The sequence below is a fragment of the Schistocerca gregaria genome, chromosome 1, assembly GCF_023897955.1.
Source record: "Schistocerca gregaria isolate iqSchGreg1 chromosome 1, iqSchGreg1.2, whole genome shotgun sequence".
Taxonomy (NCBI): Eukaryota; Metazoa; Arthropoda; class Insecta; order Orthoptera; family Acrididae; genus Schistocerca; species Schistocerca gregaria.
The window spans coordinates 409,693,100-410,792,239 of record NC_064920.1 but is presented as its reverse complement, the minus strand read 5'-3'; the positions used below and the strand labels follow the sequence as shown (position 1 = coordinate 410,792,239).

Here is a 1,099,140-nt window from a genome sequence, read left to right as displayed (position 1 = left end):
ACTGTGCAGTTCAAAGGTTGGAGCTCAACTTCTAATGCTTGTATTTTATTTTTTATTGATTGCATGTTTTGATGGAGGATTGTTAAGTCTGTGAAATGTCCCATGTTACTCTTTCCGATGGTTTGTTTTTCTTTGTGACATCTGGTATGTGTGATTTTTGGAGTGTTATAATCTGTCTTGTGAGTGATTGTTTCAGTATTTTTTGAACTGCTAGAGATACTCTTTAGGCAGGGGAACCTGTTGTCTGGATTTATCCTAAAAAAGACCTACTTTTCCTACCTATGACAACAGGTATTTGACCATGTGTGGCCCGAGATCCACCCCCTATACTTTCATGAATCAGCTGTACCAATCTTCCCTTCCCAGTCCTGTTTAGGTGTAGGCCATGCCTAGTGAAACCCCATCTGTTGATAGTCCCGACGGGCACCAGAGAAACATGAGCAAAGTTGGCCGTCCTCAGAGCCATCCCCAGCCCCACATTGATTCGCCTCACAGCTCCATCAAGGCGTGGCTGATCATGACGCCGGAACAGCTCAACAAAGTGTACATTGGTGCCATGAGTCAGGGAAGCTATCTTGTCCAGGTCACCACCTATTTCATATGCCCCATCCCTGTCCAAACTGTTTCCCGCCCCACCCACTATCACTACATGGTCCTCTTTTGTAAAATCCTTACATAAAGACCCTAGGTCCTCTATCACATGACTTAGCCCTGCATTTGGTTTGAAGATACTGGTGGCCTGGTACGCTGCCCCTAAACTTTCCTGTAACTGAGGGCCTACACCTCGCCCATGGCTACTACCTAGCAGCAGCACTTTCTTCTTCCTAACACTTTGTACATTCCTAGGCTTCTTGGCCTCGGTTGAAGTGTGCTGCACATTTCCTGCTCCTCGTTCTACCTGAGGCTCTTCTCCACTTAACTCTGGCAGTGGCAGATACCTGTTTTTGGTGTTGATGATAAAACTATCAGATCGCGTTCTCTTTCTTCCTATCCTCCTACCAGCTGCCAGTTCCCAACCACCCTCCTCCCCCCTATTTCCCTTGATCCTTATCAGTTCCTTCCTTGCTTCCTCCAACTGTGCCTGAAGGGCACAGATTTTCCTTTCCTGCTCCCCAATCAAAATGTTCCTACTGCATACTCTGCAGTTCCAGGAGAGAGCCTCTTCTGTTCTCCCAACATTCTCCCCACTGCATCCCCCCCAGTGAAAATATTTCCTACAAGATTGGCAACAAATCCCTCTACTCACTACCCTATAACAGCTCCCACATTTCTCACTCATGGTCAGTTTCGAAAGAATAGTTAAGTTTAAAGAATGTTTTAAATTTGTCAAGGTCGCGAGATTGTATGTCTGCAAGCAAAAAAAAAAAAAACGACACAAAAGATCTTATGTGCGGTGTTTGTTGCTTTTCTACTGATTTAGAGATGCAAAAACAGAAGAATGAATTTGTAATTACTTTGCTTTAGAGAATTTAAGTTATCAGGCGTGTTTGGTCAGGTTTTTAAACGTTTATAACTCGGAAAATTTAGACCTAGATCGCGTCTATCTAACTAGTAACTGTTTTGTTATAGGTGATTTCTGCTGCAGTAAAAGAAGTTCTCATTTGGCAAAAGAAGACAATCAGATCCTCTGTGGAGTCAAAATAATGTCTTGTAGGCAATATACCAAAATACGTTATTACACTCTTTGTACTAAGTTGCCTAACTCATATAAAGAAACACTTAAACTATGACAATCTTTTCATCAGTATGACACATGCCTAAATCAGCAGATTAGCATCACAGTTGTTAGACTTAAGAAAACTCAAGAAAGTTACAGGTACCTGAGGTGGTAAAATTATTTAACATGTTGTCACAGAGTAAGGTGTGATCGAATATGTTTAAAAGCGCCACAGTGTAATGGCTTATAGAAAAGGCATTTTATACAATAGGCTAATAGAAGTGATCCACAAAATTACCGTCCAATATTCTTCACAAGACTTTGTTGTAGAATCGTAGAATGCATTCTAAGCAAAAACGTTATGATATATCTTGAACACAACAACCTCCTCAAAGCCGACCAGCTTGGTTGCCGAAATCATCAATCATGTGAAACCCAACATGTCCGTTTCTCACATCATATAGTGAAAGCTATGGATCAAGGCAATAAGATAGATGCAGTATTTCTTGGCTTCTGAAAAGCATCTGACTCAATACCACATCTACGCTTATTGACAAAAGTTAGATCATTTGGGGTATCAAGTCAAATTTGTGACTAGATGGAAGCTTCTTGGTAGAGAGTACAAAGCAAGTTATCTTTAATGGAGAGTCATCGCCAGATGTAGAAGTACTTCAGGTGTATCCTGGAGAAGTATGTTAGTACCCTTACTGTTCATGTTTTATATTAATGACCCTGCAGACAATATTAATAGTAACATAAGCCTCTTTGTAGATAATGTAATTTCCTACAATGAACTACTGGCTGAAAGAAACTACATTAATATCCATCAGACGTTAATAAGGTTTCATTGTGGTGCAAAGACTGGCAATTTGTTTTAAATGTTCAGAAATCTAAAATTGTGCATTTCACATAACTAAAAAATTGGGTATCCTACAACTATAATATCAATGAGTCACACTTGGAATTAGGGCACTCATACAAATACTTGTAACACTTTGTAGGTATGTGAAACAGAATTATCACATAGGCTCAGTTGTGTACAACGCAGGTGGTACATTTCTGTTCATTGGTAGGATACTGAGAAAGTGCACTTATTCTACAAAGGAGATTGTTTACAAATCTCTTGTCCGACCGCCTCTAGAATATTGTTCAAGTGTGTGGGACCCATACCAAAAGGGACTAACAGAGGTTACTCATTGAATACGGAGCAGAACAGTATGAATGGTCACAAGTTTGTATAATCTGTGAGAGAGTGTCACAGAGAAATTGAAGGAACTGAATTGGAAGACTCTTGAAGATAGACCTAAACTATCCCGAGGAAGTCTATTAACGAAGTTTTAATAACCGGCTTTAAATGATGATTCTAGGAATATACTATAATCCCCTATGTATCACTCAAATAGGGACTCGCGAGAAAAAGAGTAGAATATGACTACGCGTTCAGAGGCATTCAAACAGTCATTCTTCCCGCGCTCCATATATGAATGGAACAGGAAAAAACCCCAATAACTAATGTTATGGGACGTGCCCTCTGCCATGCTCCTCACGGTCATTTGTAGACGTTAGAAACTGATGTAGATAATGTGATGGACAATTTTGCATCTTCACAGACAATAACTATCTTAAATACGCATGATGGACAATTCTGTATCGCTATAAGACAATAAAGATCTAACATATACCCTATTCCATGTATGTTATGTATGTAGTTGTTCATGGAAGTGTATATGGACACGAAAGATGGTATCGATTGTATTTTTAATGCTTAAAGATGAATAACAAATAAATAAATAACTCCAGCACATCTCATTTCTGCACAAATCTCCTGTTCAAATGCAACGATCTGTCTGCGCTGATGCTGTGTGCGCAGACTTTTGCGCAGATAGATCGTTTCATGTGGAGGTGCTTTTAGTGTTCTGTTGGTACTTTTTTGTTTAAGAACTTTGGATTAGCATTATCTGTGTGAGGTGTGTTTGTTTACATGTGATTCTATAGTGAATTGACAGTAGGTATGACAGTTAGCATTTTTTCTTAAAAAAAATTGGTGAACTATTATTGTCCAGTGTGTTTGAAGAATACATCAACGTCCATAATGAGTGACACACTGACAAAGAAAATAGGAGCACCGGATTTCGCTCCTGAGAAGTGTAAGTGTTTTATGTATAAACGCTTATATACTGGTGGTTGCTATCAAAGAGCATCGCGAAATAACCGTTTAGCCACTTTCTTCTTTGTTAGATAGCTGACAAGGGAAATATGTCACCTGAGCTGGAATGATGATACACAACATTCAGTTGTGTGTGGTGCACACACACCTCTTTGCGAGATATTTATTGGCCATTTCTAAATATTTTTATACAGCACTTAGTGGCAACTGTTACTTGTCGCTCTTCGTACATTTTACAAACTTCTGTACATTTTTTTCCGCTGCGAATTGCAGATTTTACATTCCATTCTTATTACCAAGTTGATACAATAATAATGTCATAATTTGATAGATGGCTGAAACAGTGAACTGTGCATTTGTTTCTTGATGTAGGGCAGGAACTGTATATTTGCAGATTTATTGATGGCTGTTAGAAACTAGTCAAGTTAAGCGCGGTTTCTTTATTGTTCACTGTACCACCTGTCAGTGGTGGTGAGTAACATGTTTAATTGCTAATTATAATGAAACTTGTCACATTGCAGTTGTTAAGGAGTTGACACAACAGTGCGTTGGTGGAATAGAACTGCAGCAACAACGGCAGAAGATCCAGCAATTAGCAGATGAAACGAACATACTCCTGAAGAAGAATGTGTACCACAATTACATGCAGTTTATTGAAACGGCAAAAGAAATTTCTCGTATCCATTCTAAATGCTTCCTTGGAATTATTTTCAGATGATGTTTAATACTGTTGTTTGTATCTTCCTATTGATTAAGAGTGACTGTGTGTGTGTGTGTGTGTGTGTGTGTGTGTGTGTAAAAATAGGATTACGTAATATATTTATATTTTAGATTTACTTAGTGAAAAGAATGAATTATTTTATTTCTGTGGGTCATGCTGTTTAGGAAACTCGGGGTGTGATACTTTATATTTGACCATAGTCAAGCAGGAGAAAGGCACTCAGTTGCTTTTAAACTGGCAAGTTGTTTTCATACACAGTGGTATCTTTTGATGCAATATTGGAATATTCTTCTGACTATTTTCAGAAAGGTCATCATCATTGCCCAGTTCTGCCATAAAATTATGTAGCCGTTCAAGTGGAAATCAAATGACGCAATCAAATGGTATTATTTCTCTTAGCAGTCACTGAGATGCCGAAAGAACTGTAGTGACTGGCCTACTCTTGAAGATAGACAGAAACTATCCTAAGAAAGTGTACTTAAAAAGTTTTAAGACCCAGCTTTAAATGATGAGTCTAGGAATATACTACAGTCCCTGCATATCACACCCGTAGGGATGATGAGGACAAGATTAGGTTAATTATGTTCTGTACAGAGGCATTTGAACAATCATTCTCCATATGTAAATGGAACAGGGAATAGCCTTAATAACTGGTACAGTGGAACAAACCCTCCCCGCTGTGCCCCTCACAGTGATTTATAGAGTATAGACTATAGTATAGAGTGCAGAGATCTGGTCTGGTATTGTATGGCCATTTTGGCCATCTACTTGATAGCACTTCATTGATTAGTTTGTTGATGGATATTACGAGATGATTAGACTCAAGAAAATTCATGGCTCGGTATTGTACCCAGGACCTAGCGATCTAGAGGCAGCTAGGACCTTGCAATCTAGGCTACAGGCAGCTACGCTATCCATTAGATCATGAGCTGTGGACTGCTCTTCAAACAAGGTGTTAAGATAAGCTTTTTGCAGATTGCTGCAACTATCACAATCTTGAGCTAACTGCCACAAAACTGTTGTAACTTTCCATGTATCTTGTCCCCTTGTGACCTTTTGTAGGAACTGGAAAACGTTCTGAGGAAGCAAACCAAAAATTGTGTTTTTTTATAGGCAGAACATGTAGAAAGTGCAACAACCCTACTGAAGAGATTACATGCAGTATACTTGCTGACCACTTCTGGTGTGTCGCTGCATGGTATGGGATTCTTCAGGGTAGGACTGATGGAGGATTCTGGAAAAAAGTTCAGAGAAGGGCAGTTTGTTTTGTATTTTTGCAAAATGGACATCGAAACATTGATTGGGTTGGCTATAAATCAAAATGTTGTCTTGCATTGTGGCGAGATATTTACAAGAAATTTGTATCATACTATCTTTCTCCTCTGAATGTGAAACTGTTTTCTTGGCTCCCACCTAAAGAGGGAGAAGTGACCATCATGATAAAGTCAAGAAATACGTGATCACACAGAAAGATTTAAGTGCTCATTTTTACCATGTGGTGATCTGTAGAATGATTGAGAGTGAGTCTGAAAGTTGTTCTATGTGTCCTCCGTCAAATACTTGAGTGTGAATTGGAGAGTTATGATGTATTAAGTAGATAGACATTTCCATAGGTCCCTGTACTATCCTGAGTTTTCCTTTGACAGATTCTTTCAGTTGTCCGCTCTCAAACTAAGGGATATTTTACTTGGCTCAAACCATGTATTACGGATTCTTTCTCTTCCATATACAGATGGAGTGCGGGAGTAGTGGGTGCTTGAACACCTCTGTGCTAGCTGTTATTTCCCTAATTTTATTAACATGATGCCTGTGGGATAGATACATAGTTTATTGAATAATGTTTGTAGTTTCAACACTGAACTGTTTTTGAAGTTTTGTAGGCATGTTCTTGTGAGATATATAGCACCTTGTCAGTTCTTAGCATTTCTGTTACGCACTATCACCATTTAGCCAAACCTATTGCTATCCACACTGCCCATGTTATTTTTGCTCTGTGTATCGACTTGATGGGGATCTCATATGATGGAGCAGTATTTAAGTGTGGGCTATACAAGTGTTTCATAGATGAACTGCAATTTCCAAGCATCCTAACAATGAATAATACTCTGCTAGTTGCTTTATCTTTATCTGAGCCAGTGTTGTCATTCCACTTGTATATCATCACACTGCGAATCCCAAATATTTATGTGAAATGACTGACTCAAGTTGCAACTTATTACTTCATATGTTTTTGTTTTCTGAATTGCACAAACTTACATTTTTCTGCATTAAGAGTTAGTTACCAAGCTTTGAAACAGGCTTGGATTTTGTTGAGGTCAAACTGATTGTTATTGGAAATTTCACTACATAAAATTTCCTTGTAGCAACTACATCATTGCGTTCCTGGGGCACAGTATATATTCATTCAAGACGTGCTGTCTGTAGAGTAATTTTCGAGCTTGTTAAAATTCTGGTTAGATTTCCAGTATTCTTTAGAAGGTGTTACATGATATTGACTCACAAGCTTTTTGAAAACCTGGAAACATTAAATTAACTTGATTTCCTGGTCCTGTAGCACTGAGGACATAATGTGTGAAGACCACAAATTGAGATTTGTATCATTGATGTTTTTGAAGTCTGTCCTGGTTTCCACAAGAGGATTCTTGTTCCTAAAAGGTCGCAATGCTTGAAATTGAAATATATTACAGTATTTTGCTACAGCTGTGTGTGAGTGATGTACAACAATTCTGTGGTTCAGTTCTTATTCCTTTTCTGTGACTGGTGTTGTGATGTGTATTATTTTTCAATCATAAGGAACAAATATGTGCCCAAGGGATCTGTGGTAAATTGTGACTAAAAGCAGACTGGTGTCAGTCACAAATTCTGTACAGAAGTTGAGTAGGCCCAACTATCTTACTAAGTTCTGACTGCATAAACCTTTTTTAACACCACTAGTCCTGATTAATAACTCATTCATCACAGCAGCGGCACAGATACTGAATGTTGGTAACATTCCTAGATTTTCCTTTGTAAAAGAACATTTTGTGACAAAATTGAAATGTTGAATTCTGTCTTTAGGAAGAAGCTCTGTGCAAAAATCAATATTTCGACTTCGTTTTCTACTTTTGGTTTTGGCCGTTTCTTGTCCACAAGTTCCTGGAAACCAATTCTTTGTGAACCAAAATTTCTTGGGTCTTTTAGTAATAATAGTAATTGTCAAAAGCATGTTTATTTGTGTTGCTGTACTCTGATCATCATATACAGGGTATATATAAAATCTGGGAACACTTTCAATTATTTATTGCACAAGAACTAAACATGGTACAGATGTCATACATATTGTATTTTGAAGAGAAGCTCTGAGTCCTTTTTTTACAAACATTTGATATGCGAACCATGAGTGACCCAGCAGACATCAATATGGTAATCAAATTCTTGCCAAACCCATTCCAGCATGGCATTGTTGACAGGTAGCAATTGTTTCCCATATTCTCTCTTGGAACTGCTACATCATGTGATAGAGGTCATACATACACCAGATCTTTAATGTGTCTCTACAGGAAGAAATCACATGGAGTGAGATCTGGTAAGTGGAGAGACCATTTCATGAAGCAGCTGTCCCCTTCTGTAGCATGGCTGATCCATCAGTGCTGCATCTCCATGTTCTGTTTGCCATGAACTTCACGATGAAAGTGGGGTCGAACCCCATTGTGCTGAAAGGTGAACAGATAGTCTGATTGTATTTGAGGCATCAGCCATTGCTGCATGTTCACGTAGGAATAACCAGTGACAGTGCTCTCAGCGACGAAGAATGGTCCATACAGTTTTCGACGTGACAAGGCACAAAAAACATTTACCATTGGGGAATCATGCTCAAATTCAATGCATTTTGTGGATGCTTTGTACCCCAGATTCGACAATTAAGCCATTTCACTTTCACATTAGTGTGAAAAGTGGGTCGCTAAAAATTATACGATCAACAATGCCATCCCCATCCCCATTCAATTGTTGCAACTGTGAACAAAACTCTAAATGCTTTTCTTTGTAGTCATCATTGAGTTTCTGTACTAGCTCCAACTTAAGCTGTTTCATAGACAGCTTCTGTCGCAGGACTTTCCACACTGTCGTTTGAGCCATTTCGAGTCGACGGGATGCACGATGCATCAGTTTCTTTGGACTCCTTATCAATGTCTCTCATACGAGCTCCACATTCACTTCACGCACACTGGGATGTCCGCTTCTCTTTGCCGTGCACAAGCAAACCGTCGTAACAAATTTGTTGTGCCAATGGCAAATGGCCTTCCTTGTTGATGGCTTCTTACTGTACTTGATTCTAAACATCTGTTGAACAGCTGTAGCACACTTGCTTTTGTCGAACTCCAACACGCAGAAAGCTCGCTCTGTACCTGAACTCACCATGTTTGCGACTAGCGCTGTCGGCAGATTACCAAACTACGCTGTGGCGGTATACATGAAAAAAACTTTCATAGTTTCTCTTCAAAATGACATATGTATGATATCTGTACAATGTTTGGTTCTTGTGCAATAAATAATTGAAAGTGTTCCTGTACTGTTTGTACACTCTGTACAAAAGAAGTCTTTCCAAAAATGTCGCCAGTAAGTACTAATGATTGCAAAATGTGCTTAAAACTTTACTAGATTGTAAAGTTTTTCAGTTACAGTAAGCATAGCTTCACCCCATGAACAGATCAATAAGTATAATAATGGGTGGCAGGGACAAAGAAACCAGTGAAATTTTTTTAAGTGCTTTATCTGAAAACTACCTTGAGCAGTTAAACAGAGAACCGACTCGTGGTGATAACATATTAGACCTTCTGGTGATAAACAGACACGAACTATTTGAAACAGTTAACGCAGAACAGGGAATCAGCGATCGTAAAGCTGTTACTGCACCGATGATTTCAGCCGTAAATAGAAATATTAAAAAAGGTGGGAAGAATTTTCTGTTTAGCAAAAGTGACAAAAAGCAGATTTCAGAGTACCTGATGACTCAATACAAAAGTTTTGTCTCGGGTACAGATAGTGTTGATTATCAGTGGACAAAGTTCAAAACCATCATACAATATGCGTTAGATGGGTATGTGCCAAGCAAGATCGTAAGAGATGCAAAAGAGCCTCCGTGGTACAACAACCGAGTTAGGAAACTGCAGCGGAAGCAAAGGGAACTCCACAACAAACATAAACATAGCCAAAGCCTTGCAGGCAAGTGAAATGTAATCTAAGGAGTGCTATGCGAGAGCTGTTCAACGAATTCGAAAGTAATGTTCTATGTACTGACTTGGCAAAAAATCCTAAGAAATTTTGGTCTTATGTCAAAGCGGTAGGTGGATCAATACAAAATGTCCAGACACTCTGTGACCAAAATGGTACTGAAACAAAGGATGACAGACTAAAGGCCAAAATACTAAATGTCTTTTTCCAAAGCTGTTTCACAGAGGAAGACTGCACTGTAGTTCCTTCTCTAGATTGTCGCACAGATGACAAAATGGTAGGTATCGAAATAGACGACAGAGGGATAGAGAAACAATTAAAATCGCTCAAAAGAGGAAAGGTCACTGGACCTGTTGGGATACCAGTTTGATTTTACACAGAATACGCGAAGGAACTTGCCTCCTTCTTGCAGTGGTGTACCGTAGGTCTCTAGAAGAGCGTAGCATTCCAAAGGATTGGAAAAGTGCACAGGTCATCCCCGTTTTCAAGAAGGAACGTCGAACAGATGTGCAGAACTATAGACCTATATCTCTAACGTCGATCAGTTGTAGAATTTTGGAACATGAATTATGTTCGAGTATAATGACTTTTCTGGAGACTAGAAATCTACTCTGTAGGAATGAGCATGGGTTTCAAAAAAGACGATTGTGTGAAACCCAGCACGCGCTATTCGTCCACGTGACTCAGAGGGCCATAGACACGGGTTCCCAGGTAGATTTCTTGACTTCCGCAAGACATTCGATACAGTTCCCCACAGTCGTTTAATGAACAAAGTAAGAGTATATGGACTATCAGACCAATTGTGTGATTGGATTGAAGAGTTCCTGGATAACAGAACGTAGCATGACATTCTCAATGGAGAGAAGTCTTCTGAAGTAAGAGTGATTTCAGGTGTGCCGCAGGGGAGTGTCGTAGGACCATTGCTATTCACAATATACATAAATGACCTTGTAGATGACATCAGAAGTTCACTGAGGCTTTTTGTGGATGATGCTGTGGTATATCGAGAGGTTGTGACAATGGAAAATTGTACTGAAATGCAGGAGGATCTGCAGTGAATTGACACATGGTGCAGGGAATGTCAATTGAATCTCAATGTAGACAAGTGCAATGTGCTGTGAATACATAGAAAGAAAGATCCCTTATAATTTAATTACAATATAGCAGGTCAGCAGTTGGAAGCAGTTAATTCCATAAATTATCTGGGAGTAGGCATTAGGAGTGATTTAAAATGGAATGATCATATAAAGTTGATCGTTGGTAAAGCAGGTGCCAGACTGAGATTCATTGGAAGAATCCTAAGGAAATACATTCCAAAAACAAAGGAAGTAGGTTACAGTACACTTGTTCGCTCACTGCTTGAATACTGCTCAATAGTGTGGGATCTGTACCAGATAGGGTTGATAGAAGAGATCCAACGGAGAGCAGCGCGCTTCATTACTGGATCATTTTGTAATTGCGAAAGCGTTATGGAAATGTTAGATAAACTCTAGTGGAAGACTCTGCACGAGAGACGCTCATTAGCTCAGCACTGGCTTTTGTTGAAGTTTCGAGAATATACCTTCACCGAGGAGTCGAGCAGTATGTTGCTCCCTCCTACACATATCTCAGGTAGAGACCATGAGGATAAAATCAGAGAGATTAGAGCCCACACAGAGGCATACCGACAATTCTTCTTTCCATGAACAATACGAGATTGGAATAGAAGGGAGAACTGATAGAGGTACTCAAAGTACCCTCCGCCACACACCGTCTAGTGGCTTGCAGACTATGGATGTAGATGTAGTGCGATTTGTCTATGCATGCCTGTGTAAGTCTACAGCTCATCCCAATGCTTGTTTTTCCAATGGGGCTGGAGTGTAGTAAAGCTCCATCCTCCACCCAAGAAGGAGGTTTTGGTTTGGAACTGTAGGGCTTCGTTTCTGAGGTATGTGTGCTGAAAGAGGGCATTGCACCCATCTGCTTCTTAAGTGAAGTCTGTGAAGCAGCTGGGAATCAAATGCCATAGATGCTGAGTCTGCCCAGAATGTTCCTTTTAGAATATTGTAGAATACTCTAGAGCATTCTGTATTGTTCCAGCAGGTTCAAGAATGTTCTAGAGTTTTCCAAGATGTTCGAGAACATTAGTGAATGTTCCATTAACCTGTTGTGATGCGGATACATTCCAGCACAGAACGGTGTTTACAGGCAATGTCAGTATAAATGTGTAAGAATACTATTGGAAATCAATTGGGATGGGTCAAGGTAAAGTGAAAATGATAGAAAGTGGAATAAATTTCAGTGAAAATGATTTCTGTAAAGTAGGGTTCTAAGTAATATTAATGTTTAACAGGATGCAAGTGCTTCAACAAGACATTAGTGTAAGAGAAGTGCAAAGCAGAAAAAGAAGGGATTAATGTTTGGCAGATGTAGTATTCTATTATGAGCCTACTAAAAAGTACAACAAACACATTGACATTGGCAAGATGGATCAGATGTGTCAATTCTTTAGTACCAAGAAATTCATTAGTTTTCTTGAGACTGTAGTGCACAGATTCACACAAATTATTGACACTTTGTGGCTTGTTATATTAGCTGACCTATGTAATAATTGATTAAGCACACAGGACAGAAAATTGGTCACCTTTAGAGACAACATGCTAATACTGTGGAACACTGACTCTTGCCTTGATGATAATGGTCATAATTTGGCAAGGGAGAGAGTCCACAAGTTAATAAGATCCAGTAAAGGTATCAAATTGAGGTTAGGTTGATTGACGTGTTTCATTTGCAATTCCATTTACTTCCAGATTTTTTTATAGGATTATAATTGGGTGATTTAGCAGGTCCTTCAAGGTGGAGTAAGGTGCCTGAGCATTCATTAAAGCAGGAATGTTTGCATACATCCCAATGTACATGGTTGTTGTAAGCAGTGCCCTTTTGAAAGTTTCCTGACTACAGATGTATGAGTTGGCCGATTCCTAGTGTAACCCATTGATATTGTAATCATAGGGCACTACATTTTTTCATTTTGTGAATTGCACAATTTTATATTTCTGAACATTTAAAGCAAGTTACCAATCTCTGCATCACACTGAAATCTCATCAAGATCTGACAGAATATGTAGGCAGCTTGGCAGCTTCTCTCAGATAGATAAGTGCATCACCTGTAAATAGTCTGAGGTTACTATTAATCAATTCTGCACTGTCTACATCGTTTCAAAGTGACCAATATTCTCTTTTAAGGGAGTGAATAATATTTTATCTAGTAGGCTTGTATCATGAAGTGGAACAAGAACATTGTCAGTGTGTGCTTTTGTTTCTCCCCATCCAGTAAGGTAGCATGATTGTCAAGTGCCTTCTTTGGCAAAATTATAAACAGTCATATTATTGTGTCTTATCACAATTAACTACTTGCAACTAACATAAATAGATACAACATGCAATAATATTTTAGTAAAGCAGTACATATATCCACTTATTTGCAGAAAAATGACATAAAGGTTGTTCATAAGCTGTCTTTATAACTTAAGGGATTAATATCTTTCAAACTATACTAGATATCAACAAACGATTTTCAACATGTCATAAGATACCGCATAAAGTTTTGTTTCCTCATTCATACAATTCAGTGTGTGACCTGCATATTTATGCTTTCCTGCATTTGGCAGAGCTGCTTTTCCAGTTTCTCGCCATGGGATGGGAGTTGTATTCAAATGCTTTAGGTTACTGTTTTAACATATTAATCTTTTATTTTGAAATTCCGTTCTTTTAAAAGTTATGAGATATCACATAAAATAATTTAACACTAAATTGTGTGCTGTCTCACTTGTTCAGAGAGCTCTTATGTTGATGGGCACACAAAATTGCATTCACAGCTATTTGTTGCACCTGGCTGATAGGTAATACATCATATGTTAGTGTATTACTGGTACCATAATTGGTAGAGTGGAGCATGAGCCACTGATGGTACATGTTACACAGAGGGAAAATCTAGTTTGAGCCACCAGTGGTACATGTGTGGGTGAACATGTCAAATGTCAAGAATCTGAAAGTAAGCAACAACAATGTGTTTGACTCAGGAATTTTAAATAATAGACAACTTCTGTTCCTTTCAGATGTGTTCTGAATGCACACTCTAACACCCAGTAACACTAGTAATAATTATAAGTTTCTGTACTCTTATTTTGTTGCAGTAAACTCTTTCTGTTATGTCCTTAACCTTTTTCTTCAGATCTTGAAAGTGAAATGTATCAACTGTCACATATGCTGACAGAACAACGCTCTCTTTTGTCTTCATTAGCTTCTATGTCACTGTTAGGTGATAAAATTTCTAGTGCACCTCAGGAAGCTGAATCAGAAACAGATGCCAAATCTCCTCAGGAGGATGGTGAAGAGGAGAGGCGTCGCCGTCTTGCTGCAATTCTAGAAAAAGTTGAAGGATGTATGGTGAGAACTGCTATTATAATTGCTTCACATACATAAAATGCCCTGTATTTTTGTAATGATGCATTCTAAGCTGGGACAGAGTAGTATTTAACACTTGAGTGGGTGTGCCTACATATATCCAGTGTGCGAATCACAAATGACGTCGTCTTGTACTGTTCCATTGTTGTTTTCTAATTGTGTGCCCATACCTAGTCCTTCATTATTGCTCCAACTAACACAGTTATAAGTTGTGTTGTCATTCACCCAACTGAGCAGCAATAATGTATGATAAACATCAAGGTAGGTGAGAAACACCAAGGTTGATGAGAAAAAACTTACAATCTGTATAAGAAAATGCCCCAAAATTCTGAGCTAGCAACACAATCTCACAATGAGGAAGTTGTCTACAAGATAATTAGTAATTGAAAAAGCATTTGAATGGGATCTAATGCAACTGTGCTGTTCAATGCTTTGAGTGGGGCATTACTATGGGGTAAAATGTGGCAATAGTGTGTTCCAGTGAAAGTGTATTTCATTATTGTTTAAGTAAACAGTGATTTCTCTCTTATTATGTAAGATTATTTTATCATTGTTTCATTAAGGTAAGACGAAATTGTGATTTTTTTTTTTTTTTTTTTTTTTTTTTTTTTTTTTTTTTTTATACATGCTTACTTTGGTAACATATAGACATGTATTCTTTACATGTATTCAAAGTACACCACGTAACTGCTTGTGTTAAGAAAATTTGGATGCTCACTCAAGCTTTCATATTTAAAAGTGAAGTAAGAAATGTGGAGCTGCATGAACTCTTTGCAGTAAGTGTTTTCTTGTTAAGAGATGGTATGGTGTCACTAGAACTTATGGAAATACCTAAAATTACATAAATAAAAGGACTTTTAATGGAACGGAGTGAATTGGTCATAAGGGCTAGGCTATATTGTGCTTTTATGAGAAGGTACAATGTATGCAAGGGAATTATAAAAAGTGTGTAAAAAATTGAGACGCTCCTAATGGAAAGCAGAGAATCGATATATTAGTGCTGTGCATTTGTATGAATTGTAAATTAGGTATTGGTGTATGAAAAGAGGAGGGTGGGGGTTGACTAGAAGGGTGGAGGGAAGTAACGCCGTTTTCTATACTTGCAATTCCACAAGTGTGTAATATTTCATCAAATCGTCTAGTTTTCATGTGTTTGTTCACAGTTTGTATTGTTGTAATCACTGTGGTGCTTACTCAGTTGTCACTCTTTGCATGTAACATCAGTTGCCTGTTACCGAAGGCCATATATTATTGATTTCACACCATAATTCACAATTCAATGTTAGATGAAAATTGTTTGTAAGAAATAGTCTCACTAAACTGAATGTGCACTCAGATGGTGAAAGCAAAATACTATATACACTTTTCCTGCTTGCCAGATGGCAGCAGACAGAAGTACAAATCGTATCTTATGTAAGTGTTAGCTTTCTGAACTATAAGTTTCTGAATCTGACAAGAGAGCTACAAGTTAGAGGAAACTGGGCTGTTCAGGGATCTAAACCAAAGGCCAAGGGAGATGCATTTGTACGGAATACAACAGAACTCAATAAAAATGCCAGTAAAAAAAAAAAAAAATTCTCATAGATCTGTTTATAAGTTAAAGGAAAACAGAACTAAAAATACAAAAATGTAGGTAATTTGAAAGAAAAGGGGGTTGGGGGATTACTGGAGACGAAAAAACGAGACTAAGTAAGTTACAGTAGTGAAGCAACTAATGAAAGAAAAGATAAGAGAAACATCGCAATATAAAACAGAGATGAGAACGGTAGTGTAGGTAAATGATAGAGATGAGGATGAGGTGAAGATTTAACCCATGATTGCTCACATCTATTGTTTTCATGTGATAACTCCCATGCTAGATTTTTTGTAAGAAATTTTTTTTTTAATATGAATATAATAGAGGGAAACATTCCACGTGGGAAAAATATATATAAAAACAAAGATGATGTGACTTATCAAACGAAAGCGCTGGCAGGTTGATAGACACACAAAATTCAAGCTTTCGCAACCAATGGTTGCTTCATCAGGAAAGAGGGAAGGAGAGGGAAAGACGAAAGGATGTGGGTTTTAAGGGAGAGGGTAAGGAATCATTCGAATCCTGGGAGTGGAAAGACTTACCTTAGGGGGAAAAATGACAGTTACACACACACACACACACACACACACACACACACACATCCATCCGCACATACACAGACACAAACAGACATTTGTAAAGGCAAAGAGTTTGGGCAGAGATGTCAGTCGAGGCGGAAGTACAGAGGCAAAGATGTTGTTGAAAGACAGGTGAGGTATGAGCGGCGGCAACTTGAAATTAGCGAAGGTTGAGGCCTAGCGGATAACGAGAAGAGAGGATATACTGAAGGGCAAGTTTCCATCTCCAGAGTTCTGACAGGTTGGTGTTAGTGAGAAGTATCCAGATAACCCGGACGATGTAACACTGTTCCAAGATGTGCTGGCCGTGCACCCAAGGCATGTTTAGCCACAGGGTGATCCTCATTACCAACAAACACTGTCTGCCTGTGTCCATTCATGTGAGTGGACAGTTTGTTGCTGGTCATTCCCACATAGAAAGCTTCATAGTGTAGGCAGATCAGTTGGTAAATCACGTGGGTGCTTTCACACGTGGCTCTGCCTTTGATCGTGTACACCTTCCGGGTTACAGGACTGGAGTAGGTGGTGGTGGGAGGGTGCATGGGACAGGTTTTACACTGGGGGCGGTTACAAGGGTAGAAGCCAGAGTGTAGGGATGGTGGTTTGGGGATTTCATAGGGATGAACTAAGAGGTTACGAAGGTTAGGTGGATGGCAGGAAGACACTCTTGGTGGAGTGGGGAGGATTTCATGAAGGATGGATCTCATTTCAGGGCAGGATTTGAGGAAGTCGTATTCCTGCTGGAGAGCCACATTAGAAGTCTGATCCAGTCCCGGAAAGTATCCTGTCACAAGTGGGTCACTTTTGGGGTTCTTCTGTGGGAGGTTCTGGGTTTGAGGGGATGAGGAAGTGGCTCTGGTAATTTGCTTCTGTACCAGGTCAGGAGGGTAGTTGTGGGATGCGAAAGCTGTTTTCAGGTTTTTGGTGTAATGGTTCAGGGATTTAGGACTGGAGCAGATTAGTTTGCCACAGAGACCTAGGCTGTAGGGAAGGGACCGTTAGATGTGGAATGGGTGGCAACTGTCATGATGGAGATACTGTTGCTTGTTGGTGGGTTTGATGTGGACAGACATGTGAAGCTGGCCATTGGACAGATGGAGGTCAACGTCAAGGAAAGTGGCATGGGATTTGGAGTAGGACCAGGTGAATCTGAAGGAACCAAAGGAGTTGAGGTTGGAGAGGAAATCTGTACCAAACTTTGGGTTGGCAGGCCTGGGTAACCAAGAAGGCTTCCTCTAAGCGACCCATGAATGGGTTGGCGTATGAGGGGGCCATCCTGGTACCCATGGCTGTTCCCCATAATTGTTGGTATGTCTGGTCTTCAAAAGTGAAGAAGTTGTGGGTCAGAATGAAGCTGGCTAAGTTAATGACGAAAGAGGTTTTAGGTAGGGTGGCAGGTGATTGACGTGAAAGGAAGTGCTCCACTGCAGCAAGGCCCTGGATGTGCTGAATATTTGTGTATAAGGAAGTGCCATCAATGGTTACAAGGATGGTTTCCAGGGGTAACAGATTGGGTAAGGATTCCAGGCGTTCGAGAAAGTGGTTGGTGTCTTTGATGAAGGATGGGAGACTGCATGTAATGGGTTGAAGGTGTTGATCTACGTAGGCAGAGATATGTTCTGTGGGGGCTTGGTAACCAGCTACAGTGGGGCGGCCGGGATGATTGGGTTTATGAATTTTAGGAAGAAGTTAGAATGTAGGGGTCGATGTGTCGGTGGGATCAGGAGGTTGATGGAGTCAGGTGAAAGGTTTTGTAGGGGGTCTAAGGTTCTGAGCATTCTTTGAAGCTCCGCCTGGACATCAGGAATGGGATTACCTTGGCAGACTTTGTATGTAGTGTTGTCTGAAAGCTGACACAGTCCCTCAGCCTCATACTCCCGACGATCAAGTACCATGGTCATGGAACCCTTGTCCGCCGGAAGAATGACGATGGATCGGTCAGCCTTCAGATCACGGATAGCCTGGGCTTCAGCAGTGGTGATGTTGGGAGTAGGATTAAGGTTTTTTTTAAGAAGGATTGAGAGGGAAGGCTGGAAGTGAAAAATTCCTGGAAGGTTTGGAGAGGGTGATTTTGAGGAAGAGGGGGTGGGTCCCGCTGTGACGGAGGATGGAACTGTTCCAGGCAGGGTTCAATTTGGATAGTGTCTTGGGGAGCTGGATCATTAGGAGTAGGATTAGGATCATTCTTCTTCGTGGCAAAGTGATATTTCAAGCAGAGAGTACGAGTGTAGGACAGTAAATCTTTGACGAGGGCTGTTTGGTTGAATCTGGGAGTAGGGCTGAAGGTGAGTCCTTTGGATAGGACAGAGGTTTCAGATTGGGAGAAAGGTTTGGAGGAAAGTTTAACTACTGAATTAGGGTGTTGTGGTTCCAGATTGTGTTGGATGGAAGTTTGAGGTTTTGGGGGGAGTGGAGTTTTCAGCAGCAAGTTCTATACAATGATATATTTATCAAGCAAATGACCCATTTTTTCTTATTAACACATTATAAATACTTATAAACATAAAATGAGACATCCATCTTGCTGGAACTGAAAATATTTCCATTTGCAATTATTATCTGCAGTTGATCATGACAGTAACATCTCTCCTGACAGCACTTGAAAAAATCACAGTAAGTGAATCAACTAAGGTTAACATCACTATTGTTTTACTGACCTGGGTCAGGGCCATCTTCTTGAGCCATACTTACTTCGCAGGTAAGAACAATCAGTGCTACGTGTTCCGATGCTTGTGACTGGTAGGAATATGGCAGTGATGCGTGTGTACCTGTTTTTTCTTCTTGGGCAGTAGTGCCCTATAGATATTTCTTGTGTTTCAGTTGCTCCTCCTGCTGTAGCTAAGTTGTGGGTACCTAAAACACCTTTTATTTTCTTCAAGTAGCGTGACATTCTAGCAATTGACATATGTTTGGTTGGTTAGTTTGGGGGAGGGGACCAAACACTCAGGTCATTGGTCCCGACATACGTTTGATCATTTGTGCTATTGTAAGCACCATACTCGCTTTTGTAAGAAATCTCCTCTTTGGCATTAAGTCATTTGTATTCATCTTGTATATTATTTGATTAAGTATTGGTCCTGTGTACAGCAAGCTGAAAAGTAGCGTTAGCGGCCAGCAGTTACTTATTCTAGGAACAGAATATTCTGATTTCAGGCAGTTGACAATATCTACACTTCTTCCTGTGAGATAGCAGAATGTCATTACTTCAGGTTTATTTGCCTTGTCTTTGTCAGCATCTATGCCATCATCACTGTGCATGATATATGACATTAGTACATTCTTTTTCTGTTTTCTTGTTTGTAATATATAAGCAAAAGAGGCAATTGTTATCTAATTTCTCTCCAAATACAAAAAAACTGCTATTTGCTGGCCCGTCTTTTATTGATGGCTGTTCTGGTGGAATTTCCCTCATATTCCTTTGCAGAGTACCTAATACTGTAAAGTGATGATTAATGCACAATTTGTTAGAGATTGACACAGGTCATGCATTCGTTGTCATTGGGTCAAATTTGTTGTATCACCACATTACTTTTACCATTGTGTACTTGATATCGACTATCATGCAGATACTTCCACATTTGGATGTAAAACTAGCACCACAAAGTGCATATTTTGCCCTCTTATTTGGAACATACTGGCTAAATTTGCAACACTTCCAAATGTCATCTATTGTTCTCAATGCTGCTGCACTATAACTTGTCATGCACCATTCACAAACTCATTGGAATATTTCTCTAATTGGTACCAGATTACCTGTTTCTTTCCTCTGTGCCCTTGTAGGATTATTGTCAAATTGTTCACCTTAGAGAAGAGTATGAAACACGCATTTACACAATTACAAAAAAATCTGGTGCATCCCATACCTTATTGGTATTGCATGTGAAGTACAAAACACCAAGGAAAAGAGATAATTCTTCAAAACACAAGGTCAAGGAAAAAATGCTGCACTAGGAGATCTGTGTGCAAACCTCATCCAGATTCAAGACAATAGTTTATCTAAGAAAATCTTATAGGATGCATTTTGAAATCACATGTATGAAAATTAGGGGCTGGCAACACTCTCACATCATGCAGCACATCAGAATGTACAGAGGAACTTGTATCACCCCACACTACCACACCAGATTTCATAGCTCCCTTAGTAAACTGCTGGACATCAAACCCGCATTTACTATGGAACCATGATTCAAATCATTGTCAGGTTCCTTTATTATTTTTTAGATTTCCATTTTCTGTTTCGCATTGCTTATAAGCAAGATATTATTTTGTTACGTGTCAGTAGCCTATCACATGACAGTGGGATCCATTAAACTGAATCCATGCACCTGCTAACCGTGCAGTGCACAACCATAACTGGTTCTGTCAAGGTCACGCAGGGTGGCTTCCCGATGGAATACACAAACGATGAATACTCAATATGCTTTTGCTGCTGGGTGAATCTGTTAACCAAGCTGCTGATGCTGCTTGTGCGTATGCTGCACAGTACCCTTGAAGGTGTCATCCTGATAACTATGTTTTTGGTTGTGTGGAGCAGTGCCTTTAGGAAACAGGTAATCTTCATCCACAAGTAATGGACAGAGATCATCCAAGGACTAGACATACTCCACAAACAGAGGACACTATTCTTGAAACCATTTTGACTGGAACTGAGGTAGAATCTTCCTACATGTTGGTCGGAGGTCTGAATACAGCATAGTAATTCACCGAAATTTGTAGCCAGATAAAGTAATATTGGAAATTAGATGTCTGAAAGGTGTTTAATGTTATAAAGTGTATGGGTGGACATTACCCCAAGGAGAGATGCATACCTGTTTTGATCCATTATCCCCTTCCAGAATGATAATATCATCCTGCGGATGCCACAGAAACATTCCCCAGACCACTGTTGCATGGCGTTTGCTTTCAGACATTTGACGCTGTACATCTGTCCAATGGAGCATAAAATGTGGTTAATCTGGAAAGGCCACCTGTTGCCACTCAGTGGACGTCCAGTTGTGGCACTCCCATGCAAATTCCAGGCTTCATTGCTGATGAACAACAGTCAGCATCATGGGTGCATGAACTAGATGCCTGCAATGGTGATCCATATGCAGCAACATTCTCTAAACAGTCGTTGAGGGGATGCTCTTGGTAGCCCCATGGTTCATCTGGGTGGTCAGTTGCTCAACAGTTGCGTGTATATTTGCCTGCACACATCCCCACAGTGTCGTTCACCCTTGTCATTTATGGCCCACGGTGCACCACAGATTTGGATAGCGCCAGTTTGCCACGCTTAGTATACTTAAACGATGGCGAAATGCAAACAGTTTACAAACTTAGCCATTTCAGAAATGCTTCCACCCTAGGCCAGAAAGCCAATAATTATGCCCCTTTGGGCTCCATTTTCACATTATGACAATGACTGCACTGTTTTCTGTGTTCCTCTGACATGCTTTATATACCTTTCACTGCTAGTGTTGCTGCCTACCATCCGTGAGTGGTTATTGCGAGTTGATGTTGAATGTAGGTGGTGGTCACATTAATGTGACTGGATCGTGTATTATAAGTAATAAATTACTTTGTATAATAGTAGGGCAGGCAGCTAACCAGTCGTGAAGTATGTCTTTGAACGCTCATACAGGAAGACCTTGTACAGCTGCTGAGAGCTCATTAAATAATTAGTGCCCCATGAGGTCGTAGCTGGTAACTGGTTTTATCAATCTTAACCCTCTGCTTACAAGAAAATCTGTATAGTATTGCCTAACGGTTGAGTCTCTCAGGCTCGTGTTGTTTAAACTGACATTAATTGACACTATTTTGACTACTTACAATGTGAACGACTTTTGAGAAAGAAATACTTTTAAAATAAGTTTATTTATTTAAAGTTGTAATCTTAAAAAAGCCATTTTTACACTTTTACTGGTGGCTTTTATTCTTATTGCAAATTTATGCAATGTCTATAAACAATAATAGAATGTTCTGAGCATACAAATTTGGTGAAATTATAACATGTAATTTGACTTCTCTATCTTTCTTCTCTACATGATATACACACCTCCTTTTTGTAGCTGGTGCTTTCATTGCCCTTCCTGGACCTTTGATACTAATGAATTCATTGGGTCCTATACTACTAATGAATTCAATGACTTCTTTACTCCTCCTAGTTGCTTTCTCGAATTGATGATGAAAGTCTGACATCTCATTTTTTATAGATTGCCAGCATCATTCAATATACACACACTCATTACATTTACATCGATCATGTTGAAGAAAACCACCAATGGCCAGCGTCTTGTTTCTCTCTTTACACTTCAGCATCACATCTTTTGGTCCATGGTGTCAATGCCACTGTTTTTAGCATTGTATGTCATTATAACTTCAGACTTCAAAGGCACATGAACAAAACACACAAACACACACACAGAATTACGAGCTTTCGCAACTGGCAGTTGCTTCGTCAGGAAAGAGGGAGGGAGAGGGAAAAATGAAAGGATGTGGGTTTTAAGGGAGAGGGTAAGGAGTCATTCCAATCCCGGGAGCGGAAAGACTTCCCTTAGGGGAAAAAAAGGACAGGTGTGCACTCGCACACACACACACATATCCATCCGCACATACACAGACACAAGCAGACATATTTAAAGGCAAAGAGTTAAGGGCAGAGATGTCAGTCGAGGCGGAAGTACAGAGGCAAAGAAGTTGTTGAAAGACAGTTGAGGTATGAGCGGCGGCAACTTGAAATTAGCGGAGGTTGAGGCCTGGCGGATATCGAGAAGAGAGGATATACTGAAGGGCGAGTTCCCATCTCCGGAGTTCGGATAGGTTGGTGTTGGTGGGAAGTATCCAGATAACTCGGACGGTGTAACACTGTGCCAAGATGTGCTGGCCGTGCATCAAGGCATGTTTAGCCACAGGGTGATCCTCATTACCAACAAACACTGTCTGCCTGTGTCCATTCATGCGAATGGACAGTTTGTTGCTGGTCATTCCCACATAGAAAGCATCACAGTGCAGGCAGGTCAGTTGGTAAATCACGTGGGTGCTTTCACATGTAGCTCTCCCTTTGATCGTGTACACCTTCCGGGTTACAGGACTGGAGTAGGTGGTGGTGGGAGGGTGCATAGGACAGGTTTTACACCGGGGGCGGTTGCAAGGGTAGGAGCCAGAGGGTAGGGGAGGTGGTTTGGGGATTTCATAGGGATGAACCAAGAGGTTACGAAGGTTAGGTGGACGGCGGAAAGACACTCTTGGTGGAGTGGGGAGGATTTCATGAAGGATGGATCTCATTTCGGGGCAGGATTTTAGGAAGTCGTATCCCTGCTGGAGAGCCACATTCAAGGTCTGATCCAGTCCCGGGAAGTATTCTGTTACAAGTGGGGCACTTTTGGGGTTCTTCTGTGAGAGGTTCTGGGTTTGAGGGGATGAGGAAGTGGCTCTGGTTATCTGCTTCTGTACCAGGTTGGGAGGGTAGTTGCGGGATGCGAAAGCTGTTTTCAGGTTGTTGGTGTAATGGTCGAGGGATTCAGGACTGGAGCAGATTCGTTTGCCACGAAGGCCTAGGCTGTAGGGAAGGGACCGTTTGATATGGAATGGGTGGCAGCTGTCATAATGGAGGTACTGTTGCTTGTTGGTGGGTTTGATGTGGACGGATGTGTGCAGCTGGCCATTGGACAGATGGAGGTCAACATCTAGGAAAGTGGCATGGGCATTGGAGTAGGACCAGGTGAATCTGATGGAACCAAAGGAGTTGAGGTTGGAGAGGAAATTCTGGAGTTGTTCTTCACTGTGAGTCCAGATCATGAAGATGTCATCAATAAATCTGTACCAAACTCTGGGTTGGCAGGCTTGGGTAACCAAGAAGGCTTCCTCTAAGCGACCCATAAATAGGTTGGCATACGAGGGGGCCATCCTGGTACCCATGGCTGTTCCCTTTAATTGTTGGTATGTCTGGCCTTCAAAAGTGAAGAAGTTGTGGGTCAGGATGAAGCTGGCTAAGGTGACGAGGAAAGAGGTTTTAGGTAGGGTGGCAGGTGATCGGCGTGAAAGGAAGTGCTCCATTGCAGCGAGGCCCTGGACATGCGGGATATTTGTGTATAGGGAAGTGGCATCAATGGTTACCAGGATGGTTTCTGGGGGTAACAGACTGGGTACGGATTCCAGGCGTTCGAGAAAGTGGTTGGTGTCTTTGATGAAGGATGGGAGACTGCATGTAATGGGTTGAAGGTGTTGATCTACGTAGGCAGAGATACGTTCTGTGGGGGCTTGGTAACCAGCTACAATCTGGAACCACAACACCCCAATTCAGTAGTTAACCTTTCCTCCAAACCCCTCTCCCAATCCGAAACCTCTGTCCTATCCAAAGGCCTCACCTTCAGCCCCACTCCCAGGTTCAACCAAACTGCCCTTGTCAAGGATTTACTGTCCTACACTCGTAGTCTCTGCTGGAAATATCACTTTGCCACGAAGAAAAACAATCCTGATCCCACTCCTAATGATCCAACTCCCCAAGACACTATCCAAATTGAACCCTGCCTGCAACAGTTCCGTCCTCCATCACAGCGGGACCCACCTCCTCTTCCTCAAAATCACCCTCTCCAAACCTTCCAGGAATTTCTCACTTCCAACCTTGCCTCTCAATCTTTCTTGAAAAACCTTAATCCTACTCCCAACATCACCACAGCCGAATCCCAGGCTATCCGTGATCTGAAAGCTGACCGATCCATCATCATTCTTCCGGCTGACAAGGGTTCCACGACTGTGGTACTTGATCGTCGGGAGTATGTGGCTGAGGGACTGCGTCAGCTTTCAGACAACTCTACATACAAAGTTTGCTGAAGTAATCCCATTCCTGATGTCCAGGCGGAGCTTCAAGGAATCCTCAGAACCTTAGGCCCCCTACAAAACCTTTCACCTGACTCCATCAAACTCCTCACCCCACCGTCACCTCGCACTCCTACCTTCTACCTACTTCCTAAAATTCACAAACCCAAACATCCTGGCCGCCCCATTGTAGCTGGTTACCAAGCCCCCACAGAACGTATCTCTGCCTACGTAGATCAACACCTTCAACCCATTACATGCAGTCTCCCATCCTTCATCAAAGACACCAACCACTTTCTCGAACGCCTGGAATCCGTACCCAGTCTGTTACCCCCAGAAACCATCCTGGTAACCATTGATGCCACTTCCCTATACACAAATATCCCGCATGTCCAGGGCCTCGCTGCAATGGAGCCCTTCCTTTCACGCCGATCACCTGCCACCCTACCTAAAACCTCTTTCCTCGTCACCTTAGCCAGCTTCATCCTGACCCACAACTTCTTCACTTTTGAAGGCCAGACATACCAACAATTAAAGGGAACAGCCATGGGTACCAGGATGGCCCCCTCGTATGCCAACCTATTTATGGGTCGCTTAGAGGAAGCCTTCTTGGTTACCCAAGCCTGCCAACCCAGAGTTTGGTACAGATTTATTGATGACATCTTCATGATCTGGACTCACAGTGAAGAACAACTCCAGAATTTCCTCTCCAACCTCAACTCCTTTGGTTCCATCAGATTCACCTGGTCCTACTCCAATGCCCATGCCACTTTCCTAGATGTTGACCTCCATCTGTCCAATGGCCAGCTGCACACATCCGTCCACATCAAACCCACCAACAAGCAACAGTACCTCCATTATGACAGCTGCCACCCATTCCATATCAAACGGTCCCTTCCCTACAGCCTAGGCCTTCGTGGCAAACGAATCTGCTCCAGTCCTGAATCCCTCGACCATTACACCAACAACCTGAAAACAGCTTTCGCATCCCGCAACTACCCTCCCAACCTGGTACAGAAGCAGATAACCAGAGCCACTTCCTCATCCCCTCAAACCCAGAACCTCTCACAGAAGAACCCCAAAAGTGCCCCACTTGTAACAGAACACTTCCCGGGACTGGATCAGACCTTGAATGTGGCTCTCCAGCAGGGATACGACTTCCTAAAATCCTGCCCCGAAATGAGATCCATCCTTCATGAAATCCTCCCCACTCCACCAAGAGTGTCTTTCCGCCGTCCACCTAACCTTCGTAACCTCTTGGTTCATCCCTATGAAATCCCCAAACCACCTCCCCTACCCTCTGGCTCCTACCCTTGCAACCGCCCCCGGTGTAAAACCTGTCCTATGCACCCTCCCACCACCACCTACTCCAGTCCTGTAACCCGGAAGGTGTACACGATCAAAGGGAGAGCTACATGTGAAAGCACCCACGTGATTTACCAACTGACCTGCCTGCACTGTGATGCTTTCTATGTGGGAATGACCAGCAACAAACTGTCCATTCGCATGAATGGACACAGGCAGACAGTGTTTGTTGGTAATGAGGATCACCCTGTGGCTAAACATGCCTTGGTGCACGGCCAGCACATCTTGGCACAGTGTTACACCGTCCGAGTTATCTGGATACTTCCCACCAACACCAACCTATCCGAACTCCGGAGATGGGAACTCGCCCTTCAGTATATCCTCTCTTCTCGATATCCGCCAGGCCTCAACCTCCGCTAATTTCAAGTTGCCGCCGCTCATACCTCAACTGTCTTTCAACAACTTCTTTGCCTCTGTACTTCCGCCTCGACTGACATCTCTGCCCTTAACTCTTTGCCTTTAAATATGTCTGCTTGTGTCTGTGTATGTGCGGATGGATATGTGTGTGTGTGTGCGAGTGCACACCTGTCCTTTTTTTCCCCTAAGGGAAGTCTTTCCGCTCCCGGGATTGGAATGACTCCTTACCCTCTCCCTTAAAACCCACATCCTTTCATTTTTCCCTCTCCCTCCCTCTTTCCTGACGAAGCAACTGCCAGTTGCGAAAGCTCGTAATTCTGTGTGTGTGTTTGTGTGTTTTGTTCATGTGCCTGTCTGCCGGCGCTTTCCCGCTTGGTAAGTCTTGGAATCTTTGTTTTTAATATATTTTTCCCATGTGGAAGTTTCTTTCTGTTTTATTTATAACTTCAGACTTCTGTACTTGTGATGATGGCACTGTTGGGTGGTCATCGAGAGAGCTAATGACAATGAAAACTTTGTTTTTCTTAGGAACATAAGATGTTACCATCACATCTGGTTGAAAACCAAAGAATGTAGAGTATTCTTCATTCCTTGAGGTGTAGTGAAATTGGCAGGCACTTCATCTTTGTTTTATATGTAATAATCACAGATTATATTATGTCAAAGTTCAATCACCTAGGATTTTACGACATTCTCTCCAAGTCGCACGGCTCTTGTTTCTGCCGTCTTCCCCAAAAACACTTTCATGTTCCAGCAGTAGCTTGTTGCACTGTCACAAATAGCCCAGAACTTTATTCTGGATGTACTAGGTTTTGATGGGATATATTGTCGAAATAGACAATGACCTCAAAATGTGACCAACTGTTCATCCACAGTCATGCACCATCCTGGAATGTAGGCATTCCTAGCAGTAATTTCCCACATCTCAAAAACTTTTCTGATTGGTTCCAATTTGTCCAATGTTCACATTGGGATGCTGCATTGTCTAAGTGCAGCACCCTTAGAATAGCATGGAAATGGTTCCGAGACATAATTTCACTGAACAGTGGTTGGCCATTCTCAGCACTCCAAAGCTGACTGGTGTCGCCATTTCTTGATTTATAAACTCCAGTCTGGATCAGAACACCAAGAAACTTTTTCATTTCCTGCGTATCTATATTCACCCCATCCTCGTAAATGATTCAACTTTCCTTGTTGGTCCACATACACACTTCGTTAATGAGGGATACAGGGAAAAACAACTTAAAACAAGACTCTTCATTATCACAATTCTTAGTAGAATAACTTGGATGTCTCTGGTCTTCTTTCAGAACATTCTTTTTGCTCTGCAAACCAGCAATTCCAGTTTGAGGAGCTATAGCCCATATTTCAATCCCATTATGAGAAAACAATAAGTCATACTCATCAGAATTTGCACTAAATTGCTGTTCTCCATTTCATAAAGGGATTCTTCATGATCATCATCTTCATGTAGTTCTGAGATTTCAGTGACATCTATTTCATTATCATCACTGGAAGATTCTCATTCACTAGGTGGGTTTTTAGAATGAGAATACTGCTCTAACAATTCACTTATCTCCTCATCTGATAGCCCTCTTCTCGATAGTTTTTCAATTTGTATAACAGACATATGTTATGAAATAATGTACCAAAATAAACATGTGCCTATCGCTAGGAGGAATGTTGAACACTGAAAGAATACTGGTGTGAGTCAACAATGGCAAATGATGTAATAGACACTGTGCAGACAGATATCTGGTTGTTGAAAAAGTGCTTCGAACCGCCTGGACCTGCGAGGCCCTTAAGGGAGGAAATGTGCACCAACAGCTTAACACAAAGTGATAGGTAAATTTTTATAATTTTTTTCCCAAAATTATGACTAACTTGACAAATTAGGAAAAGTCATATTTCATTAAAATAAAATGTGTAGTTACTTATAGAGAAGATATTAAACATCATGGATGGGCATTAGAGGCTCAACAGTACATAAAGGGTTACGTATCATGTATAAATGTGCTTATTACATCTTGTGTTTTAACGATGTACATTTTCTCTGCATATTATTTCTGGTAGCTGCTTCTTTATATGAATTAAAACAAATATTTGTACATTTTTACCACAGTTGTGATTTTTTGTCCAGAATACATAGCTTTACAGTGTGCTTTATATGACAAACTCATAATTATTGTAATAATTTATTCTACAATATTAAATGTGTCATGCAGGCAGCTACAGTTTCCCCACATAATAATTCCATATGGTGTTAAGCTGTGAAAAAATGCAAAATAGGCTGTTCTAACATATAGTTCAGGTTGCTTGACTGACCATATTTTAAAGTCAAGTTTTAAGACTACTGAGATTGTTACTAGTTTGAAGAATAATTGTGTCTTCTGCATGTATTACTGTCCTGGATGTAATTAATGAGGGCAAGTCGTTAATTGTAATCAAGAACAGGAAGGGTCCAGCACAGATCCCTATGGAGCACCTGCCTTAACTTGTACTATACCACCGGATATTTCTTTGCCAACACAGCTAACTTGCCTACAGCTCTGTAAATAAGAATTTTAATACTTAAGGCTCTCTCTCTCTCTCTCTCTCTCTCTCTCTCTCTCTCTCTCTCTCTCTCTCTCTAGCTAATGTCATAAACAGAGGGCACATAGGACAAGTTTTGTAGGTGAATAATAGCACCCATCTTCCTAACCAAAGCAGAGCTGCTTCTGGCTACTGAAGTTATTTGCCTCCTGACCAGGAATACATGGATATATGCTATACTGTAGAAGTTCCAGAGTGTGTGCTACTTGTGGTATGCAAACTTAAGTATGTGACTTTTAGCTAGATTGCAACGTATTCTGTGAGTGGAGATGCTGTGATTTGGTTGGGAATTTGCCTTCTATTTTGGCCAAAACACATGCCAGACATTCTGTAAATTTTTGTTTAGCATATCTGCATCTACCCAAGGAGCACAATGTAATTTACTTCATATGAATATACTCATTTATCTAATAATAATGCTGTTGTGCGAAACAGCACCACCCTGCAATAAGAAAATTGATTGAGGAAGAACACAGCATCCACCCAGACTGTTTAAATGGTCATAAGTCTCGTGGGAAGCTATTTGGGGAAGTATGAGGAGACTTCTGACAGCACTGCATTTCATGATGATAGTGCAGAAAATCCCATCTTGGGGGGGGGGGGGGGGGTAATACTGTGTGACAGTAGTCCATGCTTTCTTTGAGATGCCTCGTGGATCAGACAGTCTAGTGCAGTAACCATTAGAAGTGAAATTAGATGAGAAACTCACTGTTTATCATTATCCAAACTCTGGTACCGAGTGTCATAGGTTTCAAATCTGCGCCAGACAGCATGGACCTCGATTATCACTAGAGATTTCTGCAGCCGTTGCGCCATAAGCTGTGGCTGCGTTCGCTCCTGACCTGTGTATAATGTGAGAGCGCCACGGTGGAGCAAGTGGTCCCAGCAGCCAATAGCAACGTACCCTATCATCTATTTAAGCGCCTGCCTCTCGCTCAGCGAGGCAGTCTGATATTCGCATGAGTCTATCGACATCTCGCCTACAGACAGCGTGTTTACTTTGCTTGTTTCCATGTATGAGTGGACATTGTTGATTGTGAGGTTTTTGCTTGTGACCCCATTGCCTTTTGCGTGTTGTTGTTCATAGGGTCTTGCTCAGTCACCAGTCGTTGTTCGTGTCTGTCCTTTCCTTTCGTCTGTTTTGTTTGCTCATGGGCTTTTCCCATTCGGTCCTGTTGCACTTTCATTCTTGGCAACCCTGGCAGCTACAACACAAACGAATGTGATTGCTAAATATATCAATGTTGAAAGGGATGTAGTGTTTTAGTTGTAAACAGTGTCAAATGTCGAAGTGCAAGTATTACTGTTGTTGGTGAATTTGGAATGTGCTGATAAATCCTGTTTCCTTATCTCACTGATGCCCAGCATCGAGGAAAGTAAGAAAAGATTAAGAAAAGAACAGCATGCAGTGTGTGCATGAAAATGTTTTCAGACCATCTACGACACATTCAGACCTTCTACAATACTCAGCACTTAAACCTCGTCATAGATCTTTTGCTGTGTTTTGGAAATGGACAGAGGACTAAGGATTCACAAGTTCCATATAATCCCTCTGTACGCGAGCTCCAAAGATGCTGCCATAAAAGCCAATTATACTGCTCAAAAGACACACATTCTAGATCCTGCATATACAGTTGTAAATAAACATGCATGACTGAGATGCTTAGGTTGGCAGAGTGAGCTGTTGCTGTGTCACACAGCATGACCCAAAAGTAGAAAGTAACCTGATAATAAATAGAGGAAAAAATATCGAAAAATCGATCCCATTGGTGAAATAAGTTCCTTCACCAAGAGAACAGAGAGTTGCGTAATTACCCATAACAGTAGTTTGCATTTAAATTACACAACACTGAATACAGTGGGAAATTAGTATCTTTTGATGATGTACACTGTCAGAACTGTAATGAGGGGCACATATACACCCTTTTTTTATATTATAATACTTTTTCTTTCTTTTTCTGATTGTACATGCACTCTGTTAATTCATAGGTCATGTTCAGTTCCAGAAACTGTGAAGGGACAATCATCTTCATGACTGTAAATATTGAATTTCACATAATTTGAGGCACAGATATTTTTCAAGGAATCTTTTCATTTTTGGCATAATCACTAAAATTTTCTGGATGTTAACAATGTTGTTAATTTTGTAAGTACAGTAGTTTGTTTGGAATGGTCGACATTTCAATGCTACCTGAATTTTCATTAGATGATCAAACAGAGGAATCTATTTGTTAGTCATGCTTATTATATTTAAAAGAGAGTTAAACACTTGATAGTGTCAGTTTGGTGGACATTTGACTCCACAGTTGGCTGCAAAAAGAGCTCGGTGCATCAGTCAGAAAAATTTACCCTGCTTCCAGGATAGTGATCAGCGGAATCATAAACAGGATGTTGGTGAGTGACAGTTATATCAGTCGAATCAATTGAAGAATTAATGAGTGTTGTGACAGACTAGGTGCAATATCTATAAACTCAAATAAGTTTTTGGGCAAGGAATGCCTAGCAAGGATGGACTGCATCTAAACAGATTAGGATCGATGACCTTCAGCAAAATGTTTATGGATGTTTGTAAAACCATTAAAACTAAGGGAAACTATTATTTACTGGAGGGGATGTAAAAGAAAAATGCCTGTTAGCTGAAAATAAATCTGCTAAAGAGTTTCTATGAAAATGTATGCTTAGTACCATTAAAACAAGCAAAAGTTCTTATTTTATGCACTGGAATATAAATGGCTTAAGTTTTAAATCTTCCAGCAGCCTAAGCTACAAACTCGATGAGTTACAAATTCTTCTCCCAGAATGTAAAGTCACAAAAATTATTTGTTTAAATGAAGACTGGCTTAGTTCTAATGCAGTAAATATTTTAAATAAAATTGAAAATTTCAATGTTGCAACCAGCTATAGTAGGGAGAAAAAATCTCACGGAGGTTGCTACATACTCCTGGACTCTTCTGTAAGCCAAGAAGTGAAAACGGATTTTAATTGTTTAAATGAAGATTGCATATTCGAAAGTTGTTGCGTGGAACTTAAAGACCTTAAGGTGTTGATCATTTCAATTTATAGAATTCTGGAAAGGGCTATAATCGCACCGTTACTCTCTAAATTCAAGAGCATGCTAGATAAACTAAAGAAAGAAAAGAAGGAAAATTGTAATATCAGCAGATTTTAATATAAACACTGCAAATGACAATAAAGAATCAACAACATTTATTGATTCGATTAAAAAGTCTGATTTTAAACTAAATTTTTTGGAGTTCACCAGAGAAAATATTCACTCAGCAACATACATAGACAACATTGTAACAAATTACTGCTTTGATAATGTACATAAATTCTGTCTAGACTTGGGACTTCCTGATCACTCAGCCCTGTTTGTCTCACTGCCAAAAACTGATAAACATAATATAAGAAAAACATATATCAAAAGAAGTTTCAGTAAAACAAATATTGAAATATTCTATGAGAAACTAAATAAAGTTAAGTGGTGTTTTGGTGATGGTGATTCAACAAATGATAACTTTAGTACATTCTTAAACAGTTTTCTTGAAGTATTTAATGAAGCTTTCCCACCAAGATCATATTGCAACAAAACATCAAGTAAAACAAGATGGATCATACCAGGAATAAAAATATCGAATGAGAGGAAAAGGAAACTACACAATCAACTGAAGTACAACAAAGATCCTTTTTTTATAAAATATGTTAGATACTATAAAACTATTTTTTAAAAAGTTGTAAAAGCTTCAAAACAAATGGCAAATAACAAATTCATTCTAGTGCAGAAAAATAAAACAAGGGCAGTATGGTACATAGATAAGTCTGAATTAGGTGTCCGAAATCATAAACAAGACATTTTAGAAATCAAACTTAAGGCAAAATTGGTTGTAAATCCAGCTCAAACATCTGAGTGCTTCAATGAGTACTTCATAAATGTAACAAAATCTGATTTAGACATAGCAAATTATGAGCAGAAAGTAAATAGTTTTGGGTTAAAAGGCAATACCAGTGAATGTCTCAAAAAATTCAACACAGTTTCAGCAAAATTTGTTGAAAATGTCATACTCTCCATAAAAGACTAAAATTCTGCTGGCTGGGATGGGATACCCACCAGAATAATTTTAACCCCCCTCCCTCCGACCCCCTCTCATAATAAACAGATACTTTGAAGAAGATTACTTCCCTGATCTCTTGAAATATATGGAAATAAAACCATTGTTTTAAAAAGATTCAAGAGATGATATGGAAAATTATTGCCACATCTCTATACTCCATGTTATATCAAAAATATTTGAAAAAATTGCTGCTTTACAGAATGATATTTCACATAACCAATTTGGCTTCCAACTAGGCAAAAACACAATAGATGCAATAAATGAGTTTATCGAAACAATTACTTCATCACTAGATAGGAAAGCTAAGATCACAGGAATGTTCTGTGATCCTACAAAAGCATTTGACTCTGTAAACCATGCCCTGATGCTTTTCGAACTCAACAGGTGTGGAATAAGGGATGTTGCTTTGAAATGGTTTGAATCATATCTCTTGGAGAGGAAACAAAGGGTAGTAATCACATCAAATGGGGCAGATCACTTCTCCGACTCGATAACTGTGCCACAAGGCACAATCCTTGGACCCATTTTATTCCTGTTCCATGTAAATGACTCGCCTCTCAATATAAATACACATTGAAGTCTGTTTGCAGATGATTCTGCTGCCCTAGTTGAAAATGAAAATTCTGACAATATACCACAGATAGTCATGAATACATTAAGCAACCTGGAAACATGGGTTAGTCAAGATGGCTTGAGGCTAAACATTTCAAAAATCCACATGATGAGTTTTAAAACCAAACAGTCACAACCTGAATAAATCCGTGTCACTCACAACAATCAAAAATGGTAGAACTTAACTCAGTCAGGTTCCTGCGAATAAACTTAGACAGAACTTGGTGTTAGAATTCTCATATAGAATATCTAGCAAATAAATTAAACAGCCTTGCATTTACAATGGAAATTTTAGCCTGTGCCACTGATATGGCCACCAGGAAAATAGCATATTATAGCTACTTTGAATCAGTTATTCGATGCGGAATAATTTTTGGGGAAACTCGGGAAATGTTACACGAATTTTAAAGTTGCAAAAAAGAATCATTCGCAACATGTGCTCTGCACAGTTGAGAGCATCATGTCGACCATTATTTGAAGACCTAAAAATATTAACTGTCCCCTCTTTATACATCTTTGAGGTGGTTCTTTTCCTACGCTGCAGAGCTGAGCTATTAAAAAAAAAAAATCATTTTGAACATTCATATGACACAAGACATAAAGAGAACTTTTATGCTCACCTCCCATTGCTTAAAACTGTGTGCTCAGACTCCTCAGTATATAGCCATGAAAATTCACAGCACAGTAAAAGGGTGTGACATAATGAATATGAAGATAAATATTTTAAAAAGCAAGTTACATGATTTTCTAATTGAACGGTGTTACTACTGTGTGGAAGATTTCATGAAGGAGGAAGCGATACTTTGAGTTGGATCCCTAAATTGGAATAAAAATTTATGATAGTTACAGTAGATGTAAATACTGTATGTTTGACAAATTGCAAGTAAGTAAACGCTCCTCAAAGTATTACTGTAAGTGTGACAATTTTAAGTAAGCAGATTGTAACCTTGACATGTCTCCTGTACATCAGACATATGTTATGAAATTGTGTACGTTATGAGATGAATAAAACACATTTCACTTCCTTCTCTTCATTACTCTTTTGTTGTGATGTCATTGAGCATCTCACTTTTAAAAATATATATTCGTTGTTTTAATTGCTGTCTTTGTAACTATAATGGTAACTCAAATTAATAAAATAAGAAATTTGTCTTGTGAAAGATCTACATTTAAATAAAACCTGTATAATGAAATTTTTAGGGACTGCTAGAAACACCAGGGAGAACTGTTCTACATGAGGGTGATGTACTAGAGCTGGATCCAGTTGAGAACACTGCTTTACAAAGGGTGCATGCATACCTGCTTAGTGATGGTCTTATGCTAGCCACTTGGATACCTAACAGGTTTGTTGAATTTTACAGTACATTTCAACTGCTTTCCATTATTATTATTATTATTATTATTATTATTATTATTATTATTATTATTATTATTATTATTAACTTTAGAGCACAAGAAAATTTCTCCCATAATTTTTATCATGTGTGGTCTTCTTATTAATGGGACTTGCGAGAAACACTAACAGGCTGTTGTATAAAGTGTTTATGTTCTCATTGAAGTGCTATATGGTAGTGTGAAATACAATTACAATGGATAAATAATTGTCATCAATTGTAAATAACACTTAAAAGATTCATGAAATCTGTGTATATGTTTGTTATACACATCATATGTTGATTTTACAATTGATATTCATCAAGGTAGGTTCTTATTTCACTGAAATTTTGTTAAGTTTTCTTGATGTGATCCATTACACCATCAATAATTGTCTTCAAGATTAATGAGAGTTGTGATCTAAGACAATAGTTCTGTTTTGTCTGTAGGTGTAGGAAGTTGCACAGACACTTCATCACTTATTACACGGTTAAAATGAGCATATTTATTTACAATATTCACAACGCTGATAGATTTACACATAATCTATCATTAAAATGAAGAATGTCGTGTTGGGAAGTGTGCTCAGCAATAGGGTGGTCCAGTTGTTTCGTGGCCTCAGTTTGTCAGTGGCCATTCATGTGTACAGAAAAGCTTGCTGGTTGTCATGTCCACATAGAATGTAGCACAGTGATTGCAGCTTAGCTTATAGATCACATGACGGGTTTCACAGGTAGCCATGGTTTTAATGGAATAGGCAGTGTTTGTGACCAGACTGGAGCAGATGGTAGTGGCAGTGTATATGGGACAGTTCTTGCATCTAATATCTTACAGGGATATGAGCCATGAGGTAAGGGGTTGGGAGCAGAATGATTACTGCAGCTGTCACCTGTTCCACACCAAGAAGTCCCTTCCATACAGCCTAGCCACCTGTGAGGTCCATTATTAGGTGTAATTCGTCTTAATTCATGCTTTATTTTTTCTCTTGAATGAGATGAAATGCATATTCCTATCACAAAAAAGTATGTTAGGTTATGAATTTCACAAGTCAGATGCAGCAAATATGTGCGAAACAGTGCAAAAGATGAACAGTGTAAACTTATCAAATAATCCAAGAAAAGCGTTTTTACATTTTTGCACCAGCATACATTCTTTTCTCCATCATTTTCATACATATCACTTCATTCAAGAGGCATATTCACGTACACGTTTGTAAACACTTCAGAGATGTTTCTGTATATGGTGTGGTCAAGGATGAATTTATTCGTGGTGCATATACCTTGATTTCCATTTCCTTGAAGATTTTATTGCACAGTTGCACACTACGCTGCTTTTTGTTTATGGCTGTCTATGGATGAATTGTTCTTGCAGAAAACACACAGGAAAGGATAAACACTTTGGATTATGTACACTTGCTATTGAAAGTTACATTAAATTTATGAAATGTTATTAATAATGTGACAAAGAACTGTGGTGTCCTTTTCTGACTGACAAGCAATTGTTGGAAATTTAAGAAACATATTGTCAAATTTCCTAACAGGACAAGAGGTGTTCTGTGGGTACTCTGATTACCTGTACTTAATATAGACAGGCAACATATCCTTTTCTTTGATTAAGTACTCGGTTAGTACAGCAAAATAATTCATAAAGCTGTCAAATACAGTGAGCTGGCAAAAGTCATGGGATAGTGATATGCACAAATACAGATGTTGGTAGTATCATGCGTACAAGGTATAAAAGGGCAGTGTTGGCAGAGTTGTCACTTGTACACAGGTGGTTCATATAAAAAAGTGTCCAACATGATTATGGGTGCATGCCAGGACTTAATAGACTTTGAATGTGGGATGGTAATTGGAATTAGACACAGGGGACATTCCAAAGTAGAATGTCCCCTTTGGAAATCATTAGGAAATTCAATACTCTGAGATCCACATTGCCAAAGTGTCTGAGAATACAAAGTTTTAAGCATTACCTCTCAGCACGGACAACGTAGTGGCCTCTGGCCTTCACTTAATGACCAAGAGCATTGGTGTGTGCATAGAGTTGTCAGTGCTAACAGACAAGCACCAATGCATGAAGTAAGATCAGAAATCAATGTGGGACACACAATGAATGTATTCATTAGGACAGTGAAGCAAAATTTATCATTAATCCGCTATGCCAGTAGACTACCAATGTGAGTGCCTTTGCTAACAAAAATGGTTCAAATGGCTCTGAGCACTATGGGACTTAACTTATGGCGTCATCAGTCCCCTAGAACTTAGAAATACTTAAACCTAACTAACCTAAAGACATCACACACATCCATGCCCGAGGCAGGATTCGAACCTGCGACTGTAGTGATCTTTGCTAAAAGGCGGACATCACATGCAGTGCCTCTCGTGGGTTCGTGACCATAGATACTGGAAAACGATGAACTGGTCAGATGACACCCAGTTTCAGTTGGTAAGAGCTGATGGTAGGGTTTGAGTGTGGTGCAGACCCCACGAAGTCATGGACCCAAGTTGTCAACAAGGCACTGTGCAAATTGGTGAAAGCCGCATTATGGTGTGGGCTGTGTTTAGATGAATGGATCATTGATCACTGACTCGAAATGGTCATGCTCGGCTACTTGGAGACCTTTTGCAGCCATTCAGTGCTGGTATTTTTATGGATGACAATGCACCATGTTATGGGGCCACAGTTGTTTGCAATTGATTTCAATAACATTCTGGACAATTCGAGTGAATGATTTGTCCACTGAAATTGCCCAACGCGAATCCCATTGAACATTTATGAGACATAATTGAGAGATCAGTTCTTGCACAAAATCTTGCACCAGCAACACTTCTGCGGTTATGGATGGCTATAGAGGCAGCATGGCTCATTGTTTCTGCAATGGATTTCCAACAACTTGGTGAGTCCATGTTATGTTGAACTGCTGCACTACATAGGTCAAAAGGAGGTCCAGCATGATATTAGGAGTTATCCCATGAATTTTGTCCCATCAGTGTAAGGCTGTACAATAAAACTGAAGTTAAAATGTTTTTAAATTTGGTTCACAACAAATGCTAGTGAGAATGATGTCACATATGATCACTGTATTCTAACGCTTTAGACGACCCGAAGTGATGTGAAGTTGGATTGCAAAATTCACACCTCTCTCACATCTGTTGACTTACTTCACCTGGACAGCTGATCTTCTTCTCTGGATTGTCAGCTCCATTGATCTACAAAACCTTAGGTAACCTAGACAAAGTATCTGGTATTATATTCTCAGAACCTTTTACATACTGCATCCTAATGTCATAGTCCTGTAGTAACAACATCCATCACATTAATATACTATGTAACAATCAACTACTCATTGGAAAAGATACAGCTTGATTATCTGTATAGATATGGATTTCTGACCCCCATACTAGTGTTTGAAATTTCTGGATACTCCATACAATTGCTAACAGTTCCTTTTCAGTAGCTGTGTGATATAATTCTCGTTTATTCAGACTACGGCTAGCAAAGGCTATGGTTTGATGTTCTCCATGATCTAGATCCCACTGTCCTTGGAAGAGTTCTGCATAATAAGGTATATTTCAACTTCCGCCAATAACATATTCACCATTTCTCACATTCATATTTTAATGTTTACAAATCATCCGATTCGTCTCGCTCTAGACTTGATAAAATACATCTGCAATAAAATTGGTTTAACATCTACATAATTTATGAACCCATCTTCCCTCTGAGAGTTCAATATGTGAAGTACCTAAAAGTTAATATTCAGTTGTCCATTTTTCTTTAACGGTAATCACAGTTACTAAAACAGCAAAGAATACTACATAATTACTCCTTGTTCTTTCATCACGGCTTCTGTGGTGCAAGCGGCAAACACTTTTCGGCGTTGTTTGACTGCCGCACTTAGTCTTCTCATAAAAACTTCCAACTTGCACACAGAAAGAGGTGGCACAGCAGATACTTTTCCACTCTTCCACTTATATTTAAAATACCGTGTGTTTGAGATGGTAGAAGGACGAGTGGTTCTAGAATTTACATGGAAATTCTGGAAGTATTGCAATATTTCATGCACTGTATGATGTTACAGGATGATTTTGACTACAAAACTAGACATACTGCATCATTGATGGCGTTCTTCCTTTCCTTATGTTGTAGAGTGAAAAATACTTGTAGTATTCTAGCTGTTATTGACATGCAGTTATGAAGGAACATTAAATTACTGAAGTGTAATGAAAGAAGCATGTAACTATAAGAATGGGTTAGCAAAATCACATTGGAAACAATTGAAGTGAAAGGTATTTTAAAATCTCTGAAGTTTTGTAATAGTAATTAATTCACAGACACCTTCAAAAAGTAGGAAACTAATTTTTAGTCCTACATTTATGTTCCTCTCGGTGGTTATAAAACTTATAGTGACAGAAAGAGACATTGCAGGTAGCACTCCGAAAGTGTTCAACAAATGAGGCAAGCTGCTCAAATAGCCCCAGTCAGTCTACTTATCACATTAGGTAATAATGAAGAGTGCTCAGCTTAATATGTAGCAAGCATGTCAGCGTCAAACAGTTAACACTTTGCATTACTTCATAATTTTAAGTCCTGTTGTATAGCACTTTGATAAAATATACATGCTTCACTTTTTCGACATTCCAGAGACTCCTCTCTGTGTGGGATCCATATATTATATTAGTGTAAAGTACAAATATGAAGATCTGGATGAAGACTCTGGCATTTTGAGGATATGGTTCAGGCTGTTAAGCCTGCTCAAGTAGCTCAGTTGATAATACTATCGCTGCAAGAGACATGTTTCAATCCCGCCATATCACTCTGAACCTGTCTGGAAGTATAACAACAGTTATACTCAGCTGAATATTCAAGAGTGATTGTGGTCAGATTTTAACCTCTTTTAAAGATTTTTTTTGTTGTTTGAATGCACCAACATTTGTACACATTGTTCCTGTTGTATGATTACACAGAATGTAACACAACTTTTTAAAACTTTTTGTAAAGCGCGCTATACTGTTTGATTCTGCTGGATATGAGATCTAGCAGTGACATTTTCTATTTTTTGTTTCTTAAGTTTTACAGTTCTCGTTGGCCAGATTGTTACATGTCCTGACTACCCATTTCACTTCACTTGAATCTTGTACTGACAATATTTAGTACAAAGCTCCCCTAAGTGTAAAATCTGTTTAGTGCTTTAATTAAATTTTGTGCTTTTTTGTTCATCATCATCTTAAGAAAGGAATTCAAGTACTCTTCACAATTTATCACAGACTCACTGACCTGTTATTGCCATGTTTCTGACCTTTTTCTTATACATATTGTCATACACATAAATTTACAAATATTTACAGGAATCTATTTAAAAAAAGTTATAGATGGTATCACTTGAATGCTAAATCAGCCATTGATTTGACATTAAAAAATTGGAAGAATTCTTGAAGATTACTGAAATAATACTTAGAGCTAGAGAGATGCAAGAAATTTATGGTACTCACTTCCCCATTGGCATTCATGACATATTTCATTAGTTTGCTTCATATCCTACTAGTTAGAAATTTTTAGTTCTGCAGTAACAAATTTCTATACAAACTACTAAACTTTTATCATGCAGTCACTTTTCAGGCCTTTTCACATATAAAGATTTTGGGTTGATTTTTCAGTCGGTTCTAGGTTTTTGTTTCTGATGCAGATAAACAAGAAGTTTAATATTGTAGCAAAGCTTCTGAACTTGGATCTCTTTTTCCCCCAGACGAGGTCCTGTACGCTACAAATTTCAAGCCATTTATGAACTTGGCAGTCTTGCTGTAGTAAATGTTCGTGACATGGGTAATGTGAAAATGGCTTGGAAGCTTTTGGCATTTCCAGATACTCGAGTCTTCCAGTGTTCAAGCAATCAGAGTAAGGTAAGAAATATTTCTTATCATTACTTGGAGGTGAGGTCCATAATTGCTGTGGATATTTTGTGTAATAATATTAGTATTGATACATGCATTTGGGTATTAGACAGAATCCACATTTTTTTTTTTTTTAATTTTTAACATCAGTGGAATGAATGAATATAACCATTCAATAAACAATGCAGGTCAGTTTGGTTGGTGTGGTCATCACAGAGACAACAGAATCAAACTAATTAATGGAAAATCTCATATAAAGATATGAAACAAATACTAACAAAGAGATAGAGGGACTGGCCAGTGCTTACCTCAGCCAATAGATACACAAAAAACAACCGAAAATTTACGTTCCTAGCTTTCGGAATAAAAGTTCCTTCGTCAGGGAGGAGAGAGGGGAAAGAAAGAGAAGAAGGGAAAGTGGATTTAGTTACTCACAACCCAGGTTATGAAGCAACAGGGAAAGGGAAACAGGGAGGGTATCAAGGATGGAGGCATGGCTGTCAGCTGTCAGCCCTCTGACAGGGAGGGTAGCAAGGATGGAGGCATGGCTGTCAGCCCTCTGACAGCCATGCCTCCATCCTTGCTACCCTCCCTGTTTTCCTTTCCCTGTTGCTTCATAACCTGGGTTGCGAGTAACTAAATCCACTTTCCCTTCTTCTCTTTCTTTCCCCTCTCTCCTCCCTGATGAAGGAACATTTATTCCGAAAGCTAGGAACGTAAATTTTTGGTTGTTTTTTGTGTATTTATTGGCTGTACTGAGCTTAGGTAAGTACTGGCCAGCCCCTCTATCTCTTTGTTAGACAACAGAATCACAAAGACAATAAAAGAAAAGTAGCAGATAATGAGATATGTCAATGAGGAAAAGGAATTCTAAGTCTGTAGGACCAAAAGCATGGGATTTACCCACTAGTTGGACTGAACAACTGAGGAGTAGGACAATAGAGGAAAGTGTGATAGAAGCTTAGAGTTGAAGCAGCAAAAGAGATTAACGATGGGTACATATCACATGACTGGTGGAACATAAGCATGCCTTGGAATGAAAGTGCGGGTTTAGTAGTATTTCTGTTTGTGACCAAATCTAAATAATTTAGGCGGGGTGGAAGAAGTACTCAGTTTCCATCACGTTGATTTTAATGCAACTTCAGAACTAACACCAGTATTGTGCATTTCCTTTTAATGATTTTTCATTGTCATTGAAAGTTTCATATAAGTCACTGTGAAAAGTGTCTGCATGTGAGTTTTTTGGTAACATGAGTAGTTTTGCTGGTGGCTATCACCTAAGGTTGTTTAATCACCTTGTTAGAAGTGGTTAAAAGTTGGTGGACCTTGGTGGGTGCACCTGACTAATTTATATGGAAATCTTATGGCTGTTAGAGACAAATGGGACCAGGTAGCATTTTGCAACTGCAAGGTTTCAATTGATATGTTACAAATTTAATGGGTAACAAAATGTCATGCTGAGAAAATTGAACAGGACCAAAACATATATATTTAGTAGACCAGTGTTGTTGAACAAAAAAAAGGTTTAGTGGGAGGATTACATTGTGTGTGTTACAGATTATCAAGGAAAGCGTGTATTTATCATTATTTTGTTACAGGAACTTTATTTATTGATCTAATGATTGTATACATTGGAGTTGTCTGACCAAATTGCAGGCCTGGTTTAATTATTTTAGAATGGATTTGGCTTTACTCGTCTTTTACAGTTAATTCATCCTGACACCTCCAGAGATCTGAATTAAGTTCAAAATATGGCTGTTTTAATAACTCAACATTGCAGCTATGGTTGCTTTAATCATTCTACATTGGTACTTGCATTGAAAAAGTCTAAACATTCAGTTTAGTTACACATCACTTAGGTGCACTGAGAGAGTTTCCACCCACACTGGGGGATCTCATTCAAACTGGTTTTGAGAGCAGTTTACATTTTGTAATTTGTTCTAGAAAATGTACAATTTGGTGTAACTGTTATCATTGCCCTCAGTGTAAATGAATCCTTGTTGGTGAACCTACTTGTGTCTGTACATAGAAACATATTGCCTTACATTATGATAGTTTCGATCACCAAGCCTTCTATAAAATGCAGTATTTTAACTTTTTTTCAGCCTGTAGCAGGAGACCAATGACCTCAACTCCCCCCTCCCCCCTTTCCATCTTGGCAAGGTATATACTTTGAAGTGATTGATGGTGTTCTTCCAGGTATGCATTCCCATTGTCATATCCATTTTTGCTCAATATTTTGATGACCAACTCAGTCTTCTTCTTCAGGCGCTGCGAGGGTTATCCTTATGTTTATTCATCAGACTGTTAACTGTTGTTTGTCCCACTCTGCTATTTATAATTGAGTTTGACCACCAGCACTCACTATGCGTTTTGATACTCTTTTGTTTTTTACAGTGCATATGATATTCGCTAAAATGCGCATTCTGTTAACATTTCCCAGGTCTGGTGGATGTGATGGCAAATCGGGGTCTCAGGTTATTAAAATTATCTGGCATCACATCCACCAGAGATAGAAAAGGCCAAGACAATGTGTGTTTCAGGGAATCTTAGCAAGGGCTCTGAAAAACGAGAGAGGGTCAAAGGGTATAGTGGGCACTCTTTTGTTTTTTACAGTGCATATGATATTCCCTGAAATACACATTCTGTTAACATTTCCCAGGTCTGGTGGATATGATGGCAAATTGGGTTCTCAGTTTATTAAAATTATCTGCCATAACATCCACCAGAGATAGGAAAGGCCAAGAGAATGTGTTTTTCAGGGAATCTTAGCAAGGGCTCTGAAAACCGAGAGAGGGTCAAAGGGTGTAGTGAGTGTTAGTACTCGAACTCAGCAGTAAATAGCAGCATGGGACCAACAATAGTTCACCATCTGGTTGGAGTCCAGGCAGCAAGTACACATGACAGCACAACTCACAGCAGTTGAAGAAGATAACTAGCTCAATCAACAAAATATTGTGCAAAAAATGGAAACAACAACTCGGCTGTATATGAGGTTTCACATCATGCTCTCAGCTCCAAGCATCTACCAGAAATTTATTTCAAGTTGTGCTTGAAGTATCTGTCATCTGTTGCTCATTTTATCACTGAGTGCACAGCATTTTTTAGGAGGTGCACAAGCACATCACAGTTGGGTTTGAAATTCTTGACAATTGTCCATATGTTGTATATGAGGGAAATTTTCTTTGCTGGACTCTTTGGGGTAGTAGTGGTGAGTTGAATGATTGCCACTGCCATATTGATAGTGTAATAAAACTTCTGCCTGTATGTTTCTGTGTGTCACAAATCTACACAATTGAAGGTCTTAAATATTGTTAGTGTTTATGCTGCAAAAACTGGTTATGTGTAGACAAAATTTAATTTGAAGGGTACAAAACTGTCATAATGCTGCTTTTACTACCTGTAAATTGGTAAACCCTCGCGTGTCAAGTTTAAATGTGGTGCGCACACTCTAAAACTCAAATTTACATGGGAGGTCTGTCGTCACAAGGGCAGACATGCATTTAAAAAATCATAAACGTTCAGAATTGGGTATATAGCATTGAAAGTTATCATGCATATTTTAGAAACTCTACACTTATATTTATGTAGGTTCACAATGATGTGTTGGTGTGGTTGGTTTCAAAACATTTTGGTAAATGTAGGACACTGTGTCTTTTTACATTGCCAGCCAGTTTGGAATAATCATCTTGTACTGTGGCACACTTAACGACATTTTGTTGGATTCTTATTCTTTTCATTTACTGGGATATACATTGGAAAATGAACCCAATCAATTGTTTGTATGCATTAAGGATATAGAATAATGTGTGTTGCCATAATGTTACACATTCTTGGAGCTGTACTAATTATAATAATTGTTATGCAGCATTTACTTGAAAGTCTGAGAACATTTTCAACTGTCACTTTATGGTCCACAATATGGGCATTGAACACACATGTGTCCAGAACTACAAAAAAGATTTTGTTGCAGTTTGTGTTATTTCCACCTTTTGTAGCCTCTCTAGTAAACATTAGAATGGAAATTACTACCACCATCTGAATTATTACTAAATATGTAACTGTAGTGTAAAAAATGAGTTATGAGATTTGTAATTACTTCTTCTTCAGTAAAAACAATACTGCCTAGAAGTCATTTTGTATCTGGAGAATGGAAATTTGAGACTACTTATCAAACATAGAAATGATATTTTGGACACATGAAGCTGCTGTAAAAATTATTTTTAATTGTATAACCGGTTTCAGTCAGACACTATTTTCCAGTATAATTTTTTGTTGATAGCAGGAGTTACACATATACAGTGTGTCCTCCTAGGAGTCATCAGGCACTTGGTTGATTCTGCATATATTTGCAATTTCACTTTTGTGATCTGTAGCTGGAGTCAACCTAAACAAATACTACTCATCACATCTTTCAGGCAACACCCAGTGTTGATTGAAACTTTTGGCTTGTTTCCAGCTAAAAAAAAAAAAAAAAAAAAAAAAAAAAAAAAAAAAAAAAAAAAAAATTTTAAACAGCAAAATTTTATGTGCCCATCTGGTAGAGGTGCCCCAAGTTAGTCTAGAAAATGAAAACAAAATTTCACATATCTGCCGAAACATCAGAGAAAATGTGCCTGATGACTCTTAGGAGGGACACCCAATATAAGATAAAATGAATGTCAAAATATAATTTCGCACACCTTGTTAAAATCTTCATCAGATCGTTGGTGCTGTAAAAGCTACATGCAAAATTTTTGGTCCCATTTGGGGGTTCCGTGGTTGAAAGTATAGTACTATCATTCATCCAATGTGAATGTGTTGCTATGTAATATGTAGTGTCATTATTATACAGATTTTTCAAAAAGAATTAAAATTAAAGGGTGATATTTACTGCACATGGCTAGTATTTGAAAATGCTAAATATTTCAGAAATATTGGAACTGGAAGCCATTTTTCCTGTTACAGAGCAAAATATTATGGCCTTATGTATCATAACCAATATCTGTTCATATGTGTGAATTTGTAACTTTGTTAGTGAACACATTGAAAATAACCTTTTCCGACTTGTCATCATTAAGGAAGAATTAATTGATACCCGCTTTCAGGAAGAATGGCTGGAAAAATTTGACCAAGCTAAAAAGGCCCGCCTTGCTCAGGAGCAGCAGAAAAGGGAATCTGCAAATACAGGTAGTGCCTCATCTCCAGTGAAACCAGTACGATCGGAATCTATTGACTCATCAACTAACCGTAAGTGCTGCATTGCTTTGTTTGTTTCAGATGAGGTCTCAAAATGCTAGAAACAATTTTTTGTGTGACTAGAAATGGAAAATAAATTTCTCTTCTGGATTGTCTTTTTCATTTTATGTACTCACTATTGATGTACTGCTCAGTGTGGCATTATTGAGAGGATCTAACCTGGGTGTTCCCAGATATGAGCAGGTGGCGCCTAGTGTATTGGAAGATGTTGCTAAGTATATATATTCCACTTTGTGTGAAAGAAAATTGCTTGGCTGTTTGATGATGAGGACATAACATGGACTTAAATTCATTAACATTCAAACCTGACTACAGTATAGCAGAAGCAGGTGGAAACTGTGCAACACATTGTAGTGATGACAGTAAATTAACAACCCACACAGTAGTGGTGCTTCAGTAAGTTCTGGGTAGGCTAATGTGGCTCTGTATAAGTTTGATGGAGATTACATTATATCAGATTCTTGATCTTGCAACTGAACAGTGAGCAATGAAGAAGACACATGAGTTCCCCTTGAAGGCAGTGATCATCATCACATACGTACTCTTGGAGTGTGTATTTCTCCAAATTTTTCATAACAAAACCTACTGGTGTTGCACAAAGCAGTGATCTGCAAAAACTGAATTAGACCATAATCATCATTTGTCTGGAGGGTAGTTAGATGCCAGAAAGTCCAGTCATATTAAAAAATTAAAGGTAAGCATGGTTGTTAGTCCTCTGCTGCTATTATTCATAATTCATTTTTGTAAACTGCTGAAAGAGTTAACAACAAACACTACTATAATCTGTCATACAAAATATATAAAAATCACATGTTGAGCTCAAGTGAGTGGTTTATGACAATGTGAAAGTCCGAGGCAGCAATGAAGCTCTTCTAGATTAATTAAATGCACCAGCTCTCTATTTCCAAAAAATTGTATGATTTTGTGTGGAGAGAGTTTGATCACTGGAATAGCTGTTACAGTGATTTTGATATGTTTGTGTTGGCCCCCAACACCAAACTATAACCAAAGCAGCTTCGATATACATACATTGTAGGAAGTGTATGCAATCAAAAAATACTTACTTTCTTGTTTTCTCTAATTCTTTAATCTTTTACGTATTTCTGTTACATGTATAATTTGTTAGTTTTAGTCGCAGCATTTTATAACGTATAGCTCAAACAAATTACTATGACCTTTAATTATACTGTAATAATGCATTCTTATTTCCCAGCATTTGAGGATTCAGAAGACAGTATTCCTGAGCTAGAACTACCAGACTGGCTTTTAGAAGTACCTGAAGACCTTGATGTATGCATTGCCCAGCGCCATTTTGAAGATGCTTACAATTTGCTTGAACGAGCTCGAGATTTTCTGGACAAAAATTCTGGTAGAGGCAGTGATGCAGTAATTATTGATATCCGGTAAACACATACTTGTTCTTGGTTGAATTTGTATATATATGTAGTATACGTGTTACATAAATAATAAGGCTGCATTAAAACAAATTGTTTTTATTGTGATGTCTTGCATGTAGAAGGTAAATGTGGAATAAACTCTGAACACCGAACTCTAATTTACAGTGTGTTTTTGGTTGCTTTAAATATCTATATACACAACACAGTTTCCTTCATACAATTGTTCTTTGTGTAAGTGTAGGCTTCTGTGGCTATTGTCACAATCAATAAAAATTTTCTTGGTCTGTGATGGCATTGTCAGTGTGCTCACAGACTCCAAATAATTTTAATGAACTGTTCTTTGTGTTTGTCACTTTGAGCTTGAATTACTTCATTTAGAAGTAATATAATACATTGCCTGATCATTGAATTATGTTCAAGGGTCTTACACAAAATAGATTTTCCATTAGTGATCCAGCACAGCAGAGTTATGAAAGGATGTTGCTCCTGTTCTTGTGATAGAAACACACACACTACTTGTTAAAGTGTCTCAAAACATTGAAAGTGCAGTCTTTATTATTAAAATCATTCCTAAAATGACACAGCTAATGACTCAGTATATAATCATATTGGAAGGAAATGTAGCTACTTATGAAAATCCATAATACTGCAGTTTGTAGCAAATCTACAAGAAGATGGGAATATTAACACTCAGTTGTCCTACGTGAATTAGTTTCAGTATTTTATGTTTTAAACTTGTCCCTATGCCTTGTGACTTCAGAGGCTGTTGTTACTGTATTGCAAATACTAATACCTTGAGTGGAATTCACAAGGGTGTTTTGATAAACATTAGTAACAAAATCAAAATATAAAATAAACAAAATACTAAAAACATTATTGATTTATAGTGCAATTCTTATCACATGGCCTTAATAGCAGTGCACACTTCTGTTTGTAGCTGAAAAGTATTCTGTTGTAAGAAGCAGTTGAATTCTCATATCTTTTTACATCTTGCCTAATACCTATCTTTGTAGTAAGATGAGAAGAGCACGTGAATTTGTGTGCTGAGATTGGTGAGGGAACCTTGTTATAGCAATTCCCCATCACACACCTCAGCTGCAAAGTGAGAGAGCTTTATCTTTTTAATGGGATCCATATCTTCAGTGTTTGCATGTTTGTTGTATTTAAAAACTGTGTTAGTGTTTATAACTTTGGAGATACATTGAAAGTTTCAGAACTGAAGGAAACTCTCTCTCTCTCTCTCTCTCTCTCTCTCTCTCTCTCTCTCTCTCTCTCTCTCTCTCTATGATTCTCCAGCTTAACTTCAGACATTATTATTATTATTATTATTATTATTAATCATATGGCAGTTACACATTATATCAGATACACAAATAAAATATGTACATATTTTACAAAGTTAAAGACATATTATTTATATAATTCATCACATTTGCTGTAGTGTCCAAGGAGTCTGAAGGGTTTCCAGGGTATGAATTTTGGGGACACTCTTCAACAATATTTCTGACAATCTGTCTCGGGAAACCACAGACAAAATTCATAGTGGTGGTCTTTCTCCACCTGTGCAGTAGGTCATCATGTCTCCCATGATTAGTCCAGATCCTGTTGAATGTACTCGGTGCCATCTGGGGCAGATTAAGCTCCCATGGTTTGTTGTTGACTTGAAGACAGCTATGGAGCTATGGTGAAGTATTATAACATTATTTTGGCCAAGCTTAGTGGAGATTCACCTTCGATCCACCAGTTAAGTGGATGAGGTGTGCGATGGGGAAGTGCTATAACAAGGTTCCCCCACTACTCTCAGCACATGAATTCACATGCTCTTCTCATCATACTAGAAAGATGTATAAGTGGGAGTGCCAGAGCAGTCTGTTGTTTCGGGTAGCAAGTATGTCCTCAAGAATTGGCAGCTGCTGGTTGTTGAGGATTTTTTTTTTTATATTCCCTGGAAAGGATATTCCTTCTCCTCAGGTTAAGTGATGGAATTCAGCTCAGGGTAGGCAGGAAGAATACTGGAGTGGACTTGATTGGGCACAATCCACATTGTTTCATTTAGCAGGGCTGCAGTATTCTGCTACTGAGTCAACAAGGTCCAGGGCAGATGATCATAAGCACAAAGCTGCAGAACTCCATGTTGTACTACATATTTCTTGACTTCGGCTTAGCTACAGTCTGTTAAATGCTGTTCAAATGGCAGCATTCTGTCAAGTATAACTCCAAGGTACTGTGGATATTTGTTATTGGCCAGGCGAGTACCCTGGAATAATATGTCGTTTTCTGTTGGCTGGGATATTATTCAGTTGAAAGCTACATTCAGTTTTGTCATGGTTCGCTTGAAGTGCCCATTTATCAAAATATTGTTCCATTACACTTAGTTCTTTTGTTAATATATTTGTTATTACTCAGTCATCAGCATAACCAAAATTCCCAGACCGAGTGGCTTGCTTATTGGCAATATACTAGTTAAATAGTGGCAGAGCTGGGATTGAGCCATGAGGTAGGTCATTGTTGAGAATCTTCTGCTCTCTAGTGATATTGCATATGATTACCTGAAATGGCCTGTCAGTCAATATGTTGTTAAGAAGTTGTGCTGTTGTGCAGGGTGTTGCATGGAACAGCTGATAGAGAGCACCCTGCCTCCACTCAGTATCATTAGCTGCAGGCAGATCAATGAATAAAGCAGAGATCTTAGATGTTTTTGGAATCCAGCATCTACGTAAGTTGTCACTGAAAGTACATGATCCACACACCTCTTGTTTGGTCAGAATCCAGTCTGTTCAGCAGGAATTTTTCCAAGTATCTCATACATATTCTCTTATATAGGAGTCTCTCAAGTAATTTGTAAATCAGAAGGGAAATAGGCCAATAACTTTGAGGTCTGATGTTAGGTTTACCTGGTTTTGAGATACCAGTGATATTTGTTTGTTTCATAAGTCATGGACTGGACCCTGTTTGCACAGTGTTGGAGAAAAATTAGGCTAACCATGTTTCAACATATTTGCAACACTGCAGAATGAATTCTGGATGTATACCACTGAAACATGGGGCTTCAGCTTATTTAATGTCCTTTGAAGTTGTTGAAATGTCATTGAGAGTGAATGGGAGAGAATATGGGCTGTGATGTGAAATTCCACCATCATCGTTCTTCATTTTCACTTCACTTGTATAGTGTGAGGTTGGGAAATAGATGATTTTGATCATGGATGGATAACAGGTGGCCTGTGGGCCATGTTCACCCCGTAATTGGATTCAATCTAGCCCATGGAAGAAATTCTGAGTGAATACAAAATGAATGTAATCTCAAAGAAACACATTTTTAGGCATAATTTGTTAACATGGAATGCCAGGGAAGGGGTGATATTCATTTCAGTGTGTTACCCCTTCAACATTAACTTCATGGAAGTCATATTTTGACTTCAAGCACTAGGAGTTTTCCTGTCCCATTCTGACAAGGTAGCCTGCAATCTGAAGTAAGTGAATCAGGTCCACAGGCCACCAGAGGTTGCCCATGCCTGTTGTAAATGTTGGGGTACTGTGTGGAGCCAGCTGTGTTCAGTTTTATGAGGTGGTTGTTGTTGTGTTGTGTTATTTGATTTGTTCCTTCCAGATTTCTGCTTGATTGAAGTCACGTTTTTCTATGGTGTCCAGCCATTTCTGGCAGCATGTGGCATCAAGACTATGCAACATTTTGTCTGCTATTTCTTGTTTTCCAGTTGAGAGGACGTCCCCACACAGTTTCTCACCAACCATCCAGAAATGTGCTCCTGCTGTGCATAGTAATGCACCGAAAAATCTTCCATAGTTATTGTGCAAGGGATGAATCCATCCTAAGATCTTATGAAGGTTGTTAAAGAAGTCGGACCAGTTTGCTTTCTGATAGTTCCAGAGTGGGCGGGATTTGGACTCTGTCAGCGAGATCTGCAGGCCCGCTTCCATCACTACTAAATGATGCTGATTGTTTAGAAAGTCAGGCAGAACTCTTTCTGTGATTGCTAGTGGCTGGAGATTATCATTTGAAGATACAAAACATAGATCAAAATTGCACTTTGCCTCCAAGAAGCTGATCTAAATGTGAATTGGTTCTCGGCATCAAAAAATAGGTGGGGAATGTGTTCTTCCCATGAAATTAAAGCTTCTCCATTGGAGGCATACTTCCATTGCTCATGATGGCTGTTGAAATCATATGTGAAAATAGAAGTGTGTGTGTGAAGGCCATAGAACTGCGGAAGTTTGTAGATATTTACAATATGTAAATCTCCAGTTTTTGTAGCTACTTTGTGGATATTGTTAGAGGTTCCTTTTGAGATTAAGAAAGCTTTTCTCTCTCTCTCTCTCTCTCTCTCTCTCTCTGTCATTAGTTAATCTTCATTATTTGCAAGTGTTTCTTGGATAGCGATAGCAATCACATCAACATTATTTTGCAAGTGGAGGGTTGATAAACCTTTGCATTTAGATGTGCTTACACTCTCTATTTTAATCTGTAAAATTATAGTATTTGGTCTGAAATATCTAGGTCCTTGGTCTTTAAAAGAACTGTTGTAGATGTTACGTACCCAAGTGATGTGTTGTGCTAAATCATAGGGATTGTCTAGCAGCCAATTTTGTTGGTTGTGTAGCATCATTCAGAGGTCACTTGTTGTGTATTTTGAGGTTATATCTTCTTATGGAAAGTAACAGCAACCTCCAGCTTTGGAAAGAAAAGTAGCTTTTAATGATTTTGATATGCTTGACTGAGTTTGAGGTCTCGTCTCTCATTAACATGTGTTTTACTAGTCAGGGACCACAGTTATACTATGAATGCAGAACTCCATACAGTGTAAATAAAATAGAAAGAAACTTCCATATGGGAAAAATATATTAAAAACAAAGATTCCAAGACTTACCAAGCGGGAAAGTGCCGGCAGACAGGCACAATGAACAAAACACACAAACACACACACAGAATTACTAGCTTTCGCAACCGATGGTTGCTTCTTCAGGAAGGAGAGGGAAAGACGAAAGGATGTGGGTTTTAAGGGAGAGGGTAAGGAGTCATTCCAATCCCGGGAGCGGAAAGACTTCCCTTAGGGGAAAAAAAGGACAGGTGTACACTTGCGCGCGCGCGCACACACACACACGCGCACACACACGCGCACACACACGCGCACACACACACACACACACACACACACACACACACACACACACACACACATATCCATCCGCACATACACAAACACAAGCAGACATATTTAAAGGCAAGGAGTAAGGGCAGAGATGTCAGTCGAGGCGGAAGTACAGAGGCAAAGAAGTTGTTGAAAGACAGGTGAGGTATGAGCGGCGGCAACTTGAAATTAGCGGAGGTTGAGGCCTGGCGGATATCGAGCAGAGAGGATATGCTGAAGGGCGAGTTCCCATCTCCGGAGTTCGGATAGGTTGGTGTTGGTGGGAAGTATCCAGATAACTCGGACGTTGTAACACTGTGCCAAGATGTGCTGGCCGTGCACCAAGGCATGTTTAGCCACAGGGTGATCCTCATTACCAACAAACACTGTCTGCCTGTGTCCATTCATGCGAATGGACAGTTCATTGCTGGTCATTCCCACATAGAAAGCATCACAGTGCAGGCAGGTCAGTTGGTAAATCACGTGGGTGCTTTCACACGTGGCTCTCCCTTTGATCGTGTACACCTTCCGGGTTACAGGACTGGAGTAGGTGGTGGTGGGAGGGTGCATAGGACAAGTTTTACACCGGGGGCGGTTGCAAGGGTAGGAGCCAGAGGGTAGGGAAGGTGGTTTGGGGATTTCATAGGGATGAACCAAGAGGTTACGAAGGTTAGGTGGACGCGGAAAGACACTCTTGGTGGAGTGGGGAGGATTTCATGAAGGATGGATCTCATTTCGGGGCAGGATTTTAGGAAGTCGTATCCCTGCTGGAGAGCCACATTCAAGGTCTGATCCAGTCCCGGGAAGTATTCTGTCACAAGTGGGGCACTTTTGGGGTTCTTCTGTGTGAGGTTCTGGGTTTGAGGGGATGTGGAAGTGGCTCTGGTTATCTGCTTCTGTACCAGGTCGGGAGGGTAGTTGTGGGATGCGAAAGCTGTTTTCAGGTTGTTGGTGTAATGGTCCAGGGATTCAGGACTAGAGCAGATTCGTTTGCCACGAAGGCCTAGGCTGTAGGGAAGGGACCGTTTGATATGGAATGGGTGGCAGCTTTCATAATGGAGGTACTGTTGCTTGTTGGTGGGTTTGATGTGGACGGATGTGTGAAGCTGGCCATTGGACAGATGGAGGTCAACGTCTAGGAAAGTCTACATCTACATCTACATCTACATCTACATCTACATGACTACTCTGCAATTCACATTTAAGTGCTTGGCAGAGGGTTCATCGAACCACAATCATATGGCATGGGATTTGGAGCAGGACCAGGTGAATCTGATGGAACCAAAGGAGTTGAGGTTGGAGAGGAAATTCTGGAGTTGTTCTTCACTGTGAGTCCAGATCATGAAAATGTCATCAATAAATCTGTACCAAACTTTGGGTTGGCAGGCTTGGGTAACCAAGAAGGCTTCCTCTAAGCGACCCATAAATAGGTTGGCATACGAGGGGGCCATCCTGGTACCCATGGCTGTTCCCTTTAGTTGTTGGTATGTCTGGCCTTCAAAAGTGAAGAAGTTGTGGGTCAGGATGAAGCTGGCTAAGGTGACGAGGAAAGAGGTTTTAGGTAGGGTGGCAGGTGTTCGGCGTGAAAGGAAGTGCTCCATTGCAGCGAGGCCCTGGATGTGCGGGATATTTGTGTATAGGGAAGTGGCATCAATGGTTACAAGGATGGTTTCCGGGGGTAATAGACTGGGTACGGATTCCAGGTGTTCGAGAAAGTGATTGGTGTCTTTGATGAAGGATGGGAGACTGCATGTTATGGGTTGAAGGTGTTGATCCACGTAGGAAGAGATACGTTCTGTGGGGGCTTGGTAACCAGCTACAATGGGGCGGCCAGGATGTTTGGGTTTGTGAATTTTAGGAAGTAGGTAGAAGGTAGGAGTGCGAGGTGTCGGTGGGGTCAGGAGTTTGATGGAGTCAGGTGAAAGGTTTTGTAGAGGGCCTAAGGTTCTGAGGATTCTTTGAAGCTCCGCCTGGACAACAGGAATCGGATTACCTTGGCAAACTTTGTATGTAGAGTTGTCTGAAAGCTGACGCAGTCCCTCAGCCACATACTCCCGACGATCAAGTACCACGGTCGTGGAACCTTTGTCAGCTGGAAGAATGATGATGGATCGGTCAGCTTTCAGATCACGGATAGCCTGGGCTTCGGCTGTGGTGATGTTGGGAGTAGGATTGAGGTTTTTCAAGAAAGATTGAGAGGCAAGGCTGGAAGTGAGAAATTCCTGGAAGGTTTGGAGAGGGTGATTTTGAGGAAGAGGAGGTGGGTCCCGCTGTGATGGAGGACGGAACTGTTGCAGGCAGGGTTCAATTTGGATAGTGTCTTGGGGAGTTGGATCATTAGGAGTGGGATCAGGATTATTTTTCTTCGTGGCAAAGTGATATTTCCAGCAGAGACTACGAGTGTAGGACAGTAAATCTTTGACAAGGGCAGTTTGATTGAACCTGGGAGTGGGGCTGAAGGTGAGGCCTTTGGATAGGACAGAGGTTTCGGATTGGGAGAGAGGTTTGGAGGAAAGGTTAACTACTGAATTGGGTCGTTGTGGTTCCAGATTGTGTTGACTAGAATTTTGAGGTGTTGGGGGGAGTGGAGCTGGAAGTGGGAGATTGAGTAGATGGGAGAGACTGGGTCTGTGTGCAATGAGAGGAGGTTGAGGTTTGTTGGAAAGGTTGTGGAGGGTGAGTGAGTTGCCTTTCCGGAGGTGGGAAACCAGGAGATTGGATAGTTTTTTGAGGTGGAGGGTGGTATGCTGTTCTAATTTGCGGTTGGCCTGTAGGAGGATGCTATGTACAGCCGGTGTGGATGTGGGAGAGGAAAGATTGAGGACTTTGATTTGGGATAGGAGTTGACGGGTGTGTTCATTGGCCGAGTCGATGTATAGGATTAGGCGAGTGAGGGCTATGGATTGTGCTGTTTGGAACTGGTATAAGGACTGATGGAAAGAAGGATTGCAGCCAGAGATGGGAACTTTAAGTGTGAGGCCTTTGGGAGTAATGCCAAATGTCAGACAAGCCTGAGTAAATAAAATATGGGAGCGTAATCTGGCTAGGGTGAAGGCATGTTTGCGGAGGGAATGTAAATAAAATTTAATGGGGTCGTTGTAGGGATGTTGTGAGGTTGACATGGTATTAGAAGGTGGAAAGGGTAATATGAGGTTAAAGTGAAAGTAAATAGAAATTTATATAGGGAGAGATAAAGGTGTGGAAAAAGTCGAAAAAGTGTTGGTATGGGAACTCGCCCTTCAGTATATCCTCTCTTCTCGATATCCGCCAGGCCTCAACCTCTGCTAATTTCAAGTTGCCGCCGCTCATACCTCACCTGTCTTTCAACAACGTCTTTGCCTCTGTACTTCTTCCTCGATTGACATCTCTGCCCTTACTCTTTGCCTTTAAATATGTCTGCTTGTGTTTGTGTATGTGCGGATGGATATGTGTGTGTGTGTGTGTGTGTGTGTGTGTGTGTGTGTGTGTGTGTGTGTGTGTGTGTCCGCGCACGCGAGTGTACACCTGTCCTTTTTTTCCCCCTAAGGGAAGTCTTTCCGCTCCCGGGATTGGAATGACTCCTTACCCTCTCCCTTAAAACCCACATCCTTTCGTCTTTCCCTCTCCTTCCTGAAGAAGCAACCATCGGTTGCGAAAGCTAGTAATTCTGTGTGTGTGTTTGTGTGTTTTGTTCATTGTGCCTGTCTGCCGGCGCTTTCCCGCTTGGTAAGTCTTGGAATCTTTGTTTTTAATATAGAACTCCATACAGTATATTACATACCCATTAATATGAGAAGCCTACACTCTTAACATTTTCATGGTGGCTGTTTTCTGTCACATTTCCATTAATTCTGGTGGATATTTGTTCCGAAGAAATCTCAAGTGGCTGTATGGAGCATGCCTGACTAGGGTTGCTTGTATGACCACATTTAAATACATTTATCAGTGATGAACAGCTCTATTTATTGGTGCAAAGATTCATTAAAATTCCCCTCAATCAGTTTGTGTCTGGGCCACACTTAAATTTTTCTTTATTGCTGCTCAATACTTGCATTAATCAGTTTTTAAGAAACATGTGACACCAATCAGTTAATGTAATTACCAACAAAAGGCTGTGTATTGTGTGTGTTTGGAAAATGGAACTAAACCATTGCAAGACTTTTCTTGCTGACAGTCATACTGCTTAATATTATTTACGTAGCCTGCTACTTATCTTGAGGGGACAAAATTCCAGGCCCTCCCAAGAGACACACGAAAAATTATCCAGAACTTTTAGTTCCTTCCACAGGAAAGAGGGATAGGTTAAGGAAGGTTGGACAAGAGGAATAGGCCACTGAGTGCCTAGGTTGAGGGGTCTACCTGTAATGAGGATGGGGAGACAAAAGTCTGTGTTTAATGAGAATACATACAGTTCATTTTAACTTAGAAACATAAAGCTCATTACAACTGATCCATTTTTACATTAATTGAGTTGGTATGAGAGCATGAAAAGCATAAGTGTCATTTAGGCATAATTATATAGTGTTCAGTCTTTAACATTTTCTATAAGCTGTAATAAATCAAACTTTAATAGTTGTTCTGACATGTCACACAGTGATGAGCTAGAACATTATGATAACCGCACCTGCAAGACTGACTGCCACCTGGCAGTATTTTAGATGGATGAAATTGTAAGGAAAAGTTGGGAAATCCATTAATGACTTTGACAAAAGGGTGAGATTTTTATGGCCCAGAACCTGGGAATGAGCATCTCAGAAATGATGGAGCTGGTTAGCTATTTGTGGGTTACTGTCATGAGCACCTATGGAAAGTGGTTGAAAGATGGAAAAATCACAAGTAAGCAATAAGATGTTGGACGTCCACACCTTGTAGAATGTGGCGGTCATAGATTTGCCCAACCTGTAAACCAAGATTGGCGTCATTTTATGACATATCCGACAACAGAGTACAGAATTGGTGCCAGCAAATGTGTTTTGGAAGACACTGTTTTGTGCACATTGTTGAACTTATGGTTCTGCAGCAGATGGCACCTACATGTTCCCAAGTTGACCCAATGATATCGTAAGTTATGTTTGCAGTGGGCATGAGACCGTCAAGATTGGGCTGTGGACCAATGCAGACGTGTCACCTGATGGACTGAATCACATTTATTGTTACACCAGATTAATTGTTGCTTTCAGATACATTCTCAGCTAGGTGAATGGATGCTGGAAATGTGCACTGTGCCATAGATGAAGGCCAGTGGGGCCAATATTATTCTATGGGGGGGGGGGGGGGGGGGGGGGACTTTCACCAGGGCTCCATGGAGCCTGGGGTAGTAATAAAAGATACTACGACGGCTGTGAACTACATGAACATTGTTGCAGATCCCTTACAACTCTTCACACTTCGTGTCTACCCTGATGGTGATGGCATCTTCCCGAAGGATAACTCTGTTTGTCACAAGACCGGTATCATGCCAGAGTAGTTTGGGGAGCATGATAGTGAACTCATATTGGCATTGTGGCCACCAGATTTGTGTGATCTGAACCCTATGGAACACATTGTGATGCTATCAGGTGTCATATCTCTACTCACAAACCCCCGACCTGTCATTTACAAGAATTGCATGATCTGTGTTAAACATCTGGTACCACATTACTCTGGAAACCTACCAAGGACTTGTTGAATCCATTCCATACAGAATCTCCTCTATGTTGCGTTCCAAAGATGGGCCAATGCATTGTTAAGTGAGTGGTCATATTGTTTTGGGTCATCTGTATACTTAATCCTTACATTGGTATTTGTTGAACGCTTCTTAACTGCAGACTAAAATTTATGCTTTTACCAGTTATGATGTGCAGCTTTCTGAAAATATCAGACTAGTCCATTTTCCCTTATGGGCCATACAGGCACAAAAATTGTTTGTATACAGTTTGAGCTACTCTTTCTAACACTTTCTCTTCTGTGTAATGTGTACATACTTGACTTTAATCTCTTTTACTGCAAATAAACCCCTTTCCCGATTCAATGTACACTTGTCTTGCCTGGCCTGAGCAAACAGTATGTCTGACTTATTGGGTGCTAGCCTCTTGGGGCCACTGGGATAATACATGTCATTAATTATGGTCTTCCTATGTCCTTTGATTACAAATCTGAATAATAATTGTGGGATCTTGAGTAACATGATTAGTGGTATTGTGAAATGATAAATTATGTTTATAATAGATAATGAGCCTGGCACTGTCTAATTCTGATGTGTGCTGGTAGACATTTCTCCTCCTTATATGAGACTTAATATGATCTCACAAACAACAAAAATATTAAACTGTATTTCCCGAATGAGGAATCGGATGCATAAATTTTTCATAACTATAGAATGTAGAAGGAATTACTTTTTCATATTTTGTGCAGTTTGCATAGTCATTCATCTAATATACTTATGTCAATGTGAGGATCTTCAAGCTGTTGCTATTTTAATAGTCAATAGTGTATATGCCTGTATTAGCAGAAGTAATTATGTAGCAAGTTGTGGGAATATCAGAAATATCCCCCTCTGCTACCTATAACAAGTGGTGGAAAACATGCCAAGCTATTTTTAAACTTAATCAAACAATAGAAACTACAGGTTTGAAAAGAATAGATTGCTATTCACCATATAGTGGAGATGTTGCGTCAAGACAGGCACAACAAAAAAACTGCTGAACATGTGAGCTTTTAGCCAAAAGGCTTTTTTCTAACATAGAAACACACACATTCACGCAAGCACAATTCACACACACATGGCCACATTCTCTGTCTGGTCCGTGGCCAGAGACAGTTTTGTATGTGTGAGTAGTGCATGCAGGAATATGTGTGTGTGTTTTTTACTGTAGAAGAAGACGTCATGGTCAAAAGCTCACTTGTTTAGCAGTCTTTCTCTTGTGCCTGTCTGCAACTCGACATCTCCATTATTTTGTGAGTAGCAGTCTTCCTTTTTTTATCTATACAGCTAATTTATTTTGTCATAAATTGATTGTTTTCATTGTTATATTAGCCTATCTTTTTCATATTGTTGTCATTATTTTTAAACTTAAGAGACTGGCATATTAGCTATGTCATATTTTTCTTTCTTTCTGTCTCTTTTGTTCCTCAAACATGAGCTTATCAATGCATTTTTATTGTTAACAGTATCATAAAACCTATAGTATGTCCTTAACTAAGTACATAAATAAAGGCTTGTCAGTGTTAATGTTTATTGTCCATTTATATTATAGGCGAAAGGTAGAAACTCGTGTGAAAGCACTGACTGATGTGTTAACAAAGGAACTGACTGTTTCACCTGACAAATCATTGCAAGGGGGACTGAGAGCTGCAAGGAGAGCAGTTAGATTGCTAAACAAGTTATCATGTTCTACTCAGGTAAGTGGTTATTACTACAGTAAAATTTTTTACACTGCTTCTCTTATTTGAAAGATTCAGTTTCAAAACCAATTCTAGTCAAACTGTGCTTAAATATCTGTTGCAATACAAGAGAAGGAAAATTGCATATAATGGAGATGCTAAGTCGCAATAGGCACAACAAAAAGATTCACACAATTATAGCTTTCGGCCATCGAGGACTTCGTCAGCAGTAAAACACACACACACATTCACACACACACGCAAACGCAACTTGCACACACGTCTACAGTCTGAGAGAACTGAAACCACACTGAATCTTTTTGTTGTGCCTATCGTGACTCAGCATCTCCACTATATGGTGAGTAGCAGCTTTCCTTCCCTGGTATTGTTACATTCCATCCTGGATTTTTCATTGTTTAATATCTGTTGGTTTTCTTCCATTATTCCTTATTAATATTGTAATGTTTTCTGTAGCAGTCTCTATCTAGTTGATGTTTTCATGTTTCTCAAAATAGAACTTTCAGTTTGATGGGCTTTAATATAAGTGAAAAACACACACACACACACACACACACACACACACACACACACACACACACACACACACACACACACACAGAGAGAGAGAGAGAGAGAGAGAGAGAGAGAGAGAGAGGCAAAAGATGTTTGGAGACTAAAAGTCTTTATGTGTGTTATGCTTTGTGTGTTTTGACAGCTGGGTGCTAACAGTCAGCACTTTTTTGCATTCCTGTTTGCTGTTAAATTTCTCCTGCATACAGGAAATCCCCTTATTATTTGTGTTTGAATGATGCATTTGATTTCTGACATGCAATACTGGAACTTGTAAAACGAACACTTGTAAATGATGTAATGTAATAATATCATGTATTAGAGTGGGACTAGAACAGAGGGCAAGACTGGCAGTTATTCAAAGCACTGTCCTGTAAACTGAGCATGGCTGATTTATTGGAGCACTGCCAGTAGTATTTGGCTTACTGAAACATTGCTATCTTGTTTAGAAAATTGTACTGGATTCATACATATTGTAGATGTGCCAGGGTGGTGTTAATAGGCACAATTCAGATAATTAATTTAATTTCATGGAGCTCATATTGTGGAGCAGTGGGAAACTGGATGGTCCTGAAGAATTGCCAGACATGTTGGAGATGATCTGCCAAATATTTGTCAGTGTTCGTGCTAGTGATCTATTGCTCTTTTTCTGACTGGCACATACATATTGATTTCTGGACTTATCATGTCAGATGAAAAGCCGTTAGTGACTGCACAGTTACCACTGTGCTGGCCACATGTAATGATATGCAAGGCACATCTGGAAAAATGAATGATGCACAATTTGTTCATGGTAATGAGTCTAATTCTGCCTTGGTGCCGCTGATTTTGAGTGCAGCATCAAATATTAAGGTGAGAGCTATTGGATTGTGGCAGGCAGCAAATTATAGATCCAAGAACCCATAGTTTGCAGTGACCATGTTAGGTATTTGTTGAGGAAGCACTGAAGAATGCAGGATGCATCCAGTATGTTATAAAGCCCATTCTGTGACCACTTCTATGATGTTAGGAAGAACTTCTCTCCTAACAGGATTCTGTTAATTCACACACTTAGCGTTTTATCCAAGTGTTCACCAAGATGTTCATCAACTTCCCTGACTGGCATGACTACCATGTTTAACCACTGATCATGTCTGAGGCAGTGTGGCGTAGCATCTGACACAACCTGTATTACTGGCAACATCTGTTGACCAACTGCTGTTACAAGTAGAATTAGTGTGGAATAGCCCTTCCCAAGGTAACATCGAACACCTCTACCATCACTTTTATGCTTTTATGCACTGTTGGAGAACTTTATTGTAGTTAAAACAGGCACTGTAATCATTGTGTAAGAATCATTCTGTAAGTATGTTGATATCTTATCACCATTTATGGAAACAATTTGAATAATAAGAGGAGATAAAAATCCTTTAGTCATGTCAGATGATTGGTGCAGATTGTTCATTTTCCACTACTATATTTAAGATGTGTGTATGTATTCATGTGCGTGTGTGTGTTTAAAAACCTATGTGAGAATACTTTCTGTAGTATACTTGTGATTGGCTTGATGGTTCAGTGATAAAAGTACCAGGTTGTGGATCTGAAGGACTTGAGTTTGATCCTCAGTGAGTCCTAGGGTTTTTATCTGTAACATATCACTTTTTTTACCCTTAGGAATGTTTATTAATCTGAAGTCAAGTTACACCCTGATCTGGAGTCCATGTTAAATTGTAGATGCCAGTGTATGAGTAACTGGCTTGGTAGGTCAGTTAAAAGGATGGATGGAGGCAACTGCATGCCATCCCGAATAGGAGCATACCTGGTAAAGCACTGTGCTGTTCAAACTAAACTTCAGGTTGATGGCAGCTTTGCTTTACTACGGTTTTAATGACAGTTTAGTGAACTTATAGCCCTGTAAAGAAATTGGGAACAAAAAGAAAACATACAGGACTGATAAGAATATTTAAAGTAATTTACCTGCATTTTGATATGTAATTGCGCATATAAAAAAATTATTTTCTTGCTGTTTATTGCAGAATGGTGTGTAAAATTTAGTGAGTTACCTGTGCCATAATTCAATTTGCAGTTTTGTTTAACTGTTCAAAGTCCTAATAGATTCTCACTTTTCTTTCAAATAGCTACATATTCCAACAACTACCAACTAAGATAATTACTTCCAATTCTTAGTCATAAATGTTTATTTTTCTTACAGGCATGTGATTTGTTCCTGAAGCTGTGTTCGAGTATATTGAAAGCTCAACTAAAACATGTTAAGCGAGAAGGAGCCACTGTACTTTATGTACGTCAGCTTGGAGGCATATTCTTCACAAACTTGGCTGATATGGCCCGTGAGTTTCTGCGTGCTTTTCCAAACTCACCGAGTTGTGCTTCAGGTACACCAATGCTATAACATATTCATTTTTTTACCAATCTGCTGTGGCTAGAAGAAATTTCTTGAGTTCTGTGTGGTGAATGCACATGTTGACAGAACGTGCAAACTTCTGTAAAACTCAACAAATTGGTTAACATTCAACAAAATAATTTTATTGGTACAAACTGAGATATTAGAACTAGTCTTTTAAGTACAAGCAATCCAGAGTATTAATATGTAAAATATGTTAAAGGCAACCACTCACTTGTAGCAAACCAATGCATGGTGCACAGAAAATCATAGCAGTAATTGGCGTCCACCCTAGCTTTGAGGTCTTGCTCTTTTTCTATCAAAGTAAACGTTGTCACTCACACAGTCACCCAAACATGCACTCCCTCGACCACAAGACTGATTATTGACGCTCGATTCTCAAAAGCAGTTGTGTGAGCTGCTGGAGGTGTGGGAGGAGTAGGGCAGGACACAATTAGGGGGCTAGCAGGAAATAGGTGTTCGAACAGATGACTCTGCCACAACACAATAAGACAAAAGGAGTACAAAGAGTAGAGCAAAAAGAGAGATAGGAGGAGGGAGAGGAGTTGAAGGGGAAGGGTGGTGGGAGAAGAGGAAGGTGGAGGTGAAGAGGTACAATGGGATAGAAGGGTGAAGTGCTCAAGAACTAATCCTGTCACGGCACTAAGCCAGAATGAAGTGTTTTAGTGAGTCCAGTTATGGGTTGTAATTGAACCAACTACACCAACAGCTCACTACAAAATGACCAGAATGGCATAAATATCTTTTTAGAGAACTCATTTGTATTGTGTTATTCTTGTACTTAATATTTGCAGTGTTTGGTGACACATCTCTCATTATTCAGAACAAAATGCCTGAAGTGAAGTTCAGAACAGCACATAAGAGAATGACATTTCGCCACAGCTTCTAGCAATGACCTTTACCCCCCCCCCCCTCCCCTCCCCAATAGAGGTGCTTTCTCTATGTCTTCCAAAACACAGCCAAGCAGTAGGGCAGATGAAGACTCTCGACAGCATTGCCCCTTGCTGATTGCCTGTGCTCATGCTTCTCACACCATCTCAGGGACTCGAACCCATATTTCCCATTCGGCTGTCCGAGCATGACTCATGGGTAGACTCAAACTTCCATGTGTCATACCTGTATTCATATATCCTGTGAATGTTATTCGCATGTATGGAGAACATTTTATTTGTAAATCACCGGCTAAGTATTGGCCAATAAATATGAAATTGCAGAGCCTGTATTGTGAAGAAGTATGGTGCAATGTTCATTTGGATATGCATGTGTTTCTAAAGGAAGAGGTACTACAGCTGCAATGAAAGACATGAAGTGTATTTGTATCTGCAAATAAGAACCTCATCCAGCTGTATAATGGAATAATGACATTGGAAATTTGTACCAGACTGGAACTCGAACCTGCATTTCCCACTTTATACAAGCATTCACCTTACCTTCAGGACTGCCCCAAACTCCCATATGTAACCTTTGTCCACATCTTGTAAGGCTTGCATACACGCTATGAGATTCCTGCGAAAGAGGTACATTTGATATGATCATCGTTTTAACCTATCAAGGCATGTAATGCTTATTACGTAATATCACAGTGTCTGTGTTGACAATTCATAGAAACAATGCTCCTTCAGACATTCATGTGTGCATTATCTGGCAGGAATCAGATAATTAGTTTGCGAGCACCACAAGATATGGGTAAGTGTGACAGTTGGAAGTTTTGGTTGCTCCTGAAGACATGCTCAGATAGCCGAAGTGGTTAAGGCAACTGCTCACTTAAAGTGGGAATTCAGGATTCACGTCCCATTCCGGCACTAATTTTCATTGTTGTCATTCCATTATACAGCTGGAGGAGGTTCAAATTCGCAACTGCAATCGTTGCAATGCCTGTCCGTTCATATGAACATACATATGTACGTACATACATACATACATACATAATACATATATACATACATTCGTGCATCTCTGAAGGAACAATTCATCATATTTCATCACAACACAGGCACTGCAATTTCATATTTGTTATTTTCATGGGTTACATCAAGGACTGCCTGTACAGTGTGCAATCAGTGACATCGCTGTCCTTTGTGCACAGGTCAATGAAGCAGTCAGCATTGTTGATGCAGCAGTGCTGGCCTGTACACAGGCAGAACTCGAATATCGCCTTTAAGTTCTTTGAGTGACAAGTGGGGGAAATATTGAAATTCTGGCACAACAGAAAACAACTTTTAAACCTACTAAATGTTTTATAAATACCATGATGGTATATCTCTAACAGTTTTCAAGTTATGGTATTTTGAAATATTAACAGGGATTTACAAGTACCCGTATATATTAGAAAGCAAACACGGATGAAAAGTGAGATTCAACCAGAAAATTAACTGAATAAAATATTCAAATCACAACACAGCTCTCACTGCAATGTCATTGTGAGTAGAAACCACTGACTGTCAGTGATTTTTACTTCTGATAGTGACGACAGAGAGAGAGCTGTTGAAAGCTCGAGTGTTTTAGCCAAAGTGATACTGCTTGAACTGAGAATTTTATACATGCATGCTCACACAACAGACTCAGGGAACACAAGATGAATTATTAGACAGTTTTTTACTTTTGTAGCCCTGACTTCCTCAGTTGTGTGTAATATTAGACAGTTGTTTATGGTAAGGTGATGAGGAATGAACTAACACAAGAAGATGACAATAAAAACCTATGTTCCTGGCTTTATTTGTGACTAAAATATTTAATCATATTGGGCAGGCTTAACACCCCACTCTTCCCTTAGAAAAGGGTTTGTATGTATTAATTGGGGTGGTGTTCCTTTTTTACCTTTCAGATTGTGTGTTAAATTAAATATATAACAATTGGCATTGTCTCTCCAAACATAATTTATAATAAAGCTCTTCTGATAGTACCTATAACATGCATCTAAATTATTCTTGAATATTCCTCTATTCTACTGACATTTTTGTATTTATTTGCAGCATTTGTGGTCTGGGCAAGTTCTGAGCTCACTTTATTCACATCTCATCTTATAAAGCAGGTTTTCATGCCACAATCTGCTATAACAAGCCTTGCAGAAAGTGTAACCTGCATCAGAGGCCAGTGTGACCAGGTAAGTTGCTGTAGAATTTTTTAGACCAGTGTAGCAATAAACTTGAATTACATAAGTAATTAGATGATAATAATAATATTAGTTAAAAATTAATTTTCGATTTTGTAGAGTCTTTTACTGCAAGAAAAAGCATGGGAGAGGATGTTGTTATGGTGGCCGGTATCCTCTTTCTACAACACAAATGCACACATGGATTAATACAGTTCTTTATTAGCATGAATTGGTTACTTTACTTAACTTGAATAGAGTCCATGTGTTGTGGTACAAGCTCATCAGTAATAGTCCTTTTGCAAACTGATATGAAGTACAATTCTGGTTGAGGTAAACTAGTCCCACTATAGTCACTAATCTGGTTGCTATGTACTGTCGTAACCTGTGATGGACTAAACCCACTCTGTGAGTAAACTGACAGAAGCCAAACTGGATGATTGAGTGAGGCTGACAGATTGAGTGAGTGCCTTCCGGCCAGCAGTGGCGGCCTGAATACAAGCTATTGAGAGGGCATTGGCAGCATTTTGCTTGTGGGTGTGTCTCTGCAATTGCAGTTACACGAGTGTTAAGGGTCGACAGAACTCATCTAGCAGTTTCCATCCCCACTCTGGAGTCTGAAGATGACTCCTTCATAGAGTTGAAACTGGTCACTCACTCCAATAAACAATATTTTAACAAGATTGCAATCAAGACTTTTAAATTTTAATTTTAACAAATTTTAAGATCGCTGACTACGTTTTCAAAAATTTCAAAAATCTAATGGGACAAATGACATGTGCAAACTTGGTTCTGCTGGGCCCTGCAATCAAGTACATAAAAGAGCCAATGCGTTCCTGGATCACACCTCATTCCCAGTGCCCACAGTTGCCAACAACTGTGAAAAAAAGAACATCGTGCGGTGCAAAGTGATACTTGTTGATTATTGGTGGCGCTCGATGCTGCTATGGGTGTAGCAAAGGTAGCAGCATCCATTGGTGGTGGCCTTGCAGAAGTTCCACTGATGATTGTCCATCATGTAGGTAGGGAGCAATAGGAGGTGAGAAAAAGTTGCAGCGCCTGTTCCCAAGTGTGGGTGGAGTGAAGCTTTGGCATCTATTGTTTAAAAGTGCATATGAAACATTCTGCTTCTCCGTTGGACTGGGAGTAAAACAGAGCAATTGTTAGATGACGAATGCCATTTCATTCACAGAACTATTCAAAATTATGTGAAGTGAACTGTGGTCCGTTGTCCAACACGAGTACTTCTGGCAAACCTTCTTTGCAAATATGGAGGACAATGCTTGAATGTTGCTATAGGATGTGGTAGAAGCCATATGCACAGCAAATGGGAGCTTGCTAAAAGTGTCTACCACTATCTACTTCTACATCTACATTTATACTCCGCAAGCCACCCAATGGTGTGTGGCGGAGTGCACTTTACATGCCACTGTTATTACCTCCCTTTCCTGTTGCAGTCATGTATGGTTCGCAGGAAGAACGACTGCTGGAAAGCCTCTGTGCTTGCTCAAATCTCTCTAATGTTACATTTGTGATCTCCTGAAGAGGTATAAGTAGGGGAAAGCAATAGATTCTATACCTCATCCAGAAACGCACCCTCTCGAAACCTGGACAGTGAGCTACACCATGATACAGAGCACCTCTCTTGGAGAGTCTGCCACTTGAGTTTGCTAAACATCTCTACAACGCTATCATGCTTACCAAATAACCCTGTGACAAAACACACTGCTCTTCTTTGGATCTTCTCTATCTCCTTTGTCTACCTGACCTGGTATAGATCCCACACTGATGAGCAGTACTCAAGTATAGGTTGAATGAGTGTTTTGTAAGCCACCTCCTTTGCTGATGGACTACATTTTCTAAGGACTCTCCCAGTGAATTTCAAACTGGCACCCACCTTACCAACAATTAATTTTATATGATCATTCCACTTCAAATTGTTCCACACGCATACTCCCAGTTATTTTACAGAAGTAACTGCTACCAGTGTTTGTTCCGCTATCATATAATCATACGATAAAGGATCCTTCTTTCTACGTATTCGAAATACATTACATTTGTCTATGTTAAGGGTCAGTTGCCACTCCCTGCACCAAGTGCCTATCCACTGCAGATCTTCCAGCATTTCACTGCAATTTTCTAATGCTGCACCTTCTCCATATACTACAACATCATCCACGAAAAGCTCCATGGAACTTCCGACACTATCTACTAGGTCATTTATTTATTTATTTATATATTTTTTGGTCATCAGTCTACTGACTGGTTTGATGCAGCCCGCCACGAATTACTTTCCTGTGCTAATCTCTTCATCTCAGAGTAGCACTTGCAACCTACGTCCTCAATTATTTGCTTGACATATTCCAATCTCTGTCTTCCTTTACAGTTTTTGCCCTCTACAGCTCCCTCTAGTACCATGGAAGTCATTCCCTCATGTCTTATCAGTTGTCCTACCATCTTGTCCCTTCTCCTTATCAGTGTTTTTCACATATTCCTTTCCTCTCCGATTCTGCATAGAACCTCCTCATTCCTTACCTTATCAGCCCACCTAATTTTCAACATTCGTCTATAGCACCACATCTCAAATGCTTGGATTGTCTTCTGTTCCGGTATTCCCACAGTCCATGTTTCACTACCATACGATGCTGTACTCCAGACTTACATCCTCAGAAATTTCTTCTTCAAATTAAGGCCGGTATTTGATATTAGTAGACTTCTTTTGGCCAGAAATGCCTTTTTTGCCATAGCGAGTCTGCTTTTGATGTCCTCCTTGCTCCGTCCGTCATTGGTTATTTTACTGCCTAGGTAGCAGAATTCCTCAACTTCATTGACTTCGTTACCATCAATCCTGATGTTGAGTTTCTCGCTGTTCTCATTTCTACTACTTCTCATTACCTTTGTCTTTCTCTGATTTACTCTCAAACCATACTGTGTACTTATTAGACTGTTCATTCCGTTCAGCAGATCATTTAATTCTTCTTCACTTTCACTCAGGATAGCAATGTCATCATCAAATCGTATCATTGATATTCTTTCACCTTGTATTTTAATTCCACTCCTGAACCTTTCTTTTATTTCCATCATTGCTTCCTCGATGTACAGATTGAAGAGTAGGGGCGAAAGGCTACAGCCTTGTCTTACTCCCTTCTTAATACGAGCACTTCGTTCTTGATCGTCCACTCTTATTATTCCCTCTTGGTTATTGTACATATTGTATATGACCCGTCTCTCCCTATAGCTTATCCCTGCTTTTTTCAGAATCTTGAACAGCTTGCATCATTTTATATTGTTGAACACTTTTTCCAGGTCGACAAATCCTATGAACTTGTCTTGATTTTTCTTTAGCCTTGCTTCCATTATTAGCCGTAACGTCAGAATTGCCTCTCTCATTCCTTTACTTTTCCTAAAGCCAAACTCATCGTCACCTAGCGCATTCTCAATTTTCTTTTCCATTCTTCTGTATATTATTCTTGTAAGCAGCTTCGATGCATGAGCTGTTAAGCTGATTGTGCGATAATTCTCGCACTTGTCAGCTCTTGCCGTCTTCGGAATTGGATGGATGATGCTTTTCCGAAAGTCAGATGGTATGTCGCCAGACTCATATATTCTGCACACCAACGTGAATAGTCGTTTTGTTGCCACTTCCCCTAATGATTTTAGAAATTCTGATGGAATGTTATCTATCCCTTCTGCCTTATTTGACCGTAAGTCCTCCAAAGCTCTTTTAAATTCCGATTCTAATACTGGATCCCCTATCTATTCTAAATCGACTCCTGTTTCTTCTTCTATCACATCAGACAAATCTTCACCCTCATAGAGGCTTTCAATGTATTCTTTCCACCTATCTGCTCTCTCCTCTGCATTTAACAGTGGAATTCCCGTTGCACTCTTAATGTTACCACCATTGCTTTTAATGTCACCAAAGGCTGTTTTGACTTTCCTGTATGCTGAGTCTGTCCTTCCGACAATCATATCTTTTTCGATGTCTTCACATTTTTCCTGCAGCCATTTCGTCTTAGCTTCCCTGCAGTTCCTATTTATTTCATTCCTCAGCGACTTGTATTTCTGTATTCCTGATTTTCCCGGAACATGTTTGTACTTCCTCCTTTCATCAATCAACTGAAGTATTTCTTCTGTTACCCATGGTTTCTTCGCAGCTACCTTCTCTGTACCTATGTTTTCCTTCCCAACTTCTGTGATGGCCCTTTTTAGAGACGTCCATTCCTCTTCAACTGTGTTGCCTACTGCGCTATTCCTTATTGCTGTATCTATAGCGTTAGAGAACTTCAAACGTATCTCGTCATTCCTTAGAACTTCCGTATCTCACTTCTTAGCGTATCGATTCTTCCTGACTAATGTCTTGAACTTCAGCCTACTCTTCATCACTACTAAATTGTGATCTGAGGTTATACATATTTTGAAAAGCAATGGTCCCATAACACTCCCCTGTGGCACGCAAGATGTTACTTTACCGTCTGTAGACGTCTCTCCATTGAGAACAACGTGCTGTGTTCTGATTGCTAAAAACTCTTCAATCCAGCCACACACTGGTCTGATATTCCATAAGCTCTTACTTTGTTTATCAGGTGACAGTGCGGAACTGTATCGAATGCCTTCCGGAAGTCAAGGAAAATGGCATCTACCTGGAAGCCTGCATCTAATATGTTCTGGGTCTCATGAATAAATAAAGCGAGTTGGGTCTTGCATGATCACTGTTTCCGGAGTCCATGTTGGTTCCTACAGAGTAGATTCTGGGTTTTCAGAAATGACATGATACGCTAGCAAAAAACATGTTCTAAAATTCTACAACAGATTAGTGTCAGAGATATAGGCCTATAGTTTTTTTGCATCTGCTCGACGACCCTTCTTAAAGTCTGGGACTACCTGTGCTCTTTTCCAATCATTTGGAACCTTCCGTTCCTCTAGAGACTTGCGGTACACGGCTGTTAGTAGGGGGCAAGTTCTTTCACGTACTCTGTGTAGAATCGAATTGGTATCCCGTCAGGTCCAGTGGACTTTCCTCTGCTGAGTGATTTCAGTTGCTTTTCTATTCCTTGGACACTTATTTCGATGTCACCCATTTTTTCGTTCGCGCGAGGATTTAGAGAAGGAACTGCAGTGCGGACTTCCTCTGTGAAACAGCTTTGGAAAAAGGTGTTTAGTATTTCAGCTTTATACGTGTCATCCTCTGTTACAATGCCATCATCATCCCAGTGTGCCTGGATATGCTGTTTCGATCCACTTACTGATTTAACGTAAGACGACAACTTCCTAGTATTTTCTGGCAAGTCGGTACATAGAATTTTACTTTCGAATTCACTGAACGCTTCATGCACAGCCCTACTTATGTTAACTTTGACATAGTTTAGCTTCTGTTTGTCTGAGAGGTTTTGGCTGTGTTTAAACTTGCAGTGAAGCTCTCTTTGCTTTTGCAGTAGTTTCCTAACTTTGTGGTTCATGGTGTGGGTTTCTGTAGTCATGTCCTAGTTCATGAACCACGGGCAACGTATGAGTGGCCAAGTAAGTGGTCCCGACAGTCGGGGTACCAGTTACTTTGGAATAAGGCTGGACATCTCGGACATATTCTGAGTCGTCATCACCTTTGTGCTCATACAGCAAAGACTACCAAATCCACCGGTTAGTCCCTCAACCGTTAGAGGTAAAACCCAGTGGGACTCAGAGCAAGTAAGGCTACTTTAAATATGATGCTGGCAACAAACAGAGCAAAATACCTCGGACCTTTGGAGGTGACGGAGTCCCACCTCTAACTGACAAACCAGGGACTCCTAAGATACGACTTGGCAAACAAATGGTAATGAGATGGGGAGCTATTAATATCAATGGGGGCTACTCTGGGAAGAAGGTAGAGGTGGCAGAGGCTGTAAGTGAGATGGGGCTGGATGTTTTAGCTGTTAGTGACATTCGGGTAAGGGGTGAGAAAGGAGAGGAAGTGGGAGAATATAAGGTCTATCTGTCAGGAGTCAAAGCAGGAATAGCACAATGGGGTATAGGGCTTTACATCAGGAAAGAAATGGGACCCAGAATAGTTGCAATAAGGTATGTAAACGAACGACTGATGTGGATAGATTTGACAGTGTCTAGCAAGAAAATTAGGTTTGTGTCAGTATATTCGCATTGTGAAGGGACAGATCAAGATAAGATGGATAGTTTTTATGAGGCACTCAGCGATGTAGTTGTTAGAGTAAAGGACAAAGACAGTGTTCTGCTCATGGGTGATTTTAATGCCAGGATTGGAAATCGAACAGAAGGGTATGAAAAGGTTATGGGTAAATTTGGAGAGGATATGGAGGCCAACAGGAACGGGAAACAACTCTTGGATTTCTCTGCCAGTATGGACTTAGTAATCACAACTCCATTTTTAAACATAAGAACATTCACCAGTATACTTGGGAAGGCCGGGGAACCAGATCTGTCATTGACTGTATAATAACAGATCAGGAATTCAGGAAGGCTGTGAGGGACACGCTTGTATTCAAGGGATTCTTTGATGACACTGATCATTATTAAATCTGCAGTGAAATTGGGATTGTGCAGGAAGTCAGGTCCATATGTAGGGGGATAAGAGTGGAGAAACTTCAGGATAAGGAAATCAGGCACAAGTACATAACAGCGATCTCAGAAAGGTACCAGTTAGTTGAATGTAGTCAATTATAGTCATTGGAAAAGGAATGGACAAGGTACAGGGACACAGTACTAGAAGTGGCTAAGGAATGTCGTGGAACAGTTGTGTGTAAAGGTAGGATAAAGCAAACAGCTTGGTGGAATGACACAGTCAAGGCAGCCTGTAAAAGGAAAAAGAAGGTGTATCAAAAATGGCTACGTACTAGAACTCAGGTAGACAGAGAAAGTTATGTTGAAGAAAGAAACAAAGCCAAACAGATAATTGCAGCATCCAAGAATAAATCTTGGGAAGACTTTGGAAACAGGTTGGAGACTTTGGGTCAAGCTGCAGGAAAACCATTCTGGAGTGTAATTGGCAGTCTTCGAAATTGAGGTAAGAAGGAAATGACAAGTATTTTGGACAGGTCAGGAAAACTGCTGGTGAATCCTGTTGATGCCTTGGGCAGATGGAGGGAATATTTTGAAGAGTTGCTCAATTTAGGTGAAAATATGATCAGTAATGTTTCAGATTTCGATATACAATGGGATAGGAATGATGATGGAAATAGGATCACATTTGAGGAAGTGGAGAAAATGGTCAGTAGATTGCAGTGCATTAAAACGACTGGGGTGGATGAAATTAAGTCAGAACTCATCAAATACAATGGAATGTCAGGTCTTAAATGGCTACACAGGATAATTGAAATGGCCTGGGAGCTGGGACAGGTTCCATCAGACTGGACAAAAGCAGTAATCACACCAATCTTTAAACGTGGAAACAGAAAAGATTGTAACAACTACAGAGGTATCTCTCTAATCAGCATTGTGGGTAAAATCTTCTCAGGTATTGTTGAAAGGAAAGTGCGAGTATTGGTTGAGGACAAATTGAATGAAAATTAGTGTGGGTTTAGGCCTTTTAGAGGTTGTCAGGACCAGATCTTTACCGTACGGCAAATAATGGAGAAGTGTTATGAGTGTAACAGGGAATTGTATCTATGCTTTATAGATCTAGAAAAGACATATGACCGGGTTCCTAGGAGGAAGTTATTGTCTGTTCTACGAGATTATGGAATAGGAGGCAAACTGTTGCAAGCAATTAAAGGTCTTAACAGAGATAGGCAGGCAGCAGTTAGAGTTAGCGGTAAATTGAGTTCATGGTTCAGAGTAGTTTCAGGGGTAAGACAAGGTTGCAACCTGTCTCCACTATTGTTCATATTATTTATATATCATATGTTGAAAACAATAGACTGGCTGGGTGAGATTAAGATATGTGAACACAAAATAAGCAGTCTTGCATATGCGGATGACTTAGTTGTGACGGCAGATTCGATTGAAAGTTTGCAAAGTAATATTTCAGAGCTAGATCAGAAATGTAAAGACTATGGTATGAAGATTATCATCTCCAAAACGAAAGTAATGTCAGTGGGAAAGAAATATAAATGGATTGAGTGCCAAATAGGAAGAACAAAGTTAGAACAGGTGGATGGTTTCAAGTACTTAGGATGCATATTCTCACAGAATGCAACATAGTGAAAGAACTGGAAGTGAGGTGTAGCAAAACTAATGCAGTGAGCGCTCAGCTACGATCTACTCTCTTCTGCAAGAAGGAAGTCAGTACCAAGACTAAGTTATCTGTGCACCGTTCTATCTTTCGACCAACTTTGTTGGATGGGAGCGAAAGCTGGGTGGATTCAGGTTACCCTATCAATAAGGTTGAGGTTACAGATATGAAAGTAGCTAGAATGCAGGTACTAGTAGATGGGAACAATGGCAGGAGGGTGTCCACAATGAGGAAATCAAAGAAAAACTGGGAACGAACTCTATAGATGTAGCAGTCAGGGTGAACAGGCTTAGATGGTGGGGTCATGTTACACGCATGGGAGAAGCAAGGTTACCCAAGAGACTCATGGGTTCAGCAGTAGAGGGTAGAAGGAGTCGGGGCAGACCAAATAGAAGGTACCTGGATTCGGTTAAGAATGATTTTGAAGTAATAGGTTTAACATCAGAAGAGGCACCAATCTTAGCAATGAATAGGGGATCGTGGAGGAATTTTATAAGGGGGCTATGCTCCAGACTGAGCGCTGAAAGGCATAATCAGTCTTAAATGATGATGATGATGATGATGATGATGATCCTAACTTTGTTGTTGAACCATGGTGGGTTTTTTCCATCCCTCACAGTTTTACTTGGCACGTACCTGTCTAAAACGCATTTTACAATTGGCTGAACTTTTTCCATAAACACTGAACATTGTCAGTTTCGGAACAGAAATTTTCATTTTGATCTGTTAGGTGCTTTGAAATCTGCCTCCTATTACTCTTGCTAAACAGATATACCTTTCTCCCTTTTTTATATTCCTATTTACTTCCATATCCAGGGATGCTGCAATGGCCTTATGATCACTGATTCCTTGTTCTGCACTTACAGAGTCAAAAAGTTCGGGTCTGTTTGTTATCAGTAGGTCCAAGATGTTATCTCCACAAGTCGGTTCTCTCTATAAGCCAACAAGCATTCCAAAATGGTTCTGCAAAGTTTATGGTCACTTGTTACCATGGGAATAGTCTTAAGCCAAGTTGAGAATGCCTGTGACGGAGCGGATTGGTTTTCTGCATGTGCGCGACACTGTGATGTCATCTGTTTAGTGTGGGCATCCATGCCCTGCCAATTACAGTGCTGGTGCACTAACTTTTTAGTGCAAACAATTCTCCAATATCGTTGATGAAGCAGTTGTAACACATCCTTCTGCAACACTGTGGGAATAAGCACACGTGATTGTCCGCTGTCATTTTGAACTAAAATCACACACTGTTGAACTGAAAGGTTATGTTGACATGCAAAATGTTGGTGCACAACTGAGTTGTGTATACTATTCAGTGAACAAGGCCAAGACATGTGAATTTAACGCAACAACTTAATCTTGAGAGTACGGGCTGCTTCCATGGCCTGTGCTATTTTTTGTAGTGCAACAGAAAAGATTCCAGCAATTCAGAGTCCTGTGCATTGATTTGGCAACAAGATGCGGCAGATGCAGCAGAATCAGAGTCGTGGCCAATCGGAAGGCGAGACAGGGCTTTTGCATTGCCATTCTTCACTGTAGGTCTGTACACAATTTCATACAGACATTGCAAAAGCAACAAAGCCCAACATTGCAGTTTTTGAGCAATGCATGTAGGAACTGGCTTTGACAGATGAAAGGACTGTAAAGGCTTGTGATCTGTACTAAATAGAACTTTCGAGCAAATAGATAGTAATAGAATTTTGTCACACCACATACAATAGCAGGAGCTGCTTTTTCAATCTGCAAATAATCGATCTAAAGTTTTTGTTTACAACTTTGAGGCAAAAGCAGTGGGTATGTTATGGGCATCAATTCTGTGTGAAAGCACAGCCCCAATACAGTAGAAAGAAGCATTGACTTGCAAAACTACTGGCTTGGCTTGGTCAAAATGCACTAAAAATCTGTCACTGAGCCCAGCATTTTTGAGTTTTTCAAATGCATCTTGACACTCTTTGGTCCACACAAAAGGCACATTTTTCAGATGCAAGTGATGTGATGGAGCCCCCATCTGAGCGGCATTCTGTATGAATCAAATGTAGTTTGTCATCTCACTTAGTACTGACTGCAGTTCAGACACATTGCGAGGAACAGGCAGATCATGGATCACAAGCAAATGAGACTGGAGGGGTTGCACACTGTGACTGTTCATCACGTGACTTAAGTACTGTAGTTCAGTTTGAAAAAAAAAAAGTCACACTTTTCGAGAAGACACTTGAGTCCTGCTTCTGACACCACTCGAAGAAGAGTACTCAAATTGGTGATGTGTTCCTTTGGTGTTTGACATGAGATGACAGTATCATCAAGGTCTTTTGAAAAAAAAATGGCACTTTTGCCATCTGCTGTTCGAAAAAAATGGCAGATGCAGAAGCTCTGCCGAAGAGCAAATGTAAATACTTGAGAAGTCCTAAGTATTTACTCACAACAAACACTTACTGTGATTCTTCATCCAATGTAATTTGCAAGTAGGCTTCATGCAAATCTGTCTTAGAAAAGTAATGTCCTGCACCAAGCCTGCCCATGAGTTCCTCAGTGCGAGGTAACAGTTAAGTGTCAACTACTGTCTGTGGGTTGACTGTAGACTTAAAGTCAACACAAATGCAAATGCAGCTAGGAGGCTTTGGCAAGAAAATGAGAGGACTTGCCCAGTGACTAGCTTGAGTGGGAGCACTTACACCATTACCTTGCAACTCCTTCAATTCACTGGCTACTTTGTTTCTTAAAGCAACTGGAACGGGGCAGGCCCGGAAAAACTTAGGCTGTGCCTTGTCTTTCAGTGTAACAGGTGTTACAGACTTATTAGCTTTTTCCCATTCCTTCTGAAAATAGTTCAGGAAATTATTTAAGCAAGCTAGCTACATTGTCTTTTGGTTCAAAAGCAGACACTGAAAATACATTTTCTTGGATGCTAAGTCCAAACAAATCAAAGGCACCTGAACCAAATATGTTCTCACTGTATCTTGATGTCAACATAGTAAAATTCACTGTCCTAGTGTGAGATTTGTAAGTGGCAGGCAAACTACACTGTCCAAGCACTGGAGTTTCCTGTTTGTTGTAAGCAGTGAGGTGCCATGCACACGTGGGTTCTTATTCCATCCTTGTCGCCACTGTAGATTCTTGTACCACAAGGAAGCAAGGGCGAGATTGTTGTTATGGGTGGCTGGTATCCTCTTTCTATAACACATGTGGATTAATACGGTTCTTTATTTACTTAACTTGAATAGAGTCCATGTTTTGTGGTAAAAGTTCATCAGTAGTAGTCATCCTGCTGACTAATATATCGATAAAACTAGCCCCACTATAGTCACTAATCTGGTTGCTCTGTACTGTCGTAGCCTGATACGAACTAAACCCGCTCTCTCTCTCTCTCTCTCTCTCTCTCTCTCTCTCTCTCTCTCTCTCTCTCTCTCTCTCTCTCTCTCTCACACACACACACACACACACACACACACACACACACACACACACACACATCCAGTTTGCATCTGTCGGTTTATGCACAGATCGAGTTTAGTTCGTCACAGGCTATGGCAGTACGTAGCAACCAGATTAGTGACTATAGCAGGACTAGTTTTATTGAGTTTACAAGTGTCTGCAAGAGGACTATTACTGATGATCTTGTACCACAAAACATGCACTCTATTCAAGTTAAGTAACAGCTTTCTGTTCATGTAAATAAAGAACCTATTAATCTACGTGTACTTTTGTGTTTTAGAAAGAGAATACCCGCCATGATAACAACATCCTCTTCCTTGCTTCCTTGTGGAACAAGACTATCCAGATTTGAACCATGGACATGTCAAAAGTGTACAGAATACTAATTCAGTGGAAAAAGAAAGGAGGGAGAAGCGAGACAAGGCTCATTGATCACTAAAACTACTCACAGTGCTAACTCTTGTGTTCTTCTTTATTTTCACAAAAAATGCTGTTAGCGGTATCATTACTGCGTCTCCATTGAAGGCTTTCACCAGAAAATGCCAGAGAAGTTAATGGGCTTTCAGTATTGGTATGTACATCTCGGGACCTGGGCCTTCGTGAAACTGTTTTCAATGTACCTCTTCCTACTTCTTGAACTGATGGATCCCAGGTCACTACAAAGAACATTATCTGAATCCTCTGTATGCTCCAGTATCTTCACATGGAGATGTTACCATTTTCTTGGTTTTTGTAACACATATTTTATTTTTTGTTTAATTTGTATAAAATAATGAGTGACAAAGTAAAAAAGTACCTGCTTTCTCATTTGCATTTGCCTTGTATTTAAGAATATGCATGTTGCACTGAGATGAGAGTTGTGGATTAGACACTTTGATATATAAAGACTAAGGGGTAGATGGATACTTTACGAACGAAATAGGCATTGACCAGTGGACAAGCATGTAGAAGTGGTAAATTGGTCAACCTTTGTACAAAATGTTTTTTCAGAGCTAAGACACACACACACAGAGCATGCATACGTTTAAAGTTATCTCCTGATTCTGCACTATTACCTGACTGGCTGCAGCTTCAGGCGATAATGGTTACGTGAGCTTGAAGTTTGTGTGTATGTTTTCAGTATTGAAGGTGGACTTGGTGTAAAAGGTAAACAATTTATTAACCCTTTGATTTGCCTATCCAATGTCCATTACCTCCTTTATTTGATGACTAGTGAGCTATCCTTATAACTTGTAGTCCGTATTGGATTCTCCAGACCCCCCCCCCCCCCCCCCCCACCACACACACATCACATAAGAAAAAAAAGTTGAAATACCCAGAAGGGAAGGAGAAAACAAACTGAAACTTCATTAGTTGAGAAGGAGCACATCTTATTTACACTGCCTGACAAAAACAGTGAAGCACCCATAAGGGGACAAAGAAATGGAGTGAAACTAAACTGGTTGAGAGACTATGTGACATTATTTCTGTGAGTACAAAGTTGAGTCAAATTTATAAAGACCTTGGTAGTATGACCCCACTTATCAGTAGGACATTGCTGCCCTTCTGACCTGGATGAATGCACTTATTTGGTTGGAAAGGGTGTCACAAAGCTGTTGTATCCTCCCCGGAGGCAAGCTGGCACACATTGTTGTAATTAGTCCTTGATATCCTTTATATTGGCACTGGGCCAGTGTTGATGCCTGAGCTGGTCCTGTTCATGATCTGTTGGGCACACATCTGGGTCTCTTGCTGGCCATGAGAGTGCCTCAGCATCACGCAGACAGCTCATAGAGACACCTGCTATGTGTGAATGAGGATTGTCCCATTGAAAAATGGCACCACAATCATATTGCATGAGAGGTAGCACTCTAGGATGCAGGATGTCCTTGATGTGCTCTTGTGCCATACCAGCGGAAACCTGTGTGGTCATCGCTGATGGCCCCCAACACAATAACATCAAGAGTAACACCACTGTACCTCACCAAATCGTTGCACGAATGGGGCCTCTTCCCATATTGTCTTTCTGCTAGCTGATGTTGATCTTCAGGGATAGTGCAGAACCGTGATCCATTGCTGAACACCAAGTAATGCCATTCATCAGCAGTCTCTCTCTTCCTGGTCATGGCAGCACTCCAAATGCAGCAATTTGTGTTGTAATTTTAATGGCAGTATATGCATGGGCAGGAGTTTCCTAGCTGCCTGCTGCTAGTCTCTGACCAGTTATGTGTGACAGCACAGAGAATGTTTGAGGAAGTCCGTTACTAGTTCTTACATGAGAGACACATGTGCACATTATTGTGATCCTTCCTTATGGAGTAGAGAAACGATCGAATGAAACCTTGGACATTCCCTTGCAGTCCACAACTGTTACATCCAAATGCCCCATAAATCTGGATATTGCACAATTTGACCAATTGTCCAAAGCCTGTCACATCCTGGTTATGCTGTCTTGCTCCAGTATGCAGCATCTCTGTGTCCATCACAGTGATCGCTCAACCTCACACCTCTTTTATAACCTACCATGCATGGTAACAACACTAAACATGAAGAACACTAATGCACTCTCATGATCGATCTTACCTTTTGAGTGAATTTCAGCACTATAATAATTTATGTACCCACTAAGGGTGAGTAAATGTACTAAGTTAAACTGACAAATAAAACAATGAAAACTCCAGGTTGAAATATCAGCATTATAAAGAAATTATAGACTTCTGTTCACCATAAAGATTACATGTTGTTTCTCAGACAGACAGAACAACAGGACTGTTACATGTTTAGCTTTTGGCCAAAGCCTTCTTCAGGAAAGAAAACACACACACACATTTTCATTCACATAAGCAAACACCCCTCATGTGCACATGACTGCCACCCCTTTCAGCTCTGACTGGAGAGCCATTCTGATCTGAATTGCTGGAGGTTGCAGTTGTGTGTATGAGAGGTGTGCTTGCTTGTGTGAATGAATATGTGTGTGTGTGTGTGTGTGTCTGTGTGTGTGTGTGTGTGTGTGTGTGTTTGTTTACTTTTCTAAAGAAAGGTTTGTCCGGAAGCTAAATGTGTAAAAGTTTTCCATTGTGCCTGTCCGCAACTCAACAAATCATCTCTTGTTAAATTGACATTCCAACCATGTCTTCTCGGTCCTTAACTTATGTCTGGCAGTGTATATATATATATATATATATATATATATATATATATGTAACAAATAATTCTTTGCCTGGCATGAAATACAGTGCTGTATTCCACCTCTCCACACTGGTTTCCCTTTTTTTTTTTTTGAAAATAAAAATGCACTTATATTACAACGTACTATATGTTTGCTCATTACACTCTGTCCAGTTTTTTCTTCTCCTCTTCAATGAGTAAATTCAATCCATTTAGTGTCATTTTGAATGTGTTGGAAAATACCAGTCTATAGCTGGTGTAACTCCTTGGACACCAAAGATTTTCCAGCTATAAATTTCTGTATGTATGGGAACAGGAGGAGGTAAAAGGGTGCCAAATCTGATTGAATATAGAAGATGTTCAACAATCCAGCTTTAAAATAATTCTCTTTTCCTATTGCCAAATCATGTTTGTGTATAAGGTCTATTGGTCTTATCAAATGAGATACTTTTTCTTTTGTATTCCGGACCTCTTCTAGTGTCGTTTTTTATCCACTCACTCCAAATACTTAGTGGTACTCACCAGTTAGTGTTTTAACATTTGCAAGATAATCAGTAAGAGGAATGCCTTTAATATTCCAGAAACTATTGGCTGTGAGCTTTCCAACAGACTTCGCCTTTTTTGGAGTAGGATAATTGACTTCCATCAACTGCTTTGATTGCTGTTCTGTTTCTGGTGGGAAGTGGGCAAACATTGTCTCATCTGTATTAACGTATCTTCACACAAAGGTAGTGAGATTTATTTTAAATTTATTAATTTCTAACAGAGAAATTTGTTATTGTATTTAATTTGGTGAGTGGTTGACCACGTAGCTCCAGTTTTTCACAAAGCTGTCACATATTTATGTCTTGTTGTAAAATGTATGATACTATTTAAGTGTTTTCTTCTTTTGTTGTAACTTCAATGTGTTGCCCACTTCACTTAGTGTGCTTTCTCTTCTCCATAGCCGGGTAAATTAGGTCTTGATTTATGGTATTTTGTCTTGTGACCTATTTCTCATAACTTTAATGGCTAAATGTCCAGTACCTTATTGTGCACTTGCTTTATGTTTTCATATGTGGTTGCAGTTTTGGACTGTTTTTGTATGGATCATCTTCAAGATAAGTATGGCCATGTTTGAGTTCAGCTGACCATTTCTTAAATGTTGGAAATGTAAGTGAGGTGTCTTCAGATGAATTTTCGTTAGTGACAAACTGTCCAAAATTATTAATTTTGTGATAACATGACATTTTAGTTTATACATTTTGTGGGGTGGCAGAGATAATAATAATTTAGTAAGTTTATGGTTGGTTGTTATTCAGTTCACCATCTTTCTCACACGAGTTTATGGATAGCCAGGAAATGAAGGGAAACATACTGACCTTTGTTTCCAGTCTACATGGTCACATTCTGGTCCAGCCCACTGAAAGAAAAGTTTCTATTCTCCTTCTACTTAGCGGGATGAGGACTATGATTTTAAATGAAAATATAAACTTCTATTTGATACTTATATTGAGTGAAGTTTCTCATGTACAACACTTGGAATTCACAATATTCAACTGAAAATAAATCTTTCTATTCTAACAAAACAATTAGCAGTTCAGAGGTGACCTCTATGGTATGTTCCTACCAGATTATCTTTCGCCCTGACTAATAATAAAAGTTTGAAATGAATGTTCAAAATTAATGCTCGCCATAAAAGTGGAAATAATGGTCATCACTTGCCAAGCGGATTTGTAATTCTCACGGACAGCACACTAACAGTTACCTTGGTGAATTCTAAGCAATCGAGGATGGTGTACAGTCCTCGCGAGTTCACTATCCATTTTTACCACAAATATGTGATCCGTCACAGTCTGGCTCTGACGTCATTCAGGGAAGAGCACAATCGGATGTTTAACAGACATGGATATTACAGTGGCTGAGTGCGAAATGAACCTTACTACTGCCTCTCAGGCTTTATTTATTTAGGTGCCGGAGTGAACTACCGAGGAAACATATGTTGTTTATGGCTTTCTGCGTACTGCAGCAGTGTCTGAATGACTGCTTTCTTGGACACATCATCTTTAATAACATAGTTATAAATTAATTTAGAAACTTCTTAATTTTTAAATGTATTCAAATAAGTTATTTGAAAGCCCAGAAAAAGTTTCAGCTTGCTTGCATGGTAATTTTGCCTTCTAGAATTTTTACACTGGAACTAATGGTAGATTGTTACCTCTGGACCATACTTTTACTAGAACTTTTATTGGCTGTTATTAATACTACAACTCTAAAATTTAGTATAGCTCTATTAATTGGTAGGTTTTATCACCTGCTTTAAACAAAATTTTCTGTCATTAAAATTATGGGTACTTAATTTACTACAATTGGGTATATTTTAGTTACAAAATTAGTTTTTACTTAATTACTGAAAACTATAAGAGGTAGTTTAATGAGGTCTCTCAGTTGTGATTTTTAGGGTGAGCCAAATTTTTACATTTCTTCCAAAATTTAGTGCCTTTGATTTTTCCTAAAATGTTGATTCTGGTGTTAATTTTTTGTTCTATGGGTTTGAAATTTGCACCACTTATTTATAAGGTCTATATGCACATTCTAACCAAATTCTGCCTTTCTAGCTTTATTTTTCTCTTAAAATGGCCATTTTACGCAAACTATTAAGTCTAGGTACATAAAACTTTATGTATAGAACATTATTATTCTAAACTATATTTTAACAAATTTTTCAATGTAAATTTTGATTTTTAATTCATACTTAATTGTGATGCAATACTTGCACGCTACACACAACGCGTTAAGGTGATGTGGCGCTACTATCAGTGACCTGGGATAAGTCCCAGCGCACTTGCTTGCCTCTGTTTCTGCCACATGATACAGCGCTTGCTTTGCTTCAGTTTGACTGCAAAATGCACACTGTTAATTAAGAAAGGGAATAAAGAAATCTTCTGCAGATTTTATTTCATTCATATAAATACCAACTGTGTGGCAAGCTGAGAGCCCTTTACTTTATCATTTTATGTTCTTACCCTAGTGTTGTGCAGATTTTTGAGATACCTCAAATTATGAATTATGTATGTGCGGAGAATAAGTAAATGTAGTCGTATTAACCATGGGTAGTGTGGTCATCATTATGTCTCATGAATGTAATTATTAGTGGCTCTTAAAAATTGTGTGAAACAGTTGTCAGATCTTACCGACCAGTGAGAAATTTGGATTCAATACGGGTGGAACATGAAGAAAGTTATAAAACTAAGTAATAATAATGACTATATAAGAGTAGATAACTTTTCATGTAACAGAAGAGGACTTGATCAACAGACAGGCTCATAGACAGGGCAATAAAATTCTTACTTTTTGAGCATAGTTCTTCAGAGCTCTTTATCTATCCCTGGTCTCTCTCTCTCTCTCTCTCTCTCTCTCTCTCTCTCTCTCTCTCTCTCTCTCTCTCTCTCTTTCCTCTTCTCCACCTATCTCTCTCATCCTTTCATACTTGTGTGGAATTATTCCTCATTGGAGAGTTTCCTACACTTGGTGGTAGCCAGTATGAATTTCTGCCAGGATTCTTATTGAAAACGTGCATTTTTAGTGGAATTAAAATTCCTCAAGAGTGATGTTGCCCTAATAAGAAACTGTGTCCAGATATTGAAGAAGAAATTTCTGGTATTTGTTTGATGAGTGTGGTTTTATGAAGAATTTCAAAATATTTCTCCTAATATCTAGCATTTATTTGACATCCTCCACATAAAAACCCCCAGAGAGCAGTGGGGCCATGAACAATTTTACATACTGTTTATGTTATATTGACTCTTCATAGTTTTCTTCATGTGGTTCACTTTTCTTAGAGTGCTTTTCCCTCATCATAGCTGTGTGAACTAGGCCTGGATTTACGTTATCAATTGGATGGCCAGCTGCGTCAGCCTCTAGTGCGACTGTTGCGTGAGACACGAGAAAAATTAGTAGATGCTGTGAAGATGCGTGCTGTTGAAGACCGTTGGCGTCCAACTAACCTGCAGAACAAAGCAGGTCTGCAGCGTTTCTTGCAGGAAATGTCTGAAATCGGGATTGAGAACCTCGAGTCACAAGTAACAGGTAACTGTATTTTCTGGCATTTCCTTGGAAGCTATATTTACTTTTTAATAGGGCATACTATATATTAATAAATCAGGTTGTTGTGCTACAAGGGTTGTAAATAAAGTAGTGAAAATGTAGTGCATAAACCAATAGGAGACTCGGCATGCACAAATAGGATATGGAAGCAGTCAGCATGTGTTGTTATTTCATGTGTAGTATGTATTTGAGGGGCATCCAGTTGAGAGAGTAGTTTAAGTGTGGTGTTGAAATGAAGAGTGTTGATTTCTCTACTGTAAAAGTATGTTTTCAAAAGGTGGTCAATATTTGTGAATTAAAATCAAGATTGCCCTTGGCAAAAATGCATCAGAATGTTGTCAACTATTATGTGAAGCCTGTGGTGAGAATGTGTTACGATCGCTCTATCATGTCACATAATAACTTACATTGTCTTGTCACTACAACAGTGTCACACTTTTATTGCAGTTGTGGCATTGTGAGGTTTTGGGACACTCTCCACTCTCACCAGAGATGAATCATTATGTCTTTTGACTTGTTTCCAAAGATGAGCTCTTCCGAGGCCGCCAATTACCTGATGCGGCATTTTTACTCTGCATAGTAGGGCACTCAATATTTACAGCCCTTGTATTTTACTATGTGTTCCTTTTATATCATTGGTTCATTGCCTGTCTGTACATTATTGCTAAGCTACTGCATGTGAATTATACATTCTGTTAGATCTACTTTGTTAACCTAAATTATTATTTGTCTAATTTTGGCAACAGCCTTGCCAAACAGTGCAGCACAGAACAATGAAAATTTAGGGCAAATATTTATAATGTTTGATTATAACACACAGAGCTTTTATTATTTCTTTAAATCAGTTAAATGCTGCTATTGTGACATGTGCATTATCAGTTTAATCCGAATTATATGACACAACTAGAGTATACACCATGGGTAATAACATTGACCAACTGATGTCACAAAGACATTAAACAGTAGTTTAGAAACCAACATTTTATTCTGACTGTAACCTGTGGAATGATACATCATTAAAAATTGTAATATTTTAAATGATTTCTTAGACTTGGGGTCTTCATTCCGAGGTTCAGACACAGCCACTACTTAAATTTTGAATAAAAATCATCAGCAAAGATGGCCAAAGACTTCCAGCATAAGATGTCACCCTCATTTAGCCAACAGTCTTGTCAAAGAGATTAGAGAAGCAGACAAAGGTTCAAAGCACTCTGTTGCGCTTGGGATGGGAACTGTCCATAAAAGGTGAAAGAATTGGTAGTGATCAACGGCATGAGGATGCAGAAGACAGTGGAATCCATTACATTAAAGACACATGGTGTGTATTTGAGGGCCTTGGCCTGTAATTGAAAAAGTGGTATGATAATTTCTTCATTGGCAAAAGATTCTGGATTAGTCTCCCATTTGGATCTCCAGGTTGGGACTGACAAGGGGAAGGTGAGAAAGAGATGGAATAACCAACAAAGGGATAACAGTCTACAAGTCAGAACATGGAACACCAGATAGCTAGAAAATCTGAAATGGGAAATGCAAATGCTCAATCTAGATGTAGTGGGGATCAGTGGAGTAAAATGGAAAAAAGAAAGAAGAAAATGATTTGTGGTCAGATAAATATAGGGTAATATCAACAGCAGCAAAAAAGTGGTATAAAGGCTGTAGGATTTGTTATGAATCTGACAGTAGGGCAGAAAATGAGTTACTGTGAACAGTTCAGTGATTGGGTTGTTCTCATCAGAGTCGACAACAAACCAGTGCCGACAATGAAAGTTCACATATACATGCTAACGTCATAAACAGAAGATGAAGAGAAGGAGAAAGTGCATGAGGATATTTGACAGGTAAATCTTTATGTAAATTCACATGGAAATCTGATAATCATTACAGATTCGAATGTGGTTATAGGTGAAGGAATAGAAGAAAATGGGCTTGGCAGTGAGAATATAGAGCGGAGAAAGACTAATCGAGTCTTGCAATTAATTTCAGATGGTAATAACAAATGTTCTGGTCAAGGATCACAAGAGGAGGAGGAGATATATGTGGATAAAAAACTGGAGACACAGGAAGATTCCGGTGAATAACATCATGGACATACAGAGATTCCGAAATCAGAAATTGGATTGTGAGGCATATCCAGGATGAGATATAGACTCAGATCACAATTTGGTAAGAGTGGACTGAAGTGTAAGACAGTTGTCTGCAAGAATCAGTGAGGAAGGATGTACGATAACGAAGTACTGTAGAATCATGAGACATGATTGAAGTTCACAACAGATGTGGCTACTGCAAAAGGATAACCAGTGTAGGCAGTTCAGTTGAAGAGGAGTGGACATCTCTGTAGAGGACACTCACAGATGTTGGACACTCAAATAAAATTACCAGGATGCTAATTCTGAAGAAAGCTTGGGTAAAAGAATAAAAGAAATACCATACTTCCATTGATTTATGAAAGAAGGAAATGGAAAATGTTCAGGAAAAGGCAGAAATACAGTAATGTAAATCACTTAGGAATGAAATAAATAGGAAGTGAAGGAAACCAAGGTGAATTGGCTTTAGAAAAAACATGAAGAAATGGAAAAAGAAATGACCATCAAAAGGACTGACTCAGCATATAGAAAAGTCAAAATAACCTGTGGCAAAAATAAAAGGAAGGGTGGTAACATAAGTGTGCAACAGGAACTCCACCATTAAATGCAGTAAATGCAGAGGAGAGAGTGTGTAGGTGGAAAGAGCACATTGAAGACCTCTACAAGGGGGAGGATTTATATGGTGATGTGATAGAAGAGGAGATAGAAAAAGAGACAGAAGTCAACAAGGAAAAGATAGGGGATACAGTATTAGAACCAGAATTTACACTGAATAGCCAAAGAAACTGGTACACTTGCCTAACATCATGTAAAACCCCCTCAAGCATGCAGAAGTGCCGCAGCACGAAGAGACATGTCTGAAGTAGTGTTAGAGGGAATTGACACCAATGATGTCCAAAAATCCTAAAGAGCATGAGGGGGCGGAGATCTCTTGTGAACAGTACATTGCAAGGCATCCCAGAGTCATTCAATAATGTTGATGTCTGGGGAGTTTAGTGGCCAGCAGAAGCATTTAAACTCAGAAGAACGTCCCTGGAGTTACTCTGTAGTAATTCTGGAAGTGTGGGGTGTCACGTTGTCCTGCTGGAATTGCCCAAGCCATCTGAATTCATAATGGATAAGAATAGGTGCAGGTGATCAGACAGGATGCTTACGCACCTGTCAGCTGTCAGAGTTGTATCTAGGCATATCAGGGGTCCTATATCACTTCAACTGCGCACACCTCACATTATTATAGAGCCTCCACCAGCCTGAACAGTCCCCTGCTGACATGCAGAGTCTATGTATTCATGAGGGTGTTTCCCTATCTGTACATGTCCATCCACTCAATACAAATTGAAACGAGGCTTGTCTTACCGTGCAACATGTTTCCAGTCAACAACATTCCAATGTCAGTGTTGACGGGCCCAGGCGAGGTGTAAAGCTTTGTGTCATGCAGTCATCAAGGTTACATGAGTGGACCTTCGGCTCCAAAAGCTCATATCAGTGAATGGTTAGCACGCTGACACTTGTTGGTGGCCCAGCATTGAAATCTGCTGCAATTTGCGGAAGGGTTGCACTTCTGTCACGTTGAACGATTCTCATCAGTCGTCATTGGTCCCGTTCTTGTAAGATCTTTTTCTGGTCACTGTGATGTCAGAGATTTGATATTTTACTGGATGCCTGATATTCACAGTACACTCAGGGAATGGTCATAAGGGAAATTCACCTTTCATCGCTACCTCAGAGAAGCTGTGTCCCCTCGCTCAAGCTCCAACTATAACACCACTTTCAAACTCCCTTAAATCTTGCTTGCTTGTCATTGTAGCACCAGTATCCAATTTAATAACAGCACCAGACACTTGTTGTCTTATATAGGTGTTGCTGACTGCAGCGCTGTGTTCTACCTGTTTACATATCTCTGTGTTTGAACATGCGTGTGTATACCAGTTTCTTTGATGCTTCAGTGTAAAATAGCTTTGGAAGATTGAAGGTCAAATAAGGCAGAAGTGATGGATAACATTCCACTAGAATTTCAAAAATTATTGGTGGAGTTGGTAACCAAATGACTAGTCAAGTTGGTGTATAGAATGTAATGAGATTGATGATGTACTATCAGACTTCTGGAAAAATATCATCCACGACTGTTCCAAAGATTGCAAGGGCAGATAAGTGTAAGAATTAGTGCACAATCAGTGCAACAGTTCTTGCATCCAAGCTGCTGACAAGAACAATGAACATAATAATGGATAATGAAATTGAGGAATTGTTATTAGACAGTCAGTTTGGCTTTAGGAAAGGTAAAAGCTGAGAGAGAGTTCTGACGTTGCCTTTGATAGTGGAAGCAAGACTGAAGAATAGTCAAGAAACTGTTATAGGATTTACCAACATAAAAAGAAAAAGATGACAATGAAAAATAGTGCAAGGTGTTCTAAACTTTTGAAAAAAGTTAGAGTAAGCTGTAGGGAAAGGTGGGCAATATATCTTATGAAGAAGAACCAAGAGGGAACAATAAGATTGAAGATAAGGAATAAAGTGCTTGGATTAAAAAGGCTGTAAGGCAGGGATGCAGTCATTTGCTACTGCAGTTCAATCTATACATTGAAGAAGCAGTGACAGAAAAAAAAAAAAAGATTCAAGAGTGGGATAAAAATTCAGGAAAGGATACCAGTGACAAGATTCACTGATGACATTGCTATCCTCAGTGAATGTGAAGAAGTATTGTGATATATGTTGAGTGGAATGAATAATCTAATGAATACACTAATGAGAAGCAGCAGAAAAGAGAATAGTGAGAAACTTAATATCAAAATGCTGGACACAGAGAAGACAAAGTTAAGGAATTCACCTATCTTGGAAGAAAAATAACTTATGGTGGATGAAACTAGGAGGAGAAAAAAAATGGACTAGCACATGCAAAGAAGGTATCCCTGGCCAAGTGAAATCTACATAGACCTTAATTTGAGGAAGAAATTTCTGAGCAATCATGTTTGCAGCACAGCATTATATGGTACTGACTCATGGACAGTGAGAAAATCAGAACAGAAGAGAATCAATCCAAGTATTTGAGATGTGGTGTTACAGAAGAATGTTGAAAATCAAGTGGACTGATAAGATAAGGAATGAGGAGGTTCTCCACAGAATTGGTGAAGCAGGGAACATGTGAAAAACATTGACAAGAAGGGGCAGGATGATAGGACATGTGTCAAGGGACCAGAGAGTAACCTCCATGATATTAGATAGAGTTGTAGAGGATAAAAACTGTAGTGGAAGAGCGAGATTAGTATAAATCCAGCTAATAATTGAGGAATTAAGTGAATAGGTTAGTGCAGAAGAATAATTTGTGGTGGGCTGCATCAGAGCAGTTGGAGGACTGATCGCTCAAAAAATGAATAATAAAAAATTTGCTGTCCACAATTTTTATGAAATTATTAAGTGAAAGTGATCAGTTAGTAGAGATAATGTGTAAGAATGCAAATAATTTAGATTTTACACACATTGTTATATAAATTATCTGCAGATACTGATCAATTACTAATGGCCAAGCAGGCTGAAACCAGCAGATTGTGATAAATTAAAAAATACATCCTATTTAAAGATCCAAATATGTTAAGAAAACAGCTAGTTTCCCATCTGTACACCTTCTTTCAATATGTTTGTTATTATATGTTCCATCATATGTAGTTTTTAACTGATTTTTTTCACTCACTACACTAGTAATTTGTACCTACAGGTTTTTTCGTGACATCCATCAGCCTATTTGAACACTTTATCTATGTTTTACACTACTCTGTTTTTGCCACAGTACAGTTTTATATTTTTGTACTAATTTTGACGCAATGCTAGGATTTGATTTTTATTGTGTTTGACATGAACCTTTTATGTATGGATGTGCATTGAATTTTGAAAATGTTTTGTTTCACTCTGTCTCGCTAGATCTAATAACGGTGTTTCAACTCTGAAGCTGATAACTGTTCTTCTGTTTCTGTAGTTGGTACAGAAAAATAAAAAATTCAGCAATTTTACCAGTTATCTATCTAATAATAATTATTGTTTTGTGTCTCAGTGCTGATGTTTTGTTCCTTTTTGTTCTGTTACCCTATCTCATCTTTGTAAAAATTAGTAACTTACTTGTATTCCCTCTGAAGTAACAGATAGAAAGTAGTGAATTTTTTGATTCTTTCTTGTCTTTCATGACTAGTGTAATTAGAGATTGTTTTTACATTTGGAAAGAAAGTTCCATCATCACAGAGAATAGTATAGTTCTAACATCTGTGCTCTGCAAACCACAGAAAAATGCTTGACAGAGGGTACATCCCATTGTACCAGTTATTATGGTTTCTTCCAATTCCATCCAAATATGGAGAACGGGAAAAATGATTGATTGAATGCTTCTATGAGTGCTGTAATTATTCTTATCTAACCTTCACGATCCTTATGTGAGCAATATATAGCGGGTTGTAGTGTATTACTAGTCATCATTTAAAACAGATTCTTGAAGTTTTGTTAGTAGACTTAATCAGGGCAGTTTAAGCCTGTTGTTGTTGTTGTTGTTGTTGTTGTTGTCTTCAGTCCTGAGACTGGTTTGATGCAGCTCTCCATCTTCTTCATCTCCCAGTACCTACTGCAACCTACATCCTTCTGAATCTGCTTACTGTATTCATCTCTTGGTCTCCCTCTACGATTTTTACCCTCCACGCTGTCCTCCAATGCTAAATTTGTGATCCCTTGATGCCTCAAAACATGTCCTACTAACCGATCCCTTCTTCTAGTCAAGTTGTGCCACAAACTTCTCTTCTCCCCAATCCTATTCAATACCTCCTCATTAGTTACGTGATCTATCCACCTTATCTTCAGCATTCTTCTGTAGCACCACACTTTGAAAGCTTCTATTCTCTTCTTGTCCAAACTAGTTATCGTCCATGTTTCACTTCCATACATGGCTACACTCCAAACAAATACTTTCAGAAACGACTTCCTGATACAGAAATCTATATTCGATGTTAACAAATTTCTCTTCTTCAGAAACGCTTTCCTGGCCATTGCCAGTCTACATTTTATATCCTCTCTACTTTGACCATCATCAGTTATTTTACTTCCTAAATAGCAAAACTCCTTTACTACTTTAAGTGTGTCATTTCCTAATCTAATTCCCTCAGCATCACCCGATTTAATTTGACTACATTCCATTAGCCTCGTTTTGCTTTTGTTGATGTTCATCTTATATCCTCCTTTCAAGACACTATCCATTCCGTTCAACTGCTCTTCCAAGTCCTTTGCCGTCTCTGACAGAATTACAATGTCATCGGCGAACCTCAGAGTTTTTACTTCTTCTCCATGAATTTTAATACCTACTCCGAATTTTTCTTTTGTTTCCTTTACTGCTTGCTCAATATACAGATTGAATAACATCGGGGAGAGACTACAACCCTGTCTCACTCCTTTCCCAACCACTTCTTCCCTTCATGCCCCTCGACTCTTATTACTGCCATCTGGTTTCTGTACAAATTGTAAATAGCCTTTCGCTCCCTGTATTTTACCCCTGCCACTTTCAGAATTTGAAAGAGAGTATTCCAGTCAACATTGTCAAAAGCTTTCTCTAAGTCTACCCAAATGCCGCCCGGAGATCCGAATGGGGGACTACTTTACCTCCAGAATATTTTACTCAAGAGGACGCCATCATCATTTAATCATACAGTAAAGCTGCATGTCCTTGGGAAAAATTACGGCTGTAGTTTCCCCTTGTTTTCAGCCGTTCGCAGTACCAGCACAGCAAGGCCGTTTTGGTTAATGTTGCAAGGCCAGATCAGTCAATTATCCAGACTGTTGCCCCTGCAACTACGGAAAAGGCTGCTGCCCGTCTTCAGGAACCACATGTTTGTCTGGCCTCTCAACAGATACCCGTCCGTTGTGGTTGCACCTACGGTACGGCCATCTGTAACGCTGAGGCACGCAAGCCTCTCCACCAACGGCAAGGTCCATGGTTCATGGGGGGGGGAGGGGGGGGGGGAGTTTAAGCCTATCTTCAAGAATCTGCCAGTTCAGTTTCTTCAGTATCTCTCTGACGCTCTCCCACAGTTCAAACAAACCTATGACCATTTGTGCTGATCGTCTCTGTATATGTTCAATATCCCCCATTACACACACTTCAGCAATATTCTAGAACTGTTGGTTGTATCAGGGATGATGCTGTGGTGGCGACATAGATATTAGGTTGACAGTGGTGAGGACGGGCACATGCCAGCCTGGACACATATTCCAGCAGGCATCTCCCAACAGAGGGTGCTAGGATGGCCAATGGCAGTGCGCAGTACGACTGATAGCCTCTGCATGTGTGTTCATCATCTGACAGGCAGCATAGCTGCTTCTCTTTGCTACTGATTTGCGTTTCTGTGCTATTGGTAACTGAAATTTGGCACTTTCATGCCTGCATAGTTTCTGCTCTGATTGATCATAAATAGGAGGCTTTGGTCACAGCCTGAGCAGTGTGTTCGCCACACCTGAAGATGTCAGGCCAGTTGCGACAATGAAATATTGTGGAATTTTCAAGATGATATCCAAAGTCTTGCCGAAGAACCGTATTTACATTCTAGAACGTTCACACGAGTGATTTGTAAGTGATCTCCTTTGTAGACTGATTAAACTTGTCCAGTATTCTGCCATTAAACCAATGTCTGCCACCTGCTTGACCCATAACTGAGCTTATGTAATCATTCCAGTTCATATACGTGCAAAGTGTTTCTCCCAGTTATTTTATGAGTTGGTTGATTCCAACAGTGACTCTTTGGTATTATAGTATTAGAATATTGTGTTTTTTCAGTTTTGTGAAGTGCACAGTTTTACATTTTTGAACATTTAAAGCAAGTTGCTAATCTTTGCACCACTGAAATCTTATCAAGATCTGACTGAATATGTATGCATCATCTTTTAGACAGTACTTCACTATAGATAGCTGCATCATTTGCAAAAAGCCTGTTTGTACTATTAATGTTGTCTGCAAGGTCTTCAATATACAACGTGAACAGCAGTGGTCAAAACACACTTCCTGGGGCACACCTGAAGTTACTTCTACATCTGATGATGACTCACCATCCAAGATAACATGCCATGTCCTCTCTACCAAGAAGTCCTCCATCCAGTCAGAAATTTCACTTGATACCATATATGATCATACATTTGATGATAAGTGTAGGGCTGGTACCGAGTCAAATGTTTTTAGGAAATCGAGAACTACTGCACCCAAAGCTTTCATTATGTCATGCGAAAAATTTCTCATTTGGGTTTCACATGAGCTACATTTTTGGAATCCATGCGGTTAGCGTGTAGGAGGTCATTCTGTTTGAGGTATCTCATTATGTTTGAGCTCAGAATATGTTCTAAGATTCTTCAACAAATAGAGGTCAAGTATATTGGATGCTAGTTTTGTGGGTGACTTCTAATACTTTTGTTATAGATTAGTGTGACCTGTACTTTTTTCCAACAACTGAGTAACATTTTTTGTTTGAGGAATCTAAGATAGATTATAGTTAGAAGAGGGGATATCTTAGCCACAAATTCAGTATAGAATGTGATAGGGATTCTATTGGGCTGTGGAGCTGTGTTCAATTTTAACTATTTCAGCTGTTTCTCAACACCACTGATGCTAATATTTATTTCACTCATCTTTTTGGTGATAGGAGGATTCAGTTGGGGCAATTCCCTGGGTTATCTTTGGAAAGCCATGTTTCAAAACAGAGTTAGCAATTCAGTTTTTGCTTTGCTACCCTCAGTTTCAGTTCCTGTCTCGCTTTCCAGGGACTGGACTGGATTCTAACTTTGGTGCCACCAAATAGCCTTTACATATGGTCAGAATTTATTTGGTTTTTGTGGAAGATCATTTGACAATATCCTGCTTTGTAGTCATAAAAGGCTTCACTTATTACTTTCTTGACAGCTAAATATGTTTCATTCAGCATCTCTATCTATAGTTCTAAGCTTTGTTTTATGCCTATAATGCAGTAGTCTCTCTTTTCTTTAGAGGTTTCTTTACAGTGACTGTATACCACAGAGGGTCTTTCCCATTATGAACTGTTCTACTGAGTAAATATCTATCCAGTGCATGGTCAACTATTCTTTTGAACTTGAACCATATTTTCTTTACTTGTTTTTGCCCTGTGCTGAAAATTTCAAATTTCTCATTGAGGTATGACACTACTGATTTTTTAATCTAGTTTACTGAATGTATATATATTTCTGCTTGTTTTAGTTTTCCTTTGTACTTTGGTAATCATTGCTGCCACAACTACTTCGTGGTCATTGACACCACTTTTAATGTGTACATACTCAAAGAGGTCAGGTCTGTTTGTTGTTACTGGATCCATTATATTTCCATCATGAGAGAGGTTCCAAACTATCTGTTCTAGGTAGTTTTCAGAGAAGGCATTTAGTAATGTTTTACAGGATGTCTTATCACACACACCACTAACAAAACTGTAATTATTCCAATTGATTGTTGGATGATTAGAGTCTCCGCCGATGATTACATGATTGGGGAATTTACAAGTGAACTGAGATTTTCTCTAAAGTTTTTGTTTACATCAGAAGATGAGTCTCTCTGCTCGGTGACAGGATCTAATTACCATTTTGTGCCTACCCCGTTACTGAGTCTTGCCCAAATAATGTCACATGCAGTCTCAATGTATATCTCGGTGGATTTGAGTTTCTTGTCTACTGTGACAAATACACCACCTCCATTTCCCATTTGCCTATCCTTTTGATATATGCTTAAATTTTCCCCAAAAATCTCACTGCTATCAATTTCAGGTTTCAACCAGCTCTCTGTACCTAGTATTATGTGAGGTTCACTGCTTTTCAGGAATGTTTCAGACTCTGGCAATTTGTGCGAATGCTTGTGAAGTTAACCATTAGGGTTATTTCTTTTGGTCTTATACTGATACTTCTGTGTTTCCTATAGATATTGTTATCTGTATTGGCTGAAGAGTCACATAATCTAAAAAAACCCTTGCATGCGCACTCCACTCAGTCAGCCACCTGAGAAGCAGCCTCTGATGTGTAGTGCACATGTCACCCATTTAGGGGGACCCTACAGTTGTCAACTGTACGGTGCAAGTCCAGGAAGTTGCAGCCTAGCTTGCCACAGAACATTTGAAGTCTCTGTTTCAGTCCTTCCACTCAACTTGGAACCAAAGGCCCACGATCAAATCTTGCGACAATACTGCAAATTGTGAACTTTGTTGAAACACTATGCGCAAGGCCAGTTGTTGAAATGACCCAAGCATTATACCTCAGATGACAGGCATCATTTGTTGCAACATGTGCCACAATCTGCAGTTTGTTGTCCCTTTCTCTCAATGGTTGCAGTAATAGCCTTTTCAACATACTGAATGAGGCTCCCAGGCATACACATTGAGTGCACCTGGTGTCCTTTCCTGTCCCTCACTGCCATTTCCCTTAGAGGTAACATCATTTGCCATACGTATGAACTGCCAACAGTTAATAGACCCCTGGCCTTTTGCGTTGCCTCCTCTTGACTCTGAACAAAATGAGAAAATGCGTTATTAACCATCAGCCGTTTATAATAAACCTATATGTGTACTGGTTTTGGTCATAGAGCATCATCACAGATAAAAACAGGTCAAATGAAGGCATATTTCATGTTCCTTATGGGCTCACATAACATCAAAGTTATTATTGTGAAAGACCACAGTCAATAGTAAAGTGCAGCACTTACAATAGTCACACAGTATCACAGTGATTAATAACCTAATAGAATAGTTCAGTGTGACACATGACTAGGATGCTGTCAAATCTTGCATTGGTCATTGACATGACAGGCAGAGGCAGGATGAACAGGAGACACAATATTAGTACATTTCATTGTGGTCAGATTGTGGGTGCCCAATACATGGGAGAAACTTTCTCTGAGATTTTGCAGGCACAAGGCTTTTCACGTGCTGTCATATCTCGGTTTTACTACCAGTACCTCAATTTAGGTGCAGGTGCTTCCATGTCTGTTGCCATGGCAGCAACGTGATAATGACAGTAATAGTGATGAAGAGCAGGCTGAAGTTCAAGAGATTAGTTGGGAACAGTCAATACACAAAAAACTAAGATACAGAAGTACTAAGAAATGAAGAGACACACTTGGAAGTTCTCTGAGGCTATAGATAGTGCAATAAGCAATAGCTGAGTAGGCTGTACAGTTGAAGAGGAATCGACATCTCTAAAAACGACAGTAACAGAAGTTGTAAAGGAAAACATAGGTACAAAGAAGGTAACTGAAGAAACCATGGCTAACAGAAGAAATACTTCAGTTATTCAATGAAAGAAGATAGTTCAAAAATATTCAGGGAAATTCATGAATACAGAAATACAGACCACTGAGGGATGAAATAAATAGGAAGTTCAGGGAAGCTAAGATGAAATGGCTCCATGAAAACTATGAAGAAATCGAAAAAGGAATGATTGTCAGAAGGACTGACTCAGCATACAGGAAAGTTAAAACAACCTTCATTGACATTAAAAGCAAGGATGTGAAGGGGTCAACTGTCACGTATTGAGAACATTATATCTTGCCTCACACAGGTCGCAGCAGGTACTATCGATAGTCAAGCGCTCAGTGTGCCAGAGAGTATTCGGTTTTGAGACTCCGAGCAAGTAAGTTGTTGGCTGCTAAGCGAGCAGGGCGGATTTTGGGAATATGCCCAACTGCTTTCATAATTGTTTAACTGACCTCCAGCAATACATAAGTGGCATTAATTAAGTGATTTGTTTGAAGTGTTTAAGTGTCCATTTGTGCACCATGATTATGCGACAACCCTGCCAAACACCCACGATTTGGATTGCAGTGAGGATTGTGTATTCAGTGCCACATGAAGAATGTTGGCAGGTGATGACATTAATAGGTGGCCTTTGATGAGTTAACCATTACTACTTTGTCAGATGAAGGGAGTAACTACCTCATTCGTGCTGTTTAGACCAAAGATATAGAATGTTAACAGCAAAGTATGTACTGATTATTGCTACCTGACATCCTAATTACCGTTGTCGAATTTGATACGAAACAACTCCCGTGCAAATATTAACCAATCAGCCTTTATCAGTTGCACACTGTCAAACTATTTTAAAATGATGGACTATAATCCACTAGTCAATAACGTTGGGTTTACTAGGGAGAGTTTCAGGTGGTAACATTAAGAGTGGAACAGGAATGCCCCTGTTAAATGCAGAGGAGAGGGTGGATAAGTGGAAAGAGTACATTGAAGGTCATTTATAAGGGGGAAGATTTGTCTGATGTGATAGAAGATGGAACAGGAGTCGATTTAGAGGAGGTAGGGGATCCAGTGCTAAAATCAGAATTTGAGAGAGCTTTGGAGGACTTAAGATCAAATAAGGCAGAAGGTATAGATAAAATTCCATCACAATTTCTAAAATCATTCAAAGAAGTGGCAACAAAAAGACAATTCACATTGGTGTGTAGAATGTGAGTCCTGTGACATACCACCTGACTTTTGGAAAAATATCATCCACACCATTCTGAAGTCTGCAAGAGCTGACAAGTGTGAGAATTATCACATGTAAGCTTAAAATCTCATGCAACCAAGTTGCTGACGAGAATAATGCACACAAGAATAATGTACAGAAGAATGGAAAAGAAAATTGAAGATGTACTAGACGACAATCAGTTTGGCTTTAGGAAAGTCACAGGCATCAGAGAGGCGATTCTGACCCTGCGGTTGATAATGAAACCAGACTAAAGAAAAATCAAGAAATGTTCATAGTATTTGTAGACCTGGAAAAACATTCGGCAATGTAAAATTGTGTAAGATGTTCAAAATTCTGAGAAAAATAGGAATAAGCTTTAGGGAGAGATGGGTAATACTCAATATGTACAAGAGCCAAGAGGAATAATAAGAATAGACAACCAGGAACAAAGTGCTCAGCTTAAAAAGGATGTAAGATAGGGATGTTCTCCCCCCCCCCCCCCCTCCCCCCACTTCCCTACTGTTCAATCTGTACATTGAGGAAGCTATGATGGGAATAAAAGAAAGGTTCAGGAGTGGGACTAAAATTCAAGATGAAAGAATATAAGTCTACATTCCACATCCACACTCCGCAAGCCACCCAACGGTGTGTGGCGGAGGGAACCCTACGCGCCACTGTCATTACCTCCCTTTCCTGTTCCAGTTGCGTATGGTTCGCGGGAAGAAAGACTGTCTGAAAGCCTCCGTGTGCGCTCAAATCTCTCTAATTTTACATTCGTGATCTCCTCGGGAGGTATAAGAAGGGGGAAGCAATATATTCAATACCTCATCTAGAAACGCACCCTCTCGAAACCTGGCGAGCAAGCTACACTACGATGCAGAGTGCCTCTCTTGCAGAGTCTGCCACTTCAGTTTGCTAAACATCTCCGTAACGCAATCAGGCTTACCAAATAACCCTGTGACAAAACACGCCGCTTTTCTTTGGATCTTCTCTATCTCCTCCGTCAACCCGATCTGGTACAGATCCCACACTGATGAGCAATACTCAAGTATAGGTCAAACGAGTGTTTTGTAAGCCACCTCCTTTGTTGATGGACCACATTTTCTAAGGACTCTCCCAATGAATCTCAACCTGATACCCGCCTTACCAACAATTAATTTTATATGATCATTCCACTTCAAATCGTTCTGCACGCATACTCTCAGATATTTTACAGAAGTGACTGCTACCAGTGTTTGTTCCACTATCATATAATCATACAATAAAGGATGCTTCTTTCTATGTATTCGCAATACGTTACATTTGTCTATTTGTACATCAGTGATGTGATTCGCTAATGACATTGCTATCCTGAATGAAAGTAAAGAAGACTTACACGATATGTTGAATGGAAAGAACAATCTAATGAGTACAGAATATGTGTTTAAGAGTAGATTGAAGAAAGACAAAAGTAATTAGAAGTAACAGAAATGAGAACAGTGAGAAACTTAACATTAGTATTGATGGTCACGAAGTAGACGAAGTTAAGGAATTCCACTACCTAGGCAGCAAAATAACCAATTATGGGCTGAGCAAGGAGGTCATCAAAAGCCCACTAGCCCTGGCAGAAAAGAGAATTCCTGGCCAAAAGAAATCTAGTAGTATCAAACATGGGCCTTACTTTGAGGAAGAAATTACAGAGAATGTACGTCTGGAGCACAGCATTGTATTGTAGTGAAACATGGACTGTGGGAAAACCGGAACAGAAAAGAATCCCCCGATCGGACTATGGCTGTGGATGCCCGGGACACTGCCCACATTGAGGCTGACCCCTCACCCGTGATAGAGTGGGAGGTCGTCTCAAGGTGTGGCAGGGGGCGAAAGACATTACCGAAGGCTGAACGGAAGGCCTCTCCAGTTTGTCTGACGAACCGGTTTCAGGCTCTGTCTCCAGCTGATACTGATCTTTGGCTGGACATGGCTGCTTGCCCTGTTCTAGAGGTTGCCCCTCAGTCTGCAAGATCCGGGCGGTCGCAGAGGGTGGGCTTACTGGTAGTTGGGAGCTCCAATGTTAGGCGCGTAATGGGGCCCCTTGGGGATATGGCAGCAAGAGAGGGGAAGAAAACAAATGTGCATTCCGTGTGCATACCGGGGGGAGTCATTCCAGATTTGGAAAGGGTCCTTCCAGATGCCATGAAGGGTACAGGGTGCACCCATCTGTAGGTGGTCGCTCATGTCGGCCCCAATGATGTGTGTCGCTATGGATCGGAGGGAATCCTCTCTAGCTTCCGGCGGCTATCTGATTTGGTGAAGACTGCCAGTCTCACTAGTGGGATGAAAGCAGAGCTCACCATCTGCAGCATCGTTGACAGGACTGACTGCGGACCTTTGGTACAGAGTCGAGTGGAGGGTCTGAATCAGAGGCTGAGACGGTTCTGCGACCGTGTGGGCTGCAGATTCCTCGACTTGCGCCATAGGGTAGTGGGGTTTCGGGCTCCGCTGGATAGTTCAGGAGTTCACTACACGCAGCACGCAGCTACACGGGTAGCAGGGGTTGTGTGGTGTGGACTGGGCAGTTTTTTAGGTTGGATGGCCTCGGGCAGGTACAGAAAGGGCAACAGCCTCAAAAGGTGTGGGGCATAGTCAGGACATGCGGGGACCAAGCAGCAATCGGTATTGTAATTGTAAACTGTCGAAGCTCCATTGGTAAGGTACCAGAATTTCAAGTGCTGATTGAAAGCACCGAAGCTGAAATCGTTATAGGTACGGAAAGCTGGCTGAAGCCAGAGGGAAAATTCTGCTGAAATTTTTACAAAGGCACAGACTGTGTTTAGAAAGGACAGATTGCATGCAACCGGTGGTGGCATGTTTGTCGCTGTTAGTAGTAGTTTATCCTGTAGTGAAGTAGAAGTGGATAGTTCCTGTTTATTATTATGCATGGAGGTTACACTCGACAACCGAGCTAGGTTAATAATTGGCTCCTTTTACCAACCTCCTGACTCAGCAGGATTAGTAGCAGAACAACTGAGAGAAAATCTGGAATACATTTCACATAAATTTTCTCAGCATGTTTTGGTCTTAGGTGGAGATTTCAATTTACCAGATATTGACTGGGACACTCAGATGTTAAGGACGGGTGGTAGGGACAGAGCGTCGAGTAACATTATACTGAGTGCACTATCCGAAAATTACCTCGAGCAATTAAACAGAGAATCGACTCGTGGAGATAACATCTTGGACCTACTGATAACAAACAGACCCGAACTTTTCGACTCTGAAAGTGCAGAACAGGGAATTGGTGACCATAAGGCCGTTGAAGCATTCCTGAATATGGAAGTAAATAGGAATATAAAAAAAGGGAGGAAGGTTTATCTGTTTAGCAAGAGTAATAGAAGGCAGATTTCAGACTACCTAACAGATCAAAATGAAAATTTCTGTTCTGACACTGACAATGTTGAGTGTTTATGGAGAAAGTTCAAGGCAATTGTAAAATGTGTTTTAGACAGGTACGTGCCGAGTAAAACTATGAGGGACGGGAAAAACCCACCTAGGTTCAACAACAAAGTTAGGAAACTATTGCGAAAGCAAAGAAAGCTTCACTGCAAGTTTAAACACAGCCATAACCTCTCAGACAAACAGAAGCTAAATGAAGTCAAAGTTAGCGTAAGGAGGGCTATGCGTGAAGTGTTCAGTGAATTCAAAAGTAAAACTCTTTGCACCGACTTGACAGAAAATACTAGAAAGTTCTGGACTTACTTTAAATCAGTAAGTGGGTCGAAACAGCATATCCGCACACTCTGGGATGATGATGGCATTGAAACAGAGGATGACACGCATAAAGCTGAAATACGAAACACCTTTTTCCAAAGCTGCTTTATAGAGGAAGACCGCACTGCAGTTCCTTCTCTAAATCCTCGCACAAATGAAAAAATGACTGACATCGAAATAAGTGTCCAAGGAATAGAAAAGCAACTGGAATCACTAAGGGATACCTATTCGATTCTACACAGAGTGTGCAAACGAACAGCCGTGTACCGCAAGTATCTAGAGAAACGGAAGGTTCCAAATGATTGGAAAAGAGCACAGGTAGTCCCAGTTTTCAAGAAGGGTCGTTGAGCAGATGCGCAAAACTATAGACCTATATCTCTAACGTTGATCTGTTGTAGAATTTTAGAACATGTTTTTTTTGCTCGTGTATCATGTTGTTTCTGGAAACCCAGAATCTACTCTGTAGGAATCAACATGCATTCCGGAAACAGCGATTGTATGAGACCCAACTCGCTTTATTTGTTCATGAGATCCAGAAAATATTAGATACAGGCTCCCAGGTAGATGCTATTTTCCTTGACTTCCGGGAGGCGTTCGATACAGTTCCGCATTGTCGCCTGATAAACAAAGTTAGAGCCTATGGAATATCAGACCAGCTGTGTGGCTGGATTGAAGAGTTTTTAGCAATCGGAACACAGCATGTTGTTCTCAATGGAGAGACGTCTACAGACGTTAAAGTAACATCTGGCGCGCCACAGGAGAGTGTTATGGGACCATTGCTTTTCACAATATATATAAATGACCTAGTAGATAGTGTCGGAAGTTCCATGCGGCTTTTCGCGGATGATGCTGTAGTATACAGAGAAGTTGCAGCATTAGAAAATTGTTGCGAAATGCAGGTAGATTTGCAGCAGATAGGCACTTGGTGCAGGGAGTGGCAACTGACCCTTAACATAGACAAATGTAATGTATTGCGAATACATAGAAAGAAGCATCCTTTATTGTATGATTATATGATAGCAGAACAAACAATGGTAGCAGTTACTTCTGTAAAATATCTCGGAGTATGCATGCGGAACGATTTGAAGTGGATTGATCATATAAAATTAATTGTTGGTAAGGCGGGTACCAGGTTGAGATTCATTGGGAGAGTCCTTAGAAAATGTAGTCCATCAACAAAGGAAGTGGCTTACAAAACACTCGTTCGACCTATACTTGAGTATTGCTCATCAGTGTGGGATCCGTACCAGATCGGGTTGACGGAGGAGATAGAGAAGATCCAAAGGAAAGCGGCGTGTTTTGTCACAGGGTTATTTGGTAAGCATGATAGCGTTACGGAGATGTTTAGCAAACTCAAGTGGCAGACTCTTCAAGGTAGGCACTCTGTATCGTGCTGTAGCTTGCTGTCCAGGTTTCGAGAGGGTGCGTTTCTGGATGAGGTATCGAATATATTGCTTCCTCCTACTTATACCTCCCAAGGAGATCCCGAATGTGAAATCAGAGAGATTCGAGCGCACATGGAGGCTTTCCGGCAGTCGTTCTGCCTGCGAACCATATGCGACTGGAACAGAAAAGGGAGGTAATGACAGTGGCTCGTGAAGTGCCCTCCGCCACACACTGTTTTGTGGCTCGCTGAGTATAAATGGAGATGTAGATCTAGATTTGAGATATGGTGCTACAAGTGAATGTTGAAAATCAGATGGACTGATAAGGTAAGGAATTAGGAGGTTCTGCACAGAATCGGAGAGGAAAGGAATATGTAGAAGACACTGAAAAGGAGAAGGGACAGGATGATAGGACATCTGTTAAGATATCAGGAAATGACTACCATGGTACTAGAGGAGGGAGCTTTACAGGATAAGAGCCGTAGAGAAAGACAGAGATTGGATTACAAGACTGATTGGGGGGGGGGGGGGGGGGGGGGGGGGGGGGGAACAGGAACTATGAGATACAGAAACCACCACCCGACATGTGCACCTCTCTTTACACTCTGTGTTGGGGGTTGCATGTTAGCATAAGTGCAGGAACACTGCCATTAGCTGATGAGTCACAATACATGTCAGTACAAGCTCAGCATTGTCAAAAATCACAAAATGTGATTCATTCAATTTGCCAAAAGGATATCTTTCCTTTTAAGCAGGGAGCACCGGTTTTATCTCATAGGGGATGTTTAAAAAAAATGAAATGGTGCCTGAGTTATGTCTCCCATCACCTCCCAGTGGTGATTAATTCAGGAACCTACTGTCCAATCATATGCATTGCTTGCAGCAACCTGCAGGTGACCGGTTCTTTCAACAAGATAATGCACCTCTCAGTTGTGTTAGATTGTCCTAAAGGACACTTCATGGACATGAGGATCACCTTATCTCAGTCATATTGAGTACTTATAGGGTGTCATTGTACTATACGTTCTTGCATTGAACTCAGTTCCAGGCATTGAGTGGTTGTGCATCAGAATGACTCTCCAGTGTAGAGTAAGTCCAGTAGTGGAACTGTCACCTTATTGCCTCTGGTCCGACTGGATTTGTTTTTTTGTGTATTCCCTTAGAAAAGTTTGCTGCTCTGTGCCTATGTTTCCCAAATTGTGTTCCATGGGAAGTGAATAAGTTCTGCATGAAAAACTGTTAACAGCATGGTTTCTTTGGTACTTTGACAATACTAATCGTCTTTTTAAAATTTTATTATGATTCTGTGTTATTAGTTATGCTTTAAAATTGAAATAATCGCTGAAAAAAAACAAGGTTTTCTCATTTTTAAAAATCTTACTATCCTTTCAAAATAAACAAGGTTTGCCGCCAAAGTACCAATATTGTTAAAGTGTTCCATCAGAGGGAAAGTTTGGGAACCCGTGCTCTACACCTCTAGAGCTCTTCCTGCCCTGTGGTGTAGGACACACTTCGTGTGGCTTCTCCATCCAGGTCTGTTTGTCTTAGTTAACTTGGCTAGTAGCTAAACTATTGGTATAATAGCCCTTGCTTTCACCGAAGCACACAAACATCCTCGCATGTATCCTTCGGTAATGCAGTGTCTCACGGGAGCGACTGTAGTATTTAACACATTGTTTGTGGTATTTGCAGTAGTGTATACAAAAATTAATATGTTTTAGTGTGAGGTCTGCATAAATGTGAGGAACTTCTGTACAGAATAAAGAGAACATATGGCAATGAAGCTTTTCAAATTAGAGTTGAAGATCTGAAGTTCATTACCCAAAAATGTTCAGTTCTGCTGGAAGAATACTGAAAAGAAAACCTGCAGAATACTGCATAGCTGTACCTATAATGATTGAAGAAATTGTACCCAGGTGCAAACATTTTTCTGTCTAGTATTCAGTGAGTGAATGTGACAGTTCTTTTTAAATAAGTTCATTTCATTAAACACAAATCCCATAATGGAGTGTATTTAAATGGATGGCAGAATTATATTTCCTGAGTGCTTAAACAATGGCTTGTACAAAGTTTGTGAACTGACAGTGCAAATCATTCTGCATGGCCATTTCTGGTCTATGAATGTTCTGTGTGAATACACCAAGTTATGTTAGTACATAATAGCATACAAAGTAAACAAGCTTTCGTATTTCAGTGTCACAGTCTGTGGAGGTATTTTTATAGTAAATATAGCAATTTTAAGTATGTGCGTAAGATCCTGGTTGCGGTGGTTTTAGTTGCATGACCTGAGTTGAACTGTATTGTTCCTGAAGTATTAGGACCTATTGCCACATTAAATTCTTTCATGGAAGTGTTAGGACATTTTTTCATCTTGTGTGATTTTTTTTCTGATTTCTGTGCCTAATGTTTCAGCTCCTAAATCTGGAAACAATTTCAGAAGACTCGAGTAGCATTTTCAAACTTCAACAGGCCCAGGAAGCCGAACTGTTTGTACATATTCTAATCTATCTCTTATGTTACTTTAATGAAAATTACAATTTAGCAAGCCTCATAACACTCTTCTGTAAATTTATTTGCATAAGTTTTTCTTAGTTACCTTGAAAATAAATACATGATAAATGTTACAATTGTACATAATTTCAGACTGATGTAAGAAAAGATTTTTTACTAAGCTTCTGTTTGTTGCCTATTTACCACTTGTTCCTGTTGTTGGTACAGTTTGTCCAGTGGTATAATTGTACTTGCAAAATAGATTTCAGTGTTCCAATTCTTTGCCATATACTTTATTAAATGAAATTTAACAGACCATTTTGCACCTTTTTCCACATTATTAATAATCTTCTCTGCTAATCACATTCAATCAACACACTTTTGGTTATTTTGTAAATGTTTCAATAACAGTAACAATGACGATGACGATGACAACAACAACAACAACAACAACAACAATAGCTGCAAATGTGATTTTAACATAGAAAGTTTCAAAATTATAAAAAAATGGTGAACTCTTTGGAATGTTCTTGAACCAGCAACATTCGGATACAGTTTTCATATGTATTTCATTTTGATACATGCGTACAGTCGGTTGAAATGTCATAAAAAAAGGTGGTGGTGGTGGTGGTGGTGGTGGTGGAGGAGGAGGAGGACGAAAAAAGGATATTGTATTCTTCATTATAGAATGAAAGTGTACAAGTATATAACTGGCCAGTTTCATTACGGTATCCATGCGACATTCAGTTTGTGACATCATCAGAATGCTGCCTACGATCACAGAGTCAAATTGATGTGTGTTATGTAGCTTGCAATGAGGAAGGGTAGGTGCAGTACCAAGGCCCACATCCTGCCTGATTTCAGTCAGTCTTCTTTTCTGTTAAGGTTGTTTATGTGCTTTAGAATTTCTATGGTCTCTCTGTACATCATAGTAAAGAAATGAGTGGATGTTATTAAAATCATAGTATTGCAGAAAAGAATGTGTTGGTTTCTTGGTCCCAATGAATGATCTGCTGCTGCCAATTTAGGCATGTTTCCCAGATGATAGTTTGTTCTTGTGTTCCTTAAGATGAGTGTTAATGCTTGTTTTTGTAGTTGTCACGTACAATTGACTACGAGCACAAGAGATTTTTTTATATTTGTATTGTGGCAAGTGGCAAGTGTAGATCCTTTGCTGTGTTCAAATATTCACACTTTTGTTGTTGGTTGTGAATAATGCATCTTTTTTATTGCTTTGCTCACGGAATTTGTGACCAGCTTCAGATCTTTTAGGATGTAGACCCTTTTGTGTGTTGGTTAGAGTAGCCATTTCTTCAAAAAGTTGAAGACAAATGATAAAGCTCTTCCTCCAAGTACTGTCGATCACAGATTGTGTCAGCACAGTCCACGAATATTTTGATCCCTCCTCTTTTCTGTTTGGGACAAAGATTGGAATTTATTGAACATACCTAATTGTGTTAATGGGCTTTCTGTAGATTTTGTGCCCTAAAGCTCTGTTCAATTTTCTAAATACCATTACATTAAAAAAAATGAAATTTTGCCCTCTTTCTCTTTTTCTGTACTGAACTATATAACTATATCTAAAAACAAAGATGATGTGACTTACCAAACGAAAGCGCTGGCAGGTTGATAGACACACAAACATACACACTAAATTCAAGCTTTCGCAACCAACAGTTGCTTCATCAAGAAAGAGGGAAGGAGAGGGAAAGACAAAAGGATGTGGATTTTAAGGGAGAGGGTAAGGAGTCATTCCAATCTCGGGAGCAGAAACACTTACCTTAGGGGGATTAGAATGACTCCTTACCCTCTCCCTTAAAACCCACATCCTTTCGTCTTTCCCTCTCCTACCCTCGTTCTTGATGAAGCAACCGTTGGTTGCGAAAGCTTGAATTTTGTGTGTATGTTTGTGTGTCTATCAACCTGCCAGCGCTTTCGTTTGGTAAGTCACATCATCTTTGTTTTTAGATATATTTTTCCCACGTGGAATGTTTCCCTCTATTATATTGAACTATATAACTAACATTATTAAGAAAATTTAGAAATTCAAAGTGTTCTCCTTATCCATTAGGCCATGTAACAAAAGTATCATCAATATATCGAAACCAACAAGATGATTTCTTTTTGACAGTGTGAAGGGCAGATTCTTTAAAAAGCTATAGTGAGTGGTTTCCCCATACCCACACCATTGGTTTGCTCGTAGAATTTTTGTCCCATAAAACAAAAATCACCAAGGACACAAATGCCAGCTGTGAAAGCCTACATTTGTGTTTGTATTGGGAAATTGTTGTTGTTCATGTCACATGGATGGAGACTGCACATTTAATTATGTAAATATGATGCAGTGTAGCATTTGGTGGACTAGTGGAGAGCTGCTGCTGTTCCTTTTGTGATAAAATGTATAATTTGCGCCTTCATGCTTATGTCAGCTAGCTGATCTATGAATGTTTCATGGTTTGCTATTACTGTGAAAAATTTTGATGTAATTTTGTTTACGTAGGTGAGTGCTGGGTTAATTTAACCAGTAGCACTGTAGCGTTCACTAAACTCTACCTGCCACTACTGGATGACTGCCTGCGGCTGTCCACCCCTGAGCTCCAGCACACTGTCGATGAAGTTTTAGGAGACGTGTTTCAAGCACAGCTCAAACATGTGGAAGCTTCAGTGGCCAGTGACAAGCTCCGTGCCGAGGTATGAGTAGATCTTCTCATATATGTCAGTGTACCTTTATCTGCAATCTTGTTTCTGGAGAATTTTGACCTTAGATTGTTGCCTGTGAATGTTGTTGTGTGTGCATGAAGTGTACTCACTTCTGATGAAGGCCTTGGCCAAAAAATAAATGTGTAACAGTCTTTTCATCATCATTTTTACAGTGAGTAGCAATCTATCCTTTTCCTAATATTGTTGATATTCCAATCTTTAGTTTCCTTTGGTTTATAGTTCTTGTGGCTTAGTCCCTGAAAAGGGATCTGCTGTGGTAAGCGGAGTACTACTTCAAGTGAGCTAAATGTTTATTGCTCATGTCTAGGGACTGGAAAATTTAATAAAAGTGATAAAGCAAGGAATAACATAGAATTAACGGCTTTAGCAAAACAAAGTGAAGTCAACGATTTTTATGAGATATTGTGAAATTTGTAATTTTGCCATATAAAAATGTTGTAAGTGTCCTAATACCTGTATTGGTAAATGATGGTAATTATTGAATGTTAAAACTGCAGGCAATGAAAATAACACAGAATTTGGCCAAAGAAATACAGAATTTGGTCAAAACACGGAATTTGGCAGAAAAAATATCAAATTTGACAAGAACATTGAATCTGATCAAAAAACAACGAATTTGTCAAAATAAATAACACTGAATGTGATAAAATAAACAACAATGAATATGCCAAAATAAATGACAGTAAATTTGACAAAAGAACACCAAATTTGGCAAAAATAACGTTGAGTTTGACAAAAAAGGCCACTAAATTTGGGGAAAAAGTAACACCAACTTTGACAAGAAAAATGATAATGAATTGTGCAAAAAATACTGAATTAAAAAAACAAAATTTTGAAAGGAAAAGAAAAAAAAAAGACAGGAAACATAGATAGATGGCGGAGGGGCGGGGGGGGGGGGGGGGGGAGGGGAAGGAAAGGAAACCAAACATGGCAAAAAGTAACACTGAATTTGGCAAAGAATATAACACCAATTTTGGCATAAAGACTCCGATTTTGTGGAAAAGTAACGCAATATTTGACCAATGATCACAAAACATTTGGGGGGGGGGGGGGGGGGGGTTCGAAGCACCAAATCTGGTGGAAAATAACCACAAGTTTAGTAAAAAGAGTCGCCAAACATGGCAGAAAAATTGCACTATTTGGCAAAAACAACACCAAAAAAGATACCAAATCTTGGCAAATAAATATGCCGAATCTGGCAAAAACTAACACCAGATTTGGAAAAAAGCAACCAATTTGTAAAAATAACAAAGAACCTGGCAATAAATAACACCGAAATTGGAAAAAAAGTGGCAAAAAATAAGAATGAATTAGGCCAAAAAATAAAGTAAAATAAAAGATATGGCATGACAGCCAACATTGTCCTGTCATAATAAAATACAAGCTGGACTTATGAACACAAAAGAGGGATACCCTTAACTCTGAACGCAATAAGAAACACTGTTATAAGGAGCCAACAACCTTTATCTGAGTCACTGTATGACGGCATAACAATGACTGAACATGATCATTTAAATTTGTACAAGAGGGACTGGTCACAGCCAGTGCAAGACAATATGAAGGGTATTCATCTGCCAGGGGCTGCTGGCTTCCTGCCGCGGGTGATTGAGGTGCTGTCCACAGTCGGCGGCCTCTGGCAGAAATGCCTGGAACCGCTGAGTGGTGCGCTACTTGAATGAGACACATGCCATGGCCTTAGTGGTGAAGATACAGTAACATGTGGGTTGCTACAAGAGGTTCTGCCATTGTGAAAGAACGACACAGGGCTGCAGTTGTTGCAGTGCTGGATGAATAAAGAAAATGACAATTGTGTGGCTTCAAGACACAACAGATGACTCTTACAGTCTGTCAGCAGCTTCTCATGGTGCAGCATATGTGGAAAAAGTTAGGTGTATGCTGGAGTTACCTTTTATCAGAACTATTATTGCACAATTTGTGCAATGGATGTTTAGCCATGACTGTCAAAGACTTTCACTGTTTGTACATAGGAGGAATGGAGGATTTGACAAGCTCTGTCACAAAAGAAATGAGCTAGTATCCTCTCTGTCACAAAAGGAAATGAGTTAGTATCCTCTATGAACACTGGTCAGGTCCAGACTTAATATCAATGTGACAGCACAAGATAAACACTGTGCCTTATGTTCATCAAGGAATTTTTTATCCCCAAAATTATTTAATTTGTGGCCCATGAGCTTGTAGATGCATTTACCATTGGGTCGCAGTAGGGGGTGATCTACATTTCTACATATAACCCCATACCCTGCAAACCAGTAGTTGACTGATAACAACCTGCATTCATTGATATTATAGTCAAAGGATACTACTTTTCTGCATAATGTGAACTGCACAATCGCTCATTTTTGACCATTTAAAATGATCTTTGCATTGATTGGAAATCTTGTCAAGATCTGTGTAGATGATTGTGCAGCTTTTTTCACATAATACTTCATTAAGATGACAGCATAATTCACAAAATGTCTAAGCTACTACTACTTTTATTATTATATTTTTCAGTCTGAAGTTACTCAAAGGCTATCATTACCAATTTCAATTTATCACTAAATCATCATCAGGTGATCTGTTTACAAAGAAATAGTAAAGCCTACAGAGCAGCAAATGCAGCCTTCCACAGGAATACTCACTGTAATGTCCTCCTGCAGGCTTTGTGTAATAGCTAATACATTGGGTGAGAGAAAGTGGCAGGAAGTGACACAAACCGGCTACAGTTTGTGAAGTTGACAGTTAGACCATGACACACCTCCTACCAGTCTCATAAGAGGAACAAAGTACCCTCACTGAACTTCATATTGGGCATTGGCCATTGGTCATTGACGCACACCTACTTCCTTTTACAAGATTGTCTACCAAAATGAAGTGTTCCTGGGGTAGCATCCAAAGTGCATCCTACTTTAAGCCTTCAGACTACAAAGGGACACGTCTTCAGTTTCAAGAGAAAAGGAGCCTTCAGACTACAAAGGGACACGTCTTCAGTTTCAAGATAAAAGGAGATGACTGTAACACAGCAGTAGGGCTGCTCTTCAACTTCATTGTTTAATGTGTTTCAGGGTGGCTGGTTCGTCCTATTAACTGCGTGATCAACCTGTCACAGATACCTTCAAAACTATTTTATCAGAACTTGAAATGTGTGTATTTCAGCTATTTTATCAGATCTTCAAATGTATATGTTTATACTGATTACAGTATGTTTTGAGATCATCTCATTGAGGTTGGGTGTTCTGATGGTGGTCCGTGCCTTCCCAACATGATAGTGCAACACAATAACTTGACGTATTCATGAGGTGTTACCTGAGACGGGCCGTGTGGCTGACCGGGTACCCTATTTATGTGTGGATGGTACCTGGAGTTCTGTCTGCCATCCGCTCTGGATTGGGTTTTCCTTCGTCGGTCTGCACCTGCAAGGCTCGCTTCCGCACTGCCCTAGATGTTCCCCATGCCGTCTGCTCTCACTGCAGAAGACTGCTGCAGCAGGCAAGGAGAGCACATTGAATATGTGGAGCAGTGTGGAAGCATGCCTTGCAGCCATGGACTGAAGAGGGAAGACCCAATCCAGAGTGGATGGCAGATGGCACACCAGTTACCGCCCAGCCATAAATAGGGGACCTGGTCAGCCATGCAGCCAGCCTCAGAGAACACCTGAGGAAGACACTGAGTCGCAGCATCAAAATATTGTGTTGGGATGATGTGGACGACTGGCAGAACACCAGATCTCAACGAGATGACAACAAATCACTGGGAGAGTTTAAGAGATTATGTGTTTCGAGGTACTGAAATCCACGCAGCTTTCACTCCCATCGAACAAAGTTTGTCGAAAGATTGAACGGTGCACAGATAAATTAGTCTTGGTACTGACTTCCTTCTTGCAGAAGAGAGTAGATCGTAGCTGAGCGCTCACTGCATTAGTTTTGCTACACCTCACTTCCAGTTCTTTCACTATGTTGCCATTCTGTGAGAATATGCATCCTAAGTACTTGAAACCGTCCACCTGTTCTAACTTTGTTCTTCGTATTTGGCACTCAATCCATTTATATTTCTTTCCCACTGACATTACTTTCGTTTTGGAGATGCTAATCTTCATACCATAGTCTTTACATTTCTGATCTAGCTCTGAAATATTACTTTGCAAACTTTCAATCGAATCTGCCGTCACAACTAAGTCATCCGCATATGCAAGACTGCTTATTTTGTGTTCACATATCTTAATCTCACCCAGCCAGTCTATTGTTTTCAACATATGATATATAAATAATATGAACAATAGTGGAGACAGGTTGCAACCTTGTCTTACCCCTGAAACTACTCTGAACCATGAACTCAATTTACCGCTAACTCTAACTGCTGCCTGCCTATCTCTGTTAAGACCTTTAATTGCTTGCAACAGTTTGCCTCCTATTCCATAATCTCGTAGAACAGACAATAACTTCCTCCTAGGAACCCGGTCATATGTCTTTTCTAGATCTATAAAGCATAGATACAATTCCCTGTTACACTCATAACACTTCTCCATTATTTGCCGTACGGTAAAGATCTGGTCCTGACAACCTCTAAAAGGCCTAAACCCACACTAATTTTCATTCAATTTGTCCTCAACCAATACTCGCACTTTCCTTTCAACAATACCTGAGAAGATTTTACCCACAATGCTGATTAGAGAGATACCTCTGTAGTTGTTACAATCTTTTCTGTTTCCACGTTTAAAGATTGGTGTGATTACTGCTTTTGTCCAGTCTGATGGAACCTGTCCCAGCTCCCAGGCCATTTCAATTATCCTGTGTAGCCATTTAAGACCTGACATTCCATTGTATTTGATGAGTTCTGACTTAATTTCATCCACCCCAGTCGCTTTATTGCACTGCAATCTATTGACCATTTTCTCCACTTCCTCAAATGTGATCCTATTTCCATCATCATTCCTATCCCATTGTATATCGAAATCTGAAACATTACTGATCATATTTTCACCTAAATTGAGCAACTCTTCAAAATATTCCCTCCATCTGCCCAAGGCATCAACAGGATTCACCAGCAGTTTTCCTGACCTGTCCAAAATACTTGTCATTTCCTTCTTACCTCAATTTTGAAGACTGCCAATTACACTCCAGAATGGTTTTCCAGCAGCTTGACCCAAAGTCTCCAACCTGTTTCCAAAGTCTTCCCAAGATTTATTCTTGGATGCTGCAATTATCTGTTTGGCTTTGTTTCTTTCTTCAACATAACTTTCTCTGTCTACCTGAGTTCTAGTATGTAGCCATTTTTGATACGCCTTCTTTTTCCTTTTACAGGCTGCCTTGACTGTGTCATTCCACCAAGCTGTTTGCTTCATCCTACCTTTACACACTACTGTTCCAAGACATTCTTTAGCCACTTCTAGTACTGTGTCCCTGTACCTTGTCTATTCCTTTTCCAATGACTGTAATTGACTACATTCAACTAACTGGTACCTTTCTGAGATTGCTGTTATGTACTTGTGCCTGATTTCCTTATCCTGAAGTTTCTCCACTCTTATCCTCCTACATATGGACCTGACCTCCTGCACAATCCCAGTTTCACTGCAGATTTAATAATGATCAGTGTCATCAAAGAATCCCTTGAATACAAGCGTGTCCCTCACAGCCTTCCTGAATTCCTGATCTGTTATTATACAGTCAATGACAGATCTGGTTCCCCGGCCTTCCCAAGTTACTGGTGAATGTTCTTATGTTTAAAAAAGGAGTTGTGATTACTAAGCCCATACTGGCACAGAAATCCAAGAGTTGTTTCCCGTTCCTCTTGGCCTTCATATCCTCTTCAATTTTACCCATAACCTTTTCATACCCTTCTGTTCGATTTCCAATCCTGGCATTAAAATCACCCATGAGCAGAACACTGTCCTTGTCCTTTACTCTAATAACTGCATCAGTGAGTGTGTCATAAAAACTATCCATCTTATCTTGATCTGTCCCTTCACAATGCGAATATACTGACACAATCCTAATTTTCTTCCTAGACACTGTCAAATCTATCCACATCAGTTGTTATTTACATACCTTATTGCAACTATGCTGGGTTCCATTTCTTTCCTAATGTAAAGCCCTATACCCCATTGTGCTATTCCTGCTTTGACTCCTGACAGATAGACCTTATATTCTCCCACTTCCTCTCCTTTCTCACCCCTTACCCGAATGTCACTAACAGCTAAAACGTCCAACCCCATCTTACTTGCAGCCTCTGCCAGCTCTACTTTCTTCCCAGGGTAGCCCCCATTGATATTAATAGCTCCCCATCTCGTTACCATTCGTTTGCCGAGTAGTATCTTAGGAGTCCCTGGTTTGTCAATTAGAGGTGGGACTCCATCACCTCCAAAGGTCCAAGGCATTTTGCTCTGATTGTTGCCAGCATCATATTTAAAGTACCAGGGAAGCAGGTTGCTAGCCTTACCTGCCCTGGGTCCCATTGAGTTTTAGCCCTAATGGTTGAGGGACTAACAGGTGTATTTGGTAGTCTTTGCTGTCTGAGTACAAAGGTGACGATGAATCAGAATATGTCTGAGATGCCCAGCCTTATTCCTAAGTAACGGGTATTCTGACTGTCAGGACCACTTACTTGGCCACTCATACGTTGCTTGTGGTTCATGAACTGGGACATGACAACTGGAACCCACACCATGAACCACATGTATTGGAAAAAAAAAACTCATAAAAACATTTTTTCATACCAAAATTTATTTTTGCAAGAAGGAAGATTTCTTAAACTATTTTTCTACATAGTTGCGACTATTGTTCAGACATATGCCGTAGCTGGAAACCAACTTTCTTGTGTTCTCTTTATAGTGCCATCAGTGAAGACAGCCACTTCTGAATATTGTTTTTTGCTTGTTTTCTACTTGCATAGTTCCATCCCACAGGTTAAATGCAGTGTGGTACTGTGAAATACTGGGAAAACTTCAGCGCAAAATTCAGAACAAAAGGTGTGAAATGGTTAGTCAAGCCATTGTGTTAGTTCATGCCAATGCATGTCCCCATTCTGCTGGTGTCACTGAAAATCTTATTCAGCAAATCAGTTGGGTGAGAAGAGTTACTACTTTCTTTGTATAGTTGTTAAATTTAACACTTGATTTGTTTTTGTTGTATGAACATTAAGTTTACAGCTTCTTTTCAGCTCTTATAATCTTCCAATCTCTGACAATGACCTAGCCTTACCAATTTCTCATCACTTCCTTTTGCGATGAGTTCCCTGGCTTTCACTATTGGGCATTGTTTATTGTTTATTTAAGCTCATCTGATTAGGATCAACAAGCCCTCTGTTATACTGGACCAGGGTTTCACACAAACAGTAGCTTTTTTACTGCGTAGTTACCCAAATTTTAAAAATAATTTTAATATGACAAATAGTATTAAAGGGAGTTGAGTGTCTGTAGGCATGTGAGTAAATAATAGTGATAAAAAGTAATAAAGGTATTACTGAAGTTATCTCTACTACTGTGCTTCTGCCACTATTAACAACAACAACAATAATGATAATGGCGGACATAAAGTGAATGTGAAAGTGTACAAAATAGGTATTTTCTGACGTAGCAAGTTCTGGGGAAGAGAAATTTAAGTGGAGTGTACCAGCTAAGAATACTGAAAAATGAGGAAGATCTGGTTGGAAAAAAGGATGTAAAGGATTAAAGAGTTTGTACAGGGATAATGGTAGTCATTATAATTGCTTCAGTAGATATTTCAAACTGTTTTTTGAAACTGGAGATTTTATTCCAGAGTTGGGTTCCTTCCAGTCAGAAGAACTTCCAGAAAGTGTCTGCTCCATGATGAAGTGGGACAAAAAGGATTTTGCTGTGACGGGAGTGGGTGTTTCTGCTATGTTGTTCATGCAAGAGCATTAAAGTTGAGGAGAGATATGAGAGACAATAATAAGCATAGTCATTTGGACTGTGATGCCATAGTGTATAGTAGATGCTGACCTGGTGCGCATATGGCTTTTTTGATAGTATTGCAAGTAACATGGTTTGGATAGAATGTTTCATGTCTACAGTCATTGACCCCTGTGAAGTAATGAATGAGTCTCTGTTTTACTTGCAGTTCAGTTATGGTTGTAGGTGATGTGAAGTACTGGTTCCGTTCTTCAGCTGGGACTATGGAATCAGCTGGAGCTTTTACTTAGCCTTTATTGAGACCATGCAGGTTTCTCCATCACTACTGGTCAGTTTCTGTTTTCAGTTAATGCATGGGGTTCCAGAGTTTAGCATACCTCACAGCTTGACTGATTCTGTTCAGTTTCTGCTTGTAAGGAATATGATCTTCAGGTGTTGGGAGTAGTTTGTGTGCCTGCTGTGCAATGACTCTAAGATTCATGAACCATTCCAGTTCTTCAATCAGCCAAGGTGCAGATTTTCTTCTCACTTTTCTGGTTTTTAGCAGAGCATATTTGCTATATAATTGAGTAAATTGTTAGTAGATACATGAATTTATTTGCATATTACTCTGGGAATTTCATTGCAGATACATATGTGAGAGTGTGACTACTGGTTGTGCGATAGATACATGCAGGCTGAAGTAGTATCACATTTGAAGAAGAAAGCATCCACTCAAATTTCCCACTGGAAAGACTACTGTACAGAAAATTTATGTTAGTGTCACCAGCTATATTTGAGACTTGAAAGAGTAGTTTCCAAACAGGCAAATCCACCTAGTTATTGAGATTTGTAGAGGACATATGAGGCACTTTCTGTAAAGGGGTTTGATCTCTGTGAACGTATATTCCACTTATTTGTCTCCACTATTTTTGGCTGTGTGAGTACAGCAGCTGATAAATCAGTGTGTGTACACCCTGCTACAACTCCCTTGTCGGTTACACCTGTTGTGTCTTAGAAAGATGCAGCCATCTAGATTTTCCAAACTTGTGGTTATACTTGGTTTTAGCCAGGTCTCTGAGAAAAGTATTAAATGAGTGTCTTATGTCTCGATATAAATTACTAAACTTGTCGAGATGAGCTGACTGATATTCCACATTTGAGTGTGCTGCATGGAATTTGGTGCATTCAGCACTAGGACATGTGAGGATGCTGCTGATGGATACTTCTGGCTCTGGGTCAGTGCTGGCAAGGGAACAAACCATAAGAAATGTGCCAGGGAGAGGGAGTGATGGTTTGAGGAAGTAAAAATGGCAGATAGCTTCAGGGAGAATGGAGATTTTGTGACCAAGGCCAGCAGAGTTTGCAGCAATTGTCAAGTAGCCGAGTGGTGATAAGAAAAGAATCTCACTAAATGGAGCTAGAATGTAACCTGTCCACAGTAGTATTAAAAGCAATATGAGTGGGGAAAAAAACAACAGATTGCACCATTGATGACACTAATGATGAGTATCAATGATAATAAAAGTGCAAGGAAGGCTAAGTTGACACAATAATTGACAAAGGTTAGTTAAGTCAAGGTCCCATCACTCTATTGATTAAAATCTTGTGTTTTATCTCAACTCGTGTTCAGGTCTTGGTGGCATATCGACAAGAACACTGTCAGTCTGCGTAACCAAATTGATTCTTTACTTTGAACATTTTGATGCAGTTAAGCTTCTGTTAGCATTTACTACAGATGATGCTCTCTACTACTTGAACTTGCTATTGCACCCACTTTGCTGCACCACATCATAATAGCCTCAAACTGCCTTCACTCATTTTTTAAATTGGTTGCAGCTGTCAAATTTTGCATTAGTCTCTGCCTACAGCAAGAATCGTGAATCCTACAGCTGTGTGTTCCCCATACAACGTTGTGACACCTGGAAGATGAACTTTAAAGAGCCAACTGGCCCTCCATTGTCACTTCACTGACTGTCAGAAGTTGGCCAGATGGCTAAACTTTCCTTTTCGTGGTGTCCACATCTACATAATTGGCCATGGCTAACTATTTGCTGTGTAACATTTTCTGTAGACTGCGGCCACCACCTCCCGTTCAACTCATGGTCTGCAGAACAGCAGTGACGAAATACAGGTCTCAACTTCTTGGAAGAAGTCAGGCTCACATTTATATAATGATAACAACAGTAACAAAGGCTGTCACTGAATTTACTAATAAAATTGCTACTGACAGAAATGCTACTGCAAGTAATTATGGACCCAGCAATATGCTACAAGAGAGATGTAAATTTTTGAGTGATTGACTGCGACTGCAGTTGTAGGTATTTATACTATCCACGTGCTTGAAGCTGCTTTCAAGGCCGTGATATTAGGCAGCGCTCTATATATCTTATCTTACCCCATGCTCAGAGTTTGATAAGAAAAATGCTTAGAGTCTGCAATGTTTTAGTCTTTGGCGAAAGAAGAATCAGAAGTTCAAAACACTGCTTATGAAAATTATGTTTCCATCAACCATTGGAATCGTTTCTGAACCTGTTTCACATAGTTAATGGCTGCTGTTAGATAGTTATCCAGAAACCCTATTCATTTACAGTCCTTTCTGAAATACAGTAGCAATGTCCCATGCAATTGCTGCATATTTATGGCTGGGACTCTCCATTAAACAGCCCAGGCTTACATGTCGACTTACCTCATGTTTCTAACTGCAGTTTCCCAAACTGACAGCAGATATCTTGCCAACAATGGCAGCTGGAGATGGGCTGCTGGACTGCGTTGATGGGTGGTGGTATGCATTGTTGCAGATCGCTGATGTGTCAGTCGCTGCTTCAGATTGTTGGCCTTGTATTGTGCTACATTAATAAGCAACCTTCCTTCATAAGGACACTCGTGGCATTGCTCTGCTACACTCCTTCCCCCACCTACGAGCATCCCCATAGTCGGTGTTCAGCCTCCTTGTCATGTTAATATTTTTAACTCTCACAAGACTGAGGAAATCATATACAGCTGGTATTTACAGTCTGTGGTTTATACCAACTGTTTTAGTCTTTCTTGATCTTAAATCTAACATTATAAGCGCTCATGATTTACTACAAAAAAGTGCTACTTGAATTCATCTCATTACTTCTCCACCACTTACAAGCTTCTTGTTTGTTTTTCATGTACACTCCCCCCTCCTGCAAAAGCTGCTGAGGTGTCCATCTTTATATTAGTCAGTTAAAAAAAAAGATCTAGTTATATATCATAATCACTACAGTTTGTATAGACACAGTTCATTATTTATTTTTACCCTTAGTAATCAAGAGAAGGTGCATCACCATGAGACCGTTTATTTCTATCGTTTATCTTTGCTCAACTAATAGTCTTACAAAGTTCTAACTGTGAGTGTCTTTTGATCCAAAGTTTGGAATGACTTTCCGTTTTCCATACCATCAGTCTTTTATTTTCTGTTTCTTGTATTTATATATCTCCATGTGAAGAAGAACTTGAGTATTCATTCTCTCCCTTAGGCACTCTACTGGCAAGTATATTTACTTAGCTCTAGTCCAAGCAATAGAACTAGTAAAGGCCATCACTCATTGTACAGAGGATAAGTTTAATGGTGTATAAGTACGTAACCAAGGAACTGAACATCGACCTTGAACTTGTCATTTTCTTTGGAGCACACCTCACAGACACACATGCACCCATAACTACATTTTCTGATCACACTTTGCCATGCCTTGAAGTAGTACACAAGCTGAAAAGCTGAGCTGTTGTTCTTACAACTTGATACTGTGTTCCATTGGGAATAGTGTGCTACAGAACTGCCTAAGCAAATCTTTATTTGCAATGTAGATACTGTGAGAAATGAAAAATATAGTATACTTCAGTTACTTTCACTCCATAATGTCATTTGGGGTCCTTTTTGGGGAGTGACTCATCAAGCCAAGAGAGAGTGTAATACGGCAATGGAAATAATTAATTTTTAGCAATATAATGTAATTGGATATATAAAAAACTGACTCACCAAATAGTGGCAGGAGAACACACACACACATAAAAAGATTTTACTTGTTTTATTTGTGCAAGCTTTCGGAGCCAGTGGCTCATTTTTCCAGCAGAAAGGTTGAAGGGGAAAGAAGAAGGGTGAAGGAAAAGGACTGGAGAGGTTTAGAAGAAGGGGTAGAGTTTGGAAAAGTCACCCAGAACCTCAGGTCAGGGGAGACATACCGGATGGGGTGAGAAGGAAAGTCATCTACTGCAAGAAGGAGCCTCCGGCTCTGAAAGCTTGCACAAATAAAACCTTTTCTATGTGTGTGTGCTCCTACCACTGCTTGGTGAATAGATTTTTTTATCCACCCAATTACATTAAAATGCAATATGAGCTATTTGTAATGTGAACTCAAAATAGTCCTGCAGGTCTTGTTCAGGAAACAGGGGCTACTAACTATGGTTTCTCAATATGTTTATTCCTTTATGAAATTTGTTGTAAATAATATATGCCTTTTTCAAACCAGCGTCTCTGCTAGAAATAGCAATAATTTTCATTAAGATTTAAAGCCACTTTGCCACAGAAAGGTGTCCATTATTTAGGAATGAATGATTTTCAATAATTTGCCAGCAGATGTAAAAAGTTTGGCTACTAAAAAGTTCTGTTTTAAGTGGCCAACTCCTCCTACTCCATTAGCAAATTTACTGATACAACCAATTGATATATCTGTTATTAATAACATCAGATATGACTTACATGGAAAATTTAACTTTTGCACATTTTCAGTACAATAATGTGATTAATGAAAAGATGTGTTGGAAACTGATTTTCTGTTTGATGATGCATGGTTATAATAGCCCAAGAATTATCTTATGCAGCTACGTGTATTATACATTTACATGTTCTGTGACAAGCTTGTTGAGTGTTAGGTTGTTTTGACCTATTTTACATTCATTGGGACTATTTAATTTACAATCTTTGGAAGGAACAGTTAAGTATATAACATTTTTTGTAAATATCTATTCTGTACTCTTCTTTTATGACATGATCTAGATACTTGATGATGTCTTAACAATGCATCTATGTAACAAAAAGTCAATCTTATGTAATCTAATCTCGTTTATGTGCCTTTCAATTTCTCATTGCCTCGTGTGTATAGGCTCATTCCATTATTTGTCTTTACCTTTTGCTATTCAAGTGCAGTTGTGTTACTCTGGAACTGTTTATTTGTATCATTTTTAGTCATATATCACATAAATTTTATACTTATTGAAGGCAATTTGTGGCTTTCACAAACGTGATCCATGTAAGCACTCCTGAGACAGTTATATATAATGTTACATTGCATCCTTACTTTTTAAAGGATGATGACTTGATACGACAACTGTGCTTCATTTGCTAAAACATGCATTGCTAAAATTTAATAATAATCATTGTAAAACTGATATGTTGTACATGTTGCTGAGTGTACATCACAGATATGTCAAAGCTGTGTTTGTTGCATCAGACCGGATCTGCCAAATATTATTGTGTAGGAAATCAAACATAAGGTTTTGTTTGTGATGAAATATCGGGTTGTATGTATATTTAAAGGTACCAAGTCATTATCTGTACTAGAGAATAAACTAAATTTGTACAATAGTTGAAGACAAACAATAACAACTGCCTTCTAGCGTTAAAGTGTTTTTTTTTTTTAATTTTTTTTAATGCTAGAGAGTGTTGTATAAATGTGTTCATGACCCCCATTCCCCCTTTCCTCTTTCCTGTCCTCTTTTTTTTGTTCCTCACCCCCACCACCTTCCATACATACAAACTCTTGCTCTCTCTTTCTGGTCTTGATTAATGAACAGTAACAAAAAGGGTACTGACAGGATTCACTGTGATGTCTCACAAGCTCATGAATTTGAATCATTTGAATTTTTTTTTAGATTCTCTCTAATGTGTGCCTGTTCTCTCATTTTTCAGAGACAGTTCATTCACAAAAATGCTGTGTTCCTCTTCGATACACTGTTGAAATTAGTAGAACAGCGTTACACAGGAAAGATTGGTCATCCTTGTGCGAGGCTAATTTCTCTACGTGACGAGTATTCGTGGCTGAAGGGTGAAGGACACTCTCGTATGTCATCATCAAGCAGTAAGCCAGCCAAAAAATACACATCCCCGGAATTTGTATGAAAGAAGTTATTGTATTTATCAATTTTTGAGAAGTTTATAAACAGATTTTGGTACCCTGAGAAATTGAGCAGTATGTACACTTGACATGTGGGTGGTATGTGTCAGTGCAAGTGGCATGTGTGTTTACATTTATAGAAATAACAGGCTACAGCTCAGTGATAATGTAGAAAGAAAGCAAAACATGAAGAAATCAAAACATCTCAGTGAATGTATGAATTATTATTATTATTTGTAAAAATTTGGCAAACCAGAGATAGCTGTTGCTGCTGAAATGAACTGTTATCATTTACTGTAGTAAATAAAGATTAAGTGCAGTTTTCTTTACAGTGTACATAAATGTGTAATTTTGAAGATTTATATCATAATTTTCATAGCATTTTGGATTGAAAAAAAGTGTCTTTTATTTATGTATTAGAATAAAGCACTAAAATACATTCTGTCAGAAAGTTATGAAATATAAAAGATCATTAAGTGCCTTCTTAGTGTGATCTACTTCAAATGCATTCACCTGCTAATTTGTATTTCATAATTGCTCTTATAAAACAATAGTACAAGATTATACAATTCATTACACAATAAAACAATGTTGGGAAGAACTCAACAGTGTTGCTTTTATCTACTGAAAATAGTAAAAAAGCCTTTAACACTTATTTTAATTCTCGCACTTTTATTTAGTTGCCAAGTCTGTAAAATCATTTATGCAAGGTCTGTCTGAAGATCTACTTCAACAAAGTGCTTTTCTCTGAACATCTATGGCATCTGTTAAATTGTTCTACTGTTTTTTACATAATAGCAAAAATTATCTTTCCTTCTGTTACAGAAGATGTGTTGCAGTCTTTAGTATAAGACTGGTTTGAGGCAGCTCTCCATGCTACTCTATCCTTTGCTTTCATCTCTGAATACATACGGTAACCTTGAACCTTTGTACTGCACACATCTCTTTGTCTCTCTCTGCATAAATTTCAATGTAATTGGGAAACCTCAAATTTTTCTCTTGCTGAATTTTAATTCCATCTTCTATTTTTTCATTGGCTTCCTTTATTGCTTGCTCAGTGTACAGATTGAATATCATAAGGTATAGGCTACAACTCTGTCTCTCTTCCTTTAACTACTGCTTCCCTTTCATGCTCTGTGACTCATGAATGCCATCTGGTTTCTGCTACTAGTAATGTATAACCTTCTGCTTTTTATGTTTTATAAGTACTATCTCCAGAATTTAAGAAAGTGGTTTCCAGTCAATAACGTCCAAAGATGTCTCTAAGTCTACAAAAGCTATAAATACAGATTTGCTTTTCTCTAACTTATCTCCTAAGACAAGTCGTAGGATCAGTATTGCCTTGAGTATTCCAACATTTCTCTGGAACCTACACTGATATTCCCCAAGGTTGGCTACAAGAATTTCCAGTCTTCTTTAAATAATTCATATCAGTATTTGTAACCATGACTTATTAAACTGATATTTCGGTAATAGATATAGTGGGAATTTCTGAAGTTCAGTGGCAGGAGGAATAGGACTTCTGGTCAGGTGAATACAAGGTTATAAATACAAAATCAAATAGGGGTAATGCAGGAGTAAGTTTACTAATGAGTAAGACAATAGGAATGTGGGTAAGCTCCAGCGAGCAGCTAGTAGAGGCGTTAGTGTTGCTGAGATAGACACAAAGCCAACACCCACCACAGATGTAAAAGTTTATATGCTGACTAGCTCCGCAGATGAAGAGAATGAGAACTTTATCATAAGAGAAAAGAAATTATTCAGGTAGTTAAGGCAGATGAAAATTTAATTGTGGTGGGGGACTGGAATTTTATAATAGGAAAAGGAAGAGAAGAAAAATAGTAGGTGAATATGGACCAGAGGAAAGGAATAAAAGAGGAAGTCACCTGGTAGAATGTTGCACAGAGCGTAATTTAATTCTTGCTAACACTTAGTTTAAGAATCATGAGAGAAGACTGTATACATGGAAGAGATGTGGAGACACTGGAAGTTTTCAGATTGATTATATAATGGTGAGGCAGAGATTTAGGAACCAGATTTTAAATTGTAAGACATTTCCAGGGGAAGATGTGGACTCTGACTGCTATTTATTGGTTATGAACTGTAGATTAAAACTAAAGAAATTGCAAAAATGTAGGAGATGGGACCTGGATACGCTGAAAGAACTGGGAGGTGCTGAGAATTTCAGAGGGAGCATAGGGCAATGATTGACTAGAACACGGGAAATAAATACAGAAGAAGACAAATGTATAGCTTTGAGAGATAAAATAATGAAGGTAGCAAAGTATCAAATAGGTAAAAAGGCAAGCCTAATAGAAATCCTTGGATAACGGAAGAAATACTCAATTTAATTGATGTGAGTTGTGAGCAGAAAAACATAAAAATGCAGCAAATGAAGTAGGCAAAAGGTAATGCAAATGTCTAAAAAATGAGATTGACAGGAAATGCTAAATGATTAAACAGAAATGGCTACAGAAAAAATGTAAGGATTTAGAAGCATATATCACTAGTTGAAGGATAGCTATTGTCTACAGGAAAATTAAAGAGGCCTTTGGAGAAAGAAGAAGCAGACATATCAATGTCAAGAGCCCCTAAGTGAATAAGGGAAGGCTGAAAGGTGGAAGGAGTATATAGAGGTGGTATACAAAGGAGATGAATGTGAAGGCAATATTATAACAGTGGAAGAGGATGTAGAGGAAGATGAGATGGGAGATACCATACTGCGAGAAGAATTTGACAGAGCAGTAAACAACCTAATTTGAAACAAGGCTCTGGGAGTAGATGACAATCTGCCAGAACTACTGATAGCCTTGGGAGAGCCAGCCATGACAAGACTCATTCATCTGGCGTGCAAGATGCGTGAGATAGGTGAAAAAATGTCAGACTTAGATGGGAAGCAGTGGTTGAGAAGGGAAGGAGTCAGTGTTGTAACCTATAGCTGATTTATTCAATCTGTACATTGAGCAAGCAGTAAAGGAGACAAAAGAAAAAAATGGAGTAAGAATTAAAGTTCAGGGAGAAAACATAAAAACTTTGAGGTTTGCTGATGACATTGTAATCCTATCAGAGGCAGCAAAGGGCTTGGAATAGCAGTTAAACGGAATGAACAGTGTCTTGGATGGAGGATACCAGGTGAACAGCAACAGAAGCAAAACAAGGGTAATGGAATATATTCAAATTAAATCTGGCGATGTTGACAGAATTAGATTATGATCAGGACATTTAAAGTTGTTGATGAGTTTTGCTATTTGGGCAGCAAAACAACTAATGATGACTTAAGTAGAGAGGATATAAATCGTAGACTGGCAATGGCAAGAAAACTGTTTTAGAAAAGGAATTTGTTAACATCGAATATAGATGTAAGCATTAGAAGTCTTTTCTGAAGGTATTTGTCTGTATTGAAGTGAAACATGGACAATAAACATTTTGTATAAGAAGAGAATAGATGCTTTTGGAATGTGGTGCTACAGAAGAATACTGAAGATTCATGGGTAGATCATGTAAATAATGAGGAGGTTCTGAACAGAACTGGGGAGAAAAAGAATTTCTGGTATAAAGTGAATAGTAGAAGGGATCAGTTGATAGGACTCATTCTGAGACACCAAGGGAACACCAGTTTAGTGTTGGAAGAAAATGTGGGGGGTTAAAATTCTAGAGGGAGAGAAAGAGATGAATACAGTAAGAAGATTCAGAAGGATGTAAGTTGCAGTAGTTATTCAGAGATGAAGAAGCTTGCACAGGATAGAGTAGTATGGAGAGTTGCATCAGACCAGTCTTTGGGGTGAAGATCACAACTCCTACTTTGGTAATATTTTCACCTGATGGTACCTGTTTTCTTTTCAATTGGAATCATCACATTCTTCTTGAACCCTGAGGATGTTTCCTCTGTCTTGTATATCTTGCACAACAGGTAGAATAGTTTTGTCATGGTTGGCTCTCCTAAGAACATCAGCCATTCTGGGAAATGTTGTCTAAACCAGGAGCATTGTTTTGGCTTAAGTCTTCCTGTGCTTTTTCAAATTCTTCACACCTCCCATCTTCATACCTCCCATCTCATCTTCATTAACTTCCTCTTCCCTTCCTATTGCCTTCAGTTTCATTTCCCTTGTATAGTCCCTCTATATATTCCTTCCAACTTTCAGCCTTCCCTTCTTTGCTTAGTACTGGCTTTCCATGTGAGCTTTTGATATTCTTACTACTACTTCTCTTTTCTCCAAAGACCTCTTTAATTTTCCTGTAGGTGGAATCTTTCTTTTGGTTACAGATGCCTCTCTAGACGTAACATTTCTCCTCTAGCCATTCCATCGTAGCTATTTTGGACAAAGTGTCAGCCTCACTTTTTAGAGATTTATATTGCCTTTCAACTGCTTCATTTTCTGATTGTTGTATTTTTTCCTTTCTAATTAATGGAAAATCTCATATAAAGATGTGAAACAATTACTAACTCTGACAACCATGCCTCCATCCTTGCTACCTTCCCTGTTTTCCTTTCCCTGTTGCTTCATAACTTGGGTTGTGAGTAACTAAATCCACTTTCCCTTCTTCCCTTTCTTTCCCCTCTCTCCTCCCTGATGAAGGAACATTTATTCCTAAAGCTAGGAGCTTAAATTTTCGGTTGTTTTTTGTGTTTCTATTGGCTGTACTGAGCTGAGGTAAGTACTGGCCAGCCCCTCTATCTCTTTGTTAGTAATTATTTTTTCCTTTCTTCAGTTAAATTCAATATCTCCTGTGATTTTTCAAGGACTTTTACTAGGCCTTGTCTTTTTGTCCATTTCCTCCTCTCTTGCCTTCACTATTTCATCTCTCATAGCTACCCATTTGCTTTCTGTTTTATTCCTTTCCTCTGTTTCAGTCAACTGTTGCTTAATGCTCCCTTTGAAACTCTCAACAACCTTTGATTTTGTCAAACTATCCAGATCCCATCTACTTAATTTGCTAACTTTTTGCAAGTTCTTCAGTTTTAATCTACAGTTCACAAGTAAATTATTTTCAGAGTCCATATACGCCTTACATACGTCTTACAGTTTAAAATCTTATTTCGAAATGTCCATCCTTCAAGCGTGACAGTTCTTCCTTTTACAGTTAGGGCTACTTTGAGCTCTAAAGAATAAAAACAAGAAGAAATTTCTCACTACTAATTAATATAGTTCTTGGCAGAAGGAGATGAGACAAAAGAAATCTGCTAGTGAAAAAGTGTTGAAGGACCAACTCTGTTTCCTCCTCATCATTAAGGGCTTGAAAGTTATCAGGTTTACACAAATTACTAACAAAGTGAGTAGCATCTTTGGTTCATGAGTTGTGTGCTTTCAGAGCTCTCATAAAGATAAGAGTTTAATTGCATAATAACTATTAATTAAGGCAATATTACATCATAAATAAGTAAATGAATACCTATTGTAAGTTATCAATTGAAGGTTTCACATTTATTCAAGTACTTTTTTGGAAAATAAAACATTTCATAGGCACGGATTGTGTATTAGGGTTTGTTTAAGTTATTGTATGCTGGTACTGTAAGTTACGTGATTATTTCGATAAAGTACAATTTGTGTATGCTTATAAACGATTTATTTCATTCTCTAGTAAGTAGCTGAAGTAAAAACTCAAGAAATAAGTGAAAAGTTCATATAGTGTAGGCTCAGTTCTCTGTTTACTTTTGTTTCATCACATAAACAGTACAGATTTAATCATTTCTATTTCTTCGGAAGCTTTAAATTAGTATCCAAATTTTAGGCCTAAGCTGTCTAAGAAATTTAATGTATTAATTAAGTAGTGTAGGAAGTTATTCTTGTTTAATTTAGACTAAAGCTAAAGTCTGTTTGCCACAAGTGAGAGATGTATGACTTGCTGCAGGACTGTTAGATATGGGGTGTGATGTGAGGGTTGTTACAGCTTTTTTTTGGGTGAGTGACTATATTAGCATAGTAATTGGGGAAATAAACAAGTGGGTTCACTTTTCAAAGACTATACAAAAGAAAACACCATGGTAATATTGGTGGGGTAGGCAACAGCATAGACAGGGATTCTAATTACTCAGTTGAGGGTGATCTGGTAAAGATAGCTCAGCAATGAGACATATTAGTGTTGGAATTGTAATTGTTCTGAGATGCCATGACTGTCGTCATTTAAACTTTTCTGGTAGGAGAGTTAATTTAGAAGTGGAACTGCTGCTTACATCAGGTATGGAGTTTCATATCGGTGTGGTTCCTGTTGATTCTGTCAGTAGGTGGGACTATACTAGGCAAGTCCTTCACCTCAACAGGAAAGAGAAGGGAAAACTGTCTGGGCTAATGGCAAATACCTTAACCTCTTTGTTACCTTGGTCCACATATGGGGACCTTCATACATTGTTTTTTCTGCGTGAATAGGCATATTTTTCCATTTATAGACCAATCATCTGTGATTGTGGGCCTTCTAGTTCGTAATTTTAAAATCAGGGCACAGCACATTTCAAGGAACAATTCATGTGTTAGTGTACAGCTGGTCATATGCAGGAAATGGTTACTTCTCCAAATCAAAAAGGTGTGTGAATAATTTTGTGTCTAAACTGAAAGTCTGTCTTTTTTTCCTATCATTCACTTACTATGCTAGATGTTGAGAAATACTTCAAATTTATTTAACTTTTGTTTGTTACTATGAAATAATCCATTTCCTGAAGGTCCTTGTTAGTGGATTTCTGTTCATAAGACATATTTCCTAACTATAAATTGGTCTTAGATAATGGAATACTGAAATAACCGTTATTTTTACATGCTACAGTAATACATAGAATATTAATTGATAAACAGTTAGGTGTCCTTAATGATAGCAATGTTGAATAATTTGATTGGGAAGATGAATTCTCATTTTTGACTGAAGATTGCCCTGCTGAGCTTGATGAAACTGTGTGTTACACAGTAGGTACGGGGACGTCCTTGTGCAAGTGGATTCCTCTGACAATGAGGTTGTAGAAAACATGAATACAAAGTGAAGGAGTGCTCTGCTGAAATCAGGTTCAGAAGTTAGGTTTTAAAATGCTGGCCAACTTCCAAAATTTGTGGAGGCAAGGAGTGCTTCAAAATGCAGGAAACTTGGCTTCAGAAGTGCATTTTAGTATTACAAAAAATAAATGTTCTGAAGCTTGTCATAAAATGTAACTCAAAGATCTATCTACTGGTGGTAGAAAATTATAGCTTGTACAGAAATTATTGTATGTTTATTATTATCTTGCATTTGTGAAATTGTTTTAAAGCACCAACAAAAATCTGTATTGAAAATCATATAATTAAAACATTTTAACATTAAGAATCCAATTTTCTGTTTGCGTTATCTAAAATAATTTACTGTTTTAAAGGAAATATGTAAACTGCTGAATAAAATGTTCTAATTAAAGAAAGGGGGAAGAAAACACAAATCAAAGACTCATCAGTTTTCATAATCTGAGGTCTACATACGTGGACCTCCATTTACGCCTTTTAGTGATTGACCAAAAAATACGGGGGCACTATCACAAGTGATAAAGTACCTGTGATTATGAGTCACAGAACAGCAGTTTTTGTATGGTAGGGAGGGCAGAAACAAGACGTTCAAAGACAAGCTGAAAATGACATTCACTTTTTTGATAAAACAGGCAACCAGGAAGACTGTATACTATCTAGGAACAGCTCCAATGTTAGCATTGTAATGCGTTACAAAGAATACTGAAAAATATTGAAGCAAGTAACTGAGAAATCTAAGCTGCTTTATTCTGAGAAAATGATAATTATATCAGGGAACAAAATGAAACTTATACAGGATATACTGAAGACAGTGACATATGGGGCCAAAAAGGAACAGGAAGAAATAGCTCTAAAAATACACTACTGGCCATTAAAGTTGCTACACCATAAAGATGATGCGATTCAGACACAAAATTTAACCGACAGGAGGAAGATGCTGTCATATGCAAATGATTAGCTTTTCAGGGCATTCACACAAGGTTTGGCGCCGGTGGTGATGACTACAACATACTAACATGAGGAAAGTTTCCAACTGATTTTTCATACGCAAGGAGCAGTTGATTGGCATTGCCTGGTGAAACGTTGTTGTGATGCCTCATGTGAGGAGGAGAGATGCGCACCATCACGTTTCAGGCTTTGATAAAGGTAGGATTGTAGACTATTGAGGTTGAGGTTTATCGTATCGCAACATTGCTGCTCGTGTTGGTCGAGATCCAATGACTGTTAGCAGAATATGGAATCGGTAGGTTCAGGAGAGTAATACAGAATGCCGTGCTGGATCCCAGCGTCCTCAGATCACTAGCAGTCGCATGACTGTAATGGATCGTGCAGCCATGTCTCGATCCCTGAGTCAACAGATGGGGACGTTGGCAAGACAACAACCAACTGCATGAACAGTTCGACGATATTTGCAGCAGCATGGACTATCAACTCGGAGACCATGGCTGCGGTTACCATTGATGCTGCATCACAGGCAGGAGTGATGTGATGGTGTAATCAACAACGAACCTGGGTGCACGAATGGCAAAATGTCATTTTTTCGGATGAATCCAGTTTCTGTTTGCAGCATCATGAAGGTCGCATCCATGTTTGGTGACATCGTGGTGAACGCACATTGGAAGTGTGTATTCATCATCTCCATACTAGTGTATCACAGGGTGTGATGGTATGGGGTGCCATTGGTTACACCCCTCGGTTACCTTTTGTTTGCATTGATGGCACTTTGAACAATGGACATTACATTTCAGATGTGTTATGACCCGTGGCTCTACCCTTCATTTGATCCCTGCCCTACATTTCAGCAGGATAATGTACGACCGCAGTCACTACTCTTGATGAACTGTGGTATCGGGTTGCAGCTGTAGGAGCAGCTGTAGCTGTACACGCCATCCAAACTCTGTTTGACTCAATGCCCAGGTGTATCAAGGCCATTATTACAGCCAGACGCGGTTGTTCTGGGTACTGATTTCTCAGGATCTATGCACCCAAATTGTGTGAAAATGTAATCACATGTCAGTTATAGTATATTTGTCCAATGAATACCCATTTATCATCTGCATTTCTTCTTGGTGTAGCAATTTTAATGGCCAGTAGTGTAAATGAAACATTGGTAACAAGTGCAAGCAGTGTTGCAAACCTCTTAAATTAGTGCTTTGTTAAGTTGGGATTATCAGGTTTGCTAAATGGTGCAATGGAGTATCTGAGAGCAGTCTTTACAAGTAACTTTAGTGAAATGTAAATGACACTCACATCTCCCAGAGAAGTAGCACACACCATAAAACACTTAAAATCTATGTATTCTGCTGATTATGATAACATATCAACAAAGTTAACCAAAGAGTGCTCATGTGAGTTGAGTTGTTCCTTAAGTTATTTTTGTAATCAATTTTTTATCAATGGAACATTTCCAAACTGGCTAAAGTATGCTGAACTTGAGCCTCCCTACAAGAAGAGGGATAAAGAGATATCATCAAACTATTGACGAAATTCACTTTTGCTGGCTTCTTCAAAAATGTTTTAAAACATTGTGTTCAAACATCTCCTTAAGCATCTGACTGCAAATGATATATCATCCATGTCACAATTTGTGTTCCTTAAGGGTTCTGATATAGAAAAAGCTATTTACACATACATTGAGAATGTACTTAATTCATTAGATAACAGATTAGAGGCTGCTGGCATTCTTTGTGGGCTGTCAAAAGCCTTTGACTGTGTGAATCACAGCATCCTCTTAAGTAAATTAGAATATTATGGTGCCACTGGCAGTGCTGTGAAGTGGTTTGAGTGTTACCTAATTAACAAGAAACAAAGGGTGTCATTGTGAAATACCTGTTCAGTAAGCAGTCAGCCTTCATCTGATTGGGAATTAATTACATATGGTGTTCCACAAGGTTCCAAATTGGGTCTGTTGCTTTTCTTGTGTACATTAATGATGTCTTGTCTCTTACATTGAGTGATGATAAGTTTGTTTTATTTGCATATGATACAAACTTTGCAATAGGTAGCAAGTCAAGTAGAGATTTAGAAATTGCTGCTAATCAAATTTTCACTAACATTAATAAATGGTTTAAAGGTAATTCATTGTCATTACACTTTAAAAAGACCCTCTCTATACATTTCAGAACCTGTAAGAGATTTCCTTCCAACATATGAAGACGTGCAGACTGAAGAGGTTTACAGTGTAAAGTTTCTGGGGCTGCAACTTGATATAAATTCAGTCTGAAGGGCATACCGCAGCAATGCTGAAGTGCCTAAACAAATCTGTATTTGCAGTGAGAATGATGTCAGATGTGAGATATAAACACAAATAAAACCTGCATACTTTGCTTACTTTCATTCTAGTATGTCATACGGAGTCTATGATAAATCGTCAGACTGAACAATTGTTTTTAACTGGCAAAAGTGTGTAATAAGATTTATTTGCAGCACAAATTTGAGAGCACAATGTAGAAACCTGTTCAAGGAACTTTGTATTTGAACCACTGTTTCTCAGTATATTTATTCCGTAATGAAATTTGTTGCAACTAATATATTTCCATTTCCAACCAATAGCTCAATGCATTGCATCATTATTAATAATAAGAACAATCTACATAAAGACCTAAAATCACTTACCTTGGTGCAAAAAGGGGCTCAACATTCAGGAACACTGATTTTCGATAGATTTCCAGCAACCACTAAACACTTTGGTTTAAGTAAAGGACACTTTAAACAGAGCTTGAAAGACTTGTTAATAGGCAGCTCCTTCTGCTCTACAGATGAATATCTTAGCAGGGTCTGTTAGATAAGCTTAAGTAAAAAAGTCAGTTAGATTTCAGTTGTGACAGCACTTAGAGTTCATAATGTTCCAAAATTGAGCAGGCCATCCACATCTACATCTGAAGAGTAGGTGGCAGAGGTGTAAGAAACAATGCAGCAAAGTCCAAAGAAATCAGTTAGACGACTAGGTCAGCAAGCCCACATGTCTGTGGGTTCTGCTCAAAAGATTCACCACTGTCCACATATCCGTAGAAAATGTCAGTTGTGCATGAACTGAGAGACACCGATAGCCTGGTGAGTGTGAACTTGTGGTACTGGTTCCTATCCTTCCTGCAGGACAATGGTGAGGAGATTTTTGACAACGTTTTTCACAGATGAGGCATGGTTTCACCACTCCAGTTATTTGAATAGCCAGAATAGCCATGTGTGGATTGTGGAGAATCTGCATCAATTTAAGGTGTCCCTGCTGCATGATCAGAAGCTTGGAGTTTGGTGCTTTGTGACTCATAAATGCATTATTGGCCTGATCTTCTTTCAGGACATTAAATGCAGAATGGTACTGCACCTGCATTATAGAGCCCTTCCTGCCTGAACTGAATGAGGACAAAATTGAGAATGTCTGGTTCCAACAAGATTGGGTGACTGCTTTTACCGCCCACAAAGTGATGAACTTTTTAAAGGAAATCTTCGGTGACTGCATCATCTCTCGATGACTCTGGCCTCCGCATTCACCTTTCTTTGCTCCACCAGGTTACTTTCAATGGGCTATGTTGAAGGGAAAGGACTAGGAAGGCAATCGGCACACCATACAAGAACTCACTCGTGATGTTCTGCACGTCTTCAAGAACATGCAGAAATATGTGCAACTATGTCTTAAAGTTCAAGGGGATCACTTCCAGCATCTCTTATAACTTCCGTGACTTTAATATGGCAAGTTATGAAGTGCATATTTACTTACTGAACACCCTATATTAACAGTTCCAGATTGCTGTAATGTACTCACTTATTTTGTCAATTCCCTGACAAATGATCAGGGTAGTGAGTATTATATTCAAATGTTTTGTGTGGTACTTTCTGACTTGTTCCACATCCAAGAGAATCATCTCATTTTTGGGTCTATGGAATGAAAACTGAATCTAATCTAATCTAATTTCAATGCAAAAACATACTGAAAGAAATATGTTAGCTTCTTTGCATGATTTTTATTCATAAGGACTACCTATTATGACAAAATACAATGAACTTTGATTTTATGGTTAAGAGGAGCCCTTACTCGTGGCAGTGTCTTTGAGCAGGGTAAACCTAATCTCACTATACAATATTTAGCACTACATCATCTTTTGACTCAAACAAAAAAATACGAAAACGGAGGGGAGGGGGGGATGCTACTACCTGGTACCGTTGGAACAGTGTGAAATATATACATGCAAAAAAGGGAAAAGAGGAGGGGGGGGGGGGGGGGATCGGGACAAAGATAGACTCGTCTTGCGGTGAAGGGGTCTGGTTCAGTCAGGCAAAAGAAACTCGTTTCTGAGCACGCTTGGTGGTCTAGCAGTACCAGAGCAACCTTGAAAGAAACAACAATGTAAGTTACCTGGTTCTTCTGGCATTCACTAAGCTTCAGTGCATTAAACACTTCACTGCACTTGGTAATCCAATGGATGGTACCAGGGGGACAAATTAGGTGCCCTATATCAGATATTGGCAGTCTGAGATGAAAATACTCCAAGGAACTAAGTTTGAAAATGGGCATGATGAATGTGGTAGAGTTTCACTTGTGTGCCAGACTGCATGGAAGCATGGTAAGCATAACACTAGTGCAAAACCTTACTGTTACATGAATTCTGGTGATGCATGGAAGCTAATGACACAAGCCATGTGGCATTGCATGAGACAGGCTGCTGAGAGTGTGGTCAGGAGATGCTAACTCATCGAAACAAGAACAGATACTCCTTAGCTACAGGGGCAGCCAAAGAGCTACCTGCAGCAGAAGTGACCAGCATGAGTGCTGGGGGAATGCGGTAAAACATCAAGCAGCTGGAACTTTGCTGATCACTGGTTTTTGGTTGGTGCAGCGTGTCTGCTGCTTACAATGGAGGCAAATGAAGGAAGTCATCACAGTATGGTACAACATAAAGTGGAAGCACCATTTCTCTCGGATTGTACTGAAGATAAAGGACATCTTATATTCTGTGGTATTTCAGTGAAAACTTCCAGTTGTTTTTGAAAAGGGCTGTATTCGAAAGGTTGAGGTTTGTCTTATTTTCTGAGAATCTATTAAGGCAATTGCCAAATCATTCATTTGAAAAGGACATAGCCAGTTTCCTTCCTCATGCTTGTCCTAGGCAAGCTGGTGAACATAATGACCTCATTGTTAACAGAACGTTAAATCCTAATTTTTCTACCAAATCTTTACAAAATATTATCTCAGTTATAAAAGGTGTCAACCTCATGCTTGTCCTAGGCAAGCTGGTGAACATAATGACCTCATTGTTAACAGAACGTTAAATCCTAATTTTTCTACCAAATCTTTACAAAATATTATCTCAGTTATAAAAGGTGTCAACCATTTTTGTATCAGAATACCAAATTGATTGGAGCCACATAATTAATGGTCAGCTACATAGCAGTAAACAAACCAAAAATGAGATTTCTTATGCTTTGTTTTCTCTTCCTTCCATCTGATACTGGTTACCACAGTTAGTTGGAATGACAGTTGTGGCTGATATCATAACTGTTGTGACTTCTTTCATTGTATGGTTTCTGTCTCTGTGCTGTGTCAAAACATCTTGAGCTAGCAGTGAAATTTCAAGAAAAGTAATGAAGCCATCACAATCTTGTAAAGCGAATTCAATACTGCCTGCATTTCGGGAGAGTGTGTAGTAACCAGTGCAATATTATGTATTCAAATTATAAAATATTGTGGCTTTATGGATCAATAAAATACAGTATGATCCAGTACTATACTGTGTGCACAGTTAACAATGAACCAACAACATTGCTCTCTTTCTTTCTCATCTGTGATTGATGGTCAGTGACAGTGTTGTACAGATCAGGGTATAGATGAAATATTGGTATTTCCCACAATAGATGTAAATTGTGTTTATGATATTTTCCAGAACATTACAAACCACTTTCTGAAGATGGTACAAAGTTATCTGATCTTGTATTCATATTAAAATATAAGTAAATAAAGAATATTTTGTCTTGCATAAAAGGTGGTCCCTCACTAATTTTAATACTCATAAAAACAAAAGCAAAAAGTGCCTCATACATTAGAAGTCACAAAGTAATAGCTGTGAAACTTAGGTGCTTTAAATAACAATGTGCTAATCTCACTGCAGTGTTTTAATGCATCAGTAACTACTTCATCTGTGATGTTAATGCTGGCTGGTAATAAAGATTGTGCTTGTTTGAAGAGAGAACTGATACACAATAATATTTTACAAATTATGTCAGTGTCATCTCATATACCTGTTTCTAAAAGCAGAAATTGTGAAATTGAAAGTAAAATCGGCAGCCTATTTCACATACTGTATTGTTATCTGTCAGTCTGCAGTCACACAATTTAATGTGTGTTGAATGTACAGCATGTGAGCCATTTGTTGTTCCTATTATGAGCAACATTGTGAGATTAACTTAAGATTGTGGATATATGTTAAAAACTTGTTGTCCGTATGGCCTTCCTGGCATTTTCAGGTAAGTACAAAAATAATTTATTTCCATTACACTGTGTTTGTACTACACATAAGGCTTCTACTGTAGTGTCTTCCTCTACCTTTGGTATCATTTGAACATCACCTTCGAGAAACAAACTTGCTGTGTGCCAGATGAGTCTTGCTTTGTTTCAATAATACCAAGGGTTACAATTCATGATGATTCCCTAGACTTCATCCACTTATTGAAATAGCAGAGGCATGGCAACAAAACTCTGTGCTGCTGTTCATTGCTACCTGTTGCAGCAAATCTACTGTAACTCTAAACAAAATAATTTCCCAACATTGGTGCAGTCGTCAATATGAAATCTGTATTTAAGTTTGACATGGTTTCCCAAAGTCACTTAGGAGGAATTCCGGGATGGCTCGATTGAAAAGTCACAGTCAATTTCATACCTTAGCGTTATTCAGTCTGAGGTTCTGTTATGTTTCAGATGACTGTGTTCTTCGTGGGATATAATACCATTCTGAAATGGAGCTGTAAGAAAAATAGTTGTATGTGCCTGAAGACACTTTAAGAAACTACTGACATGTTGGTAAGAACAGTCACAGTACTTTAGAATAGCATCATTAGTATGTAAATGGTACTGAGAGAGCTTGAAGTGAGTTCCAATGAGTAATAGAAAAGAGCCTACATCTTTGCTGTACTCCATATCTACAGATTATGAAAACTAATGACTGCTAGAAGTACTGAATAAACCTCGAGGCTCTGCAGACTATCTTTATTTGACTTAGATATATGCTTTACAGAGAACAAAAAAATTGTTAATGGCATGTCCTCAGTTTCAGGCAGAACTAAACTGAATTGTAAAATTTTCCTTATGCATGTCAATTGGATAATGCCAGTTATGGCAACCATTCAACTATTTAATGCAGAGAAAAAGAGAGAGAGAGAGAGAGGGGGGGGGGGGGGAGGAAGGTAAAGCATAAGGAGAAGAACAGTGTGGACATCTTTCTGCTTCTTTGAGACAGTTGTGATGAACAGGAGAACTTGAGCAACACAGACGTACTTCTGAGTGCTATGAATAGTGAAGAACACTGTGAAGGCATAAAACTGGGAAAGAAAAAGTAGGACATGGCAACAGGACAACTTGCAGTTGAGTAGATAGTGTACTGCTGGCAATTAAAATTGCAGCACTGGGAAGGACAGCAAATAATAAAATTTTACTTATTGTGAGTGTAGAGTACAGTAGGAATAGTACGGGATTATACAGGGTACCCCTCATTATACCAATACACCTTACTTCCGAGGTTCAAGTAATGAGAAACTAACTAAAAAAGAATAGATTATAGTACCATTAAAAACATGTAGTTACCTGTTTATAAGAGATGCTGGAAGTAGTGGCCACAGGCATCCAGGCAATGTTGACTTTGTGTGATGATGTTACCAGCAATACGCTGCAGTTCTGCAGATGTGATATTGTTAATGTCTCAGTAATGTTCCCTTTCAGATTGTTTATTGTGGGAGGATTATCAGCAACATTTTGCTTTTTAGTGTACCTCGTGAATAAAAATCACATGCTGTTAAGTCCAGAGACCTTTGGGGCTAGACGCCTCCACTGACAAGTCCATCTACAGGAGGGGGGGGGGGGGGAGGGGGGGAATTGGTGATGTTGGCCATACTTTGGTTGGATGTGTGAGCAGTTGCTCAACTTTGTTGCCATGCAGGGTTGCCGCACATTCTGAGGCGTCCTGTCACAGTTCGTACGGCTCCTTCTGTTGGAGGTTCGAGTCCTCCCTTGGGCATGGGTGTGTGTGTTGTCCTTAGCATTAGTTAGTTTAAGTTAGGTTAAGTAGTGTGCAAGCTTAGGGACAGTTGACCTCAGCAGTTTGGTCCCATAAGATCTTACAACAAATTTCCAATTTCCATTTGGAATACTGCATACGACTTCTCTGCATCTGTTAATGGCTTGTAGAAAGAGTCAAAGATCTCTAGATATCTGACATTGTTTAAGGTGTAATTGAAAAATATGGGGCCAATAATGAACACACTACACAATGCACACCAAACACCTGTCTTCTCTGAGTGGAAAAGTTCGTCATGCAGGATAAGTCAGTTGTCCTGCAACCAGTATCTGCAATTCTGGAAGTTTACATAGCCTGATAGTTGAAACCAGACCTCATCTGAAATGAAATAAAGCAAAGGGTCCAAGTAACTGTTAACAATTGATGTTAACAGTCAGTTACAGTAATGAACTCCTCCTTCCTGATCCTCAGAGTTCAGCTCTTGCACCACACTTGCAAAACAGGATTTTAGTTTCATATCTTTTAGTACATGATAAAAAGATGTACAAAGCACACCAATCTGTTATGATAACCTCCTTACCAACTTGCAGGGACTTCTCCTATTGTCTATGCAAATTCTGCCTGTAGTTCCAGGGGTGCTTGTTGTTGGTTGTATATGTCTCTACACATTCTGAACAGATCTTACAGCCCACCATTTCTTGTACGGATCTTGAATAGCACTGGTTGTGGGGAGTTTCATACCAGGATACTTTGCTTGAAACGTTTCTTTACACTCCTTGATGGAGCTTGTCTTAATGTAACACTCCACAATACCAATTCACCATTCGAAGGCAAGCTGCCCCATTTCTGTAACACTCAACGATACGAGCTTCTTACTACAACTGACACATGGACACAGCAGCACTCAACTTTCTGATAAAACACAGTGTTGCCAACTTTCAAGACAATGTTGCCACTTCACAAGCAATTCTATTAAAGATGATTAACCTGTGCATGGGATGTTATGGTTTTGTGTTGGACACCCTGTATCTGTTGGCGTACTGGGAACTGAATTTATTAGACAGGGCTATCATCTCTAGCAATAACAGTGGCTCTGACTTAGCTGGGCATTGAGTTGAATTAAGCATGGATAACAGAGACAGGTCTGTCAACTTTGTGCCAGATTTCATAAATAATAGTGGCTGACAAGAGGTGGTACACCAGCCTCTTCGCAAACAGTGATCAGATGTTTTCAGAGGATCTGTGACCTGGAGAACATGCTATCCAGGCTACCAATTAAACACCGTCTGTGATATGGTAAGTAAGGACAGCGTGTGCTTTATGTTATTGAAAGATATCATGCAGACCTGAAAAATAGGCACAGCCATTGGCCTTAACTGCTCAGAAATATAACACCTGATGTCCAAATTATTGGCTTCACAAACCAGAGTTGATCATATCGTGCCCCACTTCATCACACCAGGTGCTGGGCCCATATAGCGATGCTGAATGCAACTGTTATGCTCATTGAAGCCTCCACATGTGGATGTGTCCACCGTCGTGCTATATGCAGAATGGGGACTCATCTGAAAAGGTAACAAGGTGCAAGTCCTGTGTCAATGGAGGTGTTGGGTACACCATTGTTATTATGCCTCTCTCTGTTGCCTTGTTAAGGAATATAGCAGGAATAGTTATTGTGCTGACAGTGTGGTACTCAAGGTACAGTACTTGGCTGTATGATCATGCACGGCCGAGCAAAGAATATGTCTGTCCTCTAGGGTGCTGCTGACCTAGGGCCACTAAGATCATTCACAACATTACACATGGCCATCCTGAACACAATGATTCCATATTTTCATGACAGTCAAGACATTCTGACCAATACCAGTTACAATACTGAGGAAACAATGAACTGCAGTCTCAGTAGTCCATTGTCCTACTCCTGTTGAAATCCTATACATGCTGATATATCAACAAAAATAATCAGTTGTTGAAAATATAATGTAAGTTAACTGGGCAGATTTTTTTACCTGTCCAATCAAAAATTAAAGTTTGCAAGTTTAGGGAGCCAGTGGCTCCTTCTTCTTGCTGAAGGGTTGAAGGGGAAGCAAGAGGGGTGAAGGAAAGGAACTTGTGAGGTTTAGGAAATGGGGCAGAGTTTGGAAAAGTTGTCCCGGACCCCAGGTCAGAAAATAGAAGATGTAGAAAACTAAAAGGGAGTAAAGAAAGAAATACACTTCTGGCTGTTAAAATTGCTACACCAAGAAGAAACGCAGATGATAAATGGGTATTCATTGGACAAATATACTAGAACTGACAAGTGATTACATTTTCACACAATTTGGGTGCATAGATCCTGAGAAATCAGTACCCAGAACAACCACCTCTGGCCGTAATAACGGCCTTGAACGCCTGGGCATTGAGTCAAACAGAGCTCGGATGGCATATACAGGTACAGTTGCCCATGCAGCTTCAACACGATACCACAGTTCATCAAGAGTAGTGACTGGCATATTGTGACGAGCCAGTTGCTCGGCCACCATTGACCAGATGTTTTCAAATGGTGAGACATCTGGAGAATGTGCTGGCCAGGGCAGCAGTTGAACATTTTCTGTTTCCAGAAAGGCCCATACAGGACCTGCAACATCTGGTCATGAATTATCCTGCTGAAATGTAGGGTTTCGCAGGGATCGAATGAAGGGTAGAGCCATGGGTCATAACACATCTGAAATGTAACGTCCACTGTTCAAAGTGCCGTCAATGCGAACAAGAGGTGACCGAGATGTGTAACCAATGGCACCCCATTCCATCACGCCAGGTGATACGCCTGTATGGAGATGAGAAATACACGCTTCTAATGTGCGTACACCGCGATGTGGCCGAACATGGACACGACCATCATGATGCTGTGAACAAAACCTGGATTCATCCGAAAAAATGATGTTTTGCCATTCGTGCACCCATGTTCGTTGTTGAGTACACCATTGCAGGTGCTCCTGCCTGTGATGCAGTGTCAAGGGTAACCACAGCCATGGTCTGAGCTGATAGTCCATGCTGCTGCAAATGTCATCGAACTGTTCGTGCAGTTGGTTGTTGTCTTGCAAACGTCCCCATCTGTTGACTCAGGGATCAAGACGTGGCTGCATGATCATTACAGCCATGCAGATAAGATGCCTGTCATCTCAACTGCTAGTGATGCAAGGCCATTGGGATCCAGCACGGCGTTCTGTATTACACTCCTGAACTCACTGATTCCATATTCTGCTAACAGGCATTGGATCTCAACCAACATGAGCAGCAATGTTGTGATACAATAAACCGCAATCGAGATAGGCTACAATCCGAACTTTATCAAAGTCAGAAACATGATGGTACGCATTTCTCCCCCTTACACGAGGCATCACAACAACATTTCACTGGGCAACACTGGTCAGCTGCTGTTTGTGTATGAGAAATCGGTTGGAAACTTTCCTCATGTCAGCACATTGTAGTCGTTATCACCGGTGCCAACCTTGTGTGAATGCCCTGAAAAGTTAATCATTTGCATATCACAGCATCTTCTTCCTGTTGGTTAAATTTCACGTCTGTAGCACCTCATCTTCATGGTGTAGCAATTTTAATGGCCAGTACAATTTTAATGGCCAGTAGTGTAGTTACCACGAAGAAATGCTGGGGCTGAAGAAATTAAAATAGATTAAGGCCAGGCGGGCAGTGAGAACCAAGGACATGGTGTAGTACCAGTTCCCACCTGTGGAGTTCTGAGAAATTGATGTCTGGGAGAAGAATACAAATGGTACATGTGGTGAAACAGGCACCATGATCATGACTTTCATGTTGAAGAGTGTGCTGTGCAACAGGATATTATGTGTTGCCAATATACACCCTGTGCGTAGGCCCATTTATTCTAATTGATAACTTGGTGGTAGTTGTGCTGATGTGAAGTGCTGAACAGTGTTTAAATAACAACTGGTAAATGACATGTTTTGTTTCACAGGTGGCTCTCACTTTGACAGTATATGTTTTGCCAGTTACAGGGGCTGGTATAGGTTGTGGCAGGAGGTTGCATAGGGCTAGTCTTACAGTGGGGACCATCACAGGGATAGGAGCCATAGGGTCAGAAGGAGCATAGGTCCTTACTAGGGTATTGCGGAGATTGGGGAGGGGGGTGGGGGGGTAGGCCCTGAAAAGCTGTTCTAAGTGTGGTGGGCAAAATATCGGACAGAATGAACCTCATTTCAGGGCATGATTTTAGGAAGTCATAGTCTTGTCAAAGTATATGATTAATACATCTAAGACCAGGATAATACTGTGTGACAAATGTTGTCATTCCAAGTTGTTTGTCAGGGGATCAGCATTACCAGGACTGGATGTGATGGCCCAGAAAATCTGCTTTTTAACTAGGCTGCTGGAGTAATAATGTCTAGTGAAGGCTGAGGTGAGAATTGTGGTGTAGAAAGAGTCTGCACCTCATGCTGATGGACATTTCCCCTTCTTAGATGAAGCATAACACAATCTTCTCACAAACAATCAACATGCAGTGTGATTTCTGAAAGAGAAAATCAGTAAGGCAGGGTGCTCTTAAATTCCCCATACCAACTCCTGGGACTTGTAAAGGAGACTGAGTAGATAATATCTTGAATTAGAACCCATGTCCAGAAATGTACTGTCTCCATAGTACAACCATTTGAAAACATGTTGGAAACAGTACCACTTTTACAAGTAGATTATTAGGTGTGACCAAATACATCACTTGTTTACAGTTCCACTCATTAATAACAAAAGAAACGAAAGGGAAATATGACCCGTTTTCACAGACACTGGTGTTTACAGTTAAACTTAAACAATTGTTGCCCTTTTTAAAGGAGGGTTAGCATTCTGATCCACTACAAGTAAAATCTGATGTGGCGACCACCAAGTTTGGTGCACCAGATCTTCTTCCATCTCTACATGAGGCTCACAAACCAAACTCTTCACAGACATGTGATTGAGGCTTGATCCAGGTCAGAAAGGTAGGGTAGGAGGCATCAAATGACATCAGCCAATCCGAGGTAAGCACCCCTCCAGTATGACTACTCTGTTGTGTACCTACCTAGCAAACATGTTGTCAGATGGCTGTAGCATGGAAACTGTATGTTTCCAGACATGGTTCCAATTCAGAATATTGTCTACTGTGGCCCCTGTGCAAGTCCTTGAAGTTTGTAAGGGGAATTTTAGAACACCATGTAAGCAGAATGTAGATTGCATTACTCCTATTTGCTTTGTACGGATGCACTGAAGTACTAATTATTTGCATATCCATCCATCTAACATGCTTCATGCCAATTTAATGTTTGTTGCATGCCATGTTGATGGTGTTGTTATTTTAATGACTGGCAGTGTAATTCAGGAACAGATAGGTATCAGAACCAGAAATACTTTGGGTCCATAATGATAATTATGAACAATCATGGAGTTTCAGAACTGTTTTTGTGTAGTTGACAAGTAACCAAGGAAGAAAAATTCCCAGAACTAGAGCAAGAATGGAAGTTCTCACATTATGCAACTCAAGAAACAGTTTGCTGGTGGAGAGAAAATAAAAATCATGATGAATATTTAAAATAATAACTGGAAACAACACTCATTGCATAGTTATGTAACAATAGTGGTAGAGATTACTTTAAAGGGGACACAATAAACAGAAAGGATTCACATGGAAAATCCTAAGAGAATGAGAAATGTAGAGAAGACAGTCATGGGCTAGCAATGAGTTGTGATAAACGATAATGTGAGAAATGCACCACATGTGTATGGTGTCATCAACCAATGGCATTGACTTGACACTGGTGTCAAAATATTCAGTATCTCAAATGTAGAAGGATATTATTATTATCATCTTTATCACATGTGTAAGCTCCTTTTTTAGTGGACAATGTGTGTATTCTTTTGCTACAATGTAGACTAACTCAGATGCTATTTGGGATTTGTGTGGTATCAGTCCCTATGTTCCTCTTTCTTAACTATGTAAAAGGAGTGCTGATTTTATTGTATTATTAAGACCTGTGTAAGGATGACTTACAAACAATTTTTGTTTCTTTGTTCATACAAATGCAGCAAACCATCCTCTTTCCTGGAGGTAGGCAACCAAATGTTTGAGGCAGACAATACTGTCCTTGTACATTGAGACATAATCACTTATTCTGCTTGACTGAAGTTGCATGATCTTGCAATTTTGCTTCAGATTTACATTGTTGTGGCTGAGTAAAGCATAATTTAAACTAAAATTTAATTTAATTTGTGATCTCATACTAAGAACATGAAAGGATTCTGTAGATCTGAATTGAATACATCCTTTTTTTTGCCAACTCGAATGTCTTTTTCTTGGATCTTCACTTTGTTGTGTTTACAAATTCTCTGTACAACTACCACAATTATGTGTGCAAAAAATATCTTGAAAAAAGAACAAATGTGGACACACACACACACACACAGAGAGAGAGAGAGAGAGAGAGAGAGAGAGAGAGAGAGAGAGAAGAAATATGTAAGGTAAATTTTCACCAATTTGTTTTCACATAAAGTGCTTAGAATGAATGATTATACAGAAAAGCCAAATGCCCACTAGAGCACAAAATCTACAGGTACTATGTTGTCAGTTACATCAACTGTATCATCTTCTCTCAAACACATCTTGTGTGATTGATCAACTAAAGAAGCTCTTGACACAAAGCAAAGAGAACCCAAAGCATGAGATTCAATTCTGCCTCTGGATGTTTGAATTACTGAAGAAAATGAATGTATAATTTGTAAATATGTCTCCAACAGAGGTATTCTCCAGTTGCATCTGTTTATCTTCCACAGATAGAACCACAATCTAACTCTTGTAAAATCTTTTCACAAACTGTTTACTCTAATGACTTCAAATTAACTTTTTTCCAACACTTTCTTCTCAATCTTGTAGAGGTTTAATTACTGTAGATGTTGTGGGACTTTACCTTTTGGCCATCCCTTGCAATTATTTCCAACAGCGATCTACTCTGTAGAGCACGCACATTCCTAACCAAAGTGAAATCCTTGAAAGGCCTGGGATACTTGATGGATAGATTTCTTTACGTGTGCTTGCAGTTGCACTGCAGGTGGCCATTTAATTGTTATTTGGAATTTTATAACTCATGTTTGTACACTATCTGAACACTTAACTCTTCAGTGCGAGACAAAGGAATAAATAATTTCGTTACTTTAGTGAAGGATGACAATCGAGAACTTTAATTATCATATGTAACTGTGATAAGAGACTGTTCACATTAATAAACCATCATTCAGGGGGACGGCAGTTCAAATCCACTTCCAGCTACCCAGACTTAGTTTCTCCATGATTTCCCTAAATCACTCCAGACAAATGCCAGGATGGTTCCTGAGCTGTGTGTGGCTCGCGTTCATGCCATTTGTTCTTTGCCATTTTGTCACATCAATTGGCGCCTTGTTTCTTACTTAATGGCGTAACAAAGTTGCTGGCTTGCCTCCTTGAGTGGCAGCAGTGGTGGTGTGTGTGGTGGTCAGTCGGTTGGGACGGAACAGCAAGGAAGTCTCTGCGGCACGAGGCCAGACTGCAACCGCTGGTGGTGTGCACACACGTTGTCGGATCATGAAGCGCTAGCTGCGAGAGTGACAAAGTTTGTGGCCCACCAAATCTGGATGCTGAAGTTGAGTGATCAGTTAATCTGTTATGAAACCTCAACTATTGTGACAGCTCTTCATGCATTTGTGGGTTGTTGCTCCCTGGGCTGGTTGGGGTAGCAGCAACGTTTGATGTGTTGGAGCTGGCGAAATCTTGTTATTGTGATTAATTATTATATTGAGTGTAACTTGCCAGTGAAGTGCACCAGTGGTATTTTCTGCCCTGCGGCCATTAATGCCCCAGTTAGCGTAGTTTTCCAACAGTATGCTTTTCCTCGTAGTGTTGATGGCCGACCTGGTACAGAAGCAAATAACCAGAGCCACTTCCTCATCCCCCCAAACCCAGAACCTCTCACAGAAGAACCCTAAAAGTGCCCCACTTGTGACAGGATACTTCCTGGGACTGGATCAGACTCTGAATGTGGCTCTCCAGCACGGATACGACTTCCTAAAATCCTGCCCCGAAATGAGATCCATTCTTCATGAAATCCTCCCCACTCCACCAAGAGTGTCTTTCCGCCGTCCACCTAACCTTCGTAATTTCTTGGTTCATCCCTATGAAATCCCCAAACCACCTTCCCCACCCTCTGGCTCCTACCCTTGTAACCGCCCCCGGTGTAAAACCTGTCCTATGCACCCACACACCACCACCTACTCCAGTCCTGTAACCCAGAAGGTGTACACGATCAAAGGCAGAGCCACGTGTGAAAGCACCCACGTGATTTACCAACTGACCTGCCTACACTGTGACGCTTTCTATGTGGGAATGACCGGCAACAAACTGTCCATTCACATGAATGGACACAGGCAGACAGTGTTTGTTGGTAATGAGGATCACCCTGTGGCTAAACATGCCTTGGTGCACAGCCAGCACATCTTGGCACAGTGTAACACCGTCTGGGTTATCTGGATACTTCTCACCAACACCAACCTATCCGAACTCTGGAGAGGGGAACTTGCCCTTCAGTATATCCTCTCTTCTCAATATCCACCAGGCCTCAACCTCCGCTAATTTCAAGTTGCTGCCGCTGATACCTCACCTGTCTTTCAACAACTTATTTGCCTCTGTACTTCCGCCTCAACTGACATCTCTGCCCGAACTCTTTGCCTTTACAAATGTCTGCTTGTGTCTGTGTATGTGCGGATTGATATGTGTGTGTGTGTGTGTGTGTGTGCGAGTGTACACCTGTCCTTTTTTCCCCCTAAGGTAAGTCTTTCCGCTCCCGAGACTGGAATGACTCCTCCCTCTTCCTTGAAACCCACATCCTTTCGTCTTTCCCTCTCCTTCCCTCTTTCCTGAAGAAGCAACCATCGGTTGCGAAAGCTAGAAATTCTGTGTGTGTGTTTGTGTGTTTTATTTATTGTGCCTGTCTACTGGCGCTTTCCCGCAGGATTTTAGGCAGTCCATGGAGTGGCATCATCCTTATTCACCACAAAAGAAGAAATTCAAGATAAGATAACCCACTCTGCCGGAAAAGTCATGATGACAGTCTTCTGGGACTGTGATAGTGTCATTCTCGTGGATACGATGCCAAGAGGGTCAACCATCACTGCATAGGCATATGTGAAGACTCCGAATAAACTAAAGAACCATTTCCGATGTGTTCAGTTGGTCAAGAATCCAGCAAAAATTTTGCTCGAACACGATAATGCATGCCCACACACAAGTCTGAAAACCTGGGAACGCATCGCCAAACTGGGTTGGACATCACTGAATCATCTACGCCACAGTCCAGACGTGGCACATGTGGACTGCTTAAAGATTCTCTATGGGGAAGATGACAAGTGTGTCAGTCATGCTCTGAAAACATGGCTATTCCTACAGGACAAAGGCTTTTACCAGCAAGGGATACATGCTCTTCCACAATGTTGGTGCGCAGCCATAGAATGTGATGGAGACTACGCAGAAGAATAGAACATGGACATGACATGTTGATGTATATTTCCACCAAATGCTGACTCTTAACAATAAAGATGTTCTAAGAAAAATCATCAGCCACTGGCTTGGTTTTCTCAAAGTGTGTGCCAAAACATTATAGCTGCTATATTCTCTTAACACTGCAAAATAATGGTTGCCTTCATAATGTTGATGCTGCACAACATTATTGCCCTAGTGGAGCCTTATGAGCTAGTTGTGAAGGATATGCGTGGAAACCCAAAGGCTATGGGATTAAATCCCAGTTGGATAAGAGAATATTTCAGCCTGCCTTTAACCCATATTTCATCTCTCAATACCATGAACATTTGTCGGGAAAAACACGTGGTTAGGATTCTGCATTAAACTGTAGGTCAACTTTCTCTGGTAGAACTACAGGGGTAGGTTGGGGTCTCACAAATTGCCAAAAAAATGTCCGCTCAAAGGACTTGCACCATACCAAAGATGCATATGGAATTATTATTATTATTATTATTATTATTATTATTATCGTTACTACTATTATTGCCTCATACCCCAACTCTACTACATACGCATGTAATCTCTGTTCCAAATATTGATCTCATCTGTGGAAACAATCAGAACTTACTTTATGAGTGACTGTTACTTGACTTACCTTTGATTCTCTTCTTAAATTGGTGGCAAACTTCCTTCTGAAGCCATTACCATTGCTTCCTTTCTTTGCCCAAAGATAGTATCAGCTGTGATATCACTGAGATAATTGTTTCTTGATCTAGTTGCAATAAGGGAGATTGGTGATTTTATGACACAGAAATTATTACATCCTAAACCTGAAATCTTGTACACTGTCAGGTACTGTAGACAACTTCTTACTGTCAGGCTCACTTGCCTAAAAGTTTCCAATCAACAAAAGTGGTTCAAATTCCTTTATGTAAAAATCTCTCTCATTTATCTTCAACAAGAGGAAGTTGACAAATTTTTAAATGAAATATATGACATTGAAAGCGAGAAAACACACAACAGGAATTCTTCTTGGCATCCATTATTTTTACAAAAATTGCTGTAGTATTGAATTAGAGGAAAATGCAATGATTCATTTTAATCACATTTCAGGCAGAGTGCAAAGAGTTATAACCACTTCATGAAATGGCGAAAACAAATGGATAAAGAAGTCAGGTAGTCAGAAAAGGCATTCACCAAGGCTTCACAAATGGTTACTTAGGGTTTATCATAGCTTTCCACACAACAGAGTCTCTGGAAAGAAAAGAGATGTCACAATATGAATGTTCTTTTGGCATTAAATATTTCACTAAAAGCCATGCAAATAACAAGTGTTGCAAAATCATTTAGTCCTACACTGGTAAGATTATATTCATAGTACTTCACATCTTGGAAAATAGTTGACTGCATAAGTTGTTACAAAATGTTTAGTCAATAGGTAGGTTACACTGTTCCCACTTATACAAGATGGGTTTCAGTGGACTGGCAGAAAATTCAATTTACTTTGATGTGTCACAATTTGCTGACACTGTTTTGGTACAGCTAGAACAACCAACGTATGAATATAAATGTATGTTGCTATGGCTGCACGTCAATACCTTTCATTTACATTCATGGAAATTGATGGGGTATTACAATTTATTCCTTCACCTGACAAACGTTTCTGGAAACAGAACATCAAAAAAGTATTTTTATGATATTGTTGTGCTTTGTCAAGCAACAATGCAGAATTTAGTTAATGTCTCTGGAAATACATATATGCAGACTGATGCTATAAATGAAAATTTGTACCAAGGCCAGGATTCAAACCAGGGTCTCCTGCTCACTAGACAGATGTGCTAACCATAACGCCATCATGGCATAGTGGCTTTGCACATCTGCATGGACTCACAAACAGCATTGCAGAGGCTCTCCAGCTGTGTTGAAATTGCCCCCCCCCCCCTCCCCCCCCTCTCTCTCTCTCTCTCTCTCTCTCTCTCTCTCTCTCTCTCTCTCTCTCTCTCTCTCAAAATGGATAGGTAAACATCAGAAGACATTAAGACACATGAAGTTTCTTTAATTGTTGTTGACAAAAATTTTAGTTTATAATCACTCATAACTTTTTACTTTTACAATTCTCTGAAAAGCTTTTCTGAAACCATGTTACAAAGCACAGCATACTCTACAATACAAATTGCTCAGTAATAATGTGCTTAATTAGTTTGTTTATACCAAAATTCTAACAACTCTACTATCTAGAAGCACCATTTTACTTACTGATACCTAATAGAAAATGAACCAAATGTTAGTTTCTGTAATTAGCAATAATATGTCTCTTACTAAATTCTTTTAAATTATCTCAATTTGCTTATAAAACAGTGTGTCACACTGTAATGAATTATTGTATGGTGTGAGGTACACCCTCTGATTATGTGTTGTTGAGACTGGTCTTTGAAAAGAATTCTGGATATACTGAGCAGCAGTTGTCGGTTGTATCAGATGTAATGTACATATGTGCAGAGATTTTTTACTGTGATCTATTTTTCTATACTTTCTTGTACAGGGTTGTTCATAAGTACCTCTGATGTTTCAGAAGCAGTCTGCACAAAAACTACCAGACATACAGAAAACAGATTTATATCAGTAGATACAGCATCTCTCCAAGTTTTTAACTCACATTACGGGTGCTCAATATGGACACATTGTGACATGACATCCATCAACATGGGTAGAAGAGCAATGCATGAAATTGTTTGAAGTTTGACAATGGAACAGCCAGAGATTATAGTCATGTGTCTGTGAGTTGGATTTGCATAAGAGTGTGTGTGTAAGTTGTCTATTTCCTTTGAAGGCCTTTTTGGCCAAAAGCTCACATTTTCTGGGAGTCTTTTTGTTGTGCCCATCTGTGACTCAGCATCTCCGCTGTATGGTGAGTAGCAACTGTGCTTTTCGTAATACAAGGGTCATTCAGTAAGTCAGGCCCCACATTTTTTAAAACACCATTAACATACATAGACAAACACCCTTGTTGGTGCTTCACATTTGATGTTTGTTTTGTGCGCGGATGAAGTTTCGAACTGTTCTGGCAGATGGCAGAGCCATAGCACAGCATCAAAATGGCATCTACATATGACTCATGTTACAAGCAGTGTGCTGTTATTGAATTCCTGTGTGCAGAAAAAGAAACTGTGGTGAACATCCATAAATGTTTGTGCACATTGTATGGCAATGCTGCAGTTGATAGGAGTATAGTTGGACAATTGGTAAAGAAAGTTATAGCTTCAGGAAATGCAGAAACAGAGCTCCATGATCAGCCACACCCAAGATGTCCTATCACAGCCATGGCTCCAAACAATGCTAAATTGTGCAGATGCCATTATTCATGCCGACCTGCGCATCACAACTCGGGTGTATCACAACTTGACAGTTGGCGGTCAACATTCAAAGCGCGTCTGCAATGATTGAGATTCTAGGATATTCAAAGGGGTGTTCACAATGAGTTCCACAAATGCTCACAGTGGACCACAAGATTCAAAGAAAGGCCATTTCATCTAAACTGTTGGAGCATTTTGAGACTGACAGAGAGGACTTACTGTCACAGATCTTTATGGGGGACAAAAGCTGGGTGCATCACTCTGCACCAGAAACAAAAAGGCAGTCCATGGAGTGGCATCATCCTTATTCACCACAAAAGAAGAAATTCAAGATAAGATAACCCACTCTGCCGGAAAAGTCATGATGACAGTCTTCTGGGACTGTGATAGTGTCATTCTCGTGGATACGATGCCAAGAGGGTCAACCATCACTGCATAGGCATATGTGAAGACTCCGAATAAACTAAAGAACCATTTCCGATGTGTTCAGTTGGTCAAGAATCCAGCAAAAATTTTGCTCGAACACGATAATGCATGCCCACACACAAGTCTGAAAACCTGGGAACGCATCGCCAAACTGGGTTGGACATCACTGAATCATCTACGCCACAGTCCAGACGTGGCACATGTGGACTGCTTAAAGATTCTCTATGGGGAAGATGACAAGTGTGTCAGTCATGCTCTGAAAACATGGCTATTCCTACAGGACAAAGGCTTTTACCAGCAAGGGATACATGCTCTTCCACAATGTTGGTGTGCAGCCATAGAATGTGATGGAGACTACGCAGAAGAATAGAACATGGACATGACATGTTGATGTATATTTCCACCAAATGCTGACTCTTAACAATAAAGATGTTCTAAGAAAAAATGTGGGGCATTACTTATTGAAAGACCCTCTTATATTAATTGAAGTTGCAATAACAGCATTCCACCTTGGAAATCTATTCATCAGGTTGTCTGACTGCAGGCATGAATTAATTTGATTTGACAATATGGAGGAAATGATTTGTCTTCATGTTCTGGCACATCTTTCACCTAGTGCAACTGCACTGTGGCACACATTATGAATTGAAGTGTGAAGAGATTCTCGGTCCACTGATATGTATCATTATTCCATATGTCTTATAGTTTTTAGCAGTTTTCTTACAACCCTGGAGCTACTTAATGAACAACCCTGTACTTCTGTATTTGCTTTGTTATTATTGTGTTGTAACCAAGCTGTGTGTTGTAACAATAGAATATTACACTCTTCAAATCTTCATTATATTAACAGCAGGCAGTAAGAAAAGGTTGAGTATGTGCAAGTGAACAGGGATAAGCTGGATGTGTGTGAGCATGTGTAATCATTCCATTGTTTTTAGTTGAGTTTACATCCATTAATGGTAGTACTTGATCTGTAGACAAAGTAGTATAAGGTGATTAACTTAGTTTTCAAATAATTGAAGTAGATTTTAAAGTATTGTTGGAATATGAGAAAAGACTGAGGTGCAGATATCATAGGACATAGTTTGATGATGGTATAATAGATAAAATAAAACTTCTGAATGAGATTAAACTATGTACACTCTATAGAAATGACTGAAAACAAGAAAAATGGACAAAATAATGAAGCAAGTCTGGACAGTGTTACTATCTTTCATACAGTTGCCAGAGGAATCCGTACACCATGACATTTAAAAACAACTGTTGAAGGCTTTACGCTCATAGTTCATATTATGATATTAATGAAAATGTGCCAAAAATATGCATCCAGTTTTGTAAGTGACATGTAGACCTACATGACAGCAGTACAATGAGTATTACCGTTTCGTCTGATAAGGCAACTTCTAAATTGGTCAAGTATTCAGTGTACTGGTATAACTGTTTTCAACTTTTAAACTGACTGGGTCTTTTGGAAGACAAAACTTGATGTGCAACAAATGAAAATCCTTACATTGGGATAAAAGAGTCTTTCAGAATCATATATTGAGTGTTGCCAGAGGAAGAGTGAGAACATATACAAGTATAGTAATAACATCCAAAAACCAAGAACTAAGTGATGTAATGGTAAATGATGTTTTTCACAAAATTATTAAGTGGTTCTCAGCAAACGAACTCTCTTTAAATTTTGATAAAACACAGTATATACAGTTCCGTACAGTAAACGGCACAACTCCAGTAATAAATATAGACTTTGAACAGAAGTCTGTAGCTAAGGTAGAATTTTCAAAATTTTTGGGTGTGCCCATTGATGAGAGGTTAAACTGGAAGCAACACATTGAAGGTCTGCTGAAACGTCTGAGTTCGGCTACATATGCTATTAGGGTTATTGCAAATTTTGGTGATAAGAATCTCAGTAAATTAGCTTACTATGCCTACTTTCATTCACTGCTTTTGTATGGTATCATATTCTGGGGTAATTCATCGTTGAGTAGAAAAGTATTCATTGCTCAAAAACGTGTAATCAGAATAATTGCTGGAGCCCACCCACGGCCATCTTGCAGACATCTATTTCAGGATCTAGGGATCCTCACAGTAACCTCACAGTATATATATTCACTTATGAAATGTGTTGTTAATAATCCAGCCCATTTCAAAAGTAATAGCAGTGTGCATAGCTATAACACCAGGAGAAAGGATGATCTTCACTATGCAGGGTTAAATCTGACTTTGGCACAGAAGGGGGTAAATTATGCTGCCACAAAAGTCTTTGGTCACCTACCAAACAGCATCAAAAGCCTGACAAGTAGTCAACCAACATTTAAAAATAAATTAAAAGACTTTCTAGATGACAACTCCTTCTACTCACTGGCTGAATTTTTAGATATAAATTAAGGGAGGGAAATAAACTAACTTAAGCATTAGTGTCATGCAATATTTTGTGTAATGTAATATCTTGTACAGACATCTTTCATTAACCTGAGACGTTCCACATCATTACGAAGTGTCGTATTCATGATCTATGGAACAAGTATTAATCTAATCTAATCTAATCTAATCATTCATTTTTTAATTAAGTGTGACTGTAAATTATTTTGAGCTGCATCCTTGGAAGGCACTGTACTAACTATTCACTAACTGTGCAGCTGAAAGTTGCTTTTGCAGTAGGATGGTAAATACCACATTACCATTAGGCTAAACATGTATAATTTGAGGTGGATGGGCCTATGTGGAATTGTGTGTTCAAACAAATCTACAGATTAACACAGACATTTTTACTAAAATATTTGTGAGATACCATGAAAAAGGCTGTTTGCTACCAAGCCACTGACTCCGCAACACTTTAGAAATGTCATTGTAACAGCATATGAATCTATCCCTATAAAAAAGTTAACCACTGCTTGTCATTCTGCTTTGTAGTGTTGCATATGGTACATAGCTGTAGACAGTACTTTATGTCATCATTTGTAATGACACTTGTTTTTCAACCTTTCCAATTTTAAAGATTTACAAAAACCATTAACATTAACCTGGGACATACAGTGTTGTGACTCGCCGATTATTCAAAGTGCAGCCGCGCAATTACGCATGTCGTCTACATGCGGCGCTGTCTGCCAGCCATGCAGCAGCCGCGCCACCTAAGCGGCCAGCCAGCCAGTGGCCGCTAGACTTGGACTCAATGCTCATTCAAATGTTACCTTGAACACATTTATTTCAAAACAATACAACACAATAACTCACTGAGCAAGTTGACGAAGCAATCCATGTGAACAAGATAACATTCGAATGAGCACTGAGTCCAAGTCTAGCGGCTGCTGGCTGGCTGGCCGCTTAGGTGGTGCGGCTGTTGCATGGCTGGCAGACAGCACCGCATGAATGATCGGTGAGTCACAACATACAGTATACATGAAATTAAGAGTTGTCATCTGCAGAAACCATGAGGGATGGAGTTCATAGCCAATACTGAGCACGAGGTTGTTAAAACTAAGCAAAATTCATGTTAATTTCTTTCACATGTTGATTGGTGAGCAGCAAAACAGGGTGAAGAGTGACATGCACACATGAAGCTGGGAGGCAGGTTGTCACAGGATGATTGATTTATGTCCTTAAATTATACATGTACAATTTGTAAATATTTTTTTTGTCACTGCTTATAACTCACTTGAATGAAATGTGCTTCTGAGAAGACAATGGTGCATTGCTGAGTTACTGTAAATGCACTATATACAAAGCACTTCTTTGGAGAGGGGAAAATTCATTTGGTGCTGTATTTGTTATTTGTCTTCAATGCAGAAATACCTCTGTTTCTGGAATTTGGATGGGCAACATGTTCATGTGATGCCTTTGTAGTCTGGCAACGCACAGTAAATGTTTAACTGTCACCTGTTTCAGCTTATCATCAAACATACAGTCGTGAATATTATATAAATATGCATTAATCATACGTTGTTTCTTCTGATCTCATTGTACAATTTGTTTTGTTTTTCACAACTTTATCTGAAATTTTGCATCCGGAATCAATTTTCCAGTACTATAGAAACAAACTGTTTAAGACAAAAAGGCGGTGATTGCTTTTTTTGTTGAGTAAGTAATAGCCATTTCTGAAATCTGGTTACATGCTTATACAGTATTATACGTTTTATGCTCCACAACATTGTCATGAAGTTATTCCAGGATCACATACAAGGATTTTCACTAGGGTTTTAATTCTTGAAGTAACAAAGAACTGCAAAAGAAGATTTTCATATCCTACACATGGTACTAAATTTTCTGCATGTGAGCAATGTGAACTAACTTGTTGTTTAAAACATTATTCTTAGCTTCTTTCAATAAACATTATTAAATATATACACAATTTGGTTACCTTATATCTGTTATTTCCTAAAATATTTTTGGTTTTGGTTTTTGTGATGTGTAAATGAAGTTGGCTTATATGACAACTGGGTGTTTTGTGCAGTGTCATGTGTCAACAGAACATAGCATTTTGGTTCTCATTATAAACTGAACGATCTTCAGAGTGCATTTTGTTTCACTATTGAAAACTCTTATTTTTGTCATATTTTGCTTTTCCACCTATAAATATCCCTGGAGTCGGTACTGACCAAGCTAAATCAACTTCACTGTATCAATTACACAAATAAAAATCATAATCCAAATGACACTTTCTTGGTACTAAGAACAAAAATGTCATTTCCTGTTGACAAGAGGCACTGAATTTGGTAGAGAAGCAGGTTACTCCCAACAAACTGACAAGTGCTGGTGCCTCAGGAATGCAGAATATGGGGTTCCAAAGAGTAAAAAATCTTGCAACAGAAGAAGTTGTCTCATTCTGTTACTGAAAGTTGTCTGTGGCCTATTAGCCAATTTTGTCAGGGTTATTTGTATTTGTCATTGCCCATTGATTGTGGCTGTCTGCTGACTGACTTTCTCCATTCACTGATTTGTGGTAAACTCTACAGTTGGAAATCTCCACAGCATGAGTAAAATTGATATTGGAGTTGGCTGTTAGTGTGATTAGTCATCTGATGTGTAGTGCTCTGAGATACCACTGTCTACCAGCACTTGTATGCCATAGGCATTATAGCATGACTCACCTTCACAAAATAGCAGGAACCATGTCCAAACAACATAATGAAATGGGCCACCACAGCATCGAGTACCCTGAGTCAGACAATAAGTTCTGTTATCTGATGTGCTTTCCTTCCACTGGCCACAGGCAGCGCAGTGCCACACTCTAATAGTAAGAGGCTGAAAGCTCTGTACCACGACTTGCAACTGTTTTGAAAGACTCACAAGGAACAGTTAATTTGTAGCTAAACTCTCAATCAGTCAAAATATTCAGAGACACACCTTTCAAAAGTTGATCACCATATTTAATTTTTAAAAAAATGTATGTGGGTTCCTTTAGGCATTTGTAATTCACACAGTTGGGTACTAATTCAATAATTTTGATCATTGATGGCTATGAATTAAAAAAAAGACAATATCGAAAAATTATTCAAAAAATTACAGAAACGACATCTGAACGACCTTAGGAGATACATTAGCTTTATTTATATACAAATAAGGTCCTGACATAAGAAACAACTAAACTTTCAAAGGACATGATATGAAATTTGATGAAGCACTTAATACCAGTAGAGCAATGCTTCATCATCTCTCTAGGAAATATTGTGTTGCTTGACTCTAATATTAAAAAGTAATGATATATTGTAGTTTGTGAGGCTCTGTTGCATTTGTTTATTTACTGAAGCACTACACAGTTGAAGGTTAACTATAGCACTAGCTTGCCATATTTTACAAAGAGGCATGAATTTGCATGTCCAAGATAAAAGAAATTTGTAACAGTATTACAGAATGAAAATTTCACTCTGTAGCAGAGTGTGCACTGACATTAATCTTCCTGCCAGATTAAAAATGTGTGCCAGACCGAGACTCAAACTTGAGACCTAATTTGGAGTCTTGGTGCAGCTCAAAGTTTTGTAACAATATTAATAATAACAACTGACAGAAAGATGCAATGGCAATGAATCATTCTCATAGCAATACACCGTTTGACATCTAGATGTTTTGACCTCATAAGGTTATGTTTTTAGTAAATATATAAATGTTTTCCTTCACAATATGTATAAAAGATGTTTGATGATCATCATTAGATAGGAGTTGCAAATTATCACCAGACAGAAGAGTTCATTTGATGCACAATCAGATCTTCACTGCAACAATCCAGCTTCGATAAACAAGCAACTTGACCATACCATATAAGGAAGCTTCTCAACTTATCAGGTATTAACTGCAGCATACAACTGAAGAACAAAGTCTTTTTAAAGTGTTCAAAGGTGGTGTGTGGAGCAAACTGCACCATTATATTATGTTCACTGACTTATAATGGCCGTTCAAATTTGAGAGAGTTGTTGCTGGTAATGTCCTCCATACGTTCCTTCACCTGCAGACACTGCAACAATATATGTTTGGAAAACATTAGAATAAGCTATATTACTAATAACAATTGTAAAACAATTTTATTGCTGTTTCAATCTACTGTAGTGTAATAATGTATAGGGTGTCTCCAGAATGTTCTTTCTCTTTGACTAACACTTTTTCTGTTAGTAGATGTGTAATTAACGTGAAATTATGCTGCAACTAAGCCCTGTGCAAAATAGATCTGCAGTGAAAACTGGAAAATGCAAAAGAGCCATTAAATTGCAAATACAGCTTTGAGGAGAACTTAACAAGAAGCCCCCCCCCCCCCCCTCCCCTTGAGATTTGTGTCTTGCAATATTGTGCACTTCATCACCACCATAATATTGTAAGGGCCCATCTGGATACAATATAGTATATTGCCAAAAAAAGTGATTGGACAAAAAGGTCCTGTTAATACTCCACACACTCATCTTACTTATCATCCATAAGGTTCATGCCAAATACTGAAAGGCAACACCTTGCAGTTCTTAATCAAATAATTTATTCTAATTATTATTCCAGTATTCAGTGTTATCAGTTCCACCTGGACAATGATCAGCACAGTGCAATAGAGTGGTTCTCTTTACTTTGAATAAATTGCTGTGTGTGTACATTAATGAACAGAGTTACTCAATGTGTGTGTACATTTTTTGGGACGCCATATATTAATGTTTGAGTTACGCAGAAAAATTCCAGCTGATACTCTACTGAAAGATGCTATACCTAAATTTAAAAAATAAGGCTAAACAGTATAGTCTTATTTGGGATGGTATGAGCATAGCAATACACTGTTGGTTCATTGTTTCTCTTCCTCTAATGCATAATACTTGAGTCATGAATGAGGTCACTGGGATGTATCTGCTTTCAGAAGCTCTTGCTTGCCTTCAAGACTGATGTTTTACCAAGTTGCTGAAAGCTACTTCTCTCATGTGCTGTGGGTGTACCTGGCATGAGTCACAAGTAGGGGCCTTCTCCAGTTCCTTTCATATTCAAGTACAGTGGACGCACTTTTTCTGTAGCTCTGGTTAACATCGTGATCAATTGGTAGAAATTTGAAGATTTTGGGCTGGTATGGATCTTTTGCTCCAACTTTTGTGAACAGATAGTACAATGGTGCAGTATTGGCCTTGATGGGTATTGTGTTTTGTTTTGTTGTACTATGCTCAAAGTGTTTGTGGTAGAATGGATGACAAAGCAGTTCCTGCTCCACTGCGTGCAGAGGCTATCACTTCTAGTCAGAAAAGAAAGCCTTCAATTCATAGCTAGAGCATGTAAGAAAATTTTGCACTGCATGAACTAAGCAAAGTTTACCCTGTTTTAACTGCCCCTGTCCATTAATCATCCCATGTGGGGTGGGAGGAAGAAAGGGCAGAACTTCTTCATTGTTCCTCAACCAGCTGTATAAAGACTCAAGAAAAAATGCATGCATTGTAAAAGCTTTCTTACCCATAACCTCGCTGTTGACGAGACACAAAACGTTAACAAAGGACAGTGACAACAAAGACAATCATGGCAAGACTTGAGACAGGGACAGAAGTGAATGTGTCATATGCATCAACCTAGTACGTCACTAGCATGCTGATCGTAACGTTAATAATATAATGAATGAGTTCAAACATGGACTCTGTTTCATTCCTTGTGTAAATAAGTACATTAAACAAAACAGAAATGCACATTCGTACTTAGTTCACCAATTTCTTGTGCACTTGGTTACAGGCAGGTAGTTTAGTGTTAGAAACACTGGCATCGACTGATACGGCAACTACATACAGCAAAGACCTAGACTACAACACTAACACACAGGTGCAAAGTGGACTGCTGGATGCAGACAACGGACATGCTGGACGACAACTGATACAGGACATCAGAACAAACGGTAATCATCAGCTTTGCACACCGCCAACGAAAGAAACTGCATGTCTATATGCAGAAACAAAATTTTGTACTCAGAAAGTTAGTGGACCATCCTTTTCCACTGAAGTTTTACGTGCCTTTTGTATGAAGATCTACGAATTACTATGTGTATGACGGAGGGCACAATTCCACAATTCCCCCCCCCCCCCCCCCCCCTCCTCTCTTTTCCACTCGCGGATCGCGCGAGGGAAAAACGACTGTCTGAACGCCTCAATACGAGCTCTAATTTCCCTTATCTTTGAATGGTGATCATTGCGCTGTTTGAATGTTGGTGGTAATAAAATATGCTCTACATCCTCGGCGAAGATCGGATTTCGGAATTTAGTGAGAACCTCCTCCCGTTTAGCGCGTTGTCTATCTGCAAGTGTGTCCCACTTCAAACTTTCAATGAGATTTGTAACGCTCTCGTGATGGCTAAATGTACCAGTCACGAATCTTGCCGCTCTTCTTTGAACCTTCTCAATCTCTTGAATCAGACCCAACTGGTAAGGGTCCCATACAGACGAACAATACTCTGAGACTGGACGAACTAACGTATTGTAAGCAATTTCCTCTGTTGAAGCATCGCTTCAGGATTCTACAAATAAACCGCAATCTAGAGATCGCCTTGCCCGAGTTCGCTGTACCCGTTACTTGTGTAATCTGATCATTCCATTTGAGATCATTTCGGATAGTCACACCCAGATACTTGACAGATGTTACCGCTTCCAGAGACAGAGCACTTATTTTGTACTCGTACATTGATCGGGATTTTCGCCTTGTTATGCGCAGTAGGTTAAACTTACTAATATTGAGAGATAATGCCAGTCATTACACCACGCATTTATTTTCTGCAAATCTTCATTGATTTGTTCACAGCTTTCGTGTGATACTACTTTCCTGTAAACTACAGCATCATCGACAAACAGTCTAATGCAGCTGTCAATACCATCAACCAGGTCGTTTATGTAAATTGTAAAAATCAGCGGACCTATTATACTGCCCTGGGGCACACCTGAAGTTAACGCTTCTTTCTGTTGAAGTCACCCCATTCAGGACGACATATTGCTCTCTGCTCCAACCCCATATGTCATTGAATAGTCCGTATGCGCGCACTTTTTGGAGCAAATGGCAGTGCGGAACTGAGTCGAACGCCTTTCGAAAGTCGAGAAATATGGCATCAACCTGGGAGCCGGTATCTAGAACCTGTTGTACATTACGCAGAAAGAGGGCCAGCTGTGTCACGCATGCCCGCTATTTCCTAATACTGTACTGCTGGTTTCTGCAGATGAGCTTCTCAGAGTCTACAAGGGTCATTATGTCTGGACACAAAATATGTTCCGTGATTCTACAACAAACCGATGTCAGTGAAATTGGCCGGTAATTAAGCGCATCCGATTTTCTACCCTTTTTATAGATTGCTATGACCTGCGGCTTCTTACGGTCCCGTGGAACTTTCCGCTGTTCCAATGATCTCTGATGGATGATAGATAAGAATAATGTTATATTTGTAGCATAGTCATCATATAATCTTACGGGGATACCGTCTGGGCCAGATGCCTTCCTGGCATCTATGGATCTTAACTGTTTTACAATCCCAGATACACTAAACACTTATGTCAGCCATCCTTGCGTTTGTTCGATAGTTGAAAGGGGGAATGGTGCTGCAGTCCTCTACCGTAAACAAGTTTTTGAAAGCTAGGTTTAGAATTTCGGCCTTCTGTTTATCATCATCCGTTACATTACCCGTACTGTCAGCCAGAGACGGTATTGAATTATTTGTAGCGTTCATAGATTTTACGTACGACCAAAACTTTTTGGGGTTATTTTTGGAATCTGCAGCTAAAATATTACTTTCAAATTCGTTAAAAGAATCTCTCATTGACCTTTTGACAGCTGCTTTCATTATGCATAATTTCTGTTTGTCAGCGGGACAGTGACTACGTTTAAAACGACTGTGCAAAATTCTCTGCTTTCTCAGCAACTTCCTAATATGTTTGTTGTACCAAGGTGGATGCTTTCCCTCCCCTATATTTTTGCTAGGCACATACTTCTCTAGCACTTAGTGGATAATACCTTTAAATTCCCACCAAAGATGTCTCAATATCTCTGTCTGCCGCGTGAATGTTTGGAGCTGACTATGAAAATATTCACTTTTATTTGCTTTCCCAAACAAGAAAACTCGCTCTGTTTTTTCAACTTCCACTGACATAGAAGCCACAACGACATTACGGTCGCTAATACTTCCTTCTAGATTAACTTCCTCAAAAATATCAGGTCTGTTTGTCGCAAAGATACCGAATATAACCCCATCTCGAGTTGGTTTTCTAACCAATTGCTCAAGGTTGTATGTTGAGAGCGCTCCTAGAATAACTTCACACGAGTCTTTGCTTCTGCTCCCTGTGATAAACGTGTAATTTTCCCCGTCAATGTATGCCAGATTAAAGTCTCCGCCTATAACTAGTGGATAATTTGGATATTTATTTCCTATGTTCTCAAGACTTTCCCTGAAACGTTTTGCGACTTTTGTTCCGGATTCTGGTGGTCTATAAAAACATACTAATACAATGGTCAATCCTTGTCTGATTGACTACTTTATCCAGGCTATTTCACGGTTCGACCCAGTATCGATCTCAACTGCGGTTTAACAGCTTTTAACTGCAATGAACACGCCACCTCCCATAGCATCAGTTCTATTCTTCCTAAACATTGGTCCAATCCGAGTTCAAAATTTCACTGCTGTTTATGTCTGGTTTCAACCAGCGTTCGATACCTAATACAAAATTGGCATTGCTGCTGTTTATTTTGGAGATTAACTCGGGGTTCTTGCTGCAGACACTTCGACAATTTACTAACATTAGATTAAGCATATTTAAATCCTTTGGAATGTCCTGTTTAGGTGAACTAACAATTTTTACAGTTGGCACACCCACATCAGTGTAATGAACTGGTAATTTTTCAGGCCAACGGTTTGTTTCCCGTGGGGAGGAACCTAATCTAAAAAAAAACCCATGTGCACGCCACAAGTAATGTGCTACCCACGTAGCTGCTTCCTGTGTGTAGTGTACACCTGATCTATCAAGGGGCGTCCTATAACCTTCCGCCCCATAGTGTAGCTCGAGGAATCTACAACCATTTTCGTCACAGAGTCGACGTAGCCTCTGGTTTAGATTCTCCACTCGACCCCAAACTAGAGGACCCCGGTTCACCCTGGGGACGATGCTGCAGATCGTCATCTTGGCTTCCACTCCTCGAGAGATGGCGGCCGCCTTCGTCAATTTAGCCAGCCGTCGAAAGGACCCAAGGATTTCCTTGGAACCCCGTCGACAGGCATCGTTGGTGCCAACATGTGCAACAGTCTGTAGCTGTTGCACCCCGCATGCTCGAAAGCCTCCGGAAGAGCCTCTTCCACATCCCATACAAGGCCCCCCCCGGCAAGCACACCGAGTGAACGTTGGAATTCTTCCCCGCCCTAGCCGCTGTATTCCTGAGGGGTTCCGTGACCCGCCTAAAACGCCAATGACAATAATAACCAGCATCCCCTCTGTAATGATCTCTACATCTACGGACTTCAAACACGAAACCTATCATTTCTTCCATTTCTAGGGCTGACTAATGACAATCGATTTACTGAAATCAGATTGCTATAACATGTGGTTTTCCCAAGGAGTATTAAGTTATTTGGATCTTCTGGGTGACTAGGACGCGGTTCCGCTTCTATTCCCGCAACTACTCGACTTTTCGAACCATCTGCTGAGACCTTCAAGTGTTCTATGATCCGCGGAAGCTACTAACTGTGAAAATACAGTGTCATTCACAGATCACAATGTCCATGTTGCGCTTCTCGATGTGGTAAAAATGAAGTTAGGGTCGAATGCACCTCTGGAAACACGTGCGTGGGGAAGGAGTACAGTGTCACAACGACGTTGACTGGTGACTATCGTGTTCAAAGATTTGGAAGTCGGTATGCCAATGACACATTAATGCTTCCACACACCATGACAAATGGACCACCAAAACTATCCTGTCCAACTGTCCTGGACGAACCTACAGGGTGTTTCAAAAATGACCGGTATATTTGAAAAGGCAATAAAAACTAAACGAGCAGCGATAGAAATACACCGTTTGTTGCAAATATGCTTGGGACAACAGTACATTTTCAGGCGGACAAACTTTCGAAATTACAGTAGTTACAATTTTCAACAACAGATGGCGCTGCAAGTGATGTGAAAGATATAAAAGACAACGCAGTCTGTGGGTGCGCCATTCTGTACGTCGTCTTTCTGCTGTAAGCGTGTGCTGTTCACAACGTGCAAGTGTGCTGTGGACAACATGGTTTATTCCTTAGAACAGAGGGTTTTTCTGGTGTTGGAATTCCACCGCCTAGAACACAGTGTTGTTGCAACAAGACGAAGTTTTCAACGGAGGTTTAATGTAACCAAAGGACCGAAAAGCGATACAATAAAGGATCTGTTTGAAAAATTTCAACGGACTGGGAACGTGACGGATGAACGTGCTGGCAAGGTAGGGCGACCGCGTACGGCAACCACAGAGGGCAACAGCGGCCTCGGGTTTCCGTTCGCCGTGTTGCAGCTGCGGTCCAAATGACGCCAACGTCCACGTATCGTCTCATGCGCCAGAGTTTACACCTCTATCCATACAAAATTCAAACGCGGCAACCCCTCAGCGCCGCTACCATTACTGCACGAGAGACATTCGCTAACGATATAGTGCACAGGATTAATGACGGCGATATGCATGTGGGCAGCGTTTGGTTTACTGACGAAGCTTATTTTTACCTGGACAGCTTCGTCAATAAACAGAACTGGCGCATATAGGGAACCGAAAAGCCCCATGTTGCAGTCCCATCGTCCCTGCATCCTCAAGAAGTACTGGTCTGGGCCGCCATTTCTTCCAAAGGAATCATTGGCCCATTTTTCAGATCCGAAACGATTACTGCATCACGCTATCTGGACATTCTTCTTCAATTTGTGGCGGTACAAACTGCCTTAGACGACACTGCGAACACCTCGTGGTTTATGCAAGATGGTGCCCGGCCACATCGCACGGCCGACGTCTTTAATTTCCTGAATGAATATTTCGATGATCGTGTGATTGCTTTGGGCTATCCGAAACATACAGGAGGCGGCGTGGATTGGCCTCCCTATTCGCCAGACATGAACCCCTGTGACTTCTTTCTGTGGGGACACTTTAAAGACCAGGTGTACCGCCAGAATCCAGAAACAATTGAACAGCTGAAGCAGTACATCTCATCTGCATGTGAAGCCATTCCGCCAGACACGTTGTCAATGGTTTCGGGTAATTTCATTCAGAGACTACGCCATATTATTGCTAAGCATGGTGGATATGTGGAAAATATCGTACTATAGAGTTTCCCAGACCGCAGCGCCATCTGTTGTTGACAATTGTAACTACTGTAATTTCGAAAGTTTGCCTGAAAATGTACTGTTTTCCCAAGCATATTGCAACAAACGGTGTATTTCTATCGCTGCTCGTTTAGTTTGTATTGCCGTTTCAAATATACCGGTCATTTTTGAAACACCCTGTACATGTGATGAGAAGTGGGAACACAAAATGCACCCACAAACATTGTTGAACATGTGTTATGGTGCGAGGAGGCAAATACAGCTTGAGCATATTGACCTCACTGGTAAACGTTATTGTGACACTGTACTCCTTTCCCACGTGCGTCTTTTCAGTGATGCATTCGGTCCTGACTTCATTCTAGTGGATGACAATGCACGATCGCATTGTGTGGCACTGGCGTGGAAGCTCTCGGAACGAGGAAATATTCAGCGAATGGACTGACTTGCCCATTCCACAGACTTAAATCCCATCGAGCACATGTGGGATGTGTTGATGAGACGTATTCAAGCTCGTCCATATGCATCAACGACCATTCAGCAGGTGTAAATCACACGGATGGAGGATGAAATGAGCTACAGCAAAAACTCCTTACTAACCTTCTGGCCAACACAGAATCACGTTGCAGAGCACGCATTGCCATCCGTGGTCATCACCCACCCTATTAAGAACCATGTCTCGACATTTTAGTGTCCGGGGAACCATTATGAATTGTGGTCACTTCAGTGTAATTATTGTCTTCGAATAAAAGAGTCATTTCTGTTCGGCTATTTGCGAATTTCTTTCTGTTATGTTCTCTACTATACGGCAACAGTTCTATTTGTGTGTGATCCAAGTTTTATCGAGCTCTGTTACTTGGCAGTGACACGTCATGCGAAAGTCCGCACAGCAGCGTATTTAGTTTCACATACAGCCTGGCAGCTTCTACGGCAGGCGGTGCACGAGAGCCAAAACGTGACAGAACTCGCGAACAGTGGACGACACAGAAGGCATGCGCCTACTAACCGCTGGGCTCGCTAGAGGGGTCTAGAGGACGGCTGCGGCTACTTTGGGTTCTGGGAAGGGGTCGTCCGCCTCGTCGGGCAGGGACACGAGGCTGCCGAAGGGATCCTTCCCGAGCGGGGGCAGGCTGCTGGAAGAGGAGCGCCTCGCCGCCGCGCCGGGTTCGGGCAGCGACGGACTGCGCCTCTCCAGCGACGGCCGCGGCGAGCCCAGGCGCTCCGGCTCTGTCTGCGTCCGCCGGAGGGCGCCGACGGCTCTGCGCACGCGCACACCCCACCAGTCACCACCCGCTGCTCTCAGCGCCGGCGCCTGCTCTGGCTCCAACAGCGATTTCATACAAAACCGTGGATCTCTGCAATTGTTTCACTGAACGTCTGGATCTTGTAGGACGTTGTCGAAGTGTCAAATTGTCAACGGCACCTCACGAAACTGCGTACCTCCTGCTGAAAGCGAATCTAGCGAGATTCCTCAAATAAATTTAACGGTTAGACGAACAGTAACGCGGTATTTGGGAGTAGGCCTGATCTTGGATGAAATCGCTGATTTCACATATGAAGTAGAAAGGCACAAATGTGATGTACAAAATTATAACAAGCACAGACAGGCAATTTCGACGTCTTTGAGAACAATCAGAGCAAACCACTAATTTATATTAGCACCAGTTTCAGGATATGGTCTGAGCGTTTGGACTAACGGATCAGAGCTTATCAAGCCGCCTACGTTTGTAAGGGTTCAACAAGGAGTGCTACTGAGATAAACGTGCGCTTTATACACTGCTCTGCAATAAGGATGAGGTAGGCAAAGTAACATAACACATTAACAGCTTGATGCAAATAAACGAAAATTCGGGAGTACATTGGCAAAGTTCTCCCAGTCGTGCATAGAAAGCTGGATGTCACATGACATGGTATCAGCGAGACTATAGCTCTAAATTGGGTTGGCCCCGCAACACGAGGTGGCTGAAGAAACGGGAAAAGACCGTGTGTCAATCAGCGATCTGTTACGGAGCACTCTGGTGGTGTTCTTCATTGCATCAGGGTCCGGAGGTAACATTTGGATGACTTCACACTGGTAAGAATCATCGGGAAACTTGAAGGACGAATTGTGACAAGTGTAGCTCAGGAGTTTAGTATTGCTCGTACTACGGTTTCACCTGAATGGGGTGCACTCCGAATCACAGGCACTGCTGCCTGAAGAGAGAGAAGGTGGTGGTCAACCACAGTAACTACAGCAGCAAATGACAGTTAACTGTGCAACAGGCGAGAAAGGACCCACGTCAAAGAGCGGGTGCAACTGCAACCTTTCGTATCTTAAACGACACGGCAGCCATAGTGTCCAGGACGGCCAAGGACGATTCGGCGAGGCACGCACCCACACTCAACGGGCTACCATCGCGGCGAAACGAAATTCCCTACAGACTTTCCACCGCGTCGGCACACGTAATCACGGAAATCTGGATTCTAGAACGTTGCAGTGAATCGTGGAATCGATTACTTCAGTGGAAACGCTGCTGACGTGCTGCTCTACGGCCAAGGAATTTGGCAGACAGTGGCTTTTGAGTGGAGTGATTTGAGGGGAAATCTTCAAGTACCTTAATGAATGGACATGAACAGAAGCGAACAGATTTCACTCCCGGACTATATAGTACCAAGTGTAGTACTACACTACTGGCGATTAAAATTACTACACCACGAAGATGACGTGCTACAGACGCGAAATTTAACCGACAGGAAGAAGATGCTGTGATATGCATATAATTAGCTTTCCAGAGCATTCACACAAGATTGGCGACGGTGGCGACACCTACAACGTGCTGACATGAGGGAAGTTTCCAACCGATTTCTCACACACAAACAGCCGTAGACCGGCGTTGCCTGGTGAAACGTTATTGAGATGCCTCGTGTAAGGAGGAGAAAGGCGTACCATCACGTTTCCGACTTTGATAAAAGTCGGATTGCAGCCTATCGCGATTGCGGTTTATCGTATCGCGACATTGTTGCTCGCGTTGGTCGAGATCCAATGACTGTAGCAGAATATGGAATCGGTGGGTTCAAGAGGGTAATACGGAACGGCGTGCCTCGTATCACTAGCAGTCGAGATGACAGGCATCTTACCCGCATGGCTGTAACGGATCATGGAGCCACGTCTCGATCCCTGAGTCAACAGATGGGGACGTTTGCAAGACAACAACCGTCTGCACGAACAGTTCGGCGCCGTTCGAGGCAGCGTGGACTATCAGCTCGGAGACCATGGCTGCGGCTACCCTTGACGCTGCATCACAGACAGGAGCACCTGCGATGGTGTACTCAACGACGAATCTGGCTGCACGAATGGTAAAACGTCATTTTTTCGGATGAATCCAGGTTCTGTTTACAGCATCATGATGGTCGCATACGTGTTTGGCGACATCGCGGTGAACGCACATTGGAAGCGTGTATTCGGAATCTCCATACCGGCGCATCACCCGGCGGGATGGTATGGAGTACCATTGGTTGGTTACACGTCTCGGTCACCTCTTGTTCGCATTGACGGCACTTTGAACAGTGGACGTTACATTACATTACAGATGTATTACGACCCGTGACTCTACCCTTCATTCGATCCCTGCGAAACCCTACATTTCAGCAGGATAATGCACGAGCGCATGTTGCAGGTCCTGTATGGGCCTTTCTGGATACAGAAAATGTTCGACTGGTGCCCTGGCCAGCACATTCTCCAGATCTCTCACCAACTGAAAACGTCTGGTCAATGGTGAACTCTTGAGGAACTTGTAGAAGCTGCATGGGCAGCTGCACCTGTACACGCCATTCAAGCTCTGTTTGACACAATGCCCAGGCGTATCAAGGCCGTTATTACGGCTCGAGGTGGATGTTCTGGGTACTGATTTCTCAGGATCTATGCACCCAAATCGCGTGTAAATGGAATCACATGTCAGTTCTAGTATAATACATTTGTCCAATGAATACCTGTTTATCATCTGCATTTCTTCTTGTTGTAGCAATTTTAATGGCCAGTAGTGTAGTAGTTGGCTAATTCGTTATGATGGTAGAAAGTAGTTTTTTCCATTTAGATGTCATTCAGTAAAACACGAAAAAAATGTGACTGAAGGCATTATTCATACTTCCTGTGTATCATTTTTGTAATATCAGTTCCTTTGTAGTATTAGCATTTCTCTAAGAGTCTTGTATGTATTAGGTGTACATCGTTAATACGGGGGTTGAATAAAAATACGGAAGCACCGCGAGAAATGCACGCTTGAATATAAATCCAAATATAAGCCAAGCCTGCTTGTTGCACTGTTGTATTTGACCACAACGTCTCTTGTGCAATTTCCTCAATATGTTGCAAGTGTCAGTGGCGATCAGAATAGCGATCTGTGTAGTTGTGAGAAAATTATGGTGGAGCTAAGTGAATTCGAATATGCGGAAATTGAGGGTTCTCGTATGGTGGGTGCTTCCGTTACCAAGGTAGCTGAAGTGTTTGATGCTCCAAGAGACTCCATATCGGAGATTTATACCGCATACAGCGAAAGTGGAAAAACATCGTCCACTAAGTCACAACACGGACGAAACTGTGTGTTGAGTGATGGTGACAGACGGCAAATTGCAGAGGATTGTGACAAAAAATAAGAGGACTACAGCTGCAAAAATCACTGCAGGTCTAAGTGTCGCATTCGCGAACGCTGTCAGCGCCAAAACAACAAGAAGGGAGTTCCAGAAGCAGGGAATACCAGGGCGCGCTGGAATACCACAAACACTCGTCAGTGATGCAAATGCCTGTAATAGGAAAACGTGGTGCAGAAGCCGTAAAACCTGGACTATGGACCAATGGAAGAATGTCATTTGGTATAGCGACTCTTGTTTCACACTGTTTTCAACTTCTGGCCGAGTTTACGTCCCAAGAATGAAACATGGCAGGAGGTTCGTTCATGATTTCGGCAGCCATATCGTGGCATTCTGCGGGCCCTATGGTTAATCTACAATGTCGCATTACCTGAAGGATTCTATGACCATGCTGGCTGTATCAGATCCAACTCGTGGCACAGTGTTCAGAGATGACAGGGTGCCTGTTGGCACAGCTCGCATCCTCCAGGACTATTTTTGTGAGCACGAGGATGAACTGTCGCATGTCCCCTGGCCGTCGCCGTCAGCAGATCTCAAGATTATTGAACCTTTCTTGTCTACTTTGGAGAGAATGATGCACCACCGTTATCTACCACTATCGTCACTGGAGGAATGATTATGTAAGGGTCCCCTGAAAACCAAACAGGACCTGTATTTATCCATTTTGTAGTGACTGGAATCTGTTTTGAATGCTAACTATTTTCCTACATTGTATTAGGCACGACAATGTGCTGTGTTTTTAGTGTTATCATATGCTTTACCACCCCCTATATATACGAGGGGCGTTTGAAAAGTCCGTGCAAAGTCCGAGAGATGGCAACACCGGTGCATATCGAGGTTATGTTTCATTAGTAGCATCGTTGGAAAGAACGCACACCAAGTTTCAGCCATATTGGCCCATTTCTTTGTGTTTGGCATTCGTGTGTATCAAGGAAGTCGAGTGACTATCAAAAAATTGACGAAAAAGAATTCCGTGTGGTGATTAAACATTACTTTATGAAAGGCAAAACGTCTTAGGAGACTAAAGAGAAGCTTGATAAACATTACGGTGACTGTACCTTCGATTAGAGCAGTTTTTAAGTGGTTTCAAAATTTTCGGAGCGGCCATATGAGCACAAGTGATGCTGAACGTTCTGGACGCCCTATGGAGGGCACGACTCAAAAAATCATTGATAAAATCCATGATATGGTGATGGATGACAGAAGAGTTAAGGTGCATGAGATTGCTAGTGCTGTGGGCATCTCGAATGAAAGGGTACATAATATTTTGCATAAACGTTTGGACATGAGAAATCTATACGCAAGATGGGTTCCGCGATTTCTCACGCTTGACCAAAAATGGGATCGTGTGAAGTGTTGCAAGAATGGTTTGCAGCTGTTCAGGAAGAATCCCCAATACTTTAAACGTCGTTTCGTCACTGTGGATGGAACATGGATACATTACTATACTCCTGAGACCAAACAACAATCTGAACAATGGGTTACCAAGGGAGAATTTGCACCAAAAGAGGCGAAGAACATTTCTTCGGCTGGAAAGTTTATGGCGACTGTCTTTTGGGATTCGCAAGGGATAATCCTCATCGACTATCTGGAAAACGGTAAAACTATAACAGGTGAATATTATTCATCGTTATTGGACCGTTCGTAAACCGAGCTGCAAGAGAAACGCCGGCGATTGGTCCACAAAAAAGTCATTTTCCATCACGACAATGTACCAACACACACCTCAGCAGTTGTGGTCGGAAAATTAATGGAAATAGAATTCCAACTCGTTTCACATCCCCCCTATTCTCCAGACGTGGCTCCATCGGACTATTTGAAGAAATGTTCGCCAGGACAAAGATTTTACTTAAACGAGGAGGTGATTGCAGCAACTAATAGCTCTTTTGCACACTTGGACAATTCCTATTATTCAGAAGGGATCAACAAATTAGAACAGCGTTGGACAAAGTGTATAAGTCTAAAAGGAGACTACATCGAAAAATAAAAAAGGTTTACCCAAAACACATAAGTCGTTTTTATTTTTACACGGACTTCTCAAACGCTCCTCGTACACTTCTTTATTATCCACAAAGATGAATTGTATGGCCTGCGTTAGCTTCTCAGATGATAGGTGTAATTGTGAAGAATGAATAAATGAATGTCATAGGATGTCTGCATCTAGCATCGGAAACTGGATATTGTGTCAGACAAATGAGATAAATGGTAAAGACTTGCGCAGAGAGTGAAATGAAACAGTAAGGGTAGTGCACCGAAAAAAAAACCTTAGTCAACCCTCCCACCCAGGAGACATTATGCTGGTATCATGTAACACCACCTCAAGTCTTGATAAAGGGCTCAACACAGCGAGGAAGAGTGTCGTACCCAACTGAAGCCACTCATTGATGACAGATACTCATAGAGCTGTGGGGATATTGAGCACTACATTTTACCTGCTGTTACAAATAACCCTAGACATTTTCTGTGCAATTAAAATGGGATTTTCAGTGGGCGAGCCAAGGTGCGAAGGTTACTTGAGTGTTCGTGGCTCATCATACTACACCACACGCTCACTGTCAGCTAATGTCCAGTATCTGTGTTTTTTTGACTCCTGGAAGATTGCAGCTTCACGTGCCTCTGTGTTCACTGTCCTTTTGCGAGGACGCGACTCCAATACGGATATTCCCTTAGAAACTGGTTGAGATAGACATACATTAACCGACTGTGGCAATTCGTGTCAGGTATGAAACCGTTGTTGCTGGCAAGGCGTGGCTGTAGTCCCTGTTGGTTAGGTGCTTTTTACGATCACTGCGACTGATACACTATTATTTGTAGACACGTTAGACTGTTCACGTTCGTGCATCAATAAATCGGGCAACTTCATTGATGCTGTAGTCAGGGGAACGTCCAGAGACGATCGCTTTTTTCTGTCATTCTGTCACGTTTCCACGTCGATCCATCGTACTGTGCTGATCCCATACAACCGACTGGTACATAAATACCGCGTCCTTGCCATGGCATGTTAGCAGTGTAGATTAACTTGACCACCCGGTACAGCGCTCCAAAGCAACTGGTGTGTTGTTTTAAGGGGTAGAGTAATACCGATCTGGGGTAATACGCTGACAGAGAAAAAATCCCAGCGCTGAGAGGGAGTTGTGCGAGATAAACGAAAGTTGATAGGCGTGTTTCTATATCTGAAACGCTGTATACGAAGACCACACTTGGGCGCAGGCTATGCGCGCTATAGACCAGCATAAAGAATTACCGGAAAGCACAGGCGAGTGCCTTCTATGACGATGGTGTTGGAAATTTGGTATAACGCTCCGATAAATGTCTAAGTCGGAGCGGCTGTGGTTTCCATTTCTCGACCGATCGTTTCTTACTTCCCGAACAACTCTCGTATATTGCAATTTTATCGAGTTTAATTATTGTGATGTTTGTCACTGGAATAAACTGACCTTAGACATTAAGACTGCAAAGTGCTTCCGACATAACTGGAAAGGACATCAAGTCCAGTCCTTCAGTGCAGAGAACAAATCTTACCAGGAGTGATGCCCCGTATGAGGTACGTAGTACGTTCAGTAACATCTTTGAAACAGAAATAAGACTGTAGCTTGTTTGACATACGTACGAGGAGCTTTGTAGTAATTGTTGTATTTGTGAAATATTACCTGAAAAATTGTCCTAAGAGCAACATTTTAACGTTTTCATTCTTGTGTCCTTAAAAATACGACAAATATATCAATTATTGGCAATAGTTGCCGAAATATGATAGATTACTAAAAAAGATGTAAGTATGACTTTATATGCACAATAAATATAGTTTTTTCTGCCCTGCGATACGTGGATTTGTGCATAAATTGTTGTAAAATTCCCCTAACGTTCAGGAAAAAATATGACTTGTCATCAAAATCTGGGCCCTCTTTATATGAAGGTGGAGTGTTGCCATGCATTTCTACCAGCTCAGCATGGACTGTTTCTGCATTGTTTCCTTTCAAACGCAAACAACGTACTCTAATAGACAAGCTGTGTAACACATAAGTCGGTTTGCTGACGTAAGACTTTTTGCACGGAATAGACAAAATGCTATCGAAGCCAACAAAGGTGGCTTACGAAGTAATAAACATCGCCCACATGGTCACACTATTAAGTTTGAATACACTATCAGTCTAATCCAACATATCGAAAGTAAAGTGATCCAACAACATGAAGTTGCGAAGTTTTGTTCACGATTTTTGGAGAACGTTCGTCAGTACTGACAGGGAACTAAACTATGTGATGTTAAAGTTGGTGCAGGAAAACGCTTTAATTTGCAACAATACGGTAATACCGTCAAAGACAGCAGGTTTGAGAAGAGAAGTGCTTAAAATGACAGCAGACAAACGCTGTTATTTGAGCACACAGGTCTATGTTCAACCATGCAATCAACTTTTAAGCAGTTGGGTGAGACGATGACATCTTGCAACATCCCACTGGAAAAGCTGGAGAATCCACGCTTGAGTCACTTCTTGGAGAAGTACACAACGCATCCAATACCTAATGAATCTACATGGAGAAAGAACTGTTTATACGAGTGCTACGAAGAGGTGCTGACTAAAAGGTCTGGGTGTCCACTGACGAAACCACCGATTTGCATAGGCGTTAAGTTGCAAACGTTGTTGTTGGTGTTCTAAAAGTTGGCAGACCCTGAGAAATGTTCCTCCTAACGTGCCAAGCTCTCGAAAGAGTAAACAATTGGCAACTGCCCTTTTTTGACAGCACTATGAATCTACGGTGGCTGGATGGTGTAAACAGAGACCACGTTTTGCTGCTAATATCAGATGGTGCTTCATACAAGGCTAAAGCATCCAAGGGGCTTCAAATTCACTTCACTTGCCTAGCACGTGCGTTCCACAGTATTGCAGAAGAGGAGCGATCAGATTACTCTGATGTGGACAAATTAAGTTCCTTTGGGAAGAAAATCTATGGGGAAGCTCTGCTAAAGCTACAGAAATTAAGGCAATATTTTTATGAGCTTGAGCGCGATGAATCAAGTACTCTCAAAACAATGAAACCGGTCTTTACAGGTACCTTATCTGGCAATTTGATATACGTCAGCGCCAAATTTTCAGTGGTACCAAAAGCCACCATAAGACTGGAAGCTGCTGGTACTCAGTTGGATGACATACTTGATATTGTGCAACATGTGCAGAGTGAGTTAGATCGAGCTTGTGGTCATGTGACTGTCAAAGTGAACAACAAATTACATAGTGTCCTCTAGCCGAATCCTAGATATTGTACAAAGTACAAAATTAGTGACAGTCTTTCTTGCAATGCCACAACATTTGAAGACAATGGACCAAAGCCGGCCTTTGGTGACGTTGCCACCTTCAAATACGCTCCTGTGACGTCCAGTGATGTACAGAGGAGTTTTTCCATGTACAGAACTGTTCTCAGTCACAACCATAAATCTTCGAAAATAGAAAACCTTAAAGTGCATCTTGGGACCCAATGCAACTCTGCGGAAACTGAAGAATGACGGAACGCGTTAACTAGTTTTGAATAAGTTAAACAAGTGGTGTGCCTTAGTAAAAACATGATTTATTGTTTGGATAGGTGGTATTGTTTTCACTGTACTACGGTTTCTTTCAGTTACATGCTGACTCTTCAAAAATAAGTGCTAGTTCGTTTTAAACATTGCAAAAAAGTAAGTACTACACTCACAGTTTGTTCAGAAGCGAATTCTGTATTACATGGTACATAAAGAATCAACAAGAATGTTTTTAAATGAAGTCATGTTTTATTTTTTAAAGTGAAATTTATATAAGTTTTAGATCATAAATATTCGCATATTTCGCTGTTTTTAGGTAATTAGAATCAGGGTCCTACTTATAACACAGTCGTTAGGAGGCGCAGACGTTTCTAGAGTGGTCAAATAAATGTGAATGACGAAGGATGAAGTGAAGCCTATCTCTTTGTGAAAAACCGGGAATCTCAACGGAAGTGGAGGCCCTCGTGCATGCGTGTCATAATAGAGGCGATAGTGGAAACGTGAAAATCAACAACGAAACTATTTCCAACATCTTGCACTACATTTTGAGCATGAGAAAGCTCGCCTTCGGTTGAGTTTTGCAACAGCTCACACTCATTCAAAAAGAGCGCGGACTGGTCGGAGGAATGGAAATGTTGCAGCTATGTCAGGCCAATCCAGATGACATCTTTAGCCATGTAATCAACGTTGATGAGTGCTGGGGGCATCACAACGATCCCGAGACAGAAGCAAAGAAATCAGTAGAAACGTGGAATCACCAACGCCAAAAAGGGTGAAGACCATATCAGGCAAAGTGATGCTGATTGTTTTAAGGACTACGGTGTGCAAGTGCTTGCGGATTATGTTCTTCAGGGGAAAACAATTCAGGAGCATACTACAAAAATATCCCGACGCCGTTAGAGGCACTGCCAAGACGACGCTCTTTAGGAAACTGCCCTAGGTGGTGTTTTTGCTCCGGACAACATCCCAGATTATTCTGCTCAGCATAGTCACACATATTGCTCCTTTGGCTATCGAATTTCGTTTCCCATCCCACCTTCCTGGTCCCTTATTCTCCTGACGTGACACCATATTACTTCTTCCTCTTTCGTCGGATTAAGAAACCATTGGGCTGCGGGCGTCTCCTGAATGAATGTGACGTAGTTTTTGAGGTGGAATGCATACTTCTACAACCAAGATCTCCGCCAGGACATCCATGGTTGGGAAAAACGTGCCCCATGAAGGGTAAACACTTACAAGGGGAAGGCCTCAGACACGGCCAACCGATTCGGCTCAAATTTGGCAGGTCGCTTGTGTACAACCTAAAACGAAGGAATATAATTTATTTTGGGTCAACAATCCCGCAATTTTGAGAAAATCACCCCTAAAGGTTATGATGAGCAATCGACTCAAAATTGGCGGGATCGATAGATAATTGTAAACAGAGCATTTTTCATCATCAGGTATGGGGTCCGAAAACGCATACTTTTCCAGAAATCGAGGTAAGAAACTTTTACAACTGCCGCTTCTGCACCCACATGGTATACGCTTTTCGTCGACAGTATCGATAGCGCAACGGCTAAGGTAACTGCCGGCACGGTAGCTCAGCGTGTTCGGCCAGAGGGTTACATGCCCTCTGCAATAAAAAAACTAAGTTAATCGATCAACAGCGAACTTAAACGGATGTCTTACGACGTCTGCCCCGAGCAGCGAACAAAATGAGATTTTAAAAAAAAGAAAAAAAAGGTAACTGGCTGGGAATCGCAGAACCCGGGTTCGAACCTAGAAGAAACTTAGCGGATATTCTTCTTTTCGTTTGTATTTTTCCATATCTCAATTGATAGGGATAGGAGGGTTAATAAGGTAAGTAAACCAATAAGGAATGATAATAATAAGGTAGGCAATCTAATTTCCCAAACGCCGTGAGTTAGTGAAGTATTAAACTTTTAATCCTTGTCACATGAAAACAACTCCGAGTAAGAGTATTGCGAATTCCTCACGAGGTGTCACAGATAGCCAACCGCGCGACGCTTGTTTACAGCGAGGCACCGGACAGAAAGCACGCGAGGAGAATTATGTTGTCCCCGTTGCCACTTCGTCATATCATAGTTGTGAAGCTGGAAGAGTGAAAGTGACCAGCACGAGAAGTCAAACGGAAGGAGTTGTTTTCCGTCATTAGGCTGCCGCGAACCTCGCGGATGCATATAGTGATTTTTTTCATCGTTGATGCACCGAAGTAACATATGACGAGTATGTAGTTTGTAGTAATTAGCTCGTCTGTTTATGCCGTATTAACTAGTTATTGTTTGTTGTGTCATATCTTTCAGGTGCATAATCTGAATAATGGAGGATGTACACCCTGCGACTAGAGCTGTAATATATACTTGGAAGCCTGTCACAGTATTACCGACACTGTGTTCTGGTTTGTAAAAGTGTTGCAAGACAGATGCATTATCAATGCACTACTGGAAGCAGGCAGTTCTGTTTCTCGGCGTTCCAGATTGGTATGAGCGGTTATCGTCGAGCGATTTTTCGAACTGACGAACGAAATGACTTTTGTTGATACTGAAGTACTATACCATGAAGGTTTCTAGGAAATTCGAACCCGGGTTTACCGATTCCCAGCGAGTTACCTTAGCCGTTGCGCTGTCGGCGCTGTCGCCAAAAAGCGTTTACCAAGTGGGTACAGAAGCGGCAGTTGTAAAAGTTTCTTTCCTCGATTTCTGGAAAAGATTGCAATTGCGGGTCCCATACCTGATGATGAAAAATGCTCTATTTACAATTATCTATGGATCCCTCCAGTTTTGAGTCGATTGCTCGTCATAACCTTTCGGGGTGATTTTCTCAAAATTGCGGGGGTGTTGACCCAAAATATCTAGGAGTCCGTCTTTTTAGGTTGTACCCAAGCGACCTGCCAAACCTGAGCCGAATCGGTTGGTTGTGTCTGAGGCCTTCCCCTTGTCAGAGGAGAAATAAAATCATTACTAATTATCGCAGTCACACCTTAATTTTTTCTACGTGATAATTAAACTTGGCGACTGTCCTCCGCATATCGTCGTCTTAGCAAGCAGGACTCCCCACAATAGCTGTACGATTAGTGGCGGACTGCCACTTGAGCCTTACAAGACCGCTTAGTGCCTCACCTGAGAGCGCTGTTGCGTGACGTGGTGAGCACCGGCCGCTCCTCCGGCGTCCCGGGGCTCGCCACGGCGCTGCCAGCGCCGCCGCCGCCGCCGCCGCCTCCAGACTCCTCCCACGAGTTGTGCCGCCGGTGGCTGCGCTCTCGGAACGAGTCCGCGATGTTCGTCATACTGCTGCAGGAATGAGCTCCGTCAGTTAACATTGATCCTAACGTCACACAGTTCACTTGGACTCGTTTCTGTATTATTTTTTATTGTTGGGTTTACAGCCACTATACATAACGTGAAAGACGATAAGGTGGCGTTTTTCGTAGTCTGCGTGTGGTCCTCTCATTGTGCTTAAGGAAACACTAAATGCGGAAGGATATGAACACATTTACAGTATTTTGTACTGTGTACCGTAGAGGAACGGTTCGCAGACAATGATTGTTTCGGCCTAACAATGCCCCTGTGATAGAGCAGCATCTGTGAGGTAATGGTTCGTCGACAATAAAATTTCAGTAATGGGCTGTCCTGCCGGACTCTCTCCCGCCCCCCTCCCCCCCCCCCTCCCCGACCCCCAAAACCATCGGAACACCTTTGGGATGAGTTAGAATATCAGCTTCGCTCCAGAACCCAACCAGTGTTCAAAATACTGCTACCTTCTCCGGTATCGGCTGCTCAGGAAGAACGGCTGCCATTCCTCCACAGACATTCACACATTGCTGAAAGTGTCTTTAATAGACTTCAACTCGTCATAAAGACGAAGTGTGGAAATTGTGGACACATCTGTATTATAGATCTTATAGTTAAATGTATCCCTGAGACATTCAAGTCTCTTCATTGAAACTTCCTGGTAGATTAAAACTGTGTGACGGACCGAGACATCCCCTAGGCTGTGGCTAAGCCATGTCTCCGAAATATCCTTTCTTTCAGGAGTGCTAGTTCTGCAAGGTTCGCAGGAGAGCTTCTGTAAAGTTTGGAAGGTAAGAGGCGAGATACTGGCAGAAGTAAAGCTGTGAGGACCGGGCGTGAGTCGTGCTTCGGTGGCTCAGATGGTAGAGCACTTGCCCGTGAAAGGCAAAGGTCCCGAGTTCGAGTCTCGGTCGGGCACACAGTTTTAATCTGCCAGGAAGTTTCATATCAGCGCACACTCCGCTGTAGAGTGAAAATCTCATTCCAAGTCTCTTCATTATCTACGATAATGCACTGCCAGCACAGTTATCTACGATAATGACTGAGGCAGAAGAAATGAATTAAAATTTGTGCTGTGACAGGTACTCGAACCCGGGTCATCTTGTTTGCCAGGCAGAAATGCTAACCATTTCACCACCACAGGACAACCGTTAACATTGCTGCACGAACTACCTAAGTTGAGTGCCCTCCCCAACACAAACTTCAATTCATATCTTCTGCTTATTTTCCCTTCATTGTTACTACTGCCATGGCTCTCCGTATTAATATCTACTAAAGTGCGCGTCATTTACGACGGCGGCCGAGTTTAGGTTAGTTCTGCGCATCTGACGTCCAAAACGCAGTCAGCCAATGATCAGGGAACAACGTTGCCAGAGCTCGACTGCAATGCAGAGCACGGACGAGTGTCTTCAGTTTTAGAAACGTTCAGTCATAAATAAAGTAATTGAACAAAAGCAATTTCTTGATAACAGACTTTCTTTTATAGAAAGTTTGGAAAAAACATTCCTTATACCAATTGCTTCATATTCTATTAATTAATTAAACCAAAGAAGCAATAAGCATCCTAATTCAGGCGATAGCAAGGAAAGGTGTTTGTATCATTCTCAGGAAGTTTTTTGCAATAATGTACAGCGGTAATTGTTTACTTCCTGTTGTACTGCGACGAAAAGTGAGTAATTCATAGTCATACCAACAGTGTTTGTCCGTATTTTGCGTGACATGTTAAAGTCCTCCAGGAGCTCTCTCAAATGACAAGATGCGTTAGCGTAATCGTTAAGGTGAACTAAGTCCTCTCAGCAAAAATCTTTTAAACTCCAAAAACGTTACAGCAAAGGCGATTTTAACTGAAAGACAGAAACATGAAAGGAAAAATAACATAGAAACTAAATATGCTAAAATACACTCCTGGAAATGGAAAAAAGAACACATTGACACCGGTGTGTCAGACCCACCATACTTGCTCCGGACACTGCGAGAGGGCTGTACAAGCAATGATCACACGCACGGCACAGCGGACACACCAGGAACCGCGGTGTTGGCCGTCGAATGGCGCTAGCTGCGCAGCATTTGTGCACCGCCGCCGTCAGTGTCAGCCAGTTTGCCGTGGCATACGGAGCTCCATCGCAGTCTTTAACACTGGTAGCATGCCGCGACAGCGTGGACGTGAATCGTATTTGCAGTTGACGGACTTTGAGCGAGGGCGTATAGTGGGCATGCGGGAGGCCGGGTGGACGTACCGCCAAATTGCTCAACACGTGGGGCGTGAGGTCTCCACAGTACATCGATGTTGTCGCCAGTGGTCGGCGGAAGGTGCACGTGCCCGTCGACCTGGGACCGGACCGCAGCGACGCACGGATGCACGCCAAGACCGTAGGATCCTACGCAGTGCCGTAGGGGACCGCACCGCCACATCCCAGCAAATTAGGGACACTGTTGCTCCTGGGGTATCGGCGAGGACCGATCGCAACCGTCTCCATGAAGCTGGGCTACGGTCCCGCACACCGTTAGGCCGTCTTCCGCTCACGCCCCATCATCGTGTAGCCCGCCTCCAGTGGTGTCGCGACAGGTGTGAACGGAGGGACGAATGGAGACGCTTCTGGCTTGGCGCCAATGATGGTCGTATGCGTGTTTGGCGCCGTGCAGGTGAGCGCCACAATCAGGAGTGCATACGACCGAGGTACACAGGGCCAACACCCGGCATCATGGTGTGGGGAGCGATCTCCTACACTGGCCGTACACCTCTGGTGATCGTCGAGGGGACACTGAATAGTGCACGGTACATCCAAACCGTCATGAACCCATCGTTCTACCATTCCTAGACCGGCAAGGGAACTTGCTGTTCCAACAGGACAATGCACGTCCGCATGTATCCCGTGCCACCCAACGTGCTCTAGAAGGTGTAAGTCAACTACCCTGGCCAGCAAGATCTCCGGATCTGTCCCCCATTGAGCATGTTTGGGACTGGATGAAGCGTCGTCTCATGCGGTCTGCATGTCCAGCACGAACGCTGGTCCAACTGAGGCGCCAGGTGGAAATGGCATGGCAAGCCATTCCACAGGACTACATCCAGCACCTCTACGATCGTCTCCATGGGAGAATAGCAGCCTGCATTGCTGCGAAAGGTGGATATACACTGTACTAGTGCCGACATTGTGCATGCTCTGTTGCCTGTGGTTCTGTCAGTGTGATCATGTGATGTATCTGACCCCAGGAATGTGTCAATAAAGTTTCCTCTTCCTGGGACAATGAATTCACGGTGTTCTTATTTCAATTTCCAGGAGTGTAGCATGGAATGTGGTCTGGAAAAACATCAGTAGTGATGTTCTTTCGTCTGACATGAGAACAGTATTGTACAAGGTAGTCAATAGCATCATCAGCACTAATGAGCTTCTCTTTGCCATCGCTTTAAGTGACACTAACCTCTGCAGCAAATGCAACCTAGTTGATCGTGTGCCTCATCGTTACACATGTGGAGATCGTATTATCAGCTGGAGGTGGACCAGGGAGAAAATTGCTCAAATAACAAGAACTTCAGCAAACAATGTACCGACTAACATTTTCTTCAGACCAGAGAAAAGTTACTACCCTCAGGCAAAAAATAACGCAGTGATTTGATTAATGGGCAAATATACAAGTTACGTTTTTAACAATATTGGGAGCGATGAACATATTGAATACAAGATGTATATGGAAAATGAATTCGAGAAAATACTTAAATATCAGAATCACAATAAGAAAAATGGTAACATGCTCGAATTGTCTTCAACAGAATGGGTATAGTTAGGAACTGGATTCCTGGTAGAGAGGGATGGGTTGAGTCACGTTCCCGACCCTAACGTCACCTGCAAGTCACACATGACAAATAAATCAGTAGCACAGCAGATACAAGAATATGGCGACAAACATCTGGTGTCTGATGTAAAGGAATATCTTGAAGTCCCTATGGATGCGTGTAGAAGGCTGGAACTGACAAAAATAACCAGGCAGTGAAAGATTTTGCGATGTCGCTGTTCGGGAGTGCTCTTCTGTTCACGTAATTTACCCTGGAAGGAACACATATCAAGGATTTACTGGATGATTAATTTGGGTATGGGAAATGATGATGACGAACCTCAGGCTGCAGAAGAAGAAAATGTACATGCTGAAATGCCACCAGTTGAAGGTGACAGTGAAGATGCTAAATTGAGCTACTGCTAAAGATTCATTCTTGAATACTGAAATTTATGACTGCAATTATCTGTCACCTTATTTATGTCATTTCATTGTAGCCATTTTTGTTACTGTTTTTGTGGGGAAAAAGTGTTTAGTTCCTAAGTGAGAGGATCTGAGTTCAAACCTCGTTCGGTGCTTTATATTTTCTGTATTCAATAACAATATCGAAGTGTCTTACTTCATTAATTTTATTCATTTGAATGTAATTGTTTGAAATTTCTAGTGCTTTGTCTCTTCATTATAATCATATGTTTTCAGTTTTTCTAATTTTGTCCTTCAAAATTTCTTTTTACAGCAATTAAAAACAATGAAAAGGCAAACATACAATATTCATGTTATCTGCTTTGTTTGTATATCTTCTCTTACGCAGTCGCTGTTTTACTATTCATATTGAGATATATTCTTTTGCGACAGCATTAAAAGTATTATTTAGAGCAGAATTTCGGCTCGTACGTTGCGAACTACTTAATTGTCGGACGCAATTCTTTGCTTCATATTCAATGTTTTCGTCGACTGAGCTATGATTTTGGCAAATATTTGCTGTCCGCTGTGACAAACACAAATTGTTTGCGCACTGTGCATCACTGACATTATATTTTAGTTTTCTCTATGTTTTATTACGTCCACAGTTCAGTTGTGTGTACTTCGCCACTTTTGTTTTAATCAGAACTTTTTAGAAAAAAATCTAAATGACTCTGGTATAAATAAAACTTTTACTACAGTCGCGAAAGACGGAATATTTCTCAATATTACATACGACACTTATCTGGTACTTAAATTAAATGAGATATTGTTATACAGTAAATTTTATATAAAATTTAGGTACCTTGTCCAAATTACATTCTCAACATTGTGGCAACTAAAATCGACCATACGGAAAGTATACGGTATGGACTTTTACCTCTGCAAACTCTTCAAAATTTCGTACAATGGTTTACTACATTTAATGCTGCACAGTAACTGCGTTGAACATCGAAACAAAATTAAGTCATTTATGGGGGGAAGGTATCAGTCAAGAAGATGTGTAAAAATAAAATTTTTGGGCCAAATAGTTTTTGAGAAATCGAATGATAAGTGTCAAAGCAGTCGGAACACTGTTGTGTCCGCTCAGGTGAGCAGTGCAATGACGACAAAATCGCGCGCAGCGCGGAATGCGGGGAGCACGTCTCTGTAGCAGCGAAAGGGTTAACGCGGTCGTGGTGGCTTCATAAACTGCGCGCTCCCCCTAATCGTAAGTTTGCGAACTGTACTATACTATGGCGCTGCTTCTCTTGGCGCGTGCGTCCTTTGCAACTTGGCAACGCAACAATCTCCCGCGTCTGGGCGGGCATGCGCGAGCAGCCAAGATGAAAGAAATGAACTATAGTAGGTGTTCGTATTCTTTTTATCAGATAGAGTATAGGAGATTTTCTGCCGCACCAGAGTACAAAGAAAGGCGTGTATGGAATTTTACATTTGTAAGTTTTGTGCCCATACCTTCTACTACTTTTTTCTTGGTAGAGGCCCCATAATAAGTTGTTTGCAGTATGCTGTGTAGATCGTGACGTGCTGTAAGCCTGTAGTACACAATCATGTCCAAAATTAAAGCAACAAACCGCTATTTCCCCTACCTCTGTCTAATTCACGGTATAATCAAACTGTCAACCAGATGTTCGTACGATCGTATTCTGCACGGGAGATGTCATTCTGGTCAACGGGCAACCACGCCGATGATGACGTCAGGTCACCCATGAAACGAGGTAGTGTTTGCAGGGTAGCCCCACATCCACAATCGCTGTGAACACAGTCACAGACAGTGGAGTATGGCACAGAGAAGACGCCTACCAGACTTTCTGCGGCGTAGGGCCATAGAAAGAAAGAAAGCAGGGCAGTCGAAAACTGATTTGGCTCGATGGCTTCATGTGGATTGTTCTGTTGTTTGTCGGATGTGACGGCGGTTTTTAGAGGCCGAAACAGTATACCAAAGACCAGGGCAGGACCGACCACCTGTGACTTCGGAAGAGAGGGCCGTTATTTGGCTGAAAGTGCTCGACATTACCGTCTTAGTATTGCACAGCAACTGACACGTGAGCTCCCTGCATGCACTGGACGTGTTATACCGAGGCAAACGGTGTGCAGAAGGCTTCGGCAGAGTGGCCTTTATTGTCAGAGACTTACTGTATATCTACCCTCTGATGCATCTTCACAGAAGGAAACGTACAGAGTCATCAACATATCACTTGGACGGTCGAACAGTGGCCAATGTTATTTTTAGACATGAGTCCTGATTTAGTCTGGAGAGTGCTTCTCGAGGGATTCGTGTCTGGAGGGAACTTGGAACACGATTTCGGCACACAAACATTGTGGAAACAGACCAGGATCGAGGAGGATCCCTATTGGCGTGTCTTCCACTCGAACCCCTGTTCATGGAATTGTACGGGTGAATTGGCAAGGCTGAACTGCCATCAGGTATCGTGACGAGATCTTGGGACATCATCTGCGGTTGTTGCGAGGCCCAGACGAGGTTGTTGTGGGCCCAGACGTCCAAATGAGGGACGATGATTTCGATCTCACAGAGCACGGGTGGTTGCTGTTTTCTTGGAAACTGAAGACATCGAACGCTCGCTCTCCCGGTTTGAATCCCATAAAGCATGTCTTGAATGCACTAAGGAGACGGCTTGCACCACGTCAGCATCCACCAACCACTGTTCAAGACTGCGAGCTGCTCCGCAGAAAGAATGGGCGTTACTGCCTCATCTTTCACAGCATGCCCGTTACACATTCCATTCTGAGCACGTTAACCAGTTGTCGGAAGGTGTGTGCAAGTCCGTTAAGTTGGAAAAAACGAAGAATATTTTTGTCTATCGTTATGCATGTTGCAGTCATTTGTGCTCTGTATTCCTTACATTGCTTATACATTACTTTAACCTGTTTACACTGTTTTGTGGCAAAATAAACGCAACCCTGCAAAATTTCCTTTTATTGCTTTAATTTTCTATACCAGTGTATTTATGAATTCTTCCGTCACTTCTTAGTGGAGAGATTTCATATTTAAGGCTGACAACAAACTAAGTGCATTTTTCAACTTTAATTATAATTTTTGTGTGTTATTGCTTGATATTGCCAAGGGGGTAATTGCAAGTGAAGTAAAATAAAATCTTTATTTCAAACGAAAAACAGCTTCACGCAAGAAAATTACTTCTTTTAAAACACTTGTTTCCATAAATTAGCGGGAAATCGTAACAAACAACAACTTAGGAAAAAAATAAAGCCATTGATACGAAAGTAGAGCTGCACTGCACAGCCACATGGAAACCAGCGGCGTTGCAATCTGCCCTCATAACTGATAACCGCATGTATGGGAGTGGGTGACACTTGATGCTGAGAGAGTGAGAGATGAATTCTGTGACAGCCAGCTTGATGGAATGGTCTTTGACCAACCGAGGTGGAGAGCCATTGGCAGAGTGGTTAGTGATACAACTGGCAGGGAACGATACTACAACAGATGTGTATGTATTTTACCTGCGTTATACGAGTAATTGATTTTATAAATTTAAGTTTTCCATTTCTATGCGACTACTCGTAGCTATGCATTTCAATGCTTCATTTTTAAATTCGAAAGCCATCTGTCATATCCACAGAGATCTCATTTGTTTGATACATCAATTGTAAACCACGGGCTTATTAATTTGAACGATCCAGCAGTCTTTCATGAACTACCCCTGAAAGTTTTCAGTAGAGTTCATATGCACCGTACATAGCCTGCAACTTCAACCTAATTGTTATTATTTGGGAATGCAGTCTAAGCTTTATCTAATTTGTAAAACAGTCAACACATTCCACATCACACTGAGATATGGCATTAGAACAGGAAAATCGCTAATCAAATAACATACCTGGTGCCAATTCTTCTTCGCTCAAGTTCTTTCTGTATGGAATCTGGTAATCTGTGTGGTGGTTTGGCCGATCTTCGGTTGTTCTGAAACAAATATTCGAGAAAACTGTTAGTTGCATCGACAACCACTCAAACAGAGAAAGCTGAACCAGTTTTGAATCTTTATCAAGATGGAATGATGTAAGTGATAATGATGATGATTGTTGGCTGTTAAAGGACTAAACTTCATGGTCACCAGTTCCTTCCTCTAGACCATCAATGGCGAGGCTATTATCAAAGCTCTCACAAGACCTGAGTCCTTTTAGCGATGTATCTATGTGGGTAACATGAAGCACGAGGAGGAAAAAGCAAAATAATATTCTAAATTAGACTCTGTTTTGCTGGAAAAGTAGTAACCGAGTAAGGCAGTGGAGATTCCACTCTCGTCTTCTGTCGCTGCCCTCTCCACCCTGGCCTTGCCTGCAGGAAGAGCCACTTCCACCTAGTGCAACTGTTAACAGTTTAAATGTTGTGGTAGTCTTCATGAACCATCGAGTTCACCCTATGGCTGTCTCACCATCTGCTAATATAAAGGCTAGATAAGTATTCATCTTCTTCGCATTTCTCAGGTTGGGCCGTTATATGCAGCAAAGTCAGATGGGCACCACAAGCATAGCGCGATGGGCTTTCATGTCCCACAAGAAAAGAAATGGAGACTGTTGTACGACCAATGAGAGGCCAGCGTGGTGTAATAGTCAGTGTGATTTTAGTACTCACCTAACAATGCCACACTTAAGGGTAGCCACTGTGTTGCAAATGTGTTGTCTGTGAAATGTAACAGTCAGTTTGATTGTGTGCCTACTTAACGATGCCACATATGGGGTGATCACTATGTGGCCAATGTGTGGTCAGCGTGTTGTAGCAGTCAGTGTGATAGTGATGCTTACGTGCCTGTGCCACATGTAGGTTGCTCATTGTGTGGCCAATGTGCAACAGTCAATGTGATTTTGATGAGCAGCTGACTGTGCTACATTCAGAGTGACTGTAGCGTGGTCTGTGTGGTGTAACAGTGCGTGTAACTGTGGTGGCCACCAACTGTTCCACATAAATGGTGACCATTGGGTAACCTGCACAACGATGCAGTTTTTCAGTGAAGCACTCAGTGTAATTATGGTGCTCACCATCTGTGCCATGTATAGGGTAACGGGTGTGAGACCAAACTGTGGCCTGTGCGATATAACCATCATAGTGATTGTAGTGCCATCAACTGTGCCACATGTAGGATGACTGTTGTATGACCAATGTGTGGATTGTGCGTTGTAACAGTCAGTGTGAAAATGGATCCAACCTAACCGTGATACAGATAGGGTGGCCACTATATGACGAATATATGGCTTTCCCGGTGCAGCAGGGTGATTGTGGTGTCAACCAATGATGCCATATGTAGAGTGACTGTTGTGTGGCCAAAGCGCGGCTGGTGTAGTGTACCTATCAGTGTGATTGTGGTGCTTGATTGTGCTGCTCGCCTATCTGTGCCACATATGAGGTGATACTATACATATCTACTTCAATAAAGCGCATCATTTAATATATGATATATGCACTGCTGGCGTTACATATAGAAAGTGGTAATAGTCAAGTGACTAGACCAGGGGTTCCCAACAAAATTTTCTCGGCGACCCCCTCATCGAGCATGATTGGTACCTTGTCATATCACAGTATCAAGTACCTAAAAAAGCCAAATTAAGAGTTATTATACGTTTTCTATTTTTGGTACTTAGAAAAAAACACTGACATACTCGTTATTGGAAAAACATTGAGCTTAAAACTTTTTCAATTTAGCCATCATTGTTTTTGTTAAATTTTTTATTATTGTTCAAAATCTTTGTCTTCACATCTGGATGTTTAGTATAACAAACTCCGTAAAAAAAATAATGGCCGATTGTCGTCTGAAATGCGAGTTCCTGTGTAAAATGACTGTCAGTTGTCAGCTGCAAAAAGGCAGCTCGCGCATTCTAACGGCATACAGCAGAACTATTTGCCTCTATCTAATTCTAGTTTTGCGCTAGAGTGTGGTAGTGTCAGTGGGCTCTAGGAAGACGCTAGACGCAGAAGTTAGCGTTCTCTAGAGCTCTGCTCATGCAGGAAGCGGTCAAAACAAAAAAAATTGTTATCGTACGACACATATTTAATATATTTTTTTATTCTGATAGCATCTTGCGGACCCCTCTAGCATAGCTCGCGGATCCCTGGGGGTCCGCGGGCCACCTGTCGGGAACCATTGTACTAGACAATGCTGGATGGTAAATAAACTGGGTTTTAATGAGGAAAATACACTGCCCAAGAGCAATTTGTACCACTTGCATGCCTGCGAACTGTGTGGCCTCAGATTCAAGAGAAGTGGGGAATGAGAGGAGAAGCCTTGTGAACCTATAAAAAAAGAACTGTACTGTGAAATAGAAATGAGACAATAATCAAAATAAAGGTGTCTGTTAGAAAGTGCGTGAAATCAAATCTGATGCTGCGTACCATTCAATGTCGTGTTGCTCCACAAAACAATGGCTCTAATCTCTATGGGACTTAACATCTGAGGTCATCAGTCCCCTAGACTTAGAACTACTTAAACCTGACTAACCTAAGGACATCACACACATCCATGCCCAAGGCAGGATGCTAACCTGCGACCGCAGCAGCACCGCGGTTCCGAACTGAAGCGCCTAGAACCGCTCGACCACAGCGGCCGGCTGTTGCTCCACACCAAGCATTGTAACCTGCTGTGATATCCTTGGAATATCGTTCACAGGGTGGTCGATGCGTTGCTACACCAGCCTGTTGCTGCTCAGGTTATCAGGTAAAGGAGTTGTGTTCCTGCAATGACGCGCTCCATGTTCAGCTAGTCCCAAGCGTAATCTGTTGGGTTGTGACAGCACGTACTGCAGGTCACTCCATTCATTTGTTTCTTCCTCTTTCTTAGAGATAGGTGTTCATAATGTGGACGTGATGAGCTCGCGTATTATCATCTTGAAATATGAACCCATCAGTGAAATGTTGACGTTAGGACTGGACCATACATACTTACTCCCATTACTTATGAGCCCTTAAATTATCCACGAGCAGTGAGAGCTGCCCAGTATCCTTAGATGGTACCAATCCGGAACGTGGCCTATACCCACTTCCCTGATGAACTTGTAGATCTGCATGCCTGACCATGTATGAGTATCATATCACCTTCACACCCTTCTATAAGGATTATCAGGTGTCAGTGAAACACAGCAATTTTCGGTGAAGTGAACCTGCTGCCAGTGATCCAGGCTCTTCTCCTGGTGTTCCATTGCCCAATTTCTTCGCCCAAGGCTATCAAAGCGGGTTTTGCTGTAATTCATAATGGACTCCTAAAAGCAAATTGAGCCTCTAGCGACGGCTGTGCACTGCCTGCATAGACACACCCGTTCTCGTTGCCTTAGAAAAGGCAATGCACAGCTCTATTCCGTTCTGCAGATAATTTTAAATCAGGGGCAACCACAGGTGAAATACTTACACATATACACTACTGGCCATTAAAATTGCTACACCAAGATGAAATGCAGATGATAAATGGGTATTCATTATACTAGAACAGACATGTGATTACATTTTCACGCAATTTGGGTGCATAGATCCTGAGAAATCAGTACCTAGGACAATCACCTGTGACCGTAATGACGGCCTTGATACGCCTGGGCATTGAGTTAAACAGAGCTTGGATGGCGTGTACAGGTACAGCTGCCCATGCAGCTTCAACATAATACTACAGTCATCAGGAGTAGTGACTGGCGTATTGTGATGAGCCAGTTGCTCGGGCACCATTGACCAGACGTTTTCAATTGGTGAGAAATCTGGAGAATGTGCTGGCCAGGGCACCAGTCGAACATTTTCTGTATCCAGAAAGGCCCGCACAGAACCTGCAACATGCGGTCGTGCATTATCCTGCTGAAATGTAGGGTTTCGCAGGGATCGAATGAAGGGTAGAGTCACGGGTCGTAATACATCTGTATTGTAACGTTCACTGTTCAAAGTGCCGTCAATGCGAACAAGAGGTGACCGAGACGTGTAACCAACCAATGGTACCCCATGCCATCCTGCTGGGTGATGCTCCGGTATGGCGATGACGAATACACGCTTCCAATGTGCGTTCACCGCGATGTCGCCAAACATGGATTCGACCATCATGATGTTGTAAACTGAACCTGGATTCATCTAAAAAATGACGTTTTGCCATTCGTGCACCCAGATTCGTCGCTGAGTACACCATCGCAGGCGCTCCCGTCTGTGATTCAGCGTCAAGGGTAAACGCAGCCATGGTCTCTGAGCTGATAATCGATGCTGCTGCAAACGTCGTCGAACTGTTCGTGCAGATGGTTGTTGTCTTGAAAACGTCTCCATCTGTTGACTCAGGGATCGAGACGTGGATGCACGATCCGTTACAGCCATGCGGATAAGATGCCTGTCATCTCCACTGCTAGTGATACCAGGCCGTTGGGATCCAGCACGGCGTTCCGTATTACCCTCCTGAACCCATCGATTCCATATTCTGCTACAGTCATTGGATCTAGACCAACGCGAGCAGCAATGTCGCGATACGATAAACCGCAATCGCCATAGGCTGCAATCCGACCTTTATCAAAGTCGGAAAATTAATGGTACGTAGTTATTCTCCTTACACGAGGCATTACAACAACGTTTCACCAGGCAACGCCGGTCTACTGCTGTTTGTGTATGAGAAATCGGTTGGACACTTTCCTCATGTCAGCACGTTATAGGTGTCGCCACCGGCGCCAACCTTGTGTGAGTGCGCTGGAAAGCTAATCATATGCATATCACAGCATCTTCTTCCCGTCGGTTAAATTTCGCGTCTAAAGCACGTCATCATCGTGGTGTAGCAATTTTAATGGCCAGTAGTGTATATAGCTTACGGAACTTTCAAGCAGTAAAATACTGAAGTTAAAATGGATAAAAGTGATGAACATATAGCCGAATGAAAGCTCGTTAATCCATTATAGCTGTATTTATTGATGTCCTCGTAGATATTTGGTATGCAAACGATACTGGTTTTAAGCAATTTTGGTTTTAAGGTATTGCTGCCGGTACGACACACACCAAAGGTGCTGAGGATATCGTGTATCGGCGTCGCCCATTACACCTTGTCAGTCGTAAACTACAATAGCCATATGTAGCAGCAACAGATGCACCACAAAGATGCAACTAGAACTGTTGCGAAGCCAATAGTGCAGTAAATACAGGTATAATGGATCAACTACATTTCACTCAGCTAAATGTTCATCAGTTTTATTCATATTAACATCTGTATTTTACTGCTTGAAAGTTCTGTAAGCAATGTATCTGTTGTATTCTCTTCGAGATACGCACGAGCCATAATTTGTAGCTAGTGGTCATCAGACGCGGCTGTTGGCTGTGGGCAACTGCAGTGAGGAAGATCTGCAATGTATTGTAACGACTGAATGCTGAAATGACTTCGCTGTGGTGTAGACCAATTTGGAGGACATCCTTCCGTTCTGAGAACCATCCGTGCCGCAAATTAACAATGAATGTATGACTCAAGCTTGAAATGACTCTTTGAAGCATTCTGACAGACTGAATAGTCTACGCACGCTGCAATGTCTCGTTTAAGGCTGGAGACACTTTGCGCTCCACTGTACCACACTGAGAGTGCTAATCTACTTTAACTCTTTTACAAAGACAGAGATTTCCTTCAGTTGGGGAAAAATTAGAATAAAAAAAAGCACTGTGCAAGTCATGAGCGTGTTGGAAAACGGTTTTGAGCGATATGTCATTTAACAGTGAGAGTTCTCCAAGCGGCCTTGTGTAAGAGCGCAGTACCTTGGCAGCCTCCGGCGTCGGGCTGGACCAAACTGCTGAGCCGGTGGCCTGACCGCCCGCTGACGCCTCTGGGCCGTTGCCGTTGATGGAGGCGGCCAGCATCTCTGCGGAATAGGCGGGCCGCGCGGGGATGATGGGCGAGCGGCAGCACACCCTGCACGCACGCACACACGCACGCTACGCTGTTTACAAGGGGCAACTGAAGCAACGCTGTGGTGGACTACTTCCACAACATCTACATCTACATCTACATCCATACTCCGCAAGCCACCTGACGGTGTCTGGCGGAGGGTACTTTCAGTACCTCTATCGCTCCTCCCTTCTATTCCAGTCTCGTATTGTTCGTGGAAAGAAAGATTGTCGGTATGCCTATGAGTGGGCTCTAATCTCTCTGGTTTTATCCTCACGGTCTCTTCGCGAGATATACGTAGGAGGGAGCAATATACTGCTTGACTCCTCGGCGAAGGTGTGTTCTCGAAACTTCAACAAAAGCCCGTACCGAGCTACTGAGCGTCTCTCCTGCAGAGTCTTCCATTGGAGTTTATCTATCATCTCCGTAACGCTTTCGCGATTACTAAATGATCCTGTAACGAAGCGCGCTGCTCTCCGTTGGATCTTCTCTGTCCCTTCTATCAACCCTATCTGGAGCGGATCCCACACTGGTGAGCAGTATTCAAGCAGTGGGCGAACAAGCGTACTGTAACCTACATCCTTTGGTTTCGGACTGCATTTCCTTAGGATTATCCAACGAATCTCAGTCTGGCATCTGATTTACCGACTATTAATTTTATATGGTCATTCCATTTTAAATCATTCCTAATGCCTACGCCCAGATAATTTATGGAATTAACTGCTTCTAGTTGCTGGCCTGTTATATTGTAGCTAAATGATGAAGGATCTTTCGTTCTATGTATTCACAGCACTTGTCTACATTGATATTCAATTGCCATTCCCTCTACCATCCGTCAGTGCATTGCAGATCCTCCTGCATTTCAATACCATGCTGTTATCGTAAGGGGCACACTTCTGGCCCACCGGAGGAAAGGATGGAATATTATCTATGTCGGCAACCAGATTTACGGTTAATTAGCTCAGTGTGAGAACTTTGTTGTTGTTGTGGTCTTCAGTCCTGAGACTGGTTTGATGCAGCTCTCCATGCTACTCTATCCTGTGCAATCTTCTTCATCTCCCAGTACCTACTGCAACCTACATCCTTCTGAATCTGCTTAGTGAGAACTATAAGAGTAGTAAACGAGGTTAAGGAGTAATTGTGACATTCGGACACCGTGATTTTGACGATCACAGAAAGTCTACGAAAGGGTAGTCAGGCGGGAATTTGAGCCCTGCTCTTCCAGAATACGAATTGTGTCTTAACAACGCTCGACCCTGTTAACTCGAAAAAATACATCGGAGGCTGGTAACACTGTGAGAGGAATAATGGGGATCTGGCTATACGTCACGAAATGCTTAGGTAAGGGGTGATCACACACTCCGTCCTCCTCCCCTACTGACATAAAATACATTTTACACAGAGGTGCCACAGTCATGGGATATGTACATGTACATAAGGCAGTAGTATCTGGTACACAAGGAATAAAAGGGCAGTGCACTGACAGAGCTGTTTGTACTCAGGTGATTCATGTGACACGGTGGTCGTGATGAACACGTAATGGTAGTTGGAGCTAGCTTCATTGGACATACCAATTCGGAAATCGTTAGGGAATTCAATATCCCGAGATCCACAGTGTCAAGAGAGTGCCGAGAATACCACATTTCAGGCAATACCTATCCTAATAGTCGACGCAGTGGCCTATGGCCTTCACCTGCAGACCACCTGCAGAGAACATTACAGCCAGGAAAAGGCGTTCATTCAAGGGCTGATTGTATCTGCTACTGGGAACAAATACGACGTAGTTCGTGAGTCCACAGGAAAAAAACTAACAAGCCATGCGAAGCTGATGTTGTCCTCGATGGCGAGTGGTCATCAGAGACAAGGTGGTTCAAAGGGCTCTGAGCACTATGGGACTTAACTTCTGAGGTCATCAGTCTCCTAGAACTTAAGGACATCACACACATCCATGCCCGAGGCAGGATTCGAACCTGCGACCGTAGCGGTCGCGCGGCTCCAGACTGTAGCGCCTAGAACCGCTCGGCCACTTCGGCCTGCTCAGAGACAAGGGTATCGCCAGGAATCCCTAGGGAAGTGTAATAGGACCGCTGTTATTTTCTATATACATAAGTGATCTGGCTGACGGGCTGATGGTGCTTTGGTGTACAGGAAGGTGTCGAAGTTGTGTCACTGTAGGAGGATATAAAATGACTTAAACAAAATTTCTAGTTGGTGTGGTGAATGAAAGCTAGCTTTGAATGTAGAAAAATGTAAATCAGTGACTGCGAATAGGGAAAACAATGTTCGAATACAGCATTAATAGAGTCCTGCTTGACTCAGTAATGTCTATTAAATATCTAGGCGGGATGATACGAAGCGATATGAAATGAAATGAGCATGTTAGAATTGTAGTAGGAAAGGCGAATGGTCGACTTCAGTTTACTGGGAGAATTTTAGGAAAGTGTGGTTCATCTGTGAAGGAGACCACATACAGGACGCTAGTGCGACCCACTGTTGAGTGCAGTTCGAGTGTCTGGGATGCGCACCAGTCGGGTTGAAGGAAGACATCGAAGCAATTCAAAGGCAGCCTGCTACATTTGTTACCGCAGGTTCGAACAACACGCAAGTGTTACAGAGATGCTTTTGAAACCCAAATGGGAATTATTGGAGGGGGCGTTCAATTCGTGGAACGCTTTTGAGAAAATTTAGAGACCCGACATTTGAGGCTGACTGCAGAGCGATTCTACTGCCGCCAACGTTCATGTCGCGTAACGACCAAGAAGATAAGGTTAGAGAGATTAGGGCTCGTACGAAGGCATATAGATGGTCATTTTCCCCTCCTGTTTTAAAATGACCAGTGAAGGTGTAGGATATCGTGCACCACGCACCATACGGTGGCTTGTGTAGTATGTGTGCAGAAGTTATCTAAGGTAGATACAAAGTGACAAACTCTCTACAAATAAAAAAGTAAAAAAATTAAAAAAAGAAACAAAACAGAAAATCTGACCCCTCAAATGTGGGCGCAAACGTATTAAAGAGACAGTATTACCTATAGCTGCACCCTCCCATAGCCATAGTCTGCAGACTTGTGCACAAAATCGAGGTAAAAAGGAAGGATGATTAGGGTTTAAAATAGACTTAGAACCCTAAGTGAAATACTGATAATAGTACGATCTCACTTCGACTTGATATTGTGTAAATTACGACGTTGCTGTAGTTGTGAGATTTTATTGCTATTGTGCTTGTTATATCAGCTGCATGACACACATATGTCTCAAATTTTCGGGAGAACTGTAAAAGTGGGGGTGACGGGAAGTTACATTTGGTGTAGGAAGCGAGAGGAGATATTAACAAATGGTGAGTGGTGAGTACCCATCACCCCCCCCCCCCCCCCCCCACACACACACACACACACACTCGCCTGAGAACTGAACATTGGATCTGTAACTGGAGCAAAGAGTGCTAGTGATCTCCATGCATCTGGAACTGATAAAACATCTGCTAAGTGTAATGAGAAAACAATTAAATCTCTTGAAGCTCCTCCACCTGGTAGTGAGGTACAAACTTTTCTTCCTCTACTGGCATAATTATCTAAGACAGAAAATGTAAGAAGTGTTAATGATGGAGTTAAAAGAAAATTAGTTATTTATTTGAGGGAATTCTACAAGTGATGCTCAATTATTAATGGAACAAGTCAGTTACCAAATTCACCAATTTTAAAAGGTCTTTTTATAAAGAAAATTATTACAAATATTTGAACTGTAATAATTACATCATATATTTAAACATCTGAAATTAAACATCCAAATTGTCACAGTTAAGCTCAAATAAGTATAATTATTGAGTTCCTACTATTCCTGCCATGCTCTGAATAAGAATAATAAATTATCAGTGTTCTTATAATTCGTTGAGAATAATCAGTTTTGCTGTAAGATGGCTGAAATATTGGGTGGTAGAATGTAAATATATTTTTGACAGACTTTCTCTCTTACAAAAATTAGACTGCACTGCAATTTTAGAGATGCAATTTTTTACTAAGGCCTATAAGATTAGTCTTTTAATTATAATTTTAAAGCTTGTTAGTTTGTTTAATTTGAGTCCTTGAAATAACGAAATTAAAGTTCATGATGCGATTAATTGAGTGTTGAAATTATAACTGTTATTGATAAAATGAAATTAGATTTTTATGATTTAATTCTTCTTGATGACGAATTTTCTAAATAAGGTACAATAGTATGCAATAGTATAACGTAATAGTTGTAAAAATATTATACTTTTTATTATAATTGTTATTTTATTTCTGTTAGTGGGTGTATAATAATTTACTTTGGCAAAAATACTAGGAGTGGTGGTAATCTAACTGTTGGAAGAAATGATAAAAATGTTGTAAATTCAGTATTTTTTCACATTTATGTCTGAGTAAATCTAATTAAAAATTATTTGTTTAAGTATTGGAACAATAATTAGTCTTACAATGAATAAATAAAAAATTCAGTTCTCAAAATTTTCTCTCACAAATAATGATCTAATTATTCATCTTTAATTATAAATGATGAATATGCTAAAAGTTCTTGTAATGACTTTTGATTTAAACCTCCTGAGGCTCTCAAGATAATTCTTAAAGTAATAGTGAAAAATGAATGTTATTACTTCAATACAATATGGTAATTTTTTGGCTTTTTTTGCTGTTAGATAATTGATTTGGATTGATACTGCTATAACTTCTGGGAATCAGAAATGAAATGGAGCACCTGCTTTTTTAATAGTAATAAATATTATTATTGATGGAATTAAGTCTATTGCACCTTGTTGGGTATTACAGATGAATTGAAAGTATTGAAAATATTAATATCGTTGTTGTTATTGCTTGAACAATAAAATATTTAACTGATGATTCATTTATTAGTACGTTTTTGTTTTTTGATATTAGGGGGCTAAATCAGAGTAAGTTGATCTTAGTGCTTTACAGAACATTGTAAAATTGAGCTGTTGATCATAGTGTAGGCTACTGTTGGCTAACGTTTTTCAATACGACACGTCTCAGTATGAAAACAAAAAAGGGCCGACAGCCCAAAAAGAGTAACTGAAAAACCGTGTACGGTGTAGCGAATATGCTCTCTGAACAGAATCGAATAATATATAATACATAAGTCTTTTTTTTACAGTACCATTTTCAGTAAGTAAAGAATTTTGCACAGTGAATCCGTTGTTGTCTAAATCTCACCAAAGATAAATACAAAACATGTTTCATAGAAACTGATATGAGTATAAGATGTTCAAAAAGATGGACATTTCCTTGTAATTAATTGTCATTATTTCATAATATATGTAACTTCCTGGCAGATTAAAACTGTGTGCTGGACCGAGATTCGAACTCGAGTTCGAGTTTCAGACTGGCGAACAGTTTTAGTCTGCCAGGAAGTTTCATATCAGCGCACACTCCACTGCAGAGTGAAAACCTCATTCATAATATATGATCGGAACGTTTGAGCTGGAGTTACTATCGCGCAAATGAGTGGCAAGATTTCTCTCTATGAGTAAAGGAATTTCGAGAGAGACTGAAATAAAAGGCTACCTATGAATTGCTACAGAATCATCACTGATGGATAAAGTGCCACGGGGATTATTTGTGGCTGTTGAGTACTACTGCAATTTTACACACACATGCATCCTGTACAGAGAAATACGCAGGAATCTTCCAGAGCAGTTGCGTGTTGGCTCACTGTCTTTATACGGGAATGAACACCATTTGCTAGCGACTCTTGGCGTCTTTTACGCAACTAAAGGCGGAAGCATTACCTCATGCATCCGAAATTCCCGACATGAGTAATCGAGACCTCGATCTTTTTTCCAGGTGGAAGGAAACAATAAGGAAACCATTAATGCATGCCTCCCGAGAAGTGATCTTTACGGCGCATTACCCGAACTACTGACACATGACACGAACGTGGTTGCAAAATGGGAGGGGGGATCGTTGGAATATGGCCTCATAAACTAAATACACTGAAGATGGGTAAATTCAAGATGCCTGCGATGTCATATACCGGTACAACCTCATGATATGGGCTATTTTCCCACGCAGAATGGAACTGATTTTACAACGGGCTTGGTGCAAGAATGAAAGATTACAAGCGCCTGGCTTGCTTCCTTCCGTTAACACTTTCTGCTCCCTGTGATGATCGGAGGTATGTGGGACACATGATTCTCATCACTTTATCTAACTCTCATTGCCGTAGCTGATTCTGGGTCTGTATTAGATAAAAAAAATTGCAGGGGTTGTCTGTCGCTTACGTCGCTTCGGCCGTGGGCATTCGTGGGAACCTTGCAGTTATTTTCCCCAGAGGTCGGGGAACGGCCGATGCACGAAACGTGGGGAACAAAGGGTCAGCCCTCTCATAGTATTAAGTCGCTGGTTTACCTGGGTGGTAGAGTCACTCGAGCGAGGTTTGCGGGAATCTCGTATCACTCAAAGAAGTACGGGATTTTCGGTGTTGTGACATACGGTAGTGTCCGGTGCCCAGCTAGCGGGTCTTGTGTCTATGTAGGGTCGCAACGTCGCTCTTAAAATACTGATGTTGAGACAGTGATGTTCACACGGAAAAATCTCTCTTAAAAACGATACATCGATTTTTTTTGAGATTTCTATGTATTTTAGACATATTAGAAGAAGCACACCGAAATGATTTCATTGTCAAGTAGCATAATAACAGAATGTAAGTTTTGATGTCAGAGATATTTTAAAACACAAAGGAACCGGAAATAGTCGCCTTTTTCTTCATAAACCTACCTACTTCTTCCTGCCTTTACTGACGTTAATTTACGTTAGGTGCAATGAGACTGACCGATGCGATCATTAATTATCTTCATACGAATCATATTACGAAGCTAAATAAAATGGATCTTGCAAAGAAAATCCTTTTTTATCATTAAAACAAATTATTTTTTTGATTGTAGCAACTTTGAAACAGAATTTAGGAAAAGAAAATTAGATAATCTAGTCCCTAGAAGTGTGTTTCTTTCTTGGGTAATAGTTGATCCAGCCTCCGAGAGCGAGCGCTCGCTTGGCACAAATTTTGGGAAAAGTAACTTCATGTCCAGGTACACTGTTTTTCCACTGATCCATCGTCCGATGTTTATGCTCCTTACACCAAGCGAGGCGTCGTTTGGCATTTACCGGCGTGATGTGTTGATGTGTGGCTTACGACCAGCCGCTCGACCATGAAATCAAAGTTTTCTCACCTCCCGCCTAACTGTCATAGTACTTGCAGTGGGACCTGTTGTAGTCTGGAATTGCTGTGAGGATCTGTATAGATGTCTGCCTATCACACATTACGACGCTCTTCAACTGTCGGCGGTCGCTGTCAGTCAATAGATGAGGACGGCCTGTACGCTTTTGTGCTGTACGTGTCCCTTCACGTTTCCACTTCACTACCACATCGGAAACAGTGAACCTAGGGATGTTTAGGAGTGTGGAAATCCCGCATACAGACGTATGACACAAGTGACACCCAATCACCTGAGCACGTTCGAAGTCCGTGAGTTCCGTAGAGTACCCCATTCTGCTCTCTCACGTTGTCTAATCACTACTGAGGTAGCTGATATGGAGTACCTGACAGTAGGTGACAGCACAACGCACCTAATGTGAGAAACGTATGTTTTTGGGGGTGTCCGGATACTTTTGATAACATAGTGTATGTCTTTGTTTCCAACTTGTGTGACTGTCCTTTTTAGAGCTGTACTGCCTACTGTGCTATTCCTTATTGTACTATCTATAGCCTCAGAGAACTTCAGTCGTATCTCTTCATTCCTTAGTACTTTAGTATCCCATTCTTTTTTTTGCGTATTGATTCTTCCTCACTAACCTCCTAAAGTTCAGCCTACTTTTCATCATACTACATTGTGGTCTGAGCCTATATCTGCTACAATCCAGTATCTGATTTCGTATTCTGTGTCTGACCATGCTGTAATCTAACTGAAATCTTCCCTTATCACCCGGCTCACCCATGGTGCCTCTGCAGACGTCCGTAGTTACGTCCTTCCCCAAGTATATCTCCGTCTCTTGTGATTCTTGAACAGAGTATTCGCTATTATTAGCTGAAATTTATTACAGAGCTGGATTAGTCTTTCTGCTCTCTCATTCCTAGCACGAAGACCGTATTCTCCCGTGCCTCTTTCTTCTACTCCTTCACCAGAGATTGGTGAGCACTGTGCAGCACCGACTCGTTAGATGGAAATTTATCTCTTTTATAAGCGTACACAGACGCCACAGTGTCGTTAGATTGCAATTATGAAGATAGATTCTATTCAGTTCAGTTTCGATAATCAACCACTGCATAGCTAAATTCAGATTCGTGAGGTTTATTCTCATCATTGAGGGAACGTGCGGCTTGAATCCTTTATCCTTCCCTGCACATCATAGTTGCTCTGATGTGCTGTTTATTAAATTTAATGAGTATCTGTTGGTTGTCTTGTGTACGAAGTCGAAGTTTTGCAATGAGTCATTCATTTATTATGATTTGAATTTCATTTAAAGTATATAGTATTCCCTTATTATCAACTGTTTTTTAATTGATTTTATAGCAATTCTCCACCTTAGGGTCTCATTTTAGGGACAAGGAGGAGGAGGAGAATATTGTTTAAGTCCCGTCGACAAAGAGGTCCTTAGAGACGGAGCACTAGCTCGGATTAGAGAACGATAGGGAAGGAAATCAGCCTCACCTTTTCAAAGGAATCGTCCCGGCATTTACCTGAAGTGATTTAGGAAAATCAAGGAAATTCTAAATCTGGATGGCCGCATGCAGGTTTGAACCGTCGTCCTCCCGTATGCGAGTCGTGAGCTAACTACTGCGCCATCTCGCTCGATCATTTTAGGGCCGAATTTCAGATAACGCATTTCGATTGTGTTAACATCGGGTCTTAAGGGATGCGTCGGAGTCTAGATAGTCTCTGACTCCGGTAACGATTTCTAAGTTCACACACGCGGAGTATTGCAAGAACACTACAAAATTTCAGCATTTAAATCTACACTTATATTCTGAAGGCCATGTTACAGCGTATGGTAGAGGATACTTCCAGCACTACTATCACTTCCCGTTCCATTGCGGACGAGAATCACTCTCGGTAAGCCTGAGGGTGAACTCTAATTTATCTGATTTTCAGTCATGATCGCAAATCCCGTCTCAAGTGAAAAGTACTAAAGATCACTCGTTGTTCAAGGAGCGGGTACTGAACTTAGAAGACCATCCGCAGCATAGTAAAAATAAAAGAGCAGATTTCGAGTAAGTCTGCAGCAGTAGGAGGATGTAGTGCACACGATAAAGTACGGATATTCAAGGGAGGTCAAGGCGCACTTGTTACAAAATCAGTGTTTGTGCGTTTCATGGATGCCCGATACAATTTACAGGATGTATATGATAGTGACCTACTACGTTACGCACATCAAATTTCGCCGACGTAGTTTATACCGATTTCAAGGGAAGCAATAGATGGTTGCATAACTTCAAACTGTGATACGAAATTGGAAGACGTAAAATAACGGAATTTCAAACAAAGCGTCAACCTGACGATGCACAGAAAACTGCGGAAACAGTCCGAAAATTTATGGATAAGATAGACAATCTTATACTATCGTTCGGTAAGGTATCTGTTTTCAACTCAGAACAATCGGGATTTGAAGAGGAAATGCATAAGGCTTAACGCATTCGCATGTAAGTATTCAGACTGTTGATCTGGATGGAAATTTGGCTGGAAGGTTATTCCCTGTGCTTCGAGAAGTTGGAGGTGCTCTGCCCCCTACGATTCTTTCTCGTGTGTGTGATCTTGCAACGGCAGTAGAGAATATTTATGCCACTGCAAGCTGGAGTCGTAAATTGGGTTTAAGAGAACTACAACTATGGTAAGAGCACTGCCTTTGCCCAATATCTTGTCAAAATAACTTACTTATGCTTCATTCCTGGTCTGTGTATAAAAATCATACTGGCTTAGAGCAAGCCATCCCTGCTGAAAAGTGTATGATATTGTAGTTCATATCACCTGGAACCGGTGGACAAATTCGGACTCCGGATGTTTTTTTTCCCGTGCCTACAAAACATATTATCGCACTACCTGCAGCTACGCCTTAAAGGATAGCGTTTCACGATAACCTGCACGACGTACTGTTTCGTATTCGGTTGAATGTCATCACATTCATCTATATCTACATCTACAACTACGTGATTACTCTGCTATTCACAATAAAGTGCCTGGCACAGGGCTCAATGAACCACCTTGAAGCTGTCTCTCTATCTTTCCACTCTCGGACGGCGCGCGGGAATAACGAACACTTAAATTTTTCTCAGCGAGTCCTGATTTCTCTTTATCGTGATGATCACTTCTCTCTATGTAGGTGGGTGCCAACAGAATGTTTTCGCAATCGGAGGGGAAAACTGGTGACTGAAATTAGTTTTAATGATTTCCACTCCATTTCACGTATCATTTCTGTTGCACTATCTCCCCTATTTCGCTATAAAAGAAAACGAAATGTCCTTATTTGACCTTTTTCGATGTCATTGGTCAGTCCAACCTGATACGGATCCCACACCGCACAGCAATACTCCAGGACAGGGTGAACAAGCGTGGTATAAGCAGTCTTTTTTTGTAGATATGTTGCACGTTCTTAGTATTCTGCCAATGAATCGCGATCTTTGGTTTGCTCTACCCACAAGATTATCTATGTGAACGTTCCAATTTACGTCATTTGTAATTGTAATCCCTAATCATTTAGTTGAATTTACAGCCTTCGGATTTATGTGACTTATCGCGTCATCGAAATTTAGCGCATTTCTTTTAGTACTCATGCGAATGATTTCATACTTTTCTTTATTCAGGGTCAGTTGCCACATTTCACACCATACAGATATCTTATCTAAATCATTTTACAATTCGTTTTGGTCATCTGATGACTTTATAAGACGGTAAATGACAGAATCATCTGCAAATAGTCTAAGAGGGCTACTTGGATTGTCTCTTATGTCGTTAATATAGATCAGGAACAATAGAGAGCCTATAACAGTTCTCTGGAGAACGCCAGATATTACTTCTGTTTTACTCGATGACTTTCCGTCTATTACTACGAACTGTGACCTTTTTGACAGGAAGTCACGAATCCAGTGGCACAACTGAGGTGATATTCCATAGGCACGCAGTTTGGTTAGAAGACGCTTGTGAGGAATGGTGTCGAAAGCCTTCTGGAAATCTAAAAATGTGGTATCAATTTGACGTCCCCTGTCGATAGTACTCATTGCTTCACGAGTATAAAGAGCTAGTTGTTTCACAAGAACGATATGTCTTGAATCCATGCTGACTATGCGTCAATAAATCGTTTTCTTCGCGGTACTTCATAATGTTCGAATACAGTATATGTTCTAAAACCCTACTGCAAATCGACGTTAGTGATATGGGCCTGTAATTCAGCGGATTACTCCTATTTCCATTTTTGGGTATTGGTGTGACTTGAGCAGTTTTCCAGGATTTAGGTACGGACCTTTCTATGAGTGAGCGGTTGTATATAATTGCTAAATATGGAGCTATTGTACCTGATTGGTATACAATCTGGACCAGAGGCCTTGCCTTTATCTAGTGATATAAGCTGCTTCTTTACACCGAAGGTATATACTTCTATGTTTCTCATCTTGGCAGTTATTCTTGATTGGAAATAAACTCAAGGTTTCTTTGAAATGTTCAGGAATTATATCTTCTGAGTCGGGGGGTCGGTAAAACGATCCAATTAATAGTTTAATCCGATTGTCAAGTGTATCCTTTACACATACTATTTCGCAGGAACTATCAACTTCAATTTCATTGGAAGGTAAACTACTTCTGACGGCAATAAATACTCCACCACCAACCGCAATTAATTTATTCTTTCTGAACACTGTTAGGTCATTTAAAAAAAATTCGCCTGAACTTATTTCCGGATTTAGTCAGCTTTCCGTACCTATAACTACTCGAATTTGAGCTTCAGTGCTTTCTGTTAGGGCTTGGAGCTCTGGTTCTTTCCCAACACAGCAACAACAATTTACAGCTACAATACCGATTTTTGTTACAACTACCTTACTGTGTTTTACCTGTCCCTTTTAGATGGACGCCCTTTCTGTGGTTTTCTGAGACCCTCTGACCTAAAAAGCCACCCAGTCCCTTCCACACAGCCCCGCTACCCGTGTAGCCGCTTCCTGTGTTTAGTGGACTCATACACTACCCAATGGCGCAAGTGAAGGAATCTGCAGCCTAACGGTCACAGAACCACCTGAGCGTCTGATTCAGAACCTCCACTCAGCTCTGTACCAAAGGACCACAGTCAGTTCTATCGATGATGACTCAGATGATCAAAATCTCCTCTGATCCAAAGTGACACATGTCATTGGTACCGACATGAGCCACCACCTGCAGTTGGCTGCACTCTGTTCTCTCCATGGCATCCGGAAGTACCCTTTCCACATCCGGAATGACTCCTCCTGGTATGCACATGGACTGCACACTGGCTTCCTTACCCTTCCCCTCCTTGGCAGCCATGTTCCTCAGGTGCCCCATTACGTGCCTAACGTTGGAGCTCCCAACTACCAGCAAACCCACCCTCTGTGAATGCCCAGACCTTGCGAGCCAAGAGGTTTCCTCTGGGACAGGGTGGACGACTGCATCTGGCTTAGAGACTTCATCAGCCACAGAAAACGCTCGAAACCTGTTTGTCAAACAAACAAGGGAGGACCTATGATCAGCCCCTCGGAAAGTCTTTCGTTACCTGCCAGACTTTGGAATGATCTCCCACTCGACAATGGGTGAGGCGTCAACATCAGTGCAGACAGTACCCGGGATGGCCCAGCAGTGGACATCCCTCGCATCCCCGCGTCCGATCTCCCACAGTGATGCACCTTGGCAGCAGCCTCAAGCTGTTTGACAGAAGCCAATACCACCTGGAGCTGTGAGCGAAGAGTCACCAACTCAACTCTCATCTGTACACAGCAATCACAGTCCCTATCCATTACTGAAGTCGCTCCTGTTAGAATCTCATAAAAACATATAACAAACGAATGGTGTACTCGCATTATTAGCAGCAGGAACTCGAGGTGTTCTCTCACAGACGCTCTAACCAACACATTCCATCAATTCTCATAATCCCATTACACCAGTATAATTCTACATGCATTCTTTAAGTGTGTGTACATAGCTGAATGTCTGGTATGGGTTGTAACTCCCAAGGAGTTCGGCCGGCCAGAGTGGCTGTGCGGTTCTAGGCGCTACAGTCTGGAACTGGGCGACCGCTACGGTCGAGGTTCGAATCCTGCCTCAGGCATGGATGTGTGTGATGTCCTTAGGTTAGTTAGGTTTAACTAGTTCTAAGTTACAGGCGACTGATGACCTCAGAAGTTAAGTCACATAGTGCTCAGAGCTATTTGAACCATTTCTTTTCCCCAAGGAGTTCGTTTTCGATCTTGATGGTGAGAACCCTTGCGATCACAGTGGGGTGCCATTTTGCATTTGCTGTTCATGGTGCAAGTTAATGGTTTGTTTTGAACAATTCTTGGATGTCGACAACGTCCATATTGTGAGGTGTAATACTTACATCCCATAGAAGGTTGATCTCTGCAGCTCCTAGACACCCTGCTGACACAGATGGTGAGGCACTAGCAGCTAATATTTTTACTGTCGTAACTGTTAACACAACACTTTCAAATGAGAATTACTGAAGACCGAAGTAGCGACCAAGCATTCAAGGAATTCCTTGTCAGCCTATAAAAGATTTTCGTAAAATTAGTTTCATGTGGTAGTTTCACTTCATATTGCCCCAGACTGTTACACTTAGATAATTCACGTGTTTTACTGCTGTGCATAACACCAGTAGTATAATAGAATAGTAATGGAGATAATTCACGTGTTTTACTGCTTTGCATAACACCAGTAGTATAATAGAATAGTAATGGATCTTTCCGGGTATTTATGTGCAATACGTTACATTTATTTACGTTCAAGGTCAACTGCCAGTCCTTACACTAATCACCGATGCTCTGAAACTTTTCCTGCATATAGCTGTAGTCTTCTGGCGTTGTAACCTTCTTATAGACAACAGTTTCGCCCGACAAGAGCCTCGTAGTGCCCCAAATGTTATCTACTAGATCATTAATATGGACTGCTGTGCAAAATGTAAGGGTGAAAGTAACTTTCGCATGTTGTGCCACTGACAACTAACATAACTCGATGAAACTTGGACCATACACAGAAAGAACTGCCACAGTATAGTACCGAAGGGTAATGAAGCAGTGACACCAACAGAAATGACATTTTTATTCGAAGACAATAATTATAGTAAAGTCACCGCTATTCTTGATGGTTTCCTATATTATATTACAAAAGGCGGAACATGGTGTGTGATCATCAAGAATGGCGATAGAAGTTCTCCAACGTGCTCCGATACTAGTTTAAGGGAAGTTGGAACGCCCTATCCCGGCAATGCTAAATTTAGTGACTTGGCTTCTCTGTATTTCAGGAACCACTGTAGCCATTGATATGGAGCTTCTACAGGACATTAAACTGTATGTTCCGAGCCTACTGAACTACAATAATTGCATTTCAGCCACTGCTTTCGGAAATACAATTTTTAATTACGTGGTTAAAAATTTGTGTACTTTTTTGTACGTTATCCTCAATAATTTTAACTGTATATAACATTATGTTCTTTTAGTTCAGTAGACTCAGAATATGTATCTTAATACTCCCTGAAAATTTGAATACTCTACTCGAAGTGGTTTCTGAGACTTAGGGTAAAATGCAAAAGAAAATGTAAATTTTCAGGAACATCTTCTAAAGTTTGAAAAGCCTGTAACTCAATTAATATATGCTTAATTTTTTATTTTTAGACACTCAGAAGCACCATGCACCACACTGTATATCATCCTCTTGATCTTCTTCCAAGTTTTTTTCTTTTTTATTCTTTCTTTCAGTTGCCAACTGTGCTGCATACTCTGCATTTTCAATGCGAACCTTATCCATTAGTTCAAGTTCTCTGATGCAGTTTGCACCAGGATTAAGTCGCCTATGCTGTAGCACTTTCACCCTACCAATGTTGCCGTCATTAAAATCAATAACAGCATGGTAGACTCCCCTCCCCCCTTTAGTGTCTTCATTCCAACAAAAACTTTTTTTGTAAGCGAGTCCATATAAGGTTATCGAACGACTCACTGGGATTTTGAGTCTGAGCATGCACACGCTTATTCAGTAATTCAGGATTTGCCAGGTCTCTGTAAATAGATCTTATAATATCCGTGACTGCTGCTGGGATGGAATGTTTATGGCTGTATGAACCGTTTGAGTTCTGGGCATTGCGGTAATTACACCATGAATAAGGTCCAAGAGGGCAAAGGTGGTGTATTGGTTTTTCATCACCTGACAGTCTGTGGAAGAAGGTAGCCCATACTGCCTGCTTCATTTTCAACAAATCCTCAGTATTATTTCTAATGGCCATCCCGTAATACTGCTGTAGTTCATCAATCATTTGGTCTGTCAGGCTGCTTCTTATGGTTTTACCACCAGAAAGTTTCTTCTCTCTCAAACTTCGTTTCAACTTCCTCAGCACGCTGTCCATCCTCCCGTAACGAACACGTAATTTAACCTTTATAACACAGCAATCCACAGCCTTCTCTATAAAATATTACCGATTTTGTTAGAGCCTGAAGTAAAGCACAAAAAATTTTAACGTTTTCAACCGGTGTAGATTATATTTAATAAAATAAAATAAAGTACTTCACATATGAGTTTATAAGTGATACATATATTACTTTATTCGGAAAATTGCAAATTTTATAATGATATAAAAATCTGAAAATTTGGAAAAAAAATTTCCATTGTAACTCCTCTTAAGTTTGGTGCGGAATTCTTGTGGTAGGGCGTTATATTCTTCCACCAGTTCAATTGACAACTGCTGATGGTGGTTGGTGCGTGTGGAAGTACTGCACACGTCTCCTCAAGGCATTTAGCATGTAAGCGATGGATTTTAAGTCAGGGCAACGGGCGCGCCAGGCCACTTGCCGAATATACTGCCATTGCAAGAACTCTTCCACTTTCGCTGCGCGATGCGGTTGCGCATTGTCATCCATAAAAATGAAGCCAGTGCCGAATAAACCTCTGAAAGATGCACATAAGGAAGAAGTACAGTGCCACAATAGCGCTGACCGGTGAGTGTAGAGTGTTCAAAACTCTGAAGGTCAGTGTACCCATGGAACACTGTGCTTCCCCATACACACGCAGCATCAAATCGATCATGGCTACGAAGTCTTTCGCGACGTATTTCTTGAATAAAAATCTCTCGGTATACATGCCTTCAGAATAAAACTCCAAGCTTTCGACCACTACCTCCATGGTCGCCGTCAGGGCTAAAACTGACTGTGTTTAAACTATTTTTTCCTTTATTAATTTTCAATTCCCCCGAAGGGGGTGGGCTGGCAGCAGCTTAGTACGCTGCTCTACAGCCTACAGACTTTTTTAAAAAACGGAACAAGAAAAACAGGCGACAAAACGGTGTAAAATGGCGGAAAAATGCGGAAAGTTAAAACAGAAAGCAAAGGGGTTGGCAATGTTAATAAAATACACAGGAATCAGACAAGCAACAAAGTAGACACACAATTAAAAAAACATGGCGACAGTCTGGTTTCTGTTCGCAAGAGATAAAAAATCACACCCAGCGACAGTATGATGGCCGTTCCCAACACTTCCAAAAAGACACACAAAACGGAACACTCACTGTAAAACACTGCACGAAAAAGGCGGCACAAAGATGGCACTCCCGAGCCAAGGGCAGATGGGGGGGGGGGGGACCTGGAGGAGGGGGAAAAACAAGGAGGGAGGAGAGGATAAAAAACGAAAAGTGGGGGGGGGGGGCAAGGAGGGAGAGGACTCATAAGGGGGGAGTGGGACAGGGCAGACGCGCGAGGGAATGAGAAAAGGCAGAGGAGGGAAATGCAAAAAGACTCGGGGGAGAGAAGAGGGCAGAGATAGGGGAGGTGGGGAAAAAAGAGGATGGAAGGGGGGGAGAGGGATCCCGGGAAAAGGACAGAGGAAAGGATGGGGAGTGAGGATCAGAGTTGATAGGAGGGATAAATGGAGGGGGAGAGGGCATCATCTGGGAGGGGGAGTTGATGGAAGCCACCTTGGGAAAGGAGATGAAGGGTGTACAGATGGAGGGTAGAGGGGACACAACAGTGAAGACGTGGCAGGGGGCAGGGATGGGAGAGGAGAGGAGCAACCAGGGGGTGAGGGGGATCAAGACGGCGGGAGGCGTAGAGGATGCGGATATGTTCAAGGAATAGGACCAGATGGGGGAAAGGAATGAGGTCATAGAGGATCCACGTGGAAGACGGGTGGCGTATACGGAAGGTGAGGTGGAGTTCAAGGATCTGGAGGGACTTATAGAAGCGTGGGGGGGGGGGTGTCTTAAACTAGCAAGGCTCCCACTTTTATATGCAAAGGACGGCTTCTGATTGGCTGGAATACGTCATAGCAACACCGATATGGCGCGTAGTGAAGTGGTGCCCTCTACTTCCATAGATGTAGTTTCTATCCCGTGTTGCTTGCAGCACCATCCCTTGAATCAGGAGGTAAAGTGTTGGAAGTTTTCCTCTAAGATAATAACTTTAATAGAGACAACGGCTATGCACTTAGCAACACCTGGAAGAGTGCACTGGATAAAGAAAAATCGCAGAGGAAAACTTACTGCACTTTAACTCTGATTCAAGGGATGGCACTGCAAGCAACGCGGGATAGAAACTACATCTATGGAAGTAGAGGGCACCACTTCACTACGCGCCATATCGCTGTTGCTATGACGTATTCCAGCCAATCAGAAGCCGTCCTTTGCATATAAAAGTGGGAACCTCGCTAGTTCACGACAGTCAGTTTTAGCCCTGACGACGACCATGGAGGTAGTGGTCGAAAGCTTGGAGCTTTATCCTGAATTGACGCGGCATGTACACCGAGAGATTTTTATTCAAATCGATCACGTTCTATAACATTCCTGGGTACTTTAAATATTCTCGTACGCCGAGACGTGTAAACATGTAATGCACCCAGGGACATTGTCGAAAGTGATCGATTTGGTGGTACAGGTGCTACGGTTGAGGAGATATGATGTTTCATGGGCGTAATGACCTCCAGATGCCTGAACACGGCGCACTCAGCGGTCAACATTACCGTGACACTGTAAAACTTCTCCATGAGCGTCTATCCAGGCGTGCATTCGGCCCTGTCTCCATTTTTATGGATGACGGTGCGCGACGGCATCGACCGGCGCTGGCGGTGGAGCTCTTGGAACGACAGTGTATTCGGAGAAAGGGCTGACCTACCTTTTCGCCCGACTTGAAAGCCGTAACATACGTATGAGAGAAGTATTGCACCACGCCCACACGCACCGTTGACCATGCAGCAGTTCTCAAACGCGCTGTTGGAAGTACAGAATTCTCTATGAGGAGAATTCCGCATCAAGCTAAACCATTGTGGGAGAACGTTGCAGAGCATGCATTGCAATCCATGGTGATCATGTATCGCCGTTTGTAATGTCTAGGGAACTTACAAGAATAGCGCTGACTTTAGTATAATTATTGCCTTTGACTAACGGTGTCATTTCTGTTCATCTCACTGCGTACATGATCAATTTGGTAATCCAGGTGCCACGATGTCAGGGGCATAATTTCAAAAAGCATAATTTCATATAGCGTCTTAATACTGTCCCTAAATAATTACTTGATGAGACATACATCACTAATATTGTGTAAGGCGGCAGAATAAATGAAGGTCAGTTTCGCACCTTAAATAAGTGTTTTATGCGTCGTTACATGATGGTGAATGTGACACCTAACTTACTTTGGTAGTAATGAGCAGATTTGCCTATAAGAATGTAATGCAAAATGGATGACACTCAATCGACGGTATTAACACACCACTCCTATATAATGCATGTCAATGAGCAGAAGGTGAAACAAGCAGTGAGAGGAAACGTTATGTGAGGAAGCCAGCGCGGGCAGATGCAAAGGCCGCAGCCCGGGAGGCACTACGGAAAGCTCTTAAGGGGGGCGTCCTGCAGCAGGAGTCAGCGACCGGACAGGTGACGCGTACTGCAGAGCGAGTAACGGGCCATCAGAAGTAGGACGGAAAGAAGCTTTAGAAAACTGCGTTTCGGAATTCCAAATGGATACAAACAAAACCAGTGATGCAGTTGATCACGTGAACAGCGAATGGTACACATGTCAGCGGACACGAAACGTCCGACTGGCGGAAACGAACTAGGAAAGAGTAAAATGACGAGATTTCGACGCAATTCGATGGTAGGGCCCTTGCGATTGGTAGAGAAAGTTTCCACAAAACAAGAGGAATGCTCCTATTGGTCAAAAAAAGCCTTGACGTGGAGAACGAAAGAACCCATGTGGGGAGAGAGTTCAGCTACGAGAAAGACGAGAGCGAAATTTTCATGGACTCTTCTCTGAACAGGCGTCAAGTGCAGAACAGAGCGCATTACGCTCTGTGCAATACAGAGGAGAAATTTGAGTGAACACTGCGTTCACTCCGGCTGCTGACATTCAGCTAGATATTAGCTGTATCATCGTTAAGCTCTCACTGCGGAGAAACGAACCAGCCAGTTAGTTAATTGTCCTTGTGAGGACTGAGAGGGCATTTTAATATGCATGCTGCTCCAGCCATGCGCGTTCATATCGCCATATTCCTAGTTTAGGGATGAGTGCATGTTTTCTCGCATCACGAGAAACATGTAGAATTTCTGCTGAAAAAAAAAAAAATCAGCAAAGGCTTAATTACATTTTATAGGAATTTCAGTGGGCGAAAGCAGCCATGCAGATGACAGCTCATCACAGCTAACGTAATTACTGCTCACCGAGGCGTAAACTTGTTGGTTCACTAGCTCGACTCCACTGTAAACTCGAGCGACCTTGGATAATCTTTTGATCAACTTACAAAACTAACCATCCTCCATAGACTTGATTGTCATCCTAAATAGAACCAAACTTTGAATCGGAATCGGACGATTTATCGTAGTATTGGCCAACATCATGGCGTAGTCGTAAGAGTAATTTTGTAATGAAACTTCTAGTTAAAATTTACCATTGTTGTGTTTAGGATTATTTGGCTTTCTGAGGACAAGATGCGTTCATTTGACAACTGTCATAACATTGTCACATTGTAAACTATGTAAATGCGTGTATTTCTGTGATAAGTTTGCAGCATTAAACCAAAGTTATTTACAACTTACACAGTTGCTGTTGATCACACACGAAACTTACAATTGTAATTCGTTACTGTTGTTGTCTTCACTCCAAAGAATGATTCGATTCAGCTCTCCATGGTGGTCTATCCCGTGCAAGCCCCTCCGAGTAACTATTGCAACCTGAATTATTCTGAATCTGCTTACTGTATTCATATCTTTGTTTCTTCTACCATTTTTAGCCTGCGCCCCCCCCCCCCCCCCCCATGCTTCCTTCCAGTACTAAACTAGTGATCCCTTGATGGTTCAGAATGTGCCCTAACAACCGATCCCGTCTTCTAGCTATGTTGTGGCACAAATTTCTCTTCTCCCCAATTCTATTCAGTACCTCCTCGTTAGTTGAATGATTTGCTCATCTAATCTTCAGCATTCTTCTGTAGCACCACATTCGAAAAACCTCTATTCTCTTCCTGCATAAAATGTTTATCATCCACGTTTCATTTCAATCCATGGCTGCACTCCAGACAAATACCTTCAGAAAAGACTTCTAACTCTTAAATCAGTATTCCATGTTAACAAATTTCTTTTGTAAAACGTTTTTACTTGCCATTGCTAGTCTACATTTTATATTCTTTCTACTTAGCCACCATCAGTTATTTTGTTACCCAAATAACAAAACTCATCTACTATTTTACGTGTCCTGTTTCCTAATCTAATTCCCTCAACATCGCCTGATTTAATTTGACTATATTTCATTATCCTTGTTTTGCTTTTGTTGCTGTTCATCTTGTATCCGCCTTCCAAGACATTGTTTATTCTGTTTAACTGTCTTCCAAGCTCTTTGCTGTCTCTGATAGAATTACAATGTTTTCGGCAAACCTCAAAGTATTTTTGTATTCTCCCTGAACTTTAATTCTTACTTCAAATTCTTCTTTTGTCTCCTTTACTGCTTGCTCTACATACAGATTGACTAAATCGGCTATATGCTAAACCCTGGCGCAACTGCTACCTGCCTTTGAAGTCCCTCTATTCTTACAACTGCCATCTGGGTTCTGTACAAGTCTCCTACCTGTGTTTTATCCCTGTTACATTCAGAATTTCAAAGAGAGTGTTTCAGTCAACATTGTCAAAAACTTTCTTTAAGCCTACAAATGGTATAAAAATAGGTTTGCCTTTCCATACACTATCTTCTAAGTTACGTCAGAGGGTCTGTTGCCATGTCTGTTCCTACATTTCTTCGGAATCCAAACTGATCTTCTCCAAAGTCAGCTTCTACCAGTTTTTCCAGTCTTCCGATAGTAATTTGTGTTAGTATTTTGCAACAATGACTTATTAAACTGATAGTTGGGTAATTTTCGAACTTGTCATCAGCTGCTTGCCTTGGAATTGGAATTATTATATTCTTCTTCAAGTCTTAGAGTATTTCGCCTGTCTCATACATCTTGCTCACCAGAGTTTTGTCATGGCTCTCTCTCCCAAGATTATCAGTAGTTTTGATGGAATGTTGTTTACTCCCAGGGCCTTGTTTCGACGTAGCTCTTTCAGTGCTCTATCAAATTCTTCGCGCAGTATCATATCTCCCATTTCATCTTCAGCTACGTCCTCTTCCATGTCCGCAATATTGCCCTCAAGTACATCTCCCTTGTATGGACCCTCTATATACTCCTTCCACCTTTCTGCTTTCCCTTCTTTGCTTAGGACTGGTTTTCCATCTGAGCTCTTGATATCCAAAGGTCTCTTTAATTTTCCTGTAGGCAGCATTTATCTTGCTCCTAGTGATGCATGCTTCTATACCCTTACAGTTGTCCTCTAGCCATTTCTGCTTAGCATTCTGCAATTATTGTAGATCTAACCTTTTAGACTTTGGTACTACCTTTCGCCTGATTCCTTACTGAACATTTATGTTTCTGCTTTCATGAATTAAATTCAATATCTCTTGCTATACCTTGCATTTCTACAAGCCCTCGTCTTTTTACCTACTTCATCCTCTGCTGCCTCCACTGTTTCATCTCTCAAAGCTACCCATTGTTCTTCTACTTTATTCCTTTCCCCTGTTCTTGTCCATCGTTCCCTAATGCTCCCTCTGAAAGTCTATAGAACCTCTGATTCTGTCAAATGGCTCAAATGGCGCTGAGCATTTGGGACTTAACATCTTAGGTCATCAGTCCCCTAGAACTTAGAACTACGTAAACCTAACTAACCTAAGGACATCACACACATCCATGCCCGAGGCAGGATTCGAACCTGCGATCGTAGCGGTCGCGCGGTTCCAGATTGTGGCGCCTAGAACCGCTCGGCCACCCCGGCCGGCCACTTGGAACAGATAACAAGGATGTCTGATGACTGGGTCATGTAGTACACTTTAGAGAGCAGAGATTCCCTAATGGTGCCTGAATTTTAGAAGGGAGGCGTCCAAGAGCCCAGAAGGACGAGGGGACTCACGAGTTGACGTCCTCGAGCTTCTTGAGGAGTCGCTCGTTCTCGCGGCAGACGACCTCCTGGTCGCGCAGCAGCAGCTCGCGCGTGCTGAACAGCTCGAGGTTCTCCCTGCGCAGCGCCGCGTTCTCGGACACATAGTGCCTCGCCAGCTCCACCAGCTCCTCGCGCTCCATGCCCGCCAGCGCCGACGCGTCCGGCGCCGGAGACCGCGGGTCCGCCGAACCTGCGACACACGCAACACGCAACACACAACTCTCACTCAACCGCCGCGGCCGGGAACTCCAGCTGCCGGTGTGGATCTACGTACTTGTGCAGCTTGGCAACAACTTTAGAGATGTGCTAGCGAGCAAAAAACGCAGACATGGAGCTGTTTCCAGTGCTAGCCAACTGCAACTAGCCAATGTTAGCAAAGCGTGGACACTATAACGTGTAGGGACGGGCTGAACCAGGGATGTACAGACTTGCTATTACCATAGACTGCAAGCCACTCACTGCGACTACATAACAGCTGCAAAGCGGGAATAATTGTCTACTGTATAACAAGCTGCAGCCCAGTATGTTTAATATCTGCTGTGCAAAGTGACTGGCCCTGTGCCTTGCTGATACTCATAGTGAATGCAAGCCGCATGGGAAACTGGAATAGCTATAAATTGAAGGACGTATTTGAGTCACTGGGTGGCAACGGGAATTCACCATCTGTTGTTACATTTTGTGATTAATATCTCTTGTATTTTGGGAGAATTCGTTTTCTATTATTTCAGCTTAGGTTTCACTGCTTCAAGTAGGGCAGCATTTGTGGACGACTCAAACTGTTCGTAACAGTTTACATCACAGTTTGGGAAATTTTGTGTTGTGTTTGATTTTTTTTTGACCAGCTCGTGATCTAGTGACTTTTGTTAGTACTATATCCGCAACCTGTCTCAACATTTGTATGACACTGTGGATATTAATTATAAAAGTAACTTTGAACATGGACTAAAACATCTTCTAGGGTACATGTCATATGTAAAGCGACAGCTAACCAATAAATAAGAGTTTGAAATCATATTTCTGTCAAATTCTTGAGATTTCCCTCGTGCCACGATCTAGTGGCGTCTGATGGTACTATATCTAGGATGGGTGTTGCCATTGTACTTTATTCTCACAGGAGGAATTCAGTTTACCTCGATATATTTCGCTTGTTAGGCATTTAATTTTACATTAATTTTCTTCATTGTTTCATCTGGATATAGAAATTTGTATTAAATCGGCCATTAATTTTGAAGTAAATCAATCAAGTACTTTTCGAGATTTTTGGTACTAACGTTTCTCCTTTATACATTTTATATGTTTATATATATTTATCAACAGACAAAATCAGTTGACAACTTTTATGCCTCCGTAATCCACTAATGTTGAAATGTCCCTGTTGTTATTTATCACCGTGTTGTTACACTGCGATAATTCAAAAACAAAACTATCAGACGTTGGCAGGTATATCTGCCAACTGGTATATCTGACCAATTGAACTTAGACTGTGATGCGTTTGTGTCAATAACCAGATTGAGAAAATGTTTCGTTGGATGATATTCTTAAAATTTGCAATTATTGTTTCTCAGTTGTTACAAGAAAAACAGAAGTTGTGGACACACTTGTGCTCGTAGATATTTCTATCCCAACAAAATAGTGTACAGTACCTTGATTTACATTTGTTCTTCTTTTGGCTGTAAGTATTGTAGTAATGAAGCAAGTGTGTATTAATAGTGCGATGTTGAGAACTGGAAAAAACTGCCCTATACTTCAGTACGAGGTCTTGTTTTAGAACACAGATTATAACCGCATTGTTATGCTCTCAGTTGTCTCAAATACATTTTCAATCTCTCGATAGAGAGATAATTCAACATATCGTTGACAGCTGAAATGGGGAAATAGCCACTGCTGCTTCAGACCCCCATCTTATTATTATTTATGAATGGGCTTAAGTGAGATTGATTATTGCAAGTGTGAAAACGTCTCCCATTCAAATGGTTTCACTGTCGGAAATATTAGCTGTTGTATATTGTGAATAATGCTGCTAGTAATCATTAATAGCAGAAAAGTTTGGTAATCCTCGTGGGAAAAGTACAGGCATTGTCTTTTTGGCCTCGCGACATCAGCCTCTGTTCGACATCAACATTGATCCAGAGCTTATATGCCAAAGTCTTATTGAAGTGTCCTGTGAGGACATTTGTTCGTGGGAGCAGGCAGTTGTCATTCTGTGAGTGGTGTTGCAACGTGATATTCTGATACTAGTCCTGACTCGAAAACCTTTGGACAATCGTAAATCATCAGACGGGGTGTTCTGTGTTTCCAAATGATGTTACTTACAATGATCCTTGGAATTTCCAGAGCCTTGGCAATGAGCACAGCTTTGGTGACAGGCGTAGCAGGAGAGTTAGTCAGTGTAGATTATTATCCATTTACTGCTGTTTGTCGACTTCGAGAACCTACCAAAGAGGCCGATTTCAGTCCGGTGGAAAGGTGCTGTTGTAGGCGGAATTGGTATCAGGAACCTTACAGGCATGTGCTTCCGACGTTGGCCTTCCTTACTGTGGCTCACATAGTCTCTAATGGCACAGTGGAGACGTGGCCAATGATAATATACCTGATCTCGTCTAGAGTCTTCATGAATTCCGGGTGACCAATTATTGGAGCATCAAGGAATTACCTCAGGATAGCCTCACTGGATCATAGGTCCTCTAAGACAATGCTCCGTTTATTAAATTGAATTCTCCTATGGCCAGTTCCTCCTAATTCAACAATTATATTGTTTTCAGCAGTGGTTGATCTTCCCTCTGTTCCGCAGCAATGCCATTTAATGCAACCATGACTGAGATTTCATCTATGCTGCCGTGTTCTGCCAAATGATTCCTTAAAAGACTCTCTTGTATAGCACTGTGAACTTGTATGCCTGAAGCCTCAGTGCCCATCATGATAGTTGGCCCAATGGATCCTTCAGGCTAGTCAATCAGTCAATCAGCATAGGAGTGACGATGTGTCTCAACGGTAAATCGTTTGCCAAATAAATACAGCTGGAACCTGTTGATGTCCAATACAACCGCAAGGCACTCTCCCTCAGTTGTAGAGTACTTCATCTCAGACCTTACAATGGAAGCACAAGTTGTCATCTTTCCAGCATCTTCCTAAATTCGTGCGACACCGCTATTTTCATAAAACGTTGGATCTGCAGACGAAAGGACAACGAAAGACAATTTTTGCATCTTTTTCCAAGAAAATTTGGCGTCTCCCTGTAGTAGATCTTGCAAGGGACGTGTCTTGGTACAGAAGTTCTTTATGAATCGTAGGTTGTAAGAGCACATTCTGAGATTCTCACATCGCGAAGAGGCCGAGAAGTCGGAAAATCTCTGACTGCTCTTATTTTCTCTGGATCGCGACGGATTCGATAGCGATTAATTAGGTGACCCAAGATATTTGTTTCTTGGGCGACGAAGAGGCAACTTTTTGGATTCAGGTACAGACCTGCCATCCGAAAACGCTCCAGCACGGCTGTTAGGCAGCTTGGATGATCTTCAAATATCTACGAAAAAAGGACAATGTCATCCGGATAGTATAGACACTTCGGCCGTTTAAGGTGTCGAAACAAGATGTCTGTCACATACTCGAAGGTGGCTAGTGTGTTACACAGTCCAGAGGTCATAGCCTTGAACTTATAGAGTCCACCTGGCGTTATCAAGCAGCCTTTCCGCCATCAGCTTCATCAGTCTCAATTTACCAGTAGCCTGTCTTCATGTCTGTGGTTGGGAAATTCTTTAATCCTCTGAATAGTCTAGACTATCATCAATGCACGACAGTCAATGGAATTTTTTTTTGCGTAAGATTTCTCAGTCGTCGGTAGTCGACGCAGAAACACCATGCCGTCCTCCCGAATTATGTGTCGTCTAGCTGGCGACGCACTATACAATAGCTGCCTAATTTCAGGATGATTCCCAGCGTTGATATAATGTTTTACCGTGGGCTGCTTGGTTTATCTTTTCTCCACAGCGAAATTGAAAGCGCCTGAATATTGGTGTAGGACACTCGCCAACGAGTGTTCGACAACTGCAACGTCTCAAGACTTCAATCATCCCAATAGTCCTATTCACGCCAGTCAACTGCAGGCAACTCGCCGACGTTGTTTCCAGTCAAGCCAGGCCTGTGTGGTAGCTTCCTCCACTACGTTTTCTGAAGAAGTAGCGGCGCACGGTTTCTCTTCGACAGCACTGATCTGCCCTTCCTGGACTGGTTCGGCTCTTGCTACGGCGTACTGTTAGCGATGAGTTGTGATTGCTCCTGGCAGCTGGTGACCCAGTGTTATCCTTGACCACCTACAATGCTTAAGATCATCGCTGGTATGTAGATTTGCTTTGCGAGCATGAGTAGTTTGTTTTTGCAATCGACAAAAGCTTCTCAGTTTAACTGAGCTTCTAGACTGACGACCGTGAACTCATCTCGTTGTTGATAATGGTATAACAACGTTTTCTACGGCAAACAACCGAAAAGAGCAATCTTTGTTACGCTTGGTTGTAAGAATAGGTTCGCCAATCTGCGGCTCTGATCTTCCGCAAACTATGACTGCCTGTGTTGCCTGCAACAAGGCCCATCCGAGAATAACATTAACAGTAATTCTCGCAATACGTGCTCCTGTTGACTGGACGTATTTTCCATCAAGACCATCAGCACAATCGCTGTCGTATTAGGGAATATAGTCTTCTTAACTGGTGACGATAAGCATTCGGCTTTACAGAAAAATAATGCATTAAGTCAATTACCGCGTGGACGACGTGGATAAGATTTCCTGGCATGTTGGTAACTGTCGTCCATGGAGGATTTCCATCTGTGGCGGCCCCTCCTCCATAGGCAATCGCCCTGCTTAGTTTTGCAGAAACTGGTGGCTACGCCAGTGGCTGGTACCTCTGAACAGCGACGAGGAACGGCTATGGCGTGTTGGGGAGTTATGTCGTCCAAGATAGGCGATGGGTTTCGCCGCACAGTTCGTCTGTTGACTGGCGTGAATAGGACTATTGGGATGATTGAAGTCTTGCGGCGTTGTAGTTGTCAAACACTCGTCTTCTTTCTCTGCAAGAGCGTACAATGTGTCCAGGGTGTCCACGGTGGAAACATATCGGCGTGTTTTCCTCCGTCCTCCAAATGTGTGTTCTACTAGGCGGAGGAGTTTGTTGTACTTACATTGGTCGAGTGAACTGCAAAAAGGTGGGAATTTAAGGAGATGGGACCTGGATAAACTGAAAGAACCAGAGGTTGTACAGAGTTTCAGGGAGAGCATAAGGGAACAATTGACAGAAATGGGGGAAAGAAATACAGTAGAAGAAGAATGGGTAGCTTTGAGGGATGAGGTAGTGAAGGCAGCAGAGGATCAAGTAGGTAAAAAGACGAAGGATGTAGAGGCTTATCTCACTAGGGATAAGATAGATACTGCCTACAGGAAAATTAAAGAGACCTTTGGAGAAAAGAGAACCACTTGTATGAATATCAAGAGCTCAGATGGAAACCCAGTTCTAAGCAAACAAGGGAAAGCAGGAAGGTGGAAGGAGTATATAGAGGGTCTATACAAGGGCGATGTACTTGAGGACAATATTATGGAAATGGAAGAGGATGTAGATGAAGATGAAATGGGAGATACGATACTGCGTGAAGAGTTTGACAGAGCACTGAAAGACCTGAGTCGAAACAAGGCCCCCGGAGTAGACAACATTCCATTGAAACTACTGACGGCCTTGGGAGAGGCAGTCCTGACAAAACTGTACCATCTGGTGAGCAAGATGTATGAAACACGCGAAATACCCTCACTCTTCAAGAAGAATATAATAATTCCAATCCCAAAGAAAGCAGGTGTTGACAGATGTGAAAACTACCGAACAATCAGTCTAATAAGCCACAGCTGCAAAATACTAACTCGAATTCTTTACAGACGAATGGAAAAACTAGTAGAAGCCGACCTTGAGGAAGATCAGTTTGGATTCCGTAGAAATACTGGAACACGTGAGGCAATACTGACCTTACGACTTATCTTAGAAGAAAGATTAAGGAAAGGCAAACCTACGTTTCTAGCATTTGTAGACTTAGAGAAAGCTTTTGACAATGTTGACTGGAATACTCTCTTTCAAATTCTGAAGGTGGCAGGGGTAAAATACAGGGAGCGAAAGGGTATTTACAATTTGTACAGAAACCAGATGGCAATTATAAGAGTCGAGGGACATGAAAGGGAAGCAGTGGTTGGGAAAGGAGTGAGACAGGGTTGTAGTCTCTCCCCGATGTTATTCAATCTGTATATTGAGCAAGCAGTAAAGGAAACAAAAGAAAAATTCGGAGTAGGTACTAAAATCCAGGGAGAAGAAATAATAACTTAGAGGTTCGCCGATGACACTGTAATTCTGTCAGAGACAGCAAAGGACTTGGAAGAGCAGTTGAACGGTATGGACAGTGCCTTAAAAGGAGGATATAAGATGAACATCAACAAAAGCAAAACGAGGATAATGGAATGTAGTCGAATTAAGTCGGGTGATGCTGAGGGAATTAGATTAGGAAATGAGACACTTAAAGTAGTAAAGGAGTTTTGCTATTTGGGGAGCAAAATAACTGATGATGGTCGAAGTAGAGAGGATATAAAATGTAGACTGGCAATGGCAAGGAAAGCGTTTCTGAAGAAGAATTTGTTAACATCGAGTATAGATTTAAGTGTCAGGAAGCCATTTCTGAAAGTATTTGTATGGAGTGTAGCCATGTATGGAAGTGAAACATGGACGATAAATAGTTTGGACAAGAAGAGAATAGAAGCTTTCGAAATGTGGTGCTACAGAAGAATGCTGCAGATTAGATGGGTAGATCACATATCTAATGAGGAAGTATTGAATAGGATTGGGGAGAAGAGAAGTTTGTAGCACAACTTGACCAGAAGGAGGGATCGGTTGGTACGACATGTTCTGAGGCATCAAGGGATCACCAATTTAGTATTGGAGGGCAGCGTGGAGGGTAAAAATCGTAGAGGTAGACCAAGAGATGACTACACTAAGCAGATTCAGAAGGATGTAGGTTGCAATAGGTACTGGGAGATGAAGAAGCTTGCACAGGATAGATTAGCATGGAGAGCTGCATCAAACCAGTCTCAGGACTGAAGACAACAACAACAACAACATTGGTCGGATGCTGGGTTGTCATTTGATGACTGCGGCGTATAATTGAGAGTTGGCCGACCCCATGTTTCGTGGCGCGTTCAACTAGTGGCGGAGATTGGTGCTATATATCGATACACCTCGTCTCCAATTCTTTTCATTAATTTCTGACGTATGCGGTCGACATCCATGACTGCTAAATCTTCTGAAATCGATCCGACATTTCTGGCTGCCATACACTGCTATATCTCTTCCCTTACTATGTTTTGTATAGGAGGAGCGAGCCGATGGTGGCCTTCCATAACTACCATAGGGACCACATTCCGCCATTGGTAATACCTCTCCGTCCTTTACCAGAATAGCTTGGTACATGTCCTCTGCGACTCCATTCATCAAGTGTGAGACTTCGGCGGCTTCTGTCATACTCGGATTTACGATGCGGCCTAAGACGAAAACGTTGTGTATCCACGACTGCATCATTTCCCCACGACCTGGGCCCTTTTTTTCGATTGTTCTTCTGTTAGCGGACTAGCCGCTGTTTGTCGCCAAACGTTGTTATCCGTTTGGATCGGAATTTCTCTCAGCTATTGAGCTTCCCCTCATTGTTCTGGAAACACTGCTGGGCTGTGCCGTCGAAGAAAAAGCACTCATTTGCCAAACGCATCATGTCGTCCAAGCTGCTATATTTGGTGCCGCGGTCGCATCCTTTCAACCACTTCATCGAGTCCTCACCAGAGTCTCTGGAAAACACTGATGGATGCCTGACGCGCAGCTGTCGTATAATGTTCTTTTGGAATCCACCGACCTCCTGAATATACGATTTACTTACTTGTATTCTGATTCCTGTCCGTATAGGGGACGTCTTTTACGTTATCTAATCGGAGCGACGGTGAAGTAAATGTTTTGAAGTACCCAGCACTTGCACCAAATAGTGCCACATCGTAAACAATAGAGTAGAGCACTTGCCCGCGAAAGGCAAAGGTCTTGAGTTCGAGTCTCGGTCCGGCACATAGTTTTAATCTCCCACGAAGTTTCATATCAACGCACACTCCACTGAAGAGTGAAAATCTCATTATGGAAGCAAAAGAGTGTTCGTCAGTGAAGTACAAAACTTAGCACTGAGGGCACGTTTATTACGGACACCAACGTATAGGCAGAACAGAACTGCCTCTCACACGGAGAGAAAAAAAATGGCTCTGAGCACTATGGGACTTAACATCTATGGTCATCAGTCCCCTAGAACTTAGAACTACTTAAACCTAACTAGCCTAAGGACATCACACAACACCCAGTCATCACGTGACAGAGAAAATCCCTGACCCCGCCGGGAATAGAACCCGGGAACCGGGCGCGGGAAGCGTGAACGCTACCGCACGACCACGAGCTGCGGACTCACACGGAGAGAGATGATATTTATACATACATGTAATGGTTCAGAACATGGAAGCATTACAAACATAAGAAAATCAGAGAACATTTTAGAAAAGATAAATTCTCAATAACAAATATTTGTTTTTGATCAGCGACGTCGACCTCTACTCCGCATTGCATGCAGTACAATATCTATGCACTAGCCCACTTCAGATCGATCGTTGTCCGTGTTTCCCAATTTGGACAGTCCTCTGGTGTTGCGATTACATTTACTGTTCTAATGTTTATTTATTGCTTTGCGGTAAAACGCTATTCGCACTTTTCATTTGTTACAACTCAATGGAAAAACTTAAAAATGTTCTGAAGCTGTCAGTTACTTCCGTTTTTTTGGCCATCATTTCTGTGAGTGTTTGAATAATGTGTGATAGCTTTCCTTCGTCACGCGGTGTCAGAAGTTCCCAAATGAACGACACTATTGTGACAGACAGCGTGGCTTTCAACCCACAAAAGTTGCCTCACGACAGGGGTTTTAAGAAAATATCATGAGGTACATGTTCTACACTTGTAACAATTACCTTACTATTGCAGTCACCTGCGTCTCTGCAGATGTTTCAAAATTTTCGAATGTACTTATTATTATTGTTATTATTGTGTAACTGCAACAATAAAATACGCAATGAAATTGCTGTACTTATGAGTAAACTTTCTCGTCCTCGTACTTTGTTCTTTTGACTGGTGGTGTTTTAGGAGCTGCTGCCGATCTCACAGGAAGTGCAATTCGTTTACCAATGCGAAAAAAGTTAATGCTAGTAAGTACTCTAACCATCGTTCAGTCAATATTCACCGAGCGACTAAGGAAAACTAAATAAAAATATGTTACTCTACGAGTGAATTCTGGGAAATGTTAAAAGATATGATCTCAGCTTTACAGCGCAGTGTTTACCTTTGTAGACTAAAATACTTATCATTCTTTACTCCATCTGTAAACCAAATTTAAACAGTCTTGTTAATAAAGCAATTATCAAAAGGGTTTGTCTGGTTCAACAAGTTCTAATAAAAGGAAGGGTCCCTGATGATATAGACTCGTTTCTGCAACGAACTCATTACTGAAATCATAGGCTATGAAAGAAAGCAATGAGTTAGACTCGCTGACGCTCGTCTGTTTGCTCTTGATATCTGAGTAAGTCGTTAGTCAGAGTGCAGCAATTTGTTCTAAGAACTGTGTATCGATCTTTCCTGGCCGCGCGAGGGAGAAGTCGTGTTGAGATTGCCCTGTGCGATAACACCCTCTTCTTAAAGACTGGAGACAGATAACAACGAAATGCTGCCAACAAAGATTGGTAAATGAACGGGAGGTCATACTTCCGTGCAAACAGACAATGTATCTTGAATATTTCTTTATATCACCCAGCCTATGCGTACAGTGTTTTCTAGTAGTCAAATAAAAGCTATGAGCTGAATCTCAGCCAAAACAAAGCAAAGGGTGGCAGTCAGTCAAGGACTACTTTAGGGATATGATTTAAAAATTTTTTTCAAAGGCCCAGTCAAATCTTTACAAGTTTTCTCACATACCAACTTACGCTGTGGCAACGTGACCCAAGTTGCCTGTCTTTCAGAACTGAGGCAGTCTTGTCCAGTTAAAGCTGCTGACAAGAGACTGCTGAAACTGCTAGGGAGTTCAAGCCAATGGCTTTAGCCAATAGCGTGCGTCGGATACAGGTTACGTGTGTGGACGCTAGAACGTTCCGCAGTGCAGAGTACAGTTGCCTCTCTCTCTTGTGATCCAGTTCTCGAGCAGAAAATACGTCTTCCTCAGGAGGCAGAGCCTCTGGTTCTGCGTTTCAAAACCAGCCACCAACGTAAGTTAGCATGAACCGCCTCCCATTCCGTTGCCCATTTCAATTAGTCGTTCGACATCCAAGACTGTCCTAAACCTGGTAACTTCTAACCCCAGGAGCGGCCCTTGTATACCGTGCACTGAAATACATCCCATTTATTTTACCTAATTTCTTGTTGTGCCATTTAACAGCAGCCCTTTAGACCGACTGCATATTGTCTCTGTAAGCCGGATGCAATGACCTTTTCCCCCTTCCCTGCCCTTGTACACAATAGAATAAATACAATATCAATGCACAGTTTGAGGCAAGTATTTTGTATTTCTTATGAGAACATGTTTCAAACGCAGAAAATGGATGTAGCATTTTGGTGTGTCAGGAGAAACGCCAATACCGAGTGATTACACTGAACATACTGCATCATGTCATTCCCAGTCCATTGAATGGTTCTTTTTGGTCACTGTAGACTGAAGTCCCAGTTTCTGGTATCTGGAGGAAGGGGGCTGACTTCATCCGTCCTGGAGAGGCCGGATTGGACTTCCTGTAATCCAAATAACTTACGGGTTTGCTGCCGGGTGACGTCGTCGACCACCGCCGATATTTCGACAGGAGCACACCCTGCCATTCTCAAGGCACAAATGGAAAAGGAAGCAATGTGCAAGGAAACCCGTAAGTTATTTGAACTTTCAATTCGCCGTGAAAAGTTAAGGTCTCACTTCCCGTAATCCGTCTAAAACGGTTTGTGCTGGAGCCAAATTTTCTGGCATAGGGGTTGATAATTTTTCATGACGACAGATGTTTTCCAGCACTTATTGGAAATAAATTTTTAAAAGCGCAGACTAGAAGTCGTTCTTTGAGGAACAGTAAAAATATTAGTAGAAGCAGTAAGTGGCCAGTGGAAGATCCTTTTTGTAACGCTGATCGCCTGAAGAATCTAAATGTTAAAACAAATTTTATGGAACTTCTTGGAGCTCGTCTTTGCGTCTATAAGAGGTGATTTGTGCGCTCTGTGGTCTGATGGTGCTGTTTCAAAAGTGTCGCGTACATTGAATGAGTGACCGTTTGCGTTAGGTAAAGTTTCTTGAAGGAAGTCATCTTTCTGTGTAGGTTGTTGTTTTATTTTGAAATGAACACTTTATTTCAGCTAATATGGCCCCCATGGGCACTATGAAGTTGCCTGGCGGTACAAAATACCAAAAGTTAACAGCAGCTCGAAAGAGAAACATGAAATAAAAATGGAAAAATACGAAAATATACATAAAAGTTGCTCAGTTATTTGCTTAAAATACTATTTGATCAAAAGTATCCGGACGCCCTATGTGATACGGAATTGATAACTAGATGCCACGGGAGGCGGATCCGCCAGTATAGAAAGAGGTGGGGGGGAGGGGTTATGTGTTGTCAGTAGGAAAGCAGTAGCAGCAGAGTGGATCAATCAGGAGATTTCAGTGACTTTGCGCGCGTATTAGTCTTTGATGTCATCTGTGTGACAGATGCATCAGGTTCAAATGGCTCTGAGCACTATGGGACTTAACATCTGAGGTCATCAGTCCCCTAGAACTTAGAACTACTTAAACAGAACTAAGCTAAGGACATCAGATACATCCATGCCCGAGGCAGGATTCGAACCTGCGACCGTAGAAGTCGTGCGGTTTCCGGACTGAAGCGCCTAGAACCGCTCGGCCACCGCGGCCGGCACAAATGCATCAGGGATGGTTACAATGTTCAGAGCGGTGACATCCAGGATCTCTGTATCCATTACAACACCACGTAAAATTTAGCTGCACTCACTTAAATATGCCCGTTGTTTGCTGAAGATTGGGACAGGCAGCTAGGACCCTACCAATCAGTTCCTCTTCGGTTTCTGCTGGTGTTTCGTACACCAAAGCTGTTAAGAAACACTCTAGGAAAAGAATCCATAGGAGTAAGATGTGGCGATGGCACTGGGAAGGGACAGTACTTCCTCTTCCACTCCAACAGAGGTGGTACGTATCCCCCAGGTGCTCACGAACATAAAGTGAGATGGGATGGTGGACAGTCGTATTGAAACTACACCTTCTAGCATATAAGAGATGCAGCTTCCAGCAACTGTGGCAGTACATCTCGAATGAATTCAGGTAACGTGTACCATTCAAACAGGGTGGCAGCAAGTAGTGTTCTATTAGTAGATCTTAATAACGATTCTTTGTTTGATGATATGCTTTTAATGTTAACTGTTCAACGTAGACAGTCTATCACGTAAGATCGTGCTAGTGTTAACCAGTAGCAAAATGTTTTCGACAATGAACTACGTTCAGTCACCCACAGTGTCGATAATTGCTTGTCATCCCCGAGGCATGCACGAGTTTTCCTGCTCTAATATGGCGAGTACACCATTTGTTTATTACATATTTTTACGAACTTCAAACAGGAGCGACTGCTTTTCAGTTACCTTTGTAGTTACTAGTATATTTTTGTAATTTCTTGCGTGTTTGAGTGCTTACTAGGGGCAACCTTTCATTTCATTTTAAAAACAGTGTAGCGTACAGTACCGCCGTTGCCATCGACCGTTGTATCGACCCTCGTATCGTTCAGGCTTTCGTTTGTTTTTGCTTAGAACAGCTCAGTGTCGGTTAATCCGTCAGTGAGAGAGCACCACGAGTTTCTGCTGCTAATAAGGCGAGTACACGGTTTGTTTATTACATATCTTTACGAGTTTCAAACAGGAGGGAGCTCAGAAATGGATAGGCACTGTGATTGCTGTGTACAGATGCGAGCTGAGTTGGTGACCCTTCTCTCACAACTGCAGGTATTGTTGGCATCCGTCACACAGCTTGAGGCTGCTGCCAAGGAGCGTCACTGTGGAGGGTCGGACGCGGGATTGCGAGGGACGTCGAGCACGACCCACGTGTCCCCCGATCGATCCACTGCTGTGGCCGCCCAGGGTACTGCCTGCACTGAGGTTGACCCGTCACCAGTGGTCGAGTGGGAGATCATTCCAACGTCTGGCAGGCAGCGAAAGACTTTCCGTGGGGCCGATCTTAGGGCCTCCCCGGCGGCGGTTGTAAAAAATCACACGAAATCAGAGGAAGAAATCACTCTTGAGCTTCAAAGTCCAGCTAACACAATGGCTGGGCACAGGGAGTTAGAAAGAGTGGAGTGGAACTGTCGAGCAGAGGAGGTGGTGTTACGGTACGGGGATGTTTTTCATGGTTGGAGTGTGGTCCCCCTATTGCACTTAACAAAACGTTGAATGCTGAAGGACGTAAACGCATTTTACAATACTGTGAACTGTGTATAGTAGAGGAACCATTCGGAGACGATGATTGTTTTTATCAATGTGATAATGTACCCTGTCATAAAGCAGCATATGTGTGGTCGTGCTTTGCGGACAATAACATTCCTCTAATGGATTAACCTGCCCAAAGTACCAACCTGAACCCAACAGAATAGCTCTGGGTCGAGTTAGAGAGTCGACTTCGCACCAGACCTCAGCGTCCAGTATCAGTATCTTCTCTAGTTTCAACTATTGGGGAATAATGGATAGCCAGTCCTTCACAGACGTTCGTACATGTCATTAATAGCTGTCCGCATACGTTTGGTCAGGTGATGTACGTGGCTCTTTCACTTCATTGCACAGAGTGAAATACTCATTTCCGACCAAGGCTGCTTGCACTTTCATTAAAACTAGTACATACATATCTTCTTTACTTCATGTACCTCCAGGGCCTTATCCTAAAATAGTGGAGGATGTTCTACCTTTTGTATAATGTTGGCTCTAAGGATCGATGCAACAGCCGCGCGTGCTAGCAGCGAGATATCGCGTCAGAAATCCTTTCAGTGCGCACACAGCTGCATCGCAGCGATAATCATGTAGCTGTACTATACTGGAAGCCAACCATTGTGCACCTAGGAAGAAGAAACCAGGCAATGTCTCCTTATTTCGTTTATGAATATATTTAGATACGCAACAGAAGGTTTCCCAAACTTCGTGGTTAGTTCGAGGCTGCTGAAAGTTGCGCTCGTGACACTATTTATAGATCTACGAGAAGATTAAAATAAATACCCGCTGTTTGATGAATTAACAGTAAAAACAGCTGTAATGTCAACACTCTATCGTTTCCAGATCTCTGGGTAATGACTGAACTCTTATTGATGTGCATTATCAATAGAGACTCGGCCACACAACATTGTACAAAATATTAAGGAACGTTTGTAAGGCTGAGTGCGAAGTCTTGCACAAAGAGTGCATATCGAAATTTACACGAGGAAGGTAGCTGTTTGAAAAGCATTCATGTTATCTGGGCAATGAAGCCCCCTCAACCCAAGAAGGAAGTTGACTCAACAGTGGAAGAAATATGATCACTTATTGCTTTACAGAGAATGTACCATCTAAATCGCTCGGTAACAACAATGAACAGATTTGTTCCGCAACGTAAAAGACTATTCAGTTTACATTGAGGTGAAAGAAGTCATAGGATACCACCTTGTATCGTGTCGGACCTCCTTCTGCCCGTCGTGGCATGGACTCAACAAATTGTTGGAAGTTTTGTGCTGAAATATTAGGCCAAGCTGCCTATATAGCCGCCATAGTTGCGAAAGTGTCTTCGGTGCAGGATTTTGCGCACCAACTGACATTTCGATTATGTCCCACAAAAGTTCGTGAGATTTATTTCGGGCGATCTGGGTGGCCAAATCATTCGCTCAAATCGTCCAGAATGTTCTTCGAACCAATAGCGACCAGTTGTGGCCTGGTGACATTGCTCACTGCCATCCCTAAAAAATCCATCGTTGTTTCGAAACATTAAGTCCATGAATGGCTGCAACTGATCTCCAAGTAGCCGAACATAACCATTTCGAGTCAATTGTTGTTCATTTGGACCAGAGGACCCAGTCCATTCCATGTGGACAAAGCGCACACCATTAAGGAGCCACCACTAGCTTGCACAGTGACTTGTTGAGTACTCGCGACCACGGCTTCTTGAGTTCTACACCAAACGCGAACCCTCCCATCAGCCCTTACCAACTGAAATCGGGACTCATCTGACCAGGCCACGGTTTTCCAGTCTTCTATAGTCCAACCGCTATGGCCATGAGCCCAGGAGAAGCGCTGCAGGCAACGTCATGCCCCTAGGAAAGGCCCTCAGTCGGTTACGTGCTGCCACAATCCATTAACGTCCCAACGGATTCGTTAGTCGTACGTCCCACATTGATTTCGTCAGTTATTTCACGCAGTGCTGCTTGTCTGTTAGCACCAAAAACTCTAAGCAAACGCCGCTGCTCTCGGTCACTAAGTGAAGGCTGTCGGCCTCTGCATCGTATGTGGTGACACGTAATACGTGAAATTTTGTATTCTCGGCACACTTTTGACAGTGTGAATTTCGGGATATTGAATTCCGAAATGGAATGTCTCATGCGTCTACCTCTGATAACAACTCCGCATTCAAAGTCTATTTCGATTTTTAAATGGCCAAATTCCAGCAAGAGCGCAACCTGCAGAACAGAGATGCAGAACAGTTTAACAGTGATGTTTACCTACATCACTTATCTCCTGATTCAGTTTCACAGGAAAACCCTCACAAAACTTTACACACATTTGAAACCATGAGGCTCTCTTCTTAATCCTGTCGTGATACTTCTTGTGAGATGTGTCCCGTATATCAGGAAACTTTTTGACCCGTTCAGTGAATAGTTGCACCTGCAAAGTGGCTGCATCCGTGGCAAGCTGGGTTTGCGAAAGCGTGTGCACCGCTCCATTCACTTATAACTGCTACTGCTTCCTGGCGATCAGCGGTATCGGGCTTGAGCTTATGAGGTTGAATCAGTGAGGCTGACCTAATGAGGTGGTTGCGAGTAGCGGCTGGAGCTGCTGACCTGCGAGCGTGGCGGCGACGCTGGCGGCGGCCGTGGAGCCGGAGGCGGAGGCGGCGGCGGCGGCGGCGTGCAGGTGGAGCGCGTGCTGCAGGTGCTCGTTCTCCTCCTGCAGCGACGCCACCTCCCGCTTCAGGCTCAGGATCAGCGCCTCGCGAGGGTCCTGCAACGTCACGTCTCTCACACTCTCTCTCTATCTCTCTCAGTCATTTATTAAACTGCTGGTCATTAAAATTACAGTTATTGGACCTCATTGCGTTAAAAGCAGTGATTCCCAAAGTGGTCTATATCGACCATTAGGGATCGATTAGATCCTACAAGCGTTCACGTCAGAGGACAAAAATAAAATCAATAAATAAGTCGGAGGTCAATTAATGAAAATCTGGGTCCATGAGAGTGGACCTCAATTAAGCAGATCGAGCAGAACTCTCAGTTCCTCTCATAGAGCTGAAGCTTGCTTCCGTATACACCACTGTTTGTCTCGTCTGCTAGGAGAGATAGTGGAGTAACTCTTCTGCTCGCAACATTAAAGTAAAATATTTGCAACTTGGATTGGTTTTTCGTTTTGTTGATTATTAATTATTTTTCTAGCTAAGTAGAGTACTACCTCTTTCCCTTCTTCGCGGAGTGGAAATTGTGTCTGGCACGTTAAGAGATGTATTAATTTGCTATATAGCACACACCGCACAAAATCGCTTCGCAATGGCTATATACGCAAGGTTATGTATTACATCTCTGAGGTTAGCAGTGATCGGACACGAAATATGAGCGGGCTGAAGTCTGTCGGCTTCTATGGACTTTTACCGATGCAGAACTTGGGTGCTCTCGTTCATCTTTTTGTGAACAGAGTATAGTTAGGTACCATAAAATCTAAAGTCAGTGAATGTCATGTTGATTAGCAGTGCCGGATAAAAGTAAGTAAATTATTTCTTTAACCACGTTTGTGGTAGCTTTTCTATCTTTACCTCGTGGAATACGGTTTCAGCGCGGCTATCAATCTTCTTTTATATAAGTAACAGACTGGAAATCCCTGGCTGAGGAGATTGGTGGTTAAACCTATTACACCGAAGTCAAAAGTTAAAAATTTGCTTATAAAATATCAGGCTTATCCCTGTCATTAAAAGCATTTATGTATTAATTTTACTAGATTTGCGTTTTATGTCGTTTACAGTAATAAATGTGCATGTAGCTGTCAAAAACACATCTGAAGTTCATGAATTTGTAAAAATTCAACGTATGAACGATAAGGAGTCTACACAAAACAGAAACCATTGCCACTTGGTCTATGACAAAAAGGTTTGGAGACCTCTGGTTTGAAGCATGCTGTTACCGCTGAGGAATCAGCTTGCTGATGTTGGTTGATAAATGATTGAAGCGAGAGATGGTGGAGAGGCAATTGCAGACGGATACTGGTCCAAACGTCATTTTGAGTAATTAACTATCACGGTTAAAGTGATTTTTCGATGTTACATTCAATTTCACAGTTATTAAGATAAAATACCGTATGGCATGGTTTTTGTATCATCATTTGGCTGCGACGAAGAAAAGAAACTTTGTTTCTGGTCGTTAGTGGATTGAAGAGCTATCAGAAGTAAGTCGTCTTGGTCTATGATTTGCTACAATAAAATGGCGAAACATGGGATGTCGATATAAACTGAGCATCAAGTAAACCAATTCTTAGCAAATATCGCAATGGAATAATTCAATTGTGCTTTACATAATGCTGTCGAGTTTGATGATCGCAGCGAGTGACACGTCATTTTGACTTCACTTTACAGTTGTCACTAACTTTTCCCATTGGTCCACTTCTGCAGGGCGGGCCAGAAGTCACGATCGGGAAATATTCAACTAACACATTCGCACATAAATAAAAGTTTTGCATCATGTCGATTCTGACAGTTCCGGAACCTGTACAGAAAATTGGAATAAAGATCAACATAAACATCATTTCCCCCCTTTTTGTTGGTCAAGAAAGCCGCACATTGATTTTGTACCACCATACAGCGAGACCTACAGAGGCGGTGGTTCAGATAGCTGTACACACTGTTACCTCTAATACCCAGTAGCATGTCCTCTTGCATTGATGCATGCCTATATTCGTCGTGGCATACTATCCACAAGTTCACCAAGGCACTGTTGGTCCAGATTGTCCCACAAATCAAAGGCGATTCGGCTTAGATCCCACAGAGTGGTTGGTGGATCACGTCGTCCATAAACAGTCCTTTTCAATCTATCCCCTGAATGTTCGATTGGGTTACTCTCTGGAGAACATGCTGGCCACCCTAGTCGAGCGATATTGTTATCCTGAAGGAAGTCATTCACAAGATGTGCACGATGGGGGAGCGAATTGTCGTCCATGAAGGCGAATGCCTCACCAAATACTGCCGATTTGGTTGCACTATCGATCAGAGGGTGGTATTCACGTATCGTACAGCCGTTACGGCGCCTTCCATGACCACCAGCGGCGTGCGTCGGCCCCACATAATGCCACCCCAAAACAGAAGAGAACCTCCACCTTGCTGCAGTCGCTGGACAGTGTGCCTAAGGAGTTCGGCCTGACCGGGTTGCCCCCAAACACGCCTCCGACGCTTGTCTGGTTGATGGCATATGAGGCAGTCGTCGGTGAAGTGAACGTGACGCGAAACCTGAGCGGTCCATTCGGCATGTTGCTGGGACTATCTGTAGCGCGCTGCATGTTGTCGTGGCTGCATAGATAGACCTCGCCGTGGACGTCGGGAGTGAACTTGCGCATCATGCAGCCTATTGCGCACCGATTGAGTCTGAACACGAGGTCCTGTGGCTGCACGAAAAGCATTATTCAACATTTTGCCGTTGCTGTCAGGGTTCCTCCGAGCCATAATCTGTAGGTAGCGGTCATCCACTGCGGTAATAGCCCTTGGGTGGCCTGAGGGAGGCATGTCATGGCCAGTTCCTGTCTCTCTGTATCACCTGGGTGTTCGAAAAACACCGCTTTGGTTCACTCCGAGGTGCCTGGGCACTTCCCTTGTTGATATCCCTTCCTGGCTCAAAGTAACAATGCGGACGAGATCGAACCGCGGTATTGACCGTCTAGGCATGGTTGATCTACAGACAACACGAGCCGTGTACCTCCTTCCTGGTGGAATGACTGGAACTGACCAGCTGTCAGACTCCTTTCGTCTAATAGGCGCTGCTCATGTATGGTTGTTTACATCTTTGGGCGGATTTATTGACATCTCTGAACAGTCAAAGGGACTGTGTCTGTGGTACAGTATCCACAGTCAACGTCGATCTTCAGGAGTTCTGGGAACCGGGCTGATGAAAAACTTTTTTTCTTGTAAGTATCTTCGGGTGGTTCTGGCGAATACTACGGCCTGTGATCGTGTTCTGCTTTGGTGCCAAGGTGACACTGTTTTAAATATTTATGCTATGAGGACTATTCGGAATTTAAGATGCGATGGGTCACGTAACAGAAACCACTGTGAAAATCAAAAATATTTTATTTTCAACAGTTAGCTCCACCTTCCAGCTACTTCTCTACGTAGTCGATGACTGGACTTGGACATTTGTAGTAGCGTCGTACCAACTTTCCAATACCCTCATGGTAGAAGGCAGCCGCCTGTGCTTTCCGCTAGTTCTCTGCACTGGTCTGCAGCTCGTTGTCTGTGCCCAAAAAGCTGTTTTCATAGCCAGCGGTTCATGTGAGAAGAAATGAACATCAGAGGGAGCCAATTAAGGGCACTGGCGGACATACGAGAGCCATTGGCCAAAACATCTGTGCAAAACGTCATCGGATTTTCACCCTGTTTTCTATTTCGCGGCCGAGGGGCCCTTCCTTTCCGAACAGTCGTCATACAGTGGCGGATACGAGTAGATTTACAATTGAAGACCATCTTTTTCTTAGCGTATGGCTGCACGTAAAGGAACGAACGGGTGAGACATATGATGAAATTAGGGAAAACTTTTTTAATCGCTCGTGGGAGAAACCCAAAAGGAGGCTAGTCTTCGAAAACTGGACAGAAAGACCTTTTCAACTGGATTTGCGACAGATACACCGTACGGCGGAAGGCTCAAGAAATATGACAACGATAATGAAGTCACTGAACGCATAAATGCATCATTGCTTCGCTCATCCGCAAAACTGAAAAGGAAGCGATCGGTTCAGATGAACATTTCCAGGACCTCCGTAAATCTTTGTATGAAGAAAAGAAGGCTACCGTTCATTTCGACCCGGCAGCATCAATGAATTAAGTGATCATGTTATGAAGACGCTGCGTGATTCGTACGAACAATTACTTGCATCTTTTCCAACTATAGCAGCTTAACGTAAGGTTATGATGACAAACGAATGTGCTGTGTATTACAGCTCTCGCATCTATCTTTTTCTGTTAAATACAATTTCTGCTAGAGCTATGGAGTCGTTTCATGTTCCTGTTTGGCTTTCATGCAGCTTCTTGTTTCGATACAAAAACATTAAGATCGTGACTTACGGCCCACCCTGTACTTGTACCTTACGTAATCGTAATTAAAAACTCCCACTTCAAAGTGCCACAGTAATCTAGCTGTGTGGCTGTTATGGTCTGTTGTTGCTGTCTCCAGTCCGAAGACTGCTTCGATGTAGCTCTCTACGCTAATCTTTTCTTTGGTGCATAACTACAGTCACATGCATTCATTTGGTGGTGTTCCTCTATAATTTTATCCCCCACACCTCCTTCCACTTCCGAACTAGCAATTCTTTGATGTCTCAGCATGTGTTCTATCAACCTACTCCTTCTTTTTGTTAAATTGTGTCATAAATTTCTTTTCTCCCTGATTAGATTCAGTGCCTCTCCATAAGTAATCACGTCCATCTATAATGGTCGTTAGCATTCCTCGCTGGTACCACGTTTCAAAAGCTTCTTGTATATACTATACAGTGTTTATTGTCCAAGTTTCGTCTTCTTATAAGGCTACAAGCTTCTTGTATGTAATATACAGTGTTTACTGTCCACGTTTCCTCTCCTTATAAGGCTACACTCTAGACGGATGATTTCAGAAATACTCCTAATACTTAAATTTATCTTAGACGATAAAATATTTATGTTCTTGATGTACATTTTTCTCGACTATTTCCAGTCTACATTTTATATCATCTGTAAGTCGACCATCATCCAATTTTGCCTCTCAAAGAGCAAAACTCGTCCACTACTTTTAGAGTGTCATTTCGTAATATAATTTCCTCAGTAGCACGTGATTTAATTCGGCTATGTTCATTACACTTTCTTAAATTTATATGTTTACCTTATAATCTATTTCAAAGATCATATCCGTATTGTTCAACAACCTTCTAAGTAATTTGGTCTTTCCGCCAGAATTACGACGTCAACGACATATCTAAGTTTTTAATTTCTTCTTCATGAGATCAAAATTTACAATTATCTCCTTAGTTTCCTTTGCTGTTTGCTCAATGTACAGTCTGAATAAAGTAGGGAGTAGGCTGCAACCTCTATCTTACTTCCTTCCCAATTACTGCCTCCTTTCCATGGCCGGCGAACCTTTGAACGACAATCTTGGTTTTTCGAAAAGTTCCATCTGGAACGTGTAAAATAACTTGTAGTGTGACCAGTAAAGCTACTGTAGTGAAGAAAATCTGTCGGAGAGTGGCTACATTCTCCCCCACCCCTCTCTCCCTGTTCAATTTGAAATGAGAATTGACAGATACTGGCTCGCGGGGTATACTGTGGTTTGGATGCTTAGGTTTGAGATGAGGCAGCACAGTGACATCATGAGCGAACAAGAGATAAATATACGGAAGAAATATTTTCGCAGTTGCGAATACGATTAGACTTCAGCTGCACGACTTGTTGGTGACACATGAAAATTTGTGTCTGATTCGAACCCAGATTTTCCGCTTTATGGGAGCGGTCACCTAAAAAATTTCGCTATCGAGAACGTCTGACGGATCGAGTCAGACCCCCATATGTCACCGTGTGTCCATGTCCTACACTCTCACAGCTTCCGCTATTCCCGCACAGGGAGAGACTTATTTATAATTGTCGCGTCCTGTCTGCAGTGTGAGTCTTTCGTTGTACTATGAAGTGTCCTTCAAACGTGGATGCGTACTCTGATAGTGGAAGTTGTTAAGGTAATCACTGGTGCAAAGCGGGAATTCCGGTTTCGAGTCCCATTCCGGCACACATTTTGATATGTCACCAATAAGTTGTCGCAGTTGCCATGCATGCATACCTGAAGAACATTGCATCACTGCATAGTACACCAAAAAACACGGATACTGCTAAATATTAGATGACAATTTCGTGATATCCGGGGCGTACAGTCAGAGGCTACCGATATCCATGTGGCTTTGGAAGGGATATCATATGTGTCATTCCATAATACGGACAGTAAAATGACGGCACGTAGTAGTAATAATTCGCATCGTCTCCTCCCCCTCCCCCCTCCCTCCCTCTCATGTTGTGTTGGCGTTTGCAAGGAGATTAAAAAATCTGCGGCGACACACAAAACAGAGTAAATACAAACATAACAGATAACTCACACATGAAGTGAGGTGCCCGTGATTGTTGTTGCGTCCTTAACCTTGTCATAAGTTCTACATTATTACAGCACTGATCTAGTTATAGCATCAGAATTGTAACAAAAGGCTAAAATAACGGCAAAAATAACAATATCGAATTTCCAGAAATCTTGACGTGTAAAAGCAACGATCTATGTACAGCAGAGGTAACACAATTTCTTTATACCACGAGGTAAGGGAACACACCGTGGTCATTGAAGCATGGTTATATACTGGGTTGTAATTAAATTTTTAACGTTCAGTGGAGATCTTCCATTTTTTCCAGACCAATGTCATTTATAATCATCATAAGGAATTTACACCTAATTGGCACGTCGTTTTACGTAGACGTGCGCTGTACGTTAGGACTCCTTTTTTTGTACTCTCGCGTATGCAATACGTTCTTGTGTACATACACACATTAGTATGTATACATTGTTGATTGCATGTATCAAATGGCACTTCTGGGTCGTATGTTCCAATACAAGGTTGACAAACATTTTTGAAATGGAGCGCATGGTGTACAACAAAACGTACTTTATGAAATTTTTTACTTTCACCTGTAGTGTCGAGGATGTATAGAGACAAAAAGTATTATTTTATCTATGATAATAGGTGACCTGAAAAAGATACAGGCACCAGACAATTTTTTAAATTGCATTTGTGTCAACAAGCGTGTCGGATTTTCACCCAAACCGTGATGGGGTGAAAGCTCAAAACGCGTCCTCAGGCACGTCGAGAACAGAGAGCGGTTGGCAGACCTAGCGACCACGCACCATCACGACGATGGGCTGCGTGCGGATCTTCTTGGCCCTGGCGGCGTAGCGCAGCGTGTTCAGAGTCTCCGTCACGTTGGACCGCGCCGGCGAGATGCACGCGATCTGCAACAGACAGGGACAGTGAAGAGAGTTAATCAACTGTCGGAGAAGTAGTGTCGACTGTGTCGCATTATAGTCAAAAAGAATCTCCAATTGAAGTACCGTGTACTTTCTTGCCCATTCTCGACTAACGACTAGCACCGCGAGTTGCACGAACAGTTTGTACCGTTATTGAGTCTCGGAAGAATCAGTGTCTATCTCAGATTGTTCTGTTTACGTGTATAAAGACCTAGGAATGTACTTGTTCGTCGAAATTTACCAGAAAGTGGTTTCTCTCTGCCTGGTGTGAGCATCCAAGGGTCTACGGTGTATGGTTTGTCTGTGTAGATCTTCTCCTCAACTATTCCAATAGCAACGACGAGTTAAACTGTTAGTCGACGAATTCAGAGGTCCAAATGTCTTCACAGTGTTACAGTCACTGAAGAAAATTGCAAGTGCAGTATGTGCGATGTCATTCCACTTTATTCGAAATATCCAGCGGAGAGCTAATTTTAACGCAATTAATTAATTCACTATTTTTCTTGTCATCAATCTTCTAACTGGTTTGATGCGGTCCGCCACGAATTACCCTCCTGTGCAAACCTCTTCATGTCAGATAGCACTTGTGACCTATGTCCTCAATTATTTGCTGGATGTATTCCAATCTCTGTCTTAATTTACAGTTTTGGACCTCCACAGCTCCATCTAGTACCATGGAAGTCATTCGTTGATGTCTTAACAGATGTCCTATAATCCTGTCTCTTCTCCTTGTCAGTGTTTTCGACATATTCCTTCCCTCTCCAATTCATTGCAGAACCTCCTCTTTCCAAGCCTTATTTTCGTTAGAGACAAATATTGAAAATGCTTAGACTCTCTTCTGTTCTGGTTTTCCCACAGTCCATGTTTCAATACCATACAATGATGTGCTCCAAATGCACATTTTCAGAAGTTTCTTTCTGAAATTAAGGCCTACGTTTGATACGAATGGATTTCTCTTAGCGAGGAATGCACTTTTTGCCAGTGCGAGTCTGCTTTTGATGTCCTCCTTGCTACTTCCGTCATTGGTTATTTTGTTGTCAATGTATCAGAATTCGTTAACTTCATTTACTTCGTGACCATCAATCCTGATGTTTCTCGCTTCTCTCATTTCTCCTACTTCTCATTACTTTAATATTTCTTCGATTTACTCTCAGTCCATTTTCTGTACTCATTAGACTGTTCATTCCATTCGGTAGATTTTGTAGTTCTTCTTAACTTTCACTCAGGACAGCAATGTCATTAGTGAAACGTATTATTGATATCCTGTTAAATTGAATTTTTATTCCACTCCAGAAACTTTCTTTTATTTTCATCATTGCTTCAGCCTACTCTTCATCACCACTACATTGTGATCTGAGACTATATCTGCTCCTGGCTATACAGTCTAAAATCTGACTTCGGGTTCTCTATCTGTCCATGATGTAATCTAACTGAAATATTCAGGTATCACCTGCTCCTTTCCAAGTGCAACCTTCTCCTCTTATGTTTCTTGAACAGAGTATTCGGTATTATTAGCTGTAATTTATCACAGAATTCAATTAGGCTGGTCTCTGTGACCGAGCGGTTCTAGGCGCTTCAGGCCGGAACCGCGCTACTTCTACGGTCACAGGTTCGAATCCTGCCTCGGGCATGGATGTGTGTGATGTCCTTAGGTTAGTTAGGTTTAAATAGTTCTTAGTCTAGGGGGCTGATGACCTCAGATGTTGAGTCCCATAGTACTTAGAGCCATTTGAACCATTTGAACTTAATTAGTCCTTCTCCTCTCTCATATATTGTCCTAAGCCCATATTCTTCTGCAACCTTTTCTTCTACTCCTTCCTCTACAACTGCGTTCCAGGTTACGCCCAAATAATTCAAGTTGCTCCACTTGAACACAATTCTCGTCGGAATGAAATGGTTGTCCACAAACACATTCATACTGAGGTGAATGAAGTCATGGGATACCTCCTAACATCATCTCAGACCACCTTTCGCTCGGTGTAGTGCCGCAAACTCGAGGTGGTGTGGACTCAACAAGCCGTCGGAAGTCACCTGCAGAAAAAATGAGTCATGCTGCCTCTACAGCCGTCCGTAATTACGAAAGTGTTACCGGTGCAAAATGTTGTGGACGAACTCATGTTTCGATTATGTCCGATAAACGTTCCATGAGGTTCATGTCGGATGATCTGGGTGGCCAGATCATTTTCTCGAATTGTCCGGAATTTTCTTCACACCAATCGCAAACAACTGCTGCCCGGTGACGTGCCGCAATGTCACCTCGTAAAAATTCCATCCTTGTTTGGGAATAGGCAGTCTATGAATGGCCGAAAATTGTCTCCAAGTAGCCGAATATAACTATTTCCAGTCAACGATCGTTGGACCACAGGACCCAGTCCATTCCATGTGAACACAGCCAACACCATAACAGAGACACCACCAGCATGCATAGTGGTTTGTGATTACTCACAGCCATGGCATCGTGACATTTGCGCCAAACGCGAACCCTACCATCAGCTCTTATCAACTATGGGGATTCACCTGACCGGGCCACGGTTTGACTGTCGGCTAGGGTGCAATCGATAGGGTTACGAGCCCAGGAGAGCCGCTGCAGGCGATGTCGTGCCATTAACAAAGGCACTCGCATCGGTCATCTTTTGCCATAGTCTATGGACGTCAGATTTCGTCGCATTGTCCTAACCGATGCGTTCGTCGAACGTCCCGCATTTCTGTGATTATTTTAAGCAGTGTTCTTTGACTGTTAGCACCAACAACTCTACGTAAACGCCGCTGCTCTCGGTCGTTAAGTAAAGGCCGTCAGCCACTGTTTAGTCCGTAGTGAGAGGTGATACGTGAAATTTGGTGTTCTCGCCACACTCTTGACACTGTGAATCTCAGAATATTGTATTTTCTAACGATTTTCGAAATGGAGTGTCCCATGCGACTAGCTTCAACTACCATTAGGTGATGCAAAGTCTGTTACTTCCCGTCTTCCGAATCACTACGGGTAGCTATGAAGCACCTGAGCGCAAATGACAGCTCCACCAATACACTGCTCTTTTATACCTTGAGTTTGCGATATTACCGTCATCTGTATATGTATATCACTGTTCCACGACTTTTGCCACCTCAGTGTATAGTTAGTTACTACATTAACACATTCCATTTCCTGTTTTAAACCTACAAAGTAAAGCTCTCATCTACCCGAATGTCGCTTTGATCACCATGGTGCCTGTGATTTCCCTAAATCACTCCAGGCAAATGCCGGGACGGTTCCTCTGAAAGGGCGCGGCCGACTTCCTTCCCCATTCTTCCCTAATCCGATGAGACCTATGACCACGCTGTCTGGTCTCCTTCCCCAAACAACCAACCAACCAACCATGGTGCCTTACTATGCATGATCATATTGGAGGTAGTAAGCCGTTGCCTTTATTCGAGGCTATGAACCAGCCAGTTGTAGGAGCAGCTACAGTCTAACGTGAGCTCCCAGTCATGGTGTAACTCACCAATTTTCGCATCGACAGACACTGACAGAGGTGAAAGAAGTGGTAGCGAGAGACTAAAGTTACATGAGTGACTGGGAACTGTATCAGTGACCTATGGCTTGTAATTTGACATTTACCTCTGAGGCACCGAGACACACTACATACTCTGTCAGACACTGTAGTGTGCAAGGCAGAAGTTACTTCTCGTCAATATTAGCTATTTTATGGTCTATTTATTTTACGTGAGAATATAATTAAAGAAATGAAAGTGCTGAAAGTAGATATCTAATGACAGAAACGAGGAAAAAAGAATGTGGACTAAGGGTGACTGTAGACTATGTACTGTGTTGAAGTAAAGAGGAAAATAGTGAAAGAGCAAACTTTTGGGTAGCAGTTCCTGTGAAAAGAAAAAGGAAGCCAGTAATCACTATATCGATGGAAGTGAATGAAACAATAATCAGCATAACAATAAAAATTCATGGAACCAAACTGGAACTATCTGAGGTGTGTGGCTCTAAAGAAGATGCCTCTGAGGAGAAGACGAGAGACTTCTTCAATTATCTACAAGAAGTGGTTGATGAATGTCCAGATGGACGGGAATTGTTAATAATGTTAAAAGGAAGAATTGGAAAATGATTATAAGTGGTGAGTTTGTAGGTCCTTGGGGGAGAGGATGTAGAGAATGATAACAACAAGAAGAAGATTAACTTCAATGAGGTTCAGAAGTACAATGTTACGAATGTCCAATTTCAGCATTAAAAATTAAGAAATGCACCTGCGATAATCCCTCAACGAACCTAAAATCAATTACGGACAAAGTAATAGCGCGGAGACAGAGGGTGAGCAATGTACAAGATGTAAGGCTAGAAAGAGGAATAGACTGTGGCTCCACTCCTATATAGTTACTTCAAGAATTGCTTTTCTGTTTAATATCAAGATAAAAACGGGGGGAAGGAAAAGGACCTTGCAAGTTCAATCACAGAAGATCCAAAATATCTGAAACATTATTGCAAAAAGTAAATGTAAAAATTTTGTACTGGCGAAGATTAAATCTAAGACTGAATGCAGCGGAGCAGGAGTGGAGTGCCAGTGAAACAGTCGATTAAGGAAGCAGCGGGGGAGGCTTTAGGAAAGAAAAGGGAGAGAAGAGTAAGAACTTAATGGATGACCACAGAGTAGTTTGGGGTAGTTGCGGAAAGGAAGAAACCATATCACATATGATTAAGCTCTGGGAGTGAGGAGGACTGGAATAGATACACGGCATGAAATTAATAAGGAAGTTAACATTTTGTTTCTACGTGGATCCACAGCCTCTAAATACTTAATAAAAGAAAATATGGTCCATAGTAGACCGTATGGAAACGGTCTTTATTTAAATCGTTTGCTAATTTGGCATACTTATCATTTTCAAGAATGTGTGTGATATTGTAACTATAAAATTATTTTTCTTTATACATACAAGGAAGAGGTCATCGTTCATTATCACATTGGGAATGGATCCACATTACCATTACAACATCACTTGTCACATTGGTATTGATTTAGAAATTATAATCCTCAAAGCATCTTACAAAACGAAAAAGGAATGCTTTCATAGTATGTAGTGCTTATAATTGTAACAAAACACAAAGTTCATCAATGGAAAAAGCGAAAATTTGTTTCAGTCCTGGGGATTCTACAGCAACTAGTGGAAATGTAATTTATTTTATAGATTTAATTTTTAAGAAAATAAAAAGGTTTGTTAGTGGATTTACTCTAAATGATAAGTCATTCCACTCCAAAGTTTGAAACATTAAGTCTAAAGACTGGCCTTTTTGGAAGAAGCATAGTCAGCTAGTGATTTTTAATGCTAAGATTAGTTTTAGTAATGGAATAGACTGAAAATTCAAAGTTATTGAGGTCCTTAAAATAGCTGCAGGACAAAATATAATACTACGTTTGAAGAATGAAGACATGCAGACAATAAACTCGGCCAAAAAAGGGGCAGTATGGTCCATCAAGGAGGCAAGGAAAGCAGGAAACAGGTTGAAACTAAAAATAAAGCCAGGAAAGAAAAAGAATTAGAGCAACGACTATACTACTCATCGCGCCAGGCAATTTTAGTTCACAGAAGTCATCACAAGGTAGAGTAAAGCAATTTTCAACCTTTGAAGGTTTCTCAGTTCGTATATTTACAAAATGGCTTTCCTTGTAATTTTTTGTCTAATGTCTGGATCATGGTTTTCAAAGGATACTCTGCATATGAAGATCTACAACATAAGCTAGACTTTCTGCTGAAGACTAAATACTTCGGAAGTTATGAACTTCGTAAGTTATGAATTTTTAATTCATGTAAATATGTCACATAAAGTGGTTAAGGAACTCAATTATAAAGAGTTTCCGAATGGACTGACTAGATGATCCTAGTGTGTGTTCTACCTATGAATATTAGCTGCAAAACCCAATGAGAATAAACGCAAAATGTTTTTTACACACTGAATTATCAAAAAAGCCATAAAAATCAACAACGTTGCAAGGTTAAATTATAACTGTAATTTAAGACATTTGCAAATTAGTTATTTATCCAATAGTCTATCTTCCTCGTTGCCTGTATTTCTTAACGTAATAAATTGCATGGACCTATCTTTCATATATTACAAGGGACAAAAATTAGTATGTACTCTAACTTTACTGTGAAATAGCTGTATGTATTGCCTTGTATGTGTGGTTATCGTACCATGTGACCTAACACATCTGAACGAAGTGTATTCTCCGAGAGAGTGGGCTCTATCTCCATATCCACGTCTTTAACACCCTGACTACAAATGATCGGGATGGGCCGGCTGTGAGGGAGGATTTTCAGTATATTCATTTTCATCAGGTACAACGTCTCGTATTATAAGGAAACTGTATTTGTTTTGGGCTATGCCTCGAAGAAGAACGATACATTTAAATGTACAATTTTAAGAACTGTAATTTGGGTTTGATTACTATACATTACAGATTTTATAATGCAAATCATTTCGCGTCCGAGGTAACTTTACGCAAGACAACTACTTTCATATTGTGTTGTTATAAGGGTAAAGTAATTTCCCGCTGTTAACAAAAAATTTATCTTTCAACGCAATGTATCTAAGACTCCCATCAAATGATCGGACAATTGAAGAGAATCAAAGAATTATTTCAAGAATACATGTACAGTGCAACATTTGCCACAGATCTGTTCTGCAGCTAAAATTTCGGATACTTTAAGATACATGATATAATTAATCACAGATCATGTCCACTGACGCAACTGTTAGAATTTAGACCACAGGCGATAGTAGTCCCCTAAAATCCCCTTGCACTGTATCCGTCGATACTGAAAATTTTTAGTACATAACGTTAAAGGCGATCCATTGAAAACAATTTTAGATCTTACGAGATTCGGCAGAGAAATTGTTTAGATAGCCGGCAAGTGGTTACAGCTGGTTTTTGTATTTGAGCAGAGGCTTACCATGAGCGTGACTCCGCTGCCGGCGAGGCTGTCTGCGAGCAGCTTGGTGAGCTTGCTGTCCCGGTACGGGATGTGGCCCGCCTTCTTCCTGCTGTCGCTCAGCGAGGCGATGCAGTACCCTGGGGACAGGCACGCATTGTCACACACTCTGCGTAGGAGAACACGAGCGCCACTAACAGAAATGCCCACCTCCTCATCCTCTCTGTATGCTATGCTTAGTGCTCCTTTAGTGAATGTCGTAATTACTTACTTACGCATTTTTTTCGCCTGGCAAGTTTTAGTCTTTCATTCGCTCTCTTACATCCAAGCAAACACTTTTTGGGAAACAACATCACAATTTCTAGAGTGCGTGAGCAATATACGCTGGTGTGCGAAAATTAAGACAGAAAGTAGCTTCCGCATGAAATGCCAATGCCAAATAAGGTAGGATGATGAATCTTGGACCATACGTAGAAAGAAGTGCTACAGTATAGCATAGAAGGTAACTGACAGAAATACACAGACGAACGAAAAGGACACTTTTATTGAAAGACAATAGATCTTATAATTAAATGTTTCCCTGAGACATTTAAGTTTCTTTTTATTATCTACGATAATGATCGAAGCAGATGAAACGAATTAAAATTTGTGCTGTGGCCGGGACTCGAACGCGAGTCTTCTTGCTTTCGAGGCAAAAATACTAACCATTACACTACCACAGCACCATGGACAAATCTGAACCGTGAACTATCTAAGCTAAGTGCCCTCCCCAACACAGACTTCAATTCATTTTCCCTTCTTATATTGTCTTACTGCCAGGGCTCTCTGATATATAAGAATTCCTCTCTTGTACCAACCTTTTCATCTCAGAGCAGCATTTGCAACCTACGTCCTCAATTGTCTGCTGGATGTATCTCAATGTCTGTCTTCCTCTAGAATTTTTACCCTCTGTAGCTCCCTCTAGAACGATGGATGTTATGCCTTTATGTCTTAACACATGTCCTATCATTCCTACCCTTTTTCTTGTTAGTGTCACGATGTATTTCTTTCTTCGTCGGTTCTGCGCAAAACCGCCTCATTCCTTACCTTGACAGTCCATCTAAATTTCAACATTCTTCTGTAGCACCACATCCCAGTTGCTTCAACTCTCTTCTCTTCTGGTTTTCCCACTATCCATCTCTCACTACCATACAATGCCATGAACTAACCCTGCATTTTCAGAAATTTATTCCTCAAATTGAGCGCTTGATACTACCAGACTTCTCTTAGTCAGGAATGGCCTTTTTGCCAGTGCTAGTCTACTTTTAATCTTCTCCCTGCTCCTTCTGTCATTGGTTGTTTTGCTGCCTAGGTAACAGAATTCCTTAACTTCATCTATTTCGTAACCATCAGTCCTGATGTTAAGTTTCTCACTGTTCTCATTTCTTCTACTTCGCGCTACTGTTTTCCATATTCTATAGTCATTATCTTGTGCATTCAATTCAACAGATCCTGTAATTCTTCTCAATTTTCTCTGATGACAGCAGTGTCATCATCGAATCTTATCATTGATATCCTTCGACCTCGAATTTTAATCCCACATTATGATCTTTCTTTTATTTTCGTCGTTGCTTCTTTGATGTTTAGATTTAACAATAAGGGCGAAAGACTACACGCCTGCCTTACACTATTTTTAAACCGAGCACTTTGTTCTTGGTCTTCCACTCTTATGATTTCTTCTTGGCTCTTGCACTTGTTGTATATTATCCGTCTCTCCCTATAGCTTGCCCCTATTTCCCTCAGAATTTCGGATATCGTTGACCATTTTACGTCGTCGAGCGTTTTTTCCAGTCGACAAATACTATGAACGCGTCCTGATTTTTCTTCAGTCACGCTACCATTATCAACCCTAACGTCAGCACTGCCTCTCTGAGGTCTTTACCTTTCCTAAAGCCGAACTCATCGTCATCTAACTCATCCTCAATTTCCTTTTTCATTCTTCTGTATATTGTTCTTCCCAGCAATCTAGATTCTTCAACTGTGATAATTCTTGCACTTGCCGGAATTTGTAATCTTGGGAATTGTGTGGATGATATTTCTCCGAAAGTCTGATGGTATTTCGGCAGTATCATAGATTCTACACACCAACTTGAATAATAGTTATGTTGCCATTTTCCCCAATGGTTGTAGAAATTCCAGTGGGATGTCTTTTATCCCTTCCGTCTTATTTGATTTTAAATCATCCAAAGCTGTTTTAGATTCTGATTCCAATGCTGGATACCCTATCTCTTCCCCAGTGGCTACTGTCTCTTTGTCTATCACGTCATGAGACAAGTCTTCCTGCTCATAAAGGCCTTCAGTGAACTCCTTCCACCTATTCGTTCTTGCCTCTGCATTTTACAGAGGAATACACATTGCACTTTTAATGTTACATGTTACCGTTCGTGCTTTTAACTTCACCAAAAGTTGTTTTCACTTTTCTATATGCTGAGTCAGTCCTTCCGACAATCATTTCTTTTTCATTTCTTTCACATTTTTCATGCAGGCATTTCGCCTTAGCTTTCCTGAATTTCCCATTTATTTAATTCATAAGTGACTTATAAGTGTATTTATGTATTCATGAATATCCCTGAACATTTTCGTGCTTTCTTGTTTCATCGATCAGCTGAAGGTATTTCTCCAGTTACCCATGGTTTCTTCGCAGTCACTTTCCTTGTACCTACGTTTTTTTCACCAACTTCTGTGACTGCTCTTTTCAGAGATGTCCATTCCTCATCAACCGTACCGCCTATTGAGCTATTCCTTAACTCTGTATCTATAACCTCAGAGCACATCTGTTCATTCCTTAGCACTTCCGTATCCCACTTCTGTGCGCATCGTTTCACCACTACCAAGTTGTGGTTGTGATCTGGGTCTATATCTGCTTCTGCGTATACCTTACAAACCAATAACTGACTTCGGCATATCTGCCTGATTGTCATGAAATCTAACTGAAATCTTCCTGTATCTCCTGCCCTTTTCTAGTATAGCTACTGCGCCTGTGATTCTTGAACATAGTATTCGCAATTACTTACTGTCGTGTAACTATGTCATAAATTGCGATCCGTCAAGAGGTCCCTTGACATGAGCCATAGGGTGTCCTTGCAGTTGGTAATTGTTTTGGTCTCACCAGCTGTTCATCGATATAAGGGTAAGTCAGGGTAGCTATTGGTTCTTTAAAACCTCGTAGAGTCTTAGAAATGAGAGCCATGAAACCGTCTTGTCTAATGCCGGATGAATAATCGGGGTAAAAGATGAAAGCTTATTTATCATTTACAGTGAGGAACACTCGAAACTACAGTATGCTTGCCAATACAGAGGGTTATTCAAAATGATGGACTCAATTTAATTAATTTTATTACATGAAATATAAACAGCGCATGAAAAACCTCCACGCCGTTGTAAAAAAAAATGGTTCAAATGGCTCTGAGCACTATGGGACTCAACATCTGAGGTCATCAGTCCCCTAGAACTTAGAACTACTTAAACCTAACTTTAAGGACATCACACACATCCATGCCCGAAGCAGAATTCGAACCTGCGACCGTAGCGGTCGCGCGGTTCCAGACTGAAGCGCCGTTGTAAAGAGGAACGATGATAGTTGCGTAAATGACGGTTAGAGCCAGGGGCGACTTCTGAGGTAGTACCGCTGTGCCGTGGCATCACTTGTATGAAAAAGAAAGAAAGAGAAATGTGTACGAATTGCGGGTAGAACATTGTTTCGGAGAATGTATTTTCTGAGTTGAAAAGGCGCCTTTTGCCTCGCGCGCCTAGCTCTTACATTCTGGGCACCGATGTCTTCCGATATCATGCCACGTAACTTTTTTCGTGTGACTTGTAAAAGAGGCAGTTTACATTCCACCCTACCAACGACTCTGGCCGAACTGCGGAACCATATCACTGCTGCAGTGAGCACGATTAACGAGATGATTCTCTCTGTGTGTGAGAAGAGTTCGGTACCCCTTTAAATGTGTGTCGTGCACCAGGAGCAAAATTCATTGAACATTTATAACCTGTATTTATAAATTTTCAAACGTCTCGTTTCCAACTGTATATAGGTAAGTCAAATACAATCTGTATTTATTGAAACAATAATTAAATTTGTTTCATTTTTTAACAGTTCTGTAATTAGACAAATAAGGTATAAAACAATATCAAAAAATACAACTAACGAATACACTTAAGCAAGTATATAAAACACAAGAAGCTAGATAACATCGAGACCACTATCGGGCCAACTTGGGTGCATTTGCATCTTCCTTCACGAGTTGAGTATGTAGAGTCCAGAGGTTCATGGATTTAGTCGCACTCACAAACATTGATGCTACCACTTGGAAAGCGTCTCGATTTTATGGCGTAGTCTCTGGTTTTTCACCACTCTCGACCTGATTCGCTTGATAAATGTCTTCTTCACTTATCACAAGTATTCGTTTCATCTCATCTGCCCTTTTACCCTCCTCCCCCACCCCTTCCCTCACCACTCACCCCTCCTGCTTTCATCACGACCGGTACTCGGGAAGAACGACTCTCGATACAAATACGAATTTTTCTGTACTGTTGAAGGCTATCCTGAAGTAATATCTGCTTAAATGGATCAGTGGTATTAAGTCGGGTATGTCGCACAACAGTAACCGACAAAGTACCCGAAGTATTTTCAGATATGGATTTCTCTGATTTTATTGTCGAATTCATTTCTTGAGATAAATGTGAAAGGAAGCAATATGATGGCTGACCTTTCTTGAAACATGCGTTCTCGACAATGAAATAACGGCCTGCCGTTGTGGCCGAGCGGTTCTAGGCGCTTCAGTCTGGAACCGCACGACCTCTACGGTCGCAGCCTATCTCGGGCATGGATGTGTGTGATGTCATTTGGTTAGTTAGGTTTAAGTAGTTCTACGTTCTAGAGGACTGATGGCCTCAGATGTTAAGTCCAATAGTGTTCAAAGCCATTTGAACCAATGAAATAACGAGCCTCTGATGTGTCTGGTACTGGAGACATACGATCGTTTCCACGATGTCCTCCACGATGACTAAAATTGCTCGCCTAATTTGAACTGCTTAAAGTTTAATAAGATGTGGAACAGGACATGTATGCTTTTATGGTTGTTTTATTTATGAAAATTTGCTGTCAGCAGAAGAGTGAGATAATATTTCTATCACTTTAAATTAAATAAAAATCGGAACTGAGATGAATGTGACTTTCATCTATTACTGTCGGTATCATTTACTCCCCTGACAAATGAAGAATCTAGAATTCTGGAACTTTATTTAAATACTAGGATAAAACAATTTAGACCTAACGAAACACTGTATACTGAGAAAATGGTAACGTTTTTAGGAAAAAAAATATTTTTGCTTCTGTCACAAGACACGTTGATATAAATGTGGATTCTGACCGGACAGTTACAACTTACTTATACTGGACATTGAAAGCGCCATTCTCAGTTCTTAAACGTGTTGTTTGGCTACCGCGAACTTCGATCAATGCAAGGGTCAAACTGGGTCCTTTGCTGCTTAGAACACGAGATATATCTTTCTAGGAAACATGTAACTTGGCAGTAAATTTTCTAAAAAACATTCATATTTTTCACTTAACAGAATGTACGAGCAAGCCCAAATAATTAAGTTATCGTGGGAACACTAGATTCACTCATATGTATAGTTTAATCTATTTCCCAATTTCGTATGACCACGAAGAAGGTAAATGTAGCACTGTATGCGTTATCTGGCAATGTTAACTTATCATCTCTATTAAGTTCCTGTTTTGCGTAATTTTACTCAACGATTCCTGACTGACAGGTGATGACTTTTTGGGAGCGAATTATAAGAACCTCATTTACGTAGAGTTCGTGTCAACATCGAGGTAAAGAGATTTGAACTGTGTTGAAACTGACGTTAGCAACGATAGTAATGGAGGCAGACCATTATTTTGTAGCTTTTTTTTTCACGTATAAAGCAGTAAACGAATAATGAAGTCACGAATGAGTGGCTACTCGATTTGTCATTCCTCCACAGACAAGTCCAGAGACCTTCAGCTTCTTGCATGCGAGCTGTCAGTTGGCCTGCAGACACTAAATATCATCGATATTTTTCCCACTGCGAGTTCGGCTAACTACGCATTCCAATTCGTAACAATGAAGGGAAACATGAAATATTGATAAAAAGAACAGATTTAAGCTCGTAAACGATGGGCGGAATTGACGCCGGGGGAGGAGATATTCTTTGAGGATGTAAATTGTCCTGCCCGCACATAGCTACCGGGCCCAAGCGCGCTGACAGTGAATAAGAAACCAGCGCCAACAGCATTTACGTAATGCTGTTGCATAACGCCATAACAGCCTTATTTTATCGCTTGTTGTTATGTGTGCGTTTTTTGTTGCTAAAGTCCTTCACATTACATTACTATACCGGTTTTATTTGTTCAATTTATTCGTTTAACACAATGTATAATTTGCTACCAAGAATTTAAATTTCCTCACATGCTACCGTTCATTTAAACAATCAACATGCAGCGTTAATGGACTGTTCGTAGAGTGTAGTTCAATACGGAGAATCTAATAGACTCGTACTACCCAAACTTTCCCAGAATTTGAGTATTGCGTCCAAACTACAGCAGTTGGGCGTCTCTTGCTGTCTGTCAAGTGCTGGTATGCCACGTGGCTTCAGTGTGAGTGCATCGGTGTTATGGTTGTTGCTGATTTCCTCGCACAGTGTATGCTTATGAATTTCGAAATGGTGGACTTGAAGGAACGGTCGATTTGCTTTCAGTTTTGTTTTAAGTCCGCAGAACTGCACCTGAAACCCACCCCATGCTAGAGGGGGGAGGGGGGGAGGAGGAGGTATTCCGTGAATAAGCTTTGAGTTAAACAAGAACAAATGAGTGGTTTTAGCTATCAAAATAGGCTGGGAGTCAATAGAGGGTGACATATACTTGCGTCGACTGTCATCGTACACAGCTCCGGAAACGGTTGCGAAAGTGTTTGAAGTGATCGACAAGGCCAGACAAACCATGATGTTTGTGAAATGGTTAGAATTTCATACCACACAGGTCAACGCATTCTAAGACGAATATGAGACGAATTACAGACGAGGTGCAGCGAGGTTCGTCTCTAGTCTTTTACAAGCCGACTAAAGAGATCGTCGCGTTCAGGTGTACACTAAACTGCAGACAACATTAGGAAACTATTCAGATTTCCTGTCCGGGGTCACAACTGCCTATGAATCATGGGTGTATGGTTGCGACCCTAAAACAAATGAGTAAACTTCGCAGTGGAAGACATCATCCTCTCAGATCTGAAAAGGCGGTGTTCTGTCTCCATATGAGACATTAAAGCGGAATGACAGCAGACTTCCAACACTGCTTCCAACAATGGAAAAATCGCTGGAAGTGTTGCATACATGCGTGAGTAGACTGCTTTGGTTCAAATGGCACTGAGCACTATGGGACTTAAAGTCTGAGGACGTCAGTCCTCTAGAACTTAGAACTACTTGTAAGTAGGCTGTTCATGTTTTCTTATTGGTAACGCCACGTAGTACTCTATAGGAAAATCACTGGCTGTGCTGTGTGCAGTCTGTGGCTAGTTTGCATTGTTGTCTGCCTTTGTACTGTAATGTAAGAGGTTTATCAGCACAGTAATTCATAAATTTTTCTAAGGGGACGTTTCATATGTCGACCCTTACCTCACTGGAATCTTCTGATTTTTTCTTGTAGTTTGTGTAATTAGTGTAGCTTTTGTTTATTGCTAGCGCGTAATTGTAGAGAGAATCTCCTTTGTAGTTGCAGTCTTTCATTGTTGTACAGTAAAACAGTTGTGGCATGCATGTAGGTTTGCACCAAGTATTTCGCAGCTGCGCTTGCAATTAACTAGATATTATTTTCAGTGCTATGTTAATGTGTTCTCTTATTTTTGCTCTTCAAATTGTGCTTTTCTGTGTTATCGTGTGAAATATTGTGACAATAATGGCGAGTGACAAACGTAACACTAGGCTCCAAAGTAAACTGAGAAATAATAGTAACGACGAGCGTAGCTTATCAGCACCACTGTGTAGTGAATTAACAGACATTCAAAGTAGTAATTTGGTAATTGTGCATGGGGAAATGGAGCGGGCGGCAAATAATAGTGTAGACAGTGAAACAAGAAGTGAACAGGGAAGCATTTCGATCGATCGGTCGGCAACAGCTCACCTCAGGAATCCGAAATGACAGAACACAATATTGCAAATACTGTAGGCTCAGGTTTTGGGTCTTCACCGTTTTCTCAAATGAGTCAAGACACATTTTCTGCTTGTCAAAATGTGAATGTTGCCGGTGAAAATGCACTGCCGAAAAGCATAGAGAAACAGATTCCAGACACTAATACATTATTATTGCAATTAATGCAACAAATCGAACAAAATCAGAGACAAACACAGCAAAAGCTTCAAAAGTTAGACACAATAGAACAAAATCTTCGGATGGTAGACACCACGCTTGAACAAACACGTGAAGATTTAACTACTGAGTTACATAACATTGAATCGAAATGTCAAAAGTCTGTAATGACGTAAAAACACAAATTTGTGAGCATTTTCAACCTATTTTGTCGTGGCATGAAAATGCATTACAGAGTCACCAAGCAGCCATAAAAGAACTGCAAACTATTGTTCATGAAAATCATGAGACTTTACAAACTAAAATTGACTCAGTTGCATCTACCGATTCGGTTACGCAACTTTCAAAAACTCAGGAAAACTTAAAGGACACAGTAGATACTCTGAAAACTGGTTCAGAAAGACACATGGAGGAAATTAGTTCATTATCAGAGAAAGTAGTTGAGCTTTCGGATCAACTAAATAATTTATCTACGAAGGTAGATGATAATCTGAATGACACAAAACCGGTAGTCTTTAATGACACAGAAGAGTGCGAACAAATTAGGAAATTCAAACAAAAGCAGGATCAAATTAATACGCAACACCAAAGAGAAACCCGGGAAGTACAAGATCAGCTGACACAGGTAATACAAGAATTACGTATTTCAGAGGACACTCGCGCTCCAGTACGGGAAGAGGGACATAGAAATATGGAACACCCACAAAATAATAACACGGGGTACTTCGGAAATTATGAAAGAAATTGGCAAGATACACCGAATTTTGAGATGGAACCGCCAAAACGAAGTAACAATGATCGATATGCGACTCGCCGACATGATGATTTTGACTATAAGCTGTTTATTACTACATGTAAATTCAAAACATTTAAGAATTCCGGGAACGACATTCATCCACAAGCGTGGCTTCATCAATTCTATCACTGTTTTCCTCCCAACTGGTCATTGGAGCACAGATTAGAATTTATGTGTGGCTATTTAGAGGATGAACCAGCTGTAAGAATACGATCGGTCATTCACGATTGCCACAGTGAAGGAGAATTTTATCATACCTTCCTCTCAGCATAATGGTCTCAAGCTACACAAGACAGAGTAAAACATAGCATCATAATGATGAAACATTTCGAACAATCTGAATTTTCCAGTCGCGTGAAATATTTTGAAGACATGTTGCACAAGAATCACTACCTGTCAAACCCATACAGCCCCTCAGAACTCATCCGCATTTGATTAATCAAATTACCTGAACGTTTACGACATATTATTTTGGCAGGACGTTGCAAAGACGACATTGAAGCTTTTCAGGGACTCTTACAAGAATTAGAAATTGACACTGACAATCGCGGAACGCGAAAACAGTAACACAACAATTATAGGTCACATCCGTCACAACTGCGCGATGAAAGAAATAATAACTGGACACGACAAGGCTATTCTCACAACACAAATCGTGACCAAAACAGGCACCACCCGTATGACAACCGTTCTCAGAGTAATAATAATTACAGGGAAAGATCACCTCTCCGCGGTAGTGACTATCACAGAGACAATCAAAGAAATAGACAATATGGGAACCCAAATTATTATTATCAAGGGAGACAGGACAATTTCAGACGCAACGGTCCACCGCGCAGTTACGATTCCGGGAGAAATTCTCCACCACATGACCGACAAAAAAGGAACCATGGAATCTACCGACATGACCACAGACGATATAATCATAACGACGGACCTGAATTTCATCAGAACTGGCGAGATTCAAACAGGGCAGGGCCCTTTCGACTAGGTGGATTTGTGGATGTTAGGTCTCGTAATCCTAATAACGACGCGCGCTAACAAAGAGACAGACAATGGCTTGCACCGCAGGCAGCCACGTGCGCCGGCTGGCTCAGAGAAAAATAACATAGACGCTAACCTTGAGAAAATTTTTAGCATTCCTTACCTACGTATACAACAAGATAATTGCTTTAAAGTTGAAACTCTGCTCACTAGAAAGGGTAAAAGATTGCACCACATTTCACATGTAAAACCGTTTATTGAGAGTTAATCTGCTTTTTAACTTAGTCTTTGCTATAAATTTTTTCACTTTACATTGCTAGTATGCTTTGTCAGACTTAGAATCTGTTAACATGCAACAATGTTTGAAGTTAAGTATCCAGTCAAGAACCAAGAGAAGTTATTTAAACAGAAATTACGAATGCATTGTTATAGTGAATAGACGTCACAGTGTTATTGTGTGTGTACATTCTTGCTTGTTAGTTGCACGATTACGTAACGACTATAAGGCTTACATACTTAGAACATATACTGGTACTGCTAATGAGATTTTAATGCAACATTTTGGTTTACTTGAAAATACATTGTGGATTTAAAGTACTTTCTGTGAGATACCAGATGACACAGTGGTTAGTTCATGTGATAGCTACACGATTATGTCACGATGCTACTAATGTGTGACACAATTTACATTGTTGCTTTTGCGGTGTATCTGTTTTATATCTGCAGAGTTTTTATGTATTATTCTGGAAAGTAAAATACGTTTTAGTAGTAACTTTTGTGGTATAGCTACAATGAGACAACCTTTTCCGTAGCACAACAATACGTTACAGCACAGTACTTTCTTCATCAAGGCAATAAGCGTAATAACTAAGATATCTATACGCAAAGCATTTCACTTTTGTTTATCATGAGGTAAGTACATTGACTTCTGCAGAACTTAGCTTTCGGAGGACGATAACTACGACACTTCCACAGAGATTATCTTACAACAAGATGCACAGTTTAGCGCTACAGTACACGTATTTGAGTGATTAATTTTGTACTTAAAACATTTATTTTTAAAGATTTTTGAATTACAATGATACAAAGGTTTTCTGTGATACATTTCATTCCATTTCTGTAACGCCTGACGGTATAATTACATTAATCCTCAGGGGGTACACACCTACCATGTGTTTGGCAAGCACAAGGAGCCATATTTCTCTAACACAGAATTACACAGCTATCTGATCATTTAACTGAGAGAGACAAACTTTTTTTACAACATCAGTAACAGAAGTTTACGCAATTACACAGTTGGATAACTTCACACTCACGAAATTGTATTTTGTGTGTACTTTGTGAACTGTTCATGTTTTTTTCGGAACCATTGTGATACTATGAGAGCTTTGAATGATGTATTTGGTATGGAATCATGAAATTTAAAATACGTTTGAGGTAGATGACACTATTGAAATGAGCAAAGAGTTTTCTTTAGGTTTTGAAATTATTGCAGAAAGCTACGACGTTTTTGAGATTTGATTGAGGTGTTATGATGTTATTATTACGAAGACGATGTGTATTATGCTTCTGAGGTATGTTCATGATCAATGAGATGATGCTATATGAGGAATCTGATTATACTATGTATTTATTATGATGAAATATTGAAGAAGTGTCGACGAATATGTATGTGTGTATTAAGGTAAGGAGTAATGAGTAGTGGTTAGCGACTCTGATTTGGGAAAAAGGATGTTGGAAACCAAGAGTCGTACTTTAAGAGTTATGAAATGTGTGCAAATGTGTGAATGTATCACAATGACGAATATTTTTTGGACATTGTTTATTTATAGGATTTTGTTTCTACACATTTCTTCTGTAATTTCTCGATCTGTGAAATTTTATTTTTATCAAACTGTCACTGTAGCGGAAACTGATGTCGTAAATATTTCGGTAAGGAAGGTAGGTCACTGTAAGCACCCAGCTGTGCGACAGTCGCCTGGAAAAAAGCCATTAGTGTGTGCCTCTCAGAGGCACAGGTGGAAAAAAAAGAGGCCATTATCCTCGCTATTGACATTTCTTTGTAGAAAGCATCGCAAATACGACACGCCCAAACCTGAAAACATGTGATTACACTGTGGAGCTCTTAATTTAAGATATTTTCTAAAATGCCTAATGAAATGATGAGAAACATTTTACATGTATTGTCTTTCTAGTTGAGGGATTACTCAATTTGTTTAATATCTAGTTTCTAGCTGCACTGCAGCATTAGTTAAAATAAAATTTAATATATGTACTAATATAGATATTTTATGCCTACAGATCCAGTAAATAATATTTTTATGATTTACTTAGAAAAAAACAAAAGAGCACAAAAAGACATTTCCCTTCAAAGGAATGCATACATAATTTTGTCAAAGACTGGGTAACTTGTTTCATAGAGTAATTTATCGTGATGCATCACTCGAGTGTTAAGATCTGACATAGGTATTAAACATTTCATATTATTACTGTAATATTTTTTCTGCTTGAGCTATGTCATGTTTAGATATTAGTTATTGCATTTGCTGCTGCTGTTTGCCAGGCATAGTGTTACTGAATTTCACTTTGTGTTATTCTGTTAAGCCAGTTTTACCACTGATTTATTTTTCTTATTTGCTGCATTTGACAATTTGCATTTTTTCTCATTGATGGTTGTGTTAATTTGTTATGTGCTGCTGCATTGCCTCGTCCCTTAGTATATATATCTGACCTCAGTAGATTTAAGTTAGCTTAAGAGGGGGTAGACTATATAAGAAACTAACTATGGAGAATAGGGAAAGAATGCATTGAGAAGTAACATGAAAAAGATTTAGGCCAAAATGAGGATTGTACACTGAGAAATAATTATTTTCAAAGAAATATGAATAGAATAGAGAAAGCAGGTATAGAGAGGACTTTTTGGGCATAATGATGAATGAAGGGAGATCTCCAAGAAGTAAAGAAAGTTTTGTTTGCAAAATACTGCAGTAAAACGAACCCTGTCCTTTCCTTTTGTTATTCCGCTATATGTTTGTGTACCCTTGTTTATTTGTGTTTTTCCTGTCTTTATGTGTTTAGTTAATAAGATTTATATTGTAGAATTTTTCTAATACTCAGCTTCATTCACTATGATGAGGAATACTGTTACCCTCAAATATAATTTGCATTTATAATACACTCCTGGAAATTAAAATAAGAACACCGTGAATTCATTGTCCCAGGAAGTGGAAACTTTATTGACACATTCCTGGGGTCAGATACATCACATGATCACACTGACAGAACCACAGGCACATAGTACAGGCAACAGAGCATGCACAATGTCGGCACTAGTACAGTGTATATCGACCTTTCGCAGCAATGCAGGCTGCTATTCTCCCTTGGAGACGATCGTACAGATGCTGGATATAGTCCTGTGGAATGGCTTGCCATGCCATTTCCACCTGGCGCCTCAGTTGGACCAACGTTCGTGCTGGACGTGCAGACCGCGTGAGACGACGCTTCATCCAGTCCCAAACATGCTCAATGGGGGACAGATCCGGAGATCTTGCTGGCCAGGGTAGTTGACTTACACCTTCTAGAGCACGTTGGGTGGCACGGGATACATGCGGACGTGCATTGTCCTGTTGGAACAGCAAGTTCCCTTGCCGGTCTAGGAATGGTAGAACGATGGGTTCGAAGACGGTTTGGATGTACCGTGCACTATTCAGTGTCCCCTCGACGATCACCAGATGTGTACGGCCAGTGTAGGAGATCGCTCCCCACACCATGATGCCGGATGTTGGCCCTGTGTGCCTCGGTCGTATGCAGTCCTGATTGTGGCGCTCACCTGCACGGCGCCAAACACGCATACGACCATCATTAGCACCAAGGCAGAAGCGACTCTCATCGCTGAAGACGACACGTCTCCATTCGTCCCTCCATTCACACCTGTCGCGACACCACTGGAGGCGGGCTGCACGATGTTGGGGCGTGGGCGGAAGACGGCCTAACGGTGTGCGGGACCGTAGCCCAGCTTCATGGAGACGGTTGCGAATGGTCCTCGCCGATACCCCAGGAGCAACAGTGGCCCTAATTTGCTGGGAAGTGGCGGTGCGGTCCCCTACGGCACTGCGTAGGATCCTACGGTCTTGGCGTGCATCCGTGAGTCGCTGCGGTGCGGTCCCAGGTCGACGGGCACGTGCACCTTCCGCCGACCACTGGCGACAACATCGATGTACTGTGGAGACCTCACGCCCCACGTGTTGAGAAATTCGGCGGTACGTCCACCCGGCCTTCCGCATGCCCACTATACGCCCTCGCTCAAAGTCCGTCAACTGCACATACGGTTCACGTCCACGCTGTCGCGGCATGCTACCAGTGTTAAAGACTGCGATGGGGCTCCGTATGCCACGGCAAACTGGCTGACACTGACGGCGGCGGTGCACAAATGCTGCGCAGCTAGCGCCATTCGACGGCCAACACCGCGGTTCCTGGTGTGTCCGCTGTGCCGTGCGTGTGATCATTGCTTGTACAGCCCTCTCGCAGTGTCCGGAGCAAGTATGGTGGGTCTGACGCACTGGTGTCAATGTGTTCTTTTTTCCATTTCCAGGAGTGTATGTTATTTACTTTGTAAAGATGTTTAGACATTATTTATTCTGTTTTGTTTTAGTACTCATGTGTGAAGTTGATGTTTCGAAAGTTATTCTGATCTTTTATGTATGTACCTATGTCATAATTCCTGTAAAACTGATGTATATGTTATTTCGATTCTTTTGTAAAGCCCGTATTACTATAAATGTTATCTGTATTGTTATGTTCTTTAATGACGTATTTTGTACCTTTGTTATTGTATTCTTATGTTATAAAATTGTAATTGACACCAGTTCATCAAATTAAGTAACTTGTATGTTACATTTCACTGCACACGTTTCTGTTGGTCATAGTATATGGACAATATGTAAGAAGTAGGGTCTGTTAGTGCTTGCACGTGTGTTGATAATTCAGGAAGAGAGTGGTTAACAACACTGCTGGTTCTAAGGACAATTCCAAAAACTTTGTGCATGCACAAGTGGTGGTTTATGGACTTGCTATATTCTCCGCAAGACTCCTCGATGGTGATTGTGCACCTGCACAGTCGCAATAGATAGCTGCTGGCCGTCTCTACAAGGACTATAGTGGGTCTGCATTTTTGATGGTGCACCAATACCATTATCTCTACAAGGACTACAGTGGGACTGCATCTTTGATGGCCCACCAATACCATTATTTCTACAAGGACTGCACTGGGTCTGCACCTCTGGTGGCCCACCAATACCGTAATCTCTACCAGGACTACAGTGGGTCTACTCTGTGATGACCTAACTACCAATATCCTTCAAAACTTCGACTGACTCTGCGGTGGGTTTGCTCTGTTGTGGCCCATTACCTGTCTGCATGTCGAGAGTCAGCATTGTCTTTCCGTTGGAAGGACAACACTGCTTCTTCAAGACTGCATGGAAATCCACTACTTCGGTGTGCATTTTCTTTTACTGCTCAGACTTTGAGAAAAACACTGCTATTTTACTGTGATGAACGATCAGGACTATCCTTATGGATTGTGAGAAAATTTTGGCTTTTGACCGACATTGTATCAGTAAGTGTATGCATTTGATTTCTTTGTTATTGTAATTGTGAAAATTTTTTAACAAATATGTATTGGCCAGTGCGGGGAGCATGGGGGCTATGTAAGTAGGCTGTTTAGGTTTTCTTATTGGTAACGCCACGTAGTGCTCTGTATGAAAATCACTGGCTGTGCTGTGTGCAGTCTGTGGCTAGTTTGTATTGTTGTCTGCCATTGTAGTGTTGGGCACCTGGATGTGAACAGCGCGTAGCGTTGCGCAGTTGGAGGTAAGCCGCCAGCAGTGGTGGATGTGGGGAGAGAGACGGCGGAATTTTGAGAGCAGACGATCTGGACGTGTCCATCAGAAAGAGTAAATTTGTAATATTGGATATCATGGACTGGTATATATATATATTATGACTTTTGAACACTATTAAGGTAAATACATTGTTTCTTCTCTATCAAAATCTTTCATTTGCTAACTATGCCTACCAGTAGTTAGTGTCTTCAGTAGTTTGAATCTTTTATTTAGCTAGCAGTATTGGCGCTCGCTGTATTGCAGTAGTTTGAGTAACGAAGATTTTTGTGAGGTAAGTGATTTGTGAAACGTATAGGTTAATTTAGTCAGGGCCATTCTCTTGTAGGGATTATTGAAAGTCAAATTGCGTTGCGCTAAAAGATATTGTGTATCAGTTTAAGCACAGTCATGTATAATTTTTCGAAGGGGACGTTTCATACTTAAACCTAACTAACCTAAGGTCATCACACACACCCATGCCAGAGGCAGGATTCTAACCTGCGACCGTAGCGGTGGCGCGGTTCCAGACTGAAGCGCCTAGAACCGCTAGACCACAGCGGTCCGCTAGGCTACTTTGAAGGTGAAGATGGGCATTAATGTAAGGTTTGTTATTTTCACGGGGATATTCTCGGGTATTTTGGGTAGCATCTTGTACAGTTGAGTTAATACTGTACGGCTTGTGCTCAACTTCCTTGAGGTAACTACTGAAATGCTTTTATCAATGCACTGTGGCGGAGGTCGTTGGCCTAACTAGGTGATAACTTGCTGGCGTGGAAGAGAACTGATTGGCAAGTGATATGTACAGCTACTTATTAGTTGTTTGGAGAAGAAGCCAGAGGTGAATTCCGCCCAACAAAATCTGTTCCGTTTAAAGGCAAATTAAAAAGCTTGTTTTAATACTTTTCATTTTCTAGGTAGACGAATGTAGAGGCGCGGTATTTTTACATCCAAATAATGGCAAGTTGATAGGGGGAGGTGGGACTCCCAGATGGGAATATTTGTGAGGGGTTTCCAGATCCTTCATTTTCCTTACAACTAAGGGATCACTCACGAACACTCCGATCGGAACCAGACAACAACTATTTTTAGTTAAATTCTAGATAATACGTCTCAGGCAAAACTAAAGCCTAGCGTATATGAATATGTTTTATTTTTTATTATTAATTTACACAGAGAAATCGATGACTAGTTTGAGACGAACAAAGTACCCAAGTAATGTTTCGTTCAGACTGAGTTACGGGGCGAAAGGACAGTTATTAAGACTCTACATTCATGTTCCGTAGGCAAATGGGTCAATGTATCTTCCGACAACCCTGTTTTACGTATTTTGTGGTTTGTGCGAAGCACTTTACACGAATACTAGACTAGGTTATTCTGTAAAATGACGTCTGCCTTTTTCCTCCCCCTTCGTCGTCAATATGTACTAATACTCTTCTCTAATGGCACTGATATCACGATAAATTATGATCTAGCTTTCTTCACGCTAGGTTAATATGATGCCATTCACTTTTATCTTGGAGTAGAGATCGTTTACTTAACTTCTGTAAATTGATATACCAGCCGCAAGTGACTATCAATAGCTTCAATACATGGTAGTACAGATAATTTTACCGATGGTACCGCCAGTGATGCGGAATTATTAAACACGGTCTTCCGAAATAACATTACCAATGAAGATGCAACAAACATTCCAGCATTTGAATCAATAACATTTGTCAACATGAATAATTTGTAAGCAGATATTCTCAGTTTAGTAAAGAAACTTAAGGCACAATCAAATAAGCTAATATCCTTAGTAAAACAGTGAAAGACACTTGCAAAAGGTGTGGACCGTAGAAGATTGAGAAATTAAGAAATAGCAGGTGAGTAGGTCTTACTTCCATTCTTCCGTTCCCAGGGCTGTCGATGTTGCCACCATCGATACCACCACCTGTTTTTTTTCTTTCTTAAAAAGGAAACAAACAAAAAAACACCTGCTGCGATATTTACGGCTTTGGAGACCAGTCTACACGCTGCAGAGTTGCTTAGTCGTGCCGCGGTTTCCTGGAGCGACAGTCCGTCTCACACATCGCCTGTGACTAAAGCATGCCGCGCTACTGGAGCCCTGGACGCTGACGTCGACGCCGCCGAGCAGCAAAGGGCCACCATCAAGAATTCAGCAGGCCTCAGGCCCCTTCGTGAGCTCCTTGGCTTCTGACGGCATTCATTCCTTCAAGGTCGCCCATTACGCTCCACGGGCCACAATATTTCGCCAAGTGGCCTTAATCGGATCTTAATTGAAGTGGAACACCACAGCCGCATTTTCTAAGTATTTATTATTCAGACTACTAGTTTCAACGCAACATTTGCTACATTTTTAGGTCCAACTTCTTTTTTTTTTTTGGGTGGGTGGTCATCAGTCTTCTAACTGATGCAGCCCTCCACGAATTCCTCTCCTTTGACAACCTCTTCATCTCAGAGTAGCACTTGCAGCCTACGTCTTCAATTATTTGCTGGATGTATTCCAATCTCTAACACCCTCTACAGCTTTTGCCCTCTCAGCTCCCTCTAGTACCATGGAAGTCATTCCCTCATGTCTTGATAGATATCCTATCATCCTGACCCTTCTTACCAGTGTTTTCCACATATTCTTTTACTCTCCGATTCTGCACAGAACTTCCTCATTCCATACCTCATCAGTCCACCTAATTTACAACATTCGTCTATAGCACCACATGTCAAATGCTTCGATTCTCTTCTGTTCCTGTTTTCCCACAGACTATGTTTCACTACCATACAAACCCGTACTCCAGACGTATATTCTCAGAAATTTATTCCTCAAATTAAGGCCTATATTTGATTCTAGTAGACTTCTCTTGGCCAGCAACGCCCTTTTTGCCAGTACTAGTCGGCTATTGGTGTCCTCCTTGCTCTTTCCGTCATTGGTTATTTTACTGCCTAGGTAGCTGAATTCCTTAACTTCATCTACTTTGTGACTATCAATCATGATATTAAGTTTCAGGCTGCTCTCATTTCTGATACTTCTCATTACTCTCGTATTTGTTTGAGTTACTCCCACCCCATATTCCGCAGTCATTAAATTGTTCATTCCATTCAGCAGATCATGTAATTCTTCTTTCACTCAGGATAACAATGTCATCAGCAAATCATATCATTGATATCCTTACACCTTGAATTTTAACTCCACTCCTGAACCTTTCTTTTATTTCCATCATTGCTTCTTCGATGTATGGATTGAACAGTAGGGTCAAAAGACAACATCCCGGTCTTAACAACCTTTTTAATCCGAGCACTTCGTTATTGGTCGTCCACTCTTATTATTCCCGCTTCGCCCTTGTACAGTCTTGCTCAAAAGTATCCGAACGACCTGAATTGCATTTCGCCTGATACTCATGCAACCCGCATAACGCAGCTGTCTAGCAGGTCCTCTAATCACTCCTTGGTACAGTCATTTGACTATTCCAACAGGTCACCACTCTGCTCTTTATCGCAAGAACTCAAGATGTAAAGTAATACCACGATACTACAAATATAAGGGAACAACTTATCACAGATAAGACTGTCCTTAAGGCTTGTAAGCTCACATTTATTGCAATAAATGACATACATGAAATGTTACCACTCTCATTATTACGCCTGATATGTAATGCCCGTAGTAAGTTCGTCGTATTCATGATTTCATCTTCAAAGTAACATACCGTACTTGTTATTTAACACAAAATAACTTTAAAAATTTAACTTACTCACACGCTGCTAGTTGAGAATATGTATGAACTTCAAATGTCACGACGAACTGTCTCGTTTTGCATATGGATTCAAACCCAGGTCATGCAGACTAAGATTTCGTGACTGACGGAAACTAACAGTCATTCCTGACTAGGCATACAGAGAGTGATATACCTCGATTTTAGACAGTACCAGTTAGCGAATATCGACTTGAAAATACATAACGTAAACATTTTTAACGTACGCGAATTCCTGCCCAGCAACTATTGTCCCTGTTAACGAACTACGAGAGATGTTAAGTATTGCTTCTTCACAAGTAACTTACTTGAAATGCCGTGAGGTAAAGCTTTGTGTTGGACAGGGATTCAAACCCAGAACCTAATCGGATTGTTATCGAAGCATAATCAACTGTGACATACCGGACTTTCTCGTCATTAGCTAGATGTTTTAACTCAAAGATGGGACGAAACATTAATTTTTTCCTTCTCAGGACTCCAACCAGCACCTATCGCTGTTATATTATAGAGAATGGGTTTGTTACACCAGCAGCGACATGTGAGCAAGTCTGAACTAGAAATAATATGACGAACATTTCAGTGCTGACTGGGAATCGAACCCCACACAAATAGTTGTTGACTACACACAAAGAGACGTCAGCTACTGAATTTTTCTCTGCCAGCAGCTCGGAATAACATCCTTGAACTTACAGTGATCTCTCAAACAGTTCTGTGTCTCACTGGGAGTGAAAAACGTCAGATATCGTTAGTGTTGACAACGAATGGAAATGCATTAAAGATAAAAATAATTATCCACCAGCAGATAGGTGCTCTCATGCTAGAGCCTGATAATACATAATGAAGACTTTAGTGCCTGGCCAGGATTCGAACACATTCACGCGCAATATGTGGACATGTTGAGAAATCTGCAGTTTTGAACAAACAACAAGTTGTTGTTAAACACACAACAAATTGTCGTCGAGCTGTATTGTCGCGAAGGGATCAAACTCCGCGTTAAGGGTGGTCTGAGTTGGATTCCAAGCTCAGAACCAATTTTATCGACATACAGAAGCCCAAATAAAAGATGGTATAAGTGTCCTGTGACCCTACATAGCTTTTGTTTCGTCACTAGAAATAACTAGTATAAGAAAGGTTACTGGTGATGCAGTAACCACATTTCGCCACTCCTGACTTTATTGTGGTTCAGCGTAACGTCTACTTGGTAGAGAAGGAATATCATGTTTAATGTGAATTTCATACCACAATGCCATTATACTTTCATCACTTGGCGTAGCCAGAAGAGAACAGAATCTGTCTCTCCCTATTAAAAATCATCGGCAGAAGCTAAAATCGAACCCAGACCACCATCATAGCAACCTAACATCTATCCAACTGACCACCAAACGTTCTTCTCTTACACTCATTTTTGTTGCGGCACACTCGATGAGAATTCTGACACACAGGCTCCCTGTGGTGGTTTGTAGCATGTTCAGTACATTCATTGACATGGTTGACAGAATCGCCATGAACTAGCTGCCTCGGCGACCCAGTGCATAATTTCGACTCTGTTTTGTAATCACCGAAATAAAATCACATAACTGCCACCTACACAGAACTGCCAACAGTGTAGGATGCAGAACTTTAAGTTTGAAGTGATCCTCTCCATTTGAGCTACTCCATTGCGTTATCTGTTTGTTGAAAACGTTCAGTGCAAAAGAAAAGCTGTAACTGTCTGCCTCTCGGAAGTCTAGATCCGGCCATATGCATTACCTCACAGCACTGTGGAATGCAGAAGTTCTGGAAGAACTGCTCTTGACTTCTGGAGACGCTCTATCTACATGACAGCTACTAGCATAACTGTAGATAAGACGTCGCGAGTTCTATTTCAGTCGCCGCTACATTCTTTAAAACGCAATTCTGCTGTCTGCTGAAGTTATCGATCTAATGGAACTTCGAACATAATTCCCTTCACTTCTCAAACCCAAAATAGTCGCATGTGGAAAAACGGCTAACTTCTCGACATTTTGTTCTTTTCAGGTTTAATAGATGACCTAGCTGCCGATGCATCTGGAAACTTTTGTATTATGTAAGGGGAGAGCGCGTCGTACCAAAATACGTCAGAAAAGTATTTTCTACATTATTTGTCGTCTCGTAGTGGCATTTTATTCTTCATAAAATTTTGTTTGACAGCTTTAACTCAGAACAAGTTTTCTATATGCATGTAATCAATAAACTGCATGTGCATTGTCAGACTGTTATACACTCCTGGAAATGGAAAAAAGAACGCATTGACACCGGTGTGTCAGACCCACCATACTTGCTCCAGACACTGCGAGAGGGCTGTACAAGCAATGATCACACGCACGGCACAGCGGACGCACCAGGAACCGCGGTGTTGGCCGTCGAATGGCGCTAGCTGCGCAGCATTTGTGCACCGCCGCCGTCAGTGTCAGCCAGTTTGCCGTGGCATACGGAGCTCCATCGCAGTCTTATACACTGGTAGCATGCCGCGACAGCGTGGACGTGAACCGTATGTGCAGTTGACGGACTTTGAGCGAGGGCGTATAGTGGGCATGCGGGAGGCCGGGTGGACGTACCGCCGAATTGCTCAACACGTGGGGCGTGAGGTCTCCACAGTACATCGATGTTGTCGCCAGTGGTCGGCGGAAGGTGCACGTGCCCGTCGACCAGGGACCGGACCGCAGCGGCGCACGGATGCACGCCAAGACCGTAGGATCCTACGCAGTGCCGTAGGGGACCGCACCGCCACTTTCCAGCAAATTAGGGACACTGTTGCTCCTGGGGTATCGGCGAGGACCATTCGCAACCGTCTCCATGAAGCTGGGCTACGGTCTCGTACACCGTTAGGCCATCTTCCGCTCACGCCCCAACATCGTGCAGCCCGCCTCCAGTGGTGTCGCGACAGGCGTGAATGGAGGAACGAATGGAGACGTGTCGTCTTCAGCGATGGGAGTCGCTTCTGCCTTGGTGCCAATGATGGTCGTATGCGTGTTTGGTGCCGTGCAGGTGAGCGCCACAATCAGGACTGCATACGACCGAGGCACACAGGGCTAACACCCGGCATCATGGTGTGGGGAGCGATCTCCTACACTGGCCGTACACCTCTGGTGATCGTCGAGGGGACACTGAATAGTGCACGGTACATCCAAACCGTCTTCGAACCCATCGTTCTACCATTCCTAGACCGGCAAGGGAACTTGCTGTTCCAACAGGACAATGCACGTCCGCATGTATCCCGTGCCACCCAACGTGCTCTAGAAGGTGTAAGTCAACTACCCTTGCCAGCAAGATCTCCGGATCTGTCCCCCATTGAGCATGTTTGGGACTGGATGAAGCGTCGTCTCACGCGGTCTGCACGTCCAGCACGAACGCTGGTCCAACTGAGGCGCCAGGTGGAAATGGCATGGCAAGCCGTTCCACAGGACTATATCCAGCATCTCTACGATCGTCTCCAAGGGAGAATAGCTGCCTGCATTGCTGCGAAAAGTGGATATACACTGCACTAGTGCTGACATTGTGAATGCTCTGTTGCCTGTGTCTATGTGCCTGTGGTTCTGTCAGTGTGATCATGTGATGTATCTGACCTCAGGAATGCGTCAATAAAGTTTCTCCTTCCTGGGACAATGAATTCACGGTGTTCTTATTTCAATTTCCAGGAGTGTAGATAACATCAGATAACTGGAATATATCGTTGATAATTAACATCTATCTCGTGTTTAGTATTGTTTTAACAACACTAAAAGGAGCCTTACGAAAATTGTGCACTTCATTATAAGAAAAGAATTAAAACTAACTACGATAACATTATGACGAATGTCTTTTTTAATAAAACTGAGTATCTGTACACAAGCGTGCTTCTATCGGCACGAATTAGTAAAATACTACTCACTTAGATTTCGATTGGGTCTTTGTTTAATTAGTAAAATACTACTCACTTAGATTTCGATTGGGTCTTTGTTTAATTGGTATGCTGTGTCATACTCAACAGGTATGCAAATGTGGCATTTCATAAATAAAGTTATGTATTACTAGAAATCCAAAATTTGCTTGTCAGCAGCGGAAAGAAGCGTTAACTGTTTTGCATCATCGTAAGTTTTTCACCATTGCACTATGAGCTGAAAGTATTTTCTTCCGATTTCCCTATCGATGTTTGGTCTGACTTCATACAGTTCTTTCACAGAAGGGATAAAAAAGTCACAGTCAGCGAGACTGGTACCGAAAACCATAACAGACGCTCTTTTACAGGTCAGCACGGCTCCACAGACCTAGCGAAGAGGTATGTGTTTTACCTTCCTCTTACAAGGCCAATAGTGACTAGAACTCGTAAACCGCTATTTAAAGGACGATATTAGTTGCGATTTCCACGTGCAACGCCTTTCCTGGGCTGAAAACCGTAAATTTACAATCTTTTGTTACACTTCAAGCTATAATAACTCAGATTATTCAATGGAAATAACAGGAAAAATCAAGTGAACTTTGAGGCTTGATTCCGTGTACACCAGGAAGTGACTCGTCGATCACAGGGTTGCCAAACATACCTTGCCTTGTTGCCAAATCTCAGTTACAGTACCAGCAGGAAGAAGACGAACTGATGTGATCCTACAGCGGGCTGGGAAGTGACCATAGCTGGTGTCTCAAAGACGCGACTGCTACGGCCTGGAATACGTAATGCGTCTGATTCGCATTTCTGTAACTAGGTTTAGGGACTGGAGAGTAGTTGCTAATAATACTCAGAACTGACTGCGAACTAAGCATCATAAATCAGTAACTCAGATAGTTGTTTTTATATTTCTTTCGTTACTGTACTCTAAACGAAGAAACTCATTCATGGACGTTTTCGTGCCTCGCTGATATTCGAACACACCAAACAAATAAAAATGAAAAAAAGAATGTGTGTGTGTGTGTGTGTGTGTGTGTGTGTGTGTGTGTGTGTGTGTGTGTCCGTATGTCTGAGAGAGAGAGAGAGAGAGAGAGAGAGAGAGAGAGAGCGAGAGCGAGGGAGAGAGGGAGAGAGAGATAAAAATAAAAAAGAGTGTGAGAGAGGGTAAAAGTTGTAGTAAAGCAATTGAATACCAGTATGTAAGGAAATTTTTATTTAAAATGACACAGTCCATATCATTACGAAATGTCGTTTTCTTGATCTATGTAACAAGTATTAATCTAATCTAATCTAATCATACTGCTGAGTAGCTATGAAGAGTCATGAATTACCGACATTTTCGTCAATGTCAGTAACCAAATCTAAACTTGAAAATAAAAGACGACAGTTTTCGTAATAAACTGGGACTCCTATCAGGACCCTTGTATCACTGTTAACTAACCATGAAAGATGTCTGATATACCTCCATTCAGCAGTAACAAAGTGTGTATGCATTTAAAGATGAAGTGCATGATGTGAAGTTCTGAGATGGAGATACGAACCCAACACGTAATCGGTTTATTAACTAAGTGAAAGCAAATGTTACGTATCGGTTTTTCTTACCAGCTGCTAGGTGTTTTAATCTAAAATAAGGATACAAATTTTTGTGCCTGTGCACAATCGAACCGCACTCCTATTGTTCTTGTCCACGAATATAGCTTAAGTATCAGTTGCTTACTCACCAACAGTAAGATGTGTGCGTGTTTGATCAGAAACTGTTGGCAACACATGAACAGACATTATAAATGGACGTTAATTTTCACTAGCAGGCCGGTGTGCACGTGATAGGGCTTGAAATGAAATTATGAATATTTTTGTACTGTAATAGGAATCGGACCCACATATTTACCTTTCGAAGAGACCTAGAGAAGATTGCAGTCTTGGAAAAAGGAGCGAAATGATCGAACTATACTGTCCCAAGAGATTCAGATCCTCGAAAGACGAGATACGAATTCGAATCACAGTCCAGCACCAAATATTTCAACGTCTCTAGTTCAATCAAGTACAAGTAAAATAAAAGCCCTGTTCCTTTAAATGGCTATCGGTTCATTAAATAATACAAAATTTTCTAATGTAAGTAAGTTTACAGGCGACAGTATTTCTGTTTACCATGACCTCCACCTATGTCATTTCGTAATGTAATCCAGCTCTGCCCAGTTGGGAGTGAAGGAACATGATGTTTAATGCGGATTCTGGATTATAACATCTTTCTCCTGAGGTTACGAGAGGTAAAGTAAATCTGTTTGTGCCTCTTAAAAGTAAACGTCTGAATCCACGCATTGCACTTTTGATAGTTCGTTCCACCAGACCATTGCGGCAACATCTCTCAGCCCAAGGAATGTGCTGTAACAGATGATGTGCTTAGCTTACAACTCGGTTTACGAGTTCTAGTCAGTATTGGCCTTGTAAGAGGAAGGCATAACACATACTTCTTCGCTAGGTCTGTGGGGCCGTGCTGACCTGTAAAAGAGCGTCTGTTGTGGTTAGCGGTACTAGTCTCGCTGACTGTGACTTTTTTATCCCTTCTGTGAAAGAGCTGTATGAAGTCAGACCAAACATCGATAGGGAAATCGGAAGAAAATACTTTCAGCTCATAGTGCAATGGTGAAAAACTTACGATGATGCAAAACAGTTAACGCTTCTTTCCGCTGCTGACAAGCAAATTTTGGATTTCTAGGAATACATAACTTTATTTATGAAATTCCACATTTGCATACCTGTTGAGTATGAGACAGCATACCAATTAAACAAAGACCCAATCGAAATCTAAGTGAGTAGTATTTTACTAATTTGTGCCGATAGAAGCACGCTTGTGTGCAGATACTCAGTTTTATTACAAAAGACTTTCGTCGTAATGTTATCGTAGGTAGTTTTAATTCCTTTCTTATAATGAAGTGCACAATTTTCGTAAGGCTCCTTTTAGTGTTGTTAAAACAATACTAAACATGAGATAGATGTTAATTATCAACGATATATGCCAATTATCTGATGTTATCTATAACAGGCTGACAATGCACATGCAGTTTATTGATTACATGCATGTAGAAAACTTGTTCTGAGTTAAATCAATAAAACAATTTTGTTAGAAGAATAAAATGCCACTACGAGACGACAGCTAATGTAGAAAATACTTGTCTGACGTATTTTGGTACGACGCGCTCTCCCCTTACATAATACAAAAGTTTCCAGAAGCATACGCAGATAGGTCATCTATTAAACCTGAAAAGAACAAAATGTCGAGAAGTTAGCCCTTTTTCCACATGCGACTATTTTGGGTTGAGAAGTGAAGGGAATCATGTTCAATGTTCCATTAGATCGATAACTTCAGCAGACAGCAGTATGGCGTTTTAAAAAATGTTGCAGTGAATGTACCCAAACTCGCGACGTCTTATCAACAGTGGGCGACGCTTACCGTTACGCTACTAGCTGACACATAGCTACAACACCTCCGGAACTCAACAACAATTCCTCCAGAACTTGCGCATTGCACAGTGCTGTGAGATAACCCACGTGGCTGGATCTAGACTTTTGAGAGACAGACAGTTACAGCTTTTCTTTTGCACTGCACGACGTTTTTAACAAACAGATAGCGCAATAGAGTAGCTCAAGTCGAAAGGAACACTTCCTGTTCAAATTTCTGCATCCTGCACAGTTGGCAGTTCTGTGTAGGTGTCAGTTACGTGATTTTATTTCGGTGATTACAAAATAGAGTCGAATGTATGCACTGGGTAACCGAGGCAGCTAGTTCATGTCGATTCGGTCAACCAAGTAAATGAATGTACTGAACATGCTGCAAACCACTACAGAGAATTTGGTGGTCTCTTGGATTGATGCTAGGTTCATATACTTATGGTCTTGGTTCGATTCCAACATCTAGTGATGATTTTTGATAAGGAGAGACAGATTCTGTTCTCTTCTGGCTCCGCCAAGTGAAGAAGGTATAATGGCATTGTGGTCTGACATTCATGTAGACGTTAGGTTGAACCACAGTGTAGTCAGCAGTCGCGACAGGTAGAAACTCTATCAACAGTAACCTTTCTTATACTAGTTATTTATTTCTAGTGACGAAACAAACGCTATGTAGAGTACCAGGACACCTATTGCATCTTTTATTTGAGCTTCTGTATGTCGATAAAATTCGTTCTCAACTGGGAATGCAACTCAGACCGCCCTTAACGCGCAATTTGATCCCTTCGTGGCAATACAGCTCGACTGCAATTTGTTGTTTGTTCATAACTGCCGATTCCTCAACATCTACACATATTGCGCGTGAAAGGGTTCGAATCCTGGCCCGGCACTAAAGCTTTCATTATGTATTATCAAGCTCTAGCGTGAGAACAGCTGTATGCTGGTGGGTAATAATATTGATTTTTAATATATTGTCATTCGTTGTCAACACTAACGATATCTGACGTTTTTGAGTCACAGTGAGACACAGAACTGTTTGGGAAATCAGTGTAAATTAAAGGATGTTATTCCGAGCTGCTGACGTCTCTTTGTGTGCAGTCAACAACGATATGTGTGTGGCTCGATTCCCAGTCAGCACTGAACTCTTCGTCATATTATTTCTAGTTCAAACATGCTCATATGTCGCTGGTGCTGTAACAAACCCATGTTTAACGTTCGATTTCTCTAGAATATAACAGCTATAGGTGCCAGGTTGGAGCCCTGAGAAAGAAAAAATTAATGTTTTGTCTCGTCATTTCAGTTAAAACATCTAGCTACTGCCGAGAAAATGAGATATGTCACAGTTGATTGTGCTTCGGTGATAATCAGATTAGGTTCTGGTCTCGAATCCCTGTCCAACACAAAGCTGTAGCTCACGTCATTTCAAGTAATTTACTTGTGATGAAGCAATATTCAACATCTCTCGTAGTTCGTTAACAAGGACAATAGATGCTGGGTAGCAATTCGCGTCCGTTAACAATGTTTACGTTATGTAATTTAAAGTTGATATTTGCTAACTGATACTGTCTAAAATTGAGTTATATCACTCTCTGTATGCCTAATCAAGAATGACTGTTAGTTTCCGTCAGTCACGAAGTCTTTGCTAAGTCTGCACGCTCTGGGTTTGATTCCATATGCAGAACGAGACGGTTAGTCGTGTCATTTGAAGTTCATACATATTCTCAACTAGCTGCTCGTGAAAAGGTTAAATTTTTTTAATTTATTTTCTGTTAAATAATAAGTACGGTATATTATTTGGAAGATAAAATTACGAATACGACGAACATACTACGTGAATTACCTATCTGACGTAATAATGAGAGTGGTAACATTTCATGTATGTCATTTATTGTAATAAATGTCAACTTACAAGCCTGAAGAACCGTCTTATCTGTGATAAGATGTTTCCCTGATATTTCTCGTACCTTGGTATTACTTTACATCTTGAGTTATTGCGATACAGGGCAGTGTTTTCTAGTGGTGACTTGTTGGAACCATTTTCAATAGTCAAACGACTGTACCGAGGGGCGATTGTAGGAGCTGCTAGACAGCTGCGCTATGTGGGTTTCAATCGAATCAGGCGAAATGCAATTCAGGTCGTTCGGATACTTTTGAGCACGACTGTACTTTCGGAGTTATTCTTGGTGGCAATAGTTAGTGACTCACCCTGTGTAAGTGGTGTCTGTTCTTTCGGTGCTGACTCACTCTTCCACCAGATGTGGTACTCAAAGCTGTGTGCCCGCTGGATTCCTCGCCGCCTAACAGGAAACCATCAAGAGAAACAAGTTTGGACTAATGAAGGCTGCGCGTGGCGAGAAGCAGTACATGGTTGACGGGGAGGTTATTAATGCAGCAGAATGTTGCCTCTGACGTCATCCAGCCGAATGGTTCCGTGGCACCATACAGGCTCCCTAGCAAGGTGGCGTAAGGCCGTCGCATTGAACGGAGGTTTTGGTGAACAACAGATTTTTGCAGCCAAAAGAGTGGAAAATAATACGGTGTTTCTGATGCCTGAATAGAACCACCCTGCTTTCTGAAAAAAGTGTTGGAATTGCTTAATGAACGCCCCTCGTACTTAGTGCAACTGATGGGAAGCTGGGGTAGGTCGTTAGCCCTTATTTATTTGGGCTCAAATTTCAGTTTTGGACTATGTGTTGCGGATCATAATAAATGCATGATAAGGCACCGGCAGATTGTGTTGCTAATGTAAGACGATATCTATGGCTCCAATATATCCCAGTAAGGAACGGTGGAATAACATGTAGCTGGCCCTCCAACATCACCTGGCTTCAATCCTCTGGATTTTTCTGCCTGGAGTCATCTCAGAAGTGAAGTGTACCACACTCCAGTTGATACGGTTGAAGGAGTGGAGCAGCAAACGTACAGTCGTGTCAAGATTAACACGACGATCTGGGGTTATTTGAAAAAAAAAAAAAAAAAAACCATGACACGGTGCACAGAGGAGTTTATTGCTGCACCTAAACGCAAAGAAGGCACTTGGAATATCTCCTTCAGCAGATTCTAGAGTACAGTGAAGAGTGACACCTAATATGCTGAAGTACTGGGTGGGTCAGGGAACAATACCTTCCTTCAAGACGACGTTGTGAAGGGAGTAGAAGTGCTGCAGGAGTAGGGATTTGGATTATAATGACGCAGTAGCAGTAGAAGTTTCCGTCGGTGCCACTGTCAGCTATAAACATGGCTTGGTCGAAGGAGCAACGCGCTGTTGCCGTGGAAACGGATTAGCCACAAAGCGTCCTATCGTTGCAGTGCAGCGTGCGGTCCATACCCACTATTGGAGTGGTGAGAACCGTAGGGAAATTCACTTGAGACCAGTGTGGCGTGCAGTGAGTAGGGGAGGAATTTTTTTTAAAGAAGAGAATAACCAGTACGGTTTGAGCAGGACGGTGCCACGGGCCACATTACCGTCTGGGGAGAAATCTCTCGGTATGGTGACATTCCATGGTCAGCGCGCTCGACTGATTTAATTCCTACTTCTTTTGGGGCTACCTCAAGTGTGAGATTATAAACATCGACCCAGGACCCGACCAACCTTGAAGCATGCTATACGCCTTGAAATGGGCCAAATTCCATAACACGTGCTTCACAAAGTTCTGCACAACTTCATAAACAGGCTGCAGCAGTGTATTAACAATGAGGGGCATCACTAAATTTCCAATTGTACGCCATGTTTATTTTTTAGTTAACCTTTAAAGTTAGGAAACCTTTCCTGACCCTCCCTGTAGTATTGTATTTTTTCTTACGGTAGTGCATTGACATTTGAGAACGGTTAGTGGGGGACTTAATCAACTTTACATTTCAGATCCATTAGTACAAAGTAGGACAATATTTCATACCTATGTCAGTGACGGCTCGTAACCACGTATTCCAATTTAACTCGCAAATGGCTGGTCGAAGATCCATATTTACGGGAACATTTTTGCTTCTAATGCTCTAGTTGGCACATCTTCGCGCAGTGATAGGTTTGTGGAGGTCGATGGACTGGGAGGACGGAGGCGGCAGTGAGGATGCTTGTTAAATGGGGGAGCGCGGAGCAAATACAAGCAAGTATACGGGGCAGCAACTGAACGGAAACTGAGCATTACAAGTGGGGCTACGGCAGTCGGTGTTCTGAGACTAACGTGGAAATTTCTCAACAATTACAGTGGTTAAGTCTGCGGAGATTTTGAATCACTGTCTTCATAGAGGAACGAGGCTCGTATAGCATGGAGAAGATGGTGTATTTCTTTTCTCGGATCGTCATAGACGCCAGCAGCTTCCTGTTCTGTAATACGGTTGGGCTGAGTCAAGGGACTGTTATGTGGTAGGCTTTCTGGATAACTCCGCACGGAATGGAATCTGCTGCTATGAACTGACATCATTCACTGCTTGTTGGCACTGTGTTTAGCCGCAAGATCATAAGAAGTATAATTGGTTTTTGTCTTGTGGCCCTCTAAGCGATATAGAACTCACATAACAAAACATACGTCATTTGTTGTAGTTTGCCCATCGGCGTAGTGCGAATGATGTGGTGCAAGTATACAGTTCACAATACGGTGACGTGGCGTTTGGGTTTAGTGCACTTTTGGGATCAAATCACATTCAGCTAACTGTGGAGTGCTAACTGTGTCGTCGGCGGTCGTGCGTCTTGTTGGGGAGCAGGATAGCATCTGTTTCAGATAATCCTCAGGAATGGAAACTACCTATTATGTTTGGACAGTAAACAGAAAATCCCAAACAAGTAACAGTGGTTAAATGAGTAGAAAAATGTACCACGCTGGTTACGTAAATCTTTGTTTTGTATCTTGATGGTTCTTTTAAACTATGTTAATATCGTTTTTATTTAGTAATGAATGAATTGTATTATAGCCTTTGTTTCAGTAATGCAATTGTTGGTCACATATTTTAGTAATGCTATTATTAGTGTTGTTTTGTTGTTGTGTTCTTCAGTCCAGAGACTGGTTTGATGCAGCTCTCCATGCTACTCTATCATGTGCAAGCTTCTTCATCTCCCAGTACCTACTGCAACCTACATCCTTCTGAATCTCCATAGTGTATTCATCTCTTGGTCTCCCTCTACGATTTTTACCCTCCACGCTGCCCTCCAATGCTAAATTTGTGATCCCTTGATGCCTCAAAACATGTCCTACCAACCTATCCCTTCTTATAGTCAAGTTGTGCCACAAATTTCTCTTCTCCCCAATTTTGTTCAATACCTCCTCATTAGTTATGTGATCTATCCATCTAATCTTCAGCATTCTTCTGTAGCACCACATTTCTAAAGCTTCTATTCTCTTCTTGTCTAGACTATTTATCGTTTATGTTTGGCTTCCATACATGGCTACACCCTATACAAATACTTTCAGAAACGACTACCTGACACTTAAATCCATACTAGATGTTAACAAATTTCTCATCTTCAGAAACGCTTTCCTTGCCATTGCCAGTCTACATTTTATATCCTCTCTTCTTCGACCATCATCAGATATTTCCCCCCCCCCCCCCCCCAAATAGCATAACTCATCTACTACTTTAATTATCCAAAAAAAGTGTGTCAAATCTTGTGGGACTTTACTGTTAAGGTCATCAGTCCCTAAGCTTACACACTACTTAATCTAAATTATTCTAAGGACAAACTCACACACCCATGCCCGAGGGAGGACTCGAACCTCCGCCAGGATCAACTTAAATTGTCTCATTTCCTAATCTAGTTCCCTCAGCATCGACCGACTTAATTCGACTACATTCCATTATCCTCGTTTTGCTTTTGTTGATGTTCATCTTATATCCTCTTTTTAAAACACTGCCCATTCCGTTCAACTGCTTTTCCAGGTCCTTTGCTGTATCTGACAGAATTACAATGTCATCGACGAACCTCAAAATTTTTATTTCTTCTCCATGGATTTTAATTCCTACTCCGAATTTTTCTTTTGTTTCCTTTACTGCTTGCTCAATATACAGATTGAATAACATCGGAGAGAGGCTACAAGCCTGTCTCACTCCCTTCCCAACCACTGCTTCCCTTTCATGTCCCTCGACTCTTCTAATTTCCATCTGGTTTCTGTACAATTTGTAAATAGCCTTTCTCTCCCTGTTTGTTACCCCTGCCACCTTCAGAATTTTAAAGAGAGTATTCCAGCCAAAACTTTCTCTAAGTCTACAAATGCTAGAAACATAGGTTTGCTTTCCCTTAATCTTTCTTCTAAGATAAGTCGTAGGGTCAGTATTGCCTCAAGTGTTCCAACATTTCTACGGAATCCAAACTGATCTTCCCCAAGGTCGGATTCTACCAGTTTTCCACCCGTCTGTAAAGAATTTGCGTTAGTATTATGCAGCCGTGACTTATTAAACTGATAGTTCGGTAATTTTCACATCTGGCTATTAGTAGTATTAAGCGTAAATTTTCGAATAAGAGTGCAAGGGCTCTGTGTAGAAAATTATAATATAGGTATGTGTGCTTACAGAACGATTGGAAGTACATGAAAGGTTCACACTAAAGTATTTGTTTGAATAATTCTGAGGTCCGCACATTTTTGAGCCATTTCTGTCCCGTCAGCATTACGGAATTGTTTTCGCTGTGAAATGGAGGATAACTTATATGTCTGAAATTAAGTGCTAGGCAACCCGTTTGGTGTTGCTTCCAATTTAATTGGAGCTGAAGCATCGTGTACTTTGTCTTTCTGTAATGGCTTACTGCTCGTAAACTGTTCTTCGTCAGGAACGTAATGGTATTATCTTTTCTATGAAGATTTTATTATGATGAGTATGGTAACATACTAGATAAATAAATAAATGTTACTCTGTACTTATGTTGCGAGTTTAAATGGAGTAGTTCAAGTTCAATGGCACACTACTACGATGTGCATTTTACTTGTTAATTATGATACACTTGCGTATATAACTATTTCAGATGAATGAAATGTGCCTTCATCACCTTTACTAACTCATTCTGGTAAACCTTCAACCTATTCAGTGAATACCATAAACTGCTCCGTTGTTTTCTGGTCTGGTGCAGCAACAGTGGTACGATGTTCCAAATAAAAGTCAGACTCTGTCGGAATGTTTACTGATTAAAAACGCGTTTCGCTCTCTTAGCACATCATCAAATTAACTGTAAAACGTGACAAAATAATTATTACACAAAAGTTTTGATTGGCGAAATTATCAAAACCATTAAATGGCAGAATAAGCTAATGGTGCGAGGATGCAAGCATACCTCACAAAGGCAGCGGAGGCCGCATTAGTCGGAATTGAAAGTCATGGTGGATTATTGAAGCCATGGAAAAATGGTTGAACCGGAAACACAATCGTCAAATTGGAGACAAACGTTCTGAAACGATATAAATCAATAAACGTTGTCTTTTATTTGGAACAGAATAGCCTAGATTTACGACAGGACCCGTGCCTCTCTACCAGCCCGCCGTGCCGCAGCTGCTAAACTGTTCAGCATCCAGTGTTGATCGTTGTAACCCATTTTTGGTTAGATCTACTGACTGACTTCTGCGGAGTTCCATATGAAATTTCCACGCACCAGTGGCTGTACCTTCACTTACGTTTGACCTCCACATGCATCCTCGTATTGGGTGACATGTGCTTCTTCTACAATGCGATTGTTCGTCTCACCTGACTGACGTCGGAGCAAGATCAATCTTTCAAAAAACTGGTTTATAAATCCTGTTCCAACTGTTGTCTCTGTCAGCCGGTCGATGTGGTCGAGTGGTTCTAGGCGCTTCAGTTCGGAACCGCGCTGCTGCTACGGTCGCAGGTTCGAATCCTGCCTCGGGCATGGATGTGTATGATGTCCTTAGGTTAGTTAGGTTTCAGTAGCTCTAAGCCTAGGGGACTGATGACTTCAGATGTTAAGTCCCATAGTGCTTAGAGCCAACGGTAACGTGGCGGAGCGGTCTAAGGCACTGGTTTTAGGCACCAGTCTCTTCGGAGGCCTGGGTTCGAATCCCACCGTTGCCAATTTCAGTAGCTCGGTACGGGCTTTTGTTAAAGTTTCGAGAACATACCTCCACCGAGGAGTCAAGCAGTATATTGCTCCCTCCTACGTATATCTCGCGAAGAGACCATGAGGATAAAATCAGAGAGATTAGAGCCCACACAGAGGCATACCGACAATCCTTCTTTCCACGAACAATACGAGACTGGAATAGAAGGGAGAACCGATACAGGTACTCAAGGTACCCTCCGCCACGCACCGTCAGGTGGCTTGCGGAGTATGGATATAGATGTAGATTTGAACCATTTTTTAATTGTTGTCTCTTAGTTAGTATTCAAACACATACTTTTTAGGATCGGGCGGTAACGCAGGAACAACGTACACTTTTCCATTAAAAGCCGCAAGAAGTCAAATGCTACCGACTAGACCTCAATATCCCTTTTTGGAGATATTTGTAAAATGTTTATGTCTGGCCAAAAAAATAATGTTATGCGGTCCTCCAATAATTTGTTTTTTCGTATGCGTGCTTGGTATTCATAAGTGAAGGTTCTTCCTGTTGCCTCCTGCACTGTTCACGTTGGTCTGCTTCTAATATTCATAGATTCCTGCGCTCTTTGTGTATGAGCTTTGTGTACCAGATAAACGGACACGCGGAGACTGGCTTCATGTACAGAGGTCGACGTCGAAATCGATTTCACCGGCTATTATTATTTTTAGCCCGGTTTTAAAGATTCCCTCTTGCTGCGAGACCCCGGGCTGCGAGTCCAAATATTAGTCAACGTCAATGTTTGCTCGCTTTCGAGAACTCACTATTCTGCCTTTGACGGCGGTCGCGTGTTTTTCCACGGGCCATGCCAGCGTACTCGGTCGTGAACCTTGAGAATGCTCTACAAGCACAACTTGGCGAAATGGCGCTGCTCATATCGCAGCTGATGTACAAACAAAGCAAGGACTACTTCATCACGCAACTGGCGTGTCTTGGTATAGCGGGTGTTAGTAAGGATTTTTACTTTGAAGATTCTAAATGTCCTGTCAGAAACAAGTCCCTCGTGATTGGAAGTGCTTAGATGCTTATCTAAGGAGAGAATTACAGGGTCACGCATTACTTGGTTCGTTTTTCAGAAGCTGTGAAAACATAAAAGTGAACGAAGAGAATAGAAGACAACGGAAGGTCAAGTATACAATTTATCGTGACGCTGAAATATTTGTTCAGAATATATTGACACTCATGTAGACTGCGTGACAAAAACGTGAAGCACCCAGAAGGGAAGTTTGTTTTGTTTATTTGTTTGTTAATTACGTGTTCCGTTGACCAGTCTCACGGTAGCCGTTATGATGTGGAATGTGTCAAATGCATAAGAAATGCGCACATGAGTGAAGGGTTTTTTTAAGCTTAAAATTTTATTACCTACGGAATTCCCTTAAATGGCACATAATACATATATTATAATTACAGATTTATTTGTTTCTATTCAAGAATTCATCTGTGGTATAGAAGGAGTTGCCAAGGAGATATCTCCTCACGAACAGGCCATGAAGGGCCGTTGTACCGACCGGCCGCCGTGTCATCCTCAACTCACAGGCGTCACTGGATGCGGATACGGAGGGGCATGTGGTCAGCACACCGCTCTTCCGGCCGTTTGTCAGTTTCCGAGACCGGAGCTGAAACTTCTCAATCAAGTAGCTCTTCAGTTTGCCTCACAAGCGCTGAGTGCACCCCGCTTGCCAACAGCGTTAGGTAGACCGGCTGGTCCTCCATCCAAGTGTTAGCCCAGCCCGACAGCGCTTAACTCCTGTGATCTGACGGGAACCGGTGTTACCACTGCGCCAAGGCCGTCGGCTCCAAGGAGACATGATTTCGATTTATTTTTGACACTACTACTAATGCTGTCATTTCATGTAGTAATTTATCGAAAAGTTTTACAGCAGTATATTTTACCCCTTTGTTTGTCAAAGATAGGTTAAGTAGATGATTGTGCAAGTCTTTCTTTCTTCTGGTATTATAATCATGAAGGAGGAATCGAAATGAGACTTCACAGATTGAGAGGGTATGTAACGCTATTTCAGGGAATACGAAATCGAATCAAGTTTACAAAGTATGCGCTCGCTTGTCACTTGCGCCCCTCCGGATTGGGTGCATATACAATTCGGCTGGAAAGGATGTCACAAAGCAGTCGCATCCTTTCCTGAGGCAAGCTGACACACAGCCTCTGTAACTGATCCTTGGTATCCCAGATACTAACACTGGGATGGAGTTGATGTCCGACCTGGTGGCATACATGTTCTTTCGACGAGAGGTCTGAGGAACTTGCTGGTTACGGGAGTACACCAACATCACGCTGACAATTCATAGAGACACGTCCCATGTATGGACGAGCATTGTTCTGTTGAAAAATGGCATCACGATACTGTCACATGAGGGTGCAAGCTGTCCGAGACCTACCGTTGTGCCTACAGAGTTCCCTCGGTCGCTACGAGCCATGAGATGAGGCCATAACTGATGACTCGCCGCACCATAACGACAGCCAAGGGTAAAACCACTGTGCCTTTCCAAAACATTGGAAGAACGGGACTTCTCGCCAAGTTGCCGCCATACTCGTCTAGGCAGAAGTGCCGTCCTTCGGTGAATGCAGTGCGACGTCATTCGTCAGCAGTCCATGCTTCCCAGTCACGGCAACACTCCAAACCAACCATTTGTGTTGTGATGTTAACGGCAGCCTACGCGTGGTACAGAAATTGCGTAGTCCAGTTACTGCTGGTCTCCAGTGAATGGTCCTGTATGTCACGAAATGTTGCAGGGCATCCATTATTTGTTGTCGGAAGGCAGGGGCAGATGTGAAGTGATTACGATGTGGCTGGTGTAGAATACGGGGATCTTTAATAGTGACGTTGAGACGTGTTCGATGGGAATCTTGACGATGTGTGCCTGCTCTCACGTTCCCATGCAGCCCAACATTGGGCCACTGTCAAATCCGCATACCTCAAAGATCTAGATATTGTACAATTCGACCAACCCGCCAAATGGATGAAAACAATGAGGCCCTCTCTAACTCTGTCAGTTGCTGACATCGCTGTCTCACATGAGTACGCGGCATGTCCCGTCCTTCACAGAGATCACTCAACATCTGACGCTGTTCACGCGTCTTAAATATCGCACTACGCCTGTTCACAGTGCTTAATACGAGCAACATTACCGTACTCTGGTGGCCGTTCTACCTGTCGCAGAGAACTGCATCTCTTATCATTTACATTCGGCAAATGGTGTGTACGCTGCTTAACTTTCTTTGTCAGGCGGGGTTTACTAAAGATAGTCTGAAAGTATTCTGATTAAATATTTAACGAGAAAATTTGATTTCTAGTGTTGTAATTAAAACAATGGTTTACACTTCAGTGGTACTCTTGAAAGTCTAGCTTAAACATTATCGGTGGTTGTTAGGGCAACGCCGAGAGACAGTTGGGTTTACGTTTTTTGCTGAAAATTACATTCAAAATTTTCTTTTCTGCAAAGTAATTACGAATTGCTCCTTCTTAATTCTAATTATGAGAAATTTTAGTCAAACATTTCTTCGTTTCGACAACTTTTTGTAGACTCGAACAAGCCTAACCTGCATAACTGCGAAAAATTGTCCAAGTTCGAGTAGGACCCACGCTCGGAGCTTTGCGTACAGACTTAGTTATGCATATAGACAGTTCTTCATACCCGTAACCAAAAAAATCGACGATTTTTGGCTGTTATCGACACTGACACTGACAAGATACTGATCTGGGGAAGTACACGACTTTCGAGTATGTTGTAATTTGAAATTTGAAGTCGGATAATAAATGAAAAACAAATATTTTTCTCGGCTGATACAAGAACAAATTAACGATTTTCTTTTGATATTTTTCCTCACTTCTACTGTGAAACCTTGCTTCCTCCAAATTTCGTGATTCTAGGTCAACGGAAATAGGTTTTAATGAGTGAATTTAAACTTATCAAAATATGTGACATAAGTGGCCGTATCTTTTGATTGCGTTGATTTAGAGCCTTACTTTTCTTACAAAACCAAGGGGCTACAGCCCTTAGTATGTGAGAGAAATTTCAACTTGATACGTTTATCCGTTCCTGAGAGACAAGGTGGCTCAACTAAAGGTCAAGCAGTCAGTCGGATAACCAATGAAAAAGAAAACACTTTGTTGCGTGTTGGATAATTATGAACTAACAATGTTTGAATTTTTTCTTTACTTGTACTGTGAAACCTTTCTACTTGCCGAATTCCATGGTTCTAGGTCAACGGGTTTTGATGAGAGACAAGTTTGTTTGTGTGGCCATCCTCCGCAGCAAGCATATAAATATTTGTTTTGTAAATAAAACTACCTTTCCTGCTGCTAGTTACTTTATTTATCCCATATGCGTTTCACCTTCTCCTATTCCAATTCATCATCAGTGGGATCTATAACGATTCAGTCTTGTTAGTTATAGATTATCAAACATTTCACTTCGCGATTTTTTGTAAAAAAAAGTAATTACTTACGATTTGCTGACGTGCGTTTCCTCACATCTGGTCTGGAGGTCGCACTACCATTTTTATCACTGCCTTCCTTTGTGTTCTCACCTTCCACACGCTGTTCACCATGTTTCTCACTCTTTTTTGTGATGGACTATTGTTCTTTTGTCACTCGACAGAACTATTTCGTCGTACAATGCTTTTCACAGCGTAAATATTGCGACTCCATTACGTGTTTCATCTTCTTTGGTATGTTTACCTACTTGTTGCCAACCTAACGAAGTATATGTTTGATACTAACTTCTATTTATGATGTTTATTGCGTATGTGTGTGAGTGAGAGAGAGAGGGAGATAGAACCGACGTTTTTTTGAGGAGGGGGGGGGGGGGGCAGAGGGTGGTGGGTGTACTAGCTGTTAGCGAGTGGCTGAAAACTTTGGTGACAACTGTTTTGACTTTTCGTTTGAATATTCTATGGAGGGGTTCATAGATGAGTGAGTGTAAAGATGTTGGGCTCTATTATTATTACATTGGACAGTATTATTATATTAATACTTCTTGCGAACGTTATTCTATTATTTTATTTATTAGTGTAAATAATGAATTGCTTGGCATGTGTACTTGGTCATTCAATAGGATTTTCCCTTCTGCTTTGGTTTTATTTATGTGGTAATTTTCTTGCATGGTCAGGAGGTATTTTTTATTGTTGATTCTAATTATTTTCATGTCATCTTCTCTATTGGTTGGTTTGTGGTCATTTTCTCTTAGGTGTTCTGCAAATGTGGAGTGGTTTTTCCCATATTTCCAGGCTCTCATGTGTTCCTTGTATCTGGCATCAAATGTTATCCCTGTTTGCCCTATGTGTGTGCCTTCACAAGTAGTACACTGTAGCTGATATATACCTGCTTACTGGTATATGTCTCTGTTTTTTGTCAGCTTTGGGGTGTACTTTTGTATAGAATTGTCTGTTATGTATGCTATGTTTATTCCCTGTCTTTTTAAATGTTGATGATTTTATGGGTTAGTTTGTGTTTGTATGTCATTGTGTACCATCTTGTGTTTTCTTTCATCTTTTTCTGATTATCCTGTGTAGTTGTTATGGGACTGCATGTTTGTGTTTGGTTCTGTTTTGTTGTTGTTTGTGGTTTGGAGCTTTCTCATTTTATTTTACTTTTAATTTTTTTGTTTAGCTTTGTGACTGTGTTATTATTGTAACCATTATTTTGTGCTATCTGCATCACTCACCAAAGAAAGCTACCAAAAAGAACTGGACATAATAATGCAGTCGGCTCTATCCCCCTCTCTCTCTCACTTACACACACACACACACACACACACACACACACACACACACACACACACTCACGGTATAAACATCATAAACAGAAGTTAGTATGGAACATATGCTTCGTTAGTTCGGAAACAGATAGGTAAACATACAAAAGAAGATGAAACACGTAATGGAGTCGCAATATTAAACCTGTGAAAAGCAGTGTACGACGAAATAGTTGCATCGAGTGACAAAAGAACAATAGTCCACCACAAAAAAGAGTGAGAATCATGGTGAACAGTGTGTGGAAGGCGTGAAAACAAAGTTGTGATTATATGGCAGTGATAAAAGTGGTAGTGCTACCTCCAAACCAGATGTGAGGAAATGCAGATCAACAAACCGTAAGTAATTACTTTTTTCACAAAAAATCGCGAAGTGAAATATTTGATAATCTATAACTAACAAGACTGTATCGTTATAGATCCCACTGATGACGCCTTAGAACAGGAGAAGCGAAACGTGTATGGGATAAATAAAGTAGCTAGCACCAGGAAAAGGCAGTTTTATTTAAAAAAACAAATATTTGCTGAGTGAGTTGGCGAGTTAAAAAGTATGAGACATAAACGCCTGTATCTTTTGATTGCAATCTTAGAAGCGTCAATTTTTACACCGCCAAGGGACCGTAGACTTTACTATGTGATTGAAATTTAAACTTGCTATGTCCACCCGTTGCTAAGAAAATGATTTTTAAGAGTCGGACAGACAGGCAGATAGACAGACATACATAGACAACAAAGTGCGTCTGTAAGTATTCCGTTCTGGTTGGCCGATTTATTTGTGAGTGGGGACCCAACAGCGAGGTCATCGGTCCCATGGGATTAGGAAGGATGGAGAAGGTCGTCGGCTGTGCCCTTTGAAAGGTACGATACCGGCATATGCCTGAATCGATTTGGGGAAATCACAGGAAACCTAAACCAGGATGGTTGGAGGCTGTTTTGAACTGTCGTCCCCCCGAATGCGAGTTTCGTTTTTACCAACTAAGATGCGGAAAAAATTAAGAACATAGAATCAGTAGTTGAAAACAATAGAGTTTCTGCCCGATACAATAATTCGCACAACATCTAATCTGCTTCCATACTAAACTGAATCGTCGACGGCGTTAGCTGTTTGTGGTCGGCGCTCTATACAAGAAGCACATTTTACGGAACATATTCAAGAATCGGAAATATTGTACGACGTGAATATTATAAACTCAAGTTATGGTCATTCCAAGTAGATTAGATGTCACCCGTAGCAGGGTAATGTATCTGCATGTAAAAGATACACTCTTGTAAAACCGGACGGTACTCTTGTAGTCCTATGCGGTTAAAATTTGTTCAAAATGGTTCAAATGGCTCTGAGCACTGTGGGACTTAACTTCTGAGGTCATCAGTCCCCTAGAACTTAGAACTACTTAAACCTAACTAACCTAAGGACATCACACACATCCATGCCCGAGGCGGGATTCGAACCTGCGACCGTAGCGGTAGCGCGGTTCCAGACTGCAGCGCCTAGAACCGCTCGGCCACTCAGACCGGCTTAAAATTTGTGCCACGTTTTTGCCTTCATTCAAGTGTTCAAACTTGTGTGAATTCCTGACCGACCAACCCGTTGAGGTCATCGGTCCCTAGACTTACACACTACTTAAACTAACTTGTCTTAAGAACAACACACACACACACACCCATGTCCGAGGGAGGACTCGAGCCTCCGAAGCCAGTGGTCGCGCGATCCGTGAAATAGCGCCTCTTACCGCTCAGCCGCTCCGCGCGGCTCTGCCTACATTCATGTAGAAGATTGTATAGCTTTGTGGAACCGTACGAATTTCTTTAACACTCTATGCTTCTAAGGTCCTATTCAGCCCAAGAGGCCTGCCGAACTGCACGGCTAGCATGGTGACCACTGTCTCTTCGATAAACACTGGCAAGTTCTCCCAGAAGGATGGTCGTTTTGCTACGGGATCGGAACAAAAGGAGGCGCTAACCACGGAGAGACGACCAGCCACCCTCGGCGTCTCAGTGAATACTTTGATTCCATCTCGCTGCCACATTCCCGCGGCTGTCGTCAACACCTGCTTCCATCGGATACCGAAACGATGCTCGAGGTCAGAGAGAACGGCGCTCGGTCCGGCCGCCTGTGACCCACTTCTGCGTGCGCCGTGGCCTCATCGATTGACATCGACGCGGGTTTTCCGTGAAACGTTGTTCGTGTGACGTTGGCTCGTCATCCATCAGCACGATAAAACGAACGTTTGCAGCGAATGATCTTGTTGGTTATGGGAACCTTGGCAATTAAGCACAGCGGGTGCAGAGCCCCATGTTGTGTGTGTTTTAGTTTTATGGACGCACAACAGCAAAATGGGACATAAAAGAATTCATTCTAATCTTGTCAGCTACATCTGCTCGATTACTGTGCAACTGACACTCAAGGGTTCGATAACCACTTTCAGACCATCTCTAAATCGTTCCATCCTCGAACAGTACTTCGGGAAAATGAACCCCTAAATATTTCCGTGACAGCTTTGATTTCTCTTTTTTTATTATCTTAGTTATTTCTCTATATATTGATAGCCCTCAGCAAAATATTTTCGTATTCGGAGGAAAAAGTTTGGGTTAGAAATTTCGTGACAAATATCTGAAAACGCCTTTATTTTAATGATTAACGCTCCAGTTCGTTTGTCACGTTCGTGAAACACATTCCCTTAATTCGCTGTAATAAAAAACGAGCTGCCCTTCTTTGAAATTTTCGAGTCCTCCGTCAATGTTATCTGGTAAAGAATCCATACCAAGCAGCAATTCTCCAGATAAGTGTAAAGTAGGTAGTCTGTTTATTGGATTTGTTGAATCTAAGTACTCTGCCAATAAAACGAAATTCTTGCCGAACAAAAATTTGTATGCGGTGGTTCCAGTTTAAGTTGTTCGTAACTGTAATCGCTAGATATATAGTTGAGTTGAAAATCTTTAAATTTGTGTGACGTAGCGTATAACGGAAATTTGACAGAATTTTGCTGTGGATTACCTCAAATCCATTTTGTTTAGGGATAATTGCTAGTTTTCGCACCATGCAGTTTTCTTGTCAAAATCATTTTGCAATTTCTTTAATCTTCCGATTACTTTACCAGGCGATAAACGATAGTCTCACAGGGCTGCTCAGATTTTTTCCTAAACATTTTATATAAATTAAATACAACAGAGGGCTTGTAAGACTTCCTTGGGGAGCGCCACATGTCACTTGTGTTTCACTCGATGATTTCTTGTCAGTTACTACGAATTGTGAACTTTCTGACACGAAATCACGAAACGAAGTCACACAACTGAAACGATACTCCACAGATATGCAGTCTGATTGTGAGGAACAGTCTGCTTGTCTGCTTGTGAGGAACAGTGTCAAAAGCCTTCTGCGAATCTAGAAGTATGGAGTGAACTTGAGATCCCCTGCTGATAGCAATGAAACAGAAATGTTGTTACTGTAGGAAAATATCCTACGGCCGTTAGTTAAAAAAATGTAAAGGTGTCGACAGATCTGAGAAACAACCTGGACATTCTATTTAAAACAATGAGCTACTGCGCTACTCTTAGGAAATATTTCGTTTTGTGTGACTGATAGTTTTACGAACATATGGTATGAATTGAGAAAGATGAATTGGATAATTCAAACATGTTGAAAATTCTACTGATTAGGGAGAAATCACAAAAAGAGCAACACAGGCTTCAATCTTGGGCCCCTTAACTTAGTATCCTGCCAGTCCAGCGATGTGTGCTGGAAGAGTGGCAGTGATGTCATCTGTATGAGGCACTGTTCTGTCGACTGCCGCGACTCCACGATATACGCCAAACCGTGGCCCACGTGCAAGGAGATCTGCGGCTACTTCGGGGACCACGAGATATCTGGACCCCACAATGAAATGTTGTGATGTCACACTAGTCGCATTGTCCGCCACACTATGTGAACGCTTCGCTCTGTACAGGGCCACTGGAAGTAAGTATGTCAATGAAACGGAACCAACTAAATGTCTAATTTTGTCGAGTGCTACCGAGAGCTTGCATGAATTCAAACGCTCAGTTAACAATCATCAGACCCATCTGAAATAGTTACTCATTCCCTGATAGAGACGGCTGCTGGCAATCATAAGACCTGCAGTGTCGCGTACTGTGACGCATGTGCCGCTGTCTGTCTTTCTCGTGGGAGTCAGGCTGCTGACAGTGACGTCATAGCCTGAGTGCTAAGCAGGAATAGCTGTGGCTCAAGCAATTCACAGTGCGATTTCCAGCGCGAAATTGGAAAACTGCCATGTACTGTGCATTTCACGCAGTTACATTACGCCGTAAAGGATCCCTGTAGGAGAATAAGAACTATAAAAACTCTTCAACAATATTACTTTAAACACAATGTACCTTCAAAACGACTACTTGTTTCATTTTCGAGCTTTTGTGAAATGTGAAATTTCAAAAAAATAGAGGTACAACTAGCCAGAAAAGACACGCCACTATACAGAAGCCAGTATTTTTTTTTTTTTAAATTTAAGGAACTTTCGCTGTAGCTTCGGTTATTTCTTATGTTCGAATAATTGTTTATGAAAATACTTTCCAAAATTTAACTTGTTCTTAAAACTCATATCTTTCACATCATTACCACTAGTAGGCCTATATTTATGAGAAAAGTGATTACAGTTAATTTTTAGAAACAAACTTTTAAAGTAATCAGATATGAGTGTTTAAAACACTCAACGACTGTATGGAATATTAAATATGATGGACGCTTTCAGTCGCCTGTGAACAGGCTAAGTAAATATGAAATAATGTCACTGTTTATCCTCCTTGCAGCGAACTCATCACTGCTGGCAAGAAGTGCTTTGGAGTTAGCGGTCCCATTTACGAATTTTAATAAACAAAGTGATATATGACCACCTAAGTATACATTAACCTTAAATCATTATGAGTGGATTATATCGTCACCTACAAATGGGACTGTCCGATTTGCCATATCGATTTTCAAGAAATTTTGGTCATAATTGAGAAGTATCGATATAATCATATTCTTTGTAATTCTTGTTTTAGACCAAAGATGTTAGAGTAACTCAGAGAGAATCAGTGTGTTGTGTGTGTTCGACAGTTTGGTTATGTACTTGATTTGAAAAGGATGGAAGCTGGCCTGTTGTGTACTGGAGGCAGCATTATTTAAAAAAGATTTTGTAAAACATGTTTTGAAGAATATTGACGATACTGAGCAATTATTAATGGAAGAATTACAAACGCAAGTGTTAAGGTAATCCAGTTTTTATCATATTTGTAACTGTGTAGTTTCTCATTGTTAGAGCATTGCGTACAGCTGAAGTTTACTATAGAAATATTATAATGCAACATATTGCCTTATAATTGAAACAAGTGTCAAGGAAAGTAATTGTGCACAGGGCAATTATTAAGAAATGTTTTTCTAACTTGTCTAGTTGTGAGAACTTTATGAAAGGGTGTATTTTTGTTATGGTTTTATTATACTAGTTGTCTTTGTTCTTATTTATCAGTCTTTAAGTTTAGTTCCTCATTTTTCATTCTTTATCTTTATGATCGCGATTTGTGTGCTGCAGCAGCATTTTTATGAGAAGTGATAAGATACCGACTTGCAATGCGCATAGCAAGTACGCTAAATGAAATTTGATTTTTGACGGTTTCATCATTATCTTAATAGTAACAGATTGCAAAATAGACGAGCGTTCAGTACGCACGGGTAGGCCAACAAATTTTATTATCATCAAAGTTCATATTCACAGTACGGTACAGTGATTGTCAGACTGTTCTTCTGAAAATAACCAAATTAAATCTACATATTAAAATGTTTCGCTTATTTAAACTCAAAATTTCTCATGACCGCAAAAGTGGAGCGTACGTCTCCGCACACTGTGTTCCGGATAAAATGCAAACTGTTCGTTTTTTTATTTTCTATTTTTTTTTTTTTTATTACTGCAGATGTAGAAATAGGGCCGCAGCGCTCACACATTCTTTGTCCATAAAGTAGTTCCCCGAACAGTCGAACAGTAGGAACTTCGTATTTCTCCTAGTTTGGGATTCCCCGAGCAGTAACGAAACCAATGGTGACTCAGGTACCAGACTTCCGTGTGCACACTAGAAAGTTCGTAGAAAATAACAGAAGCTCCAAAGAAATTAGTATAAGCTTGCATATTCAACAGGCAGAATACGGCGCTATGGTCGGCAACGCCTATATACGACAGCAAGTGTCTGGCGCAGTTCTTAGATCGGTTACTGTTGCTAGAGTGGCAAGTTATCAAGATTTAAGTGAGTTTGAACGTGGTGTTATAGTCGGCGTACGAGCGATGGGACACAGCATCTCCGAAGCAGCGATGAAGTGCAGATTTTCCCGCACGACCATTTCACGAGGGTACCGTGAATTTCGGGAATACGGTTTAATACTAAATCTCCGACATCGCTGAGGCAGAAAAAAGATCCGTCAAGAACATGACTACGAAGTCTTTCGCGACGGAGTCCTTGCATAAATAGTTTTCGGTTTACTTGCCGCGTCAAATTTGGATAAAATCCCGAGCTTTCGATGACTACCTCCGCCATCTTCATCAGGGGTAAAACTGACTGTCGTGGAGCGGTGAGGACTTTGGGTAGATCGCTATACGGTCTATCCAAGGTCCACAAGGTTGGGGTCCCGTTGAGTCATATTGTTAGTGTTATTGGGTCTCCTACATATAGGTTGGCAAAATACTTAACCAAAGTATTATCACCTATAGTCGGCCACTGTAGCCATCATACTAATAACTCAAAAATGTTTGTTGACATAAAGCAGATGAGGATAGGTCCGAATGACGTCATGATTAGCCTAGATGTGGTCTCTTTGTTTACAAAGGTACCGGTGGAAGATACGTTAAAACTGTTGGCTGGTCATTTCTCTCCTGAAATACGGAAGTTATTTCGACACACTTTGACGATCACCAATTTTTTGTATGGTGGAAAATATTACGAAATGATTGACGCAACAGCCATGGGTTCGCTACTGTCACTAGCCATAGCTAACTTCTTCATGGAGGATTTCGAAGAATGAGCGTTGAACAGTGCTCCCTAACGTCCGTCCTGCTTCTTCGTGTATGTTGACGATACATTTTTAATATGGCCACATGGCAATGAGGCATTGCAGCAGTTTGTTGATCATTTGAATGGTATACATCAGAACATAAGATTTACAGTGGAGGTGGAGGAGGATGGGATGTTACCCTTCATAGATGTGCTGGTGGAGCGAAAATCAGATGGACGTCTCGGACATTCTGTCTACAGAAAACCGACGCATACAGTTTTATATCTAGACGCACGTAGTTTTCACCACCCAGCTCAGAAGAGAGCTATGCTGGATACCTTGGTGCACAGAGGAAGGACTATTTCGGACAAGGATCATCTCGGCTCCGAGATTAACCATCTGACGACGGTATTCAGAAAAAAATGGATACTCTGATGGTGATATCAGATCTACTCTGGCTAAGAAACCTAGGAAGGACGCTGTTCGAACAGATCAGGAGGACCAACACATCGCGCGGCTACCATTCTGTGGTGAAACGACCAGCAAGATCGGCAGAGTTCTGAGCCGGCAGGGAAACAGATCAGTCTCCCGGCCACCCAGGAAGATTAAGGAAATGTTGCGACCTGTGAAAGATAGTCTCGACCTGAGAGTACCGGGAATTTACTGCATTCCTTGCGAGTGTGGCAAAAATTATGTGGGCCAGTCTATAAGAACTGTTGCCTATCGCTGTGGGGAACATCAGCGTCACCTAAAATACAAGTAACTTGAAAAATCAGCGGTGGCTGAGCACAGTTTGTTAAATAAACATAAGATTTCATCGATGAAACAAGAATACTGGCTCACGCTTCAAAGTATTAGGACTCTGAAACTTCCTGGCAGTTTAAAACTGTGTGCCCGACAGAGACTCGAACTCGGGACCTTTGCCTTTCGCGGGCAAGTGCTCTACCATGTGAGGACCGGGTGTGAGTCGTGCTTCGGTAGCTCAGATGGTAGAGCACTTGCCCGCGAAAGGCAAAGGTCCCGAGTTCGAGTCTCGGTCGGGCACACAGTTTTAATCTGCCAGGAAGTTTCATATCAGCGCACACTCCGCTGCAGAGTGAAAATCTCATTCTGGTATTGGGACTCTGTCATCAGGGAAGGAGTTGAAATTATACTTTGTAAAAATAATTTCAACAGAGACTCCGGATATGCACTCAGCAATGCATGGAAGCGCGCAGTTGATAAAGAAAGAGCACAGAGGGCGACTTCATACATTCCTCGTAGTTTTCCGCCTGTCGCGATGGATGGCGCTGCAAGCAACGCTGGATAAAGAGCGCAAAAAAACCTATGGACATAGAGGCCGCCACCTCCGCACGCGCCGTTTTCACCGTAATGTCATCCAGCCAATGAGAAGCCTTCCATTGCTTATAAAAGCGGAAGCCTACCAGTCCATGACAGTCAGTTTTACCCCTGACGAATGTGAAGGAGGTAGTCATCGAAAGCTAGGGATTTTATCCAAATTTGACGCGGCAAGTAAACCGAGAACTATTTATGCATCCGTCAAGAAGGTTCAACGAGATAGAACTGCAACCCTTACAGAATTGCTGCTGATTTCAATGTTGGGCCATCAACAAGTGCCAGCGTGCGAACCATTCAATGAAACGTCATCGATATGGGCTTTCGGAGCCGGAGGCCCACTCGTGTAACCGTGATGACTGCAAGACACAAAGCTTTGCGCCTCGCCTGGGCCCGTTAACTCCGACATTGACTGTTGATGACTGGAAACATGTTGCCTGGTCGGACGAGTCTCGTTTCAAATTGTATCGACCTGGTGGACTTGTGTTGGTACAGAGACAACCTCATGAATCCATGGACCCTGCATGTCAGCATGCATGTCAGATTCTAACTGGTGGAGGTTGTGTAATTGTGTGGGACGTGTGCAGTTGGAGTGATATTAGACTCCTGATACGTCTAGATACGTGTCTGACAGGTGACGCGTATAAGCATATTGTCTGATCACCTGTACCCATTCATGTCCGCTGTGCATTCCAACGAACTTGAACAATTCCAGCAGGACAATGAGACACCAGACACGTTCAGAATTTCTACAGAGTGGTACCAGGAACACTCTTCTGAGTTTAAACACTTCCGCTGGCCACCAAACTCCCCAGACGTTATTGATCATGTCTGGGACGCCTTGCAACGTGCTGTTCAGAAGGGATCTCCACCCCCTCTTACTCTTACGGATTCATGGACAGTGCTGCAGGGTTCATGGTGTCATTTCCATCCAGTACTACTTCAGACATTAATCGAGTCCACGCCACGTCGTGTTGCGGCACTGCTGCGATCTTGCGGGGGCCCTGCACGATATAGGAAGGCGTGCCAGTTTCTTTGGCTCTTCAGTGTATGACAGTCTGTGTTAGTGTGTAATGTATTCTCTAAATATCTTATGCATTTACGAAAGGTGTGCTATACTGCCAAAAGAAATCAATGAGCTGGATGTGAAGGTAAACTGCTAATAAGTAACTGTAGAAAAGCCCCAAAATAGGCACCCTGCAATTTAGAATTACATGAAATTTAAAAGCTTCTGTGTGTTGTCAGTTTTCCTCCAGCCACTGGACGAGTATTGTGAATGCTTCTTGAGGGACTCTACAGTCGTCTGGACGAAATTATTATTTGTGAAGGGAAGGAAAACTGTACAAAATGGTCATATTGTTATTGGTCAGTTGTTTCCATTCAAAGATGGACTTTACCCTATCGAATCTACATCTACATTTACATTTATACTCCGCAAGCCACCCAACGGTGTGTGGCGGAGGGCACTTTACGTGCCACTGTCATTACCTCTCTTTCCTGTTCCAGCCTCGTATGGTCCGCGGGAAGAACGACTGTCTGAAAGCGTCCGTGCGCGCTCCAATCTCTCTAATTTTACATTCGTGATCTCCTAGGGAGGAGTAAGTAGGAGGAAGCAATATATTCGATACCTCATCCAGAAACGCACCCTCTCGAAACCTGGCGAGCAAGCTACACCGCAATGCAGAGGGCCTCTCTTGCAGAATTTGCCACTTGAGTTTGTTAAACATCTCCGTAACGCTATCACGGTTACCAAATAACCCTGTGACGAAACGCGCCGCTCTCCTTTGGATCTTCTCTATCTCTTCCGTCAACCCGATCTGGTACGGATCCCACACTGATGAGCAATACTCAAGTATAGGTCGAACGAGTGCTTTGTAAGCCACCTCCTTTGTTGATGAACTACATTTTCTAAGGACTCTCCCAATGAATCTCAACCTTGTACCCGCCTTACCAACAATTAATTTTATATGATCATTCCACTTCAAATTGTTCCGCACACACACTCACAGATATTTTACAGAAGTAACTACTACCAGTGTTTGTTCCGCTATCATATAATCATACAATAAAGGATCCTTCTTTCTATGTATTCGCAATACATTACATTTGTCTATGTTAAGGGTCAGTTGCCACTCCCTGCACCAAGCGCCTATCCGCTGCAGATATTCCTGCATTTCGCTACAATTTTCTAATGCTGCAACTTCTCTGTACACTACAGCATCATCCGCGAAAAGCCGCATGGAACTTCCAACACTATCTACTACGTCATTTATATATATATTGTGAAAAGCAATGGTCCCATAACACTCCCCTGTGGCACACCAGAGGTTACTTTAACGTCTGTAGACGTCTCTCCATTGATAACAACATGTAGTGTTCTGTTTGCTAAAAACTTTTCAATCCAGCCACACAGCTGGTCTGATATTCCGTAGGCTCTTACTTTGTTTATCAGGCGACAGTGCGGAACTGTATCGAACGCCTTCCGGAAGTCAAGAAAAATAGCATGTACCTGGGAGCCTGTGGCACTTACCATCACACTAATGGCCCATTATACATGACCAGAGATCGTTCTACCCTACCGAACACTTTGATGTCTCATTGATACTGAGTGTGGGATTCAAAAACCTTCATCTCCATGATCTACATGTTTAATTTGAAACACTAATCGCTATTCTCACTAGGAGACAATAAGATAAGGCACGTATATCACACTGAGAATGAGATTTGCAAAGTCAAGGGACGTCTCAAGCGTGACATTATATTCACAGTCTGTGACAGAGACATACAGTGGAATGGAAACGGGGAATTCTGCATTTAGAGACTCATCCGTTAGCATTATTCTGAGACATTATTCTCCATTGAAATATCAGAAGACAGATTGGTATGAATGAAGGCAAGCTGCCGTAGATGAATGTGAAACTACGGGGGTTGGACAAAAATTTGTAAACACCAAAAACATTATACATTACCATGGTTAATGCGGTGTAGAAAGACAGTTGGCATTCAAAACAGCTACTAGTCGTCTCGGAATGAATAAATACTGGCCCTGTATGGTTTTACAGAAATCTTATACCATCCTTACTGCAAAATTGTTGCATTTCAGGGAACGACGGTAGCTATGGTTAGCGATCTAGTATCTTTATCTCGTAAGTAGAGTCACATTCTAAATAGCGACAGAAATCGGCCGCGTCCTTAACAAAGTGAGCATCCAAGCATTCACATGACGTGATCTAGGAAGACCTGACTTTGGATGGACGGGCGAGGATTCCATCCCCGTTCCTTTTCAATGCCAGACCATTGGCTTAATCACCATGATAACTCGCCCAGTGAAGTATTTACCAAATTTTAGTTAATGTTTTGCTTCCGCGTTGCATCGGTTTCGATTTTGCTTTACTCAAACTAAAATGAAACTTAATTTTACCAAAGATCTGACATCGTATATAAAGGGTAGTCGAAAACAGTCTGCAGGGCTCGTAAGGTTGTTAACAGCAGGATGTGCTAAGAAACAACTGCTAAGAAAAAAATCCGATACTTTGCGCCGTTTCCGAGTTATGCAGCACTGAAGTTGGCCTATCAGGCAGTACGCGCACAGGTTCAAGCGGCCCGCCAAATACAACAAATTAGTGTCAGTTGTTCTCATAGCGCACGAGAGTGCTCAGCTTTTGGCTCGGGTTCAATCCAGACTACCGTCCCATGTCCAATTTTTGTATCATCCTCTTGTTAGGTATTAAGAAACCACAGGAAGAACATATTTTGCGACACCGTCTCTGGCGGGCAGCTTGGATTTAGGCACGAAATGGGCTGACTGACCAAAGGCAATGTTACAGGAACACGGAAACGGCGCAACGAATAGAATTTTTTCTTGACAATTACTTTTCAGCACAAGCTACCCTGCAACACCCTTACAACTTTTTCAAACTGTTACTGGTCATTCCGTAAATAAATGGACGTTTGAGATTAAGAGATTTCGGACACCGTTTGACCGATCACCATAAAGTTGGCACAAGCAGGATACTCTAAAATTCCTCTTAAATCTTCCAGGACTTGTAGAGAACACTGAGAAGACAGTGTTTTGAACTGTCAAGATCCTACCGTTTCCATGCTAGAACCATTTGAAAACATGTTGGTAACGCGATCAAATTTATTAGGTGTAACCCAGTATATAATTTGTTTACAATTCCATTCATTAATACTCAAACAAACAAAGAGGAAACTTAACCAGTTTTCACTACTAAAGCTGTTTACAGTTCAACCGTTTTACTTTTTTGAAAGACAGGATAGCCTTTTGATTCACTACAAGTACGGTGCACACACTGTATGTACGAATGGCATTCGGAGGATGGACGGTTTTTAGCTCTACCTCTTCCAATTCGGGTGTGCGGCGTGTGCTTAGAGCACCAGTTACGCCTGTTGACAGTGAAGGTACCCCTTTGTCTAAGCCATGGCGTAATTGTGGCGAAACGTGTATACGATGTAGACGGACGCTGTGGATAACGAAGAGCAGACCTTCCATTACCGTGAGCTTTTGAGCTTTGCCGTACAGAAGGATCATGTCGGAGTATTCTGCAAACGTGTGCTCAGCCATGTTGCTTTAACACTCACAGACACGTGAATGAGCCTCTTACCAGGTGAGAGAGGTAGGACAGACGTCAAATGACATCAGCCGAACAGACGTAACCCCCCCTCCTCCCACCCCCCCCCCCCACCCCCCACGACTACCCTGTTGCGTACCTACGTAGAAAACATTTTTTCAGACGGCTGTGGCACGGGAATGGTACATTTCCGGACATGTTTTCCAATTAAAAACATTGTCTACTCAGTGCCCTCTACAAGTCCTAAAAATCTGTTAGGAGAATTTTCTAGCACATTGCACATATATTTTTTCAAGGAGAAAATTTCTACGCTATCTACATGTATTTTTTCAAGGAGAAGATTTCTACGCTATCTACTATACTGTAGCTCGTCACTAAACAGCACCGCGGAATATCTATACCGTTAAGTCAACTAAAAACTCGTATCGACACCTCATTCCTCAAATATAGAAATAGTGGTTGTGATTATGGTTAGTAATTGGTGATTGAGTTTGGAATGGCATACCATTTTCATTCTGTTGAGTGGTAGACGTCAATATCAGTGACGATTCTTCTTTTGTTAATAGGCGAATGACATTCCACTTTCCTTTTCTTGACAGACGAAAGAAATCTTCGGACGGACTATCTCCCACCAAAAATTCAGATGTGTGTGAAATCTTATGGGACTTAACTTCCAAGGTCATCAGTCCCTAAGCTTACACACTAATTAACCTAAATTATCCTAAGGACAAACACAGACACACACACACACACACACACCCATGCCCGAGGGAGGACTCGAACCTCCGCCGGGACCAGCCGCACAATCCAGGACACCAAAAATTAAGTATTGGAAATTGCTTGAAATACCACCCAAAAAATCAAACATTGGGAGATGAACCAGACATGCGCGTGAGCTGTCGGCCTGTAGAACTGGTGACGCTTCTAAAGAGCGAGGCAAGCGGTGGGAATCTGTGCGAATCAGAATCCGTGCTTCCAAAGCTGCTGAAAAATAGCAGGTATCGTTCCCACAGAACTTATGTCAACTTCACAACTGAATATCTTACAGAGGGGTTTCTTCCGAAAATCGCCAACAACGTCAGGAATCACGATTGGCTCTAAATATGATGACGTCAGTCGAAACAATAATAAGACTCAATTGAAAATTCCCGTTGCGGTTACGAAATACAAATCCGTTGACACAGTTAGAGAAGACGATCGAGCTGTTAATTACCCAGTAGAATTTCTGAATTAATTGGAGCCTGCTGGAATGTCAGCGCTCATATTGACGTTGAGAGCTGGCTCACCAGTGCTGCTCCTTCGGAATCTCAACACGCCAAAGTAGTGCAACGGAACCAGAACTTTCGTGAAAAACACTGATCCCGAATATGTTTGAAGCAACAATAATTAACAGCAGACGGAAGGAGGAGATGTGCTGATTCTGCGCATTCTAGTGATTCCCCACTGATTTGCCCTTCACGTTCAAACGACTAAAGTTTCCCCTTGCGTCTTGCTTTCGGGATGACAATCAACAAAGCTCAAGGGTCGTCACTGGGCGTTGTAGGAATAAATTTAGAAAATCCACGTTTTTTTCATGGTGAACTACATGTTGCTTACTCCAGAGTAAGAACTCCAAAAGCTCTGTACATATATACACCAAATCAAAATACCAAAAATATTGATTAGCCATTCGCGTGACGTTATTAGCATTACTGAAATTATTTTACGTATGTAGCAAACAGAATAGTCAAACGTATTCCTCATTCACGCCATTTAGTAATAAAATTTGTGTAGTTCTGTACAAATTTATACCGTCAACAATATAAGAATCTCATCAACATGAACGATAAATTTTCCACATTTTTTCTACAGGGAATTATAGATTCTAAATTACATGCAGATCATCCTATTTTGTGCATGCTCTGATAAAGAAATATACATTGGCAGGTCAACGACTGCCAGTTTTCGCTACATCTAAATAAAACCTTAGAGAACTAACAATCTTGATATCAGAAACGGAACAGAACTCTGTTTAAAATACTGTAGAAAATATTTAATGTTCGTCGTTAGATGTAAAGAAAACACTAGATGTGACATTTTAAGAAATCTGATTGTTGAATGTTCTATCAGTGTTGTTACTTCTTAATTAAATTCAATGCAAAATGTTTAGACGGCGTTGACACACATTTCTCACAACCTGCACATAAGTAAAAATACTTTCTCGTAATTTAGTGATGGCGTATTCCTGAGGCGTTTTCTTTGTTAACTAGATGAATACGGGAATTATTCACAATCAGTTTCCGATATCTCGCGAAGGTATGATGAATAACTTACCGAGCACCATGAGACTTTTGTTAATGTTGTTGGCCTCCTCGAGCGTTTTGCCTTCGCTGTGTGTCTTCTTGGTCATCTCGCTGCCGGCCAGGTCCACGAAGTTGATTTTACCCTGCTTCGTTAAAAATACTCCTTCATTGCCGACCTGAAACGCGTACACAGACATTTCAGAAAGAATTTAGGAAGGGACAAAATATAATGATAAAAAACACTTTAATATAAATTAAACCGAGGGACATATACAGATGACGTTAGTATCGCGCCCACAATGTATAAAAGGTAAAAGGACAATGCAGTGGCGAAATTGGCATTTATACTCAGGTGATTCACCTGAAAAGGTTACGGATTTAGTTATGGCCGCACGACAGGAATTAACATACTCCGAACGTGGAATGGTAGTTGGAGCTAGACACATGGAACATCCATTTCGGAAATGGTTAGGAAATTGAGTATTCCGAGATCCTCAGGTCAAAAATAGGCCGAGAATATCAAATTTCAGGCATTACTTCTCACTACGGACAATGCAGTGGCCGACGGTCTTCAGTTAACGATCGATACCGGTGCCGTTTGCGTAATGTTGTAAGTGCTAATAGACAAGCAACAATATGTGAATAACGAATAATCGGAGAAATGAATGTGCATGTACGGCGAACGCATCCGTTAGGGCAGTGCGGCGAAATTTGGCGTTAATGGGCTGTGGCAGCAGACAACCAACGCGAGAGCGTCTGTTAACAGCACGACGTCACCAGCAGCGTCTCTCTGAGTCGTGACCATGTCGGTTGGACCATAGCCGACTGCAAAACCCTCGCCTAGCCAGATGTTTCCCGGTTTCAGTAACAGCTGATGGTAGGCTCGAGTCTGGCGCAGACCCCACGAAGCCATCGACCGAAGTAGCCAACAAGCATTGTGCAAGCTAGGATGGCTGCGTAATGGTGTGGACTGTGGATACATGGAATATACTGGGTCCTCTGGTCCAACTCAACCAATCATTGACTAGAAATGGTTATGTTCGATTACTTGGAGACCATTTGCATTCATGGACTTCATGTTCCCAAACAAAGATGTAAATGGGCCACACCTGCTCGAGACTAGTGGATTCTGGACAATTCCAGCAAATGATTTGCTCACCCAGACAGGAATCATACAGAACATTTGTGGAACGTAATCGAAATGTCAGTTTATGCACAAAATCCTGCACGGCGACAGTTCCGCAATTGAGGACAGCTATAGAGACAACATGGATCAATGGTTCTGCAGGCTACTTCCAACGACTTGTTGAGTCCAGGCCACGTCGAGCTGCCGCCCCACGCCATGGAAAAGGTATGTCCGGCGGGATGCTAGGAGGTATCACAAGGCTTTTGTCACCCCAGTGCAATTAAACTCAAGAAAAGTTACATTAGATTTATTAAACCGATGATGCTCAAAGGCGAGTGACGTAAGATGCGTCTCACTAGGGGGTGAGTGCCCTAGGCACCGATTCGTTAGGGGCATATTTCTGTGACATGCGGAAAAGGTGAGGAGGAGCTGAAGAAAAGAGAGTGCGGAAGGGCGAAATAGGAGGAGGAAGAAGAAGGAGGATGAGGGATTGAAAAGGAACGAAGAGATTGGAAGAGAAGTAGTGGATTGAAAAACATGGGGCTTGGGGGGGGGGGGGGGGAGGTGTTGGAAGAGTTGGATGGGATTGTAGGAGAAGGAGAAAATCGGAGGCTGTTAAACAGTGAGTGAGATGGGGAGATATGACAGGAAACAATGAGATGCGGATTTGATTTTTTACGAGACCCAAATCTCCCTCGTATGGAGAGTTTGTTTCTTGCTTTTGTTTATTTGCTGGAGTCACTCTCGTTGTGCCAAGTGAGAGGGTGTAACGAAAGTGTAAACACTAGGTTTTGCGTTTATTATTTTTATTTGTCACGGATTTGTACTGATTGGTGATGAAAAAATGATCACGTTATTGTTGCATGCAGTGTGACACTAGAATGTGTAACTATTTAAACGTGCACCTTTTACTTCCTTTCAAAGTTCTGTTGATCACAATCAACGAATCAAGAGCGTAGTATCAATGAGTATTAACCACAAAAATGAGGAATCTTCAGTGAGAAAAGGGTGTGTCTGTGTGGGGGGCGGAGGGGGGGGGGGGGGGAAGGACGGCACAGTTTACCCGTTAAGCTACTGTTGACGCCCAGTACTACTCTAAGACATGCAGATATTCGCTATGTACACTGAACTGATTAACGAAAGTGCTAAAATTATTGATACCGCTAACGTTGACCTTACGTCATAAAAAGCAGATTAGGACAGGCAAAATTCTCTAGAAAAGAAGTCTACTAATGAATAATACTGGAAAATGTAACTATCGAACCCAGGAGTATGTGCAAGTGAGTCGTGGACTGTGAGAAAACCAGAAAAGAAAATTGAAATGTCTGAGATGTGGTGCTACGGAAGGTTGTTAAAAATTACAGGGACGGATAAGATACGAATTGAGGAGGTTCTCCACAGATCGGTCAGAACACTAACGTGTAGAAGAAGAGCCAGCATAACAGGAGATGTGTTAAGTCATCAGGGAATAACTTCCATGGCACTTGAGAGACTTGTTGGGGGTGAACACTGTAGTTGTGGGGGAAGACGGGTTTTGGAATACATCCAACAAATAATTGGAGACTTAGGGTTTCAGTGCTACTCCGAGATGAAGGCGATGGCACAGGAAAGGAATTAGTGGCGGGCTGCATCAAAATAGCTGAAAACAGATGACAAAAAGAATTGTTTAGTTAGCTTGTCGCCAAATGCCAGTTTCTACGTGTAATACTGTTTCAACAACAGGTAGCTCCCATACTAATACACTTCAGCGGTCTGTGAGAATACCAGTAACGTCATAATGCTGTTTCTTTTCCACTGCGTACGGTTGACATTGTTGATAAGAAGAGGAAGTCTATAAAATTCGTTTACCTTGCTGTGTTCACGAAGTATGGTAAATAAGAAAATTTTAATCACAATAAGAAACATAAATATGTATTTCATGTTGTAAATAAAATATTAAAAAGCCGAAATGAAAACTTCAAATCAAGAACCCAAATGCTTGATTTTGTCTCATATGCCCAATTTTATTTTATATATGTTGTCTAATCTTTAAGTGCTCCTCGTCCTCTAGTGTGATGCAGAGGCTAGGATACCTAGCTCTCACCCACGACGTCCGAGTTCCATTCCTGGTACTAGAACTATAGTTCTGTGCTGCTCATCGTGTGCTACTTGCCGAGACTTTTAGCAGGACCGCCATAAATGGTACAACGTCGTGTATGAGTGGGAACGTCAGTATTTTCATGTCTTACCAACTTGTTTCATTAGGGTAATTTGTCATGATTTTTGTGTGAAAAACATGGTTAAAATTACGTAATGCCTCAGAATCAATTCACTTCTCAAGACATCCACGGATAGTGTAATGGAATGGGAAATGGACACCACAATGAGAAGCTTTATTGTCGGGTGCTACGATTGCGCTCCTAAAGGTGTGGGAGAAGGGTGAATAGTATGAGACAGGCAAAAATTTTTAATCGATTTTAGATGTATCAAAATTAGAGAATTACTTTATTTCAAAGGCGGCTATCCAATTTCAGTCATCAAGGGTTGTTATTCGAGTCACCAAACTCTACAGTAAATTTAGAACCGAGTAAGATCATAAGTGAAAAGCAGTAGGTGTCGTCTCCTGATATAAAATTCTTTATGTGATCTGGTCTGAGGCCGGCCGGGGTGGCCAAGCGGTTAAAGGCGCTACAGTCTGGAAACGCGCGATCGCTACGGTCGCAGGTTGGAATCCTGCCTAGGGCATGGATGTGTGTGATGTCCTTAGGTTAGTTAGGTTTAAGTAGTTCTAAGTTCTAGGGGACTAATGACCACAGCAGTTGAATCCCATAGTGCTCAGAGCCATTTGAACCATTAGGATCATTGCAAATTTTGGCGATATACATCTCAGTAAATTAGCTTACCGCGCCTATTTTCATTCTTTGCTTTCGTATGGCATCATATTCTGTGGTGACTCATCATTAATTAAAAGTGTGTTCATTGCACAAAAGCTTGTAATCAGAATAATTGCTGGAGATCATCAAAGATCATCCTGCAGACACTTATTTAAAGAGCTAGGGATCTGCACTGTAGCTTCGCAATATATATATTCACTTATGAAATTTGTTATTAACAATCCGAACGAATTCAAAAGTAATAGCAGTGTACATGGCTACAACACTTGGATAAAGGATGATCTTCACTACTCAAGGTTAAATTTAACTTTGGCTTAGAAGGGGGTAAATTATGCTGCCACAAAAGTCTTTGGTCACTTACCTAATTAGCATCGAAATTCTGACAGATAACCATATAGCATTGAAAAGGAAATTAAAAGAATTTCTGAATGGCAACTCCTTCTACTCATTAGATGAATTTTTGGATATAGTAAGTGGGTAATTTCTCCACCCCCACCCTAAAAATATTGTCATGTAATATTTTGTGTAATGTAATATCTTGGATAGGCACATTTTATTAACCTGACACGTTCCACATCATTATGAAGTGTCGTATTCATGATCTATGGAACAATTACTAATCTAATCTACAAACACGTTTAGCCCGATGAGTCAAAACGTAACGACCAGTCGCTGTAATTGCGTGTTGGTACACCTGTGGAACGCAGTACAGCAGCTGTTTTCCGTGGCAAGGATTCGACGAGTCCCTAGTGGCTCCCCGGAGATACGTGGCACCAGATGTCTAGGCACGGGTCACACAATTCCCGTAAATTGCGAGCAGGTGGTTTACAGGAGCGGTGCTGGCGGCCGATATCGCCACCAGTGCGTACCACCTTCAGATCAGGGGAATATGGCGGGCAGATACCAATGCGAGTTCACTACCATGCCCCTCAAACCACTCTAGCACGGTTATGGTTCTGATACGGACACTTATTCTGCTGGAAGATACCATCGTCTTCGGGGAAGACATCAGGCGTGAGGGGACGCAGCTGCTTCGATTACGTTCACGTAGTCCACAACTGTCCTGGTGTCTTGGATTGCTACTACGGGTCCATGGAAGCCCAGGTGAATGCCTCCCATAGCACAATACTGCCCGAGCCATTCGCCTGGATCCGGCGTATTCAGACACTACCATCGAGCAACCTGATTTATCCGATCAGGTGACACGTTTTCTTTGATTCGCGGTGACTATGGTCATAATCCACTGTAGTCATAATTGACAATGTCGTTGAGTCAATTTGAGAAGATGCAAGTGTCGTCTACTACAGAGCGCCATGTTCAGCTATGTGCGATCGATGAACGATGTACTCTTAAACACTTCTGCCTGCACCAGCGTTATACCGTCGCCAGTTGTTGTCGGTGTGGTCTTCAGTCCAAAGACTGGTTCGAAGCAGCCCTCCATGCTACTCTATCCTGTGCAAGCCTCTGCATATCCGAGTAGCTACTGCAACCTACATCCTTCTGAATCTGCTTAGTGTGTTCTTCTCTTGGTCTTTCTTTACGATTTTTACTCTCCACGCTGCCCTCAAATGATAAGTTTGTGATCCCTTGATGCCTCAGGACATGTCCTACCAACCGAACCTTCTTCTAGTCAAGTTGTGCCACAAACTTCTCTTCTTTCCAATCTTATTCAGTACCTCCTCATTAGTTACGTGACCTAACCTTCAACATTCTTCTGTAGCACCACATTTCGAAAGCTTCTATTCTCTTCTTGTCCAAACTATTTATTGTCCATGTTTCACTTCCATACATGGCTACACTCCATACAAATACTTTCAGAAACGACTTCCTGACACTTAAATCTGTACTCGATGTTAACAAATTTCTCTTCTTCACAAACGCTTTCCTTGCCATCACCAATCTACATTTTATATCTTCTCTATTTCGACCCTCCTCAGTTATTTTGCTGCCCAATTAGCAAAACTCATCTACTGCTTTAAGTGTCTCATTTCCTAATCTAATTCCCTCAGCGTCACCCGACTTAATTCGACTACATTCCATTATACTCGTTTTGCTTTTGTTGATGTTCATCTTATACCCTCCTTTCAAGACACGGTCCATTCCATTCAACTGCTCTTCCAAGTCCTCTGCTGTCTCTGACACAATTACAATGTCATCGGAAAACCTCAGAGTTTTTATTTCTTCTCCATGGACTTTAATACCTACTCCGAATTTTTCTTTTGTTTCCTTTACTGCTTGCTCAATATACAGATTGAATAACATCGGGGAGAGGCTACAACCCTGTCTTACTCCCTTCTCAACCATTACCTCCCTTTCGGCCCCTCGACTCTTATAAGTGCCTTCTGTTTTCTGTACAAGTTGTAAATAGTCTTTCGCTCGCTGTATTTTACCCCTGCCACCTTCAGAATTTGAAAGAGACTCTTTCATTCAACATTGTCAGACGCTTTCTATGGCGTCATAACTGTAACGTACCGCTGCTTCAGAGAAGGGGCCAACCTCCGACGTCCACGTACAGTGAACATCCAACATCTCGTCTCCCACTCGTGGTTTTACCGTCCTTCAATCAATTTCAATAGTTGATCACAGCAGTAGCAAGCAAAAAGCTGAACAGCTTCGCCGTTCCCGGACGCCTGCCCATAATAATCTCATCTGTGTCAAAGTAGTTTATGTCACTGGATTTACTCATTCGCTGCCCGTATCGTCGCTAGTATGAGCTCCCATTCGTTTCTGCTCCGGTCGTATATTTTCCTTACCCTCAATGCCACCACGTAGCATGCAGTATTACGGTAGGCAATAGTAATAATGTTTTGCTTCATCAGTGTAGCTGTTCTGTTGTCGGGCTTGCGTTCCTGCGTGCAACTCATGACCTTGTAGTTCCGTGTTTAAGTATTAGATATAGTTACGTAATAGTTGGAGTAAATAATTGACATCAGTGATTATAGGTTGAAAGCCATCTTTTAGACTCTTCTTTCATTTACAGTATAAGTAAGCGAAGTGATAAGTAATTAAGATGGAATGAAGACACTTTATGCTCTGCTCTCATCCACTACGGAAATAATATTTTATGCTGCGCAGTAAAAGAATATCTGTACTGTGCAGTTTGTGTGTATAGTCCTGTTGACCGTTCAGGTAATTGGGGCGGGGTTTAAAGTTTGAGTTTATTTGACCATGGGAATGAACACACAAAGGTACTCTTCTCCAGTTTCTGGGACTCGCTAACGCTGCTTTCTCGCATGAACGTGAAGACTTCTTGCAGCTAACGTCGTTTTATTTATTAAGTTTAGATGCTTCTTTCGTGAGTGTGCCGAGATATCCAGGTGTTTACGGTGAGAGCATTGCTTGCTAGCGTGCTTTGTCGTGATATTCTATTATCTGATTTTTCAGCTCAACAGATATGATGCTTTGTGACCAACTTTAGACCTCTTATTCCGATCGAGGCTTTGTTCATTGTACAAGGAACAATATTGCTCTTTTATAAAGTCATCCGTGGATATAGATCACGATTCACGTTATTTTACTACTAATTTAATAAGACGAGTACGATGAGGATTTGAGAATGTATGGGTTTATTTCGTTCTGTTTTGATAATACCCGTTACTGTATTCTAGCATGATTCATTGGAGGACACGTATAACTTTTGTATTCAATGTCCATGCTTATTGATTAAAAAATAAGAGAAATTCCAAATTTCGGCTTAATCATTTTATCCTAAAGTCATTTATAATAGTTTACAATTGTCATGTGCAATTCCCGTGTGCTTCCTTCCCCGTTTTCTACAGTCGTAGTTGATGGGGGCACAGTTCACTGAGTACACAGAAGTTGAAAATACTGCTTCAGTTGTAAGGTTCCTTTTGCTTAAAACACGACCGGATTCGGGCTCTTGTGTGCCCATCAACAGGTGTTGTACTGAAAATAAACAAGAGACCGAAGCTAATGTGTTATATTGAACTTTATTTTTGGTTTTTATGTGTGCTACAGCGTGTAAAAACTATTATTAGCTTCAGTATCTTGTTTATTTTCAGTACAACACCTGATGACTGGCATATAAGAGTCCGAAACCGGTCGTGTTTTAAATATAATTAACCTTACAACTGAAGCGGTACTTTGAACCTCTGCTATAACGCTCAGTTGCGGATGTTCCTCTGACAGGATTGTTTGTTGTCGAATACGATTGACTTAAACAAAAATGCTATCATAAGAAATTTGCTATTGGCGGAAAAAAGATATTTCTTTCTTTGCATGGATATTACAGCTAACATACGGTAAGTTTCTCTATAAGAGAAAACGCACTTACTCGTTGGCAATTGCGATAGAATGAAACGGCTCTAAGTACTATGGGACTTAACATCTATGGTCATCAGTCCCCTAGAACTTAGAACTACTTAAACCTAATTAACCTAAGGACACCATACACATCCATGCCCGAGGTAGGATTCGAACCTGCGACCGTAGCAGCCGCGTGGTTCCGCCTAGAACCGCATGACCACAGCGGCCGGCTGCGATAGAATGACTGAACGTCATGATTATAATTTTGCACTACATGAACGTGACTGTAACTGTGGTTGTGTTGAAGATGGTTGCTGCGTCTTCATCACTGACGTCCCTCGCTGGATGCGGGAAACATGCTACGGCGTGAAACGCCGGGGTCTCGTCATTAGTGTCTACTGCAGCTGGCACGTGCGCATGCATTAGGCGCGCGTGCCGTGATTCGATATGGAATGGCAGAAGGCTTCACGTTCTGACAGCCACGGCAAGCGTTTAGCGGGACACGCACTGTGTTCCCTACAACTCGGTAAATTGCCTACAGCGACAAATCGCGCATCCTAGTTACCGTGGTTGCCGCCCTTCAGGGCGTCACGGTTGTATGAAGTAAGACTCGCGCATGGGCTTTTTCGGTATTTGTGACTCACACACCATGTAATTAAAGATTATTACATTCCTACGCCGCGTCAAATACAACTACTAAATTTTTTTCGCGTAACTCTACAGCAAAGATCAAGCCCGTTAATATAGGATATACAGTTTGCATAGATGCTTTTCATATTTCCTAATTAGTTCACGACACTGATCGCCACATTGAACCTTATTTTTAATGGATCAGAATGCTAACGCTCCTTTTAAAAGGACAACAATGTTTCAAGTTTGACTGTAAACAACAGTGTTTGTGGTAAATGATTAAGTTTACTTTTGTTTCCTTGGTTACTGATAAGTGAAATTGTAAAACAAGTGATGTACTGGTTCGTGCCTCTTAAATTACTTGTAAAAGTGGTCGCGTTACCATAATGTTGTCAAATGGTTGTAACACGGAAACGGTACGTTTCCCATCATGGGTTCCACTTTAAAATATTGTCTACTCAGTTTCCTCCTCACGTTCTACAAGTTGGTATGGAGAATTTTCGAGCATGCGGTATAATATAGGTACATAAATACCACTGCAACATGTGTTGGTAAACGTATCCAAACATTACGGACAATATTTAGATAGTAATTTTTCAGTTTTTAATTGCTGTTTTTGACTGATTAATTAAATTCTTCTCATGTTTTCACACATAATTTAAATCCAGCCACAGCTACATAATCTGAATGACACCAGTGGAGCGAGCAGATCATTTTCTGTAAGGCAGATGTGCCACTTGTATGTATCCTACAGATGTTCAAGGTACAGTTAATGAAAAGTAAATATGGTTTTCATTATGTGAAAATTGCTATCATTTTAATATTATAGGCAAACTATTCAGCCGGGCGGAGTGGCCGTGCGATTCTAGGCGCTACAGTCTGGAACCGAGCAGCCGCTGCGGTCGCAGGTTCGAATCCTGCCTCGGGAATGGATGTGTGTGATGTCCTTAGGTTAGTTAGGTTTAATTAGTTCTAAGTTCTAGGCGACTGATGACCTCATAAGTTAAGTCGCATAGTGCTCAGAGCCATTTGAACCATTTTTTTGAACCAAACTATTCACCCAAAAATGTTATGTTATATATAATATTAATCAGCTTCTCAGTGCACAGCTTGTAGTATCTCAAGTTTTAAGCTATCACGTCATGATAAGAAGTTGTAGTTCAGACTGATGAACGATCCTGTCAGTTGTTTGCTGTTGCTGCCGCCTTTGCGTGGGTAAGTCACTGTCACAGGTAGGACAGAGCGGACTTAGAATATTTATCATCTGTGGACACTTGTGGTCAGATATTTTGGTGAGAGTTGAGACTTTAACTCTGGCGTAGCTATGAACTGATACAAGCAGTATTTACTTATGTTTAAAGCGATTTGCAAACCACTAAATTGGGGCTCGAGCTACATTTAGATCGAAATAGCGATAGCAATTAAATCTTCAACAGTCCGCTGTTTAATATGTGTAACTGTTTAATAAACAGTGGCAATTTTTTATAATTAAACTCGTTGTTGGGTTACCCCGTATACACGCAAAAATACAAATCCAACCAAACAGAATTAATTTAAATTTATAGTGAGCGACAGACGGCGACCATGGCCCTTATGATACAAAAACGAGCGGAAGAAATAATCCACAAGTTGCATTGACCTACAATTTAATGATGTACTATTTCAAGCTATATGATTATTCCCATCAGAACCGAAACCAAACCTACACCAACAACTTTAGTTCAGGAATGTTTGATGAAGTAACATGAAAATCATGAGGAGATACATTGTTTGAAGTCATTTTGCAGGTAATTCAGTAGGTAAAAGGCGATAAAATCAAAAAATCATGCATTAGGAAGCTATAGTGCAGAATGGGATAGAAGGCAGACTTACAGGTGAATGTAGGCTTCAGAACGAGGATGAGAGAGGAAAACGACTGCTTAGGTTGTATAATAAATTTTTGTGTGTTGCAGCAAATACCTGGTTCAAAAGTCACAACAGGACCAGATAATTTTGGAAAAGGTCAGTAGGCACAGGAGCATAACATCTTATTTAAATCACGCTGAAGTGAAGATTCCGAAATCAGACATTAGACTGCAAAACATATCCAGGAGAAGATTAAGACTCTGATAACAATTTAGTAATGATGAAGAGTAGGTTAAGTTTAAAAGTATGGTCAAGAAGAATCAATGAGTAAAGAAATAGCATACTAAGTTACTGAGGAACTGTGCTATAGAAACTGCTGGAAGCTACAGATACTGCGAAAAAGAACACTACAGTTTGTAGTTAGGTTCATCTCTAAAAGGGGTCAACACAAAAGCTGCACATACAAATATAGGTGTAGGGAAGGCAACTGTGGAGAAAATTTGGGTAATTTCAGTTACTCGACAAATGAAGAAAATAAAAAAAACATTAAAGAGGAGAATGAAATCTAACAATATAAGACACTTGGAAAAGACCTCAAAAAGAAGGGCAAGGAAGCTAAAACGATCTGATTACAGGAAAAATGTGAAGTAATCGAAAGTAGTTGGCAGGAAGGATTCATTATACAGAAAAATCAAAAATTTTAGAAAATTCAAAGGTGACGATGTCAACGTTAAGAGTTCGAAATGAATTTTACAATTAAGCACAAGGAAGAGAGGGCTTAATTGGAAACATTAGGGGAGGGTATTGCACCTGGAGGTTAGTGCTCTCAGATGAGTGTTCTGATCTTGTGACTGACTTTAAAATCGCTTTGAATGAATGTGTACTAGAAACTGCAATTTTCTGCTGTTTTTGGTGTTGTGAGACATGAGGTTGTGGTTTATTACGAGTTCCACTTATTTAAGAACTTATAAAATTCTACACTAAAACTATCTGGACAATACTGTTAATAATTCAGTTACAGAGTTTTTTGTGAGTAATTACATATTTTTAAAACTAGCTACGCAACATGTGAACGGTTAAGCCATGCTCCATCTTATACCCTGAATTGGAAGGTCTTCTACAATGGAACGTGTTATATTCGTGATTGAACTAAGTTTATTTAAAGTGATAACAATTTTGCCAGTCTTGAGATGGAAATTTGTGTTAGTCGCCAATAATTTGTATTTCCAAATGAATTTAACTTGTAACTGGTTTTTGATAATACTTCTTCTTAAATTGATTTCACCTACTGATTACTGGTGTTTAGTAAATCATGTAACACACAAACTACTAAATACATTATTGGCTACATCATTTGGATGCAAAACATTTCAAATTTGATAAAAATATTTGTTCCTATGTACATAGCTATTTGTACTTTGAACCCTGTTTCACATCTGGAAAAACTTTTTTATTTTGTAGTAATTTTAGTAATTTCAGGAAAAGACTGAAGCTCACGTAAAGTGAATGCTGTTATATCAAAATGGAGTAAGAAAATATATTAAACTTGTATTACAGGGCTGGCTAGAGGCGAATGTCTGAAAAGTGTTCCAACGTACAGTACCTTCCCAACATTAAGCATTACTATGATAATGAGGAACAGCCTTCTAATGTAACAGGGGAAGAAACTGTTATCGATTAGAAAACAGGAGATCCAGTATTAGAGCAGGAGTTAGACAGCGCTTTGGATGACTTGCAATAAAATATGGGAGAAGATGTTTACACATTCCCTCGGATTTCGCACAATCATTTACCGAAGCCACATACAAATAATTGATCTAGTTAGTGGGACTGGAAACCTTTGGAAGAACGCTATTCACATAATCCTGAAAATAATAAGGGCATGTGAAAGCGAGATATACAGTACAATCAGCTCAAAAGCTCCTGCACCCATGTAGCCTACCATAAGAATATACAAAAGAATGGAATGAGACATTGAGAATGTGTAAGATGACGACCAGTTTGGCTTTAGGAAAGGTAAAGGCTGGAGATTCAGATCTGACATTCTGCTAGGTAATAGTAGTAGGGCAAAGTTCGTACAACCCTACGTTGCATTGTTGCCAAATTTATTCAAGATGGTGGACCCAAGATGGCAGCGATAGATGTGGCAATGTCGCAATGACACCATGGTGGAATGTTCAAATTTGCTGGGAAAATAGGTCACTTGGGCTACCTCCACTAACCTAAGCCCCCTCCAATACCTCCTCCCCTCCCCTACCCTCTTCCAAAGAAAATGGCAGGAAATTCATATTTTGGCCTGAAAAAGGTCACTTGCACTATTTTCAGTAACCAAAGAAAGCTGCAGGAAAATATTGCCTGGATGATAGGTCAATTGGGCTACCTCCACTGACGTACATCATCCAACCACTATCTCTTCCTTGGGATTGGCGGGAAAATGACTCAGTCTGTGTCCAGCTGCTGTAGAGGAGGGGGTGTACTTTATTTATTTTCAGTCGGAAGTTGGGATAATTTATTTACGGTGAGATTTCACATAGTTTATTTATTACACTGATACAAAACACTCGCCCTGGCATGCTTGTTGTCACAGTTAATGAGACCAGAGGCACTGTAGTACAGACATGCAAACAACTCGTAAATTGTCAACATAATGCATGTATAACGCTCTGTGAACAGACTCACAAATTGTAAACTGTCGGAATTATGCATTACACAGCCAACATTCCTGCAAACTACTCGTAAATCACCGAAATAATGCAGCACACTGATGTACAGACACGAAAACAACTAAACTGTCGCCGGCCGCGGTGGTCTCGCGGTTCCGGCGCGCAGTCCGGAACCGTGCGACTGCTACGGTCGCAGGTTCGAATCCTGCCTCCGGCATAGATGTGCGTGATGTCCTTAGGTTAGTTAGGTTTAAGTAGTTCTAAGTTCTAGGGGACTGCTGACCACAGCAGTTGAGTCCCATAGTGCTCAGAGCCATTTGAACCATTTGAACTAAACTGTCAAAATAATGCATGTAAAACAATCTGCAAACTACTCGTAAATCACCGACATACACAATCACTAGATACAAACTGTCGAAATGCACTGCACAGCTTACAGGCCTGTTCAAAAAATAATGCAACAGACACGTTCACTATTCATCAAAGTGTCTAAAAATAGTTTTTAATGCTATGCAGACACACTCACATCGCTTAAACAGCCGAAAATAATGAAGGGTACAAACGCTCATTGGACGTAAAAAGCTTTTCGAACTATCAGTAAGAAATTCGACCGCGATGTATCAGTGAACTGCTCCTTACAGAGGCACCAACACGTGCATGCCAGGGTGGTTCAAGCACGCTCGTCTCAAATGCGAGATGTGTCTGGCCACGCATGTGTTTAGCTTTGCTGACACACAGCCTTTCTACCAACGGTCCAGCGAAGACCTAATTGCCAAGCGAGAGATGTTTGCCTAGCTGCCCACCATCGCAAGTGCAGCTAAAAGGTTGTCAGTGTCATACTGATATCACAGTAGGAGCTTTTGCAGCTTGTCTGCATGGAAATTCTAGTCCTAACAGGGTCAGTTTATGAAAATAGCCCAACATAACACCAAATGCATTATTCATAGCGATCCTAATGGGACAGCCTGTCCCAAATGTGAGACGCAACTGCCCACGCACATGTTTACCTGCCCAGCATTGCTGATACATCGCGGCAAGATGTTCGCATAGCATAGCCGGAAATTTCGGAGTCCTATAGCTCCTGGTCTGGAGATATCCTAATGCCACAATGGAGGGTGAGGGACAGCATACCACTGTAGATACCTTGCCCCCATATCGTTAGAACCATTCTCTAGATGCTCCTACGTCCTGGCACAAAGGATGTCTCGTGAATAAATGGAGCATTCTGATTGGCTCTTTCTGAATTTACCCACCAAATTACTGATGCTGACGGTGCGTCACACTGTATGCCTTTTTTTTTGCAGATGAGATTTTCAAAAATGGTTTAAATGGCTCTGAGCACTATGGGACTTAACATCTGAGGTCATCAGTCCCCTAGAACTTAGAACTACTTAAACCTAACTAACCTAAGGACATCACACACATCCATGCCCGAGGCAGGATTCGAACCTGCGACCGTAGCGGTCGCGCGGTTCCAGACTGTAGCGCCTAGAACCGCTCGGCCATTTTCAGTGGCAAAACTATTTTGTACAGATCGCCATATTGCCCTGACAATTAAAGCTTGTAAAAGTGGTCTACAGATCGTCAAATATGGGAATACACTTCCTCAATTACACTGCTCTGTCGCTAGGATTGACGATTGAATAGTTCAGTGTGAAATCGATCTCCAATTCGGCTATGTATCACCACATACTATACCGATGTAATAAACAAGCAATTTCTATCCTGTACCATACAAAATCATCACTTCTACATCCCCCATATAGCTCGAGACCGCTAGACACTCGTACACATGCCACAAACACTATTGTACAAAGGTTAAGTTGGTTCCCCTCGGCACAGAGGTGTCACTGTTTCTAGCCCTGACCTACTTGCTTGCTTGCTTTCTACACTCATCACCAGACTCTAGGATTGCAAGAACACATGTATTTTCACATGGTTTGCCAGAATATTATACCATTTACGCGATACTTCTCTATATCAAGCACATAGCAATATCGCTTGCATGGCAGTATCCCTGACACAGTATAAGTCCGAAGATATAGACTGGAAATTCTTTCTCTAGAAACTCGAAACTTTAGCGAGGTGCAGCGTGCTGTAAATCACTGAGCAACTGGAAACTTATCCTGTCTGTGAAGATTTCTAAGTGAAGACTCGAAAAATTGGAGGAAACTGATAATTCCACTCGCCAATACCGATGTCACTGATTCCAAATCATTCCTATAATTAATAAAGTCAACTAAGGCGCTTCTCAGGTCTACAGGACCAGCAAATGCGTCTTATACCCATCTTTCATCTACTCGATGCACACACCACAATCGATGTTCTCTCAACCAAATAAAGGCGGGAAATTTGGAGAAGCAGTCAATTGGACTATTTACATGGGGGGGGATAATGATCCAGGGCAAACACACGTCCATAATGAATCTTCTCAAATTTCCAATGGGAATACACACAATCACGAAAGCTGTCCAACATATACTGAGTATTGGCTCACTACTAATCCATTTAGAGGATGACACGGTTAGGTAGCCTACATTCCTGTACCCTAACCAGTCTCAGGCATGGATGTGTGTGATGTCCTTAGGTTAGTTAGGTTTAAGTAGTTCTAAGTTCTAGGGGACTGATGACCGCAGATGTTAAGTCCCATAGTGCTCAGAGCCATTTGAACCATTTGATTGCTGGCGATATGAAACAATACTGAGTGAAAATCAATGATGGTTGGACTAGTATCATACGTTTTTCCTGTGAGTGGTACCACTGTGTCTTAGAAAGAGAGGCGTAATCGTCTTACGAACCACCAGATGTTAAAAACACAATCGCAATGACCATGTTACTATCAAAATCGATCTTGATTCTGTAGACGCTCACAAGTATCGTTAACAACATCCATTTTAAAAACTATACAAGCCTAATAAATCGAGGTATGCCATTACCTCCGAATGAAGTGGTTTTTTCAGACAAATACCGTGACACTGAATGTAGACGATGATCGCCGGAATTGATAGTATTAGACAAACAGTGTGGCTACACGTCGCCAACGGATTTAACCTCGTAATAAAATCACTGAATTTAGAAAGTGTTTCGGCTAAGGAACGCAGTATGAAACCAGTATTTGCAACTCCTTATGCTGCTGCTAAATATTTCTCCCGTATTTGTAAAGCATTGTGTCTCAGTTCCACGTCAGAGGTACTGCAATATACGCACTTTGTTATGAGTGATGGTTGATTGAGAAGGATCACAAACAGTAGATGGTGTGCTGATTGAGGTCGTAAGAAATGTACACTAGCTTTTCAGATCGCTAGCGCTACACTTTCCGGCAGAAATTCTGTCTGTGATTTGGAATCAAGTCTTTCCATTCAACCACATACCTGCATTGGATCCTATGGAGAACCTTTTAATGATTACAGCCACTAGTGAATAATATTTCTGGCACTCTCATTCTCTCATTTGTCAAAAGAGTCACCTTTTTCGAACCTATCTGCTGCAGTATAATTTTAGATAGCCCCTATGCATCTTGCAACTGCCACACAGACTCTGTGCTGCCACCCTGCAGTTTTGTGCATGTGATCGTTGCAATTTAAGTCAGAACTGAGCACAAGCCAGAGAGAACTATATCTACCATATTCTGCAGCCCATGTGGAAACAGGCTAAGCTGAGTTAGTGCCACCGGACCTCGTTTTGTCCATTCGAAGGAAAATGGGAACATGTTGTCATAGCTCCGACAGCAGTGTACGATGTGTAAGGTCAGCGCCAAAGGAAACTCGCTCCTGCAACACGAGGTCGTATGAAGACAGTACGAACAGTTATGGTGGTGTTTCTTATCGGGAAAATTAAGAAGACTCAACATCATATAGGTACTGCAGTCTGTAGCAGATCCATGTCACTCAGGGTCCATTCACATCTATCACTCCAAAATTCTATCATCGTTATTCCGTACCACCCAACAGAGAAAACTACTATCTGTAAAAACTCTGCTAACTTCATCCAATAGAGAACTTGACAAGATTTTTACCGCGTCTCTCTCTTCCCATACATCGAAAACAAATACCATCTGAGTGCCGTAATCGAGAGCATGTAGCTATCCTATTAAATATACAGCTATTGATCCACTGGAGTAGGTGGCCAGTGATCGAAGACGCTTGCACAAATCAGTGTAAAGTATCAACGCCCATAATGTATCCGGCAGACTATACTGTCAGTCGCAAGACACCTCCCTGTGTCGTTGTTTGAAACATTGTTTTCTTTTCCGCTGCAACACACTGTGCACGCTGCCATACATTTTGCTTTTACCATCGTGACTTTGAAGTCTGTGTCAGGTTCTAAAGTGACATTAACATGTTCTGATCTCACAGAAAACTAGACGTCGCATGGTGTAAATTATGTTGTTGCTGCTGCTACCACAAAACACACACACACACACACACACACACACACACACACACGCACACACTGGATGATTTTAAATAAAAGACAGTCACAACATAAGGTGACTGGCAGAGTTTTGCGGTGTTGTGGAGCATTTCCAAACTGCTGTCAGAAGGCGATTGGCGACATCTACATTTAAACTCGTCTGTCGCAGTGACAGGATAGTTGATGACTCTGAGTTTCGTTGCTATTGATTCCTCATATTGCTGTCATCTACCTAAGCACTTTTTCGGTGCTAGCCATCCCCAGAAGGTGTAGCCCCTCCGCCAATACCCTCCCTCCATCTCAAACAAGCGTTCTCAGTCAATCATTGTATGGTAATCAACAGTGTACCAGTGGATGGATGGGATGGAAAAGACACCGCCGAAGTACTGTAATAATAAGCATCAAAGTTGATAGTGCGAACAATTTTACAGTAATTTCAGCACCGACCAATGATGAGACTGCATGCTTCCCAATTTCAGTATCATTGCTAAGCCGCCCCTCCTCTAGTTTGTGAATACCACTGCGAATGTAGATAGATGACTGTGCAGTACGTCCATATTGTAAGTATAGCGATCAAATATATTATATGCAGCCGGTTTCGTAGGACGATTCTGTCTGGTGTGCGAGGAGTATGTGGTGGCGGGAGGGGGGGGGGGGTCTTTGGCGGGAATGACTCACGTTTCCAACTAACGGCAGGATTCGTCCAAATGGAAAGACCGGTTAGGGTATAGAAACGTAGGAGACTTACCGTGTCATCCACGGCTGAATAGTGAACCAATACTCAGTATGTGTTAGATAGCTTTCGTGATCGCATGCGTTTCCCTTGGAAATTTGTGAAAATTCAATATGGACGTGTGTTTATGCTGGAACATTATTCCCTCCCACGTAAATTGTCCGATTGACTGCTCCTGCAAATTTCCCGCCTTTATTTGGTTGAGAGAACATCGACTATGGTGTGTGCATCTAGCAGGTGAAAGATGGGTATAAGACACATTTGCTGGTCCTGTAGACATGAGAAGCACCTTAGTTGACTTTGTAAATTATATGTATGATTTGGAGTCTGTTATATCAGCGACATCGGTATTGGCGAGTGGAATTATCAGCTTCGTCCAATTTTGTGAGTTTTCAAGTAGAGATCTTCACAGACAGGATAAGTTTCCAGTCGCTCAGTGGTTTACAGCACGCTGCACCTCGCTAAAGTTTCGGGTTTCTAGAGAAATAATTTCCAGTCCTTATCTTCGGACTTACACTGTGCCAGCGATACTACTATGCAAGCGATATTGCTATGTGCTTGACATCAAGAAGTATCGCGTAAATGGTTCAGTTTTCTGGCAAACCATGTGAAAATACATGTGTTCTTGTAATCCTAGAGTCTGGTGACGAGTGTAGAAAGCAAGCAAGCAAGTAGGTCAGGGCTAGAAACAGTGACACCTGTGTGCCGAAGGGAACCAACTCAACCTTTGTACAACAGTCTTTGTGGCATGTGTACGAGTGTCTAGCGGTCTCTAGCAATATGGAGGATGTAGAAGTGATGATTTTGTATGGCACAGGATACAAATTGCTTGTTTATTACATCGATACAGTATGTGGTGATACATAGCCGGGTTGGAGATCGATTTCACACTGAAATATTCAATCGTCAATCCTAGCGACAGAGCAGTGTAATTGAGGAAGTGTATTCCCATATTTGACCATCTGTAGACATCTTTTGCAAGGTTTAACTGTTAGTGCAATATGGCGATCTGTACAAAATAGTTGTACCACTGAAAATCTCGTCTGCAGAAAAAAGGCCGACAGTGTTCCCACACCGGCAGCATCAGTAATTTGGCGAATAATTCAGTAAGAGCCAATGAGAATGCTCCATTTACTCACGAGACATCCTTTGTGCTGGGATGTAGGAGCATCTACGGTATGGTTCTAACAAGTTGGGGCAAGGTATCTACGGGGGCAAGCTGTCCCTCACCCGCCATTGTGTCATTAGGAAATCTCCAGACCAGTAGCTGTAGGACTCCGAAAATTCGAGCCATTTTTCTCTTCTTCAGACACTGATTTGAATTCTTTTGTTCTGATTTTAGTGTCTGCTGAGACAGTGCTCTCTTTTCAAAGAACAATAATGCTTTCTTCATTAACGGTGTTTTTGCAAGGCGTGCACATACAGGATGATGGCTTCTAGTTGTGAGAATGTTTACCATTTATGAGACGTGTGTCGAACGCGGGACGTTACGTTTCCCAGGAAGGGTAGCACGGGATGCATTGTTAAGACCATCAGGAACAATGTATTCCGTGTTATTCTGGACTATTTTTTTGTAAACAGGTCCTGTTAGGGCAAGAATTTCTGTGCAGACAAGCTGAGACATCACGAAAGGTCCTACAATAGCGAAAGCGACAGTTGACTATTTATGTGACACTTTATGATTTCCGAGAGGTAGACTTGGCACTTATTTACATAGACATGTGACATCATTATAACACTGACAGCCTTTTAGCAGCGCCTGCGAGGGTGAACCACTATGCAAAAATCTCGTTCGGCGCTGGATACGCAGCTCTGAAAGCTATACATCAGCCACGGTAAACATGTGCACGACCAGACGCATCTTGCATATGGGATGTGGTGTCTCATTAGGATCGCTAGGAAGAATGCGTCCTTTCATCATCCCACCTTGGAACTCTGTAGGAAACATTTCGCCGATATGTTGATGTCGAATTTCTTAACCGTGTTAGAAAGCTGTTTTACATGTATTGAGAGATTTACGTGTAGTTTGCTAGTCTGTAGGCTATGTATTGTGACCCCAAGCACGTCAGAGGGAGCGATTTGTGTCAATGTAATAAATAAACTATGTGAAATCCATCCCTAAATAAATTGTTCCAAATTCTCATTGAAATTAAGTAAAGTACACTCCTTCCTCTCCAGGACCCCAGCACAGTCTGAGTCCTTTTCCTGTCAGTTCCAAGGAAGAACTGGTGGTCAGATGACTTTAGGTTATTGGAGGTAGCCCAACTGACCTATTTCAACACCAAGATTTGAACTTACCACCATTTTGTTGGGAAGTGTGGTGGGGAGGAGGGAGGGGGTTAGGTTAGGTTAGTGGAGATAGCACAAATGACGTATTTTCCCGCCAAAATTTGCACTTCTCGCCATGACGTGTCTGCGACGTTGCCACATCCATCAGCTGCATCTCGGATCCGCCATCTTGAATAAATTTAGCAGCAATGCAGAGTGGGGCCACACGAACTTTGCTTACTATTGGTAATGACTTAACAAATATCAAGGTAGGAAGACGTTTGAAATCCTTAGAAAATATGTATACACTGTAGCGGAAGACAGATAATATGCAATTTATGAAAGAACAGAAGGGGGTAAGAAAGACCAACGACAAGCGCTCGGATTAAATAGAGAGTAAGGCTGAGATGCAATTTTTCTGCTCTGTTGTTCAACTTATATGTTGCAGAAGCAATGAAAGAATTAAATTTAAATGTGAGACTAAAATTAAGCCTGAAAGAATGTAAATGTTGTGATCGCTGATGACGTTGCTATCCTCTGTGGAAGTGCAGAAGGATTAAAGGAACTTGTTGAATGGGATGAACAGTCTACCGACTACAGAATACGGATCGAGTGTATGCCAAAGAAAGACGAAAGTAATGAGGAGCAGCAGAAATGTGGTTAGCAACAAATTCAACAGCAAAATTAGATACCACGTAGTAGATAAAGTGAAAGAGTTCTGCCACCTGGTGAAAGGAGTTAATCAATGTGCCTCTCATGTAGTTGTGTGGTTTTGCTTTACCACGTTCGACAGAGTATCTTTTATCGTCATTATGCTTCTTGACAGGGAATCTTCTCTCCGCCTGCATTTACCCATATTTCCCATACCAGAGAGAGAGAGACAGAGAGAGATGACACTGGGAACAGAGACTGAGTGAGTTTTATTTCCATTCCCATTACATTTGACATTCAGTATACTATGTACCATTGCCATCTATCCTTAAACGTGAATGCCACTGGGTAGAATGAAGGTGGGCGTAATTACTAAAGCATGCAACTGAGAAAATTCAGGTTGCTTCTGTTGGTATAACTTTGAGGCGGAAGGCTGGGAACGGTAGTCCAGGTCAGTCCAGCCTGGCTGCTGGGGGAGCGTTTACCTACACAGGCTTTCGTGTCGGAGGCTCTCACGACTGGCTCTCCCAGGTAACCTGACAAGTACGCTTTGGTCAGAGTATCGAACGTTAAGGAACTGATGGAAAACTTTGAGAACGCATAAACCTGCAACGCTTCTCCGGTCTTCTCATTGGAGGAGAAGTCTGGCGCCACAAAAAAAAAAAAAAAAAAAAAAAAAAAAAAAATCAGTCCCGCCCCTCCAAGGTTTTCGATCTCACTGATTGGAGGCAAGGCAATTTGGATTTTCATCACAAGTTTCCGGGGCGCTGAACAAGACAGTCGCAGTTGACAATTGCTGCTCCTCAAGAATGATGTGTGGTTAGCGACCTTTGCCTTGAACTACTGTGAATCTTTGCTTTTGAGTAATTGCGCGTCTTTGTTATGTTGCTTACCCAATCCATTTCCTGATGAATAATGATGGGTTTAAATTATTTCAATTTGTCTGTAATGAACCATAGGATAGATTTCATATGTGATCCATGTCAAATTCTGATCGAGAGCTCCTTCCACGTTGTGAGTAAATGTGTTGTTCTGACATGTAGCATGCACATAAACTTCTCCGGAACGTCTGTGTCAGGACGTTTTCTCTTCTCCTGTGTACTCTAATCGAACGCGACCTGTAAGAGAGAATTGCTGGGATGTATTTAGTAAAGTGGAGTGCCTGATCGATCTTACCTCAGTAGCCAGATTCCCGTTTTTCTTAAGATAGGAATCATGGCAAAAAATTCACTTAATATTTATAGAACTTCAGACGAACTGGCACTCAGGGACAGGTAGAGACTAATTCCTCAATAGGAAGCTCGAGATTCAGGAAAGTTCATTTTTTAGAGCAAAAGTTCGACCCACCCCAGAACTAATTACCAATCTCTCAGTTTTCTATAAGAGTAAGCGGCTTTTGCTTGGAGCGAAACAACGCAATACGAACTAAGCAGAGAGTAAATAAAAAGCCGATTAGCACAAGAAAAAAGAAAGTTACTTTCCCAAAGAAATCTACTGCTATCAAACGTAGACCTTCAAACGAGGAAATAATTTCTTAGAATGTACGGCAAAATGTCTTAGCATTTACGTCTGGAGCACAGCAATGAAGTGAATCACGTACTGTGTGGACACTGGAGAAGTATGTATCGAAGCGTATGCGACCTGATGTTAGAGGGCAGCTGAAAATTAAGTGGACTGATACGGTAAGAAATATGGTTTTTCCAAGGGAATGGGCCAGGAGCGGGATGTGTGGAAAACGCTGACTATAAGGAGGTGCACTATGGTAAGACGTGTGTTAACACATCACTGGATAACTTCCATGCTATCAAAGGGACTCGTAGAGGGCAAAATGTGAGGGGAAGGCAGGTATACACATAACACATAATTAAGGGCGTTTGGTGTAATTGTGTTTTGCCGATATACTTTTAAAACAAACTTACTTTAGAGCACATATATGATTTGTATTACACGCTACTAGAAATTATGGGAGCGAATTAGTGGGCAAGTTTTACCTAGCAATTTGTAACCACGTAACGAAGAAAGCGTACTCGAACAACATTTTTGATTTTCGCGTGCTAATATTGAAGAATGTTAAATGGGTACGTAAAGAAATTGCTCAATATGGTGACCATCAAGTTCGTTATAGAAACTTTAACTAGACAGCACGTTTCGACATAGTTGTGCAAAACTACCTGGTGTGCAGCAAGTCATTTGTTCCGCAACCAGGTCTGCCTCGGACAACAGTAGAATTTCGCGAGCAAAACTTCAAATACAGAGGCACTGCCGGCAACACATGGTCTTCCTCGAGCTATCAACTTTTCCCTGAAATAGCGTCTGACAGTAGCTGCCGAATGTACGAATCGTTGACGCAGCTTGCAAATAGAGGACATCAGGTCTTCACATCATGTAGACAGTCATTGTAGAGTGCCACAGAGGAAAACTACCTAAAAAACGTCCGTATCATCGCAAGAGTTTAGAAAGTGTTTTGGATGTTACACTTAGAAGGGTAGTTTCGGATATTTTTCGTGTTAAATTTTACATTCTACGTTTTCTCTACAGCCTCTAGAAGCTTTCAGTATGAACTGCTGGACCACCTGTAAAGCAGGTGGGCAATACGTGGCTGAAGTAGAGTGTGGACTCACCTGCTGCTCTGACGTGATGTGCACCGTCAGGATGGTGTGGCTGCGACTCGAGTACTCGTTCATGTTGTGCCTGCCCACAGACCTGTTCCTCATACCTGAAACAGGGTTCGTTACTATACTTTCCACCCAAGTTCCTTAACTGCGTGTTAACAGTCCTTTGTTCTGTCAGTACAACTAAACATGAAATACAGGGTGATCCAGAAGTCCGTTAACATATAAAAATTCAGTATTTCACGGAGTAATGTAGGTATACAGTTAAAAATTGACACAATGTCTAAAGTGACATGGGAATTTACTAAAACCAAAAAAAGTGTACGAAATGACCAAAATATGACGCTTCATATGGTGCAGAAGCAAGAATTATCATAATAACTGATTTTTAGAACAGACGGTGTACCTTGTGATAAATGCTCAGCATGTTGGCCGTCATTCATCAACCAAACCTGTAGTCTAGGAACAATATATTGTCAGGATATCAATAGATATGGTGAGAAATAGCCGTCGAATGATGGCTTTTAGTATCCCTAATGAGGTCGGACGATCGTGGTAGACTTGCGACCTCATGATAAACAGGTAATCAATAATGACACGGATTGAGGTCTGGGGACGTGGGAGGCCAAGGATGACCTCGGCACGCGATACTCACCAAACGATTCGCACAAGAGATCTTTCACACGTATAGAAGAATGGGGTGGAGAGCCATCCTGTATAGAAGTCGTACCTTCCAGGAGCTGTTTATCTGCTAGGCTAGGTATGATGCTATACTGTAAAACTCGATCTCTCACAACAGCTAGATGCTGCGTCATTGAAGTGTTGCTGTCCAGTGTCATCTGTTGGTCGTTTTTTGCAGTCGTTTTTGGTTTCAATAGAACCCCATCATATTTAAAGCATGTGTATCACGTTTTACCTCTTCACCTACGTTATTCCCTGAATTAGTTCATTTTCAAATATTAACTGACTTTTTGGTAACCCAATATTTCGTGTTTCACTATGTGATTGGCCCTTGGATGTTCCACAGAAACGAAAGTAGCATCGACGTCCCAAGTTAGCGTAAGTGTAACTCTAATGTTCTCAATACATCTATAAGTGAGTACTCTGTCACATAGGGCGAGCAGTAGTACACAATTATTTGCTGACGATGCTGTCAGTAGAAAAATACCATCATTGGACTATCGTAGGGAAATGCGGAAAGATTGGGCAATATTTCCATTCGCTGTAATGAATTTATGGATATGGATAAATTGAAGGCAATGCTTGTAACAAATAGAAAGAACCCCAAACTTTTCGATTTAAAGATTATTAGTGAACAACTTTAGCATCTCATATCGTATAATTACTTAAGTGTAATACTAACAAGGAAGATAAAATGGATTGATAACGTGAAACCAGAACTAGGGAAGGCGAATGGAATGCAGATTTGTTGGTAGGGTTCAGGGAAACTGCAGTGCATTCGTAGAGGGAATCGAATAGAAGGCTCTAGTACGACAAATCCTAGACTACTGTTTCAGTGTTTGGAGTCGTTATCAAGTAGCCATTGCAGCAGACGCTGAACAAATCGATAGACGCGCTGCTAAGATAGTAACAGGTCGGTATAACCCATACTAAAGTGTAACTGAAATTCCCGGTGAACTTAAAGAAGTACTCCTCGAAGAAAGACAACGTAATTTTCGCTACTCCCTCTTCGGTGAAATTAGAGAATCTGTATCCGAAGAAGACCATTAATTTGCCACCTCCGTATACCTGGCGTAGGCCTCCGGAAAATAAGTTGACAGTTATTACGGTGCATACAGAGGCATGTAGTCACTCACCTTTTCCTCGCTCAATAGGTGAGTGGAATAGGACAGAAAATCGTTAATACCTATCACAATTTACACAACCACAAATTTCCAATTTTCCAAATAACGGGGGGTAGAATATCGTCGACGTACCGCTGTGCTATAAGTGCGTTGCTGATGGCAACCAAAGAGGAGCTGCTATGAAATAAAATGGCGACCCAGACCTTCCCTCACAACTGTCGGGCCCTATGGCGTACGACAGTCAGGTTGCTATCCCGCTGTCGTCAAAAGAATTGTTCAGATGTGTGTGAAATCTTATGAGACTTAACTGCCAAGGTCATCAGTCCCTCAGCTTACACAATACTCAACCTAAATGATACTAAGGACAAGCACACACCCCCTTGCCCGAGGGAGGACTCGAACCTCCGCCGGGACCAGCCGCACAGTCCATGACTGCAGCGCCTAAGACCGCTCGGCTAATCCCGCGCGGCTCGCCGCCGTCGGTCTATGAATGTATGTGTGTCTCCAAACACATTTTCGCTGGTCATCACAGCTCAGATTATCACTGAATACAATTCTACTCCAGTCAATGAGATTCCAGGCCGAATGTGGCCGACACCTATGGAGACGGGCTTATTGGCGTACATAGGTCAATGACAGTCGGCGCCAGAGATGCCGTGATATTCGTCCTGCAGTGATCATAGCTCCCTTTCTGTGAATCACCTATTAATGGTCTTTGTGGTTGCTGAAGCACCAGTTAAACGTCGGATCGATAATAATGATGCACCTGGAACACTAAGAGCCTCTCTGATAGTTGCTTGTCCCTCAAATGGTGTCGTTTCTCTAGGTCGATCGCTTCTTTCATGACGCTGTGTTCGGCCATGGTTCACTCGTTCTTGCCATCATCGTCGAATAATGGCATCACTCTGTTCAAATGTGGAGTGTTGTGTCGATTACTCACCAGGCTTCTTTGAGCTCAACTACACCTCCCCTCTCAAATGTCGTCCACAGCTCGAGGTCTAGTGGCCTGCGTTGCTGTCTCTGGATCACGGCGCCCTCGGTTCGATTCCCGGCAGGGTAGGTTATTTTCTCTGCCAGAAAACTGGGCGTTTGTGTTGTCCTCTTCATTTCTTCATCATAGTCATCATTTGTGGCAGTGGCTAAAGTGGACTGTGAAAAAATTGGACTGTGTAACAATTGGCACTTTGTACGGGCGCTGATGACCGCGCAGTTGAGCGCCCCGCAAACCAAACATCATCATCATCTCTCAAACGCTAACATCAACGTTTGTTGTTTACGCGCCTGTATGCGAGGCATAGTTACTCCCCAACTGAACACACGGTATGACATTTCACAGAGACTAAGCCGTGGTATCAACATGTCCCCTGTTTACTATCCTTGTCAGCTGCGCGTTGAAATTTCGCTGCAACGTCAGACATTCATCCATCGGCCGCCAAACTTTCCAGTTTTGCATTTGCCGTCCATACTTTTTTGAATTTCAGTTTTTGACCAATTTGCATAACTCTTTCGTAGTGCGTCGTTTTCTTGTCTTAGAGTACACTATCATCATCTGTGTTTTTATAGTAAATCACCTCAATAAATAAATTTCATTCCGTTGAATTCGATTGTTTTCATCTTGTTAAACATAAAATGTTATAGATACATTTTTAACAACGCTTGGTTTAAGGGAAGCATTATGGCTTGGGTGTAACTTAGCCACCTTATACAGATTTGTAGTAGCTGTTTGTTAAGAGTCCTGTCATGCTCAAATGCACGTGGTAAATTATATGAGGCCTGTCAAAAAAGTATCCGACCTTTGGCCAGAAAAAAATATTTCGAATACCTGACTAGGTTAGGATCCTAATCCCCTTCAAAGTAGGCCCCTTGTGCTTGCATACACTTAGCCCACCGATCCTTCCACTGCCGGGAATACCTCTGTAAGTCTTCTTTTGGAATGGCGTTCAGCTTCGTCGTCGTGTTCCGCGTTATCTCATGTGTACTCTCAAAACGGGATCCTTTTAGGGGCGTCTTCAATTTTGGAAACAACCAGAAGTCGCAAGGAGCCATGTCTGGAGAGTAGGGAGGTTGGTGAACGGCTGTTATTCTGTGTTTGGCCAAGAAATTTTGGATCAAATGGGATGAATGTACGGGGGCGTTGTCGTGATGCTGTTGCCACTTTTTCGCCGTCCAAATGTCTGGTCTTCTGCGCCGAACTGCATCATGGAGTCGCCGGACAACATCTTGATAGCACTCCTTTGTCAGTGTTTGTCCTTCCAGTGCGTATTTGTGGTGTAAAATTCCACGGATATCAAAGAAGACAGTCAGCATCACCTTGATTTTGCTTCGCATCTGCCGCAGTTACTTCGGCCTTGGAGACTCGGGATGCTTCCATTGCAACGACTGTCTTTTTATTTGTGGGTCGTACCCGTACACCCGTGCTCATCTCCAGTTATCACAGTGTTCAGAAACCCTGGATAAGTGTTGGTAGTGTCCAGAAGGTCTGTGCAGTGTCAAAACGGAGGTCTTTTTGTTCTGGCGACAACAACTTGGGCACGAATTTCGCAGACACTCGGTGCATGTTCAAATCATCACGCAAAATTCCATGTGCAGAAGCTTTACTCACTCCAACCTCTTGGGCAATCTCCCTCAAACGACGATCTGCCATCACCAAATTTTGCACCCTCTCAACAACAGCTGCGCTCCGAGCAGTTTGTTGCCTGCCAGAATGCTGGTCACCCTCCGCTGATGTGCGGACATTTCTGAATGAGTTGAACCACTCCTTAATTTGTGTTGCATCCATGGCATCTTCTCCAAACACCTGCTGAATCTTACGAATTGTTTCACTTTGGGAATCACCAAGCTTTTGACAAAATTTGATGCGTATCTTTGGTCAATACTTTCAGTAATCTTGTGTAGCACCTCATTCAGCGACCGACAGGCAGCGACTGACGCGCTGGAATGCGGGGACAAAATTCACGCATGCGTATAAATGTCTCTTTATGTCCAGTGGCGCCGCGCTATCGTCTCTTTTTTGCGCGGGAAAATCAATGGTCGGATACTTTTTAGACAGATCTCGTACATTGTGTTTTTCAATTTGCATTTCGTTGAGAGCTAGTCATTCTTTCCTTGTCTCATCATTTCATTCCCCTACGTGAAAGGGAGGGAGGGGTGGATGGGCCCTTTCACGACAAGGAATGAAATGTTAAAAAAATAGAAAAAAAATTCAAGTGTAGGTAAACTATGACGGCTAAGCTACACGTCAATTGCTACGCTAGGGCATAACTTTTCTCCTCGTCACTGCAGTGCTGCGCTAGGTCTGAACTATAGGAACTGTTAGAGGGGTGCAGCGTTTTCCAACTGACCTTCCTCGAGCACAGCGAGTAGGTCATCGAGGGTTTCGCAGTCGACGCTGAACAGGTTCTCCACGAAGAAACTGCGCGTCTTTTTGGACCAGCGCACCGCCAGCGGCTTCCGCGCAGATCCCGGGTTCAGCAGGTCAATCACCTGGAAAAACAGCCATGTCACTTTGTTAGCTACCAACTAGTTTCTGTCATAAGGTGTAGGCCTACTCCCTAAAACATGTCACGAGCTGGAGGAGGTTTTTACTGTTCGAGTAGTAGACGGCAAATATACAACACAGACGAAAGTAGCACCTGGTGTGTTACAAGGAAATAGGATGTCTAATCATCGCAACATCCATACATATTACAAAAATAGATGCTGGCGCGCGCGCGTGTGTTTGTGTGTGTGTGTGTGTGTGTGTGTGTGTGTGTGTGTGTTTGTGTGTGTACATGTATGTTGCACATATGCTCCTAAACCATTAGACCGATTTCAACCAAACATGGTACACAAATAGCTTACTGTGGGGCAATAATCGTTAAAGAGGCAAGAGCCACCTTCCTATGAAAGAGGTGGGATGAGGGTGAAAAAGAAACGTGACCCGCAATACGTCAATTCTCAAACTTTATTCATGCAGTATTTGAGAATGGGAGCAATTAGCGACTTGCAAAAACTTTACACATAATTTCAAACGCTTAAGAAATTTTTTATCGCTGACTAGCCCTACAAAATGAAAGGAAAAACGTTTATTACTTACCCCTTTCACGCTGTTTATGAAGTGAAAGTACCGCACTAGCCATGACTTTATCATTTATTATGTCTTCACTACTAATTGTATTCGCGACCCGTTTTTCAGATAGTATGCGATTATAGCACCGAATGTAACGTGAAAATTATATCGTAGTACGACACATTGTTCAGGATATAAGACGTCATAAACACTAGACGCGTGAAGAACTTCCGCATCACGCTTGATATTAAAATTTATTACTCCTTTGCTCCTAACTGTATCTAGCAATAAATTTCGCAAACAATATCCAAATATGTCGCTTAATGTACCTACAAAATTATACCATTGTGCAAGACATAGTTCAGGAGATACACCGTCAGAAACATTAAGTGGAAGGCCAAATGCTGCGTGGACGGGCGTCGATGCACAGCCATAAATAATTACCTGGGCAACGCCGGACTTCTCCGTTAGTACATAAATAATTTAAGAGAAGGGCTCAGTTAATCACTCCATTTGTGCAGCTACTAAATGTTGTGTACAGGATAGTTTTGTCGCTGAATGACAGTAACGTAATGCAGCACAAGGTAAAGAGGGTGGCTAGGGTTTAGCGTATAGTCGAGGACGAGGTCATTGTAGACGGATCACGTGCTCTTTTTCAACTATCCCGGCATTGGCCTTAAGCGCTTTAGGGAAATCACGGAATAACCTAAATATTGCGCATCTGCTGCTTCTACTATTAGTACTGCTACTTGTACCAGCGAGTGGTCACAGGGTGAACTAATTCAGGTCTTTCCAACGCGAGTGCAGTGGGATGTCACCTCGCTTGATGCGTTTTGCAAGGGGACGGCTCCTACTCGTCGTCAGCGATTTCGTCCGTATTTATAGGGGCTGAGCAGAAGTGAAAGTGACAGAAGTGGCACCTCCAGATGGCCAAGCCTTTAGAGAAAATAACATTTTCGACTCGCGTTGAGCGAAACTAGAGTCATTTACGTGTATCAGCGCAGCTTGCAGCCACGTTTGGCGCAGCGGAAACAGTACAGAATGATAATCAGAGGAATTTACAGTGAAATGAACACCCTTAGCTGCTTACAGCTACAGCCAACATACGTCAACGGGAAGAGATGAAAATGTGTGCCCCGACCGGGTCTTGAATCCGGGATCTCTTGCGTACATGGCAGACGCTCTATCCATCTGAGCCACCGAGGACACAGAGGATAGCGCGACTGCAGGAATTTATCTCTGGCACGCCTCCCGCGAAACCCACATTCTCAACTTATTGTTCCGCACTACATTCGTAGTGCCACCGCCCATTATACTCATTACTCGCGACGCGTTGCCGATTTCCGTAAGAGTTCGGGCACCGTTTGTGCATTCGCACAGAAGAAGAAGATGGTCAAGTGGCCGGTGAGCCATATATATATATATATATATATATATATATATATATATATATATATATATATATATATATATATGGTATCTGTTCCTTCGGACATGTCCGAAAGAATAGATACCATCGGTGACCATGCAGCTCGTTAGAATGAAATTACAATGAAATGAACAACCTTAGCTGCTTACAGAGGGTCACGGGGTCGAGTGCCTGTGCAGATTTTTTTTTTAATTTTCAATTTTTAAGTTACTTACACTGAAGACAACCGAAAGAATGCACTATACTTTGAACTTATTTTTTCTAAACGGTTGGCACTTCTGCCTACACCCTGCACATGTCATAAATTTGGATGAAATTGGTGGTGCGAGAACGAGCCATCCCCTTGTGTGGGAGAATGTCCACTTGGTGTACAGAATGTCGGCTGTCTCTGAACGTGGATAGCTCCCAAATCAAGCTCTCAAACAAAAGATACTATGTGATAACATCGAACTATAGCGTTAGGGGGAAACATCTAGGGGTTGTGAAATTATTTAAATATCTAATGGTGACAATTTCTTGAATATAAACCAAGAGATATTAGACACCCGCAACAACTTAATGAACACCGACAGCGTCTCCATGAAGACGTGACATGGAAATATAAGGGGAAGTCTATTATTTACATGAGGGTTTTCTTCAAAATTTTGGTTCCTCCTGCCCCTTGGTGAGATTTGGTTATATGTGGGATTCCTCACCTCCCCCGTCTGTAGTTGGGCAAAAATACATAAAAACGAAATTTTTTATTTTGTTTCAAACATTCATTAAAGCGGTTTCATAAAACTATGCTTTATTCAGAAAGTGTAAGAAACAGTGTCTAACACGCGGTTAAAAACACTTTAAACGCGTCAACCATGAGTAGTATTCGGTCGGACAGACGGACGGAGAGGCACCAAGAAAATAGTGTTTGTTAACCGTTTTGACAGATCCCTAAAAATTCACCGTTTATTGGCATATTACATAGGCTACATTCAATGTCATTTAACGTTTACTTCCTTTGCAGCTAAAAGACAATATCGTTTGTACTTTCCTTTGAACTGTATGACTGCGTAGCTTTCCACTCTCTTGATTCATACGATCAATAAGAGAATTCTCGTCAGTGAACTTCAGCTTAGCTCCCTTCCACAAACGATTAACTTGTTACTCGCACGTGTGTTTCGACTTGTCGGCATGCCGATTAACATAAGCATTACAAAAGTTTTGGTACAAAGAGCAATCAGCAAGATTTTTTCCCCCAGTTGGGATCACGGGTAAAACTTGAGTCCGTTGTTATATCCCGGAGACAAAAAAGTAGACAAAGCCGTGGAAACATGTTGAATCATCACCATCACCACCACTACCACAGCCACCACCACCTCCACCACCACCACCACCACAACCATCAAAGGAAGCAAAGCAATACAGTGGTCCACAAATGTCATGACGTCAGTTTTCTGGGATGCGAAAGGAATTCTGTTGATAGATCATCTTCTCGCTGGTGAGACAATTACGCGACAATAATACGCTAACCTTATGCACCAACTACAGCAACAGGTAAATGCAGAAAGGCTAGGTTTGGTAAAGAGGAAGTCAGCTTTCATCAAGAACATGTGCGCCCTTACACAAGGCTTGTTGCCATGACAAAAGTGCTTGAACTAAGAGAGGAACTGTTGCCACACACGCCTTATTCGCCTTCTGTGACACTATGAAGCTTGAATAGCAACCCAAAGCTAAGAATTTTCCTCGGTGTGTGGAGTTTCTCTTCGAAGAAGTGAGAGCCGAAGTGACGGGTATTTTGCATGCCTGGGGGAACGCAGTTTTGGAGATGGGGTCATGATGTTGGAACATCGCTGGAGCAAGTGCATTAATACACAGGGAGATTACACTGAAAAATAAAAAAAAGGTTAACTGATCTAAGTCGTTTTCTTCTATCCCATTACAAGAACTTTTCAAACTAACCTCTATAAGCATGGATCTGTACATGCCGATAGTTAGTTTAAGAAAAAGAAATCCTAGACGTTACCTCATCTGCAAAAGTGTTGGATGGAAAACTAATTTCTAAAGCAAAAATTCAAAATAATTAAAATTCGCTATTTATCTACACTCTAGTATGTTGCCTTTCAGTGCCAAAAAGCATCCTGCGTTAGAATTTCATTAAAGGAGTTGGAAATGAGGTCAAACCGTGTCAGCTGTCTCAGTGCGCACGTTTACCATCGCTGCAACCAGGGACGATATAGCAATGCTGGAGGCAGTTACACAAGAGAAATACGCAATATCGATACAGCTGTCCGTGTTTACGGCAGCGAACCGCAGGAGCAAATGGGCAGAAGTTCTAAGGAATACGGTTTCAGGAACGTAGTGCATACCATTACTACGAAGAAAATCTTGTATTGAGTAAGCAGAAAATATTGCACGGAATATGTCGCACTGGCAAGCCCTGGTGCAAAGCCCGCCGCCACATGATTATATTGCTCTGAAATTCCTCAGATAAGACACAGCATCAACTGCCTCCTCTTCTAACATGCCAAACTGATAATTTACACTGAAGATCATTTACAGAATGGTACCAGGCATGTTGTATTAATTGAGAAAGGGAACAACTATTTAAAAAATAAGTAACTCGTGCATACAGAAATATTGTCTCATGTAGATATAGATTATCGTATTGTGTTACCGATTTCGATATGTGGTATGCAGCGGTTTTTTTATACACATTTGAGACCAAATTTGATATTTTTGCGCTGTTCATTAACACCGTAAATTTAACTCATTAGCGCCTGGATTAATCTTCTCTTGAATTTTTTCTTTTATTATTTAATATGTCTGTGCGAGGTATAAAGTACACAACATAATTGTTTTACAGAAGTCATTTAGCGAGATATTTATTTGACATATGGCAACGTTAGGTGCTTTCACTACCTAAATTTTTATGTATTACTACTTCAAAAAAATAAATGCTTTACTGAAAGTTCTTAATACATATTCCACTTTTGTGTAAATTTATTACAAACTTTTCGTCATACAATTTTTATAAATAATTGAAAGCGGTATATGGCTAAAAGAATCATTACTGTGCAAGAAAGGGAATAAAACAATTTATATACAATCCCACATGAATGTGAATATGAAAATATAAAACTACACTCCTGGAAATTGAAATAAGAACACCGTGAATTCATTGTCCCAGGAAGGGGAAACTTTATTGACACATTCCTGGGGTCAGATACATCACATGATCACACTGACACAATCACAGGCACATAGACACAGGCAACAAAGCATGCACAATGTCGCCACTAGTACAGTGTATATCCACCTTTCGCAGCAATGCAGGCTGCTATTCTCCCATGGAGACGATCGTAGAGATGCTGGATGTAGTCCTGTGGAACGGCTTGCCATGCCATTTCCATTCTAGGAATAGTAGAACGATGGGTTCGATGACGGTTTGGATGTACCGTGCACTATTCAGTGTCCCCTCGACGATCACCAGAGGTGTACGGCCAGTGTTGGAGATCGCTCCCCACACCATGATGCCGGGTGTTGGCCCTGTGTGCCTCGGTCGTATGCAGTCCTGATTGTGGCGCTCACCTGCACGGCGCCAAACACGCATACGACCATCATTGGCACCAAGGCAGAAGCGACTCTCATCGCTGAAGACGACACGTGTCCATTCGTCCCTCCATTCACGCCTGTCGCGACACCACTGGAGGCGGGCTGCAGGATGTTGGGGCGTGAGCGGAAGACGGCCTAACGGTGTGCGGGACCGTAGCCCAGCTTCATGGAGACGGATGCGAATGGTCCTCGCCGATACCCCAGGAGCAACAGTGTCCCTAATTTGCTGGGAAGTGGCGGTGCGGTCCCCTACGGCACTGCGTAGGATCCTACGGTCTTGGCGTGCATCCGTGCGTCGCTGCCGTCCGGTCACAGGTCGACGGGCACGTGCACCTTCCGCCGACCACTGGCGACAACATCGATGTACTGTGGAGACCTCACGCCCCACGTGTTGAGCAATTCGGCGGTACGTCCACCCGGCCTCCCGCATGCCCACTATACGCCCTCGCTCAAAGTCCGTCAACTGCACATACGGTTCACGTTCACGCTGTCGCGGCATGCTACCAGTGTTAAAGACTGCGATGGAGCTCCATATGCCACGGCAAACTGGCTGACACTGACGGCGGCGGTGCACAAATGCTGCGCAGCTAGCGCCATTCGATGGCCAACACCGCGGTTCCTGGTGTGTCCGCTGTGCCGTGCGTGTGATCATTGCTTGTACAGCCCTCTCGCAGTGTCCGGAGCAAGTATGGTGGGTCTGACACACCGGTGTCAATGTGTTCTTTTTTCCATTTCCAGGAGTGTACATATAAAACTAACTAAATGTCAATATCAAGGTTCCCAATCCATTTAAGAGTCGTATCATCAGCTTTCATGAGGTCGCTCCAAACCCCCTGCTAGGAACACAAGGAGCATTCATCTCTAATGTGCTTGTTTGTTTGTTTCGGAGACCCACAGTCACAAACCGGTGACTCTGTAGCACCCTATTTGTCAAGAGAGTCTGCGCATGGTCCATGGCCAGTGCGAGCTCTGTTCAACTTGACCCACACTTTCCTGTGCCATCAGTATCACAATTATACTTTCCGAACCACTCAAAATCGTCAGGATTTTCAGTAAGTTGACAGCTCTGGTCCCACAAGTCTCTCACCCCGGTATTACTGGTATCTAGCTGTTCTGCTTACCGTAATGGTGGGTTTCTTGAACGGAGTCTATGTCATCCTAAAACTTGTATGTATTCCCGTATGGGTTCTCCTGCCTCTTGCCGTATTTCCTAAGCAAGGCCTTGCTTCTGCGGAGTGCGGGTGGGAAGATGTTGCTCAGCAGAGGAAGCCAATAAATGGGTGTTGGTCGGATTGCCCCAGTTCTTAACCACACAGTGTGATTCAACTGGACGTCGATCAAGCTGGTGTGGCGGCTGTTTAGCCATACGGGGACACAATACTCGGCAGCTGAGAAGACCAGCCAAATGGAAGATGTGCGAAAGTTATCTGCTGAAGCTCCCCACAAAATTTTTGAATAATATTGTTACGAGTTTTTATCTTGGCAGCAGTATTTGCAAGATGTTTTCTATATGAAAGGGTGCGGCTAAGGGTCACACCAAGGTACTTCGAGTACTTGTCATGGCAAAGAGTGTTTCCGTTAAGTTTCACTCTGAGCTCCGCGTTAGCTTGTTTGTTTTACTTGTACCGGGTTTAAGTCCCAACTTTCTAAACCAGGCACTCGCAACGGCTAGATCTTCTGTGGGAATTGTCTCCGCTCGTCCAAGATCCTTGGTTCTACAGGCAAGAGCGATATCGTCCGCGTGGCAGAATTTTGTTGACCTGGCAATGGGAAGATTGGAGATATATGGTTGAATAATAGAGGGACTAAGACGGAGCCCTGTGGTAGACCATTACTTAATTTTCTCCCGTTGTTCGCATTTTCTTTCAAGTAAACACGGAAATATCTCTTGTTTATCAGGTGTAGATGAGATTTACTTTTTTTCGACATCGGTTTCTCTTTAGTAATTCGTATATCAGCTCTTCTCACCAGGCCGTGTCATATGCCACGGTTAGGTCTACGAATTTGACAGACGTCTTCAGGTTTTCTTGGAATCCAGTTTCTATGAAAGGTGTTAGTGTCAGTACCCGGTCACAGCATCTTCTCTGTGGCCTTAAACCCGCTTGCTCAGCTGGCATATGTTCCAGAATAAAGTGGCTAATTCTATTGTAGATGAATAAACTACATCTCGAATACTACACGTGCACCCCGGGTAACGCTAAACAAGCTAGAACGAATAGGCAGCCAGACCAAGTATTGGATTTCCTGGCTACAAACAAGCAGTCAAATCAAAATCAAGAAGTTTAAAAAAACTGATCTTTTCAGGACCAACTGATTAGAAGACGTGGACCTTCAATCCGAGGATGCCATTTAAACGACTATCAGAAGATGTCCTAGAGGCAGAAACGTCTTCCGGCTCCTGTGAGTAAAGCTTGGTATCTCTGCAAGTATATTGTTGCTATTTCTCTCTTGAATACCAGCTGAGAAATATTTTTCTTTTGTTATACAAAATCCAACTGTTTTGTCCGGCGACATCTAACATCTATGTAAAGATAAACCAATACCATGTCTTGTTGCTCCTTCCAATACGATAGCATCCTAGATTCTGATATAATCAGTACCTCCCACATAGGTATTACATTTGGCTACCAGGTTTAGTCTGGAAGTCATTAGATTTCGCTTTTTTAGTTGCGAAAAATCTCTCGAATTGGCCAGTGTCTTGAGCACCACATGAAGAAGAGACCACGGTGACAACTGAGTTGTCCAGCCACCGCACATACAGTAATCCATCATTCTTCTCTACCGCTGTCTCAAAATATCCACGATCTTTATTGGAAAATGAGTTTTTGTTTTTCAGTGGATCTTCTTCTGTAATTCTGTTTTCTCTAGTGGTACCGAAGGCAGAGTATCCACAATACTTGAGAAATGAAAACAGAGATGGGCCTGAAAATTGATTATCCGTGTAGAAGCTGTAGAAAAGTTCTCTCTCCACCTCGGAATATCATCTAATGAATCAATAAGGGACTTACCACCTTGCCAGAAAAAACTGCTCATAGACTGCATTTCCTTTAGGACCTTTTCCCCGATACAGTTCATAATTTACGAAACATCCATCTTTGACGTTAAGGCTCCAAATTATACAACCGAATCTAATAGGCTTGTTTCCATCCGTGGCGGCCGAAGTACGTTCATCATATGACAGGTGATCCTTAGGGGTGAAATTATCAACGCAGTGCTTCTTCAACATCAGCATGACTTGACGGATTTTCTGTGTCTTGTCATTTTGATCGATCTTAGCGTTATCTGCAACAAAGAAGAAACCTACATATTTGTAGAAAACTATCTGTTCTCATAGACCGAGACACAGCCAAGTTTTTCATGTTATATTTTGATTCTAAGCAGTTCCTTTTCGAAGGTAACTTACTGCTGCCACTAACATACAAAAGTGCAGCGCGCTAGACTGGGATACAGGTAGGTGAGCCAAACCGGGATTGCATCCGCAAGGCATATGAACAATTCAGGATTTCAGTATCCCTCTGTTATATTTTAATTTTCTGATTCATTACAAAATACCTTGTATGTCGCAATGTCATTCCATAATACACAGACAGATCAAAAACGAAAGATGGAAATAACTGAAGAGCCAAACGAACTGGTACACCTTCCTGATATCGTGTAGGGTCTCCGCGAGCACGCAGAAGCGGCGCAGCAGGACGTGGCATACACTCGACTAATGTCTGAAGTAGTTTTGGAGGGGACTGACAACATGAATACTGCAGAACTGTCCATAAATCCGTAAGAGTACGAGGTGGTGGAGATCTCTTCTGAAGAGCACGTAGCAAGGCACCCCAGATATGCTCAATAATGTTCATATTTGGGGAGTTTGGTGGCCAGCGGAAGTTTTTAAGCTGAGAAGAGTTTTCCTCGAACCACTCTGAAGCAATTCTGGACGTGTGGGGTGTCGCATTGCCCTGCTGGAATTGCCCAAGTTCGTCGGTATGCACAATGGACATGAATGGATGCAGGTGATTATACAGAACGTTTACGTACGTGTCGCCTGTCAGAGTCGTATCTAGAAGTATCAGGGATCCCATATCACTCCTACTGAACCATTACAGAGCCTCCACCAGGTTGAACAAACCCCTGCTGACATGCAAGGTCCATGGGTTCATGAGGTCATCTCTATACCCGCACACGTCCATCCGCTCGATACAATTTGAAACGAGACTGGTCCGACCAGGCAACATGTTTCCAGTCAGCAACAGTCCAACGTCGGTGTTGACGGGCCCAGGCTAGGCGTAAAGCTGTGTGTCGTGGAGTCATCAAGGGTACACGAATGGGCCTTCGGCTCAGAAAGCCCATATCGGCGATGTTTCGTTGAATGGTTCCCACGCTGACACTTGTCGATAGTTTAGCATTGAAAGCCCGCATCTCGTGGTCGTGCGGTAGCGTTCTCGCTTCCCACGTCCGGGTTCCCGGGTTCGATTCCCGGCGGGGTCAGGGATTTTCTCTGACTCGTGATGACTGGGTGTTGTGTGATGTCCTTAGGTTAATAGGTTTAAGTAGTTCTAAGTTCTAGGGGACTGATGACCATCGATGTTAAGTCCTACAGTGCTCAGAGCCATTTGAACCATTCAGCATTGAAATCTGCAGCAATTTGCGGAAGGGTTGCACTTCATTCACGTTGAACGATTCTCTTCAGTCGTCGATCTTGCAGGATCTTTTTCCGGCCGCATCGATGTCGGAGATCTGATGTTTTGCCGGATTCCTGATTTTCACGGCACACTCGTGAAATGGTCATACGGGAAAATCCCCACTTCATCGCTACCTCGGAGATGCGGTGTGCCATCGTACGTGCGCCGATTATAACACCGCGTTCAAAGTCACTAAAATATTGATAAACTGCCATTATAGCAGCAGTAACCAATCTAACAACTGTGCCAGACACTTTTTGCCTTTAAGGGCGTTGCCAGCCGCAACGTCTTATTCTGCCTTTTAAACACATCTCTGTATCTGAATACGCATGACTGTGGCAGTTTCTTTGGAGCTTCAGTGTAGTATAGGGTAAACCTTACGACAGCCTATGGTCTTAGTACGTAAATTGTTCGAGCTTCCTGTAGAATCTCCTATTCTTGCACTGAGTATTTTGTTATAGTAAACGTACTGAAGTTCGTCAAGGCCATAATTTAGAAGTTAACATTTAAAAGACCTGTTGAAGTTAATGAATCTGGCACATCACGGTAAACTTTTCAGCTTATTTAAGTATATTAGTTAATTTTCTGTGATTCTGATTATCGATGTCATTGCTGTCGTACTGCAAAGTTGCTTTGGTGCTTTACTGTTACTTAGAAGTGATAAACGTTTCAATGAAAGAATACTGAGAATGAATTTTAAGTATTTGGAGCAGTTTTCCTATCAAAATTCGACTCTATAAAGACAAGGATGAGGTTACACTAATCATTATTCTCGCACCGCGTACTGCTATTATCCGACGAGTTTTCATTTTGTTTATAATTACTTTAAACAAAAAAATGTGCGTGAAATCTTATGGTACTTAACTGCTAAGGTCATCAGTCCCTAAGCTTACACACAACGTAACCTAAATTATCCTAAAGAGAAACACACACAGCCATGCCCGAGGGAGGACTCGAACCTCCTCCGGGACCAGCCGCACAGTCCATGAATTCAGCGTCTGAGACCGCTCGGATAATCCCGCGCGCCTACTTTAAACAGTTCTAAACTTAACAGTTCTGACTTAACTTAAGTTTTTTGATCCTCAATTTATGAAAATTTACTTCCGTGTAAGTACGTCTACACCTACATGATTACTCTGCATATCACAGTTAAGTGCCTGGCACAGGGCTCATCGGACCATCTTTCAGTTATTTCTCTACCGTTCTACACTTCACCAATAAACGTATAATTGTTACTGAACGTAAGCCTGTTTATAACGAGCTGCTTTCAGAAATAATTTGTTCACAGAATTATTTCATTACGTGAGTAGAAAATTACTAACTACAAATTTTAACTAATAAAAAATTTGACGAATCAATTTAAATTATAGAATATTGTCCACAGAATTATTTCATCACGTGAGAGTAAGATTACTATCTACAAACTTTAATTAATAATTAATTCGACTAATCAATTTAAACTGCTCTTTGTAATTACAGATATGCTTTTATATGGATAGAATGAAGCAGCGAGTGAAAATTTGTACCAAGGCCGGGAACTGAACACGAATCTCATGTGTACAAGGCAGGCGCGTTAGCCACTAAGCCATCTGAACACAGTCGGCCACAAAATTGCACAGGTTACCCTGGCACGTCTCCCCCTTACACATGAACAGAATTACTGAGTATCTCTGTTTTCTGGAACAGCACCTCCGCGTAGAACGTAAATGGGCTATCAGCCTGAAACCCATGTGCAGGTACTTATACAAATGAATTGACGCAATTGGTCTCATACAGACATGATTTTATATGGATAGTGAAAATTTGTACCAAGGCCGGGAATCGAACCCGGGTTTCCTGTGCACAAGGCAGGTGCGTTAGCCATTAAGCCATTTGAGCACACTCTTTCACACACACCTACACGGATTACCCTGGCATGCCTCTCTCGTCGATTCAAATTCTAATTGCCATGCCAGTCAACTTGAAATTCCTCCTTACACACGAACGGAATTGCCGAGGCTGTCCATGTTCTGGAACAGCACCTCCGCGTCGAACGTAAATGGGGGAAACCCACGTACATGTACTTATACGAACGAAAGGACACAATTTCAGGGGTTCTACTGGTGGCTTAGGGGCTAACACACCTCCCTGTTAAGCAGGAGACAAGGTTTTGATCCCTGGCCTTGGTATAAATTTTCACTTACCGCTTCAGTCTATACACACAAAATCATATCTCTATGTGATCGGTGAAGTCTCTGAAACTGTGACATTTCATTTATGTAAGTGCCTGCACCTGGGTTTCAGGCTGGGTCCCCCAATTACGTTAGATGCTGAGGTGCTTTTCCAGAACATGGAGAGCCTCGGCAAATCTGTTCATGTGTAAGGGGGAAGTTGTATCGAGGAGGAAGTTGTGCGAGGGTAATCCGTCCAGTTGTGTGAACGAGTGTGACAAGGTGGCGTAGTGGCTAACGCACCTGTCCCGAGTTCAATTCTCGGCATTGGTACAAATTTTCACTCGGAGATTCAGTCTATACACATGAAATTACATATACGTAATCACGGTCGATTGAAGCGTATACAGGCTGAAGTGGCAGAGTGGAACGGTGGAGAGACAGTTTGAAGGTGGTCCATTGAAACCTCTACCAGGTAATTTATTGTGAATAGCAGAGTAACAACGTAGATGTAGATGTACTTGTCTACTCCAACTTCGCATTCGCCGCCATGCTGGGTGACTTCTGGGAGAAAGGATTTGACACTAAGTAGCTTAGTAACAACCTAAAATGGTACTTTATGAATTTTACAAAAATATTAGAAACCGGTTTCATGATGAAATACTGTTTCTGTCCCCTTATCCTACGATTACTTGTCAATGAAGACATACCTGTTCCTCGTTGTCAGAATCATGCGTCACATTCAGCATATTTTCTGGATATTTCTGCGAAATGTTTAACCGCAAACATCAACAAATGATGTATCATTATACCGCTCTTTTTATCGGTCAACAATAACAGTTAAAATATCTTTTCTTTATTATTTAATGAGAAACTTTAAAGTTATTCCCCATTTTCATACTATTATTGGCTGAAATCGTGCTTGCGTATCAGGAGTTGTTTACGAAATATAGGACAGACACTTTACGTAATACCGTTGTATGTAACGCTCAAAACAGGGCATGCATACTACATCATAAAGGGAACTTACGTATGAGAAAATGTAAATACAGTGTTCTCTTGGGTCTTGCTTCAACAAAATATTTATGAACCTTGCTATCATGGAAGCTTTATAGCGTGAGAAATGAAATTTGTCTTTTTTTGCTAGTTAGAGTTGTTTCACACGCAATGTTGAGTTACACCAAGTTTGTGTCTGCGATCGATTCACATAGTTTGTGAAGCGCAGTGGATCGATACGTGAGACTTTGCATCCAAACAGCTGTTGCGCGTTCTTATTGCCATGCTTCCTTATTAATTACACGTTTTCTGGATCTAATAACTACTTTCCCATAAATTACACTTCATCAGCCGCTCTGTTGAACGTACATGAGTTTCATAAAAGCAGGGGTACTTGTTACCTGCTTTCTTTGTCGATATAACGAGGTGGCGCAGTGTGAACACGAACAACTCTTATTGGGGAGTGCGCCCATTCCTAACACCGTCCAGCCATCCAGACTTTGGTTCCCATAAGTTCCCTAAAGCGCTTAAGGCTTATACTGGGGTGGTTCCATTGAAAAGGATGCATCCTTCCTAGCTTTCCTTCAAATCAGAGATCCGAAGCTAATGGACCCGTCGTCGACGGGATCTCAGATACTGATCTTCATATTCTCCTTTCTCCCTCACCATAATCGGTTTTACAGCGTTAGACACGGTGATTCCCGGCTTAAAAAGTCAGAAGAAAACTTAACCATCATCGTTAGGCAGGGGAAGGGGGCATCGAGTATGGATTAGCACTATACGAGCAGAAGTTTCCAGACGCCTATTAGTTTATATGAATATAGGATGCGTCTATCCCCGCCTTTATGAGGATTTCAACTCCACTGGGGACACTTTCAATGAGATGTCTGAATGTCTCTGGAGGTATGGCAGAACATTCTTCCTCAAAAGCCGAAACTGGAGGAGGTAGTGATGTTGGACGGTAGAGACTGGAGCGAAGTCGACCTTCTGAATCATCTCAGTGATGTTCCATTGGGTTCAGGTCGAGACTCTGGGAAGTCAGACCATTTCAGGAATCTTACCGTCCACTAACCATTGCCGCACAGACGCTGCTTTTTGAAGTGGTGCACTGTCATGCTGATACAAACAGTCATCGTCTCAAGACGCTTCCTCTACTGTACTCAGTGCACAATGCCGTAAAATGTGTTCGTACCCTTCAGCACTTAGCGTTCTCGTAAGTGCAACAAGAAGATCACGTAAAACATCCTCATACCGTAGCACTCCCTCTTCTGTACTTCAGTGTTGGCATTTCACGTGATAGCAAGTTACGTTCTCGAGGCTTTCGCCAGACTCAGACCCTGCCATCGGACTGACACAGGATAAAGCGTTATTCATTTCTCCAAATCACTCGTTTACAGCCATCCACTGTCCAGTACTGTCTTCGTACAAACTCTGACGTCAGCACTGGATATACAAACGAGTGGCTTATGAGGAACTGCTCGACCACTGTGTGCTTTTTAACTTGCTAACACAGTCATTGAGCTAGAAGGACTACTGGTAACACTTTACAACGCACGAGTCACTTCTTCCACTCATTGCATACTATTTTTGCAACAACTCTCCACAATGCTCGAAGGTCTCTTTCTGTCAGTACACACATTCTGCCTTGTTTTGATGTTGTTGTGGCTGTACCTTAGCGTTTCCACTTCACAGCCGGCTGGTGTAGCCGAGCGGTTCTAGGCGCTTCAGTCTGGAACCGCGCGACCGCTACGGTCACAGATTCTAATCCTGTCTCGGGCATGGATGTTAGGTTTAAGTAGTTTTAAGTTCTAGGGGACTGATGACCTCAGATGTTAAGTCCCATAGTGCTTAGAGCCATCATATACTTCACAAACAAAACAGTCGACTTAGGCGGCTTTAGGACTGAAATGCGGAACAGGTGTCTTACCATTTGAAAAAGTCGTAGACTGGCATAAAATAGTATTTTTATCTCAAAAATATTGATCAGAAGTAGTTTTTAACACAAAACTTTATTACACACATCATAAAAAGTTTTGCATCGCCTCGGTTCCAAGAGTTCCGGAACCTGCGCCGAAAATTGGAATAGATATCAACATAAATATTATTTCCGTCCTTCTTATTGCTCATGAAAACCACACATTGCATGTTGTACCATCATACAGAGAGACCTACCAGATTGCTGTACACACCGGTACCTCTAATAGTACCCCGTCCTCTTCCATTGTGCTATCCACAAGTTCATCAAGACACTGTTGGTCCCACTTCTCAAGCGCGATTCGGTGTAGATCCCTCAGAGTGATTGGTGGGTCACGTCTACCATAAAGAGCCCTTTTCAATCTATCCCTGACATGTTCGGTAGGGCTCATGTCTGGAGAACATGCTGGCCACTCTAGTTGAGCGATGTGGTTATCCAGAAGGAAGTCATTCACAAGATGTGCATGATGGGGTTGCGAATTGTTGTCTATGAAGACGAATGCCTCGCCAATATGCTGCCGATATGATTGCACTATTTGTCGGTGGATGGCATTCACGTATCGTCCAGCCGTTTCGGCGCCTTCCACGACCACCGGCGGCGTACGTCGGCCCCACAGAATGCCACCCCAAAACATCAGGAAACCTCCAACTTGTTGCACTTGCTGGATAGTTTGTCTAAGGCGTTCAGCCTGACCGGCTTGCTTCCAAACACGTCTCCAACGATTGTTTGGGTGAAGGCATATGCGACACTCATCGGTGAAAAGAATGTGATGGCAATCCTGAGCGGTGCATTCGGGATGTTGTTGGGCCCAGCTGTACCGTGCTGCATGGTGTCGTGGTTGCAAAGATGGACCTCGCCATGGATGGGAGAGAAGTTGCGCATCATGTAGCCTACTGCGCACAGTGTGAGTCGTAACACGACGTCCTGTGGCTGCACGAAAAGCATTATTCAACCTGTTGGCGTTACTGTCAGGGTTCCTCCGAGCCATAATCCGTCGGTAGGGGTCATCCACTGCGGTAATAGCCCTTGGGTGGCCTGAGGGAGGCATGTCATGGCCAGTTCCTGTCTCCCTGTATCTCCTCCCTGCCCGAAAAACATCCCTTTGTTTCACTCCGCGGCGCCAGGACACTTCCCTTGTTGAGATCCCTTCCCGGCACAAAGTAAAAATGCGGACGAGACCGAACCGCGGTATTGACGGTCTAGCATGGTTGAGCTACAGACAACACGAGCCGTGTACCTCCTTCCTAGTGGATTGCCTGGAACTGATCGGCTCTCGGATCCCCTCCGTCTAACAGGCGCTGCTCATGCATGGTTGTGTACATCTTTGGGCGGGTTTTGTGACATCTCTGAACAGTCAAACGACTGTGTCTGTGATACAATATCCACAGTTAACGTCTATCTTCAGGAGTTCTGGGAACAGGGGTGATGCAAAACTTTTTTTGATGTGTGTACTTTCAACTAATTTACTACTGCCGTATTAACTTTAATAACTCAACTTGTAAACCTACTATTTACTAAGCATATGAGGCAAAAATGACGAGGAAATCATAATTTCTTTCGAAAAGACTTGTTCTTCGACAAAGTCTCTTTTTTGCCCTGGAACTATACAGACACAGCCTGCAGTATATACAGCTTCTGTCCCTCGTTTGTTCTTGTCGTATGTGTGTAAATTACTTATTACACTTCTCCTAGAGCTTGAAGCCTGTCTCAGCTGAATAGTTTACAACTTCCAGCTTTTTCACACCTCTGTGAAGAACCTGTTTTAAGGAACTTGTTGCTCTAACCGTATCTGTTTGAAGGTACTCTTATTTTATTAGGAACGAACTGCTCAGTCGCATTATTCATAGTATTTTGTGATTTGATCGTCGATTCGTTCTCGAATCCTTACGTATTTAGCCCGTTGGTTCTGCTTCACGATTCAGTGCATTGACATTTTCACTTATTATTCAAAATATGAAGACGACGGAAATGGGAACAGCAACCATAAATTATTTTTCCATTTGCTCACATTAATATATATTATTTTCTGCAAACGAACTGGTAAAGAAGAATGCACTTCCTAGATTACCTCGAGAGTGAATAACGAATGCTGTGGGCCGCGATGGGCGGTAAACAAGTTTCGTAATCCGTATTTCCGTTCATCCTGCTCTGGTCTCTCTCTACGTGGCTTCTGTTCACTGGCCCGTCACGTCACCTGAATAATGCAATGTTTTCTGAGAACGCTTTCAGCTAAGGAAACAGGAGGAAACAGCCCTTATACGTTAGGTAATCACTGAGTTTATCATGCAGAGTTAAGACTTGTGGTTTCTTGCTATTTTTCTGATAATTTAACTAAAATCCATGGAGCATGCACAATCAGATAAAAAGGGAGCGGTAAATCGGTAAAAATGAACGGTTCACAAAAGAAACGATCACCAGTGAACTAGTTCTCAAAGCTGAACGAGTCTGCCCATCTCTGGTCCGCATCTCGTAACATCCAGTAATCAGTTACGCATGCGTAGTGTCTCTGGACTCTTTGGATCAGATAGTGTATATCCTGCATACGAAACATGGCCTCGTTCTTCTTAACAACAATGTCGCACTTATAAACTGGATGTAAAAATAACCAGGCATTCTCAGTGCTGCTCAGAAGAGCGCTGTCACTACACACGTGGACGGGACAACGCGGTTTATCCGACGCCTGATGTTCGTCATGTGATTTGATAAGTCTGGTAAAATTCCATGAAAGAATGGAATATTTATGATGCGCCTTCGTGCTTGGTAAGTTTTATTAATCCAAAGATCGTGTAAAGAATTTCAACAATGTACAGCGTAGAGTTCACCAGTTCATTGTCGACATCTGTCTGGGGACACAAGCTCTATGGACTTCCGTCCCCAAAATATCGCTGCAAAAACAACATCTCTGGACTTTGAGTAGTGCGTTATGAATCGCCAAGTGTTCAAATTGCATCTGTCCGCATAATGTGTATAAATAAATGTTGTGCATGTGAATCGGTAACGTTGACAGTCATAACACATCATGAACATCGTGTTCGTTACCCAAATCCTACAGCTGTATGAATTGGTCAGTGTGTCGACTGCGATTGAGAACGGGAAAAACCATTTTCATTTGAAGAATTGGACTGCAGTGCGGCACAAATCAAAATAGAATTGGTTGAAGCTCACATGGACTCAGCCCCATCACTGAAAGTCATTTCCTTTGGATTAATGAATTTAAACGTGGACTAACAAGCACCGAAGACGAATTGAGCTCCGGCCTTCCAACTGAGGTCACCACAAAAGAATCAACAGACAGAATCCATGATATGGTAAAGCAAGGCCGCCTATCAAAAATTCGTGAGTTTGCTGAGACTGCAGGCAACTCAACTGAGCGATTGCGCGGAGAACTGACTATGAAGAAGTTGTGCGCGAGGCGGGTGCCGCAAATTGCTCACAGTCGACCAAAAGCGCATCCGACTCCACATTTCAACCCAATGTCTGGCGATGTTTAATTGCAATCTGCGAGACTTTTGCGTCCGTTTGTGACTTGATGAAACCTACACACGCCAGACTCAAAAGGGCATACACGTCAGAATCAATGCAGCAGTCAAAGCAATGGACAAAGACTGATGAAAGAGCAGCGAAGGATGCAAAAACCATTTTGTCAACTAGTAAGGTGAGACCCCAAAGATTGATTGCCTGGTCGGTTTGAACTTGCATAGACTGGGAAGGACCAAGATGCTTTCTCATCTGTATGATGCACTATCCCATACATCTCTGATAACAAAGCCGGAAAGTGCATGGAATGGGCTTTGAACTGGTTCCTAATTTGCCCTATTCACCAGACCTAGCCCGAAACGACTTTTTCTTTTTCCCTACCTTGAAACTGGTGGGCTGGGAAGAAATTTTCATCAAATGAGCGAGTAACACTTACAGTCAAACAGTGTTTTGCAGGGTTGGAAGAACATATTTTTCTGATGGAGTGAAAAAGCCATAGGGTCGCTGGACCAAGTGTATTCTTCAAATGAGACTATTCCGAGAAGTAAAGTGAGTTGTTTACGAAACAAATATTTCTTCTTCCTTTTTTTTTGAGCCTTATGAAATCACGCTCGCGGATGTGGCATCTTCTGTAACAAGAAAGAGCGCTGGAGTCTATTGTCCAGATCTACAACCAACATTTCTGAGATGGGTTCGTTTTTTAAACAGACAATATACGAGGACACAGCGCCTAACTAGTGAACCCTTTCCTCCAAAAGCAGGAATCAACGGAATGAAATGCCCTGCGGCGTGTAACATTCTTAGGAGGATCTACGCACTTTGCCATGGAGGAAGTGGAATAACACACTATTGAATCTTACCAGCAGCAGCTCTTTATTTCATAGTTATGCAAAGATGTGCACTTTCGAATAATGTTTCTCGCGAGTCAAATCTGGATAAAATCTCGTAATTTCGACGAAATCCTCCAGCGCCTTCGTCAGGAAAAAATTGACTGTTGTGGTGACAATTTATAGCTCATGTACGGCATATGACTGGTCAGCTTACGTCATAAATACATCACGCTGCCAGTACTTGTGTCCATGTCTGTATTGTCGGTGCTAGCGCTATCATAGGAACGTAAACAATTCAGCGCATTTCTATGGGTCTTATCGGCATGCAGAGCTAGCTTCCACGCACTGCAAAGATCTGCTGTGTCGCTTAAATCTGTTACGGCAAATTCTTATTTCTACTGCCTCTTTGATAACTGAATTCCAGTTTCATCTAAATTTATTCTCTTTTTATTTGTAACGCTGAGCGTCGCTACTGATGATACCGATTTTCAATGCGACTTTGGTGTTCTACACAGCAGTCGGTAACATTATGGATAGACTGACCAAAGTAGCTGCTTCCGCAATCACAAGGAATCTTATAAATTCCAAGGATCCTGAGACACAGACTATCCTTAACCTGGCGCACCATCTCTTTTTATCTTCTTGAGTGTTCAGAAATTCGGTGAGATATCTATGGAGACCTAGCAAAACGGATGTATTTCATGTTATCTAGCAGCAGGTGGCGGTTACTGTGGATACTAGAATGGTTTGCTCACAGTAAGGAGGTTAGTGGGGCGATACATAGTAGGAAGTGATAATGTAGCACGTGACGTACCAGCCCATAGCTCCAGCCAACAACCTCATTACGCCTCCACTTGTCCGTGGCGTGCGTTTTTGGGAGTGCATAGCATCTTCGATTTTCGTGTTGCTGAAGAGACGGCGAATCTATTTAACCACTGTAGTGTTCATTATAGGCACACAGCTCAGACTCCAAGCACACTCTAAGAAAAAAAAAAAAGAAAGAAACAAGAAACGACGACCCATGAAGGAATTTTCCGAATAGGATGGAAATCTAGATATGATGCACATGTACAGACAATAAATGATAACAGTTTCAGAAAAATTGGATGATTATTGAAGCGAAAGAACTTCACAAACTAAGTAAGTAGGCAACGCCTCGCGGAGTAGCCTCGCCGCCTGAGGCGCCTTGTCACGGTCCGTGCGGCTCCCCCAGTCGGAATTTCGACTGCACCCTCGCGCATGGGTGAGTGTGTTGTGCTTAGCGTAAGTTAGTTTAAGTTAGATTAAGTAGTGTGTAAGCTTAGGGACCGATGACCGCAGCAGTTTGGCCCCATAAGATCTTACCACAAATTTCCAAAATTGTCAGCAACGCGTTGGTCCACTCGTGGCCCTCAAGCAACCATTTATACGGCATGGTACTGATTGACAGAGTTGTTGGATGTGCTCATGAGGGATAGAGTGGCAAATATTGTCCAACTGGCGCGTTAGATCGTTAAAATCCCGAGTATGGTTGGAAGGCCCTGCCAATAATGCTCCAAACGTTCTCAACTGCGGGAGATCCGGCGCCCTTGCTGATAAAGGTAGGGTTTAGAAAGCACGAAAGCAGTCAGTAGAAACTATCACTGCGTGCAGGAAGGCATTGTCTTACTGAAATGTAAGCCCAGGGTGGCGTGCCATGGCGGGTAACAAAGCCGGACGCAGTATATCATCAACGTACCGCTGTGGAAGATTGGAATACATCCAGCAAATAATTGAGGACGTAAGTTGCAAGTGCTACTCGGAGATGAAGAGTTTGGCACAGGAGAGGAAATCGCGGCAGTTCGCATCTAACCAGTCAGAAGACTGCGTTGTGCTGTAAGGATGCCGCAGATAACAACGATAGGGGTCCTATACCCAGACCATCACTGCTAGTTGAAGGGGCGTATGACAGACGATGGTCAGGTTGGTATTGCACCACTGTCCAGGGCGTCTCCAGACACATCTTCGCTGGTCATTTGGGCTCAATTACAAGTGGGCCTCTTCACTGAAGACTATTCTACTACATTCAATGAGTTTTCAAGCCGAAGATGGGTCTGGAGACACCCCAGACAGCTGTGAGATACCAAACTGACTGTCGCTCGGCATGCGGCGCGAACCAGGAGTGAAGGTTTGGGGTGCTGGGTGCTATTTCTTTTTCTCTCCAACTGAGAATGTTTGGAGAATTATGGGCAGGACTCTTCAGTCAGCTCACGTTTCTGACGATCTAGCGCGCCAATTGACATAATTTGACATAATTTGGGACATATCCCGCAAGGAGACATGCCACAACACTGCCAAGTCCAATAGTTCCAGTTTGTATACGGGCCAGAGGCGGACTAACGTGTCACTGAGTTGTTCAACTTGTAAATCTCTCTCTCTTAAATAAATCATAGACTTTTTCTGAAACTGTAATCATTTCTTTGTCTGTACGTGAACATCACATCTATCGATTGCCGCTTTACTGGGATAATGTGCAGAAATCACACTGCCGACGTCTCTCTTTGCGTAGCCACTTCCTAACTTGCACTTTAGCAGGTTGTCATTACAATGAAACTCGGAACTACAGTCCGTCGCTGCTAGCTGGAAGGTTCTCCACAGGTCGCAAGTCGCGTTTATTTGTATCAGGTGTTGTGTTCCTAGTGATAAAGTAATTGTGGCTGGAAACATCTGAAAATGGCTTTGGAATTCTAAAGCTTAACTACACTTCTGGAAATGGAAAAAAGAACACATTGACACCGGTGTGTCAGACCCACCATACTTGCTCCGGACACTGCGAGAGGGCTGTACAAGCAATGATCACACGCACGGCACAGCGGACACACCAGGAACCGCAGCATTTGTTCACCGCCGCAGTCAGTGTGTCAGTCAGTTTGCCGTGGCGTACGGAGCTCCATCGCAGTCTTTAACACTGGTAGGATGCCGCGACAGCGTGGACGTGAACCGTATGTGCAGTTGACGGACTTTGAGCGAGGGCGTATAGTGGGCATGCGGGAGGCCGGGTGGACGTACCGCCGAATTGCTCAACACGTGGGGCGTGAGGTCTCCACAGTACATCCATGTTGTCGCCAGTGGTCGGCGGAAGGTGCACGTGCCCGTCGACCTGGGACCGGACAGTAGCGACGCACGGATGCACGCCAAGACCGTAGGATCCTACGCAGTGCCGTAGGGGATCGCACCGCCACTTCCCAGCAAATTAGGGACACTGTTGCTCCTGGGGTATCGGCGAGGACCATTCGCAACCGTCTCCATGAAGCTGGGCTACGGTCGCGCACACCATTAGGCCGTCTTCCGCTCACGCCCCAACATCGTGCAGCCCGCCTCCAGTGATGTCGCGACAGGCGTGAATGGAGGGACGAATGGAGACGTGTCGTCTTCAGCGATGAGAGTCGCTTCTGCCTTGGTGCCAATGATGGTCGTATGCGTGTTTGGCGCCGTGCAAGTGAGCGCCACAATCAGGACTGCATACGACCAAGGCACACAGGGCCAACACCCGGCATCATGGTGTGGGGAGCGATCTCCTACACTGGCCGTACACCTCTGGTGATCGTCGAGGGGACACTGAATAGTGCACGGTACATCCAAACCGTCATCGAACCCATCGTTCTACCATTCCTAGACCGGCAAGGGAACTTGCTGTTCCAACAGGACAATGCACGTCCGCATGTATCCCGTGCCACCCAACGTGCTCTAGAAGGTGTAAGTCAACTACCCTGGCCAGCAAGATCTCCGGATCTGTCCCCCATTGAGCATGTTTGGGACTGGATGAAGCGTCGTCTCACGCGGTCTGCACGTCCAGCACGAACGCTGGTCCAACTGAGGCGCCAGGTGGAAATGGCATGGCAAGGCGTTCCACAGGACTACATCCAGCATCTCTACGATCGTCTCCATAGGAGAATAGCAGCCTGCATTGCTGCCAAGGTGGATATACACTGTACTAGTGCCGACATTGTGGAAGCTCTGTTGCCTATGTCTATGTGCCTGTGGTTCTGTCAGTGTGATCATGTAATGTGTCAATAAAGTTTCCCCTTCCTGGGACAATGAATTCACGGTGTTCTTATTTCAGTTTCCAGGAGTGTAGGTACCAGAAGAAACAATCGTACTTGTAAACCAGCACCTTAATCTCGTCGCTCAGATAAATCAGTTCAAAATGCAGATAGTAATAAATGTAAGTGGATCTTTATTCAAAGGTACAGCACGATCGGTTTCCCACTTTCAAAATACATCCTCACCGAGTTTTACAGGCCTTGTTTTTTGGTCTAATTGTGGTGTCGCGCTTTGATACGAACATACATGACACTATGATTGTAGGTACTGATATTGGCACCTCAATATGTATCCACCTCAGTGTATTAGTTTTCTTTCTGCGTCTAATCGTCTACCAGCAAACACGTCACATAATTTACTACCTGATGTTTTCTGCAATGTCGTAACTCGTAACTGCACCACGAACTGGACTACGCCTGTCACTACAGTCTTCGTTTTGTGTCGACGCGCCCACACTTTAGTTTCTGACCTGCTGCCAGGGTAAAATAAACGCTAATGGCTTGCTTGTGCCACGCGTATTCGAGTATTACCCGGCAAGCCGAAGTAGTAACGTGGTCGTAGCACGAACTAACATCGTCGCATGACTAGGTGTAGTCACACTCCGATGAAAGCAGTGCTCGTTATGACGTTTCAGTGCGAGCACGGAAGGTGAGAACGGAGAATATCTTCGCGGACAGGCTCGACTGCTTGCGGTTAACGTGATTAATTTTTTTGATAATGATAAAAAGAAGGGATTCATAACTCAGCAGAGAAGGCGACGGAACGTCTTGCCGAAACGATAGAGCTGAGCTAGAGGATGGTCTGAAATTACAGAAGGAAGGACACAAACGTGAGTAGAGATGAATTAAAGTTTCTACGCCAAAGAAGGAGACGCAAGGTGTTTTCAGTAGGTATTCAGTTAACGATGCGGATAAATGTATTATCAGGCGGAAATTTCTACACTGTTACGGACAGGTGAAAGGAATAGATGCTGGGCCACGCCTGCCACAGAGCGCCGGTTCCCATTTGTCTGCTCGCCGCACAGTTCCAACGCACGCAGGTCCACTCGAACACGGCAAGGCCAAGGATCAGCGAGCAGACCATCCGAGGGCGGCGCCGGCGGCTGCGCTAAAATCTCAATCGTTGCGTGCAGTTAGCATCGCCGTGCGCCAATGTACACTATGTTCTTCTTCCGCAATTCGGCCTAGCAGCCAGTCAGAAAGATGTAATATCCCGCACATTGAGTATTTAAGTTCACGCTGCTGCAGCCAGGAAACAGAGGCGCCGCCTCAGTCGCCGTTCAGTCCGCCGTCCACCGCCACCCTACAGCCGAGGCGTCGACCTTCCGGCGACCGGACTTTGCCAGCTCGGCGTGTCTGGGCTCTGTCGTCGTTTCGGTGATTGTAGCTACAAGACTTCAGTATCCGTCCTCGGCACGAACTTAGGTTCACAACGAGTTTACTCCACAGTGACTTGTCGGAACTGTAACTTTTATTCTACCAGTTATAACGTCCGGCAAGGAACTTGATTATTCGTTTTCCAGTTATTGACGTTTGGTAAGACTGTGTTGTTCACTACAGTGTTCAAGAATAGCCCTTCTTGCCACAGTAAATCTTCTGAAGAAGATTTAATTTCCACCGTGTTAATTGATAAGTTTTGGAAAGCAATTCAAGAAGCATTTTTTGTATGATTTATATTTAGCTGAGGGCTCAGAACAGTGCATGTGTTAATAAACATTTGCCAGATTTAGAATCCGTGTATCAGTTATGTCGGCCATAATATTGGCGACGAGTAAAAACTGTCTTAACATGTGCTATTGCAAAATGTTACCTGGTGATTTTTCACTCTCCACGAATGCAACCCCAGATACCACGGGCCTCACGCACTCGGTTCTTGTCCTACTCCAGCAGACGCAACAAACCGACGGAGGCTGGAGGCGTGGCTGGAGGCCATCACCCAGTCCACACAAATAGTGTCGGCCCAACTAACACAGGTAGACTCATTGGTGTGGAAAATAGGCCAACCGACACTGTCCTTTCCGTCCTTCAGCCGGAAGGCGGAACCATGGGACTGCTACGTCGCCCAACTGGAACAACACTACTGCATCTATGAAGTGACAGGTGATACGCAGAAACATCGCACTTTCCTCCTGTCTCAAGCTGGCCCTTCAGTTTTCAAATTAGCGAAACAAGCCCGTGGTCTAGGGGCAGTCGGCAAGGTAGCTCAGCGTGTTCGGTCAGAGGGCCCAGTGTCCTCTGTAATAAAAAAAAAACTGAGTAAATTAATTAACGATCAAGTTGAACGGATGTCATGTGACGTCCGTCCAGACAGAACGAAACGAACAATACAGAAAAAAAGAAATTAAAAAGAAAGGGGTAGCATCTTTGATTTATAATCAAAATGTCTTCGGTCCTGCGTTCGAATCCCACCCCTGCTTAAATTTTGATTAATAATCAGCACTGGCCACCAAAGACTTCCGACATAAGAATGACTTCTGCCAACGGCCTTGTCAAGGACAGAGGTTCAGGGCACTCTATTGTCTTAGGGGTGGGAAACGCGCCTAAGGCGGAAGAATCAGCGATAATAAATGGCATGAGTGCAGAAGGTAAAGAAAACCACTGCATTAAAGACACGTAATATGTGTCCACAGGACATGTGGCCTGCAATTGAAGAAATGTTATGATGACCTCTCCATTGGCAAAAGATTCCAGAGTATCCCCCATTCGGATCTCCGGGAGGGGACTGCCAAGGCGGAGGTTACCATGAGAAAAAGATTGCATAATAAACGAAAGGATAACGTTCTACGAGTCGGGGCATGGAATGTGGGAAGCTTCAACGTGGTAGGGGAACTAGAAAATCTGAAAAGGGAAATGCAAAGGCTCAATCTAGATATAGGAGGGATCAGTGAAGTGCAACGAAGGCAAGGATTTCTGGTCAGATGAGTATAGGGTAATATCAACAGCAGCAGAAAATGGTATAACGGGAATAGGATTCGTTACGAAGGTAGGGCAGAGAGGGTGTTACTGTGAACAGTTCAGTGGTAGGGTTTTTCTTATCAGAATCGACAGCACACCAACACCGACAACGATAGTTTAGGTACACACGCCGACGTCAAAAGCTGAAGATGAAGAGAGAAAGTATGGGAGGATATTGAAAAGGTAATACAGTACTTTAAGGGAGACGAAAATCCGATAGTCATGGGAGAAAGCTTCAGCTAGTAATAGCGAGTACTCTGTTCAAGTATCGCAAGAAAAGGAGGTATGCTTGGAAAAGGCCGGCTGATACGGGAAGATTTCAGTTAGATTACATCCTGTTCAGACAGAGATTCCGAAATCAGATACTGGATTGTAAGGCATACCCCAGCAGCAAATATAGACTCAGATCACAATATAGTAGTTATGAAGACTAGGCTGAAGTCTGAGACATTAGTCAGGAAGAATCAATACGCAAAGAAGTGGGATACGGAAGTACAAAGGAATGACGAGATATGATTGAAGTTCTCTAAGGTTATAGATACAACAATACGTAATAGCACAGTATGCAGTACAGTTGAAGAGGAATGGCCATCTCTAAAAAGGGCCATCACAGAAGTTGTGGGGGAAAACATAGGTTCAAAGAAGATAGCTGCGAAGAAACCATTGGTAACAGAAGAAATACTTCAACTGATCGATGAAAGAAGGAAGAACAAAAATGCTCCGGGAAACTCGGAAACAGAGAAATACAAGTAGCTGAGGAATGAAATAAATAGGAAGCGCAGAGAAGCTAAGACGAAATGGCTGCAAGAAAAATGTGAAAACATCGAAAAAGAAATGACTGGCAGAAGGACAGACTCAGCATTCAGGAAACTCAAAAAAACCTTCGGTGACATTAGAAGCAAGGGTGACAACATTACGAGCGCAACGGGAATTCCGCTGTTAACTGCAGAGGAGAGAGCGGATAGGTGGAAAGAATATACTGAAAGCCTCTATGAGGGGAAAGATGTGGCTTATGTGGTAGAAGAAGAAACAGAAGTCGATTTAGAAGAGATAGGGGATCCAGTTTTAGAATCGGAATTTAAAAGAACTTTGGAGGACTTACGGTCAAATAAGGCAGAAGGGATAGATAACATTCCATCAGAATTTCTAAAATCCGGGGGAAATGCCAACAAAACGACTATTTACGTTGGTGTGTAGAATGTATGAGTCTGGCGACATACCATCTGACTTTCGGAAAAGCATCATCCACACAATCACGGCAAGAGCTGACAAGTGCGAGGATTACCGCACAATAAGCTTAACAGCTCATGGATCCAAGTCGCTTACAAGAATATACAGAAAAACTGAAAAGAAAAATTGTGCGTGAGCTAGATGACAATCAGTTTGGCTTTAGGAAAGGCAATTCTAACGTTGCGGTTAATAATGGAAGCAAGACTAAAGAAAAATCAAGACACGTTCATAGGATTTGTCGACCTGGGAAAAGCGTTCGACAATGTAAAGTAGTGCAAGATGTTCGAAATTCTGAGAAAAGTAGGGGTAAACTATAGGGAAAGGCGAGTCATATACAATATGTACAACAGTCAAAAGGGAATAATAAAGAGCGGACGACCAAGAGCGAAGTGCTCGTATTAAAAAAGGTGTAAGACAAGGGTGTAGCCTTTTGTCCCTATTGTTCAATTCAACGTGAAAGGATATCAGTGATACGAATCGCTGATGACATTGCTATCGTAAGTGAAAGTGAAGAAGAATTACATGATCTGCTGAACGGAATGAACAGTCTAATGAGTACAGAGTAGGGATTGAGAACAAATCAAAGAACGACGAAGGTAATTAGATGTAGTAGAAATGAGTACAGCGAGGAACTTAACATTGATGGTCACAATGTAGATGTAGTTAAGCAATTCAGCTACCTAGGCACTAAAATAACCAATTACGGATGGAGCAAGGAGGACATCAAAAGCAGACTAGCAATGTCAAAAAGGGTTTTCCTGGCCAAGAGAAGTCTTCTAATATCAAATATTGGCCTTAATTTGAGGAAGAAATTTTTGAGAATGTACGTAGTGAAACATGGACTGCGGGAAAACCGGAACAGAAGACTGTCGAAGCATTTGACATGTAGTGATACAGACGAATGTTGAAAATTAAATAGACTGACACAGAGTAAGAAATGAGGAGGGTCTGCGCAGAATAGTAGAGGAAAGGAATGTGTGGAAAACACTGATCAGGAGAAGGGACAGGATGATAGGACATCTGTTAAGACATGAAGGAATAACTTCCATGGTACTAGATAGAGCTGTAGATGGCAAAAACTGTAGCGGAAAACAAGATCGGACAACATCCAGCGAATAATGGAGGACATAGGTTGCAAGTGCTACTCTGAGATGAAGAAGTTAGCACAGGAGAGGAATTCTTGGTGGGCCGTATCAAACAAAAAAACAAAAAACAAAACAAAAAGACAAAAAACAAGAACCTGAAACAGAACCCCGAGCTCTCCTCCACAGTAACCTCTCAGACTATTTTGATTTGCAGATGCATGGCGCATGAGCGGGACAAGTTTTTTAGTTGTCAAAAGGTAGCATAGGAGTCATACCGTGAGCGGATTCATGTGTGCTAATGGGCAGTGTTGTCAATCCTATGCTTTCTCGCTCGTTAGAGACATGGTTTTAGTGGCTCTCCCGACGAAATACTACGACACAATTTCCTTAAACTCAAGGACCCATCACCTGATGTGCGTCTCCCAGTTATTCGCACATCTGAACATCGCTCTGCTCTTTGACGACTCTGCAGGAGCTCACCTTGGTGTCCGCATATAGGCTGGACAAGTCTGCACTTGAGCCCCAACAGCCATTCCACAAGCAGGATGTGATACTCCCTACAGGTCGCCGACAGTAGCCTCTCCCATCGTGTGAGCATTGTTTCATAGAATACCCCTCCCAGCAATGGCGTTTTCGACATGTGACATGTACGTCTTGCGGCAAAACAGAACATAAAGCGGAGGTGTGACGCGTCTACTCTGAAATAAACGTGGATTAGACTCGAGTGGAACAATTTTCGCAGGCCCAAGGCCAGACAGAGTTATAGGATCCAGTGCATCCTCACCCCTTCGGCCAAGCCCGTGAAATTAGGGGTTCTAACTTACCGGATGACAGTCTCCTTACAAACTAACTGGTTCAGCCATCTCAGTAATCGTCTGAAACAAAGAAGTGGAGGCACCACACTTGTTTTACTTTTGCACGCTGTTGAAGAGTTTCAGCAATGATATAATCTCGGGGACAATTTTTCTCCGTGGACATGTGTTTTATAAGAACAAAACACCCTAGTTGTCACTACCCCAGTCGCTTGTAATTTACTGGGTATGGATCTCTTTCACGCCATGGATTTGGTGATACACAACACACCAACATTGCATTAGTGGATAGAGTCCCACAGATGCAACGTCTCATACAACGGTTCCCTACGATGTCTTCACCGCGCAAGATGGGTGTAAACAACTTTGAGGCATACATTACCATGGCACTTCAACCATTTCCAATTTTTGGAAGCCCATAAAGTTCCATTCACTCCGGGTGACAGATTCCACACCGAACTTTAATGCCTGCGAGAGGACGAGGCTCTGTTTCCAGTGCCCAACAGTAGATGGGAATCCTCCACAGTATTAGTGGAGAATCCCAATGGGGTGATCCGTATCTGTGGGGACTTAAAAGCCTCCGTCAACGCACAAGCTGTTGCCGACTCATATCCAATCCCGAAAGTTTAAGATATTATGACTCGTCTCGCTGGGGGTAGAGTGTTTGCCAAGACTGACTTGAATGATGCCTATCTGCAGCCCCCCCCCCTCTATGATGACTCTAAGAACTTACTAGTGATTAATACGCTGTTTGAACTTTTCTGATATAATCGGTTACCTTTCAGTATATCCAGAGCACCAGCCATGTTCCAAAGAGATTTAGAACAGTGATTTGGACGTGTTCCCGGCATGGCCAACTGACTGGACAATATTTTGGTAATGGGCAAAACTGTGGAGCGCCTTATTCATAATCTAGAAGCATTATTTACTATTTTTATAAAAGTGAATTTACATTTAACTTAAACAAGTGTCAATTCTTTGTAAATGAAATAGAGTATTTGGGACATATAGTCCGTCAGTGATTTGAGTATCTGCCCATCCCAGCGCATGTGAAGGCAGTTCCAATGCTGCCTAGCCGCAAGGACATCTCTCAACCGAAGTCAGTCCTGGATCAAATCAATTACTACCGCCGCTTCATCCCTCCCCCCCACCCCGCTCCCAGGTGGCAGCCATAGCAGAATTGTTACGTCAGCTCTTACGAAAAAATGTATGAATCCCATCCACCATTCAGTGCCTCCTAGAAAGAGGCATGGTAGAAATCTCGTTTACTGATGGGTCCAGACACAGAAGCTATCTTAACCAACTTCGCCCACGGTGGGGAACATCACAATCAGCAGGGAATCTGATACCTCTGTTTGTTCCCGAAACCCTGGCGCCAACATTTGACAGTGACCGGTCGCCAGCCTGGAAGGACTCCATCCAATCGTTGGCAGCTCAACAGCATTCCGAGTGGAAAATCCCGATGACGACAGTTGTTCACGTGGACGCCTCCCCCCCCTCCCCCTCCCCTATGATCGGAGGGCTTGGACGTCAGCCAGGCCGCAATCACCTGCTCCAACTTCGATCGTCCAAGGAAGAGGGGAATGCTGTAGCGCGCCTCCGCCGTGCGTCGGCGGCAGAAATTTGCCAGCCTCACAATTTACACGCCCGTAGCTTCACTCGAACTACGACAGGGCTAAGGAGTCAGCGAATGGACCATCAGTGGGCGACGCTGTCGGTCGGGCCAAAATCCCAATCGGCGCACACAGCTTGCATTGGCGCGCCGATCAAGCCTATGTAGTCTGCTTTCGTGATCCAGCCAAGCAGAAACACGTAGTACTTCGCACATTGAGGATTTAAGGTGCAGCAGAAGGCAGTGACATCGCCAGCCTGGAACCGATGAACTTCACCAAAGCCACCGCCGCTGTCGACGTCCAGTCCGCCACATACCACCACGTCGCCGAGCCCCAGGAACCGTACTCTGCCAGTTGAGCACATTTAGACTGCGTCATTGTTTCAGTGATTGTAGGTAGGAACATTAATTTTATTTTATTATTCGTGCTCGGCACGGATTTAGCGTTCACAACGAGTGCGCTCCACTATGGCTTGTCGGAACTTTAACTTTTGTTCTTCGAGTTACATTGGTCAGCAAGGAATTTGAGTATTTATTTTCTAGTTACTGGTGTTTGATGAGATTGTGTTGTTTACTATAACGTTCAAGAATAACTCTTCTTGCCACAGTAAATCTTCGGAAGAAGATTTAATTTCTATGTGTGTTAATTGATTAGTTTTGGAAGACATTTCAAGGAGCATTTTTAGTGTTATTAATATTTAGCTAAAGGCTCAGAACTGTGAGCAATCAGCATAATGGTGTCAATAAACATTGCCCAGTTTCGATTCCGTGTATCAATTACGTCGGACATAATAACACCAAATTTGAAAAAAACTACGCAGTTTTCGTCGTACATAATTAAACTTCAAGGCTAGCAAGGACACTCTTAGAATAATGGTTCTGCCTATGAGATTTAATTTTAAAAGGTGTCAAACTAAATAGGTAATTATGTGAGCACGAGAGGAAATAGTTGCAAAAAGGGCATGTTATATTAGGCTTTTATGTGAGAATTAAGTGTAAGAATCAAAGTGGTCAGTGCTTTACTTAGACGAAACATAAAATAAATAAATAAATGTTGGCAACGTGACAATGTTCATGGGGGATTGTCGAATGAAAATTCCAGTCAGCAGTTTGAATTGATGTGCATGCAGACAGTGACACAGGTTTCTTAAAGGATTCACTTCATATGCATAACTCAAAAACCAAAACATGTGACTATCATTCAGAAATGGACCATGAAGTGTTCTCGGTTTATCTGGGCAGAATCACATTTTATCTTTCTTTAACGAAACAAGGTACATAAATGCTGAAATAACTACATTAAACTTCCTAGAAAAAGATGCTGCTAATTTTTTTATGTTGAAGTAATAGTTTGCACGTAGCGAGCAAGAAAATATGAAAATCTCGCACGTGGTTTATGAAGGTCAGCTACAACATTGCGGGTTGCATACAACGACAGTGGTAGGGGCAGCTGAATGGTTCAAATGGCTCTGAGCACTATGGGACTTCACATCTGAGGTCATCAGTCACGTAGAACTTAGGACTATTTAAAACTAACTAACCTAAAGACATCACACATATCAATGCCCGAGGCAGGATTCGAACCTGTGACCGTAGCAGTCGCGCGGTTCCGGACTAAAGTGCCTACAACCACTCGGCCACAGCGGCCGGCTCAGGGGCAGCTGAATCACTCCGTTTATGACTCGATTAGATCAGATTAGGTAGATCCACAGTGACGTGAATTTTGAGGATTTGGAAGAAGCCAGAATAATTCCACGTATGATTTCGCCGTTTGCAAGTGTGTTGCATGTAAGTGATTCACAATCAGAGGTTCCAGTTTCTAATGTGTAGCTCAGAGACACACTCGATTAACACTGCAATGCGACGTCTCGAAAGATGAACTTATAAAGCATCCTTTTATAGCAGGCAGTTTTTGCTCGGGACAAGGCTTATTTGGAAGCTGTCAGACACAACAGGACTTGTTCTCAGTTAACAGAACGAGGAACGAATGCACTGAACGCGTTATTAAAAATACATCGCGCTATAAATTCAGGCTTACAGTTCATGCTTCTACGTCCCTGCTTCATAATTCTACGTACCTAATAATAAATTTATTTGGATTAGGTACGCAGTCTACAGCTCGTTGCTCGTGCTGTAAGTCGTTCAAGGTTATCGGGGTCTTAGGATTTCCGTTTGCTGGGTTTTCACAGATTCCCGTTTACTAGCTCTCGTGTGTAATTATTTACTTCGTCGATCCTGCGAGGCCTATGCTTCGAGGCAGACTGTGGTCTGTTGCGGGAATGGAGAGCGACGTCCGATTAGTGCATTCGCAAAGGAGGCACTCGGGGCGGCCTTCACCCACTGCGTGTCCGCAAACAGGTTGGGGGAAGGGAGGGGTGTGGGGTCGCGTGCCGCCGCTGGCTGTGCCGCGCTGTTTATTTGATGAGGCCCGGCGGCTGGCCTATAGCGCAAGCCACCCTGGCGCTCAGGACCACTTTAACCCAGCGACCGCTTCACGCAGCTTGTGGGTCATCGGCAAGAGGCCGACGCTCGGTCGATGCTTTCGGTGCTAGAAGCTCATGCCGAGAGAGATTTTCCGACCGCTACTGCCACATCTACATGAACGAAACGCCGAAGAAACAATGTGGAAATTTGAAAGTGGGAGATGTGCAGTTCAGTCCTTCCGCTGCTGACAGGGGAGCTGTACGAATTTCCCTTACCAGTTTCATTCACGTTGACAGGGTGTGTAGGCTATAGCTAGGACTTCGACGTGTACAAACAGGAAGACGCAGCTGAACAGTTTTCGAGAAAATCGAGTTTGAAAACTGTAGTCGTGTTTATAACTTTTGTGTGGCCGTTACTATTCGAGGAGACCGCAGCGGAGCGAGTAATGCCGGCAAGGTAGCTGAGTGTGTTCGGTTAAGGGACTGGCCAACTTCCTTAATGATTTAAAATAAACACTGACTGAAGTTCTCATCCAGCGAATGTGAGAGATACCATGCGACATCCACTCAGAACCACTGACGCAACCTCGACGGAAAAACATGTCGATGGAAAGAAAATAACACAAGTACGCTCTTAGTTTTATAAGTTCGAAGTCTTCGAGTCGAATCTCGGTGCTGGCACTTTTCTTGTTCACTCGTAATTCTAACAAATGTTTTAGTATGATTCTGTATATAATCAGTATTTAATGATTCATTTATTATTTTTATAATATTTATCCTGAAAAAACAGAAATAATTTTTTCGTAAAAAGACTGGAAATAAAAGATGGATACACGACAATTTTCAATCAAACCACTAAAGGCATTTTACGATGGGTGTTCAATAAATAATGCAACACTTTTTTCTCGGCCAGTTTCGATTGCAAAAATGCGGAACTTGTTTTAGGATATGGTTGAACGTTTCCGCTTCAGACCCACTAGTTTCAGGAAGCTCCAATGCGTGGTGGAGCTTTCAAAATGGCGTCTGTAACATACGTGCACTACAAACAGAGAGCTATAATTGACTTTCTTTCGGTGGGAAACAAGAGCTTCGCAAATATTCATAGACGCTTGCAGAATGTCTAGGGAGACCTGAAAGTGAACAAAAGCACGGCGAGTGATTGAGGGAGGCGCCTTTCATCATCGCAACAAGTCGGGCAAATCTCCAGCGCGCCGGCCGATGGCGCATAACTGGACTCCTGCAATTTTGGAACGTGCGGACACACTCATTCGAAGTGTACCACGAATCACAAAGACCTCGCTGCACAGCTGGACGTCTCTGTTGGTAGTGCTGACACACGCGTCCACCATTCGGGGGACTCAAAGATTTGTGCCCGTTGTGTTCCTCACCACCTAGCAGATAACCACAAAGAACATCTATGCGGAATTGCTTGTGCATTGCAAGGCTGTTTGTGGCAATTTTTTGTTGTTGAACATCGTCATAGGCGATGAAGCATGAGTTCATCACTTCGAACCGGAAACAAAACGGCACTCCATGGATTGGCGCCACACCACCTCTCCTGGAAGGAAACGTTCAATACCGGAACGGCCATGGCGACAGTCTTCTGGGATTCTGAAGGGGCTATTGTTTTTAATATCCTCTCTCGTGGTGTAACGATCAACTCTGAAGTGTGCTCTGCTACCCTCACACAACTGAAGACTGAACTCCAGCGTGTTTGTTGCCACAAAAATGCAAGCGGAATTCTCCTTCTCCATGACTACGCAAGGCCTCACACAAGTCTGCTCACCCCAGAGGAGCTTACAAAACTTCGTAGGCCTGTTCTTCCTCATCCTCCCTAGAGCCCGGATCTCTCAACTTCCGACTTCCGTCTGTTTGGCCCAATGAAGGATGCTCTCCGCGGGAAGCAGTACTTGGACGATGGGGAGTTTATTTCTGCGGTAATATTTTGGGTCCAGCGTCGACCAATAGGGTGGTACCATTCGGGAATGAAGGCCCTTCCAGTAAGGTGGCGTAAGGCTGTCGCATTCAAAGGAGGTTATGCTGAAAAACTGGATTTTGTAACTAGACGAGGGAGGAATAATATGCTGTACTGGAGTCCTGAATAAAGCCAACGTGCTATCAAAAAAATGTCTTATATTGGTTATTGAATGCCCCTCGTATTTGTCGTGCCTACTTTTGTAGCAAGTGTCATCTGTACGGAGGACTTAGCGAATCACGATGTTACTGATGGTAGAAATATGGAAAGCAATCATGGTTGCGACGTACAGCGTATATAACGGTCCTAATCCGTTACAATGAGAAGCTAGTTCTAAAATTTTTGAGCAATGTCCGATTTTTAGAGGCAAAGATTATGAAAATCATAAATGATTCATTAGATACTGATAATCTGCGCAGTGATAATAAAGCTGTTGTTAGGATTCATAGGAATGAAAAAAGTACCAGCAGCGAGATTCGATCCAGTGACCTTGCACCTGTGAAACCACTTACGCGCTCGGCTGCAGACATTTCTATAAGGAGCGAATGTATAAAATGTACAAGCAGAACTAAATTTTCAAACTCTATTTTCTTCGTGTTTACATATGTTGAAGTTCTAGCTGTGGCCTACACAGGTTGTCAGTATGAATCAAATCAGGAGTTTGGCCCTCTCCTCTTGCGAGTTGGTGGCAGGAGTGTGGTCGCTGTGTGCGGCGTGGAGCGCCTCACGCAATTACCAACTGTCCTGGCCATTTCCGTCCTTCCGTTGGCACAATTGTACATACACTGGACGGAAACTCTCTGTCAGTCTCTTCTCTGTCATCCTTCTGGAGGGCCGACACTTGAAACATGAAAAACGATTTTCTAGAACGTGAAAACGTAGATGAGGATCGACAATAACATAAGCATCCTCATCTGAATACGAAGTAGGATTAAATACATCTGGTTCCGGTGGAGGTTCGAGTCCTCCCTCGGGCATGGGTGTGTGTGTCTGTCCTTAGGATAATTTAGGTTAAGTAGTGTGTAAGCTTAGCGACTGATGACCTTATCAGTTAAGTCCCATAAGATTTCACACACACATTAAATACTTCCTCATTATCACTATTGAGATGTAAATGTTTTACATCCGCGTTTGATAATCTGCGTTTGTACTTCTTAAAACAGTTTAGTAACGCACCTATACACTGAAGCGCCATAGAAACTGCTACAGGTATGCGTATTCAAATACGGAGATATATAAACAGGCATGATACTCCGCTGCCACCGGCAATGCATATACAAGCCAAAAGGTGTCTGGCGCAGTTGTTAGATCGATTACTGCTGCTACAGTGGCATGTTATCAAGATTTAAGTGAGTCTGAACGTGGTGTTATAGTCGGCGCACGAGAGAAGAGACACAACACCTCCGAAGTAGCGATGAAGTGAGGATTTTCCCGTACGACCATTTCACGAATGTACCGTGAATATCAGGAATGCGGTAAAACATCAAATCTCTGGCATCGCTGTGGCCGGAAAAAGATCGTGCAAGAACGAGACCAACGGCGACTGAAGAGAATCGTTCAACGTGACAGAAGGGCAACCCTTCCGCAAACTGCTGCAGGTTAGAATGCTGGGCCATCAGCAAGTGTCAGATTGCGAACGATTCAACGAAACATCATCGGTAAGGGCTTTCGGAGCCGAAGTCCCACTCATGTAGCTTTGATGACTGCATGACAAAAAGCTTTAAGCCCCGCCTGGGCTCGTCAACACCGACACTGGACTGTTGATGACTGGAAACATGTTGCCTGATCGTACGAGTCTCGTTTCAAATTGTATCGAGCGGAGGACGTGTACGCGTATGGAGACAACCTCATGAATCCGTGGAACCTGGATGTGAGAAGGGGACTGTTCAAGCTGGTGGAGGATATGTAATTGTGTAGAGCGCGTGCAGTTGGCGTGATGTGGGACTCCTGAGACGTCTAGATACGAATCTCAGAGGTGACACGTACGTAAGCATCCTGTCTGATCACCCGCATCCATTCATGTCCACTGTGCACTCCGACGGACTTGGGCAATACCAGCAGGACAATGCGGCACCCCACACCTCCAGAATTGCTACAGAGGGGCTCCAGAAACATTCTTCTGAGTTTAAACATTTCCGCTGGACACAAGAACATTATTGAGCATATCTGGGATGGCTTGCAACGTACTGTTCAGAACAGATCTCCATCCTCTCGCACTCTTACGGATTTATGGACAGCCCTGCAGGATTCATGGTGTCAATTCCCTCCAGCACTACTTCAGACATTAGTCGAGTCCACGGCACGTCGTGTTGCGGCACTTATGTGTGCTCGTGGGTGCCCTGCACGATATTAGTCAGGTGTACCAGTGTCTTTGGCTCTTCAGTCTATATTGTAAAAATGTAAAGCCCTGCGTTCAGGCCTATCTGCCGTGACTGATCGCCGTGTCATCCTCAACCAACAGCTACACTAGGTGCTATGTGAAGGGAATAGTGCTCAGCACACGGCTCTCCCGGCCGTTGCCGTGTTACTTGACCTTGGAAACGTTAGTACACGGTCACGTAGTTCCTCACCTGATTTCACGAGACTGAGTCAACCCCGTTCCAGCCCTGTTACCAAGGAAAAATCCATTACTGTACCTGGAACATAAGCCACCGTTTGGGGCTCCAGAGTCGTCACTACTTGGGGCACCAAGCGGTGACTGGAACCAGCTGGTTTGACAGTCATATTGGGATTCGGAATGAGTATCTAGGAGATGGAGGAGGTTGATAAATTTTTTTCGTATATGTAAGGACGGTGGCTGTTAAGGGCCTTCAGCAGGATACATTGTTCTTGAATTGTTTCGGAAAAGTTCCTGGAACGTAGGAGAGTTTGTGTGCCCCTTTCTCGTTTTCCACGGTAAGTAAAGTAAACTTGTATGGCATGAATGGCTGGGAGACACCGAAGGCAGGTTCAGACGCCTAATCAGGAAGGTTCTTTCTATCTTTTGCGCCCGCAGGCATCGTGAAGTTTGAGCTGTATATATAAGTGTGACTGGTGAGTATAGATGACTGTCTTGGATGTGTGAATGTAGTGTAGTGTCATGTTGGCGATGGAAATAATGAGAGAAAGGAGGGTGTAAAACCTGGTGCCGGCACATTGCCTACTCCTCCCGAAGGGCGCCACTGCGGCAGCGAGCTTTAACGTCCCCATATGACTGACGGATACATGGCTGTATTTCACAAGACACTGCGGAGAGCTTTGGAATTTAATCCGGGACAGTGACGCAAAGTGTTGTGATCCGGTACCTTACGCCACCATCCCACCTGTCGCCTCTGCAGTAAAGACAAAGTGGATAGTTATCAACAACGCGGACGGTCACTGATCGATGTACTAGCCACTCTGGTGTTCTCACAGGAACGAGTCATACAGTTGCTGCTGTACACGGGTGATTCAAAGAGCATCAGTACGAGTGTACCGCACTCCGCTGGCCACAAAACTCGGCACGGCCGTTTACGCTTTCCATAGTCACTTACAATAACAAACACGTCTGGACGACGCCACCACTCGACGTATGGTTGGTGGCTGAGTGGTCATCGAACAGCATGACTGCCTGAAAGTCTTTATGACAGTCTGCTACGGAATATATCGCACGGTGCGTCGCCGGAATCACCGCGAAAGTCGTTGCTACACGCCATTAAGAAGGTGTCTCCATGTTTATCCTTCGATAGCTTATTCTCTGCACGTAATATGGTATATAATGGCGTTTAGTATTACGGCGATCGATAAATTTGTGAAGATTCGAAAGAATACATTCTATTGTTGAAACTATTTTGATTAGGTTTTTAAATTACAGATGAAAGGTACAAGACTGCATTGTGTGTCACATACTAATATCGACGGCGTATGCTCTAAAAGTAGTAACACCAGTTTCTATCCAAATACAATGAATCTACCCTTGAATGATTGTGCTACGTGACTGAATTTCTGATTTTGTTGTATTTCGAAAATTTTCGTTGTCAGCACTGTCCTGCATTAAATTTAATATTGCGTTGATTTGGGTCGGTGTTGTTTTTATCAGTGGAGGAATTACGTAAATGAAAAATGCAGGGAGTGTAGTTGTAACGAACTTGAAATTACTTTATTGGAAGGACTGTCGCCTTTTCTAACCCCCGCCACCACAAAAAAAAAAAAAGATTTGGGCATAAAGGAATCGATCTGACTATTTCAATTAAATAAGTTAGTGCTACAAGCCCAAATCTCAGAGGATTTGATATATTCAGCTTATAATAAAACATCTAGATAACGTTATACACGTTCCAGTCACTTTAATGTGAGCACCACATATGTTCGTGGTCAGTATGTAATAATCACTCACAGACAGCACTAGCAGTGGAGGGTATATAAAGAAGCGTGTCGGGGGGGGGGGGGGGGGGGGGACAACTGGAAAACAGTGCAGTTGACGGAAACGGAGCGGTTCATCTAATGTCGAAAGAGGCAAGATCATTGGCTGTCTGGTCAAGGGTGGAAGCATAGGCTAAGTTTGAAAACTGCTCGCGTGTCGCCATGGTTATACCGTGTATGGCACAACGGCGCTTTCAAAAACCGGCTCCGAGGCAGTTGTGGAGTACCACGGGCCGTACATGACAGCGGTTAGTGGCGGCTGCGAAAATGTGGGCGGATGAATAGACGCCGTCTCCTCAAGGACCGTTTACAGAAAACTGCTGCGTATGGGCCTCTTCAGCAGGAGTCTGCTGGCTGGTGTTCACTGGCGACGAAGTCTGGAATTTGTACGCCATTACCGAAACTGGACATCGACTGAGTGGTAACAGGTAGCCTTTTTCAGACAAATCACGTTTTATGTTCCATCGGACAGATGCCAATGTTCCATCGGACAGATGGCAGTTGGCGTATACGGCGTGAGACACCAAGCGCAAATACCCTACAAGAATCGTCGGAAGGGTCCGGGCCGGAGGAGGATGTTGAAATGGTTCAAATGGTTCAAATGGCTCTGAGCACTATGGGACAACATCTGAGGTCATCAGTCCCCTAGAACTTAGAACTACTTAAACCTAACTAACCTAAAGGCATCACACACATCCATGCCCGAGGCAGGATTCGAACCTGCGACCGTAGCGGTCGCGTGGTTCCAGACTGATGCCCCTAGAACCGCTCGGCCACAGCGGCCGGTGGAGGAGGGAGCACAATGGACTGCGGAATGTTTTCGTGGCATCCCCTGGATGATCTCGCCATTCTGGAAGGCACAGTGGATCAACACAAGTGTGCATTTACTCTTGGGGACCAATGCCCACTCCTCCAAGCAGTTTACTTTCCCTCTGAGCGGTGGCGTCTATCAGGAAAGTAATGCCACGTGTCATACAGCCTACACTGTACATGTGTGGTTCGAAGAGCTTCAGGACGAGTGTGCCGTACTCCCCTGGCTACAAAAGTCGCCGCGTTTAAACCAAATCAGGAAACTGTGGGGCCACCTCGACTGGGCTGTTCGCTTTATGGTTCCTGAATCGAGAAATCTAGCGCTGCTGGAAACGGTCCAGGAGTCCGCGTGGCCCCAAATCCCTCTCGATACCGACTAGAACCTCACCGACTCTTACTTACACGTCCCTCGGCGATCCGCGCCGCAAAAGTTGGTTATTCAGACTTTTACCAAGTGGTCACATTAATGTGACTGGGCAGCGTATGAGTACTGCTCAATAATGGATGTGCAGCACTGGGATTATAGTGCAATTTAAGCGGTTTAATCTCACACTGTACATTGCGCCTAGATTAAGATGTTTGATGACGCGATCGAAAGATATTCTGTGCGTTTATTTTCTTCAGTATCCTAAAAGAAATGTTGGCTTAGTAGGACGGTAGAAAATTAAAGTGAAACACTCCATCTCGCATAGGGTTGCTACTCACCTCATGTAAATAAACGCATAAGTGAAAGTAAGACCTAGCGGGTAAGCTCATTACGCCTAATGTAGCTCCCTGTGATCAAAAGTAACGAGCGGTGAGTACTTTGTTGCCCCTGTAAACTCGTTAGCCAGCCTGCAGGCTTACGTTACTTTCACCGTGGCGGGCGACCCCTGCCACTCATTTACACATCGCAATTAAGACAGCCACTGCCAGTCAGTATCAGCCACAACGTATCAGAAATAGCATCGTAACGGCCAGAGGCAAACCACCGATGCCTGTGAGTAAGCAGAAATGCCCTCTAAAACACCCCTGTCTTGAGTGCGGTGTTTAATACAACTTCGGAGAATTTTAGACCATTAATTATATTTTCATTTGTGATTTTGTCATATTTTGAGATCTATAACGTTGAAAGCGACAAGAAGAATGTACATAGGACTTTCCGAACGTGCTCGTGAGTGAAAGTAAGCAATTGATAACAAGGCTGTAGCATTTACCTGTGGGTTAAAGAACACGAGGAAAAACTGTTGAGAATACAGTTACCTCAGAGAATCATTGACATTCCCACATGTGCGACAGTTTCACGATTATCTAGCAATTCAGGAAACTGTTTCCTAGGATTGAGACTAAGACGAAAATAATTTTGTGCTTTTTAAATTGTAGTGCGGTAATGAGGTACTTTTTGCCTGCAGAAGACTAGGTAGAAGATCCTTTTTTTTAATCTTGTGCATATAGTTTTCGAATCCAAGTTTTCACCTCCAAAGCCCTTGGGACAACTTTCTATGGGCAAAAACCCAAGAAATTAAGATACTTTTTTTCAGTTTTTCGCCTATTACTCGGAAACAATGCATCCTAAGGAAAAGTTTAATATTATCAAAATGCAAGAGCATTAAATATTGCTTCGATTGATCTATTTGAAATTCAAAAAAGATGGAGCCGTCTGGCCGCAAACACTTGTCAAAGTTCGTTGATTTTTACCAACTTGGCTAAAAAGTCGTCTCCGACGCTTGTGACTCAAAAATGACTACTCCGAATGAAAAATTTTAAGTTATCAGAGCTGTAGAGCATGAAATATCGCGTTACAAAAGAACCTAGTTTTTCAGTTTTAGGCACAATTAAGCGTCCATGCTCTTGAAAGCCAAAATAATTCCATTCTGTTGTTTTTCTTCTTTTTTTATAAGTCAAAGATATTCAATGAAATTTCCAGTGGGAAGACGGCTCTCTAATGAGCACATACGTGTTTTCTATGTGTATTTTTAAATGTTCTTCACTCATGTGTATTTTTATTCATTTTTATCCATGCCTTAATTGATAAGAGTGAGTTGCTAAAATGAAAATCAAGAACATAATAACGGCCAATATGTATTTACGTATAGGTAATATAAAAATTTGTACAAATAAAATACACTCCTGGAAATGGAAAAAAGAACACATTGACACCGGTGTGTCAGACTCACCATACTTGCTCCGGACACTGCGAGAGGGCTGTACAAGCAATGATCACACGCACGGCACAGCGGACACACCAGGAACCGTGGTGTTGGCCGTTAAATGGCGCTAGCTGCGCAGCATTTGTGCACCGCCGCCGTCAGTGTCAGCCAGTTTGCCGTGGCATACGGAGCTCCATCGCAGTCTTTAACACTGGTAGCATGCCGCGACAGCGTGGACGTGAACCGTATGTGCAGTTGACGGACTTTGAGCGAGGGCGTATAGTGGGCATGCGGGAGGCCGGGTGGACGTATCGCCGAATTGCTCAACACGTGGGGCGTGAGGTCTCCACAGTACATCGATGTTGTCGCCAGTGGTCGGCGGAAGGTGCACGAGCCCGTCGACCTGGGACCGGACCGCAGCGACGCACGGATGCACGCCAAGACCGTAGGATCCTACGCAGTGCCGTAGGGGACCGCACCGCCACTTCCCAGCAAATTAGGAACACTGTTGCTCCTGGGGTATCGGCGAGGACCATTCGCAACCGTCTCCATGAAGCTGGGCTACGGTCTCGCACACCGTTAGGCCGTCTTCCGCTCACGCCCCAACATCGTGCAGCCCGCCTCCAGTGGTGTCGCGACAGGCGTGAATGGAGGGACGAATGGAGACGTGTCGTCTTCAGCGATGAGAGTCGCTTCTGCTTTGGTGCCAATGATGGTCGTATGCGTGTTTGGCGCCGTGCAGGTGAGCGCCACAATCAGGACTGCATACGACCGAGGCACACAGGGCCAACACCTGGCATCATGGTGTGGGGTGCGATCTCCTACACTGGCCGTACACCTCTGGTGATCTTCGAGGGGACACTGAATAGTGCACGGTACATCCAAACCGTCATCGAACCCATCGTTCTACGATTCCTAGACCGGCAAGGGAACTTGCTGTTCCAACAGGACAATGCACGTCCGCATGTATCCCGTGCCACCCAACGTGCTCTAGAAGGTGTAAGTCAACTACCCTGGCCAGCAAGATCTCCGGATCTGTCCCCCATTGAGCATGTTTGGGACTGGATGAAGCGTCGTCTCATGCGGTCTGCACGTCCAGCACGAACGCTGGTCCAACTGAGGCGCCAGGTGGAAATGGCATGGCAAGCCGTTCCACAGGACTACATCCAGCATGTCTACGATCGTCTCCATGGGAGAATAGCAGACTGCATTGCTGCGAAAGGTGGATATACACTGTACTAGTGCCGACATTGCGCATGCTCTGTTGCCTGTGTCTATGTGCCTGTGGTTCTGTCAGTGTGATCATGTGATGTATCTGACCCCAGGAATGTGTCAATAAAGTTTCCCCTTCCTGGGACAATGAATTCACGGTGTTCTTATTTCAATTTCGAGGAGTGTAATAAAAGGGGATGACAATATAAAAAAACACTTTTTAAATATCAGCGATTCACATTCTATCGAACTTCAGTTCCACCGAGGTCGTCTGGGAGACTGCGGGAGGTCCCGGTCCGGCATCCGACGCTCAGGATCCATTGCGGCACCTTCACCAACTTCCTCGTCCTGGAACATATCTTCTATCTCTTCATCATCCCCGTCGAGTTCAATTTCTGGGGCGTTATCTCAAGATAAGCCATAACAGTGTTTGAACATTGAGGAGCAGATCAGTCCAGATTTGCCACATCCATATACCGCCGTGCATCCTGTTTTGCATCCGGAGGAGACCACCTTCAGTAACATGTGTGGTGACGCATCTCTCGTCATTGCCACGGGAAACAATCCTGATGAGTTTGAGAGGCACCCACATGACTGGCTCATACTGTGGCATCAAGCAGTCAGGCCTGCAAGATCAGTGGTCTGCCAAGCGAGTGGATTCATTCTTATTTATCAAGTAACATGAGCTCTAGTACTCACAATTTAGTTACAAATTATTCTCCTGTTTGAATATTACGCAACGGAAACGGATAACGCACATCTGACTATTAGTAATTTACGCAACTCTGACTGTTCACTACGCACTGGCAATACCACATTTTCTTTCCTACCCAACGGCTTTGATCAACACGTGGCCATCGCACTGAATATGAATGGCGCACACATTATAAATTCTGGGTATCATAACAACATAATATTCGAAGGAAAAGGCCACCAATCTTTTTCTTTTCACTATCCTTTTTTATTCCGATAAATTCTATAACCTAAACACACCATTACATTTTCTACTACAATTACACATGAGAAATTCCGCACATTGGGCATGGCTTTACATTGGTGATTATCTTATGGTCTCGTAATGATCTAACGCTACAGTGCACTTTCTGGATAGGATGGTGGATCTTTTGCTATATCTCACACTTCGACTCTCACACCCATCATCACGAAAATTTCCTCCAGACCGAGCGGTACATAAAGGTGCATGCATAACCCACTGCCTCTGAACCTATCTTGCTATTCTCCCATGCAGACCATACATATTACATGAAATACACCACACTGGCAACATGGAATACAACACAAGGAATAGTCACAACGTTATAATTACGAGTACATCACTTTCAGCTTTCCCACATCAATTAGTATTCATCCCAGTTTCAACGACACTGTCCCACTTCGTAACTTTTCTTTCCTACTACGAACTCTGGAGGATATATGCACGTCTTCCTGTGCAATGCAAGCCGAGTGGCGTTGCTGGATAGACGGCTGACTCACCTTGCTTCACTCTTAGAGTATTATAGTTTGAATCGAGCGTCACACGGAAACATAACACGCAAAGTAATATTAAGAACATATTGGTCACACACGCGAGTCCTCAACTGATACCATGGACGAGTACTCCTCCATATCCTTTGTCTCATACAGAGATTAATGACTCACACAGTACTCACCACGTGGAAGTACTCGTCTCTAATTGCAAGTCCTGCACACGCCATTTCTTAATATTTCCAACTTATAGTACACACGCCAGTACTTCAGCTTAACTTACGCACTAGGAAGTATTTCAACTTATTGCTACACGTGGTTCCATTGTGACCGTTCGTCACTTCCCAAGATTACTACGATCCCCTTAATATTACCTGCCTGACATTTGATTCTCCCCCCAAAAGTTCCTGAAATAGAGAAATTATTATTCCAAACTACTCTTAAGTATTCTACATGCATACCATTCTATCCACTCTTTTGTCTTTACGCAGCGCACCTAAGACAGGCCTTACCAACACTAGATCCAGCGCCAGAATGCTGAAAACATGGTCGTTCTTCAGGTCAGCTCGCACCTCCGTCGAGGTGGGGGCGCACCATGTTACCGTATTGGTCAGCCACATTTCAGGCGCTCAAAGCTCCGGTAAATTTCATCTCTTTGGTTCCACCAAAGGTGACCAAAGGACCGTCTCAAAGATGATCATATATTACACATTCACTATCTGCGGCTAGAAGACGTCCATACATTCATTCATTTCACAGGTCTCACCAAACTGAATGTAGGGATTTATTTTGTGGGAGTGCACATGTGATCAATTAAATAAACAAATTGTCATTCTTTCCTACACTGGTATCCAGCTTCGGTGTATTAGGTGAAATTGAGTTATTATTACAAAAAATATGTTGTTCTGACAAGAATAACGAAGAACTTTGTACCTATTTTCAATGTCGGACGGTACTATACCCTTTCGAGTTTTTCTTCCAGCCCCACTGGCATGGATCAACTTTCTTCCCCAGTCAAGATTGCACCTGATGGCAGGATCGCAATGAGTGCCACCTTGCTGCATCAGATGTTGGCGGTAGCCTTTCGAGTTTGAAAGATTTTCTCGAGGCAGGCTTTACAAAAGAAAAACTCGTACAAAGCCGCTCAGCTCATTTCCCATACGTTGCTTAACATCAGCTGTTCTCCTGCCTGTGCCAGTACGACTTGAGAAACTGCAGCTTGCCCTTTGAAGTGTGGAAGAAGTGTGGCAGTTGCTCCATGAGGTTTAGTAATTTCCCTTTTCCTTCGCCGAAAAAGAGAAAGTGGTACCATATCCTTTGAAGGCCTGGTTGAAAAATGCAAATGAAAGATTGAAAGTGAAAGAATTACTGGAGTACCACATTCCCGTTGATTTCCTTTTTCCCGGTTTATGAAAGTACAAGTTGTTGTTGCTGTTGTTTCCTCGACCCGTTAGGAGACCAAGCACATCAGTGTCCACGCTCACGACTACCACACTGCCAGACGCAGCAACTTGCGAAATGGGTGTTCCCACAATTACTGAATCCGCATCTTCTTCTGCATGTGGCACTTAAATACTTCCACCCTCAAATTATCGCATGAGCATGAAAATCAGGCAGTTCTTGTTGCTTTGCGAGAAACATCTGTTTCATTGCAGCGTTTTTATCTTCATCTTAAATGACAGCTCATGAAGAACCTGGTTTCTTCAAAAGACGAGATCCTTGGCTCTGAGCACTATGCGACTTAACTTCTGAGGTCATCAGTCGCCTAGAACTTAGAACTAATTAAACCTAACTAACCTAAGGACGTCACACACATCCATGCCTGAGGCAAGATTCGAACCTGCGACCGTAACGGTCGCTCGGCTCCAGACTGTAGCGCCCAGAACCGCACGGCCACTCCGGCCGGCACGAGATCTTTCACAAGACTTTGTTCCCCTTTGCGAAGCATCACTTGAATGATTTAGGATCCGTGGACATTTCTCAAATAGGTTTTATATTTCATACAGATGGTTCCAAACTTATCTTTGATGTGCCAAACAACCTTATGAAGCAGGTGACCACCATCGACCACAAAACTTTTTATTTTGGTACTTCATGGCGTTGAAGAGATGTGAATTCTTCTTCATAGAGATATGATTTTGTACCCTTATTGAGACTGTCTTCTGTTTCAGCTCTTTACTAGATTGCTTGATAACTTACAGTCTGTCAAGTAATTTTAATAGGTTTATAGTAGGAATCCACTTCTTACCTGTCCAGAGAGCCGTAGTGCTGGATGCAAATGTTATAGCTTTGAGGTTGCGCTAAGACATTTTTAAAGTTCTCTCCTTTAATTCTAGTGATACGTTCAATTCCTTTTACCAATGCTTCATGATAGTTTACCGATTCATCACCAATCACGCCACTGCTTATTGACATAAACACATTAAGTTTTGGAAAAGGTGGATGTTTTAACTGCCAATTATTCAGCTTATCACTTTCTGATGCATTTTGATCTCTGCGTGAAGCTCTTAAACCCACATGTTGCTCACTTGTTTCCGATGATGCACCACAGAATTCTTCAAGTTTCTGACAAATATCCTGTAAGGATGCAATCCCTGAAGTCCCCTTTGTGGGCACATGGCCGCATTTCGCTTCAATGTCTTCATTTTAAGTTTGCTCTTTTGTCACACCAGACCAAACGCCATGTCAAAATTTATCACTTCCCCCAATGATGAAATAGCCTTCAGTTGTAAATTTGTTGAATTCTGACTTCCAACGTGAGCGTGTCTTGTAAGTAAATGTGCAGGGCCTTTCCGCTAATTTATATTGTCAAAGACGATCTAAACAGTTTTGAGTTGTTGTACTTCTTCTGACAACACTATACACTTCAACTTCAGCCGTCTTAGAATCTCGATCATACAAGAAGGTATTTGATTTTAATAAATACTGCGAGGAAATTAATGCGAATCAGGAGTAACTTAGCAGATTTCGCTATGCAAAGCGGAATATTGTCCATGAAGTGATGAACTGAATTAAGAGATATTGGACTAGAAAGACTACACGCCGGTAACATACTAAGGTGGGAGGCGCACTTAACCCTTATGAAACGGCTGCTGTTGCTCCCTTTGAACCCAAAGACGCTTAATAATGACTAAAACTCAAAATCTAGATGCTTTTGTAACATGAAATTTCATGCTCTACGTCTTTGATAATATGAAATTTTTCACTTGGCGTAGCCGTTTTCGAGTTACAGGTGTTGGAGCCGACGTTCTAGCCAAGTTCGTAAAAAATGACGAAAATATGATTGGAGTCAAACAGCTGGACCGATTTTGACTTTTAAGTAGTTATTCGACGCAAATTTTAATGCTCTTTCAGTTTGGTGATGTTACATTTTCAGCAAGACGCATAATTTCCGAGCATTAGGCGAAAATCTGAAAAAGTGCCAAAATTTCGTTGTTTTTTTTTTTGCCACAAAACGTCTTCCTGAGGGTTCTGAAGCTCGAAAACTTGGATTCTACATACTATCAACTACATTCACAAGATAAAGAAATAAAATCTTCTACCTAATTTTTTGCAAGCAAAGGGCCTCTCTTGTTACGCCGTTAGTCGGATATAGGAGTAGTGTGAAACGTTCAAGCTTCTTCAAGCATTATTGGCGTGGGCAACGATAAGGTGGTACCGTGTATTGTAGTCGAAGAAAGGAGACTTGCTCTACTATACCCACAGCACGCGAGTTTCCGAGAGGACACTTCAATTTCCGCTTGTGATGTCTGTACGAAGGAAACTTTTGCCTCTCTAATAACGTAAAAAACATTTTGCGACGGTAGACGTGGAAAATGATAGACTATTTATTTTGCACGGTATGACTCTGAACTAATAAGACTGTGCGAGGATAGATGACACCAGATTCTACATTATATGAGCCCGCTGTTACTGTTAAACACTGCTCTGTAGAATCAGTCCTTATCAGCTTGCCTTTATAGAAAGGATGATATAAATTGGACAGTCACTTTACCAAGACACGCTCCAAGGAAATAGGTACCGTCTTAAATGATAGACAATACTTGGACGTTAGACTACGTTCGGTGGTTAGAGCATTTTAACCATTTAAGGAGGTTTGATTACCCTGTAGCTCTCTGGAAGGTGTGTGAAAGACTCGCTTGTCCAGGTCACCGCTTAAACATATAAAGACCTCTAAATGTTGCCAACAAGATTTAGTCCGTGGTTCTCTGGTGTTATTTTTGACGCTGGAACCTCTCTTAGGAAGGCTACAAAAATTTTATAAGTTGTGTCGTAAACTAAGTTGTTTCCTATACTTATACATTCATGTATGTCTGTGTTGAACATGAATCTGAAAAACGTAAGTAGTGGCATTTAAATTTTACTAAAAATAATCAGAAGACCTAAAACAGTATACCAAAGGATCTTTTCCGGAAGAATTTTGTATCGTGCACTGCAGTGAACATTGCTGCAATGTGTGATGTCACAGCATGTGACTTGTAGTTCCAACAACAAAACTAACAGAATAAAAGTTCTACATAAAATTACAAAACAATTTTCGAAAGAGTAACTGTCCAGAATGCTTCTATTAGAAATATCCTGTAAACTAAAGTACGCAAACTGACGATACATAAAATCCCAAACGTTAAATGATGCTCACGTGAATGAAACATTGCGCTGTAACAATAAGACTGCCTGCCTGATTATTGAAATCTGAATTGAAGTTTACATAAATATAATAATTTTGAAATGCAGTGCTTAACTGTGAAATATCTTACTAAATGTGCTTACTGACGCTAAACTGACGACAAGAAATTATGTCGTACCTTATGGCAGCGGAAACTCGGTACTGCTCGAAAGTGAGGAAGATTAAATACAGTGCAGTATCAAACGAGATAAAGAAAACAAAACCCTCTCCAGTGCAATGCAAGGAAAAGCAGCTATGCTAAGGTTGTCATGCTTTACTGTCCGCCCCCGGTACCTGACAGATCAGCGCGACAGAATGTCATTCCTAAGTGCCCGGGTTCGATTCCTGGCTGGTCGGAGATTTTCTCCGCTTAGGGACTGGGTGTTGTGTTGTCATAATCATCATCATTTCATCCCCATCGGCGCGCAAGTCACCGAAGTGGCGTCAAATCGAAGGCCCTCGACACACGATATTTACATTTATCATGCCTTACTTTGAATGACAGTGTTCCACTCAGTTCAGTGTGGCGACACACAATTACAATCCAAACTTTTCGAGAGCAGACGGTGGTAGAAACTCGACGTAAAAAATAATTGAAAAGAGATTAGCTCCGAAAACCGTATTATGAATTTTATCGCTCAACAATTACAACCATGTTCACAAAAATCATTTCTTATTACTCTGCCATATAACACGTCACTGGAATGGTTAAGGAGAGGTGCATCTGCAGCTCTGAGTGCAAGCTAAGTAAACAGATAATTTTGTTCAATCACATCTGGAACCAATACAGAGAAAAATTCTTAAATTCATGACAAATTACACGCGAGCAAGCGATGCATCGATAACACTGCCTGAAAATCTTCACACTTCTCGAATCAATCTGAACCAAATCATATTTCCAAAAAGCAGCATCCGCTGCCTTTATATCTCTGTGTTGTGCTTGTTACTGCCAGGCCGTACAGCAGCGTAACCAACGCCCGACTCCCCCACTTACTTCTCACTGAGTACTGCTGGCATCGACAGTGCTAGTGAAATCCAAAGTTCACACTGCTTGCATTGGGAACCTTTGTGGCGTAACATGTTCCTCCAGTATAAACACTGGGACACCGCTGGAAAATGAAGACAAACCTACCACAACTTCTCATTGTGGTATATCAAGAGACTGCTTGTGAAAGAGAATCTACTTCACGTGATAGAGTAAAAGACTAGTCCACTAACCGAAAGTGTTGTGCTGTGACAAAATTGTGTCATAGGACGGTTACATTCCACTGGGAGTGTGAACGCTAACTGTCGGTATCTTATACGTGCTGCTAGCAGTCGCGGAACGAACAAAAGTAATAAACTGCTTCTGTATGAGAAGCCCGAGGAGACGAATGTATTACAGATATGGGGAAAAGGAGTCTTAGATTGTTAACGGCAGACAAGCTGAAATTTTCCGTTACTGAGATTTTGATGTTAAAATATACATAGAAAGAAGCGTAACTTCCGATTGGAAAAGGGAGATTAAAACTGTAAACAATAAACCTGTATAAAGCAGTTAATTTAAAGCAGTAAATGATACACTGGAGTTCCATTTCAGTCATCACTAAGTACGAAGTTTATATACCAATATGACTCGCGTAAAAGACAACGACAAATGAACTCATCCTATACCGATCTGGACAATATAGTAATATGTCGACTTATTGCAGGACTACGAAAAGGAAGAATTGTGGACAGAAGTAACGATGAAAAAAGAATGTAAAGATAATAAAAAAAGGAAGTTAAATAAAAAACTGATATAAAAATAAAATAGAAGTTAATGATTTCCGATGTATTCTATGCATATTATGTGTATATACTAATACAGTTTTATTGCTTTTCATGTAAACATCTAGTGGATACAAAGAGCAAGTCGCTCGGCAGCCAAGTCCATCACAAACGAATTTTAGTTGCTGTAACCATGACAAAGGAAGGTCCATGCACAGGAATTTTTCTTTGTACAATCTGAATCGCTTGAGCAATTAAGCTTTCAGCAATGAGTAGGAATAATATACTTGGACTCCGTAGTTTGTGCAGAATTGCGTTATAAATTTCTGTACCCAAGTACTAACTACGACAGTGGTACATATTAGAATATTACTGATTAAATAAACAGATTAGTCGGGGATTCATTCGTATTATGGTACTAACTAGAAAACAGTATAAAATGGAGACCGAAAGGCAAGATAATGTACAACCGACAGAAGAGACAGGCGTAGCTGCAGAGCCACCCGGTAATAGTCAACGAGAGGTAGACTCTCTGATTACTATTTCGCAAAAGTTATCGCTTCAAGTAACTCAAGTTGACGGTATCTCAACCAAAAAAAAAAAAAAAAAGGAGATGTCAACGAAACAAACAGAGATATAGCCTTGGGTCGCAAGTATTACAACTCAAGTTTCAGAAGTAGTACTGAAACAACAAGAGGTCTCTAAAGAGATAGCTAAACTTACTTTAAAAAGCGCACGACAGTTTTCAGCAGGAAATACAGCAGATAAATCAGGAAATTTCAGACATTTCATCAAAGCTGTATGATTTCGAATCAAACTTAGGAGAAATGGCAGAAACTGTATTGGATTTGGCAGAGTGAAACGAAAAGCTGATAGAGCAGAAGTTCAATGAACATTAGCACTTTTTTCCACAGGGAACAGGTGCTTGGGCTAGAACAAAAGCCCAGTTGTCTAGTGCGTAAAAAAACACATGTCTGAAGTAGTCGTGAACATGTCGAGAGATAATTACTGCTAATACAAGAGGTTTTATAAAACGAGAACTACAAGAAGTCAAAAACCAAATCGGTTCAGATTTCTTGGAGTGGAGAGCACAGAAATACAATTCGATAGGGGACACTAGCAGGGAAGTAAAAGAAATGCAGGGGGTGGGGGGTATAAAGGGAACTCGTACTGAACTGCTGTATGCTAAGCGGCAACAGATTTCGCCTCTAACTCGGAAACAAGCGAGCAGCGGCCACATCAGCTGATTGCAAGAGTTCGCGCAAACTACACCACTGTTCACAAATATTTATGCTGCACGGAAGAAAAGTTAATAAAACATAAACAGTTCCAACCGTTTTTACCGGATGCAAGAAAAATAAATCCAGTCGCGTCAGTACACAGTTTTCGCTGTGTATTACCGAGATCCTGAAATGAGAGACATACGTAAGGCAGAGCAATTGCGCTCTGTGGACAACTCGCAAAAATTGGTCCAGAGGAATACAATAACGTATTAGTAAATAAGTGTTCAATTTAGAAACATATTCATTTAGGAACGGCACATTACGCCGGTACTGTGAGAAGTATCCAACAAATTGGGGTATTAGGATGATCCACTTCCACAAAGGGACATTTTACGAATGTTGAAAACTACACTATCGTTTGATGCAAAAGAAAAACTGATTAGTGTTTCAGAGGGGAATTTAAAAGACTTTCTCTCATTTCTTGAGTCTATTATTCTAACGCGAGAAGGTGTTCTGAGCAGGTCAGGATCTAACAATCATTATGTAATTCTAGTGGAAACACGAATAGATCATATGGAGAAAAACATAATTTTAGAGTTAATCTTAATAGTCCTAATAAAGGAGACAGAAGATATAATCCAGGCTATAATTCAAATAATAATTATCTGCTGTGGAATAATACGATTAGTGGAACTCCACAGCAACCATCCATGACAAATAATGAGACTGACCGGAGAGCATCTCCCCCACCAAAAATAACTGAAGAACTGGAGGACGCAGCTACGAATAATGAGCAAACATCATTAAACTGAATTCGATCGACTCGAGCCCCGGAGAAGCGGCCCTGGGGAGAAGTAGGGGCTATGCTTCAAACGTAAATTTTTTTGAGTTTCAGTGAGGGAAAAGATATGAGAGATGGTGCTTGGACTCCAGCAAATGTCAGACCGAATATTCAAATGGACCTGTGCCAGAAATAAAAACAGTAGTTGAAGATATACCAATAGCAATTACTTTTGACAGTGGAGCATCGGTAAATGTCTTATCAGAAACTTTATTCGGGAGTATTTTGCAGACAAAATGTTTACCACTATTGCCAGTTCACAGCTGAAAAATTATTGGGGCTGATGGCACACGATCACAGAGTATCCAAGTACAGACGGAATTTGATATAAAGCTAAAAAATACAGCACTCAAAAGCACGTTCTCACCAGGATATGCAGACCGACTGTATTTTCGGAGTAGTATGGATCCCTGAGAAGGACACAAATTTAGACTTCTCAACGGGAAAAGTAACATTCGGGATAGATGGAGTTATAACTGAGTTAAGAAGAGCTAGTAAACATGGAAAATATTGCCGAGATGGGAAGGTATATAAATATACATGGAAGAATACGATGGATCCGCAGGTTTCATGTAAACTGTATAGAAGTAATAACATTGGTTAACCAGATAGAACAAAAATTATCTGTATTAGAGCACCTATCTGTCGAATAGAGATAACAAACGTTGTTCTCTCAGAATAATCCAGTGTTTCCAAGGAAAGACCAAGAACAATAAAAGGATGTATCTGGCATATACATCTACATTTACGCCTACATCTACGTGATAACTCTGAACTTCACAATTAAGTGCCTGACAGAGGGTTCATCGAACCACGTTTAAGCTATTTCTCTACGATTCCACTCTCGAACAGTGCGCGGTAAACACGAACTCTTCGATCTTTCCATGCGAGCTCTGATTTTATTGTGATGATCGTTTCTCCCTATGTAAGTGGGCATCAACTAAATAATTTAACTCTTTGAGCAGAAAATTGGTGATTGAAATTTCATAAGAAAGTCCTGGCACAGCGAAAAAGCCTTTATTTTAATGACTGCCACCCCAATTTCTGTATCATCTCCGTGGCACTCTCTCCTCTATTTCTCGATAATACACAACGAGCTGCTCTTCTCTGCACTTTTTCGATGTCCTCTGTCAATCATATCTGATGCGGATCCCACACCACACGACAATACTCCCGAGGAAGGTGGACAAGCGTAGTGTAAGCAGTCTTTTTAATAGACCGATCACATTTCCTGAGTGTTCTGCCATTAAATGGTAGTCTTTGGTTTGCTTTCCACACAACATTATCTATGTGATCGTCCTAATTTAAGTTATTCGTAATTGTAATCCATATATATTTAACTGAGTTTATAGGCTTCAGAACTGGATGTTCTTCCCTACGAACAATTTTCTCATAGCTTTTATTCTATTCATCAATGACCAGCAGTCAGTGAAAAAATGTTAAAATGGGATATAACTGATACTTCTACAAGTCCCTATTGTAACACTCTTCTTGTGGTACCTACACCTGGAGTCAAAGGAAGATTAGTTTTTAACACGAGGGACTATAAACAAAATAATTTTACCTGTGAGAATAGACCTGGAGAATATACATGAACTAATACAAAAATTCCCCAGGATATTTTACCTAACTTTCATAAATCATCGAACCTCATTCTGGCATGTAAAATTGGATGAGGAATCACGTTTATACATGGCATTCATTTAAGAAGAATGGAGTTATCCCTTTAAAGTATTGTCATTTGGACTAAACATTAGGGCCGGGATATTAATTTCAGCTTTGGACTCTTTCCTAGGGCCTGAATTGAAAAGTAAACTTACCCTCTTTGTAGTTAATTTACTGATGACTGCGGCTTCATAGAATGAGTTCCTGGAAATTTTATCGGCAAACTCTATGGGCTGAGTACATAAAAGATTTTGAAGAAGTAACGAACAATATGCCACATAACTCAGCTCATTCCAGCGGACTTGATATTTCAAAGGAAAGAGAAAAGTGAATCAATAGGTATAATTCCCCAAGTAGAGGATGATGGAATAGTGTGGAAAGAAAAGATTGGACAGGCGTTGATCAATATGAAAAACAAAGCCGTCAGAAGAACAGAGCACAACTTAGTCATAGCTGACACTTGGTTTAAGAATCATGAAAGAAGGTTGTATACATGGAAGAACCCTGGAGGTACTGACAGATTTCAGATAGATTACATAATGGTAAGACTGAGATTTAGGAACCAGGTTTTAAATTGTAAGACATTTCCAGGAGCAGATGTGGGCTCTGACCACTTTCTATTGGATATGACCTGTAGATTAAAACTGAAGAAACTGCAAAGAGGTGGGAATTTAAGGAGATGGGACCTGGATACACTGAAAGAACCAGAGGTTGTACAGAGTTCCAGGGAGAGCATAAGGGAACAATTGTCAGGAATGGGGGAAAGAAATACAGTAGAAGAAGAATGGGTAGCTTTGAGGGATGAAGCAGTGAAGGCAGCAGAGGATAAAGTAGGTAAAAAGACGAGGACTAGTAGAAATCCTTGAGTAACAGAAGAAATATTGAATTTAAGTGATGAAAGGAGAAAATATAAAAATGCAATAAATGAAGCAGGCAAAAAGGAATACAAACGTCTCAAACATGAGGTCGACAGGAGGTGCAAAATGGCTAAGCAGGGATGGCTAGAGGACAAATGTAAGGATGTAGAGGCTTATCTCACTAGGGGTAAGATAGATACTGCCTACAGGAAAATTAAAGAGACCTTTGGAGATAAGAGAACCACTTGTATGAACATCAAGAGCTCAGATGGAAACCGAGTTCTAACCAAAGAAGGGAAAGCAGAAAGGTGGAAGGAGTATATAGAGGGTCTATACAAGGGCGATGTACTTGAGGACAATATTATGGAAATGGAAGAGGATGTAGATGAAGATTAAATGGGAGATACGATACTGCGTGAAGAGTTTGACAGAGCACTGAAAGACCTGAGTCGAAACAAGGCCCCCGAAGTAGACAACATTCCATTGGAGCTACTAACGGCCTTGGGAGAGCCAGTCCTGACAAAACTCTACCAGCTGGTGAGCAAGATGTATGAAACAGGCGAAATACCCTCAGACTTCAAGAAGAATGTAATAATTCCAATCCCAAAGAAAGCAGGTGTTGACAAATGTGAAAATTACCGAACAATCAGTTTAATAAGCCATAGCTGCAAAATACTAACACGAATTCTTTACAGACGAATGGAAAAGCTAGTAGAAGCCGACCTCGGGGAAGATCAGTTTGGATTCCGTAGAAATATTGGAACATGTGAGGCAATACTGACCTTACGACTTATCTTAGAAGAAAGATTAAGGAAAGGCAAACCTACGTTTCTAGCATTTGTAGACTTAGAGAAAGCTTTTGACAATGTTGACTGGAATACTCTCTTTCAAACTCTAAAGGTGGCAGGGGTAAAATACAGGGAGTGAAAGGCTATTTACAATTTGTACAGAAACCAGATGGCAGTTATAAGAGTCGAGGGGCATGAAAGGGAAGCAGTGGTTGGGAAGGGAGTGAGACAGGGCTGTAGCCTCTCCCCGATGTTTTTCAATCTGTATTTTGAGCAAGCAGTAAAGGAAACAAAAGAAAAATTCGGAGTTGGTATTAAAATCCATGGAGAAGAAATAAAAACTTTGATGACATTGTAATTATGTCAGAGACAGCAAGGGACTTGGAAGAGCAGTTGAATACAATGGACAGTGTGTTGAGAGGAGTATATAAGATGAACATCAACAAAAGCAAAACGAGGATAATGGAATGTAGTCAAATTAAGTCGGGTGATGCTGAGGGAATTAGATTAGGAAATGAGACACTTAAAGTAGTAAAGGAGTTTTGCTATTTGGGGAGCAAAATAACTGATGATGGTCGAAGTAGAGAGGATATAAAATGTAGACTGGCAATGGCAAGGAAAGCGTTTCTGAAGAAGAGAAATTTGTTAATATCGAGTATAGATTTAAGTGTCAGGAAGTCGTTTCTGAAAGTATTTGTATGGAGTGTAGCCATGTATGGATGTGAAACATGGACGATAAATAGTTTGGACATGAAGAGAATAGAAGCTTTTGAATTGTGGTGCTACAGAAGAATGTTGAAGATTAGATGGGTAGATCATATAATTAATGAGGAGGTATTGAACAGGAATGGGGAGAAGAGAAGTTTGTGGCACAACTTGACCAGAAGAAGGGATCGGTTGGTAGGACATGTTCTGAGGCATCAAGGGATCACCAATTTAGTATTGGAGGGCAGCGTGGAGGGTAAAAATCGTAGAGGGAGACCATGAGATGAATACACTAAGCAGATTCAGAAGGATGTAGGTTGTAGTAGGTACTGGGAGATGAAGAAGCTTGCACAGGATAGAGTAGCATGGAGAGCTGCATCAAACCAGTCTCGGGACTGAAGACCACAACAACAACAACATGAACAATGGTCTAAAGAACGCTCCATGAGCAATTATAAGTTCACAAATGTATATAGCACATTCCTGCTGCGCACGAAAAGACTGATAGAGAAACTTTTGGGAGGTAGTAAATTGCTTAAGACAGAAAAAGCTCCCACCGGAGGCTATTGTCGTATATCGCAAGACTGCGTGTGAAAAGGAGTTTGCGTCACATGGAGGAGGAAAAAACTAGATCACTAACTGAAAGTGTTCTTTTGTGATAAAGTTGTGCAAAAGGACGGTTACATTCTACTGCAAGTGCTACGACTCACGTAATGACAAAGATAGTAAAGTACTTCTTTCTGGTCTACCAGAGGAAATGGGTGTATTATAGATACGGAAATCTTAGATTGTTCACGGCAGACTTGTAATTTTTAGTTATTGAAGTTTTGATGTTAAAATATATATAGGAAGAAGAGTAGCTTACGACTGTAAAAGGAAGATTTAACTTTTAACATGTAAGTATGAAGTTTATGTACTGGATAAGTGGACCGATGTGTACTGGAAACTCGGAAACCTGAAGCTTGAACGGTCCAATTCATTTTCAATGTAAATTTATAAGAAAAAGAATCATTGTTCTAAACGTAATTCCTTGACCTCCAAATAGCCCTATTACTGTACATGAACAGACGCCGTGGGTTTCACACAAACACTTGTCTTGATTTTTGAGTTCTTCATAATCGGACAAGTGAATGACGACGAATGAGCTCATCCTGCACCGACCTGAACAATGTAGTAAGGCATATATAAACAAAGGCCCATATTACAACACCCGGATCCTTCAACAGCGCTGACCCACTTTCTAACGGACCAGTGTCCTTACTCCATGTACTTGCACCGAATCAGAAGGAAACAAACGTAGACAAGCAAGCATACACTGCCCGCTGTATTGCGACGTGGCTACTGCTGGGCGGCAACAGCTGACAGCCCGGAACACCACATATTAAGGAAATCCTGCTCCATGAGTCGACCTGGCAGATTCTCTTCAAATTTACTGATCCAGTGACCACAAAGGAATGTGAGCCCCCCTCCCTCCCGCCCTGCCCTTTATGTAAAATACAATCTTATAAACAAGGGATGAGAAGTGTATAATTTGTAAGTGTGATGCTTCAGTGATCTTTATAGGTTTCGTGGGAAAGGGAATGGATTGTAGAAAGTGACACCTTGCTGCTGGCTATCGTTGGCAGCTTATTGTAAAGCTGTGTAACTGTGTTGTAGTCACTTGGTGGTAAATCAATGAATGACCAGGAAATTACCGCCCTTCTCTCACTATTAACTGTGTTATTGGTAGACAGCCTAAATGACTCCCGTACGGGAATTGTTAGTACTTGTAGTTCGGACTGCACTGAGTAGAGCCACTTACCAGACACCCACTGTATATCTTCCAAGGTGGGTGTGAGTATGCCTCATGGAATGGGACTTATCACGTTCAGGTCTAGAAAGATAATCTGCAATAATGCATTGTTTGACTTATTTTGAAATATCTGAAGTTAAGTAACTCTTAATCTGCTTCTTTTGTACAGGGAAACAACTGAAGCTTCTAGGTCTCTTCAGATGTTGGGAGAGCTGAGGGTGATGTGATGTATTTGATGCCCTTTATGCTGTGAAAAGTATTCCAGTCGGTTATAGTGCAGTCAAGGAAATCGACATGTCGGACACATAATGACAGCATGTTGCACCTCGGACAGGCTCTTCATTATAGTACAAAGTTGACAGCTACAGCTGTTGAACATTTATCCGTCAAAGTTCACTCAACAACTGCAAATAAATACTCATTTAAGAAACAGAAAGTAACTCCACTATGTAGGTACAAGTTCGGTGAAGTTATTTTGTCTACTCACATAAGAGAACTGGACAGGAAATGCTGGGGAGATGTTGTCTGTCCACAAAATCAAAACCTAGCATCGCTCGTGGTGAGTGAGTTCTCTTTCCTGTAAGAACGCAGCAGCCGCCGTACAGTATGACTAAGAATGAATTACCCCTCTAGCAGTGTACAACAGTGTGCAGAGAGGCACTTAGATTCTGCCCATGTACGTATTTTGCCTCGGTATTATTAGAAACTCATATCTGTAATACGTGTGGTGGTATTGCACCTCATGGAAAATAAACACCTCCGAGAATGTCTGCGCACTGCAGAGGTTCTGTGTAACATTGCAGAACACCCCGTAGCTGCTTCTTTGACTGGGGTAGATAGAGTGGGGAATCACCAATTCGTTCTTCAGCTGACAGCCTTGTGAAGGAGTGAAGTGCATGACTACATTCCGGTGGCTTACCTCCCCTCGCTTTTCAACTCTTCACCCCGGCCCCCTCCACACTGTTACACCCCCAGAAAACAATTTATCTCATAACGCGGCTCACCTGCACTTAGAGGTAGAACAAACATTTAATATTTGTTTTCGATCCACTCCATTTAACAATAAACACTAGTTTTATATGATCAAAACACTATTCTTAATAATCTACAGTTTTTTCATCCCCTGAAACACGTAAACAATTATTCCTAGAGAAAAAAATGAACAGAACCTTTTTTGTAGGAATTTCCTACTGGGAAATATTATGGCTAGAGATAGCGGTTTTCGAGTTATTCAAGAAAAACAAAAATTTGACCTTTGAACGTCCCATCTCTCGCTTTAGTTTTAAATGCGAACATTTTTAGGTTAGGCTTTACCGTGACTGTTACTGACATTAAATGAAACAACAAGTTCACTGTTACCAGTCACCGTTTTATTTATTTCCACGACGCGTTTCGAAGGTTTAAACCTCCATCATCATACTTACTTATGTAAATCCACCCGATGATGGAGGTTTAAACCTTCGAAACGCGTCGTGGAAATAAATAAAACGGTGACTGGTAACAGTGAACTTGTTGTTTCATTTAATGATTTTTAGTTTGTTGTTCATGGTACTGTCGCCTACCACTGTACACAAATTTGCGGCTGCACGATTTTTTTCTACTATTCGACTATTTTTAGCCTTCGCAGACTGGGCTATTACTGGAATATGCGCCCGGGTGAAGTATAGTTCTGCACACACAAGGAATCCGTGAGATGTCTTGTATTTGCAGTATATGTCCCAAAACACACTAGGACCAAGGAAATGAGCCCGCAACGAGGAAACACAGGTAGAAGTACGCAAAGACTGCAAACTAAACTGAAATGGAGGGGCAGTTAAATTACTTCATAACGTCCTCTACAGTCCATTGTCCATGGAGGCTGCAGACCAGGGTGCAACTGTGAGGAGTCACTGATGTAAAAACTGTTAAACAGATAGATAGTTTATTGTGGATGTACGCCATAATCGTAGGACAAATAGTAACGGTGGTCGAAGATGTAGACACGATCGTAGTAATGGCGATGGTGTTTGCACTAGTAAAAGTAATAGTAATTTTGCTATATTTAAACCATATCGACGTTTCTATTTAGCTTGAAATAAATGTAGGAATATCATTATATACAGGACTACGACCTGTTGTTGAATACTATGTAATAGGCAATATTCAGAGAAAATAGATACATATTAATTCAAAACTCAGACAAATTACGTGACCATGCGAAGAGCCCGGGAAAATCTAGAAATACCATGGGATTCAAGGGCAGAGGCGATGACACTACGTCGGTAGCATCTGGGTCCATCCAAGTAATGATCAACTGGTGACGTGAGCAGTGCAGCGTCTATATGTAGCCCTCTGAACTGTCTGTAGGACGAAGACGCGGCTACACTAGCAGTCCCTCTCCACTGGAAATACATACCGATGCTCGCTTGCGAGTTCGCTGAATGATTGTCCGACTCCTGCTGAGATACGACAAAAACTCTCACCATGTTTATGGAATGCTCTCTAATTGTTTTTTCAACTTAAAAAAAATGTACAAAATGTCTTTTGAACATTACCTGAATGTCATTAAGCTGACCATCGGTAAATAAGATAATCTACTGTAAAACTGGTTACATCTATTTATTGATTTATCATTATTAAAAGTCACGGTGTCGTAATTATCACTGCATTTGGGGTTTCTATAAAAAAAATTAATTTTCAGCATCATCTCTGAAAAGTGATTTTGCAGCCTCTTTCTTCTCGAGGAAAATCTTCCTTGCGGAGAGCCCGGGAAGGTAAGAAATGAGCGCTGGATAATTCCCAAGGGCATTCATCTTGTCAGCGACATCTGAAGAAGAAAGGAAAACACTTTGGCCACTTCGATTAAGCTCACTGTTAGAATAAAGTGACCGGAAGCGCTCCAATAACAGTCGATGAATGGAGGTGAACAAATGAGAATAAGTTCTACTCAACCAGGTGTCAGCCCATTCTAGTAAAAAAAAATAAAACAATGATAGTAATAAAAGCACCGAACCAAAGAAAAGAAGCAGTCATCCAGGATTACACGTTATCAGCATTCTTCATTTCATAATTTTTCACGTCATTCATTTAAGAGACGCCGACGATTTCGCTTTCCTATTGGGTTATAGTGTATTACAGATCTGGTTATAGCGTTGTTAGACTATATTGGCCATGGTCTTTCCCTTTCAATCTGTATTTTCGATTACAGCTGTCTAGTTTTTGCCTAACATCGGTGTTTATTTTATAGTCCAATAAAGAATATTCGCTACAAAGCGGAGAAACTTCATTTGTTGTGAATCGATTAGTCGTCATCGATCAGATGTTAGGATGTCACGTCGCTGCCATGCGGTAGCAAACGCAGGGATATTAGTTTGCAAAGTTAGTGATTCTTTCTGTACTTTATGTTTAATGTAAGAAAGTCTGAATCAGGCCAATTTTACCTCTACATTGTCTGACTTGTAGAACTTAAAATTGCTCGTTAGAGATTTAAACTCTCTTACTTGTTCAATCAATTGTCCATCTGCAACAATATGACTGTTATGGTTTCCAATCCTTGAAATTCCATCACTTTTGTTTTACCTGTTGTTATTCTCATCCCGTATTTAACCGCAATTTGACTCATCTTATGTACTGCAGGGTGAACCTTTTCTTGAGATTCTCTAATACTTTCGGTAAAAAAAAATTGAAAAAAGTGGACGAAAAAGTCAAATGTTTTCGAAATGATTCGTCTAAGAGCTTGATTTTGACCATTGTTCTAAACCCCGTCAAACGTTTCTCTAATTCTTTTTTTTCTTATTTTTAGAGAAATCATTTCGCGAAACACTTGAACTTTTTTAAAAATAATCTTTATCGTAGCTGAGTACTGCAATACTTCAGAAAAACTGTTCTTGCGTTGTACCCTGTTTGCTATATTGATTCCCCGATTTATTGCATTTCGGGTAATCGTCGCCATTTGAAAAAGTGATGCCCGTATTCAAGCTCTCTAATAGTCACGAGCAGTTAACACCTACGGTATACTCCCATGACGCCACGAGAGTCTCAAGTAGTAGTTGCATCAAAGCGACTTGCAGTTATTCTCTTACAGACAAGAAACGAAAATTTAAAGCTAATCGACATATCTTGTCTAAACAACCAAACGATGCCATGCCCTTGTGAAACGATACGCACTCCTACAACACAACAGCAGAAGACGATAGACATCTAGTTTGTCTGCCGAATAGCTGCTATCGAAGTTGTGCCGTTGTTTTTATCTTTTAGACGGGGCAACTGCCTCTGTTTCGAACAAGGCAGCTCTCTCTCTCTCTCTCTCTCTCTCTCTTTCTTTCTCTCAACCGCTGCCAATGCCGGCCTGGAATTCGCGACCTTGGCGACTCGAGAACGTGGTACCATCAGGCAGTTTCCCAGAAGGCGGTGCTCCCATTGTCGTGGCACCCCATTGTGCGCAGCTACGTGCCGCAAAACCACCATTAATCACTTCGGCTCCACAGAATAGAGGGTGCTAAGCAACGAGTGTAACAAACCCCACAACTCTAGTAGAACGCATTAAATTCTGCGGTATGTGGGGCACTATACGGCCTGTTCAGCACATATCGAAAGATAACCAGTCACTCACATTGCAAAGTACCTATATTTACCGTGTATGTAATTTTTTATTGTGACACGTGTACCTTATGTTCCGCAGTTAGTGGAACCAAGGCATCGAATCCGGAGGTCAGTGCTTACCGATGGAATACAGGTGGTTGCAACTATGTACAATTACTACTGAATCGTAAAAACTGGTAATAAATTAACATTTCAGGGACACTAGCCCTAACTTTCAATGGCAGAACTTAGTTTGAATGAATTTAGACTGAACAATAAAACAATGGCCAGCTTCAAAAGGAGCAAAAGTTAAATTTAGTAGATGATTTCAAAATTATGATAATATCATATGGGAAAGATAAATCAGCAACTGGACGAATTGCACATATGCAGACTAAAACGGAAAAGACATGTCTACTATATAGGTGCACCAAAAAACTACAAAGAACGAAACTTGTCTAGCTTGAAGGGGGAAACCAGATGGCACTATGGTTGGCCCGCTAGATGCCGCTGCCATAGGTCAAACGGACATCAACTGCGTTTTTTCAAATAGAAACCACCATTCTTTCATTACATATTCGTGTAGTACTTAAAGAAATATGAATGTTTTAGTTGGATCACTTTTTTCGCTTTGTGATATATGGCACTGTAATAGTCACAAACATATGGCTCACAATTTTAGACGAACGGTTGGTAACAGGTAGGTTTTTTCAATTACAATACAGAACGTAGGTACGTTTGAACATTTTATTTCGGTTGTTCCAATGTGATACATTTACCTTTGTGAACTTATCAAATGTGAGAACGCATGCTGTTGCAGCGTGTTTACCTGTAAATATCACAGTAATGCAATAAATGCCCAAAATGATGTCCGTCAACCTCAATGCATTTGGCAATACGTGTAACGACATTCCTCTTAACAGTTAGTAGTTCGCTTTCTGTAATGTTCACACATGCATTGACAATGCGCTGATGCATGTTGTCAGGCGTTGTCGGTGGATCACGATAGCAAATATCCTTCAACTTTCCCCACAGAAAGAAATCCAGGGACGTCAGATCCGGTGAGCGTGCGGGCCTTGGTATAGTGCTTCGACGACCAATACACCTTTCATGAAATATGCTATTCAGTACCGTTTCGACCGCACGCGAGCTATGTGCCGGACATCCATGATGTTGGAAGTACATCGCCATTCTGTCATGCAGTGAAACATCTTGTAGTAAAATCGGTAGAACATTACGTAGGAAATCAGCATACATTGCACCATTTAGATTGCCATCGATATAATGGGGGCCAGTTACCCTTCCTCCCATAATGCCGCACCATACATTAACCCGCCAAGGTCGCTGATGTTCCACATTCCGCAGCAATCGTGGATTTTCCGTTACACAATAGTGCATGTTTCGCCGGTTTACGTTACCGCTGTTAGTGAATGACGCTTCGTCGCTAAATAGAACGCTTGCAAAAAATCTATAATCGTCCCGAAATTTCTCTTGTGCCCAGTGAAAGAACTGTACACGACGTTCAAAGTCGTCGCCATGCAATTCCTGGTGCATAGAAATATGGCACGGGTGCAATCGATGTTGATGTAGCATTCTCAACACGGACGTTTTTGAGATTCCCGATTCTCGCTCAGTTTGTCTGCTACTGATGTGCGGATTAGCGGCGACAGCAGCTAAAACACCTACTTGTGCATCATCATTTGTTGCAGGTCGTGGCTGACGTTTCACATGTAGCTGAGAACTTCCTGTTTCCTTAAATAACGTAACTATCTGGCGAACGGTCCGGACACTTGGACGATGTCGTCCAGGATACCGAGCAGCGTACATAGCACACGTGCGTTGGGCATTTTGATCACAATAGCCATACATCAACACGATATCGACCTTTTCCGCAATTGGTAAACGGTCCATTTTAACAGGGGTAATGTATCACGAAGCAAATACCGTCTGCACTGGCGGAATGTTACGTGATACCACGCACTTATACGTTTGTGACTATTACAGCGCCATCTATCACAAAGCGAAATAAGTGATCCAACTAAAACAACTAAAACATTCATATTTCTTTACTTACTACACGAATATGTAATAAAAATCGGGTTCCTATTTAAAAAAAAAACACAGTTGATATCCGTTTGACCTATGGCAGCGCCATCTAGCGGGCCAACCATAGTGCCATCTGGTTTCCCCCTTCAAGCTAGACGAGTTTCGTTCTTTGTAGTTTTTTCGCTTGAAGCTTATTCCGTGAGTTATTTGGCCTGGTCACTATCAATGGACCACGAACAAACGCCACGTGTAGAATTACTGCGATTAAGGTCCATGGACCCTTCATTGCAGCGCACCCCAGGCTCGAACTCTGACGGCAAGCGGCGAGATGCCGCTAGTACCGAGGCTAATGAGCAGGGGCCCTACATCAGTAGCGTGTGGTGTGAGCTGACAATTTGCTTCTCACGGGAGGCGTGCTAGGTTAGTCCGTATGGTTGTGGCGACCACTGTGTCTGGACGGCGTTGTGGTTAGCGCAACCACCTAGGAAGCAGGAGACCCGGGTTCGAATTCAGCGCCAGCAAAAATTGTCAATTTGCCCCATTGACATAAAACGTTGCCCATTGGCAGCTAACGTCTTTAATTCCTTTTTGTCCATATAAAAAAATGATGTTAATCTGGAATGGATTTAAAAATGATTTAAATGGCCCTGAGCACTATGCGACTTAACTTCTGAGGTCATCAGTCGCCTAGAACTTAGAACTACTTAAACCTAACTAACCTAAGGACATCACATACATCCATGCCCGAGGCAGGATTCGAACCTGCGACCGTAGCGGTCGCTCGGCTCCAGACTGTAGCGCCCAGAACCGCACGGCCATTCCCGCCGGCTCTGGAATGGAATGACGGTAGTTACCTTTATGATTACCAACAATAAGGAATGACTAGCAACACTTTATGGAAACTGTATTGTGGTATGTAACTCACGATAATGCTGTCTGTTTGAAAATTATGCTTAAACGGGACAAAAACTGTTTATCTTTCTTGACTTATTACTTTACAAATGATTCCTTTTCAGGTTAATGACGTAAAATTTTCATTCATGACAACGACTGTTTTCACTGCTAATGTTACGTAGATCTGTGGACGTAATATCATTTGCAAAATACAATATAAATTTCTAAAGCTACTTTGGCTTCAAGAAAGTCAATATGCTATTGTCATCGAATAGTCTTTTAATCACGTTTAATTTAAACTGATTGACTCCAGAAATACTGCAATACTGTTCGAAGTACAGTTGTTACTAATGCTTTTGAAGACTGCAGTTCCGCGTGCAACGGTCAGTGCCAACGTAGTTGCCGCTGCCAACCGACCGCGTGGTGAAGTGATGCCGGGGCTGGACTTCAGTTGAGTAGTTTTAATTTGAGATGGTACCACGGTACTACAGGTTTTAATTTTTAATGTTGACTGTGCCTTACTCTGGCATGTTACAGTAATTTTATGGTTCTGAAGAAGGCTAGATTATTCTAGCCGAAACCTGGGTAAAGACCAGAGAATTTTCGCAACTGGGGCGGATTTTTCAACATATTCGTCTATCACAGTTGTGACGGGGCTGCAATAAGCTAACAATTCTTTTATTGCTTCACATAAGCTTTCGTGTCGTACACATGAATATTGAACATTCCTCCTGGGACACATTGTACAATGTTTGTTAGTCACCAACTAAACAACTTATTAATACAGTAGGCATAATATTGCCCAAATGATGTGCCTGACAAATCGAAATGCCAAAATAATCTTCGGTAGTACACCATATATACAACTTAATGATATGACAAGCATAATATTGCCCAAAGCATATGCCTGACTACTCAAAATGACTATAAAACTTTTAGTAGTGTCCAGCTTAACAACTAAATAATACACCAGGCATAGTATTGCCCAAATCATGACAGACCTTCCAGCATCCACTATCGCTCACGTTGCACAGTCTGCATCCTAACGTTGAGTAGGTGGGCACTACAATTAAGACGCACAAATCGAGGTTGGGAAGTGATTGAGATAATGGACTAGTATCTAGGAGATACTAGTCTCTCATCTGGTCTTCCTCATATAGGCTTCCTCCAGATTTTTGCCCCAAAAACACTACAGGCGAACCATGAGACCACGAGCTATTCATGTTTCTCTCCTTGTCCAGCGCTTGAGATGGAGCTCTGCTGCTAATGACCTCAGTATCGTTCTCCGTCTCCGCAGTCGAGGTCACTAACGCGCGTCTGTACGGTGGGGCTTCACTCTGACGTACCTAGTTCGAATACTAGTCGTGGATGCAATTTTCGCCGCCATTGTGCGGCCGGCAAAGGCAGGACGGGTGCTGATAGTCTTACCATCAATGTCCCGGAATAGGTTCCAAATCTCTTCGAAGGGGCTCATGGAGCGAAGTATGTGACAATGTTGATGGTAATCCGAACGCTGGATGGGGACTTTAAACCTCGGCAGCCACTTTGGTGCTATTAGAGAGAAGCACAGTTCACCCTCTGCCTTCTCTCATCAGGATACAAGAAAAATACGGCATCACACTACGCATGCATACATATGTATTACAGTCACCTGCACTCAAGAGACACATTCAAGACATAACTGTCACACTTCGCATTATGTACGGAGGCAAAAGCGCTTTCGAACTAGGTGGCTGAACCTTTTCGTTAGGGACTCCAGACGACAATGACACTTGATTCTTTCTTACTTTCAACTTTGATGGACCTGTAATATCTTATCTACCTTATACTAACCCCGTGAAAATTCGACGCCTCATAGGAAATAGGTTGAAGTTTGAATCGATTAGCTGCAAACACTTGGAGAGGGGCACCCTTGAAAGCCGTTCACGAAAAGCTGCATTTCATATTTTTTATTGGAGTCTTTGAACCGCTAAAGCAGTAGTGCAAAGGCATTTGTGTACACGGGTTTCGACTGCTAAACATCCTACAGTCTTTGGATGGCAAAGTGAAGGTATTTTCGTAGTACAGTTGACTGACCAATGGCGTGTCTGCTGACAAAGTTTGGTGAACGTCAGACAAAGACTCAATCAGTTACGTGCTTTTGGTCGTAATTTTACTTCATGCTATTTGGCGCTGGTTTGCTTTTCTAATTCGTTGAGGCTACGTGCCGATGCTATGGCTAGACAGTCATTTCCATGGTGTAACCAGCAACAACTATGGTGAGCTCATAATCGAGGGTATGCTAACTCATCTTGGCGTAATATTCTGTTCGCAGAGCTTTCAGAGCTATAGATGTACTTTCGTTGTGTCCAAACTTAATGTCCGTTGTTCGAGGAGAGAGATCATGTTCCACGTTCACAAAACAACCTCGGTATTTCAATTGCCCATGCGTAAGATTAGGGCACGTTATGGTATTCATTACCTTCTCACTAATTTAATAGAGTATTCAAGAGCTGTACGGAGTTCCTTTTTCTTCGAATTCTCTGTTCCGTGGAACTGTACTCCTCACGGTACACCATCAGATAAATTTAATTTTCTTGTGGCCATTGATTATTGAGTTAACGATTTAGAACAAGCAATTCTAAAGCGTCTCCAATTTATTCACATTCCACAGTTATTCAAAAAATTGCCCGATATCTGTATTGTTTCCGTTTGCTCTTATGTGTTTTACAAGAAACAGCATTTTATCTGAGAAAAAAGTTATTACGTATATTTTGCCTTCAGCAGAATTTATGTGTCCCACATAAAACTTGAACGACTCACGACGCAATAAATCATCTCAAGCCAAACTGCTTGTGAAGTGGCAACACTAAACCGCATTTTGTCGAAAAGTTGAGTGCTGCTGCGTTTTCGTGCGTCAGTTATTCTTGAGAAGCTCGTATTGTTGAGTTATTGTAGAAATCGAGCAATTTGCATTAGAACAGCGGTATTGTCTCACATTAGGACAGGCTCCATCAAGGAATGTAAAGAAATGTTTCAAACGAAGTATCCTGGTAGGAAACTCTCCACGACCAGCACTACTCACGATATCTACAAGAAATGGAGGGCTGTAGGATCCTTGCAGAATGTGCAGAGGAATAGGGGGCCGACAGTAGGATCCCTGAAAATATAGACATAATTCACATACACATTACTAGAAGTCGTATATCGTGCCATCGTGTACTAAAAGATATGAAATTAAAAGCCTGTGGTGTGAGTGTGTGCAAGAGTTGAAATTTGAGGATTAGGAAAAATAAATCATTACAGTACCAGACTGTTAACATCGATTGCTAAGGTTATTTAGAACCCTGGCTTTACTTCATGGCAAATGAAGCCTGGTATCATTTATTTCGGTTACGTAAACACCCAAAATTTCAGAAACTGTTCGCAGGATAATCCGCATATTCTGCATGAACAACCTCTCCACTCAGAGTAGATAGGTGATTGGTGTGCGTTGTGCGGCATGCGCATTATTGGCCTCATATTTTTCAGTTACACCTTACGCAGTACCAGATATCTGAAGATCTTACACTCTTTCTACGCATAATTTATTCAGATCACAAATTAGTAGGTTGAAGTTTAAGACACAAGTCAGGAAAAATCAATTGGCAAAGAAGTTGGGTACTGAAGTTCTAAGGAATGAAGAGATACACTCGAAGTTCTCCAAGGCTATGGATACTGCGATAAGGTACAGCTCAGCTAGCAGCTCAGGTGAAGAGAATTGGACGTCTCTATAAAGAACAATCACAGAAGTTGAACAGAAAAGCACTGTGAACAAATTATGGGCAACAGAAGTTATACTTCATTTGATCGATTAAAGAAGGATATACAAAAATTCTCACGGAAATTCAGTAACACATAAATAGAAGTACATACGAATGAAATAAATAGGAAGTGTAGGGAAGCTAAGGGGAAATGGCTGCACGAAAAATATGATGAAATCGAAAAACAAATGATTGTGGATATACTGTCTCAGCATATAGAAATGTCCAAACAATCTTCGGTAAGGGTGGTAACATTAAGAGTGCGGTGGGAATTCCACTATTAAATGCAGAGGAGAGAGTGGATAGGCTGGAAGAGTAGATTCAATGACTCTATGAGGGCGAAGACTTGTCCGATAAACGTGATAGAAGAAGAAGAAGAAGAAACAGGAGTCGATGTAGACGATATAGGGATCCAATATTAGAATTTAGAAGAGCTTTGGAAGACTTACAATCAAATAAGACTGCAGCGACAGGTAACATTCCACCAGAATCTCTAGAATCATTGGGAGAAATTGCAACAAGGCGATTATTCGCATTGGTGTGCAGAATATACGAGTCCTGCGATATACCATTGGACTTTCGGGAAAACATCACTTATAATTTCGAAGATTGCAAGAGCTGGCAAGCGTGACAACTATCACACAATTAGCTTAAAAGCTCAAGCATGAAAGTTGCTGACAAGAGCATCAAGAATATCAAACATAGGTGTTAATTTGAGGAAAAAAAATTCTGAGAATGTATGTCTGGAGCACAGAATTGTATGGAAGTGAAACATGGACTATGGTAAAACCGGAACAGAAGAGAAACGAAGTATCTGAGATGTCGTGCTACAGACGAATGTTTAAAATTTGGTGTACTGATACGGTAAGGAATGAGGAGGTTCTGCGCAGAATCGGAGAGGAAAGGAATATGTGGAAAACACTGACAAAGAGAAGGGACAGGATGACTGGACATACGTTAATACGTCAGGGAATGATTTCCATGGTACTAGAGGGAGATGAAGAGGGCAAAAGTTGTAGAGGAAGACAGGTAGGAATGCATCCAGCATACAATTGAGGATTTAGGTTGCAACTCTGAGATGAAGAGATTGGCACAGAAGAGGAATTCGTGGCGCGCCGCATCAAACTCAAACCAGTCAGATGACCGATGATTGAAAAAAAAAGGAAAGAAAGAAAGAAAAAGAAAAGAAAATAGCACTACTACCTGTGTTACCCGTTGCTGGCGCCTTTCGATCCAGATACCCACCACACATCAGCGTGCTGCCGTTGCCGCGTTTGTAGGCGCTTGCAAACTTCACGGCATCACATTAAGCCCGCAGCAGGCATTCTAGCGGCCGCCCCCGGTAGTTGAGCGGTCAGCGCAACAGAATGTCAATCCTAAGAGCCCTGGTTCGAATCCCGGATGGATCGGTGATTTTCTCCGCGCAGGGACTGCGTGTTGTGTTGTCTTGATCATCATTTCATCCCCACCTGCCGGCCTGTGTGGCCGTGCGGTTCTAGGCGCTTCAGTTTGGAACCGCGTGACCTCTACGGTCGCAGTTTCTAATCCTGCCTCGAGCATGGATGTGTGTGATGTCCTTAGGTTAGTTAAGTTTAAGTAGTTCTAAGATCTAGGGGACTGATGACCTCAGAAGTAAAGTCCCATAGTGCTCAGGGCCATTTGAACCATTTTTTTCATCCCCACCGACGCGCAAGTCACCGAAGTGGCGTCAAATAGAAAGACTTGCAAGCGGCGAACTGTCTACCCGACGGGAGGCCCTAGTCACACGACATTTATTTAGCCATTGTAGTGTCTGGTGGCGCCACATTTGCGGATACAGCGCCGTTATCGCCAGCACTAGCTGGCCTTTGTGAGCCACGTGACACTGGCACGATTTCTTGGTATTACTCCGCACTACGACATGATAGGACGCCGACCTACCGCTCTCTAATCAGTCGACATTGGGAGTCCACAGCTACTGTTCTTTGGGCCAACTCGTCGAAGAAGAGCACATGTCAGTCGGACCTCACGTTTTCGCATGTTTCGTCCAATCCTCCGAGGCACTGCTAATGCATTATCCACGAACTATGCGGACTTAGCCTGCATCAGCGCTACTCAACTAGGTCAGACAGGTTTAGACTTTATTATTGCATTGATGTTGAACTGTTATCCTCAGATAAGAACAACCTTTAGTTTTATTACACCAGAAGCTTTATAGGCATTTCCAGCAAAGCAGACACCACACATATCCATAATTCTATGGCTGCGATGACTGTTTGACAAAAAATCTTCAGCGCAGAGTTACAAGCAACGTTCGAACTCGGAAGACAGTCAGAAATCTGTTAGTAGGTGGTTAACTGCACTGATGAAGTTTGAGCTGAAAAATAAGACTTGTCTGGAGGACTCTATGCGCAATGAAGTGACATACTGAAGTACTGAAGGATCATAAGATGCGTTTTAAGTTCTGTGAGGCTATAGATCGTACGATAATGTATATCACAATAGGCTGTTATCATAAAGAAGAATTATGTTTCTAAAAATGGTAATCATAGAAGCTGGAAAGATAAACACAGGTAGAAGCAAAGTAATGGCGAAGAAACCTTGGGTAATGGAAGAAGAAAGTACCAGAACGTTCAGGGATATTAAGGAATACAGAAAATATGTCACACAGGAATCAAATAAATAAATAAGAAGTGAAGGGAAGCTAAGGGCGGCAACAAAAATGTGCAGAAACCGAAAAGGAAATTATCGTTAGAGAAACTAAATGGGCATATACACAGAAAAGTGAAAACAAATTTCCAGGAAATGAAAAGCAAGGACGTTAACATTAAGTGTGCAACGGAAAGTCTACTGTTAAGCGCAGAGGAGAGAAGGAACAGGTGGAAAGAGTACATTGAAGTTCTCTATGAGGGTGAGAACTTGTCCAGTGATGTGACAGGTAAAAATAAGAGCCAGTTTGGAAGACAGGGGATGCAATATTGCAGTTTAATATAGCTTTGAAGACTTGCGACCGGAAGGGATACATAACATTCATGTGGAATTTCTGGCATTGTTCGGGAAATGGAATGCAACAGATTGTTCAAGTCCTTGTGTAGATTGTTTACAACTGGAGAGCTACCATCAGACATTCGGAAATATATCATCCACAAATCCCAAAGATAGCAAAGGAAGAGAAGTGTCGCACAATGAGTTCGACATCTAAGTTGCTGACGAGAATAATATACAGAAGGATGGAAGAGAAAGTTGAGAATCTGTTAGACGATGATTAGTTTGGCTTTCGGCACCAGAGACGCACTCATCACGTTGCAATTCATAATGGAAGCAAGAATGAAAAAAATCAAGAGTTTTCACAGGATTTGTGCAACTAGAAAAAACGTCAGACAAAGAAAACGGTGCAACAAGTTCTAAGTTCTGAGAAAAATAGGTGTAATCTGTAGGAAAGACGGATAATACACAACACAAATATATACAAGAACCAAGAGGTAACAATAAGAATGTAAGATCAAAAACCAAGTGTTGACATTAAAAGAGGTGTAAGACAGAGATGTAGCTCTTCGCCATATCTGTTCAATCTATACATCGAAGAAGCAATGACGAAAACAAAAGAAAGGTGGGATTAAAATTCACGATGAAAGGATATTGATGATAAAATGAAGAATAATTAATGGACGTGTTGAATGGTATGAGTGCAGAATATGGACTGACGAAAGTAATGAGGAGTAGCAAAAGTGAGTTCAGAGATAAAATTAACATGAAAATTGGGACTAAGCAGCACACGAAGGAATTCTGCTACCTTGGAAGCGAAATAACATTTGACAGACGAAGCAAGGAGATATAAAAAGCATACTGGCAAAAGCAAAGAAGGCATTTCTTACCTTAAGAAAAGAGTTTAATATCAAACACCTTCTTTAATCTGAGGAAGAAAGCACTGAGAAAGTACGTTTGAAGCACAGCGTTGTATGGTAGTGAATCATGGACATGGGAAAAGCAGCACAGAAGAGAATCGAAGCGTTTGAGATGTGGTACTACAGAAGAATGTTGAAAATTAGGTGGATTGATGAGGTAAAAAATGAGGAGGTTCTGCGCAGAATCGGCAAGAAAAGGTATATAATTTAAATACGGACAAGAAGAAGGGACAGAATGATAGGAATCTGAATTAAAGTGAGGTCAGATAGCGTTATTATTATTCATAAGCCAAAATCTTCTGTAAAACTATTTTGGCAACAGCAGATTTGTACCTGTTGTGGGCAGTGTCGTCTTTATGAGACTAAAATGTAGCTCGAAAGTAAAGTCTGCGAGATTCATTTCCTGATTCATACTCACTTACTGCGCCCTCACCTTTCTGTCTTCCATTTTGCACGTTCGACATCGTTGGTGTTCTTGTTATCTGACTGATTCTAATTTCATACCTCTCACCGTGATTTGGGCACAGTGTGATACAATTCTATCGAACTCGACGTTCTTTTCATTAATCCCAAATCGAATGCGGCCTTTAGCTCTATACCAAATCGACTGTTTCAGATAAAAACTCCTTTGAAGTGTAGCTTAAAATTTCACGTAATAAAAGAAGGTTCTGACGTAATATAACGGCCATTTTCGGTCATTACATAAAATTACTTCAAAATATCCAGCTCCTTCCATGTCGATCTTATTACCGGTTTTTGCATAGTGAGCTCTCTTCGTATGGTTGAAGTTTTCGTATTTGGTTTTTCTTTTAGAAATTGTCCCCAGCGTTACTAACATTTGCTTGAAGTCAGAACCACATCTTATTTGCAGGGACATGATAGGCTGAATATAGCTTCCGTCAATTCACCTCTGCAGAGTCACATATGGGAACACTACTCGTCCTATTTTTGACTTTTCTTAGAAAATCCTTTGAAAGCAATTAAAGTCTTTCAATTGAAGTACTAGGTCAAAATATCTCGAATATGATAAATAGTTTTACTTAAGATGTTACATTTTGATCGCTGTTAATACATCGATAACTGTCATGATACTTTGCCTAGGCAAAGTCCAATTTCAGTTTCACTTTCCACTGACGGGTTGATATCCTTTCACATCTATCACAATGACGTTCTATTTGATTTTTATTTCTGTATTTTTCAGCTGACTTATATTTTCGTGTGTTAAGCTATTCCAAACTCATTTCAGCCTGCTTAAATCAGTATATTATCAACACGGATTTCACGCGAACAGAACTGGGAATTTGTGAATGACTCCAAATGACATTTAGATGCACTGAATTATTCACATAACTAGCGATAAGTATAACTTATAATTATATGGAACTTTATTTGGGTCGTAAGACACGTCGTAATTCTGACGTAGAGCTTGTCTGACGCCAGGAAATGGGATCAAGAGAAGCAATCCCAGCTTAAAGTGGATGTTGGCAACACTAACTCCACCGGGTGCAAGATGTCGTTGTTGTTAGTACTGAACAAAAATAATTAAACATTACTTAAAGTTGTTGCTCGTTTTTTATAAAGTCGATCAGTAGACCTGCAACTCTGGACCAGTAATTACGACAAGAGAAGTTTATCCACAGGAATTATAGATTAGATAATCCGTTGTGTTTGTATTAAAACTCTCTATGGATGCACGATGTGATTGCGGAAGACAAAAATGAAACGATTAGAGGCCTCTGAAATGTGTTGTTAAAGAATGTTATGTAATGAGATGGGAAAATTCGCAAGAGCACAGGATTCTCGGGGGCTGTTCTTTGAGCGCATGAAGCCGGCTATGGCACTTGGTGCCTCAGGCGGTAGGGGGCGGGGGGATGGGAGGCCGGCAGATGTGACCGAGCGGTTCTAGGCGCTACAGTCTGGAACCGCACGACCGCTAGGGGTCGCAGATTCGAATCCTGCCTCGGGCATGGATGTGTGTGATGTCCTTAGGTTAGTTAGGTTTAAGTAGTTCTAATCCAGCTATGACGTGGTGTCTTACTTGTTTTCCTCATTGGCGCCTTCACAGAACGGGTATCATTCTACCAATCTCCCCCCCCCCCTCCCTATCCTTGAGGAAATGGAGACATTGAATGAGCCGAGAAACCGTGAGAAGTGAAGTGGTGAGAAATAGGGAGTCCTACATTATTAACGTAGTGATTGATTAAAGTAATAAGACCTGAAAAACAGGGTCCTGCTGCAGGGAAATGTATATTGTATGAATATTGTACAAATATTTTGCAACAAGGGGAGGTGGCCTTATTTGTGGTGGAGGATCTGACGAAATCCTATTGGCTTAATTCGGAATCGAGCAGCTGAGTGCAATGCGGACGCCAGTCGCTAAAGCCGCTGGACAGAACTCGTCTCTTGGCTGTGATTATTGAGCAAGGACGTGCCTTACTACTCCACAGCTAAGGTTTAATTTGCCATTAATTTATCTGTGTACTATTTCTAAGATCTTTTTATCCGTACGTGCAGTAAATGATTGCAGGTATATGAAGTTTAACGTAAATATAGAAGGATAGCGTTATTAGGATTTTTGTCATTGCCCTTTTGTTGTCTGTGTTATTTGGAGAACAGTATGTATCCATATGCTTCAACTAACAAATTTATTTAAATTAAATATCAACAGATGTGTTATTGTACCTCGCAATACGGAAGTGTCACCATGAGTTATCAACGGCTGTGCTGAACTACCTGCAGCTACTAGGAATGTTAATTCGCTGCTCTGATTTAGACATTAAGAGATACAGAATTTTGCCTTCTTGGCAGTAAGAGCTAGTGTCCACCTTTTTACTCAGTGTTTAATTTCAAGCGTAGGTTTCCGCAACCGTTGTCACAGTCAATAAAATTCTTCTGGATACGCGACAGCACTATCAATGCGTAAAACTTCCGATGTTTCGGCCACTATTGCAGGTGGCCTTCTTTAGGGTGTAAAAGCAAAAGCAAAAGAAACATTCTGAAGAAGACTATGTGCAATACTGGTCGAAATGTCGGACGTTTTACACACTGACGATGGGGTCTCAGACACAGAAGAATTGTACTGATAGTATTTAATTAGTTTATGTTATATTTCAAAGTTAGTAGTCGTATTGCAACCGGGGCTTAGTTAAACTTCAGTTTATGAAATTGTGAGAGAGTGTGAGAAAAAGAAGTGGAGGTGATAAGCTAATGAAGGAGCTGGTATTGAGAGAGCCATTATACAACCAAATGTCTTATACAGCTAAGGAGGGTTTTGAGAATGGAGTGATGAAGTAAAGGACGAAGATATGCAAAGAATCGACGAGAAAACATTAGCTGAAAGGTTGACATAGGGAAAGAACCTCACTGACGGACCTAGGAAGGAGAACATACGGCAGTTCATCGATGATATGAAATGCAGGAGCAGTGCTGGGACGGTAGCGGCAGAAAGGGAGAGACGCATCTAAAAATCTTACGATGATGCCTAAAACAGCAAACAACAAATGAAGAGTGGAAAGGAAATGGAAAACGTTCTAAGTGCTATTTCCTTCGTAAAACGCGTTTTCAGCGCTACTGTTTTCTTGATACTCTGTTGCATGGCCGGTCTGAGTGGCCGAGCGGTTCTAGGCACTACAGTTTGAAACTGCGGGACCGCTACGGTCGCAGGTTCGAATCCTGCCTCGGGCATGGATGTGTGTGATGTCCTTAGGTTAGTTAAGTTTCAGTAGTTCTAAGTTCTAGGGGCTGGCTCTGAGCACTATGGGACTTAACATCTATGGTCATCAGTCCCCTAGAACTTAGAACTACTTAAACCTAACTAACCTAAGGACATCACACAACACCAAGCCATCACGAGGCAGAGAAAATCCCTGACCCCGCCGGGAATCGAACCCGGGAAACCCGGGCGTGGGAAGCGAGAACGCTACCGCACGACCACGAGATGCGGGCAGTTCTAGAGGACTGATGACCAAAGAAGTTAAGTCCCATAGTGCTCAGAGCCATTTGAACCATTCTGTTGCATATCTCAATTTGTTGCATGTATCAAATCATGGAGACCATGTTCCAGATACTCACGGTCTTTGTTCCAAGCAGTACATCTTTCTGAAATTTACGCACCATACTTGAAGCTCTCCTATATTTAGCCTGGGATGGTCTGAAGAGGTAATTCAAGTTTTGCATGAGTGGGGAGCTTTTTGAGCTACGTCAGATATTTGCAATTAAAGACAAGTGTAGAAATGTAAGCAGGGCCTTTGTTTCGAAATATTTACATAAGACTGTTGATTCAACTAAAGCTATGAACACGTTCCATTTAACTCCAATGCACACAACTGACTTATTTCATTTTAAAGATGCTGCTGCAACACTGTTGTCATTGCAGGCGTGTAAGATCTCCAGATGCAGTATGATCAAAGTATCTCATACTCGTTCATCTCAAATACCTACTGATACTTCTCGCTCTGAAACAGAAGAACGGAAAAATTTCGATGTATTCAAAACAGAAAAGACCGTGGCAGATGTCTGCCATGCCGAACTTCATCTAAAAGACCAGCAGTGTTCGTCAGTTGCAAAACAAAGATTTTTGACGATTTTGCCACTTCTTTCTCAACAACATAGGGAATTTTACAGTAGATTTAACAACATCTGATAACAAGTATGGAGTTATGTAACAAAGAGAAACCTTGAGAGACTTTTTTATTGAATTTAATTTTGCTATTCATTTAAAAGACGCAAAAGAAATGAGAAATGTTTATTGTTAATTACAGTTCTATCAGGTAAAATATTACTGCTGTATTTCTGTATCGGTTTTATCACAAATAAAACGTAGTGCCTCTCTGTCAATGGTGCTTGAAATAAAATCTTTCTTAGTGGCACTTAGAACCAGTCAGTTTCCTCGTATTATCTTATTTGTCTCATTTTTTAATTTTTTATTTATTAATTTTTTGCAGTGATGAGGTGGGTAGCTTACTTATCTATCACAACATCTTCCCGGCTTTTTTGGATTCAAAGTTGGTATGTACAAAAAACGTGCACTGTTTTCTGATCTTCGGGACATATCTGAGATTTGGCACTGAGAACATTTGTCATTTCCACTTCTCATACGTTTGCATAAGAGACTATTATGCTAGCGAAACAAGGCAAACAGTGGTTAACTACGAAGTTATACAGAGTGAACGGGAATAAATAGAAGCAATTGCAGTCAGTTAAGGTAAAGTTAAAGTCTGAAGCACGACCCAGTGATTACCATATTGGCGTGACTGTAGGTACAGTACTGGCTTTGTCACTGCGGCGCTAGGCGGGGGCTGATAGTGAGCCCAATGCCCCGACGGCATTTTATCCCCGTGAGGGATCTGGGATTGAACCGTGACCTCTACGGATAGCGTCTGTTGCTATACCACTAGATCACCACGGCCGCACTTGCACTCAGCATGTAGCCTAATTAGGAGTTTTACCAGCGCAGTTGTAGTGCTCGCAATTTTGTCGACGGACATTGGTGCTGTTCTGTCGACAGGCACAGATGCTCGGATGTTGCCTACTGCGGAAAGTGAGGTGCCATTTCAGAGACGGCATCCTGTAGGTCTGGGGTGGACTCGAAGCCAGAGAGTTACGACGAGGCCGCCTGACGGTCATCAGATAGTCGGCAACCGTTGCAGGCTGCGGTGGCGTTGTCGTTGCCAAGGTGACCGCCCACAATCGATTACGAGTATTTTTTTAAGGCCGTCACGAAATGTGCGAAAGCTCAAACAAACACTTTCGATAACAATCACTGTCACTATAAAGCTACTGCTCGCGCACGGACGGCGACAGTGTTACAGCGTAGAAGAATCGTGATATCCGAGGACTGAATCGCTAATTTAACGAAACGTAACCATTTTTCGTAAATATATGTATTAAAGAATTTTGTCTACAATTCTTGTTTATAAAATGTAATGTATGTTGATAGGATAAGTAAGACTTATTTATGTGAATTCATTGTTGTAAACACACTGACCATGGCACGGAAGTTTCTATTGTATAATGCGCAAAGACTGTCTTTCGTGCAATAATAACATCATTGCCGCGGTTGCGCGCAGTGGTAGAGGTGAATGCAAAGAAATAGTTACGATAATACGTATGTGTTGTCGCGCAAGTGCCAGTATGTTTTCTGTCAAAATGTTTTTTTAATATGTGGCCAGGCAAATACACTCCTGTAAATTGAAATACGAACACCGTGAATTCATTGTCCCAGGAAGGGGAAACTTTATTGACATATTCCTGGGGTCAGATACATCACATGATCACACTGACAGAACCACAGGCACGTAGACACAGGCAACAGAGCATGCACAATGTCGGCACTAGTACAGTGTATATCCACCTTTCGCAGCAATGCAGGCTGCTATTCTCCCATGGAGACGATCGTAGAGATGCTGGATGTAGTCCTGTGGAACGGCTTGCCATGCCATTTCCACCTGGCGCCTCAGTTGGACCAGCGTTCGTGCTGGACGTGCAGACCGCGTGAGACGACGCTTCATCCAGTCCCAAACATGCTCAATGGGGGACAGATCCGGAGATCTTGCTGGCCAGGGTAGTTGACTTACACCTTCTAGAGCACGTTGGGTGGCACGGGATACATGCGGACGTGCATTGTCCTGTTGGAACAGCAAGTTCCCTTGCCGGTCTAGGAATGGTAGAACGATGTGTTCGATGACGGTTTGGATGTACTGTGCACTATTCAGTGTCCCCTCGACGATCACCAGAGGTGTACGGCCAGTGCAGGAGATCGCTCCCCACACCATGATGCCGGGTGTTGGCCCTGTGTGCCTCGGTCGTCTGCAGTCCTGATTGTGGCGCTCACCTGCACGGCGCCAAACACGCATACGACCATCATTGGCACCAAGGCAGAAGCGACTCTCATCGCTGAAGACGACACGTCTCCATTCGTCCCTCCATTCACGCCTGTCGCGACACCACTGGAGGCGGGCTGCACGATGTTGGGGCGTGAGCGGAAGACGGCCTAACGGTGTGCGGGACCGTAGCCCAGCTTCATGGAGACGGTTGCGAATAGTCCTCGCCGATACCCCAGGAGCAACAGTGTCCCTAATTTGCTGGGAAGTGGCGGTGCGGTCCCCTACGGCACTGCGTACGATCCTACGGTCTTGGCGTGCATCCGTGCGTCGCTGCGGTCCGGTCCCAGGTCGACGGGCACGTGCACCTTCCGCCGACCACTGGCGACAACATCGATGTACTGTGGAGACCTCACGCCCCACGTGTTGAGCAATTAGGCAGTACGTCCACCCGGCCTCCCGCATGCCCACTATATGCCCTCGCTCAAAGTCCGTCAACTGCACATACGGTTCACGTCCACGCTGTCGCGGCATGCTACCAGTGTTAAAGACTGCGATGGAGCTCCGTATGCCACGGCAAACTGGCTGACACTGACGGCGGCGGTGCACAAATGCTGCGCAGCTAGCGCCATTCGACGGCCAACACCGCGGTTCCTGGTGTGTCCGCTGTGCCGTGCGCGTGTGATCATTGCTTGTACAGCCCTCTCGCAGTGTCCGGAGCAAGTATGGTGGGTCTGACACACCGGTGTCAATGCGTTTTTTTTTCCATTTCCAGGAGTGTAGTAAGCGGGCGAGAAAGTATATGGGCTCAGTATATGGTCGCAAGAAGATTTTGGAAGTAATGAAGAGGACTGTGTGACCCAAATCTATCCGAGTTGGTCACTAATCAAGAAGAGCCTGTTGCTAATAATGGATCTCATAATAAGCAGTACTTCGCACCAGAAGCAACGCACGGCAAAGTAACATCCAGTAATAGGCATGCGAGCGTTTTAGTAACGTCTTGCAACATTATAGTGTGTTTAGTCAAAGATAAAACTTGTCGAAACTTCATTGACCTGAGTCGTTAGCCATCAGCAGAGTCTTGCCCTTTGATCAAAAATTCTGAGAAAGTCACAGGTGAAAGAAAAAATTAAAATAAGATAAATCTAATTAAAATTACAGTTCATTTTCAATCGAGGGATTATTGCAATAAAAGGCAGTAGTAACTATAGCTGGTCATATAGTATTGCACCATTACTGCAGACAGTCACTTAAAATTAAAAGTGACTTAAAGAGAAATTTATTTTCTGTGACAAAAATATGCTGGGTTTCTTGTAGTCAATAATTTATAATTTTATGTTGCATTTTGTAGATATGTGTGTACGTGTAAGTGACATCACTACTGAAAAACAGTTGTTGCCATTAATGAAAGTTATTACTGCATTATTCTGCGATGCAATCATTTGCAGAGTAATAAGGAAAGAATGATAAACAGTTTCTGTCACGATTCAGGATTTTTTAAACGTATTACATAATCGTGAGTTAAGGTAACACAGTACAGTTTCCTTGAAGTGTTGCAAGTCACTGCTTATTATTGGTGATCAACAAGATGACTAAAATCATTGCATTCCAAATTAACGTCTTTTCGTGTCACACAAGTGATGTGGAGCGCCTCGTTGCAACAACTTTTGTGCGACACTAAACCGACCACCATGTGCGTACATCTGGTTATGCCGTAAACTAAGAAAGGAGTGGTTTTCCCAGGAAACCACTCCGGTGTTGCAGAGACAAAAAAAAACAGGTTAAGTTTTTTTCCTTGGCGCGGCCTTTAGCGCTTCTTGCCGTAAGACTATCACCTCAGTACAGTGACAACCACGAAAAAAATTTCATGTCTTTAGAGATTTAAAAAAATAAAATAAAATAGACATTACACAGTTGTAATATTGTATAGAGTAGAAGCGCGAACATTGAGAAAGGAGGACGAGAGAAGAATTGAAGCTTGTGAAATGCACAAATGGCACAGAATGGAGATCAGCTGGAGTGATAGGAATGAGAAGGTGCTGAGAAGTGTTGGAGATCGGAAGAAGTAGCTGTCAGTGAAGAACAGGAAGCAAAACAGGAGAGGACGTAATCTGAGACGAGACGGCCTTCTAATACAGGCAATTGGAGGTTTCATTCGCGGGAACACAGGGAAGAGCAGATTTTGATACTACGAGGGCGTGATGAAAAGTATTTCCTCCGAATTTTTTACATGAAAACTCTTGAAGGTTTTTGAATGAAACAAACGTTATTAAACTTCACTCATCATGTCTACATATTTCCAACCTACCATCGAGGAACGGTTCCGGAATGTAGCGTACAACATTCTGGTGTGTGACGTAACTACTGTATGTTAGTCCGTGAGGAACAGCGGGCTGTAAACGAGTTCCGAATTCGAGGTGTTCGTCCACATATGGAACACCCTCTCCTTCAGAGTTACAATCACAGATCACACGCAGGCAATGCGACTTCTGCAACATTCCGACGCCTCGGGTTCTCTCATCGATCATCCTGCACACTGTCCAGATTTGGCCTCATCTGATTTTCATCTTTTTCGAAATGTTAAAGAACACCCTTTAAGGTCTTTGATGAAGTGGTACAACGAGTGGTAAGGCTGTGATTCCGTCAACAAAATCAAGCAGTATACAGTGACAGTATCAACAAACTGGTCTTTCGTTGGGAGAAATGTGTCCATCGCCAGGCTGACTATTTTGAGCAATAAATATGAAGAAACGGAGAATAAAGATGTAGAATGTTAATAACATTTCTTTTATTCGAAAGATTTACGAGTTTTCATATAAAAAATTCGAAAACTTTAGTTTTCGGCACACCTTTGTAGATGCTGTTTGACGTCAGTAGACAGCAACGATGTTGCCAAGCATGGAGGGGAAACTAGGAGAGAGAAGCACCGAGGAACTTGAAATACAAACCTGACAATTATAAAACTCCGACACTCGTAAACTGTTTCGATGGAAAAGCAAGGAATCAACACTACTGAATAAATCGACATTGTTTATTAACACATATGCATCACTTGCTTGGTGTCCACAGTATTGTACAGAAACGTTGTTCCTATGCCCGTGCTCATCTCAAATGTGTATTCCTGACTCTTTTAGTACCTTTACGACTCTTTGGCGACTTTTCCCTTGAAAACTGTGTAAGTGAGACGACGCTCATAGGGAGAGTGATATTACCCTCTTGCTGAATTGTATACTCTGTTGACTGAACATTGTACATTGTAATATGTTGTCGTTTATATCAGACTCAACACTGTAATTCTGATCACATTTATCAGAATATAGTACTTCCGTGGTATGTAAATGTGCTGGGTAGATATGCGCCGATCGTACTCATGTCATGGACAAAAGTTTACCGAATCCGATCATTAGGAATCGGGGACATGAATGTATCTTTGGAGAATTTTTTACGCGTAAGGGATCGAGAAAGTGGAATCATCGGCTTCCCATTAGTGCTACAATCATCCTCACACCAAAAAATACGACTCACACAACCATCATGGAACTTTTCCTCCACATGTAATTAAATGCATTTTTCACAGATATATTCTGTACAATTTTTGCTGTAAATATCAGATCTGACAATTACCACTTACGTAAGCTTTGGCTGCATTATACGTAGATTAAACACCCATAAAAAACTTACTATAAATACTCTGGTACGTTTTCGGTGTAGCTTCTTTGTAGAAGGAAAAGATTCTGATGCTTACAGTGGGCCGTTCTATAGGAGCTGGTTACCCAGCCGCGTAATTCTAGGTGGTGATGGGTCTCAGGATACGAGAAACATAACAGTGCTGTTTTACGGAGTCACAAAAGACAGCTGTTACACAATACGCCGTTCAGCGCCTAACAGACACTGCAAAATGCCGATGTCCCGGAGAAATTATAGTAGTTGTAAGAGCTCTATCGATCCTTCTAATGTACTTACTCGCTTTGTTCCTTCATTTACGACCTTTACAGCAGTGTAGCTCACAGTTTCGCAGTTACAATGGCAGTAAAACACAGGAGTCCCCTTCCACATCTTTCCAGTCTGCTGGTGTAACGTCTTCGCAGTTTGCATAAAGGCGCTTCCTGCCATTCTAACTGAAACATCACGAACAGTTTTCGACGAATTTTGAGATGATCTGATTTGCTGTCTTTTGCCTCCATATTGGTTTACCTCAGCCCAGAGAGATGCAGATATGTTAAAAAAGGAATTTTACAATTTATTATCTTCGTTTTAACAACAAAAGTGTTATCATCGTTGCCTCTCCACGGATACCACATATTTCCCCTGTGTTGAGAGCTACACGCTTCGTTAAGCTTTTGTGTAGTCAGCGTGAGAGCATCACAGAAGAGCCCAACAAAAATTATAATGAGAGAAGCTATAAATCATGTGGTGGGTATCGTGGAGAGCCTGACTCATAATTTCGAGAGCCTACGTTCCAGTCAGAGCAAAGAGTTGGATGAAATTACAGAAAGTTGAGCGTATACGAGCGGCAAGAATGGAACAACTAGGGGTAAAACGATGGGCACACTGTGTACCGTCTTCCACACACCCTACGGCGGCTGCATGAGTACAGATATGGATGTATTGGTGACACACACTGCCTGAAAATAAAAAGTATAGTCCCCAGCAGGCGAGGAGGAAACAAATTTTCACGTATTGAGACGGTATGTTACGCTGTTACAGTCATTAAAAAATCAACTCAGATTTCTAGAGAACATTGTAGTATAACGAATAGTGATATAGGTGGGAAAGTGAAAAATGGCAATAATAATTGCTTGAATAATAGGAAAAATTGGTTGGAAAGAATGATTGAAAGAAAGGCGCAGTTACCCGGGAAACAGTGATTGATTATTTTTAAAACTTTGAAGTGATCTTGAGTGGTGTCCCTCCTTCCAACTTTATGAACTATGACGAGACAAACTTTTGCGACGATCCTGGACAAGTGAAAGTAATAGTGAAGCGAGGTACACGACACCATGAAAGGATAGTGGACAGTTTTAAATCAAGTATCAGTGTGACGATACCAACAGCTGCTGACGGCTCAGTCCTGATACCAATACCAATAGACTTTCAATATCAATATATTCGAGGTCAATATTCGTAATTTGCGTTCACATGAATTCCATTGAGTGTAGTCTTGATTATCACTATGCCGATGCAGGATCGCTCCTCCGCTCCACGAGGAAATTCCTCTTGTCTGCGCCGAACCTCATGATGCAGGATCTCGGAGGCGGGCGAAATGATGAACAGACAGAGATGGACTCCCAAATGTGAGAATAAATTTTGCCTTTCTAAAACTTATTCTAACACTTTTAATGTGCGATTGAGATACACATTTTTTAACAATGCTGGTACGACGGATACGTCCGCACGCATACGTCCGCACGCTAGCACTTATAGAAACAAACGGGTGAAGATACAGGAATCAATAAATTGAAGAGTGTATTGCATCTACATCTACATCTACATAGATACTCCGCAATCCACTATACGGTGCTTGGAGGCGGGTACCTCGTACCACAACTAGCATCTTCTCTCCCTGTTCCACTCCCAAAGAGAATGAGGGAAAAATGACTGCCTATATGCCTCTGTACGAGCCCTAATCTCTCTTACCTTGTCTTTGTGGTCTTTACGTGAAATATGTTGGCAGTAAAATTGTACTGCAGTCAGCCTCAAATGCTGGTTCTCTAAATTTCCTCAGTAGCGAGTCACGAAAAGAACGCCTCCTTTCCTCCAGAAACTCCCACCCGAGTTTCTCAAGGGTTTCCACAACACTTCCGTGATGATCAAACCTACCAGTAACAAACCTAGCAGCCCGCCTCTGAATTGCTTCTATGTCCTCCTCAATCCAACCTGATAGGTATCCCAAACGCTCGAGCAGTACTCAAGAATAGGTCGTATTAGTGTTTTATAAGCGGTCTCCTTTACAGATGAACCACACCTTCCCAAAATTGTACCAATGAACCGAAGACGACTATCCGCCTTCCCCACAACTGCCATTACATGCTTGCCCCACTTCATATCGCTCTGCAATGTTACGCCCCAATATTTAATCCACTTGACTGTGTCAAGCGCTACACTACTAATGGAGTATTCAAACATTACGAAATTCTTTTTCCTATTCATCTGCATTAATTTACATTTATCTATATTTAGAGTTAGCTGCCATTCTTTACACCAATCACAAATCCTGTCCAAATCATCTTGCAGCCTCCTACAGTCACTCAACGACGACATCTTCCCGTACACCACAGCATCATCAGCAAACAGCCGCACATTGCTATCCACCCTATCCAAAAGATCATTTATGTAGATAGAAAATAACAGTGGACCTACGACACTTCTCTGGGGCACTCCTGATGATACCCTCACCTCCGATGAACACTCACCATCGAGGACAAAGTACTGGGTTATATTACTTTCTTATTTTATTTCATAGAGATATATCAAAACATTATCCTGGCCACAAACTAACTAGTTAACTTATATTTGTCGTTGTCTGTAACCCATTCAGTGTACATACAGCTTACATGCAAGAAAAGAAAAGAATGAAAAAAATAATACGATTCAACACAATAAGTCCATATATCCGTTTGAAGTTGCATCCACTCTGCCTTGGATGCAGGCACTGATTTGGTTGGGAAGGGTATCATAAACCCGGTGCCCCTCCTCCAGAGGAAAGCTGGCCCACTACTGTTGTAATCGCTCCTTGATATCCTGGCACTGGCAGGAGTCGATGTCTGAGCTGGTCCCAAACATCTACGGGACCCAGATCTGAGAATCCTATTGACCACAGGATTACTTCAGCATCACGCAGACTGTTCATAGAGACACGTGCCATTTGCGGACGAGCATTGTCCCGTTGAAAAGTGGCACCACGATACTGTCACGTAAAAAGTAACTCATGAGGACGCTGGATGCCCGTAACGTATCGTTGTACCGCCGGAGTCCGAGTACACATATCAGCCGTGACCTGTTGTCCTACCCAACGGCTCCCCACGCCATGACACCGGGAGTGACAGCCTTCTTCCTGTCCAAGACGATGGAAGGATAGGACATCTCCCCAGGTCGCAGCCATATTCGCCAATACTGGTCATCCGGATAGTGCAGAAATGTGAATCTCTTAAAAGTAGAAGTTCTTCTGAGAAACACTCAGCTTCGTTACATCGACTGGGTGTGAGATTGTGCGACTAGGTCAGCTTCCCACGGAAATTCGCCACCATGTTAAAGTATTCCCACCAGAAGCTGTGTTCAAGCTCTTCCTATTCCAGTACTGCCCGCATCTCGTGGTCGTGCGGTAGCGTTCTTGCTTCCCACGCCGGGGTTCCCGGGTTCGATTCCCGGCGGGGTCAGGGATTTTCTCTGCCTCGTGATGGCTGGGTGTTGTGTGATGTCCTTAGGTTAGTTAGGTTTAAGTAGTTCTAAGTTCTAGGGGACTGATGACCATAGATGTTAAGTCCCATAGTGCTCAGAGCCATTTGAACCATTTTTTTTAATTCCAGTACTATAAACACAGTCAAGTGCTGAGAAAATATTATCGAAATGGCGATATCCACCATTCTTTTGTACAGTCCACAGGGTTTCTTTCTCTTTACAACACAGTCCAGCAAACACGTATTCCTAAGAACTCCAGTAGAGTGCAGGAGAAGACAACATGTACGGACACTAGAGAGGAAACTGCTAAGAACTAGTAGTGGCAAGGTAATTATTTTAGTTACGTATAGAATATACATTACTACACTTTAAAATAACGCACAAGCAGAGTTAGTAGCAACTAACATCGTTCGGCTTCAGAGCCTATAGGGATCGGTGACGTACCTTTTCGTTGTATATCTCGAGGAAGGAAGCCTTGAGAACGAAGTGGCAGTCGCGGCGCTCCTGCAGCAGCTTGAAGAGGTGCACGAACGACCGGAACACCAGCCCGTGGTCCTCCGAATACGGGTTGGGCCGCTGGTCGAACTGCGCAACATGCAGAATTCAAAAACTGCACCCAGCGTAAATAAAAATAAGCCAGTATTTGGAACTCCTACCTGTTTTTCAGTTTTAGTGATTGAGTTTTATGTTTTATTTTAGAGATTCCCGTTTGAGTTGAGTGAGCAGGTTAATAGCATCACCACACACACACAAAAAAAAATCACAAACTCTCGCAAAGAAAACTAATTTGCGAGAGCATTTTCTTGACATTTCTGTGCTTCTTTACGAACCCTAAAGCTCATAATCACCTCCCCCCATACTTCGAGCAGAAGTTTCCATTTTGCGTTACCATAATTTCAGTGTAATAACCCACTTAAAATTGGCTTTTGATAAATTTAAAAGCACGATACTCAAAATCGCGTAACCATCATCATAATTGTTAGTTTGAATTACATGCCTAACTTTTAATAAGTGAAGCCTTAGGGAAACCGTAAGTACTGTTAGTATAACGCAAAGAATCAATGTTTGAGACACACACCATATTGCTTTATCATTCCGATAACTAGCTTCGACATGTTGTAGATATTCTGTTCAGAATAAAACTAATACTGCATAGCAAAGTTCACCTAACAAGGAGATGATCTAACATTAAGTTACCTGCTTTAATCGCGTTCACTATTTTACGAAATTTCTTTTCATTCCCTAAACTCTGCTCACATTTACAGAAGTTTCAACGTTTCAACTAAGCAACAAGGTAACCAACAAAAAGCTGAAGGTGTACTTTGGTGGAAGGCTACTCAGACAGAAACGCTAAAGACCTAGAAGTTTCGCTTGATAGAACGCTCAGTTACAAACAACATCTATTAAGAACAGCTGCCAAAATCGATATTCGAAATAACGTTTACCAGAAACTCTGTGGCACATCATGGATATCACCTGTATCGCCAGTCTCAGAGCACCGTTTTACCCTGTTACGGAATTTTTCTCCTCCTTTCGGATGTCTAGTACTCACACGACACTTACTGACACACAGCTCAACCATGCCATGCGTCTTATAAGTGGCATAATCATAACTACATCTTCTTCCTCGTTACCCGTACTGAGACACGTACCAACTCCATCCCCGTGGCGGGAAAGTGCACTTGTAAGGGAGTACAAAAACACTATAGTAAAATCATCAAATTCCTGTTACGGAGACATTCCAGCATTCAGTAAAGGAATGCTTTGCCCTCGTCACCAATCCCTGGAAGCTGTAGTGATGTTAGTTACCAACGGCTTTTATGATAATGATTATCTGGGACACAAATCGCCGATTAATGCTACGACAGAACAATTTAGGGTGCCGTGCAAGATCTGTTCGGTTTCTAACAGTACTGGCAAGTGTGCTGATTCTCTGCACGAGAAGAAGAAAATATCTTCTCCAAATTGTGACTGGGCGTTGAAGAGCAGTCTGTTCAGCGCGTAGTTTAAGGATGTCCTCTGTGAACTTACCCTGGCGATCCAGCTGAGTTGCTGGTGATGACGGAGAGATCAGTACATTACCTTCGTGCCCCGAAAACTAGCTTGTAACTTGAGATAACTTAAAAAGTACTATTTAATGATACAGCGAAACGTTAAAAAATTAATGTCCAAAAACATACTCTCTTTCTAGTTGTCATATCTTCTACAGAAATATACCTCTTCCGAATCCTAAACACAAATGTATCTGAAAACTGGAAATGTTTGTGCCACTTCTAACAAATCAACGGACAATGGTACAGAAATGCGTCATTGTTTCCATACAGCTTAAAAGTGTTAGCAGAGGACCTTTCTTGACTGATTATTCATTTGTTTACAGTTTATGTTGGTGATAAAAATTGACCGTTCCTGTCTGTACTGACAGTTGTCGTTTCCTGACACATTAAAACTTGGTGACATACCGCTACTCGAATTCAGCCGCTTGCTTTTTACGAGTAATGTTCTTACCAGCAATCCCGCGTCAGTGGCAGCTGTCAGGTCAGTTCGTGAGTCGTTCCTGGGAAGTTTAGTCGGCAAGAGCATTGCGTTCGGGTGGCAAACGACCGGATTAGAGTACTAGACCGACACACAGTTTAAATACACTGATGTGAAAAAAGTCATGGGTTAGCAAATCTACTAATGGCGATAGTACGGCGTACACAAGGTACGCGATGCTAGTGCATTAGTAGAGCTCTCATTCGTACTCAGGTGATTCATGTAAAAAGATTTCTGAAGCGGTATGGACGCACAACAGCAATTAACAGACTTCGAACTTGGAACGGTACTTGGAGCTCATTGGATAGTCCATTTCGTAAATCATTAGGGACTGCAATACTCCGAAATCCATAGTGTCAAGATTGTGCCCTGGACACCAAATTTCAGGTCTTATGTCTTACCACGAACAACGCAGTAGGGAACGGCTTTCACTTAAGGACTGGGAGCCGCAGCGCTGCTTAGAGTTGTAAGTGCTAAAAGACGAGCAACACTGAGCGAAATAATTACAGAAATCAATCAGGGACGGTGCAGCGAAATTTGGCGTTAATGGACTATGCTAGCAGATAACCGACGCGTTTGCTTTTGCTAACAGCACGACATCGCCTCTGGCTCCTCTCCTGGTCTCGAGACCATGTCGGTTGTACCCTAGACGACTAGAAAACCGTCCCAATTTCAGTTGGTAGCAGTTGATGGTTGAGTTCGACCCCACGAAGCCATGGACCCAGAAATTTCAATCATCAACTTTCTCCTCCGAATGCGAAAATATTTTGTTGACACCGACTTACATAGGGAGGAACGATCACCAAGATAAAATAAGAGAAATCGGAGCTCGCACGGAAAGATATAGGTGTTCATTCTTTCCGCGCGCTATACTAGAATGGAATAATAGAGAATTGTGAAGGTTGTTCGATGAACCCTCTGCCAGGCACTTAAATGTGATTTGCAGAGTATCTATGTAGATGTGGATGTAGGTTATCAACAGGCACCGTGTAAGCTGTTGGTGGATCCATAATGGCGTGAGCTGTGTTTACATGGATTGGACTGGGTCCTATGATTGGAAATGGTTATGTTGGACTACTTGGAGACCATTTTCAGCCGCTCATGGGCTTCATGTTCCCAAATAGGAGATGGAATTTTTGTGGATGACAATGCGCTATGTCACTGGGCCACAGCTGTTCGCGACTGGTTTGAAGAACATTCTGGACAACTCGAACGAATGATTTGGCCATCCATATCGTCCGACATGAGTCCCATCGAACATAATCGAGCGGTTAGTTCATGCACAAAACCTAACATCACCAACACTTCCGCAGTTATGGACGACTATGGAGGTGGCATGGGGTAGTATTTGTGCAGGGGACTTCCAACGACTTAATGAGTCTATCTCACGTAGAGTTGCGACTCTATACCGGCAAAAGGATATCCGACGCTACATTAGGAGATATCCCATGTCTTTTGTCACCTGAGTGCCTCAGTGTAATCAGGAAGTTTTAACGCAGAACATACCCTTCTGTAGAGTTAAAACTTCTTTAGATGTTATTTGCTAAACAAACTATTATACTTTTCCACTTTTGTTCCTACCACACCAACGTTACGCTACTCTGTGATTTTCCTGGTGGTATCAGTCATCTTTCACAGTCGGTTCTCCACTCGTGGTTCAGAAAAAGAACCCTTCATCTCCTTTTACATCATAATCTGTTTTTATTCTGCGTTACGTTCATATCTCGCCTGTGCCGTCATCAGTCATCTTTCGGCACTGCATCAACTAAGATTATTATTACTGCTGCTACTACTCCTAGATTCACGTACGCAGCAAAATTCTACTTGCTACAGACTATACGCGTACTCTAAGGAGACTTTCGGTGAGATAGCTGATGGAAGACGTTAGAGAAGTAGAAATCGATTGTCTTTGATCAATACCGTCGGCTTTACGGCCGCTGCTAACGTTAGCTAGCGGAAAACACTTAACTCGATGTCTCTAGTGTGTCAAAGCGATTCCAAACTCAGCTGCACTTAATATTTTAAGGGCCGTTAATTCCACGTGTCACTACACTCGGTACTGTCTACTAACTGAAGTTGGCAGCGGCAAAAAGGTAGTCAATACCGATCGAAGTCGTTCGACTTCTTTCCGTTCTGCAACTCCCATGAGCCACCTCGCGAAGTGTCTTCATAGAACGCGAGTAGAGAATACTGTCCAAACGATTCCTGTTACAACTAATATAGTTTGCAACGTGTTCGATACAGGTAATATCTCTGATCCTAATAAGTGAGCAACATACCGCCCTATCTGACTGCAATCATTGTTTCTACTACACAAGCTCAGAAACATCTACAAGACGGTGTTCCGCAATTTGCTCTCGCGATATAAACATATCTTGACTCAAACAGGCCGTACCGTCTCGTTCAGCTACCCAAAAACTTTTCCACTGGGGTGAAAAAACTGATGGGATCCCTCCTAATATCGTGTCGAGCCTGAGTTAGCCCGCTGTAGTGCTACAAAACGACGTGGCATGGACTCAACAAGTCGTTGGAAGTTCTCTGCAGAAATACTGAACCATGCTGCCTCTACAGCCGTCCATAACTGCGAAGGTGTTGGGAGTGTAGTATTTTGTGCACGAAACTCCCCCTCGATTATGTTCCATAAATGTTCTATGGGATTCATGTCGGGCGATCTGGGTGACCAAATCAGTCGCTCGAACTGTCTAGAATGTTCTTCAAGCAAATTGTGAAAAATTTTGGTTTGGTGACCGTTGAATGGCTGAAATGATCTCCAAGTAAACGAACATATCCATTTACAGTCAATGATCAGTGCAGTTGGACCGGAGGACACAGTCCATTCCATGTAAACCCAGCTCACAGCATTGTGGAGCTACCACAAGCTTGCACAGTGCCTTGTTGACGACTTAGATCCATGGCTTCGTGGGGTCTCTGCCACACTAGGATCATACCATCAGCTTTTACAAAATTAAATCGGGAATCATCTGACCAAGGCGCGATATTCCGTCGTCTAGGTCCAAGCGATATGGACACGAGACCAGGGGAGACGCTGCAGGCGACGTCGTACTTTTAGCAAAGGCACTCGCGTCAGCCGTCCGCTACCACAGTCCATTAATGCCACATTTCACCGCACTGTCCTAACGGATACGTTCGTCGTACGTCTCACACTGATTTATTTCACGCAGTGATGCTTGTCTGTTAGCACTGAAGACTTCAAGCAAATGCCTCTCCACTCAGTCGTTAAGTGAAAGCCATCGGTATCTGCTTTGCCCGTGGTGAGCAGTAACGCCCAAAATTTCGTATTCTAGGCACACTCTTAACGCTATGGATCTTGGAATATTGAATTCCCTAATAGTTTCCGAATGGGAACGTCCCGTGCGTCTAGCTCCAACTGTTAATTCCCGTCAGAAACCTTTTCACGAGAATCGCCTGAGTACAAATGACAGCTCCGCCAATGCATTGCCCTTTCATACCTTGCGTACTTGATGCTGCCGCCATATTTATATGTGCATATCGCTGTCCCATGACTTTTGTTGCATCAACGTATTACTCCACATCCGATTGTGCAGATGGTTCCCTTCTCCCTGGTCTCAGTTCCTGGTTCTCTTTGCCATTACTAAAGCGACTTTATATCCCTTGCTTAATATTCGTTTATTCACACTTTGTTTCTTCAGAAACTGCATCAGTCACGTGATTAACAGTATCAAAATCCTCTAACTGTATCATAAATATTTGAAATCTCTCAAGCGACTTTGTACCCGCAGCTTATAGTATCAAAATTTGGGAACCTCATTAAGATATCGGAGGGGAATCCTAACAGAGGGATCTAAGCATCTAGTCTTGAGAAGAGGGTGACGATTTTTTTTTTTTTGCGTCATCAGTATTCTGGCGGTTTTGATGTGGCCCGACACGAATTTCTCTCCTGCGCCAATTTCTTCTCTTAGATTAGCGCTTGTATACAAAAAATCTGTTCTATGTACTCCAGTCTCTGTCTTTCCCTACAGCTTCTACTGTCTACATTCCCTCAAGGGGAGTTAACACATGCACTGTAACTCCGTCCCTTGTTCCTGTCAGTGATATTCTCTTTGACAATTCTGCGGAGAACCGTGTCATGTCCTATCATTCTACGTAATTTCCACATACTTCCATAGCACCACATTTCTCTTCTTTTATACTTTTCCCAAAGTCCATGATTCTCTTCAATATATTTCTGTGCTAGGAAAGAACATCCTCAAAACTTTCACCCTCAAATTAGATACTACGTTAGGTACTACTGGGTCTTCTTTTCCTTTGTATTAGTATGCATTTTATGTATTCCTTTTCTCATCAATAATGTTTTAGTTGTCATCCAACGTTACAAAATTCTACTTCGTAGTCCTAAATTTTGGTTCTGAGTTTATCGCCAACCTCATTTCTACTACTCCCCATTACCTTCCCTTTTCTTTAGTTTACTCTCGATCCATACTGTATGCTAATTAAATTGCTCATTCATTTTAACTAGTCATGCTATTCTTTCTAACTTTTACTGATGATAAAATGTCATTCGTGAATCTTATCCCAGATATCCTACACGGACCTAAAACTAACCAATGATAATAATGAATATCAGTTTGAAATTTGCAAAAAACGTACAATTAAAGATCGCACAAACATGCACACTTTAAATCAACGTTTGATAGAATCATAAATCTACCACTGAAAGAAAAAACCAATAAAAATGAAATTACAACACTACAATACGTAGCACAGAGAAAAATAATTTCGACCCAGATATAGTACTAAAATCTACAAAGAGCATACTAAACCAAAAGCAGGCAATATACATAAAGACGTAACATTGAAAAGATATTACAAAACCAGAGCCAAACCGTTATATACAGGGTGTTACAAAAAGGTACGGCCAAATTTTCAGCAAACATTCCTCACACACAAAGAAAGAAAATATGTTATGTTGACATGTGTCCGGAAACGCTTAATTTCCATGTTAGACCTCATTTTATTACTTCTCTTCAAATCACACTAATCATGAAAACACACAGCAACACAACGAACCAGCGTGACTTCAAACACTTTGTTACAGGAAATGTTCAAAATGTCCTCCGTTAGCGAGGATACATGCATCCACCCTCCGTCGCATGGAATCCCTGATGCACTGATGCAGCCCTGGAGAATGGCGTATTGTATCACAGCCGTCCACAATACGAGCGAAGAGTCTCTACATTTGGTAACGGGGTTGCGTAGACAAGAGCTTTCAAATGCCCCCATAAATGAAAGTCAAGAGGGTTGAGGTCAGGAGAGCGTGGAGGCCATGGAATTGGTCCGCCTCTACCAATCCATCGGTCACCGAATGTGTTGTTGAGAAGCGTACGAACACTTCGACTGAAATGTGCAGGAGCTCCATCGTGCATGAACCACATGTTGTATCGTACTTGTAAAGGCACATGTTCTAGCAGCACAGGTAGAGTATGCCGTATGAAATCATGATAACGTGCTCCATTGAGCGTAGGTGGACGAAACTAAAATGAGCTCTAACATGGAAATTAAGCGTTTCCGGACACATGTCTACATAACATCTTTTCTTTATTTGTTTGTGAGGAATGTTTCTTGAAAGTTTGGCCGTAGCTTTTAGTAACACCCTGTATATACACTATGTGCCCAAAAGTATCCGGACATCCCTAAAAACATACATTCTTCATATTAGGTGCATTGTGCTGCCCCCTACTGCCACGTACTCCATATCAGCGACCTCAGTAGTTATTAAACATCGTTAAAGAGCAGAACGGAGCGCTCCGAGGAACTCACAGACTTCAAACTTGGTTAGGTGATTGGGTGCCAATTGTATCGTACGTCTGTACGCGACATTTCCACGCTCATAAACATCCCTAGGTCCACTGTTTCCAATGTGATAGTAAAGCGAAGACGTGAAGGGACAAGTACAGCACAAAAGCGTACATGCCGACCTCGTCTGCTGACTGACAGATACCGCCGAGAGTTGAACAGGGCCGCAATGTGTAACAGGCAGACAGCTATCCAGAGCATGAAACGGGAATTGCAAACTGCATGAGGATCCACTGCAAGTACTATGACTGTTAGTCGTGAGGTGAGAAAACTAGGATTTCATGGGCGAGCGGCTGTTCATAAGCCACACATCACGCCTGGAAATGCCAAACGACGCCTCGCTTGGTGTAAGGAGCGTAAACACTGGACAACTGAACAGTGGAAAAATGTAGTATGTAGTGACGAAGCACGGTACACAAGGTGGCGAACCGATGGCAGGGTATCGGTATGGCGAATGCCCGGTGAACGTCATCTGCGAGCGTGAGTGGTTCCAACAGTAAAAGTCGGAGGCGGTGGTGTTATGGTGTGGTCGAGTTTTTCATGGAGGGGGCTTTCACCCCTTGTTGTTTCGCGTGGCACTGTCAGAGCACAGGCTTACATTGATGTTTCAAGCACCTTCTTGCTTCCCGTTGTTGAAGAGCAATTCGAGGATGGCAACTGCATCTTTCAACGCGATCGAGCACCTGTTCATGATGCACGGCCTTTGAGGGAATGGTTACACGATAATAACATCCCTGTAATGGACAGACCTGCACAGAGTCTTGACCTGAATCCTATAGATCACCTTTGGTATGTTCTTGAACGCCGACTTCGTGCCAGGTCTCACCGACCGACATCGATACCTCTCCTCAGTGCAGCACACCGTGAAGAATGAGCTGCCATTCCCCAAGAAGCTTTCCAGTACCTGGTTGAACGTATGCCTTGCTGTCGTCAAGGCTAAGGGTGGGCGAACACCATACTGAATTCCAGCGTTACCGATGGAGGGCGCCACGAACTTGTAAGTCATTTTCAGCTATGTTTCCGGATACTTTTGATCACATAGTGTATCTGCCCTTGAAAATGGCCCGGAAGATTTTACCTTCAGTGACAGGTATCAAGAACACCTACAGGCTTGTATAATTCCACCTCTGCAACCACTGCGTCTACTGATGCCAGTACTACTTTAGTTAGTTGCAAATTCCATTTAAATCTAAGGCAAAGTAATTTCTTTCACCTAGATAAATCCTTCTGTTTCATGGATGACTTTCTGTTTAAAAACAGGCGGCCTACAAAAATAAAATAAAAAATGAAAACAAATTTTGTTCAAGTGGATTTGCATGAGTAGGACTAAAAATAAAATACTGCATCATTAATGTTAACACTAATCCCGCATACATATCTTGTAACCTGATTCGTTCAATATCATTTCGTTAAAATAATGGTTCAGATGATCTATGGAACGAGTAACAAACTACTGCGCTTCACAAAAGTAAGCGAAGCTGTACTCACGAGTCCGGGAGGCCCGGTGAGGGTGTGCGTCTTGCCGGAGCCGGTCTGTCCGTAGCAGAAGCAGGTGCAGCTGTAGCCGTCGACGGCCATGTCGATGAGGCGCGTCACGCCCGAGTACTGCAGCACGTCCTCCTGCGTGGCCGCCGGCTCGAACACGGCGTTGTACGAGAACACCTTGGGCCGCACGCTGCCACCCAGAGCCGCCGCGCACTCCAGCGCGTTCAGCTGCCAACACGATCCTTGCTGGGGACGGGACTCTATTTTCTCGACAACAGTCTCTCAGGTAACGCAACAACTGTAAAGTACACTACAGACTCGTGTAAACTACCGAAGAAAAAATTTAATCACACGTGCGTCTTTGTGTCGCACGTGTATGAGCTTAGGCTGCGAATGAAATAATAAGCCTTGTAGAACTTAAAAAAGCTCTAAGACAAATAAAAATACTGGATACTGAAATCCCCACTGGCCAAGGGTAGAATAATAAAACACCAGCTCAATATATCAAACTTGTCATCGAGAAATGGTACCGTAGGCTGAGCTAATTTTATATACAGGTTGCACTTTTCTACAACCACATCTACATCCATATTCCGCAAACCACAGTCAGGTGAATGGGAGAGGGTACGTCCCGTTCTATTAACGTATGGAGCGTGGGGAGAATGATTGTTTGAATACCTCTCTGTGTACTGTAGCCGGCTGGGGTGGCCGAGCGGTTCTAGGCGCTACAGTCTGGAACAGCGCGACCGCTACGGTCGCAGGTTCGAATCCTGCCTCGGGCATGGGTGTGTGTGATGTCCTTATGTTATTTAGGTTTAAGTAGTTCTAAGTCCTAGGGGACTGATGACGTCAGATGTTAAGTCCCATAGTGCTCAGAGCCATTTTTTTGTCCACTGTAATTATTATAACCTTGTCAAAAAATGTTTCAAATGGCTCTGAGCACTATGGGACTCAATTGCTGTGGTCAGTAGTCCCCTAGAACTTAGAACTACTTAAACCTAACTAACCTAAGAACATCACACACATCCATGCCCGAGGCAGGATTCGAACCTGCGACCCTAGCAGCCGCACGATTCCGGACTGCGCGCCTAGAACCGCGAGACCACCGCGACCGGCTCTAACCTTGTCCTCAGGGCCCCTAAGTGAGCGATACTTACACGTTGTAGTATATTCCTGGATTTATCATTTAAAGCCGGTTCTTGGAACTTTGTTGGCAGACTTTCTGGGATATTTTGCGTCTATCTTCAAGAGTCTACCTGTTCAGTTTCTTCAGCATCTCCGTGACACTCTCTTACTGGTCAAACAAGCCTATGACCATTCGTGCTACCCTTCTCTGTATCCCCTTTTGGTACTTTTTGGTACGAGTCCCACACACTTGAGTACGAGTGACTTTCAAAGCAAATTCCTTTGCAGACTGATTGCACTCCCCCAGTATTCTAAAAATAAACCGATGTCTGCCGTCTGCTTCACCGACTGAGCCTATATGATCCTTCCATTTCATATCCCTACAAAGCGTTACACCCAGGTATTTGTATGAGTTGGTGGATCCCATCTGTGATTCTCTAATGTTATAGTCGTAGGTACTACATTTTTTCGTTTTATGAAATACACAGCTTTACATATCCGAACATCTAAAGCAAGTTGTAAATCTTTGCAACACTTTGAAATTCCATCAAGATCTGACTGAATATTTATTCAGGTTCTTTCAGACAGGACTTCATTATAGATAACTGCATCATCATCAAAAATCTGATGTTACTATAATATTGTTCGCAAGGTCATTAATACAAAACATGAACAGCAAGGGTTCTAATATCCTGTGCTAGGGGACACCCGAAGTCACTTCTACATCTGATAATGACTCCCCATCTAAGGAAACATAATGCGTCCTTCCCACCAAAACGTTCTCAATCCATTGACAAATTTCACTTGATATTGCATATGTCCGTACCTTTGATAATAAGCTTAGGTGTGGTACGTGGTATTGAGAGAAATGCTTTTCGGAAATCAAGAAATATTGCCTCTGCCTCACTCCCTTGATCCAAAGCTTTCAGTATGTCATGTGAGCAAAATGTGAGTTGGATTTACATGATCGATATTTTCGGAATCTATGTAATAATTTAAATGATAACCAATCCTCACAGTTAAAGAGTACTCCCAATTAAGAAACAGTCATCAAAGAACAACTAATTTAAACTTAATAAGAGCTTGCACATTTATCACAATAATTCGTAATTCTCTAAAGTAAATCTTGAAGGAAAGCCAATTTAAAACAAATATATCTTAGGCATGCTCCGTGATCTCCCCTCTGTTTTCCACCGCAGAAATACACTGATGAGACAAAACATTATGACCACTGCCGACCGCGAAGTTGAATGCCTCCTTGTGGTGTAGCCGGCACGTGACGCAGAAAGGAAAGAATGTAAATGGAAGAGAGGCGAATTGGCAGTCATTACAGAGCGAAGATACGGGCCGCAATTGCGGAAATCCACTAATATGAGAGGTTTTGACAAAGGCCACATTGTTACGGCCATGCGGCTGCAAACGAGAGTCTCTGGAACGGCAAATGTGGTCGCCAGTTGGCGTAGAATTGTCGCGAGCGCCTGTGGAAAGTGGTTGAAAACTGGTGAAATAACGATTTGACCGTATGATATTGGACGACGGTGTCTCATCACAAAACGTAGAGATCGAAGAATCCCACACTGTGTAATCCAGAAGAGGCATTTATCTGTGGCAGATGTGATGGCAGGGTGCAACACTGAAGAAGGCACAACTATTTCGGAGCACACCTTTCAAACGCCATTGTTGAATCTGAAGTTCCACGTCACACGACCCCTACGTGTTCCTGTGGTGATCGAACGACATCGTCAGTTATGTTTGCAGTGGGCGCAGCGCCACTGAGGTTTCATCATGGATCACTAGTAACTTGCCTCATGTCGAATGAATCGCATTTTTGCTGCAGCAGGTCGATGGCTGGTTTCTTAAACGCCGTCATCCAGGCGAATGGCTGCCCGAGACATGCACCGAACCACAGCTGCAGGCTCGTGAGGGCAGAATTATGCTATAGAGTACACTGAGTTGGGCCTCCACGGGATATGTGGCAGTAATCGAAGGCACTTGAACATTAACGCAACACTTCGTGCTTAAAGTTTCTCCTACTTCTCCAGCAGAATAATTGTCCGTGTTGCAAGATCAGAATCGTGCTATAGTGGTTTGAGGGAAATTGTAGTGATCTCAAATTGATGTCTTGACCAAGAAATGTGCCTGCTATGTGCCCATTGGCACACATATTGCGCTCCAGCCTCGTGCCGTTAACCATCATCCCAGAATTTTCGGAAATTGCTTGACCTGTGCTTAGATATGTGGTGCCACATACTTCTGGAATCATGTCAGGGGCTTCTAGAATCCATGCCAAGTGGAATCTCTGTTGTACTGTGTTTCAAAAGTGGAACACCACGCTTTTAACCAGGTGGTGATAATGTTTTGGCTCATCAGTGTTTAAACAAATTCTGGCCAAAACCACTCACAGTTCAGTAGTATTCAGTTTCCTTATTAATCTCTTACAAAGGCAGAACAGATTAACATTCAGATGGCAATCTGAAAATGAACTAACACAAATACCATGCAAAAATATTTAAGAACTTCTGCGATAAATTTCATTTACGCGATAGATAACAAATCACGGTACAAAACACATTTTCTTAAAACTGCATGGGGGACCTTTTCCCTTTAAAAACGAAAACAAAAAAGTTTGTGAAGTACACCTACCCTTAATATCACACGTAACTGCACGTATAGCTTACCAACCAGGTTAGCTGAGAGCGCTATTGCGCTGCTTCCTGAACTCGCGTAGGCGTGCAAGCCCCGGATCGAATACGCCCGACGCGGACCACAGGCAGTACACCCGATTCTGCGAGATGACAACATATCGCGGGGAAAGTCTTAGAAATTATATTGCAGTATTTCCTGTTATTTAATAGAAACCAAATAAAAGCTCACTGAGAATGAAGTGATTTCAGCAAAAAAACTAGGGTAGAAAAGGATTTAAAAAATTGTTGGCACAGGGTGGAACCTATCCTAAAACAAATTGGTTAATGTTGTATGAAGGTTTCCGCGTTTTCGATGCACTGTGTTATCATTCCCAGATACAGGTTCCTACTCTCTGTTTGCTCCTCCACAAGCATTTTACAATATTTCTAAATGCTTCTTTTGACACATTCTGTATAATTAATAATGTATGTGGGTTTCGAGACTTATCACTGGAATTATTGTCGAACATCTGCTTAGGCTGCGCTCTGGTAAGTCATTGCGTAACAGTACCCTACCTAACGACACTAGACTGTTAGCGGAGTAGGTTGACTTGTCCTGGCTGAGAGGACTACTGCCTTCATTTGATACTCCCGGGCTTGACCTCTCAATCCGGCAATAGTTAAGATTACGCTGTCCAGGGCGTACAACACAAACGTGGAGAGGATCACTATTTAAAGTCTAAATTGGTGAAGTCAATCGTATATGTCAGTACAGACACGGATAGATATCAATATGAGAGGAAGCGACTGGAAATTTGGCAAAAAGAGGAGACAGGTGAAGCAGAGAGTCGTGTTTTACAGCAACTATCCGACTGAGAGACGCCAAAATACACTCAGCTCTTGTAGAAAGGCGGGGAAAAAGTGTAGCTGGAAATTATTATATTTTTTTCCCATGGGTTGTGTCCTATCTCCAAGACAAACTCTTTTTTTAACGGACGTCCACAATATTAATAAAATCAGTATGTTGAGAACTATGCAAGTTATGGAGGCAAAAATAATTCCGTCGAGTTCTCAAAGAAATTATCGTGTATATATGCAAACTGAAACCACAAATGAAAATTTGTACCAGGCTGGGATTCTAACTCGGGTCTGCTGCTCACTAGGCAAATGAACTAATCACTGCGCCACTCGCTCACAGTAGCTTCGCACAACTGCACGGACTACCCTACCATGCCTCCCTTCTCGTCATAGATGTCCGGGACTTGTCTGGAATCATACAGTTTCACTTGATTAAAGCATCTACGCCTGAGTTTCAGGCAGGATCTCATGTATCGTTCCAACCTAAGGTGCTACTCCCAACATAGTTGGAGAACCTCTGCAATGCTGTTCGAGTCTACAGGAAATATCAAGTGGATTCAGATGTGAATGGGAATTTGGATTGAGGAGGGAAGCGTGCAATGGTGCAGAGCCACTATGGCAGGGCTGCGTAGCGGTTAGTGCATATACCTAGTGACCAGGAGAACCGGGTTCGAATCCCGATCTTGATACTAATTTTCGTTCGTCGCTTAAGTCTGCAACCATACATCATAGATGTTTGAGACTTGAAAAGGTCTCTGTAACCAAGTATTTTCATTGGATTGTAACACAGTTTACTCTCACAATAAAGTTTTATTTGATTAGAGCACAGTTTAATTTCTAAGAACTGCAAAATCTTTCTTTCGTTATAGCCAAACAGATTCAGTGTCAAGATTGCACAAGAAAGCATAAATAAGAGAAAAGGAAAAATTATAGCAACCCTTTCAACGTCGTTTCGCTATTTAGTGACTGCTGTGCTCACATTCAACAGGGAAACCTCAACCTTTTAATGCAAATAGACGATTTTTTACAAGAAAAAAGATTCTCACTAAAAGCAAATCATGTAATTTAATGAAGCGCCCTGCAGCTATCCAACTCCGAACTACATAATTTCAAGCTTCTCTTCTTCTTTATCTCCTTAAACTCTTTCCTGTAAGGCACAGAGGAATATAACAGGGGAAATACAGTGAATTCACAGCTTTTCTGATAACCCACTAGTTTATTTCTGTTACGGGGCTCATCAGCTTGTGAGCAGCTTATCTCAAGGGCCACGTCCTCAGAGGCCGTGCAACCATTCCCGTTAGTGAACACAGCAACTACAAATGCGGGCGCCAAAGATAGCACCTAACATGCAGGCGAACGATTTTCTTGAAACAGGTGTGCCACATACGACAACATTCAGCGTAAAACTTACCTTCCCTCTGACTTGGTCTGACCAAGTTAGTAAAGCTGTTATCCCCGAAGGTAACATATCACACAGCCTGGAGGGTGAATGTGGCTCTTCTGGTTTTCTAACACTAGGGAAGAAATCATATATAGACTGTAGCGCCTAGAACCGCTCAACCACTCAGCCGGCCAAAACAGGTCAGAGCATTGTTACGGAAGCAACGGAAACAACATGCCAAATTTAAAACAACACAAAATCTCCGAGATTAGCGGTACTTTACTGACGCTCGAAACTTAGGGCGGACTTCCATGCGAGCTTCCACAGCGAACCTTTGTCTTCAAGTCTGGCAGAAAATCCTTAGAGATTCTAGTCACATGCCAAGTACATCAGCGGCAAGACAATGATACCTTCACTGATGGATACCAATTGTGATATTACCGATGGCAGAACTACTAAAACAGCGTTACTAAACACAGTTTTCCGAAATTCCGTCATTAAAGAGGATGAAGTTAATATTCCACGATTCACATCAAGAACAGCTGCCAATTGGGTAACGAAGAAGTAGGTGTCCTCGGTGTAGCGAAGCAGCTTACATCACTTAATAAAGGCAAGTCTTCCTGTCCAGACAGTATACCAGTTAGATTCTTTTCAGAGTACGCTCATACAATAGGCCTATACTTAGCAATAGTATACCATCTTTCGCTGGACGAAAGTTCTATATCCAACAGACTGGAAATCTGCACAAATCACACATTATTCAGGAAAGGAAATACGAATAAATCGATGAATTACAGACTCATATCACTGACGTCGATTTCCAGTAGGATTTTGGAACATATTGTGTTCGAACATAATGAATTACCTAGAAGGAAGCGATACATTGACACATAGCACGAATCCAGAAAACACAACTAGCTCCTTATTTCTAGATAACGAGAAGACTTTTGACAACATTACTCATAAGGAACCTCTAATCAAACTGTATGCCTATGAAGCATCGTCCCAGTTGTACGACTGGATTGTTGATTTCCTGTCAGAGAGGTCACAGTTCATAGTAATTGATTGCAAGTCAACGAGTAAAATATTTGTAAAATCTGATGTTCCCCTAGGAAGTATTATCGGGCCTCTGCTTTTCGAAACCTAGATAAACGATTTAGGAGACAATCTTAGCAGTCCTCTTAGATTGTTTGCGGATGATGCTGTCATTTACTGTCTAGTAAAGTCATCATAAGATCAAAACCAATTGAGAAATGACTTAGACACTATATCTGTGGCACTCAATTGTGAAGAAGGAAAAGTGGGAGGTCATCCACATGAACACTGAAAAAAATCCGCTAAATTTCGGTTACAAGATAAATCACACGTGTTTAAAGGCTGTCAATTCAACTAAATACCTAGGCATCACAAGCACGAACAACATAAATTAGAACAATCACTTAGAAAATGTAGTGGACTAGGCAAAGACTGCGTTTTATTAGCGGAACATTCATAAGGCGCAACAGGTCTACTACAGATACTGCCTATACGACCCTTGTCGTCCTCTACTAGAGTACTGCTGTGCGGTTTGGGATCCATGCCAGTTAGTTTTGACGGAGGACATCAAAAAGTCCAAAGAAGGGTAGTTTGTTTTGTACCGTAGTGAAATAGGGGAGAGTGTCACTGATATGAAACGCGAGTTGTGGTGGCAACCATTCAAATAAAATCGTTTTTCGTTTTGGCAATATATTTTCAAGAAATTCAATCATTAACTGTTTTTCCTCTAAAGCGAAAATATTTTGTTGTTAGCAACCTACAAGGGGGGAATTATCATCATAAGAAAGCCGGCCGCGGTGGACGAGCGGTTCTAGGTGCTTCAGTCTGGGACCACGCGGCTGCTACGGTCGCAGGTTCGAATCCTGCCTCGGGCGTGGATGTGTGTGATGCCCTTAGGTTAGTTAGGTTAACGTAGTTCTAAGTCTAGGATACTGATGACTTCAGATGTTAAGTCCCATAGTGGTTAGAACCATTTGAACCATCATAATAAAGTAAAAGAAATGAGAGCTCGTTCTGAGAGATTTAAGTGTCCATTTTTCCCACTTGCTGTTAGAGAGTGTAACGGTAAACATTTATTCTGAAAGTGGTTCCAAAAACCCTGAGCCACGCAGTTAAGCGTGATTTGCAGGATAATTATGTAGATGTAGATATTTTTTGACCAGGATATCGAAAGGTTAACGGAAAAAGCTAAAGTTCAAAGACATTTGGAAGAAACAGAATATAGGATCATGTAATTCATTCTGCCCAGAGTATTGCAGCAGCTCGACGTGGCATGGACTTAAAAGTCATTGGAAGGCCCCAGCACTAATATTGAGCTGTGTTGCCTCTATAACCGTCCATAATTGCAAAGGTGTTGCCGGTGCACAACTTTGTGCACGAACTGACCTCCCGATTATGTCCCATAAATGTTCGATGATATTCATTTCGGGCGATCCCGGTGGCCAGCATGCTCTTCAAACCAATCGCTAACAATTGTGGCCTGGTGGCATAGTGCATTGTCATCCGTAAAATATTCATCGTTGTTTGGGAACATGAAGTTTATCATGGCTGCAAATATTCTCCAAGCAGCCCAGTATAACCAGTACCCAGTACACGTAAACACTACCCGCACCATTACGGAATCACCTCCAGCTTGCACAGTGCCTCGTTGACGACTTGGATCCGTGGTTTCGTGGGATCTGCGCCGCACTCGAACGCTACCATCAGCTCTTACCAACTGAAATCGGAACTCCTCTGACACGGCCACAGTTTTTGAGTCGTCTGGGGTCCAACCGACACGGTCACGAGCCCAGGAGAGTCGCTGCAGGCGATGTCGAGCTGTTAGCAAAGGCACTCGCGTCGGCCATATGCTGCCATAGCCCATTAACGACAGTTTTTGCTGCACTGTCCTAACGGATACGTTCATTGTACGTCTCATATTGATTTGTGCGTATGCTTCACGCGGTGTAGCTTGTCTGTTAGCACTGATAAATCTACGCAAACGCCGCTGGTCTCGGTCGTTAAGTGAAGGCCATCGGTCACTGCATTGTATGTGATAGGAGAGAACGCTTGAAATTTTGTATTTTCGCCACATTCTTTGCATTGTGGCTCTCGTAATACTGAATTACGTAACAATTTCCGAAATGGAATGCCCCATGCATCTATCTTCGACTACTATTGCGCGTTCAAACTCTGTTAATTCCCGCCGTGTGGCCATAATCACGTCGGAAAGCCTTTACACCTTGTGTACGCGATAGCACCGCTATCTGTATATATGCATATCGCTAGCCCATGACTTTTGTCACCTCAGTGTATACACGGATATCTAAATATATAATAAAAACAAGAAACGGCCTCCTCCTGCTTTTCTGACTCGAGGTCAAAAAACATTAAATACTAAGCCCACTTTAACCGCCACAAATCCAAATTGTTGATTACATAGACAAACAATGATGAATTAATTAAACTGGTTGCAATCGATTGTAGGAGTTTCATTCCAGGGTTCATTTTTTGATAAAGGCACTGTGTTCCATGTACCAAGTATCAAGTCAAAACATGTGTCCATAGGATTGTATTTATTAAGTGATATCTCTCACAATGAGAATCCACCGTTTCAACAGGCTTTAGCCTCGGTTTTAGCACGGGTGCTAACCTAACTTTGGAAGGCGACCAGCCGACAGAGGTGGCCGAGCGGTTCTAGGCGCTACAGTCTGGAACCGCGCGACCGCTACGGTCGCAGGTTCGAATCCTGCCTCGGGCATGGATGTGTGTGATGTCCTTATGTTGGTTAGGTTTAAGTAGTTCTAAGTTCTAGGTGACTGATGACCTCAGAAGTTAAGTCCAATAGTGCTCAGAGCCATTTGAACCATTTTTTGAAAGCGACCTCAAAAACAAAAACAAAGTATGGGAGGTATAACGTGCTACCTCAGCATCAATTCACTCAGAACTGTTATGTGGCACCTCTCAAAAATCTATATATAATGATGCCTCTCTCACCAATTTAAAAGACTTGATGTCACAAAAACGAAGTGTATGTATGGATTTGATAGTAGCCAGAGGGCTAGCACGATTTTTACTTATCACGTTGGTTTGCAAAACGTAAGGACAAAAGAAACTGTTGCGTGATGTATCACTGCCAAATAACACACCTCGATGAAACATGTGCAATAAATAGAAATAACTACTACAGTATAGTACTGTACAGAAGGTAACTGGAAGTAATACGCAATCGACGAACAGAAACGACACTTTTATGCAAAGACAATAATTACACTGAAGTCACAGCGATTTATGATGGTACCCTGAACATTACAAAAGGTGGGACATGATTCGTAACAGAGTGTGTGATCACAACGGACGGCAATGCATGCCCTGCGACGTGCTCCTATGTTGGCCATAGAGCTGGTAAGAAGTCGTGACAGAGCGTTCCCTTCCTCCACTGGTGGTGTTGAAAGCTGCTGGTTGGTCTTTGGTGCATGCGGGCGTGCTGCAAAATGTCTCTCCAAAGCATTCCATACATGTTCGATGGGATGTAAGTTGGGGGAACTGGCAGGCAAGTCCATTCGCCGAATATCCTCTCGTTCCAAGAGATCCTACACCTGCGCCGTTCGATGTGACAGCGCATTTGAAACATAAAAAGGGATATGAAATGGAGAAAAATGGCCAGGCGTGAGGAGGACGCACGCACTGAGGGTTCAGCACAAACGTAATTATGTACAGTGTAGGGAAAATAAAAATGGCCTGGACGAGTAGATACGGCTGGACGTGAATGTACGCATATAACAACGCCCTGCCACGCATCACCACGTGTACGCCCGCCACGTGATCCATACCGGTTCAGAGCGTAGCGTGGGCTGTGTCCGTGTGACTGGAGCGGTGCAAAGGGGACGATGGTACTCACAGTGGAATAGCGGGTGTTCATTGTGGAAAGTTACGTGACAACAAAGTTGTGGAAACGGTGTGGTAAGTCGTTTGCTGAGAAGTTTAGTGGTAGCCAGCAGAGAGTACCATGCAGCACATAGCCCGGAAATGGCGTCAGACAGGGTCTGTTTTGAATAGGTAAAAAAACATTGCGAAACGTGACCGCGCACCAGAAAATGTGGCTGTAGTTCACCAGAAATTGCTTCAAAGTTCTACCAAATCCACGCGACGCCTTTCGTAAGAACCGGCATATCGCGTCGATCAAGCACGTGCATCAGTACGGAGTGTCTATTATTCACGCATTAAAACCAGCGGTCTTTTGTGTGGTTGGTCACTGAGATAGTAATGAATGGCGTGGACATCGATTTGTTCTTTATGACTGATGAAGCCTGGCTCCATTTGAGTGAAATTCACAGAATCACAGGTTCTGGGCAGCGAAGAGTGGCCATAACTTCCACGAAAAATCATTGCGGGATGGGAACGTAGGGATGTGGTGCGTAGTGTCTGCACGCTGCATTATTGCTCCCATCTACTTCTGTCACAAGCTGACTTCGGCGAGTAACATTGCCAACATTTTGAAACCATTTTTGGCAATATTAATGGAAGAGAGAAAGACCTATAGTTACGTCCAACAGGACGGAGCAACTGCTCACATGGCCAGCCGAACCTTGGAGCACATTTACACAATCTTCACGACTGACAGAGTTTTTATCAAAGGTCAGTCTCGCAGCGGCCCCAGCTGGCCACCCACGTCACCTGATCTGTCAGTGTGCGATTACTTTGTGTGGGGAGCCCTTAAGTCTGAAGTGTATCGCAACAATCCTCATAATCTTCAAGAACTGCAGCAGAACATTTCGAATGAGACTGCAGCAGTTCCAGCAGCGTAGCTTAGATCCGCATTCAGCAGCTTGCTGACCAGGGCTCAAAAGTGCTAAGAGGTGAAATGTAATTGGAAGGAGAAAAAACTTTGGTCGTATTTTTTGTTTTGTTTTATTATCCGCAAATTCGATTTTCGGTCACTTAGTGACCATCCTCAGTGCTGTAAGATACAATTAAAATTGTTAGGCGCTGGTAATAACAAGCTTAGAGCGATCACATAAACTACGACCAAGGCTGTTTCTCCTTCCAATTATATCCATTATCTGGTCGTGGTGCACAGAACACTCCATGGAGTCGCCAATCAATAAGATGAAATGTAGTCACATTCAACATCTGATATAGTCAGTTTAGTACTGTATTTCCTTTTCTCTATCGTGTTTCCTTTAACCCTGGAAGTCAATTCTTCAGGTCACTTTCATTTGCCCCACCCTGTGTATAGACAGTTAATCCATTCCGGAAATCGAAGATCTGGACCATTTTTGCCTGTTACCGACGTTGATACGTCAAGATATCGGTCCCAGAGGTTACAAGACATTCGAAACGGAAACATCAGTAGCTGTTCATGCAGACTGACTGGGTCGCAATGGTAAAGAACCATCCGGAGAGAAAATACTTCATAGCTGATATGACGCATTTCGGAATTTATCCATCACTAGATAAGATATCCAGGAGCGATTACTGCACGCAGATATGGCGAAATAATCATTTGAAAACTAATTGCTCCTGGATATCTGATGATGGATAAATTTCGAAATGCATCGTCTGAGCAATAAAGTCACGCCTTACCTGATGGTCGGCCGGGGTGACCGAACGGTTATAGGCACTACAGTCTGGAACCGCGCGACCGCTACGATCGCAGGTTCGAATCCTGCCTCGGGCATGGATGTATGTGATGTCCTTAACTTAGTTAGGTTTAAATAGTTCTAAGTTCTAGGGGACTGATTACCTCAAAAGTTAAGTCCCATAGTGCTCAGAGCCATTTTGATACTTACCTGATGTCTGACTTTTACCATTGCGACCCAGTCAGCCTGAACGGAGATCTACTGATTTTAATTTCAAGATTGACGTCGTATAACAAATCACAAAAAGAATGTATTTTTCGTATGATATAATTACAAATTAATAATTTTCGGTTTTTTCTTTATTTGTACAGTGAAATCTTGCTTCTTGCTAAATTTCATGATTGTAGGCCAACGAAAAGTAATCTATTGGTTTTGATGAGTGAGTTTGCGAGTGCTAAAATGTTTGAAACAAATGACCGCATCATCTTTTGATTGCATTACTTAGGAGATCCAATGTTTTAAGCAGCCAAGGGACCCTAGACGTCAGTATGTGACATAAACGCCAACCTGGTTTGTCCACCCCTCCTTCGGAAAAGTGTTTTTAACAGGCTGACAGAGAGACAGACGGGTGGACAACAAAGTGATACTATGAGGGTTCCGTTTTTACTGGAACCCTAAAAATGAAGTTCGGGTCGAATAAACCTCTGAAAGGGCGCACGATGGGAAAGGGTGCAATGTCACAATAACCACGACCTGTAAGTGTACCGTGTCCAAAGATCTGGATGTCACTACGCTCCTGCAAAATTATGCCCCCCACACCATAACACTTCGAGCGCAAAATGGATCACGTTCGACAACGTTCCTCTACGGCGAGATGCTGGAACGCCTAAAGCACCTGAGAAGGTTGTCGAGCATGATCGTCTTGGTGGTCCAGGTGATAAGGTGTGGAGAGGCATAATGTTTCATGGGCGTACAGACTTCCAAACCTTTGGACATGGTACACTTCCCGGTCAACATTGTTATGATTCTGCACTCCTTCTTCATGTGCATCTTGTTAGTTTTTATTCGGCCCTGACTCTATGAATGAAGATGCACGACTGCACAGAACTGCGCGGCTAGAGTGCTTTTGTAACGGTCTGCATCCTTCTATTTAAATGCCATTGGGACATGTGGGATATTTAGGGGAGACGTATTGGAGCACGTCCGTATCCATCAAAGGCCATGAAACGATTGTCACTCGCGCTGGTGGAGGAATGGAACGCCCTACTACTGGAGTTCCTGCCAGCACGAGAGCACGTTGCAAAGTATACATTGTAGTAGTGGCCAAACGCCCTAGTAAGGCCACGTTCCGTTTCTAATGTCCAGGGGAGCATCACAGTTTTCGATTTCAATGTAGTTACTGTCTTAAAATAAAACTACCAATTCTGTTCGTCTAATTGCGTGTTCCTTTCCGTTCCCTTCTGTACTACACACATCAAAAAAAAGTTTTGCATCACCTCGGTTCCCAGAACTCCTGAACATAAACGTTGACTGTGGACATTGTACTACAGACAATGTCCCTTTAACTGTTCAGAGATGTCACTAAACGCTCCCAAAGATGTAAACAACCATGCATGAGCAGCGCCTATTAGACGGAGGGGTCCGACAGCCGATCTGTTCCAGTCATTCCACAAGGAAGGAGGTACACGGCTCGTGTTGTCTGTAGTTCAACCATGCCTAGACGGTCAATACCGCGGTTCGATCGCGTCCGCATTGTTACTTTGTGCTAGGAAGGCCTCTCAACAAGGAAAGCGTCCAAGCGTCTCGGAGTGAACCAGAGCGATGTTGTTTGGACGTGGAGGAGGTACGGAGAGACAGGAACTGTCGATGACATGCCTCGTTCAGGCCGCCCAAGGGCTACTACTGCAGTGGATGAACGCTACCTACGGATTATGGCTCGGAGGATCCCTGACAGTAACTAAACCATGTTGAATAATGCTTTTCGTGCAGCCACAGGATGTCGTGTTACGACTCAAACTGTGGCGCAATAGGCTGCATAGTGCGCAACTTCACTCCCGACGTCCATGGCGAGGTCCATGTTTGCAACCACGAACAGCGCAGTGCGGTAGAGATGGGCGCAACAACATGCTGAACGGACCGCTCAGGATTGCCATCACGTTCTCTTCACCAATGAGTGTCGTATATGCCTTCAAACGGACAATCGTCGGAGATGTGTTTGAAGGCAACTAGGTCAGCTTGAACGCCTTAGCCACACCGTCCAGCGAGTGCTGCACGGTGGAGGTTCCCTGCTGTTTTGGGGCGGAATTATGTGGGGCAGACGTACGCCGCTGGTGGTCATGGAAGGCGCCGTAACGGCTGTACGATACGTGAATCGCATCCTCCGACCGACAGTGGCACCAATCGGCAGCGTATTGGCGAGGCAATCGTCTACATGGACGACAATTCAAGCCACCATTGTGCACATCTTGTGAATGACTTCCATCAGGATAACGACATCGCTTGACTAGAGTGGCCAGCATGTTCTACAGACATGAACTCTATCGAACGTGCCTGGGATAGATTGAAAAGGGCTGTTTATGGACGATGTGACCCACCAATCACTCCGAGGGATCTACCCCGAATGGCCTTTGAGGAATAGGAAAATTTTGACCTACAGCGCTTTGATGAACTTGTGCATAGTATGCGATGACGAATACAGGCTTGCATCAATTCAAGAGGACGTGCTACTGCGTATTAGAGATACCGGTGTGTACTGCAATCTGGACCACCACCTCTGCACGCTGCAGGTCTCGCTGTATGGTGGTACAACATGCAATGTGTGGGTTTCATGAGTAATAAAAAGGGTGGAAATGAAGTTTATGTTGACCTCTATTTCAAATTTTTGTACAGGTTTCAGAACTCTCGAAACCGAGGTGATGCAAAACTTTTTTCGATGTTTGTATATTCTAACAGCTCTTCCTATGTGTGGTCCCTATTTCATCGAGCGATGTTACTTGGCAATGATACATCATGCGAAAGATACTCTCATTCTCAAGTTCTGCACACCAGTGTATACACTGTGTATGTACCTAACGGCCAACTCGTAACGAGAGGACAATTACATTATAATTCGTATTACGAGCAGGTCGCCATAAGTGTGAGTAGTGCAACAAAACAAGCAGCCTTTCATTTGGTTGAATAAATGGACCACAACTTTAAGAATATGCACGATACTAACGTCATTAGAAAAGTATTACCGTTTCATTGCAAATAATAGAGCGTCTAATATGCTGCTGGTTTGAACAAATAGATTTTTTTAATTTTTTTGAGTTGTTAGTGTTTTGACTGATTTGATGCGGCCGGCCACGAATTCCTATGCTGTGCCAACCTCTAAACCTCAGAGTAGCAATTTCAACCTATGTCCTCAATTATCTGTTTTATGTATTCACATCCTCTGTCTTCCTCTATAATTTTTGCCCTCTACTGCTTCCTCTAGCACCATGCAAGTTATACTCTGACGTGTGAACAGCTGTCCTACACTCCCGTTCCTCCTTTTTGTCAGTGTTTTCCATAGATTACTTTCCTCGTCGATTCTCCGGGGAACATCATTCCTTACCTTATGAGTCCACGTAATTTTAACACTCTTCTTAGCAACACGTCTCAAATGCTTCTATTACTTTCTTCCCCGGTTTTCCTGCAGTCTTCCTCAAAATTGACTGCCCTTTTCGTCAGTGCTAGTCTGCGTTTTGTGTCCTCCTTGCTCCGTCCGTCACGGGTTATTTTGCTGTCTAGCTAGCAGAAATCCCTAACTTCATCTCCTTCGTGATCACCAATTCTGATGTTAAATTTCCCGTTACTCTCTTTTCTGCTACTATTCGTTACTTTACTCTTTCTTCGATTTACTCTCAATCCATTTTTTGTACTCACTAGACAGTTCATTCCACTCAGCAGATCATGTAAGTCCTCTTCACTATCACTCGGGATGGCAATATCATCAGTGATATACATTCACCTTCAATTTGAATTCCACTCCTGAATCTTACTTTTATTTTAGTTAATCAAGGACGAACAGTAGGGGTGAAAGACAACATCATTCGACATTCCCTCCTAGCCTGGGCAGTTAGATGCATAGAGTTAGCAGAGATTGATTTTTATAAAGAAAATGGTAGAAGTCAGCAGTTTGAAAAGTAATTCCCAGACCACTGCAGATTCCAATACGTGTTTAAATTCTCACTGATCAGCGTGGAAACATTACATCCGCAACGTAATGCAGCAATCCAGTTTCAATTCGACCCATATAATGATTTCATTCAATTAAAAAACATTATAAAACGGATCAGATAAACACAATGTATAGTTCAGAACGTATTGTATTAAGCGAAAAAATTCGCTGAACAGCTGGTGGTCGAAATAATATCACCTCATATCGATGTATATATGTTACTGTGAAAGTAAGACGATTGATAAATCCTAGAATTTATCGGTAAAACCTAAAACTTTACACCGCCATGTGGTAACAGTCTACAGTTCCTTATTCTACGCATAGATTTTGAACTTTTGCCAAAACAAGTTGGTAAATGTTTAGATTTACTCATGTGAACTGGTAAAAATTTATTCGAAGACTCCCACCTCCACCATGCATGTTAAGAAATATTTCTCTATTGGCAATTTTTTTGTTCGTAGTCCACTGAGCGTTGCATAGTTTCTGTCTGTCTCAAGTACCGTGTGTGCATGTATGGTCATCTCTTTGACTCATTTGAGTGGTGTTGTTTCTTGTGGAGCTTTGCGTCACAATGAGTGATGTTAAGTGTAACAGACTTATTGAACTTTTAATTGCATCAATGAATAAGAAGTAGGACAACACTTTTAATGTAACTATTGAGCAGTTCAATATTCTGTTTAGTGAAGTGAAAACTGCAAAGACCGCTGCCGCTAAAGAACCTGTTTACCACAAACTACTGTAATGAAATGAAATTTTTATTTAGTCGTATGACTAGGGCCCCCGTTGGGCAGGCCATTCGCCGGGTGCCGGTCTATCAATTTGACGCCACTTCGGCGACCTGCAGCCGATGAGGATGGTAGGATGATGATGAGGACAGCACAACACCCAGTCCCTGGGCGGGGAAAATTCCCCGACCCAGCCGGGAATCGAATCCGGGCCTAGAGGATTGACAATCCGTCACGCTGACCATTCAGCAACCGTGTGCGGATATGAAATGAAATGAACGTATGGCGTCACTGGCCGGGAGGCCCCATCCGGTGAAGTTAGGCCGCCAAGTGCAAGCTTTATTTCATTCGACGCCGCATTGGGCCACATGCACGCCGGTGATGAGGATGAAATGGTGATGAGGACAACACAACACCCAGCCCACGAGCGGAAAAAATCTCCAACCCTGACGGGAATCGAACGTGGGCCAGCTTGCAGGAGAGGCAAGCACGTTACCACCCAGCTATCCAGGTGGACAATACAAACTATTGAAGCAATATGATGCTCTCAACTTCGGAGGTGAAGAGAAACTTATAACACCTGTGCCTATTGGAAAAGAATAAATTCATCATTACGTTTGTTTTTATAAGCTATTTGATGATTATGGAACTGAGTCCTAAGTACTAGAACGTGACTGTTGAATCAATAGTTGAATCAATAGCTACTTATCTGAGTTTACGTGAACCATGTCAGGAAAAACAGTAAACACTGAAAAGGGGTTTTGCAGTGAAACATATCATATACAGTAAAATGAATTCACAATGCGAAATTGACTTGGTTGACATGCAGGCAAACCAAGACAATAACTCAAGTTCATACTTGTATACCAGAATCATCTGACAAAATTTGTTATACTATGAGAAAAAACTTCGAAAAGGGCTCACGTAGCACTACATCTTTTGGTGTCCCAAAAACCTTCATTCTGATAATGGCAGAAAGTTTTGTAATCAAGGCACCCAAATTTTAACTGGATTTTGGAATGATATAATGATGGGAAGCTGAGGCAAAATCAGTTTCAGGGATCAATCAAAAGACCAAATCAAAAATGGTCTGAAGTGTTAATGTTTGTGCAAGGAATGAAAAATAGGCTTATTATGAAGGGGTAGGATGTTCACCATATGACACTATGTTTGGTGTTCCAATGAAAATGAGCATTGCAAGAAGATTTGGAAACAATGTTAAACATTACTATGACTGACTCACAAGAAAGGGAAGATGGTGGTCAAGGAAATTATTCCAATGAATCAGATTGTGGAACAGAGGGAACATAGGTAGAAAGAGTGTTTGCAGCAGGCGAAGAAGCCTTAGGACACTGGCACGAACTGTTGGTAGTGACGAGACGCTTAACCTCTAACAGTGTTAATAAAATGTAGTGGCTCTAAGAGACTGTCAAAGAAGGTCTTCAGCAAAGAAAATAAGAGCAGCCTTTTTATAAGAAAATTCCAAAACCTTCAGTTGGACAGAATGTGAGAAATAAAGTAAACTGGACAAAAACTGATGCAAAATCAATAATAGTAGAGGTAATAAATATTCAGGATTACAAATGGTATCAACTTTTTACCAAAGATAGCAAACTGAAGTTACTGTAAACTGGGAATCAGTTTAAACTGACAAAAGAAAATTTTATTAACGTTGAAGTAGTAGAAAGAGAAGAAATCAGTGTCTGGAAGTAGCTGCCAAACTATCATTAGTTGGAGGACAAGGGTTCAAAAATTGCAATTCTTTAAAAACGTGTGGAGCTAAGAAAAGCTTGTGCAAATTCTGTTTTAAGTTATGTAATTCTAAATGACACAACAGTCAACCTTGTTGTAACAAAAATTAACAATTACAAGATAACATTTTTGTTTAACATTTTAATAGTTTATTATAATCACATTGGAATGCAGAAATTTTTAAATAACAATTTTACAATCAATACAAACTATTTTAATAGCTGATAGGGTGATTTTTTTGTAAAGAATACTGTTTATTCATTTTACATGGGTAAATTGTAAGATTTATCAATGTCTCCTGGTAAAAGTTCGAAATCTATGCATATAATAAGAAATTTTGGACCATTAGCACAACGCAATGGTAAATGTTGGGTTTTACTGGTAAATTCTAGGTTTTACCAACCACCTTACTTTTACAGTAATATATATATATATATATTTCATGAAAACAAACGTAGTAATGAATTTTTTCTTTTCCATCAGGCACAGGTGCTCTACACACACACATATATATAATTCTGTCGTAAGACGTATAAATTTGATTTCCAACTACTCCTAGAAAGAGCAGATCTCTTGACATGATGGCATGGAGCTCATCGACGTAAGAAAAAGCAAAACACTCTGACAGAACAGTAAGCAGTAATGTTTGTAATGTCATTATGGTACCAGACAGAGGCGTTTAGTGATAGTGATGCACGACGAGCGCTGTCTGAATACTCTTCACCTTATTTCGCTTAGATTACACAGTAATTTCCTCTCTCAAACTATGCCTTCACATCAAAATTTCACTAGCGCTTGCGCCATTGAAAATGAATCGTCAAGTTGTTGTAGTGACAGCGACGCTTCCTCGAAATAATCATGTCTCTGCAACGAGCAATCAATAACGCCGTGCGTTTCCACAAAGCGAAAGTCACAACATAGGTACGGACAACGCGGCGCGGCTTCTGCGCGCTCGGGCGAGAACAAAACCATTAATTTTTGGGGAAAGTGAGGGGAAGTAGACGTAATGAAAATGAAAGAAACAGAACGAGAGATTCTTATAGATGTCTGCATCACCAAGATTACATAATTCTTTTCGAGATGTGCGCAAGGACTCATTAATCAAAAGGACAGAAAAAGATGTCGTTTCAAGATAAATTTCTTTCTCAAGTTGAAGTGCCTCATTTGCGCCTCGCTTTTGTTAGATCTTACAATCGAAATATCTGTCATATACGAAAAGTCTGTAGAGGATCACAGGAATTTCCAGTTAGTAACGTGCGCAATGAAGGAGACGGGATTCTTCTAATATTTTCGTACGCCAGTTACTCTTTTGTACATGTACAAATTTGTTGATTATAGCAGTCAGGACCGCAATTCCGAAATATCTAGTGCCATTGTCAGTTTCAGCTTGGTGTGCCACGCGATAAAAAGTATGACGTCGTGAGTACTGTGCATTAGCAACTGAGAATGGCACTCGTATCTCACACGTCAGAGAAACTTACCACATGATGATAATATCCGTCGCAGAAGCTAATTATTTTCGGAAAGTTAAGCGATATATTTACGGTCTTGACTGTACATTGTAACTGCTAGCAAAATGATCGCAAACTCTTGTACAAACTTTGTATCTTCAGTTGATACTACCAGTTACAAGACACAACAAAAACATTCACGTGAATGTTGCTCAGTACAACGTTTTCCTTCCCAAAAATCCTGCAATCATCCTATGGCAGTACCCTGTACTAAACGTGATGTTTATCCACAGTCTATAACAAACAGTCGCGAAACTCTATACTGCAGAAAACTGTACAATTTTGACAGCTGTGGCGATGCTAAGCTCCGAGCGGTTACATGTAACAACAGAAAAAAGACATCTACTGAGAAACTGCTATTTTTAGCGCTGTTACTTCCATATTCTAAAGTCACTAGATGAGGAGATAACTTTTCCCATACGAATAGGAAAAATAATTAAGCTAATGTCACACCCGTTGCTGATTTTAACATATAATAATAAAATCTGAGTGCAGTGTAATTAACTGCCGGAAAAGAATTTAACACTTTCAAGGACAAGGTCTTTATAATGGCAAGTGAGATTACAGGTAGTACAACTTTGTAGAAGTATATGATAACAAATGAAACACACATCTCACAGCAAAGGGTACCCAAACAGCCACACCAATACAGAGTGTATCCCCTCTCTGGTGGACACACTGGCGTGTGCTCTGGCATGCAAGCGATCCTGTAGGAGGCGAATGACATCCTGCAGCACACTGTTCCAAGCATCTTTAGCCTATTGTTGCCTTTCGCCAATGGTTCTTGCAGGCCCTGGCATAATTATGTTCCATCAACTGGCGGGAGATCTAGCAAACTTGCTGGCCAGGGCAGTTGCTGTACACCACAAAGAGCACGTCGCATCGTGGCAGCCGTATGTGGCCGTGCATTGTTCTGCAGAAAAAGCACATCATATTCCCGTCTAAGAAATGACAGTTGCATGGGGCTAACAGCCTGTGCAACTTAGCGGGTCCTGGTTACTCTACTCTGCAGAAACACAGAATGTGAACATGCGTTGTAACTGATGCCCCTCTACCCCAACCCCCACCACCTCCCTCATAACATGGAAGCCTGGGATGGCTTAGGCCTGTCTGTCATCGGCGAATGCGCTCTGGAATACGTAGTTCACCATGAGCATACCATAAACCTTTATGTCCATCGCGTGCTCTCGTCACTGAAGACAACAGAGCCCCGTTCCACTCTCCTGTCAACACTTTCACGACACCAGGGTAGCGATGCTTCGTGGTTGGCATGGTGTCAGTGGTAGTCTGGTCAGAGGCACATGTGATCTTCATCCTGCTGCAAGCAGATGGTTTCCAGTGGTACCAGATGACACTGCAGGTGCAAAATGTCCCCAGATTTCATCCCAGGACGGCGTTTGGTCGGCTTCCGATGCTCGCCCAATGCGTCGATCTTGACGTGCGTCTGTATTACGCAAATGTTCAGTGCCTGGTCTACAGGCGTAGGAATGTTTCACAGATCACTGCTGAAAGCAACGACACTCCATCGATACACTGCGGTCCACAAAAAGTTTGACAGATAGCTGTATAGCATTTACAAGAAAAATAAAATAATTTACTAATGGCAACTCCTTCTACTCATTAGATGAATTTTTGGATATAGTAAGTGGGTAATTTCCCCAATTCCCCCCCTCCCCCCCCCCAAAAAAAGAAATTAGAAATATTAAGTGTCATGTAATATTTTGTGCAATGTAATATCTTGTATAGACACCTGTTATAAACCTGGCACGTTCCACATCATTACGAAGTGCCGTATTCATGATCTATGGAACAAGTACTAATCTAATCTGATCTAATCATGTGCAGCAATCCGTCGATAAATCAGGACAGTTTCCCGAGGCCCACCGCGTTCATATTGCTGAAGCTGTTCAGCAGATGTACGTACTTGTCGGTGAGGCATGGTTTTACTACAGAATGAGTGTTGCAAACTCATTTCATCTCTAAAGTCAGCACAGTTACAGCCTGCGGAATCAAAACAGAGGGAGCACAGGTAGGCCCCTGAGCGCAATCTGATCGTCGATGACCGTAACAAATGAACCACTTACCATACACAGCCCCACAGCATGGACACATTCTACTCTGATGCCACTGACAGTCCTTTAAGGGTGGCATTTTTTCCAGCAGTGCATATAAGGCGCACAGAAGCCGATTCGTAATCGTATGACTGAGTACCTTTTAATACGGGAAATGGATTGCGACCTGACGTGTTTAGGTTCTAAAGGAACTGGTTATGAGTATCCCACATGCTTGCCGCGTACTTTATGATGCTTCCGCCGACAATAGTTCGCTTTAACAGTTTCCTATACGGTCTTCAGACTCGTTTTAACACATTCAAAACTAAGCTAGCCGCTATTTATTCTTATAAAAGACGTTTTGCTCTTATCCTCGTTGCTACGCCTAGCATGTATCTATTATGTTTGTCTATATTATTTCCATGAATCGAAATGTATGTATCCCTTCTAGCTTCTCTTTCCCGCCTGTACCGTTTAATGCTCCAGCATATCCATCTGTAATGCTATCTTCTTATTTAGGCGCATATCTTAACCTGCAAATAACACATATTCCATTACATTTAGCACAGACTGAATTCCTGCTCACTTGTGGCTACCACTGCCGCATCAATAATGAACCGCACTGTGCTAAAGTTTTCTCCCTGACAAACAACAGTCCTTTAACACCTCGCTCCATTTTCAATAAACTGTCTTCATCTTTCCCGGTTTTAACTTATTATATAGATCTGTCAGTGAAGACTAAGCTGACTTTCTTTGAAGAAAGAGAATGAATTTACATCTCTCTCTCTCTTATCGGTAACACATCACGTAAAAAAGGAAAAGCATTTCGCTTCATACCAAGTTATAAAAACATTGTTCTATCGTCACAACAAGCTCCGAAGTTGCAGACGAACGGTGAGAGTTTCGTGACTCATTGTTTTGGACTCTCTTGTAAGTGTGAAGTGGAACGATCACATGAAACTAGCAGTATCAAAAGTAGTTTTTAGGCTGTGATTCATGTAAAGAATCCCCTGGGAAAGTAAATCATCCACAAAAGAGGTGGGCCTGTTTCTGGAGTACTGCTCGTCAGTGAGGGAACTCTGATGCAGGATTAACAGAGCAGATAAAGAAGATCCAAACAACAGCTGCATATTGCGGTACAGGTTGGTATGGAAAATGTCAGAGAGTTGAAGAGATGCTGAACAAATTTTAATTGTATACGCTACAATCACGCAGAAGTATACTGTTAAATTTGTGAAAGATGACGTTTCAAGGAGATGAGGCTACACATTATCTCCACGCATGTACTGCTTGCTAAAAGACCGTGAAGGGAAAACCATGGAAATCCATTCTCATATGCAAGCTTACCATCAGTCGTTCTTCCGGCGCATCTTTAGCTATTCCAATAGGAGAGGACGTAAAATGATAGTACCCCTAGTCACACACCGAAAAGTGGCCTGTGGAGAACAAATGAAGATATAGATAAAGCCATACGAACTCAGCTTATGAAGGTGTTCTGTTCAGAATACATATATACACTCCTGGAAATGGAAAAAAGAACACATTGACACCGGTGTGTCAGACCCACCATACTTGCTCCGGACACTGCGAGAGGGCTGTACAAGCAATGATCACACGCACGGCACAGCGGACACACCAGGAACCGCGGTGATGGCCGTCGAATGGCGCTAGCTGCGCAGCATTTGTGCACCGCCGCCGTCAGTGTCAGCCAGTTTGCCGTGGCATACGGAGCTCCATCGCAGTCTTTAACACTGGTAGCATGCCGCGACAGCGTGGACGTGAACCGTATGTGCAGTTGACGGACTTTGAGCGAGGGCGTATAGTGGGCATGCGGGAGGCCGGGTGGACGTACCTCCGAATTGCTCAACACGTGGGGCGTGAGGTCTCCACAGTGCATCGATGTTGTCGCCAGTGGTCACCGCAGGTGCACGTGCCCGTCGACCTGGGACCGGACCGCAGCGACACACGGATGCACGCCAAGACCGTAGGATCCTACGCAGTGCCGTAGGGGACCGCACCGCCACTTCCCAGCAAATTAGGGACACTGTTGCTCCTGGGGTATCGGCGAGGACTATTCGCAACCGTCTCCATGAAACTGGGCTACGGTCCCGCACACCGTTAGGCCGTCTTCCGCTCACGCCCCAACATCGTGCAGCCCGCCTCCAGTGGTGTCGCGACAGGCGTGAATGGAGGGACGAATGGAGACGTGTCGTCTTCAGCGATGAGAGTCGCTTCTGCCTTGGTGCCAATGATGGTCGTATGCGCATTTGGCGCCGTGCAGGTGAGCGCCACAATCAGGACTGCATACGACCGAGGCACACGGGGCCAACACCCGGCATCATGGTGTGGGGAGCGATCTCCTACACTGGCCGCACACCTCTGGTGATCGTCGAGGGGACACTGAATAGTGCACGGTACATCCAAACCGTCATCGAACCCATCGTTCTACCATTCCGAGACCGGCAAGGGAACTTGCTGTTCCAACAGGACAATTCACGTCCGCATGTATCCCGTGCCACCCAATGTGCTCTAGAAGGTGTAAGTCAACTACCCTGGCCAGCAAGATCTCCGGATCTGTCCCCCGTTGAGCATGTTTGGGACTGGATGAAGCGTCGTCTCACGCAGTCTGCACGTCCAGCACGAACGCTGGTCCAACTGAGGCGCCAGGTGGAAATGGCATGGCAAGCCGTTCCACAGGACTACATCCAGCATCTCTACGATCGTCTCCATGGGAGAATAGCAGCCTGCATTGCTGCGAAAGGTGGATATACACTGTACTAGTGCCGACATTGTGCATGCTCTGTTGCCTGTGTCTATGTGCCTGTGGTTCTGTCAGTGTGATCATGTGATGTATCTGACCCCAGGAATGTGTCAATAAAGTTTCCCCTTCCTGGGACAATGAATTCACGGTCTTCTTATTTCAATTTCCAGGAGTGTATTTTCTAATAGGTGTTGGCAAGATCAGATCTCCGGGTGCTGCTGGTAAGCGGAGTGCATTCAGCCCTTGTCAGGCCAATTGCAGAGCTACTTGATTGAGGAATAACTGCACCGGTCACGAAAACTGAAAACCGCCGGGACAGCGGTGAGCTGGCTGACCACATGCCTTTCCGTATTCGCCTCTGGTGCTGGGGATGAAACGGCGGCAGGTCGGCACCGATGGACATCAAGGGCCTGTTCGGACGGTGTTCGTTTCCTATGTCGGAAAGTAAGGTATCTTCGACGCCCACTAAAGACCACAATTCATGCTGATAATGTTGCACCAAAAGGAGTCATGACAAGCATTATCACATACGACTCAATTCTAAGGAATCATGTAATACTGCGGAACTGAAAATGACCGCGGATGGCATCGTGTAAGTTGTTTTTGTTGTTGTTGTGGTAGCCAGTCTGAAGATTGGCTTGATGCGGCTATCCACTATTCTGCGAAAGCGTCTTGATCTCTGCATAACTACTGCGACCTGCATCTACTTGTCGTACCGCGACATCAATCATAACGTCGCCATTAGGTATCTAAGCTTCCTAAGTAGTCTTCTACAGCACCACGTTGCAAAAGCTTCTATGCACTTCTTGTCTGAACGATGATGACATTTCATATCTGTACAAGGCTATACGCCAGCCAAACACTAAAAAACACCTCCTAACATTAATTTTTTTATATTTTAAAATGTTTCTCTATTTTAAAAAAGGTTGTTTTGCTGTTGCCGTGCTTCAACCATCGTCAATTATTTTGCTGCGCAAATAGCTACTCGTGTACTGTTTTCAGTGTCTCATTTTCTGATGCGGCTACACTCCACTACCTTTGTTATATACTTTTTTACGTTAATCTTATAACGAGTCTTAAAGACGCTACCCATTCCGTTAAGTATGTCCCTGCTGCGTCTCGGCTACTCACCAGACACTATTGTCCAGCGGGTGGCAGACACAGCAAGCTGCAGGTGTCACATTACTAAGCGCCAGGCAGACACTTAAGAGCGCTCGCCAGGCCACCAGGCGGAAGCAACAGCACCAGAGGTCGCTGGATTCGCGGGCTCACGTGCCTCCAACAGTATCCTAGCGCCTCTTAAGTATTTGGCCGGCGTTCTGGGGTGGCGGTTGAGTTTGTTCCTAGCGAGCTCTTTGCGGCAGGCAACGTCCACAGTTGCGATTCGTCAGTCCGAATCTCGCTAGGGTGCCATTGTACCTGGGGCACCTTCGATGTCTCTAATCCAGATGAACATTGCTGACATGTCACCTTTTCTGCCGCGCGGACTTGTGTGGGCATTGGTAATGGGCCGTCACAGTCGTACTGCATCGAAGACAGTAACTTTAAGTCTCGTTATTCAGGTTTCGGACTTACTGTGATTAAGAGTACATTTTCGCACTTAATGGAGACCAAGATTAGCCAGTGCCCTTTTTCCTGAGGCATCAGTCTCCTGGCGGCTTTGTGCAGCGCGCCACGAATTCCTCTCCTGTGCCAACCTCTTCATCTCTTAGGTGCACCTGCAGCCTACGTACTAGATTATTTGCTGGATGTATTCCCATATCTCTGTCTTTCTCAACAGTTTTTACCCACTGCAGCCCCCTATAGTACCATATTTCTTCTGTTTACTCTCAATCCATCTTCTATACTCAGTAGACAGTTTGTCCCATTCAGCAGATCCTATAATTCGGCCGGCCGCTGTGGTCGAGCGGTTCTAGGCGCTTCAGTCCGGAACCGTGCTGCTGCTACGGTCGCAGGTTCGAATCCTGCCTCGGGCCTGGCTGTGTATGATGTCCTTAGGTTAGTTAGGTTTAAGCAGTTCTAAGTATAGGGGACTGATGACTTCAGGTGTTAAGTCCCATAGTGCTTAGAGCCATTTGAACCTTTTTTTCGTTTTCACTTTCACTGAGGATGGCAATGTCATCAGCAATACTTATCATTGATGTCCTTTCACCTTGAATTTTAATTCCACTCTTGAACCCTTCAACTAGTTCCAACATTGCTTCTTCGATGTTTAGACTGAGCAGTAGGGGCGAAAGACTACTTCCCTGTCATACACCCTCCTTAATCCAAAGCACTTAGTTCTTGGTCTTCCACTCTTATTGTTCTCTCTTGGTCCATCTTGTATATTACTCGTCTTTCCGTATAGATTACTCTTATTTTTCTCAAAATTTCGAACGTCCTGCACCATTTCACATTGTCGAACGCTTTTTCAAGATGGTCAAATCCTATGACCGTGTCTTGACTTTTCTTTAGTGTTGCTTCCATTACCAACATCAACGTCAGAATTGCCTCTCCGATGCCTTTACCATTCCTAAACCAAACTGATCGGCATCTAACACATCATAAATTTTCTTTTCTGTTCTTCCGTGCATTATTCTTATCAACAGCTTGGATGCGTGAGCTGTTAAGCAGACTATACGATAATTATTCCACTTGTCGGCACGCGTAATCTTTTGAAATGTGTGGATGATATTTTTCTAAATGTCAGATGGTTTATCGCCAGAGTCATACATTGTCCACACTAGCGTGAATAGTCGTTTGGTTGCTACCTTGCTGAATGACTTTAGAAATTCTAATGGAATGTTATATATCCTTCCGCCTTATTTGATCTTAAGTTCTCTTAAGCTCTCTAAAATTCTGATTCATATACTGGATGCTCCTGTCTCTTCTATATTGACTCCTGTTTCTTCTTCTATCACGTCAAACACATCTTCCCCCTCATAGAGGCTTTCAATGCTTTCTTTCACCTATCCGCCTTCTCCTCTGCATTTAACAGTGGAATTCGCGTTGCACTCTTAATGTTACCACCCTTGCCGTTAATTTCACCGAAGGCTGTTTTGACTTCCCTGTTTGCTGAGTCGGTCCTTCCGACAATCATTTCTTTTTCGATTTCTTCACTTTTTCATGTAGCTATCTGGTCTTAGCTTCCGGGAACTTCCTATTTATTTCATTTCTCAGCAACTTGTATTTCTGTATTCCTGAATTTTCGTGAACATTTTTATGCTTCCTTCTTTCATCGACCAACTGAAGTATTTCTTCTGTTACCCATGGTTTCTTCGCAATTACCTTCTTTGTACCTATGTTTTGCAGTTTCTCTGATTGCCCATTTCAGAGATGTCAACTCCTCTTCAACTTAAATGAATTGTACTGCCAACTAACGAATACTCATAACGAATCCTGATTTAAGTTTGGTGATTACTGCTGTGGTTGCCGTCTCCCAGATAATCAGTTATTGCATTTTTTATTGAAACTTTAACTGCGAAGCGACTTTTGATTTGTGTGTAAATCAAACTTTCAGAGCCGGACTTAAGTTTGGGTCCAGTCTGTATTAGTGCTCCCATACTGAGAAGTGCACTTTTTATATGTTTACGAAAAATACAATTTGATATGCTTTCTTTACCCGGTATTTAATTTCGATATGTGTGATGCATATTAGTTGCAAGTCCTTTTCTGGCTCTGACAGAATTGTAAAGTCATCGGCAAATCTCAAAATTTTCATTTCTTCTCCCTATATTGAATTCCCTGTAGAAATTTCTCCTTGGACACCTTTACGACTATCTCAATATATAATCTGAAGCTACCTTCAAAATTTCAAAACGTTTGGTGTACTGATAGCCAGTAAAGTGATATGATGTCCTCTCAACTCAGTGAAGGATACGCAAGGCATTCTTACATTGCATTAGAACTATGCGCTAGCAACCTTCACTTCTGGGCACCGGGGTAATGGAGCTAGTACTATGCATATCCATTCATATGTACGTTTAGAGTGCCCATCGATCACTCTAGAAACGTGATGTCCTCGTGTTGCAAACCTTGCTACCTCTCTGTGTGGTCAGGAATTGCATGTTCCATTGCGTGAAACACTGACATTTTGAACAACACGAAACCAGCATATATTCCTTTCAGCTTGACATGAATGGAGACTGCCGTTGTTCCAGAGCCCATAGAGAATACATGCGGCATCCTACACCCCCAACGAGACAATCCCCGAGGTAACCGAGAAACATTTTCAAGGTTTAACTTTTGCCTATAAAGAAGACACTGTTGCACGGTTCCTAGGTCATTCATGGTGAGCAAGGTACTATTTGTTTCCGCATTGTCTTTCCTCAGTGTAGTCTCGCAGTGTCGAATTGACGTCTCTCTTTTTTTTTTTTTTTTTTTAAGGGTCTCGAACTTCCTTTAACTTTTGAACATTTGCGAATTATTAAAGAATCTCAAGAATTTGTCGTGTTATGCTTGAGAAGATGCTGTACATCACGCAGGGCACACATTCGTCAACACTGGGGAGAGACGTGAAAAAACTCATCTTACTTCAAAACACAAGAAACCGTATAAGAAGTTGTGAACCATGTGTTAGTGGCAGGGAGATAGTATACACGGAAAGCGGTCCCGGATCTGGAGACAGGAGGGGCCGTGATCTGTGCACCCTTCCACCGGCACCTCAAGGAAATGTACTAAAAGCGTTTTTATTTATTTATTTATTTTCGTTCAGTGTGTCCATAGTTAAAGTTCAAAATGCAGTAGAAAGAGAACCACTGCTCAGAATGACGTCAAATCTGAACAGTATATTATTAACGTAGGGGGAAACGTCGTGGAAGAAAAAAAAATGATGAAAATTTGACCGATACATGGAGCTGTAATTGTCAGAATATGGACAACAAGAGAAGCGCGGCAGACGGCTGCTCCTCAGTTTGCGTCCCAGATGCCCAACACATCTGTCTCCATGACGGTTCGCGCGCTGCTGGTAAAGATCTTTTACAGTAACAGTGACTGCGCGCTAGTAGCCCTGTAGATGTTCCGAACATTCAAGGGTATGTAAAAAAGCAATGGGCTGATGTCTGCTAAGGATCTGTAGAAACTGGTTACAAAATTCGAAAAGAGAGGTTCTTCTGAAGTGTAATGTGGCATAGGGAGGAACGCAGTTGATCCGACGTCTGTCGAAGAAGTGGCCACAACATTGCAGAAAGGGTCAGAAGCTCATGTGTAACATGAAATATAGTTGGACTGGATTGATTCGGGGGAAAAAGACCAATCAGCGAGGTCATCGGTCTCATTGGATTAGGCAAGGATGGAGAAGGAACTCGGCCGTGCCCTGTCAAAAGAACCACCCTGGCATTAGCCTCGAGCGATTCTTAAAAAAACAAAAAAAATTAAGAAATTGAGATTGCATGAGACAATATGGTAGCAGATCTCCTTTGATACTATTTGCCTAAACAGATAGAATGCGATGTAATTTGAGCATAAAGCCCGTCTGGAAGTGCTTATCGGGAACAAGAAGGAAGTCTCAGAACACACAAAAAACAACTCATTAATGAAAGATACCTGCTAATATTGATACTTTTGAGTGTACCGAGCGAGGTGACGCAGTGGTTGGCGCACTGGACTCGCATTCGGGAGGACGACGGTTCAAACCCCCGTCAGGCCAACCTGATTTGCGTTTTCCGTGATTTCCCTAAATCGCTTCAGAGTAATGCCGGGATGGTTCCTTTGAAAGGGTGCGGCCGACTTCCTTCCCCTTCTTTCCCTAATCTGATGGGACCGATGACCTCCAGGTTTGGTCCTCTCCCCCAAATCGACCAATCAATCTTTGAGTGGATAGCAGATGATACATACGTCTACCATATTGTGAGAACTTCTAGAATCCTTGTGACAAGAAACGATTGCTCACATCGGAGCTGTGTCTCTTTCTTCTTTTTGGTCGGTCTTCTCACTGGTTTGATGCGGCGCGTCACGAATTTCTCACATGTGCAAACATTTTCATCTCTGAGTCGCACTTGCAACCTACGTCCTCAATTATTTCGTAGATGCATCCCTATGTTCGCCTTCCTCTATAGTTTTAACCTCTATAGCTCCCTCCCTCAAGCGTCTCGCGCGGTAGCCGCGCGGTCTGAAGCGCCTTGCCACGATTGCGTGGCTCTCCCCGTCGGAGGTCGACTCCTCCGTGTGGCATGGGTGTGTGTGTTGTCTACAGCGTAAGTTAGTCTAAGTTAGATTAAGTAGTGTGTAAGCCTAGGAACCAGGGACCTCAGCAGATTGGTCCCATAGGAACTTACCACAAATTTCCAAAATTTCCCTCTAACATCATGGAAGTTACTCCGTGAAGCCTTAACAGATGTCCTATCATCCTGTCCCTTCTTCTTGTCAGTGTTTTACATATATTACTTTTCTCGACGATTCTGCTGAGAACCTCTTCATTTCTTATCTTCTAATTTACAACATTCTTCTGTAAAACCACTTCTCAAATGATCTGATTCCCCTCTGTTCCTATTTTCCCACAGTTCATGTCTCACTGCCATTCAATGTTGGCTCCTAATGTACATTCTCAAAATTTCTTCTTCCAAGTGTGTTTGATACTAGTAGACTTCTCTTGGCCAAGAATGCCCTTTTTTCTAGTGCTAGTCTGCTTTTGATGTCCTCCTTGCTCCGTTCGTCATCAGTTATTTTGCGACCTAGGTAGCAGAATTTCTTAACTTCATCTACTTCGTGATCACCAATTCTAATGTTAAGTTTCTCACTGCTCCCATTTTTGTTACTTCTCATTACTTTCGTCTTTCTTCGATTTACTCTCATTCCATATTCTATGCCCATTAGGCTGTTCAATCCATTCAACAGATACTGTAATTATTCTTCACTTTCACTGAGGATAGCAAAGTCATCAGCGAATCTTATCACTGATGTCTTTTCACCTTGAATTACATCTCACGCTTGAACCCTTCTTTTTCCCTCATTGCTTCTTCGATCTTCAGGTTGAACAGTAGTTGCGTAACACTATATCCTTGCCATAAGCCTATTTTAATCTCAACACTTCATTCTTGGTCTTCCACTCTTATTATTCCCTCTTGGCTCTTGTACATGTTGTATGTGACCCGTCTCTCCCTGCACCTTACCCCTATTTTTCTCAGGATTTCGAACGTCTTGTGTCATTTGACATTGTCGAACGCTTTTTCTACGTTGAAAAATCGTATAAACACGATTTTTCTTTAATCTTGCTTCAGTTATCAATGGTACAGTCAGATCTGCCTCAATCGTTTCTTTACTTTTCCTAAAGCCAAACTGATCGTCATCCAACAGGTCTCCAATTTTCTTTTCCATTGTTCTGCATATTATTCTTGTCAGTAACTTGGATGCATGAGCTGTTAAACTGATTGTGCGGTAATTCTCGCACTTGACGGCTCTTGCATTCTTCGGAATTGTGTGGATGATGTTTCTCCGAAAGACTGATGATATGTCGCCAGTCTAATATATTCTTCACATCAGCTTGAATAGCGTTTTTGTCATTTCCTTCAGATACACTAGTTACCAAATTTAAACTTTATCTGCATCTGGTTTATAAATCTGTGGATTTACCTAATTTTGGGGTGCTGATTACACTGGTAAAATCATTTTTTTTCTATGATGTCACATTTCCTAGACACACAGCAGAATAAAAAATGGTAATAGCGAACATTGACACAATTAAGTCAAACAAAAATACACATCAGAACGTTTGAAATCAATACTATTTTGTATGTATATATATGTATATATGGGCATGAAGCCAATAAAAGATCCAAATTAGTTTAGAAGATATTTTATTCATTGATTGTCTTTGGTTTTTAAAAATGCGACGACGGAGCTCTTCTTTCGTTTGTCGTTTCATCACTCTCCCTAACAAGACCCCATCATCGAATGGTTCCAATGGCCTTGGTAATGGTATTCCGTGGTAAGAGTGTCATGGTGAAAGCGTTCACCATGCTCATCGCTTACTACTCTCAAATTTTCCGCTAAGAAATCAAGATGAGAATGTAAATGTGAATTTTAAGCGACATTCTACACCCAAAGTTCTTATGATTGTCCACCAGATCATTCACAATGGTAACATAGTTTTTGTGTTTTCTCTTACTCAAAAATCCCTTCATAATTGCTTCAAAAGAAGACGAAGCAGCTAATTGGATATCTGAGTGTTTGATATCAAAGGTTGGATCTTTCAGCAATTTTCTTATTTGTGGTCCAACAAATATACCCTCTTTCAGCATTGCCTCACTTAATTTGGGAAACTTTTCTTTTAAGTGACTGAATGCCTCACCTTCTTTATCCACTGCTTTTACAGAGTTCTTGATATGGCGCAACTTGATATGAAGGGGAGGCAAAATGATTTTATCGGGCTCAACAGTAGTTGTTCCAGGAACATATGACTTACTTATAGGCCATCCCTGACTATATAGTGGTTCTTGGTGTCACGGCTGTTCCAAAGGCACAGGAAGCAGCACTATTTCGTGAATCCAGCCTGTAAATCTGTAAGGAGTGCAACAACTTTTAAATCACAACAAGCTGCCATTCATGATCATTATATTAGATTCTCTCTAGCAGTAAAGCCATGGTTTCATAAGTCGCGCTTTGTAAATCCCCTAGCTCTCCTCTGAACATCAAAACAGGAGAACAGCAAAAAGCGAAATACTGAATACGAAAAATAAAAAAAAACCGCAAAAATGGTACGTGCTAGAACATTTTGAAAGATATATTAGGATTTTACACACCAAAATACATACTAGTCGATATATTACATCCCAGATGCAAAACTGCTGTTGGCTACTGTTATTTTAGAAATTCCGATGAAATGGTATCTATCTTTTCTGCTTATGTCGTCCAAGGCTCTTTTAAATTCTGACTCTAATACTGAATTTCTTATCTCTTCCCTATAGATTCCTGTTTCTTCTCCTTCTCTTACGTCATCAGACAAGTTCTCCCCCTAATAGAGACCCGCAGTGTATTATTTTCACTTATCCTCCCTCCCCCTGCGTTTAACAATGTAATTCCCTTTATATTCTTAATGTACCCCCTTGCTTTTAATTACACCGAAGGTTCATTTGATTTTTCTATGTGCTTAATCAGTCTTCCCGGCGATCATTTCTTTTTCGATTTCTTCAAACTCTACGTGTAGCCGTTTCGCCTCATATTCCTTGCATTTCTTATTTATTTCATTCCTAAGTGACTCGTATTTCTCTACTCCTGAATTTCCCTGAACATTTTTGTACTTTGTTCTTTCGTCGATCAATTGTCATGTTATGACAAACATGGTTGCTGAACAAGGCTTTGAAATAAGTGGAGTCACTATTTGATAGCTGAGCGATAAACAGCAGTCCTAATTATCTACTGTCATAGAGGAACAGTCACTGTTCGCTCACTATACTACTTTGTAAGCGCGATAGGAGCTGTATTCGTTTTACACATTATTCTCAGTCTCCGGGTGATTAATTTAGGGTCAAGCTGCGGTGTATTGCGCCCGCAACAGCGTAAGTTGTCAACAACGAAGAGTCGCTTAATTTCTCTTTAACCGGAAGGAAATAGTATCAGATAAGGGATGGTACGATACAAGAGCGCAGCCGACGTCGCGTGAGCAGTCAGGGTGTAGTTATCAGATTCGTCGTCGTGCACGGCGGAAGTAGCTGCAGTACTTAAAAAAGTATTCGTACGCATGATTAATATACCCCCGAGCTGGAGCTAGAATATATTTCATCAGCTGAAACATTTAGAAGTTGTTGTCCAATGAAAGCTAAATTGGAAACCTGAATAGCCCACAGTGTCATAGCTGTCAGAATGACTTTTATATAGGCAGAATTCGCAAATGTTCCGAAAAAGCTCTCAAAGAGCCATCAGTGACAGCATAATTCGTAAATGTAACGTACTGAAGATGCGGCATAATGTCTCAAATGTAACAGCCATACTCTTCTGGAATATTGCTGCGTGGTGTGTAATCCGCAACAGATATTATTGACGGAGAACACCGAAAAAGTTCGAATAAGGGTAGCTCTTTTTGTATTATCGCGGAATAGAGAAGAGGTGCAATTTTGTCATATGATGACATGATGGAGACCGTGGCTGTTGTTTGAAGACAAATGTTGATGGTTTCAGGGTAGCAACCAGCGACAAATTTACTTTCAGTTCCTTTATTCAAAGGGTACCGTTACCGGTTTTGAATCATCGTGATTCATCCTCAGACGGTTTACACGCTTTCTTTATGACATGTAGTGTGTTTTTTACAGATTAATTGTCCTAAAATATAATTAATACATAATTATAAACACGCCACACACAGATGGTTGCGTTACAGATTTTCGTTGCATGTGACTTACGTGAAACGTCGGTTTGGAGTGTTTGTTTCCATAACATTCGTCCAACATATGCAAATGCATTCCCACTGCATTCTTATGTTGAACACGTAAATTGTTCTCACTGAACACTTTAGATCTGTCACTGAGAAGATTTCTACCACGCACCACGTGTTTTAATACATACAAAGAGCTTACAAACATATGAGTATCACAGATGCTATGAGATATCGTAACATTTGACGATGATGTCTTACGTTTGGAAAGGATCATATATTCGTTTACGCAACTGTAATGCCTTTTACACTAGTACAGAGACATTGAATTTTTGAGTTGATGCTGTTAAGTTAATTATAATTTTTTTATTTTTTAATGTATATATATAGAACTGTACAGGTAAAATATTATATTATTTAATTACATTTAGCATCATGAGAATTATAGTAACATACAAATTTGCTACTTGATCTACAGATAGGTGTACTAATATTATTTGCTTTGGAGGCTGGTAAGTAATATTTGGAAATTTTTCAGGAAAGGGGTGTTAGCTAACTGTTTATTCGTTAAGGATATTGTCTGGGGTGCTGTTTTTGTTTGTGTGTATTTCTAATTCTTCTAACATATAGAGGAGAGAGTTTCAACGATACATGAGTTGCGGTGGCAGTCATTCAAACAAAGGCATTTTTCATCGGGGCGAGATCTTTTCATGAGATTTCAGTCACCAGCCTTCTCCTTCGAATGCGATAATATTTTGCTGGTGCCCCCCTACATAGAGAGAAATGGTCATTGTAATAAAAGAAGAGAAATAAGAGAACACACGGAAACATTGAAGTGTTCGTTTTTCCCGGGCGCTGCTCGAAAGTGGAAGGGTAGAGAAATAGCTTCAAGGTGTTTCTATGAACCCTTCGCCACGCACTTATTTGTGAATTGTAGAGTAGAATGTAGATGTAGATGTAACTGTAACCTCTAAAATGAACACAGGAATAAGGGTATAAAGAGAAAACATTTTTAAGCCTACGACAGGCCAACTGCTAAATTCGAGGCAGCTGTCTGAGGATAGAACGCTCTTCTCGCATTGGCGAAGCAGTAGTTCGTCGTGGTGCGTGGTAATGGTGTCGTCACCCTTTGTAATGACATTTTCAGTGAGAATCCGCAAACTGACCATAGTGACTTAGTGACAGAGCAGAATGTTTCTTAGTGATCCGTCAGCCAGAAAGAAGCTTGGTCGCAATAGACAGTAGAGGGCCATGTGCAGCAGTTACTTTAACCCTGTCTCATTGTCATTTGTACAACAAAATAAACTAGCACTACCTTACAAGCATTCACCACAGAGTTGCACATAACCAAAATATATATTATAAAATACAATGAAGATGTAGCAGGGAGTCTACCTCAGTATTACAACAATCCACTATACCCATTGAAAGGTGTTATACTAATGGGAAGAGAAAATGAAGTTAATAGATGACGGCTTTGCTAAGTGAGAAAAAAACTGGCTCTGTTGGACAAGATGACAGAAGGAAATCAGTAGCAAGAAATTCAAACAAACCATCCATGCGTTCACCTCCAGAAAGTCATAAATGGGCTAGTCGAATGGACCAACCGACCAGTCGCGTGAAGGTAATCCTTTTGAAACTAATCATCTGTACATTAATGTGAATGATGTGAGCTGTGATCAACTCCAATTAACCAACCGTGCATTCGGTTGAAGGAAGTGGTCCATAACCTATTAAAACTAACCATCCGTGGAATTACTTGAAAAAAGTCACCTGCATTCTTTCAAATATACCAACCATACAAACACCGGAAGGAAATTACCCGCAATCGAATCTAACGTAGTAAATGTTCAAACACATTAAACAGGTTCGCCGCAACACGTTAAATGTACTTTGTTTACGCCTGAAGAAAGTCGGTGAAAGCCTATTCCAATTATCAACTCTCGCATTGGTCTCAAGTACGTTGCCCGCAGTCTCCTCAAACTATTCATGCATCCACCTGAAAGAAGTCGGTAATGAATTGTGCAAACAAACAATCCGTTGACTTGTTTCAAGAAATTAAGCCACAGTCTGTTAACGTGAACTACCTGTGTATTTATGAGAAGAAACTCGGCCACAATCTATTCAGATTAACCATCCTTCCATTTATCTGATGTGAGTCAATTGCATCCTATCATAATGAGGTATCCATCAAATTGGCCTGAAGCTGTCTGGCTGCGAGCTATTGAAACAAATCATATCTACATTTACAGAAAGAAGTTGGCTATGACATACTCCAACGAACCATCGACGCATTCATCGAGAGGTAGTCGGCTGTGACACATCCAAACGAATGATACGTGCATTAGCCTGACGTGCCTGATGGAAATCGTGGGAGGTCTGATTGGCATTCCTCCCAAATAGGATTACAGTGTTTTAATCATTGCACCGCATTGGTTTCTCAAAATTTTTGGCTTCATACTAAATTCTAGGCTTACAAGAATTCCTATACACATTTTTTCTTGTATTGTTTTTCAGTTCCCGGACCCCCTTGCACCCTGCAATCCGACAATTTGGGCAGTCTACAGCAGCTACATTCGCATTTTTAAGTTCACAGGTTATTCACATAAAGAAGATTAAATTAAGGGATTTTCAGTGAAGTGGAGTTACGCAATGCTGAGGAATGACGAGTTTGTCATGTTCAATGTGGATGGGTCTGATATTTCTGCGAGAAATATAACCTGTGTATAGAGGGTCAAGCACTTGATACTGGTCTTGTAGGAAGGTTATAAAGGGAGTTTTTAGGTTGGCGTAATTAAGGAAGGGTTTTCGTGGGCAGGGCGTTGAAATTAAAGGTAACATAGTCTTGATGTACAGAAACATTAGGAAAGAAAGATGAATTTCGTACGAAGAAAATGTCACTACACAGATTCAAGAACGACTGCAGTAACAAACAGAATAGATATGCTAGTGTACTAGACAATGTACAATGCTTATCATGACAGCTCTCTTTACAGATAGGATCTGCCTGCCCCCCCCCCCCCCCCCCTATTGGTCTCTGCCGTAGAAGTAATGGCTGTAAAAGCAGATGGGTACTCACCACGACTTGTCCGTTGCCCGGGAACTGCACCACCGAGTTGTCGCCCGATTTGAGTTCCCGTTTGCTCAGGGGCCGCACTCTGAAAGTAAGGAACACAGTCACAATGCCGATTAATGCAGATCTGTGGAATTGATAAAATCAGTGTAAATATACGAGTATACGAGTATGTGGTACGCGAATGTTTTGGGAATTGAACATTTTCATCTTTTACATGTAGAGCAACGTCGTTCCGAACGACCCTCCTAAGACTGCACTGTCACTAAACTGAAACAATATGCATGGAAAATTTTGAATCTGCGTCTCAATCTAAGTAATCTTATATTCAGCGCTTGATTTGTGACGGTACACACCGGTACGCCGTACTGGTTCATCAGACGAGAAAAAATTAGAACCGCAGACTTTGAGATGTCGTTTGATAGAACTTTAGCTGCAGTTGAAGCTATGTTGGACAAAAGATGTATTCACAGTTTTAAAATGCTCAGGGAACTGTTAAAATAACGTTTTAAGAAGTCGACTTCAGAACCGCCCACGGTAAGGGGTCACAGTATCGGAAACTTTTTTTAACTTTTACAAATCAAGCACTGCTTGTAGTTAATATATTTAACGCGAACTGGCTATAGATGTAAAAACAATTAGAAGTATGCTGCACTAATATCGCGCTATGAGGCCTGCCTGCAGTATGGCACTTGTATTGTATTGTATGATAACCGGGACCTAGAAACGACGGAGAGGCTGTCCCCGTCGGGCCGCAGTGGTTCTAAACCCCACGACGACTACCGCAGTCCACTTCACCCCTCCGCCGCCCCACACCGAACCCAGGGTTATCGTGCGGTTCGGTCCCCGGTGGATCCCCCCAGGGAACGTCTCACACCAGACGAGTGTAACCCCTAAGTTTGCGTGGTAGAGTAATGGTGGTGTACGCGTACGTTGAGAACTTGTCTGCGCAGCAATCGCCGACATAGTGTAGCTGAGGCGGAATAAGAGGAACCAGCCCGCATTCGCCGAGGCAGATGGAAAACCGCCTAAAAACCATCCACAGACTGGCCAGCTCACCGGACCTCGACAGACGAGGCGCTCCTCCCACTCCGGAAAAGTATGGCACTTACGACATATGACATGTGACGGGCTGCACGGCCCCTCCCGCCGGAGGTTCGAGTCCTCCCTCGGGCATGGGTGTGTTTGTTGGTTCAAATGGCTCCGAGCACTACGGGACTTAACTTCTGAGGTCATCATTACCTTAGAACTTAGACCTACTTAAACCTAACAAACCTAAGGACATCACTGACATCCATGCCCAAGGCAGGATTCGAACCTGCGACCGTAGCGGTCGCACGGTTCCAGAGTGTAGAGCCTAGAACCGCTCGGTCACCGCGGCCGGCGGTGTGTGTGTTGTTCTTAGCATCAATTAGTTTCAGTAGTGTGTAAGTCTACGGACCGATGACCTCTGCAGTTTGGTCCCTTAGGAATTCACACACATTGTAGTATTCTAAGAAGCCTTTCCTTTCTTCTCAGCCGGCCAGAGTGGCCGAGCAGTTGTAGGCGCTACAGTCTGGAACCGCGCGACCGCTACGGTCGCAGGTTCGAATCCTACCTCGGGCATGGATGTGTGTGATATTGTTAGGTTAGTTAGGTTTAAGTAGTTCTAAGTTCTAGGGGACTGATGACCTCAGAAGTTAAATCCCATAGTGCTCAGAGCCATTTGAACCATTTTTTTCTTCTTAACAACAGGAAGTTGCGAAAGCCAGCAGGTACCAGGGCCCAGGCCCAAAGCCTTTTCGACGCACGCGATGCTTGCACACAACAGAATTGTACTATAGTCGGCGGACGAACTGTTAATTGGCGAACACTAGTCAATTATCTTGATTGCCACATCACTGAAATAATTTTTGAGGGTCGCCACACTGCCTTTGATGCACAAGACAATGTTAAAAACTAACGTCTCTCATATCAACGTGTATCGCATTGTATCAATTAGAATTCTTTAAAAAAAAATATATAGTGCTGGAAAAGCCAACGCTGTCTCCTCTTAATCTTCATCCCGGCACGCAAAATAGGTTCCGATAGCACATCCAAATACAAATATTTCAGCTTCCATGGAAACAATACAATTTAGTTACACATTAACGAAACTCACAAAGTTCAGTTCTAGCACTCTTAGTGTCACAGCTGTCTAGCACTCATTACAGTAAAGCATTAAGCCCTCCGGGCACAGTGGTCATAGCAACTCCACAACCACGCTCACGCTAGCACGTCCCCCACCAGACTCAAAGTCTCAGTCAATGCCCGATCACAGCCAATGTCTCTAATTATGCCTCAAGTCTTTTTGTCAATCATCGATATGGCTGCTCAATGAGCGGCCATGGATTAGTGGCGATCATTTCTAATTGGTTCATTCTCCTCCATAGCTAATTTTCGATGCTTCTTCGTGTCTAGCAGAGATAACCTGCAACCTAATTCTGCATAGTAATGTTCAGAAAACTTTCCGTTAATCTTGGAAAACTTCTAGACACTGGTCGTACCACGTGGTAGGCCATTGATGCCCTCAGTTGTCTCAAAACTTACACAGATCTTTTACACCTCTATTGTTATTTATTATTAGTTATTGCTTTTATGGCCTCATTGGACCACTTTAGTCAATCATTTCCTGGTCCTCTCCTTCAGGAAGCGCATGTTTCGTTGTTTCTGAACTGCCCAGTATCTTTTCATTCGTTCTGATCTTTCCTGTCTTTCCTCATCTGTAAATAACCTTTTCATTGTGTGGCATTTGTCTAGTCTTGGTTGAAATCTTATTTTCTTGTCTTTCAGCTTCTTGAGATTTTCTGTCTTGTTTTGCAGATCATCCAAGGTTATATCTAGTTCTCCCATATCCTCTTTAATTTCCTTAATTCATCCTACTTGTTGCTTCAGATTCCACAGTTTCTGCATAATTTTTCCTTTTAATCTGGTTTCTGGTGTCCTCATTATGTGGCCAAAGAAAGAAATCCTCTTTTTACGAACAGTATCTGTGATGGGCACCAGTTCACCGTACACTACTTCTTACGGCACTATCCACCATTGTCATTCCTTCTGGCATTTTTTTATTTATGCATATTTTAGCTATTCTTCTCTCTACTTCTAGTATTTTTTCGACTCTGTTTCTCTGAGTGACTTTAAAAAGAGTCTCGCTTGCTTATGTTACTTCTGGCTGAACCACCGCCATGTAGTGTTTTAATTTTGTTAAAATTGATAGACATTTCTTATTGTATGTAGACCATGTTAGTTTTTCAGCTTTTATCATTTTATTGATTCTTTCTTGCCAAGCAGGATTTTCATCAAAGTTGTGTGTTATAATCTCTTCAAGATATTTAAATTGCTTCACTATTTTAATTTTTCTTTTGTCTAGTGTTACGTGATCTATTACTAACGGGTCTGTTACCATCATCTCGGTCTTTTCGAAAGGTATCTGGAGTCCTACTTTTTGCGCTATATTTTGCAGGCTTATTATTTGATTTCTAGCTTCTTGCTCATTATTATCTAATAATGCCAAGCCATCTGCGACTACCAAACAATTTAGGTTTAAATCATCTTTCTTGGTTCCAATTGCTATGTTTTAAGGATTCTCTTTGTACCATTCTCTCATCAAGCATTCAAGAGCATAGTTGAAGAGCAGTGATAACAGACCATCTCCTTGTCTTAACCCTGTTTTTGTCTAGAAGTGCCTCAGATATTTCTACTCTGAATTTTACTTTGGGCTTGGTGTTTGTAAGGATTAATTTGGGATGAAGTCAAAATTTCTGAATATGTCCAGCATAGAAGATCTGTGGATGCAATAATAAGCTTTTTTGAAGTCTACAAAAGTTATGACTAACTGCTTTTGTAGGCCTCCATTATTAATTTTAATGTGATGATCTGTTCTGGGCAGCTTCTCCAGGGTCTAAATCCTCCTTGATATTCTCCTAGCTCCTTCTCAAGTTGATATTTATAGCTGTTGTAGAGAATTCTTGACTATATTTTATATGTGCAATCCAATAGGGAAATACCTCTGTAGTTGTCCGGATCTGATTTTTCTCCTTTATCGTGTAACGAGTGTATGATAACTGTAGTCCAGTGTTCTGGTAGCTCTTCTCCGATCCAGATTTTAACTATGCATTGATGTAATGATATCTTCACGGGTTATGCTGCGTATTTCCGGAGTTCTGAAGCGTATTTCCGGAGTTCTGAAAATCTTTGATCTTCTCCACTTGCTTTGTAGTTCTTGAGATCGCTCAAAGCTTTTTAGACTGGGGTTGGGTTGTTTGGGGGATCATATCTTTGGAGTTGTCGGCTAAATGATTTTTAGTAATCTCGTGAGTTTGTTTTCTTACTATTTGTTTCTATCATAGGAAGTATATTTTTTTGATATTGACGTTCAACCCTCTTTAATGTTTTTGAGTCATCTTGGTTTGTTTTGTGAGTTCCAAGTAAGATTCTTCTGTTTTTTGACTCTCACACCTTAACCACGCGTGGTGTCTATCTTCCACTATTTTATCACATTCGTCATTTCACCACTGGTGTTTTTTCCTGGGTTTTTTGGGGCTACTTGTTCGGCTACTTGTTTCAATGGGGCAATTATTTCATCCAGATCATCTGTTATTTATATATTTCTAGTTTGTTCTTCATTCACTATTGGCCATTAAATTGCTACACCACGAAGATGACGTGCGACAGACGCGAAATTTAACCGACAGGAAGAAGATGCTCTGATATGCAAATGATTAGCTTTTCAGAGCAAATCACACAAGGTTGGCGCCGGTGGCGACACCCACAACGTGCTGACATGAGGAAAGTTTCCAACCGATTTCTCATACACAAACAGCAGTTGACCGGCGTTGCCTGTGTAACGTTGTTGTGATACCTCGTGTAAAGAGGAGAAATGCGTACCATCACGTTTTCGACTTTGGTGAAGGTCGGATTGTAACCTATCGCGATTGCGGTTTATCGTATCGCGACATTGCTGCTCGCGTTATTCAAGATCCAATGACTGTTAGCAGAATATGGAATCTGTGGATTCAGGAGGGTAATACGGAACGCCGTGCTGGATTCCAACGGCCTCGTATCACTAGCACTCGAGATGACAGGCATCTTAATCGGATGGCTGTAACGGATCGTGCAGCCACGTCTCGATCCCTGAGTAACAGATGGGGACTTTGCAAAACAATAACCATCTGCACGAACAATTCGACGACGTTTACAGCAGCATGTACTATCAGCTCGGAGACCATGGCTGTGGTTACCCTTGACGCTGCATCACAGACAGGAGCGCCTGCAATGGTGTACTCAACGACGGACGTGAGTGCACGAATGGCAAAACGTCATTTCTTCGGATGAATCCAGGTTCTGTTTACAGCATCAAGATGGTCGCATCCGTGTTTCGATCCCTGCGAAACCCTTTATTTCAGCAGGATAATTCACGACCGCATGTTGCAGGTCCTGAGCGGGCCTTTCTGGATACAGAAAATGTTCGACTGCTGCCCTGGCCAGCACATTCTCCAGGTATCTCACCAATTGAAAACGTCTGGGCAATGGTGACCGAGCAACTGGCTCGTCACAATACGCCAGTCACCACTCTTGATGAACTGTGGTATCTTGTTGAAGCTGCATGGGCAGCTGTACCTGTGCACGCCATCCACGCTCTGTTTGACTCAATGCCCAGGGATATACAGGCCGTTATTACGGCCAGAGGTTGTTGTTCTGGGTACTGATTTCTCACGATCTATGCACCCAAATTTCATGAAAATGTAATCACAAGTCAGTTCTAGTATAATATATTTGTCCAATGAATACCCATTTATCATCTGCATTTATTCTTGGTGTAGCAATTTTAGTAAACGATTCTCTTTAGTCATCGTTGGTCCCGATCTTACAGGATCTTTTTCCGGACGCAGGGATGTCGGAGATTTGATGTTTTACCGGTTTCCTGATATTCACCGTTCACTCGTGAAATGATCGTAGCCGAAAATCTCCACTTCACCGCTACCTCGGAGATGTGTCCCATCGCTCGTGCGACGACTATAACACCACGTTCAAACTTACCTAAATTTTGATAACCTGCCGTTGTAGCTGCGGTAACCGACGTAATAACTGCGCCAGACACTTGATGTCTTATATAGACGTTGCCGACCGCAGCACCCTATTCTGCCTGTTTACATACCTCAGAATTTGAATACGCGTGCCTATACCAGTTTCTTTGACACCTCAGTGTATATACACTATGTGAGCAAAGTATCCGGACACACCCAAAAACACACGTTTTTCATATTAGGTGCATTGTGCTGCCATGTACTGCCAGGTACTCCATATCAGCGACCTCAGTAATCATGAGTGAGCAGAATGGGGCGCTCCACGGAACTCACGGACTTCCAACGCTGTCAGGTGATCGGCTGTCACTTGTGTCACACGTCTGTACTCGAGATTTCCACACTCCTCAACATTCCTAAGTCTATTGTTTCCTGTGTGATAGTGAAGTGGAAACGTGAAGGTACACGTATAGCACAAAAGCGTACAGGCCGACATCGTCTGTTGAGTGACAGAGACCGCTGATATTTGAAGAGGGTCGTAATGTGTAATAGGCAGACATCTATCTAGACCATCACACAGGAATTCCAAACTTCACCAGGATCCACTGCAAGTACTATGACAGTTAGGCGGGAGGCGAGAAAACTTGGATTTCATAGTCGTGCGGCAGGGCGTCGGTATGGCGAATGCCTGGTGAACGTCATCTGCTAGCATGTGTAGCGCCAACGGTAAGATTCGGAGACGGTGGTGTTATGGTGTAGTCGTGATTTTCATGGAGGAGGCTTGCACCCCTTGGTTTTTTTGCGTGGCGCTATTACAGCACAGACCTACATTGATGTTTTAAGCATCTTCTTGCTCCCCACTGTTGCAGAGCAATTCTTGGATGGCGATTGCACCTTGCAGCACTATGGAGCACCTGATCATAGCGCATCCCTGTAATGGACTGGCCTGCAAAGAGTCCTGACCTGGTTCCTATAGAGCACCTTTGGGATTTTTGTAACGTCGACTTCGTGCCAGACCTCATTTACTGGCATCGATAACTCTCCTTAATGCAGTACAATGTGAGCAATTGTCTGCCATTCCCCAAGAAACTTTTCAGCACCTGATTGAACGTATGCCTTTGACAGTGGAAGCTGTCATCAAGGCTAGGGGTTGCCAACACCATACTGAATTCTAGCATTACCGATGGAGGGCGCCAAGAACTTGTAAGTCATTTTCAGCCAGATGTCCGGATACTTTTGATAACGTAGTGTAAATATATTTTACGTCAATCGATCAAGAAATTTCGAAGGTTCTGGTAACAACGTTCCCCCTTTATAATTATTTGTATATCGTGTACATAAATACTATATAGCCTACATCCATACAAGTGTTTAATAGATCATCGTCCAAAAATTTGAAGTAAACCTGTAGATAACTTTTCCGGTTGTTTGGTAACAACTTTAAACAACGTATTGTCTTTATCTAGTAGACTGGATTAGGACTCGTCTTTAGATACTCGTGCAAAAAAGACTTTTTATCAACATCCGAGCCCTACTGATAACTCTACAACGGAATCGTACAGTACAAATTGCTACCTAGTGTAATGCAGCTTGGATGGGAATAAAACAGCATGTCTGTTCAGCTGATAACGTGTGGCAGCTTGCCTGCCTGGCTGTGAGGCACACGCATGAGCTGGTTAAAAGCGGAATGTGTACACATCTGGTCACCAGGATAACAGGCCAGTTGCACAGGACGGCATAATCAGTTAAAAATAAGTAGTCCTAAGAACAAAAGTAACAATTGGTTGTCGTCATGGGAACTCCGTCAGCTGCCGCTACGACCAGAGACGCCGGTCATATCAATAAGCTGCTGTCTACATCACCATTAGGAGGCGCGGCTATCACGATTCTGCATGCGTCTCCAATGTCACGTGGCCGTATCCTTCTGTCGAGACGGTATTTAGGACCCCGCATGGCCACAGGTGGGTCAGCTGAAGCTGACGCACCATACTGCACACGATCGCCTCTGGTACCCTGAACAAACAGCCAGAACACTACGACGGGCAAAGGTCAGCGACCTTGGCCTCCAAGATCTCCAGCGCAGTGATACGATATTCAGTGGTCTTAGACTTTTTCTGTGACTGTGAATTCTGTACAGCCACCCAAGCAGTGGTCAGTCTGGGCATAGAATTTATATTATTAGGTTTACAGTTAAATGCCGTGTTGCTAGGGCCCCCCGTCGGGTAGACCGTTCGCCTGGTGCAAGTCTTTCGAGTTGTGCCACAGCGGCGACTTTCGTGTCGATGGGGATGAAATGATGATGATAAGGACAACACAGCACCCAGTTCCTAATCGGAGAAACTCTCCGACGCACCCCAGTATCGAACCCGGGCAGTTAGGTATGACATTCCGTCGCGCTGAACACTCAGCTACGAGGGGAGGACAGGTTCGCATTTATATTGTTTCACTACAAATTTACAGTTTCGCACTTGAGAGCTTTATACAGTTATTAAACAGACTCACACTGATCCATGAACTCTTGTTGTGTTTCTGTACTTGAATTAAGTGCAGCCACTGCGGTTTAATGGGAAGCCTCTTTTTTGCGTCATGGCTAATGAAGTGTTCAGTGCTACATGTTACCGAGAAGCTTGCTCGTGCTTAGTTACTCTTCTCAGGTCACTTAAGAAACCAATCCCCACTGTCTTGGAAAAGATACGTTACACTATGGACAATTTCGAAGAATTTCTACAACAATTGTCATCTAATGTTTTCTATCACGGATGTCAGGTGAGGATGTCAACTTTCGACACCAATAATTGGTGACATGCAATCGTGTTTCCGTCCTATATACGCCTCGGCTCTGCTCTGTGTAGGTCAGAAGTATGGTGGAATGTTACACATTACTATTGTAAAGCCGGCCGCGGTGGTCTCGCGGTTCTAGGCGCGCAGTCCGGAACCGTGCGACTGCTACGGTCGCAGGTTCGAATCCTGCCTCGGGCATGGATGTGTGTGATGTCCTTAGGTTAGTTAGGTTTAAGTAGTTCTAAGTTCTAGGGGACTAATGACCACAGCAGTTGAGTCCCATAGTGCTCAGAGCCATTTGAACCAACTATTGTAAATAACTTCTGATTTAATCAAAACATGCGCTCAAGGAAGAAAAACGTACATGTCTTTGAGAAAAATTAAATTAATGTAGGTATTAATACATATTTAATGATAATTATTCACGTAACATGAAATTTATCTTCAGTCAAATCCGAAACGACTTTTCCCGAATGGCGTCCCTGCCCTTCCACGCCGCACACAGACATTGCTTGTTTTTCCTGCGCTCACTGCGCAATTACATGCAAAACCATTTGAATGTTAAGTGTGTGTGTGCGTGTGTGTGTGTGTGTGTGTGTGTGTGTGTGCGTGTGTGTGTGTGTGTGTGCGTGTGTGTGTGTGTGTGTGTGTGTGTGTGTGTGTGTGTGTGTGTGTCAGTCTCGTCGCCCTTGCGAAAATAATTTATTTTCTTGTAAGAAAAATCTCTTGCTGAGTGATGTACTTAAAAAAGATTGCTGCTGAAACAGTTTATGATAGCCTAATCCTTGTATGTTCGATTTTGGACGCTAAATATGACAATTCCGAAATTATGACAGATTTTTCTCCGCACGAAGTAATCGCTATTCTTGTATTTGCAAACAACAGGTCAAGCTCTGATTAATCTAATAATTGCATGAGTTTCGCGTTACTCTACACAATTAAATTCTCAAGAACATAAGTGCTCACACATTTCCGATGACAAACCGTACATCCTCCCTTAAAAAAAATAGTTTTATTTTCCACATCGGAGGGCGGGAACGGACTGATCGAGATGCAATCCATTACAGAGGCCAGTTCTTTTCAGCCAAATACCAGGCGAGATGTGAGTGACGCCAAGGGATCTCAGTTAGGAACATTTGCAAAAAGATTTCAAAGTCCTGTTGTCGACTTACTACCAAGCGAAACCTGCCTAAAGCGTTGGTCGGAACAAAGGGATTGTAAATATTTGAGAGGGGATTTCCGTTTCCTCACTTGTCCTACAACCAAGGCAATCCTCCTCAAAACCTTTGGTCGGAACCTGGAGATAGAAACTATTCCCTAATTAATTCTGAAACAATATGTCCTGGACAAAAAGTCAGTAAGTTTATGCCGTTGAAAGTGTACGTGTTCAAATCCGTACAGAGTAAAGTCAAACACTTTCTTGACGCGTGCAATGCTTTTTGCCTCAATTTTCTTTTACCACTCCTAGGAATATAACGAGCTTTTTGAGAGCCAGCCTAAGAATCAGTCGCGGATCCTTCAGCCGAGTGTCACACTAGGCTGGATGTGACAGGACTTCCGATTCGGGCATTCGCCTGATAACCAAGGGAAACCTTTCGAAAACCTTGCTTGGAACTGGTGGACGAGGAATATGTTAATATATTTTGAAACAGTCATCTCAGACAAAATTAAAATTAGTATGTGTGTGCACGTCTCTCTCTCTCTCTCTCTCTCTCTCTCTCTCTCTGTGTGTGTGTGTGTGTGTGTGTGTGTGTGTGTGTGTGTGTGTGTGTGTGTGTGTGGTGTAAGCGTGATGGTCGTCGCGAACATTGCTTTTTAAGTTCACTTAGAAATACATTCTCTCAATTGATTCATCTGCAAGCAGTGGACGAAAGAATTCTGTTACTACTCGCTATAAATGTAGATTTTGTCGCCATTATTATGCATTCCTTCCGATTTTAAATGTCACGGAACACATTTGAAAGTTTACGATGTACAACAATCAGCAACAAACTGGTTGTAGGTTACTTTATTCAGAAAGTGCTGTTACCGGTTTCGAATTTATACAGTTCATCATGAGATATTTTCCATGCTTTCATCAAGACAAACGATGCGTTGGTATATCCGTGAGTTGCCTTAGGATAATGATTCACAGTTACAGACGTGTAAATTAAGATGATTACACTACAGACTTGTATTGGAATGCAACTGACGTGAACTTCTGAAGTATTTGTTTTCACTGTTTTCTTCCACAGAATCATATTCGTAATGTTGGCTATATTTCCACAATCACAAACATCGGTTTGCATTATTAAACACTTTCATTTGGTCTCAAATTAAATTTCCAATTCGCATGTTTTGACTCACAATGTATGAAAACAATTACAGAGTTGAAACAGAATTTTCACACTCAATAAAATTCTTCTGAGCATGTGACCGCATTGCCAATGTGTAAAATTGCCGACGTTTCGGCCGCAGTTGCGAATGACCAATTATAGCAGTAGCCAAAACGTCGGAAATTTTACATTTGATAATGTGGTCCCATACCCAGAAGAGTTTTATTGACTGAAATACAGTTTTTACAAGGTGCATGAGTGTCAAAGACGTTGCAGTACAGAGATACATTGCAAAGATGTGGCATTTTGGAAAAAGAACCGTATATTACTATTATTTTAAATTGAAAAAATATTTTACATTAAATGTTGGGCATTAAATATAAAGTAATAAATAGTATTTCGTGAATTAAAGTTTTACAAACGTATTTACAAAATGGTAGAAAAATAAATGTGGATAAGAAAGAATGTCCAATCCCTTTGTACTGTTTAAACAGTAATGGTGAAAGTACATTACAATTTATTCATATTTCATGTCATGAAAATTATTGACTATTGTAAAAACATACAATATTATAACATTTGTTACTTTATCTACAAATAGCTGTAGAAATATTATATACTATGAAGTTTGGAGAGCATTTTCAGGACGTTTCTCAACACAATGTATCAACAAATTCAGTTTTCCCATTAAGGATATAGTCAGGAAAGCTGCTTGTTCTTTTATTTGTGTGTGAGTGTGTGAGTGTGTGAGTGTGTGTGTGTGTGTGTATTTCTATTTCCTTTAATAGATTCGTAGCCTCTCCATTCCCTGTTAAGGTAGTACTTTCATACTCTCATGTTGTTCTCAACATTTCTCACTGACTGGTTTTTCCCCAGCAATGGGGACTGTTAATGTAGATTTGCTTAAGTTGCCAAGTCTTAAAGAATCAAGGTATTCTTTGGACCTAATCTCAAAACCTCTGTCTTTCTGACCAATGTAGAATTTTGGGCACAGATCACATTGGAGCAAGTATCCTGATTTACTATAGGGGCACTTGGAAGAATTTAGTTAATGGCTTACTTCTCGTTGTAATTAACTGTTAGCATAGAAGCTGACTGTAATATTCTTCTTTTTAAATAGATTCAGTATTTCGTATGATAGTGGATATACTAATGGGATAACAGCATATTTAGATTCGCTTTCTGTGGTGATATATTTGTGTTGGAGTAAATGTTGTGTGGATTGCCGTTCTGTGGACCTGTGGTTTTTGTTTATATTTTGTTGTGGAGTTTGTCTATTATTATAGGATGATACTGATTTCCTTTCATGGCTCTGTATGACTCATACGTGCCATAGCTCTAAAATATGGTATTTTGTTCTGGCTGTAATGATGCTATGAGTTGTTAGTGATACCATCTGTGGTGGTACATGTTCTGTAGATACTAAATTGATGTTTATGATTATACTACAAACTTTAAGATCCAGAAAATTAATGGTTTTATTTGTTTCATGTTCACCTATGAATTCAACAATGTTTTGCACTTTGCAGAGGTCTGCTGCCAGTTCATCAATTTCATTGTTTGCATCATCAAAAACACAAAATTCTATCATCAGCATATCTTCTGTAATAGATTATTTGTTTGAGACATGCTGATTATCTGAAAAGTATTTTAATTCTATATTACTGATTTAAATGTAAGCTAATTGCCCAGGCAAGTTACTTGCCATTGCCAAGCTATCATGTTGATGATAGAGCTTATTGTTGAAACTAAAGCAGTCTAATTGTGCTCCAGCATATGTGTAAGTACTGCTGTGAGTTCTAAGGTCGCTGAAATACTAATGTTCGTACAACTAATTAGATTTTTTCTTATATTGTTAGTAGTATCTCGTTGTTCATATGTAGTTTGAGTATGCAAGTAATGCAAATTCAGCAGTAGATGTGATGTGGATGTCTTCAAGGAAGTCTATGAGTTCATGTGTGTTATGTATGGTGTAGCTACTTTCAAAAGTAGCCGTAAAGTAAAGGAAGAAGAAATCTGAAAAGGGAAGTAAATTCAAGGGAGAACAAATAAAAACTTTGAGGTTTTCCAGTGACATCGTAATTTTTTCAGAGATGGAGAACGACTTAGAAGGGCCATTGAATGGAATCGACAGTGTCTGTAAAATGAGATAAAAGGTAAACAGAAACAAACTCAAAACGAGGTTATGGAAAGTAGTCGTATTAAATCACGTGATGCATATGGAATTAGATTAGGAAACGAGACACTAAACATATTGGACGAGTTTTGCTATTACGGCACTGGAATAACTGATGATGGACGAAATAGAGAGTATATAAAATGTAGACTAGCAATGGCAAGAAAAGCGTTTCTGAAAACGAGTAATCTGCTAATATCAGATATAGATTTAATTGTTAGAAAGCCTTTTACGAAGGTATTTGTTTAGAGTGTAGACTTGTATGGAACTGAAATGTAAACGATAAGTAGTTCAGAGGAGAATGTAATAGAAGCTTTTGAAATGTGGCGCTTTAGGAAAATGAAGATTAGAAGTGCATCTCACATAACTAATAAGGAAGTAGCGAATAGAACTGGATAGAAAAAAACTACTGGCACAAGTAGCCCAAAAGTAGTGAACTATTAATAGGACAGGTTCTAAGACATTAAGGGATCACCACTTTGATACTGGAGGGAAGTGTGGAGGAGGGGGGGGGGGGGGTGGTTGAAATTATAGAGGGAGACCAAGAGTTGAATATCGTAACAAAATTCAGAAGAATGTATGTTGCAGTAGTTATTCAGAGATGAAGGGGTTTGCACACGATAGAGTAGCAAGGCGAGGTGCATCAATTATGTTCGGACTGAACATAACAACAACAACAGTATTCTGTAATAAGTTTTTCTAGCTTCCAGCTTATGAAATATGAAGCGCTATTTCTTGAGTTAAATATGAAGGAATGGGATAGTTTTGTTCATGAATCTTTGGCTGTGCGTGTAGTTTTGGTGCTGAGCGATTTGTTGTTATACAGTGGCATACTTCACATTTGTTCAATAAATAGTTATACTGATGCAGTAGCTTATAGAGTTTAGTTTGCGATTTAACGGTGGCATCAGACTTTATTTTGGTAATATTGTTGCTACAGAAAACTGTAGGGTTTCCTCTATATGTTCTTTTTCAAATATTACGACTGTAAAATTGCTTTTATTAATCTGTATTTATGAGTGATTTGCTTCAAGACGGTTTCTTAACATTGTTCAAATCCTTTACTTCAGGGCTTCTACTGGTGTTATTTTCAGCTGTTTCATTATCAGTTTATTTGATTTATAACCCAATGCATTTTTCTCACGCATATCATATCAATTTATTTATCTTAAAAGCCAATCCATCTCTCTCACTTAGACACAGGCAATAGAGCATGCACAATGTCGGCACTAGTACAGTGTATATCCACCTTTCGCAGCAATGCAGGCCGCTATTCTGCCATGGAGACGATCGTAGAGATGCTGGATGTAGTCCTGTGGAACGGCTTGCCATGCCATTTCCACCTGGCGCCTCAGTTGGACCAGCGTTCGTGCTGGACGTGCAGACCGCGTGAGACGACGCTTCATCCAGTCCCAAACATGCTCAATGGGGGACAGATCCGGAGATCTTGCTGGCCTGGGTAGTTGACTTACACTTTCTAGAGCACGTTGGGTGGCACGGGATACATGCGGACGTGCATTGTCCTGTTGGAACAGCAAGTTCCCTTGCCGGTCTAGGAAAGGTAGAACGATGGGTTCGATGACGGTTTGGATGTACTGCGCACTATTCAGTGTCCCCTCGACGATCACCAGAGGTGTACGGCCAGTGTAGGAGATCGCTCCCCACACCATGATGCCGGGTGTTGGCCCTGTGTGCCTCGGTCGTATGCAGTCCTGATTGTGGCGCTCACCTGCACGGCGCCAAACACGCATACGACCATCATTGGCACCAAGGCAGGAGCGACTCTCATCGCTGAAGACGACACGTCTCCATTCGTCCCTCCATTCACGCCTGTCGCGACACCACTGGAGGCAGGCTGCACGATGTTGGGGCGTGAGCGGAAGACGACCTAACGGTGTGCGGGACCGTAGCCCAGCTTCATGGAGACGATTGCGAATGGTCCTCGCCGATACCCCAGAAGCAACAGTGTCCCTAATTTGCTGGGAAGTGGCGGTGCGGTCCCCTACGGCAGTGCATAGGACCCTACGGTCTTGGTGTGCATCCGTGCGTCGCTGCAGTCCGGTCCCAGGTCGACGGGCACGTGCACCTTCCGCCGACCACTGGCGACAACATCGATGTACTGTGGAGACCTCACGCCCCACGTGTTGAGCAATTCGGCGGTATGTCCACCCGGCTCCCGCAGCCCACTATACACCCTCGCTCAAAGTCCGTCAACTGCACATACGGTTCACGTCCACGCTGTCGCGGCATGCTACCAGTGTTAAAGACTGCGATGGAGCTCCGTATGCCACGGCAAACTGGCTGACACTGACGGCGGCGGTGCACAAATGCTGCGCAGCTAGCGCCATTCGACGGCCAACACCGCGGTTCCTGGTGTGTCCGCTGTGCCGTGCGTGTGATCATTGCTTGTACAGCTCTCTCGCAGTGTCCGGAGCAAGTTTGGTGGGTCTGACACACCGGTGTCAATGTGTTCTTTTTTCCATTTCCAGGAGTGTATATCCTCAGGATATTAGCCATCCTTCTGATTCATTTCGACAAGTTTCGGATTTTCATCCATCTTCATTGTTATTACGTTTACACGTTTGTGTCGAATGCATTTTGAGCACAGCAGTTGCCTGTTACACTGTGTCATTTTACCCGTTGTTTCACATTTATACTCATCATACACACACTTTCAAATTCAAATGGTCGACCTGTATCTCTTGCAGTAATTTTAGCCTCAGTCAGGGACCTCAGTTGGATAAATCATGGATAAGTTAGTGTCATCACTTTCTCACATTTAGCACCTGATCATAAATAAAACGACTTTCTAGCTACTGTTTTTTTGCGTTAAAGTGTCACAGTGGTTGTGATTTGGTTGTTTTCTCAGTCGTAAACCTAATGATAATGTATCTAGTAAACACAGCTTCACGAAACGGAAATATTAAAATAAAACCACAACATCAAATCGTATCAGAATAATTCGAAGACAAACACATGTAATTAAAAGATACAGTGTTGAAGAATCTTGTAATACAAGGTGGGGTCAACCGAAATGGTCGATGGGGCAAACACTAAGCCGATGTTGTGATCGGATAAAAACACTAGCAAGTACGACATTGACAGAAGCAATATACACATTGAAAGACTGGCCGTAGAAAGAGATTACGAACACTGCTCTGTTGTGCTACGACGTTCGATCTTGAAAAGCGACAACGATGGAGGGAATTTGATCTGTCATGGTTTGAGGACGTCATTCGTAGCACGACTAAAAAAATCATAACGCTAGGCCTTGCAGCGGCCCTGCCATTATGGCTAAATGTTAAGTTGGTGCGGAAGTTCGTAGCATTTTTGTTTTGCGTTTTGGTATTCTAGTAGCTATGGGTTTATTTATCGGTTGTCACTTTTTATTTCTAGTTCACTATTGCTATTTGAGTTTAGATTTTGTCGTTTGGAGATAGTGAGTTGAGCTGTGAACGCTAGAAAATGGAGTGCCAAATGGGTACATCGGAACGTTTCCAACACATTCTTCTATTTGAGGTGAATACAGGGGTGAGAGCAGCGGATGTAGCCATAAACATTTGCGCCCTGTGTGAGCATAATGCCATCGAACAGAACATAGCAAGAAAACAGTTTTTTCGTTTTACGGAGGATCGTCTTGACGTTAGTGGCTCTCCACGTTCAGGAAGAACTTCGGAGTACGATAAGGATCGTTTAAACGGGTTAATCCACAATTAACCACGTCAGCGTACTCTAGAATTGTCAAATGTGATTAATCAATCCACCAACGTGCGACATTTGCACGTAACGAAAAAGGTTCAAACTTCAGGTGTGTGGGTACCGCATGCTCTAAGCCAAAACCACAGAAATCAACAGTTGCATTTCTGTTCGCCCTTCATCAACTGGATCATGAACAGCACCGACCATTCCTATCCTATGCCGTTACTGGTGATGAGAAATGGTGTCTTTACGCTAAAGTAAGGAAAATAAAGCCACTCCCCGTCCAAATACCTACGCGCGTCCACGAATCATCGTGTTATGCATCTGGTGGACCGGCGACGGTGAAGTGTACTACGAATTGCTTCAGGTGTTGATATTTATTGTCAGCAAAATAACTAGCACAGTGAAGCTGAAGCACAGCCAGTTGTTTACACATCAGCGTTCAACCGAGCAGAAGTAGCACAACATTCCTCCTGCGCACCGCCTTCCGAGAGCAGACACTGCAGCTGTGTCTCGTCACCAACATCTTCTTTCGAGCCACGATTCTAGAGCCCGTCCACTCTCATAGAACAGGAACCCATGTCTCATCTTGATAACAAATCACTGCTAGCTCAGGCTCAAACTCCACCATCACTGCCTGCACTGCTGGCCACGAGAACCTGCCACTCGCGTCTTGTACAGCCGACTCCCATCTCAGTTGCTCGTTTGTTGCTCTGCCTCCTGAATGGCTGTCTGCATACTGTCCTTGTGTCCAATGAAGCTCCATTAGCTTGCAGCCCCCATGATGACGGCTGCCACGCCATCCTCCATAAAGACGAGTCCTCTATTACAGGCTGCGAACAGTCAATGCCCCCCTCGTCTTCTCAGGTGCCTCCTCCTTGAACCAACCACTCCGGGGCGCAGACGAGTTGGCTGGAGCATCAGTCCTGGCCCGCCACTGCAAGCGACGTCATTCCCGCTGCCGTTACCCACTGTCCCTGGTACTGTCAGGTGGTTTTGCTACTTCCTTGTCCCACACGAGTCTGCTCTCCTCTGTCCCTGATGACCGCTCGTTGTCTCACCACAGCACTGCGCTCCTCTATTTTACAGTTACGCCCTCGCTCTGCCGTGGCAGGAACGTATCACGAGCGCTGACGACAGCCAACAAATGGGGCAGGACTTGAACTGTACCTTGAAAAGCCAATTAACGGCACAACTGGAATATTCCGGTGGCTTTAGGCTTTTAGCGATTTTACCTCGTCCTCCAGTGATTTTTTAACGGTGTTTTCGCCATTGCTAGCTGAACTGGCTGACTCCTCATTCTTACTACCTCGCCCGTAATCCCCCATAACTCTGTCTCCTACTAAGACATTCCAACTGTAACGAATCGCCTCAATGTCAGCAGAATGCGTACACTTTAATGTATTTGGGAACAATTTTAAAGCCCTCCTCTTCCAATTCATTTATACTGTATAATCCATATATAGCAGCTGATTGAACGTCGTTACGTTGTTGCTTGAATGGTGGTGAACACATTAGAAAATAACTATTAGCAGTTTTATTCTTCATTCTAACTGCAGTATAACCTTACAACGGGTATTTAGCATATAATAGAAGATATTTATACTTTTTTCTTGATTTTTCTGGTACGAAATTCTATTTCATCACGTACCAAACGCCGGTCTCTGCTGCTGAGTTTGTAGTCACTGCGAGACACATCTATCAGACTCCAGATTCAGTCATATGTTGCCAGCAGCTGCCACTAGAGGGAATTGACATCGTCTGAAACTACAATATATTTTCTCGTAGCGTCGTTGTCAATGGTGCTGGTGGTGGGCAGTGTTTAACGTCCCGTCGACAACGAGGTCATTAGAGACGGAGCACAAGCTCGGGTTAGGGAAGGATTGGGAAGGAAATCGGCCGTGCCCTTTTAAAGGAACCATCCCGGCATTTGCCTGAAACGATTTAGGGAAATCACGGAAAACCTAAATCAGGATGACCGGAGACGGGATTGAACCGTCGTCCTCCCGAATGCGAGTGCAGTGTCATTGTCAATGAAAAAATAGTGTAATGTAATACGTCTGGCACACAGGGTGATTCAGCTGCCCCTAATGCTGTCGTTTTATGCAACCTGCAATGTTATATCTGGCCTTAGAAAACCAGGCAGGAGATTTTGGTATTCTTTCGCTCGCTACGCGCAAATTAATAGCCTCACAGAAAAATCAAGCTGGATCTTTTCGTAGGACTTTTTATTAAATTTGGCATTGGGATACGTTTTCACTGGAGGCCACGGTTTTCGAGTTATTCAAGAAAAACGTACAAATGTGATCTTCAAGCGCACCGGCTCCCCGACCATCTCATTAGCAAGGATTTCTATTGCGTTGTTCGTGGCACTCCCTCGTACCACTGTATAAGAATTTCTGGCTACGCGAACTACTCCCGATATTCGACATTTTTTACTCTCCATCGATTGAGCTATTACTCCACCAGCGTAGTCGACTATTTCGTGAGCATTATTAAATTAAATATGCCCGTGAGGGCACTAAAACGAAAACGACTTTAGTAAACGTTACGACAAAACTAATTACTTTGACTATTCTATCCAAACTTAATCCTTCTAAGAACAGAAGTGTCGTATTCAGAAGGGTTGAGAATGCAATTATTTATGCTATTAAAATACACAAAACTGTTAGATAAAATTTACGCAAACGTCGATTTTGCGGTTTGTAAGTGTTCGAATAAGGCTGTGGCGTAATAAGGCCACGCTATCTTCATAGCGTAGAAAGGTAGAATTTGGGAAATAATTCATGCAGTCGCCAATTTTGTAAGTGGTAGGAGGGTTTGCCTGAAGAACGTACTAGAAATACTGACCGATGGGTGCTGATACTAGGGGAGGGGGTGTATTTGAAGGTTAGTTTTGTAAATTTTTCTTCAATAACTCGAAAACTACGGCCTCTAGCGAAAACATATGCCGGTACAAAATTTAACCACTTTAAATTTCATACAGACACGCTTCCGTTCATTTTGCCTTTGCGTCTGATAGTTTTCGCGTAGCAAGCGAGAGAATATGAAGATCTCGCTCATGATCCTTGTCGGCCAGATATTGTTTCCTTATGAAAAATCCGTCATTGCGTCTTACCATGTACTCCATTTTGTGTAAATAAAAAAAAAGACTTTTAATTTTCCTGGACTTCTTATCTTATGCTTCCCAGGACTAATTTTTCGGTTGGCCACATGGTTAAAAACTGATATGGACAGGTAGCGAACTTGCTCATCTCGGAACTAAAGCGTAATTTTAACATTTGTAACTTTATCACTGGGAAAGTTACCTGAGGAATAGGCATTTTGTGCCATCGTTTATAATTGTATGCATATGTAAATGTGGTCATAGAATCTAGTATTTCTTTAAATAATTACAACGTAAGAACATAAAGATCTCATATTTGTTTGAAATCAGAAAATAAATGCACAGAAACAGATAGTTGTGCTAATTCTCATATGTACTTTTAACTAATTTCCTAACAATTATTTTATTACGCTGCTTGGTCTTCATGCACCACTTGGCATAGATGACCGCCCTTTCAACGAAATGCAAAGGCATTTACATTCCGCAGAAAATAACCGTAGGAAATCATTCAGGACAGATGTTGTGATGGGGTAGATTCGCTCTATACGGAGTGATTCTCGTTAATGTTTAAAAAAACCGAAGTGACGCATATAGTGCTGACCTGTGACACAAGTAATTTAGTGTAAGACACAAGGGGCCCCACATGTCGGGATCTACCCCGAAAGTGGTCGACAGATGTTGAACATGTGACGTCGCCAGATGACGCACCTCACAGGACGTGCAACGATTGGGCTTGTCAGTCTTACCTCCTCCGGTTGTGGGCAGTGCTACAGATCACTCCGACGGGCTACTCTGTTTTCAAACGCCTTTTGTAGATGTAGACGTTACAGAATTATTGTCCTCCTTGTAACCAAGCAAAATCTGTTTTTATCTTGTGTTTATTTCCTTTTGTTCTTTCTGTTTTTGTTTACAGACTATTTAGTAAAGAACACGAAAGTCTTGTACTGGTAGCGATGCAGTTCAGAAGGTTATACTCAATTACTTGCGGCGCAATGTGATAGGCTTTTGTTGTACTGTACTTCGCAACCAATCAGTGGGGACCGCGAGATCGGTAAATAAAATAATGAATATTAATGTGTGTGAAATTTTGTGGGACTTAACTGCCAATGTCATCAGTCCCTAAGCTTACACACTACTTAACCTAAATTATCCTAAGGACAAACACACAGCAGTGGTTAGCACACTGGACTCGCATTCGGGAGGACGACGGTTTAATCCAGTCTCCGGCCATTCTGATTTAGGTTTTCCGTGATTTCCCTAAATCGCTTCAGGCAAATGCCGGGATGGTTCCTTTGAAAGGGCACGGCCGATTTCCTTCCCCATCCTTCCCTCACCCGAGCTTGCGCTCCGTCTCTAATGACCTCGTTGTCGACGGGACTTTAAACACTAAGATCCTCCTCCACAAACACACACACACACCCATGCCCGAGGGAGGACTCGAGCCTCCGCCGGGACCAGCCGTATAGTCCATGACTGCAGCGCCTCAGACCGCTCGGCTAACCACGCGCGGCAATGAATATTATCTCAATGTGGATACATAACTGTCTACCGCAGTGCAAAAAAATACTGCTTGCTAGACACAAGATCGAACCCTGAGCCCCATGCGCTAACGTCGAACGCGTAGGCCGGGGGCCACACTGACGTGAATACTTGATTTCGTATGGGATGATCATGTGAAAGAGACCGATAGATTCCACTGTTGCACATGAGGCGACGTACTTCATCTGGCGACGACACGTGTTCAACGTTTGTCATCCACTTCTGGAGTATTTCTCGACATCTGCGACCCTATGTGTCTTATACAAAATTACTTGTCTCAGCGTCATCTACGTTTCTTCGGCGGTTTTTAAACATTTATAAGAATCACTCTGCATACTGAAATCCATAAGTAAAGATACGATTTATTACTAAAATATATCTGAAAACATTTAATGGGCGTAACTCCACTTGGAACCACTACGCAGCGATCCGATACAATACCGGTGACATTCAGCTAAACAGAAAACAAGACGCGTTTTAATCAGTTATCTTATTTAATTGCAATTAATCTTATACTGAATAACTTTAATACTGATTTTTTATGAATATCTCATTGCACTACGAGATTTAGATTAATAATATTACGAAGATTTTTCTCTTTTCGGAATTCTCATTGCACTTCGAGATTCCAATAAACAAAAATTTGACGATTTTGTGAAAGTGATAATGAGCGCAGCTCTTTGATTCCTACCCCTCCATTCCAGCAATATACGTCGTTTCTCGGCCTTTTATAGATAATTGTGTTCAACATGTACGTGGAATAGTGAACAACGCATGTAATTATTTCGAGTGACGATTGCTAGAATAGACCCAGCAGCTATCTTTCAGCTGAGACAATACTTTTAACCGTGTATTTTTCTTCTGAGAGTTCTTGAAACTGAAGCCCTTGGATTTTGGTTCTGAGAGGCGGGACGTAAGTGAAATACATGCATGTGAATGCTGGCTGCATCATATGAATTTTTCTTTCGGATTTAGCTGTCCAGTTCGCATGTATGTGACAGTCATTGCTATTTCTAGCGGCATACGGTGTCGTCCAAGATAATCTAAGTTATCGCACAAACACCCATGATTATTAGACTTTCATTTGCCTTCAGATATTAAAACACTTGACCAATGTCTGCAAATTATTTTTCTATCTCATCTGCTGCTTGTGGCGCCAGTATTCGTGCCTGAACTAATGTCGGTGACGTTAGTTTGCTGTCAGTTCTGTTGAGAATAATCCTATCAATTAACTCTTCACAATAACATAATCTCTACACTGCCTTCCTATTTGTGACGAATAGGGCGAATTCTAGTAAAATCATCCCTATATAAAGCAGTGTCTAATATATGTATATATAAAAGAAAATGTCCTAATTGACTGACTCATCATCGCTCAGCCCAAACCGTTAAGGATGGACGCTTCAAATTTGGAGAGGGTGTGAATCGTATATTTCAGGCACCGTTTACGAAGGCATTGTTCGAAATTCCACTTCTAAAGGGCTGAAACAGGGGATGAAAAGCTTTTTGAAAATGTCTTTATTAAGGCAATTTTGAAGCTAGAACTACAAAAATTGGTATTTGGTTTCTCAGTCAGAAATAAAGAAATGCGTGTTTCATCATTTTTAGAAATTTGACCACTAACTGGGTGGGTTAGAAACAAAAACATACGTGTTTCACTGTTTTTGTAAATTCAGCCCCTAAGGGGTGAAGTAGGGAATAAAAATTTTAAAGAAAATAATTCTTTGTGTCAAAAAAAGTTTTAATCTATGTATATGAAAGTGGTATTCCACTTATCAGTTAGATGTAAAGAAATATGTGTTAGAGAATGAAAGTTCCTATGGAAACAGCACCATAAGAACACAAAAGGCACGATAAACAAAAACTTTGGATACCAGGTACCAGAATCACGTTTTTGCCAGAGGTACATTCGGAAAAGATCACGCTTCTATGGCATTAATTAACGTGAAAAGTCTAGAAGGTTTTGCAATTTGTGAACAACATAAATATATATAAGGAGAACAGTCAACAGCAACAACGCCACTCTGTATGAATTGAAGTGTGTGAGACAGGTACTTGCAGTCGAGTCCCGACGATGAACGTTGAGGCGTCGATGGTCGCAGTCTTACATTAGAGTAGCTTAGCTCCTGTAGCTTTGCTTGCGTAGACTGCTAGTATAATACTGTGGTCATCGACGCCCTAGCGTTCATCGTCGGGACTCGACTGCAAGTACCTGTCTCACACACTTCGGTACATACAGAGTGGCGTTGTTGATGTTGACTGTTCTCCTTCAAGTCAGTCGAAATGTTCTCCTAAAAATTCACTGGACTCACCGCACGACGACGTTGATGTTGTCCTCTGGAGTGGAGGGCGACCTCAGCGACCCGGTGGCGCTCACCTCCAGCAGGTCCGAGCTGGAGCTACTCCTGCAACATCAAACAGCGGACACTCAACGACACAGCACATCAAATTGTTCTCACAAGCGGTCTGCAAATTCTACAATAAACATTCATTTGCATAGAAAGTAAGACTACTTCAACTATTCAGACAGAATGTTGCGCCACCACTATTCTCAATATATATTCACTTATATAGAGTCTTAATTTATGGAAGACTGCGGTTGATTTACTAGGATATTGAGTTTCTCAGTAATGTAGGGTGATGGCATTGGATGATGCACTGGATGATGCATGGCGCTCAAGCCTCAACGCAATAATGGCATGAACTTTCTGTTTCGTCACCTGAAACGTTACAGTATACCCAACATAATGGCATTGCCATATGTAAATACAGGGTGTTTCAAAAATGACCGGTATATTTGAAACGGCAATACAAACTAAACGAAAAGCGATAGAAATACACCGTTTGTTGCAATATGCTCGTTTAGTTTTATTGCCTTTTCAAATATACCGGTCATTTTTGAAACACCCTGTATAACGAAAATGTGTAGAGATTTGTGACAGGTTGGCCATTGATTTGCATTAGGATACCGTTTTGTTGTCGAAGGAAATGACTGCATATTAATCAGATATTGGAAACTAATTGCTTGGTGCACGATTGTAATTACGAAGTGAACGGTGCAGGCTATCATGGCTGCGGCTCTTTCAACAGAACACGCCAAGCAGTAGTCAGACGAACTACGCAGCATAATGATGTGCACAATAATTTAAGTAGCGTCACTGAACGGGACGAACATACAAAGCTGACGAAACAGACAGGAAACAAATTTTTAATGAACACAATGTTTACAGACGGTACAAAGTAGATGAACTGGTAAGAACAGTAGGAAGTCACGAAATGTTCCTCCGATGACATACCGATCGAGCTGATACATGTAATACAACGAGCAATGACATTATATTACCTCCTTTTTCGGGCACAACTCTGTCATATGAACTACATGCCTAATACCTATGAGTTACTACATCCCATCTCCAGCTCAATGCGCTCACGCCCGTGCTTGATGTATTGGGACGGCTCAACTAGAATAATTAATCATCTCACTGCTGTGCTGATACTGTCCTCTCTACTACTCTAATACATTTTTTCTTACATATTTCATACTTTGTCTAGCCCTACAACTTCCTAACTCTACCGCTTCTTCCACTGTCAATTCAGCAACTCCTTAAAGCCTTGGTAAATGTCGCACCAACTAATCTCTATTTCACAAAACGCTTTTCCATGCACTTTTTCGTTGTCCGTATGATCACCGTTTTCGAAAGAGAGGCATACGTTTCAAAGTCCTGCTTTAGCAAACAGTTTATATCTTCATTTATTTATCTACCTTGGAATGTTAGAGCCATAGGGCCTCTGTTACATCTGACCGAGCGTTCTACATACACTGATTAACCGGGACATTATGACCACCTACTTATTAGTCGGCATGACCGCGTTTACCACGGATGGGAGCAATGAGGTCTTGGTAGGTCGCTGGAGGGAGTTGGCACCACATCTGCACACACAAGTCTACTGATTCCCGTAAATTCCGGGCAGGGGCGATGAGCTCTGACGCCACACTCAGTTGCATTCCATATTTCTCACACATTCAAACATTTTTTTGTTTTTGTTTTTGTAGTCTGACAGATCCTATGAACGTCTTCAACATGGAATCTCATTGATTGGAAGAGAATTCTCTTCAGCGATGAGTCCCACTTTGAAATGAGTCCCGATGAGTAGCGAAGATAGGCCTAGACACGTCCCGAACAGTGGTGGAAACCAACCTGAGTGTCGTCCGCCAAAAGGCCCGGCAGCCAGTAGTGATGGTCTGGGATGACATTTCTTTTCATAGCAGGACTCTTTCGGTTCTCACCAACGGCACGCTGATAGCACAGCGATACGTCGACGATATTTTACACCCCGTTTTGTTGCCTTTCATTATATGCCATTCTGGGCTTACATTTCAACAAGATAAATCCCGCCCACACACGGAGAAAGTATCTATTGCTCATATTCGTATTGCGAAACCCTACCTTGGTCAGAAAGGTCACCAGATCTCTCCAAAATTGAGAATGTTTGGAGCATTATGCTCAGAATCTTCCAACCAGGTCGGGACTTGTACGATCTAACGTGCAAATTGGACCGTATTTAGCACAATACCCATCCAACTATTCAACCAATCAGGTCCAAATCAAATAACTGCTTGGGCCAGACGCGGACCATCGCATTATTGACTCGCTAAACTTTCTCTCGAATAATCACTCTTTTTTTTTTTTTTAGACTCTATCTCTGTTAATTACGTACAAAGATTTAGCATACCAGCACCCACGTAGGCGAAGATATGAAGGACATTTTTTGTCTGGGAGTGTATCGTGTATCTCTGTGAATTATGTACTAAAATTGTAGCATACCAGCTCCCACATAGACGAAGACATAAAGGACGTGAATCTCGTCGAGAACGATACAACCCCTGATCGTTTCAGTTTTCATACTAGTACTTGACGGACACGAGTGTATATCGCTAGCTGCCACTACAAAGGGGATGCCACTAAATTTAACAGCTGGACAGTAGTTTTGCAGTGTTAGTTCATCTAGAACAGCCATTCTCACGGTGGCGAACGCACCAACTCGGGGGCACATAAAGTAATATACGGCGGCACCCGCTTCCACTGAAAGATTTTTATATTCCATATTATGTAATAAAAAGACTTCCAATGAACAAGTATTACTAGCGTCAGCTTCTCATTTCCATGAACCAAGTTAGGAAGTTGCCCGATGGTTAATTGCTATGTTATTTCAGAATAACTGACCACTAGACACTGTAACCAGGAATACTGAGAAAAGTCGCGAGTTATATTTCATCACACAGTCCCTGTCACCGATCACGCGCTGTATTACCTGCTTACCAACCACTTAACAACGATTAATGACAATAAGTGAACTATTTCCAGAATGACCTTAACTAAGACGAAACGTTAGTGCTGGCTGCAGATGGAAAGGGATTTGCGAGCTGTTGTTTCAAAGATCCAACCACGACTGGATCTATTTTCTGCATAAATTGAAACTCTCACACCACACAAAAACAATGAAAATCTTATAAAAGTTCCGAATTTTAACCAATCTGCATTTTTAACCTTATTTATTTTCTTTTTAGATTATAAATTTGAATACAGCAGTTTTTAAATTGGCATTTAAAAGTTGGCTATTGTTCTATGCTCATTTATATGTCGTAACCTATCAACTATTAAAACATCCTAAGTGAATTAAAAGCAATATAGATGGAAACAATTAAACTTCAGCTGACTAATTTGTGAACTGATTTGCAAAAAGTATGTAATGAAATATACATTTTGCTTAGTTCCCATAGATGTACATGCAGCTGTGATTATTTATAACTAGTTGTGATTGTTAGCTTTCACGAACTTTGAACAATACAAATGCAAGATAATTTTTTAAAAAATATGTAGCTCTGGTGTGCTCGAAGGACACTAATTACTGCTATTGTTGTAACTAATAGTTGAATAGTTTCAATAATTGAAATAATTAGACAGAAGTAAATTTATATCGGGAGCCGTTTCCGTGCCCAGTATGAGAGGTGCTGAGGAAGGAAAGAATAAGGTGCGACGGGAGGCAAAAGCTTTATGTTTCAGAAAAGGGGGCGTGAAGGAGAAAGTTTGAGAACCCCTGGTCTAGAAGGAGAATTTTATTTTTTGGTGAAGTATTGGTAATATCAAGAGTTATAAACGATGATACAATGGTACATGAAACAAAACCTGCGATTGGACTGAGGATTTCTTGACAGGGAGAAAGCAGAATGTTCTCTGGACGGAGGTTCGTCGACTATAGTGACCTAATGAAGTGTGCTGGGATCCTTGCTGTTCATGTAGATTGTTAATGACTAGAGACCGGATTATATGCTTCATGAAAGCCGTAAAATATACATGCAAATATGCACGAAAAATGCTAAATAATGCATGAAAAATGTTCTAAATATGCAAGATCAAATAATAAAAAAACGTGTTAGTTATTGCATGCATTATATCTTAAAGCCGAACCTGTGCATATCAGTTACGAGGAAGAGCGTCCGCCACGCGAAAAATCGGTACGTTTAGAACGCTAATATTATTTCCTGAATATTTTCTGGTAGATGTTAGGAAGGGTGTCCTCCTGGGATTATTTTTTAAAAATTTGCAAAATGGTGTCGCTAACTGTGTTTCAAGTAATGTTCCTGCTTTGCTATTGTTGTAGGTAACAAGCGGGTGCTATGCGAGCGAGGCGCAGCGGAACAGTCAATATGTACAGGACCAACTTGGAGGTGTATCGCACGCAGAGGGGCACGCTCAAAAACTCCGTCATATTTTATTCAAACAACAGCAAACAATCATTAATTTTTTTGAACAACATTAACTTTTAACTAATACTATTGGACCAAAATAATCATTTACAATTTATTTTGCGTTTTTCTACTATTGTATACATAAACGACCAAGTATTGTTCCGAATGTTCGGTAGTAAGATTGTGTCTTCGATCACCCATACTTTTTTATAAGCAGAAAACGACCGTTCTATATCAACTGATGTAACTGGCAGAATTTGGGTGCTATGTTGGCACTTATTGTTTCCGGTAAAAGTTCACCTACCCTCTGAACAAAACTATCAATTTGGCACAAGGGTCAAAGCCTGGGTTATTGTTTAAAATGTTTTCAAACTTTTCTTTAAGTTTTCTTGGGAATACCTCCGACACTAAAATAATTTTATTCATTAACTGAATAGATTCATTCAACGCCAAACTCCAGTTTCAAGCATTTTAGTACTTGCAGGCATATGGGGAATATGACTGCTAACCATAGCAATTTCTTTTTAATACCGGAATCATTAAAAGCTTCCTTGCACTGGCAAACTGCCAAAGCCTCTGCACTATCGAAGTCGTTTACTACCCCTCTAGGCGCAGTGGTTAGCACACTGGACTCGCATTCGGGAGGATGACGGTTCAATCCCGTCTCCGGCCATCCTGATTTAGGTGTCCCGTGATTTCCCTAAATCGTTTCAGCAAAATGCCGGGATGGTTCCTTTGAAAAGGCACGGCCGATTTCCTTCCCAATCCTTCCCTAACCCGAGCTTGCGCTCCGTCTCTAATGACCTCGTTGTCGACGGGACGTTAAACATTAACCACCACCACCACATACTACCCCTCTAATGGCCTCGCAGAGTTCATTTATAACAACACAGCTTCGACCCACGTACCCTAACAAGTTACCACTGGTTCGGGAGGTAAAGGCATATTTGTAGGTCTTATAGGATGAAATCAGTTTATTTACATTCACAAACGAGGAGCGTTCTTCTTCATCAAGGCGATGTACTCCACGAGCAAAACGCGTCACATGAATCAAATTGGGTTAAAATACTCGGAGGGATTTTCCAGCTTTGACCATGTAGGGACCAGCATCTGAAATAAAAATAAACACCCTTTCACCTGCAGAAGATTCTGGAAATATTTTTCTAATACCCTCATTCACAAACCTGGCGATAGTGGAATGATATACTTTTTCAAGTTCTTTGGAGGCCTCTAAATAGGAAGAAGAAGGCTCTACTTTTAAAGCACCAGAAATTAAATTTGCTGTGTAACGACCACAAGTGTCTGTAGTTCCGTCAACTGAAATCCAGATAATGCTGTCCTTGAGTTAATTGCATATTTCTTCCAGAGCATTTACGTAATTTGTCGGTATGTAATTTTTACGCAGTGATGATTTATCGGGTATATTTTGATTTAAGCAATGTTTCCGCAGCAAGCTTTTGAGGACGGGGTTTGTAAGTTTCTGAGGAGGACTATTCTTTGCAAAGAATGCTTCAGATACATCAACAGATGATTTATCGGGTATATTTTGATTTAAGCAATATTTCCGCAGCACGCTTTTGAGGACAGGGTGTGTAAGTTTCTGAGGAGGACCATTCTTTGCAAAGAATGCTCCACATACATCTACATTAAACAGACTTTTTTGGTTACGTTTGGACAATTCCGTGCTACTGCAATTTGAAGTTGTCAGAAGTTGTTGTCATGGTCCTTTCTTCTGCATTCCTGCGATATGAAGACTTCTCTTGACATGTTGGTCTATTTGAAACATTTTTTTGCACAAAACTTTTTTCTAGAAAACTCGACAGCATAAAACAATCCCGTCATATGTAAGCGTTCCAAATTGGTCAGCTCTTCACAAGACAACGTTTCTTTTTTTTGGGGGGGGGGGGGGGGGCGGTATGGCGCACAACACCTTACACACTACACGTCGTAAACACGTTCAACTACGGACGAGTAAACAGAAAGCTAAACTGAAACAATGGACGTGTGAATATAAGCTTGCTTAGTTTAATTTAGTTGTTGCCGATGCGTACAGTACGGCAACGGAGGGGATTAACCGAGGGGCGCGGGCACAGGAGCATTGACTCTGTCTGCCTGTTCCTGTTCTTCTTCTGTAATGATGCCGCTAGACAGTGGCCTCTCGTTTAGCGATTGCACGTAGTTCAAGGCCGCGATCTGTTTGTGAGACATCACAACTACATCGAGCTAGAGACCGCCCATCTAAATTTTTAAAATATTGTAAACATAGAGCGAAAATATGCATTGGCATTAGTTTTTAGTTAAAATATACAAGAACCGGTGGAAATGATTCATATATGCAAATGCATATGCAACATGCAGATGCATATAATCTGGTCTCTATAAATGACCTTCTAGAGAATATTAACAGTAACCTTTCTCGCAAATGGTCCATTTACCTACAGTAATGTCTGACGGAAGCAGCACAAATATTCAATCAGTCCTTGACAAGATTTGAAAGTGGTGCAAAAATTATCAGTTGGGTTTAAATGTTCAGAAATGTAAAATCTATATTTCACAAAAGGCAAAAAAAGTAGTATCATTGGACTACAATATCAGTGAGTGACAACTGGAATCATTCAAAACATACAAATACGTGGGTGTAAAAATTTGTATGTTTGTCTGAAATGAAATGAATACATAGACTCAGTCATTAGTAAGTCCTACGTCACTTTTGTTGAATGGGCATAGTGCACTCAGGCGTCTCCTGAAGCTGAGTTTATGTTTGGCACTTCTGAGTCTTGACACACTGTGATAATGTCTCCTACAGTTGGAGACGAAATAATAGGCACAGAATAATACCTCAGACTGCGGTCTAATGCGCATATAACAGAAATCACCGCGGATGCAAACACCGGCCGTCAAATCCTACATTATATGATCGGACTACAGCTCGTTGGCACTATACAGGGAAAATGCAGTTTGCAAAGCAGATTGCTTACAAGACACTTGTATTACCCATCGCAGAAAATTGCTCAAATGTGGTGGACCCACACCAAATAGGGAGAACAGGGGATATTGGACGTATACAAAGAAGGGCAGCACCCATGAGACAAGGTCACGGAAGTACAAACCCCGCATTGACAGACGTTTGACGACACTTATCCCACGAAAACCTGCTTATAAAATTTTAAGAACCAACTTTGTATGAGGAATCTAGGAACGTATTAAAACTCACTACATACCGCTCCCGTAGGGATCGCGATTCCAAGACTGGACGGTTTACTATATGCACGGACCTCCTGAAGTAAGCGTTCTTCCCAGGCTCCATGAGCGAATGGAATGAGAAAAACCCCGAAAAGTTGGACAATCGGAAATACCCTCTGCCGTATACTTGACAGTGTTTAACAGAACGTAAATGTGAAGTAGTTGTAGATGATCTTGAATTAATCCACCAGGTACCAGTTTCTCACAGTTATTTCTGTAAGTAAGCGTCTAGTCTTAACAAAAGAGATGGATGGTTGGATGGAACGTACCGTAAATAGTCAGATTACCGACTCGCTTACATTCTGAATAAAATCTTACTATGATTGCAATTAGCAGGTCAATGGTTGTAGACAACAACTCACCATACGTTTAAAAGAGAACTGGTCAGTTTAATTACACACTGATGTACGACATTAATTAATTAATTGCTCTCTCAACGCTCCAACTACCTAAAAATTCGTGCTGTCCGCCACATCGATCACAAACTGCTGACGAGACACACATAATATCACACTGATGACACGTTCCTATTAAAAAAAATAATGTGTGTCGCAAGGCACGTCTCGGGACGAAATCTAGCACAGAACAACTGTAGTATTCAAACAGAGGGGCAAAATAACAGGACAGGCAAGGTCACTCTCATCAGAAAAGGAAGTCGCGTGCCGCAGAGTAGGAAGATCTGGAAGTGAGCGCTTTACTTAGCCCGGCGCCCGTCGCGTGCTCATCGCTGTGGACGTTGACCTGGGAAAGGCAGCATTTGTTGGCCTCCTTCCGGAGACTGCTGTGAGCCGCACTCACTTTCCGCAGCTACTCTGTGTAGTTTCAGGTCGGACAATTTCCTGTCACGAGGAGCTTCCGCTGTTAGTTCTACCCCAAAAGATGTATGAAGTTTCTTCACGAAGTACGCAGTATAGCCATCATTGTGACTGAAACTTTTCAAAGTGTTCACTTCATACACATAATCACTAAACAATTTCAAAAAGTAACCGGCATCGACTGCTTAACGTTCATCTTCAGGTCACAAATAAATGTAGCATCATATTTCAAACATTTTATATGTAAGAGGTTTGAGTTGGCAACGCATAGTTCATGCATCTACAATGTCTTTAATACACAACAACAATTGTATAATCTACAGCTACATAAATACTCCAAAACTCACCATAAAACGCAATGTCAGTGTCCTTATTTCCTATTTCCGACACAATGGACAGACTGTAAAGGCAACGGAACTGTCACACACTCTTCCTCGAATAACCTCCAGATTTAATCTACAGCATCTTTTGTGATATAACATGAAACAGACAAGGCAGGTCGTGTGGAAACCAAAAGCGACACGAAGTTGACAGCTGGAAATGTAATTGAGACATAACTTTACGATTGAAAGTAATGAGAGCTGAAATCACTACCAACGAACAAACCTAGAATCGTCTTCAGCGAAAACATGCAGAATCTGAGCCCCAATCCAATGTCCTGGTCCAGAAACAAGGTAAATTCGGAGAATTAAAGTGTAAGTTGCTTACGTACGCCGTGGAGACGGAAAACTTCTAGCACATGCTGAAAAGGGGGAAGACAAAATGGTGCCAATACATGGAAGGACTGCGCGAGGAAGGGCAACTGTATTGAAGTGCATCGGAAGAGGTGGAGGAAGATGATGTGCGAAGGAACAGCTGATCCAGTAATGTAGTTATAGTTTATCACGACACTGAATGATTTGAGCTCAAGAAAGGCAGCAGGAATTGATGTAAAATCTTCGGTTTCTCTGAAAGCTGTGGGAATTGTAAAAAGTAGAAGTTTATTTCAGGTGGCGCGTGTTTCAAAAATGAAACAAGGCGCGATAGACCCATAGTTCCTCAGTCATATTCACAACTTCGATGCGACCGGTGTGTGTATCGAATGGACAGATTAGATGCCACAGGAGTGGGAGTGTGCATTGCATTTGACTAAAATATTCCGTCTTTGAGGTTGAATTTCATTGTTACAGGGAAGTTTTGTGGTCGAGTGTACAATGTCTAGGTGAAATAAAGTTAATTGTTGGATGTTTTTACCAGCCGTGCGATTCTGCTGTGACAATTTTAGAGTTATTCCAAGAAAGTCTACCGTCAATAGCGCGGAAATACCCAGAGCGTGCAATTTTAGTTGGAGGCGACTTTAATGTACCGACTGTAGACTGGGACGTCTATGGATTCATTGTAGGGAATATAGGCAGACAGTCTTGCGAAGTACTTTTGAACAAGTTTTTCGAAAACTGTTTTGACCAGCTACTTAGACAGCTCAAACTCAGTAAAAATATTTTGGACCTTCTAGCCACAAACAAGACTGACCTTACCGACAGCGCCAGTATAGAGACAGGGATGAGTGATCATGATAACATTATAGCGACTAAGGTTACTGAAGTTAACAAACCAGCAAAGAAAGTTAGGAGAGTCTACTAGAAATAGCAGATAACCAGTTGTTGGCATCCCACATAGACAATGAATGTTCCGGTATGATGGCTGTAGAGAAATGATGGGCAACGTTTAAACGAGTTGTATCTACAAGTATGTGCCGAGTAAGTAGATTAAGGGCGGAAAAGAACGACCGTGGTTTAACAAAGTATGGTGTGCGTACTGTAAGACTTTCAGTACACACAGCATCAGATTGTTTGACTAGTCGCTGTAACGAAGTAGGCGAGTGTCAGCAATATGTCTCGTGGTCTTATCGTTGCATGTTTACCTTCTGCCATTAGGTCAGACGATAGAAATGCCACTTGCACGCTTAGAGTAGCAGACTGACGGTGACCAACTTTAAGCAGAACTTGATTAATTTTCACACACATTTATTAAAATAATAACAAGCATAAAAATTTCTTAACTTGGTTCTGGATGCTATTTACAATTAACAATCTGAAGTCCTTTGGTGTTGGTACGTTAATGTTATTCTCACATATGTCTCTGATACTTGACAAAAGTGTCCATACATTTATCTTCATGGCTATGTACAGGAATATGGTAATCTTATTAGGCGCAGACTGAAACTTGACTATAGACTGGTACAGATTGGTACAGACTAATGCAGACTGTTACAGACTGGTACAGACTAATGCAGACTGACTAATCGGATGTCTGTACACTCGTTATAATACGTCGCGCGTTCATGTATCACTGCGAGGAGAAAAGGTTCTACGTAAGCAGCAATCTCATTGGCTGCGTTACATATTAATACGCGGATCGGCGGAAGCAGAATTTGGTCCGTCTCTATGGCAGCGCCATATCGTAGTGCGGAGGCGGACGAGCGCTGCGCCTGCGCTGTTGTGCTTAGCGGGGCGCGCTCTAGTGGGAAAGTTGTGTACGCGCTAACTACTTGGGACTATGTACACAACACAAAGAAATTCGGAAACTGTTTAGGAAGCAAAGGCTGTTACACTATTGGTTCAAAAGAGAACGCACGAATTACAACAGGCAAAAGTTAGTAGAAATTCGTGCGGCTGTAAAAAGATCTATGCGCTAAGCATACAACTACTACCTCCCTATCTTAGCACATGATCTTGCCGAGAACATTAGAAAATTCTGATCCTATGCAAAATCGTGGATTAAGGTTCTACCCATCACTTGTTGACCAGCCTGGTATAGCAGTAGAAGATAGCTTTTAAGAAATCGTTCACGCATGAGAATCGCTCAAACATACCGACGTTTTGCTAACGCACAGACTCCCGTATTTAGGGCATAGTATGAATATCACCGGCGCAAATACATCGCCAGGTCCAGATGGAATCCGATTTCGGTTTTACAAAGAGTACTCTACCAGCTGGTAGTGAACATGAACGCTTGACATCGGTGGAATACAGTTACGTTTGTGTATGTACTTAATACTTTTACATCTGACATGCCAATGTGTATTGATCTTCATGGCATGGGGCGTACGTATGCAGTGTGAAGCGACCTGTAACACTGATGGATAATATGTTGCAAAATCACAAAAGCATAAGATACAATGATGACAGCATAGCTCTGTTCGTCCAATAAAATGTTTTTAGCGACCTTGGGTTGTGAAGTTTTCTTCAGGTACCATAATACTCGATCTTCAGTGTTATTATCCTACATGTCTAACAGCACGTTAAGTAACTAAGTTTCTCCGAACTAGATTCAACTCTACTGTGCTCGCCTCTGCCGCCATCTGCAGGCTGTTTGGCCTTGGTCCAGTTTATCACAAAATGTGGCCATCTACCGAACGGCATGTTGAGAAAGTCGATAATGGGAATTGGGGAATCCTTTTTCGACTATTTCTGAGTTCCAGAGTTTGCGTCTGCCCAACTTTACTTGGAGAGAATTGTCCGTACTGAAACTGCCGCTCTGAGATTCGCAGAATTATTTGGACATGAGCAGGAATGCAGAAAGTCTTCTCCAAGCATTGGAGGTGTTTCTTTAAGGAGCTGATCTGTTCTTAGCACTTTCAGAAGTCTTTGTCCGTGCTGTGATTGTGACATCACTTGATACCAACTGATCAACAGCAAAACTGATAACTGGAGTTCCAGTTACGGGGTACAGTGCACAACCGGAAATGTTAACATGCAGAAAAGCGTGCTACCATTTTGTGGCTAGGCTCACACGCCAGGAAACATCACTAACACTGGTTGGTACTGTTTCTGCCCAGCAGTGGCCTCTTCAGGCGAGAGTTGTGGTGCAAGAACGGCAAGCGGGCCCTGGCACGGCGTGGTCTTTTGTCCGAGAGGCTCTGCGGACGTCAGTCGCTTTGTGGACGGCTGACACCTCGCCAAATGGAACGCTTCGATCCGCCATCACACTGCGGCACTCTGCGAAACCGATCTTACTGGAAGCTCTGCAGCCATGCGCGCCATACACAGGGTCCGGGAAATACCTCCAGCACCTCGCTGTTCATATCCGAACTCTGAAATTCTGGTCTCTTTAGCTTCCTAAGCTGTACATCGCTCAACAAACATAGTTTAAGCACTGTACATTTTCAAATAACTTAGTTACAAGTGTCACTCGTATTTCTGGAGCCAGTGACCAACTGAAGACACTGTGCTCGAAGAAATATTTTAATCCAGAACGAAATTGCACCCTGCAACAAAGTGTGAGGTGTCTCTGATTGCGTAAACAAGAATTATAAGAAAAAAATGGTTCAATTGGCTCTGAGCACTATGGAACTTAACACCTGAGGTCATCAGTCCCCTAGAACTTAGAACTACTTAAACCTAACTAACCTAAGGACATCACACGCATCCATGACCGAGGCAGGATTCGAACCTGCGACCGTAGCGGTCTCGCGTTTCCGGACTGAAGCGTCTAGAACCGCTCAGCCTCTCCGGCCGGCCAAGGGTTATCAATCGCCTTTCTTTCGTACACTCTTTTTCTCACTTGATCCTGAACACACACTTCAGTGACATTCTTGTGGAAAATATCTATACCAACCGAGGAAGCACTGTTTTTTTTTGTTTGGTTTAATTTATAGGAAAAAGATAATGATAAACGTTGAAACATGTGTTTCTCTGAAATAATTTGTTTAGGAATATTATGGTGAATTTTATTTAGCATAGTATATAAATTTAAGTATTAGGAAGTAATTTCGCTTGTATGGGAATGAAACGAGGACGACTAAATGTCAGACAAGAAGGGAACTAATGCTTTTGACTTGTAGTGCTACGGAAGAATGCTGAACATTATATGAATAGGTACTGAATCGAATTTCACGGGAAAGAAATGTATGGCAGACTTGGACAAAGAGAAGGAATCGGTTGGCAGAACACATGCTGAGGCATCAAGAAATCGCCCATCTGGTAATTCGGAGAAGCGTAAAGGTTAAAAATTGTAGAGGGAGATAAAGGCTTGAGTAGGTTCAAATGAATGTTGGTTGCAATGATTATGCAGAGATAAAGTGAAATGATGTATGGAATTATTGACCGTGGGTTGTTCAACGGCTGACACCACTCTCGCGTCTTGGGTGTTTTTGTGAAATATCAACTATGTGCATCGGACCTCCGAAAAGGATAGAACTGCCCTTGAAGATCTCCTCCGCAGATGAGGATACTTTGGTTCTCAACAAGAAATTTATCCGAGCACGGCATAATAGCCCCGAATACTTTAATAAGTTTGTGCGCTTTTGTGATGATGAAATGATTGGAAGAACGCAAAACCCTGTCCTAAAACGAAAAAAACGTCCGACCCGGCATCCCTGAGGTCAAGAGGCAACGACGCTGACAAATTTTTTCTTGTCTTCCTTCTTTAGATGAGTTCCATCGTCGTTATGTCAATGTTTCCTGGCGGATGTTACGTAACATCTTCCAAACTCTGTCGATGACAACTTACGTCAATAAATTTTATTACAAAAAAATGGCTCTGAGCACTATGGGACTTAACATCTGAGGCCATCAGTCCCCTAGAACTTAGAACTACTTAAACCTAAATAACCTAAGGACATCACCCACATCCATGCCCGAGGCAGGATTCGAACCTGCGACCGTAGCAGTCGCGCAGTTCCGGTCTGAAGCGCCTAGAACCGCTCGGCCTCCACAGCCGGCACTTTTATTACAAATGGCGGGCAGTCCCCTGATCGAAAACGCTGAGCTACGGTGCCGTCTACCCGAGACCACGAGCATGATGAGGTTACAAAGCGTGGAGAACTACATCAAACCGGTCTTCGGGCTAAAGACCACTGCAGCACTCGTTTCCATGTAGATGAAAATAAATAAATAAATAAATAAATATGAATGGTCCCCACAGTCGAGTTCGTTAACGCGGACTGATGCGTTGATGTTCGATTGATGTTCGATTTGCAAAAAGTTCATTCGAATCCTGTTGGTAAAACATAACTTCATCGTCAGTGTTGGGCAGAAAAGGAGAAAAGATATGGTGGAATGAACTTGATCTTTGTGGTAGGATCCTACCTTAAATCCAAATCCTCTCCACAGTGGAAGTGGAAGCACGTAATAGTGATCCGAAGGGTATGTTGAGAATAGTGGCCAACTTGGAGCTATTCGGGGGAAGCAGGCTATGTGCCGACACCGGGTTTCATCTCCAGTTTCTCTTTCACTTTCCTAGAGTTTATCCCATCGTAATGAATCGGCTGTTTTCATGGTTTTGTAAATTTATTTTATTTTCACTCTGTGATTAGATGCCCTTTCTGTCGCTTCATGTAATATATCAACCATCCCCTCTTCTTCTTGTATTTCTTGTGCCTGTCTCCTGTGTCTGCACTGGGTCGACATCGTTACGAAGTGATATGGCATGGTTAATTAAAAGGGGTCGTCGGATCCCTTACCTACCGCCACACCGTTACCCCATCGGAGGAACGCAGGTACCCCAAGTGTTTGAATGTAGTATTGTTTATGTGAAGGATCATGAGAGGTTTCTAAATGTTTGCGAATCGTGTAACTGAGGTAACTTGGGCACCAGCTCCGTATTCATCTAGTGGGATGTGGCAACCCGCCTGAAACCACAAACAGGCAAGCGCCCGGACTCTCGTTGTGAAACTGCCATAGGATTCGATATGGGGCCGACGAACCTCCACGTACCGGAAGTGGACATGCACTGGTATGCGCCTGGGTACATCACACCCTCCGTCGCTGTAACATAAATGTTACTGTTCAGCTTTGTTGTTGAGTAGGTTAAAATTTTAACAGTCTTGATCGCAGTGAGATTTAAAGTTATATTGTGCTGACTGCCAGTTTCGATTGATTAACACAAAAATGCCATCGTTACTAAGTGTAACTCAAGTCTATAGAAATAAATGGAAAATTGTCTTTAATTCATTTTGAAAACTTAAGTCTTTAAAACATGCATTATTTATAAAAGCAAACACATAAAAAATTATATGCATCACCTCGCTTCCGAGAGTTCCGGAACCTGTACAGGAAATTGGAATAGAGATCAACATAAACATTATTCTCGTCCTTTTTATTGCTCATGAAAACCACACATTGCATGTTGTACAAGCATACAGCGAGACCTTCAGATGTGGTGGTCCAGATTGCTGTACACACCGGTACCTGTAACACCCAGTAGCACGTCTTCATTGATGCACGCCTGCATTCATCGTGGCATACTATCCACAAGTTCATCAAGGCACTGTTGGTCCAGATTGTCTCACACCTAAACGGCGATTTGGCTCAGATCCCTCAGAGTGGCTGGTGGGTCACGTCGCCCATCAACAGCCCTTTTCAGTCTAACCCAGGCATGTTCGATAGTGTTCATGACTGTAGAACATGCTGGCCACTCTGTCGAGAGTTGTCGTTCTCCTGAACAAAGTTATTCACAAGATGTGCAAGATGGGACGCGAAATGTCGTCCATGAAGACGAATGCATCGCCAATATGCTGCCGATATGGTTGCACTATCGGTCGGCAGATGGCATTCACGTATCGTACAACCATTTCGGCTACTTCCATGACCACCAGCGGTGTACGTCGGCCCCACATAATGGCATCCCAAAACAGCAGTGAAGCTCCACCTTGACGCACTCGCTGGTCATTGTGTCTAAGGCGTTCAGCCTGACCGGGTTGCCTCCAAACAAGTCTCCGACGATTGTCTGATTAAAGGCATATGCGACACTCTTCGGTGAAGAGAACGTGATGCCAATCCTGAGCGCTCCATTCGGCATGTTGTTGGGCCTATCTGCACCGCGCTGCATGGTGTCGTGGTTGCAAAGATGGACCTCGCCAGGGACGTCGGGAGTGAAGTTTCGCATCGTGCAGCCTATTGCACACAATTTGAGTCGTAACACGACGTCCTCTGGCTGCACGAAAAGCATTATTCAAAATGTTGGCGTTGCTGTCAGTGTCCCTCCGAACAATCAGTAAGTAGCGGTCATCCACTGCGGTAGTATTCCTTGGGCGGCCTGAGCGTGGCATGTCATCGACAGTTCCTGACTCTATGTGTCTCCTCCATGTCTGAACAACATTGCTTTGGTTCACTTCGGGACGCCTGGACACTTCCCTTGTTGAGAAATCTTCCTGGCACAAAGTAACAATGCGGACGCGATCGAACTGCGGTATTGACCGTCTCGGCATGGTTGAACTACAAACGACATGAGCCGTGTACCTCCTTCCTAGTGGAATGACAGGAACTAATAGGCTGTTGGAACCTCTCCGTCTAATAGGGGCCGCTCATGCATGGTTGTTTACATCTTTTAGCGGATTTAGTGACATCTCTGAACAGTCAAAGGGACTGTGTCTGTGATACAATATCCCCCCCCCCCCCCTCGGGCCCTCACCACAGTGATTTGCCCTTCCATGGCGGGCCTAACGGGGAGCTCCCCTCACTTTCTGCCTGTTTGCATCGCCCACCCTCCCGGCAAAGGCTGCTCTTCAAAGTTACTGCACAGCCACGGTCAACATTCGCGTGCGTCATAAACTGCCATTACTCCACGAAATGCTGCATGATGCGGACGTTGACGCTGTATTCCTTCAGGAGGTGCATGTTGCAGCTTTTAGTGCTCCCCGTGGCTGTACAGCACACGTTGCTCACGCTTCCCCAACTGGTAGTGGGATGGCGATCCTCTTACGTGACGGTCTCCTCACTGATGCGCTCCCGGACGCCAGAGGTATGGCTCTCACACTTGTCATGAGGATTATCAAGGTCTATGGGCCATATGGTTCGTGTGACCGCCATAAACGTCCCGCTTTCTTCTCCGAGGGGAGAAAAATGTCCTTGACTGTTGGCACTTCCTTACTGAACGACATTTTGCAGTTGTCCGCAATCCGAAATACAGACAGTTTTTCTTTAATTTTCTTTGTAATGTTTTTCTTGACACACTCCAGTGTTGGGATGTTACTGAAATGAGTAACTGATCCACGCTTTCTGCAGTATCTTGGTACCGATTATTCTCCGATCATTGGCATTTTGTTTTCTAAGAAACTAAGTATCGATGGTCCCACCGAGGGTGGTGAACTGACGCTCCTTCCTCCTCGCGATGTCGGTTTTCCTCTACGCTTGTGGATCCACAAAAAAAAAAAAAAAAAAAAAAAAAAAAAATATTTGGCTCCACTCCTCGTTTCCTATCCTTTTCTTGGTTCCTGGGGGAGGGAACGAGACATGGTGAACAGGTCTCGGATTGCGGCACCTACCCTACTCACTATGCCGCCACCCTTAGCTTTACGCACGAGCTGGGAAAAAGAAATAAATAAAAAAGGTGGGTTCGACATCTGATTTTGTTGAAACTAATTTGCACAAGTATAAAATATAAATAAGAGATCCTGGCTTCGAGTCTCGGTCCGGCACAAAAAAGTTAGCGCTTTTGACTACTAAATCAAACGTTCTCGGTCCCGAATTCCAACCCCGCCACTGCTTAAATTTTGAATAAAAATCGTCACCAATTGCCACCAAAGAATTCCGTCATACGTAGCCACCTTCATGCTGCCAACAGGGTTGACAGAGGTACAGAGCTCTCTCTTTCTCTAAAAGGCGGAAGAATCAGCAATGGTCAACTGCATGGGCATGCTGAAGGCTATGCAAACCACTGCATTAAAGACACATGATGTGTCTCCATAGCACATGTGGCCTGTAACTGAAAAAGTGTTCTGATGACATCCTCAAAAGAGTGTGGACTAGTCCCCCATTAAGGTCTCCGGAAGGGGACTGCAAAATGGGAGGTGACCATGAGAAAAGATCGAATAACCAACGAAAGGATAACGTTCTACGAGTCGGGGCGTGGAATATCAGAAGTTCTATCATGGTAGGGAAGCTACAAGGCCTGAAAAAGAAAATGCTAAGGCTCAATCTAGATATAGCGGAGGATAGTGAAGCGAAATGGAAAAAAGACGAGGATTTCTTGCCAGATGAGTACAGGCTAATATCAACAGCAGCATAAAATGGAACAGGGTGGTGCACGAAACGCCGTTCTCGAGTTCCAGACTGCTCATTGCCGTCCGCCAATTGTGATTCATTCTTTCGAAGCTATTGCGACTACGTTTTGCACTATCAGTACGAAAGCCGTTGCGACTTTGTTTAGACATGTGAAGTAAATACCTTAAGAATGGTGTGCCCTCTTCAAGAAAGAATCGCAACACCGAAGCCGTACGTGTCTAGCGGTTCACGTCAGGATACGCGGAACATTTTTACCAAAAAGTTTCCTGGTGTTTCAGTACCAGCAAAGAGCAGTATACACTATCTGGTGACAAACTGGCGTACTGCAGGGCCAGTTGCAAACGCAAAAAAGAATCGAGCGCCGTCCGTTCGTATACCTGCTGTGGTTGCGGATTTTCGAGCACAAATGATCCAGAGTCCAAAGAAGTCGACACGTGAATTGTCACAAGTGAACGTTTCGAGCAGGTCTTGTCAACGTGTTTCACACCATATAGCGATGAAGCCCAACCAAATGACGTGTGTCCAAGAACCGGGAGTGGAGAATAAGGCAAAACTCTACGTGGCTATGTCAAACAATTGTCAATGGAATGCTGGATCTGCTGCTATAATTCAAGTGTGATAAAGCCTGGTTTCATTTGACAGGACACGTGAACTCCCAGCAGAACACCAGACCCCGGTCAACAAAGAATCCCTTGTATGGAAGTGAAACATGGACGATAAATAGCTTGGACAAAAAGAGAATAGAAGCTTTTGAAATGTGGTGGTACAGAAGAATGCTGAAGATTAGATGGGTAGATCACATAACTAATGAGGAGGTATTGAATAGAATTGGGGAGAAGAGGGGTTTATGGCACAGCTTGACAAGAAGAAGGGACCGGTTGGTAGGACATGTTGTGAGGCATCAAGGGGTCACAAATTTAGCATTGGAGGGCAGCGTGGAGGGTAAAAATCGTAGAGGAAGACCAAGAGATGAATACACTAAGCAGATTCAGAAGAATGTTGGTTGCAGTAAGTACTGGGTGATGAAGAAACTTGCACAGGATAGAGTAGCATGGAGAGCGGATTCAAACCAGTCGCAGGACTGAAGACCACAACAACAACAACAACAACAAAGAGAAACGTGTGTGCAAATAACCCAAATACGTTAGTAGACTTGAAAGACAATATACGTAACGAAATTTTCAGAACTGATGCGGCCGAGTTACACGAAGTGGCATGTTAACATGTTAGGACTGCCGAAAAAGACTACTGAAACACAAGGAGGTCATTTTCAACACGTAATGTAATGTAATGTGAAACATAATATCAATTCAGTAAATCTAGACCCGTGTAATAGTATGTTATCTTTTTGTCATCTAATTATTACATGTTTATCTATTTGTTTCTGTATCTGCTCGTGGTTGGCAACTATTCGTGCGTAACTGGCTAGCAGTCTGTACTCGGGGCCTGTTTTTCGTGCGCCTCTCTGTGTAACGGGACTAGGATCCGTTGTGAACTGGTGGGCAGGGCAGAGAGTGAGTTACTGTGAACAGTTCAGTGATAGAGTGGTTCTCATCAGAATCGACAGCGATTCAAAACCGGTATCAGTGGTTCAGGTATAATGCCGAAGTCGCAAGCAGATGATGAAGAGCTAGAGAAAGAATATGAAGATATTGAAAGGGCAGTGCAGTACGTAATGGGAGATGAAAATCTAATAGTCATGGGATATTGGCATCCGACTGTAGTGGAAGAAGTAGAAGAAAAAGTTATGGAAGAATGTGGGCTTGGTAGGAGCAGTGGAAAGGAAAAAGACTAATGGAGTACTGTAATAGATTTCAGGTACTAATAGCGACTACTGTGGTCAAGAATCACAAGAGGAGGAGGTATACTTCGGAAAGTCCGGGAGGCAGGGGAAGATTTCAGATTATATCATGGCCAGGCACAGATTCCGAAATCAGATATTGGATTGTAAGGCATACTCACGAGTAGATATAGACTCAGATCACAATTTAGAAATGACGAAAAGTAGGCTAAAGTTTAAGAGTTTAGTCAGGAAGAATCAGTACGCAAAGAGGTGGGATACAGGAATACTAATGACTTGCCAGCCACTGTGGCCGAGCGGTTCTAGGCGCTTCAGTCTGGGACCGCGCTACCGCTACGGTCGCAGGTTCGAATTCTGCCTCGGGCATGGATGTGTGTGATGTCCTTAGGTCAGCTAGGTTTAAGTAGTTCTAAGTTCTAGGGGACTGATAACCTCAGATGTTAAGTCCCATAGTGCTCAGAGTCAGCCTAACGACAGGAGAGATATGCTTGAAGTTCTCCGACACTGTAGGTACTGCGATAATTGATACCTCATTAGGCAGTTCAGTTGAAGAGAAATTGACATCTCTAAAAAGAAAAGTTGAAAAGGAAAACAGGTAGAACGAAGGTTACTACGATGAAACGATGGGTAACACAAGAAATATTTCAGCTGATTCACGTAAGAAGAAAGTACAAAAATGTTCAAGGGAAATTCAGGAGTATGGAAGTATATATCACTTAAGAATGAAATAAATAAGCAGTGCAAGGAAGCTAAGCGGAAATAGCTGCACGGAAAATGTTATGGAATCTAACGACCTTATACAAAGGTCAAAAGACCTTCGATGGAGTTAGAAGCAAGGGCGAACACATTAAGTGTGCAGTGCGAATTCCTGTGTTAATTGCGGGGGAGGGAGCGGGTAGGTGGAAAGAGTACATTAACTGCCTCTACGAGGGAAAGACCTGTCTGACGTGATAGAAGAAGAAACATGAGTCGATATAGAAAAGACAGGCGATTCGTATTAGAATCAGAATTTATCAGAGCTGTGGAAGACTTAAGGTCAAATAAAGCAGAAGAGATGGATAATATTCTGTCAGAATTTCTAAAATCATTGGGGGACGTGGCAATAAAACGACTATTCACGTTGGTGTGTAGAATGTGCGAGTCTGGTGATATAACATCTGACTTTTCGGAAAAATATCATACGCATTATCCAAGTTGCCAACAAGAATAATATATAAAAGGATGAAAAAGACAATTGAGGGTGTGTTAGATGACGATCAGTTTGGCTTTAGGAAAGGTAATGACACTATTAGGCAGTTCTGACGTTGCGGTTGATATTGGAAGCAAGACTAAAGAAAAATCAGTAAATTATATAGGATTTGTCGACTTGGAAAAAGCATTCGACAGCGTCAAACGGTGTCTGATGAAAATAGGGGTTCGCTATAGGGAGAAATTGTTAATGTACAACTTGTACAAAAACCGAGAGGAAACAATAAAAGTGAATGATGAAGGGTGTAAGACGGCGACGTAGCTTTTCGTCCCTGCTGTCAAATCTACACATCGAAGAAGCAATCATTGAAACAAATAAAATGTTCAAGAGCGGAATTAAAATTCTAGGTGAAATGGTATCGATGATAATAAGATTCGTTGATGACATTGCTATCCAGAGTGAAAGAGAATAAGAATTACATGATCTGCTGAATTGAATGAATGATCTAATGAGTACAGAATACGGACTGAGAGTAAATCGAAGAAAGTAATGAAAAGTAGCAGATAGAACTACGAGGAGCTTAACATCAGGATTGATGGTCACGAAGCAGATCCTGTTAACAAATTCCGGTACCTAGGCAGCAAAATAACCCTTCATGGACGGAGCAAGGAGGACATAAAAAGTCTGTTAGTGGAATGTAAAATTGAGTATACGTTAGATGACGATCAGTTTGGCTTTTGGACAGACAAGGGGCTAGAGAGGCAGTTCTGTAGCTGCGGTTGATAAATGGTAGCAAGACTGGAGAAAAATCAAGACATTTCTTATTTTCTTCCTTCCTTGTTGTTTATGTCTGTTACGAAAGTAGTCAGAGCGGGGAGGAGGCGCTCATTAGCATAAACATTTCGTTTTAAATTAAAAGTGAAAATGTTTGTGTTTGCATTTGAATATCTACATCCATACTCCTCAAGCCACCTGACGGTGTGTGGCGAAGGGTACTGTGAGTACCTCTATCGGTTCTCCCTTCTATTCCAGTCTCGTATTGTTCGTGGAAAGAAAGATTGTCGGTATGCCTCTGTGTGGGCTCTAGTCTCTCTGATTTTATCCTCATGGTCTCTTCGCGAGATATACGTAGGAGGGAGCGATATACTGCTTGACTCCTCGGTGAAGGTACGTTCTCGAAACTTCAACAAAATCCCGGACCGAGCTACTGAGCGTCTCTCTTGCAGGGTTTATCTATCATCTCCGTAACGCTTTCGCGATTACTAAATGATCCTGTAACGAAGCGCGCTGCTGTCCGGGCGAACAAGTGTACTGTAACCTACTTCCTTTGTTTTCGGATTGCATTTCCTTCGAATGAATCTCAGTCTGGCATGTGCTTTACCGACGATTAATTTTATATGGTCACTCCATTTTAAATTACTCCTAATGCCTACTACCAGATAATTTATAGAATTAACTGCTTCCAGTTGCTGACCTGCTATATTGTAGCTCAGCCATTTCCTGCACCATGCGTCAATTCGTTGCAGATCCTCCTGCATTTCAGTACAATTTTCCATTGTTATAACCTCTCGATATACTACAGGATCATCCGCAAAAAGCCTCAGTGAACTTCCGATGTTATCCACAAGGTCATTTATGTATATTGTGAATAGCAACGGTTCTACGACACTCCCCTGCGGCACACCTGAAATCACTCTTACTTCGGAAGACTTCTCTCCATTGAGAATGACATGCTAAGGTATTACAACCTTTCCTAAAATCTAGAAACAAAGGAGGAACGAATGCCAAGTGAACCGTTGGTCAGCTGGGCAGACCAGACGAGCTGGAGTGTGAGTGTGAGGGTGAGGGAGCCGCTAATTGTGGCCTACCGTGCGGGCCCTGCCTGACTCACGGGTCGTTGACCGCTCGCCTTATCTCCGCACCCGCAGCGCGCAGCGCGCCGGGACCCCTAGTAACGCCCCCGCAAGGGGCCCGCTTGTGCGTTTGACCGCTACTCTCCCAGAGACGTGATATTCATATGGTGCATACGGATTACTACTATCTAGATGCTCCTTGTTTACCCAGTCTTGGAATTGGCGAGCGTGTCAACATTGTCCGGCAACTGGGCGCTGATTAGCGCACAGTTGAGCGCCCCACAAACCAGACATCACCATCATCATCAACTTGTCCGGCAAGGTGTTCTGAGGAACTGGTCACGCTGGCTGTACCGTCGTGCTTACGTCCTAGGAACGCGGAGGGGAGGCGGTAACAGAGTACAGCTTTGTACTCAATAGTGCTGTGACTGTGTGCAACCTGCTCGCTCAGTTTCGGCCACTTTTCGGGGAAATATTCCACGTCTGTTGATCTGTTGGTGCTACCTAGAAGAATACTTTTCGTCTTGTCATTGTATCATATCTTCGCGATTGAAGTTAGGTTCGGTGCTGTAGAGTAAACTGTAGATACAATTTATTAATGTACATAGCATTTTACTGATAAAATTAATAGTGGAAAATTGGCCAAGCGCGTGTATTACTCGCGCACTGATGGTTCCGTGCATAGAGAGAGAGAGAGAGAGAGAGAGAGAGAGAGAGAGAGAGAGAGAGACAGAGAGAGGAGAGGGAGAGTTCATCCAGGGAATGGAAAACCTCATCGATTTTGCCTGTTTTCGCTACAGGTACAGGCAAGATAGCGGTCCCGGGAATTCCAAAACAGTATCAAAATCTCCACAGAGATTTCTCACAATACTCCAGATATACAAAAAGAAACGAACAGGAGACTACACGTCATATATGTACATATAGAAGATTTAATAAAATATTTTTATTTACTTGCTGAAATATGACTACATTTATATTTGCGTGCATTAGTATCTATTATGCTTTTGACGAATGATGAATGCAATGCATATTTTAATGGGAAAATATTTCTTTTGTCTTCCATAATTACAAATTACAATTTTCAGATTTCTTCTGCGTTACTTGTGCTATGAAAACTTGTTTCTTGCCAAATTCCATGATTGTAAGTCAACGGAATATACCCTATAGGGTTTGATGAGTGAGTTTGCGAGTATCAAAATATCTGAATATTTTGACTGCACTGACTTAGAAGCTTGAATTTTTTACACCGCCAAGCGACCATAGACCTTAGTGACAAAAATTTAAGTTTTATATGTCAACCTCTTCACAAGAAAAACGGGTCTTAAGAGACGGACAGACAAACACACAGACGGATAAAACACGAACAAAAATATTTGTTCATGTTATATAATTACAAATTAATAGTTTTCGGATTTTTTCCTTTACCTGTATTGTAAAACATGCATCTTTCCCATTTCATGATTCCGGGCCAACGGGACGTAACCTATAGATGTTGGTGAGTGGGTTTGCGAGTTTCAAAATATGTGCTTCAACGGCTGAATCTTTGGATTGAATTGACTTAGAAACTTAAATCTATTGCACCGTCAAGGAATGATAGACTTTAGATCTGACATAGAGTTTAATTTGATACGCTAGACCGGTCAGAGGAAAACGACTCTTAACAGACAGACAGACATGCGAATAAAAAGAATGATAAAAAATATTTTTTGATGTGATTTAATAACAAATTTGCAATTTTCGGATTTTTCCTTTTACTTGGAGTGTGAAACTATACATCTTTGCAAATTTCATGAGTCTAAGTCCACGGGAGCTTTTGGTGATTGATATATGACATAAATGCCCGTTTCTTTGATTGCATTGACTTAGAGGCTTAAAATTTTGACACTGACAAGGAACCATAGCAATAAGTATGTGGCAAAAGTTTAAATTTGATACACCAATCTGTTCACACGAAAAAGGGCTCTTAACAGAGGTACACACTGACAGAGGAATAAAAATAACAAAACTTTATTTTTTCATGTTATGTAATAACAAATTAACAGCTTTCGGAATATTTTCCTTGCTTGTACTTCGAAACATTGCTTCTTGCCAAATTTCATGATTTTATGTCAACAGGAAGTACCCTATAGGATTTAATGAATGAGTTTTCGAGTATCGAAATATGTGATACAAATAGCCGTACCTGTTGATAAAATTGGCATAGAAGTTTAAAATTTTTACACTGACAAGGAACCGTAGACCTTAACACATGACACAAATGTTGACCTCGATACGTCAATCCGTTGCTGAAAGAAATATCCTAAACAATGTGACACACGAACAGCAAAGCGATCCTGTAAGGGTTCCGTTTTTACAGATTGAGGCATGGAACCTTAAAAATGGATTGTAGTTTCTTCTAGGGTGCATATCTAAGTAAAATCAGGAACTAATAAATAAATAAAAGATCAGAATCACGCTTTATTTAATTTTCCAACTTGGACTCTTCCCGCGGTCTAGTGACGTCTGTTGGTACGACCGCCCTGCATCGTCTGTAGCTTTATGTCGCCGTCGCAAATACAGTCAGCGTTCTCTGAATTATTTTGTTTATTATTCATTTTATTCCTAGTCAGTGTTCTTCCTTGATTCATCTGAATGTTACCTTATTTTCAAACTAGTTAATCACTAGTAAGTTTTTACCTGTTGTTGTAGTACGTGAACAGGAAATGAAATGATAAGTTTCAACGCACGTGATAAGTCATTGTCGTATCGTCTCTAACCAGTAAGCATCTGATTACTTTGCAGATGAGTTAACATTAACTGACAATTCGAAAAAGGTTTGAAAACGATGAAAACTAAATGTAAAATTTATTGCGAATCGCTAAACATTCCCATCGTGAAACTGAATGAATATAAACCCTCTGGTCAAAAGCATCTGGAAACAGTTCAGTAATGCAGAAATGACAACTAGATACCATGAGAGGCGGACCCACCAGTATGAAAAGGAGGTGGGGAGTACTGTGTTGTCAGAAGAGCTGCATCAACAGCAGAGTGGATCAATCACGAAAGCTCAGTGGCTTCGGACATGGACCAGTCATTGGGCGTCACCTGATTAAAAAATCTATCAGGGACATTTCAACCCTTTGAAGCTGCCAAAGTAGACGGTTAGTGACGTGATTGTGAAGTGGAAAGAAGAAGGAAAAGCCACATCCAAAGCAAGACCAGACACACCTCATACACTGACGAATAGGGACCGTCGGCAACTGCAGAGTTGTCGCAGGAAATCAGCAGAGGAAATCACTGATGAGTTCGAAAGTGATACCAGGAGTCCAGTCAGAAATGATTGTGCAAGGGCAATTAAAGAAGAATGGGGCACAGTGGCCGGATAGCTCTTCGTCAGCCACACATTTCTGTAATCAGTACTAAGCGACGCTCGAGGTGCTCTAAAAAGCGACGTAACTGGACAATGGATGACTGCAATGAATGATTTAGATCTGTCACGCATGACCCCGTGATAAACCGACCGAAGCGTTTGAGTTTTCGAAGGCCTGGAGAACGTTACCCGCCATTATATGTTGTACCAACAGTGAAGTACCGAGGTGGTGGTGTTGTGGTATGGGGGCTGGTTTTCGTAATTACGGTGTGGTCTCCTTATTGCGGATAAAAACGCTGAACGCTAAAGTATGTGAACCCATTGCACAGCATCGTGTACTACGTTCAGTTCGACGACGATGACTGTTTGTATCAACAAGATTTTGCAACCTGTCGTAAAGCAGCATATATGAGACAATGACTTGTGGACAATTACAGTCCTGAAATAGATTAGCCTGCCAATCAAGAACAACTGCCACGATGAGAAACATAGAAGTAGATATCCTCGGTGTAACGAAGCAGCTTAAATCACTTAATAAAGGAAAGGCCTCCGGTCCAGATTGTATACCAGTCAGGTTCCTCTGAGAGTATGCTGATAAAATAGCTCCATATTTAGCAATTATATACAACTACTCGTTCACAGAAAGATACGTACCTAACAACTGGAAAATTGGTCAAGTCACACCAATACCCAAAAAGGGAAGTAGGAGTAATCCGCTGAATTACAGGCCTATATCACTAACGTCGATTTGCAGTAGGGTTTTAGAACATATAGTATATTCGAACATTATGAAGTACCTCGAAGAAAACTATTTATTGAAATATAGTCAGCACGGATTCAGAAAATATCGTTCTTGTGAAACACAACTAGCTCTTTCTACTCATGAAGTAATACACTCCTGGAAATTGAAATAAGAACACCGTGAATTCATTGTCCCAGGAAGGGGAAACTTTATTGACTCATTCCTGGGGTCAGATACATCACATGATCACACTGACAGAACCACAGGCACATAGACACAGGCAACAGAGCATGCACAATGTCGGCACTAGTACAGTTTATATCCACCTTTCGCAGCAATGCAGGCTGCTATTCTCCCATGGAGACGATCGTAGAGATGATGGATGTATCCTGTGGAACGGCTTTCCATGCCATTCCCACCTGGCGCCTCAGTTGAACCAGCGTTCGTGCTGGACGTGCAGACCGCGTGAGACGACGCTTCATCCAGTCCCAAACATGCTCAATGGGGGACAGATCCGGAGATCTTGCTGGCCAGGGTAGTTGACTTACACCTTCTAGAGCACGTTGGGTGGCACGGGATACATGCGGACGTGCATTGTCCTGTTGGAACAGCAAGTTCCCTTGCCGGTCTATGAATGGTAGAACGATGGGTTCGATGACGGTTTGGATGTACCGTGCACTATTCAGTGTCCCCTCGACGATCACCAGAGGTGTACGGCCAGTGTAGGAGATCGCTCCCCACACCATGAGGCCGGGTGTATGCCCTGTGTGCCTCGGTCGTATGCAGCCCTGATTGTGGCGCTCACCTGCACGGCGCCAAACACGCATACGACCATCATTGGCACGAAGGCAGAAGCGACTCTCATCGGTGAAGACGACACGTCTCCATTCGTCCCTCCATTCACGCCTGTCGCGACACCACTGAAGGCGGACTGCACGATGTTGGGGCGTGAGCGGAAGACGGCCTAACGGTGTGCGGGACCGTAGCCCAGCTTCATGGAGACGGTTGCGAATGGTCCTCACCGATACCCCAGGAGCAACAGTGTCCCTAATTTGCTGGGAAGTGGCGGTGCGGTCCCCTACGGCACTGCGTAGGATCCTACGGTCTTGGCATACATCTGTGCGTCGCTGCGGTCCGGTCTCAGGTCGACGGGCACGTGCACCTTCCGCCGACCACTGGCGACAACATCGATGTACTGTGGAGACCTCACGCCCCACGTGTTGAGCAATTCGGCGGTACGTCCACCCGGCCTCCCGCATGCCCACTATACGCCCTCGCTCAAAGTCCGTCAACTGCACATACGGTTCACGTCTTTGCTGTCGCGGCATGCTACCAGTGTTAAAGACTGCGATGGAGCTCCGTATGCCACGGCAAACTGGCTGACACTGACGGCGACGGTGCACAAATGCTGCGCAGCTAGCGCCATTCGACGGCCAACACCGCGGTTCCTGGTGTGTCCGCTGTGCCGTGCGTGTGATTATTGCTTGTACAGCCCTCTCGCAGTGTCCGGAGCAAGTATGGTGGGTCTGACACACCGGTGTCAATGTGTTCTTTTTTCCATTTCCAGGAGTGTAACTGCTATCTTGTAAAGTCATCAAATGATCAAAACGAATTGCAAAATGATTTAGATAAGATATCTGTATGCTGCGAAAAGTGGCAATTGACCCTGAATAAAGAAAAGTGCGAAGTTATTCACCTGAGTACTAAAAGAAATCACCTAATTTCGATTACAGGATAAGTTACACAAATCTGAGGGCTATAAATTCAACTAAATACTTGGGGATTACAATAACAAATAACCTAGACTGGAACGATCACATAGATAATATTGTGGGTAGAGCAAACCAAAGACTGCGATTCATTGGCAGAACACTTAGAAAGTGCAACAGGTCTACCAAAGAGACTGCTTACACTACGCTTGTCCGCCCTATTCTGGAGTACTGCTGTGCGGTGTGAGATCCGAATCAGGTGGGACTAACGGATGACGTCGAAAAAGTACAAAGAAGGAGAGCTGGTTTTGTATTATCTCGAAATAGGGGAGATAGTGTCACAGACATGATACATGAATTGGAGTGTCAGTCATTAAAACAAAGGCGTTTTTCGTTGCGACTGGATCTTCTTATGAAATTTCAATCAGCAGTTTTCTCCTCCGATTGCGAAAACATTCTGTTGACACCCACCTACACAGGGAGAAATGATCATCACGATAAAATAGGAGACATCAGGGCTCGCACGGAAAGATTTAAGTGCTCGCTTTTCCCGCGTGCCGTTCGAGAGTGGAACGGTAGAGAGACAGCATGAAGGTGGTTCATTTTACTCTCTGCCAGGCACTTTATTGTTAATAGCAGAGCAAACACTTAGATGTAGAGAATCCCGACCTGGATCTAGTGGAACGGCTTTGGGATGAGTTACAACGGCGACTTCGCTCTGACCCCAGCATCCAGCATCACTGCCTTCTTTGGTTTCGGATTTTGAGAAACAATGGGCTGCTATTCCTCCACAGACATTCAGAAACCTCATTTAAACTGTTCCCAGTATAATTAACGCCACCATAAAGGCGAAGGGGTGACGCCCTCCATATTGATGTACTCTCTTAGTTGTCCAGGTTTTTTTGATTAGGTAGTGTAGTGCCCGTGGTCTAGGGGTAGCGTCTTTGATTCATAATCAAAACGTCTTCGGTCCCGGGTTCGATCCCCGCCACTGCCTGAATTTTGATAAATAATCAGCATTGGCGGTCGAAGACTTCCGGCATACGAAGACAGCCTCATTCTGCCAACGGCCTTGTCAAAGAGGGCGGAGGAGCGGATAGAGGTTCAGGAAACTCTCTTGTCCTAGGGGTGGGAAATTGCCCCTAAAGGCGGAAGAATCAGAAATGATCAACGACATGAGGATGCAGAAGGCAATGGAAACCACTGCTTTAAAGACACGTAACGTGTATCCGCAGGACAAATGGCCTGTAGTTGAAGAAGTGTCATGATCATCTCTCCATTGGCAAAAGATTCCGGAACATTCCCCCATTCGGATCTCCGGGAGGGGACTGCCAATGGGGAGGTTACCATGAGAAAAAGATTGAATCATCAACGAAAGGATAATTTTCTACGAATCGGGGCGTGGAATGTCAGAAGCTTGAACATGGTAGGGAAACTAGAAAATCTGAAAAGGGAAATGCAAAGGCTCAATCTAGATATAGTAGGGGTCAGTGAAGTGAAGTGGAAGGAAGACAAGGATTTCTGGTCAGATGAGTATTGGGTAACATCAACAGCAGCAGAAAATGGTATAACAGGTGTAGCATTCGTTATGAATAGGAAGGTAGGGCAGAGGGTGTGTTACTGTGAACAGTTCAGTGACCGGGTTGTTCTAATCAGAACCTTATCTTCAGCATTCTTCTGTAGCACCACATTTCGAAAGCTTCTATTCTGTTCTTGTCCAAACTATTTACGTCCGTGTTTCAGTTCCATACATGGCTACACTCCATACAAATACTTTCAGACACGACTTCCTAATATTTAAATCTATACTCGATGATAACAAATTCCTCTTCCTCAGAAACGCTTTCCTTGCCATTGCCAGTCTACATTTTATATCCTCTCTACTTCGACCATCATCAGTTATTTTACTTCCTAAATAGCAAAACTCCTTTACTACTTTCAGTGTCTCATTTCCTAATCTAATTCCCTCACCATCACCCGATTTAATTTGACTACATTCCATTATCCTCGTTTTGCTTTTGTTGATGTTCATCTTATATCCTCCTTTCAAGACACTGTCTGACAGAATTACAATGTCATCGGCGAACCTCAAAGTTTTTACTTCTTCTCCATGAATTGTAATACCTACTCCGAATTTTTCTTTTGTTTCCTTTACTGCTTGCTCAATATACAGATTGAATAACATCAGGGAGAGGCTACAACCTTGTCTCACTCCTTTCCCAACCGCTGCTTCCCTTTCATGCCCCTCGACTCTTATAACTGCCATCTGGTTTCTGTACAAATTGTAAATAGCTTTGCGCTCCCTGTATTTTACCCCTGCCACCTTCAGAATTTGAAAGAGAGTATTCCAGTCAACATTGTCAAAAGCTTTCTCCAAGTCTACAAATGCTAGAAACGTAGGTTTGCCTTTTCTTAATCTTTCTTCTAAGATAAGTCGTAAGGTCAGTATTGCCTCACGTGTTCCAACATTTCTACGGAATCCAAACTGATCCTTCCCGAGGTCCGCATCTACCAGTTTTTCCATTCGTATGTAAAGAATTCGCGTTAGTATTTTGTAGCTGTGACTTATTAAACTGATAGTTCGGTAATTTTCACATCTCTCAGCACCTGCTTTCTTTGGGATTGGAATTATTATATTCTTCTTGAAGTCTGAGGGTATTTCGCCTGTCTCATACATCTTGCTCACCAGCTGGTAGAGTTTTGTCATGACTGTCTCTCCCAAGGCCGTCTGTAGTTCTAATGGAATGTTGTCTACTCCCGGGGCCTTGTTTCGACTCAGGTCTTTCAGTGCTCTGTCAAACTCTTCACGCAGTATCTTATCTCCCATTTCGTCCTAATCTACATCCACTTCCATTTCCATAGTATTGTCCTCAAGTACATCGCCCTTGTATAAACCCTCTATATACTCCTTCCACCTTTCTGCATTCCCTTCTTTGCTTAGAACTGGGTTTCAATCTGAGCTCTTGATATTCATACAAGTGGTTCTCTTCTCTCCAAAGGTCTCTTTAATTTTCCTGTAGGCAGTATCTATCTTACCCCTAGTGAGATAAGCTTCTACATCCTTACATTTGTCCTCTAGCCATCCCTGCTTAGCCATTTTGCACTTCCTGTCGATCTCATTTTTGAGACGTTTGTATTCCTTTTTGCCTGCTTCATTTACTGCATTTTTATATTTTCTCCTTTCATCAATTAAATTCAATATTTCTTCTGTTACCCAAGGATTTCTAGCAGCCCTCGTCTTTTTACCTACTTTATCCTGTGCTGCCTTCACTACTTCATCCCTCAGAGCTACCCATTCTTCTTCTACTGTGTTTCTTTCCCCCATTCCTGTCCATTGTTCCTTTATGCTCTCCTTGAAATTCTGTACAATCTCTGGTTCTTTCAGCCTATCCAGATCCCATGTCCTTAAATTCCCACCTTTTTGCAGTTTCTTCAGTTTTAATCTACAGGTCATACCCAATAGATTGTGGTCAGAGTCCACATCTGCCCCTGGAAATGTCCTACAATTTAAAACCTGATTCCTAAATCTCTGTCGTACCATTATATAATCTATCTGATACCTTTTAGTATCTCAAGGATTCTTCCATGTATACAACCTTCTTTTATGATTCTTGAACCAAGTGTTAGCTATGATTAAGTTATGCTCTGTGCAAAATTCTACCAGACGGCTTCCTCTTTCATTTCTTAGCCAAAATCCATATTCACCTACTACGTTTCCTTCTCTCCCTTTTCCTACACTCGAATTCCAGTCACCCATGACTATTAAATTTTCGTCTCCCTTCACTATCTGAATAATTTATTTTATTTGATCATACTTTTTTTTCAATTTCTTCGTCATCTCCAGAGCTAGTTGGCATATAAACCTGTACTACTGTAGTAGGTGTGGGTTTGGTATCTATCTTGGCCACAATAATGCGTTCACTATGCTGTTTGTAGTAGCTTACCCGCGTTCCTATTTTCCTATTCATTATTAAACCTACTCCTGCATTACCCCTATTTGATTTTGTGTTTATAACCCTGTATTCACCTGACCAGAAGTCTTGTTCCTCCTGCCACCGAACTTCACTAATTCCCACTGTATCTAACTTTAACCTATCCATTTCCCTTTTTAAATTTTCTAACCCACCTGCCCGATTAAGGGATCTGACATTCCACGCTCCTATCCGTAGAACGCCAGTTTTCTTTCTCCTGATAACGACGTCCTCCTGAGTAGTCCCTGCCCGGAGATCCGAATGGGGGACTATTTTACCTCCGGAATATTTTACCCAAGAGGACGCCATCATCATTTAATCATACAGTAAAGCTGCATGTCCTCGGGAAAAATTACGGCTGTAGTTTCCCCTTGCTTTCAGAGAGCAGATAGGTGGAAAGAATACATTGAAAGCCTCTATGAGGGTGAAGATTTGTCTGATGTGATAGAAGAAGAAACAGGGGTCGATTTAGAAGAGATAGGGGATCCAGTATTAGAATCGGAATTTAAAAAAGCTTTGGAGGACTTACGGTCAAATAAGGCAGACAGATAGATAATATTCCATCAGAATTTCTAAAATCATTAGGGGAAGTGGCAACAAAACGACTATTCACGTTGGTGTGTAGAATATATGAGTCTGGCGACATACCATCTGACTTTCGGAAAAGCATCATCCATACAATACCGAAGACGGCAAGAGCTGACATGTGCGAGAATTATGGAACAATCAGCTTAACAGCTCATGCATCGAAGCTGCTTACAAGAATAATACACAGAAGAATGGAAAAGAAATGCGCTAGGTGACGATCAATTTGGCTTTAGGAAAACTAAAGGCACGAGAGAGGCAATTCTGACGTTACGGCTAATAATGGAAGCAAGGCTAAAGAAAAATCAAGACACTTTCATAGGATTTGTCGATCTGGAAAAAGCGTTCGACAATATAAAATGGTGCAAGCTGTTCGAGATTCTGAAAAAAGTAGGGGGTAAGCTATAGGGAGAGACGGGTCATATACAATATGTACAACAACCAAGAGGGAATAATAAGAGCGGACGATCAAGAACGAAGTGCTCGTATTAAGAAGGGTGTAAGACAAGGCTGTAGCCTTTCGCCCCTACTCTTCAATCTGTACATCGAGGAAGCAATGATGGAAATAAAAGAAAGGTTCAGGAGTGGAATTAAAATACAAGGTGAAAGGATATCAATGATACGATTCGCTGATGACATTCCTATCCTGAGTGAAAGTGAAGAAGAATTAAATGATCTGCTGAACGGAATGAACAGTATACAGTATACAGTATACAGTATGGTTTAAGAGTAAATCGGAGAAAGACGAAGGTAATGAGAAGTAGTAGAAATGAGAACAGCGAGAAACTTAACATCAGGATTCATGGTCACGAAGTCAATGAAGTTAAGGAATTCTGCTACCTAGGCAGTAAAATAACCAATGACGGACGGAGCAAGGAGGACATCAAAAACAGACTCGCTATGGCAAAAAAGGCATTTCTGGCCAAGAGATGTCTACTAATATCAAATACCGGCCTTAATTTGAGGAAGAAATTTCTGAGGACGTACGTCTGGAGTACAGTATTGTATGGTAGTGAAACATGGACTGTGGGAAAACCGGAACAGAAGAGAATCGAAGCATTTGAGATGTGGTGCTATAGACGAATGTTGAAAATTAGGTGGACTGATAAGGTAAGGAATGAGGAGGTTCTACGCAGAATCGGAGAGGAAAGGAATATGTGGAAAACACTGATAAGGAGAAGGGACAGGATGGTAGAACATCTGCTAAGAAATGAGGGAATGACTTCCATGGTACTAGAGGGAGCTGTAGAGGGCAAAAACTCTAGAGGAAGACAGAGATTGGAATACGTCAAGCAAATAATTGAGGACGTAGGTTGCAAGTGCTACTCTGAGATGAAGAGGTTAGCACAGGGGAGGAATTCGTGGCGGGCCGCATCAAACCAGTCAGTAGACTGATGACCCAAAAAAAAGAAGTGTATTATATGTAATTTGCACTGAGTTACAGGGAAAATCTAGTTTTTCACGAATATCAATCACATGACCTCACATCTAATGAAATATGTGCCCTGCAGTGATATTATTTTGCAGGTGCATTCAGAGTACGAGGTGCGACAATAAAGTAATGAGACTGATATTCTTTGCAAGCTGTGGCAAACCCTGGACGCTTGCATAGGCACAATATCTTTCACTTTGGTCTATACCCTGCTTGTAGTCCAAGGGGCACATCGATGAAAGTGCTCTGTAGTGAGTTGTGCTGCAATAAGTTAACAAGTGTTTGTGTCTCTCGTCACTGAAATGGAAGTACATAATATTGCGCAACGGTATGCCATTTCTTTCTGCGTTAAATTGGGTGAAAACGCGACGACAACTTACGCTTCAGAAGGCTTTTGGAGAGGAGGTTATGTCAAACGCTCAAGTTTTTCATTGGCATAAAATGTTTAGTGGAGGCAGAACGAATGTTGAAGATTAAGACCGCAGTGGACGACAATCAACCTCACAGACGGACGTCAACTTGGCCAGGGTGTGTACGATCTGATCGAAGATTATCCGTGGAAATGACTGCAGAAGAACTTAACATCAATCGAGAAACGGTTCGTCTAATAATAACTGAAGATCTTGGTATGAGAAAGATTTGTGCAGAAATGGTCCCCAAAAATCTCACACCAGAACAGCGAGAAATACGGAAAATTGTGGCAGTCGATTTGTTAGAACAAACAGAAATCAATCCATAATTTTTGAGCGGTGTTATCACTGGTGATGAAAGTTGGTTTTTCAATACAATCTAGAGACAAAACGCCAAAGTTCGATGGTGCTCAAAGGGATCACCCAGACCAAAAAAAGCTCGCATGTCAAAGTCAAAAGTGAAATGCATGCTTGTGTGCTTCTTTGATTCCAAGGAAATTGTTCATAAAGAGTGGGTGCCTCCTGGCTAAACAGTTAACCAATATTACTACAAAGAAATTTTAGAAAGTATTTGTAAAAGAGTTCTTTGTGTCCGTGCCAACATTGCTGATAATTGGATTCTGCATCACGATCATGCGCCATCCAATACTGCTCTGTCAGTACAGCAATTTTTAAATTCAAAACAAATTTCAGTACTACCACAGTCACCTTATTCAGCAGATATCGCTCTGTGCGACTTTTTTTCTATTTCCAAGAGTCAAAACGGCAGTCAAGAGACACCATTTTCAAACAACACAAGATGTCCAAAAAGCTGTGACAAGGGTCTTGGAGGATAATACAGAACATGAATTCCAGAAATGTTACCATCGATGGCGGAAACGCTGAAAAAAGTGCTTGGAATCAGAAGGGAACTACTTTGAAGGAGACAACAGTAAACTTGACTGAAGCGGTAAGCACTATTTTTTCACATCAGTCTCATTATTGTCGCACCTCGTATACACTGAGGTGATAAATCTCATTGGATACCTCCTAACAATTGTGTTGGACCTCCGCTTCCTGGGCGTAGTACAGCAGCTCGACGTGTCATGGATTCAACAAGTCACTGGAAGTCTTCTACAGAAATACTGAACCTTGCTGCCTCTTTAGGCACCCATAACTGCGAAGGTGTTGCCGGTGCAGGACTTTGTGTACGAATTGACCTGTCGGTTATGTCCCATAGATTTTCGACGGGGTCACGTCGGGAGATCTGGGCAGCCAAATCATTCACTCGATATGTCCAAAGAGTTCTTCATACCAATCGTGAACATGGCGCATTGTCATCTATAACAAATTACATTGTTGCCTGGGAACATGAAGCCTATGAATGGCTGCAGATGGTCTCCAAGCCAATGACCGGTTCATTCCATGTAAACACAGCCCATACCATTACTAAGCCAACACCAGCTTGCACAGTGCCTTTTCGACGGCTTGGGTCCATGGCTTCCTGGGGTTTACGCTACACTCGAACCCTATCGTCTACTTTTACCAATTGAAATCGGGACTCGTCTGACCACACCATGCTTTTCCAGTCACCTCGCGTCCAAACGATATGGTCACGAGGAGAGGCGCTGATGACGATGACGTGCTGTTAGCAAAGAATGGTTCAAATGGTTCTCAGCACTATGGGACTCAACATCTTAGGTCATAAGTCCCCTAGAACTTAGAACTACTTAAACCTAACTAACCTAAAGGCATCACACACACCCATGCCCGAGGCAGGATTCGAACCTGCGACCGTAGCAACCCCGCGGTTCCGAACTGCAGCGCCAGAACCGCACGGCTACCGCGGCCGGCGCTGTTAGCAAAGACACTCGCATCGGTCATCTACTGCCATACCCCATACACGCCTAATTTCCCAGCACTGTGCTAACGAATACGTTCGTCGAACGTCCTACATTGATTTCTGCGGTTATTTCATGCAGTATTGCTTCTCTGTTAGCACTGACTACACAAACGCCGCTGCTCTCTTTTGTTAAGTGAAGGCCGTCGGTCACTGCGTTGCCCGAGGGTAGAGATAATGCCTGAAATCTGGTATTCTCGGCATACTCTTGACACTGTGCGTCTCGATATATTGAATCCCTTACGGTTTCCAAAACGGACTGTGCCATGCGACTAGCTCTACCTACTTTTCCGTGTTCATAGTCTGTTAATTCCCATCGTGCGGCCATAACGACGTCGAAAACCTTTTCACATGAATTACCGGAGTACAAATGAAGCTCCGCCAATGAAGTGCCATTTTATACGTTGTGTAAGCGATACTTACGCCATCTGTATTTTTTTCATATCACTGTCCTAAGACTTTTGTCACATCTGTGTATGTAGGTAGTATACGCAAAATGCGTTACACAATTAGCGTCTTGCCTGGTGCTGAAATACTGAAGTTTTACTGCATGAACAGCGAAAATGTAGTAAGCGATAATTTTTTTTTCCTTGGGCTGGTCAGCAGGCAAGAGCCTCGTAGAGGTTTGTTAATTATTTTGGAAATCACTAAGCGGTCTCCTACTCAAAATTCTCAAATGCTGGATGAATATAGTCTGGGTAATATGCGCGCCCTGAGTTAACTCTGCCTCAAGAGTGAGTTTCGAGATTGGATTAATTAACATAAATCGACTAACGAAAATTGTTGAATTAATAAACGTTAAGATGGTGGTCTTAATGCTTCAGGTGCTGTACATACTGTCTCCCTACACCAGCACAGCGCTCAGAACGTTCATGCAAACATGTGAAACTGTGAGAAAAGTCCTTCTTTGGGGTGTTGTTCAACTCGCGCGTCATGTTGCTGGAATGTCGGTTATGTCGTCAAAGTGTTGTCCGTTGAAGGGAATTTCTGCACTGTGTCGTGTTGTGGTAGGTTCGTCTCCTGCGATGATTTTTACCAGAAAAGAAGTGCGCTTTTTGCAGTCAAGTCACGGAAGGCTTCCATGGGTCGTTGTTTTCGGTTGGGAGTCAATATTTGGTTCGATATAGAGATGTTGCTTTATTTTGATTTGTGTCACTACAACGTTGACAGACCACTACTTAACACTGGATGTTCACAACGGACTATTCTAATGCATGCATCTGTTCTTTACAGTCGTTGGTTCATGCTTTCACCGTAGTTACTGTGCTGGCGTCTCTCATACGCCAAGAGTTAATTCAGTCCCGGATTTTCTTTTATTATGTCAGCATTTTAAATTTTTAAATTCGGTCAATAATCATGGCCGTCCTCAGTCAAGTTTAGTTAAATGTACGACCGTGTCCATTGTTTCGCTTTGTCGAGTAGTACGTGCACAGCTTAATATGAAAGTTAAGAGTTACAAATTTGCCGTGAAAACGCTGTTTCGGAAGAACAATGGCGCAACTCCAAAATTCGACAAATCGACTTTGTTGTTTCAGTCATCTCAGAAATAGGTAGCTGTAAAATGACTTTTTTTAGAATAAAATCAATATTTATGTACGTGTTTGGAGAGAGATTGATTTTTGATTGAGATTTTTACTTTAAGTCGTAACTGGTACCTGAATTTTGGTTGCTGCCTCCTTGAATGATCAGCTTCTGCACCAGTTGTTGACGTATTGCAGTTTGGAGGAAGTTATTGTTCTTTAAGGTTTAAAATACGACTCTGTTAGTTTCTTGGCCGTATTGCGAATAGCTTTAAGCCCAAGTTTTCGTAGCTTTTCATACCTAAGGCACCTCTGTCGTAAGTAAGATCAAACAGCAACTGCTTTTCGTGAGAAAAGGAGATTGCTTGACACACAAACTTCCTTCAAACTACACATCAAAATTGATCAGTGGAGTTCAGCACCATACTATTGTACAAGAACATAATCCTATTACTGTAATTAAGAAAGTATGAGATGTCGTTACTTATTGAATGAAAACTATAGAGAATGCATTTCTTTTCCTGTATTTTAGTGAACTTTCTACACTTACAATTCTGTCGATAGACGGCAACGACAATGAAGTTCACCTCCTTTTCCAAAAACAAGATATTTCTATCCTTCACTTCCAGAACATTTGTATAGGCGTGCATAAATGTTTGGAAACTCTTACACATACTTCACTCGGTTTTGTCACTAAAATATCAATTGTCATTAAATGTAACAATACGTTCTGAGCGACGGCCTAGCAACATGTCCTCTTTCCACAAGATACAGGTTAACACTCTTTTTTTTTAGAGGTCATACTCAAAGATTCTCTAATACTATCGTTGCGGGGATTGCGCGCTAGATTCTAGCTGTCCAGCTGCGGTTCACTTGACTTCAAGTACTTTTTGAATTACATTTACATTCTCGGTATTTACATACATTACTGAGCTTCTCAGAATAAAATCAGGCACAAATTAGTTAAAGAAAAAAAAGCAGTGAGGCACACACAACATTACATAGCGCATACCGCGAAACATCGTCACAGTTGCTGTTATACATAGTACCGCTAGAGGGCAGATATATCTTTGTGACGATATCGGCTGTTATTACTTACGTCGGGAAGAGCGTCATCATAATCACCAGTTGCGTTTTTCAGTTTGGGGAGTGTATTAACGTATCAGGCGAAACAACGACGCAAGAGCTGAATGGCGCAGATTGACAAACATTTCAACTGAAATCAGAGGTGCGATGAAAGCGTAAGAGTACATTGTGTCACGGTTTTCCCGATGTTTGTGTAACTTATGTGTCATAATCGTTCTTAGCATCGTTTTTGTCTCAACAATTAAATAACCTTTGTGTCACAACTACTCTTAACGTCATTGTTGGTGTGAGAAAAATGGCTTGAATACATTTCTACTGTACAAGGGCAAGAATGAGCGTCCGAGCAACGATGATTAAGCGCCTTGGGCTTGAAGGGCTAACGGGGGATAAAAAAAGAGCAATAGCCATCAATCCCACACCGAGAAATAACAAAAGAATAAATGAGCCAGGTGGAGCTAAGGGCACCACCATCGAAACATAAGTTCAACGTGACACAAATGACGGAAACGTCAAATGTGTATATGATTGAAAGGGCAAGCGTGACAAAATCAGTTTTGAAAAGAGTGCTAGAAACGTCTCCTTTGCCGTGCAGCAGTTCAGAGTTTTTTCTCTGGTTCAAGCGACTATTGTCAGCCATAAAGCAGTGATGAATCGTCAAATTCAAGTGAAATATCACTCATCGATAAAGAAAAAGCTCCCATTAAAAACCTAAAAAACAATGGGGAGTGTTAGCAACTGGAGCAGAGTAAAAAACAAAATATTGAGAAGTAGTGGGAACAGTTACATATCAAGAACGGGGAAAACTGTCAATGCTCGAAAAATGTGTGCTGTGTGTACTGATGAATGCATCCTCTCTTGTACAAAGAAACTATTAGAAGACTACAGACGTCAGCTGTTCACGAAGTTCTGGGCAGTTGGGACGTTACAAAGGCAACAAGATTTCCTGTATTCATGCGTTGAAATGCTCGCTCTCAAATATCTTCACACTACTGCCAGACAACTTAGAAAGCCGAATAGCGCTTTCTACATGATGAAAGATGAGCAGAAGATTCATGTATGCAAAATGTTTCTGGCGAGTAGCTTAGGAATAACGAAAAGGCAAAACAATACTGTTATCGAAGCAAAAATATCTGGCACTGCGATTTGAAGTAATTTGGATTTAAAACGTGCTTGTGCTACGAAAATGACCCTCTCAGAAAACAATAATTTGATTAACAGCAATATCATTCCTGAATATTACAAGGCTTTCTATGATTCTTTTTCCGTATAAATGTAATTTGTTGCTTTTTATCACATTTGTTTATAAGTTCTTTCTTTCGCTCATTGTATTACTTTACTTCATTTATTTGAGGCAAATAATTAAATTTGTTTCATAAAACAGTGAAACTCTGCAAGAGTGGCCAAAAAAAAATGATTTAGCCACACACCTTTTATGGCCGTAATTATTATTTTAGTTACTAGTGTCAGAAGAAGAATTAGATATTTTTCGAAGTGATTGCGAGCGGTGAACGGGATACTGTTTAGCAGAAATAAGTTATGTATTTTGTAGAGAGTATTTAACGTCGCAATCAGGCTGACTTTCAATCCATATATAGTTGTATTGTTGTTTAATGAAGCTTTTAATTAACGTCGTTTGGTTTTCTGCGTATCCTGTAAACGTTTCATTTTGACAGTCAGTTTCCTTTCGGAACGGCGATAATATATTCCTTAAACGATACTTCGATTACATGTTTCTAAACAAGAAACTACAATCAAACAAGTATCGAGCGAATGTTTTATACTTCACAGAGAAATACAATATAAGATCGCATGAGCTTCTCCTCGTACATAAAAAACAAACGAAATACCTTATATCCATCCTAAAAACTGTTGGAAATCTTATTTAATTTCTGTGGATATCGGAACACGAAATTTTAATGAAACTAGCTGCAAAATATTTGATGGTATCGACGCAAGTGAGAGAACCACAGAAGTTTAAGATGATGACGAAGATGCACGTATTTCGCGAAAGCGATGAACATACTTCTCAAAAGAACATTGCAAGATATGAACTTTTGTCTTTGTTTCCTTGATGTCATGCAATTGTTTTAGGTCCATGCGTGGTAGACATTCGTTCATCGGGAATATCAGGTTTATTTTCCTATAGCAGGGGCGTTATCGCCGTCGTACCCTATGTTGGGGGCCAGAGCCATGTGTGCCCTCTCTATATGAATCATGTGCCTTAGTGCCGTAGGCGGAAACAGGAACTCTCTGCATTTTGCTGATGGGGAACGAAGAGTCATCCGAATCTACTGCATGATGTGTCACGACACTAATTTGATGCAGTCAGCGAGCATCTAAGTGCAATTCATGTGGTTCAGGTAACCACTATACGCGTAGCACTAGAAGCGCAGATGCGACTTAAAGATCACAAACCTCAGCAGAAGACTCATTTGTCATTAAACCTGGGAAGCATTATGAAGAGGGGGTGGACGATCTTTGTTGGGCGTATTTAACATAATCATGTATTCGCGTGGTACTGACAATTGTTTTAGCACGCGAACTGCAATGGACACATGTCATAACCGTGCGTGATACATTGTGACTAAGTACAGTTGCATGCGTTTTCTTAGCAGTCTGACCTGAAACGACCTTTGCTCTCGTTTTCGCCACAGCCATGTAATTTCAGGTGAATTACTTTATCATGAAATCTACGCTACGATAAACTCCGATGTACCTCTACAACACGTTTGGTACGGAAGATTGTATAGTGCGTAGTATATTTATTTAGTCATTGTTAGGACGTTTAATTTACTTTCACAATAATTCCATTCACCACCTTTTAACATTTATTATTTCTGAGTTAAAGAAATACTGATAAATGGTTAACAAACAATAGGAATAGTGACAACTTGTGGCTTCTTCATAAAACTTTTTTTTACTTCAGTCACCTTTATTTACCAATATTTATTGACATGACACTGCCGTCATCAGGTGATTTACAGTGCCTGTGCATCGAATTTTAGTTATAGAGCTCTCTGCAGTGTGATGAAACCTATTTGCTGCATCTCCCAGTGAAGCTGTGAACCGAAATTTGTCCATGTCCAGAAATGCTGATTTATTTTATTGTGCTCCTGAACTGTACTGTATGTTTAAATACTCTCAATCACGTCTTTAATTCGTTTTTGCTGACTATATACCTGGCACACAGAGCACAAGAACAAGTACAACGCTTTCATTTCACGTATTTACCCACAGATATTTACATCCCAAAGATTCGAAACGAACATAAAATACATTTCAGTTGCTAATATAGTCCATGCACTAACAACAGAGGCTTCTTGTGTAAGCTTGTTCATATCATGGCACATCACATGATTATTAAGTATGTATTTGTCTGTTCAGCATGACTTCTTGTTATTAAGTTAACTGAACATCTTTAATACCAATGAAACAAGCACTCCATATTGGGGAAATTTTTGAAGAAATTTACTTTATTACTTTTGAGTCTGTCGTTTAGCAATATATTGCTCCATGGATGAAAATTTCTACTTCTTCTTCATAAGACTCCGTTTCACGTCATTTTATGTAAGATTTACAAAGATCATCTCTGATATCTTGGAATGGGCGGAGAGTGTCCTCAATGTGAGTAGCTATTGGTGACTTACCTTAATTATTTGTGTGGCAAGCAAGGATGTGTTCATTAGATCTGCTTTGAAAGTCTTTCCCAGTTTGGTATTCATAGAGGGGACTATTTTGTAAATGTTTGCGTGTCTGTGTTTATTTCCCTGTATCTTTATGCTGTGTTGAGTGCGTGTCACAATATTTAATCTGTTGTGAAAGTGATGATGTTGTTGTGTAGTCTGAAACGGCTGGTTCCGGCGGAGCTTCGAGTCCTCCCTCGGGCATGGGTGTATGTGTTGGTCCTTAGGATAATTTAGGTTAAGTATCGCGTAAGCTTAGGGACTGATGAACTTAGTAGTTAAGTCCCATAAGATTTCACGCACATTTGAACATTTTTGTAGTCTGAAAATATTTGTGATTTTGTTCTAGAGTTTGCTTATGAATGGTACATAAACAATGGGTCGCTTTTCTATTTTCTTCATAGCAGTTGGTTTATTATTGCTTTCTCTTTTACGTATGAGGTTGTCAGTGTGTCGGCATAGTAATTTTGGTGCAACTATTTGTATAACCATGCTGAGGTCATCATGTTTCGCAAAGAGACCTCCAAAGAAATCTATAATTAAAAAGTCATATGCACATGATGACGGCAGCATGTTGGCAGAGAGCATCGTGGAAATAAAAATTGGATAATAAAAGTGATTGAAGCTGGAAAGTTATTTTATAATATAATACAATCACCAACCCCAACAAATGCATGAAATGTAAGTACACAACGTGTGTACAAGTACAGTTTGAGACACAGGAGGGACGACATATAGAAGTTTGGGTCTAGCCATGAGTCGTGCACGCCGGCACAAATTGCCATTGTGGTCATTCCTTCACACCGTTGATGGTTGTTCATATTCGCAGCTGCGAAAACATTTCATGAACTTGTGAAGTAGCTTTGTTCCTCAGGAATTTTCAGTTAGTTCGTTACGTTCATGTTCTGTGCATCATCTGCAAGATATATTTTAACGATGTGGAACGAAGCATTTAACATTAATAGTGCAAGTTAATTTGTAAATGCGACTACATGCTGCACACTTATAAGATTTTTCCAACTTTTTAATTTTAATTTATTTTTATTCAATATACAGACGTCAGTTACTTATTCCTACCTACTACCTTTTATTCATTACAATAACAGAAATTCCGTTAAGGAACAGAAGGAATTGTCAAGTAGAAACACTTTCAGTTTCTTTTCAAATTTTATTCTGCTGTCTGTCAGACATTTTGTATCACTGACTACGTTATCAAAAATTTCAGTAACGACATTATACGCCAATTTTTGTGCAAAAGACAACCTTAATGTGGAACAATGAATGCCATTTTTCATTCAAGTATTGTAATCATGTATCAACACTTTTATCGACCCCCGTATTTGTTTGCATATTACATTTAAGAGCTTAGAGCAGGAGAGACATTTTTCAGTTATCTTAATTTCTGGTATTTTTGCGTGCTAACTAGACACAGTTTACAGTTTTAATAGCAATATAGTGCACAGTTTTGCTGTTTTTGATATGGATAAGGACTGTGACTGTTGTGTTCAGATGCGAGCTGAGTTGGCAGCCGTTCGTAGACAGCTCCAGGTGATGTTGACTTTGGTCACACAGCTTGACGCGGTAGCCAATGGGCGTCATTGTGGGGGGACCGCAAGTGATGATCCAGGAGACATGCAGCACGTCCCACATACCCTGACCAGCCTGCTACTGTGGCCACCCTGGGTACTGACCGCAATGAAGTTGACCTCTTACCCGTGGCACAGTAGGAGATTGCTCCAAGGAGAAGCAGGTAGAAAAAGGCTTTCCAGGGCACAGATAAAAAGGGTCACTCCAGTTCGTTCGACGAACAGGTTTCGAGCGCTTTCAGAAGCTGATACAGATGAAGTGGAACATCCTGTTCCAGAGGAAGCCTCTCGGTCCGCAAAGTCAGGGCATTCACAGAGGGTGGATTTACCAGTAGTTCCTAGATCTAACATTAAGGTGCGTTGTCCAAGGTGCGACAGCAGCTTGCAACAGTGACACAAACCCCCACGACAGAAAGGGCTGGCTGCTCGCTCATGCGCAACTTGAGTTTGGGCTGCGACGTGCGGCTGGTGCAGACGCTGTCACAGCATTGCACCAGTGATGAGTGCTGCGACAGAAACCATGTGTCTGAGGTGTTCTACCTAGTGTTGTCACATGATGTCTACGCAAAGAAAAATACAGTAAGAGTCTCACAGAAAGTAATACTCTATGAGTTGGTCTCTCAGCATCAGTGTCTTCAGATTTAAATCATCATAAGGAGAAGGGCGCTCTGTTTCAGTACAATCACAGTTGCAAAACTGCCACCTGGTCGTAAATTCCTTTGCTTATTCCAAAAGTTTTTCTGTTTGAGGAACTGGAAATAAATAGGAGAAAGTTTGTAGACAAATGCGAATAGTGCTCCTTCCACAATTCTGCTGATGTATCTGTAGAAATTCAGAAGGAAAATACTGGGGATGGGAAAGAGTCTCCTGTTGCTAAAAATTCAAAACAAAGATAATTAAGCTAGTACACTTTCATTTTTAATAAGTCTACACTCCTTGGAATATAAGTGATATTTTCAAAAAGGTATGGAGAAACATTAGGGACTAATCTCATAGAAGTAGAAGAGAAATAATGCTTGGAACAGGTGGCTTCGCGGAAGCGCTTTGGCCAGAGGCAGACATAGCGTGGACGGTGAACAGACAGCAGCGGGCTTTAAACATGCAGGAGAGCGCCGCTGAGTGGCGGAAGTGTGCCGAACCGTCAGCCGGTGAGTGACCCGTGGCCGGCAGCGCACACAGGCGCTGTCTGCCGAGTCACGCCTCACGTCATATCAACGTCACCCCGCCTGCACCTGCCCTTACCCAAAACTGTGTGACACGCAAGATGGATAGAAGGGTAAGGCATCTCGTCTCAGAGGCTTTCCTGCTGTTCCTCGAGCCAGACACGTGCTGCCCCAATCTTATATAACTCTGACTGACCTTTCCTTCGAATCAATTGTCTTGTAGCGGATTCTGCAGTTCGACGAACGAATTGATCTGCTAGTCTAAACTTTAACACTATATTGTGTGTATGATTTACAGTACGTACAAGGGGGGGGGGGGGGGGGGGGTGGAAACACGCGAGTTTTACTGTTACGTGTACTTGTTGTCTGGACTCCAACCATCGAGTTACGGTAGCATGGAATGACGAGCCTGAATCTATCTCCCAAGCCGAGTTCGACTCGATACTCGTCCAGGTTGGAGCCGCTACTGTTACCAGAGGAGGCATTTCAGTATACTATCTAGATATTTAATCATGTCGTTTTGCTACTATGCTTCTTAGACACAAAAAGTAACATATCGACATTTACTATCTTTCTTGGTGTTCAATATTAAAGAGCAGCAGTGTATTAAGGTAAGTTTACCTGCCACTATTTCCAGGAATTATTTGCAGCAATACATTAATAGACGTGGTTACACACTGGACTCGCATTCGGAAGGACGACAGTTCAATCCCGCATCCGGCCATCCTGATTTAGGTTTTCCGTGATTTCCCTAAATCACTCCAGGCAAATCCCAGGATGGTTCCCCTGAAAGGGCACGGCCGACTTCCTTCCCCATCCTTCCCTAATCCGATGAGACCGATGACCTCGCTGTCTGGTCTCCTTCCTCAAACAACCCCAACATTAATAGACCAGAAGTGTTTGTAAGGGTCCACGCAATTTTCGAAAAATAGACGGACTCGAGCCCTATGGAAATGAGTGCAACTCTAAGCTTGTACATCAAACAAGGAATCAAGTTAGACAGAACAAGACAAATCCGACTTTATGGATGCGTTCTTTTTTAAGTAATCGGAATGCTACCGAAAGTTTAGTTAATGGACTGATACTGGATACATACTAGTTCCAGCAGTTTACCAGAATGTCAGAACACGATTACGAATATGTCGTGGAAACAATTGGTCTAAGAACTGCTAAATCCGATGCATATACAGCGCTGGAAAAAAATCAGTACACCTAGAAAGACGAGGTCGATTTTCACCCGCTGGCGGCATATATCCTCTGAGGACAAACAGATAACATAGTTGCATAGTTACCAGAGCGCCATATGTGTGTACTCATTAATCGAGAATTCTCACACCCAGAAGGCTCAGTTTGGTGCAAACGTGTGAAGCAAACACTCGTGCTTCATACAGTTTAAGATAGGACAAACTGTGGCCTTCCGAGTGACGGAATCGTCCTCTCGGAGAACTGCCACACAAGTTGGATGTGCTGCGTCAGATGTGAAATGTTGCTAGTATCAGTGGTTACGTTAACATCCTCACACCCGTAGACGAGGTTCTGGGCGTCAATGCCGAACAAACGCCCACCCGATATTCGTATTGTAAGGGCAGCAGTGGCAGGTCGTAAAGTTACCACAGCACAGAAAAGAGGGCTTGTAAGTCCAGACGTGTAAACACGAAAAAAGCAACACGTTACCATGGCTAATACGGTGTAAGAAAGCCGCACGCATTCAAAACAGCTTCCAGTCATCTCGGAAAGGATAAATACAGGTCCAGTGGGGTTTTCAAGGGTATCTTATGCCGTTCTTCCTGAAAAATAGTGCCAAGTTCGCGTAACGATGGTAGACGTAGGTATCAATCACGCACCTTTCTCTCCAGAGCAGATAAGGAAGGCTGAATAATACTGACATCAAGGCCGGTATGTCCACTTTTTGCACGTATAACAGCGGCGACGCGTCGAAACATTGGAGCAATGAAGCCCTGCCAGGTCGCTGGAGGGAGTTGGCAATACATCTGCACACACGTCACCCATTTCCCGTAAATTCCACGGAGGAAGGCGATGAGCTCTGTGACCATATCAGTCATATCCCAGATGTGTTCGATCGGTTCAGATCTGGCGAACTGAGGTGCGAGCACATCAACTGCAACTCGCCACTCTGTTTCACGAACCACTCTATCTAACTCCTGGCCTTGAGCCGTGGTGCATTACCTTTTTGGAAAACGCCACCGCCGTCCGCAAACATGGTCGTCCTCAAGGGGTATACGTAGTTTGCAATCAGTGTATCACACTCCTTGGCCACCATGGTGCCTTGCACGAGCTCCACCGGACCTATGGATGCCCACATGAACGTTCCCAGAGTTTAACGGGGCCGCCGCCAGCTTGTCTCTGTTGCGCAGTACAGGTGTCAAGGCGCTGTTCCCTTGGAAGACATCGGGTTCGCATACTACCATCGGCATGATGAAGAAGCTATCGGGATTCATCGGACCATGCAACGCTCTGCCACTGCGCCAACGTCCACTGCCGATGGTCACGTGCCCATTTAGGGCGTAGTTTCCGATGTCTTGGTGTTAACATTGGCACATGCATGGGTCGTCGGCTGCGGAAACCCATCAGTAGGAGTGTTCGGTGCACTGTGTGTTCAGACACTCTTGTACTCTGCTCAGCATTGAGGTCTGATGTCAATTGCGCCACAGTTCGCCGCTTGTCCTAGCTTACCAGTCTGCCCAACCTACGACGGCCGACATCTGTCATGAGGGGTGGCCGCCCAACTACACCAAGTCTGAACGTAGTTTCACGCTGGTTTCGCCACGTGTTGAAGACACTCACCACTGCACTCCTCGAACACCGGAAAAGTCGTACAGTTTCCGAACTGCTCTTGCAGACCCTCCGGCCCTTCGCATTCTGTTCTCTGTCAAACTCATTCTACACACGTACAGCGCGCTCACTGATACTACATACATCAAGTGTTGTCAAACTAGTGGCCATTACTCACCAGTTGACGCTGCTATCACCTGGACGGGTTTACATCGATTGTAGGTCGATGGTCATAGCACTGTATTTAACATGCTGCGTCACCACCCCCATCCACCTTTGTGTGTTAAAAACAGCCAGTGTTTTCGAAATTCCTTAGCCTTCTTGTTGTTCCAGTTTTTGTACTGGTATGAGAGAGTTAACTGTATTTATTTAAAATATTTACTCTATTTTCTGCAGTTTATCGCAACACTACGGTCATACTTGATGCAGAATGGACAAAAATCACACATACAAGAACGTAGGCCGTCCGCGGCCGGTGTCATAGTGATTAAAATTCTTCTGGGTATTATACCGCGTCATTGCTAAAAACTGACAATAATAAACAGGATCGGATCCCACCAGCTATCTGCGATCTGGTGCGCTTATGCCTGTAATCTACGTACTTCACCTCGCGGGGAAAATATTAGGAACAGTTAGGTGGAGTCGCAATGGGTTCCCCGCTCTTCCTGTAGCTGCGGACATCTTCATGGAAGCCTTTGAGCAAACGGCCCTAGCTTCTGCTCCGTTACGTCCCACTTGTTGGCTACGATCTGTGGACGACACATTCGTTATCTGGCCTCACGGTGAAGCGGAACTGGGAAACTTCCTCCAGCCCTTAAACAGCCTGCACAAAAATATAAAGTTCACACATGAGACTGAAAACAATGCTACCTTGCCATGTCTGGATGTGGAAGTATACAGAGCTGCCGAAGGAAAACTGGGACACAAAGTGTACCGGAAACCAATGGACACTAATCGGTACCTGCACGCGGAGAGCCACCCCCACTCAGCTCAAAAGTATTCTGTTCTGCATACGTTAACTGCCCGAGCCTACCGGATAAGCGACGAAAACAACACTAAAGAAGAATTAAAGTAACTACAACAGACGTTTCGTGCCAAAGGCTATGATATTATAAGAAAGGTAGCTAAAAACAAAGGGAGCAGAACACGAGAAGAAGGCAAAGAAGAGAAGCTTCCACTGGTAAACTTACCGTATATAAAAGGCGTCAGTGAACGGCTAGGCAACGTCCTCCGCCGACGAGGTCTCAAACCGATTTTTCGAAGCAGTCACAGGATCCACGAAATGATAGGTTCCACCAAGGATGTAGTCAACAATCTTAAGACTGCAGGTGTTTACGAACTACAGTGTGTGTGTGTGTGTGTGTGTGTGTGTGTGTGTGTGTGTGTGGAGCTGCCTACACAGGAGAAACAGGGAGACCTGTCACCTTACAAGTAGCAGAACAAGAGCGCTATGTACGATTACAATACAATAAATCGGCGATAGCGGAACACCTCCGTGACTGCGGACAACCTATCAGGTTCCAGAAAGCCCGAGTACTGGCGAAAGAATCGTGGATGCGAGAACGCAAAATACGGGAGGCGATCGAAATTATCAAGCAGCCTGACAGCATCAACAGAGAAGATAGAAGATGGCTACAAACTCCCGGCTTCTTGACTACCGGCCATCCCAGTCTAATGGGTCGCGGTCGCGGGACAGAAGCTACACGGGACACGGACGTATCTGCACAAACAGCTGTAGAGCAACCATCAGTCCGCTTCCGCGCACATCAGGAGGAAAACTTGCCGACCTGAAGCCGAACGTTGATTGGCGGACAGCTGCCAATCGTTGTCGACATGGACATCCACGAATAGCCTCTTTCTTTCCATCTTCCCTTACGTCATGACTAGCCAATCATGTTAGAGGGACAATTAAAAGTTTTACAACACTGACGTCACACGTCGATAGTCTACAGTAAATAGCAGCACCTATCCCCATGCAAAACCAGTCGTACCCTGCGGAAGGCCGTTGCAGTTCGGCCGAAACGTCGGTTTTAGTTTATTATTGTTGTTAATTTTTAGTAATGACGCGGCATAATACCCAGAAGAATTTTAATCAAAAATCACATAGTATACATCGAAACGTTATCTGATGGATTTAGAGCGAACTACGAAGCGTGGTTAAATTGCCCCAAAAGTGCTGGGATTGAACAGACAAGGAAGTCATGTACTGTACATACTCACCCCAAAATACTTTTACAAACTGTGGGGAAAGCTTCCTTAAACCAAAACAAGAAAAAACGTGAGTCGTGGTGTGTCATTTCACGCTCGATAACTTCTAGCTGGCGTCTCACCAGGGGGCGCGGGTTGTACGGTTATCGCTGCCCCGCCGTCTTAAAGCGGCCGTTGAGCCGGGGGCAGCAGCAGTGCTTGGAACGACGCACACGGGCTTCGATCAGCACGACGTCTTCTCAGTGTCGTCCTTCACTCTTCTTCGCCAGGCCTGGCAAGAAGGCAGAGGTCTGGTTCGCTTGTGCGCAATTTGTTGTTCAGCTCTGTGCACAGATTTTCCGCCCCGCGAGCTGTTTGAACAGATGTTCGAGTTTATGTTTCATTAAGTCGTCATGCACGCCTTGTTACTTGGCTCTGTGATTTTGTGAATAGTGTATTGCCCTGCCTGCTCTGTGCGACTTAGAAGTAACTTGTCTTAATCTGCTGGCCAGCGTTCTCTCGCAGAAAAAAAATACCCATGATGAATGCTGTTATGCTTATGTAATTTACCCAGTTGTCATGCATAGCTATATCAAGGGCTTACGTCTTATATAGTTTTATCTAATGTGACTTTTTTAATTCTGGTGCAAGATATCTAGTTGTTCTAAATTTTAATGTTTGTTTTCACGATATTTTGGAAGCTGTTGGGCTCTCTGGTATTACTATTATCCAGACCTGTTAAGCATGTTGTGAGCTTTGGCCAATGGTAAGACCCTAGCGAGTTGTTTATTACATTTCTCCCTTTCTGTTGTTCTCGGTTAGCGCAGCCCATTTCCTACGGCGTATCAGTTTATTAGAAACGCTCTATAAGTGCAATCATGGTTAAACCATAACTTTGCTTGTAGTATAATCCATCAGAACGTATCTTTCCTGTTTGTTGACGGCACTTACAAAGTTGATGGGGGAGTGTTCCGTGTCGCAGGCTTCTTGCGGCCTTGTGCACGGCTCTCGAGCATTTCCCAGCGCGGCCTTCTGTTTGTTTGCGGTCGCTAGTCCTGGCTGTCTGTGCTCAAGCTGAGTATCTACTGTTATCTGACTTGCATTGTAAATGAAATTTGGCTGTGACCAAGAGGCCTTTGATTAACTGACTTCTCACAAGAAATTTTCTCACTAATGTGTAATACATATTGTTTTTTCATTTTCCTCTGTAGATTTTCTTGACCGTGAGAGAAATTCATTCTAGTTCGGTCGCCTAGTGTGTAGACTGTTTGCCGTTCTGTCGTCACGGACCGTTGCCCGGGGTACACGTTCTTGGAGGTCGTCTACACTGCGTACCATGAGGATTGTCTCAGGAACTCTGCAATCCACTCCACTTCCCTGGCTTCATGCCCTTTGCAATAAAGCTCCTCCCTCCCTCAGAAGGCGACAAGCAGCTATCCGAGAATGGAAGAAAATTAATGACCCCTCTGTCTCTGAAGATATACCTATCCGAAAAATATTGGACCATCTACCTGGGGGACTGATGACCTTAGCTGTTTAGTCCCCCTTAAACATCCCAACAACCACCACCACCATCTACCAACTACCCGCCTAAAATCCAGAAAACCTATATGGGGTAGATGAAGTCTTCAAATTCCCAAAAAGGTACGACTTAGCAAGGGAATGGAGGCAATACTGGTCGCTAAATAATCACCATCCTCACATTACTGATTTTAATCCTTCGATACCGGTGGAAGGAATGCAAATGCCCAGAAGAACTTGGTGCAGACTTAATCGTGTGAGGACTAACCACGGCAGGTGTAAGGCCATTCGCCACAAACGGAAACTCACTGATGACCCACGATGCGACTGTGGTGCAGAAGAACAAACAATCCCTCACCTGATCTTCGAATATCCTGCGAGCAGGTTTGAAGGAGAATGGAGGGATATAATGAATGCTACTTCACGTGCTGTTCAGTGGGTGACCTGCTTAGATGTGAACTTGGAATAGCTGCAGTGCTTGTCTCCCTAACCTTTTGCATATTGTTGTTTGCAATCAATCATTTAATAACATATTTGTAATTCGTTTATTGTATTATATTAATTAATGGCATGTGTGCAATTTTACTCTGTAGATGCCATACGCTAAATAAATAAATAAATAAACACATACATACCGTATTCGTGTTCTAAGTTTTATTGTAAATTCTTTTGTGCAAAGCTTTGGGTAATCTCTTTTATCTTCGTTAATATTTCTCTTTTGGTGGTTCGCCTAATATTTTGAACTTAAATTTCCTTGAAGTTATTTAACTAGAACTGTTTTAATTATTTCAATTGGCTGGTTTATGTAAAAAAAATGTAAGTTAAAAATTTTACGTTCAAAATCTTTCCAGGCACAACCTAAAAGCTTCTCTTCACTCACAGAAAGAGGACGTCAACTCATTGTATCCTATATTAAGTGTGGTCTGTAATTTTAATTGACTCCTTGGTAGGTTTATCTATGTGATAGCGGAAAGAAAGTGGAAAAAAAAACTGACTAGTTGCGAGTAGGACTCCTGCACTGAGGGTTCCGTACAAACTTAATTATGTAGACAGACAGCTCATCCATTTCGAGATTATTGCCTGTCATCGACATTGATACTGGCAAGATATGTCTCAGAGTTTCCAAGACTCCTGCGGATGTTTGTTTCCAGTTTGACGTTGTGTAACAAATGACAAAAGAAATATTTTCCGTGTTATATAATAAAAAATTATCATTTTTCCGATTTTTTTCCTTTGCTTGTTCTGAAGCTCCTTTCTTCTCGCCAAATTTGATGATTCTATGTCAAGTCGAGGTGTCCTTTACCTTTTTATGAATGAGTTTGCAAGTATCAAATTATGTGGCATAAATGGGCGTATCTTTTGACTGCGCTGACTTAGAATCATAACATTTTTACATCACCAGAACGTGGCATAAATTTCAATTTCGTGCGTCTACCGATTCCTGACAAAAAGGCTGATTAACAGACGAACGGCAGACAAATACTCTGATAACAAATGACAAATTTTCCTTCTGTGTGATATAATCACAAATTACCAGTTGTATGTTTTTTCCCTAGTTTGTAGTGTGAAACATTGCTTCTTGGCAAATTTCGTGATTCTAGATCAACGGGAAGTACCCTTTAGGTTCTGATGTCGGAGTTCACAAGTATCGAAATATGTGCCGTAAATGGCCGCAGGTTCACGTTTCTACATTCACAAGGGACAGTAGAGCTTAATACGTGACATAAATTTCAACTTAATTCGTCTACTCGGTCCTGAGAAAAATGGTTTTGAGCAACCGAATAGTCAGTAGATTGATGGACGGACGGACAAAAAAGCGATGCTATAAGAATTCCTTTTCAGCACTTGCGGTACGAAACTCTAAAAAGAATGTAAAAGCAAAAAAAGTAAAAGGGACTGTGTCAGTGCTTCTTACGTCCGGTTAGAATGATTGGGGCCAGTAATATTACGTGACTAACGCATCCCAGCAGCACCTCGCAGCAGAGATAAAGGGCCTGTCATCTCACCATAATCGAAACAAAATATCTCTCCTATTTAGTACGCTACTTGCGCTCATTCATAAAATCAAAAATCTTCGCTAACTTCTTCTCTGTTCTGTCCACCGCTTGAACATTCCACTCCGCACTGTGAAACTATTCGTTTTCTCTGTGTTGTAATTTGGGCCTGAACAAAGTAAGTGTCGTGTTTAAATATTACAATTAACTTTTACCAGAAATTATTGGAAAGCGTAAAGTATCCTAAAAATGCTGTCTTGTAAAATCTTGTATGTGCAGTGCAGTGAGCAGGACTACAATGCGTGTGATCACAGTATCCAACTCATAAAACTAACAGAGTAAAAGTTCTACATAATATTAAAAACCAAACTTTTAAAGGGCTTCTGTGAAAATGCTCTGTAAATTTACGTACGCAAATTGACTAAATGAAATTCCGAACATTAAATGATGTTGTTGATGTGGTCTTCAGTCCAGAGACTGGTTTGATGCAGCTCTCCATGCTACTCTACCCTGGGCAAGCTTCTTCATCTCCCAGCACCTTCTGCAACCTACATCCTTCCGCATCTGCTTAGTGTATTCATCTCTTGGTCTCCCTCTACGATTTTTACCCGCCACGCTGCCCTCCAATACTAAACTGGTGATCCCTTGAAGCCTCAGAACATGTCCTACCAACCGATCCCTTCTTTTAGTCAAGTTGTGCCACAAATTTCTCTTCTTCCCAATTCTATTCAATGCCTCCTCATTAGTTATGTGATCTACCCATCTAATCTTCAGCATTCTTGTGTAGCACCACATTTCGAAAGCTTCTATTCTCTTCTTGTCCAAACTATTTATCGTCAATGTTTCACTTCCATACGCCATAAAAATACTTTCAGGAACGACTTCCTGACATTTAAATCTATACTCGATGTTAACAAATCTTTCTTCTTCACAAAGCCTTTCCTTGATATTGCCAGTCTATACTTTATGTTCTCCCTACTTTGACCATCATCAGTTATTTTGCTCCCCAAATAGCAAAACCCCTTTACTACTTTAAGTGTCTCATTCCCTAATCTAACTCCCTCAGCGTCACCCGACTTAATTCGACTACATTCCATTATCCTCGTTTTGCTTTTGTTGATGTTCATCTTGACACTGTCCATTCCGTTCTACTGCTCTTCCAACTTCTTTACTGTCTCTGACACAATTACATTGTCCTCGGCGAACCTCAAAGTTTTTATTTCTTCTCCATGGATTTTAATTCCTACTCCGAATTTTTCTTTTGTTTCCTTTACTGCTTCCTCAATATACAGATTGACTAACAACGGGGAGAGGCTACAACCGTGTCTCACTCCCTTCCCAACCACTGCTTCCCTTTATTGCCCCTCGACTCTTATAACTGCCATCAGGTTTCTTTACAAATTGTAAATAGCCTTTCGCTCCCTGTATTTTACCCCTGCCACCTTTAGAATTTGAAAGAGAGTATTCCAGTCAACATTGTTAAAAGCTTTCTCTAAGTCTACAAATGCTGGAAACGTGGGTTTGCCTTTCCTTAACCTATCTTCTAACATAACTCGTAGGGTCAGTATTGCCTCACATGTTAAAATATTACTACGGAATTCAAACTTATCTTCCCTAAGGTCGGCTTCTACCAGTTTTTCCATTCTTCTGTAAAGAATTTGTGTTAGTATTTTGTAGCCGTGGCTTAAACTGATAGTTCGGTAATTTTTGCATCTGTCAACACCTGCTTTCTTTGGGATTGGAATTATTATATTCTTCTTGAAGTCTGAGGGTATTACGCGTGTCTCATACATCTTGCTCATTAGATGGTATAGTTTCGATAGGCCTGGCTCTCCCCAGGTTGTTAGTGGTTCTAATGGAATGTTGTCTACTCCCAGGGCCTTGTTTCGACTTAAGTCTTTCAGTGCTCTGTCAAACTCTTCACGCAGTATCATCTTCATCTACATCCGCTTCTATTTCCATAATATTGTCCTCAAGAACATTGCCCTTGTATAGACTCTCTATATTCTCCTTCCACCTTTCTGCTTTTCCTTCTTTGCTTAGAACTGGGTTTCCATCTGAGCTCTTGATATTCATGCAAATGGTTCTCTTTTCTCCAAAGGTCACTTTAATTTTCCTCTAGGCAGCATCTATCTTATCCCTCGTGAGATGCGCCTCTACATCCTTACATTTGTCCTCTAGCCATCCTTGCTTAGCCATTTTGCACTTCCTGTCGATCTCATTTTTGAGACGTTTGTATTCCTCTTTGCCTGCTTCATTTACTGCAATTTTGTATTTTCTCCTTTCATCAATTAAATTCATTGTCGCTTCTGTTACCCAAGGATTTCTATTAGCCCTCGTATTTTTACCTACTTGATCCTCTGCTGCGTTCACTATTTCGTCTTTCATAGCTACCCATTCTTCTTCTACTGTATTTCTTTTCTCCATTCTTGTCAATCGTTCCTTAATGCTCTCCGTGAAGCTGTCTAAAACCTCTGGTTCTTTCAGTTTATCCAGGTCCCATCTCCTCAATTTACCACCTTTTTGCAGTTTCTTCAGTTTTAATCTACAGTTCATAACCAATAGATTGTGGTCAGAGTCCACATCTGCCTCTGGAAATGTCTCTCAATTTAAAACCTGATTCCTGAATCTCTGTCCTACCATTATATCTGATACCTTCCAGTATCTCCAGGCTTCTGCCATGTATACAACTTTCTTTCATGATTTTTAAACAAAGTATTAGCTATGATTAAGGTATGCTGTGTGCAAAATTCTACCAGGCGGCTTTCTCTTTCATTCCTTACCCCCATTCCATATTCACCTACTACGTTTCCTTCTCTTCCTTTTCCTACTGTCGAGTTCCAGTCACCCATGACTATAAATGTTTCGTCTCCCTTCACTATCTGAATAATTTCTTTAATCTCATCATTCATTTCATCAATCTCTTCGTCATCTGCGGAGCTAGTTGGCATATAAACTTTACTACTGTGGTAGGCGTGGGCTTTGTATCTATCTTGGCCACAGTAATGCGTGCACTATGCTGTTTGTAGTAGCTTACCCACATTCCTCTTTTTTTATTCATTATTAAACCTACTCCTGCATTACCCCTATTTGATTTTGTATTTATCACCCTTTATTCACCTGATCAAAAGTCTTGTTCCTGCTGCCACCGAACTTCACTAATTCCCACTATATCTAACTTTACCTATCCATTTCCCTTTTTAAATTTCCTAACCTGCTTGCCCAAGTAAGGCATCTGACATTCCAAACTCTTTTTCCTGATAACGACGTTCTCCTGAGTAGTCCCCGCCCGTAGATCCGAATGGGGGACTATTTTACCTTCGGAATATTTTACCCAAGAGGACGCCATCATCATTTAATCACACAGTAAAGCTGCATCCCCTTGCTTTCAGCCGTTCGCAGTACCAGCACAGCAAGGCCGTTTTGGTTAGTGTTACAAGGCCAGATCAGTCAATCATTCAGACTTTTGCCCCTGCAACTACTGAAAAGGCTGCTGCCTCTCTTCAGGAACCACACGTTTGTCTGGCCTTCAACAGATATCCCTCCGTTGTGGTTGCACCTACGGCACGGCTATTTGTATCGCTGAGGCATGCATGCCTCCCCACCAACAACAAGGTCCATGTTTCATGGGGGGGAGGCATTAAGTGATACACACGCGAATGTAATACTGCACTGTAAGAGTGAGAATGTCTGCAAGAAATGAGATCTGAAGTGAACGTTACCTAAGCTGAAACTGACGATAATTTGATATGCAATGCTTAACTGTAAATAAGCTTAGTGTGTCCTCACTTAACGTTAAACTGGCCCTGACAAATTTGTGTCGACTTACCTTGTGGCCACGGAAACAAGGTACCAGTACTGCTCGCAAATGATGAACACCAAAACGCAGCTCAGCAGCAAACCGACTAAAGGAATCCTTGCGTAGCGCAATGCAAGAGAAACCAGCTACGTTAAGCACGTCGTGCTTTACTTTGAGTGACTGTGTTCCGCTCAGTGCAGTGCGGCGTCAGACAAATGTGATATAAAATTTTCGTGAGGAGACGGTGTAGGAAATTAAACTTACTGAATGACTAAAAAGAGAGTACTATTCGAAAACTGCACTGTGAAACTCTGATTCCCAAATTAGCCACCTTCACTAATTTCACGTCTTATGAAAATATATTACTCTTCTTTATAATACGTTACTGAAATGGTAAAGGAGTGGTGAATTTGTAATTCCGACTCCAAGCCATGTGGAGATAGAACTTCACTTAATCAAATCTCGACAATCTAACAGACCCGAATCAGTGCTAAATATGTGCCTTTGTCAAACTCATGATAAATTACGTGCGAGCGACCAATGCAGCGACATCATTACCTGAATATCTTCAAGCTTCTGAAATCATACTTTACAAAATCATATCTCCAAAAAGCAACACCTCTGCATTTCCATCTCTTTGTTCTGTTAGCTACTTCCAGAGCGAGCAACAGCCAACTCTGTCACTTACTTCTCATTGAAAGCTACACTTGGCAACGACAATGCTACTGACAACCAAAGATCACGTTGCTTGTAGGATCTACTCAGACCCGCTTTGGGGTAACATATCGACTACTGAAGACTTCCGTTTGAAAACCTGAATCTCCAGTGATAATTTGTGAATTCAAATTATCGTTTATAATAATTGATAGTTATTTGATCCGTTATTTCGTAGTATCATTCTTGATCTAATTTAAGATTAGAATCAATGCTGGTGGATTGTTATCTACATCTACATCCATACACCGCAAGCCCTGAGTACCTCTATCGGTTCTCCCTTCTACTCCAGTCTCGTATTATACGTGGAAAGAAGGATTTTCGGTATGCTTCTGTGTGGGCTCTAATCTCTCTGATTTTATCCTCATGGTCTCTTCGCGAGATATACGTAGGAGGGAGCAATATACTGCTTGACTCTTCGGTGAAGGTATGTTCTCGAAACTTTGACAAAAGCCCGTACCGAGCTACTGAGCGTCTCTCCTGCAGAGTCTTCCACTGGAGTTTATCTATCATCTCCGTAACGCTTTCGCGATTACTAAATGATCCTGTAACGAAGCGCGCTGCTCTCCGCTGGATCTTCTCTCTCTCTTCTATCAACCCTATCTGGTGCGGATCCCACACTGCTGAGCAGTATTCAAGCAGTGGGCGAACAAGCGTACTGTAACCTACTTCCTTTGTTTTCGGATTGCATTTCCTTAGGATTCTTCAAATGAATCTCAGTCTGGCATCTGCTTTACCGACGATCAACTTTATATGATCATTCCATTTTAAATCACTCCTAATGCGTACTCCCAGATAATTTATGGAATTAACTGCTTCCAGTTGCTGACCTACTATTTTGTAGCTAAATGATAAGGGACCTATCTTTCTATGTATTCGCATCACATTACACTTGTCTACATTGAGATTCAATTGCCATTCCGTGCACCATGCGTCAATTCGCTGCAGATCCTCCTGCATTTCAGTACAATTTTCCATTGTTGCAACCTCTCGTTACACCACAGCATCATCTGCAAAAAGCCTCAGTGAACTTCCGATGTCATCCACCAGGTCATTTATGTATATTGTGAATAGCAACGGTCCTATGACACTCCCTTGCGGCATACCTGAAATCACTCTTACTTCGGAAGACTTCTCTCCACTGAGAATGACATGCTGCGTTCTGTTATCTAGGAACTCCTCAATCCAATCACACAATTGATCTGATAGTCCGTATGCTCTTACTTTGTTCATTAAACGACTGTGGGGAACTGTGTCAAATGCCTTGCGGAAGTCAAGAAACACGGCATCTACCTGTGAACCCGTGTCTAAGGCCCTCTGAGTCTCGTGGACGAATAGCGCGAGCTGGGTTTCACACGACCGTCTTTCTCGAAACCCATGCTGATTCCTACAGAGTAGATTTCTAGTCTCCAGAAAAGACATTATACATATCTCAGTCTGTGAAATGTAGTTCGCTTTCAAGTAGCTAACGGAACAAACGAATCATACATATGTTTTTGGGTAGATGTTCTGCTGATGCTGAATCCACGAATTGTAGAAAATGATGAGTTTAGCAGCAAGAAGATAAAGTTTCAATTAATGTTCTACAACAATTTTCCGCATGTTAGCCGAGACAGAATTCACTGATGAATATTTTGATGAACAATAACTGAATTCTGCACCGTTGTACACAATAAGTTGGTAAAGCGTGGAAAGAAATGAGGGGAAATTAGAGTTTAATGTCCCAACGACAACTAGGTCGTTAGAGACGGATTGCGTACTCAAATAGAGCATGATGGGAAAGGAAGACGACCATGCCCTTTTCAAAGGAATCACCTTAGCATTCATTTAAATCGATTATGAATTTCTTGGGAAACCAAAATCAGGATGGATACTGCCATCTTCTAGTACGACAAAAGCTGTGTTCACGGGAGTGCAAGCATACATTCGTGCTTTGATGGACACTCAGGCAGCCTATAAAACCTAGCCTCATTAAATCACTTGTCTGAATCTCCTAAAAAATTTTAGGGTGTTTGGGACAGTGAGTGAGACGTACAGTAATGCAATAGCTCTACGGGTTCTAATCATCCTTTACTTTATCCATTTTGATTAGAGTACACCGCAGCATATTTTCGTAAATTACACCGTAGGAAATACTGCAACCACCCGCAAGCATTTTTGGAAATAATATCATTGTACTATCACTAGTTTCGGGCCTGAGTTCATCGTCACACGGTACCGTTGACTTCCTAGCAAGATTTACATTTGTATCTTCCTAGAAAGCCCTCCTTTATATATTATCCTGGTCTTGTATTTAATTCAGTTCATTGATAAATACGGATTGTAAAAGAAAATCAAACCTCTGTCTTATAATATGTACAGCAGAGCTTTTCAGGAAGACAGAAATGTAAAACTTTCAAAGAAGTCAACGGTACCATTTGGCGATAGGATCAGTACCGAAACTAGTAACGGTACAATAAAATCACTTCAATAACACTTATGCTTAGCTGAAGTATTTTCTATAGTGTAATCATCAATGACGGGCTTTAGCAGCCTAAGGCATCCAAGAAGATGTTTGTCGATCCAGTTGCTTGCCGAATAGATTCCGTTATCAATGGTAGATGGGGTACTACACAGTACTGGCTTCCCGTCTTCTGCGAGTCGCTATCTGTTTAGTTCGGCTGTGCTTAATTACTCATAATGCGTGACATAGCACGTGCCAATAAAATCAAACGCAACGTCGGCCATACAGCGAACGTTATGTCAACGTCACTTAACGTCAGAAGTTACATACGGTGTTCTTGACATGCGTTATGACATTCAACGTTACTAATTAGCATAGCACAATAATGAATCACCTAAATGGCTATGGAACCGAAATAGCAACTGTCAAAAAGCAGATTCACGAACAGTCACATGACGAAAATGTTATAATTTAGACAAGCAAATTTGAGATGACGGCGAGGAGCGCTGACAGTGTCCAATACGCAGTTAACCTCGTCGTTGAGCGACACACACACACACACACACACACAAGTGCAATTAGATTATTTACTCGTCCACGAATCACGTAGATACAGTAACGTTAGTCACCTCGTGTAGAATAGCGCGGAACACAGTTTCAAAGATACAAGTTTCTTGTCGGCAGTCCTTGACCTCGTTTCTCTTCCGAACACGACTGTGGATTGAGTCACAAAATATCTTCATAATCTTCGAATGTAACACAGCGTTGATGAGCATAGCCATATCTCCTCTTTTACAACACACATAGTCCATAGCTTCGACCATAATTTTTAATTAATAATAATAATGTAGCAGTAGATACTGCCACAGGTTCCGTCTCTCTGTGAATACCTCCTCAGATGTTATGCACATTTATACTAAGTGCCTGTGTGATTTTAGCTTTCATGGCAGTGACGATATCTCAGGATCTGACTGATCTATTATTAATGACGTTCTCATGCTGATTAGTATCGCAGCGTGGACTTGGTTCTCTATTTCTCCATGTAATCAGCCTATGTCTGTCAATAATGTAGGAGAGAGAGCGTACATCAGACGCTGGAGTTCTCTTTACATTAAGTGGATTACGATGATGGATCTAATGTCTGTTCAGACGCCGAAGCGACGCGTAACCGTCATGCATGGGTCGTCGTCCTTCGTGCAGTCGGCACAAGAATCGTGTCTTTAACTGACAGTGCACGGTTTTATGTGGATTTCACAAACAGGCCTCTTAAATTTAGTTAGAAATTATGAAAAGGTTTTCAAATACCGCTACCAGTCCCAAATTTTGTTGAATACTACATTACTTATTTAGCGACGTGTTTCGAGGTGTCACCTCATCATCAGGCTATAGCGGCATTAAAAAACATTTAACGTAAGTGTATACACATAGTAAAGTTTCTTTACATGACTGCTGTTATCGTCCTGTGGAGAGAGAGAAGGATAACCTAGTAAGGGGCAATGTCACTTTGTATATGGGTCTGCTGGTCACATGAAAATATGTTATGTCAGTAGCAATGTCTTCTGCATGTCTTGTTGTCGTAGCACTGATTTTAGTTGACGTAATACATTACGAAATGAGCCACTGTAACTGTTTTATAACACAAATGACAGTATATAAAGTTTTTATTTTAAGAATTGCAAAGATATTATTTAGATCTATACTCATATATCCTTAATACCATGCACTTACTATTTTAATAGTACTGAATTGAAATTCGTTAGTGTGAATTTTTGAACGCTGTCATTTCATTTAAGATCTCGGCCTTCGACTTATGGCCATGGATCAATTTTTCCATTTCTTCCAAGAAGTCCATACTTCACCTCTTTTCCAAAGTATCCAGTACATTGAGATCGATGTGTAACACTGTGTCTGTTTCATATATACGTCTTGCTATAGCTGATTTAGCAGCTTTATCCAGTCTGGAACAGTGAATGTGTTCTTTAAAACGAGTTTTAAAATTTATTCCTGATTGGCCAGTGTAGAATTTGTTGCAATTACTGCATCTAATTTTATAGATTCCTGACAGGCTCAGTTTCTCTCTAGGTTGTACGATGTCATGGAACACTTTGTTTCTTAAGTTGTCGTTGCCGTCAAAAGTGGTCCTGACATCTGTGTTTTTACATAGTTTGGATTTTGTCTGAGACTATTCCTAAATATTGGATCGTTATATACTTAGACTTTTGTATTCAGTGGGTGGTAGCCATGTTAGTTTCTTTGCTTTTTGTTTTTAGTCATGCGCTGTGAAAGTCCATCTGTTTCGTGTACATGATAGTCGTCGCTGAGTGCAATGTATTTTTTTTAGTGTTTATTTCTGTCTCATAGTTAGCAACATTAAGTGGAAAGCCCTGTGCTCTGTTTAAGAAGGATCTGGATGTAGCTTGTTTATGTGCGTCTGAGTGTGTGGAAGATTTATTAATGACAGTATCTGTGTGTGTTGGTTTTCTGTGTACATTAATGTTTAGTGCCTGGTTTGTGTTGCTTACGGTCACGTCTTTTATTTTGTTATCTTTCTGGTGTTCTATGGTGAAATGAATGTTACTGTATAAGTTACTAAACCTGTTTGACAGAGCTTCGGTTTCTTCATTAGCACCATTATATACAAAGAATGTGTCGTCTACATACCTGCAGTAGTGCATAGTTTTCTGGGTGTTTATGTCCTTGTTGTTCAGAAGATTATTTTCGAGGTGATTAATGAAAATTTCTGCAGTTATCCCACTGAGAGGACTTCCCATTCCTATGCCTGCATCCTGTTTGTACATTTTTCCGTTGACTGTGGGAGAGAACAAGTTCCAGCAGTTCTTTAGATCAAATAGTTCGGCTATGAACGCAGTTTGGCATTTTTATGATTTTTGTTTGTATCTATGGATTCTTTGATGGATATGCTGCTGTGTAAGTTTTTCATGTGTCAAGGAAAATGAGCTTTTGAGAGGGTGGAATCAGAAGACGCTTGATACCTTGAATTACTTGGAACTATTTTTCACTGAAAAAGAGGTTTGAAATTTGTATTGGATTTGCAAAATTGAATGTAACTTTTTCAAAACTTTGTAGCCTGGATAGTTCACACCATTGGCAACAGGTGATATGTAAAGCTAAAAACAAATAAAAATACTTTCTCTGCCAATTAGACACAAGATAAAAGGTGAGAAAATCTGGTTGAAAACTGAAGTGAAACAACAGCACAAAAAATATAAATCACTTAAATGTGTTTGCGTTCAAAAATTCACACTTACGAATTTCAATTCAGTACTATTAAAATAGTAAGTACATGATATTAAGGATATATGAGTATAGATCTAAGTAATATCTTTGTAATTCTTAAAATAAAAACTTTATATACTACCATTTGTATTATAGTTAGTGGCTCATTTCGTAATATATTACGCCAACTAAAATCAGTGCTATGACAGCAAGACATGCAGAAGACATTGCTACTGACGACGCCATGATCGACATATCGACAGTGAATTCTAAACTAGCCTTGTTTTGACTGTCACAATGTTTACGCACTGGGGATTTGTTTTGTGTTATCGTGTTCTAAGGTCACTCATGAAGTTGGTGAATATATAAGAAAGTATCAGCCGCGACTGCGGTAATAAAATATTTCTAGACCATGCCCACTAGACATAGAATCAGGTACATCTTCTTCAGAAGGCTCAATAACTTGGGCTGAAACCTAGGTAATGGTTGGTTTCATTACCGCAGTCGAGGCTGATAGTTTGTTATACCTTAGATTATTACGACTGCTGACTGGGCTGCTTTGTTGAAAGTACTAAAATGATAAAGAAGCCCAAGGCAGTCATGGAAATAGCGATACCTCAGCATATCATAGGAAGACTGTCATACCACAAGAACAAAGTGAGTGACTGTTTTATAACAAATTTTTATGTGAACAGCAAAACCATATATAAAGTGACATTGCCTCTTATCCTTCTCTCTCTCCACAGGATGATAACAGCAGTCATGTAAAGAAACTTTGATATCTGTATGCACTTGCGTTAAATGTTTTTTTAATACCGCTATAGTATGATGGTTAGGTAACAAGTTGTACATGTCCCTATATAAGTAACGTAGCAGTCAACAAAATTTGTGAATAATAGCGGTATTTAAAACCTTTTCACATTTTAGAAACAGTCATTATCGATTAACGGTCAATATGTCTTCAAATTATCTCTTAGAAATTACTTTTTCTCGAATTTTTTTCGTAAGTAATGTAGAGTTAAGTTGTTTAGCATTTTGTCGACGAAGAGGGCAATGGAGACGGAAGGAAAGTTTGCACTGGACGAGATGAGGGAAATTGACTGGACCCATTTCAAACGAATTATTCATCAAAAACCGATTTAGTAAAACCGCGGATAATGTAACTCTCGGTGAACACGGGGAGATTTGAGCAGCAGTCTACGCGAATTCGAATCCAGTGTGACTGCTGCGCCAAATCAATCGAGAAATTATTTCAGTCGAAAGAAATTGAGGCTGTATGGTGCCATTGTTTGAAAGGTACCCAAATGCAAGTTCTTGGCAATTGTAAAATAAGAAAAGGCAGAGTACGAGCACATTAAATTATAGACAACAATGTCCCCGCGGAATGTCTTTAAGTGCTTTCATTTTCTCCAATAATAATCAGTACCACTATTTGTCTTCCCATTGTGAAGCGCAGGGAAGGTTTTATTCTCCCATTTTCGCAACTTATTAGGTATTAAGGTGATGTGACACGGAAGGAGCTGGTTGTTTCATTGTTCACAACTGAGTCATTCGCTCACAGAGCCTTGTGTGCAATGCAACCAAAGTTACAGAAACCTGCATGCAAGGATTGGTCCAAGCTGGGATAGGTTGAATGAAGTTCTTTGAATATTTTAGTAAAGCAGAAATTGGGCATTTGATTGAGGTAACATTTTTTGATTCTAAGCGGCGACAAGGAAGTGCAGGATTAGCAAATTTTACTATTTACCACATCGTTTTAATGAAAACCATATGAAAATAGCGACGATAACATGTAATATAATTCTCTTGAAGTCTCCTTTCGTAAATGCAAGACAGATTGTACTTACACGTAACTGGTACTTTGAAACTGCAGGCTGTTTGTTAAACATAAAATTTTAACCTATTATAAGCTGGTTCTGAGTAACGGAGATTCCGTTTGCAACATAAAAGTGCTTGAAATAGTCTGTCTCTAATTTCTTCTTCTTTTTGTTGCTCTTCCTCCCGCAGGCTATCTTCACGCGGTCGGCCGTTAATTTTTGGATTTAGGAGTGTTAGTAATAGAGGGAAGCGGGATGCCGTTCCTGCCACCATCCCACACGTTAAAAGCCTTTATTCTTTTCTTGCCTGAATTCCTTATTGTTCATGTTTCAGTTACATTTAAACTAGCCGAAGTACGAGACATACCACGGTTAAAATAATTTGTTTCATCTAAAAGACGATATTTTAATCAATATTAATTAAGTAAACTATTGATATTTTTGAAATATTTCGCCCTGATAGAATCGGGTCTGGAATTTGTAGTTTCCTAACTGAACACAATCATTATTAAGGTCATTCGAAAAGATATGAGCTGGGAGCTGTAAAATGAAAACCGCTAAAGGGATCGTAATGCTAGTGCCTATGGAGGAAAACGTAGTTTCCATAAGAGCGCTGAGGCTCCAAATTTGCAGCTAGAGAGACATGGGCGTACACTCATGTGGCGACAGAGGGAGTTCGTAAACGCGTCAGCAGTCCACTGCACTCAGTACAGCTGAAAACGGTGAAATGGTGGCTTCAAAAGAGGAGGCAAGGGGTGTAGCACGTTTCCTTACGGCGGAAGGAGTGCAGGGAATGGAAACTCGTCTAACAATGGCACAAGTGCACAGCCACTGAACGCCTGTTGCAATTGCGAAGCTCAGTCTGACCTCTAGGACAGAGGTGGCCGCCATAAGTCGCGGTCTTCAGTAATGAGATCATTCACATGCTGGAGAATGGTATCGGTGATGCGGTGTGTTGCACCAGATCGTGCGTCATCGGCCAGTGATATCCGTCGTTCCCTAAATCGCTTGTACCACTTCTTGAGCCTAGCAACGGGCTAGCAGTGCCCTTTGTTCACTTGTGCCGTTCTTTGAGGAACTGCCGTTCCCTCCGCACCTTACGTTGTCGGGAAACGCACTACACCTCTTCGCCCTTCTGTTGAAGCCTCCATTTCTCTGTTTGCAGAGGACGGTCGACAAGTGCACGTTCTCGCTCTGTCATATTTTTCAATAAGAAATGGTGTTACGATTCCTCCAAATGGTTATCATTTTATTGCCTCCCACTCGTTTCTTTTTGAATGACCCTAGTATATAAAAGCAACATCCTCTTAAGTCACTGTATGTCCATCTTTTTAGCGATGGTGGCGGGACTCGGCTGCTCCATATACTGTCAAATTAAACACCTTTCAGCCGTCAATTTTCAACCTTATTTTATTGGGCAACCAGTTTAAGCGTTTTAGACCGCTGACAGACGTGTAGGAATAATCTACCGCCCTTGTGATCAAAACAGAGGTCAGCAATACTGGTATTAGTAGGTACTTGTTATGGTGAACACTTCAGCCAACACCTGGTCGGCAGGCGACGGTTGAAGTGGTCACCGTAACAAGGGCGGTAGATTATTCCTATACGTCAGTCAGAGGTCTAAAACGCTAAAACTGGTTGCCCAATAAAACAAGGTTCAAAACTGACGGCTGAAAGGTGTGGAATTTACAATGTCCTTCTCTTTAAGTTATGTCATCTGCTAATTTTCTGACGCTACTACGAATATTGTCTGCTAGGTCTTTAATATACAATATGAACAGTAAGGGTCACAATACGCTTCTAAGAGGCACTTCTGAAGCTACTTCATCTCTCAATCACTATCTATCCAAAACAACATGCTGCATTCTCCTTACCAAGAAATCGTCAATTCAGAAACAGATTTTGTTTAATGTCATTACTATCGTACTTTTATTAATAAGCTTTGAAATAGTACTGAATTAAATTTTGGTTGAAAGTCAAAAAATATTGCATTCAGCTAATTGCCTAGACCTGTGCCATTCAGATACCGTTTGAGAAAAGGGTGAGTTGAGTTTCGCATAATCGACGTTTTCGGAATTCACACTGGTTCGTATTTTGTTCTAGATATCAAATTACGTTTGACCTATGAATGTGCTCTAAGATACTTCAGCATCGTCAAAAGCTCGAGGTTCTAGTGTAATTTGACGCCAAAACAAGACGGCGAACATTTTATACGCCTTGTAGTCCAGTCAGTGAGCCCATAGTTTCGACCCTCTAATGAACCCGCAACGAGCGAGCTGCCGCAGTGGTTAGCACACAGGACCGGTATTCGGGAGGACGACAGTTCAAAACCGCATCCCGCCATCTAGATTTCGGTTTTCCGTGATTTCTCGAGATCGGTCCGGGCAAATACCGGGATGGTTCCGTTTAAAAGAGCACGGCCAATTTCCTTCCGCAATTCGAGATTGTGCTCCGTCCCTGATGACCTCACTGTCGGTTGGAGGCTAAAGTCTAATCTGTCCTCCTTCTCTAATGACCCCGTAATAGGTGAGACACTGAACCCCAAACTTTTTCCACAGTTTTGCGACACGCCTCGTATGACCTGTCATAGCACATTGAAGTTAGCGAATCCATCTCGGTCAACTTTTGGCTTTTGAACTGTCTGCAGTTACCTTAATCGGTTTACCCACTCAAAGAGCCAGTTTCGAGCATTGCAACGATTGGGCCATCCATTAGCAATGCTACGTCACCAGAGATAAGAAGTTCGCAGAGTACCGGACAGGAACTTATCTGCGGCTCTCCATATCGATCCGGAGGCTCTCCCAGTCGATACTCCACCTGCTGTGTCGCGAAAGCTCCCTCTTACTACCCCCGCTTACTGGGAAGATGCTCGCTCGGTTGGCAAAATATTTATTTACTGCGAAGTGCCCGAACCCCTGGGCCTTCCGCAGTTAGTGACAGTTGGCAATCGATTTGGCAGATGGGCGGTGGCAGATAGCGGGCGGACAAAGCACGCCTTTACCTGAGACCTCTCCTCGTTACTCGACAACTTCTCGTCAACCTTAATTGCGTCGTGTTATGCTTCCTATAATGCAGCGAAGACTTTTACGCTTAACGCTTACTTTACGTTTAGGTGTGAGTTATCAGATTGAGGCACTATTGTCCCAAATTAATGGCCAGACCGGCGATTCACAAGTTAGCTCGTTCGCAATACTACTTAGCATCCAAATGTGCAAATATTGCTACAGTAAGCTTAGCAATTAACACTAAGTGGGTAAGATGGAGAAATGCGGTATTGACTCGTAGGTTTCTCTTTGAATTCTCCACAAATGGTAAGAGAGAGAGTTAGCAAGGAAGGAAACCAAAAGTTGTTTAAGTGGAATAATCTCGGTGCAAAAGTAACTGTGGTTCTCCGCTTTAAATTTTCAAGTATATAGAGCCCCTGGATGATTTCTTACTGCTCCAGATACATCCCGCTCGTAAAGAAATTAAGCGAACTGCGAATAAACAGGTGACATTGTTGCAAAGTTTCAATTTTGTGTGCCACTCTTAAATGTGAATAAATCATTGGAGGTTTTCGATACCTCTTCCTAACAAACTTCGGCTGTATTTTCAGGAAGTGCTGCCCCACAGTTCATGTATTTTAGAAAAATGTCATTTTACCTCCTTGAGCTACTGTAAAATGCTTTATTTAGACAACCAGTTTCAACCGTATGACTGACATAAAGTTCATAAAAGTAATCGCGGCATTATATTAGCCGAAATACAAAACCGTTATCGACAGTTGATCAAATCATGATTAATACCCTGAAAATAAAATTACACCACCACACAGTGCTGTGACTCATAACCATAAAGACGTAAATTATTGACCTTTGTACAGAGCTACCTTTATCATATCGTAATCTAAGTTAAGTCGTCAATTTATAAATAAAAATTATGAACCATTTACGTCTTTATGGTATCTGGTGTTTTGCCAGCAGCTTAAGACGGTTATGTGATATTTTTCAAACATCACCCATCCGGTGGTTCATGGTGTGGATTCCTGTAGTCATGTCCTAGTTCATGAACTACGGGCAATGTATGAGTGGCCAAGTAAGTGGTCCCGAAAGTCGGGATACCAGTTACTTTGGAATAAGGCTGGGCATCTCGGACATATTCTGAGTTGTGGTCACCTTTGTGCTCATACGGCAAAGACTACCAAATCCACCGGTTAGTCCATCAACAGTTAGGGGTAAAACTCAATGGGACTCGGGGCAAGTAAGGCTAGCAACCTTCTTCCCTGGTACTTTCAATATGATGCTGGCAACAATCAGAGCAAAATGCCTCGGACCTTTGGAGGTGACGGAGTCCCACGTCTAACTGACAAACCAGGGACTCCTAAGATACGACTCGGCAAACAAATGGTAATGAGATGGGGAGCTATTAATATCAATGGGGGCTACTCTGGGAAGAAGGTAGAGCTGGTAGAGGCTGCAAGTAAGATGGGGTTGGATGTTTTAGCTGTTAGTGACATTCGGGTAAGGGGTGAGAAAGAAGAGGAAGTGGGAGAATAGAAGGTCTATCTGTCAGGAGTCAAAGCAGGAATAGCACAATGGGGTGTAGGGCTTTACATCAGGAAACCGAGCGTAGTTGCAATAAGGTATGTTAACGAACGACTGATGTGGATAGATTTGACAGTGTCTAGCAAGAAAATTAGGATTGTGTCAGTATATTCGCATTGTGAAGGGACAGATCAAGATAAGATGGATAGTTTTTATGATGCACTCAGTGATGTATTTGTTAGAGTAATGGACAAGGACAGTGTTCTGCTCATGGGTGATTTTAATGCTAGGATTGGAAATCAGACAGAAGTATATGAGAAGGTTATGGGTAAATTTGGAGAGGAAATGGAGGCCAACAGGAAAGGGAAACAATTCTTGGATTTCTGTGCCAGTATGGGCGAAATTGGTATTGTGAGGCCGAAAGTGCAGGAGGTCAGGTCCATATGTAGGAGGATAAAAGTGGAGAAACTTCAGGATAAGGAAATCAGGCACAAGTACATAACAATGATCTCAGAAAGGTTCCAGTTAGTTGAATTTAGTCAATTACAGTCATTGGAAATGGAATGGAGAAGGTACAGGGACACAGTACTAGAAGTAGCTAAAGAATGTCTTGGAACAGTAGTGTGTAAAGGTAGGATGAAGCAAACAGCTTGGTGGAATGACACAGTCAAGGCAGCCTGTAAAAGGAAAAAGAAGGCGTATCAAAAATGGCTACATACTAGAACTCAGGTAGACAGAGAAAGTTATTTCGAAGAAAGAAACAAAGCCAAACAGATAATTGCAGCATCCAAGAAGAAATCTTGGGAAGACTTTGAAAACAAGTTGGAGACTTTGGGTCAAGCTGCTGGAAAACCTTTCTGGAGTGTAATTAGCAGTCTTCGTAAGGGAGGTAAGAAGGAAATGACAAGTATTTTGGACAGGTCAGGAAAACTGCTTGTGAATCCTGTGGATTCCTTGGGCAGATGGAGGGAATATTTTGAAGAGTTGCTCAATGTAGGTGAAAATACGATCAGTAATGTGTCAGATTTCGATGTACAATGGGATAGGAATGAGGATGGAAATAGGATCACATTTGAGGAAGTGGTGAAAATGGTCAATAGATTGCAGTGCAATAAAGCAGCTGGGGTGGATGAAATTAAGTCGGAACTCATCAAATACAGTGGAATGTCAGGTCTTAAATGGCTTCACAGGATAATTGAAATGGCCTGGGAGTCGGGACAGGTTCCATCAGACTGGACAAAAGCAGTAATCACACCAATCTTTAAACATGGAAACAGAAAGGGTTGTAACAACTACAGAGGTGTCTCTTTAATCAGCGTTGTGGGTAAAATCTTCTCAGGTATTGTTGAAAGGAAAATGCGAGTATTAGTTGAGGACCAATTGGGTGAAAATCAGTGTGGTTTTAGGCCTCTTAGAGGTTGTCAGGACCAGATCTTTAGCTTACGGCAAATAATGGAGAAGTGTTATGAATGGAACAGGGAATTGTATCTATGCTTTATAGATCTCGAAAAGGCATATGACCGGGTTCCTAGGAGGAAGTTATTGTCTGTTCAACGAGATTATGGAATAGGAGGCAAACTTTTGCAAGCAATTAAAGGTCTTTACAGGCAGCAGTTAGAGTTGACGGTAAATTGAGTTCATGGTTCAGAGTAGTTTCAGTGGTAAGACAAGGCTGCAACCTGTCTCCACTGTTGTTCATATTATATATGAACCATATGTTGAAAACAATAGACTGGCTGGGTGAGATTAAGATGTGTGAACACAAAACAGGCAGTCTTGCATATGCGGATGACTTAGTTGTGATGGCAGATTCGATTGAAAGTTTGCAAAGTAATATTTCAGAGCTAGATCAGAAATGTAAGGACTATGGAATGAAGATTATCATCGCCAAAACGAAAGTAATGTCAGTGGGAAAGAAATATAAACGGATTGAGTGCCAAATAGGAGGAACAAAGTTAGAACAGGTGGACAGTTTCAAGTACTTAGGATGCATATTCTCACAGGATGGAAACATAGTGAAAGAACTGGAAACGAGGTGTAGCAAAGCTAATGCAGTGAGTGCTCAGCTACGATCTACTCTCTTCTGCAAGAAGGAAGTCAGTACCAAGACTAAGGTATCTGTGCACCGTTCAATCTTTCGACCAACTTTGTTGTATGGGAGCGAAAGCTGGGTGGATTCAGGTTACCTTATCAATAAGGTTGAGGTTACGGGTATGAAAGTAGCTAGGATGATTGCAGGTACTAGTAGATGGGAACAATGGCACGAGGGTGTCCACAATGAGGAAATCAAAGAAAAACTGGGAATGAACTCTATAGATGTAGCAGTCAGGGCGCACAGGCTTAGATGATGGGGTCATGTTACACGCATGGGAGAAGCAAGGTTACCCAAGAGACTCATGGGTTCAGCAGTAGAGGGTAGGAAGAGTCGGGGCAGACCAAGGAGAAGGTACCTGGATTCGGTTAAGAATGATTTTGAAGTAATAGGCTTATCAACAGAAGAGGCACCAATGTTAGCACTGAATAGGGGATCATGGAGGAATTTTATAAAGGGGACTATGCTCCAGACTGAACGCTGAAAGGCATAATCAGTCTTAAATGATGATGTTGATGATGATGATGATGATCACCCATCCAAATTGCTCTATATGTTGACATAGTCGGATGAGTATGAAAATAAATGTAAATGCCGCGAGACTGTTATCGATTTGCTCCATAATGGGGAAAGTTTTATTTACTTATATCCCCAAACGACTAACCCTAGGCAAATATCCACTTCCAGGGGACAAAAGAATTTGATTTTCAATATTTCGTAAAAGTAGTGACTGAAATGAGTTTCAAAATTGAAAATGTTGTCATCGACTCATTAAGAGGTATAATCTTATGTCAAAAGATTGAAACTTAGCAACAACGTCACAGTACAATAAAACAAGTATTGCAGCTAGAAACTGTGTTTATGCCTTGAGGTATAGTAACTCATAGCGGTAAAATTAAGCATACTCTATTCATCTAGTTGTAAGGCTGAGGTTTGTTTTTGCTTATTCTAGAATTGAGAACAACTGTGTGGGGCGAAAGGACTGTTTCGTTTCTCCACAGTTGGAGCTAAACGTTGCTACAGCTAATTCTTTAGCTGGAGTGCAGCCTCTGTGAACACAGTATCCGCACACATTTCTTCTCCTTCTCTGCATCGTACGGAGTGTTAAGTGCTCCGTTCTGCACTTGACGACAGTTCAGAGAAGAGTTCCGTTTGAAATTTCTCTCTTGTCCTACTCATGGCAGAACTACCTCCCTTAACTTGGGTTCCTTTTCCACATCACGGCTTTTTATGACCAATAGGAGCGTTCCTCTTATTTTGTAGAAACACACTCTACCAATTGCAACGTCCCTTCTATAAAATTTCATCGAAACTTCAGTATTTTTGTCCTTCCTACTGCGTTGCCGCTAATCAGACGTTTTGTGCCCATTCTAGACACCTAAAGTACATTGACCATTCCATGTGTCGCACTTGCTGGACGAAAATGCGTCACTTGATTTTGTTTGTATCCAACTGGAATTTCGAAACGCAGTTTCCTGAAGCTTCTTCTCTGCCCTTGAGCAGATGCCTCGCTACCGGCGGTCCTCCGGCCTGAATCACCTGGTCCAGGGTCACTGTCCTCCTTCCTGCCACCCCTTTAAGTGGTTTCCGGCGTAACTCCCACAGCGTGGCTTCGCTCCGCCCTTGTGGAGCTGGCTTTTCAAAACTAAAAGTGACTCGACTCGCATTCCCTGTTCTACCTTCCACTCAAAGACATGGATTGTATAGGAATGGTATGTTAATTACTGTCGATTGACTGTCATCCCTTTTTACATTACATATTGATAAGCAAATGTCCTCATAACTGTCGATTTACGTTAGGTGTCATCTTCACCTTCTCATTGCAGTTTGTAAAAGTCTCATGTAAGGTGCGAATCCGACCATTTATTCTGCCATCTTACATAGTATTTGAAAGTGAGAGCACTTCAAACCTTCTCTAAACTTTACATCGTTTACATGCTGAATGCTATCCATAAAACACAATAATTCATTCAACACTGAGGTGACAAAACTTGTCGGTTATTTTCTAATAATGTGTCACACTTCCTTTTGCATGACATAGTGCAGCAGTTCGATGAGGCAGGGACTCAACAAGTCGTTGGAAGTCCGTTGCTCAAGCTATGCTGCATCTATAGCCACCCATAATTGCGAAATTGTTGCCCGCACAGGATTTTGTGCACGAATTGACCTCGCAGTTCTGTTCCATAAATGTTAGATGGAATTCATATTGGGAAATTTGGATGGCCAAATCATTCACTCGAATTGTGCAGAGCTTTCTTCGGTTAATCGTGAACAATTGTGGCCGGTAACATGGTGCATTATGGTCCATGAAAATCCACCATAGTTCGAAAGCATGAGGTCCATGAATGGCTGAAAATGGTCTCCAAGAAGCCGAACATAACCATTTCCAGGCAATTACCGGTTCACACCATACCACGCCACACTTTTGTGAAGCCACCACCAGCTCGCACAGTGCCTTGTTGACAACTTGGGTTTATGGATTCGTAGGGTCTGCGATGTGCTCGAACCCTACTATCAGCTCTTACCAACTGAAATCGGGAAGTCATCTAACAACGCCACAGTTTTCCAGTCGTTTAGGGTCCAACTGGTATGGTCACAAGGCCAGGAGAGGCGCTGCAGGCGATGTCGGGGCGTTAGCGAAAGCACTTGCATCGATCATCTGCTGCCGTAGCCCATGAACGTCGAATTTCCCCACGTTATCCTAAAGGATATGTTCGTCTTACGTTGCACATTGATTTTGTTATTTCACGCATTGTTGCTTGTCTGTTATCACTGACAACTCTACGCAAACATGGTTGCTGTCACTCATTACGTGAAGGCCGATGGCCACTTTGTTGTCCGTGCTGAGTGGTAATGCCCGAAATTTGGTACTCTCGGCACACTCTTCACACTGTGCTTATGGAAATACTGAATTCACTAACGATTTCCGAAATGGAATATTCCACGTGTCTAACTCTAACTACCATCTTGTGTTTGTGAGGTCATAATCACGCCGGAAACCTTTTCACGTGCATCACTTGAGTACAAATGGCAGCTCTGCCAATGCACTGCCCTTTATACCTTGTGTATGCAATACTCTGCCCTGCGTGTAGGTGCATATCTCTATCCATGGCTTTTGTCGCCTCAGTGTTATCAGACGTTTGAAGCTCTTATATACTAGGGAGTTAGATATTTTTATAGAATCAGTGGTACAGCTTTACTAACCCGCCTTTTAGGTGACATCTCGTAAGAGTAACTGTTTCGTGTAGCTAGTAATCGTACGTAGTGTAGGGTCGTGCTTAAGCACTGATAAGAGAGAGAGAAAGAAAGAGAGAGACAGAGACAGAGAGGGAGAAGATGAAACCCGCTGTCGACACACATCCAGTTCTCCAGGTACAGCATCAGGTGAGCCATCGACATTCACTATGGACAGAGTCACATTTTCATTGTCCGCTGACTACCGTTGGGAGGTTTAGAATTTACAGGAAATGTTTTCACAGTTGTGAATATGAACAACCAACGGCTGTGTATTAGACCCACGGTAGTGAAATTTTGTGCTAGATCACGACTCGAATCGGATTTCCAGTTTTACGTGAGCGCTCGCCTTAATCGCTTCGGCTATCCGTGCACGAATCACGGACAGACCAAAACTTACATTTGTCGTCTCCCATGTGTCGCAAACTGTACTGGTACGTTATGTATTTCCGCGTAGGAAGGATATATTTATTAACAGTCGAGGGCTTTTTATTGGTGAATAAATACGAAATAGCAGTGCCTGTTTTACTAAGGACTAGAATGCAATGTTCCTTCAGGACACATACATGTTTTGATGTTTAGAATTTAATTCAGGAAATGTGCTGACCTGATGCTTGTGAAGCATTTTTTCTTTTCACCAGGTCTCTAACAGCAAGCAAATGGAATGCCACTGAATACATGTTGGTTAACACGCTCTTGTGCAGACGCAGGTAGTAACATGTCAGAGACGAAAATTCTATGCTGCAAACAGTATATTTAATATGTAGCCCTTTCTTTAATCTTCTTACTGGTTTGATGCTGCCTAACACGATTTTATCTCATAGAAAAGGAAGGAAGATTAGTGTTCAATATCCCGTCGACATCGACGTCATTAGAGCTCGGATTAGGTGGAGGATGGGGAAGGAAATCGGCCGCGCTCTGTCAAAGGTTGCATCGCGGCATTTACATTAAGCGACTTAGGGGAATCAAGGAAAACTCAAATGTGAGTGCCCAAATGCGGATTTGAAGCGTCGTCCTCGAGAAGGTGAGTCCCGTGTGCTGTCCACTGTCCCACTCCGATTGGTACTTCCTCTCTTGTGCCAACCTCATCTCAGAGTAGCAGTTACACCTCATATCGCCAGTAATTTTCTTTTTTGGAGTACAAATGAATCTAGCACTTGTATTTAAAGGCATTGTTTTATCGTCTACTGATTTCGGCGGTACAGTACACAACATTCAGATCTCTCTATGATAAATTGGGTGATAAAGTGGATAACCTGTAACAAGCATAATCTCGACAAATGTCACAATCAAATCGATGTCCACAATGATGAATTTCACACTTCCTGCTTATAATATTGACAGCACCAGTGCATCAAGAACAATTCCCTCTAATTTCGAATACTGGAATGTTGTCATATATTTACCGACACTCCCATCACCCCTACACACACACACACACACACACACACACACACACACACATACACACACACACACACACACACACACACTCCACACACACACACACACACACACACACACACACACACACACACACGATTTCGCAACTGAACTTCAGCCAACTATCCCCTGACGACAGTGTAATCCGGCCGCTCAACTCCACAGATATAATCAGTCGGCCTCCCTTTGTTTTCACACTTTAACACACACACACATACACGACTCTACTATACCAACAGACGTTATTTTGATATTGTTGTGTTATAAAATCAGTTTCGACATCCCAATCACGCCACCCTGTAGCCTGTCACATGAATGACACCAAGTAACACTCGTATCTCTATAAGCACACGTGCTCATGAAGTTCGTATACCTACGGAACCTTGTCTTGCAGTGCGCGAGTGGTAGGTACTTGGTGTCATTCATGCAACAGGCTTGAAGATGAAGTGACTGATTGCCTAATCAAACAATATCAAAATAACGGCTGTTGGTACAGTATTTTTTAATCGACCAGCCGTTGTCCCAAGTTCCTGAGCCCAGGTTACATTTACTCCACAGAACGTCCGACATTCCTTCTCCTATCTACCCACTCCTATCCCAGATCTTTCATCTTTCAGTAACTGCACTGCGTTCCTCTTTAATATTTTAATTTCCCTGCGCCAGCATATATCTAAGTGAAAGATTTATTTTTTAGTACCATCTACGAAAGTCCTGGGACCTCTACTGTTCCTGATCTATATAAATGACCTGGGTGACAATCTGAGCAGTTCTCTTAGACTGTTCGCAGATGATACTGTAATTTACCGTCTAGTAAGGTCATCCGAAGACCAGTATCAGTTGCAAAGCGATTTAGAAAAGATTGCTGTATGGTGTGTCAGGTGGCAGTTGACGCTAAATAACGAAAAGTGTGAGATGATCCACATGAATTCCAAAAGAAATCCGTTGGAATTCGATTACTCGATAAATAGTACAATTCTCAAGGCTGTCAATTCAACTAAGTACCTGGGTGTTAAAATTACGAACAACTTCAGTTGGAAGGACCACATAGATAATATTGTCGGGAAGGCGAGCCAAAGGTTGCGTTTCATTGGCAGGACACTTAGAAGATGCAACAAGTCCACTAAAGAGACAGCTTACACTACACTCGTTCGACCTCTGTTAGAATATTGCTGCGCGGTGTGGGATCCTTACCAGGTGGGATTGACGGAGGACATCGAAAGGGTGCAAAAAAGGGCAGCTCGTTTTGTATTATCACGATATAGGGGAGAGAGTGTGGCAGATATGATACACGAGTTGGGATGGAAGTCATTACAGCATAGACGTTTTTCGTCGCGGCGAGACCTTTTTACGAAATTGCAGTCACCAACTTTCTCTTCCGAATGCGAAAATATTTTGTTGAGCCCAACCTACATAGGTAGGAATGATCATCAAAATAAAATAAGAGAAATCAGAGCTCGAACAGAAAGGTTTAGGTGTTCGTTTTTCCCGCTCGGTGTTCGGGAATGGAATAGTAGAGAGATAGTATGATTGTGGTTCGATGAACCCTCTGCCAAGCACTTAAATGTGAATTGCAGAGTAGTCATGTAGATGTGAATCTTAAAACTTTTTTTTTAATTTCAGGTACTTTTTAATCCTATTTTTCTCAATAATGGGATGTTTAGCCCACTGACAACCCCTAGTTTCGCGTCTGCTTTCCTTACAGTTACAGAGGCCTCTATACTCAGTTGTTTGTTGTTTCCGTACAGCTCCTCTTGCACTCTAATACATTCGGGGCGTCTGTTTAACTTTTGGCCAGTACATCCGGTTTTGTTCGGTTTATCGAACTCAATACACTTACACCATTGTTCCGCTTCACTGTCGCGAGAGATTCTCAGATAAAATACTCACGAGGAAATCGGGTAATGGCGTGCGTGTCGACAAACAAGGGCGTTCGAATAAATATTGCAGGTAGCGCCCTTGAGGTGTTACACGGTCGTCTGATCGATACCTGTTCGAAATGTCAAAAAGTACGGGTTGCACTAGGGAGCCTAAAAGAAAAGTGGCAGAAAGCAATTAATTGCCACATTAACGGTAATCGATAGAGCGGTTACCTCATTGTTATCCCACAAGAGGGACGTACTGCCGGCCGACATTATCACTCCGCAGCACGTTTCGAGCCCCACCTCAGCAGCATCAGCTGTGGCGGCCTGCGGATCAGATGTACTTGGTTCGAATCCTAACAGCAATCTGAAGTTAGCCGGCCAGGAGAGCACAGGTGCTGGCGTACAGCTGCTTAACACCAGACCTTGATCGCCATAGTTTCAGTTCTAAGCTTCTTCGCAGTGTCTCATGAAGAGAAGGCACTTGATGATCCAAGCGTAGGTTCGTGACGTTATGATCGGTGGTCTCCGTATATGAAAAGACAAGGCTATTTGCGGTCACTGAATTTGGAGCGAGCTCGAGAACTTTAATTGACGGTAGGATCCGGTAGTGCCAGGTTCAGGAAAGGTCAGTGACGGTAGCAAGTAAACAAAGATGTCTTTAAACTATGGAATAAACTGGCATAAAAATGAGACAGTCACATAAATATATGTGTCATATATCACCGGAATTGGAAAAAAATTTTTCTTATATGCTGTTTTATGAAAAAGGGATAACTAAATTGTAAATAGTGTTCAAATGAATAGATACTAAATGTCGAAACAATGAAACCGATTGAAATTTGCATATGCCGCTTTGCGTTTGCGATAACTTAGTGAGATATCGAGAGACGCGAATGTACCGTCGTCACATCCTCCGTACCCTCAGCAGGCAAGGTGATGGTCGCCATCAACTTGGACGTCTGCCTCACGGCCCGCACACGTCACCACGCGTCTTCCACGAGTTTGGCTAGCATATATATATATATATATATATATATATATATATATATATATATATATATATATATATATATAAAGCCTCATAGGGAAGCGCTTCAACGTAGGCGACGAAATGAAGGATGAATTGGAGGATTGACTCCTGACACCGCCACAGGAATTCTAGGAAAAGGAAATCCTCGTGAAACTGTGGGATTGTTGTGCTCAGGCCTCTGGTGACTACTTTCGAATAAAGTCCCACAGTCTTGTTTCGTACCTTTTCTTTTGAACACCCGTCATAAAAGCAAAACAAAAGAAAAATAAGCCCTTACAGCCAAACAAAAAAGTTCTCCGCTGCAGAGTGAAAATCTCATTCTGCAAGTTCATCAATGTACGACGAAGATGCAAAAATATATGTAAATACATACCTACAAAATAAACCTACTTACAGTCTCAAACATACATACATACAGCCTTGGACGATGAAAAATGAGATGCAATTACGTATTTGCAACGCAGTGTCCATATGGATAATTAAGACTGCCTTTAGATTGTTTCAGCTGAGCCTCGGAACCAGTTTTACTTCTTTTTTGTCCGTACGCAATCGCTCGCTGCACCCAGCAGTATTTTCGTTTACAAACATTTTATGAATTGCATAGCGGCTACTCCCAGGCAGTAAAAGGGTTTTTCCATTAACAGCAAGCGAAGATGCTATCGGAAAGACCAGCTATCGACGGGAGTTCAATAGTGCTACTCCATCACCTCGCCGCCTGAGAGATCAGATACGGTGGTGGTGTGTCAGCTTGGTTTCCAGCGACAGATTTATCTGGAACCGGAATCTTCGTAATGAGAAAGTGTATGACTGCCGTGAGCTCTACAAATACGTAACGTAAATAAGGGTTACGAAGTGAATGATGTTTCGGAAAAGCCTTCCTAGCTTTGTCATCTGTACTCAGTTTAACAGACGAGACCATAATTGTCTCATTCAATTGGAACGATGTCAGCAGCTGGATATAAATTAAAAAGTCGAACGTTAGAACTTGCATATAATCTAAAATATGAAAGTTAACAAAGCAATCGATTTTAATTTTTAAGTATATCCAAGCACAAGAAATGCCATACGGCTACAATGAAAGCTGTGAGTCTCGGTGGAGAATTGAGCAAGAACACGAATTTGCAGTAACTGTGGAACTTTATTTAGAACAAGAGTCTTACCTTCAGCATGCGTTTTTCCTCAGTTCTGAGAGCTATAGAAACAAAACTAGAACTTGTTTAATCAGGATAGGAGACGAAATCTACGGATGGTTTGTTAACGGAACAGTGATGACTATTACCTCTGTGGGAAAAATCAGCAACAGAAAACTTGAAACGTGATTACCATACAGAGATTTGGGCTACATCTCTTTCGATTTTGTCTGAGTCGTCTGTCGTGTGGTGCTGCATCTCGGTAAGAACTGAGTGTCGGTATTAACTCGGATTCTGTAAATGCGCAATATAAGCAGCAGGGCGAAGAAAAATAGTGCGGTCGTATACCTTTTTCTACAGGAGATATCACTCATTAACTTCGATTTCCACGAAACTGAGACCAGAGTTTAGGAATATAATATGTGGGAAACTTTTTCACATGAACGACCTGAGTGCAAATGGCAGCTCCGCCAATGAATTGCCCTTTCATACCTTGTGTACGCGATATTACCGTCGTCTGTATATGAGCATATAACTATTCCATGACTTTTGTCACATCATTGTATTTCAAATGGTACCTCCCCTAGTAGAGCAGGTAGCACTTCGGTAAGAAACTGTGCGTATCTCTTATCGTTAAGGTTTCTTCAATGAAGTAGGGAGCAGTAACGTAGTTTCTAATAATCATGTACGAAATGTTCAGACTCTGCAACCTATCATGTACCAGTACAACCTGTATCAACCCGTGAAAATACCTAGCAGCCTATTAAAACCTACTCCTTACATTCAGCTTTCCCTCATTTGTAAAAGCCGTTTCATCGATTAAGAGGATTCTTTGAAGAAAGGGTCTATTGTCCCGATGTGGTAACAGAACAGAGTGTCAGAATTCCATAATTGTGCGTTCCTGCTCGTTAAATTTCTGGTTAAGTGAGACACGGTACAGATGGAAACTGCCTGTGTGTAAAATGTGCACAAGGCTGGGCTGTCTTATTCACAGAGGTAACTTCTGTCTGGAGCTAATATATGGATTATAAGCAACAGCTCCCAGAACATCTACTTCGTTAGTACCGCTCTTTGCAGGTCTGAGCTTTCCCCGCTGCATAGTTTTTCAGTGTCTTTCAAATAAAAATGTTCTACGCATTCATTCGATTGTTATTCTTGTAGGACTCCGTCTTCAGGTATATCCTTACGCAAACGACTCAACTGTATCAACTGAAGACAGAGTCTGAAACTGAGTCCGTGATCATATTTTTGGCACTTCATTTTACAGGTCTGTCTTTATTACATAATTTTTTTTCACTTCACTATGACCGGTTTCGGCTACTGCCATCTTCACGTAACAAAATATTCTGATGTAGTATCAACGACAACGAAACATGTAGGTACATAATAGGTACATAGTAAGTAAACCGCTCATAGTGAAATGCAAAAAAAAGCAAAAATTTTTTTTTGATAAAGACCGACTCAACTATGCTGTTCAAGTTCTTTTAGATTCTCCAAACAGAACGAGCAGGTATGTGTACAGTCCAGTTACATCAATGTCCCCACCGCCTATGTTCGACGTCAACATTCAATAACCACTCACAGAGGACAGGTGGGCGCATTATGATTTGATGGTATATAAAGCGTGTCCGGGGGACGCGGGGAACAGTGAAGTCGTTGTAATGCGAAGCAATTTATCTCACATCGAAAGGCGCATCATCGTTGGCTTTCTGGCCGAGGATGGAAACATTGCCGAAACGTCTAAGTTCGTCAAAAGTTCGCGTCCCACAGTGGTTAAAATACACCGCGCATGGCAGAAGAGCATTATCCAAACCAGATGCCGATGCAACTGTGGATGCACCGCGGGCCATAGGTTACAGAGGTCAACGACGGTTGCGGGATGTATGCCGTCGAACAGATTTGCTGCTGACGTGCAGCTGACCACCCACAGCCTGTTGGCTGCGACAGTGTCTCCTCAACGACCGTTCAGTGAACCTTGCTGCGTGTGGGTCACCGCAGAAGGCGCCTAGTTTATGCACCCATGTTGATTTCTGTTCAACGACAAAGGCTGGAATTTGCACGCTAATGCCGCAACTGGGCATCCACTGAGTGACCATAGGTGGCCTTTTCAGGTGAATGATGTTTTATGCCCCATCGGACTGATGGCCACTGACTTGTACGTCATGAAAAGGCTGAAAGCAAGTACCCTGCAACCAGGACAGTGCGCCATGGTCTGGACAATGCTTTCGCGGTGTTACCTGGGTGATCTCTTCATTCTGGAAGACACAGTGGATCAACAGAAGTATGCATCTATCTTTGGGGACCATGTCCACCCCCATATGCAGTTTATTTATCCTCTGTTCGACGACATCTACCAGCTGAACAATGTAACGCGTCATAAACTCGCAGTGTACGTGCATGATTCAGACAGCACCAGGATGAGCTTAATGTACTCCCCTGGAAACCAAACTCCTGGGATTTGTACCCAGTCGAGAGTCTGTTGGACCAGCTCGATCGCGCTGTTCGCGCCATATACCCTAAACCGGGAACCCTGGTGTAACTGGCCGTGGGCTGGAGCCGGCATCGCTCCACATCCCACCTTCCAGAATCTCATTGACTTGCGTTCCAAAAGGTGATTACTCAAGCTTTTAACAGTTGCTCACATTAATGTGGCACAACTGTGCAGTTTCGCTTTGTCTGTGGAAGACTAATTTTTTTCAGATTAAGCAGCAGTCGGCTTATGTGAACAACACAGGCAACATGAAACGTTCATTTCCTCTGTTTCCTTTTATACCGGTATCGTGGTGGTTAACACTGTTTTCTCCTTATCGATCGTGACGTATTTTCTTATTTGGTTATGAGATAATGAGCTTTCATATAAGGTAGTAATGGGCTACATGTTTAAAACAGATAAATTCTAAGCATTCAATATTGTAATTTCTCTGAAACTATCAATCGGATTTTGAATAGTGAAATAGCGTTTTAACTAAGATACCACCAACAGAAATTACAATTGTCCCATTTGAAAAAGCGAAGTTGATACCGGTATCTCCCTATTACCACCAACGAAAGGTAAGACATTCCTGGTGGACTGATTTCAATGGTGAAAATTCTCTAACGTTTAGGTGCTCCTTCGCCTGATAGCCCGACTCGTAACTAATGCGAATTAATTCTATGGTTAATTCATGTTTGCCGAAATAAGCGTTCCTGCTCTTTCTTTCCCATTGACCATCTTCTATTGTATTCTACGTGTACTGTTATGTGAGCTATACCATAATTACGAAAGCGTATCTCACAGTGCTTTACCGTATGGTTATTGTAGTGTGCTCCATGTGATAACCGCGTCGTTCAGGCATTCGCCCCCGTACATCCACGCTCTTTTAATGAGAGACCATACTTGAGGCGAATTTCTGAATTAGAGGCTTCTGAGAACTCCCGTAACGGATATGAATGGATTGTTGCATTTCAACGAAAAGTAACTTTCCTACGTGAATGACCAGTTGTCCTTAATTACAAGACCCAACAAAGTGTGTTGTGCATGTCTGACCGGTACGTTACGCAAGCAGTAGCTGCCCGTTATCGGGCCTGAAAGTCTATCGATCAATCTGGCGCAGGGACAACACATTTGACTCGCATTAGGGAGGCCGTCGGTGTTCAGACATCCGTCCGCCAATCCAAATTTAGGATCTCCGTGGTTTTACAAAGTCGCTTATGGTAACTACCACAATGGTTCCTCTGAAAAGTACATTGCTGAATTCCTTCCCTATCCTTCCCCCCGTCGGAGCACCTGCGTAAAGAGCTCGTAGTCGACGGTACATTAAACTCCGCTTTCCTTCAAGAGAATTGGCTCAGTGATTGCTGCATATGGGTCGTAGTCGGCAACAACTGAAATTCAAAACTGAGTTGTGATACCCTGATTTCGAGTTTACGCGTTCTCCGTAATCCATTTGAGCTGCCTGATATATGTCGATGGGGAGTTTCAGTATATTTAAACACCAACTGAAAACTAGATACGTTGGTACTTGGACTTTCTAACTCGAAATTCTGGGTTTTGGCGAGAGCTGTGATGCGTGACGCGTGACGTAGCATCTGATGCTACTGGTCGGCAGGCTGTGGGTCACCACTTCAAACCCAACCAGCCGTTATTATTTTTTATTTAACAGTAATCATCCTGAAAGATTTTTGAAAATTCTTAAGTTTGTAATGTTTTTATATTGTTGAATATTAGACGTTTGTATTAGTAGCTGCTCTCTCCGTCCAGAAGTTCAGTTCTGTTCTGGCTGAATCTTTGTGTTGGTAATAAAAGTGCTTCCAGTGCTAGATGCAGTACTTCATTGACGATTTGGTCTTGATTGTGGTTACGGCGTGACATTGTTTGACAGAGACACTGGGTGCTTCAGAACATCTACGCGCACAGGAGCAGCAATACATGCAGTATATCGTCCGCATGGTTCGAATATTCGAGAGACCAATGGATTCCGAAACAGCAGTAAGTCCGTTGCACATCAGGCTTCCATCACCGTTTTCCGGAAACGCTAGCCAGGACCTGAAAAAATTGATGACTCGCCAAAGACAACAAGTGGGTGACATGATGTGTTCTGCGAATATGTATTTTTAATCGGACGGCACTACCCAGCAGTGGTTCGTGAACAACGAAGAAAAGCTCAGTCAAGGGGTTAAATTCCATGCTGAACTGAACAAACGTTTGGCGACGCTCAGCAGCAAGTCCTCTTAGCTGAAAAATAGAGCCCAACGTAATGGGGAAACGACACAACCCCGGATGCAGATTGTTTTGGCCCTATACCACAATTTGGATCTACTATAGAATCAAACATGGCTGTTGACAAGGAAATTGATGCTCGCATTGGAAGAGCTGCGACAACTTTTCGCAAACTCTCTACACGTGTTTGGAAAAACAACAAACTCTCTTTGATCACCAAAATTCTTGAATATCAAACTTGCGTCCTCAGCATCCTTTTGTATGCATCGGAAACATGGACTACCTATGCCTAACAAGAACGTCGCCTTAATGATTTCCACATGCGGTGCCTGAGATCTATCTTCGGAGTAACGTGGAAGGACCGAGTGACCAACGAAGCAGTACTATCTAAAACTAACTGCAACAGTATTTCAGCTATCTGGAAGCAGAGACGACTCCGCTGGCTGGGACACGTCCACCGTATGGATCCTGACAGATTACCACGTGAGGTGGTGGTTGGAGAGATGTCTATAGCCAAAAGACCTGTAGGACGTCCTGTAGTGAGGTTCAAGGACTCCTGTAAACGAGATATGGAGAGCTTTGGAATCTACACAAACAGATGGGAGGCACGGACTAGCATAAGACCAGAGTGGCGTGATGATATATCATCTGGAATGTCGAAGCATGATGAAGGCTTGTTAGACAGAGTAAGGCAGAAAAAGCTTCGCAATTCTACCACTGCTGCTGCCTCAGCAGCCAGATACACTTGTGGCAAATGCGGCAAGAGATGCCGTGCTGCCATTGGCTTGACAAGTCATGAAAAAATGCTACCCATAAACACACAGACACTGCAACAATCATCTACCAAGATGTCGTGGCCAATATATATGCCACATTGTGAACCCCAATATGACAGAAGCTTACAAAACCTTCATTAATTGATTTAAAGGGATCTAGGATGTCTTCGTGTAAGAGATGTCACAGGAAACGAAGCATTCATCAAGTGGTGCCAACGAATCGAGGAAATACAACACAAAAAAAAAATATTCGGACGGAAGAGGTATGCTCGGCTTACGAATGTGGTCTCTGTGGAAGGTGTGGATGGCCACTACGACTTCGTCTCGCTGGCTCACCAGGTTGTAAGAGAAAGAGGTACAGCATTTTATGGCAGCCAGAGTGGCTGAAAGAGTAAGAAAGAAGTAGCAGCTCTAAATGTCGACTTCATACTTCGGCAGGTAGCAGAGAATGTTGAAGAAAAATGTCTATCTTTAGCAACAATACCAGCCGAACTTGCAAGGAAGAAAGAACTCGGCCATTTTTAATACCACAACCGTTAAACACCTAATCAAGCACCCTACCAACGCTGCTACAACCTCCGCCAAGTACAACATCCCAGACAAGAACAGAGGCTTAGAAGACAGCGGACAACACGCCAGTGAGATTCCACTGTGGACGCCCTGGACGATGTCTTTCTGCGCTTTTGCCTTCCTGATGAAGGATCGCAATCCTAAACTTCGTATATAACGTCCGACAAGCGACGAAGGATGCGATACTGCTCTTTAGTGACTTTCCCTCCGACAGTCCGAGCTTCCTCGCACGCATAAAAATCCATAATAAGCCCTCTTGCATAAGTACCATGCCTCCTCAAATACCCTGTGCTTCTAATTAGTTTATCCATGTGCGACATGCAGCACATACTAGAGACCCCGCGCTGCAGTGGTCCAGCAGCCACACTGCGGAGTCGTGTGAGAGAAAACTAATCATTTTTAGTTCCAGTTAATGACACTATTTAGTAACGTCTGAGTGACGCAGTTTACCTCACAATTTATTTTCGAGGACCGTTTTCGGCCCGATATTGTTCATCTCAGATGTAAAAATTAACGTTGAATATTCAAGGTAGCTGTATGCTATATAAAATAAATATATCGGCCTGTAAAGTAAATGAAAATAATATGATTGAAGTTACCTGGTTACCTAAAAACTCGTCGCAGCAACTACAGCTCGTCGTCAACTGAACTGTTTACAGTACCCGAATGTACACATGATAATGCCATAAGCTGGAGTTCGCAATGCCAATTTCTTGACCGATATATTTATTGCACGCAGTACATAGCTAATTTCAACACGTTGACTGCCAAGGAACCGCAGGCGGCCACAGCAGAATCTCACTTACGCCAGACGTCGTTTTTTCACCAGCGTGGCAGTGAAACATCTATGACTATACCTGCTACAGACAGCATCTTAATATTCAGCATTAATTTTTAGATCTGGAAATGGCTGTCTGACTGAAACAACACATCGAAAATAAAAATAAAAACATGATGATCTAGACTGTGCTACTCAGTCAATATGAATTTACAGACACTGTAATGTGTCCTCGACACCAATGTACCGTCTTTTAGTACTGTCTAGGACCACTGCTTAGATCTCGGCGTCCGGAGTTCCGATCGCGACAGAGTAAGAGATTTTCTTAGGTCACGGACTGGATATTTGCGTTGTCATAATCATTTCATCTCAGCTTCAGCACAAAGACGCTCAAGACGCCGAAATGGTGTCAAATAGAGAATCACTAGGCGGTCGAATTACTTAAACGGGGTTCTCTTGGCCAATATCGTCAGACGATCATCTCATGTTAGCCCAGTTTAGTACAGAGGTGTCCAAACCTCGGCACGCAGCCCGCATCTGGCCCAAAGCAAGGATAAATGCGGCCCAGGAAGTGAGCACATCCATCATACGATCGGTGAAAAAATCTGTTTATGTAGAATAATGACAAATCGAATACTTTAAATTTAAGCCTCCCGCCACACGATGCTGCTCGTTGGTCCAGCCCGGTCTCTCTCTCTCTCTTTCATTTTCTCCTTAGTATACGAGGTGTTTATAATTTAATTATGCGAAAGTAGCCTTTAATTGTGAAAATGGTAAAACCTTAGACAAATGTTTGATACAGCATTGACTGCAATGTATCAACAAGTTTTATTCGCGCCAAACACAGTTATTTCCCAGTGTTTCCATTAGGTGGCCCACGCGAATGAGTTATTCCAACAGTCATCGTGAAGTCTTATAACAGTACAGTGCGTGTACAGTTCTTTATGGTTTCGTGGATCCTGTGCAAACCTCTTCATCTCAGAGTAGCACTTCAACCTACGTCCTCAGTTATTTGCTGGATGTATTCCAGTCTCTGGCTTTCTCTATAGTATTTACGTTCTACAGCGACCTCTAGTACCATGGAAGTTACTTCCTTATGTCTTAACAGATGTCGTATCAACCAGTCCCTTCTTGCTGTCAGTGTTTTTCCATTTAATCCCTTCCTCTCCGATTATGCCCAGAGCCTCCTCATTCCTTACATTATCGGTCCAACCTTCTGCTGTTGCACCACCTCTGTAATGCTTCGATTCTCTTCTGCTCCGCTTTTGCTACAGTCCATGTTTCACTATCACACAAGTCTGTGCTCCAAACGTACATTCTCAGAGATTTTTCTCAAATTAAGGCGTGCTTTTGATGTCGTCAGCCGGCCGCGGTGGTCTCGCGGTTCTAGGCGCGCAGTCCGGAACCGTGCGACTGCTACGGTCGCAGGTTCGAATCCTGCCTCGGGCATGGATGTGTGTGATGTCTTTAGGTTAGTTAGGTTTAAGTAGTTCTAAGTTCTAGGGGACTAATGACCACAGCAGTTGGGTCCCATAGTGCTCAGAGCCATTTGAAACATTTTTTTTTTTTTGAAGTCGTCATTGCTCCGTTATTTGTTATTTTGCAGCCTAGATAGCAGAATTCCTTAACGTCATGACCATCAATCCTGATTTTAAGTTTCAAGCTGTTTTCATTTCTGCTACTCCTCATTACTTTCGTCTTTCTTCGATTTACTCTAAATCCACGTTTTGTACGTATTATACTATTCATTCCATTTAGGAGATCATGTAATTATTCTTCACTTTCACTGAGGATAGCAACGTCATCAGAGAATCGTATCATTGATATCCTTTGACTACGAATTTTAACATTCGTAGTCCGGCTACATCAACGAGACATCCAGCTTAGAATTGAATATGCCTTGTGTTTGTGGAAGGTATTACGGGAACGCCCGTCGTTATCATCGTAAAGACGTCGCATATCTCCGGAGCAATCTGCTGACTGGGGTTGGACATGGTGGAACAATATCCTGGCCAGTAAAATCGCAAGACTGAACCCTTTGTAATTCTGTGTATGAGGTTACATTAAAGAAAGAGTGTTTGTTGCGGAAAAATAGACAAGCTGTGACAACGGATAACACAAGCAGTTGCCACCATAAATCAGGACTTGCTTCATAGGATTTGGCAGGAAACTGATTACAAATAGGACATTTGTCGTGTTACAAAAGATAGCGACACTGAATATTTGTAAATAAAACATGAAGACCTACTGAATTTAGTGCTGCTGAGCCGTGACGGCCTTAATTTTGGCGGGCGTGCAACTCCACTGGCGCCACTAAATACTTGTACAGCCGATGCCGACCCTCTCGGCATGTGCCGGGTCTAGGGTCTTTTGTCGGGGAGTGTGTTGTTGGGTTTGGCGAGTCGTGGCTGGCAAGTTCTGGTGGACTCCTGCTGTCCGGTATGGGCCTCGAAAGACGCAAATGGTTAAATCGGTCGGAGGCAAGCATTTCCGACTGGATTACGATTTTTAGCGGAAAGTTGTGGGAAGAGCAGCGGACCCCGCGTGCAACATGGTCAGCAAGTTCTGGGCTAACTCCGCAAGCTTCAATTTTGCGGCACCTGAAAGATCACCTATACAGACGGGAGCCAATAACGTTTCTACCTGAAATTCTGGAAGTCACGGCTCCTTTACACCCCAGTGGAGTTGTGTCGTTTTTTATTAGTACTTGTGATCGTAAGGCCGACCGTTGTGGCCCAGTGGTTCTAGGCGCTTCAGTCCAGAACCGCGTGACTGCTACGGTCGCAGGTTCGAATTCTGCCTCAGGTATGGATGAGTGTGATGTCCTTATTTTAGTTAGGTTTAAGTAGTTCTAAGTTCTAAGGGACTGATGACCTCAGATGTTAAGTCCCATAGTACTCAGAGCCATTTGTCATCGTAAGGCCACGTCTGTGTTAATGTGGAATTATACCTGTCATGCTAATACACCTTCTAGGGACTGTGTATGGTCATTGGTCAGTGTAAATGCTAATAATTTGTTGTTCCAGGCCATATTTCATGCAAGTGTATGAGCATTCTCTATTGTAAATTGAATGGATGAAATTGAAACAACAGGATTGTGTCCAAAGGAAGGCACCTTTTATAGAAGAGTATGTCCTAGTAATTGGATTTGCAGGCACTGATATTTCACCTTGTTAATTTTCAAGTAATTTGAAGGAGTGTTAAGCGTGCAAATTGTATGTGTATTCGCTTCCAGAATAAGTTAATATTGCCTACATCCTAGACATTCCCTTTTGTAGCCTTACCTGGACAGATTACTGTTCCCTTCTGATGTATGTTGGCATGGTACCTTTGGCGACGCGTTCCTGTTTCCTGGGCCGGAAGCAGAGACGTGTTTTCTTTCTGCCGCGGCGACGCTTCCGCCATCGTACGACGTCTGGGTTGGTCCGCAATCTGGTGCCTCTATCAGCCACCTCGTGTTGGCTCGAGTTAAGTAAATTTAATCGCTTGATACGTGCCACGTCGGGGTGTCGCCACTTAATTCCGGAACTCTTGATCTAATCAGTATTGTGAATTTATTTAAACCGTGTTCTGCAAATCCGAAGCTCCTTGTCACTATATTTGGTTTTTAACTTCTTGTTTAAACCTTGCACCCTTATTGCTATTTCTAGAGTGTGTTAAGTTTGAAAGTGTTAACTGTTGAGTTTTGCCTTTTTTATTCGCAGTCATTAGCTAACTCCATTCTTTGTGAAACTTGTCCGCCTGTTGTATTTTGGCTGTGACAGCAGTCTGCTGTAATTGTCCACTTTTTCTTGCATTTTGGGAGACTGCATATCTATTTAAGGGTCATTCTTAATGTTTCTGTTGGTGTGTACTATTTGGCGGTCACATTTAAACTGCATGTCTTCCCAGCTTATCTTATATGTTGCGGAACTATATTTCAGAGTCATTGTCGATGTTCCTGCTGGTGTACCAGCTAGGAGTCTAAATTGTTTGCCTTCCCATCTTTTATTTTATTTTGGATGATTGTGTATTTTATTGCTTAAGAGATTTTATTAAGGTTATAAATTGTTAGGGGCTTTCCAGCAGCCTCAATCAGCGGTGTGAATTGTTAGCCTTACTGTATTTTCGGTACGAAGGAAGACCTAGAGCCGGCCGGTGTGGCCGTTGGGTTCTAGGCGCTACAGTCTGGAACCGCGTGACCGCTACGGTCGCAGGTTCGAATCCTGCCTCGGGCATGGATGTGTGTGATGTTCTTAGGTTAGTTAGGTTTAAATAGTTCTAAGTTCTAGGGGACTGATGACCACAGATGTTAAGTCCCATAGAGCTCAGAGGCATTTGAACCATTTGAAGACCCAGAACTCGATGGAGCGACTACGTATCCAAAGACCTTCAGAGACTGGGACTGCTGGGAGGATGGCAGAAAGGAGCTGCTGCAAATAGGCTGAAGTGGAGGCAGTATCTCAAAGCAGCAAGGGCCTGATCGCATAAAGTAAGTAAGGAAATACTGTATTTTGGGTGGGCGTTGTCTATCGTTTAATGTTTTACCCATGCTTGGCAATTGTTAGTGCTTTAGTGGCACGCATTTGAAATTTATCTTACTTGTAAACTGAGTTCGTTTGAACGAGCTTAGAGTCACATCTAGCTGGTCTGACTTCTCACTTGCATTTGACCACTTATTTATATTCCTGGCTTTAAGCTCTGTTCTTAATTGTATAAATTGTTAAAGTTTTTTGTTAATGAATTGATCTTTTCAAATTCTTTAAATTATTGTTATTCATTTTTGACAAAACTTTTAATTTGTAATCGTAATAATCGTTTTTAGAAAAAAGCGTATTCCTTGAAATGACAAATGACGAAATATGTGGTTCCACTATCCACGTGTTTTTCCAAAAAATTACCCAACGTTTGTTTTGAGGTATCAGCTGCTTAGACATTCCTGTGAGTTATTTACGCTTTTCACAATCAACGGTTACTTTTGTATAACCAGTCTATAAACACGTTGTATTACGTGCCCCCCCCCCCCCCCCCCAAAAAAAAAACAAAAAAAAGTGCAACTCAGGCAAGCTAAAAGGTTTGACATTCCTGGTTTAGTACACTATGAGCATGACTGTTCAGTATTTTTAAAGCACTGGAAACAAAAGCTCATTGGCATGTTTTATTTGTATGTTCTTTCCAACTACTCTGATCTGCTGTATGTGAACTTGTCTCACATTATCGTTGTCGGAAATTGTTCCGTTTACATTGTTAATAACTCGCCTAAAACTTATGTATTGATGTTAGATAGCACAAAACGACGTAGGCCATCAAGCGAAAAAGTTGGACAACCAGCCTGGCCGTTACTCTTTTGAATTAAAGGGTGATACTTAGCTCGCTTAGTGCTGGCGGTTTCTTGTGAGTCTGACAGTCTTGACACGTTTCTGCGCAGCCACCTGAGTGAGTTAACTATTTAATTACTGGGCAGGGGCACAAAATATTGCGTAACATTGACCTATTTACTGGTCTAGGTAATGATTTTCCAACGCTATTTCAATAGAGCTACTAAAATTTAGTATTAAACCTGGTGGTATATTAAAACAGTGTGCCGGACGGGGACTCAGACCTGAGACCACGACCTCCAAGGGTAAGCCCCAGGTTCGATTCACAGTCCAAACACGATTTTAATGTGCCAGCAAGATTCAAACCAGCTACGTTAGTGAGTGAAAATTCACCTGAAAAATGGAGTCTAGACTGGTGATTATTATGTTGGCGAGGTAATGGTTCAAATATCAACAACACAGGATACATCAATGCCGAAAGTAGTGAAACGTAAGTGGGTAGTCAGTAAGGGCTTTAGCAGCTGAGCAGTGCGAACGTGCTTTGTGTTTCCGCCTACAATGCGAGCCAACTCGCCCTGTTTATTTCCGCCGGACAACACTGGCTTGACGCCGTAGCGCGATAAGAAACAACCTCACTGGACCGGAAGCACTCGATTTTGAGCGCTTTTTAAAGGAGGCGGTAAATATCCCAGTTGCCGACATCGTCGGCATTCTCTTTCCGATGGGAAGTAAGAAGGCTCATTCCAAAGTTATTAACGACGCTGCTAGCAACAAGGTTCTTCGGGAGATGAAGCAAGGACTCTGCAGGCACGCAGACGGAAATGCTGGCTGCGTCGTGGCTGACAGTGCCGGACTTGTACTGTAAACGATACGCGTATTCGAGCTACCCTTCGAACTCCCGTCGGCAGACGTCGCTGCGGCGTTCCGCCGCTACAGTGCTGTAAAAGAACACGTGGCAGGAAGGTAGACCCAATTTAAGAAGTATACTGTCAATGGAGTACGCCAGGTGCGCATTGAACTCCGATGAACATCAAATTCCAAACAGCAGGCCGCCGGGCCGTCGTTATTTATGACGTATGACGGCCAACCTAAAACGTGTTCCGGATCAGGCAATGAAGGTCACCTACATTCCGAGCGCCTTCGGCGTCAAATCACACAACTTCCACCGCACTACGTGACACCAACACTGAGCCGAAAATCCTCCCAGTAATTCACGTGGTGGCATTCACGACGTGTCCATCTGGCCAGACGCAACAGAAAGACGTTGCAGTTCTGGGACAATTGGTTTGATACAGCTCTCGATGCTACGCTATCCTGTGCAAGCCTCTTCATCTCCAAGTAACTACTGCGACCCACATCTTTCTGAATTTGTTTAGTGTATTTATGCCTTGGTCTCCCTCTACGATTTTTACCCTCCACGCCGGCCGCGGTGGTCTAGCGGTTAAGGCGCTCAGTCCGGAACTGCACGACTGCTGCGGTCGCAGGTTCGAATCCTGCCTCGGGCATGGATGTGTGTGATGTCCTTAGGTTAGTTAGGTTTAAGCAGTTCTAAGTTCTAGGGGACTGATGACCACAGCAGTTAAGTCCCATAGTGCTCAGAACCATTTGAACCATTTTTTTTTACCCTCCACGCTTCCCTCCAATACTAAACTGGTGATTCCTTGATGCCTCAGAACGTGTCCTACCAACCGATCCCTTCTTCTAGTCAAGTTGTGCCAAAAACTTCTCTTCTCCCCAATCCTATTCAATACCTCCTCGTTAGTTATCTAACCATCCAATATTCAGCATTCTTCTGTAGCACCACGTTTCGAAAGCTTCTATTCTCTTCTTGTCTAAACTATTTATCATCCATGTTTCACTTCCATACATGGCTACACTCCATACAAATACTTTCAGAAACGACTTCCTGACACTTAAATCTATACTCGATGTTAACAAATTTCTCATCTTCAGAAACACTTTCCTTGCCATTGCCAGTCTACATTTTATATTCTCTCTACATCAACCATCATCAGTTATTTTGCTCCCCAAACTGCAAAACTCATTTACTAGTTTAAGTGTCTCATTTTTTAAATCGAATCCCCTCAGCATCACCCGATTTATTTCGACTACATTTCATTATCCTCGTTTGGTTTTGTTAATGTTCATCTTATGTCCTCCTTTCAAGACACTCTCCATTCCGTTCAGGTGCTCTTCCAGGTCCTTTTCTGTCTCCGACTGATTTGCAATGTCGTCGGCAAACCTCAAAGTTTTTATTTCTTCTCACTGGATTTTAATTCATACTCCAAATTTTTGTTTTGTTTCCTTTAATGCTTACTCAGTATACAGATAGGATAATATCGGAGATAGGCTACAACCCTGTCTAACTCCCTTCACAACCACTGCTTCCCTTTCATGCCATTCGACTCTTACAACTGCTGTCTGGTTTCTGTTCAAATTGTAAATAGCCTTTCGCCCCGGTATTTTACCCCTGCCACCTTAAGAATTCTAAAAAGAGTATTCCAGTCAACATTGTCGAAAGCTTTTTTAAGTCTACATGTCCTAGAAATGTAGTTTGCCTTTCCTTAACCTATATTCTAAGATGAGGCGTAGGATCAGAATAACCTCGCTTGTTCCAACATTTCTACGGAACTGATAAGTAATTTCCAAACCAGTCAACACCTGCTTTCTTTGGGATCGGAATTATTATAGTCCTCTTTAAGTCTGAAGGCATTTCGCCTGTCTCAAGCAGTTTGCTCACCAGATGGAAGAGTTTTGTCATGGCTGTCTCTCCCAAGGCTATCAGTAGTTCTAACAGAATGCTGTCTACTCCCGGGGCCTAATTTCGACTCAGGTCTTTCAGTGCCCTGTCAAATTCTTCACGCAGTATCGTATCTACCACAGCATCCTCATCCACGTCCTCTTCTATTTCCATAATATTGTCCTCAAGTACATCGCCTTTGTGTAGGCTCTCTATATACTCGTTCCAACTTTCCAATTTCCCTTCTTTGCTTAGGACTGGTTTTCCATCTGACCACTTGATATTCATACAAGTGGTTCTCTTTTCTCCAAAGTACACTTTAATTTTCCTGTAGGCAGTATCTACCTTACCCTAGTGATAAACGCTTCTACATCCTTACATTTGTCCTCCAGCCATCCCTGCTTAGCCATTTTGCACTTCCTGTCGACCTCATTTTGAGGCTTTTGTACTTCTTTTCGCCTGCTTCATTTACTGCATTTTTATATTTTCTCCTTTCATCAATTACATTCTGTATCTCTTATGTAACCCAAGCATTTCTACTAGCTTTCGTCTTTTTACCTACTTGATCCTGCTACTTTGCACGTAGTAATACGAAAAGAAGACGTATCGAAAAATGTAAACAAATTGTTCATTATTCCAAAGATACTCCTATAGCTGTTAATGCATTTATGCCGCTGTGAAACAAGAGAACTATATGGGGATATGAAGATACTGAACGGGTAATTCAGTAAGTAAATTGAGATGAAAATCTGATAGTCATGGTGGAATTGGAATGAGGTTGTAGCTAGTAACAGCCAAAACTCTGTTCAAGGATCATAAGAGGATGACGTACACATAGAAATGACGTGGATATACGCCAAGCTTTCAGTTAGATTACGTCATGGGCAGGCAGAGATTCCGAAATCAGATACCGGATTGTAAGGCGTACCCAGGAGTAGATAGACTCAGTAGTAGTAGCGGCAGTGTACTAGTAGTGAAAAGTAGGCCGAAGTTTAAGAGATTAGTTGGGAAGAATCAATACGCAAGGAAATGGGATTCAGAAGTACTAAGGAATGACGAGATACGTTTGAAGTTCTCTAAAGCTATAGGTACGGCAATAAGGAACAGCTCAGCAAGCAGTACAATTCAAGAGCAATGGACATTTCTAAAAAGGGCAATCACAGAAGCCGGAAAGAAAGACATAGGTACAAAGAAGGTAAATGTGAAGAAACCATGGACAACAAAAAAATACTTCAATTGATCGATGAAAGAAGGAAGTACAAAAATTATCAGCGAAACTCAAGGAATACAGAAATACAGGTCACTGAGGAATTAAATAAATAGGAAGTGCAGGAAAGCTAAGATCAAATGGCTGCATGAATAATGTGAAGAAATCGAAAAACTAGTGATTCTCGGAAGGACTGACTCAGCGTATAGGAAAGTCAAAACAAACTTCGGTGAAATTAAAAAGGGTGGTAACATTAAGAGTGCAATGAGAATTCCAGTGTTAAATACAAAAGAAAGAGAGGATAGGTGGAAAAAGAACACTGAAAACCTCAATGAGGGGAAAGATATGTTTGGTTTGACAGAAGAAGAAAGAGGAGTCGACTTAGAAGAGATAGGGGATACAGTATTAGGATCAGAATTAAAGAGAGCTTTGGAGGACTTAAGATAAAATAAGACACAGGGGATACATAGCATTCGATCAGAATTTCTAAAATCATTGGGGGAAGCGGAAACAAAACTACTACTCATGTTGATGTGCAGTATATATGAGTCTGGCAAATACCATCTGACTTACGGAAAAATATCATCGACACAATTTTGTAGATTGCAAGAGTACGACAATTTCGACAACTATCGCACAGTCAGCTTAACAGCTCATGCATCCAAGTTGCTGACATGAATATTCAGAAGAATGGAAAAGAATATTGAGATGTGCTAGATGACGATCAGTTTGGCTTTGGAAAGGTAAAGGCACGAGAGAGGCGATTCTGACGTTGCTGATAATAATGGAAGAAAGACTACAGAAAAATTCAGACACGTTCGTAGGATTTGTAGGCGTGAAAAAAGCGTCCGACATTGTAAAATGGCTCAAGATGTTAGAAATTCTGAGAAAAATAGATGTAAGTTATAGGAGGTGTTGGGTAATAAACAATATCTACAAGAGCCAAGAAGGAATAATAGGAGTGGACGACCAAGAACGGAGAGCTCTGATTAAAAAGGGTGTAAGACAGGGATGTATTCCCCCCCCCCCCCCCTTACTGTTCAATCTGTATATCGAGAAAGCAATGCTGTAAATAAAAGAAAGCTTCAGGAGTGGAATTAAAATTCCAGGTGAAACGATATCAATGATACGATTTGCTGATGACATTGCTATCCTGAGTGAAAGTGAAGAAGAATTACATGATCTGCTGAATGGAATGAACAGTCTAATGAGTACAGAATATAGAATGAGAATAAGTAGATGAACGAGGAAAGTAATGAGAAGTAGCAGAAATAAGGACAGCCAGGAACTTAACTTCAGGACTGATGGCTACTAAGTAGATGAAGTTTGGATGAAGTTTGGAATTCTGGTACCTAAGAAGGAAAATAACTCATGGCGGACGGAGCAAGGAGGAGATCGAAAGTAGAGTAGCCCTGGTGAAAAGGACATTCCTGGCCGAGAGAAGTCTACTAGTATCAAACATAGGCCTTAATTTGAGGAAGAAACATCTGAGAATGTACGTTTGGAGCACAGCATTGTATGGTAGTGAAACATGGACTGTAGGATAACGAGAAAGAAGGGAATTCAAGCTTCTGTTATGTGGTGCTACAGGCGGATGTTGGAAATTAGATGAACTGATAAGGTAAGGAATGAGGAGCTTCTGTGCAGAATCGGAGAGGAAAGGAATAAGTGGAAAATACTGACAATGAGAAGGAATCGGATGATAGTACATGTGTTAAGACATCAGGGAGTGACTTCTATGGTACTAGACAGAGCTGTAGAAGGCAAAAACTGTAGAGGAATACAGAGATTGGCATACACACAGCAAATAGAGGACGTAGGTTGCAAGTGCTACTCTGAGATGAAGAGGTAAGTACAGGAGAGGAATACGAGGCGTCCCACATCAGTCAGCCGACTGATGAATAAAAAAATAAAAAGTTGAAGTGCTACTCTAAAGCGAAGAAGTTGGCACAGGAGAGGAATCTGTGGTGGGCCGCATCAGACCAGGAAAAATGTTTGCGTTTGCTTTCGGGGTTGGCTTATACCCAAGCTTGGACCTTATCGTGACAGGATAATCGACCGGCAGGACTGTCTTTGTTCAGAGCACCAAAAACATGAAAATCGCATGCAGAAAGATCTGGATTGTACTGAGGCTTCCCAACAAAACTTTCGCAGCGTATTCTAAACAACTTGGTAATTTGTGAGCCTAGTTTCTCTGGAAAGCCGTTACATCTCCTCCATACATTCCCGATCTCTCCGCAAGCAATTTCCATATTTTTAGAGCTCTGAATAAAGACAGTGGTTGATTTCGATACGTTTCGGACGAAGAGGTGCACGCCGGGGTACAATCATGGATCCGTAGGCAACTGCAGACATCTTCAACTTTTGTAGTCCTGTCTTCCTCAACTGCGTGTAATATTACGGTATATTGATGATTTTTACTTGTGGACCGTCTAACATCAACTGAATGGAACATAATTTTAGTGCCATACGCGTTTCGCCTTTATTTTCTGCAAGGCATCATCAGTGGCCTGGAATATGTACATAGTTAGCTATTTAATTTAAATTTTTGTCACTATGCCTATAGGTTATAAACAGTTCTGGTGGTTGGTATTTCCTATTAAGTAGTAATGTTTTGAACTGTACTTACAGGTTGTGTGGACAATTTCTTACATATTCCGCTCCTGTTGCATTTTTGGTGTTCTTCTTCTTATGAATGCCAATTTGCGGTTTTTCCACATATTCCACAGCACTATGAACTGAACGCTTGTTTCAATGCAATATTTTGGTTTCTGTTGCCGACTGTCAAATGTTTTTTTCCAAAGATCGAATGTTATTGCCAAACTTTCAGGTTTAATTATTGAAGAATCTGTGATCTGTTCGTGTATGCATTTGTGTGTGAGTTTGTGTATATGTGTGCGTGTCCGTGTGCGTGTGCGTGTGTGTATGTGTGTTTTGGTGTGATACAATTTTTTTGTGCTGTGTGTGTGTGTGTGTGTGTGTGTGTGTTTTATGATGTGTTTTTTTTCCCTCTGCTTATGTGTGTGTGTGTGTGTGTGTGTGTGTGTGTGTGTGTGTGTCCAGATGGTGTGGGGAAGAGGTTTTTTGTTTTATGTTATCATTTCCTTTAGTAAGTGTAGTAAGGATCCTGTGCTGATGTGTGTTTGTTCATGTATCACATGTTTGTTTTCTGCTATGTCTTTCTGGATGTGGAAGTTTTCTTGCGTTTGTATAAGATGTCTGTCATGGCTGCTTATTCTCATTATTTTCATTTCTTGTTCCATGTTTGTAGGATGATGGTTATGGTGTTTCAAATGCTCTGCAAATGTGGAATGCTTTGTTTCGTACTTCCAACATCTGATATGTTCTTTGTATAGTGTTTCAAAATTCCTGCATGTCATGCCTATGTATAGTGCATCACAACTTTGACATTCAAGTTCATATATTCCTGATTGTTGGAATTTGTCCCTCTTGGTATCTGGGTCGCTTAGGTGGGATTGGAGGGTTTGCGCAGGCTTATATGCTATTTTGAAGCCCTGTCTCTTTAGGATGTTTGCAACTCTGTGTGTTAGTTTATGTGTGTAGGTCGTAGTGTACCATCTAGTTCTTTTCTGTGTGGTGTTCTCATTGTGTGTTTTTGTTGAGTGTGTTTGTAAGTTTTCAGCTTTTGAGTTCTCTTGTATTCTGGAAATATTGTGTTTGTTTGGTATTTGTGTTTTTATTTTCTGATTGAGCCTGTGTACCACATGTGTGTCATACCCGTTGTCCCTAGCTATTTGTATGATTGTACTCCTTTCTTGTTCATAGTTTCTCTTGCTGATTGGGATTCTGTTTAATGTTTGTAACATGTATCTTAGTGCTGCCAGTTTCTGGCTGTGGGGGTGGTTGGATGTGTAATGTATTATTGTGTCTGTGGCTGTTGGTTTTCTAAAGCTGTTAAATGTATGTTTGGTATTTTCTTTCTTTATTGAAATGTCAAGAAAATTTATTTGATTTTCTTTTTCTTTTTCAAGTGTGAATTTTATGTTCTGATGAGCTTTGTTTATTTCCAAATGGAGTTCATCTATTTTTGCACTTGGCTCATCTACCAGACAAACAATGTCATCCACATATCTGTACCAATATATGATTTTGAAACTCTCATTAGAGGTTACCTTTTAAAATATCTGATTTTCTAGGTGACTGATGAAAATGTTTGCTAGTGTTCCTGATATTGGGGATCCCATGGGCAGTCCATCACTTTGTAGATAATATTCTTTCTCAAAATGAAAGTAGTTTTGTTCAGTTGTCAGTCTGAGCATATCTATTATTTCTTTTATTGTGTCTGTGGTGAGGTTGCTATGGGATGAGAGATTTTGTTATGATTTCTATTGTTTCTGTGATAGGGATGGAGGTATACATATGTTCTATGTCGAATGAAATCAGTGATGCTGTGTGTGGTACCTGTATGTTTTCTATTAGGTTTCCTGTGTTTATCACTGTTCTGTTGTTTTCTACTTTATAGTGTTTTGTAATTAAATTTTGGAGGTATTTTTGGCTATGTGGTATGTTGGGGCTTTCTTGAAGTTGATAACAGCTCTCATTGCCATTCCATCTTCATGTACTTTCAGTTGGCTGCGGATTGATGGTGCTTGTGGGTTTTTCTGTGTTATTTAGTATTTCTGTTTGTCTGTGAGTGTGTGTTCAATGTTTTTCAGTGCCCGTTTCACGTTTGCCTGGAATCGTGTAGTTGGATCTGACTTAAGTTTTCGTATGGCATTGGTGTTTATGTACTCCTTGGTTTTTGTGATTTATTGCTCTTTATCCATGAGTATTGTTACATTTCCCTTGTCTGTTCTTGTTATTAATATGTTACGGTTTGTTAACTTTTGTTTTAACCTTTTCATAGTGGCTGCTTCTGTTTGGTTGTTCTTATTGTGTGTCTGCTGTGTTTGTTTTATTACGCCTTTTATTTCTTCTCTTGTTAGTCCTATGTTTATTTCACAATTATTTTGTTGTTCTTCACGTGTAAGAAAGTGTTCACTCTCTACTATGAGATTTTCTATGTCTTGATTGTTCACTTTGCTATTGGTGCAGTGTTTCAAACCTTTTTCCAAGAGCATTTTTTCATTTTCGTGTAGTTCTGTCTCTATTAGGTTAACTAAACGAGGATGGAATGTGTGTTGGTGTCCATGTTGTTTCACATTTAAAATGTAGATGCATTTTTGCGTTGTTTTATTGTTAGTTTCATAATTTACTGTTTGTTTGTTTAGTAAAAAAAATATGCCACACCAAAATACACATACACACACACACACACACACACACACACACACACACACACACACACACACAAGCAGAGGAAAAAAAACACATGATAAAACACACACACACAGCACAAAAAAATTATATCACACCAAAACACACGCCCACACGCCCACGCGCATATAGACGCTCACACGCGCATAGATCACAGATACTTCAATAATTACACTCGAAAGTTTGGAAATAACATTCGATCTTTGGAAAAAACATTTGACAGTCGGCAACAGAAACCAAAACATTGCATTGAGACAAGCGTAGTGCTGTGGAATATGGAAGAAAACCGCAAATTGGCATTCATAAGAATAACAACATCAAAAATGCAACAGGAGCGTAATTTGTAAGAAATTGTCTACACAACCTGTAAGTACAGTTCAAAATATTACTACTTAATAGGAAATACCAACCACCAGAACTGTTTATAACGTATAGGCAAAGTGACAAAAATGTAACTTAAATAGCTAACGTATGTACATATTCCAGGCCACTGATGATGCCTTTCAGAAAATAAAGGCGAAACGCGTATGACACTAAAATTTTGTTTTATTCAGTTGCTGTCAGACGGTCCATAAGTAAAAATTATCAAAACACCGTAACTGCAGACATTTCTCTTTGGTGGCACTGACCGTCTGGTTTCAAAGTATAAACGCTTATGGCGGTTACTTTTGAAATAATAAGCACTTTACTTTCCTTTTTTGTCCACCTGTTTAGTTTTCATTTTGTCAGACGGTACTTTTACACATAATTGGAGATAAAATAATACGTTTAACAAACGTGAGGACATTTTGGTTGACAGGGTCACTGCAGTTCATAAGTGTTATGGGACTTCCGCTACCGTAACCTGAGCCGCAAATTTTCACATCTGTAATTAGATGCCAGTTCTTAACAATTACCATTTCTCCGTGGAGAAACTGTTTTGCCGTTAATTAGTCCAGCCTAATCTGCGTGACTGCCGCCTGTTCCGTACTGCCCAGGGTCCGAGGCGACGAAATGCAAATGGGCAGCGGCGAAGGCACACGCGAGGCCTGACCTCGCCGCCGCCGCGGGCTGCGGTCACCGGCAGTGACCTCCGAAGGCCGCTCGTCAGCCACGCTGGTCGATGGCTGCGGCGCCGCAGCTGCACTGCCTGCAGCGAGCGTCCCACGCGTTACCAGAACGATCTGCGACAACGTGTTCAGAGTCGACGATGTGTTACTTAAGAGGGTCTGTTCACCTCCCTTGGCTTACTGAGTTTCGTCACCTCATCAACAGTATCACACACGCATCGCCCACTAGACACCGCGTAGAAGTTTAGAATTTAAATCGCGAAATTAGCGTCACATCTGAGGATATGCAGCTTACACCTTCAGCTCTCCTCCTCTTGCGGCCAAATACCAGCGGCAAATTTTTTTTCCAACACCAGCGTTGGACTAGGTGCGACCGCACAGGCGTCCGTTAGTGATCTCGGCTATTCTTTTTTTTTTTCATTAAATCTCTTACTGAACTGAAATACAGTGATTTACAAGGTTTTAGAAATGTTGGTTCATATCTTTGCCATTACCAGTATATCGTTCAACTTATTTACATGACGCAAGAAATTAATAATAATAATAATATGGTGATAAAAATGGAGATAACAGAAGTGAAAATATTATAGCCACAGTAACATATTATTCAAACACAATAAATTGATTGCGGTTGTTCTTGTGAAAAATTTCTTTTTGGTATGTTATGTTGATTGAACTGCTTGTTGATTTAAATTAGGGAAAATAAACATAAAAATTGCAACAACTGCTACAGAAGTTGAGTTTTTCTTAAAATAAAAATTTCTCGCCTAATATGAGAAAATACTAAAAGCGATATTTATGTTTATGTCATGAGTAGTTCGTTCTAATTTTTAGTTTATGAGTGAGATCTGTCCAATTTTTGATATTTAAACTTTATACATAATGACGATGCAAAATGTAACATTTTTTTCATAATGGGGGTCACAGTCATAATATATTTCTTTAAATTCAGTACCGCCATTAGACCGTTGTTTATTTGCAGTGTTGCATTTACACTTACACGATCATGAATTCGGCTTCAGACTGCCATTATCAATTGTTTTAAGTGTTATACAGTGCCTAAGATGACATACTATCGTATTTAAAATACACTAATAGACACATTGTCTAAGGGCCGATATTTCTGGTTAAGTCTACTGCTTTGTTTCATCACTGAGTATACCATCTTGACTGAATGACAGTTAGCCAAGTCTTAGTGTCTAGTAGTGTATTTTAAATACGAGAGTGTGTCATCTTAGGCACTGTATAACACTTAAAACACTTGATAATTGCACTTTGAAGCCGAAATCATGATCGTGTAAGTGTAAATGTAACACTGCAAATAAACAACGGTCTAACGGCGGTATTGACTTTGGAGAGATGCAAAATATCTTTTCCTTTTCTTACACTTAAAATAATAATCATAATTAATAATAATCGCAATAAATAATGATAATAACAATAAAATTAAAAAAGCACGAAGTTGCACCAAACAGAGGTCTGTTTCTGTTGAATTCTCTTATGTGGTCTCAAAATAGTCTGCTTCTTAGTCTTTTTTTTCCTTAACGCTGTGTGATTTCCCAACCGTCTTGTCTCACAGATGCTTGTTGTGCTGACTCCTTTAGGAGCGTGTGCGCCTGTGCGCCTTGCGGCTAGTCGCAAGTGGCTCTGCTCGCCCCTCATGGAAGTACAGGCGCCCTATGTGAACACAGATGTTAATGGAATCACACGTGTGCTCACATTGTTGAAAAGGCATATGCCTTCACGCGGGTCTCTAAGTGCAAGTTAATTAATGTTAACTTATGCAGCAACGGACTTAAATAGCTAAAGAAGACTTAAATACTAGAAAGTGTGTATACAGGGTGTTACAAAAAGGTACGGCCAAACTTTCAGGAAACATTCCTCACACACAAATAAAGAAAAGATGTTATGTGGACATGTGTCCGGAAACGCTTAATTTCCATGTTAGAGCTCATTTTAGTTTCGTCAGTATGTACTGTGTACTTCCTCGATTCACCGACAGTTGGCCCAATTGAAGGAAGGTAATGTTGACTTCGGTGCTTGTGTTAACATGCGACTCATTGCTCTACAGTACTAGCATCAAGCACATCAGTACGTAGCATCAAAAGGTTAGTGTTCATCATGAACGTGCTTTTGCAGTCAGTGCAATGTTTACAAATGCGGAGTTGGCAGATGCCTATTTTATGTATGGATTAGCACGGGGGAATAGCCGTGGCGCGGTACTTTTGTATCGAGGCAGATTTCCAGAACGAATGTGTCCCGAGAAGAAGACGTTAGAAGCAATTGATCGGCGTCTTAGGGAGCACGGAACATTCCAGCCTATGATTCGTGACTGGGGAAGATCTAGAACGACGAGGACACCTGCAATGGACAGGCAATTCTTCGTGCAGTTGACGATAACCCTAATGTCAGCGTCAGAGAAGTTGCTGCTGTACAAGGTAACGTTGACCACGTCACTTTATGGAGAGTGATACGACAGAACCAGTTGTTTCCGTACCATGTACAGCGTGTGCAGGCACTATCAGCAGCTGATTGGCCTCCACGGGTACACTTCTGCGAATGGTTCATCCAACAATGTGTCAATCCTCATTTCAGTGCAAATGTTCTCTTTACGGATGAGGCTTCATTCCAGCGTGATCAAATTGTAAATTTTCACAATCAACATGTGTGAGCTGACGAGAATCCGCACGCAATTGTGCAATCACGTCATCAACACAGATTTTCCGTGAACGTTTGGGTAGGCATTGTTGGCGATGTCTTGATTGGGCCCCATGTTCTTCCACCTACGCTCAATGGAGCACGTTATCATGATTTCCTACGGGCTACTCTACCTGTGTTGCTAGAACATGTGCCTTTACAAGTACTACACAACATGTGCTTCATGCACGATGGAGCTCCTGCACACTTCACTCGAAGTGTTCGTACGCTTCTCAACAACAGATTCGGTGACCGATGGATTGGTAGAGGCGGACCAATTCCATGGCCTCCACGCTCCTTGACCTCAACCCTCTTGACTTTCAAGTATGGGGGCATATGAAAGCTCTTGTCTACGCAACCACGGTACCAAATGTAGAGACTCTTAGTGCTCGTATTGTGGACGGCTGTGATTACAATACGCCATTCTCCAGGGCTGCATCAGCGCATCAGGGATTCCATGCGACGGAGGGTGGATGCATGTATCCTCGCTAACGGAGGATATTTTGAACATTTCCTGTAACAATGTGTTTGAAGTCACGCTGGTACGTTCTGTTGCTGTATGTTTCTATGCCATGATAAATGTGATTTGAAGAGAAGTGATAAAATGAGCTCTAACATGGAAAGTAAGCGTTTCCGGACACATGTCCACGTAACATATTTTCTTTCTTTGTGCGTGAGGAATGTTTCCTGAAATTTTGGCCGTACCTTCTTGTAACACCCTGTATATGCCCTGTAAATATGGTTAAATGTACTCAATTGGGAGAAGTTTAAGTATTACTACGCAGAGAAACATATGTGCGAATGCAGCATAAATCAGTACTACTTTGAGCATAATTTTCTTTATAGTATTTTTTTTTTTCAATAAAGTTATTGTCTCCGGTAATCTCGCACCCATAGCAAAACGAATTTTTTTCTTCGTTTGCCATTAATAGTACGTTGAAAACTTCCATTAACTTCACTTCTCTCTCCGCCACATCATTTGTCACCTTAAGATTTTTCATAGTCTCTTTATTGCCAAAGTAGGAAGTGTTTGAATTCCAAGAAAATAGAACCATATTTATGAAATCTAAACATATGCTTAACTTCTTCGACATGACCAAATTCGTAATTGAAATGAACTATCAATTTCCATATCTGAAATAGTAAAGAAATCAATCTGCTACTAAATATTTTGATACATCATAAGTAGCTTATGCAAAAGTGCCAATTTTGAATTTATGGAACTACATTAGACCAAAAAGCAAACTTACACCAAAGTTTTGTAACTGAAATAGGTAGAAAGGAAGACATAAAGTGGTCCTCAAACTTTTCCGCTGCACATTTCTAAACATACGTATTTTAGTGTCATTACTAAAGTTGTCATCAAACAGTGATAACATATAATCTCTTCATTTAAATTCCGTAAGTGCTGACAAAATACCTTTAGAATACCCTAAGAAACCCTTTCATTTACTTTATTTAAATTATTTTAAAAAGCACATGTCACTGTAAGCTGCATCGACTGCTGATGAACTCAGGAACTACGATTTTACGTATACTTTTACCGTAATCAAACAAATCTTCCTCAGACCATCCAGTTCACTAACGCTGAAGGGTAGCTGAGAACGAAACAGGAACATCTTCAATGAATAGATTTCTTTGGCCATCCTGTTTGCATGATGAAAAACTCCACGTGATCTTACTTGTATATTCAAATGGTTCAAATGGCTCTGAGCACTATTTGACTTAACATCTGTGGTCATCAGTCCCCTAGAACTTAGAACTACTTAAACGTAACTAACCTAAGGACATCACACACATCTAATCCCGAGGTAGGATTCGAACCTGCGACCCGTCACGCGGTTCCAGACTGAAGCGCCTAGAACCGCACGGTCACACGTGCCGGCACTTGTAGATTCAACTCCACTCTTGTACCCAGAAACATGATGCACAGTTCACTGAGTTTATGGCAGCCATTTTCAGGTGTTCTTCATCTAGTAGTTTTCGGAAGAAGTTAAATGCTTTGTCAATTTCGAAGTCGCTGAAAGCCTGATGTAAATGTTCAGACTCATCTTCATTATTTGGTTTTTCCATGACATTCCACTAATCTCTAAGTTTTTTGAAAGACCTGTTATTTGGCGTAACTCATTTTCGACCGCACTCCATAACGCAAGCTCATACGTCTGACGACGGCAAGGGAATAGCAGCAACTCTCTTCTTGCTAATCCAGCGAACTAACACCTCCCCTGAAATGAACTGTACTGCATGCGATGCAAAGATTTGAAAATCTTGACCAGTCCCCAAACATTTATAGCATTAAAAACTGCCCATGACTGTTATTTCCAATTAGAATACGGTAATGCAGGCACACCAACTAGTTGTTCCTGATTCCCGCAAGTTATGATGATTTTAGTTTTTCAGTTCTTGAAAGCCTGACATTTAACGCTGGTACCAGCTTAAGGTCAACTGAACGGCCAGAAAAGTTGGATTCTTCTCTTTGCACAAATGATTAATATTTTCAGCCAATTTCTTTCTGAATTTCTCTCATTATGCTTGACTCTAACTACGATTAAGAGCTGTTTCATCAACATTACGACCCAAGGCCTCGGCTGCAGCCTCAAGGAGAACACAGAATACCTCCGATTAAGTGATAACAGTATAAAATGGTGGCTAATTTCGATGTCATAAAACACCTTCTTTCACAATTTCTGAATTTACCTTCTTTTCGTCTACGGTTGCATCTCTTCGAGAAATTGAAGTTTAACTCGTGGAGAGTTCTGTGTAAATCGTACCACAATCAGAATCACTCACTTCAGAAGCTTTTTTTTTTCAGAATGGTCAGTAGTTTCCAAAAGCTATGAGCTATTACCACCCTTCATCTTCCTTTATTCCTTCCCGTTTCCTCTTTCACGGCCAACTTCCAGTAAACATATTTATGGCTGGGCTGTCTCTGATGTAACTAATCCTCTTCTGTTTTTGTTTCTATTTTTATCACGTTCAAAGTATTAGTATCGGAGAGATTATTTATATTTGAGGAAAATATGTGCTCCTGCTCTTTGTCAATTTGTCATCTATGGGCGATTTTCTGCAGACTGCGTCAATCTGAATGCGGATCTGTAAGTTTCTTTGTAGGACTCCTAGCCTTCTCCTAAAGCATTACACATTTATACATATTAAATTTGCACTTTCACTGATAGACAACTTCACTTCGCGTATGTTACAAAACAAGAACGAAAAACCCAGTCGATTACATGGTAATTTGTGTCCACTGATATGGTGCTTAACTTCACTGATAAATAAATAAAACCATCATTACTTCTTCAAATACTCGCTTTGACATAAATAAACATTCGCACCGTCATAGACTGAAAACTGACGCTCAGCTGAAGGTGGACAATAGTTGAGCGCACGCATATGCAGTGAGACGTAGCTACATAACGCAACTACTTCCCGGCCACTGCGGCAAGGGTTTTCGTCTTCAACGTAAAAAAGAAGAAATACTAGGTTCGAAAAATAAGGATCACCCTACCGCAGCTGTTATTTCTTAAACACATGGTTGTTCTGATGGTATTAGACAATCATTAGCATGCATTTTCCAGTTGTCCATTAATGTAAACGGACGACATTTTTAGCAACAACTCTAAAACAATATTCGTGACATGGGCAAACGGCATGTGAGACTACTGTCACACAAAAATGTATTTCATTTTATCTCCTCTAAACATTCTAAAATTTTCTATACATATATTTTTACGGATTAGGTATGACTAATTCAACTGAGGAAGAGCTTGCCTGCTTGTAAGCGATGAAACGTAGTGAACGAATCAGTCGGACACTCAATGACATCTGCCTGTATGAAAATGGGGCAGCCTACCCTACACCAACAGCGTGACACAGTGCTATAACGAAGTTCTATTTCGAAATAGATTTTCATTATGGTCCTCAGACGACGATGACCTCGATAATATACTTTCCTCGTCAGAAAACAGACGAATTCAGAATGTTTACAGTGCTGAGTACGTCTGAAGTATCCGCGTTTAAACTTTTGATGGTAACGTTGTGCATTAACGTCACGACTTCGGCTAAGTCATTAGACACACCGATTACCGGAAGGCCGTAGTAACGAGTCAGCCCGGGCTGTGCTGAAAGAATCATCCCGGCATTCGCGTGAGGCTATTCTGGGATATCACGAAAGACCCCAATTAGAATGGCCAGATCGATGTCCAAACCAACTTCTCGGGAAAATAGGTAAGCGGCTTACTTAAAGAGTTGGCGTTCAGGATATTGTTGTACCAAGGAGACCGCTCGGGAGAAGTCTGACTTTCTCGTCACTGAACTCAAAAGGGAAAACTACGAACAATTACAAAAAATAAGCTTGAAATACCAGGTTTTGGAACTTAAGCTAAAGGGACACTATAAAAACCTCGAGCACAACACAATATCTTATTTTTCTTTGATTCCCCAGACATGTTTGGCTGTTACAGCATCATCTGTGGGTTTTTGATATCTTCTATTAAACAGGAAAAATTCTTTTTACTACTGGTACACACATACAATGCAAAAACCACTTTTCCTGTTTTATGGAACATAACATAAAACCCACTGATGACGCTGCAACTTCTGCGAAACATGTCGGCAGAATAAAAAGAAAAATAAGAAATTGAGTTTTGCTCAAGGTGGACACTCTCCAAAGACAAATCTAATTGCAAGCAAACACGAACAGAAGAGTTTCAAGCTCAAGAGAATTAACTCTTAAAGGCAGGACGCAGATATAACCTCTCTCCAAGCGAATGTCACCCAGTGTTTTAATCAGTTATCTCATGAACCGATCACAAACTCTTATTACTTGGTCATCTTTTCGAAAGCTTCGCTTAAATCAGTGATTCTCTACAATGATTGAAGGTGGCCGCATCCATTTTCACCGGACTGTTTAACCAACGATTTCACGTGCTAGTAGATAGATATCTTAAGTTCGTAGGAGTTCTACAGCGAACAATATTACCAGAAGCAACAGATAAAGTGAATGAGTAGTGCCGGAAACAAAGTAAAAAGATGTACAATCCCTCACCTCCCCCCACCGTCCGCGGTTTCGACTGCGGTTTTCGGGATGATTCCAGTGGTTATAAGCAAATTCCCGAATTAGCAATCCTCTCCCGAAAATTCTTATTTTGCACCCGTCTTCCAACCGCTATATGTCCGTAATTTGGCAAAAGAGCGAGCCCTGCAACGGGTCGCCTATCAAACAACTCGGGACACCGAATGGAAAATGAAAAATGGCGCGTATCGTCAGTCAAATACTCCTTTAAGCACTTCAATGTTTCTTCTCCTTCTTGTTCTTTTTCCTCCTCCTTTGAGGTACGGGGTGACAATTGTTGAACTATATGAAATAAAATAGTCATAACTTCCGAATGGTTTACGTTAGAACGTTCAAACTGAGCGGTTGGTCTCGGGACATGATCAGAATTACTATGCGCATGCGCACTCGCCTTATTGTTGTCGACCATTCACACCTCAAAAAGTCACGGTACAGGGTGCCTGAGCGTACAGCGCTTGTCAAGATCTACTCTGCGGCCGTTAACAGCCCAACTGCGGCTCAAAGGAACTTTGCAACCTAGTTCAAGCTGAAGACAACTTGTCCACGTGTGCTAACAATTAAGAATTTGACCAATAAGTTTGAGGGAACGGGTAGAAAACGCCTGAAAACATCGAGAACACACGTGCTGTGTTTCAAACCAGCCCCAGGAAAATGAACAGACAGGTGAGGATAAACCGGGAGACACTGCGACAAATTGTTGTCGAAGGCTTGTATCTCTTCCTACAAAATTCAAACCCATCAGCCATTAATCCCCATGGCCATGAAACAGTATTTCGCCAACACAATTGTCCACATAATTTAGGAACAGGTCTTTGATGTGAATATGGTTTGGTTTAGCGACGAAGCTCACTTTCATCGGGATGGATCCGTCAATAACAAAATTGGGGCATTTGGGGGACTGAGAATCCGCATTTCGCGATCGAGAAGTCTCTTCATCCTCAACAGGTGGCTGTTTGGTGTGCAATGTACAGTCAATGAATAATCGGTGTATTCAGAATGAGATTTTCACTCTGCAGCGGAGTGTGCGCTGATATGAAACTTCCTGGCAGATTAATACTGTGTTCCCGACCGAGACTCGAACTCGGGACCTTTGCCTTTCGCGGGCAAGTGCTCTACCATCTGAGATACCGAAGCACGACTCACGCCCGGTACTCACAGCTTTACTTCTGCCAGTGTCCGTCTCCTACCTTCCAAACTTTACAGAAGCTCTCCTGCGAATCTGCAGAACTAGCACTCCTGAAAGAAAGGATATGCGCAGACATGGCTTAGCCACAGCCTGGGGGATGTTTCCAGAATGAGATTTTCACTCTGCAGCGGAGTGTGCGCTGATATGAAATTTCCTGGCAGATTAAAACTGTGTGCCCGACCGAGACTCGAACTCGGGACCTTTGCCTTTCGCGGGCAAGTGCTCTACAATGGTAGAAATATACAGTACAATCACCAACAAACTTTACATATTCACATACACCTTTTCCTTTAACCCAAATAAATACAGATTCATTGACAGATATTTTCCACCTGTTACGAGTATATAAAGACAAAGAAGGAGGAGAAACATATGCGGATTTACCAAAGTCCTTATTTGCTAATTCAGAAATATGGTAAGTGCGAAAAGCAATAATGTCTCTGTCCACAAAACTTTCAAGTCCTGGAACATTTGGTACTCCTGTACAGAAGATACCGCCGTCGTTCAAGACAGACAGTCTACAAGACCATCGAGAACATCGAATTCGCTACAGCAGCTGGAGACAAGAAGTATCGTATTCCAATTAAGTCTGTCGCTGCCCAAGCCCTGCTGGACGGACCAGCTGTTTTCGTCAGTTGCAGACTGAATTTTAGTTTAGATTTATATGATTCATTTGGTCATGGCAACGGATGGTTTACTGTAGCCATTGTTCGTGGTGGTGCAGGAGCACCAAATGTTCCAGGACTTGAAAGTTTTGTGGTCTACAATGGTAGAGCACTTGCCCGCGAAAGGCAAAGGTCCCGAGTTCGACTCTCGGTCGGGCACACAGTTTTAATCTGCCAGGAAGTTTCAATCGGTGCATTATTCCTTAATGGCACAGTGACTACCTAATGGAACGTGAAAGTTTTGGAAGAGGACTTTATCTCGGTTACTCAAAGTGGCCCTGACGTCGTTACGACGTGGTTCATGCAAGGCGGAGTTCGACCCCATCGAAGCAGGAGAGTGATGTCCTGGAGGAGCACATTGGGGACCGCATTCTGGCTCTTGGGTACCCAGATGCCAGTGGCATGGGCCTCGATTGGCCGTCATTTTCTCCGGATCTGAACACATGCGACTCCTTTTTCTGGGCTTTATTAAGGACAAGGTGTACAGCAACAACCACAAAACCACTGCTGAGTGAAAACAGCCATTCAGGAGATCATCTACAGCATCGATGTTACGGCAATTTATCGGGTCACGCAGGATTTCGCTGTTCGCCTGCCCTATATCATCTTTTTTTTCATATAGTTCAATAATTGTCACCCTGCAATTGCTCGAAATCCATTCCTCGAGGTAATTTGCCGTCCTATTGTAATTTTCTATACTTAACATCACGACGTCACGTTTCCATTGATGTTTCCATACCAGCGATCGCTCTGCAACTCCTTATTGGCATAAATTTATTATGAAGTCACAGCGTCCTGTCTTAGAAAGCGTTCATTGCCATCCGTTCCCATACTTGGATGACGCACTGATTTGAACAAGGACGTTCTACCATTACCGCCTGAATCAGAGTTATCTGCGTAGAATGATACACTCGTACTGCTATCGTCTCACTGCCCATCAACTGTCGTTAAATTGTTCATATTATCCTCGGAATTACGCCAATGAAAAAAAATCTCATCACCAAGAAATAATTAACACAGAGTAAAGAACTTTCGAGATTCCATTGTCTAGGTAACATACTTAAGTGATTAACACTAAAAGATCACGGGTTAATGAAAGCGCCAAAAAAGACATTGCAAATGTGAAATGCTGGAACATTAATAACCGGTGCAACTGCCAGAATTTTGAGTGTAACCATGGAAATGGGCATGCATTCTGTTGTACAGGTGCCGGATGTCAATTCTTGGTAATAAGTTTTATGCCTATTGCACTTGGTGAGTCAATACAGCGATGGTAAATGCTGGTCGTAGGTGACGCTGGGTTTATCACGAGACTGTATCCATTACGTATTCGATTAGAGACAGATCTGGTGGCCGAACAGGCCAAGGTAACATGTCGATACTCTGGACAGGAGTGTCTGTATGTCCGTCTTTTTAGAGTTGGTGGCAGGATCTCGCTTGCTCAGTGCAGAATGTGAAATCACACACCTTTCACTCGTCTGATTGCCAAACTGTTATTTTAATGGGTTGCCAGTTTGGAAATTAGACGGCTGAAAGTTGTTTCTTTGATATTCTCTCTGTAGAAGACTTTGGGTTACAACAGCGGTACGCGGTCGAGCGTTATCCTATTGGAAAACACTCCCTGTGCTGCTGTTCATGTACGGCAGCACCAGCCTGATGTACAGATTTGTGGGATAACCAGGAGAATGCTCATGCTGACATACAAAATCCCACCCCAGACCATAACCCCAAATGTAGGTCCAATGTGTCCAGGCTGCAGACACATTGGTTGCCGCTTGGCTCCTTGTAACTAACAAACGGCCACCCATGGCACCGAGGCAGAACCGGCGTCATTAGCAAACACAAGAGGCCTCCATTCTGCCCTCCAGCGAGCACTCGCTTGACATCAATGAAGTCGAAGACGGCAGTGCTTTGGGGTCAGTAGAACGCACGTCACAGGGCGTCTGGCTCGGAACTGTCCTTGAAGTAATCGATTCATAACGGTTCGTTGTGTCACTGAGGTGACAACTGCTGCTCGAATTGCTGCTGCAGACGCGGTACGATGCGTCTGAGCCATACACGACGGTCTTCTCTCTCGATAGAGCCACATCGTCGACCGAAACTGCGTCTTCCAGCAACCGGACATTCCCGTACTTTCCTGTCGCGTTTTCTAAAATATTTGAGAACAACATTCAGCTTCTTGTAGGCCTATTACACTATCTCGTTCAAACTCAGTGAGCAGCTGATAATGGCGTCTTCATCGTCTTTCGTGAGTAACATCAACTCATCACGTCCATTCTCAAAGGAAACCAACTCTTCAATCCGTTACAGCATATATTTAAAGCAAACCTGATTTGCATCCTCATGGTGGCAACTGAAGGGTAATCTGAATAGACTTAACGTTTCAGATGTAGAAACACGCCTACTAACTTTCTTTTATCACGCACAACTCCTTCGTGATATTTGAATTTCTTTTTCAGTCAGTGTACATGTTAATTTCTACGGAAATGTCCGTTGAACCTCAACTAAGCAACCTCTTCACGATTTTTCGAACGCGTATCACCTATGAACGGAGCTAAACTTACTACAACCAACAGCAACAACAAGGTATTTCTCGACAAGTGGACCGTTACCCGGCCACAGCTGATACTGACTTGGTCACGAGACTTTGTAGAGTCACGCTCCAGCTGAAATTGATGCGCGTTGACACTTCGGACTGAGACCGTAAAAAATTACGTTGAAAATACTTTTGTGGGCAGCCGCGAGGACTTGGTGTTAATGACTTATTAAATTTATTCTGGATGAGGAGGATAAAGAATTGACAGTGCTGACGCAGACAGACCATGCAAGAAGAGTCTTAAAGAAGAGTAACTGGATGGTGTGCAAATTATGGCAGCAAGGACATGATGAGTGGGATTCAAGATGCTAATCTTATACAATAAATATCCGATTGATACAGATTAGATTAGTACTTGTTCCATATATCATGAATACGACACTACGTAATGATGTGGAACGTGTCAGGTTAATAAAAGGTGTCTATACAAGATTACACAAAATATTACGTGACACTTAATATTTTAAATTTTTGTGGGGCTTGGGGAAATTACCCATTTACTACATCCAAAAATTCATCTAATGAGTAGGAGGAGTTGCCATTAAGAAATTCTTTTAATTTCCTTTTAAATGCTATATGGCTATCTGTCAGACTTTTGATTCTATTTGATAAGTGACCAAAACCTTTTGTGGCAGCATAATTTACCCCTTTCTGAAATAGTTAGATTTAACCTTGAGTAATGAAGAACATCCTTTCTCCTAGTGTTGTAGGCATGTACACTGCTATTACTTTTGAATTCGTTCGGACTGTTAATGACAAAATTTCATATATGAGGTTACAATGAAGTCCTCTAGCTCTTTAAATAAGTGTCTGCAGGATGATCTTTGATGATCTCCAGCAATTATTCTGACTACACGCTTTTGTGCAATGAAAACTCTTTTACTCAATGATGAGTTACCCCAGAATATGATGCCATACGAAAGCAGAGAATAAAAATAGGCGTGGTAAGCTAATTTACTGAGATGTACATCACCAACATTTGCAATGACCCTAATAGCATAAGTAGCTGAACTCAAACGTTTCAGCAGATCTTCAGTGTGTCTTTTCCAGTTCAACCCCTCATCAATGCATACACCTAGAAATTTTGAATATTCTAACTTAACTACCGATTTCTGATCGAAGTCTATATTTGTTAATGGTGTCATTCCATTTACTGTGTGGAACTGTATGTACTGTGTTTTGTCAAAGTTTAATGAGAGCCTATTTGCAGAGAACCAATTAATGATTTTCTGAAAAACATCGTTTACAATCTCACCAGTTCATTCTTGTCTGTTGGGTGCGACAGCTATACTTGTATCATCGGCAAAAAGTACCAGCTTTGCATCTTCGTGAACATAGAATGGCAATTCATTAATATATATTAAGAACAGCAGAGGACCCAAGACCGAACCTTGCGGAACCCCATTCTTGATTGCTTCCAGTTTGAGAAATCACCAGTTTTTTTGCATATTATGTGAACTGCTTATTTCAACTTTCTGCACTCTTCCAGTTAGGTATGATTTAAACCCTTTGAACGCTCTTCCATTCATACCACAGAACTTGTGCTTATCTAGAAGTATTCCATGATTTACACAATCAAAAGCCTGAGAGATCACAAAAAATCCCAATGGGTGACTTCCGCTTACTCAGAGCATTTAATATTTCATTAGTGAAAGTATATATAGCATTTTCTGTTGAAAAACCTTTCTGGAAACAAAATGGACATTTTGTTAAAACTTAATTTTTACAAAGGAGTGAAACTACTCTACAATACATTACTTTTTCAAGAATTTTGAATAAGGTAGTCAGATGAGAGATTGGGCATTAGTTGTTGACATCAGACTTTTTATGCAGTGGTTTAACAATTACATACTTCAGTCTGTCTGGGGAAACACCCTGCTTCAGAGAGCTATTACATATGTGGCTATGAATCCCACTTATCTCTTGGGAACAAGCTTTTATTATCCTGCTGGAAATGCCATCAACTCCATGTGAGCTTTTACTCTTGAGAGTGTTTATCTTCCTAATTTCAGGAGGAGAGGTGGGTGGAATTTCAATTGTATCAAATGGTGTGGGTAAGGCCTCTTCCATTAACTGCCTTGCTTCTAATGAACATTTAGATCCTATTTTCTCTACAACATTTAAAAAATGATTATTCAAAATGTTTTCGACTTCCATCTTGTTGTTTGTCACGTTTCCATTCACTTTGATGGGAATGTCATCATCCTGTACTCTTGGTTGCCCTGTCTCCCTGCTAATAGTATTCCAAATTGTTTTGATTTTGTTATCAGAGGTATTCATCTCAGACATAATGCACATGCTTTGGAACTTTTTAATAACCTTTTTTAATGTAGCACAGTAGTTTTTATAATATTTGGCTGTTTCTGGGTCATTACTCTTTCTTATTGTTACATACAGTTCGATATTTTTATTCCTTTAGTGAGCCAAGGTTTTTTGCATGGTTTCTTATAATTAGATTTAACTACTTTCTTGGGGAAACAGTTTTCAAATTCTCTTACGAGTGTATCATGAAATAAGTTTTATTTTAAATCAGCATCAGGTTCCTTGAACACCTCATCCCAGTCTAACTGCTGAAGATTTTCTTTGAAATTTCTAATTGTTGAGTTAGTAATTGAACACACAACTTTGGAGTGTAGTTTTGAATTACTGAATGGAGCTATGTCATATACTGTAACTAGCTGAGCACCATGATCAGGAAGGCCATTCTCAACAGGATAAGATATATGTTTTTAAACTTATCTTGGTCTATAAAAGTGTTATCTAACAATGTGCTGCTCTCCTTTCTACCCGAGTAGGAAAATTAATGACAGATGCCAAATTGAAAGAACCGAGCAAGACTTCCAGGTCATTCTTCCTATTACACTCTTTCAGTGAATCAACATTGAAGTCCCCACAAACAGTAATTTGCTTCCCCCTATCTGACAGATAGCACAACAAGGCATCCAAGTTTTCCAGAAATAAATGAACGTTTCTTGAAGGGAACGTATATATTGTTACAATTATAAAAGAGCCTTTCTTCAGTTTAAGTTGACAGGCACATGCTTCTGTATGTTGCTCTAGACAAAACTTTTTTGTATCTAGGCTTTTTACACGGTGATAACTTTTGACATATGCTGCAACTCCTCCTCCCACCTTACTCTCTCTACTCATATGTGCAGCTAGTTTATAACAACTGATATTTACCTTTTCCATATCAGACACAATGTGATGCTCAGACAGGCATAGTATATCTATTACATTATCAGATTCAATGTCATCTAAAAAAAACCACGAGCTAATCTACTTTATTCTTCAATCCCAGAATATTTTGGTGAAAAATGGTAACATTAGTTTTTACTTTACTTTTGTGAGAATCTACTTTTTTCTTTAATCAACCAATATTTTGGTTAAATGTGGCAACATTATTATTTACTTTCCTGTTGTGAGAATGTTGTGAGTTTTGGACCTCTTTAGCACCTGCCTGCCTAAACTTCTCATTGGACACGCGTAAACCTGTTATTAGGCAGCAATTTCTGTGCTATAATGAACAGTATAACGACATGCCAACTTTTTGAAAACTTCGCAGCTCTTTCCATGCACAATTAGACTTGAAATCTAAGGAAAATCGTTCTTTGAAGGAGAACTGCTTTTAAAACTGTGAGAATGAACGTGTCATCATGTGGGAACAATCTCACATAGTTTGAAATAAGCCGGCATACATTACATACTTATGAAGAAAAAAATAAGAGAAATTCTTGGCTCAGTGAAAGGAAGTTATGTATGGAGGAGAATATTAAACCATAACTTACATGTTATATGATAGAAATTATTCGGACAGCCCTATGTAACATGAAAATGACGACTAGATATTACGAGAGGAGGATCCGCTAGTAGAAAAGGTGAGGAATATTTTGTTGCCAGTACAGAAGAAAACACAGCAGAGTATGTCAGCCAAGAGAGATCAGTTATTTCGACCGGCTACTAGTCACTGGAAGTCACACGAGTAATAAATCCATTAGGGACATTTCAACCCTTCTAAAGCTGCCCAAACTGACTACAGTGAGATGTAGAAACGTCAAGGAACAATCGCAGCTAAACCAAGTCTAGGCCGACCTCACGTACTGACGACCAGTGACTATCGAGGATCGGGAAGGGCGGTAGCAAAATGAGCAGGAGTCACCCGTGAGTTGCTGAGTGCTAGCAACAGTCCAGCTAGCACAATGACTGCGAGTAGGGAGTTAAAAATAGTGGGGTACGACGGTCGAGCAGCTCCTCATATGTGAAAATACGTGATAAGTGATACATTTCTGTTGTCAGTGCTAAGGGACACCACTGCACAGTGGATTATTTAACTAGTGATTTGGGGTGATGAATCACGCTTTACCCTATGGCAATCCAATGGAAGGGTTTGGGTTCGGGGAATTCCTGGATAACGTTACCTGCCATCACGTGCAGCACCAACAGTGCAGTATGGAGAACATGGTATTACGGTATGGGTTTGTTTTTCGTGGTTGGGATGTAAACCCTTTATTGAGCTCAAGAAAATGTAAATGAGGAAGGATATGAACACATATTACAGAACTGTGTGCTGCCTACGGTACAGTAACACTTTAGAGACGATGATACTATCAGCATGGCAATAACCCTGTCGTAAATCAACAATTGTGAGGCAATGGTTTGTGGACAATAACGTTCCTGGGGTGGACTGGCCTCTTCAGAACTCCGACCTGAACCCAGTGTTTCACCTTTTGGATGTGTGAGAACTTACACTTCGTTCAGATTCCAGCGTCCAACATCACTTTCTTCTCCGTGTTCGGCTGTTGCGGAAGAATGGACTGGCATTTCTCATTTCTCCACAGAGATCCAGATACCTCATCGAGAGCGTCCCGAGCAGATTTCAACTCGTCATAAGGACGAAGGGTGGACACAGTCGATGTTAACGACTACTACTAGGCGCATGGATACTTTCGATCTACTACTCACTCCATCTTTATTACCGCCTTAATATTATTTAGACAGAGTATAATCTATGTATTGAACCAGTAATTGTCAGTCAGATTAAGATTAAAAGGCTGGAATGGGCGAGACATCCAACGAGACCTAATAGTAGAATCATTAAGAAGGTATTCAACTCATTACCTGAAGGACCCAAGCGTGTAGCGAGAACAAAGCTAAATGGGAAGGAAGGTGCCACTGAGCACGAAAGAAAGACAGGAACTCATAACAGGAGTTCGGCGTTAATCAGGAAAGAATGGAATAACCTTATAAGGCCTTCACGGCTCACAAAAGATTGCAGAGCCACTGATGATGATTAGTGATTTATGGTGACTAAACGGGAATAATACTTATTACGCTGTGAATAAATGTTGTCACAGCGATGGTGTGTAAGCCGTAATGTCAAAGAAAAGTGTCATTCGATTGTTCTGCTACACAGTGCCTCGGCGTTTAGACGAGTAGCCTGTAACAGCGCTGAACTTATACGAAACTTAGTGTGTACGCTTTAACAGCCTTCCTTCCCCGTTTGTCTGGTATTGATACGAACGTGTTGCCACTCTGGCCGCTGGATGTGCCAGCTGCTATCAAAGCCGACCAGCAGGCTACAGCAGGGAAGCCGACAAGCTCGCTCACTAAATGGTTCAAATGGCTCTGAGCACTATGGGACTTAACATCTGAGGTATCAGTCCCCTAGAACTTAGAACTACTTAAACCTGGCTAACCTAAGGACATCACACACATACATGCCCGAGGTAGGATTCGAACCTGCGATCGTAGTGGTCGCGCGGTTCCAGACTCAAGGGCCTAGAACCACTCGGCCACCAGCGGCCAGCAAGCTCGCACACTGACGCACAAACGGCCAACGCTACCCTACACTGTGAATCCGATGTCTGACCTATCCAACAGTGATGAACCCAGCTGTTGCAGCTATGCTGACGCTGACCGAGAAACCAACACCGACACCCAGCTGCAGCCGCCGAGTAACACCGCTGCACAACGTCAGAGGTATCCGCCAGCCTGATACCCACTACTGACATAGCCTACCCTTGCATTTTCCTCTGTACTTCAAACCTCTACCCTTCGTTCAATTTTCGACCCAATCTAACTCCAGATGAGCGTCTATCAATGGTTAATCATAATCAGACGTACGCAAACGGCGCAGTACCCACATCCTGCGAGATCTCAGTGAGAACTAACCAAAATGCAGAGATAGCAGTAGACTTTGATGTTGGCTATTGTGCTGGCATTATTAGCTGGGAATTCGTTTTGCTTTGCCGGTCAATATATGCTTCACATTAAATGGCATATGAAACTAAATGCTAATGACAGAATTAGAAGTTCTTCAGGTATCTTCCATTCAGAAAGCTGTTGCACTCAACTACTGTTATACTGACTTGTAAGTTATAGATTGCAGCGATCAGTCTTCCTTTTTACATGCATTGAGCGAAAATAATAGTGCATTGAGAATGGCTAGCTTCTAGCCAAAGTATAGATCTGTACAAAAAAATTTAAAAAGGATGGCTGATCGCTGCAATCTATAATTTACAAAAATTAGAAGTTCTGTTAGTGATCAGATTAATACCGAATATCGGTGAAAGCTAGATGAAATTGTCAGTTTGTAATGACAAGATATTGAATCCCTCCTTGTTACCTCAACAGGTAGTTATTAAAATCTTTTTAAATGAGATGCCACAGACAACCCTGGAGGCGGGTCTAATACAATATTAATAGCACAAAGGAAAAGGGCAGCCTCGTGGTTGTCCCCGCGACCTGGTCACCGTCCAGCAGGTGTCGGCGGTCAGCTGCTTGCGTGTCCAGAGCAGCGGCTGCTGCGGGGGTCGCATTTGCATTCCGCCAGGCCGCGCCACGCCACGCAAAGGTCACCGCCGGCCCTCTGCAGTTCCGATTAAAGGGGACTGACCCGACCGGGGGCTACCAACCGCCGGTGGCAGCTTTATTGGCGCGATTTACGACCACGACCACAACAACATGAACAATGAGAAGAGAGACACTGTGGGAGGTTGGGGGCAATGTGAATGGCGGGGGTCACTACCGGTGTACCACATGGATCAATATGGATTCCATTTTTTGTTTCTGTTCTCTAATAATAATCGGTCGCATGCACAGGAATCTTATGTAGGTTTTTTCTCTTATTTTAGATGTGATGCAGGAATTAAAGATTCTACACTGAAGCGCCAGACTGAGTGGCATAGGCGTGCATGTTCAAATACAGAGATATGTAAACAGGCAGAATACGGCGCTGCGATCGGTAAAGTCTATATAAGACAGTTCGTAGATCGGTTATTGCTGCTATAGTGGCACGTTATCAAGGTTTAAGTGAGTTTGAACACAGTGTTATAGCCGGCGCAAGAGCGGTGGGATACAGTATGTCTGAAGTAGCGATCAAGTGGGGATCTTCCAGGTACGGCCATTTACGAGTGTACCCCAGCTGATATCAGGAACCCGGTAAAACATCAAAACTCCGACATCGTTGCGGCTGGGAAAATATTCTGCAAGAACGGGACCAACCACGGCTGAAGAGAATCGTTCAACGTGACAGAAGTGCAATCCTTCTGCAAATTACTGCAGATTTCAGTGATGGGCCATCAACAAGAGTCAGCGTGGAAACCACTCCGTGAAACATCATCGATATGAGCTTTCAGAGCCGAAAACCCAGTCGTGTAACCTTGATGATTGCACGACGCAAAGCTTTACGCCTCGCCTGAGCCTGTCAACAGCGACATTGGACTGTTGATGACTAGAAACATGTTTGAAGTTGTATCAAGCAGAAGTACGTGTACGGGTATGTAGACAACCCCATGAATCCATGGATCCTGCATGTTAGCAGGGCACTGTTCATGCTGGTGGAGGCTCTGTCATGGTGTGGGGCGTGTGCATATGGAGTGATATGTGACCCGTGACACGTCTAGATAGGACTCTGACAGGTGACACGTACGTAAGCAACCTGTCTGATCACCCGCTACCATTCATGTCCATTGTGCATTCGCCCGGACTTGGGAAATTCCAACAGGACAATGCGACACCCCATACGTCCCGAATTGCTACAGAGTTGCTCCAGGAACACTCTTCTCAGCTTAAACACTTCCACTGGCCACCAAACTCCCCAGACATGAACATTATTGAGCATATCTAGGATGCCTCGCAGCGTGATGTTCAGAAGAGATCTCCACTCCCTCGTACTCTTACGGATTCATGGTGTCAGTCCCCTCTAGCACTACTTCAAACATTAGGCGAGTTCTTGCCACGTCGTGTTGCGGCACTTGTGCGTACTCGCGGTGGCCCTACACGATATAAGGCAGGTGCACCAGTTTTTCTGGTTCTTCAGTGTATATAAATTAGTATGCTATGAGTCGCCAACAGGCTACCTGTAGTAAGGGCGCGCTAACTTGGCTGCCGGCCCCCAACTAATGAACTCTTCGTGTCCACTGCTCTGTTTCAGAATGTTGCCACCCTCAGCAACCACAAAGTTGTGACATTCTAACTGCCTGATGAAGTGTTGTTCTTTTGTGTGAGCATATGATTAATAGACTTAAGAGTAATTGTGCTCTATTTAAATGCAATACTCAACGGGCAAGGTGGTCACAAATATTAACTAAATGTTTAAAATGTAGTTTTCCTTCTGCTCATTGCGTTGTATTACAAGAGTCTTAATTTAATTTAACATACCTTGCTACAAAAATGTACAAATATGTACCGCGTTTGATGATGGCCATGTTTGTAATGCTCAGTCACGAATCTGCTACTTTCATTTGAAATGTATACCATACTAGATGATTGGTAAGTGGCACAGTCGACCTGTGAGTTGCCAGTGCGGAAGGCAACAATGAAACATGCCCCATCTTACATCCACTAACCTCATAGTGGACCCTGAGGTAAGCAGATAATTTTATTTAGCTTAAATACGAATGCACAAAAATCAATTAAAATTAAGGACATCTTAAAATATTACTGTCCCTGTATTTTTATTTGTTATTGATGAGAGCAGGGAAACTACACCCTCAAGAAGCTCTTAACGTTATGTGACGGTTTCGGATTCGGCTGTTAGTTGCTGGATGGAAATTATTACAATGAAGAGCCAGAAAAACTGGTACACCTGCGTATATAGCGTAGGGCCCCCGCGAGCAAGTACAAGTGCCGCAGTATGTCGTGGCATGGACTCTGTAGTAGTGCTGGAGGAAATTCACACCATGAATCCGGCAGGGGTGCCCATAAATCCGTAAGAATACGAGAGGGCGCAGATCTCTTCTGAACAGCACGTCGCAAGGAATCCCAGATATGCTCCATAATGTTCTTGTCTGGAGAGTTTGGTGACAAGTGTTTAAACTCAGAAGAGTGTTCCTGGAGCCAATCTGTAGCAATTCTGGACGTATGGTATGTCTCATTGTCCTATTACAATTATCCAAGTCCGTCGGAATGTACAATGGACATGAATGGATGCAGGTGATCAGACAGGATGCTCACATATCTAGACGTACATGGGCCCCATATGATTCCAGCTGCACACGCCCGACACAGTTACGAGCCTCCACCAGCTTGAACGGCCCCCTGCTGATATGCAGAGTTCATGGATTCATGAGGTTGTTTCTATACCCGTACACGTCCATCCGCTCGATACAATTTGAAACGGGACCAGACAACATGTTTCCATTCGTCAACAGTCCATTGTCGGTACTGACGGGCCCAGGCGAGGCGTAAAGCTTTGCGTCGTGCAGTCGTCAAGGATAGACGAGTGGGCCTTCGGCTCCAAAAGTCAACACTGATGATGTGTCGTTGAATGGTTCGCAAGCTGACACTTGTTGATGACCCAGCACTGAAGTCTGCAGAAATTTGCGGCAGGGCTGCACTTCTGTCACGTTCAACGATTCTCTTCAGTCGTCGTGGTCCCTTTCTTGCAAGATCTTTTCCCGGCCACAGAGATGTCGGAGTTTTGATGTTTTACTGGCTTCCTGATATTGACGGTACACTCGTGGAATGGTCGTACGGTAAAATCCCCATTTCACTGCTAACTCGGATATGCTGTATCCCATCGCTCATGCGCCGACTACAACACCACGTTCAAACTCACTGAAATGCCGAAAACCTGCCATTGTAGGAGCAGTAAACGACCTAACAGCTGCGCCAGACACTTGTTAACTCATATAGGAATTTCCGACCCCACCGCCGTATTCTGACTGTTAACGTATCTCTGTAATTGAATACGCATGCCTATACCAGTTTCATTTGTGCTTCGGTGTATATAATAAAGCCTAGAACTGCTGGCCGCACGAATACTTGCTTCGGGTCGCATGCTACGTCCTTGTACTTAGTTCGTCATAAGAATAAACCTCATGTAAACAAAAAGAAACGCACTGATTGGTCAGCAGTAGTAGCACACGCCGACTGGTGTTACGCTCTTGGAAGCAGGTACTAAATACGTATTAGATACGTTATCTTAATCACGGTTTAGCTAAGTAGTTTTTATTTCAAAAATCGTCTATAGTCGCAATCTGTACTTTTGTGCTTTGATAGCCGCGCTGAGCCGGCCGCTGTGGTCGAGCGGTTCTAAGCGCTTCAGTCCAGAACCGCACTGCTGCTTTGGTCGCAGGTTAGAATCCTGCCTTGGGCATGGATGTGTGTGACGTCCTTAGGTTAGTTAGGTTGAAGTAGTTCTACGTCTAGGGAACTGATGACCACAGATGTGAAGTCCCGTATTGCTTAGAGACATATGAACCATTTATTGATTGCCGCGCTGTTAATATGTAGTGTGAAATAGCCTGACTGCTTCCTGCTCTGCAGTGAAACACGCGCGTGCAACAGCGCTGAAAAGTGGCGAGAAACGTGTTGTTCTTAATGCTTGTCACTAGTTTGCAGAAAGAATCAGCTTTAGAAGTTTTCTGAGGAATTGTATTTTCTAATGTTAATGGACGTTTGGTAACGGGATGTATAGCAGAGTCAGTAGCATTATTGACTGATAACCCGATACAGCGCACGTTTGTACGGTTCTAGTCTTGCTTTAGTGTTTTTCCTTTCAATTTAAATGTAAAATTCATCAAATATATGATAATTAACACATATCTAATCAGTTTTAATGTAAAATGCACGCCTTCATGTTTCTAATCACATATTAGAACCAAAATTCCTGTTTTCATTGCAAATACAAATTCTTAACTGGCGATATTTCGTAAAATATTGTTAATAAACATTGTTTAAATTAGTAAAACTTTAAAAATCAAATTTTCAGGACAAAAATGAAAATGAGATCCTCTTTGTCGGGACTATGGCCATTATTTTATACCACATATGAGCGTCGGAGAAATATAGACAACAATTATTTTCACATCGAGCACACGATGCAAATGCTGCAGTTTTACAGTTGCCGCGGTACCAATGCAAAATGACCCAAACAGAATTGCCGAGCACTGACGGTATACGGAACTGCATGTTGTAAAAGAAGAGGTGAAAATGTGGCGCTTGGATGGCTTCGTGGACTCTGTTGTTGATCGACTCGCTATTAATGCAGCAGATGACAGTTCCAGTGGTGAAATGTATATCGCGGGGTCGGTTATGGTAGGAGCTCAGAGATACCAGACTACTGATAGTAATACCTTCAGTTGCTTAATTTCAGTGTTTAACTGTAAGGTGAAATCTGTGCAATGCGCTTTTGCGGCACACATGTCTCACGCAGAATATTATCCTGTGTTGAAATTAGGAATTTTCATTGCTCTAGCTTTTAATTACAATGTTATTTTAGCTAAGAAGGAGAGTGTTATGGTTTCCGTCTGGTACTCTAAGAAGCATGCGACATTGCTGTAGTTTCGTCGAATATTATGTGATTGTCATTCCAAAAAAATTGAATGACATTCGACGTTATATTGTTTCTCTCCCCGTCACTTCACGTTGTACCTGCGACTGCTCACATCACTACAGCTTAGTTGGACCATCTGGCTGTCCAGCACTGTACCAAGTTCAATGTCCCGGTAATGCTTTTGTCGTGCATTTTCGCTCAGTCGATGAGCGCATAATGGACAGCACAAAACTTATTATCATACTTGAGCGTACGCGGGAGATCTTGGCATCCGCTCCACGTGAAACAAATTCCAGTGAAATTCCAGAAAATTTGGAGAGTGCATGGCGTAATGCTTACATTAGGTTTATTCTTATGATAAACACAGTACAGTGGTGCGAGCTCTGGACGCTTGAAACAAACTGTTTACTTCCTACGAGAGCACTGGCGTCTTCAGTGTAAACATGGGCAGTGTCTACGGCAGCATGATGTAATGATGCCGCACGATGGCCACTCACAAGCCGTCTATGGGCACCAACCACGACGGCACCGCCACCTTGTTCCTCTTACCACTCTAAAGAAATCAGATTCGGGTCATGGCTAAGGATAGCCATGTTACAGCCGCTAATAATGTGTCAGTGTTGATACGACCACCCAGTATGTGACGTCTGTGGTATGACCACCAGAAATCACTACCTATGTAGTTGTGTTCCCACCTTGAGCTTCCACCGTTGGACGATGGTACGAGACTAAGACAGACAGCCACACCTTCAACGTGCTCTCCAGTGATGTCATTGCATTGATGTCCTTGTCCGCCAGAAAAATTTTACACTTACACCAAGACAGTAAGACCGCCATCCACCGGTGACGCTGTAACCCAACCTACCAGAAAAAAACCAACGGCATTCAGTTGTTCGTGACGAATCCGATGTAGAATTTTGTCGCAAGCTCCATATTTTCACCATATCTGATGCGTAAAGTTACCAAGAATGTCTCGTAGCGTGGTATTCCTCGTTCTCACCCCTCATGATGCAGGGCTACATGTTTTCCGGGTTTGTCTGCCCTAAAATATTAGCAGCTACATACAAAATAAATTTGTTTATTACATCGTACAATTTATTCGTAGGTTCTCGCATTTAATTGGCAGAATTATTGGTTCTCACCCACAGCTGATGCACTTTCACCTTTATTTGTCCCTGAAAGTATCCGAAACCAGCATAGAAATACCCTGTACCATCAGAGTACGTGTGCTGGTGGACTGCATAGTGCCGAACTACTTTTAGTTATGCAACTGAAGTAGCGAACATGTGACGTTTTGGAAATCAAATAACAGTGAGGGTTTTTTTTTTGTTTTCGTTTGTGTTAAATCTAGAATTACAGTAATTTACACTCGTGCGCAAAATTTAATGTCGAAGCTAATTTTTGCATGATTTGGCACTGCCAAGTAATGTAGTTCTATGAAATTTGAGCTGTACATAGAAAGAACTGCTACAATAGAGTACAATACAGTACAATAAAGTACAGAAGCTAATTGAAAGAAATATGTACTGATTCGAACACAGCCGGCCGGGGTGGCCGAGCAGTTCTAGGCGCTACAGTCTGGAACCGCGCGACCACTACGGTCCCAGGTTCGAATCCTGCCTCGGGCATGAATGTGTGTGATGTCCTTAGGTTAGTTAGGTTAAACTAGTTCTAAGTTCTAGGGGACTAATTACCTTAGAAGTTAAGTCCCATAGTGCTCAGAGCCATTTGAACCATTTTTTAAGCGAACACAAAAAACTTTTATTCAAAGGCAATAATAACACTGAAGCCATCGCGATTCATGATGGTCTGCGGGAAATTACAATAGGTGAGACATGGTTATTAATAGGGTGTCTTATCATCATTACGACCGTGCATGTTTGCAACGTACTCCCATGTTAGCCACAAGGTTCGTAAGGAGAATGTTCAAATGCGTGTGAATTCCTAAGGGAGCAAACTGCTGAGCTCATCGGTCCCTAAACTTACACAATACTTAAACTTATGCTAAGAACAACACACACACACCCATGGCCCATGGAGGACTCGAACTTCCGCCGAGGGGCTCCGCAGTTCGCAGCCACTCCGCGCGGCGTTGGTGAGCAGTTTATGTTGTTGGTGCGTTCCATTCCCCCACCAGAGCGGTTGGCATCATCCATCTACATCTATATGGGTTGCAAATAAGTGCCTGGCAGGGGGTTTACCCAAACGCCTTCACAATAATTCTCTGCTACTCCACTCTCGAAGAGAGCGCGGAAAAAGCACAAAAGCGTACAGGACGACCTCGTCTGTTGACTGACAGAGACCGCGGACAGTTGAAGACGGTCATAATGTGTAATAGGTAGACATCTATCCAAACCATCACACAGGAATTCCAAACTGCATCAGGATCCACTGCAAGTGCTATGACAGTTGAGGCGGGAGGTGAGAAAACTTGGATTTCATGGTCGAGCGGCTGCTCATAAGCCACACATCAAGCCGGTAAGTGCCAAACGACGCCTCACTTGGTGTAAGGAGCGTGAACATTGGACGATTGAACAGTGGAAAAACGTTGTGTGGAGTGACGAAACGGACGTGCGCTGCAGTCTGGAACCGCGAGACCGCTTCGGTCCCAGGTTCGAATCCTGCCTCGGGTATGGATGTGTGTGATGTCCTTAGGTTAGTTAGGTTTAACTAGTTCTAAGTTCTAAGGGACTAATTACCTTAGAAGTTAAGTCCCATAGTGCTCAGAGCCATTTGAACCAGTGACGAAACACGGTACACGATGTGTGGATCCGATGGCACGATGGCAGGGTGTAGGTATGGCGACTGCCTGGTGAACGTCATCTGCCAGCGTGTCTAGTACCAACACTAAAATTCATAGGTGGTAGTGTTATGGTGTGGTCGTGTTTTTCAAGGCGGGAGCTTGCACCCCTTGTTGTTTTGCGTGGCACTATCACTACACAGGCCTACATTGATGTTTGAAGCACCTTCATGCTTCCCACTGCTGAAGAGAAATAAGGTGATGGCGATTGCATCTTTCAACACGACCGCGCATCTGTTCATAATGCACGGCCTGTGGCGGAGTGGTTACACGATAATAACATCCCTGTAATGGACTGGACTGTACAGAGTCCTGACCTAAATCCTATAGACCACCTTTGGAATGTTTTGGAACGCCGTCTTCGTACCAGGCCTCACCGACCTACATCGATACCTCTCCTCAGTGCAACACTCCGTGAAGAATGGGCTGCCGGTCCCCAAGAAACCTTCCAGCACCTGATTGAACGTATGCCTGCGAGAGTGGAAGCTGCCATCAAGGCTAAGGGTGGGCCCATCATACTAAATTCCAGCATTACCGATGGAGGGCACCACGAACTTGTAAGTCGTTTTCAGCCATGTGTCCGGATACTTTTTATAACATATTGCATATTGTGACGAAAAGGTAAAGTGCTACCGTGAAGAATCAGACCGATATTTATCAAATTTTATGGGGATGTTCAACACATATGGGGTATTAAATAATTTAATTTTCATTTCATTCGGAACTGATACGATTATGCTCTTGAATTCGTTTTGCGATGGAAGCATATTATCTCCGAATGTCATCTTGAGGAATTTCTTGCCGTGGATGAAACGCATCCTACGTCATTTTTGAAGATTACTGGCTGGAGGGTAGTAAAGATATTTGTCTGGTTCCTCATATCTTCTGGTAGTGATAATTTCCCGAGATGTATGTGGACGGAAGTAATATTTTGTCCTCCTCTTCTCAGAAAGTATTCTCTTGAAATTTCAGTAGAAAACCTATAACGCCACACTCACAGCGCCTGCCACTGGAGTTTGTTGACGATCTCTGTAACGCTCTCGAAGCGACTAAACGATTCCGTGACAGAACACAGTCTTCGTTGGATCCGGTAAGGATCCCAGATTGACGAACAGTACTCAGAAAGCGGTCCAGCAAAAGACTTGTAAGCGTCTTCCTTAATGGATGAGTAGAATTTCCTTAAGATTCTTCCTATGAATCTCAGTCTGGCGTCTACTTTTCCTATCGTTTGTTCTTAAACGGTCATTCATTTCTCTGTATAGTTACTCCTGGGTATTTGACGGTAAATACTGTTTCCGGAAATTTGTCATTAACAGTGTAACTGTATAGTAGTTGATTTCTTTTTCTATGTATGCGCAATATGCTACATTTGTTTAAGTTCAGTGTCAACTGCCAGAGCCTGCACCATCCGTCAATCCTCTGTAGTCATTTTGCAGATCAATACTATCTTTTGGTGTTGCTACCTTTTAAAAGGCAACCGCATCATCTGTGAACGGTGTTAAAGAGCTTTCGGCGCTTTCTACTAGATCATTTATGCACTGACAAACTTGACCACCTGCCTGATATCATGTAGGACACCCACGAGCACGTAGAGCAGGCAGAAGTCCTTCAACACGACGTTGCATGGACTCGACTAATGTCTGAAGTAGTGTTGGAGGGAACTGACACCATGAATCCTGTAGGGCCGTCCATAAATCCCTAAGAGTATAAGAGGTTGGAGATCTCTTCTGAACAGCACGTTGTAAGGCATCCCAGATATGCTCAGTAATATTCACGTCATGCCTCGGGAGTTTGGTGGCTAGCGGAAGTGTTTAACCTCAGAAGAGTGTTCCTGGAGCCACTCTGTAGCAATTTTGGGCGTATGGGATGTCGCATTGTCCTGCTGGAACTGCCCAAGTTCGTCGGAATGCACAATGGTCACGAATGGATGCAGGTGATCAGAGAGGATGCTTGCGTACGTGTCACCTGTAAAATCGTATCTAGATGTATCAGGGGGTCCCATGTCACGCCAACTGCACACGCCCCACACAATTACAGAGCCTCCACCAGCTTGAACAGCTCCATGCTGACATGCAGGGTCTGTGGATTCATGAGATTGTCTCCATACCCGTACACGCCCGTCTGCACAATACAATTAGAAATGAGACTCGTCCGACCAGGCAACATGTTTCCAGTCATCAACAGTCCAAAATCGTGTTGACGGACCGAGGTGAGACGTAAATCTTTGTGTCGTGCAGTCATCAAGGGTACACGAGCGGGCCTTCGGCTCCGAAAGCCCAATCGAGAATGCTTCGTTGAATGGTTCGCCCGCTGACACTAGTTGGTGGCCCGTCATTCAGATCTGTACCAACTTGCGGAAGGGTTGCACTTCTCTCACGTTGAATGGTTCTCTTCAGTCGTCGTTGGTCCCGTTCTTGCAGGATCTTTTCCCGGAGTCAGCGATTCCTGATATTCACGGATTTGATGTTTTACCGGATTCCTGATATTCACGGTACATTCGCGAGATGGTCGTACGGGGAGAATCTCCACTTCATCGCTACCTCGAAGATGCTATGTCCCGTCGCTTTGCACCGACTATAACACCACGTTCAAACTCACTGAAATCTTGATAACCTGCCACTGAAGCAGCAGTAACCGATCTAACTCTTATAAAGGCTTTGCCGACAGCAGCGCTTTATTCTGCCTGTTGTATACCTCTGTATTTGAATACGCATGCCTATAATAGTTTCTTTGGCGCTTCAGTGTTCATACTGTCAACAGTAACGCTCCTATAACACTTCCTTGATGTGCTCTGCAAGTTATCTTTACATCTGTCGATTTTCTTCCGTTAAGGAGACCTCTATCCACTAGGAAATCTTGAATCCAGTCACAAATGTGGTCCGATGCTCCATAAGTTGGTATCTTTTTTTCACTAAACAGCAATGCAGAACGATGTCAAAGACCATCCTAAAGTCAAGGAGCACGGCGTCGAACTGAGCGCCCCTGTCTACAGCGTTATGGTCTCGTGGAGGAACAGAGCACGCTGTGTTTCACAAGTTTTGTGTAATTAATGTTGATTTTTATAGAGCAGATTTTTTGTTCTCCAACAACGTCATAATTCTTGATCATTTTTGGGAACGGCAATGACTTGCGCTTTTCCCAGTCGCTAGGTTCCCTTAGTTACTCCACCGATCTACGACAAACTGCTGTTCGAGGAGGAGCAAGCTCTTTCGCATAATCTCTGTAGAATCTTGTAGGTATCTCATCTGGTCCCGATGCCTTTCCAATACTAAGCGACTGTAGTTGCTTTTCTATTCCACCATCGATTTTTTCAGTATCTGCCGTTTGACGTTCGCACATTGATTGAAAGAAGGGACCTTGTTACGAATTTCAGCGGTGCAACAATGCCGGATAGTATTTCGGCCTGCTCTCTGTTATCTTCCGTTTCGGTACCAGTATGGTCACTGGGTGAATGAATAGAGGATTTCGAACCGTTCACTGATTTTACATAAGACCAAAACCTCTTATGGTTTTTACACCAGACGGTTGTCAAAATTTGACTTTCATAGTCTTTGAAAGCTTGCCTCATCACTTTCCGTTCGCTCTTTTTTTTCCTTTTTTGTGAGCTAGATTTTGACTTCCCTTGAATCTGTGATGCAGCTCCTATTGTTCACGTAGCATCTTTCTAACACCTCTATTAAACCACGGTGGATGTTTCCATCACATAAGACCTTGCTTGTAACGTACTTGTCTAAGGCATCTTGAACGAAGTTTTTGAACTTTTTTCAGTTGTGTTCCACATCTTCATCCTCAGTAATGAATATTTGATGCTGACTAGTCAAATACTCTGCAATTTATATCCTGTCACTACTGCTAAGCAAAAACATTTTCCTACCTTGATGCAAACTACTCAAGGCGCTCAAGGTGCTCTTAGTCTGAAATGCAGTTCAGAGGGCCGCGCGGGATTAGCCGAGAGGTCTAAGGCGCTGCAGTCATGGGCTGTGCGGCTGGTCCCGGCGGAGGTTCGAGTCCTCCCTCGATCATGGGTGTGTGTGTTTGCCCTTAGGATAATTTAGGCTAAGTAGTGTGTAAGCTTAGGGACTGATGACCTGAGGAGTTACGTCCCATAAGATATCACACGCACAGACACACACACACACACACACACACACACACACACACACACACAGTGCAGAGTCTTGTGAAATACAGGACGGGGTCTTGCATTATTACGCTGCATCATGCCATTTGGTACCCTGGTTATGCAGGATATGACAGCAGGGTTTACCTTCGTTATCACACCCTGGCGAGCATCCAGTCTCCCTTCAACAGTTCCCAAATCGATCCCGTTCTCACACCATAATTCCAGGAGTTGAAGACGTAAGGGCCTGGGGAATCGCTGCTTCCTGTGACCTTCCACTGGGTCGTCTATGAGAACGTCGTCGATCTGGCCGCCACAGACAGAAGCGATACTTACTGATGATTACCATAGAATGCCACTCAGTGTCTCAGATGTCTCTGGCTGTATACCTTGCAAGTATCTGGTCTGTGGTATGGACTCTGGGATAAACAGCGAGCGGTAACTCGAGATCTAAACCCAGCTTCCAGTAACTCGTTCCGGAAAGTTCGTGGGGATACACTGTCTGTAATGTCATCCTGGGTTCCATCTGTTGTCATCCCCAGCTCCTTAGAGCCAATCGAACAAACCTACGATCTTCTCACAAGTTAGTGCTTCTGCAAAGACTTATCCCTGTTCTTCTTCCCACTCTGTTGTCCTGAATTCATCTCACGACGCATTCATTCTTAGTCATCGGCGTCTAGCCAACTGTCTGTCTGGTCTGTCGGCATGATGTTCCTACATCCCCCAAGTCCGAAAACTGCTAGCGAGCTTCAGTTGCACGTTCCCTGGGCCTGTTGTTTTGCGATCGCCACTTGAAACGTTCCACGAACGTTACGAAGCCCCGATAGCCAGTCCATTCTTCATCGGTTGCAATGGCTTTTTCCTGTACTGAAAATAAGCTCGCACAAGGATGAATTTGTAATCAACATGTCCCATACGCGTAGAAAACCCACCCAGATAGCCGTGCGGAACACAGGTAGGCGAGCTTGTCCTAGACCGATTCCTCCTCGCGGATTAACGACGGGGGCGGTGAGCCAGCCAGACTAGGCGTAGCTTTTGGGCGGTTTCCCACATCTAACTAGGTAAATAATGGATGGTATCCAAATCTCACTAAGATACACGTTACGCAAAGCATTTAGAAAACGTTCTCTCACTTGAACGTATATTAGATTAGACACAGCCGGACGGGCTACACACATTCCGTCATGGGAGGAAGGAGGGAGGGGAGAGGGAATGGTGTTGTCGGGAAGGGTCGCCAACTGCCACTAACATTGCCTCAACCCGTATAATTATCAAGACGCAATGGAATTAAAGACGTTAGGTTCCAGGGGGCATTGATTTATGCCAATGGGGCAAGTTGAAAGTACACTCCTGGAAATGGAAAAAAGAACACATTGACACCAGTGTGTCAGACCCACCATACTTGCTCCGGACACTGCGAGAGGGCTGTACAAGCAATGATCACACGCACGGCACAGCGGACACACCAGGAACCGCGGTGTTGGCCGTCGAATGGCGCTAGCTGCGCAGCATTTGTGCACCGCCGCCGTCAGTGTCAGCCAGTTTGCCGTGGCATACGGAGCTCCATCGCAGTCTTTAACACTGGTAGAATGCCGCGACAGCGTGGACGTGAACCGTATGTGCAGTTGACGGACTTTGAGCGAGGGCGTATAGTGGGCATGCGGGAGGCCGGGTGGACGTACCGCCGAATTGCTCAACACGTGGAGCGTGAGGTCTCCACAGTACATCGATGTTGTCGCCAGTGGTCGGCGGAAGATGCACGTGCCCGTCGACCTGGGACCGGACCGCAGCGACGCACGGATGCACGCCAAGACCGTAGGATCCTACGCAGTGCCGTAGGGGACCGCACCGCCACTTCCCAGCAAATTAGGGACACTGTTGCTCCTGGGGTATCGGCGAGGACCATTCGCAACCGTCTCCATGAAGCTGGGCTACGGTCCCGCACATTGTTAGGCCGTCTTCCGCTCACGCCCCAACATCGTGCAGACCGCCTCCAGTGGTGTCGCGACAGGCGTGAATGGAGGGACGAATGGAGACGTGTCCTCTTCAGCGATGAGAGTCGCTTCTGCCTTGGTGCCAATGATGGTCGTATGCGTGTTTGGCGCCGTGCAGGTGAGCGCCACAATCAGGACTGCAGACGACCGAGGCACACAGGGCCAACACCCGGCATCATGGTGTGGGGAGCGATCTCCTACACTGGCCGTACACCTCTGGTGATCGTCGAGGGGACACTGAATAGTGCACGGTACATCCAAACCGTCATCGAACCCATCGTTCTACCATTCCTAGACCGGCAAGGGAACTTGCTGTTCAAACAGGACAATGCACGTCCACATGTATCCCGTGCCACCCAACGTGCTCTAGAAGGTGTAAGTCAACTACCCTGGCCAGCAAGATCTACGGATCTTTCCCCCACTGAGCATGTTTGGGACTGGATGAAGCGTCGTCTCACGCGGTCTGCACATCCAGCACGAACGCTGGTCCAACTGAGGCGCCAGGTGGAAACGGCATGGCAAGCCGTTCCACAGGACTACATCCAGAATCTCTACGATCGTCTCCATGGGAGAATAGCAGCCTGCATTGCTGCGAAAGGTGGATATACACTGTACTAGTGCCGACATTGTGCATGCTCTGTTGCCTGTGTCTATGTGCCTGTGGTTCTGTCAGTGTGATCATGTGATGTATCTGATCCCAGGAATGTGTCAATAAAGTTTCCCCTTCCTGGGACAATGAATTCACGGTATTCTTATTTCAATTTCCAGGAGTGTATATGCTAGATCAAGATCTCCTGACCATTAGGCAGATGTGCTGACCACTACGTCATCCTGACAAGTGGTCAGCACATGTACACCGACTAGCCTACAACGCCTCCCGCCAGACCTAAATTCTCAACTTGTACCACGCACTACTGACGTAGTGCCCCTACGCATTAGCCTCATTATTCGCAGCTTGTCCGAAAGAACAGACACCACATGTAGCACATAATTAGGCCGATAGCGTGGAAGAAAGCGGAACAGGCAAGAGAAGAAAGCGGGGAAATACTGGAACATCCGTTTTGCAGCGCGCACTGGCTCATCGTATGACACTTCACATTTCCGTCAATGTAGATGAGAGTACAACAAGGCTGCAGCTCGAAGGACTGTGCGGCGTATTCAGACAACTTTGCCTATACCGGCAAATTCTTGCTTACACTCTCGGGCGACATAGAGATTCAGGAGTTTTTGGAAGCAGTTAACTAACGCGGGCTTTACACTATCACCCAGCAGCTAAATAATACAACGAAGAGCACGAAATATGTAAGGCAGGGCAGTGAGGAGGATCAGGGGCTGAAATTGGCCTGAGTTCGGTGCTTGGCAACTGTGTCACTGTGCCAACAATACGTCAGTCTGAGCGCCGGCAGTGTCATATGCATGTCTGGACAGCGAGGTCACCACGCAATCAATACGGTGGCTCACGCATTACACAGCCGACCGCAAGCTGTTGCGTTGTCTGTGAGTGACAATAAAAAAGCACTTTTACCGGTCGTTAACAGCCAAGACGTCAAGTGCCATCACTAAATTCTTGACGTCACTACATTTCCATGGCCCCAAATTAGTGAAGAGGATATCTTAGATCATCAAACGTGTAGCGTGCCTCTATCTAACCTGATGAACCTTAACTGCTTGTCAATTGCCCCATTAAGCAAAAAAAAAATGATATTCTTTGTTCTGTGTTTCTGTCGCCATCAGCGTGGACACTGAGGAATACAAGGAGCAGTACCTTTTCGTTCGCCCTCAGCGATTCCATGGCGTCGCGTCAACTTCAGTACGCGGCAGCTGCCAGATGCACCCACTGTTACAGTGGCGTGCATGTAAGAAAACAGGTGCTGGTGTACTCTGTTCTGAAAGAGACGGAGCATTCTTTGTGCCGGCGCTGATGTGCTCTTTGTCCCGTTTGCACTCACCAGTTATTGCATACCCTAGCAACCGGCAATGCTGGAGTAAGCGCCCATTAGACCACTGTTTCTGATTCTCCCTAGATAAATTTTGTACGCCTTATAAACTAATGTTGTCGCTTCTTGACAAAATACTCGCCATGTATTATCCAACTCACAATGAAAACGTAGTGGCTCACTACCTTCGCATAGATAAACTAACATGAAAGTCAATGTTAAAATGTTCTGCGGACATCTCGAAGCACACGATGGAAGCAGACATGGCAGAATATTGGTTTGAACGTCAAGTAGTAAACCGCCAATGCTACTGTGTATCGTCCTGCCACCCACCTTCTTACGTGCCGACCAGTAGAACAGCACGCAGTGCGTAAGACAAATTACACTACTCCCAAGCTTGGTTTAGAAATACTTACTGGCAGAAATGGATTACAGCAAATGCATTCGCAATTGCAAATATGAACCACTAACGGCTGTGTATCGGAATGCCAATGAAAATTTGTGCCGTACCGGGACTCGAACAAGCATTTTCCGCTTTATACGAGAGGTCTCTAACCGCTTCGGCTATCCACGCACAAATCACAGCCAGACCCGAACTCCCATATGTCGTCGCCCATGTGTTACTATCTGCACTCGTACGTTACGTATATTCCCGTGCAGGAAGAACATATTTCTTGAGAGTCCAGGGCCTGCTGTTGGAAGATAAATACGAAATATCAGTGCCTGGATTATTAAGAAGTGTGATGGAATGTTCCTCCAGACATCCATGCGTCCATGCATGTCCGGATGAACAGGCACTGCGGTGCCTACAGCCCTAAAAAAATACAGGAAATGTATCCGCAATTGCGAATATGAACCTCCATCGACATTTCGGAATGACGGCAGTAAAAATTTGTACCGGACCGTGACTCGAACCCAGATTTCCCGCTTTCGGTCTCCTTAACCGCTTCGGCTGTATGTGCACGAATCACAGCCAGGGCCAAACTTCCAACTGTCGTCGTCCATGTGTCACAACTTGCACTTGCACGTTACATGTAATCCCGTCCAGGAAGGACGTATTTATTGAGAGTCGAGGGCATGCATATATGTCCGAAGGAACATTGCATCGTACTTCTTAATAACACAGACACTGGTGTTTCGTGGAACTATTAAATACACTACTGGCCATTAAAATTGCTCCACCACGAAGATGACGTGCTACAGACGCCAAATTTAACAGACAGGATGAAGATGCTGCCATATGCAAGTGATTAGCGTCTCAGAGCATTCACACAAGGTTGGCGCCGATGGCGACAACTGCAAAGTGCTGACATGAGGAAAGTATCCAACCGAATTCTCATATACAAACAGCAGTTGGCCGACGTTGCCTCGTGAAACGTTGTTGTGAAGCCTCGTGTAAGGAGGAGAAATGCGTACAATCACGTTTCCGGCTTTGATAAAGGTCGGATTGTAGCCTATCGCGATTGCGATTTATCGTATCGCGACATTGCTGCTCGCGTTGGTCGAGATCCAATGACTGTTAGCAGAATATGGAATCAGTGGGTGCAGGAGGATAATACGAAACGCCGTGCTGGATCCCAACGTCCTCGTATCACTAGCAGTCGATATGACAGGAATCTTATCCGCATGGCTGTAATGGATCGTGCAGCGACGTCTCGATCCTTGAGTCAGCACATGGGGACGTTTGCAAGACAACAACCATCTGCACGAACATTTCGACTACGTTTGCAGCAGCATGGACTATCAGCTCGGAGACCATGGTTGCGGTTACCGTTGATGCTACATCACAGACAGGACCGCCTGCGATGGTGTACTCAACGACTAACTTGGGTGCACGAATGGCAAACGTCATTTTTTCCCATGAATCCAAGTTCTGTTTACAGCATCATGATGGTCGCATCCGTGTTTGGCGACATCTCGGTGTACGCACATCCGAAGCGTGTAATCGTCATCGCAATACTGCCGTATCACGCGGCGTGATGGTATGGGGTGCCATTGGTTACACGTCTCGTTCACCTCTTGTTCGCATTGACGGCACTTTGAACAGAGGACGTTACATTTCAGATGTGTTACGACCAGTGGCTTTACCCTTCATTCGACCCCTGCGAAACCCTACATTTCAGCAGGATAATGCACGACCGCATGTTGCAGGTCCTGTACGGGCCTTTCTGGATACAGAAAACGTTCGACTGCCGCCCTGGCCAGCACATTCTCCAGATCTCTCATCAACTGAAAACGTGTGGTCAATGGTGGCCGAGCAACTGGCTCGTCACATTACGCCAGTCACTACTCGTGATGAACTGTGGTATCGTATTGAAGCTGCTTGGGCAGCTGTACCTGTACACGCCATCGAATCTCTGTTTGACTCAATGCCCAGGCGTATCAAGGCCGTTATCACGGCCAGAGGTGGTTGTTCTAGGTACTGATTCCTCAGGATGTATGCTCCCACATTGCGTGAAAATGTAATCACAAGTCAGTTCTAGTATAATATATTTGTCCAATGAATACCCATTTATCATCTGCATTTCTTCTTGGTGTAGCAATTTTAATGGCCAGTAGTGTATGTACACCGCTAACAGTTCATATACCAAATTCAACTATTTCCTTGCAGCTTGCAACTACAATCTCTCTAAAATCCCCGCCAACAGCCGATATAGATCGCAGGTCAGATGCATTATATTCCACGGTTGATGGTCGCCACCAGGAGCATGTGTGACACGTCACGTAGGCCGAGGCCCCTCAGCAGGGCCTTGCCACCAGCCGAGATTCAGCCTAGTACAGTCTGTGGCATCAGGTATTATCAGCCCCGCAGTTCTGCTTATTGAATTTCAACCCTGTATTGAGCCAGGTGTTTCTTGCTCAAGTTATTGGCTCCCACTCAAGTCTTCTGCTCTCGACATACTTGGCTTTGCTTGCAGATTACACATTCATTTCGACGGCCGGAGCGGTTCTAGGCGTTTCAGTCTGGAGCCGCGCGACCGCTACGGTTGCAGGTTCGAATCTTGCCTCGGGCATGGATGTGTGTGATGTCCTTAGGTTGGTTAGGTTTAAGCAGTTCTAAGTTCTAGGAGACTCATGACCTCAGTTGTTAAGTCCCATAGTGCTCAGGGCCATTTGAACCAGTTTTTGAAATAGGAACACGATTCAAATTCAGTGGGAACGAGTCCCATACAACATCATCTAGACATAAATTTACACAGAAACAATTACCATTCATCAGCTTCAATTAAACTTCGCAAAGACAGCTTCATTCATTAAACCCTATGGTCATGCTAACTACTCGGCCCCATAAACTATTTCGAAACTATCGAGCATCTGCCGACTTGCTAGTCGGCAACAATCCCAACACCTGGGAAAAGCTAGACCAGAGATCCACAACCGTACATATGAATGCAATTTCGGATTCTCTCAAACTGCAAGAAATAGCTTGGTTCACCATAAACATCTAAATCAGACTTCACAAATACATTGCTTCAATTGCCACAGAGGATTCTCGAGGTCTATACCTCAGGAGGCTTCCCAGCCGACAACTAGATTCCAAGAGCTACATAGCACTCCAGAAAATTAACTCTTAGCCCTTTCAGCCAATCAACCTCAGAAACAGAACACGTATTTTTACTGTTCATTTCCTGCTCCCAGTACTAGAACCTCTGTAGGGTGGAACAAAAGTCGCTTTCCTCCAGCTACCGGAAGCTAAGCCTGGTGTCCACAATGGCGAACAGGATCGACCACTCAGCCACAGACAAGACATGGTGTGCTACAACGGGTATTAAGCAGCGGCCAGTCTTTTACGAGGGATTTAATGTAGAAAACAGCTGTAACTCAAAGCATCCGGTGGATACTTCCCCTAAGAGTCACCGCGTGACTAACCTCTGTTTCCAATTTTCGGTGTCAGTTTCTTGTTTAATTTTCGTCTTTCGTAGACTTGTTATAGCTTTTAGTCCGGCTGTGGTCAAAGGACATTCCACTGGCAGAGTATCTGACAGACCAGCTTACATATTTAGGAAATGGATACGCCGGTATCCCAACAATCTGTTCAAAAATTAGAAATAGGCTCACAAGTCGCTACTTATACACGATGACGTTAGTTCAGTGTGACAGTTCCACGAGTTTTCAGCTGCCAACACGCTTTTCTACGGTCAGCTGGAACTGTGATAAGAGGCATGGCCCAAAGATAAGGGCTAATTATATTCAGTTCGTAGAAATAACTTCAAACAAATTAAGACTTTGTAACTACTCACTAAACGGATGTTTCAGAGACTACTACCAATCGCAAATTCTTTATTAACTTAATAAAACTGTTTTAATATTACAACATGTTTCGAGATATGACTTCATAATCAGCCAACAGGTGTCAATATAGGAACAGTTAAAAAGAAAATGTAATGTACTGCTTTCCCTCCTCTTGGCACACAATGTGAATTGAATGCGAAGAAAGAGCTGGATATCATGTTTGAGAGAGTATTATTTCGTTTCTCGTCTGTTGCTAACGGAAAACGTAAACAGTCAATTTATGGATCGAAATGGCATCTTCTTGTGTCGTGCCTTTCTTATTTTATGGCTGCAGCGATCTGAACGTTCGTTGCCTACTGTTTGCAAAATCATGAAGAACGCTTACCACATGGCGCTCATTATATTCAACAACACAGTGCACTAAAATCTATAGGGTGGTCAGAACAAAGCAGGGCCCACTCAACTATCGATGTATCGACCCTGGTGTTTTGTGTCAGTTTGTGATGTTTTCTACACACCTGGGCGAAGTATCTTTGAAGTTGGTGACGAACTGTATTGCGATAAAATATTTAACACTCACGATCGAATAACATCCAATATCGCTTTCGCCAGTAAGCAAACTATAATACCTGTTAATTACGATGCATTTTAGATGTTAATTGGGTGACAATCTATGTTCTTGTTAGCTGAGCATGGGGTAAAACTTTTGAATCGTATGATAATTAATGTCTATTGATTTACAGTTTGAACTTGCAGTCACGGAAGCAGCCTGTGAACAGTTCGCTGCTGAGAAGAATGCAGCGAATCGGGTGGGCACTGTGACGTTATCTAGAGGAGAATAGTAGTACTCTCCTAGAAGCATTTTCGTCAATGCAATTAGATCAACACGATAACTGTAGCCGGTTTGATGAGGTTGACTGACGTAAGTACACTAAACAGGCGCACCCTCACAGCGCACTGATGTTTCCTGAGCCGTGCCGTCTCGCTTTCCTTTTACAAACTGGCCGCCTCTTCCGCATGAGATCGCGGCCGCGGTATAGAGTGCGCGGTTCATCTAGAGGGCGTGGTGGCGGTGTCGCGGTCGGATTAGCGAGGCGTTGTGGCGGGCAGTAGTGGGCTGCGACCGGAGGTCCTTGAGCATCTACGTCCTCCTCTCTCGGTGTGAAGATGGTCACATGGCTCGAATTTCTGCGGAGGCATACTGACTTTGGACATTAGGAAGTTGTGTGTGTACAAAGTCTTCTGGCGTCAGGCAATTCCTTAGTGCAGAACAGTCAAGTCTTACTACATTGATTAACCTTCCGTATGGTAACCCAGTTAGTAGAAACTTCCTGGCAGATTAAAACTGTGTGCCGGACCGAGACTCGAACTCGGGACCTTTGCCTTTCGCGGGCAAGTGCTCTAAAGTTTGGAAGGTAGGAGACGAGGTACTGGCGGAAGTAAAGCTGTGAGGACGGGGCGTGAGTCGTGCTTGGGTAGCTCAGTTGGTAGAGCACTTGCCCGTGAAGGACAAAGGTCCCGAGTTCGAGTCTCGGTCCGGCTCACAGTTTTAATCTGCCAGGAACTTTCATATCAGCGCACACTCCGCTGCAGAGTGAAAATCTCATTCTGAATCCTGCTAGTTGCTCATGGTAGGTCATTTGTGGCCGCGGAATTAAGTCCCCCTTCTGCTTTTTCTCCTAGTATAAATTTTGGCTCTGAGAAACCCACATCTTGTACAAAAGCGTAGACCGAACTTTGTGAGTGAGTGTGATTTTTACGGTTGTATAAGAGTCTCACTGCCCCGCCAGTCTCGTTCCCGGTATCTTGGCAAATCGGAGGTGAGTTGCAAATTTCTGGCTGTTTAGGTTTATTAGATTGTGATCGACAGAACTTCTGGAATTTTTTTGTTCTACCGTCTTGTTTTGTGATACCCACAGTCTGTGTGTACTATAAAATGTTTACTCAGCTTTAGCCATCTCGCTGAGCGGTGTAACTGCGACAGTGTTGAGCAGGACTTAGAAGCGCCTTTAATCTGTTCGGACAGTGTAATATGCCGCCGTATGGGGCTCTCGGACTCTAGTACCCCTGCAGTTGTGCTTCTACACGCCACACCGGCCTGCACCAACGTCGTCGAGGAGGTTTGCGCTCGCTAGATTAGCTAATTGTAAGTCATTAACTGCTTCTTATAACAGCTATTTTCCTCATTCCGAAGGTCAAACCGGTCAGTGGAGATCGCCGCTCGCTAACTTATGTAATTGTAATCTAGTAACTCTTTCATGTAACCGTCGTTTTTCTCACTGTAAGGGTCTCGTTGGCAAGTAATTCTATGCCAATTTGGTAGTCCTTGTTTTAACAATGTAATATGTTTTAATTAGTGTAGGAAGTTACTCCTGTTGTAAACTGATCACTCTTTTGGGTTAGTAGTGTATTTAATGAGCGCTCCCACTCCCCCTCGCCTTTTAATTTCGGGGGTATAACGGCATTGGCCTTGGGCACGTCACACGTAGTTTGGCCGCTGTTGGTTGTATTTCGTAGGCGCTGCGCCCAGATGCAAACAGGTTATTTTAGTTGTAGCATGTTTTGTCAGGTCATCGCCCTATTGGGCTCTATTTATTGTGTTTGGTGTTAACAGTCAAATCTTGTAATATAAATAGCATATAATGTGCATTGCGTGGCTTAAACCTAATCCTTATAGTCCAGTGAAACTGTCAGAAAAAAAACCTGTAACTTGCAAAAGGTGGGGTAGAAGATTTTATTTTTTTAACTCGCTCATATTGTTGGAAAGGTTAGAAAACCAAGTTTTGCCAACAAAATTTCTCTTGGAAAATCTTTCTGCAGTCAAAAAACGTCGAAAATTTCGGACTTTTCAGTTTTTTTCAAAATATCTCAGTTTCATTTGTTCCTATCGCTTTGACGTCTATTTTCTTTTCTAAAGAGCACAAAATTCTCTACAAGTTTGATTCTTACCATTTTTTCTACTCCCAGTATCTAAGGCGCTACAGCGCGTCAAAAAATACCAGTTTTTCAAATTTCGAGCTAAGAATAGTTGGTGACAATTTCCACGATGTAAAGTTCCGTAGGAAAGATAAAGTTGTGACTCTCCTTTCTGCGTTCAATTCTGTAAAAGCTGGGAGCACTAAAATTACTCCTGTTGATCCTTTAACTCTTTTCCAAAGGATTTATTTAATGAAACAAAGTGAAGAAGAGTTAAAAGACTTTCTGAAATATGTCCCTATTCTCAGAAAAAGGCAAGCGAAAAGGAACAAAATCTTCATTCTACAATGCCTTCTTTCCAGTGGAAGATGTGAAGTCACATGGACCGAGTACATTTTTTGTCATTGATGGAGGGTACCTTATCCGCAAAGTGACTTGGACTCGAAATGTTTGCTTCAAGTCAGTAGCCCAGAGCTATGTTCCTTACCTGCAACGTCATTTTGGATCTCAATTTGCTATTGTATTTGATGGGTATCCATGTGAGGAAGGCAAATGTAGCACAAAGAGTGCTGAGAGGATTCGTAGGTCCAAACAACATTCTTCGGTTGACGTTGTGGTTGAATCAGAGATGGTGAACCAAGTCCCTCAGGACAAGTTCTTGTACAACGAACGAAACAAGATGCGTTTGATCACACTTCTTAAAATGGAATTTCTGGAGAGCAGCATTGAAGTGCACCAGGCACAAGAAGATGCTGACGTTATAATTGCAACATCTGCCATTTCAAGAACCAAAGATTTTCGAAGTGTTGCCATTGTAGGAAAAGATGTTGTCCTGCTTGTGCTCATGACCGGTTTGGGGCAGCAGATTGAAAACTTATTTTTCTTAAAGCCAGGACGAGGAAATGCAGAAGACAAGTGGTTTTCCACTGCATCTTACAAGTTTGACAGTGAATATATTCTGCTCACTCACGCCTTTAGCGGATGTGATACAACATCCGCTTTTTTTGATCAAGGAAAAATTAAGTGCTGCAATATTGTTGCGAAAAATGAACACCTAGCCTCAGCGCTTTGCACTTTCAATAAACCAAATGCTACCCGTGAAGAACTAAAACTCCAGGAGAACAGATTACTATCGCATTGTATAGTGGAGGTGTCAGCAGTTCCCACACACTAGACCATTTGCGGTACCAGCTATTCGCGAAGTCTGCCACAAAAAGCAAACTGAATCTTGCACGGTTGCCACCTACACAAGATGCTGCACATCATTCGTTGCGGACTTACCAACAAATCCAAAGTTGGATGCGAAACTGGGAACCTCCTGAGAACTGGGGCTGGAATCACAGTGACCACGGTCCAATACCCGTTATAATCAGCCAAGATCCAGCACCTGAAGCGCTTCTTCACATTGTTTCATGCTCATGCAGGCTGAACTGTGGCGGAGCGTGCTCCTGCAGAAAAGTGGGTTTGAAATGTTCTTCAATTTGCAAGAAATGTATTGGGGTCAACTAAAAACGTGCCAAAATTTTTATATGAAGACGGTGAAGAAGATGTTATGGACGATGTTAAGGAAAACGCTGACGAAACCAACGAACATGCTGAAGCTGACTCGCTGTTTAAAGAAGAGGTCAATCTAGGATCAACTCTATGTACAGACCCTGAACCCGTAACTCAACGTATTTCCGATGACACTGAGGAACCTGGCCCATCAAAACGTTGGAAGTGATGCACATATCTGTCTCAAGTGCGCTTAAGTGCAATATTACAAGTATTACACACCCAGAAGTGTCAACATTTTTTAGTAACCGACAATGCATTTTAATTGTAATAAAGTTACTTATTTTTAATGTCAACTGTGTGGCTTTTATACACAAGAATAATTACCTACCTAATTAGGTTGCCTATTGCAGCTAATAATAGTTCAGTTTCCTGAGACAATTTATTTTGTGTGTATGTGTGTGTGTGTGTGTGTGTGTGTGTGTGTGTGTGTGTATGTATGTATGTCTCTTAATGATGTATTTTTATATTTATGGTTATACAAATACCAGGGCTGAGGTGGCCCATAGTGAACTTCAGGTAGTGATGTAAGAATCTAAATAGTTGGATGCCCAGCAATCCTCATGTTGCATACAGAGATATTGAATACCTGAAAGTGAGGTGGTAAACTGCAACTAATAACATGATGTATAATGTATTTATATTACACAAACAGAAACTGAAAAAATAGTGTTCAAGAATAAGGTATCTTGCTACTATGCTCAAAATTTGAAAAATTGGTGTTTTTTGAGGCGCTGTAGCGCCTTAGATATTGGGAGTAGAAAAAAATGGAAAGGATCAAATTTGTAGAGAATTTTGTGGTCTTTAAAAAAGAAACTAGACGTTAAAGCGACAGGAGAAAATGAAACTGAGATATTTTGAAAAAACTGAAAAAGTTCGAAATTTTCGAAGTTTTTTGACTGCAGAAAGTTTTCTCAAGCGAAATTTTGTTGGCAAAACTCGGTTTTCTAATATTTCCAACCATATGAACGAGTTGAAAAAATAAACTTTTCTACCCCACCATTTGCAAGGTATATCTACTATTTGACTGGACTATTAAGGGATCTGTCTCTGCCGAACATTCCGGCCGCGCGTTGTTAGCTGTGACCGGCCTTGCGTGGTATAGTTCATTAACACTGAATATTAAAAGAAAAAGGGGGGAGGGAGTGGAAAGAAAAGGCTGCATTGCAGCGTCAACTATTGTGCTTTTTCCACTCACGGAATTTTGAGGTTAGCTACGGTGCCGGTATAGGTGCAGTCCCTAATCCTGATATTCCACTTTTGCAATATTTTAAAATTCTAAAATTCAGTCCTTTGTGCCTTAGTTTCTTGGTTGTCTAAATGTTGAGTCAGTCCAAAGGCGCAAATTTGTAACGTTTTTGTCAAAGGTTATGGAAATTTGTCTTTGACTTTTAGCGCCCATTGCTGTTCTCCCAAGCTCTGCCCATTGTTAAAATTTAAATGGTATCACATTTAGTCGCAATTTGACACTAAAAATTTCCAGTTTTATGGGCTTGTGTGTAAGGAGTTATAGTTTGATAAAACGTCCTGTTTCATTCTATAACTGTTGTTGGTATCAAACTGTTGTTTCCTTTGTATTTATTTGCGGTAATGAATTTGTCTCTGATTTCAGAAATTGTTACTTTTGGTATACATAGTGTTTCTTTAATAGTAATAACTTTTGTCAAAAGGTAAATTATGTGTACTCAAAACATCGGCCCTGTCCTTCCATGTGTTTGATTGTGGTTAAACCGCACTCTGAAAGGTCAGATTTCACTTCCGGGTTAATATCAATCAGCCCGCCCGGTTGGCCGTGCAGTCTAACGCACGGCTTTCCGGATTGGGAAGGAGCGCCTGGTCCCCAGCACGAATCCGCCCGGCGGATTTGTGTCGAGATCCGGTAAACCGGCCAGTCTGTGGATGGTTTTTAGGCGGTTTTCCATCTGCCTCGGCGAATGCGGTCTGGTTCCCCTTATTCCGCCTCAATCACACTATGTCGGCGACTGGTGAGCAAACAAGTTTTCCACGTACGCGTACACCATCATTACTCTACCAGGCAAACATAGGGGTTACACACGTCTGGTGTGAAACGTTCCCTGAGGGGTCCACCGGGGGCCGAACCGCAAGATAACCCTGGGTTCGGTGTGGGGCGGCGGAGGGGTGAAGTGGACTGCGGTAGTCTTCGTGGGGTTGTGGACCACTGCGGCTGCGGCGAGGACGGAGCCTCTTCCGTCGTTTCTAGGTCCCCGAATCACATACAATACAATATCAATCAACTTCATGTGTGAATAGATGACAAAAGCGACTGTTGTACAAATTCATTATTACAACTGGTACTGTGTCTGCCACGACTGAAATTAATTTTTCGTCACAACACGTATTTTCTTGTATTCATTTAAAACATCACTAATCCTTACAGAGGAGTTGTCGGGATGAACGAATGTTGCACGAGATTTACGCACTCTGGCACTTGTCCCGTTCATAGAAAGAACAAACCTGGTTAAGTGCATGTAGGATTCACCACCGAGGGTTCCGCGCAAGCTTACTTATGTATATAGATAGATTATGGGGATCGAGAAACTCGACAATTTTTACCTTTCGACACTGGCAAGATATCGGTCCTGGGGATTCTAAGAATTTAGAGAATGGTAATTTTTTTTCGTGTGATATAATTGCAATTTAACAGTTTTCGGGTTTTTCCCTTTTCTTTTACTGTGAAACTTTTTTTGTTGTCAAATTCAATGATTCTAGGGCAATTGCAAATATCCTATAGGTTTTGATGAGTGAATTTGCGAATATCAAAATATGTGACATAAATAGTCGTATACTTTTATTGGTTTGACTTGGAAGCTTTCACTTACTATACTGTCAAGAGGCCATAGTCATTAGTATGTGACTCATATTTCATCTTGGTACGTATACTCGTTCCTGAGAACAGGTGACAGAAAGTGTATAAACAGTCGGACAGACACAGATACGCGGACGAACGACAGAGTGATCTTATAAGGGTTCAATTTTTCGGTAAAAATGGAACCCTTATACCATACGAAACCCTAAAAACAAAATAAAATTAGGAGACCAAAAACGGTGTTCAAAGAAATACATCACCGTCATCTTCCTCATTGTCCGGAGTCAGGCCTGTTCCCTCGTCGTTCATATTTTAGAGAAGAGTGGAAATTTTAAAACACTTGCTACTGAAGAATGCTGCAGATTATATCGGTAGATTGGTTGAGTTATGAAGAGGAACTGAATATAATTGCAGAGAAAAACGCATTATCATTTGACTTTGCTTCTGTACAGCATAATATTCAGATCCACTTGGAAATGGCCTGAGGTAAACGCCAAAACTGATCGTGAACTCAATAAAGTTCTTATTAGCAACCGGAGGGGCTTTTCATTAATTCATTAAAAAAACTTATGGCACAACACGACTACAAAAAGGGATCGGTTGGTGGTACATCTAGGGGGATTACGGAATCGTCAATACAGTAACGAAGTTGGAATGAATGTAGGAGGCAGTTGGGATATAGAGATAAAAATGCTTGCAGAGGACAGACTAGCATAAAACGAGCTTCTTGTCGAGGCCTTGAAGTCACAAGGGATGTCGACCGACCGCCATATTACCCTTTGCCTTACAGTGTCACATGGATGTGGTATGGAGGGGCAAGTGGCTGTTTTGTCGACTTTTCAGTCCGTGGAGCCGTCCCTTCTCATTCAAGTAGCTCCCCAATTGGAATAATTTCTTCCACCACGGAAAAATCCTTGGCAGTATGGGGAATGGAACCCTAGTCCTCCGTGTGGCACCCATCTACACTTTCTACTCGGCAACGGAGGCGAACATAGAGAAGCGTAGAGAGCTGTATCAGTCTGGAGACCACAACTGCATCCCCCTCAGTAGCCGAGATCAATAACGCAGGACTGTGCCGTGCGAGATGGACTCTGAGGTTAGCAGGTTCAAATTCTGATGGTCGGAGAACTTTTCAACTTATCACTGCCAGTATCTGGCCGGCAAGCGGATGAGTGGTGGTTGCGTAAAGTCTTCGCGCCAGTGTTGTGGATTAAATTTCACACTTCTCTGCGGTGTCTCACATGAGACTGTTAACGGTGACCCTTCCTTTACACGGGGACCTTAACATCGGCGATACCCTCGATAATGTTCGAGAGGAACATGCTATATGCTCGCACTGGGTGTCACCCTCTACTTCTTTCGTCTTACAACACAAACACAACACTATGACTCATATACACTCCACAAATGCACTTACGATCCGACTGTCACTAATACGCTAGGAAAGAGTCGGGGGAAAAGCACCCTTTCCACAAGGCGGCAGAACCCATCCAATGGAATATCTCGGCCAACAATTCCATATGACATTTACATTTATAAGTACATTTTTATCACAACGACTTATTGCATGGCTTTTAGTGGTCATAGATATTCTGGTAATCTTTCCCTATAGTCTATATAAATGTATTACATCTTTTATAAGTTCAACTTGAAACGTCCCCTTAGAATAATTTATGAATGACTGAGCTGATAAACCTCTTACATTATTTGTTTTTCAAACAGCTGAGCAAAACAGAATGTTCTCAGACATTCACTAAAATGACACACAACATTTTTAGCGCAACGCAATCTGACTTCCACTAATCCCTACAAAAGAATGGCTCTGACTAACAATAACGTATACCTTTCATGAATTCTTACCTCACAAAAATCTTCGTTACTCGAACTACTCCAATACAGCGAGCGCCAATACTGCCAGCTAAATAAAAGATTCTAACTACTGAAGGCCCTAACTACTGATGATAGGCATAGTTAGCAAATGAAAGATTGTGATAGAGAACAAACAATGTATTTACCATCAGTTCATGACATCCAGTCTTACAAATATACTGTTTCTGTCCAGATCATCCGCTCTCAAAACTCCGCCATCTCACTCCCCACATCCACCATTGTTGGCGGCTCACCTCCAACTGCGCAACGCTACGCACTGTTAACAGCCAACTGCCCAACACTACAATAGCAAACAACAATGCAAACCAGCCACAGAATGCACACAGCACAGACAGTGATTTTCATACAGAGCGCTACGTGGCGTTACCAATTTAAAAAACCTAAAGAGCCTACATACAAACTCTCTTCAAATACCTTCTTTTTTTTATTACATATAATTTTCGACATCATTGACAACTCCTAGTAATATCATGAATCTGTTTTTTGTGGCGTTCGTCACACATCCCCGATGTTAAGGAAATATTTTTATTTTAAGGTATTTATGAATGTAACTTATATTATTTTTACAGTGAAAATTCAATGTTTTATTTAAAGGTTGTATACATGGAAGAACCCTGGAGATACCAAAAGGTTTCAGATAGATTATATAATGAGAGATTTAGGAACCAGATTTTAAATTGTAAGACATTTCCAGGGGCAGATGTGGACTCTGACCACAATCTATTGGTTATGAACTGTAGATTAAAACTTAAGAAACTGCAAAAAGGTGGGAATTTAAGCAGATGGGACCTGGATAAACTGACTAAACCAGAGGTTGTACAAAGTTTTAGGGAGAGCATAAGGGATCAATTGACAGGAATGGGGGAAAGAAATACAGTAGAAGAAGAATGGGTAGCTTTGAGGAATGAAATAGTGAAGGCAGCAGAGGATCAAGTAGGTAAAAAGACAAGGGCTAGTAGAAATCCTTGGGTACCAGAAGAGATACCGAATTTAATTGATGATAGGAGATAATACAAAAATGCAGCAAGTGTAGCAGGCAAAAAGGAATACAAACGTCTCAAAAATGGGATCGACAGGAAGCGCAAAATGGCTAAGCAGGGATGGCTAGAGGACAAATTTAAGGATGTAGAGGCTTATCTCACAGAGGCTTATCTCACGAGGGGTAAGATAGATACTGCCTACAGGAAAATTAAAGAGACCTTTGGAGAAAAGAGAACCACTTGCATGAATATCAAGAGCTCAGATGGAAACCCAGTTCTCAGCAAAGAAGGGTAAGCAGAAAGGTGGAAGGAGTATATAGAGGGTCTATACAGGGGCGATGTTCTTGAGGACAATATTACGGAAATGGAAGAGGAGGTAGATGAAGATGAAATGGGAGATATGATACCGCGTGAAGAGTGTGACAGGGCACTGAAAGACCTAAATCGAAACAAGACCCCGGGAGTAGACAACATTCCATTAGAACTGCTGACAGCCTTGGGAGAGCCGGTCCTGACAAAATTCTACCATCTGGTGAGCAAGATGTATGAGACAGGCGAAATTCTCTCAGACTTCAAGAAGAATATAATAATTCCAATCCCAAAGGAAGCAGGTGTTGACAGATGTCAAAATTACCGAACTATCAGTATAATAAGTCACAGCTGCAAAATACTAACGCGAATTCTATACAGACGAATGGAAAAACTGATAGAAGCCGACCTCGGGGAATATCAGTTTGGATTCCGTAGAAATGTTGGCACACATTAGGTAATACAGACCCTACGACTTACCTTAGAAGATAGATTAAGGAAACACAAACCTACCTTTCTAGCATTTGTAGACTTAGAGAATGCTTTTGACAATGTTGACTGGAATACTCCCTTTGAAATTCTGAAGGCGGCAGGGGTAAAATACAGGGAGCGAAAGGGTATTTACTATTTGTACAGAAACTAGATGGCAGTTATAAGAGTCTAGGGACATGAAAGGGAAGCAGTGGTTGGGAAGGGAGTGAGACAGAGTTGTAGCCTCTCCTCTATGCTATTCAACTGTATACTGAGCAAGCAGTAAAGGAAACGAAAGAAAAGTTCGGAGTAGGTATTAAAATCCATGGAGAAGAAATAAAAACTTTGAGGTTCGCCGATGACATTGTAATTCTCTCAGAGACAGCAAAGAACTTGGAAGAGCAGCTGAACGGAATGGACAGTGTCTTGAAATGAGGGTATAAGATGAACATCAACAAAAGCAAAATGAGGATAATGGAATGTAATCGAATTAAGTCGGGAATTAGATTAGAAAATAAGACACTTAAAATAGTAAAGGAGATTTGCTATTTGGGGAGCTAAATAACTGATGATGGTCGAAGTAGAGAGGATAGAAAATGTAGACTCGCAGTGGCAAGGAAAGCGTTTCTGAAGAAGAGGAATTTGTTAACATCGAGTATAGATTTAAGTGTCAGGAAGTCGTTTCTGAAAGTATTTGTATGGAGTGTAGCCATGTATGGAAGTGAAACATGGACGATAAATAGTTTGGACAAGAAGAGAATAGAAGATTTCGAAATGTGGTACTACAGAAGAATCCTGAAGATTAGATGGGTAGATCACATAACTAATGAGTAGGTATTGAATAGAATTGGGGAGAAGAGGAGTTTGTGGCACAACTTGACTAGAAGAAAGGATCGGTTGGTAGGACATGTTCCGAGGCATCAAGGGGTCACCAAATTAGTACTGGAGGGCAGCATGGAGGGTAAAAATTGTAGAGGGAGCCCAAGAGATGAATACACTAAGCAGATTCGGAAGGATGTAGGCTGCAGTAGGTACTGGGAGATGAAGAAGCTTGCACAGGATAGAATAGCATGGAGAGCTACATGAAACCAGTCTCAGGACTGATGACCACAACAACAACAAATTCTAGAAATGTTAACGGAATTTAACCACTAACATAAATAGTTAGCAGCTTTCCGTGTAATTATTTTCTATTTGTTCATGAAGTTTTCATTTCTTTTTTACTAGGACAACAATTTTTTTGGGTATTTTCATTTAATATATGATTATAGAATTTTTATCGAGTGGGAACTTTTTAATTTAATTGACTCCTTTTATTGTTATTGTTTTAATGTTTATCCTTTCAATACGCTTATTAACTATTAGTCCAAATTGTATTAGAATTTTATTAGCCTTTAACAGGTAGCCTCATGGATACTATGCACTTGTTGTGCAAGTCATCGACTTCACTCTTGTGATGGGCCGCTTATATCGGCCGTCTTAAGTTACCTTAATCGAAGGGCGCATGGCATAGGCACGTAATGACGCCAAGTTACTTCTGAGAAGATTGGTTGGTTGGTTTGGGGGGGGGGGGGAGACCAAATAGCTTGGTCATTGGTCTCCGAGAAGGCAATCACTGTCCGGACAAGAGCGTTTTCCAAGTGTTAATAGAAACTGATATACAGGGCGAAGAAAAATCGCCGCACTTTGTGGCCGGCACGCGATTACTCATCCAGATTAAAGACAAAAGTGTATCCAATAAAATCAGATCGGATGCGTTTCGAAAACATATTTATGAAAGCTGGCAACACTGTCACATGTTGAAACGTATAGAAATGTACAGAGGAACATGTATCAGCTCGCACTACCGTACCAGCCGTGGTAGCAGACTGCTGGTATTTCAAACCCACATTCACCAAGGAGCTATGGTTAGAATACTCATCAGGGTCATCTTCTAATTTTTACACATCCATTTCCTAGTTATCGTTGTTTATAAGCAAGACATCATTTTGTCACTTGACAGTAGTTTACCACATGAGTGGGATCCACTAAACTGCATGCGTATGTCTACTAACCACGCAGTGCACAACCATAAGTTCATGTAGGAGGGCTTCCCGATGGAGAGCACAAACGATGAATACGTTAATATGATTCTGGTGATGGGTGCATCAGATAACCAAGCTGCTGCTGCTGCTGCTGCTCGTGGGTATGCTGCGAAGTATCCTCAAAGGCGCCATCCTGATCAGAACGTTTTTCGTAGCCTGGAGCAACGCCTTTTGGAATCCAGTTATCTTCATCAGAGGTCGTTCAAGGACTAAACGTACTCCACAAACAGAGAAAGCGATTCATGAAACCGTTTACCAATCACCTGCCGATAACGGGAATGCGACCGTTGTAATGAAGACCGAAGAGTATGAGCAAAAGATCCGAGACCTATTAGGCCCGACTACGTTCCCCAAAGCTAAGCGCAGATCCGACGCAGCGTTTCACACGGAATACGAATCGGATAATAAAGGCGTCTTCTGTGTCGGCGGACATACAGAGAAATCTACGCAACACAGAAGCCCTCCCACCTCGGCTGTGTGGATCACCTAATATACATAAAAACAACCTTCCACTAAGACCGATTGTTAGCGCTCCTGGCTCACCGACGTATAAACTGGCAAAACACTTGGCCTCTCTGCTCCATCCGCATATGGGGAAGACCAACACATACATAAAGGACTCAGGAAATTTCATTCGGAAGCTGAAGAAACTAAAACTTGCACCAAACGACGTCCTGGTCAGCTTTGATATTGTTTCTTTGTTTACGAAAGTTCCACTCAGTGACGCTCTGGCACACATCGGTTCCATTTTCCAGCAGGACATCAAAGTTCTTCCATGCATGTCTCACCACGAGCTATTTCAGGTGTAATGGCAATTTCTATAAACAGCTGGAAGGCTTCGCCATGGGTAGTTCTCTTACCGGCCAACTTCTTCATGGAACATTTCGAAGCACATGCACTTATAAACCTTTGTTGTGGTACAGATACGTCAATGATACTTTCGTTGTGTGGAGACATGGTGAAGAACAGCTCGGTGACTTCCTAAGACATTTCAAAAGCCTCCACGCCAACACAAAATTTACCATGGAAGTAGAAAAGGACAAAAACTACCATTTCTAGATGTGCTGGTCACAAGGGATGGCGAAAACCTGGGACGCAGCGTATACGGAAAACCGACACTCACCTGCTCAAACTATCAAACCACCACACGAGCCAGAAAAGCGGCATGAATAATACGCTCGTAACGGAAAATAAGTGAGCCGCAGCACCTCAGACTCGAAATGCAACACCTGGAAAGTGTTCTGAGGAGCATTGGGTACTCCACAAATTATATTAGAAGTGTAACAGAGCCAAACACTCGGCGAAGTAAGAAATCAGAAAAAGAAATGTCGGGTACGGCCTTTTTGCCATACAGTCCCAGAGTGACGGACAGAATCGGCCGTACACGACGTAAAGACGATTTTCAAACCGACAAGGAAGGTCAAAGAGTGTCTTATATCGACAATGGTGAAAAGGGGCCCACTTGCAGTGTCGGGAATCTACCGTATACCATGCACATGTAGAAAAGTTTATGTCGGAATGACTGGTCGATCTATCAACACCAGGATCACAGAACATAAGCGACAGTGCAGGTTGGGGCAGGTGGAGAAATGGGGCTTCGCAGAGCACGCAATGTGTGAGACCGATCACATAATAAAATTTGCCGATACTATCACACGCGCTTGTTCATAGAAGCTATATAAATACAAAAACACTGGAATAGCTTCAACAACAAAGAAGAAAGCCTTAAGGTAACCGGATCCTGGCTTCCCGTACTGCATCGAACGACCGTAGCAGGTAGTAAGAGGAAAACCGCGCCGGAAATGACCACGGAGAAGCCTTCAGACGCTGGCGCGCCAGGTACTTATAGTCTGCAGCCGCGAGCTCGGCTCCAGTTCACCACCGGAAATGGAGGGTGAAGCTTTGACAATGCAAACCACTCATGCTGTCGAAACATCAGTAAAATCATCAGACGAACGTAGGCCAAAGAACCCGAGACAAAAGCCAATAGGCAGTTTGTCAACATTTGCACTGTGGAGATGGCCTTTACAGGCATGCTGTAGTGATGTCCAACGACGTCACTGGAATGTTGGCTTAATTAGTCAGTCTGCAAAGAGAACTTGAGAGAGCACAAGTTACTCTCTTTCGTATAGAGAAAATCATTAAAGTTTTTTTTTTTTTTTTTGTTACAACCTTATGCACCTTGAGCGATACTCTAGAAAGTTAGTGGCCTGATCAGACGCTGATGGAGCCTGGTTGGGTGCCAAAAGCATGAGTTATTTTTATGGTTCTTAGTTCATAGAAACGGCATGTTGGGAGTTGAAAACAATTGGCGGCGAGCCCATCCCTCAGTAAATCTTGTCGAAGAGGCCCACAGCTGTACAGGGCAGACACTATACCCCCTAGTCGAGACAGGTCGACAGCAGGACAATGCCACTATACCTGCATCGGCGCTAGCTAATGGCTGGGCTTGGGTTGGCAGACTGAAGGGACACATCTACACAGTGGAGTCGTAAACCAGACATTGTGTGCAGAGCAATGCGTAACGGAAGTGATTTGATTTCAGAGAAAAACATCTCCCTCCGCGAAAACTTAAAAAAAGTCAGTAATTGGTGGTGTCCTTTTTTTCCTGAGATGCAGGTTTCTTAACTGTTGCGTTAATTCATCATGAGTTTGTGCTGTCGTGTACGATTTAGCGTCTCTAAAGCCCTGTGATTGGCTCAAATTGGGATGGAGTTGGTGTCGTTCGTGCACTTGGAAGTAAAACGGAAATTTTATCTGGAGGGGTACGAGGCACTCGGGTTCTGGACTTCGGTCTGGAAGCATCTTCTGGTCAAAGCTCTGGCATGGGTGCTTGGTGCTTGGGACGTGTCCTGAGACTGACTTCACTTGCAAGTAGTTTAGAATGGGGATCCTGTGGCGAAGTGTGTGACTGCAAATGTCTCGGACTACCCGTTTGCCAAGAGTACACTTATTCATTTTTGGTTTACCAGTCTTGACGTTTGGTATCCTTGTGCAGTCTGTTGTAGAAGTGAGCCAAATTGGTCCTTGGTAGGAGCTGCAAACAGGTGTGTCACACACTGAAATCTACCGCGATTTCAGGGCTTTGATAGAGAGTAAATTGCAATCCGTCTGCCTGATCGCTAGACCGTGAGAATTTTCAAATCTTTCGGGGCTGCAATCGATTGACAGGTTCCCTCATCTCACCATCAGAGGTGAGGAAACAGGGTACCATATTTCTGCTCTTGCCTTGTCAGGGCGTACAGATCTCAATCTCCACTTGCTCTCAGCTGCACCTGTATAGACTTCTGTAGATTATCAGTCAAAGTCTGCTCAACGTCAGGTCAATTCAAACTGCGTTCTCCACATTTTTAGGGCCAGAGTACTTGACCCACTTCTGCCACCCAGGATCCTTGTCTATTGTTCTCTTAACCCAACTGTTAGTTGTTTACTGTATTCAATCAATAACTATAATTTATGTCTCTTTTTCTTTTAAAAATAAATGTTGTTAGTAAATTTTACTACATTCTCAATCTTTCTATAGTCAGCACCATGAGTGAACTTTCATTGTGGCGTCCCATACCAGGATAACTTTCAAAATGAAAGCTTTTTCTTCGCAAATTAAAGGTCATTTACGCTGTGTAGGCGAGCTATTCTCAGAGCATCCTGGTTTTTTTTCCCCAAGAAATGTAATACGTTTCTCATCGCAAATATCTGAGTTGTCAGACAAAGTTATGAATTCAGAATTTCATTGCTATCATGAGTTAGCAGATACTATGGCGATCATTATTGATGCCACATATTCGTGTGCCATCCCCATAAGTCGATAATCTGTTCTTGGCACGCCTAGGTTTCTGTGTGCCAGTTGGTCGACAAACCACATCCTCCCAAGAATAGGAAGCGCCTGAAAGACATAAGAAGTCCGCCAGACTCTGTATACACATAAAAAATAGTCTTTAATATGAATTATATTGAAGATCTTTAGTTCAAAAATAGTTGCCATCCATTGGTTCTGACTAAGGTTTTTGGCAGTGTGTCTACAGGAAAAGGTGCGCAGTGGTCTTCAAACAGCTCATTTTTCATCGCTTTTGCAGCCGGGCTATAGCGTATTCGAGCGTACTGCACTCTAATTATGCACGCGGGCAGTGTTTGCAAACACACAAGCATGGAACAGGCCGTCTTGCGGGTAGCCTACACTACCAGCGCCTGCCCGTGAGTGCAGCAGATGGGGCAGCCTTAGAACAGCTTGCCTTAGTTGCAAGGCAAATGTCAGAACTGGGCATCCTCCCCTACATATTTCAATCGAGATTGCGCTTCTCCCACTACCAGACTGCCTAGTTCTTGGCTCAGAAGTCCGACACTCGACCTTCAACGGAAGACAATGACAAATGTAAAAGAAATTGCTTGGTGCACGATTGGAGGCAGAGAACTGACAGCAGAGAGCGGTACTCACTCGGCGCCCCTGGAGCCCGGCAGCGAGCCGCCGGTGCTGTTGCCTGGAGAGCTGCCCCTGGAGGCGGGGCCCTGCCCCAGCCTCCGCGACCCCCTGCTGTCGCCGCCCCCGCCGCCTCCGCCGCCCCTCTTGGAGCGGCCGGGGCTGGTGCCGCGTTGACCCTGGCCCGCCATCTCGCCGTCTGCAGCATTCAGCGATCCTGTGGGCACACCGACGGTGTCGTTGCATTCAGAGGGCCTATATACAGGGTGAAGCAAAGTCAGAGCAGTGTAGGGGGACGAATAGAGCAAATGTTTCCAGATAACTGCAGGTCGGAAATACAACGGTATGGAGCTACGACCATAAACTCGTACACAACATGTGACGAGTGTGCAGTGAGAGAACGTGCTTGGGTGCGCCTATCGGCAGAGCCACAGTTGAGGCCCATCCCTCCTCCCTAGCCCCGTCACTCGCTCACCCCTGTGAAACTAACATTTGACATTTTCTTAAGCCAATTTTACACGACGACACTAGTTTGCAGGTAACTGCGGTACGGCCACTGCGCATGCGCGCCGCGCGTTTGCACAACTCGTCGGTGAAACTAAACAGTTTTGGCGTGTTCCAACTTTGACGGCACTAGTTGCGTGGGTTTTGAGGTTATGTGTGTTTGTAGAGTGTGGACAAACTGAAATATGAAGTGGGAAACGGAGAATAATGTTCGCTTTATGGATATCTATGCTTTCCATAGGTGTTTGTGGATTTCCAGTGATGCTGATTACAAAAATAAGCAACATATTGCTGCCCTTGAGACCTTCGTGTGCGAGCAGAACATAGATAATTTGACAATATCTGAGCTGCAGGGCAAAATTTATTGAATTAGGAGCACATACACAACTGAATTAAGAAATATACAAGCAAATGTAATTCTAACTGTAGAAATGCTCTTGTCTACAAGACTAAAATCCCATCGTTTTAGTTGGCCCATACCTTTTTTTAAACGAATATTGTTGACAGGAGGGAAGGCTACGCAAATCAAGAACTACATTCTTTTTTCAATATTCATCTATTTAAAACGTCGCAGCAGTGTCCCCATTGACATATGTTTCAATTTTGAAATGTTGCCACTGTACAAATCTATCTTCAAGAGAGAAGTTTGCAAACCATTCTCTTCTTAATGCGGCCTGCTTCGAATAATTACGGCTTTCAGTGTTAATAATTGTTACTGTTAATGTTAATAATTATTCGTGTTAATGAAAAAGCTTCATCACCAATTGAAACCGCATCTTATAGTATGACGAGTGTTCTCGATTGTAATGAATGCAATGTGATATGTAATTTCAGTTCTGGCGCCAGTGCTTCATGCATTACAATATCTTTATTCCTTATCGCATAATTAACTCTATTTAGAAGAAACGTGAACAGTTCTGGTGACAGTCTAAGATAATTAAAAGAACGTTTTGGGTCTTCCAGTACAAATTATTTCAGCAAGGATGCTGAACAATCGAGATGAAGTCTTTTCTTCATCCAGTCACGAATCGGAACATGTTTCTTACTTTTCTCTTATGCAGCGATTCCACGCAACAAGATTAAACTCCATCACAACTCGTGCGACGTGCAGCTGCCGAAACTTTCATTTCAGGCACAACTCAGGAACCCTCAAAACGACGAAACTGAAGTATATACTGGTTTCACCGTGTCTACAGTCAAATATGAAACCATTTACGTGCAACTCATTCCACGCAACGAGTGGTGCAACCCATTGTCGTCGTGTAAAGTAGGGCTTTATATTGATTTTCCAAATTATAATATTATAGATAGGGTGAATGAAAACGAACTCTCATCGAAAAACATTCCTGCCATAACGTGTCACACACTTTTCACTTTTCTCACTTTGATAATGCAGTGCACCCATGTCTGAAGGAATATGCATTGCAGCGACTACAGCTGTTATGAAATACATGTATGCACTGCAGTATCGTATTTATCCGCTGATGCTGAGTAAGTGACTTTCAAATAAAATGTCTCCCCTGTATGGGAATATACATAATGTGTGTACGAGTACAGGCAGGAACGACTACATATGAAAGCCGGCGTCTGGCCGTGAAGCATGCTAGAATAGCCGAAGTAATGAAGGCGACTGCTCACCACAAGCGGGAAATCCGGGTTCGAGTCTAGCGCAAATTCTCAGCTCCGTCATTCCATTAAACAGCTGAAGGTAGACCACTTTCGCAAGTGCGAATACAATTGATGTATCTCTTATTTCCGTTGTGCATTAAAATTGATAGGATGTTCACCTACTGAAATACTGGCAATTGTCAAGGAGATTGCGGAGCTCCGATCTTGTAAGTTATTAGAACGTTATACACGGAAGAAGCTCAAGTTTCAGAGCAAAAATACTGGCTGGCGGAGCAGCTAGTAAACTGAATCATATATGCGCCGCCTTTTCTTCTTTGTACCTCCACCGCCGCATCTCGCTTCAGACATCAATTGGCAGAAAACGTAAACAAATCGGCAGCCTTAGAACAAATAGCATACATGCTTCGGCACCTGCACGTCGGCCTTAGAAAACCTAAAATACCGTAGCGAAGTAGCAGCAAGAAATGCACTGTCGCACATAAGTGGGCTGTGTAGATGGCAGTCGTATGAATCAAGTGCACTTTTGGCCCTTAAAACATGATGAGAGAAATGACAATGTGACAACCGTTTGCGTTTCCGGCCTACGGGCCGAAAACAAGGCTTCTATTCGTAGGCAGAAGACAGGAAAATCGTAGAGACGGATGAACTAGCATAGCTCACGCGGGTAATTATTGAGCCATCTTTCTATCTTCGGTTTTTTTTGTTTTTTTTTTTTTCGATCGGTTCCGCAGCTTTCCTTGCGTCGCCCTTGGTGGAGGCCTATCTCGCCATGCCCTCGGAATGGCTCTGCCTGTCAGTGCGGTTTTGTCCGCCTAAACTGCTGTTGTGTTAGGCTGTGGCTGTTCTGCTTCATTGCACAGCTAGAAACACCAATTTCAGTTACTTGCTGTAAAAAGTGTAATTTGAGAAAGTAAAGTGTTCAAAATTTAATTTCGTTTCGCTTTGTCACCGTTTTCTTAGTTCACTCTTTCTGATCCAATATGCTTATTAGAATAAAAGTTAATGCGTGATATGTGTACATTACCAATAATTAAAACTGCAACCCATGCAGAAGTCACTGGATAGCGATATGTACATTTACAAATGGCAGTACTGAAAGTTAGACGTTAATACTTTTTTGGAAAATTGGCCAATTGGGTTGGGTTGTTGGATTGTTTTTGGGGAAGGAGACCAGACAGCGAGATCATCGGTCTCATTGGATTAGGGAAGGACGGGGATGGAAATCGGCCGTGCCCTTTCAAAGGAACCATCCCGACATTTGCCTGGATCGATTTAGGGAAATCACGGAAAACCTAAATCAGGATGGCCGGACGCGAAAATTGGCCAATGATTCTGCTATAATATTCATATACAGAGTCTGTGATATTATTACCGCAAGTAATAGCGACTGTACAATTGTTGAGAGGAGTCGGAACTTGTCGGACGCTGGGTGCGGTGGAAAGAAGCTGCGCCGCATGAGAGGTCGCAGCTTGCCGTGATCGTGCCAGTAGCGCCGGAGAAAACTTTCGTGTTAATTGAGGATTTTTGGTAAAATGCCTTTTTTTTGCACGTAGTTGTTGCTTGCTTGCGCAAGGTATGGATTTTGTCACATTTGTGTATGCATACATTGAGAGCGATATTCTTATCTTTGCTGTGGCCAGAGACGTGTTTATTAAGTATAGACAGGGGAATAATTGAGGTCTGCATAAAGCTGGTCACTTTTTAAATAATATGTTTTGCGAATGTACTACATTAATATTTATTGGTTTCTTTTATTTTTACCCCGTTTAAGATTGATTGACCAAACACTTCCTGAGAATTCAATTTCTGTGTAAAAGAAATATATGGCAGTAGTTGTTGCAGTTATTAGTTATTATGACCGTGCCTTGCACTCTGCATGGATTGCAGTACTGCTTTTTGAATTATTTTCAGCGTGTTTCTGATCATGCAGTTCTAACGCCAAAACGAGGTAAGCTGTCCGCTGCGTACAGGAGCATTGCAGAAAAGTTGCTGGGAGTTAGAAAAGTTTTAAAATTCGCAGTCAGATACTTAAGAATTGATTTCTTTATGATTTGTAGGAAGAGTAATTAATTTCAATTTCCTTTGTTCTCAATCAGAATTTATTATTGACAGAGACGTAATGTCACGTATCTGCGTACGTCTTTCAGCAGAACAAACATTGATTACAAATAAACACGCGTTTTAAAAAATAAACGAAATCAGTTTCTGTACTAAAATTTACACAAGATATAAAAGTGCAGGGCAATGGCGGAGCTGTCGTTTCTACTTAGGTGATTCACGTTAAAAGGTTTCCGAAGTGGTTATGGCCGCACGATGGGTTTTAACAGGTTTTGAATATGGAATAGTAGTTCGAGATAGACGCATGGGACATTCCATTTCGAAAATCGTTAGGGGACTCAATATTCAGAGATCCGCAGTGACAAGAGAGTGTCGAGAATACCAAATTTTAGGGATTACCTCTCACCACGGACAACACAGTGGTCGATAGCCTTCACTTAACGACCGAAGGCAGCGGCGTTTGCGTAGAGTTGTCAGTGTTAACAGACAAGCAACATTGCGTGAACTAACCGCAGAAATCAAAGTGGAGCGCACGGCGGACATATCCGATTGAACAGTGCGGCAGTTTGATGTTAATGGTCTATGGCACCAGACGAGATTGCCTGCAGCGCTTCTCCTGGGCTCGTGATCGCATCGGTTGGATCCTAGACTACTGGAAAACGTGGCCTGGTCAGATGAGCCACTACTTCAGTTGGTAAGAGCTGATTGACGGTAGGGTTCCAGTAGAACGCTGACTCCACGAAGCCATGGACCCAAGTTTTCGACAAGACACTTTGCAACCTGTTGGTGGCTCCATAACGGTGTGAGCTGTGTTTACATGGACTGGTCTGGGTCCTCTGATCCAATTGAACCAATCATTGACTGGAAATGATTATGTTCGGCTATTTGTAGACAATCTACAGAGTAATGGACTTCATGTTCCCAAACCGATGTCGTGTCACTGGGCTACAATTGTTCGCGATTGGTCTGAAGAACATTCTGGACAATTCTAGCGAATGATTTGGATACCCAGATAGCCCGACATAAATCCCATCGAACATTTGTGGGACATAATAGACACATCAGTTCGTGCACAACATGCTGCACGGACAATACTTATGCAATTATCGACAGCTGTAGAGGCAGCATGGCTCAGTATTTCTGCAGGGGACTTTCAACGACTTGTTGAATCCATTCCAAGTCGAGCTACAGGATTACGCTGGGCAAAATGAGATCCGACACGATATTAGGAGGTATCCCACGACTTTTGCCACATCAGTGTGTAGTACGAAGTGTCAAACTTTACTGCAGTGCTGTTTCTAGAGTGCAGTTAACTATCTTAACAAATTAAAGATACTGGGGTCCTTTTATCGTTGTTGATTTCATATTACGCTTTACCCCGTAAATATCACACAAAATTCGTGCCTAACATGACCAGCTATGGATAGCAATTCATAGTTTGCCTAGCTTCTTCTATTCAACTGGAATCATTATCTTCAGATAATTTCACCAGTATCTGCGATCTTTAACGTAAGAGGTATTAGCTGAAAGAAATTAGTTCAAATACACACACTTCCGTACACTATCCACATACTGGCAGTCGTTGTGTGGTCGTGCATGCACACTGGTGCGTTTGTGACCTATAATTACCTGGGAAATTCCTCTCATTTCGACGTCTCCTACCCTACTCTCACTTATTGGGCTGCCAGAGTACCCACGGAATGTAGAATTACGTGACGTCGCAATGGGATGCAGTTACCTATCGAACACAAGGAAAGCTGTATTTGATAAGCGAAAGCAAAGCAGCATTTCTAGTGCATTATTTCATAACAGACTGGCCAAATGGCGTTCCCGTGTGGCTATACATATCAAGTACTGACTAAATGGAACAGTCCGTTGTTACTCAGAACATATTTTCAGGAACCATCAAGAATAGTGGAAACAAAGCCATGAGTTATGATTTTCTATACGTACACACAATAAGGGGAGCCGACCACAGTAATAAGTTTCATAAGTTTTATTTCATCGACGCACTAAGTTTTACATCACTTTTCTCGTCTTTGCGCAAAGTATTTTGATTACTCTTTTGGATCTCATGACGTGTCTTATACTGAGAACATACATAAAATCAATACTAGTTATCACATTTAGAATAGCTGTAGGATAAAAAAAATGGGGGAAAAGTAATTCCAGTGTAGCCAAATTACAAAAGAAGCCTATCGATAGTTTCTACATCGAAAAGGGCGCACTAATTCAAAAAAAAGTACATGACAATCCAAATTACACAGACTTCAATAAAAATTGAGTACACGGAATTGCTGTGCAAGTAAAATTCTTAAAGTATAGAGCATTATCAGCATTAAATCACGTTATTTGCACTGAGAGATGACTTACAGTATTACAGGAAGGCTTTGCTGTATTTGCAGCAAATAAATTTGGGACAGAAACATTTCCGGAGCGTTAAAAACAACCTGAAGCCTTACCGCGCACATTATGAAATCCCAAAAATACACAAGACAGGTGATAACAGGACACCTGGACCACAATCAGAGGCGATATCGTCGTTGGCCATTGTACCTAAACGGATCTCTGTTCAAGGCGCTTCAATCAGGACACCTTGTATTGTCTGCTGAAACTAGAGATACTCTAACCAAACAACTTTGGACATCTAGGACGTTTAGTTTCACTATTTGTTGACGACATACATACAATGGAAACCGAACAATTTAGTAGAGTTTCGCAATGGATTACCAGTGAAGAACATTTTTCGAATAGGCTATATGATACCGTAAATTGTTTTCGCTAGCGCTCATATGGTTTCTGTTAAACAACAATGTAACCTCACTCATGTGCAACTATTTCCTTAGGTTTTGAAGCAAAGTCTCAAGTGGACATGAGAAACTCTGATGATGGAGATCTCGCTCCGAAATGCGATTCAAAAAGAAAGAATAGATTTCAACTTTTTATTACAAACTATGAAAGATAAAAACACATTGCGCACGTCACTACATAGAGGAAGTTCAAAGTTTTATATTCTCACAGCTCTTTGCCAAACACTGAACACGAGCACCATATGTTACTCCAGAAATATCGAAACGTAGTGCATTTCATTCAACACACGAATCAACAGGTCCCAATTTATTGAAACGACAGCTTCAAAAATTCGATTTCTCAACTCTCGAAGAGTAGCTGCCATAGGTGGGACAAAGATTCTGTCTTTTAATAAAATCTTCTCGGTTTACAAGCTGACTCACTTCGAATAAAACACTCAAGCTTTCGATCGCTCTGGCTCTCAGCACTATGGGACTTAACATCTGAGGTCATCAGTCCCCTAGAACTTAGAAATACTTAAATCTAACTAACCTAAGGACATCACACACATCCTTGCCCGAGGCAGGATTCGAACCTGCGACCGTAGTATTTCTATCGCTCTCTCCGCTGTCGTCAACAGGAGTTAGAAACACTGACAGCCGGTGCAGGCACGGTCTTCTGCTTATACAGATGTAATGGCAGCGTCTAGAACGTTCCAGTGAGAGCCAAAGTGATGCATCCGTGGAAGACAAGTTGGGCAGTTCTTCAGTCGAAGAATTTTGTACGCCAGTAGGAAACCTGCTTATGCAGAGGTGGCTTCTTACTAAATCGACGGCGAAATGCACTTTGCATATGAATGATGGATGATTTCGCGCAAATTCTAATAAACAAAAAGATTTATCTTGTCGTGTAGTCGGCATGTTGCTGCAAACAAACAGCAGCACAGCTGTGTGAAAACTTTAAACCTTCCTCTATGCAGTGGCATGCGCAATGTGTTTCTATCTTTTACAGTTCGTCCGTACTAAACAGCTGTTTCTTTTCGATTCACCCGGTGTGTGCAGGCAATATAAAGAAAATCAAAATGTATGAAATATGGGCAGTCGAGGGACTCCGTAAAACACATATCGGGGCTTAACGCCTCGGTGGATAGGGACTGAGCTTTATATTTAACGTCTCATTGTCAACAGTGTCGTTAAAGACGGAGTACAAATTCTTGTGGACAAACATGAGACGGGAAAAGGGCCGCGTCCTGGATCAAAGTTCTACCCCGAACTGCTTTTGGGGATTTGAATCTCACATCTCCCAAAACCGGATCCATTTAACATCTCGTCGACGTCTGTGACAGTACAGACATAGTACATGGTCTGATGAAGTAGGCTGTGGCAAGATCGGTTGTGGCTCTTTTAAGGAACCATTTGACATTCGCTTGACTTGGTGAAACAGCATCAGGATAGCTACATAAAGATTTAAAGCCCGCAACTTCAGAAAACAATTTCATTGTCAACAATTGGACTACATTGCTCGGATGACGAACTGCGTAAAAGCTATTTGATGCTGCCCGTCACTAACCCCGCCTCCTGTGCCAACCTCTTCGTCTCGAATCAGCACTTGCAACGTACGTCATAAATTATTTGCTGGATGTATTCCAACTCTGTTTGTCTCTACAATTCTTGTCCTCTACAGTTCCCTCTAGTGCCATGGAAGTCATTCTCTCACGTCTTAACAGAAGTCCTATCAGTCTGTCCTTTCTCCTTCTCAGTGTTTTACACGTTTTTCTTTCCTCTCCGATTCCACACACAGCATCCTCACTCCTTACCTGCACCACATCTCAAATGCGTACATTCTCTGCCTTTCCGGTTTTCCCACAATCCATGTTTCACCACCGTGCAATGCTGTGTCCATATGTACATTCTCAGAAATTTCTTCCTCAAATTAGGGACTGTGTTTCATTCTAGCAGACTTCTCTTGGCCAAAAATGCAATTTTTGCCAGTGCTAGTGTGCTTTTGATGTCCTTGATCTGTCCGACATTGTTATCTTGCTGCTTAGGCAAGGAAATTCCTTAATTGCTTCGCTACCATCAACCCAGATGTTAAGTTTCTCGTTGTTCTCATTTCTGCTATTTCTAATCACTTTCGACTTTCTTCGATTTACTCTCAATCCATTTCGGTTCTCATTAGACTGTTCATTCCATTCAATAGATCACATAATTCTTCTTTACTTTCACTCAGCATAGCAATGCCATCAATGAATCGTATCATTGATATCTTTTCACTTTGAATTTTAATTCCACTCCTGAACTTTTATTTTATTTCCGTCATTGCTTCTTCGATGTACAGATTGAACAGTAGGGGCGAAAGACTACATCCCTATCTTACACCCTTTTTAAACCGAGCACTTTGTTCTTGGTCGTCCATTCTTATTATTCCCTCCTGGCTGTTGTACACATTGTACATTACGTCTCCCCCTATAGCTTACTCTTTTTTTGATCTCAGAATTTCGAACACCTTGCACCAACTTAAATCATCGAACGCTTTTTCCAGGTCGAAAAATCCTATGAACATGTCTTGATTTTTTTATCTTACTTCCATTACCAACCGTAAATTCAGAATTGTCTCTCTGGAGCCTTTAGCTTTCCTAAAGCCAACCACATCCTCAATTTTCTTTTCGATTGCTTCTGTATAGTATTCCTGTCAACAGCTTGGATGCATAAGCTGTTAATCTAATTATGCGATAATTCTGGCACTTGTCAGCTCTTGCAGTCTTCGGAATTGTGTGGATAGTATTTTTCTGAAAATCAGATGGTATGTCGCCACACTCATACATTCTACAAACTCACGTGAATAGTAGTTTCGTTTGCCACTTCCCCCAATGATATAAAAAATTCTGATGGAATGCTATCTATCCCCGGTGTATTATTTGATTTTAAGTTCTCCAAAGTTCTCTTTAATTCCGATCCTAATACTGGATCCTCTACCTCTTCTAAATCGACTCCTCTTTCTTCTTCTCTCACATCAGACAAATCTTTCCCCTCATAGAGCCCCTCAATGTACTCTTTCCACCTATCCGCTCTCTGCTCTGCATTTAACAGTGGACTTCTCGTTGCACTCTTAATATCATCACCCTTGCTTTCAATTTCATCGAAGGTTGTTTTGACTTTCCTGAATGCTGAGTCAGTCGTTTTTCGATGTTTTCACATTTTTCATGCAACCATTTCTTCTTGCGTTCCCTGAACTTCCTAGTTATTTCATTCCTCAGCAAATTGTATTTCTGTACTCCTATACTTCCCTGAACATTTTTATGCTTCTTTCTTTCATTGATCAACTTCAAAATTTCTTTTACTACACGAGGTTTCTTTGCTGTTACTTTCTTTGTACCTATGTTTCTCTGTCCAACTTCTGTAATTGCCCTTTTTAATTATGTCCATTCCTCTTCAACTGTACTGCCCACTGAGATACTCCTTATTTCTGCATCTTTAGCCTTAGAGGAATTCAATCATATTTCGTTATCCCTTAATACTTCTGTATCCCACTTTTTTGTGGTTTCATTATTCTGACTAATCTCTTAAATTTCAGCCTGCTCTTCATCACTACTACACTGTGATCTAAGACTACATCAGCTCCTGGGTACGCCTTTCAATCCAGTATCTGATTTATGAAGCTCTGTGTAACTATGATATAATCTAAATGAAATATTCCCGTATCACCGGGCCAATTCCAAGTATACCTCCTCCTCTTGTGATTCTTGAACACAGTATTCGCCATTATTAGCTGAAATTTATTACAGAACTCAGTCTTTCTCCCCACTCATTCATTTGATGCAGCTCTCCGTGCTACTCTATCCTGTGTAAGCTTCTTCATCTCCCAGTACCTGCTGCAACCTACATCCTTCTGAATCTGGTTAGTGTATTCATCCCTTGGTCTCCCTCTACGATTGTTGCCCTCCACGCTGCCCGCCAATACAAAATTGGTAATCTCTTGATGCCTCAGAACATGTCTTACCAACCGACTCCTTTTTGTAGTTAAGTTGTGCTACAAAATCCTCTTCTCCCCAATTCTATTCAATACCTCCTCATTAGTTATGTGATCTACCCATCTAATCTTCAGTATACTTCTGTAGCACCACACTTCGAAAGCTTCTATTCTCTTCTTGTCCAAACTATTTATCGTCCATGTTTCACTTCCATACATGGCTACACTCCATACAAATATTTTCAGAAACGACTTCCTGACACTTAAATCTGTACTCGATGTTAACAAATTTCTCTTCTTCAGAAACGCTTTCCTTGCCATTGCTAGTCTACATTTTATATCCTCTCTACTTCGACCATCATCAGTTATTTTGCTCCCCAAATAGCAAAACTCCTTCACTACTTTAATTGTCTCATTTCCTAATCTAATTCCCTCAGCATCACCATACTTAATTCGACTACATTCCATTATCCTCGTTCTGCTTTTGTTTATGTTCATCTTATATCCTCCTTTCAAGACACTGTCCATTCGTTCAACTTCTCTTCCAAGTCCTTTGCTGTCTCTGACAGAATTACAATGTCATCGGCGAACCTCAAAGTTTTTATTTCTTCTCCATATATTTTGATACCTACTCCGAATTTTTCTTTTGTTTCCTTTACTGCTTGCTCAATATACAGATTGAATAAAATCGACGAGAGGCTACAACTCTGTCTCATTTCCTTCCCAATCACTGCTTCCCTTTCACGTCCCTCGACTCTTATAACTGCCATCTAGTTTTTGTACAAATTGTAAATACCCTTTCGCTCCCTGTATTTTACTGCTGCCACCTTCAGAATTTGAAAGAGAGTACTCCAGTCAACATTGTCAAAAGCTTTCTCTAAGTTTAAAAATGCTAGAAATGTAGGTTTGCCTTCTCTTAATCTATATTCTAAGATAACTCGTAGGGTCATTATTGCCTCACACGTTCCAATATTTCTGCGGAATCCAAACTGATCTTCCCCGAGGTCGGCTTCTACCAGTTTTTCAATTCGTCAGTAAAGAATTCGTGTTAGTATTTTGCGGCCGTGACTTATTAAACTGATTGTTCGGTAATTTTCACATCTGTCAACATCTGCTTTCTTTGGGATTGGAATTATTACATTCTTCTTGAAGTCTGAGGGTATTTCACCTGTCTCATACATCTTGCTCACCAGATGGTAATTCTAATGGAATGTTGTCTACGCCCGGGGCCTAGTTTGGACTTAGGTCTTTCAGTGCTCTGTCAAACCCTTTACGTAGTATCATATCTCCTTTCATCTCCATCTACATCCTCTTTTATTTGCATAATATTGTCCTCACGTACATCGCCTTTGTATAGATCCTCTATATACTCCTTCCACCTTTCTGCTTTCCGTTCTTTGCTTAGAACTGGGTTTCCATCTGAGCTCTTGATATTCATACAAGTGATTCTCTTTTCTCCAAAGGTCTCTTTAATTTTCCTGTAGGCAATATCTATCTTACCCCTAGTGAGGTAAGCCTCTACATCCTTACGTTTGTCCTCTAGCCATCAATGCTTAGCCATTTTGCACTTCCTGTCGATCTGATTTTTGAGATGTTTGTAATTCTTTTTGCCTGCTTCACTTAATGCATTTTTGTGTTTTCTCCTTCCGTCAATTAAATTCAGTATCTTTTCTGTTTCCCAAAGATTTCTACTAGCCCTCGTCTTTTTACCTACTTGATCCTCCGCTGCCTTCACTATTTCATCTCTCAAAGCTACCCATTCTTCTTTTACTGCATTTCTTTCCTCCATTCTTGTCAGTCGTTTCCTAATGCTCTCCTGAAACTCTGTACAACCTCTGGTTCTTTCAGTTTACCCAGGTCCCATCTCCTCAAATTCAATTCTTTTTGCAGTTTCTTCAGTTTTAATCCACAGTTCATGACCAGTAGATTGTGGTCAGAGTCCACCTTCGCTTAGTGACTAATTTAGCTGTAGTTGAATAGCGCGTGCTTCATTTTCAACAAAGCTATCCACTCAGTTCTGAATGCCTAATCCACAGTGTTAGCCGCGCGGTCTAGGGCGCTTTGCCAAGATTCTCGCGGCTCGCCCCGTAGAAGGTTCGAGTCCTCCCTCGGGCATGGGTGTGTGTGTTGTCCTTAGCGTAAGATAGTTTAAGTTAGGGTAAGCAGTTTGCAGCCGGCCAGAGTGGCCGCGCGGTTCTAGGCGCTACAGTCTGGAACCGCGCGACTGCTACGGTCGCAGGTTCGAATCCTGCCTCGGGCATGGATGTGTGTGATGTCCTTAGGTTAGTTAGGTTTAAGTAGTTCTAAGTTATAGGGAACTGATGACCTCAGAAGATAAGTCGCATAGTGCTCAGAGCCAAGTACACTCCTGGAAATTGAAATAATAACACCGTGAATTCATTGTCCCAGGAAGGGGAAACTTTATTGACACATTCCTGGGGTCAGATACATCACATGATCACACTGACAGAACCACGGGCACATAGACACAGGCATCACAGCATGCACAATGTCGGCACTAGTACAGTGTATATCCACCTTTCGCAGCAATGCAGGCTGCTATTCTCACATAGAGACGATCGTAGAGATGCTGGATGTAGTCCTGTGGAACGGCTTGCCATGCCATTTCCACCTGGCGCCTCAGTTGGACCAGCGTTCGTGCTGGACGTGCAGACCGCGTGAGACGACGCTTCATCCAGTCCCAAACATGCTCAATGGGGGACAGATCCGGAGATCTTGCTGGCCAGGGTAGTTGACTTACACCTTCTAGAGCACGTTGGGTGGCACGGGATACATGCGGACGTGCATTGTCCTGTTGCAACAGCAAGTTCCCTTGCCGGTCTAGGAATGGTAGAACGATGGGTTCGATGACGGTTTGGATGTACCGTGCACTATTCAGTGTCCCCTCGACGATCACCAGAGGTGTACGGCCGGGGTAGGAGATCGCTCCCCACACCATGATGCCGGGTGTTGGCCCTGTGTGCCTCGGTCGTATGCAGTCCTCATTGTGGCGCTCACCTGCACGGCGCCAAACACGCATACGACCATCATTGGCACCAAGGCAGAAGCGACTCTCATCGCTGAAGACGACACGTCTCCATTCGTCCCTCCATTCACGCCTGTCGCGACACCACTGGAGGCGGGCTGCACGATGTTGGGGCGTGAGCGGAAGACGGCCTAACGGTGTGCGGGACCGTAGCCCAGCTTCATGGAGACGGTTGCGAATGGTCCTCGTCGATACCCCAGGAGCAACAGTGTCCCTAATTTGCTGGGGAGTGGCGGTGCGGTTCCCTACGGCACTGCGTATGATCCTACGGTCTTGGCGTGCATCCGTGCGTCGCTGCGGTCCGGTGCCAGATCGTCGGGCACGTGCACCTTCCGCCGACCACTGGCGACAACATCGATGTACTGTGGAGACCTCACGCCCCACGTGTTGAGCAATTCGGCGGTACGTCCACCCGGCTTCCCGCATGTCCACTATACGCCCTCGCTCAAAGTCCGTCAACTGCACATACGGTTCACGTCCACGCTGTCGCGGCATGCTACCAGTGTTAATGACTGCGATGGAGCTCCGTATGCCACGGCAAACTGGCTGACACTGACGGCGGCGGTGCACAAATGCTGCGCAGCTAGCGCCATTCGACGGCCAACACCGCGGTTCCTGGTGTGTCCCCTGTGCCGTGCGTGTGATCATTGCTTGTACAGCCCTCTCGCAGTGTCCGGAGCAAGTATGGTGGGTCTGACACACCGGTGTGAATGTGTTCTTTTTTCCATTTCCAGGAGTGTAGTTTGTAAACCTATTGGCCGATGGCCTCAGCAGTTTGGTCCCATAGAACTTACCACAAATTTCCGAATTTCCACTGTGTTAATGCTCACACAACAAATGAGTTGTTTCTACTCTTTATTCTCACAAATATTACGCTTAGCGCTCTAACTCAGTTTTATGTTCTGATACATTTTTTCAAACTTACTTTAAGTAAATCTTTCTTTCGAGAAGCATACGATATGTTTAAGTAGTTGATAAGTGGGAAGGGCTTAATCACAATTTTGTAGGCATTACATGTTTCAATAAAAGTAATCTTTTACCCTGTAACAGTAAGTCTGACTTTGCGTTCTTTTATATCTCAGGCAAATTACATTCTTAGTCGGCATTGTTAACACCTCTGCTTCTGTTGCTAGTGTACAATCTTTACAGTGTCAACACCCCACTGGAAAGTTACTTTTGGTACCATAAAATAGTATGTTGGCTGATCACCCGTTTTTTAGTTATGTTATCCATTGGGCTTCATTTTGTGAAAGCGATTGTGACACCATCCTCGGAAGTCATGCTTACGCATCACGAGTTCCTTGTTGTAAGTACATTGATGTGAAACCCTAGAGAACGAAAGTAATTTTCCCTTAATGTGCCAAAGCTGCATAACGTAGTCCGATAAAACTTGGACTATACATAGAAAGAACTGCTATAGTATAGTACAGAAGGCATCCGAAAGAAAAAGAAGAACAGAAATCACACGTTCATTGAAAGACAATGACTGTCCCCTGGACGTTACAAAAGCCGGACATGGTTCTCAATATGTCGTGTGATCACCAAGGAAGACGTCCTCGCACGCTGGCCACTAGGTTGTTGAGGAGTTCTTGTGGTAGGCCGTTCCACTCCTCCACCAGCGCGACTGAGAACTGCTCGATGGTCGCTGGTAGATGTGAACGTGCGCCGGCCGCTGTGGCCAAGCGGTTCTAGGCGCTTCAGTCCGCAACCACGCGGCTGCTACGGTCGCAGCTTGGAATCCTACCTGGCGTGGACGTGTGTGATGTCCTTAGGTAGGTTAGGTCTAAGTAATTCTAAGTCTAGGGGACTGATGATCTCAGATGTTAAGTCCCATAGTGCTCAGGACCATTTGAACCATTTGTGGACATGCTCCAATACCCCTCCCCACCGCAACCCACACGTGCTCGATGGGATTTAAGCCGGGAGAACTGACAGGATAGTCCATTCGCAGAATATCCTCTCATTCCACGATCTCCAACTGCGCAGTTCGATGCAACCACACATTGATCCATAAAAATGGAGTCAGAGTGGAATGAACCTCTGAAAAGACGCTCACGGAGAAGAAACGTCAACTAGTGAGTGTAGATGTTCAAGGATCTGGACGTCAGTTTGGCCCTATAGCATTATGAGTCCCCAGACCATAACATAAAGGGTACGGAAACGATCATGTTCGACAATGTTCCTGGTCGCAGTACGTATGAGCGTACGACGAGAAACACTACTAAATTGAATCTACGACGGGAATCAATAACAAATCTAAAATGTCCTGTAAGTTGGTAAGCGTGCTACAAACAGCGTGCAGAATGGCCTGTAGGTGGCAGCATAGTGCAGATGCACACATACTGTCGCAGTATCAGTATAAAGATGGTCGTCCCACTTGTGCCTTGCACCAGAAAAGAACAGCGTTCTGTTATTCTGTTTTTGCGCAGTGAAGAGTGAAACCTATTGAAATTCATCGACGAATGAAGGTTTAGTACGGTGATGCATGTTTGCCGCAGCAGCAAGTCTACGAATGGAGTAGGATGTTCGCAAATGATGTACCTTCAGTGGAAGATGCTCCTCGTTCAGGTCAGGCACAACGAGTTGTGACTCCACACAACCTTGCAGCAGTTGAAGCCACAGTGAAGGAAAACCGCCGACTGACACTGAATGATACTGGAGCATGTTTACATATTAGTCATGGGTCAGCACACCACATTGTGCGTGACATGCTACAGTTTCCAAAAGTATCTACAAGATGAGTGCCACGACAGCTGACTCCTGAAATGAGAGAACGACGTGTATTGACGCTTGTCAGGAACTTCTTCGGCGCTTTGAACGAGAAGGTGATGACTACCTTGCAAGAATCGTTTCTGGAGGCGAAACCCGGGCTCACCACCATCAACCGGAAACGAGGAGAGCGAGCAAGGAATGGCGCCATTTCTCATCACCAAAACCAAAGAAGTTCCGAACAGAACCATCAGCAGGGAAGGTTATGCTGACTCTCTTTTGGGACGAAAAAGGCGTCATTTGTGAGCATTACATGCCTAAAAGGTTCAAATGGCTCTGAGCACTTTGGGACTTAACATCTTAGGTCATCAGTCCCCTATAACTTAGAACTACTTAAACCTAACTAACCTAAGGACATCACACAACACCCAGCCATCACGAGGCAGAGAAAATCCCTGACCCCGCCGGGAATCGAACCTGGGAACCCGGGCGTGGGAAGCGAGAACGCTACCGCACGACCACGAGAAGCGGGCATATCATACACAGATCTCCTAAAAAAATCATCTGCGGCCTGCAATCAAATCACAGCGACGTGGATTGCTGTCAGGAGGTGTCCTTTTGCAACATGATAATGCAAGGCCCCACACTGCCCGTACGACAGTTGCAACAATCACAGACCTGCATTTTGAATGTCTTCCTCATCCACCATACTCACGAGACCTTGCCCCAAATGATTTCCATATGTTTGACCACTCAAAGACGCAATGGCAGGAAAGAAGTTCCGTTCTGATGAAGAGGTACACCACGCGGTGCGTGAGTGGTTGCGCGGACTACGAAAAGAATTTTTTTCTAAAGGCAGTTATGCACTTCGTAAGCACTGGAGGACTTGCATTGAGCGTGGGGGAGATTATGTTGAATAGTGATACAGCTTTGTAGCACTTCTGCACAATAAATAATATTAAAAAAATATTTAAGGTTTTCATTTGACTCACCCTCCTACTTACATCCGAGAAGAGCAGGTGATTCTGTGCCTTGCTGGTTTATTCCCTATGTTCTTGGCACCATCGGGATCGGTGCTGGCGATGTTCGGGTGTCAAATGGAAAACAACATATTGGTCGTCGGGCAAAGAGACCCACCCCCACGCAGCCGCCGTGCCACTGTTGAGCGTCAAAGTGCGTGCCTCGCAGTCCTCTTAAATATGGCGGCAATATCACCCGCCGTTTTACGTCGGCCGCTTCTTGCCTGTTGCACAATATAGCGGTCATCTGCCGCTGTTGTTGACCGTTGTCGATCATCTCCTCTCTTTAGGGCAGCAATGCCTGTGGTTCACAACATGAAACTGTTGTGAGCAATTCGAAACTCCTGATCTACACTCGCCACACTTCGCCCTTCTACCAGTATGGTAATGATTCTTTCCTATATGAAGCCATCCAGATGCTGTTTCCAGGCGATGTTATAATGAAGACCAAACGCCACAGTACACCATAACTGCTCGCTGATTCACACACACTATCTTTTTTCCGCTACCTTACCTACCTCGTGTTGCACGGCCAGCCTCGTTTGGCGCTATAGACACAATGACCTCACGCCATGTCCAACTTTCTATACACGACTGGGAGAGCTCTGACAACATACTCCTGCATTTTCCTTCATTTCCACAGAGTAGTTAATATGTTATGTCACACTATGTATCTCCTACATCTACATGTCTACATTTATACTCCGCAAGCCACCCAACGGTGTGTGGCGGAGGGCACTTTACGTGACACTGTCATTACCTCCCCTTCCTGTTCCAGTCGCGTATGGTTCGCGGGAAAAACGACTGTCTGAAAGCCTCCGTGCGCGCTCTAATCCCTCTTATTTTACATTCGTGATCTCCTCGGGATGTATAAGTAGGGGGAAGCAATATATTCGATGCCTCACCCATAAACGCAACCTCTCGAAACCTGGCGATCAAGCTACACCGCGATGCAGAGCGCCTCTCTTGCAGAGTCTGCCACTTGAGTTTGTAAAACATCTCCGTAACGTTATCACGGTTACCAAATAACCCTGTGACGAAACGCGCCGCTCTTCTTTGGATCTTCTCTATCTCCTACGTCAACCCGATCTGGTACAGATCCCACACTGATGAGCAATATTCAACAGCGAGACTGACCGTCTTCACCAAATCAGGTAGCCGCCGGAAACCAGAGAGGATTTCCTCCGATCCATAGCGACACACATCATTGGTGCCGACATGAGCGACCACCTGCAGATGGGTGCACCCTGCACCCTTCATGGCATCCGGAAGGACCCTTTCCACATCTGGAATGACTCCCCCCGGTATGCACACGGAGTGCACATTGGTTTTCTTCCCCTATCTTGCTGCCATATCCCGAAGGGGCCCCATTACGCACCTGACGGAGCTGCCAACTACCAGTAAGCCCATCCTCTGCGACCGCCCGGATCTTGCAGACTGAGGGGCAACCTCTGGAACAGGACAAGCAGCCATGTCAGGCCGAAGATCAGTATCAGCCTGAGACCGAGCCTGAAACCCGTTCGTCAGACAAACTGGAGAGGCCTTCCGTTCAGACCTCCGGAATGTCTTTCGCCCTCTGCCACACCTCGAGACGACCTCCCACTATACCACAGGTGAGGGATCAGCCTCAATGTGGGCAGTATCCTGGGCAGCCACAGTCGTAGTCCGATCGGGGGATGCGTGGGACGAGCTGGCCGTCCCCGACAAACCCCCATCCAGAACCCCACAGTGATGCCCATTGGCAACAGTCTCAAGCTGTGTGACCGAAGCCAACACTGCCTGAAGCTGGGAGCGAAGGGATGCCAACTCGGCCTGCATTCGAACATAGCAGTTGCAGTCCCTATCCATGCTAAAAACTGTTGTGCAAAGAACGTCTGAACTAATGTACAGAGACCAAAAACAAATCGACACAAAATTTAAACGGTTATTAAAATACAAGATTGCCTAGTAAATGCAGTAATGCTGCTACTTGCGCACTGCTGACACACTGCTCGGCGGCGGAAGGCGACTACGCGATTTTACATTATACAGGTGCTAAAACGCGATGCTACAACTCTCAAATACTATAATACGCCCGAAATTTATGAATTAAACAATGCAAGTACCAAACACACGCAAAGAAATTAAGAATTAAACTATATAACAAATGAGTGAGCTGGGAGTATACGACTTGCTGCTGCAGCTGCTTATCCAACGGCGGCAGGGAGCACACATGTTTTGAAGAACAGTGTACTTTGTTATAACGTATATTCACGTATTGCTTGTCTTTACTTTATGTTAAATACATGGCTAAACCATATACTATGTTTATACCACAGAATCTAAAGATGATGATTACTGATAAACGTCATGTATAACGACAACAAAATGATATTTGCAACGAAGATTTCCCTATCTATCTCTGAGTGCTGACGCCTGTTACTCGGTTACAGCATATCTTTGTACTCGTATTTTGCTGTTTCTTAAATTTAGTGGTGATTACTTCACTTTGACAAGTCTTTGCCCAACGCGCCACAGCAATTTTCACAGTATAAGTCCAAATTAACATTTATTGAAATCTCTAAGTTATCGGTAACAATTCCCAACTCACAGTGTAGACTAATGAAGGTAAAGTACCGGTACAACAGTCGACAATATACACTGTGATTCACGAAGATACGAAAATATTTTATTAAGTTACTCTACAAGTTAAAAATAAAGGAAAACGTTCATATAAACATAGGTCCGCAAATGTTTAGTTACGGAGTTAAGGTTAACAAAAGATTTAGCCTAATACACTCCTGGAATAAGAACACCGTGAATTCATTGTCCCAGGAAGGGGACCTCACGCCCCACGTGTTGAGCAATTCGGCGGTACGTCCACCTGGCCTCCCGCATGCCGACTATACGCCCTCGCTCAAAGTCCGTCAACTGCACATACGGTTCACGTCCACGCTGTCGCGGCATGCTACCAGTGTTAAAGACTGCGATGGAGCTCCGTATGCCACGGCAAACTGGCTGATACTGACGGCGGCGGTGCACAAATGCTGCGCAGCTAGCGCCATTCGACGGCCAACACCGCGGTTCCTGGTGTGTCCGCTGTGCCGTGCGTGTGATCATTGCTTGTACAGCCCCCTCGCAGTGTCCGGAGAAAGTATGGTGGGTCTGACACACCGGTGTCAATGTGTTCTTTTTTCCATTTCCAGGAGTGTATTTAGCAACTTCGCTAATATGAAGCAATCGCAAAACTGTATGAGATTAAAGTAAAGCACGATTTTCATTTATTTAATGGATTTTTGTGTATTGGGATGGATGAAAAACATAGTTTATGATGACACAGTCAATACTCGTGAGGCATTATGAATGCAACAGACGAAATTAAGAACAACCCTGTGAAACTGAAACGAGCAACGAAATATGTGCATACACGTGCAGTTAAATGCATTGAACTCCGTGGAGACATTTTTGAACATTTGTTGTGAATGTATTGTGAAATTATATACTCTGTACAACTTCTTTAATGAGCTTTGTTTTTTTCCGGTTTAACATGATTTCACGTGTGCTATGGTATTAATAAAAGCAGGTTATCTGACACATTCATACAGTTTCGGTTAACGTTAGTACCACATTTTTTCCAAAATTAAATTCCTCACAACTTCTGTTGAAAACTTAGAGCAATTGTATGGATTTAAAAAAAAATTGAGCCAAGTAGTCGATATATTAAAAATCTTACGAAATTACTTCTTTGTTTCTCTGGATGTTATGGAAAACTACTGCAGATGCACGTTTGGGACATGTTTTAATTGATTTACCAGTTCAATAATAACAAAATCAATGGAGATAGTGTTTTACTTCAATCTAGTACAGTTTTACAATGGCTTCATATTAGTGAAGTTGCTAAATTTCAGGCAAAATCTGTTATTAGCCGTAACTCGTAACTAAATATTTGCAGACCTAAATTTATATGAACTTTTTTCTTTACTTTTACTTGTGGAATAACATATTAAAATATTTGCATATCTTCGTGAATCACCCTGTATGTACAAAAGAGTAAGTAAATTTGGACTGCTTTCTCGTTAGGTTCCACTTCACTTTTTCTCCAGAGTACTCAGCAAACATTGCGCACGAGCAGTAATCGATAGCTTCGTCAGGCAATTTCTCGCTTATCGTCACTGTTGTCACAACAGACGAGTACGACTGACTTGAGGCGGAATGCCTGTGCAGGCTTTTTGGTAACTTTTCTCAACTTCCTGACCTTTGGTAACGCACTATTCAGTAACACGGGTTGTACAGAGGGTGCTATGACATCAAAATTATAAGGCATGAGCGCAGTTCCGCACTTCTAATACACTCCTGGAAATGGAAAAAAGAACACATTGACACCGGTGCGTCAGACCCACCATACTTGCTCCGGACACTGCGAGAGGGCTGTACAAGCAATGATCACACGCACGGCACAGCGGACACATCAGGAACCGCGGTGTTGGCCGTCGAATGGCGCTAGCAGCGCAGCATTTGTGCACCGCCGCCGTCAGTGTCAGCCAGTTTGCCGTGGCATACGGAGCTCCATCGCAGTCTTTAACACTGGTAGCATGCCGCGACAGCGTGGACGTGAACCGTTTGTGCAGTTGACGGACTTTGAGCGAGGGCGTATAATGGGCATGCGGGAGGCCAGGTGGACGTACCGCCGAATTGCTCAACACGTGGGGCGTGAGGTCTCCACAGTACATCGATGTTGTCGCCAGTGGTCGGCGGAAGGTGCACGTGCCCGTCGACCTGGGACCGGACCGCAGCGACGCACGGATGCACGACAAGACCGCAGTGCCGTAGGGGACCGCACCGCCACTTCCCAGCAAATTAGGGACACTGTAGCTCCTGGAGTATCGGCGAGGACCATTCGCAACCGTCTCCATGAAGCTGGGCTACGGTCCCGCACACCGTTAGGCCGTCTTCCGCTCACGCCCCAACATCGTGCAGCCCGCTTCCAGTGGTGTCGCGACAGGCGTGAATGGAGGGACAAATGCAGACGTGTCGTCTTCAGCGATGAGAGTCGCTTCTGCCTTGGTGCCAGTGATGGTAGTATGCGTGTTTGGCGCTGTGCAGGTGAGCGCCACAATCAGGACTGCATACGACCGAGGCACACAGGGCCAACACCCGGCATCATGGTGTGGGGAGCGATCTCCTACACTAGCCGTACACCTCTGGTGATCGTCGAGGGGACACTGAATAGTGCATGGTACATCCAAACCGTCATCGAACCCATCGTTCTACCATTCCTAGACCGGCAAGGGAACTTGCTGTTCCAACAGGACAATGCACGTCCGCATGTATCCCATCGTTCTACCATTCCTAGACCGGCAAGGGAACTTGCTGTTCCAACAGGACAATGCACGTCCGCATGTATCCCGTGCCACCCAACGTGCTTTAGTAGGTGTAAGTCAACTACCCTGGCCAGCAAGATCTCCGGATCTGTCCCCCATTGAGCATGTTTGGGACTGGATGAAGCGTCGTCTCACGCGGTCTGCACGTCCAGCACGAACGCTGGTCCAACTGAGGCGCCAGGTGGAAATGGCATGGCAAGCCGTTCCACAGGACTACATCCAGCATCTCTACGATCGTCTCCATGGGAGAATAGCGGCCTGCATTGCTGCGAAAGGTGGATATACACTGTACTAGTGCCGACATTGTGCATGCTGTGTTGCCTGTGTCTATGTGCCTGTGGTTCTGTCAGTGTGATCATGTGATGTATCTGACCCCAGGAATGTGTCAATAAAGTTTCCCCTTCCTGGGACAATGAATTCACGGTGTTCTTATTTCAATTTCCAGGAGTGTATATTATATGTATATCATGACTTTTGAACGCTATTAAATACATTGATTGTGCTCTATCGAAATCTTTCATTTGCTTACAATGCCTATCAGTAGTTAGTGCCTTCAGTAGCTAGAAACTTATATTTAGCTGGCAGTATTGGCGCTCACTGTATTGCAGTAGTTCGAGTCACGAAGATTTTTGTAAGGTAAGCGATTTATGAAAGGTATAAGTTATTCTTAATGAGGGACATTCTTTTGTAGGGATTATTCAAAGTCATACTGCGTTGCGCTAAAAATATTGTGTGCCAGTTTTGTGATGATCAGAATAAGTAAAGAGAGAAGTGTCTGAGTAAGTTCAGTTTTGCTCAGCTGTTTGAAAATCAATTGGCGTACGATTTTTTCCTGTACTGTCAATCTTTACATACGAAGGGGCAGTTTCAATACTAAGCGTGGCGCGTGTGGTGTCATTAGTTATGACCTGTCCTTTCGCTGCCAGGGAAACAAGTGGAAGCCGCTCAGATGGATCTCTACCCGCCAATCAACGTTTTTCACCTGTCTTAGTGCAGTCCAGTCACACAGTGAAATCGCATGGACGAGGCGGGCGTACGGTGTAACGTATTCAAGTAAGTGTTATGTGTACGCTACCTAATCAAAAGTATCCGGACGCTTATTAGTGGGCCTTTATGACGACGTGAACTCTGCTGGTGACTCACTCATTGTATGTCTGAATGGCAGCCCAGTCGTCCTCAAGAGCCAAAGCCAGAGAAGGTAGTGATGTTGGACGCGATGGTCTGAACCGAAGCACACGATCTAGCTCATACAGAAGGAGTTCCATTCGGCTCAGGTCGGTGCTCTGCTTACGCCTGTCCATTGCAGGGATGTTACTGTCCACAAAATATAGCCTCACAGATACTGTTTTTCTAGAGTCCATTGTCATGCTGATAAAATTAACCATCGTCACCGAATTGTTCCTCTGTTGCACGGAACGTATTGCTGTACTATGTGTACATAACAGGAGAATCGAAAAGAAAATTTAGGATCTGCTAGATGACCATCAGTTTGACTTTAGGAAAGGTATTGGCACTTGAGAGGCTGTTCTCACGTTGCGTATGACAATCGAAGAATGAGTGAAGAAAAATGGAGACACGTTCATGGAATTTGTCGACCCTGAAAAAGCGTTCAACAGTGTCAAATGTTGCAACATGTTCGAAATTCTGAGAAAAATAGGAGTAAGCTGTAGGGAAAGAAGGGTAATATACAATGTGTACGAAAACCAACAAGGAACACTAAGACTGGAAGGTCAGGAACGATGCGCTCGGGTTAAAAAGGATGAAATGCAGGGATATAGTCATTTGCTCCTACTGTTTAATCTAGACACTGCAGAAACATTGAGAGAAATAAAAGAAAGATTAAAGAGTGGGATTAGAATTCAAAGTGAAAGAATATCAATGATAAGATACCTGATGACATTGCTATCCTGAGTGAAAGTGAAAAGCAACTACAGGACGTATTGAATGGAATGAGCAGTCTAATGAGTATAGAATAAGGATTGAGAGTAAATAGAAAAATCAACCAAAGTAATGAGATGTAACAGAAATGAGAACGAGAAACTTGACATCGGGATTGAGGGTAACGAAGTAGATGAAGTTAAGGAATTCTGCTACCTAGACAGCAAAATAACGCACGACGGACAGAGGAAGAGCGACATAAAAGGACATTCCTGGCCAAGAGAAGCCTGCTAGCACCAAACAGATTTTATTTTGAGGACGAAATTTCACAGAATGTACGCTTGGAGCACAGCATTGTATGGTAGTGAAACATGGGCTGCGGGAAAATGGGAATAGAGAGGAATCGAAGCATTTGAGAAGTGAAGCTACAGAAGACTGTTAAAAATTAGGTTGACTGATCTGGTAAGGAATGAGGAGGTTCCCCGAAGGACCGACAAGGAAACGAACATTTGGAGAACACTGACAAGAAGAAGGGGCCAGGATGATAAGTACTAGAGGGAATTATAGAGGGTAAAAACTGCAGAGGAAGACGGACATTGGAAAACTGCCAGCAAATAGGCTCAAAGCACTACTATTTATCTGGTTTCTTACGAAAAATTTTTAGTTTTTTAAGTTAATTGTTTGTATTTAATATTTTAAATATAAATATTGACTTATTTTGAGATGAAAATGAGGAGAGGAATACGTTACAGGCCTCACCAAACTGATGACTAAAAAAATAAAAAGAATTCAAAAAGTCCTTCCGCACTTAGCGTTTACCTAAGTGCAGTAAGGGGACTACAACCTTAACCATGAAGAATACTCCCACACCGTACCACCACTAACTCCGTACTTCAGCCGGCCGCTGTGGCCGAGCGGTTCTAGACACTTCAGTCCGCAACCGCGCTGCTGCTGCTACGGTCGCAGGTTCTAATCCTACCTCGGGCACGGATGTGTATGATGTTTTTAGGTTAATTACGTTTAAGTAGTTCAAAGCCTAGGGGAATGATGACCTCAGATATTAAGTCCCATAGTGCTTAGAGCCATTTGAACAATTTTGAACTCCGTACTTCATTGTTGACGCTATATGGTGTGGCAGATAATGTTCTTCAGGCAGCCGCCAAACTCAAAATCTTCCATACGATTGCCACAAGGTATAGCTTGGTTCATCATTGCGAATCACTCGTTATAGTCATCTACTGTCCAGTGGCGTCGTTAATCGTATAATCCTCAAGGGTCGCTTAGAATTGACAAAAGAAATGTGTAGCTTACGAAGAGCTGCTCCACTAGTGCACTCCATTCACTTCAGCTTCCTAATCACACTCATTGTGCTAGATGCACTGCTGATAGCATTTTGAAACTCACTTGTGACTCCTTGCGCTGATTCTTACACCCACCTCTAGCATTTCTCAAAGGTCCTTATCTGTCAGTATTCTGGGTCTGCCTGGTTTTGACGTAGCTGTGACTTTCACTTCACAATAATTTCTCCGTCGAACTTGGCAGCTTTAGAAGGGTTGAAATGTCTCTGATGGATTTGTTACTCAGGTATCATGCAATGACTTCTCCACGTTTGAAGACACTGAGCTCTGCGGACCGACTCATTCTGCTGTTGCCGCTTGTCTCCTTACAGTACAGTGCTTCTTTCATAATAGTGAGCCCGTCACTCGTGATCTCTCACGGTCGATGTTGAAATACACGATGGTGTCCAGATACTTTTGATCAGAGAGTGTCCATAGAAGCTCGCTTGAAACGATAATGAATTTTCATTTGTTTCACTACTTCTCTTTAATCTTACTCTTTACAGAGCCCCTCTGATGATGACATCCTAAGATGCCGAAGGTGTCTGCACGCTGGGATGCTCGTCATCTGACAGAATCCCATAAGAGTCACTAACACCCATCCGTGCAGAATAGCTTGCTTGTTACGAGGCTGATCGTGAACAATTTTGTCGTCATAGGCTATGGAACGTGGGTTAATCGCTTCGAACCAGAGACACAACTGCAACCCATGAGGTGGAACCACACCAAGTCTCCTCTCAAGAAAAAGTTCAAAGCCGCACCTTCAGCTGGCAAACTGATGGCGACGGTCTACTGGGACTCTGAGCCAGTTATTCTGTTTGTTTGATGTCCTCTCTAATAGTGCAATGACGAACACGAAAGTATATTGTGGTGCCTTTAGGAAGATCTCAGCATGCTCGTCGCCACAAAAATGCAAACGAACTTCTCCTACTCCAGGACAATGCAAGGCCTCACGCACATCTGCGAACCCGCAAGGAGTCCACAAAGCTCCAATGGACTGTTCTTCCTCATCCATCCTACAGCCTGGATCACGTTCTTTCCAACCTCCGTGTGTCTGCCCCTATGAACGATGCACTTCATAAGAAGTACTACATGGGTGTCATTGGTGTTGTGGTTCTCAGTCCGAAGACTCTGTTGATGCAGCTCTCCATGACATTCTATTCCACCACGGATCTCGCTCCTTTCGACGTCCGTGTGTCTTGCCCTATTAACGATGCTCTCCACAGGAAGTAGTACGTAGTGTTATTGGTGTTGTGGTTTTCAGTCTGAAGACTCGGTTGATGTAGCGCTCTGTGCCATTCCATCCCGTGTGAGCTTCTTCGTCTCCGAATAACTACTGCAACCTACATCCTAGGTGCGCGTCTCTAGCTAAAGCTCTTTGTAAAGGAAAGTATGGCCATCCTTTTCCCCTGCGTTTGCCGCCGTCCGCAGTTCAGGATTGGCTGAATCTGCGTCACGTGACGTTATGTGTGAAGTGTTGTGTATCTCCTATATATATATATATATATATATATATATATATATATATATATATATATATATTTGCAAATCCCTGCGATGCTTTCACCTGTAAGCATCTGGGTAATATTTTCCCGAGGCAACTCGGGAAAATGACCACTACGCAGTGAGGTTATTAATATATTAGAGATACTAGTAAAAAGATCAATGTATGTTTTATTTATTGCGCACATTCCAGTATGGAGGAAAAAATCCTGAATTTTTGCAATATTTACGTTCGTGACCCTGTCTTTCCGCCTTAATGAAGTGAAAGAAACCAATATATTTTTTAAAAAGAGTGACATATAAATACACGTGGTCTGTACGAAGCCATTGATCTCTTATTGATTTTTTTCAGTCATCAGTCTTCTGACTGGTCTGAAGCGGCCCGCCAAGAATTCCTCTTCTCTGCCAATCTCTTCTTCTGACAGCAGCACTTGCAACCAACGTCCTCGGTGATTTGCTGGATGTATTGCAATCTCTCTCTTCATCTACAGTTTTTCCCCTCTTCAGCTCTCTTGTACCATGGAAGTTATTCCCTAATGCCTTAACAAATGTCCTGTCATCCTGTCCCTTCTCCATGTCAGTGTTTTCCCCATATTCGTTTACTCTCCGACTCCTATTGATTACGTAACAGTAAACAAAAATCTATCCTGAAGCATGATACACACAAGTGCATTGAAACACTGATAAGTAGGCCCTTACTGCCAAGATTTTTGTACATTTGATCCGATTTTGTAATCACTGGAATAACGTCGCGTATCAACCTAAGGGGCCCAGCGTGATGTATGCGCCCTGCAACAATCTTGTGACGTCACACAAGTAGGCTTTTCCGTCACACTTCGCGATCGCTAGGCTCCGAGCAGGGTCTACGGGAAAGCAATATTTAACTGTACTCCCTAATTTTGCCGTGTGGTATCGAAAACTTATATGCATTTAAGCGCGCATTTAATAATTTTTAAATTCATAGTTACTCGCACCCCGCCGGTGACCGCTACTAGCACTCGTAAGACCAGCAGTGTAAGTGCTGCGACGTACGCCCAAGGCCTATCTTGCTCGTGGATCTTGCCTTTTAAACAGTGAAGTTTCATTTCGTTTCCTCCCTCCCCCTTTCTGAGTGCCCCGCCCCACTACTTTCGTGAAGCAGCGTGGAGAGATTGAAGGAGATCCACTGGCTAGTCGCACGCTACAGTCGCGCTGCCTGAACTGCCTCAGCCTCCGCTTTGGAATCGCGCTTTTACTGGGCACAACAGGTCAGCCACAAGAAGGCGAGCCCGCTGCCTCCCTGGTGCCCGGTGCTGCGGCTGCGGCCGTGTCCCGCGCAATGCGCACCGCGTTACGTTACGTATTCCGGCGACCAAATTAGACCGCGTCGCCGCTGACATCGATCCCCCTACTTTGCGTGCTACTCGGAAGATTGCGTCGATACCCAACCATCAATAAAATATCGCGCGCTCGTTAACGGCCACAGTGCTCCTGCGCAAAAACCATTATCTGGGTCGTGCCGGAATAGCCACTTAAATGACGCCATTATATATTAAACAGGGGCAGTAATTTCTAAAAGTTCATTGGAAGTTCCCCGTTTTGGGCATGGCATGTAAGAGGTGCTAAAGGTAAAGCCTCTTCTATTTCTAAAACGACTTCGGCGAACCCTTGGCATCCATCACTGTAAGAGTTGGACCTGTTGGTCTACTGGTAAAACGCCTGCTTGGAAATCGAGGGGTCGCAGGATCGAATCCCGCTCAGAACATAGAACTTTTAAATACCTCTTTCATCCAGCCTTCATTTGCCAATGAGGTTAATAGTTACTAGAAACAACGCATAGTTTGGATTCTACATCAAACTGCAGATGTCCTTTCCCTGTTTGAGTAACTGGAGTGAACTAGGGGCACGTAAGTGTCAGAAAGGTCACAGTTCGTAGTAATAGACGGAAAGTCATGTATGAAAACAGAAATAATATCCGACGTTCCCCAAGCAAGTGTTCTAGGCCCTCTATTGCTCCTCATCTACATTAACGACATAGGAGACAATCTGAGTAGCCGTCTTAGATTGTTTGCAGATGATGCTCTCATTTACCGTCTTGTACAGTCATCAGATGACCAAAAAGAGTTGTAAAATGATGTAGATAAGATATCTGTATGGTGCGAAAAGTGGCAATTGGCCCTGAATAAAGAAAAGTGTGAAGTTATTCACATGAGTACTAAAAGAAATCCCTTAAATTTTGATTACACGATAAGTCACACAAATCTGAAGGCTGTAATTCAACTAAATACTTAGGAATTACAAATAACTTAAATTGGAACGATCACATAGATAATGTTTTGGGTAGAGCAAACCAAAGACTGCGACTCATTGGCAGAACACTTAGAAGGTGCAGCAGACCTACTAAAGAGACTGCTTACACCACGCTGTTCCGCCCAATTCTGGAGTATTGCTGTGTGGTGTGGGATCCACATCAGGTGGGACTGAAGGATGACATCGAAAAAGTACAAAGAAGGACAGCTTGTTTTGTATTATCGCGAAATAGGGGAGATAATGCCACAGACACGAGTGGCAATCATAAAAACAAAGGCTATTTTCGTTGTGACAGGATCTGCTCATGAAATGTCTATTACCGTTTTCTCCTCCGATTGCGGAAACATTCTGTTGGCACCCACATACATCGGGAGAAATGATCATCACGATAAAATGAGAGAAATCAGGGCTCGCACTGAAAAAATTTAAGAGCTCGTTTTTCCCGCTCGCCGTTCTATAGTGGAACGGTAGGGAGACAGCTTGAAGGTGGTTGAATGAAGTGCCAGGCACTTTATTGTGAATAGCAGAGTAATCACGTAGATGTAGAAAATGGTGCCCAGTTGGATGACATGCACCCTGTCATAGAGTCAGACAAAATTATTATTACAACAAGATTTTTATGCACTACAGTACTGTACGAAAGGCGTTCAATGAGTTATGCAATACTTTTTTTTCTGAAAACAGGTTGGTTTTATTCAGAATTCCAATGTACCATACTATTCCCCTCTCTTTTGGCTACAAAACCCTATCTTTCAACATAATCTCCGTTCAATGCGACAGTCTTACGCCATCTCACTGGAAGGGCCTATATGCCCGCATGATACCATTCTACTGGTCGACGTCGGACCGTGACTTGCTGCACCGCCAAATTCCCTGTGGTCAATGTACTGCTCCCCGCGATGTGTATCCTTCATTGACCCAAACAGATGGAAGTCGGAAGGTATGAGATCCTGGCTGTATGGTGGATAGAGAGAACAGTCCACTGAAGTTTTGTGAGCTTCTCTCCGCTGCGCAGATTAGTGTGAGGTCTTGCGTTGTCGTGGAGAAGTTCGTTAACATTTTTGTGACGACGAACACTCTGGAGTCGTTTCATCAATTTCATGGTGGTAGCACAGGACACATCAGAATTTATTGTTGCGCCATGGGGGAGCACATAAAACTGAATGACGCCTTCACAGTCCCAGAAGACCTTTGCTATGACTTTACTGGCTAAGGATGTGGCTTTGAACTTTTTCTTCGGAGGAAAGATGGAGTGACACCACTCCATGGTTTGTCGTTTTGTTTCCGTTTCGAAGTGATTAACCTATGTTTCATCGCCTGTGACAATGCTCGACAACAAATTGTCACAATCAGCTTCGTGCTGCGCAAGCAATTCCGAACAGACGATCCTTCGCTGCCTTTTATGGTCTTCTGCTAATTGGTGAGGAACCCATCGGATACACACCATTGAGTATCCCAACTGGCTCACGAGTGTGTAGGCACTACCGACGGAGACGTCCACTCGTACAGCGAGCTGTTTGTGATCCTTCGATCACATCGAATGAGAGTGTCCACACGTTCCAAGATGGCAGGAATTACAGCTCTGTGCGACCGGTATGGACGCAGGAGATTGGAGAGGTTTGCGTGACCTTATTGCGATGATGACAGGTGCCTCGCCCAACGACTCGTTCAAATGCGTGTGAAATCTTATGGGATTTAACTGCTAAGGTCATCAGTCTCTAAGCTTACACACTACTTAAACTAAATTATCCTAAGGACAAACACATACACCCATGCCCGAGGGAGGACTCCAACCTTCGCTGGGACCAGCCGCACCGTCCATTACAGCAGCGCCATAGGCCGCTCGGCTTGTGATTCCCAGTTTCTTGTTAAATACGAGGCGTGTTTTTTAAGTAAGTATCGTTTTGAAATTAAAAAAAGACGTTCTAAGATATCTCAATAATTTTATTTTTACATGAAAGCCTGTACCTTAATGTACACTCCTGGAAATTGAAATAAGAACACCGTGAATTCATTGTCCCAGGAAGGGGAAACTTTATTGACACATTCCTGGGGTCAGAAACATCACATGATCACACTGACAGAACCACAGGCACATAGACACAGGCAACACAGCATGCACAATGTCGGCACTAGTACAGTGTATATCCACCTTTCGCAGCAATGCAGGCTGCTATTCACCCATGGAGACGATCGTAGAGATGCTGGATGTAGTCCTGTGGAACGGCTTGCCATGCCATTTCCACTTGGCGCCTCAGTTGGACCAGCGTTCGTGCTGGACCTGCAGACCGCGTGAGACGACGCTTCATCCAGTCCCAAACATGCTCAATGGGGGACAGATCCGGAGATCTTGCTGGCCAGGGTAGTTGACTTACACCTTCTAGAGCACGTTGGGTGGCACGGGATACATGCGGACGTGCATTGTCCTGTTGGAACAGCAAGTTCCCTTGCCGGCCTAGGAATGGTAGAACGATGGGTTCGATGACGGTTTGGATGTACCGTGCACTATTCAGTGTCCCCTCGACGATCACCAGAGGTGTACGGCCGGGGTAGGAGATCGCTCCCCACACCATGATGCCGGGTGTTGGCCCTGTGTGCCTCGGTCGTATGCAGTCCTCATTGTGGCGCTCACCTGCACGGCGCCAAACACGCATACGACCATCATTGGCACCAAGGCAGAAGCGACTCTCATCGCTGAAGACGACACGTCTCCATTCGTCCCTCCATTCACGCCTGTCGCGACACCACTGGAGGCGGGCTGCACGATGTTGGGGCGTGAGCGGAAGACGGCCTAACGGTGTGCGAGACCGTAGCCCAGCTTCATGGAGACGGTTGCGAATAGTCCTCGCCGATACCCCAGGAGCAACAGTGTCCCCAATTTGCTAGGAAGTGGCGGTGCGGTCCCCTACGGCACTGCTTAGGATCCTACGGTCTTGGCGTGCATCCGTGCGTCGCTGCGGTCCGGTCCCAGGTCGACGGGCACGTGCACCTTCCGCCGACCACTGGCGACAACATCGATGTACTGTGGAGACCTCACGCCCCACGTGTTGAGCAATTCGGCGGTACGTCCACCCGGCCTCCCGCATGCCCACTATACGCCCTCGCTCAAAGTCCGTCAACTGCACATACGGTTCACGTCCACGCTGTCGCGGCATGCTACCAGTGTTAAAGACTGCGATGGAGCTCCGTATGCCACGGCAAACTGGCTGATACTGACGGCGGCGGTGCACAAATGCTGCGCAGCTAGCGCCATTCGACGGCCAACACCGCGGTTCCTGGTGTGTCCGCTGTGCCGTGCGTGTGATCATTGCTTGTACAGCCCTCTCGCAGTGTCCGGAGCAAGTATGGTGGGTATGACACACCGGTGTCAATGTGTTCTTTTTTCCATTTCCAGGAGTGTACTTTTCTACATAATTTCCGTCGATATTGAGGCACTAGTCATAGCGTTGTACCAGTTTTTGAATACCATCCTCATAGAAGTCTGCCGCCTGACTTTTTAACCACTGCATCACCATTGTTTTGACTTCGTCATGAAAACGCTGGTCGCCCAGGCGTTTCTTCAAGTGCAGGAAAGATGGTAGTCGCTGGGCGCAAGATCGGGGCTGTACGGAGGATGATGTAGAGTTTCTCATCGAAAAGATGTGATGAGATCTTTGGTCTGATTCGCCACATGCGGACGGACATTGTCTTGCAGCAAAACGATGCCCTTGCTCAAGTTGCCACGTCTTTTGTTCTGAATTGAACGGCGCAGATTGTGCAATGTCGTACAGTAAGCTGGTGCATTGATTGTCTCATCACGAGGCAGAAATTCCACAAGCAATACTCCTTTTCTGTCCCAAAAACCTGTGCACACGAAACTGTTTGCTTAAACCTCACTTTTCTGGGTGAGTGTGAATGCCGCCATTCCATAGACTGTTACTTTGATTCTGGTATGACGTAGGCCACCCATGTTTCATCTTGAAGAAACATTTGGGCGGTCAGCGTCTTCAAGACGATGACGAAGTCAAAACAGTGATGATGCAGTGGTTAACAAGTCAAGCGCAGACTTCTATGAGGAGGGTATTCAAAAACTGGTACAACGCTACGACAAGTGTCTCAGTATTGACGGAAATTATGTAGAAAAGTAGATTAAGGTTCAGGCTTTCACATAAAAATGAAATTATTAAGATACCTTAGCACGTCTTTTTTTAATTTCAAAACGGTGCTTACTTAAAAAACACGCCTCTTATCAGAAGGAAACATACTGAATACCCTATCACCAGAGTGCAATGCCAGAAAAAAAAGTCGTAACACCAAGAAAGATTTGTGCGACATAAACAACAGTTGGTAGGCGTGTTTCTACATTTGACAAATGATGTCTATTCAAATTTCACGCCAGTCGCATAAGAATGCGCTCGTAGAGCCAGTGTGAAGACGCAAACCAGGTTTGCTTTAAATACGCGCTATAACGGTCGCGAGCGTTATAGTTACCTTTAAAATTGGGCGTAGTGAGTTGATGTTAATCAAGAATGCCTTTAAGGCGACAAAGACGCCATTTTCAACAGTTCACTGAGTTTGTACGAGGTCGTGTAGTAGAGATACGGGGAGCTGTATGTTGCAGAAAGACATAACTGCACATTGCTGCTGTCAGAAGTGGTCACGGGAAGGTGCGGTCGCAAGACGGTCGGGCTCCGGACGGTCATGTACCACTATCGAGAGGGAAGAACGTCGTATCTGGCGTACGACTTTGTGAAATCTTGTGGGACTTAACTGCTAAGGTCATGAGTCCCTAAGCTTACACACTACTCAACCTAAATTATCCTAAGGACAAACACACACACACATGCCCGAGGGAGGACTCGAACCTGCGCCGGGACCAGCCGCACAGTCCATGACCGCTCGGCTAATCCCGCGCCCAACGACTCACCGTGCTTTTTTTCAATGCCAGGTCTCCATAGACATTCTGCAAGCGCCTATTAATATCTGCGATAGTTTGGTAATCCGCACGAAGAAAGTCAATAACAAATCTCTGCTTGGTACGCACCTATGTTACAGACGTCATTTTGAAGGCTATGCGTAGTGGCACCACCTATCGGAACTTCAGGAAACTGTAGGGGCATAAAATTGCCACAGTAAATTCTGTATTTTCCAACCGAAACTGGCCGAGAGAAAATTGCTTATTGAACGTCCCTCGTAAAAAAAGTGGGACTGAAAGAGAAGCCGAAGTTTTGCCTAGGGTTGCAGTGGCCTCTCTCTGCATCTACTGGTGTATTTTTTCTTTATTTGCATTTCAGCTCCGATATAAGCAGTACAAAATTCCGCTCTTCAGCCGAAAGGTTAACAACATAAATTAAGACGAAACAAATTTCATGGAAAAGTGAAAAACATTACAGATGTTTTAAAATCTATAAAAATGAATTATGTTCGTGGTTACGTTACACTAAAGTATATATTTTTCTTCGTTTTGTAAATTACAATCTAAAGATTAAAAGATAAAGATAAAAACAAAATTAAACATTTGTAACATATTGCAGAAACGGTGACTTCTTTTGAAGAGGAGATACTGCAGGTTTTGCGGACTTGTTCAGTATGGGTGAGAAAGGGGTGGGAGAGTATTTTGTTGAGCAGGGTCCATCACGCTTCGTCATGAATCTTTTACTGACAATGACAATACTGACAATACGTCACAATTTTAAAAAACGTTGATATTACTGGTCTCCTGTGGAGGAAGGTGTGGGAAATTTTATTTGATTCCTTTGCTGTGGTAGGAGTGGGCATCGGCTGTTGTCTGCTGCTCTTTGCAGTATGTACCACGATTATCAGTCATCGGGGAATGGGATGAAGGCTTCAGTTTCTCTCAGATGGGATATGAGCCAAGCAGACCCAGTTTCTCGCTAATTTTTGTACTGCCTGTTGTTAAATTATTCTGGCCGCGGAACACTACGCAATATATCAATCAAAACGACGCAGCTTACATTGGTGGGCTTCAAAATGCTTACACCATCGCAGCTTGGAAAGAGAATATGCCAAATACAAATACTCAGTAAGACACCAAAGACCCAATCATAAACTTTCTCTATTTTTGTAGGTCTTATTCTAATCAGCCTCGAAAAACCGTAGAGCGGTCATCACCCGAAAGTTTGCTTTGAACATCACAGTGCCTTACTTGCCATTTTTCTTTCTGCGGCGGAATATCTTTGACATTCTCCGATCCGATGATTGACAGTCAACTTGTTATATAGGCGGGACATACATGTTCATGTGAAGGCCGATCAACGGTAAATATTGATTTTTCTCTCTGATTTATCCATTGTCAGAGGTGTAAAGTATATGAGGTGTAGATTACTTTTCTGCCTGAAAAAATATATATCTTAAACACACTGATGATCGAACCACGAATTGAGGTCCGACACCTGGGCCTATACATGCAACCTCCATGCTTCACAGCAGTGAAGAATTACTGAGTAAAAAGAAAACAAAAAGAATGAGAAACTCTGTTCCTGCTTCGCTAAGACGTCAACTTTCTCACTATAGCGGATGCCAGCCAACGTCGGTGTGCACCGAGAGTAGAACGTTTGTCTGTGCTCTCCCTTTGCAGCGCATGTTTCAAAATATGACGGTTAGTAGTTTTATTCCATCTTCGGTGTTGAATACTTTTAATAACGACTGGGAGTAGGACACGATTAATATCTTTAAGATGGAATTTGAAGATACAAACTTATTTGTTTCCAACATAGCCATAGTCTCTAACTGAAGCAATTTGAGGTAGTTTGTAGGCTTTACTGATTTAGATCTGAAAGCACAGAAAACCACATCCAGTATCTCTTGTCTCCACCAAAAGAGCATTTGTAGACGACGAACGCATGGCTCCACGGCAGGTACGAATAGCTCTGAAATGAAGAGTATCTAATTTGGAGAGGTAAATCTAAGCGCACATTGTGATACAGCCCACAACCACAGTCCAGTCTAGAAAGAATAATCCCTCAGAACATCATGAACAGCGTACTTTGAGACGTCCGCCGCCACAGACGGGTGAGAGAGCGAAATACATTTAATCCTTTCTCGCACTTATTAGCAATATAATGTATACGAGGCGCACAGCTCACCTGAGAGTGAAATATTATTCCGAGAAATCGAGTACGAAATTTTATCTCGAAAGTATGTGAGTTATTCGGAAAGTAAGTTCCGATCGGTCGCGTTATGGAAACTACTGAGAAAATCGATGAAGCTATGCACACATGTGTTGGACAGAGTCTCTAGTACGCCTGTCGATCGCGTCACGTCGTTCTTTTCAGTTCTGAGAGCATAGTGAGCACGTGTAGATAGATAGAAGATAGTGTCTCCCGCCAAGTTCAAATGGTTCATATGGCTCTGAGCACTATGGGACTTAACATCTGAGGTCACCAGTCCCCTGGAACTTAGAACTACTTAAACCTAACTAACCTAAGTACATCACACACATCCACGCCCGAGGCAAGATTCGAACCTGCGACCGTAGCAGTCGCACGGTTCTGGATTGAAGCGCCTATAACCGCTCGGCCACACCGGCCGGCTCCCTCCAAGTATGAGGGCCTGATGAGAGATTTCGCCGGATGTCATGCAGCCCACAAAACACAACTGTCATAGGTTGGGTTTTCATGACAATCCTCGGCCGCATTCTGCAGGGGCGATGAAGATGCTTCCGTCTTCGATGGACTTTGAAGACAATATTTTGGCACAGTCAATGCACAGTAGACCAGTGCAGAGTATTGACGCAAAGAACAGGCGGCTCCCTTCTATGGCGAGTGTATCGGAAAGCTGGCACAACGCTACAACAGATGTCTAAGTCAGAGACGTGACGGTGTAGAGAAGCAGTTGAAAGGTGTAACTAACTGCTGCAAATAAAATATTTTTTATTGTCACAGTGATTTCCATTCCGCGACCGACAGGAAACTATTTTCTGAATAACCCTCCCAAATTTTCCCCAAGTGGCGTGATGAACAACGCAAGTAGTGTTCAATTTGTAAAAAGGCACGCTCACCGATTTCTCAGCCGAGATCGCCAACCCATTGTTAGACAGTTATTCATTGAAGTGTTCCATTGCAGTGATAATTCCGTTCTAGTCTGTGTAAATGAGTCTTCAGCTGAAGAAACACAAACATCGTCTGCGTATTCCGAAATTCTTGTCGGGAGAGTGGTCATTTGGTCCAGATCATAAGTATACAGAGTATTCCAGAGGGGGCTCGAAACTGCATCCTGGGGTAGGCCCTGAGAGGTAAGAAACGGCCCAAGAACATTTTCTTTAAATCTCATATAGAATGTTCTTTGCGCTATTAGACAACTGATGCCATATATCATCCTCGAAAGAATATCTAGATCCGTCAGCTTGTTCAAGAGAACTGCACGTGATCAAAAGCTCCCTTGACATCAAGAAAAGTTTTTTTTTTTTCATTTTGAAGGTGAGCAAGCGAATACAGATTGTCAATAGCCCATTTGCCCTTATTAAATCCGTTTTGACCCCGAGTAATTAAACTTTTCCAGCTACCATTCTACTCTCATTTTGATTATTCGTTCCGGCGTTTTTGCTACACAAGACGACAACGCGATCGGTCGTTAGCTGGACAAGATATATGGATCTTTTAGAACTCGAATTATAACCTACGTCTTTCAGTAGGTCCTGTTTCATCCACTACTGATCAAAAATGAACAAGAACAAATCTTTTGCTTCCAAAACTTCCATGGACAGATTGTCGAGCATGGAGTAATGTAAGGAATCAATATCAAGCCCCTGTAACACAATTATTTAATAGCATTACATAATTTTTCTTTATAGGATGGACGAAGTTAGATATGATGATACTCATCTTCAAGTGGATGTGCATAATGTTGGAATGGGACCGTTGAGGGAGCGAGCGTATCGGTAAATCCCTGTATCCAGGAAGTTGTGGCTGGAAGAGTGAATGGCAGACGGCTGTTTCCGAAAGCTTTTGTTTTGTACCCAGATGTTGGTCATATTGGTTGCTTTATTGAGTGAAGAAGAGAATTTAATCCGGTTTTCCCTTTATGTAATTTTTCAGGAATTTCTTTACAAGCGCAGTTACTTTTCTCATTTCCAAGTAGTTATCCAAGATAGAGATATGGTGATTGGTTTTCGGAAGTCGGTGTTTTGCAGCTTTTCTAGAGAATTCGCGATTCCGCCAAGGAGGGGTATGTTGCTTGATATTAACAAACACTTTTTTCTTATGAATGCTGATATTCGCTGCGGCTTCCGTAGCAATTATTAAAATTTGGTAATCTTCTTTTTGCTGTAAGTTACTCGGCTATAGTTTTGACGTTTCTCGGAACTGTGACTCAATATTTGTCCCAGTTGGGTTCTGCAATTTTCCACTTACTATTAGCGTAAAATATTCGTTTTGTACCAAAGTTTATGTTACTGCAGAATTCTATTGGGAGTCAGTTTTAGCGTGCCAGTTAGAAATGTCATTAAAACAGGGGGTGCACAGCGTTATACCTATTGCAGAACTGCTACGGGATGGAGTAGACTATCGTTGACTATCAGCAGGTTATTTTCTTCGATAACACCCATCAAAGCCCTGCCGTTCCTGTCAGCCATGTCTCCTCCCCACGCAACGTGATGGTAATTCAGGTCACCACATATTATAAACGGAGACCGAAGCCACCTTATTAGGGGTCTCAAGTCATTTTTCACGATTCAATAGTGGGGAGCTTTATATACAGAGACTACTGTAACGGTTTTGTGAATAGCTTTGTATTTCCACAGCAACTAATTCGATTTCATTGTTTCTTGCACTGAGCGCGAATTTTTTATGCGGCAGCGCATTTTGTGCCAATATAGCGACACCCATGTTTCGCAACGAGACGCTCGTTCCTTACTACGGAATAATTTTTAAAGAGGTGTCCCGAGACTTGAACCATGTTCCGCATGACAGGATTATATCAGGCTGACTGATGAAAAGTTCTCGTTATAAGTTTTCTCTATTACAGCTTTACTGTGTGGTTAAATGATGATGGCGTCCTCTTGGGTAAAATACTCTAGAGGTAAAATAGTCCCCCATTCGGAACTCCGGGCGGGGACTACTCAAGAGGACGTAGTTATCAGGAGAAAGAAAACTGGCGTTCTACGGATCGGAGCGTGGAATGTCAGATCACTTAATCGGGCAGGTAGGTTAGAAAATTTAAAAAGGGAAGTGGATTGGTTTAAGTTACATATAGCGGGGATTAGTGAAGTTCGGTTGCAGGAGGAACAAGACTTTTGGTCAGGTGAATGCAGGGTTAAAATTACAAAATCAAAGAGGGGTAATGCAGGAGTAGGTTTAATAATGAATCAAAAAAATAGGAGTTCGGGTGAGAGACACCCACATGCCTTCCTCATGGTTGGTTCAAATGGCCCTGAGCACTATGGGATTTAACATCTGTGGTCATCAATCCCCTAGAACTTAGAACTAATTAAACCTAACTAACCTAAGGACATCACACACATCCATGCCCGAGGCAGGATTCCAACCTGCGACCGTAGCAGTCCCGCAGTTCCGGACTGAGCGCCTAGAACCGCGAGACCACCGCGGCCGGCGCCTTCCTCATACTGTGGCATCAAGCAGTCAGGCCTGCAAGATCAGTGGTCTGCCAAACGAGTGAATTCACTCTTATTTATGGAGTAACATGAACTCTAGTACTCACAATTGAGTTACAAATTATTCTCCTGTCTGAATATTAAGCAACGGATAACGCACAGCTGACTAATAGTAATTTACACAACTCCGACTGCTCACTACGCACTGGCAATACCACATTTTCTTTCTTATTTAACGGCTTTGATCAACACGTGGCCATCGCACTGAATATGAATGGCGCACACATCATAAATTCTGGATATCATGACAACATACTATTCGAAGGAAAAGGCTACCAATCTTTTTCTTTTCACTATCCTTTTTTATTCCGATAAATTCTATAACCTAAACACACAAATTCTATAACCTACAACAATAACACATGAGAAATTCCGCCCAGTGGGCATGGCTTTACATTGGTGATTCTCTATCTTATGGTCTCATAATTATTTAACGCTACAGTGCACTTTCTGGATACGATAGTGGATCTTTTGCTGTATCTCACACTTCGACTCTCACACCCATCATCACGAAAATTTCCTCCAGACCGAGTGGTAAAAAAAGAAACATGCATAACCCACTGCCTCTGAAACTATCTTGTTACTCTCCCATACCAACCACACATACTTAAATTTCATGAAATACAACACACTGGCAACATACAATACAAAGAATAGTCACAACGTTATAATCACATCACTTTCCCACTTCAATTAGTACTTATCCCAGTTTCACACGACACTGCCCCACTTCGTAACTTTTCTTTCCTACTATGAACTCTGGAGGATATATGCACATGTTCTTGTGCAGCGCAAGCCAAGTGGCGTTGCTGGATAGACGGCTGACTCACCTTGCTTCTCTCTTAGAGTATTATAGTTTGAATCAAGCGTCACACGGAAACATAACACGCAAAGTAATATTAAGAACATAGTCATCACACACGCGAGTCCTCAACTGATACCATGGACGAGTACTTCTCTTTATCCTTTGTTTCATACACAGATTGAGACTTACACAGTACTCACCACGTGGAAGTACTCATCTCTAATTTCAAGTCCTGCACACGACATTTCTTAAATATTTCCAACTTACAGTACACACGCTAGTAATTCAGCTTAACTTAAGCACTCGGAAGTAATTCAATTTATTGCTACACACGGTTTCATTGTGACCGTTGGTCACTTCCGAAGATTACTACGATCCCTTTAATATTACCTGCCTGACATTTAATTCTCCCCACAAAAGTACCTGAAATAGAGAAATTATTATTCCAAACTACTCTTCAGTATTTCACATGCATACCATGTCTCCAATCTTTTGTCTTTACGGAGCACACCTAAGACAGGTCTTACCAACACTAGATCCAGCGGCAGAGTGCTGAAACATGGCCGTTCTCCAGTTCATCTCGCACCTCTGTCGAGGTGGGGGAGCACCTAGCTACCGTATTGGTCAGCCACATTTCAGGCGCTCAAAGCTCAGGTAAATTTCATCTCTTTGGTTCCACCAAAGGTGAGCAAAGATGACCATATATTCACATTCACTATCTGCGGTTAGCAGACGACCATACATTCATTCATTTTGCAGATCTCACCAAACTGGATATAGGGATTTATTTTGTGGGAGTGCACATGTGATCAATTAAATAAATAAATTGTCATTCTTCCCTACACTGGTATCCGGCCCCGGTGTATTAAGTGAAATTGAGTTATTATTACAAAAAATATGTTGTTATGACAGGAATAACGAAGAATGTTGTACCTATTTTCAACGTCAGGCGGTACTGTACCCTTTCACGGGTAATCTACTACAAACAGCATAGTGAACGCATTATTGTGGCCTAGACAGACACGAAGTACACGCCTACTACAGTAATACAAGCTTATATGCCAACTAGCTCTGCAGATGATGAAGAAATTGATGAAATGTATGATGAGATAAAAGAAATTATTCAGGTAGTGAAGGCAGATGAAAATTTAATAGTCATGGGTGACTGGAATTCGAGAGTAGGAAAAGGGAGAGAAGGAAACGTAGTAGGTGAATATGGATTGGAGCTAAGAAATGAAAGAGGAAGCCGTCTGGTAGAATTTTGCACAGAGCATAACTTAATCATAGCTAACACTTGGTTCAAGAACCGTGAAAGAAGGTTGTATATATGGAAGAATCCTGGAGATACTAAAAGGTATCAGATAGATTATACAATGCTAAGACAGAGATTTAGGAACCAGGTTTTAAATTGTAAGACACTTCCAGGGCAGATGTGGAATTGCAAAATGGCTAAGCAGGGATGGCTAGAGTACAAATGTAAGGATGTAGAGACTTATCTTACTAGGGGTAAGATAGATACTGCCTACAGGAAAATTAAAGAGACCTTTGGAGAAAGGAGACCCACCTGCATGATTATCAATAACTTTCATGGAAATCCAGTTCTAAGCAAAGAAGAGAAAGTAGAAAGGTGGAAGTAATATATTGAGGGTCTACACGAGGGCGATGTACTTGAGGACAATTTTCTGGAAATGGAGGAGGATGTAGATGAAGATGAAATTGGAGATATGATATTGGGTGAAGAGTTTGACAGAGCACTGAAAGACCTGAGTCGAAACAAGGCCCCCAGAGTCGACAACATTCCATTAGAACTACTGACGGCCTTGGGAGAGCCAGTCCTGACAAAATTCTACCATCTGGTGAGCAAGATGTACGAGATAGGCGAAATACCCTCAGACTTCAAGAAGAATATAATAATTCCAATCCCAAAGAAAGCAGGTGTTAACAGATGTGAAAATTACCGAACTATTAGTTTAGTAAGTCACAGCTGCAAAATACTAACGCGAATTCTTTACAGACGAATGGAAAAACTGATAGAAGCCGACCTCGGGGAAGATCAGTTTGGATTTCGTAGAAATGTTGGAACACGTGAGGCAATACTGACTCTACGACGTATCTTCGAAGAAAGATTAAGGAAAGGCAAACCTACGTTTCTAGTACTTGTAGACACAGAGAAAGCTTTTGACAATATGGATTGGAATACTCTCTTTCAAATTCTGAAGGTGGCAGTGGTAAAATACAGGAAGCGAAAGACTATTTACAATTTGTACAGAAACCAGATGTCAGTTATAAGAATCGAGGGGCCTGAAAGGGAAGCAGTGGTTGGGAAGGGAGTGAGACAGGATTGTAGCCTCTCCCCGATGTTATTTAATCTTTATATTGATCAAGCAGTAAAGGAAACAAAAGAAAAATTCGGATTAGGTATTAAAATCCATGGAGAAGAAATAAAAACATTGAGGATCGCCGATGACATTGTAACTCTGTCAGAGATAGCAAAGGACTTGGAAGAGCAGTTGAACAGAATCGACAGTGTCTTGAAAGGAGGATATAAGATAAACATCAACAAAAGCAAAACGAGGATAATGGAATGTAGTCGATTTCACTCGGGTGATGCTAAGGGAATTGGATTAGGAAATGAGACGCTTAAAGTAGTAAAGGAGTTTTGATATTTGGGGGGCAAAATAACTGATGATGGTCGAAGTAGAGAGGATATAAAATGTAGACTGCCAATGGCAAGGAAAGCGTTTCTGAAGAAGAATAATTTGTTAACATAGAGTATAGCTTTAAATGTCAGGAAGTCGTTTCTGAAAGTATTTGTATGGAGTGTAGCCATGTGTGAAAGTGAAACGTGGACGATAAATAGTTTACACAAGAAGAGAATAGAAGCTTTTGAAATGTGGTGCTACAGAAGAATTCTGAAGATTAGATGGGTAGATCACATAACAAATGATGAGGTTTTGAATAGGATTGGGGAGAAGAGGAGCTGGTGGCATAACCAGACTAGAAGAAGGGATCGGTTGGTAGGACATGTTCTGCGACATCAAGGGATCACCAATTTAGTACTGGAGGGCAGCGTGGAGGGTATAAATCGTAGAGGGAGACCAAGAGATGAATACACTCAGCAGATTCAGAAGGATGTAGGCTGCAATAGGTACTGTGAGATGAAGAAGCTTGCACAGGCTAGAGGGAGAGCTGCATCAAACCAGTCTCAGGACTGAGGACCACAACAACAACAATTAGAGTTATCTGCTTTGTGTTCCATTGCAATACTTGTACAGGCTTCGTAATTTAGAATGGGAGAGAATTAAAGTTACCTGTTACGAAAAACTGATATCGTTATAGCACTGTTTTGTCTCGTATTCTGAATGACAATGTCTACAACATTTGTTAACTTACCGATTACTTCATTCTGAACTAGAGGCTGTAGTTGGCTTGGTACTTGCGAAGTTGTTACCCTGCGCGCACCATGCGCTTAGGGACTTGATGTATATTGCGTCGAGTATAGCAGGTTTGGGCACTGAGACCACTCATGTACATTAAGGTGTTCGCTTATTTCCGCTTGGCGCCGGTATGGTCGGTGAGCAATGTTTGTCTGAAGAGGCTCATCCACACGTTTAGCGCCAGTCTCATTTGCGCGCTGATAACCATGTAAACTTGTCTTGGGCAGTGGCGGGAAAAGTTCTTTGTTTTGGTGGTCTGTCCCCCTTGACAGAAGAGAAGATTGCCATACGAGTAACGTTCAGCACGTCCTTCAAATCTGTTATTAAAGGTAGCTAGGTGCTGAGTCCTTCGCCGTCTGTGATATTAAGGACAGGACGGTTTCGTGGATGGGTGTTGACTGCCACGGTAAGTACAAATAGCAGTAGGTGAGGCGCAGGATTCTACAGAATGAGGCTCACTACATTTGTTGCATCTCAATTGAAACCGACATTGTTCGCTGACGTGCCCGCATCGGAGGCATTTAAATCACTGCCTGACAGCTGACGTATAAGGATCTACAGGACATCTAATTCCATGAACAGACACAGCGTTTGGTAAAGTTTGAGAGTCGAAGATCAAGAAGCAGGTCTGCAGTTTCAAAATTTGTTGTTTATCTCTCTCTCTCTCTCTCTCTCTCTCTCTCTCTCTCTCTCTCTCTCACACACACACACACACACACACACATACATACACACACCAGTTGTGACGAAAAATATAAAATTAGCGCCACAACAAACACAAGACCAACGATGAAGAAGTGAGTAGCGACAATAACATAACACCTCTCACTGAACATGCAGTCAGGAGTGTCTGTTCAGATCACATATCGCCACATTTTGTGAAAGTGTATGAGAAGTGAAGTAGTGTGCGAATATATGTGAAAAACTGAGTGAAAACAATAAACTAAATAGCAGTTGATCGAGACATCAACCAAAGACACGAAACAGGACGAAGAATGTAAGTACAGAAACGTACATGACCCCTGCCGTCAAAAAACTTCTTCACAAATACGCAATAATTTTCTTCATAGTTAATTTGCAGGTGACATGCTGTGAAAAAAAAACCGACGGAAACGAGAACTAAAACCGGTGTATAATAATACAGTTCAGTTAGCGATGTCAGTGTCTAAACAAAACAAAGAAAATTGCACCTATTGTAATTCTTATACTTACAACAGTTAAATTATTATAAATGTGATATTGTTCTTTACATAAGTAATAAAAAATTGACCCACAGAAGATGACGCACTGGTGTCGAAACATGTCTGGCGAAAATATAAAAATAAACTAAAGGTGTTTGCATAAGGCTGATTTTCAAAATCACCCAGTTTGTTGGTCATCCGTTATACACTAATGGCCATTAAAATTGCTACACCAAGAAGAAATGCCGACGATAAACGGGTATTCATTTCACAAATATATTATACTAGAACTAACATGTGATTACATTTTCACGCAACTTGGGTGCATAGATCCTGAGAAACCAGTACCCAGAACAACCACCTCTCGCCGTAATAACGGCCTTGATACGCCTGGGCATTGAGTCAAACAAAACTTCGTGATGACTGGGTGTTGTGTGATGTCCTTAGGATAGTTAGGTTTAAGTAGTTCTAAGTTGTAGGGGACTGATGACCATAGATGTTAAGTCCCATAGTGCTCAAAGCCGAACAGAGCTTGGATAGCGTGTACAGGTACACCTGCCAATGCAGCTTCAACACGATACCACAGTTTATCAAGAGTAGTGACTGGTTTATTGTGACGAGCCAGGTGCTCGGCCACCATTGACCAGACGTTTTCAATTGGTGAGAGGTCTGGAGAATGTGCTGGCCAGGTCAGCAGTCGAACATTTTCTGTATCCAGGATCGAGACGTGGCTCCACGATCCGTTACAGCCACGCGGATAAGATGCCTGTCATGTCGACTGCTAGTGATACGAGGCCGTTGGGATCCAGCATGGCGTTCCGTATTACGCTCCTGAACCCACCAATTCCATATTCTCCTAACAGTCATTGGATCTCGACCAACGCGAGCAATAATGTCGCGATACGATAAACCGCAATCGCGATAGGCTACAAACCGACCTTTATCAAAGTCGGAAACGTGACGGTACGCATTTCTCCTCCTTACGCGAGGCATCACAACAACGTTTCACCAGGCATCGCCGGTCAACTGCTGTTTGTGTATGAGAAATCGGTTGGAAACTTTCCTCATGTCAACATGTTGTCGATGTCGCCACCGGCGCCAACCTTGTGTGATTGCTCTGAAAACCTAATCATTTGCATATCACAGCATCTTCATCCTGTCGGTTAAATTTCGCGTCTGTAGCACGTTGTCTTCGTGGTGTAGCAATTTTAATGGTCAGTAGTGTATATTGCTTAGCAGGCCTTCTAACGTCTGTAATGGGGACTGCATTTTGCACCACTTACAAACTCTACGCTTCTTCAAGATTAGTATCTTCCTGTTTGTGAACAACGAAAGAAGGAATGTGAGCTGCTTTATTTTTAGATTTTAATATCTCTCTGTTTAGTAGGAAATTGGCTTTTTCTGGAGTTTTATGCCTATGTTTATATCCAAACATTTCATATAAACTACTGTACGTCTGCGAAGCTAGGAGATCTCAGTCGTTACAGACTCTGAAGGAAGAATGCTTCCCACATTTTGTTGACAAGGATCAGAAGCAGAAACAGTATTTATGTGGGGATCACACATATATGAAACATGGTTAGCCACTACAATGAAGGTTTTTGGATTTCTTAATTATCTTGGCATCTTGGTGGTTGTACGTATTGTAAATAGCCCTGTTTCCCTATATATTTATTTTCCTGAGAGTTTCGAACATGTTGAACCATTTTACGTTGTCGACAACTCCCATTAGCGTGTCTTAATTTTTCGCAAGTATTGCTTTTGTTGTCAAGTCCTGACCCACAGCTGGTCGTCTTCTTATAAATCTTCATTTTTTCCATTCTTTTGTATATCCTACAAGTAACTTAGGTGAACGAGGTTTCTCAACTAATTGTGCGACGAAATTACAGGGGTGGTAGCTACCACAGTGCTGACAAACGTTTACCACAAATCTTGCGTGTTTCGGGGCCTCATTCTGGAGGAATCGAATCTTTGTATGAATCATGCCAGGTAATATGATGCATTGCTGTACCACCAAACGCCTCACTTTTTTCATTTCCCGCTCTTCTGCAATTTCTTGAATGTAGATGGTATTGATTTCTTTTTTTTTTTTTTTTTTTTTTTGCTGTTCCATAATTATTGCCATTTGATACTGGACCACGTAACTAATGACTATTTGTCATTTCTATCTAATTATCGTATGTGAACAAGAAAGAACTTAGAGCGGAAGATTGTGTTATTAGAAGTGCAGCCATTTCTGCGACGCAGACGTCTTTTAGGCCAGTTCACTTCGTCCAACGTTTTATGGAGTTCCAGCTTATTCGCGAGATCTAAAAAGTACTCACCCACAACTACCATAATCTCTTTGATGGACTCAGATTTCTTTAGATGCAGGAACTGGTCGAAGTCATAGGGTGCCAAGCCTGGTGAAGGGGCTGTATACCCCAGAAATTCGTACTCCAAGTCCGTCAGGTTTTCTTATTGCCAAGGCACTTTCGTGTGAAGGTCGATTATCTTGTTGAAAGAATGCCTTTTATCCTTTTGCAGTGCAGTCCTCTTCTAACGTATATTTTCATGCAACTGGCTCAAAAGGTTTGCACAATATTTGCCAGTTATTATTTTGGTTTCTGCAAGGTAACTGATCAGCATTCCAGGAAACACTTGGCATATCCTTACCGGGAGACGAAACTAACTTGAAGTTTTGTTTGATTTTGAGGGGCTCTAGCTTTATGAAAGTTGTGATAAGCACTGTAACTATTATGTGACTGATGCAAACAATGAATAAGAACAACAAGCTGTTTCAGTCCTGACGTAAAAGGTGAACCGACCGTAGTGATAAATTTCAGTACAAAACTGGCCGTAGTAAACAATTTCAGTACAAAATCGGTAAAATTGTTTCAATATATCGGTAAAATTGTTTCAATATAGATCAAACATGGCCTGGAAATTAATTTTTTTGTGTTCTGTTGGTCAGTATTCAACAAATTCACGTTTTGTACAACAGTTTGTATACGTTGTTCTCTAACTTACGGGGTTTCAGAAGACGACTGTGCCAGAAGTACCGGGAATACACAAAAACAACATCAGCAGATACAGAGGGTCTCCTAGTTTTTGACTCACATTAAATATGCTCAATATGGACACCATTCGTGACGTTGCAAACGTGAATATGTGCACGCATTCCATTCAAGTTGTTAGCGCCCAGGAGGCGCAAAAGGAGCCTGCTTTCCAGATCTTTTATTTGTGTAGCCTGTCTGCAGATGCGAACTAATTCGATGCGTCAAAATAGGGAGTGGATAACTTATGTACATGTTCTGACCCGGCGCGTGTACTATTACTAGAAGCTTGAAGAGATTCCCCATCCACTCATAGGAGACATTTTACCGTATGTCTTTTACTTTTCATGCAGGCGCCTTCTGAAAACCTGGAGGTATGTATCAGTAACAATGTATAGTGTGCTTTTCCTTCTGATATGCCTAGGGCGTCGTGAATTTCCTATAAGTTTTGTCAGCCAACGGCCGATATTATACACTGCGCACTACAAATTTTGTAAGACTGTGGCGGCTTTAGCTCGTCGTTCGCGTCGACCGCCTGCAAGAGAAGTACAGCCAAGTTAAATTCAGTTAACGATGTCTTTGTTGCCGAAAATACAGAAACGGACGTTATGAAAACTTGGTCAAGTTTGGATGTTCGGTAAAAGAGGATCTTTATGATGTCACAATCTTTCAGTTCATGTGTGTAAATAAAATGCACACAACAGTACTACCTTAAAAGCACTTAAAAACCCTAAAGTTCCTTACGCCAAGCTAAGGACTCGCAATTATACAACATATAATAACTCAAGGAAAACAAAATTTCATTGATATCGTCGCCGAGGAATTCGCTCTTTCTCCTTGCACGTAAACGTAGCTAAGACTACAGAATCAAACATTTTGATTGGTATATCGCACCTTGAGTCAGAGAAGGGTAATACCTTCCCTTTCAAGACAGCGCGATTAAGAGACCTATTTGTTAGGCACTACTGAGTCACTCTTTCCGCCAGTAATGAAAAGCCTGTCTAAAATGCAGGTCATCAGGGCTTGACAGTAAAGATAATGGAAAAATATGAAATAAAGGATGTCTAATAACATCCCATGAACTCTTTTTCTATGTACGTCGAGTTACAGTGGCAGACAATTAACGACCGCATGCGCTCTCAAAAGACAAGTGACTGCGTCCAAGCCTCATAAACACGTCGCCCTCGTGCTCACAAAACCACGCCTGGACGCTGCAAGCTGTGTGAACAGGGACACAGTCGACTTGGTTCACAGCGTCATCATTGGAGAACAAACATTGTACTATGGTACTGTACCACAGGATGGACCTGATAAAGCAAAACAGTCACCCAATCCTTCGCAGTAATGCGAGATAGCAGATTACCCATACGGCTCATGGGCCACCGAAATCGACACAGAACACCTGCCTTGCTTCACTCTCGGGACGTTAACTCGGCCAGAAGTTGGAAACAGGGTGGAACAGCACAGGACTCATTTCTTCTATTGCTCCATATTGCCGGTTTTATAGCTTCAACACCATTGCATCAGTGATGAGTCGTTTTGGAATTCCAGATGGCTCTGCAGTTCCATGCTTATGGAGCTCCCTTACTGTTGTTTTGGTGCCGACAGGGTTCGCGAGTGCGACTCATAGGTCTGCAGTGAATTTTTCAGCCGCCGTCCTCATTTTTCGTTACAGTGCTGTTCAGTCACCGTCCGTCACGATCAATCCACACATAATTTCGTTCTCGTTGCGACTCAGTGGATGATGTTTTACCGCTTTGCCTGTAGGCGGTGAAAATCTTCGATACTCTGCCTCTTGAAGCATCAAACACTTCGGATACCCTGCTTAGGGAGGCACCTATCACACGAGCACCAGCAATACAGCTCCAACATAGTGCACTCACAGCTACACAGAACACCATTCTCATCCAGACTGACACTTGCAACGTATTGAGGACTCTGCACAAGTGCTGTTCGTGCTCAAACGCAGCAGGGTAACCTGAAGCATCAGAATTAATTTTTTCAGGATAAATTTTCAGTCATCAGTTAAAAATAAATTTTACTACACCCACCAAAGATGACGAGAATTAATAAGTGCTCCCGCGTATCGACAAGCACCGGCACGAATACGAAGATGGCAAGAGCAAAGAAGGCGGTGAGACGACGTCAGCCAACAGCCCTCTGACAAGGACCACACCACGACAGGAGAGCCCTCTAGCCGAAGAGAATATAAGCGCCGCTCCTGACAGCCTCGGCCGGATAGTATAGGACAGTACTAGACCCGGCCTAGAAGGGAGTGCTCCGATAGCAGTTAGTAGCGATCCATATCATACATGGACGTAGTCTACAGCGAAGCACACTACTTGTTTGCATGTTACCCATCGCTTGTGACGCCACTGTAAATTCAAAGCTAAGTATTGTCAATCTTCTTATTTGTAATAAAATCTATTAATGTGATTTGCTTGAATTGTTGTAAGCATTCCGAGAAAGCAGCATCCTTTAAGCACCCTATAAGAGATGAGTAGGCAGGATACCACTATATAAGTCAACAAAAGAGATAAACACACATATCCTCCTACTGCTTGCTTAAAACTGAAATTTTACATGTAATTGACAAGGGCTACAAAATGAAAGTTTTAGAACATTTTGAAATATATAAATATTTTCATCTAAATTCAAAAGATTTGCTGAATGATCAGCTCGCATTAAAAAACGCGCTACTTTGACTGCATAGCATTTCTTATAAAACGTGAAAATTAGCCCACCCCTTTCATATATTAGGACTATCTGTCATGTTTTCTTCAAATGTATTATATATAACTTCTTTTATATGTGTTTTTATGTATGTCCCTTGCTGCTAGCACAACAGATACACTGATATGATTCAGTTATCGGAAATTGTTAGTGTTTCAAATAATTACATACTGAAACGCCCACAAAACCCGCTGGGCAGAACAGGTGATTAGGACTGTGGAAAGGGTCAATCAAATAAGGTGTCGGTCAGGTTCACTCAGAATTGTAACTTATTGCAATTTAATAAAACCTTTAAACAAAAACGGCACGTAGCCAAACCTTTAAAACTACGAGTTTCAAAAAGACAATTATTTCACGACTGAAGGTCTCCAAACAAGAAATCTTAAAGCAACAAGATGTATCTCAAGTCAAGTGGTAAAAACATGCAGTTAAAATTGCAAATAATATAGTGCATCAGAGCCTCAAGGGAAGGGTGAATAGACAAACATAAACAAAATGCAATACAAAGGCCCACAATAAAATTTTCAAGATTTGAAAATAAATTACCATAACCTTTCAAAGGCAGAATGCGGCAATGGCATTTTTTAATTTTTTTTATAGTAAGGATTTAGCTGTCTGAAGTGCACAATTGATTTTCCAAAATTCAAAAGTACATAAAATCCAGTAAAAGCAAGAATTTTTTAACTCATTCGCTATGATAGATTATAAACAACAATTAAACGCCGGTGAGAAGAACAATAAACAAAACGTCACTCCGAAGCCTCCAAGGAGGTCGGTCTGCCCTCGTTCACTTAGGTGAGGCAGATGGTGAACCCAACTACACTTGATCCGTCGGAACCCAACCAAGGGACAGCCACCGACCGACAAAACGACTTGCTTGCCGCCAATCGTTACATGAGAACTCAAACACAAAAAGTTACGAACGTGATTATCCACAAAGAAATATGTATTAAGCTATCAAAACTACACACCATGTTAGACAGTGACAACAGGCGAGGAAAGTACGCTTCCTGAAAGTACTTTAGTGGCCAGGGCACGTAACTGGAACACTAACGGCCACAAGGCAGAAAATTCCGCTGGTGCACTTGAATTGTAGTCAACCAATACAGTTAATTGCACTGCATGGTGGCTAAATTCCAGCAATAGAAACAATCGGTGTTGCTCACAGGAAAACCTCCCCAACAGCGAACCACCGAAACGAACTACACAGCATTAATGGTCGTGGCTTGGGTAGTTGAAACCACTACTCAACTTTGATGTACTGGGTCGGTGAACGACGAAGCTCGTAGCGATCAGACCGCTCCGACATTGCGCAGGGACCGCCAGCGGACCCAGCCAACTGCACCGCGCGGAGATAACTTCCCTGGTCCGCAGCAACCGACCGACTCACTGCAGATCCCCTAGGCGGAAACTATATGCACAAAACGAAAGATGGTACAGGGTACAAATATCGATATACATTGCTGCTGCCACACCTAAAAAGAAGAAGAGCCACGACGTAACTGCAACAAGGGCGGGAAACCAAACACAGACAGCGAAGTTCACGAAAATGCATAGTTGGTAGTGAGCACGACTCACATACAATATCTAAATTTTTGAGCATATCACGGCATTATCCTTCAGTGCCTACTGTCTGCTAAACTAAGTTTCTGTGATATAGTTTTTATACTCCTCATAAATGTATAGCCAAGGTCTAAAGATTTATAATATTCTTAAGTTTGTAGGCATCGATGATAAATTAATTTGTAGAAACAGGTAAAGCATAATAACATTTTTTGCAACTGATGACTGAAAATTTATCCTGAAAAGATAATATTACAGTTGCTGAAAATTACAGCCATGAATAAAATAATCAGATTTTTTGTACGCACTTCTCGCGGTGTTCCGTAATTTTGTGCGACCTCTGTAGCGCTTCTGTAGGTTTCTCCGCAAACGATGTTGGGAGACAACGGCAGTCATGGGAAAGTCACTTACCCTTGCAATCAGCCTAGTCGGTTCCGACCATCATCCATGTAGGTGACTTAGGGAAAAACTAACCAATCACCTTCAAACATTCAAAAGCACCTCTCCCCATAACCGGAAACCAGCCATGGCGACCACAATATCGCGCAGCCCTAGCGAACTGGAGCTGACTGGAAATGGTGTCTTAGGGAGTCCATCAGTCGTTTACAAAATACTGAAGAAAACAAACACAATTTGCATATGTTTATTGCTCTCACGACCGGTTTCTGGGGGAATAAATACATATACTTGAAGTGCTACAAAATGTTTCCTTCATTTTATAAAAGAACGTTACACAACATAGGTCAACGTTAAAAAATAAACAGCAATTTGCTGTAAATACTAGTGGAGGAAGTTGCTTCGCGTTGGCTAATAATGTGTTTTCTTTACTGATCAGAGAGTAATTTCTTCGACTAGCCAAATCCAGTTTATCAAGCAGCGCACTGGACACGTGCGTAACGAGAGAGAACTTTGTTCGAGCACGCAAGACGAGGCAACATTTTAGTGGTCACGTTAGTACCGCGGCTGCTGGTAGCTGTGGGAAATCGCTACGCCATTTAGTTATAACAACTGTTCTGACAGCTATTTAGCTATCAAACGTGACGGTAGAATGGAAGCTGGTGCTCAATCGAATTAGCGACTGTCACCGCACAATGTGTAATAGAGTAGCGAACACGTCCTGACCAATGCACTGGTCCTCAAGTTCCTCCGTGGTTCGAATTACATCATTTTGAAATGGAGATTCCTCTAAAGTGGTCCCAGCAGCTCTTGACTGAAATATGTTTTAGCTTTGAGAAAGGAGGAGTTATCTTAAGAATATTTAACTGTGGAGGACAGTATTCCAAGAAGAATAGAGATAATAATAAATTATTACATTTATGTTTCATCAAACAAGCTATTGAAGACCTAATAAGCTGATCTACTTGTCTTTTTGCCTTGATATAAACTCCACTTGAATAAAGGGAATTACTCCTAAATAAGCAAGAATCTTATTTTTACATTTACGGTTAATATTATTACGAGGAAAGACTAAGAAAGAAGAAAACGCTAATATCACAAAGAAGAAACTACATTAGAAATAAGAAGAAAGATCTTACGTTTAAAATATTTTAACTTTGGAAAATAACGATTTATTCTAAGAAATAGACAAAAAAACAAAAAACGTACAGAACATGTTGTGTGTGTGTGTGTGTGTGTATGTTTGTGTGTGTGCGCGCGCGCGTGTGTGTGCCACAGCTCCTCGCAAATCACTGGACCGATTTCAACCAAACATATCTCTTACTATCGGGCAACAATTGCTGTTAGGGTAAGAACCACCTGCCTATCATTGTTCAGGAGAGATGGCGTCATAAACAATGCGACGCATAAAAAGCTGCTGCATAGCACATGGCGTTTTAATGTGTTACCTCTGTGCCATTAACTGTATAAGCAATAACTTTCGCATGCAGTATCCACAAATGCCGCTAAAGGCACCTATGAAAGTATATCGTGGTACATCACACGTTTCATGACAAATGATGACATAAACATTCAGATGCATCAAAAACTGCTGTATATTGCATTACGTCTTTTTTGTTTTATTACAGATGGTGAGAAAAAGAGTCACAACGACTGAAAGAGGGAAAGAGTGTGCAGAATACGAAATGAATTGCGCACTTCACGATGTTATAGAAAATGGAAAACCACAGAGAGGAGCTGCAAGATCGTATTGAACATCTTCTTCTATTTCAAGATATAGGTTAAAAACTGGAGACCGTTCTAAACTAAGCTTAGGAAGAAAAACTAAGTTTTCCAAAGAACAAGATGACATAGCTAAGCATGTGATTTTGTTAGCAAAGACGTTTTATGGAATATCTTTAGTGAAATGAGATGATTAGTGCATGAATATGCCAAGGCAAATAATATTAAGTATAATTTTAATAAATCATCCAAAATAGCTGGAAGGAATTGCTTCACTGCGTTTCTTACAAGCAATCCTCCAGTATGTATTCGGAAACCTGAAGCTACCAGTCTTATTAACACGAGCTCGGCTTTTAACGCAAGTGAAGCTAAACTCTTTCCCTCGAACATCACCGCTTTAATGGACATCTTTAATTTCGATACCCCTAGAATTAATAATTTTGATGAAACGGGAATATCAATGGCTCAAAATCCAGGAAAAATTTTTAGTACCCAAAGGAGCTAAACAAGTTGGCTCAGCAAGAAGCTGGGAGCGTGGGAAGAGCATTACGATGCGTTGTGCAGCGAGTGCTAGCGCCGCACATGTGCCTCCCACTTTTGTCCTGGGCTCAGGATGACCTTTGCCTTACAGGGAGGGGGAACACCAGGCTACATCTTTTGCAAGAACAGTTGAATTGTAGTGGTAACACTATCACCTCACTGCTCTCACAGGCTACAACCTATAGGTGAGACCTTTTTCAGCAGCTTGAAGGCTTTACTTAATGAAGGATATGACAAATCTATGCAGTCTATCCCCCACCGGAACATAACACCCAATAACATTTGTTCTATCTTCACGAGAATTAAAAATATTGAAAAGGGTAACTCTGGCTTCAGCAAAATAGGAATTTCCCCTCTGGACGACTTCACGCCTTTGGAACCAGAAGAAGAGGTAGCGTTCAGTTGTCGAGGATAGAGGCGCTAAAAATGATGAAAGTAATGAGACAGTTGTGCTTTGTTCTTCAAAGACAGCGACTGGTGTACTCGATGATATAGACAAAGGCCTACAAGTTCAGTCAGCAAATGGGCTACAGTTCAGAGATATTTTTCCATTTCAAGGCCATCTTAAAAGTAGTAGACCACAGCATTGCTCAATTTTCCCTCCGAGTATTAACAAAGTTGGTTTAGAAAAAGCTGAAGGGAGTGAAAAATCAAAATTAAGAAAGAAAAGAAAGTGAATTATCTTTTGAAAGTCAAATTTAAATCCTGAGGGAAAAAGCAAGTTCAGAAGTTTCCATCAAAGATAAGACCCCTGCAATCTGGCATAATGAAATATTGACGGAACATTTCTTTTGAGTCTTCCTTTGACGATGATTTAGACCCACTCTCTAGAGACAATGAGATGGATGACACTGACCCCTCCGGAGAAACTCCTGTTACAAGAGACATTGGTACATTTCCTGACAACTTTTCCCTTTGCATGCTCTGTGGACGTTGGGAAAAACAGGCAGCTGGATGGGTTCATTCAGAGTGTAATGGATGTGACACTGCTGAAAAGTATGTTTGTGACTACTTCCATTGAAATAAGCGCTAAATGTGAACAGAGAGAAGTTGAGTCCATTATGTTACAATGTTATTCTACCAGTAAAAGGGTTTTGGATTTTTTTTTCTCTCTGTCGGAACTTTAATAAGTTGTGCAATTTACATTTTTGAATTGTAAATAAATTCTAGTGTTCTAATTCTTTTAGTTGTGTTATATTTACAGAATTTTTGCCATTTTATGTGCTATATTGTATTATTCCTTACACTACACAGTATTTTTGTGAAACACCTCTAGAAATGTAAAAATGATTAAAGGACCAAATATGGAACAGTGAAAGTGTAGGGAATGATTGCTTGACACAATAAGTTGTTCAACATTTCAGTTGAGTTTGAAAAATAAGAAAAAATTTAAAAATAATTTAAAGTGGCATAAGTGCACTCTATTCTCAACATACCTTGCGGACAATTTCCACCTATGCTGCTGAATGTACGTACAAAATTATATTACATAGATTAGGAGATATGACGTCATAAACTCTGAGATACTTGTAAAACTGCCGCATCTTGCATTACGTTTACACTTATGGCTTCTTTGCTGCTAAATTTTCCGCAACATACGTCGTGAACGGTAGCCACAACACCCGCTGAATGTACCTACACAAATACACTCCTGGAAATTGAAATAAGAACACCGTGAATTCATTGTCCCAGGAAGGGGAAACTTTATTGACACATTCCTGGGGTCAGATACATCACATGATCACACTGACAGAACCACAGGCACATAGACACAGGCAACAGAGCATGCACAATGTCGGCACTAGTACAGTGTATCTCCACCTTTCGCAGCAATGCAGGCTGCTATTCTCCCATGGAGACGATCGTAGAAATGCTGGATGTAGTCCTGTGGAACGGCTTGCCATGCCATTTCCACCTGGCGCCTCAGTTGGACCAGCGTTCGTGCTGGACGTGCAGACCGCGTGAGACGACGCTTCATCCAGTCCCAAACATGCTCAATGGGGGACAGGTCCGGAGATCTTGCTGGCCAGGGTAGTTGACTTACACCTTCTAGAGCACGTTGGGTGGCACGGGATACATGCGGACGTGCATTGTCCTGTTGGAACAACAAGTTCCCTTGCCGGTCTAGGAATGGTAGAACGATGGGTTCGATGACGGTTTGGATGTACCGTGCACTATTCAGTGTCCCCTCGACGATCACCAGAGGTGTACGGCTAGTGTAGGAGATCGCTCCCCACACCATGATGCTGGGTGTTGGCCCTGTGAGCCTCGGTCGTATGCAGTCCTGATTGTGGCGCTCACCTGCACGGCGCCAAAGACGCATACGACCATCATTGGCACCAAGGCAGAAGCGACTCTCATCGCTGAAGACGACACGTCTCCATTCGTCCCTCCATTCACGCCTGTCGCGACACCACTGGAGGCGGGCTGCACGATGTTGGGGCGTGATCGGAAGTCGGCCTAACGGTGTGCGGGACCGTAGCCCAGCTTCATGGAGACGATTGCGAATGGTCCTCGCCGATACCCCAGGAGCAACAGTGTCCCTAATTTGCTGGGAAGTGGCGGTGCGGTCCCCTACGACACTGCGTAGGATCCTACGCTCTTGGCGTGCATCCGTGCGTCGCTGCGGTCAGAACCCAGGTCGACGGGCACGTGCACCTTCCGCCGACCACTGGCGACAACATCGATGTACTGTGGAGACCTCACGCCCCACGTGTTGAGCAATTCGGCGGTACGTCCACCCGGCCTCCCGCATGCCCACTATACGCCCTCGCTCAAAGTCCGTCAACTGCACATACGGTTCACGTCCACGCTGTCGCGGCATGCTACCAGTGTTAAAGACTGCGATGGAGCTCCGTATGCCACGGCAAACTGGCTGACACTGACGGCGGCGGTGCACACATGCTGCGCAGCTAGCGCCAATCGACGGCCAACACCGCGGTTCCTGGTGTGTCCGCTGTGCCGTGCGTGTGATCATTGCTTGTACAGCCCTCTCGCAGTGTCCGGAGCAAGTATGGTGGGTCTGACACACCGGTGTCAATGTGTTTTTTTTTTCCATTTCTAGGAGTGTATGTAGGACACATAGCTCAAGAGGTATGATGCCGTAAAGATAGGTGGAAAAATGTCGCATAGTGCAAGGAGTTTTGATAGGTTTATTTTGCACTGCTAACACAGTCGAGTCATCTTAAGGGAATCCCTGACACCTGGCAGCGCTTTTGGCAGCTTTCAACTGCGAAGCACAAACGGTTGTAGACGATAACGATGGCCATCAAAAACACCATGAAGAGCCGTTGACGTTTACAAAATGGCGTTGTAGACACGCGAAGCAACGGCGCCCAGCGTACAGAAACTGTCCGGGATCATGTCTCTTAATTCGAATACTGTTCTTTCGTACATTTGTACATTATGTATATTTCTTTACACGACGGTTTCATCATTTTAAAGATGTCACGAATACATGCAAATGAAATTTTTTCCATACTTCACTACAAATAAGTTCATTTTTTGTTTCCATTTCTAATAGAAAACCGGCAAAATGAGTACTCGGGCAGTGCCAAAATGTCTGACTCCCATCCAGAGGACCCAGGTTCGATTCCCGGTGCACATTTGTGGCAGCGGGCAGTAACACTTGCAATGTGTGGTAGGCAGCTTCCATGAACTTTATAATTCAGTTTCCTGCACAGTAAGAGGAATAGTTCGGATTCTTTTCAGTTTCTGCACCTTCCACCTTCTTTTGGTGAACAACGAGATACGATGAACTGAGTTGTGGACATTAAAGCTATACAGAGCTACAAAATTCTAATATGTCATTAAAAGCATGTGCTTCAAAAATATTAAAACCTAGCGGCGCAACGTTACGAAGAAAATAATGATCGGATAGGCAGGTTTACAAGCGTACCCACATTTCTACCAGGACTTCGTAGCGCAGCGTAACAGTAAGGAGCGGGAAGATCGTATTTACTCTTTTAATTCAGCGCTGTCCGAAAAACAGATAAGTTACATTAAGTGCTCCGCTTTTTCGCTCCACATAAAATAGCGTGGCCAAGCTGCATTCACTTTCTTATAAGTTCCTGTAACAGAGTAATAGAGCTATACTTCCGGTTCCGTAACATTACTCAGTTCATTTGTAAATATCTTCCATGCCAGTATATAAGACGGAGCACGAGCGACTAAATATGGCTAAATCAACCACATGATACATCACTAGTTTTAAAAATACAGGATGTAACAAAAATATACCGCACGAATTACAGGACACATTCCTCACATGCAGACGAAGAACTTTTGCTATATGAACATGGGTCTGGAAACGCTTTGTTTCCATGTTACGCCTCAGTTTCTCCAACGAGTTTCAGCGGGATCAGATTGTAAATTTTCACAATCGGCATGTATGGGCAGCCGTCAATTCTCACGCAGCTGTTTTAAAGCAAGTCATCAAAGATTTTCTGTCAATGTTTGGGCCGTTATTGTTCGTAACAGGTAGAGTCTCACCATCTTCCACCCAGATTCAACGGACAAAGTTATCAAAATTGAGAAGGGCATGTTCTACCTAATCTGTCAGCAGTCGTGCCTTTAGCTGTGCTACAAAACTAATACTTCATGCATAATGGAGCACCACCACATTTTAGTGTTAATGTCCGTGGGCTTCTAAATAACAGATTCTGTGACAGATGGGTAGGTAGGTAGAGATGGACCAATTTCTAGGCATCGACGCTCTCTAGACCTAAATCAAATGGGCTTTTGTTTCTGGAGGCATTTGAAATCCGTTGTGTATGGACCCTCAGCACAAGATGTTCAGAGTCTCCGTGCTCGCATTATGAAAGGCTGCGAAACCATACTCAATACTCCAGGGATAGATCAGCGTATCCCAGATATGCTAAGAGGGCGGGTTTATGCATGTATCAGTGTCCACGGGGGCCACATTGAACATTTCCAGTGAGCAAGAGTTTATGTCAGTTGCTGGTGTTTTATGTCATACCTTGCATACAGAAATGTATGTACCATTAAATTCTGAAACTGAAGAGTTAACAACAGCTTCCATCAGCCTTCAATATATAAAGGCTTGACAAAAATGTGCAAAAACAGCGATAAATGCATTCTTGAACACAAATGTAGATGCTAGCCGTGCCTGGAGGTTGTGTTGCTGTATCTGACCACGAACGGCACCCGCGCAATTTCCTCAACACATTGCAAGAGTCAGTGGTAGTCAGAGCAGTGTTGTGTGTGGCTGTGAGTGCATTTTGTTGGAGCTAAGTGAATTCGAACGTGACCAAAGTGTCGGTACTCATATGGTAGGTGCTTCCGTAACCATGTAGACTAAGTGTTTGGTGCTTCAGTATGCGCTGTGTGGAAGATTTATACCGCATGCAGAGAAACCGGGAAAACATCATCCGCTAAGTAACAAAGCGGAGCAAAGTGCGAGTTGAGCGATCGTGACAGACGGTTCTTGAACAGGATTGTGACAAAGTTTAAGAACATGGCCGGCCGGTGTGGCCGAATGGTTCTAGGCGCTTCAGTCTGGAACCGCGCGACTGCTACGGTCGCAGGTTCTAATCCTCCTGGGGCATGGATGTGTGTGATGTCCTTAGGTTAGTTAGGTTTAAGTAGTTCTAAGTTCTAGGGGACTAATGACCTCAGATGTTAAGTACCATAGTGCTCAGAGCCATTTGAACCATTTGATGGCAGTTCAAAATATCACTGCAGGTCTAAATGTCGCACTCGTGAATGCTGTTAGAGTCGAAACAGCTCCAAGGGAGCTCCAGAAGCAGGGAATCGCAGAGCAAGCTGGAATTCTAAAACCTCGCACCAGTTCAAATGGTTCAAATGGCTCTGAGCACTATGGGACTTAACTACTGAGGTCATCAGTCCTCTAGAACTTAGAACTACTTAAACCTAACTAACCTAAGGACAGCACACACGTCAATGACCCAGGCAGGATTACAATATGTGACCGTAGCGGTCGCGCGGTTCCAGACTGTAGCGCCTAGAACCGCTCGGCCATCCCGGCCGACCTCGCATCAGTGATGCAAATGTCCGTAAGAAGAAAACGTGGTGCCGAAGTCATAAAACTTGTGCTATGGAACAATGGAAGAAAGTAATTTGGTCGGACGAATCTTGTTTCACACTCTTTCCGTGTTCTGGCAGAGTTTGCGTCCCAAGACTGAAACATGGCGGTTATTGGCTGATGATTTGGGCAGCCATATTGTGGTATTTCATGGGGTCTATGGTTGCTCTACACTGTCGCATTACTGTGAAGGATTATCTGCATCTACATGGATACTCTGAAAATCAGATTTAAGTGCCTGGCAGAAGGTTCATCGAGACACCTTCACCTTTTATTCCAATGTCGTAAAGCGAGCGGTAAAAACGAGCACCTATATCTTTCCGTGCGAGCTCTGATTTCCCTTTTTTATTATGGTTATCGTTTCTCACTATGTAGGTCGGCGTCAACAAAACATTTTCGCATTCGGACGAGAAAATCGGTGGTTGTAATTTCGTGAGAAGATTCTGTCACAACGAAAAACGCTTTTGTTTTAATTATTTCCACCCCAAACCCTATATTATTTCAGTGACACTCTCTGCCCTATTTCACGATAATGCAAAACGTGCTGCCCTTCTTTGAGCTTTCTCGACGCACTCCGCCAATCCCTTCTGGTAAAGATTCCACACCGGCGCAGCATTATCCTAAAAGAGGACACACAAACGCAGTATAGGCAGTCACTTTAGTAGATCTGTTACATTATGTGAGTGTCCTGCCAATAAATCGCAGTCTTTGGTTAGCCTTCCTCACAACATTTTCTACGCGTTCCTTCCAATGTAAGTTGTTCGTAACTGCAATTTCTACGTATTTAGTTCAGTTTACGGTCTTTAGATTATGTGACGTAGTTTGGTGATCATATCCACCCTGTGGCACAGTGCTTCTTCTCGAAAGGTGACGCTTTGTTCCAAGACGACAGGGCCCTTGTTCGTACAGCTGGCATCGCCCAGTGTTGGTTTTGTGAGCACGAAGATGAAATGACGCATGGCCCCTGGCCGCCGCCGTCAGCAGATCTGAACATTACCGAACCTTTGTGGTCTACTTCGGAGAGCGGTGTGCGTCATAGCTATCCACCACCGTCGTCGTTAGATGAACTTGCCACTATTTTGCAGTAATAATAGTGTAAGACTCCCTTGAAAACCACACACGACCCGTAGTTATCCATCCTGAGACGACTACCATTTCCTACACCGTATTAGGCACAGCAACATCTTGTGTTTTTTGTGTTTTATTTTTTTGTCCAAGCCTTGTATTGTACAGCACTTAACCTTTAAACTAAAATTATTTATACATGCTACAACAACGTCAGCCTCATATGTCTCAACAACAAACACAGCAGAAAATGCTGATCACTGCTTACGGTAGTCTGTAACGCACATTCCTTCATGTGAATCTAAAATCGGTCACTAGGTTGAAACACCAATTAGGAAACATCATGTGTTCCTAGGGATGCTATCCTCAAAGTTGAAGAGTCTCAGGACGATATGTGTTTGTCCCTTAAGCAAGTCAAAAAAGATTAATTTATTATTTAAAATGCTACACTAGTGGTAAATTGTTTATATTCATTTGCGAGAGATTATAGAAATAAGGTGTACTAGAATAACCGTGTGCATAAAACAAAAAGTACATTACACCAGCGTTTTTCTTTTCATAATATGCATATACTTCTATAGTAGTTCGTGGACGACAATAGCCGTACATAAGGAATTTGTAACGTAAAATCTTCGCCAAAATGAATTCATGACGGAAGTTAATGTTATAAAAATAATACCACAGCCCGAAAAAATTGAATCCCGTGGCTTAAGAAGATGGTAGTAGGAACGGAACAGTAACGAAGCTAACACGCCATGACAACATGCATCACGCGTACAGTGTGTGTGTGTGTGGCTTATGGGCGTTCAACGTCGAGGCTGTCGGCATCACGTCACGGCGACACATGCACCACAAACTGTCCCACCACCAGGTGAACCTGGCCAGTCGCCGAAATAAATTTGTAGTCTCAACATCAGTCGCTGGGCCAAACAACAGCCTTACCGCAGTACAAAATTGTTACTTGTACCATGTAGCGAAGCAAACTTGTAAATACTCACGAACTGGGCCACAGAACCAGAAACAGTGCTTAAAATCGTAGCTTTCCCATCAAAACTCCACATCATGAAATTAAATGTCACGAGACACTCGCTTATTGATCGGTACTTTTTTTCCAATAAAGGTAATTACAAGTAAGGACAGAAACAGGCTGTACAACGCCTTTACTGCAATTGATGTATTAATTTACTTCCGTTAAGCACATTGAAAACTTGCCACCATGGATTTTCTGTCTGCTATTTAATTTTGCAGAGCATCTCACTGACACGTACACTATAAAGTGCCGGCGTGGTACCAATGATTTAACTCTAATATCAAACCAAATCAACCAGCTTTTGATAAATTTTGTAAATTTCGGAAGGTCCGAAACAGCATCATAGACGAACCTGTTTTCTGTATTGTATCTAACACATAACACACACACACATACACACACACATACACACACACACACACACACACACTCTTCATAACTCATACGCCCTTCGGGCCACGAGCATGGGACGAAGCACTATCACAACTATACAAATAATCAGTAAGTCTTGTACAATCTACAGCTGTTCATGCGAATAATGAATGACAAAAGTCTGCAGCATGCCTCACAACTGCTGAAGAAAGGAAGAAACATTTAACGTGCCATCGATCACGAGAATAGATTTATTTCACAATCTAGCACTAATCACTAATATCTAAGCTTGCCATACAGTATTTCGGCAGACAAACCCCGTATTTCGCAACTATTACCCTTTAACTACCATTTAGTGTGAAATCAGCAAACTCCTACTTATTTAGAGAATCGAACTCCCATGAATAAAACAGCTTGAAATGTCCGATTACTTGACAAATGAGTTAATGTGTTGAATATTTGGGGTTAGCATATAAGCGAGAAAAATTTAGAAAAGGTTTAAAATTATGTTTAAAGGCCGTTGGAAACTGCTAAGTGCCTTCATTATAAAACACTGAGCGAGTATAATCTTCGTAATTTGCGCTTTGGTTTCAGCAAAAGGTAGATCTTCTCGCATCTCAGTTTTATGATGTCAAGTCTCCGGAGCTGTGTGTCGTAAAACTACATAATGTTACCGGGAAATTAAGTAGCATATGTGTATACTGTCCGCAATATGTGATGCGATAGAGCTAGTAGCAGAGAAGTTAACAGATTAAGCTGGTGCTGAAGCTTTACTGCTTGAACAGCGAAAATGTAGTAAGCCAGAAGCCCTTTCTTTCTTACCTTTCTTATCATTTAATGGGTGGGTGTCACCGAGAAAATATTTCATGACGGGTTGACATTATGTGTAAAATTTGTCGCTAAGCACTCTCATTCTCAAATACGGGACGAATATAGTAAGGTTAATTTGTAAGCCCTGAGTGACGCTGATTCAAGATACGAGGGTTGGAACTTAAATAGTGGCAACTATTTATTCACAATCGATACAAAAGAGTTACATGTTTGCACCTGTTACTGTCCTTCAAAGTAAACACCAGCGTTGTGTAGAACCTGTTGCGAGCGATGTGGAAGGCGTAGTATATACTGTTAGCAGAGCCTGTTCTGTTCATAGTGCGAATGGAGCGGTCTACTGCCTGTCGAATCCAGAGAGTTATGAAGCGAATGCCACGAATCAGGTGTTCCCCAGGGAAGCGTCCTGGGACCTCTGCTGTTCCTGATCTATATAAATGACCTGGGTGACAATCTGAGCAGTTCTCTTAGATTGTTCGCAGATGATGCTGTAATTTACCGTCTAGTAAGGTCATCCGAAGACCAGTATTAGTTGCAAAGCGATTTAGAAAAGATAGCTGAATGGTGTGTCAGGTGGCAGTTGACGCTAAATAACGAAAAGTGTGAGATGATCCACATGAGTTCCAAAAGAAATCCGTTGGAATTCAATTACTCGATAAATAGTACAATTCTCAAGGCTGTCAATTAAACTAAGTACCTGGGTGTTAAAATTACGAACAACTTCAGCATTTGGAGCATTTGGAGCATTACCTGCGACCAGCTTTGCGAAAGAAGCGGCGACACTTTCTCGGCAACCCACCCATTAATCATTTTGCACGAAAATGAGCGGGCGCATACAGCGCAAGCTGTGGCTACTCTATTCGGTCGATGGGACTGGTAAGTACTGTACCATCGACCATACTCTCAGGACTTAATTTCTTATGACTTTGATCTGATTCCGAAAAAGAAGGAACCACTTCGTGGCATTCGCTTCAGATCAGTTCCAGAGATTCGACAGGCAGTAGACCGCTCCATTCGCGCCATCAAAAAAATGGTTCAAATGGCTCTGAGTACTATGGGACTTAACATCTGAGGTCATCCGTCCCCTAGAACTTATAATTACTTAAACCTAACGAACCTGAGAACATCACACATATCCATGCCCGAGGCAGGATTCGAACCTACGACCGTAGCGGTCGCGCTGTTCCAGACTGAAGCGCCTAGAACCGATCGGCCACCACGGCCGGCTCGCACCATCAACAGAAGAGGCCCTGCCAACCGTATACTACGCCTCCCACATCGCTGGCAACGTGCTCTATACAACGCTGGTGACTACTTTGAAGGACAGTAACAAGTGCAAACATGTGACTCTGTTGTATCGGTTGTGAATAAATAGTTACCACTATATAAGTTCCAACCCTCGTATGTAAATTGTAAATATAACTGATTTTGTTAAACATTTAACATGAGATTGTACCTCGTAATGAGTAGATTATTAAAGTATTTAAAATTTTTAAATTTCGTAAATAATTATATTAAATACCGAAAGCAAAATTTTCTGCTGCTCCTGGAAGCCGATAGGTAGGAAGCTGCAACTGGAATTGTGACCCATGAAGCGGGTTGGCTGTTTACTAAAAGAGCAACACTTATCTGTTACAGTCCTAGAAATATGTCTCTTAATGTTATCGAAGTCTGCTGTCGGCCTGCTTGCTACGGACCCCAAACAACAAAGCAGTACTATTCCCAGACAGGTCACACTTGACACGCTCTGTACTGCCAACAAGTTTACGTTTTTCGTTAACTATCCCTGCAACTGTTTAACTTGTTCGCTCAAATTCATACTATAATACCCTAACTGAATACACTGAGGTGGCAAAAATGATTGGATACTTCCTAATGTAGTGTCGGACCTCCTTCTGCCCGGCTTAGTGCAGCAATTCGACTTGGCACGGACTCAACAAGTCGTTGAAAGTCCCCTGCAGAAATATATAGCCATGTTGCCGTCCACAATTGCGCAAGTGTTGCCATGCAAGGTTCTGAGCACGAACTGACCTCTCGATTATGTCCCAGCCGGCCGGAGTGGCCGTGCGGTTAAAGGCGCTACAGTCTGGAACCGAGCGACCGCTGCGGTCGCAGGTTGGAATCCTGCCTCGGGCATGGATGTGTGTGATGTCCTTAGGTTAGTTAGGTTTAATTAGCTCTAAGTTCTAGGCGACTGATGACCTCAGCAGTTGAGTCACATAGTGCTCAGAGCCATTTGAACCATTTTTGATTATGTCCCATAAATGTTCGATGAGATTCATGTCAGACGATGAAGGTGGTCAATTCATTCGCTCAAACTGTCCAGAATGTTCTTCAAGCCAGTCGCGAGCAATTGTGGTCGGGTCACATGTTTGGGAACATGAAGTCCATGAATAGCTGCAAATCGTCTCCAAGTAGCTGAAAATAAGCATTTCCAGTCAGTGCTAGGTTCAGTTGGACCAGAGGACCCAGTCCATTCAAAGTAAACGCAGCCCACACCATTATGGAGCCACCACCGTCTTGCACAGTGCCTTTTTGACAACTTGGGTCCATGGCTTCGTGGGGTCTGCACCACACTCGAACCATACCATCAGCTCTTACCAATTGAAATCGGGACTCATCTCACCAACCCACTATTTTCTAGTTGTCTAGGGTCCAAAGGATACGGTCATGAGCCCAGGAGAGGCGCTGCAGGCGATGTCGTACTGTCAGCAAAGACACTCACATCGGTCGTCTGCTTTCATAGCCGTGAACGCCAGATTTCACCGCACTGGCCTAACGGTTACGTTTGTCGTACATCCCACAGTAATTTCTGCCGTTATTTCGTGCAGTCATGCACTGAAAACTATAGGCAAAACACGTCTACTCTCGGTCGTTCAGTGAAGGCCGTCGGCCACTGTGTTGTCCGTGATGAGGTAACGCCTCAAATTTGGTATTCTCCGCACACTCTTGACACCGCGGATCTCGGAATAGTGAATTTGCTAACGATTTCCGAAATGGAATGTTCCATGCATCTAGCTACGACTACTATTGCGCGTTCAAAGTCTGTTAATTCCCATCGAGAGTCCGTAATCACGTCGGAGCGTCCGTAACCACGTCGGACATCTTTTCACAAGAATCACCTGAGTATAAATGACCGCTCCGCCAATGCACTGCTCTTTCATACCTCGTCTACGCGATACTACCGTCATCTGTATACGTACATGTCGGCATCCCATGACTCGTCATCTCTCTATATTATCTTTCTCATTGTGTGCAAAACGATATCTCATGATTACAACAATTAGCTCACCATTCTTGTTGCCAAAGAACTTTTCTCAGACAAATTGTTACTGTGGCTAAGAAGCTTATCGTAAGGGCATCACAAACATGAGCTTCAGTATCTGTTACTTGATTGTTTTCTCCATCGGCTAATATTGTGCAAATGCCGTGATAATAATGACAGCAAACACTAGAAGTCTCTACCAGATTCTTTAGAGGTAATTAATTATTTCACTCCGTGCGAGAATATTTGGAGGAGTGATTGATTCTGACATTAGAGATCTCTCTTCGAAATTCTGTTGGGCACACAGATGTAACTTGTCACGTAGAACGAAGTCTGCTCGAGTGTGAGCTTCCACAACTGTAATATACATTGTGTGTTCACTTATAAAGAACGTACACTCCACAACACAATGCATGTAAAATCTACTAAAAGTCGCGCTGCAGAACTTTCAAAAACGATGCTGTCTTGTATGGAACGACCATAAGCTGTTAATTTTATTTCTTGTTTTTAGTATTCTGTAACAACGAAAACTTGAAAAGTTCTGCCAGGTTGAAACTTAGTTCTAGAATAATAAAAATTTAAAATATAAAGTTAGTGGCTTTTGGTGGGTTTTCATAACAAAAAACAATGTAGGTAATTTTTCCATTATATATTTACACTTTTATTTAAATAGCATCTTCATTGGTCTATGTGAAATACTCCACGATTTTTATTTTACCTCATCTTTTCAAAACTTTGAATACGGATTGAGAAAAGGTCACATTTCTTACGTATAATATGATCCTATGGTTCAGCAAATTTTCTTTTTATATGGCGGGACTGCTTTCCAAGTAACCGGTTCAAAGTTATGACTGCAGTTTCACGCGTTTTCTCATGACAAACAATAGAATTAGTGGACTGAATAAGTGGTTAGACGCATGCTAAAAAAAACAGCGCACAGTAAGTAAAACTGGTGGTAACACAGAAATTAACAATTTCATAGCGGAAATTCTACAAAGTTTAACGCCAAATTGCTTTTCAACCTGTAGGCACAATGACGAACATAAATTAAAACTATATACTTCTTACAACATAAAAAAATCCTTTCTTCAAAAATCTTTCGACTGTCTAGCTCGCATACATAAACAGGCACTAAATATTATGACTAGTTTCAGCTGTCAGTGCAGCTTTCCTCAGATGACGCTCGAATGGAGATGCAAGTTGAACAAAAACTGGGCGTACCATTACTTACCACGTCATACCATAACTCGCAGTTGTATTAAAAGCAAGTGCAATGGAAATTTTTAAGTAGTCAGTGCAACAGAAATGGGATTCGTGCCTCACCATGGGTAGCAAAATGGTAGTGAAATGGAAAACATTAAACGTCATCATTACACCATGGAACTCGTCGAAAGGAAAATTATACTTTTGTGGGTCCAGTAAAACTAACAAGTGTGTCCCTCATTCAGAGCCAGGATATGAAGATATTTTAAATTTTAAGAAATTACTCTTTCTCCTGCCTGGAACTGCATAATTGTCAGGACATGCAAAAAGAAAGTTAACCGTGAGTACTCCTTCAATTTATGTAGAAGTCATGAGCCAAACTGGGTCAAAATTAGAAATAATCCTTTACAAATGCAAAACTGGGGTAGAATTTTGGTCAGATCGCTCAAAATTCTTCTTAAATACGAGGCGAAACACGTGCGGCTTAAACATTTTTCCACATTTGTACAAAACAAAAGGTATTTTGCTTATTATTGGCAGCTAATGATTATAACTGTAAAGCAAGACCGATAGAGCTTTCAAGCGTTCCGAAGAATAGCGTCTAGTGTTGTGGCGCGAAACGCTGAGCGGCGATCCACGGGCTGGAGCGGCGCGGCGCGGCACCCACCTGTGTGAGCGCCTGGCTGGGGCGCAGCGACGCCGGGACTGCGGCGCTGGGCGTCGCGTGGCCGGCGGCGCCGCTTCCCCCTCCCTGACTCTCCTCACCCCTCCCCCTCCCCCTCCCCCTTAGCACGCTGACCCACACAAGCACGGTCGCCATTGGCGCGCGCCGATCGCCCGCCCCGTCACGTCCGCTGCTCCCTTCTGGAAACGCCGACAAGCGTCGCCTTCCCACTGCTTTGGATTTTTGCACCTGCAGCACAAAACGTGGCCAAGGTTGACAATACAATGACGAGCCGAAACATTATGACCGCCTGCTAATTCCAAAGGTCTTAGTCCACCTTTGGAATCCAGTACAACAGCAGTTCTCCGTGGCAAGGATTTGACAAGCCCTTGGTAGGTTTCCAGAGCCATGTGGAAGATTACCGTCTAACCTCCTTGCCTAGGGACGCCAGATGAAAGTTCATGTCGCCAAGCCATGAATGAAAATTGCGCAACGGATAACTGGGGAGGGGAGCTTGAGATTGACGGAGGACATCGAAAGGGTGCAAGAAGGGGCAGCTCGTTTTGTATTATCACGTAATAGGGGAGAGAGTGTGGCATATATGATACGCGAATTGGGATGGAAGTCATTAAAGCAAAGACGTTTTTCGTCGAGGCGAGATCTATTTACGACATTTCAGTCCACAACTTTCTCTTCCGAATGCGAAAATATTTTGTTGAGCCCAACTTACATAGGTAGGAATGATCACCAAAATAAAATAAGAGAAATCAGAGCTCGAACAGAAAGGTTTAGGTGTTCGTTTTTCCCGTTCGCTGTTCGGGAGTGGAATGGTAGAGAGATATTATGATTATGGTTCGATGAACCCTCTGCCAAGAACTGAAATGTGAATTGCAGAGTAGTCATGTAGATGTAAATGTAGATGAGAGCGCTTCCTAGTGAGCGTCCCCTTTCTATACGATACTAGACAAGGGGCTGGAGGGCTCACACGCTGATGTGTGGGTCCCTGCATTCTATATCTTCTATTTTTAAATGAATTCCTTTAACTGGATTCCTATGTGATTTTTTAAGGTATGTTAAAGATTGATGACAACTGATTTGTGATGTCACCGCCAGACACCACACTTGCTAGGTGGTGGCCTTTAAATCGGCCGCGGTCCGTTAGTATACGTCGGACACGCGTGTCGACACTGTCAGTGACTGCAGACCGAGCGCCGCCACACGGCAGGTCTAGTCTAGAGAGACTCCCTAGCACTCGCCCCAGTTCTACAGCCGACTTTGCTAGCGATGGTTCACTGTCTACATACGCAGAGACGACAGTTTAGCATAGCCTTCAGGTACGTCATTTGCTACGATCTAGCAAGGCGCCATATCTTCAATAATGTATTCTGGACAGATAATATTGTGACTCACGTACCGTCAAGAGCGACGTTCATCATTAATGGATTAATGTGAAGTATCAAACTAATTACGTCCGCTTTCTGAATTCTAATTCCTTGTCATGTTCCAGACCTCACGCCAGCCTGCGTGAGCTAAAGGCGTGCATTTCGGCCTCCTCTAGTAACACGGTGTTGGCTCTTCTGCCAACACAACATGATTACTTATTTATTTTAAACATTATCACTCGATTTTACAGCGATTGCAGCAATTGTTCCAGTTTACAAATATTACAATTTTACAACTTACAGCTCGGGTACATTATATACTAAACTGCATGCACATTTCTACGGGCAAGAAGGAATTGCGTTGGCCAAATGTATACCACCAAAGTCTCCCAATATTTTACATGGGACATCCACTACGTGAGGAGGATAACGGGCAAACTGGGGACCAAATACATTAACACAGGGGGTCAAATTTCCGGAATTAAACGAGAACAATCATTTCCTTACGCAATCCAAAGCTGGAAATAAAAGAGTCATCATCATCATCATCATCATCATCATCATCATCATCATTTAAGACTGATTATGCCTTTCAGCGTTCAGTCTGGAGCATAGCCCCCTTATAAAATTCCTCCACGCTCCCCTATTCAGTGCTAACATTGGTGCCTCTTCTGATGTTAAACCTATTACTTCAAAATCATTCTTAACCGAATCCAGGTACCTTCTCCTTGGTCTGCCCCGACTCCTCCTACCCTCTACTGCTGAACCCATGAGTCTCTTGGGTAACCTTGCTTCTCCCATGCGTGTAACATGACCCCACCATCTAAGCCTGTTCGCCCTGACTGCTACATCTATTGAGTTCATTCCCAGTTTTTCTTTGATTTCCTCATTATGGACACCCTCCTGCCATTGCTCCCATCTACTAGTACCTGCAATCATCCTAGCTACTTTCATATCCGCAACCTCAATCTTGTTGATAAGGTAACCTGAATCCACCCAGCTTTTGCTCCCATACAACAAAATTGGTCGAAAGATTGAACGGTGCACAGATAACTTAGTCTTGGTACTGACTTCCTTCTTACAGGAGAGAGTAGATCATAGCTGAGCGCTCACTACATTAGCTTTGCTACACCTCGCTTCCAGTTCCTTCACTATGTTGCCATCCTGTGAGAATATGCATCCTAAGTACTTGAAACCTTCCACCTGTTCTAACTTTGTTCCTCCTATTTGGCACTCAATCCGTTTATATTTCTTTCCCATTGACATTACTTTCGTTTTGGAGATGCTAATCTTCATACCATAGTCCTTACATTTCTGATCTAGCTCTGAAATATTACTTTGCAAACTTTCAATCGAATCTGCCATCACAACTAAGTCATCCGCATATGCAAGACTGCTTATTTTGTGTTCACATATTTTAATCTCACCCAGCCAGTCTATTGTTTTCAACATATGATCCATAAATAATATGAGTTAGTACAAATATTCAAATACCTCTCTTCGATGCGTGAACATTGAGACAGACGCACTGAGGGCACGTCTGCTCACTTACCCGTCTTCTGTAACACACTCACAATATGGCGGGCACCCGGGGGTCTTCCTGGGCCCCGGTGGAGGGGGTGTTCGAACCACTTGGCCGTGACCAACCTCTCCACCCCAAATCTTGTGACACTGGAAAGTCTTTGACTTTTACCTGCCTGTGCTGTCTCTTTGATCCCCTAGCCACGAGTAAGGTTGGCACTACTACACTACAGAACTACTCCCCAACTAAGATTTGGCCACGCTTGGCGGAAAGGTGTGAGGAGGATAAGGAAAGTTCATGTGCAGATTCACATTCACGTACAAGTAATGCGTAATACACGACACATATAAATACGTATTATGAAGCCTGACACATTTCTTTCCAACCGTCCACATGGGTTCTGTTGCACCCGCGGCCGGCCGCGTCGTGTAATAAAATTGGCGGCGGAGCCGCCTCCGTTTGTATTTCCCGGTGCGAGCGAGCAGCGAAACCTGCTGCTTATGGAGCGGAAACTACTGTACCGTTTCACATGTAGCACCGAATTTCTGCCCACAGCTTACGAAATCCCGGTACGTTAATGGCCAGCGGTGCATAGACTCGAAACTGGAGCCTGATAGTGTCTCAGATGTGTTCCATCAGACTTAGATCAGGCGAAATGGCCCCCCAAGTTTTCATCGTGAGTTCGCTGCCATGCTCCCCGAAACGCTATAGGACGATCCTGGTTTTGTGACGTGGATATTTATCGTGACGGAAGATGGCTCGCTGTCAGGGAATACATCAAGTATGAAGCAGCGCAGTAGTGCACAACGTCGGTCACATAGCCCGCAGCTTCAGATCTCAGGATGTGGACTGCCAACGGGACGTAGAGACTTAACGAAAGAGCAAGATATTAAGAGTAGGGCCATGAAATATCAAAAGTTCCAGCTAGTAGGGAAGCTATAAAATTTGACAAGGGAAATGCTAAGGCTCAGTCTAGACACAGTGGGTATCAGCGAAGTGAAATGGAAAACAGATAACTATCTCTGTTCAAACCAATATAGGGTAATATCACCAGCACCAGAAAATGCTATAATGGGACTAGGATTCATTGTGAATAGGAAAGTGGAGCAGAGAGTTAGCCACTGCGAACAGTTCGGTAATAGGGTTGTTCTCATCAGATTAAACAGCAAACCAGCGCCGACAACATTAGTTCAGGTGTGCATGCCCACGTCGCAAGCAGAAGATGGACAGATAAAGAAAGTGTGTGAGGATTTTCAACGAGTAATACAGTATCGAAACAGAGCTGGAAATCTAACAATCATGGGGCATTGGAAGGAAGGTGTGCGATAAGGAATAGAAGAGAGAGGTACGGGAGGGTAGGAATGGGACAGGAAAAGACTAATAGAATTCTACAATAAATTTCATCTATTAACAATGAATACACTCTTCAAAAATCACAAGACAAGGAGATTTACTTGGAAAAGCTGGGAGATACCGGAAGATTTCAGATAGATTACGTCATGGTCATACAGAGATTCCAAAGTCAGGTACTGGATTGTAAGGCGTACCCAGGAACAGATATAGACTCCGATCACGCTTTAGTAATGATGGAAAGTACGTTGAAGTTTAAAATACTCATCCGGAACAATCAGTGTCCAAAGAAGTGGGGTACTGAAGATTTGAGAATTGATTAGATGCGTTCGGATTTGCAATATGCCATAGATACTACAGTTGAAGAATGAATATCTCTATAAAGAGCCATCACAGAAGTTCGACAGACAAACACAGGTACAAGGAAGGCAAGTAACTGCGAAGAAACATTGGCTAAAAGAACAAATAATTCAACTGATTCACGGAAGAGAGAGGTACCAAAATGTTCACGGAAATTTGGGAATACAGTAATATAAATAACGCAGGAATGAAATAAATAGTAAGTGCAGCGAAGCCAAGGCGGAATGCCCGCAGGAAACATTTGAAGATAATGTAAAAGAGTTGGTCGGTGGAACGGCTGATTCACGATATAGAAAACTCAGAACAACCTTGCGTGAAATTAAAAGAAACTACTACCACATTAAGAGGAGTATTCGTGAGAATAGTACGTCGAAGGCCTCTACGAGAAGAAATGACAGTCGGTAAGGACCACATAGAGAACGTAGTATTAGAGTCAGAGATTAACAAAGTTTTAGATGACTCAAATGAGGAGGAAGGGATAGATAAGAATCCTTCGCTCCTTCAGAATTCACTCCTTCAGAATTTCTGAAATCTCTGGAGCAAGTGGCAACCAAGCGAATATTCAACTTGGTATGTAAAATCTATTAGTCTTGACACATGCGATCAAACTTTCGGGAAAACATCATCAACAAAATCCCGAAGATGGGAAGAGCAAGTAAGTGTGTGAACTGTTGAACAGTCAGGTTAACAACCCGTGCGTTCAAGTAGCTGACAAGAGTGATATCCATAAGAATGGGAAATAAAATCGAAAATTTGTTAGGTGTACATCTGTTTGGCTTTCGGAAAGGTAAGGGCACGAGAGATATAGTTTTGGCGTTTCGATAGACAATGGAAGCAAGACTCAAGGAGAATTAAAATACGTTCATAAGATCTGCCGACCTGAAAAAAGCATTCGACGATGTAGAGTAGTGTAAGACGTTCGAAATTCTCAGGGAAACACCCGTAACGTACAGACAAAGACGGGTTGTATACAGTACCTGCAGGAACCAAGAGGGCACAGTGAAAATGGGAGACCACGAACGAAGTGCTTGGAATAGGAAGGGTATAAGATAGAGATGTAGTCTTTGGCCACAGCTGCTTAATCTATACATCAAACAATAATTTACAGAAATAAAAGATACAAAAGGAATATCAGGAGAGGATTAAAGTTTAGGGTGAAAGTGTGTGAAGATTCACTAATGACATTAGTATCCTCAGTGAAAGTAAAAAATAATTACAGGAGGTGTTGAATGGTATAAATACGCTAATGTATACAGAATATGAAATGGGGATAAACCAAAAAAGACGAAAGTGATGAGAAGTTGCAGAAATGAGATTACTGACAAACTTAACACAAAATTTGCGACGCAGAAGTAAGTTAAGCTAAGCAATTCAGTTATCTCAGAAGCAAAGTAACGTGTAACGGACGAAGCAAGGCAGATTAGCATGGCACAGGCAAAAAGGGCATTCCTGACCAACAGATGTCTGCTAGAATAAAACATCGCCCTTAATCTGAGGAAGAAATGTCTGAGAATTAGCGTTTGGAACAGAGTACTGCGCTAGTAATGAAACAAAGACTGTGGCAATAACGAAAAAGGGGATTGGTAGCGTTCGAGATGTGATGGTGTCGAAGAATGCTGAAAAAATGATGAGGAAGTTTCTCTGCAGAATCGGCGAAGAAATATGGAAAACACTGACAAGTAGAAGGGACAGAATGATAGGATGTGTGTTGAGACATCAGGGAATGACGTAAAGCGTAATGACATGATGTGAAAAAAAAACTGATACCGCCACGCACAGGCGGATGTCCCACATGCTAACACTCCTTCCCTCCCCCCCCCCCCCCCCCTCCACTCCCTCCTGACAGTAAAAGTGGCAGGGTGCACGTTTCGAGCAGCCCTTTTGCCTGGTGGACAGTGTATTCCGAAACGAACACCGATCTGTTGTAACAAGAAAGTGTCTCATCCAAGCAGGCGAAACGTTTCCGTGAAACCACAGTCTAATCTCAATGATCGTGTGCCCTCTGCAATCGAAACTGACGATATTATTATATAAACATGGAACTAATAGAGTTAGTCTGCTGTTGAGTCCCACATTCAACAATGAGCACTGGACGGAATGCTCGAAGACCGCACCACTCTGTGTCAGCCACAACCGTCGATCTGCCAAAGATGGACACATATCGTGCTTTACAGGGCATACGAGCCTCCGACGACCATATACTGTGATTAGCAGCCCATTTACGTTTCCACGTTTCCACAGATGGGCGCGACAGTAGAGAGCAAACAGCCAACCAACTTCGTCGTTTGCGAGGTCCACGTTCCGCGATGCTGGCCGTAACAATTTGCCCTTAGTCAAATTCGCTGACTGGACATACGGCCCCCATCGTCACTAGAGTGAATCCCGCTCTCCTTACCTCGTCTCGTGCCCGCAACAGCACCAATTTGCATTCATATCGCCGTGGGCATTCACAATATTTTGGATAATCAGCATAACATACAGGCAGACTATGTGGTTCTAAAAGTTCTCTTACCGCTTAAATTTTAATCGTCATTGCCAGCCGATGACTTCCGGCATAAGAAGTCACCCTCATTCTACCTTTTCAAAGAAGGTGATCAACGCCATGAGAATGCAGAACGCAGTGGAAACCACTGCATTTAAGACACATAACGTGTATCCATAGAAAATGTGGCTGTAATTGAAAAAATGTCTTGGTGATCTCTCCACTGGCAAATTATTCCGGAATAGTCCCCCATTAGGATCTCCGGGAGGGGACTGCTGAGAGGGTGGTGATCTTGAGGAAAAGATTGAATAACCAACGAAAGAATAACGTTTACGAGTCGGGGCGCGGAACGTCAAAATCTTGAACGTGGTAGGGAAGGTAGAAGATCTGAAAAGGGAAATGCAAAGGCTCAATCTAGATATAGTTCAATCTAGATATAGCACGGGTCAGTGAAATGAAATGGAAAGAAGAGAAGGATTTCTGGTCAGATGGGCATAGGGTAACATCAACAGCATCTGAAAATGGTATAACGGGAGTAAGATTCGTTATGAATAGGAAAGTAGGGTAGAGAGTGTGTCACTGTGGACAGTTCAGTAATAGGGGACTGGTATGCAGTTGTAGGGGAAGGAGTAGAAGAAACGGTTACAGGATAATATGGGCTTGGGACAAGGAACGAAACAGCAGAAAGTCTAAATGCGTTCGGTAATAAATTTCAGCTAGTAATAGAGAATACTCTGTTCAAGAATCATAAGAGGAGGCCGGAAAGGTTTCAGTAAGATTCTATCATGGCCAGCCAATGATTTCGAAGTCAGATATTGGATTGTAAGGCGTACCCAGGAGCAGACGTAGACTCAGATAAAAACGTAGTAGTGATGAAGTCTGAAGTTTAAGAGATTTATCAGAAAGAATCAATATGCAAAGAAGTGGGACACGGAAGTACGACGGAATGACGAGATACCCTTGTAGTTCTCTAAGGCTATAGATACAGCGATAAGGAATAGCGCAGTAGGCCGTACAGTTGAAGAGAAACGCAATCTCTAGAAAGGACAATCACAGAAGTTGGAAACAAAACATAGGTACAAAGAAGATAACTGGGAAGAGACCTTGGGTAACAAGAAGTACACCAGTTGATCGATGAATGAAAGGAGTACAAAAATGTTCAGGGAATTTCAGGAATACCGAAATATAAGTCGCTGAGAATTGAAATAAATAGGAAGTGCAGGGATACTAAGACGAAATGGTTGCATGAAAAATGTGAAGAAATCGAAAAACAAATGTTTGTCTGAAGGACTGACGGAGCACACATCAAAGTCAAAACAACCTTCGGTGCAATTAAAAGCAAGCGTTTAACATTAAGAGTGCAACGGGAATTCCACTGTTAAATGCAGAGGAGAGAGCGGATAGGTGGAAAGAATACATTGAAAGCCTCTACGAAGAAGAAGATTTGTCTGGTGTGGTAGAAAAAGCAACAGGTGTCGATTTAGAAGAGACAGGGGATCCAGTATTACAATCAGAATATGAATGAGTTTTGGGAGGGCTTAAGATCAAATAATGCAGAAGGAATAGACAACATTCCATCATAATTTCTAAATTCATTGCGAGACAGGAAAAAAAAACAATCTCGTTGGTGTTTAGGATGTACTAGTCTAGCGACATGCCATCTGACTTTCAAAAAAATATCATCCATACAATTTCGAAGACTGCAAGAGCTTACAAGTATGAGAGTTACCGCACAATCAGCTTAACAGCTCATGCATCGAAGTTGCTTATAAGGATAATATACAGAAGAATGGAAAAGAAAATGAGGATGTGTTAGATGACGATCAGTTTGGCTTTAGGCAAGGAAAGACACCAGAGAGACAATTCTGACGTTGATGTTGATAGTGGAAGTAAGACTAAGGAAAAATCAAGACACATTCATAGGATTTGCCGACATAAAAAAAAAGTTCGACAATGTAAAACGGTGCAAGATGCTCGAAATTTTGAGAAAAATAAAGGTTAGATCGAGGGAAAAATGAGTAATATGCAATATGTATAAGATCCTAGAAGGAACAATAAGAGTGTACGACCACGAACGAAGACCTCGGATTAAAAATGTGTAAGACAGGACTGTAGTCTTTCACCTCTGTTGTTCAATCTGAACATCGAAGAAGCAATGACGGAAATAAAAGAAAGTTTCAGTAGTGGAATTAAAATTCAAGGTTAAAATAACGAGAAGTACCAGAAATGAGAGCAGCGAGAAACTTAACATCAGGGTTGATAGTCACGAAGCAGATGATGTTAAAGAATTCTGCTACCTAGGCAGCAAAGTAACCAATGACGGAAGGAGCAGGGAGGAGATTAAAAGTAGACTAACACTGGCAAAAAGGGCATTCCTGGCCAAGAGAAGTCTACTAATATCAAACTCAGGCCTTAATTTGACGAAGAAATTTTTGATTTCGTACGTTTGGAGCACAGTATTATATGGTAGTGACTGTGGGAAAACCGGAACAGAAGAAAATTGAATCATTTGAGATGTGGTACTACAGAAGTATGTTGAATGTTAGATGGACTGATAAGATAAGGAATGAGGAGGTTGTGTACAGAATCGGAGAAGAAAGGAATTTGTGGAAAACACTGACAAGGAGAAAGGACAGAATGATAGGGCATGTGTTAAGAAATCAGGGAACGATATCGATGGTGCTAGAGGGAGTTGTAGAGGGCAAAAACTGTGGAGGAAGGCAGAGATTGTAATACATCCAGCAAATAATTGAGGACATAGGTTGCAAGTACTGCTCTGAGAGGAAGATGTTGGCACAAGAGAGGAATTCGTGGAGAGCCACATCAAACCAGTCACAGAGTGATGACTCTTTATTAATTCTTTGACATGAGTTTATTGAACCATACTGTCAATAGATTCACTCAAATATAAAATCATACATACAGAGAGACTATAATATAAATGAGGCAGTGAGAAACATAAGGGCCCAAAGCGGAGACAGAAAGTATTTGTAAAAATCACATTTGTAGACAAACCTCCAATCTGATAGGTCTGAACTGTTTTTAACTAAGAATCAACATCCTATACCAATCATGAAAAAATAATGTACCCCTTTTATGTAATGAAATATTAATTAATATTTAGGATTATATTTATTGTTAATATTAATTCACAAAATTTCCACATGTAGGCTAGTGGGAACAGTTGTAAACTTTATAGTTCATGTGAAACACAAATCATAACATGAAGAACATACTAAATGCAATGACACATTATGGTCCTCGTTATCATGAGTCTCATTAAGCACGTCCTCTGGTTAGAGGCTCAGATAAAAATGCCGATATACCTGTTGTCTGCCGTAGACAACAATTGAGCAGTGCAGAGGAACAGTGCTATACTTTCTGCTTTGGGCTCATAAGGCATATACAGGGTGTTTCAAAAATGACCGGTATATTTGAAACGGCAATACAAACTAAACGAGCAGCGATAGAAATACACCGTTAGTTGCAATATGCTTGGAACAACTGTACATTTTCAGGCAGACAAACTTTCGAAATTACAGTAGTTACAACGTTTCCAGTCCGTTGAAATTTTTCAAACAGATCCTTTATTGTATCGCTTTTCGGTCCTTTGGTTACATTAAACCTCCGTTGAAAACTTTTTCTTGTTGCAACAACACTGTGGTCTAGGCGGTGGAATTCCAACACCAGAAAAATCCTCTGTTCTAAGGAATAAACCATGTTGTCCACAGCATACTTGCACAATGTGAACAGCACACGCTTACAGCAGAAAGACGACGTACAGAATGGCGCACCCACAGACTGCGTTGTCTTCTATATCTTTCACATCACTTGCAGCGCCATCTGTTGTTGAAAATTGTAACTACTGTAATTTCGAAAGTTTGTCCGCCTGAAAATGGACTGTTGTTCCAAGCATACTGCAACAAACGATGTATTTCTATCGCTGCTCGTTTAGTTTTTATTGCCGTTTCAAATATACCGGTCATTTTTGAAACACCCTGTAGAAATGAATATAAGCTCACATATACAGTCAGAATGAGCAGCCCAGTGAGTTTTGTGTAATCCGGAAACTTGTCCAATTTAGAATATATATACTTGCTCAAAACGGAATAAAAATAATTTTCCAAATTGGAGAAGTTTTCGGATTACACAAAACTCACTGGGCTACGTAAAATTTGTCAGGTATCATGCACAAAACTACAGTAAAAATTTTTCTTTTTGCATAGACTCTATTTACGTGTCTTCACTCCAGCACAGTAGATATTCATTTATTGTATATTGGACAACAGAACACTGAAATACTACACTAACTGACAAATAACACGATATTTCTATATTTTTACTCGAACTTTAAATTCGTTTATTCTTGTACATGCATACGTATTATTACCATGTTTATTTGCTTCGCATTTCACTTGTTTCGCCACATGTCAATTTTGCTTTAATGTTCTGTCCAAAATTGTTTCTTGTAGGCAATTTTTTACAGCATACAATAGTTCCAACAAGCTGAGAGAATTTTTGTGTGCTACAAATTGCCCCCCCCCCCCCCCCCCCCATGAACCATGGACCTTGCCGTTGGTGGGGAGTCTTGCGTGCCTCAGCGATACAGATGGCTGTACCGTAGGTGCAACCACAACGGAGGGGTATCTGTTGACAGGTCAGACAAACGTGTGGTTCCTGAAGAGGGGCAGCAGCCTTTTCAGTAGTTGCAGGGTCAACAGTCTGGATGATTGACTGATCTGGCCTTGTAACATTAACCAAAACGGCCTTGCTGTGCTGGTACTGCGAACGGCTGAAAGCAAGGGGAAACTACAGCCGTAATTTTTCCCGAGGGCATGCAGCTTTACTGTATGATTAACTGATGATGCCATCCTCTTGGGTAAAATATTCCGGAGGTAAAAAATCCCCCATTCGGATCTCTGGGCGGGGACTACTCAAGAGGATGTCGTTATCAGGAGAAAGAAAACTGACGTTCTACGGATCGGAGCGTGGAATGTCAGATCCCTTAATCGGGCAGGTAGGTTAGAAAATTTAAAAAGGGAAATGGATAGGTTAAAGTTAGATATAGTGGGAATTAGTGAAGTTCGGTGGCAGGAGGAACAAGACTTTTGGTCAGGTGAATACAGGGTTATAAATAATGTAAATACAAAATCAAATAGGGGTAATGCAGGAGTAGGTTTAATAATTAATAAAAAAAAAATAGGAGTGCGGGTAAGCTACTACAAACAGCATAGTGAACGCATTATTGTGGCCAAGATAGACACAAAGCAGACGCCTACTACAGTAGTACAAGTTTATATGCCAACTAGCTCTGCAGATGATGAAGAAATTGAGGAAATGTATGATGGATTGGGGGGAAGAAATGAAAGAGGAAGCCGTCTGGTAGAATTTTGCACAGAGCATAACTTAATAATAGCTAAACTTGGTTCAAGAATCATAACAGAAGGTTGTGTACATGGAAGAATCCTGGAGATACTAAAAGGTATCAGATAGGGTATATAATGGTAAGACAGAGATTTAGGAATGAGGTTTTAAGTTGTAAGACATTTCCAGGGGCAGATGTGTACTCTGACCACAATCTACTGGTTATGAACTGTAGATTAAAAGTGAAGAAACTACAAAAAGGTGCTAGTTTAAGGAGATGCAACATGGATAAACTGAAAGAACCAGAGGTTGTAGAGAGTTTCAGGGAGAGCATAAGGGAACAATTGACAGGAATGGAGGAAAGAAATACAGTAGAAGAAGAATGGGTAGCTCTGAGGGATGAAGTAGTGAAGGCAGCAGAAGATAAAGTAGGTAAAAATACGAGGGCTAATAGAAATCCGTGGGTAACAGAAGAAATATTGAATTTAATTGATGAAAGGACAAAATATAAAAATGCAGTAAATGAAGCAGGCAAAAAGGAATACAAACGTTTCAAAAATGAGATCGACAGGAAGTGCAAAATGGCTAAGCAGGGATGACTAGAGGACATATGTAAGGATGTAGAGGCTTATCTCACTAGGGGTAAGATAGATACTGCCTACAGGAAAATTAAAAACACCTTTGGAGAAAAGAGAGCCACTTGTATGAATATCAAGAGCTCAAATGGAAACCCAGTTCCAAGCAAAGAAGGGAAGGCGGAAAGGTGGGAGGAGCATATAGAAGGTTTGTACAAGGGCGATGTACTGGAAATGGAAGAGGATGTAGATGAAGATGAAATGGGAGATACGATACTGAGGGAAGAGTTTGACAGAGCACTGAAAGACCTGAGTCAAAACAAGGCCCCGGGAGTAGACAACATTCCATTAGAACTACTGACGACCTTGGGAGAGCCAGTCATGACAAAACTCTACCATCTGGTGAGCAAGATGTATGAGACAGGCGAAATACCCTCAGACTTCAAGAAGAATACAATAATTCCAATCCCAAAGAAAGTAGGTGTTGACAGATGTGAAAATTACCGAACTATCAGTTTAACAAGTTACAGCTGCAAAATAGTAATGCGAATTCTTTACTGACGAATGGAAAAACTGGTAGAGGCCGTCGTTGGGGAAGATCAGTTTGGATTCCGTAGAAATGTTGGAACACGTGAGGCAATACTAACCTTACGACTTATCTTAGAAGAAAGATTAAGAAAAGGCAAACCTACGTTTCTAGCATTTGTAGACTTGGAGAAAGCTTTTGACAATGTTGACTGAAATACTCTCTTTCAAATTCTAAAGGTGGCAGGGGTAGAATACAGGGAGCGCAGGCTGTTTACAATTTGTACAGAAACCAGATATCAGTTATAAGAGTCGAGGAACATGAAAGAGAAGCAGTGATTCGGAAGGGAGTGAGACAGGGTTCTAGTCTCTCCCCGATGTTATTCAATCTGTATATTGAGCAATCAGTAAAGGAAACAACAGAAAAATTTGGAGTAGGTATTAAAATTCATGGAGAAGAAAAAAATTCTTTGAGGTTCGCCGATGACATTGTAATTCTGTCAGAGACAGCAAAGGACTTGGAAGAGCAGTTGGACAGAATGGACAGTGTCTTGAAAGGAGAATATAAGATGATCATCAACAAAAGCAAAACAAGGATAATGGAATGTAGTCAAATTCAATCGGGTGATGCTGAGGGCATTAGATTAGGAAATGAGACACTTAAAGTAGTAAAGGAGTTTTGCTATTTGGGGAGCAAAATAACTGATGGTCGAAGTAGAGAGGATATAAAATGTAGACTGGCAATGGCAAGGAAAGCGTTTCTGAAGAACAGAAATTTGTTAACATCGAGTATAGATTTAAATGTCAGAAAGTCGTTTCTGAAAGTATTTGTATGGAGTGTAGCCATGTATGGAAGTGAAACATGGACGATAACTAGTTTGGACAAGAAGATAATAGAAGCTTTCGAAATGTGGTGCTACAGAAGAATGCTGAAGATTAGATGGGTAGATCACATAACTAATGAGGAGGTATTGAATAGAATTGGGGAGAAAAGGAGTTTGTGGCACAACTTGACAAAAAGAAGGGACCGGTTGGTAGGACATGTTTTGAGGCATCAAGGGATCACAAATTTAGCATTGGAGGGCAGTGTGGAGGGTAAAAATCGTAGAGGGAGACCAAGAGATGAATACAGTAAGCAGATTCAGAAGGATGTAGGTTGCAGTAGGTACTGGGAGATGAAGAAGCTTGCACAGGCTAGAGTAGCATGGTGAGCTGCATCAAACCAGTCTGAGGACTGAAGACCACAACAACAACATGGCTTCTTCAGGCGTATTAATTTTTCTAGGGATATCATTTTGCCCCTCTTCTTATTCCTTTGTTTCTTCTTCATCACCCTCTGTGTTGTGGATTTCCATTACATATGTTACTGAAGTGAAAGTGGAGTGAGTTGACAGTAAGACATCACTTCGAATGCAGTCATCTGCACTACATGAAATGTTTGGAATTTTCATTAATTCAGCAATTACTGCTGCATTTTCTTGAACCTCGATGGCCACAGAAACGTCTTGTTCTTGACTCCCAAACCCCCCTTTGTTGAAGCACTTGGTGGCAGTTTTTGGTTTCATTTCCTTTACTGCCAAGCCAATCCAGTTTACTGCATCGAGGACATATAAGCGATTGCACTAGCAATTGCCTATAATGACAATTGAATATGTAAATAACCCCTGGTCCATGGGTTGTGTGAGGCTGGTTGAACCTGGAGGGAACCAAGCCGATTTCATGTTAGTACCGTTACTTTCGGGTGGCAGATTGCATTGTCTAGAAAAAGGAAAACTTGCCGATTTCCTTTTTTCATTCTGGCATCGAAAGAGCGCAGCCATTCTTCCATAAGACCACTCACCATCCATGCCTTTCTGTAGCTTCGTCTTGTGACTGGAGTCTTACTGACCTCTATGTTTTTGAAACAACGCGATATTGCCGGCTTTCCAATCACCAGCGGATTCTACATTGCACCTAACATATTTCCACACAGCAGTACAGTGAGTCTTTCCTTCCACATTTTTCCACTGGTGCACTTTTCACCTCGAATTGCTGACTATTTTGAAGGCAGCGCACGCCAAAACAGTCCCGTTTCATCGCCACTGAACACGTCATTCGAGTCATAATTCACAGCAAAGTTGAACAGTATTGTCTTCCATACTGTTGTACACTTCCCTGTACATCCCTAGCTTCCCCACACACTTCATTCCACACGATGTTGTGCCTAGCTTTTAAATTGTCCAGCTATCCTGTGGATACCATAAACTACGTAATTCCAAGCTCTTTGGCGACCTTCAAAGCCTCACTCTGCAACATGGCTCCAGATAAAGGTAAGTTTTTTGCCCGCGCACTTATGAACCATTCCCACAATATTTTTTTAATTTCCGGTCTTCTTCTTCCCCTTTCTTTTCATCTGCCGTTCCCTTTCATCCATTCGTCCCGAATCTTATCCTTGTTTCTTAAAGTCTCATAAATTTGTGTTTTACCGCATTTGAAACGCATTTCGCGCACAGGGAGTTTCTCTTTCTCACTCGCCTCGATTACATTAATATTTCCGTTAAGTGCTAACAACACATACCGTTTGTTCGATATCATGTTACTGTATCTCTTAAAATGCTATTAGTCAACTGAAACTGGCAGAAAATAATGACCTTGCCGGATAAAACCATTGTTTAACGGAACAATAACAACCTTTTTCACTGTGCACATTGCAGCAGAGTGTTGGTAGACGCGCAATAATTTCCTGTATGCGCCGGCGTGCGTCAATAATGAGGAAAACGAGGAAGCAGACAAACAGAACGCTGTCGAACGAGACGTTTCATTTGGTGGACCGTACCGACACTGAGCGTAACTTATTCGTTGTTGCACACAGCGGCACGTTGTTAGGTCCACCTCTTTTCTTGGTTTTTCGCCGCTTAACAGAGGTATTAAAAGTGACGTCCTTGTAGAGTCATGAGTAACTAATGAACTGTAATACAGTAGTGCAGTATAGGATCTTTTCCGCATTATACAATGAATTACTAAGTATGTTCTAAAATTTGCTTTCCGTTTCCGTGCAAGGCACGTTCCGCTTTACACTAAAAAGTGCACCGAATGCGTCGGGACTGAAATACTAGTACGGATTGAGCAGCTTTCCGAATTATACACGAGCCGATTTGAGCAAGTTCCACTATATATGCTTACTAAAAAATTAAGGCGCGGTCGGCCAATGATCTCTTCAGTACGGATGCATACCAGACTCGAACTCTTACTGGAATCGGCGAAATGCCGTGAGTAATGAGGATAATGGACAAGGTGCACTACAATAGTAGTGTGTGGATAAGATGGAAATGTAGGTCTGTCGGGAGGCGTGCTCTGGTAGTCCGTGCAGTCGTGATGGCCTGGGCATGTTTTTGTCACCGTTTTTGTGGAATATATAGAGGAAAGTAGTCAGAGCATCTGCCTAGTAAGCAGCAGACACGGGTTAGAATCCCGGTCCGGCACAAATTTTCAAATTTCCCCATTGATTTAAATCAATGTCCACTCGCAGCCAATGTCTGTAATTCCTTTGTGTCTTAATAATTTAATATCATTTTATAGCGTCCAAATAGGTACAATACTTTTAGTTAAGGAATCTTGAGATATCCTTGGTAGACAAAATAGGATGTGAAAAGGAACTCAACAGTGATGGGAAGCATGGACCAATAGATTACAACGTTTGTCCAAGCAGAGTTAGTACAGAGAGGTCCAACCAGAGTTAGTACACAGAGTTTCATATACACATGTTACTACGGAGAATAAAATAAAAAACGGCTGTGTATATTTAAGGATCCTCATGACACAACAAAACAAGAGCACTTGTTCGTAGGTCCACCTTCACTTTCACAAGGTTTAACGGTAAATTGTGTTGTCGTCCTTCGAAAAACAGGAGGAAAACAGCAAGTATTCCACATCTGCTTCTTGTTGCTTCCGGCATTTGGAGAAAGGGATATCCTAGCTGTAATAAAATAAATCGAAGGAGCTGAGCCATAGTTTGCTGCATTCGTATCAACATAGTTATTATCCTGGTCATCTGAAATTTTCGAAACTAGGGGGAGTTCCTAATTACTGCTTGAATCACAGCATTGTATTGATCGTTATGGATGACTGAAATACGCCAATAATTTATATATTCTTTCTCGGCCAGTTTCAGTTTCGGCAAATTAAATTCGGAGGATGGTATACTGACTATCATTACATGTGCAAAAACACTGGCCTCCTTCGTTGGTTGGGCGACCTTGTCACTGTAAACTAATCTTATATTGATTGAGGCTGTAGAAAGGAGATTCTCATACGTCCGATTATAAAGCGTTGATTCTCGTATAATTTCCAGTATTTGAATGTTCAATTCAGCGAGAATGTTTTGGTTCTAGGATGCTGTGGTAGAAGATATTTTTGCCGGTACTTTTTCCGAAAAGGACTAAGAACCAAGCGAGACGGAGAGAAAGTTAGTTGCTGGTTATTCTCAAATAACAAATCGTCCACATACATTAGTAGTGGTTGATGGAGTAGCAAGGCTGAGTTCAGAAATATCAGGTACCGCAGATCTCTTGTAAATATTTTATTGATTACTGGTTTCGGCAATTTGTAGTGTTGTCATCAGATCTTATAACATATTAACAGAAGTTCATTATCTTTACGAACTTGTTAATCACACAATGAAGTTGCGTCGTTTTACAACAAAAGGTAGCAAGGAACATCATTATGTCAAACATACACTGTAGCCCTCCCCCCCCCCCCCCCAAGAAACTCCTGTAGGCAAGCATATTCAAATACAGAGCTATGTGAACAGGCAGAATACGGCACTGCGATCGGCAACGCCTATATAAGACAACACGTGTCTGGCACTACAATGGCAGGTTATCAAGATTTAAGTGAGTTTGAACGTGGTGTTATAGTCGGTGCACTAGCGATGGGACAACAGCATCTCCGAGGTGGTCCGCCTGCTTAGCTGGGTGGTAACGTGCTTACCCCCCATGCTTTAGGCCCGGGTTGAATTCCCAGCCGGATTGGAGATTTTCTCCGCTCGTGGACTGGGTGTTGTGTTGTCCTCATCATCCTTTCATCCTCATCATCTGCCGCAAGTCGCCCAATGTGCCGCAGACTGAAATAAGACTTGCACTTGGCGGCCGAACCCGACTGGGACATCCCAACCAACAATGCCACACGATCATTTCATTTCATCTATGAGGTAGCGATGAACTGGAGATTTTCTCGTACGACCATTTCAGGAGTGTCGGTGAATATCAGGAATGCAGTAAAACATCAAATCTCTGGCATCACTGCAAGAACGGGACTAACGACGACTGAAGAAAAACGTTCAACGTGACATAAGTGCAGCCCTTCAGCAAATTGCTGCAGATTTCAGTGCAGGGCCATCAACAAGTGTGAGCGTGAGAACCACTCAACGAAACATCATCGATATGGGCTTTCGAAGCCAAAGGTCCACTTGTGTACCCTTGACGACTGCAGGACACAAGGCTTTAGCCCTCATCTGGTCCGTCAACACCGACATTCGACTGTTGATGACTAGAAACATGTTGCTTGGTCGGACGAGTCTCGTCTGAAATTGTATCGAGCGGATGGACGAGAACGAGAACGGAGGCAGCCTCATGGATCCATAGGCCCTGCATGTCATCAGGGTACTGTTCAAGCTGGAGGACGCTCTGGAGTGATATGGGACTCCTGATATGTCTAGATACGATCTTGACACGTAACACGTACGTAAGCATCCTGTCTGATCACCTGATTCTGCTCTTGTCCAGTGTGCATTCCGACAGACTTGGACAGTTCCAGTAGGTCAATGCGACACCCCACAAGTCCTGAATTGCTACAGAGCGGCTCCAGGAACACTCTTCTGAGTTTAAGCACTTCCACTGCCCACCAAACTCGCCAGACATGAACTTTATTGAGCATATCTTGCATGTCTTGCAACGTGCTGTTCAGAGGAGATCCCCACTACCTCGTGCTCTTACGGATTTATGGACAGCCCTGTAGGATTTATGGTGAAACGTCCCCTTAGAAAAATTTGTTAATTACTGCGCTGATAAATCTCTTACATTATTTGATTTTCAAACACCTGAGCAAAACTGAACATACTCAGACATTTCGCTCTTTACCTATTCTGATCAACAATAAACTGACACACAGTATTTTTTTAGCGCAACGCAATCTGACTTTCAATAATCCCTACAAATGAATGGCCCTGACTAACATTAACCTATACCTTTCACAAATCACTTACCTCACAAAAATCTTCGCTACTCGAACTAATGCAATACAGCAAGCGCCACTACTGCCAGCTAAATAAAAGATTCAAACTACTGAAGGCACTAACTACTGATAGGCATAGTTAGCAAATGACAGATTTTGAGAGAACAAATAATGTACACTCCTGGAAATGGAAAAAAGAACACATTGACACCGATGTGTCAGACCCACCATACTTGCTCCGGACAATGCGAGAGGGCTGTACAAGCAATGATCACACGCACGGCACAGCGGACACACCACGAACCGCTGCGCAGCATTTCTGCACCGCCGCCGTCAGTGTCAGCCAGTTTGCCGTAGCATACGGAGCTCCATCGCAGTCTTTAACACTGGTAGCATGCCGCGACAGCGTGGACGTGAACCGTATGTGCAGTTGACGGACTTTGAGCGAGGGCGTATAGTGGGCATGCGGGAGGCCGGGTGGACGTACCGCCGAATTGCTCAACACGTGGGGGCGTGAGGTCTCCACAGTACATCGATGTTGTCGCCAGTAGTCGGCGGAAGGTGCACGTGCCCGTCGACCTGGGACCGGACCTCAGCGACGCACGGATGCACGCCAAGACCGTAGGATCTTACGCAGTGCCGTAGGGGACCGCACCGCCACTTCCCAGCAAATTAGGGACACTGTTGCTCCTGGGGTATCGGCGAGGACCATTCGCAACCGTCTCCATGAAGCTGGGCTACGGTCCCGCACACCGTTAGGCCGTCTTCCGCTCACGCCCCAACATCGTGCAGCCCGCCTCCAGTGGTGTCGCGAGAGGCGTGAATGGAGGGACGAATGGAGACGTGTCGTCTTCAGTGATGAGAGTCGCTTCTGCCTTGGTGCCAATGATGGTCGTATGCGTGTTTGGCGCCGTGCAGGTGAGCGCCACAATCAGGACTGCATACGACCGAGGCACACAGGGCCAACACCGGGCATCATGGTGTGGGGAGCGATCTCCTACACTGGCCGTACACCTCTGGTGATCGTCGAGGGGACACTGAATAGTGCACGGTACATCCAAACCGTCATCGAACCCATCGTTCTACCATTCCTAACCTGCAAGGGAACTTGCTGTTCCAACAGGACAATGCACGTCCGCATGTATCCCGTGCCACCCAACGTGCTCTAGAAGGTGTAAGTCAACTACCCTGGCCAGCAAGATCTCCTGATCTGTCCCCCATTGAGCATGTTTGGGACTGGATGAAGCGTCGTCTCACGCGGTCTGCACGTCCAGTACGAATGCTGGTCCAACTGAGGTGCCAGGTGGAAATGGCATGGCAAGCCGTTCCACAGGACTACATCCAGCATCTCTACGATTGTCTCCATGGGAGAATAGCAGCCTGCATTGCTGCGAAAGGTGGATATACACTGTACTAGTGCCGACATTGTGCATGCTCTGTTGCCTGTGTCTATGTGCCTGTGGCTCTGTCAGTGTGATCAGGTGATGTATCTGACCCCAGGAATGTATCAATAAAGTTTCCCCTTCCTGGGACAATGAATTCACGGTGTTCTTATTTCAATTTCCAGGAGTGTATTTACCTTAATAGTGTTTAAAAGTCATAATTATATATATATATATATATATATATATATATATATATATATCTCCATTCTTACAAATTTACTGTTTCTGATGGACACACGTCCAAATCATCAACTCTAAAAAATCCGCCATCTCACTTCCCCACATCCACCACTGCTGGCGGCTCACCTCCAACTGCGCAAAGCTACGCGCTGTTAACAGCCAACAGCCCAACACTGCAAAAGCGAATATTACAACAATGCCGACCAGCCTCAGACTGCACACTGCACCCAGCACAGTCAGTGATTTTCATATAGAGCGCTACGTGGCGTTACCAATATAAAAACCTAAACAGCCTACTTACATAGCCTCCATACTCCTCACAAAAAATTTTACAAATTATCTTGGGCATTGGCCAATATATATTTGTTAATTTTTTCTACAATTACAATAACAAAGAAATCAAATGCACACACTTATTGATACAATGTTGGTCAAAAGATAAAATTTTCTCACAGTCCATAAAGACAGTCCTGATCATTCATCACAGTAATATTGCAGTGTTGTTCTTCTCAAAGTCTGAGCAGTAAAAGAAAATGCTCACGGAAGTAGTGGAGTTCCATGCTGTCTTGAAGTAGTGTTGTCCTTCCAACGGAATGACAGTGCTGACTCTTGACATGCGGACAGGTAATGGGCCTCAACATAGCAAACCCACAGCAGAGTCAGTCGAAGTTGAAGAATATTAGTAGGTAGGTTATCACAGAGCAGACCCACTGTAATCCTGGTAGAGATTACGGTATTGGTGAGCCACCAGAGGTGCAGACCAACTGCAGTCCTTGTAGAGATAATGGTATTGGTGGGCCATCAAACGTGCAGACCCACTGTAGTCCTTTTAGAAATAATGGTATTGGTGGGCCATCAAAGATGCAGACCCATTGTAGTCCTTGTAGGGACAGCCAGCAGCCATCTGTTGCAACTGTGCAGGTGCACTATCACCATCTAAGAGTCTTGCGGGCAATATAGCAAGTCCATAAACTACCACTTGTGCACTCACAAAGTTTTTGGAATTGTCCTTAGAACCAGCAATTCTGTTAACCAGTCCCTTGCTGAATTATCAACACATGTGCGAGCACTAACAGTCCTCTTTTTTTCACAAATTGTGCATATACTATGATCAACAGAAACGTGTGCAGTGAAATGTAACTTAATTTGAAGAAGTGGTGTCTATAAAATTATAAATTTACAACATAAGAATACAATCACAAAGGTACAAAATACATCATTAAAGAACATAATAGTACAGATAACAGTTGTAGTAATACAGGCTTTACAAAAGAATTGAAATAGATATATAAATCAGTGTTACAGGAATTATGACATAAGTAAATAAATAAAATAATGAGAGTAGTTTTTGAAACATTAATTTCACACATGAGAATTGAAACAGAACAAAATTAATAATTTGTATAAACATCTTTACAAAGAAAATAACATTATTAATGCAAATTATATTTGAGGATAACAGCATTCCTCCTCATAGTGAATGTAGCTTAGTACTAGAAAAATTCTACAACATAAATCGTAATAGCTAAACACATAAAGACAGGAAAAACACAAATACTCAAGAGTACACAAAAACATAGCAGAATAACACAGGAGGAAAGGACAGGGTTTGTTTTAATTGTAACATTTGGTACTGCCGTCCAACCCAAAACTTCATTCCATAGATCTTTCGTCTTATTTCAACATTTGTTTCCACCAAAGAAATCCTATCCAAGGATATTTTCACATATTTCTTACCTCATTATTTATTATCCATTATCTTACCTCATCATTTATTTCCAAGAAAATCCTACCTAAACCGGTTGTCCCTAAAACCTACTTTTTTGTTCATATCCTCTTTCAAAATACTTTTTTGGCCAAACCATTTTCTTATAGCTTCTCAATGCATTTCTTCCAATTCATCACAACTCTTTCTCATTTATAGCCTACCCCGTCTTAAGCTAACTTAAATATACTGAGCTCAGATGCATAAACTAAGGGATGAGGCAATGCAGCAGCACAAAACAATTAACACAAACAGCAATGAAAAAATGCAAATTGGCAAAGCAAGCAGCATTATAGAAATTAGCAAAGTAAATGCAACTAATATGAGGCAATGAGCAGCAACAAGAAAAACAAATCAGTAGTAAAACTAGCTTAATACAATGTAAAATTCAGTAGAACTATACCTGGCAAACAGCAGTAGGAAATGCAATAACTTATACCTAAACATGATACAGCTCAAGCAGAAAAAATATTACAGTAAAGATATGACATGTCTAATACCTATGTCAGATCTTAACACTAGAGTGATGCATCACCTTAACTTACACTACTGAAAAGTTGCCCAGTCATTGGCAAAAATTATGTATGCAATTCCTGTGAAGGGAAATGTCTATTTGTGCTCCCTCGTTTTTTTGTTTTTTTTTTTTGGAAGTAGATCATAAAATTATTATTTACTGGATCTCTGGATCTGTAGGCATAAAATAACTATATTAGTACATCTGTTAAATTTTATTTTAACCAATGCTGCAGTGGAGCTAGAAACTAGATATTAAACAAAATGAGCAATCTCTGAACTAGAAAGACAATAGCTGTAAAATGTTTCTCATCATTTCATTAGGCATTTTTGTAAATATCATAAATTAAGAGCTCCACAGTGTAATCATATGTTTTCAAGTTTGAGCGTGTCCTATTTGCGATGCTTTCTCCAAAGAAATGTTAATAGCGAGGATAATGGCCTTCTTTTTTCTCCACCTGTGCCTCTGAAATGCACACACTAATGGCTTTTCTCCAGGCGAATGTCGCGCAGCTGGGTGTTTACAGTGCATTATGTCAAGGTGACCTACCTTCCTTACCGAAATATTTACATCAGTTTCCGCTACAGTGACAGTTTGATACAAATAAAATTACACAGGTCGAAATATTTGCGTTACAAATTTGTAGAAACAAAATCCTATAAATATGAAAGTGTCCAAAAAATTTTCGCCGGCATTGTGATACATTCACGCATTTACACACATTTCATAACTCTTAAAGTACGTTTCTTGGTTTCCAACATTCTTTTTCACAAGTCAGAGTCCCTAACCACTACTCATTATTCCATACCTTATTACAAATATACATATTCGTCGACACTTCAATATTTCATCATAATAAATATGTAACATAATCAAATTCCTCATATAGCACCAGCTTATTGATCATAAACATACCTCAACAGCATAATACACATTGTCATCATAATAATAACATCATAAAAACTCCGCCAAATCTCAAAAACGTCGTAGCTTTCTGCAATAATTTCAAAACCTAAAAAAATTCTCTGCTCATTTAAATAGTGTCATCTACCTCAAACGTACTTTAAAAATCATGATCCCATACCAAATACATCATTCAAAGCTCTCATAGTATCACAATGGTTCTGAAAAATATTAATGGTTCACACAGCACAGAAAAAATACAATTTCATAAGTGTGAAGTTATCCAGCTGTGTGATTGCGTAAACATCTGTCACTTACATAGTAAAAAAAAAAATGTTTGTCTCTCTCAGTTAAATGATCAGATACCTGCGTATTTTATGTGTTAGAGAAATATGGTACCGATGTGTAAAGTTTTATAAGCAAATACCATATTAGCTAGGGCTCCTTGTGCTTGCCAAACACATGGTACACAAAGTAATTTATTTTATTTCCTATTATTTTTGTTAGGAATTTAAGAACTGAAATCAGTAGATTTATCTCACTGTAGTTGGAAGGGTCTCTCATATCTCCTTTTCTGAACATGAGAATTGTAACACTAATTCAATTCGCTTGGAATTTAATTACTAGTTATAACATTGTTAACTAAATTGGTTAATTGTTCAGTAATTCATTGAGGATTCTATCTTTCCCTGGAGACTTCCTATTTTTTAACCGACTAACAGCTTCTTCTGCCTCTGCATATGAAACAGTTATGTCATCATTTACTAGTATACTGATCTCTAAACTCTCTTCGTTTTCTGGAATTTTTTTACCTTCACAAAATTCTGTTAAACATTGAACCCGTGATTCCTGATCTAATGTCGTTCACTTTCAAAATTCATTTAATTCTTTCCTCTGCTGTCGTATCATTCTCCAAATTTGTTTCTGCAGCCAAGAGAAGGCATGATCTAATTTTTTAGAAAAGGTTTCCCTCTGTTTCTTCTTAAAATGATTCATTAGTGTATTTCTCTCATTACGAGTTCATTTGTAATCTTCATAAAACCCTTTTGTTTTGAGTGTTTTATACTTCAAATAGGTAAATCTCTATTTTTACACATTTCTTTAATCTCTTTGTGAAACCGTGGTGTATTGTTTGTTTTTCTCTCTTGCTTTATAAGGCGTGTACCAAGTGGTTACTGAGCTGCTGTTTCAATACTTTCTTTAATTTTCTCCCGAGCCTGATCTACGGTTTCTCTTTTACTTTCTCTGCCAATAGGTTCTGATACTTATGTAGATTCTTTCCATAATGGCTCTATATTAATTTTTTCTGCTTTTAAGGTTAGTTGTTTAGCAGTCTTGTTCGTTCCTATATGCAATCTAATTTTTGCCAAAAACAGGCTGTGATCACTGTTGGCAGAGTTTAAAGTCCTAACATCCAGCACTGGCTGAGGAAGAATATTCCTGTTTGTAACAATGTAATCTACCTCACCTTCAAACAAGAGAACCTACGCTTCTGCAAGCTGGCATTTGTCACTGCCTTAAGGCTATCTTGACGTGCTCTGCTGCCAGTCTACTGTTCAAGCCCCTCTTTCCACACCTTCCTAATACCAGTACACGCGGGAGTCGTGTCCTCTCGCAGCATGCTAAAGAAACTCCAGACATCCGAAGCCACGTTACCGCTGCTAGCTTACCAAAACATCGATATGATTGTGCCAGTATTTAGGTGGAACTAACGTTTCTCTGCTCATCACATACGCCCTCGAAATTTTTAGTGTAATTCTGTACGTCTTAACTGTAGTGTCTTTCACCATAGTTGGCTTATCACTTTCATGATACTACAGAATTGGTAGGGTGAGTGTTTTGTGAGCGACGTCCTGCGTGTACAAACGGCATTGTCACAGCTTTCATCTAGAGGATCTCACCTCATCCTGCATCTTAAACTTTTTGAGGTAAGCACCACTCATTCATTTAATGGTTGTAGCTGATAATATTTCTTGTTATACGATAATGTAAACAATTACAGGTTTTTTATCTGTTACACAACGTGATTCAGTTGCCCCTACCACTGGGTTTTATGCAGCCCACGACGTCTCCAAATACCATGCGCAACATTATCATATTCCTTCGCTTGCTATGAGAAAACTGTTATCCCCCAAGAAGAAATGAACAGGATCTTTCTGCAGGAAATTTAGTGTTGTTAAATTCTGTACTGGGCATGTTTTCTCTGGAGACCATGGTTTTCGAGTTATTAAAAAACGCGTTTGAAGGTCACTTTTGTATCTCTTTTCTTGAATAATTCCAAAACTACGGCCTTTAGCGAAAACGCATCGCGGTACAAGCGTTTATTAGATTAAATTTCGTACAAAAAGCTTCTGTTCATTTTTTCTGTAGGACTAATAACTTGCATGTGGCAAGCAAGATAATATGAAGATCTCGCATGTGGTATTTGAAGACGTTGCGGGTTGCGTAAAATCCAGTGCTATGGGCTGCTATATCCCTCCGTATATTCAGTTACTCTTATCCAATCATATTAGACTGTTCTGGAAGTAGTCTAACAAACCAGGAAAATAAAATATACGACAGGGAAGTTTTTACTCAAATTGTCCTGAAAATAAAGAGACATTTTTATTTTGCAGACTGAATTTCTTTTTCATTTATATCTGACATTAACAATTTAACAGTGAACCATAACGCTGATATGTTTTTTCTTCCTCTAGGTATTAGATACTACAGCAAATTTCAAAATGTATTCTTACAGCTTCAACAGCAGATAAAACGAGTTTCAAATCCCTTAGAATACTTCGCAGAAAGAAACAAAATTCTTCAATTGTTCCTTGACTTCAGTTGTGAAGTAAAATGCATACTGACATAGCACCTCAAAAACTCACTTGGGTTGTCCTCGAATAAACTGTGAAAATACTGTGAGCTTCCCTCTCTTAACTAATAAAATGTATGCTAAAAGTTGCGTTCAAATAGCAGATTGTCAGGCAAATGGCAACCTAGTAGAAATTTTGGATCGGACACGGGCCTAAGGGGTGGCTATACAACGCTCCCCTTACCTTTATCCCTAGTCAACTCAGCAAGAGAATAGTTAGATTTTCTCTGAGTTTCCTAGCAGTTCATGAGAATTGCAAAATGGCCTAACATTTGCAACTAAAATTTAAAAAATGAGAAACTACAGTAATTTTAGGTTGAAAGTGTTTATGACTGAAACAGAATGAACTTTATTTTATTATAAGATTTAGTTCATTTGCGAGTTGCGGCTTCATAAGAAAAGAAGTATAATAAAACTGTTTTTATGTGAATAATTCTTCGGTGAGGTTCGTACATTGTGTAATAAGTAAGTGTAGATTTTTGTATTGGTGGCTGAGGACGGTGAACTAATTAGCATTATATCAGCATTTATATCATTTGGAGACGTAATTATAGTTATTACAAGACATATGTTTTTTGGTTGGTTAGTACGTCAATGTACGTGTGGCAATAGCACGCCATTATTGCTTATTTTCCTCTGGACAGCAGTTCAGGTATTGCAGTGTGGGCAAGTGGATACAAAATGGTTAGCCTATACTGACAGGTATGGTCAGAAGATATCGGTTAGTAAATTATGTGAGGTGTTTGTGGGAAGACTGTTAGACGTAGAGTAAAAACAACGAACGCACAGATGTGTGTGCATATTAAGGTACAAAATATAGAAATATATGCACATGTATGCAGTAAAGCCAGCATTACACCAGATCTGACATCACACTACCCTGTTTGCCACAATGAAAATTACTTTTATGACCATCAAAATTTTGTACATGTAGAAATTTGTCGCCTACGAACTATAAGCCACTTAGTTCCACTGTTACTGACAAAATACATATTGACTCTTTTACAACTTTTTTGCACAAAGAAATCTTTCGGCGATTTATCACCTAGAGCCCTCAGTATTTACAGTACACGCACCATACTCACGTAGCGAAATCATTCACTAATACATCTTGCAAATCTTTAATGGGGCACCACCAGTACTGTGGCCTAGAGTCACATTCTGAGAGGTGCGTAACAGTTTCGATCATTAAAGACATCGCTGTAGGGAAGAACGGAGAAACAGCCTTCACTGGTAAAACGATATTAGTCGACAGATGCGGATAGTTAGTTGGCAAAGAGGGGCGAATTATGCGTACATCCTCCATAAAAGAGTGGAAGAATAAACCATGCAGCATATCCCAGCTGCAGGCTCCGTGAACAGCAACAACACATCAGCCACACTGAGAGCACAGCAACGCATTCCATTAAGAAATTTAACATCACTATCTAAAAACATCACTTTCTAAAACACTGAATGTTGTAGAATCACAAAGACATGAAATAGGTAAGGGGTGTACCTTCACTGTGCTGACTTCATAATACGTAATACTGTCAAGAGTAGGGTATTCTGACTTCCTTTCTTTAACTAAAAAATTATTTGTTGCTTGTCATGTTAAAACATTATAGTGTATTAAAGCATGGTGCTCAGAAGGCATAGCATAAATAAGTATATATCACTTGCCATCTCGTCATGAGTTTGTAGCACCTTTGGTTCTTATATAATTAATCTTTTAAAATAATTAGCACAAATGACAATTATTAGTATTGCTCTAATTTGTCTAATTTTTGGCGTATAAAAACATTCTGAGCGGTGATAGAAACGTCTCAATGATGCGCTGAGTTTGGTAGCTTCGAAATTAATGTAGCGTTGCTGGATCGTGTGACACAAAAACATCCACGATTTTTACGTAGACATATTTTATTTCACGGAGAATTCTCGCCATAACACCATATCGTTCAGTGCGTACTGATATGAGGTGAATGGTTTGAACAAAGATATGGAAAATTTGTGAAAAATGCAGGCTTAAAGATAATTACGGATTCTAGACAAGTCTGCAGGTTGCTTTGTTATAACTGTACACGAACGACATCTGTGCAATGTTCTCTTTAATCATTTGGTCGGATGAGTCTTGTTTCGCACTGTTTCCAGCTTCCGCCGGATTTACATACCAGGAGAGAAACGTGGCAGGAATTCGGTGGTGATTGGGCAGCCATATTGTAGTATTCCATGAGCCCAATTGTTGCTTTGCAATAGTGTCAAGAATTATGTGACCCTGATACAATGTTTGTTTAGCATTGTTAATGCTGTGTTCGATGCCGAAAGGGCCCCTGTTCACACAGTTCGCATCGACCACGAGTAGTTTGGTGAGCACGACGATGAATTATCGCATCTCCGTTGGCCACCACCATCAAAAAAAGGCAATGTTATTGAGCCTCTGTGCCCAATTCGGAGATTTAGATATTTGATTGCCATCCACTTACATTATCATTACCTTACAGGCGCGCTTTTAAAACGAGAAATCCTGTGTACGTGCTCAGCATCCGTTACGTGACAGAATTTCACAATTTTATGTTTAGTTACCTTCAAGAAATCACGTAACCCATCTTATTGACAAATACCTCAGTCAGTGGTACGTATATTCACTTGGCAACCACATGCGCTCCATCCAGTAGAGTGTCGTGTTCTTTGCTGGCCAACTCTTACGCTGTGGCGTCTACTACGTCGTGTCCGTAGAAACCACAAATAAAGTAAAGAACAACTTCATACTGTACAGTGATGCTGCAGATTATTCGAGATGAATTTGTACACCTTCATCTACACTCTGCAAACCACTGTGGACAGGATCGAAACTGTCAGTGGACTGATAACGCAAAAAACTTCATTTCGCTTACACCCACACCGCTGATTTGCTTCAATTACCCTGAGAATAACATCTCATATAGTACAACGTAGCCTTCATATTCACTTCATATTCTCTCTACCTGTTCTCTCTTTTTCCTTTACTGTACTTTGCCCAGATTACTGGATGGTTGGAAGATTTGGGGGAGGGGACCAAACAGCGCGGTCATCGGACCTATCAGATTAAGTAAGGATGGGGAAGGAAGTCGGCCGTGCTCTTTCAAAGGAACCATCCCGACATTTGCCTGAAACGATTTAGGGAAAGCACGGAAAACCTAGAGAAGGATGGGGAAGGAAGTCGGCCGTGCTCTTTCAAAGGAACCATCCCGACATTTGCCTGAAACGATTTAGGGAAAGCACGGAAAACCTAGAGAAGGATGGGGAAGGAAGTCGGCCGTGCTCTTTCAAAGGAACCATCCCGACATTTGCCTGAAACGATTTAGGGAAAGCACGGAGAACCTAGAGAAGGATGGGGAAGGAAGTCGGCCGTGCTCTTTCAAAGGAACCATCCCGACATTTGCCTGAAACGATTTAGGGAAAGCACGGAAAACCTAGAGAAGGATGGGGAAGGAAGTCGGCCGTGCCCTTTCAAAGGAACCATCCCGACATTTGCCTGAAACGATTTAGGGAAACCACGGAAAACCTAGAGAAGGATGGGGAAGGAAGTCGGCCGTGCCCTTTCAAAGGAACCATCCCGACATTTGCCTGAAACGATTTAGGGAAACCACGGAAAACCTAGAGAAGGATGGGGAAGGAAGTCGGCCGTGCCCTTTCAAAGGAACCATCCCGACATTTGCCTGAAACGATTTAGGGAAAGCACGGAAAACCTAGAGAAGGATGGGGAAGGAAGTCGGCCGTGCTCTTTCAAAGGAACCATCCCGACATTTGCCTGAAACGATTTAGGGAAAGCACGGAAAACCTAGAGAAGGATGGGGAAGGAAGTCGGCCGTGCTCTTTCAAAGGAACCATCCCGACATTTGCCTGAAACGATTTAGGGAAAGCACGGAAAACCTAGAGAAGGATGGGGAAGGAAGTCGGCCGTGCTCTTTCAAAGGAACCATCCCGACATTTGCCTGAAACGATTTAGGGAAAGCACGGAAAACCTAGAGAAGGATGGGGAAGGAAGTCGGCCGTGCCCTTTCAAAGGAACCATCCCGACATTTGCCTGAAACGATTTAGGGAAAGCACGGAAAACCTAGAGAAGGATGGGGAAGGAAGTCGGCCGTGCTCTTTCAAAGGAACCATCCCGACATTTGCCTGAAACGATTTAGGGAAAGCACGGAAAACCTAGAGAAGGATGGGGAAGGAAGTCGGCCGTGCTCTTTCAAAGGAACCATCCCGACATTTGCCTGAAACGATTTAGGGAAAGCACGGAAAACCTAGAGAAGGATGGGGAAGGAAGTCGGCCGTGCCCTTTCAAAGGAACCATCCCGACATTTGCCTGAAACGATTTAGGGAAAGCACGGAAAACCTAGAGAAGGATGGGGAAGGAAGTCGGCCGTGCTCTTTCAAAGGAACCATCCCGACATTTGCCTGAAACGATTTAGGGAAAGCACGGAAAACCTAGAGAAGGATGGGGAAGGAAGTCGGCCGTGCCCTTTCAAAGGAACCATCCCGACATTTGCCTGAAACGATTTAGGGAAAGCACGGAAAACCTAGAGAAGGATGGGGAAGGAAGTCGGCCGTGCCCTTTCAAAGGAACCATCCCGACATTTGCCTGAAACGATTTAGGGAAACCACGGAAAACCTAGAGAAGGATGGGGAAGGAAGTCGGCCGTGCTCTTTCAAAGGAACCATCCCGACATTTGCCTGAAACGATTTAGGGAAAGCTTGGAAAACCTAGAGAAGGATGGGGAAGGAAGTCGGCCGTGCTCTTTCAAAGGAACCATCCCGACATTTGCCTGAAACGATTTAGGGAAAGCACGGAAAACCTAGAGAAGGATGGGGAAGGAAGTCGGCCGTGCCCTTTCAAAGGAACCATCCCGACATTTGCCTGAAACGATTTAGGGAAAGCACGGAAAACCTAGAGAAGGATGGGGAAGGAAGTCGGCCGTGCTCTTTCAAAGGAACCATCCCGACATTTGCCTGAAACGATTTAGGGAAAGCACGGAAAACCTAGAGAAGGATGGGGAAGGAAGTCGGCCGTGCTCTTTCAAAGGAACCATCCCGACATTTGCCTGAAACGATTTAGGGAAAGCACGGAAAACCTAGAGAAGGATGGGGAAGGAAGTCGGCCGTGCCCTTTCAAAGGAACCATCCCGACATTTGCCTGAAACGATTTAGGGAAACCACGGAAAACCTAGAGAAGGATGGGGAAGGAAGTCGGCCGTGCCCTTTCAAAGGAACCATCCCGACATTTGCCTGAAACGATTTAGGGAAAGCACGAAAAACCTAGAGAAGGATGGGGAAGGAAGTCGGCCGTGCTCTTTCAAAGGAACCATCCCGACATTTGCCTGAAACGATTTAGGGAAAGCTTGGAAAACCTAGAGAAGGATGGGGAAGAAAGTCGGCCGTGCACTTTCAAAGGAACCATCCCGACATTTGCCTGAAACGATTTAGGGAAAGCACGGAAAACCTAGAGAAGGATGGGGAAGGAAGTCGGCCGTGCTCTTTCAAAGGAACCATCCCGACATTTGCCTGAAACGATTTAGGGAAAGCACGGAAAACCTAGAGAAGGATGGGGAAGGAAGTCGGCCGTGCTCTTTCAAAGGAACCATCCCGACATTTGCCTGAAACGATTTAGGGAAAGCACGGAAAACCTAGAGAAGGATGGGGAAGGAAGTCGGCCGTGCCCTTTCAAAGGAACCATCCCGACATTTGCCTGAAACGATTTAGGGAAACCACGGAAAACCTAGAGAAGGATGGGGAAGGAAGTCGGCCGTGCCCTTTCAAAGGAACCATCCCGACATTTGCCTGAAACGATTTAGGGAAACCACGGAAAACCTAGAGAAGGATGGGGAAGGAAGTCGGCCGTGCCCTTTCAAAGGAACCATCCCGACATTTGCCTGAAACGATTTAGGGAAACCACGGAAAACCTAGAGAAGGATGGGGAAGGAAGTCGGCCGTGCTCTTTCAAAGGAACCATCCCGACATTTGCCTGAAACGATTTAGGGAAAGCTTGGAAAACCTAGAGAAGGATGGGGAAGGAAGTCGGCCGTGCACTTTCAAAGGAACCATCCCGACATTTGCCTGAAACGATTTAGGGAAAGCACGGAAAACCTAGAGAAGGATGGGGAAGGAAGTCGGCCGTGCCCTTTCAAAGGAACCATCCCGACATTTGCCTGAAACGATTTAGGGAAAGCACGGAAAACCTAGAGAAGGATGGGGAAGGAAGTTGGCCGTGCTCTTTCAAAGGAACCATCCCGACATTTGCCTGAAACGATTTAGGGAAAGCACGGAAAACCTAGAGAAGGATGGGGAAGGAAGTCGGCCGTGCTCTTTCAAAGGAACCATCCCGAAATTTGCCTGAAACGATTTAGGGAAAGCACGGAAAACCTAGAGAAGGATGGGGAAGGAAGTCGGCCGTGCTCTTTCAAAGGAACCATCCCGACATTTGCCTGAAACGATTTAGGGAAAGCACGGAAAACCTAGAGAAGGATGGGGAAGGAAGTCGGCCGTGCTCTTTCAAAGGAACCATCCCGACCTTTCCCTGAAACGATTTAGGGAAAGCACGGAAAACCTAGAGAAGGATGGGAAGGAAGTCGGCCGTGCTCTTTCAAAGGAACCATCCCGACATTTGCCTGAAACGATTTAGGGAAAGCACGGAAAACCTAGAGAAGGATGGGGAAGGAAGTCGGCCGTGCCCTTTCAAAGGAACCATCCCGACATTTGCCTGAAACGATTTAGGGAAAGCAGGGAAAACCTAGAGAAGGATGGGGAAGGAAGTCGGCCGTGCTCTTTCAAAGGAACCATCCCGACATTTGCCTGAAACGATTTAGGGAAAGCACGGAAAACCTAGAGAAGGATGGGGAAGGAAGTCGGCCGTGCCCTTTCAAAGGAACCATCCCGACATTTGCCTGAAACGATTTAGGGAAAGCACGGAAAACCTAGAGAAGGATGGGGAAGGAAGTCGGCCGTGCCCTTTCAAAGGAACCATCCCGACATTTGCCTGAAACGATTTAGGGAAACCACGGAAAACCTAGAGAAGGATGGGGAAGGAAGTCGGCCGTGCCCTTTCAAAGGAACCATCCCGACATTTGCCTGAAACGATTTAGGGAAAGCACGGAAAACCTAGAGAAGGATGGGGAAGGAAGTCGGCCGTGCTCTTTCAAAGGAACCATCCCGACATTTGCCTGAAACGATTTAGGGAAAGCACGGAAAACCTAGAGAAGGATGGGGAAGGAAGTCAGCCGTGCTCTTTCAAAGGAACCATCCCGACATTTGCCTGAAACGATTTAGGGAAAGCACGGAAAACCTAGAGAAGGATGGGGAAGGAAGTCGGCCGTGCCCTTTCAAAGGAACCATCCCGACATTTGCCTGAAACGATTTAGGGAAAGCACGGAAAACCTAGAGAAGGATGGGGAAGGAAGTCGGCCGTGCTCTTTCAAACGAAGCATCCCGACATTTGCCTGAAACGATTTAGGGAAAGCACAGAAAACCTAGAGAAGGATGGGGAAGGAAGTCGGCCGTGCCCTTTCAAAGGAACCATCCCGACATTTGCCTGAAACGATTTAGGGAAACCACGGAAAACCTAGAGAAGGATGGGGAAGGAAGTCGGCCGTGCCCTTTCAAAGGAACCATCCCGACATTTGCCTGAAACGATTTAGGGAAAGCACGGAAAACCTAGAGAAGGATGGGGAAGGAAGTCGGCCGTGCTCTTTCAAAGGAACCATCCCGACATTTGCCTGAAACGATTTAGGGAAAGCACGGAAAACCTAGAGAAGGATGGGGAAGGAAGTCGGCCGTGCTCTTTCAAAGGAACCATCCCGAAATTTGCCTGAAACGATTTAGGGAAAGCACGGAAAACCTAGAGAAGGATGGGGAAGGAAGTCGGCCGTGCTCTTTCAAAGGAACCATCCCGACATTTGCCTGAAACGATTTAGGGAAAGCACGGAAAACATAGAGAAGGATGGGGAAGGAAGTCGGCCGTGCTCTTTCAAAGGAACCATCCCGACATTTGCCTGAAACGATTTAGGGAAAGCACGGAAAACCTAGAGAAGGATGGGGAAGGAAGTCGGCCGTGCCCTTTCAAAGGAACCATCCCGACATTTGCCTGAAACGATTTAGGGAAACCACGGAAAACCTAAATCGAGATGGCCGGGCGCGACTTTGAACCGTCGTCCTTCCGAATCCAAGCCTAGTGTGCTAGCCATTGTGCCTCTTCGCTCGGTGCCCGGACAATTCCTGCGAAATAAAAATTACAAATGTGTCATTCAGAAACAAGCACAAATGTTTTAAGAGCTGTTCTAGAGCACCCAAGAAAAAAAGAAAACAGAACACGAATCCTGCTTTACTTAAGAGATTCATGCTTTGTTTTTCCGACCGTACAAAGAAATCCTTTGAGAAATGCTTAGAAAGTGTTTAAGAAAAAATCCAATGAACTACATTTCGAAGTCTGTCAGACTGTACGAAGCAACGACAGAATAATGCCAATGAAGACTCAAAGTTAATGAAACATGGTCTTTTTTTCTCTTTGTGCACTGTGTCGCACATTCGCCCTAGAAAATTGGTCATCAATGGTAATTTAGGTAATCCCAGGAAAGCAGACCCCAAAATCACAGCCCGTACTGAAGAAGATCGCTTCGTTTTAATAATTCATACACGTCGTCCACTGTAACTAAATTGTTCTTTCGAGCATACAAAAGTCAAGGCCGCTGCCCGTTGCTATGCGGTCACTAAACTTCGTATTGACCTGTGAGCCAGGCCGCATGCAAGGCGTGCATAACTCCACGACTGTCCGCTGCAAACAGTTCAACGCCATGCCAATGCCGATAAATACAGGACGTTTCAGGAGGCAAAACAAATACGCTGACGGGAAAACATAATACCAAGAAGTTGATAGCCCTACTTCGACATCTGAAAAATTATGTCTATTCAAATTCCACATCAGTAGCATAGAAGTGGCGCTATTAACGCCACTATGAGGATGAAAATCGGGCTCGGTTTAAATACACGCTGTAGCGATCGTGAGCGTTAGCTGACTGAGATTGGACGTGGCGATTTGACGTCAGTGGAGAACGCCTTTAAGATGACGAAGACGTCATTAACAACAGCCCACTGAGTTTAAACGATGTGTAATCGGCTACGAGAAGCAGGAAGTTCCTTCCACGATACTGCAGAAAGACTTGGCAGGAATGTAGCCATTGTACGTTACTGCTAGGATGTACGGTCGCAAGAAGACCGGGCCCCGGAAGGCTGCGTAGGCGCTAGATTCTAGAGGGACGACCATCGTGTTCGGCGTATGGCTGTGGCTCATCGTCCTGCATCTGGAGCAAGAATCTGAACACCAGTTGCTCTTTTTTTCTGTTGCCGTCTTTTTACTTAGCGAACAGCATGTCATCTGTAACCATGTGAACGGCTGTTAGTAAACAAATACTCGAAGGTGAAATTCGTATGTCAGCAGCATATTCTTGGGGTTGTGGTAGTGTTGTGGAAACCAGTTATTTTGGTTTGTATTTAGTTGTTGCTTACTATTCGTGTACTCACGTTCGTTGGATAGTGTGTGGCTGCTTTTTACACAGAAAACCAAAACTTTTGCACTTTGTTTCTGATCCAGAATATTCCGCCATCTTGCTGTTCGTGTGTGTCGCGAGAGGCGTATCGCAAGTGGCGAGAAAGGATATGAAAAACTGTAGCGCGAGTTACGACGACTTCTGTTCAGTATTATATCTCTGTGTGTGATGGGGAAGTGGTTCTTTTGGGTGGGTGTGCTTTCTATTCTACGTCCTTGGTCAGTTCTCTCAGAGCGGTAAAAAGAGTGTTGTTGCAGAGAGCTGTGTTTTCATTTATTACATTTTTCCCTCAGACCTTTGTATGTGGTAATTTTCTTCTATTGTTAGTTGTCGGTATAGACTGTTGCTGTTTCTCAGAATGCGTAGATCGTATTAGATATTAGTGGGGTTGTAGTTTTTGTTCATTAGATGTTCTGCAAAAGTTGAATGTGTGCTGTCACTTCTTAGAGCTCTCATGTGCTCTGTGTACCTCGTTCGGAAATTTCTGCTTGTTTGTCCTATGTAGTGGGCCTGACAAGAGTTGCAGTGAGATGATATGCTCCAGCGTTGCTGAATTTGTCTTACGTTTTTCTGATTGGTCTTAGTCTTTTCTGAACTGTATTGTTTGTTTTGAATGTTACTGGAATCCCTTGCTTTTTTTAAGATGTTTCCAATTCTATGTGATATTTTGTTATTGTATGTTAGTGTGTACCATCTCTCTCTTGTTTCTGAAGTGGTGTGGTCTGCTGTGTTGTCTGTGTGTGCTGCATGTTTCCGTTTTACCTTGTTGTTGAATTCGTTTATGATGTCTGTTGTGTAGTCGTTATCAAGAGCAATTTGTTTGATTATGTTTAGTTCCTGTATGTAGTTTCCTGGTTTAAGAGGTGTTCTGTTTATCTTGTGGAGCATGTGTGAGAAACTGGCATATTTATGCACTGTTGGGTGGTTGGATGAGCTGTGAATAATAGTGCTTGTGGATGTGGGTTTTCTGTAGGTGGAGAATTCATGTTGGTGGTTGTTTCTTGTGATTGTAAGATCCAAGAAATTTAGTTTCTTATTATTTTCCATTTCCATTGTGAAGTGGATTTGTGGGTGTTCTGTGCTGATGTTACTGTGGAGCACTTCTATCCTGCTATGTGTTTCATCTACAAGACAGATTATGTCATAAACATATAGCTCCCTCTAGATTATTTTGTACCCTCCTTGTTTTGCAATGTTATTGAATATTGTGCTCTCTATATGGTCCAAGAAAATGTTGCCTAAGATTTGACTGATGGGGGACCCCATGGGAAGCCACGTTTGTTGCAAGTAGAAGTTGTTGTTGAAAGTGAAGTAGTTTTGTTCTGTGATTAGCCTAAGGATGGATGAGATTTCATTTGTATGTTCATCCGGGAATTTCTTGCAATTTAGCTGTTGTTCTATAATGTTCATAGTTTCGTCTGTGGGTATGTTTGTATACATAGATGTTATGTCAAAAGATACCAGTTTTGCTGTTGGGGGGATGTTGACATTCCTAATTTTCTCTGTCATGTCTCCTGTGTTTTTGAGGCTTCTGTTGTTTGTATATGTGTATGTCTTCTGTAGGAATGTGTGCATGTGCCTCCCTAGTAAGTAAGATGGGGCTTTTCTGAAGTCAACCACTGGCCTGACTGGGATGAGGGCTTTGGGAACCTTTGGCAGGCTTGTTAAGAGTAGAGCTTTAGGGTTGTTTTGTGTCATTCTTTTTGCCAAGTTCTGTGTCAAGGTGCGTGTTGGTGGACAGGACAGGGTAGAGAGATAACTGTATGGTTTCCCCATTTTCGGAAATGCTATTTGACTATGTTATGATTAATTTGATAATGGTTCTCGGCCCGAAACTAGTCACTGAGTGATTAAAAAAGTAAAATTTGCTACTTTGGACTGGATTTTCGTTCTACATTACAAGTACATCTGGAGTTATTGTCTGGGTGCCATTTCTTATGACAGCAGGGTCACTCTCATGGTTATCCCACGCATCCACACTGCACATTTGTGGGTGATTCGACCAGTTGTGCTCTCATTCATGAACAGCGTGCCAGGGGCTCTTTTCCACCAGGATACCGCTCTCCCAGACACCCCTGTGGTAACCCAACATGCTCTACAGAGTGTCGAAATGTTTCCTTGGCCTGCTCGATCACCAGATCTGTCTCCAGTCGAGCACATATGGGACATCATCGGACGACAACACCAGTGACATCCACACACAGCATTAACCATTCCTGTATTGACCGACCAAATGGAACAGGCATGGAACCCCATTCCACAAACTGACATCTGGCACCTGTACAACAAAATGTATGCACGTTTGCACGCTTACATTCAACATTCTGACGGTTACATCGATTATTAATGTAGCTGCAATTCTCATTTACAATGGCTTATCCCGCGCATACGTTAATCCGTAATCTTGCAACGTTAATCACAAAAATATGTTACCTGGGCGGATGTACTCTCGAAATTTCATTACTGTACATTAATTATTTTTTGGTTTTGCGATTTTTTTCCGTCATTGTATCTTAGGTGGTATAAGGAGCGTTTAAAAAGAAACGAGCCGGAGGCATAATTACAGAAACCAGTACCTGTATGTTAGTAGTATTGGCCCTGGCTGTTGAGGCACTTGTCCCACTGTGACACAAGGCAGAGAATGGCTGTCTCATAAAACTCCCGGGGCTGCGATGTTAACCAGTTGCGCACTTACAGCTGGACGTCGTCGTCCGAGGTGAATCGTTTGCCCCTCAGAGCCTTTTTAAGGGAACCAAAGTGGCGTAATCACAGAGAGAGAAATCCGGACTGTTTGGAGGGTGGCCGAGAACCTCCCATTTGAATTTCTCCAGAGTGCTGCGACTGTGTTGGCCGTATGAGGCTTTGAATTGTCATAGAGCAGAATGACCGCACGAGTGAGATTGCCTGGCCGTTTTTATTTGATCGCTTGGAGAAGGGTGGTCAAGGTTTGCGAGTAACGCTGGGCATTCACTGTTGTCCCGTGCTGCAGGCAGTGAGTCAGAAGGGGCCCATCTTGGTCAAAGAAGAACGTCAGCATAACCTTTCCTGCAATCGTGTGGACGGCGACGTCCAACTGTACGTGCGGAACTGGTTAACATCGCAGCCCCGGGAATTTTACGAGACAGCCATTCTTGGCTCTATATGTGTCGTTCAAGCAAACAGTTGTTTTCTGGACACAGTGCTATTAAGTGCTGTGTTCAACATTACAAGCTATATATTTTCAAGACGTTGAGGTGAGAGTATAATAACGATTGGTGTTGTTTTATTCCCATTTTTCGGTTAGATTATTGGTTATGTTCATTTTATTCGACAGATGTGGAGATTTTTGTCTTAAAGTTGACCATTTGGTTTGGATACAATATATACAGATAGTAATATACAGTACTCGTGCATGGATGTTGATATTTCATTAACTTCATCAAGATACGGTTTTGTACGTTACGCAAAGAAATAGATTTACCTCAAGATATACCTATCGTATTACTATGGAATTTTACTATTTTCAAAAAATTGACAACTGTTAATTTTTTGCATGTACGTTCTAATACTTCAGTTAACGGTTCCGCCTCATACTCGGGCGACGTGTGTTTCAGAGTAACAGTAGAATTACTACTATTAATGAGACATGATTTTCATTTCTCATGTTCGTTATGTAAGTTGTTGGAGAACACCGATCCTAAATAAGCATATACTACATTAAGATTTTAATGTTCTGTATAGATAAAAAATTTACAGCAATCAACTGTAGTGATGTTGCTTCTTTGCCATCACTGCATAACGAAGTTTAATTTAACATGTTAAATTCACAGTATTGTTTCCTCTGACAAAGGTGTTGTGGTTAGATGTTACTTATATTTCAGGTTTTCATTATTATTAGCAGACTTATTTCATACTTATTGCATTTGATAATGGTGACTGAGCTTCACTGAAATGAGTCATGTAAACTTTCTGTAATTTTCTATGACGACGACTTGATTACTATACTGAAGCCACATAATTTTTTTAAAAAATCATTTGAAACTGTTGTGTTAACAATAATGACAGGAAAAATATTCCATACGCATAAGGAAGGCGACAGAAGTTTCCGGGAGGTGCAGAGATCAACGTTCTATGGGACGTATGTGTTACACTTCGCAAAATGGACATCGTCAACATTAAAAAAATATTGAAAACAAACAATTAACTTGTACCATGAACACTGAGTGAAAGATAACTCGCCACATTGATCTCGAAGGTTAGCACCATCAATATTGAAGACTCCTTGGGAGTTGCAAATTATGCAGGACATTCAGCAAGGTATTCACTCTTAAAGAATGCATATTTAACAGGGTGATGGGAAGTGATGGAATGTGATAGCATGTAACTGAATGCAAAACAGTATGCCGTGAAACTTATCATCAAACTGGCTATCCTTGATAGCTTAGCTGCAGATAGTACGATAATATGTTTTATAGGGGCCGAAAAAACAGACATCCAGAGGCTGAATTTGTGCAGTTGTCCAGGTGATACGAACTGCAGTATCATGCACTTTTTAGGAGAGTAGTTTTTTCTAAGGGAGTATGATTTTTATATGAAGACCAATAATCAAGCAAAAACAAGTTATTTTTCCCAGCTACTGGTCAAAAGCAGTGCTCATACCATAACTGTAGTTCTCTAACGCCCATTTTCTCACTCCTGTTTGCTGTGGCTGAATATTCCCCACTGCCCTTGCAAGATGGCGCACATGAGAAAGAATCGTAGGGGGCAGAGCAGCTCCAACTTCTCACAGCACAAGAAATAACTTTCCAGCCAATTTACCATCCAGATTAACAGTCAGCATAATTCTATACGACTGCTTGAAGGCATTGGTCTTGATACGACTCTCTGGGTACCTTTGATTGCCAGGGTTCCTTTCATATGCATTTCCTCTTCAAATCCCGATTGGTCGGAAATGAAAGGAAATTCCTTTCCGAACGATGGGATAAGTTTGTTTATCTCATCTACAAATGGTTCAGATGACTGAGCACTATGGGTCTTAACAAAAAAATGGTTCAAATGACTCTGAGCACTGTGGGACTTAACTTCTGAGGTCATCAATCCCCTAGTACATAGAACTACTTAAACCTAACGAACCTAAGGACATCACACACATCCTTGCTCGAGGCAGGATTCGAACCTGCGACCGTAGCAGACTGATGCGCCTAGAACCGCTCGACCACACCGGCCGGCTATCTCACCTACACATTTTCGGGCTGATTCTGCATTTTTCTGTGCATCGTCAAATAGGCACTTACGTCTTCCAATTCTGTAGCACTGTTTGAAGTTATGCAACCACCCACTGCTTCCCTTGAAATGACTGTAATCTAGGTCGCACTCAATTTGTATGCATAACGTAGTACGTAATTATCATACACATCCTGTAAATTGCATCGAGCAATCATGAAACGCCAAACACCAGTCTATGTAACAAATGCGCCTTGTCCTCCTTTGAATATCCGTAGTTTTTCTTAAACGCTACACGGCCTTATTGCTGAGAACGTGTTTGAGATCTGTTCTATGATCTGGATTATCTTCTGTGGACGTGATTATGTTCAATACCCGCTCCTTGCACAACGATTGTCCTTTATTACATTTCACTGGAGACGGGATTTGTTGCTGACTGTCCGACAACGATTATGATCTGCTTGGCTCGATGCCTGACTCATTATCCCCTACACCTGTCAATCACGCAACATCGTCACTGTACTCCGCATGTACATTGTCCGCTCAGTAGAGTGTATATGGTGCACTGACGCATCTTGCAGAAACACTAATATTTCATTTGACACTTCTTTCTCCCTCCCCCAAGTCCCTTGGGTTTCTTTCTGACGAAATTTCAACTTCGACAGGTGTTGTTGTAGATGGCCCGTTGTTAACCAGTGTTTACTGTATGCCATCACCTTCTTCAGATCGACTCCGTTTCCTAACAGCGGTGTGATAGCGGAATGTTTCTGGCAGCTACCGACCTCTAGGAGACGCCTGTAATACTCGTTTTTGGAATACCACACATTTCTCACCCTTCCCAGCTTTGAAAATACAATTGTAACTCAATCTTCTTGTGTTCGAAGATATCTGTAGGTATTTTTCCTTGCTTGTGACTGCATATTTTAGGAAATTTCAGTTTTTATTGATGGTAAGTAATGCTGTGTCTGTAAAAATCGCGCCGGACGAAGTGGCCGAGCGGTTCTAGGCGCTTCAGTCTGGAACCGCGCGGCCGCTACGGTCGCAGGTTCGAATCCTGTCTCGGGCATGGGTGTGTGTGATGTCCTTAGGTTAGTTAGGTTTAAGTAGTTCTAAGTTCTGGGGGACTGATGACCTCAGAATTTAAGTCCCATAGTGCTCAGAGCCATTTGAACCATTTTTTGTAAAAATCGCTTTATGTGTCCAGTAAGCCATTACCACGAGTCAGCTTTCGTACTAATCATGATAAACATGTATGTTTGTGATGTATATCCACTAGCAAGTAAGGATACAGTCATCTCCTCAGCCATGGAATGTACTTACCGTAGCGACATGTTTGATCAGCGGCCGGCCGTTGGGCCGAGCGTTTCTAGGCGCTTCAGTCCGGAACCGCATGACTGCTACGGTAACAGGTTCGAATCCTGCCTCGGGCATCGATGTGTGTGAAGTCCTTAGATTAGTTAGGTTTAAGTAGTTCTAAGTCTAGGGGACTGATGATCTCAGATGTTAAGTCCCACAGTGCCATAGTGCTCTGTTTTGAACCATACTATGAGGGGTACTCAAATGAAAACAACACCCGGCACAATGAGACCATGGATTGGTTAAATTCATAAATACTCACCACACGCGTCAAGACATTTATCTAACTGGTAGATGAGATGATCAATTCCCCTTTCAGAGAAAGCAGTCGACCGCTGAAGCTGCACCCAATCTTGCACTTCCTCGTCCGGTTCAAATCGATGTGCATGCATGTCGTTCTTTATGCCGCCAACGATGTGAAAATCACACGGTCAAAGGTTCTGGCTCTCTGGAGGATGCTACAGTGTCCTCCAACCAAATCACTGAAGCGTAGCCTTTGTCCGACTGGCAGTGAGTGGGCAGGCGTTATCGTGCGACAGGATGTCTCAAACCAACAGCATTCCGACAGCCCGAGGGTAAAGAAATAAGATCCTGACGATCTTCTTCTTCGACAACAGGGGCCGACCTCGATCGACGAAACAGTTTGCATTATCTTCATGAACTCTTATTTCTTTTGCCTCTTCGATGCCCGAGTCCAAAAACAATACTAGAAATTATGACTTGATAAAGACGTGATCTTTCCAACGATGCAAGTAGTCAACAGTCTACGAAAGAGGTATGACGTAATAATCACTAATGAAAGATAATTCTTGTGAGTGTAACTGAGGGTGTGGAATTGGGCGTCAGGAGTTGTGTTATCCTGGCACATACGAGGAGGAATGTCTCTAATGAGTGCAGTGGTGACGCAGTGTTGGATGCCATCGCAGCGGCTCTCCAAGGATGTAGAGTCAACGATAATGTCGATAGTGTATGAGCAAAACTTTCCAGTTGACGCAGTTGGAAAGTTTTAAAGGCACATTTGCATGCTGAGCTTTTATTAGCAGAAAACTTAATTGTAAGTAATGAAATTAGCACTCCGTCTTCAGACCACGATTGGCCTACCGGAACCATCCGACCGCCGTGTCATCCTCGATTGAGGATGCGGATGGGAGGGGCGTGGGGATAGCACACCGCTCTCCCGGTCGTAAGACGGTATTCTTGACCGAAGCCGCTACTATTCGGTCGAGTAGCTCCTCAATTGGCATCACGAGGCTGAGTGCACCCCGAAAAATGGCAACAGCCCATGGCGGCCTGGATGGTCATCCATCCAAGTGCCGACCACGTCCGACAGCGCTTAACTTCGGTGATCTTACGCGAACCAGTGTATCCACTGCGGCAAGGCCGTTGCCCATAAGTAATGAAATAAAGAACAGATACAGGCCACGGCTGTATAAATATTGTATGCAGCCGCTGGAAACGTTTGAAGAGTTTTGATTGTCAGATTATTGGCTGAATAAGAGGCACCTTTTGTTTCCCAGGTCTTGTTCGGATCGGACGTATTTTGTCACACCGCCATTAATACGAATTGAAGCCAAACGCTCACGTAATTACATAATGCAAGTCTCAATGTAAGTGCCGTAATTTAATTGTATTTTATTTCCGGATATACTGTTATTACTAGCCTATGAATGTTTTACTTTGTATCTTTAGTCCTTGTAAGATTGTTGGGTGACTTGGCATGGAAAAATGTTCCGTACTTTTAAGCAAAAAGTCGTTCGGGTGCTGTATTACTACGAAGTCCGATTTTAGTGAAAACACAGAGAGAAGAAACATGGTTAAAAATACATGAACGGACCTTAAACAAAAAAAAGCTATGCTCAAGCGCCAAGAGTTTATATGATATTATATTCATTACTATATTTCATTGTATTGTCTCGAACCAGGTACGAACGAGCTAAAATTAAATTGGCGACTTCGTGTCTGAACGCATTGTTATATGTACTATATTGTCTTCCTTTTGTTACATGTTTATTGGATGCTACAAACTGGATGCGAGACCCTATTATTGGAATACATTAAAGTAAGACGAATTGTATGTCGACACCTGAAATTACGCTTTAATCACGGATACAAGGTAAGGCACCGCATCTTTACATAAGCAATCATGCCCAAGTTCTTTGTATTATCGTAGCTTGCTTGGTAGATCTGTCTCAATTTTACGTTTCCGTAGTAGTGATTTTAAGCTACTTCGCGGTTTCCAGATTATTTTCGCCGGCCGCGGTGGTCTCGCGGTTCTAGGCGCGCAGTCCGGTACCGTGCGACTACTACGGTCGCAGGTTCGAATCCTGCCTCGGGCATGGATGTGTGTTATGCCCTTAGGTTAGTTAGGTTTAAGTAGTTCTAAGTTCTAGGGGACTAATGACCACAGCAGTTGAGTCCCATAGTGCTCAGAGCCATTTGAATCAGATTATTCTCATTATTCATACAGTGCAACAATACAGTTTAATTAGTTCACAATATGGACGACTTTAGTTCCGTGAGACGTAACATGGCGTGCCGCCATTAGCGTTCAAAATTCCACCATTACTTACGACAATTATACTGTTGTTCAGACATTGTCGTACAGCGAGATTAGTTTTTACATTTATTCTGATTAAACATACGAGTTTAAATTTTTATTGCGCCATACTTTACGTGAGGCATGGCATTGACCAGAAACGAATTAGCAGAGATGGAACACCAGAGACTGCAAACACAGACGCAATCCGACTGTGACATAATGAAAGTGACGTTACGGTTGACTCGAGTACTAACGAGCGACATATTATTTACTATTCTGGTGATGCAAATTTAAAAAAATAGGCCGTCCACCAGTAATAAGCCTAAATCTAGTTCCGAACCCATTCTGTGTGTGACGTCATGTCTAACGACGCGTGGAGGAAAAGATGCGCATCTCCAGTATTTCCAGTATGTTCGATGCTATTTTCAATCAGATGAACAAGCAAAAACACATGCTGACTGACAACAAAAATCAGATGGAATGCATTCAGAATCAAACGACACAACATAAACAGGACATTGACGCACGTATCGACCAACAGATGACGTATACGCGCCACTTTCAGAACAGTTCATGACGAGATGAAAACACGACAGATGTAATTAAATCAGATTTAGCTGCACTTAAAACGTCAAGCGACACTTTGTGTGGCCGTGTTGAGGAGATAAATAATAAACTGACTGGACAAGTGTCCGACCTCAACGCGAAATTTTCAGAGCTTATGTTACAACAGGGAATCACAAACAAAGATGTGACAAATATCCAAGCACAAGTAAATCATGCGCGTCAGTAGTTATTCAGATTAAATCTTATCCAGTAGTGCATAGTGATACAAAAACGCATATCGCCAATGTCGAAACCAATGTTGACACAATTGACAAACAGCTTTCTGATAAAGTAAAACTACGCACTGACAACAATTCTTCATGCATAAATAGGGAATTTCAAAGTTGGATAGAGCAAAGCAAAAAGACAATTTTTATGAGTGCTTTCAAGAAAAATTGCCTGCTGTTGTCCACCACACTGTCGCGGGATTTATAAATAACAACAAACACTTAATCAGGTTTGACAATTATTTACAACTAGTGTGCAATGACGGTAATAGCAACCAAAACACACAGTTTGGCAATGAGTACAAGTACATTTATGAGGCACACACACCGCTCACTACGTACTCACATCAACAACAGGCCGCGCCTCGACATGACGCACTGCACTGCAGTCGTCATAATTATCAACAACATCTTCCTTGCCGTTGGCCAGTTGAACCTTACAGTAATCATTCTGAAACTAAACATTACTATAATACGAAGGAAGAGGAGAGCCTCATGAAACACAAACAATTTCAGCCATTAATACCTGAAAAAAGAACCTTACATTCTGTCGTCTTTCTTAAAGCCTTCAGAAAAGCATTTCCTCTTACGTGGAGTGACCGTAAGAGGATATCTTATGTTGTCGGTTATATCCAAGGCGACGCAGCTGTATGGGAGTACAATGTAGCAGACGGGTGCGTCACATACGAACAATTTGAGAGAGCCTTTGTATCTCAGTTTTGGTCAAAATCTGTACAGGAACGACTTCGTAGGCAGATTGTGGATCCTGAACCGTTCAATCCTAAGCACGGCAATTTGCACCGGAATTTTGAGAAATATTTAAATATGGGACATCTCCTTCATGAGCCGGTTGCAACGCGCGACTTCCTCTGCGCATTGAAGGCGAGACTGTCGTTTAACACTAAAGAAAAACTTCTGCACATACCAAGCAGCGACGAAGAGTATTTTCTCACAGTGTTCGATTCTGTTGATATTCTTCACTAGGACCAGCGTTCCGTACGGCAAAACAATGGCTGCAATGTTTACACCAGCGCCATGCAAAATACGCTGGCTAGACAACCCAATTCCGGCGCGCCGGCTGCTGTCGGACACGCAAGCCAACAGAATCAACCGCTTCACATGGCAAATGTATGTACACAACAGAACCACCATGTTCAAACAGCAATTAAAACACTTCTTATTCTACTGGCGGCAATCCAAATAAGAGAGGCGCAATACCAACTTAAAACTGTTATATGCGCACGCGCCACATCCAGACATAGAAAATCTGTTTTGTGTAAATATTATGTTATGATATGTACGTTATATATGATATGTATGTGTATTTGTAGACTTATGCATGCAATGTGCTTTAGAGTGTGTTTCTCGCCTGCAGCTGTCTACTTTCGCCTCGCAACACAGAGGGAAATTTAAAGGCACATTTGCATTATGAGTTTTTATTAGCAGAAAACTTAATTATAAGTAATGAAATAAAGAAATAATTTGAGCGATAGATACAGTGCACGGCTGTATAAACACTGCATGCAGCCACTGGAAACGTTATTGTCGGAATAACAGCAGCCTTTTGTTTTCTAGGTCTTGTCCGCGGATCCGACATATTTTGGCACACCACCATTAATACTACATTATTTTATTAATACATTCACGAGTTGCAACCAAACAGCACTCGCAATTGCATAATGCAAGTCTCAGTGTAAATGTCGCAATTTAATTGGTTCAAATGGGAGCACTAGAGGACTTAACATCTGAGGTCATCAGTCCCCTAGAACTTAGAACCACTTAAATCTAACTAACCTAAGGACATCACACACATCCATGCCCGAGGCAGGATTCGAACCTGCGACCGTAGCGGTCGCGTGGTTCCAGACTGAAGCGCCTAGAACCGCTCGGCCACACCGGCAGGCTCGCAATTTAATTTTGTTTGATTTCAGAATATACTGTTATTACTAATCTATGAATGTTTTACTTTGTATCTTTAGTGATTGTAAGATTATTGGGTGACTTGGCATTTTTTTATTGTTCCGTGGGACAAAATTAAGGAGAAATCTCCATGGTCATGGAACGAGTCAATACATGAAATTATAGCACGATAGTAGAAACAGATAACATGTAATATAAAAGAACATTCAGGCGACAAGTCGTAAGTTTAAATAAAGAAAATCAACAATGTAACACTGGAATTTGCTTAATTTTTTAGCTCTTCCAGGAGCTCCTCGACAGAATAGAGGGAGTGAGCCATGAGGGAACTCTTCAGTTTAGACTTAAAAGACTTTGGGGTACTGCTAAGATTTTTGAGTTGTCGTGGTAGCTTATTGAAAATGGATGCAGCAGAATACTGCACTCCTTTTTGCACAAGAGTCAAGGAACTGCATTCCACATACAGATTTGATTTCTGCCTAGTATTAACTGAGTGAAAGCTGCTAACTCTTAGGAATAGGCTAATATTTGCTAACAACAAACGACATTAAAGAAAATATACACTGTGAGCGCAATGTCAGAATTCCCAGACTATTGAATAGGGGTCGACAAGAGGTTCTCGAACTTACACGTCATATAGCTCGAACAGCCCGTTTTTGAGATAAAAATACCCTTTTTGAATCAGAAGAATTACCCCAAAAAATAATACCATGCGCCATAAGCGTATGAAAATATGCGAAGTAGACTACTTTTCGTGCTGAACTGTCACTTATTTCAGATCCTGTTCTAATGGTAAATAAAGCAGTATTTAGTTTCTGAACAAGATCCTGGACATGGGCTTTCCACAACAGCTTACTATCCATCAGAACGCCTAGGAACTTTAACTGTTCCAGCTCGCTTATAATATGCCCATTCTGTCTGATCAAAATATCGGTTCTTGTTGAATTGTGAGAAACTGTAAAAACTGAGTCTTACTGTGATTTGGCATCAAATTGTTTTCCACAAGCCACGAACTTATTTCATGACTACATTATTTGATACTGTTTCAATATTACACACAAGATCATTCACTACCAAGCTGGTGTCATCAGCAAACAGAAATATTTTTGAAACACCTCTAATACTAGAAGGCATATCATTTATATAAATAAGAAACAGCAGTGGCCCAGCACCGACCCTTGGGGAACGCCCCATTTAACAGTTCCCATAGCGACTGAACATCACTACCACTCTCAATATTGCGGAGAATTACATTTTGCTTTCTGTTCTTAAAGTAAGAGGCGAACCAATTGTAAGCTACTCCCCTTATCCATAATGGTCCAACTTCTGCAGTAATATTTTGTGGTCAACACAGTCTATCAATCAAAGAAAACACTTAGGGTTCGCAACCTTTTATTTAATCCGTCCAAAACCTCACAGAGAAAAGAGAATATAGCATTTTCAGTTGTTAAAATATTTCTAAAACCAAACTGTACATTTGACAGCAAATTATGTGAATTTAAATGCTCCAGTAACCTTGCATATACAACCTTCTCGATAACTTTAGCAAACACCGATGGCATAGAAATAGGTCTAAAGTTGTCAACATTACCCCTGTCTCCTTTTTTATAAAGTGGATTCACTACAGAGTACATTAATCGGTCAGGAAACCGACCATTCCTAAAGGAAAAGTTACAGATATGGCGAAGTACTGGGCTAACATACACAAAACAATACTTCAGTATTCTGCTAGATACCCCGTCATATCCATGAGAGTTCTTGGTCTTTAGTGATTTAATTATTAAGTCAATCTCCCTCTTGTCAGTATCATGGAGGAGCATTTCAAGTAACAGTCTCGGAACACTTTTCTCTAAGAGCGCTATATGATTCCCTGTTGGGACTAGGTTTCTATTTAGGCAAAAGGTTCCGTACTTCAAGCAAAAAGTCGTCCAGCTCGATCCACCGTCGTCTTCAACAGCTGTCTTATTACGAACTCCGATTTTAGTGAAAAAACAGAGAGAAGAAACATGGTTAAGAATGCATGAACGGGCGTTTAACAAAAAAAAGCCATGCTCAAGCACCGAGAGTTTGTATGATATTTAATATTCCTTACTATAATTCACTGTATTGTCTCGATTCGAGTACGAGCGAGCTAAAATTTAGAAGTTACACTCAAATTAAGGAAACAGTTTTGTATCGGAGAGATTTCCAGTATACAGGATAATAGGACAAAGCAAAGCACCAGTTATGTCCCTGTAGTAATATAGTGTATAGGAATAGTGCACAGCTACACACAGTTTTTCTTGAATACTTGAGTGTATATCATAAGAGGCGGAGCACCATTTGCTCTAGAAACACCAGGTCATAATTCATACACAAAATGGCATATGTACCCAAAGTGACACAATCTTGGTATTTAATTGGACACTTTATTCTGGTTGTAGTAAATTTATTCAGTACCATATAATGATTTATGTAAGCATACTTTAGACTTGTATTCTAACAGTTTGGCTATACTGCACTACTTGTCATTAAATTGCTACACCACGAAGATGACGTGCTACAGACGCAAAATTTAACCGAAAGGAAGAAGATGATGTGATACGCAAATGATGAGCTTTTCAGAGCATCCACACAAGGTTGGCGCCGGAGGCGACACCTACAATGTGCTGAAATGAGGAAAGTTTCCAACCGATTTCTCTTACACAAACAACAGTTGACCGGCGTTGCCTGGTCAAACGTTGTTGTGGTGCCTCGTGTAAGGAGGAGAAATACGTACCATCACGTTTCCGACTTTGATAAAGGCCGGATTGCAGCCTATCGCGATTGCGGTTTATTGTATCGCGACATTGCTACACGCGTTGGTCGAGATCCAATGACTGTTAGCAGAATGTGGTATAGGTGGGTTCATGAGGGTAATACAGAACGCCCAACAGTATCGTGTCACTAGCAGTCGAGATGATAGGCATCTTATCCGCAAGGCTGTAACAGATCGTAGCCTATCGCGATTGTGGCTTATCATATCGCGACATTGCTATTAGCGTTGGTCGAGATCCAATGACTGTTAGCAGAATATGGAGTCGGTGGGTTCAGGACGGTAATACAGAACGCCCAACGGTATCATATCACTAGCAGTCGAGATGATAGGCATCTTATCCGCAAGGCTGTAACGGATCGTGCAGCCACGTCTCGATCCCAGTCAACAGATGGGGACGTTTTCAACACGACAACCGTCTGCACGAACAGTTCGATGACGTTTGCAGCAGCATGGACTATCAGCTCGGAGACCATGGCTGCGGTTACCCTTGATGCTGGATCACAGACAGGAGCGCCTACGATGGAGTACTCAACGACGAACCTGGGTGCACGAAGAGCAAAACGTCATTTTTTCGGATGAATCCAGGTTCTGTTTACAGCATCATGATGGTCGCATCCGTTTTTGGTGACATCCTGGTAAACGCAGATTGGAAGCGTGTATTCGTCATCGCCGTACTGGCGTATCATCCGAGGTGATGATATGGGGTGCCATTGGTTACACGTCTCGGTCACCTCTTGTTCCCATTGACGGCACTTTGAACTGTGAACGCTATATTTCAGATGTGTTATTACCCGTGGCTCTACCCTTCATTCGATACCTGCGAAACCCTACATTTCAGCAGGATAATGCACGACAGCATGTTGCAGTTCCTGTACGGGCCTTTCTGGATACAGAAAATGTTCGACTGCTACCCTGGCCTGCACATTCTCCAGATCTCTCACCAACTGAAAACGTCTGGTCAATGGTGGCCGAGTAACTGGCTCGTCACAATACGCCAGTCACTACTCTTGATGAACTGTGGTATGGTGTTGAAGCTGCATGGGCAGCTGTACCTGTACACGCCATCCAAGCTCTGTTTGACGCAATGCTCATGCGTATCAAGGCCGTTATTTTGGATAAATAAGACAGCATGACGGGTGTACACCGATCGGTACTGGTTCATATTGTGTACGTAGATACGTAAAACGTGGAAGAGGGAAACCATTATGTGCTTATGAGAGTTGATGGCAGCAGACCGTATTATTCGTTTCAGACCTCTTGATAAGTGTGGAAGTGTGATTACGCATGTCAATCACATCGCGAATACGGGCAGCATGGGGTTCACGCCTGAGCCTCAGGACGTGCGCTAGCAGCGCATGTCGGGTGTTTCAAGCGTCAACTTCGTGTTTTAATATCTCGGGATGTAATGGAAATATTGGGATGCAATCAACGCCATTGTGTATGTGCTTTGTCATGCTATGGATTCCTGAAGAAAAAATATAGGAGGTCCAATTAAAAAAACATAAGTTTGTGTTTAAAAAAACCATATGCTTTCGTTTTAGAATGTTTCCAAATATGTACATTCATGGGCCCCAGCCTACATTGATACCGGTGAAAGTCGTTTTTCCAGAGATATTTTGGGTGGACAAGATAGCTGGGACACCCTGTGTATATCATATCCAGCATTACATTACAATGCGTAAAATAAAACTGGCCTAGAAAATAATTCATGCAGCTTAAGATAGGCAATTGACTTACATTCTGTTCTCCCCCCCCCCCCCCCCCTCCCCCGCCACCGTCCTGTACAACGTGGTACATTTCATTTATACGCCATTATTGTACAAGGAGATCCTTTCCTTGGTAAGAGATGTTAATCTACAAATAGAACTATAGAAATGTCAAATAAATATGGCGGAAGAAAAGTTCTACATAAAAGCCTCACTTAACAGAAAGTAAAAAGGTGATTTTCTTTGAATCGCAAACAAAACTGACGCCTGTTGAGTATGCAGTCCACAAGTTATAGCAGCTGTGCTGGTTGCATAGATCGCTTCCCTCCAAGGCTGCAGCTTCTCTAGTAACCAGACTGACTTCAATCACCAAGAATATTCTTTAGTGTTTTCTTACACATCTCACCGGCTTAAAACATACATAAGCAGCGGTAGTTACTAATTCATAACATCTTCCGGTCTACAAATACTTCCATAAGAACAAAGGAAATGCAACAAAAAGCAGAGACTAGCGTAGTTTATTTAACAAGATAACGTACTCTGTGGTGTCTTATCTCCATGCTATTGGTTTCCAGCTGAAATAAACATCCTTTTTTCTCGTGATTGTTGCACACAAGATAGTTGTTAATAGGTATCTTGAGGTCTTTCCATAACTCCGGCTGCAGTTTCAATCCCGTTTTTCGGTAACGTTCGCTCTGGGCTATCTTAGCAACATTTTACTGCGTAGCTTAGTGATAAGTAAAACTGAAGTGATATCAGGTGTTCCCCAGGGAAGCGTCCTGGGACCTCTACTGTTCCTGATCTATATAAATGACCTGGGTGACAATCTGAGCAGTTCTCTTAGACTTTTCGCAGATGATACTGTAATTTACCGTCTAGTAAGGTCATCCGAAGACCAGTATCAGTTGCAAAGCGATTTAGAAAAGATTGCTGTATGGTGTGTCAGGTGGCAGTTGACGCTAAATAACGAAAAGTGTGAGATGATCCACATGAATTCCAAAAGAAATCCGTTGGAATTCGATTACTCGATAAATAGTACAATTCTCAAGGCTGTCAATTCAACTAAGTACCTGGGTGTTAAAATTACGAACAACTTCAGTTGGAAGGACCACATAGATAATATTGTCGGGAAGGCGAGCCAAAGATTGCGTTTCATTGGCAGGACACTTAGCAGATGCAACAAGTCCACTAAAGAGACAGCTTACACTACACTCGTTCGTCCTCTGTTAGAATATTGCTGCGCGGTGTGAGATCCTTACCAGGTGGGATTGACGGAGGACATCGAAAGGGTGCAAAAAAGGGCAGCTCGTTTTGTATTATCGCGTTATAGGGGAGAGAGTGTGGCAGATATGATACACGAGTTGGGATGGAAGTTATTACAGCATAGACGTTTTTCGTCGCGGCGAGACCTTTTTACGAAATTTCAGTCACCAACGTTCTCTTCCGATATTTTGTTGAGCCCTACCTACATAGGTAGGAATGATCATCAAAATAAAATAAGAGAAATCAGAGCTCGAACAGAAAGGTTTAGGTGTTCGTTTTTCCCGCTCGCTGTTCGGGTGTGGAATAGTAGAGAGATAGTATGATTGTGCTTCGATGAACCCTCTGCCAAGCACTTAAATGTGAATTGCAGAGTAGTCATGTAGATGTAGATGTAGAAGTTGCAGAACCAACGAAAAAAGCATCCCAGATTCAAAAATACGTAACAAAATCTTCAAGATTGGCCATGTTTTACCGACGTTCTAAATTTAGCGCGGTCTTCAATGCGAGATGCTTTTAACAGTTTCCACAATGAAACTCTGTCGCGAAATTTGGCAGAAAATCCAAAGACGTTCCAGCCGTAAGTAAAGTAAGAGTACAGCAGCGCCAATACACAATTAATACCTTCACTGCACGACAGCAATGGTAATGTTACCGATGACAGTGTCACTAAAATGGAGTTACTTGACGCGGTTTTCCGAAATTCTTTAGCAAAGAAGACGAAGCAAGTATTGAAGAATTACAGTCAGGAACAGGTGCCGACATAAGTAACTTACAAGTAGAGACAATCGGCATAGAGAAGCAGCTTAATTCACTTAGTGAAGGAAAAATTTCCGATCTAGAGCCTGTTGGGCTCCTTTTGGAGTGTGCTGATGCAGCCCCTCATTTAACAATCATATACGAGGGTTGAATGAAAAGTAATGCCTCCACCATTGTTAATTGGGTTCGCATGGCAATATCTCAATAAATAAAACGCAGAAATAATCCTTAGAATGTGGTCTTTAATTACCAGTATCCACTTTTCCACATAATCACCAGCCGATTGGATACATTTCTGCCAAAGATGAACACGTTTTCTGTAGCCGTCGCGGAAGAAGTCGGCACTCTCTTTCCGCAGCCACAGTCTCACAGTCCTCTCAACGTCTTCATCAGAAGCATGATGATGTCTCAGCAGATCGTCTTTCATTATCGGGATCAGATGGAAATCAGACGGTGCTAAATCTGGACTTTATGGAGGATGCCGTACGGTGGCGAGATTCAGTCTCTGAAGTTCTACTGTGGTGGCACCTAAGTGTGTGGTATGCCAAGAAAAGCAAAAATGTTACCCACTCGTTCTTCTGAAATGCCGACTGTGCTTGCAATTTCTCTCTCAGTGATACGACGATCGTCCTGAATCAATCTGTCAACATTTTGCTTGTGAAACTCTGTGTTTGCTGTCACAGGACGTCCAACTCTTTGTCACGCAGGTCAGATGTTCCCGCCTCAACATCTTTAAACTTACTCGCCCAACGACTCACAGCATTCACATCAACACCATCACCATAAACTGCTTTCATTCTCTGATGAATCACCTTTAGGGTGACACCTTCTGCTGTCAAGAATTCAATGACTGCACATTACTTAAATCGCATTGACCGACCGTCTGCAGAGCGTTCCATAATTTACACTGTAACAACACAACCGCCCAATGCTAAGACTTCCCGCCAACTGGAGCTGTGGAGAAGAGGCTACGGAACAAGCCAGTACCCGGCGCATACCAATGCTGCCAACTGTTGAAGAGTTAAGAAGGTGGAGCCATTACTTTTCAGTCAACCCTCGTATATCCGTACCCGAGGGCTGGAAAGTTGCGCATGTCACACCAATATGCAAGAAAGGAAATAGAAATCCGCTAAATTACAAACCCATATCACTGACTTCAGTGGTGGTAGTAGTAGGTAGTACTAGGATTTTGGAACGTATGCTATGGCCGAACTTTATGAATTTCCTCGAAGAAAACAATCTTCCTCTTCTTCTTCTTCTTCTTTGGTCAGCCAACACATTGTCCAGCCATCTCCCTGTTTGTCGACCCTTCCTTCTGGCGGAATACAACCTGCGAGTTACTATTCGTTTCGGCATCCTGTCGTCCGCCGATCTCTCCATATGTCCAAACCAGCGTATTCTTTGAGATTTAACAAATTTGCTATATCTTTCCCTTGTGTAAGCTCTTGTATTTCATGCTGTATCTTACTCACCCACCCTGTGGCTCTGTCACAGGTCCATAAATTTTTCGCGTAATTTTCCTTTCGAATATCCTTATGTGTTGATATCTGCTTCTGTTATAATAAATGGTCGCACAAGGGAACAGTTCACTCTCAGCTTCACTGTTCTTCTAATTAGAGAATTCTTGAATACCTGTAAGTTTGCACGTAGGCCTGTTTCAGGCCTGTATCCTTTCTCATTTTATTATCGCTGGTTAAGTGGCCGCCTAAATCATGGAAGCAGTTGACAGATTTGGAGGTTTATTAGAGGCCTTCAGGTCATGTGTTGTTCCCCTAGCCTTATAATTGGACGTTCTCATGTATATGGGCTTGTATCCGTTCACAGTAAGTCCAAATTTGCACTTTGTGCTTCCATTATTTCGTATATCTCATTAAGTATGTTTACATCTCTCGCCACAATCGAAATATCCTCGCATATGCACATAACTCACCGGATTTCATCATCCTCTCTCGCATATGTTTTGTATTAGATAATGTAGAGCTAACTTAAACAGAACTCCAGAGAGACCATCACCGTGTTTCATTCCATCTGTAAAGCCAAAGCTCTTGGTCGTTTTCTTGTTCACTTATACTTTATCCCTTGTGTCCTTTGTAGTAACACTAACCTTCTTAGCTTGCCACAGATACTCGATTCTTTTAGTGCTTTATACACTGCTAAGCTGCTCCAGCTGTCAAAACTGTTCATAAAATTTCTCCATTATTTGACTAATAACAAAAAATTGGTTAGAAATGTCTGTATTTGGCCGAAAAATCAGTGGTACATCTAAGTAAACGTTCATGTAACCCGAGACTAAGGCGGAAATTCTAACAGACTAGCTGCTCGTACAGCACTTCTTATATACACATAAATACAAATCACTAACCCAATCAGCAAAGCGGCTTCAAATAGGTTACTGTAATTGCAAGAAAACCACATCTTTCAAACTCCACAGGCGAAGTTCACTGAGGGAATAGCACAGTATCCCTCATAACCTCTTTAGTACTCCATACGCTATCATTCAAAGCAGCATTCAGGCCGCCAACATCCAAACTGAACACATTGAGAACATTCCAGAAGTCAAATTGCTGGTGCACTCACTCTCTAAAACCAAGAGATCAGCCGCAACGGTTGCTCTAACAAGTGCGCCAGACACAGCAATAACCGCTCTAACGACTGTTGCCAACTGCTGCGTCTAATTCTCCTGTTTACATATCTCTATATTTGAATACGCATTCATATACCAGTTTCTTTGGCGCTTATATTTAGTCTCTATTAGCTGCACACACTTGCGCCACCTAGTGATAACTTCTGCAGGATCGGAGTATTACGCACCCACTACAAGATAGCTGCTCGTAGTTCCAGGGCATCTACGAAATGTCTGCGCGGAAATTTCTTCATAGCCCGAATAGGTGGTAATCAGAAGGGACCAAGTCAGGAGAATACAAGGGGTACTGTTTTACCTGGAACCCCATGCCAGCGATGTCAGCCGTGGTTATCCGAATCATATGTGGACTCGTTTGAGGGGAGAGACTCCGGAGATTGTGCCGTGCAATTCAAAAGAAACGACCAGAGGAATGGGCAGAAAGAGTGCTCTTGCAACACGAAAACTCTCGTCCCCGAACGAGCCAGGCAACCACAAGCATGTTCTCATAGACAGTGTGACATACGGAAGTTTAGGTCGGTCCTGGAAACGTGCTCGGAGAACCGAAGTGGTTAAGGCGACCGCTCGCGACGAGTGCGAAATCTGGGTTCGATCCCGGTCCGGCACCAATTTTTGTATCGTCAACAGATAATATCGTCATATCTAAACCAGCTAATGTAAGAAATATTCTGCAATTTCTAATGAATTTCATAAATTCAGTACAGCTGCAACATCATCAATGTCTGTTTCTTTAGATATTCAGTCGAAGATGCCCGAACGTTTCAAATAAGAACGCCATTACATGCGCAGTTTTAAAGCGGCCGAACTCATCGACCGAATGTACAGACTCCGGGCAACAATCGATAAATTCTGATCGATTTGATGATTTCTTTACTAGAATCGACTGACGTTCTCACACATGAGAAACCGATAAGTTTAGTACTAGAAAGGAGGATTTAGCGTATTGCTGAGGATGAAAAACATAATAATCGGGATATAGCTCGGAATATATAAATTGGAGTCGCAACTATATTGGAAACCACAAATAGGTATAACCATTATCGAAAATTTTAGGCGTAAATTGTAATGTCCAAAAAATAATTTGTTAAAGTGAGAATGGTGAGATTTTAACGTTAGCGCCCCTCTTTAAATGTCAATGTTTAATATATGTCCGTATGGGTTAATTTATAGGTTCTGAAGAAGATACCATTATTGGCATCGAAACCTAGGTAAACTAAAAACTTTTACCTTGCAACTGAAGGCTGAATTTCTTATTGTCTGAACAATTCACGCTTGCTGAAGCGCTGCATTATGTTAAAGATTTGTCTCTTTATGAAATGAAGTTACAAAGAATAACTGAGAAATGAAAATATTAACTTTCTGTATAATCTGACTGGAAATAATTAATAGTTTCTTTGATTCTATTGTTAATGCTTTTTCATAACTTATTAAATAAATTCAGTAAAAACTGCAAAATAGTTTCGGCCCCGAATTAGTTTGGAAGGCTACTGAACATGAATTCTCCTTACGAAAAACAAAATATATTTTAAAATTGGACTTACTAATGTAAAAATTTATGCAGATTCTATCGAAACTTAAAGTCAAAAGATAGCTCCCCATGAAATACTCACATACTCATAGTTGGCCTTCACAGCGACTAATCGATTGTTCCGCCGGAAAAACAAGAGACGTTGCCTGTGAGTTTAAAACTCTTTACTTGATTCCTCTACATTTAATTATTCCCGGAATCACATTAAACATTTGCTCTTGAGATATGAATTTAAACCTAATAACCAGGTAAATTAACGTCATATCAAAGCTGGCGCAGTTCAGAATCGAGTGAGCAAGCAAAGCGGGGTAGCATAATAAGCAAGGAATATGATCAAAAAGTGACATCGAGGACCCTTATATAATCACTTATGTCAATGATTTTTGTCCCTTTAGAGATTACATTGATTATTACAGCTCTGGTACCTCTGTTACAGTTCGTATATAAAGTTTTATGCTTTTTGTTTGTGCATTTTACAGCGTCTATTTTCACATATTTACATTAATAAAACGCAGACCAAATATTAAGTTTGGCTGTGATGCCAAAGGATACCATATTCTTTAAGTTACTATAGTGGATTATTTTTGAGTTATGATGGGTGGTACATTTGGCTGTCTAGGAATTGTCACTGCTGGTACTGAAAATTATAGCCTCAAAAATTATTTGTACAAGTGAGAAAAATGCAGATTACGTTAGATTAGATTATTTACTTTTATTCCATTTGATCCGTAGTGAGGAGGTCCTCCAGGATGTAGAACATGTCAGAAAAACAATAATACATGACAAATATTTACAACTGAAACAAGTAAGCTAATGTACCTTCCACAGGTCCCAAATGGAATGATCATATTTTTTAATAAACACTGTATGAATGAATCATTTTACAAACACTAATGCACTGAATTTAAAACAAAAAAGTTTTTTATCTATAATGTAATAAACATGTAATAGAACTACTAGAATACTTATTTACAATGAACACATTACTGCACTGAAATGGTGCAGAAGTTATTATATATATATATATATATATATATATATATATATATATATATATATATATATATATATATATATATATATACACACCTGGAAATAGAAAAAAGAACACATTGACACCGGTGTGTCAGACCCACCATACTTGCTCCGGACACTGCGAGAGGGCTGTACAAGCAATGATCACACGCACGGCACAGCGGACACACCAGGAACCGCGGTGTTGGCCGTCGAATGGCGCTAGCTGCGCAGCATTTGTGCACCGCCGCCGTCAGTGTCAGCCAGTTTGCCGTGGCATACGGAGCTCCATCGCAGTCTTTAACACTGGTAGCATGCCGCGACAGCGTGGACGTGAACCGTATGTGCAGTTGACGGACTTTGAGCGAGGGCATATAGTGTGCATGCGGGAGGCCGGGTGGACGTACCGCCGAATTGCTCAACACGTGGGGCGTGAGGTCTCCACAGTACATCGATGTTGTCGCCAGTGGTCGGCGGAAGGTGCACGTGCCCGTCGACCTGGGACCGGACCGCAGCGACGCACGGATGCACGCCAAGACCGTAGGATCCTACGCAGTGCCGTAGGGGACCGCACCGCCACTTCCCAGGAAATTAGGGACACTGTTGCTCCTGGGGTATCGGCGAGGACCATTCGCAACCGTCTCCATGAAGCTGGGCTACGGTCCCGCACACCGTTAGGCCGTCTTCCGCTCACGCCCCAACATCGTGCAGCCCGCCTCCAGTGGTGTCGCGACAGGCGTGAATGGAGGGACGAATGGAGACGTGTCGTCTTCAGCGATGAGAGTCGCTTCTGCCTTGGTGCCAATGATGGTCGTATGCGTGTTTGGCGCCGTGCAGGTGAGCGCCACAATCAGGACTGCATACGACCGAGGCACACAGGGCCAACACCCGGCATCATGGTGTGGGGAGCGATCTCCTACACTGGCCGTACACCTCTGGTGATCGTCGAGGGGACACTGAATAGTGCACGGTACATCCAAACCGTCATCGAATCCATCGTTCTACCATTCCTAGACCGGCAAGGGAACTTGCTGTTCCAACAGGACAATGCACGTCCGCATGTATCCCGTGCCACCCAACGTGCTCTAGAAGGTGTAAGTCAACTACCCTGGCCAGCAAGATCTCCGGATCTGTCCCCCATTGAGCATGTTTGGGACTGGATGAAGCGTCGTCTCACGCGGTCTGCACGTCCAGCACGAACGCTGGTCCAACTGAGGCGCCAGGTGGAAATGGCATGGCAAGCCGTTCCACAGGACTACATCCAGCATCTCTACGATCGTCTCCATGGGAGAACAGCAGCCTGCATTCTGCGAAAGGTGGATATACACTGTACTAGTGCCGACATTGTGCATGCTCTGTTGCCTGTGTCTATGTGCCTGTGGTTCTGTCAGTGTGATCATGTGATGTATCTGACCCCAGGAATGTGTCAATAAAGTTTCCCCTTCCTGGGACATTGAATTCACGGTGTTCTTATTTCAATTTCCAGGAGTATATATATATATATATATATATATACACAATATATATATACACAATATATATATACACTATATATATATACACAATATATATATACAATATATATATATATACACAATTAGGCTTCTCTTAAACTGAATTCCATTGGTTATTAAGCTTTTTATGGTTGCTGGCAAGTTATTGAAAATGTGTGTTGCTGAATAATGCACACCTTTTTGTACAAGAGCAAGTGACTAAATCCTTGTGAAGATTATTCTTATTTCTAGAATTGATTCCATGAATTGAGCTGTTGGTTTGAAAAAAGTGATATATTTTTAATGACAAATATTGGGAAGCAGTAGTTAGTATCCCTAGTTCCCTAAACAGGCTTTTGCAGGACGTTCTTGAGTTCACACCACATATAACTCTTACTGCACGTTTTTGTGCCCGGAAAACTTTAGCTTGGCTTGATGAACGACCCCAAAAAATTACCCCATATGACAGTATAGAATGAAAGTAAGAATAGTATGCCAGCTTTTTCATTTTTATATCCCCTATGTCTGATATAATTCGCACTGCTAATAGAGATTTGTTAAGACGCTTCAGCAGTTCTGTTGTATCGTCCTCCCAGGAAATTAAGGAGATGAGACCTGGATAAGTTGAAGGAACCAGAGGTTGTTGAAAATACCAGAGGGAGCAGTAGGCAACGGTTGACCAGAAGAAGGGAAAGGAATGCAGTAGGAATCGAATGGATAGTTTTAAGAGATGGAATAGTGAAGGTAGCAGAGGATCAAAAGACAGGGTCTAGTAGAAATCCTTGGATAACCTAGGAAATATTGAATTTAATTGCTGAAAGGAGAAAATTTAAAAATGCGGCAAATGAAACAGAAGAAAGGGAATAAAAACGATTAAAAAATTGAGTTTGACAGGAAGTGCAAAACGGCTAAGTAAGAAGAGTTCAGAAGAAAAACAAGTCCTAAACAAAGAAGGGAAAGCTCAGAGGTGGAAGGAATAGAAAGAGGCCCTATATAAGGGGGATGGAAGCAATATAATACACAAGGAAAGTGGACGTTGATGAATATGAGATGGGAGATACAATACGGCGAAAAAAATTTGACACAGCTCTCAAAGATGTAAGTCGAAACAAGGTCCCGAGAGAAGACGACATCCTTGGAAGAGCCAGCCATGAGAAAACTCTTCTATCTTGTGTGGAAGACATAAAAGAGAGGTGAAATAGCCTCAGACTTCAAGAATAATATAGTAATTCCAATTCCAAAGAAAACAGTTGCTGGCAGCTGTGAAAATTACCCAACTAAAAGTTTAATAAGTCATGGTTGCAAAATACTAACAGGATCTTTAGAACCTGACGTCGGGGAACATCAGTCTGGATTCTGGAGGAATGTAAGCAAAACCTAAGACTTATCTTAGAAAATAGGTTAAGGTAAGGCAAACCTACATTTATAGCATATGTAGGCTTAAGAGAAAGCTTTTGACCGTGTTGTCTGGACTAGTCTCTTTCAAATTCTGAAGTTGGCAGAAGCAAAATATAGGGAGCGAAAGGCTAATTACAAGTTGTATGGTAACGAGACACCAGTTACAAGATTCGAGGGCCTATCCCTGATGTTAATCAATATGTACATTGAAAGAATAGTAAAGCAAACCAAAGAAAAATTAGGAGCGTTAGTTAAAGTTCCGGGAGAAGAGGAGAAGAGATAAGAATAAGATAACATTGCAGTTCTGTCAAAGACAGGAAAAGACTTGGAAGAGCAGTTGAACGGAATAGACAGACGGGAGAATAAAGATGAACATAAACAAAAGCGAAACAAGGGTAATGAAATACAGTCGAATACAATCAGGCCTTGCTACGGCAATCAGACTATGAAACGCGACGCTTAAAGTAGTAGATGAGTTCTGGTATTTGGCCAGCAAAATAAGTGATGATGGCCGAAGCACATAGGATATAAAATGTAGACTGGCGATGGAAAGAAGAGCGTTTCTGAAGAAGAGAAATTTATTAACATGGAATATAGATTTATGTATCAGGAAGTCTTTTCTGAAGGTATTTATCTGAAGCGTACGTAGCCTGGTATGGAAGTGAAAATGGACGATAAACGGTTTATACAAAAAGAGAATAGAAACTTTCTGAATGTGGTGCCATCGAATAATATTGAAGATTAGATGGGTCGATCACGTAACTACTGAGGAATCGGGGAGCCAAAAATTTTTTGGGCACAACTTAACCAAAAGAAGGGATCGGTTGATAGGACACATTCTGCGATATCAAGAGGTTACCAATTTAGTTTTGGAGTGAAGTGTTGGGGTTATAAATCGTAGAGGGAGACCAAGAGATGATTACAGTAACAGATCTAGAAAGATGTAGATTACAGTAGTTATTCGGAGATGAAGAGGCTCGCACGGGAAAGAGCAACATGGAGCGCGGCATCAGTATAGACTGAAGGCCACAACAACAACAATAACAAGGAAGATAGAAGATTTTATGTTTAAAATAACAGTAGCGGGCCTTTTTGGTTGTGGTAAGTGAGCATTAGCTGCCTTCGAATTATTAATACTGCTTACTGGCGTTTTTGTGCAAGGTGCCCCTGTCTGTTTTGCCTGAATTTATTTTATGTTACGCAGAGTGTTCGTAATCTTCCTTTCAATGTCATCATGAAACATCTCGAATATGTAGATAAAAATAGAACGTTTGTCTCTTCACCTCATATATTTGTAAAACATGTAAAGAGAAGCAGAAATATTAGACTGGGCATTAAGCTGTCCACCTGTAATACTCAAATGACGCGAAATAACGATTGTGTCGACTGAATCAGAAACTGGATCAGCTGTTTTCCAGACGACATATTTATCTGGGCTAGCAAATCCGCTTCGGATCTTAACATGTATACGCGACAGCGAAAAACTCTTTCCGAAATGCGGTTTTCGTCTTTCGCAAGATGTACACGTAGTGATAGAGACGTTTTGGTGTCCATCCTACTCTAAGAGGTTAAAATCTAACGTTCTTCGTAAACTGATTCTATCGCAACCTGCTCGACCCCGCCAAAATCCGACGAAGGAGATTGGTCGCACTATAACCAAGCTGTCGGCCGACGTTATCGGGTGATCTCTGGCAACGGCGTCTGCCGACCGTTGTCGACGCCACTGTGAACGCAGTCTTAGGAGGTAAGACACAATCTTTACTCTTATTGTACATATCATGTATATCTGTACACCTTTTCGTCATAGACAGTCGCTGTGTCTGTGTTTGATTATTGCAATAAGAGCTTGCAATATTTACGTTACCAACTGTCTGTTGTGTTTCATTGTTTTCTTCGTTGTCGTAAGACAATTAACTTAGTTGTCACTACCATATCACGTGCTACAACAATTTAACTCTTCTGACGAAGCTGCAAGTGGTTGTCCCTTTCAGCCGCTCTTCGCGTTTTTGCGGAAAGTGAAGCGAGTCACAGCGGATGTGATTCACCAGCTTGTCACTAGGTGTCAGCAGCGGTAAGGCGCACACGCTGCTCCGCTCTGTGGAAGTCTCGGAAACATGTTCTTAACACACGGGCCCCAAACGCCTGCAGTTGATCACAATTTCATGGTGCGATATGGAGCAGTTTACCGTTGTCTAACTTGAACATAAGCTAGCTAACGTTAAAATATCAATTTTAACAAGCGGGCCACCACTTACATACAAAAATTGTTATGTAAATATACAAGACAAATTGAAGTACAATTCTGACGTTGTTAACCGTTCGTCTTTTGATTTTTATGGGTACCTTCATAAGTTTAATATTTATCACAACTTTAAGACAGTGATCCGTTTCAGCTTTTAATGCCTGCGGCATAATTCTATTCCCATTCCTTGTAATGATTTTTATTTGAAAGCTCTCTGAATATGGTTAGAAGTAAACGAAACCAATACCGCTAACCGGGTAATATATAGACAATGAAATGGATTGAATAAACATCCCCGAGAGTCCGCAACCGCTACGGTCCCAGGTTCGAATCCTGCCTCGGGCATGGATTTGTTTGATGTCCTTAGGTTAGTTAGGTTTAATTAGTTCTAAGTTCTCAGAAGTTAAGTCGCGTAGTCCTCAGAGCCATTTAGCCCGCAACCGCCCACTCACCCTAACTAAAACACGAAAACGCCTTGAACTAACACTCGATCCGAAACTAACCTAGAATCCCCATCTACTAACCAACCAAAAGAAATCTCAAAATAGACTAAAATTACTAACAGTGTTGCACAGACCTCTCTCTACCTTTCCCAAATTCTGTCTCTCCCTCCAAATACTAGAGCGCCATGCAGTTCAGTTTACCTTCCATATCCCCCTCTTTTAGAACTAAGATAGTGATAGCAGAAATTACGGTCGTTCCATTTGGAAAAGCGAAGTTGGTACCGATATCTCCGTATTCAATATAGCTATGAAACGAGATTATAGTCATTTTTGTAGACTTTCTCACAACTCATCTGGTCGGGAACAATTTTACGAAACCGCATCGGCACCAGGTTCCGGAAGTATTTTGGGTGAACAGCAAACAAGTGGAACGTACGAACTTCACCTCGCCACTTATTTTCATATTGATAATGTGTGCTGGGAACAACTATGACTTCAAAATATGTAAACAGGAAGACACAACTCCCACCTGTTTTCGAGACAATCGAGTTTGGGCATTTTAGGCGCACTTAAGCATATACTTTGTACTGCCGCTAAACCACAAGGAGTACGCAACCGAAAGAGTAAGCGCTTAGTTTCATGAGAGGAAGGTCTCTGTTCGAGTCTCGCTGCTGGTACTTTTTCATTCTCACGAATTCTAACTACAGATTTATTATGGCTATACAAATTATTACTATCTAATAAATCATTTATTTTTTTAATAATCTTTATTCTGAAAAAAGAAGAAATAAGGTTTTGCGAGGAGATTGTAAATAAAAAATGATACACGAGAACTTCCAATCAGTGAAGTCATTTTACTTGTATCTACATGTACGTGATTACTCTGCTATTCACAATAAAGTGCCTGGCAGAAGGTTCAATGAACCACCTTCAAGCTGTCTCTCTACCATTCCACTCTCGAAAGACGCGCGGGAAAAACGAGCACTTAAATTTTTCAGTGCGAGCCCTGATTTCTCTTATTTTATCGTGATGATCATTTCTCCCTATGTAGGTGGGTGCCAACAGAATGTCTTCGCAATCGGAGGAGAAAACTGGTGATTGAAATTTCACGAGAAGATCCTGTCGCAACAAAAAACGCTTTTTTTAAATGATTCCCACTCCAATTCACGTATCATGTCTGTGACACTATCTCCCCTATTTCGCGATAATACAAAACGAGCTGCCCTTCTTTGTATTTTTTCGATGTCACCCGTGAGTCCCACCTGATGCGGATCCAACACCGCACTGCAGTACTCCAGAATAGGGTGGACAAGCGTAGTGTAAGCAGTCTCTTGGTAGACCTGTTGCACTTTCTAAATGTTCTGCCAATGAATCGCAGACTTTGATTTGCTCTAACCACAACATTATCTATGTGAGCGTTCCAATTTAGGTTATTTGTATTTGTAATCCCTAAGTATTTAGTTGAATTTATAGCCCACAGATTTGTGTGACTTATCGCGTAATCGAAATTTAGCTGATTTCTTTTAGTACTCATGTGAATAACTTCGCACTTTTCTTTATTCAGTGTCAACTGCCACTTTTCGCAGCATACAGATATCTTACCTCAATCATTTTGCAAGCCATTTTGATCATCTGATGACTTTACAAGACGGTAAATGACAACATCATCTGTAAACAATCTAAGACGGCTACTAAGACTGTCTCGTATGTCGTTAATATAAATCAGGAACAATAGAGGGCCTATAACACTTCCTTGGGGAACGCCGGATATTACTTCTGTTTTACTCGATGACTTTCGGTCTATTACTACGAACTGTGCCCTTTCAGACACGAAATCACGAATCCAGTTGCACAACTGATGCGATACTCCGTAGGCACGCAGTTTGATTAGAAGACGCTTGTGAGGAACTGTGTCGAAAGCGTTCTGAAAATCTAAAAATATGGAATCCATTTGTCATCCCCTGTCGATAGCACTTATTACTTAATGAGTGTGAAGAGCTAGTTGTGTTTCACAAGAACGATATTTTCTGAATCCGTGCTGACTATATGTCAATAAATCGTTTTCCTTCGAGGTACTTCATAATGTTCGAATACAGTATATGTTCTAAAACCCTACTGTAAATCGACGTTAGTGATATAGGCCTGTAATTCAGCGGATTACTCCTACTTCCCTTTTTGGGTATTGGTGTGACTTGAGCAATTTTCCAGTCTTCAAAAAAATGGTTCAAATGGCTCTGAGCACTATGGGACTCAACTGCTGTGGTCATCAGTCCCCTAGAACTTAGAACTACTTAAACCTAACTAACCTAAGGACACCACACACATCCGTGCCCGAGGCAGGATTCGAACCTGCGACCGTAGCAGTCGCACGGTTCCGGACTGCGCGCCTAGAACCGCGAGACCACCGCGGCCGGCTCCAGTCTTCAGGTACGTATCTTTCTGTGAGCGAGTGGTTGTATATAATTGCTAAATATGGAGCTATTTTATCAGCATACTCTGAGAGGAACCTGACTGGTATACAATCTGGACCGAAGGCCTTGCCTTTATTAAGTAACTTAAGCTGCTTTGTTACACTGAGGATATCTGCTTTTATGTTTCTCATCTTGGCAGTTGTTCTTGATTGGAATTCAGGAATATTTACTTCGTCTTCTTCGGTGAAGGAGTTTCGGAAAACCGTGTTTGATAACTCTGCTTTAGTGGCACGGTCATCAGTGACTACACAGGCAAGTGCGCCATTAGACTCACAAGGCAAACGCTGAGTGCTTCTTCCAGTACCAGTTCCTAGCACCAGCAACTCGAGGGCCCAAACAAACAGCTGCTCAACAACACAACACTGTACTAACAGCTACGCAGAACACAATACCTCAGCAAGCTAAACAAGACATTTATAGAAGGGCACATCCCTGTCGCATTCCATACAAAACTCTCAGATCATGCATCACTGTATGTATGCAACAAAACAGTTTACACCAATCTCATCAACTTCCTCAAAGCTGGGGGGGGGACCTAGTGTGAAACATACAGATCCCACGAGAAAAGAACTCAAATGCATGTCATGAAAGGAGTCGACCTCAAACCTCCAATGACATTCTACGTGATGAAATCACAGCCCTGAGCTGGGATTGTGTGAGCGTGAGCAGACTGCTGGGTTTCAGGACACACAGACCAGAGCCAAACTACTTACTGGAGCTGGCCAACACTGCTCACTCCCACATTTTACTGAAGCAGACGCTCCTGTCACACACTATCGTTTTAGTTAAAAATATACACATCTCCATGAATCCCACAACAGTGCCATCATTTCCAGCGGTTTGGGTATGTGGCCATCCAATGTGGTCTGTCACCTTGGTGCCCCAAATGCACTGGTCACCATACAGCACTACACTGTGAACCTGGTAAAAATGTGCCAACTGTGGAGGTGCCCCAGTGGCAAATAACAGAGGAAGCATAGTATACAAAGAAGCTCTGAAGCGCGAAATCGTCAGAAAGAAACAGGTAGTAATCAGTACAGCTCCAAGACCCCCTCCACATGCGATCAGTGAAAAGCGAAATCTCTTTACCTGGCGTTGTCAGTAGCAGGGAAAGGGTCGAGGACGCCCAGAGCAAAAACTCATGGCACACGCCTCCAGCAACAGAAGCACAACCTATACACACAACGCCAGAAACCGCCCGTGCACTGCTGACAACATTGCTGGCCCCAGACAACACCAAGTCAACTCTGCCTGCACCATTCTGTGACACTGTACCATTCTGCGATACACATGATATCACAGAAGACGCTCCCACAAGAGGGCCACCACAAACCAAGAAAAAGGGGGTACCCAAAAACCAAAAGAGGAAACACTACCTCAACAAACAAACCAACAACAGACAAGGCAATCACAAGCATACATATCACTCACACCACAGCTACAATACAGGCGACTCCGGTTGAGACACGAACCATGAACACACGCCAGCCCATCCAGTACCCCAACACAATAAACAGCAGCCACCAACACTTCGGATGACAAACATTCTCACCACAATCAGAGGTTTAGAGGAGACACTATTCCCCACTCACACATGGTTTAAGATCCCCTTTAGGGTATTAAACTTCATCCTTACTGAAGGCACACAGCTCATGAGGGCCCCACCTGGACGGCACATGGCTGCCATCAAAATTGCTATTACAACAATGCCCACACTTTTCCATGGATTATACACCACAACCGCCCAACACTCAAGCAACAATACTCTGACACAGATCCTGCTCTGGATTGCAGACGAGATCAGCGCCAAAAGGGCTGAACCAACCGCACTTATAGAGAAGGGAATTCGGAACGTTATTGTGAACCAAACTATACTCCAGCTATACCTTTTCCAGGATATTGTGAATACCGTAACGACCGACCGGACGGCGCGACTGCGGGTGGAACAGCAATTATCATACACCAAGACAGAGAACACTCAAACATCGAGCTCTCTGAACTTTAAAAGCTAGAGGCCGTGGCTGTCAGGGTCAAGTTCAACGCAGCGAACACGATACTGATATTGATATACAATCGACCTGGTAACATCATAACACACGATATCAGCACAATACTCAACATAGTATCACGAGTAGCACCTGCTAGAGATATTAATGCTAAACACGCCAATTGGAGCTCACCAACGGCAAATACTGTACGAACATGCGCTATGCCGAAACTACATTACATTAGCGCCGGCTGAGCCGACGCACATACCCTAACAGACGTGACAGTCATGGCCCTGATCATGAGCATCACAGTCACACTCAAGGCTGACGTTGTAAGCCATCTGGCGTCAAATAACACACCTGTAATACTCTACACGGAAAAAATACTGCAGTAGGATGAACCACGCAGGATACTGACCTGCAAGGGCCTGAATCGGGCACTGTTCGAGGAAACGAGTGATAGTCGTGTCACAGAAATTCACGAAATTACGCAAACTGCACAAACTAATGAAGCTATCAAAGCGCTCACCTAGCGACTCAGGACGCAGTAACTGGTACTATTCCAGTACTTACACCACAACAACGCTCAAATGTCTAGGGGCTCATTCCAATGATAAAGCGCCTCAGGAGATACTGTCAGTGCACCAGGCGCCCATGGTACAAACAGCACATTAACAGGCTCCAGGGGATAATGTGAGGAAAAATTCAAACATTCAAAATCACACATGAGATAATACACTTGCAGGGCTGGGTACCACACAACCTGGAGTGTAGCAATTAGTTCGTCATTTCACCAAGGACGAACACTGCATACTGACTTTACAGGTAGTTGATGGACCAGCATATTCCGTGGAGGAGAAGTGAGCTGATGGCCAGAACACTGACAGTGTCATTCACACTTAATCTGGCTCCTTTTGATCCAGCACTCTCACTCAAAACAGACCAGGAGGTTACATGACTCGTTACCCAGTCCACACACTAGTGCAAACGAAATTGCATGGATTATTAAGCACACCACAGCTAGGAAAGCTCCTGGTCACGATGGCATTCAAAGCCATGTCCTCCAGCGTGCATGGGCAAAGCTACAGAGAATCTCACACATATCACGAATGCCACCGTACGACACCAACACTTCCCTGCCTTTTGGGAGGCGGCACTGCTCAACCAATGACACCATAAGACCGAAGCATTAGGATTCAGGAATCAGTACTCCACAAAACACCAATTCCTCTGCGTAGATTAACAGATTACACACGGCTGCAACAGCAACAAAGCTACGGGACCGGTCTTCGTAGACATCGAAAAGTCCTTCGATCGTCTATGGCACAACGGTTTCAGCAAACTCAGTTCTGGTTTCCCCAACGGACTCTTTCATCTCAAACACTCATATCTCAACAATAGAAGCTTCTGCACTGACGATCAGGGCAGTCAACACGACACGGTATACAGGCGGCAGTACCCCAAGGCAGCATCCTGGGGTCCCTCCTCTTTAAGCTCTACGCCAATCACTTCCCAACTACACAAAACACGATGGTAGCCATCTACGTCGAACACATCGCCATCCTAGCGCAAGCTTGGAAACCATCAAACATTAATTCACGATTATAGGCAGTACTCAGAACTGCCAAGCCTTGATTGGAACGATGGTGTGTTAAAGTAAACCTCGAGTAACTTGAAGCAGTTCTGTTCACATGCAAACCGAAATAACTGCGCAAAACGTAAAGACTGCAGGCAAATAACACTATACACACATCCAATACGTTTCTGTGCGAAATTAAGATACTTCGGTGTGTGGCTGGACTGGAAACTTACTCTGGGAAACCACAATAGATACGTAACCTATCGAGCAAACGTGAGGCTCAGACAGCTTCATCGTATGCTCAACAGGCAAAGGACACTGAACAGGAGGGTGTCCAGGTCCATGATCACGACACTAATTAGGTCAGTGATGACGTATGCAGCTCCAGCCTGGGGATACGCAGCTCTAGCACGTCTTCGCCGTCTGCAGGTCATACAGAACAAAGTGCTACGTATTATAAGCAATGCTCCACGACACACGCACATTGCGGTCCTTCACAGGGAATACCACCTTGAGAACCTCACGGAGGTATTCAAAATACTCGTCACACATCTGTACAGGAACTCTCGAACGCTCGAGACACTCTAACAATCCCTTCATTCTTAACATGGGAAACTATGACCACAATCATAGGTGTAAACATAACCGCCCAAAAACAATTGCATCTAGGTACAATTAACCAGCTACGGACAGCAAAAAAGCAAGTGCTGGTGAACCCCTGCATTACAGTAAAACTTACTATCATTGCCAATTGCTAATAACTAGCCGACCAACCGGCAAAGCAGGAAAGCCGTACTGCATAGTAAACGCAAAAAAAATCCAACCAAACATCTCACACAGTGCTATCGATTTATGGCCAATCGACTACTTTGCTGCAGCTGACCCAGGAAACTCATAGTTGTCCAGCCCAGCAGTACCCCTCCTCGATAGGATTGATACTCTTTATGACGACCTAAGCTATGACAACGGTACAGAGCATGGCACTGTACCCGAAACTAACAGCAATCTCACCCTTGCACAATCTCTTGCAGATAACAAGAAACTGCTCCCATCTTCGTGGATAATCCTACCAAAAGTAATGATCACGGCCTCACATCCCCTAAACTCCTCGACTGTAACTAACAAAACGGAGGTGACAGTAGAACTTTGGTGATGTTCACCTCATCCGTGCGGGCGTGGAGGGGCTCCACCCTACAAAAAAATAAAATAAAAAACCTTCATTAGGCACCCCTACGTTATGTATGCCGTGCAAATGTTACATGAATTTTTGGATGGCTGATAATGTTCAAAGTACTTACGGGCATTCAGCCAGGTTGAATTTTCGACAACTGCCGATATTTCGGCGGATGCACACTCCGCCATTTTCAAGGCTTAACTGCAACGACCAGACGAAGTGCAGAAGACACGAGAGCTCGGTTCTGCGAGTCTAACAGAAAGGATAACACACCTAAACAAAAGCCACCAAAGATGAACGAAGTCAGAGCTATCGATAGTAAGAAACTATAGACTGGTAGTTGAGGAAACGTTAACTCTGTCCCTATGTTTTTTAACAAGTGAAAGAGCAGGATTCCAGGCCGAGTTTAAACAAAAGCCTCCATCCCTATTCACAAGGTTGCTAGCCAATTTAATTTCAACAGACTCCTTAATCACACTATCCCAATAGCCGGACGTGCATGCTAATATCTCGGTATTATAATACCACATGGGGTGACCAGTGTCCAAACAATGTTCGGCAATAGCAGATTTGCTAGGCTGCTGTAATCGCGTGTGCCGTTTATGTTCAATACACCGGTCCTCCACGGTCCTGATGGTCTGACCAATGTATGCCATGCCACAGCTACAAGGAATGCGATAAACACCTGCCTTACGTAAACCAAGATCATCCTTAACAGACCCCAAAAGCGCTTTAATCTTAGATGGAGGTCGGAAAACACATTTCACATTGTATTTCCGTAAAATACGACCTATCTTGTTTGAAGTGCTTCCTATGTAGGGCAAAAAGGCAATAGATTTAGGAGTCAACTGAGAATTATCATCAGTCACCTGTTGTATAACGTAATTTCAAGAAATGTTGATTGTGGAAGGTCCCCTGCACGGACGTCTTTGCTATGTACGTATCAGTAATCAGTACATTAATTTCAAATATTTACAAAGTGTACGCCGTTTGTCAGAGAGAAATATTTACGCTAGTTTCGCCAGAAGATGTCGAAGAAATGTATATTAGTGTTCCGCAGGAGGAATAGTCATCATCCACGGGTAAGACAGGAAAGCTCGTTTGAAGCAAAAAGCTTGATATGGACAATATTCCCCGTTCTGATTAGTTACCGAGCTAGAAGACACTTAAAGTTCCTGTGCTACTGCAATGCACAAACGTGTCTTACCCAGCCAACCTTTTGAAAGTTTTATTCCAGCCCAACCTACCTTGTTGCTTTAGGCGTCCTTGTTCGGAATGTCTTTCAGCCTAAACCAGCCTGTTGAAAGCGTTATTGTCCATGGTTTGTTCCGGATGAAATAGTACGAAGGAATGAAAATGTAACAGAGAGTGTAGTGTTTGCACACGCGAAATATAGTTTACCCGTTAATAAAATTACCACACCTCCAACTGGGGTAGCCGGGCTAAAAAACTAAAAATACGGGAGGTTTAGGAAACGACGGTCAAACCAGTCCCATCGTAACGTTATGGGGAATTTTTAGCTTTTGGAGGCGGCATGTACACAAATAATGAATATTTCCTGAAACTTTTACGTATTGGAACTTCTTTTACAAAACGTGTTGGAAACTAACGAGAACTTGTTGCCTTGTATATGGTACTTAAAATATTTATCTGCTCCTGGGTACTCCTTGGAATCCAAAATGTGTTTTGGTGTTCTCTGCCTGACCATAATGTAATCTAACTGAAATCTTCCAATGTCTCCCGGCCTTTTCCAAACATATATCCTACCCTTGTGAACTACAAGCTGAAATTTACTACAGAACTCAGTTAGCCTTTCTCCTCTCTCATTCAAACTACTAAACCCATATTCTCCCGTAACCCTTTCTTCTACTCCTTCTCCTACAACGGCATTCTAGCCTCCATGGTATTAGATACATGTCCCTTTACGTTCTCAATTACCCTTTCAGTATTCTCATATACTTTGTCTATCTCTTCATCTTCTGTTTATGACGTCATCTTGCATATCTGAACAATCGTTGTCGGTGTCGGATCTCCTTAGATTCTTGGCTCGTTTTAACAATTTGGTGCCATTGTAGCTCATGCTGTGTTTATTAGACAGGCAGCTGTCCGTAACAGCTGACTTGGTTGTTCCTTATCTGCGTGGCGGTTGTGCTCCGCGCATCTTCCCTATATCTTCAGATGGCCTGGCTGTAGTGGAACTGAACTTTAGCTCATCCCTCGCTATGTACAGTACTTGCTGATACGTTTAAAGAAATATATTATTCGATAAATCGGTAAGTTTACTATACGATACAGAAAAGTTCGAAATCGTTATTTGGCATTCTGTATAATTTTAACTACAACATTAAAATACGCTTATATACAGAATATGTGTTCAACATGGATCTTATGTAACAAATATTAATTTCATTATTTTTCAAAAAAACTTTGTTATTTCTCATTTATTGGATTTATATCGAAATTTACTTATTTAATTTTATTTCCATTTGAAGTTATTGATTAATTATAAACTTTTAAGAAAATAACTTCAAAGAAAAGATCGTCGATAAGAATATCGTTTGTTATTTAAAAGAGTTTCTGTTTTAGGTGTATTATCTTTGTTCCTTTGTGTAGTCTTTGGTGGCGGTGAAGTACATATTTAATGTTATGTTCCCGGAGCGCTCTGCTAATTTTTACGGATTTGTTATGGATGGAACGCGTAAACGCCATCGCATCAGGTTTCTCTTCTTCCTCCACAGCATAGGCTTCATCGGTTCAAATGGTTCAAATGGCTCTGAGCACTATGGGACTCAACTGCTATGGTCATTAGTCCCCTAGAACTTAGAACTACTTAAACCTAACTAACCTAAGGACATCACACACATCCATGCCCGAGGCAGGATTCGAACCTGCGACCGTAACAGTCGCACGGTTCCGGACTGCGCGCCTAGAACCAGGAGCCCACCGCGGCCGGCGGCTTCATCGGTTTTTTGGCACAGTTGATCTGACAAACTGTCTGCAAGTGCTGCACTGCTAAGCTCTCTTTGTCGGAGATTTACCAAGCCCTGTTCACTAGCGTGCTGAGGAGTTTTAACGTAACTACTTGAGTGCCATAATTTGAGAATCCCCGTACTAAAAGAAGTTTTGCCCTCTAGACAGTGGGGTAAAAAGGGTTCGGAAACCAAGGAGCTATTTATATTGCCTTCTACTATGAAGGAGAACGGACATTCTTCCAAAATGAGAGTTAAGTTGATGACATCTTACTGTGACGCCATCTGGAGATTGATTGCATGGGCGTCTTCTGTTGCAACAGGTAATTTTGTCATTTCTGAGGAATGCGGTACTTCAGTTATCTCAATTTTCTGAGAACTTATATCTAATGTTTTAATTCGCTGCCAAAGTGACGACGAATAGGGCGGTTATAATTACACTTTCGCAACTTGAGCCCTTGTAGACGGAAGACTATTTACCGTTTGTGTACCCGACTTTATAGGGATGATTTTCAGATTGTGCACTGCAGGATTTGCGTTGGTATTACTGTTAGTGCCATGACTTGCCGTTAGGCCCCTATACTGGTACTGCGCCGTAGGGTTGAGACACAAGCATCAGCGTGCATTGCAGTTGCAAACAGTCAACACGGGTTTGGACAAGGTTGAGCAGGACGTTACTCGTAAAATTGTTTTATCAAAACAAAAGCAAAAGAGCTTCAGCCCTTCCCGAGTATCGACGCATTAAAGGGATATGGAGAGGTCATCTTTCCACAGCGGGGTTGAAGATCATGACTGGGAAATTAGAACTAACTGGCGAGTTGGGAATTGCTCTAGGGAGAAGTCGACAGATAATTGCGCCAAATTGTTGAAGCAGTTACTCTTTCCATGGCTGAGAATGTTGGACTCAGCGTGCGATCTTTAAGCAGTGCAGCAACTGGCACACGGCAGCCAAACTTTCCACGGGCCACCGTTCGAAAAGTGTTGCCAATAATTGTGAAATGGTATCTATAAAGATAATAGGCAAATGGTCGTCACATTGAGGAAAGTTTTCAACCTAGAATGTAAATATGGTACGCATTTAACAAATGTTAGCCTCTCACGTGTAAAATAAAAAGTGTTTCTTTTAATCGTTTATTCTTTTTTTTCTTTTCTGCATGTCGTTACAAATGTTTCCACAAAATTTCATTGTCCTATGATCACTCGCTTTTCATGAGGGCCCTCTCAAGTAGCGAATCTTCAATTATAACCACCCCGTGTATCATTTCGTTAAATAAGTTACACAGACACTGTCAAGCAGAAATCTATTGCGACAGAGCAAACGGAAGAACAAAATACAAAAGACATTGGAAGATATGCGTCAAGTTGACGCCATTTTGTAATCTCCTTTACTTTTTTATCTAGGGACGCATCAGTGAGACTACGAATGCGCTCCTTTAGACGAAAAAGGCGAAGCAGCAGCGACCCAAGTCACATGATCGTGGCTCGTGAAGTCAAAGCACGTCTGAAGAGCACGGGCCGATTATGAATACCTGATTATTACCGTCTGAGGTCACGATGCACCTGTCATATAGCACATATGGCTACTAATAACTGCTGATGCAATATGGTTAATCTTTCTGTAAAGGAACTTAACAATTTTTTCTTATTAATAAATGTATAGATAATAGTTCGACTCTCGTACCAAAGATTAATTTGAAAAGTATTTAACACTAACGAACAAAAGAAAATTTACCCTCTTCGTTTATTGGTATTAGTAAAAGCTACTTTTCGTTGTTTCCATGTCCTGGTGATAATACGTGCTGTGTAGTTACTAGTGACATTGTGCTAAATAATGAAAGCAACTTCTGAAATAATACGATACCATGGATCCCAGCTCCTGTAACTCTGGAAGGTTACTATTATTTTAATTTCGTATGGAGAATTTAGACGGTGGCGACGATCTTCACGACAGTGCAACTCAACAATAGAGGTACGTGCATGTTTTCGTCTCTTTCCTTTGGTGGCCGCGAATGACAATTTCAATATTTAGGTCATATTTGCCGCGACACTCACAACACGCAACGTTTCTTTTCATTTCATTACGAAGCCCGATTACTTTCTTTCTTGGATGAATAAAAGCATTTTAACCAAAATTCTTTTACACAGGCCACGGGGAATGATAGTACTTATAATGTACGTGCTTCTATCCGGATCGTACTTTCGCATACATCTGAGTGTGTACCAACGTAACTATACTTACGACCTATTTCCTTTACACTATTAATTCTTATTTTGAACCACTCACTCGCGAATGTGCGTGCACTCTTATTTTGTGTAGTTAGTCGGGTGTATTCCTTAATAACGTTGCTTTTAATATTCAGTGGCTTAGTTTCCACAATTGACTTCTCCCTGTGTTGCAAAAGCGCTTCACGCGAAATATTTATTACGAGACGATCATACCAACTCACATTTCAAAATTATGACACTGGCTGAATAAGTTTCTAACAACTTAACATGGCAGATACATTTCGTTGATTTCAGCTGGAAGAATTATCACACAAGGTAACATGAACACGAACTAAGAGGGCAAAACTTGAATTATGTGACAATTGAAATCAGTCGTGTTACAAAGCGGACTGTGCCACTGGCCACTGGAATTCCACTGGAGTTCCAGTACAGAACTCGTGGCTGCAGCATCGCGGTCGCGAAGTGGGGCCGAGGCAGTTCCAGATAAGTTTTATAGTCTGGCGATAATTTATGGATTTGTAGTTTTAGCTTGGCGATGTCCGCTATGGAAAGACGGTAGTTACTGTTATTCTGAAGAAGGTTGGGTTATCCTGACTGAAACCTAGATAAATTCTAGGCAAACAGTGCAACTGAGGCTGTTAATTATTAAAATTAATATTAATATTATCTAATCATAATGAGGATGATATGATGTGGGCTTATGGTAAATGGGAGCGGAGATTGGATATGGGTTGTATTGGGGAGGTTGTTTAATGGAAAAAGATGAGGGATGTCCTTGTGCGTAGAAAAAAATATGCTGGACTTAGAATAGGAGTGGGAAGCCAGTTGGGAAAGGGAAAGGTGGACCGGAGACACAGTTTTGGATAGGATGGGTATGGTACCTTATGCTGGAAGAAGGAGTAAATCTCAGGGATGATTTCACAGTGTGGGAGGGGAAGGCGATTGAAATTCCATCGAGAAAGGATCCAGAGGGTTTGTAGTGAAGGGAAAGTTGAACTTGTTGATAGAGAACAGACAGCAAGCCAGGGTCCTCAGAGGCAGACTATAGTGCTGGGACACAAGTTTACAGTGAGAAGTATGAGGTGAAGGTGTAAGTGTTATAGGTAGGGTTGCTAGGTGTCCCGTATTTTACGGGGTCTTCCATATTTTCCTCCCAGTTTTTCCTGTCTCCCATATTTTCGACAAGTATCCAATATTTTACGGGTTTTTCTCGTATTTTACCCATCTCACGTATTTAATGAAATTTTATTTATTTATTTATACTAAAATTTCTGTTCAGTTCAGAGAATGTCGATCCCAAATCAACATTCGATATTTCCAATTTATCATCTTTGAATCTTCTTTTTCTCATGTTAGCAAGCTTGAAGCTTCTTTGACGAAACTTTTCGTCTTGTGTTTCGGTAGCGTGGTAGGCTTGCAGCTCGAGCTCAGTTCAAAGTGCTGTTCGTGTTGTATTTAGTACATCTACCTGTGGGTGGGGAAAGCTACAGCGAGGATCACTTGAAGACATTACCACCTGCCTCATTGGGAAAAACTTACTTTTGGGTGGAATTAGTTTAAAAAAAGCGTAAAGATTTTTCTTCTCTATGCAAAACGGAATTCAGCCTCGCACATGGAGGGGCAAGAGATTACTTGCAACATGCATCACCTACAGGTAAAGTAATCATTATTATATTGGTTGATTGATAGAATGCAACATTATATTAATATGTTTAATTAAATTCTAGGCCCGGGTCTATATTAACAAAGTAAAAGAATTTGTTAAAGCCTAGAAGTTAATTAGTAATATTAAGTCCTTAGGAATTCCAACATTTGTTGCAGAGACTTTTTCAAAAATTTACGGAATGATGTCACATTTTTTGAATGAGTGCAAAGCGAACGGTAAATGTGAATAGAGCCATGTTCCTATGAAAGTTGTTAGAGTTAAAAATTATGATATATAGGAATAGTGCTGTAATGCGAAGAAAATTATTTTAATTTAGTAATGATGGAGAGTAGGCTGAAGTTTGAGACTAGTCAGGAAGAATCAGTGCGCACAGAAATGGGATACGAAAGGCCTAAGGAGTGAAGAGGTACGCTTAAAGTTCTATGCGGCTATAGACACTGCGATAATGAACATTTCAGTAGGCGGTTCAGTTGAAGACGAATGGACATCTCTTAAAAGAGCAATCAGAGAAATTTAAAAGAGAAACAAAGGTCCAAGGAAGAAGAAACCATGGGCAATAGAAGAGATACACGGTACTGCAAATAAAAGTGGCCTGAAGAACAGAGTTCCAGGGTACAAGGACACCCAGCAGAGGAAAGTAAATACAGCACTAACCTTACTATAGCAGATATTAAAGGAGACCACCATTCATCTCTTGGCATTTTCGGTCCCTGTTTGCGGAATGTTTTCTTGACTTGTTCAAAACAGATACAATTTGATGCCATTTTCGGACTAAGCGTTGCATAGCACTCTTTGCTGGCGCTTTGACACGATTAAACTTCGCAGCAAACAAGTGACCACGTAGTTTCCACGATTTTGTGCCATGTAACTTTCCACAAGGGACAGCTGCGGCTCCACTATGAGCACCGTGGTCCTCTTCGCGCTGCTCCACTCGCACCGACAGCCCGCACTACTCTCTTACCCGGTGTGGCTCACTTGGCGGGCGTGGTTCTATGCAATCGTATCCACTCATCCGGGTCACTTTTGCTTACCTCGCCCAGTACTTTATCTGACCGACGAAACGAGGAAGCATAAATATTTTCAGAACACAAGTAACTTAGGAACGAAATAAAGAGGAAGTGCAGAGAAACTAAGTGAAATTACTGTATGGAAAGAGGGAAGCAATCGAGAAAGAAATGATTGTCGGAAGGACTGACTCGGCATACAGAATAGTCAAAACCCTCTTCGGTGAAATTAAAAGCAATGGCGGCAACATGAAGAGCACCATGGGAATGCAACATCAAGAGCACCAGGGAATTCCACTGTTAAACCAGTGGGTTTATGAAAAGAGTATACTGAAGGTATCTATGAAGGGAAGGAATTGTCAGATGACGTGATAGAAGTAGAAACTCGAGTCAATACAGATAACTTGCGATCGAATTAGGTAAAAGGGAACGACAATATTCCATCAGAATTTCTAAACTGCTTGGAGGACTCAAATGGCTCTGAGCACTATGGGACTTAACATCTTAGGCTATCAGTCCCCTAGAACTTAGAACTACTTAAACCTAACTAACCTAAGGACATCACACACATCCATGCCCGAGGCAGGATTCGAACCTGCGACCGTAGCAGTCCCGCGGTTCCGGACTGCAGCGCTAGAACCGCACTACCACCGCGGCCGGCTCCCTCCTTGGAGGAAGTGGCAATAAAAGCGACTATTCATGCTAGCGTGTAGAATGTATAATATTAGCGATATACCATCAGGCTTTCGGACAACATCATTCACACAATTCTGAAGATTTATTTCATTTATTTAATCGTACGGCTAGGGCCCCGGGTGCCGGTCTTCCAAACTGGCGCCACTTCGGCGACCTGCAGTCGATGAGGATGATAGGATGATGATGAGGACAGCACAACACCCAGTCCCTTGGCACGGAAAGTTACCCGACCCAGCCGGGAATCGAACCCGTGCCCAGGGGATTGACAATCCGTCACGATAATCCATTCAGCTACCTGGGGCGGCCAATTCTGAAGGTAGCGAGAGCCGACAAGTGCGACAATTATCGCACAATCGACATAACAACTCAAGCATCCAAGTTGCTGGTGAGAATAATATACAGAAGAATGGAAAAGAAAATAGTGGAGCTGTTAGATGACGGTCAGTTTGGCTGTAGGAAAGGCACCAGAGAGATAGTTCTGAGGTTGCGGTTGATAAAGAAAGCAACACTGAAGAAAAGTCAAGGCACATTCATGGGATTTGTCGACCTGAATAAAGCATTCGACAATGTCAAATGGTGCACGATGTTCGAAATTCTGATAAAAATTGGGTAAGCTACAGGAAAAGACGGGTAATATACAACATGTATAAAAGCCAAGAGGGAACAATAAGACTCAAAGACCAAGCACGTAGTGCTCGGATTAAAAACGATAAAAGACAGGAATATAGTCTTTCGCCCTTGCTGTTCAATCTATGTAAAGAAGAAGTAATGACGTAAATAAAAGCAAGTTTCAAGGGTGAGAGTAAAATTCAAGGATACGAACGATAAGATTCTCTGATGACATTTGCTATCCTGAGTGAAAGTGAAGAAGAATTACAGTACAGAATATAGATTGAGAATAACTCGAAGACTAATACCAAAAATAGGCCTTAAATTGAGGAAGAAATTTCTGAGAATGTACGTTTGGAGGACAGCATTGTATGGTAATGAAACATGGACTGTGAGAAAACCGGAACAGAACAGTATCGAATTATTTGAAATGTGCTGCTACAGAAGAATGTTGAAAATGGGGTGGACTGATAAGGTAAAAAATGTAGTTCTCCGCGGACTTGGCGAAAAAATGGAATTTATGGAACGTTCTGACAAGAAGAAGGGACAGGATGATACAACATCTGTTAAGTCGTCAGGAAATTACTTCCATGAGATTGGAACACATTCAGCAAATAATTGAGAAGCGCTATTCTGAGAAGGAGAGGTGGCGTCGAAGCAGTCAGCAGTCAGCAGACTGGTGACTCAAAAAGAACAAAAAATAGGTATTTGTCTACACCATCAGCTTAACGTCCTGTAGATAACGACGTGATTAGAAACGGAGCACAATTCTGATTAGGGAAGGACGAGGAAGGAAATCGGCCGTTCCCTTTCAAAGGAACTATCCCAGCATTTGCTTTGAGCGAATTAGGGAAATCACGGAAAACCTAAATCTGGATGGTCGGATGCGTGTTTTAACCGCCGTCCTCCCGAATGCGAGAACAGTGTGCTAACAACCACTGCGCTATCTCGCTCGGTCCACCTCCCGAGCGGAGCCTGCAAAGGGTACTAGGGACATGGGCGCGACAGCGGGAGGGAGGTTGTGTATAAGATGGTGCCCAGCAGCAAAAAGACACTCATGACGGCTTCCTGCATATGGTACCAGTTGTGAATTAACGAGCATTTCGCTCTCATTTAAGTATAAGGCCGAAAGAGTCAGCCTTCAGGAATTGCGAAAAGAACCCCGTCGTTCAGGACCGAATCCCACAAAGGGCGCAGATTCACCACGAGATGATGAACTCACATGCATCTGTTGTGTATTGAGGCCTAAGCGCTGTAGTGTGCGAGTGAGACAGACGAGAACCTAAGTCATAGGGTAACCCAGTAGAGGGCTTTTGTGGCCAAGGAGACATAGCAGTGTTAAATATGGCGGACCTAAGATCAGCCATAAAGGGAAACATTTATGAAAACTATTTAATTATGTAGTAGTGCAAGAAATCAAGCCACAGTAATTTTTAATCTGTCATCCTCCATACAGTTTCATGGTGATCCCTATGAAACTTGATATTGGTCATATCTGTAATAGTTTAGTATTTATTGCTAAAGTGAAATTAACAAGTTTTTAAACAAAGACCTCAATGCTATAATCTGAACGGTTTGGTCGATCTTAACGATCAACATTTCATATAAAAGCGCATTATTAAAATGACAAACATTGTAAATATCAACTCTGTAACTGTATTTGTTTAATAGATATTGTAAATTTTAACTATCAGTTTTTTCAGTTAAGCATCAGATCATCATTTCCTCCTTACAAAACACATTGAACTAAGACATTGAATCATTAGGTAATAGAATATTTATTGTAAAGTTTAGTGCATAATAGTTACTTTGTTCTTTATTTATTTATTAAAAAGCACATTGGTGCAAGGATAGCCGTGACATTCACAGCTAAGAAGGAAATTGTGATGGTTTTATGTAAGTGAAGTTAATGTTTATTATGTTTTGGATATTATTGTTACTTTATTTAGAATGTGAAAATGGTCAATATTTGATTATTTAAATATGTTAAAATGTAAAATAATGTAGAGTAAGACGTAGCCAATTAGATGGACGGCTTCAGGAAAGGGAACTTATCTAGTCCGTTGAGTGAAGATGTTCGGTGCTCGGGAAACGCGGTCGGAGATGGGCAGAGGGCAGTTCTGGTATAGACACCAAAGGGACAGTACTGGTGGAGAAGCGAAAGCGGACGGTCGGTCTTTAGGTAGCTACGAAGTGAAACGGCTCAGAAAATTTCACGTTTTTGGTATCGCGGGACTTAGCGTCTGAGCGGTGAGCAGCCGCGCGACTGGTGAAACGTCTAACTTTTCGTGCAAATATCGACGAGGGGTATTGGACTTGTTTCGCGATGTGATTGTGAATGATCGAACTGTGTCAAATGGACATGCGCTCGAATATAACAGTAATTCTAAATATGACCACTTTCGCTATTAGTTAGCTTTCTGAATAAGCATTCGTACCAAACAGCAACTGTATGGCCTACATCATTTATGGGTCGTTAATTTAGTTCTCGGCATTATTATTACTGTTATTATACGTAATTTTAACTTTGTATTTCGCAAACTTGCCAACAGCTAGACAATTTAACCAAAGGGCCACAAGTGTCTAATTTCGGGCGTGTAATGCGACACGTGCGGTTCAACCCATAGACGAGTTTGAGCCAAGACATTTCGACGAAGAGGAACCGCATGTGAGCTCGAACATTTTGGGATGTTAGTTCGCACAATTGTGGCGTTTTCTATGACTAGCCTCGATAAAAATAAATGCTGAGCCTCTATTCCAATGTGCCAAAAACCCACCATCTGGATTTCATCGTTGTCATGTGAAGAATTTCAGTAGCTGCAGTAAAATTCCAGGTTTACTTGTGCCCTACGGCTTTTCTGTGAGCGCAGATATTGTTAAGTTAAAACATGTCTGCATGGCAGAGCATTAACTACGTAAACACAACTCACAAAAGAATTTCAAGTAACGACAGACGTTGGGCATGTTCTCGCACTGTTACCAACTTACATTTCGACGGCATTCACAGAAATTAAAAATATTGCACACATACACGACCTACCACACTATTTAAATTGCCATTCGACGTTACTATGAAATATATTTATAGACATGTCTCTCCCCACAAATTTTTAGGGATATTAGATCACAAAAGAAAAGCGTAAACACGATTAAATAAGAGTGAAGCCGCCTGAAGACGAACTATTTTGACGTATATTAGTCTTACGAGTTTATCCTTCGTAAATTACTTTTGTGTGAATTTATATTAATGTGACAGCAGCCATGCTTGCGACCACGATTATTTCCATACAGTGTGCCATCTTAGCAAAATAAAATACCTCAATTTTTCGCGTAATTTAAAACGATGAGAATTGATGAGTAACGTGATTCATCTTAAAGAAATTTTCGTTCTGATTCCAAAACTGGTCTTAGTCCGGTGTTATGGAGGACTTAATATTATGATTTATATTTTACAAATATCAATTCAAATGATGCCTTTAAGTTATAGTGGTATGTATAAAATGTGATCTGTTGTCCTCAAGTTGAATAAACGTCTTTTTCAAAACAGCCCTTTAACTGATTTTTAACATTACACAGCAGCTTCCTTTGTTAATACGCCATACAATTTTGGAATTAGCCAAGTGAGTAGGTCCCCCATGAAAAGTGTTATCCTATTATGGTGCACAATTATTATAGACCTGAATTCATGACATCAAAATATGGCATAATGAATTTAACTGGTTTCAGCATTCAAAATATGGATTTCTAATAGGAATCGTGAAACATAGTTTCAGAAGTTTTGTATGGTATTTATGGAATCTGCACGCATGAACTATGTTGTGCAGCAGCTATAAATATATCTTATGTAAAAGAAAAAAAAACAGAATTCAAGTGAAAAAGTTAGGTTAGTGTCAAAGAGTTTGTTTTTTGATGTCGCGTTCGACTTTGCTTCGATTATAGACTATGGACTTATATCACATAAGTCAGTTTGCCGAAATATCTCACCGTCTGGATTACGCCACCAGCTCAATACCCAAGAACATATTAAAATCAAAACAGAAGATGTACAGTTTAAAGTGGAATTTTATTTGATGTCAACGTAAAGAAATTATTCACGTAGCTTAAACTCGTAGGCAGAGCTACAAAACATTTTATGGCTCCAAAATAAATCTTTCACACTACAACGGACTGTATATTGGTTTCCAACTTCCCGACAGAAACCAACTGTGTGCCAGAACAGGACTCGAACGTGGTACCTACTCTTTCACGAGGAACGCTGTTACTGACTGAGCTATTCACGCAGGGCTCACGTCCCACCGTCGAATTTTGCCAGTACTTCTTTCCTACATCTACGTCTACGTCATTACTCTGCTATTCACAATAAATTGTCTGGTAGTGGGTCAGTGCAACCACCTTCAAGCTGTCTCTCTACCGTTCCACTCTCGAAAGTCGCGGGGGAAAAACGAGCACTTAAATTTTTCTGTGCGAGGCCTGATTTTTCTTATTTTATCGTGATGATCATCCCTCCCGAAGTACGTGGGTGCCAACAGAATGTTATCGCAGTCGTAGGAGAAAACTCGTGAATGAAATTTCATGAAAAGATCCCGTCGCAACGAAAAACACCGTTGTTTTAATGATTGCCACTCCAATTCACGTATCATGTCTGTGGCACTATCTCACCTCTTTCGCGATAATACAAAACGAGCCGCCCTTCTTTGTACTTTTTCGATGTCATCCGTCAGTCCCACCTGATGCGGATCCGACACCGCACAGCAATACTTCAGAATAGGGCGGACAACACATCTAGCCCTTTATGCTCATAAAGTAACGAGTGCTATCGACAGGGGATATCAAATTGATTCTATATTTTTAGGTTTCCAGAAGGCTTTCGACACCGTTCGTCACAAGCGTCTTCTAACCAAACTGCGTGCCTATGGAATATCGCATCAGTTGTGCGACTGGATTCGTGATTTCCTGTCAGAAGGGTCACAGTTCCTAGTAATACACGGAAAGTCATCGAGTAAAACAGAAGTAATATCCGGCGGTCCCCAAGGATGTGTTATAGGCCCTCTATTGTTCCTGATCTATACTAACGATATAGGTGACAATCTTAGTAGCCGTCTTAGATTGTTGCATGGTGTAAGCAGTCTCTTTACTAGACCTGTTGCACCTTCTAAGTGTTCTGCCAATGAATCGCAGTCTTTGGTTTGCTCTGCCCACAACATTATCTATGTGGTCGTTCCAGTTTAGCTTATTTTAATTGCAATCCCTAAGTATTTATTTGAATTTACAGCCAGCAGATTTGTGTGACTTATCGCATAATCGAAATTTAGTTGGTTCAGTACTCATGTGAGTAACTTCACACTTTCCTTTACTCAGGGTCAACTGCCAGTTTTCGCACTACACAGATACCTTATCTAAATCGTTTTGCAATTCGTTTTGGTCATCTGATGACTTTACTAGATGGTAAATGACAGAATCATCTGCAACAATCTAAGAAGGCTATTAAGATTGTCTCCTACATCGATAATATAGATCAGAAACAACGAAGGACCTATAAAACGACCTTGGGGAACGACAGATTTTGCTTCTGTTTTACTCGTTGACTTTTCGTCTATTACTACGAACTGTGACCTTTCTGACGGAAAATCACGAATCAATTCGCACAACTGAGGCGATATTTAACAGGCACTCAGTGTGGTTAGAAGACGCTTTTGAGGAACGGTGTCGAAAACCTTTTGGAAATGTAAAAATATGGAATCAATTTCACATCCCCTGTCGATAGCATTCATTATTTCATGAATATAAAGAGCTAGTTATATTTTGCAAGAATGATATTTTCTGAATCCGTGCTGACTATGTGCCAATAAATCGTTTTCTTCGAGGTACTTCATATTGTTCGAATACAGTATACGTTCCAAAACCCTACTATAAAACGACGTTAGTGATATGGGTCTGTAATTCAACGGATTATTCCTACTTCCCTTTTTGGGCATTGGTGTGACTTGAGCTATTTTCCAGTCTTTAGGTACGTATCTTTCTGTGAGCGAGTGGTTATATGTAATTGCTAAATATGGAAGCTTTTGTGTCATCGTACTCTGAGAGGAATCTGACTGGTATACAATCTGGACCAGACGCCTTGCCTTTATTTAAGTGATTTAAGTTGCTTTGCGACACCGAAGATGTCTACTTCTCTTTTTCTCATCTTGGTAGTTGTTTTTGTTTGGAATTCAGGAATATAATCTCTAAATTTCACAGATACGTTTCGGAAATCTTGCGTATGTAGCGCTCCTGGAAGAATGGATGCCACAAACGTATTACGAATGAATAAAACTGTGAAAAATTCACAATGGAACTCATATAAATTGCTACTGACGGCATCTGGCGTGTTTAATGAATAGTTGTTACCTTCTATATTGGCAGTTTCCGTGTTTTACCACACAGTCACATTCACTTTGTACATTTAAATTATGTTTGAAGTTTAACATGATTGATGTTTTTAAGATCCTATTCGTGTTCTGCTTATACCAGCAGTTGTTTCATTTTGACTAAGTTTTGCCTATTACGTCACATGACATTTTTATTTGTTTTTACTTTTCCATTTATCTTCTCTTTATGGTAACCGCAGCAATGGTAGAATAATGGACGCTCCCTGCACAAGCAGGCAATCTGTTGAGCAGATGTGACTCGCGGGTAGCATTCACAGGGACTGAAGGCGTTTAAAGCAAGTCTTGCATCTCTCGAGTACGACTCATTCACATTCACAATACCTTTCATTTGCTGCTCAGTTCTTTAAACGACCACCGAAACTGGTACATATTCGACGCGATATTCCTCAGGAGGACATCCAACAACTCTGCTGATCAATGCCAAGCTGAATAACTGCCTGCATAAGGGCCAGAATTGGACCAACGATTTATTGACTTGCTCAATTTGAGTTCTTAAGCTATGGTCATGTACTTTAAAATACATCCTAATGCACTCCGATGTTTTTTTACCTGTTTTGTATTTGACTCTCAACATTTTAGTTTACACTAGGTGGTATCTCTTCTGTAGGAACTAACACTGGTTCTGAAAACAACGTGATCTAGGGGTAGCATCTTTGAGAGCAATCAAAACGTCCTCGGTCCCGGGTTCGAAACCATCCAGCGCTTAAACTTTGGGTTAATAATCAGCATTGGCGGCCGTAGACTTCCGGCGTAAGAAGTCACCAATCATTCTGCCAACGGCCTTGTCAAAGAGGGCGGTGGAGCGGACAAAAGTTCAGGGCACTCTCTTGTCCTTGGGGTGGGAAACTGTACATAAAAGCGGAAGAATCAGCAATGATCAACTGGATGAGGATGCAGAAGGCAACGGAAAGCACTACGGAAGTACTAAGGAATGACGAGACACGTTTCAAGTTCTCTAAGTCTATAGATACAGCAATAAGGAATAGCTCAGTAGGCACTCTGTTTGAGAGGAATGGACATCTCTACACAGGGCAGTCATAAAAGTTGGAAAGAAAAACATAGGTAGAACGAAAGAAACTGCGAAGAAATCGGGGGAAACAGGAGAAATACTTCAGCTGATCGATGAAAGAAGGAATTACAAATACGTTCACGGAAATTGAGGAATACATAAATTGTTATTGAGGAACGAAAGCAATAGGAACCGTATGGAAATTAAGATTAAATGGCTGCAGGAAAAAAGTGAAGAAATCGAAAAAGAAATGACTGTCGGAAGGACTGATCCAGCACATAGGGAAGTCAAAATAAGCTTCGGTGAAATTAAAAGCAAGGACGGTAACGATAAGAGTGCATCGCTAATTGCATTGTTAAATGCAGAGAAAAGAGCGCATAGGTGGAAATAGTATACTGAAGGCCTTTATGAGGGGCAGGATTTGTCTGATGTAACAGAAGAAGAAACGGGAGTGGCAACAAAACGACTATTCACATTAATGTGTAGAATGTATGAGTCTGGCGACATGCCATCTGACTTTCGGAAAAGTATCGTCCACACAATTCAGAAGACTGCAACAGCGAGAATTATCGCACGTAAGCTTATCAGGTCATGCATCTAAGTTTCTGTCAAGAATAATATACAGAAGAATGGAGAAGAAAATTGAGGATGTGTTGGATGACGATCAGATTGGCTTTAGGGAAGGTAAGGAATTACATGATCAGAGAGACAATTATGACGTTGTGGTTGATAGTGGAAGTAAGACTAAGGATAATCTAGACACGCTCAAAGGATTTGTAGACCTGCAAAAAGCGTTCGACATTGTAAAATGGCGCATGATGTTCGAAATTCTGAGAAAAATAGGGGTAAGCTATCGTGAGAGACGGGTAATATACAATACATACAAGAGCCAAGAGGGAATAATAAGAGTGGACGACAAAGAACAAAGTGCTCGGAATAAAAACGGTGTAAGATAGGAATGTAGTCTTTCGCACCTGCTGTTCATTATGTATGTCGAACAAGCAATGATGAAAATAAAATAAAGGTTCAGGTGTGGAATTAAAATTCAAGGTGAAAGGATATCAATGATACGATTCGCTGATGACATTGCTATCATGCGTGAAAGTGAAGAAGAATTACATGATCTACTGAACTGAATGAACAGCCTAATGAGTACAAAATATGGACTGAGAGTAAACCGAAGAAAGACGAAAGTAATGAGAAGGAGCAGTAATGACAACAGCGAGAAACTTAACACAGGATTGAGGGTCACGAAGTAGATGAAGTTAAGGAATTCTGCTACCTAGACAGGGTACGGAACGAGAAGGACATCAAACGCAGACTAGCACTGGAAAAGGGCATTAGTGGCCAAGAGAAATCTGCTAGTACCAAACATAAGCTTTAACTTGAGGAAGAAATTTCTAAGAATATACTCTTGGTGCTCAGCATTGTATTATAATGAAACGTGGACTCTGGGAAAACGAGAACAGAAAAGAAGGGAAGCATTTGAGATGTCGCACTACAGACGAACGTCAAAAAGTAGGTGGACCGCTAAGGTAAGAAACGAGGAGGTTTTGCGCAGAATCGGAGAGGGAAGGAATATGTGGGTAAACAAAGACAAGGAGAAGGAACAGGATGATAGGACATTATTAAGACATAAGAGAGTGATTTCCATGGTACTAGAGGGACCTGTAGAGGGCAAAAACTGTGGACGAAGACAGAGATCGGAATACATCCTTCAAATAATTGAAGACGTAAGTTGCAAGTGCTACTCTGAGGTGAAGAGTTTGGCGTAGGAGAGGAAGTCGTGGTGGGCCGTTTGAAACCAGTCCGAAGACTGATGACACAAAAAATCAGATCTGACTGAGAGGAAATAGATAATATCCAAGGAAGTGCAGCGCGTTTGGTAACAGATTCGTTTCGTAAGCACGTAAGTGTCACACAAATTATCAACAAACCGCAGTGACACGCGCTGCAAGAGAGGCGTTTTGCATCAAGGTGTGGATTACTGTTAAGTTCCCGACGAGCGTATGTTCCTAGATGAGCCAACAAATATATTGCTTCCTTCTACGTATGTCTCGCGAAAAGCCATGAAGATAAAATGAGATAGATTCGAGCGCACACGGAGGCTTACCGGCAATTGTTTATCCCGCACCCATTCGCGACTGGAACAGGAAAAGGGGAAGTGATAACGATACACAACTACGATATTGCAGCGATTGTGTTGTTCAGAACTACACTGTGATGCCCCTTCGAAGAAGCATGCATGTCCGAAGGAACAGGCGCTGTAGCGATCACAGCCGATACGAAATACATGAAATGTATTCGCAGTTGCGAATATAGAAAAATGGTTCAAATGTCTCTGAGCACTATGGAACTTAACATCTGAGCTCATCAGTCCCCTATAACGTAGAACTACTTAAACCTAACTAACCTACGGACATCACGCACATCCATGCCCGAGGCAGGATTCGAACCTGCGACCTTAGCGGTCGCACGGTTCCAGACTGAAGCGCCTAGAACCGCTCGGCCACACTGGCCGGCTGCGAATATAGACAACCATATACATATACGAACATACAGGTGATGGTTGTCTGTATTCGCAACTGCAAATACATTTCATGCGGTACATAAATACTGTAGCCACACACCACAAAGTGGCTTGCGGATCGCAGATGTAGATCTATAATCTACGCGCGCAAGCATCACCCACTTGGTAACACAGTACTAGCTTCTGATTTTGCCATTCCTGGCTTTTAAATAGATGTTTATGTCACACTTCTTTAGCTTGGTGAGTACTACAGGGTGCCATGCATTACGTGCATGATCCCACCTATTTTTATTGCTTATATATGGCGCTTTCCATTTAAGTAATTTTTTGCACATTTTACCATCATACTTTTTGCATTAAGCCATGGTTTAGTTTAGTTTCTATTGCCTTGGTTTTAAATTAATCTAAACGGACGATCTAGTTAGCGATGAACTTTTCCGCAAATTTACTTTCGATTAGCAACCACGCAGGTTCATGTCCCGAACCCCTGCGGTGCCACGTCCCATCATTAAAGCCACATGAGCACGCCGTTTAGTTTGTTGTGTACGGCCGCTTCTCAGGCAGCTGCACGCTTAACTGATCACTCTCATATTTCTACTTATAATCTGCGTCTTATCCCTCTCAACAGTGCAACGTTTTATGTTGCAGATCCTGTTGTCACATATGCGTGAGTTAATATGTGCACCAAACGAAAACGAGACCGATGGAAAAAAAGTAAGTTAACCGGTTATTATTTCAAAACAATCCTCGTAGCTCATAACAAATTTATCCCACTGTGAGACCTTCATGGAAAGGTGTTTGCGGTTGCTTACGAAAACATGACGGTACCAGGGGTGGTGCTCGTCGTCCGATGCAAATCGACGTCCACGATCGCCTATCTTGAGGACTCTAAAAATATGGAAATCGCAAGGGGAGAGAACGAGACTGTGTGAGGGTATGTAATAAACTCTTCCCAGCAAACTTCGGCAACGTATTCGAAACTTGTGTGTGAGCCCACTTGCTGCCAAGCTTGGAGTTTCCCTGGGAAATCTGTCGATCTCTCCCCGCGCCATAACAATATCTTTGGAGCCCTGAAGAGAGACATTCATGGTCGCCGCTTACATCAGTCGAAGAGGTGCGCGCCTGCGAACAGTCATGGTTCGACAGGCAACCGCAAACATGTTTGCTTGCAGGCATTGACCGTCTTGTCTCACAGTGGGATAAATGTATTAACAGTTATGGTATTTACTTTTGAAATAAAAAACAGTTTACTTTTTTTCCTTCAAATGTCTCATTTTTATTTGACTGCTCCATACAAAAGTACTGCAATTAACTAGCCTGCCCCTCTCACTCCCATGACTTGAAAAACCGTTTGAGTAAGTAGCTGTTAAGTTAAGAGATGGCTTATATTGTTATATCGTGTATGTTATCACTGTATTACATCATACCCTCCACTTCATGTTCCAGTGTGTATCACCCTATGATGGAGCAACAGTCTCCGAAACTAGTCGTGCTACTAAAATGTCGTTTGCAGCTGAAACGAACTTCAGTCTGACCGTGTGTTGCCCAGCGACTAGCACGCCACAACTCAACAGGTACTACGACTGATGAACCCTTGCACAAATTTGAACGAGCATGGAAAGACGTGCCCTCATCTGACCTGTGTTCCGAGCTAAGTTCTGACGATGTACAGTCGGATTGGAACCACTGCTACGCCCAGAGGTGGCAAACGGCAAAGTGATATGAAGTGGTATTACATGCCTGGACGCTGGGTACTCATCCTGTATACCTCTAAATTACATACAGATTTAATAATTTCTTCTTCCTAGTATGATGTACCCGCACAATATCTAAAAATTCCTTTATTTGCTATCATCCTTGGTGCAGCAGTTTTAATAGCCAGTAGTGGATTACTGTCGCTCGGCCTTTAAATAACAGTCAGATGTGTATCTGCATTTTGCTGACGATTCTTAGTTCAGTTTCGAGTTGTCATGTCTCACCTGCGAGTGAGGGTGGAGTGACGGCAAGGGAGTGGGTGGATCTTTGCCAGCACATATCCTGCCGACTACTAATAACATTACAGAGGCTGCGAAACTTAACGTCCTCATATGATGAACAGGTCTCCAGACACAGTGTCACTTACCCTCATTCCTTAAGACTACCAGGAGAGGTTTTGGGATTTAACACACCAAGTGCTGAGCAGTCACAAAACAACACCGCTTCCCTTTATGCTGGTCAGGTAATGATAATGAAAATGTCTTTCGCCGCCAGGCCTCAAACTAAATATCTCCGGGTCGAGTGTGTAGTTTAACAAAATAATTTGCAAATAAAATAAAAATAAATAGATAAATATAACGCCACGACTCCTCCATATGGTATTAGAGATACTTGTGGAGATTATCCCAAACATCCATATACCATGACTATATTTTCCATTACGAGTAACAGTTTAATATCTGAGCACATGCGAAAAGGAGGGGAGTAGTGTTCCATGTGACGCACCAGCCAACGTCATACTGATACCACAGAATAGGCAGTATACAGAAAGGAAACCAGGGAGCAGTATAAATGAAAAAAAATATTAAAGGAAACTATAGTGCAATAAGTTGCGATAAATCTTTAGTTAAACACTAATCACAATTTTTTTAAATTCATTACTGTCCGCTTGTGCAAAGAATGAACTTCCTTTTTTTTTCAAACCTTCCTACTTCCAACAGAGACACTCGGTGTTTGTGTCAGTGCATAATATTACTAGTATTTTAAAAAAGTATAATGTAATATTGTATTTATCTTTTCTGCTGGTGGCAATGCTTCCGGAATGCTAAAACGATGCATAGAAAATTTTTACTTGTTTATGATGAAATTATATATTCCGCCAATCAGCGTCAGATTCCCATAAGACCGACGAGAACGTTGACCGACGGCGTTAGTTAGAGGCCAGTAGCCGATATCAAAATTACGCGATTTGCGTAATTACATTGCCCCGACACTGCCAGAAAAGACGGGTAAAAGAGATCTCAGGGACGGTGAAATAAAAGTAGATAAAGTAACATCCGATTGAACACTAGTAGCGTTCGGCTGTGGTCACCAAATAATACGTCGGCAACTCTCTGTCGCTGTAGCCTGAAAAAGTTCTAAATTGCAGCATAATAATTTGAGATGTTGAGTTAATAGAAAAGGAAAGTAGATTCTTAATTCAAACACGACTTTTGTAATTAAATTAGCGTAATTATTTGACGAAAAGTTACAGATACGAGCGCGATACCTACATTTTGTGGAAGAGCCATCGACAACAACACAGCTTCTGCATTTATATAATCCAAAAATAAATAACGGCGACTGCCTTCAACTTGCTTTACAGTTTACATACATAAACATTTCTCTGTAACATTCCTTATCGCAACAGCAATAAATAAATAAATAAATAATACATTCCTTACATGAAAAGAGGCCGCACCGAGTGCCCGTGCGGTTTGAGGCGCCATGTCACGGATTGCATGGCCCCTCCCGCCGGAGATTCGAATTCTCCCTCGGGCATGAATGTCTGTGTTGTTCTTAGCGTAAGTTACTTTACGTTAGTTTAAGTAGTGTGTAAATCTAGGGTCCCATGACCTCAGCGGTTTGGTCCCTTAGGAATTCACACACATTTGAACATTAAATCGCGCCCTTACTTAACATATTTATTTACACAGAGAAAACTTATTCTTAACATATCTCAGCTTTAACAAAAAAAAAATTCAAGTGCTGGAATTTTCATTCATGTTTTCAACCTGAAAGTAACACATTGTGTATTATTTACTTGAATGTCTGGATGCACAGTCATTAATGACGACTGACAGCCGTCCGAAATTAGTTCAAAATAAGTTATCGTGCACGGATTACCGTAGTGGTTAAGGCTACCGCTCAAAATAAGTGGGAAATCCAAGTTCGATTCCCGGGCCGGCACAAATTTTCAAATGCCACTGATAGGTAGTACATCGATACCTAACACAGCTGACGCCAAGATATTCGAGTCCTACATCTACATCTACATGAATACTCGGCAAATCACATTTAAGTGTCTGGCAGATGGTTCATCGAACCACCTGCAAAATTCTCTATTACTCCAATCTCGTATAGCACGCCGAAAGAACGAGCACCTGTATCTTTCCGTACGAGCTCTGCTTTCCCTTATTTTATCTTGGTGATCGTGCAAAATGGCTAAACAGGCATGGCTAGAGGACAAATGTAAGGATGTAGAGGCTTATCTCACTAGGGGTAAGATAGATACTGCCTACAGGAAAATTAAAGAGACCTTTGGAGAAAAGAGAGCCACTTGTATGAAAATCAAGAGCTCAGATGGACACCCAGTTCTAAGCAAAGAGGGGAAAGCAGAAAGGTGGAAGGAATATATAGAGGGTCTATACAAGGGCGATGTACTTGAGGACAATATTATGGAAATGGAAGAGGATGTAGATGAAGATGAAATGGGAGATACGATACTGCGTGAAGAGTCTGACAGAGCACTGAAAGACCTGAGTCGAAACAAGGCCCCGGGAGTAGACAACATCCCATTAAAACTACTGACGACCTTGGGAGAGCCAGTCCTGAAAAAACTCTACCATCTGGTGAGCAAGATGCACGAGACAGGCGAAATACCCTCAGATTTCAAGAAGAATATAAGAATACCAATCCCAAAGAAAGCAGGTGTCGACAGATGTGAAAATTACCGAACTATCAGTTTAATAAGTCACAGTTGCAAAATACTAACGCGAATTCTTTACAGACGAATGGAAAAACTGGTAGAAGCCGATCTCGGGGAAGATCAGTTTGGATTCCGTTATAAATGTTGGAACACGTGAGGCAAAACTGACCTTACGACTTATCTTAGATTAAGAAAAGGCAAACCTACGTTTCTAGCATTTGTAGACTTAGAGAAAGCTTTTGACAACGTTGATTCTAATACTCTCTTTCAAAGTCTGAAGGTGGCAGGGGTAAAATACAGGGAGCGAAAGGCTATTTACAATTTGTACAGAAACCAGATGGCAGTTTTAAGAGTCGAGGGGCATGAAAAGGAAGCAGTGGTTGGGAAGCGAGTGAGACAGGGTTGTAGCCTCTCCCCAATGTTATTCAATCTGTATATTCAGCAAGCAGTAAAGGAAACAAAAGAAAAATGTGGAGTAGGTATTAAAATCCAGGGAGAAGAAATAAAAACTTTGAGGTTCACCGATGACATTGTAATTCTGTCAGAGACAGCAAAGGAATTGGAAGAGCAATTGAACAGAGTGGACAGTGTCTTGAAAGGAGGATATAAATGAACATCAACAAATGCAAAACGAGGATAATGGAATGTAGTCGAATTAAGTCGGGTGATGCTGAGGGAATTAGATTAGGAAATGAGACACTTAAAGTAGTAAAAGAGTTTTGCTATTTGGGGAGCAAAATAACTGACGATGGTCGAAGTAGAGAGGATATCAAATGTAGACTGGCAATGGCAAGGAAAGCGTTTCTGAAGAAGAGAAATTTTTTAACATCGAGTATAGATGTAAGTGTCAGGAAGTCATTTCTGAAAGTATTTGTATGGAGTGTAGCCATCTATGGATGTGAAACATGGACAATAAATAGTTTGGACAAGAAGAGAATAGAAGCTTTTGAAATGTGATGCTACAGAAGAATGTTGAAGATTAGGTGGGTAGATCACGTAACTAATGAGGAGGTATTGAATAAGATTGTGGAAGAAGAGAAGTTTGTGGCACAACTTGACTAGAAGAAGGGATCGGTTGGTGCGACATGTCCTGAGGCATCAAGGGATCACAAATTTAGCATTGGAGGGCAGTGTGGAGGGTAAAAATCGTAGAGGGAGACCAAGAGATGAATACTCCAAGCAGATTCAGAAGGATGTAGGTTGCAGTAGGTACTGGGAGATGAAGGAGCTTGCACAGGATAGATTAGCATGGAGAACTGCATCAATCCAGTCTCAGGACTGAAGACCACAACAACAACATCTTTTCTCCCTAGTAAGGTCGGTGACAAGAAAAAATGTTCGCATCCGGAGGAGAAAGTTGGCGATTGGAACTTAGTGAGAAGATTTCGTCGCAACGTAAAACGCCTTTTCTTTTAATGATGTCCAGCCCAAATCCTGTACCATTTCAGTGACACTCCTTCCCCTGTTCCGCTATTTCGTCATAATACAGAACGTACTGCTCATCTTTGAACTTTTTCGATGTACTCCGTCAGTCCTATCTGGTTAGGGTCCCTTACCGCGTAGCAGTATTCTAAAAGGGGACGGGCAAGCGTAGTGTAGGCAGTCTCTTTAGTAGGTCTGTTACATTTTCTGACTGTCCTACCAATAATACGCAGTCTTTGGTTAGTCTTCCCCACAAGATATTTCTATCTGTTCCATCCAATTTAATTGTTCGTAATTGTAATTTCCAGGTATTTAGCTAAATTTACGTTCTTTAGATTTGACTGATTTATCGTGTAACCGAAGTTTTAACGAATTCCTTTCCGTATTCATGTGGTTGACCTCACACTTTTCTTTATGTAGGGTCATCTGCCAATTTACGCACCATTCAGATATCTTTTCTAAATCGTTTTTGCAGTTCGTTGTGATCTTCTGATGACTTTATTAGTCGATAAACGACAGCGTCATCTGCAAACGACGCAAGAAGGCTGGTCAGATTGTCTCACAACTCGTTTAGATAGATAAGGAACAGCAAAGGGCCTATAACACTACCTTGGGGAACACCAGAAATCACTTCTGTTTTACTCGATGACTTTCGGTCAATTACTACGAACTGTGACCTCTCTGACAGGAAATAACAAATCCGGTCACATAACTGAGACGATATTGCATAAGCAACCAATTTCACTAGGAGCCGCTTGTATGGTACAGTGTCAAAAGCCTTCCGGAAATCCCGAAATACGGAATCGATCTGAAATCCCTTGTCAATTGAACGTGTTTTCTAAACCCAAGTTGACTGCGTTCTAATAGACAGTTTTCTTCGTGGTAATTCATAATGTTCGAACACAATATATGTTCCAGAATTCCGCTGAAAATAAACGTTAATGATATGGGTTTGTAATTAAGTGGCTTACTCCTACTACCTTTCTTGAATATTGGTGTGACCTGTGCAACTTTCCAGTCTTTGGGTACGGATCTTTCGTTGAGCGAAATTAATACAGGACATTACTTTAAATGAAGGCAGTACGCTCCACTAAAATTTAATTTATACAAATGTTCTGAAGCAGACCTAGACCTGTTCACTCTGACGTAGTACGTACAATAAATCACATTCGTTTAATAAATGCGATTGATAGGTGTCGCAAAGAAACTTTCATCAAGCTTTTTTCTAAATTTGATGTTTTTCAGTTTTTCTATTATGTAGCTGTTGGTGCGGAATGTTTACTTCATCATTTTCTTCCAGCCGTAAGTACAACAATAAGTCGTAAATCATTAATCTGAGAAACGTGTGTTCACCTGCACGAAGTGTTCACGACGGAGCTGTATGCTGTTTGCACGTGACTCCGTCATCAGCTCGCTCAATTAAAATACATTAACTTCTAATTTTATGGTGCAGAGTAGACAGAAATTAAGTATCATAGCAATTATGATTTTTTTATAATGTCGAAAACAAAAATAGACGCTTCATGATCGATCTGTTGCACGAAACTGTAAAATACGAAAGCAATCAGTTTAGTGCGCTAGGAGGCTTCCTCGAAATCAAATGAGGAATTATACACATTAGTGAAAAAAATGCGCAAATGGGAAAAAACAGTGAAAACTTACACGAGATAAGCCGACTCACCGTCGATACCCTATGTATACCGTTTTTCGAGCATTGTTCATGTGCAGCGAGCACTGACGGAAGAACAAACGTGTGACTGAACCACGCAGTACTGAAGGGCGAAGGGTGAAGTGAGCATTGGGTCCCCATTGTCAACAGCAAGCACCTTAAGTGGGTGCGAGACACTCGGCACATACCGTCGACATTTTCAGTGTCGAGCAGATATATTCAATGCAGTACGGGTACAGACAAAAATGGGAATAAGAAAACTAAGTAAATGCATTTACTCTGTCTCAAGCCATCGGAAATCACTTCAGCCTTGAAAAAAATACTCAGAAAATATCCCTTAACAACTCCAGATGTTTGTCGTTGGAATACAGGTTCACCCTGCAGACAGAACGCACGCTGGGGCAGCCGAAAGTACTTTCTGCCTTTCGGTACACAGAACATGTAGCGCACCTTTTTGTGGAGAGCACTCTAGATTTGTACGGCAGACACTGATGATCCAAAACATGATGAGCGCCTGTTTAGTAGTGTGTTGGCCCACATTTGGAAAGCAGTACAGCAGCAGTTCTGCATGGACTGCACAGGTACTCGGTAGGTTTCAAGCGACGTGCGGCACCAGACGCCGACCTACAGGCCACGCAATTTCCGGAAACTACAGCTGGTGGAAATGTTAAGAATATGTCATGGATCAGACAAGTTAAAAAGGACCTCGAGAAAGCCCAGACAGAAGCAGTGGAAGCAACAGACAGGAAGCTGTTCAGTCAAAAAATAAGCCGTTGGGTAGAATGGGGTAAAAAATTTAAAAAATTTAAAAAAAGAACAAATAAATTATAGAAAGACAAATAGTCTAGAGAGAGAGACAATGAGATCAGGAACAGGAATCTAACAGTACTACATGATCCAACACGATCCACAAGCAATAATAATAATAAAGGAAAGACATTGTTTCTTCTTCATAAATTATCAATAGTGCATATATTACTAATTAGACATAGAAGAAAAATGACTTAATTAAGCGCTGAGAAAATATTCATTTCAAGAATTATGTTTGTTTTACAATTTTACTTTGCACCTCTTCGTTTTCAATGAAGAAAACTTATCGATTATGTCACCGAAGGCAAATTTAGCAGCTGTGTTGTATTCTATGAACAAGAGATCAGAATTAACAGTCCGATGTCACCCAAGGTACTGCAGTCACTGCAAAAGCTATTTTAGACGTTTGGATAAGCATCTCCTAACTCATACTCAAAAAAACTTTCAAAATATCCAAAAGGAAATCCGTTTCAGTGCTGTAATCTGCTGTTTCACCTAGAACTTCAACTAGCTCATTGTATCAATACCCGTGCTAATTTGGCGTCAATATCAACTGCACATTTTTCGAGGTAACACGCAGAGTTTGCTGACAGGAAAAATAAAGTCAGATGGAATGTTTTGATATGTGTGTGGTGTGTTTTCCATTACAATTGTTACTCGCTTAAATACAGGAGTCTATAACTAAAGGTGTAGTTTCAAAACGCTATAGAAAGAGAACGACTGCTCATGTTTGAACAACGTATTATTGATGCAGAGGAAACGCAACGGAACCGAAAAATTTAACTAGGAAATTTGACCAATAGGTGGCGCTGTAAACGCCAGAATATGCACAGCAACCATCGTGCGGCAGACGGCTGTTCCTCAGTTTGTGTCCGAGGCGCCCCAAATGCGCGTTCGCGCACTGCTGATAAAGCTGTTCCGCAAGAACGTTGTCTGTGCGCCAGTAGGCCTACAGAAGTTGGTTGCTTGGTTTTGGGTCATCGGTCCTAGAGATGTTTCGGACACTCAGTGGTATGAAAAAAAAAAAAGACATTGGCCCGATGTCTACTAAGGGTCTGGAGAAAATCATCACAAAATTAAAAAAAGAGAGGCTCTTTTGAAGTGCATTGTGGCAGAGGAGGGAAAACAGTTGATCCGACATTTTCCGCAGATGTGGCCACAGGATTGAAGGAGGGGTCGAGCGGTGGTGTGCAGACATCCAGTGCACGGGGAGTTGCCGGACATTGAAAAAATCATACGAAATATCCTGCTTGGCTATCCATACAAAATCCCCCTTGTTCAGGAGTTGATTTTCTGCTGAGCTGCAAGCAAGAAAAACATTCGTTCTGGAATTGCTCGTATGGAAGTAGACAGTGAATGGCCATGGAACTTTCTGTGGACAGACGAAGCCCATCTCCAAGATCATGGCAATACACAGAATCGCAGAATATGGGCAAAGATGAGTGACCCGTGGGTCCTGTTACCAGTACCGTCACTGGTACATGCTATGAGGGTCTTCTGTGCAACGACACCATTCCAATGCTCCAACAGCGTGGATGTGTGGGTAGGATGATTTTCTACGCAAGGTGGCGCTCCTCTGCACGTTGCACAGTCAGTGAAGTGGCTGCGGCAGAGGGATTGCGGAAATGCTACAATTATCAGCGGTCATTTCCCTGCAATCCGGCCGTCCGGATCATCTGATCTTAATGCGTGTGACTTCTGGATGTGGAGTTATGTGAACGATTTTGTGATCAGTGCTCCTATTATGAAAGTAGCTGAACTGAAGGCACGCATTGCATAACGTATTCTGAACTGAGACACTCCGATCTGTTGTGGAACATGCTCTTTCTCGATTTTAACTTTCGGCAGAAAATGGTGGACAGCATATTCAACATGTCTTGCGGCAGTCTCACAACAATTACTAACCGATGTTACTTTGCTTTTTAGCGGTTTTTGGGCCTAGGACTGTTAAGAAACGATGTCTTTTTGCTTTTTATGCTTTTTTGGGTCCAGGATACGAGTCGTGTATTTTAAGCAAGTTCCGTTTTGAAATTTAAAAAAAAAACGTGCTAAGATATCTCAATAATTTTATTTTTACATGAAAGCCTGTACCTTGTTTACGTTGTGTACTGAGTGTTTAAGATGCCTCCGATAATCAAATGTTGAAATGTGTGTGAAATCTTACGGGACTTAACTGCTAAGGTCATCAGTCCCTAAACTTACACACTACTTAACCTAAATTATCCTAAGGACAAGCACACACACCCATGCCTGAGGGAGGACTCGAACCTCCGCCGGGATCAGCCGCACAGTCCATGACTGCAGCGCCCGAGACCTCCTATAATCGTGAGCTCGCCGACTGTGAAGTACGAGCTTTTGTAAGATTTCTTAATGCTAAAGGGCTAAAAGCGATCGATATTCATCGTGAGATCTGTGCAGTTTACGGAGAAAACATTATGAGTGAGAAAGTGGGTGAGAGCATTTAAAGATGGCCGCACAACTGTGCATGTTGAACAACGGAGTGGTCGTCCTTCGGTCGTTAATGAAAGTTTGGAGCAGAGAAAACAGACGGTTTCCTCCTTGCGGGATGACTTTCCTAATGTTTCTCGTAGTGTTTTTTATGGCATTGTGGCCGAGCACAAGAATTACCGAAAATACTGCTCACGTTGGGTACCGAAAATGTTGATCGATAAGCACAAAACCAAACGTTTAGACAGTACATTGACTTTCCTTGAGCGGTAACACAACGACAGTGGTGATTTCTTAAGCCAAATTGTTACGCGCGATGAAACATGGGTGGCCTACGTCACACCAGAATCAAAGCAACAGTCCATGGAAGTTGACCAAGGGCATCGTTTTGCGGCAAGACAATGCCCGTCCGCATGTGGCGAATCAGACCAAAGGTCTCATCACTCCTTTTCGATGGAAAACACTAAATCATTCTCCGTACAGTCTCGATCTTGCACCCAGTAACTACCATCTGTTCCTGCACTTGAAGAAACACCTGGGCGGTCAGCGTCTTCAAGACGATGACGAAGTCAAAACAGGGGTGATGCAGTGATTAACAAGTCAGGCGGAAGACTTGTATGAGGAGGGTATTCAAAAACTGGTACAACGTTATGACAAGTGCCGCAATATTGACGGATATTATGTAGAAATGTAGATTAAGGTACAGGCTTTCATGTAAAAATAAAATTATTGAGATATCTTAGCACGTCTTTTTTTAATTTCAAAAAAGTACTTACTTAAAAAACACGCCTCGTAATTAAAAACCAGTTCTTCCCATCCCATGTGGTACAACCTTGACGCGATGGATGGTCTTACCTAACGAACTGTTCCGCAACTGTTGACTCCCGAACTTGTGCAGTCATGCACATTGAACAGTACGGCTGATGTAATGTGCAACTCCAATCATAGCCATCGTATTACGATTCACCTGTCATTTGTAGCCGACCCCATTTACTTTAAGATGCTTACAGTGCCAACTATTTGCAAAATTTTCGTTAATTTTTGTCTGTGACTTTTCCTTCTGCGTCAATATTAAACTTTTCAAATTTGACGCCGTTCTGCTCAGTGACTTTCTCTACAGGGTTTTGAAACTGGAGCTTTAGCTATGGACACACTATACAAGGAGCGATCAAAAAGTTTCCGTTGGGGCGTTGCTGCACCGTAGGTACAACGTAGCGCGACATCGATGCGGGTGTATAAGTGCCCACATGCAGGCAAGGGATTTGTGTGGCGTCCGTGTCTTTCCGACGTGCGTGCGGTAAATACGGAAACGTGAACTGTGGCGACGCAGTTACCAAATACGTGGAAACTGTTATTCTTTTCTGGCTACCGAAGGGCAGACACCAGTAGACATCAACCGGACAATGAAGAATATGTATAGGGCAGCATTTCCTTCTGGATCCATCAGTGTGGAATGTGCGCGATTCGGCACTAGACCCCGGTCAGTCTGGGAGGCCAGCCTCAACTGGAAGACTCAAATGTCAGACAGTTAAAAAATGGTTCAAATGGCTCTGAGCACTATGGGACTTAACATCTTTGGTCATCAGTCCCCTAGAACTTAGAACTACTTAAACCTAACTAACCTAAGGACATCACACACATCCATGCCCGAGGCAGGATTCGAACCTGCGACCGTAGCAGTCGCACGGTTCCGGACTGCGCGACTAGAACCGCGAGACCACCGCTGCCGGCCGTCAGACAGTTAAGCATCCGTGCTACAGTCCTGATCTCTCCCTATGCGAATGTCACGCCCTCCGTCTCTTAAAATGGCTCTGAATATGCGACGATTCCTGTCGGACTAGGATGTTACGGACTGCTACACGCAGCAGGACAACGTGTTTTAGCAAACGGGTATTTTCAACCTGGCGCGTAGCCGGAATGATTTCTTTAGTGCTCACGACGTTTGCGCCTGATTGAATACCGATTCTGAACTGTACGGCTTTCGAACGGAAACTTTTTGATTGCCTCTTATGTTTTAAAGTTTTCCAGCTCAAGCGGTCTCGCTTCAAACCTCAGTCGGTAAAAATCAGATGCCTTCAGCCGAATAGAGTATTTGCTTCAGCATCAGCTAGCCGACATTTGAGTCTCTGCAGTACCATAGCAAAGCTCCATAAAGCGTTCCACTGTTCAACATAGCGACCTGTGTGAGCGGAAGCTGTGTGAGACAAGAGCAGTGTTCCAGGTAATCCACGATAGCGATAAACGTCTCTTCGGCAGCAGTCATCTCTTCATCGTGCTGCAAAACTGAAACTGTAACAAAAGAACACAGTGACAGTCGCCGAACGATGGAAAGGGTTCTACACTCAGATAGGAACACGAGGGTAGGGAAACTGTCGCACTTCCCCCTGTTAATTCTTAAACCGTATATTTTTAATTGGTCAGATTTGGCGCCCCCTCTGTTATGTCCTCAGTATGCCCTTGCACCCATGATCTGTGCTGAGGGGTGGACTTCCAACAGCTTGTCGCCTAGTTGTTGCTGCACCGTCCTTCAAACACGAGATGCTTATGTCAGTAGCACGCGAATGGCCGGCCAGTATCGGCATTTCCGAAATGCTCGCTGACAGGTTCCGAGCCACATCCATCTGCCCTTTGTCAAAGTCGCTTATGTAAATGGATTTCCCCGTCTGCAGTCCGCATCGCTCCCTGAATGATTCCCCGCCACTTCTTTCTAAGCCCCATCGTATCTTCGGCGGTTTCCCCGTTTCAGTGACAGGGTAAGATTTAATTTTCAGCACTTTATTTACTGCATTTGCGGAAGACTTGTAAGGGCTACGAGTCCATAGGTTTCTCCTCCGAGGGTTTGTTTCTTTATCTGTAGTGTCTCTTCTGTAATTCCCTATTCAACTAATGCCTTGGGGACACAGTACCAGTGCGAGGACTCTGCTCTGGTGGTACCCACTTCTCGGATGGTGCCATGTGACATGTCTGAGTTGATCTAATTGCTCGTGAATTTTTGTGGACCTTAGTTTGCTCATTTCTATGATAAGTTTCATATTGGTCTCCTTGGGCAATGTCTGGATACGCGCCTATCGTGAATCCCTAAGTAACCACTGAAGAAAAATTGGTTCCATTCCATACTAGGCGTCTGGTACAGCAACCGATTATGAACTTCTAGAAATAAGAAAGAGGCTGTCTTATTTCAGGGAAACACCGAAGGACTTTATTTTGTAATACGTGGATGTGCCGCATTTGGCTCTTGCTAGCGAGGCTACATGACGTGTTCCCATAAATGACTGTTGATAGTACAGTTACCTTGTAAAGTCTAAAGTTTGTATTTGAGATACTGTGCTCCCTACTGCGAAATAGTGGCATCAGTTTCCTCGCCGTACCACAGCCTTTTTCTACGTCTTGCACATGTCTATGAAAAAATATGCTGATCCAACGTGACTCCCAGATAATTCACAGTTAAGCACCAGGGCACTCTTGCCCTTAGATAATAAGGTTTCTGTCTAGTTGTGGACGGTTTTTGCTAAAGTATATTGCCTTTCTACAGAAACCAGATGGCAGTAATAAGAGTCGAGGGGCATGAAAGGGAAGCAGTGGTTGGGAAAGGAGTGAGACAGGGTTGTAGCCTCTCCCCGATGTTATTCAATCTGTATATTGAGCAAGCAGTAAAGGACACAAAAGAAAAATTTGGAGTAGGTATTAAAATTCATGGAGACGAAGTAAAAACTTTGAGGTTCGCCGATGACATTGTAATTCTGTCAGAGACGGCAAAGGTCTTGGAAGAGCAGTTGAACGGAATGGACAGTGTCTTGAAAGGAGGATATAAGATGAACATTAACAAAATCAAAACGAGGATAATGGAATGTAGTCAAATTAAATCGGGTGATGCTGAGGGAATTAGATTAGGAAATGAGACACTTAAAGTAGTAAAGGAGTTTTGCTATTTAGGAAGTAAAATAACTGATGATGGTCGAAGTAGAGAGGATATAAAATGTAGACTGGCAATGGCAAGGAAAGCGTTTCTGAAGAAGAGAAATTTGTTAACATCGAATATAGATTTATGTATCAGGAAGTCGTTTCTGAAAGTATTTGTTTGGAGTGTAGCCATGTATGGAAGTGAAACATGGACGATAACTAGTTTGGACAAGAAGAGAATAGAAGCTTTCGAAATGTGGTGCTACAGAAGAATACTGAAGATAAGGTGGATAGATCACGTAACTAATGAGGAGGTATTGAATAGGATTGGGGAGAAGAGAATTTTGTGGCACAACTTGACTAGAAGAAGGGATCGGTTGGTAGGACATGTTTTGAGGCATCAAGGGATCACAAATTTAGCATTGGAGGGCAGCGTGGAGGGTAAAAATCGTAGAGGGAGACCGAGAGATGAGTACACTAAGCAGATTCAGAAGGATGTAGGTTGCAGTAGGTACTGGGAGATGAAGCAGCTTGCACAGGATAGAGTAGCATGGAGAGCTGCATCAAACCAGTCTCAGGACTGAAGACAACAACAACATTGCCTTTCTTTGCCGGGTTAGTTTCAGTCTTGTTATGTCTACACCACAATGTTGTGAGGTTCAGTTGGGTCTGTAATCTTCTGATGTTGGTGTTATGTTGGCGTCCACTAGTAAAGTACGTAGTGTCAGCAGCGAACTGCGTCACTTTAATGTTTCTGTTGTCGCCATGTTGTTGCCGTAGATTGTAAACAAGAGTGGTAACAAAACCGAGCGTTGCGGAATTCCGACCTCTACGAGATACATTTCCGACCTGATGCCTTCAGTTTGCACTAGCATTTTCCTGTTAGAGAGAGAGCTTACCATGAGTATAACATAGATGTCTGGGACCGTTGTTTGGTCTTCATCCTGCGTAACAAGTTCTCACGCCAGACCTTATCACAGGCCTGTTCCACGTCTAGAAAAACAGCAGCGGTCGAGGTCGTCGTAGTGAAATTCTTCGTGGCCTGTTCCGTAATTCTCAACACTTTGAGCTCCGCCGAAATCTTCTGCTGGAACGCATACTGTTCTGGGCGGATCGTCTCATCTTCACTTAAAATGTCTTCTAGTGTTTCCAGGACTGCTCCATAAACTGACCGGTCTGTGACTGACCGAACTCTTTCCGTAGTTTTGGAATAGGAAAGACGTGCGCCAGCTGCCAATTTTGCGGGAGGTAGCAGTTGAGCAAGTCGCTGTTGTAAATTCTATTCAACAGGACGAGTGGTTTCCTCAGTCGTCTCTTGAGTTGTTCATTTGTTTTGCATCCGGGCCATGTGCTGTTCCCCATTCGTCTCTGCTCCACTTACATACTTTCCTTAACGTGTCACGTAGCCGCAACGTTGCTATGCGGCATTCTGCCTAGCGGTTGGCAGGGGTCATAGTGTATGTGGGTTCCAGGATATTAATTAGATGTGAAAAAAGGTGTCTTAAGACTTTTCCTGTGTACTACATTATGATTTAGTAACAAATTTAATTAAATATAATTACCTCCAGCAGCTAGAAAAAAAAGTATTGTACCAACTAAAATGGGTTAACTCTGAAAAACAAGGTGGCAGCTTGGGAAAGCGCACAAAACAAAAAAAACGAAAAGAAAAAACACTTGCAGAGTAGTCAGTTCGTTGCACCAGAAAGGAGGGCAATCACTCCACAACCTATATTTATGTGACTGGCAGAGAGACCCGTTCTAAGTAAACGCTGGCGTCCCTCTAGTCCGTTAATATGCAAGAACCTGCGGCGACCGGTGTGAGGAAACCGGATGCACAGGCTGCGCATCGCAGGGGGAGCTTCTACTGCTGGCCGAGAACGAGTGCCAGCAACGACGAATATGTAGATGTGAATAGAGTACTGGACCAGGCGGATCCATCGAATGGGAGCGTAAGGACGGGGGCGGGGGTTGGCGTAGTGTGATGACCCATGCTTTCCCCAAACAACATTTTACAGGCTGTTTAGGTTTTCATGTTGGTAACGTCACGTAGCGCTCTGTATGCAAATCACTGGCTGTGCTGTGTGCAGTCTGTGGCTGCGTGGCATTGTTGGAATTTGCTATTGTAGTGTTGGGCAGTTGGATGTGAACGGCGTTTAACGTTGCGCAGTCGGAGGTCAGCCGCCAGCAGTGGTGGATGTGGTGAAGTGAGATGGAGGAGTTTTGAGAGCGGATGATCTGGACATGTGTCCATCAGAGAGAGGAAATTTGTAAGACTGGATGTCATGAACTGATATTCGATCATTATTGAAGTAAATACATTGTTTGTTCTCTATCAAAATCTTTCATTTGGTGACTGTGCCTTCCGTAGTTAGAATCTTTTATTTAGCTGACAGCACTGGCGCTCGCTGAATTGCAGTAATTCGAGGTTCGAGTAACGAAGATTTTTGTGAGGTAAGTGATTCATGAAAGGTATAAGTTATTGTTTGTCAGGGCCATTCTCTTGTAGGGATTTGTGAAAGTCAGATTGCGTTGCGCTAAAAATATTGTGTATCAGTTTAGCGTTGATCAGAATAAGTGTAGAGAGTAACGTCTGAGTACGAGCAGTTCTGCTCAGCTGTTTGAAAATCAAATAATGTAGAGGTTTATCAGCACAGTAATTCATTAATTTTTCTAAGGGGATGTTTCAAAAGGGCATTGACGGAGCCGTCATTTGTACTCAGGTGATTCATGTGAAAAGGTTTCCGACATGGTTGTCGCCGCACGACGGGAATTCACATAATTTGAATGTGGAATGGTAGTTGGAGCCAGACAAGTCAATGTTACGAGATCCGCACTGTCAAGAGTGTGACGAGAATACTAAATTTCAGGCATGACTTCTCAGCATGGGTAACGCAGTGGCCGACGACCTTCACTTCGCGACCGAGAGCAGCGGCTTTTGCGTAGAGTTGTCAGTGCTAACAGTCAAGCAACACTCCGTCAAATAAGCTCTGAAATCAATGCGCGAGTACGACGAACGTTAGGGCAGTGCGGCGAAATTTCACCTTAATGTGCTGTGGCAGCAGCCGTCGCCTGTAGCGCTTCTCCTGGGCTCGTGACCATATCGGTTGCACCCTGAACGATTCAAAAACCTTGGCCTGGTCAGATGAGTCAAGATTTCAGTTGGTAAGATCTGATGGTACGGTTCATGTGTGGGGCAGACCCCACGAAGCCATGGACTCAAATTGTCAACAACGCACTGTGCACGCTGGCGATGGCTCCATGATGATGTGAGCTGTGTTTACATGGAATGAACTGCATCCTCTGGTGCATTGGCTGCCTAAGACATCATTTACAGCACTTAAGCCCCCAAACAAAGATTATTTTTTTTTATAGACGACAATGCGCCATATCATCGGGCCACAATTCTTCGCGATTGGTTCGAAGAACGTTCTGGACAATTCGAGCAAACGTCCTGACCGCCCAGATCGCCCGACATGTGTCCCATCGACCATGTATCGAACATCCACCAAATTACAGGCCCCATATCATTAATGTCGATATGCAGCAAAATTTTGGAACATATATTGTGTATAAGAATTATCTCGAAGAAAACGGTCTATCGATACACAGTCGACACGGATTTAGAAAACCTCGTTCTCGTGAAACACAACTAGGTCTTTACTCGCACGAAGTGTTGAGTGCTTTTGACAAGGGATTTCAAATTGATTCCCTATTTCTGGATTTTGGGAACGCTTTCGATACTGTACCTCATAAGCGGCTTGTAGTGAAATTATGTGCTCATCGAATATCGTCTCAGTTATGTGATTGGATTCGTGATTTCCTGTCACAGTTCGTAGTAACTGACAGAAAGTAATCGAGAAAGAGAGAAGTTATTTCTGGCGATCCCCAAGGTAGTGTTATACGGCCTTTGTTGTTCCTTATCTATATAAACGATCTGCGAGACAATCTGAGCAGACGAGCAGCCGTCTTAGGTTGTTTAGAGATGACGCTGTCGTTTATCGACTAATAAAGTCATCAGGATAGGATGTAGATGAAGACGAAATGGGAGATACGATACTGCGTGAAGAGTCTGACAGAGCACTGAAAGACCTGAGTCGAAACAAGGCCCCCGGAGTAGACAACATTCCATTGGAACTACTGACGGCCTTGGGAGAGCCAGTCCTGACCAAACTCTACCATCTGGTGAGCAAGATGTATGATACAGCCGAAATACCCTCAGACTTCAAGAAGAATATAATAATTCCAATCCCAAAGAAAGCAGGTGTTGACAGATGTGAAAATTACCGAACTATCAGTTTAATAAGTCACAGCTGCAAAATGCTAACGCGAATTCTTTACAGACGAATGGAAAAAATGGTAGAAGCCGACATCGTGGAAGATCAGTTTGGATTCCGTAGAAATATTGGAACACGTGAGGCAGTACTGACCCTACGACGTATCTTAGAAGATAGATTAAGGAAGGGCAAACCTACCTTTCTAGCATTTGTAGACTTGGAGAAAGCTTTTGACAATGTTAACTGGAATACTCTCTTTCAAATTCTGAAGGTGCCAGGGGCAAAATATAGGTGCGAAAGGCTATTTACAATTTGTACAGAAACCAGATGGCAGTTATAATAGTCGAGGGACACGAAAGGGAAGCAGTGGTTGTGAAGGGAGTGAGACAGGGTTGTAGTCTCTCACCGATGTTATTCAATCTGTATATTGAGAAAGCAGTAAAGGAAACAAAAGAAAAATTTTGAGTAGGTATTAAAATCCATGGAGAAGAAATAAAAACTTTGAGGTTCGCCGATGACATTGTAATTCTGTCAGAGACAGCAAAGGACTTGGAAGAGCAGTTGAACGGAATGGAAAATGTCTTGAAAGGAGAATATAAGATGAACATCAACAAAAGCAAAACGAGGATAATGGAATGTAGTCGAATTAAGTCGGGCGATGCTGAGGGAATTAGATTTATTAAATGAGACACTTAAAGTAGTTTTGCTATTTGGGGAGCAAAATAACTGATGATGGTCGAAGTAGAGAGGATATAAAATGTAGACTGGCAATGGCAAGAAAAGCGTTTCTGAAGAAGAGAAATTTGTTAACATCGAGTATAGATTTAAGTGTCAGGAAGTCATTTCTGAAAGTATTTGTATGGAGTGTAGCCATGTATGGAAGTGAAACATGGACGATAAATAGTTTGGACAAGAAGAGAATAGAAGCTTTCGAAATGTGGTGCTACAGAAGAATGCTGAAGATCATATGGATAGATCACATAACTAATGAGGAAGTATTGAATAGGATTGGGGAGAAGAGAAATTTGTGGCACAACTTGGCCAGAAGAAGGGATCGGTTGGTAGGACATGTTCTGAGGCATCAAGGGATCACCAATTTAGTATTGGAGGGCAGCGTGGAGGGTAAAAATAGTAGAGGGAGACCAAGAGATGACTACACTAAGCAGATTCAGAAGGATGTGGGTTGCACTGGGTTCTGGGAGATGAAGAAGCTTGCACAGGATAGAGTCGCATGGAGAGCTGCATCAAACCAGTCTCAGGACTGAAGACCACAACAACAAAGTCATCAGAAGATCAAAACAAATTGCAAATTTCAGAAAACATATGTGTATGGTGCGAAAATTGCCAATGGACCCTAAACGACGAAACGTGTGAGGTCACCCACATGAGTGCTAAAAGGAATCCGTTAAGCTTCCCTTACACGATAAATCAGTCAAATCCAAAGAACGTTAGGTTCAACTAAATACCTAGGAATTACTATTACGAAGAACTTGAATCGGAAGGAACACTCACAGAAAATGTTGTGGGGAAGGCTAAGCGTTTTATTGGTAGGACACTTAGAAAATGTTACAGTTCTACTAAGGAGACTGCCTACACTACGCTTGTCCGTCCTCTTTTAGAATACTACTGCGCGGTGTGGGATCCTTACCAGGTAAGACTGACGAGGTCCATCGAAAAAGTTCAAAGAAGGGCAGCACGTTTGGTATTATCGCGACATAGGGGAGAGAGTGGCACTGAAATGATACAGGATTTGGGATGGACATCATTAAAACAAAGGCGTTATTCGTTGCGGCAGAATCTTCTCACGAAATTTCAGTTTCTAACTCTCTCCTCTGAATTCGAAAATATTTCCTTGACCCCAACCTACATAGCAAGAAACGATCACCATAATAAAATAAGGGAAATCAGAGCTAGCGATTCGGACTTCCCGCGCGCTATTGGAATAATAGAGAATTGTGAAGGTGGTTTGATGTACCCTCTGCCAGGTACTTAAATGTGATTTGCAGAGTATCCATGTATATGTAGATGTAGATATAGACATAGTCGAGTGGTCAGTTCGCGCACAAAACCCCGCACCTGCAACACTTTCGCCATTATGGACGTCCTTAGACGCTGCATAGCTCAGCATTTCTGCAGGGGACTTCCAACCACCTGTTGCGTCCATGCCACGCGGAGTTGCTGCACTACTCCGGGCAAAAGGAGGTCCGACACGATGTTAGGAGGTATGGTATGACGTTTGTCATCTGAGCGTACTATTACATGTATCGATTTCTCTGTTTGCTGTCAGACAATGAAGTACACTCCTAGAAATTGAAATAAGAACACCGTGAATTCATTGTCCCAGGAAGGGGAAACTTTATTGACACATTCCTGGGGTCAGATACATCACATGATCACACTGACAGAACCACAGGCACATAGACACAGGCAACAGAGCATGCACAATGTCGGCACTAGTACAGTGTATATCCACCTTTCGCAGCAATGCACGGTGCTATTCTCCCATGGAGACGATCGTAGCGATGCTGGATGTAGTCCTGTGGAACGGCTTGCCATGCCATTTCCACCTGGCGCCTCAGTTGGACCAGCGTTCGTGCTGGACGTGCAGACCGCGTGAGACGACGCTTCATCCAGTCCCAAACATGCTCAATGGGGGACAGATCCGGAGATCTTGCTGGCCAGGGTAGTTGACTTACACCTTCTAGAGCACGTTGATTGGCACGGGATACATGCGGACGTGCATTGTCCTGTTGGAACTGCAAGTTCCCTTGCCGGTCTAGGAATGGTAGAACGATGGGTTCGATGACGGTTTGGATGTACCGTGCACTATTCAGTGTCCCCTCGACGATCACCAGACGTGTACGGCCAGTGTAGGAGATCGCTCCCCACACCATGATGCCGGGTGTTGGCCCTGTGTGCCTCGGTCGTATGCAGTCCTGATTGTGGCGCTCACCTGCACGGCGCCAAACACGCATACGACCATGATTGGTACCAAGGCAGAAGCGACTCTCATCGCTGAAGACGACACGTCTCCATTCGTCCCTCCATTCACGCCTGTCGCGACACCACTGGAGGCGGGCTGCACGATGTTGGGGCGTGAGCGGAAGACGGCCTAACGGTGTGCGGGACCGTAGCCCAGCTTCATGGAGACGGTTGCGAATGGTCCTCGCCGATACCCCAGGAGCAACAGTGTCCCTAATTTGCTGGGAAGTGGCGGTGCGGTCCCCTACGGCACTGCGTAGGATCCTACGGTCTTGGCGTGCATCCGTGTGTCGCTGCGGTCCGGTCCCAAGTCGACGGGCACGTGCACTTTCCGCCGACCACTGGCGACAACATCGATGTACTGTGGAGACCTCACGCCCCACGTGTTGAGCAATTCGGCGGTACGTCCACCCGGCCTCCCGCATGCCCACTATACGCCCTCGCTCAAAGTCCGTCAACTGCACATACGGTTCACGTCCACGCTGTCGCGGCATGCTACCAGTGTTAAAGACTGCGATGGAGCTCCGTATGCCACGGCAAACTGGCTGACACTGACGGCGGCGGTGCACAAATGCTGCGCAGCTAGCGCCATTCGACGGCCAACACCGTGGTTCCTGGTGTGTCCGCTGTGCCGTGCGTGTGATCATTGCTTGTACAGCCCTCTCGCAGTGTCCGGAGCAAGTATGGTGGGTCTGACACACCGGTGTCAATGTGTTCTTTTTTCCATTTCCAGGAGTGTAGTTTCCCAGTTTTGAGTCATCAGTCGTCTGATCTCTTTGATGCTGCCCGTCACAAATTTCTCTCTTGTGGCATCCCCTTCATCTCCGAGTAACACTTGTACCCAGCGTTGACACCGGTGTCAATGTGTTCTTTTTTCCATTTCCAGGAGTGTAGTTTCCCAGTTTTGAGTCATCAGTCGTCTGATCTGTTTGATGCTGCCCGTCACAAATTTCTCTCTTGTGGCATCCCCTTCATCTCCGAGTAACACTTGTACCCAGCGTCCAAAATTATTTGTTAGTTAATAGTTCAAGCACCGTCTATCCTGCTTCCCGACTCTACAGAAAACCTACTCTCTTCTCGTCATTCTATCTCATTTTAAACCATACTTCTGCAGCGGCACATTTCAAACGTGTAGATTCTTTTTATTTTTGGCTTTCGCAGTCCATGATTCACTTCCATAAAGTGCTGTGCTCCAAATGTACATTTTCAAAAATTTCTTCTTCAAATTAACGCTGATGTTTGATAACAGTAGTACACTGAATATCTCCCCGCATCCAAGTTGCTTACAAAAATGTTTTACAGAAAAACGGCAAAGAAAATTTAGGATCTTTCAGATGGCGATCAACTTGGCTTTAGGAAAGGAAAAGGCACCAGAGAGGCACCTCTGACTTTATACTTTATTTTAGCAACAAGACTTAAGAAACATCATGACACATTCATAGGGCTTTTTCGAACTAGAAGAAGGGTTCGATAGTGAAAATCGCCATAGACGTGTGAAACTGTAAGGATAATATGTGTGAATTATGGAGAAAGGCGATGTATAAGAACCAAGAGGGAAAAATAACAAGAACGAAGTGCTCAAATTAGAAAGTGCGCAAAGTAGGGGGTGTAGCGCTTCGCTCCTACTGATCAATCTATACATCTAAGAAGCAGTTACGGTAATAAGAGAAAGTTTTAGGAGTGAGATTACAGTCTGAGTGAAAGGATACTAATGATAAGATTCGCTGATGACATTGCTACACTCAATGAAAGTGAAGAAGAATTACATGATGTATTTAATGGAATGAACAAATTTAATCAGCGCGCACAATAAATTGAGAGTAAACCGACGAGAAACGAAAGAAGTGAAGATTAAAAAAAATGAGGTTAGCGATCAACTTAACATGAAATGGCTCGAGTCCGCTTCGCATTTGATCAGAAGTAATATTCGCTGCAACTGTCTAGGATAAAATGCCATTAAAACGGATCGTAGCACATTTTTTTGGATATAGACATAACTTGAGCGCGTGACAAGGATGTTTGAATCAGATATCCATTCCAACTTCGTTAGATTCACGAATCTCTGATTTAATATTGGTCCCCCGCATCATAACTCTGCATTTATTATATCTTGTCCTGTAGTCTTCTAAGTCTTCATTTATTTTAATATGTTTCTAATCCCTCTAATGTAACGGGATACATGTTTCCAAGTCTTCATTTCTTTTAATAATGTTTCTAATTTCTCTAATGTAATAGTATATACGTTTTCATAAATAGTTTCATCGTTGCCTTCTTCTTTTTTCAGGAGTTATCAGTCCACTAACCTCTATAATGTTGTATCCGTTGTTCTTCTTCCATTACATTTATATTTCAGGTGTGAAAATTATAGCGGAATAAGTGTTTTGAATGCAGGATATAATACACAACGTGGTCGGGAACAGTCAGAAAATTTTGTACGGATTTAGCAGGGTAGTTCGTGCTGAGAAGTAAACGTTAATAAAAATTCCATACATTCCGCCGTTTTCGAGTTAATTGGCGCAGAAGTTAGCTAGTTAGTCCTTTCGCTTGCAAATTCAAGCGGGCCGCCAGAGATGGTGCCAACAAACGTGTTCTTCATATTCGGTTTCCTAAAACCAAACAAGAGAACGATACAAAAACTTAACGTGAGACGGTAGTAAGGCTCGAACGCCAGCCAGAGGCCGAGCAGTCTACGCTGTTATAAAAACTGACACTCTTTGAATCTGAGGGGATGCTTTAATTTGCGCCCGCAACTGCCTTATTGGCTAACTTCGATGCTAGTTAACTCAAAAACTGTGCGACGTATATAATTTATTTCCTAACAAATACTCCTCAGCACCACCTATCCGCAACACCCTTACACGCTTTTCAGACTGTCTGTGACCACCCTGTTTATGCAAAAACATGAATTAAAAGAATACGAACGATCGCAGGTATTTTATTACTAGAAGAAAACAAAATGGTTTTAGGAAAGGACGATGCTGTACAGCCACCACTGTCACAGTTAAGCAAATAATTTTTAAAAAAGGGAGTATAACCTTGAAACTCATATAGCTTTTATTGATGAAAAAGCATTCGACCGAGTAAGCAGAAAAAAATTATGGGACATTATGACTCAATGAGAAGATCCGAATCACGTATTTAAGGTACTAAAATGTATATATAAAGATACAACAATCAGCATTCTTGCCGGAAACGGACGGTATAGTAAAAAGATACATACAAGACAAGGTACAAGGCAGGGTTTTAACTCGTCTCCTATTTTGTGTAAAATGTATACAGACGATATGGTTAGAGGGTGGGTGTATAAAATTGACGGGTGCATTTGTATTGCACCAGACAGTATGCTAGAGACCATGCTATTTGCTGATGATCAGATTAATATAAGTAAAACTGTAGACGCGCAGCAAAAAGCAATACACAGGGTGGTCCATTGATCGTGACCGGGCCAAATATCTCAGGAAATAAGCGTGAAACGAAAAAAGTACACAGAATGAAACTTGTCTAGCTTGAAGAGGGAAACCAGATGGCGCTATAGTTGCCGCCTAGATGGCGCTGCCATAGGTCAAACGGATATCAACTGCATTTTTTAAAATAGGAACCCCCATTTTTTTATTACATATTCGTGCAGTACGTAACGAAATATGAAGGTTTTAGGTGGACCACTTCTTTCGCTTTGTGATAGATGGAGCTTTAATAATCACAACCATATGGCTCACAATTTTAGACTAACAGTTGGTAACAGGTAGGTTTTTTAAATTAAAATACAGAACGTAGGTACGTTTGAACATTTTATTTCGGTTGTTCCAATGTGATACATGTATCTTTGTGAACTATCATTTCTGAGAACGCATGCCGTTACACCGTGATTACCTGTAAATACCACATTACTGCAATAAATGCTCAAAATGATGTCCGTCAACCTCATTGCATTTGGCAATACGTGTAACGACATTCCTCTCAACAGCGAGCACTTCGCCTTCCGTAATGTTCGCACATGCATTGACAATGCGCCGACGCCTGTTGTCAGGCGTTGTCGGTGGATCACGATAGCAAATATACTTTCTCCACAGAAAGAAATCCGGGGACGTCAGGCCCGGTAAACCAATCCACCTGTCATGAAATATGCTATTCAATAGCGCTTCAACCGCACGCGAGCTATGTGCCGGACATCCATCATGTTGGAAGTACATCGTCATTCTGTCATGCAGCGAAATATCTTGTAGTAATATCGGTAGAACATTACGTAGGAAATCAGCATACATTGCACCATGTAGATTGCCATCGATAAAATGGGGGCCAATTATCCTTCCTCCCATAATGCCGCACCGTTCATTAACCCACCAAGGTCGCTGATGTTCCACTTGTCGCAACCATCGTGGATTTTCCGTTGCCCAATTGTGCATATTATGCCGGATTACATTACCGCTGTTGGTGAATGACACTTCGTCGCTAAGTAGAACGCGTGCAAAAACTCTGTCATCGTCCCGTGATTTCTCTTGTGCCCAGTGACAGAACTGTACACGACGTTCAAAGTCGTCGCCATGCAATTCCTGGTGTATAGAAATATGATATGGGTGCAATCGATGTTGATGTAGCATTCTCAACACCGACATTTTTGAGATTGCCGATTCTCGCGCAATTTGTCTGCTACTGATGTGCGGATTAGCCGCGTCAGCAGCTAAGACACCTCCTTGGGCATCATTATTTGTTGCAGGTCGTGGTTGACGTTTCACATGTGGCTGAACACTTTCTGTTTCCTTAAATAATGTCGCTATCTGGCGAACGGTCGGGACACTTGGATGATGTCGTCCAGGATACCGAGCAGCATACATAGCACACGGCCGTTGGACATTTTGATCACAATAGTCATACATCAACACGATATCGACCTTTTCCGCAATTGGTAAACGGTCCATTTTAACACGGGTAATGTATCACGAAGCAAATACCGTCCGCACTGGCGGAATGTTACGTGATACCAGGTACTTATACGTTTGTGACTACTACAGCGCCATCCATCACAAAGCGAAAAAAGTGGTGCAACTAAAACATTCATATTTCTTTACGTACTACGGAATGGGGTTTCCTATTTAAAAAAAAAAAAAACGCAGCTGTTATCCGTTTGACTTATGGCAGCGCCATCTAGCGGGCAAACGATAGCGCCATCTGGTTTCCCCCTTCAAGCTAGAAGAGTTTCGTTCTTTGTAGTTTTTTCATTTGATGCTTATTTCGTGAGATATTTGGCCCGGTCACTATCAATGCACCACCCTGGATACTTTACAGAAGTTACGTAGGAATTAGAATTTTAAAATAAAAAAAAAACAAAAAAACAATGGCCTTCAAAGGTAGAATACTATTAGAACTAAAATTGTAATCAGTGATACTATAGTAGAACAAGTCATGTGTTTTAACTACTTAGTGACATGTATTAATTATAAATATGTGAAGGCTTTTTTAAAACTAATTACCCATGTTCCGGTAAATATGTAGTACAATAAGGGGAACCCTAAAAACTAAAACCAGAAAAGGAACAGTCGTAGAGAAACAGAAGTAATGGTTAAAACTGCTCTTAAAAGCACCATTGATTAGTTTTCTGTGAGTGGTCTCTCCCTCAGTTTTCAAAACACACTACATATTTGAACTACATCAATGATAAGTGTAGCACATGATGATAAAATGAGAAATAGAATGGAAACTTCAAACTTATTAGGTGTTCATATTGGTGAGAATGTAAACTGAGACGGCCGGAGTGGCCGTGCGGTTCTGGCGCTACAGTATGGAACCGCGGGACCGCTACGGTCGCAGGTTCGAATCCTGCCTCGGGCATGGATGTGTGTGATGTCCTTAGGTTAGTTAGGTTTAAGTAGTTCTAAGTTCTAGGGGACTGATGACCTTAGAAGTTGAGTCCCATAGTGATCACAGCTATTTGAATCATTTTTTAATGTAAACTGAAAAGAGCACATTTTGTAACTCTGAAAACAACCTAATTCAGCCACATTTCCACTTAGGATCATTGTAAATCTTGATGAGAGACAAATCAGTAAGTTGACATATTTTGTATAGTTTCGTTCAGTAATGTCATATGGAGTAACTTTCTAGGCAAACTTGTCTTTAATAAAGAAAGTCTTCATTGCGCAAAAACGTGGTGCCCACCACCAGTCATCTTGTAGGCATATGTTTAAGCAGTTGGGCACTCTGACTACTAATTCACAGTGTACTTATTCCCTTCTGAAGTTTGTTGTAAATAATCCACTGCAGTTCAAAAAGAACAACGATGTAGTACATAGTTACAATGGCAAAAGGGAAAATGACTTTCACTACTTCACACTATGGTTGTCTTTAGCACCGAAAGGGGTGCGAAACGCTACAACAAAAATGATTACTCACTTAACCAGTCATGTAAAATGTCTGACAGACAGTAAAGTAAAATTTGGAAGCAAACTGAGAAAATTCATCCTTGGCAAGTCATTCTATCCCCTAGAAGAATGCGTAAAAAGTGGTGGGTAAAAATTACTAATTCTGTAATGTATAAAATGGTGTGCAGGAATTACTAACTCACGTCTATACATCTTTTTTCCTTTTTCTAATAGTAATAGTAATAATAATTGAAATAAACTTATAAATATGCAGAAATTAACCAAAGTAATTTGAGATGTGAATGTAAAACGATTCCTGCCACATCCTTACGATCTATCATGCAGAATGATTCATTGATTATGTAAGTAAGTAACTAAATAACTGACGATAGCGGAGACATCAATCGAAAGTTCGTGTGTTGCATTCGAAGCGTCGCGCCTTGTAAACGAGAAGATTTTACTACCTCCCGAATCATTTGTATAGATTAGGAACAGCAGAGGGTCGATAGTACTTCCCTGGGTACCACCAGATAACTCTTCTGTCTTACTCGGTGATTTTGCGCCAGTTACTTCGAACTGTGACCTGTCTAACAGGAAAATTACAGTTCTAGTCAGAACTCGCTCGTCAGTTTCCGCGCAGCGACTGATCACGACAGTTTCAGGTGTTGCCCGCCTCTCGGGAACTTCAGCCGATGCACCAGTCCGACCCCTGGCGACGCGCTGCAGGCTTGTCCACAGCTTCCAGCCTCCGGGAGATGTTGCAGACTCCAGTTGCGGCAGCTGACTGCCTGGCGCTTGCGCCGACCGTGCTCCGTGTTTGCCGACAGCTCGGCTAGGGCTGAACTCACAGCAGTCATCCGTCGTCTGCACCGACCGCTCTCCCGCGGTCGCAGCAGTATTCTCCATATAAAATGACTCTCTGGGGGCGGAGAAACGAACCGTGTCGCTCGACATGGCACAACTGACATTCTCTGTGCTGTAGTCAATGACAATGTCTAGCCGAAGTAATAACATTGCGAATGTGAAAATACCGTAGCAGGCGAAATAATTTCCGCGTGTACCAGGCAAAACAAGTAGTACAAAGTTATTTTTATGAATTTTTCTAACAGGTAAAGATTGAGAAATCAGGACATAAATGGGATGCAAACAAAATGAACAAAGTCACAGAAAATGTCAGGCTTCTTCAAATGAGTGACACATATTCAATTCCAAGAATACTGAGTACTGCTCGAGCATTTGGGATCCCTATCAGGTCGGATTGAGGGAGGTCATAGAAGCAATTCAGAGGCGGGCTGCTAGATTTGTTACTGGTAGGTTTGATCATCACGCGAGTGTTACGGAAATGCTTCAGGAGCTTGGGTAGGAGTCTCTGGAGGAAGGGAGGCGTTCTTTTCGTGAATCGCTACTCAGGAAATTTAAGAGAACCAGCATTTGAGGCTGACTGCAGTACAATTTTACTGCCGCCAACTTACATTTCGCGGAAAGACCACAAAGATAAGATAAGAGAGATTAGGGCTCGTACAAAGGCATATAGGCAGTTATTTTTCCCTCGTTCTGTTTGGGACTGGAACAGGGAGAGAATATGTTAGTTGTGGTACGAGTTAGCCTCCGCCACGCACCGTATGGTGGATTGCGGAGTCTGTATGTAGATGTAGATGTGGAAGTACATTTGATGATAGAATTGCACATTTCAAAGGAAACTAAGAGCTGGCCGTCAGAAACGTTTTAGGAGATAATAAATTTTTTGCCGAGAATATTCAGTGATCAATAAGAAACAGTATTGTACGATCACGTTAAAAATTTAGATGACCTTTGAGTAAATATGAGTTATTAAATATAGCGTACAAATGTGCAGAGTAACTGAAAATGAAGCGTAGGTTCAATAAGACTAAAGCGAAAATGGATATAGACCCACTGTGATTTTATGAAACGACATGAAGGCTTAACGCTTAGAACAGTCAAGTACACGAGTTTGCAGTGAGCAGCACGTTTTAGTAAGGAAGAGATTGACTGAGTCTTGGGCAGAGTAGGAGAACTGATGGGAAAGTTCATGTTTATAATCATTTACTGTCCAATTAAAACTTTTTTTGCAACAAGCTGACTTGTTAAGACAATTTCAGGTTCGATATAACCCTAAACAAAATTTAAACGACCAACAAGGCGTGAGCCCTGGCCCGCTCGCGTTGATGCCATGTTCTTTGGCATTTGTCACAATCGACTGGCGTCTATTTCTCCCTGAGTTACTGCCGTAATGAGTTGCACTGGCAGCAGCAGCGCTTGTCGATACTAGTTCTGCTGTACCATCTTTGGTGTGACTGCTATATTTCCGTGTGTGGTGTGTGTGGCAGTGGGTCGGTCGGGACAGAGCAGCGAGGAAGTCTCCGCGGCGCGAGGTCAGGCCGGGGGCACACACGCAGTCCGATTTGTGAGGAGCTTGCTCTTGCTGCGAGAGCTACAAAGTTCGCGCCCACAGAACCTGGACACTGAAGTTCAGTGAACAGTCAACCTCTTATGCAACCTCAACTGCTGTTGCCAGTTGCTTTCTGGGCCGTTCCCACAAGCAGCAACGTATGGTGTGTTGGAGTTGGCGAAATTTTGCACCCATCTTCCTATATGATGTTTAACTATTGAACTGGTTGAAACTTCCTGGCAGATTAAAACTGCGTGCCGGGCCGAGACTCGAGCTCGGGACCTTTGCCTTTCGTGGGCAAGTGCTCTACCAACTGACTGGTGTGGGTGGAGGTTATACTTAACAGCCGAATTAAGTTAATAATTGGCTCCTTCTACCGACCCCCAGACTCCGATGATACAGTTGCGGAACAGTTCAGAGAAAGTTTGAGTCTCGTAACAAATAAATACCCCACTCATACGGTTATAGTTGGTGGGGACTTCAACCTACCCTCGGTATGTTGGCAAAAATACTTGTTCAAAACCGGTGGTAGGCACAAAACGTCTTCCGAGATTGTCCTAAATGCATTCTCCGAAAATTATTTAGAGCAGTTAGTCCACGAACCCACGCGAATTGTAAATGGTTGCGAAAACACACTTGACCTCTTGGCCACAAACAATCCAGAGCTGATAGAGAGCATCATGACTGATACAGGGATTAGTGATCACAAGGTCATTGTAGCTAGGCTCAATACCATTTCTTCCAAATCCATCAGAAACAAACGCAAAATAATTTTATTTAAAAAAGCGGATAAAGTACCACTAGAAGCCTTCCTAAAAGACAATTTCCATTCCTTCCGAACTGACTATGCGAATGTAGACGAGATGTGGCTCAAATTCAAAGATATAGTAGCAACAGCAATTGAGATATTCATACCTCATAAATTGGTAAGAGATGGAACGGATCCCCCGTGGTACACAAAAAAGGTCCGAACGCTGTTGCAGAGGCAACGGAAAAAGCATGCGAAGTTCAGAAGAACGCGAAATCCTGAAGATGGGCTAAAATTTACAGACGCGCGAAATTTGGCACGTACTTCGATGCGAGATGCCTTTAATAGGTTCCACAACGAAACATTGTCTCGAAATTTGGTAGAAAATCCGAAGAAATTCTGGTCGTATGTAAAGTACGCAAGCGGCAAGACGCAGTCAATACCTTCGCTGCGCAGTGCCGATGGTACTGTTATCGACGACTGCGCCGCTAAAGCGGAGTTATTGAACGCAGTTTTCCGAAATTCCTTCACCAGGGAAGACGAATGGAATATTCCAGAATTTGAAACACGAACATCTGCTAGCATGAGTTTCTTAGAAGTAGATACCTTAGGGGTTGCGAAGCAACTCAAATCGCTTGATACGGGCAAGTCTTCAGGTCCAGATTGTATACCGATTAGGTTCCTTTCAGATTACGCTGATACTATAGCTCCCTACTTAGCACTCATATACAACCGCTCGCTCACCGATAGATCTGTACCTACAGATTGGAAAATTGCGCAGGTCGCACCAGTGTTCAAGAAGGGTAGTAGGAGTAATCCATTTAACTACAGACCTATATCATTGACGTCGGTTTGCAGTAGGGTTTTGGAGCATATACTGTATTCAAACATTATGAATCACCTCGAAGGGAACGATCTATTGACACGTAATCAGCATGGCTTCAGAAAACATCGCTCTTGTGCAACGCAGCTAGCTCTTTATTCGCACGAAGTAATGGCCGCTATCGACAGGGGATCTCAAGTTGATTCCGTATTTCTAGATTTCCGGAAAGCTTTTGACACCGTTCCTCACAAGCGACTTCTAATCAAGCTGCGGAGCTATGGGGTATCGTCTCAGTTGTGCGACTGGATTCGTGATTTCCTGTCAGGAAGGTCGCAGTTCGTAGTAATAGACGGCAAATCATCGAGTAAAACTGAAGTGATATCAGGTGTTCCCCAGGGAAGCGTCCTGGGACCTCTACTGTTCCTGATCTATATAAATGACCTGGGTGACAATCTGAGCAGTTCTCTTAGGTTGTTCGCAGATGATGCTGTAATTTACCGTCTAGTAAGGTCATCCGAAGACCAGTATCAGCTGCAAAGCGATTTAGAAAAGATTGCTGTATGGTGTGTCAGGTGGCAGTTGACGCTAAATAACGAAAAGTGTGAGATGATCCACATGAGTTCCAAAAGAAATCCGTTGGAATTCGATTACTCGATAAATAGTACAATTCTCAAGGCTGTCAATTCAACTAAGTACCTGGGTGTTAAAATTACAAACAACTTCAGTTGGAAGGACCACATAGATAATATTGTCGGGAAGGCGAGCCAAAGGTTGCGTTTCATTGGCAGGACACTTAGAAGATGCAACAAGTCCACTAAAGAGACAGCTTACACTACACTCGTTCGTCCTCTGTTAGAATATTGCTGCGCGGTGTGGGATCCTTACCAGGTGGGATTGACGGAGGACATCGAGAGGGTGCAAAGAAGGGCAGCTCGTTTTGTATTATCGCGTTATAGGGGAGAGAGTGTGGCAGATATGATACACGAGTTGGGATGGAAGTCATTACAGCATAGACGTTTTTCGTCGCGGCGAGACCTTTTTACGAAATTTCAGTCACCAACTTTCTCTTCCGAATGCGAAAATATTTTGTTGAGCCCAACCTACATAGGTAGGAATGATCATCAAAATAAAATAAGAGAAATCAGAGCTCGAACAGAGAGGTTTAGGTGTTCGTTTTTCCCGCTCGCTGTTCGGGAGTGGAATAGTAGAGAGATAGTATGATTGTGGTTCGATGAACCCTCTGCCAAGCACTTAAATGTGAATTGCAGAGTAGTCATGTACATGTAGATGTAGATGACTACCCAAGCACGACTCACGCCCCGTCCTCACAGCTTTACTTCTACCAGTACCTCGTCTCCTACCTTCCAAACTTTATAGAAGCTCTTCTGCGAACCTTGCAGAACCTTCCTGAAAGAAAGGATATTGCGGAGACATGGCTTAGCCACAGCCTTGGGGATGTTTCCAGAATGAGATTTTCACTCTGCAGTGGGGCTTCTGTAAAGAGTGGAAGGTAGGAGACGAGGTACTGGCAGAAGTAAAGCTGTGAGGACAGGGCGTGAGTCGTGCTTGGGTAACTCAGTTGTAGAGCACTTGCCCGTGAAAGGCCAAGGTCCCGAGTTCGAGTCTCGGTCCGGCACACAGTTTTAATCTGCCAGGAAGTTTCATATCAGCGCACACTCCGCTGCAGAGTGAAAATCTCATTATTGAATTGGTTGATACTTATTAGTGAAGGACACCAGTAGTATCTTCTGCCTTGTGGCCGTTAACATTCCAGTTACCTGCCCTGGTCGTTAGCGTAGTTTTCCCGCAGTGTGTTTTTCCTCGCACTGTTGATGCTGTCCGGCATGGCACGTAGTTCGACAGCCTCTAGTGTTGTTCATATTTTTGAGTGGTTATTGTGTCTTGACTGTATTTAGACGCCAGTTTTCAAGACATGGTGCTGCTATTATCTTCGTCCTCGCTGATTTTTCGGTTGTCATGTTGTTGGTTGAGCAGAAGGGAATTGATTAGATTGTTGATCGGTCCTTCAGCCGTCCCTGGGTCGCGTTGCCATCCGATTATTTAGTATTACGCTTGACTGCCTGTCTCACCTAATCTTACGTTAGAGTTACCGCCTCAGGCCGACCCTTGGAGAACTTCTGAGCGCCACTGTTCTGTTGTTTTAGACTGTGATTTTCTTTCAGTCTCAAGTACTGTGCGAGGCCTTCAGCTATCTATTAATTTAGTTTGTTTTAATGTTAAGATAAGGCCTTTAGCCATCTTAAATTAAAACTTTCAAAATTCTTGCTTAAGCTAATTTTTCATTTTTTTTTTTTTTAAAGGGAGATTGCCCATTGGAAACTGTCCCGGCCTTAAGACTTGGTTGTTCTATGTTCAGTCTGTGGCGTTCAACCGAACTTCACGCGAATCATTTTAAAATAATGCCTTCAGCTGTATTAAATTAAAATTTGAAAAGTCGCTTGTTTAAAACCTTCTACAATTTTCTTCTCTATCTGGAATTCTTGGTATCCAGGCCTTAATCCCTCAGTTCTTCTATCTTCAGTGTGGGCTTCAGCCGAGTTTTTATGTAAAATTTGGTAATTAAGTCCTTCAGTCGTGTGCACTCCTTAAGGCAATTTTAGTAACTTGCGTTCCGGACGACATTAAAAGCAGACTAGCAAAGACAAGAAAGGACTCCTCACCAAAAGACGTATACTAAGGCAAACACTGGCCTTAATTTAAAGGAGACACATCTGAGAATGTAGATTAGGAACACAGGATCGTATAGAAGTTAATCATGGTCATAATTTTTCGACCAATTTGTGAGAATGTACCTTTGGAACACAGCAATGCATGGAACTGATCATGGACGGCGTGGATATTGGAACAGCAGAGATCGAAGCACTTGAGGAGTGGTGCTACTGAAAGACGTTGAGAATTAGATGGATTGATAAGATAAATGAGGTTCTCCGCGGGATCTCTAAGGAGAGAAATATGCGGAAAACATTGGCAATAAGAGTTAGATTGATACGACATTTGCTAAGACATAAAGGAATAACTTCCACTGTATTTCAGGGAGATTTAGCGGAAAAAGAACTGCAAGGGAGGACGGAGAACAAATAATTGAGGACGTTGTGTGTGCTAATATGAGATGAAGAGCTTAGTATGCGAGAGAATCTGATGGTGAGCTGCATGACACCAGTCAGAAGACTGATGAAAAAAAATCAAACTCTACCAATTACGTTGTACGGGCGGTAAAGATTTATGAATTAGTAATTTAAACACGACAAAACATGATATAAAAGGCGACGGGGTGTGGCTCAGAGGATGATTAAGTGTGTGTTCGACTGTTACGCCTGGGGTACTACCCTCTGTCCGTCCCACGATTGTTTTTGTCATCGCCTCTTTGTAATGTGAATAATATCAGCCGGCGGGGATGGCCGAGCGGTTATAGACGGTACAATCTGGAACCGCGCGACCGCGGTCGCAGGTTCGAATCGAATCCTGCCTCGGGCATGGATGTGTGTGATATCCTTAGGTTAGTTAGGTTTAAGTAGTTCTAAGTTCTAGGGGACTGATGACCTCAGAAGTTAATTCCCATGGTGCTCAGAGCCATTTGAACCATTTGAATAATTGCCCCGTGCATCGGAGTCCATGCACGTGGGTTAACGGGCATAGTAAGTTAGTTCAAAGATCGGAAGAAAGGTAAGAATGTTTCAGCTCCAACAGGATCACGTCTACTAAGTCACTGCAGTATTCAAACCAACCTATGGAGTGAGCGTACCTTTGCTTCTCTTCTTCAATGAGAAGCTGTATTTGAATCATCACGGCACTACTCCAAAGTGCCCCATCTTGGACTTACAGACGGACGGGAGAAGATTGCGACGTTTCCCCTTTGAACGCCTGTCGTGGAATTTTGCGCAGATGGCTTCTACAAATACGAGGCGAGCGATCGGCAGCTGTCGCCGAGATAGGCTGGCCCGGCGGAAGTGACGTGCATGCGCCGGATGTGCGTATCGGGCTCCGCGTGTGACTGGATTAGACCCGTCCTACTCCCAACCGCGCGGCCAAACCGCAGGTGCAGAAGACGGGAAGAGCAAAGGCGCCTGCCACCTGTCTTTTGCCTGTCTTTTGCCTGTCTTTTACTAGGTCTGGATCGAGGCCTACGCGAAAGGAGGTGCCTCTAGTGACGTTATAGCCAGAGTGCAAAGCGCAAGCGCCAGCAGTTCAAGATGCAGTTTTCTGTACGAAAAGTCATGGGATTCCTCCTATTATGGTGTCGGACCTCCTTTTGCTCGGCGTAGTAGAGCAGCTCGAGGTTGCGCGGAGCCCCCTGCAGAAATATTGAGCCATACGCCCTCTATAGCCTCAATGATTGCGAAAGTCTTGCCGGTGCAGGATTTTGTGGACGAACTGAGCTCTCGATTATGTCCCAGAAATGTTCGGTCGATACATTCCACGCGATCTCGGTGGAAATTTGCTCGAATTGTTCAGAATGTGCTTCAGAGCAATCGCGAACAATTGTGGCCCGATGATATGGCGCACTGTCATCAATAAAAAGTTCGTCGTTGTTTGGAAGATGAAGTCCATAATGGCTGCAAATGGTCTCCAAGTAGCCGAACATAACCACTTCTATTCAATGATCGGACCAGGGACCCAGTCCACTCCATGTAAACACAGCGCACACCATTACAGTGCGTTGTTTACAACCTGGGTCGATGGGATCTTGGGATCTGCGCCACATTCGAACCTTATCAACAGCTCTTACAAAGTGAAACTGAGATTATCTGACCAGGCCACAGTTTTCCAGTCGTTTCATATCTAATCGAAGTGCTTAGCAAAGGCACTCGAATCGGTCACCTGCTACATCAAGGCTGTATTTAGGTAGGTGCAATATGTGCATCAGCGCAGGCCGACAAAATTTTGCTGGCAACAAAATGTTGCCATCGAAAACCGTTTTGAAGTAAAATTTTAACATTCATTGCACGAGGTTTCAGCCATTTAATAGTTCATCGGGAAAGTATTGACAAATGTTTCCACCTGTCATTAAACTCATATTTTGCTACTAGTCCACTTGTATAACGCCTTCCATGTATGAGCGCATTAAGGCTTGTCAGACAGGGAGCGCTCAGTCTACGTGGGCACCCGCCGGGGTCCCTGTGGTACGCGCTACGCTACGGCATCGTCCCGGTCAAACAGGAAAGGGCCGCCCATAGACTGCCGTTGCCGGCTGCACGCCGCTGGCAGTGTGATTTTCTGCAAAGTCCGAGGTGGACAAGTGTGCGCAAGATGGCAGCTGAAACAGAAAGATTGAGTAGTTGCGTGCAAACATATTTTTATGCTATATACAACACTGTGATTATAAAAGTATGGCCGGCCGCGGTGGTCTCGCGGTTCTAGGAGCGCAGTCCGGAACCGTGCGACTGCTACGGTCGCAGGTTCGAATCCTGCCTCGGGCATGGATGTGTGTGTTGTCCTTAGGTTAGTTAGATTTAAGTAGTTCTAAGTTCTAGGGGACTAATGACCACAGCAGTTGAGTCCCATAGTGCTCAGAGCCATTTGAACCATTTTTTGAACATAAAAGTATGGTGGAAAAGATGACTACAATGAATCACATTCATGAAAGTCTATATCAAACAGGTGTTTCCTTTCTTCATAAATAAATGCGCAGTTGCATAATATAATGCCAGACAAATGCTGTAGTCTACAACACAGTTCAGTTCAAATTCTAGTACAATTTAAACTACAAATATGCCGCTTTAACAACAGTTTCCGTAGTATCGATTGTATATCTGTATGCCTTAAAAACACTTGTCACTCTTGAGCGAGTATACCGAAGGCATTTCACACCACTCAACGGTCCCTGCATATTTGTTCATTGGACATTGCTTTTGAAGGATCTTCCAAGGGCGTTGATTTGGGGAAAGGGATCATCAGGTACATTTGCTATTTAAACCCTTTCTCATCTGTCACCACACGACGGACGGACATACTTCTGCTCGACAATGGTTTCGGTGGTAGAATACATTTTCCTCCTATGAATTCGCAGAAACATTCAGAATTTTCAAAACTTGAGCTGTCACAGTGACTGCCATAGTTGCCCACGTTGATAATGACGGAGCTGTAATCGCGATCAATAGCTGCAAGAGGACAACTGAAAAACAAGTTTTCATAACAAAAATAATTTGAGCCATTGTTATTAGGACACTTCTTTCTAACAAGCTTCCCGCAAATGCTGTCAACACAAATAGGAAATTGCCATCGTTTCATCAACCCCATGTCAAATTTTTTACAGATTTCCTCTGCTGATTGAGGTAAATACAGTGTCTCGTAAAATGAAGTCATCATCGCAATTTTGAAATCAGGGGAATTTTCTACTGACATCCGTAGCCCCAGAGAAATTTGTGAGAAAGCAAAAGTTTCAGTGCACATGATTGACAATTGACCTGTAGCTTACTCGTGTTTGTGCAGTGTTGAAAATGTTTTTCAGTTTATATTTTATTTACATTGGTCTCTGTTGTAAAATTATTACAGTTTTTGAATATATATATAGCTACGGTAAATAATAAACTAAAGTATAAGATTTCTACCATATATAATATTCTATCATAAATAACAACAACGGGATCGCGATTATTTTGTACGACATATACGGAAGTGTGTGTGTGACGTTCCGTCTCTGACAATAACGGAATTCAGATTGAAAACAAAAATAAAAAACAGAATTCCTCCCACGAATTATAAGTAAATCAATTCTCAATCACCTGACTGCGAATTTTAAAATATCCTCTAACGTCTCCTAACAACTGTTTTGCGATGCTCCTGTACGCAACAGACAATTTACCTCGTCTTGCCGCTGCAATTGCTTAAACAGCAACATGCTATATTATTTCAAAAAGCAATACTGCGATCCATGTACAGTGCAATGCATGAACTAAATTGCATCAATTACTGCCATACAGAAATTGAATGATCAGGAGGGGTTATGTCAACTAACCTCAAAGGATGTAAAGAAAAATGAAAGAAACCAATTAAAACTTTTAATTTATTGCATTCAGAAAATTGATGATTTAAATGCTGACAAACTTTACAGAGATTTTTAATTATTCCACAATGTTAATGCTCAATAAACACCTTCCTGGCCACAACAAAGATAGGAATATTATTCTGAGTGTATCCACACACAAGCCACCGCACCCTGCGTCCGGCCGCTTTCGACTCCTCTCAACAACTATTCGCTCGCTACTACTCGCGATAATAATATCTCAGTCTGACAGTTTGTGTATGCACATAGTACAATCGTAGACATCCAGCTTGCAATAATGTTCTACCTACCAACGACAGAAGAATCAGTTACTGTAAAATCATAATTAATGTGCTTGCCTCAAATAAAAAATGACAAGTCTTTCCTCTGAACCTATGGACTTTCTCTAGTTCGTTTCGATTTTTAACATTTTCTGTTAAACGTACAACGTTTCCAATTGTCCACGAGACATTCGTAAATAACTGAAGAAACGGTCTTTACAAGACCACAATTCATTGCAAAGACGGTGAAATTTCTCTCATCTCGTCGTTCAGCATTAATTTCAGATTTCCACTTTTTTTCCTTTCCTCGAAGCGAATGCAAATAAAGGTTCAAAATGGTTCAAATGGCTCTGAGCACTATGGGACTTGACATCCGTGGTCATCAGTCCCCTAGAACTTAGAACTACTTAAACCTAACTAACCTAAGGACATCACACACATCCATGCCCGAGGCAGGATTCGAACCTGTGACCGTAGCAGTCGCGCGGTTCCGGACTGAGCGCCTAGAACCGCGAGACCTGCAAATAAAGGCAAGAATTTTGACTATACAGGGTGGTCAGAATATGTGTGAAATGCTTGTAGGGATGTTACAGGGCAGGTTGTACTGAGACATAAATGTTAAGAAAGAAATTCGATACGTTGCTCCGTTTCCGAGTTATTTAGCGTAGAATTTAGCCAATCGGGGCGTCGCGCGCTCGCATTCAAGCGGCCTGCCAGGGGCCGTGTTGCCCAGCGAGTGCTTTGTCTCGTTAGCTGAAACTTGAATTTACGCGCACGACGATCTGATTGGCTAACTTCAATGCTGAATAACTCGGAAACGGCGCAACGTATCGAATTTTTTTCGTGACAACCATATCTCAGTACAACCCGCCCTGCAACATCCCTACAAGCGTTTCAGACATTTTCTGACATTAGTTAAGGCTCACCGGCCATTTGAGCATCTTCTTCTTCTGTGCGGATGCACAAACAGTGCCCGAACTCTTACGGGAATCGGAAAGAAAGCCGCGAGTAATGAGTATGGTGAGCAGGAGCACTGTGAATACAGTGTGAAACAGTAAGTTGCGAATGTGGGTCTCACGGGAGGCGTGCCACAGATGAGTCCCTGCAGTCGCACTGTCCTCTGTCTCCTCGGTGGGGCAGACGGATAGAGCGTTTGCTATGTAAGCAGTATATCCCGGGTTCGAGTCCCGGACGGGGAATATATTTTCAACTGTCCCCGTTGACTTATATCAAAGCCTGTATGCAGCTAAGGGTATTCATTTCATTGTAAAGACAAGAGTTGATCGTCGTGAAAACTCCTACTCTTGTTTACTGGGCAGCAACTATCCCGCTCGCAACGAGCGGCCTTCGACAATGGATCGCTGCGTCCCGCCCACGCTCTGTCTGACCACAGGTCGACCGCAGCGGCCGACACGGCGTTCTGAGCGCACGTGCAGCCCGCTCTCTGTTTGACCCAGCCTTATACCAGCCAAGTAATCACGTAGCGTAGGAAATGCACGTAGCGTTTTGTTCAGTTCTTCAGCCATTAATGGGTACGTTGCCGTCAAATACAACATAACGTTTCACGTGTTTCTTAACTTAAAATTGAGGTGCGTAATTCCAGTACTGATTGGTCATATTGAAGTTCTATTCTGCAACAGTCTGGCAAAGCAACGAAAGAACTGCTAGCTGAGGGTTTAGACATTTCTACTTCTGTTGAAATGTCTGACTCTCTCTTGCAGTGTTTTTAGCTGAGCTAAAAATTTTAAGCAATTCACAAGGAGTCAGCTGAAAAGAAACTTAGGGACATTAGGAATTAGGTACATTTCCTTCAACGGCAGAGAACCAAAAAAGGAAACATCAAATTGAATGAAACAGGTTCTTTGACGAATCATCTGGCTCAAAAATCGAACACCAATGTCCTGAAGGAGAAGCAGGATTACATTGTGTTGAGATCTGGAGAAAAATGAAAATGTCGTATTCTGAGATTATACAAACTCTTCAGAATAATTTACAGAAGAGAGTTAATGTCTACAGAGAATGTAACTTAAGATTTTCATTTCTCTCAAATATCATCGAACTAGAAGCTGTTCGAATTTTTGATGCTGCGGAGAAGCTTAGAGCCACCTACAATTCTGACATAGAGAACAACTGTGGTTCATACGTATACATTTTAAAGGGTCTCTGTTGTCTATGAAGAAAGAAGATGGTGACGAGCTGCCCTGTATTCCATTTCTCTGTAGAATGTTGGCCTCAAAACATTGGTGGTCTGTATTCAAATCTGTGCACAGCACTCAAGATTTACAACTGTACCCCAGCAACAAACTGTTCAGCTTAAATGTTCGTTTGTGTTTTAAAACGGATTAAGAACTAAAGTATCTACGGACAACAGAAAATCAAGAAGCCTAGTCAATCTCGAAGTACTAGCCATAGAATAAGGCATGACAGTCGGTCTGGTTTTTCAGGAAGTGATGAATGAATTCGCAGATACAAAAGTGAGGAGGAAATCGTTCCTCTAAGTTCGCTACATTTTGGAAAAGATCAGTTAAATGGTATTCTATCATTTATTTGGAACTGATTAAATTTCACATGTAAGTCAAATACTTTTGTTGTAGGGTATTAAACTATAATGATTTTCTTTGTATTTTTGCCATATATTATGCCCAAGTTCGATGTGTCTATGGTAATTTTTCATGAAAAGAGGATATTGAACTGTGGAAGTTATTTTATTATTTATGAATATTTAAGATGCACATGTGCTTTCTATTATATGTTATTGAAACACACTCCTGGAAATTGAAATAAGAACACCGTGAATTCATTGTCCCAGGAAGGGGAAACTTTATTGACACATTCCTGGGGTCAGATACATCACATGATCACACTGACAGAACCACAGGCACATAGACACAGGCAACAGAGCATGCACAATGTCGCCACTAGTACAGTGTATATCCACCTTTCGCAGCAATGCAGGCTGCTATTCTCCCATGGAGACGATCGTAGAGATGCTGGATATAGTCCTGTGGAACGGCTTGCCATGCCATTTCCACCTGGCGCCTCAGTTGGACCAGCGTTCGTGCTGGACGTGCACACCGCGTGAGACGACGCTTCATCCAGTCCCAAACATGCTCAATGGGGGACAGATCCGGGGATCTTGCTGGCCAGGGTAGTTGACTTACACCTTCTACAGCACGTTTGGTGGCACGGGATACATGCGGACGTGCATTGTCCTGTTGGAACAGCAAGTTCCCATGCCGGTCTAGGAATGGTAGAACGATGGGTTCGATGACGGTTTGGATGTACCGTGCACTATTCAGTGTCCCCTCGACGATCACCAGACGTGTACGGCCAGTGTAGGAGATCGCTCCCCACACCATGACGCCGGGTGTTGGCCCTGTGTGCCGCGGTCGTATGCAGTCCTGATTGTGGCGCTCACCTGCACGGCGCTAAACACGCATACGACCATCATTGGCACCAAGGCAGAAGCGACTCTCATCGCTGAAGACGACACGTCTCCATTCGTCCCTCCATTCACGCCTGTCGCGACACCACTGGAGGCGGGCTGCACGATGTTGGGGCGCGAGCGGAAGACGGCCTAACGGTGTGCGGGACTGTAGCCCAGCTTCATGGGGACGGTTGCGAATGGTCCTCGCCGATACCCCAGGAGCAACAGTGTCCCTAATTTGCTGGGAAGTGGCGGTGCGGTCCCCTACGGCACTGCGTAGGATCCTACGGTCTTGGCGTGCATCCGTGCGTCACTGCGGTCCGGTCCCAGGTCGACGGGCACGTGCACCTTCCGCCGACCACTGGCGACAACATCGATGTACTGTGGAGACCTCACGCCCCACGTGTTGTGCAATTCGGCGGTACGTCCACCCGGCCTCCCGCATGCCCACTATACGCCCTCACTCAAAGTCCGTCAACTGCACATACGGTTCACGTCCACGCTGTCGCGGCATGCTACCAGTGTTAAAGACTGCGATGGAGCTCCGTATGCCACGGCAAACTGGCTGACACTGACGGCGGCGGTGCACAAATGCTGCGCAGCTAGCGCCATTCGACGGCCAACACCGCGGTTCCTGGTGTGTCCGCTGTGCCGTGCGTGTGATCATTGCTTGTACAGCCCTCTCGCAGTGTCCGGAGCAAGTATGGTGGGTCTGACACACCGGTGTCAATGTGTTCTTTTTTCCATTTCCAGGAGTGTAGAATGTGTCGTCGTCGTGTGGCCCTCAGTCGTTATCTGCAATAACCCAAAACTGTTCCTTACCTTTTTTTACTGTTACTGGATCGCCATCTGATTGCTACATCGAGCTGCGACATGAATACACTTACTCTGTTTTACTGTACTCTATTAGCTGCTTGTGGGCTTTCATAATAAGTGGCTGTATTTATTACCAAAGCTGACGTTATTCTTTAATAGCAAAGCTGACGTTATTCCTTAATTAATTTGACTGATGTTACGTAATTCATAGTTAAACTTTTTCTTGACAACAATAAAATTTTGCTAAGTTTTACGTTGATGGTTTTTGGGATTGATTATAATTAGAAATGCAATAATGCTGGCAAAAGTTAATTATATTCTGAATGAAATGATTTTACAAACGTTCAAATGGGACTTACTTTTTACAATAATCTTACAAATAGCAATGCACAAATATATCTTCAGCAGTCTTGAGTTTCTCAAAAAATTAGTTCAATAATATTAGTTCCTCTTATGATAATAGTTGATGTCTCTGTACATCCGTTTATAATCTCTTGTAAATCATAGCTAGTAGCTGGCAGACACACCGCTCCTCTGAACCTCTCGCTTCAGACCTGCTACCGACTCCCTTCACTTCCCGCTTACTACTGACTTCCTACGAACGCTAAAGTTCGGTCTCTCCTGACAACAATGCTTTCTGGTGCAGACAATCCCTGCTACCATTACAAAATGTATCAATGTGCGGTCTTTCCCGCTCTTTTCTTAAAATGTATCCATACGCTGTCTCTCCCGCCCTTTTTAAAATTATATCAATTTGCGGTCTCTCTTACCAACAATACTTTGGTTCAGACATTCCCTGCTACCACAATTATTTCCAACATGACAAATATTTATTATTCCTACGCAATCCTATTAATAAAATACAAATATCTTTCATAAATTGTGGTTTGACAATAGACAATAGAAATATACACGTCTTACACTGTAACAGACCCCAAGCACAGCCGATGGTTCTCGCTCAGATGTTAAAAGCTTACTGAACACGCGGTGCACGAAACAATGGCATATACGATTAAAATTTGGCCGTAGCCTAGGATATTGCCGAGACTACAGTGGGATTTGACGTTAGACTCGCACTGGCGGATACTGGCTTCGCGACGTCACGTGGTCTACCTATCAGCTGTCGGAGACTCTGCATCCCGTAGGTCACGGCCAGATGCATTGGTCTCGTTCGCGCAGCTCAACGGAACCGTCTGGCATTCCTAATATCTACATCTACGAGGAGCGTTCAATAAGTAAAGCAACACCTTTTTTCTGAAAGCAGGTTGGTTTTATTCAGGCTTCCAGTATACAATATCATTCTATACTCTTTTGGCTACAAAACCCTATTTTTCAACATAATCTCCGTTCAATGCGACGGCCCACGCCACCTTACTGGGAGGGCCTATATGTCAGTATGGTATCACTCTACTGGTCGACGTCGGAGCTGAATCAATAACTTCTCCATCACTCACGTACCCTGCGTCTCGCGGTATTTGATTCTGATCCGTCGATCACCTCGAATGAGAGTGTCTGCACGTTCCAACATCGCAGTACTCACAACGGCGTGCGGGCGATCTGGACGTGGAAGATCGGACAGGTTTCCGCGGCCTTGTTGCGATGACGAAAGACCGCTCGCCCAACGACTCACCGTGATTATGTTTACTGACAGGTCTCCGTAGACATTCTGCAAGCGCCTATGAATATCTGCTATGCTCTGGTTTTCCGCCAAAAGAAACAACCACACCTCTCTTCTTGGAACGCACCTATATCTACATCTACTTGATTACTGTGCTACTGACAATAAAATGCCTGGCAGAGGGTTCAATGAACCACTTTCAAGCTGTCTCCCTACCGTTCCACCCTCGAACGGAGCGCGGGAAAAACGAGCATTTAAATTTTTCTGTGCAACCCCAGTCTCTTATTTTATCGTGAAGATCATTTCTCCCTATGCAGCTGGGCGCCAACAGACTGTTTTTGCAACCGGAGGAGAAAACTGGTGATTGAAATTTCATGAGAAGATCCCGTCGCAACGAAAAACGCCTTCGTTTTAATGATTACCACCCCAATTCACGCATCATGTCTGTGGCACTATCTCCCCTTTTTTGCGATAATACAAAACGAGCTGTCATTCTTTGAACTTTTTCAGTGTTATCCGTCATTCCCACCTGATGGGGATACCACACCGCACAGCAATACTTCAGAATAGAGCGGACAAGTGTAGTGTAAGCAGTCTCTTTAGTACATCTGTTGCACCTTCTAAGTGTTCTTCCAGTGAATCGCAGTCTTTGGTTTGCTGTACCCACAACATTATCTATGTGAGCGTTTCAATTTAGGTTATTTTTAATTGTAAGTATTTTGTTGAAAATACAGCCTTCAGATATGCGTGACTTAATCGCATAATCGAAATTTAGCGGATTTCTTTTAGTACTGATGTGAATAACTTCCCACTTTTCTTTATTCAGGGTCAATTGCCACTTTTCGCACCACACAGATATCTTACCTAAATCATTTTGCAGTTCATTTTGGTCGTCTGATGACTTTACAAGACGATAAATGACAGCATCATCTGCAAATAATCTAGGAGGGCTACTCAGATTGTCTCCTATGTCCATAATGTAGATCAGGAACAATAGACAGCCTATAACACTTCCTTGGGGAACGCCGGATATTACTTCTGTTTTACTCGGATACTTTCCGTCTTTTACAACGAACTGTGACTTTTCTGACAGGAAATCACAAATCCAGTGGCACAACTGAGGCGATATTCCGTAGGCACACAATTTGGTTAGAAGACGCTTGTGAGGAACGGTGTCGAAAGCCTTCTGAAAATATAAAAATATGGAGTCAATTTGACTGTCGATAGCACTCATTTCTTTATGAGTATACAGAGCTAGTTGTATTCCGCAAGAACGATATTTTCTGATCCCGTGCTGACTATGTGTCAGTAAATCGTTTTCTTCGAGGTACTTCATAATGTTCGAATAGAGTATATGTTCCAAAACCCTACTGCAAATCGACGTTAGTGATATGGTCCTGTAAGTCAGTGGATTACTCCTATTTCCCTTTTTGGGTATTGGTGTGACTTGAGCAACTTTCCAGTCTTAGGTACGGAACTTTCTGTGAGCAAACGGTTGTATATAATTGCTAAACATGGAGGTATTGCATCTCCATACTCTAAAAGGAACCTGACTGGTATATCATCTGGACCGAAAGCCTTGCCTTTATTAAGTGATTTAAGGTGCTTTGCTACACCGCTGACTGGAATTCAGGAATATATACTTCGTCTTCTTTGGTGAAGAAGTTTCGGAAAACCGTGTTTAATAACTCTGCTTTGGTGGGACTGTCATCAGTGACTTCACCGTTGTTATCGCGCAGACGCCATTCTCCTTTACAGACGCCATTATGAAGGCTATTTATAGCACAACCAGCTATCGAAACTTCATAAAACTGTAGGCACTGAACAGGGAATATTCTACGATATCCGACAACAAACTCCACACATGTGCAATCGAAACTGTCGGAAAAAATGTGTTGCATTATTTATTGGACGCCCCTCGTACATCGATGTTCTGGAAGCCCCTGTCTGCTCTGAAGGGTACCTCCGGTAACGTTTACCATTTCTGTCCTTCTTTTCTGTACGAGAACGTTGGTGGGAAGAATAACTATCACTAAAGTTCCGTATGATGTAAAATTTCTCTGCTTTGCTTGTCGCAATAGTTACGTAGGAAGTATACGGGAGGAAGTAGCATGTTGTAGGACTCTTCTTGGAATGTTCGCTATGGGAATTTCAACATCAAACCTTCCCGTGATGCATAACACCCGTCTTGAAACGTGTGCCAGTGGAGTTTGTCGAGCGTATCCGTAACAACCTTGTACCAACTAAACGATCTGCTGAAGAAGAGCATCACTCTTCGACGGATCGTTTTTGTCTCATGAATTAATCCAACTTGCTAAGCGTCTCAGAAGGATGAGCCATGCTCATGGATCGGTGTTACGAGTATTTTGCGAGCTACTTAGTTCGTGGATGAATTCCATGTCCTTAGCATTCTTCCAAGGGATCACAGTCTGTCACTTGCTTTTCTTTGGGTTTGGTTTGAGCGCTCATTCCACTTTAGGTCACCCCGGATGGTTGCTCCGAGGTACTTTACGGCAGTTACTGTGTTCAGTCATTTGTCGCCAGTAGTGTTATCAAAGAGTAGAACACCTCTTCCTTTATTTATGTAGCACACATTACATTTATATACGTTCATGGTCAACTGACAGTTCGTGCATCAAACGTCGATCTTCTGCAGCTTTTTCTGCATTTTGGAACAATCTTCAGGTGTTGCAAAATTCTCATAAATCATTTATATTTATTGTAACCAGTAATGGCACTATAACACTCCTTTGGAGCATCCCCAAATCAGTTTGACATCTGTAGATTTCATCCAGTTTTTGAATCGTAGTTGCGAGCAAGTTCTGATCCAAACATAAATCTGATACGATAATGCAGAGCCAGTGTTGTTAAGAAGAAAGATGCAGCGTTCCTTCGGACACGCATGCATACGGGAATTACATAATGTGTGCAGGAGTACAGGCTGTGACGCAGGGACGACGACTTATGGAAGTGTGTCTCTGGCCTTGAGTCGCGCGCTGATAGCCAAAGCGCTGAAGGCGACCGCCCGCGTAAAGCGGGAAACCCGGGTTTGAGTCCTGGTCCGGCATTAATTACCATTCCCTTATATAGCTGTTGGTTCCTCGTATTTTCACCTGCGAATACATTTCACGTAAAACATAATTTTGGGCCGACGGTCGGCAAGCGCATATTTCGTTCATTAAAGTGCAGTGCTGTATCCAGTGCCTTCCTGCAGTCAATAAACAGGGCATCAACATGAGCGCCATTGTCTACAGCGGTACATATTTCATAGATGAACAGAGTAAGCTGCTTTCGTTTCACCCCCGCGGAATCCACGTTAATTTTCAGAGAGTTGATTTTCGTGCTCCAAACATGATATAAATCCTGAACAACTAGTATGCTCCATAATTCTAGAACAGACCGGCGTCAGCGATGTGGACCTATAGTTTTCTGCTACGATCCGACGACTTTTTCACGAAAACTAAAATGACTCGCGTTTCCCTCCAATTTTTCTCTTCCTTCCTCAAGCGACGTACGTTAAACTACTGCTGAAAGGGAAGCAATTTCTTTCGCATAATCTCTGTAGAAGCTCACTGGTATCTCATTGTGCTGTTGAGCAGATTTAGTTGATTTTCTATTCCTCCGTCACTTATCTCAGTATGTGTCACTTCGGCTCATCACGACATTGCTCTCACTAGTCGGACGTACCATTAGACCCGCCAGGTTAGCCGAGAGCGCTATTGCGCTCCTTCCTGGACTCGGTAGGCGCGCCGGACCCGGATCGAATCCGCCCACTGCATTAACGACGAGGGCCGGTGTGCTGGCCAGCCTGGATGTGGTTTTTAGGCGGTTTTCCACATCCCTCTAGGCGAATACCGGGCTGGTCCCCACGTCCCGCCTCAGTTACACGACTCACAGACATTTGAAACACATCCGCCCTTTTCCATGATTTACACTGGACGCAGACAGATGGGGTACTCTTATTCTGTCCCGGGGGCTACAGGGTGGCGGCAGGAAGGGCATCCGATCACCCCTTCCCATTAACATGTTAAATGCGATTTAACCACACCAACCCTGCGCAAAATGCGGGACAAAGGTGTCAGCGATAGAAAGCGATAGAATAGTTCTCAAATCAGAACTCAATAGCTGACGCAGTTGCACACGTTCGTTTTTACCTGTCCTCTGACTGGCGTGATTGACAAATTTACAGAAGCAATCAGACCACGATTTGTGGTCCTAACTCTTTAACTGGTAAGGGAAAATACGCTTGTGTCCGTAACAAGTGAAATTCTCAGAAGCAGTCTGCAACAATCTACGATAAGAGGACGTGTAGAATAGTGAAACTATAACAAGTAAGTTAAATGGTAGAGAGATGGCGTTCACGTAAGCCCAACGGCGCCCACTTCTGTGTGACCAGACAAGTCAGTGTTACGCAACGCTCAGTCCGTGAGGAGTCGTCATACCACCATGTCTCGCCGACATCACGGGTTGGAATATCGGCATGAGAGCGCGTTCGAATGGGACAGAACGCTTGGTCTCCGGGAGGCTGGTCTGCCGTTCCGTGACACTACAGCTCGTACAAGAGACGCTACTTCAACAGTGCCCTGTTCTTGGAACCAGTGAAGAGGAGACGGCCGCACACACACACATTGCCGACGGGATACTGGACGACACAATGTGACGACAGCGTGAGATGACCGCCATCTTGTCCGCTTAGGCCGTAACGGACGGAACAGCTACGTCCACAGTGTTGGCGCGGCGTTGGAGCACTGCAAAGTGTGTGTGGACGCCGTCTTCTGGAGGCTGAACTGGTGGCACGATTACCATTTCGTCGGCTCCCGTTGTCCAGAACCCACCAACGCACAGACTGCTATATTTGAGACGAGTCCCTCTTTAACTTGTGCTACAGTGATGGCCGCATACGCTTCGGACAGACTGTATTGTCGAGCGCCATAGCGGACAAACGCCAAATGTGACGGTTTGGGGCGTCATTGCTTTTAACACGCGATCTCGATTTCTACGACTTGAGAGCAATCTGAACAGCGACCGCCACATCAGAGAGGTTTTTACCAGCCCGAGGCACTGTCCCACCTGTAAGCTGTTCCACATGCCATATTTCAACAGGTCAATGCCCGGCTGCATGAGGGGAGGAATGTGCAACAATGTGTACCAGTGCTTCCCTGGCCTGCCCGTTCGCCAGGCATGTCGCCCATCGTACATGTCTGGGATATGGTCGCAACCGAACTTGTTCGTTCAGGTCCTCCTGAAGCCGCAGTTGGTGCTTTGTGGACACGCCTTCAAACCTCGTGGTAAAGTATTCCCCAGAAACACATTCAGGCATTCTTTAATTCCATGCCACGATGTCTAGCGGCTCTGATTGCATTGTGTGATACCGCTACTCCGTACTGAATTTCCAGTCGTCTCATGTCATGTCACGTCATGTCATATCCCTAATTAATGGAACAGATTTCATTGTGATCACATCTCTCGGTCATGGTGTTTATCTTTTCCAAACAGTAGTCCATCAGAAATGTTCGCTTTTACTAGGAATTTGTTCTAAATTCAGAGGAAAGCTACACATAAAAATGTTGGCTTTTAAAACTGTAACATCACGGAGTGTCCAATAAGCCTCGGAAGAACAATGTTCTGTGCGATGTGCTATGAGTTTATACACGTGAACCTTTCTTAATTCAAAACGTAGTTTGACCGACGACTATCTAGTTTTCGCGGAACTGGGTAGTTACCAGCTGACGGTACGGAGAACATGACGTATACGTTGCAAATCCAGGATCTATCTAAGTCACAGAGTGGGAATTAGCGATATGGCTCCGCAGTTAGTTACATGTTCCACAGAAATGACGCGGGATAGGTAGTGTTACAGGGTGTGTGTATAAGATTCCTTTCAGTGCATGACTACGTGCACACCGGCCTCAATTCAACAGTAACGAACATATTATTTTTGAGTATTAATCATGCGGCTACACTAATTTTTACAAACTTTTTAATGGCTATCAATTTTTTAATAAAAACTTAGAAGGAGTTGTTCAGAGAAAATGATTTTACGTTATATTTAAACCTTGCTTTACTACCTGACAGGTATTTTACATTATTGGGAAAATGAAAACAAAAATGTTGGTGCATATTAAACTCATTTTCTGAGCCCCTGAAACTTTTAGTAATGAGTAATAACGGCCATTTTCTTCTCGTGCTGAAGATCTGGATATCGCTGTTCTTCTAAAATTATGCTGAATTGTTTATGACGAATTTCCTAATCGAATATACAGTGTCTGATTAAAACTATCCGGACACCTGTTAATAGACATTAATATCGATCATGTCCACACTCATGTCTTTACAACAGCTTGAATCCTGGAGGACACTTTCTGTGAGCAATCTGTCTGTGGAAGAATGGCAGCCCAATCTTCTTTCAGAGCCGAAGCCGTAGAAGGCACTGATGCTGGAAGCTGGGGTCTGGATGGAAGTCGACGTGCTAAATCATCCCGAAGCGTTCAGGTCGGGACTCTTGGCACGCCAGAATATTTCAGGAATGTTATCGATTGTCTCGCAGATGCTGCTTTATAAAAGGGCGCATTATCATCCCGATAAAAATAGTCGTCGTCTCTGAACTGTCCCTCTGCTGTAGACTGTACACAATTTAGTGTTTTCTTAAGGGCGGTGATGGGACCACACCCGAACTACGAGCCGGCCTTGGGTGGCCGAGCGGTTCTAGTCGCTACAGTCCGGAACCGTGCGACCGCTACGGTCGCAGATTCGAATCCTACCTCGGGCATGGATGTGTGTGATATCCTTAGGTTAGTTAAGTTTAAGTAGTTCGAAGTTCTAGGGGACTGATGACCTATAATGGTCAGAGCCATTTGAACCATTTTTTAACACAACAGATGCAGGCACGTAACGCTCTCCATGCTTTCGTTAAATCCATACCCTCCCTTCGGATTGCCATAGCGTATAACGTGATTCATCACTCCAAATCACTCGTTTGCAGGCACCCACTGCCCAGTGCACTCCCTGTTCACACCACCTCAAGCGTCACGTAGCACCGACTAGAAAAATGTGCGGCCTATGAGGAGCCGCTTGACTGTTGTACACCATGCTTTTCATGTTCCTAAGCACGGACACTGTGCTGGCTGGGCTGGTGGTGACACTCCAGAGCTCACGAATAAGTAACTCGTTCCGCAGATATCAAGCGATTTTTTACAACCACGGACCTCAACACCTGACGGTCCCTGTCGGGCAGTACCCAAGGTTTGCCTGGTCTTAGTAAAGCTGTGATTGTTCCTTTGTTTTACCGTTTCACAATCCTGTTACAGACGGTCGACTTGGGCGGATTTAGAAGCATTCCGTCTCTAATGGACATGTTACTCAGAGGGCGTTCAATGACTACTCCAAGTCTGAAGTCACTAAGCTCTCGTGACGGACCCATTCAGCTGTTATTGCTTCTCTATTTACACAATACATCCTTTATACATCTACATCTACATTTATACTCCGCAAGCCACCCAACGGTGTGTGGCGGAGGGTACTTTACGTGCGACTGTCATTACCTCCCTTTTCTGTTCCAGTCGCGTATGGTTCGCGGGAAGAACGAGTGCCGGAAAGCCTCCGTGCGCGCTCGAATCTCTCTAATTTTACATTCGTGATCTCCTCGGGAGCTATAAGTAGGGGGGAGCAATATATTCGATACCTCATCCAGAAACGCACCCTCTCGAAACCTGGCGAGCAAGCTACACCGCAATTTATACTGGTGGATCCGTCTCTCGTTGCATTAAGCTTTACATAGGAGTGTGTGCATACTTTTGATCAAACAGTGTATACACGGGGAAGGTGCAGTTATAAGCCTTTTACTACTCGAAGTGATATCTAGAGCACGACTGCAGATGGATACTACACACAGTATTCTTATTGCGCACATTTGTACAATCAGAACTTTCTTTCTAAGGGATGAATAACCTTAGAAAATTATTCCATAAGACTTTGAGTGGAAATAAACTAAATGTATTAAGAATATGATTATTTTGTTTTCAAGACTACAACAAACAAAAGTAGCTGACCTTAACTGTTTGACCAGCTCAGTAACACACTGAAGTGGCTAAAGTTACGGAATCCCTCCTAATATGGTGCAGCAACTCGACGTGGCACGTACCGGCACTCAAGAAGTCGTTGGAACATTCAGCGATGCTGCCTCTATAGCAGTCCGTAACGGCGAAAGTGTTGCTGGTGTAAGATTTTGTGCACGAACTAACCTCTCGATTAGGTCCCATACATAATTTGATGTCTTATTGACTATTGATCGATCGTGACTACTTCAAATATATAAAAATACCGCTACCAGTCACAAAATTTGTCGACAACTACATTATTTATTTAGCGACATCTTTCGAGGTGATACCTTACCATCAGGCTTTATTGGCATTATATTGGTCTACAAATACACAAATGACATCGCCTCTCACGAGGTTATCCTTCTCTCTCTCCACAGGATGATCACAGCGGACATATAAAGAAACTTTAATATCTATATACACTTGTGTTGTTTTGTAATGCCAATATAACTAGATGACGAGGTATCACCTCGAATCATATCGCTAAATAAATAATGTAGTTGTCAACAAATTTTGTGGGTGGTAGCGGAATTTGAATACCTTTCGATGTCCCATAAATGTTCGATGGAATTAGTGTCAGGCGGTCTGGGTGGCGAAATCATTTGTTCGAATTGTTCGAAATGTTCTTTAGACAAATCGCGGACAATTGTGGCCCGATGACATGGCGCATTGTCATCCACAAATGTTCCATCGTTGTTTGGGAATATGAAGTCCATGAATGGCTGTAAATGGTCTCCAAGTAACCGAATATAACGATTTGCAGTCAATGATCCGTTCAATTCCATGTAAATGCAACCAACACCATTTTGGAGCCACCACAAGCTTGCACAGTGCTTTGTTGACAACTTGCATCAATTCTCTGTAAGTCCGTCTGTATACATATGATTTCGGGATCTCGATTGTTCAGTATAAAATTTCGAATAAAAACGTCTTCAGCCGCCTAAGTCTCCAATTGTTATTTTATTTGAGCAACTAGTTTCAGCGCTACACTACGCCATCTTCAGGCCCCCTGAGAGATATGTAGTCGTCAAGTGACGATCGAAGGGATCGCTGTGTCAAAGATCTACGGATACCTGTCACTGAACGCTGCTCCCTATTTTGACTGGACCAGAGGTGAGATTCGTCCTATATGTCGGTCAGAGGGCATGAAGGTGGCGTAATGTAACGCAGAAACTGGTTGCTCAAATTTAGAGGTCTGAAGGTGTTTTGATTCGACATTTTACTTAGGTCCATGGCTTCGTTGGGTCTGCGCCACACTCCAGTCCTACCATCAGCTTACCTACCTCATATCGGGATTCATCTCACCAGGCCACAGTTTTACAGTCGTCAGCACCGACAACTCTACGAAGACACCGCTACTCTCCGTAATTAAGTAAAGGCTGTTAGCCATTGCTTGTCTGTGGTGAAAGGTAGTGCCTGATATTTAGTATTCTCGGCACACTGTGGATCTCGGAATAATGAATTCCCAAACGGCTTCCGAAATGGAATGTCCCATGCTCCTAGCTCCAACTACCATTCCGCTTTCCAAGTATGTTAATTCCCGTCGTACGGCGACAATCACGTCGCAAATCTTTTCACAGGAATAACCTGACAGTTCCACCAATGCACTGCCCTTTTATACTTTGTGTACGCGACAATAACGCCATCTGTATGTGTGTATATCGCTATCCCATTATTTCTGTCACATCAGTGTATGTTTCTATAAGTTAATGTTTTCATCAATAGGCACACCCAAAAACTTTCGAATATTCTATCCTGTTCACTGACTCCATCATCAGTTGTTGTTATAACTATCTGTTGCGCAGAACTGAATGTAGAATGTTTTTGCCAATTAAGTACGACTCCATTTTCAGAGAGCACTTCATAATTTTTTGGAAAACATAAACAATTTCTTCTGTTCTTTTTTCTCTAATAATGCTCATTATAACACTAGCATTGTAAGCAAAAATTACCAAACACACTACTTGCCATTAAAATTGCGACACCAAGAAGAAATGCAGATGATACATGGGTATTCATTGAACTAATATATTATACTACAACTGACATGTGATTACATTTTCACGCAATTTGGGTGCATATATCCTGAGAAATCAGTACCCAGAACAACCACCTCTGGCAGTAATAACGGCCTTGATACTCCTGGGCATTGAGTCAAACAGAGCTTGGATGGCGTGTACCGGTACAGCTGACCATGCAGCTTCAACACGGTACCACAGTTCATCAAGAGTAGTGACTTGCGTATTGTGACGAGCCAGTTGCTCGGCCACCATTGAGCAGACGTTTTCAATTGGTGAGAGATCTGGAGAATGTGCTGGCCAGGGCAGCAGTCGAACATTTTCTGTATCCAGAAAGGCCCATACAGGCCCTGCAGCATGCAGTCGTGCATTATCCTGCTGAAATGTAGGGTTTTGTAGAGATCTAATGAAGCGTAGAGCCACGGGTCGTAACACATCTGAAATGTAACGTCCGCTGTTCAAAGTGCCGTCAATGTGAACAAGAGGTGACCGAGACGTGGCGATGATGAATACACGCTTCCAATGTGCGTTCACCGCAGTGTCGCCAAACACGGATGCGACCATCATGATGCCGTAAACGGAACCTAGATTCATCCGAAAAAATGACGTTTTGCCATTCGTGCATCCAGGTTCGTCGTTGAGTACACCACCGCAGGCGCTTCTGTCTGTGATGCAGCGTCTAAGCTGCTGGAAACGTCGTCGAACTGTTCGTGCAGATGGTTGTTGTCTTTCAAACGTCCCCATCTGTTGACTCAGGCATCGGGACGTGGGTGCACGATCCGTTAAAGCCATGCGGATAAGATGCCTGTCTTCTCGACTGCTAATGATACGAGGCCGTTGGGATCCAGCACGGCGTTCCGTATTACCCTCCTGAATCCACCGATTCAATATTCTGCTAACCGTCATTGGTTATCGACCAACGCGAGCGGCAACGTCGCGATACGTTAAACCGCAATCGCGATAGGCTACAATCCGACCTTTATCAAAGTCGGAAACGTGATGGTACGCATTTCTCCTCCTTCCACGAGGCATCACAACAACGTTTCACCAGGCAACGTCGGCCAACTGCTGTTTTTGTATAAGAAATCGGTTGGAAACTTTCCTCATGTCAGCACGTTGTAGGTGTCGCCACCGGCGCCAACGTTGTGTGAATGCTCTGAAAAGCTAATCACTTGCATATCACAGCATCTTCTTCCTGTCGGTTAAATTTCGCGTCTGTAGCACGTCATCTTCATGGTGTAGCAATTTTAATGGCAAGTAGTGTAACTTTGTTAAATGTTAAGTAGGTCATTCACATATACAGGGTGTTACAAAAAGGTACGGCCAAACTTTCAGGAAACATTCGTCACACACAAATAAAGAAAAGATGTTATGTGGACATGTGTCCGGAAATTAATTTCCATGTTAGAGCTCATTTTAGTTTCTTTCACGTACGCTCAATGGAGCACGTTATCATGATTTCATACGGGATACTCTAGCTGTGCTGCTAGAACATGTGCCTTTACAAGTACGATACAACATGTGGTTCATGCACGATGGAGCTCCCGCACATTTCAGTCGAAGTGTTCTTACGCTTCTCAACAACAGATTCGGTGACTAGCTGTGCTGCTAGAACATGTGCCTTTACAAGTACGGTAGAACATGTGGTTCATGCACGATGGAGCTCCTGCACATTTCAGTCGAAGTGTTCGTACGCTTCTGAACAACAGATTCGTTGACTGATCGATTGGTAGAGTCGGACCAATTCCATGGCCTCAACCCTCTTGACTTTCATTTATGGGGGCATTTGAAAGCTCTTGTCTAAGCAACCTCGGTACCAAATTTAGAGACTCTTCGTGCTCGTATTTTGGACCGCTAACGGAGGACATTTTGAACATTTCCTGTAACAAAGTGTTTGAAGTCACGCTGGTACGTTCTGTTCCTGTGTGTTTCCATTCCATGATTAATGTCATTTGTTGAGAAGTAATAAAATGAGCTCTAGCATGGAAAGTAAGCGTTTCCGGACACATGTCCACATAACATATTTTCTTTCTTTGTGTGTGAGGAATATTTCCTGAAAGTTTGGCCGTACCTTTTTGTAACACCCTGCATAGGGAGTAAGAGTGGACCCAATATTGGTTCCGGTGAGACTCCCTTCGCGATTTCCCCCCAAACCACTGAAATTTTCTCTCCTTCCGATATTGTTTCAGTTATTCGGCACAACATTTTTGCATTCTGACCAGTCTTTTGTAAAGTCAACAGGTCCACAAAACTTGAGTCGCGTACCGGCGGGCGTGCGCGAGCTGCAGCCTCGACAGGCGTGGCCGTGAGGCGAGGTGAAGCCGCTGGAGCACGCAGCCGCCACGCAGAGACGACCACGAGGCGGCTGGAACAATGGCGGGATTAAGAGGTGTAGCGCAGCGCAGCCATCGGCCCGCAACTCCACGCCTTTCCCTCCAGCGGAAGACCAGCTGACTGCTCGTGGCCCGTTTCCGCGCTTGCTCAACGCGTCAGCGGACAGTGCCGGCTCACGTCTCGTATCTGCTTTCCGCGGTCGCTTCTTTCTTTTGCGCAACTTCCGCACAGTGCAGGTCACGAATGCATAACTGTATTCTGAGAATATCGTTGCACAAGACAGTGCTTTCCGTTGGCAAGTTGTCTCACACGATGACAGGCGTTTGTGTGCTGATGTGATGCTCGTGGCGGATGTCAGGAAGGATCTAGAAATTCAAGTCCAAAAGTGGTACGATCGTCTGCAAACAACACCCACAAGACTGAATACCAAGGAACGATTTCATCTACTGAAACTACAGAAATTAATGGAGCCCTTTTCACAGTCGTGAATGCATTCCGATACCTAGGCTCTCGAGTACAGAGTGACGTCTAAGTGGATGAGGATGTACGAGCAACGATCAGATCGACCTGGATGTCACTCAGAGACGTCACAAGTGTTCTTTGAAATACGAGGAGGAGTTCGAAAAAAAGTTTCCCCTGTCGACTGTGGGCAGAGTTGTGTGATATGGGCGAAAGATGACACGGCAGGTGAACGCGGACGTGCAATTGGATAGAGGTCGACCGCGATCAAGCAGATGGCAATGACCTTCTGTTTCGGATTGTGACGGGGAATGAAACGTGGGTCGTATCCATGGAGTGGAGACATCCGCCATCACCTGTCCGAAAGAAGTTCAAAAGCACTCCGTCTGCAGGTAAAGTGCTACTCACCGTTTTCTGGACGCCAAAGGAGTTTTGCTGCTTGACTTTCTGGAGGATGCAACCATCAATGCTACGCGGTACTGTGCCACTCTGTCGAAATTGAAAGAGGTGATTCGGAAAAAGCGGCCTGGCCTTCTCAGATCTGGCGTTCTGCTGTTGGATGACAATGCGAGGCCACACACGGCGACGGCAACGCAAAACCATGTTGCAACTCTTGGCTGGGAGCGCCTTCACCATCCACCTTACAGTCCGGATCCCGCACCAAGCGACTTCCATGTTTCCTGCTTTCAAGATCACTCCTGGCGGAAGGCGCTTTGGCAGCAATGCTGACGTCAAACAAGCCGTTCAACGCTTCTTCCGTATGCAACGCCCTGATTTTTTCCTGGAAGGCACTTTGAAGCTTATAAAGCGGTATGACAGATGTCACAATGCATTTGGAAATTATTTAGAAAAATAAAGATATGTCTTATCTTTAATGTCTCATTCTCTTTTTTTTCTTTCACACCCAACTCTGACCACAGTCGACAGGAGAAACTTATTTTCCAACTTCCCCTCGTAAATAGTTGTCCGTCCTCCTAAAGTCAATGACTTGTGTTAGGGTATGACGTCGTTATAAAATGTCGTTGCTTATTACATCTGAATACAGCAAGGCTGTAAACCAAATATGAAACGACACACAGCCTACTTATATAATCCTAAAGGAAATCGACGCAGCTCTCTCTAGCCAATAAACAGACTTAAAATCAAATAAGACGAGCGAATGCAACGCTCGTTACCTTCACTGAATAATAAGTCTATGGTCACTGAGTTTGCCCACTGCGCACAAAATAACATCCTCACAGTGACAACAAGTAGCTTAGATGTGCAACAATTTATATTTATCTCGGTAGCTTAGATGTGCAACAATTTATATTTATCTCGAACAAGGTCATCTTCTTCAGTAGCACTACAGCTCTTAATGAGCCTTGGCTTCTTCAACGATCTTCCTCCTAATTTCTGGGTTATTTGCTGATCTTTTGATCACATATATTTGATCAGTTGTTCCTCTGTCTGGTCGAAAGCCACACTGATATTCCCCTAGTATGCCTTCTGCACACTTCTCCATTCTTTCGTTTAATATACTTGTGAATATCTTATAAACTGTGCTTAGGAAAGTTTTACCTCTGTAGTTATCACATGCTGCTTTGTCCCCTTTCATGTAAATTGGGATTATTTTTCCAATTTTTCCACTTCAAGGTCATCGCACCATCTTAAAGTATTGTGATAATTTCAGATGACAGTAAAGGTTCAAAAAAATATCACACACCTCTGTTTTTAGTCTAGAATAGGATGCTGTACTTTCTAAAAGAAAATTCTCGTCAGCTACAATGAGAAAACATTACAAGAAATTTCGAAGAAAAATAATTTTTTACTTCAGCTGTTGATAAAACAGAACCACTGATATAAACACAAAAGTATTTCGAGATAAAAAAGTAAATAATATACCATAAGAGGTATGAAACTGTTCCACGTCTGCAACTGAAAATTTCTTCGCTGATGTACTTGCGTTCTGTTGGACCATGTAGAACTTTCCAGTGAAAAAGTTGTTACGAAAACTATAAAATTAATATTAGTACCGTCTGACATATCATTATTGTATCGTGTCACCTACGAAAGCATTTTATCCGCGAGAGACTCCGTGCGCGACAGTGCTGCCTCCAGGATTTTAGTTCGAAGTATACTGCAAGACTATTTATTGTCTTCAGCAAGCAATAAGCGTATTTAACAGAAAAATTTGTTATTGCAGCTGTGATATCTCAAAATTCCACTGAAAATTTTTGTCCATCATTACACTCTCTGAATCAAAAACCAAGTAAGCGGGGAACACCAAAGAGCGGTGATCTCTGGGGCATAATAAGTTTTTCGCCGAGATCACCCTGAACTTTTTTAGCTGTTGGATACTCTTGTCAGTCGTCCAGCAGTATGGACTAACTTACGTCAAAATTGTCAAATTCTGAGTTTCAATTTTCATTTATATTCTTTACCAGGAAAATCAAAGCACTTACTCACATCTAGAAATTCTACCGATGTTACTGCGCTTTTAATATGGAATACAGTCGATTCAGAAACACTACAGATCAGTGAAAAACGTCAGTACATTCGATACAAAAAATGGTTCAAATGGCTCTGAGCACTATGGGACTTAACATCTGTGGTCATCAGTCCCCTAGAACCTAGAACTACTTAAACCTGACTAACCTAAGGATGTCACATACATCCATGCCCCAGGCAGGATTCGAACCTGCGACCGTAGCGGTCACACAGTTCCAGACTGAAGTTCCTAGAACAGCACGGCCACACCGGCCGGCGGCCATTCGATACGTTCGATTAGATAGTTTTGAAATGTCTTTTCGACCTCGACACAGGCCCTTGCTTTTGCATTTCGCTCACTGCTAAGCACACTTTAGCGCACTGTTCCACAGAAGACTGAAACCACTCGTGAACACACGAAATGGAACGGATGCAGAACATGCAGCCGGCGCTGGCATACTGCATTGTTAAGTGAACATGCGGCAATACACTTTGAGGCGGACAAATCACAGCGCTTAGCTTCTGGGAGGTGCAGGAGGGAAGTGTAACCTCGAGATGTCTAATTTCGTAACGGCCGCTCTAGTGGGCCATCTGTTGTTGTTGTTGCGGTCTTCAGTCCTGAGACTGGTTTGATGCAGCTCTCCATGCTACTCTATCCTGTGCAAGCTTCTTCATCTCCCAGTACCTTCTGCAACATTCATCCTTCTGAATCTGCTTAGTGTATTCATGTCTTGGTCTCCCTCTACGATTTTTACTCTCCACGCTGCCCTCCAATACCAAATTGGTGATCCCTTGATGCCTCAGAACATGTCCTACCAACCGATCCCTTCTTCTGGTCAAGTTGTGCCACAAACATCTCTTCTCCCCAATCCTATTCAATACTTCCTCATTAGTTATGTGATCTACCCATCTAATCTTGAGCATTCTTCTGTAGCACCACATTTCGAAAGCTTCTATTCTCTTCTTGTCCAAACTATTTATCGTCCATGTTTCACTTCCATACATGGCTACACTCCATACAAATACTTTCAGAAATGACTTCTTGACACTTATATCTATAATCGATGTTAACAAATTTCTCTTCTTCAGAAACGCTTGCCTTGTCATTGCCAGTCTACATTTGATATCCTCTCTACTTCGACCATCATCAGTTATTTTGCTCCCCAAATAGCAAAACTCCTTTCTACTTTAAGTGTCTCATTTCCTAATCTAGTTCCCTCAGCATCACCCGACTTAATTCGACTACATTCCATTATCCTCGTTTTGCATTTGTTGATGTTCATCTTATATCCTCCTTTCAAGACACTGTCCATTCCGTTCAATTGCTCTTCCAAGTCCTTTGCTGTCTCTGACAGAATTACAATGGCATCGGCGAACCTCAAAGTTTTTATTTCTTCTCCGTGGATTTTAATACCTACTCCGAATTTTTCTTTTGTTTCCTTTACTGCTTGCTCAATATACAGATTGAATAACGTCGGGGAGAGGCTACAACCCTGTCTTACTCCCTTCCCGACCACTGCTTCCCTTTAATGTCCCTCGACTCTTATAACTGCCATCTGGTTTCTGTACAAATTGTAAATAGCCTTTCGCTCCCTGTATTTTACCCCTGCCACCTTCAGAATTTGAAAGAGAGTATTCCAGTCAACATTGTCAAAAGCTGTGTGCCATCTAACCATGGAAAAGTCGCAGGACAATGTAACGGATTTTGCCAAAATATAACAGATTTTAATTTGCTCTAATTATTGGGCACAATATACAAGTAGTTAATACAGACCCAAGTTTCCTAAAAATCTAGACTGAAATCACAAAAATAATATGCTAACACTGCGGGAAAGTATAAATTATATGGGAGGCGGCATGGAGGAAATGCGGCGATTTACCATTATCTGGGGAACTAAGTGTCTGAAGACTACTGAGAGAAAAGCACAAATTATAATCAATGGGAAACTCATGTAGTGCGCCAGAACAAGTAAGCAGCGAGCTGCTCAGATCGCGCTGCTGCAGAATATGAGATTTACGTTTCCTGCTGCGGCACATCCACCTCGATGTTCGTGCAGAGAAAATAACAATGTTACACGCAGTTATTCTCTGAAGACGACAGTGGTGGAACAGCCTGCCCTGGTCTGAGCTAGGCTGGGCGCCGGTTCTGCCCACCAGAGCACATCCCTCTAGGCGAATACCGGGCTGGTCCCCACGTCCCGCCTCAGTTACACGACTCACAGACATTTGAAACACATCCGCCCTTTTCCATGATTTACACTGGACGCAGACAGATGGGGTACTCTTATTCTGTCCCGGGGGCTACGGGGTGGCGGCAGGAAGGGCATCCGATCACCCCTTCCCATTAACATGTTAAATGCGATTTAACCACACCAACCCCGCGCAAAATGCGGGACAAAGGTGTCAGCGATAGAAAGCGATAGAATAGTTCTCAAATCAGAACTCAATAGCTGACGCAGTTGCACACGTTCGTTTTTACCTGTCCTCTGACTGGCGTGATTGACAAATTTACAGAAGCAATCAGACCACGATTTGTGGTCCTAACTCTTTAACTGGTAAGGGAAAATACGCTTGTGTCCGTAACAAGTGAAATTCTCAGAAGCAGTCTGCAACAATCTACGATAAGAGGACGTGTAGAATAGTGAAACTATAACAAGTAAGTTAAATGGTAGAGAGATGGCGTTCACGTAAGCCCAACGGCGCCCACTTCTGTGTGACCAGACAAGTCAGTGTTACGCAACGCTCAGTCCGTGAGGAGTCGTCATACCACCATGTCTCGCCGACATCACGGGTTGGAATATCGGCATGAGAGCGCGTTCGAATGGGACAGAACGTTTGGTCTCCGGGAGGCTGGTCTGCCGTTCCGTGACACTACAGCTCGTACAAGAGACGCTACTTCAACAGTGCCCTGTTCTTGGAACCAGTGAAGAGGAGACGGCCGCACACACACACATTGCCGACGGGATACTGGACGACACAATGTGACGACAGCGTGAGATGACCGCCATCTTGTCCGCTTAGGCCGTAACAGGACGGAACAGCTACGTCCACAGTGTTGGCGCGGCGTTGGAGCACTGCAAAGTGTGTGTGGACGCCGTCTTCTGGAGGCTGAACTGGTGGCACGATTACCATTTCGTCGGCTCCCGTTGTCCAGAACCCACCAACGCACAGACTGCTATATTTGAGACGAGTCCCTCTTTAACTTGTGCTACAGTGATGGCCGCATACGCTTCGGACAGACTGTATTGTCGAGCGCCATAGCGGACAAACGCCAAATGTGACGCTTTGGGGCGTCATTGCTTTTAACACGCGATCTCGATTTCTACGACTTGAGAGCAATCTGAACAGCGACCGCCACATCAGAGAGGTTTTTACCAGCCCGAGGCACTGTCCCACCTGTAAGCTGTTCCACATGCCATATTTCAACAGGTCAATGCCCGGCTGCATGAGGGGAGGAATGTGCGACAATGTGTACCAGTGCTTCCCTGGCCTGCCCGTTCGCCAGGCATGTCGCCCATCGTACATGTCTGGGATATGGTCGCAACCGAACTTGTTCGTTCAGGTCCTCCTGAAGCCGCAGTTGGTGCTTTGTGGACACGCCTTCAAACCTCGTGGTAAAGTATTCCCCAGAAACACATTCAGGCATTCTTTAATTCCATGCCACGATGTCTAGCGGCTCTGATTGCATTGTGTGATACCGCTACTCCGTACTGAATTTCCAGTCGTCTCATGTCATGTCACGTCATGTCATATCCCTAATTAATGGAACAGATTTCATTGTGATCACATCTCTCGGTCATGGTGTTTATCTTTTCCAAACAGTAGTCCATCAGAAATGTTCGCTTTTACTAGGAATTTGTTCTAAATTCAGAGGAAAGCTACACATAAAAATGTTGGCTTTTAAAACTGTTACATCACGGAGTGTCCAATAAGCCTCGGAAGAACAATGTTCTGTGCGATATGCTATGAGTTTATACACGTGAACCTTTCTTAATTCAAAACGTAGTTTGACCGACGACTATCTAGTTTTCGCGGAACTGGGTAGTTACCAGCTGACGGTACGGAGAACATGACGTATACGTTGCAAATCCAGGATCTATCTAAGTCACAGAGTGGGAATTAGCGATATGGCTCCGCAGTTAGTTACATGTTCCACAGAAATGACGCGGGATAGGTAGTGTTACAGGGTGTGTGTATAAGATTCCTTTCAGTGCATGACTACGTGCACACCGGCCTCAATTCAACAGTAACGAACATATTATTTTTGAGTATTAATCATGCGGCTACACTAATTTTTACAAACTTTTTAATGGCTATCAATTTTTTAATAAAAACTTAGAAGGAGTTGTTCAGAGAAAATGATTTTACGTTATATTTAAACCTTGCTTTACTACCTGACAGGTATTTTACATTATTGGGAAAATGAAAACAAAAATGTTGGTGCATATTAAACTCATTTTCTGAGCCCCTGAAACTTTTAGTAATGAGTAATAACGGCCATTTTCTTCTCGTGCTGAAGATCTGGATATCGCTGTTCTTCTAAAATTATGCTGAATTGTTTATGACGAATTTCCTAATCGAATATACAGTGTCTGATTAAAACTATCCGGACACCTGTTAATAGACATTAATATCGATCATGTCCACACTCATGTCTTTACAACAGCTTGAATCCTGGAGGACACTTTCTGTGAGCAATCTGTCTGTGGAAGAATGGCAGCCCAATCTTCTTTCAGAGCCGAAGCCGTAGAAGGCACTGATGCTGGAAGCTGGGGTCTGGATGGAAGTCGACGTGCTAAATCATCCCGAAGCGTTCAGGTCGGGACTCTTGGCACGCCAGAATATTTCAGGAATGTTATCGATTGTCTCGCAGATGCTGCTTTATAAAAGGGCGCATTATCATCCCGATAAAAATAGTCGTCGTCTCTGAACTGTCCCTCTGCTGTAGACTGTACACAATTTAGTGTTTTCTTAAGGGCGGTGATGGGACCACACCCGAACTACGAGCCGGCCTTGGGTGGCCGAGCGGTTCTAGTCGCTACAGTCCGGAACCGTGCGACCGCTACGGTCGCAGATTCGAATCCTACCTCGGGCATGGATGTGTGTGATATCCTTAGGTTAGTTAAGTTTAAGTAGTTCGAAGTTCTAGGGGACTGATGACCTATAATGGTCAGAGCCATTTGAACCATTTTTTAACACAACAGATGCAGGCACGTAACGCTCTCCATGCTTTCGTTAAATCCATACCCTCCCTTCGGATTGCCATAGCGTATAACGTGATTCATCACTCCAAATCACTCGTTTGCAGGCACCCACTGCCCAGTGCACTCCCTGTTCACACCACCTCAAGCGTCACGTAGCACCGACTAGAAAAATGTGCGGCCTATGAGGAGCCGCTTGACTGTTGTACACCATGCTTTTCATGTTCCTAAGCACGGACACTGTGCTGGCTGGGCTGGTGGTGACACTCCAGAGCTCACGAATAAGTAACTCGTTCCGCAGATATCAAGCGATTTTTTACAACCACGGACCTCAACACCTGACGGTCCCTGTCGGGCAGTACCCAAGGTTTGCCTGGTCTTAGTAAAGCTGTGATTGTTCCTTTGTTTTACCGTTTCACAATCCTGTTACAGACGGTCGACTTGGGCGGATTTAGAAGCATTCCGTCTCTAATGGACATGTTACTCAGAGGGCGTTCAATGACTACTCCAAGTCTGAAGTCACTAAGCTCTCGTGACGGACCCATTCAGCTGTTATTGCTTCTCTATTTACACAATACATCCTTTATACATCTACATCTACATTTATACTCCGCAAGCCACCCAACGGTGTGTGGCGGAGGGTACTTTACGTGCGACTGTCATTACCTCCCTTTTCTGTTCCAGTCGCGTATGGTTCGCGGGAAGAACGAGTGCCGGAAAGCCTCCGTGCGCGCTCGAATCTCTCTAATTTTACATTCGTGATCTCCTCGGGAGCTATAAGTAGGGGGGAGCAATATATTCGATACCTCATCCAGAAACGCACCCTCTCGAAACCTGGCGAGCAAGCTACACCGCAATTTATACTGGTGGATCCGTCTCTCGTTGCATTAAGCTTTACATAGGAGTGTGTGCATACTTTTGATCAAACAGTGTATACACGGGGAAGGTGCAGTTATAAGCCTTTTACTACTCGAAGTGATATCTAGAGCACGACTGCAGATGGATACTACACACAGTATTCTTATTGCGCACATTTGTACAATCAGAACTTTCTTTCTAAGGGATGAATAACCTTAGAAAATTATTCCATAAGACTTTGAGTGGAAATAAACTAAATGTATTAAGAATATGATTATTTTGTTTTCAAGACTACAACAAACAAAAGTAGCTGACCTTAACTGTTTGACCAGCTCAGTAACACACTGAAGTGGCTAAAGTTACGGAATCCCTCCTAATATGGTGCAGCAACTCGACGTGGCACGTACCGGCACTCAAGAAGTCGTTGGAACATTCAGCGATGCTGCCTCTATAGCAGTCCGTAACGGCGAAAGTGTTGCTGGTGTAAGATTTTGTGCACGAACTAACCTCTCGATTAGGTCCCATACATAATTTGATGTCTTATTGACTATTGATCGATCGTGACTACTTCAAATATATAAAAATACCGCTACCAGTCACAAAATTTGTCGACAACTACATTATTTATTTAGCGACATCTTTCGAGGTGATACCTTACCATCAGGCTTTATTGGCATTATATTGGTCTACAAATACACAAATGACATCGCCTCTCACGAGGTTATCCTTCTCTCTCTCCACAGGATGATCACAGCGGACATATAAAGAAACTTTAATATCTATATACACTTGTGTTGTTTTGTAATGCCAATATAACTAGATGACGAGGTATCACCTCGAATCATATCGCTAAATAAATAATGTAGTTGTCAACAAATTTTGTGGGTGGTAGCGGAATTTGAATACCTTTCGATGTCCCATAAATGTTCGATGGAATTAGTGTCAGGCGGTCTGGGTGGCGAAATCATTTGTTCGAATTGTTCGAAATGTTCTTTAGACAAATCGCGGACAATTGTGGCCCGATGACATGGCGCATTGTCATCCACAAATGTTCCATCGTTGTTTGGGAATATGAAGTCCATGAATGGCTGTAAATGGTCTCCAAGTAACCGAATATAACGATTTGCAGTCAATGATCCGTTCAATTCCATGTAAATGCAACCAACACCATTTTGGAGCCACCACAAGCTTGCACAGTGCTTTGTTGACAACTTGCATCAATTCTCTGTAAGTCCGTCTGTATACATATGATTTCGGGATCTCGATTGTTCAGTATAAAATTTCGAATAAAAACGTCTTCAGCCGCCTAAGTCTCCAATTGTTATTTTATTTGAGCAACTAGTTTCAGCGCTACACTACGCCATCTTCAGGCCCCCTGAGAGATATGTAGTCGTCAAGTGACGATCGAAGGGATCGCTGTGTCAAAGATCTACGGATACCTGTCACTGAACGCTGCTCCCTATTTTGACTGGACCAGAGGTGAGATTCGTCCTATATGTCGGTCAGAGGGCATGAAGGTGGCGTAATGTAACGCAGAAACTGGTTGCTCAAATTTAGAGGTCTGAAGGTGTTTTGATTCGACATTTTACTTAGGTCCATGGCTTCGTTGGGTCTGCGCCACACTCCAGTCCTACCATCAGCTTACCTACCTCATATCGGGATTCATCTCACCAGGCCACAGTTTTACAGTCGTCAGCACCGACAACTCTACGAAGACACCGCTACTCTCCGTAATTAAGTAAAGGCTGTTAGCCATTGCTTGTCTGTGGTGAAAGGTAGTGCCTGATATTTAGTATTCTCGGCACACTGTGGATCTCGGAATAATGAATTCCCAAACGGCTTCCGAAATGGAATGTCCCATGCTCCTAGCTCCAACTACCATTCCGCTTTCCAAGTATGTTAATTCCCGTCGTACGGCGACAATCACGTCGCAAATCTTTTCACAGGAATAACCTGACAGTTCCACCAATGCACTGCCCTTTTATACTTTGTGTACGCGACAATAACGCCATCTGTATGTGTGTATATCGCTATCCCATTATTTCTGTCACATCAGTGTATGTTTCTATAAGTTAATGTTTTCATCAATAGGCACACCCAAAAACTTTCGAATATTCTATCCTGTTCACTGACTCCATCATCAGTTGTTGTTATAACTATCTGTTGCGCAGAACTGAATGTAGAATGTTTTTGCCAATTAAGTACGACTCCATTTTCAGAGAGCACTTCATAATTTTTTGGAAAACATAAACAATTTCTTCTGTTCTTTTTTCTCTAATAATGCTCATTATAACACTAGCATTGTAAGCAAAAATTACCAAACACACTACTTGCCATTAAAATTGCGACACCAAGAAGAAATGCAGATGATACATGGGTATTCATTGAACTAATATATTATACTACAACTGACATGTGATTACATTTTCACGCAATTTGGGTGCATATATCCTGAGAAATCAGTACCCAGAACAACCACCTCTGGCCGTAATAACGGCCTTGATACTCCTGGGCATTGAGTCAAACAGAGCTTGGATGGCGTGTACCGGTACAGCTGACCATGCAGCTTCAACACGGTACCACAGTTCATCAAGAGTAGTGACTTGCGTATTGTGACGAGCCAGTTGCTCGGCCACCATTGACCAGACGTTTTCAATTGGTGAGAGATCTGGAGAATGTGCTGGCCAGGGCAGCAGTCGAACATTTTCTGTATCCAGAAAGGCCCATACAGGCCCTGCAGCATGCAGTCGTGCATTATCCTGCTGAAATGTAGGGTTTCGTAGAGATCTAATGAAGCGTAGAGCCACGGGTCGTAACACATCTGAAATGTAACGTCCGCTGTTCAAAGTGCCGTCAATGTGAACAAGAGGTGACCGAGACGTGTAACCAATGGCACCCCATACCATCACGCTGGGTGATACGCCAATATGGCGATGACGAATACACGCTTCCAATATGCGTTCACCGCAATGTCGCCAAACACGGATGCGACCATCATGATGCCGTAAACAGAACCTAGATTCATCCGAAAAAATGACGTTTTGCCATTCGTGCATCCAGGTTCGTCGTTGAGTACACCACCGCAGGCGCTTCTGTCTGTGATGCAGCGTCTAGAGTAACCGCAGCCACGGTCGAGCTGATAGTCCAAGCTGCTGGAAACGTCGTCGAACTGTTCGTGCAGATGGTTGTTGTCTTTCAAACGTCCCCATCTGTTGACTCAGGCATCGAGACGTGGGTGCACGATCCGTTAAAGCCATGCGGATAAGATGCCTGTCATCTCGACTGCTAGTGATACGAGGCCGTTGGGATCCAGCACGGCGTTCCGTATTACCCTCCTGAATCCACCGATTCCATATTCTGCTAACCGTCATTGGTTATCGACCAACGCGAGCGGCAACGTCGCGATACGTTAAACCGCAATCGCGATAGGCTACAATCCGACCTTTATCAAAGTCGGAAACGTGATGGTACGCATGTCTCCTCCTTACACGAGGCATCACAACAACGTTTCACCAGGCAACGTCGGCCAACTGCTGTTTTTTTTTATAAGAAATCGGTTGGAAACTTTCCTCAAGTCAGCACGTTGTAGGTGTCGCCACCGGCGCCAAAGTTGTGTGAATGCTCTGAAAAGCTAATGACTTGCATATCACAGCATCTTCTTCCTGTCGGTTAAATTTCGCGTCTGTAGCACGTCATCTTCATGGTGTAGCAATTTTAATGGCAAGTAGTGTACCTTTGTTAAATGTTAAGTAGTAGGTCATTCACATATACAGGGTGTTACAAAAAGGTACGGCCAAACTTTCAGGAAACATTCGTCACACACAAATAAAGAAAAGATGTTATGTGGACATGTGTCCGGAAATTAATTTCCATGTTAGAGCTCATTTTAGTTTCTTTCACGTACGCTCAATGGAGCACGTTATCATGATTTCATACGGGATACTCTAGCTGTGCTACTAGAACATGTGCCTTTACAAGTACGATACAACATGTGGTTCATGCACGATGGAGCTCCTGCACATTTCAGTCGAAGTGTTCGTACGCTTCTCAACAACAGATTCGGTGACTAGCTGTGCTGCTAGAACATGTGCCTTTACAAGTACGATACAACATGTGGTTCATGCACGATGGAGCTCCTGCACATTTCAGTCGACGTGTTCGTACGCTTCTCAACAACAGATTCGGTGACTGATGGATTGGTAGAGGCGGACCAATTCCATGGCCTCAACCCTCTTGACTTTCATTTATGGGGGCATTTGAAAGCTCTTGTCTAAGCAACCTCGGTACCAAATTTAGAGACTCTTCGTGCTCGTATTTTGGACCGCTAACGGAGGACATTTTGAACATTTCCTGTAACAAAGTGTTTGAAGTCACGCTGGTACGTTGTGTTGCTGTGTGTTTCCATTCCATGATTAATGTGATTTGTTGAGAAGTAATAAAATGAGCTCTAACATGGAAAGTAAGCGTTTCCGGACACATGTCCACATAACATATTTTCTTTCTTTGTGTGTGAGGAATGTTTCCTGAAAGTTTGGCCGTACCTTTTTGTAACACCTTGCATAGGGAGTAAGATTGGACCCAATATTGGTCCCGGTGAGACTCCCTTCGCGATTTCCCCCCAAACCACTGAAATTTTCTCTCCTTCCGATATTGTTTCAGTTATTCGGCACAAAATTTTTGCATTCTGACCAGTCGTTTGTAAAGTCAACAGGTCCACAAAACTTGAGTCGCGTACCGGCGGGCGTGCGCGAGCTGCAGCCTGGACAGGCGTGGCCGTGAGGCGAGGTGAAGCCGCTGGAGCACGCAGCCGCCACGCAGAGACGACCACGAGGCGGCTGGAACAATGGCGGGATTAAGAGGTGTAGCGCAGCGCAGCCATCGGCCCGCAACTCCACGCCTTTCCCTCCAGCGGAAGACCAGCTGACTGCTCGTGGCCCGTTTCCGCGCTTGCTCAACGCGTCAGCGGACAGTGCCGGCTCACGTCTCGTATCTGCTTTCCGCGGTCGCTTCTTTCTTTTGCGCAACTTCCGCACAGTGCAGGTCACGAATGCATAACTGTATTCTGAGAATATCGTTTCACAAGACAGTGCTTTCCGTTGGCAAGTTGTCTCACACGATGACAGGCGTTTTCGTGCTGATGTGATGCTCGTGGCGGATGTCAGGAAGGATCTAGAAATTCAAGTCCAAAAGTGGTACGATCGTCTGCAAACAACACCCACAAGACTGAATACCAAGGAACGATTTCATCTACTGAAACTACAGAAATTAATGGAGCCCTTTTCACAGTCGTGAATGCATTCCGATACCTAGGCTCTCGAGTACAGAGTGACGTCTAAGTGGATGAGGATGTACGAGCAACGATCAGATCGACCTGGATGTCACTCAGAGACGTCACAAGTGTTCTTTGAAATACGAGGAGGAGTTCGAAAAAAAGTTTCCCCTGTCGACTGTGGGCAGAGTTGTGTGATATGGGCGAAAGATGACACGGCAGGTGAACGCGGACGTGCAATTGGATAGAGGTCGACCGCGATCAAGCAGATGGCAATGACCTTCTGTTTCGGATTGTGACGGGGAATGAAACGTGGGTCGTATCCATGGAGTGGAGACATCCGCCATCACCTGTCCGAAAGAAGTTCAAAAGCACTCCGTCTGCAGGTAAAGTGCTACTCACCGTTTTCTGGACGCCAAAGGAGTTTTGCTGCTTGACTTTCTGGAGGATGCAACCATCAATGCTACGCGGTACTGTGCCACTCTGTCGAAATTGAAAGAGGTGATTCGGAAAAAGCGGCCTGGCCTTCTCAGATCTGGCGTTCTGCTGTTGGATGACAATGCGAGGCCACACACGGCGACGGCAACGCAAAACCATGTTGCAACTCTTGGCTGGGAGCGCCTTCACCATCCACCTTACAGTCCGGATCCCGCACCAAGCGACTTCCATGTTTCCTGCTTTCAAGATCACTCCTGGCGGAAGGCGCTTTGGCAGCAATGCTGACGTCAAACAAGCCGTTCAACGCTTCTTCCGTATGCAACGCCCTGATTTTTTCCTGGAAGGCACTTTGAAGCTTATAAAGCGGTATGACAGATGTCACAATGCATTTGGAAATTATTTAGAAAAATAAAGATATGTCTTATCTTTAATGTCTCATTCTCTCTTTTTTCTTTCACACCCAACTCTGACCACAGTCGACAGGAGAAACTTATTTTCCAACTTCCCCTCGTAAATAGTTGTCCGTCCTCCTAAAGTCAATGCCTTGTGTTAGGGTATGACGTCGTTATAAAATGTCGTTGCTTATTACATCTGAATACAGCAAGGCTGTAAACCAAATATGAAACGACACACAGCCTACTTATATAATCCTAAAGGAAATCGACGCAGCTCTCTCTAGCCAATAAACAGACTTAAAATCAAATAAGACGAGCGAATGCAACGCTCGTTACCTTCACTGAATAATAAGTCTATGGTCACTGAGTTTGCCCACTGCGCACAAAATAACATCCTCACAGTGACAACAAGTAGCTTAGATGTGCAACAATTTATATTTATCTCGGTAGCTTAGATGTGCAACAATTTATATTTATCTCGAACAAGGTCATCTTCTTCAGTAGCACTACAGCTCTTAATGAGCCTTGGCTTCTTCAACGATCTTCCTCCTAATTTCTGGGTTATTTGCTGATCTTTTGATCACATATATTTGATCAGTTGTTCCTCTGTCTGGTCGAAAGCCACACTGATATTCCCCTAGTATGCCTTCTGCACACTTCTCCATTCTTTCGTTTAATATACTTGTGAATATCTTATAAACTGTGCTTAGGAAAGTTTTACCTCTGTAGTTATCACATGCTGCTTTGTCCCCTTTCATGTAAATTGGGATTATTTTTCCAATTTTTCCACTTCAAGGTCATCGCACCATCTTAAAGTATTGTGATAATTTCAGATGACAGTAAAGGTTCAAAAAAATATCACACACCTCTGTTTTTAGTCTAGAATAGGATGCTGTACTTTCTAAAAGAAAATTCTCGTCAGCTACAATGAGAAAACATTACAAGAAATTTCGAAGAAAAATAATTTTTTACTTCAGCTGTTGATAAAACAGAACCACTGATATAAACACAAAAGTATTTCGAGATAAAAAAGTAAATAATATACCATAAGAGGTATGAAACTGTTCCACGTCTGCAACTGAAAATTTCTTCGCTGATGTACTTGCGTTCTGTTGGACCATGTAGAACTTTCCAGTGAAAAAGTTGTTACGAAAACTATAAAATTAATATTAGTACCATCTGACATATCATTATTGTATCGTGTCACCTACGAAAGCATTTTATCCGCGAGAGACTCCGTGCGCGACAGTGCTGCCTCCAGGATTTTAGTTCGAAGTATACTGCAAGACTATTTATTGTCTTCAGCAAGCAATAAGCGTATTTAACAGAAAAATTTGTTATTGCAGCTGTGATATCTCAAAATTCCACTGAAAATTTTTGTCCATCATTACACTCTCTGAATCAAAAACCAAGTAAGCGGGGAACACCAAAGAGCGGTGATCTCTGGGGCATAATAAGTTTTTCGCCGAGATCACCCTGAACTTTTTTAGCTGTTGGATACTCTTGTCAGTCGTCCAGCAGTATGGACTAACTTACGTCAAAATTGTCAAATTCTGAGTTTCAATTTTCATTTATATTCTTTACCAGGAAAATCAAAGCACTTACTCACATCTAGAAATTCTACCGATGTTACTGCGCTTTTAATATGGAATACAGTCGATTCAGAAACACTACAGATCAGTGAAAAACGTCAGTACATTCGATACAAAAAATGGTTCAAATGGCTCTGAGCACTATGGGACTTAACATCTGTGGTCATCAGTCCCCTAGAACCTAGAACTACTTAAACCTGACTAACCTAAGGATGTCACATACATCCATGCCCCAGGCAGGATTCGAACCTGCGACCGTAGCGGTCACACAGTTCCAGACTGAAGTTCCTAGAACAGCACGGCCACACCGGCCGGCGGCCATTCGATACGTTCGATTAGATAGTTTTGAAATGTCTTTTCGACCTCGACACAGGCCCTTGCTTTTGCATTTCGCTCACTGCTAAGCACACTTTAGCGCACTGTTCCACAGAAGACTGAAACCACTCGTGAACACACGAAATGGAACGGATGCAGAACATGCAGCCGGCGCTGGCATACTGCATTGTTAAGTGAACATGCGGCAATACACTTTGAGGCGGACAAATCACAGCGCTTAGCTTCTGGGAGGCGCAGGAGGGAAGTGTAACCTCGAGATGTCTAATTTCGTAACGGCCGCTCTAGTGGGCCATCTGTTGTTGTTGTTGCGGTCTTCAGTCCTGAGACTGGTTTGATGCAGCTCTCCATGCTACTCTATCCTGTGCAAGCTTCTTCATCTCCCAGTACCTTCTGCAACATTCATCCTTCTGAATCTGCTTAGTGTATTCATGTCTTGGTCTCCCTCTACGATTTTTACTCTCCACGCTGCCCTCCAATACCAAATTGGTGATCCCTTGATGCCTCAGAACATGTCCTACCAATCGATCCCTTCTTCTGGTCAAGTTGTGCCACAAACATCTCTTCTCCCCAATCCTATTCAATACTTCCTCATTAGTTATGTGATCTACCCATCTAATCTTGAGCATTCTTCTGTAGCACCACATTTCGAAAGCTTCTATTCTCTTCTTGTCCAAACTATTTATCGTCCATGTTTCACTTCCATACATGGCTACACTCCATACAAATACTTTCAGAAATGACTTCTTGACACTTATATCTATAATCGATGTTAACAAATTTCTCTTCTTCAGAAACGCTTGCCTTGTCATTGCCAGTCTACATTTGATATCCTCTCTACTTCGACCATCATCAGTTATTTTGCTCCCCAAATAGCAAAACTCCTTTCTACTTTAAGTGTCTCATTTCCTAATCTAGTTCCCTCAGCATCACCCGACTTAATTCGACTACATTCCATTATCCTCGTTTTGCTTTTGTTGATGTTCATCTTATATCCTCCTTTCAAGACACTGTCCATTCCGTTCAATTGCTCTTCCAAGTCCTTTGCTGTCTCTGACAGAATTACAATGGCATCGGCGAACCTCAAAGTTTTTATTTCTTCTCCGTGGATTTTAATACCTACTCCGAATTTGTTTCCTTTACTGCTTGCTCAATATACAGATTGAATAACGTCGGGGAGAGGCTACAACCCTGTCTTACTCCCTTCCCGACCACTGCTTCCCTTTCATGTCCCTCGACTCTTATAACTGCCATCTGGTTTCTGTACAAATTGTAAATAGCCTTTCGCTCCCTGTATTTTACCCCTGCCACCTTCAGAATTTGAAAGAGAGTATTCCAGTCAACATTGTCAAAAGCTGTGTGCCATTTAACCATGGAAAAGTCGCAGGACAATGTAACGGATTTTGCCAAAATATAACAGATTTTAGTTTGCTCTAATTATTGGGCACAATATACAAGTAGTTAATACAGACCCAAGTTTCCTAAAAATCTAGACTGAAATCACAAAAATAATATGCTAACACTGCGGGAAAGTATAAATTATATGGGAGGCGGCATGGAGGAAATGCGGCGATTTACCATTATCTGGGGAACTAAGTGTCTGAAGACTACTGAGAGAAAAGCACAAATTATAATCAATGGGAAACTCATGTAGTGCGCCAGAAGAAGTAAGCAGCGAGCTGCTCAGATCGCGCTGCTGCAGAATATGAGATTTACGTTTCCTGCTGCGGCACATCCACCTCGATGTTCGTGCAGAGAAAATAACAATGTTACACGCAGTTATTCTCTGAAGACGACAGTGGTGGAACAGCCTGCCCTGGTCTGAGCTAGGCTGGGCGCCGGTTCTGCCCACCAGAGCACAAAAACTGCGGAGGCTCAGCACTCCTAATGAGATTCACTGACTGATTTCCGCCAACAACAGGACGTTCCCAGCATGAAAAAAGCAAAGCCTTCCTCCAAGCGCACATGTCCAATATTCCCAATACGACAACCACGAAATAATGACAGAAAATAAAACAATATCGGTTAGCGGTACGTGACAGTGACGACACATGGTGAAGCCAGTTACAAGTGTTGGACAGCACGTAGAAGTGTTGTTGGTTCACTATATATGTCACGATAATCGTTATATCGAGAAGCTCATCGGACATTCCTCCGCGCGACCACATCAATAATATAACCACATGGAGTGGCTGCAGTCATTGGCAAGATGCAAGAATTGAGACTTTACACATACTTGTAGTTCGAGTGTGCTGAATTTATTAATTTATCGTATCACAATCAATCATAACAGAACAACACATTCGTGCAAAGGTACTTTAGAATGAGTGTGGGACGCCAGTTAATGAGATAAATTTTTTTTTACCAGTATTTTTCTTAAAGTGTTTTACGAAGTGCTTGAGAATGCTACAAAAAGTTCATATATCCAGCCTGTGCTAACATCAACGCTATAATAAAATGAAGTCACAAGTGAAAGCATCAAAGTATTACTGGTTTGATTAGTTTTATAGATGGGTACATTGCAGGTACAGTATAGTGCTTTAATACTATTTGATCATGTTTCAGTACTATTCCAAAAAAAAAAGGTTTAATAATGGGGCTAGTGAAATATCAATAAGCAAGTTTTGGTTTAGTGAACATTAAGTAATATAATACATGTAGTCGCTTGCATTAATTGTATAATACTTTGAAAAATTAAGAAAACGACTTGCGTGGCAATCAATCTTCATCTTGTGTTACCGATGGATTACCTCTGATAGCGGAGGTTTTTCTGTGATTATATCATCTGTGAAATGGGCAGTTAATCGAAAGCAAAAACACGGTTTTAGACACATACCACGCCATAATATTCAAGTGTATTAAAAACATCTTTCTTATTACGACATTTAATTTCAGCATGCTGTTTTTCATATTTTTGTTGCTCTGGTGTCTGTATCTTCATTATAATCTACTTTTGGATCTAAGTGACTACAGCTACACATAGCTATCGAATTATTACCAATGGCTGAAGCAATATAATGTAAGTAGCAATTGTCTGAATGATACTAGTGTTTGCTAATGTGACTCCTGAAGTAATTAAACATGCTTCACCCATCAATTCGTCACATACAACAATACTCCAAGATAATTGTTTGCTCGAAATAAGACCATGGAATATCCTCTAATTCCAGATTTACATCGTAACATATATAGTTGAACTGCTCACAATGTCTACATTCTGATAAATCAAAATCGTAGTCTTCACCAATGTTTGTTAGAAATATATTTCTAACAAGTTACGTGATATCTTTACATTCAGTCTGATTTCCAAACCGGTCAGCGTAGTCTGTGTATTTTGTTGGGCTTTAGCTGTGGGATGACTGTCTTTTGCAATTTAAAAATGTCGTGAATTGTTTGTTCTCCATTTTAAAATTTTTATGTTAACATTCTATATGGTAAGTGTCCAGGCCGCCACATTGCATCCATTTCATTTACTTCAGTAACAACTGGATGAATGTACTACAGTACTTCCGTAAATTCGCCGTGTGCCAGTCTTTGGTGTAAAGTTGCTGGTGATGGCTGTGACATCTCACCAGATGAAGTACAAAGTGGTATGAAGATCTCATAGAAAATAGGGAAAATGACGTCCAGCAGCTCGATGCGTCACTCTAAACAAGCAGATACAGCTGCGCTGATTATAGGTGACACTCAAGATGCACTTCCATCTGGTTGCGGGTACACGTGTACCAACATGTGCAGAGATGGTAGGGAGGGTCAACCAGTGCAGACTAAGAGACAGGCCGTGTCGGCGAGGTCTTTTCGGTATCAACCAAGGTCGAGAATATGAGAACTTTTGACTCAGCACCTCTTGATGGAACCAGAGAACAGACAGGTATCCTGGTTAGCAGCCACAGCTGCGTTGCGTCTGTGGGAAACATGGACGACAGGAAGCAAGTTCACTTTCCGTACGATGTATGGACATCAGTTTACGTATTGGACGATTGGAATTTCATCATATACAGAGAGACTCCCAAGGGAACCTGGGTGCAAGTATCAATCGACCAATGTCACTTTTATTGTCATATTGACAATGTCTCCAAAATTATTTCTCTTGTTCTTCGAGAGGAGCACAGACGACGTATGTTAAATTCTTATCTGAAGCCTAGGAGTGAGAAGGTGATAAACAGGAAGGAATAAATCGTTTAAAAAATTAATTTTTGGTGGACTACTTGGTATTTCGCGGAAGCAACCAGCCTAGTGTATATGCTCACGCCACTGCCGCAACATGCCTTTTCCCGCTATGTCAGCCCCAGACAGCCCTCAGCCCTTGTGCTACGAACAATACACGTAACAGATGACGCCTAACAGCTAACGCATAACGCCTAACGTATAGCACCTAATGCATAACGCAGAACGCCTAATGCAAGACATCGTCTGTGATCATATGTAAAGAAACTGGTTCTCTACTTCTGAAAAAAAAAACCTTTTAAATAATAAAACATGACCTATACAAGGAATCTTAGTTAGAATCTGTTAGTCATGGACGAAAAAAAAGATTGGCATAGTCTTTGTCAGAACGTGCAGAATCTTATGTGGGGCCAATAAGACGTCAATTTTAAGCTAAATATGGTATGCCAATGTTTACGTAATAAAAAAATAAATTAGGTAATTCAGTACAATTATTATATAGATACGATAAATCATTTTAATGGGGGCCAAATGAACAATTAAAGTCAATATATTTCCAGTAAACCTGCAAAAGTAAAAAAAAAATTATTGTAGGGGCGTACATAGAAATCGCGCATCTGCTAGATGCCCACGAACTACGTAATTTTGTTTTGAAGCTGACAGCCAATGAGAAAATAGGTGCAAAAATACTGTTCGTCAGTTTTCAAGCAGTAATGGAGGGACAGCATCATCTGGTGTGTGTATGTGCGTGTGTGTGTGTGTGTGTGAAATCTTGTGGGACTTGACTGCTAAGGTCATCAGTCCCTAAGCTTACGCACTACTTAAGCTAAATTATCCTAAGGACAAACACACAAACCCATGCCCGAGGGAGGACTCGAACCTCCGCCGCTACCAGCGTCCATGACTGCAGCGCCTGAGACCGCTCGTCTAATCCCGCGCGGACATCAGCTGGTAATATACGTAATTTTATGATAGCTAATTTTACTGCACAAAAAATAAAATATGTACACCCTCCAAAAGAAGTTACACACAAACATTACAAAAATTACGATGGGCATCAAAATGTCTGAGAAGAATTTTGAAAGAAAATTATTAGTTGAGTTTTAATTTGGCGGGCTTTCAACACTGACAACAAGATGACATGATGGAAAGAATATTTATTGGAACTAAACAAAATTGAACCTTGATATTGTGACAGTATTTTGAAAATAGTTAATTTAACTGCAATTGTCTTTAATTTTGAAATGAGAGAGAGCGCAATAATTTTCTTTTAATGTCTCAGCTGTTGCTGCAGGCAGTGCGATGACGTCAGCGGTGGTCTGCGCGGACGATCTGTGAAGTGACTCCTGGTTCGTGGCGTGAAGATAATGATGGATCCTCCTGTTTCGTTAATACTCCAGTTACGGCGGTGGTCCACGTCTCCGTGGTAGTCGAATCAGCTGCCAGCACTGGCGCGATAATAATGGTTCCAGTGTGTGCGTTGTCGTTATGCGTGCGACGTTTTATTATTCAAAGTTTACTAATCACGCGGTGCGGGTAGGTCGGAATTATGCAATGTCTTTAGTATTTACGATATATAGCCGGTTAATGCCAATACTTCGCACAGTTCTTTCACCGTGTTGCCACAGGAAAACAGTCTAATGTGTTTATCACTACAACAGTCCGTTAAACGTCAGTTCAATTCACGTCGTCGTCTTTAAGACAGTTTGGATGATATAATAAATGTTTCTTGATCAAATCACAGCACTGTTGTTTTACTTAAGATTTTGGTTTGTTCCACTTTCACGCAATTCTAACAGTTAGTGTCTGCACACGACAATGGTGTCTGGTTCACGGCTAATTGTCACAAATTCACACAGTATGTAAAATCGTCACCGCAAACGCTCAATATACTTTTCAGGTTTTACTGTTCACTTAATAATGCACGATCTCCTATTAACATAGCGGACGCACTGTAATTAATTATTTCTCCACGTATCACCGTCTTTCACGCCGAGCTTTGCTCTCCACCCGCGAACCGGTCACGATACCACAACTCGCACGCTCTCTATCGATAGTCGTTCGCTCTCTCTCTCTGACACAGTACTTCTCCTAGCCTAACCAAAGATTTACAAAGCATATAAAACCAGGTGGTGGTGGTGGGTAGTGTTTAACGTCCCGTCGACAACGAGGTCATTAGAGACGGAGCGCAAGCTCGGGTTAGGGAAGGATTGGGAAGGAAATCGGCCGTGCCCTTTCAAAAGAACCATCCCGGCATTTGCCTGAAACGATTTAGGGAAATCACGGAAAACCTAAATCAGGATGGCCGGAGACGGGATTGAACCGTCGTCCTCCCGAATGCGAGTCCAGTGTGCTAACCACTGCGTCACATCGCTCGGTATAAAACCAGAACATTCATATTCGTACAATATAAAATATAAAACAGTAGCAAAATGAATGAAGAAACAATGTGATGCTTTAACAAATAAAGAATAGTTGAAATAAATGATACATACGTACTATGACAAGGTAATGCACAAAAGAAAAAAAATATTATCGATTTTCGGGGAAAGCAGTGTCTTTACACATACCACCGTATTACCACCTACCATTGTTATGAATGTTAAATAAATGCTGCAACGCGTACTAAAGTGATATATAATATAAGGATGTCATGATTTTTTCCGTACGCACACCCACCTATCATTGCTTTTAGCTATAACTTTGACTGCTTGTTTCTCCAAATACTTCCACTCCCCCTTTCTAAGATATGTAAGTATAAACAGGCGATTTTAAACGACCAATAAGTATCCCAGTGCGATATTTTAACACAAATACACCAATAACACGTTCTTAAACAAGTAGCACGGACTGATAATTCAGTTAAACATTAAAAGCATAGGCCACTTATAGACGCTCGCTGGCTGCTAGACAATATACAGGGTGTTTCAAAAATGATCGGTATATTTGAAACGGCAATAAAAACTAAACGAGCAGCGATAGAAATACACCGTTTGTTGCAATATGCTTGGGACAACAGTACATTTTCAGGCGGACAAACTTTCGAAGTTACAGTAGTTACAATTTTCAACAACAGATGGCGCTGCAAGTGATGTGAAAGATATAGAAGACAACGCAGTCTATGGGTGCGCCATTCTGTACGTCGTCTTTCTGCTGTAAGCGTGTGCTGTTCACAACGTCCAAGTGTGCTGTGGACAACATGGTTTATTCCTTAGAACAGAGGATTTTTCTGGTGTTGGAATTCCACCGCCTAGAACACAGTGTTGTTGCAACAAGACGAAGTTTTCAACGAAGGTTTAATGTAACCAAAGAACCGAAAAGCGATACAATAAAGGATCTCTTTGAAAAATTTCAACGGACTTGGAACGTGACGGATGAACGTGCTGGAAAGGTAGGGCGACCGCGTACGGCAACCACAGAGGGCAACGCGCAGCTAGTGCAGCAGGTGATCCAACAGCGGCCTCAGGTTTCCGTTCGCCGTGTTGCAGCTGCGGTCCAAATGACGCCAACATCCACGTATCGTCTCATGCGCCAGAGTTTACACCTCTATCCATACAAAATTCAAACGCGGCAACCCCTCAGCGCCGCTACCATTGCTGCACGAGAGACATTCGCTAACAATATAGTGCACAAGATTGATGACGGCGATACGCATGTGGGCAACATTTGGTTTACTGACGAAGCTTATTTTTACCTGGACGGCTTCGTCAATAAACAGAACTGGCGCATATGGGGAACCGAAAAGCCCCATGTTGCAGTCCCATCGTCCTTGCATCCGCAAAAAGTACTGGTCTGGGCCGCCATTTCTTCCAAAGGAATAATTGTCCCATTTTTCAGATCCGAAACGATTACTGCATCACGCTATCTGTACATTCTTCGTGAATTTGTGGCGGTACAAACTGCCTTAGACGACACTGCGAACACCTCGTGGTTTATGCAAGATGCTGCCCGGCCACATCGCACGGCTGACGTCTTTAATTTCCTGAATGAATATTTCGATGATCGTGTGATTGCTTTGGGCTATCCGAAACACACAGGAGGCGGCGTGGATTGGCCTCCCTATTCGCCAGACATGAACCCCTGTGACTTCTTTCTGTGGGGACACTTGAAAGACCAGGTGTACCGCCAGAATCCAGAAACAATTGAACAGCTGAAGCAGTACATCTCGTCTGCATGTGAAGCCATTCCACCAGACACGTTGTCAAAGGTTTCGGGTAATTTCATTCAGAGACTACGCCATATTATTGCTACGCATGGTGGATATGTGGAAAATATCGTACTATAGAGTTTCCCAGACCGCAGCGCCATCTGTTGTTGACAATTGTAACTACTGTAATTTCGAAAGTTTGTCTGCCTGAAAATGTACTGTTGTCCCAAGCATATTGCAACAAACTGTGTATTTCTATCGCTGCTCGTTTAGTTTGTATTGCCGTTTCAAATATACCGGTCATTTTTGAAACACCCTGTATAAATTAATGCAACACTTAGTAGAATACGTGCTTCATCTACAGTGATAGTCATCTACACAAAGCTGCTGCAATAGTTAGATTAGTCTCGAAAAAGCATTAAGTTGATGTTAGCAAAGATCAATGTGCGATGGGGGTGTACACAACGGATTATCTGCCTGTTCGAAATAACATTCCGAACTTAAGTGGCTGGAAGTGGAAGGGCGGTGTACTGACATTGGTGTTAACCCATGTTTAATGGACATCTATTTCTTGTTTTGGATCATACTACTATCTCTCAAAATATGAAAACCAAACAGCTTGGCCGGCCGCGGTGGTCTCGCGGTTCTAGGCGCGCAGTCCGGAGCCGTGCGACTGCTACGGTCGCAGGTTCGAATCCTGCCTCGGGCATGGACGTGTGTGATGTCCTTAGGTTAGTTAGGTTTAAGTAGTTCTAAGTTCTAGGGGACTAATGACCACAGCAGTTGAGTCCCATAGTGCTCAGAGCCATTTGAACCATTTTGAACCAAACAGCTTGCAGTAGAAGGGATTTGTTGCAAAGTACAGAAGCTGAAGAAGTTCTCATAGCTCTTAAGGAACGCATTTTAGAGCCCATGTTTGCTAGACCTTTTTGACACATTCACCCTTCTTCATCATCCCTGAAAGACAACACGGAATCACTCTGTATATCCAAATGTCAGCTGCTGCAAAATATATTATGTGGTTTAGCGTATAATTCATTTACCGACAGTGAAGGAGTTGTTTTTCCTGGAACGTTCTTACTTTCTGCTAGTGTCCATTACGTCACCATGGCAGCCATGACCCCATGTATGTCTGATGCCTAATTCCATTGGTCTCACATGCACTGGGGCGCCAGCTGTCACATGTTTGGGACGTGCGATTTCTCCCCGCGCGTTGCAATCCCGCTGTTTGTTGTAACTCTTGGAAACGGCATTCCACTCAGCGGCGTGATGCAGGACAAGGCAATAGAGCACAAAAACCGGAGGCCGGCCTCCGTAGTCTTAAGAAGGGAAGCTCGCAGACAGGGCTGAACGGATGGCAATTAGAAAACAGAAGACTCACGATAGACAAGTTACACAAAACCGGTACACCCTTACTCTGTTTATTTCATTTAGCCAGTCTAGCGAATCAGAATTTCTCACTGATCCGTAACATAAAAATTACTTTTACAAACAATATTTTTTGTGGTGCAATTTCTTTTGGCCATGATGAGTTTTTTTCATACCGGATGCCAAAGCTACAGCTTTATTTAAAAAATTCCATCTTCACTGCCGTACAATCACCCTCATTTTCGTCGTACGGTTGGTTCAAGTGCTCTAAGCACTATGGGACTTAACAACTGAGGTCATCAGTCCCCTAGACTTAAAACTACTTAACATAACTAACCTAAGACATTACACACATCCATGCCCGAGGCAGGATTCGAACCTGCGATCGCAGCAGCAGTGCGGTTCCGGTCTGAAGCGCCTAGAACCGCTCGGCCACAGCGGGCGGCCGTAAGACGGTCAGATGATTTCGGCGACATGATATTTTCAGGTGCTGCTCCTAACGTCGTCATTTTACACCATCACCATGTGTGACTGTATACAAATGTGTGTCTGTTGATTCAATGCTTAGGAGTGTCGTCACAGACTCGAGTGTGAACGACGTTCACTATCCCTACTCGTCAACGATTACTACCGATGTATCATCACCCATGCGTATTCAAACAGCTGGAACGGATCTAATCCACCAAAATTGCTTAGATTATTTGTCAGAAACTTTCATATGGTTCAAATGGCTCTGAGCACTATGCGACTTAACATCTATGCTCATCAGTCCCCTAGAACTTAGAACTACTTAAACCTAACTAACCTAAGGACATCACACAACACCCAGTCATCACGAGGCAGAGAAAATCCCCGACCCCGCCGGGAATCGAACCCGGGCGCGGGAAGCGAGAACGCTACCGCTCAACCACGAGCTGCGGACAAACTTTCGTATGGAGAAAAATAAACAAAAGGTTGCATTTTGCCTAATATGCGATATTCGATGCAGTAACTTAACGCTCTGTTCGGAGTCATTGCAGAGACAATCTGCTCTGGAAAGTGATATAGCATTGTTATCAGAGAAGCTTATCAGCTTTTTGTGGACGTGAGTCACAGACTTCTGAATGTCCGTCAAAAATTTCATTACTTCTGATTAACTCTGATAACACTGAGTACAAGCACCTGCACATTCCTTATCGACCGAAGTGGAGTGGAGCAATGGAGGACGTCAGCTTCTACCCAGAAGCCGCAACTGCCACGCATACAAACTGCGAAGCTGCTCGCTTTTAACGCAGTATCTCCAACGAATACCGAAACATTCCTTAAAATTGTAACTCCAAACTAATAATATACAGTACTTTAAGGTTTCTCAAGACTCTACCAACAACGCATTCTCAACTTCATTCTCGCTATTGTGTCTCTACAGCATTACTCTTAAGATCACTCCCCTAAAAGAGACATTTATGTTACTCTCTGTTAACTTAACCCTAACGTCAAAATCCAGGTTTTATGTCATGATACTATACGAAACATGGGGACGCTTTTGCAACAGTATTAGCACGACTCTGTATCTACACCCACGTCCATACTCTGCAAACAACCGCGAAGTGCATGGCCGACGGTACGTCCTATTGTATCGGTTATTAGAGTTTCTTCCTGTTTCATTCACGTATGGAGCGCGGGAAGAATGATTGTTTGAATGCCTCTGTGCATGATGTAATTATTCGAATCTTGTCGTCGCAACCCCTATGAGAGCCATAGAGGCTGATGTATATTCCTAGAGTCATCATTTAAAGTCGGCTCTTGAAACTTTGTTGGTAGACTTTCTCGGGATAGTTTACGTCTATCTTCACCAGTCTGCCTGTACAGTTTTTCCAGCATCACTGTAACGCTCTCTCACGGGTCAAACAAACCTGTGACCAACCGTGCTGCGCTTCTCTGTATACGTTCAATATCCCCTGTTAGTCTTACCTGGTAAAGGTCCCACACACTTAAGCAATATTACGGAATGGGTCGCATAAGTGATTTTTTTTAAGCCTTCTCGTTTGCAGACTCATAGAGCTCCCCCAGTATTCTTCCAATAAACCTGCTTTATCTACAATAGAGTCTATGTGATCATCCCACTTCATACCCCTACAAAGTGTTACACCCAGATATTTGTATGACTTGGCCGATTCTAGCTGTGACTCATTGATATTATAGTCGTAGGGTAGTAAGTTTCTTCGTTTTGCGAAGTGCACAGTTTTACAGTTCTGAACATTTAAAGCAACTTGCCAGTCCTTGCACCACTTTTACATCTTATCAAGATCTGACTCAATATTTATCCATCTTCTTTCAGATAGTACTTCATTGTAGATAACTGCATCGTCTGCAGATCTGGAAAACCACTATGAAACGAGTAATCGCAAATGAAAGTTGTGTGTTATGTGGTACTTTCGGTTCTTAAAAAAAATGGTTCAAATGGCTCTGAGCACTATGGGACTTAGCATCTGAGGTCATCAGTCCCCTAGAACTTAGAACTAATTAAACCTAACTAACCTAAGGACATCACACACATCCATGCCCGAGGCAGGATTCGAACCTACGACCGTAGCAGTAGCGCAGTTCCGGGCTGAAGCGCATAGAACCGCTCGGCCACCGCAGCCGGCTCGGTTCTTCAATACTTCTGCTTTTAGTAGCTCGCGAATTGGTCTTTGCTAAGTTGGTTAGCTTCATGTTGCGTGGATCATTTGTACGATAAATTTTAATGATATGGAACGACTCGCTTTACTTTCACATCTCAAATTCATCTGAAGTATGGTTACATGCTGCAAATTTATAAGTTTGTTGTTTTATTATTAAAAATACAGACAGTTCGTATCCGCCACATTTTACACTTTACAATAATACAGTGCCTTTAGGGATAAAGTTGTCAAAAAGAAACTGTTTCAATTTGTTTTTAAATTTTACTTTCCTCTTCGCGAGACACTTTACAGTTCGTTCCACAAGAAAGCCTACACCATAATTTCAAATGTAACGTCCGCACCAACATCTCTGGTAGTGCTCTCGAATCTGTAATCAATATGCTTTTGCACAGTGTATAGATAAACTGTGCGAGAGTTGGATATTTGGGATATTTGCACTTATTTACAGCCAATTTAAACGCTGAAAAACGTGTAATATTTATCAAAAATGAGGTCCATTAAGAAGCTATTTGGCTCGAATGAGGCAAACTGGGTGCTTCAAGAGGATAATGATCCGAAACACCGCACATGTCTTTTTACAGCGTGATACAAAACAATGGGGTGTCCTCGATTGATTGGGCTGCAATGCCTCCGAATGCAAATCCGATCGAAAATGTATGGTCATATGTTAAGATGAAGCTTTAAGGAAAGCCAATATATACTTTGAAGCGGCTATCATATAAAATCAGGACGATATGGAGATCGATACCGAGAGAATGTGCAGAAAATCTCATGAAAATCATGCCAAAAAGGTGTCAAGCTATAATCGATAATGGCGGCGATTTGATTAATTGTTAGGTAATTGTTCAATTAGTAATAACATGTATTTTCATGTAAGCAAATATTCATAATAGTGCCTTTTATTTCATACAGATAACGGCGCCCACTTTCTTATGGAACTGACTGTATGCAACTGGACAAGATAACAAACATTTTTGTTGCAGATTGTGCACCCCGTTTTGTGCTAAAGACAACCTTAATGTGCAGTATTGAATGTCATTTTTCCTTCTGACATTGCGATTATGTACATCATTGTTCCTGCTAAAATGCAATGGACTGTTTACAACAAACTTCGTGAGAGAATAAATATAGAGTGGTCAGAATGCCCTGTTCCTGACATAGATGTCTACAAGATGGTCATGAATGAGCACACCATATTATTCTTAAAGCTGATTTTCAGCAATGAAGACTTCCTTCCTTAAAGATGAGTTATTCCAAAATATTTCATATGCCATCACTGAATGAAATATGTAGAAGATGTCAACTTACTGATTTTTCCCACCCCAAGGTTTGCAATGGTTCTAAGTGCAAATGTGGCTGAACTAAGCTGTTTAAGGAGTTCCAAAATTGTGCTTTTTCCATTTTGAATTCTCATCAATACGGACGCCTAAGTTCCACCCTATTTATTATTTCCTCACCATATATTACGCTTGTCACTGGTGTAGTCCCCCTAGGTGTACGGAACTGAATATGTTGTGTCATTTTAAAATGAGGCGGAGGGAGGTGAGACCATTCGAAGAAAAGCAGTCAACTATACTTCTAAGAACCTTGTTTGCCATTTCTTCTGTTGCAGTATGTATGCTTGGATTGATTACAATACTGCCGTCATGCAAAAGGAACTATTTCTGTTTGCATATTAGACGGAATTTCGTTCACATAGACGAGGAGTAATAGTGGATCTGAGACTGAGCCTTCGGGAACCACTTATGCGTCTTCTCCCCAGTCAGAATAAAATTCCCGGACTATATTGGTTGAATTACTAAGTACAAATTTCTGTACTCTTTGGGTTAGATATGATATTATCCATTGGTTTGCTACACCACCAGTCCCGCAAAACTTTGTGTAGTATAATATTGTCACTTACACTGTCTATGGTTTCAGATAGGTCGCAGAAAATACCAACTGACGATATTTTGTTGTTTAATGCTAGTAAAATTTAGTGAGTGAATATGTAAATGGCATTATCAGCAAAGTGACTCTTCTGAAATTCGAAATAGTGGCAGCCCCTGAGAGTTTCATCTCTGCACATTTGAACCGCTGGCTCTGAAGACAACATTTTGGCACATTCAGTGAGCTGTAGACCAGCGTAAAGTGTTTGCGGGAAGCACAGGCCGCTGCTTCCTGTGACGATAGTATTTCAAAGTTGGCAAATGTCTAAGTCACAGCGGCTACTATATAGAGAAGTAGCTAGAAAGTGTAGCTAACTTCGCAAATGAAATTTTTTTGATTTTCACTGTGGTTTTCATTTCACGACCGATCGGAACTTACTGACCGAATAGCCCTCGAATGATTTGCTGAGGACATTATTGTTGCTGAACTGAGATACTATTCTAGAATACATCATCTTCTCAAATATTTTGGAAGACGCTGACAGCAGTGAAACAGGTCGGCAATTACGACATCTCTCCTATCAACTTTCTGTGTTTTACAGAGACGTACTGTAAACAGTGTCGATCCGCAGTTGGTTCTTTTATTTGTTTCTGTGTGCTCCGTGCTAATCAGATGAATGGCAGTTAGTTGGGGCACGTTAGCGAGTAAGTTTAAGAAGACACTTGTTCCGGGAGACATGTTATGAGTAGACGTAGTACAGAGACGGTGGCAGACTTGGTGCGAACGATCCATTTATTCGAAGTGGTTGGCAATGGGCAAGGGGATGCAGTCAGTTCACTCGTGTGGTATTCGTATCATTAGTTTTGCGCAGTATATCTGTGATGAAATGTGGTAGCGAACACATATTTAGAGGTGAAGTGTTACAAAAGTACAGTCTTTTATGTTTTTTGTGAGTGTCAAGGTGGCTGCTGGATTGTGTCTTGTTCAGTCTGAAACATTGTGCACTCGATTTCATTACTCTCTCCTACAATTTTGGTCACTCTATATTTTCACTGGAGGTCGTACGAACAAATTTGAATCTGTGTTATTACTGACATTCTCGACCTATGCTCCATTAGTATCTTGAAACCAAAGTGACTCATGTCCTTTGCTCACTTAACTATACAAAATACATCAACTACATTTGCTGTTATTCATTCCTACCTTCCAACGTTATTTGTAGAACATTTACTTATATTCCTGGAGCAAATTTTGTCTGATGCTACCCCGTACATGTATCTTGCAAAGTATTCTTTCGACTATTAATGGTCGAAAATTGTGTAGATAATGAAACACCTTTAATTTCACAGAGTAAATATGCCTCGCGTCATTGTTTAAATAACTTGTACGGTTATCATCAGCAGTTAGTCATTTCCATACCTAAGTACCTTGATTAAAAACAGGAGCCAAGAACCCACTGCACAGTGTTCAACCATAAGTCTTGTAATTTTTATGCTATCTTACGAGTAATTTTCACAGTGGCTCATGTTCAGTTATACAACGTTTGCGTGCCTTTTATTAGTTACTTGGCTTATTGTGTCAACTTTTAAGTTAATTTCTTATTCATTTTCGAAGTGACACAGCGTTATGAACTTTTTTTAGAACAAAGCAAAGTTCCATAAAATCAGGGCTAAAATATACTATTTACATTGGTAGCCCAACCTCTTAAAACAGTTGCAAGCTAAACTACTTCGTTGTTGTTCTCAGACCTTTCCCTGCAAATTAGCCCTATAGTGCAAAACTCGAACAGTTAAAAAACGTTTTGCATCAACCTCAGGATTTGCATTTTATTTGCCTTTATTTATTTTCATAATCGGAAACCGGTTAATAATTGAAAAGCTACATCGCCACCTGTGTAACGGAGGTAAAAGACAATCTGCCTTCTCAGTGCAGTTCAGAAGAGCACGCTGTGTCTCCTCTTACGAACAGGGCTGTGCGGCTTCTTTATTAGTAAACAGTTTTTCAACGTGCCTCGAAGGGTTATTTTCAGTATAGTCCACGTGCGTAATATGTACTTTACGACAAGCAGGGTCGTCGGCATAGCTACGTGACCGCCGAATTGGTGTTTATCACCACGACGTCACGCAAAAATGGAAATGCTATCGAGAGACACATTGAAGGTATTCAACGAGGTGACAAAATCATGGGATAGCGTTATGCACATATATACATCAGGTAGTATCGCGTACACAAGGTAGAAAAGTGCAGTGCATGGGCCGAGCAGTCATTTATACTCAGATGATTAACGTGAAAAGATTTCCGACGTGATTATGGCCACATGGCAGTTCGAACTAGACGCATGGGATATTCCATTTCGGAAATCGTTACGGAATTAAATATTCAGTGGTCCACAGTGTCAAGAGAGTGCCGAGAATACCAAGTTTCGGTTATTACCTCTCACCATGGACAACGCATTGGCCGACGGCCTTCACTTAATGACCGATCGCAGCGGCGTTTGCGTACAGTTGCCAAGGCTAAGAGACAAGCAACGCTGTGTGAAATAACATCAGAAATCTATTTAGGGCTTACAACGAACGTATCCGTTAGGACTGCGGCGAAATCTGGCGTTCAGGGGCTATGGCAGTAGACGACCGACGCAAGTGCCTCCACTGATCACGTCTACAGCGCCTCTGCTGGGCTCGTCACCACGTCGGTTGGACCGTAGACGGCTGGAAAATCGTGGCCTGGTCAGATGAGTCTCGCTTTCAGTTGGTCAGATTTCATGGTAGGTTTCGAATGGGGCGCAGACCCCACGAACCCTTGGACCCAATTTGTCAACAAGGCACTGTGGAAGCTGTCGGTTGCTATATAACGGCGTGGGCTAGGTTTATTTAGATCATTGACTGGAAATGGTTATGTTCGGCTGCTTGGAAATCATTTGTAGCCATTCATGGACTTCATGTTTCCAAACACTGATAGAATTTTAATGGATGACAATGCGCCATGTCACCGGGGCACAGTTCTTCACGATTGGTTTGAAGAACATTCTGGAGAATTCGAGTGAATTATGGGCCATAATCGAGGGGTTATTTTGTGCACAACATCCTGCACCAGCAGCAATTATAGACCGCTATAGAGGCAGCTGGCTCAATATTTCTGCAGGGTCTTCCAACGACTTGTTGTGTCCGTGCCACGTCGAGCTGCTGTACTACTCCGGGCAAGAGGGGTTCGACATCATATTAGGATGTATTCCATGATTTTCGTCACCTTAGTGTACGCTGTAGTGCCAACTGTATCGCCTCGCTGAGTGCACCCGTTCCCATCAGATCAACTAAGTTAAGCAAGCCTGGGCATGACCATTACTTGGATGGGTGTCCGCCCCAGTACGTCAGATACGGTTGGCGATTTTCTCTTTGCCTTTCCGATGAAGGAGAAGATGTACGGTTGCGTAACGTTCATGATTGCCAGACTTTGCACCAATGTCCTGTATTAAACTTCAAACCTCTCCCCAGTGTCTCATGTAGTGGGAGCATGTGATACTGTTGATGGGTACCCATCCATTGGATGGAGACGTTAAGCTCGGTGGAGTAGGCTATGTCTCGGCACCAGGTTTCATCATCTCCCTTCTTTCATTATCATCCCACACAAACATGACGCCACACTACACACACACTATCACATTATAGTAACAGATATCTTAATACATAAATCTCTCACTTGACGAAGGAAACGTGCTTATATGCTCAGAAAAATCTTTCCAATTAGGCAGCTGAACCTGCCGCTCTGCGTCCCCCGACAATAAAGCCATAGGGCTTTACATTAGCTTATATGCCATACAGACCGTCCGTTGTCAGTAACTGCAGCTGATAACCGATACCTACAAATTATGTCTCGTAGCTACCACAGACTGCCTTAGAATTGTGCCCTACTTTCTACGAAGGCTGTGTCGACCTAGACATCAGTTAGGCCTCTAGGCCTCCATTACGAACAACAGTACAAGCAACCTGCAGCGCAGATGGGCAAGGAACACCTCTCATGGAACGTGGATCCATGGCGTCGAGTTCGCCAACAAGTGCAGGAGTTTTGGGACGTCTGATGATCTATGATGGTCTTACAAGTGTGTGGAAGTGGCCAGGTATTTTAACACGTCCGGCAGCACCATCCTAGTTTAGCAGGGATGTTGTGAAGTCACCATTAAGGCCAGTACCATGCATGGACGTCGCACACCTTGTTTTTTTGGGAAGGGATGGGAGACAAGGGTGGTGTCAGTGTTCTAACAGGTTTGGTCCAGCTCGCAACAAACTCCTCTCCCGTATCAACCTTTTCATTTCCAAGTAGTTCATTCATTCATCATCCTGAATTATTTGCTCTAGGATATATCGATATATTCGAATCGTTATCTTCCCCTGTAGTTTCATCCCACTACATCTCGATCAGTTATCATAGAACCTATTCCTGGATGTGTTTTATCACGTTGTCTATTCTTCTCGTCAGTGTTTTCCACATATTTCTCTCCTCGACCATTCTGTGGAGAACCTTCTTCATTTCTTATTAGTCCTTCTCTAGTATCACGTCTACAACACTTCGACTCTCGTCTTCCCCGATTTTCCCTCAGTCCATGATTCACTTTCAAATAATGCAGTGTTTCAAACGTACTGTCTAAAGAGTTTGTTCCTCAAATTAAGGCTGACGTTCGACTTGAATATTTTTTTAGCCAGCAATGCGGTCTTTGGTTATAGTAGTATGCTTTTTAAGTCTTCCTTGTGTCGTTCGTCATGTAGTATTTTGGTTCTTTCAGTTTGTGTACGTTGTTGTTCCCAAATTTGAAAATTTTATCGATTCTCTAATTACTTTCGCCTTTCCTCGGTTTGCTCTCAATCCATAGCTTGCGCTCATTACGCCATTCATTCCTTTTAACAGGCCCTGCTATTTGAGGTGTCTGCGATAAAAATTGCTACAATTTAGTAAGAATTAGTTTGAACACAATATCTGTTGTGTTTCCGAATGCACTATATACTAGTAACTAAAAAGTACCGAATGATTATAACTAAACTTTCTCTCTTTGGCACGTTACAACACGGATACTAATTACCGTACGACTACCAAAACTTGGTAGCTTTAAATGTCAAGGACATGGAGAAGAGAAATAATGCAGAATCAATTCAGCTGAAACACTTTTAATGTGCTGCTACAGTACATCATAGCATTACATATCGTTAGCATCACTGCTACAAAAGGAGCTCAATACGGCGCCCGTCGGCGTCCAGAAGAATATGAAAGCGCAGGACTGCATTCTGCACAGCAGAATGAAGCATTTCCGTAGGTATGCTGGCTACCTCTCTTGATATGCTGTGCTTCAGATCAGCACATGTGTGAATGGTCCCTGGTAAACACTGTCCTTTAGGTAACCCCACAACCAGAAATCACAGGGACTGAGATGAGGTGATCGTGCAGGCCAAGCATTTGGAAACGATCGGCTGATAATTCGATCGTTTGCAGATGCGTTTCGGAGAAGCATGTTAACTTGATGTTGAATGAGAACTGTTGAGTTTAATGCGTCTCTGTCCTGTAGGAGGAAGCATATCGCACTAATGCTGGCCAGTCATACTGCACGTCTTTGGTCCTTGAGCGCCAATCTGTTCAGAAAAGAAAGGGCCAATGATGTACGTAGGACTGAAGCCACACTACACAGTTAATTTGGAAATTTGCGGTATGTTCCTATGGGTCCCAGACTGCTGAGGTCATCGGCCCCTAGGCTTTCACACTAGTTAATGTAACTTAAACGAACTTAGCTAAGGACAACACACACACCCATGCCCAAGGGAGGACTCGAACCTCCGACGGGGGGAGCCGTGCGAACCGTTGCAAGGCACCTGAGACCGCACGGCTACCCCGCGCGGCTATACGGTGACTCATTCATCAAACAGAGGAACTTCATGGACCGTGACTGGTGGTGAAGATCCCCACACTCTGCAATTTTGTCTGTATACCTCACCTGACAGAGAAAAATGAGCTTCGTCTGTCCATAGGATGGCCCAGGGCCAGCCCTTTGTCAACTTCAATCATTGCAAGAAAGTGAAGAACCAGTTCAACAAGTCGTTGTGCGTTCTGTGGTCCAAGCTGCTGTACGGTATGGATGTTGTGCAGATACAGTTCAAGAATGGCTCGAAGCACCTTCCGTACAGTGGACCACGGGATGATCAACTGTAGTGACACAGCATGCGCACTGCCTGACGATCAGGAATTGCGTGTAGCGTTGTCTGCCACGGCAACAGCGATTTCATCAACCACCTGTGATGCAGCCGGTCTTCGGCCCCTTCTCACACCGACGTTCAGTTCTCCAGTTGACTCGAATTTCTTCATCACGCTACGTACTCCAGGAGGAGCCTTCCATAATCCATTCAGCCGGCGATATTCTCGAAGTGCAGCTGCAGCATTACTGTTGTTTTGATAATAAAGCTTCACCAATAATTCCCTGCTCCTTTTGCCCAACCTCATGTTGAAATGTCAACCAGCGCTGTGCGACTGTTCAGACTGGTGGTAAGACTGGTGAGACTATGAATCACGATGACTGATCACGACACCTGGTGGCCACAGTTGAACGTGAACGGTGGCGCTGCGACGAGTCGAAATCATGCACCTCATACTCTGGACAATAATGCTACCGAGGTCCGTACTCGTACGGTAATTAATTTCCGTGTTATAACGTGTTAAATAGGAAAAGTTTAATTATAACCACACGGTACATTTGTGCCGCTGGAAAGAGCTGTGAACTATAAAAATTGTTTTGTTTTACTGTGGTTACATATCCGGTTTCAACAAACATACAGTGTGTAAATGATACTCTTATATTGCCAAAATTTTACAGATAGTACCTCTCGGTGCCCTTGACAAAAATGTCTAGTGAAATATCGTTGTATCAGGTTCTTTATTTTTGTATTCCTAATTACAGACAGTACATCTCGGTGCGCTTGACAAAAATGTCTAGTGAAATATCGTTGTATCAGGTTCTTTATTTTTGTATTCCTAAAAGACAGATATTTGTAGATTTGGTAGTAGGCGCATTTCTATTTACATTGTCAACAGACGGCACACGACACGACGCGGCGGTAAGAGACGAACCAGAGCATTGTAAACATTGGACGCGTAAAATGACGCGCCGCGGCGCCTGCGCACTACGGAAACAAGCAATTTAAACAGTAATTGGGTTGTCAAGAACATGTCATTCGTTTACGTAAACAGAGAGGTAAGTACAACCAGACGTATCCTCTTTTGCAGCAGTACCGTAACGAAGGTCGTGGTAATAAACGAAAGCCAACATCAAATAAAATATGTTTTCCTCAGTACAAAATCAACCAATTACCATATAATATGTTGTGCCTTAATTAAAAACAACTGTTTCCTCCCTTTTTACAAAAATGCCATAATGAAACTGAAATTCACAGTATTCTCCTGTACTGCAACAGTAGAGTAACGAAAATGAAACCCACATTACTTCGTTTTCTGTTACACCAGTGCTACAATAAGTGCTCAAAATGCCAAGCATTCAATTCAACACATGCTTCGTTACGGGGAACACTCGTTCACACACATGCTCATTTGCCTTTATGGCGTTGGCAGCATCTAAAACCCTCTGTGTAAGTTTTTCCACATTATTTGCTGAGCATAATAAATTCCTCCATATACCCCTAATGTAAAAATCAAGACTGCGTGCTGATCATCGACGTGGACCAGAGAGTCGCGCTGTAAATCGTTTATCCAAAAACCTCCGTATTCTTGGACCAATGTGGGGTGGAGCACCATCGTCGAGGAACCGCATGTACTGCTAACAAATTTTTTTAAAATAAAGTTGATAGCAATGTTCCCTCCAGAAAGGTTCGGTATTTGTTACCAGCCAATCGTGCAGGTAAAACATAAGACCCTATACTGTAATCATCTATTATATCCGCCCATACATTTACGTCAAAACGGCGATGAAAATGTGTTGCAACACCGCCTGGTTTGAGGCGTCATATCTGCACGGCCGCTACCGCCGGAGGTTCGGGTCCTCCCTCGGGCATGGGTGGCTGCTGTTCTTAGCATAAGTTGGTGTAAGTTATTTTAAGCAGTGTGTAAGTCTAGGGACCAATGACCTCAGCAGTTTGGTCCCTTAGGAATCCACATACATTTGAACATTTATTTGTGTTGCAACTACCTGGCTTAAATTCTGTACACTCCATGTGTGCATATTATGGAAATTGGTTATTCCGTCGCGAGTGTAATACGCTTCATGTGTGACGAATATTTTGTGGGGTCCGGTCCACTCGTATAGAGAGCCTGAAGGATGCTGCGTTCTCGGAATGCTAAACAACAATTCATGCCCTAGTCAGCGGGCTATTGCCTGGCGTAGTCTCACAGCCTTCTCTGCCGGCTAGTGTGGCCGAGCGGTTCTAGGCGCTTCGGTCGCAGGTTCGAATCCTGCCTGGGGTGTGGATGTGTGATGTCCTTAGGTTAGTTAGGTTTAAGTAGTTCTAAGTTCTAGGGGACTGATGACCTCAGATGTAAAGTCCCATAGTGCTCAGAGCCAATTGAATCATTTGAACAGCCTTCTCTGCTTGTATTCTTCATCTTCGTGCCGGCGTTTACCAATACGCCGCAATATTTCTCCCCCCCCCCCCAAAGCGACGGATCGTAGTCGTCTCCTAGAGAGTGCGACCACGGCGTGGTAGGCAGGAGGGTGGGCGCCTTGCGGAACCGGAAGCTGTGGCCACAGGGGTCGTCAATATTCCGATCGTACTCGCCATCCGCTCTGGCGGAAACGTCTCCTTGAAAACGACCAAAAGGATATGCGTCCACCTCCTGATGCCAGAAACCAGATGAAGAAGGCAGCGACTGCTGCGGTGTGGGCGGGTCTAGTTCCATCGGCAGTACGAGAGGAGGCGAAGGAGGCGAAGGCTCCATGAGGTCATCCCGCGGTATCGTGAGGACACCCTCTGGCGGCTGCTGTGGCCGCGCTGTTCTCTGGACCCGTGAAGACACCGCAAGATCATCGTGCACATGACAGAGGCGAAGTTGATTTTGATATCGGCGCTGCAAGGCATCTGGACCTGAAATAGGATGCATGCAATCGCCAATTCGGCGGAGTACCTCGACTCGCGCCCACCGTCTGCTGCCGCTAAAAGCCCTGTAAAAGACAACATCATGTGGCGCGGAGGGATACTTGCGATCTTTCACGGGCGCCGGATGCAGAGGAGGAAGGAGCAGATGGAGCAGTGTCCGATGGCGGCGACCGTGAGGCAATTCCGCCGGCGATGGTCCATCTCGTGGATGCGACCGATATGAGGCGAGAAAAACAGTTGCAATGCTTGGTCCCTGGTATGTGCGGAGCGAAGTTTGGCCATCTGCTGCTTGAAGGTTCTGACAAAACGTTCCGCTTCGCCATTTGACGGTGGTTGGACCAGCGCACAAGTTTAGATGCAGTCTGCCATTGCGTTCACAGAATGTTTCAGATTCATTTGACGCGAACTGTGGGCCGTTGTCCTATACGATGACTTCAGGTAAACCTTAGAGGCAAAAAATAGAGGACATCACCTGAATTGTACTACGTGACGCGTCGAGGTCATTGGCACAGCATAGGAAACTTGCTATACGAGTCAATCACAATCAACCAGAGAGTGTTCCAAAAAGATCCCGCAAAGTCTATGTGCACACTTTGCCATGGTGATTGCGACTTAGGCCAAGCAGAGAATTTTTGGGCCGAACGGACTGATTTGCGGCACATACGTGACACTGTGGTGTTTTCTGTTCTATTTGGGCGTCCATACCCTGCCAAGTACAGTGTCGACGCGCTAACTGTTTCGTATGAACAATCCCCCAGTCCTTGGTGAAGCAACTGGAACACTTCTTTGTGGTAAGCTTTAAGGATCAACACACGTGACTGTTCACTGTCATTTTGAACAAGAGTCACACCTTTCTGTACAGCGTAGCTATGCCGACGGGCAAAATATCGGCGTACTACAGTGTTCTGTAAGCTATGCAAGGAAAGAGAGCAAGATGTGCGAATGTATGTTAGCAAAATGTTCATATCTGGATAAGCTTCCGTGGCCGGTGCAATTTTCTTGTAGTTCAAGCTGCGAATATAATAGTCCATTTTCTCTAAAACTGACTGCAGTTCTGTGATACTGGGAGGAACTGGCAAGTCTCGTATGACTAACAAATGCGACTGAAGAGGATGTACACCTTGACTGTTTATGACATGACCAAGATACTGTAAATCAGGTTTTAAAAAGTCACACCTTTCCAGTCTACACTTTTGTCCTGCCTCAGATAACACACGAAAGAAAGCATGTAAATTTGCAATTTGTTCATCAGGTGTACGACCAGCTACTACAGTATCGTCCAGATAGTGTGTCTGAAGGATGCTGCTTTCTCGGAATGCTATACAACAATTTAAGCACATCACAGTAACAGTTTTTATTACAATAAAGAAGATAGAAATACTTTGTATTACAAGAACGTGTCGCAAGCGATGGGTGACAGGCAAACAGTCAGTGTCCTTCTCTATATACTATGCCCAACAAGCAATGGATATGGACCACTAATAACTGTTATCGTAGTGCTCTCCTAGTGCCGGTCTGGTACTGCGCAGTCCAGGCTGGAAGGAGCGGCGCTTATATCCTCTTCTTGTAGTGGCCGCTGCTGTGGCGGTGCGGTCCTACCCAGCGGGCGTCTCGCAGCCTTCTCTGCTCTTGTGTTCATCTTCGTGCCAGTGCTTGTCGATAAACAGAAACATATTTTGTTTACAAAATCATGCTGCGCACTTTGTAACAAAAACCACTATGAGAATTCTCGTCCCGGAGGGAAATCTTGCTCTTCAAACGCTTGTACGCGCAGAATGTGCTAAGGCCGCAGACGCTTCTCTTTTAAAGTGCGATGAACGACAGTGTGCGGTCCGCCCCCGGTAACTGAGTGGTCAGCGCGACAGAATGTCAATCCTAAGGGCCCGGGTTCGGTTCACGGCTGGGTCGAAGATTTTCTCCGCTCAGGGACGGGGTGTTGTGTTGCCCTAATCATCATCATTTCATCCCCATCGACGCGCAAGTCGCCGAAGTGGCGTCAAAGCGATAGACTTACAACCGGCGAATCGTCTAGCCGATGGGAAGCCCTAGTCATATGACATTTATTTGACAGTGTGCGACACACACACTTGGCGGGCGACACTTCTAGGACTCTAAATATGATGTTCGTGGATGCGGTCCAGACTTTGTTCCTCAGCTTCTAATATGCGTTCTTCACGTTGTGGGCCTGCCTTCTGTGCGGTATAGCAAAGAGACAGTGTATCTCAATCTACAGGGTGGTCTATTGATAGTGACTGGGCCAAATATCGCACGAAATAAACATCAAACGAAAAAAGTACAAAGAACAAAACTCGTCTAGCTTGAAGGGGGAACCACATTTTTTATTCCATATTCGTGTAGTACGTGAAGAAATATGAATGTTTTAGTTGGACCACTTTTTTTCGCTTTGTGATAGATGGCGCTGTAATAGTCACAAACGTATAAGTACGTGGTATCACGTAACATTCCGCTAGTGCGAACGGTATTTGCTTCGTGATACACTACCCGTTATAAAATTGACCGTTTACCAATTGCGGAAAAGGTCGATATCGTGATAAAGTATTCGCTATTGTGATCAAAATGCCCAACGGGCGTGTGCTATGTATGCTGCTCGATTTCCTGGACGACATCATCCAAGTGTCCGGACCGTTCGCCGGATAGTTACGTTATTTCAGGAAACAGGAAGTGTTCAGCCACATGTGGACGTCAACCGCGACCTGCAACAAATGATGATGCCCAAGTAGCTGTTTTAGTTGCTGTCGCGGCTAATCCGCACACCAGAAGCAGACAAATTGCTCGAGAGTCGGAAATCTCAAAAACGTCGGTGTTGAGAATGTTACATCAACATTGACTGCACCCGTATCATATTTCTATGCACCAGGAATTGCATAGCGACCATCTGAACATCGTGTACAGTTCTGCCACTGGGCACAAGAGAAATTACGGGACGATGACAGATTTTTTGCACGCGTACTATTTAGCGACGAAGCGTCATTCACTAACAGCGGTAACGTAAACCGGCATAATATGCACTACTGGGCAACGGAAAATCCACGATGGCTGCGACAAGTGGAACATCAGCGACCTTGGCGGGTTAATGTATGGTGTGGCATTATGGGAGAAAGGATAATTTGCCCCCATTATCCAAATGGTGCAATGTATGCTGATTTCCTACGTAATGTTCTACCGATGTTAATACAAGATGTTTCACTGCGTGACATAATGGCGATGTACTTCCAACATGATGAATGTCCGGCACATAGCTCGCCTGAGGTTGAAGCGGTATTGAATAGCATACTTCATGAGAGGTGGATTGGTCGTTGAAGCCCGCACTTTCACCGGATCTGACATCCCCGGATTTATTTCTGTGGGGAAAGTTGAAGGATATTTGCTATCGTGATCCGCCGACAACACCTGACAACATGCGTCAGCGCATTGTCAATGCATGTGCGAACATTACTGAAGGCGAACTACTCGCTGTCGAGAGGAATGTCGTTACACGTATTGCCAAATGCATTGAGATTGACGGACATCATTTTGAGCATTTATTGCATTAATGTGGTATTTACACGTAATCACGCTGTAACAGCATGCATTCTCAGAAATGATAAGTTCACAAAGGTACACGTATCACACTGGAACAACCGAAATAAAATGTTCAAACGTACCTACGTTCTGTATTTTAATTTTAAAAACCTACCTGTTACCAACTGCTCGTCTAAAATTGTGAACCATATGTTTGTGACTATTACAGTGACATCTATCACAAAGCGAAAAAAGTGGTCCATCTAAAGCATCATAGATGCTTGAGCTCATATACAGTTGGACATGGAAGTTGAATTGTGGTCTCTGTAATATTTTTTAAAATTTTTAATGTTTATTTATATGGTTACTTTGAATTCTATTCTCCAAGGAGCAGAGTGAGGTGTTTGAGATCTGACTCGTTCCAGAGACTTTTCGGCTTCCCCCACTTCCACCACCATCCCACTTATTTGTTGGTGATTTTCAACATTTTTAGTTCCATTTATATTTTTGTTGCCCTACAACATGGGCGGCGGAGGGGTGACGTGGACTGCGAAGTCGTCGTGGTGTTGTGTACCACTGCGGCTGCGGCGGGGACGGAGCCTCACCGTCGTTTCTAGGTCCCCGGTTAACACACAATGCAATACAATACCAAGACCCCACAATGTTAAGACACCACTTAACAAAAATGTAATTACTAATATGTTTATTTAAACATGTCATGGACTCTTCTCTTTCTGCTTACAGTAATTTTTCTACAATGGAACAGAAAACTATGTCGGAGCTAGAGACTGAACAAGCTCCCCAAGCTACCCTTGACGTGGTGTCGCTTTTTCGATAGAAATGGGTTACGTAGGAGGGAAACACGATAGCTAGACCGATGCCGTCTTTCTTTTTCTCTCTCTCTCTTTTTACGGAAAGAAAGAAACAAGCAAATGTATTTTAATGAAATTCATCAATCTGAACATTAACCAAGAAAGTTAGCATTACATGTACAAACTGTATCGTCCTTAATGCCTCTTCAGCCTCAACAACGACACTGCACTGCTAACTCTCTCACCATTGTCGTCGCACATTGCACAGCTATTAACGCTTTAATTAAATAACGACCAGAATAATAAAACTTGGATGGTAACCCTACTGCTACTCCTCAGCAAGTTTCAATTTGCGTTTTCACACTTAGAAACATTTTCGTCAATGTTTTAGCTTGAACCGCGTCTCCTTTGTGGTCTAATATTTGGGCGCAGCGAGAACAAGGCTCTCTATAAATTACAAAATGGATTTTTGTCCGAATTTCCGTAAGCAATGAAAAGTAGAAAACGGACAAAAGGCCAAAAGGCGTATCAATCTGACCAGCGTGAGGTTTAGTTTTGCAGAGCAAGACTTAAATGCTTGAAAGTAATCAGGGCACTAAAGAAAAACTTAATTAGTCGCTTGAGGTAAAGCTGAAAATCTAAATGAAGTTTCAAAAAATATCAAATCACTCCATAAATGGAAACTTCATTACTTTCTCTTATAATAATAATAATAATAATAATAATAATAATAATAATAATAATAAAGCTGCTGCAAAGGAGCATGAGGATGTAAAGAGCAACTGATAATGGATGCAGAGGTAACATAACAAGCTAAGACTAAACAAAGATCGCTACACTACACATAAATTAATTACCAAAAAGCTTTTGATAGTGTACCCCACTCATGGTTACTAAAATATTGGAAATATACAAAGTAGATCGTAAATTCATACAGTTCCTAAACATAGTAATGAAAAATTGGAAACCACACTTAATATCCAAATAAATTCAAATTATATCACATCACAGCCAATACAGATTAAGCGTGGAATATACCAAGGAGACTCATTAAGTACTTTCTGGCTCTGCCTTGCTATGAACCCACTATACAACATGCTAAATAATACACATTATGGATATAATATTATTGGAACATACCAACACAAAATCATACATTTGCTATACATGGATGATCTAAAACTACTGGCAGCAACAACTCAACCAATTACTAAAGATAACAGAAGTATTCAGCAATGATAAAAAATATGGCTTTTGGAACAGATAAATGTAAGAAAAATAGCAAAGTCAAGGGAAAACACACTAAACAAGAAGATGACATATTGGATAACCACAGCAACTGCATAGAAGCGATGGAAAAACAGATGCCATAAATATCTAGGATAAACAAAAAATAGGAATAGATAATACAAATATTAATGAAAAACTAAAAGAAAAATATAGACAAAGACTAACAAAAATACTGAAAACAGAATTGACAACAAGAAACAAGACAAAAGGTATAAATACTTATGCTATACCAATATTGACCTACTCATTTGGAGTAGTGAAATGGAGTAACACAGACCTAGAAGCACTCAATACACTTACACAATCATAATGCCACAAATATACATAGAATACATCAAATACATTCAGCAACAGAAAGATTCACATTAAACAGAAAGGAAGGGGATTTATCGATATAAAAAACCTACATTATGGACAGGTAGACAATTTAAGAAAATTCTTAATAGAACGGGCAGAAACTAGCAAAATACACAAAGCAATCACTCATATAAATACATCGGCTACACCAATGCAATTTCATAACCTCTTCTACAACCCTTTAGATCACATAACATCAACAGATACGAAGAAAGTAATTTGGAAAAACCAAACACTACATGGCAAGCAACCATATTATTTAACACAGCCACACATTGATCAAGACGCATCCAACACATTGCCGAGAAAAGGCAATATATACAGTGAGACGGAAGGATTCATGATTGCAATACAGGATCAAACAATAAACACCAGATATTACAGCAAGCATATTATTAAAGATTCCAATACCACAACAGATAAATGCAGACTTTGTAAACAACAGATAGAAACAGTAGGTCACATCACAAGCGGATGTACACCAGAAGAAATGACAATGTAGCAAAAAAAATACATCAACAACTAGCAATCCAACATAAACTAATAGAACAACACGTTCTCACATACAAGTATGCACCACAAAATATATTGGAGAATCATGAATACAAATTATACTGGAACAGAACCATTATAACAGATAAAACACCACCACATAACAAACCTGACATCATACTCACCAATAAAAAGAAGAAATTAACACAACTAATCGAAATATCCATACCCAATAAAACAAATATACAGAAGATAACAGGAGAAAAAATTGAAAAATACATCCAAATGGCTGAGGAAGTCAAGGACATGTGGTATCAAGCTAAAGTTGACGTTATACCAATTATGCTATCAACTACAGGAGTCATACCACACAATATCCACCAGTACATGAACGCAATACAGCTTCATCCAAACATATATATACAACTACAGAAATCTTCAATTATTGATACATGTTCAGTTACCCGAAAGTTCCTAAATGCAATATAACATATACCGTACATTTAAAAGGAAGTCACCATTGATCAAGGTCCGCGTCACTTTCCATTTTTAACCAGACACAACGTCTGAGAAAGGAAAGAAACAATAATAATAGAATACCGATCGATGTTTAAATGTACTACATTTCATACTTTCTGAACAAAACTTGAAATTAAAAAAGAAAACAAACTTGAAAAAGAAGCAGTCAAATGTTTTGTGAAGTTATTTGTCTACAAGAACAAAATAAAATATCTTCAAGAAACATTTGACGCGCCTCTGAATGACGCTGTAAAACATGTACAGCAAATAAGGTGCGATTGAGAATTTAAAATACGATGTTTAATAAAGAATCAAAAACATTCTGAAGAGGGCTTGTCTGATGGAATTTCACTAACAAGGGGAATGGCGCAGACTCGGCCAATCGATTCGGCTGCTATTTGGCAGGTCGCTTGAGCACAATCTAAAATAAAAGACTGTAAGACTTTTTGGCTGAAACCCTTCCCCCAGCCCCGTTTCTGAAGAAAACCACGTCTAAACTTCATAATCCGCTCAGATTGGACGCCATCAATAAATAATTGGAAACTGAGCATTTTTCATCATCATAATTGGGTCTGCAAACGGGTATTTTGCTACAAACTGTTAAGACTGACTCTTTTGTATCCATAAGGCAACGCTGTTCAATGAAAGCACCATTGCCTGTTGACCAAGGCGTCTGGCTGGGGAGCAATAACCTGTGTTCGATTCCCAAATGCATTCTCCAGGTTTTCTTCATTTCTATTTTTAGAATTCATAAGGTAAGTAAATCAGTATGGAATAATAACAAGGTAGTTGTAAAACATAAACTTTCACCGCCGGAAATCTCACAATTAATAAAATGATCGAATGGGTTTCAGATAAAAACCCAACGTTTCGTCCGCATCTGCGAAGGACATTTCCAACAGGAAATCGTAGCTTCTTTGAGTGTATGCTTAAAACCCTGGCTAGATGCTGTCTGAAGCAGATTTCCGTTTACGCGTGCTTCCGCGTAGTGGCGTGACGTCACATGATTTGAATACCCAAGCGCAGTTGGTCGTTATCGACTGCCATCGTCCGCTGTTGCTAATTGGTGTCATCCCATGACGGAAGACTGGTACACATCTTCTTCAGTACCGCAGTCAGGATGTCAGACAATTTCACGCACTCCTTCCTATCGAAATTCCTACGGTACTGATGAAACAATCGATTGTTTTTAACAATCGACTGATCAGTCGATTTGTCGATTGTTTTTTCGTTCGGTCTGTTTTGTCAGTCGAATGAAACAACCGAATAAAGCAAGTCTCAGCGACCATGTCAACTGTATGAATGTTTTCACTTACTCACTTACTCACCTCACCTCAGAGCGAGACAACCGAGTGAACGAAGCGTCCATCGGGTTCGCCCGTTATATGGTTGTTTCAACTCACTCACCAGGATGGAGTGGTTTTATTTACATATGTTTTCAGCCTTTTCGGTTATATGTGAAACATGACTAGCGTTGCCAACGTTTTTAGAGGCAAAGTATCTTATTTTCAAGAGATGTGAATAAAAAGTATATTTGTAAAAGTAAAGTACATTCAAAACGTATCTCGAAGTACGAACTTTCATACTTGTAGCATTAAATATCAATTTTTGATTGCTTCTAAAAGTCTAATATCCGATGCTACACTGTAAATTTGTGTATATACACCATTGGCCATTAAAATTGCCACACCAAGAAGAAACGCAGATGATAAACGGGTATTCATTGGACAAATATATTATACTAAAACTGACATGTGATTAAGTTTTCACGCAGTTTGGGTGCATAGATCCTGAACAATCGCCTGGCCGTAATAACGGCGATACGCCTGAGCATTGAGTCAAACAGAACTTGGATGGCGTGTATAGGTACAGCTGCCCATGCAGCTTCAACACGATACCACAGTTCATCAGGAGTACTGACTGGCGTATTGTGACGAACCAGTTGCTCGGCCACCATTGACCAGACGTTTTCAGTTGGTGAGAGATCTGGAGAACGTGCTGGCCAGGGCAGCAGTCGAACATTTTCCGCATCCAGAAAGGCCCGTACAGGACCTGCAACATGCGGTCGTGCACTATCCTGCTGAAATGTAGGGTTTCGCAGGGATAGAATGAAGGGTAAAGACACGGGTCGTAACATATCTGAAATGTAACGTCCACTGTTCAAAGTGCCGTCAATGCAAACAAGTGGTGACCGAGACGTGTAACCAATGGCACCCCAAACCATCACTCCGGGTGATACGCCAGTATGGCGATTGCGAATACACACTTCCAATGTGCGTTCACCGCGATGTCGCCAAACACGGATGCGACCATCATGATGCTGTAAACTGAACCTGGATTCATCCAAAAATGACGTTTTGCCATTCGTGCACCCAGGTTCGTCGTTGAGTAGACCATCTCAGGCGCTCCTGTCTGTGATGCAGCGTCAAGAGTAATCGCGGCCATGGTCTCCGAGCTGATAGTCTACGCTGCTGCAAACGTCGTCGAACTGTTCGTGCAGATGGTTGTTCTCTTGCAAACGTCTCCATCTGTTGACTCAGGGATCGAGACGTGGATACACGATCCGTTACAGACATGCGGATACGATGCCTGTCATCTCGACTGCTAGTGGTACGAGGCGCAGAGTTGCGTATTACCCTCCTGAACCCACCGATTCCATATTCTGCTAACAGTCATTGGAACTCGACCAACGCGAGCAGCAACGTCGCCATACAATAAACCGCAATCGCGATAGTCTACAATCCGACCTTTATCAAAGTCGGAAACGTGATGGTACGCATTTCTCCTCCTTACACGAGGCATCACAACAACGTTTCACCAGGCAACGCCGGTCAACTGCTCTTTGTGTATGAGAAATCGGTTGGAAACTTTCCTCATGTCAGCACGTTGTAGGTGTCGCCACCGGCGCCAGCCTTGTGTGAACGCTCTGAAAAGCTAATCATTTGCGTATCACAGCATATTCTTCCTGTCGGTTAAATTTCGCTTCTGTAGCAACTCATCTTCGTGGTGTAGCAATTTTAATGGCCACTGAAATTCCAGTAAAAAAAAATGCGTAGTCCGACCAACTGAACGATGGTTTTAAGTTTGTTGTTCCCACAGATTGAACAAATGAGTAGTCGAATCGATTGATTCTATTGTTATCATTCCGTTGCTCCACACACTGGTTTCACTCAAAAGAATAAATCAACAATTCAACTGATACTTGTAACAACAACCGAATAAGTCGATCATTTCATTCGGTTGTTCCCATCACTATGCTCAGGTGTTTTACAATTTCTATGGCCTCTTTGTATAGCCTTCCATGGTATCATTCATGGCTGCCAGTGCTTGAGTCCTATCAAAATAAATGTGGTGGTCTCCTGGCTGCAATAATAACAAGGCAGGCAATTAGTTTTCACAAACAACTTGTATACAATGCATTTGGGAATCATACTCAGGTTCTCTGCTCCCGAACCGGATGCCTGATCGCTACGCCAGCGGCACTTTCGTTGAAGAGCGTTTAACTTAAGAGTCCAAAAGCGGTAGTCGTAAAAATTTGCTTTCCTTCCTTTCTAGGAGAATATGCGCTTGCGTTCCCCACATATGACAAGGAAAAATAGCTTACTGTTATCTGTCGATCCCGTAAATTTGAGTCGACTGCGCGTCACAACTTTACATTTACATGTACATCTACATCCATACTCCGCAAGCCACCTGACCGCGTGTGGCGGAGGGTACCCTGAGTACCTCTATCGGTTCTCCCTTCTATTCCAGTCTCGTGTTGTTCGTGGAATGAAAGACTGCCAGTATGCTTCTGTGTGGGCTCTAATCTCTCTGATTTTATCCTTATGGTCTGTTCGCAAGATATACTGCTTGACTCCTCGGTGAAGGTATGTTCTCGAAACATCAACAAAAGCCCGTACCGAGCTACTGAGCGTCTCTCTTGCAGACTCTTCCACTGGAGTTCATCTATCATCTCCGTAACGCTTTCGCCATTACTAAATGATCCTGTAACGAAGCGCGCTGCTCTCCGTTGGATCTTCTCTATCTCTTCTATCAACCCTATCTGATATGGATCCCACACCGGTGAGCAGTATTCAAGCAGTGGGTGAACAAGTGTACTGTAACCTACTTCCTTTGTTTTCGGATTGCATTTCCTTAGTATTCTTCAAATGAATCTCAGTCTAGCATCTGCTTTACCGACGATTAATTTTATATGGTCATTCCATTTTAAATCACTCCTAATGCCTATCACCCAGATAATTTATGGAATTAACTGCTTCCAGTTGCTGATTTGCTATATTGTAGCTAAATGGTAAAGGATCTTTCTTTCTATGTATTAGCAGCACATTACACTTGTCTACATTGAGATTGAATTGCCACTCCCTGCACTATGCGTCAATTCGTTGCAGATCCTCCCTAATTTCAGTACAATTTTCCATTGTTATAATCTCTCGGTGTACTACAGCATCATCCGCAAAAAGCCTCAGTGAACTTCCGATGTTATCCACAAGGTCATTTAGCCGGCCGTGGTGGTCTCGCGGTTCTAGGCGCGCAGTCCGGAACCGTGCGACTGCTACGGTCGCAGGTTCGAATCCTGCCTCGGGCATGGATGTGTGTGATGTCCTTAGGTTAGTTAGGTTTAAGTAGTTCTAAGTTCTAGGGGACTGATGACCACAGCAGTTGAGTCCCATAGTGCTCAGAGCCATTTGAACCATTTTTTTGAACAAGGTCATTTATGTATATTGTGAATAGCAACAGTCCTACGACACTCCCCTGCGGCACACCTTAAATCACTCTTACTGCAGAAGACATCTCTCCATTGAGAATGACATGCTGCGTTGTGTTATCTAAGAACTCTTCAATCCAATCACACAATTGGTTTGATAGTCCATATGTTCTTACTTTGTTCATTAAACGACTGTGGGGAACTATATCAAACGCCAAATGGTTCAAATGGCTCTGAGCACTACGCGACTTAACTTCTGAGGTCATCAGTCGCCTAGACCTTAGAACTAATTAAACCTAACTAACCTAAGGACATCACACATATCCATGCCCGAGGCAGGATTCGAACCTGCGACCGTAGCGGTCGCTCGGCTCCAGACTGTAGCGCCTAGAACCGCACGGCCGCTCCGGCCGTCATTAAATGTCCTGCCGAAGTCAAGGTACACGGCGTCTACCTAGGACCCCGTGTCTATGGCCCTCTGAGTCTCGTGGACGAATAGCGCGAGCTGGGTTTCACACGATGGTCTTTTTCGAAACTCATGCTGATTCCTACAGAGTAGATTTTTAGTTTCCAGAAAAATCAGTATATTCGAACATAATATGTGTTCCAAAATTCTACAACTGATCGAAGTTAGAGATATAGGTCTATAGTTCTGCACATCTGTTCGACGTCCCTTCTTGAAAACGGGGATGACCTGTGCCCTTTTCCAATCATTTGGAACGCTATGCTCTTCTAGAGACCCATGGTACACCGCTGCAAGAAGAGGGGCAACTACCTTCGCGTACTCTGTGTAAAATCGAACTGGTATCCCATCAGGTCCAGCGGCCTTTCCTCTTCCTCTGTGAAACAGCTTTGGAAAAAGACATTTAGTATTTCGGCCTTCAGTCTGTCATCCTCTGTTGTAGTACCATTTTTGTCACAGAGTGACTGGACATTTTGTTTTGATCCACCTACCGCTTTGATATAAGACCAAAATTTCATAGAATTTTCTACCAAGTCAGTACATAGAAATTTACTTTCGAATTCACTGAACGCCTCCCGCATGGCCCTCCTAACACTACATTTCGCTTCGTGTAATTTTTGTTGTCTGCAAGGCTTTGGCTATGTTTATGTTTGCTGTGAAGTTCCTTTTGCTTCCGCAGCAGTTTTCTAACTCGGTTGTTGTACCGCGGTGGCTCTTTTCCATCTCTTACAATCTTGCTTGTCACATACTCATCTAAGGCATACTGTGCGATGGTTTCGAACTTTGTCCACTGATCCTCAACACTATCTGTACTTAAAACTTTTGTGTTGAGCCGTCAGGTACTCTGAAATCTGCTTTTTGTCACTATTGCTAAACAGAAAAATCTTCCTACCTTTTTAATATTTCTATTTACGGCTGAAATAATCGATGCAGTAACCGCTTTATGATCTCTGATTCCCTGTTCTGCGTTAACTGTTTCAAATAGTTCTGGTCTGCTTGTCACCAGAAGGTCTAATATGTTATCGCCACGAGTCGGTTCTCTGTTTTACTGCTCAAGGTAGTTTTCAGATAAAGCAATTAAAAAAAATTACAGTATTCTTTGTCCCTGCCACCCGATATGAACGTTTGAGTCTCCCAGTCTATATCCGGCAAATTAAAATCTCCACCCAGAACTATAACATGGTCGGGAAATCTACTCGAAATATATTGCAAATTTTCGTTCAGGTGCTCTGCCAAAACAGCTGCTGAGTCAGGGGGCCTATAGAGACATCCAATTATCATGTTTGAGCCTGCTTTAACCGTGACCTTCACCCAAATTATTTCACATTTCGGATCTCCGTCAATTTCCTTCGATACTATTGCACTTTTTATCGCTATAAACACGCCTCCCCATTCACTGTCCAGCCTGTCTCTGCGGTATACATTCCAATCTGAGTTTAGAATTTTACTACTGTTTCCACCTGGTTTCAGCCAACTTTCTGTCCCTAGTACTATGTGGGCATTGTGACCGTTTATTAATGAGAGCAGTTCTGGGACCTTTCTATAGACGCTCCTGCAGTTTACTGTTACCGCATTAATATTGTTATTCCCTGTTGCATTTTGCCTACTGCTACCTTGTCGCGTCTCAGGAGGCGTCTTGTCGGGCCTAGGTAGGGAATTCTCTAACCTAAGAAACCCATATGTGCACTCCACACGTACTCCGCTACCCTTGTAGCCGCTTCCTGCGTGTAGTGCACGCCTGATCTATTCAGAGGGACCTTACATTTCTCCACCCGATAGCGGAGGTCGAGAAATTTGCACCCCAGATCTCCGTAGAATCGTCTGAGCCTCTGGTTTAAGGAGTGAGGATCTACATCTACATCTACATCCATACTCCGGAAGCCACCTGACGGTGTGTGGCGGAGAGTACTCTGAGTACCTCTATCGGTTCTCCCTTCTCTTCCAGTCTCGTATTGTTCGTGGAAAGAAGGATTGTCGGTATGCTTCTGTGTGGGCTCTAATCTCTCTGATTTTATCCTCATGGTGTCTTCGCGAGATATACGTAGGAGGGAGCAATATACTGCTTGACCCTTCGATGAAGGTATGTTCTCGAAACTTTAACAAAAGCCCGTACCGAGCTACTGAGCCTCTCTCCTGCAGAGTCTTCCACTGGAGTTTATCTATAATCTCCGTAACGCTTTCGCGATTACTAAATGATCCTGTAATGAGGTTAGAGGTTTTAGGCAAAATATCTTAGACTTTCATTTTAGGTTGTACACAAGCGACCTGCCAGATATGAGCCGAACCGATTGGCTGTGTCTGAGGCCTATCCCTTGTCTGTGGTCTAGGTCACTAAAGGATGAGCATTTCAGCCGCTGTATATGATTTCAAGCATCATTCAAAGGCGTTCAAATGTTTAGATAATCTTTTTCCGAGTAATCAGTTTTCTGATTTATTTTTAGACAAATCTTATCACAAGATGTCAGACCTTTTTTCTTAATTTCTTTTAAATGTATTTCTGGAACAATGTTATTCATTACTCCAGGCAAAAGTAACAAATTATGTGTGTGACATCTCGTCTTTATAAATCATGCTATTTTCCTCCTAAGGAGTCGCTACAGCGACTGGCGTGCTGAGAGTGTTCAAGTGTCATATGGTGGCGTCGTCTGCGCCTGTTCTTCAAGCTGCCGTAAAACCACTTAGCAGTGCCCTGAAGGATCATTTCCTTTTACCGTCGTAACTCAGGTTCTCAAGACGCTAAGTGAGTCTCAAGCAAACTGCAGTGCGCGGCAGGATGGCCGACAATAACAGCACCGTTCTTCTAGTCTTAGAAGAGCTTCACTCGTTCTGTGTCCTAGATACCGACGAGGGAAACCACAAACAGCGCTTCGGCGTGCATCATATCGAGACGCCTCCCATTTCCAAGCTAGCTCAAGCCACAGTCGCATTCACATGTTGGCAGGCCGAGTTTTGAAGAACATAATGGTGATGTTGTTTTGGGTGTTGATTTCATTTTATGCACAACATTTTGTCTCCTTCAGGTGTTAAGTGCTTTGTTATGAATAAAAAAATGTTCAAATGTTGGTGAATTCCTAAGGAACCAAACTGCAGAGGACATCGATCGCTAGACCTACACATTACTTAAACTAACTTACACTAAGGACAACACACACACACACACACACACACACACACACACACACACACACACACACACATGCCCGAGGGATGACTCGAACCTCTGGCGGGAGGAGCAGCGGAGTTCGTGACATGGCGTCTCTAACCTGCAAGAAACACCGGTTGTTCCGGGCTATTAGGGGACGTGGAAGGAAGATTGGTCCCAAAAAATGGTTGCCAGTCATCTCGGTCCACACATTCCGGATGCAACGATGCTGATGATTTCGCTGTCATCATACCATCGGCGTTCTGCATACTATCCCACAGATGACTGTTATGAAGGTCGAAGATACCTCTCTGACTGAAGGTGGCCAATCTGTGAATAGGATGGGTGACACATATCCCGGAATAGTGGTTGCCTGGTGAAGGAACCAGTGACAAAACTGCTCCCGGTGTGGACAGTCTGTCGCTGGCAACCCCTGCACACGCTGTACGTGATAAGGGTGGTAACAATTGTCATGGAGAATGTTACACGCGGTCGTCTGCTTACCCCGTACTGGCGGGCCAACTGCCGGGTACTGACACGGCGGTCTCCTTCCACAGTGTTAACCACATATTCCTCCAAGTCTGGTGTCCGAACATTCCGGATACGTCCTTCATGATTTGCTGCTTCTTGAAACGACCCTGTCTCAGACACATGGCGAAAGTCTGTTGCAAACACTGAATGCTGTGGTTGTTGTCGGCGGGGATGGGCCTCATGATACAACCGTGCTGCCTGTCGCCCGTTGCCATTTGCCTTTCTGTTAGTAAACACCATATCGGCAAGCTCTCGATCTGAACATTGTAAGGCCACCGCCGAGCGGTTCTAGGCGATTCAGTCTGGAACCGCGCGACCGTTCAGTCGCAGGTTCGAATCCTGCCTCAGGTACGGATGTATGTGATGTCCTTAGGTCAGTTAGGTTTAAGTAGTTCTAAGTTCTAGGAGACTGATGACCTCAGATGTTAAACCCCATAGTGCTCAGAGCCATATGAACTATTTGAACATTGTACCACTGTGTACAACGCTGTATCACATGCACTACAAGGTGAGTCAACAACAGAAGTGAGTCAGACACATTACCAATTACTATTACAGGAGGGGACGCTAGGGCGTGACGTCTGAGGATCATACCACCCTCTAGGAGAAAACCACGAATACTGTAACTGTGGCTGCATGGTACAGAGGGTATTAGACCGCAGTCTCTGTAACAAAGTATAATTGAATAAATGGTCTCTAGCATGGAAACCAAGCATTTCCAAACATAAGTACATTAGACCTTTATTGTTCCGTATCCTCTCATCGATCAATCCTTAGACTTTATTCACGGTGGAAAAAATCACCATGTGTATTCCTTTGTAAAGAACTGTGGTGACTCGATGTCGTGCCGAGTCGTTCAGTAACTGGACTACTAATTACACATTAAATGTTAGATAAGCAGATTGAAACATATTTTCTATAAAATCCCTACGGGATAATGCATTGTTGATACTTACCAATATACTGGAGAGCTGCTCATACGTTACAAACAAGTAGTCTTGGTATGGATAATAAGAGGGTTGGAATTTTAATAGTGGCTACTATTTATTTACAGCTCCTACAAAATAGATACGTGTTTGAAAGTTTTACTGACCTTCAAAGTAGTCACCAGCACTGTGTATAACCCGTTGCCAGCGATGTGCAAGTCGTAGGATCCTGTTAGCAGTGCCAGTTGTGTTGACAGTTCGAGCGGCGCGGTCTATTGCCCGACGAATTTGTAGCTGTTCTGAAGCAAATTCCGTGAAGTGTTTCCTTCAGTTTAGAAATCGAGTTGAACTCACGAGGGCTTAAGTCAGGGGAGTGCAGTAGGTGGTATAATACTTAGTAGCACCATCAGGTAAACAAATCAGTAACAGCTTGCACTGCACGTGCTTGAGCATTGCCCAGCAAAATGATGGTCAGATCATGCAGAAAGCGTCATCACTTCTGAATCTAAGCTGGTCGTAGGCTGTGTTCCAAAAATGAACAGCATCAGAAGTAACTTAATAAATCAAAATAGCAATTACGGAAATAGGGGAAAGGTTCAGTAGGGGGATTAAAATTCAAGGTGAAAAGATCTCTATGATAAAATTCGCTGACGATATTGCTACCCTCAGCGAAAGTGAAGAGGAATTGGGAGAACCTGCTGAATCGTAGTGAACATCCTACTAAATTCAGAATACACAAGGTGTCTGCTAGGAGCCGTCAGGCGCTTTTTCTCTGCTTCAGAAGGTATTTGCAATTTCGTTTCTGCATTGTCTGTCTGGGGTCAGCCCAATCAAATACTGCTCATCATGTCTTTCATGCGACGCCAAATGTCGACCAAAAGCGTCGGTTTGTTTCCAGTTACAAACAAAATTATTTTTAAAGCTAAATCTTATGTCCTCTTTCGATAGAGCTGTCCGAGATTAGCCTAGTGTGACACTTGATTTATCTACATGTAATAATAGGGACAGCAAAAGCCGAAGAATAATCAGTACTACAGCAGCGGCAGCACTGCCTTGGCTTGCATTAACTTTACCGCCAAGCATGGAGCGCTACTTCGTCGATTCTGCATTGCTCTTTATTCTTCATGGTTTACTGTCCCTGTTAATACACATCGATTAAACAAATATCGGACTAGACTAACATGGGAGCGTCCTATCGAATGGACCCGTAAAATTCCAATTTAAAAATAACAATACGAGAGATTTTTGATTTTCCATTGTTCAATTTAAAAATAATTTTGTTGTAATAAGAAAAAAAACCGACGCTTTCTTTGACATCGGGCATCATATGAAAGACGTGGCGAGCAGTAATTGTTTGGGCTGATCCAGCTAAACGTTGCTAAAACATAACTGCAGAAAAGTAGCGAAACACCAGAGACGATTCTTAGGAGAGACAGCCGGTATGCAGCGAGTACACCGAAGAAGGACAGTATCAACGGGGAGTAACAGAAATGAGATTAGCAATAAACTTAACATCAAACTTTGGGTCTACAAGGTAGACATGGTGAAGGGATTTTGCTGCTATGAAAGTAAAATAACACTAGAACAGAGCCGGCCGCGGTGGCCGAGCTGTTCCAGGCGCTGCAGTCTGGAACCGCGCGACTGCTAAGGTCGCAGGCTCGAATCCTGCCTCGGGCATGGATGTGTGTGATGTTCTTAGGTTAGTTAGGTTTAAGTAGTTCTAAGTTCTAGGGGACTGATGACCTCAGACGTTAAGTCCCATAGTGCTCAGAAACATTTGAAGGAAAATGAAAGTAAATGAAGTCAATGTTATACAGCTCAATGAATAGAAGGTAAGTGACATTTAAGACATTTAGTTGTCTGGCGGACGGGGTGGCGTCGCGGTACACTTGAACGCTCATTGGCGGCGGCTTCTCATTGTCTTTAATAAAGAAGTATGGGGAATAGAGGGCATAATAAAATTTAAAGAAAATTAATTAAGAAGAACAGAAGGAGGCATAAAAGCAGATTAGCAAGGTCAAGAGGACATTCCTGACCAAAACAAGTCTGCTATAACTAAACTCTATACAAGTGAGTAATGGACTGTGGGAAAACCGGAAGAGAAGAGGATACAAGCGTTTGAGATATGGTACTACTAAAGGGTTTTAAAAGGAGGTGGACTGATGAGATAAGAAATGAGGTGGTTCTCCGCGGAACTGGTGAGGAAAGGAACACATCGAGAACACTGACAAGTTGGAGGGACTGCATCAGACCAGTCACAAGACTGATAACCACCCCGCCCCTCCCCCCCCCCCCCACCACACACACACACACACACACACACACACACACACACACACACACATACATACAAAAGAGATGCTTCTTCCAATACACACTCAGTGTGTGTGCCACTGAGTCCACCTAACTTTCAACATCTTTCTACAGCATCACATGTGAAACGCTTCTGTTGTTGTTGTTGTTGTTGCGGTCTTTAGTCCTGAGACTGGTTTGATGCAGCTCTCCATGCACCCTATCCTTCCCAATTCTATTCAATACCTCCTTATTAGTTATGTGATCTACCCATCTAATCTTCAGCATTCTTCTGTAGCACCACATTTCGAAAGCTTCTATTCTCTTCCTGTCCAAACTATTTATCGTCCATGTTTCACTTCCATACATGGCTACACTCCATACAAATACTTTCAGAAACGACTTTTAAATCTATACTCGATATTAACGAATTTCTCTTCTGCAGAAACGCTTTCCTTGCCATTGCCAGTCTACATTTTATATCTTCTCTAGTTCGACTATCATCAGTTATTTTGCTCCCCAAATAGAAAAACTCCTTTACTACTTTAAGTGTCTCTTTTCCTAATCTAATTCCCTCAGCATCACCTGATTTAATTCGACTACATTCCATTATCCTCGTTTTGCTTTTGTTGATGTTCATGTTATATCCTCCTTTCAAGACACTGTTCATTCCATTCAACTGCTCTTCCAAGTCCTTTGCTGTCTCTGACAGAATTACAATGTCATCGGCGAACCTCAAAGTTTTTATTTCTTCTTCATGGACTTTAATACCTACTCCGAATTTTTCTTTTGTTTCCTTTACTGCTTGCTCAACATATAGATTAAATAACATTGGGGAGAGGCTGCAACCCTGTCTCACTCTCTTCCCAACCGCTGCTTCCCTTTCATGCCCCTCGACCCTTATAACTGCCATCTGGTTTCTGTACAAATTGTAAATAGCCTTTCACTCCCTGTATTTTACCCCTGCCACCTTTAGAATTTGAAAGGGAGTATTCCAGTCAACATTGTCAAAAGCTTTTTCTAAGTCTACAAATGCTAGAAATGTAGGTTTGCCTTTCCTTAATCTTTCTTCTAAATTAAGTCGTAAGATCCGTATTTCTACATCTACATCCATACTCCGCAAGCCACCTGACGGTGTGTGGCGGAGGGTACCCTGAGTACCTCTATCGGTTCTCCCTTCTATTCCAGTCTCGTATTGTACGTGGAAAGAAGGATTGTCGGTATGCTTCTGTGTGGGCTGTAATCTCTCTGATTTTATCCTCATGGTCTCTTCGCGAGATATACGTAGGAGGGAGCAATATACTGCTTGACTCTTCGGTGAAGGTATGTTCTCGAAACTTTAACAAAAGCCTCACGTCTTCCAATATTTCTACGGAATCCAAACTGATCTTCCCCGATGTCGGCTTCTACCAGTTTTTCCATTCGTCTGTAAAGAATTCGTGTTAGTATTTTACAGCTGTGACTTATTAAACTGATAGTTCGGTAATTTCCCCATCTGTGAACACTTGCTTTCTTTGGTATCGGAATTATTATATTCTTCTTGAAGTCTGTGGGTATTTCGCCTGTCTCATACATCTTCCTCAACGGATGGTAGAGGTTTGTCAGGACTGGCTCTCCCAAGGCCGTCAGTAGTTCTAATGGAATGTTGCCTACTCCCGGCGCCTTGTTTCGACTCAGGTCTTTCAGTGCTCTGTCAAACTCTTCACGCAGGATCGTATTTCCCATTTCATCTTCATCTACATTCTCTTCCAATTCTATAATATTGTCCTCAAGTACATCGCCCTTGTATTGACCCTCTATATACTCCTTCCGCCTTTCTGCTTTCCTTCTTTGCTTAGAACTGGGTTTTCATCTGAGCTCTTGATATTCATACAAGTGGTTCTCTTTTCTCCAAAGGTCTCTTTACTTTTCCTGTAGGCTGTATCTATCTTGCCCCTATTGAGATAAGCCTCTACATCCTTACATTTGTCCTCTAGCCATGCCTGCTTCGCCATTTTGCACTTCCTGTCGATCTCATTTTTTAGACGTTTGTATTCCTTTTTGCCTGCTTCATTTACTGCGTTTTTATATTTTCTCCATTCATCAATTAAATTCAATATTTCTTCTGTTACCCAAGGATTTCTACCAGCCCTCTTCTTTTTACCTACTTGATCCTCTTGTGCCTTCACTACTTCATCCCGCAAAGCTACCCATTCTTCTTCCACCGTATTTATTTCCCCCATTCCTGTCAATTGCTCCCTTATGCTCTCCCTGAAACTCTGTACAACCTCTGCTTCTTTTAGTTTATCCAGGTCCCATCTCCTTAAATTCCCACCTTTTTGCAGTTTCTTCAATTTTAATCTGCAGTTCATAACCAATAGATTGTGGTCAGAATCCACATCTGCCCCTGGAATTGTCTTACAATTTAAAACCTGGTTCCTAAATCTCTGTCTTACCATTATATAATCTATCTGATACCTTTTAGTATCTCCGAGATTCTTCCATGTATACAACCTTCTTTTATGATTCGTGAACCAAGTGTTAGCTATGATTAAGTTATGCTCTGTGCAAAACTCTACCAGACGGCTTCCTCTTTCATTTCTTAGCCCCAATACACATTCACCTACTATGTTTCCTTCTCTCCCTTTTTCTACACCCGAATTCCAGTTACCCATGACTATTAAATTTTCGTTTCCCTTCACTACCTGAATAATTTCTTTTATCACATCATACATTTCGTCAATTTCTTCATCATCTGCAGAGCTAGTTGGCATATAAACTTGTACTACTGTAGTAGGCGTGGGCTTCGTGTCTATCTTGGCCACAATAATACGTTCACTATGCTGTTTGTAGTAGCTTACCCGCACGCCTTTTTTTTTGTTCATTATTAAACCTACTCCTGCATTACCTCTATTTGATTTTGTATTTATAAGCCTGTATTCATCTGACCGAAAGTCTTGTTCCTCCTGCCACCGAACGTCACTAATTCCCACTATATCTAACTTTAACCTATCCATTTCCGTTTTTAAATTTTCTAACCTGCCTGCTCGATTAAGGGATCTGACATTCCACTCTCCGATCCGTAGAACGCCAGTTTTCTTTTTCCTGGTAACAACGCCCTCTTGAGTAGTCTCCGCCTGGAGATCCGAATGGGGGACTATTTTACCTCTGAAATATTTTACCCAAGAGGACGCTATCATCATTTAACCATACAGTAAAGCTGCATGTCCTCGGGAAAAACTACGGCTGTAGTTTCCCCTTGCTTTCAGCCGTTCGCAGTACCAGCCCAGCAAGGCTGTTTTGGTTAGTGTTACAGCGCCAGATCGGTCAATCATCCAGACTGTTGCCCCTACAACTACGGAAGAGGCTGCTGCCCTTCTTCAGGAAGCACACGTTTGTCTGGCCTCTCAACAGATACCCCTCCGTTGTGGTTACACCTACGGTACGGCCATCTGTATCACTGAGGCACGCAAGCCTCCCCACCAACGGCAAGGTCCATGGTTCATGGGGGTGGGAAACGCTTCTAATCTCTTGTTTTGTTGTTTTTCCACAGGCCGTGATTCATTTCATTACACCGCTGTGCTGGAAAAGTTCATTCTCAGAAATTCGTCCCTCAAGGCCGATCTTTGATGTTTCTTACTGGCGGGAATGTCCTCCTTGCGAAGTCCGTCGTGTGTTATTTTGTTTCCTAAGTAGCAGAATTCTTCTCAGCTGACCAGCCGAGTGGTGGCGTTGTCCTGTCGCAACGTTTCAGTAAGTTTTGCCTTCGCCTGAAGATGAACTCAATAAAATGTCACGACAAAACGACGCCACCACTCGGCTGTCACCCGAGATTTCATCATTGGGACACGCCAAAAAAAAACCTGGAGCCACATATATCGTGGTCTCAAATTTTAATGTTAAGTGTATCGCTATATTCACTTTTCCTACTCCTCATTACCTTCGTATTTCTTCCGTTTACTGTCATTCCACTGTGTGTGCTCATTGGATTGTTCAATCCTACCAACAGGTCCTCTAGGTCTTCTCCATTTTCAGTGAAGACAGTAACCTCATCGGCAAACCTTAGGACTGAGATTCATTCTCCTCGAGTTTTGTTTCAACTACCGAATCTTTCTTCTATTTCCGTCATTGCTCTTTGTCAATTATAGATAAATACACAGGAAATACACATGTTCTATCAAAAAATTGTGTTGATACAAGATGATTCAGCTGTCACTACCGATATCGTTTTATGCACCCCAGAATGTTATTCCTGGCCTTCAAAACACACGTGCGCGATTTTTATATTCTTTCGCACATAAAGCGCAAACTATTAATCCTACAGAAAATTTGAATTGGAAATTTTGTAGGGGATTTAATAGTTAAATTTTGAACTGCGATACCCTTCCGCTGGCGGCCTCGGTTTTCGAGTTATTCAAGAAAATCGTACAAAGTAACCTTCAAACGTATCCCCATCTCTCCACCAAGTCTCATCGGTCAGGGTTTTTAGTATATTGTTCACGCACTCCCTCACACCACTGTATAAAAATTTGTGCCTGCACGAATTATTTCCCACATACGACCTCTTTTGCTCTTCACTGACTGGCCTTATTAAGCCACCGGGTTAGTCGAGCACTTAGTGAATGTAAATTTGACTTTTTGTAAATTTTATGTATCAGTTTTGTGAATTTTAGCAGCATAAAATAAACAATTGCATCGTTGTATTCGTCAGACCTCCTGACTACGAAACTATCGTGCTTGTAAGGGTTGATTTGGACCGATTTGTCGGAAGGGAGGGAAGTTAGAGTTTTACGTCCTGTCGACAGCGTGATCATTAGAGACGGAGCAGATGCTCGACCTATGGGAGGATGGGGACGGAAATCGGCCGTGCCCTTTTCAAAGGACTCATCCCGGCATTTGGCTGGAGCAATATATTGAAATCACTGAAAACCTAAATCTGGATAGCCGGACGGGTATTTGGACCGTCGTCCTCCCGACTGATCGATTTGTCTACATAATATGTTATTGCATAATGTTCATAAAAGTCGCTTTCTTTCAGAACCCTCACGAGTAGTTATAATTATGCTAACGAAATAGCCGATTACGGTGGTGGTTAGTAGAGACCCGAGTAGGCCGTATGTCGGGAATAGTTCGTACAGTCGGAAATCTGTGCACCGTGGTAGGAGTGCCAAGAACAAAACACTAGAAGTCCTGCTGACTGTGGATGAGTGTGGGGTGGACTTGCATTTCAAGGTCACTTTTGCACGTTTTTCTTAAAGAACACGAAAACCGTAGCCTCCCATTAAAGCATATCCCAGTACAAAATTCAATTATATTAAATTTCCGACAAAAATGTCGTGTTCATTTATCTGTAGGACTAATAGTTGGCGCGTAGCGAGAGAGAGAATACGAAAATACCGCACGCGGCTTTTGAAAGTCGAATATAATATTGCGGGATGCATATAACGACGTCGGCAGGGGAAGCAGAAACACCCTGTGTAACAGACTATCATGAGCTGCTAAATATGTCTCATATCTGACGAGGTTAGGATTTTGCCATCGGTAGTTTCTCATCGTTTCTGTTATTGCCCATAACTTGTGGTGCTTCGTAGGCACTTGTTGTGGTCTTCAGTCCTGAGACTGGTTTGATGCAGCTCTCCACGCTACTCTATCCTGTGCAAGCTTCTTCATCTGTGAGTAACTACCGCAGCCTACATCCTTGTGAATCTGTTTAGTGTATTAATGCCTTGATCTCCCTCTACGATTTTTACCCACTCACTTCCCTCCAATACTAAATTGATGATCCCTTGATGCCTGAGAATGTGTCCTACCAACCGATCACTTCTTCTAGTCAAGTTGCGCCACATATTCCTCTTCTCCCCAATTCTATTCAGTACCTCCTCATTAGTTACGTGATCTACCCATCTAAATTCACTATTCTTCTGTAGCACCACATTTCAAAAGCTTCTATTCTCTGTTCGTATAAACTAATTATCGTCCATGTTTCACTTTCATACATGGCTACACTCCATACAAATACTTACAGAAATGACTTCCTGACATTTAAATCCATACTCGGTGTTAATAAATTTCTCTCCTTCAGAAACGCTTTCCTTGCCATTGCCAGTCTACATTTTATATCTTCTCTGCTTCGACCGTCATCAGTTATTTCCCCCCTAAATAGCAAAACTCCTTTACTAATTTAAGTGTCTCATTTCCTAATCTAATACCCTCAGCATCCATCATTCGACTACATTCCATTATCCTCGTTTTGCTTTTGTTGATGTTCATCTTATACCCTCCTTTCAAGACACTGTCCATTCCGTTCAAATGCTCCATTCCATTCAACTGCTCTCAACTGCACTTAGGTACCGAAAACCGTAGGATACTTCCCAATATCGTGTAGAACCTCCGTTTGCCTGGTGTAGTGCACGGACACAGCACGTCGTTGGAAGTCCCCTGCAGGAATACTGAGCCAAGCTGCCTCTAGAGCGTCCATAATTGCACAAGTGTTGCCAGTGCAGGATTGTGTGCACGAACTGACTTCTCGATTATGTCCAACAAATGTTTGATGGGATTCATATCGGTTGATCTGAGTGGCCACATCATTCACTGCAATTTTCCAGAATGTTCTTCAAAGGCCCATTGTCATCCCCAAAAATTTCATCGCTGTTTGGGTTCATGAGGTCCATGCAAGATTACTAATGGTCTCCAAGTAGCCGAACATAACCATTCACAGTTTATGATCGGTTCAGCTGGAACAGAGGACCCGGGTAAACACAGCCCACAGCGTTATGGAACCACCAGCAGCTTGCACTGCACCTTGTTGACAGCATGGGTCCATGCCTTCGTGGGGTCTGCGCCACACTCGCACTCTACCATCACCACTTACCAACTGAAATCAGGTTTCATCCGACCAAACCATGGTTTTCTAGTCGTTTGGGATCCAACAGATGTGGTCACGAGCCGAGGAGACGCACAGCAAGAGACGACGTGGCTTTAGCAAATGCACTCCAGTCAGTCGTCTGCTGCCATTGGGCGTTATCGCCAGCTTTCACCTCACTGTGATAACGGGTACGTTAATCGTACTTCCCTCATTGATTTCTTTGGTTATTTCACGTAATGTTGCTTGTCTATTAGCACTGACAGCTCTATGCCAGTGCTGCTGCTCTCGATCGTTAAGTGAAGGCCGTCGGTCACTGTGTTGTCCGTGGCGAGAGAGAATGCCTGAAATTTTGTATTCTCTACAGTCTCTTGACACTGTGGATCTTGGAAAATTGAGTTCCCTATTGATTTCCGAAATTGAATGTTTTGTGTGACTAGCTCCAGCTACCATTCCGCGTTCAGAGTCTGTTAATTGTCGGAAACTGCTCTTTAATACCATGTGTAGCCGATGCTACCGCCTTCTGTATATGTGCATATCGCTACCGCGTGAGTTTTGTCACCTTGGTGTGTTCATGAGCGAGTGAGAAATAAAGAAACTAATAAATCGAAACACATAAGCAGTAGAAATTTTGCTGTGCGGAACTAGCGACCTTCGCCGGCCCCCTGCAGTGCGGCGGCCGTGTGTTCAACGTAGCCACTGGTTGCCGCGGCAGGTGCGGATTCGCGAGAGGCGCCAGACAGCTACGGGCGCCCGCAGCGAGCAGACTTGCCGGCCTTTCCCCGCGCTATTTACGATCTGGAATCCTATGGCTTGTAGCACCTTCTCCCAGGCGACACTCCTCCGCTTTCCTACCGATTTAGTATTCAGCCGGGAAAGCTAACTAATCAGTTGCCGTGTCAGCGAACACGGGTATGAAATTAATTGAGAAAAGAATATGATAGCCTACTAGGCTGCTCACCGTTGTGCGAATAACTCATAGAGACATTAGTGGGCAGTTGGATCTCTGATGTAGGATATGGAACCGGTCGTCTGCTTGGAGGCGGATCTCGGTGTGGCCCACAATATTCTCTTCAGTCCAGGGTCAGGCCTGAGGCAGCTCTCCACTGTGCAAGTGTCTCCATTCGCGTAGGACAACTGTCACCTCAATCTACCTGAACCTACATACCATGCGTGGATTCAGTGGGAAAGGGTATAACCCAAACAATTCCCTGCCCTCCCCCTCCTCCTCATCACCATCACCACCACCACCACCACCACCACCACCACCAAAGAACATACGGGAACAGTTTTTAAATAAAGTAATATGAAACCTAATGGCCTCGAAAACGGTATGTAATTTAATAATTACAAGCTATGTTTAACTCAGATTACTTTTCAGTTGCCTCCCCGAGGTGATAAACGGTTCAAATGGCTCTCAGCACTATGGGACTTAACATCTGAGGTCATCAGTCCCCTAGAACTTAGAACTACTTAAACCTAACTAACCTAAGGACAACACCCACATCCATACCCGAGGCAGGATTCGAACCTGCGACCGAACCAGTCGCGCGGTTCCGGACTGAGGTGCCTAGAACCCCGCGGCCACCGCGGCCGGCCCCGAGGTCATACCAAACATGAATGCACTGCAGAGAATATTCCAGCCAGGTAAAGACCACGATCAGTTTGGCTTTAGGAAACGTAGAGGCACTAAGAAAAGCAGTTCTGTTGTTGTGATTGATAACGGAAGCAAGACTAAAGAAAAATCAAAATACATTCATAAAATTTGTTGACCTGGAAAAAGCGTCCGACAAAGTAAAATGGTGCAAGTCAGGGATGTAATCTTCCGCTCCTACTCTTCAATCCACACGTCGAAGAAGCAATGATTGAACTAAAATAAAGGTACAATGGGCTTAAAATTCTTGGTGAAAGGAATCAGTGATAAGACTATCTGATGACACTGGTATCATCAATGGAAGTGAAAAAGATTTATATGGCCTGCAGAATGAAATGAACAGAGTAGAGAATATGGACTGAGAGTAAATCGAAGAAAGACGAAAGTAACGAGAAGTAGCAGAAATGAAAACAGCGAGAAACTTAATATCAGGACTGGTGATAACTAGGTATAAGTTAACGAATTCTAGTACCTAGGCGGCGAAGTAACCCATAATGAACGGAGTTGTTGTTGTTGTTGTGGTCTTCAGACCTGAGACTGATTTGATGCAGCTTTCCATGCTACTCTATCCTGTGCAAGCTTCGTCATCTCCCAGTACATCCTTCTGAATCTGTTTAGTGTTTTCATCTCTTGGTCTCCCTCTACGATTTTTAACCTCCACGCTGCACTCCAATGCTAAATTTGTGCTTCCTTGATGCCTCAGAACATGCCCTACCAACCGGTCCCTTCTTCTTGTCAAGTTGTGCCACAAACTCCTCTTCTCCCCTATTCTATTCAATACCTCCTCATTAGTTATGTGATCTACCCATCGAATCTTCAGCATTCTTCTGTAGCACCACATTTCGAAAGCTTCTATTCTGTTCCTGTCCAAACTATTTACGTCCGTGTTTCACTTCCATACATGGCTACACTCCATACAAATACTTTCAGACACGACTTCCTAATATTTAAATCTATACTCGATGTTAACAAATTCCTCTTCTTCAGAAACGCTTTCCTTGCCATTTCCAGTCTACATTTTATATCCTCTGTACTTCGATCATCATCAGTTATTTTGCTCCCCAAATAGCAAAACTCCTTTACTACTTTAAGTAGCATCACCTGATTTAATTCGCTTACGTTCCATTATCCTCGTTTTGCTTTTGTTGATGTTCATCTTATATCCTCCTTTCAAGACACTATCCATTCCGTTCAACTGCTCTTCCAAATCCTTTGCTGTCTCTGACAGCATTACAATGTCATCGGCGGACCTCAAAGTTTTTATTTCTTCTCCCTGGATTTTAATACCTACTCCGAATTTTTCTTTTGTTTCCAATGAACGGAGTAGGGAGGATATAAAAACCAGACTAATACAGACAACAAAGCCATTCCTGGCCAAGATAAGCCAAAGTAGGCCTTAATTTGCGGAAGAAATTTCTGAGGATGTACATTTGGAGCACAACGATGGATGGCAATGCGACATGAACTGTTGCAAAAGCGGAACAGAATAGAACCATTTGATATTTGGTGCTACAGAAGAATATAGAAAATTTGGTGGACTGATAAGAAATGAGGAGGTTCTCTTCGGAATCGGCATGGAAAGGAATATATGGAAAACACAGGCAAGAAGAAGGGACAGGTTGGTAGGACATCTGTTAAAATATCACAGAATATCTATCACGGTACTACAGCGAGCTGTAGAGGATAAAAACTGTAGAGGAAGACAGAGATTGGAATGCAACCAACAAATAGTTGAGAATGGAGGTTGGAAGTGGTAGTCTAAGATGAATGGGTTGACACAGCAGGGGAATTCATGACAGGCTGCATCAAAACAGTCAATACTGTTGACTCCAAAAAAACTAAAACTAAATGAAAAATAAAGAAAAGACGAACAACAACATACAGGAGACCGTACCTTCAGCCAAATAACAAACCCATCACTCTTCCTGAATTCATAGGCAGTAGTTCAGTAAAGTGAAAAACAGTCTGAATAAAAATATTTTAAAACTATCTTGGTTGAAAGTGGTACAACTGAGAGAAACAGCATACCCCCTTCATCCCCCCCCCCCCCCCCCATATGTATACTCACAATGTCTGCAGATCCCTGTTCCCAATCACAGCACTAAACTAAAGCAGTGCAGTATAAAGCACCTTGCCACGGTTTGCGATATGTCACATGACATACCTCAGTGATAGTAAGCAGTTTTCTCTATCAAAATGTACTGCATGTTATGCAAAAAGATGCGACACTCAATTCGTGCGACACTCAATTCGACGGTATTGACATACCTGCATGTCAGCAAAATGTAAAAAAAAAAAAGCTGCTGGAAGAAACGCTTGAGTTTGGGATGGACTGGTATTGCCTGGCCATGGCCCACATGCAGCGGAAAGCTTTTAGCAGGGTGTGACCTGTGGCGAAGGAAATAGCGAACACACAAAATAGTCCATCAAAGGGAGCAGGTGGTGGCCAAACGCTGCCTGCGACGGAGAAATTCTTTAAAAAATTGTGTTGGGGAATTTCCAAGTGGATACAAACAGGCATGAGATGCAATTAAACAGAGTTGCATTTTCTGATGACGTGAAAGGTCCGTGATGCTCTCATGATGTACATGTGTAACTTTTAGGCGTCATGCAGCGGTAACAAAATGACCGATTGGCTTAAATAAACTCAGAAGGAGTAGAAGTGGCGAGATTACGGCGCAGTTTGAAGGTACGCCCTTTGTGGTTGGTGGGGTAGTTTCCACGAGATGAAAGGAAGCTATCCCATTGCTCTAAAAAGCCGTGACGCGAAGCACGAAAGGACACAAATGGGGGACAGTACGCTACGGAAGACAGAATACCGAAAACTCCCGGGACTCTCCTCTGAACCAGCGTCAAGTGTGGAACATGGCGTATCACGCTCGGCACGACGCAAAAGGAGGAACTTTGTGTGAACACTGCGTTCACTTTTGCTGACATTCAGCTACAAATTAGCTGAAGAGTCGTTGAGCTCCGATAGCAGAGAAACGAAACAGCCACACAGTTAATTGTTCTTTGGAGAACTGAGAGGGACTGAAGTAAATAGGGTGCTCCATCTATGAGCGTGTATATCGCCATATTTTCCAGACTAGGGATGACTGCATGTTTTCTCGCCTAACAAGAGACATAGGACAGTTTCAGCTGATAAAATCAGTAAGGGTTTTGATTAGCTTTCTATGGGATTTTCATAGGGTGAGGGCACCCATACAACCAACAACACGTCGCAGCTAAAGGGTAAATGCCGCTGGCAGAGGCGTAAAATATTGGATCACCAGCATGCATCCACTGTGAACACGCGCAACCTTCAGTAATATTTTGCATAGATTCTCACAAAAACTAACCATTCTCCGAAGACTTGATTGTCATCTTAAACAGTACCGAACTTAGAACCGGGAATTGGATGATTTGACAGTGTGTCTAGATGTGAGGAAAAACTTGTAGAGAACCTACTATTTAAATTTGATATTGTTGTGTTCAGTGTTATTTCTGCTAATCAGGACGTAATACGTTACCTTGACAATTGTCCTGAAATTGTCATGTCACACACTATGTAAACCATGTACTTCATTTTCAAAAATACAGTAAATAGACCAATTTTGTACAGCTAAACACCGATGTGCTCTGTCGTAGAGTAAGGGTCCACTCCTACCCCATTAATTTATTCTAGTGACGCTAGTGCACTATTTTTGCCGATGTCTGACGAATGTGAAAATGAGTGGAGTGTCAGATCGTCAAACGACGTCCTGAACAGTTACACACGGATCTGCACCAACTGTGCCACACAATTAGGCACATGCGCATGTAGGCATCACTGGTCTAGAAGAGTGGTATCAATTTAAAGTTCCCATAGCCCTACAGCAATTAGGGATCCAAATTTCACACACAAGTTAGCAAATACATGACCTACACGTATGTGTAGCTGGTAATGTGGCCCTTGCAAGTCCTTTCCACCGGAATAAAGAATCAAATGCGTCATCAAACCGACGCTTGTCACGAAAAGCAGGGAACACGATCAATGAGATCATTAAACAGACAAAAACAATAGTGAGATATTGAGTGATCACTTTGGAGAAGAAGGAGATGCCACGTATTGGTGTGAGACAATGTTATCAACACTTGACGAAGTTTGAAAGGAGCCTCATTGCCGGCCTCCATTTGTCCAGCTGGTCAAATCACGCAATACACAGATTTGTGGGCATTCGCATCTAACAGTGACCCCATGTTCAATTGTACGGCAACGTGAGATTATGCATACCATCACCACCACGGTTCCAGTCGACCACATCTGATCACTACAAGGAAGGATCGTTGTTCTGTGCGCCAAACGTTTCGTAACCCTTTTACATCTGTGCCTGCCATCTGAAAGCGAGTAATGGATTCCTTACAACACTCTGTGCCGTGCCGCATAATTGGCCGGAGGCTACGAATTATCGTCCGACGCGTGCGCTGTCGTTAACATCACAACAGAAACTGCTGTACTTAGCGTGGTTCCGTGACCGGTAAGCACGGACTGCTGCTCATTTGCAAAATGCATTGACGGTTGGTTGGTTGTTTTGGGGAAGGAGACCTGACAGCGATGTCATCGGTCTCATCGAATTAGGGAAGGACGGGGAAGGAAGTCGGCCGTGCCCTTTGAAAGGAACTATCCCGGCATTTGCCTGGAGCGATTTAGGGAAATCACGGAAAACATAAATCAGGATGGCCGGACGCGGGATTGAACCGTCGTCCTTCCGAATGCGAGTCCAGAGTCTAACCACTACGCCACCTCGCTCGGTCAAAATGTATTGAGTTCAGCGATGAATCAGGGTTCTGCGCTACCCTGAAGCACCATCGTCGCTGAACTGTGGAGAAGACCATTCTTCCAATCTTTCGGAGAGACACTGTCGTGTTACTGCTGGTGTCGTGAGAGCCATCGTATATGAGACCAGGACATGGACGGTATCGACAGGGAATTCTGATGGCACAATGGTACATCATCGACATCCTATGTCCTCGCGTGTTACCTCTGAGGCGATTTTTCAGCAGAACAATTCTCATCCACACATGAAACGTATTTCTATGAACTGTCTGTGTGATGTTGAGGTGCTCCAGTGGCCTGCTACATTCTCAGATCTATCACCTACAGAACACGTTTTGGGTCAACACAGACGTCAGCTCCATCTCTGTGCCAATACCCAAAATGTTAAGGACAGTTAACTGTGGGCCACCTTGTCACAGGAGAGGAGTCAACACCGACCGACACACCGTATGCACCAAGCCAGAGGAGGTGCAGTGTCACATGAATAACTGAGATCATACTGCCAATTTCTTTGCAAACTTGACTCGACTTTATAATCACTGAAATAACATTACATACCGTGGTTCAAATGGTTCTGAGCACTATGCGACTTAACTTCTGAGGTCATCAGTCGCCTAGAACTTAGAACTAATTAAACCTAACTAACATAAGGACATCGCACACATCCAAGCCCAAAGCATCACATTCCATCTCAGCCCATGAAGTTTCATTTCGTTTCCTCCCCCCTTCTGTGCGCTTCACTTTTAGTTGGGCAGTGTATTTTCTCGAATTGTAATTTATCTAGAGCTAAGGCAAAGCAATATGCTGAGCGCTAATGTAAACAACTGATTGTTATTGTAGATATCTTCATTACCCATCGTAATGGCTGGTGGAACGCAGCCGTCTATAGCAATCACAATAAATGAAATAGCATCGGTGCAGTTACAGTTTTATAAGTTATATTGCATGTGGTGATGAAGCGTGAGGTGAGGCCTCAAAATAGATCATCTAGTAAAACTTATAACACCATAGCTGCAGCCTGATGCTATCCACAAAGTACATTATGTTTTGGAATTAAAAATAAATAAAGTATTGGATTTTTTTATTGTATACAGATGAAAGCCACACTTAAATACTACTTTTCAACATAGTTGCCATTTAAATTAAGGCACTTATCGTAGCGATGGACGAGCTTGGAAATTCCTTCGTCGTAAAATTCGGCCACCTGCGCCTTCAACCACGTGGTTACCTCTTCTTGAAGCTGTGCGTCGTCATCAAAACGCTGCATAGCCAACCACTCCTTCATTGCTGGGAATAAGTGGAAGTCGCTCGGTGCCAGGTCGGGACTGTACGGCGGATGAGGAAACAACTCCACTTAAAAGATTCGAGAACCTCACGATTGGCATTTGCCGTGTGGGCCCGGGCGTTGTCGTGAATCAGCAAGATCTTTGAGCACAACTTTCCCCTGCGCTTGTTTTGTATTGCTCTTCTGAGGTTGTGCAGAGTTTGGCAATACCTTTGAGAGTTTATTGTAGTGCCTCTTTCCAGGAAATCCACAAAAATCACACCTTTTCTGTCCCAAAAGAAGAGGTAACCACGTGGTTGAAGGCGCAGGCGGCCAAATTTTACGACGAAGGAATTTCCAAGCTCGTCCATCGCTACGATAAGTGCCTTAATTTAAATGGCAACTATGTAGAAAAGTAGTGTTTAAGTGTGGCTTTCATCTGTATATCATTCAAAAAATTCCTATACTTTATTTATTTTTAATTCCAAAACGTAATGTACTTTGTGGATAGCCCTCGTATTTCATTTATTGTTAATTCTTATTATTATGTTAAAACATATATTTTATTGTCAGTTTGTTTAAACTGCTAGGTACTGTATCTATAATACGTTAAAAGTAATGATGACAAAACATCAGATTTGGGGCTGGGAGTCGGTGGGTTGAGAAAATAAAAAGAGCAAGTAAGAAAGTGCGACGCCTACACGCCAAAACCCCATGTTCAATTCGCTACGTACTGAAGTCAAACATTCGTCTCACATTTTTCCCTTCCGCACCTCCGCCCATTACGACACTGACGAGTTCTTCAACCCCCCCCCCCCCCCCCCCCCCTCGCCTTCCCGCCCCGGAAACCCTTCGACCCACCGCATCCGCCGCACCATCCCATTTGATTCGGTTCTTCTTCTTTAATTATTTGTACCTCCCATCTAATACCCAACATATCTTTAACACAGTTTTTCAAAAGCTGTACAAAATTACAAGTTCTTGGCGTGGAATACACCTCATATCTTCATCATCTATCATATTCATTGTTGGGAAAGCAGCTGCTTATAGTAATAACAGTATAGGGAATAACGTCTCCTAGTCTGTAATATTTATCGTCCACGTTTCACAACGAGAATCTGTACTCCACCGATAATATTTTAGGTGTTGTTCAGGGATATTTTACCGAGTGAGATGGCGCAGTGGCTAGCACACTGGACTCGCATTCGGGAGGACGACTGTTCAGTCCGGCCATCCTGATTTAGATTTTCCGTGATTTCCCTAGATCGCTCCAGGCAAATGCAGGGATGGTTCCTTCGAAAGGGCCCGGCCGACTTCCTTCCCCGTCCTGCCCTAATCCGGTGAGACCGATGACCTCGCTGTCTGGTCTCCTCCCCCAAAACAAACCATTCCAACTCACGGATATTTTCTGAGTATTTTGGTTTAAGAGATCCGCGCTCTCCTGTGACACGCTTCAGTCGTAACGCAATTATGATTTAATCTGCTTTACTACCTTTGTTTCTGTGAAAGTACGATGGCGTTCAATGTAACACATTTTTTTCTCGGTCAGTTTAAGCTGAAAAAAATGCGGAATTTCTTGTAAACTTCGTGGAATATTCCCGCTTCAGCGTCTACAGTTTCACGAAGTTCCGACAGGTGGCGGCTCTTAACGAAGCCTTCAAAATGCCGTCTGTAACAGACGTTCATTGCAGTAAAAGAACTGTAACTGGATTTCTTTAGGCAGAAAACCATAGAATCTCAGATATTCGTAGGTGCTTTCAGAATGTCTTCGGAGACCTGGCAGTGAACAAGAGCACTGTGAGTTATTGGGCAAGGCGTTTGTCATCATCGCAACCAAGTCGCGCATTCCTGTCCGATCTCCGATGTCCCCGCAGGCCGCACACAGCTTTGACTCCTGCAGTGTTGGAACGTGCAGACACTCTCATTCGAGATGATCGATGGAATATAATAAACACCTAACTGCTGAACTGGACGTATCTTTTAGTAATACTGACACACTCGTACATCAGTTGATCTAAGCTACTGTGTTTGCCCACTGGGTTCCTCATCGCCTAAGAAAAGACCATTGTGCGAAATTGGTTGCGCGTTACGAGGCTGATCGTGACAATTTTTATGAAACATTGATTCATCACTTCGAACAGGAAACGAAACGGCAATTCTCCTCCGAAAAAAAAGTTCAAAGCCGCACACTCAATCGGTAAAGTCGTGGCCACAGTCTTCTAGGACTCTGAAGGGGTTAGTCAGTTTGATGTTATCCCTCATGGTGCAACGAAAAACTCCGAAGTTCACTGTGCAGCGTCAGAAAACCGAACAAACTTCAGTGAGTTCGTAGCCGCAAACATGTAAACGAACTTCTCCTTCTCCGTGATAAAGCACGGTCTCACACCATTCTGCTCGCCCAAGAGAAGTTCACAAAACTTCACCGGACTGTTCTTCCTCATCCGTACTACACCCCGGGTCTTCCACCTTCCGATTCCCACCTACACAAAAGTTTTGTCTCAAGTACAGATAGTGTTAACGATCAGTGGACAAAGTTCAAAACCATCGTACAATATGCTTTAGATGAGTATGTGCCAAGCAAGATCGTAAGAGATGGAAAAGAACCACCATGGTACAACAACCGAGTTAGAAAACTGCTCCGGAAGCAAAGGGAACTTCACAGCAAACATAAATATAGCCAAAACCTTGCAGACAAACAAAAATTACGCGAAGCGAAATGTAGTGTGAGGAGGGCTATGCGAGAGGCATTCAATGAATTCGAAAGTTAAGTTCTATGTACTGACTTGGCAGAAAATCCTAAGAAATTTTGGTCTTATGTCAAAGCGGTAGGTGGATCAAAACAAAATGTCCAGACACTTTGTGACCAAAATGGTAGTGAAACAGAGGATCATAGACTAAAGGCCGAAATACTAAATGTCTTTTTCAAAGCTGTTTCACAGAGGAAGACTGCATTGTAGTTCCTTTTCTAGATTGTCGCACAGATAAAAAAATGCTAGATATCGAAATAGACGACAGAGGGATAGAGAAACAATTAAAATCGCTCAAAAGAGGAAAGACCGCTGGACCTGATGGGATACCAATTTGATTTTGCACAGAGTACGAGAAGGAACTTGCCCCCTTCTTGCAGCGGTGTACCGTAGGTCTCTAGAAGAGCATAGGGTTCCAAAGGATTGGAAAAGGGCACAGGTGATCCCCGTTTTCAAGAAGGGACATCGAACCAATGTGCAGAACTATTGACCTACATCTCTAACGTCGATCAGTTGTAGAATTTTGGAACACGTATTATGTTCGAGTATAATGACTTTTCCGGAGACTAGAAATCTACTCTGTAGGAATCAGCATGGGTTTCGAAAAAGACGATCGTGTGAAACCCAGCTCGCGCTATTCGTCCACGAGACTCAGAGGACCATAGACACGGGTTCCCAGGTAGATGCCATGGTGCTTGACTTTCGCAAGGCGTTCGATACAGTTCCCCACAGTCGTTTAATGAACAAAGTAAGAGCATATGGCCTATGAGACCAATTGTGTGATTGGATTGAAGAGTTCCTAGATAACAGAACGCAGCATGTCATTCTCAATGGAGAGAAGTCTTCCGAAGTAAGAGTGATTTCAGGTGTGCCGCAGGGGAGTGTCGTAGGATCGTTGCTATTCACAATATACATAAATGACCTGGTGGATAACATCGGAAGTTCACTGAGACTTTTTGCGGATGATGCTGTGGTATATCGAGAGGTTGTAACAATGGTAAATTGTACTGAAATGGAGAAGGATCAGCAGCGAATTGACGCATGGTGCAGGGAATGGCAATTGAATCTCAATGTAGACAAGTGTAATGTGCTGCGGATACATAGAAAGGAAGATCCCTTATCATTTAGCTACAGTATAGCAGGTCAGCAACTGGAAGCAGTTAATTCCATAAATTATCTGGGAGTACGCATTAGGAGTGATTTAAAATGGAATTATCATATAAAGTTGATCGTCGGTAAAGCAGATGCCAGACAGAGATTCATGGGAAGCACCCTAAGGAAACGCAATCCGAAAACAAAGGAAGTAGGTTACAGTACACTTGCTCGCCCACTGCTTGAATACTGCTCACCAGCGTGGGATCCGTACCAGATAGGGTTGATAGAAGAGATAGGAAAGATCCAACGGAGAGCAGCGCGCTTCGTTACGGAGATGATAGATAGACTCCAGTGGAAGAGGCTGCAAGAGAGACGCTCAGTAGCTTGGTACGGGCTTTCGTTGAAGTTTCAAGAACATACCTTCACCGAGGAGTCAAGCAGTATACTGCCCCCTCCTACGTATATCTCGCGAAGAGACCATGAGGATAAAATCAGAGAGATTATAGCCCACCCAGAGGCATACCGACAATCCTTCTTTCCATGAACAATAAGAGACTGGAATAGAAGGGAGAACCGATAGAGGTACTCAAGGTACCCTCCGCCACACGCTATCAAGTGGCCTGCGGAGTATGGATGTACATGTAGATGTAGATGTAGATGTGTTGGGCCCTTTGAAGGATGCACTCCGCGGGAAGCAGTACGTGGATGATGGGGATGTTATTGACGCAGTAAGACGTTGGCTCTGATCGCGACCAGTATAGCGGTACCATGCGGGCATACAGACAGTCCCAGTAAGGTGACGTAAGGCCATCCCGAAGAATGGAGATTATGTTGAAAAATATCTTTTTGTAGCCGGAACAGTGGGGAATAATATGGTGTATCAGAATCCAGAACACAACCAAGGTGCTTTCAGCAAAAAGTGTGCCATTACTTACTGAACGCCCCTCGTACCTTCGCGACAACGATAAAGTCTGTAACACGCAACTTGCGTCACAGAACACCAATGTCAGCTATGTAAGTCCCGTGATTTGGCTGCTATCGCTGGGAGAACGGCTCAGCATAGCTTCGTTGTGCCACCCTTCCACTACACTGAGTAAGCGAGGTGCATATCGGTCAATACTTCATCAATAAACCTATGCGTATTGTTAACGTAGAAATGACACTGTCGTACCCGTTACAGTAGCGAGCAGTACTGAACGCAACGCGCGGAGTGACCGCGAGGTTTGAGGCGCCATGATTCGGATTGCGCAGCCCCTCCAGCCGGAGGTTCGAGTCCTCCCTCGGGCATGTGTGCGTGTGTTGCTCTTAGCATAAGTTAGTTTAAATTACTTTAAAAGTGTGTAAGTCTAGGGACCGGTGACCTCCGCAGTTTGGTCCCTTTTGAATTCACACACATTTGAACATTTAGTACTGAAGGCAAGCTTGAGGCAGAAGATTAATGCGGACATTGCTGTTGTGAACAGCAGCTACTGTGACCAAATGAAAAACGTTTACTTCCAAACAAAACGCATAGCGCACAACGTCGACATTTCCGTTGTTGTGCAGAAATTTTCAGTGCAATACAAATACAAAAGTAAATGGAGATAACAAATAGAGTGAAATTATATTCCTCTTTAATGAGCTACTGACGTCCACTGGTTCGCTACACGAAAATGGTCAGAAAATATCTCCGAGCAATCTCTGAACTGCGAGGTTGGGGTCCCCCTGAATAACGCTATACTCTACACAGATATAATGACACGACTCCAAACTCTCAAGTTGTTATTAGACATTGCAAAATATCTCTTCTCGAAAAGCAGCTTTTGTGCTATTACCAGTCGGTATTTTGAATACTCTCCGTGCCGGTCACCGTCAGTTATTTTGTTGCTCAAATTGCGAAATTGTTCCACTGCTCATTTCCTAACCTAATTCCCTCAGCATCAGTTGGTCTAATTCTTTTACACCCCATCACTATTTTGTTTATGTTCACCTCACCTCATTCTTTCGAAGACACTACCCGTTCCACTTAAGCCTGGAGGCTTTCGTGGCAGTTGTCAATGTTGGTAAAACAGTATCTCTTTAGTCCGTTCTTACACAATTGACGTTTCGTCCCCTTTACTGGGATCTTCTTCGGGATCTTCTGGTATTTCCAGTTAGCTGAACACTCGGACTGGTGTCGCGTTCATTTGTAAATGGCTGCTGTCTCACATTTAGTCTGAAGAAGTGGGGATATTGTATGAATTTTTTTCGTCTACTATGGCTGCGACATCGTCTTTGGAAAGACAGCGGCATAGGCAGGTAATGAGAATGTTACTGTCGTGCTACAGAGGTAGCTTGCCGGTCGCTGCTTTTATCCCTCGCCCAGCGTGGCTGTATATTTACTTCCTTGGGAAAGTCACGAACGTGGAAGCCTATGACTGTCTTCACTATTGGAATTACATTTGTTCTTAGAAATCTCAACTGGTTATCGGAATTTCCTTCCATAAACGTTCCTTTCCTTGGCTAGCATCCGTGCCCCGTTGACATCGCGAGAGAGCAGAATGGTGCGCTTGCGGAACACACGGTCTTCGAACGTGATCAGGTGACGGGACGTCACTTGTGCCATACGTCTGTGCGCGAGATTTGCACACTCCTAAGCATCCCTAGGTGCACTGTTTCCGATGTGATAATGAAGTGGAAACGTGAAGGAACACGTACAACACAAAAGCGTACAGGCCGACCTCGTCTGTTGACTGAGAGAGACCGACGACGGTTGAAGTGGGTCGTATGTGAGTCGACCATCACACAGGAATTCCAAACTGTATTAGAATCCACTGAAAGTACTATGACAGTAAGGCAGGAGGTGAGAAAACGTGGGTTTCATGGTCGAGCGGCTGCTCATAAGCCACACATCACGCCGGTAAATGCCAAACGACGCCTCGCTTGGTATAAGGATCGTAAACATTTGACGATTGAACAGTGGAAAAATGTTTTGTGGAGTGACGAATCACGGTATACAACGTGGCGATCTGATGGCACGGTGTGGGTATGACGAATCGTACACTGTTGTAATGGATAGAGTATGTCCAGAGGAGGACGGCTCAGATGATACTCAGCAGTGAACTGCTGCTTAATACACGCTTCTGTACAACACAGTTCAACCCATTCCACCAGTGTAAACTGAATTTTAACACACACTACTGTTCACACCTCCCCCCATGAACCATGGACCTTGCCGTTGGTGGGGAGGCTTGCGTGCCTCAGCGACACAGATGGCCGTACCGTAGGTGCAACCACAACGGAGGGGTATCTGTTGAGAGGCCAGACAAACGTGTGGTTCCTGAAGAGGGGCAGCAGCCTTTTCAGTAGTTGCAGGGGCAACAGTCTGGATGATTGACTGATCTGGCCTTGCAACATTAACCAAAACGGCGTTGCTGTGCTGGTACTGCGAACGGCTGAAAGCAAGGGGAAACTACAGCCGTAATTTTTCCCGAGGACATGCAGCTTTACTGTATGATTAAATGATGATGGCATCCTCTTGGGTAAAATATTCCGGAGGTAAAATAGTCCCCCATTCGGATCTCCGGGCGGGGACTACTCAGGAGGATGTCGTTATCAGGAGAAAGAAAACTGGCGTTCTACGGATCGGAGCGTGGAATGTCAGATCCCTTAATCGGGCAGGTAGGTTAGAAAATTTAAAAAGGGAAATGGATAGGTTAAAGTTAGATATAGTGGGAATTAGTGAAGTTCGGTGGCAGGAGGAACAAGACTTCTGGTCAGGTGAATACAGGGTTATAAACACAAAATCAAATAGGGGTAATGCAGGAGTAGGTTTAATAATGAATAGGAAAATAGGAATGCGGGTAAGCTACTACAAACAGCATAGTGAACGCATTATTGTCGCCAAGATAGATACGAAGCCCACACCTACTACAGTAGTACAAGTTTATATGCCAACTAGCTCTGCAGATGACGAAGAAATTGAAGAAATGTACGATGAAATAAAAGAAATTATTCAGATAGTGAAGGGAGACGAAAATTTAATAGTAATGGGTGACTGGAATTCGAGTGTAGGAAAAGGGAGAGAAGGAAACATAGTAGGTGAATATGGATTGGGGCTAAGAAATGAAAGAGGAAGCCGCCTAGTACAATTTTGCACAGAGCACAACTTAATCATAGCTAACACTTGGTTTAAGAATCATGAAAGAAGGTTGTATACGTGGAAGAACCCTGGAGATACTAAAAGGTATCAGATAGATTATATAATGGTAAGACAGAGATTTAGGAACCAGGTTTTAAGTTGTAAGACATTTCCAGGGGCAGATGTGGACTCTGACCACAATCTATTGGTTATGACCTGTAGATTAAAACTGAAGAAACTGCAAAAATGTGGGAAATTAAGGAGATGGGACCTGGATAAACTGAAAGAACCAGAGGTTGTACAGAGTTTCAGGGAGAGCATAAGGGAACAATTGACAGGAATAGGGGAAAGAAATACAGTAGAAGAAGAATGGGTAGCTCTGAGGGATGAAGTAGTGAAGGCAGCAGAGGATAAAGTAGGTAAAAAGACGAGGGCTGCTAGAAATCCTTGGGTAACAGAAGAAATATTGAATTTAATTGATGAAAGGAGAAAATATAAAAATGCAGTAAATGAAGCAGGCAAAAAGGAATACAAACGTCTCAAAAATGAGATCTAGAGGAAGTGCAAAATGGCTAAACAGGGATGGCTAGAGGATAAATGTAAGGATGTAGAGGCTTATCTCACTAGGGGTAAGATAGATACTGCCTACAGGAAAATTAAAGAGACCTTTGGAGAAAAGAGAACCACGTGTATGAATATCAAGAGCTCAGATGGCAACCCAGTTCTAAGCAAAGAAGGGAAGGCAGAAAGGTGGAAGGAGTATATAGAAGGTTTATACAAGGGTGATGTACTTGAGGACAATATTATGGAAATGGAAGAGGATGTAGATGAAGACGAAATGGGTGATACGATATTGCGTGAAGAGTTTGACAGAGCACTGAAAGACCTGAGTCGGAACAAGGCCCCCGGAGTAGACAACATTCCATTAGAACTACTGACGGCCTTGGGAGAGCCAGTCATGACAAAACTCTACCAGCTGGTGAGCAAGATGTATGAGACAGGCCAAATACCCTCAGACTTCAAGAAGAATATAATAATTCCAATCCCAAAGAAAGCAGGTGCTGACAGATGTGAAAATTACCGAACTATCAGTTTAATAAGTCACAGCTGCAAAATACTAACGCGAATTCTTTACAGACGATTGGAAAAACTGGTAGATGCGGACCTCGGGGAGGATCAGTTTGGATTCCGACGAAATGTTGGAACACGTGAGGCAATACTGACCTTACGACTTATCTTAGAAGAAAGATTAAGAAAAGGCAAACCTACGTTTCTAGCATTTGTAGACTTAGAGAAAGCTTTTGACAATGTTGACTGGAATACTCTTTTTCAAATTCTAAAGGTGGCAGGGGTAAAATACAGGGAGCGAAAGGCTATTTACAATTTGTACAGAAACCAGATGGCAGTCATAAGAGTCGAGGGGCATGAAAGGGAAGCAGTGGTTGGGAAAGGAGTGAGACAGGGTTGTAGCCTCTCCCCGATGTTATTCAATCTGTATATTGAGCAAGCAGTAAAGGAAACAAAAGAAAAATTTGGAGTAGGTATTAAAATTCATGGAGACGAAGTAAAAACTTTGAGGTTCGCCGATGACATTGTAATTCTGTCAGAGACGGCAAAGGACTTGGAAGAGCAGCTGAACGGAATGGACAGTGTCTTGAAAGGAGGATATAAGATGAACATCAACAAAAGCAAAACGAGGATAATGGAATGTAGTCAAATTAAATCGGGTGTTGCTGAAGGAATTAGATTAGGAAATGAGACACTTAAAGTAGTAAAGGAGTTTTGCTATTTAGGAAGTAAAATAACTGATGATGGTCGAAGTAGAGAGGATATAAAATGTAGACTGGCAATGGCAAGGAAAGCGTTTCTGAAGAAGAGAAATTTGTTAACATCGAATATAGATTTAAGTGTCAGGAAGTCATTTCTGAAAATATTTGTTTGGAGTGTAGCCATGTATGGAAGTGAAACATGGACGATAACTAGTTTGGACAAGAAGAGAATAGAAGCTTTCGAAATGTGGTGCTACAGAAGAATACTGAAGATAAGGTGGATAGATCACGTAACTAATGAGGAGGTATTGAATAGGATTGGTGAGAAGAGAAGTTTGTGGCACAACTTGACTAGAAGAAGGGATCGGTTGGTAGGACATGTTTTGAGGCATCAAGGGATCACAAATTTAGCATTGGAGGGCAGTGTGGAGGGTAAAAATCGTAGAGGGAGACCGAGAGATGCGTACACTAAGCAGATTCAGAAGGATGTAGGTTGCAGTAGGTACTGGGAGATGAAGAAGCTTGCACAGGATAGAGTAGCATGGAGAGCTGCATCAAACCAGTCTCAGGACTGAAGACAACAACAACAACAACAACTGTTCACAACACGCCAGTATTCATCTGCAGATGCTTCTATACCAATATGTAAACGCTTCGAACCACTAGCAGTTAAATTATATCCTGAAGTGAACAGTAGTGGAGCACAGGGCTTAAATGGTATCTTCTCATTCACTACATCCTCACTTTTCCCATGCAGTATCATTGAAATATTCTGTGATATGGGTTGTATGATGGGATCCAGTACCGACATGTATCATGCTGATTAGGACCCCTGGTGCACTACAGTGAGTCAAAGGCTGGCTGGATGTCTTCAGCCGACAATAGCAGCTCATTTTCCTGCTAACCAGGTGCACGATAGGAACCCAGGGTGCAGACCCGAACAGATGGCGAAATGTTGATGATGCAGACCCAACAAGCTGTAGGACGTCGTATCCGTTGATGAGCAAAGTAGAAAAATCATTACCAGCGATAATAGCGCCAAAAAGACTTCATCTTCCTCACACAGCAGTAAACACAACCATTAAGCATGGGGTACTTACTCTTCCACATCTTCTTCCTGTTCTGCTGCTTGTGCGGCAGGTGTTTCATGCTGACTGCAATTGAGGCTGCACAGCTTCTGGGCCACCTTATATCGCCGATGTGAATGGATGTAGCATTCCTGTTGGCTACTGCCAGTTTCAGGTGTCTCTGGTGGCATAATTGTGATTTTCTTGCGGGGGGGGGGGGGGGGAGGGGCGCACTTGGGCTTTCCATCCAGAAGGAGTGGGGTTCGAGTCCCGGATAGGACACAGCCATTTTGAAATTCTTGAATTTCGCGCCAGTTCCTTGAGGGGGGGGGGGGGAGAGGGAAGGGGGACACGTCAGCACAGTCCAGGGACAAAGACATTCCCGCCAATATTCGAAATTCCCACCAATAGGATAGATGGGGTTGGGGAGGTGCAGGTGCAGGGACCCATGTGCCGTCTGAGGAAAACACGTGACATCATCTGGTGGAAGGCTGGGGTTGGGAGTAAGTAATTGATAAATTTAATTAATTTGCGTATCAATTTGATATCAAAATAGCACCAGTGCCGCCCTTAACCTACCACTAAAGCAATGTGACGCCATTCATCAGCAATCCATACTTCCCAGTCACTGCACCATTCTAAACTCAGCCTTTTGTGTTACGGTGTAGACGGCAGCCTACGCATGGGATGGTAATCACATAGTTCAAATGGCTCTGAGCACTATGGGACTGCTGTGGTCATCAGTACCCTAGAAATTAGAACTACTTAAACCTAACTAACCTAAGGACATCACACACATCCATGCCCGAGGCAGAATTCGAACCTGCGACCTTAGCGGTCGCGTGATTCCAGACTTAGAACCTCTCGGCCACTCCGACCGAGAATTACCTAGTCCCGCCACCGCCACTAGTGAGAAACGACACAGAGTGTTACAGGGAGCCGATTACTTTCTCTCAGATGTCAGCTGCAGATATGAAGGGGTTACGATGTGCCTGGTGCACAATACGGCGCTGTTCCCTTGTGGAGGTCACAAGTGGTCGACTGGTACGTTGATGACGAGTGTGCCTGCCTTCACGTTGCCATGCAATCGAACATCAGACCATTGTCACATGCGAATGCCCTACAAATGTAGATGTTGCACTATACTACCAACCAGCCGAATGGAGACCCATTTCGAATTACGTCAGTTGCTGATAACGCTGTCTCGTACGAGTACGAGCCATATCCGTGTCCTTCACGGCGATCAGTTACCATCTGACGCTGTTCGTGCCCCTTATGCCCTCTACCAGGCCTGGTAACAACACTAAACACGAACGACACTAATGTAATCTAGCGGCCGTTCTACCTGCAGAGAATTGCAACACCAGGCGTTTAAATACTCGCTGATGTTGTGTACACGTGGAAGTTACATGGACAACCGACCATGTCTTTTCGGTACTTCACGTGTCAGGCAGTGTATTATGCGATGTAGCAACGGAAAAGAGTGACGGAAGATTCGGAAGATTTAGGAGGAGAGCCTCTGCGCCACCACGGAGAGCGGCGCAGGCGGCGGCGAGTGACGCTGAGTGGAGTGTTGTATTTTCGCGGCGGGCCGCTGATTAGCGTGTCGTGTAGGAAGAAGAGCTTCCGTATCCTGGCCACTGGCTCGCAGAAGCTTGTCTCTAGCTGCAGTGGCCGCCGCCGCTTTGCCACGACCTTGCAAACGTAAGTACTAACTTAGCTGCATCCATTCTTGCTATGTTGGATGGCAGGACAACAGCCGGTACATATGTTATAAATATCAAAACAGCAGTCAGCTGTAAATTCATCTCCAATTTATTTTGTAGGCTAGCGGATACGGCAATATGCGATGGATGGAACTTTAATAGTGGCAACTATTTATTTACAGCTCGTACAAAATAGACACGTGTTTCAAAGTGTTACTGACCTTTAAAGTAGTCACCAGCATTGTGTATAACCTGTTGCCAGAGATGTGGAAGTTGTAGGATACTCTTAGCAGTGCCAGTTGTGTTGACACTTCGAGCGACGCGGTCTATCGCCAGACGAATCTGTAGCAGCTCTGAAGCGAATGCCGTGAAGTGTTTCCTTCAGTTTAGAAATCGAGTTGAACTCACGAGGGCTTAAGTCAGGGGTGTGCAGTAGATGGTATAGCACTTAGCAGCCCCATCAGTCAAACAAATCAATAACAGCTTGCACTTTACGTGCTTGAGCATTGTCCTGCAAAATGATGGTCAGATCCTGCAGAAAGTGTCATCACTTCTGTCTCTATGCTGTTCATTTTTTGAACACAACCTACGAGCAGGTTAGAGACAGAAGTGATGACACTTTCTGCAGAAACTGAGCATCATTTTGCAGGACAATGCTCAAGCATGTACAGCACAAGCTGTTACTGATTTGTTTGACTGATGGGGCTGCTAAGTGCTATACCACCTACTGCACTCCCTTGACTTAAGCCCTCGTGAGTTCAACTCGATTTCTAAACTGAAGAAAACCTTCACGGCATTCGCTTCAGAGCTGCTACAAATTCGTCGGGCAATAGACAGCGACGCTCGAACTGTCAACACAATTGGCACTGCTAAGAGTATCCTACGACTTTCACATCTCTGGCAACGGGTTATACACAATGCTAGTGACTACTTTGAAGGTCAGTGAAACTTTGAAACACGTATCTATTTTGTACGAGCTGTAAATAAATAGTTGCCACTATTAAAATTCCAACCCTCCTACTACGCCATCAGGCTCTCTGTTTTAGATAGTGGCTGAGTTTTTCAATGAAAATTCAATATCATTGAAAAGCTCATCCACTATCTATAATAGAGGGCTGATGATGGTGTATTATATTGCCGAAATTGGTAGCCCTTAAAATAAATTGGAGACGAGCTCACAGCTGACAATTTTTTCTGTATTTCTTACAACGTAAATAGTAAATACGTGTAGCCCACACCTAGCCTTGCCGCCTGTACACCTACATCTATTGCCAACTTCCCCCTTCCTCTTCCATTAGCGTGAGCAATGTTATCTCGAATTTCTCGGATTTTGTCGTTGTCCTCATTTTGCGAGACATAGGCCTGTTTGGGAGGAAGTAACACTTTAGCCTCTCTTCCCGGATCGTGCACTGTCGGAGTCTCAATAGCAAACCTCTCCGCGATAAACAACGTATCTCTTGTAGAGTCTGCTACTGGAATTTGTTGACCATCTCCGCAACACTTCCGCTCAGAGCAAATGATCCCTTGACAAAACGCACTGCCTCTTCGTCAGATCTTATCTCTTCTGTTAATCCAACCTGGTAAGCGTCCCAGACTAATGAGTAATATTCAAGAATCGGTCGATCAACCGGCTTGTAAGCCCCTCCTTCCGTGGATGAATACATTTCCTTAAGATTCTTTCAACATGGCAACTATTTTCCTACAATTTGTTTTCTGTGGTCAATCCAATTTAATCGCCCATTTCTATTACTCCTGGTTCCTTTTTTTTTACAATAGTTACTGTTTGTTGTAAACTGTGCAATCGTGAAACAATAGATTTCTTTGACTGTTTACGCACACTACGTTACATTTATTTACATTTAGGGTTAATTGCCAGTCCCTGTATCATTCTCTCCAGGCCTGACTGCAGTTCTCTACTCTCTTTTGGCGTTGCTAATTTTTTTCACACTGACGGAAAAAAGTGGCAACACCAAGAAGAAGTTGTGCGGCATAAATGAAAGTTGGTAGACGTGTTTCGACATATGCAAGGTGATATCGGCTTCACTCGCATAAGAGTGGCACTGCTAGTGGCAGTGTCAGGATGCAAACCAGGTGCGCTTTAAGTAGCCGCCGTGGCAGTCCTGAGCATTAGCTACCTCTGAGACTGGACGTGATGAGTTAATGTTAGTCAAGAATGCCTTTAAGATGACAAAGACGCCATTGTCACCACCTTGAGTTTGAATGAGGTCGTGCAACAGGGCTATGAGGAGCGGGATGTGATTCTGCAGAAAGACTTGGCAGGAATGTGACCACTGTACATAATTGTTGGTAGCGATGGCCACGAGAATGAACGGTCGCAAGGAGACCACACTGTGGACGGCCCCGTGGCACTACCAAGAGGGAAGGCCATCGTGTTCGGCGTATGACTCTAGCGCATCGTATTGTATCTGCAGCAGCAATACGAGCAGCATTTGGCAACCACAGACACACATCGAACTGTTACAAACCGGTTGCTTTAACGACAGCTCCGAGCCAGGCGCCCTGTGGCTTGCTTTCCACTGACACCAAACTGCCACCGTTTGCGACTCCAGTGGTGTCCAGTGAGCGCTCATTGGAGGGCAGGAAGAAGTTCTGTTGTGTTTTCTAATGAGAGCTGGTCCTGTCTCGGAGCCAGTGATGGCCGTCTGTTGGTTAGAAGGCCTGAAACCAACCTGTCTCCGTAATAGACACACTGGACCTACACCTAGAGTTGTGGTCTGAGCTGCGCTCTCGTGGTTATCCCGTGCACCCTGACTGCAAAATTGTACATCAGCACTTTTTGTGCTGCCATTCATGAGCAGCATTCCAGGTGGTGTTTTCCAAGAGGATAAGCCTCGCCCACATACCGCTGTTGTAACCCAATGTGCTATACAGAATGTCGACATGTGCCTTGGCCTGCTCCATCACCAGATCTGCCTCCAATTGAGCACACATGGAACACAATCGGATGACAGCTCTAGCGGCATCCACAAACAGCATTAACCATCCCTGTATTGACCAACTAACTGGAACAGGACTGAAACTCCATCCCTTAAACTGACACCCAGAACCTGTAAAACACAGCGGATGCATGTTTGAAAGCACCTGGTGGCTATACCGGCTACTAATGTACCAGCATCTCACGTTTGCAACGGCTTACCTCGCACTTACATTAACCTGTGATCTTGCAATGACAATCACTTAAATATGTTACGTAGGCAAATGTATTCCCAAAATTTCATTGCTATACTGTAATTATTTTTTGGTGCTGCTATTTTTTTTCGTCTATGTAGATAATCACGTCATCTGCGGGCAACCTTATGGAGCTTATTCTTCATACATATCCCAAGCAGTTGTGGTCCTACTACAGTTCTTCTGGATACTCTTTGGTGTACATCTGTTGATTTTGTTCTATTAAGAGCCACATGTTGAAATCTATCTGCAAGGAAGACCTGAATCTATTCTTAAACATGGTTCGATACTCGGTAAGCTCGTATGTTGTTGAGTGAACGATAGTCTGGAATTGTATAAAAAGTCTTCCTGAAGTTAAGAATGCGACCTCAGCCTGGACGTCAATGTCTACGGTGCTCTGTACCTCACAGTCGAACGAGATGAGCTAAGTTTCAATCTGTGTTTGCAGAATCCACGTTGAGTTTTACACAAGAAGTTTTCGTTCTCCAAAAACAATTATTACGCTGACTATAACTCACATGACGAGTCGTTTTCATTAAGCAATGAGCGCGCTGCTGTTTGTTAGCCTACAAAATACATGACGGTAGGCGGATCTGCCGTCGTAGAATACAGTAAACACTGGCTGAAATATTGTTATTTTTCGCATCCCTTTAATAATTTTATTCTTCCCTGAATTATTACTGCTAACAATGAGTCCTAAGAGAAACATTTTTAATCACATGCCGACGTTTCAAGGAGAATTTTCTGCTTGACAGCTGATTTTATTTTGTTTTCTGCACTGTTATGGGAAACCAGCTTTAGTTCGTACCAAGTCTTAGGCGAGTCACTTCATGAGATGAGAGTACGGCAGCTTGAACACAAGTTACTTGTATTTCCTTTCTTTCTCCGTTTGGAGAGCAACGGGAAAATCTGTTGACCTTCCTTTACGCCCATCTGGTGGGAGCAAGTCTCAGCGGCAGAAGCCAGCCCTCCCGTCGTTTTTAAAACCGTGTCCCTTGCTTGGGCCTATAGAATCCCGTGCGTTACTTTCTAGAACTTTCTGGAACTTTTAGCTGTTCAGAGAGCGCCTACAGTGGCCCACGCTTTTTAAAAGACGCTAGGGACAGGCTAGCTGCCGCTCCTCCATAAAGAACTGACCTGGAACCCTGCGTCCACGGGAGGAAGGGAAATTTCTGTGAAAGACCCTCGGAGACGGACAACGAGGGTGTGCACACGTTTCTTATGGTACGTGGTGGCTCTGAGCACTATGGGACTTAAATGCTGAGGCCATCAGTCCCCTAGTACTTAGAACTACTTAAACATAACTAACCTAAGGACATCACACACATCCATGCCCGAGGCAGGATTCGAACCTACAACCGTAGCGGTCGCGTGGTTCAGACTGTAGCGCCTAGAACCGCTCGGCCACCCCAGCCGGCTGATGGTACGTGGTGTTAGCTGATTTCGGGTTGAGATTTTATAAGTTAGGTCGTATTCAGACCTGTTGGCATGAGCTCTCTGAGGTGTAGGGAGTGATTACATGTATTTTATGTTGTGTGATTTATTTATTTCGAATGAAACTTAGAATCATGAATTCGAGTTGTTGGGCGCACCTGTAACACCCACATCAAAAAAAGTTTTGCATCAGCCCGATTTCCAGAACTCCTGAAGATAGACGTAGACTGTGGATATTGTATCACAGACCAGTCCCTTTGGCTGTTCAGATATGTCACTAAACCCGTCCAAAAATCTAAACAACCTTACATGAGCAGCGTCTATTAGACAGAAGGGACCGACAGCCTATCAGTTCCAGTCATTCCAGCAGGAAGAAGGTACACGGCTAGAATTGTCTGCAGTTCAACCGTACCTAGACGGTCAATACCGCTATTCGATCGCGTCCGCATTGTCACTTTGTGCCATGAAGGTCTCTCAACAAGGGAAGTGTCCAGGAGTCTCGGAGTGAACCAAAGCGATATTGTTCGGACATGGAGGAGATACAGAGAGACAGGAACTGCCGATGTCATGCCTCGCTCAGGCCGTTCTAGGGCTACTATTGCAGTGGATGACCGCTGCCTCCGGATTATGGCTCTGAGGAACCCTGACATCAACACCACCATGTTAAATAATGCTTTTCGTGCAGTCACAGGACGTCGTGTTACGACCCAAACTCTGTGCAATAGGCTGCATGATGCGTCATTTCACTCCCGACGTCCATGGCGAGGTCCATCTTTGCAACCACGACACCATGCAGCGCGGTACAAATGGGCCCAACAACATGCCGAATGGACCGCCCAGGATTGGCATAACGTTCTCTTCACCGATGTGTGTCGCATAAGCCTTCAATCAGACAATCGTCGGAGACGTGTTTGGAGGCAACCATAGACACACTGTCCAACGGGTGCAGCAAGGTGGACGTTCCCTGTTGTTTTGGGATGGCATTATGGGGGCCGACGTACGCTGCTGGTGGTCACGGAAGGCGCCGTAACAGCTGTACGTTACGTGAATGCCATCCACCGACCGATAGTGCAACCATATCGGCATCGTACTGGCGAAGCATTCGTCTTCATGTATGACAATTCGCGCCCCCATCGTGCACACCTTGTGAATGACTTCCTTCAGGATAACGACATCGCTGGACTATAGTGGCCAATATGTTCTCCAGACATGAACCCTATAAAACATGCCTGGGACAGATTGAAAAGAGCTTTTCATTGACGACGTAACCCACCAAACATTCTGAGGGATCCACGCCGAATCGCCGTTGAGGAGTTGGACAATCTGGACCAACAGTGCCTTGACGAACTTGTGGATAGTATGTCACGACAAATACAGGCATGCATCAATGCAAGAGGACGTGCTACTGGGTATTAGATGTACCCGTGTGTACAGCAATCTGGACCACCACCTTTGAAGGTCTCGCTGTATGGTGGTACAACTTGCATTGTGTGGTTTTTATGAGCAATAAAAAGGCGGAAATGATGTTTATGTTTATCTCTACTCCAATTTTCTGCACAAGTTCCGGAACTCTTGGAACTGAGATGATGCAAAACTTTTTTCGATAGGTGTAAATTTCGTGGTTGCTACGAAACCGGTGGCTAATTTTGTAGAAGCTCTTTTTTCTAATCCTCAGATGCGGCTACGTAGCCGTGGCACCAATTCCGTTTGATTTTAACACTACCTTCGACAAGTTTTATGAATTTTCTTACCATGGTATTTGATGCTACGTGGTTGCTGGCCACTACAATTTCTCCTGTAACCTACTTGGTTGGAATGATCTCTGGCCTACGAATCGACTGAATCCCAATAGTCATTGTATAAAGTAAATTATCTGCTGCTGTCTGGAATTTATTGCAGTTTAGGATGATGGGCTGTATGCCCTTGTTAACTTCTATATCCTTGGAATCTCCATGTGAGTACACGTCTGTAGATTCATCAAGTAGCACCTTCCGTGCTGAATTTTCCATCCCTATTTTCTCTGTAGATAAAGGACTCATGTAAATTTGTCCCTGTTTTTGCTTGCGCGCTATCCGTTAGCAAAGTTTGCCATAAACGATCATTTTTTTAATGCAGCCACCATGTCATTTAAGACGGACCCCTACTTTTCCCTCCGATAGTTTTAAGCCATGATCTCGAAAACTAGCAAACATAATGGACAGCGCTTACCGGTAAAGAGTTTGTCACTGCGTGGCTACACCATATCTTAGCGTTTGCGTTGCTTTATTTAGCAGTTTTGAGTTACTTTGGTAGAAATCAGTTAATAGATATACGGCCTAAATGTGTTACTTTAAAATATCATGATCCTGGACGACCCTTGCACAAGCATTGCACGACTTGTCCGCCCATGTGACCCAACACGTTTATTGGCAGCGAGTCTGCTCGGGGTTGTAAATGGAAATGTAGCGAAGATGTTAATCATATATGCCTCCCTTTCAATACCACCGTGCATACTGTTTGGTTATCAGTCACTAGTGACTACGTAATACTTGCAATATAATTTGTCTGGAGAACATATTAGGCAATGCATTAAGAAAGCACACTTGTCGCTTTGGAGCGTTGTAGTAGAAATGGCACCAGGCGGTCGTGTTACCCCCCGTCACTGAGGTTAAGCCATGGCAGCGAAGTAGTGTGTATGTGACAGTTTCTTGTGCGGAGTCGGCGAGGTAAGGTCGGCGTGTCAGATGGTAATAAGGCAGAAAGGAGCTACCGCGTTTGGACGTGTCCATGAAGAAACCGTGAATGAAGTTGATTGATTTGTTGGCGTATCACCGGGAATTGCAAGCATATCTACGAGAAATTGTGTACCTCTCGCAGCCGTATAACGTGGCCTCGGAATAGTTGTAAAAAGGTGCTAACTGACAGGGACTAGGGAGAAGTGTCACATCTCAATGATAGCCAGTTTCAAACCCTATAGGAATCGCTGCTGTCAGTGATTGCACGCCTATCGCAATCCCTTTCCGAGGGAACGTTACGAACTGAACTGCATGCAATGGAGATTTGAAGCCGAGTGTGTCCGAAGAGCCCATTTCTCACTGTGGCACGTAAGGCTGTACGTCTTCATTGGGCCAAACAACAAAGAGTCTGGTCAGCACCTGACTGGAAGTGCGTAGTGTGGTCTGCGAGTCGCTGTTTTGCGTATTTCAAAATCATGCAGGGCACTGCTAAACCCACTGTGTGAAGAGGGTGTAGTTTATGTCAGAGTTGGTTCTGTAATTGGGGGTGCTTTTTGTGCTCTGACTTGGGCCTATTCATTGAGACTATCGTGAACGTGAACCAGCATGTTTATTCGAACTTTTTCGGTAAACAAGTGTTGCCTTTTCTTCTGCTCCACCAACGATATTCTTGTGACATTAAATAGCTGATCCTTTTACGGTTGTTTCCCTCCACCTGATTTAATATTAATTCAGTTCCATAAAACAGAAAGCAAGGATATGTCACTACATACGAAACTGCAAAATATAAATATTTCAGTGTCCTGTCATGGTCGCCAGTTCTAGTGTGTCTTTGCATTAAACGAGTAAAATACAGTATATGTATAGTAACATACTCTATTCGTCCTGTCTGATGTAATAAATTTTTATTAATGTTCACTATTAATGCAAATGACATTAATTTTAAAATTCATCAGTGACCAGGGCTTGTTGCTTAGCGATTTTGCATGAAACCAGAATACTGAATACTGTCGGGTTCCCGGCAATTTTTTTTGCTAAGCTACGACAGTGGAAGTTGTTATATGCTTCGCGCATAAATCTTTTTACAGAGACACAAATTTCTACTAACTTTGCCTTTCATCATTTGCGCGCTCTAATTTTAACCGAGAATACAACAGTCTCTGCTTCCTCAGCAACCCGAATTTTGTTATTAATACTCGGTAGGGCTTGTGTCCCTACGTGGCACGCAAGTCTCCAGAGAGCGACTGACAATTCGTTGCGATTTGCCCATAAATCCTCAATGTCCATCATACTGGAACTATATGATGTCCATTCACTGTCTAATTGGGATGCTGACAACCGCTTTTTGCTCTTACTAGTAAAAATACTCTCCTAGCATCCTTGATGGGCATTTTAACTTGCGTAACCATAGTTGCTGTAATGACAGCGTGATCACTAATCTCTAAACTCTGACACCGTCGATAAGGTCAGGTCTGTTTGTAGCTACAAGGTCAAAATATTTCCATTGCATGTGGGCTATCGAAATAGCTGCTCAAGACAGTGAAATTTGGAGTTACCAGGCTCAGGAAAATGACATGGAAGGACTAGGCCCCTGTAACTAACATCATTTAGCCTTAGGACAACATTTAACATTTTTTATTAGATAACAACAGGTGAAATGTCCCCTTAGAAAATTTATACATGACTGTGCTGAAACTGACACACAATATTTTTTTAGCGCAACGCAATCTGACTTTCAAAAATCCCTACGAAAGAATGGCCCTGACTAACATTAACCTATATGTTTCACAAATCACTTACCTCACAAAAATCTTCGTTACTCCAACTACTGCAATACAGCGAGCGCCACTACTGCCAGCTAACTAAAAGATTCAAACTATGGAAGTCACTAATTACTGATAGGCACAGTTAGCAAATGAAAGATTTTAATAGAGAACAAACAATGTATTTACCTTTATAGTCAAAATATATATATCAGTTCATGACACCAATTATTACAAATTTCAAAACTCCGCCATCTCTCTCCACACGTCCACCACCGCTGGTGGCTCACCTCCAACTGTGCAACGCTATGCACTGTTAGCATCCAGCTGCCGCTGCCCGACACTACAATGGCAGACAACAATGCAAACTAGCCACAGACTGCGCACAGCACAGCCAGTGATTTTTCATACAGAGCGCTATGTGGCATTACCAATAAGAAAACCTAAACATCCTACTTACATAGCCCCCATGCTCCCCACAAAAAAATTTTACGAATTGTTTTGGGCAGTGGCCAATAATGATTTGATAAAATTTTTCACAATTACTATAACAAAGATATCAAATGCACACACTTATTGATACAATGTTGGTCAAAAGCTAATAGTTTCTCACAGTCCATATAGACAGTCCTGATCATTCATCACAGTAAAATAATAGTGTTTTTCTCAAAGACTGAGCAATAAAAGAAAATGCACACAGAAGTAGTGGATTTCCATGCAGTCTTGAAGAAGTAGTGTTGTCCTTCCAACGAAATACAGTGCTGATTCTTGACATGCAGACAGGTAATGGGCCACAACAGAGTCAGTCGATGTTGAAGACTATCGGTAGGTAGGTCATCACAGAGCAGACCCACTGTAGTCCTGGTAGAGATTACGGTATTGGCGGGCCACCAGAGGTGCAGACCCATTGCAGTCCTTGTAGAAATAATGGTATTGGTGGGTCATCAAAGGTGTAGACCCACTGTAGTCCTTGTAGAGATGGCCAGCAGCCATCTGTTTGACTGTGCAGGCGCACAATCACCATTGAAGAGTCTTGCGGATAATATAACAAGTCCATAACCACCACTTGTGCACTCAGAAAAATTGTTTTTGAAATGTCCTTAGAACCAGCAATGCTGTTATCCAGTCCCTTACTGAGTTATTAACACATGTGCAAACACTATCAGTCCCTACTTCTCACATATTGTCCATATACTATGACCAACAGAAACGTGTGCAGTGAAATGTAATTTACAAGTTACTTAATTTGATGAACTGGTGTCAATTACAATTTTATAACATAAGAATGCAATAACAAAGGTACAAAATACATCTTTAAAGAACATAACACTACAGATAACATTTGCAGTAGTACAGGCTTTACAAAAGAATCGAAATAGCAAATACATCAGTGTTACAAAAATTACGACATAAGTACATACATAAAAGATCAGAATAACTTTTGAAACATCAACTTCACACATGAGAATTAGAACAAAATAGAATAAATAATGTCTAAACATCTTTACAAAGTAAATAACATATTATTGATGCAAATTATATTTGAGGATAACAGTATTCCTCATCATAGTGAATGTAGCTTAGTATTAGAACAGAAAAAATTCTATGAAACAGTACACAGAGACAGGAAGAAAATAAATACACAAGGGTACACAAACACATAGTGGGATACACAAAAGGAAAGGACAGGGTTTGTTTTCAGGGTAACATTTGGTACTGGAGTCCAACCGAAAACGTCATTCCATAGATCGCCCCTCTTATTTCAACATTTGCTCCAGCCAAAAAAAAAAATCCTATCCAAGCATGATTTCTGCATTCTGTTCTCATCCTCTTTCAAAAATAGTTTTCCTCCACTGTACACTACTTTTTTGGCCAAACCATTTTCTTATAGCTTCTCAATGCTTTTCTTGCAATTCGTCATAGTTAGTTTCTTATATAGTCTACCCCCTCTTAAGCTAACTTAAACCTACTGAGCTCAGATGCTAAACTAAGGGACGAGGCAATGCAGCAGCACAAAACAATAAATACAAACAGCAATGACAAAAAAAATGCAAGTAAGCAAAGCAAGCAGCAATAAATGTAATAACTTATACCTAAACATGACAAAGCTGAAGCAGAAAAAAATATTACAGTAAAAATGTGTAATACCTATGTCACACCTTAACACTAGAGTGATGCATCATTAGAACATACGCTAGCAGATAAGTTACCAAATTGTAAAAAAAAATTATTTTTGTAAGTCATGTGAAGGGAAATGTCTATTTGTGCTCTCTTTTCTAAGGAAGTACATCATAAAATGATTCTTTACTGGGTCTGTAGACAGAAAGTAGTTATATTAGTACATGTATTAAATTTTTATTTAAACAATGCTGCGTTGCAACAAGAAACTAGATATTAAACAAAATAGGCAAAGCAAGACGTGAAACGTCATTCGCTAGCCATAAGGCATTTCATAATGCAGTAAACAATCTTCCAGCTAGCAAGACAATTGACATGAAACGTTTCTCATCATTTCATTTCAGTAAATATCATAAATTAAGAACTCAACAGTGTAATCATGTTTTCAAGTTTGAGGGTGTCGTATTTACGATGCTTTCTACAAAGGAATGTCAATAGCGAGGATAATGGCCTCTTTTTTTTTTCTCCATCTGTGCCTCTGACAGGCACACACAAATGGCTTTTTTTCCAGGCGCCTGTCGCGCAGCTGGGTGCCCACGTCGCATTACGTGCAGGTGGTCACTTACCTTTCTTACTGAAAAATTTACGACATCAGTTTCCGCTACAGTGACAGTCACATATAAAAATATTTTCACAGGTTGAGAATTTGCGTTACAAATCTGTAGAAACAAAATCCTTTAAATATAATAGTGTCCAAAAAATTTTCACCAGCATAATGATACATTCACGCATATACACACATTTCATAACACTTAAAGTACGATTCTCGGTTTCCAACATCCTTTTTCACAAACCAGAGTCCCTAACCACTACTCATTATTCCTTACCTTATTACACATATACATATTCGTAGACACTTCTTCAATATCTCATCATAATAAATATGTAGCATAATCAAATTCCTCATATAGCATCAGCTTATTGATCATAAACATACCTCAGCAGCATAATACACATAGTCATCGTAATAATAACATCATAACACCTCAGTCAAATTATTAAAATCGTCGTAGCTTCCTCCAATAGTTTCAAAACCTAAAAGAATTCTCTGCTCATGTCAAAAGTGTCATCTACCTCAAACGTACTTTAAAAATCATGATCCCATACCAAATGTGTCATTCAAAGCTCTCATAGTATCACAATGGTTCCGAAAAAGTATGAACAGTTCACAAAGTACAGACAAAATAGAATTTCGTAAGTGTGAAGTTATCCAACTGTGTAATTATGTAAACATCTGTCACTGATGTAGTATAATAAATGTTTGTTTCTCTCAGTTAAATGATCAGATAGCTGTGTAATTTGTATTAGGGAAATATGGTACTGATGTGTAAAGTTGTATAAGCAAATACCATATTAGCTAGGACTCCTTGTGCTTACCACACACATGGTACACAAAGTAAGCGTGTACCCCCCTGAGGATTAATGTACTTATATTCTCAGGTGTTACAGAATACAGCAATGGAATGAAATGTATCATGGAAAACCTTTGTATCATTGTACTTCAAATATCTTTAATAATAAATGTTTAAGTACAAAATTAATCACTCAAATACGTGTACTGTAGTGCTAAACTGTGCGCCTTTTTGTAAGATAATCTCTGTGGAAGTGTCGTAGTTATCGTCCTCCGAAAGCTAAGTTCTGCAGAAGTCAATGTACTTACCTCATGATAAACAAAAGTGAAATGCTTTGCGTATAGATATCGTAGTTACTACGCTTATTGCCGTGATGAAGTAAGTACTGTACTGTAACGTATTGTTGTGCTACAGAAAAGGCTGTCTCATTGTAGCTATACCACAAAGTTACTACTAAAGCATGTTTTACTTTCCAGAATAATTCATAAAAACAGTGCAGATATAAAACACAGACACCGCAAAAGCAACATTGTAAATTGTCACTCATTAGTAGCGTCGTGACATAATAGTGTAGCTATCACATAAACTAACCACTGTGTCATCTGGTATCTCACAGAAAGTACTTTAAATCCAGAATGTATTTTCAAGTAAACCCAAAATGTTGCATTAAAATCTCATTAGCAGTACTGGTAAATGTTCTAAGTATGTGAGCCTTATAGTCGTTACGTAATCGTGCAACTAACAAGCAAGAATCTACAAATAACAACACTGTGTCGTATGTTCACTATAACCATACATTCGTAATTTCTGTTTAAAAATATTCCCTAGGTTCTAGACTGGATAGTTAACTTCAAAACATTGTTGCATGTTAACAGTTTCTCAGTGTGACAAAGCATACTAGAAATTTGAAATGTTTTATGGCAAAGACAAAGTTAAAAAGCAGATTATCTTTCAATAAACGGTTTTCCATTTGAAATGTGGTGTAAACCTTTACTATTCATATTACTCAGAGTTTGAACTTGAATGCAATTATCATGCGTTTTACGTCGGTAAAGAATACTGGAATTTTTCTCAAGGTTAGCTTCCATGTTATTTTTCGCTGAGCCAGCCGGCGCACGTGGCTGCCTGCAGTGCGAGTCATTGTCTGTCTCTTTGTTGGCGCGCGTCGTTATTGGGATTTGGAGACCTAACTTCTACAAATTCACCTTGTCGAGAGGGCCCTGCCCTGTTTGAATCCCGCCAGTTCTGCAGCAATTCAGGTCTGTCGTTACAATCATATCGTCTGTCGTCATGTCGGTAGATTCCATAGTTTCTTTCTTGTCGACCACGTGGTGGAGAATTTCTCCCTGAATCGTAACTGCGCGCTGGACCGTTGCGTCTGAAGTTATTCTGTCTCTCGTGATAATAATAGTTTTGGTTGCCAAATTGTCTGTTTCTATGATTGTCTCTGTCATGTTCATTACTACGGAAATATGATCTTTCTCTGTAACTATTACTCTGCCAGTGGTTGTCATACGGGTGGTGTCTGTTTTGGTCACGATTTGGGTTATAAGAATAGACTTGTCGTGTCCAGTTATTGTTTCTGTCGTCACGGAATTGTGACGGATGTGAAATGTAGTGATTGTTTTCCTGTTTTCGCATCCCGCGACTGTCTGTGTCAATTTCTAATTCTTGTAAGAGTCCCTGAAAAGCTTCAATGTCGTCTTTGCAACGGCCTGCCAAAATAATATGCCGTAAATGTTCAGGCAATTTGATTAAGCAAATGCTGATGAGTACTGACGGGCTGTATGGGTTTGAAAGATACTGATTCTTATGTAACATGTCTTCAAAATATTTCACAAGACTGGAAAATTCAGATTGTTCAAAATGTTTCATCATTATGATGCTATGTTTTACTCGGTCTTGTGTAGCTTGAGACCAATATGCTGAGAGGAAGGCATGATAAAATTCTCCTTCACTGTGACAATCGTGAATGACCGATCGCATTCTTACAGCTGGTTCATTCTCCAAGTAGCCACACATAAATTATAGTCTGTGCTCTAATGACCAGTTGGGAGGAAAACAATGAGAGAATTGATGGAGCCATGCTTGTGGATGAGTGTCGTTGCCAGAATTCTTAAATGTTTTGAGTTTACGTGTAGTAATGAACAGCTTATAGTCAAAATCATCGTGTCGGCGGGAAGCATATCGGTCATTGTTACGTCGTGTCGGCGGTTCCATCTCAAAATTCGGTGCACCTTGCCAATTTCTTTCATAATTTCCGAAATGCCCTGTATTATTATTTTGTGGCTTTTCCGTATTTCTAAGTCCCTCTTGCCGTGTTGGAGCGCGAGTGTCCTCTGAAATATGTAATTTTTGTATTACCTGCGTCAACTGATCTTGTGCTTTCCGGATTTCTCTTTTGTATTGCGTATTAATTTGATTGTGATTTTGTTTGAATTTCTTAATTTGTTCATACTCTTCTGTGTCAGTGATGGCTACAGGTCTTGTGTCATTCAGATCATCATCTACCATTGCAGATAAATTAGTGGACTGATCCGAAAGTTCGGCTACTTTCTCTGATAGTGAACACATTTCCTCAGTATGTTTTTCTGAACCAAATTCCAGAGTGTCCATTTGTGTTGAAATCGAATCTACTGTGTCCTTTAAGTTTTCCTGAGTTCTTGCAAGTTGCGTAACCGAATCGGTGGATGCAACTGAGTCCATTTTAGCTTGCAAGGTGTCGTGATTTTCATGAACAATAGTTTGCAATTCTTTTATGGCTGTTTCGTGATTCTGTAATGCATTTTCATGCCGCGAAAAAATAGGTTGGAAATGCTCACAAATTTGTGTTTTTACGTCATTACAGATTTTTTGCCATTTCGATTCAATGTTATGTAACTCAGTAGTTAAATCTTCACGAGTTTGTTCAAGTGTGGTGTCTAACTTCCGAAGATTTTGTTCCATTGTGTCTAACTTTTGAAGATTATGTTCCATTGTGTCCAACTGTTGCTGTGTTTGTCTCTGGTGTTGTTCCATTGTGTCTAACTTTTGAAGATTTTGCTGTGTTTGTCTCTGATTTTGTTCCATTGTGTCTAACTGTTGCTGTGTTTGTCTCTGGTGTTGTTCCATTGTGTCCAACTTTTGAAGAATTTGTTCCATTGTGTCTAACTTTTGAAGATTTTGTCCCATTTGTTTCTGATTTTGTTCAAGCGTTGTGTCTAACTTTTGTAGCCTTTGTCCCATTCGTCGCATTAACTGTAATAACAGTGCACTGGTGTCTGAAACATGTTCCTCTGTGCTTTTCGGCAGTGCATTTGAACCGGCAATATTCGCATTTTGAAAAGCAGAAAATGTGTCTTGATTTATTTGAGAAAACGGTGAGGACGCAAAATCTGAATCTACAATATTTGCAAGATTGTGTCCTGTCATTTCGGAATCCTGAGGCGAGCTGTTGCCGACCGATCGATCGATAATGCTTCCCTGTTCACTAATTGTTTCACTGCCTACACCATTATTTGCAGCCCGCTCCATTTCCCTATGCACTATTACCAAATTACTACTTTGAACGTTAGTGAATTCATTACATGGTGACGCTAACACACTGCTTTCGTCTTCACTGTCATTTCTCAGTTTTACTTTGGAGCCTAGTATTACGTTTTTCACACGCCATTATTGTCACAATATTTCACACGACAACACAGAAAAGCACAATTTGAAGAGCAAAATAAGAAAACACATTAACGTAGCGCTAAAAATAATATCTAGTTAATTGAAAGCGCAGCTGCGAAATACTTGGTGCAAAGTTACATGCGTGCCACACCTGTTTTACTGTACAAAAATGAAAGACTGCAAATACAAAGGACATTTTCTCTACAATTACGCGCGAGCAATAAACAAAATCTACACTAATTACACAAACTACAAGAAAAAAATCAGAAGATTCCAGTGAGGTATCCTCGGCTAAGGGTCGACATATGAAACGTCCCCTTAGAAAATTTATACACGACTGTGCTGAAACTGACACACAATATTTTTTTAGCGCAACTCAATCTGACTTTCAAAAATCCCTACGAAAGAATGGCCCTGACTAACATTAACCTATATATAAGAACGTAGGCTTCCGCGGCCGGTGTCATAGTGATTAAAATTCTTCTGGGTAATATGCCGCGTCATTTCTAAAAAACTAACAACAATAATAAATTAAAACCGACGTTTCGGCCGAATTGCAACGGCCTTCCTCAGGGCCCTGAGGAAGGCCGTTGCAATTCGGCCGAAACGTCGGTTTTAATTTATTATTGTTGTTAGTTTTTTAGAAATGACGCGGCATATTACCCAGAAGAATTTTAATCACTATTAACCTATATGTTTCACAAATCACTTACCTCACAAAAATCTTCGTTACTCCAACTACTGCAATACAGCGAGCGCCACTACCGCCAGCTAACTAAAAGATTCAAACTACGGAAGTCACTAATTACTGATAGGCACAGTTAGCAAATAAAAGATTTTAATAGAGAACAAACAATGTATTTACCTTTATAGTCATAATATATATATATATCAGTTCATGACACCAATTCTTACAAATTTCAAAACTCCGCCATCTCTCTCCACACGTCCACCACCGCTGGTGGCTGACCTCCAACTGCGCAACGATACGCGCTGTAAGCATCCAGCTGCCGCTGCCCAACACTACAATGGCAGACAACAATGCAAACCAGCCACAGACTGCGCACAGCACAGCCAGTGATTTTTCATACAGAGCGCTATGTGGTGTTACCAATAAGAAAGCCTAAACAGCCTACTTACACAGGTTCGCTTTGAAAAATAGTTGAGAAAATAGAAGCTGATTTGACATTACAAACATGAAGGTGTTTAAAATAGTGAAAGAGACAGCCGTTGAATTACTATAATAATAATAATAATAATAATAATAATAACCTCAAACTAATTCAAGAAATAAGACTTTAACAACGTTGACCTTATTAAAATTTTAAAATTAAACTACTTTAAATAAAGTAGACAGTTAAGATAATAAAAACAGTTCTAAATAAATTTCTTCAAAACATTAGGCACAGTTACCAAAAGGTTTACACAAAAATATTTGCAATAAACTTAGAACAAAGATACAATATTTATTATACATTAACGGGAAAACTTCTTATGCGAAGCCAGTAAATCGAAGAGTCCTCTTGGCCGACAGCAAAATTTCATTTACATTGCAAGTCAGATAACAGAAGATACTCAGCTTGAGCACAGACAGCCAGGACGAGCGACTGCAAACAAACAGCAGGCCGCGATAGGAAATGCTCGAGAGCCGAGCGCTCGGCCGCAAGTAAGCCGCTGACCACGCGGCAAGAGACCGCCGACACTCTGCCAGCAACTTACAAGCGCTGTTAACAAACAGGAAAGATAGGTCTCTGACTGGATTATACTACAAGTAACGTTACGATTTAGTCATGTTTGCATCTACAGAGCGTTTCCAATACGTTAATACGCCATAGGAAATAAGCTTTGCTAATAGAGCACTACAGAAAGGAAGCGGTAATTTCTTCCAGGAAGAAATTCAACAAATAACCCGCTAGGGTCTTACCATGAGCCGGAGTTCACATCATGCTTAAAAGGCATGGGTAATAGTAATAGCACATTGCATACCAGCTTCTAAAGTGACAACAAACATTAAAACTTAAAACAGATGGTTCTCTTGCATAAGAATTATAAAACAAACACATAAAAAAAAGACGTAGCCCCGATATAGACATGTGTGACAACTTTGTACATTACACAATCATAACATTAACCATGGCAAATTTTTTTGAGATACAACGCTGGCCAGCAGATTAATACACGTTACTTCAAAATCACACAGAGCAGACAGGGTAATACATTATTCCTAACCTCATACAATCAAGTAACAAGGCTTGCGTGATGACTTAATGAACACAGACACGAATATCTCTTCAAACAGTTTGCGGAGCGGGAAATCGGTGCACAGAGCTGAACAACTAGCCGCACAACATAAGCGAACTATACCTTTGTATTGTATTGTGTTGTATGGAACTGGGAACCTAGAAACAACGACGAGGCTTCGTCCCCGCCGTAGCCCTCACTGGTTCACAACCCCACAACAGGCCTCAGCAGTCCACTCACTCCACCGCCGCCCCACACCGAACCCAGGGTTATTGTGCGGTATGGCCCCCAGTGCCCCCCCCCCCCCCCCTCCCAGGGAGCGTCTCACACCAGACGAGTGTAACCCCAATGTTTGCGTCGTAGAGTAATTATGGGGTTCGCGCACCTCGAGCAAGTGTTTGCGCAGCAATCGCCGATGTACTGTAACTGAGGGGGAATAAGGGGAACCAGCCCGCATTCGCCGAGGTAGATGGAAAACCGCCTTAAAAACCATCCACAGGCTGGCCGCCACACCGGACCTCGACACTAATCCACCGGGCGGATTCGTGCCGGGGACCAGTACGCCTTCTCACCCGGAAAGCAGTGCGTTAGACTGCACCGTTAAACGGGCGAACCAGACCTTTACTTCTGCCCAGTCCTGTCGGAGAACAGTGAACGACGACCCGGAAAATATGTGCCGATCCACACCGCGTATCCTTTGCTCCGAGCACTGCTGCTGCACCCAGCTGCACGCTGTGCGAAAACTACCCATCAAGTGCAGGAGCCGCTCTCTCCGAAGGCCTCTCTCTGTAGACGCGACTCTAGGGACCGCATTTGAAGACTAGGCGAGGCTGAAACATACGCACAAGGGAATAATCCCCTCCCCCTGATGAGACGCCAGCTAAAAATTATGAATAGTGAAACGAGCCGCCACGGCACAGACAGTTTTCGGAAAACGTGTAAAAAAAGTACTTCACAAGGCTGCTTATACGTGCTATCTGCAACGAATCCATAGACGTCCCAGTCTGTAACTGAGCGTAGACTTTCTTTGAATGACTAAATCTGTCACGACGAAATCGGGTTGCAGGTAAAAACATCCGATTATTAACTTGAGTTCGCCTAAACATATTACATGGGTCCAGATAACAATTCAGCCACATTCGATTTCGATCTCGATAGATATAATATTTTTGCCGATTACAATGAACACCCTAGCCCTATAGCGCCTAACTTGTCTTTAAAGACGTACATTCCACGCCTCGCTAAATATTTCAGAGCTTTCTACTAGGGTTTCGGCCAGCTCTCGGTTCCGAGAGTAATTTGAGAACGGCCACTGTCCTGAAGGGTAGTAAATCAAAACGTAAACAATTTACTGATAAAATTTTGACAGTAGAAGTATGTTTGTAACGCTGCCTAATTTCGCTCTCTGCGTGTCGATTGAAGAGCGTTCGTTAGAGAACTTCAAACAGTCCTCTAGCCTAAAAATACACCATATCTGTTTCACAAATACTCTGCTATCCGAGTAGCTGTTTATTTGGATAGCGCATCCCCAACCTATCAAGAGGAGTCTAAAATTCTCCACTCGATAACGCAGGTCCATTATGGTGCATCCGAGACTGTCACAGAATTGAGGGAGCCTTTGAGACAGTCCACTCGGCTCCAAACCGAAGGACCCCAGTGAGTGCCGGGAACGATGCTGTAAATAGTGAGCTTCTGCTTGCACGCAGTGAGCGAGGCCAGCAGTCTTCACCAGCCCAACCTGCCGCATGTGCGAACTGAGTATGGCCTCAGAACCCTAGTTGATAGCTCTGAACCGAGATGTTGTAGCCACCGAAGGGACCCACACCTCAGCGTGGAGAGAAATGAGGGTAAAGTGGACAAATTTTTCAAAGTTATGTCTCCCCGCTTTTCTTTCGTGAGAAGTTTAATATACATAATGTGCTATGGGGCTCTATTACCGCTGATATGAAAGAGATACAATTTCTAGTCACTTATTTAAGAAATTATTGCTATCGTTCCTTTATGTAGAGACTGTCTACCCCGTTGACTGAGTGGTCAGCTTATATCATTGTCATGTGGAGGAACAGACTCAACTCCCGGCACTATCAAGGATATTTTTTGGTGAGAAAACTGGAAAGGGGGTACACTCAGTCTCGTGATTTTAAGTGAGGAGCTACTTGAGAGAGAAGTAGCGACTCCATAGTCTGAAAATTAAATAACGGCCGGAAGAGCGTCGTTCCGGACCCCACACTTTTCATACCACGACCGAATGGGGCCAATAGCAGAAGACGACACGGTGGCCGGTCGGCACTGAACCCTCGATTAGGGTTTCTTATGTATGTTCACGTGTCAGTCGCGTCACGCTTATTTTGTTTCTCAATCTTCTTCGGCGGTCTGTAATAGATCATTTGGTGTCATACTCAACATCAGATATGTAACAACCTGATGCTGAAAATCTGCGAACATTCGAAATTCTTTCGTTAGCTTCCCTTTGCAGGGTATAAACGACTACTGGCGCACATTCTTTGCGGAAGATTTTAATAAGCTACAGAAAGAGGCTACAGGCAATAACTCTGATGCAAAAATTGGTATTAATTATATTTTCTCACCTCTAGCTTACCGGCATATATAACACCAAATCAGGTATTACAGGCACCATCAGAAGATTCATAAATAAAAGAGGCATTACGCATATGACAAGCACTGTTGATTAACCTTTCATTCTGTTACAGACAGCTTTGAGTAAAATGAGAAAAACCATTCTTACGAAATTACTCTCCACAACAGTACTGTATTTTTCTTTCTATATTGAGACCGTCTGACACAAAATAAAAGGTTATCCAACACTGCTTGTCAAACGAGTAATGCGCTTTTTTATTTATGGACATTGTGACAGAGCAGTGGAAGATAGTTTTCATTCTTCGCTTTGATGCGTCGTGTCCTGCATACGGATGTGGAAAGTACTCTTGCGTCACCTATTTCCGCTTCCGGAGGCATCGAATGCACAGAACTGCCTTACAGCGTTTCACAGACAGAAATGTTCTTCTTCCTCAAACTTTATAAACTATAATGTATCCTTTCAGCAGTCTCCAGGGTCAGATCGCCTGAAGGACAAATCTGTAGAGTACAGCTTTAAAAAATTACTTCTACATTTCCCTCTCGATTGTACGTCTATGCGAGCAGTGTACTGTATGTTTATTTAACTTAATTTTAGAGTAGGTGGTTACGAGTAGTAGGCGCAAGATACACTGATGAGCCAAAACGTTATCACTATCTACCTAACAACGTTTGATCCACCTTTGGATTGCAGTACAGCTGCGATTCGGCGTCGAATGGATCTGATGTGATTTGTTTCCGGAGGTATATGGCACTTGTGGTCTGACGCATAGATCGCGTAAATTGCTAGCCGGTCGTTTGTGGCGTGGAATTGGCCCCAGACAGCAACCGAGAAGTGTTCCATCGGGGCCATATCAGGCGAAATTAGTGGCCAAGACTCAAACTACTGTGGCGCTATTCTGGTCTTGTCACGCGGACAGTTATCCTGCTGGGAAGATCTCAACGACGTCGGGGAAAACATGAAGCATTAAAGGAACCGAGGTGGTTCACAATAATGTTCACTTATTCCACAGCTATAATCGTACACGTACCTTTGATTACGACCAGCGGTCCCATAGAAGCAAGGCGAATGTCCCCCATAACATAATATTGCCCCCACTGGCCTGCGTCCGTGGTGCGGTTATTGTTTCGTGCAGCTGTTCGCCTGGATGACGGCTGTCTCGGCCCTCGTTCCCAGCTGAAATTTAAAAGAATTTGTATAATGCATTAAGTCTGCATGACAAGAAAATTAGATCAATTTTATGACATACAGAAGTATTCCCTTTTAGCGAGAGGTAAATATTTGATCAAAAAATACTGTAAAACTGATATGTTCAACAAAACATTTCACATCACCGACAGCGGACACAAGAAAAAGTTCACGAGCCTAGAATAACAACAAAGCTCACTATTATCGGTAATAAAGAAACATTAGACATACTCAGCACCCATCATAAGCTCACATCATGAAAATAACCTCACATAAGAATGATTTATTTATCAACATGTTTCCTAGAAACAGAAGCACAGGCGTTTTAATTTGGCAGCGTTCGGTCAAGGTGTCTTCGGGTTAACTATTTCCATTTCCGTCAGTTTATTTATCTTTATAGTGTTTTCTTTAGTTCGTGCAACTATTCTTCTCGCAGCAGCAAATGTATGTTCAGTGTGCCAAAGCATAATCGAACTTTTGGAAGAAGTTCCTCACCTTACGCATCAACCCAGGTTTCCAAAAAAAGGAAGACCGTTTTTAACGTTCCGTCAACATCGAGGTCGTTAGAGATCGAGCACACGCTCGGATGGTGTCAAGGATGAGGAACAAATCGGCCGTGCCCTTTAAAAGGAACCATCCCATAGTTCGCCTAGAGCGATTTAGCGAAATCACTGAAAACCTTAATCTGGACGGCCGGGCGCTGGTTTTACCCGTTGTCCTCCCGAATGCCAGTCAAGTGTGCTAACCAGTGAGCCATCTCGCTCGGTTCCAGGTCCCCACTGCCCAAATAAATGATTGCTGTGTCAACTGTGTGTAATGTAGTGCTTATGCATCCGTAGACAACATGACAAATTTTTTATTACAACTTCAGGAAATGGTTCATCTTAAAATCTTACCTTCTCACACATCCCTATTAAAATTCTCTGTCTTTGCACAAATTTTGAAAGCTTCGAGAGGCGTTCTTGTTGTGGTCTTCAGTCCTGAGACTGGTTTGATGCAGCTCTCCGTGCTACTCTATCCTGTGCAAGCTTCTTCATCCCCCAGTACCTATTTCAACCTACATCATTCTGAATGTGTTTAGTGTATTCATCTCTTGGTCTCCCTCTACGATTTTTACCCTCCACACTGCCCTCCAATACTAAATTGGTGATCCCTTGAGGCCGCAGAATATGTCCTACCAACCGATCCCTTCTTCTAGTCCTGTTGTGCGACAAATTTCCCTTCTCCCAATTCTATTCAATACCTCCTCATTAGTTATGTGATCTACCCATCTAATCTTCAGCATTCTTCTGTAGCACCACATTTCGAAAGCTTCTATTCTCTTCTTGTCCAAACTGTTTATCGTTCATGTTTCACTTACATACATGGCTACACTCCATACAAATACTTTCAGAAACGACATCCTGACACTTAAACCGATGCTCGATGTTAACAAATTTCTCATCTTCAGAAACGCTTGCCTTGCGTATACAAAAGAATAAAATTTTACTCATCTTCATTATCTCGTTGTTGTTGTCAGTGGCTCAAAGTCTTTTCTATGGGTACATTCTAGAGATCTTGTATGTTCATGATGACGTAAATATCTGATGAAAATTTGTCTGTATTATTCTTGAATTTTATTCTTTGTCACATCTTTCAACAACAAACCGTTTTTGCATCTTCCACATTCAAAAAAGCTAATAATTACACAGTTGGTGACAAAGATAGAAAACGTCAACTTCCATCAAAGGCATGCCCGCCACTACTTACATTTTGCAGTACTCACACTTTTCCAAAGAGTCTACAAAGCAAAAGAGTTTACAAACATTCTTTACCAAAAAAAATCTTCCCTAAAAGATATCTTTATTTTGTTAATCAATTTAGAAATATTGATTGGCGACTCCATGGAGTGTTCTGTGCACCACGACCAGATAATGGATACAATTGGAAGGAGAAACAGCATTGGTCGTATATTTTTGTTTTACTATCCGCAAAATCATGTGATCGCTCTAAGCTTGCTGATATCAGTGCCTACCACTTTTAATTGTATATTACAGCACTGAGGATGGTCACTAAGTGACCGAAAGTCGATTTTGCGGATAATAAAACAAAAAAATACGACCAATGCTGTGTCTCCTTCCAATTGTATCTACACTCCTGGAAATTGAAATAAGTACACCGTGAATTCATTGTCCCAGGAAGGGGAAACTTAATTGACACATTCCTAGGGTCAGATACATCACATGATCACACTGACAGAACCACAGGCACATAGACACAGGCAACAGAGCATGCACAATGTCGGCACTAGTACAGTGTATATCCACCTTTCGCAGCAATGCAGGCTGCTATTCTCCCATGGAGACGATCGTAGAGATGCTGGATGTAGTCCTGTGGAACGGCTTGCCATGCCGTTTCCACCTGGCGCCTCAGTTGGACCAGCGTTCGTGCTGGACGTGCAGACCGCGTGAGACGACGCTTCATCCAGTCCCAAACATGCTCAATGGGGGACAGATCCAGAGATCTTGCTGGCCAGGGTAGTTGACTTACACCTTCTAGAGCACGTTGGGTGGCACGGGATACATGCGGACGTGCATTGTCCTGTTAGAACAGCAAGTTTCCTTGCCGGTCTAGGAATGGTAGAACGATGGGTTCGATGACGGTTTGGATGTACCGTGCACTATTCAGTGTCCCCTCGACGATCACCAGAGGTGTACGGCCAGTGTAGGAGATCGCTCCCCACACCATGATGCCGGGTGTTGGCCCTGTGTGCCTCGATCGTATGCAGTCCTGATTGTGGCGCTCACCTGCACGGCGCCAAACACGCATATGACCATCATTGGCACCAAGGCAGAAGCGACTCTCATCGCTGAAGACGACATGTCTCCATTCGTCCCTCCATTCACGCCTGTCGCGACACCACTGGAGGCGGGCTGCACGATGTTGGGGCGTGAGCGGAAGACGGCCTAACGGTGTGTGGGACCGTAGCCCAGCTTCATGGAGACGGTTACAAATGGTCCTCGCCGATACCCCAGGAGCAACAGTGTCCCTAATTTGCTGGGAAGTGGCGGTGCGGTCCCCTACGGCACTGCGTAGGATCCTACGGTCTTGGCGTGCATCCGTGCGTCGCTATGGTCCGGTCCCAGGTCGACGGGCACGTGCACCTTCCGCCGACCACTGGCGACAACATCGATGTACTGTGGAGACCTCACGCCCCACGTGTTGAGCAATTCGGCGGCACGTCCACCCGGCCTCTCGCATGCCCACTATACGCCCTCGCTCAAAGTCCGTCAACTGCACATACGGTTCACGTCCACGCTGTCGCGGCTTGCTACCAGTGTTAAAGACTGCGATGGAGCTCCGTATGCCACGGCAAACTGGCTGACACTGACGGCGGCGGTGCACAAATGCTGCGCAGGTAGCGCCATTCGACGGCCAACACCGCGGTTCCTGGTGTGTCCGCTGTGCCGTGCGTGTGATCATTGCTTGTACAGCCCTCTCGCAGTGTCCGGAGCAAGTATGGTGGGTCTGACACACCGGTGTCAATGTGTTCTTTTTTCCATTTCCAGGAGTGTAGAAATAAACATAATAATCAGCGTTAGATTGTGCAGCTAATAATAAAATTTTAAGCATGCCACAAATTTTGTAATTTCAAATATTTTTAAAGTAAGAGTAATTTTAACTGTTGGTAGATATCGATTGTAACACATTTTTTTCTTTTTTATGTCTTTTAGCCTGAAATGTAATACATCGTATACAAAATCATATGAATTCTTTTAATGAAATAGCTGAGATAAAGTTAACCTACGCAAGAATCGATAGTATACATCGTATCGATAGCCCTATATAAAAAAGGTAATATTAGAGGAGCGTGACTCATTATAATGTCTAATAACTAGCATTTAGCAAATTATAATGCTATACGTCAATATTCGAGGCCTATATCATATTCAATTACAATTTTTCTTTCATTGTATATATATTTATAAGCCAAAGTATTATAACCATTCCCCACAGCGAAATTGCATACCGCCTGCTGGCGTTGCGGGCACGTGACGCGGTAACAAAAGTACGCTACTGGCCATTAAAATAGCTACACCAAGAAGAAATGCAGATGATAAACAGGTATTCATTGGACAAATATATTATACTACAACTGACATGTGATTACATTTTCACGCAATTTGGGTGCATAGATCCTGAAAAATCAGTACCCAGAGCAACCACCTCTGGCCGTAATAACGGCCTTGATACGCCTGGGCATTGAGTCAAACAGAACTTGGATGGCGTGTGCAGGTACAGCTGCCCATGCAGCTTCAACACGATACCACAGTTCATCAAGGGTAGTGACTGGCGTATTGTGACGAGCCAGTTGCTCGGCCACCATTGACCAGACGTTTTCAGTTGGTAGGAGATCTGGAGAATGTGCTGACCAGGACAGCAGTCGAACATTTTCTGTATCCAGAAAGGCCCGTACAGGACCTACAACATGCGATCCTGCATTATCCTGCTGAAATGTAGGGTTTCGCAGGGATCGAATGAAGGGTAGAGCCACGGGTCATAACACATCTGAAATGTAACGTCCGCTGTTCAAAGTGCCGTCAATGCGAACAAGAGGTGATCGAGACGTGTAACAATTGGCACGCCATACCATCACGCCGGGTGATACGCCAGTATGGCGATGACGAATACACGCTTCCAATGTGCGTTCACCGCTAAATACGGATGCGACCATCATGATGCTGTAAACAGAACCTGGGTTCATCCGAAAAAAATGACGTTTTGCCATTCGTGGACTCAGGTTCGTCGTTGAGTACACCATCGCAGGAGTTCCTGTCTGTGATGCAGCGTCAAGGGTAACCGCAGCCATGGTCTCCGAGCTGATAGCCTAAGCTGCTGTAAACGTCGTCGAACTGTTCTTGCAGATCGTTGTTGTCTTGCAAACTTCCCCACCTGTTCACTCAGGGATCGAGACGTGGCTGCTCGATCCGTTACAGCCATGCGGGTAAGATGTCTGTCATCTCGACTGCTAGTGATACGAGGCCGTTGGGAACCAGCACGGCGTTCCGTATTGCCCTCCTGAACCCACCGATTGCATATTCTGCTAACAGTCATTGGATCTCGACCAACGCGAGCAGCAATGTTGCGATACGCTAAACTACAATCGCGATAGGCTACAATCTGACCTTTATCAAAGTCGAAAACGTGATGGTACGCATTTCTCCTCCTTACACGAGGCATCACAACAACGTTTCACCAGGCAACGCCGGTCAACACCTGTATGTGTATGAGAAATCGGTTGGAAACTTTCTTCATGTCAGCACGTTGTAGGTGTCGCCACAGGCGCCAACCTTGTGTGAATGCTCTGAAAAACTAATCATTTGCATATCACAGCATCTTCTTCCTGTCTTAAATTTCGCGTCTGTAGCACGTCATCTTCGTGGTGTAGCAATTTTAATGACCAGTAGTGTATGTAATCGGAACAGACAGGGACGAGGGCTCATCCTAGCGAAGATATGTGTTGCAAATGAGGAAATCTATCGAGATAAGTGACTTTGGCAAAGGATCGTTTATTGTTACGCAGATCCTGTGAACGAGTACCTCGAAAACGGCGAAGCTGGTCCAATTTTCACTTGCTACTGTCGTGAACATCTACGGAAAGTGGTAGAAGGACGGTGAAACTACCAACAGGAGCTAAATGGTTGGACATCCACAACTCTTCACAAACCCTAATGTCCGGAGGCTTACCCGCTCTGTAAAGTAGGATAGATCGTGATACGTGGCATCTCTGTCGAAAGAGCACAATTTTTGTGCACGCTCAAGTGTTCCGAAGCACACCGTTCATTGCACATCGTTGAACATGGAGCTCCGCAGCACACCACCCATACGTGTTCACAAGTTGAATAACGATATCGTCAATTATGACTGCTGTGGGCAAGGGACCATCGGAATTCGTATGGCTCAAAAAAAAGGTTCAAATGGCTCTGAGCTCTATGGGACTTAACATCTGAGGTCATCGGTCCCCTAGACTTAGAACTACTTAAACCTAACTTAACCTAAGGACATCACACACATCCATGCCCGAGGCAGGATTCGAACCTGCGAGCGTAGCAGCAGTGCGGTTCTGGACTGAAGCGCCTAGAACGGCTCGGAATTTGACCGTCGATCAATGGAAACGTGTCAGTTCTTCGGGTGAATCACATTTTTGCTATACTAGTCGCAGGTCGTTTCCACAAACGCTGTCATCGAGGCGAACGGACTTTCGAAACGTGCACCGCGCCACGGACGCAGGGTGGTGGAGCAGTATTATGCTATAGGAGACTTTCTCCTGCGCTTGCAGTAGTAACCAAAGACACAATGACAGCTGCGAACCACCTGCAGCCCTTCATGCTTGATTCCCCGACGGCGATATCATCTTTCAGCAGCGTAATTGTCCGTCTCCGAAGCAGAATCATGGTACTGTGGTTTGAGGAGCATTATAGTGAACTCATGTTGGTGTTTCGGCGACCAAATTCGTCTGATGTAAACCCTATGCCCAACGGGCATCACCACCGCCTACTCAAATCAGCGGCCCATGATTTACACGAATTTTATAACCTGTGCGTAGACATCTAATGCCGCATACCTCTGCAAACCTACCAAAAAACTGTTGGGTTCCTGAAAGGCAGAATCAGTGATGTATTTATTTCAAAAGACGGACAAACAAGCTGTTATTTAGGTAGCCATAATGTTCTGGCTCATCAGTGTGTGTGTGTGTGTGTGTGTGTGTGTGTGTGTGCGTGTACATGTGCGTGTGTATGTTTGTGTGTATGTATCTATACATGTAAATTTCAGTGTGTGCGTCTTTCCATCTCTTTTAAGAACACATTTTGAGGTTTATATAACCCAAATCTCATTTTTACACAGTATTACATTCCAATTTCTCTTTTTTGAATCAAAAATATTTTGAGAGATTTTTTTGAGAAACTTTTTATTGTTTATCTCTCTGAAGTTTGCAGGAGGGTTTTCTAGGCTTTTGGTCCTACAATTATACAGTTTTTGTTGAATTCCAGGGTGTTGGGCAGGGTTCATGGAAGAATTTCCGTTTCCTTATGTCGTCGATGTGTCGTGTCTCGATATCCTGAACATAAGTACATATATGAACTTTGTACACCATAGTTCATGTACAGGGGTGGACAAAATTATGGAAATACAATGAGAAATGCACATCTGAACATAAATGTAGATTCTGCATGTTGCGCTGTTCTAGTGGACCATCAAAGGCATGTCCTCGTTACGTTGCAATTCTGTCATGATCACTACAGTGTTCTGTGTGATTCTGAGTGCTTTATGTCGGACCTAAGCGAAAGTGTGTGTTCAGTGATCGTAATAGACGGTCATTGAAGAGAAGTTTGACTAAAAGTAGGCTTCAAAAGTCACTGCAGAACTGAATACCGCATTCACGAACCCTATCAGCAAATAAACAACATGAAGTGAGCTCAATAAGCAGGGAAGCGCAGGGCGAGCTGTAATTCCAAAGCCACTCATCAGTGAAGCAAATGCCCGCAACAGGAAAACGTGGAGTCGAAGCCCTAAAACATAGATTATGATGCAACGCAAGAAAATCTTTTGTTCGGATGAGTCTTGTTTCACACCGTTTCCAACATGTGGGCGAGTTTATGTCTAGCGTACTCCGACTCAAGCTTACGACGCAGTTTGCTTAATGCCTAGGGTGAAACATGGCGCGGTTTCGGTGATGGTTCGAGCAGCCATTTGATACTATTGCATGGGCCTGCAAGGTCGCGTTATTCCCAACGATTACGTGACCGTTTTGGCTGTTCAGGTCCATCCCATGTTTCTATATTCCATCCCATGTTTCTATGTTTGTTTCGAGTGGTGATTCTGTGTTCCAAGACAAGGCCTCTGTTCACAGATCTCGCATCGTCCAGGACTTGTCTTATGACCACTTGGATAAGTATTAAAGAGGCTTTGAGGTCTACTTTGGACAGAAGGTTCGTGGTCGCTATCCACTTTCATCCTCATGACCTGAACTATCCACAATGTTGATGGTAGAATGATATAAGATAACATCGAAAAACCTTCGGGCCTTAATTGATCCATTCCGCGACGACTGGAAGCTGGTTTGAATGCTAACAGTTTTCTACACCATATTAGGCATGGGAATAAGTTTTCGTGTTTCCATATTTTTGTCTACACCCTGTGGGTATATACTTGATAGTGTATCTTAAGTGTTTTATGTGGTAGCTACGTGATTCCAATTAAGTCTATCATTCTTATTTCCCTTCCCTGCATTTTTAATACTCTTCTACTATTTGCCACTCTAAGTCAAACTAATTACTGCGTCCTAATAAGCCTCGGAAGGCCTAATGATACTGACCGACCGCCGTGTCTTCCTCAGCCGATATGCGTCACTGGATGTGCATGTGGTCAGTACACCGTTCTCCCGGCCGCTGCCAGCTTCCGTGACAGGAGCCAGCACTTTAGTCAAGTAGCTCATCAATTGGTCTCACAAGGGCTGACTGCATCCCTCTTGCCAATAGCAGTCGGCAGACCCCGACGATGGCCCATGCAAGCGCTAGCCAAGCCCGACAGTGCGAACTTTGGTGATCTGACAGTAACCAGTGTTACCATTGTGGCAAGGGCGCTGACCCATAACTTAATGTAGACTGAATTTGTTCACAGCATGTCGTTTTCATAATAGTTGTGTTTTTTAGGAAACAGTTTGTGCAGAACATATATCTGAGTTTTCCAGTTATATATTTTATGCACTTACCCCACTTTTTTCCATCGTTTATTATACCAAGAAATTTTGTACATGAGGAGTTTTCTGCAATGCCCTCATCTATGCAAATGTTTATATTTCCATTGTGTTGGTAAGGAAATGATACCTAAAATGCTTCATAGTACTTGATAACCAAAGATGTCACCCGAAGTGCATTCCTTGACCACTTTTAGCTGGTTTAAAACATATAAAAACAGCCGCTGTTCTGGTGAACGGAAGTTACATGTTTCAAGTCAGATGCAAAATGTGTGTGACTAACGTCTACGTTTACATTTGGTGGTTGTGCTTCTTTTTCTTCGTTCTCGTTGAGACATCTTCTTCCGCCGTAGAAGGGTATTAAAAGGTTTCTTTTGCAGCCTAAGAGGGAGACCATTCGTTTGTTTTTAGCTGGAAGGCTGATTTTTTTCTTTTTTTCTTTACGGGTCATTACTCATCTTTTTCACTGTCAGTCACTTCAGTTAACTATATAATTTGTTTGAAAGTCGGTTACAAATCTCCCGCACCTGTCAAACAACACTCATCACATCTGTATGCACAGCGTCGGAGAATGTTTGCATTCACTACTGTTAAGACATTCTTCCGAGAGCACGGAACCCATCGAAAGTTCGGAAGAAACATACAAGAATCTGTCCTGAATAGATTATTCAGAGATATAAGTTATTTACATCTTGTACAGAAACACGACTAAAGTTATAAGAGTTTGTAAGTAGAGGAAAAAGGTAGGTATATAAGAAGATGGATCCTTTGTAAACAGGCCATGCGGTTCAAGGCGCTACAGTCTGGAACCGCACGACCGCTACGGTCGCAGGTTCGAATCCTGCCTCGGGCATGGATGTGTGTGATGTCCTTAGGTTAGTTAGGTTTAAGTAGTTCTAAGTTCTAGGGGACTGATGACCTTATAAGTTAAGTCCCATAGTGCTCAGAGCCATTTGAATTTGAACCTTTGTAAACAGAGAGAATACACTTGTCTGCAATGTCCCCGTGTCACAAAGCCACTTCCATCACTTAAGTTTTGACCCCAAAACGCATTCCTGTTGTTCCACAGCCCCCCTCCTCACCCTATTCACCTGTGACTCCTCTCTTTTCCCAGAATTGAAAAATGTCTTAAAATGAGGTCATTTTAGGGCTCTGAAGAACATTCAAAAGAATGTGTCTGACATGTTGAAGGCCCCAGAAGCGTTGCTAACAAGACTGGGAAAAACGACGCCGTTGGTGTATACCTGCCGAAGAGAACTACTTTGAACGGGACAATACTGTTTTATGAAAAAAATAAAAACTTTGGTAGATAAAAAATCAGTCTCATTACTTTCCTCACACATTTCTTATTGCACAAAGAGAAGATGAAGCTAGGAAAATGAGATAGGTTATATGATATTACGAGAATGAGTTTGACACAGTATCGAAAGATCAAAGTGGAAACAAGGCCCCTGAGTACACGTCATTCCCTCAGGTTACTGACATCATTGGGAAAGTCAGCCACGACAAAATTATTCGACCTCGTACGCAAGACATATGAAACAAAGGAAATACCTTCAGACTTGAAGAAGAATGTAATAAATCTAGTTCCAAGGAAGGCAGTTGCTGACGGGTGTGGATACTATTCAACCAACAGTTTAATAAGTCATGATCGCAAAATACTGACATGAATTATTCACAGAAGAACAGAAAACCTAGTAAAAATCTACCTCGGGGAAGGTCAGTTCGGGTTCGGGAGATATGCAAGAAAATGACAGGAAAACGTTACCCCACGTCTTATATTAAAAGATATTTTGAAGATATGCAAATCTGTGATTGTAGCAGTTGTCGATTTGGAGAAAGATTTTGACATTGTGTTCTAGACCAAGATAGCAGAGATACAATACAGGGAGCGAAGGTTTATCTACAACTTGTGCAGAAACCAGAGTGCAGTTGGTTAGTTGGTTGATTCAGGGGAGGGGACCAAACAGCGAGATCATCGGATCCATCAGATTAGGGAAGGAAGTCAACTGTGCCCTTTCACAGGAACCATCCCGGCATTAGCCTGAAACAGTTTAGGGAAATAACGGAAAACCTAATTTAGGATAGCCAGACGCGAGTTTGAACCGTCGTCCACTCTAATGTGAGTCCAGCGTGCTAGCCACTGCGCCACCTCGCTAAGTACAGACTGCTGTTAAAAGGACCGAAGGACATGAAAGAGAAGCAATAGTTAAGAAGGGAATGAGACAGGATTGAAGCCTATCCCCTGCGCTATTTAATATGTACACTGAGCAAGCAACAGAGAGAATCAAAGATAAATGTGGAAAGGGAATAAAAGTTCATGGAATAGAAGAGAAAACTTTGACGTTTGCCGGAGACATTGTAATTCTTTCACAGATGGTATCGGACTTGAAAGAGGAGTTGAACGAAATGGATAGTATCTTTAAAAGAGGTTATTTGATGAATATCAACAAAAGTGAATCAAGTGTACTAGTGTGTAGACGAATTAAATCAAGCGATGGAGAGGGAATTATAAAATGAGACACTAAAAGTAGAAAATGAACTTTGCTATTTGGGCAGCAAAATAAGTGATGATGGACGAAGTAGAGAGGACAAAAAATACAGAATCGCAGAGTAAAAAAAAAATATTTCCGAAAAAGAGAAATCGGTTAACGTCGAGTATAAATTTAAGTTGTTGGTGAATCTTCCGGGTTATGAAGCCTTAGCCCTCGAAACTTAATTGTTTCTGACATTTCTTCCACAGCTGCAATGAAAATCTTTATAGATGTGCCTGGTTGGTATGGGTCTTGTTGGCTCAGTGATACTAAGAACATCTCTGAAGATGTTCACCGCAGCTCTGGAAGACAGGTCAACAACAACGAAGTTTCATGGACCGCAACCATATTGTCCAGAAGATTTACTAGCGACTAAGATAACCTTTAGTGAAAATCTTTCATATGATTCATTTAAGTGTTAGGCAGTCTTTTCTGAAGGTATGGAATGTGGCCTCATACGGAAGTGAAACGTGAACGATACGCATTTCAGACAAGAAGATGATAGAACGTTTTCAATGTGGTACAAGGGGGAGAATGCAGATCTCCAGTGGGGATATGCTGAACAGAACGGGAAAGAATGTAATTAATGGCACAACTAAGCTAAAAGAAAGAATCGGAAAACAGGACACATTCTGAGGCACTGAGGAATCGTCGATTTGGTAATGAGAGGAAATGCGAGGAAAGAAATAATTGTAGATGAGGACCAAGGCTTGAATACAGTGAGCAGGCTCAAATGACCATAGGCTATAACGGCTATCTGCATGTCTGTCAGGCAGAGGCTTTCAAAGGCTAGCTAGCGTGCAGAGCTCCGTCAAATCAGCCTTCTGACTAAAGACCAAAGTGTACCGAACGACACGTAGGGCGTATTGAACCTAATCTTCCCGAGACAAGTGAATCAATAAATAAAATATGTAAATAAATAGATCGTCTACAAACTGTTACATATTTAGCGGAAAATTAATAACTTATCGAGAATCATTTGTGATAATAATCTACCTCTGTTACTGAAGATGATTTGAAAAGTTCTCGGAACGGAATAGAAAAAAAAAATAATTACAACATTGAAACTTTTTTTATTTTTCAATGTAGTCTCCTTGTAGACTAATGCACTTGGTCCAACGATGTTCCAGTGCCTTGATCCCACATCGAAAATTATTAGTTTGAAGTGAATATTGGTCCACTAAGAAAAATTTGCTGTTTTGGGAAGATATGGAAGTCTGTCAAAGCCATATCAGGTGAATAACGCGGGTGTGGCAATAATTCATACCTTAGTTCGTGTAATTTTGCCATGGCGACGGCACATGTGTCCGGGCGCGCGTCAATAGTCGCGGAGCCCCTTCTGCAGATAAGTTTTTCATTTCTAATTCTTCAGTTAAAATATGACGTACCGTTTCAGATGACATCTGGCGATCGTGAGCAATTTCACGCACTTTCAATGGGCGATCCTCCATGACCATTTTGTGCAGTTTTGCAATGATTTCTGGAGTAGTGACACATCTTCGCCGACCGCTGCGCTGATCATCATCTAAGCTCTGCCGACCAAATTTACACTCATTTGCCCACTTGGCAGCAATTACATATGAAGGAGCAGAGTCCCCCAGTGTATTCTGGAAATCGACATGAATGTCCTTTGCTTTCATACCTTTCTTACGAAGTACTTAATCGCTGCTCAAATCTCGATTTTTTCAGTCTTCACAAATCTCTAAGCGGGAACAAAAACTGAGCCACGTAATCGCCACAGCTCTATTCCAAGAGCACTGACTTGGCACATGTTTACAGGCAACTGTCCAATGAATATCACGTGAACAACTCGTTGCGCTAGCGCTGTCCTCTCGTGGTGATTCCCAGAACTTTTCAAACCACCCTCGTAAAATTACTCTGGGGATATAAAAACGTCGGTCCAATGTGAGGATATTCTTGTAGAGGGATAAATTTCACTTAATTTCCCCATCATAAAAAAGTTTTATGGAAGCTAGCATCTATCAATAATGATTTAAAGGCGTGTTTCAGGAATTTATTCCAATTGTCAAGTGCTGCAGACGTTTACATTAATGTTGGATACGATTTCTGCGTGTGTGCTGTTCTGCCTTTATTTCCCTACCTTATGATAATGTAAATAATCGTTGTGGATGGTGCGTTGCGTGTGTGTGAATTTCTACATGATGAAGAAGGCACAATAAATTAAGACCATAGAGAGACGACCGCGAAGAAAGTGAAACAAAATAATATACATGCAGATGTCACGTAAAACACAGATGCAAACACCATTTGAAAATGGGAACGAATTTTTGAAAAAAAAAAGAAGAATTAGCAACAGACATTTGGAGATTTACCCCCAGTGACAAAACCACGACCTATCGAGAGAGGCTTATATCACGAGACAGAGTGCTGAGGGTGTTGCTGAACCGAACATGAGAGCCAAAAATCCGTAACAAAGATTTTAAGACTTGGAGACAAAGTAACGCGACGGATTGCTGTGACGCGGAGCTGTGCGTCCTTCGCCTCAGAGTCAGCTTAGTAAACATCTCATTGACTTTCAGCACAAGCCACAACTTGCCACTGCGACCGCATGCCTCTTCGGATGGTGAATTTCGCGTCGGGCCCGAGGTACGAAACTAAAGTTTAGGGAAATGTAAGCAAATCTCCCGCATGAATCGGGCTTTGGAAAACCCTAACATCACCGTAATATTAATAATGTTTTGCTGTTACTGAACAGCGAAAGTACGAAACATGTCAATACTCCTTCATTCGGCCGATGGGCATTGTGGTATTTAGTGAACGAGTGCGCTAAGACATCAGCACGACATGATGCATGTTTAATATTTGTGGGACTTGATTCGACATGCTGATGTTCCTTGCAGCCTCTTATTATAAAACGATGCAGCATCACTATGTGTCTTCCATATTTGTACAGATCATAAAGTCCTGTTAATGTGTTCCAACATCGCCGGCCGGAGTGGCCGAACGGTTCTAGGCGCTACAGTCTTGAACCGGGCGACCGCTACGGTCGCAGGTTCGAATCCTGCCTCGGGCATGGATATGTGTGATGTCCTTATGTTAGTTAGGTTTAAGTAGTTCTAAGTTCTAGGGGACTGACGACCTCAGAAGTTAAGTCCCATAGTGCTCAGAGCCATTTGAACCTGGTATTATTGCGGTAATCTATGGATCTTTAGCTTTGGACTGTACCGTCAAATCTGGACTCACAGATATGGAAGACGAACCTACTGGACGACGAATGTTTGATATGATGGCAGCATAGAACGAATGTTTAAGCCGCATGTTTCTTATTCCGAAGATTGTGTTATGGCCTCGTGCAAGGAGCAGAAGCGTCTATCAGCAGGTGGTCGAATCCTACATTCAGGATCTTGGTCTGTCGAGATTGCAGTTCATTGTTACGTCACACTGCTGCTAGGGTTGGTCGGCATCCCACGACTTATCCGAATATACGCGGTCCAGACACACGTTTGACGTTAGCGTGCAGTAACTACTCACAGGCGGCATGTGCCAGCACTAGCAGGATAGGGTAGCTATGTAAAGCCCATGTCGGAGAGGAGGAGGAGGGGGGATGAACAGTTCAGTCGTTGTTGTAGGGCGGAAACGTAGCGATTTATCTGACGTCCAAAAAGGCATGATCGTTGATTTTCGGGTCAGCGGTGGATGCATTTCTGAAACTCCCAAGTTCGTAAACTGTTCGCGTACCGCCTAGGTTAAAGTATACCGTGGATGGGAAAATGGCGCTATCCATACTGGCACCGAGGCACTTGTGATGCAACAACGGGCGGTAAATTACAGAGGCGAACGACGACTGTCAAGATGTGTAAGGACGAACAGACGTGCAGCAGTAGAGCAGCTGACCGCCCAGGTGAATCAAGGGGTTACCAATTGTCTCTCCTCAACGACCTTTCGGCAAACGTCAGTGAGCATGGGCCTCCACAAAAGACGCCTGGTTCGTGCACCCATGCTGACTGCTGTTTATCTGCGACGGAGGCTGGAATCTGCACGCCAATAGCGCAACTAAGCGACTAATGAGTGGCGACAGGTAGTCCTTCCAGATGAATGAAGTTTTATGCTCCATCGTACGGCGTGAAAAGTCTGCAAAGATCCTGCAACAATCATCGGAAGGGTCCAGGCCGGAGAAGGGAGCGTTATAGTCTGCGGAATGTTGTTGTGGCATTCCCTGGGTAATCCCGCCATTCTGGAAACCATAATGGACCAACAGAAATATGCATTCTTGGGAACCATGTTCACCCCTAAATGCAGCTATTTTTTCCTCGGCACGATGGCATCTACCAGCAGGACAATGCAATGTGTTAGATAGCGCGCACTGCACGTGAGTGATTAGAAGAGCATCAGGATGAGTTCACCATACTCCCCAGCCCACTCAACTCCCCGGACTCAAACCCAATCGAGGATCTGTGAGATCGCCTCCAACGAGTTGTTCGCGGCATGGATCCTCAAACGAGAAACCTGGAGTCGCAAGACTCGACGTCCACCACCTCATTGACACTCTTCCTGAGCGTCTCACAGCTATCCGCGGTGTGAAAGGTGGTTATCCAGGCTTTTGACAGGTGACCACGTTAAGGTGACTGGACAGTGAAGAACAGACATGCTTAACGCGTTGCACCATCTTCACGTCCCCACCAGACCAAGCAGACATACTGTTCGGTCAGCCGTGCAGTATCGTACAGTCACGTCACGTAAATAGGCATGGATGTGTGTGATGTCCTTAGGTTAGTTAGGTTTAAGTAGTTCTAAGTTCTAGGAGATGGTGACCTCAGAAGTTATGTCCCATAGTGCTCAGAGCCATTTGAACCATTTGTTCCTACATCCAATGATGGCAGCCGAAACCGATCATCAATAAAACGATTTACAAGCGACCTTGGCGAACCTGTAATTTCAAAATAATATTTTATATTAATCGTTATCCACATTTAAATTTAGTAACTGAAACCCTCACATACACATTTTACCAATCCCGAAAATCATCTGTGGAGTAGAAGAAGTTAGGAAATAAATGACATCAGTTTGTTTCAAATGTTTCTTTGTCTGCCAGTAACTTTAAATCATAAGTAAGGGTCACATACTTCATTGTCTTCTGTGTAACTGTCGGGTTAAATTGTGAAAAGCTGGGTTCGTAATTATTTCTTGCGCTACACTTATGATTACTATTATTACTTTCAATTTTTCACCGATTTCACCCACATGTACTGTGAGGCTGTTGTCGGCATGTTATTCTTTTTTTTAAGTTGCCTACGTGAAGTAACAGAAAGTGCACTAGACATCATCTATAAACCACGTTTCTGAGCAGTGAATACGTTGATTATTATATGAAATGACATCAGTGGATGGTAGTACGTACAGTAAGAGAATTGTGTGGCGCTTTAGCTTTCTAAATTGGATACCAATGGGGTGAAAGTTGATGAACTTATAAGAGCTGAGGTCTTTTCTGAACCAATGTTGCTCATACCAAATGATTTACGCTCATCTTGAATTATGTTATGGAATTTACTGACAAAATGATCCTTTAATATCCTGTAGGCACAGTACAGACATGCTGATCCATCGATAGATGAGTACGGTCAGGAATCAGACGGCAAAGAGTAAATGGAATAGCTTTCAGGCGCACGCATCAACAGGTCACCTAATTAGAGTACATCATTTTGCAGAAGTACGAGGCGTAGTGAGATGTACGTCCTTATATTTCGCTTTCTTGCCATGGAAACAAGCAAAACAAGTGGGATTCGACCGCAAGAAGACGTGTTTCGTCCCGAAACATCCAGCTTCCAGGAACGACCAACGTCGTTAACTCAGCAATTACAGTTCACGCTTCTGTCTTCTCCACGAGCCGTGAACTTTCTACGCTGTTTTTGCTTATTTATTTTTACTTATTATTTACCTGTTTCAGTCTTAGGAGGATACGATAGAAATGAAGTAGCATCCGGGAAGTAGCATCCGGTTCAGCATTTTTCCAATTTATGGCGCGCTGTACGATATCTCGCTGAATGATCAACAATCGTCTGTTACTCAACAGTAGCGCCTCACGCTAACGAACATTCGACTAGCATATCGCTTTGTCCTGGTGTCTTTAACGTATCTGCATCTTACGTTGAATATTGCCATTTTCAATAAAACGCTTTAAATCACAAATATCAGGAATAGGTAAATGGAAATATCACATGCTACATCATGTTTGTGGATGATATAGAAATGGTCGTTGACACCGAAATGAACGTGCAGAACGCGGTGTATAAGCAAGTAGTCGAATATCTTCGAAGAGTATCAGTTGCCGTTTGAGATAAACAACAGTAATATCGTTGTAGCTAGAAAAGAAAAACAAAAGCATCGGCAAATATTAAAATCTGAAGAAACAAAATAAAGCAAGTAAACAAACTTTGTTACCTAGGATCGATCATTTATAGGTGTTCCGTGCAGATTAGAAGAAGAACAGCTGTGGCGAAAAGAGCATATGCAGGCAGGAAACGGGTTTCAACCAGGTTTTAGGCAACAAGAGAAGATATAATTTTGTCAATAATTGCGACTGGACTACTTTACTGTATGGCTTCGAAAATTAGAACCAATGTTTACTTCAATTTCCCAGCCAAAATAAATAAAGCAGACTAACATAACCACTCTCTCCTGCATCTGGAGGGGTGCACTTAGGCTTTCTGTCTGAAAGAACCATGTTTTGACTCCCAGAAACGGCATCGCCATTTTCAATTTCCTGCCAATTCCCAGGTGTGGGTGTCGTTGGGGGTAATTAATTGATGAATTTAATTAATTTGCATATAAATTTGATATCTATTTGATATCAAAGCCCCAGCACCCTACAACTAATGATATGTAAGCGAGGTATCTTGCTTCTTACTACAAAAGTGCTGGAGAAGAAGGAGGAGGGAGTCTTCTCAGTCCACAGAAATTAAAATAGCTGTCACTGGTCACCGTAATAGACTGCTCAAAACAGAACGAGATAGTCAAATTTGGACCTATATATTTACGAATCGAATTTGAATCTTCAGCAAAGTTCCTGGAACACACTCCAATGTATGCTTTGGTTCTGCCTGACGGTGTGATTAACGACTTACAGCTCACTGGTGTTGTGCAACATGCTGTATAAATGAACAGGTGTTGCTGCATATCCAGGGTATTCCACAATGGCACCTCAAGGTGTAAACATCATTGTAGATGCCCAGGTTTTCTATGATGATGAGCATAGACAGTTCATTTTTAAGGATGTTGCATTCGTCAACACACAGAAGATGCCGGTATAATAGAGCCATTCTCAGTAAATATTGCATCACTGAGGTTTTCCATCCCTGCTCATCACCAGAATTTTCAATTGTACATATGGACGTTTGTGCCAGAGTGGGTGAATGTTTTGCCTCTTGCACTTTGGAAGACTGACTGGAATTTAACTGAATGATCTACAGTTCCAGCACATGCATTTGTCAGTGTGAGTTGCGACGTGTAGCTTAACCCCATTCTGGTGCATCTTCATTATTTGATGAAACGTTTTTGTCTCCTTCATACATTCACCAAATACTATTACTTTGCAAGCACTGTGCAAGTAGCTATGGATACAAGTCTCAACTGAATAATTACAACTATTAAACCTGTTAAACTCCTCCTTCTCCAGCACAGACACCTCACACATTGAACACATAGTACACAGTGAACAATTACGTCTGTCCTCTTGAGAAGCATACCACACATTGAGCGAATTTCCTGCCGTTTTTTCTCCAGGCCTCTATCATGCATTGTGTCGCAGGAGGGGAGGGGAGGGGGGCGGGAGGGGACGGGAGGGGAGGGAGAGAGGATGGGGAGAGGAGCAGTAGGGGAGGAGGAGAGGAGCTGTAGGGGAGGGATAGAGGAGCAGTAGGAGAGGGGGAGAGGAAGAGGGAGGGGAGAAGAGAAGAGAGAGAAGGCCAACAGCACCCTCTGGCTGTGGTGGTGTGAACTAGGTCAGTTGGTCTCTGGACCTCAAGATGAACACACTGGATGGAGATACTGTATAGTGCTCCATCAGTGGCAACTCAGATTGTTTAAATAAACTATACTGCACTGCATACAAAACAGTATTAAGTGTTTCCTAACTGGCAGTCCGGCACAGACTGAGTCCTTTTCACGCCAATTTCCAGATAGGGGAGGGGAGGGAAGGGGAGAGGAGGGGAGAGGAAGGAGGGAGGGGGAGGGGGTAAGGAGTTAGGTTAGTGAAGGTATCCCAATTAACCTGTTTCCCCACCAAAATTTGTACATCCCACCATGACGTCAGTGTGATTTTGCTACATCTATGGCCACCATCTTGGATTTCCCATCTTGAATAAATTTGGAAACAATGCAGAGTGGTGTGATGTTGGGTTTGTGTAAATACTCTCGTCTACAGCGAGTTCATCACAGGCAAAGCGCAGGTGCAGATTGAGCAAATATTGGAGAGGAAATTGTCTGTGCTGTTTTTAGTAGGAAGCTTTCCAGTAATCATATTAAGTAATTTAAGGAAATGGCAGGAAGCATAGTTCAACGTAGACAAAAGAAGATTTGAATCTCATTCCTTCCAACTGTGAATCGAGTGCCTTAAATAATGCGCCACTCTATCGGTTTCAACTCTTCGACAGGACTGAGTCCAATATTTACATTTACATATACAGGATTAACCCTTCATCATGACCAGCTCAAACAACTTCTTGTCCAGAAGCAAAAAATAAATAAATAAATAAATAAAAATAATGCACCGTGCAGTCACACTAATATGGTTGCCTCTTATGTTCAGTGTGAGCGTGCAGTATCGACTCACAGACGGTGTGTGGCAGCCGCAGCATCGGAGGGTATATAATGTGTGCCGGTGGCAGCGGAAAATTCTGCAGTCGTTGTTGTAATGCGGTAACAGAGCGACTTGTCCGACGTTGGCTTTCGGGAAAAATAGAAACATTTCCGAAACAGCTAAGTCAACATATACCATGCGTGGCAAAATGTCGCTATCCAAACCGGCGCCGAGCCAACTGCTGTGCAATACGGGCCATAGATGATAGGGGTGAACGACGGCTGCTGAGATGTGTTCGGGCGAATAGTCGTGTGACTTTTGAACAATTGACTGCACAGATGGCTCTGACTCTGAGCACTATGGGACTTAACATCTGAGGTCATGAGTCCTGACTGCACAGATGAACCGAGGGGCTGCCAGCAGTGTCTCCTCAACGAGCGTTCAGTGAACGTTGCTGCGCCTAGGCCTCTGCAGCAGGCGTCTGGTTCATGCACCCTTGCACTGCTGTTCACCGACGGCGAAGGCTCGAATTTGCGCGCCAACACCGCATCTGGACTTCCACAGAGTGGAGTTTCATGCTCTGTCGAACAATAAACTTCTTTTATTTCACGTCTATGGTCATAAACTTGTAGGTCCTCATAAGGGAATCTACCCCTCGCAACCCCCTCAGATTTAGTTATAAGTTGGCACAGTGGATAGGCCTTGAAAAACTGAACACAGATCAATCGAGAAAACACGAAGAAGTTGTGTGGAACTATGTAAAAAATAAGCAAAATATACAAACTGAATAGTCCGTGCCCAAGATATGCAACATCAAGGGGGCTCCGAGTTCAGGAGTGCCGTGGTCCTGTGGTTAGCATGAGCAGCTGCGGAACGAGAGGTCCTTGGTTCAAGTCTTCCCTCGAGTGAAAACTTTACTTTCTTTATTTTCGCAAAAGTTATGACCTGTCCGTTCATTCATTGACGTCTCTGTTCTCTGTAATAAGTTTAGTGTCTTGTGTTTTGCGACCGTACCGCAAAACCGTGCGATTAGTAGACGAAAGGACGTGAATCTCCAATGGGAACCGAAAGCATTTGATCGCAAGGTCATAGGTCAACCGATTCCTCCACAGGAAAACACGTCAGATATATTCTATACGACACTGGTGACGGCATGTGCGTCACATGACAGGAATATGTTGTCGACTCACCTAACGTGTACACTTGGCGAACGGGTAAAAAGATTCTTCTACCTTGACCAATTTAGGTTTTCTTGTCGATGTGTTAATCACTCCCAAAAAATTGATGAAAACATAAGAGTTTCTCACATAAACTGCAACAAATGAATGCAACAGTTCCACAGTCGCACAGTTTTCCCTGTGCTCTGTCAAAACAGAGTACGATAAACTCATCTTGGTTCTGTACTAACCACGCACGTTCATTTCTTTTTCAAATTTTTCCATGTGTAGACCGTCAAATCCTGCATATGTCCAAGCAAATCTAAACATGTCCTGGAATTTTGGAGAGCGAAGTTGATTATGTGTGAGTGGCTGAACTTTGATAATTGTCTGAAAATAAAAAATTAAACTTTTCACTCGAGGCAATACTTGAATAAAGGACCTCTCGTTCCGCAGCTGCTCACGCTAACCACGACACCACGGCGCTCCTGAGCTCACATTATCCTTGATGTTGCCTATCTTGCGCATGGACTATTCAGTTTGTATATTTTGCTTATTTTTTTCATAGTTCCACACAACTTCTTCCTATTTTCTCGATTGATCTGTGTTTTTCAAGGCCTATCCACTGTGCCAACTTATAACTAAATCTGAGGGGGGTGCGATGGGGAGGTTCCCTTGTCAGAATGCAGAAGCCGGAAGTCTGAGGTCCTACAATTCTGTGACCATAGACGTGAAATAAGAGAAATTTACTCTACGTTTTCGGGTCACCCACTCGCGACCGTGTTGAACCTTATGCCCAATCGGACAGGGGCTTTGGCGTGTACGACATAAAACATCTGAAAGCAAACATCCTGCAAAAATCGTCGATAGCTTCTAGATTGCAGGAAGGAGCGTTATGGTCCGAGGAATGTTTTCGTGACATTCCCTGGATGATCTAATCATTGGACTGAGGCGCAATGGATGAATCCAAATACGCATCTAGCCTTGGTGACGAAATCGATTCCTAAGAGCACTTACTTTTTCCTCGGGACGATGGCACCTACCAGCAGCACAACGCAACATGTCACACATTCGCAACGAACGTGCGTCGTTAGTAGAGCACCAAGGTAAGTTTACCGTACACCCTGGATTAAACCCAGTCGAGAATCTGTGGGACCACCTCAATCGAGCTGTTAGCCCTATGGATCCTCCGCCGAGAAACCTAGGGCAGCTGGCTACGGCGCTACACTCCCCCCCCCTCCCCCCCCCCCCCCCCCCCCCCCCCACTGTCGATACTTTCAAGAACCTCATTCACTCTCTTCCTGGTCGTCCAGGGGGTTATTCAGGCTTTTAACAGTTCGTCACATAAATGTCTTCCCACATGAACCATGGACCTTGCCGTTTGTGGGGAGGCTTGCGTGCCTCAGCGATACAGATGGCCGTACAGTAGGTGCAACCAGAATGGAGGGGTATCTGTTTAGCGGCCAGACAAACGTGTGGTTGCTGAAGAGGGGCAGCAGTCTTTTCAGTAGTTGCAGGGCAAGAGTCTAGATGATTGACCGATCTGGCCTTGTAGCACTAACCAAAACGGCCTTGCTGGGCTGGTACTGCGAATGGCTGAAAGCAAGGGGAAACTACAGCCGTAATTTTTACCGAGAGCATGCAACTTTTTGTATGGTTAAACGATGATGGCGTCCTCTTGGGTAAAATATTCCGGAGGTAAAATAGTCCCCCTTTCGAATCTCCGGGCGGGGACTACTCGGGAGGACGTCGTTACCAGGAGAAAGAGCGTGGAATGTCAGATCCCTTAATCGGGCAGGTAGGAGGTAGGTTAGAAAATTTAAAAAGGGAAATGGATAGCTTTAAGTTAGATATAGTGGAAAATAGTGAAGTTAGGTGGCGGGAGGAACAAGACTTTTGGTCAAGTGAATACAGAATTATAAATACAAAATCAAATAGGGGTAATGCAGGAGTGGGTTTAACAATGACTAAAAAAACTAGGACTGCGGGTAAGCTACAACAAACAGCATAGTGAACGCATTATTGTGGCCAAGATAGACACGAAGCCCACACCTACTACAGTAATACAAGTTTATATGCCATCTAGCTCTGCAGATGACGAAGAAATTGAAGAAATGTATGATCAAATAAAAGAAATTATTCAGATAGTGAAGGGAGCCGAAAATTTAATAGTCATGGGTGACTGGAATTCGGTAGTAGGAAAAGGGAGAGAAGGAAACGTAGTAGGTGAATATGGACTGGGGCAAAGAAATGAAAGAGGAAGCGGCCTGGTAGAATTTTGCACAGAACACAACTTAATCGCAGCTAACACTTGGTTCAAGAATCATAAAAGAAGGCTGTATACATGGAAGAAGCCTGGAGATACTGACAGGTTTCAGATAGATTATATAATGGTAAGACAGAGATTTAGGAACCAGGGTTTAAATTGTAAGACATTTCCAGGGGCAGATGTGGACTCTGACCACAATCTATTGGTTATGACCTGTAGATTAAAACTGAAGAAACTGCAAAAAGGTGGGAATTTAAGGAGATGAGACCTGGATAAACTAAAAGAACCAGAGGTTGTGCAGAGTTTCAGGGAGAGCATAAGGGAGCAATTGACAGGAATGGGGGAAAGAAATACGGTGGAAGAAGAATGGGTAGCTTTGCGGGATGAAGTAGTGAAGGCACAAGAGGATCAAGTAGGTAAAAAGAAGAGGGCTAGTAGAAATCCTTGGGTAACAGAAGAAATATTGAATGTAATTGATGAAAGGAGAAAATATAAAAATGCAGTAAATGAAGCAGGCAAAAAGGAATACAAACGTCTCAAAAATGAGATCGACAGGAAGTGCAAAATGTCTAAGCAGGGATGGATAGAGGACAAATATAAGGATGTACAGGCTTGTCTCACTAGGAGTAAGATAGATACTGCCTACAGGAAAATTAAAGAGACCTTTGGAGAGAAGAGAACCACTTGTATGAACATCAAGAGCTTAGATGGAAACCCAGTTCTAAGCAAAGAAGGGAAAGCAGAAAGGTGGAGGGAGTATATAGAGGGTCTATACAAGGGCGATGTACTTGAGGACAATATTATGGAAATGGAAGAGGATATAGATGAAGATGAAATGGGAAATACGATACTGCGTGAAGAATTTGACAGAGCACTGAAAGAGCTGAGTCGAAACAAGGCCCTCGGAGTAGACAACATTCCGTTGGAACTACTGACGTCCTTGGAAGAGCCAGTCCTGACAAAACTCTACCATCTGGTGAGCAAGATGTATGAGACAGGCGAAATACCCTCACACTTCAAGAAGAATATAATAATTCCAATCCCAAAGAAAGCAGGTGTTGACAGATGTGAAAATTACCGAACTGTCAGTTTAATAAACCACGGCGGCAAAATACTAACGCGAATTATTTACAGACGAATGGAAAAACCGGTAGAAGTCGACCTCGGGGAAGATCAGTTTGGATTCCGTAGAAATATTGGAACACGTGAGGCAATACTGACTCTACAACTTATCTTAGAAGAAAGATTAAGGAAAGGCAAACTTACGTTTCTAGCATTTATAGACTTAGAGAAAGCTTTTGATAAAGTTGACTGTAATACTCTATTTTAAATTCTAAAGGTGGCAGGGGTAAAATACAGGGAGCGAAAGGCTATTTACAATTTGTACAGAAACCAGATGGCAGTTATAAGAGTCGAGGGGCATGAAAGGGAAGCAATGGTTGGGAAGGGAGTGAGACAGGGTTGTAGCCTCTCCCCGATGTTATTCAATCTGTATATTGAGCAAGTAGTAAAGGAAACTTAAGAAAATTCGGAATAGGTATTAAAATCCATGGAGAAGAAATAAAAACTTTGAGGTTCGCCTATGACATTGTAATTCTGTCAGAGACAGCAAAGAACTTGGAAGAGCAGTTGAACGGAATGGTCAGTGTCTTGAAAGGAGGATATAAGATGAACATCAACAAAAGCAAAACGAGGATCATGGAATGTAGTCTAATTAAGTGGGTTGATGCTAAGGGAATTAAATTAGGAAATGAGACAGAGTATTAAATGAGTTTTGCTATTTAGGGAGCAAAATAACTGATGATGGTCGAAGTAAGAGAGGTAGACTGGCAATGGCAAGGCAAGCGTTTCTGAAGGAAAGGAATTTTTTGACATCGAGTATAGATGTAAGTGTCAGGAAGTCGTTTCTGAAAGTATTTGTATGGGGTGTAGCCATCTATGGAAATGAAACATGAACGATAAGCAGTTTGGACAAGAAGAGAATAGAAGCTTTCGAAATGTGGTGCTACAGAAGAATGCTGATGATTAGGTGGGTAGATCACATAACTAATGAGGAGGTATTGAACAGAATTGGGGAGGAGTTTGTGGCACATCTTGACTAGAAGAAGGGATCGGTTGATAGGACATGTTATGAGGCATCAAGGGATCACCAGTTTACTACTGGAGGCAAAAATCGTAGAGGGAGACCAAGAGATGAATAAACTAAGCAGATTCAGAAGGATGTAGGTTGCAGTAAGTACTGGGAGATGAAGAAGCTTGCCAGGATAGAGTAGCATGGAGAGCTGCATAAAACCAGTCACAGGACTGAAGTCCACAACAACAACAACAATAACAACACATGTGACTGAACAATGTGTATATGAAGGAAATACTGTTTAACTGCTAGGTGGACATTAACCAGAATGACTGTCTTTCTTGTAACTTTGTTAGTTACGAAGATGTGAACAACAATACGTCTTTTTTAAACAGCGCCCTACATTTTTTATTGGATAATCCACTTTCTCCCTTAAAGACCTGTCCAGAAACGAATCACAGTGTACAATTCATGTAACATCACGTGATTAAAAAGCATGACAGAACAACGACTTTGACTCTCCTGTACTAGCACACAGTGCAGATACCCAGGGTGACGTAACTCATCCACTTGCTGGAAATTACATATGGAATTCGCTCTCTACAGAGTTCATTTACTTGTATTATCGTCAAGAGTAACCCCAAAAGGAAGGTCTCCAAAGTTCTGGGGCCGCAGGGAAACTGCGTGGTTCTTGGACATACTGTTTTTTTCCTCGCTCCCTGCACTCTCTACAGAACCACGGCACATCCGCTGGAGCTTCCAGTCTCGGCTTGGTAGCAGGTTGTATTGGAGCTCCCATCAGCCATTACCTGAAGGTGCGTAGTACGCACAGTAATTCGGCTTTTGAGTGCAAAAGGCGTTAAACCAACTGACCGATGTGTATGGAGAGTCGTGTATGGATGTAAAAAATGTTCGCAAATGGTATAGAGAGTTTGCAGGTGATCGTACTGAAATTAAAGACGAGCAAACAAGTGGGAGACCGCCAATCCCCAAAGAGGCAATCGCAAAGCTTGAATAGATCTTGGTTTAAGATCTGTGGATTAGTCTCGATGAGCTTTGCAATGTTTTTCCTGAGGTTTCTCGAAGTACCATTCACCAGGCTGAATTGTTGTAATTTCGGAAAGAGTGCGCAAGATGGGTCCCAAGAAAGCTGACACAAGACCACAACCGGCAACGCGTTGAAACTTCCCGCCAATTTCTTCAGCGCTGTGCATATGAAAAGGCAACCTTTTGGATTCAGTAGTCACGGGTGCTGAAACCTGGGCTTACCATTTCGCACCTGAGAGTAAACAACAATCACGCGAATGGCGGCGATCCGATTCACCCAAGCCGCGAAACTTCAAAAGAACACAGAGAAACCTGGGTAATTAAGGAAGGCAGGATGGGTTACGATTGTGGACGGGCCTGAATCAATTACTATTGGTTTGGTTTGTAATTTCACTCATTTATTTTAATAAATAATTTTTGAAAACAAGCCAATAAAGTCGCAAACAGACTTTTAAGGCGTGTAACCACAGTCACGGCTGAAGGGCTTTAACGTGAAAATTGGCAATTGTTTAAAATTTAACAATATATGAAATACAGACAGTAAATAATTTTTGAAAAAAAGCCACTGTGGTCGCAATCAGAATCTTAAAGCAAGTAACTACAATCACGGCTTAAGGCCTTTAACGCCAAAATGGCAATTACAAGAAATTTACAGATATATCTGTCAAACGGCGAATGGCATAGCAAAAGTTAATTTAAAAAAAGAAACAGATCACCAAACAGGTGAGACAAACGATGATAACTTAATAATTCAATAATAAAATAAAACACACGCCCCAGTGACAGACGGTGCTCCAGGAATCGACCTCTGAGTAGGTCACACCAAATACACTTTCGCAAGTGAAGAGAAAGGCAGCCAAGAGCTGACTCAGATCACAAGATGGTAACGCAGACTAGTGGCAGTCTAATGATCGACTAATGATAATCTTGGTGAGGCTACCTGACATCCAACAAAACATATGCAAGCTGAAAAATTACGCCAAAGCGGGAACCAGCGGTCTGGGCTCCGCCCGCAGAATACTGTGCTTAGAGCGCCCGGAACAAGAAGGAATGACTACCACTAAGGTAGAAGAACGCCACCCAACCTACAATCAAGAAGCTGTCAAACTTACACGCTTCACCGCACAGCGGCGGCAAGGCGAGGAAATGTACACTGCCGTTACATACACTAACCCCCAGGGCAGGCAACTGGGGCGTTAGCGGCCACAAGACAGAAAAATACCGCTGGTTGAACTTAACAATGTAAGAAGCTGAAAATAGTAAATAGTAATTAGAAGCTCAGGAAGGCTAATCAGACCCGCCTTCCCCAGTTACTCCACTCGCTGCTTTTCGCCTCTGCGACACTACGTGCAGCAACACGAACCCAAGTCACTGGAGAATAGCGAGATTTCACAATGGTGGTGGTTTATCTACACGAATTGCAATGCACACAACTTAAACTTGCGGGATCCGGTTTCGATGAGGTCGGGCCCCAAAGGTAGGGCAGCAGTTACTACTACATATCGATAAGCTGCTGCCACTCGTGGACAGGAAATGTTTACGAAACCGAGTGGCGCCAGTGAACACGAGAAGAAGACAAACAACACAACCATGCCAACTAAACGATACGGTCTGGCAGAAACCTACACACGGCACCAACGCGAGCCGCAGCACGGTTCACACAGTCTGCCTCTAAAGTCACGGCAACTATATTTTGGGATCGAAGCAGATATTGATGGTCGACTTCATTATTCATGGGACAACAATAATTGCCGATAGGTACTGTAAGACATTGTAAAAACTCAGACGGACGATTCAGAACCGAAAAAGAGGAATGTCGAGCAAAGACATAAGCCTTCTACACGACAATGCTCGCCCCCACATCGCCCTTCAAACCGTGGATCTTCTGCAACAGTTTGGACGGGACATCGTCACCCATCAACCCTATAGTCCAGACTTAGCGCCCACTGACTACCAGTTGTTTCCCAAGTTAAAAGAACTATGGACTGGAAGGCGCTTCAGTGACGACGACGAAATGAAACATGAGGTCCAACTCTTCTTCAGCAGCATGGCGGCGGGCTGGTATCACACTGGCATAGAAATACGTTTACAAAAATGCATCGATCGAAATGGTGATTATGTGCAGAAATAGAAAATTTTCAAGTTTAAATACTACGAACAATTTATTGTAAATAAATCTTTCCTTATATTTAAAAACTGGAGCTTTACTTTCGAGATCACCTTCGTGTTATTTCGCCCTTGTCTGTTTTCCGCTGTTAATTACACTACATCCTTTATATGTAGATGTTCCCGAATAGTTGGCCACACACGGGCGGATTTCTGCGCTGGGGCAAAACCGCAGGACACTTACGTGGATATTTTTGACTCGTTCGGCCTGCCGACCTCGGGTCTACTCTCGCAGATTTGCGCGGAGGCCGGGTCCCTTCGTTGTGTAACGTAACTCGGTGGATTTTCATGGTTATCCGTGGGCTCTGAAGTACGGTGCATCCTCGAGAGGACAGACGACACATTTCGCTTTACTGCTACTTTGCCTCACCGTAAGTATGTTATACAGTGCGGCGTCTTTACGGATTGTTTTGTTGTAGCACATTTTCGGCTTTGAACTTGTTTACGTCGTCGAGCGGAAGTTAGTCCGGACGATAGCAGGAAAAAAATTGTGACAGTGATATGCTAGAAAGCGGCCGTTCTTGACCCTGTGTTTACGTACAATAACTCGCAATGTCTTTAATATAATGGCCGTAACATACTTATGCCTAACACAATCATGAACACAGTAGAAGCAAATTTTTATTTGAACTCAACGCTCTGTAAATGTTTTGATCAACGTGGGACTAAGCGTGCATCACGGACCGATACCTGCACAAGCCGTCAGATTTACGAAGAGCTTGGCATCAGGAGCCCACTATCAGTATGCCGCTTGACCACCTCTGACCTGCATACATGCATGCACTGATTGGGCTAGAAAGGGTGTTAAAGTCGTCGTATCCTCTACTGAGGATAAATGGTCTTTGATGTTATGGATACTTGCTCTGGGGCGCAGTCGACGTCTGGGCTACTGGGGAGAGATCTGGAGACCTTGCTGGGCATTGGAGTACCTTAACATCATACAGGCAGTCCATAGACACACGTATCCTGTATGCAGGAGCATTGTACTGTTGAAAAATGGCACCACGATACTGTTGCTTGAGAGGTAAAACACGACGACGCAGAATGCCCGTGACGTATAGATGTGCCGTTGGAGTTCCGTCTGTCACTACCAGCCCGACCTGACGTCATACCCGAAGGCTCCCCACGTCATGATGGCAGGGTTACACCACTGTACTGGACCAAAACATTGAAAGAAAGGTGCCTTTACCAACGTCGCCGACGATGGTCGTCCGGGGTAGTGCAGAACCACGACTCATCATCGTAAACAAAGCGTTTCCACACTTCCCAGTCATGACACCATTCCACACGCAACATTTTGTGTTGTGGTTTTAACTTCAGCTTACTCACTGGGTGGTAATTTCTTAGCTCGGCTTCTGATAGACTCTAATGGATCGGAATGACACAAAATGGTGCAGGCACTTCATTACTTGTTTTCGGATGGCAGGCGCTGGCGTGAAGTGGATACGAAGAGCTTGGTGCACAGTGTGCGATCTTACCTTGTGGTGGTCAGATGTGTGCGACCGGATTCTTGACGAGAAGTACGCCTGCCCTCATGTTCCTGTGCAATCCAGCATTGGACCACTGACTCATCCGAACACCCTAAAAAACTGGCTAGTGCACGATTCGCCTAGCCGGCCAAATGGTGGCCCACAATTTCAATCAGTGTCAGATGCTTACAGCACTCATACACGAGTACGCGGCACATTTGTGTGCTTCAACTTGATCACTCAACTCTGTTCACCCCCCTGACATATTATACCAGGACTGGTAACAACCCTAAACACGAACAAGACTAATTTACTCTGGAGACCGTTTTATCCATGACAGAGATCTGCAACACTGTTACAGCAGAACCTCGCTAATGCGAATTCGGATGATCCGACTTCCCGCTTAGTACAACCATCCCATCTCTGGAGTTTGTTTGCGTACACTGACAGCTGCTACAATCAGTTCTGGATTTGTCGATGTCTCATCGTCTGCAATATGGATCAGCAGACAGTTGGCCGTTGCTAGGTGTGATAATTCTATAGTTTCTTTTTCAATCAGTAGGTGCTATTGTATACATATTTTCAATAAACTTCTTTCTTTTTACTTACTAAAGTATGTAAAATTAAATTATGGATCCAGTTAAACGTAAACATGTGATACTGTCTTTAGAAGCGTAAGTTGAGCCCAATTTCGTGAGTGAGTGGACCAGTATAGGTAATGTTGACTACACACGGGAAGCAGAATTAACTCACGGCCAACTCACTGGCGCTGTAACTGGAAATCCGGTGGGAACGAGAAATATGACGACGACAGCGAAGACAATGAACCTACTGATCGAGAATCACATGCAATATTAAAAATGAGTTTGATATAGCCTTTCAGTAAATTGAACAAAGCGCTAGGTCTAACCCAATAGATCAGGGCTTCCCAACCTTTTCAGCTGGCGGACCCCTTCTTCAGTTGAAAATCCATGGCGGACCCCTAGTCAGTCAAGAGCACAGTAACTTTAAATTTCACAGCGAACCCCATGGGAACTGAAAGCTTCTTACTGCAAGTGCCATGTTCCCAATGGCACACCACCACCCCGAAGTATCAATAGTCTTTGGTTTAGAGATGAATGAAAACAACTTGAAATTAACGATCCAGTTTGAATTCCCACTATATCCAGACACTTACTAGTGAATTTACTCACTTTGTTCAAAACAGTAGTCAGATTAAAATTACTTGGTAATTGAGATTTCACACGATGGAGCTGTCTTCCTGCAAGAGCAATCAACATCACGTCCAAACTGTTCGCTGTTGGCAAGCTGCCGCTTATGGTTTGTTCACTGCTGCTGCTGCTGTGTAAGGAGCATACATATTTCGCAACAGTCGTCTGTGTGTGTGTGTGTGTGTGTGTGTGTGTGTGTGTGGTTCATTCCTCCTCATTCATTTCAACTGCTAACTTCCCTTGTTGTGAAGGCGATAGAGAAACTGCACCCTTCTTCAATGATCGTGACTTCAGCCACCGATCCATGTTAGAAGTAATAAACTGGTTAAAAATCGACTTATGAAATAGATAGTGCACTGACAAAGCAAGTTTAACACTTAATAATGCCTGGAGCCGCATACGTGCCAGCGAGCGCTGTGATTGGTCGACAAAGCTCGCTCCGCGCATGCGTAAAAGGTTTCAGCGCATCTAGCGCCGTGAGCCGGGGCACAAACGACCCCCGTATTGTTGCTAAACAGTCGATCAGAGAAGCCGCATTCTCCGGCACTAAACTGCGTATACGTTCTCACTTAGTATCCGCAAGGCTGCTTGGGGATACGACCTGAAGTAAAAGTACACATGTTTTTCACACGAAAAATAATTGTAGTGAATTTGATTTTCACATTTTTATTCAATAATGTTACTCATTATTTTACACGATTTGGTGGAAGGTGACCGCGGATCCCCTAGAAAGAGCAGGCGGACCCCTAAGGGGTCCGCGGACCACACGTTGGGAAGCCCTGCAATAGATCAAAGTTGTCGTCTGCTAAGCAAAAGAAAATTACAGACTTTTTTCATCTTGCTTACGACCAGAACATTTTCTTCACCTTGTAATTTCTGATGTTTTAAATAGTTAGGTGTAAATCAGTTGGATGTCAATGCATTTCTGTGATAAGGTCTGTACAGATCTTTTTACTGACAGTAACACCATATTACCATATGATACAGACTTTTTTTTACAGTACATTACACTTTTATGAGGAAATTTGTGGTAAGGTCTTATGGGACCAAACTGATGTCATCGGTCCCTAAGCCTACACACTACTTAATCTAACTTAAACTAACTTTGCCGGCCGCAGTGGACGAGCGGTTCTAGGCGCTTCAGTCCGGAACCGCGCGACTGCTACGGACGCAGGTTCGAATCTTGCCTCGGGCATGGATGTGTGTGATGTCCGTAGGTTTAAGTAGTTCTAAGTTCTAGGAGACTGATGACCTCAAATGTTGAGTCCCATAGTGCTCAGAGCCATTTTAAACTAACTTACGCTATGGACAACACGCACACACATCCATCCCCGAGGGAGGACCCGAACCTCCGACGGGGGAAGCCGCACGGACCGTGAGAAGGCGCCTCACACCGCGCGGCTTTGTGTAAGGTGTTGTAGTGCGTGATTGCTTTCTTTTTTTCGTTTTCTTACTGTTTTAACATATTTCAAATAGTGTTTCCAGTTGAACATTTAAGATGTGCTGTACAGTAATGTGATATTATTAATCAATAAAACTGTTCCTCTGATAATACGATTTTCTCTGCTTTCTAATCATGCTCCCTGTCCAATAGCAGATAGATTAGGGAGGCTCTACTGTAATTTACATACCTGACAACGGTGTGTACATGTCGGGTACTTCACGTTTTTTGTCAAGCAGCGTACCTGTGACCCGTCGCGAAAACCCGTTCCAGTGTGACCAGCTGATCAGGTGCTCCGAGGTTGATTGTTCGACACCGAAAATACTGAAATAGGAATCAGTTTTCTGTACGGTGTTTCGCGTACAAGACGCAGAACCCGTGCCTGAGGAGCAGGGTAGGACGGACACTATATTTAACGTGGGCGCCTCGGTGCCTGGCGGCGGGGTGCTTCCCTCCGCCCCGCCACGCCGTGGCGCGGCCGGTTTCTCCGCATGGCGCTCCCGCTGCCGCTCCGTGAGTCAGTTGGGCCGCGACCGCCGGCCGGTGTGCATGTTGTCGTGAGTTGGGGCTGAGCAGCGAGAAGGGACGGCAGCCACGTGCACGCACCGCGCCGTCACGTGACCAAGCGCGCGCTCGCCACTAACCGTAGCCGTCGCCGGCGGGACACCGACAGGTTTGTACCCGACATTGTTCTCCTGAAGGGCAATGCACTACCAGCGGCCGCCGACGCTGAGTCAAATGTTCGTTTGAGCTAACGCATTAACCGTTGCTTTCGAACCTACCCATCGTAGGAAGATTTGGAAATAAATACGTCTCTGTTCTGACCACGCTACAACTGTGCAAGGTGGAAAGTTACGGAGTTATGGCATAGGTTGGAACCGTTGCCAGTCTTCTACAAGAAAAAATGACATTTATACAATAGTGCTGGCAATTTCCAGTGACGGTATTGGGTGCGATGTATATTTTCTGCGGACCGACCAAACTAACACACATAGTTTTTTTTTGTGATGGTCAGTGTTTTCGTTATAGAGCTGGTGGCTTTAGCGGCTTGTCGTTTAGGTTTATTTGGTTATATATTTCCGCTGGAACACTTTTCCTAACGTTTTGGGGATGTGGTCATGGATCGAACGTCAGTTTGTTTCTTTCATAGTTCCTTGTTTCGTGATTTGTTGGTTAGTTCTCTTAATTTCTCCTCTGGGTTAATTTTTTTTCTTTGTTTTTATGTTGCTTCCAATAATACTGTCTGTACTTCACGTTTAGTTTGCAATGGTTTGCGTTCTCTATTAGGCTTCCGGAGACAGAGTGTCAAGCCAGATTCGTGGCATAACGTTCAGACATCCTCTACTTATCACTGCGTGGCGTTGTACATTATGTTAAGACTTCATTACAGCAAAGTCAGCTCCTGGTAGCTGAGTGGTCAGCGCGACGGAATGTCACACCTATCGGCCCGGGTTCGATTCCCGGCTGGGTCGCAGATTTTCTCCGATCAGGAACTGGGTGTTGTGTTGTCCTTATCATAACATCCCCATCGACACGCAAGTCCCCGAAGTGGCGTCAACTCGAAAGACTTGTACCAGGCAAACGGTCTACCCGACAGGAGGCCCTAGCCACATGGCATTTCCAGTAGCGTAAAATAGAACACTTTGTAAAATACAGGTGAAAAATTTTTAGTAGCCGAACTCTCATAAATTCGTCTTTATTTTTTGACAACCGATTTCGACACACACACAATGCCGCCTTCTGGTCTTCGAAAAAATTTGGTTACAGAACTTGTTCATTGTAAGTTAGTGACTCGTGCCATGTTGTCATTATGGTGGATAAAATATATTACATATAAATGTGTCATCCATAGAACAATGAACACGTTCCCCAACGAAAATATTTTGAAGGCCAGATGAGATATCCGTCGAAACTGGTCTCTCTCTCTCTCTCTCTCTCTCTCTCTCTCTCTCTCTCTCTCTCTCTCTCTCTCTCGCTCTCTCATATTAAGCTACACAGGAGATTCTCAATCAATAAATCTGTAAATTCGGGTTCACACTAACGGATATATTGTATTTGCTGGCAACAATAATCATAACAGATACACCTATCGGCCCGGGTTCGATTCCCGGCTGGGTCGCAGATTTTCTCCGATCAGGAACTGGGTGTTGTGTTGTCCTTATCATAACATCCCCATCGACACGCAAGTCCCCGAAGTGGCGTCAACTCGAAAGACTTGTACCAGGCAAACGGTCTACCCGACAGGAGGCCCTAGCCACATGGCATTTCCAGTAGCGTAAAATAGAACACTTTGTAAAATACAGGTGAAAAATTTTTAGTAGCCGAACTCTCATAAATTCGTCTTTATTTTTTGACAACCGATTTCGACACACACACAATGCCGCCTTCTGGTCTTCGAAAAAATTTGGTTACAGAACTTGTTCATTGTAAGTTAGTGACTCGTGCCATGTTGTCATTATGGTGGATAAAATATATTACATATAAATGTGTCATCCATAGAACAATGAACACGTTCCCCAACGAAAATATTTTGAAGGCCAGATGAGATATCCGTCGAAACTGGTCTCTCTCTCTCTCTCTCTCTCTCTCTCTCTCTCTCTCTCTCTCGCTCTCTCATATTAAGCTACACAGGAGATTCTCAATCAATAAATCTGTAAATTCGGGTTCACACTAACGGATATATTGTATTTGCTGGCAACAATAATCATAACAGATTGTTAGTTTCTGATTTCGTATCCATGGCTAATTCTCAAAACTGGAAATCATTTTAATACAAGAAAGAACACGTTTTCAACTAAAAAATGTTAGGGTGTGAGATGTAGAATTTTGTTGTCCTCCATTCGCAATACAGAAATAAACAGCTACGGTTGTTCCTGAGACGGCAAATTCATCGCATGTCTGAAATGTGTTATAACAATTACTTTTTCCATTATTTGCTTCATATGATTTCGATTAAAGTGTGGTAGCCAGAGGCAGCTGAACGTCAGCCCCGGAAGCTGTTGAAATCTGCGTTAGCAGACATTCTGGCATTACCTTCTATAGTCGCATTGGGACTCTCAAAGGGGAAAAAGTAACAGAAATTGACTAAATATACTCTTCAGGTGGTGAAGCTATCATTTTCACCTAATGGCCGACACTTAGGGCTACCTGATCCTTTATGGAATAGGGGAAATAAGTTACACTTTCAAATGGTTGTAACCTTTTTCTTCGTATATAGATACCGTCTGAGTATTTTTTTAGAAAAGGGAAAGACATAATCTTATGATAATGGCGTGGTGGTAAGTGGAAATAGTTTTTTGTAATGTAGTACAGTGACGTATTTGCCTCCACAAAGATAGCCATTTACATTCAACTGTGGATAAATCTCACTTTCCCATACGTAGCCCTTCTCTGTTCTGACCATGTGGAAAGCCACCGAAACATTCCACAGGGCCAGTTTTGCCGATGTCTGTCGTAAAATAATTCCTCCCTCTTTGGTTTCCCGATACATTCCCATTTATGGACTAGCCGTAACTTCTGTCATAACAGCTGTACCCGCAGAAGAAAGCGTAAAATCAGTGCGTCTTGACAGTCACACCGAAGTATAATTTTTATTAAGTTTACGTTCGTGTAATCAACTACGAAGAATAGAAGAAAAGCCTTTAATAGTTTTAAAACCCTCGATACCTCCATAACTAAGATGCGTAACTTATCCTAGTCTTGTTCTCCTAGTGCCCACTTAACTCTCATATGGCCATTCCTTGGCTATTATTGAATTAACTTAAACGTCATAGACTGAGAAGAATCAAAGAAAAGTTGCGCTCATAGTCACGAGATTAGTGATTGAGAGCATCACAGAGGTGTTGAACAAATTCCAATTGTAGATAATACAAGAAAGCGCTGTAAACCGCCAAAAGCTTTACTTACAAAATTCAAAGGGGCCAAGTTCCAATGTGGATCAAGAGACGTATCTGTTTCTGCATTTATATGCTGCAAAATACTCTGGCCATCAGTGTGAAATTAGATAAATTTGTGCATTTTCAAAGGGGCACCAGTAATCTCTCCCAATGCACCACCCCGAATGAACAGGGAAAAAAGGGGGCTTGAGGGAATTCTGCTACATAAATGTACCTCCCGCCATAAACCTGCCGCAACTTGCATGATACAGATTTTTTTTTACTCGGAATTCAGATATACTATATCAGAATTATTTGCTGTTTTTATTGTTGTAATGGACAGTCATCCATGTCTTGTCGTGATGAATCATAGTTCCTGAGCTCTTTGGGTTACATCTCCATTTACGGGCGAGCCGTAATTTCCTCTCTGTGATATGCCGCCGTTCCTGTGGAGGATGGCAAAAGTGTGTGCGTGGGACTCTGTGTAGGCTAAGGAGAACTGATGTAGGCTCTTACAGCAGTTCACAATTTCAAGTATACCCGCTGTGCAAATGCTCCATGATATACCTGAGAGAACAATCACAGTTACCGATATTTCACAGGTAACAAAATTTTTAGGAAAGAGTATCATATATTCTGTCAATAAATTTACTTTGGCGATTTGTCAGAAACACAAAAAAACTAAATTACACCCTTGGCATACATATTTGGTGGGACATACATGCTTTCCCATAAAATTACAGCGTTGTTTTCTCAACGTTCCAGTAGTTATATGTTAAAAAGTTTTAGTTGTTCCGCAAGCCTTAATTGTTGCGTACCAATTTGTGCTCTGTCATTATTTCTATGTAACTAAAAACTGTTCGATGTCGTGATTACCAAGATGCCTTCTCGGTGATTGATAGAATCTTCTATTACCCAAGAATTTCATTCTCTGTTGGACTGTACTGTGCGACAACAGCAAGCAATACATTTTCTTTTAAAATGTGGTTCATGTGCCTTCTACATCGGTGTACACACACACACACACACACACACACACACACACACACACACACACACACACACAAGTAGTACAAACACAAAATTTACGTAACAATAACTTTAGATTTACTTACTTTCACTAACAAGGATCTCCTCAGTATGATAGCTATAAACGAAACACACGTCGCGATCTCCTGCAATAACGTAGCGCGCGCCCACGCACACATGAAACAACTTACTACTTCGCTGTTCATGCAGTAAATTTCAACATCAGGGCATGACGTCTTAGTTTATTGCTCCTTTACTGCTAACTCTGTTCGCAACACATTTTGCAGACAGTATCCACGTATAACACTGAATTTACCTGCAAAATTATGTCATTGAACGACACGGTCATATAAATTGAGATGTCTGAAAAACTAGCGTTTGCTTAAAACTGAACACAAATTGGAGGTATGAATTAAACAACTCCTTCAGTCACAACTTTTTCGTGTTGTATTAACTACACGATGCATTTCGAACTCTGTGGGTCCATCGTCAGGTGTACTTTGTCTTAATATGTATTTTATTTCTTCTCCTGAATGAGGTGAAACGCACATTTCACCTCATTCAGGAGAAGAAATAAAACACATATTAAGACAAAGTACACCTGACGATGGACTCACAGTGCCCCTCCATTGTCCGGAACTTCTGCAGAGCTACTTGTGCATAGTCGTCATTCTTGTAATGCGGCTTCATAAGCAAAGCGCGGTCCTGCATGGAGACAGCCACGGCGAACGTCGCAGACGCGAAATGAGGGAAAGCCGTGTACCCGACGTGTTTATACCAACTTTAATGGATCGAGTGCATGTCAGGTGTTTTCATTTACATATTCTGACAAGCACAGCGCTATCTGTTGATCAATTTTCACACTATTTTTTTTCTTCTGCCTTAAGTTTTCCCCCTTCTCCGATAATATTCCGTTGCAATTTGACGTCATTCTGACCAGTGATTGTATTTCTGCGGCGTTTTGAAAGTTTAATTGTAATCATCCTGTACATCAAAATTACATAGTACTCCAGTGGTTTCATTTAAGCAAGCTCGCAGCCTGCCACCTCCCTTAGAGCAAGAATTGGAAGAAAAACGATGAGATTCATGATTGGCGATAACCACTTGCTAACAATGGTAACTGCAAATATATGGCACAATAAAAAGTGTCAGAATGGTTCGTCGTTCCGTTTCGTCACGTATCGGATTTGTCTTGAACACTTCATGCCGACTTCCCTGTTTTTATCGTTTCTTCAAACGCCAGCGATCTAGTAGTTGTAAGGTCAAAATTGCGTGGTGAAGTTAAACATTGCAGTTTCTGTTGGTAGCGCCGAACGCCGATTAAGTAAACATATTCCCTCACGCGTCTCCACCTCCGCAAGATCCAATTTTGTCATTTAGATTATGCAGTAAACTTCGTTTTCAGAGACTTCTTTTGAAAAATGCCGACAACTATTTTGAAGGATGTTGACAACTGTTTTTGAATAATGCCGATGTGAAGAAGTAGAATAGACTTGTATGGTCTGGCTGGCTGGGAGAGAAACCTAGAAAGGAGAAACAAGGCTGCAGAGTAAATGAAACCCATTCTAGTCCTGTAAAGCTGCCCGGTCCGCCAAACCGCTCGCTAACGCTAGCCCCGACAAGTCGGGCTGTGTGTGGCCACCCCCGACCGCTGGGAGGCCTCTAGCTGCGAGCGCACAGTCGTGTGGCAGCGGCGCCATGCCAGAACAAAAAGGAAAACTTGCTGTGGCTGCAGCAGTGATGTGTAGAAAAAAGAAGGGAAACGTTTATGGATGAAAGAATGGTTGAGAGATAAATTCAAGTTTTCTCACACAAATCTGTTACGTACCCTCCAAGTTCAAGAGCCTACAGACTACAAAAACTTCTTACGTATGGATGACAATACGTTTTGTGAATTACTGGACCTCATGCGAGAAGAAAGAAACGTATATAAGAGCTACCATCACTGCTGAGGAGTGACTAGTAACAAGCATTTCCTGATTGAAAAAACCTGCGGGTAGTGGCTCCTGTTACTATAATTACAAATGTACTTTCAGTTGTCCTTTTCGCTGTTGTAAATGCAAACTATGAGTTTATATATGTTCACACCGGTACGAATGGTAGAGTGTCAGATGGTGGGATTCTAAAGCTTACAGATTTCTACACTTCACTAGTATCTAGAACTCTAAATTTACCAGGTCCCGTTTATCTGCAAGCAGTGGATTCTACAGTGCCATTTGTGTTTGTAGGTGATGAAGCTTTCCCTTCGATGCCGAATTTAATGAAACCGTATCCTCAAAGGAACTTAACAAGGGAGAAAAAGATCTTCAATTACAGGCATAGGAGAGCTCGCGGGTAGTTGAGAATGATTTTGGAATAATGACAAACAGATTTCAAGTGTTATTAACGCCAATAGCGGTTGACGTAAAAACTGTTGATGGAATCGTTCTTGCATGTACAGTTTTGCACAACTTTTTAAGGAAGAAATGCCCTAATTACATTCATACTGCCGGTGATTGCAATAACTCAAAACTGTAAACCTTACTGATAAAAGCTTGCAGTCAGGTAGTCAACAAATGTTAAGACTCGATACGACACGACAAACCAGCACAGTTACTGCAGAGGAAGTGCGAGGAAAATACAAGCAATTTTTCAGTGACGTGAATGAATTAGAATTTCAAGAAACTTTGATCATTTAGAGTTTATGCGCAGAGCATTTATTTATACTTTGCATAATTAATAAATAAAAGCGTTTGTATACTTACAACATCAACATCTGACTCATCATTTACTTCCTCAGTCTGGTCATCTCCAGAGTCCTCCCCTGTTTTAGTGAAGATATCCCACATCGCACCTCTTCTCGATCCAGGGTGAACTGCAGGAGATCGTAGTACCAAAGCGTCGGTTCTGGTACGTTTTCAGCAGCACTTCTACTTGCTGATTTAGCGTCCTGTATTTTTCTAAACTGTCGTCGGAAAGACGCTCGTAGAGAACTATTTTTAAAAAAATAACAAACGCCTTGTCTGCTGCACGATTTATTTCTTTGCACTTAGCTAAAAGAACTTTGTAGGCTTTGTTCCTCATATTCGTTTCGGAGTAGTCCTTCGATTTTTATCTCCCACAGACATGGTCATTCTCTGTATATTATTAATGAAAGACGCCCAAAGGTCTTTGTTTTCTTCGAACGACGTTATCATAAAAGTAGCGATAACGAAAGAAGTAGTGAATAACAGAGAGTCGGACACCGTACTGACGGAACGTGGGCTAGGAGGAAGCGGCCGGCCTGAGCTGTGGCCCCGGCTCAGCAGGTGGCGGTCGGGGAACCAGGTAGGAGCTCGCCCGTGGAGGCGACGCACCCAAACTTCGGACACGAGCGCGAGCGCATCGCTCACACACAGGCGAGCCGGTCGGGGCCAACCCTCTCAACGGGTCGGTCGGCGGACCGGTCCGGCTGTGTATGGGCTGCTTAACAGATAACAGAAGGAAACAAAGGGACTGACGAGATCAGTACTCCGGAACCATTCAATGGTTTGGGATGGTTGTGCGTTCTGGTTCAGTTCTGCGTTTCTCGTATGTAGACAATCGTGACCTCCAGTTGTATCTCGTAACCGTCATCTTGTACCTACCGGGAACATTTTTCTCCCGTCAAGACCCTCTAAACATGTAAACATGTTCCTGCAAAAAAGGCAAAGCTAGTACTCAACGTTACTGTTTGAATTTTCATTTTTCATCCAAATCATTTATTTTTTAACAAATCGCAAAAGTCAGTAAATATGATAGACTGGTATCATATTTTAAAGAAGAACGACGATCCTTCAAGAAGTGGAACCGTCAGCTGTGGAGTATGATGCTTGAGACCGGAAAAAAGTGCCATCTGCAGGAAATGCCTCCTCTCTTGTGATTAACAGACATTCCTTTTATTGGGGTTTTTGTGTTTGTAATTTTTTTCTTGTTGTTCTTGTCTGTAGGCCCCCAAAAGGCCATTAATGCAATAAATGATGATCACCATAATATTTTAATTTACGCAGCGTATTTGCCTGTTTCGAAGGTGTTTCGATCGGGGTTAGTGCTACGATGTTGCGAATGATGAATTGTGATAATTTTGCAAAATCTCAGACCAATCTAATGTATAGTTCGGTGAGCTTTAGAGGCTTAATTCTGACTTCCGTGAATTGTTTTAACAAGTAAATAACGACGAATTTATGGTAAATATCGACAGACAGTAGCTAAGTGAATGTGAAACTAAAAATCCGAAGTTGGTGGTTCAATTTAATCTGTCAGGTAAACGCAGCATTTCCATCTGAAAATGCCCCATGATTGTGAGGAAGAAATAGTTGAACTGTCTTTCGGATCCCGGTTTCCACATAAATATATTTCCTGACAGCGGTGGCGGAAATGTATAGGCGAAGTGTGGTCCTGTGCCAATTCTGAGCTCTTGTGAAGGGCGGCGAACAGAAGTGAAAGTGCAAATAGAATCAATCAGTCTCATTTGAAGAGGGTATTAACATTGAGGAAAGGCGGAGATATCGGCGTCAGTATGGGAGGTGAGTCGCCAATATGTGCATTAGTTCTAATGGTTGAATACTGTAGCTGTGACAGTCGAAGAATTCGGTACTTTTTGAGTTCATTTTGAAAAGCTGTTGGTGATAAAAATCTGAGTCTTTTTTTAGTTTTGTGCAGTACACATTTACTGATGTGAGATAAAAGGATGTACAGACCGAATAATTGGACTGGAACGTGTCTCCTGCAACCCGCAGCTATAGTTTTACCGCCGTAGGTCATTATACAATAAACTGAAGGTCCAAATGTGATGGATAAGGTGATAGCAACGCTCAACTGCTTAAGGAAAACGCACTGATAACATTCCCTCTAGCGTAAACCGGTAGCAACAAGAAGTTAATAGGTCTCGCGGAATCCTGAAACCCTGCCAAGGGTGTTGCTTGCGAGGCAAGCATTTGCGGAATGGCAGAAGTGGACATTTTAGTATGCGTGAACACGCCGGCCTGTAAGGCGCGCCTAAATGGCATGCATTGTGTAGGGGGAGGGAGGGGGGGCGTCTGCCACGTGCTTCTCGCGAACTGCGACCGCGGAAACCGTGACCTGCGCTGCGAAACAGTATGCTGACCATTATACACCGGACAATTTTGCCATATCCTTGTAGGGTATATGATACTAGTTACATGGAACGAGAACACAAGTGCAAGCTAGCGCACCGGACTTCGTCTCTCATTAAGAGATATGTAAAATTGCAAAACCTTCTGGGAAAGACAGGGTAAAGCTAGGTTTTAGAGCCGATATTCATGACCTTTTTCCATAAAATAATAAATTACAAAACTAGCTTTACAACTGTATTTTCACCCTTAAGATTGTAATACGTCTTTTTAAGTAAAAAAACTTACACCCAGTGGCCACTACAAGAATAGACGAAAGGCCCTCGCAGAGTGAGAGAGCGGTTGGTGGGAGCTCTGAACGTCACACTTTTCAACATAGAACAATATTGCAGAAACTGCTTTGAAACTGTGATATTGTTTAACGTAGTAGGTAGAAATATTGAAAACAGTTTTTAACAAAAGGCTGCACTTTGTAAGAGTCAGTTTTTGGACAAAAAGTTGTTATAAGAACGTTCACAAAATATCGAAATTAAAATATATCGCTAAAATCTTACGTCAGGGTGTATACGACCCGGGACAACCGGGAGATCTGGGAATTTTTTCATCCGGGAGAAAACCGGGAAAAACCCGGGAATTTTTCATTGTTTCAGTTTACAGTCAAATTTTTGTGACTTTGACTGGTAAGAACCAATACTCCAACAAAGGATATTACTGTATCTCGCGTCTGCAGGATAATTCTGCAGCAACAAAACATTAAGAAGAGGAAGGAAAAACGTAAATAAAACTTAAGTCGCAAAGGAAATCTGCCATATACAAAAACAAAATATAGTAATCATACAAGCGTCACGAAAATATGCAGCGTACATGTTGCTGCTGCACGTCAAAGCGTCAAAGATCTTTCTAAAACGTGATTTCTCTCTCTCCCCCCCCCCCGAGTTTCGTTTTCTAAAGTGCCGGGAAATTCTACGCCGGCGTATAAAACCATAAACATTCAAAAGACATAAGTTTTACAGTGCCGAAGAAAAGTATACTCTCACATAACACGGGAAAAATGTATTTCACCCGGAAGAAAATATATTTTCAACCGAAAACTTGTGTTTCTTAAAACTGAACAAATCTTTAATCGTCAACGCGCATCGTACAGTTGACCTCTTTTTGAGGATGTCGAAAAAATATATCGATTAACTGGTTTATGTTTTTAAATCGAAGGATTTTTTGTGCGACTGTGATTACTTTTCGAACCTTTTCTATCCGTATAAATACGATTGTTTCTCATTTTCAAGAATTGACCTTTTACTTCGTATAACAAACGAGCGAAATGACAAGCACACGCCACACAAGCTCTTGCTTTCAGCCTGTTTGCCGTAAACAAAACATAACAAAACGTGCTACGAAGATAAATCTTGTCGAGAATAATATTTCAGTTGATACTAATGTCCTCTGTGATACTATACGAAACTGACAGTTTCATCTGTAACCATTATATATCTCTGAGGAACATCTTAACCAAATAAAATAGTAGGCATAAAATTTGTCCTGGTGTACCCTCTTCAAACGAAAGGTTTCGAGCCACCATTCAATCACTCTAGTGTTGGCAAATAGCTGGCGACAATGAGAGAACATGGCAGCTTTTAGCAAATCCTACGCAGACAGCGCATACGACTTTCCTTCATTTGGTTAACTGGCGACTGTGACGACAGGAAGGTTATGTGGCCAATGAGGTGAAATAAAATAATTTTGACAAATAATGTAATCAGCAGATGATTACGATGGGATAACTGCCAGGAAAGAAAAAGTGCATATCTTGTACAATCGGAGAAGCGTAAAAACATCCTTGAAGAATGAATTTCGGTGTAGCCAAGCTTTGATAAAAGTTAGGTAATTAGGAGGGTATATAGGATATGAAGTTTAGTTGAGCAAACACGCTACTCTGGCAGCAACAATGTCTAGTCATCGAATCGAGCTTGGTTAACAGAAAAGGGTTAAGTTACGTCACCTCCATACAGATTCTCTATGGCAGAGTTTCAGTCGTAATGTTGGCGTTCCAATGTCTCTGCAGCCCATGCCCAAATGTTTCCGACGGGTGAGATATTTGTAGAACATGTTGGTCAGGACGGCACTCGAACGCCCTCTGTATCGAGGTAGATAAGGACGCCACAGGCAATATAGGTCTTGGGTTTCTTGTTGAAAGTCACGGCCTTGACGCATCAGAAATGTAACAAGACGCTGTCCAGTGATATGCGAACCAGAAGTGATAGGGCCAGTGGCATCCCGTACCACCCCTCACTCTAGATGTATAACGATTACGAACGCAATATGGTACAGCTAGTTCTCTTCGGATACACCCATCCTGATGCGGTAAGCAGAACCACGCCTCTCCTGTATCCAGAGTCGTCGCTGGGTGCACAGCTGACTGCGCACCCCTCTCTGCTGCGGCAAGAGAAACCGCAGTAGTGGTCGCCGCAGACTACTTCACGCTGCCCGTCTGGATACTTGTCTCGATTCGAACGAGCCTATTTAGTCGTTCCCAGTAAGTGACATGACTGTACGATACTGCACGGCCGACCGAACAGTATGTCTGCTTTGTCTGGTGCTAATCACCTGGGGACGTGAAGATGGTGCAACGCGTTGAGCATAACTGTTCTGCACTGTCCAGTCACATTAACGTGGTCACCTGTCAAAAGCCTGGATAACCACCTTTCGCACCGCGGATCGCTGCGAGACATTCAGGAAGTGTCAATGAGGTGGTGGACGTGGAATCTTGCGACTCCAGGTTTCTCTTTTGAGGATCCATGGCACGAACAGTTCGATGGAGGCGATCTCACAGATCCTCGATTCGGTTTAAATGCGGGGAGTTGAGTGGGCTGGGGAGTACGGTGAACTCATCCTGGTGCTCTTCTAAGCACGCACGTGCAGTGCGCGCTAACACATTGCATTGTCCTGCTGGTAGATACCATCGTGCCGAGGAGGAAAAAAATAGTGGGCATGGTTCCCAACATGCAGGGTTCATGGATTCATGAGGTTATCTTCTCATACCCTTACACGTCCATTCACTCTATACAGTTTGAAACGAGACTCGTCCGACCAGACAACATGTTTCCAGTCAACAGCAGCCCAGTGTCTGAGTAAAAGGGCCCGGGCGAGGCGTAAAGCCTTGTCGTGCAGTCATCAAGGGTACATGAGTGGGTTTTAGGTTCCGAAAGCCCGTATCGGTGATGTTTTGTTGAAGGTTTCGCACGCACACACTTGTTGATGGCAAAGCATTGAAGTCTGCAGCAGTTTGCGGAACAGTTGCACTCATCTCACGTTGAACGATTCTCTTCAGTCATCGTGGATCCCGTTCTTACAGAATCTTTTGTCGACCACAGCGGTGACGGAGATTTGATGTTTCATCGGATTCCTGATATTCACGGCACACTCGTGAAATGGTCGTACTGGAAAATCCCCACTTCATTGCTACCTCGTGTTTACCAATTTCACGATCTGACGCAATTGATGACGTTGTCCCTCATTTTGATGAAGGTTTATTTATTTGTTTATTTATCCTAACGTTTCTGTATCATTCATGTTCGGCATTCCCAAATCACTAAGACACCACCAAGTACTGTTGAACTCATGAAGGTCGAATTAAAAATTTCCACTTTTCTTGTAGGCAGTTTTTTTCAGACATGTGAACGGTAACGTCAATTTTTTTTAGTGAGAGCAAAGGAAGCGGTTAATATGAATAGAGCTATAATCTTATGATAACTGTTGTAATTGAATATTTGGGTAAATATGAATAGTTCTATGATGGTACGAAAGTTGCTGTAATTAAATATTTTAAGTACGACGTACAATGAAGAATTCTCGTTAATTTTCAAGCTGTTTTTTTAAAAGCAGATTCAATACGTTATGTGTTTCGGGAAAAACTCATTATTTGTGTACACTTTTGTGTACAAATGTATATAACGGCCTCCTAAAAGTAAAACATGCCGATAATGCCAGGATGGGACTATTTTGGCAAACATTTCCAAACTTTCCTGTATTTTTTTAATTTGAAAACTTGGCAATCGTAGTTAACATTAATATGACACAGCGTCATGTTAGACTTAATTGCATCCTTCAGTCTGCCCTTTCTTAACTCAATATAAATCTCTTGTTTGGAGGGAAGACAGGTGGGCATGCAGGCAACAAGCTCTGCCCATTGTAATTGGCGTCTTAAAACCACCGCTTATATACTGATTGTAGTGCATCTTTAAGGATGCTGACATTTGTGCATCTGATTTGCCGTTTTATATGCAGAATCCTCCTCAAGATTATTGGTGATATTGTTTCATTAAAATATGCCATGTGTTACATGCCCACGATTGAGATAAATAACTACAGCCGAATTATACACAAGGATCTTTGTTGTAACATTGACATGATAACTGTCAAAGGCTCGATATCTTAGTCAGAGAATGTAAACGCCGTTAAACCTAACTACTACGTGCATTGCTGGTCATTTGCATATCCAAGCACGTCGTACACTTCATAGAGTTAAGAGTTTATTGCACTGAATTTCATTTTGAGAAGATAGAAGGAGCGATCAGTTTTACTTGCAAAAAACATTCGAGGCAAAGATCGCAAAAATATTTCTTTATTTTAAAGCAGTCGGTTTCGACAGACTTCGCTGACATCTTACGGTCTTAAAAAATCTTTGTTATGAAACGTGTTCATTTTAACCTGGACCTCACACCACATTGCCATGCGGCTAAAAAAAGCACGTTGTAAAAGGTTTGTCCTAACAAAACTTTTTTTTTACAAACATTTTATAATGTGCTGGTTTTCATCCAGATGATAACTTAGCGTGTGGTCTGACTGAAAATGAACACGTTTCGTAACAAAGAGATTTTTTAAGACCTTAAGGCGTCAGAAAAGCCTGTGGGAACCGATTGTTTTTAAATAAAGAAATATTAATGTGATCTTGGCTTTTGAATGTTTTTGGGCAAGTTTTTGCGTACTGTCCTTGTGCTGTTGAAATTTTGGCATCCAGCGGGATAAATGTGGATGCCGTAGTCCTGTTTGGTGTGGCAACTATTAGAGGTGTCACCAGCAGCCGGTGACAGTTGCCCTCGTGTGAGAGCTGTCACAGTGTAGCGTTCCCGACCCGAGCCCTTCCACCTGGGAGCGCGGCTGGCTGCCCCTCGCAGCTGCAGCGCGCGCCGACCTTGGGTGGTGTAGCCCCTGCTTTTTGCTCTTGGCCGTCTCTGCGGGTCCAGGCGGAGCGCGGGCACCTTGTTCAATGCCCCGGCGGCTCTCCCCCCTTGGGCTGCTCCGCGGTGAAAGGCGCAACGCACCGCCCCTCCAGTCTTCCTCGCAATAAGATGGAAACCGCTGAGAACGTTCGCTCAGACTCGTTCTCGTAATTACGTGTCCTCACCAACAGGCGTGGATCCAAAAGGGGGAAGGGGAGAGATCTGGCGGGTCATCAACCTGCAACCTAAAGAACATTTTACGAAATGAAATCAACAGATGTGAAGCTTCTTGAATACCTCAATGTTATGAGGTCTACTGTATGCGATGTATTTTAATTGATACGGTTGATAACGTTGGAAGTTCCCTGAGGCCTTCTCCAGACGATGATGTTGTTCAATGGACGATGTAACGCCAGAAGACCGCAGTGACATGTAGGAACCTCTGCAGGTGGTCCACGGTTGGAGCAGGGATTAGCAGTTGACCCAGAACGTAAATACTGCACCACGTAAACGGGTGAAGAGATCTACAATGTTCCAATGACGTTATTGGTGAGAAATTATTGAAAACTGAAACAACGGTGAAGTACCTAGGGAGATGTACACATCAGCCAGAACATTATAACCACCGAACAGTTGTGGAAATAAACCCGTTCAGGCGATAGTAGCGTCAGCAGGCGAGGAATGACTGTTGGTCACACACACGCACATTGTTGGTAATATCAGTGAGCGTGCTGTCCTTGTCAAGAAAGGAACAGTTTGACCAGTGGTAGGTTGTGATGGCATTTTGTAAACTGCATGACTTGTCGGGTATTCTTTGAGTGCTGTGGCGAGTGTGTTCAAGACGTGGCGAAACCAAGATGAAATCACGTCCAGACGTCGTGTAGTTTGGCGGCCACTCCTCGTTACAAGTGTCGGACGTCATAGACTGGCGAACTGTGACGGAAGTAGCATCAGACTTCAGTGCTGGACAGAGCACAAGTGCGTCTGAACACACAGTGCACCGAAAACTCCTAACGATAGGTCTCCGCAGCCGACGACCCATGCGTGCGCTATTGTTAGCACCACAACATCGGCACCTAAGACTGAAATGGGGCCGGTCGTTGTGGGCGAGCGGCTCTAGGCGCTCCAGTGCGGAACAGCGCTGCTTGCTACGGTCGCAGGTTCGAATCCTTCCTCGGGCATGGACGTGTGTGCTGTCCTTAGGTTAGTTACGTTTAAGTAGTTCTAAGTCTAGAGGACTGTGAACCTCAGATGTTAAGTCCCATAGTGCTCAGAGCCATTTGAACTGAAATGGGCACGTGACCATCTACACTGGACGTTGGCGCAATGGCAGACCGTTGCATGGTCTGATGAATCTCGATTACCTTGTTCATAATGCCGATAGCAGGGCGCGAACCTGTTGTCTTCCAGGGGAACAGCTGCTTCACACCTGTACTGTTGGACGGGGACAAGCTGGCGGCGGCTCCATTACGCCCTGGGGAATACGCACGTAGGCATTCATGGCTCCAGTGGAGCTAGTGCAGAGCACCTTGATGACCAAGGAGTGTCGTATCGTACTGGTTGCAGACCACGTATGCCCCTCCATGACGATCCTGTTCCATGACGGCAGTTGCATTTTTCAAAAAGATAATGTGCCCTGTCGCAAGGCCAGGAGTATGATGGAGTGGTGCGAGGAACACAGCGGCGAGTTCCAATTGATGTGCTGGGCCACCAACTCGCCAGATCTGAACCCCATCCAACACGCTTGGGATGTGAGTGAACGTGGCGTCAGATCTTATGCTCCCCCCCCCCCCCCCCCCCCCCCGGAATTTACGAGAATTATGACTTGTGTGCAGATGGGTGCCAACTTCCCACAGCGACCTACCAAGGCCTTATTGCTTCTATGCCACGACACGTCGCCGCTATTATCCGTGCCAAGTGGACATACCGGATATTAGATAGGTGGTCATAATGTTCTGGATGATCAGTATAAAGTGCAATGAGCATTTAATAAAAATTATAGGGAAAGATGATGCTGGGCTAAGATTCATGGCAAGAATTTTAAGGAAATGTAGTTCATCCTCATAGGAAACACTTCTTAGACCGTGGGTCATGGCGATCTAGTGGTAAAGAGCATGCCTTGAGACAAAGACGTCGCGGGATGGAGTCCCGTCGGACCACTGAAATTTTCAATCTTTGCAAAACTATCACAGTGTCCTTGGAGAAATTTCGCAGTCACTAATTGTAAAAACAGATGTTTATGGTCTGTCTTGATCGCATTATTTTTCTGATGATAGGTTGCGGTTTAATATGAGCCGTTCTCTAGACGACAATGAAATAACTAATCAATAAATACTCTACGAAATGCGTAATATTATCGTACCATACCACCACCCAGTATCAAATGTACCATAACGCACCCGATTGTATCGACTGCAAGGGTAACTCGTCCAACTGTCAGCAAAATGCCAAGTCACAGGACAAAAGTGGGAAGGTAAAATCCACGTTATTAATGTAGTCCACAACGCTACTGCCAACAAGCGACGTCTGGAACATTTGTCACGTACGAATAAAAAATATTAACATAATCAATGGTAACTGTTTAAAACCACCTAGAACAGTATTGTCTCCAAACAAACAAAATTTATCATATTTCGTATCGCTCTCAATTATTTCCCTAGTGTCTGGTTAATAGTTGCACTTCTTTGTTATACTCTGTGTGACGTTTGCCATTTAAGCCTCCGTTATAAATTACTCTTTATTGCATTTCCATTTAATTGTTGTCGTGTCGGAGAAACAAATTTTTTACTAATTCTCTAAATAATTTCATTTTTCCTGCTGTATTTTACTTACCCCTTATTATCGATTTTTGTTAGAATACTTTCTCGTGCAAATTGTGCACTTGATATTACACCTATGATAATTTGAAGTGTTGTTTTGCTAAGGGAACAATGTCTGTTTATATTCACCTTAACGTCATAGTTTTTCGGGGATGAAAGCGGTACAGGGGCATTTGGCCGCGCTGCCGACATGCCGACATCGGCTATTTAGGTCGCCTGGTCCCTGAAATCGAGAATCTGCAGATTGTCGCTCATAAAACACAGGAACTGCAGTGCGCCCACATTTCAAACTGTGGCTAGGATTCAGGTCACTCTCGGAATATTAATAGCGGACCAGGAGACGGCCAAAGTAAGAGAAGAAATATCAACATCAATTCAGCTTCAAGAACTGGGAGATATTTGCATGTGGTACGTTCTAACATAATGATCTGAATCGCTCGTGTGGCAGATTTTGGTTTTACCCTAAAACAGTGCGTATACCCGCTGGCAAACTTTGTAAACGAAAAGAAACTTAAATGGTGAAATCGAACCTGTCGGTTGTTGACGTGCTACTGCTGTGAGCATCGATAGAAACCACAAGTAGGCGAGAAAATGTTGGACGTTCACGTCTTATCACATATCGTGAAGGTTAGAGACTTTTCCCGCTCTGCGAAGCAGTGTTGGCAGACATCTCTAACAGATCTGACGACACAGCACAATGCTGGTGCACGCTCAACTGTTTCTGTTACGATAACGGGGCCCGCCACGAAACCTGTCATCGGGTGAATAAAAAGTGAAATTGCAACTTTGGCTAGTTTTGCATTGTACTATTTTGGAGCAAGATATCGTAGATCATGATTGCTGCAGATTGCTGACTGCTATGGGGGAAATACACCTGGGCTTCATGGGGACATATGGTGGTAATCAGAGACACCGTGACACCTGCGCACTGGATGAATATTACTTCGTTCCATCTACATCCCTTCACGCCCTGTGTTTCCTGACAGTGACGGGAACTTCCACCAGAATAACTGTCTGCCTCTCAAGGCCAATACCGTGCTTACAGCTGCTTGAGGAGCGTGATAGTGAACTCAAGTTGTCTTCGTCATTAAATTCGCCTGATCTGAACCCGATGGAATGCGTCTGTTACGCCAACTCCCTCCCCCCCCTCTCCCCCAGTACCATCGGCCCGTAATTTACGGGAACTGCGTGACCAGTGGATAAATACCTGGTGCCACATACCTCCTGAAACATACCAAGCACTTGCCAAATTCAGGCCTCGCAGAACCGTTGTTGTTGTGTGTTTCGAAGGTTGCCCAACTCACTGTTAAGAAGATCGTTATAATGTTTGGGCTCCTGTGTGTATGAGTTGTCTTTTTTTTACTTGTGATAGTGTAAATAACGGAATTTTTATTATTTGTCACGGCTGATAACAACCCATAGCTCCTACTCTTCCCGAACCGTTGCTCGAACTTCAGATAATTCACGCCTTCTTTTGAGACCTAATTCTAAAGCGGATTATTATCCGACTTAGCGCGTCAACAAAAATGACTGTTCAGTTAATAGAACTTCAGAGTGTTTTTGTCTTTTCAACTTCCTGTAGTCATACATTTACTACAATGGGCGTTCAACAAATAATGCAAAACACTTTTTCTGGAAGCAGGGTGGGCTTATTCAGGGTTCCAATACACCATATTGTTCCCCACTCTTTTAACTGCAAAAGCCTGTTTTTCAAGATAATCTCGGTTCAGTGCAACTGTCTTACGCCACCTTAGTGAGAGGGTCTGTACGCCCCCATGGTTATATCACTCTGCCCGACGTCAATCCTAACGTCTTGCCGCGTCAATAACTTCTCCACCATCCGTGTACTGCTTCCTGCGGGGTGCATCCTTCCTTGGGGCAAACAGATGAAAGTCGGAAGTGCGAAATCCAGGCTTTAGGGTGAATTAGGAAGCCCAGTCCAGTGAAGTGTTGTGAGCTAGTCCCGGGCGCGCAGACTTTTGTGAGGCCTTGCGTTGTCATAGAGAAGTTCCTTTGCGTCCGTCGATCACCTCGGAAGGAGTGCGTCCGTACTTTCCATCATTGCAGGAGTCACAGCTGTGTGCTACCGGCTGGCAAGCGTGAGATCGGACAGGTTTACACGACATTGTCGGGATCGTGACAGATGTCTCGCCCAACGAGTCGCCGTGCTTTTGTCCACTGCCAGGCTCCGTAGACATTCTGCATGCGCTTATGAATATCTACATGCTCTGGTTTTCATCCAAAAGAAACTCGGTGACAACTATCTGCTTGGAACGTACCTCCGTTACGGACGACTTTTTGAAGTCTACGTGTTGCGCCGCTATCTATCGGAACTTCGTGAAGCTACCGTGTCTGAAATGGGAATATTCCACGATGTCGCACCAAAAATTTCGTATTTTTTAACCTAAATTGGCCGAAGAAAAAAATGTGTTGCATTGCTTATTGAACGCCCCTTGTACATGCTCCGAAAATCACTTCCCAGGAATAAAATAAGGTCATTATAAAACCATCGGCTTAATTACCGGATACCGTCGATATCAGACCTTTGGCTTTAAACGTTTACTTGATTTTAAAGCCATTTTAGGAATGAAGTGACCAGTGTGACGATTGGGTTGACTCTTAATGACTTTCTCCTAATTTGAGGTTCTCGCGGTACACCCATCGACATGAAGCCGCAAGTCACGAGTGTGCACGACCTCGGACTATCCATTGTCAAGAACCACAGATGATCAGGTCGTGATTAAATTCACCACTAGCCCCTATTTTGCCCCCGTATTTTATCCTTTCAGCGCTTGGCTGCCACGCTGGCAGCCACTTAATCTCTAACTTCCTAGGTTCCTGACGCACCGAACTAATCCATTCGTTACGGTAATGGGAGGTCGCCCTCTCTTGAGAATTGTAGCCGTCGCTTATTCTTGTTATAACTTCTCTCTCCCAGTAGCCCCTTTCGAAGTCTTTAACCGATAATTTCTCACACTCCTAGGAATAACCAGACTTCCCGCAACCTACCTCGCCTACTGCAGCCAAAACAGGAGGTGTCGATGTAAGGCTTTGCATTTTTCCTACTCTTGATGATTACCCCCCTCCTCCCGGCCTCTTACATCGTGTTCCTACACTCGTGCTTATATTCGCAGATTCCTAGAATATTCGTTCCAAATTCATTTAACGTTGTTCACTGAGCACCGATGGCGTCTTGGCTCTCATAACTTTTCTCGTGTCCACCAGCACTGGACACCATTAGATCTCTGCAAACGTATACTCATCCAGGCACACACTAAATTCAAACAGTCCCTCGGCACCAACCTCCTCCAAACTTCGGCCCATCGATCCCATGGTAAGACGACCTTTCCTCGAGGATATACAGCATCTTTACATCACTCCATTACCAATATTCACTTCCATTCATTACTCAATCTGTTTAGTGAGACATCAACTTTATCGGTGAACGATTAAACACAATTCTTTTAAGATTCGGATCCACGTGCGGTGTCCCCGGTTTTGAGTTTTCCATAAATCGCACTAGGAGGAACGCCGGAATGATTCCTTCTTTGCACTTGCTCAGCAGAACTAGTGGTCCGCCAACAGGACGTAATCGAATCTTATAAGTAAACTCTTCAGTAAAGTGACATCTAACATTTTGTTTTGAAAATCAAGGAGTTTTTTTTTTTTCAGTGAAGTTGCAGTTAAGGGAAACTACCCAGTTACGTTTAGTGTTGTTCTTGGTAATATGTCCCCAGCCTAATTCCAATTACTGCCTGTGCAAACCAGGTTACTGAGACGTTGGTTAATGGCGCAGGTGACAGACAGAAGAAACCCGGCTGTGGTTGCGGGCAGCCAGCTAGTCCTCTGAACGGACGTTATCCACCAAATAAAGTGTTGCCTGACAGATTGTCGCAGAACAGGGAACATGGACGTTATCCATCAAATAAAGTGTTCCCTGACGGTATGTCGCAGAACAGGGAACACTTTATTTGGTGGATAGCGTCCGTTCAGAGGACTAGCTGGCTGCCCGCAACCACAGCCGGGTTTCTTCTGTCTGTCACCTGCGCCATTAACCAACGTCTCAGTAACCTGGTTTGCACAGGCAGTAATAGGAACGAAGCAGATACATTTCCGAAGTATTAAAGCCGGTGGATTCGCACTATCTTGAAGGTCTCCGTGACGCCTTCAACAAGATCGAATGTTACCTGGCGTATCTCGATACAGAGGTAAAAATTCGGAATCCTACAGTAACAAGAAGTTTGAAATGTTTTAAATTAAATTTTTTCACATCCTATAAGCTGCTACGTATTGACGCGTTATAAAAAAAAAAAAAAAAAAAAAAAAAAAAAAAAAAAAAAAAAAAGTTTCAAATGGCTCTGAGCACTATGGGACTTAACATCTTAGGTCATCAGTCTCCTAGAACTTAGAACTACTTAAACCTAACTAACCTAAGGACATCACACAACACCCAGCCATCACGAGGCAGAGAAAATCCCTGACCCCGCCGGGAATCGAACCCGGGAACCCGGGCGTGGGAAGCGAAAACGCTACCGCACGACCACGAGATGCGGGCGACGCGTTATCCTCAGACTTAAACATTCCGTAATATTTTCCAAAAAAGTACAGATCTTCTTACTAGAATTAGCTTACCTCGTTGTAAGGAATTGACGGGAAACTTCAACGATGAAATAAAATGATTCTATGGCATTGATGCCAGGGAGTCCTCACCTGGGGACGTTCGGCCCCCGAGTTGCAAGAATTTTCAGTTGACGTCACACTGGGCGACTTGCGTGTCGTAAACGATTAAATGATGATAATGACAACACAGTGCCCGAGCAGAGAAAATCTCCGACACGCGCTGACCACTCAGCTAACGAGGCCGCCCCCTTAATGACGACTTTATCTTTCATTTTCTGTCCAAGAGCGCGAAGGTCCCGTTCCTCAAGCAGCATAGATTTACTTTTGTAAAAGACTTACAAATGATCTAGAAAGTTTGTCAAGTAAGAGGAGGTAATCTCTGCTTGTTTAATCCAATATACTACAAGCGAGTTGCAGATAAAACTTCTTCGTTAATCGGAAAAGAAGTGGCAAATCTAAAGAAATTAGTGACATATGAGAGAATTTTTCAAAATGTATAGATGGGAATGTGCTGCACAGAATTACACATATTGATGGAAGACCGACGTTGCCCCCAGACGAAGAGCTGCTACCGCAAACGCGGAAACAGCGAGCTTCCATGTGTTTAGATAGCAAGCAGCAGCAGCAGGAAACAACCAGGAACAAAAGTACGGAAGCAACAGCTAGAGAAGAAGGGTTTACTATCGGCGAGGACTTCGTTGGTGTTATTAGATACTGAACGGGCGGAGACAGAACGCGTGGACTGTCGAAGCTGACCAACTAGACGAACGTGGGAACTATTGAGCCATATAGCTGTATAGTGCTCGGCTGATGAATACAGTAAAGCCAGGCTCCACAAGAAATTGTAAGTAGCTTCAGCCATCAATTATAGCGCCTAATCACTTCGCAGTTGTTTTGCTATGACAGTGGTTTCATGTCGTCCGCTGATTCTGACGGGTGCTAAACTGCAGACTGCAGTATAATCAAGGCTCGCGACTTACAAGTCGCTTTCATTCTACTCGGGTTGAAATTTACGGTCGTTTGAGGGGAGAAGTATTTATACAGATTTGTAAGTCTAAATTGACCTATTAGAATTCAGAAGTACGCAACTGAGTAACATACGGAGGAGTCAGGTTCTGGAGTTGGGTAGGATAGTACCAAATGATTTGTATTACGAGTGATACACGGGCGGAGATTGCTGTTGTGTTGTAGAAACTTGTGGTTTTCTGCTGAATGATTTGTGGTTCTTTGTGGATGTTTATAGTAAACATTTCTCCGTATGTTACAAAGTCGCCAACTTGTAAATTTTAACAGGCCAATACAGACTTTAAAAAAATCAGTATTACAACTTCTGCCTTCAAATTATCGGAACCCTCATCCGTAAAACTTCAACCCCAGTAGAATGAAATCTGCGGTGTAGCACCCGTCAGAATACAACAAAGCGTGACGCAGTGGTTAGCACACTGGACTCGCGTTCGGGAGGACGGCGGTTCAAACCCGCGTCCGGCTATCCTGATTTAGGTTTTCCGTGATTTCCCTTAATCGCTTCAGACAGATGCCGGGATGGTTCCTTTGAAATAGCACGGTCGACTTCCTTCTCTAATCCGATGGAACCGATGACCTCGCTGTTTGGTTTCCTCCCTCAAATCGACCAACCAACAGAAGGAAACGGGGTGTGTCAATAGCTACCCGAAAAAAAAAGTTCTCCATCGTCTGAATCTTTTTGATGTGTGTGTCTGCCGCCAGAGCCCAGATTTCGGAGCCATAACTGATGAGTGGTTGAAAAAACGTTTGAAACAATCTGAATTTCACCGTAATCGGAAGTCCATTGCCTTTAATAAAAAGGATACATTTGATAAAGTAGAACATGCATATGTTATAGATTTATGTCATGTGTTTTCGAAATATTAATCGGGAGATAAGAATTGTTCCTAGATATTTGATGTGGGATTTCCATGGGATGTAAGTCTCATCTAGTAAGAGACTGCCGTCTTGAAATATTCCTTAGGTAATGAAGAGGATGACTTTAATTTTTGTTGAATTGATATTTTCCAGGGGAGCACCGTTGTGAATTTCTTCCAAGTGTTGCTGAAGTTTATGTGCAATATAGATCAGGGTAGAGCTGCTGGTGTAAACAGCACTATCATCAGTGAAAAGGTATAAGTAATTTACAGACTGATGCACAACATCGTTTGTGTGTATGGAGTACAGGGTGTTTCCCATGTTGGAGCCTTTTGGGACTCTTGCAGCAGTTTTTCAAAAGTGGCAACTACAGTTTTGTATAGTAACATAAAATTGTCTACTGCGCAAGAACGACTCCACGGGTCTTACTACTCAGTGGACTTTAACAGTGATTTCGACGGGCTAGCCGACTGTTGGCCATGAACACGATTCGGGCATTTCCACCGAGCGTGTTGCGGCGCGCGCCGAGGTGCAGGGTGTGGGTGGTGGCCTCTGCTACCTGGGGCAGACAGCTGGTGGCGGCCTTGGCGTGGCTCGGCGCAAGTCATCGCAACCGTTGGCGGTTTCACCCTCCGTTTCGAAGCCCGCGGCAGCCGGCGAGCTGTAACGGCCATCTCGCGGACTGCGCCAGCCGGGCTCTCTAGAGACGTGTTCTGCGTCAAGCACACACATACAGATACGCGCCTTAGCAGTAGCACTTTTTGCACCCGCGTCTGCGGTTCGTTGACTGGCCACTGTTGACATTCCGCGTTATTTCTTGCCTCCTGATGATGTAAGCTGACATTCAAGGCAGCCCGTCTGCTATGTGTAAGCACAATATGCGCGATCTGTCGAAATATGACACTATACTAATACAGTGGTATTCGTTCCAACTTGTCTTTTTTTATTTTCGATTTATTTATCCTTATTTAATGTTATTACGCTTTTTCCTAAATCAAACCAGGTATTCTAGAGATATAATTTGCGTAAAACACACCAACACACAATTCTTATGGGGTGCTAATGGAAATAAGGTAAAGCGGTATTTATAGTAGAAAAAAACCAGTTTACTTTAGTCCGTGAAAAATTGTTGTTGTTGTCTTCAATCCTGACTGGTTTGATGCAGCTCTCCATGCTACTCAATCCTGTGCAAGCTTCTTCATCTCCCACTACTTAAAGCAACCTACATCGTTCTGAATCTGCTTAGTGTATTCATCTCTTGGTCTCCCTCTACGATTTTTACCCTCCACGCTGCCCTCTAATGCTAAATTTGTGATCCCTTGATGCTTCAGAGCATGTCATACCAACCGGTCCTTTCTTTTTGTCACGTTGTGCCACAAACTCCTCTTTTCCCCAATTCTATTCAATAACTCCTCATTAGCTATGTGATCTACTCATCTAATCTTCAGCATTCTTCTATAGCACCACATTTCGAAAGCTTCTATTCTCTTCTTGTTCAAATTATTTGTCGTCAATGTTTCACTTCCATACATTGCTACACTCCATAAAAAATACTTTCAGAAACGACTTCCTGACACTTAAATCTATACTCGATGTTAACAAATTCCTCTTCTTCAGAAACGCTTTCCCTGCCATTGCCAGTCTACATTTTATATCCTCTCTACTTCGACCATCATCAGTTACTTTGCTCCCCAAATATCAAAACTCCTTTACTACTTTAAGAGTCTCATTTCCTAATATGATACCCTCAGCATCGCCCAATTTAATTCGACTACATTCCATTGTCCTCGTTTTGCTTTTGTTGATGTTGATCTTATATCCTCTTTTCAAGACACTGTCCATTCCGTATAACTGCTCTTCCAAGTCCTTTGCTGTCTCTGATAGAATTAGAGCGTCATCGGCGAACCTCAAAGTTTTTATTTCTTCTCCGTGGATTTTAAAGTAAAAAGTAGGACAACAAAACACATCTCTATCAGATTTGAACGTGAGGGTACTGCGAGCGATGGACGTGAGAGGAGGAGAGCACAAGTAACGAAAAAATAGCGAAAGTGGCGTGACTGATGAAGAAAGGAGGACAGAAAGAAGCAAAACTGATAGAAAATTTTCTTTACCAGTTGACAGAGAGAAGCTGGCCGTATCTATTAATTTCTAAGGAAGAGTCAAGAGTTCGATATAAGGGAGTGCTTCAGATTTTTCTTAAAAAGCAATAGGGTGTTGAATTCTGCACAAAGAGCAGGGTAGCTTGTTCCAAAGGTGAACATCAGCAAGGTAGAAGGATTCTGTGAATTTTTTGGTCTTGTGGGTGACCACTGCCAGGATAGTACCCTGTCAGTCCAACAACTTTCGAGAATGGATTAATCCAAAGTAGGGGAAAGCTTCAGGTGTTCTACACAACCTCCCCTATTTGAGTAAAGTGCATAGAATGTTCATGCAACCGTATGAAACTTTCAGAAAAGTCCTTTGGATGTTGTTGAACTCCCGCATCACATTTGTATCTTCTTCAGTTTTGGCAAACCATCAGGAACACATTCTGGACTTAGTCCGTTTTTGGTACACTCGTATGTGTAACACCAAGTCTCGTCACGCGTAATGATTTTTACAAGAAAAGGATTGTAAATTTTTTATTTCAGTCAAGTCGCGGCAGGCGTTCACATGCCGTCGTTTTCGTACCGGAGTCGAAGTATGCAGTGCAAAATTCGCACACAGTTTTGTTTTCTTCAATCATTGCTGCACAACAATGATACATACGACCGCACGTCCGTTGGGCCGGTATTACACTATCAAATTTCTTTGTCCAAGATTTGATCAAAAATGTGATCAAATATTCTGTCAAATATATTTGACAAAGATCTTTGACGTAGCGCTAGAAGGGATATTACACTGTCATCATATTTTTCGTCAAAGTTCAAGGTGGCTGACAACAACTACTTCTATTAACCGCAACAGTTGCATGTACCACAATTGCACTGTGTGCACATGCGGAATAGTAGCAGGGGGAAAAAAAAGGAAACATACCTGGGTGAAGCCGTGTGTTTTACGACGACACGATAAAAGCATTCAACAAAACTTGTTACGTGAGCTTATAGTGGCGGACGTCAAGTCATACATCAATTACTTAAGAATGGATGACCATACGTTTCTGTATGTGCTCAATGAAGTGTATCTTCGTATTACAAAGAACAATATTCACTTCAGAACTGCTACATCTGCAGAAGACAGGCTCACTGTAACACATTACAGGAGAGGGTTAGGTTAGGTTAGTTTAGGTCAGGTCTAGAACCTTCGTAATCTGTTTTTGTATTCAGCATGCCTCACGTTGTAAACCACCTCATCAGCTTCATACATCTTTGTAGTTGTCGGCACAAACCAATTGTATTTACCGGCAGTGTTTATAGAAACACTACAGACGACAGAACGCAGCGATGCTAGCTCTCCATGTGGTAACATGTCACATTGCAGTGAACAGAAGACAAGCAACTTCTTTGATCAAAGCTACAGCGAGGCCCTAGATTTGATCAAATATTGGACGACATTTGACAAAGTCCCTATTACACCATCCAATATCTTTGACAAAGATATTGCACAAAGATATTTGACAATGAAATTTGACAGTGTAATACCGGCCTTACCTATTGATTCGTCAAATGCACATCTGTTGTTTACAGTTATTAGTTCAAGCTGCCATCGGAGTCTGACGTCTCTTACACGGTGAGAATAACTTTGGACTGACGGTGTAGATACGTGAGGACCTTGTGCTGCGAGTGCGATGAGATGGCAGGGTATCTCTGATATGAGCTATTGGGGTGAATTGAGACTGAGGAACTGATGGAGCAGACGTAGTGCATACCAGTTACGTAACTTGCCTGGTCGCGTGCATCTGAACCGTGCGTTATTAGGAACACTGATATCGACAAAGAGGTAATGTTGAGACGTAAAGCACTAATTCTCGCTACTCGTGCTCTGTTGGATTGCATCGGAACAGTGAAGGTACGGCATGAAAAGTGATTGCACATTTGTGCTTTACACATCCTGTGGAAATATGTTCTCAAACTTTTGAAGGGCACAGCGGCAAGCGACAGAAGTCTTCCTGCACGTAACGATAATGTTGTTGGCCCAGTTGAGGTGCTCATCAAAGTATGCGGTTAACAAATAGCACATGGTTTTACAAGCAATGCGTTACCACAGATAGCATTTGTACTGGAGTAGCGAACGTGTAAGCGTCCTAGTTGTATCTTAGCACTCTAGAACAGGATACTGAAGTTCTAATAGTAACATCAAACTGGCGTCTTCATGCGATGTCATCCCAGCACATATGTAGCACGTATATCTTGAGTCCTTTGCTTTTGATGAGAAGCTGTATGGGATTGCAGCTATGCAGACCTTGGGTTTACTATCATGGAAATAATGAAGTAGGGAACTTATAGGGACGCCAGATATTTTCATTATAAATACGTATATCCCATCAGAGAAAACAGCAAACTGACAATGTTGCGTTATCATACGTATGCCTGTCAAATTAACACAGTAAACCATCTGTTAGTCTTATTAGTCAAAATTTAGTCTTTTTTTTAAGTGACCAATACGAGTTACTAACATGTAAAAGACAAATTAGACATTACTAATAGTTTACAAAATTGTTAAGACTTTCGTGGCCACTTGTTGACAAACTGCTTGTTTGCTTCTGTCTCGGGTTCTTCGGCCGACGTTCGTGTGATGATTTTGCTGACGTTTCGCCAGCACGAGTGGCTGGCATTGTTAGTTTCCTCGCATATGACTGAGTTTTAACCGCATACCTCCTAACGTCATGCCATCAAATTTAGGACACTGGTTGGTGTGAACTACTTCGCTGAACGCAGATGATGACGCAAGAAATGATTCGTCTCCCCTTAGTTCGACAACTTTTTCTCTAAAATTACCTGTAAAATGATGTTCTAAATAATAGCATGGTGTTTTGGTGTATCGCTGGAGATTAATTTAGCTACTACTAATAAATAAGAGTAAGGAGGTTGGCGTTCGGTCAAGCTTATAATCCCCTCTAGCTATCATTAAAGCAGCCACTCAGACCACAAGTGGTTTTTGTTGATGCAGTATCCCGCAACTGCTGCGTCACGCCAGCAGTATCTGTCATGGTTGCCTCCAATGTCCTTGTGACATCATACAGCTGCCATTATACCCTCGTTCAATCAAAGTGTAATCTGTGGGAATGAAGTGACGTCCCGAAGACCTAGAAATATTAAAAGTTAAACGCGAGTTATTCACCGTTTTCCGATACCGGGATACCATTGATAAAGTGGCGATGGAGAACTAATAAATTTTTGATGGAGTACAAAATCACTCGTAATCTTTCACAACTAAACTGTTATATAGTGGGTAGTCTTACCACTCGAGATTCCTTTTAGAGGCCGGCCAGAGTGGCCGAGCGGTTCTAGGCGTTACAATCTGGAACTGCGCGACCGCTACGGTCGCAGGTTCGAATCCTGCCTCGGGCATGGATGTGTGTGATGTCCATAGATTAGTTAGGTTTAAGTAGTTCTAAGTTCTAGGCGACTAATGACCTCAGAAGTTAAGTCCCATAGTGCTCAGAGCCATTTGAACCATTTGATTCCTTTTGTATTTGTGTGTATTCCCGCCACTGCACCGTAACCTTGGCAGAACTTCGTTGCTACACGTTCAGCTTCGTTGCTTTTAAGGATAATTTTAGCGTTTTGGCATAATTTTAGGAGTTTTCAAAGTAATTATCTGTGCGCTGTGTTAAAAGTGCAAAGATTGAGGGAATGCCACAACATCCATCATATTACGCATGACGACACAGTGTGAAAAATAGTTTGAATTGCTGACGGGAAGTCTTATATGCTGCTACAACGAGTTTTCCAAGCGAAGTGCCATCCATGTTAGGACACTGGATTGTCCTTTACGAGTTCACATCATAGAGAAACGAAAGAGGCAGCGTACAGACCGCCGAAGGCCAAAGGCGGCGTTGCACTTAGCGAGGTTTCGCCGTGGAAAGACGCTGGATTCGTATTCGAGAGAGCGGCAGCTCAGATCCCCGTCCGACCATCCATATTTAGATTTTCCGTGTTTAAAGTTCGTTGACATAGTCAATCAGAAGGTACGTAATTTGTTATTTTTTTTATTTATTTGGATCCATCACGAGTTTCATCTAATAATCAAGCCATCTTAAGATCTTGATTAGTTTTGGTGCCATTGCGGCTTAGCACATCGTTAGAATCTTCCTTAAAATGACACCATCACACATGGCATAATTAAAAACAGCTTTGCACCCTTCGTAAACAGTGTAAGTGAATAATGGTCATTCAGTTCCTACTTAAGGCAAATGCCAGGATGGTTATTTGGAGAAAGAGACGACCGATTTCCTTCCCGATTCTTCCACATTCCGACCTTGTGCTTCGTCTCTGATCCCGTCGCCGACGGGACGTTGATCTCTAACATTGATTCCTTTGAACGCAGTTTCCGAACACGGAAAAGCCCGACCGCCAAAGCGCGACGTGGTGTTTTTCATTGAAAAGTTTGGAAACTGCGAAACTTTGTAAATACCGTGTAAACAATGTAGGCAACAGACTGAAAGCAGGGCATCACAACGTCCATTACGATACTTCAAAGCTCTTGTTTCTCTCTGTGTGTCTATTTCAACAGTTTCAAGTGTCTCGGGCAACCACAATCGCCTCGGAAGGAGCAACGGGACCGACCGACGTGTCATCCTTAACCGACTGGCGTCATCGGATGTGGTTATGGAGGGTCAGCACATCGCTCACCCGGCCGCTTTATCGTGGAGCCGCTACTCCTCTCTCTAATGTCTCCTCAGTTGGCATCACGAGGTGGAGTGAACCCTGGTACGACAACAGCGCTGGGAGCCCCTGGTAGTCACTCACCCAAGTGCCAATCGCTCCCGACGGTGCTCATTGTCGGTGATCTGACGGGAACCGGTGTATCCACCGCTGTATGGCCGTTGGCTTATAAATAAACAGGAGTTTTTAATTAACCAAGAAGTCGTAAGCCACAGACGATTTGTGACATCCAACCTATATAAGGGATACGAGCAGAGAATATGAGTAGCAAATGATACTAGCGACGATACAGGCCGCAAATGGTTGCTGAACTCATCTATAGAGAGTGGTCGGATAATGCTGAAACCACTAGTAGGCGGCAAGATGTTTGACGTCCACGCCTCATCGCAAAACGTGGAGGTCGGCGGCTAAACCACTATGTACGGCAGAACAGGCAGCAATCTGCGGCAGATCTGATGAAAAGAGTATAACGCTGCTGCAGTCGCAAGTCTTTCGGAATACACCGCTCAGCGCACGTTGTTAAACGTGAGGCTCTGCAGCAGGCGACCGCTACTCGTTCCCATGTCGATCCAACGACGTATCAATTACTAATGCAGCGGGCGCGGGATCAGTGACTGTTGTTGTTGGCCAATGTTAATATGTCGCCTGGGATGAATTCACAATTCTTGTTACGCCAGGTCGATGATGGTGTCTGGATACACCGTCATCCAGGCGAACGGCTGCCCGAAACACCCATCGCGGCATGGCCGCTGGCAACTGAGGGGCAGTGTCATGCTGTTAGGGACATTCACCTGTTGCGAATGCTGTTGCGGACCACCTGTCCCCCATCAGCCTTGAAGTCTTCCCTGACGGCGATGGCATCTACCAGGAGGATAACTGTCTCACGGCCAAGCCCGTAATTTAGTGGTTTGAGAGGCATGACAGTCAACACACGTCAATGCCTTGGCTACCAAAGTCCTGTGATCTGAACCCTTGGGATATATCAGTGGTGCCACTGGGCGCCAGTTCCACGTTCACAAACCATGGGCCCGCCATTTACGGGCATTGCGTGACCTTTGCTTAGATATGTAGTGGTAGTGCTTTCGTTCGTCCGTGGACCACTTTTACAAGGCTATTGGACATGTTGAAGTATGGAAATTTAAAAACTACAAAAGTAACGTAATTCATTTACACAGGCGTTTACATACAGGTGGGAAACGTTGTCGGCCGTGGCCTAATAGTAGGAACCGTCATGGCATTTGTCTGAAGTAATTTAAGGAAACCAAGGGAAACGTAAATGGGACTGTCGAATGTAACTTGGATCATCTACTACACTAAGAATAAGTAAATAAACAAAGCACCACGAAGAAAATATCCAGATGGGACGGAAATAGACATATATGACAAATAAATGATTACCATTTCAGAAAAAAGTTCAAATGTGTGTGAATTACTAAGGGACCAAACTGCTGAGGTCATCGGTCCCTAGACTTACACACTACTTAAACTAACTTAAGCTACGAACAACACACACGCCCGAGGGAGGACTCAACGTCCGGCAGGAGGGGCCGCCCTATCCGTGATATGTCGCCTTAAACCGCGCGGCCACTGCGCTCGGCATTTCAGAAAAACTGGATTATTTATGTAAGACTGTTTCATAAACTGATCAAGGCTTGTTTGTGTAGCTCTGGCCCATATGCAGGCAGTTATTCGGCTTGGCATTGTTTGACAGAGTTGTTGGATGTCCTGCTGAGGGATATCGTGCCAGATTCCGTCCAGTTGGCGCTTTAGATCGACAAAGTACCGAGCTGCTCCAGACATTCTCAATTGCGGAGAGATCCGACAAATTTGCTGTTCAATGTAGGGTTCAGTAAGCACGAAGACAAGCAGCAGGACGGGCATTACCTTGCTGAAATGTAAGTCCAAGATGAATTGCCATGAAGAACAACAACCTGGGGCGTAGGGTATCGTCGACGTACCGCTGTACTGCAAGGTGCCGCGGATGACAACGAAAGGGGTGCTACATTGAAAAGAAATGGCATCCCAGACCATCACTCCTGGTTGTCGGAGCGTATGGTGGGATAGTCAGGTTGGTATCTTTTCGCTATCCAGGGCGTCTCCAGACATGTTTTCGGCGTGCAATTTCATTGATGGGACTAGATTTTTCTTCAGTGATGAGTCCCGCTCCGAACTCAGCCCTGATGACCAGCGAAGATGTGACTGGAGAGGCGCCAGACAGTGGTGGGATCCCAGCCTGTCACCCGCCATACAGCCCAACAAACCGGATTAATGATCTGGGGTCCCATTTCATTTCATAGCAGAATCTCTTTCTTCTTCGTGCGAGCATCCTTATACCCCAACTGTATGTCGATTGTATTCTACGGTCGCGCTGGGTGGTCGTGTGATCTGAGGCGCCTTGCCGAGGTTCGCGCGGCTCCCCATGTCGGATGTGTGTGTGTGTGTGTGTGTGTGTGTGTGTGTGTGTGTGTGTGTGTGTGTTTTCTTAGCGTAAGTTTCTTTCAGTTAGATTACGTAGTTTGTAAGCCTAGTGACCAATGACCTCAGCTTGTTCCCATATGAACTTACCACCACCACCACCACCACCACCACCTCCTCCTCCTCCTCCTCCTCCTCCTCCTCCTCCTCCTCAGCTTGTTCCCATAGGAACTTACCACCACCACCACCACCACCACCACCACCACCACCACCACCTCCTCCTCCTCCTCCTCCTCCTCAGCTTGTTCCCATAGGAACTTACCACCACCACCACCACCACCACCACCACCTCCTCCTCCTCCTCCTCCTCCTCCTCCTCCTTCTCCACGTGTATTGTACGCCCCGTTTTGTTGCCCTTTGCGGCAAGCCATCATGGGTTTACATTTCAGGAAGATAATGCCCACCCGCGCACGGCGAGAGTTTCTACTGCATCTCTTCGTCCTTGTCAAACTCTACCTTGACCAACAAGTTAGCCGGATCTCTCCCCAATTGAGAAAGTTTGGAAGTTTATAGGCAGGCACCAACTCGGGATTTTGACGATATAACGCTCCATTTGGACATAATTTGCCACGCTATCCCTCAGGAGGAAATACAACAACTTTTATCAATGAATGCTACACTGTATAATAGATTTCCCAATTTGCTAAGCCCTTTCTCTAAATAAAATCACCCAACCGGCTTCCGTCCTATTCGGACAATTCCTTCGTCTTGCGCATGCTAGCTACTTCATTCGGTTTTTCCCCTGTGCTCAATACGGTTTTACAAGCAAGTTATTAGAGAAAGTTAAACGCTAGTTCTAAATTGTTCATTCATTTCTCACTCAAAGTCACTGTACAGGACGTAACACATTGTTTTATGATCTAACACTACACACACGGCCGGCCGGAGTCGCCGAGCGGTTATAGGCGCTACAGTCTGGAACGGGGCGACCGCTACGGTCGCAGGTTCGAATCCTGCCTCGGAGATGGATGTGTGTGATGTCCTTAGGTTTGTTAGGTTTAACTAGTTCTAAGTTCTATGGGATTGATGACCTCAAAAGTTAAGTCCCGTAGTGCTCAGAGCTGTTTGAACCATTTGAACTAACGATCAGCTGATTGCAGAACCATAACGACGATGCCAGTTTCCATTTCGTGTACCGCTCCTGGTGCCACGTACTTCGAAGACTTGTCGAATGCACGCCAGGCGGAATTGCTGCTGTATTTTATTCCAAAGCTGAACCAACACGACATTGGGCACGTGTTTATGCTTGTCGAATGTTAACTATGTCTAGTTTTTACCCAAAAATCTTATATTTTCCGTCCTTCCATATAAAAGAGATGTAAATATTTTCTTGCTACATACACATTATTTGAATAATAAATAGCCACATGTGCTGTGTTTCTCAGACTTCAAGTCTTAAATGAACTGGAAGAGGGGGGGGGGGGGACACTATGTTATTGACTATTGAATGTCAGTGGAAGCGCGGGCGTTACAATACAAATAGGAAGGATCGAACTTCGATCCACGGTAGATTCTAGAATATTTTTCTGGGACTTACTGCGACTTTCAGCGATTGTATACGAGAGAAAAGAAAGTAGTTCAGATACCATTTTGAACTGTAGGTGCCCTGGGTGGGCATCTTCAACATGACCTTGCTAAATGAAGCATTTTGCTGTTCTAACAAAGTTTATGTTAATGATAGCTTCACTTTTTATGCATTTGTCGATGAAGCCTACCTTTAAATCTTAATGAAGTGGTCCGTTCAATCACCTATAATCTTTAATATAACTTGTAGGATCACGTCATCTTAATAAAAGGACTGTGTAGAATGCAATAACACGATCTTCAGAAATCAAGATACGGTGAAACTGATCTTAGTTCATTGCTCTCAGATTTTTATTGCGGGACGAGACCATTTATTTTCTTTTCAGGAGGAACGCGGCAAGCCATAACAAACAGCGAGGTCCATCAGTGTACCAGAGTGAGAAACTAGTGAACGAGATTGCGCTAACGTAATAAACTGGTGGACTCCTAGTTAAACTAACGGACATGCTTGTAATCTTGTGAAGATAGCTAGTAACAAGGACAACGTGTGTGGGAGTGTGTGTGTGTGTGTGTTGGGGGGGGGGGGGGGGTGCGTACCTACTTTCACTCGAGGTGTAGTCCCTAAATATCCGTGTAATATGATTACTGCGTAAGTCCCATTGCACGTATTTTATTCACATGTGATGGAAAATTTAGTTTTCAGTGAACACATTCAGCCGTTTGATATGATAGTAAATTTCGACGTAATCATCTCCGTGACTTAGTTGCTAACCGACTGTGATACAGTGGCATTCGATCCAAGGGTAGCCCCACTGAAAGCTGATGGTTTAAGAATGTTCAAATGTGTGTGAATTCCTAAGGGACCAAACTGCTGAGGTCATCGGTGCCTAGACTCAGACACTACTTAAACTAACTTATGCTAAGAACAACACACACACCCATGCCCGAGAGAGGACTCGAACCTCAGGCGGGAGGGTCCGAGCAATCCGTGACATGATGCCTCTAACCGCGCGATCACTCCGCGCCGCTGCCGGTGATTTAAGAAATTTCCAAACCCTGATTTATTTTTTTGCTTGCAGCAGGAAGAGTGTTGGGTATCTGTATTTGTGCACTAATTTCCTTGATTAAATTCCACGTGCACACATGCAGGTTTCGGCACTCAGTAGTGAAGAAAGATCTTGACGGCTCTGGGGATGTTCTTAAAAAGTTTAGGGCGTTTGGTTGCAGCAGTTTTTTCTCCTTCCCTTAACACACTTCCATCCCAGATTCATATGTTACACAAACATAACGTGATACTGTCCAGGTACTCAACAGAGTGAGGTACTCAAAGCTTACAACCTGTAGGAAGAGAATAAATAATTGACTCAGTACAGAGAAGCTAAATTCCTGAATTATACCCATGATTATTCAGCATGGGGCATCGTGTAACAAAGCTTGTGACATATTTCTGTAACCTCTATACAGATTGAATAACAGGTTACCAAGCAAGGAGGCACGATGATAGAATACTCGAATAGAAATCAGGAAGTGGTGACCTGAGATTGTGGTCTAGCCTTTGCAGGTTATCTTGTTAGTGTTTTTTAAAAACATCTACCTGCCGTTCCGGTTACGTGCTTTATCGCTTTTTAGTTACCGCTGTGAAAAAGCGAACTTTTGTAGCAAAGCTGATGTTCGACACGCGCTTTTTATTCCGCCAGTCAACTGTGTTAGCGACATCGCAGCTCACCCGCTGTGAGCACGTATCTGTCTTAATGGCTTTCTGATACCTCTTGGGCCATTTACCTTATTAATCTCAGGCTGGATGGCGTGCCGTCGAGTCGAAGTGGCACACAAACCGCTTTGTTTAAACTTGCAGCACATCCAAATCGTAACATAGCTCTTGCTCTGACATTTCTGAGAACATAAACTTCGCCTGATTATCAATAATACTTCGTTCCTTGCTTGTCTCGTGTACACTCAGTGGGTTTCGGTCGAATCACGCTGAAACAATGAGAGCTTTTCCTTTGGATTACTTGATGCTTGTTTTGTAATTATTCACCTGACTTTCCGTTTTTAGAATGTTTATTATTTTTCCGTTGTTATTGTGCAACTTGTAACGGCTTATTTTCTGCTACGTTTTCTCGTAGATGAAAATAAAATCAGGCGTCTTTCGCAACTGAAATTAGTGAGTTGAACGAAAAATGTTTTGGCCATTCGTATTCCTCATTTTGTGCGCCCATTGATACACGAGCCAATCGTAAATAAACACACAGAAAGAATAATTAACATGACAAATGTAATTGAAGCACCAAACTGAGGACGAATGACTAGGGTATTAAGAATGCAGCATAATTTCTATTTCACTCATGTCCACTGCAGAGTCTGAAAATGTAAGGGCACTAACGACTGCTGTGTCGTGCATCCCTAATCCTAACAGCACACCATGCGTTTCGACATAGGTCTCGCAAAAATTAGGCATTACACTATTCGACGAGATTTGTTTTCGTACTACTTACTCCCATTTGAAACCATTTTTTCCCCTACTCACCACTGGAAATAGCGCAGAGTTTAAGACAGACGACTCAAATAATGTAGGAGCGAATTTTAAATCTCCATCCGACCATCCAGATTAAACCACTTCAAGTGAATGTTGGACTGGTTTCTTCCCAAATGGCGCGGCTGATTACCTTCCCCATCCTGTCCATTACGAGCTTGTATTCCGTCTTTAGCAGTCTAGAGCTGGACTAGAAGTTAAACACTTCATTTATCGTTGGACCTCGTGAGCTATACCTAAAGTAAACCCATATGAATGAGTCACAGGCACATTTTTAAACTGAGTTTTTAATAATGAAATAGTGCCTCACCAGGCAATGAAGAAATTTAAGTGTGTAACAACGTCTGCGAATTCCAGCCACTGCTCCTTTAACTTCAGAATGTGTTTCAAATCTAATATCTAGATTGACTCGTACATTATGTCATTTCTCAGAATTATTTAACCTTTTTCCATTTCAATAATGTGGTTTAGAGGTTGGTTTCATTTGCCGCTAACTTAGCTGGAAACGACTCGTTTGTTTGGAACTACACTTATCTCCCAAAATTACGAATAAAATAATATTTTTCTTAAGTTTCGTAATTTGCAAAGAAATAAACGCTAATGCAGCACAGAATTATTGGATACATTGTCACTACCGATGTTTTACAAAAATTTCTAATATTTTAGGTTCACTATCGAAAAATCAGTTTCCGAAATTGATTCCTTTGTAACATGTTACGATGTGAAATTGGCCGGCCGCTGTGACCGATCGGTTCTAGGCGCTTCAGTCCGGAACTGCCTGACTGTACGCTCGCAGGTTCGAATCCTGCCTCGGGCATGGACGTGTGTGATGTCCTTAGGTTAGTTAGGTCTAAGTAGTTCTAAGTTCTAGGGCATTGATGACCTCAGATGTTAAGCCCCATAGTGCTCAGAGCCATTTGAATGTGAAATTCTTACGCATGTCCTTGATCTAGTGGGAGCCGGCCGGAGTGGTCGAGATGTTCTAGGCGCTACTGCCTGGAACCGCGCGACCGCCACGGTCGCAGGTTCGAATCCTGCCTTGGGCATGCATATGTGTGATGTCCTTAGGTTAGTTAGGTTTAAGTAGTTCTAAGTTCTTTGAACTGATGTTCTGTACGCTATAGGCTGTTCACTCCACTCAAGATGTTCTAAAATTGTTCCTCACATTCATAGAGGATATCAGTGTTATCGTGGAATCTTATGACGTATACCAATATCCTTTCAAACCGTATTTTAATTACATTTCGGTACCTTCTTTTCTAACTTTTCCTTCATTGCTGCTTCGATATGCTAAGAACTGCACGCTGCCTTAAGGGGGGAAAACCCCACATTAGGAGGTTGTTTGACACTGATTTGGGATTTTTTGGGTGGGAAGACTTTATTAGAATTTAATCTAATTTTGACATCATTTCAGTCATATTTCTAACAGTTTTTGTGAATAGTTTCAGCTAAAAATAACAAAGTTACTCTGTGATGTCCGCTGAATGTTGCGAGTATAGTTCTCGAATTGCGTGCCGTGTAGCCATTCCAATTTTCATCTGAAATGAAAAAGGTTTTGATTTTACATTAATAACTTATTTTCTAAGAATATTAACATCAACGCATGTGATAAACATAAAAATTAATAATTTTGCATGCGTTTGAACAATTTACTTCTATGTTCAAGATTTTTTCTTTAATTGTGCAAAGAAAAGTACCCTTAAAATCATGATATCTCACAGGTTGGTTCATATAATTCGTAATTTTATAAAGAATCATACTATCAATTTTCATAATTATCGGTTCTATGCGTACTTTTTGTGTTAGACTGCACGCAAATGTGAAAAGTCATTCCGAGATAAACTAGTTTGAAAAATAAATTCTCGGAAACTGGAAGTTCAAGGAAGCTAACAATAATGTAAAATGCTTACCGATTAATCTGCGATTCCAGCACCATATAATAACCCTTCTTCCTCACTGGCTTCGTTTCACGCTTGCAGCAGTGCTTTCCGACCTTCCTTCGATTCCAATGAACTACGTCGATTCTGCCAGGTCACGCGCTGCTTATCCATTTGTTCGGTGTAATTGGAGCTTTGCGTGCCTACTACAATTTCTGCTTAGTTCATGACCGTCAGAAAGGATGAATTTCCCTCATTGAATAAGCCCCAAATTCAACGACTTTTAGTCCGGAGTGCAAGTGTTTAAGAGCTAATCGCCAAATAGTGGAGTTGAAACTTTCATTCGCATTTTGCGTGTGGCCACCTAAAGATATCTCCAGTAATACCACTCTCAATCACACTCGAAGAAGTTTGAGTCAGAACTGAAGGTACAGAGACGCTCTAACGTAATATAACCGAAATAATCCCTTGTGTTGATACTTCTAGTACCTTCTATACCGTTATTTGAAAAGACATACAAAGGCGGGGTTCCGTTCCAGGGCTAGGTCAAGCCTACCTGGGGTAGTGGTCCGCCGTAACTGCGCTCGAACCTGTATCCCATGTGCACTCGGATCTATGCTCATAAAATATAAACTAATGCGAATTTCGCTATGAAATTTTGACAGCGTATTCTTGGATCGTTAAGATAACGATTAATGCTATAAAAATCGTTTTTTTGTCCTAATGTGGTTTCCCCCATTAACGCCATTTTCAGTCGTGGTATAAGGTGCGATCAAAAGTTTCTTTTCGAAGCCCGTACAGTCAATAATCGGTATGATAGGCAAAATAGCGTGAACAAAGCCGAAATCCATCAGTAAACACTTCCGGGCTAAATTGTCGTGGTCGATCTGTAGAACTTCTTCTTCCTGACTACGGAGAACATCTTCCGAGGTGAGTCGACGACTGGCTGCTAGGAGTTGGGGCCGCCGCTTATATGGAGATCGTAGGGGGCGCCACCGCACGTCACGTGGCGTCCATGTGTAGCTATCTCTGGATATCGTCTGTTCTCTCGATTGCAGGCAATCGATTGTCACGTGATTGATGCAACGTCGACCGCCATATTTTGTCCAATTTTAATCCTTCTTCTTTACGATTAAAATTGTATTGATTTTTGTGGATTACAATTGCCTCTCTATACATACGGGTATAATAAATAATGTGACGTCCTCGCTAGCACGCTTGTCTCACCGAATTTTATTTCATGATGTCCATCCTTAAAAGCATATTCCGCTACTGCCGATTTGTCGATATGTCCCAAGCGACAGTTTCTTTTGTGCTCCGTCAAAAGTGTATTGATGCTTCTTTTTGTAGTTCCTATGTAAACCGTACCACAACTACACGGAATTTTATATACCCCTGGGGTGGATAGGGGGTGATGAGCATCTTTTTTTGATCTTAGGCACTCACTAATTTTCTTAGTAGGTCTGAAAATAGTCTCCACCTGAAACTTGGCTGATACTTTCCCAATGCGATCCGTGATGTTATGGATGAAGGGAAGAAATACTTCTCCGGCTGATGGTTGTTGCTGTCTCCTATTTTTAGGCATTTTCTACTTGGGTGAAGTGCTCGGTTAATCTCGTTTTTCATATAACCATTTTTCGCAAAAGCCATTCGTAAATGATTTAGTTCTTCTCGTAAGTAGCCTGGTTCACAAATATTATTGGCCCTATGCACTAGTGTTTTTATAACCCCCCTCTTTTGCCTAGGATGGTGGTTTGAGTTCTTATGGAGGTAGCGATCAGTAAGTGTACCTTTCCTGTAAACCTTGTGGCCTAAGGTCCCATCCGCCCGTTTGATAACTGATACAGCCAAAAAGTTAAGTTGCCCATTATTCTCTTTTTCCATGGTAAATTTGATCTTTGGGTTGATGCTATTTAAGTGCACCAGGAAATCATTCAAGTCCTCTTCCCCATGTTTCCATATTGCAAAGGTATCATCCACATACCGATAACACTTCGAGGGGCTTTTTGTGGACAACTGCAGTGCTTGATGTTCAAAATATTCCATGAATAAATTTGCAATTGCGGGGCTTAGAGGGCTTCCCATGGCTACCCATCAATCTGTTCATAAAATTCACCATTGTACTGAAAATAGGTCGAGGATAGACAGTGTTGGAACAAGGCCACTATATCAGTAGGGAACGTATCGGCTATATGAGAGAGAGCTTCATCAACTGGAACCATAGTGAACAAAGACACTATATCAAAACTGACAAGGATGTCATTCGCACCGACAGTAATTTCCCTCAGTTTCTCAATGAAGTGTAGAGAGTTTTTAATATGACTCTCAGTTTTGCCTATGTAAGGTTGTAACAAAGAGGCAAGGTGTCTGGCTAGTTCTTGGGTAGGAGCTCCAATTGCGCTGACTATCGTTCTCAAAGGAACATCAGGCTTATGTATCTTTGGTAATCCATATAATCTCGGAGGATAAGCCTCCGTTTTACAAAGATACTTTTTAACTTCTGTAGGAATGGAAGACTGTTTTATCAGACGATTGGTGGCATTCAGCACATTCGTTCTGGGATCCTTTTTCAACTTCTTGTATGTGCTGGGTTCCAGGAGATCACTGATCTTCTTGTGATAATCCTCAGTATTCATTGAAACAGTAACATTTCCCTTGTCAGCGGCAACTATAACAACATTCTTGTCTGCATTGATCTCCCGCAATGCCTTCCTTTCCCCTTGAGACAGATTGCTGCTGTTCAGGTTGAGGATACCCGTTTGTAAAACACAGTGTCCTGCTGAGCGAAGAAGTCTGTAACTGCCTGCTGTCCACCCTCGTCCGAAGCGACCTTCCAAATTCTTTTTGAAGGGATCGAAGGCGTGATAATCTCATGGGGAGAGGTCAGGAATATTGGGCAGGTACTCCATGTTGCAATTCCACAACAGTCGTTTCCGACATCCATTCTCCAATGGACGTCTACCGGTGTTTATCTTTGGGCATCCAAGAATATAATGATATCACCATGTTCCTGTTTGGATTCATTTGATAATAACGTCGCCGTAGTTCACGTTTCCGCATTTACCGCATGCACGTCAGGAAGACGTGAATGTCACACTCATCCGTTGCTTACACATCGGTGCTTATATACCCGCATCGGAGTCGATCTACGCTGCCTATACGCTACAGTAACGCCCACAAACGGGAACTTCTTATCGCCCGTTATACTTCTCTCTTGGATTTCCTTTCTTATTCCCTCATGGGTCTTGCCCGTGTTTCCCCATATCAGATAGCTATTTTTTTTCAGCATTTCAAACATCTTGCATCACTTTCCATTGACGAACCTTTTTTTTAAGTCAATTAATTCCTTTCCTAAACTGAGCTGATCCTCATGTAGCTGATCGTCCGGCTACTACACTGTTATGGCCACCGTTGTTGTATTAATAATCTACCCGTTTTAACTTACAGCACAGTGATGGAAGCTAATGCATTAGACAAAACTGCAGTGAGAGTCATAATCCAACAAAATGTTTTAGAGGACGATAATAGCAGCAAGACAGACATGATGTGGAACGCCAACTTGAATTTGGGAAGTTGAGGTTGCTAAGAATTTTTCATATTATGCATACCTTTTCATTGTTTACCGTAATTATAAATTGATATATTACATATGACACACTTTATGGATCGTCCTAATAAAGTTGGAGTCACTTTGAGGGTACGCTCGTATTTCAGTTGTTGGAAGCGTCTTAGTGTTAGAAATACAGTATTATAATTCTTCCGCACTACTTCTGCTCCCTTTACCTCTGCAACGTAAAAAAGAAGTTAAATTATCGCCAGCTGGATAGAGAAATCTTAGGATTTTTATTAGCAAAGGAGCAAGCAAAATTTGGAAGTGGATACAGCAGCATACAGTACCTGGAAGTCATGATGGAAGTTACAGGATGCAGTAACGAGCATGAGTTACCGCTCTGTCTAGTATTCACAGCTTTTGGAAAGCTTGTGACTCGGTTTCAGTTGAATCGCTTTTAACGTAAAGTGTTAAGTTTCGTACGGTATTTTTGGTTGGGCATAACTCTTCAGATGATTTCAGCCGCATGCTGGAATGGGTATTTGGGTGTTCTTTCTCAGCTCGCATTCACCTCTTTCGTTGTGGCTACGTGGTAGTTGCGTCGTATGTGTGTGTGTAGTCCGATCCGAGCCACTTGGAGACCAAACAGCGACGTCATCGGTCTCATCGGATTAGGGAAGGAAGTCGGCCGTGCCCTTTCAAAGGAACCATCCCGGCATTTGCCTGAACCGATTTAGGGAAATCACGGAAAACCTAAATCAGGATGGCTCGGTATGTTGTCCATTATGTTGGATTGTTAATGCTATCCTCGGAACCCAGTCCTGGTAAACTTTGACCTACACATCTGGCCGAATTTGAACACACGCATCAACAATGCGCTGCTTTAGATTATGCAAATCCCATATTTTGACAGAATAAACCAGTGCTTGACATGACCCTAAAGATAAAAATCAAAAGGAGTCAAATCTGGCGAACGTGGTGGCCACTCCACAGCACCCCTACGACCAATCCACTTTTGAGGGAACTGCACATCCAGGTATGCTTGCACATTGTGCCCCTGAGGTGGTGGGGCTCCATCATGCTGGAAGAATTCCGGATATGTCCCGTCCTCCGTTTATAACGAGGGAAACACTTCTTCATCCTATAACCTCAGATCATCGTTGGCTGTTAAGGTACCATCAATAAAAAGAGGTCCAACGACTTTGATACACCACACACCAAACCAAACCATCACTTTCTGTGCGTCGACCGTTTTGGAAGCATCAACCCAGTGTGGATTTGTGTCGGACCAGTATCTGTGATTCTGCTTGTTCACTTCACCATTGATAAAGAAATTGGCTTCATCACTGAACATCACCTGATAGGGGAAACTTGGGTTTATCTGCAGCTGCGTCACCCATTCTGCGAACAGTACCCGATGGTCTGGGTCATCCTCGTTGAGGTGTTGGAGCAGCTGAATTTTGTACGGGTGCCATTTATGCTGCGATAAAATTCGCAGTATGGAGGTACAGTTAACCCCACATTCTTGTGTCAGGTGACGAGTACTCCGTTGCGGACTCTTGCTAAATGATGCCAACACGCTTACTGTTGTTGCTTCATCGGTGGCGGATTTTGGTCTTCCAGTCTTAGATTTATCTGCGACAGAACCTATTGCTCGGAATTTGGCCAAAAGCTTGGCAACTGCGCTGTGAGAGTTGGGCTGTCTGGTTGGGTGACGACCGTTGAAATCCTCAGCAGTGACTCGTGTGCTTCATTCTTCTGATATCAAAATGATTTCAATGCGTTCTTCATGTGTTAAGGACATTTTGTAATCTGTAATTAAGGAAACAATGAGTAAAACGTTAACATGATTAAATTATACCTAACAGTTAAACACATGTAACATATCAGGCATGGGACAGTCACTTTCCACCGTTTCAGACTCCATTTTATGACTTCTCAGTACGTAATACTCAAGCTGCCGAGCGTCCCACTGCTGCCGCATGCTGAGAATGAATAAAGCTATGTTTAAAATAACAACGGCATCGTTTTTCTCGTGAAATTCTCTATCTGTTTGATTTGTCACATGACAACATTCCGATATGAAATTTTGGAGTTGAATCCAAGATGGCGGCTTTCAAGATGGCCGCCATGTTGATGGCATAGCCTATAAAGTTTCCCCCTTCCCGTTCCTCGTGTGTAGGGACTCTGTTTCCTTGTTTGCTACTCCATTTGGATTTTATCAGAGCGTTTCCGAACTTTTGGACCACCCTGTAGGATAAATTAGAATATCAGTGGTGTTTGTTGCAGGATTCTAGTGTAAGTCGTTGACGAGATATCGTATCCTGCAAAGTTCTCTCACCGACACTTATACAGTACTTGTGGTAGCACACACTAAAGAACAACACTAATAATGTGGATTCTGGCCATTAATGAGACAACTGACCATCATAAAAATGATTACGGGCAGCGCTTCCAGTCTCAAAAGTAACAACTGCTCCACACGTACTAGCATTATGTCCGAGCAGACCGCAGTAATACGTAGATTCATATCAGTGGGTGTAGTTGGTATGTCCTTGTAGACAGCGTCTTTCAGATTTCCCCACAGCAAAAAAGAGTACAGGAGTCACGTCTGGGGAAAGGATCGGCCAAGGGACAGGACCTCTAGGTCCAGTCCAAGAATTTTGAAACAATTTGTGCACAGGGGCTGGACAGCTATCATGCTGGTACCACAGGTTCCTCCTAGTCTACAGAGGAACGTCTGCTAGCATCCGTGGAAGATGGTCTGTTAGGAGGCTGCGATACTTGTGTGCGTTCGGTGTACCGCCTTTGAAAAGCTGATGGTTCACTATCCCACACAACACGTTTACACTCCATGGACGCTGACGTTCAACGTGACGAATCCAATGGAGATTGTCAATAGACCAATAGTGTGTGTTTCAGCGATATATCTGGCCATTATTGGACTATGCGGCTTCATCATTAAACAAGATACATGATACATCTGGAGTATCCCCTCTTAATGCCCATGTACAGAAATTAACACAATTCTCATTATAGTTTCTGTGTAGCTCTTGATGGAGAGTGAGCTTCCATGTAGCTCTTGATGGAGAGATGCGAAAGGGATACAACCAAGATCGATGGAGAATGTGTAAGGCACTTGCCTGACTAATGCCACTCCCTCCTACGATTGCGCGGGAGCTAACGTGCGCATTAGCTGCAACAGCAGCGCGAACATTATTTTCCCCGTCTTCTTTGCCGAGGTGGTTGACGTCTATTGGAATATCTTGCCAGATAAACCCTACAACGACAAACTATATTCTTCCTACACTCTCCATACAGCACGAACATTCGCCCTCTTCTGCGTTGGTGAATCCTATCGTCCACTAACGACCTACTGCTTGGACTGGCACACGCTGACAGACTAGCAAGGTGCAATGCACTCAAGGGACACACAAGCACACTGTAAGCAAACATAACATCGTAGCTGGTACTACGCAGGTTCAATGACTCAGACAAGTGTGGGTCTGGAAACGTTTTAAAATACGATGCCTCGTGAACGACTCGCACTAGAATCCTACAACGAACACCATCGATATTCTAATGCACCCTACTTTTAGTCAGTTAACTTGAATAGGTATTAATCAATTTAAAAAAGCGCATGTTCGCAGAAAAAATACTTTGTAAGCTATAATTTTAATCTGTTTAACGCCTAACAATACGAGCCCCCTGACTACCAATCCTTTCTAAAATTTATTGCAGTCTGTTTATTGGCTCGTAATGCGAGCCCTTCATTGCCAATACATTCTGCTAAAACGGCACATTAATAGCACTTTCCATTTTCGCAATATTTGCGCTGCAACTGCGATTCACCCTGTAGAGCGTGAGACCCTACTGCTTAGGAAATTTTACACCAGTGGATGCCGAAAAATGATGATGATGATGAATTTCAGTAGCAAAGTAAGAAAGAAAATATCATATTTGGAAAAATCGTCATTTAAAAAGTACCAAGTACTGCTGATGAAGTAAACCTTTATTAACGATAAATTTGTCAACAGATCTTCATCATGTACCACAAAAATATTTAAGTCGCCCTTTATGGCAAAGTTCTTTCTGTCGCGGTAGAAGTAAAATAATTTACCAACCTGCTACAGCGTGGACGTTGCCATAGACCTGTGAGGGCCAACCTCCACAAGAAGAATGATTATTGTTCCGTCTCATGTCGACGTGAACGGGTGGAGTACAGTTTCGTGTCAAGACACCACAGTTGTTTTGTAGCAGCGGTGGCTAAGGCAAGAAACCGCGAGGTGTGACAGGACGCAGAGGTGTGACGTGTGCAGATGGCGCCGGAAGCGGCGTCGCGTGTCGTGTCCGCTAACCAGGGGCTACGCCCGCTGACGCTCGCTTCATGAGCGGAGCAAAACGCTTGCCGTAGGCCGTCACCTTCGCGCCCTCCGATTACAGAGGAACCCTTGTAGCTCGCTGGAACACCAGTCAGTGTGCTACTGTTATGAACATTTATTGTATTTTATACGACATGCTATCTGGATTGTGGGCACAAACCAGAGCTGCGCCACCATTACGATATCTTTTGTGCTTCACGAAGTACAATAGTTTCTTGGTCCCTTCGACTAGGCTGCATACAGTGGGCAGAGAAGCCTAATTAGGTTCTTATTAACAACACGTGGGAAAGGCAAGTGCTAAAGAGAAATGAAATATTTAGACATCCTCGTTCCCCTCTCTCTCTCTCTCTCCCATCTACCCTGACGCAGATAACTTCGTCCTACTATATTAACACTGGAGATGAGATTTTCAGGGTGGTTTCTAAGTTTCAGAGAATACTCAAGATCTACACTACTGGCCATTAAAATTGCTACACCAAGAAGAAATGTAGATGATAAACGGGCATTCATTGAACAAATATATGATACTAGAACTAACATGTGATTACATTTTCACGCAATTTGGGTGCCTAGATCCTGACAAATCAGTACTCAGAACAACCACCTCTGGCCGTAATACGCCTGGGCATTGAGTCAAACAGAGCTTGGATGGCGTGTACCGGTACAGCTGCCCATGGAGCTTCAACACGATACCACAGCTCATCAAGAGAAGTGACTGCCGTATTGTGACGAGCCAGTTGCTCGGCCACCATTGACCAGACGTTTTCAGTTGGTAACAGACCTGGAGAATTTGCTGGCCAGGGCAGCAGTCGAACATTTTCTGTATCCAGAAAGGCCCGTATAGGACCTGCAACATGCGTTCGTCCATTATCCTGCTGAAATGAAGGGTTTCACAGGGATCGTAACACATCTGAAATGTAACGTCCACTGTTCAAAGTGCCGTCAATGCGAACGAGAGGTGACCGAGATGTGTAACCAATGACACCCCATACCATCACGCCAGGTGATACGCCAGTATGGCGATGACGAATACACTCTTCCAATGTGCGTTCACCACGATGTCGCCAAACACGAATGCGACCATCATGATGCTGTAATCAGAACCTGGATTCATCCGAAAAAACGACATTTTGCCATTCGTGCACCCAGGTTCGTCGTACAGTACACTATCGCAGGCCCTCCTGTCTGCGATGTAGCGTCAAGGGTAACCGCAGCCACCGTCTCCGAGCTGATAGTACATACTGCTGCAGACGTTGTCGAACTGTCCGTGCAGGTGGTTGTTGTCTTGCAGACGTCCCCATCTGTTGACTCAGGGATCGAGACGTGGCTGCACTATCCGTTAGTCATGCGGATAAGATGCCTGTCATCTCGACTGTTAGTGATACGAGGCCGTTGGGATCCAGCACGGCGTTCCTTATTACCCTCCTGAACCCACCGCTTCCATATTCTGCTAACAGTCATTGGATCTCGATCAACGTGAGCAGCAATGTCGGGATACGAGGAACCGCAATCTCGATAGGCTACAATCCGACCTTTATCAAAGTCAGAAACGTGGTGGTACGCATTTCTCCTCCTTACACGAGGCATCACAACAACGTTTCACCAGGTAACGCAGGTCAACTGCTGTTTATGTATGTGAAATCGATTGGAAACTTTCCTCATGTCAGCACGTTGTAGGTGTCGCCACCGGTGCCAACCTCGTGTGAATGCTCTGAAAAGCTAATCATTTGCATACCACAGCATCTTCTTCCTGTCGGTTAAATTTCGCTTCTGCAGCACGTCATCTTCATGGTGTAGCAATTTGAATGGCCAGTAGTTTATATCGGTATTTTGGTTGATTATCGATTTATGCAACGTTTGGTACCAATCTGACTGACAATTGGTGGTCCGGGTGTTAAATAAGACTTGTGTTCTGGCCGCCACATGCACACAGCAGGGATTGTGCAAGGTTGCTGTGGTGTATGCATTTATTGAAGCTTTCAGGGCTGATCGGCTAATGACTTTCATAGACACCTGTGTTATCATCGAGGAGAAGTTACGGAAATGCACAGCCACAGTGCCATAAAACATTAACTCTGTTTCTGATTAGCGAGAGGCGCCTCTGCTGTTTGTCTGGGCTTCCGCTAAGGTGACAGGCACGCCAGCTTAGCACCTCTGTTAATGACCTCTAGAAAGCTGTTCTGACACGGAACAGATAAAACCTCAGGACCATTCTACTGTATTTCGCTGGATCCGTATCAACATAACGCAGGCCTATTCAAAAACAAAGGGCAAATTTCAAGATTTTTATATCTCACTAAATACCAACGAATATCGAACGTGACTGCACGGAGAAAATCCCGAAGTTCTGAATATCGAGCGTAGGATCACCATGTAGAGGCAGCGCCGCGCCAAGGCGCTGCTATGTGTCTGTAGGGAAATGGCCCCGACGCCATAGGAACGGTGGATTGATTTGCTGTAATTTGAAGAATGTGTATCAATTGTTAAGGCTTTCCAGGTATTATGTTTTCAGTGCAACAAATATCGTAAATTTTAAGAAAATAATTGCAATAAAACCTAAAAATAACGGCTCGGGCATATACACTGAATGGAGATGTCGAGCGTATGCGAACCACATTCGAACGGGAGCATAGGAATTCTCTCTGAGCAACAAATGAACTTGACATTCCTCGTTCAAAAGTACGACTTGTCTTGAATTCCCCACCTGTATGTGGATCTGTGCAAACTGCGCATATCGTTTCTCGATTATCAGAACAGGATTTTGGAATTTTGCATTTCATTTGTAAAAGATGTGGAAAAGGACTCTTTCACTGAGTCGCCATAATGTTATTAAATTTTGTGATGTGAAAACCGTGTCGTAGCCATTGAACTTGAAAGAGAATCGTCAATGTCTTTTATTTATGGTTCTCTCTTTCTCCTGTGGAAAACTGACCTGCTGGAAACCAAGATGGTCCCCATTGTCATAATTATTTGAAAGAGTTGATCTCGTTGCATTTGGGTGTCGTATCCTTTTTGTGTTGAGATTTATGTTAACCTGAACAGCGCTCAAAAACATCGGTTGGATAAGATGGGATAATAGCTGATATTTGTCGTTAGTGGTGTATTTCCCAGGTTTTCCTGCCTTGCTATTTTCGTCTGTGAAAATACATAAAAGGCAGTGCAGTTGTCACACCGATGCTTACAATTCGTCGTTATCTGACACATCGTGTTGTGCGGATCCAGTCAGTAGGAACGTTTAATACTTGTGCGGGAAGAGATGAGCTATCATTTTATTATTTATCATAAAAAAATGGTTCAAATGGCTCTCAGCACTATGGACTTAACTTCTGAGGTCAACAGTCCCCTAGAACTTAGAACTACTTAAACCTAACTAACTTAAGGACATCACACACATCCATTCCCGAGACAGGATTCGAACCTGCAACCGTATCAGTTGCGTGGTTCCAGACTGTAGCGCCTAGAACCGCTCGGCCACTTCGGCCGGCAATATTTATCTTACATTGTTCTCGTGTAAAGTGCATAAAAATTAGAACATTTTTCTGGCAAGTTAATCCAATTGGAATCCTTTTTTGTGGTTTCCGAAGGATAAAATGTTTCTTTTTGAACAGTTCTGTACTTCAGTAAGTCTATCGGTAGGAAGCCCATCTACATGGAACGTCTGGACGTAACAGCACTGGTAATTTACTTTTCCATATCCCACTGGGAATGTGTAACTTTTTCCGAAAATTAGAGAACACGCGAAAAGATTACAAATCAGCGAAACTTATCCCACATGTGTTCTAGATGAACAGAGGAACCTGCTGGAAAATTGGAAGATTAAGATTTAATGCCCCTTCGTCGAAAAAGTCGTTAGACAAGGGTAGAACTAGCAAAGGGAGGAAAATAAGCCGTATACTTTTCAAATGTACAAACACCGCATTCGCAGGAATTGATTTACAAGCATCACGGGAAATCAAAAAGATCGGACTCAGATTTGCCGCCCCAGTTCTTCCCGCATTGGAGACCAGTGTTACAAAGAACCCATAATAAATATATTACCAGCTCAAAATAAGTGCTTCATGGGATTGATACGTGGTGCGTTTGAGAGACTTTACACATCTTGATAGCGAATCAAACAAGTTTTCCGTCTCTAATGATCTCGTTGACAAAGGTACATAAAATCATGATCTTCCCTTAGGTTTTGAATTTGTCCACGTTTAATTGCAATTAAAATAGCTTGTATGAGGCTGCAAAGACGAAAAATGCGTCACCAACTGACGAAATCAGAGATAAAGTAACGAAGAGGCATCTGTGATGTAGAGAAGTCTGGGATACCATCATTTTTTTTCCATTTTCCTTCATTTCTTCGAATTCGTGAAGGTATGTTCCGTGTTGCAATTAAATGAAAGGCAGTTGTTTTTTTTTGCCACACGCGTTTTGCTTTTTTTTTATTTATGAGGCATCTCCGGTGATCTGTAATACTACGTAATAGGTTTATTATTACAGGCCACTGAAGATGTTTCATGAAGAAAAGAAGCGAAACGCGTATGGCAAAAAAAAAACTTTTATTCAATTGCTTGGTTATAACTTACCCCATGAATCTTGAATATCCGTTGTAGCATGTAAGTTAACATTATTCCGTTAGAGTAAAACTTGAGGACGAGTAACACTTAAGGCGATAAAAGTTCCTGAATGTAACTTACGGTTGAGAGAATCTGTAATTGGAGGCGAAGTGTCTATGGTACTCAAGAGTCCAGTTTCTGCAGTATCAATTTAATGTGTACGGGCGCTCCGTTTGAAAATTCTCTTATGTCTATAACCTTTCTTTCTTTCATACCCCTATCGCTGTGTAATTTATTATGTACTACTTTCTCTAAGTTAGGCATAAAATGATCGTGTACAGATGTGGTTCTGTAATTTACACTGCACAGAATACATTTTAAATTATTTTAGTTTTGGGGGGCGTACTCGGTAATACTGTACTTTGGCTGGAAGGAATATATTGTATTCAGCGTCACTCGGCAAGAGAAAGCAAGAAATACAGATGCACATTTATTCTTGGTCTCGCTTCAGGCAGTACGCACGAAGGTCAGCGACTAAGTTGCAGCAGGCCACGACGCTGCCACGAAAGCGTAAACAGATGTTGAGCAAACTGATGACTCACATAAACGACTCACATAAATACATGCTCACAAATCTTCGCCTGACGTACGCGTTACCTCCAAAATGTTCAAGTTTATTTTAATTTTTACTAAAAAAAAAGCCCTCTTAGCCCCTTGGATGGGATGAAATAACGCAATATACTGAGTTTCTGAGATCTATCTCCGTAAGTCAGATTTTATTTTTTGTATTATTATTATTATTATTATTATTATTGTTGTTGTTGTTGTTGTTGTTGTTGTTTATTTGCTGTCATGTGTAAACTTCTCTGTAGTGGCTATGGCAAACCGTGCTATTTCAGATTAGAGGTATACTTTGCATTCGAGGACCAGTCTCCGTTGTTACCTTATTTGCAGCATAATATATCACTCATCTATTGGAAGACGTGCATTGTGAATTGCTTGTAAGAAATTAAATTTAGATCCAATTTCTAATTATTTATTATATTTCTAATGGGTCCTGGTATCAATGGGTTCAGATGCGTACAATCATGGCAATCAGAGCTGAATTTCTCCAGTCATGTTCCCTGCAGTGCAAATATTTCGAAACGGCTTTATCTAATAATATCCAATAATCGTCGTAAATTTTGTCTCATATACTAATCTGCCCTTTTTGCAGTCTATTTACAAATGTAGTACTGCAACGTCACATATTTATATTATGTTCGTTAAGGCAGAAATTTTCTTGTGGACTATTAAATTCCTGAGCTTCTCGTCATGGTATCAGCGCGAAAAATACACAGAAATTTTTACTGTAAAATTCAGTAAATTGCTTACGTAGTTCTCATTATCAACTGCAGTAGCGTCGGTCGTATTAGACGTGTCTGCCGAGTAGACGGTACTAGAGTGTTTGAGTCTCACGCTTCCTGGAGGCACTACTAACTCTCTTTCGTCGATGTAATTCATGTAGTCCAACAGTGGCGGCTGTGTGTCATGCATTTCGATTTTTTGGAAATCTGTGGTAAGATCCTACTGCTGAGGTCATCGGTCCCTAAGCTTACACTCTACTTAATCTAACTTAAACGAACTTCATTTGAAATATTGTTGCTTCGGCAACTGATAATATCGAACATAATTCATAATGGTTCAAATGGCTCTGAGCACTATGCGACTTAACTTCTGAGGTCATCAGTCGCCTAGAACTTAGAACTAATTAAACCTAACTAACCTAAGGACATCACACACATCCATGCCCGAGTCAGGATTCGAACCTGCGACTGTATGTCGCTCGGTTCCAGATTGTAGCGCCTAGAACCGCACGGCCACTCCGGCCGGCAAGTCTTTATGAACTTCCGTACTTTGTCCCGGTTAATTTATAATTCGTCGTGCTTATTTTGCGGTTCACAAGTTTGAGCGAAGCCTTGACATTTTACAGTGTAAACACCACAATTTACTGCAACTGGAGAACAGTCAACTAGACGCCCACTCGCGAACTTGGAACACAACTCTTGCTGTCTCATTCTCAGTTATAGTGCTGTATGGGTGTAGGGGCTAGTATCATATTTCGACCATCTCATATTCTCGTCAGTTTGGCAACATCAAAAATATCTTTCGTGTCCAGTTAGAAATACCACTGAATATATAGTCGAGGCATTCTTAGTGATTCCTGTGTCGTTCATTCACGTTCACATTGTCCAGTGGCAACGTAAATTATTTTTTTTTTTAAATAAATGGTGGGAGCACAGCGAGTACACCTTGCCAGATCAGGTTTTTATGGCTATGGAATGACCATAACAAGTGTTACTATAATGAAGAAATACGAAAGATCATTTGTATTTAATTCTTCCAGTGTATTTTGACTGAGCTATATGGGGATGTAGTCGAGAAGCTGGACTCTAATTTTGCAAGCTTTTCGGCCTTACTTATTTAGGTTCTCCATGGTTTCATGAAATCACTATACGCTAAGACCGGAATACCACGCCTGTTCTTTCCTCTAGCTTTCTCTGAATGACCCTCCGCGTCTCTTTAAAGACGTCGTTGTCGATGGACGTGATCTTCAAATTTTATTTTCGTGGTATCTGCTCGACCAGTACGAAACTATTTGTATATTCCTCTCAGAAAATAGTTTTTCCAAATTTTCTAAATGGAATTCATAGAAAACAAGGAGTGCTTATTTCGAGTGCTGTTATAGATTTTATAGCATTTCTGTTAAGTTACCCGTCAATCAAACATATCAGAAACAATTCACACACCTCTTGCTGTACTTTCAATGTTTCCTGTTGTTTCAGCGTGGTCCTACACGGCTGGTAAGAATTCCAGTATAAGCCGTAAAAGAATTTTAGAATTTCAATCTTTCTTAACAGAGACTAACAGCAAATGAGGAAGGAACGAATGTAGATATGCATTAACAACAGAGAAGCTCGTCTTGCGAACTTGGGTAACTGACAGTATCGCGTACAGGCGGTCACCACTCCATTCAATACTACTTGTGTTTACACAACCGAAGTATAAGCTAGTAAATTAGAAGGGGTGTAATTACTTTGAGAAGCGCATTTTATATTATTTATTATTCCATGATATTTTTAAAAGAAAATATTTCCTACATGTATAACAGCAGAGCCCTATTTACAGTACAGTACTACTAATCATGCAATTTCACAACGAACATTAAGCTGCATATCATGCAACTAACAGATTTTTCGTTCTCTGAAGCAGATAGTCAGACAATTCAAATGATCTTGGAGAGAGATTGCACTTTTGCATAGCAAAGATGATTGAGCTTAATATTGAAAATAAATTTTCTAAATGTAAGTACAAAATAATTGTTTTATTTTCAAACAATGTACCATAAAAACAGTTTTCATGTATATTTTCATCAGTCATCTGACTGGTTTGGTACGGCCCGTCACGATTTCCTCTCATGTGCCAACTTTTAGATCTCGGAGCAACACTTGAAACCAAAGTCCTCAGTTATTTTCTGGATGTATTCCGATCTCTGTTTTCCTCTACAGTTTAGCCCGACGTTATTTCCTAATGTCCTAACGCAAGTCCTATTATCTTGTCCCTCCTTCTTGTTGGTGTTCTCCGTATGTTCCTTTCCACGCCGATTCCGCGAAGAACTTCCTCAATCCTTCAGTCCACCTAATTTTCAAACTTTTTCTGTAACACTGCATCTCAAATGCTTCTATTAGCTTCTATTCAGTTTTTGCCACAGTCCATGTCTCATTGCTCCAAACGTCATTCTCATAAATTTATTCCGCAAATTAAGTCCTAAATTTGATACTAGCAGACTTCTCTTGGCCAGGAATGGCCTTGCTGCCTGTGCTGGTCTGCTTTTGATGCCCTCCTTGCTCCGCCATTGGTTATTTTGCTGCCTAGCTAGCACAATTCCTTAACTTCATCTACTTTGTGACCATCAATCCTGCTGTTCAGAGTCTCGCTGTTCTCATTCTGCTACTTCTCACTGCTTTGGTCTTTCTTCGATTTACTCTCAATCCATATTCTGAACTCATTTGACCATTCCATTTAGTAGATCATGTAATGCTTCTTCAAGGATAGCAAAATTATCAGAGAATCTTATCATTGATATCCTTTCATTTTGAATTTTAATTCCGCTCTTGAACCTCTCTTGTATTTCCTTCATTATTTCTGTGATGTATAGATTGAAGAGTGGGGGTGAAAGACCCTATGTTACTCCCTTTTTTAATCTGAGCATTTCGTACTTGCTCTTCCATTCCTATTGTTCCCCCTTGGTTCTGGTACATATTGCGTATCACCTGCCTTTCCCTTCAGCTTACCCTTGTTTTTCTCAGTATTTCGAAGACCTTGGTCCATTTTACACCGTCGCAAGCTTTTCAAGGTCGACAAATCCGAAGAACATGTCTTCTTGGTTATTCAATAGTGAGGGAAGTAGCAGAGCCTTGGGATCATATTCTATGATAACGGTATCAGTATCCTGGTTACTTTATCGGACTTCCTTAGTAACGTTTTGCCAGCCTCCGTAGCTCGGTGGTCACCTTGGCTGCCAAAAGAGGACCCGGAGTCGGTTCTCGGTACTGCCAGGGATTTTTTCCGAGGTGGAACAGCTGGAACAGGGTACTCAGCCTCATGACGCCAATTAAGGAGCTTTGGAATAAGATTTAGAGGCAGCAAGGTCTAGAAAGCCGACAATTGACCAGGAGAATGGTATGTTGACCCACGCCTCTCCATAGCGCATTCGAATGATGCCATTGGCGGAGGACGACACGGCGCTCGGTCGGTACGGATTGGCCCGTCTGGCTCAGTACGCAGAGCTTCGATTGTTGATGTTTTACCGCCTTATCTTTACTACGGCAGCAGTACTGCACTCACAACACACATACTAGTCTATTTAAGTTCAAATACGCAACATCGACACCTGTGAAGTTTTACAGGATATGACTGTTACTACTAACTGCAAGTACCCGGAGATGAAAAACTCACTATAAATTTGGAAACTTAATAAACCACGGAATAATGTAGATAGAGAGGTAAAAATTGACACACATGCTTGGGATGACGTGGGCTTTTATTAGAACAAAAAAAAGTTCACAAAATGTCCGACAGATGGCGATGGACAGAAAAACTGCTACCGTGATGGGTGAGAGGTACGCCGATATGTTACAGAATCGCATCATCCCCAGCCTGGCTGATAAACATCTGCTGGAACGTACGATGTTTATGCAGGATGGCGCTCCACCCCATACTGCTAGACGCGTGTAATATCTTTTGCTCGCGTCGTTTGGTGGTGATCGTGTGCTCAGCCGCCACATTCGTCATGCTTGGCCTCCCAGGTCCCCAGACCTTAGTCCGTGCGATTATTGGCTTTGGGGTTACCTGAAGTCGCAAGTGTATGGTGATCGACCGATATCTCTAGGGATGCTGAAAGACAACATCCGACGCCAATGCCTCACCATAACTCCGGACATGCTTTACAATGCTGTTAACAACATTATTCCTCGGCTACAGCTATTGTTGAGAAATGATGGTGAACATATTGAGCATTTCCTGGAAGGAACATCATCTTTGCTTTGTCTTACTTTGTTATGCTAATTATTGCTATTCTGATCAGATGAAGCGCCATCTGTCGGACATTTTTGAACTTTTGTATTTTTTTGGTTCTAATAAAACCCCATGTCATTCCAAGCACGGTTGTCAATTTGTACCTCTCTATCTACATTATTCCGTGATTTATTCAGTTTTCAAATTTATGCTGACTTTTTGATCACTGGAGACCTTTGATTAGATTATTACTGCTTCCTATATATTTTATCATTTAACGCATTGCTAGCTACAAAGCGGCAGTTTATTTTTTAAACATCTGCATTCCAGGTAAACAAAATAAAGCAAGTTTAGTTAGTTTAACAAGTGAGAGAGGTTTTTTCCCCAACATGAGACAAAGAAGTCTTTAAACTGTTTGTTGGTTGCCGGTCATTGTGTCCGAGCGGTTCTAGGCGCTTCATGCAGAAACCGCGCTACCGCTACGGTCGCAGGTTCGAATCCTGCGTCGGGCATGGATGTGTGTGATGTCCTTAGATTAGTTAGGTTTAAGCAGGGGACTGATGACCTCAGAGGTTAAGTCCCATAGTGCTCAGAGCCACTGAACCATTGTGTGTGTGTGTGTGTGTGTGTGTGTGTGTGTGTGTGTGTGTTGGTTGCTATGAACATTTGCTGTTAACATTTTTCGATGCCCTAAGATACATGCAAAAGACTGTCCTCTACGTCGTGACGTATGAAGACTGCGAGTAATGCTGTAATCTCTGTATTCTCGCTGATTTTGATAAGAACCATTATTGACTTCCTTGGGTGACAAATAGATTTTAGTAGTACAGAATTTGTCTTTAAAATTATTGATGAAGCTAAATACACTTATGGACCCCTATAATACAGCGGTTTCTTGAATTCAGGTGTATACAGAACTGTTTATGGTGCGCTGTTCGAATGTGATAGATATTGAATGTTCAGACACATACAGTTTAATGTCCAAGCACATAGTTGATCGTTTATTAACTACAAGGAAATACACGTACTATATCTGCGCTATTTACATAGAGAGCCGTCCCAGTTGTAAAATTCCTTCTCTGAATAAATGTTGTTGTGGTCTTCAGTCCAGAGACTGGTTTGATGCATATCTCTATTCTACTCTACCCTGTGCAAGACTATTCACCTCTCAGTACCTACTGCAACCTACATTCTTCTGAATCTGGTTAGTGTATTCATCTCTTGGTCTCCCTCTGCAATTTTTTACCCTCTACGCTGCCGTCGAATAATAAATTGGTGATCTCTTGATGCCTCAGAACATGTCCTACCAACCGATCTCTTCGTTTTGTCAAGTTGTGCCACAAACTCCTCTTCTCCCCAATTCTATTCAATGCCTCATTAGTTACGTGATCTACTTATCTAATTTTCAACATTCTTCTGTACCACCACATTTCTAAAGCTGCTATTCTCTTCTGTCCCAACTATTTACCCTCCATGTTTCACTTCCATACAGGGCTACACCCCATACAAATACTTTCAGAAACAACTTTTTGACACTTAAATCTATACTCGATGTTAAAAAATTTCTCTTCTTCAGAAACGCTTTCCTTCCCATTGCCAGTCTACATTTTATATCCTCTCTACTTCAACCATCATCAGTTATTTTGTTCCCCAAATGGCAAAACTCATCTACTACTTTAAGTGTCTCATTTCCTAATCTAATTCCCTCACCACAACCCGACTTAATTCGACTACATTCCATTATCCTGATTTAGCTTTTGTTGATGTTCATCTTATATCCTCATTTCCAGACACTGTCCATTCTGTTCAACTGCTCTTCCAAGTCCTTTGCTGTGTCTGATAGAATTACAATATCATCGGCGAACCTCAAAGTTTTTATTTCTTCTCCACTCATTTTTAATACCTACTCCGAATTTTTCTTCTGTTTCCTTTACTGCTTGCTCAATATACAGATTGAATAACATCGGGGAGAGGCAACAACCCTGTCTCACTCTCTTCCCAACCACTGCTTCCCTTCCATGCCCCTCTACTGTTATAACTGTCATCTGCTTTCTATTCAAATTGTAAATAGCCTTTCGCTCCCTGTATTTTACCCCTGCCACCTCCAGGATTTGAAAGAGTGTATTCCAGTCAACATTGTCAAAATCTTTCTCTACGTCTACAAATGCTAGAAACGTAGGTTTGCCTTTCCTTAATCTATCTTCTAAGATAAGTTGTAGGATTAGTATTGCCTCACGTGTCTCATGCAGTACACCATAATACACGCTCCGTAGCAGTTACTTTTAAATTTAACAGTTCGACTTCCGGCAATCTGGTGTCACTTCACCTTTCGTGGCAATAATTAATTCTTAATGAACTTCACTGTAACTTACTGTGTTTCTCTTGCATCATGCCGCCAACTATAGTTCAATTCTTTTATCTAGGCGGCTTGCGCGTGCCCGCCCAGACGCGTGAGATTGCTGCGTTGCCAGTGGCACGCACCAAGAGAAGCAGCGCAATAGTATAGTATAGTTCGCAAACTTACGTTTAGGGGGAGCGCGCAGTTTCTGAAGTAAAGCCACCACGGCCGCTTTAACCCTTTCGCTGCTTCAGAGACGTGCTCCCCGCATTCCGCGCTGTGCGCGATTTTGTCATCACTGCACTGCTCGCCTGTGGAGACACATGGTGTTCCTACTGCTTTGACACAGTTATCATTCGATTTCACAAAAACTATTTGGCCCAAAAATTTGATTTTTACACTTCTTGACTAATACCTTCTCCCCATAAATGACTTTATTTTGTTTCGATGTTCAACACAGTTATTGTGCAGCATTAAATGTAGTAAACCATTACACGACATTTTGAAGAGTTTGCAGAGGTAAAGTCCACAGCGTATACTTTCTGTATGGTCGAATTTAGTTGCCGCTAGAAATTTCAAAAAATTACATTCAAACGAATAAAATTCATGAAGTAAGACACTTCAGTATTGTTTTTAAATACAGAAAATATTAAGCACCGAACAAGATTTGAACTCGGAACCTTTCGCTGAGCAGCCAAACACTTTAACCGTTACACTCACGCAGCTTGGCGATCAACATAATTCCTGGAGTACTTTAAAAACTCACGCAAAATACCGACAAACAATGTTGGTATGACTATGAATTACTCATGTTTCGTCTAAGTACAATAGGAAATAAACAATTAACGCTGTTCTTAATTGCGAAAAAGCTGCTGGTGAGAATGAATTTTCATGCTATCGCCTGAATTAGGAGGCTTACTGCCTGTTTGGTTTAATTAATTAATAGAATATGAAGCAGTTTGTATAAAGAATGCTTTTTCCAAACTTTCTTTTATAGGAAGTCTGCTATCAAGACATTGCTTTTGTTCAATTACTTTATTTATGACTGAACTTTTCAAAAAGTGAAGACACTCGTCCGTGCTCTGCACTGCAGTCGAGCTCTGGCAACGTCGTTCTCTGTTCATTGGCTGACTGTGTTTTGTGACGTCAGATGCACAGAACGAACGCAAATTCGGCCGCCGTCGTAAATGACGCGCACTTTAGTTCGAGAATCTCCATTACTTGTCTGTTTTACTGACAGTCTCACTGCTGCTCTTACTTAGATTCGGTTTGATTCGGCTGAGCAGATCGGGGGAGGGACGGAGGCGGCCAGCGGAGAAGCAGCAGGTGGGCCGCAGTGTCGCAGTGCGCTGAGCGCCGGCGTCGCCGCGGCGCGTGGACCGCTTCCAGCAGCCGCTGCGCACTGCAGGCCCGCATCTCGCGCGCAGCATCCGCTCCCTGGGCCACTGTTCAACCTCACTGCAAGCAGAGGTCGCGAATACGAGCAGCTTGTGGTTTTGTTGAAAGAACCATTCAGGCATGCCCCTCAAATGCATTCCACCCAACGCCACGATAGTAACAGTTGTCCCATCAGCTCTCAGTGTCACTTCCGGAAAAGAGCAGCCCAAGACTACGGTTAACACCAAACATCAACTTTACCCCTAGTCGTCACAGGCTTATTCTACTTATTGCCGAGGCGTTTGTCTATATCCACAAATGCAGTGAAAGCTTTCGTTTTCTAAAACTTTGAACATAGCTGCTAAGGTTCAGTGACCGTGTCATAATTATATTGGAACAAATAAGCCCTCGGTCACAAATATTAAGTCAAAACTGACCAGGTTCCGACGCTACTATGAGGGTCGTCTTCAGAATTAGACGAACTTTTCTAAAACATATTAGGTATATAGTACATTAATAAAATTGAAGTTTGTACTGACTGAAAAGGATGCAATACTTACAAGTCACATATTAAAAAAGATCTAAGCCGCAAAGGCGACGTCATGAACAGTTGAGAGATGGCCAGCCGCAAAGGGGTGCTCGTACTGTTATCTTCTTCTTCAGTTTACTTCGCAGCCGAAACTGGTAATAACTGCTTGTGCGTTTGGGCTCGACTCGGAAGTGGTGAAAATACACTACTGGACATTAAAATTGCTGCACCACGAAGATGACGTGCTACAGACGCGAAATTTAACCGACAGGAAGAAGATGTTGTGATTTGCAAATGATTAGCTTTTCAGAGCATTCATACAAGGTTGGCGCCTGTGACGACACCTACAACGTGCTCACATGAGGAAAGTTTCCAACCGATTTCTCATACACAAACAGTAGTTGACCGGCGTTGCCTGCTGTTGTTGTGATGCCTCGTTTACGGAGGAGAAATGCGTACCATCACGTCTCCGACTTTGATAAAGGCCGGATTGTAGCCTATCGCGATTTCGGTTTATCGTATCGCGACATTACTGCTCGCGTTGGTCGAGATCCAATGACTGTTAGCAATATGGAATCGGTGGGTTCAGGAGGGTAATACGGAACGCCGTGCTGGATCCCAACTGCCTCGTATCACTAGCAGTCGAGATGACAGGCATCTTATCCGCATGGCTGTAACGGATCGTGCAGCCAAGTCTCGATCCCTGAGTTTGCAAGACAACAACCATCTGCTCGAACAGTTCGACGACGTGTGCAGCAGCATGGACTATCAGCTCGGAGACCATGGCTGCGGTTACCCTTGACGCTGCATCACAGGCTGGAGCGCATACCATGGTGTACTTAACGACGAACCTGAGTGCACGAATGGCAAAACGTCGTTTTATCAGATGGATCCAGGTTCTGTTTACAGCATCATGATAGTCGCATCCGTGTTTAGCGACATCGCGGTGAACGCATATTGGAAGTGTGTATTCGTCACGCTATACTGGCGTATCTTCCGCCGTGATGGTATAGGGTGCCATTGGTTACACGTCTCGGTCACCTCTTTTTCGCATTGACGGCACTTTGAACAGTGGACGTTACATTTCAGATATGTTATGACCCGTGGCTCTACCCTTCATTCGATCCCTTCGAAGCCCTACATTTCAGCAGGATAATGCACGACCGCATGTTGCAGGTCCTGTACGGGCCTTTCCGGATACAGAAAATGTACGACTGCTGCCTTGGCCAGCACATTCTGCAGATCTCTGACCAATTGAAAACGTCTAGCTAATGGTGGCCGAGCAACTGGCTCGTCACAATACGGCAGTCACTTCTCTTGATGAGCTGTGGTATCGTGTTGAAGCTCCATGGGCAGCTGTACCGGTACACGCCATCCAAGCTCTGTTTGACTCAATGCCCAGGCGTATTACGGCCAGAGGTGGTTGTTCTGAGTACTGATTTGTCAGGATCTATGCACCCAAATTGCGTGAAAATGTAATCACATGTCAGTTCTAGTATATTTGTCCAATGATTACCCTTTCATCATCTGCATTTCTTCTTGGTGTAGCAATTTTAATGGCCAGTAGTGTAATTATCACGAGATTTTGTCTCCCAAGAGGAAGAGATGTGATCAGCAGAGATTTTGATCAACAGACTTTGTGCCAAAATCTGTCTTCGGTTCTAAATCTTAAAGTTGGTACGTGTCATACTGTAAATAGTGATGCGTCTGTCGGATGGAAACAATAGGCTTTGTAGCACATCTCTTTCTTATTTCACCATCAGCGTCAGTAACAACATAAACAACACACATTCTACGGACGGGGAAGAAATCACAGAGGGAGTCCCACAGGATCCACACTTATTTCTTGTATACAGAGTGACTTATTCCTTGTATACAGAGTGCTTCCGTGATTATGTTCCAAACTTTCAGGAACGTCGGAGAAGCATAAATCAATTTCAGGTAAGTGACGCTCTTATGTTAACTTCTTTTAGTGAACATGTTTACTGAGCATTTTCTCACGTGTTGGTCTATATTACCACCTCTCAGTGTTGCATACCGTACAGTCTCGGCAGCAGCAGTACCGGTACATCTGTCCCACTGTTTGAGGTATCGGAACGATTTTCGCATAGAACTTTCAACTCGATAGTTTCCGGACCAGGGTCCCTTATCTGAAATTCATACATTTACCCTCATACATCATCCCTGAGAGTTAGTAACATCACGGTACCAACCTGTATATAGATGACCCACTTAGCATTCTACAAACGGAATTCATACTTTCCGCATACGACACTAATGTTGTAATAAATATACCAGTCTTATAATAAATCTCATTAGAGAGAAAGCACTGGAAGAGATTGTTAATAATGCTTTTCAAGTAATTACGAAGTGATTCTCTTAAAATGGTCTCCATAAATTTTGAGAACTCACTATATTCGGTTCTATATTCAACCGACAGTAGTAATAATTAATGTAGCACATGAACAGGAGTCAGTAAACAGGGCACAATGCTCCAAATTTTTGGCGTGTGTGTGTTGATGACAACTTAAACTGGAACAACCACGCTACTGAGCGAGCGTCTCAAACAATTAGATTAAGCTGTCTTAGCTGACCGTAGACTTGCTAGTTCTAGATAATCTACCTCGTGATGTATATTGCATATTTCCACTCAGTAATGTCTTACAGAATAATTTTCTGGGGTAACTCATAACTTAGAAGCAAAGTACTGATTACGAAGAATCGAGCAGTCTGAATAATATGTGGTGTTCACCGCTTTCGCTACGTATGTACCACTTCAAGGCGTTTTAACTGCACCATAAAATTCGTCATAAATAATGTGTCACAATTTGAGAAGAATAGTGATGTCATTGCCCACAACACTAGAGGAAAAAGTTCCCTTAGTTGACATTGTTAAATCTATCAGAAAGGAATTCAGTATGCAGCAACAGAAATTTTCATCATTTTCGCAGTTATATAAGACATCGTACAAGTACCTCAGCAAGTTTCAAATCTAATCTAAAATCAATTCTCCTGGACAACTGTTTCTATTGCATGGGCGAATTTTTATTTGAGAGCTAGCCGCAAAAAAATCTAAATTTTTAAGTGTTATTGCATTCCACAACATTTCGATAAAAATCGTGCAATGAACTCTGGACCAACGTTATACTACACCTATTCTGGCCACAGACGTCTGTCCAAAGCATTTAGGCAAATAAGGTAAGCATAACGCTTCGAGTGAGAACGCACTTTCTCCAGTCCGTGATCTCTTGTGCAGACTTCATCAGTGTCAAATAAAACAAGTCGTGGTATCCCTTTATTATATAACATATGCTACAAGGCCTCAAATTACCTTATGCGCCAAAATCGCTTGTGGAATGAACTTCGGCAATGTGGCAAATGCGAGTATGGTGCCAGTCAGAGTGAAAACATGTGAATCGCACAGTACTAAAACCAAAGATATTCTTTTTTTAAAATTTCTCTAGCCAGAAAATCCCTTTAATATAAAACAAGTGCTTTGGTAAGCATTGGTTGCCAGTATTCTTCGGAGCGACGTAGCTTACTACACGAACTGTGTGTTGGCAATTCATCCTATTCCTGAGATGGTTTTGCACAGAGGTCTAGACGAGTACATAGTCCTGTTTTTCGACAAGACCCCGCTGCAATTTAGTTAAATGTTCTAAACGAAACCGATGACTATATCAGCAATTCAAATACAGTGTCTGTGCGCTCAATGTTTACATACTCAGTGTGTGATTCCTTTGAACCATTGCCTTTGATGCCCTTTATCAGAGTAGTCTGAGGTTTAAGAGAATCACCCAGAAGAATAAACATAGATGTGCGGTACTAAGAAATAATGAGGTGCGTCTGAAGTCATCTAAGGCTACAGTGGCTTCGATAGTGGATATCCCAGTTAGTAGTTCAGATGATACCTTAGAAGCAAAATAACGTATGGCGGACGAAGCAACAAGGATATAAAGAGCAGACTAGACCAGGCAGAGAATGTATTTCTGGCCAAAAGAAGCCTGATTGTTAAACATCGCCCTTAGTGTAAAAAGAAATTTCTGAGAACATAGTTTGGAGCATAGCAACGAATGGCAGTGAGTCATGGACTGTGGGAAAACCGGAAACGAAGAGAACCGAAGCGTTTGAGCCGTGGTGCTGTAGGTGGATGTAGAAAATTAGGTGGACTGATGAGATGTTATGGGACGAGGAGGTGGTCCTCAGAATTGGCGATTAAAGGAACAGATGAAAAACACTGGCTAGAAGGAGGGACATGATGACAGGACGTGAGTGAAGATGTTAGGGAATAACGTCCATGGTACTCCGGAGTTTTTGACTGTCAAAACTGTAGGGGAAGACTGATATTAGAATACGTCAAAGAAACAGCTAAGGATGTTAGACGTAACTGATACTTTGAGATGAAGATGTAAGTACAAGGGAGGCATTTGTGGCGGGGCTAATGAAACCAGTGAGAAGGATGATGAAAAAGTAAGAAAAAAGGAAATAGTATTGCCCCACGCAAGAAGGTGATTCTACATCACGTCCTTAAAGGTGATTTTTTTTTTTTAACGCTTGGGTTCTACCACATGTTGTATGTTTGGCGTACTAGACGTCTTGAACTACATAGTATAACACTATGTGATTACATCATGATCTACGTGCAATATTTTCATACAGTTGGTAAGATGGTCTCCGATTTCATCTGCGTGCTACGTGCACAGTGACGACTGAAAGTGACGGATACGAGTACCTTGTATTCTGCAAAGAGAATTTACCTTTAAGGCCAAATGCTTGTCAATTATGGTTTAGATTTGCATCAAGAGGCGTGTTGGACTGAAGTGAAAGGAAAGCCTGAGTGGCGTCACGATAGCACCATGAAAGCCACACTTGCGTGCTCCAGATTTTATCACTACTGTACATAAGCTGCACCAATCGCCAGACAAGGCTTAATCTAAGACTCTGCATCATTCCCTCTTGTCTTAGCCGTCCACGATGTCTGTCGTGTGGCGTAATGAACTATAACTTCTCTGTTTTGAGTCTTAAGTTAATTTCTTAATAGATTTTCGGATTTTCTGGCTGCATATCGAGTATATAATAGTGACCTTAGCTCTGTCTCTAATGACCTCGATGCCGACGAAACGTTAAACATTGATCTTCCTACCGCATTGCGCTGTTTTACTGTCACCGGCTTTACCATTTGGATTCCCGGAATAGGAATACCTAACGGCACTTACGGACTACGTTACGATAGTGACTGGTAGACAAAGGCACAACCCTGCTTGCTTGGAAGAGTGGGATTGTGCAGTGATGTCTTTGCCAAATAATTCCCAGAACGTATCATAGATGTCCTTTCGATGCTCTTCCATCGCTTTATAATGCAGAATATCTGATGTCTTCAGTTCACAGTGTCAGGTGATACTGTTCTTCAGAATTTCCTCCGTTGCTTGGACTTTTTCAACAGATGTAGACAGCAAGGAAACCCGGCGACATCTCTCCGTCTGGCAAAGGAATGCACACCCATACGTGGCGAGAGTTTGTACTACTTATCTTCGCGCTTGCCAAACCCTACCTCGGCCAGCAGGATCGCCGCATCTCTCCCGAATTGAGAACATTTGGAGCATTCTGAGCTGGGTCCTCCAGCTACCTCAGGATTTTGACAATGCAATGTACCAGTTGAACAGAGTTCAATACGATACATCTCGGGAGAACATGCAACAGTTCTTCCAAGCAATGCCAAGCTGAATAATTGCTTGCGTAAGGGCCAGAGGTGGACCGACGCGTTATTGACTTGCTAAATTTATGAAACTCTTTGTCTTGAGTAAATCGTCCGTTTTTTTAAAGTTATTGTTGTTTGTCTGTGTACATCTACCGATTTTCATTCCATTCGGCTTATTCCATCGTATGAGTCGTTTGTGTTGGTATGTATTTGGTGTCACCTTTTAATATGTAGATTTAAACTGTGTACTCGGCAAGTTTGTGTCAGTAACCATGGTTTGGTGAAAATTAGTTTTCCCTTAGGATGGTAACTTTACCCCACCTTCCCCAGTTGTAGTGCATTGCGGTGTCAGTTGGCATGAGCAGGAAGTGCGGCGGGTGTAGCTGTAGGTGTGGCACTTTTTAGCGGCACGCTGAATGACAGTGGGCGCGGCCGGCTGCCCAGCGCACTGCAGTTAACTCGCTTCTGCAGCACGCGCTCTACGTGGACAGCCGCCCCGGGCGTGGTTCCGCAGTGTGTTTGCGTGACACGGCGTCGCACGCTGGTTTGCTTTGGCACTCTGTGTCGTAAATATCTTAACTACCCATTACTGTTTCCGGAAAGTCCTGCTTCTACGTAGTGTACCCGCTAACCCCAGGATGATTGGACCAAGCTAGTTCTTTATCGCCCTGGGTAGTGTACCCCGAGAGTCCAAAAGCAATCTAGATTGGATTAATAAACGTAGATAAAAGTTAATTTGATGGTTTTAATGTTTCAGATGTTCTGCATAGTCGCTCTCCACTCCAGAACATCACACTAACCGTTCATACTACTGTGTGAAACTACATCTACGTTTACATACATACTCCGCAATCCACCATACGGTGCGTGGCGGAGGGTACCTCGTACCACAACTAGCATCTTCTCTCCTGGTTCCACTCCCAAACAGAACGAGGGAAAAATGACTTCCTATATGCCTCTGTACGAGCCCTAATCTTTCTTATCTTATCTTTGTGGTCTTTCCGCGAAATGTAACTTGGCGGCAGTAAAATTCTACTGCAGTCAGCCTCAAATGCTGGTTCTCTAAATTTCCTCACTAGCGATTCACGAAAAGAACGCCTCCTTTCCTCTAGAGACTCCCACCCGAGTTCCTGAAGCATTTCCGTAACACTTGCGTGATGATCAAACTTACCAGTAACTAATCTAGCAGCCCGCCTCTGAATTGCTACTATGTCCTCCCTCAATCCGACCTATTAGGGATCCCAAACGCTCGAGCAGTACTCAAAAATAGGTCGTATTAGTGTTTTATAAGAGGTCTCCTTTACAGATGAACCACATCTTCCCAAAATTCTACCAATGAATCGAAGACGACTACCGCCTTCCCCACAATTGCCATTACATGCTTGTCCCATTTCATATCGCTCTGCAATGTTACGCCCAAATATTTAATCGACGTGACTGTGTCAAGCGCTACACTACTACTGGAGTATTCAAACATTACAGGATTCTCTTTCCTATTCATCTGCATTAATTTACATTTATCTATATTTAGAGTTAGCCGTCATTCTCTACACCAATCACAAATCCTGTCCAATTCATCTTGTATCGTCCTACAGTCACTCAACGACGACACCTTCCCGTACATCACAGCATCATCAGCAAACATTGTTATCCACCCTATCCAAAAGATCATTTATGTAGATGGAAAACAAAGGCGGACCTACCACACTTCCCTGGGGCACTCCGGATGACACCCTCACCTCCGATGAACACTCACCATCGAGGACAACGTACTGTAGTAAAAGTCCTTCTTTGGGATTCTGTTCAATATGCGTGCCACATTGGCTTTGAACGTCGGTTGCGCCATCAGTGTGTTCATCCGTCACGCACGGTCGCATCCGCCGCGGCATGGTCGCTGTTCTAGTTCAGTAGGCAGGGTGCGCAGGACTATCTTTTCTCTTCTTCAAAATATTCTGGAGAATGTCTTGAGTACCTGATTCAGAGATTTCGCTCCGTTCCGACTTCTGACACAAGGCCACCCATCCACTACTTAACGCTTCTACCCGACCACGATACTACAGCGGTTGGCCTCCCACGGAGGTTATTAGAAACACGCATTGGTGATTAAGGACCGCGCATCGTACTGTGAATGATTTCAAGAGAGATGTACATACTACGTCAAGTGATTCAGCACGTCCTTGTGGAATATTACAATAAAAACTCAAGATAAGCGGACTGAAGCGCCCCTCACTCCCAGGTGCAACAATGTTGTGGTGGACTAATACCTGTTCATAACTGGTTGAACGAATGCACATCTGTTGTTTACACTTATACGACAGAAATTCCCAGGACACCAATACACTGCTCAGTTTTTTGCGCGCGCGCGCACACACACACACACACACACACACACACACACACACACACACACACACACACACAGAGAGAGAGAGAGAGAGAGAGAGAGAGAGAGAGAGAGAGAGAGAGAGAGAGATTATGTATGCAGGCGGGCGGATGCAGCGACCAGTGTTGACCTGAGTGTGAGTGGTTTTCCTCGTCCCGGAAACTTGACAGGCGACACACATTGGCAGAACCGGCATTCCTTAGGCGGCATGTGGGACTCTCAGCTCCTCCTGTATCGCGCGGGTGCACGCTACATGTGTGTATTCCTGCAGCTGCGGCAAACCGCCATGTCCTTTAGATGTCAGTTGGCTGTAATGTTGCTCTTACTCCCGAGTCTTTCTGTGCAATGCTTAAGGGAAGTGCGCACCTTTTTTTCCGTATACTGTTTGCTGAATAAACGTTGCTGTTTCCTCTGAGTCGGATACTAACTATAGACTATAATGAAGAAACACAGTAAAATTTACGAAGACAATAATGTGTCGTACCGAATCAATAAATGTGTATACTTACTGTTCTCGTAGTTTGATCATTCGGGCTGGAAGACTGGAAAAGTTTGCTTTGTTTCCGAACCCCAGGTCCATCTGCCGTATTTCTTCTGAACATGATTCGCGTTTTGCTAAGGCTATGTTCCTAAAAACGGTGACGCCAAATTTTTATGGAAGCAAGCCTAAGAAATATTATGGACTGTGGATGAAATGAAGACAGACCGAAAGAATAGTAGCGAAATCCGTAAAAATTTTTGAGTTGAGCAATAACTTCATTAAATTTCTGTTTAGCTTTCAGTTATAAGAACGGCATAAACCAAAACTTGGAAAGTTTCATCCGCGGACCTACCTCGTAATATCGCTTTATATTTCTTGTTAACTGTTTCAGGTAAGATCATAATGGTTCCCACTACTCTCGAGCCCGAATTCATTCTAGAATGAACATTACTCCCTTTTATAACCTTGCCGCAGAGGTGCCGAAAGTAAATCGCCTTTAGAAGTCTCCGACCGCCGGCCAGTGTGGCCGAGCGGTTTTAGGAGCTTCAGTCTGGAACCTACCGCTACTGTCGCAGGTTCGAATCCTGCCTCGGGCATGGATGTATGTGATGTCTTTAGGTCAGTTAGGTTTAAGTAGTTCTAAGTTCTAGGGGACTTATGACGTCAGATGTTAAGTCCCATAGTGCTCACAGCCATGTGAACCACGTCTCTGTCCTTGTTGCTGCAGTCATTGTAAAGCCAATTTCTGCCTGACGACAGGACTTCTGTTCACATAACTCGTGTAGTCCAGGACTGGTTTTGTGAGCACGAGGACGAATTGTAACATCTGCCGTGGCCACCACAGTCATCAGATTAGTTCGGGGAGCACCGGGCGTAGCACCGCCAGATATCCGAAGGAGAACAGTAGCTGAAGTGGAAAGAAAGAAGCAGGAGGCAGGTCAGAGACACCCCCTGTCTGGATGCGAACATCAAACGCCAAGACTCAAGTCGAGAAAAAGTTTTCTCCAGACAACGCGACCAATCCAGACATCACCTGCAGACCATAGGATACAACTCTGGCGTAGCTCATCATCAGAGAAATATTGGGACTACCCCAAGGAAGAACTTGCTATAGGTCATCATCTCCCATACACAACATGGAAGGTACTCAATAGACTTAGAACTGGCGTATCTCGATGTAAGGAGAACATGAAGAAATGGGGATACATCTCAGGGGACGAACTATGTGAATGTGGTGAACCTCAAGACCATCAGCACCTACTCAACTGCAGGAAACTGTCGGAACCAGTGTCCATGGACGATCTGATTATCGCCAATGATAAGGCAGTCTGTGCAGCGGAATACTGGGCAGCACATGGAATATAAAGACGCACATATTCTCTGTAATACTTGTAATATATATGCTATGTATGATATGCTGTGTATGATATGCTATGTACTATAAGCTATATTTAATATGTTATGTTCTGGACGCGTATAAATAAAATAAAAAGTTTGGTGAGAAGCGTTCGTGATCCCTATTCATCTCTATCGTAGTTATCTCAGCTGGCCACTATACTGGAACAAGAATATTTTTAAGTTTTCCTTGAATGTTATACAGTGCCCGAATTTATCCATTTCGAGACACCTGGAAGCTGTTTTGAATGCCAACGGTTTTCCTACATCGAATTAGGCATGATAATCTGTTGTCTAGTGTTAGGATGTTAACCTGTGGTCTAGGAGCAGTCCTCGGTCACGGGTTCGAAACCCGCCACCGCTTAAATTTTGATTAATAATCAGCACTGGCGACGGAAGACTTCCGACGTAAGAAATGTTCAAATGTATGTGAAATCTTATGGGACTTAACTGCGAAGGTCATCAGTCCCTAAGCTTTCACACTACTTAACCTAAATTATCCTAAGGACAAACACACACACCCATGCCCGAGGGAGGACTCGATCCTCCGCGGAGACCAGCCGCACAGCCGACGTAAGAAGTCACCCTCATTCTCCTTGCCAAAGAGAGCGGAGGAGTGGACATTGGTTCAGGGCATTCTCTTGTCCTTGGGGTGGGAAACTGCCCTTAAAGGCTGAAGAATCAGCAGTTATCAACGGCACGAGGATGCAGAAGGCAATGAACACCATTAAAGACACACTACGTCTATCAATAGGGCATGTGGACTATACTTGAAAAAGTGTCGTAATGATAGCGGAATAGTCCCCCATTCGGGTCTCCGGGAGGAGACTGCCAGCGGGGAGAGACAAAAAGATTGTATAACCAATGAATGTAAGAACCTTGAACATGGTACGGAAGCTGGAAAATCTGTAAAGGAAAATGTAAAGGCTCACCTTTGATATAGTAAGGGGCCAGTGAAGTGAAATGGAAAGACAAGGATTTCTGTTCAGATGAGCATAGAGTAATAGCAACAGCAGGAGAAAATGGCCTAACGGGAGTAGGATTCGTTATGAATACAAAGATAGGGCAGAGTGTGTGTTACCGTGAACAGTTTAGTGACAGGGTTGTTCACATCAGAATAGACAGCAAACCAACACAGGCAACGACGTCGCTAGCTGGAGAAGATGAGATTGAGAAAGTCTATCAAGATGAAGAAACGGTAATAAAGTACGTAAAGGGAGATGAAAATTTAATAGTCATGGGGAACTGGAATGCAGTTGTAGGTGAAGCAGCAGAAGAAATGGCTACAGGAGAATATGGGCTTGGGACAAGGAATGAGAGAGGAGAAACTGACACCTCAATAGGAAGTTCAGCTGAAAAGAAATCGACATCTCTAAAACGAGGAGCTGGAAAGATAAATATATGTACAAGGTAGGTAACTGCAAGGAAACGATGGGTAAGAGAAGAATTACTTCAGTTGATCGACGAAAGTAGGAAATACAAAAGTGTTAAGAGAAATTCAGGAATACGAAAGTACCTCATATCACGTAGGAACGAAATAAATAGGAAGTGCGAAGAAGGTAAGGGGAAACAGCTACGTAAAAAAAATGTGATGGAATCTAAAAAGAAAGGACTGAGTCAACTTACAGAAAAATCAAAACGTCCTTCGGTGGAATTAGAAGCAAGAGCGGAAACATTAAGAGTGCGGTGCGAATTCCTCTGTTAAATGCAGAGGAGAGCGAATAGGTGGAAAGACTACTTTGAAGGCCTCTTCGAGAGGGGAAAATACGTCTGTTGTGATAGAAGAAGAAACAGGAGTCGATATCGAAAGTATAGAGGATCCGTAATAGAATTCAAATGAGCTTTTCCAGACTTAAGATCAAATAAACCAGAAGTCATAGGTAACGTTCCATCACAATTTCTAAAGTCATTCAGCGGAAATGGCAACAAAACGACTATTCACACTGGTGTGTTGAATTAAGAGTCTGGCGACATACCGTTTGACTCTCGGAATGTATCGTCCACAAAATTGCGAAGACTGCGATAGCTGACGGGTGCGAGAATTACAGCACAATCAGCTTAACAGCTCATGGATCCAAGTTGCTGACAGGTATAATACACAGAAGAATGTAAAAGAAAATTGAGGATGTGTTAGAGGACGACCAGTTTGGTTTTAGGAAAGGTAAAGGCACGAGACAGGCAATTCTGACGTTGCGGTTGATAACGGAAGTAAGACTAAAGAAAAACCAAGACACAGTCATAGGATTTGTAGACCTGGAAAAAGGGTTAGACTATGTAAAACGGTGCAAGATGTTCGAAATTCTGAGAAAAATAGGGGTAAGCTACAGCGAGGAACGGGTAATGTACAATAAGTACAAGAGCCAGGAGGGAACAGTAAGACTGGATGAACAAGAACGAAGTGTTCGGTTTAAAAAGGGTGTAAGGCAGGCATGTAGTCTTTCACCAGTACTGTTCAATCTGTACATCGAAGAAGCAATGATGGAAATAAAAGAAAGGTTCACGAGTGGAATTAAAATTCAAGGTGAAAGGACATCAATGATAAAATTCGCTGATGGCATTGCTATCCTGAGTGAAAGTGAAGAAGAATTACATGATCTGCTGAATGGAATGAACAGTCTGATGAGTACAGAATATGCTTTGAGAGTAAATCGAAGAAAGACGAAAGTAATGAGAAAGAAATGATAACATCTAGAAACTTTACATCAGGATTGATGGCCACGAAGCAGGTGAAATTATGGAATCCTGCTACCTAGGCAGCAAAATAACTAATAACGGATGGAGCAAGGAGGACATCAAAAGCAGACTAGCACTGGCAAAAAGAGCATTCCTACCAAGAGAAGTCTTGTAGTATCAAACATAGGCCTCAGTTTGAGTAAGGAGAGGTGCTGCAGACGAATCTTGAAATTTAGGTGGACTGGTAAGGTAAGGAATGAGGAGGTTTTGCATAGAATAGGAGAAGAGAGGAATATGTGGAAAACACTGACAAGGAGAAGCGACAGGATGATAGGACGTCAGGGAATGACTTCTATGGTACTAGACGGAGCCGTAGAGGGCAGAGACTGTATACGAAGACAGAGATTGGAAAACATTCAGCAAATGATCAGGATGTGGGATGTAAGTGCTACTCTGAGATGAACAAGTTGGCATAGGAGTGAAAGTGGCGGGCCGCGTCAAACCAGTCAGAAGACCGATGACTAAAAAAATCAGTTGTGTTTTTGATGATTCCACATTTTTGTCCGCTCCCTTTACATTGAACTATAGGCTCCCCTACAACTGAATAAGTATTGACACTGGAAATTTTGTGCATTGATATTATTTCTTATAGTTACAGCTACATTTTTTTCATGTTCACCGATCTATTCATGTGATTGCAAGGTATTTATCACTGTGTGGACAAGTCAGTCAATGGTGGGCGGAGAAAGGCAAGGATGTAACACACCGTCGGAGAGATGTATAGTAAGCTAGTAACGTGTTCATACCAACTTCCAGATAGAAGAAAGTTTATTGCCACCATACTGGCTGCTTTGTTGCAAATGCAATTATTAACTCACGGGAAACTCCTGAATATAGAACCGAGGAGCTAAGTTAAAGTGTTTCCAGGAGCGGCCAACGACTTTCGCATCATAGTAGGAATCCACCAAGGCTCGGCCTTATCAACAATACTGTTTATTCATGTGATGGACAGTGTCACATCAGACCTACACATGCTACTACCATGGACACTTCTCTTTGCTAATGATGTCATGTTGGCTGTAGAGAACAAGCTTAATTCCCAGCGCGAAACACGGAAGAGTGGAACGACCGACTTAAGCGATATAGATTGCGTCTCAACAAAAAGAAAACTGAGTATATGACATCGGAAACACGAGAAGTTGGGACCATCAGAGTTGACGAAGATCTACATGCGTATCAGATTTTAAGTATCTCGGTCCAACAATCTTTACGGACGGCCAGCTTACAGACGAAGTCAACAGGAGGACGGAGGCAGCCTGGATAACGTGGTTAACGACAACTTTAGTCGGATCAAGGATCGTCTGAAGTCGAAGATCTACCAGACTGTTATCCACCGCGTTGCTCCTTACGGCACCGAGTGTTGGCCGAAGACCCAAGGGGCGGCCAAGAAAGCGATGGGCCAACACTCTGCACAACTCCCCAAGGCCGTAAATCTTCAACCAGACATGACCCACTGCTGAACAAAATGGAGACAGCGAATCCACTCAGCGGACCTTGCTGGCAGGCGGAACAAACGCTAAAGAAAAAAAAAAGATGATAAACTTGTATTAGGTGTGGGACGTTGAATACTTTATTTTCATGTTTGTTGCTGCAGCACCATTTCGGATAGGAGTGCCTATTTTTCGTTCTGTCATTACTACGAACTCTGAGAGTGTCTAGTGAGAAATTATAAATATTCAATTGTAAACTAACAGCACCAGCATATGCCGTTTACATCGAACCTTGGCATCCATTCAGACGTTGCTCCGTGCCAAGAATTGAGTACCACGACGCAAATTCGAGGCTAACGTCCAGTTAATCTGAGGCGTATGTTGGCTCCTCGGGATAATCACATGGTTTGTGTTTCGGCAGGAAGAGCGAGTTTCTAAAAATAATCTGCGTCCAATGGCCTCGAGTCGTTTCACTTCCTCTGAGGCCGCGCAGGAGCTAACCGCAACTCAGTCGGCTGCGCGCAACCTTCTGACTAATATCCCACATTAGTGTTGCATGCACATCCGTACATGCAAGAACGCAGAGGACGATCAGAGAAAAACACAGTGTCTTGACCAGTAAACCAGCGTTCTGTGTGGTTCCAACGGTTTGGAAGATCAGTGGTCATTCTCCTGTGGGTTATATAGCCAGGAGACAGGGAGGTGCTGATGGATAGAGAAAACCTTCGCTGATGATTATACCTATTAAAAGTCGAACACCATCCAGCGACACACACCGGTGGCTGAAAAAATTACTCGTGACCACAAAGAAGACGTAATGTAACATTACGTATTGACGATTGTACAGCACGTCAGCCTGATGGGGCACAATCCCATATACACAGCCTAAAAAATTGGAACCCCCTCAAACACTATGTTCAGTGGCTCCAGAGAATAGTGTGTGTATACTGCAGGGTTGTAGCGTTAGTAATTCATTCGTCACCGTCATCGGCAACCAGATGGCGCGCTCTCTTTTGTACACTTTGTATTGACGTGACTCTTTGGGCATCCTTTGCTGTGACGTGTGTGTTTCAAATGTTCTGAATTTATCGTATGCTCCTACAATGATGAAGTATCTGTCACATCACTTGTCAATAAAATAACCTTGTCACTGAAGGTTTTGCATTTTTTCCGGTAGTATATTTTGTGCAGATCTGTAGAAGATTCCTGAAGAATTTGCACATTGCAGTTTCGTAACAGTCACGTGTCCCCTTTCTTCAGGTGCTTAAACGCTTTGAAACACCTTATCTACAGAACACAACGGTGACTGTTGGTTAACATCTGTCTAAATGCATTTTAACGAAATCGAGATCGAAATAATGCGTAGGTGTTTTTTTCCCGATGATATTCTCTTCCGTAAAGTTTCCCGTCAACTGATCGACAAGACATCATGTTCGTGTCATTAATGCGACCTAAGTAAAACACACGATGTCAAATTGGTCTTACTTGCCCCAGAGTTCAAGACATTTGAAGTGTGGGACACAGGTGGAATGGGTCTGGGCTGAGGCTTTTGCAGATACGAGGCTCAGTTTAACAGTTATTTTATTTAGAGTAAAAAAACTAAATTAACTTAAGCTATTATTTTCTATAGCTCGAAAGAACTTACGCACAGCTACAATAACCAAGCAGAAAGACAGGAGGTGAGCTATTCATGCATCAATTTATGTATTGCATGCAACCCACGTTTTTCGTTCTAAATCTTAGACGTGTTTTCATAGCTGTTAAAAATTCGCTGTCACAAATGTTCAGGACTATCTCTGTGGGGTTAGGAAACCTGCACGGAGATAGTAGAAATTATTTTATGAATTTTAGTACAGTTTAAAAATATATTGTATTAAAAATTCATTTTTGTTTGAGTATTTATTTTCTGCTTTTTATTGTTGAATGTGCGAAATTTTGCATTCAACTTCAAGTATTTTGATGAAAATACAACAGAGACATACAATGAAAATACAACAGAGGCATGTTTCAGTCTCTCTTTACGTGGCTCAACCAATATATTGCTTCCTCCTATGTACACCACGCGGAAAGACTATGAAGGTGACAGTTGGAGGGACTCGAGCTCACTTGAAGACATACCAGCAATCATTCTTCCTGCAAACCATTCCTAATTGGAATAGGATAAGAGGAAGACGGCAGTTGTGTACGAAGTACCCTCTGTCACACACTAGTCAAGAAAGCGAGTTAAAATTGCTTCCATTTCAGATATATGTTGGAAGTTTTGAAGTCTCTGCCTTATTGGGAAGTTAGTTTAAAACAGACAGGCAACTCTATGCTCAGCCCTGTCTGTCCTCTGCACACCGCCTGGAACGCATTCTGATACTACCTACTCGAAATGCTGGTTCTGAAGGGCAGCCGAGATGTTAGGCGCTACCACCGTCCCCGACTATACTGACAAGAAAGCGAGTTTATATTGAATAGTCATCCAGAGTTTGTCGCTTCGAGAAGTTAGTTTAAAATCAGTATCAAAAATTTGTACTTCCCATGAGAGCCACACCCTACACGGCATCATGCGTATCTGGGAGAGACAAATACCGCAAGGTATTCCGTAGTACTGAGCTACATGCCTCGCCGAAGTACCTGTTGCTCCTCACAAGAAATGCCCAGAGGCAGTACATCAAGCTGGTAGACTTGCATCGTATCTGAGTATAGTGCTAGGGGGGAAAAAAATGTAATCAAATGAGGCCTCAATGACAAAGCAGCGTGCTGAGGTCCAGCGTGCTGAGGTCCATGACATCCAACATTATCTACAATCTACCAACTGCTCCATGTAACCTTGACTTCACAAGAAAGTGGAACTGGACGTGGCCCGACATTGTACAGAAAAAACTTTAAAATAAATTTTACGGACACGAAAGAGTAACGTAAAGTGCATCGAACAGATATAATAAAATAGTGGTAAAAAACTCACTTCAGTTTCGTGTTACTGCATGGGTACACACAGCGTGGAAAAGGTTCCATTTCTGTAGTACGAAGACTAAAATCGTTTTGGTGAGATAGGTAACTAACACAGCTGTGTTTTCTTATCCAATTTTTTTTATTTACTATTCTTGTTTATGAGGATTTAGAGTTACCGCCGATACAAGGAGAACTTGCAACGTCATGCCACTATTAAGGAACGGTGAAGAGTTTTCACATTGGCTAATAGTGGCGGGCAGGAGTGTTAAAATGGTAGATGTCCGTGCCGCGGCTTCGGCACTGGCAGCAACTCTTGCAGTGCAAGCAACTAGGCTCAAACGTCTGACCTTGACCCAGGCCTTAGAGTGTTTATACCACAATGGTTGGACGAGAGCGGTACCGCGCGCCTAATGGTCGGAGGCGCAGGAGTAATTTGGCGTAATGGGTGGCAGTAGCCGGTCTGGCTCTCCACGCACGGCGCCGCGGCGGACCGGAGAAAGCGCGCCAGCGTGGGACCGCGGGACGCGATAAAGAGTAGCCTGTGCGGGGGCGGCGGCGGCGGCGGCGGCGGCGGCGGAGCGCGGCCTTCCTGCGGGAAGCGGAGACCAGAGGAGGAGCGAAAGGAGGACACGGCGCTATTTCAGAGGCCTGACCTCTTGTGTTCCCCAGGCGGCGGCGCGTCCACAGTCTGCCGTGCAGTGGCCTCGCGGCCAGGCTCCGGCCACACGAAGACGTACTTCCATGTACCGGATGCTGCCCTAACACGGTGCATTTCTCAAAAGTTTCCGAGAAATCGAGAGTCACAGTTTCACGAGCCTGCTGAATATACCTGGTGATCAAAAAGTCAGCATAAATTTGAAAACTGAATAAATCACGGAATAATGTAGATAGAGAGGCACAAATTGACACACATACTTGGAATGACATGGGGTTTTATTAGAACCAAACAAATACAAAAGTTCAAACAATTTCCGACAGGTGGCGCTTCATCTGATCAGAATATTAGCATAACGAAGTAAGACAAAGCAAAGATGACGTTCGTTACAGGAAATGCTCAATATGTCCACCATCATTCCT

The 1,099,140-nt window shown here is 42.4% G+C and overlaps 3 protein-coding genes across 3 annotated transcripts in view; 2 read left to right on the top strand and 1 right to left on the bottom strand.

The window, feature by feature from the left end:
* Window positions 1–3,567: 3,567 nt before the first annotated feature.
* On the top strand, window positions 3,568–123,963 carry LOC126349734 (exocyst complex component 8). The gene is made up of 13 exons (XM_050002455.1): window positions 3,568–3,804; window positions 4,346–4,501; window positions 13,970–14,184; window positions 35,391–35,533; window positions 41,311–41,464; window positions 46,543–46,684; window positions 47,907–48,096; window positions 60,449–60,593; window positions 63,337–63,517; window positions 66,519–66,649; window positions 85,238–85,463; window positions 109,151–109,341; window positions 123,153–123,963. The coding sequence occupies exons 1-13, from the start codon at window positions 3,750–3,752 to the stop codon at window positions 123,360–123,362; spliced, it is 2,139 nt and encodes a 712-aa protein (XP_049858412.1). The 5' UTR covers window positions 3,568–3,749; the 3' UTR covers window positions 123,363–123,963.
* A 34,384-nt stretch (window positions 123,964–158,347) lies between these two features.
* Window positions 158,348–726,904, bottom strand: LOC126349718 (kinesin-like protein KIF12). Its single transcript, XM_050002454.1, has 17 exons — window positions 726,870–726,904; window positions 656,282–656,480; window positions 495,085–495,177; window positions 471,122–471,200; window positions 432,176–432,400; window positions 422,765–422,905; window positions 332,656–332,797; window positions 327,519–327,613; window positions 303,461–303,605; window positions 247,313–247,431; window positions 240,257–240,361; window positions 232,952–233,111; window positions 216,748–216,967; window positions 193,964–194,117; window positions 188,109–188,191; window positions 179,851–180,021; window positions 158,348–159,308 (listed from the first exon to the last, which is right to left on the bottom strand). Exons 2-17 carry the CDS (start codon window positions 656,452–656,454, stop codon window positions 159,296–159,298), a joined length of 2,118 nt encoding a protein of 705 aa, XP_049858411.1. The 5' UTR covers window positions 656,455–656,480; window positions 726,870–726,904; the 3' UTR covers window positions 158,348–159,295.
* Window positions 726,905–1,019,521: 292,617 nt separating this feature from the next.
* Window positions 1,019,522–1,099,140, top strand: part of LOC126349682 (unconventional myosin IC) — a 397,905-nt gene continuing 318,286 nt past the window's right edge. The window contains exon 1 of the mRNA XM_050002452.1: window positions 1,019,522–1,019,661. The gene's annotated coding sequence lies outside the window, so the exon portion shown is untranslated. The remainder of the gene's footprint in view (window positions 1,019,662–1,099,140) is intronic.

What these genes read in the sequence shown, in the direction of transcription:
- LOC126349734 (XM_050002455.1), top strand. Translation starts at nt 3,750, where the DNA reads ATGAGTGACACACTGACAAAGAAAATAGGAGCACCGGATTTCGCTCCT. An exon ending in TATTGACTCATCAACTAACC is followed by an intron (nt 46,685 to 47,906) that starts GTAAGTGCTGCA and finishes CTTATTTCCCAG; the next exon opens with CATTTGAGGATTCAGAAGAC. An exon ending in AGTTATCATGTTCTACTCAG is followed by an intron (nt 60,594 to 63,336) that starts GTAAGTGGTTAT and finishes TTTTTCTTACAG; the next exon opens with GCATGTGATTTGTTCCTGAA.
- LOC126349718 (XM_050002454.1), bottom strand. Translation starts at nt 656,454, where the DNA reads ATGGCGGGCCAGGGTCAACGCGGCACCAGCCCCGGCCGCTCCAAGAGG. An exon ending in CAAAAGTCTCATGGTGCTCG is followed by an intron (nt 247,432 to 303,460) that starts GTAAGTTATTCA and finishes GCCTGTCCCCAG; the next exon opens with GGTACTGCATCGCCTCGCTG. An exon ending in GCAGCGGAGTCACGCTCATG is followed by an intron (nt 240,362 to 247,312) that starts GTAAGCCTCTGC and finishes TGTCTGTTGCAG; the next exon opens with ATCGCGTGCATCTCGCCGGC.